This window comes from Pelodiscus sinensis, chromosome 11 (assembly GCF_049634645.1).
Source record: "Pelodiscus sinensis isolate JC-2024 chromosome 11, ASM4963464v1, whole genome shotgun sequence".
NCBI lineage: Eukaryota > Metazoa > Chordata > Testudines > Trionychidae > Pelodiscus > Pelodiscus sinensis.
Genome location: NC_134721.1, coordinates 45,418,960 through 46,349,531, shown reverse-complemented (window position 1 = coordinate 46,349,531; position 930,572 = coordinate 45,418,960). Strand labels below are relative to the sequence as shown.

General features: G+C 57.3%; 20 protein-coding genes and 2 long non-coding RNA genes across 59 annotated transcripts; 10 read left to right on the top strand and 12 right to left on the bottom strand.

Moving 5' to 3' along the window:
• Positions 1–5,891: 5,891 nt before the first annotated feature.
• On the top strand, positions 5,892–11,826 carry INKA1 (inka box actin regulator 1). 5 transcript variants are annotated; one of them, XM_075939609.1, is made up of 2 exons: positions 5,892–6,050; positions 10,549–11,821. In XM_075939609.1, the coding sequence occupies exons 1-2, from the start codon at positions 6,000–6,002 to the stop codon at positions 11,473–11,475; spliced, it is 978 nt and encodes a 325-aa protein (XP_075795724.1). In that variant the 5' UTR covers positions 5,892–5,999; the 3' UTR covers positions 11,476–11,821. The 5 variants fall into 5 exon arrangements, with proteins under 5 accessions (XP_075795724.1, XP_075795725.1, XP_075795721.1 ...); XM_075939610.1 differs by having other exon boundaries at positions 5,913–6,047; positions 10,549–11,824; XM_075939606.1 differs by lacking the exon at positions 5,892–6,050 and adding an exon at positions 6,164–8,907 and having other exon boundaries at positions 10,549–11,826.
• Positions 11,827–12,312: 486 nt separating this feature from the next.
• On the bottom strand, positions 12,313–32,810 carry UBA7 (ubiquitin like modifier activating enzyme 7). Of its 3 annotated transcripts, none has more exons than XM_075939585.1 (25): positions 32,792–32,810; positions 31,316–31,378; positions 30,993–31,161; positions 29,968–30,102; positions 29,302–29,408; positions 29,070–29,160; positions 28,228–28,366; positions 27,720–27,817; positions 26,860–26,994; positions 26,542–26,700; positions 25,165–25,272; positions 24,640–24,720; positions 24,412–24,567; positions 23,750–23,915; positions 22,639–22,835; positions 22,146–22,210; positions 21,198–21,372; positions 20,812–20,886; positions 19,296–19,485; positions 18,579–18,688; positions 18,134–18,226; positions 15,690–15,884; positions 13,573–13,674; positions 13,155–13,255; positions 12,313–12,603 (listed from the first exon to the last, which is right to left on the bottom strand). In XM_075939585.1, the coding sequence occupies exons 2-25, from the start codon at positions 31,369–31,371 to the stop codon at positions 12,450–12,452; spliced, it is 3,057 nt and encodes a 1,018-aa protein (XP_075795700.1). In that variant the 5' UTR covers positions 31,372–31,378; positions 32,792–32,810; the 3' UTR covers positions 12,313–12,449. The 3 variants fall into 3 exon arrangements, with proteins under 3 accessions (XP_075795700.1, XP_075795698.1, XP_075795699.1); XM_075939583.1 differs by lacking the exon at positions 32,792–32,810 and adding an exon at positions 32,407–32,539; XM_075939584.1 differs by lacking the exon at positions 32,792–32,810 and adding an exon at positions 32,407–32,538 and having other exon boundaries at positions 31,316–31,447.
• Positions 32,811–32,933: 123 nt separating this feature from the next.
• TCTA (T cell leukemia translocation altered) lies at positions 32,934–35,427 on the top strand. The gene is made up of 3 exons (XM_075939612.1): positions 32,934–33,209; positions 34,177–34,231; positions 34,514–35,427. The coding sequence occupies exons 1-3, from the start codon at positions 32,996–32,998 to the stop codon at positions 34,554–34,556; spliced, it is 312 nt and encodes a 103-aa protein (XP_075795727.1). The 5' UTR covers positions 32,934–32,995; the 3' UTR covers positions 34,557–35,427.
• Positions 35,428–35,884: 457 nt separating this feature from the next.
• Positions 35,885–42,377, bottom strand: AMT (aminomethyltransferase). Its single transcript, XM_075939600.1, has 9 exons — positions 42,220–42,377; positions 39,512–39,679; positions 38,977–39,057; positions 37,903–38,034; positions 37,630–37,708; positions 37,132–37,277; positions 36,877–37,057; positions 36,575–36,730; positions 35,885–36,411 (listed from the first exon to the last, which is right to left on the bottom strand). Exons 1-9 carry the CDS (start codon positions 42,310–42,312, stop codon positions 36,233–36,235), a joined length of 1,215 nt encoding a protein of 404 aa, XP_075795715.1. The 5' UTR covers positions 42,313–42,377; the 3' UTR covers positions 35,885–36,232.
• Positions 42,378–45,607: 3,230 nt separating this feature from the next.
• Positions 45,608–52,799, bottom strand: NICN1 (nicolin 1, tubulin polyglutamylase complex subunit). 3 transcript variants are annotated; one of them, XM_075939601.1, is made up of 7 exons: positions 52,645–52,799; positions 52,279–52,411; positions 50,963–51,151; positions 49,667–49,780; positions 49,001–49,072; positions 47,624–47,728; positions 45,608–47,037 (listed from the first exon to the last, which is right to left on the bottom strand). In XM_075939601.1, exons 1-7 carry the CDS (start codon positions 52,734–52,736, stop codon positions 46,597–46,599), a joined length of 1,146 nt encoding a protein of 381 aa, XP_075795716.1. In that variant the 5' UTR covers positions 52,737–52,799; the 3' UTR covers positions 45,608–46,596. The 3 variants fall into 3 exon arrangements, with proteins under 3 accessions (XP_075795716.1, XP_075795717.1, XP_075795718.1); XM_075939602.1 differs by having other exon boundaries at positions 52,607–52,704; XM_075939603.1 differs by having other exon boundaries at positions 46,856–47,041; positions 52,645–52,798.
• Positions 52,800–57,783: 4,984 nt separating this feature from the next.
• On the bottom strand, positions 57,784–141,501 carry DAG1 (dystroglycan 1). 4 transcript variants are annotated; one of them, XM_075939587.1, is made up of 3 exons: positions 141,343–141,501; positions 84,088–84,467; positions 57,784–62,463 (listed from the first exon to the last, which is right to left on the bottom strand). In XM_075939587.1, the coding sequence occupies exons 2-3, from the start codon at positions 84,367–84,369 to the stop codon at positions 60,055–60,057; spliced, it is 2,691 nt and encodes an 896-aa protein (XP_075795702.1). In that variant the 5' UTR covers positions 84,370–84,467; positions 141,343–141,501; the 3' UTR covers positions 57,784–60,054. The 4 variants fall into 4 exon arrangements, with proteins under 4 accessions (XP_075795702.1, XP_075795701.1, XP_006120789.2 ...); XM_075939586.1 differs by having other exon boundaries at positions 141,217–141,345; XM_006120727.4 differs by lacking the exon at positions 141,343–141,501 and adding an exon at positions 140,254–140,506.
• A 2,954-nt stretch (positions 141,502–144,455) lies between these two features.
• On the top strand, positions 144,456–196,655 carry MST1 (macrophage stimulating 1). Of its 4 annotated transcripts, XM_075939591.1 has the most exons (19): positions 144,456–144,771; positions 171,139–171,230; positions 173,417–173,564; positions 175,586–175,698; positions 176,092–176,206; positions 181,087–181,223; positions 181,824–181,944; positions 184,102–184,220; positions 184,588–184,753; positions 186,150–186,292; positions 186,978–187,080; positions 189,606–189,742; positions 190,299–190,334; positions 190,496–190,607; positions 191,160–191,237; positions 192,123–192,269; positions 194,168–194,274; positions 194,558–194,697; positions 196,306–196,655. In XM_075939591.1, exons 2-19 carry the CDS (start codon positions 171,179–171,181, stop codon positions 196,465–196,467), a joined length of 2,136 nt encoding a protein of 711 aa, XP_075795706.1. In that variant the 5' UTR covers positions 144,456–144,771; positions 171,139–171,178; the 3' UTR covers positions 196,468–196,655. The 4 variants fall into 4 exon arrangements, with proteins under 4 accessions (XP_075795706.1, XP_075795709.1, XP_075795707.1 ...); XM_075939594.1 differs by lacking the exon at positions 144,456–144,771 and having other exon boundaries at positions 171,052–171,230; positions 194,168–194,218; positions 196,306–196,445; XM_075939592.1 differs by lacking the exon at positions 144,456–144,771 and having other exon boundaries at positions 171,062–171,230; positions 184,591–184,753.
• Positions 196,656–199,796: 3,141 nt separating this feature from the next.
• Positions 199,797–213,190, bottom strand: APEH (acylaminoacyl-peptide hydrolase). Of its 2 annotated transcripts, XM_075939589.1 has the most exons (22): positions 213,034–213,190; positions 212,753–212,882; positions 212,416–212,542; positions 210,058–210,148; positions 209,294–209,369; positions 208,978–209,132; positions 208,611–208,748; positions 208,271–208,362; positions 207,913–207,953; positions 207,473–207,594; positions 206,948–207,008; positions 206,582–206,679; positions 206,388–206,439; positions 206,186–206,274; positions 205,536–205,674; positions 205,376–205,459; positions 204,683–204,763; positions 204,130–204,218; positions 203,685–203,875; positions 203,510–203,612; positions 200,368–200,474; positions 199,797–199,968 (listed from the first exon to the last, which is right to left on the bottom strand). In XM_075939589.1, exons 1-22 carry the CDS (start codon positions 213,043–213,045, stop codon positions 199,863–199,865), a joined length of 2,184 nt encoding a protein of 727 aa, XP_075795704.1. In that variant the 5' UTR covers positions 213,046–213,190; the 3' UTR covers positions 199,797–199,862. The 2 variants fall into 2 exon arrangements, with proteins under 2 accessions (XP_075795704.1, XP_075795705.1); XM_075939590.1 differs by lacking the exons at positions 212,416–212,542; positions 212,753–212,882; positions 213,034–213,190 and having other exon boundaries at positions 208,978–209,127.
• A 7,447-nt stretch (positions 213,191–220,637) lies between these two features.
• On the top strand, positions 220,638–395,656 carry BSN (bassoon presynaptic cytomatrix protein). Of its 3 annotated transcripts, XR_012906554.1 has the most exons (12): positions 220,640–221,294; positions 243,107–243,506; positions 262,730–263,569; positions 348,250–348,690; positions 354,521–361,315; positions 365,946–368,091; positions 368,416–369,221; positions 371,029–371,128; positions 371,649–371,771; positions 389,097–389,151; positions 389,412–389,488; positions 391,664–395,656. XR_012906554.1 is itself a non-coding variant. In XM_075939578.1 (11 exons), exons 1-10 carry the CDS (start codon positions 221,146–221,148, stop codon positions 389,135–389,137), a joined length of 11,841 nt encoding a protein of 3,946 aa, XP_075795693.1. In that variant the 5' UTR covers positions 220,638–221,145; the 3' UTR covers positions 389,138–389,151; positions 391,664–395,656. The 3 variants fall into 3 exon arrangements, 1 of the variants encoding a protein (XP_075795693.1); XM_075939578.1 differs by lacking the exon at positions 389,412–389,488 and having other exon boundaries at positions 220,638–221,294; XR_012906555.1 differs by lacking the exons at positions 220,640–221,294; positions 243,107–243,506; positions 262,730–263,569 and adding an exon at positions 315,467–315,740.
• LOC142830979 (uncharacterized) lies at positions 267,981–274,134 on the bottom strand. 3 transcript variants are annotated; one of them, XR_012906557.1, is made up of 3 exons: positions 273,615–274,134; positions 272,929–272,977; positions 267,981–268,216 (listed from the first exon to the last, which is right to left on the bottom strand). It is a non-coding gene; the product is annotated as an uncharacterized LOC142830979 (long non-coding RNA). The 3 variants fall into 3 exon arrangements; XR_012906556.1 differs by lacking the exon at positions 273,615–274,134 and adding an exon at positions 273,465–273,601; XR_012906558.1 differs by lacking the exon at positions 273,615–274,134 and adding an exon at positions 273,465–273,601 and having other exon boundaries at positions 267,981–268,213.
• A 6,585-nt stretch (positions 395,657–402,241) lies between the features above and the next one.
• On the top strand, positions 402,242–497,838 carry FANCD2 (FA complementation group D2). 6 transcript variants are annotated; one of them, XM_075939568.1, is made up of 46 exons: positions 402,242–402,567; positions 417,075–417,211; positions 419,661–419,757; positions 428,684–428,771; positions 431,069–431,206; positions 432,471–432,538; positions 434,234–434,337; positions 437,014–437,077; positions 438,266–438,318; positions 439,731–439,809; positions 440,642–440,766; positions 441,530–441,617; positions 443,120–443,224; positions 448,082–448,182; positions 448,636–448,744; positions 449,954–449,989; positions 452,079–452,222; positions 453,099–453,233; positions 454,735–454,866; positions 458,006–458,113; positions 460,941–461,050; positions 461,699–461,759; positions 462,225–462,350; positions 464,660–464,733; positions 464,837–464,983; positions 466,041–466,141; positions 466,434–466,549; positions 467,930–468,038; positions 468,683–468,784; positions 471,356–471,468; positions 472,509–472,655; positions 474,515–474,631; positions 477,360–477,488; positions 477,629–477,747; positions 478,931–479,044; positions 480,867–480,994; positions 482,774–482,873; positions 483,864–483,986; positions 484,923–485,016; positions 486,904–486,975; positions 489,661–489,699; positions 490,273–490,347; positions 490,943–491,017; positions 493,629–493,775; positions 494,576–494,659; positions 497,285–497,838. In XM_075939568.1, exons 4-46 carry the CDS (start codon positions 428,705–428,707, stop codon positions 497,354–497,356), a joined length of 4,350 nt encoding a protein of 1,449 aa, XP_075795683.1. In that variant the 5' UTR covers positions 402,242–402,567; positions 417,075–417,211; positions 419,661–419,757; positions 428,684–428,704; the 3' UTR covers positions 497,357–497,838. The 6 variants fall into 6 exon arrangements, with proteins under 6 accessions (XP_075795683.1, XP_075795685.1, XP_075795681.1 ...); XM_075939566.1 differs by lacking the exon at positions 402,242–402,567 and having other exon boundaries at positions 416,934–417,211; XM_075939570.1 differs by lacking the exons at positions 417,075–417,211; positions 419,661–419,757.
• On the bottom strand, positions 406,050–426,550 carry EMC3 (ER membrane protein complex subunit 3). 2 transcript variants are annotated; one of them, XM_075939575.1, is made up of 9 exons: positions 426,412–426,550; positions 424,194–424,362; positions 421,640–421,697; positions 416,844–416,937; positions 414,516–414,620; positions 412,884–412,965; positions 412,629–412,708; positions 409,625–409,707; positions 406,050–406,303 (listed from the first exon to the last, which is right to left on the bottom strand). In XM_075939575.1, the coding sequence occupies exons 2-9, from the start codon at positions 424,346–424,348 to the stop codon at positions 406,175–406,177; spliced, it is 786 nt and encodes a 261-aa protein (XP_075795690.1). In that variant the 5' UTR covers positions 424,349–424,362; positions 426,412–426,550; the 3' UTR covers positions 406,050–406,174. The 2 variants fall into 2 exon arrangements, with proteins under 2 accessions (XP_075795690.1, XP_075795689.1); XM_075939574.1 differs by lacking the exon at positions 406,050–406,303 and adding an exon at positions 407,091–407,412.
• Positions 497,839–505,993: 8,155 nt separating the features above from the next.
• LOC142830975 (putative protein BRICK1) lies at positions 505,994–507,442 on the top strand. Of its 2 annotated transcripts, XM_075939577.1 has the most exons (3): positions 506,004–506,173; positions 506,573–506,655; positions 506,773–507,442. In XM_075939577.1, exons 1-3 carry the CDS (start codon positions 506,056–506,058, stop codon positions 506,797–506,799), a joined length of 228 nt encoding a protein of 75 aa, XP_075795692.1. In that variant the 5' UTR covers positions 506,004–506,055; the 3' UTR covers positions 506,800–507,442. The 2 variants fall into 2 exon arrangements, with proteins under 2 accessions (XP_075795691.1, XP_075795692.1); XM_075939576.1 differs by lacking the exon at positions 506,573–506,655 and having other exon boundaries at positions 505,994–506,173.
• A 2,523-nt stretch (positions 507,443–509,965) lies between these two features.
• On the bottom strand, positions 509,966–536,330 carry TRAIP (TRAF interacting protein). 2 transcript variants are annotated; one of them, XM_075939572.1, is made up of 16 exons: positions 536,222–536,330; positions 535,132–535,266; positions 532,790–532,847; positions 531,428–531,511; positions 525,476–525,515; positions 522,714–522,841; positions 520,959–521,053; positions 520,281–520,394; positions 519,033–519,120; positions 517,720–517,809; positions 517,430–517,518; positions 513,448–513,603; positions 513,204–513,252; positions 512,596–512,721; positions 511,701–511,751; positions 509,966–511,189 (listed from the first exon to the last, which is right to left on the bottom strand). In XM_075939572.1, the coding sequence occupies exons 2-16, from the start codon at positions 535,227–535,229 to the stop codon at positions 511,058–511,060; spliced, it is 1,398 nt and encodes a 465-aa protein (XP_075795687.1). In that variant the 5' UTR covers positions 535,230–535,266; positions 536,222–536,330; the 3' UTR covers positions 509,966–511,057. The 2 variants fall into 2 exon arrangements, with proteins under 2 accessions (XP_075795687.1, XP_075795688.1); XM_075939573.1 differs by having other exon boundaries at positions 535,132–535,230; positions 536,222–536,263.
• Positions 536,331–538,967: 2,637 nt separating this feature from the next.
• CAMKV (CaM kinase like vesicle associated) lies at positions 538,968–565,747 on the bottom strand. Of its 2 annotated transcripts, none has more exons than XM_075939564.1 (11): positions 565,517–565,747; positions 554,998–555,106; positions 548,830–548,961; positions 547,296–547,370; positions 546,367–546,505; positions 545,740–545,860; positions 544,221–544,296; positions 543,330–543,466; positions 542,755–542,833; positions 542,465–542,552; positions 538,968–541,457 (listed from the first exon to the last, which is right to left on the bottom strand). In XM_075939564.1, exons 2-11 carry the CDS (start codon positions 555,090–555,092, stop codon positions 541,203–541,205), a joined length of 1,197 nt encoding a protein of 398 aa, XP_075795679.1. In that variant the 5' UTR covers positions 555,093–555,106; positions 565,517–565,747; the 3' UTR covers positions 538,968–541,202. The 2 variants fall into 2 exon arrangements, with proteins under 2 accessions (XP_075795679.1, XP_075795678.1); XM_075939563.1 differs by lacking the exon at positions 565,517–565,747 and adding an exon at positions 556,122–556,308.
• An 11,168-nt stretch (positions 565,748–576,915) lies between these two features.
• On the bottom strand, positions 576,916–578,267 carry LOC106732781 (actin, cytoplasmic-like). The gene has a single exon (XM_075939562.1). It carries the CDS (start codon positions 578,157–578,159, stop codon positions 576,981–576,983), a length of 1,179 nt encoding a protein of 392 aa, XP_075795677.1. The 5' UTR covers positions 578,160–578,267; the 3' UTR covers positions 576,916–576,980.
• Positions 578,268–607,101: 28,834 nt separating this feature from the next.
• On the bottom strand, positions 607,102–644,229 carry MST1R (macrophage stimulating 1 receptor). The gene is given in 22 exon segments (XM_075939561.1): positions 607,102–607,480; positions 608,190–608,326; positions 609,003–609,168; positions 610,051–610,160; positions 610,829–611,010; positions 611,956–612,036; positions 613,324–613,527; positions 616,208–616,300; positions 616,469–616,622; positions 616,926–617,072; positions 618,052–618,129; positions 618,131–618,274; positions 619,717–619,810; positions 620,593–620,763; positions 621,266–621,411; positions 622,114–622,291; positions 624,631–624,803; positions 625,122–625,292; positions 625,520–625,642; positions 626,411–626,599; positions 640,156–641,481; positions 644,143–644,229. Coding segments are annotated over 21 exon segments (4,173 nt in total). The 5' UTR covers positions 641,377–641,481; positions 644,143–644,229; the 3' UTR covers positions 607,102–607,269.
• Positions 644,230–648,847: 4,618 nt separating this feature from the next.
• MON1A (MON1 vesicular trafficking associated A) lies at positions 648,848–666,975 on the bottom strand. Of its 3 annotated transcripts, none has more exons than XM_075939558.1 (7): positions 666,839–666,975; positions 663,988–664,125; positions 661,757–662,221; positions 657,718–658,480; positions 652,546–652,693; positions 651,907–652,114; positions 648,848–649,763 (listed from the first exon to the last, which is right to left on the bottom strand). In XM_075939558.1, exons 2-6 carry the CDS (start codon positions 664,103–664,105, stop codon positions 651,974–651,976), a joined length of 1,635 nt encoding a protein of 544 aa, XP_075795673.1. In that variant the 5' UTR covers positions 664,106–664,125; positions 666,839–666,975; the 3' UTR covers positions 648,848–649,763; positions 651,907–651,973. The 3 variants fall into 3 exon arrangements, with proteins under 3 accessions (XP_075795673.1, XP_075795675.1, XP_075795674.1); XM_075939560.1 differs by lacking the exon at positions 666,839–666,975 and adding an exon at positions 666,682–666,812; XM_075939559.1 differs by lacking the exon at positions 666,839–666,975 and having other exon boundaries at positions 663,988–664,845.
• A 2,193-nt stretch (positions 666,976–669,168) lies between these two features.
• Positions 669,169–745,041, top strand: RBM6 (RNA binding motif protein 6). 3 transcript variants are annotated; one of them, XM_075939552.1, is made up of 22 exons: positions 669,169–669,320; positions 682,410–682,521; positions 684,174–685,470; positions 686,108–686,197; positions 687,228–687,297; positions 705,855–705,928; positions 730,517–730,591; positions 732,480–732,540; positions 733,839–733,907; positions 734,466–734,696; positions 735,333–735,493; positions 736,491–736,588; positions 737,207–737,249; positions 738,037–738,097; positions 738,648–738,739; positions 739,035–739,178; positions 739,721–739,810; positions 740,379–740,639; positions 741,486–741,560; positions 741,991–742,088; positions 742,844–742,970; positions 744,788–745,041. In XM_075939552.1, the coding sequence occupies exons 2-22, from the start codon at positions 682,478–682,480 to the stop codon at positions 744,911–744,913; spliced, it is 3,387 nt and encodes a 1,128-aa protein (XP_075795667.1). In that variant the 5' UTR covers positions 669,169–669,320; positions 682,410–682,477; the 3' UTR covers positions 744,914–745,041. The 3 variants fall into 3 exon arrangements, with proteins under 3 accessions (XP_075795667.1, XP_075795669.1, XP_075795668.1); XM_075939553.1 differs by lacking the exon at positions 669,169–669,320 and adding an exon at positions 670,092–673,153; XM_075939554.1 differs by lacking the exon at positions 742,844–742,970.
• A 1,166-nt stretch (positions 745,042–746,207) lies between these two features.
• Positions 746,208–764,784, top strand: RBM5 (RNA binding motif protein 5). 2 transcript variants are annotated; one of them, XM_075939556.1, is made up of 25 exons: positions 746,208–746,321; positions 746,659–746,717; positions 746,918–747,269; positions 747,982–748,149; positions 750,088–750,157; positions 750,640–750,713; positions 753,065–753,148; positions 755,111–755,171; positions 755,345–755,410; positions 755,848–756,008; positions 756,678–756,775; positions 757,540–757,627; positions 757,868–757,945; positions 758,037–758,109; positions 758,736–758,821; positions 759,170–759,248; positions 759,477–759,568; positions 760,084–760,245; positions 760,510–760,656; positions 760,740–760,811; positions 761,341–761,520; positions 761,670–761,744; positions 762,906–763,003; positions 763,083–763,212; positions 764,221–764,784. In XM_075939556.1, exons 2-25 carry the CDS (start codon positions 746,701–746,703, stop codon positions 764,344–764,346), a joined length of 2,637 nt encoding a protein of 878 aa, XP_075795671.1. In that variant the 5' UTR covers positions 746,208–746,321; positions 746,659–746,700; the 3' UTR covers positions 764,347–764,784. The 2 variants fall into 2 exon arrangements, with proteins under 2 accessions (XP_075795671.1, XP_075795672.1); XM_075939557.1 differs by having other exon boundaries at positions 746,209–746,321; positions 746,957–747,269.
• Positions 764,785–849,502: 84,718 nt separating this feature from the next.
• On the top strand, positions 849,503–856,432 carry LOC102458805 (uncharacterized). Of its 4 annotated transcripts, none has more exons than XR_012906552.1 (4): positions 849,503–849,759; positions 852,660–852,917; positions 854,305–854,372; positions 854,800–856,430. It is a non-coding gene; the product is annotated as an uncharacterized LOC102458805 (long non-coding RNA). The 4 variants fall into 4 exon arrangements; XR_012906550.1 differs by having other exon boundaries at positions 849,503–849,872; XR_012906553.1 differs by having other exon boundaries at positions 849,508–849,872; positions 852,845–852,917; positions 854,800–856,432.
• Positions 856,433–862,377: 5,945 nt separating this feature from the next.
• Positions 862,378–920,515, top strand: SEMA3F (semaphorin 3F). 2 transcript variants are annotated; one of them, XM_075939550.1, is made up of 19 exons: positions 862,378–862,657; positions 867,715–867,861; positions 892,593–892,753; positions 893,692–893,754; positions 895,258–895,377; positions 897,920–898,009; positions 902,978–903,071; positions 905,742–905,861; positions 907,865–908,004; positions 908,742–908,856; positions 909,603–909,672; positions 910,454–910,598; positions 911,127–911,349; positions 914,059–914,147; positions 914,492–914,533; positions 914,823–914,980; positions 915,931–915,998; positions 917,700–917,833; positions 917,993–920,515. In XM_075939550.1, the coding sequence occupies exons 2-19, from the start codon at positions 867,750–867,752 to the stop codon at positions 918,455–918,457; spliced, it is 2,409 nt and encodes an 802-aa protein (XP_075795665.1). In that variant the 5' UTR covers positions 862,378–862,657; positions 867,715–867,749; the 3' UTR covers positions 918,458–920,515. The 2 variants fall into 2 exon arrangements, with proteins under 2 accessions (XP_075795665.1, XP_075795666.1); XM_075939551.1 differs by lacking the exon at positions 897,920–898,009.
• Positions 920,516–930,572: the final 10,057 nt, after the last annotated feature.

The following is a 930,572-nucleotide window of genomic DNA, read 5'->3' as shown; positions in this document are numbered from 1 at the left end:
AGGGACTCTTCCCCTGGCCACAGGCTGAGCCCTTGGGTGGGGGTCCCTTTCCTCCTGCCCTCCCGGTTCCCGGGCCCACCCAGTCCCTGCAGAGCTGCTGGGCATCAGGCTGAGGCCCTAGGAGTGCTCGGTTCCCTCCCAGAAAGCAGCCCCGGCGGAACGGGAGCCGGCTGGGAGCCGGGCGGCTGGCAGGCCACAAGGGGGCATGAGCTGACTGTGAAAAGCAGCAGAGAAGGTGAAGTGGGGAGAGCGGAGCAACCAGTGGCAGGGAAAGTGAGGTTGGGGCCCGCCCAGTGCAGGGGCAAGACGTGGGGCTGGGGCCCAGTGCAGGGGCAAGACGTGGGGCTGGGGCCCAGGGCAGGGGCGATATGTGGGGTTGGGGCCCGCCCATGAAGGGGCGAGACGTGGGGCTGCAGCTGGCCCAGTGCAGGGGCGAGACGTGGGGCTGGGGCCCAGGGCAGGGGCGATATGTGGGGTTGGGGCCCGCCCATGAAGGGGCGAGACGTGGGGCTGGGGCCCAGTGCAGGGGCAAGACGTGGGGCTGGGGCCCAGGCCAGGGGCGATATGTGGGGCTGGGGCCCGCCCATGAAGGGGCGAGATGTGGGGCTGCAGCTGGCCCAGTGCAGGGGCGAGACGTGGGGCTGGGGCCAGGCTCTGGGCTGCTCACAGGGGTGCTGAGACCTGGGTCTGGAGAGGAAGCGGGCCAGGCTCCTGACAAGCAGGCCTAGGGGCTAGAGCTGCAGGCCCTGGCAGGGGCAGACCCCAGAGCAGCGTGCGGGCTGCTCAGAACAGCACCACAGAGGTGGGAGGTGGGGCAGGGCTGGGGGGTGCCGGGGAGGCCGCAGGAGGCCTCTGGCCAGCCGGGCGCTGACCTGCAGTTCCAGCAGGACTGGGGAACCTCCCAGCTCTGCTCGGGGCTGGCCGCCCAGGCCTGGCACGGAGTCCCAGCTGGTGCCCACATGTCCCGGGGGAAGGGGAGCTGTGCGCAGCCCTGCCTGGGACCTGACCCCCCGCGCTGGGGAGGGCCCAGAGAACTGCCCGGGCTCTGCAGGCCTTTCGGGCACGGCAGCAGCTGCCACAGGGCTGGAGCAGCCAGGCAGGCCAGGCGCCCGGTGGGGACGCAGTGGGCAGCGGGAGGGAACGGGGCCCGGGGGTGCGCTGGGGCAGAGAAGAAGCTGGAGGGAGGACGCGGGAGCCACGAACGGAGCCGTCCAAGGGGATGCGGGAGGCAGGCGGCAGGAGGAAGCCGGCCCGGCCGGCAGCAGGAAGGGAGCTGTCATGAATCGCCAGGCAGCAGCTGGTTCCGCTCCACAAGGTGAAGTGACAAGAACAGAGCCAAGGGCCCGGCAGCCGGAAGGAGCCAGGGAGGGGCCAACAGGCAGCAGCAAGAAGGGACCAGAGATCACACTGAGCTCGACACAGCCCCGGGCTCAGTGCTCCTCCGGCGCAGGCAGCAGCTGCTCGCTGGGAACCCAGGGGTCCGGCCGCAGGCCCAGGGAGCTGTCTGAACGGGGCTCCACTCTGGACTGCAGGGCTTGTGCTTCCTGCTCCTGTCACCCCAGCATCCAACTCCTGAGATCCTGCCCCGGCCGACTCCTGACTCCAGTACAGTCCCCGCCCGGACCAGCCACAGAACTCAGGCTCGCAGAGGCTGGGAAGGGGGCTGCCGCCAGGCCGAGGGGCTGGGTTCTTGGGCCTTGTATTTCTAGTTCCAAAGTCTGAGCTTTCAGAACAGTCGACTGTTACTCCTGCACCCCCGCCCGGTCGGTCAGCGCTAAGCCCGATTTCCTTGTGATTCCTCCGCACGTCTCAGGGCTGCTTGGCTTTGCCCCGACTGATGAGAGAAGCCAGGGCCGCCCTCAGCCCTTTGTGCCTTTCTCTGATTCGGCTGCTGGGCGCTCGGGTCTCTCAAAGTGGGAACAATAGCTCTGGGCTGGCCAGCAGCCAGGCCAGTTATCAGCGCCCATCTGGAGCGCCAAGGAGCAAGGAATGGGTCTTCCTGCTGCAGGATTTTCTTGGCTGCTGGGCCAGTTTCCTGCGGGTAACAGGCCTGCTGGGAATGCAGCCGAAGCTCTGCGTCATTGTCCAGCCCAGGCAGGGGACCCAGCGTGGCCAAGCTGTGCTGAGCGAGGCGGGGCAGAGGCCTTACCAAAGACCGGCTCAGTCAGAGCACAGTGGGAGCATGGCCGGGCTGTGCGGCTGGGGCCAGGCACATGGAGCAGAGTCTCTGCAGTAGGCTGGGTCGCTGGGAGAAGAATCCACATTGCCCGGCTTGGCTGGAAGCCCGGCTCAGCACTCGACGGCAGCCACTGGTTTGCTGGGCTTCACAGAGCCACTCTTCCCTTGCACGAGTGCCTTCACAAGCCATTTTCACCAGGGCTTCCTCGTGCATCAGGCTTCCTCCCAGGGGCCTGTCACTTGCTCTGGGCTGTTTCCCCTTCATGCAGCTTTGGCATCAGGGCCTGTTCCCCTGCCATGGCCCTTGGCCCTGGCTCTCTCGTCCCTTCTCTGTGCTGGTTAGGCCTCAGCTGGAGGACTGGCTCCAGTTCTGGGCACCAAATTTCAGGGAAGATGTGGAGACATTGGAGACGATCCAGGGCAGCTCATCCACTCTCTTTGGTCTGCTTCATCCATCTGTCTGCCTGGGCACGGCTGTCTGTCCGTCTGTGTCTGCCTGGGCGTGGCTGTCTGTCTGTCTGTGTCTGCCTGGGCGTGGCTGTCCGTCCGTCTGTGTCTGCCTGGGCGTGGCTGTCTGTCCGTCTGTGTCTGCCTGGGCGTGGCTGTCCGTCCGGCTGTGTCTGCCTGGGCGTGGCTGTCTGTCCGTCTGTGTCTGCCTGGGCGTGGCTGTCCGTCTGGCTGGGCGTGGCTGTCCGTCCGGCTGTGTCTGTCTGGGTGTGGCTGTCTGTCCGTCTGGCCATGGCTGTCCGTCCATCTGTGTCTGGCTGGGCGTGGCTGTCCATCCGTCTGTGTCTGGCTGGGTGTGGCTATGTGTCCATCAGCCCTTCCCTCACGTGACCCCCACACTTAGGCTCATTGTCTGCACTGTCTGTGCCCAGGGCACCCCCAGAGCACATCCCGCTCTGCCAAAGCCAGGACTGAAAGCAGATGCCCTGCTGCCCAGCAGTGGGTACAGCGCTAGGGCAGCAGGGGGCTGTAGGCTGGGAGTGGGGGGGTCGAGTGGCCAGGGGGCAGTGTTCCCTCTAACCTGTGCAGCAGCCCAGCTTCCCAGGTGATTCATCGCCCCCCACCCCCGCCCCACGGGGAGCCCTGAGCCTCTGTCTGGGCGGGGCCGATGAAGCACTTGTCATGCTGGGCTGCAGTGGCTGGGGGTTGCAATGGCGGGGGCACGGGGACTGGAGGCGGGTGGGAGCCAGGGCTCTGGGCTGGGAGGTTTGTGGGCTGGGGGCTAAGCTGACCCCCAAGGGGGGAGCTGGCGAGGGCACAAGGCAGCTGGCACGTGGGGCGCAGGAAGCAGCCCTGCTCTCAGCCGAGGCCCCGGCTTCTGCTCCAGCCCCAAGCATGGCCCGGCTCGCAGCGAGCGCAGCCGTTCCATTGCAGTGACCGGGGCACCGCTGCTTTCCAGTTGCCCTGTGCACTTCTGTCCAGTGGAGGCTCCAGGGGCCTGGCCCAGGGCTGGGGAAGGGGCAGCCAATGTCAGCCCTAACCCCTCCGTGCCAGGGCACAGGCATGGGGTGGGGCAGCACAGTCCAACGTGAGCCTGCGACTGGCCCTCCAGGGCAGGGGCAGCCCCACAGCTCTGCCCACGGCCTCGCCGCCATGCAGAAAGACTGGACGACACGGCCTGAACCACTGCTCTATTCCAAGGTCCCTCCTGCCTGCCCGGAGCCAGGCTGGAACCCAGGAGTCCTGGCTCCGGGTGCGGGCCAGGCTGTGCGCGCTCTCTCCAGGGAGCTCCAGGCTGTGGCTGTGGAGGGCCCAGCAGCCGCCCCAGCTCGGGAGCCGGCTGGCGGGAGGGGCAAGCACCCGCAGACGCCTTTTGCCGGAACCAAAGTGGCAGATTTTAAATGGTGTTTAGGGTTATATACAAATATGCAAATTATTTGCTAAAATGCAAACTGGTTCGCGGAGTGATTTGCATGTAGTGCCAAGGGGGCAGTCGGCTCCTTTGCCATCTCAGCACATGGGCCTGCCCAAGAGCCCAGCCGGGCTCTGCTGGGCAATGGGGCAGCCTAGGAGGCCCCACGCCAGCCAGAGCAGGAGTGGGCATGTGGGGGACCAGGGCACATAATGAGTGCAGGGGGCTTTCCCCAAGCAGGACTGGGGCAAGGGGCCCAGCTCTGGGGCAAGTCCCAGAAGGAGACATCAGCTTGGCTGTGGAGAGCCACAGCAGCCTGTCAGCCCCTGGTCTGGGCGGCCCACATGGCAGCAGAGCTGAGGGGGCGCAGCGACCCTGGTCCAGAGGGTGCCTGCAGCGCTCTCCCCCTTGGCGTCCAGTTCCCAAGGACTCGGGGAGAAGTGTGTGTGGGGGGGGCTGCTGCAGAGATCACTAGCATTAGGGCAAACCACAGTCCACAGGTCATGGCCACGAACCCAAGGGTCTGCATGGAGAGCTGGGCCAGGCCAGGAACGTGCATGTGCATACACACGTGCAGACACGAACACGTGCACCGATAGGTGTGCAAACACACACGTGCACCTAGACATGCCTGCAAAGCCCCACACAAATGTGTATATGATCATGCCCGCACACAGACACAAGCACAGAGCACAGCTGTGCACTAGATGCGCACGCACGTACACTAGATGCGCACGCACGTACACTAGATGCACACGCACGTACACTAGATGCACACGCACGTACACTAGATGCACACGCACGTACACTAGATGCACACGCACGTACACTAGATGCGCACGCATGTACACTAGATGCACACGCACGTACACTAGATGCGCACGCACGTACACTAGATGCGCACGCACGTACACTAGATGCACACGCACGTACACTAGATGCGCACGCATGTACACTAGATGCACACGCACGTACACTAGATGCGCACGCACGTACACTAGATGCACACGCACATACACTAGATGCACACGCACGTACACTAGATGCACACGCACGTACACTAGATGCGCACGCACGTACACTCAAGAGAGGATTTCTCACCTGGTGCCTAATGCCCAAAGGAGCTCACCTGGCATGAGGCCCCCGCCGCCTTTACCAAACCAGCAGCCTCCGGCCGGTGCAACCTGAGCCATGTCCCCTTGGGACACTGGGGGCTTGGACCAGGATCCTGGGTTTAAAGTGCAAGAGAACTCCCCCCCGCCCCATGCGACCCCACCCCCTGCAGGTGTATGGCCTGGGCTGCAGGAGGAGGTGGGAATGGTGGGGCTGGGGTGCTGCTCTGGGGCGACTCTAGACTTGGCCACCTGAAACGCAGGAGGTACTGGGCCCCAAAGGGCATAGTGCTGGGGCCAGTAGGGGCCCAGGGCTGGGGGGCCGATAGGGGCATCTGGTGCCCGGGGCTGGGGGGCCGGTTGGGGCGGCTGGTGCCCGGGCTGGGGGGGGGCCGTTTGGGGCGGCTGGTGCCCGGGCTGGGGGGGGGGGGCCGGTTGGGGCGGCTGGTGCCCGGGGCTGGGGGGCCGGTAGGGGCGGCTGGTGCCCAGGCTGGAGGGGGGGGGCCGGTAGGGGCGGCTGGTGCCCAGGCTGGAGGGGGGGGGCCGGTAGGGGCGGCTGGTGCCCGGGGCTGGGGGGCCGGTAGGGGCGGCTGGTGCCCGGGGCTGGCGGCTCGGCCGGGGCCCCTCGCGCCGTCGGGCCCCGGGATGCCCGCATCGGGCTCCAGCCCCCGCCGCCCCGGGAGTCACGTTACTGCGGCCGCCCATTGGCCCGGCGCGGCCCGGGAAGGGGAGGATCGGGGCTCATTGGCTGCTCCGGGCGGGGGCCGGGCCTGGGACGGCGAGCGCCGGGACCAGCTCGCGGCTCCGGGCCAGCGCCGGGCGCCCTGGGCTCCAGCCCGCCGAGCCCCGACATGCGCCGCGCCCGGCTGGACGCCTCCCTCGGCCGCCTGCGCGCAGAGGTGGTGAGTGGCCGGCGGGGCAGGGCGCGGGGGACCCTGGCAGAGGCCAGGGGCGCGGGCCGGGGCGTCTGGGGCGCGCCTGGCACCGCGGGGCGGGTGGCCCCTGCCCGGCTCCGGGACTCCCCGCGGGCAGACCTGCCCTCTCTGCGCGCTGGGCTGCCCGGCTGGGGGTTCCCGCGGAGCGGGGCGCTGTCTGGCCACGAGTTCCAGACGTGAGCAGGGACTCGCGAAAAGCCAGAGGAGCCTGCGCCCCCCCCCAGCCGGGCCTATGGTCCCGGCGCCCCGCGTGACCCGGGCACTGCCCCCTTGTTGTCCCCCCATGGCCCTGGGCATGTCTGAAAATCTGGCTCCTTGCCAGGGTCCCGGTTCCCGTGTGGGGCAGCAGGCGGGAGCGCTCAGCGTGGGGGTTGCGCTGTCTCTGTGGGCGGGGGGGGGTTCCCCTCGCTTTAGGCTGCTGATACAAAGCGGCATTTTTGTTGTTTTCCAGCTGATGTCAACAGTGTGCCTAAGAGCTGGTTGGGGTGACAGGACAGTGCCATCAGAGATGGGGGGCAATCAGCCACCAGGCACAGTGACATCATAGCGGGGAGAGCCAATCAGCCACCAGGCACAGTGACATCAGAGATGGGGGGACCAATCAGCCACTAGGGACAGTGACATCAGAGCGGGGAGAGCCAATCAGCCACCAGGCACAGTGACATCAGAGATGGGGGGACCAATCAGCCACCAGGCACAGTGACATCAGAGATGGGGGGGGACCAATCAGCCACCAGGCACAGTGACATCAGAGATGGGGGGACCAATCAGCCACCAGGGACAGTGACATCAGAGCGGGGAGAGCCAATCAGCCACCAGGGACAGTGACATCAGAGATGGGGGGGACCAATCAGCCACCAGGGACAGTGACATCAGAATGGGGAGAGCAATCAGCCACCAGGGACAGTGACATCAGAACGGGGAGAGCCAATCAGCCACCAGGGACAGTGACATCAGAGATGGGGGTGAGCTAATCAGCCACCAGGGACAGTGACATCAGAATGGGGAGAGCAATCAGCCACCAGGGACAGTGACATCAGAATGGGGAGAGCCAATCAGCCACCAGGGACAGTGACATCAGAGCTAGGGAAGCCAATCCAACCCCCTAGGTATAGTGACATCAGAGCTGTGGGAGCCAATCAACCACCAAGGATAGTGATGTCAGACCTTGAGGAACCAATCAGCTACCGGGGGTGGTGATGTCAGAGCTGGGTGCACCAATCCCCACACACTGGCTCAGGCTTTGGGCTTGACAAGTGATAGTAGCTGCTGTTGAGCCCTTGGGGGTCTGCCCTGGGGCTGAACAGGGAGGTTGTGTAGCTGTCCCAGAGCCCTGGGCATGACCTCTCTGCCTGCCGGGGGCCTGGCCCTGGCCATCGGGCCTGCCTGCTGGCCGGGTATTTTCCTGAGCAGCAGCTCAGGGCGAGTCTGGCCCAGTTCAGGCTGGAGCTTCGGCGGAGCCAAGCGGGTGCCAGTTTCTGTGGCATTGGAGGCCAGGCTGCCAGGCCCAGCTGCTCCAAGCCACCCCCTGCAGGACTATGCTCAGGCAGCTGGCTTGGCCCAGAACAGCCTGGGAGCAAACCCAGAGCTGGACACCCCCTGGGTCCCTTGGCCCCCGAGACTATGTGCCCCATGCTCTGCGGTGCAATTAGGAGCTGGCACTGACACATCTCTGGGACAAAGCCTGTGGAGTGAGCCTGCCCTTGGTGCCATCGCCACTGGCAGGGCCACAAGGGTGGCGATGGGTCGGTGGTTGTTCCCCTTGTGGCACGGGAGCGGCCTGGGCTCGGGCCCCGTGTCTCGGCTGTGGCAGTTAGAGGGGCCGGGCTGCAATTGCCAAGGTTTCCTTCTGGGAAGTGCAGCCGCGCCCTAAGCAGCGTGCTGAGCGGGAGCCGAGGCGGTTAGTGGGCGTGGTGGGACGTGGGGGTGGTAGGAAGCACGAAGAGCCCCACCCCAAAGCATGGAGCTGGCAGCACCAGGGAGTGTCTCAGGCCGGGCTCGCCTTGCTCAGGCCCTAAACCCGTCTGCTCCACGGCCTGGCGGCGCCTGCCCTCGCTCCCCTCCAGCCACGCACACCCCTGCTGGCCCCTACGCATACAGCACCCAGGGCTTCCCTGCTGTCGGCAAGAGTGGGGGCTAGTGGTTAGAGCAAGGCCAGGGCATGGGACAGCTCCGGGGGTGGCACTGAAAAGGGATCTGAGCAGGTCCTGCTGGGGGTGCCCTGCATGGGCCTGGCCCTGCTGCATAGTTCAGCTCTCTCCTGCCTGGGCCCAAGGCCTGCGCCGGCTGCGTGGGGAAGCGCCCCTGCCCCGTGGTCTATTCCCAGGCTTCTGCCCTGCACTGCAGGGTTTGGTGGGACCCAGGGTCCCCCCACGTGGCTCTGCCCCCCAGTGCCGAGCTCTCCCTGCCCCTGCGTCTCTAGCCAGGCTTGGCTTGCACAACTCCAGCTGCTGCTTGCTTGTCACGTCCCGGGCTGTGGCTGCAGCTGCCGGCAGGGCGGGGCGGCTGCTTGCTCACCCCGACATGCTGCAGCACGCGGCGGGGATGGGCCGCTGAGTGCAGGAGCAGCCGGAAAGTGGTGCCCTGGGGCTGGGTGCGCGTCCAGGCAGTGGGGCCTTGCGTGTGCGGCTCCCCTCACAGCTCCATGCCCAGCCCAGGCAGACGCTGCTGCAGCTGCAGAGACCACTGCCCGGGCCCAGCCTGGTGCCCTCAGCACCGCAGGACGGGCTGTGGCCGCCGGAGAGGAGACAGGGACTCAGCCCCCAGCTGGCCTCACTGCCTGGGAGCCCAGAGCCTAGTGAGTCATCTGGGAGCTGCCCTGGGGGTGAGCAAGGTGGAGACTGCAGGGAGGCAGCCGCTACCTGGTGGCCATGAGGACGCTGCATGTGGGGGGAGGGTGGGGGTGGGACAGGATGTGCATGGGGGAGGGTGTTGTGTGGGGGGGGTTATGGAAGTGGGGGGAGCAGGAATGTATGGAGGGAGCTGTGGGGACAGGGCAGAGGATGCATGGGGTGGTGGTAGGGCATGGGAGGCCATGATGTGTATGGGACATTTGGGGGCAGGGCGGGGCAGGGCATGGATGGGAGAGGTCATGAGACAAAGTGTATACAAGGGCGTGGGTGCTTAATGGGAAGTGTGGGGCCAGGGCAAGGCTTATGTGGGGTGGCAGATGGTATATGGGCATGGCGGGGTCTGGGCATGGTGGGGCACCATAGCACGTCACTGTGGCTGGGTCCCATCCTGTGCCTTGCAGATGATCCCTGTGTGTACAACCCATCCTGGCTCCTCAGCGGCATGAGATTGGTGCTGGGAGAGCGTTGGAAGAGACTGGGGCTGTCGCGGCGTGACTGGTCTTGGGCTGGAGGAACTGGGCTGTTGGGAGGGGTGATGAGGAACAGGACTGTTGGAGGTATTGGGAGGGGTGACGGGGCTGTTGGGACAGTGATGGTGTTGCTGGAGGTGTTGGGAGGGGTGACAGGATTGTTAGGATGGGACTGTTGTAGATCAGGAGGAGTGATGGGGCCATTGGGGTGGTGACAGGGTTGTTGGAGGTGTTGGGAGGGGTGACGGGGATGTTGGGACAATGACGGGGTTGTTGGAGGTGTTAGGAGGGGTGACGGGGATGTTGGGACAATGACAGGGTTGTTGGAGGTGTTGGGAGGGGTGACGGGGATGTTGGGACAATGACGGGGTTGTTGGAGGTGTTAGGAGGGGTGACGGGGATGTTGGCACAATGATGGGATTGTTGGAGGTGTTGGGACAATGATGGAGTTGATGGGGATGTTGGCACAATGACGGGGTTGTTGGAGGTGTTAGGAGGGGTGACGGATGTTAAGACAATGACAGGGTTGTTGGAGGTGTTAGGAGGGGTGACGGGGATGCTGGGACAATGACGGGGTTGTTGGAGGTGTTGGGAGGGGTGATGGGGATGTTGGGACAATGACAGGGTTGTTGGAGGTGTTGGGAGGGGTGATGGGGATGTTGGGACAATGACGGGGTTGTTGGAGGTGTTGGGACAATGATGGGGTTGACGGGGATGTTGGCACAATGACGGGGTTGTTGGAGGTGTTAGGAGGGGTGACTGGGATGTTGGGACAATGATGGGGTTGTTGGAGGTGTTGGGACAATGATGGGGTTGATGGGGTTGTTGGAGGTGTTGGGACAATGATGGGGTTGACAGGGATGTTGGCACAATGACGGGGTTGTTGGCGGTGTTAGGAGGGGTGACGGGGATGTTGGGATAATGACGGGGTTGTTGGCATGGGTGTCAGGGCTGCTGGGACGGGGCTGTTAGGACAATGATGGAGGTGTTGGGACGACAGGGTTTTTGGGAGGGGTGACGGGGCTGCTGGGAAGGGGCTGCTGCCAGAAGGGGTGACAGGACGGCTGGGGGCACAGGCCAGCTGTGTTGCAGGGTGACCAGTTGGGCAGGGCCGAGAACCTCACCACGTTCCTCTCCCCACAGCTGTGCTTGCGGGAGGCAGGGGACACGCTGCGGGACCAGATGCAGTGCATGATGCGGACTCTCCATGAGATGAAGCGGACTCCAGGCTCAGCCCCACACCTGGGCCCCCCTGAGGTGGCACCAACGCCCCTGGGGCCCTGCTGGCAGCAGCCTGTGGAGAACCGGGCATCTGCGGTCTCGGAGGCCGACTCGGCCTGCTGCCTCGAGCTGCCGGAGGAGGAGGAGCGCGCGCCACCAGCCAGCGAGAGGAGCCTGGAGTTCGACTCCGGCTACTCGGAGGCCTCGGGGGGCACGTGGCAGGAGGAGGAGAGGCCGGTGCTGCGCAGGCACCCCCTGCCCCCCTGCCAGCGGGCACACAGGCTCTCCACGGGGGCTTTTCTCCGCAGCAGCCCCAGTCAGGGCCCTGGCCGGCAGGTCCGGCCCAAATCCGCCTCGGACGCCTGCCTGGAGCAGTGGCGGGTGCTGGAGCCGGCCGATGCGCAGGACTGGACTGTGGCGCTGCTCTCGCAGAGCCGCAACCGCCAGCCGCTCGTGCTGGGCGACAACAGCTTCGCCGACCTGGTGGAGAACTGGATGGACCTGCCCGAGGAGGGGCCCTCACCTCCCTGGCCCCCCCCGGAGCTGCCGCGCCGGCTGGCCAAGCCCCACGGCTTCCTGCTCAGCCTCTCCGGCAACGTGCGGCGCAAGCTGGCCAGCCTGGCGCGCCCCAAGGGGGCCCCTGCCCCACGGCCCGCTGGGCGCGAGTTCCTCAGCAGCCAGCGCCTCTCCGGCCCCGGGGCCCCCACGGGGCCAGCCCAGGGGCCCCTCTTCCACCAGTCGCACAGCGACGTGCCCCATCTCCGCACGGACTGCGCCCACATTGCCGCCCTCTTGAACAGTCGCAGCCGCCAGCCAATCATCTGCAACGACACCATTGGCTACATCTAGCCCCGCCCCCAGCGCTTCTGCCCCGGCTCCACGTTTGTACTTGGCTCTGTAAATAAACCAACAGCTTTTGTACGGAAAGCGCAGCCAGAGCCTGCCTATGGGGCAGGGGAGGCACTGGGGAGGGTGGGCCCGGCCTGAACCCTGGCCCAGTGTGCTCCTGGCTGCAGCGCGCACCAAGGGAAGGTGAGGGAGGCTGGCTTACTCAGCTGGTGCATACGCACACACTGTACATGCCCACACATGCATCCACTGCATGCAGTGCGCATACCGGCACACACACAGTGCGCACGCAGACTGCACGCACACCCCTGCAGTGTGTGCTGCAGAACCATGCAGCATGCACAGGGCACACTCACACTGCACACAATGCACACACCACCCCTGCAGTGTGTGCTGCAGAACCATGCACAGGGCGCACACACACTGCACACTCACACCCCCCTGCAGTGTGTGCTGCAGAACCATGCACAGGGCACACTCACACTGCACACTCACACACCCCTGCAGTGTGTGCTGTGGAACCATGCACAGGGCACACTCACACTGCACACTCACACACCCCTGCAGTGTGTGCTGCAGAACTATGCAGCATGCACGGGGCACACTCACCCATTTCCCCTTTGCCAGCTGCCAGGGACGTGCCTGTGGGGGTGCCAGGCTGATGCAGCACAGGAATGGGCCCAAATGCATGGTGCAGCTGGGGTGAGGCTGGCCTGGGACTAGGGATCCTCAGGCCCCCCCTTGAACCTGTTATGCCCCCGTCCCAGTTGCAGCAAGAGACGGTGCGCAGGCACGTTAACGAGGGGGTGCTGCCCTGCAGTGAGCAGCCCGACTCGCTGGCGGGGGCAGAGTGTTTATTAGCTGTGGGGCTGGGAGCAGGCCCCATGTGCCTGGCTACATCCCATGCTCGCTGCCCGCCGCCGTGCTGGTGAGAGGGGCCAGCGTCCTGTGGAGCCTCTCCAGGCCTGGAGTGCTCAGGCTGGGCCCGCCTGCTCAGCGCAGGGCAGCCAGACGTGCACAGGGGGCAAGACGTCGTCGTCCTGCTCGTTCTCGCCGATCAGCTCCAGCACCAGAATGCGGGGGGGCTGCCCAGCTGCTCCGGGGGCACTGCCTGCCAGCTGCGTCAGCCTAGGGAAGGGGAAGGGTGATTGGGCCAGCTGAGGCTGGGGAGGGGGGCTGGGGCCAAGGGGTCTAGCTGGCCCCTGCTCTAAGGCTGCCCAGGCCAGCCCTGTCCTCAGCCAGGCTGCTCCAGGCCCCCTGTGCTGGCCCCAGCCCCGCCTGCTCCTCGTGCCCGGGGGCGCTGGCAAGGCGCGCCAGCTGGAGGAACGGCCGGGGCTATGCTTGAGGGCCATGCCACCTGGCCCCTGGGGCCTCCCAGGCAAGCGCAGCCAGCCAGGGGCCGGGCGGGGGTCCCGGCACAGGAAACAGGATGTTTACCCGGCCCGCCAGACCGGCTGGGAAATCAGCCACGCAGCTGTCTGGGAGCCAGGCAGCTGGAGCCGCTCAGCTGCCGGCCTTTGGGGGGAATGAGGAGCACCCTGAGAGCAGGAGGGGTGGAGCACTGGTAACCAGCAGGGAGAGGCCCCAAGGCCCACACCGGCAGGGGCTCGTGGGGTGGGCCCGGACCCGGGCCCAGAGAGGAGTCGGCTGCCAGCCCAGCGGGCCGGGAGGGCACCTACCTGCGGGCGAGCTGTGCCTGGCGTTTCTGCTCGGCCCAGGCGCTGGCGTAGAGGGTGGCTGCTCCACACAGCACCCTGCGCACAGGCAGGCCGTGTGGCCCCTGTAAGGCAGGAGAGGGGTGGGCAGCGCCCAGAGGCCAGCCGGCCCGGTGCCCACCCAGCCCTGAGGCTCGCCGCCTATGGGCTCCGGTGCACTAGGAACGCCCCTGGGGCCCGGCCAGGCCCAGTGTGGTGTTGCCCAGCCGGCGGGCAGCACCAGGGCTGGGCATGGCTTCTGGGGCAGGCATTGCCCGGACCAGGGGGCTGCCTGGAGAAACCAGGGCCAGGGCCGCCCAAGTGCCATGTCTGGGGCTGGGCCTCCAGGGAGGGGCAGTGAGCTGGGGGGGGGAGGCTGTCTGCCCACGGCAGGGGGCGTCACCTGCAGCTGGTCCAAGAGCGCCTGCAGGCTCAGCTCCTCCCCATCGGCACCGACGCCTGGCACCTCGACCCGATGCCAGCAGCTCCATGTCTCCTGGCCGTACTGCGGGGGACAAGGGCAGGCTGGCAAGCATCCGGGCCAGTCCTCTTCCTCCCACAGCACAGCACCAGCTGCGGGCATGGCCACGGATGCTAATGAGGGCCACGGGCAGGGCTGGGCAGAGCCTGGGGCCAGGTTGGCAGGGGCTTCGGGGGGGGGGTGAGGGGGCTGTGGGGAGCCCGGGGCTAGGCTGGAGGGGGCTGCAGGAAGACTGGGGGGGGAGGAGCAAGGGAGCTGCGGGGAGTCCGGGGCTAGGCTGTGGGGGGGAGCGAGGGGGCTGCGGGGGGGGAGCGAGGGAGCTGCGGGGGGGGGAGCGAGGGGCACCAGAAGAGCTGGCCAGTCCCTTTTCATAATAAGCAGCGTGCCCCCCACACTGAGTTAGATGCCCCAGCAGGCGGCTGGGCCGGGGACAATCCCCCAGGCTCCAGCTCCCCTGTGCCCACGGCTTGGCCCTGCCCTCCTGCGCCGGGAGGTCTGGGCCACAGAGAGGCAGGAGAGGCCGGGCTGGGCCGCCCTGCACAAAGGCCCATTGAGGCAGGGCCCCCTCCCCCACCACACAATCAGCCCCTTCTTCTGCAGGGCCCGGCCCGGGGCCCAGCCAGCCCGACTGCCCGCCAGGCCGCTCTGGGCAGCCCAGCTGTGGGGAGAGGCCTGGGGGCACAAGGCTGCCGAAGGGGGCATGGGGGGGGGGCCGTAGGGCACAGCCTGGCTCTTCCCCTCCCCCCACCCCGGGCCCCAGGGAAACGCAGGCTGGGCCGTGCGGGGAGGAGCACAGCCCAGCCCAGCCCAGCCTTTTGCTCCTGCCCAGTGCTGGGGGGCTGCACCCCCTTCCCGGGTGGGACACCCCTGTGCCGGGCCGGCTGGAGTCCTGGCTGGGGCGGTCCCGCTGGGTGACCGGATGCAGCCCAGCCTCGCCGGGGGCCGCTTCCCGCCCGCCAGGCCCACAGGCCCCCGCTCCACCCCCGCCAGGCCAGCGGGGGCCTGCCCTCCTGCAGCCCCTAGTGCTGGAGCCAGGGCCCCACGAGGGGCTCCAGGGACCCCCCGGGGCTGCAGCAGGGAGGCAGGGCAGCCTGTGGCCCCAGGGGTGTCGCTCACTTTCCCCACACTGAGCCCAGCCCTCAATCCCACTGCACCCCAGTGCTGGGAACTGGGCCAGGCTGGGGAGAACGGGGGGGCGCTGCTTGGACTGGCTGGGCTCGTGCACATGCACTGAGACCCCCATGCCTGGTGCCTTCTCTTGCCCCCCCCAGCCAGCCTGCCCCCCCCCCCCCGCTGCCCCACCCCCACAGCCAGCCTGGCTCCCGGCAGCACTTCCTGTGCAGTAGGAAACTTGCCTCCTCCCCCCACAGATGGTCCCAATTTAGGGCCCTGCCCCCATATACTGCCAAAGCCCCATCGCAGGCCTTTTAGAGGGAAATAGAGTGGGGGAGGAGTGCTCGTCCCAGGCTGAGGGGGGCAGGAGGGGGGCTGCCTGTCCCAGGCTGAGGGGGGGCGGGGGAGGAGTGCTCGTCCCAGGCTGAGGGGGGCCGGGAGGGGTGGGGCAGCTAGCGGCAGCGGGGGAAGGGCGGCTCAGGGTGCTACGCGTGGGGGACTGCACCAAGGGCAGGCCCTGGGCTCTGGCAGAGGCAGCAGGGAGGCTGAGGAGAGGAGACGGGCAGGGGCCAGCTGTGGGCACGGCTCAGCCACACCCAGCTGAGCGGGGCCAGGCTGGGGCCCCCTGCCCAGAGCTGTGCTCCCCTCCCCACCTTGGAGATGCAGCCTATGCTGGGGAGGAACATGCGCAGCCAGGCAGCTGCCCCAGAGCCCAGAGGGGACGGGAGTGTCGCAGTGAGCCAGGATGCTGGGCTAAAGGCTGAGACTGCCCCACACCGCCGGGGCCAGGTCTGGCAGGGGAATGCCACCCTTGCCCTACAGCACAGCGCCCCTAGGGCACCCCCGGTAGCGCTGACTCAGCAGCACGCAGCCCCAGCCGGTCGCGGAGCAGCGCAGGGCATGACCCCAGGCTGCCCGGCTCTCACCTTGTAGCTGGCGGGGGGCGGCAGGGGCGGGAAGCGGGCGAGCAGCGGCTCCGCCAGCTGCAGGAAGCTGTTGCGGTAGGAGTGGAGGTGCCGGTGCCCCCACACCAGCTTGTAGAGCTCCAGGCAGGCCAGGCCGGCCACTGCTGCCGTGGTGGTGGCAATGGCAGGCACGATCCTGCCAGCCACCCGCTTGCTCTGCGGGCAATGGAACCGCGTCCTCAGCACCGGGCACCGGCCAGCACCTCCTGCCCGCCCTGGCTGCCCCAGGGGGCTGGTGCCTGGGGCCCCGCCCTGGGTCTGTCTGGGGGTGGGGGGATGCATGGGCCCACCCTGTGTCTGCCCCCAAGGAGATCCATAGCCCCGCCCTGGGTCTGTCTGGGGGGGGGATCCATGGGCCCACCCTGTGTCTGCCCCCAAGGAGGTCCATAGCCCCGCCCTGGGTCTGTCTGGGGGGGATCCATGGGCCCACCCTCTGCCCCCAAGGAGATCCATAGCCCCGCCCTGGGTCTGTCTGGGGGGGATCCATGGGCCCACCCTCTGTCTGCCCCCAAGGAGATCCATAGCCCCGCCCTGGGTCTGTCTGGGGGGGGGATCCATGGGCCCACCCTGTGTCTGCCCCCAAGGAGGTCCATAGCCCCGCCCTGGGTCTGTCTCGGGGGGATCCATGGGCCCACCCTCTGTCTGCCCCCAAGGAGATCCATAGCCCCGCCCTGGGTCTGTCTGGGGGGGATCCATGGGCCCACCCTCTGTCTGCCCCCAAGGAGATCCATAGCCCCGCCCTGGGTCTGTCTGGGGGGGGGATCCATGGGCCCACCCTGTGTCTGCCCCCAAGGAGGTCCATAGCCCCGCCCTGGGTCTGTCTGGGGGGGGATCCATGGGCCCACCCTGTGTCTGCCCCCAAGGAGGTCCATAGCCCCGCCCTGGGTCTGTCTCAGGGGGGAAATCCATGGGCCCACCCTCTGTCTGCCCCCAAGGAGGTCCATAGCCCCGCCCTGGGTCTGTCTGGGGGGGGATCCATGGGCCCACCCTCTGTCTGCCCCCAAGGAGATCCATAGCCCCGCCCTGGGTCTGTCTGGGGGGGATCCATGGGCCCACCCTCTGTCTGCCCCCAAGGAGATCCATAGCCCCGCCCTGGGTCTGTCTGGGGGGGGGGATCCATGGGCCCACCCTGTGTCTGCCCCCAAGGAGGTCCATAGCCCCGCCCTGGGTCTGTCTGGGGGGGGATCCATGGGCCCACCCTGTGTCTGCCCCCAAGGAGGTCCATAGCCCCGCCCTGGGTCTGTCTCAGGGGGGAAATCCATGGGCCCACCCTCTGTCTGCCCCCAAGGAGGTCCATAGCCCCGCCCTGGGTCTGTCTGGGGGGGGATCCATGGGCCCACCCTCTGTCTGCCCCCAAGGAGATCCATAGCCCCGCCCTGGGTCTGTCTGGGGGGGATCCATGGGCCCACCCTCTGTCTGCCCCCAAGGAGATCCATAGCCCCGCCCTGGGTCTGTCTGGGGGGGGATCCATGGGCCCACCCTGTGTCTGCCCCCAAGGAGGTCCATAGCCCCGCCCTGGGTCTGTCTGGGGGGGGGGGGATCCATGGGCCCACCCTGTGTCTGCCCCCAAGGAGATCCATAGCCCCGCCCTGGGTCTGTCGGGGGGGGGGATCCATGGGCCCACCCTGTGTCTGCCCCCAAGGAGATCCATAGCCCCGCCCTGGGTCTGTCTGGGGGGGGGATCCATGGGCCCACCCTGTGTCTGCCCCCAAGGAGGTCCATAGCCCCGCCCTGGGTCTGTCTGGGGGGGGGATCCATGGGCCCACCCTGTGTCTGCCCCCAAGGAGATCCATAGCCCCGCCCTGGGTCTGTTTGGGGGGGGATCCATGGGCCCACCCTGTGTCTGCCCCCAAGGAGATCCATAGCCCCGCCCTGGGTCTGTCTGGGGGGGGGATCCATGGGCCCACCCTGTGTCTGCCCCCAAGGAGATCCATAGCCCCGCCCTGGGTCTGTCTGGGGGGGGATCCATGGGCCCACCCTGTGTCTGCCCCCAAGGAGATCCATAGCCCCACCCTGGGTCTGTCTGGGGGGGGATCCATGGGCTCACCCTGTGTCTGCCCCCAAGGAGATCCATAGCCCCGTCCTGGGTCTGTCTGGGGGGGGATCCATGGGCCCACCCTGTGTCTGCCCCCAAAGAGGTCCATAGCCCCGCCCTGGGTCTGTCTGGGGGGGGGATCCATGGGCCCACCCTGTGTCTGCCCCCAAGGAGGTCCATAGCCCCGTCCTGGGTCTGTCTGGGGGGGGGAATCCATGGGTCCACCCTGTGTCTGCCCCCAAGGAGGTCCATAGCCCCGCCCTGTCCGTCTCGGGGAAGGTGAGGGGTCCATAGCTCCACCCCGCCCTTTCCCCAGTGTTTGTCCCAGGGGGGCAGAGCCTCATCCCGGCCCCGTGTCTGTCCCCCTCACCTTGTGCCAGTCGGCAGGGGCGATGCCGTAGTTCTCTGCCCGCAGGTTGGACGCAGCCATGATGAAGTCCACGTGGCCGTTGCTTTCATCGTCCTGCAGAGCCGGCACAGGAAGAGCATGAGGAGCATGGGGGCGGGCGCGCAGCCCGGCTGCCTGCTGGGGACCCTGCAGCCACTACCAGTGAGCAGGGGCCTGCTTTGGGGAGGGGCAGCCCAGGGCACAGGGTGGTGCCAGCCTAGCGAGGGGGGCAGCACCCCAGCACATCTGACGTAAGCCACACGGGCACAGGGTCCCAGGCTGGCCCTGCCAGTCCCTGCCCAGGGCAGAGCCAGCCCACTGGTGGGGACAGGTGCCCCGGGCACATCTCCGGAGCCCCAGCCCTGATGATGCCAGCCAGGACTCCGAGCACCTGGGCAGAGACCCGGCCTGCACACGCCCCTGCTACCTTCTCAAAGTGGATGGGCTCCATGAGGCAGGGGCCGCTCCCCCTGCCCTCCAGCAGCTCCTGCCTCAGCGCCGCCAGCTCCTGCCTCAGCGCCGCCAGCTGCTCCTCGTCTGCGGGGCAGAGGTGGGACTCAGCCGAGGCACTGGGGTCGCCCAGGCCCGCGGGGGGGAGGGGCACCCGTAGGGAGCCCGGGCTGAGCAGTCGGTGGGGGGGATGCTGGCACAGCAGTGGCCCAGCAGGCTCTGCCCTGGGCTGTTCTGGGTGGTGCCAGGAGCCAAGCCCGACTGGCAGAGCAGCCACGTGCCCACTGGGAGGTGGGGCCAGGACACGCCCCCGGATGGGCATGGGGGCAGCGTGGGACCCGCCAGCGAGCTGGGCTCAGGCTGACTGTGAAAGGGTCCCTCTGAGCCCCACAGGGCCCGCTGTCGGAGCCAGGGCCCCGGCCCCAGGGCAAGGCAGGGGCAGGAGTCCCCTGGGCCAGGCAGGGCAGTCCAGGCCAACTCCAAGGGGGCTGAGCCAGCCCGTGGGGGATGGGCTGCTCCGCACTGGCCCCCCACAGGAGAGAGCAGAGCAGCCCCGAGCCTCCCCTCGTCCCGAGCTGGCGCCTGCTGACAGCTCACGGCTCATCAGCCCTGCTGGGCAGAGCACGGGCGGGCCAGGTCTGTGCCAGCAGCGCGGGGATCTGGAGCCTGCCCCTTCGCCCGGGCTGGTCCTTACCGCCCCCGGCGGGCGCCTGCGCCAGCTCCTCCTCCGTGACAGGGATCCGCACCCCCTCCTTCGGCCGGAAGGGCGGCACGGCCATGGCTTGCAGTGTCTCCCTGGCCACCACCCGGTCCCGGGGCACCTGGAGTCGGTGCATCTGGGCAAAGAGGCTGGCAGCGGCCATGATGTACCCCATGTGGGTGCTCTGCAAAGAGCCCGGCTCAGCAAGGGCAGCCCGTCCCTTCCCCTCCTCCCAGACACCCCCAGCCCACCTGGGAGCCCTCCTGGCAGGAAGAGCAGAGGGACCCTTGGGAGCTGGCTGGCTCTGCAAGTGCCCCTCGCTCGCAACGACCCCCCACTGGCCTATGCTCCCCCCCACATCCATCACCCCAGCCCCTGTGGTCTCCTGCGCATCACGGCCTAGATCTGCGCTGGCGCCATCCCAGCCTGGCACTGTTCCTCCCCATGCCCGCCTGTACCCTGCACCATCACCCACGCCCACCTGCCCGCACCGTCGCCCACACCTGGCCCACCATCTACCCGCCCGCTTGTACCCTGCACCGTCACCCATGCCCACCCACCCACCTGAACCCTGCACCATCGCCCAACCCGGCCCCACCATCCCTGCACTGTTGCTCACGCCAAGCAGGAGTCCCTACAATACCAACTCTTACACAGGCACCATCCCCACACAAGCCAGCTCTCATCTGCTGGCCTCAGCAGTAGGCCCCCTCCCAGCATAGATCCCAGCTCTGCCACTGGCCCCGCCCCCCACATCCAGGTAGGGAGGTGACCGACTAGTCGACTATCCAGTAAGCAAATGCTTGTCGAATAGCCCACACAGCAGTCGTGCTCCCCCCGCTACCTTTCAGAAAGAGGCAGCGGAGGGGGGGGGGGTGCTTCAAAGTGGTAGCACCGAATGGAGCCTGGGGCCAGACCCCGGGCTCCATGCAGCGCTGCCACTTTGAAATGCCGCATGCAGCCTGAGGTCCCCAGCTGACCCCAGGCTCCATACGGCACTGCCGCTTTGAAACGCCGCAGGGAGCACGGGGCTAATTGAGCCCCCGCTGGCCCTGTGCTCCCCGCAGCGCTTTCACCTGTGAAGTAAAGGTGTTAAGTAGTGTGTAATTGACTAGTCGATGTATTTTTGCACTGACTATTCGATTAGTTGATGGGTGGCGCTGCCTCTTTGAAATGCCACAGCGGTGTTTCAGAGGGGGCAGCTCTGCCCGGAGTCCCTAGCTGACCCCAGACTCTGTGCAGCGCTGCCCTTTAGAGGCTGCAAAGAGGGTACATCAATCTGATAGAGGCGGGGGGGGGGGCACAACTAGTCGGCTATCCTGTCGACTATCCGATAAGCATTTGCGTTTCAACTAGTCCTTCCCAGCCCTGCTCTGAAGTGCCCAGGGCTGCTGCTGCACTTCGAAGGTGGAGGTGCCCTTATCAACTAGTCGATTGCTTCAAGGGTTCCATTAGCCAATTCGTCTCAATTTAACATCCCTGCTCCAGGGCCCCACTGCCCTCCACTCACATTGTCGTAGTCAAACTCCAGGGGCTGGGGGCATCTCTTGGGCGGCACCCAGAAGGGGATCCCAGGGCTGATCTCCTGGGACAGAGGAAGCCACGGTTCAGGCCCGAGCCAGGGAGGGTCCCAGCCAAGCCAGGCTCCCTCCCAGTGCGCCGCTCTGGGGCAGGGCCCAGAGACCTGCTGGGGGCGGAGGTTGCATGTGGGAGTAGCAGCAGGGCTGTGGGGGCCTGCAGAAGGTTGGGCTGGGGGTAGGCAGAGGCGGGGTGATGAGGCTCCGTGCAGGGGCTGGGAGCGGCAGGTGGGAGCGTAGGGGCAGAGCCGTGGTACCACGTCGGAGGGTGCTGGAGCGGGCGGGGGGAGGGGGAGTTCGGAGCCCAGGGGCTGCTCACGTGGCCAGGCGGGAAAGCATGTAGCAGCTGCAGGACCGCTTGGTGATAGAGGCTCTCCCAGCGCCACCGGGCCCAGCGCACACAGTCCTGCCAGCTGCGCGGCGTCTCCTGCAGGCTGCTGCGCACGCCCTCCAGGACCTCCATCACCTGCTGGCCCTCCAGGAAGGCCGGGTCCCTGTGGGTACAGGGCACTGTCAGGCTGAGCCCTTCCCGCCCGCTTGGGCGGCACTGCCAGGGCCTGGGGCAGGCTCCTCCAGCCACAGGGACCCCAGGCGGCCTGGGCCCCAGCACATGTGAGCCATTGGGCCTGGAGACCACGGGCAGGCCCCAAAGTCAGAGCCCCAGCCGGGCAGCTCAGCCCAGAACACGGCCCCCTGAAGCTCCCCGTCCCAGCTCTGCCAGCCGCCCGCTCTCGCCCCCACACCCTCCTCCGCCCCCCACAGCTCCCACCCCTCCAACCCTCACCCCAAACCCTCCTCCGCCCCCCCACCCCTCCGACCCTCACCCCAAACCCTCCTCCACCCCCCGCAGCTCCCACCCCTCCAACCCTCACCCCAAACCCTCCTCCGCCCCCCCACCTTCACCCCAAACCCTCCTCTGCCCCCCCACCACCACCCCTCCAACCCTCACCCCAAACCCTCCTCTGCCCCCGCCACCCCCACCCCAAACCCTCCTCCGCCCCCCGCAGCTCCCACCCCTCCGACCCTCACCCCAAACCCTCCTCTGCCCCCCGCAGCTCCCACCCCTCCAACCCTCACCCCAAACCCTCCTCTGCCCCCCCCACCCCCACCCCTCCTCCGCCCCCGCAACTCCCACCCCTCCGACCCTCACCCCAAACCCTCCTCCGCCCTCCCCACCCCCAGCCCTCCAACTCACCCCAAACCCTCGTCCACCCCCCGCAGCCCCCCCACCCCAAACCCTCCTCCGCCCCCACAGCCCCACACTTACTCCAGGTATTTGTTGATATTCTCTGCAGGCACCTTGAAGAGCCCGTCAAACTCATCCCGGGCCCACTGTGGGGGAGGGGCAGTTATACACAGGCTGGAGGGGGGGGCACCAATCCTACCACGGTGGGGGGAGGACCCACATTCTGAGGGCCAGATGCTCGGTGCCAGCCAGGTTGAGCGGGGGAAGGGGGGGGGCCACAACAGCCCCAACAGCCCCCCCAGTCTAGTAGCAGACCTGGGAGGGGGAGACAGGCAGGGCCTGGGCCGTGCACACGGTCTGCGCAGAGCATGGGGGCAGCACGTGGGGTCCAGCCAGGGCCCATGCCCTGCTGACAGCCCCTTGCACCGTCCAACAAGCAGGCGAGAGTCCAGGGGCCCACTGAAGAGCCGGGCGTGGCGGTGCCCAGAGAGTTGGCCACAGCCCCACTCCTGCCTCTGCACAGGGACCTCGCTGTGGGGCGGGGAGGGGCCGGGCAGGGCGGGGAGGGGCCCACCTGCAGGGTGTGCTCGATGGTGCTGGGGAAGTGGCGCAGGGTGCACAGGGGCACAGCTGTCTCGGCAGAGTCCAGGGGGCTCCCAAAGGGCTGGGTCAGGTGGGGCACAACGACCTGAACGTGGCCCTTGGTGCCCTCAGTGCCCGAGTCCAGCAGGGGCTTGAGGTAGCGGATGCAGCGACCGTCCACATAGGCCCCTGTGGGGACCAAGGGGACAGGTCAAGGGAACGCCCCACTTCTGCCCCTCCCCGGGGGTTGGCCAGTGCTCTCCCAGGCAGCCTGGGGGGCTGCGAGGCTGGCAAGCAGGTGAGACCGGAGGAAGCTCTGCCCCCAGAGACGCTCAGGAGCGCCCAGCAGAGCAGAGGCCAGGGAAGGAGCGGCCCCCCCGTGCCCCTGGCGTTACCAGGTGGCTTCAAAAAATACCAGACACACTTGAACTCAGAGTGGGGGGGACTGGCCGGGAGGGGAGCAGGGCTGGCCGGGGGGGGGGGGGGGAAGGGGGAAACCAGCCTGCGGGAAGCAGGGCTGGCCGGGGGAGGGGGGGGGAGGCAGACTGGCTGGCAGGAAGCAGGGCTGGCCGGGAGGGGGTTGGGGACAGTGGGGCTGGCCAGGGGAGATCAGGAGGAGGAGCAGGGGAGAACCGGCTGGCGGGAAGAAGGGCTGGCCGGGGGGGGGGGGGGGGGAAGGCATGTTGGGGACAGTGGGGTTGGCTGGGGGAGATTGGGGAGGGGGGACTGGCCGGCAGGAAGCCCTGGGGATTCCCTCCCACCCCAGCACGGCCCCACCCCCCTCACGTGGCTGCGAACTGCCTGGCTGGTCGACACGCGGACGCAGCGGGAGCACGTCTGCCAGCCAGGCAGCGGGCACTAGGGACTGACCCTCCTGATGATAAAACCGACCTCGTTACCTGACAGTTTCTAGGTCCGGTATCTTCTCAGGTGGTTTCCCGGACAGAACCCTCAAATACCGGACACCTGGCAACCTGACTTGCCAGGCAGAGGGCCCTGTGGGGCTGCGCAGAGACCAGGGCGGGAGTGGCCCCCTCCCAGCCAGAGGGCCCAGGGGGGCTGTGGGCAGTGGCTGGGCACTGGCGGCTGCCCTGGGCACTCACGGGCCTGCATGCTGTCCAGGGCGTTGGCCACGCCATCCAGGGCTGGGAAGAAGTGGTCCCCGTAGAGCGCCTCCGTGTCGGGCCCCACGTGCTGCGCCTGGGCCAGCACCCTGATCGCGGGGTTCATGCGCCGCACGGCCGCCGCCGCCGTCTCTGACTTCAGCTTCTGCAAGCCCCGAGGGAGTGAGTGGGGGAGCCAGGGCCCCCAGTCCAGGCGCTGGGTCAGTAGCAGGGAGGGTAGCGAGTGGGAGCAAAGGCCAAGAGAGCAAGCGAGGCACTGCTGCCCTCTGCCCTCTGCCCCTCCCCCATGCAGAACTGCCCAGGCCTGGGATACCAAGGGCCATGGATGAGGCCAAGGCTGGGGGAGCTAGGACTGGGGGGTGGGAGTGAGGGGCACCGGCAGGGCTGGGTGATGGGGGCATCCAGGGCTGGGGGGAGGGAGTGAGGGGCACCGGCAGGACTTGGGGAAGCCCAGGGGTGGGGATGGGAGTGAGGGGCACCGGCAGGACTTGGGGGCATCGGCAGGGCTGGGTGATGGGGACATCCAGGGCTGGGGGGAGGGAGTGAGGGGCACCAGCAGGACTTGGGGGCCCCCAGGGCTGGCAGGGCTGGGGGTCAGGAGTGACGGGCATCAGGGCCTTGCCCAGCCCCACCACACTCACCCCCACATCCTGTGGGCGGAACAGCAGCTGCCGGCTGAGGTTGGAGCGCTCGATGGTGTCCATGTCCGTCACGGTGATGCTCCCACCCTCGCCAGCCGCCAGCCCAATCATTGCAAAGGTCTTCAGCAGCTCGCAGCCAATGGCGCCTGCTCCCACCTGGCGATTGCAGGTGGGGTGAGCACGGCTCTGTCCGGCCCCACCTGACCCCACCTGCTACGGCCAACTCACCACAAAGTATTTCTGCCGGCCCAGCCTCTCTTGGAAGTCAGCCCCGAACACGGCAACCTGCCCATCGTAGCGGCTGCCTCGCTGGGGGGCAGAGGACAGAGTCATCAGCGCCCTGGGCATCGCCCCCCAGCCAGCTCCCCACATGGTGCAGAAAGTCCAGCCTCCTAACTCCGCCCCTTCTGGGAGGCCTCGCCCCCTCGCTCACTGCGGAGGGGGTGGGACCAGGGATGAGGGTTCGGGCTCCGGGCGAGGGGTTTGGATAGGGGAGGGAACTCGGGGCTCCGGTTGGCACTGCTCTCGGGCTGCTCCCGAAGGGTGATGGGACTTGGGGTGGGGGCAGCGCGCAGAGCCCCACAACTAGGAGCCAGAGGGACAGGCCACCTCTGGGGGCTGTGCAGAGCCGGCTTCGCTCCGGCAGCCCCACCCAACGGGACTTTACTGCTAGGGTCCTCTTTCGACCAGGCGTCCCACTGACAGCCCACTGGCCCACGCAGGGTCTCCCAAGCCGCATCCCTCAGCACTCACCGGGGCACAGGTCTTCTCGGTCAGCAGCGCGGTGCCCGGCTCGGGCAGGCAGTCCAGCGCATCCACGTACAGCCACTGCGCCAGCGGCAGGAACTTCCCCGAGGCTGCCTGGCACAGCCAGACCAGAGCGTCAGCTCGGCGGGGCCCACCTGGCAGCACCGGGCCCCGGCTCACAGGAGTACCCAGCGCACGGTGCCAGGTCCAGCGGTGGCTCCGGGTGCCAGCAGAGCACAGCTGGCTGGCTGGGAACAGGCCCTGCAGCCAGGAGTAGCCTGGCCACCCCCAGCCCCACCCTGCTGCATGGTGCCGGACAGGCAGCGCCCCCTACTGCCCAACTGGAACTCAGACAAGCAGTCAGGGCTGCATCCCAGCCCAGTGCCATGCCGAGGGGGCGGGGCCCCGCCTAGCTCCAGCCAAGCGCACCTGCCAGCTGTGCAGCTCGGCGCCCTGCTCCCAGTAACCTGCCAAGTCAAGGGCAGATGAGGAATCAAGGCCCTGTGACTGACCGTCCCCAGGCCCAATGGGGAGAGGCCAGTGCTCCAAATCAGCATGATTAACAGGGCAGGCAGCCAATGAGGAATGCTGGGAGCAGGCCAGTAGGGGAGCAACCCAGGGAGCTGTGCTGGGGGCAGAGCAGCGTAGGCACCTGTCCCTTCGCTCAGCCCCACTCCAGCGAGGGGGGGAGGGCACAGCGAGGGGAACCTTGCAGGCCACCCTGGGCGGGGGACTGTGACCCTGCTGGAGGCTGGGCAGGAAAGAAGGGCCCTAGCACCCAGGGCTGGGCGGGACGTGCCCCGGAGCAGGCGACAGGTCCCCTCCACCTTTCCGGGGCGTCCTTCGGTTTTCCATTGGTTGCTGCTTAATACATGCTGTTTGCCAGGCCTGCAGGCAGCGGGCCAGGGACGCACCCAGTGGAGCCCCCGGGGCGGGACGCCGCAGCCCCTGGCCAAAGGACCCCCAGCAAGGCGGGGCTGAGGGGCTGGGAGAAGGCAGGGAGCGGGGCGCAGCGAGCAGCCGGGAGAGTCCACTCAAGCCATTCCCTGCTTACCCGGGGCTGGGATGGCAGGGGCTGTCAGGGTGCCAGCTCCCCCCAGATATGAGTCCAGGCTTATCCCAGCCTCCCCTGTCCCTGCTGCACCCCCTCTGGGGTGCCCCCTGAATTCAACCCAAATGGAGAGTCTGGCTTGGATGGGGCGCCACCTGGTGGCTGTGTCAGGAACTCAAGGATCTGGTCGGGGCTGGCATGTGAAAGCACCCAGGGTGGTGTGAATGGCTGGAACCGGCTCCAGGCCCCTGCTGTGACCCTGCCCCTCCCCAGCCGGCAGCCAGGCCTCATGCTGGCCCTGTCCCCCTCCTGCCTTCAACCTAGCCACGCACCTTCAGGACCTCCTGGGAAGCCAGGCCCCCAAGGAGGGTGGCCATGGGGCTCAGCTCCCCTGCGCTCACGTGGGCAAACGACCGCACCAGCCCCTCGTCCAGCAGCTCCTGCTGCACGGCCAGGCCTCGCGCCAGCTCCAGCAGCCTCTCGGCATCCGCCTGCAGGGACGGGCACAGGTCAGGCAGGGCCATGGGGGGCAGGGGGAGGTTGGGCACCAGCAAGGATGGGGTGCAGGTGGGGGCATGTCAGGTGAGGTCTCCTCCAAGCCTCTGACGGTTTGGCCGTGTGGCCAGGACAGCCGCAGGCAGGGCCCTCACCTGGGCTCTGGGCCGGGGCAGGCGTCCTGTCTCCGCGGCAAAGGCGTGCAGTGCCTGGAAGGCCAGGTGCAAGCTGCGCCCTCGGTCGTCCATGCCCTTGAGCTTCGGCTCCACCAGGGCTGCTCTCAGGGGCTCCTGTGGGCAGAGCACAGTCGGGGGTGGCACTGCTGAGCGCAGTCAGGGAGAGGCTAGCTTGCCACATGACACCTCCATGCCCGCTGCCCCCGCTGCTGCACTACCTCCACCGTGCCCGCGCCACCTGCTGCCAACCCTGCGCCCGCTGCCAACCCTGCGCCCGCTGCCGCACTACCTCCACCGCGCCCGCTGCCAACCCTGTGCCCGCTGCTGCACTACCTCCGCCGCGCCCGCGCCACCTGCTGCCAACCCTGCGCCCGCTGCCAACCCTGCGCCCGCTGCCGCACTACCTCCACCGCGCCCGCTGCCAACCCTGCGCCCGCTGCCGCACTACCTCCACCGCGCCCGCTGCCAACCCTGCGCCCGCTGCCGCACTACCTCCGCCGCGCCCGCTGCCAACCCTGCGCCCGCTGCTGCACTACCTCCACCGCCCCTCTCATCCCTGTCTCCAGCTGTCTGCCTCTCCTGTGCAGTGAGCACCTGCCTCCCCCCCCCCCATTGGCCCCTCGGCCCAGGGAGCAGGAGACCCCTCAGAAGACAGCACAAGGCCAGCAGCTCCAGCAAACATACTGAGCACCCACGAGGCTAGGTCCCCAGAAGCAGAGCCGCAGACGCAGCCTAGCAGGTGGGCCGGCCCCGGGCCCGGGGGGGGGGGAGGGGGTCAGCCGGCTAGCCTCCACGGGCCCGAGGGGGGTGGGCTGGCCAGCCGCCGGGGGAGTACTCACGTAGGAGTGCTTCTGGGGCACAGTCACCTGGGTGAGGACTCCACCGCGCTGGTACGGGGCAAAGGAACTCGTGTCCCCGATCTCCAGTGTGAACTCCCCTGCAGGAGGCAATGCCAGGGTGGGGGGGGGCCCTTTTCCCCACAGTCTGTGGCAGGAAGGCACGGACTGTGGGGAAGTATCTCAGCCACTCGGCCTGTCTCAGACCTGTCCGGTACCCTGGCCATAGCCCAACCCAGAGCCGGGAGCCCATATGAGCATCAGGTGCTCAGGGCCAGGGGCTCATATGGGCCCAGGCAAGGACATGTGGCCCAGCAGCCACCAGTGCCTAGGTGGGGCTGAAAGCAGGGAGCCAGAGGGAAAGGCCCCATCCCCTTCCATCCTCTGGAGGTGGGGCTCAGTGACTTTCACTGAAAAACGACCCCAGGTTCCATTGCAGCAGCCTTCCCACAGCAGGGTGCCCCCCCCCCCCCCCGCCCTCCTGCCCGGCCAGCAGTCAGCATGGGCTCACCCAGCACACGGACGGCACGGGGCTCGCACCCATTCAGCTGGCTCATGCCCTCCACGCCTGAGAAAGTCACAAAGTCGCCATCTGCAAAGCCATGGCCATGGCCCTGCCCGTCCCCACAGGTCACCACCCCAGGCCTGCCCTGGGGAAAGAGAAGCCGTCAGCAACCAGACAGCTGAGCTGGCCACGTGGGCCACATGGCAAAGAGATTATGGGGGAAGGGTGACCCTGGAGCATCCTCCAGGGGACAGGGCCATGGGGACAGATAGGGTGGCAAGGTAATTTCTGTAATACTTTTATGATGCCTATGTGTGCCTCAGTTTCCCCATACATTGCATTGTTCCTCAGGGTGGAAAATGCCTGTGTGCTCTCAGGAGCAGGGAGCACAGGCACGTGGACGTCGCCGGGGGAGCCACGCAGGCGGGCGGATGTCGCCAGGGGAGCCACGCAGGCGGGCGGACGTCGCCGGGGGAGCCACGCAGGCGGGCGCTGCCCAGTTGTTTGAGCTGGGTGGGTCCCAGCAGAGGCTGAGTAGTAGGATGGAGATGTCCAGGAGACAGAGGCAGATCCAGATGTCCCGATGGGGACCTGGCACCCCCGGCTCAGCAGGGACACTGGCCACAGACCCCACCCGAGAACAGAGGCCTGGGGGCCCTCGCCTGGGAGCGGCCGAGCAGGAAGGAGAGAGGGGGAGCTGGGGTCTGGTACAGCCTGGCTGGCCCCCCACGGGCAAGGGATGAACTAACAGCCTGCTGCCAGGTGCAGCTCCTGGCTGGGTGCCCAGGCCCTGGCGGGGACCTCAGCCCGTCCCACAGCGGAGGCCCCGGTGCACGGCCCGGCCATACCTGGGAGATGTGCTGGACGTAGGCGCAGACGGGCTCAGCCTCCGAGGGCTCGTTCACTACAAAGTCCTCCCCGAAGTCACAGAACAGCTGCCTAGAGCCGGGAGCAGGGGCCGGGTCAGCACCCGGGCAGCACGCCCCCTGCTGGGAGAGGCTGAGGCTGGCACAGCCAGGAGCCCCCCTCCTGCCCTGCCTCCTCCCAGCACCCCCGGGGCAGGGAGCCTCTTGCGCTTACCCGGCCAGCCCCTTGGTGTCAGCCAGGACGAAGCGGATGTTGTGAGCATGGCAGATGTCGCTGACGCGCAGCTGCTCCTCCAGGGGCGAGTTGGTCAGAACCACCACCTGAGCCAGGAGCCAGAGTAGCGAGAGCAGGGACTGGCTGTGCCCCGGCAGCCCAGGATGAGCCCCCAAGCCCAGGGCGTGCCCCCAGGCTGCCTTTGGCATTAGCCAGCAGGGCACTTTGCTCCCTGGCACAGCACAGCTCCCCACACAGCTACACCCTCCCCCACCGGACTCAGGGGACCAACCCCCGCCCCTTCTCCCCCACCAGGACTCCCCACATTCTCCCCCTTCCAGAGGCTCAGCTGGGACCCCCCCTCGCTCTTCCTCCCCTGAGCTCAGCTGAACCCCCCGGCTCAAAGGGGACCCTCTCCACACTCATCCTCCTGCCTGGCGCGGTGGGGGCCATGCCCTGGCTCCCTGGCCTCCCTCCCCACCAGGCTCAGCTGGGAGACCCCCACACTCTCTATGCCTCCAGGAATTGGGCCGGGCCGAGCCATCAGTCTTGGGAGACAGAGCGACACCTGCCAGCCCTCAGCTCCCAGCTGCCCCATGCCCACGGCCTGGGCCCAGCCAGCTCATGCCTGCGTCAGCCTCTGCCCCCCAGGCACGGGTGCCTTACCTGGAAGGCTGCCAGGAAGCTCTCGGCCAGCTCCCCGGTGGCAGTGGTCACAGGCACGTAGCTGTTGAGCTCAGCCAGGTGCCGCTGGGAGGCCAGGGCCCGGTTCCGGCCTATGTCGCTCTCGGAGAGGAAGAACTGCCAGACAGCCCTGCGTCAGGGGGGCTGCTCTGCGGCCACGGGAGGAGCTCTGCCCGCGTGGCACACGGCCTTTGTGTCTCCCGCAGCGCTCACCGGGTACTGCCGGGGTTCCTGCCCATCGCTCCGGGGCCTCAGGGCTCCCCACGCACTCGGGACAGGGCGACACAGGGAGCAAGCTCCCCACAGACACGGGCCCCCTTGCACAGCACCGGCCCGCCACAGCCCAGGCTGCAGGAGAGGCCTGGGAGACGCCAGGCAGTAACCGGCCCTGAGCGGGGACTGAAGGGAACCCTGAGCCTGGCAGAGGCGGGGAGCCCAAAAGCAAGCACTTGAACCTGGAGGTTAAATTACCCCAGGCTGGGGCTGAGCGGGCCCGTTCAGGGCTCCCGCACTCCAAACCCCTCCTTCAGGCCTGCCCCCATCAAAGCAGGCTGGCCGCAGGGGCCAGGAGGGGTGGGGCCCAAACTGCAGCCCTGCACTTGGGCAGGGTTGGAGCTTCCCAGAGCTGCACTGCATCTGGGAGAGCCGGGCACTGGACTGCGGGAAGCGCTCGGCCGTGATTCGGCGTCTGCGAGGTTTGGGGGGCCAGCTGCAGACGAGGCTGCCGCCCGGTGCTCCAGATCACTGCGGGCCCTGCAGGGGTGGGGCAGGGCACCTTGGCTAGCTGTGCTGCAATTCTGCATGGGTGCCGAGTCCTCCTCAGACCCTTGCTCCTGCTGGCGCCATTCCTGAGGCAGCTGCTGCAGACAGCGGGCACCATGCAAAGAGCCGGGCGGGCGCCATGTGGGCGTTTGCAGGCCAGTGCAGGCTGGGAGCTCTGTGCCCCAGGAGGAAGGGCTAGTGAGGAGGAAGCCCAAGTCCCGAGCGCCCGAACCCGCGCTGGGTACCTGCGAGGAGAGGTCGCTCCACTGGGCCTTGCCCGGGTCATGCACGGTGACGGATTTCACCCCGGCCAGGATGATGTTCTTGGCAATCTCCACACCCAGCCCCTTCATCCCCGACACCAGCACCGTGGTGTCTGCCAGCCGCCGCATGGCCGCCGGGCCCAGCACGTAGCTACGGGGCAAGCACAGCGGGCACATGGGGGAGAACAAAACGTGCAGCTGGCACAGCCCCTGCTCAGCCACGGCCCATCCCCCTAGAATCCCTGCCCCGCCCCACTGACCCAGCCCGTGCTGACCAATCCCGCCCCCCCCGGCCCAGCACTCACAGCTGCCGGGAGTAGAGGCCCTCGTCGATCTCGCCCAGGCTCCCGGAGCGTCTCATCCTGCTCCTGCGCAGCGTGGACACGGGCGAGGCAGGTGAGGCTGGTGCAGCCAGGGAGGAGGAGCTCTGCCCAGCCCTGCCTTGGAAAAGTACCAGGCTGGGGCTAGTGGCCCTACGCCAGCTCCGAGCCCGGCTGCCATGGGCAATGGGACCTTCCACACAGCCCTCAGCTCCTGTCGGGCCCCGCATGGGTGCAGAGCTGGCAGCGAGCCCAGGGCTGTGGGCAGAACAGCCTGGCCAGTGATTGGCAGGGACCAGCATCCAGGCAGAGCTAGAGCCATGGTGCAGAGCACCCAGGGACATCCCCGGCATCCCCTGGGGCTGCAACTGGGGGGGGGGGGGCAGCCCCGGGGGCAGCCCCATCTCCAGCCTCTCTGTGTAGGGAGGGGGCTGGCTCCACAGGGCTTGGTAATGAGATGGCAGACAGCTCTGTCCTGCCAGCCCCACCCCCACAGCCCCAGCCCCATGACTGGCAGGAAAGTGAAAGTGAAAGTGAAAGGCTGAGACGGGGAGGGGAGCTGCTGCCAGGGCTGGAAAGGGGCTGCCTTCCCCTGGCTCCTCCACCGCAGGGCCGCAGCCTGACCCAGCAGCACTGGGCAAGACCCTGAGCCACACAGGCCAACCCCCACCTGGCCCCCCAGGCAGGCTTGGCAGCACCCTCCTCCCAGCACCTCTCCTGATGGAACTGTGGGGCTGAGAGGGACCAACCTGCCCCTGCCCCCAAAGCTGGGCACAGGGCTGGTGGGCCCCATGAAGCAGGAAGAGAGCTCCCCTGGACACCCGCTCAGCCACACTCCCCCCGGGCACCAAGCTGGCCAGAGCAGAGCAGGGGCCCTGCAGAGCGAGGAGGACGAGGGAGCAGATGCCACAAGCTCACAGAGCAAAGCAGAAACAGGCCAGTGACCAGTCCCCACGCAGCGCCTGCCGGGGCTCGCTGCCACAGGCATGCCCGGGGGCACCATGCCCAGCCCTGGGGAGCTGCTAGGGGTCAGGCCCCGCGGGACGGCTACCGGCCCTGCCTCGCCCAGCACTCACCCAGCCAGGCCCGCAGCACAAGGGGAGCGGGGAGCGCCGAGGCCAGAAACAGCAGCCTCCCGGCTCGGCTCTGAAAGGCGCAGACGCGTCGCCGGTGCCACGGGCAGGGAGGAGCCAGAGCTCTGCCGCGGGCAGGGAGGACACTGGGGCTCTGCCAGGGCGCAGGGCGCTGTGTACAGGTGCGGGGAGTCTGGGTCCCGGGCCGCCCGGCATCATGCAGCCCCGGTCCCGCCTCACCCTGATGTCGGGGGGGGGGGGGCTGCGGCGGCTCGGGGCACCCGCTGCTGTCAGTCCCTGTGCAGCCCCCCAGCAGCTCTCCCGTCTGCAGCCTGTGCAGCCCTGCCGGCCAGTGCCCCCCGCCTGCACCGCGCCGGCCCCAGGGTACCCGCTGTGGGAGGCTCCTGCAGACACGGGGCGGGGGGAGCGTCGGGCGCCACCAGCTGCCCCCTGCAAGTGCCCGGAGCCCCGAGCCCTTCTCGTGGCTCTGCAGGACCCGGGGGGGAGGGAAGGCAGGAGGGGCGGGGCCTGGCGGTGGGGGCGGGGCCAGTGTGGGGAGGGGCGGGGCGAGCTGTAGCGCGTGCGCAGAGCGATGGCGGAGCCGTGGCCGGGCTGGGAGGCGCCGGGCCGGGCGCTGCGGGGTCTGGCCTGGCTGGGGCAGGAGTTCGCGGCCGACTGGGCGGCCCAGGACCTGCGGGCCGCGCTCTTCCAGCTGCTGCTGCTCTGGCTGGGCCTCAGCCTGCTGGGCATCCACCTGGCCTGGCGCTGGCACGGGGCCCGCGTCAGCCGCCTCTGCTGCCGCCCAGGTACCGCCCCCCCGGCCCGGACCCCCCATCCCCGGCCCGGACCCCCCATCCCCGGCCCGGACCCCCCCATCCCCGGCCAGGACCCCCCGGACCCCCCCATCCCCGGCCCGGACCCCCCCGCCCCGCCCCCCCGGCCCGGACCCCCCCATCCCCGGCCCGGACCCCCCATCCCCGGCCCGGACCCCCCGGACCCCCCGGCACGGGGCCCGCGTCAGCCGCCTCTGCTGCCGCCCAGGTACCGCCCGGACCCCACCCGCCCCGACCCCCCCCCCCCCCCTTCCCCGGCACGGGGCCCGCGTCAGCCGCCTCTGCTGCCTCCCGGCCCCCCTGCCTCTCCCCGGCTGCACCGGACCCGCCGCCTCCACTCCCCCCCCCCCACCAAACCCCCGACAGCCTGTAGCCAGGACGGCGAGCAGCCGCTCTCTCCTGTGCTTGGCTGGGCAGCTCCCCCGGGACCTCCGGCCTGGCTCATCCTGGGGCCCCCTGGGGGCATCGGGCCGGAGGCGGGGTTGGGCCTTGTGGCCGGGGACTCTGCACCCAGCACTGAGCGGCCCTGGGGAGGGGTGGGGGGTCCGGGCCGGCCGGGGGGGGGTCTGGGCCGGCCGGGGGAGAGGTGGCGGGGGGTCCGGGCCGGCCGGGGGGGTGGCAGGGGGTCTGGGCCGGCCGGGGGGGTGGCAGGGGGTCTGGGCCGGCCGGGGGGGAGGTGGCGGGGGGTCCGGGCCGGCCGGGGGGGTGGCAGGGGGTCTGGGCCGGCCGGGGGGGGGCGGGGGGTCCGGGCCGGCCGGGGGGGGTGGCGGGGGTGCTCTCGTTCACACCTCTCAGCCACACGCTGGCAGGGGCAGCAAGACTAGGGCAGGCCCGTTGCCCAAGCAGGAGTCCTTCGGGGCTGGCTCGTGCCCAGCAGGCCCCGGTATCCAGCGCTGAGCCGGGCTGAGCCCCTCTGAGTGCTCCTTGGTCTTGTTTCCAGGCACAGGCGGCCAGAACGGAGGAACCCCTGATGGCTCTTCGCATTTCTCCACCTGGTGAGTGCTGTGCTGCCTGCTGCCATGCCCGGAGGGGCTGGTCCTGCCCCCCCCCAAGGACAGCCACAGGCCTCAGCACCAGTTGGTCCTAGCTGGACCCGCCAGCAGGGAGCGCTCTACCACACCTGCTCCGGGGGCACCCCAGTGGTGGCTCCTGTGCCCAGACACTGGCAGCTGCCCGAGGACCCGAGCCGTCCTGTCCCACTGCCCGCCAGGCCTCAGGCCTCTCCCACGCGCCATGCAGCCCTGGCTACGCGCCTGCTCTCTTCTTGCCTCCTGCAGGGACAGCTCCAGCGACGAGGCTGCGAAGACGCACAGGGAGTGAGGCTGGACAGACGTGGACGTGCAGTGGGCAGCAGACCTGGGACAGCTCCAGCTGGGGGAACGTTGCTGGGCTGGGAGCCTGCAGCCCTGTCACCCAGGAGCAGGGAGGTGTCCAGCCAGGTGGCGTGTGCCTGTCCCAGCTGGACTCTGCATGGCCTCAGGCAGGGCAAGCTGCCCCTTTGGTCACTTCTGGGGCATCGGTGCTGCCCTCCCCCCGCCTGTCCCAGATCCAGCAGCGCCCATAGGCCTGTGACTAATGTACGTGGGGGGCACTGAATGGTCTGTGCTTAGCTGCCTGCCCAGCGTAAATTCTCCCTGGCACGTGCCCTCAAGCCCTGTTCTGAGCCTTCCCCCCCAACTCTGGTGGAGGATACAGTGGACACGGCTGACCCGAAAAGCTTCCCTACCCCCACCACGGGAGCAGAGCCCCCTGCTTCCCAATCTCTTCCTCCCCCAGTGCTCCTCGGGGCAGGGTTCCACCTAGCATGGGAGCTGCCATCCCATTGTTACATGAGGCGGGAGCAGAGCTGAGCTGCCCCCCTGCCTGGGATGTGGGAGGCCTGGGGCAACGGCAGGGCTGCCAGCTCCCACACTGCTCCCACACAGCTCCCCTGCCAAGGTGCCGGCTGTGGGGAGCAGCATGTTCGTGGGCAGGGGCCCTCTGGCACTCTGGCCAGCACTGGAGGGGCTCTCTGCACCTGGGGAGCAGTAATGCTAGTGGTCTGGCAGGGGGTGGCGCTGCTGGGTGTGGAGCCTGGCACCTTTAGGACAGGACAGGCCTTTGCCACAGCACCACCTCCTACTGCACCTGGCCCCAGCCCTGGCCTTGCTGTACCTGCTGGCTGGATTAAACTCCTGCTGAGTGCGCTGCCCTTCCGTTGCTGGGGTCATGGGCTGCGTCTCCCCTGCTCACCCTGGCCCCGGTCCTCGGGAAAGGGCCCTAGCTGGCAGATGGCAGCCACCTCGAACCTCTTGTCTTCCTCCTTGGGTGGGATGGGGTTGCCCGGCCTCGCCCCGGCTGGAGCCAGGGCAGGGATGAAGCAGATGCCTCCTGGGTCAGGGTGGAAGGCCCCCTGCGGACCCATCCTGGCAGGGGCAGAGGGGCGCAGCCCCCCCAGCTCCTTTCCAATGGGCCTGCTGGCACAGTGCCCGCTCTCCCCTGTGCTTGTGGGGTCAGGTGTGCTGGTCTCTGCTGGGCTGCCCTGGCCCAGCCTCTGCCCCACTGGGGATTCTGGGCTCCATGCCGGGGGGCAGGATCCAGGCATGAGTGGTGGTGGGCACCTCCTGTCTCGCGCCTAGTCCAGGGAGAGATGAGCGGCCAGGCAGGACTGGAGTCAGGGTCTTTAATGGACAATCACAGCCCAGGTATGGCTATGGGGTGTGCCCAGCTGGTTCTCACCTTGCCAGCCTGCCTGACAGCACGGGGAATGGCTGGCTGCATTGGGCATCTGCAGCAGGCCACACCGTGCCTGAAAATGGGGCCCAGCTGCTCACTCCCCACAGCGACCCACAGACTGGCCTGGCTCAGCTGGGTCTCAGAGGGGGCTGGAAGGTGCCTGGATATTGGGCGGCCCAGCCCTACCAGAATGGGAGGTGCTATGGGGCCAGGCTGCCCTGTGGGAAGTTCTGAGGGGGACCTGGCCCCGTGGTGGTGGATGTGGGGCTGGGAGCGAGGCTTCATTTGAGGGTGTGGTAGCGGGTGGGCACAAAGGGCATCTTGGTGACCAGGGCAGGGCAGCTCTTCTTCCGCACCTCCACCATCAGCGCCGTGCCCACCCGGCTGTGCTCGCCTGCCACGTAGCCCATGGCCACGTTCTTCTTCAGGCAGGGGGAGGGGCAGCCGCTGGTCACTTCACCTGGCACAGCAAGTAGAAGGGCCAGTTAGGGGGTGCACTGCTGGGCAGGTGCCCACATGCGCCATGCAGCGTGGGACCCAGCCTGGGCCACGGGAGGGCGGCTGCCCTGGGCTGTGGTGCAGGGAAGGAAGGGAGACCTGTGCCTGCCCTGCGGCTCACCTACCGATGGGTCTGCCCTCCGGGCTCAGGATGGGCGTGTGTGGCCGGATGGGGGGCCCCGTGGAGGTCAGCCCCACGCGCTTCCGCGTCACGTTCCCGTGGATCTGGGACACGATGACAGCGGCCCCCGGGAAGTCCATGGCTGCACGGCGCCGCTTTCCTGCGAGGGCAAGACACGGCATTGGGGGGGACCCCACTGGGGCTTCAGCACCTCCCCAGTCACAAGGGCACACATCTCCAAGGCAGCTGGGCCCCTGTGCCAGGCTCACCCCCCCCCCCCCCAGCCCGACTCGCTGCCCCTCTTACCCAAGGTCCACACCAAAGCTGCCTCCACGGGGGTGGTTGTCTCGTCAATGTCGCTGCCATAGAGACAGAGCCCGGCCTCCAGGCGCAGGCTGTCCCTGGCTGCCAGCCCCGCCAGCTGCACTTCGGGGTCCTTGAGCAGCAGCTCCGCCAGCTCCACGGCGTGCCCCGTGGGCACGGAGATCTAAGCCAAGCAATGGCAGGCGTGGTCAGTGCCAGCGCTCCCCTCCCGCGCCCCCCAGGCTGGCAGCACGGTACCTCTACGCCATCCTCTCCGGTGTAGCCGCAGCGCGTCACCCTGCAGCCGGGCACCCCGAACACGCCCATCACGGCGCTGCTCATGAAGGGCAGCTTGCTCAGGTCGTCCGACACGCCCGCCTGCAGCACCCGCGCCGCCGAGGGACCTGGCGAAACAGCAGGGTGAGCAGGGGCTGGGGCGAGCGCCCGCCCTGACAGCTGGGTGGTGTCGGGGGTGGGCACAGGAGACGTTTCTGAGGCAGCACAAATGGAGTCAAGTCATGGCCAGAGCCAGGCCTGGGCTTTGCTGCCAGCAACGCCGCCCCTGCCGCTCTGCCTGGGCCCTGCCAGCTCCCCCTGCCCGGGGCACAGCAGGGCAGGGGGCTGTGCCAGAGCACCCATGCCCGTTGGGAGTGCCCCCAGCCAAGTCCCATTGAGTCCCACCTGCTCCGCCAGCGTGTGAGCTCGGTGACCCCCTGGCGTGGGGATGTTTGCAGCGGGGGAGGGAGGTGCGGTTACCTTGTACAGCCAGCAGCGCGTTCTCCGAGATCTCCAGGTGCACGTCTGCACCCGCGGCCTGCAGCTCCTGTGCTCGGCCCTGGGACGGAGACAAGTGCAGTGGGAACGGCCAGCAGAGCCCAGCTCCCACTGGAGGCCAGGCCGGGCCCACGTGGCAACGCAGCCTCAGACCTGCCTCCGGCCCCGGAGAGGCCCAGCGGATCCATTCCTGGACCCCCAGGGAGGGCACCAGCCAACGCTCCCCGCCAGTGTCGGGATCCGGCGCACACATACCCGCATGAGAGCCCAGTCCTTGGCCCTGCAGCCGGCGTTGGACACCACGTAGAGGTGCTGCTCCGAGGTGCTGGTCACAATCAGGTCGTCAAGGATGCCTCCCTCCTCACTGGTGAAGAGAGAGAGAGTGCCCTGCGAGCAGAGCCACGCTCAGCCCGGCGCCTCCCGGCACAGGCAGCGGTCACCAGCACGCCGTGCCGCGTCTCCCGATGGCCCTTTGGCGAGAGACCCCTTCCGGCCTGGCCCCGCCCCTCACTCCCCACCTGCGGCCCCTGCCGGCCTGGCCCCGCCCCTCACTCCCCACCCGCGGCCCCTGCCGGCCTGGCCCTGCCCTGCCCCTCACTCTAGTGGCCCTGCGCCCAGTGTGGCTTGACATTCGCTGGTTGCTGTGCACCCCCTACTGGCCGGTGTCTGTAGCACTGCCCAGCGGGGGGCACCCTGAGCACCGGTGGTAGACCATGTCCAGCCAAGGGTTCTCCCCTGGCCAGGGAAGGGGTCTGAACAAAGGAAGGGGGTGACCGGTGGTGTGAAGGGGCAGTCTTGGCTTGGAAAACATGAAGAGGACAGACTGAGCCGAGTGCCGGGGGTTCAGGGGCCTGTGGACCCCACCCTGAGGGTCGGAGGCTGCCTGCCCCTCACTCTGCTGCCCACATCAAGCCCAGGCTGGGCAATAAACCCCCCTGTTCCACCGGCGGGCGGAGCCCCATCTTGCTGCAGATGGGGGGGGGGCAGAGTCGGGGGTCCCCGGGGTGGCGATGCCTCCTGCGATGGCTGGGGCAATGCTCTGTGCCCATTGTGAACCGTCTGGCTCAGAAGCGACCCACACGGCATCGCTGCCTCGGGGGGAGAGTGATTTGCTTGGGAGGTGCTGGAGCCACACAGCAGATCCCCTGGCTCTCACCCGCAGGAGCCAGGCTGCTGTGCCCAAGCAGCAAGGGCACAGGGGGTCTAGGGCCTGGGCCCCCTTAGTGGTGACTCTGCACGTGCCTAGACCCTGCCGCCGGTGTCTCCAGAGGGCCATCGTGACTGTCAGTCTGTCCACGCCAAGCAGAGGGCGTTTTGCACCCACCGTACCTGGTCCGGTTTCAGCTCCGCGATGTCCCCAACCACCAGGCTTTCCATGAACTTCACCCGGTCCCGGCCAAACACCTTGGTCTGGGGAAGAGAGGTGGCTGAGGCCTGGCCATGGGCTGCAGGGCTATTTCTTCGCTGCGTAGACGTCAGGGCTCCTTGCTGGGTCCCACCGATGCCTGGATGTCTGCACAGCAGTGCAGCAGCCCCACAGCCTGAGCGGGCTGGCCAGGGACAGCGTGAGCCCAGCCGCCCTGGCAGAGCGCGCCCCAGGCTGGCCCTGCCCCTGCTGGCACAGGTGGGCACTTGGGCATTACCATATTTGTCAGGTGCGGGGGAGCGTGAGCGAGCCAGGACTCCTGGGTTCCATTCTCTGCTCTGCCTGGACTTGCTGAGTCCCTGCCACTGTTTCAGAGAGCCTCAGCTCCAGTCCCTCTGGCCAGTGCTGGCTGGCCCTGCCTGGGCCTCAGTTTCCCCATCTGGGAGGGACAGCTGCTCTCAGGTGAGCTGGGAGCCCACGCCGGGGGAGCGACAGTACCTGCAGCATGTGGGAGACGTCGAAGAGTGAGCAGTGCCGGCGCGTGTGCAGGTGAGACTCCAGGTGGCCTGGCCCGTACTGCAGGGGCATGCTCCAGCCAGCAAAGTTCACCATCCTGCCTCCCTGCTGCTGGTGGAAGGCGTGGAGGGGTGTCTGCTTCAGGCCATCCTGTGGGGTGAGAGGGCTGGATTGGGCAGCCGGCACTAACCCCCCGCCATGGGAGATGGGCCTGCAGGCACCGCTCGGGGGCAGACTGCCAGCCGCCAAGGGGCACAGCTCACAGGCCCCTCTCCCCCGGCAGGAGGCTGGCACAGACGCTCAGCCCATCTCTGGCCAGGGCTAGGAGCGCGCCCAGGACTGCAGCTGCCCAGCGCTCGCCTCTCTCCGGGGGGCTGTGCTGCAGCAGGGCCCTGGCACCCTGCCCCAGAGTAAGTCAGTGCCAGGCACGGCTCAGGCCCAGGGCTGCAGGCTCCTGGGGGACCCCAGGCCCCCTTAGGCTCTGAGGGCTGGAGCCCCTGTGGGCTGGGCAGTGCAAGCTGGGACGGTCTGGGGGCACTTCCCCCTACTCTGGGCTCCCATTCCAGATCAGCCAAAGAGCCTGGCTCAGAGCCAAGCCACAGGCCTACACTTGCGCGGCTAATCCAAAAATCCTGAGCCGAGTCACATGCCCCAGAGCCCCTGCCCAGCCGCTCGAGTCACCAGGCTGTTCAGCCACCAGGTTTCTGGCTCCCCCGGAACTGCCCCTACTGGGGGGGGTCCAGGACCCCTGGGCTGGGGGCTGTTCCCAGGCTGGCCCACAACAGGCAGCAGGGGCACATCTCCCCCCACCCCCGTCTCTGTGGCCATCCCCAGCGCCAAGACACCAGGCACGGAGCAGCATCCCCAACCCTGGCCAAGAGCCAGCATGTGGCCCCAGGGCGAGACAGGCCCAGCCCCCCACCCTGCTGAGACGGAGCGAGAGCCCCAGGCTGGCATCGGCCTGCCCGCTGGATGGGGGAGGGTTGTGTTTACTGACGGGGGAGCACTGGGCGCCGCGTGCACGGATCCAGGGAGCTCCCGCCCTTTGCCCAGCACGTGCTCTTCGTTATTGGTAACAGGCATGTCTAAGGTCACTGCGGGGAAGGCAGCCTGCTGTCCCTGCCGCTTGCTTTGCTCCCCCTCCCCTCCCCGCCTAGATCAGCAGAGAGAATCCACCGTGATCATTAGGGTTCAGAGTCGGGCCAGGCTGCAGGCTCGCCGCGCTCTCAGGCAGCCCCACCATGCAGGGAGGGGGGCCGGGACAGCTGGGGGGCAAAGGGAGAGATGATGGCAGTGTACAGAGGGGAGGGGCCGGGGGGCAGCAGTCAAAGGGGCTGGGGTTACAAAGTAGATCCCTGCAGATCTGTGATATCTGCTCTTGAGCTGCGCGCAGCCACAGGGGACGTAGACGCTTCTGCGGCACAGGCAGGAGACACCGGCAGGAGGGAGATGGACACGGGGCACAGTCATGAAGACTAGTTGGGGGCAGTCGAGGTTGCAGGGAGGGGCAGTTGGAGATGGTTTGTGGGGCAGGGAGAAGTAATTGGGGCAATGTACGGGGCTGCAGAGAGGGGCAGTTGGGAGAAAAGGGGGCGTCAGGAGGCAGTTGGGACTCAGAGGGGAGTTGGGGTCCTGCGGGGCAGTGGGGGGGCTCAGAGGGGAGTTGGGATCCCGTGGGACAGTGGGGGGCCTGAGGGGGTTGTGGTCCCGTGGGGCAGTGGGGGGGGGGGCTCAGAGAGGGTTAGGGTCCCCCGGGGCAGTGGGGGGGCCTGAGGGGGTTGGGGTCCTGCAGGGCAGTGGGGGGGATTGGGGTCCCGCGGGGCAGTGGGGGGGCTGAGGGATTTGGGGTCCCCTGGGGCAGTGGGGGGGGCCTGAGGGGGTTGGGGTCCATTGGGGCAGTGGGGGGGCTCAGAGGGGAGTTGGGATCCCGTGGGACAGTGGGGGGCCTGAGGGGGTTGGGGTCCCGTGGGGCAGTGGGGGAGGCTCAGAGAGGGTTAGGGTCCCCCGGGGCAGTGGGGGGGCCTGAGGGGGTTGGGGTCCCGCAGGGCAGTGGGGGGGGCTCAGAGGGGATTGGGGTCCCGCGGGGCAGTGGGGGGGCTCAGAGGGATTCGGGGTCCCCTGGGGCAGTGGGGGGGCTCAGAGGGATTTGGGGTCCCCTGGGGCAGTGGGGGGGGCTGAGGGGTTTGGGGTCCCCTGGGGCAGTGGGAGGGGGGCCTGAGGGGGTTGGGGTCCACTGGGGCAGTGGGGGGGCTCAGAGGGGAGTTGGGATCCCGTGGGAGAGTGGGGGGCCTGAGGGGGTTGGGGTCCCGTGGGGCAGTGGGGGGGCTCAGAGTGGGTTAGGGTCCCCCGGGGCAGTGGGGGGGCCTGAGGGGGTTGGGGTCCCGCGGGGAAGGGGGGGGCTCAGAGGGATTTGGGGCCCCCTGGGACAGTGGGGGGGCTCAGAGGGGTTTGGGGCCCCCTGGGGCAGTGGGGGGGCCTGAGGGGGTTGGGGTCCCGCGGGGCAGGGGGGGGCTCAGAGGGATTTGGGGCCCCCTGGGGCAGTGGGGGGGCTCAGAGGGGGTTGGGGTCCCGCGGGGCAGTGGGGGGGCTCAGAGGGATTTGGGGCCCCCTGGGGCAGTGGGGGGGCTCAGAGGGATTTGGGGCCCCCTGGGACAGTGGGGGGGCTCAGAGGGGTTTGGGGTCCCGCTCACCGGCCCGGAACTGCAGCGTCGCGGCCCGCCCGCCCCGGGCTCCCAGCCCCGGAGCCCGACCCGCAGCGCAGCCCGGCCGCCCGCCCGCAGCATCCCGCAGCCTGTGAGCCCGGCCCGGGCCCGCCCCCGGCATGGCAGGCTGGGAACGCGGCGGGGGGATGGACAGCCGAGGGGGAGGGACTTAACGTAGGGATGCACCCGCGGGCTTAGCTGGCGGGGGGGGGGGGGGGGATCAGCCTGGGGGCGGGGTTTAGTGCGGGGCGGGGAGCGACCGGCGGGGGGGTGGCCCCCCAGCTGTGCTCCAGGTATTCTCCCTCCAGTGCCCGCAGAGGGGGAGTCTGGCTTGCACGGGACAAGGGGGGTTGGGGTCCAGGGACCTGGGCCCACCTCCCCATTATACCCCTGACCCCCATCAGACTTAGCCGCTGCTGGCTCCCGCCGGCCCCCTGCTCCCAGCTGGCCGATCAGAGGCAGAGCCCTGCAATCTCAGGTGTGTGCCCACGCTCGGGCCTGTGTGCTAGCTGGCAGTGCAGGAACGGGCCTGAGACCAGACAGGTGGGTGGCTCTCCAGGGCTTGAGGCTGTAACCCACAATGCCAGATGCGGGTGCTCTGGGCCTGGAGCTCCCATCCCTGGGCTCATGCACACTCATCTTGGAGGGGTCAGCATGTGGCTTCCTTCATGGAGCCCCACTGCGCCCCATCCCCTGGAGAGTCCCCTCCCTGTGCGGAGCCCAGGACAGGCTTTATCCAGTGACTCTGCCCAGTGAGCCCCTCTTGGGCTGAAGGAATATGGGGAGCACACTGCACTAGTGTTGATACTGACAGTGTTACAAAAATCTGACCAGATATGGATGTAAGGAACCTATAGCTATGTTGGTTGCCAGATATGATCTTGTTTCTAGCTTCATTTTTATATTGTGAAAAGTCTCAGATGCATCTAGACTGGCAAGATTTTATGCAGAAGTGGTTGCTTTTGCACAAAAACTTGCCAGCTGTCTACACTGGCTGCTTGAATTTGCACAAGAGCACTGACTTTGTAATGTACAAAATCAGTGCTTCTTGCACAAATACTTTAACACTCCTGCTCGGGAAAAAGCTCTCTTGCACAAGTGGGCCAGTATAGACAGGGAAGAACATAAAAAAGCTGTTTTGCGTAAAAAAGCCCCAATGGCTAAAATGGCGATCAGGGCTTTCTTGCACAAAATCGCGTCTAGACTGGCCACAGATGCTTTTGCACAAAAGCATCCATGCCAATCTAGACGCGCTTTTGCAGAAATACTTTTAACAGAAACACTTTTCTGTTAAAAGTATTTCTGCAAAATCATGCCAGTCTAGACACAGCCTCAGAGGGGGGAGCTGTGTTAGTCTGTATCTGCAAAAACAAGGAGTCCTGTGGTACCTCAAAGACTAACAGATTTATGGTACAATTTCCTGAAACTAACATATATAGAAATGTAGCTGTGTTAGTCTGGTGTAGCTGAAACAAAAACAGGACTATGTAGCACTTTACAGACTAACAAGATGGTTTATTAAGTGATGAGCTTTCGTGGGCCAGACCCACTTCCTCAGATCAAATAGTGGAAGAAAATTGTCACAACCATATATACCAAAGGATACAATTAAAAAAATGAACACATATGAAAATGAAATGTGATTTGTCCTTTTCACGTGTGCATTTTTTTTTATTGCATCCTTTGGTATATATGGTTGTGACAATTTTCTTCCACTATTTGATCTGAGGAAGTGGGTCTGGCCCACGAAAGCTCATCACTTAATAAACCATCTTGTTAGCCTGTAAAGTGCTACATCGTCCTGTTTTATGTTTCTGAAATGAACACATTTTGAACATAACTATATTTCCTATCTTGTGTTGTTTCTGGGTAACATCCCCCAGACTAGCAGTGCCTAGTTTGATGACGCACCAAGGGTCAGCAGCTATATAATGAACCCTTTGAAAAGCCAGGGGCTGCGCCTTGAGTTAGCAAACCTCCGGCCAGAACTCTTGGGCTTTTTGAGGCCATGTGCTGCAAAGCTTGTGTTTGGGACACAGGAAGTTCATCCATATGGGAAACAGATAAAAGCCAGAACCAGCATTTCCACCCTTTTTTTGTCTACAACCCTGCTTCTTATCTCTGGTGTAACAAGCTGAAGCTCTGTATAAAAACCAATCCGAGCTGCAGATGTATTTCAGAGGCACTTTCAAGCCAGCAAACTCACCAATACCGCCCCATTATAGACTTTGAAGTCTAACAACTCTTTTCGCCCTTTTGTGGCCTTTAGTTTGAGAGACTCAAGGGCTGTGTCTAGATTGGCAAGTTTTTCCACAAAATCATCTGCTTTTGCGGAAAAACTTGCCAGCTGTCTACACCGGCCGCTTGAATTTCCGGAAAAGCACTGACGATCTCATGTAAGATCGTCAGTGCTTTTCTGGAAATACTATGCTGCTTCCGTTCGGGCAAAAGTCTTTTTCCGAAAGACTTTTGTGCAAGAGGGCCAGTGTAAACAGCACAGTACTGTTTTCCGCAAAAAAGCCCCGATTGCGAATATGGTGATTGGGGCTTTTTTGCGGAAAACCGCGTCTAGATTGGCCACGGACGCTTTTCCACAAAAAGTGCTTTTGCGGAAAAGCATCCTGCCACTCTAGACGTGCTTTTCCGAAAATGCTTTTAACGGAAAACTTTTCCGTTAAAAGCATTTTCGGAAAATCATGCCAGTGTAGACGCAGCCAAGGACTGTCTGCCAGCTTGGTATTTTGGGTAAGAGCCAAACCAGTATTGAGCTGGTAATGTGGCTGGCCCTGCGGGGACAGGACATTTGATCGGAGCAGAGTTTTCAAATAGCTTCTCGCTGTACTGGACCAAGGTGCTGACTTGGATCCAGAGACCCAGACTGCAAGAGGGCTGCACAATTGCTTTTTTCACTAGCCAGTGGAGGGGTCACAAGCAGAGTTTGAGATTGGTTGGGGAGTTTAACATCGGTGGTGACCACCAGTTATGGGGGTGCGTGCTCTCTTGCAGCCTGTCCTGACCTCGGTGCATTCGGCGAGGACTGCCTGGATCATGCTAAGTCACATGTGCAAAGCGCCTTACGCCCAAGGGCAAGGGACCTAAACTGAGCACTGTGTCCTCAGGAGGGCAGAGGTGGAATGCCCTCTCCTGGGGCAACACTGCCTTTCCTCACTCACCCCCACACGCCTAGAGCTGAATGAGCCCCTGCGCTGTACCGCCCCCTCCCCCCCCGAGAGCCCAGGGAGGGCTGGGCTAGGCACAGGCCTGGGAGCAGCCCCAGGAACCACCAAGCTGGGCCCCAGGGAGGTGATGATGCCCAGGCCTGCCTGCAGGGATGGTATTTGCCAGTTGCTGTGCTCCAAGAAACCACTAGCACTGCTCAGCTTCGGGGTTGTTTATTACAGCAGCCAGGTGCACGATGCTTCCCACTGTGGGCCCAGGCAGACCAGGGGTGAGCCCTGGGGGCAGTGGCTAGTGGTGGGAACAGCATGGCGTGGTGCAGCCCAAGACCCACTCCTAACTTGGCCAGGCCAGGCCAGGCCCTGCTGCAGCTGGGAGAAAGGCCCAAGCAGGGGCAGGAGTAGGAGAACAGGGCTCACACCACGGCTCTGCTCCATGCTGCTGTACCTCGGGCAAATCTCTCTAGGGCTCAGTTGCCAGTGGTTAGGGCCAGCCCCTCCCAGGCGGCAAAGGCTGCTCCCGCCCTGGAGAGGCCAGTCTGTTCACCTGCTGCCACTGCCCAGGCCTAGCTCACGGGCAAGGGAGATAGGCCCTGCCCTTAATCCCAGGGACAGAGCCAGTCCCACCAGTACCCAAACTGCCCAAGACACCTCCCAGCAGTTCATGGCACAAAGCCAGGCTTGGCGGCTGTAGGGGGCCCAGACACACCCCATCACCTGCTTTTCTGCAGAGGGGGCAGGGTCCCAGAGCAGCATTACCCCGGGAGTAGGGAGCAGGCCTGGGCAAAACCCCCCAGCAGCTGAGGAACGGGGCTCCAGGACAGCAAGAGTTTGAATCTCTTCCATGCACCTGAGCTAGGCAGCCTGGGGCCAGAGAGGGGTTGGGGCCCAAGTCACCATCTTCAGAGGTGGTTGAGTTAGGTCAGCGGGGGCTGGGAGATGCCTGGGGACCCTTGTGGGGAGCAATGGGGTGGCTGAACTGACTACGAGGGTAGCATCCTCAATTGCTATTGGGGCTGAGCCCCCCAGGTGCCAAGCCTTGCAGCCTCATCACAGCCCCCAGCCAGGAAGGCTCCACCCAAGTCCTTCCTCCCCCCTCCCCCTGCTGCCCCTCTCCCAGGGAGGGAAGGCGGCAAGGCCCCTGCCCTGTATCCCAGAACAGGGAGAACAAGCACTGCCACAGCAGCTCCTACTGCACAGCCACAGGGGTGGTACTTGTGACCAGGGAACGTCTGCACTGGGCAAGCTCAGGTCCAGAGGGGCATGGCCGCAGGGCAGTAACTGCGTTCCCTGAGCCCGGCACATCACTTGGCTTTGCACACCCCAGGTCCCACCGGCAGCAGGATTCATCGGTTCTTCCCGGCAGGGGCCTGCGCCGAACAGCCGGCCACAGAGCGCAGGCATCAGAAGGCGGAGACACAGCCGCTGGCTCAGAACAGGGCACCTGTGCAGTGCCGGGAGAGGAGAACGCTGCAGGGAGAAGCAGGCTGGCAAACAGCAGGGTGTGCAGAAGCCTGGGAGATGCCGTGGAGGAGGCTGAGGGAGCGCAGACGCCTTTGTCTGGGCAGGGAGGCGGCCAGTGCGAGCTGCGCTCAGGTGTAGGAGAGCAGATTGATGTCGTAGCAGCCATCTACCTGGAAGAGAGAGCAGTGTCACTGCTGGCAGGACAGCCCACTGCCTCCCGCTGGGTTGCAGAGGCCGAGAGCCCCAACATGGCCCCCACTCCTCCCAGGGACAGCTGCTGGGATTGCAGGGACTGAGCACCCCCAGGAACCACTGCAGGCGCCCCAGCCCCTAGGAACAGCTGCTGGGATTGCAGGGACTGAGCACCCCCAGGAACCACTGCAGGCGCCCCAGCCCCTAGGAACAGCTGCTGGGATTGCAGGAACTGAGCACCCCCAGGAACCACTGCAGGCGCCCCCAGCCCCTAGGAACAGCTGCTGGGACTGCAGGAGCTGCGAGCCCGCATCCAGCATACCTCTTCCTTGCAGTGGCAGGGGAGCTAGCACGTTCAAGAGGCTGAGACGGGGGAGTGTATCCCTGCTGGTGAAGCTGCCCCTGGACCCAGCAGCCCACCAGCCCTCCATACATGCAGCCCACAGGGAGCAGCTCAGGTGACTGCCAGTACCCAAGGTACAACCGCCCTAGGCCATGCAGCAAGCCCGGAGCTGGGGCCAGCCCCCATGGGCAATGAACAGGGCTAACTGGGAACTGACGTCAAAGCGCCCAATCCGGGCTGCTGTCTGGTTGGCGCGGATCATCTCCGTCAGTACCCACAGGCGCTGGACTTCTGTAGACACCTTCTCTGGGTCGGGGACACCCTGCAGACAGACAGCGGTTACTGAAACAGGTGTTCCTGAAAGCGGCACCACAGGCCAGAGCGATGCTACTCCACCAACCCCTCGCTGCCAAGGGACAGTGCTCTCTGGCCTGGCCAGCAGCTCGTGGGCACTGCTCCTGGCTGCGGTCACCCTGCTCTCTCCGACCCCACACAGCTTTCCGGATGGTGAGCCTTTGGGGCACAATGGGGCCTCCAGGTCCAGCTGCAGCATAGAGAGGGATCCGAGCAAGTGCGCGAGGCGCTGTAGCGCACGACGCCTCTGACTGCTCCAGCCAGTGCGGCACCTCACTGCCAGGCCTCTGTCCCGGCTGTGCGAGCTCCCTCCTCACCCCCTGGTTCCCCACTCAGCCACCCAACCCTGGTCACCCCCTGGTTCTCGCCATCTGACCCTGGGTGCCCATACAGTTGAGCCTCAGGGCAGAGCCCCCAGGGTGCTCGCAGCCCAGCCCCCAGCTGATCTCTGAACAAGGCCCAGAGGTTCTCTGGCTTTCCGCTTGCAGCCCCAGGGAGGCTGAGTGCCAGCAACATGGCCAGTCCACAGATGGGGGCAATGCCCGGCGAGCTGTACTAAGGAAGGCCCAGCTCCCAGCTGGCCCCCAAGGGCTGGGGCAAGCCCTCCTCCTGCTGTTTGCAAACTGCCCAAGCAGTGAAGAAGCACCCATGCTCCAAGGAGTTTAGCAAGCGGCTTGCAAACAGTCCCTCTGTGCCCGGACCGGGAAAGGCTTGTGTGGAACAGCCAGCAGTGGCTGGTCTTGGCAGCGTACATTCACATGGGCAGGTGCAATTCGCCCACCACGCTCGCCGAGGCGCACGTGTACGTATTTGCACCACAACCCGTGTGCAAGAGGGACGCAAATGGGCCACGTGCTCCCAGTGGGCAGGGTACCTGGCCTTGCTACGTCCCACTTCCCAGGCACGCAGCTCTCAACTACAACCCACTTGACCGGCTCCTTCCTGACACGCTGCCCTCATTCCCAGCGTCCAGGAGCCTCTGCGGCCCCTCAGTGCATGCAGATCCCTAGCCTCATGGCCCCCCAGCCCAGCTCCCCCATAGCAGTCTGCAGCAAGGCACCCACCCCACTGCTGCCACAGTGCCCACTGCTGCCACAGTGCCCACTGCCCTCCCCAGAATACCCCACCCTGGCCAGGTCTCTACCCTCCCTCCCCCCACAGAACTCCCCACCCCCGGCCAGGAACCATTCATGGCCTCTCCCCACAGGACATGCCCACTGCTCCTGAGGAGCCTGCTTACCCTGTGTAGGTTTGCTGGCTGCTGCTGGGGGGCCAGGTGGGACAGCCAGGAGGGGAAGTCTGTCTGCAGGCTCTGAAAGGAGTCAAAGGGGCAGGTAAGCAGAGCAAAGTCCCCCTGCACCTATGGAGGCACACCAGGCTCCTCAGAGCCCACAAGGACTGGCTGCCTGCAGTCCAGGGAGCGCAGGTCTGGCCGGACCACGCGGCTGTCCCTGCTCACGTCCCCGGCTGGCGCAGACAGCAAGTCCCAGCACAGAGCCGGCAAGCCAATGAGAGGGGGCACTGCAGGAAACACTCCCTGGGTTGCAGAGACAGAGGCCCCCATGGCCAGGAGCCTGGGGCCACAGCCCAGCTTACAAACTCCTCTCCACTGAGCCATGGGGCTCTGGAGGGAGTCTCAAGCCTGGAACAGGTGGGATTCTGCTGGGCAAGTGAAGGAGACAGGGTGCCCCAGGATAGGGGCCATACAGCTGCTTCCCAACCTCAGTGGATCCTTGGAAGGAGCCCGAGGCAGGATGACTGGCAGGGTCCCCAATGAGCCCTGCAGGGCTGGCAGGACCGGGCCAATTCCATCCTCCCCAAGCACAGGCAGCTCTGTGCAGTGCTTCGCGCCTGGGGGAAGGGCAGACCGACACCACCCTGGCCAGCAGCCTCCACACGCACTCACCTGCTGAACCCGGGGGTAGAGCTGCAGCTCCTCCAGGGTGAAGTGCAGCCAAACGGGTGAGGGCTGGCGAAGGATCAGACGCACAGCGGTCACCTGATCCACGTCACACAGCATCTGCCAGAGACAACAAGGCAGCAAGCACGGTCCTGCAGTGAGGGGCTGGCTGCTAGTTGCCAGGAGCGTGGACGGAGCAGAGCACAATGCTGGACAGGAGTTACAGATGGGTGCCAAAAATCGCACACCAGGTCCTTGCCAGCAGGCAGGAGGAGAAGGGCCAGCAGCTGAGGCCGTACCCCAGCACTGTGGTGCTCACGAGGACTGGACACTGCACCGTGACACTACTGTGAAACAACCGTGGCATAATTGTGATGCACTTTCTGCAAGATGGGTCTTGTGTGGTGTCACTGGAAAAGTTACGATGTAGATGATCCTAACTGCACGCAAGTGTCATTTTCCTGTCTGAAGTTATAAGCACTGACCATGGACCTGCATTTCACATGGGGAACATCTGCCAGCCAGGGTGCTATCAGTCTAGACAGCCGGCTGGGACAGGCCTATTCCTGGTGATGGGCCATTAGGCAAAGCAGACCTCCAGAGATGCTTATCCCCAGCTGGGGAGCTCTCCTGAGGACACTGCAGACAGCCTGTGAGCGAAGGCTGCCGTGGCTCTACAAGGACATGGGCTGAAACCACCATCTCGGGACGTCGGTATTTTTCCACTAACTTGCGTGGGGACTGAGCTTTGGAAAAAAGGGCTCCCTCTGGACGCAGGGCAAGGGCTGCTGCATCCAGTCTCGTTCGGGCTGGCTGGGCGCAGCCCTAAGCACACTCTGAGTCCCACCAGACGTGAGAGCTCTGTAAAGGTGGGGAGCGCCATCGTCCGAGGTTCACTCCTCACGCAAGAGGAACAAAGACTGAACTGGGAGAAGTGCTGAGTCCAGGCTCAAGGGAATGGAACCCTGGGGACTCGGAGCTGAAAGCAAGTGCAGCTTGCCCCTTAAGAATGGGAGGCCTGCGTGTACCCTCGCTTAGCGTGAGGCTCTGCCAATTCGTGTTCCATCCGCTGAGCACATGAAGGCTCGTTTGTGGGTTTTGTTTGCTGGGTAAATAGCTTTGATCTGTCCTTACAGTCACTTCAAATCTATCTCCTGTGGTTAATAAACTCACGGGCCCAGGGCCGCTGCGTATTCATCTCCACACTGAGGGAGGGGCTCATTTTCTGAGCACTCCCGGTGCATAGAGTTGTGGGTTCCCACTCCAGAGGGGGGCGTGCCCGTGGAGCTGGGCGCTCCCTACCTGATGCCTGGAGAGAGAGAAGTAATCCTGGGAGCCAGCCTCTGTGTGCGGGCTGGGCATCAGGCAGTGATTTCTCAAGCAGGTGACCCACTTCCTGGCACCCTCACGTCCCCCATCAGAGACGTGGCACCGCAGCACCCGCACGGTCAGGAAAGCCGTGTAGAAGTTCTTAAAGACGATCTCCTGCAACTGAGACAGCCCAGCAGCGGGTCATGAGCTGCCTTCGGGGGACGGGCCCTGGGAGATGTCCGTATCTTGTCCCACCTGCCTCTGGCCACTGCTCTGAAATCCAGTCCCTTTGCTACACTCCAGAGGCTGGAGAACTGAGGCCACCAGGGCGCACTCCAGCTTCTGAGTCATTGCCACGGCTTCGGGACAGGCTGGGCCCAAAACTGCCTGGGAAAGGCCACGTATGGAGAGACTCCTGCAAGCGCTGGGCCAGGTGCCCCAAGCGCCCAGCCATTTCCCTTTGTGGGAACACCTACCTTCAGTCCTCCCACAGCTACGCCCGGCGGGGGGCAGGAGCTTCTTCCCCACCAGAGCCCATGGGAAGGTCCTGGAGCCCCACATGTATCAACCCTTGTCATTCGCCTGCCTTGGCAGGGGCCAGGGTGCCCAGGTGGCTCTGTTAGTACCTTCACGACAGTACCCCTCCTGGCACGGCGCCCAGCTGCGGGGCATGGCAGGAGCTGCTCACGCACACATGGCTCCTGGGTGCCACCTCTCAGATGCCCACCCGGAGTCTATCTGTCCCGAGACCCCTACGCACCCCGGTGTCCAAATGAATGTGCTAAGCCGGCCGGGGCGCTGACCTTAACTCTGCCACATCAGGGCACCTACCAGCGCCAGGCAACCAGCCTCTCTCCAGAGCGACCTGATTCCAGCCCAGGCAGGCAGCGGGGAGCCAGGGGTCTCCACGGACACTCTGCTCCATAGGGATTGCAGCACACTCCCCACCTGGCCCCCCCCTTTCCTCCCTGACCCTGCAGGCCCCCCGACCCTGCAGCCCCCCGAGGGCCCCCCTTCCCTCCCCGACCCTGCAGCCCCCCGAGGGCCCCCCTTCCCTCCCCGACCCTGCAGCCCCCCGAGGGCCCCCCTTCCCTCCCCGACCCTGCAGCCCCCCGAGGGCCCCCCTTCCCTCCCCGACCCTGCAGCCCCCCGAGGGCCCCCCTTCCCTCCCTGACCCTGCAGGCCCCCCGACCCTGCAGCCCCCCGAGGGCCCCCCCTTCCCTCCCTGACCCTGCAGCCCCCCGAGGGCCCCCCTTCCCTCCCCGACCCTGCAGCGCCCCGAGGGCCCCCCCTTCCCCCGCACCTACATCCAGCGGCCGGGCGGGCGGCGGGAGCAGGTCGATGACGAAGACGCCGGGCCGGGCCAGCTCCGTCCTCGCGTCCCCCACCTGCAGCGCCACCGGGCTGCGCGCGGCCGCCGGGGCCGGGCCGGGCCGCGGGCTGCGGGAAAGGCACCGTCAGCGGGGGGGGGGGGGGGGCGGGGCGCTCACCTCGCTCCGGGTTCCGGGGGGGGGGGGCTCTCACCTCGCTCCGGGTCCCGGGGGGTGGGGGGGCGGTGCGCTCGCTCCGGGTCCCGGGGGGGGGGCGGGGTGGGGGGGGGCTCGCTCCGGGTCCCGGGGGGCGGGGCGCTCTCACCTCGCTCCGGGTCCCGGGGGGCGGGGGGGGGCTCTCACCTCGCTCCGGGTCCCGGGCTCGGCGCCGGCGGCTCCATCCAACATGGCTCCGGGGCGGAGCTAGCGGGTATTCCCCGCCCCCCGGTTTCCATGGAAATGGATCGCTGCGAACTGCGCGTGCGCGGGGCGGATATTTGGGGCACCCTGGGGTCCGGCTCTGACGCAACAAGGGCCTCGCCCCGCTGCCCACGCGCAGGCGCAGGCGCTCGGGCTCCCCCTGGGCGCTGCAGAGGGGCGGGGCGGGGCGTCGGCCGGGACGGTCCCGATCCCCCTGCCGCGAGCCGGCTCCCAGGGCGGCCCGGGCTGCTGCCCTACGCGCCATCGCCAGCGGGTGTCACCCCTGCCCCGGGGCGCTGGCTGGCGGGGCCAGAGCGGGGCCTGGGGGTCCAGGCTGGGGCAGGGAGTGCGGTGCCTGTGCTCCCCCACCCCGGCTTTTGAGGGCCAGTTCTGGGCTCAGCCAGGCCAGGCTCCCCAGCCCTTGCCAGAGACACCCCCTCCAGCTGCTTGGGGGCAGATGCATAGAGCTAGGACACTCCTCTCATTCCTGGTCTGAAAAGGGCCTGGGGTTACAGTGGGTGTGAAACTGGAGATGAGTCAATAATGTGCCCTTGTCGCCAAGAAGGCTAACAGCACAATGGGCTGCATTAGGAGCATTGCCGGCAGATCTAGAGAAATGATAATTCCCCTTTATTTGGCACTGGTGAGGCCCCATCTGGAGTGTTGCATACAAGTCAGGGACCCCATTTCAGAAAGGATGTGGACGCATTGGAGAGGGTCCAGCGGAGGGCAACTAAAATGATTAGGGGGCTGGAGCACATGACCTATGAGGAGAGGCGGAGGGATTGGGGCTTGTTTAGTCTGCAGAAGGGAAGAGTGAGGGGGGATTTGATAGCAGCCTTCAACTTCCTGAGGTGGGGTCCCAAAGAGGCTGTTCTCAGTGGGGGCAGGCAGCCGAACAAGGAGCAATGGGCTCAAGTTGCAGTGGGGGAGGGCTAGGTTGGATATTAGGGAAACCTATTTCCCGAGGTGGGTGGGGAAGCGCTGGGATGGGTTCCCTAGGGAGGGGGTGGAATCTCCATCCCTAGAGGTTTTTAAGTCCCAGCTTGACAAAGCCCTGGCTGGGATGGTTTAGTTGGATTGGTCCTGCTTTGGGCAGGGGGTTGGATTCAATGGTTTCCTGGGGTCTCTCCCAACCCTGTGCTTCTATGAATCTATGATATGCTAGTAAATTTAAAGTGCAGCTGGGTGGGGTATAATAGGCCAAGGAAGCAATGGTGCTGCTGCCAACCCGCTGCTGGATAATCTGATGCCCCCCTTTCACAAGACTCTTCCACCCCCAAAGGTCCTTGCTGCTCACCTTGCCCCACCTCGGGATCAGGGAGTGAGGAATAATGTGGAGAACCAGGAATGGCTGCTGGGGCTCAGTGGGGGGTGAGACCAAGGAGCTGGGGCACTGGGACTGGCTTGGTGCTCAGGAGCCAAGAGAGCAGGTCAGTCTGATGTTGGGGGGATTGTGGGGGAGGGGAGCAGCAGCTCCCCCGGCAAGGGGGACCTCTCAGGGCTTTTCCTTTTTTGGGGGCCATTTGGGGCTCTGGCATGGAGGTGGGGCCTTGGGTGGAAGGGGCAGGGCAGCCTGACTTGCCTCTCCAAAGCAGGAGTTCATTTGCCACCCCATGGCAGCTGTGACCAGGAGTGAGAGGCACCAGCAGGGCTGGGTTGGCTAGGGCTGTGATTTGGAGTGAAGCCTGGGCAGGGTTGGCCTTGCAGGGAGTTGGGGGGTGGGTTTGGAGGGTATGGGCTGGGCTGGGCTAGCAGGGAGCTGGGGAGTAGGTTTGGGGGCCATGGGCTGGGTTGGCAGGGGCTGCAGGCTGGATTGAAGGGCACCAGCAGAACAGTTGGGATTGGGTACAACTGGCACATGTCTGTCCAGCTGCAGTTCTGAGCTCTTGCCAAACACGCCCTGGGAACATTCCCGGACACCCCCCAGCTGCCGTGTTCCTTGGAGCCACATGAGCTCCAGCCTCGCACCTGTCAGGCCCTTGGTGCCAAGCCCCACTCCTTTCCCAGGCCAGGGCAGCTGCTGCCGGTGCCAGACACTCCCTAGGGGCTGGAGCCAAACAGAGCCCCAGTATGCTGCCCCAGCTGCCCAGTGAGGCTGAGAGCAAGCCAGGGCCCTGGGCCCACAGGATGAGCCAGGAGCTCTGACCCCCCGGCAAAGTCCAGAGGCTGCAGCTCTCCAGATCCACCTCCCCCAGCAGCCTGAGCCCCCTCTGCACAGCTGGATGCTCCCCCAGTCTCAGTGGGCCGTGCTGCTGGCATACCTGACACCCACCTGCCCAGTGCAGCGGCCCTGCCAAGTCCTGAAGAACCTCACTGCTGCCTTTGGAGATGCCTGCCTGAGCTTGTCCCACCAGGGCTGCAACTTGACTGGCAGCGGAGTAAGGGCATATGCCCGGCAGGGGCAACTCTCACACAGGGCAGCATAGTCCTGCTCAGGGACACTGCTCAAGCAGGCACCGACGGGGCCCCATTCCCATGGCGCCCGCTCTGCCGGGACCCCGTTCCCTTTCTCCCTGCTCTGCCAGGGCCCCATTCCCATGGCGCCTGCTCTGCTGGGACCCCGTTCCCTTTCTCCCTGCTCTGCCAGGGCCCCGTTCCCGTGGCGCCCGCTCTGCTGTGCCCCGTTCCCTTTCTCCCTGCTCTGCCGGGGCCCCGTTCCCATGGCGCCCGCTCTGCCGGGGCCCCGTTCCCTTTCTCCCTGCTCTGCCGGGGCCCCGTTCCCATGGCACCCGCTCTGCCGGGGCCCCGTTCCCATGGCACCCGCTCTGCCGGGGCCCCGTTCCCATGGTGCCCGCTCTGCCGGGGCCCCGTTCCCATGGCGCCCGCTCTGCCCTTTTGTGGGAAGCAGACGCTATCTGCAGTCAGAGGGGGCACCCAGGCACTGTGCCTAGACCCCTTGCTGGGGAAGGGCTCAGCTCTGGGCTGGGAGAGCTGCCCGGGCTGGGGCAACAGTGTAGTGAAAACACAGCTCCTACTGCAAGGCAGAGGCAGTGCTGCCGTGGGAGGCAGCTGGCAGCACTAAGCACCTGAAAGTACAAAATTAACTCCCCACCCACAGGGTCTAAAAATGGCCTTTATTCCTGCCTCTTAGCACGCCGCTCCCGCCTGCAACTGGAGCAGGGCTGGGCCTGGATCTCCCCTACTGGTTCCTGGGAAGGCCCCTCCCAAGGCCTGGGGTGAGGAGTGACAACCAATGTAAAGAGGAGCGTGGGGACCACACTAAGGGATCCAGAGGGGCGCAGAGCAGACTGTATAGGGCGGCAGGGGACATAGCCCAGTGGACACGGGACTTTAGGGAGGGACAAAACCAGGCATGGGCACAGAGCACCTCCCCATTCAGCACCCTCCTCCTGGTTTTAGATCTGCCACTGAAGAGCCGTGTGTGCAAGCCCCAGGCAGTGCAGAGAAGGGTTTGGAGCAGCAGGGAAAGGGCTGCTAGGGAACAGCCAGGAAAGCTTGGCAGCAAGTCGTGCTTGGCATGCAACTGGTGCTGGAGAGGGAAGTACCTGGCCCTGGCAAAGGAGCCAAATGAGGGGAGCATTATGTGCTTCCCTGCTCTTGCTGAGTGTGGGTGTGGGGGGGAGCGGAAGAAGGGGAGGGGGCTGGGCCCACTGAGTAGTTTGCCCTTTAGTCTGCCCCCTCCTTTGCCTGTTGTGTGGGGACAGTGCGGGTAGTGGGGTGGCGACTCAGCAGCAGTGCTGCCAGCGCCCAGAGAAAGCGGGGCAGAGAGTTGGTTCAGCACAGCAGGTTGCAGGGCATGGGGGGTGCCCCACTCAAGCCTTTAACAAACGATGCTAAAAAGCTATTTTTAAAGCTTCTCTTTTCTCTGCCCTTTCTCTGGCTGCTGCATGATTAACAGCCCCAGCCAGTGCCTGGACGCGCAGGCCCCAGGACCAGTGGCTGTGGCTCAGTGCCATGGGCACAACTACCCACCTTTCCACAGTCCATCAAACCCACCGGCCAAAGGCTGCCCAGCAGCCAGAGAACCCGCCACGCAGGGTCCTTCCTACGCTGGAGAGCTAGGCCCTGCCAGTCACTCCAGCTTTGGTTTGGTGCAGCCTGGGCGGGGTGGTTCTCGCGGCTGGCTGCAATGACAGCGGCTCCCCTTGCTGTGCAGCCAGGAGCCAGCCTGCTTCTGCCTCTCCCTGAACTGGCCTGTCACTAGTGCTGTTTGCCAGGCTCGAGCGCACAGACTGGTGGAGCAAAGGAATGGGATATGTGCAGCCTTCCCCGCTCACCAGGGCACAGTCCAGCTGCTCTTAGGAGCTGTGGGCCAGGCCTGGACTCTCCACCAATGTGGCCCTGAGTCGCTTCTGGCTGAGCAGTCTGAATTAGGGCTGAGTGGGTCTCTGCAAATAGGCACTTGATGCAAATAGGCTGTGTCTACATTGTGCTGGCCCCATGGCCCAGCAGCTTTGCTGATGGGCACAGGACTCACAAAGCGTGTGCTATGAGCATTCAAGAAAAGCAAATGTGCAATTCCTTTGGAGAGCAAACCCCCAGCTGTCTGTGAACTGCTGGCCAGTGGTCCCTGGAAGCTGGGCACTTGGGCCGCTGCTCAGCTGATTAGCAGAGCTGGCAGCAGATGTTTCTACTGGGGTGCACGTTGCACATGCCTCAGTGCGTACAACAAAACTTATTCTGCTCATGGAGAGGGAACAGTGCTGGTGGCTAGTGACAGCAGCTCAAGAGAAAGCCCATGAGCAGAGCCCAGCTGAGCTGTGCTCAACAGGAACGGTTTAAAATCTGTCAAAGCCTGGCTGAGACTCCGGCCTCCCCTAGTGGGCCCTTTAGGCCACCACCAAGGCCCATGCTGGGAGGCCCCAGGGTCCATGGAGCTGCACAGCGTGTGTACTCACAACCTCTGGCGGCACCCTACAGGACACTGGAGAGACTCATCTTAGCAGTTACCCCACCTTGCAGAGCCCAGCACAACTGAGGGCAACCAGCAGTTCCTCATGAAAGCCCCCCTGGCCAGAGCTAGCAGCAGAATTCCCACCACGCTCCCCCTCGGCAGGCTGGCTGCGGGATGCCACACGGCTGCGGCCAGCAGCAGAGACGAGGGTGAGAGCCCACGGCTGTGTAGTAAAGTACACGGGTTTATTTAGTTGATAGGGTTCTTTACAGAATGCAGAAAACAGCTTTAAAATAATCATACAAGGAATAAACACACAGCAGTGGTTGGTGAACACTTTAATACACGAGTCTCTCGCACCAGGACAGTGACTAGTGCCAGAAACAAACAGCACAGGTGCGAAGGGGAAGGCGGCCGCCGAGAATGCCGTTATTGTTATTCTGTTCACTGCCCCTTCGCCACCAGTTTCTATGGTGACGGGCAGGCCCAGGCGTGACACGTGCACGCCTGCGCAGGGCCAGGATGGAGTGGCTGCTGTTGCTAGGGCCAACGGCGTGCTTTGGGAGGCCGTTCCAACTTGCGTATGAGGGGAGAATTTCAGGGCTGCTGAAGAGGCAGCCAAATGCACCCCTGCCAGCTCTGCGGCCCGCTCCCAGCCAGGACGCGTTGGCCAGTGCCTCTCCCAGGCCTGCTCTCCTGCAGGGACTGGGGGGAGGAGTCCTGGTTGGTGTGTGGGGTAAAGCTAGCACCCGTATAACCCGCCCAAGGTGCCCTCCCCTCCTGCAGACTGCCAGGCTACGGCCCTCACCAGAGCAGATGCAGCATTTGCTTTGGACAGGCAAACTCCTCTGAAGTTGTGAACAGGGGATGGGAAATGCCACCCTAGCAATTAAGTTATTTTCTCCAGTCACCCACTGGTGTATAACTGGGCCTGTCAGCCCACAAACATACTTTGCAAAACAGTCAATATGGCTTAAAGTGTCTGCTTGGTGTGCAAAGTCAGCCAGAACCTGCCGAGCCAGCCCCGGCCAGGGCAGGGCCACATTATTGCAAAGGGTTTTTCCTCCCTCTAAATGTACCAAAAGTAGTTCTCAAACGGTCAAGAAAAATCCATGCTTCCAATGATTTAGTCCAAAGGAAAAAAAGCACAGGAGCAGCCGACAGGGCAGCCCCAACCTCACAGGAGAAATGATGGAAGTTCGTTTTAAAAAGGCAAGAAACCTAGACATGGCTCTACTATTTAACAATGATTAAGAAACAAAACTCAAAGTGAGCAAAGCAATCAGTCCCATGGAACTGACCCCAAGAAGCTAAGCTCGTACAAACTGCTGTCAGCGTTACCATTTTTCATTATTTTTTAATAAAACAATTTGAGGCTGTATCAAAAATTTAGTATAAAATTAGATTTGAGTTTTACTCTGAGCCATTTCTGGTGCTTTGGCTGTCCCAGCACCAGCCAGCTCCGCCAGTGCCTGTGCACACGAGCGTGAGGGGCACAGCACAGGCGGGTTGGACAGCAAGGGGGATGGAGGAGGAGCTGTACCAATACTATGCTCAGGGGCAGAGAGGAGATAGCATCACATTCCATACAAATATTGCATCTTCATCAAAACCCCTCCATGTGTGCCAAACCCCAGCCCTCAACCCTTCCCTCGAGCAGCGGTGCAGTATAAAATCTTCTCCCATTCCTGGCAGTGCCCCCCACGGGGGAAATGCTGCCCTTCTGAGCCCCACTCTGTCACCCCGTGGCTGTCTTCCAGGCTGCTCGGAGGCACCTCCGCATTCTCTTCTCCATGGGCAGGGTGCTCTCAGCAGGCCAGAATTGGGCCTTGCAGCGGCAAAGGCCACCCACACCCAGGCTGACTAAGCTGATGACTATTTTACAATATGTGAAAAAATAGGATTCCTCTGATAAAAACGCTGGCTAGGTCCATCCTCTGACTGGGTTTGAAACACCTCTGGAGCTGATTTTGAGCACAGGACTCCCCTCCCCGTCCCATAAACTACACAGACAACTGTAGGTAAACAGCAGGTTAAATGTGAAAACTCAGGCTTGACTTCAGCCAGCCCCTGACTGTCATTCGCTGGAGGCCACCTTTCATGTTACATCCTGTTGCTAGACACACGTGAATAGAAAAACAGTACAGTTAGTGTTAAAGGCAAACAGCAGAGCCAGTGCCACCCCCAGCGCCACTGCACGGCCAGCCTCCCGCCTTTGCTCCGGGGCGCGGATGCGTCGAGAAGCTGCCGTCAGATACTTTTGAGCCAAGAAGAACTTTCTATGAATAAAATAAAAGCTGTTAGGCAAAAATAAAATCAGTGTCCCACAGTCTCCCCAGCACTCTGGCGAGCGAACGTTTCCGGAGAGGGCCTGGCTGCGGTTGGGATTCTGAGTGGTGGTTTCTGGTTGGCAATGGATTTGCAGGCCATCAGTCCCTACAGACAACCTTGGCACGGGACTAGAGGCCCCTCCTCCGCACAGACTCTTCTGTTCGTTAAGGGGGGACGTATGGCGGTGGAGACCGGTAAGGGGTCATGTTCTTCGGGCGGGAGCCTTTACCCTCCATGGGAGCGGTGAAAGGCGGGGGCGGCTGGTACGGAGGCGCATTGGGGTCTTCATCCCGCAATGGAGTGTATTCCCCGATGGTGTCCTGGTTCAAGGGGGTGGTCTCAGGCATGTTCTGGTTTGGATATTCTGGAGGGGGGAGAGGGGCTTTCTCCTCCTGAAGGATGAGGGGCATGCTGGAGGAAGGGGGAGGCTTGGAGTCATCCAGCTCATCGGCGAAGATGATCGGCACCCCCTTCTTGATGAAGGTGGCCTGATCTTCAATGGTGAGTTTGCCTTTTCTCTTTTTGCGATAGCAGATCATGGCAATGATGCCAGCGATCAGCAGGATAGCGGCCACCACCACAGCAGGGATTACAGTGTGTAGGTACACATCATCCTCGCTGCTCTTCTCAGGGTCTTTCCCAGCCAGCAGCGTTGGGGTGGCTTCAGAGAGAATCCTACCGTCTTTAGGCACTGGAATAAAGTGGATGTGCCTGCAGCTGCCGGAGCCAACTACGGAGATGTTCATGGGCTTGAACTCCGGCTCCAAGGCTTTGGAGAAGGCTGGGGTAGGAATGCCGGAGTCATTGGCGATTCTTTTGCTCAAGGCTCTTATCTGTTCTTTGGGGCACGGGTCCAGAGGCAGCGTGTTGTTTGTCCACTCCACTACAATGGAGCCCTTGGTGATGTTTTGTAAGGTAATGGTGCTGCTGTTCCGGTCACCAAATGCAAAAGCCAGCTTCTTTACCAACTGAATCTTTTTATTGATGTCACTGGCTACGGCATTGTGGTCTCCATGGAATCTGGCTTTGAACGTAACTGGTGACTTGTCCCCATGTGGCCGTTTGTGAACATGTATTTCAAAAGCATCCACTGCAGAGAGGCCACCTTTGTCTGTGGCGTACATGAAATACTCATGCTTTCCTAGATGGCTGTGATCGGGCATTCCAAACATTAACTGACTAGTGCTATTGAATTGGACCCAGGAGTTTTCTTCCACTGGTTTCTGCTCTTTCAGCTTTAGAGTCAGCTGTAGTTTATCTGTGGTGGTGTCTTCTTTGTCATAGAATGTATCCGAGGGTATTTTAACCTCAAAGTAAGTGCCTTCCCATGCATCCACTCTGTCAATGTGGTTGGTCAGCCGTGGTGGCTCATTTGGCTCCCAGCCATGGGAAGGTCCGCTAGCAGTAGTGCGTGTGCGGGATGGTGGAGAGGAAGTTTCTAACTTAGTGATGGGTGATCTGGTTGTGCCAGGGGGCTTGGTTGGGCGAGGAGTTTTGGGTCTTCTTGTAGGCCTTCGAGTGGTAGCTGTAGAGGAATCTGTTGTTGATGGTGTGGCTGGTTTCAGCGTGGTGACTCTTGGTTTCTTAGTAGTGGTTGTGGGTGGAGTAACCACAGCAGTAGGCTCCAAATATCCGGTCATGGTTGGGCGAATCTGTCCAGGGAGAATACTAGTGGCTTCTACTACTCTGGTTGGCTGAATTGGTCCTAGAGTTGGTGTCTGGACAATGGCTCCTCTTGTTCTAATGGTAACTGTAGGTTTCCTAGGCAATGGTATAGGCTCTCTTACTGGAGGAGCTGTTGTTTCCGTGGGTGGTGCAATGGCTGGGGACGTGGGAGTGGGAACAATTCTGGTTGGTGGTTCCTGGATAGCAGTTGTAGGTGGCCCAATGGCAGTGACAGGTGTAGGAGTGGCATTGATCTGCCGCCTTATCCTCTTCGGAAGATGAGGTTTTTTGTTAGCAATGTGCCAGCCAACAACAGGGTAGCCAAGGTGGGCAGACATGGTACCTTCCTTAGCAGGAGCTTCAACATTGCTGATGTTGGGAACACTATTTTGGCTCAAAGAACATCCCAATTTCCATGAGAGTAAGGCCCCATTTTCAACCACCTTTTTTGCATTTCCTGGCCCAGCCATGAAGGCTGACATGTCAAAAAGTCTATTATTCACAACAGGAACCAACTTCATGCTATGAAGTTCAACCTCTGAAAAGCGTCTCATTCGCGTTACAAGTTCAACTCTCTGCTTTGGTGTCATTTTTGTTAAGTCAGCATCCAAAATGACCGTCAGGATTGTGACGGGCTCTTCTGTGCCACACAGAAACGGTGCTGCCTCACTTGGGTCCTGGGAAGCCACTCGTACTGACTGAGGCTCATTGTGATCTTCAGGGTGAACCTCAATGGAAAAGACATTGGTAGTTTGGGGCACATAACTGCCATTGGGCTCCAGCTGCCCTGCCTGTACGGAGATGTAATGCACCCCCTTGTCAGTATCCAGGGGCAGGCCTTCCAAAGTGCTACTCTTGGGCTCCCAATGCAGCCACGAAGGCAAGGAGTCTTTACCCACCTCCGATATCTGCGGGAGAGAGGGAGAGGCATGGTGAGACACTGCTGCCTTTTAGAAATTAGTAGAGACCAGTTTGATCACAATTAATGTTCATGTTACAGGCTTTCAACAACTGACTTGCAAGCACAACAGGTGGAGAAGGTAAATTCTAACTGGAATATAGCAGACTTTCCTTGGTAGAGCATCATACGACTGATTTGTATTCCCTGCATCTGCCCCCAAACACTGTAGTGGCCTGAAGAGAAGAGCAAGCCAAGGGGGTATTTACAAAGACTTCTTCAAAGGGCTCGTCCACATGATGGAAGCTCCCACGCACAAGGAGGCCTCCCTCCAGTGGGAGAAGTACATTGGGCACTGCCAAGGCATGAATGCAATTTCAGGGTGTGGCTACACAGCAACACAATTCCTACAACTGGCAGGTGCCAGTCAACTCAGGCTCCAGGGGCTTGGGCTGTTCCACTGCCGGGTGGACTTATGGGCTCGGGCAGGAGCCTGATCTCTGGGACCCTTCCATCTTGCAGAGCCCCAGAGCCTAAAAGCCTGCCCAGCAATGACACACCCTACAGGTGTCAGCATTCCCTAAGTCACAGGAACGACCCCAGCACTACTGGAGCTGCAGATACCTTAGAGCCACGAATTAGTCACCAGAGTCTAAGGCTGTGTCTACTCGGCAAAGCTTTTAGTGCAGGGGTGAGGAACCTTCTTTGGCTTGGGGGCCGCTGACCCATAGAAAAATCAATCACACAAGTAAGAAGCGGCCAAAAAGCCCACCCCTCACTGAGGTGGCTCCCGACTGAGAAGGAGAAAGGTGGTGAAAGATATTCCCTACATTCTCTTTGCACACCAGAACCTTGGGGGGGAGAGGGGAACTCCTGTCTAGGGATGTTAAATTTCAATCAATCATTCAGCTAATCAAGTAGTTGATGGAATTTCTACTGACTACTCAATCATGCCGTTGCACCTCTCCCTTTGACATGTACTGATGCTGCCCGTGGCTCTTGTGTATTTCAAAGGGAGAGGCAGCAGGAACATGTGCCAGCGGGGAGCAATCAGTCCCTGCTGCAAGGGTTCCGCAGGTGGCTCTTGTACATTTCAGAGAGAGGAGCAGCAGTCCAACCCACATGAGCGGGACTGTTTCAATCCCTGCTCGCACTGTTTCTCCACTGCCCCCTGCCTCCCCTGCGGAGACCGTGCTGGGTGGAAACAGTTTTTAAACTGGCTCCCCCCAGCACTGGCTTGTGCTCTCCACACCCTGGATGCCTCTGATAAAGGCAGCAAGTGGGGCAGGAGGGAAGCAACTAGTCAAGTTCCTACTTGACTATCCAATAAGCATTTGCTTATTGGGTAGTCGATTAATTGCATATGTGAGCTGAGAGGGAGTTCTCCAGGTAAAAGAGGAGTAAATATGGGACCCTTGTGGTAAGTGGCTGTCTGGAGTGTGTGTTTGTGTGTGGGGCGGCGTTATTTGCTGTGTGCTGAGCTTGTGTTTGGTTGGTTTGTTTGTTTGAAGGAGCTTCTAAAAGGTTTGAAATCTAGAAGCCTCTGTTAATTGGCTGAGCCTGTCAGGGGGAGGGGCTACCAGGGCTTTATAAGCCTGTGAGTCAGCAACCAGGAGCAGCTAACAGGGAGTTTGCAGAGGGAGTTTAGAGCGGGAGGTTAGAGGGCGCTAGTGACTTCTGATCTTCTTTAAACATAACTCTTATAATAATCTATATTCCAGAGATTTCATAAGAAGCCCAGTTTATACTTAAACTTATTCATAAGAAAAATGGAGACAGAATCTCTGCAGCAGAGTGGGGGCTATCCTGTTTATTGTGTTGAGTGTAACATGTATGATTACCTGCCCTGTGGGCAGGTGGCGTATGTGTGCACCCTTTGCAAGGAGCTCCTGGCCCTCAGAGACCGAGTTCGGGCTTTGGAGGCTAGGGTGGCTGAACTGGAGGAGCTAAGGGAGGTAGAGAGCTATGTTGATGAGACTTTCCAGGACACTATAGTACTGTCCCACCTCCAGTCTGAGAGCCCCAGTGCTCTTAAAGAGGATGAAAGTCTCAAGGGAACAGAGCATTCAATGGGAGCAGAGGGAAACCATCCCGTAGTTGGGACCCTCCTTCCCAAGGATGTTGCGGTATCCTCTCGCACTGAAGATACATCTGAGGAGGAAGGAATGCCAGTTGTTAGGAAGAGGCAGGTGTTAGTAGTGGGTGATTCGATCGTTAGAAACATAGATAGTTGGGTTTGTGATGACCGGAAGGACCGTGTGGGTCACTTGCCTGCCTGGTGCGAAGGTTGCAGATCTCTCAAGGCATCTATATTGACCTATGTGTGGTGCTGGGGAGGAGCCGGTGGTTGTGGTACATGTAGGTACCAATGACGTAGGGAAAGGTAGGAGAGATGTCCTGGAGGCCAAATTTAGGTTGCGAGGAAAGAGACTGAAATCCAGGACTTCTATGGTGGCATTCTTGGAAATGCTTCCAGTTCCACGCGCAGGGCCAGGTAGGCAGGCGGAGCTTCAGAGTCTCAATGCGTGGATGAGACGATGGTGTAGGGAAGAGGGGTTTGGATTTATTAGGAACTAGGGACACTTTTGGGAGGGGGGGAGCCTATACAGGAAGGATGGGCTCTGGAACCAGACTGCTGGCACTAAACATTAAAAAGGCCTGTAGAGCAGTTTTTAAACTAAGAGATGGGGGAAAGCCGATTGGTGCGGAGATGCACATAAATCGGAGAGAGACTTCTCTTAGAGGAGAATCCATTGATAGAGATTCTCTAAGCTGTAGTCAGAAAGAGAGGAGGAGAGAGGACAAACCATGGGCCAGAGCAGACAAACAACTGCATATAAAGGAATCCAATGCATCAGGGAAGGGCAGACAAATTAGCAGTGGCAAATTTTTAAAGTGCTTCTACACAAATGCTAGGAGTCTGACTATAAGATGGGTGAACTAGAGTACCTCGTATTAAAGGAGGAGATTGACATAATAGGCATCACTGAAACCTGGTGGAATGAGGAAAATCTGTGGGACACAATCATACCGGGATATAAAATATATCGGAAGGATAGAGCAGGCCGGGTGGGTGGCGGAGTGGCACTGTATGTGAAAGAGAATGTAGAATCAAATGAAATAAAAATATTAAATGAGTCAACATGTTCAACAGAATCGCTATGGATGGTAATTCCATGCTCCAATAATAAGAAATTAGCAGTAGGGATATATTACCGATCACCTGACCAGGACAGCAGTACTGACATTGAAATGCTGAGAGATATTAGAGAGGCTACCAAAATAAAGAACTCTATAATAATGGGAGATTTTAATTACCCCCATATTGACTGGATACATGTCACCTCAGGAAGAGAAGCAGAGATAAAATTTCTCAATAGCTTAAATGACTGCTTCTTGGAGCAGCTGGTACAGGAACCCACAAGGGGAGAGGCAATTCTCGATTTAGTCCTGAGTGGAGTGCAGGATCAGGTCCAGGAGATAAGCGTTACAGGACTGCTTGGGAATAGTGACCATAATATAGTAACATTTAACATTCCTGTGGTGGGAAGAACACCTCAGCAGTCCAGCACCCTGGCATTTAATTTCAATAAGGGGAATTACACAAAAATAAGGAGGTTAGTTAAACAGAAATTAAAAGGCATAATGACTAGAGCCAAATCCCTGCAAGCTGCATGGAAACTTTTTAAAGACACCGTAATAGAGGCCCAACTTAAATGTATACCCAAAATTAAAAAACATAGCAAGAGACCTAAAAAAGAGTCACCGTGGCTTAACCACCATGTAAAAGAAGCAGTGAGGGACAAAAATGCATCTTTCAAGAAGTGGAAGTCCAATCCCAGTGAGATAAATAGAAAGGAACATAAACACTGTCAAATCAAGTGTAAAAATGTAATAAGAAAATAAAAAAAAATAAAAAAAAAAGATTTTGAGGAACAGCTAGCCAAAAACTCAAAGAAATAACAAAATGTTTCTTAAGTACACTAGAAGCAGGAAGCCTGCTAAAAAGCCTGTGGGTCCCCTAGGCAATCGAGATATAAAAGGAGCAATCAAGGATGATAAAGCCATTGCGGAGAAACTAAATGATTTCTTTGCTTCAGTCTTCACGGCTGAGGACATTGGGGAGATTCCCAAACCTGCACCATCCTTTGTGGGTGATGAATCTGAGGAACTGTCCCGGATTGAAGTGTCATTAGAGGGGTTTTGGAACAAATAGAAAAGCTTAATGTTAACAAATCTCTGGGACCGGATGGCATTCATCCAAGGGTTCTAAAAGAACTCAAACGGGAAATTGCTGAACTATTATTTGTGGTTTGTAACCTATCCTTTAATTCGGCTTCCAAACCTAATGACTGGAAGGTAGCCAACGTGACACCAATATTTAAAAAGGGCTCTTGAGGCGATCCTGGCAATTACAACCGGTAAGTCTAACTTCAGTACCAGGCAAAATAGTTGAAACGATAGTAAAGAATAAAATTGTGAGGCACGTAGAAGAACATAATTTGTTGGACAAAAGTCAACATGGTTTCTGTAACGGGAAATATAGTCTTACTAATATAATAGAGTTCTTTGAAGGGGTTAAACATGCAGACAAGGGGGATCCAGTAGATATAGTATACTTAGATTTTCAGAAAGCCTTTGACAAGGTTCCTAACCTAAGGCTCTTGTGTAAATTACATGGCCATGGGATAAGAGGGAAGGTCCTTTCTTGGATTGAGAACTGGTTAAAAGACAGGAAACAAAGGGTAGGAATAAATGGTAAATTTTCAGAATGGAGAGGGGTAACTAGTGGTGTCCCCCAAGGGTCAGTCCTGGGACCAATCCTTTTCAACTTATTCATAAATGATCTGGAGAAAGGGGTCAGCAGTGAGGCGGTAAAGTTTGCGGATGATACCAAACTGTTTAGGATAGTCAAGACAGAAGCAGACTGTAAGAGACTCCAAAAAGATCTCACCAAACTGAGTGACTGGGCAACAAAATGGCAAATGAAATTTAATGTGGATAAGTGTAAAGTAATGCACATCGGGGAAAAATAACCCCAACTATAAGTACAGTATGATGGGGGCTAATTTGGCTATGACAAATCAGGAAAGAGATCTTGGAGTTATTGTGGACAGTTCTCTGAAAACTTCCCCACAGTGTGCAGCAGCGGTCAAAAAGGCAAATAGGATGCTAGGAATTATTAAGAAAGGGATAGAAAATAAGACACAGAATATCTTACTGGCCCTGTATAAAACTATGGTACGCCCACATCTTGAATACTGTGTACTGATGTGGTCTCCTCTCCTCAAAAAAAGATATTTTGGCCTTGGAAAGGGTTCAGAAAAAGGCAACTAAAATGATTAGGGGTTTGGAACGGGTCCCATATGAGGAGAGGTTAAAACGACTGGGACTTTTCAGTTTAGAAAAGAGGAGACTGAGGGGGGGGATGTGATAGAGGTCTATAAAATCATGAGTGGTGTGGAGAGGGCCGATAAAGAAAAGTTATTTATTGGTTCCCATAATAGAAGAACTAGAGGACACCAAATGAAATTAATGGGTAACAGGTTTAAAACTAATAAAAGGAAGTTCTTCTTCACACAGCATGTAGTCAACCTGTGGAACTCCTTGCCAGAGGAGGCTGTGAAGGCTGGGACTATAACAGAGTTTAAAGAGAAGCTAGATAATTACATGGAGGTTAGGTCCATAAAAGGCTATTAGCCAGGGGATAGAAGTGGTGTCTCTGGCCTCTGTTTGTCAGAGGCTGGAGAGGGATGGCAGCAGACAAATCTCTTGATCATTGTCTTCGTTCCCCCCCCGTGGGGCACTTGGTGCTGGCCACTGTCGGCAGACAGGCTACTGAGCTAGATGGACCTTTGGTCTGACCCAGTGCGGCCGTTCTTATGTTCCACTCCAGCCCCATGGGGAATAGCAGGGGGAGGGAGGGCCTGGAGCACCAGCACAGGCTCTGCAATGTTGGAGGGGAGCCCCGAGCCTTGGGGCAGGTAGGGGGTGGATCCAGACAAGCCAGTGGGGCCACATCAGTCCCCCTTCAGTCCCCCCAGGACTTAGGTTAGGTGCCACAGGACTCCCTGTTTTCCTCACAATTGTTCTGATTAAACCATTACGGTTTCTGGTTTTGCCACAATTCATTTCTTTCTGGAGAAAATTACAGATCCATTTAGCTCAGGCCCTCCTTTGAGGCTCACCTGGATCTCCCCCCTTCCTTCTGTCACCCCAGTGACAAACTTGCAAGCTGCCCCTTTGAGTGCAGCTCTCCATGCACTGTTAAAGACACGCTGCCCTTGCCAATGAAACAGGGATGGTAAATATTGATTAATTAATCCAATAGTTGATAGGCTTTCCATTGACTGTTCGATTGGTTAATAAGGACTAGCGTGCACTCCTCCTTTCCTGTGCATTTCAAAGACCGAAACGCCGTGTGGAGCCTGGGGCCAGCGGGGGACCCACTGACCCCAGGCTTCACTCAGTGTTTCACTCTTTGAAATGTACAAAAGTCTCCGCTGGGGCTCTTGCACATTTCAAGGAGGAAGTGCTGCCGCTGAGCCCATCCCCTCCCACGGAGCTGGAGCTGGGGGAAACTGGCTTTTAAGCCAGCTTCCCCCAGCACTCCTCCTCTTCCCCCACCTTGCTGCCTCTGTGATAGTCGCTTACATCCATACAATGAAAACGTTGTTTCCTTGGCTTTCCATTCTGAGGGGCTCGGGACTCAGCTCTCCACTGCCCCCTCACGCTCCTTGTATGGCCATTGCACAGGGACAAAGGGAAGGCCGTCATGATGTAAGCTCCCCCATCCCGGGTGTAGAGGCAGAATGGAAACGCTAGGCACACAGCAGCGGGGTGCTGACGGTGGCATGACTGATCGCCGTTATTCTGTACTTGACCATCTCTCGTTTGTACAAAAGGTTCAAGCCATTTGGAAGAGCCCAAGTCAGTTCCATCCAAAACAAGCCTACAACTGAGGGGTCTGACTTTCCTAGAACACACACAGAGGTGTTCTTTGGCCTGGCCCCCGCACCCAACTGGGAACATTTTGTCTGCCTTTTTCCTGGCAGTGAATATTGGGCATTATTCCGTTGTATGACTGACTCGGGACCATAGTCAGTGGAACGTTAAAGCCAGTCTTCCTTGAAATCTGGTGGTCTAATTTAGGAGTGGAAAGTAAATGTCAGTGAAGTTGGAACTGCCCCATGCTGAGAAGGAAGATCAAGTTACAGGTAAGTGTAGCTAATCCCTCCAGCTCTTTCTTTGTACCAATCTTCCACCCCTACCTTCCTAGCACACACTGGCCCTGCAGCTCTCCCAGAACCCTGATCTCACACACACTTCCCCACAAATAAAGCTCTTTCCCCAAGCTCTCCTAGCCAGTTTGTTCACTGAGTGAGAAGGCTGGAGTTTGGTCTGAAATGTCAGCCAGCAGGTCTCCCTCTGCCAATCATTCTGTGCTGCAGGGACTTCGCTTTCATTGCAAGCGGTCTGTCAATAGCACAGCTGAGTCTGGACAGACGCCACAGGCCTGCCTGCTCCCCCACATGTGCAAAGCCACAGTATCAACTTCTGCGCCTATTCTTGCAGCTCTGAACAGTCTTGCTCCTGCTCATGGGGCACCAACTGCCCTGACAGCAACCGTGCTTCCAAGGCCCACTTGCTGTGGTAGCTCATGTTGTCTGTGTTATGGCCACTTACCTTAGCACAGCTACAGGTTTGCTGGTGCAGGCTTTCAACAGGAGCTCCCACTGCTCCAGCCTGTAACCCTGCACTGCAAGATGTCCCCATGCAGAGACACCCTGGTTCCCTCGAGCTTGCTGGGTCTGTGCAGCCTAATGCAGAGCTCCAAGAAAGCTATTTTCACCTGTGCAATGCTGTGCAGCTCACCATTCAAACGCGGCAGAACCCACCGCTGCCAAGGCAGCCTTGCCGTGCACAGGAGGGCTGGAATGCTCAGACCTGGGAGCAGTGAGAAGCACTGAGATCAGTCATCTCTCATTGCCTGTACAGGCAGTCCCTGGGTTACGTGGATCCGACTTATGTCGGATCCCTACTTAAGAACGGGGTGACGGAACCCCGAACTAGCTGCGCCCCCCCCCAGCAGACCGCCGAGACACGACGCGGCGGTCCTGCCGTCCGCGTCCTCCGCGGCGAGAAAAGCCGCTCCGCATCTCCCTGGTCTGCTGGGGGGGGGGGGGAAGGAGAGGGCTTTTCTCGCCGCGGAGGACACGGGTGGCGGGACCGCCGAGACACGCCGTGGTCCTGCCGCCCCTGTCCTCCGCAGCGAGAAAAGCCTGGTCTGCTGGGGGGGGGGAGGGGACACAGCTAGTGCGCGGCTGAATCGGGGACACCTGGGATACAATATGTACCAGTTCTGACTTACATACAAATTCAACTTAAGAACAAACCTACAGTCCCTATGTTGTACGTAACCCGGGGACTGCCTGTATTGGATTCTGCAAGCCAAGCAGCTACTTCCTTCAGTCTTCTCAGCCTCTCTCCCATCTGCAGGTCAGACATGGGCTCAGGGCAGATAGGGACGGCACAGACCCCAGGCCAGAAGGCTTTTGGCTAATGCACTGCTCTGGGCCCCAGGAGCTGTGTGCTTTTCAGTGCCTGACAGGCTTGCTGTGACCTCTGAACTCACTGGGCCTCAGCCACAAGCTGAGTAGCAAGTAGATCACCAGGCCGGTAGGGGACAAAGTGCAATGCCCCAGTGGGAGTGCTGGGCCTGCACTAACGGGCCCTGCCTCCTGCTGACCGTGGCTTTCTGCCTAGCTCTGGAGCAGGGGTCTCCAACCTTTTTACACCCAAGGTCACTTTTCAAATGTCAGGACAAGCCAAGATCTGCCCCATCCCTTTCCCTAGACCCCACACCTTCCTTGAGGCCCCGCCCTCTCTGCCCCCCTCCATCACTTGCTATCCCGGGCCCTTATATACTCAGGGTACAGCTATACTGCTGCTTGTTTTCAATCCTTCTGTGGGAAGAGGTTCTTCTGATATTTGGGCCGTCTAGACTGGGCCAAACGTTGGAAAACCCCCTTCTTTCACAAGCCCCCTTATTCCGCATGGAACGAGGAATACAGAGGCTTCTGAAAGAGCGTGTTTGCCAGAAAAACTCCCCTACCCTCACTGGGTTGAGACAGGAGCTGCGGGTGGGAATGAGGGATTTGGGTGTGGGAAGGGGTGAGAGGTGCGAGCTCCGGAGGGAATTTGGATGCAGGAGGATGTGGAGAAGGGGACTCTGGCTCAGGGAGGGGGTTCCAGGCTGGGGAGTGTTGGGATCAGGTGGAGGCTTGTGGATGTGGGGGTTTAGGTGCATGGGGGGTACAGGGCAGAGAGGTTGGGAGTATGATGGGCTCAAGATACAGATTTGCAGTGTGTGGATGGTGCAAGTGTGTTCTGGCAGAAGACTGAGGATGGGGGGTTGCAGGAGTTTGGGGATGTGAAAGGCTCAGGACAGGGGGCTCCAGTGTATGATAGGCTCAGCTTTGGGGCTGGGGGTGGTGGTGCAGGAGTGTTATGAATCTGTGGCCAGATGGGGGCTTGGCCCCAATTGGGGGCTTGTTGGCCAGGCTTCATTTTTAAATAAAATATGTCAAACACAAAGTTTCAGCATTGTCTTTATTTCTGAGAGGAACGGGGAACCTGTTCTGAGTCAGGGGTCACTGACCCACAGAAAAATCAGTCGGGGGCACACAAGTGAGATGCATAAAAACAACCCCTCCAAAACTCCCTAAGCCTGACTAATGTGGCCCCAACTGTGCTGGTGGGTACTGGGACAGGCGCTGGGGTAGGGGACAGGGTGCTGGCAGCAGGGTACTGGTGACAGGGTATCAGTGGATGCTGGGGTACGGGACAGGGTACTGGGAGCAGGGTGCCAGTGGGGGCAGGTGGCAGGGTGCTGGAACACAGGACAGGGTGCTAGTGGGTGCTGGGTCAGGGTGTCGGTGGGGGCAGGTGGCAGGGTGCTGGAGCAGGGGACAGAGTGCTAGTGGGTGCTGGGAGCAGGGTGGTGGGGGCGGGGACTGGGACAAGGTACTCGTGCGTGGGGAGATCTAGCCAGGAGGGGAGGACAGGGTCAACTCGGGCCAGTACCTGGGGATCCTACAGCCGGTCTCAGGTAGCATGTGAGCTGCTCCCCCTCCCCCCCACAGGAAGGCAACAGGAGAAGGGAGTGCTTGGCTCATGCTTCCTCCCAGGACTCCTCGCCCCCCCCCCCCCCCCCCCCCCATGTACAGGTAGGCATCAGGGGAAGGAGGAAGTCACCAGCACGCCACAGACCTGGCCTCAGGAAACATGACCACTGTTTGGGGGAGGGGAGAGCATCCGGTACACTTCCTGAAAGCCCCGAAGTGGCGTGCAGCCGCGGGACTTGCCTCCACCCTGCAGGAAGCCAGCGGTACCTCCATTGTTGCTAGAGGTCGTGTCAGTGGGGGTGAGCATAGATAGTGCTCAGAGAATGAGTCAGCTGCTTCATATTTCATCTTATCCTCATTGTATGGTCTAGTATCTTATTTACAGCACCACATCCAACGCCTGCACCGAATGGAAAAACTGATTTCTCTAGGACACATCACTCTGGTAAAAATGCCTCAAACAATTAATCTGTTGTCACAATTCCCCATTGTACAGAGAAATTCAGGTCAAAATTCGCAGAAATATTTGAGTGTGTAACATGAGACCCTCCAGGTCCTGATTCTTCTACGAGGCTGAGCACCTATCCTTTATAGTGGCTGCCTGAGTCACTACCCAGCGCTCCGCCTTGTCCACCATGAATGCTGTGAAACAAATGTGGAAAAAACAGGATGTAATCTGATAATTAAAGACTGGTGGTCCAGCACACTGTGGTTCGGCATGATTTTAGTTAGCTGGATGTTCACTTATGGGTGTGACAATTTCCCACAGTCCCATAAAGTTTGTTTACAGCTACCAGTTCTGGGTCTCAGGGTTCTGTGTTTTTGAGCTCTAATTTACCCCTAACTGTCTTCTAAGAGCCCAGTAAGTAGTGGAAGTGTTGATAATGCTGCTAGACAACATTTACAACCTGTGGTTCCGCAAATTCTCTGGTTTGGCACCCGTCAGGTCCTGAGGGTGCTGGACTAGAGAGGTTCAACCTGTATTTGAGAGACAGGATGGTGGGAATAATGTCCCTTTCCTCTCTTTGTCAGAGTCTGGAAATGGGTGATGGGGACAGATCACTTGATTCCCTGTTCTGTTCACTCCCCCTGGGGCATCTGGCATTGACCACTGTTGGAAGACAGGATCCTGGGCTAGACAGACCATTGGCAGAGAATTCCTGTCTTGAGTCCCGAGACATTTAGAGGAGTCCCCCCACAAATTGTAATTCTGCATCTCCCCAGCAGGGCTTACTGGTTCAATACATGCAGTTGTAGCCCACCACTGAATACATATTCTCCCTAAACAGATAGGTTTGTTTCAGTCCTTCTACTTGGGGGTAAGGTAGCACTTGCTTGGCCTCATCTATCCCTCTCATTGCCTGTGCATACTAGGGACCCAGGAGAAGGGCGAGTAGAGGTCCTTGCACTCTTTGGCTAGCATGCTGTATTTCTTCTCTGCTCTCTTCCAAGCGGGAGGGAGAGAAGACAGGGTTTGCCACAGGGCTCTGACCATACCCAGATAGGCCTCCCAGAGGGCAGACAAGTTAGCCTGTATCTGCAAAAACAAGGAGTCTTGAAGCATCTTAGAGACCAACAGATTTATTAGGGCCTGAACTTTCATGGGTAAAACCACAAGAATCCTCAGAGTGCTGCTGCAACAGCATGTCAATATAGCCAAGGGACAATTCTTCGCTCTCCCACCCCAGGGTAGTGGCTATCCTGTTTTGATACTCCTGATGGGCTGGAAAGTCATCTTGTGGCAGTCAGCCACTTGGTCCCAAGACAATCTTGGCTGGGGAGGAGGACGAGGCCTGTACCAGAGATAGGGTGTTCTGCTTTTTCAGCCTCAATTACTTCCATGGGGCCCATGTCTTGTGTACTGGTACCAGATCTGGTACTTTAGCCAGGGGCCAGAGCCAAGCAGAGCAGAGGCCTTCCTTTTGGAAGCAATCAATGACCGGTAAAACTATGGACACCTGGTACCAGAGGAAACCCCCATGGGTTCCAGAATGGCCATTACAAAGGCCATTGTCCACCTGGCCCAGGGTGGGAGGAGGTTGTGGGACCAGCATCAGGATCCAGTGGGATGTGGGACCAGTGGCAGCTTTCTATGTAAGCAAAAGCTGGTTGCTGTGGAAGTAACTTGCCACCATGCATGCAGCACTCAGGAGAACAGCTTTCGGCCACAAGTGCAGGAAGTTGCTGAGCTAGCTGCATCGGCAGGAAGCAGTGCGTGGTGGGAAAGCCACTTGAGTTGTTGCTGCTATTTTTGCACCCAGCTGGCACTACAGTGACTAGGAGGGATGCTGAAACACACAGTTCAGTTATTGGATACTCTGCAGGTCAGTGTGGGTTAGATTAGGGTTAGTTTCTGCTGTTTATTAAAATGCCAACCCTCCCCAAGACAAAGGCTATGACCACTCTCTAGAAATTTACCACAGACCCAAAGCCAGATGAAGCTGCAGCACAGAACTGAGTCCAGCAACTGGAAGTGATCTTATGACCACTATAGTTAGCCATCTTCAAAGCCTTATCAGAACCTCATCTGCAGTTTGCAACAGAACTAGTTTTCCAACTGACCTGAATTTAAGCCAAAGCAGTTAAGCATTTTTAGTCGATTTGATTACTGAGAGACTCAAACAGGTAAGGGCAGCAAAGAGGCAAAGCCATTTGTGCAGAGCCACAAATTCATCACTATGATTATGGGTCACTACACATAACCTCTGCCAGACAGGCACACAGCTTGGGTCTGAACTCTTCACAAGATTCAGTTTTTCCAGAGGATCTAATTGCTGTATTAGCCCTTTTGGGCACAGTACTGTACAGGGGAAGGATGTTAACTAACGAGTAATTTACTAGTCAAGTAGTCGATGGAATTTCTACTGACTGTGCGACAGGCACTTCCGCAGCCCACTGCGGGGGCTCTTGTACATTTCAAAGGAGGAATGCGAACTCTATCTGCACACTGGGGCAAGCAGAAGTCCCACTGACTCCGGGCTCCATGAAGGCGCTTGCCCTTTAAAATGCACAAGAGCCCCCAGACTTCCCACTGGCCCTGGGCTGCACGCGGGTGCCAGCTCTGAAATGTACAAGAGTCCCCCACTGACCCCGGACTCCATGCGGCATTTCTGCAGAACCCGGGAAGCCCCCAGCTGACCCTGGGCTCCACGTAGCGCTGCCACTTTAAAACGCTGTGGCAGTGTTTCAAAGGGGGCGATGCCACATAGCGCCCGGGTACAGGCTCTGTGTGGCACTGCTGCTTTGAAGTACGCGCTCTTCTCCCCCCCCAGCCTTTGCTACCCCTATCAGAGGCAGCAAGGGGGGAGAGGTTGACTAGTCCTTAACATCCTTAGTACAGAGAACTCCTCTTCAGAGGATTATCATAGAAGGTTAAAATTAGATTAGGGTAGGAAGGGACCCCAGGAGGTCATCAAGTCCAACCCCCTGTGCAAAGCAGGACCAACCCCAACTAAATCCTTCCAGCCAGGGCTGTGTCACACTAGGCCTTAAAAGCCTCGAGGGATGGTGTCAAGGCTGCTTCCCCACTCTGGCATGATGAATGCAGAAGTGGGGGCCCACAAAAGTACCCTAAAACATAACCTTTCCAGGCTTTGGTATAAAACTTCCCCCCAAAACCTTAAAACACCTAGATTTTGGGGATAAAAAAATCCGCTGCCACCGTCAAGTGCTTTTGAACCCACAAACAGGGGTGGACACTTCAAACCAACCCCAAAGGCACCCTTTGAAAAAGAAAAGAGAAAATACAAACTGCAGTCTGTGGCTGCTGTCCCAGAGTCAGAGGCATGCAGATCTCACAGATAGATTGTCCAGGAGACAAAACTGAACCAATACCAGGTTAATAAAGAAAGAACACAATAATATTATTTTTATTATCACAACAATAGTCCTGTTACAAGCATAGTTGGATTGGCTAGATGGTAAGAGCCACCAATTAATAAACTCATGGGGAATTTTCCCATGGGAACAAAACAGTTACAAAAAAGAGGAAACCCCATTTCTAAATGCACAGACATCAGATTCCCATTCCCAAACCATAAAACAATAAAACCTAGTGGATTTATCTAGACTTTGCCCTACTTATAGATGGTGAAGAGTCTTTTCTTGGAGGGGGACACGTTGTCTGTCCCCCTCAGTATCTGGAAAGACAACTGCCTAGAGACAAAGGAGGGAAAAACCAGAAATTCCTTTGTCCCAGTTTGAAATCCCTATCTGCATTTCTATTGGCTGACTGCTACCTGGCTAGGTACAGTTAATCCCTTAGTCCCCAGGCTGCTGGCTAACCCTCATGGTTATGACAGATGGAGATTCCACCACCTCCCTAGGGAACCCATTCCAGTGCTTCACCGGCCTCCTAGGAAAATAGCTTTTCCTACCATCAACTTAGAGCTCCCCACTGCAACTTGAGCCCATTGCTCCTTGTTCCTCATGGCAAGAAGAAATAGCAGCAAGTGTTTGCTATTTGGGAGCATAAGAAAACGTCACCACCCATTTCCAGATGCCAGAGTGAGACTTCGTGGTGTCAATGCTCCTCTTTGGTGCCTTATGATTTTTTTTTTTTTAAAACACCAGCGTCCCACCAGACAGCTCTGCTTCACCACTGAGTGGGCAAAGTTCTGGACTTGATGAGCCTCAGAGAATGCCATTCTCTTCCTAGGACACCTTTACTTGCCAGGTGTGCTCATGTTTCCTATAAGGGAACTACTCAGAGTACAAAGATTCCTTCCACCAGGATGGGAGGACAGGGAGGTCATTACAAAACAGTGGAGTTCCCAGAAAGGCTGCTTGCCAACTTGAAAAGGGTTTCTTCAGTCGCATTGTTCTAACTGGAAAAGACAGTCTGCTGTTTGTGTAACTGGTATTCCTCGGGGTGTATTGCGCATGCCCATTCAACAGAGGTGTGTGCACTCGCCACGTGCACTGGGGCAGTGCCTATAGGAGCCTGGGTCTCGGCGTCCCCTGGAGCAGAGCACATGCTGTGCTACATAGGGCACTCCCAGCAACAGGAACTGAGAAGGGAGGGGCCCGGGAGACTCCAGAAGAGAAGGAGGGTGGGAGGCTGAATGGACATGAGCAGAACACCTCGTCTTTTCTTCGAGTGCGTGCTCACGTCCATTCAACATTGGTGACTGCACACAGTATGTGTGGAGGCAGGTAGGAGACCCAAGAACATGCAGACTGCAGCGCAGCTCTGCCCAACGCTGGGTGGCTCCTAGCATGATGTGTGATCGCATAGTGGGCTGCGAAGGTGCACGCTGATGACCATGCTGCTGCCCGACAGATACCCTGGATTGGGACATTTGGCAGATGAAGCATGGGCCTTAGGTGAACGAGCTTTGCCCTGGTCAGGGGCCAGAATGCCCACTAGGCCATAGCACGTGCGCATGCAGGAGGGGATCCATAGGGATACCCTCTGGGATGATACTGGATGGCCTTTCATCCTATCCATGGAGGGCAGGGTCTTCACCTTTTTAAGCACAAGATCCCTAAGTGAAGTGCAATGTAAGATCTCCCTCAAACCCAAAAACCTGCCCCTTCGAGGCCCCACCCCTTCTGCAAGGACTCACCCTGCTCGCTCCATCCCCTTCTTCCCCCAACCTCACGCATACCAAGTGAGGTGCAGGCTCTTGTCTTGGGCCCAGGGGTTCGGCCTGTGGGAGGAGCTCCAGGCTTAGCCCAAAGTGGGGGACTGGGGTCCAGGAGGGGTTTCAGGGTGCAAGCTCTGGGAAGAAGTTTGGGTGCAGGGGGTCTCACGTCTGGGGCAGGAGATGGTTCAGGGCTGGGACAGGCTCAGGAAGCAGGCTCTGGCTGGGCACCATTTAACTGAGACTGCTTCTAGGTGGTGGAGCAGTGGGGTTAAGGCAGCTTACTCCTGCCCTGGCCCTGCACCACTCCTGAAAGCAGCTGGCACGTTCAGCAGTGGTGCCATGTGCTGCCCCTCACCTACAGGCCCTGAGCCCACAGCTTCTACTGGCCACAGTTCCCCACTACTGATCAATGGGAGCTGCAGGAGTGGGGTCTGCAGGCAAGGACAGCGTGTGGAGACCCCCTGCTCTGCCGTTCTCAAGGGCTGCAGAGACATGCCAGCCACTTCCATGACAAGCAATCACCACAGGGATAATTACTCCAGCCACGCCAGGCTAGGGTTAGACTCAGACTCAGACTCAATTAAATATAAGTGCAAGAGAAATGAAAATGCTGAAATGCAGACACCAGTCAAATCCGCAAAGTAACACACTTTGCAAGCAATAAACGGGGCAACAACCACCCACGTATGAGCTGGGTCAGGAGAGCAGAGGAAAGGCCAGTGTGTGTTTGTGGGAATGACAGACACACAGAGTGAGAGAGAGCTACAGAGATCTGCATTGCCAAGTTCCCTCCTTCCCCTTCTCTCTGTGTGGAGCTAGGGTACAGGAATGTGGGGAGGAGGGACACCCTGACATCAGCACCCCCCTTCTCCCTCCTATATCCTGCACAGTAGGCAGGAGGCTCCCAGGCAAAGGGCAGGAGATGAGCAGCAGTAGGGGAGGGGCAGCTGAAATGCTGGCACTGGATAGCCTCTTCGCCAAACCAGCCAGGATCACCTGTCAGGACCCAAGATCTACCAGTAGATCCCGATCCACTGCTTGGTGTAGGCCATGGACAGCTGTGTGGACTTACTGAAGGGCTTTGTTCTTTCCAGGTACAATGTTAGGGCCCTCCTGACAGCCACGCTGGTGTGATCTGCAGAATCCTGTCTGATCTTCAGGAGGACCTTGCTGATCAATGAGAAAGGGGGAAGTGTAGAGGAGACTGCCTGCACAGGGGAGAAGGCAGGCACTCCAGACCCATCCTTGAACAGAAGGTGGAGCACTTTGTGTTGCGTTGTGTTGTGGGGAGAGCCCTAGTCCTGGAAGAGCACGAGGGAGATCTCCAGATGGAGACACCACTCCTGGTGAGATGCGAGTTCTGCTCGGTCTGTAATTACGTTGCACTCCCAGGAGGTGGCATGCCTCCAGTGAGATATGGAGGAGGAGACAAATCACAGTCTGGTTGCTTCCTTGCAGGGACACAGCGTGGGCCCTGCCCTGCCTGTTGATGTAGAACGTGGATGCCACGTTGTCTGAGAGAACACAGACCACTCTGCCCTGCAGGTGAGGCAAGAACACTGCACACATCTGACTGCCTTGAGCTCTCTGACGTTTATGGGAAGGGCTGGCTCGTTCTGGGACCACTGGCCCCGAGTTTGGAGCGCTCCAAGGTAAGCTCCTGACTCCCGGTCCAAGTTCCACCGAGTGCTGGGGCTGCCTGAACAGACACCGGCAAGGAGACTGCAGGAAGTGGAGGATGTGTGTCAGCACTGTGGCTATCCTTTGAGGGGGTACCACCCTGAGGAGTACACTGATGTCAGCCAAAGCTGGAGAGGGTACATCTTGAGTTTGGCAGAAGGCATCAAGTAAGTGCAAGCTGCTATATGGCCGAGGATGCGGAGACATGCCCTTACCATCATCAGAGGGGCAAAGAACAGCAGGCAAGCAAGGTCCCACAGCACATGGAACCAGTCTTGAGGGAGGGATGCCATGGCTGCAGTAGAATCGAGCACCACGCCAATAAACTCAGTTCTCTGTACTGGAACTAACGATATTTTGTAGTTTACCAGGAGACCGGGATGATGACGTGGAGAGAAGGAGATAGATATCTTGCTGGACCTTACACTGTGAACAGCCCTTGACCAGCTAGTCATCCAGATAGGGATATACCTGGACCCCTAGATGATGCAGGTAAGCTGCCATCGCTCACATGCACTTTGTGATTACTCTGGGTGCCATAGCTAGGCTAAGAGAGAGGACTGCAAACAGAGTGGTTGTGTCCTACCTCAAACCATCTGTATCCCTCGAGGATCATGATGAGACAAACCCATCTCCCAGATCCAGCTCAGGAATAATTGATGCCAGGGTGACCATGCAAAACCTGAAGTGGACCAGATACTGATTCAAATTTCACAGCTCCAGAATAGGCCTGATGCTCCCCTTGGCATTGGGGATTAAAAAAATATCAGGAGTAGAAACCTGGCTGTGGAACTGGGCAGGCATCTTCTCAATTCCAGGTGCAGCAGTTCCACCACCTCTTGTTCGAGAAGCTGCCCATGAGAAGGATCGCTGAAGGGGGACAGGGAGGGAGGGTGGAAGGGAAAGAGGGGGGGGTGTAAGAAGCCATCGGGAGTGCACAGCCATCCTGCACCATGGCCAGCATCCAATGGTCTGATGTAATCTATGCCCAGGCTGAGAGGAAGGGGCGGCGATGGGAAGCAAAGGGACAGGGAAGAGCCAGCATGTCTGCTGTGTCATCCTCGGGCGCATCCTCAAAAGGCGCCCTTGCCAGAGAGCTTGGGCTGGCTCAACGACGGACGTGAGCCTGCCGGGGGCTGCCCGCCCTAACTTTGCAGAAAGGTTTCCTGAGCCCTTGCAGCGAGTCGCACTTTGGGTTGAGCGGGTTGAGGCTTAAACTATTTATGCTCCGGCCCTAGCACGTGGAGTTGTAAAGTCTTTAGGGTTGTGCAAAAGTCCTTGAACCCATGCAACCTGGTATCTGTCTGTTCCACAAACAGGGCCATGCAATCGAAGGGGAGTTCCTGGATCGCATTCTGGGCTTCTGGTGACAGACGCAATAGAAGTAGCCACACAGCCCTCCTTATGGAAATTGCGGACACCAAGGCGCATGGTTCAAGTAGCATGGTCCATGAACTCTCCTTTGGACACTTCAGGGAGCAACACCTTGCACTTGACCAGGGATTGCTAGGAGCTGAGGTTATATCAGGCGAATAGGGCCTGATGGTTTGCCACCTGTCCCCAGGCTAAGTCTCAACAAGGGACTAGCTAACTGTTGTCTACTATTGCTGAAGGAAAACTCTGCTCATCTCAGGAAGTAGGCTGTGCCCACGAAAATTCATGATTTTTTTTATATGTGAGTATTTATTAGGCTCTAAGGCGCCACTCATTTTTAAAGGACAACTATTTACAGTTGAATAGAGGGAATGACTAATGCTACAGCTAAGGCTGGAGTGGAGTGTTCCAAGCACCTTCACAGGCAGCAAAAAGGAACGGGGGGGGGGGGGGGGGGAGCGTGGCATGTGCACACCACTCCAGGGGGCACGGAGATCCAGGCCCCTACAGGTGCTGCTGAAGGAAAACCTTCTGGCACTGGTGCATGTGGCGAGCGCTCACAACTACGCTGAATGGACATGAGCAAGCAGTGAAGAAGAGCTGCATGCCTGTGTGGAGCTCAAATCCCGATTCGTCTCACTGACAGTAACAGTGCAGAAAAAGCTCTGGCCAGCTTTCCGAAAGGCAACCAGTCTCTTTTCTAGTCATGGCCTTTTAATGAGCCCAAGGCCAGAGGTGAGAAGAACTACCCACAAGTGCTATGATCTCACAGCTAAACCCCACGCCCCCCCCCAGCTCAGCAGGTATCCAGCAGGCTGATGTGTAGGCTGGCATAGGGTTAACTAAGACTAAGCCAGTGACCTTCAGCCAGCCTGCCTACTAGGCCAGCCTATTGCTTAGTAGCTACCCTCTCCTCTTTCCAAGAGCTGCAGGAAGCAACCCATAACAGCAGTGCTGTGCTGAGACCAAACAAGGAACTTGCAGGCCTGCCCGGAGCTGGTTATAATTAGACTGACTCATACTTCCCAGCCCTCCAGATCAGAGCTGATTACTGAGAGTTCACCGAAAGTGCCCAATTCCCTCACCCTGGCTCACTACAGAAACAGACAGACAATGACCCACTACCAAGAAACCTTATCCCAGGGACTGCAGCACTAGGGCTAGGCAGAGCCCTACCCCTCTCTTCTCCAAGCTCTCCTATGACCTCTCCCAACCAGGGACGGCTCTTCAGCCCAAGGTAGACCAGAGAGAACAGCCAGAGGTGCTCTTGAAGCTACTACTGCACTGCTCGGGGTGAATGATTCCCCTGGCCCCAGGTATGCCTAACACCAAAGCCTAGACCACCACCTGCCCACTGCTCCACCTGGCTGTTTATTCTGCACCAAACCTCTCCAAAATGCTGGCTGGGGATTCACACTCACTTTGCAACCCCTGTAGTCAGTGCCTTAGGGGGAGAACAGAATGATCTCGGCGGAGCAGAACTCACAATGGTGGGGAAATGGGGGTGCTACTCAATTCCTCTGCTCAAAACTTCAAAGCTGAATGGTGGCCTGCTCCGGCACTCCAGCTCCCTGGACTTCCCCTGGAGCTTGGGAACTAAGTGGCTGAGAACCAGGCTTTCACATGGCAGTGGTCAAGAAGAGAGCAAGCAGCATGACTCAGGCCACCAGTGCATGTCCTAGCTTCCATCTGGGCAAGTCTCATCAGCCCCACAGTGCTGCAGCCTTTAGTCACATTTCTCAAGCCCCTAAACACAGGACTCGCCCAGCACCTGACTGAGAATCCAGGTGTTCCAGGCCTGCTGGTCTGCAGCTTATCACAGCCACTCCTCAGCACCAGAACTCTTAGTGCCCATGGGACCTCCCCAGACCTCACTGCTCTGATTCAGGTTCCTTAGCACTGTGATCTGTCCCTCTGCCTCATGAGCAAACCTGCCTACAAGGAAAAGTTGGCAAGTCTAAGGTTGTGCTGCCCCCTCGCCCTCAGCTCTCTTTCGACCACTTGAATAATGGCAAACATTAATCTCTCCGGTTTCGACTAGGAAGTGGTCCAGTCCAAGCTGCCAGTGAACCTAGAAAAGCATGGGGGGCAGGGGCAGTCTTCCTTGAACCTTGCCTGGGCAGGACTCCTTTTGCCAGTAGTCGATAGCGACATCCTGATAGTCTCTCACTACCCTTCCTTAGCCTGTTCAGGTCACTTTCATGACTCCATCTCTTGCAGCTACAGCACCTGCAAGTCCTGAAGACAACAAAATCACAGCCCAAGGACAGGCAGATGTGGCTCTCTTGGGAGCCACAAGTTTGGTCATAGCTCCTCTCAGACAAGAAGAAATATCCCCAACTTTCCCCACGGGACACAGGCTAAGGAGAAGCACACACCGTGTCAAATGGGCTCAAGCACCATAGCTACAGAACAGATTCTGCACTCTCGCACCATACCAGTGGCACAATATTTTGTCCCCATGGTGTCAGAGCAGTAGGTCCAGGATTTTGGCTCTGGGAAGCTGAGGGTCACTGTCTTTCAACGATTCGTATACCCTTTGCCCTAGCATCTGGTTGCGTTACAGGTTTAATGCAGCCAAACACTGAACCAGACCAGGTCCTACAGAGGAGACCAAACTGCCCCTACTCTTCACTCTGGGATGAAGGTGCTCAAACCAGGAGAAATCAACCAAGGACTTTCCAGAAGAGGGAAATGGAAGTTTCCCCTGATCCCAACAGCCTCTCTTTCCCACGCATTGGAATCATGGCACCGCCTGTGACCCATGCATCCAACCCCACATCACAATAAGGCAGAGGCAGGCCCCGAGGGCATGGCTGCAAGGACGGGGTGGTGAGATGGGATGCAGGCTAATGCATTTCTTACCTGCACCATTTCTCCACTGGAAGCAATTACATCTGCGGGGATAAGGACTCGGAAGGAACGGCCCACCACCGCAGAGCTGTCTGGAATCCCCAGCACTGCTGGAACTGTGTCATGGAGATCTGATAGCACCGAATGCATGGAGGCCTCTAGCTGGTTTTCCCAGTCCTGTGCAACTCTGGAAGGTTCACTGGGCCAATAGCACTGAATGAAAGCCGCCTCCAGCAACAGCAGCAGCCAAGTCCTCCCCAGCACAGGGGGAACCAGTACAAATCCCACAGTCATGTTTCCTGCAGGCTCCGACACTACACCACTTGGGAAGGGAGCCCTGACAGCCTGTGTGCTGGGCCTCAGAGCAGCAACATCCTGGGAGTCTCCTGAACCTGCGGGAGAAAGAAGAGGCCATGTCAGTACTAGCTCCGCCTGTCTCAGAACACTGGACAGCAGGCGAGAAACCCACCTGCCTAATTCCTCTGCCCTCCCTCCCTCTCAGGCCTACTGTACAAATGCAAGAGGCTCATTCCCAGTGGAGAGCAAACAGCTTCAGCAGCCCCTGCTCACACTAGAGTACAGCCTCTCCACAGAAACAAGGGCCCTTCTGCCGACGGCTAGGAACACCCTGGGGTAGCAGGGGGGACTGCTGCGGAGACAGGAGCGACAATGGAACGCGGCAGTCAAACTAGCACGTGGATGAACTGGAATGCTAATATCACAGAGCATTTCCCTGAAGAACTGCACTCCAGTGTGAGCAGCCTGGGGCAGGACAACTGCTTCTGATCCCAAGGCCCGTGAGCCCCCCAAAACAACTCTCCCCAACTCTAGCTTTCAGCATTAGCAATGCATAGCCAAATTGGAAGTGGGACAACAAGCACGCACTGGACCCCTCAGCCCGCTGCCCTCCCTCTCCTGTCTGTACAGCCTCTTGCCTGCGTCAGGTGCTGTTCCCTCCTTGTTCACACAGATCTGTCTTCAGCATTTCTTATTTGGCTGCTTCTCCGGCCACTTTTGTGGTCCCTTCTCTCCCCTTTGGTGCCCCACCTCCCACGCTTACACTCCTCTTCCTTCTGAGTGCATTCCTGCTCCCGTTCCCCCCCGCAGTGCTCACAGCTCATGTCGGCCCAGAGCGATAACCACATCTCCAAGCAGCTCCCCAACCCAGGGCACTGGAGAAACTTACTGCTTTCTGCCAATAAGTTTCTCCACTGCATTTGTGTCGTGCTGCAGCTTCTGTCCTTGGGAAGCTCTAGGGAGCCTTTTCCACATAGGGGCACAAGAAAATGCAGGCCCCTCCATCTCCTGATACCAGACTGAGCAGTGCTCTATGCTGGGCCGGGGGGAGACTGCTATGGGGTAAGATTCCTTCAGGGCTCAGCAGCCGACGGGGGCTCCAGCATCTCTTTCCAAAGAAACAAGTCCAGCCACCTGCTAGCCACTCCGAGTCAAGCTGCAGGTCTCTGGCTACCAGGTCTGAGCACAGCCTGTAAGTTATGAATGAATCCACTCCAGCTGTGCCAGCCGACCTGTCAGTTCTCCTGACAGACCTGGCAAGAGGCAGTTATTACTGTAACTAGTTGAGGGGTAGCTGTGTTAGTCTGTAGCTGCAAAAACGAGGAGTCCTGTGGAACCTTAAAGATGAGGGATGTTCAAAACCATGCAGTGGGGTAACCCTGTAATCGCAGGAGACACTCTTCCATCTTACCTGGAGCCATGGATAGGGATCAATGCTGGCTCACATACTGCGCTGGCGGGACACAGCGCTAGGAGCGGAGTCAGACCCCAGCTGCAGTGACAGGGTTAGTGCCAATCCCAACAGAAGTGACTTACGTTGAACACCAGGCTCCTTTTCGGTCCTGGCCTTGAAGGACTTGCAGACACAACACTTGCTGCAGAGTGACTTAGACAAATTGGAGGATTGGGCCACAAGAACTCTGAGGAGGTTCAACAAGGACAAGTGCAGAGTCCTGCACTTGGGACGGAAGAACCCTAAGCATAGTTACAAGCTGGGGACCAACCAGTTAAGTAGCAGTTCTGCAGAAAAGGACCTGGGGGTTACAGTGGATGAGAAGCTGGATGAGTCAACAGTGTGCCCTTGTAGCCAAGAAGGATAATGGCATATTAGGTTGCATTAAGAGGATCATTGCCAGCAGATCCAGAGATGTCATTATCACCCTTTATTCGGCTCTGGTGAGGCCACATCTGGAGTATTGTGTCCAGTTCTGGGGCCCCCACTACAAAAAGGATGTGGACGCATTGGAGAGGGTCCAGCGGAGGGCAACCAAAATGATTAGGGGACTGGAGCATATGACTTATGAGGAGAGGCTGAGGGACTTGGGTCTGTTTAGTCTGCAGAAGCGAAGAGTGAGGGGGCATTTGATAGCAGCCTTCATCTTCCTGAAGGGAGGTTCCAAAGAGGATGGGGAAAGACTGTTCTCAGTAGTGACAGATGGCAGAACAAGGAGCAATGGGCTCAAGTTACAGTGTGAGAGGTCTAGGTTGGATATTAGGAAAAACTATTTCACTAGGAGGGTGGTGAAGCACTGAAATGGGTTACCTAGGGAGGTAGTGGAGTCTCCATCCCTAGAGGTGTTTAAGTCTCGGCTTGACAAAGCCCTGGCCGGGTTGATTTAGTTGGGATTGGTCCTGCCTAGAGCAGGGGGCTGGACTTGATGACCTTCTGAGGTCTTTTCCAGCTCTGTGGTTCTATGTGCCCCTGACCAAGCACCTAAGACAGCTATTATGTGGATTGCTGATGGGCACAGGCCATTTGCAGCGATGGCTGGGCTTAAAGCCTGGGGACTGGGTCACGCGCAGTCCCCTGGCTGAGACTAACGAAGCCTCGTCACTACTGCCAAGGGTAACTAGTTCAATTAGTAAATTACAGGTTCTAGAAGTTGCAGGAATGGAGCTCAAACCATGCAAGCCAAATTACTTCTGCTGCACCCCGTGGGCACCAGAGCCAATCCCCTACAGACACTACTGAGGGAAAAACTTCTGGCATCAGTGCACAGGGTGAGCACACCCCCTAATACGGCATGGCCATGAGCAAGCACTCAAACTGCAACCTCAGGGTACAGTGAAATATCCCCGTAGAGTTACTCAGGTATCACCAGAGCCCCTCTGGACCTCCTTCAGGAGCCAGGCAGTTACCCCTACCTCCCCCTCTTTCCTTTCCAGGAACAGAGCCACACACACCTGGGAGCCAGGCAGCTGCACACAGCTGAGAAATTCAACCCTTGGCTAAGAGGAGACAGCTCGAGTGAAACAAGTTGTTCAACCCCAAGAACAGGTCCAAGGAGAGGACTCATGAGCATGCTGGAGAGGGCAGAAACCTCATCCCACAAAGCCACAGCAAGAGGCATCAGTAACTGATGGGCTGGGCGGTGGGTGCACTGGCCCTTGCGCCTCTACCTGCTCCTTGTGTGGCAGGGAGACCTTGCGGGTGACTGAGCCAAAGGAGTGCTCACACATCTGTTAACCACCCTCCTGAGAGCATTCTGAAGCCCAGCCACTTCCATTAGGCACTTAACCTAGAAGGTGAATGGCTGCGGCAGGAGACTGAGCCTAGGTCTGGTAATCTGCTTACTCCACTACCTCAGCTCAGCTGGACAACGCCCACACGACCCTGAAGGCAGAAGGCGAGAGCCACTTGCAGGGCAAAAGAAAAGTGTGTGAAGCTCCTTCAGGATGCTCCCTCTCACCTAACCTCTAGTGGTTGGGTGAAGAGGGGTTAGGACAATGTCCACAGAAAGCAGCTCTGACCAGAAAGATTTCCAGCAGGAGACAAGGAGGCTGACTAGTCAGAAGACCAAGTGTTGCAACAGTCTCACTGCAAACCAGTATAGACTGGTGCTGGAGGTTTTAACCCAGGCTGAGTGCACAACAAGGTGCCTCTGCACCTTGATACCAATTTCCTAGAGAACCTGGGAGGAGAGTCAGTATTTCATGAAAGAAAATCAATAATTTACTTCCTCCAATCCACACGAGCTACTATCCTGTTCGTTCCTCCTCCTCAGGGGCCCCGAAGCAGACCACTGGGACAAGACAGGACTCAGATCTTCCCATGGCCTGCTGGACAGGAGCAGCTGCGTCTTCTCCCTGAGCGAAGAATCTGCTCCAACTCAAACTGGCTCTCTGACTAAAGCACAGGCTTCTCGGAGGGGTGGGAAGGAGGGGAATGGGCAGAGGCGTGAACATACTAATTTCTCCCCCAACTCTGAGACAAATGAAATTAAGCCTGTGATAATCCTCCTCTGTGTATAACTAAACAGATGTCCATGGTGAGGACTTACGGAAAGTCACAGGACAGTTCCCCACTATTCAATATTAAGGAGGGGGTGACAATTTCCAAGCTACACTGTAAGGAAGTTTCTTCTGCCAGGCAACCTACATTCTTCTCTATGTAATTTCATCCTGTCACTCCCAACCAGACCATGCCCACGCCCTCTCCCTGCTCACTACTGACATATTTCAAATACTTATAGGCTCGTGTCCATCCATTCCCCCCAACACACACCCCACATCTAATGTCTTAGCCAAGTTCCACATATTTAGGTCTTTAAACCTCGCCTCTTAAGTTACTCCTCTCCGCACAACACCCTTCTTTAAATTCTTTTAATCTCATTGCCATCTTTCTGGTACCAAGGCAGCCAGAACAAAACACAGCAATCCAAATTATCCTGGGCACCCATACTCCAACACACAGTGCAGAGCTATGTCCACAAACACTCCAGGTTTCTCTCAGCACTGCTTCTCTTCAGTTTTTCCTTTTACTGACTGTTTATTGCCTCTCAAATGTATTAGCTCCCCCTCCACGCCAATCCCAAAATTAATCTTACTTTGTATCCTGCCTGCATTTCCAAACTACCCTGCACTGTTCTGCCCTTACAGGTAACAAGGAATCCTTTAGACCCATGGTGTTGCTTCTCCCCCTCCATTCACTTAAAGGAAACCTATTTTACCAGCACCTGTTAGTCATTTCCCTGCTGCTCGTCATTCTGGGTTTATATTCCTACCACTACGTTTTGGCCCATTTCACAGTGTTCACAGATAAGTCAATCTGAATGAGTCTCAAGCACTTCAGTCTACTGTTATTTTAAATGGTGCAGCGTGGTGGTAGAAGCAAACCAGACATTCAAAGAGTATGCAGGCCTGGCTGGAGATGTGCTCAGGAAAACTCTCAGGCAGCATAAAGCTATAGACAGCAGACCAATCACCGCTGAAGGCCCATTTAGTTTGCTTTCCTTTTACGATTCAAACCACGGGAACCCGCTTACCGCACTCGGATCCATTCTGGTTTCACAGGCTGGAATGGGATTCCAATCCCCAGGGGGGAGCAGCAAGAATTAGATACGCATTAAGCGCACTGAGATTTGCAAGTTATTCTTTTACCCCTATGGTTGTGCATTGTTTCCCCAACATAGTGTCATTACAAGATTTGCAGGTACAGGCAAGAGCTACAGTATTTCCAGCTAGACCGCTCCTGTGCTGGTGGGCAGGTTTGACTTTGGTGCTGCTGGCATATCCAGCCATGAACAGAGAATTACATCATGGAGAAGTATGCTGTATAACTAGTTTAGCTGACTACAAACTTGGTCTCTAGGGAGAACCTCTTTCCCAGCAAAATCCTGGGATGCTGCTTTAACTTTTCTGTTTTGGTTTAACTGGTTTCATTAAGGAAGAGTGAATTGTGCACATCAGGAAATTCTCCTCCCTCCACATCCCCTAACATGAGAGATTACACCAAAAATAATTGCTGCTTTACAGGCTGCTGAGACTCCCTGAACAGTCAGTATGTACCCCCCTTGCTGATCAGACAATGCTGGTTTATGCTAGTGCTTCACCACTGATCCTGCTGAACTGACAGCTAGACCACCGCTGAGAAGGTGCTGGCCAGGCTGACCTGTGTAGCCCCCATTCTAGGTCAGAACACATTCCATCAACTAGTCAGTGAGGGGTGGAACTGCAGAATGGAAATGCCACCAGGATCTTAAAACATTGAAAAGGCAGAGCCGCAAATCAGCTGTCCTGGCTCGCACCTGGTCCCTACTCCTGTGCTTATGCTTTTTAAACTTATTAAGAGCCGCTAGGCTCGCTGATCCCTGGCTCACTCCCAGTCTCCTGCTACACCTCTGCCTCCCCTACCCCACCACACTAGCTTTTAAGCCGGCTACCGGCTCCTGCTCAGCCCCTTGCTGCCTCTCTGATAGAGGCAGAGGAACAGCGATTAGTCAAGTCACTAGTCAACTATCCAATAAGCATTTGCTCATTGGCTAGTCGACTAGTTGTTACATCCCTAGTACCTGGTCCTGCCACGAGTGTAGGGGACTGGACTAGATGACCCCTCATGGTTCCTACCAGTTCCGCCATTTAATGATGTTGCACTTTTGGGACTTCCCACATCTAATCACAGGTTAGAGCGAGCAAAGCTTGGCCCTCAAAGGAAAAGACAGAGTAGCAGTGTCAAATCTATCGCAACCGCAGCCAGGACATATCCACACACCTTCCCCAAACAGAGTAGAAAGTGCATCCAAAAGTAACGACAGCGCCAATTATCCAAGGATGAGAGACTGGAGCTCATTTCCTCAGAGCCTTTAGTGAAGGTCTCAAGCAACTCATTCTCCAACCCCCCCTCGCTTGTCACCCTGCAGCAGCCTCTAAAACACTCACAAGGACATCAGAGATTTAAAAACGGACATTAAGGTTGCAAAATGAAGCAAAGTTCAGAAATGCCAGAATTAAGGTTGACAATGCAACCTGCCACCTGCTTTCAGCAGTCTCCCCCCCCCCACCCCCGTCACAATTCACTCCCCTTCATCACCATACATCTGGCTACCCTCCTCTGCATTCAAATCAGGCTGGTTCCTTCCCCATGCTACTTGGATACCAGGTTCCAGGAACTCAGAGAGCACAAAAGATGCTCCCTGTTCTCAGCTGAGTGCCTGGTGCCAAAACAGCCCTCAGTTGCCATGAGCAGCAGCTGTGGAGAAAGTCCTGCTTAGCTCCTGTGCTCCCAGGCTGGAGAATGCCCGGTGCAGATGGAATCACTGGAGAATTTAGCTCACTTGCCACAAATCTATGAAGAACATGTGCAAACTCAGATTTTCAAATGCTTGTAACTTTGCCAAATTTGGGTGCGTTCTCACGGCGCTGGCAAAAAGCACATGCCTAACACCAGGGCAATCCAACTGCCAAATTTCAAACATGGAGGTGCTACAGCAGGGGTGGGGAACCTAAGGCCTGGGGGCCAGATGCAGACCCCCCCCCCAGCATTAGGGAGCCCACACTGGAACTCCAGCCCCCCTGCTACCCTCTATGGGGCTGGAACACACACAAAAGATCTATTAGCCTAGGCACCCTAGCCTTTGGTGTGCAAGGTGAATGTCTTTCTCCCTCTCAGTCAGGGACCACATCAGAGGTTTTGGGTTTTTTTGGTGCTTCTCACTTGTGTAAGCTCCCCCCAACTGATTTTTCTGTACGTCAGCAGCCCCGACCCTAAACAAAATTCCCCATCTTTGTGCTACAGCTTCTCCACAAAACTACTGTGTGTGTGTGTGTGTGTGTTTGTTTTTTTTTTTTAAAGCCTGGGCAAAATAAAGTACTTTCCCCCTAATTATTGGAAATGTACAAATAGTATTTGCTGAAACTTAAATGGAGCCAGTGAAAGACACCCCAAAAAAATTCCAGACCCAACAGTTAAAATTAAGTCAAGTTGGAAGCAAATGAAAGCAACAAGGTCTTAAGTAAGAAGTGCTAGACAAACTTAACCGCAAGCAGTGCTTCCCAGGTCTGCCGCTAATGCAAACTGCCATCCCAAGATAGAACATCGGTATCTGTTTCAGTAACTGAGCCAGGAGACCCACTAATAGTCAGACCAGCGTCTAATTTTGGACTCTCCAGGATTTAACCCCATGGTCACCAACCGGTCGATTGGGATGGCTTGACCAGTCAATTGGGAGACGTTGGGCCCCCCCCTCCCCCCCAAGAAACCCCACTGATGCTACCTCCAGCAACAATGGAGGTAGCGCCAGCTTCCTGCGGGCTGGGAGTGGGGCAGTTCCGCAGCTGCGCGCCACTTCCAGGGTTTTAGGAAGTGCGCAGGCTGCTCCCCCCTCCCCAAACACCCAGCGCGGTACCTGAAAGGCCAGGTCTGCGGCACACTGGGGACCTCCTTCTGCCTGATACCTTCCTGTGGGTGGAGAGGAGGGCGGGAGGAAGCGTGCGCTGGAGCCTTCCTTCCCCCTGCTGCCTTCCTGAGGGGCGCGGGGTAGGTGTCCCCCGACTGATTTTTCTGTGGGTCAGTGACCCCTGACTCAGAACAGGTTCCCCGCCCCTCTCAGAAATAAAGACAATAAAGAAACTTTGTGTTTGACATATTTTATTTAAAAATGAAGCCTGGCCAACAAGCCCCCATCTGGCCACAGCATCATAACACTCCTGCACCACCACCCCCAAAGCTGAGCCTATCATACACTGGAACCCCCTGTCCTGAGCCTTCCATCCCCAAACTCCTGCATCCCCACATCCTCAATCTTCTGCCACAACACTCTTGCAGTGTGTGTATGGTGCAGATCTGTATCTTGAGCCCATCATACTCCCAACCTCCCTGCCCTGAACTCCTCATGCACCTAAACCCAAACTCCTGCACCCCCACATCCACAAGCCTGTGGCTTGCTCAGCTCCCAAACCCTCCACCTGACCCCAACACTCCCCAGCCTGGAACCCCCTCCCCAAGCCAGCATCCCCTTCTCCACATCCTCCTGCATCCAAATTCCCTCCAGAGCTTGCACCTCTCACCCCTTCCCACACCCAAATCCCTCATTCCCACCCCAGAGCCTGCACATCCTGTCTCAACCCAGTGTTAGACTGCAGGAGTGTTGCGGTTCCCCCGACACTGCACCCCCGTAGCAGCAAGAACAGGTTCCGCCAGCAGTAGAATAGGGAGGGTTTATTGCTTCTCCAAGATACAGCACAGCATAGACGTGGTGTGATTACAGGATTCGGGGCCAGGATGTTTCAGACCCCTTGGGTTAGGGCCCATCACCCCTAACCCTTAGCCCTAGCAACCTCAGTCTGTCTCCCTCATGGTTCCAGCCCCAGACTGACCCTTCCTGTGAACAGTCACTTCCCTAGTTCTCTTGCTTTGTCTAAGTGACCTAGGCAGCCCCCCGCTGGGCAGTACTCACAGGCAGAGGCCAGTCTGGGTCATTCACAGCCCAAGCACAGCAACCAGCCATGTACTGACACTGCATCACAACATGTGAGTGAGTCAGTGGGAATCACATCCCTGCGCAGGGGGACACAGCACCCCCACTAGGCCACATCTGGAAAAACGTTTCCGCTTTTTTTAGCAGACGAGCAAACATGGAATAAGGGGGCTTGTGAAAGAAGGGGGTTTTCTGACACTTGGCCCAGTCTAGACGGCCAAATGTTGGAAGAACCTCTTCCGACAGAAGGATCGGAAAAACCGGCAGCATAGCCGTGCCTGAGAGCGTGCAAGGCAGGGTCTGTAACCTTTTGAAGTACACAATCACTTCCTGAATGTAAATGCAATCCAAGATCTCCCTCAAACCCAAATACTCGGGCCCCGCCTCCTCGTGCCCCTTCTCCGAGGCCCCGCCCTGGCTTACTCCACCCTCCTTCCCTCACTTTCACCAGGCAGGGCCAGCGGGCTGGGGGGCGGGCTCTGGCCTTGGATTAAGGGGCTCTGAGCTGAGCTTGGGAGGCAGCAGAGGTGCCGGCAGGGGTTCTACGTACAGGCTCTGTGAGGGCATTTGGATGTCAAGGTGCTTGAGGCTAGGGCAGGGACTTGGAGGGGGTTCATGACTGGGGCAGGGGTTCAGGGTCCGGGCACTGCTGACCTCAGGTGGCTCCTGGGGGGGGGGGTGCAGTGGGGCTAAGATAAGCTCACCCCTGCCCTGGCCCTGCACCACTCTCAAAAGCAGCCAGCAACCTCCATCCCAAGTCCTGCTGTGCCCCATCTCTGCTCTGTGGAGACAGGTTAGAGGATGTGAGAGGGGGCACCTTGACATCAGCACCCCTTCCTCCTCCTCCCCTGCCCTGCACAGAAAGCTGAGGCTCCTGAGGGGATAGCTCCAAGGCAAAGGGCAGGAGATGCGCAACAGTCGGGGGGAGTGGGGGGGGGGGGCGGGTGAGGCAGCTGAAGTGCTAGGCTTGACAACGTCTTGGCCAAACCCGTCAGGATCACCTGTCAGAGGCTCCAAGATCTACCAGCAGATCCAGATCTACTGGTTGGTGACCACTGGTAAAGGGCTGGGAATAGCAAGTGATGGAGGGGATCAGAGAGGGCGGGGCCTCAAGGAAGGGGTGAGGTCTTGGGGAAGGGATGGGGTAGATCTTGGCTTGTCCTGACATTTAAAAAGTGATCTTGGGTATAAAACGGTTGGAGACCACTGGTTTAACCCATTAGACAGCATGGTCTAGTTCCATCCACATTAACGTAACTAGGCCTCCTGACCACAGTGGGGCCTTAGAGGGAGCACAAAGTGGTTAAGAATAGGATTGAAAAGTTTACCAATTCCAATTATTTCCTTACCATTGCAGGAGCCTTGGACACTGGTGTACTCTGAGCCTTCCTGCCCCCTGCTCCTGTGGTCCGTAACACTATGGGCTCAGCTCAGTCGTTGGGTGTAGCATGCAAGATCTGGGTACAGTATTGGTGGCATGCGATGTTGAGGTCACACTAGGAGACCTGGTGGTCCCTTCTGGTTTTCAACTCTAACTTACTAGCAGAGCCATCCCATCCATAGAATGGCTCAGGACGACTGCCCAAGACTATGGACAGGCTTGGTGGGGTGGAAGCAGGGGTCACCCCACACCCCTTCACCGCAGCAACGGAAGCCAGAATCATTGGCAATCTGCTCCCCACCCCATCCGCTCTCAGCCTGCTGCGTGCAGCTTATCCATGGCAGCAGGAATTAGAACCCCCTGGTCCCTGGGCGTTCCGCTTTCTGCCATCACGGAGAAGAGAGGCCCAGTGGGACGGGAGGACAGCATGGCAGAGTCCAGCAGACTGCTCTGGTTCCCGCCACCATGGCAAGTGCAGGTGGGCGGGGGGACAATCCCTGCCGCTGCTTGGCAAATACCCCTCCCCCCACTTTATGTCACATGGCGGAGAGAGCAAGGGGGCAGAACGGGCAGAAAGGGACACAGTTGGGGTGGAACAAAGGCAGAGCTTGGGAGAAGGGATGGCGCGGGGGGGCCTGCAGTGAGTGCTGGCCCTGAACCTGCGCCCCCCAAAGGATGGCCCTGCTTACTAGTCAGAAGAGCTAAAATATAACTCCAATTTGTAAACTCTAGGGAGCAATCAGCACCCTGGGGAGAGGTCTAGATTCCAACCCATGCTCGCTTGGCAGCTCTAGCTCAAGCTAGTCCACTTCCCAGCACCCATTTGGCCACCTGCCCCAGCAGCAGTACAGTGAACCTGATGATTGCGCAGTGACCACAGCAGGTGTGAAACTGAGCAGGTTTGTCAATTTCCTTCTGCTGCTGATTAACAACTCTGAGCAAAGTCAGGAACTGAATGAATAGGGGGGTACCAGGGCAATGGACGGTAAGAGTGTCTTTACTTTTAAAACTGCAGCCCAACTGTGCTCCATAGACACTCGGCAGCGGCTCTGAACAGAGATCCGAGAGCAGACTCAAGGACAGTGATGCATAAGTGATGCAAAACTTGAAAAGCTCTTGGCAACCTTAAGGGCTATAAACTCTCTTAATTTTTGTAGGGTCATCATCTCAAATCAGGGCCCTGAAAATGTTTTTGATCTGCTGCTGTGGTTAGTTATACTTGCCATCTTTTGTCATATTAGGGATGCGAACGGATAGCCAGCCAAGTGTAAGCATCACCCAGAAGCAGCCTGCCATGGATGGAGGGCTACTCCAGCCGGGAGCGGGAGCAGGGGGATGGGAGGGAGCCAGCAGCCAGGATGGAGCAGCCCCCACCTGCGGTCACTCCAACCTTGCTATGGTTAGCAGGAGGCCACTTCCACCCAGTGAGCTAGAATGACCCCACCTCTGCCTGCCCCCATTCCATCAATTAACCTTAACCGGTTAACTGAGTAACCTAGTTTATGTGCTGCACTTGACAGCACTGTGCTTATTTAGGTTTAATTGCTTCCCTGGTGCATGGGAAAGTCAGTCTCCTCTGTTTGAGGGGGTCTTCCACACAGCAACAAATGAGGGAGCTTGGGTTTGATTTTTAAGAAAAATATGTTTGCAGAACCACAAAAATTGGTAGAGGTGTAGTGACCAAAACAACCTTGAACTGTTTTTTAAAAGCTGACTAAATTCCAAGTTGGTCAGTTCTACAGACATCGATGGCTTTCAAAAGACAAGTATCAGAGGGGTAGTAGCCGTGTTAGTCTGAATCTGCAAGAATTCTACTGGAATTTCCACTACATGCATCTGACAAAGTGCCCACGAAAGCTTATGCTCCAACACATCTGGTAGTCTATAAGGTGCCACAAGACTTCTCGTTGTTCTTTCAGAAGACAGCCAAGTTTTCCTTCCAATACTGTTGGCAGAACTCAGAAGGGACTGAGGATGTTAAAAATCATGTCGTGCAGTTACATGTGTTGTGGACTCTGCAATATAAAGCTTAGCTTCATTCTGCAGAGCCCGCAATGAAGCTGCCCTGGGAGAAGGGCTGCTAGCCCCTGCCGGCTCAGCTCTCTGGGAATGGAGCTAGCAGCTCTTGCTCACTGGGCTCTCCGGGAGGAGGCTTTGCTGCCCTGCTGCAGTGAAGCAACCTCCCTGGGAGCCAATTGAGTTTAACCAATAGCATTAACTGATCATAAGCATCAGCTTATCAATTAATCGATTAAATGCTAGCATACCTAGAAGGGACTTGCTCTATTACAGTGTCCAGTGAGGCCGAAGTGGCCTCTCCATGCTCCCAGAAACTCATCTAAAGAAGGGTTCTTCTAATCACAACTGCAAGTCTGTGACTCAATTGGGCTTGTCCTAGAAGTTCAATTTTACAGGGTTTCTTTTATTTAGGTCTAGTACCAGCAAGTAAGTCAGAGCGGACACACAGGGCTGCAATAAAGTTTCCAATGTCACTTGTCCTTTAGTTTTCTTCCACTTCTAAGAGGGCCCCAAACCCAGTGAAGAATGTTTTGGGGGTTTCTACAACAGATGAAGGCAAAATGGACAGGACAGGCTGGGTCTCAAGCCCCCAAAGAACTTGTGCCAAAACAGGGGGACTTGAGTCTAGCTCAGAAGATTTTGAGCCATCTGCTCATGGCCACTTCCTGTTTATATAAGAATGGACATTCTAGGTTAGACCAAAGGTCCATCTAGCCTAGTATCCTGTCATCTGGCCCCAGAAGGAATCAACAGAACAGGGAATCAAGTGATCCATCCCTTGTCATCCATTTCAGGGCTCTGACAAGCAGCGATTATGGACACCATCCTTGCCCACCCTAGTTAACAGCCATTGATGGACCTATCATCCATACATTTATCTTTTTTGAACCCGGTTCTAGTCTTGGCCTTCACAACATCTTCTGGCGAGGAGTTCCACAGACTGACTGACTGTTGTGTGAATAACTTCATTTTGTTTTCAATCTCCCTAGCAATTGCATTTGTTCAGTTCTTGTGTTAGGAGAAGGAGCAAACAACTCTTAATTCACTTTTTCCATACCCATCATGATTTTGTAGCCCTCTATCATATCCCCCCTTAAGTCATCTCTTTTCTAAGTTGAAACATCCTGTTTCCATAGGATTAAATTAATGTCTCATACAGAAGCAGTGCCACACTCCTAAACTTTTTTTTTTTTTTTTTTTGCTCTTTTCTGAACTTTTCCCAACAAGGTATCTTTGAGATAAGGGGATCACATCCGCACACAATATTCAAAATGTTGGCATACCATGGATTCATAGAAAGGCAATAATATCTTATTATCGATTCCATTCTTAATGATTCCCAACATTGTTTGCTTTTTTAACTGCTGCTGCACACAAGGTGGAAGTTTTCAAAGAACAATCCACAGTAACTCTGAGATCTCTCACTTGAGTGGTAACAGCTACGTTAGTCCCCATCAATGTACGTGAATAGCTGGGGTGTTTTCCACTATGCATTATTAGTAGATTTACCCAGTGTTGCTCTGGTGTGTACCTCAAGAAATGGTTGGTTGGAAACTAAGGAGGAGCAGCATTGGGGGGGGGGGCATGAAGGAGGGCACACCCTGGTCCCATGAGGAGCCACGTGGAGATAGGGAACCCCAGGCCTCAAGAGGAGCTGCAGGTGGGGGGCATCCCTAGGCCCTTGTGAGGAGTTGTGCTGGGGTCAGATCCCAAAGCCTGGGTGAATCGGCCTAGGAGGGAAGGGAAACCCCAGGCCCCATGAACAAGTGGGGGGGGGTGGAGGGAAGGAAGAAGGGGATGAAGGGACTTCCCTATGCTCTGGGTGAAGTGGTGAGAGGGGTGGAATCACTAGAGCCTGTAGGAGCCGCACAGCAAGGGGAGGAGAGGGTTGTGCCCTCCACATGGCTATGTGGAGATGGGGAGGAAGGGAGAATTCCTTACCCACAGAAGGTGGCCAGGGCTGGCAACATGCAGAGCTCATCCCCAGCTGGTCAGTCTCGTGCTGGTGCAGCTGCCCCCAGTGCCCACTGTGCAGTATCCTATCTTCACTCACTGCCCACAGTGGTGAGTATGAAGATCACACCCTCCCTTTCCATGTTGGGGGGAAAAGCCCCATTCCTGCCACTTCCCTTCTTCCTGGCACAACCAAATCCTGACCTTGCTTTAAATCAGTGTAAGAGGAAGCTGTCTACCAAAATTGGTGGCCCTAGCTTGTTACTGCTTAGGAGGCGTTCCTGCAGTCAGACATTCTAAATACACACGTGTGTGTGTGTGTGCACGCACATGGGCACACATACATATCCCTTTCTCCAGATAATTTATAAATGTTGAATAGGTTTACTCCCAATACAAATTCCTGGGGGACACCATCTCCAGTCTAAAAACTGACCACTTATTCCTACCCTTTGTTTCCTGTTTCTTAATCAGTTATCAATCCATGAAAGGACCTTCCCTCTTATCCCATGAGAATTTACTTTGCTTAAGAGCCTTTGGTGAGGGACCTTGTCAAAGGCTTTCTGGAAATTTAAGTACACTACATCCACTGGATCCCCCTTGTCCACATGCTTGTTGAGTGCTTCAAAGAAGTCTAGCAGATTGCGGAGACAGATTTTCCTTTACAAAAAGGATGTTGTTGACTCTTCTCCAACAAATTACATTTATCTTTGTGTCTGACAATTTTGTTCCTGGGTTTGCCCGGTATTGAAGTTAGAGTTACCAGTCTGTAATTGCCAGGACCACCTTGAGAGCCCTTTTTGAAAACTGATGTCACATTCGCTATCTCCCAATCATTTGATACAGAAGCTGATTTAAAGGATAGGTTACAAACCACACGTAGTAGTTCACATTTAAGTTTTCAGAACTTTTAGGTGAATGCCATCAGGTCCTGGTGACTTATTACCGTTTATGAATTTGTTCCAAAAAGACCACTAGTAATATTTCAATCTGGGACAATTCCTCAGATTTGTCACCTAAAAAGAATGACTTGGGTTTGGGAATATCCCTCGCATCCTCAACTGTGAAGACCAATGCTCAGAGTTAATTTAGTTTCTCTGCAATGGCTTTATAAACCCACTCTCTGCTCTTAAGTAAGTTGCTGCAAGCTATGATCACTCTTGAGGCTGGAAAGGATTTTCTCCATACCAGCAGACAAGTTAAAGCTGGCTGATTCTTTTTACCTTCTATGCAGTGAAACCTGGGGATTGAGTTTTGGGCAACTGGGAGGCTGGAATTCCCCCCCCCCCCCCCCCAAGAGATTACAGCTTGGATCTGTGTGAGGTGTTTATTTGTCATACGTCTGACGGTGCCCAGAGTAGGAGCTGGCTGATTTAGACTCCAGATCCTGAAGATAACCGGTAAGGGCATCTCCCCACAAGACAGTGCCCTGTGGGGGTGAGATCTCCCTCTCACCTCCTCAGCCCAGAAAGAGGAAGGATGGACCCAGAGACCCTCCTCATATAATGACTGGCTCCCCCTGTGTCGGAAGCCCCCAAAACTGGCAAAGAATCAATGCAGTGCAAGTGACTCTGCTGGCTAGCCCCACGCACGGAAACTTTTAATGTAACTTGACTAATAAAAAAAGCTTCAGAGGGGTAGCCAAGTTAGGCTGTAACTGGAAAAAAACTTAAACGAAGAGTCTTGCAGCATCTTAAAGACTAACAAAACATGTAGATAGATTCATGAGCTTTCTTGGGCACAGCCCACTTGTGCCCATGAAAACACGATACCATCTACATATTTGTTAGTCTTTAAGGTGATGCTAAACTATTTGTTGTTTTTTAAGTTTGACTAATAAAGTTGGTTAAAACACAAACCATGTGTCTTTGCCACCTTCCAAGGGATAAGCACACCAATGTGAATTGCTACCACAAAAAAGCTGCTCACAGATCAGCAAACACCGGCTTTCCCTAGTTCAGCCAGTGCTTGCATTTCATTAAATCTTCCCCGCCTTCCTGTGCCAAGCTCAAGGTGCTTAGAAATCAGGAGTGGCAGCACCCAGAGCATGAATTAACCAAGAAGTTGTTCTACTGTCATCTACCTTCCAACTGCACTGGTGAAACAGCTCTTCATCCTACTGCAGATTGAAGCTTTGCAGTTTGCCAGTTAAGATGCTCTAACAATGCAAGATGTTTCAACAAAGTATCTTGTCACTGAAAACCAGGGAACCTTGTAGAAAAAATGTATTTGGAATTGGTAACTGCCGTGAAACTGTTTACACGGACAAGCCCAGTCCAGTAAGCTTAGTTCATTGCACTGGAATTTGCTTCAGAGCAGAATTTCTTGCCTCCTACATTGCTGCTCTGGAAGGCGAGATTTTCCCATAACCTGCTTCCAACATCTACCACATTATTTGCTTTCAAGTTAACGTGCTATTAAGATGTGCCAGATGTGATGAGAGGGGTCTGCTGGACACAGGCTGAGCCAAGGCTCCCCAAATCTTCCCAGAGCACTACACCGCCTTTCACTAGAGTCCCAGTATATGCTAAAAGTGGATTGAGAGGCCCTGTATAAACTATGCCAGAGGCAAACAGTAGCTGTTTAAATAAATAAGCCACTCTGTAACCAAGTCTGTCCTGATTGATAAGCACATCTGTCAGTCCCCACCTGCTGTCTGCATTCCTGGCATTTTTCTCTGGCATTTTCCCTGATAGAAGAGAAACTGCTTATCAACTGCTGCAGAAGAGATTTAAGGGGCAAGAGCAGGCCCAGCTTTCAAAAAATTAAGCAATTCCAGGTCACAAATGTGCCAAACAAAGTTCCTTTCCAGCAGGCTGTAAGAGCTGCTGAAGTGGATTTATTCCAGGGGGCCTGTAAGCTCTTGAACAGCTGCTCATGTCCCTGCCAAGAAGTTACAATGAGAGTTTAAATGTAGCCCTCCCCCATTATTCTTTTCCCTGCTTACCTATTTAAAAATCCCTGCAGACAGGGCAGGGTGCTGTCTGGCCACTATCCAACTGCTGAGTCTGAACTCCATTTCTGCACTGTTTAACCACACCCTTGAGCAAAAGGGGCTAACTTGCCTCCTATGGAGGGTGTGAAGCAGGAAGGGGTTCAATGTGCCCAATTGCTGGGAGAGCAGGAGGGACAGCTGCACAGCAGACCAGCTCAACCAGTCAGCAGACACATTCTCTCCTCATCCCTCCTTCCAAAGACAGGCTAGTGTCTAGATGAAGCTGAGGCTTTGTCTACCCTTCTAAGATTAAAGCACAGGCGTGGCAGTGTGATCATGGTAGCAGTGCTGGGAGAGCAATACGATAGGCAGACCGCCTTCATGAGTGGAGTAGCTAACAGCACTGGGCCCTGTTTACACTGACACCTTCCAGCGCTGTCACTTGCTGCTCTCGGGAGGGGATGTTGTTCACACCCTGGGCTAGAATGTTACAGTGCAGCACCCTGCAGAGTAGACAAACTGAGTTTGGAGTTGCAGTTTAGATTCTTGACAAGAGGAGTCAGAAATTCATAGCATCTCAGCATTTGCATAGCTCCAGGCAGCTTGCTCTGAAGGGTGGAGGCCTTGAATAGCATACTCCCACCTACAGTACTGTAGCAAACAGCACCCAAGATTCCTGTGACAGAGCAGAGAAACAGCTCTTTTTTTCAGTTGGTTAACTGGGGATAATCTGTGGTCCTTTGCCCTTTGCTGCTCTGTGAAAGACCCACACAAAGACAAGGAAAACTAACAGACTGGGATTGAGTGTTTAGGAACAGGGACACAGAGGAAATTTAACTATTGACTCTAAAAAAAAAAATATACTGACTAGCTTTCAAATTGATGCCTTTAAAGATAATTGCTTGCTTAGACCAGATACTTTTTATACTTGCTTTCCTGTAAGGTGACATTAAGGCCTTGGCTACATTAGTCAACCCTAAGTTGACTCCAGCTACACTTAGGTGGATTTACTGCACTGTCTACACCGGCCTGCATCAACAGGAGATGCTCTCCCATCTACTTACCTTACTCCTCTTGTTCTGGAGGCATACTGGAGTCAACTGGCGAGGGCTCTGATGTCAATTTAATGGGTCTTCACTAGAGCTACTAAATCAACCTTCCCCTGCCTCCCCCCACACCACTGATCCCTAAGCTTAGACATGGCCTAACAAAGGCATCCGCTGAAGTGGGCTGGCAGTTGTGTTTTGGCCATGCAGATGCATGTTTCTCTTACTTGGAAGATGAGGAAACGGCAGCGCAAGGGAAGACGGTGCCTGCCAATCTTGCACCCTTGCCCAGAGGAACTCAGACCAGCAGCAGCTATACTAACTGCAGAAGCCAGATACAAAGGGCACACAGCCCATCTCATTAATTCCCAGCCTTGGATTCATTCTTGAGTCTGGAAAAAGCAGCTCAGGTCACAGCAGCTGGCTAACAAGCAGGCTTCCCCTACCTGCAGGGAACTGGTTCATTCACATCAAACCCGAGTCAGACCGAGTCTCAATACTACACACAAAACTTGTTCACAGAACAGCTTCCCCAGTCAGCCCTCAACCACACTTCCCCTGCGCACCCCATATGTTCCTTAGGGAGATGAAGTTACCTTGGAGAAGGGGGAGGCGGAAAGAACTCAGTCAGTTAGCAGAATCTGATTAGCTGGCTGATGTGAGACTGTTTGGTTTTATGGCTACTGGAGGAAATTTAATTAGGAACTTTCTATAAATTAACTATGCATAAAATGAGTGTGCTGTCTCAGTGGTCTGGCAGGTCAGGATGATGAGGCTGGGAATTGCCGGGAGAGCTCTCAGCAATTGCATTTAGGGAGCTAAGCTGATGAAAGAAAAGGGTAGGCCCTTTAGGACCAAATCTTTGGCAAGACAGAGGTCGGTGCTACCAGCCTCACCATGCAGCCTACGTTGGTCGCAGTCCATAGCAAACCAGCTGCCAGTTTGCACCTGAATAGCCCCAATATAGTCTAGATGTCTAAACAGTCACTATCACAAACACAACATCCAATGGCTTGAGGGGAGCCACAGACCTACTCATTGAGACCCCTGGAAGCGTTTATTCTGCCATGGCGGCAGAGGCATTAATTCCAGCTGTTCCAAACCACCATGAACTGGCTTTTTGCCTCAGGTTCTGGAGCCCCTACAGCAGGCCATGCTGTCCCCACTTGTTACTGGGTCTTGGCTCTTCAGAACAGGCATTTGGGACTCAGAGCTGTGGGAGGCCAATCGTGCATGGTGGGGAAGCAAGCAGTACTTCTGTTGTGCAGGATGAGTGCCTGCTGGCCCATGGGGGGAGGGAGAGAGGGGGCACACCTATGCCCAAGAAACAAACAGAAGTAGCAGCTCTGAGGGAGAAGCTGGCAGACATCTGAGGCGCAAGTGGCTGCCTACTTCCCTAGTCAGGCCTTTGGGCTGGGGGCTGTAGTAGAAGAAGGGCATGGCCTCTCCCACAGGAGCTGTGTTTACTTTACACCATAAGAGGTGAACTCCTCCAGCATCATCTCAGATGGTGAGGAGCTGGGGAAAGGACCCTTGGATCATTTGCTTCTGAGAGGGAGGACTTTGAACAGAGGCTTATATTACTCTACAGCAGAGGGAGACTGAGGAAGCAACTACACCTGACACCGGAAGGGGTCTTTCAGCATCTTCAGCCTGGAGCCCACCGGGAGATGCGTTAGTCAGCAGGACACCCTGCCCCTATCCCCTCAGGATCCACCACCGCAGGTCTGCAATTGGGTACTGGACTGGAGAAGGTGTTGCCCTACTGCAGCACTGTGGGTGGGCAAGAATAAAATGTGAGGCCTCAGTTTCTCTCCATTCAGGCCACAGTTTCTCTTTAGCAGCAGCGGTGCATTGGGCATATCATCACCCACACCAGCACAGGGCACCACTCTATTGGGGCACAGGAGGTTGGCTGTAGGGATGTGAGAGAGGAAGCTGACACTTCATAAATCCTGGCCTGAACTTCTATCTGCCTGAAGACAGGATGCTGTGGACGGGGGAGAGGAAGCCCTTAGCTTGCCTTCTTCCCATCAGAAGTTTGGGCTGGTGGCCCTGACTACTACTGCCCTAAAGAGTGACTGGCAGAGCTCAAAGCGACATGAGAACAGGAGTAACACTGCCGATTATCCTAACCCAGTCCATCTCCCACTGTTCCATTGTGACTCACCTGCCCACAAGAAACACCACATGCCTCATAGGCTGAGTAAGGAAAGACTTCAAAGAATCCCTGGACATAGATAGTAGCCAGGCTCAGATGCCTTGTGCACTAGTCGAGAATGCAAAGCTACAAACAGGGCTACATTTGTGAGCCAAGTACCTAAACTGGTGGACAGTTTCTCCTGCTGGCCATTGCAGCACACTGGGAATGCAGTGCTTGGAGTAAGTTCTGCTCTTTACTACAGGCATGCTACTATGTTCTTGCAACTGAATGCAGCTTAGCCTTAGGAATGTGGCTTCCCATAAGCACTTCATGCTACTTAAAAGTGAGGCTACTCACTTTGTGCAGTAACTGTTGTTCTTTGAGATGGGTGTCCCTGCGGGTGCACCACTCCAGGTATTTCGGCTCTTCTGTGCTTCTAATCAAAACTTTTTGGTAGCAGTATTCCCTGGGTGCCACCGTGCGCAGCCAACACTGCTCACGCCACAGCGAGCACGCCAATGCATGTGTGGCATCAATTATTGCCTCAGTTCCTTCTCTACTGCGGAAGACGTTACATCTTCGAAGCAGAGAGGAGGAGGGCAGGTAGTGGCGTGCCCACAGGGACACCCATCATGAAGAACAGTTACTACACAAGGTGAGTAACCTCACTTTTCTTCGAGTGTCATTCCTGCAGGCGTTCCACTCCAGGTGACTGCAGAGCAGTACCCATAGGTTCTAGGAAGGAGGGGCTTTGGGCCTTATCAGGAGTCCGCCAAGAAGACTGCCTTTCCAAATGAGATACCAGTCCCAGTGTCAGTCTCTGATGCATAATGTTTTGTGAAAGTATGCGTGGAAGCCCAAGCTGCTGCCCTACATATGTTTGCGACAGGTATATTATGTAGGAAGGCCATTGATGTGGCCGTTGCTCTTGCGGAGTGCACCCGAATGGGTATAGGTAATGCAACTCTACTGATTCTATAGCACTCACAAATACAATTCACAATCCATTTGGAGATTGTTTGCTTAGAAATGGCTTGTCCCTTAGATCGATCTGTTGATAGATACAAAGAGTCTATGTGATTGCCTAAAATGTCTTGTCCTGTCTAGGTAAAAGGCAATGGCTCATCTGATGTCCAATGAATGGAGCCTTGCCGAGCTGACATCCACATGCAGTTTCTGATAGAAGACTGGTAAGTATATAGGTTCACTGAGATGAAACCGTGAAACTATCTTTGGAAGAAACTTCGGATGTGTTCTTAGAATGACCTTGTCCTTGTAGAATGTCAAACAGTGGGCCGGCCAGGAAGGCGGCTAGCTTGCTGACCCTCCTGGTTGTCATAATCACTATCAGAAATGCCACTTTCATGGAAAGATGGGCTACAGAACAAGTTGCCATGGATTCAAATGGCAGGTGAATTAATGCATTCAGGACTAGGTTGAGGTCCCAGGGTAGGACTATTGCATTTATTGGTGTTAAGGCCTTTTGTGAATGTTTTGATGGTTGGATGAGAGAACAGAGTTTAACCATCTACGGGGTCATACTTGCTAGAGACAGCCACGAGGTGTACCCTGATCGAGGCGTTGGACAAGTTTTGGGCTTGTAGCAAGAGCAAGTATTCGAGGACTGTTTTGAGCGGTGTCGCGTGTGGCTGTAGTGCTCTATGGATTGCCCATCTGAAGAAACGCCGCCACTTGTGCAGTGCTTTGCTTATGACCATTAAGAATGATGGTTTTTACTTCTTTCGAGCAGGTAAATGACTATCCTGTTAACCCTGAAGAAGCCATGCAGCGAGATGTAGCTAGTGAGCCTTGGGATGCAGGACTTGGCCCTGGTCCTGGTCCACTATGTCTGAGTGTGGAGGAAGAGGAATTGGAAGAGCAACTGACATCTGAGACAGGTAAGGATACCGTGGCTGTCTGGGCCATGCAGGTTCTATCATGATCACCCTTGCACATTCTTACCTTATCTTATTGATAACCCTCCCTATGAGCGGGAGAGGTGGAAAGGTATACAATAGGCCCGTGGTCACCAACAGGTTGATCGCGAGACCTCGACCAGTTGATCGCGAGGCCTCCTGTCTGCCCCGCCCCTATTTCCCTCCCACCCCCGAGAAGCCCCACTACCTACCTCAAGTGAAAATGGAGGTAGTGTCGGCTTCCCGGGGACGGACAGAAGTCCTGAAGCTTAGCGCCACTTCCAGCGATTCCGGAAGTGCGCTAGCTGCTCTGCCGGGTGTACTGCGGGAGGGAGCATCGGCTCCCTTCACTGCACAGGAGGGGTGAGTCAGCCACGGGGGAAGTACGCATGTGGTCGGCCCCGGGGCAGGTGCGCACAGGGCTTCTCTGTGCCGGGGGGGAGTCAGCCCCAGGGCAGACACATGCTGGTTTCCCTCGGGGGAGGGGGGGAAGAATCCTGGGAGGAGACAGATGCAGGGGACTCTCTGCCTCCACTGGCACCCCACTCCCTGCTCCCCAGACCCCACTCTCCAGCCACAGAACTCTGTCCCCACTCTCCTGTCCTCAGCTACAGAATTCTGTCCCTATTCCCGAACTCTGTCCCCACTGGCACCCTGTCCCCAGCTGCAGAAACCTGTCCTCTGCCCTCCCAGCACCCTGTTCCCTCACCCCTTCCCCCAGCCACAGAACTCTGTCCCCACAAAATGTATAATTATAAGTGTTTCATTTTAGATTTAAATATCACGAATAAAAAACAGACCATTTATTTCATAACTATAAACACGTGATTTTAATTTTATATATCGCATAATTTAAAATAAACTGTTTATCAGAGTGTGTAAGTAAGAGCTGGGGATAGCAAGTGACAGACAGGAGGAGAATAGAGAGGGTGGGGCTTCAAGGAAGGGGCGGGGTGGTAGATCTTCACCTGTTCTGAGATTTAAAAAGTGATCTTGGGTGTAAAAAGGTTGGAGACCACTGCAATAGGCTGTGACGCCAGATGTTGATCATGGCATCGCCCATAGATTTGTCGCCCTGACTGGCTCTGGAATAGTACTTCGGGCATTTGGAGTTGAGCGATGTTGCGAATAAGTCTATTCTTTGCTATTAAGATATCCTCTTCAATGTTCACTCTGTAGGTTGCTTTGTCTTCATCTTGTAATTTATCAATAAAATATTTCATTTTTCAAAATGGTTGTAGGTATATTTTGCAAGGAGCACAGTGTAATTCACAATTCTCCTGAGAAGGGATGCAGGCAAATATGACTTACTACTGAGGAGGTCCAATCTCTTCCAATTTTTGTCATTGGGGGTTAAACTGAATGTTGATGGTTTCCTCATTATTTGCAGCATCAACTACTAAGGAATTTGGGGCAGGGTGTGAAAAAAGGAACTCAGCCTCTTTTGCAGGTACATAATATTTTCTATCCACCACCTTGGATGTGGGATAGAAGCTGGAGTTTGCTACAGGATCGTAGCAGGGTCAAGGATAGCTTCATTAAATGGCAGAGCTATCTTGCCTGAAGGGAAGGACTGAAGAATATCAATTTATGCGGTACCTCTGGGACCTCAGCCAGAGAGATGTCCAGTGATTCTGAAACTCTCTTATATAGCTTGTGAAATGATCTAAAGCAGGAGTACTCAACATGCGGCCCGTGGCCCATTTGTTTGTGTCCCGTGGTGTACTTTGGGTTTACACGGCGCTCAACATGTGCTCCAGGGGAGGGATCTTTTGAAAATGGCCTCCACTGAGAACATGCTCCACAACGGCAAGGCATCTCCCAGGCGGGGTGAGCACTGAAAGACGCAAGAGGACAGGCTGGCTAGAAGAGATGGGTACAGGGTGTCAGGGAGCCCCGAGGCATTGTGGGAAGTGCTGGCTGCTTAGCCTTGTGGTCAGAGCCTGAGAGGTGCAGACTGGCTCACACAGGCAACGTTTGAGTCTGGCGCCACAGCTTAAGGCTTAATCTTTGTATTTATGCCCCTCAGTGTGAAAGAAGCTGTTTGCATATACATGCAACCACACTTAAGCTGTAGCCCTTGGCATGTACGGAGAGTATCACTGTGGCCCCCAGAGCTTCCAAAATTGAGTAGCCCTGATCTAAAGTCATCACCCATAGTAGGTGGGGGCATCATAATGGACTCGTCAAGGGAGGATGATGAAATGTGAGATGGGGACATCGTCTCATCATGTTGGGTCTCGTCCATGTCCTCCTGTGTCATCTCAGATGCAAGTAGTGGAGGGATCTGAGGAGCCACTTGATGTGATTGTGGTTTCAGCATTGCAGGGGGTGGTATTTGAGTGCCGACTGTGGCCCACAGGTCCCATCCCTGCCATGGCTGTGGAAGTGGAATAGGAGGAAGCCAAGGAAAGGGTTTTCACACTTGTGTTTGGGCAACCTGCTGTTGTACCTGTACCATTGGTTTAGGAGAGGAGTGGTGTGAAGAAAATGGTATCTCTTGCTCATCCTCACTGTCATTGGAAAAACGCAGTACCGGGCTTGAAGGAGTAGCTAACCTACTGGGTCCCTATGATAATGCTGTTGCATCGGTTCCAAACAGCAGTATGCCTGGTACCAAGGTTACCGCTAGGTCCCGCTGCGTTGTGAACGATTTTGGCAGTAAGAATTCTGGTACCGATAATGCAGAAAGCTGGATGCACTGTGGTACCTATCAGGCCCCCGTGTACCTTAGATGTCGACTGTACCGGGGACTCTCGGTATGGAGAGTCGGTACCGAATGGTGGAAGTGGCCACAGTTGGACCAGGTCACCCTTTTGCCATAAGCTAGGATGGCGTCATGGGTGCCGTTTTCATTGTTACCAATGCCTAGCCTAGGGCTGTCAAGTGATAAAATTAATTGCAATTAATACATTTAATCACAATTAATCGGGTGCACTGCCTCTTTGAAATGCTGCGGCAGCGTTTCAAAGGGGCAGCACTGCAGAAGTCCCTGGATCAGCTGGAGTCCTCAGCTGACCACAGGCTCAGTGCAGCTGCTCCTTGGAAACGGACAGCATCAAGGGAACCTGGGGTCAACTGGAGTCCCCAGCTAACCCCAGGGCTCTTTGCAGCACTGCCCCTTTGAGGCACATTAGGAGCTGAGGATAGCTGGAGTTCCCAGCTGATCCCTGGCTCTGCATGCACTGCCCCTTTGAAGTGCAGGAGCGGCACTTCAAAGGCACAGCACTGCAAGGAGCCCAGGGTCAGCTGGGGACTCCAGCTGATCCCAGGCTCCTAATGCGCTGCCCCTTTGAAGTGCCGCTCCCGCACTTCAAAAAGGCAGCACAACATTACCGCCTGCAATTAACGGGTTAAAAAGTTAACCCGTTAATACTTCCCTGCATTAATCGCAGGCATTAACGCACATCAATTGACAGCCCTATTTTAACTACTTAACACTAAAGTAATAGCTAACAATTAACTATATCTATGAACTGCCTAAGCTATCATGGATCGCTGCTCTGTTCTGACTGAACCAGGAGTGAGAGAGAGAAATGAGGTGACAGTTGACGCCACGCATGCATTGGCACGCTCGCTGCAGCGCGAACAGTGCCACATGTGCGTGTCGGCACCTGGGGAGTACTGCTGCCAACAAGTTCAGATTAGAGGCACAGGAGTGCTGAAACACCTGTAGGGGAGCGCCTACAGCGACACTCCTCGAAATAGTAGTAGTAATATTTACAATTGAAGCTAAACTTCCTTCATCCAAAACAGCAGGTTTATTTGGAGCCCACCATCCATTAACAGATTAAAATGTAACAAACACTTGGAGCCTGGTAGCCTTACTCATTTCTGAAGACAAGACTCCTGAATAAACTGCACATAGAATTAACCAAGCTGAAACACTTCCACTCCTGCAGTGGTCTCCAGCAAGTCTAAATGGTACACGAATCAAAGTTTAGATTCTCTCTAGATGTAGAGCGCTGCAGCAGTAGAGCTGTGCCCATGCCACTGCAGAGCATCTGCTGAAGCCAAGAGCTGTCCCACCAGCCTAAAAACTCACTTCAAGATGTGGCAGAGGCTATGTCAGCAGGAGACTAGTGGCACTGCCAAGGGCTGCTAACATAGGCTGCAGGGTGGAGACAGCTTTAGTCTGCTCACATCTCATTCCTTCCACGAAGAAGTGTTCTGCACAGCCCTAATGCAAGATGAGCCATCAACCCCAACTAACCACCATGCAATTTAAACTAAGCTCCATGGGACAGGCACCATCAGGACTCTATATTTGTCAAGTGCCTAGGTACAGTGACCTCCTTACCCTATCAGTCCCCTAGCACTACTGCAATACAAACAGCAGATCTAGAGTTGTCAGGATCAGAGTGTTCAAAGGGAATTTGAAGAGCATGCGACAGAGGAAGTCTAAACCTTCCATTTGCAAGACACCAATTGTCAGGCCAACACACAAGGAAAACCCCAACCAGTGATGTCCAAAAGCAATACCCAGGAGATCTGCTTCCAAGTCCTCTCAACTTAGCCAAGCAGCAGGGTGAAATTGACCTGATAATTTCAAGCAGCCTACAGGGTTCTCAATAGCAGCCGTTAAATGGATTAACTCTGTTATGCCCTCGCCTGCTGTTTGGCAAAGCTCTGAGCTGCAGCAGAGACACTAAAATGCACAGAGACTCAGAGACAGCACTACGTCGTGGGTATACACTTGGACATGTTTCTTTGCAACTACAACTGGGAGCTAGAAAAGCAAAATGTAGCCAACCTCCCCCGCCTTCCCTATGCACTAAGAAAGGGTCTTACCTGCCACTGGCAAGTGGATTTCAAGTAGGGATGTCAGCGTGTACACGATTCACCAATAAGCCTGCACTTATCGGTTAATCCTATCAACTACATGCAACCCCACTATGCAGCAAGGGTGGGATTGGGGGCAGGAGCCAACTCCCCATGACCATTGATCCCTCCGATAGAAGCAACAGCATGGAGGGCGAGAGGGGCAGGCGGGAGCCGGTACACGCGGGAAGCTGGCTTTCAAGATGGATGCCCGCACATATTAGCTCCAGCCGAGCCGCTTGCCCCCTCTTCCCAATGCGGGGTGGGGGGAGCAGACAGAAGCTGCTCCGAAGAATACCAGTGCAGCCGCTGCCTGCAAGGAGCTTAGCTCTCCCCCGCCGACAGAGGCAACAGTGTGGACTGGCAGAGGGATCTCTGGGAGTGGGGCTGGAAGCACACTGGCTGCCAGCCCTGCCCCTGGGGACTATTAAGAGTTGATGCGATTACACAATTATTAAATTAATCAATATCTAACTGTAGTTTTAAGTCCTGTTGCAGTCCCTTCTCCACAAGGAGGAAGAGGTCATGTAAGTGCATATACACAGAACATAACTGACATCAAGACCAGCTGCCTGGTAGAGGGGCCCTTACGAGCCATGAACATGAGAATGCTACACAACACAGAAGAATGCAAAGGGTCACTTAACTACTGATCCCTCCAGCAAGGAGACTCTGCTACAGCAGAACAACACAGTACCTCAGCTTCCATGAGTGACAAACCATTTCCTTCTGATTCCCAGTGGTTTTAGAAATATATTTAGCATTCTGTTGGAACAGTAGCAGGAGAATATAAAAACCTCACACTGGCCTGAGTGACTCCAGAGGCTAAAATAAACATACCAAGCCATATTTGTGATAACGTAAAAATAGTTTGGTTTTCCTCACTTCCCAGGGCCTCTGCTTTGCAGACAAAAGCTTCATAAGATAGCTATAAAAATACAGGCAGTCCCCGGGTTACATGGATCCGACTTACAAACGGGGTGAGGCAACCCCGCACTAGCTGCTTCCCCCCAGCAGACCAGGGAGACGGAAGCTAGCGCCCCCCCAGCAGACCAGGGAGACGCGGAGTGGCTTTTCTCAGCAGAGACCTCAGCTTGAGAATAAAGGACTGAGGGAAGTGAGATGTGGGAGAATAAAACTGAGCTCTGGAGAAATGTTTGGCTAGAGTTTCCCCTACAATATGTACCAGTTCTGACTTACATACAAATTCAACTTAACAACAAACCTACAGTCCCTATCTTGTACGTAACCCGGGGACTGCCTGTACCTAAACCACAACAGAAACCGGGGGAGAGTTTTGGTTGGAGAACTGCTAGTTTTTCTAGGAACTGCCAAGCCCACCTAAGGGTATGTCTACACAGCTCACAGAAGGGAGCCTCCCAGTCTGGGTTGGTCACTTTAGCTAGCATGCCCACACACTTGCTCTAACAATAGCTGTGCAGACAGCTCTTTAAAGTTGCAGGTGGGGCTGGAGCTTGGACGCTGAAGACCACTACATGCAATGGCTTTAGAGCCAGTCTGTTGACCCAGGCCAGGAAGCTTGCTTCTATGAGCTTTAGAGACCTAAACCAAGTCCGGACGCTGGAGTTTTCACCGCCATATCCCCCCTCTGAGCAAAGGGCCAGGCACTGTCACACTCCTTAAACCAGGGTGGTTTTATTTAAATCATAGCAATTCAGATGTATTTTAATCATGACTTAAATAAGCAAGCAGGAAACCTTGATTTAAAATCACTGATATTAATCATGTTTTGCATTTGTACTTTAGTTATTTTCTTAAAGAAAGGCTGATTCTCTTTGGTTGATAATCATTAAGATGTTGATTTGCCACTAAATATAGCTTTTGCACTAATTTCAGTGCTTCTTTTTGCTAACCAGGAAAATACAACTATGCACACATCTCCCAATTTACATTACAGCAGATTCTTGGTTTTTTACATTTCGTATTATGTTAAAAATGGTGAATGATGCATTTATTTTCTGAGATTCATTTACTTGTGATTTGTATCAACTATTTGGATGGAAATTCAAATTCAATTATAAATGCACAAACCAGCTTTTGTTTTATAAATTAAAACTACCTTACATGGATTGGATACTTAAAAAACCCTCTCAAAATATGTTTTGCATTTAAAAACTAGGGATGTGAACAACTAGTCGATCAGTCACTTCCCCCCCTGGCTGCCTCTATTAGAAAGAGGCAACGGGGGGCGGGGGAGAGAGGGTGCCTCAAAGTGACAGCGTCATGTGGAGCCCAGGGTTATTGGGTGACTCTGACTGACCCTGGGCTCCATGAGGTGCTGCTGCTTTGAAATGCTGTGGGGAGCACGGACCCGGCAAGGGACTGCTTGAGTCCCCCCACTGGCCACGTGCTCCCCACAGCGCTTTTGCCTTTGAAGTGTAGCCCCAGGGCTGTTGCTACACTTCAAAGGCAGCAGCGCCCTCACTGACTAATCGAATAGTTAGTGCAAATTGCATTGACTATTCGATTAAAGAAATAATCAAAATGTTTCATCCCTATTTGAAACTGCCTGATTTATTAAACAGAGTAAGCATTATTGTATTTAATAACTGAATTGATTATTTCTGGTCACCATGTCTACCCTTCAATATTTTAGATGAGATCTCATCCTCTCAAATCAAGTTTTAAGCATGGCTTGAAAGAGGAAAGCATGCACTCTTGCTTTTTCAACCTTCAATTGCTTTTTCTTGGATACACTGAAATGAAGAAAATATTTTCTTTGCATTTGCAAGGAGTGCTGTCAAAAGTTGGTTTAGCACTGTCAGTGCAAAAGGTGGGAGCCCACAAATACCTTAAATATACCTTGCCAGTACAGGCAATGGTTACAAAAACTTCCCCCAGAATCACAAATGCACAGACTTGCGGGATGGGGTCGTTGCCACCATCAGGTGATTTTTATCCCTAAAACCGGGGGCAAGCACTTGAATTCTCCCACAGTGGTACCCCAAGCTCTTCTGCCACAAGAGAGCTTGAAAAAAGACAAAAAAGCTGAAGTCTCTGGTAGCTGACCTCTCAATCGGAGGCATGCAGACACACACACACAGACCTTCTGTACCTTCCAAAACTCAAGAATCAAATCATCACCTTAAAGTGATTTTTATTACACAACAAAAGATATACTTGATAAAGCATACTTGGTTGCTAGATGTGACAGAGCAACTAAGGAAAAATTAAAACAGAGAAAATCTCTGGGAACAATGCTTAGATGGGAAATGGGGAGGAAAGGCATAGATCACACAGAGCAGTTCAAAACAAACCACAAAATAAAGAAAATACCCAGATCGTTTTCCCTTTACTTACTTCCAATCTTTTCTTGGTTCAGTCCACTTCCACGCCCCAAGTTCCTTGGAGGCCTGGTAGTCCTGCCTAGGTTTAAATTAGGGATGTTAAATTTTGATTAATCAAATAGTTGATGGAATTTCCATTGACTATTCGATTAGTCGATAAGAACTTCCGCATTCCGCCTCTGAAATGTACAAGAGCCCAAGCGGGGGCTCTTGTGCATTTCAAAGTCGAAACGCAACGTGGAGCCCAGGGCCAGCGGGGAGTCCCGCTGACCCTGGGCTCCCTGCTGCACTTTTTTAAATGCACAAGAGCTTCAGCTGGGGACTCTTGTACATTTCAAAGTTTGGCTGCTGCTGTGCCCCTCCCATGAAGCTGGAGGGAACCCGCTCCCTCCAGCACCCTTCTGCCTGCTGCCTCTGTGATAGAGGCTGCAAGGGAGGGAAACGACTAGTCAACTAGTGTGTTGACTATCCGATAGGATTTTGCTTACCCGATAGTTGACTAGTCAATTAGTTGCTTACATCACTAGTTTAAATCAGTCTGTGTCTCAACTCCTGGTTTAACTCTCCCACACAAAGAAAGCAGCCAAGGTGTGTGTGTGTGTGTGTGTGTGTGTGTGTGTGTGTGTGTGTGTGTGTGTGTGTGTGTGTGTGTGTGTGTGTGTGTGTGTGTGTGTGTGTGTGTGTGTGTGTGTGTGTGTGTGTGTGTGTGTGTGTGTGTGTGTGTATCTATCCCCCCCCCCCAGCCAACTCCCTTGCTAGCTACCCGAGTTTAACCCCTTAGTCACTGAGTGCTGGTCAGCATTCCTCCTATCCATTACAAGCATTTAAACTCCAATTCCAAGGTTAGCTAAAACAGTGTTTCTCAACCTTTTTATATAAAGTACCCCCAGTACCTACAGTTTTCAGACACACAAAATTTTTTCTACCATTGCAATACATTTGTTTAAACAACTTAATCGTAGCCAGGTGGGCGATGAAATTTTTGGGTGTAAACAGTACAAAAATAATAAAGTGCTGTAAAACTTAAAACAAATTCAGTTTTCCCCAAATTCAGTTGTGTTGAGGTACCCCCCCGACTTCTCTCGAGAACCCCTAAGGGTACTCGTTCCACTGGTTGAGAAACACTAAGCTAGAAGACTTCCACCAGGTCAGGGGTTTGACTCTTTTAAACTTGGTTAGCAAAGAAGTTATTTTTAAATTAATTTAAATGTACGATTATACTAAGTTTAGGCTTTCCCACAGGCTGCTCAATTTCAAATTTAATTTTAAGTTTATTTTTAAAATACTTGTATTTATTTTAAATAAAAAATAATTTAATCGCTACCCACCCTGCCATATATTAGAAGCAATGCAGTTTCTGTTTACGTCAAGTTAGAAGTAAGTTTGAAATTCTTATATATCTGGATAGTTTTCAGAACTAACACACTCACCCCAAAACGTATGTAATGATACTAGGAGGCTGTGCCCCTTGCTTGTTGTGCTCGCCAACCCCCGTTTCATCAGGGGTAGGCAACCCTGGCTCTCCCACCTGGTAACCAGGGAGGGTCCCTTCTTCCTCCCCCACCATAAGCCAGGCCCCCTTCTCCCTTCCCCCTTGCCATCCCAGGCCCTCTCTCTCCCTGCCAACCCTAACTCCCCCTCATCACCGACCGCAGCATGCACCAGGCCCAGCTCTAACCCCCAGCGGCTGGGGAGTGCAGGGGTGCCTGCCCATGCTACGTGAGGCACAGGTAGTGCGGTGTACATGTGCCGCTCCAGGGCACTGCAGCCTGCTGATGTGGGAAAAGCAGCAGCACAGAGGGCCGCTGTTCTGACCTCTCTCCCGTGCGGTCCCACCTGTGCTGCTCACTGACCCATCCCTACCCCCAGAGCCCAAGGCCACCCATTCGCCCACCGGGAGCGGAAGGGGAGGAACAGAAAGGTCGATATGACAACTCCCCCAGGCAGCTCAATCCATGCCTTTTACCGGGACAAAATATTTTCTATCCGCACTACGTTTGGTTGGGGGGGGATAGATGCTGGAGTTTGCCAAAGCATATCCAATGGTTCCAAGATAGCTTCACTGATTGGTAACGCTCTTTGAGGATGCCGTCGGTTGCAGTATACTGAGTTATTTTCAGGGCTTGACAAACTGCAGTGAGAGCTACTCACCAGCCCCGCACAGCGCATGCAGCAGACTGGCACTGCGCATGCGCGCAGAGCTGGTGAATGAGGCGCACAGAGCGACCGGCTGAAATCTACTTGCCACGGGCGAGTAGAAACAGCGGTTTGTCGAGCCCTGGTCATTTGTATTGTTTGTCCTGAACCTCTTGGAGTGTAATGTCCTGCGATTGAGCCACTTGTTTAAATAGTTCTTAGAATTTTTTTAGGTCATCTGCTGGAGGAGAGGGTGATACCTGGAAAACTGCCTCATCTAATTTAGTTGATCCACGAGCGTGAGAAGAGCTTTCAGAGTCAGAGCGATGCAAGTTGTTATTGTCATTTACTGAATCAGCTTGTGTTACTCCTGAGGGCGGGTGAGATGGTGAAGAATGCATCGATGTAGCCGGGGAGCGTGTAGGTGTGTTGTGGCATAGCAGGTGGTGTGTCTCTTGAGTGGTAGATATGGCAGAAGTGCGGTTGATACCCATGGCATGGCTCCCAAGGAGGCCACTGAGGCTGAAAGTGTTATGGAGGACACAGCCACGGCTGGTTAAGCCAGGGAGTTGTGGTGGCTGTTGAAGAGAATGATCTCGAAATGAACGCCAGGAAGCCATTGATCCCAATGGGGATGAATGGAAAGATGAGAATCTACTCCACTGCCCACTACCTAGGTTAGGTCGTGGTGACAGCAGTATAGGAGAGTGGGGAGCCCTTTCTGCCATTTGCCAGTAGAGGCTAGCATAAGGTGAAACTGGGGAGCATGGTAAACAGGTTCCTCGTATCAACAATGTACCCAGCAGAGGGGATTTTTGGAAATGGCACAGCTTTGACGCTTTCTTGTGCTCTAGCGCCAGGGCGCGTTTGGGTTCTGACAGCCTAGGGGTGGCTTGTTCAGGCAGTGCTGAGGCACCTGTGGGAGCCGGAAGTGGCAAGCAAGGCTTTGTCAGCACCACTGAATTAGTGGCACCAGTAGGTACCGAGCACTTAGGCTCTGACTCAGCCGTCCTGGCTGATGTAGCCATGCGTTTCTCCGCAGTGCTGGAGACTAACAGCACTGGGGAATGGAACGCTTGGGGCAGCACAGGCAGCGATCGTGCCGGGGAAGCCCACAACACTTGTGAGCCAGCCCTGTCTTTGGGCTTCTGTTGCCCCCATGTCGTCTGGGACTTATCCCCCGATGGCTGGAGGGATTTCTCCCAAAGGAGGTTTTTGAGCCACATTTCACAGTATTTTCTGGCTCTCACTGACAAATTTGGACAACGCAGACACTCGTGTGCTCATGAGTTTCTCCCAGACATTTCATGCACGATGCATGTCCATCTAAAACTGGCACTGAATCCCAGCAAAAGTCACATTTCACATGATGAGAAAAGGAAAAAGCCACGGCAGCATTTTTTTTCCCTTTTAAACTGAAGGAATCATTGAAAACTGTTATGAACTGACTAAACTTATGAACTATTTCTAAACTAACTATACTTTTTGTTTGTTTCCTGTCAGAAAAGGAGAGCACTGCTATGACTCCATCTTCAGCGAAGGACGGTAGAAAAGGAACTCAGAGCGTGCAGCTATGGTGCAAGGGGCACTGCTAGGCAAAAATTTCCAATCAGCGGCATGAGGACGCACCAAGACCTGAGTGGAGCACCCACAAAGACACCATTCAAGAGAGAAAATCTGTACCCTCTTCTCACAACTTGCTTCCCTTCCATGGAGATAGCCTAGAACAGTGGTCTCCAACCTTTTTAAGCACAAGATCACTTTTTGAATTTAAATGCAATCCAAGATCTACCTCAAATATAAATACCCTTGCCCCACCTCCTTCCCGCCCCTTCTCCAAGGCCCCTGCTCACGCCATCCTCACTCACTTTCATCAGGCTGGGGCAGAGGGTTGGGGTGCAGGCTCAGTTTCTTGGATTAAGGGAATTGGAATATGAGAGGGGTTGAGCTGCTCTTGGGGCAGACAGTTGGACGTAGGAGGGGGTTCTAGGTGCAGGCTCTGGGAAGGTGTTTGGATGCAGGAGTGCTTGGGGCTACAGCAGGGGGTTCATGACTGGGGTAGGAGTTTGGGATGCGGGATCCATTTGGGCACTGCTGGTGGCTCCTGAGTGGTGGTGCAGTGGGGCTAAGGCAGGCTCACCCCTGCCCTGGCCTTGGACCACTCCCTAAAGCAGCCAGTGAATTCTATCCTAAGTCCTGTTGTGCACCCTCTCTGCTCTGTGGAGAGAGGATACAGAGTGGGAGGGGACCCTCCTCCCCCTCCCCTGCCCTGCAGCTCCAAGGCAAAGGGCAGGAGATGAGCAGCAATGGGGAGGAAGGGCCAGTATTTGACAGCCTCTTGGCCAAACCAGTCAGGATCACCTGTCAGAGGCTCCAAGATCTACAAGTAGATCCCGATCCACTGGTTGGTGACCCCTGTCCTAGAACACTCTGCCTAGCAGCAAGTATTAGACCTGCGACTGCCATCAGCACAAGCCCTACAGTACTCAACATTTGGGCCTTCCTAGAAGCTCCATAGAGGAGGGGTTGCAGGAAGGATGTTCCACCCAGCTAGGGAAGCCCTGCAGCAACATGCCGAGAATGTACTCCCAAAGGGGGAAGGAAATTAACCCAACAGTTCCCAAGACTCAAAGGTGTTGGTTCAGCTTTCATTGCCACACCGTCTGGAAAAGGAAGAGTTAAAGCACTGCCCTCGTTTCTATCAGCAAAATCGGAACAGACACGGGATGCAGACACAAAATGGACAGTAAAAAAAAAAAAGAGCCATTCCCAATTCCAGAAGGCTAGACACAGACATCCAAACACTCTTGCCACTTATCCACATAGGCAACTGCTGTTGGGCCACAGGGACATTATATAGCAGGGACCGAGGGGCCAGAGGGCACGTTTGAAACACTGTCAAAGCTATTCCAGAGTCAGCCCAGCAACTCATGGTGAAAGACAAAGGAAGGGCATATGAAAGGAGTCTGAGGGGCAGCCATGTTAGTCTGACTCCAAAAATGAGTAACCCTGTGGTATGACCTTAGAGACTAACCAAAATATATAGACTCATGAGCTTTCCTGGGTAAAACCCACTTCACCAGGGTTACCCACAAAAGCGAATGATTCTATATACTTTGGTTAGTCTCTAAGGTGCCCATGACTGCTCATTTTTGAAGGGTGTGTGGTTAGCGACATACCTAAACCAGTCCACAAAGCACCTCACAAAGCCCTTTTAAATGTCAGCTGCCTGCTTTCCAGTGTCCCTGCTGTGTCCACCTGACAACTGCCTCTGGAGTTCTAACTGGCTCACTCGCTTAAAACAAACAGCAGTCAGACTGGCAATGCCATGATCTAAATGCGCCCACTGGGAGAGGTTATTAGTAAAAAGTGACATGGTTCCATTCATCTATTATACTGATACAACTAACTTGCCAGAGCCATGCTGGCTTATGTGGCACCATAAACTCCTTCCACAAAGCATCCATCAAGCACTCCCCCCCCAGGAGCAGAAATGAATGCGAACACCTGACCAATCACTGAACTTTAAAGCCCCCCCCCACACACACACACCAGAAAACCCACTCAAGAAGGCACTCATACTGGCCCAGAGCATGTCTCTCAGTAAGGTCTAAGTAACTCAGAAGGTCAGGCAACTTAACTAGAGCACGCACTGTAGAACTACTATGACAAACTATGCAGCAGAGAGCAAGCCCACTTAAGAACAGATTAGGACAAACATCAGGGATAACCTAGATGGTGCTTGGTCCTGCCGTGAAGACCGGCAACTGGACTTGACCTCTCGAGGTCCCTTCCAATTCTAGTGTTCTAGGATTCTATGCTGGGAAACACTAGCTAACCACTGGGTATGCCACCATTCAGCCTAGCAAGCCCAACTGTACAGCTACCTGCCACATGGAGAATTTACTTTGTCAGCTGCCACCACCGTAGCAGACAGCACCATCACAGCAAGAGCTGCTCTGGCTCTGACAAAGCTTCTGGCAGCTCAAAATAGTTCAAAAAGCAGACTGTCACCACCGGAATGACAAGTTGCCAAATCAAGAACAGTAAAAAAGGGTTTGATACACAAATCAATGTGTCAAAAAGCTCACATCAGCACAAAAGCAAGCAACTGTATAGCACCTCAGGGATGGTGATCTGCTTTCATCTAGACCATAGTTGGATGTGAATCAACCAACACCAAGGCATTCCAAACAAGCAATAATTGTGACAAAGGGCATGCTTTGATCCTATCTCAGCCTGCAGGAGTTAAGGATGTAACCGAGTAGACTACCCACCCAATAAGCCTAATTGGGTAGTTGAGTACTCTACTCACTTTTTCCTCCCCTTGCTGTCTGTATGAGAGCAAAGGGGGAGCAGGGGGACAGGAGCGGGTGCTGAGGGGAGCCGGCTTAAAAGCCAGCTCCTCCCAGCATCATCTCCCCGGTGCCACCTCTCCCCCCGCTAGTTCTATCAGAGGCAGCAATAGGGGAGGGGTAGGGTAGGCTGCCCGCAAAGCAACCCCTGTCCATGGGGGGGTCCCAACAGGGAGCTGCGATCCTTTGTGGACTAGGGCTACTGCCACAAGGCAGCCTTTGTCCACAATGGCCCAGGCTGGCCGCAGGCAGAGGCTGCCAGAGTGTCCTCTGCATGCAGCCAGGCCGAGACACTGCAAACAAGGGCTGCTAGACCCACCCAAGCAGTCCTGGCTCACACAGGTCCAGGATCTACCCCCCCCCCCTCCACCGCTGCAGCTCTGCAATTTCGATGTAGTAGGAGCTGCGCTGCCTAAACACCTGGCTCCTACTAAATTGAAACTGCAGAGCTGCAGCGGTGATAGCTCTTGGACTGGCGCAAGCCAGGACGAGCACCTTCCCTTATGGACTAATCATGTAGTTGATACAAATTTTATGGACTACACGATTAGTCAGTTGCCTGCCTCTTAGCATCCCTAGTAAGAGTCACTTAAGTACCACTGCTACAGACATTTGAGCCAGCAGGAGTGTCATCTTTCCCACAAAGTGGCAAGCCAAGTCTCTCAAAACTTGATCATTGAATGTCATGAGGTTCTGAATAGGAGGTGTGACATTCCAGTGACTAGGCTAAATTCTGGCTTGAGTAATGATAGTACACATTGCACACAAAGAGCACTTGCCGTTTCAGTGGAGTGTAATACTCATCTTCCATTCCTATCTGAAGCCAGCATCTAAGTCAGGAGTGAAGAACCGTTTTTGGACCGGGGGCCACTAACCCACAGAAAAATCAGTTGGGGATTGCACACAAGTGAGAAGCAGAAAAGAGCCCACTCCCCACTGAGGAGAAAGACACTCCCCACATTCCCCTCCTACACCAAAGTCTAGGGGAGCCCAGCCTAGTAGATTTGGGGGGGGAGCACCAGTGCAGGCTCCCTAGTGCTGGGGGGGCCCTGAGCCTCAGGGACTGGATTCATCCCTGATGTAAGTGTTATGCTTTGGTAATGCGCTCGCCTCCCAGAAACGGCTGCATTTTGGCATTATGTGAAGTGATTCTTTTACAGCAAAAGTTCAGACTGGTCTGCTGACCACTGGAAGACTGCTAACAAGATGTGGGCTACATGATGGAATTAAATCCCGGCTGTATAGTACAGCCATATGGGATGAAATGATCAGAGGACTACATGCTAAACACTGATTGCTCAGCAAACACCAGGCTGTCCAAAGAGCACACTGTAGCAAAAACCTTACAGAATATAGGTGGCAGATAGCACCAACAAGCTGTCCTGGAAGTATGTTTTGCTCCTGTTAGGTTTCTGCTCTAACAAAACAGTAACTGTAGGAACTTCAGCTAGCCAATCCCAAATAATTCAAGTGTGAGAGTTCATGGCAGGCTCTCCGGAAAGCTTCAGGCTACCAAAGAGAATAAGGTTCCTATCCACAGGAACAAGCAAATTCCTTTCCAGTAAGGCTGTGGGACAGGGGATTACTGTAAATGGGTCAATTGTTCGCCTTTGAACGTTTTTGCAAACCAGCTCAGTTTGCATGTTGCTTCAAAGCCAAACCAGCAAGACATTAGCCTGGGTGTAAATACTTTGATCTGACCCTGAACCTCTCCCCCTTCCTTTTTAAAAAGTAAATTTCCTTCACCTCTGTCTAGCAATGGTTCCTCAGAGCAATGCTTTTGTAGTAGGATCTGGACCCCTTCTCTCACTCCCCACGTGAGAGTTAGATACCGTTTGTGTCCATTTTCCATTACATTTCAAAATTACTAACAAAGTGCTCATAAACCACATAGAGTGCTTGTAGTCAGCTCAGAAACAGAAAGAAGGCACCTGCTGATGGCCAGCAAACAAGTGTGTTTGCATCAAATCCAAATGTTCAAAGACACGGTGGATGAAACCTTTGCAGCCACTTTCTCAAGCTGGGACTGACTTGCCTGGAGATTGAGAACACATCAGCCCTTTCCTTCTAGGTTGCAGTCCTAAGTGATGCTGAGCACAGCCATCTTTTTAGTTTGAAAAAGAGAATTCCTTTTCTTCAATATGAATCAGGCAACCCAGTTACTCTGTCCATAAATTCATTGTTCTTGAAACCATTACACTTGGCCACTGCCTTGAAGAGGATGTGTGGAAATGGCTTAAGTGATTTAGTAACTCCAAACCCACAGACCTGAATGAGAATTGTGATCCTAACTTAACCACTGCCGAAAATCCCATGGTTATACACCTGCATTTGGTCTTACAAGCCCACTTTTTTTGGTTGTTTTTGAAAATTTTTGCCAATTCTGCTGTAAACTGAAAAGCCATCTTAGGTTCCAGTGCAACCTTCCTTTGAAGTTCTACTGTTGGATCACACTCAGTATGGAGGAGCTCTTTGTAATGGAGAACCTAGGTCGTTCTTTTATCAAACCCTCCCAAATGCTCAATTAACCAACAAAACCCCAGGAAGCTCGCATCTTACATACTAAGTCAGGAGTTCTCAAACTTCATTGCACCATGATCTCCCTTCTGACAACAAAAATTACTACATCTCCCAGAGGGGGGACTGAAGCTTGAGCCCTAACAAGCCCAGCTGCCCTGGATGGGGGGGTGGAGGTGGGGCATACAAAGCTCTAGCCCCACTACCTCAGATCCCATATACAGGGTCTTCAGTCCCATGCAGAGGGCCTATAACCTGAGTCTCCCCCCGTCCCCTCCCCCCCCCAGGCAGTAATCCTTAGGCTTTGGCTCCAAAAGATGGTTACAGTTTTGGCTTCAGCCCTGGCAAATCTAAGCTAGACTTCCCAACCCCATTGCAGTGGGGTCCTGGATCACAGTTTGAGAACTGCTGTATTAAGTAAACAGTCATACCAGCCCAGTCTACTATTGTAATACACATCTTGGACCCGCAACTAAACACGTAGATTCCTTCCCACATCCAATGGGCATAAGGGATTTTTTTTTCCTGTACAAGAAAGCACAATTTCATACGTGTGCTATTTAAGGCTTAAGAGCATAATTGCCATACTTGACCCAGACCAATGGCCCACCTAGCCCAGTATCTTGCATTCTGATGGAGGCCAGTACCAGGACAATTAGTGAGTGATCCATCCTTTGTTGTCCAGTCCTAACTTCTGACAGTCATAGGTTTAAGAACACCCACAGCATGGGGTTGCATCCACACACAGCATGCACTTCTGGTTCACATTTATTCCTAGTAGCCACTATTTCTTTGGCAAGACTATTTGTAAAGTCAAGACCAGGAGTAATCAGTGGGTGAACCAGGGCCAAATCTAGACCACCACACACTTTAGAATGGACAGCAAAATATTTTTATTTATTGTCATTTTGCATGCTATAATGTTTCTTTGGAATCTGGACCTTAACTATATCTTGACTAAGAAATTTGGACCCTAATAAAAAAACCGACTACCCCAATCTAGATCCTGGTATTCAAGTCATATTCTATCCGGTGATGCACAAACTTTCCAAAAAGGTCAGTGACAACAGCAAGGTTTATATGTCTGGAGCCCCAACACAAAACACATGAGGCTGCATAAAAACTACATTAAGAGACAGCTAAAGGTATACATTCAGCACCCAAGAAGTAGGAAATTACCAATTATGTCACATGTGCAACTTTAATTCTGCCCCTATGTGTTGTGACAATCCATACTGACCACAGCATATACAAACCACAATACATTTCTCCCTGATACCTTGTGTACTGCTCTGTTTGCCAGACCATGTCTTTTAGAGAGCAAGAGAAAAAAAAGTTTTTCCACCCTCTTTTCACCCAAATCACTTTTAAAATCTAACTTCTACAACACCACCCACAAGAAATTACTGTGCATGCTGACAAAACCCTTAGACAAACTGGAATTATATTTGCCTAAAAGAAGTAAACCCTCATATTACTACAGCCTAGGATCTGCACCCAAACCCCCTCCCTCTCCCCCTTGCCCCCCGCAATTCCCATTCCTAGTGTTATTTCTCACCTGTCAAAGCCATCATTCCCGAGAGAGCTCCTGACAGGGAAGGCAAGGGCAGACATGTATGTGCACAGTATTTAGTACTCATCCAAGCATCACAAAATAATCCACTAGGTATCACCCTACAGATTAAAGTTAAGCAAACAACTGTGCAAACTTGCTGACATATAAAGCTAAAGATGTAGGTAGCCTAGATTAGTTTTGCAGTGCACAGACTCTCCCCTGAACTGCTCCTAACTACAGTAGGAGTCCTAACTTGCTGGCTGTAAAGAAACTGCACCATGTAGTGTATCCTGTGGCAAGGTACATAGGTTCTGCAAACTGATGAGGAACCCTGGAAATTCTGATTCTCTCATGCACTAAGGTCACATCCACTTACAATGGGATTTTCAGAGCAGTATGTTTTAAAGAAGTTCTTCATAGACCAGAAGGAAGCCTTGTGGATCATCTAATCCAGTGTTTCTCAAATGCAGCAACTAGCAGGTTTTTTGAGGACACAACACCCTCTTAGACGGGGTGAGGGCAAAGTAATTGCCCCTTTCAGTAGTGCCCAGGTGCTCTGCAAGAGGGCTTCAGCCTTTCCCCCAGCTTCAACTCCGGGCATCATTTCCCCCCCCAATCACCCACATCTGGTTCCAGCCATGGAGTTCTGGTTCCGGGCTTCATCAGCATCATTAACTGGCTCTGTGGTCAAGAGGCAAGGTGCTGGGAGAACTTGGGGTGTGGGGTCACAGAAGGGACTTCAGGACAATGGGGGAAGCAGAATGCTGTGCATGACCATCAAGAACTCAGGAGGGCAAGAGGGGACAGTGGGGGCCCAAATGCAATGGATGATGGGCAAGGGGAGCTAACGGGGCCAGGACACCAAAATACAACTGTACATTTTTATTACTGTGTCAAAAAACCCTACATAAATAGATTATGATTTGCACACGTATGTGCATACAGGTTGAACCTCCCTGGTCTGGCACCCTCAGGCCCAAACCAGGGAATGTGTCAGATTAGGAGAGGCTCAACTCTTCACTGCTCAGGCAACATTCCTAGCCCCAGCCCATCTGTTTTTCACTATGAACATTCCAGCCCTTGAGCACCAACAGGGTCACTGACGAAGCCAGACGAAGGATGTTGCCAGGCAGGGAAGTCCAGACTACAGAGGTTCAATCTATATTTTTCCAACATTGAATTAAATACTTCAGCAAGATTTGTCAGAGCAGCCACCAGCTGGAGCCACTGAAAGTTTGTTTCAATAGTTCAATACTCTCACTAATATTTACACCTTATCCCATCCCCTTTTCTATACCTGTGATAAAAAGTGGGAATTCTCCAATATTTGTATGAATTCTAGGAATCTCAAATTTCCCTCTGTACCAAGCCTGGGAAAAACAGAGCTGACAGGCCAGATACAGCCCACCAGCTGCTAGATCCAGCAGGGAGCCTCAGGCAGACGCCCTGCTTGCACTGCCCCCTCCTGCATGCCGTTTAAAAAAAGCAGCTGCCACGCTGTTTGTGTTTCACAGCTGAAGTGGGGCGAAGAAGCTTCATGCATTGTCCCGCCGCTAGCACAATCCCATTGGCTGTTTTTTGGCAAATGGGAGCTGCATGTTTGAAGAATGGTCACCACACAAAGCACCACTCCTCCCTCTGGCTCTTATTCAGACGCACATAGAATCATAGAATACTAGAAATGAAAGGGACCTCAAGAGATCATCAAGTCTAGTTCCCTTCCTTCACAGCAGAACCTCGCACCTTCTAGATCATCCTTGACAGCTGGTTGTCTAACCTGTTCTTAAATATCTTCAGTGATGGAGATTCCACAACCTCCGTAGGCAATTTATTCCAGGGTTTAACCACCCTGACAGAGAAGAAATTTTTCCTAATACCCAACCTAAACCTCCCCTGCTGCATTTTAAGCCCATCGCTCCTTATCCTATCCTCAGAGGCCAAGAGCAACAATTTTTCTCCCTCCTCCTTACGACACCCTTTTAGATACCTGAAAACCGCTATTATGTCCCCTCTTAGTCTTCTCCTTTCCAAACTAAACAAGCCCAATTCTTCAGTCTTCCCTCATAGCTCATGTTCTCTAGACCTTTCATCATTCTTGTTGCTCTTCTCTGGACCCTTTCCAGTTTCTCCACATCTTTCTTGAAATGTGGCGCCCAGAACTGGACACAATACTCCAATTGAGGCCTAATCAGCGCAGGGTAGAGCGGAAGAATGACTTTTCATGTCTTGCTCTCAACGCTTCTGTTAATGCCTCCCAGAATCATGTTTGCTTTTTTTTGTAACAGTGTCACATTGTTGACTTATATTTAGCATGTGGTCCACTATGACCCCTAGATCCCTTTTTGCAGTTCTCCTTCCTAGACAATCACTTCCCATACTGTATGAGTGAAACAGATTGTTCCTTCCTAAGTGGAGTACTTTGCATTTGTCCTTATTAAGCTTCATCCTCTTCACCTCAGACCATTTCTCCAGTTTGTCCAGGTCATTTTGAATTTTGACCCTATCCTCCAAAGCAGTTGCAACTCCTCCCAGCTTGGCATCATCTGCAAACTTAATAAATGTACTTCCTATGCCAATATCTAAATCATTGAAGATGATGTTGAAGAGAACCGGTCACCAAACAGACCCCTGCAGAACAGCGCTTGTTATACCTTTCCAGCATGATTGTGAACCATTAATAACTACTCTCTGAGAACGATTATCCAGACAGATATGCACCCACCTTAGAGTAGCCTCATCTAAGTTGTATTTGCCTAGTAGTTTATTGATAAGATCACGTGAGATGGTATCAAATGCCTTACTAAAGTCTAGGTGTACCACATGCACCACTTCTCCCTTATCCACAAGACTTGTTATCCTATCAAAGATTGGTCTGACATGATTTGTTCTTTACAAATCCATGCTGGCCCCTGCAGCCTTTGTGGGGGTACGGCAGGCAGGGAGCTTGCCTGAGAAAGGTGCTAGGCTGCTGGCCGAGAGTCACCTAGGTAAGTCTCACGGAGAGAGCCTGCCTCTGGCACCCCAGCCCCTACCTCCCCACAACCCTCTGTATCCCTACTCCACATAGCCCGAATCCTTCTGCACCCATATCCCCTCCCAGATCCTACAGCCCAAATCCCTTCCCTTAGGTCACAGCCCAAACCTCTGCACCCCAATCCCTTGCCCTAGGTGGACTGGGGAAGAAAATGTCAGAGCTGGGAGACAAAGAGGGATGGAGGAAAGAACAAAAGATGGAGTCCAGTACAGCTTGGATGGCTCCCCTCCCGCTGTGGCACTCAGTTGAGTGCTGCGCCCCTCAGCCGGGTCGCCGGGGGAGACAGCAGCGCAAGGGGCTGTTTGGGCTCCCCCAGGGTGGGAGGGGAAAGGAGGGCGGTGATGTACACGGCCCTGGCCCCAGCCGTGTACGTCACAGCCCCGCCCCCCTCCCTCGTGGCAGCCCGGCTGAGCAGGCAGCACTCAGCCAAGCACCACGGCGGGGGGGAGGGAGAGACGGAAGGGAGAGAGAGAGGCAGGAGAAGGAGGAAAAGAGAAAGGGAGAGTGAGAGGCAGAAGAGGCAGAGGAGAGAGATGGAGAGAGAGGCAGGAGGCGGAGGTGAGCTGGGCGGGGGAGGCAGTAGGGAGAGAGAGAGAGAGAGAGAGAGAGAGAGAGAGAGAGAGAGAGAGAGAGAGAGATGGAGCAAGAGCGCTCAGGAGAGAAGATCTGAAAATCCCGTCTTATGATGGGCTAATTGGCTAGTTATTAAATACTTGTTCACCACGTGTAGACTGTAACCAACTCCCCCTTAACTTTCCCTTTATTACCATACACAGGTTGAGCTCCTTAACACTAGCATTATAGGCAGGTTTTCTAACTCTATTCATGCTTTCAATTTATCAACATCTTAAATTCTGGACACATTATTCCAGCAGTAGTCACACCAGAGGTAAAATAACTTCTCTACTCAACTGTTTTTGCATGTCAGGATCACATTAGGTCTTTTGGCTGTCTGCAGGAGTCAGCAAACAGCACTGTATCAATCATGTTTAGTGTGTATTGAAGGCTTTATTCATAACCACAGAAACTGTACAAAATTATGTATTTGTTTTTCAAGATATACCTTCAGGAGCACAATTCTGTAGCAAGGGGTTGATTACATAACCATTGAATACACAAAGCCTTAGTATGTGGCACTGGCTAACTGAGAATGCCTCACAGGAAAGAGCTCTCCTTAAGACCCACTTGCATTATAATACAAAGTAGCCTCTTCCCAGACTACCAGGTCTATAGTAGAGAATTCTAATCATTTCCACCAGCTCTACCAGCAGCTCAGCTGCACCATTGTTACCTATCACAGCAAAGTTTCTAATATCTTCTGGTATTTTTAACGAATGATATGTTAGACCTACTCTTCCAGATGCTATTATGACATGGTGGTAAGAACATCTCCAACTGCAGGAAACTTGTGTACAATGCATCTCCTAGTGCTACAGCAGCTGAACTGGTGTTAACATCACTTGGAATTTCTCTAAACAAGGACTGGGGGACCTTTTTTGGGTCGGGGCTGCTGACCCACAGAAAAATCAGTCAGGGGCCAGGGACTGTGGGGAGGCAGTGGGGAGGGAAGACTGGAGTGCCGGCACCAGCTCCCCAGTGCCTGGGGAAGCCCCAAGCCAGATCCAGGCAAACCAGGAGCTGCATCCAGCCCCCAGGCTCCCCACCCCTACTCTAAACTGTCCTACTGTGCACAAGGTATTAAGCCTGGATTCTCGACTCTGCCACGGATTGACTGAAGTGACCATGAGTAAGACACTTAGAAGAAACAGCCTGAGTCTCCAAATTCCTTGAGAAAGGAAAAGTATTTATACTACTTACATGCTAGCAATTCAGCAATCAGTTATGATTATGCAAGAAACCCAAAGGTTTAACTACAGAGAAAAACATTAGCTACATGAGACATACCCACAAAGAAAGCTTTTTCTCCTATCACTAATTTAAATTAGAGGTCAAAATTCAAGTTTTATTCTGTGATTCTTTATATTCAAAGTCAATATTACCAAATTTTCTATCAGCAATTTAGAATTTTGTCCAGAAAAGCAGGCCTAGAGTTCCTCTGAGCCAAAGCACAAACCCGCAAGGAAAAAATTGACAGCTATGGAATAGCATTAGGATAGCATTACTATCAGAAGACTATTTTCCCCCACTCTAAGGGATTGTGATCAAATGTATTAATCAGGTGTAAGACACAAGGCTCTCCACACTGAGCAAACAGAGTAAGTAGATCTTACATTCTCAGCATCCGAAGGCCATGGACACGTTACGTCCATCTATTTGTGTTCTTCCACACTGTCATTAGGAGTTTGCAGAACTCATTACTATTTGGGGATCAGAGAATAAGGGATTACTACTTGGCATCAGAGAATAAGACCAAAGCAGCCTGCATAGCACAAACCAGCGGAAAGCTTTGGGAACTAGAAGCAGAAGCTTAATGCTCTGGGATCAGAACATATTCCACAGCATACTCTGAAATTTCAGATTCTCCACCTGTCTACAACACAAGTTGTAGTACAGACCAGAGATTTATCTTACAACTTAACTGGCAACATAGTCCTAGATAAATCTCATCACTGGAATATTGGCATAGAGAGGGGTAACCTGTTCATGAAGGACAGGTAGGGTAAAAAGGGAGGATGTATTACACTTTATCTTAAACACACACACTTACTTGTTCTGAGATCCAAAAGGAAATGAAAGGCAGACATTTAACAGTCCCTGGGTAAAGATATGGGGAAAAAATAGGGATGGTGTCATTTGGTCATCTATAGTAGACCTACAATCAGGAAGAGGAGGTGGATGAGGCATTTCCAAAACAGAAAACAACAAAGATCTGGAAGTAACGGGGTCTCACTAACCAGCCACCTCATCAAAAAGTAATATGGCAAAACAGTTTCCAATAACTTCTCATGTACCAGGAACAATTTTTGTATCTAAGTGGGGAAAATAAACAGAGGCACTACCATTTTAGATGTGATTTTTGGAGGAATCTGTTGCAACTGTGAAGGTGTTAGACAATTTGGATGAAGTAATTATGAATTACAGTATTGTGATTCTAAAGGCGTAAGGACGAACTTAAAAAAGCAGAATTACAAATCCATAGAATTTATAGGTAAAGTCCCATGAGAAGAAAATCCAAAGGATAAAGTTGTTCAGCAGAGTGGCAGTTTCTCAAAGAGACACCGTTAGAGGCACAACATCAAACCACAATAACTCTTCACTTAAAAGTCTACCTGACCTAAAGAACATGCTGGTTTAAAGTTGTGTAATGGTCTGGTGCACTCCCCCACTGCCTCCCACCACATGAGCAGTACCTGTCGATCACCGCCTTCCCCCTCCACTCCACAATCAGCTGTTTTACAGATAGGCCCAACAAAGAAAACAACTGAACACCACTGGTCATCGCTTACAGCTCCCAACTTAAACATCAGTGCATTAACAACAAAATCTATAACCTAATCTGGAAAATGACACCCCCCCCCCCTTACAGGCTTTGAGGACGGGCCAATATTCACCAAGGCTATGTCTACATTGGCCCCTTTTCCGGAAGGGGCATGGTAATTTTTGAAATCGCAATAGGGAAATGCGCGGGGGATTTAAATATCCCCCGCGGCATTTAAATAAAAATGTCCGCCGCTTTTTTCCGGCTTTTAGAAAAGCCGGAAAAGAGCGTCTACACTGGCCCCGATCCTCCGGGGAAAAAGCCCTTTTCCGGAGGATCTTATTCCTACTTCAAAGGCTTCATTTTTAAATAAAAGATTATGTCCAACACAAAACATTTCAGCATCGTCTTTATTTATGGGAAAGATAGGAAACCTATTTTGGGTCGGGGCCACTGACTCTTAGAAATGGGGCCTCAGGCCACATTAATTCTTCTAGGATTCCAGGGTTAGTGGATTTTGTGGGCTCCTCTACATTCTGAAGTGTAGAGGACAGGGTCAAAATTCAAAATGATCTGGACAAACTGGAGAAATGGTCTGAGGTACAGAGGATGAAGTTTAATAAGGACAAATGCAAAGTGCTCCACTTAGGAAGGAACAATCAGTCTCACACATACAGAATGGGAAGCGATGGTCCAGGGGGGAGGCCTACAGAAAGGGATCTAGGAGCCCTAGTGGACCACAGGCTAAATATGAATCAACAGTGTGATTTTTTGCAAAAAAAGTGAACATGATTCTGGGAGGCATTAATAGGAGTGTTGAGAGCAAGATACGAAAAGTCATTCTTCCGCTCTACCCTGCGCTGATTAGGCCTCAGTTGGAGGATTGTGTCCAGTTCTGGGCACCGCATTTCAATAAAGATGTGGAGAAATTGGAAAAGGTCCAGAGAAGAGCAATAAGAATGATGAAAGGTCCAGAGAACATGACCTATGAGGGAAGACTGAAGAATTGGACTTGTTTAGTTTGGAAAGGAGAAGACAGATGGGACATGAGAGCAGTTTTCAGGTATCTAAAAGGGTGTCACAAGGAGGGAGAAAAATTATTCTTCTTGGCCTCTGAAGGGAGCTTTCAGTTGGACATTAGGAAAAACTTCCTATCTGCCAGGGTGATTAAAAACTGGAATAAGTTGCCTGGGGAGGTTGTGGAATCTCCATCTCTGGAGATATTTAAGAGCAGGTTAGACAGACATCTATCAGGGATAGTCTAGATAGTACTGGGTCCTGCTGTGAGTACACGGCACTGCACTTAATGACCTCTCAAGATCCCTCCCAGTTCTAGTGTTCTATGAAGTTGGGCCAAAAATGAGGGATCCAGCGTGCAGGACAAGGGTGCCAGTGAGTGGGAAAGGGATGGGGGTGCAGAATCTGGGTGGAAAGTAGAGTACAGGAGCAAGCTGGGGGTAGGTGTCTGGCCAGGAGGCAGGGGGCAGGAACAGGATGTTGGTGGGGGTCTGGCCAGGGGGGAGGGGGCAGGAGCAGCTCAGCCTGTACCTGGGGGTCTCCAAGGATGAGGGTCTCTGGGGCAGGATCTGTGGGTAGCGCTGGATGAAGCACACATGCAGCTCCTTTAAAAAAAAAAAATCCAGCTGCTCCAGCTGTACAGCCATCTAACCTCCCTCCCCCCCCAACTTCCCAGAGCATGGGGAAGGAAGGGAAGGCAAGGCAAGGAAGCATGCGTTCTGTTGTGGGCAGGGGAGGAGCACGCACTTTGTCTTTCCTTCCTTCCCCATGCTGCCTTCCTTCCTGCTGTATGCAGTAGAGGTGGGGAGGAGTCCTGAGGGCCAGGGCGTGCTTCCTGAAAAGTCGGATCGGACGTGGAGCCACAGTACTTCCTGCCTGCCCCCCCACAAAGCCGCAGGAAGTCGGAGCTAGGAGGCTGTAGTGCCAGCACAGACTCCTCGTTAGAGGTGGTGGGGAGGGGGGGAGGAGAAATCAATGGGCGAGCTAGGAACAGCTCCTTGTAATTGACTGGCTGTGTCTCTGATCGACCAGTCCATTATGATCTACTGGCTGGTGACCACAGATCTAGACAGTGTTTGGTCCTGCCATGAGGGCAGGGGACTGGACTCAATGACCTCTGAGGCGTCTTCCTGTTCTTGTGTTCTATGATCAGAGGCTCATAACTGCACATCCACCAATATGATCTAAGACATCGAGTGCCAGCAATGCCCCTCTGCCATGTATATTGGCCAAACTGGACAGTCTCTATGAAAAGGATTAATGGACACAAATCAGATACTCAAAATGGTAACACACAGAAACCTATTGGAGAACATTTCAAGTTGCCTAGGCACTCACTACTGAATCTAAAAGCGCCTATATTACTACAGGGCAATTTCAAAAACCAACTTGAAGCTGCAGAACTTGGTTTCATTCACAAGTCTGACACCTGGAATCAGAGGTCTGAACAAAGACCTGAACTGGATAGGCTGTGACATTCCACACCCTAATAACATAAAAAAACTAAGCGCCAAGTACTTAGAGCCTACTTTATTACCCTCACTTAGCATGGACACTAATTGACTTTTTCCCCCTATATCTTTCCTTCCCCATCCGCGCTCTCTTTGCTTTTTAGTTGTACCCTGGGCCCCGTAACTCCATTCATCTGAAGTGGGTTGTGCCCACAGAAGTTCATACCACCATCTATATTTTTTGTTGGTCTCTAAGGTGCTGGAGGACTATTCACTTTTTTTTATTTTTTAGGTAACAGGCTACTGCGTCTACCCCTCCGAAACTGTTTCACAGTGTGCAGGGAGGGGAAGAGCTAGGGCATGGCATGCTCAAGGGAGTACATGACTCTGAGGACTGGAGAAGGGCATACATAGTGCAGGTTGAACCTCTCTAGTCCAGCATGATTTTACTTAGCTGGATGCCCACTCTATCATGAGTGCAGACAAGTTTCCCATGGTTCCATAAAGCTTGTTTACAGTCACCAGTCCTGGCTCTCAGTGTATTCCTAAATGCCTTCTAAGCGCCTAGTAGCAGTGAAAATGTTGGCAATGCTGCTAGACAATATTGACCTCTCACGGTTCGTCAAAGTCTCTGGTTCAGCACCAGTCTGGTCCCAAGGGTGCAAGATTAGAGAGGTTCAACCTGTACCTGTCATCAAGAAGGGGAACAAAGACAACCTGGGGAATTATAAACTAGCTAGCTTAATTTCAATATTTGGAAAGATACTGGAACAGAGGATAACGAGGTTATAAGGAATAGCCAGCATGGATTTATAAACAAATACCAAATCAACCTAATTTCCTTCTTTTAAAGGTTTCTGGCCTACCAGACAGGAGAGGAAGTAGGAGAGATGATGCATCTTGATTTTATTACAGCTTTATATAAGCAAACTAGGGAAATGTGCTCTAGATGAACTTACTACAATGTGGGCACATGATAACGTTCAATAAGGACCAGTGCAAATTTCTACACATAGGAAGGAAAATAAAATTCTCAACTGCAAAATGGCGAATAACTGGCTAGGTGGCAGTACTGCTGGATCTGGCGGCTGGGGGGAGTGTCACAAAATCAATGAGTCAACAGTGTGAACAAAAAGCTGGTTATTTTTGGGTGTATTAACAGCAGTACTGTACAAGAGGTAACTATCCCACTCTACTTGGTGGAGGTGAAGCCTCAGCTGAAGGACTGTGTCCAATTTCAGTAGCCATAGTTTAGGAAGATGGGAAGAAAAAATGATAAGCCTGACCTATGAGAAGAGTTTTAAAAAAACTACATATTTAGTCTTAAAGGGTGACAAAGGGGGCCTCATAAATCTTCAAATATATTATGGGCTGTTATGAAAAGAACAAGGACCCCACTGAAGGTAGGACAAGAAGCAGTGTTCTTAATCTGCAATGAAAACAGGCCATTTCTTGGGCCAATTAATGCTAACATTTCAAAAATCCCATATAAAATCTATACCACAAAATGTTGAGCAGAAATGCTGATGTATCAGCCCACAGGCACTTGTTTTTCCAGCCCAACAGTGACTCCAGAGCTGTTACCAAGAATTTATTACAAACATTTATATACTGATTATCAGTGTTATGTGCATTTTTCAAAATGATAAGCTCCCCACACAAAGTCTTCCTCTAATGCAAGAGTATTTCAGACACCCACAGGAATCCAAGGGCAAATTCCTGCACCAAGGAGAAAGTAAGAGCCAAACCCCAATAAGCTAGGCTTTGCTGATCATTTCCAAACACTTCCTCTTACTGTCAGATTTTTTTTTACTGTCACGCTACCATACATTTAGAATACAAGAGAGCAACAATAATAACAGGAAGAACAAATAAGTGACTAGGGTGCTTGGAGTAGAAGGAGCAGAAGACACTTTGCAAAGAAACCTAGGACGAATTGAAGACTATTAAACTGAGGACCTTGGAGGTGGAAGGAACACAACAAACAAACTTTTTTAAAATAGCATAATAGAGAGAGAGAGAAAAACTAAAAATATGCACAAGAGCAGCAGTATGCCTGAGGCAACAGGCCATATTACACAGGGGGCACCTGAGATGAAGCAGGGCCTTCTTCAAGGAAGGGCTGAGGTGAACTAGATAAGTGCTTGGTATTTACCACAGAAAAGAGGGCTGTGTCATGCTTTAAAGAGAGAAAATGTCAGTCAACACCAGCTCTCACCCCTTGGACTGTTCAGTCAGCATCCAGGGAGCACACAACAGTCCAGAGGTCACACACTTCCCAGTAGCAACACTGGGTTCCTCTGCAACCTTCCTCCCTGGACCACCACCAAGAAGCCACTGGCAAGCAATACTCAGGGTAAACACTAACCAGGCACACACAATTCTGCTGTATGCCTTAGGACAATTCCTGAAGAGCAGTGCTATTCTGAAAAGAAACTGCACAGAAATAGCTCCTTCCTACTGATTTGAAGGGACTAGAGATTAGCTTTAGGTTAGGGGCCATAGATTTAGACTGCTGACTAAGGATTAATTTTATTGCTTTTTACTCCTGATAAACCAGCATACCTAAGATGAAATAGATTCCAGTTTGTTCTCCTTGTGTAACAGAATTGTTTACGAAGATCCCGTCAGTTACATAGGTGCCAACCCAATAAAGACAAAGGGTCTATTATAGTCTACAGAACCTGGATTAGTGGCCATGCACAACATGGAAAGAACCTGACTTGATTCTCAGAGCCTGGGAAGAGTTTGCAGGGTTGGCAGTCAAGAAAGCTATTCTTCTTGTCCATGAACACTTTTGATCTCAAAGCTAGAACAATGACTTCTGTCCAGGCAATTTTCAGAGTGGAAATGCATTTTAAAGTTTGAGGCAAAGATTCTAGAAGCAAATACAGTCCACAGGTAGGACCAGGTAGGACCAGGATATCTGGACCTTGCCCAGAGGGTGCTAAGCACTAGGGATGTAAAATTTCAATTAATTGGCTAATTGAATAGTCGATGCAATTTCCATCAACTATTTGATTAGTCGATAAGGGCACCCCAGGGTTGTTGCTACACTTCAAAGGTGAAAGCGCTGCAGGGAGCACCGGGCCAGTGGGGAAGTCCCCAGCTGACCCCTGGCTCCATGCAGCACTGCTGCTTTGAAGAACCCTCTTCTCTACCCTCCTTGCTGCCTCTTTCTGACTGGGGGGAAGCAACTAGTCAACTAGCGTGTTGACTATCCAGTAAACATTTGCTTATCGGACAGTCAACTAGTTGTTCAAATCCCTCCTAAGCACCAGTAGACGGTGCTAGACTAATAAAGCTGGCCTGGCTATTCAGTATCAAGCTCACCACAGGGCGACAAATGTATCTCTGGACTGATCTACCAGGCCACCCCTGTGGAGTGCTATGAATTGGTGATGCCATGACCTGTACTTAACATGCCAGCTGGAACTCTCTACAGAGTCAGTGGCTAAACGCTCACCCTTACTTCAGCCTATTTCCCCACTTAAGAACAAAACATCATGAAATTGCACTTAGCTTTCAAAAAAATCACTGGTATTAAGTTTCATCCCAAAATGATCCAGATCATATTCTTTCTTGGAGTAGCTTTGCAGTAGCTCAGGGGAGGACAGAGAACAGCAGGCAAGCTGAGGCATTGGGGAGGGGATGGAGCAGGAGCAGGAACAGGAAGAGACAGATCAAGGGCAGGACCTTGGGCAATGGAGCAGAGCGAGGGCAGATCCTCAATTGAGGGCAGAGTGGAGATGGAAGGAAAACTAAGGCCCGGGCAACGGATATAAGTTACACAATTTCACCTATTTAAATAACGCCGCTGAGGTCGATGCATTAGGTCTACTTACTGCAGTGCCTTCACTGCAGTGAATTGATGGCAGATAGCCTCCCTTCAACTCCTCCTATGCTTTTCATTCCAGTGGAGTACAGAAATCGATGGGAGAGCACTATAGGTGATAAATCGACCCCCACTAGATTCATCGATCCGGCAGGGAGCGTAGATGTGCCCTAAAAGTCGGTGCTTACGACTCCAAGAATCTGAACAGGAGATACTGTCTGAAAAAGATAGATATGCATTGCCACCATATAGCTTGGAAAATCTGCCTGTGTGATAAAGAAGCATAGAGACACTACCAATTACCTCCTATATTAAGGGTAGGATCAAGGCTTGAGGTCAATATGCTCTTCAGAGAAGAGAGAGAGTGCAAGATCCAAGTAACTAAGAATAAGAAACCACCTACTGAGTGATACACTCAATATATTCCGTAGTTATAATGGAAGTTTGTACAAGGCCAGCAAGTATTTCCAAACTAGGACTCCACTAGATCAACTTGGACAGTGCACGTGAGAAAACCAAGACAGCCAGAGTTCACCTCCAGTGATATTTTTAAGTCAATGAACCCTAGAAGTTTGTCAGAAGGGAACATTCACATGTGCTATAGCACTATTCAGTGCAAAGAGTCCACTCCCACACAAAGTCCATATTGCACCAAACTCAAGAGATGAGGGTCAAGAAGGCAGCCTCAATTCTCCCAAATGACTCCCAGGGACACAACTACTAGGCAGAGAAGTCAAAGAAAAGCTGCAAAGTTGGGCACAAGAGGTGAAATGGAAGGTCCAGCTGTAGGAGTGTAAATTAGGCCTTTATTAAGATTAGGGAATCTGTGTCCAATTATATCAAAGGACAAAATTCTGCCATTACCAAACCCTAAATTCAAAAGGAACATATGCTTTAGCACCTTCCTCTGTACACCTCCTCAGTGAGAGGTGCCATATACCAGAACTGCTAGAACAGCAACAAGCCATGAAAGGCTGTGTGTTAGTTATACTGTATGAAAGCCAACTGTCACCTCACACACAACTGACAAGTAAAAAAACTGATTGCAACCCAATTTTCATCTGAAAAAGTGGGTTGGACCCACGAGAGCTCATGATGCCATCTACATGTTTTGTTAGTCTTTAAGGTGCTGCAAGATTATTCACTGTTTTTTAAGTTTATCCAGTTACAGACTAACTCGGCTACCTCTCTGAAACAATTTTGGGCAGGTTCTTGCAACAAAATCTTCCATGAAGAATAACCTGAAAAAGGTTAGAAAAACTTTAGGGAGAGTTTTAAACATCAAAGAGAAACCTTGTAAACTGGGGTAGAACAGGCTGGGCAGATTCTCCTCAGCTGCAATTCCCAGTTAGGCACCAAATGGTGCAAATACACAAGTGTAACACCACTAAACAGACTATGGCATTGGACAATTTGCCCCCCACCCCCACCCCAAATGAAGATGACAACCCTTGAGAAGACTGCTAGGTCAGGACCCAACCACCTTAGCTGCACTAGTACAGGAGCACACAGATTCTAACTGCATGTTACTATATACAGGACAACATGATTTTAACAACTGTGATAAGAAGGATTATAGCGATTGTCCTTATAGAAACACCTTGCCAGTCATAATCAAGCCAGAGAACACTATACGACAGCCTGCATGGCCTCGCCACGCTATGAGGAGACTTGGAAGAATTCTATTTTAATTTTGTGTAATTTTGATAGTTACTAAGTTTATTGTAAATATTTTTCTTCCATTTTTATTGATTTAAAACTTACCAGTTTCAGGAAATTATGGAGGATTAGACAATTATTTAATGATAGATGTTGAGATTTAAAAAGTTTAAAAATGTAGAACAATTAAAACAAACTGTTAGCATTACATCAAAAGATATCAAGGAAATATCCATAAATCAAACTTCAATAACTTCTCAAGCAGCATTTTTCTTACTTTGCTCCTCTGTAAATTTCAACCAGTACTGACAGAAATGTTTTGGTAAGCATAGTGAACTCTGTGTTTGCTGACCATTACCAATAAATATCTAATAAATATCCAACTCGAACTCTAACACACAACTGGAAGGGTAAGGAGGTAATTCGTGCACACAAGAGCATGCTAACTTTTGTCACAAGAACTGGAAGATGGAATTTCCAGTTCAATACCAAATAAGACCACCAACCTCTGAGACTCTGTCTATCACGCCCATCTCCTGGGTATCCAAATGCAGAGGTGACCTCAGAGGCCAGTCCCGCAAGTCAAACGTGACCCTACACACCCAACCAACTAACGGGGGTGCAGCTTCTGCCTGGGGTGCAGAGTAGGGAGAAAGGGACTGACTGGAGGAGACCAGCGGCCCCAGACCACCAGACAGGACTGGAGATCCAAAGCCATGCCCCGGGACAGGGACTGGACCTGTTACTCACGAAAGCAGAGCCCAATGCCTCCCTCCCGGGACCCGCCCGCCCCAGAACACAATCCCAGCCCCTCCCCGAAGGGCCACCGCCCCCCCCCAGCACAGTCCCAGCCCCCCCCAGGGCCCCGCCGTGCCCCCACACACGAAACAGTGTCCCATCCCCTCCCCCGGGCCCCGCCTCCAGCACAGTCCCAGCCCTCCAGCACAGTCCCAGCCCCACCCCGGGCCCCGCCGTGCCCCCCCCAGCACAGTCCCAGCCCCCCCCGGGCCCCGCCGTGCCCCCCCCAGCACAGTCCCAGCCCCCCCCGGGCCCCGCCGGGCCCCCCCAGCACAGTCCCAGCCCCCCCCGGGCCCCGCCGTGCCCCCCCAGCACAGTCCCAGCCCCCCCCGGGCCCCGCCTCCAGCACAGTCCCAGCCCCTCCCCCAGGGCCCCGCCGTGCCCCCCCCAGCACAGTCCCAGCCCCTCCCCCAGGGCCCCGCCGTGCCCCCCCAGCACAGTCCCAGCCCCCCCCGGGCCCCGCCGGGCCCCCCCAGCACAGTCCCAGCCCCCCCCGGGCCCCGCCGGGCCCCCCCAGCACAGTCCCAGCCCCCCCCGGGCCCCGCCTCCAGCACAGTCCCAGCCCCCCCCAGGGCCCCGCCGTGCCCCCCCCAGCACAGTCCCCCCCCCCGGGCCCCGCCGCCCCACCACAAGGCCCGATCCGCCTCCCCGCCCAGGCCCGGAGCCCTCACCGGCGCGCAGCGCGCAGACAGTCCCGGGGCGGCCGCGGACAAGGCCGCTCCCCGCCGGGCACCGGCCGCCTCCGGCACCGAGCAAGCGGGGACCCCGAGCGAGCGCGACCCCGCGCGGGCACGTACCTGGGGGAGGGGCGGCGCACGGAACCTAGCAACCGGCGGCACGAGCCCGCCACAGCCAATCACAGCGCGCGCCGCCGCTCCGGCCGCTCCGCAGCGCAGCGCAGCGCAGCAGCGTCTGGTCGTCTGGCGCCCGACGCCCAGCCCGACCGCCGAGGCCCCCGGCCCCCGGCCCCACCCCGCCTAGCGCCAGGCCCCGCCCCCAGCAACGGCCCCACCTCCCACCGTCCAGAGCGCAACGCCCCCTCCCCCCTCGACGTGTGGGGGGAGGGGGTCAGTGTAGGGCGGGGCCAGGCACCACCCTGCGATATGTGGGGTGAGGGGGTCAGTGCGGGGCGGGGCCAGGCACCACCCTGCGATATGTGGGGTGAGGGGGTCAGTGCGGGGCGGGGCCAGGCACCACCCTGCGATATGTGGGGTGAGGGGGTCAGTGCGGGGCGGGGCCAAGGACCACCGTGCCATGTGTGGGGTGAGGGGGTCAGTGCGGGGCGGGGCCAGGCACCACCCTGCGATATGTGGGGTGAGGGGGTCAGTGCGGGGCAGGGCCAGGCACCACCCTGCGATATGTGGGGTGAGGGGGTCAGTGCGGGGCGGGGCCAAGGACCACCGTGCCATGTGTGGGGTGAGGGGGTCAGTGCGGGGCGGGGCCAGGCACCACCCTGCGATATGTGGGGTGAGGGGGTCAGTGCGGGGCGGGGCCAGGCACCACCCTGCGATATGTGGGGTGAGGGGGTCAGTGCGGGGCGGGGCCAAGGACCACCGTGCCATGTGTGGGGTGAGGGGGTCAGTGCAGGGCGGGGCCAAGGACCACCCTGCCATGTGTGGGGTGAGGGGGTCAGTGCGGGGCGGGGCCAGGCACCACCGTGCCATGTGTGGGGTGAGGGGGTCAGTGCGGGGCGGGGCCAAGGACCACCGTGCCATGTGTGGGGTGAGGGGGTCAGTGCAGGGCGGGGCCAAGGACCACCCTGCCATGTGTGGGGTGAGGGGGTCAGTGCAGGGCGGGGCCAAGGACCACCCTGCCATGTGTGGGGTGAGGGGGTCAGTGCAGGGCGGGGCCAAGGACCACCCTGCCATGTGTGGGGTGAGGGGGTCAGTGCGGGGCGGGGCCAAGGACCACCCTGCCATGTGTGGGGTGAGGGGGTCAGTGCAGGGCGGGGCCAAGGACCACCCTGCCATGTGTGGGGTGAGGGGGTCAGTGCAGGGCGGGGCCAAGGACCACCCTGCCATGTGTGGGGTGAGGGGGTCAGTGCAGGGCGGGGCCAAGGACCACCCTGCCATGTGTGGGGTGAGGGGGTCAGTGCGGGGCGGGGCCAAGGACCACCCTGCCATGTGTGGGGTGAGGGGGTCAGTGCAGGGCGGGGCCAAGGACCACCCTGCCATGTGTGGGGTGAGGGGGTCAGTGCAGGGCGGGGCCAAGGACCACCCTGCCATGTGTGGGGTGAGGGGGTCAGTGCGGGGCGGGGCCAAGGACCACCGTGCCATGTGTGGGGTGAGGGGGTCAGTGCAGGGCGGGGCCAAGGACCACCCTGCCATGTGTGGGGTGAGGGGGTCAGTGCGGGGCGGGGCCAAGGACCACCCTGCCATGTGTGGGGTGAGGGGGTCAGTGCGGGGCGGGGCCAAGGACCACCCTGCCATGTGTGGGGTGAGGGGGTCAGTGCAGGGCGGGGCCAAGGACCACCCTGCCATGTGTGGGGTGAGGGGGTCAGTGCGGGGCAGGGCCAAGGACCACCCTGCCATGTGTGGGGTGAGGGGGTCAGTGTAGGGCGGGGCCAAGGACCACCCTGCCATGTGTGGGGTGAGGGAGTCAGTGTAGGGCGGGGCCAAGGACCACCCTGCCATGTGTGGGGTGAGGGTGTCAGTGCGGGGCGGGGCCAAGGACCACCCTGCCATGTGTGGGGTGAGGGGGTCAGTGCAGGGCGGGGCCAAGGACCACCCTGCCATTTGTGGGGTGAGGGGGGGTCAGTGCAGGGCGGGGCCGAGGACCACCGTGCCATGTGTGGGGTGAGGGGGTCAGTGCGGGGCGGGGCCAAGGACCACCCTGCCATGTGTGGGGTGAGGGGGTCAGTGCGGGGCGGGGCCAAGGACCACCCTGCCATGTGTGGGGTGAGGGGGGTCAGTGCAGGGCGGGGCCAAGGACCACCGTGCCATGTGTGGGGTGAGGGGGTCAGTGCAGGGCGGGGCCAAGGACCACCCTGCCATGTGTGGGGTGAGGGGGTCAGTGCAGGGCGGGGCCAAGGACCACCGTGCCATGTGTGGGGTGAGGGGGTCAGTGCAGGGCGGGGCCAAGGACCACCGTGCCATGTGTGGGGTGAGGGGGGTCACCTAACCCTAACCCCACCTACTGGCACCTACAGCCCCAATGTCTCAGCAACCTGCCATGTGTGGGGTGATGGGATCAGTGCAGGGCAGGGTGGTTCTCAGCCAGCCTCTTCACACTGTGTAGGAGTAGTGGGGAGAGCAGATGGGGCAGGACATCCCCAGGCTAGGTGTGGGGTCTTCTGAGCTTTTTGCACCATCCCAGCTTAGTGGCCAGCCCTGAGGCAGGTTCCAGCCATTCCTGTGCAACTGGGACATGGGCTAACATGGCTCTGAATCTCCTGTGGAGCCAGACATGCTGAGACCCCTGTGCAGTGCCCTGCGGCCACACAACTGTTCGACAATTGGAGCAGGAATTCCTAGCTTCCCCAGCTGGGAAGAGCCTTCCTGTTTCTCCCTATGTCTGGCTGGCCTGAGCAGGGCTGTCTGTCCATCTGCAGAGGTGGCTGAAAGGGAAGACCTCCAGGCAAATGAGAACAGGTTACAGCATCACTGGTTACCTGCTGGGTTGTTCTAGCTGAGACTGTGTCCCTATGGCCTGCAAGTGCCCTTGGAGAAGTCTGTGAATCAGACTGGGTTGGATAGTGTCAGCTGGGAGAATCAGAGTTAAGGCTAGCAGATCGGGTTGCCAGGTGTCCGGTTTTCAACAGGACTGTCCGGTTTTTGGGCCCTCTGTCCGGTAAAAAATTCAGAAAATACTGGACGTGTGCAATGTCCGGTATTTCCTGGCAGGGGCAGATGACGATTTTGCGGGGCCCAGGGCAGCACAATTTCTCAGGGGCCCCCTTTGACACGGCGCATGCGCGGGGCTTCTTGAAGCGCGGGGCTCTGGGCGGCCGCCCCACTCACCCTGCCCTATATCCGCCCGTTTCCTGGTTTTCCGGCGGGGCGCCTGACGGAAGCCTGGCACGGGCGGGGGAGTGGCTGGGAAGGGGCGTGTCGGCGCTGGGAGCCTCTGGTTGCATCTGACGTAGGAGTGACGCCTTGGGGAGGAGAAGCCCTGTCTGTGCTCCTGAGCGCTGGGCAAGCGCGTTGTGGAGCCAGAGCCGGACTCGCTCGTGCTTCACCGGGACCGTGCGCAGGACGGGCAGCGCCCTGGGATCTGCATGTACCCAGGTCAGTCCCACTCCCCACCGGCCGATTCTTTCCCCACCCCGCTCTCCCTCCGGCCAGCCTCGCTCCCCCCGACCCCATCCCGGCCAGCCCCGCTCCCCCCTGGCTAGCCCCTCACCAGCCCTGCCCCCCCATCTCCCCCGGCCAGCTTTGCTGCCCCCCGACCTCCTCCAACCAGCCCTGCTTCCTGCCAGACACCCCCCCCCCGCCCCGATCTCCCCTGGCCAGCCCCTGTTGCCTCGGACCAGCCCTGCTTCCTGCCTGCCGCCCCTCCCCCAATCTCCCCCCCCCCCCACCAGCCAGCCCTGCTTCCACCACCCCCCTCCATCAAGTGTGTCTGGTATTTTTTCTGAAGCTACCTGATAACCCTACTAGCAGATCCTGAAGCCTGCTCCCTCCCCCACAGCTAGCACAGGCTACCAGCCCTCAGAGCTCCCACACTAAACCCAGCAACAACCAAACTGAGACCAAGCTCGGTCTAGTCCCTGTGGTGACTTTCCAGCCATGCTGTAAAAGTCCTAAGTAATAGGCCCGGCTCAGGGCACCCCCTGCACCCCATTGCCAGATATCCTCAGTCAGCCATCGTCCCTTTACATTCATTCCCTTACTTCTCCCTTGGGCTGTGGTAGCTCAGCCCCCACCCGCCTTTCACATTCCTAGGAGATCTGCTCTCTTCCCATGCCTCTGGCCATGCATGAGCTCAGCTCTTATCTCCCAGCCCAATCCCACATGCTCCCCTTGATGCCCCACCTGGAACAGGAGGTGGATTTCAGGGGCATTTGCCCTGGGGCTATGAAGAGACTCTTGCCTCTCTGCTCTGTGGCAGGAGGCCAATGCACCTAGTGCTCTGGACTGCCTGAGCCCCGACCATGCAATCCTGCATTACCTTCACTCTGCCTTCCTTAACTTGCCAACTCCATGGGACAGGGCCTGTCTCCTGTGTGGGCCACGCCCAGCACAATGGGTGCTCCCTGCTTCCTGGCCCTGGCAGCCACGATCCTGCCACTCTGTCTCCCCACTCCAGCACCCCAATCCCCTGACCTCCTGCACAGGGTTGCCAGATGGTTTCAACAAAAATACCGGACACGCTTGACATTACATCACAATCTACATTCCATCTTATTTAGAAAATACCAGCCATTGATATTGTCTCATTTACATTTTCTCAGTTTGTTTCCTGAACAGAAAGCTCAAATACTGGACTGTCCAGTTCAAAACCAGAAACCTGGCAACCCTACTTCTGCCCCCCCATTCTGCATCCCAGCCCTGGCAGCCCCAGTCCCTTGGCCCTCCTTCTGGCCCCCAGCCCTCCTTCTAGCCCCAGTGGCCCCAGTCTCCCAGCTTCCTGCCCCACCTACTGGCACCTACAGCCCCAATGTCTCAGCAACCTGCCCCCACTCTGCCTCCTGGCCCCAGTAACCCCAATCCAGTCCCAATTGCCCTGCCCCCTGCTCTACCTCTCAGGCTCAGCAGCCCCAATCTGGCCTCAGTCCCCTAAACCGTGCTCTGCCTCTGTGCCCCAGCAGTCCCAATCCCCTGGCACCATCCCCTGCTCTGTCTCCCGGCCTGCATGTCTGGCTGACTGCACCACTCCCCCTTCTGCCTACTCCCCTGCCAGCCTCCCTGCCTTGTGTCTGTCCTCCAGAGCTCCTGCAGCCCTGAGCACAGCCTCCCACTCCAGCAGGGGAAGGAGTGCGGGTGCTTGGGCTGCACAGGGCACCAGAATTAATCAGGACAGCCCTGCTGGTGAGGCTGGGTCCCCAGGCGTGGGGGTTTAGACCTGGTGCCTGGTAGGGCTGGGTCTCCGTGGGCTGGGGGGCTTTGCATGCTCTGTTCTTCACTGCAGAGCTGTCTTTTGGGAGGGCCGTGGAGCTCCAGCACATTCCTGAAGTGTCTGCTATCAATGCTGCATTTGTGCCCGGCCCAGCGGGCGCAGCTGCCTCCTGCCCACGGCCCCAGGAATGCTGTGTGCTTCGCTGTGCCAGCGCTGACACTGAGATTCCCCAAGCCTCTGCCAAGCTGCCCTTTGCCAGGTTCACTCCCGTGATCTCTGGGGCCCTGGCTGTGGGAGAGACCGAACAAGGAGGAAGGACAGCTGCCCCAGAGTGGGCAGGGTCTGTCAGGCACTGACCAGCTGGGAAGCTGCGCTTGGCAGGAAAAATCCCCTGGAGCTGAGGAGGCTGTCTGGGCAAAGAGGGCCTGGTCACTTGCCTGTACCCAGCCTTTGAGCTGGGGCTGATGGGGAAAGGTTGCAGGGGCTAATGGGAGAGAGTCAGATGAATGAGTTCAGAATGGCAAAATGGACCCTTCACTCCTCTAGTGTGACCCCAATGGCACAGGCCTTCACATCTCCCCCAGTCCGCACCGAGGGCCGCCTGTTTGCCAAAACGCCATCCAGACAGGCCTGGTCCACACTAAACATTTGGTTGACCAGACACCTCATGGATGAGGTTCATTTGGGGTGGCTTTGTGGTACAATGGGTCAGCTGGCTGCTACATTCTGCTATGCCCGCCCCTCATTTACTGCCTCAGAAACACCGTGAAGCTGAGCATGCCAGGAGCACAGAATCTCTCTCACTCTCTGTCTCACATGCATGACTGCCCAGCCCTTTCCCCTGCCCCAAGCCAGGAGGGACTTTCCATTCCTACCGGCTGCTCTGGGTGCCCACACCAACCTGCCTGCACTGCTGGAGAGGGACTCAGAAGGCACAAGAGCAGCCACTTTTACTTCCCCATCAGAAATCATTTTCTTCAGGGAAGCAAAGAAATCTGCACAAGCCACGAATTCTGCACATGGGGGAATTCTGCAGCACTGCCCAGGAGTATTGTTTCTAACTGGAATTTGTCCTGCTCCAGCTTCCAGCCAGTCTTCCAGTCTTTGCCTTCTTCTGCTGGGCTGAAGAGCCTGCCAGCTGCTCACCTCACGCAATGTGAAAGTGTCACCTCTCAGCATGCTCTCGGACTCACTGAACAGACCCCATTGTCAGTGCCACCCTCCAACCCGGGAACCATTTCTGTGACTCTCCTCTGCACACTCCAAATTCTCCACATCCTTTTCAAAGAGACCCGGAGGCAGCACCTGCTCACTATTGGTCCCCGCAAGCCATTCTCCAGGCTCCCTGTCCCACTCTCTCCTCCCCGTCTCGTGCCAAACCATGGCCCTAGGAGCTCATCTTCCTTGGCACTTGGCTGTACTGATGCACCTCTCTTTGATGGGACCAGCTTACCAAGCGATCCAAAGGAGCCAGGGGAGCCAACAGACTTGCCAGGACTCTGGGCAAGGTGAGGGGGTGGCTCTGTGCTCCTGGAAGGGGCAAGGCCTCAGGTGGAAAAGGTGGTGCTGGGAGCAATCAGCCTTCAGAGCCAACTGGATCACATCATGCTGGGCCCTCCAGCTCCCAGACAGCCCTCAGCACCTCCTGGATCATGCCAGGCCACGCCCTCTGGCTCCCCACCAGCCCTCAGCTCCTCCTGGATCATGCCAGGCCACGCCCTCTGGCTCCCCACCAGCCCTCAGCTCCTCCTGGATCGTGCCAGGCCACGGCCTCTGGCTCCCCATCAGCCCTCAGCACCTCCTGGATCGTGCCATGCCACGCCCTCTGGCTCCCCGACAGCCTTCAGCTCCTCTTGGATCGTGCCATGCCACGTCCTCCAACTCCCCATCAGCCCATAGCTCCTCCTGGATTGTGCCATGCCACCTCCTCCAGCTCTCCACCAGCCCTCAGCTGCTCCTGGATCGTGCCACGCCACGGCCTCTGGCTCCCCTCCAGCCCATAGCACCTCCTGGATCGTGCTATGCCACGCCCTCCAGTTCCCCACCAGCCCTCAGCTCCTGGATCGTGCCACGCCACGCCCTCCAACTCCCCGACAGCCTTCAGCACCACCTGGATAGTGCCATGCCACACCCTCCAGCTTCCCAACAGCCTTCAGCACCTCCTGCATCGTGCCACGCCACGCCCTCCAGCTCCCCGACAGCCCTCAGCACCTCCTGGATCGTGCCATGCCACGCCTTCCAGCTCCCTGACAGCCCTCAGCTCCTCCTGGATCGTGCTATGCCACGCCCTCCAGTTCCCCACCAGCCCTCAGCTCTTGGATAGTGCCATGCCACGCCCTCCAGCTCCCCGACAGCCTTCAGCACCTCCTGGATCATGCCATGCCATGTCCTTCAGCTCCCCGACAGCCTTCAGTTCCTCCTGGATTGTTCCATGCCACACCCTTCAGCTCCTCCTGGATCGTGCCATGCCACGCTCTCCAACTCCCGGACAGCCTTCAGCTCCTCCTGGATTGTGCCATGCCACACCCTCCAGCTCCCCGACAGCCTTCAGCACCTCCTGGATTACCCCACACCACACCCTCCAGCTCCCCACCAGCCCTCAGCTCTTCCTGGATTATGCCACCCCACAGCCTCCAGCTCCCTGACAGCCCTCAGTGCCACCAGGATTGCACCACAGTGGTGCTCCAACAGTGATGTAAGGGGCCTGGAGCTCTGGCCACTGCCACTGTTGCTGTAGTAGTGACGATTGGAGCCCTGGACTTTTTTGAATTGTTGGTCCTCAAGGCATCTGTCCCCTTTGCCCTCCCCCGCCATCAGTAGACCTGAAAGGGGCAGTACAGCTGCCCAGTCCTCAGCAGCATGCATCATCCGCATGAGCTGCCTTCTCATACAAAACCAAACACCCTTGCCCCATCTCATCTGAGGCCCTGCCCATGGCCCGCCCCGTCTCTGAAGCCCTGTCCCTACTCACTCCATTCCCCCCCTGTCAGCCGACGGTCAGGGCAGTGAGTCCCTTATGACCGGCTGAAGTTCTTTTAAATTGTGCTTGATTCTGTTACAGCAACTGAAGGAGTCAGGTTAAAGCTTAAACAGTTACTATTTTATTGTTACAGGGTAAACTTAGTTGTTAAATGCTACTGCTGTGTTACAGATAACACAGCCACTACAAAGGACAGGACAGAAATTACACTAAGAAGTCACTTACAGGTATCATGAAACCCTTTTGGTTCTCTGAGCTCTTATTAAATGCATGCAAAAATAGACACATAGCAGGTATATATTCTCACCCCTGCGTTCCAGACTTGGCGTGGCCAGCGTCTTTCTCTCAATCCCTTGGGAAGAAGTAGGGCGAGGTTGGGCGTCCCACAGACCTCGGGAGACAATACCTGCCAGCAGGTATAGATGATTGGAGCTCAAATGGGGTGGGCTGCTGAACCTCTTTTATACCCCTTGGGTCATGTAGGCTTCTTCCTGGTTTCAAGTGGCCAATTAGGAAAAATGGCTTTGAACACCAAGTTTCCCACGAAGGGTGCAAAGCATAATTTACACCTGGGAAAATGCAGACAATGGGCACCTCTGGTATGTGATGGGCGAAGATTCCTCTCTGGGACAGTGCAGGCGTGTCAATTACTGGTACTAGCCATCAGGGCGACGGGAGGCCCCGGGTCATCAGCTAGCCCATTTACTGTCTGGTTTCTGTTTATGGTAGAGTCAGGGACAGGCAGCACACCTGCGTTCCCAGGGCATCAAAGGCTGACTGCCTTTCTCTTGCTCTCTGGGGGGGGGGGGGGGAACAAGATGGGATTTGTGGAAAAACAAGATGGGGTTTGTATCTGGCTACACCCCCCTTACTCGCCCCACCTTCACTCACTCCTTTCCACCCAGGCTGGCTCAGGGAACTGAGATGCAAGAAGAGTACAGGCTCTGGCTGGGGGGAGGGACGAGGGATTTGAGTGGGTAGGAGGGGGCTTCGGGCTGGAGGGTGGAGCTGAGGGGCTCGGTATGTGGGAGGGGGCTGTAGCCTGGGGACGAAGGATTTGGAGTGTGGGAGGGCTCTGGGCTGGGACCCATGCATTTGGAGGCCAGGGTGGGGAGCAGGGCTGGAGCAAGGGATGGGGGTGCAGGCTCTGGGAAGTGCTTACTGCAAGCAGCTCCTGGAAGCAGCGTCACATCCCCCCTCCAACTCTTATTTCACGGTGCAGCCAGGCGTCTCTGTGATGTGCTCTGTCCTGTCTGCAGGTGGTGCCCCCGCTGCTCCCATTGGCCGCAGTTCTTGGCCAATGGGTGTGGGGGGGCGGTGCTTGTGATGGGAGCAGCACGCAGAGCCCCAGAAGCCAGAGGAGGACATGCCACTGCTTCCAGGAGCAGGTCAGCAAACAGTCCTACAGAGAGCCTGCCAGTCCCGCTGGGCGGTGCCATCAACCAGCCACTCAGTGCCTGGGTCCTTTTCAGCAGGGTGTTTGGTGCTAACCGGGGCCCCTTACAGTCACCCATCTCCCAGCCTGTGGCGAGGCTAGTGTCTAGAGTGGGGCCAGGACTGAGCCCTGGGAGCCCCATTTGCTGGTGTCTCCTGGAAAGGGGGCAGTTCTTTGGCTCTCTCTCTTTGCCATATTGTACGGTGCCACGTTGGGACCACGTCCTGGTGCCTTGCACGCTCTGCCCGTTGTCAGTCCAACCCCTCATCTCACCCCAGCGTGGCCTCCACTTCGCTGAACATGGCTGTTTGCCTGTAACTACCCCTTGGGGTGGGGAGAAAGCCTTCCAGGGACGGCACCAGGGGCTAGCAGGAGAGGAGGATGCAGGGGAATGCACAGGGCATGCCTAGCCCAGATCTCTCTGGGCATAGCTGTGTGCTATGGGGCAGAGGCCCCGTCCTTGGCCCGCTTCACTCAGTGTCCCAGTGGCTTGGGGGTATTTTTAGCTGTGCTCTGAGCTGCCACATGCCTCTGGGGTGAGTCAGTGGAACCACGCCAGGAATGGGGCTCCTCTTACAGGCCAGCTCCTCCTGTGGGACGTGCTTTGCCATAGGCAGCCTGTGTGCCCACAGACAGTGGGGGGGTGAGAAGCGGCAAGCTGGGGGCACCCTTAGTTTGCAGCCAATGGGGGAAGCAGTCCTGCTGGGGCAGGATGGGGGCCCTGAAGCAAGAGCCTTTGGCTGCAGGGACTTCTGCTTGGAGCCCATGTAGAGGGGCCTGCATTAGCCCCCCTTTGCCCTGGCTCTGGCTCCACCCCAGGCTCTGTCCTGTGCCTGCTCTGGGTTCCTGTCCCTGCTGCCAGGCTCATGACCCCAGCACAGCGCCTTGCTCCTGCCGCTCACAGGCAAGCAAGAGACATGGGCAGGACAAAGGAGGATTGGTTGGCGGCTCCAGGGGAGCACCCCTTGTTCCCTGGCCTTCCCAGGGCTGCTGCATGGCTGCAGCAGGGTGAGCCCAGACTGGGGAGTCCATGGGGTGGCAGGCAGGCACCTTGTCCACAGCAGGACAGAGCAATCCATGGTGCGAAGCCAGGTCAGCCTGGCAGGCCGTGGATGGACACATCCTGCTTCTTTCCCAGAGCATCAGCTACCCACGTCTGGTGCAGCCCAGGGCTGGCTCCTCAAGTGAGTCTGTTTGGCTTTTCCAAACCCCTCGCTTGCCTGCTCTCCTTGACCATGGGCTCCGGCAGGATTCGCCTGCTTGCTGCTGGCCGGCCAGACTGAGCGCTTGGATCTGGTGGGGGATTTCACTGATGGCCAAAAGAACCAAAGGCATGAAGGAGAGACCAGGGCTGTCTGAGAAATCATGGGGCTGGCACTGCCCCCTACGGTGGCTGCTCCACAAGGGGGCTGTGCCCGGGGACAGGAGCTGTGTGGGCGAGCCCAGGGCTGTGGGGCAGCAGGGATCGGCTCCACGGCCCCACTCACTAACAGCGAGGGGAAGAGGAACAACCTGGCCCCCTGCTGCATGGCTCAGAGCAGGAGCTTGTGGGAAGAGGTGGAAGCGCTCCACGCTGGCCGGCGGGCGCTGGCAGAGCAGGCTGGGCCCAGGTCTCTCTGCTGCCTGCTGTTGCCACTGAGTGGGAGCGGGCCTGACCCCACATGCCGTCAGGGGCAGGGCTGGGGAAGGGGGGGAACAGCAGTGGGAAGACGCAGGACGGGGTCAGAGCAGAGCATTTCCAGCCCCACCCCAGAGCCCCCACTCTCAGTCGGAGCCATCACCCCCGAACCCCAACCCTCTGCCTGAGGGTTTCCAGCCCCACCCTGAGCCCCCTCCCTGGCCCCACACCCAAGCCTGCATCCCCAGCCGGAGCCCTCACCCCAACGCTCTGCCCCAGGGTTGAGCCCCCTCCCACATTCCAAACCCCTCAGCCCCTCCCCTACCACATGCATATAGTTATGTGTCACATCACTCCAGATTGGTGCCCATAACAAAATTCATTCCCCACATGGCAGGAACGAGGGTTGGGACTGAGCCCTGGTGTGAAGCTGGGGGTGGCTGGGCCGAGGCACTCCCGGAGAGCACAGGGATGCAGGCAGTTGGGCAGGCCTGGACCCTGGTGCCTGGTTCCCACCTCGTGCTGGTTCCCCTGGGTAATGCAGCTGCTCTCAGGGCACGTTTTGGGGCCTGCCATTAGCCGGTAGAGAGAGGTAGGAATGGCTAGAGACACTGTGTGTGTGTGTGTGTGTGTGTGTGTGTGTGTGCGCGCGCGCGTGTGTGTGTGCGCGCGCGTCGCGCGCCAGCAATGAGCACCCCTCCCCTAGTTGCAGGGGAGCAGCCCCTGGGCTCAACCAGAGTTGGCTTCTCTGGGCAGGGCTTGGTTGGGGGAGAGGAATGTGCCTGGTGATGGGAGATAAGAACTTAATTCCTCAGCCCTGCCGGGACCTGCCCCTCCAATCTGACCTGTCCCCTGGAGCAGCCCAGGACTCTGCACCTGGGGCCTCCTCACCTCAACAGGGCTCCGCAGAGTGAGGGGCCGGAGCAGGGAACTGGGAAGGGGCCTGGCCTGACCTGGCCTGCCTGGGCAGCTGGGTAGCATGTGCGCCTGTGAAGACTGGGGGCGAGGCGGGGTGGAAGCAGGCAGGGAGCTGGGGGCAGGAGGGGGTGGAAGCAGGCTGGGAGCTGGGGGCGAGGCGGGGTGGAAGCAGGCTGGGAGCTGGAGGGCGAGGCGGGGTGGAAGCAGGCTGGGAGCTGGGGGGCGAGGCGGGGTGGAAGCAGGCTGGGAGCTGGGGGGCGAGGCGGGGTGGAAGCAGGCTGGGAGCTCGGGGGCGAGGCGGGGTGGAAGCAGGCTGGGAGCTGGGGGGCGAGGCGGGGTGGAAGCAGGCTGGGAGCTGGGGGCGAGGCGGGGTGGAAGCAGGCTGGGAGCTGGGGGCGAGGCGGGGTGGAAGCAGGCTGGGAGCTGGGGGGCGAGGCGGGGTGGAAGCAGGCTGGGAGCTGGGGGAGAGGCGGGGTGGAAGCAGGCTGGGAGCTGGGGGAGAGGCGGGGTGGAAGCAGGCTGGGAGCTGGGGGAGAGGCGGGGTGGAAGCAGGCTGGGAGCTGGGGGCGAGGCGGGGTGGAAGCAGGCTGGGAGCTGGGGGCGAGGCGGGGTGGAAGCAGGCTGGGAGCTGGGGGCGAGGCGGGGTGGAAGCAGGCTGGGAGCTGGGGGCGAGGCGGGGTGGAAGCAGGCTGGGAGCTGGGGGGCGAGGCGGGGTGGAAGCAGGCTGGGAGCTGGGGGGCGAGGCGGGGTGGAAGCAGGCTGGGAGCTGGGGGGCGAGGCGGGGTGGAAGCAGGCTGGGAGCTGGGGGGCGAGGCGGGGTGGAAGCAGGCTGGGAGCTGGGGGGCGAGGCGGGGTGGAAGCAGGCTGGGAGCTGGGGGGCGAGGCGGGGTGGAAGCAGGCTGGGAGCTGGGGGGCGAGGCGGGGTGGAAGCAGGCTGGGAGCTGGGGGCGAGGCGGGGTGGAAGCAGGCTGGGAGCTGGGGGGCGAGGCGGGGTGGAAGCAGGCTGGGAGCTGGGGGGCGAGGCGGGGTGGAAGCAGGCTGGGAGCTGGGGGGCGAGGCGGGGTGGAAGCAGGCTGGGAGCTGGGGGGCGAGGCGGGGTGGAAGCAGGCTGGGAGCTGGGGGGCGAGGCGGGGTGGAAGCAGGCTGGGAGCTGGGGGGCGAGGCGGGATGGAAGCAGGCTGGGAGCTGGGGGGCGAGGCGGGGTGGAAGCAGGCTGGGAGCTGGGGGGCGAGGCGGGGTGGAAGCAGGCTGGGAGCTGGGGGGCGAGGCGGGGTGGAAGCAGGCTGGGAGCTGGGGGGCGAGGCGGGGTGGAAGCAGGCTGGGAGCTGGGGAGCGAGGCGGGGTGGAAGCAGGCTGGGAGCTGGGGGGCGAGGCAGGGTGGAAGCAGGCTGGGAGCTGGGGGGCGAGGTGGAAGCAGGCTGGGCGCTGGGGGGCGAGGCGGGGTGGAAGCAGGCTGGGCGCTGGGGGCGAGGCGGGGTGGAAGCAGGCTGGGAGCTGGGGGGCGAGGCGGGGTGGAAGCAGGCTGGGAGCTGGGGGGCGAGGCGGGGTGGAAGCAGGCTGGGAGCTGGGGGGCGAGGCGGGGTGGAAGCAGGCTGGGAGCTGGGGGGCGAGGCGGGGTGGAAGCAGGCTGGGAGCTGGGGGGCGAGGCGGGGTGGAAGCAGGCTGGGAGCTGGGGGGCGAGGCGGGGTGGAAGCAGGCTGGGAGCGGGGGGCGAGGCGGGGTGGAAGCAGGCTGGGAGCTGGGGGCGAGGCGGGGTGGAAGCAGGCTGGGAGCTGGGGGGCGAGGCGGGGTGGAAGCAGGCTGGGAGTGGGGGGCGAGGCGGGGTGGAAGCAGGCTGGGAGCTGGGGGGCGAGGCGGGGTGGAAGCAGGCTGGGAGTGGGGGGCGAGGCGGGGTGGAAGCAGGCTGGGAGCTGGGGGGCGAGGCGGGGTGGAAGCAGGCTGGGAGTGGGGGGCGAGGCGGGGTGGAAGCAGGCTGGGAGCTGGGGGGCGAGGCGGGGTGGAAGCAGGCTGGGAGCTGGGGGCAAGGCGGGGTGGAAGCAGGCTGGGAGCTGGGGGGCAAGGCGGGGTGGAAGCAGGCTGGGAGCTGGGGGGCAAGGCGGGGTGGAAGCAGGCTGGGAGCTGGGGGAGAGGCGGGGTGGAAGCAGGCTGGGAGCTGGGGGCGAGGCGGGGTGGAAGCAGGCTGGGAGCTGGGGGGCGAGGCGGGGTGGAAGCAGGCTGGGAGCTGGGGGCAAGGCGGGGTGGAAGCAGGCTGGGAGCTGGGGGGCAAGGCGGGGTGGAAGCAGGCTGGGAGCTGGGGGGCAAGGCGGGGTGGAAGCAGGCTGGGAGCTGGGGGAGAGGCGGGGTGGAAGCAGGCTGGGAGCTGGGGGCGAGGCGGGGTGGAAGCAGGCTGGGAGCTGGGGGAGAGGCGGGGTGGAAGCAGGCTGGGAGCTGGGGGCGAGGCGGGGTGGAAGCAGGCTGGGAGCTGGGGGGCGAGGCGGGGTGGAAGCAGGCTGGGAGCTGGGGGGCGAGGCGGGGTGGAAGCAGGCTGGGAGCTGGGGGGCAAGGCGGGGTGGAAGCAGGCTGGGAGCTGGGGGGCGAGGCGGGGTGGAAGCAGGCTGGGAGCTGGGGGAGAGGCGGGGTGGAAGCAGGCTGGGAGCTGGGGGAGAGGCGGGGTGGAAGCAGGCTGGGAGCTGGGGGGCGAGGCGGGGTGGAAGCAGGCTGGGAGCTGGGGGAGAGGCGGGGTGGAAGCAGTCTGAGAGCTGGGGGCGAGGTGGGGTGGAAGCAGGCTGGGAGCTGGGGGGCGAGGCGGGGTGGAAGCAGGCTGGGAGCTGGGGGGCGAGGCGGGGTGGAAGCAGGCTGGGAGCTGGGGGGCGAGGCGGGGTGGAAGCAGGCTGGGAGCTGGGGGGCGAGGCGGGGTGGAAGCAGGCTGGGAGCTGGGGGGCGAGGCGGGGTGGAAGCAGGCTGGGAGCTGGGGGAGAGGCGGGGTGGAAGCAGGCTGGGAGCTGGGGGGCGAGGCGGGGTGGAAGCAGGCTGGGAGCTGGGGGAGAGGCGGGGTGGAAGCAGGCTGGGAGCTGGGGGAGAGGCGGGGTGGAAGCAGGCTGGGAGCTGGGGGGCGAGGCGGGGTGGAAGCAGGCTGGGAGCTGGGGGGCGAGGCGGGGTGGAAGCAGGCTGGGAGCTGGGGGAGAGGCGGGGTGGAAGCAGGCTGGGAGCTGGGGGGCGAGGCGGGGTGGGGTTGCCAGGTGTCCGGTTTTGAACAGTATTTGAGCTTTCTGTTTGGGAAACAAATGGAGAAAGTATCAGTGTCTGGTATGTTCTAAATAAGGCGTGATGTAGACAGAGCCGGCCCAAGCTACGGGCTGGGGGCAAGTGCCCGGGACGCCCCATTGTAGGGGGCGCCGCACGGTGCTGCTGGACCAGGTGGGGGTGGGGCCGCACATGCATCCCACTCCCGGGACTGGGGAGGGGGCCTCAGGGCTTTGCTTTCCTCAGTGTACGTAGCCCTGGCCAGCCTCCTGCATCCCAGTGCCCCAGCAATGCCTGTCATTCACAGAACGAGTGAAATATGCCACGCCCTCACTGCTCAGACCCCTCCCACAGATCCAGTCACACCCCCTACCACTCAGCATGGCCCTGGGCAGCAGGCAGAGCACTGGGGGCCATTGCACAGGTAGGAGAATTCCCACCGGTAGCTGGTTGATGCTTGTGTTCCAAGCCAGGCGGTCAGTGCCCTGAGCCCGCTGATTGAAATGTAGCAGCAACCTGGGGAGGCTGCAGGGTTAGGAGCCTGTTGACTCGCAGATGATGCTAGAGCTGGTGCCACTTGTCCTCACAGCTGCTGCTCATTCCTGGGCCTGCCTGGCCCTCTGGAAGCTCACCCCCCAGGGTCTGCACCAAATCTACAAGAGAGCAGCGGGATTTGAGCCAGGGGCCAGCCCCCAGCAGTTTGCTGCCGTGGGAGGCAGGGCTGAATGCTGGGCTCTGCTCTGCTGCGTCCCTATTGCCTTTCTAGACAGGACGGAGGACCCACCTCTGCCTTTCCGTCCTGAGACGGGGGGGGGGTAGTGGGATGGCAGGGTGCACCCCATCACAGGGGTGCACCCCATGTTATTGACTTGCCCTGGACCTGCTCACCTCAGCCTCACTCAACCCCAGCCCCTTCTCCCTTAGCTGTTCCCCTTCCAGCCATGCCAAGGGACCAGCTGAGGTTTGCGGCTGTTGCATTGGTCACACTGCTGGTGCGTGCCACTCCTTACTGCCGGGTGAGCGCCTGGCCTGGCCACAGAATACTGACTCAGGGCCTTGCACAGCTCCACCTGCCTGTCCCCACTGGTATGCCAGCTCTCAGCAGCAGGGACAGCAGCCTTTCTGCCCTGTCTATGCAGCGCTGGTCACAGTGGGGTGCTGGGCGCTGGCCAGGCTTGGGTGGGGCTATCGCCAAGCTCCTTAATCACAAATGGACACTTGGCAAATGGAAAGGGCAGAGAATGGGCAGTACCATGAGCTCAGCTGGGCCTTGACCCTCCAGTGACTCGCACAAAGGGCCTTTTGAGTGGTCACCCTGCAACCGCGCTGCCTCCAAGCAGTGGCTCTCCGACCGGGCTATACATACTCCTGGGGCACAGCAGCTCCTCCAGATTTGTGCCTTGTTTTACAGCAGGCTACAGAAAGAGCCTCAGCAAAGTCACCTGCTGAAGTTCCATGCAGATGGTAGATGTATGCTAGTGGATTATTTCATAGCTGTAGGTGAAAATGAGGAGGCCAGCCAGTTGCCAGGAATTGCGCTGTGTCTACACTGCAAGGGTTTTGCACAAAAACCCGTGGAGCATCCACACCTCAAATGCACTTTTGCACAAGGAAATCAAGAGTAAAACAGCAGAACAGAGGGCTTTTTCCGCCATAGGTAAACCTCCGTAGGTAAACCTCCTTTTACGAGGCATAACTCCCTTTTGTGCAAGAGTGCTTGCACAAAAAAGCAAATGTGGATGTTCCAGAGGGGTTTCTTGCGCAAGAAATCCCTGTGGGAAAAAGCACGGGTGCTCTGATGGCCATTCTGTGAATGGCCATCAGCTTTCTTGCGCAAGAGCGTCCATGCGGTGTGGATACTGTCTTGCCTCAAGGCATATGTACTTTTGTGAGGTATATAAAATCATGAGTGGTGTGGAGAGGGCCGATAAAGAAAAGTTATTTATTAGTTCCCTAAATAGAAGAACTAGAGGACATCAAATGAAATTAATGGGTAGCAGGTTTAAAACTAATAAAAGAAAGTTCTTCTTCACACAGCGTGTAGTCAACCTGTGGAACTCCTTGCCAGAGGAGGCTGTGAAGGCTAGGACTATAATAGAGTTTAAAGAGAAGCTAGATAATTTCATGGAGGTTAGGTCCATAAAAGGCTATTAGCCAGGGGATAAAATGGTGTCCCTGGCCTCTGTTTGTCAGAGGCTGGAGAGAGATGGCAGGAGACAAATCGCTTGATCACTGTCTTCGGTCCACCCCCTCTGGGGCACCTGGTGCTGGCCACTGTCGGCAGACAGGATACTGGGCTAGAAGGACCTTTGGTCTGACCCAGTCCGGCCGTTCTTATGTTATGTGCTTTGCGGTGTGGATGTGCTCTTGCACATGAAGCATGTAGTGTAGACGTAGCCATGTTGTTTCTATGGCTGATTTTGTGAGCGAGTTTTTAAGTGAGGTGAAACCTGAGGGCCACAGACAAAGCAGCTTCCGAGAGGTGACCACTGATATTGAACATGGGGAGGGGGCACCAGGCATGTGGATCCCCCATAATTCCTCCCTACCCCTAGCCCAGGAAAGGACTGGGACAACCCCCCTCTGCCCAAGGCCATGCCTGCCCTGCCTCTTTCTACCCTACTCTGCCCCTGCTCCACCCCTCCCTGACTTGCCCCTGCCCCTCCCTGCCCCATGTTTTCTCCTGGGGGGTGGGTGATGCTGGGGGCCGGGTGCTAGCAGGAGGGGTTGGGTCCCTCATTCACCAGCAGTGCTAGGGAGGGTTGCTGTAACTCACTCTGCTTCCCTGGCTCCCAGCCATGTTACTCCACTTCCCGCCAGTGAGTGTGTGGGGTCTCAGCCCTGTTTGGCCTGGGGATGGGGGAGCACCCAAAGCCTCCTCCTGCCCTACTCCCACACTGCGAGGAGCACATGGCAGAGCACAGCACAAGTGGCATGAGTGCCTAGTGGGGAGGCAAAGGGGCTCCCACACCCCCAGACCAAAGGGGGCAAAGGGGCTTCCCCACCCCCAGTCTCTAGGTAGGTAGCCCAGAAGCATCCTGCCCCTGCCCCTTCCAGGTGGCTCAGGGCACTTAAAAACTTTTTGAAGTGGCTCCTGGCCAAAAATTATTGCCCATCCCTGCTCTAGGGTGTCCAAGGTACCAGGAGTCCAGCTTGTACTGTTCTGTACATTACACTGGGGTCTCCAGGCCCCACTGATAAACTCCTCCCCCTCCTTCCCAGTGCTTCCTGACCCTGCCCCCCCAGCCCCTCCTGCATCCCCTGCCCCAGCCCCACTCCAGAGCCCGTATCCCCGGGTGAAGCCCTCACACCCCTTCTGCACCCCACCCTCTGCCCCAGCCTGTTGAGTGAGTGAGGGTGCGGGAGAGCAAACGAGAAAGGGAGGGGTGGCCCGGGGGAAGAGGAGGGCGCTGGGCCAGGATTTCAATGACTCAGGGCTCTAGGTGCTGCTACTGCAGTAGCAGTGGTTGCCCCCTTTGCCCTCCCCCGCCAGCGGGCCTGGAGTAGGGGCTTGACAAGAGCTGAGTAATTGGAGATGAGGTCAAGCTACTGAGGCCCTGCAGGAACCTAGGTCTTTATCACCCTCTCAGGTGAGCCCCGAAGGAGCTAACAGGAACGGGTCCAGACACTGCCAGGGTGAGCGCGTGGCAGGGGTGAATACCCGGTGGGCTTGCAAGGATGCTTCTGAGATCGGATGGTGAAGAAGGTTAACCCTGTGGATGCCAAGTTGGCCCCTGTCTGCAGGGTTCCAGCCGGAGAGGGTCCTTTTTAGATTTGGATAAAGCGCCGCCGTGGGAACCAGGGTATGCCGAGGAAGTGGCAAAGTGCAGGCACCTGTCGGCAGCACGGCAGGGGCTGGTGCGCGCTTTGTTAAGGGAGTAGGTGGCCGGCTGCAGGCGGGACTGAGCGTTTCTCAGTGAGAGCCGGCTCTGAACCAGCCCTCCCGTGACACCTAGTGGTGAGCTCGAGGAAAGGACTTCTTTGTTTGCATAGACACGCCCACTCTGCCTAGGCGCTTAGGATGATGGGATGGCTTTGCCTAATGACCTCTTCTGCTCTTTCTGAATCACAAGTCATTTTGTTATTGTGGACGGGGTGATAAAGGGTCTTATCTTTGTTGTGAGAATCAAGGGCAGCTTAACATGCCCTGCTTGAGAGATTCACTCTCAGCAGTGAGCCAATGACTGAGGGAGGCCCAGCTGGGGGCGCAGCTGATAGGTGTGTGGTTGCATGTATATGGAGTGTCTGAGAAAGTGCTAGTTATCTCTGGAGCGTGGTAGCAACGAGTTGGATCCTGAGGTGCTTTTTGTTGTAGGCTGTTGGATATGAAATGGCTGTTTCTGTGCAAAAACCTGCGGAGAGTCCACACTTCAAATGCACTTTTGCACAAGTAAATGAGCAGTAAAACTGCAGAACAGAGGGTTTTTTCTAGCGTAGGTAAACCTCCTTTTATGAGGCAAGAGTTCTTGTGCAAAAAGGCAAATGTGGATGCTCCGCAGGGGTTTCTTGCCCACGAAACCCCTATGGGAAAAAGCACAGGTGTTCTGATGGCCGTTCTGTGAATGACCATCAGAGCTTTGTTGCACAATGTAGATGCTCTCTTGCACAAAAGCACATGGCTTTTGCAATGGCTTTGAAGTGTGGACGTGCTCTTGCACAAGAAGTTTTTTGCATAAAATACTCCTGCGCAAAAGGCTTCTTGCGCAAGAAGCCTACAGAGTAGATGAAGCCTAGAACTGGAAGGGACCTGGAGAGGTCATTTAGTCCAATCTCCTGCCCTCATGGCAGGACTAAGCACTGTCTAACCCAGTGTTTCTCAACCAGTGGTACCAGTACCCTCAGGAATACTTGAGAGAAGTCCGGGAGGTACCTCAACACAACTGATATTTGGAGAAAACTGAATTTTTGTGTTAAGTTTTACAGTGCTTTATTATTTTTTCACTCTTTACACCCAAAAATGTCATCACTTGCCCAGCTATGATTAAGTTGTTTAAACAAATGTGTTGCAATGGAAGAAAAAAACGTTGTGTCTGAAAACTGTAGGTACTGGGGGTACTTATAATTATTTTTGAAAAAGGGGTACTTTATAAAAAAAGGTTGAGAAACACTGGTCTAGACCATCACCATCCCTGATAGGTGTCTATCTAACCTGCTCTTAAATATCTCCAGAGATGGAGATTCCATAATCTCCCTATGCCATTTATTCCAGTGTTTAACTACCCTGACAGTTAGGAAGTTTTTACAAATGTCCAACCTAAACCTCCCTTGCTGCAGTTTAAGCCCATTGCGTCTTGTCCTGTTGTCAGAGGCCAAGGAGAACAATGTTTCTCCCTCCTCCTTGTTAGTTACTTGAAAACTGTTATGTCCCCTCTCAGTCTTCTCTTTACTAAAATAAACAAGCCCAGTTCTTTCAGTTTTCTCTCATAGCTAATGTTCTCCAGACGTTTAATAATTCTTGTTGCTTTTCTCTGGACATTCTCCAATTTCTCCACATCTTTCTTGAAATGCTGTGCCCAGAAATGGACACAAGACTCCAATTGAGGCCTAATTAGCACAGAGTAGAGAGGAAGAATGACTTCTCTTGTCTTGCTCACAACACTCCTGTTAATCCATCCCAGAACCACTTTTTGCTTTTTTTGCAACAGCGTCACACTGTTGATTCATATTTATCTTGTGGTCCGATATGACCACTAGGTCCCTTTCAGCCGTACTCCTTCCTAGACCTGTTGCTTCCCATTCTGTATGTTTGAAACTGATAAGATCATGTGAGACTGTATCAAACACCTTACTAAAGTCTAGGAATACCATGTCCACCACTTCTTCCTTATCCACAAGACTTGTTATCCTATCAAAGAAAGCTATCAGATTGGTTTGACATGATTTATTCTTTACAAATCCATGCTGGCTGTTACGTATCACCTTGTTATCTTCCAGGTGTTTGCAGATGAATTTCTTAATTACTTGCTCCATTATCATTCCTGGCACAAAAGTTAAACTGACTAGTCTGTAGTTTTCTGAGTTGTTCTTATTTCTCTTTTACTAGATTGGACACTCAATTTGCCCTTTTCCAGTCTTTTGGAATCTCTCCTGTATTCCATGATTTTTCAAAGATGATGCTAAAGGCTCAGATACCTCCTCTATCAGTTCCTTGAGTATTCTTAGATGCATTTCATCAGGACCTGGTGACTTGAAGACATCTAACTTTTCTAAGTAATTTTTAACTTGTTCTTTTTTATTTTATCTTCTAAACCTACTCTATTCCCACTAGCATTCACTGTGTTAGGCATGCCTTCATCATCAGATTTCTTGGTGAAGACCAAACCAAAGAAGTCATTAAGCATCTCTGCCATTTCCAAGTTTCCTGTTACTGTTTCTCCCTCCTCAGTGACCAGTGGGCCTATCCTGGCCGTGGTCTTCCTCCTGATTTTAATATATTTATAGAACATCTTCTTGTTGCCCTTTATGTCTGTAGCTAATTGGTGCTTGTTTTGTGCCTTTGCCTTTGTAATCTTGCCCCTGCATACTTGTATTTTTTGCTTATATTCAGCCTTTGTATTTTGTCCTAGTTTCCACTTTTTATATGACAACTCCTTTGATTTTTAGATCATGCAAGATCTCCTGGTTAAGCCAAGGCGATCTTCTGCCATACTTTCTATCTTTCCTACGCCACGGAATAGCTTGCTTTTGGGCCCTTAATAATGTCACTCTGAAAAACTGCCAACTCTCTTCAGTTGTTTTTCCCCTCAGTCTTGCTTTCCATGGGACCTTACCTACCAGCTCTCTGAGCTTACCAAAATCTGCCTTTCTGAAATCCATTGTTTCTACTTCGCTGTTCTCCTTTCCACCATTCCTTAGAATAAATGAATCATAGAGTTCATGATTTGTTTATTTATTTAAAATATTTTTACCCTGCCTCTCTGTTTAAAATATTTGAGGCAGGTAATGACATTTTTGAAACACAATTGAATATCCCAAGGAAGAGAATTCCACAGCCTGGGAGCAAAAGCTGAGAAGGCCCTGTTCATGATCACTTTCACCCAAGCTGCTTTCCACTTTCAAATTCTCAACCAGTTCCTCCCTATTTGTTAAGATCAAATCCAGAACAGCTACCCCCCTAGTAGCTTTTTCAACCTTCTGAAATAAAAAGTTGTCTTCAAAGAACTTATTGGATAGTCTGTGTCCCATTGTGTTAGTTTCCCAACATATGTCTAGATAGTTGAAATCCTCTGTCACCACCAAATCCTGCGCTTTGGATGATTTTGTGAGTTGTTTAAAAAAAGCCTCATCCACCTCTTCTGCCTGGGTAGGTGGCCTGTAGTAGACTCCTAGCATGACATCACTCTTGTTTTTTACCCTTTTTAACCTAACCCATAGACTCTCAACACATCTGTCTCCTACGTCCATCTCCGCCTCAGTCCAAGGGTGTACATTTTTAATATCTAAGGCAACATCTGCTCCCTTTTTCCACCGCCTGTCCTTCCTGAGTACCTTTGCAGTGCCCTTCTATACCAATATTCCAATCATGTGTATTATCCCACCAAGCTTCTGTGACACCATAGTTGTGTTTGTTTATTAGCACTTCAAGTTCTTCCTGCTTATTCCCCGTACTTCTTGTATTTGTATATAAGCATCTAAGATACTGATTCGATCTTGCCTCCCAGTTCTGCCTAGTCCCGCCTTTATCTCTGCTATTATAGCCCATGCTCCCTCCCATTTCCAGCCCAACTCCCAGGGGTTATGGGTTAATGTATTTGGTGAATGTGTCCCAACCAGGTGTATGAAAGAGATCTTGGAGTCATTGTGGATCGTTCTCTGAAAACATCCACTCAATGGGCATCAGCAGTCGAAAAAGCAAACAGAATGTTGGGGATAATTTGAAAAGGGACACCAAGTAAGACTGAGAATATCTTATTGCTGCTCTATAAATCCATCTTGAATACTATGTTCAGTTGTGGTTACCTCAACTCAAAAAAGATATATTGGATTTGGAAAAGCTTCAGAGAAGGGCAACAAAAATGATTAGGGGGCTTCTGTCTGAGTAAAGTTTAATATGATATGATAAGGTCTACACCATTTTGACTGGTATGGAGAAAGTAAGGAAGAGTTGTGAACAGGAGTGGCTAACAGGGAGTTTGGAGAGGGAGTTCTCCAGGTAAAAGAGGAGTAAATACGGGACCCTTGTGGTAAGTGGCTGTCTGGAGTGTGTGTTTGTGTGTGGGGGTTATTTGCTGTGTGCTGAGCTTGTGCTTGTCGGTTTGGTTTTGTTTGTTTTGTTTGAAGGAGCTTCTAAAAGGTTTGAAATCTAGAAGCCTCTGTTAATTGGCTGAGCCTCAGTCAGGGGGAGGGGCTAGCAGAGCTATATAAGCCTGTGAATCAGCGACCAGGGAGCTTGTGAACAGGAGTGGCTAACAGGGAGTTTGGAGAGGGAGTTTAGAGGGGGAGGTTAGAGGGTGCTAGTGACTCCTGTCCTTCTTTAAACCTAACTTTTATAATAATCTATATTCCAGAGATTTAATAAGCCCAGTTTATACTTAAATTTTATTCATTAAAAAAATGGAGACAGAAGCCCAGCAGCAGAGTGGGGGCTATCCTGTTTATTGTGTTGAGTGTAACATGTATGATTACCTGCCCTGTGGGCGGGTGGCGTATGTGTGCACCCTTTGCAAGGAGCTCCTGGCCCTCAGAGACCGAGTTCAGGCTTTGGAGGCCAGGGTGGCTGAACTGGAGAAGCTAAGGGAGGTAGAGAGCTATGTTGATGAGACTTTCCGGGACACTGTAGTACTGTCCCACCTCCAGTCTGAGAGCCCCAGTGCTCTTAAAGAGGATGAAATCTCAAGGGAACAGAGCATTCAATGGGAGCAGAGGCAAACCATCCTGTAGTTGGGACCCTCCTTCCCGAGGATGTTGCGGTATCCTCTCGCACTGAGGATACCTCTGAGGAGGAGGGAATGCCAGTTGTTAGGAAGAGGCAGGTGTTAGTAGTGGGTGATTCGATCGTTAGAAACATAGATAGTTGGGTTTGTGATGACCGGGAGAACCGTGTGGTCACTTGCCTGCCTGGTGCGAAGGTTGCAGATCTCTCAAGGCATCTAGATCGACTTATGTGTGGTGCTGGGGAGGAGCCGGTGGTTGTGGTACATGTAGGTACCAATGACATAGGGAAGGGTAGGAGAGATGTCCTGGAGGCCAAATTTAGGTTGCGAGGAAAGAGACTGAAATCCAGGACTTCTATGGTGGCATTCTCGGAAATGCTTCCAGTTCCACGCGCAGGGCCAGGTAGGCAGGCGGAGCTTCAGAGTCTCAATGCGTGGATGAGATGATGGTGTAGGGAAGAGGGGTTTGGATTTATTAGGAACTGGGGACACTTTTGGGATAGGGGGAGCCTATGCAGGAAGGATGGGCTCCACCTAAACCAGGGTGGAACCAGACTGCTGGCACTAAACATTAAAAAGGCCCATAGAGCAGTAAGGCCCATAACTAAGAGATGGAGGAAAGCCGATTGGTGCAGAAATGCACGTAAATCGAAGGGAGACTTCTCTTAGAGGAGAGTCCATTGATAGAGATTCTCTAAGCTGTAGTCAGAAAGAGAGGACAAACCATGGGCCAGATCAGACAAACAACTGCATATAAAGGAATCCAATACATCAGGGAAGGGCAGACAAATAAGCAGTGGCAAATTTTTAAAGTGCTTCTACACAAATGCTAGGAGTTCGACTATAAGATGGGTGAACTAGAGTACTGTGTATTAAAGGAGGAGATTGACATAATAGGCATCACTGAAACCTGGTGGAATGAGGAAAATCTGTGGGACACAATCATACCGGGATATAAAATATATCGGAAGGATAGAGCAGGCCGTGTGGGTGGCAGAGTGGCACTGTATGTGAAAGATAATGTAGAATCAAATGAAATAAAAATATTAAACAAATTAACATGTTCAATAGAATCACTATGGATAGTAATTATATGCTCCAATAATAAGAAATTAGCAGTAGGGATATATTACCGACCACCTGACCAGGACAGCGATACTGACATTGAAATGCTGAGGGAGATTAGAGAGGCTACCAAAATAAAGAACTCTATAATAATGGGAGATTTTAATTATCCTCATATTGACTGGATACATGTAATCTCAGAAAGAGAAGCAGAGAGAAAATTTCTCAATGGCTTAAATGACTGCTTCTTGGAGCAGCTAGTACAGGAACCCACAAGGAGAGAGGCAATTCTCGATTTAGTCCTGAGTGGAGTGCAGGATCAGGTCCAGGAAATAACCGTTACAGGACCGCTTGGGAATAGTGACCATAATATAATAACATTTAACATTCCTGTGGTGGGAAGAACACCTCAGCAGTCCAGCACCCTGGCATTTAATTTCAAAAAGGATTACACAAATATGAGGAGGTTAGTTAAACAGAAATTAAAAGGCACAATGACTAGAGCCAAATCCCTGCAAGCTGCATGGAAACTTTTTAAAGACCCCATAATAGAGGCCCAACTTAAATGTATACCCAAAATTAAAAACATAGCAAGAGACCTAAAAAAGAGTCACCGTGGCTTAACCACCATGTAAAAGAAGCAGTGAGGGATAAAAAGGCATCTTTTAAGAAGTGGAAGTCCAATCCTAGTGAGATAAATAGAAAGGAACATAAACACTGTCAAATCAAGTGTAAAAATGTAATAAGAAAAGCAAAAAAAAGATTTTGAGGAACAACTAGCCAAAAACTCTCAAAAAAAATAACAATGTTTTTTAAGTACATTAGAAGCAGGAAGCCCTGCTAAAAAACCTGTGGGTCCCCTAGACGACCAAGATATAAAAGGAGCAATCAAGGACGATAAAGCCATTGCAGAGAAACTAAATGATTTCTTTGCTTCAGTCTTCACTGCTGAGGATGCTAGGGAGATTGCCCAATCTGCACGGTCCTTTGTGGGTGATGAATCTGAGGAACTGTCCTGGATTGAAGTGTCATTAAAGGAGGTTTTGGAACTAATAGAAAAACTTAATGTTAACAAATCTCCGGGACCGGATGGCATTCATCCAAGGGTTCTAAAAGAACTCAAATGGGAAATTGCTAAGCTATTATCTGTGATTTGTAACCTATCCTTTATAGCGGTTTCTGTACCTAATGACTGGAAGGTAGCCAACGTGACACCAATATTTAAAAAGGGCTCTTGAGGCGATCCTGGCAATTACAACCGGTAAGTCTAACTTCAGTACCGGGCAAATTAGTTGAAACGATAGTAAAGAATAAAATTGTGAGGCACGTAGAAGAACATAATTTATTGGACAAAAGTCAACATGGTTTCTGTAAAGGGAAATCATGTCTTACTAATTGATTATAGAGTTCTTTGAAGGGGTTAACAAACATGCAGACAAGGGGGATCCAGTAGATATAGTATACTTGGATTTTCAGAAAACCTTTGACAAGGTTCCTCACCAAAGGCTCTTGTGTAAATTACATGGCCCTGGGATAAGAGGGAAGGTCCTTTCTTGGATTGAGAACTGGTTAAAAGACAGGAAACAAAGGGTAGGTATAAATGGTAAATTTTCAGAATGGGGAGGGGTACCTAGTGGTGTCCCCCAAGGGTCAGTCCTGGGACCAATCCTTTTCAACTTATTCATAAATGATCTGGAGAAAGGGGTAAGCAGTGAGGTGGTAAAGTTTGCGGATGATACCAAACTGTTTAGGATAGTCAAGACAGAAGGAGACTGTGAGGGACTCCAAAAAGATCTCACCAAACTGAGTGATTGGGCAACAAAATGGCAAATGAAATTTAATGTGGATATGTGTAAAGTAATGCATATCGGGGAAAAATAACCCCAACTATACGTACAGTATGATGGGGGCTAATCTGGCTATGACAAATCGGGAAAGAGATCTTGGAGTTATCATGGATAGTTCTCTGAAAACTTCCACACAGTGTGCAGCAGCGGTCAAAAAGGCAAATAGGATGCTAGGAATTATTAAGAAAGGGATAGAAAATAAGACACAGAATATCTTACTGGCCCTGTATAAAACTATGGTACGCCCACATCTTGAATACTGTGTACAGATGTGGTCTCCTCACCTCAAAAAAGATATTTTGGCCTTGGAAAGGGTTCAGAAAAAGGCAACTAAAATGATTAGGGGTTTGGAATGGGTCCCATATGAGGAGAGGTTAAAGCGACTGGGACTCTTCAGTTTAGAAAAGAGGAGACTGAGGGGGGATATGATAGAGGTATATAAAATCATGAGTGGTGTGGAGAGGGTCGATAAAGAAAAGTTATTTATTAGTTCCTATAATAGAAGAACTAGAGGACACCAAATGAAATTAATGGGTAGCAGGTTTAAAACTAATAAAAGAAAGTTCTTCACACAGCGCACAGTCAACCTGTGGAACTCCTTGCCAGAGGAGGCTGTGAAGGCTAGAACTATAACAGAGTTTAAAGAGAAGCTAGATAATTTCCTGGAGGCTAGGTCCATAAAAGGCTATTAGCCAGAGGATAGAATTGGTGTCCCTGGCCTCTGTTTGTCAGAGGCTGGAGAGGGATGGCAGGAGACAAATCGCTTGATCATTGTCTTCGGTCCACCCTCTCTGGGGCACCTGGTGCTGGCCACTGTCGGCAGATGGACCTTTGGTCTGACCCAGTACGGCCGTTCTTATGTTATTTAAGTGGTCCAGCTCATTAAGAGTTTTTATACCAACTTCACATGTAGCATGGGATACTGTGATCAGTCTTTCGAAGTCAAGATGGGGGTCAGACAGGGATGCATCATGTCTGCACTGCTTTTCCTCATGGTGATTGACTGGGTGATGTGGAGAACAACAGCAGATACATCAAGGGATATCAGATGGACACCTTTTTCCACATTGGAAGATCTTGACTTTGCGGACGACCTTGCGTTGCTTTCCCATGCCCATCAACACATGCAGGAAAAGACACAACGCCTATGCACTTTTGGACGCCAGGTTGGACTAAGAGTTAGCCAGAAGAAAACAGAGATTATGATTCTCAATATAGATTCATCGGCACCAATCAAGATAGATGATGCAGACTTACTCAGCACAGACAACTTTACGTACTTAGGCAGCATCATCCGCCATGATGGAGGCACCAAGAACAACATCCAGAGCAGACTAAGCAAGGCCAGACGTCCTCAGGAGTATGAAGATCTACACAGTACAGGCTCCACATCAAGCTTAAACTGTACCAGAGCTGTGTCAGATCAACACTACAGCTCAGAGTGTGAACCGTGCCAACCTCTCTTCCTTTCACACCACCAGCCTTTGTAAGATACTTCACATCTTTTGGCCGAAAACAATCTCCAACCACAACCTGCTCCTGCGATGCCACCAGAAGGACATGACCACTATCATGAGGAGAAGACGCTGGAGATGGATAGGGCACGTGATGAGAAGGGAGGCAGACGCCATTGTAAAGATAACACTTCACTGGACGCCTGAAGGACGACGGAAATGTGGGAGACTCAAGACAACAGGGCGGCGTACTATTGAGGCAGACATGAAGAGAATGAACTACAACTGGGACACGCTGGAGAAAATGGCCAAAGACAGACAAAAATGGAGAACCTTCGTTGCTGCCCTACACGCCAGTGGGCGTAATAGGCGTTAACTGAACTTAACGCAGGAACGAGGGGTCACCCAATGAAATGAATAGGCAGCAGGTTTAAACAAACAAAAGGCAGTATTTCTTCACACAATACAGCTGTCCTGTGGAACTCCTTGCCAGAGGCTGTTGTGAAGGCCAAGTCTTCAACAGGGTTCCAAACAGAGCTAGGCTGCGCTGGTGCAGTCTGGCTGCCCACCTGGCCTGGTGCTCTCTCTCGTGTGCACAAAGCTCTGCTCATGTCCACTCCGTGGGGCAGTGTGCATCTCTTCCTCCTGGGCTCTTCTATCCCTGCCTGCTGCCCATCCCATTGCACCAAGGCCGTGTGTGCCACGTGCTGGCCCAGCTGTCTCCAGAGCCCCTCAGCCCCCACCCACTGTGCCTGCTTCCTGGAGCTGTGAGAAGGCCCCGGGTCAGCTGCAAGGGGCACGGCTCTGCCCTGGCAGGGCATCACGTCAGTCACTGCAAAGGAAGAAGGGGATGCGGCCTGAGTCTTGCTGGAGCTGAGCAGGAGGTGGTTTCATAGCCTGCCCCCTCTGGGTCGATAAGGCCACACAGGGGTTGGTTGTTTGCTGAAGTCTGGGAGATTGGGGGGGGGAGGTGACGGGGAGCTGAATCCCTCATGAGGCGGGTGTGTGGATGTGGGTGAGGGCTGCTCCCTGTGCCCTGAGCTGGTCCCTTTAACGGTGTCCCTCCCCGCTACTCCAGAGCTGCACTATTGGCCTGTGGCCAGAGGCAAATATTTGCTAGTGGGGGTGCTCGGGGCACAGCCTGCTGGGACAGTCCAAGCTGGCCCATGCGTTTCCGCACACAGGCTCCACGCCAGTCCCTGAGGCCGACGGCGCAGCAGGACGATGCAGGCCGGAGCAGTGCTGCTGCTGGTCCTGGCTGGTGCCCTCAGCACAGGTAGGAAAGCCGCCTGGGGCACCAGGCCCAGCTGAGTGCTTGCCCTCCCGGTGGGGCAAGAACAGGGCAGAGGGGCTCAGCACTCGCCTCCCCCTCCTGCAGGGGTGTTCGGGGAGGCGTCTGAGCGGAGCGGGGTCCAGAAGACCCTAGGAAAACCTCCCTCAGGTGGGGCAGGAGCCTAAAGCTCCAGCCACACAGAGCTAAGGCCTCTGAGCAGCACAGCTGGGTCGCGGCCCCACGCCGGGGAGAGGGACGTGGACAGCAATGAACAGTGGTGCCCCCAGCTGGGGCAGACTAGGGGCTCTGTGAGTGTGGCGAGGGGCGGGCTGGCAGAGCCAGTAGGGCAGTGTCCCAGCCCCTGGCTAAATGCTCAGACGTGCTGTCCTGGCTGGGGCCCCACCCTGTTCCCTGCCCCTTGGCAAAGCCGGGAGCTAGGAGGTCAGACGGCTCTTGAGGCAGGGCAGGAGTGCGGTGGAGGGGTCTGGAATCGGCCATGGACACTCAGCGTGGGCCGGCCTGGCCCTGCGCAGGCTGCTCAGCTGATGGCTGGGAATTTTAGTAAATGCAAAACATGATGTGAAACAGATACCTTCCTGCAGCTATGGCAGTGCCCTGCCACCCCGTCCCGGGTCACAACCCACCGGCCCCCCTGCCAGCCCTGCTACCAGCCCACCGGCCCCCCTGCCAGCCCTGCTACCTGCCCACCGGCCCCCCTGCCAGCCCTGCTACCAGCCCACCGGCCCCCCTGCCAGCCCTGCTACCTGCCCACCGGCCCCCCTGCCAGCCCTGCTACCAGCCCACCGGCCCCCCTGCCAGCCCTGCTACCAGCCCACCGGCCCCCCTGCCAGTCCTGCTACCTGCCCACCGGCCCCCCTGCCAGCCCTGCTACCTGCCCCGCTGCCAGCCCACCGGCCCCCCTGCCAGCCCTGCTACCTGCCCACCGGCCCCCCTGCCAGCCCTGCTACCAGCCCACCGGCCCCCCTGCCAGCCCTGCTACCTGCCCACCGGCCCCCCTGCCAGCCCTGCTACCAGCCCACCGGCCCCCCTGCCAGCCCTGCTACCTGCCCACCGGCCCCCCTGCCAGCCCTGCTACCTGCCCACCGGCCCCCCTGCCAGCCCTGCTACCAGCCCACCGGCCCCCCTGCCAGCCCTGCTACCTGCCCACCGGCCCCCCTGCCAGCCCTGCTACCTGCCCACCGGCCCCCCTGCCAGCCCTGCTACCTGCCCACCGGCCCCCCTGCCAGCCCTGCTACCAGCCCACCGGCCCCCCTGCCAGCCCTGCTACCTGCCCACCGGCCCCCCTGCCAGCCCTGCTACCAGCCCACCGGCCCCCCTGCCAGCCCTGCTACCTGCCCACCGGCCCCCCTGCCAGCCCTGCTACCAGCCCACCGGCCCCCCTGCCAGCCCTGCTACCTGCCCACCGGCCCCCCTGCCAGCCCTGCTACCTGCCCACCGGCCCCCCTGCCAGCCCTGCTACCAGCCCACCGGCCCCCCTGCCAGCCCTGCTACCAGCCCACCGGCCCCCCTGCCAGCCCTGCTACCTGCCCACCGGCCCCCCTGCCAGCCCTGCTACCTGCCCACCGGCCCCCCTGCCAGCCCTGCTACCAGCCCACCGGCCCCCCTGCCAGCCCTGCTACCAGCCCACCGGCCCCCCTGCCAGCCCTGCTACCTGCCCCGCTGCCAGCCCACCGGCCCCCCTGCCAGTCCTGCTACCTGCCCACCGGCCCCCCTGCCAGCCCTGCTACCTGCCCCACAGCCAACTCACTGGCCCCACTGCCGGTACCATTGCCAGCCCCCCTGCCAGCCCTGCTCCCTGCCCACCGGCCCCACTGCCAGCCCTGCTAGCAGCCCCACTGCTGGTACCATTACCAGCCCCACTGCCAGCTCACTGATCCCCCCTGCCAGCCCTGCTAGCAGCCCCACTGCTGGTACCATTACCAGCCCCACTGCCAGCCCACTGATCCCCACTGCCAGCCCTGCTGCCAGCTCTGCCACCAGCCTCTCTAGGCCCTGCTGCCAGCCCATGGGCCCACTGCCTGTCCTGGCGCCTCTGGTTCCTGACCCTATTGCTTCACACGATTCCTCTTGGTTCCCTGTGCAGGGTGGGGAGTGAGGCAAAGGCCCAGTACTCCCCCCCCCCCCCACTGCATGGTTGTCAAGGGGAGTGTCTCTGGCTGTGTCCCCAGGGCCAGGGCGTTCCCCTCTCAATGACTTCCAGAGGCTCAAAGCCACCCAGCTGCTCTCCCTGAGCCAGCCCAGCCCCAGCACCGAGCAGGAGGAGCCGGCAGATGCCGAGGAGTGTGCCCGGCGCTGCACGGCGCTACTGGACTGCAGGTGAGCCATGGCCTGGGGAGCACACAGGGCAGAGGGGGTTTGGGGGGTGCCAGGTGCTGCACAGTCCACTCCATGCCGGCCCTGTTTGCTTCTCTCTGCCCACCCCCCTGCAGCCCAAGCCCAGAGAAGCTCTGCTGTCCCCCTCATGATCCCAGCAGGGAGTGAGGCCATGGCAGGGAGCCACAGCTGCTTCTGCCCCAGGAGCACAGCCAGTGCCCAGCACTGGGGCTTCCGCTGGGCAGCAGGGCAGGGTATGGAGTCTCCCCTCATGCACCCGATGCACCAGCCAAGGAGCCCTGCCTGGGCGCCTGGGGTCCACCTTGGCCTAGACTCCTGGACACAGATGCCATCACCCATTGGCCACTCTGGCACTGGGGCCTTTGCGTCGTAATCTGCTGGGTTATACAGTACCCAGGCAGCTGGCTGGGATCCTGGATGCTAGGCGAGGTCGCCCCTGCCTACTCGCCCGTCCCCTCCTGCTGCCCCTCCTCCCGCCATCCCCACCCGCCCGCCCCCTCCTGCTGCCCCTCCTCCCGCCATCCCCACCCGCCCGTCCGCCCCCTCCTGCTGCCCCTGCTTCCGCCACCCTCACCCGCCCGTCCGCCCCCTCCTGCTGCCCCTCCTCCCGCCATCCCCACCCGCCCGTCTGCCCCCTCCTGCTGCCCCTGCTTCCGCCACCCTCACCCACCCGTCCCTCCATCCCCTCCTGCTGCCGCTGTTCACTGCTCCCGCCACCCTCACCCACCCGTCCCTCCATCCCCTCCTGCTGCCGCTGTTCACTGCTCCCGCCGCCGTCACCTGCCCGTCCCTCCATCCCCTCCTGCTGCCGCTGTTCACTGCTCCCGCCACCCTCACCCACCCGTCCCTCCATCCCCTCCTGCTGCCACTGTTCACTGCTCCCGCCACCCTCACCCGCCCGTCCCTCCATCCCCTCCTGCTGCCACTGTTCACTGCTCCCGCCACCCTCACCCGCCCGTCCCTCCATCCCCTCCTGCTGCCACTGTTCACTGCTCCCGCCACCCTCACCCGCCCGTCCCTCCATCCCCTCCTGCTGCCACTGTTCACTGCTCCCGCCGCCGTCACCCACCCGTCCCTCCATCCCCTCCTGCTGCCACTGTTCACTGCTCCCGCCGCCCTCACCCGCCCGTCCCTCCATCCCCTCCTGCTGCCACTGTTCACTGCTCCCGCCACCCTCACCCGCCCGTCCCTCCATCCCCTCCTGCTGCCACTGTTCACTGCTCCCGCCGCCCTCACCTGCCCGTCCCTCCATCCCCTCCTGCTGCCACTGTTCACTGCTCCCGCCACCCTCACCCGCCCGTCCCTCCATCCCCTCCTGCTGCCACTGTTCACTGCTCCCGCCACCCTCACCCGCCCGTCCCTCCATCCCCTCCTGCTGCCGCTGTTCACTGCTCCCGCCGCCCTCACCCGCCCGTCCCTCCATCCCCTCCTGCTGCCACTGTTCACTGCTCCTACCACCCTCACGTCCCTCCATCCCCTCCTGCTGCCACTGTTCGCTGCTCCTACCACCCTCACGTCCCTCCATCCCCTCCTGCTGCCACTGTTCACTGCTCCCGCCACCCTCACCCGCCCGTCCCTCCATCCCCTCCTGCTGCCACTGTTCACTGCTCCCGCCGCCCTCACCCGCCCGTCCCTCCATACCCTCCTCCTGCCACTGTTCACTGCTCCCGCCGCCCTCACCCGCCCGTCCCTCCATCCCCTCCTGCTGCCACTGTTCACTGCTCCCGCCACCCTCACCCGCCCGTCCCTCCATCCCCTCCTGCTGCCACTGCTCCTGCCGGCCTCACCCACTGGCCTCACCATCCCTCCTGTCCATCTCCTCCAGTCCCTGCTGCTCACTGCTCCCGCTGGGTGGTGGCGCGCTTTGAAGAGCATTTTGAGCTGCATCACTGGCTCTGCAGAACTGGCTCCAGCCCAGCCCTTGAGGAGAAATTGGGTTCTTCTGGGGGGTGGGAATGTGTGGTCCAGTTTGAGCCAAAGGAGACTCTTGGTTTGATCTTCAGGGCCTTTCACTATAACCATCAGCGCCACGGCTGCCAGCTGCTGCCATGGACCCAGCACTCGGTGCACACCCACATGCAGAGGAACGTCCACTATGACCTCTACCAGAAGAAAGGCAGGCGGGGAAGGGATGTGGGACGAATTTGGGGTGGCTGGGTGCTGGGTGCTGAAGGGTGCCACAGTCATGTCCATCTGCTGTCCGGGGGGGGGTGGGCACTATGTGTCTGGCTGCAGAGCAGTCCAGCCAATGGCCGTGGGATACTGGAGGTATTGCCAGACTGGGCACTTGGCAGCGTGCTGCATGCCAAGATGCCCAGCACTGCCTGGCTTCTAGACTCCAACCTTACAGCCAGCCTCTCCTCTGGCAGTGACCCCACCCCCAAGTGGCCAGCTCTGTGCTCCGCTTGCCCTCAAGCCACCAGCTCCTGGCAGGCTGCCTTAGCTCTCTGGTTCTCCAGCCCACTCACTGTGGGGCTGGCTGCTCATGGCACACCCTTCTTGCCCACAGATTACCTGAGGAATTGCATCATGGGAGATGGGAGGAACTACCGAGGCCTGCAGGCTGTGACAGAGAAGGGGAAGAAATGCCAACAGTGGAAGCTGAAGTTACCCCATGATCACAGGTGCAATGAGGGTGGTGCACAGGGCTCTCCTATGGTATGCACTTATCCACAGGAGGCCACGACTTGCCTCACCCACACTGCCCCTTCTCCCCCCAAGTTAGAAGGGGGAGTCAGCACCAGCCAGCCAGAGCTTAGGTCAGTGGCCCAGGGCCTAAACTCCAGAAGGGAGGGGGCTCACCCACAACTCATGCAGAGAGAGAGAAGATTTTTCTGGACCAGCCCTGAGGGGTGGGGGGAGGTGGAGAAACTGCAGAGGGGAGCACAAGGCCCCTTCACCTGACTAGGGACTTGAACCCTGGGCCCTCAGGTTAAGAGTCTGATGCTCTACTGACAGAGCTAGCCAGGCTCACAGCCCTGCCCACAGCATGTTCTGCCTCTCATTGGGCTAGTGCTGCAGGCACTGTGCTTCAGTGAGTGACAACTGAGGATGCCAAATTCAGGACAGGCTGGAGAAATAGGGCTTGTTTTCCCACAGATAGACCGAGCCAGGAACCAAAGTGACCTCTGGCTCACCACATTGGTGAGCAGGAAGTGAAAGATGCAGCCTCCTTGGCATCCCAGCCCTTGTCTCACTACCCAGACACTGGACTCCAGAAGGAGTGGTTACTGCGAACCAGCTTCATCTAACAAAGGATCCTTCTAATCCCAAGAGATCAGCCACAGAGCCAGGGCAACATATAACCTTGATTTTAGCCAGTAATCTTGGTGGTGCTGATCCTGCAGTAACTAAAATCTAAAGGGTCAAGAATAAATGAAGAGAATGAACAATGGTTAAGGAATCGTATACCTGTAAGTGATTGCAAAGTGCCTGTGGCTAGTTTGTAGCAGTGAAGGAACAGGTTTGTAGTGTCTCTTTGGGAAGGACCTCAATTCGAATATTAAAATGATCCTTTTGATAGTGAATCCACAGTCCAGAGAACTAGAACTGGAAATGGAGAGATCTCTCTCAGGGGGTTAATATCCTCTGCCATGTGCCTGGAAATCTACTGTCTCCAACAAAGCTCACAGGTATGTGGAAAGTTACTGGCCCAAAATGAAGTCCAGCACAAAATTGTGAATGCCCAGCCATGGTATTACCCACACAAATTTCTCTGTCCCTTCCACACTGTAGGGACACACATCTTTACCCAGTTTCTAGGGCTCAAGGTGCAACCCTGTGAATTTACACACCCACCCTCACCCAATTCCTAGGGCTCAGGATGTAACAACCCGTGGGTTGCCGGGATCTTTAGCCATTTGAAAGAGCCTCACACAGTAATGTCCTTATCCTCTATTGATTGACAATTCCCAAACAAGCAGAATGCACATGCTAAGCACACAGGGTCATGCTCACCAATCCTGATAAAGGCAGACAGACTTCCCCTGTTGGCCAGGCAATATCAGCCTCTCTGATCTTAGGCTGTGTCTCAGAGGTGAGTTCTTCTTTCCAGGTCTTCCCCCTCCTCCTGGTCCTCTTCTAGCCTTTTCTTCCTTCTATTACTCCTGATGATCTTCTTCTTCTCCTTCTTGAACCCCAGTTTATATAATGAAACCTGAGTCTTGCTTAGCTAGACTGTAACCAATTATTTTAGTATATTTTTACTAACCAATCATAACAAAATGACCTAACCAATCATACCCTGCCACCTTAATTGATTTACACCTAGCCAAATTAATTATCCAGCAGACAGAAACAGTTACCAACCAGACAGAGATCACAGTCAAACAATAGGAAAGTGTAGTGACAGTGCTCATAGGACGAGGATTCCACAACATCCTCTATGGATAAGCAGCTTCTTGCCAGACAGAACGGTGCTACGCACACATTTCTTTACCCATCTTGAGATCTGTTTCTTTATCTGGTGACAGTGGGGGGCTATCCGGGCAACGTCCCTCCTCACAGCCTGGGGGTGACACTTCGTAATACAATTTAGATGGAACTGTGAGTCTGTGACTCCAGGCCTTACAGTACTGGCTGCTGCTCTTCAGTCTGGCTACAGAAGGCGGCTTTGGTTCATGCCTAGCACAGGCCTTCCAGCATGGCTGCAGAAAAGCCATATTGGTACAATGGTAAGCAGGGAAATCAGCCCCAGTCTTCTTCTGGCTGATCAGAGCATCGGGGAGGGCGGCTTGGGCTGTGTGCTGTTCCTGCCTTCCCCTGGCCAGCTGGAGCATGCTCACTTGGGGGGCCATTGTGGAGGCCTTCACACACCCCACGGACAGCCCCGGAATGGGTTTTCAGGCGTGGATTCCTTATGTGCATGGAGCAAGAGAAAGGGCCACTTTCCTATGGTTACGTGCATGCTGTGACTCACCAGTGACACCTAACTGATGTCTGTGGGTGGGCGAGGAAGGTGCCTGTCACTTACATCTCTAATAACATAGGCCAGAGGGTGATCAGAGGGGGGGTGGGGCTCTTACTGGATGAGGGAGGTAACCCAGTGATAGATGATGTGGGAAAAGCTGAAGTACTCGATGCTTTCTTTGTGCCTGTCTTCACAAAATAGGTCAGCTTCCAGACTACTGCACTAGGCAACGCAGTATGGGAAGGAGGTGGGCAGCCCTCAGTGGAGAAAGAACAGGTTAAGAACTGTTTAGAAAAGCTAGAGATACATAAATCAATGGGTCCGGATTTAATGCATCCGAGGGTACTGAGGGAGTTGGCAAATGTCATTGCGGAGCCTTTGGCCATTATCTTTGAAAACTCCTGGAGATCGGGAGAGGTCCCGGATGACTGGAAAAAGGCAAATGTAGTGCCCATCTCTAAAAAGGGAAGAAGGACAATCCAGGGAACTACAGACCAGTCAGCCGTACCTCAGTCCCTGAATCTATGAGGACTGTTCTGAAAGCTGCAAGCAGGGACATTGTGTCCTGACTGGGATATTCCCATTGTTGTCACTATTGAAAGTCCAACAGGGATTCTGGGGCACCCAACCTGGCTCATGATGCCTTACACCAGGCACCTCAATGGCCCCAAGGGAAGACTGAACCGCCAGCTGCACAGGTACAGAACAGCAGCTGCATGGGCTCTTGCTAGACTAGGCCTGTGGGATGGATCCAGCCCATTGCTTAATTGAATCCAAGCTACTGCATCCCCCATGGGCCTGGAGCTGTGATTGCTGGCTCACTGCTCTGGAGGGAGAAGCCCTGAATGTCAGCACCCTCCTGCAGGGCAGGAGCTGAGAGCGCTGGCACGCCCCACTGCAGGCAGAAGCCCTGAGCCTCCATGCGTGCCCAAACGAGTGAGCATCCTGCGATCAATTTTTAATGAGGGCCAATGGCCCATGACAGAACATGGTTCCCCCACCTCTGCAGTAGACTATAGAGTCGCTGGTGATGTTTGCTCACTGGCCTGGATCTCAGTGAGAAAACTGTCCTCGTGGTTCTCATGGCAGAGGCTCTGTGAAGTGATGAGAGGGAAGCTGCTGCCTAGGAGTTGGGCAGTGATGGAGTGGCTCTCTGCTGACTTTGAGCAGCCCTGGAACCATGCACTTGACTTCTCTGGGCCTTGTGCTGCTGAGACTATAGATCTGGGTGTTTTCTTAGTGAGAAGAATTCAGTGGTGCTTGATGTACATTTACAAGAACCATGTGCTTTGAATGCTGCTCTGCTTCTGCACTATGTGCTGTGTTAGCTAGGCCAATGCAGTGGTGGGGGGGGATGTGGTTCACTCCCAGCAGCTGAAGGGGAGGTGTGGATCTCAAGAGGGAAAATGGCCTTGGTCATGAGAGAACCATTCTCAGTCCTTATTCAGCCCTAATTTGATCATGTTCAATTTGCAAATGAATTGCAGCTCTTCTGTTGTGACATTTTTTTGTAAAAAGGTGACTGCTTTTAAATCCATTACTGAGTGTCCAGGGAGGTTTAAACATTCTCCTACATACAGCTTTATGTTTGTTACCTTTCTCAATGTCTGATTTGTGTCTATTTATCCTTTGGTTCAGGGACTGTCCGCTTTGGCCAATAGACATGGCAGAGGGGCATTGCTGGTACTTGATGGCATGTATCAATTAGATGTGCAGTTGTATGCGCCTCTGATGTTGTGGCTTACGTGGTGCGGTCCTGTGATGGTGCCATTGGTATAGATGTGTGGATAGCATTGGCAGTTGATTTTATTGTAGGAGTCGGTTCCTGGGTGAATGGATCTGAGGTGTGATATGTGGCTGCTTGTGAGGATTTGCTTCAGGTTAGGAGGCTGTCTGTAGGTGAGGACTGGCCTGTCTCCCAAGGCCTGTGAGAGAGAGGGATTATTTTCCAGGATAGTTGTAGATTGTCAGTGATACACTGGAGGGGTTTGAGCTGGGGACTGTCGGTGATGACTGGTGGTGTTCTGTAATTTACCTTGTTGGGCCCGTCCTGTAGTAGGTGACTGAATTGGCCTTGTTAACACTGGTTCTACACTTGATAGGTAACTCCCTTCTGCTAGCCTAGTACAGTACTTCTCAACCAGTGGTACGAGTACCCTCAGGGGTACTTGAGAGAAGTCTGGGGGGTACCTCAACACAACTGAAATTTGTCGAAAACTGAATTTTTGTTTTAAGTCTTACAGGGTTTTAATTATTTTTGTACTTTTCACACCCAAAAATGTCATCACCCACCCGGCTATGATTAAGTTGGTTAGACAAATACGTTGCAATGGTAGAAAAAAATGTTGTGTGTCTGAAAACTGTAGGTACTGGTGGGTACTTATAATTTTTTTAAAGGGTTTGAGAAACACTGACCTAGTACATATATCCCAGCCTCTGTGACTTCCTCTCCATGCCTCTGGTGAAGCTTATACCCAGATCAATCTGTTATTCTCTGTGGTGAGACAGGACTCCTCGTTGTGTTTGTTGTGTAGCCTGACCTGGGACCCAGTCACTGAAACCAGCCCGGCCCCTGCTCTCTCCATGTACCACTAGGTTTTTTCCCTCTCTGCGGAATGGCCTGGAGGAAAATTACTGCCGGAACCCGGACAAAGATGAGCAGGGGCCCTGGTGCTACACCACAGACCCGGCCATCCGGCATCAGAGTTGCGGCATCAAGAAATGTGAAGATGGTGAGTAACCCCCCTCCATAAGCACAAGGGCTGACTTTTCCTTTTCCCTGGGCCTGTTGTCCCTTCTCTACCCTGCCCCCCAAGACCCTGTCTTTGCTCTACCTCTTCCTATCCCTACAAGATCTCCTCACACCTGCTGCTCCCCACTGCCCCCCCCCCAGCTGCCCTCTATCAGCCCTTTGCTGGTGTTGGGAAGTAGTGCCCCCCATCAGCTGATGAGTGGGGGTGGGGAACAGCTGTGGTCAGTGGGGGCTGAGCACCTACTATATTTTGCCCCCCATGCATGGAGTAGTCACCTCCCATGTACAATTGCTGGACACCTCACACCCTTCAGGTGATGGCCAGATGCTCCCTCCCTCCCCAGGCAACAGCTGGTGCCTGTGAGACAGCACCCAGACAAACCCACTGTGCCCCAGCCCACAGGTGCCATGGCCATGCCTTGCATGGCAGGGGCCTGCTGGATCTGTGATGTGAGCGGCTCTCCGGGGCCAGAGCTGGAGGCACTATGGATTCGCTGGGTTCAGTGCCAGTGACGCCCTCGTGCACAGCCTGCTTGTGCCCTGCCTGGCTCCATGCCCGACACATGACTCTCTCTTGCAGCCGTGTGCGTGTCCTGTAATGGGGAAGATTACCGGGGCCTAGTGGACCAGACGGAGTCCGGGCGGGAGTGCCAGCGCTGGGACCTGCAACACCCCCATAAGCACCCATACCATCCTCACAAGTACCAGCATTGCTCGTCCCCGCAGCAGGGCGTAGCTACTGGTGGGCCTGAGTGGGCCATGGCCCAGCCACTGAACATCCAGGCCCACCCAAATCGGGGCACAGCCTGGGACTCCTGACCCTGGCTGAGTGTCCATCAGCCTGGCCGTATGGCTCTCCTGCCAGTACGGTGTGCTCCTGGCCCGCTCTCTGGCTCAGCACTAGCCCCACAAGGGGTGCCTCATGGGGCCAGGCTGGGCAGGGCTAGTGCTGGGGTTGGGCACTGGTGTAGCACCAGCAGGAGAGCCATGCGGCAGGGCTGGCAGACACCCTGCTGGGGCGGGGTGGGGAGGGGAGGGTGGAGCTCAAACCTTGGTGGGGCCCTGCTCTGCCGCACAGGTACAGCCCTCAGCCTGTGTGCCCTGGGTGCCTGCTGGGGAGTGAGAGGAGGCAGCCCCCCCCATCTTGCCAGGTCCTAGATCCCTCCAGGGCCCCTTCTATTCAAATTGGTCAGACCTCAGTTGGATTATTGTGTCCAGTTCTGGGCACCACATTTCAAGAAGGATGTGGAGAAATGGGAGAGGGTCCAGAGAAGAGCAACAAGAATGATGAAAGGTCTAGAGAACATGACCTATGAGGGAGGCTGAAAGAATTGGGTTTGTTTAGTTTAGAAAAGAGAAGACTAAGGGGGGACATGATAGCGGTTTTCAGGTATCTAAAAGGGTGTCATGAGGAGGAGGGAGAAAACTTGTTCATCTTGGCCCCTGAGGATAGAACAAGAAGCAAGGGGCTTAAACTGCAGCAGGGGAGGTTTAGGTTGGACATTAGGAAAAAGTTCCTAACTGTCAGGGTGGTTAAACACTGGAATAAATTGCCCAGGGAGGTTGTCGAGTCCTCATCTCTGGAGATATTTAAGAGTAGGTTAGATAAATGTCTATCAGGGATGGTCTAGACAGTATTTGGTCCTGCTGTGAGGGCAGGGGACTGGACTCAATGACCTCTCAAGGTCCCTTCCAGTCCTAGTATTCTAGGATTCTATGATTCTATTCCTGCCCCCTCCCAAGGGCACTGGATACCTCCTGACTCCTCCCACATCCCTAGGGCACCAGATTCCTCATCCTTCCTGCTCTGAATTGTTCCTGCTCCTCCTGGGCCCTCCATCCCTGCCCCTCACCCCCATCATTGCCCACCCACCCACTTTTCCTGTCCTAGCTACATCCCTGCCCCATCGGATGAGAACATCTTGGCCTTTGTGGGACTCAGGAGGGAGCAGAGCTGGGGGTGGGGTAGCTCAGTTCTATGGATCCCTAAGGGCTGGGGAGCATGAGCCTTTGGGGCCTGGCACTCTGGCACAGGATGGGTTCAAGCTATCAGAGCTGGGTCCCCAGGCTGGCAGCGTTGCCTGCAGAGGGGCGCTTTTGGCACTGCGCACCTCCCCATTCTTCAGGCAGGGCCCAGCTCTGAGTCCGTGGGCAGCGTGGCTCCTGGCCACGTCCCGCCAGGGCCGGTCACTGCCAGGCTCAGGCAGGGCCCAGCTCTGAGTCCGTGGGCAGCATGGCTCCTGGCCACGTCCCGTCAGGGCCGGTCACTGCCAGGCTCAGGCAGGGCCCAGCTCTGAGTCCGTGGGCAGCGTGGCTCCTGGCCACGTCCCACCAGGGCCGGTCACTGCCAGGCTCAGGCAGGGCCCATCTCTGAGTCCGTGGGCAGCATGGCAGGGCCCAGCTCTGAGTCCGTGGGCAGCGTAGCTCCTGGCCACGTCCCGCCAGGGCCGGTCACTGCCAGGCTCAGGCAGGGCCCATCTCTGAGTCCGTGGGCAGCATGGCAGGGCCCAGCTCTGAGTCCGTGGGCAGCGTGGCTCCTGGCCATGTCCCGCCAGGGCCAGTCACTGCCAGGCTCAGGCAGGGCCCAGCTCTGAGTCCATGGGCAGCGTGGCAGAGCCCAGCTCTGAGTCCGTGGGCAGCATAGCTCCTGGCCACGTCCCGCCAGTGCCAGTCACTGCCAGGCTCAGGCAGGGCCCATCTCTGAGTCCGTGGGCAGCATGGCTCCTGGCCACGTCCCACCAGGGTCGGTTGCTGCCAGGCTGAGGCGGGGGCTGTGCTGCAACCCTCCTTTGTGGGGTCCGTGCAGGGGAGCGCACGCATGGCTTTGTGCATCTTATGGCTTCCCCCACCCTGCCCAGATATCCCGAGAAGGACCTGGATGACAATTACTGCCGCAATCCTGACAGCTCTGTGCGCCCCTGGTGCTACACCACGGACCCTGCCCGGGAACGGGAGTTCTGCTCCATCCGCAAGTGCAGTAAGTGCTGGGCCGGGTGCCAGCGGCAGAGGCTGGGATGTACTGTCTCTGCTGCCATGTGCCTGTCGAGAGCCACTCCCGCCTGCCTTGCCTGGCTGGGGCTCCTGAGGGCGTTAGGTGCTGCTGGCCAGGCTCCCTGGAGTGCCCCCTCCATGCTTCAGCAGCATTGAGTCCTGGAGCCAGGACAGACCTTCCCCTGCCAACTCTCCCGCCTGGCTCTCTGTGCGTTGCTCCAGCCCTCAGCCAGCCCTGGTCACATGCCACCCGCCCTGAGCGTATGGCCGGCCCAGTCCCCAGCGTACCCCCTGCTCCCGCTCACTGGTGTCCCCGAGTGACACTGGCCTCTCCTGCTGTCCATCCACGGAAGCAGAGAAACGCCCGCACCTCACGGACCCCACCACCAGTTGCTTCAGGCAGAAGGGTGAAGGCTACCGGGGCAAGGTGAATGTCACCACATCGGGGATCCCCTGCCAGCGCTGGGACGCCCAGACTCCCCACCGGCACCACTTCCGGCCCGAGACATATGAGTGCAAGTAGGCAATTGGGCTCTTGGGGGGCAAGGGAGAGCTCCTTGGGGGTTGTGGGGTATCTTTGTGCACAGGGGAAGAGTTCACTGCACGTATGTACGGACATTGCTGGATGGTCCAAGGGCAGCTAAGGGGAGACGGGTCGCAGGGGTCCCTGAGTAGCCCTTGTTGGGGGAGGGGATTGCAATGGTCCTGGATGGGCTGGGGGGGATGAGTCACTGGGATCTCTGGAGGGTTAGTTGGGGGAAGGGTCAATGGGGAAGGGGATCACTGGGGGGCTCTATGGAGGGTTAGCTGGGGGAGGGGGTCCCTGGGGGTCCCTGTGGGGGGTTAGCCAGGGAATGGATCACTGGGGGTCCCTGTGGGGGGTTAGCCAGGGAATGGATCACTGGGGGGCTCTATGGAGGGTTAGCTGGGGGAGGGGATTGCTGGGGGTCCCTGTGTGGGGTTAGCCAGGGAATGGATCACTGGGGGGCTCTATGGAGGGTTAGCTGGGGGAGGGGATCGCTGGGGGTCCCTGTGGGGGGTTAGCCAGGGAATGGATCGCTGGGGAGGCTCTCGGGGGCAAGTTGGGGGAGGGATTGATAGGGTCCCTGTGGGGGGTTAGCCAGGGAATGGATCACTGGGGGGCTCTATGGAGGGTTAGCTGGGGGAGGGGATCGCTGGGGGTCCCTGTGGGGGGTTAGCCAGGGAATGGATCGCTGGGGAGGCTCTCGGGGGCAAGTTGGGGGAGGGATTGATAGGGTCCCTGTGGGGGGTTAGCCAGGGAATGGATCGCTGGGGGGGCTCTGCAGGGGGTTAGCTGGGGGAGGGGATCGCTGGGGGTCCCTGTGGGGGGTTAGCCAGGGAATGGATCGCTGGGGAGGCTCTCGGGGGCAAGTTGGGGGAGGGATTGATAGGGTCCCTGTGGGGGGTTAGCTGAGTGAGGGTCCTGGAGGGGTAGCTGGGGAGGGGTCACCTGTCCCCCAGAGGAGGCGCACGCTGGGTTGGTTGTGCCAGGTTCTCGATGGGGTACACAGCTGTGCTGCGCCCAGCCCCAGACTCCCTGGCTCACGCTGTGGGTTCCCTTGTGGCTGTGCAGGAGTCCTCCGGCAGCTGCAGCCTGGCCCTGCACAGGGCCAAGGGAGCCAGCCAGGGCTGCCGGTGCAGTGTAAGGCCAGGCAGGGCTCACTGGTCCTGTGGCTGCGGGTCCCGAGCCTTCAGCACAGGCATGGATCTGGCTCAGCTGGACTAGAGCCCACACTGCAGGGGGCAGTTCAGAGGGAGCTGCTTCTGACACGTCTGTGGGGGCCAACTGGGCTCTGGAGCCTTGGAAGTCCTGGCCCGCTCCACCAGGCAGGCTGCATGCCGGGGCTGGCAGCCGCTGGATGCTGAGCCCTTGGTTGAGCTGCATGTTTTCCAGGGACCTGCGGGAGAATTACTGCCGGAACCCAGATGGCTCCGAGGCACCATGGTGCTTCACCAGTCTGCCCAGCATGCGCGTCGCCTTCTGCTTCCAGATCAAACGCTGCACCGACGAGGTGGAGGTGGAGGTGGAGGTGGAGGGTGAGGACGGTTGACATGGGGAGGAGACACTGGGCTGCCCTGCGAGCTACAGTTACAGCCCAGTGCCCTGGGGTGACCCTACGATAACAACCCAGTGCCTGGGGTGACCCTATAATAACAACCCAGTGCCTAGTGTCCTGGGGTGACCCTACGATAACAACCCAGTGCCCAGGGGTGACCCTACGGTAACAACCCAGTGCCTAGTGTCCTGGGGTGACCCTACGATAACAACCCAGTGCCTAGTGTCCTGGGGTGACCCTACGATAACAACCCAGTGCCCTGGGGTGACCCTACGATAACAACCCAGTGCCTAGTTTCCTGGGGTGACCCTACAATAACAACTCAGTGCCCAGGGGTGACCCTACAATAACGACCCAGTGCCTAGTTTCCTGGGGTGACCCTACAATAACAACCCAGTGCCCAGGGGTGACCCTACAATAACGACCCAGTGCCCAGGGGTGACCCTACAATAATGATCCAATGCCCACACCCCAGTGCCCAGCGGTGACCCTGCACTAACTGAACACAGTGTGCATTACTTCCGGGGTGGGGGTGGGAGCAGGGCAGGTGGGGAGCACTGAGCCAGGGTGGTGCCTGAGGGGTGTCGTGGTGGGGAGGGAGGGCAGGGATCTGGGGTGGGCACGCACCCCCAGTAACAACTGTCTTTTCCCTTTCCTCCCCCCAGACTGTTACCATAGAAATGGCGAGTTGTATAGGGGCAAGGTCAGCAAGACCCGGAAGGGTGTCACCTGCCAGAAGTGGTCAGCAGGGTCCCCCCACACTCCCCAGTAAGTGTAAGGTGTCGTCTTCTCCTCCTACTGAGAGTGTCCTCTTCTGGCCCACTGAGAGAGGCCCAGGGACACTGGGTCCAGGCCCTTTGCCCTGATCAGGGCGAGCAGTGGGGCTGGGGGCAGGAGAGCTGTGGGGTGGGGACTGAGAGTCAGTGGCCATAGAGTGGTTGTGGAGCAGGGGGGCGAGAGGCAGGGGGCATGCGCACATAAAAATGGCCAGACTGGGTCACACCAAAGGTCCATCTAGCCAGATATCCTGTCTTCCGACAGTGGCCAAGGCCAGATGCCCCGGAGGGAATGAGCAGAACAGGGAATCAAGTGATCCCTCCCCTGCCACCCATTCCCAGCCTTTGACAAACAGAGGCCAGGGACACCCATTGATGGACCAACCTCCATGGATTTTTCTAGCTCTTTTTGCACCGTTATAATCTTGGCCTTCACAACACCCTCTGACGAGGAGTTTCACAGACTGACTGTGTTGTGTGACGAAATCCTGCCTTTGGTTCAGTCTCTATCTGCTACCTAGTCATTTTGTTTGGTGACTCCTTAGTCTTGTGTTATGAGAAGGAGTAAATAACTCTTTGCTCATGTTTTTCCACACCAGCCATGATGTTCTAGACCTCTGTCATATCCCCACATAGTCGTCTCTTTTCCAAGGTGAAAGGTCCCAGTCTTCTTAATTTCTCCACATACGGCAGCCATTCCAAACCCCTGATTATTGTTGTTGCTCTTTTCTGAATCTTTTCCAAGGCCAATACCTCTTTTTTGAGATGAGGTGACCACATCTGTGCGCAGGATTCAAGATGTGGGCGTCCCATAGATTTATACAGAGGCAATAAGATATTCTGTCTTATTCTCTATCCCTTTTTTAATAATTCCTAACATTCTGGCTGCTTTTTTGCCTGCCGCTGCTCACTGAATGGATGTTTTCAGAGAACTATCCATGATGACTCCAAGATCTCACTCTTGAGTGGTAACAGATAATTTAGACCCCATCATTTTATACGCCTAGTTGGGATTATGTTTTCTAATGTGCACTACTTTGCATTTATCAACAATGAATTTCATCTGCCATTTTGTTGTCCAGTCACCTAGTTTTGTGAGATCCTTTTGAAGCTCCTCAAGTTCTGCTTTGTACTTAACTATCTTGAACAATTTTGTATCATTTGCAATTTTTGCCATCTTCCTGTTTACCTCTTTCTCCAGATCATTTATGAATATGTTGAATAGGACTGGGCCCAGTACATACCCCTGTGGGACACCACTAGTTACCTCTCTCCAGTCTGAAAGCTGACCTTTTATTCATTCTTACCCTTTTTTCCTTTTTTTCATAGACTCATAGAACACTAGAACTGGAAAGGACCTTGAGAGATCATCAAGTCCAGTCCCCTGCCCTCACGGCAGGGCCAAGCACCATCTAGATTATCCTTGATAGATGTTTATCTAATCTGCTCTTAAATATCTCCAGAGATGGAGATTCCACAACCTCCCTGGGCAATTTATTCCAGTGTTTAACCACCCTGACAATTAGGAAGTTTTTCCTAATGTCCAACCTAAACCTCCCTTGCTTCAGTTTACGCCCATTGCTTCTTGTCCTATCACCAGAAACCAAGGAGAACAATTTTTCTCCCTCCTCCTTGCAACATCCTTTTAGATTCCTGAAAACCACTAGCATGTCCCCTCTCAGTCTCCTCTTTTCTAAACTAAACAAACCTAGTTCCTTCAGGTTTTTCTCATAGCTCATGTTTTCTAGACCTTTAATCCTTTTTTTTGCTCTTTGCTGGACCTTCTTCACATCTTTCCTAAAATGTGGCACCCAGAACTGGACACGGTACTCCAACCAAGGCCTAGCCATGCGAGGACTTTCCATCTTAGCTCATGAGCATTTAGTTAGTTAGAAGCCTTTGGTGAGGGACCTTGTCAAAGACTTTCTGGAAATTTAGTTTCTCTGCAATGGCCTTAGCATCCTTGAGTGTTCCTTTAGCATCTCAATCATCAGGTGTCCAACTGGTTTAGCTGCTTCCTGCTTCTGATGTGCTTACAGAATTTTGCTATTACTTTTTTGAAGCCTTGGCTAGCCGTTCTTTTAAATTCTTTTTTGTGGTTTGGCCTTGCTAATGGTATTTTCACACTTCATTTGCCAGCGTTGATGCTCCTTTCTATTTTCCTCACTAGGCTTTAACTTCCACTTTTTGCCACTCACTGCTTCTTTTACTTGGTTGTTAAACTATGGTGGCACTTAGTGGTTATGGGGCAGAGGACTGAGGGGTGGGGGGTAGGGGACTGAGGAGTAGGGAGCAGGGGATTAAAAGGCAGGGGCAGAAGAGTGGCCGTGGGACAGGGGACTGAGGGACAGGGAGCATAGGATCGAATGGCTATGAAGTGGCAGGTGGGTGACGAGGGGCAGGAGCGTTGCTATGCTGGGGGCTGGGAGGCAGCAGGAGGGCAGGGCCTGAGGAGCTGTGGGGAGGGGTGCGAAGGAGGCTGAGGGACGTGGGGCTGATTTTCCTGTCTCCATCCAGGATCTCTCCCGCCATGTTCCCCGCCATGCACCTGGAGGAGAATTATTGCCGCAACCCTGACAACGACAGCCACGGGCCCTGGTGCTACACCATGGACCCCAGCACCCAGTTCGATTACTGTGCCATCAAGCCGTGCGGTGAGGGCCTGGCACGCAGTGGGGATAGCTCAGCCCAGGGCTCTCCGGGGACTGGAGTCATGATGCGGGCTGAGAAAACCCACTGTGAGGGGCAGGGTTACTCTCTAAGCCCACAGGCCAGGCTGCTCCCATCAGGGCCCTTCTCCACAGCAGAGCCCACCCCAGCCTCCCGGTGCTCTGGGCCCATGCTGGGTAGCCCTGGGCACTGGCCTGGCAGAGGGATGCATGGATTAGTGGCCCGCCGGGTTCTACCTCCCCCTCTGTGCTGGTTCCAGGCAGCTGGGCTCACGGATAGGCCCGGCGAGGAGGGGCTTGGGTGGGGGCGAAGGGGCACAGTTAAGGGCTGCAGCGAGGCTCGGGCTCAGTGCCAGGGCGGTGCTGCTGGAACGTCCAAAGGGGCCTGGCAAGGTTAGAAGCAGCAGTGAGAGGCGCTAGGTCTCTGCCAGGCGGGGTGGCCCCTCAGGGAATGAAGCCCCAGGGTCCCCAGGCTATGCTCTGGCCATTCCCTGCCTGGCACCATCATGCTTGACCTTCCACCCCTGCTTTGTTCCCCCAGCTGGTGACAAGACACCTTCTATCCTGGAGGCTGCAGGTAAAGTGCTGGGGCCAGAGTCTGGGGTGGGCCAAGTGGGGTGTGTGTGCTCAGGAACAGAGGCTGCAGAGCCCTAAGTGGCCCCATGCCCTCGCTGGTCTGGGGTGCGAGCTGTCTGCACACTAGGCAGCCGGCACGGCCTGACTCCCCTGTGCCTGCAGACCAGGTGGTCTTCGACCAGTGCGGCAAGAGAGACGAGCGCCTGCAGCTGAAGGGCCGTATCGTGGGAGGGCTCCCTGGGAACTCACCCTGGACTGTCAGCATCCGCAACCGGTGAGCAGCGCCCTGGGGCTGGGGCAGGGCAGCGACCACAGTGCCTGGGCCCTGTCCTGCTCTGACCTAGAGCGGAGGCTCTGACCCGCAATAGGCACATCTCTCTGGGGTCACAGTGCACTGCCTCTAATAGCCCCAGGCCGTGGCGAGCAGCCCCTACACGCTTGCCAGGCCCAGGCTAGGGTCAGCAAGCCACCGGCGTTGGCACCTGCCCCCGACCTCACAGTGCCAGCACTGCAGCTCCTCGGCATGCAGACCCCCAGGAACTTGGCACTTGGAGACCAGCCTGTGGCAGGCAGACAAGGGAGAGAGCCCAGTGGGCCAGTCCCCAGTGCCAGTTTAAGCCTGACTTGCCAGCTGCAGCGTGGATGGGGGTAGCCCTTCCTCTGCCAGCCTGGAGCCCCGATTTTGTCCCGGTGCCGATATTCTGCACACAGATGGAGTCTCCCTTTCCCCTCCCCTTTGTTCCTGCTGACAGCTCGCCCAGGCCTGTGGGGCAGCAGGGCAGCCCCTGGCTCGGGATCTCCGACACGTGTGCTTTCTGCCCGGCAGGGAAGGCGTGCATTTCTGCGGGGGATCCCTGGTGAAGGAGCAATGGGTCGTCAGCACACGCCAGTGCTTCTCGTCCTGGTGAGGAGTCTGCTGGAAGGCAGGGCAGCGGCTGAGCACATGGCATGCAAGGGGGCCAGATTCTGGGGACCGTTCTGGACCCGCTGAACCCCTTTCAGGCCCTCGGTGCCAGCTTCATGTGCCACAGGGCTGGGCTCAGAGATGGGCCAGGAAGCGGCACAGAGAGGGCAGATGGGCCCCGCTGCCGCACTGCAGGCAGCGTCTGGCGGGGGCTGTGGAGCCCAGGTGGGCTGAGACAAGAAGAGCCTGTTGTTCGCCCCCCCCCACCTGCAGGCTGCATAGGCGCTGAACAGCACGTAGCTAGGTCACTATAGGCCTGGCTTCCCTAGTGCCACAGGGGTGTAGCAGCCCTGGAACACGCCCTTCGAATGGGGCTGCCCCGGCCATGGCCCCGTCAGGCATGGGCTGTCTGGGAGCTCCTTCCTGGACTGGGCAGCCCCAGGCATAAAAGCAAGGGTCAGCCCTTCTCCTCCACTCCAGGTGGCACCATGGAAAGGTGAGGCTGTGAGCGAGGCCCTGCCCAGCCAGCGCCCCCTGCCCATCCTAGGCTGGGGCTGCCCTGAGGTGCCCATTCGTTTCTCTGCCTGCCGCTGTGCCAGCCAGCACACTGCCCAGGGCATGAGGCCTTGGGAGGCCTGTGTGGGGCTGCTTATGGGGCTGACCCCCAGCCCTGCTGAACAGGGGGTGCTGGGTGGAGGCTGCAAACCGGAGGGCAGGGTTGGGGTGTGGTGCTGCCATTCACCAAGCAGCAGTGTGGAGCAGGGCTGGGAAGCTGAGGCCAGACCTGTAGCCCTGGGAGCTGGATGGAGGTTGGGGGGCAGGGTGGGAGCTGGGGCACTGGGCTGGAGTGACGTGCTGCAGCTTGGCTTGTGCCTCCTTTGGCAGCGATGCTGACCTGTCTGGCTACCAGGTCCAACTCGGGACCCTCTTCAAGGATCCCAGCCCCAGCGACCCTGACAGACAGGCCCTCCCCATCCTGAGACTTGTCTGCGGGCCGTCCGCGTCCGACCTGGTCCTGCTGAAACTGGCTAGGTGAGTGGCCTGAGGCGCTGGCTCAGCAGGGCTGGGAACTGGGGCCAAGGCGGACACTGGACCCCACCCTGCTATTCAGCTCTTGCTGGGACAGCCCCTCCCTCCAGCCCCCGCTGCCACCTTTCCTAATAAGGGTGTAAGGGCCAGAGCTTTGCCTGGGCTCTCCTGGAGAGGCCTCTGAAGTCAGCCAGAGTGCTCAGTATGTGGCTTGCCCCGAGGTCTGGGTGCCATGGGGGGGCAGGAGTGCCTGGGCGGCCGTGTGGCAGGGAGGCAAATGGGTAGTTCATGGCCTTAGGGCAAGGGGAGACAGCGGGCCCAGGCACGCCACAGTGCAAAGCTTTGCAGTGCTGCTTATCTCATGCCAGCCCCTCCGGCTTGCAGCCAGCCTGGCTCAGCACCACTTCCTCTAGCTGCTGAGTGCCCTGGGGAGGGGCCAGTCTTGGGCTGTGCTTCTTGTCCCTGGCTCCCACTCTGCCTTGCTGACCCCCGTGGCCTGTGCCACGGCTTTGTGCAGGGGGCATGCACTGGAATCCAGCTGGCACCCCCAGGGGAGCACGAGGCAGGGGGGCAGCACAGGAGGAATCTGCCAGCTAACGCCGAATGCTGGGGCCAAGGACTCTGTCTCCTGAGGCTCCACGGTGCTGAATGGGGCAGTTCGCATCTCTGCAGGCCATCGGCCCAGGCTCCCTGCAGCCGTCCGGTTGTGCTCAGGTCACATCTGGAAGCTGCTTCCCATCCATGTGTGCTGAAGGGTAGGACTTGGGGGTTACAGTGGCCGAGAAGCTGGCCATGTAGCCATGCTGCATCTTGTAGCCCTTGTAGCCATGGTGGCTAAGTGCATATCGAGCTGCATTCATAGGAGCATTGCCAGCAGATCGAGAGAAGTGATTATTCCCCTCTGGTCATCACTGGGGAGGCCACATGTGGCGTATTCTGTCCAATTCTGGGCCCCCCTTTACAGAAAGGATGTGGATGCATTGGAGGGATTCCAGCAGAGGGCAGTTAAAATGATGAGGGGGCTGGAGCACATGGCCTACTAGGAGAGGCTTTGGGATTTGGAACATAAGAACATAAGACTGGCCATGCTAGGTCAGCCCAAAGGTCCATCTAGCCCAGTGTCCTGTCTGCCGACAGCGGCCAGCGCCAGGTGCCCCAGAGGGGGTGGACCGAAGACAACGATCAAGCGATTTGTCTCCCGCCGTCCTTCTTCAGCCTTCGACAAACAGAGGCCAGGAGCACCATTCCTACCCCCTGGCTAATAGCCTTTTATGCACCTAACCTCCATGAATTTATCTAGCTCTTTTTAAAACTCTGTTCTAGTCCCAGCCTTCACAGCCTCCTCTGGCAAGGAGTTCCACAGGTTGACTGTGCGCTGGGCGAAGAAGAACTTTCTCTTATTAGTTTTAAACCTGTTACCCTTTGGGCTCCTTTAGCAGAAGCAGAGAAGAGTGAGGGGGGATTTGAGAGCAGCCTTCAACTATCTGAAGGGGCAGGGCTCCAAAGAGGCTGGAGAGAGGCTGTTCTCAGTGGCAGGTGGCAGAACGAGGAGCAATGGTCTCAAATTACAGTGGGGGAGGTCTAGGTTGGACATTAGGAAAAATGATTTCCCTAGGAGGGGGGAAGCGCTGGGATGGGTTCGCTAGGGAGGGGGTAGAATCTCCATCCCTCAAGGTTTTTAAGGCTGGGCCTGACACAGCCCTGGCTGGGATTGGGCCTGCTTTGGGCAGAGGGGCTGGACTTGATGACCTCTTGGGGGTCTCTCCCACCCCAATGTCTCTGATTCTCTGCAGGCCTGTTCCTGCAGTGGCCATGGCCAGGGCAGAGCCCTGTTGTGCCATCCCTGGCCCGGGATGCTCTGGCTTGGTGTGCAGCTGCATGTCACTGTTGTCTCTTGGCAGGCCAGCGACGCTGAACAAGCGGGTGGCTCTGATCTGCCTCCCCCCTGAGCGGTACGTTGTGCCTGAGAACACCGAGTGTGAGATCGCCGGATGGGGTGAAACCGGAGGTACTGACCCAGGCCAGGCAGTGAGGAGTGGCGAGCGCCATGGGGCACAGACATCCCCACCGCTGTCCAGGCTGGGGCTATCTGCAGAAACACCCCACCTGCCCTCCCTCCACGCTGCAGCTGCCCAGCTGGCTTCCTGCCCCCTCCCCTCCATCACGGCCATGTCCAGTCCCAATCAGGGGAGCCCCTAGAGCACAGCCAACATCCCCTGGCTTGTCCAGGCTGGGGGAATCAAGATGGGGGCCCCCTGCCTCTGGGTTCTAGCCACAGGTCCCTCCTCCAGGTACCAGCAACAAAACTCTGCTCAATGTGGCCAGACTTCCCGTGATGAGCAGCAGGGAGTGCAGTGCGCTGCTCCGGGGCCGGCTGAAGGAGAGTGAGCTGTGCACCAAGCCCCTGCGCACCAGGGTGGGGGCCTGTGAGGTGAGCTGGGGGCAGGCTGGGAAGAGGAGTGCCGTGGAGAAAGGGAGGGGGAAGAGTGCCATGGGAGAAGGAAGTGCCACAGGGGAGGGGAGGGAGGAGAGAACCGAGGGGGAGTACTATAGGGGAGGAGAGGGGCGTGCCATGGGTGAGGGGAGCACCATAAGGGAGTGGGGAGGAGAGTGCTGTGGGGGAGGGCAGAGGGGGAGTGCCATGGAGGATAGGAGAGAGGGGAGTGCCGTGGGGGAGGGGAGGAATGGGAGTGCCGTGGCGGAGGGGTGGGAGGGGAGATCAATAGGGGATGGGGAGAAGAGGGAGGGGAGTGCTGTGGGGGAGGGGAGGGAGGCGAGTGCCATAGGGGAAGGGAGTGCCTTGGGGGAGGGGAGGGTGGGGAGTGCCATGGAGGTGGGGCGGGAGGAGAGTGCCCTGGGGGAGGGGAGCGTGGGGAGTGCCCTGGGGGAGGGGAGCGTGGGGCATGCCCTGGGGGAGGGGAGTGGTACTAGGGTGGGCGGGTGGCTGGTTTTGGACCGAACACCTGGTCAAAAAGGGCCCCTGGCAGCTCCGCTCAGCCCAGCCACGGGGCCGGTAGAAGCTGGCTCCCCTCCAGCTGCCAGGGGGCTCCCCTGTTGCCCCCGCCCCTGAGACCTGTGGCCAATGGGCACAGTGGCCTCGGCGCCTGTGGGCAGGGCGCACACGGAGCTCCAGCCACACTGTGAACCTCTCCTCCCTGGTGCCACCCTAGAGCCTGCACCCCCGCCCCATAGCCCCCAGCCCAGCCCAGGGATAGTGAGCCAGCGGGGGATGGCGTGCATGTGGGCGGGGCCTTGGAGAAGGGGTGGGGCAAGAGGCGGGGCAAGGGTGTTCAGTGTTGTGAGCGGAGAAGGTGACCAGTTCTCAGTGGATCATGGGGGCGAACCAGGGGTTAACGTAACTTGCATTGCTTAAGACTCAGGGCAATGGGTTGGGGGGGGGGGGTGAGTGTGGCTCAGAGCAGAGGGTATGTGGGGCCTCAGGACAGGGGGTTAGGGTGTGGGGAGGCTCGGGGGGGGCAGGGAGTTGGGATGTGTGTGTGGGGGGGCGGTTCAGGGCAGGGGGTTGAGGTGTGTGTGGATGTGGGGGGGCTCAGGCAGAGGGTTGGCATTTTTGTGGAGGGTGCAGGAGACAGGGCGGGGGGGCTGTGTGTGAGAGAGAGAGAGAGAGGGGGCCAGGAGGTTGAAGTGGGGGGGGCTCAGGGCAGGGGGTTGGGATGTGTATGTGTGTCAGGGCACGGGGTGGGGGAGCAGGGCTCAGGCAGAGTTGGTGTTTTTGTGGAGGGTGCAGGAGTCGTGGCAGGGGGCTGGGATATGGGGGTGGGGTGCAGGGCTGGCTGCTGCCAGTGCCAGCCTGCTGGAAAGCCAAGCTGCAAGTGCTGCTCTGTCTCTTGCCCACTCTTTGCCAGCAGGGCGCCCTGGGCGCACGGCCGCTCATCCCCTGAGCAGAGGTGGCCATGCAAAGCGAGCTCAGTGTGAGGCAGCAGGGCAGGATGCAGACACAGGCATGGGGTCAGGGGACCCTGGCACTCCTAGTCCCTGCCCATGCTGTGGAGTCAGCTTGTTCTTTTGGCCCCTGCAGGGTGACTATGGGGGGCCACTGGCTTGCCTGACCCACGACTGCTGGGTGCTGGAGGGCATCATCACCCCCTCACGCGTGTGCGCCCGCCCAGCCCAGCCCAGCGTCTTCACCCGCGTCTCGCTCTATGTCGACTGGATCCACAAAGTGATGCGGATGCTCTGAGCCAAGGGGCTGGCCTGGGGACAGCCCCCAGCACTGCCACCCTTTGCCCAGCTGTGTCATGCTGCGGCAGCGCCTCCAGGCCTGTCTGTGCTGAGACTGAGGCTATGCCCAGCTGTGCTGTGCTGGGCCTGGCCCTGGGCTGTTGGTGCATTGGCTGATTGCAATAAAACATGGGCAAGGTGGGACAATGGCTGCCTCTGTCATGTGGGCCAGTGGGTGCCCCAAGACGAGACGAGCCCTGAGAACTGGGGGGGGGGGTCTGGCAGGCACTGCGTTTGCCTGGGGGAGATGGTGGCAGTGTCGGCAGCAGGGGGCCCTGACCACCCCATGGAGCCTCTGCCCTGGGCTTGGGCTGACTCTGGAGTCCACTGTGACCCATGGAAGCCCAGCGCCTGGGCATCTTGCTGCATGGGCAGGTTTTGCAGAGAGCCCCTTGTATGCTGCAGCCATATGGGGGAGGGGGAGAGGAGGAAGGGCCTTGAGTGCTTGGGGGGTGGGGTAGGAGGCAGGCCCATGGGGGAGGCAGGCTCTGGCAGGGACAGGGCAGCACATGTCTAGGTTTGCCAGTATAACAGGAGCTGAGACCTGTGCCCAGGAGCAGGGCAGCAGGCTCTGGGCTGGGTGCAGCTGCAGGGAGAACTGGGTCAGGGCATGCATCTAGGAGGCGGGCTGGGGCTGTGACTGCGTCACCGTGGGCACAGCCCTGGCCTGGCTGGCCAAGCTGCAGTGGACACAGTAAGATGGGTGAGGTGGGCAGTAGGGGAGCCGGGTGCCAGCTATTACTGAGATGTCAGTGCCCGTTCCTTCCACGTGCCCAGCCACCTTTTGCTCAGGCCTCCTGCTCACTCCACCCAGCATGCTGGGGGCTGCAGGCTGGGGCACTTTTCCAGGTACCCAAGGTGTCCCACAGCAGGGGGGAGTGGGTCTGGGTTTCCTCGCTTGGACAGCCAAGGGCAGATTAATGTGCCCCCCCCCCGAACTGCAAAAGCCCTGCTCTTTCATCAGGCAGCCCGATGATGTACAGTTCCCCCCCTGCCTGCACCCGAGTCATGGCCTGCAGGAAGCCGGGTCTCCCCTCATTCCAACCTCTCAGATGCAGGAAGCACCTGCACCCCAACCCAGAGCCCCTTTCCACACCTCCTGAGGGTGCCGACACTGCCCCTATAGTGGTGGGTGCAGCTGGCCCAGGGGCACCCTGAGCTACTCCCAGAAAATCACAGAACCACAGAGCTGGAAGAGACCTCAGAAGGTCATCAAGTCCAGCCCCCTGCCCTAGGCAGAACCAATCCCAACCAAATCAACCCGGCCAGGACTTTGTCAAGCCAAGACTTAAACACCTCTAGGGATGGAGACTCCACTAGAGAACCCATCCCAGTGCTTCACCACTCTCCTAGTGAAATCGTTTTTCCTAATATCCAACCTAGACCCTGCCCTCACGATAACTTGAGCCCATTGCTCCTTGTTCTGCCATCTGTCACTACTGAGAACAGCCTCTCTCCAGCCTCTTTGGAACCCCCCTTCAGCCCGAAGGGAGTAGGCTAGGGGCAGCCTGAAGGGAGTAGGCTAGGGACAGCCCGAAGGGAGTAGGCTAGGGACAGCCTGAAGGGAGTAGGCTAGGGGCAGCCCGAAGGGAGTAGGCTAGGGGCAGCCCGAAGGGAGTAGGCTAGGGGCAGCCCGAAGGCTGCTCTCAAATCCCCCCCTCTCTTCCCTTCTGCAGACTAAACAGACCCAAATCCCTCAGCCTCTCCGCGTAGGTCATTGTGTGTCAGTCAGTCTGTGGCTTCCCTGACTGTGCACTTGTATCTTGGAGCCATGCTGGGCCCACAGCCCCTCACAGACAGGGCCTGAGGACAGGAGCCAGGCAGTGAGCAGGCAGCCCCAGGCCCAGCTGGAGCTGTTTCGCTGCAGGAAAGGCCCATTGCAGCCAGTGGCTAATGCTGCTCAGGGTCAGTTACACGTGGTCTGTCTGATTCAGAGTCCAGCCCTCAGCTTGTGCCAGACTCTCCTGCGAGAAGGTCCCAGCAGACTGGGAACCCTGGTTTCTGTTTCCTGCCCATGGCCCAGCCCATTGGCTCCACCCCAGACCCTAGTCTGGGCTCCATCTGCTCCTGGTTTTCCATCTCCCACGACTCACCCTGTGGGGGGGCCCCCTGCCTTTGGCCTTGTTTCATCTGCCCACCCTGCTGCCTGGTCCTAGCATTGCCCCTCTGCTAAGCCAACCCTGCCTAGACCTGCTGCTCAGTAGGCTAGGGGCAGCCCTTTCCCCACAGACCCTGATACACCAAATCGCCGCTCTCTCTTCTCCCATAGGAGCGCACACTTGCAGCAGCTCCAGCTGTCGAGGTCCTGGGGCATCAGCACAGCCAAGGTACCAAGATACCTTGCTGGCACCAAGACTCTTCCCTCAACACTGGTGCGGCCTGGCCCCTGGCCTCTGTGCAGTGCCAGACAGACGCATAGCACAGAGCCATGGTCTATATACCTAATGTCCCGGGGTAGGGGCAGCTGCTGGCAGCAGGAGTGGGGAAATCCTGCTGCCTACTGACAGTGGACATTTTCTGCCATGTTTTCAGGATGACACTGTGTGTGTGTGAGTTCCCCTCTGCACTTCTCATTGTTGGCCTGCAGGTGTGAAGGGGGTAGAATGCTGCTCTTGGGGCAGAGCACGAGCTGCTTGGAGAACCTGCAGATAATGGGCCCCCCAAGGATGGCACAATTAATGCCCAGCTTTGGCAGGCCAGTAAGTGGGTCGGCTAAAGTCAGCCTGGCTCTGGGCTGCTGGCTCAGGCCATTGGGTGAGAGTTGATTCCACAGCACTCACCTGGAGCAGAGCCAGAACCTGCCTGCATAGAGCTGGCTTAACTTTGCCTTTTCCTGGATGAGGCTGCTGGATATCCCTGCCAGTATTGGCTGGGGATTGTCTGCTGGGTGGCTGGCTCAGCTCCAGCTGAGTGCTGTGGAGTCTCAGCTGGAATGGGTGGGCAGGGAGGCTGGGGACAATGTAAATGTATGGCCAGTCCTGGCAGAAAGCAGCCCTTGGGGCCTGCTCCTGGCAGGCTGTGGGGTACCACGGGGTGGAGACTGGAAGGATGGGCTGTTTTCTGGGTGCAGGTGTAGCAAGTCTAAAGCCAAGTGGCGCCAGCCAGCTGGCAGCCTGGAGAGCCAGCATTGAACTTGGGCCATCCCCACCGCTGCAAGGAGGGATTCTAGGGCTCTTCCTCTCCCTCTCGCAACCCCCAAGCTGCTGGCAAAGGGGGTCCCCATTGCAGAGGAGACTTCACCCCCCCTGCCCGGGGCAGGCTGCCACGTGAGGATGAGGAGACATGACACAAGCTGAGCTAAGGGTTTAATGGAGGCGCGCCACAGGACACAGGTGCAGACAGCGCACAGCCCCGTCAGCACTGCAGATGCTGGAGCAGCCACAGCGCCATGTTCATGAAGCCATCAGCCTCAGCCTCCACGCTGGAGAGTGCGTGGTTGTTCCCAGGGTATAGAAGCAGCCTGCAGAGGAGAAGAGGGCTTGGCAAGGTAGGCTGGAACCAGCTCCCCAGGAGCCTCCACCCAGGATACTCAGGGAGCCCCTGCCCACCTGTATATGCACCAGGACCCCTGTGCCCAGGCACCAACCAGGACCTCCCACCCCACCACCTACTGAAGGAGCTCAGCATGCCTGGATATGCACCAGTGCCCCCACATATGGGACGTACCAGCTCCTCACAGTGCTCTGAGGCTCCAGCCAGCTTTCCCCACACAAACACAGCTGGTCCATTGGTGAGCCCAGGCCTACTGGATTGCGCCTGAACACCCAGCTTGTCTGCCCTAGGCCCCAGCCATAGCCCCTGCACTAGTCAGTTCTCTTCCCAACACCTGTTCCCTATATCCCACGCCAGATGGGCTCACCGGACAGGGATGCCCCTGGCCTTGAGAGCTCGGTAGTACTCCAGCCCTTGGTTTGGGGGGACGCGTCTGTCCTCTTCTCCCAGCATCAGGAGCACGGGTGCCTGGACCTGGGGGGAAAGCAGGGCAGAGCTCTGGGTCCCACAGCCAGCACTGGGGGGGCCTGCACCACGACGTGGAGTGTGTGTCTGTCTGACTTGGGAGAGAGGGGCAGGGGCTTTGAGTGGAGCCATGGGACAGGGTAGCAGGGTTTCTGAGCAGGGGTTGGGACAGGTTCCTTGGGTGCAATCTGGAACTGAGCCCTCTGTCTCACCAATCAGGGCTCCCCCAGTGCAGACCTCTCTCACAGTCAGGGGTACAACCAGTTGCCTTTGCCAACCACTCATGAACTAACACTAGACTCCAGCCAGGCCCCCACAGCCCTTCCACTTAAGACCCCAGTGCTGTGCCTCTTGCATTGGAGCCTGGGCAGTGTAAATGTATTACCCAAGCTGGCACTCCTGCCAAGGAAAGCAGATCTGCCGTAGCCCTTGTGACCTGAGCAGCTTTTCCAAGTACTGCAACCACAACACAGTGTTTTAGGTAAAAGAGCGTTTCTTAGATAATCAACTTTCGCCTGGACAGTTACTCTTTGTAATCTTGTCAAGACACCTTGCTGCAGTTAAGTAAGTAAAAATCTCAATATGAGTTCTGCAAACTCACTAGGGTTTGAATCAAGAAGTATCTTACTCTAGGTTACAGATTTCTCACAGAGACTGGAACTTTCCTTTAGCCTGCGACCACATCTTCAGTTCAGCTTTTCCCCCCAGCTGTGTTGAGTTGTGGGGGGGCAGCGAGGCGAGTTTGGTAAGCCAGAGGCTCAGCACTACCCCAGTCCCAGGCTGCCACCCAGCAAAGCAGTCAGAGGGGCACAGCGAGCAGGATGACACGTACAGCTTGTTGTTCGGAGTGAGATTTGCAGTTCATACAGATCACAAGTGAGATTTAAGTATGGTGGCTAAGAACAGTCTAAGAGAAGGTTACTGGTTTGCAATTTTTGTTTGCTTACTTCAGGAAGAGAATGAAGCAGTTGTGAAACTGGTTTGTTTTAAACTGGTTACCTATTAATTTCATTGTGTAACGCCTAGATCTGGTGCAAGGAAAACGAGTAAATAGCACTTCCTGGTCTACTTTCTCCTCACCTGTCATAGGCCCCCTGTCGTCTCTTTTCCACACTGAAAAGTTCCAGTCTTACTAGTCTCTCCTCATATGGCAGCCATTCCATATTCCTAATACTTTTTGTTGCCATTTTCTGAATTGTTTCCAATGCCAAGGTATCATTTATGAGATGAGGCGACCACATCCGCATGCAGTATTCAAGATGTGGACGTACCATGGATTTAGAGAGGCTATAAGATATTCTCGGTCTTATTCTTTATCCTTTTCTTAATGATTGCTAACATTCTGTTTGTTTTGATTGCTGCTGCACGCTGAGTGGATGTTTTCAGAGAGCTATCCACAATGATTTCAAGAGCTCTCTCTCAAGTAGTTACATCTACTTTAGACCCTCATCACTTTGTAGGTTCTATTGTGATGATACTTTCCAATGTGCATTACTTTGCATTTATTAACATTGAATTTCATCTGCTGGGACTTAACGATCTTGAGCAGTTTTGCCACCTCACTGTTTATCCCTCTCTCCAGATCATTTATAAATAGGTTGAATAGGATCAGTCCCAGCACAGACCCTTGGGAGACACCACTAGTTACGTTTCTCCACTCTGAAAACTGACCCTTTACACTCAACCAGTGTTTCCTTTTTTTCTTCTTTTTTTTTTTAAGGAAGTTGTCAGTCCATGAGAGCACCTTTCCTCTTAACCCATGACAACTTACTTTGCTTAAGAGCTTTTGGTGCAGGACCTTGTCAGAAGTTTTTTGGAAATTTAAATACGTTACATCCACTGGATTCCCCTTATCCACGTGCTTGTTGAGCACCTCAGAGAATTCTAGGAAACTGGTGGGGCATGATTTCCGCTTACAGAAACCATGTTGACTCTTTCCCAACAAATTCTGTCTGACAGTTTTGTTCTTTACTATATTTTTGACAGGTACTGAAGTTTGAGTTATTGGCCTGTAATTGCCAGGATCACCTTAGAACCCTTTTAAAAAACTGGTGTCACATTAGCTATCTTCCAGTCACCCGGCACAAAGCGGATTTACAAGATAGTTTACAAACCACAGGTAGTAGTTCTGTAGTTTCACACTTGTGTTTCTTCAGAGCTCTTGGGGGAATGTTATCTGGTCCTGGTGTTCACCGAGTTCTGAACAAACACAGATGTGAAACTGCAGAACTACCACAGACAGTGGAGACGTCTCAGAGGGAGCATGTACGCAATGGAGGCTGCTTGAGCCAGGTTACAGCAAAGGATCTTTCCAGCAAGCTGGAAGAAGCTGTAAAAAGGGGGAAGTGACATCACTTGGCCAATCTCCCTGACAACTCTACCCTGGAACTATGTCTGCAGAACAAAGGCTGAATGGAGGAGGTTCCAGGCCAAAGGAGAGTCCCAGCCTGTGCTGCCTGCTTGTATTGTCTATCAGTGCAGGATGTGGCTTGATTCAAATCTTGCTTAGTGCACAGAGCTCAGTTTGCGATTCTACTTTGATTTCCTAGGTAACCCACTTTGATCTGTGCACTTCTTACTTACGATCCACCTGTCTGCAGTTCCCACTCCTGTTTAGATTTCAGCTAGAACCGTGGGCTTGGTTGAGGCGCGATGGGAAATCTGCTCCACTTTATAGGCTGATACACGTCCACTTTCCTTGCAGGAGCGCAACACTGGGTAATAAATGTGCACTAGTCCAGTGCAGGATCGTGCGGTTCTGGGCTCGTAGGCTAGGGAGCTGGGGGAACTGGCTAGAATCTTGTTGTTCATGAGTGGCTGGGAAAAGCATTGACGCCATGCGGCTGGGTGTGTCCCTGCCTTTGTGAGCGCAGGGCCTGGAGAGGTCTGCAACTTGTCACAGGTGCAGTGCGAGAGACCCTAGGCTGGTGCGACAGAGGGCTCAGCAGTACCTCGTTACAGGCGGCACCCCAGGGGTACCCGTCACAGGGATGCAGAGTCTCTCAATGGGCAAGGTGTCTGAGCAAGGAGGCAGGGCCGCATACCTGGGTAACGTACTGCATGGGTGACTTGTGGAGCATCTCTGCCCAGCGGGCAGGGTCCGGGAGGGTGTTGGGTGCATAGGGGAAGCCCGCTTCAGTCAGACACCTGCAGAGAAGACAGAGTCCAGCTCAGGATGGGGCCCAGGAAGCGTGGAAGGTCTCAGCCCCAGGCACTCACCAGTCTGGGATGTCGGTGCTGCTGATCATGGAGGCTATGTTGATAACTGGGTTCCTCACCACACAAGCCCGGTAGGTGTCTGGGTACTGGCCGATGAGGTGGCAAGCGAGGAAGCCCCCGTGAGAGCCACCCACCAGCGCTACCCGCGTTGAGTCCAGGGGCTCTTCCTGCAGGACCCGCTCCACGCAGTACTGCAATGGGAGACAAGGGGTAGCGCCGTGGGGCACTCAGAATGCCAGGGCCCAGGAGGAGGCAGCCAGGTTGGTCTCAGGGAGGGGGCATGAGGACAGTGCTGTGATGGGGCTGGGACCTAACAGGCTGGCTGTGCCCATTTGCCCTCCCAAGTTCCTGGGCAGGAGGTGCCTGGAGGGAGCAGACTGCTCTGCTGGCTGTGGGTCACATGCTCTCCCAGATCCCGTGAGGCCTGGGGGGAAGCAGCCGATACCTGTACATCTCTGACATCCTGGTAGCCCACATGCCCCGGAAGGGAGGTGATGCTGTCCTGTCCGAAGCCCAGCGAGCCACGGTAATTCACTGCAAAGGAGCTCAGCGTGATGAGAGGGCCCGTGCCAGCCTCCTGGCAACAGGGGCTCACAAGAGCACATGGCTGGCCTGCCACAGCCAGCCGTCAGCTGGGCACTGGCAGGAGACCCCAGCTCTTGCCAGCGGGCACCCAGCTGTACGCTGCGACCCAAGGCGAGCGGGAGCAGCTGAGTATTATGGGGCTGGGCAGACCTGGGCTCTGCACGCTCCCACTGGCTGCCCCAGGATGCTGATGATGGCTGCCCCAAATGGCCGTCCCCACGATGGTACTTTCTGGGAGTTCTCTGTGCCACGACCCAGCTGTGCCCTCACTCAGCAGCTCCTCCTCATGGTGCCGTGCCAGTGCTCTGGTACGGGTGAGCGTGGCCAGGTCTAGGGAGCCCACAGCCACAAGGTCACCATGCCGTGGCCACAGCACGTCTGCAGCATCACCCCTCTCCCCTGGCAGGACTCACCCAGGAGCACAGCAAAGCCCATCCTGCAGAGCACCGCGGGGTAAAGCATCCAGCTGGCTGTGTAGACAGAATGTGGGCCCCCTGCAAGGCGAGGCAGAGCACTGAGGGGCTGGTGCATGAGGCAGAGCCCAGAGGGGAGGGGCTCATACGAGCTGTAGGGATGTTTGTTTGGCAGGGAGGGGGAAGAGCTGGCTGAGCAAAGCCACCAAAGTGCCAGGCTCCCCCAACACAGGACTGTCTCGAATGGAGGCTTCAGGGGAGCATCCGCTGGCCCTGCTCACCCCCCACCTAGCGAGCTCCCACCACCCTTGGAGCGAGAGGCTAGTTCAGAACTGGGCACAAGGCAACAGAACTCTGGGGCCAGGGCTAAACCAAAACCGGAGGCCACCAACCCTCCAAATCAGCTACCACAGACAGAACTGAAGGGGGAGGGGAAAGGCTGCGGGGTTGGAGAGGGCCTGACCCATGGGGTGGCTGCGCGCCTCTGTGGGGCTGAGAACTGTGCTCCCCAGGGGCTCAGTGGGCTGTGTCCTGCAGGCAGCTGGGGGGCAGTTTTCAGTCCCTCCTCTCCCTGAGCTTTGTCCCTGCCATGTGGGGAGCCAGGTCTAACAGGACAACACTTGGCACTAGCTTCAAAACTAGGCCCAATCAGACCTATGCAGTGAGGCTGGGGGTCCCTGCATGTGGGCTCACCATGGGGCATGACCACCAGGGGCAGCTTCCTCGGCCCCACCCCATTGCTGGGCTGCAGCAGGATGGCTTCAAAATCAATTCCCTCTGCAAAGGAAGAGCGGGAGGTCAGCACTGGAGCCAGCCCCCAGGGCCCAGCCCCCCTGCCGCTGACAACACTCACTGTACTGCGGGTTCTCTTGCTCCAGGGGAGGCTGCAGGGGCCGGATAGCCCAGCTGATCTCCGGTATTGGGGCAGCGGCCTCCAGACATACCCAGCACACCTGGGTCTCCCGCCCAGCCCCAGGAAGGAAGGCCACCTTCTGCCAGGGGAGAGAGCCTGTCACTGCAAGAGGGCACAGCACGCTCAAGGGGGTGGGGAGAAGGGGTGCTGCAGACATTCTCTAGCAGCACTTGGGGAGGAAATGGCTGAGGTCGGCATGGGGGGGCCAGAAGGAGAGATTGACAGACTGTGCAATGCCCATGCCTGCAGCCTTCTGCTCACTTGGCCCTGGGCTCTCCTCCCTCCCAGGCTCTGACTTCACCCATAGCCCCCCGACACCACAACCCTGGGATCCCCCCAGATTTACCGCTACTCCATACTCCCAACCCACAGCTCCTTGCTAGCCCAGCCCTGGATCCCCCCGCACGTTCTGCCAGGGCCACCACTCCTGAGCTGTAGTCCCGGCTAGCCCAGTGCCAGGCTGACGTGAGTAGAATGGCACGTTGGGGCGCTGGCAGGGATGTGGTGTGGATGCAACCAGTAAGTTTTTATTCCTGAGCCTGTGTGTGGGGTGAAAGGTCGTGGCTCGGCCTCCCACCCCACCCCCTTACCAGCGTGGGGGGACAGCTGGGGGTCGAGAACTTGGCCACCAGGAGATCCCGCTCAATGGTGAGGGCAGACCAGCTGCCCAGGGGGGCTCCTGCAGAGGGACATACGCCTGGGTCATGGGACATGCCTCAGGAGGGGACTGGGGGCAGCATGGCCTCCAGCCCCTTCCACTCAGTGTCCAGGGGCAGGCTGGAGGGTGCTTACCTGAAGTCAGGGAAGTCACGCTGCCGCTCTGTGTCTCTACCACAAGCAGCTCCTAGGGAGACATCATGAGCTTCATCAGAGCGGAGGCTGATCCAGAGCAGGCAGAGCCCAACGTCCCCTCCCCCAGCTCAGGGCTGGTCTGGGCCCAGGCTCCGCATGTGTCCGCAGACAGTCCCCCCCCCACTTCTGAGTACCTGACGGCTGCGCTGAGCGGTGTCTAGCACGACCCTCTGGCTGTCGGCTGCCCAGCACAAGGCTGGCAGTGCCGAGCAGTAGATCCCTGTGAACGGTCCTGCAAGGAGAGAGCCCGGCTCATCACACTGCCTCTGCACACCTATGGCCAGCCACAGGGACCCCAGCTTCCCATGCACCCACAGCTCTGCCAATGCCGTACAGTCTCCACCCGCAGCCCCTGCGTTCCCCCTCACTCCTGACCCGCAGCCCCTGGTGCCAGGAACCCTGGCCCATCCTGAGCAGAGCTTTCATACAAGGAGAGCACCCTGCCGTATCCAGCTGCCCAGCCCCTCCCTCGCTTCCACAGAACCCGGCAAACGACTCACTCTGGCTCTGTCGGGGCACAACGTCCAGCACGGTGGAGGTGACCTTTGTGTACCAGTCATACTGCAAGAAATGGACACCTGGCCTGATGCTCTCGATAGCCACTTGCCACCCTCCTTCCAGGCCATCTGCGGCAAGGCTGGAGGCTGAGTGTGCCAGGCAGTCTGCCCTGGATTAGGTAGGCCCCAGCGGGCCAGCCCCAGCTCCCAGCAGGTACCTGGGAGGGCAGCCGTGTTGTGCCAAGGATACCACCTGGGCAGAGGGAGAGGGTGCAGTGTAGGCCATGGAACAGGGCTGCTGTGGGCACTGCCCCTTGGCTATGGCAGTGCAGGCTGCTAACCCAGCAGCAAGACAGACAGACAGCTCCCGGCAGATATCCTGCACAGGGGCTGGCTTTGCCACCAGCTCAGGGCCTGGGCTGGGCTCCGGAGAGCCTGACAAAAGCACTATAGGGGACACGGTGAGAGGTGGTGCCTTCAGGGCAGTGACCCCTGGCACTGGCGCCCAGCCTGGCAGGACTCACTCACCACACAGAGGCGGCTGCACTGCTGGTGGGGACCAAGGGCGCCGTTCTCAAGGTACACGATGCGGCACTGGTCCGGGCTCAGGCGAGGGGACCACACAGCTTTGGTGTCATCTGACAGCAGCTCTGCAGCAGGACAGGAGGCTGTTAGGTGAGAATGGGCAGGTGCAAACAGGATTGCAGGGGTGGGGCCTAGGCAAGGAGGGGATATGTGGGCAAGGCACAGGCAGGAGCATGCAGGCAGGGCTGGCTGGGGGGGAGGGGGCTGCAGGCAGGGCTAGCAAGGGGGGAGGGGGCTGCAGGCAGGGCTGGCTGGGGGGGGAGGGGGCTGCAGGCAGGGCTGGCTGGGGGGGGTTGCAGGCAGGGCTAGCGGGGGAAGTGGGGGGGCATGCAAGGGGGGGTGAACAGGCAGAGCACTGGCTCAAAACAGCAGCAGTGACTCACCACACCTGGCTCCTGTCAGGTCTATGTAGAACAGGGCTGACCTGGGAATAGGAGCAGGGCAGCTCTCACTGCACAGACCCCACAGCTTCCCCCTCCACCCTGCCAAGCGGTCAGTCCAGCTCCCACTGCTGTCCCTGCATGGGCCCTGCTCCCAGCTGGCAGATAGGAGCTGCAGTTCCCCAGCTGCAGCCAGCAGCCCCTCCCATTGCAGCAACCCCTTTCGGAGGAGACTGTAGCAGGTGCCCGCAGACTGGGGCCAGCCCTTGGAGCAAGGTGGAGCAGCCCCAGTGCCCCACAGGACATGTCTCCAAGGGGTCCCCTGGCCTAGGCTCTGTGGACAGCAGCACGGGGCACTCACCTGCGGTTGGTGCAGTGCCGCAGGCCCAGGCGGAAGGGTTCATGCCACCAGCCTATGAAAACCACCCCTGTGTCACCAGGGGACCAGAAGGCCTGTAGGCAAAGTGGGAGAGCACCAGTGGGCAAGGGGCAGGTGCAAGAGCAGCTAGAAGTCCACTCCAGTTCAAGGGAACGGAGCTGCAAGCAGCACTCTCTGAGCAGCTAGAGCAGGTGCCATGGGGCACAGGTGGGTGACCAGTGGGGGCAGCTGACATCAGAGAGAATAGGCAGAGCTGCGTGGGGGGCTCCTTCGGGGTGCCAGTCGGGCACTACCAGCACCTTGCTCCTCCACCTGCACTGACCTGCCCAGGGGAAACATGCTCCGGGACGCCTTCCAGCACCGAGACGTTGCCACTCTCCACGTCCAGGACGCACAGGGCTGGAACACTTTTGCCCACCAGCGTCTCGCCCCAGTCCTCATGGTACACAAACTGCTCCCCCTGGAACACAGAGCCATGAATGTCCCTCCCTTGGGGTGCCCCGACCCCCGGCCTTCCTGCTGCCTGGCACAGGCTGCCAAGCTCTGACCCGGACCAGCTGGCTCTATTTGCACTGCCAGAGCCCACAGGGAGGCAGGGCACAGGACTCAGCCACAGAGCCAGGAACTGCTCTGGAGTTCCTCTTTAGGGTCTGGCTCTCTGGCCAGTCTGGGGGCTGCGCTCCACACACCTTGACAGCTTTGCTGCGTCTCTCCTCTTCTGCACAGTCGCTGCTCAGCTCCAGGGTTTTGCTCTGGAAGAAGGACTCGGCCTTGGGCCGTTTCCTCTCAGCCACGTAGAGCAGGTGGGTCTCCGAATGCGACCAGGACAGGCAGCCAAACTGATCTGGGGAAGTGCTGGTCAGACCCTCTGGAGCGGCATGGCCCAGCTCCCCCACCATGGACCCTGGGGACCCATCTTCTGCCCTCACCCATCCTGCCCCATCCTCTCCAATTCCCTGCCAGCCAATGCAGGCAGAAGGGGGTTTCGTGGCAACCTGGACTCACCGTCCTCATAGACGTTGCCATGCTTCTCCAGCACTGTCAGGTTGATGCTCTTCACCTTGCGATTCTGACTCCAGACCTGGGGGAACAAAGACAGCAGGGGCCAGGACTCAGGACTCCAGAGCCTGGTCCAGAATCACTGGCTCCCCAAGGAGCAGCTCCCTCCACAGGACAGGTGCCTTCTGGGCAGAGCTGCTGGTGCTGTGCTGGGTATCCCAAGAAGCCCTGCAGCACTCAAACACCAGCAGAGCTGTGGAGTCACAGGGCAGGTGGCAGGGGAATGGCAGCACAGGATGGCAGGTGGAACAGGCAGCTGTGCTGGAGAAAGGCTGCCAACAGCTACCAGTTGGGGAGGCAGTTTGCCTGGCTGCAGAGTTTGCACTGGCCCTGGAGGACCTGCTCTATCCACAAGGGAAGGAGCAGGCTGGCCACACCTGAGTCCATCCTGCCCCACTTTAGCCTGGGGTTCCAGGAGGGTAAGGCCCACTGGCTGGGCCCCAGTGTGTCAAGAGCAGTGCCTGGTGAATGCTGACAGGAGAGCCACAGGGATTCCCATCTCAGTGGACGGGTGATGCTATGGAGAATGGATCCCTCTTCCCCAAAGATAGGCTTGAGGGGGGACATCAGCAGCTGGGGCTGGCCCTGGCCTTTCCTCAAATCCTGAGCACAGGCAGGCCAGGAAGATGCCTTGGGCCAGACTACACAACAGGATCCCACCTTGGCCTGAGCTGGATGCTGAGGGCTGCCCCATCAACACACTGACTCACCTCAAGGAACTGCTTCTCCTCGCCTTTGCCAGGGCTGGCTTTCCGCAGGACAGCCTTCAGCGTCCCGCTGGGAGACTCCCTGCTCAGCAGCCTGCAGGGGGGAACAGGCTGGTGTGGGCTAGGGGGTGGGAGAGGTATGCCCAGGGCAGAGGGAGTCCATAGGACTGTGGACCCACAGATGGGAGGGGTGGAGCTGTGGCCTGTTGTGACTGTGAGCTCACTCAGGCAGTAGAGTGACCATTCCCACCTTGTCAGTGACCAGTTATCCAAAATGGTGCAAAAAAACCTGTGTGAAGGTCCCCAAGGACTGACTGTTCCAGTCCTGTTGGCAACTAAGAGGAAGAGGGAACTGGAAATCAGTGGGGTTGGAAATTCAGCCCGATTGGTGGCCAATGAGCTATTCACCCTTTGACAGCCTTCGGGGGCTGGAAACCAAACAGACTTTGGGGGAAAATTAGCCAGAGCCACAGCTGTCTGGCAACAACCATGGCAGCAGGCTTCACTGTCATTGGGGGAGGGGGGGGCTCCTGGGAACCAGGCCTTCCTCTTCCTGCACCTCTGAACTTTCTGACAGACCTGGCCAGAGAGAGGGATCCAGAGGCCAGCACCACCTCTACTGGCTCTGGCTGAATCACAACCCACCACTGGAACACTAGACTTTGTCCCCCTCATTCCCCCCCGTGACTGTTGCCCTCCCCACCTTTCCGCTTTCCTGACCTCTGTCTGGTAACGGCATGGCTGAACCGGCCACACCTGCATACGGTGCAACACCAATATAAGCCTGTGACCTAGCAGCACCGAACAGTACTACGCCAAGCCGCCCCCAACCAGGGTGAGTTTGCCAGCTCTCAGCATGGCTGGTCAGAGCACGGGCTATGACTGGGTTTCTCCAGCAGCGAGACAGTCCCAGAGACAGATGCTGCATCTCTCTCTTCGCTGGTCTTTTCTGTCCCATCTAGGGTGCCCTAGGCTTGTTTAGTCTTCTTGGTCAACCAGATCAGACTTTAGCAGCATTCCACCCCATCCCCCTCAACTCACTGCTTCTTTTCCCCCCAAATGCCGTCATTTGCCAGCCATAACCTTGTCTTGTCTATGAAACTGTCCGGCCTCTCATCTGCCAAAGGGAAAATGAGTGTGGTTTCAATGAAAGCCTGACTTAGTCCTTTCCATTCCAACAGCTGCAGTTGGGTTCCCATCCTTTCTGGATGTTCACAACAGGCTAGCAGAGTGTTTGCTAGGCTATTTGCCCTGGGCTACACAAGCTGAGGACTCAGACCCCAAAGCCTGGGCAGTGGTTAACCCAGGTTACTGCTGGGCAGGGCCAGGGTCACGTAGCCCTTTGGCTCCCGTATCCCTTCTAAAGGCACATCAAGATACAAGGCGATGGAGGGGGTGCTCCCACCAGGTGCAGCAATGGCAGGGCCAGTGGGGCTGCCCATGGCAAAGCTGGAGACACGGCCGTCCATGGGGGGCACAGGACCTGGGGCCACACCTTCCCCAAGGTCCACCTCTGCTCCGGAGCAGGGGTGCAATCGGAGCGAAGCCCTCTCCTCTGAGCAATGTGAACCAACGGACTACTGGGGGGTTTGGCAGGGGGCAGCAGCAGGGGTTGATCCCCCCCGCACTTACCACAGCAGTGGGAGCCAGAGTGACCCGGCAGCCTGCTCTGTTCCACCCTGTCTCATCTCCCAGCCACTGCATTCTACTTCACTGTGGCAGTGGGAAGAGGAGCACCCTGGGGCAGGGGCGCTCCAGTTCCTGCTGCCGTGGTGAGTGCCGAGGGGCCCAATCCTTGCTACCACCCTGTGCCAGGCCCCTGGCTGCCTTGAGCCCCATCCATAGGATGGTTGAGGCAGCTGCTGCAGGGCACGGGGCAACCACCTCAAACCATCCTATGGTCAGGATCGCTTTGGCTGGGTAGCAATGGCCAGAGCTGGCCCAAATGCCTCCTCCAATGTGCAGAAGCACAGCAAAGGGCCCTGCCCTCCGCTAACAACCTTTGGCCAGCAACAGGGGCTGAAGCCTCCCCAAGGACATGGGAGCAGGAAGGGGCCAGCTGCAGGGAAGGGGCAAGCGTAATGGGAGACTGTGCCTCCCACACCAGCAATCCAAGGGGCAGGGGCAATTCAGGGCCGTCAGGAAGGTATGTCCGATGGCTCCCAGGATATGCCCCTCCCTCAGACTCTGAGCAGGGAGCCTCTGCTGGGTGCTGAGTCACACTCTGCCTCTATCCCTCCTTCTGGAGCCCCCAGCATGTGTGCAGGAGGCAACACAGCCCGAGCTCTTCCCCAGCTTCTTACAGCTCAGGCCAGGCTTCAGCAGAGCTGTGGGGGTGGCAGTGGGCGCAGACACACTTACTCTCCCTTGATCTCACTGCAGGTGCCAGCGGGGCCCGAGTACACAATGGCCTGGCTGTCGTGGAAGACGAGGTACTGGCGGCAGAACTTCAGGCTCTCGGCTCTCTCCAGGTCTTGCTGAGACCACTCTGCAAGGAGAAGGCAGTCAGCCCAGCCCTGGCTGCAGAGACCGCCTGCCCCCGGGCAGCAGCCCAGCACCCGGGAGACCTGCTGGCCCTGGCTCTGTGTGTTCGGCCTCGCAGCTGCTGTGGGGGCGGGGCCAGCCCGAGACACGCCCCCTGCCTCTCCAGCTGGAGCAGCCTCCCGGCATGCACCGCTCTCGGCCCCGCGCGCGGTACCTGTGTAGACGGTGCAGTGCCGGCCCCCGTACTGCGAGGTGACCTCGGGCCCGACGCGGGCGCTGCACAGCGCGGGGCACTGGCTGAGCTCGCGGTACAGCGCGGCCACGTGCTCGGGGCGCCTCAGCACCTGCGCGGGAAGGAGCCATCAGCGCGGGCGGGGAGGGCGGGGCCCGGTGGGGGGCGGGGCTCTTGCCCCGGTGTCTCCGTCCCCTTCGGCCCGGCCTGGTGGGCCCCTCCCGCGGGGCACTGTGGGAACGCGGCGGACCCAGCCCCCTCACCCGCGATTCCATGCCGCTGACGCTACTCCAGCCGCGAGGGTCGCGCGCGACACTTCCGGCCCGCGGCGGGCGGAGCTTCCACTGGGCGGGGCCCGGCGCAGGCAGGGGAGGGGCGTGTCCCTCTGCGGCCGCCGTCCAGCGCTACCCCGTTACCCGGCAACCACGAGATCCCGCTCTTGCCGTGAGGCGCATCGGGACCTGGAGCTACGGCTCCCAGGCGGGGCGGGGCGCCGGGTGGTGCCGGGGGGGGGGGGAGAGTTGGGGGCGGGGCGCTGGGTGGTGCCGGGGGGGGGGGGAGAGTTGGGGGCGGGGCGCTGGGTGGTGCCGGGGGGGGGGAGAGTTGGGGGCGGGGCGCTGGGTGGTGCCGGGGGGGGGGGGGGAGAGTTGGGGGCGGGGCGCTGGGTGGTGCCGGGGGGGGGGAGAGTTGGGGGCGGGGCGCTGGGTGGTGCCGGGGGGGGGGGGAGAGTTGGGGGCGGGGCGCTGGGTGGTGCCGGGGGGGGGAGAGTTGGGGGCGGGGCGCTGGGTGATGCTGGGGAGGAACTGAGGGGGTGGGGCTCTGGAGGGAATTGGAGCATCTGGGGGGTGGGGGCAGGAGAAGCTGCCTGCGCTGCCAGGGTCCCGCTGGGGTCTCTTGACTTTCTCCCTGTCCCCTCCCCTGGGGATGGGGCTGTGGCCCCCTCCCACCTGCAACGTGAGCTGCACTTTGGCTTCCTGGCCTTCACAATGGAACATGTCCCCTGTGAGCCCTAGGCCAGGTTCAGGACAGGGCCTTGTGGGAGTGTCTCTGTGCTTTGTCTTCCCTGCCCTGGCTGGGTCCTGGCTCGCTTCAAGTAGGTCCCATGTCACCAGCAGCTTGTTGGGAGGCCTGAGAGCCCGGTCTGGGTTTGTGCTGCAGGCATGTGTAGGTCGGTTGCCAGGTGTGATGTGGGCAGCCCATCAGACATACCTTCCACACGCTGTCAGCCCCAGCCAGGATGGGGCTACCCAGCTGTTCTGGTGGAGAGAGGCTGAGCAGCAGGCCTTGGTGTGCTAGTTAGAGTGGGTCTGGCCCTCTTGTTTGCCATCGTCAGGATCTGGTTCCTGATACAGAACTGCCCCTGAGGGGGCCCAGGCCCCTGCACTGTGGACATCTCATGTGGTGTTGAGTGCTATGCGTGGGCCTGGCTCGCCACGTGCCAGTCCTGAGCTGGGAATAGCACAAGCAGCACCACTCCCACAGGAAAGCTGTGCAGCCTCGTGGGCTTCCTGTGAATTCGAATGAATTGGCCAGTAGCAAGGATTGGCTTCAGTCAGTCTTTTTGTCCCCAGTTTGCGGGTGACAAGGCTGTCCGGGGTCTGTGAGCACTGATCTGGGATCTCTATTACTGCTCCAGCCAGAAGCATTGCAGTCAGGCTGAGGCCTGGGAAGCTGCCATGGGCACCTGGAAAGCCGTGAACTGCAGAGTTACACATTAATTTGGTATTTCCTCAGCAGCCTGGATATCTCTAGAGCTGAGCATCTAACCAGATGGCTGTGCAGGCGCTGAGTGGGAGCAGCATCCGTGTGGGGTGGGCAGAAAGAGTGCAGGCCAGAGATGGTGATAAATCATGAGTGTTGGAGTGGGAGAGGGGGAGGGAGGCAGGAGTGGAGCTTGCGCCAAGCGGCAGGAAGCTACAGGCTGAGGAATATGAGTGCAGGTGGGGAGAACTAGTGCCTGTCCCTCTAAGGAAAGCATACATCACCTCACCCCATGCATGGCAAGCAATCGCCAGCTTGGAGCATAGGACAGACCTGTGGCATAGCTCTGAGGACAGCCCAGTGGTCTCTAGCAATCACACACATCTCCAAGGGATGGAGCAGTACTTTTCATCCTCTGGCCTTTACCATGAATTGTCTCGTTCCCACTTCTGTCTGCACTGTGTGCTTCCATGAAATAGCGCCATAACATCATTATGCAAATGAAGCGCAGGATATTTAAATCCCGCTTCATTTGCGATTTTGAATGTCTTCATTTGCATGCCTCTCTTGAAAAAGGGTGCAAGTGTAGACATACCCGTAGTCTCCTTTTTTCTAAGCTGAAAAGCCCAAGTCTTTTTAATCTTTCTTCATATGGGCACCATTCCAAACCCCTAATCATTTTTGTTGCCCTTTTCTAAATCTTTTCCAAAGCCAATATATCTTTTTTTTTTAGATGAGGTGACCACATCGGTATGCCGTATTCAATATATGGGCATACCATGCTTTCATACTAAGGCAATAAGATATTTTCTGTCTTATTCTCTATCCCTTTTTAATAACTCCTAATATTCTATTTGATTTTTTTGACTGCTGCTGCACACTGAGTGGATGTTTTCAGAGGACTATCCACAATGACTCCCAAGAGCTCTCTCTTGAGCAGCTGTGGCCAAATTAGTTCCCATCATATTGTATATAGAGTTGGGATTATGTTTTCCAATGTGCATTATTTTACATTTATCAACATTCAATTTTATTTGACATTTTGTTGCCCAATCGCATAGTTTGGTGAGATCTTTCTGAAGTTCTTCACAGTCTGCTTTGGTCTGAACTATCTGCAAATTTTGCCTCCTCAGGCTACGTCTAGACTGGCATGATTTTCCGCAAATGTTTTTAAACGGAAAAGTTTTTCAGTTAAAAGCATTTGTGGGAAAGAGTGTCTAGATTGGCATGGACACTTTTGCACAAAAGCACTTTTTGCGAAAAAGCGTCCGTGCCAATCTAGACGTGGTTTTGCGCAAGAAAGCCCCAATTGCCATTTTCACCATCAGGGCTTTTTTGCGCAAAATGGTTCTCAGCTGTCTACACTGGCCCTCTTGCGCAAATGCTTTTCCCCCCTGAATGGGAGAGTCATTGTATTTGTGGAAGAACACTAACAATCTTACATTAGTTCGTCAGTGTTCTTGCGCAAATTCAAAGCGGCCATTGTAGACATCTGGCAATTTTTTGCTTTTGCGGAAAAACTTGCCGGTCAAGACGCAGCCTCACTGTTTACCACTTTCTCTAGTCTAGATCATTTATAAATAAGTTCAATAGGATGGGTCCCAGGACAGACCCTTGGGGGACCCCACTAGTTACATCTCTACACTCAGAAAACTGACCATTTATTCCTACCCTTTATTTCCTGTCTTTTAACCAGTTACCAATCCACAAAGGACCTTCCCTCTTATCACATGACAACTTACTTTACTTAAGAGCCTTTCTTTGGTGAGGGACCTTGTCAAAGGCTTTCTGGAAATCTAAGTATACTACTTCCATTGGACCCCCTCAAAGAACTCTAGCAGGTTAGGAAGACGTGATTTCCCTTTACAGAAACCATGTTGACTTTCCCACAACAAATTATATTCATCCATGTGTCTGACAATTTTATTCTTTACTATAGTTTCAACTAATTTGTCCAGTACTGATGTTAGACTTACTGGTCTGTAATTGCCAGGATCACCTCTAGAGCCCTTTTAAAATATTGGTATCACGTTAGTTATCTTCCAATCATTAGGTACAGAAGCGGATTTAAAGGATAGGTTACAAGCCACAGTTAATAGTTCTGCAATTTCTTTCAGAACTCTCGGGTGAATGCCATCCAGTCCCAGTGACTTGTTACTGTTAAGTTTATCAATTTGTTCCCAAACCTCTTCTAATTACACCTCAGTCTGGGACAATTCCTCAGTTTTGTCACCTAAAAAGAATGGCTCAGGTTTGGGAATCTCCCCTGTATCCTCAGCCGTGAAGACTGAAGGAAAGAATTAAATTTACTTGGAGAGAAGCTAAATTACAGTATAGCGTCGGAAAACAGGGCTTCTTTTGGAAGAGTTATTCCTCTCCTCACAAGGAATAAGCCCTCTTGCGCAAGAGCTCTTCTAGAAGCGGGCAGTGTAGAGAGTGCAGGGGGCTGGAGTGCTAGTGGAGGGAGATCTCTCAATTGGGGCCCGTAATGGAGTCTACCCACTTGTGAGTGGCCAGTCTTTGGCCACCAGACACGGGCCTTGCCCTGGTCTAGGTTCAGCTCACACTGGGAGCTGGCCATAGTGCTAGTCTCCCAGTCAGGATATAGACCTGGCTGGGTGGAGCTCCTGAAGGAAACTGCCAGGCCCTAGCCCTGTAGCTTCATTTATACCCATCTGCTGAGTCCTGATAGGCTGACAGAGAAACAGCCACTCTATCCTGCCTAGAGGACCTATTCTCTGCCTCTCTTGCTGGGATGGGGAGCGGCAAGGCTACCGGCCTCGTAGGGGGCATCGGGGCCTAGTCCAGCCCATCACAGAGCCACATCAGTGAGGCTTGGGGGGCTTTGGAGGGTTTTTTTTTACATCTCACTTGTGTGGCCCCCGACTGATTTTTATGTGGGTCAGTGGCCCCTGCCCCAAACAACATTCCCTGCCCCTCCTATAAATAAAGACAATGCTGAAACATTTTGTGTTGGACATAATCTTTTATTTAAAAGCCCCCTATTGGGGCCAAGCCCCCATCTGGCCGCAGCATCATAACACTCCTGTACCCCCCCACAGACCAACTCTGAGCGCATCATACACCTGAACCCCCTGCCCTGAGCTCATCACATCCTCAAACTCCTGCACCCCCACATCCTCAGTCTTCTGTCACAACACTCCTGCCCCATCCACACACTGCAAATCTGTGTCCTGAGCCCATCATACTCCCAACCCAAACTCCTGCATCCCCACACCCTCCACCTGATTCTAACACTCTGCAGCCTGGAGCTACCATCCCCTTCTCCACATCCTCCTGCACCCAAATTCCCTCCCAGAGCTTGCACCTCACCCTTTCCCACACCCAAACCCTTCATTCCCACCCCAGGGCCCCCACCTCCTGTCTCAACCCAGTGAGAGTGAGTAAGGGCTGGGGACAGCAAGTGATGGAGAGGAGGAGAATGGAGAGGGTGGGGCCTCAAGGAAGGGATGGAGTCTTGGGGAAGGGATGGTGTAGATCTTGGCTTGCCTTGACATTTAAAAAGTGATCTTGGGTGAAAAAAGGTTGGATACCACTGGCCTAGGCTTATCAGTCAATCCTATCGACTATATGCATGCTCCCCTTGCTGCTGCTGATACAGAGGCAGTAAGGGGCAGGGAGGTGGGAGCTGGCTCCACATTAGCACCAGATCCTGCAGAGCCACCTGCCCCACCCCTACACTGCTGCCTCTCATAGAGAGGCAGCCGCCCGTATGCATGGGGAGCTGGTTTTTAAGCTAGTTCTCCATGCATGCCGGCTGCACAGAGCCCCCTGCTCCCCCTTGCTGCCTTCCACAGCAGTGGGGGCCAGGCAAGATACAGTACTCAAGAGAAGTGGGCTATTCCCTGCCCCTCCATACTGGCAGAAGCAGCAGTGCGGGGGAGGGGAGGCTACTGCAGAACAGAACAGGGGGCTCAGGCTTGCTGCAGACAGAGGCTGCTCTGTGGGATGCTGGCGCAGCCTTTGTCCATGGTGAACTCGGACTCCCCACAGAGAGAGGCTGCTGCCATTTGGAGCTGCTGCCTCTGTATCAGAGTCAGCAGCACAGAGTGGCCAGGTGAGAGCCGGTCTGCACGGGGAGCCAGTGTTTAAACCAGCTCCCCTCACAGACTGGATCCTGCTTGCCACCCCATGCTGCTGCCTCTGATAGAGAGTCAGCAGTACAAGGTGACAGAGGGCTCCCTGGGAGTGGGGCAAGGAATGCACTGGCTACTGGCCCTGCCCCAGGGACTATCGAATAATCATGTATCCACTAAAATTTGATGTGGTTACACAATTATCCACTTACTCAATATCTTACATCCTAGTTTGAGTACTGAATCATTAAGTACTGGAATATCAGTAATAGTCCTCTGTGACAACTCGGACACCGCCCTGCGGCGTACCCCCCCCCCAAGTGTCTCACTGCTATGTCCCCACCAGCGTGCACAATCTCTCTTTTAGACACCTCTGTCTTCGGTTTCCCTCTCCCAGGCAAGACGGGAGGGGAAGGGGGGCCCGGGCCCACCCACTCTCATGGGCCCCAGCCCAGGGCCCTAAGGGTACGGGATCAGCTCGACCCGACCCGGCTGACGGGGTGTGCACCCGTAACTCGTCAGCCCACCATTCGTTCCTGACTCTGCCCTGGGCTGCTTCCTTCCCTTCCCGTAACCTTGATGCCGGGTTCAGGGCTCCCCGTCGGGTTACTCACTGTTCCAGGTCTGGGGTCTGCACGGGGGAACCGCTGGGGATGAGTCTGCCGGCTGCTCTTCTGGCCGCTTGCCTCCGTTCCCGAGGCGTTCCCCCTCTGTCCTTCTCTCGGCGCCGGCCGTTTGAGTCTGGCGCCGGAGCCATGGCATCAGCGCGTCTTGGCGTCCCCGCCCCTGCGTCTGAGCGCCGGCCCGTTGCCACGGCAACGTGGCTGGCGGCGTGGCGTACTCCGGCTGACGTCGCTCGCCGCGCTGGAGCTGTGGGCGGCTTGCGCAGCTGCCGAGCAACCGGGACAACGCCGGTGGTTGCCTAGCCTCCCGACCCACAATGCCTCCCGGGGGGGGCGTCCCCGGGTGGTGCGGGCTTGCCCCGTCACACCCTCATTAGCACATTTAGAAATATAAACAGATTCACACTTCATATTTCTAACTTCACATAGAATGATACATGCACAAAAATAGGCTCTACAAATTCAACAGTCATATGGAGGGCGGCTGCTCCATTGGCTGGGGCCAGCACTGCATGGAGGACGGACAGGGCCAGCACCACGTGAAGGGTGGCTGCTCTGGAGGCTGGGGTCAGCGCTGCATAGAGGGCAGCTGCTCCGGTGGCTGGGGCTGACGCTGCATGGAGGCACTACTTGCATATAGCCAGGGGAGGTACAACAAACAAAAGGCATGAGTGCCACCCCTCTAAGAACTGCAAGGCAAAAGGCGTAATGCAGACATGTATTTTAAACAACCACAGTTACAGTAAGTAGCCTTTTCTTTTAATTTGTGCCAAAGACAAATACTCTATTCCTGCCTGCTTTATCTTGCACAAAGACAGACTTAGGAGACTAGTGATAGAAATGTAGCCGTGTTAGTCTGGTGTAGCTGAAACAAAAAACAGGACTATGTAGCACTTTAAAGACTAACAAGATGGTTTATTAGATGATGAGCTTTCGTGGGCCAGACCCACTTCCCAGATCAAATAGTGGAAGAAAGTAGTCATATGTGTTCATTTTTTTAAAATTTTATCCTTTGGTATATATGGATGTGACAATTTTCTTCCACTACTTGATCTGAGGAAGTGGGTCTGGCCCACAAAAGCTCATCACCTAATAAACCATCTTGTTAGTCTTTAAAGTGCTACATCGTCCTGTTTTTTGTTTCAGACTTGGGAGAGTTTGTTTATAGTGTGACCACGATACACTGAATTGCTGTTAAACATTTGGCTAAACAGAATTAATTTATGCCCCTGAAGATTGTGTTTTGCTCCCTTATGTTTCAAAACTGCCATCTGGGAAAAGACATGAACCCAAAAGTGGCTATCACCACATCCTCCTGTTTTGGGTTGGATTTAAAGAGCTCTGGCAGAATTCTCACTTTCGCTGGCTGAGCCTCTCCACAAAACTGCCTTTGGCAAGGGGATTGGCTTGGGGCGGGGCAGGCGCAGCAAGGCTCCCATGGGCCAAGAAGCTGCGCCTACTCCAGCGGCTGGACTCTCAGGATCCAAGCACAGGCAGCTGCTATTGGAGGAGCGCTAGGTGACGTTAGAGATGGGCCGAACTTCTATGGAGGAACATGCGCACGCTCTGCGATGGGCGGGCCCGACTGGCTCCCATTGGCCAGTCCGTGCGCATGCCGCAAGGAACTTAGGCAAGAGGGTCCGGGGCAGGCCAGAGGCGAACTTCAGGGTGGAGTTGATTGGTGCGCCTGTCCCAGTGCTGGAGCTGTGATTGGCTAGTCAGTGCACGTGCCCAAGATGGGCGGATCAGAACCTAGGGCTTGCTGCCATTGGCTCGGCCGTGCGCGTCTCCGAGGCGCGGCTTGTGACGGCGGGAGAGGGGGCACGCGCACGGCTGGCGCAGGCGCAGTGATTGGGCAGCGGCGATGGAGGCGCTGGGCTGATGGCGGGGCAGGCGGCGCTGCGCTGAGGGAGCCTGGCTAGTCCCGCCGGCCCGAGCGCCGCGCCCCGCCGCCATGGGGAACGAGGCCAGCCTGGAGGGCGGCGCAGCCGGGGGAGGGGCGCCGGGGCAGCCGTCGCCGCTCGGGGCCGCCAAGCCGCCGTCAGCACCAGGCGCCGGCGGACAGCTCCCGGGGAGGGCAGCGGCCCCCGCCCCCGCCGACAGGTGAGCGCGGCCCGGCAGCCGGGGCGGGGGGAGCGGGGATGTGGGGCGGCCGGGGGGGGGATGTGGGGCAGAGGTGGGAGGGGGGAATGTGGGGCAGCCGGGGGGGAGGTGGGAGGGGGGAATGTGGGGCAGCCGGAGGGGAGGTGGGGCGGAGGTGGGAGGGGGGAATGTGGGGCAGCCGGAGGGGAGGTGGGGCAGAGGTGGGAGGGGGCAGCCGGAGGGGAGGTGGCAGAGGTGGGAGGGGGGAATGTGGGGCAGCCGGGGGGGGGATGTGGGGCGGCCGGGGGGGAGGTGGGGCAGAGGGGGGAGGGGGCAGCCGGAGGGGAGGTGGGGCGATGTGGGAGGGGGGGAACCAGAGGGGAGAAGGGGGGATGTAAGGTGGAGGAGGGAGAGGGGGCAGCTGGTGGGGGGAGAGCAATGTAGGGCGGCTGTAGGAGGGGGGATGAGCTGGCGGGGAGAGGAGGAGAGAGGGGAATGGAGGGCGGAGGTGGGAGTGGGGGAGCCGGGGAGAGGAGAAGGGGGGATGGAGGTGGGAGGGGAGAAGGGGGGGAGTTGGTGGGAGGGGGGGAGCCTGTGGGGAAAGAGCGATGTAGGGTGGGAGTAGGAGGGGGATGAGCAGGTGGGGAGAGGAAGATAGAGGGGAATAGAGGGTGGACGTGGGTGGTGGGGAGCTAGTTGGGAGAGTGGCATTTTGGATGGAATTGGAGAGCTGCCTGTGTGGAGGGAGTCTAGGGCAGAAGTGGATGCAGTCTGTTTGCAAAAGGGCTTCTAATAGAAAGGATAGGGGAAAGTCCGCAAGAAAAAAAGTGGGCATCTGAAAGGAGTGGCACTCTAGAAGAGAGGATGGGAGTAATGTTGGAGGAGAATGGAAGGGTGTAGAGGTGTTCAGAGGCAGTCTGAGGAGAGAAGCATCTAAGCGGGAGGGGATTGCAGCCTACAGGGAGGACAGGGAGTCAAAGGGGAAAATGTGCAAGAAAATGGGCTAGGTCGGAGGATAGGGGCAACTTGTGGGAAGGAGGTGGCCATCTGGGACAGAGGCTGTGGGAGTGTATGGGGAGGAGAAAGGTCTAAGGGAGAGAAATGTTTAGAAATGTGTGGGGGGGTGGCCTCAGTGCGGGACCGAGCTATACTTGTGCCCCGGGCAGCAGGCACGCAGCACATGCGCAGCCCTGCCCCTGGGCATGTGGCGCCTGATTGACATGGTAAGGGGCACCATGCCCCCAGGTGAATGGCACATGCATGGCTGCACACCCGGGCACACGGCGCCCCTTACCACTTCAATCAGGTGCCCCCCATAGGTTGGCATCCTGGGCAGCTGCCCAGCTCGCCCACACCTTAATCTGGCCCTGTGTGGCCTAGAAAGGAAAATGGGGAGAAGGGGAAATGTGGTCTTTCTAATGTGTTGGGGGTACACCCTATATATAGAGTGTGGGAGTGCATGTGGAACAGTTCATGGGGAAGGGAGACGTGGTGTGCACATCTGATCACCCAGGTTTTGCCTTGTAGGCTTCAGAGAGGGTGACATGAGGGTAGGGAGGGGGATGATGGGAGGTTAGGAAAGGATGGTTACATTCTGTGTGTCATTGGGAGAAACACCCTCACCCTTAGTCTAACTGATATGTGCAGTGAGAACTAGGGGAGAGGATGTGGGGTGCAGCTTATGGGGCAAGTGGGAAAAAAAATGATGCCACAACCTGCAGTGGAGAGGGTGAATCAGATGGGGCAGCCTGTCTGTGGTGAAGGGTGGACCTAGAAAATGAGGGGCAAGTAATGCTTTATGTTCAGTGTGCTAGGGTGGAGGGTAAGTCACAGGCTATGGGAAAAGCTAGGAGAGAGGGTGGAGGAGGAACTAAGTGTAGTTGGAGAGCTAGAAGATAGGACAAACCTACCTTCTGTGGAGGACTAGGGAAGAGTACCAGGGTATAGCCTGCTGTCAGGGAAAGAGGATGGGGGTGCAACTGATAAAAGGGGTTAGCCAAAAAGAAAATCTCCATTTGCTTCCTGCGTACTTGTGCCTGGGTTTCCAGCCTCTTGTTATTCAATTTTTGGTAATGCCACTTTGTAGAATACCAGTGACAGTGATTATATCATATATGTACATGTATGCCAAATATTGCTCCCTAACTGTATCGTATTTGTGATATAAAACAGAAAAATGGTTATGTAACCTAAGTAAAGTATATGTATGTAAAGAAATAATTGATGTAAAAGCTTACTGTGATGTATATAATATCATGGTTTCTATTAAAAATCACAAAGTAGGACTGAAATATTCTTGAGTACATTTTGGGGAAGGGAAGAGTATTGAATGTATTCCTTTAAAAACCTAGAAGATAATTGGATTTAATATGTGGGAAAAATATGTATGAGAAACAAAGTTAATTAGGGAAAATGCAATTGACTCAGTTTGGTTGTGCAATTTGCCTACAATATGTGGCAATGTAATAATAAATATATCGGGGATGATTTAAAGTGCCTTGTCCTCATCTGTGAATATAAAATGATTTGTAATCTGGAAAATTTAAAAGGATATTCTGGTTAGAAATTCAGATAGGAAGCTGTTCAAAGTTAAGCTTGTACTGAAATTTGTACTTAAAATAGGACTAAAATCACTGTGTTTCAAACTTTAATAGGACTTTAACAGGGTTCAAAAAAGAGCTAGATACCCATTGATGGAATTAATCTCCATGAATCTATTAGCCAGGATGGGTAGGAATGGTGTCCCTAGTTTCTGTTTCTCTGGAGGTGGGTGACAGGCGAGGAATCATATGAGGATTACTTGTTGTGTTCCCTCCCTCTGGGGCATCTGGCACTGGTCACTGTCGGCAGACAGTATACTGGGCTGGATGGACCGTTGGTCTGATCCAGTATGGCTGTTCTTATGTTCTTAATAATTGAATTCAGTCTCCAAATTTGGCTCAATAACTCTTTGGATGACAGTTTAATTTTCTCTGTAAAATCTTTACTAATTGTTGAAGAGCAAACCTTTTTTTAAATGCTCCTTTTGAAATTTTGCCCTGTTTTCTTTGTGTCTCTTGAATTCCTATAGCTAACCACTGTGGACCCCTCTATACTTATGACTTTTCACCATGCTATTCTTTCTTTCTGTTATATTATTGAGTATAATGCAATCTATTTTTGAAATTTTAAAATTAAACATACATGCAGCTATTATCCTCATTCAGTACACGCTTGTAGATTTGCACTGGGATGAGCCAATGGAACTGCTTGGGTCTGCCAGCTATTTCCATTCTCTGATGCTGTGGGTGTTGGGCTGCTCCAGCTCACAGGGGTTGGGAGTTGACAGTCCCTGCAGGGCCGGAAGCACCTGGGCTGGAGCAGCCCCTGCACTACGGGCAGGGGCTGCTCAAGCCTGCCCATCCTTGATTAATCAGTTAATTGGTTAAACTTAATGTTTAACTGGTTAACTAATTAAACGGGATTTTACATCCCTATGCCCCACAAGACATGATTAAAAAAAACATACTTTCCATCCTGTTGGAAATCCCAATATTTTGGTTTCCTCCGGAATTTGAATGAAGAGGCAAAATAACAAAACTTTTTCTGAACGATGCCCCTTGCCGCCTCCTGCATCCCTCCCAGAGCCTGCACTTCCCTCACCCTCTCCCACTCCAACTCCCTTCCACACCCTATGCTACCCCTCTCCAGCTCCCAGACTCCCACCCAGAGCCTGCAAAACCCTGTACTTCACCATGCCTCCTACTAGGGTTGCCAAATGGTTTCAACAAAAATACGGGATGCACGTGACATTTCATCACAATCTACATTACATCTTATTTAGAAAATACCAGACATTCATATTTTCTCAATTTGTTTCCCAAACAGAAAGCTCAAATACTGGATTGTCCGGTTCAAAACTGGACACTTGGTAACCCTATACCCTACATGTTCAAATATTAATTGTTCATATGTATGGGTGTTTTAAAACTGAATGTGTTAGGAAAATAAGGGACATGAAATGGAGTAGGGATAATGTTGAGGTTTCTTAACTCAAAGCTAACAAAGCTTTTAGAGGGGGAATTTGAAAAGGAAAAGCCTTGACAGAAAGTACAGCCGTACACATGGAAAATATATATTTGTTTCCCTAGATCTATGTAGTGCTGGTAAGTTCATTGTACAATAGAACATCAGAGTTACAAACTGATCAGATAATCGTACACCTCATTTAGAACTGGAATTACATAATCATGCAGCAGCAGAGGCCCTTCCATGCTCCAAAGAAATATAGTACAGCATTATGTTAAATGTAAACTACTAAAAAAGAAGGGAAAGCAGCATTTTTATTTTGCACAGAAAAGTTGAAAAGCTGTATTAAGTCAGAGTTCAGTTATGAACTTTGGAAAGAGCAATCATAACATTTTGTTTAGAGTTTTGTACATTTTAGAGTTATGAATAATCTCCATTCCCAAACAAAATACAGGACTATGTAGCACTTTACAGACTAACAAGATGGTTTATTAGATGATGAGCTTTCGTGGGCCAGACCCACTTCCTCAGATCAAATAGTGGAAGAAAATTGGCAGTGGAAGTGGGTCTGGCCCACAAAAGCTCATCATCTAATAAACCATCTTGTTAGTCTTCAAAGTGCTACATAGTCCTGTATTTTGTTTCAGCTACATCAAACTAACACGGCTACATTTCTATCTCCATTCCCAAGATATTCATAACTCTGCAGTTCTACTGTATTTATATTGATTCCATGTCTGGTATGGACCATTGTGATCCTCTAGTCTAACTTCCTGGATAGCGCAGGTCATACAGCAGGGCTACTCAACACATGGCCTGTGGGTTGCATGCAGCCTGTGGCCCGTTTGTTTGCGGTCCATGGTGTGGTTTGGGTTTATGAGGGGCTCAACACACGGCCCACAGGTGGGATACTTTGAACAAGGCCTCCACTGGGAATACGCTCCACAATGGAGAGGCAAGGGGACAGACTGGGTGGAACAGATGGGTACAGAGTGTCGGCATTTCTAGTCCCCAGGGAGGAAGTGCTGGGAACACTGGGGCATTGTGTGAAAGAAGCTGTATGCATATATTTGCATGTATATTTGCATGTATATGCAACCACACTTAAGTTGCTGCCCTCGGCATGTGCTGTGAGTATCATTGTGGCTCCCGGGGCTTCCAAAGTTGAGTAGACATGCCATACAGCTTCCTCAAAATATGATTTCAAATATCAGTGGTGGAGAATCCACCATCATCCTAAGTATATTGTTTTTAAAGATTACTCTTACTCCATCAGAAGCAACAAATATTTAAAAATCTGGTGAAAGGGGAATTTGAGAAATCGAAAAAGAGAAGGCAAGCAAAATGGAATGTGCAATCTCTAAACATTTTCTCTAAATCAGCTGAAGCCATAGATGAGTCAGTTGAAACAGTAGGATGCACTATTCTGAAGTGTAATTTCTGTTACTTGCTTTATAGTATATAAGCTACTAGTTTGGATTGTGATACTAAGTTTGATATTTAGATTATTAGAAATTATGCGTTGTGTTGTGTCTCCTCAATTTGTGCTAGACTTCAGAAGGTAGCAAGAGAGTGCTAAGAATAATAGTATTCTAAAAGTAATATCCGAACATGTGACAATGTTTTGTAACAATACTAAAAATAATGTTTTTAGGCTTTTTGGTGGTGTTGAGTTATATTACAGGTTACATTAGACCCAGGCTGTCAAATGTTTAACCGCTATGTAATCATAAGGAGCCTCTTGCACATTCAAGTTGTCTGAGTAGTTCAGTGAGACTGAGGACTACTTAAGGGAATAAAGATTTAAAGGATTGAACTGTAATTTACATGAGTTACCTTCCATGATTTTTCCAGGAACCAAGAGGAAAGTGATTAGGAATAGTCAGCATGGATTCACAAAGGGCAAGTCGTGCCTGACCAATCTGATTAGCTTCTATGATGAGGTAACTGACTCTGTGGACATGGGAAAGTCAGTGGATGTGATATACCTTGACTTTAGCAGGGCTTTTGATACGGTCACCCACAATATTCTTGCCAGCAAGTTAAGGGAATGTGAATTGGGTAAATGAATGGTAAGATGGATAGAAAACTGGCTAGAAGGCCGGGCCCAACGGGTAGTGATCAACGGCTCGATGTCAGGATGGCAGTTGGTTTCTAGAGGAGTGCCCCAAGGTTCGGTTCTAGGACCAGTTTTGTTTAATATCTTTATTAATGACCTGGATGAGGGGATGGATTGCACCCTCGGCAAGTTTGCAGATAGACACTGAGCTAGGGGGAGAGGTAGATACGCTGGAGGGCAGGGATAGAGTCCAGAGTGACTTAGACAAATTGGAGGATTGGGCTACAAGAAATCTGATGAGGTTCAACAAGGATAAGTGCAAAGTCCTGCACTTGGGACGGAAGAATCCCAAGCATTGTTATAGGCTGGGGACCAACCAGCTAAGTACTGTAGCAGTTCTGCAGAAAAGGACCTGGGGATTCCAGTGGATGAGAAGCTGGATATGAGTCAACAGTGTGCCCTTGTAGCCAAGAAGGCTAATGGCATATTAGGTTGCATTAAGAGGAGCATTGCTAGCAGATCCAGAGATGTCATTAATCCCCTTTATTCGGCTCTGGTGGGGCCACATCTGGAGTATTGCGTCCAATTCTGGGCCCACCCACTACAAAAAGGATGTGGACGCATTGAAGAGGGTCCAGCGGAGGGCAACCAAAATGATTAGGGGGCTGGAGCATATGACCTATGAGGAGAGGCTGAGGGATTTGGGTCTGATTAGTCTGCAGAAGTGAAGAGTGTGGGGGGATTTGATAGCAACCTTCAACTTCCTGAAGGGAGGTTCCAAAGAGGATGAAGAAAAGCTGTTCTCAGTAGTGACGGATGGCAGAACAAGGAGCAATGGTCTCAACTTGTGGTGGGAGAGGTCCAGGTTGGATATTAGGAAAAACTATTTCACTAGGAGAGTGGTGAAACACTGGAATGGGTTACCTAGGGAAGTAGTGGAGTCTCCATCCCTAAAGGTGTTTAAGTCTCGGCTTGACAAAACCCTGGCTGGGTTGATCTAATTGGAATTGGTCCTGCCTAGAGCAGGAGGCTGGACTTGATGACCTCCAGAGATCTCTTTCAGCTCTATGATTCTAGTAGACTTTGATTAATTCCTTTAAATTCAATAAGAATAGCATAAGACAATGATGGTTTGTTGGTATCATGTAACTTGCTTTAAAAATGAAGGTTTTGTTCTCTTAAAACTGGGAAGAAAGTAATAAAGTTATAAATGTTTGAGAAACAAAAGCATAATAGTGCAGTGTAAAGATTGGAGCCCAATGTAATCTGAAAAATGCAGGTGTATTATACTTGGGGCTAAATTCAGATTAGGGCTCTCCATTAATCACATTTAACTCATGTGATTAACTAAAAAATTAATTGTGATTAAAATTAATCACAATCAGAGTTTTATCCACACTGTTAAATAGAATATCAGTTGAAATTTATTAAAAATGTATGGATGCTTTTTTACATTTTCACGTATATTGATTTCAATTATAACACAGAATATATGTGTTCAGTGCTCAATTTATATTTTTTTACAAATATTTGCACTGTATAAATGTTAAACAAAATAAATATTTTTCTGTTCACTTTATAGAATCATAGAATGCTAGATCTGGAAGGGACCTTGAGAGATCATGAAGTCCAGTACCCTACCCTCATAGCGGGACCAAGCTCCATTTAGATCATCCCTGATAGCTGTCTGTCTAACCTGCTCTTAATTATCTCCAGTGATGGAGATTTCACAACCTCCCTAGGCAATTTATTCCGGTATTTAATCACCCTGACAGAAAGTTTTTCCTAATGTCCAACCTAAACCTCCCTTGCTGCAGTTTAAGCCCATTGCTTCTTGTCTTATCAGAGATCAAGGAGAACAATTTTCCTCCTCCTCCCTGTGGTACCCTTTTAGATACCTGAAAATTGCTATTATGTCCCCTCTTAGTCTTTTCTTTTCCAAACTAAACAAGCCCAATTCCTTCAGCCTTCCCTCATAGCTCATGTTTTCTAAACCTTTAATCATTTTTGTTGTTCTTCTCTGGACTTTTTCCAACTTCTCCACATTTTTTTTGAAATATGGTGCCCCGAACTGGACACAATACTCCAATTGAGGCCTTATACAAATACTGTAGTGCAGTTTCTTGCCATGGTGGATTTGTTTTACATAATTAGACTCAAAATCAAAACAATATAAAATCATAGAGCTTACAAGTCATTCAGTCCTACTTTTGGTTCAGACAGTCACTTAGGCTATGTCAGTGGTCCCCAACCTTTAGAGGCTCCCGGGCGCCCGGGGGCGGGGCCACTCACGCGCCAGGCGCCCGGGGGGTGGGGCCGTGCATCCTGGGGCACGTCAGGGGCGGGGATGCCCTTTCCCCCTGCGCCGGCATGTACATGGGCTGCCCGAGCCGTGTGCCTGGGGCCGGCACCAGTGCCACGCGCCCGCATGTGCCCCGGGGCTGGGGCTGCCCGAGCACCGCGCACCAGGCACCAGTGCGTGTCGCGTGCCTGGGGCCGGCGCCTCCAGTGTGCCGCGTGCCGAGGGCGGGGCCGGCCCAGGTTGTTGGCGGGCACACACAAATGCCCCGGCGGGCGCCATGGCGCCCGCGGACACCGCGTTGGGGACCACTGGGCTATGTCTACACTGCTGGCTTTGCCAGCAGTGCCTCTGCAAATGAAGCGCAGATTAGCATAAGGAGAGGCATAAAGATCTTGTGCAAAATGGGATTGTTGGGCAAAAAAACCCTGTCCACACACTGCTTGTTATTGCGCAAAAACGGCTTGAATAAATTATGCAAATGAAGCATAGCAAAATGCTAATCCACGTTTCATTTGCATTGGTATAGACTTAGCTACATCAGTCGTTATGCGCAGGGTGTCCTGGCTGCAGCAGTCGTCTGCCCCTAAAGATCTTTTGTCGAAAGTCGAAGACCTTCCCTTCAAGAGGCAGAACCTGTTTTCAAATAAGACAGACCAATTGCACCACTTGGGGAAGGACTCTAGGATTACCCTCAAGTACGCGCCACCGTACTTCTGGAAAAGGTATACTCCCTACCAGAAACAAAGACCTTTTCCCCATCATCCTCCACCCCACAAACCCCATGAACAACAGAGCCAGACAACGGCAACAACGGAGACGACCTTCTCCGAAGGTGGCTACCCAGCAGGGTAACCATCAACTGCCTGGGTGCTACAAATACGGTCTTCCATCACCGTCTAAGACCCTACCTTCAATGCTGGACCCACATTACTAATGACAAATGGGTCCTTCAAACCATTCCGCTGGGTTATACCATTCCATTCACGTCGCTACCTCACCTCTTTCCCCTGCCCTTTCCTTTTTCAGGGACCCATCTCACAAGTCCCTGCTCAGGCAGGAGGCCATTCGTCTACTCACTATCGATGCAATACAGTCCGTTCCGGACGAATTCAAGGGCAGAGGGTTCTACTCCCGATACTTTATCACAGAAAAGAAATTGGGGGGGATAGAGGCCAATATTGGATCTTTGTGGCCTGAACCGTTATCTATGAAAACAACAATTTCGAATGGTCATCCTACCCACAATCATCCCAGCAGTTCAAGGTGGGGACTGGTTCACATCCCTCGATCTCCAGGACACACATTTCCATGTCGCTGTTCATCCGGCCCACAGGAGATTTTTACGTTTTCAAATCGGTACAGACCATTTCCAGTACAAGGTCCTGATGTTCAGTCCCTCGTTGGCTCCAAGGGATTTCTCCAAGACCCTTGCTGTAGTGACCGCGTATCTTCATCATCTAGGCGTGTTGATTTTTTCCATACCTTGACGACTGCTTAATCGGAGCTCAGTCATCAATGGAAGCACATCATGCCACAAACACCACGTGCATAGTCTTCAAAGTGCTGGGTCTCATTCTCAATATCCCAAAGTCATCTTTGGAACCGCAACAATCAATACAATTTATCGGTGCTCGTCTCTACTCCATTCTTGAACAAGGTTTCTTGCCAATAACCAGATTACAGACAATTCAGGATCTGCTCCAGGTTTTGTTGAGCATTCAAGGGTCTCCATACTACAGTGCCTACAACTCATGGGACACATGGTGTCCATGACGTATGTCATCAAACACGCAAGGTTACATTTTTGTTGCTTTCAGCACTGGATGGCGAAGATATGCCCTCCAAATGCCCGCGACATCCACAGGACAATAGCAATTCCCACTCGTGTCAGAGCGTCACTGGCTTGGTGGACCGTTCCAGATAATCTCATGTCGGGCGTACCCTTCCATCACTCTCAGCCAACAGTACGGATTACGACTGATGCGTCACTCATCAGATGGGATGCCCACCTCAGGCACGAGCAGGTACAGGGCTTGTGGGTTCCCTACGAATCGCTGCTGCACATCAACTTTCTAAAACTTAGCAGTGTACAACACCTGCCAACATTTCCTTCCAATTATTCGAGGACAAGTCACGCGAATCCTCACTGACAATATGACGACCGTTTATTACATAAACAAACAAGGGGGAGCTAGATCCCACTCACTATGTGTAGAAGCGATATGTTTATGGAATCTCTGCAACCATCACAGTATCTTTCTAATTGTGGAGTACCTCCCCAGTCAGCACAACTGCACAGCGGACGCCCTGAGCAGTCACTTCTCACTCAACCACGAATGGGAACTGCATCCCAAGGTACTTTCTACGATATTCCAATGTTGGGGGTTTCCGACAGTAGACCTATTTACTACTCACCTCAACGCGAAATGTCCTCAATACTGCTTGAGAGCGGGAATTGGATGAAATTTGAAAGGTGACGCTTTTCTCTACAATTGAGGTCATCATCTATCATATGCATTCCCCCTCCCCCATGCTTCTAATACCCAGGGTTGCGGAGAAAATCATTCGGGATGAGGCCACGGTGATCCTAATAGCCCCCTCTTGGCCACGGCAGATATGGTTCCCTTACCTCCATTGTATGTCGACATGTCCTCCGTGTACTGAGACGACACGATCTGCTTATGCAGAGTCGACACTCCCTGCTCTATCCATAGATCGATCATCTCACACTGATGGCATGGTACCTAATTGGTTCCAACAGGCAGAAATAACATGCTCACAATCTGTCAAACACATATTGCTACACAGTAGAAAATCATCCATTGCAACTACTTACCTCTCCAAATGATCTTGCTTCTCATCCTGCTGTTCCCAAATGGGTCTATATCTGACTTCTGCTTCTATTCAACTACTTGGTGCATCTCAAAAACTCTGGCCTTACCTGCTCTTCCATTAAAGTACCCTGTAGAGGGATAGTCAGTATTCTCCCATCTGATAATGAGAAGATTCCTGAAGGGAATGACCAACTTATATCCACATCATGCGCAACCCGCAGATCCTTGGGATCTTGAAATGGTCTTGAATGTATTGATAGGTAAACCCTTGATGGGTTGCCTTTAGCAACGTGCGACCTTCACACCCTTTCCACGAAAGTCATTTTCTTGCTGGCAATAACTTCAGCAAGGAGAGTTGGCGAATTAGCTGCTTTATCAGCTTCAATCCCTTACACGGTATTCATCCACCAAGGGGTTATATTACAGCCACAACCGCATTTCCTCCCCAAAGTGAACTCACAGTTTCATATTAATGAGCGTATAGTTTTGGCCATCTTCTACTCCAAACCACACCCTTCGCCCAAGCATGCATGTCTACACACCTTGGACGTGAGATGAGCACTGGCCTTCTGTACTGAAAGAACTAGATCTTTCCAGATATCGGACACACTTCTAGTATCAATAGTGGAACGTTCTATGGGCTGCCCACTATCTCCACAGCACCTCTCCTCCATTATTGTGGAATGTATAAGAAGATGCTATACCCTATGAAATAGGCTGCTACTGTCGACAATGAGAGCCCACTCTACTCGAGCTGTTGCAGCAGCCACTGCTTTCTTCAAGGAAGCGTTGCTGAAAGATATTTGTAGGGCAGCTACATGGTCATTGAATTTAACCTTTGGGAATGGCATAATGTCTAGCAATCTCCTCATACCATATTCGGTGGTGGCGTCAGCAGTACTATCCACAGTTACGGCATGTTTGCTCCAAATCCTCCTCCTTCATGAGCTATTGCTGTACATTCACCTACAGTGGAGCACCCACGGGACACTGCTCGAAGAAGAGGAGGAAGTTACTCACCCTGTGCAGTAACAATGGTTCTTTGAGATGCGTGTCCCGTGGGTGCTCCACGACCCGCCCTCCTCCCCTCTTCGGAGTATTTCTTTTTTTATGTCTTTCAGACCAAGAGGTAGGAGGAACTGGCGGGAGCCGGACCGCGCACACTCAAATGGCACAAAAAGCCATGAGCTGCACTTCGCGCATGCATGGTCTGGCAGACTACGGCTGGAAAAGATCTCCGATCTGCAGCACCGGGACAAGCCCGACATCTACAGTGGAGCACCTACTGGATATGCATCTCGAAGAACCATTGTTACTGCACAGGATGAGTAACTTCTTCTTCTTGCAGTCCTGGATGACAACACAGCACGTGTTCATTTTAAGAACATTTTCACTGCAGAATTGACATAGCACAAATAAAGTACTTATGCAACATTTCTAAAGATAGCTACAACACTCAACCCAAGGTTTAAGAATCTGATATCTTGGATGAAGTTGGAGAGCATTCTTGTAGAAGTCTTAAATGAGCAGCACTTCGATGATGCGAAAGCTGCAGAACCCAAACCACCAGAAAAGATTATCACCTTTCTTCTGGTAGCATGTGACTCAGATAATGAAAATGAACATGTATTGGTCCGCGCTGCTTTGGACCATTATTGAGCAGAATCCATTATCAGCATGGATGTTTGTTCTTTGCAATGATGGTTGAAGCATGACAGGACATATGAATCCTTAGCACAGCTAGCATGTAAATGTCTTGCAACACCAGCTACAACAGTGCCATGTGAATGCCTGTTTTTACTTACAGGTGACATTGTAAACAAGAAGTGGGCAGCATCATCTTCTGCAAATGTAAACTATCTTTTTATCCAAGCAGTTGTCTGAACAAGAAGTAGAACTGAGTAGACTTGAAGGCTCTAGTCTCAAGTTTTACATTGTTTTTTATTTTTGAATGCAGTTTTTTGAATGCAGTTTTTTTTTTACATAATAGTACATTTGCAAGTTCAGCTTTCATGATAAAGAGATTGCACTGCAATACTTGTAATGGGGGAATTGGAAAAATACAATTGCTTTTATTTATACAGTGTCAGTTTTTTAAATAAAAATAAATATAAAGTGAGCAATGTGCACTTTGCGTTCTTAGTTGTAATTCTAATCAATATATTTGAAAATATAGAAAAGATCCAAAATATTTAAATCATTTGTATTCCATTATGTAATCATGCATGGTTAATTTTTTAAATTGTCTGACAACCTTCATTCTGATTTTATTTACACTGATGTAAATCTGGACTAAATCCATTTAACTTAGTTACAGTGCTGTAAGTTAGTTGAGCTCAATATTAAGTGCACATTATAAGACCGAGAGTACAGTACAAGTGAGACAACCAGATGTCTAGTTCATTGTCTTCTAGGTTCTCCATGGGTGTGGGACAAGGGAGGCAAAAGGGGGCAGTTGCCCTGGGGCCCAGCAATTCAAAAGGAGCCACAGGCCCTGTAAATTGCCATCTGAGTGAGGTGGCATGCGCTCAGCGCAGCTCTGAGGGCAGGGGTAAGGGCCCAGCACCACGCTCCCGGTGCCACTGAGGGCTGGCTGCCCCTGGCCCCACTCCTTCTGAGGCACAGTCAGCCCTTCTCCCCCCTCCCCCCTTCCTTGCCCAGGGGCCCATGATGGCTGTGGGCCCTGCTGTATGGAGCCCAGGCAGCTAGGCAACAGTCACACCTGGATTGCTGTCTCTCTGCAAAGAGTAAAACACCCTATTCCCACCACCTGGTTAAACATGCGCACATAAGGGATACTAAGAGAAATTTCCGCTGTGTCACAAGTTTCAGTCCCATAAAGTGCCTGAATCATGTAAAATGTGCAGAAGAAAGGAATGTGAATTTAGGAATAACCAGACTGGATCAGATCTGCGGATTATTCAATCCAGTATCTTGTCTCCAACAGTAGCTAATTTCAGAGGAAGGTGGAAATACACTATAATAGGCAAACGTGAGATAAAATGTCTCCATGATGGTCTCATCTTAATCACTGCTTGTGAGAGATTGCTTAAAATCTGAAATGAAGTATTGTATTCTTCAGAAGCTCATCTCCTTTTGCGATAACAATTTGATATTCTTGTTATCCATCTAACTCAATTTCTCTTTGAATTTTATGAAGTTCTTGGCCTCAATGACATCCTGTGATAAAGATTTCCATAGTTTAATTACATTATTTGAAAATGTATTTCTTTTTCTCAGTTTTGAATTACTCATCTTTTAATGTCATTCAGTTATGAGACCAGGCTAACAGACACTCTTTATCCCAAGTTTATTTTATAGATTATTATCAAGCCTTCTCTTATTTATTTCTCTCTAAGGTAATAGTCCCAAACCCCTTCTCTTTTCATCAGAGAGTTTTCTAGGCCCTGTATTATTCCTGTTTCCTTTTTCTGATTCACCTGTAATTCAGAAATATCTGGTTTGATGTGCAGTGCCCAGTACTGCATAAAAAATACAGTGCACCTTTGATATATACAAAATAGGGATGTTAAAATGTGTGTCTTTTTGTAAATGTGAAAATTTCAATGGTTACGTGTGGGGTGGGAGCTTTTAAGTGTACTAATTCCTGCCTTTCTCCCTCCACCCCCCCCCCCCCAGTGCTGCTACCTTTGATACAGAGGCAGCAGCACAGGAGGTGGGAAAGGGGGGCTGTGCATAATCATGAGGGTTAGCCTGAGCTAATCGGTTAACCATGCACATGAGTACGTGTTCACATTCCTAATAAAAAGTCAGTAGAATATTTTTGTGTATTAATCATCATCCCATTCTGTGTTCTTGCATTTTGTTTGCTCTTTTTACTGCAGTTGCATCTGAAAGAGGTTTTCCTTGAATGATCAACAGTTGTGGGGGACTTTCCATTCCTCTAGTATTTCAGGAGGCTGATAAAAGAGCAGCAACAAAAGTCAGACGTATATAAATGAGTAGGTCTGGATAACTTGCACCCAGTTTTTTTGAAGGGCGGGCTGTGGAGCTCTCTGGAGCATTAATGTTGATTTTCTTTATATCTCGAGATATCTGGGAAGTTCCAAGAGATTGGAAGTAAACTATTGTACCAATATTTTAAAAGGGTGAACAAGATTACTCAGGTAATCATAGGCCTGTGAATCTGACTCAGTCCAGGGCAAGATAATGGAGTGACTGATACAGGACTCAACAAATAAAGAATTAAAAGAGGGGGATAAAATTAATGACAATCAACATAGATTAATGGAAAATAGCTCTTTTGTAAAATTTATAAGATATATTTAAATATAATTACAAGTTTGGTTAATAAAGGTAATAGTATTTATGTAGCATACTGTTGACTTAGTGCCACATGAAATTTTGATTAAAACATTAAAAGATTTAAAATATTAAATGGATTAAAAGCTGACTAATTGACAGGTCTCAAAATTTCACCGGGTAGCTGTGTTAGTCTTTATCTGTAAAAACAATGGGGAGTCCTGTGATGCTTTAGAGACTAACAGATTTATTAGGGCATAAGTTTTCGTGGGTAAAACCCACATTTCAAAATGTTATTGTAAACAGAGAATGATAACTGTATATGTGTGTTTCTAATAGGGTCTCGGGGATTGGTTCCTATCCTTACCTTGTTTAAAATTTTTGTGTCCTGGAAGAAAACATAAAATTGTCACTGATAAAGTTTGCAAATGACACAAAATTAGGCAAGTGGTCAATAAGAAAGAAGACAGGTATGATCTAGATTTTTTTGGTAAACTGGGTGCAGGTAAGCAATATGTGTATTAATAGACTTACACCTCTGTACTCTAGGGGTGTGTCTACACTGTGCTGTAGGGCAAAATAAGATACACAATTTGAGCTACGCAAATTGCGTCTCTTATTTTGAAATAGCTTATTTTGTAATTTTTAAATAGTCCACTATTCCATAACTTCCCTTACTCCTCATGGATTGAGGTTTACAGGAATGTCAGAATAGCAAGTCCAAAATAACGGGCTTACTGTTAGATGTGGGATAGCTATTGTATCCCGAAATAGAGTTGCAGTGAAGACATAACATAGCCTGTGTGTCTCTAATCTGGGAACAGCTGTGGTATGGAGAAGGAAGCAGCTCTGTACTCTGCCACTCAGCTGTGGCAATAGCAGCACATAGAGCCACTTCCCTGAGGCTTTTCCCCACTGTTTCCATAGAGGTAGGGATTGTGATCCGGGAGTGGTGGGGAAGTGTGGAGCCATGTGTGCCTTTGGAAGCGAGGCAGCGGGCAAATAACCCAACTCCACCCCCTTACGCCCAAGAGCCCATGGCACCTTCCTTGGCCCAGAAAAATATTTAATCCCACATACCCTGTTTCCCAGGATTGCTGGATTAAAGAGGTTCGAGTGTACTTCTAAATGTACATGTATACTTCTAGGAATGAAGACTTAAAGGATGGGGGGACTCTATTCTGAAAAACAAGGTTTTCTGAAAAAAGTTTTGGGATAGTGACAGATAATCAATTGAGTGAGCTCCCAGTTCAGCATGGAGGCCAAAAGGGCTAAATGCAAACCTTTGATGCATAAACGGGAATTTCATGTAGGAATAGAGAGATTATTTTACCTTTTGATTGGCACTGGTGCAACTGCTGTTGAAATACTTGTGTCCAGTTCAAGAAAAATTTTGATAAATGTAAGAGTTCAGAGAAGAGCCACAAGTCTGACCAAAAGATTAGAAAACATGACTTAAAATGATAGATGCAAGCTGATCACTCTCCTTAGCTTAACAATGAGAAGGTTTAGGGGTGATTTGTTCACATTCTAAAGTACCTAGATGAGGAACAAAATTTTCATAATGGGCTTTTCAGTCTAGCATACAGAGATATAAAATAATCCAGTGTCTGCAAGTTGAAGTTGTTCAAATTCAAACTTAAATTCAATCGTACAATGTTGCCTGCCATTTCAGCCAGACTGATCATTCACTTAATGACCTTAAAACATGCATATTGCTTCAAAGAGACTTTAACTCCAGACTTCAACGAGAAGCTGCAGAATTGTCATTCATGCTTAAATTTGACACTTTATCTATGGGTTCAAACAAAGACTCTAATTATCTCACCCATTACAAAGATAGCTTCCCCAATTATCACCCCTAATGTCATTACCTCACAGAAACTTCCCCTATTATCACCCCATGTCACTACCTCACAAAAACATACCTTCCCCCCCACCCACACTCTGTTCTAAAATTTGATTTGTCAATTTCACATGCGTTCACTTTTTTTTGATTGTATCACTTTGGTATATGTGGTTGTGCTGATTTTCTTCCACATATTGATTTGAGGAAGTGGGTCTGTCCCACGAAAGCTCATCACCTAATAAACCATCTTGTTAGTCTTTAAAGTGCTACATAGTTCTGTCTTTTGTTTCAGCTACAATGTTTACTAGTGATGGTAAGTAACCACTGGAACAATTTTGGGGACGGGTACATGAATTTTTCATTACTGGGAATTTTTATAACAAGATAAGATCTAGTTAAAAAAGATCAGATTAGGGACACACAGGGGGAAGTTCTATGGTCTCTGTTGTGCAGTCAGATTTGATATCACATTGGTGCTTTCTGGCCTTGGGATTTGTGAGAGTCTGCCTTTTTGCCATCAAAAAATGCTTTTATTTGAATTGGATTTCACAGCCAGATCCTCTGCTCCTGTCCCCGGCTACTTTGCAGCACTCAGGTGATACAAAGCGGCTAGAAGCTAGACCAACAGAGAATTTTTCTAGTCTAAGGGGACACTCGGATGAAGCCCGGCCAGCTGCTATGCCAACTGCTTTTCGCTCACCATAGATGAAGTGTCTAGGATAGGATGGCACATGCTTGCACTCTGTTGTTTTCCACTGGCATATGGTCTGTTTAGAAACATGGCCAGATTGGTGTCAAGTTAGTTGGCCTTTGGCTGCTATAATGTATAAATTGTATAAGGGTGGCTTGAGAATCAATAAGCCATAACCAGCTCCTTGACTGCCTTCACACTCTTCTTTGTCAAATAGATCTAGCACGATAGACAGGGCCATTATTATTACATTATCCGCATGTGGCTTATTTATAGATTTCTGGTTTATATTTTCTTTTAGTACAAGGCTTTGCAAAAGTCAGATGTGAGGTGATTATCAGCTAGCAGGAATGGCCAGGCAACCAATGTTCTTGGAAAATGGAGCAAGCGCTATATTGTGTATCTATGAACTGATGATGGAAGAATGCTAAAGTGAAGCCCTTTTTTGTCAGTCTGCTGTGTACTTTTGATGAAACATCTTTTCCATAAAACAGTGTGGAGACACCCCTAGGATTCCTCTTAGAACACACCAAGTAACCCAGTTATTTACATGTAGTCAGATTAGGGATGTAAAGGAGTAGGTGACTAGTCGATAAGCAAATGCTTATCAGATAGTCAACAGGATAGTCGACTAGTTGCTCCCCCTCTCCACTTGCTGCCTCTATTAGATAGAGACAGCAAGGTGGGGTGGACACGAGGGTGCTTAAAAGTGGCAGCGCTGCACAGAGCCTGGCGTTAGCTGTTCCATGCGACACTGCTGCTTTGAATGCCAGGGGAGCCCGGCATCAGGCTCCTTGTGGCATTACCAAGCAGCATTGCTGCGTGGAGCCTGGGATCAGCTGGGGACTCCCCAGCTGACCCGGGCTCAGTGTGGCATTGCTGCTTTGAAATGCTGGGTGGAGCCCAGGATCAGCTGACCACAGGCTTTGTGTGGCATTTCAAAGTGGCGGCACCGTGTAGAGCCTGGGATCAGCTGAGGACTCCCCAGCTGACTCCATGAGGCATGCCAGCTTTGAAATGTACAAAAGTCCCAAGTGGGGGCTCTTGTGCATTTCAAAGTGGAAACTCCTGCGTGGAGCCCAGAGTCGTCAGGACTTCCTGCTGGCCCTGGGCTCCACGCGGCATTCAAACTTTGAAATACACAAGAGCACCCACTGGGGCTCTTGTCCATTTCAAAAGTGGAATGCAGAAGTGCTTATCGACTAGTTGAGTAGTCGATGGAAATTTCATTGACTACTCAACTATTAAATTAATTGCTACTTAACATCCCTAATCCAAATAAACAGAAGTTTAAAGTATGTGAAATTTACTTTAATCACTTCCCTGCTAAGCATCCTAAATTGCCACTGAATTGAAAGATTTCAGCACCCTGAAGATTGCACTCTGTACAGCTTGCGCAGGAAGGATAGGCAGGGAAAAAAGGGAGAAGGTGTTGGCTTGTATGTTAAAACTGTAAACACTTGGACTGTGGTGGAGATGGACGTAGGAGACAGACTTGTTGAGAGTCTCTGAGTTAAGTTAAAAGTGGTAGAAAACAAAGGTGATGTTATACTAGGGGTCTACTACAGACCACCAACCCAGGCAGAAGAGGTGGATGAGGCCTTTTTTAAGACTAAGAGGAAACACAACTGAAAAGAGTTGACAGTTCTTTAAAGGGACATTATTAAGGGCCCAAAAGCAAACTATTCCACTGAATAGGAAAGATAGAAAGTATGGCAGGAGACCAGCTTAGATCAACCAGGAGATCTTGTATGATCCAAAAATCAAAAAGGACTCCTGTACAAAGTGGAAACTTTTTCAAATTACAAAGGATGAATATAAGCAAACAACACAGGTATGCAGGGGCAAGGTTAGAAGGGCAAAGGTACAAAATGAGCTAAATCTAGCTAGAGACATAAAGTGTAACAAGATATTCTACAAGTATATTAGAAGCAAGAGGAAGACCAAGAACAGGGTAGGTAGGCCCATTGCTCAGTGAAGAGGGAGAAACAATAACAGGAAACTTGGAAAAGACAGAGGTGCTTAATGACTTCTTTTTTTTTGGTTTTTGTCAAGGGAACAGATGGTGACAGGATGCCTAGCATAGTGAATGCTAGTGGAAATGGGGGAAGGTCAGATGTTAAAATGAAAAAAGAACAAGTTAAAAATTACTTAGAAAAGTTAGATGTCGGCAAGTCACAAGGGCTCAATGAAATGCATCCTAGAATACTCAAGGAGCTGCTAGAGGAGGTATCTGAGCCTTTAACTATCATCTGTGAAAAATCATGGAAGTCAGGAGAAATTCCAGGAGACTGGAAACAGGCAAATATTGTGCCCATCTATAAAAAGGGAAATAAGAACAACCCAGGAAACTACAGAACAGTCAGTTTAACTTCTGTGCCAGGAAAGATAATGGAGCAAGTAATTAAGGAATCCATTTGGAAGATAATAAGGTAATGGGTAAAGAACAAATAATATCAAACCAATCTGATAGCTTTCTTTGATGGGATAATGGGTTTGTGGATAAGGGAAAAGCGGTAGACATGGTATACCTAGACTTTAGTAAGGCATTTGATACAGTCTTGCATGATCATCTTATTAATAAATAGTTTAGATGGGGCTATTATAAGGTGGGTGCATAATTGGCTGGATAACCATTCTCAGAGAGTAGTTATTAAAGGTTCAGAATCGTGCTGGAAGGGCATGACAAGTGAAGTCATGCAGGGATCTGTTTTGGGACCGCTTCTGTTCAATATCTTCATCAGTGATTTGGATGACAGCATAGAGAGTACAATTTGTAAGTTTGCAGCTGATACCAAGCTGGGAGGGATAGTAAGTGTTTTGGAGGGCAGAGTCAACATTCAAAATGACCTGGACAAACTAGAGAAATGGGCTGAGGTAAACAGGATTATGTTTAATATGGACAAATGCAAAGTGTTCCACTTATGAAAGAACAATCAGTTTTACATATACAGAATGGTAAGTGATTGTCTAGGAAGGAGTACTGCTAAATGGGATGTAGGGCTGGGGTCATAGTGGACCACAAGTTAAACATGAGTCAACAGTGTGTGTGATAATGTTGCCAAAAAAAAAAAAGCAAACATGGTTCTGGGATGTATTAACAAGAGTGTTGTTAACAAGACACCAGAAGTCATTCTTCCTCTACTCTGCACTGATTAGGCCCCAATTGGAGTATTGTAGCCAGTTCTGGGCACCACATTTCAAGAAAGATGAGAAATTGGAGAAAGTCCAGAGAAGAGCAACACAAATGATTAAAGGTCTAGAGAACATGACCTATGAAGGAAGACTGAAAGAACTGGGCTTGTGTAGTTTAGCAAAGAGAAGGCTGAGGGGGACATCATAGCAATTTTCAAGTATCTAAAAGGGTGTCATAAGGAAGGTGTCATAAGGAAAAGGGAGAAAAATTGTTCTCCTTGGCCTGTGATGATAAGATGAGAAGCAATGGGTTTAAAACTGCAGCAAGGGAGAGTTAGGTTGGACATTAGGAAAAGTTTCCTAACTGTCAGAGTGATTAAACACTGGAATAAACTGCCTAGGGAGGTTGTCGAGTCCTTATCACTGGAGATATATAAGACTCTCTAGATACGTAGACATCTATCAGGGATGATCTAGTTTGTGCTTGGTCCAGCCATGAGGGCAAGGGACTAGACTCAATGACCTCTTGAGGTCCCTTCCAGTTCTAGGATTCTATGATTGCTTCAGTGTGTTTCCAGTACTCTTGGTATATGAAAGTTTGCCATTTTTGTTATGTATTGCGTTTTCAAAAATGGTTGTAATAATTGGAATTCTCTAAAACTTGGTTTACATGTTGCTTTTTAATATTGCAGCACACCAAGAAGACTGGATCAATCGGATTTCCCAGTTGAAGAGCGATCAGCTTCCCCATCCCTTAAACAGTCCACCCAAACCCATGAAAGCACAGAAGAGATACTGAGCCATGGTCAGGCCAGCCAACAAGCAGATGGACCTAGGAGGACACTACAGGTGGATACCAGAATTCAGAAACCAGGACGATCTCCCTCTGTATCACCAGATCGAAGCAGCACTCCTACCTCCCCTTATTCTGTCCCACAAATTGCACCCCTTCCAAGCAGCACTCTCTGCCCTATATGCAAGACAACAGAACTCACCTCCTCTCCTAATCAGCCAAACTTCAACACTTGTACACAGTGTCACAGCAAGGTCTGCAACCAGTGTGGATTCAACCCCAACCCCCATCTCACTGAGGTAATTGCTTCTTTTATTTCTCAGATTTTCAGCCTGAAATTTTAAACTCAGGAGGTATTTAGTATGATAGCTATATCCCCAGAACACCTATGGTGTTTTCAGCACTCATGGGAAACAGTCAGGTTGGTATTCTGAGGTAGCATTCCCTGAGCCTTGAGGTTGTATCCTCCTCTTCCAGGTCCATGACAGATTAGCATCCTTATCCTTTAACACTGAGGCTGCTGGCTAATCAGTGGACAGTTGCAGTGATATGAGGACTGTAGAGAGGAATGGGAAGGTATATAAGGGGAAAACTTAGAGCTTCATTGAGGTACAGTTTCCATCTAGATTCCCCTCCCCCATGATTTATACCATGGATTTCCTGACCCTGGTTAATTCCACTCACATAGGAATGTCATATGTGTGAAGGACTGTGCCACGTGACATCTGTGGGGTGGTGACATATGACACAACAGGTATTGGAATGTTGAATAGCTCAGATTCTGAGTGGTGAGGTGATAGCTTTTGGCTGTGAATGTCAGATTGAATTGGATGCAGATATTGTATTCTGACATGGTGGGAGTTAAGTGAGAATAATCATTTATAAGTTCATGTTTACTTGTAAAGTATTTCACCCAAGATGTCTGATGTGCACTTATAAAATAGTAAGCATGAGATTCCTGGGGGGCAGTTTTGACAATGTGTGAGAAATAGTTGAGGACATGCTGGTATGTGGGACTCCTTGAAACATTTGGTAAGTGTTATTTACATCAGTGACTTTAATTATGGGTACATGTACGTTCCCAGCTGAAATAACAAGGTACACTAGATCAGTTTTTTAGCTATTAAGGAGATATATAATAGAGAATATTAGTATCCGAACAACTTTCCCAAGTAGTAATAATAATAATTAAAAAAAAAAGATTTAGGGTAAAATGCTCAAAAGTGCTTATGTGAGTTAGGAACTCATCCCTTTGAAAGCCATTGAAAATTTTACTCATAATTTCAGTGATCAACCAGTGACTCCTGTGGATTCCCACTTCACAAACAGAAATTCAGTTTCTAAATGTTGTTTGCGTCATTATAAAGCCTCATTCCTTTTCCGGGACAGGAATACTGAAAGCAAAGTTTTTAGGACGACTACTATCCCATAGGGCTCAGGGAGGGGCCCCTCCCCCTCGGGGGTCAGTGAGTGGCCACTCCACCCCACTACCCCCTGCTTAGTCTTTTGCGGAATTAATGGTGGCTTTCAGCTCTTCAGGACTGGCGGCAGGCCAATAAATGGTCCAGAGTCTAGACCCTTTCTCAGGGCGGGAAGGCAAAAAAATAGTTTGGTGCCCAGGCCCTCGGTTCAGGGCTGGGTGGCAAGCAAACAGTAAAACAGTCTTAATATGAGTGCTCAGTAACAGCCATGGGGGGAGGCTGCCACCCTAGAGTGGGGTGGCAGGGGGGATGCAGGTCTACCCATTCCACTGTGTCCCAGCCCAGGGCCCTAGTAGCAGCAGAGAAGTCTGCTGCTGGCTCAGTAGGGATCTGTCCCACAACACACTGACCTGGTTCTGTCTCAGCCCAATAGTAGTTGGTTACTCCTGGGCTTTTTCCATTCTTCCCCTCTGGTGGTTCCTGTGTCCTGTGCAGGTCCATGGGCTTCATTGCTCTGGAACTTCTGGACTGGTAAGCAGTCCTTCCAGGCTTTCATCCAGGAAGTAGGGTTGCCAGGTGTCCGGTATCAGCGCGCTCTGTCCGGTTAAAAAAAAAAAAATCAGAAAATACCAGCCATGTGCAATGTCCGGTATTTTCTGATTTTTCTGGCTACGCACGGACGGAAACCTGGCGTGGGCGGGGGAGTGGCTGGGAGTCCCAGCTGTGAGGCGGGGCCACAATTGCAGTTGTTTCCTGCCTCCCCTTACTCCCGTCCAGCCCTGCCCCCTCCGGGCTGGTCCCCCCTTCCCTGATATCCTGCGGGCAGCCCCGTTCTGCCCGACTCCTCCCCCCCTGACCAGCCATGCTTTACATTGCCCCCCCCCATCTCCCCGGCCAGCCTTGTTGTCGTCCCCCCCCCCCCCCCCCCGCTCCTTAGCTGTTTCCAAGCCACCCTGTTCCCGGCCAACATCTGGCTGGTGTCGTCTCCTCCTCTCCCCCCTCATGAAAAGTAAGAGTGAGTGTGTGTGTGTGTGTGTGTGTGTGTGTGTTTTTGTTTTTTGTGTTTTGTGTTTTTTTGTTTTTAAAATGACTACCTGGTTACCCCTAGGTCCTTGGAGTGCTTTTTTTTTTGCTCAATAACTTTGGTGTCCCCCCCTTTTTTTTCCTTCAACAACATTTTTCCTGGTGGGTTTCTTTATTTGGGGGAGGGGGGAAGGAGGAGGGATGTTCAGTATTTTTGTTACAGCCATCTGGCAACCCTAAGTAATAGGCTCGGTGGTCAAGTCCATCCCTCTTCCCAAGGCAGGACCAATCCCAACTAAATCAACCCAGCCAGGGCTTTGTCAAGCTGAGACTTAAAAACCTCGAGGGATGGAGATTCCACCCCCTCCCTAGGGAACCCATTCCAGTGCTTCACCATCTCCTAGTGAAATAGTTTTTCCTAATCTCCAGCCTAGACCTCCCACACTGTAACTTGAGCCCATTGCTCCTTGTTCTGCCATCGTCACTACTGTGAACAGCCTCTCTCCATCCTCTTTGGAACCTCCCTTCAGGAAGTTGAAGGCTGCTATCAAATCCCCCCTCACTCTTCTCTACTGCAGACTAAACAGACCCAAGTCCCTCAGCCTTTCCTCATAGGTCATGTGCTCCAGCCCCCTAATCATTTTGATTGTCCTCTGCTAGACCCTCTCCAATGTGTCCACATCCTTTCTATAGTCAGGGGTCCAGACCTGGACACACTACTCCAGATGTGACCTCACCAGAGCCGAATAAAGGGGAATAATCACTACTCTAGACCTGCGGGCAATGCTCCTCCTAATGCCCCCTAATATGCCATTCGCCTTCTTGGCTACAAGGGCACCCTGTTGACTCATATCCAGCTTCTCATCCACTGTAATCCCCAGGTCCTTTTCTGCAGAACTGCTACTTAGCCATTCGGTCCCCAGCCTATAACAATGCCTGAGATTCTTCCGTCCCAAGTGCAGGTCTCTACACTTGTCCTTGTTCAACCTCATCAGATTTCTTTTGGCCCAATCCTCTGATCTGTCTAGGTCACTCTGGACCCTTATTATTGCCATTCTTTATACATTTCCATATCCAGTGTCTCTTCTGAGACGTGTTATTCCAACTGGATGCAGTATTCAAAATGGTAGTATAACCAGGCTTTATATAGCAGCATATTACTTGACCTGTCTTATTACCTTTTCTAATGGTTCCTAACATTTTAGCCTTGTTTTGTATGTATAACTGGAATTATGTTTTCCAATATGCATTATATTTCACTCCCCATCATCATCATATTTCATCTTCCATTTTCTTGCCTAGTCATCCATTTTGTGTTTTATTGCTAATGCTGTTGAAATTTGGAAGGAACTGAGTGAGATCTTAAAAAGAGAAATATGCAATGACAGAGGTAAATTACACTAATTAAAAAAATGAATGGAGCAAGCATTGACTCCAGGTAATTTGCTTGCAGATATTCTCAATACTCGGTACCAGGGTCAAACCTTTAAGTGCTGAAAAAGAGGAGTTGGCTATGACATGGGCATCTAGCAATCATCCCTTCATAATGCCAACTATAAGAAACTTCAGAGTTTGCTCCTGATGTTTTAAAGCAAGTCTCTCTAGTGAACTGGTGAAAGTCACTTAAGCACTTGAATTCAGAGATAGTTGAAGTGATAATCTCACTTTTAAGAGCAGTAGAAAGAATATTTTCTTCCTTTGGATTAATTCATTCCTTCTTCCTTTGGATTAATTCATTCCAAACTGAGAGAAAAGCAGGAAATTTTGTTTTTCTTTTCCAGATTAATTATGAACAAACAGGAAAATAAAGGTGAAGACAACTGAGTTAGCTGCAAAAGCCAGTATTTTAAGTTTCTCATGTTGACCTGATTGACATAGTGAATTTAATTTTTGCTTTTTAAAAATATTTAATTTAACTATTTTAGTTAAAAACAATTTTAACAAAAACAAACCTGATTTTAAAAAACTTCAATGTTTAACTAAATTCAAAAATTCATTTGCTTGTTTTGTTAAAATAGTATGTTTGCTATTGAAGAAAAAAATCCAGAATATATAACATTGTTGTTTTAGTTAAATAAAACAATTTAAGTGTCTGCCTGGTGATGATCTCCAAATACAACATGGCAAGAAAATCCTCCAAATATTAATGATTAACCTGTTGAACTGGAACTAGTTCACCTCCCAATAACTTTAGGAATATCTGGTTCAATTACGTTTGGTAAATGAAATAACTAAACAATCTGAAATTAAAAAAATAAACCACTGTTTAAAAATGTACAGGCAGTCCCCGGGTTACATACAAGATAGGGACTGTAGGTTTGTTCTTAAGTTGAATCTGTATGTAAGTCGGAACTGGCGTCAGCCGCTGCTGAAACTAATCAGTTTCAACCACGGCTGAATCTGGACGCCAGTTCTGACTTGCATACAGATTCAACTTAAGAAACCCAGGCGTCCCCAAGTCAGCTGCTGCTGAAACTGATCAGCAGCTGATTTCAGGAAGCCTGGGGCAGAGCAACTCTGCCTCGGGCTTCCTGTAGTCAGCCGCTGGTCAGTTTCAGCAGCGGCTGACTTGGGGACGCCTGGGGCAGAGCAGCTGGGGTGCTTCTGGGTTGCTCCAGTAGCGTGGCTCCTCGGTGCTACTGGAGCAACCCAGCAGCACCTCAGCTGCTCTGCCCCTGGCGTCCTGATTCAGCCGCGGCTGAAACTGACCAGCAGCGGCTGAATCAGGACGCCTGGGGCAGAGCAGCTGGGGTGCTGCCGGGTTGGTCCGGAGCGGCGCTGCGGGACCAACCCGGCAGCCCCCAGCTGCTCTACCCCAGGGGTAGGCAAGAAAAGCCTGGTCTGCGGGGGGGGGGGGGGGGGCACTAGCTGCACCCCCCCACCCCCCAGCAGACCGGGGTGGCGGGACCACCCAAGTCCTCCACGGCTTTGCTCCATCTCTCTGGTCTGCTGACCTGGGAGACGCGGAGCAAAGCCGCAGAGCACGCGGGCAGCGGGACAGTCCAGGCGCGCCGCGGCTGTCCCACTGCTGGCGTGCTCCGAGGCTTTGCTCCCCATCTCCCTGGTCTTCTGGTCAGACCAGGGAGACAGGGAGCAAAGCCTTGGAGCACGCCCGCAGTGGGACAGCCCGGGCGCACTTGAGCTGTCCCCCTGCGGGCGTGCTCCGCGGCTTGTGCAAGAAGTTTTTGCAGAAGATCTCTTCCAATAAAAGCTTCTTGTGCAAGAAGCCTGAAGTCTAGACGTAACCTGTGCCTTGGGTCACACAGTTCCCACTGTGTAGTGCTATCTCTGAGAAGTTTCTATTCCACACAGTTTGTGGGGTGATCGTGGTGCTTATGAGCATTTCCTCAATAAGCCAGTAGGATTGTTTGGCCTTTTACAGTCATACTTGAAAGGCTGGTTGTGGGTGTTTTGAACCTCACAACATGTTTCAGTAACACATACATAGTCAAACTTCATAAGTTCACATACAGTACAATGATATATTAATATTTAGCAGATCAAGCCTTTTAGAATCTCTCACAAGACATATTTTGTTCAAACATCTCTTAATTACTTGACAGTGATAAATATTGGAGTGTCATGGTGTCACAACCTGATCTACCCAGATCTGAACTGGTTAAACTGCTCATCCAGGGCAGCCTGGATAAATAATCAGCATGTGTCATTATTGGAGAAGACTTGAGGCTGCTGTTAATTTACGCCTAAGTGAAATACTCAAGAATTAACTTTGTGAATATAGTAACTCAATATCCATAAGGAAGGCACTGGACCAAAACTAAGCACAATGACCTGAAGATAGTTGTGCTTAGTCTATCTTGTAGCCCTCCTAGTCCTATGATAAGGTGTGGGTGGGGAGCAGCAGGTATGGCTTGTTCATTGTCATGATCTTTGGATCCCTGTCTGTGGAATGTCCCTAGGGAACTTGCACAACCATACTATATAATTTAGAGCATACCTAAGGCAGACAGGCTAGTCCTCAGCTAATTCCAGAATCAGGGAAGAGCAAAACAAAATTGAGCTCCACTTTTGTTCCATCTCTTTCTCAGCTCTTCTGGTTTTCAGTGTGAAAAGAAGTTAATAAAATAGTGGAACTGGGGTTATTTAATATCTGTATTTATGATGTGCAAAGGTGGTAGAAGAGTGAAATTCTAACTTTGTGAGTTGTGCAAAATCACTTAGGCTATGTCTACACTGTCCTCATTTTGCGCCAAAAATATGCAAATGAGGTGAAGTGTGGAATATCGCAGTGCCTCATTTGCATAATTAATGAGGCTTTTGCGCAAGAGCCATTCTTCCTGGAAAAAAATGCGAAAGAATGGGTATTGCGCAAGACGGGGTTTTTGCGCAAAAAGGAGCCGTGTAGACAGCTTCTCTTTGTGCAAAAGCCTCTTGTGCAAAAACGGAGCCTCATTAATTATGCAAGAGAGATGCAGTGATATTCCATGTTTTGCCTCATTTGCATATGTTTTTGTGCAAGAGGCTATAGTGTAGACATAGCTTTAGTTTAGGTAAGTTTAGAGGGGATTGTGTGGAAAAAAGAAGGTTCTTATGATGAAGTGGAGAAACTGCTTGCTAGGGGTTAGGGATGTTACGGACAAGTTATGGACCAAGACTTGGTCCGTAACTCGAAGTGTTCGTAACTTGGATGCTTTAGAGTTACATAGTGACTACGTTGTTTGTAAAGGCGGATCGCCGTTCGTAACTCGGATCTGCATTTACGACCACTTTGGTCGTAAGTGCGGATGGTCATAAGTGGAGGTGGTCATAACTCGGGTAGCGGCTGTAGTTGATTAACCTCATGAATTCTTATCAGTTACTCAACTATTTTATAATCCCTGGAGGTGGGGCCGGCAGCCAGTGTGCTCCGGCCCCTCTCCTGAGGAGCCCTCTGCCACTCTGCACTGCTGCCTCTGTGCCAAGTGGGAGCTGGTCCATGAGGGGAGCCAGTTTAAAAACCAGCTCCCCTCTCAGACTGACTGTCTGCTGCCCCATGCTGCTGCCTCTGATACAGATGCAGTAGCGCAGAGAAACAGCAACCCCTGGGGGAGGGGGGGGCGGCGGTGTGAGCTCCCAGACTCAGCATGAGACAGAACTGAGCCAGGCTGCCTGCCCACTTGGCTCCTAATCAGGGCTGGACTAAGGGGTGGGCTAACTGGGCAGCTGCCCAGGGTGCCAACCTACTGTGTTAACCCCCACAGCACCCACCAGCAGCGCCCTTCCACCGCAGCCACAGGTCCCTGCATGGCCATGCGCAGCCCACCCTGGGCTGTGCACCATCAGCGGTGGCTGGGCCGACTGGGCAGTGCATCCGCCATGAATTCTTATTCTGGGCCTTGCGCCCCAGGGGCGACGCCGTGTGCCTGGGGCCCGGGGCCCAGGGCGCCAAAATGGCTCGGGCCGGCCCTGCTCCTAATACACTTTCAATGCAGAGCCTCAGCAGGGATGGGTCCTGGACCCAGCACGAGCCAGGACTGAGCTGGGCTGCTGGCTAAAAAATTTACTGGGGTGTGTGTGTAGGGGAATGCATGTAGTCTATTACGTCAGCCGATAAGCTTTTGCTAATCGGTTAATTGACTATACTATTACGTCTCTCCTTGGAGTGAAAGAGAGCCTTGGGGCCCAACTAGCCTGGCAGCCCATGTCAGACCTGAAGGGGAGAGGGCAGAAGAGGACCTGGCTTTCTTGGGAGCTGACTGTGAAGGAGGTAGGAGTTAGTTGACTCCCTACCAGGGAGGAAAGATCACTAGCCTGCCATCAGAGTCAGCCACTAGGGAGTAAGAATCATTTCCCTGGCCAATGGAGAGGGGAGGAGCACTGGCCACCAGCATCAGTGGAAGTAACCAGGTGACTGAAGCACAGGGATTCTGGGGTTAAGCCTGATCAGCTTATGGTTGTCCTGCCCGAAGTAGCCTGGTACCATAACAGATCCATGTGGGAGTGCTACTGGAGGCAAGCCATCCCAGCCAATTTGCCTAGAGATTCATGCCCCAAAGTGAAGGGATGGTGGTAGGAAGTAGCCCAGGGCAGAGGATTTAGAATCCCTCCTAGGGGTCCCCCTGGTCAGGGGTTGACCCATAGAGCACTGGGCTCACACTCAATGGAGAGGGATGGTCCAGGTCCGTCTACTCCGCTCCCTAAAAAACCGAGGCACCTTGACTAGGAAAGCGAGGGGGCAGAGGTCAGATGTGCCAATGCTGCCTGGCCCCCCAGGCACAGCTGCCATTAGGGGGAGGCAAGGAAGCCAATTGCCGTGGCCCCTACACCACAGGCTCTGTGAATCTACATTACATGCCTCAGCCCTGAGCAGTAGGAGTTATGGGGGAGTGCCACCTCCACCCCCTGACTCCCCATAGTGGGACAGCCTGTGGGTCCATGCCAAAGCCTCTGTACCTAGTGCTGGCTCCACCCCCACAGACTGTCACACCTGACTTCCAGGGGCAGGGGAGCACTCCTCATTTTCTGCCCTGGACCCCAGCGAGTCTTAACGCTAGCCCTGCTAACAGGCTTAAACAACCTAGGGCTTAAGCAGTTGAAAAGACATGTATGTACCTACAAGCAAAATCGGAGTTCCCCATACATATTGAGGGGCACTAACTGAAAATAGATCTTTTCATCTCTACAGACAGCTCATAAATACCTCTGCTCAATGTGCATCAGGGGCTTAGAAAACTCCATAATGTTAGTCTGTATTAGACAGGCAATGGAAAACACAAGTAAAATACTAGAATATAGTTCTGCAAATCAGTTGTACGCTCTCACAAGGTTCAGACTTGGGATACTGATTTAAAAAGTAGATAATGTGGAAAAGATCCAGAGAAAAGCAACTAAAATGCTAGGTGGCATGGATTAATGGTTATAAGAGGCAGTGGTTTGAGACAGTCCAGTTTACTGTCTGCTAATAAGATAACAATAGGACACCCATGAAATGAGAAGGCAACAAATTTAACATGGTTCCAAGGGAAGTACACACCACATCATTAACCTGTGATTCTTATTACTAAGGCTGAGAGCAGAATTTTCATAAGTCTTGTCATTAATAGGAATATTTGGACCTAGTAATAACTTTGTTCTGAGCATTTTAGGGTGAAGAAGAATACAGTTATACTGGGAATATAGTTATACCCTTTACTATGCTGTGGGTATTGCCTTGCCATTTTTAGCCCTGCTACTTCCTGCTAGTGTCTGTCCCTCATGGCTATGCGTATGGCTTACCCATGTAGAAGCTGAAGTAATGTGAGGTGATACTGTGTACATGGCATCTTGAATACTGTGTACTGATGTGGTCTCTTCACCTCAGAAAAGATATATTGGCATAGAAAAGGTTCAGAAAAGGGCAACTAAAATGATTAGGGGTTTGGAATGGGTCCCATATGAAGAGAGGTTAAAATGACTGGGACTTTTCAGTGTAGAAAAGAGGAGACTGAGGGGGATATGATAGAGGTCTATAAAATCATGAGTGGTGTGGAGAGGGCGAATAAAGAAAAGTTATTTATTAGTTCCCATAATGGAAGAACTAGAGGACACCAAATGAAGTTAATGGGTAGCAGGTTTAAAAATAATACAAGAAAGTTCTTCTTCACACAGCGTGTAGTCAACCTGTGGAACTCCTTGCCAGAGGAGGCTGTGAAGGCTAGGACTATAATAGAGTTTAAAGAGAAGCTAGATAATTTCATGGAGGTTAGGTCCATGAAAGGCTATTAGCCAGGGGATAGAAATGGTGTCCTTGGCCTCTGTTTGTCAGAGGCTGGGGAGGGATGACAGGAGACAAATTGCTTGATCATTATCTTTGGTCCACCCTCTCTGGGGCACCTGGTGCTGGCCACTGTTGGCAGATTGGCTACTGGGCTAGATGGACCTTTGGTCTGACCCAGTACGGCTGCTCTTATGTTCTTATGATACTGCTTTGTACCTTAATTCTGAATCACTTGTCTGTTCCTCCTCTTGGTAGGCCAAGCAAGCACTATGTGCCCTCTGTATGAGCAAAGCCACAGTGTGCCCCCTCCTGGTTCATGGGGAGAAGTGCTGCATCCTGTTTCCTCATGGTCAGGTTCTCGTTCAGGTTCTTGTTCCAGTCCAGGACTGTTATGGCTTAGGCAGATCTCATTTTCGAATGGCGTTTTCCTTTTTAGGGCCCTAATTGCTTGTCTCAGAGAAATGCTAGCTATGCAGAGCTGATTATCCTGGAAACAGTGTTGTATATTAATATTTGTACAGCTGCATGGGCATCCTGGAGATTCTTAGAAACAAAAGACTCAGTGCTCCTAGATAGCTTTTTTTAATGAACTTAATGCAGATGTTAGTGTGACACAGGAATGTCTCTCAAGGAGGGAGGTTTTCATTTGTTGTCACTTAGCCAAAGCATTTTATACTTCTCATTACCACCTAGAAAATCCATGATGTTTGGAGTGAAAACCAATCTTTTGCTTTCATGGTCAACAGTTTGCCTGCCCAGGAGATGACACGCCCCAGACAGAGTAGTTGGCACATCTCTCACCTGCCTCCCTGACGCACTCTTACCTCTGCCCTAAAAGTGCTTATTTGGTGCCACCCCCTAAATCAGGGGTGGGGAATCTTAGGCCCAGGGGCTGGATGTGGCCCCCAGCTTGCCTGGTTCCAGCCTCTAAGGCTCAGGGCCCACTCCAGCATTGGGGAACCCACACTGATGCTCCAGCCCCCCGCTGCTCCACAGCTGGACCACACAAAATCTATTAGCTTGGGCCCTCTAGGCTCTGGTGTGCAAGGAGAATGTGGGGATTGTTTTTGTTCTTCTCAGTTGGAAGCCATGTCAGCGAGGTGGTTTTTTTTTTTTTTTTTTTTTTTTTACTTGTGTGCAGCCCCTGACTGATTTTTCTGTGGGTCAGAGCCCTCCAACCCAAGAAAGGTTCCCCATCCCTGCTCTAAAGCCAGCCTTTGCCCACAGAGCCTTCCCAAAGCACTTGCTTACTGCTACCTGGGTAGGGCTTGGCGATGGAGAGGTGGCCTAACTTGCAGAGCAGGGCAGGGAGGGCTGCTGAGCAGAGAGCTATCGGCCTGAGCAAGCCAAGCAGCTCCAATCACCTTCCAATCAGCCCACTGCAGGCTGGAGGCAATGTTTTTCAAACTGTGGGATGTTCTTCACCCCATCCCCCGTGGTTTGGAAACCTCTGCATTAAATTAAAGGCAGAACTTTGGGGAGACATGTCACCCCATATGCCCTCCCTCCGTTTTTCCATCCCTGCAGTTTTGCATCTTAGGCAGCTGCTCTGCTTGCCCCACTCTGGTTATATCTCTCGGTATGGCAGCCCCAGAAGTTACAATGCCCAAAGTGGAGAGCTGCTTTCCACCAGCCCCACAGCACAAGAGCTGTAGGAACTGATGCTGTGAAGTGAGTGCCAGGGAGGATCCAACCTCTCTATGAGGCAGCAGCTAACCAAACCACCTCAGGATATCCACACCAGAATTATTTACCTCAGTGTTGGATGCCATAACCTTTATAAATGGATCCCAAGCCCAGAAACCTTGTTTGGGGTTTGTTTTTGCCGTGGGGGGTGTTTTGGTTTGTTTTTTGTGTTTGCCGGACTAACAGGATTTAAGTGAGAGAGCTGATAAATACAGAGGCAGCAGTGGCCATGGCCCAAGTAGCAGAGGACACAAGGAGGATGAGTGGATGTGGTAACTGTGGTATTGTCAGCCGACGGTCAGGGCAGTGTGTGCGTGTGTGTTACACCCAAGTCTTCAACTGCTGAGACACAAAGTCTCGTTGCAGCGGGCAGCCTAGGAGGCTGGAGGGCACCCTGAAAAGTAGTTTAACGTCCGTGACTTTACTGCTAGGACCAAGGTCCCGTCGCAGAGGGTAGCCAAACAGGCTAACAGATGCCCCAGTGTGTACAGGAAGAGCTTATTACGCTTCAGATTTTAGCTGCTAGAATTTCATAATTCCTTCGCAGCGGGCAGCCTCGGGGAGACTGAGAAGCGCCCCAACTGAATTTTTGCCACCTGGGTGTGACACAAATTCAAACGCCCAAGCTCTTCCTATACTATGTGTGTACTATACGCCTAAGACTTTAACTGCTGAGACCGGGGTCCCTTGCAGTGGGCAACCTGGAAGAGGTTGAAAGGCGCCCCAATAAGTGTACAGGGAGAGCTTATTACGCTTCAGATTTCAGCTGCTAGAATTTCATAATTCCTTCGCAGCGGGCAGCCTCGGGGAGACTGAGAAGCGCCCCAACTGAATTTTGCCACCTGGGTGTGACACAAATCCAAACGCCCAAGCTCTCCCTATATCTGTCCCTTTATGACCGGCTGAAGTTCTTTTGTTTGTGTTCGGTTCGGGTACAGCAGCACGGGTTCAAGTCAGAAGCTTGACACGCACTGGCTTATTCATAGGAGAAAGAAAGAGAAAAGAAATAAAGAAACTTGGTTCAGTGTATATAGATATATATATTTTATAAGTGAATGAGGGCACCCCACTTGTTCCCAAAGTTTATAGCTAAATCACCTTACCAAAGGTGATTTACAATAGAAATGAAGCAGTTTGACTTTAAGAAAACTATAATAAAGTAACTAACTTACAACAGAGAGACAATTAGAGTGTACACATAAAGAAAACACATTGCAGGTACAATTCTCACCCCTGCGTTCCAGACTTGGCGTGGCCAGCGTCTTTCTCTCAATCCCTCGGGAAGAAGTAGGGCGAGGTTGGGCGTCCCACGGACCTCGGGAGACAATCAATACCTGCCAGCAGGTGTAGGTGATTGGAGCTCAAATTGGGTGGGCAACTCAACCCTTTTTATACCCCTTGGGTCACATGGGCTTCTTCCTGGTCTCAAGTGGCCAATCAGGAAAAATGGCTTTGAATGCCAAGTTTCCCACGAAGGGTGCAAAGCATAATTCACACCTGGGAAGATGCAGACAGTGGGCACCTCTGGTATGTGATGGGCGAAGATTCCTCTCCCGAGACAGTGCAGGCGTGTCAATTACTGATACTAGCCATCACGGCGACAGGAGGCCTCCCAGTTGTCAGCTAGCCCATTTACTGTCTGGTTTCTGTTTATGGTAGAGTCAGGGACAGGCACCACACCTGCGTTCCCAGGGCATCAAAGGCTGACTGCCTTTCTCTTGCTCTCTGGGGGGGGGAAAAAACAAGATGGGGCTCGTGGAAAAACAAGATGGGGTTTTTGTGTCTGGCTACAGGTATGTACATGATCCTGGAGGGGGTACCCGAAAGGAGTTTTGTTTGCATGAAGTGCCGCCTGATAGAGCTGATGTAAGAAAAGATCCGAGGATTGGGGATGCAGGTGGAAACTTTGGTTGAGTCTAGAAGGGGGTTCAAGCAGATGATGGAGCAAAGGCATGACGTGGTTGAAGGGGAAAGCTTAGACATGCAGATGGAAGCAGGATCAAAGGCCTCTGAGCGGGGACTGCTGGGCGAAGAAAATGGACAGTAGAAGCATATGACTGAGAACCAGGCAGAGGAAAAGATGGGCCAGTGAAGGAGAACTAGAACTCAAGAACAGATATGTGGAGTTGGAGAATGAAGAAGGGGTACAACAGGTGGCCATTGAAGGTGGAAGGGCAAGGAAGAAGAGAAGAGTGGTTAGTCCCATAGATAAAGGGGAAGAGTCGATGGAGACAACACCAATAATGAGCACCAGGAGGATACAGGATGGGTTAAAGAGGATTACAAGGGAAAATAGGAATGGAAAGGACTTGCAGCCAGAAGAAACAAGAGATAGACTAGAGAATTGCATTGTCACCAGGAAAAGGCAGGTCTACGTGATTGGGGACTCCTTATTGAGAAGAATAGACAGGACTGTAACCAGAACTGATCCAGAGAACAGAAGGGTGTGCTGTCTGCCAGGTGCTAAGATACGGGATGTAGAACTGAGGTTGAAGAGGATCCTAACGGGAGCGGGAAAGAATCCATCGATCGTCCTTCATGTAGGAACAAATGATACGGCTAGATTCTCGCTGGAACAAATCAAGGGAGACTATGCCAGGCTGGGGAAGACGCTTAAGGAAATCGAGGCTCAGGTGATCTTCAGTGGGATTCTGCCTGTTCTAGAGAAGGGCAACTTAAGGCGTGATAGGATTATGATGCTCAATAGATGGCTCAGGCAGTGGTGCTATAAGGAGGGCTTTAGGATGTATGGCCTCTGGGAGGCATTCATGGACAGAGGACTGTTCTCTCGGATGGACTTCATTTAAGTAGGGAGGGAAATAGACTTCTAGGATGGAGGCTGGAAAAACTGATTAAGACAGCTTTAAACTAAGAATTTGGGGGAGACGGTTGGGAGATGTCCAGGTAATCTCTATGCCAGATTTTAGCATCGAGAGGGAGGAAAACGAAGTAAGAAAGGATATAGCTGGAGGTAGGAGAATGGACATAAGGAGGAAGGGTAGAATGGATACTAGTCTAATAGGTCATATTGGAGGTACAATGTCCAGGCCAAATTGGGTTAAGAATGTGAGTGAGGCCAAACAGCAAAAATTATGATGTGTATACACCAATGCGAGGAGCCTAGGTAACAAAATGGAGGAACTAGAGCTATTGGTCCAGGAAATGATACCAGATATTATAGGAATAACAGAAACATGGTGGAATACTAGGCACGACTGGAGTACAGGTATTGAAGGGTATGTGCTGTTTAGGAAAGACAGAAATAAGGGTAAAGGTGGTGGAGTTGCATTGTATATCAATGATGAGGTAGATTGTAAAGGAATAAAAAGTGATGGAATGGAGAAGACAGAGTCTGTCTGGGCAAAAATCACGTTGGGGAAGAAAACTATTAGATCCTCCCCTGAGATAGTGCTTGGGGTGTGATATAGACCACCAAGACCTAATTTGGATATAGAGACCTCTTTAATGTTTTTAATGAAGTAAATACTAATGGAAACTGCGTAATCATGGGAGACTTCAACTTTCCAGATATAGACTGGAGAACAAGTGCTAGTAATAATAATAGGACTCAGATTTTCCTAGATGCAATAGCTGATGAATTCCTTCATCAAGTAGTTGCTGAACCAACAAGGGGGAATGCCATTTTAGATTTGGTTTTGGTGAGTAGTGAGGACCTCATAGAAGAAATGGTTGTAGGGGACAACCTTGACTCAAGCAATCATGAGCTAATTTAGTTCAAACTAAATGGAAGGATAAACAAAAATAAATCTGAGACTAGGGTTTTTTATTTCAAAAGGGCTAACTTTAATAAATTAAGGAAATTAGTTAGGGAAGTGGATTGGACTAAAGAATTTATGGATCTAAAGGTGGAGGAGGCCTGGGATTATTTTAAGTTAAAGTTGCAGAAGCTATTAGAAGCCTGTATCCCAAGAAAGGGGAAAAAAATTACAGGCAGGTGTTTTAGATCAAGCTGGATGAGCAAGCATCTCAGAGTGGTGATTAAGAAAAAGCAGAAAGCATATAAGGAGTGGAAGATGGGAGGGACCAGCAAAGAAAGCTACCTTATTGAGGTTAGAGCATGTAGGGACAAAGTGAGAAAGGCTAAAAGTCATGTAGAGTTGGACCTTGCAAAGGGAATTAAAACCAATAGTAAAAGGTTTTATAGCCATATAAATGGGAAAAAAACAAAACATGAAGAAGTGAGACCGCTAATCACTGAGGATAGAGTAGTGGTTAAGGATAATCTAGGCATGGCCTGATATTTAAACAGATACTTTGCTTCAGTCTTCAATGAGGCTAATGAGGAGCTTAGGGATTATGGCAACATAACAAATGGGAATAAGGATATGGAGGTAGATATTATCATGTCCGAGATAAAAGCCAAACTTGAACAGCTTAATGGGAGTAAATCAGGGGGCCCAGATAATCTTCATCCAAGAATATTGAACTGGCACATGAAATTGCAAGTCCATTAGCAAAAATTTTTAATTATCTTCTAAACCTACCCCCATCCCACTAGCATTCACTATGTTAGGCATTCCTTCAGACTTCTCGGTGAAGACCGAAACAAAGAAGTCATTAAGCATCTCTGCCATTTCCAAGTTTCCTGTTACTGTTTCTCCCTCCTCACTGACCAGTGGGCCTACCCTGTCCTTGGTCTTCCTCTTGCTTCTAATGTATTTGTAAAAAGTCATCTTGTTTCCCTTTATTCCTGTAGCTAGTTTGAGCTCATTTTGTGCCTTTGCCTTTCTAATCTTGCCTCGGCATTCCTGTGCTGTTTGCCTATATTCATACTTTGTAATTTGTCCTACTTTCCATTTTTTATATGACTCCTCTTTTATTTTTAGATCATGCAAGATCTCGTGGTTCAGCCAAGGCGGTCTTTTGCCATATTTTCTATCTTTCCGACACAGAGGACTAGCTTGCTTTTGGGCCCTTAATAACATCCCTTTGAAAAGCTGCCAACTCTCCTCAGCTGTTTTTCCCCTCAGTCTTGATTCCCATGGGAACTTACCTATCAGCTCTCTGAGCTTACCAGAATCCGCCTTCCTGAAATCCATTGTCTCTGTTTTGCTGTTCTCCCTTCTACCCTTCCTTAGGATTGTGAACTCTATGATTTCATGATCACTTTCACCCAAGCTGCCTTCCACTTTCAAATTTTCAACCAGTTCCTCCCTGTTTGTTAGGATCAAATCTAGAACAGCTTCCCCCCGGTAGCTTTTTCTACCTTCTGAAATAAAAAGTTGTCTCCAATGCAGTCCAAGAACTTATTGGATAGCCTGTGCCCCGCTGTGTTATTTTCCCAACATATATCTGGATAGTTGAAGTTCCCCATCACCACCGAATCTTGGGCTTCGGATGATTTTTGTTAGTTGTTTTAAAAAAAGCCTCATCTACTTCTTCCACCTGGGTAGGTGGCCTGTGGTAGACTTCTAGCATGACATCACCCTTGTTTTTAATCCCTTTTAGCCTAACGCAGAGACTCTCAACACTTCCGTCTCCTATATCCATGTCCACCTCACTCCTTTTTAATATATAAGGCAACACCACCTCCTTTTTTTCCCTGTCGAACCTTCCTGAGCAAGCTGTACCCTTCTATACAAACATTCCAATCGTGTATTATCCCACCAGGTCTCTGTGATGCTAACAATGTCATAATTGTACTTATTTATTAGCACTTCCAGTTCTTTCAGCTTATTACCCATACTTCTCGCGTTTGTATATAGGTATCTAAGATACTGATTTGACCTTGCCTCCTAGTTTTGCCCTGATCCTCCTTTCTCTCTGCCATTATAGCCCACGCTCCCTCCCATTTCTGACCCATCTCCCAGGTCTCCACGTTCTCCACTTACCTGTGGGCTTTGCTCTCCTGTCCCCGTCGAACCTAGTTTAAAGCCCTCCTCACTAGTTTAATCAGTCTGTGTCCAAATAGGGTCTTCCCCCTCCTCGAAAGGTGAACGCCATCTCTGCCTAGCAGTCCTTCCTGGCATAGCATCACGTGGTCGAGGAAGCCAAAGCCCTCCTGGCGACACCATCTTCGCAGCCAGGCATTCACGTCTAGGATGCACCTGTCTCTGCCTGGGCCCCTACCTTCTTCAGGAAGGATCGAAGAGAATACCACCTGCGCTCCAAACTCCTTCACCCCTACTCCCAGAGCCCTGTAATCACTCTTGATCCACTCAGTGTCACACCTCGCAGTATCATTTGTGCCCACATGGATGTGTAGCATGGGGTAGTAGTCAGAGGGCCGGATAATCCTTGACAGTGCCTCCGTAACATCTCAGATATGGGCCCCTGGCATAGGATGAAATTTAATAGTGAGAAGTGTAAGGTTATGCACTTAGAGATTAATAACAAGAATTTTATTTATAAGCTGGGGACACATCAGTTAGAAGTGACTTAAGAGGAGAAGGACCTCGGAGTCCTGGTTGATCACAGGATGACTATGAGCTGCCAATGTGACATGGCCATGAAAAAGGCTAATACGGTCTTGGGATGCATTAGGCGAGGTATTTCCAGTAGAGATAAGGAGGTGTTAGTGCCGTTATACAAGGCATTGGTGAGACCTCATTTGGAATACTGTGTGCAGTTCTGGTCTCCCACGTTTAAGAAGGATGAATTCAGACTGGAACAGGTACAAAGGATGATCTGAGGAATGGAAAACCTGTCTTATGAAAGGAGACTCAAGGAGGTTGGCTTGTTTACCTTAACCAAAAGAAGGCTGAGGGGAGACTTGATTGCTCTCTTTAAATATATTAGAGGGATAAATACCAGGGAGGGAGAGGAATTATTTAAGCTCAATATCAGTGTGGACACAAAAACAAATGGATATGAACTGGCTATCAGGAAGTTTAGACTCGAAATTAGACGAACGTTTCTAACCATTAGAGGAGTGAAATTCTGGAACAGCCTTCCAAGGGAAGTAGTGGAGCCAAAAGACCTATCTGGCTTCAAAATTAAGCTAGATGGGTTTATGAAGGGGATGGTTTGATGGAATAACATGATCTTGGCAACTAATTGACCTTTCACTATCAGTGGTAAATAGGCCAATGGTGGGAAGATAGGAGTTACTATAGAGAACTTTTTGGTGGGTGTCTGGCTGGTGAGTCTTGCCCACATGCTCAGGGTTCAGCTGATCGCCATATTTGGGGTCAGGAAGGAATTTTTCTCCAGGGAAGATTGGTTGAGGCCCTGGAGGTTTTTCGCCTTCCTCTGTAGCATGGGACACAGATCACTTGCTGGAAGATTCTCTGCATCTTGGGGTCTTCAAACCATCATTTGAGGACTTCAATATCTGAGATATAGGTGAGAGGATTATTCCAGGAGTGTGTGGGTGAGATTCTGTGGCCTGCATTGTGCAGGGGGTCAGACTAGATGATCATAATGGTCCCTTCTGACCTTAAAGTCTATGAGAGAGGTTAAGAACCACTGTCGCAAGGTATTGGCCATACTAAGACAGTGCACTTTTCTGCACACGTTGATACAGTAGCACTGCACCTAGAAGAGCCCTCTGTTCCTACCTATCTAACAGCAATATGTTTCTCTTCATAAAGAAGCCCTGATCATGTTCCTAGAGTCAGCAGAGCCTGGGCAGACAGGTACAGAAAACAGCTTATGTTGCTATTGGCTGTGCTGATCTTGTCCTTGATCATGGTCAGTAGCCATCACTCACTGCATTATCCTCTTTGTTTTGTAGGTGAAAGAATGGTTGTGTTTGAATTGCCAGATGCAGAGAGCTTTGGGAATGGACATGACCACAGCACCTCGCTCCAAAAGCCAGCAGCAACTACATTCCCCTTCACTTTCTCCATCCCATTCCCCAGCCAAACATCCCCAGCCTCAACTCCTGGGAATGACAGGACAGGAGAAGCTCCCAGGAAATGTGCAGCTGGGCATTGGACAGGGTGCTGGTGTTCTGCAATCCGAGTCAGCCAAACCGTCCCCAGCTGCAGCACAGAAGGAACCACGCAGCCAAGGCCAGCCAAACCATGCTGCTCCTCAGGAAGTGGTGAGGTCTTCCCCACAGCATCAAGCAAAGCTTCCCTCCTATGACCAGAGACAGACCTTGGGAGACTCCCCAGCAAAGACTTCAGCACTGTCCCCCAGCGCTGCAGCACAAGAGCAGTCCCAAGAGGGCCTCACAGGAAAGCTCTTTGGGTTTGGGGCTTCTCTCTTGACCCAGGCAAGCACACTCATGTCTGTCCAGCCAGAGGCCACACCGCAAAGTCAGCAGTCCTCTGGCAAAGTGCCTCCAAAAATTGTCTTCAGTGATGCCAGCAAAGAAGCTGGACTCAGATCCTCAAGTGCTGCATCAGGAGCACAGGGTAGGGCTGGGTCCGCCCCAGCTACAAAGCAAAGCAAAGCAGAACAAGACTTCAAGCCAAAGGAAGTGCCGAAAGAAAGGGTCATGTGCCCCCTCTGCAAATCAGAGATCAATGTGGGCTCCGGGGAACCTTCCAACTATAATAGCTGCACGACTTGTAAACAGCAGGTGTGCAACATGTGTGGATTCAATCCAACGCCTCATCTCACGGAGGTAAGGGGGCTGCACACTGGACTTGGCCATTTTCAGTTTATTGGGAACCCTGATTTTGTTCTGAGATTCTGATATTAATAACATGGCAAAAGCCAGTGCGTTTTCCTTCCAGGTTTCAATAGACTTCTGAAAAAGCTTTCACAAAGTCCCTCTCAAAGGCCAGTTAATGTGCAACATGTTACTGTGCATACAAAATAAATCACACTCCTGTGTTATTGCCCCATTGTGCAGACAAACCCTAAATGTGTGCTTGTTGTTTCCTAACTGTTGGTATTGAGATTTTATCATATTTGTTCAGTGTGGCAGGGTAGGGTTGCTGAAGGCATCCTTGCAGTTTGTTTGGCATGTTTTTATTTGGCCAAGACCATAGTACATGGCTGCTGCCTGCTGAGGGCTTGGAATTCTTAGGCCCTAGAGTTATGGGCAGGAGGAGGCAAGGTGAATCATAAAATCATGGAACACTAGAACTGGAAGGGACCTCGAGAGGTCATCAAGTCCAGTCCCCTGCTCTCACGGCAGGACCAAGGACCACATCTAGACCATCCCTGATAGATGTTTGTCTAACCTGCTCTTAAATATCTCCAGAGATGGAGAGTCCACAATCTCCCTAGGCAACTTATTCCCGTGTTTAACCACCCTGACAGATAGGAAGTTTTTCCTAATGTCCAACCTAAACCTCCCTTGCTGCAGTTTAAGCCCATTGCTTCTTGTCCTATCCTCTGAGGCCAAGGAGAACAATTTTTCTCCCTCCTCCTTGTGACATCCTTTTAGATACCTGAAAACTGCTATCCCTCTCAGTCTTCTCTTTTCCAAACTAAACAAGTCCATTTCTTTCAGTCTTCTCTCATAGCTCATGTTTTCTAGATTTTTAATGATTTGTGTTGCTCGTCTCTGGATCTTCTCCAATTTCTCCACATCTTTTTTGAAATGTGGAGCCCAGAACTGGACACAATATTTCAATTGAGGCCTAATCAGTGCAGAGTAGAGTGGAAGAATGACTTCTGGTGTCTTGCTCACAACACTCCTGTTAATGCATCCCAGAATCATGTTTGCTTTTCTTGCAACAGCGTCACACTGTTGACTCATATTTAGCTTGTGGTCCAATATGACCCCTAGATCCCTTTCTACAGTACTCCTTCTTAGACAGTCACTTCCCATTCTGTATGTGTGAAACTGATTGTTCCTTCCTAAGTGGAGTACTTTGCATTTCTCCTTATTAAACTTCATCCTCTTTATTTCTCCAGTTTGTCCAGATCATTAGGAATTTTGACCCTATCCTCCAAAGCACTTCCAATCCCTCCTAGCTTGGTATCATCTGCAGACTTAATAAGTGTACGCTCTATGCCAATATCTAAATCGTTGATGAAGATGTTGAAGAAAACTGGTCCCAAAACAGACCCCTGCGGAACCCCACTTATGCCCTTCCATCCAGATTGTGAACCTTTAATAACTACTCTCCGAGAACGGTTATCCAGCCAGTTATGCACCCACCTTATAATAGCCCCAACTAAGTTGTATTTGCCTAGTTTATTGATAAGAATATCATGCAAGACTGTCTCAAATGCCTTATTAAAGTTTAGGCATAGCATGGCCACCACTTCTTCCTTATCCACAAGACTCATTATCCTATCAAAGAAAGCTACTAGATTTGTTTGACATGATTTGTTCTTTACAAATCCATGCTGGCTGTTCCCTATCACCTTGTCACCTTCCAAGTGTTTACTTAATTTCCTTAATTTTCCTGGCAAAAAAGTTAAACTGACTGGTCTGTAGTTTCCTGGGTTGTTCTTATTTCCCTTTTTATAAATGGACACTATATTTGCCCTTTTCCAGTCTTCTGGAATCTCTCCTGTCTTCCATAATTTTTCAAAGATGATCACTAAAGGCTCAGATACCTCCTCTATCAGCTCCTTGAGTATTCTAAGATGCATTTCATCAGGCCCTGGTGACTTGCAGGCATCTAACTTTTCTAAGTGATTTTTAACTTCTTTTTTTTTAATCTTATAAACCTACCCCCATCCCACTAGCATTCACTATGTTAGGGTATGTCTACACTACCCTGCTAGTTTGAACTAGCGGGGTAATGTAGGCATACCGCACTTGCAAATGAAGCCTGGGATTTGAATTTCCCGGGCTTCATTTGCATAAGCCGGGCGCCGCCATTTTTAAAACCCCGCTGGTTCGAACCCCGTGCAGCGCGGCTACACGGGGCACGAACTAGGTAGTTCGAACTAGGCTTCCTAGTTCGAACTACCGTTACTCCTCGTGGATTGAGGAGTACAGCTAGTTCGGATTAGGAAGCCTAATCCGAACTAGCTACTCCTTGCTGCGTGTAGCCGCGCGGCACGGGGTTCGAACTAGCCGGGATTTAAAAATGGCGGCGCCCGGCTTATGCAAATGAAGCCCGGGAAATTCAAATCCCGGGCTTCATTTGCAAGTGCGGTATGCCTACATTACCCCGCTAGTTCGAACTAGCGGGGTAGTGTAGACATACCCTGGGATACCAACAATGTCATAGTTGTGTTTATTTATTAGCACTTCAAGTTCTTCCTTCTTATTCCCCGTACTTCTTGCATTTGTATTACAGGCATGTAAGATACTGATGTGATTTTGCCCCCCAGTTCTGCCTTATCCCTCCTTTATCTCTGCTATTATGGCCCATGCTCCCTCCCATGTCTGAGCCATCTGTCAGGTCTCCATGTTTTTCACTTTTCTGTGGGCTTTGGTCACCTGCTCTCGTCGAATCTAGTTTAAAGCCCTCCTCACTAGGTTAGCCAGTCTGCATTCAAATATGGTCTTCCCCTTTCTCAAAAGGTGAACCCCATCCTTGCTTAGCATCCTGTGGTCGAGGAAGCCAAATCCCTCATAAAAGGAAGATTTATGTTAGACAGGGCCTTTAGCAAAACAGTGGTACTGCCTGTTGTTTCTCAGGACAGTAGGATACTAGAAGTTAATCCTGGGGTCATGTTGTTCAATGGAAAGCTCATGAATAAGTCAGTAATCATCCATGGCTTGACAAGGAATGAAGCTCCTTACTTTGCTTGCATAATGCTTCCGAACTGGTTTTGATGTAGTTGGCTCCATTTGGGAAGTAGGTATGATTTAAAGAGTGATTGTTGTGGAAACGATATGGTGGTGCTGTTCATGTCCAATATAAAATGTAACAGACATCTTGCTCCTAGACTAGCTCTGATAGGGTGCATCCATTGTGTGTGCAGGATAAAGGTTGGATGGAGTGCTGGTGTGTGGTTCACCATAATGCACTTCACTATTCCCGAGACAATAGTGCTTAGTGACTTTAACTTCCACATGGACGTCAAATTTGCTGAACCTGCTCAGGCTTTTCTGATTAAGAAGACCAGCGTGACTATTCAAGTTCAGTGAAAGCTTTGGCTGTGGTTTTGCTCTGGTGTTGGGGTTAGAGATAAATCTGGGGATTGACCCTTTTCTGTTGCCTTGTTTTTTAGGATTTTAAAGACATTGAATGAGAACACACTGAAAAACATATGAATTGTAACCAGGTCTGCTTAAGTACAATGTATAATGTGAGATGTATTTTTTAAATTAAGAATACTGGCCTAAAACTGACAAAAGTTCCAAGATCACCATTAGTATGAAGCAGTGCTACCCCATTAACTCTGATGAAATTGCTCCTGCTTATGCCTGTATTGAATCTGGGTTCTCATTATCAGTGCTATCCCTAGTGCGAGGGACAGGACAGTCCCCCTCCAACCCTTCCCCCAAGTCCCACCCCTCCTCTGCCCTCTTCCTGCTCCGCCCTGTCCCCAAGAAATGCCAAGATGCAAGGGATTACTGAGGGAGGGCTGGGGCTGGCAGCAGGAGGTGGGTCCTCTGGCCGTCACGGTGGTGGCAGGAAGTGGAGCGACCTGCCCCCAGCTTGCTGTGCTCCCCTGAACCTAGCTACTAGCTGTGTCGCTCAAGGGAGTGGAGCTGGCTGGGACCAGATTGCTCTGCTTCCTGTCACTGTGGTGAAGCAGCACAGCCTGGTTGGGAGATGACAGGGTGGTGCAGGCTGCTGGGGCACTCTGCTTCCTACAGCTCCCACTGCTGCTGCTGAGTGCAGGGATGGGTCCAAGCCCCATGACCAGTCTCCTGGAAATCCCTTATGCCACCGCCCGGGGTTCCCCAAAGAGCAAGGCCCAAACTGTTGTATGGATGAGACAACTTTGCTTATTATTCAAGTCCCGGGTTTTCCTATTGCTAGTGCCACAGGAAGTGGTTCTGCTGATTCAGTAGGTGATACGCTTCTCTCTGAGTTAGTAGGAGAGTAATGCTCTGACTCGGTGCTGTGCTGCTGCTGTGTCTGTCATTTTGATGGTAAATGAAACCAACTTGTTATTTAACATTCACATAGACTTTGCCCAAAAAGTATTGATGGTAACCCTGCTCTCCTGGTTCAATGCCATTGTGGGTAAGGCTACAAATTTGTCATGGAAGTCATGGCATCCGTGTCTTCCAGAGACTTTGTGACTTCATCCTGCAGTAGGGTGGGACTTGAGGGAGATTGTCCCATCCTTTCCATGATGGATGGGAGCAGCAGAGTACCTCTGCCTCCTCCAGCTGCAATGGTCCCTGGAGCTCCAAGCTGCCATGAGCAGCTGAGGATACCAAATGTATGACAAGCTGCTGAGAAATAGGGCAGAGAAATGAGGAGTGGTTATTTAAAACTAGTTTCATAAACCAGAGCCTACTTCTGATCCCAAAGGACCATTATCAGGTCAACAGATTAAAAATTTGATAAAAGCCAATGTTAAAAATTACATAAAACCCAGGTTAAGAAAAGAGTGTCTGTACATCTGGGTATAGTGCTTACATTATCCACACAAACTTTGTTTTAAAAGTCAAAGATACATATCGTACATAATGAGCAATAACTCAGATTTAGTAGGATAAATTTAACATAACAGTTCACATATTGGCATCTGATCACTTGAGCATATTACCCTTGAAAAGTTGTATAGAGAGTTGATTGCAGAAAGCAGAGATATCACTGACTGAAGACTGACTTTCAGTCAGTAAGAATTTAGGGCAATCTAACTCAGGGTATGTCTACACTACCACCCTAGTTCGAACTAGGATGGTTAATGTAGGCAATCGAAGTTGCAAATGAAGCCCCGGATTTAAATATCCCGGGCTTCATTTGCATCTTGCCGGGCGCCGCCATTTTTAAAGCCCCGGTAGTTCGGACTCCGTGCCCGCGGCTACACGCGGCATGGAGTAGGTAGTTTGAATTAGAAAGCCTAATTCAATGTTAGGCTAAATTCATCCTTGATGCAATCCCACTGGAAACAATAGTATTACACCAGGATTGACTTTGGCCAATGGGTTCTAAATATTCCTATTGCCACCTACAGCTCCCATCGTCTTCAGAAGAGAGGAGAGAGTCCCTCTGTCTGGTCCTGAGGAAATGTAGAGAGCCTCAAATGTCAAGGAGGGAGAGGGGATTTTTCTGAGGGTGCTCTAAACTAGGAGAAACTGGATGGGAGTGAGCAAACACAAGAACCACCTTCCCTGATGCTGAAGTCTATTATGTCTGCCAAAGGAAGTAGCAGGAGTCCCGTTACTTGGATCAAAGCACTGGAGTTTACAGGGTGGGGGGTGAACAATCCTGTACTGGATTGGAAAATACCGGTTAGGTGGCCTGCCCAGAGTCATGTAGGACATTTGCAGTAAAAGTAGGAACACAATGCTCCCAATTTTCTGATTTGCTAAAGCTGTGTTTTCTCCACTAGACTTCTAAATCCTCAGGCGAATTTCTTCAGCTATGCTGTCAGAAAAAGGAACTACTCATGCATCTCTGGTTTTGCAGAGCCCTTTGTGCTGATCTGTAGTGCAGTGTAAGCACCAAGCATTATTTTTAATCCCATGTTACAGAGCTCTGTTAAGTGAGGTCTGTCTGTGAGCCAGGTTGGCTCTGCAAGGAGCGCAGAAATAGGCTCCTGCTCCTTTTTCCCAAGCTGACTCTTCTGGAGGTTTGGGACTAGGTTGTATCTCCCTCTCCCAGAGCTGCTCTGGGTTTGCCAGGGAGCTCAGTATTGAACAGTAGCTTTCTCTTTTTGAGCTGAGCTGGCTCTGCAGTGTTAACAGGAGTGAAGACTTATTTTAGACACTGGTATAAGCAGATGGAACTTAGAATATACCAGGGAGTTGGTTTGTGAAGGAAGATGAGGCCATTTCAGACTGTTTTAAAGGATAATAAATACAGAGCTCCTAATGGATGTTATATTTGTGCATTCTGGTTTAAGCGTACATGACAGATTTTCAACAATTTCGACATAAGATCAAAATCATGAAAGTTGATTGGTCAATATGACATGGAACTTTGTGAAGCAGAAGATTCCAGGAGGCATTCTCCTCCCCCCCACGAAAATACAAGCTGAAATTAAGGGAATGTTCTACATTCTCAAAGGTACCCAAGGAAGGGAAATGAATGTGACAAATAGGGTCCTATCCAGAGGCAGTGCCGCAGTCCATCTTCAAGAGGTTCTGAACTTCAGCGTACAATTTACCTGCTGCTGTCACTGATGTAAAGCAAAGTAATAGCTGCACTGGGAGGTGGAGAGTCTTGATCAGATGATGACGTAGTTGGACTCCTTAATGCTGTTCACTGCTGACAGTCCTGTGTAGATTTCACATAGCAGGGCTCTTTCCCCACCCTTCTCAATGTCCCTGACGTAGTACAACATTTGCTCTGAGTCCCCACCCCCTCTAAAAAAAGACCTATGGGCCCTAGCAACACAGTGTATATGCTAGTACCTAAAAACAAAAAAATAGCTTAAAACCCATAATTCTGAGCAACTGTGAAAATTTCAATTAAGTAAACATTGAAAAAAATACACTTAGAATAAACACTGATGTTATCTGTCAAAATCCTAAATATTCAGAACTCTGCCAGGCCCAAGGAGCTGCGAAGGGCCAGAATTAGGGCAAACCATGCCTCTCTCAGCTTCCTTACGAGGAGTGGCTAAACGTGCACCATGGCATTTGACGGAGAATTTAATCCGAGGGTTTGGATGGGGGCCCAAAACCCCTACCAAATCAATTCCAGACACCTTTCTTAAGCAACCAGCTTTATTCAGGAATGCATTCCAGGGCAAAAGTCTCCAGGATACTCAGGAAAAAGTTTCTGCAACTGCCCAAACAAAAGGCAAGGTCTTTTGTACTACCTTACATGGTAATTACCCCTTTTCCACTGACCACTTACAATTGCATGCATATACAGGTCATGCCCCTTTGCACCAAATTCCCTCCAATCATTATTTGTCCCCTCACAGTCCCTTTGCAGGCCTTACAACAGGTTCAGACCAGTTTCACCTGTCCCCTCCTTTTGTATACCTGTGTTCAAGCACGTACCTCTTTACAAAGACCAGACTTAACATCCAGGTCACACACAGGTCATACTGACAACAAAATAAATTTTTTCCTTCACATTAGTGTTCACATTAGTGGAGTAAGAGGCCTACGTGGCCCTTGGTTGGGTCAGGATTTGGCTCATTCAGGCTGAATTAGTTTGTTTGGTCTGGCTGCTGGAGACTCTTTGGCTATGTCTACACTGGCGGGTTCTTACTCAGGAACGGCGGTTCTTGCGCAAGAACACGCAGAGTGTCCACACGGCCTGCCCGCGCTTGTGCAAAGAGATTTACAGTAAAGCATGGGAAGAGATGGTTTCTTGCACAAGAGCTATGCTCTTTTCTAATAAGTGTAAGCCCTCTTGTGCAAGAGGGCAGTGTGGATGCGTGGCAGAGGTTTCTTGCGCAAAAAAGCCATATGGCTAAAATGGCCATCAGAGCTTTCTTGTGCAAGAGAGCATCCACACTGCCATGGATGCTCTTGCGCAAAAGCACATGGCAGTTTGGATGTGTTCTTGTGCAAGAGATTTTGCGCAGGATCTCTTGTGCAAGATGTTCTTGAGCAAGAACCTGCCAATGTAGACGTAGCCTTTGTTTATTGGAATCAATGGGATGAGAACAAAAATGTTTCAATTTTGTGGGGATTGGTGATCATATGGGCCATTTTCTGTTGTCTGTCCATTCCCAGGATGGGAGGGGGATTCTTAGCCATGGGAGATGAGCACTTTGTGCAAGGATAGAGTTTGGGTGGCTTTTAAATGAGATGGCAATCAGGTAACGCTGGCCAGAAGGGGTTAAAGTAGGCAGGAGGGAGCCTGTGCACAGCCCTGTCCAACTAGGGAGAGGCTTTTTAGTAACCAATCAGGGTGTGGTTTGCTGGAGCAGTCCTGTTTATAAGGAGCTGCCCCGCAGAGGTGGTTAGTTGGGCCCTCACCAGGGAAGGTGCAGAGCTTGAGCAGCACCTTTGAGAGAGCAGTGTTGGGCATGTTCAGGGTGGGGCTAGAAAGAAGGCTCCAGCATGATACCTGACAGGCTGCTGGCCTTGCTACAAGGAACAGGAGGCTGCAAAGGGTCACAGAGGAAGTGTCCCAGGGAACTAAAGGCAAGTAGAGGGGGGCAGGACAAGGCTGCTGCCAGAGGGTCCTGGGTTGGGACCTAACCTCCATGAAAGGCTATTAGCCAAGGGATAGAAATGGTGTCCTTGGCCTCTGTTTGTCACAGGCTGGAGAGGGATGGCAGCAGACAAATTTTTTTACCATTATCTTTGGTCCACCTTCTCTGGGGCACCTGGTGCTGGCCACTGTTGGCAGATTGGCTACTGGGCTAGATGGACCTTTGGTCTGACCCAGTACGGCTGCTCTTATGAACTTATGTTCAATGAGGTTTAACAGGTAGTTCGAACTAGAGCTTTATTTCAAATGCCCATTTCACTGCTGCTTGTAGACGTGGGCAGTTACTTCAGACTTGTAAATTTCAAAAAATGGCGCCCAGCTGGGAAGATGCAAATCAAGCACGGGATATTTAAATCCCGGGATTGATTTGCAATTCTGAATGCCTACATTTGCAGCCCTAGCTCAAATTAGGGTGCAAGTGTAGACATACCCACAGAGCGCAGCAGTGAAAATGCTGTTGGGTGTCCACACTGTCAACTGCCAGTACAATAGTGTGACCACACTTGTGGCACTTTCAGCATCTTTGGGAGCAGTGCATTCTGGGCAGCTATCCCACAGAGCACCTCTTCCTATCCTGCCGCTGAGGTTTGTGGGAAAGTGGAGGAGTGGCATGGGGCACGCTGGGTCCTGTCCCAATAACATGTGGTGCAGGCAGCACCTGCACTATGTCCACTTGTTGCTCAGTAATGTTTAGGAGCTGCTCGGTGCTCTCCATCTACTCCGTCCTCTCACTGTCCCTCCACTCCTTTCTGTTCAGCAGCAAGGACACTCAGGCCGCCAAGCAAAAACTCATGAGTCCTTTAGGACATTTTCTTACCTTTCGGAGACTCTCCATTGGCAATATCACTGGTATGCCAAGGTCAGCTCTGTCAAAACAAATGCAACATGTTATGGAGGCTCAAATACTAGACACAACACTGTCCCAACCCCTTGTAAGCCCAAGCACTGTTCACATACCGAGCACTGACTGAATGTCTTGGAGTGAGTGCACATAAGATACAGGAACCCCACAATGGTGAGCTCACCAGTGGGGCAGGGAAATTCCTTGGTGTAGGAGGCAAGGCGTTTCATTCGTTCAGGGCCGTACTGTACTCTAGGGAGAGCACTTCAGGGAGGTGGATGATTGTTAGTAATGCCCACTCAGTTTCCACTTGCCAGGTACATCCTCGACTGGTTTGCCTCATTCTGGGTACAAAACAGCTCCTAACTGCAAGCACCTGTGGATGCTGTCTCATCCTCTGAGTCTGGGTCCACCTCCTCCTCAGCATACTTGTAACAGGTTCCGCCCTTGGTGTGAGCACCCCTTTGTGGCTGGGATGGGGGTGGTCTCTCAGTCTGTCTGTCTTAACTCACCTGTCTGCGGGTGAGGCAATGTCCACTCAGTGGCCGGAGATCAGGCCTCTTCTTTTACCCTCTGGGTGTGGTTTGCAGGAGAGTTAGGGGGGACACAGGCCCACCCACTCCTCTGGGTCCTGGTTCAGGGACCCTGTAAGTAGCAGTTACCTGCTGAGTTTCAATGTACTTAAGTGCTGTCACGTCCCTGGGCCACTTCCGCAGGATGCTGTTCCATCAGCCCTTCTCTAGGGCCTAGTGGCTGAGTTCCTCTTGTCTGGGTTCTACAGGGTTGTCTTTGGCTAGCCTTTAGCCACAGGATCTGTCTCCGATCAGGTATGATACCCAATTCCCAGTCAGATCTGTGCTGGTGTTCCCCAGTCACCCCTGAGGTCTGCCTAGGTCAAGCTCCAGGAAGGAACTGACAGGTCTTACCTAGAAACTCTTTTTATAGCAGCCTGCTGCACCCTGATTGGCTGCAGCAAAGGCTGCCACTCTACTCTGCCTGGAGGACCTCTCTACTGCTCCTGTTGCTGGCCAGGGTGCTGAAAGGCCTCCAGCGGAGATATCGGGCTTTGTCCACCCCATCACAATACTTATTCATGATTTCTTCTTCCTGGCTTGGTCCCTGAGGCCCAGAAGTACCCATGCGGATCTTTGGAGCAGTAGTGGGGTCTCCCCCAAGTATGTCATGTAGATCTTTGTAGAATTGGCATGTTGTGGGCACAGCACAAGTTTTGCTTCCCACGCCTTGGGGTAGGCATTTCTCAATTCGTTCATTTTGACCCTGCACTGCAGTGCATCCTGGTCATGGCCCTTTTCACTAATGCAGCTAGAAATCTGCCCATAGGTATCATAATTCCTACAGCTGGAGCATAGCTCGAACTGAACAACTCCTCTCTCCAAATGTAGATGAGGTACAGTACCTCAGCATGGTTCCAAGCAGGTGGTCTCCTGGTGCATGGTGCAGGCACGGGCAGCTGGAGGGATGCACTGAGAATATGCCATGTGTCAACAAGCAAACAGAAAGGGGACTGTCAAATTTCCAAAGGAATGCAAGCATGGGTGTGACAGGGTGGACCAGGTCCCGAAGCCCTTCTGGTAGCTTGTGGCCTTACCATAGCCCGTCCCAGAAAATCACAGAGAAGTCCTCCAAGGAGGCTAGAGTGTCTGCAGGAGGAAGTGACCAGTCAGGGGCCAGAAAGGCCCTAAATGAGCTACAGGCCCAGAGTCAGCTCATTGCCAGTGGCGATCTCAAGGAGAGAAGATTACGGCTGACTGGCTGGCTGAGGGACCAGCAGCTCCACAGAGAGCTCTTTGTGGGGCGCTATTGTGGACTATATGGCTGTGGTAGAGCCTGAGGTGAGGGCGAGGACACTGTCTCCAGCAGAAGCAGCCCTGGAGACACCAATCTCCATCCAAGTGGGAAATAGACTGAGAGGCTATACAGAGGGTACCGAGATGGGCCCTGGTAAATGTGTACCCTGGAAGGGGTTTTGAGTGGCTCACACCAGGCTGTGTGACTTGGCCAGAGGGCTGAGTAGCTGAAAAGGCTGAAGAACAGAGTGAGGGCAGGCAAATGCACTCGGCCAGATGAGGGTGCTCACGAAAGGTGAGTGCCACCACATTACAGTGGGTCTGAGGGTTGGTCACCTGAAAGCAGGGCAGTAGAGTTAAAACAGATAACCAGAGAGGCAAGAACAGGCATTGTGGGATGGGTGCCAGAGGCCAGTCACGTTGCGTTACAACCGCCTGCCCAGTGTGACTTATTTTGTCCACACTGGCACTCCAGCACTGTATCCAGAGCACAGCAAGGTCTGCACTTCTAGTCAAGATGGTTTATTTAGAGTGCAGCAACTGCTGAGCTAGTGCACCATGCCAGCGTGGACACCTCGGCTGTGTCCAGACTCCATGCCTCCGTCGACGGAGGCATGTAGATTAGCCAGCTCGGAAGAGGGAAATGAAGCCGCGATTAAAATAATCGCGGCTTCATTTAAATTTAAATGGCTGCCCCGATCTGCCGATCAGCTGTTTGTCGGCAGATCGGGAGAGTCTGGACGCGATGCCCCGACAAAGAAGCCTTTCTTCATCGACACAGGTAAACCTGGTTTCACGAGGCTTACCTGTGTCGATGAAGAAAGGCTTCTTTGTCGGGGCATCGCGTCCAGACTCTCCCGATCTGCCGACAAACAGCTGATCGGCAGATCGGGGCAGCCATTTAAATTTAAATGAAGCCGCGATTATTTTAATCGCGGCTTCATTTCCCTCTTCCGAGCTGGCTAATCTACATGCCTCCGTCGACGGAGGCATGGAGTCTGGACACAGCCCTCCAGAGTTACAGTGCTGGGAGCTGATTTACTGCCCAGTAATTTGCCAGTGTAGACTTGACCTGGGTTCTTAATCCTGTGTGGTTCTGAGAAGTAACACATCTTGCTTCAGTTTTGATTGAGAGCTGAGCCTATGCAGAATTGTCAATATAGTGAAGGAAATTATTGTAAAGTTTTTGAATTTAGTGCAATTACAATAGTTACTGCACGGTTGGATACCTAGCTACAACTTTGAAAGCAACTCTTACACTATCACCAGGTGAAGGGCCAGGTGTAATATTCAGAGCAACCGTATAAAACTAAATCAAAACCATACAGTTGCATGTGACTGGCTTTGTTTGTATGATCCTCTAGAACCCCTTACTCAGGAGATTTTTTCTGCTGCTTAATCTGCTGTACTTAACCGTTCTGGCTGCTTTATACTATGTCCAAGCATCAGGAGCCAGGCACATAATTAGACGTGAGGAAATGTTGAGACATACTCACCAAAGGACTGGGGAAACCAGTTAGGAGCCTTTTTAAAGAATGCTTGCTTTTAAGGCAGATTCACTTGCAATACTCCCGAATTTGCTTTTTCTAATTAAACATGGCAAGAAGAGAATGACTGAGATGCAGAAAAATGGCTAATGTACAGCCCGTCCCCCCATGTTGTCCCATGGTAGAGAATCCCCTGGTGATACACTTGGCCCTTTTGTCGTGTTTCCATCATTCTGTGTCTGCTTCTAGGACCTGTATCACTGTCTCTCTCCTATTCCTCTTTCTCCATCATTTCCTGGGTTCCTTCCTGCACCCACCCTAAATCAATCTTAGTTTCAGATTATTTTTCAGCATTAGCTCACCCCTCTGCCCAGCATCCTTGTTTTATCCAAGCACTGAGCTATTCCTGGGTGCACCTGCTGTCCTGCTTGCTAACTGCACTAGTAACAATACAGTTGTTGCCTCCTAGTAACCAGTTAACAGGGGTCCCAACTTCCTTCCCTTCTTAGTCAGGATTCAGAAGGGCCCCTACAGAAAATGGAAAGATGTCAACTTTATATGCACTGTTCTGATAAACAGCTTGAGTTAGTCACTGCTGCCCACACATACGTACTTAGTTGAGCATGGCTAACTGTAAAGCAACACTTTTCAATCACAAAGCTGATGGTGTCTGAACTAGATCAACACCTTCTATTTTCCTTGTTTCTGAATGAAATTACATTAGCAGTGAATGATCCCTGCATGGTGATTGTTTGATTTCTTTGTGATAAGTTGTCACCATAGATTGTAAGGCCAGAAGAAACCATGTGATCTTATACCTGGTTCACATGAACCAGTCTTATTCTAAGGTTGCCCTTGGATGGTGTGGAGCAGCCTATAACAGCACATTTCCCTCTCTACATGGGCCAGCATTGCACAGAAAATGGTATTTGGATTTTGGAGTTTTTGTGCTGTTGCGGTATAGCTCATGCTGCTGAGGTAGTGAATACTTGGGAGAGTGGATTATTATGCAGAGTTCTGAGTCTAGCTTTCACATGTTCTTCAGTGGAACAGTTCAGATGTGTTGGGAGCTGTCTCTCAAAGGCTGAATGTATTACAAAACTCTGCCACCAACGGAGACATGAGAACTATAATGCACCAGTTCTTAGAGGCTCCAGTCCAGATACCTACTGTACAGATATCTAGTGAAAGACAGACTCTGCCCCACGGGCTTGTGAGTGGGTCCTTAAAAACTAACAGTTTTATTTGGAAATAAGCTTTCATGGGCTGGAATCCACTTTGCCAGATGCTTCAATTACATTTTCAATACAATTCGTAATCATCACAGATTATTCTCTTTGCTGGAACACCCTCTTCTCTGGCCCCCTCCACTTCAATTTTAATTCTTTCCTCGATTGATCCAGAGGAGAGAGGATTTTCTGTATATTTGACAAAGGAAATTTGTAATTTTATGTATGACTAGGAGGCTGTGCCCCCTGCTTGCTACACTCGCCACTCCCCCTCTCATGGAGCGTAGGTAACTTCAGCTCTTCCCCCAGGCACCGGAGAGGGTCAAGCTGTGCTTGCACCACCCTGAGCACCTTCTCCTTCCCCCAGCCATGCCAGCCCAGGCCTGATCTCCCCCCACTTCCTCCAGTTGTGCCAGCCCAGGCCCCTTCTCCCACTCCCCGCCCCAAGCCACACCACTCCGGGCCCTCCCCCCTGCCGGCCATGCCAGCCCAGGCTCCTCCTCTTCCCCTCTCCCCACTGTGCCAGAATGGGCCCTTTCACTCTCCCTGCCCACACCAGCCCAGGTTCCTTTGCCCTCCCCCCCGCCTCTGCCAGCCTGGACCCCCTTCTCTTTCTCCCGCCACACCAGACCAGGCCCTTTCTCCTCCCCTCTGCTCCCACCAGCCCGGGCCTTTTTCCCCTCCCTACCCCTTGCCTTCCCTGGCTGCAATCTAACCCTAACATCCCCTCTTTGAGCTGTGGCGTGCCAGGCCTGGCTCTGTCCCTGGTTATCACAGAGGGAGGGGGTCACTCCGAGGCCTCACAGTCCCCGTGCTCTCCCCCTGGCCACTGGGGATGCACTTTGAGGCCTCGCAGGCCCTATGTGGTAGCTGAGCACAAGGGAAAGGAAAAGGGGGAGGGAGGGAGGAGGCAGGCGGGATGCAGAGTGACGTGATAATGTCACTGTCATCCCACTGGAAAAGGTTTTTTATATATAGATAGATTTCTATACTGGAATTACAGAAAGCTCTACCCCTAGTCTGAGTGCCTGCATAACTCAAGACAGTAAATGTAAGTGATTTATAGTCAGTATTCATTACATATATTTGATTGGCTTTGTAAATAGCTTGTGTGGGTAAAAGGGGATGAGTAATACATAGATCTTGTCGCCCTCCAATATCTGAGCCTTTTATCAGTGTTCTGTTAGACAGAATACAAACACTGGAGAAATAGCATCATCTATGTACAGTTCAAAAACTGGTCACATCCCTGCTCTTTGTAATGTTACTCATTACTTTGTAATGCTGCTTGGTTAGGTTTTTTTTTAAGTCTGTTAATTTTATCTGGTTACTCTCATTCCTCTCCATTCTTACAGTTCAGTCTGGGAGTAACTTATTAGACTTCAAAGATTCTAAGGCCAGAAAGGACCATTGTCATGATGAAGCCTGACCTTCTGTAGGATGCTGGCTGGAGAACTAGTCCAAAATAATTGCTAACCCATACCAGCAGTGTAGGGCAACTTACACTATATCCCACTGGCACCGGGCCATCTTTGTATTTGTTCTTTGGTCGGCCTTTCAGGATAGCTCACGGGCTCTGTCCACATGAGACATGGCTGTGCCCACGAAAGCTCATGATACCATCTACATGTTTTGTTAGTCTATAAAGCACTACCAGACCATTTGTTGGTTTTTTTCTGTAACTAATTTGGCTACCCCTTGAAGCTCGATAAAGATGTGTGTTCTTCTGGCTGCTTCAGCTTTGCTCTCAGATGAATGCCTCAGCTTTCCAGGTGTTCCTCCTGCTTTGTTGACTCCCGAGTTCCTGGACTCGAGGCTACCTCGAGGTTCCTTATTGTAACTGCCATGGAACACCCTGATCTGTTGAGGAAAGACTGATTGCCCTACAGAAACACCCTGAAAGCCATCACTAAGAAAATTGCAGTTCTTTCCAAGCTGTGGGTGAGGGAGGATCAGTGTAAGCATAGAAATCAGCTCTAAAAGAAACTGATGGGAAATTAGCACTTTCAGGTTAGACCTGACTGTATGAAAGGGAGGCATGGAATCCTTTACCTGTCTTCTCAAAAATAAATGGAATTAACAAGGAATTGCTATATACAGTAATTCTTCACTTAACATGTGCCTGCTTAACACGTTTTCACAATAGCACGATTTTTTTTTTAGGGAACATTTTTCGAACAACACGACCCGTCCCCACAATAACACGATTTCCCCTATTGGCCAGACGGTCACCGGCAGCTGCGCGTGGCTTCTCCTGCCTCCCTGCAAAACGGCAGAGGTTTGCCGCTCGCCGCGCCGTTCCCCGGAAACCCCCTCTGGGGATGCTTGGCTCCCTCTCCTCCGCCCCCCTCTTGCAGCTGGCAGCTGGATTTCCCCAGCTGGCTGGTCGCAGGCAGCTGTGCAGGGCTTCCCTCTGCCTCTGGAGGTTCGCGGCTCGCCACGCCATTCCCCGGCGACCCCCTCTGGGGATGCTTCGCTCCCTCTCCTCCGCCCCCCGCTTGCAGCCAGCAGCCGGGTTTCCCCAGCTGGCCGATCGCTGGCAGCTGCTCGGGGCTTCCCCTGCCTCCCTGCAAAGCTGCAGAGGTTCACCACTCGCTGCTCGCCGCGCCGTTCCCCTGTGACCCCCTCTGGCCAGATGCCTCGCGTCCACCGCTTTGCAAGAAGGCAGGGGAAGTCCTGCGCAGCTGCCAGCAACTGGCCAGCTGGGAAAACCCAGCCGCCGTCTGCAAGCCCCCTCCCCTGTCCTTCCCTTCCCTTCCCTTCCTTTCCCTTCTCCAAAGCCAAACACCTCCCCTCCCTGCTATAACCCAGTCCCCTTTCTCCCCCAACCTTATGTCCTGGTCCCAGCTGCTAACAAGTGCAGGCTGGAGCTGCGAGCGCACGTGGGCTTGAAACGCAACCCCCACCTTTTCTATTATTTTCAATGGGAAAATTGACCCCCGCATAACACGTTTTCACTTAGCACAATCATTTTCTGAAATGTATCTACCGTGTTTAATGAGGAATTACTGTAACCACATCACATGCTGAGTTTGTCTGAACAGTGAAATGAATTAAGTCTATTTCAAAGTCTGTAAAGTTCCTGTGCAGTGAAATGTGCTTAAGCAAATACTGGTCAAAAGAAGAAATGCCAGAAATACACATCAGGACACATGAAGTTGATCAAACCAAAATATGTGTATCAATAGGCTGCCTGCATTTTATAATATACTTTTAAGAAACCATTGGTTGGTAGTCTTGTGGTAGGCCTATCAGAATGCAATGGTCCAATGAGCAGCTATCAGGCCATCTGACAAGCAAGTGTGTCCTTAGTAATTTTGTGCAACAGAAGAAGACTCAAGTATAGACTTTTGACACAGGGCAAATGTTTCTTCCTGTGGAAATGAGCCTCACTGCCCCTTGGATCAAGGTACATCAGTTTCTTGCCAGTTTTGTGCTGCCTTCAGAGCTACATGCAGGGTGGACAAGCTCTTTGCTGCAGTCTTAAAAGCGTTGGGTGATATATACAAAGGTATTGTGCTAGAGAGATGCAGACGAGTGGCGAACAGACCTTACAAAAGCACCTAAACCCCTTGCGCAAAAAGAAATGACAGAAAATATGCTAATGAGATCGTGACTTATGCTAATGAGCAGGGCTTGACAAATAATACAATCTACTCGCCCGTGGCAAGTAGATTGCAACCCAGAAGAGCCGGGTTCGGGCGATCTACGCATGTACAGAACGATCTGCGCATGTGCAGATTGCCGGACAGCGTGGCTGGCGAGCGGGGCTCGCCGCAGTTCGGCGAACCCTGCTAATGAGTCCCTCATTAGCATATTTTCTGCTGGAAGAACTCGCAGTGAAGATGTAGCCATACTGTAGTGCCTCAGTCAGTCAGCAAACAGTGCCCATAACTGATAAAATCCTATTATAGCAGGGGTGGGCAATAATTTTGGGCCGGGGGTGAACCACCCGGAAGGGGTGGGGCCTAAACCAGAAGGGGGTGGGGCCAGGATGCTTCTGGGCTACCCCACTCCAGACCATGATAGGTCTGGGGGTAGGAGAGCCCCTTTGCCCCCCCTTCCCACTAGGCACCCATGCCCCTGGCAGGGCAGGAAGAGGCTTTCCATGCTCCCCCATCCCCAGGCCAATCAGGATCTGAGGGCGGGGCAGCATGGGAAGCCTCTTTCCGCCCTGCGAGGAGCATGTGGCACTTTGAATTGCCGTGTGCTCCTTGCAGGGCCAGGGCAGGGCAAAGGAAGCTTTGCGCAGCTCCCCCAGGCTCTGATTGGCTGGGTGGTGGGGAGAGCGCGAAGCCTTCTCCCGCCCCACCCCAGCCCTGCGAGGAGGGCAGAGGAAACTTCACGCAGCTCCCCTGCTCTCAGGCTAGCACATAGCACTTTGAAGTACCGCGTGCTCCTTGCAGGGGGGAGGAAGTTTTGTGTGCTCCCCTGCCCCCAGGCCTTAATTGTCTTAATTGGCAGGGCCTCTGTGGGCTGGATCAACCCGCTTGGTGAATCTGGCCCACGGAGGCCCTTTTGCCCGCCCCTGTGTTATAGGATCACACTTCCTTGTACAGGATAATTTCTTAGGTGAGATATACGCAGATGAACCCAGCAGAAGATGACGCCCCATGTTACAGATTATGGTGAAAAACGCCAAGGTCCCAGCCAAACTGACCTGGGGTAAAAGTTCTTACTGACCCCAAATCTGGCAACAAGTTAGACACTGAGCATGTGAGTAAGATCCACACTGGAACATTTGAGAGTGGGTTCTCAGTATCACCTCAGAGCATTAGACTACCCTGTCAAATGTTTCATCTCCAGCTGTGGCATTCACCGATGCACCCCCCCCCCCCCCCCAAAACGTAACAACACACACATAGCTACCAGAATTCATCAAGGAAACAGTTTCCCTTCCGGACTCCTATTCAGAGTGTGAGTTTTCAAATAAGGTTCCCTTTCAGATTTCAAAAATGCTCCCCACACCTTTACATAGGCTCCCCCCCACACACACTTCCACCACCACCTTCTCCTGTTCCACTGCTCCTTTCCCTGTATTAACCAGATAGGAATGTTTCAAACAATAACCGAAACTCAAAACTTTTCAACTCCATCCCAGCAAGATCAGAGTCAGAAGGAACTTATTGGGAGATGAACAATAGAGCCAAGCACAGGGAGGGTGACTCAGGCAAATTTACTTTGTGAACCAGGGTGCCTGAAATAGTTGACAGGACCTGGAGTTAATTTGGGTACTTGCAATATTACAGCAAGAATACTGTTAAGGGTTTCTAAATTCATCTCTTTGAAATGACACCTTAAAGGAGTGAAATCTGCTGGGAAATGTGCACATTTAACAGTTATAAAAAAGTAGCTTATTAAAGGAAACACCATTCACTTCTGCATGTTGCAAATGTGTCCTCCATAAACAGTTCTGCTATGCAGGTGTGGAGTGTTTTCTGGAACCCAAGTATTTTCTATCCCTGATCTGGCCAGAAATTGTTTCCTCATCTTCATACCAATATACTCAGAGTGCTCTGCCTGCATGAATTCCTTGTGCTGCTTGAGAGCAACAATTAACTCATGAGCATTTGTGATGAATAGAGATGTTAGATATTGTGTAATTGAACAGTCGAGTAACTTCATGAATTCTTAGCGGTTACACAACTATTCAGTAGTCCCTGGGGGGGGGCAGCAACCAGTGCACTCCCTGCCCCACTCCTGGGGAGCCCGTCCACCCCACGCTGCTTCCTCTGTATTAGAGGCAGCAGTGCGGGGTGGTAGCCAGAGCCAGACCATGAGGGAAGCCAGTTTAAAAACCAGCTCCCCATACAGATCTGCTGCCTGCCTCCCTGCGCTGCTGCCTCTGATACAGAGGAAGCAGTGTGGGGTGGCACCAGCCTCTGTCCATGGGGAGTCTGAGCTCCCCATGTACAGGGGCTGCTACGGCGGAGATGTGGAGCAACCTCTGTCCACAGGGAACTCGGGCCCACTGTGGATAGAGGCTGCTTTGTGGCAGCCTCCCCTGCCCACCCCCCTGTCCCCGTGGAGGCAGCAGTGCAGGGCAGGCAGCACGAAGAACTGGTGCTGGGGCAAACTGCCTTTTAAGCCAGCTTCTGCCCTGCCCCCCCCCCACCCCCGGCACCGGCTCTTCCCTGCTCCCCTGCCCTGTTGCCTCTCTAGCGCAGGAGCTGACGTGTATGGGGAGCAGTCTTGAAAGCCAGTTCCCTGCGTGGGAATGGGTCCAGCCTGTCCCCCCTTACCCTCCATGCTGCTGCCTCTCTATTAGGACAGCAGCAAGGAGGGGTGTGAGTGTGTGTGAGAGAGAGAGAGAGAGAGAGCGCGCACGCGCACCGGCTTCTGCTCCCCTCCTTGCTGTCTCTGATACAGAGGCAGCGGGGGGGCAGGTATGCTGTCGTTGAAAAGATGAATTGATAAGCCCAGGCTTATCAGTTAATCATATAGTCTTCTACACCGTGACATCCCTAGTGATGAAATTTGCCTCTTTCACCTCTAGCTCTGACCTCTTCCCTTGCATGGAATCTGCGAGCTACTCTACAACTCTGAGAACATAAATTAATATTTGGACTTTACAAAAGAGGCAGAGAGCAACTGAATCAGCAGAATGCCTTCCTGATGCTGGGCAATGGGATCTCAGAGGAACTGCTGAAGCACCTGCATATCCCATGCTAACATGCCCTAGAGGAGGCAGTGCAGCAGTCTCCCTAGAAACAGACCTGCCTCCTTATGGCTGCTACCATAGAAGTGAGCTCTGCATAGAGAGAACCACAAGACGTTCCAGGCTGCTGTAGCAGAGATCTGAGCAAACAAAATCTCTCAATGTTTTTAGGGAGCCTCCTGAACTAGGGATGTAATAGTTTAGTCAATTAACCGATTAACTAATAAGCAAAGGCTTATAGGTTAATGCTATAGACTACATGCATTTTCCCTCCCTCCCCCCCCAGTACATTTTTTAGTAGGCAAGCCAGCAGCCCGGCTCAGTCCTCGTTTGTGCCGGGTCCGAGACCTACCCCCGCTGAGGCTTTGTATTTAAAGTGTATTAGGAGCCAGTCAGGCTGGCAGACTGGCTCAGTTCTTGCCCATGCTGAGTCCAGGAGCTCAGCCCTCCCCATGGGCAGCAGTGCGGGGCGACAGGCAGCTGGTCCACAAGTGGAGCTGTTTTTTAAACTGGATCCCCTCACGGACCAGCTTCCACCTGGCACCCCGCGCTGCTGCCTCTGATACAGCAGAGTCCTATGGAATTGATGAGTAACGGATAAGAATTTGTGAAGTTAATCAACTATTCAATTAGCTGATATTTAACATCCCTATGCTGGAAAAGTGTGGAGGGAAAGCTGCCCAGCTTCCTTCTGCACTGAGTAAATCCCTTTACGCCAGTGGTGGCTCACGGCACCCTTTTAATGGGGTCACCAGGGCCAACTTGACACTTGCTGAGGCTTGGGGCTGAAGTTGAAGACCAAGGACTTCAGCTTTGGGCAGCAGAGCTTGGTCTTTGACAGCAGCATTGGGCTGTGGCCTCAGCCTGAGGCAAGAGGGCTTAGCTTCAGCCTCACTCCAGCCGGTATAAGCACAGCTGGGTTCAGGCTGCAGCTTGCCCCCACACCTGGGACAGCAGAGCTTGGGCTGTAGCTTCAGTCCTCCTGCCCCCTACCCATGCATGGGGGCTCAGGCTGCAGCTTCAGTCACCTCACCCACTGTAGGGAGGCTTGTGCTGCAGCTTCAGTCTGAGATGGTGGGGCTCGAACTTCAGATTGAGCCCCCCGTCTCCGTTCCCTCTAATGTTTTCTATCCACATGCAGAATGAATGTTGTTATTTGCACTGAGGCATGTGCGGATGTGCACCACCAGGAGAAACGCGAACCTTGCTGTGGGCACTCTGCTAAGCAGCTGGGCGGCATTTCAGTTTCTCCTGCACAAGCGGATAGCATACAGGGAACACCGCTCTCTACCTGTACAGGTGGGCTCAGGTTGCAGCATCGGGCCCCAGCCAGGGCAAGGAGGCTTGGGCAGTAGTTTCAGTCCCATGCATTGGGCAGGGGAGTCATGTAATAATTTTTGTTGTCTGAAAGAGGTCTTGCTGCAGTGAAGTTTGAGAACCACTGCTTCAAACTGATTATTGCTGGAGCCTTCCTGAAGTGATAGTGGCTTCCCACTTGTTCCAGTGACTTCCCCTTGCACTGGCCCAGCCCTCCTCTGCCCTGGAGAAGCAGGGCTGTCACCAGTCTCTCTGGTGCCTCACTGTGATGACAGTTGGGGCCTTAGCTCTAAAGCAGTGGTCACCCACCTGTTGATCACTGCGGGCAGCTAGCCAGGTGGATGCCCCTATTTGTTAACTTGCTGGCTGGTGTGTGTGCGGGGGAGAGGAGCGTGTGCATGTGTCCCCAGTTCTTGCCTGCTGCTCTGGGAGGGGGTGGAGCTGGGCCTGCTCTGCACATGTGGTGCGCCAGGGCCTGGGCTATGCCTTACTGTTCCCTGCAGGCTGTGTATGGGGTGGGGGAGCCCCTTCCCCAGTGCCCTACTGCATCTGGCTGGACTGTGTGTGGGTTTGGGGAGCCCCTTCCCCAGCACCCCACTGTACTCGGCCAGGCTGTGTGTGGGATCTGTAAGCCCCTTCCCCAGTGCTCTGCTGCGCTCTGCTAGGCTGGAGGCAGCCCTGGGCAGCCCCAGGCTCTGACTGCCCCAGCCCTGCCCTGGAGCCTCTGCCTGCAGGCAAAGGACTGAGCTGGGAAGGGAAGAGACTCTCCTCTCCCCGCCTCTCCTTGCCCAGCGCTGCTCCCAGGAGTCTGAGTCTCAGCATTGCTGTCCTGCTGATGAGTGCTCTTGGGGCACAGGGATGTGGAAGCAGGAGGGGGGTGAAGGAGGAAGCGGGGCAGGATGGGAGGGGACAGGGGTTGCATTGAGGGGCAGGGGGCGATATAGGGCATCAGGCTGCAGGGGCGGGATGGGAGGGACAGGGGTTGCACTCAGGGGCATAGGGTAATGCAGGGGATTAGGCTGGAGGGGGGTCATGGGGCTTAGGGGAGCGAGGCTGGAGCAGAGGGAAGATGTGAGGGGGGGATGTAATTTTACTTTGCAGAAGCTGCACTTTCCTTTACTTCCCGCTTCTTTGTCTTCCTCCCCAACTAGCTATTTGGCTGCATTCTCACCCTTTCTGCGTTACTCTCCCAGACTCCCTCTCGTACCCTCACCCCACACTCTCTTCCAGGCCCTGCCCTCCTCACCCCACCTCCCACCCAGATCCTGTATCCCTATCCCACTCTCTGGCAGTCCTGTCCCCACATTGAGCCCCTCATTTTTGTTCCCACCTTAGAGCCTAAGGGAGTCCATAAAATCAATTAACTTTGGAACCCCAGAGAAGTAAATCTGGCCTATGGGTAGCCCTGAACCTCAGTCCTCTCTGTCCCTTCCCCTCACCCCGTGGGGGCTGGAATGCCAGAAGAGTGAGGTGTCTCAGTTGAGGGCCAGATCAGTGAGGGTTGGGGGTTTTGGGAGGAGTTATTTTGCTTCTCACTTGTGTGGTCTCCTGCTGATTTTTTGGTGTCAGAGAAGGACTGGGGTAAATCCTGTCTTGTCCTGACATTTAAAAAGTGATCTTGGGTGTAAAAAGGTTGGAGCCCACTGGTCTAAAGCCATATGGATCAGGTAAATCAAGCCCTTTAGTACATACTACTACTACTAAACTCTTGTACTTCAAGTGGAGCATAGGTCATCTGCAAGTCTCCTCCACTTCACTGTGTCTCAAGACAAAACTTCTAGCTGACTCCAGAAGTACCCCAGTTGTCGTCCTTCAATCTCAGTAGATCTTCTCCACATTGTCCAAGGTCTTCCTCTTTTGCTTTTTCCTTGTGGGTTCCATGTGAGAACTTGATGGACTATATTGGAAGATGGTTTTCTGAGAATGTGGCCTAGCTATCCTTACTTTCTTCTCTTGATTTGAATGTCAAGTGGTTTTTGTTCTTCTCTGTTCCAAAGTTCCTTATTTGTGACAAAGTCTTGCCATTCGATGTGAATAACGTACCTCAGGCATCTGTTTATGAATGTCTGTTGCTTGTGATTTAAAGACTTTTTAGTACACCAGGTCTCACATCCATACAAGAATACACTCTTCACATTTGTGTTGAAAATCTACAGTTTCGTCTTTGCAGATATTATTTGTGAGGTCCATATGGATGAAGAGTCTTGAATGTAGTTGTTGCTTTCCCTATTCTAGCATTAATACCCTTGTCTTTCTTCCATGTCTGCCCATAATACTCTGCAAGTAGGTGAACTGCTCCACATCTTCCAGATCATCCCTGCTCAGTGTGATGGTGTTATTGTTGGACTGGTTCATCCTTATTGTCTTGGACTTCCCTTGTCACTGAAACAGTTTTGTCTAGTGTTGTGACCTTTTCTTTCGTGCTTTCATGTTGGTGTGAAATGAGGACGACATTGTCAGCAAACTCAATGTCCACTAGTTGTTTGAAAGGTGTCCACTGAATGCCCCATTGCTGGCCACCTGTTGTCCTGCTCATAATCCAGTCCATTGTGATCAAGAACAGGAAAAGTGACAATAGGCACCCTTGTCACACTCCTGAGAGTATTCTGAAGGATTCTGTCAAGACACCATTGTGAACAACTTGGCATGTCGAGGGTTCATACGTTGAATGAATCAGGTTAATAATTTTAAATGGAATGCCACGATGTTGTAGCAGTTTCTGCAAGGTGTCTTTATCAACACTTTCAAAGGCTTTTTTGAAGTCTATGAATATTACGTATGAGGGGAGTTCCACTCAAGTGACTGTTCTATGATCACTCTGAGAGTTTCTATTTGGTCAGTACAAGATCTCTTACTTCGGAAGCCGGCCTGTTGTTCCCTGAGCTGTCTATCAATTTCTGTCTTCATTCTCTCTAAGAGAATTCTATTGAACACTTTTCCTGGACTAGACAGTAACGTGCAGGGGCGGATGAGAGTTTTGCGGGGCCCAGGGCAGCACAATTTCGCGGGGCCCCCCTTTGAAGAAAAATTGAAAAAAGGCATTAAATGCACAAATTGAAGGCTATTTTCATATTAAATGTGAATTGGGTACATTTGATAGAAACTTAATTTAGTTGGATAATTTTAATTTTAATTATATTGTAAGTAATTCTTAAAATTCTGCATTAATAATTAAAAATTTTCACTTGTATTTAAGTCTCCTCCCCCTTCTGCCTCACTCTCTCTTTCTATTCCTCTCCCCCTCCTGCCACTCACTGTCTCTTTCTCTTCTCCTCTCTTCTTCTCCTCCTCCTGCCTCACTCTCTCTTTCTCTTCTCCTCCCCCTCCTGCCTCTCATGCTCTCTTTCTCTTCTCCTTAGTCCTGCCCCTCCTGCCTCTCACTCGCGGAGCCCAAATGGCCTTTTGTGCCGCTTGTTCCCGTGCGGCAGCCCGGACAAGTGGCACAGAACTCAGCTGAGCGCCACAGCGGGAGGCGAAGGGGGGCGGGGTGGTGACGTACACGGCCGGGGGCGGGACTTGGAACCTCTGTCATGGCCTTCGCCTACCGCTGTGGCGCTCTGCTGACTTCTGTGCCACTCAGCTGGGCCGCTGCACGGGCACAAGCAGCGCAAGTGGCCATTTGGGCCCTGCGTGGCGGCTCGGCGCGGAGCCTATTTCAGCACGGGGCCCGGGGCAGCTGCCCTGCTTGCCCTGCCCTATATCTGCTGCTGGTAACGTGATGCCACTCCAGTTCTTGCATTCCTTCAGGTTGCCTTTCTTTGGAAGCTTGATAAGGTCGCCATGTTTCCAATCTTGTGGGATCTCCTCAGTGTCCCAAATTTTCTCAAATAGATTGTACACCATATTGACTGATGTCTCACTGCCTTGATTGCTTCTGTGGGGATGTTATCTGGACCAGGTGCTTTTCTGCTTTTCAGCTGGGCAGTGGCTTTTCTGATTTCTTCCTTTGTAGGTCTGCTGCTGTTAGTTTGCAGAGGTATATTTGCAGGTGGTAACTCCGAAGTTTCCATGTAGGCAGGGCAGTTCAGTAGCTCTTCAAAATCTTCCTTCCATCTACTGAGCTGCTTATTTGGGTTCATTAGTACATGCCCCTCCTTATCCTGTAATGGGTGATCCACTGTACGCCGTGAACCAGCTAGCTTCCATGTGATGGTACATCGCACTGCAGAATTTAGTCATTTTCCTTTAGCAAGGGAAGTGAACATGAGCATGTAGGTTGGTGCAAAAAAAAACCACCCCACACACAAACCCACAGCTTTGAAGAAAAGCTGCCAGAATTGCTATTAAAAGCTCTTCAGGTGCTTCTGGAAATGATTTGCCAACAAAGCAAATAGTTTCAACTAATTAAGAACCTGTTTCCAAGCACAGGATAATACTTTGCAACTTAAACAATTTCCCAGTGTTTGGGAACAGAACCTGTGTAAAGGTGCAGCTGCGGTTTACCCATCGGAGATGTATCGCTAGAATGATGACTGTATTTTCTTTTTATGTACTTGATTATGTGGCTTGAGAAAACAAAAGGGGCTCTCTGGGCCTGCTGTCAGTAGACAGGCACAGTGTAAGGCTCTAAATGCTAAGTGGGTGTTCTGCCCTCATCCGTCAGAGGGTCTGTGTCAAGCTGTCCTGCTGGGGTTCCAGAAGGTTAGTCCCAACCTCAGGGCAGACTGTTAAAACCAGGGCACAAAGCCCACCTCCTGAACCAGTGCAAAACGTAAACTCCTCAGGCAAGCCACCACTCTTTCCCAGGTGGTGCTCAACTTCCTTGCTCCATCCTAAGCCTCAACTCTACTCCACCCTTCTCCCAGTGCCCCACCCCATCTCTTCCTACCCTTGCTCTGCCCTCTTCTCCAAGGGTGCCCCATATTCAACTGGTGCCTCCAAATAGTGGGGGGCATAATCTAAAGACACATGCATGCACCCAGCTCCAGGGCCACCATACTCTGCCTGCCCCATAGTACCTGATCCCACCCCTTCCACTCCCAGCCCATGGACCATGTGTTGCCCAGGCCAACCCTGCTTCTCCCTTTTCCCCTATTTCATCAGAAGTAGACAAAGAAGTGGATGAGACACAACCTTCTGACTCTAAGGAATGGGAAGCAGAAACACATCTCCTCCCCATGCTGCCGTAGTGCTTCCTTGCAAATAAAATTTGTGAAGCCCCATGTGTGATGTTTGAGAGAGAGGCCCCAGCCAGGGCCAGTGTTCACTATGGCTCCTTGGCATTCCTGCAGGACTGTTACTGAACAATGTGCAGAACTCTTTTATTATTGGTAACATTGGCTAAGAAATACGTCCTGATGGGGTAGACCAGTGGTCTCCAACCTTTTTACACCCAAGATCACTTTAAATGTCAGGGCAAGCCAGGCTCTACCCCATCCCTTCTCTGAGACCCTATTCCTTCCTTGAGGTTCCGCCCTTTCCAAACCCTTCTGCAAACTACCCGTTGCTAATGGAAACTCACCGTTAATTGCATAATTACACCTGACCCATTTTGCTAGTGCTGCGGCTAGGGAGAATGGTTTAATTTAAATTATTAAACAGATTAAAAGCATTTTTTGGGTTGGGGGTCATTGACCCACAGAAAAATCAGTTGGGGACCATTTCCGCTAGTAACTATTTCACTGTCTTTAGGTCTCTTCCTCCAACCCAGCATGTCCCTCTTCACTCCTACAGAGTCAGGCCAATATCAGAACGCCCCTTTCAGAGTATTTCATGGTCATTTCTTTCTGGGATTTGCAGTTCCAGAGCAGCACTCTTCAAGATAGGACACCCCAGAAGAGCTGTACAGCACCCTGAGACCTCCTAAGATCTCCTTCTTCCCAGCAGGTTCTTTATCTGTAGTCTATAAACAATCTCAGCTGCTTGCAAACATAGCACTGTAGACATAAGGAAACATATCAATTTACCTCTGTTCTTAGGGCAACCATTGTTATTCTTTGCAAAACAAAAGTTTCTTACAAGTGGCTGTATTTTACCATCCCTGTGACCAGTAAATCTTCTTAATTCTTTATCTGTTTGTGTTCAGTCCCCAGGGCCAGAGTCAGTTCTTGAGGATAAAAAGAAGAAGAAAAAAGACAAGACAGTAAAACTTAGCAAAGAGAAAAAAGCATTTTCAGGATCAGAGCCTTCCTGTCCCTTCTTGTCTTCTCAGTCCTCACTGGAACCTTCTTTTTCCCACTCCCTCCCCACTGACTTTGAACAGTCACCAAAGGCAAATGGTGTATCTTCTGCCTCCGTGTGATCTTTTTCAGCCCATTCTAAAGCCTTTGTATTATCATCCCAAATCCCAGGGAACAGAAGATTCAATTGTCCCCATTGGTAGTCCTGAAATTGTACGTTGTTCTTGTCCTATTTCTCTCTTTCTTTTCAAAACTGCTATAATTTCTCCCACTTTTCTTCCTAAAAATAGCCCAATCTATTTAGTTCATCCAAATGGAGGGTGTTTTATCAGTCTGTAGGTACCTACGGGGTGTGGGGGAGGAGTGGAGATTTCTGATAGCTGAAAGGTCTGTAGCAGAAAAATGCATAATGGGAGCCAATGGTTGGACATTCAAAGTAGGTAGTGCCACCACTCTTACAGGTGTTTACTGCATGGTTCCTGGAGAGGCTAATGCATGATGGAGGGAGGAGACAAGGCCTTGTCTGCGGTGTGGCATTTCTTCACGTATGTCCCCTGATTCCTCAGAGCCCACAGAGAATGGGAACCCCACTCTTCCCCTTCAAATGTCTCAGATTGGGGCTATGTGGAATCAGGCTACACAGCCCCACACCTTAGCCATGCATCATGCAGCCATGGAGCTGTCTCCAGCTCTCCCCGAGTGCTAATGGGCTTAGCTGTCAGACATGCGTGTGTGGAGCCTGCAAGACTGCTCAGCCTTCACAGAAACCCTGTGCATAGCTTCAGCATCAGCTTCTGGCCATGACCAGTCCCTATCACATTCCCAGCTCAAGGGCTCCTGTGCCCTTCTAAGTGACCCTCCTTGTCCTCTGCACATGTGACAAGACTCAGAGGATTCAACAAAAATCCATGTCCCCTCCCCCTTCTTCTTTCCCCTCTTCAGGGGCAACTAATCTCAAATGCTGCAGCATAAGCATGTGGGTTACCAGTAGGGATGTAATAGTATAGTCAATTAACCGATTAACCAATAAGCTAAAGCTTAACAGTTAATACTATAGATGACACTTATTTCCGCCCCCCTATCAGTAAATTTTTTAGAAGGCTGGCCAGCAGCCTGGCTTAGTCCTGGATTGTGCTGGGTACGGGAACTACTCCTACTGTGGCTTTGCACTTAAAGTGTATTAGCAGGCAGTCCGGCTCAGTTCTGGCTTATGCTGGGTACAGGAGCTTCACCCTAGGAGACCCCCAAAGGGTTTGGTGCTCTTTTCCTTATACAAAAAAATTTTTTTTTCTCTCTCCTGCCCTTCAAGGAGGCATTTAATAACATCTGAGGAATCTCTCAGAAGGGAGGCGGGTATGTATAGTGATAGGTCTGCTGCTGTTAGCTGCACAGCATGTGCCATGTTTGTCTTCCTCCTGGAAGATAGAAGGGATTTCATCTGCACTAAGTGCAAGCTAGTCGCCATTTTAGAAGAAAAAATTAGAGAACTTGAGGCCCAAGTATCAACCCTATGTTCCATCAGTGAGGATGAAGACTTCCTCGATAGAAGACAGCATCTAATCCTTCAGGCACAGCAGGTGGAAGAGCCAGTGAGGGCAGTATAGGACAAGGAAGAGAACTGGCAGCATGTAACCTCTAGAAGAAGACCAACTCAAGTATCTCCTATTCCTGTAGAGGTAAGTAACTGCTTTCAGGCTCTCTCCACAGGAACTGCAGTGGAGAATGCTTTGGCAGGGACCTTTCAGGGAACAAATCAGAAGGGAACACCATCTACCGGAAGCCATGGGATGCGTAGTCCTAGGGATGGGGGTTCCATGACCACCATTCTCAAAAGAAGAAGACGAGTGGTGGTGGTCGGGGACTCCCTCCTAAGAGGGACTGAGTCATCCATCTGGCATCCAGACCTGGAATCTTGAGAGGTGTGCCACTTACCAGGAGCTCACATTCAGAATGTGACTGAGAGTCTTCCAAAAATGACCAAACTTTCGGATCCCTACCCCTTCCTGCTTCTCCATGTGGGAACTAACAATATGACCAAGAATGACCTTGAGCGGGTCACAGTAGATTATGTAGCTCTGGGAAGAAGGATCAAGGAATTTGAAGTGCAAGTGGTGTTCTCGTCCATCCTCCCTGTTGAAGGAAAAGATCCAAATAGGATTCGTCGAATTGAGGAAGTAAGTGTGTGGTTGTGCAGGTGGTGTCAGAGAGAGGGCTTTGGTTTCTTTGACCATGGGACTCTGTTCCGGGCACAAGGATTGTTAGGAAGAGATAGGGTCCACCTAACCAAGAGTGGAAAGAGCATCTTTGCGGTCAGGCTTGCAAACGTAGTGAGGAGGGCTTTAAACTAGGTTCATTGGGGGACAGTGACCAAAGCCCTGAGGTAAGTGGGGAAGTCGGATACTGGGAAGAATCACAAGGAGAACGAGCAACAAAGGAGGACCCCTGATTCAAATGGAGAGGGTAGGGCGAACAACTGGTTATCTAAGGTGTTTGTACATGAATGCAAGAAGCCTGGGAAACAAACAGGAAGAATTAGAAGCCCTGGCCCAGTCAAAGAACTCTGATTTGACTGGAATAACGGCGACTTGGTGGCATGACTCGCATTACTGGAGCACTGTCATGGAAAGGTATAAACTGTTCAGGAAGAACAGGAGGGGGAGAAGAGGAGGAGGAGTTACACTGTGGCTGTGTCTACACTGGGCCACTTATTCCGGAAAATCAGCCGCTTTTCCGGAATAAGCTGCGAGCTGTCTACACTGGCCCTTGAATTTCCGGAAAAGCAACGATGCTCTACTGTACAAAATCAGCCGCTATTCCAGAAAAACTATTCTGCTCCCGCTCGGGCATCAGTCCTTATTCCGGAACACTGTTCTGGAAAAGGGCCAGTGTAGACAGCCCAGTAGTCTTTTCCGGAAAAAAGCCCCGATCACAAAAATGACGCTCGGGGCTCTTTTCCGGAAAAGCGCGTCTACATTGGCCACTGACGCTTTTCCGGAAAAGGGCTTTTCCAGAAAATCAGCCTGCCAATGTAGATGCTCCTTTTCCGGAAAAACTTAAAACGGAATACTATTCCATTTTAAGCAGTTCTGGAAATTCATGCCAGTGTAGACGTAGCCTGTATGTAAGAGAGTAGTATGAATGCGCAGAGCTCCAGTAGATAGAGGGAGAAAAGCCTGTACAGAGTCTATGGCTTAAGTTTAGAGGTGGAAGCAACAGAGGTGATGTTGTGGTAGGTGTCTGCTATAGACCACCAGATCAGGTGGATGAGATAGATGAGGCTTTCTTCAGACAACTGAGAGAAGCTTCGAGATCACAGGCCCTGGTTCTCTTGGGGGACTTTAATCACCCTGACATCCGTTGGGAGACCAATACAGCAGGACACAGATAATCCAGGAAGTTTTTGGAGAATGTTGGGGAGAACTTCTTGGTACAAGTGCTGAAGGAACTAACCAAGGGCCATGTGCAGCTTGACCTGCTGCTCACAAACAGGGAGGAACTAGTAGGGGAAGTAGAGGTGGGTGATAAGTGATCATGAGATGGTAGATTTCAGGATCCTGACCAAAGGAATAAAGGTGAGCAGCAAAAAAAACACCCTGGACTTCAGAAAAGCAGACATTGACTCCCTCAGAGAACTGATGGGCAGGATTCCCTGGGATTCTTACATGAAGGGAAAAGGAATCCAGGAGAGCTGGCAGTATTTTAAATAAGCCTTATTGAAGGCACAGGAAGAAACCATCCCGATGCGCAGCAGGAGAAACAAATATGGTAGGCAACCAGATTGGCTTACCAGGGAAATCCTTGGTGAGCTTAAACACAATAAGGAAGCTTACAAGAAGTGGAAACTTAGACAGATGACCAGGGAGGAGTATAAATACATTGCTTGAGAATGCAGGGGAGTTATCAGGAAGGCAAAAGTGCAGTTGGAATTGCAGCTAGTAAGAGATGTGAAGGGTAACAAGAAAGGTTTCTACAGGCATGTTAGCAATAAGAGAGTGATCAAATAGGGGATGGGACCCTTACTGGATGAGGGAGGTAACCCAGTGACAGATGATGTGGGAAAAGCTAAAGTACTCAATGCTTTTTTCCTCTATCTTCACAGACAAGGTCAGCTCCCAGACAAATGCACTAGGCAACACAGTATGGGAAGGAAGGTGGACAGCCCTTAGGAACTATTTAGAAAAGCTAAACATTCACAGATCCATGGGTCCAGATTTAATGCATCTGAGGGTACTGAGGGAGTTGGCAAATGTCATTGCGGAGCCTTTGGCCATTATCTTTGAAAACATGTGGAGATCGGGAGAGATCCCGGATGATTGCAAAAAGGCAAATGTAGTGCCCATCTTTAAAAAAGGGAAGAAGGACAATCCAGGGAACTACAAACCAGTCAGCCTTACCTCAGTCCCTGGAAAAATCATGGAGGGGATCCTCAAAGGAATCCATTTTGAAGCACTTGTAAGAGAGGAAAGTGATTAGGAATAGTCAGCATGGATTCACAAAGAGCAAGTCGTGCCTGACCAATCTGATGAGTTTCTATGAGGAGGTAACTGGCTCTGTGGACGTGGGAAAGTCAGTGGATGTGATATACCTTGACTTTAGCAAAGCTTTTGATATGGTCTCCCACAATATTCTTGCCAGCAACTTAAGGGAGTATGGATTGGATAAATGGATTGTAAGATGGTGTGATGGACGTCTGGGCACCAACTACCACTTTCTGCCGGAAGGTGGTGTTCAGCGGGCCCTCTGACTGTGAGTCCCACCGCGGGCGAGTTAGGGCGCGAGCTCTCCGCCACCGAGGCCTCTTTCCAAGTGTCATGGGGACTTCCCCCAGGGTTCTCTATCTCCCTAGTTCGTGGCCCTCCAGGGTCCACGTAAGTTCAATGCCTGGTCAGTTGGACCTTAGGGCCACCGTAATGCGTAGTCTATGGGGATGGGGCGGATGCAAAGGCGGAGGGGAAATAGGGGGACTCGGGCCCGCCCTCTCCACCGTGTCCCAGCCCGGGGCCCTAAAGGTGCAGGGTGTCTCACTCCTACCCAGCTGATGGGGATCCACCCCGTAGCTTGTCAGCCCACAGGTGCCAAAAACACTCTGCCCCAGGCTGCTTCCTATTCCCTTCCAGTGTGGCATTTCCCCCGAGTGAACACGAGGGGCTTACCGCTCCAGCGTCTTCACTGGCTTCTGCTGCCTTGCTCCATCCTCCGTGGAATTGCGGGCTGACCCCCCCACCGGGGCGCAGCTCGGTTCACCCGGTGTGTCTCTCGGCGGCTCCTGCTCTGCGAGCCGTCCCGCTGTCTTCTCCCCCAGGCCTTTTCAAATGGCCCGCTAATGGCCTCAGGGTTGTGTGGCTCCTCCCCCTGGGCATCCTGCTGGGGCGTCGTGTGCCAGGATTGGGCTCCGTCCCTGCACGCTGCGAGTCCCCACCGGTCTGGTGGTTGCTGGTGGACACTCTCCAGCATCCGCCCCTCCCCGCTTCCCAGCTGACCGGCTGGCGTCCCGCTGGAGTCAGCGCGCACCCCAGAGGGTTTGCCGAGCTGCGGCTATGTCAGCTGACTGGCCAGCATCCCGCCGGTGTCAGTGCACGCCCCAGTGGACCTGCCGAACTGACCTTGTCCCAGCCGCTCGGCCAAATTCCCACTGGCTTCAATGTGGGCCCTGGCAGGGCATCACAGATGGATAGAAAGCTGGCTAGACTGTCGGGCCCAACGGGTAGTGATCAATGTCAGGTTGGCAGTCGGTTTCTAATGGAGTGCCCCAGGGATCTGTTCTAGAACTGGTTTTGTTCAACATCTTTATTAATGACCTGGATGAGAGGATGGATTGCACCCTCAGCAAGTTTGCGGATGACACTAAGCTAGGGGGAGAGGTTGAGAGCTGGAGAGCAGGTCTAGGGCCCAGAGTGACCTAGACAGATTAGAGTATTGGGCCAAAAGAAATCTGGTGAGGTTCAAGGACGACAAGTGTAGAGTCCTGCACTCGGGACGGAAGAATCCCAAGCATTGTTACAGGCTGTGGACCAAATGGCTAAGTAGCAGTTCTGCAGAAAAGGACCGGGGGATTACAGTGGGTGAGAAGCTGGATATGAGTCAACAGTGTGCCCTTGTAGCCAAGAAGGCTAATGGCATATTAGGTTGCATTAGGAGGAGCATTGCCAACAGATCTAGAGAAGTGATTATTCCCCTTTATTCGGCTCTAGGGAGGCCACATCTGGAGTATTGTGTCCAGTTCTGGGCCCCCCACTATAGAAAGGATGTGGATGCATTGAAGAGGGTCCAGTGGAGGGCGACCAGAATGATTAGGAGGCTGGAGCGCATGACCTATGAGGAGAGACTGAGGGATTTGGGTTTGTTTAGTCTGCAGAAGAGAAGAGTGAGGGGGGATTTGAGAGCAGCCTTCAGCTTCCTGAAGGGAGTTCCAAAAAGGATAGAGAAAGGCTGTTCTCAGTAGTGACAGATGGCAGACCAAGGAGCAATGGGCTCAAGTTGTGGTGGGAGAGGTCTAGGTTGGATATTAGGAAAAACTATTTCACTAGGAGGGTGGTGAAGCACTGGGATGGGTTACCTAGGGTAGCAGTGGAATCTCCATCCCTAGAGGTGTTTAAGTATCAGCTTAACAAAGCCCTGGCTGAATTGATTTAGTTGGGATTGGTCCTCCCTTGGGCAAGGGGCTTGACTTGATGACCTCCTCTATGATGATCTCCTCTATCTTCCAGCTCTATGATTCTATGAGCCACCACCAGACAGGGGCTGCTGCCTCTCTATCAGAGGCAACAGTGTGGGGCAACAGGGAGCCAGTCCGCAAGGGGAGCTCTTGCCTGGCATTCCATGCTGCTGCCTCTGATAGAGACGCAGCCGTGCGGAGTGGCAGGGGGCTCCATGGGAGTGGGGCCAGAGTTCACTGGCTGCTGTCCCACCCCAAGGACTATGAAATAGTTGAGTAACTAATAAGAATTCATGAGGTTCATCGGCCAATCAGTTAACTGATATAGGGACTACAAAATAGTCGAGTAACTGACAAGAAATCATGAGGCTAACTGGCCAGTCAATTAACTGATATTAGGACCACAGAATAGTCGAGTAACCGATAAGGATTCATGAGGTTAATTGGCTGTTCAATTAACAAATATTTAACATCCCTAGTTACCTGAGGACAGCTACTTTATTCCTCAGCTTGCAAAGGACTGGTACAGATGCAGCCCTCAAGCTTAGGCAGGACAAAGATTGATGAGTGTAGTGTGCACTACAGCAACCTAGACCAACACAGCCTGCAGCAGGGTCCTCTTTTCTGCACAGTGCATGTGATGGGGTGCGGTCACAGAAGAACCCTTAAGGGTACTTCCTGGAGTGCTGACAATGCCACTTCGTGCTCTCTGGGGCTTCTCTGCTTGGTCCTGCTGGGCCAGCTCCCTGGTCTCCCCCTGCCAAAGCAGTTTTCCCTCCCCCCTCTCTCCCGAGAAGCAGTTCAGACAACAAACCTTTTCAAGTCAAAGGAAACTGCAGTTTTGTGCCCAACATCTTGGGATACCATTTCCCAAATGGGATCAGAACCCCAAATGAATTATTTAGGTAAGCCCCCTTTAACAATGAAAAGGGGAATGTACACACTGATTGCTCCCCTAGGTAATAATTATTTATACTGGGCTTGATAGTTAGTAAAAGTGATGTTATTAAGTACAAGCGGTAGGATTGAAGCTGTTATAAGTAAGAACAGGCAGAGCAAAGTAGATTACAAATGAAAAATAACAGAAATGCTATTCTAACACTGAGATCAGTACAAACTCACCCTAAAACTGTTTCTTTTCCAGCTAAGCCTTCCAAACCAGGGAAGTCTCCTTTTCCCTGGGGTTTTTGGTTCATTCCTCTGGGTATTTCACACAGCCAGCCTAAAGACAAAAACCTGCTAATTTCCTATTTTTTTTGAAGATTCTCACTTTTGCCTGGTAAGTTCCCTGGCCAGTCACTAGCAGTTAGGGAGGTCATGTGACTTCCTAAGACCAACCACTGCTAAGACTTAAGGAGAAAAGGCTATCTGCATATGATGCGCCCAGACATTGAGGTGTCCCAGCATTTCCTTTGCACATTTAAAACCCTCAAGCAGTCCATACTCCTTAAGTCTAAGTTCACACACAAAGATGATACATACACCAAAATAAGATAAACAGATCCAGCAGATTATGACATGAAGATTGATAGGTTACATGAAGCAATTTGTCTGAAGCACCTTTGAGTCATTTATATTTGTGTCCATAAGCCCATTTCATAAAGCATGGGGTGGTCCCGTCACAGTGCACACCAGCATTTGGAAGAGGGGAGTAATCTCCAAATGGTTAGCAGAATACAGGCAGTCCCCGGGTTACATGGATCCGACTTACATCGGATCCCTACTTACAAACGAGGTGAGGCAACCCCGCACTAGCTGCTTCCCCCCAGCAGACCAGGGAGACATGAAGCTAGCACCCCCCCCAGCAGACCAGGGAGACGCGGAGCGGCTTTTCTCAGCAGACACCTCAGCTTGAGAATAAAGGACTGAGGGAAGTGAGGTGTGGGAGAATAAAGCTGAGCTCTGGAGAAATGTTTGGCTAGAGTTTCCCCTACAATATGTACCATTTCCGACTTACATACAAATTCAACTTAAGAACAAACCTACAGTCCCTATCTTGTACGTAACCCGGGGACTGACTGTATAGCAGATTGGCTGGTGCTTTGCTGAGATGTTCCCTCTAGCCTATTTAGAAATGCACTGACTGCCCAAAAGATTGATGTGCAAGTTGTTCAGGAAACATATTCACTCCTGAAGCAATGATACCCATGTGCTGTCCAGGATGGGTCACCTTCTTTCCATGGGCATGGCTCTTCTATCCCACTCTCCATCTCTTGATAGTTTTATCAGCACTCTGCAGTATTAATCAAAACCTTTTTTCCTTACAGTGTAGGAATTGGTTTCTAGGCAAAGCCAGGGAGAGAGAGGTTCGTTCATCCTATTCATTTGTGTCTGAAATGGATTGGCCTGTTTGTGCAGTTTAATGTGACTCACAGCTGAAGGCAACTGATAACAGAATCATAGGGAGGAAACATTAAGATCTCTCCAGATTTCTATCTGAGTTTCGGGGATCTAAATCGCCTCATTGAAACTTTCAAATTTTCTCAGCTTTTGGCTCCTTTGACATCAGTGCCTGTGGACATGTCAAAAGCCCCATAGTTTTACAGCTGTTCCTGGCACTTTCCATTGCCCCATAAATGGCAATTCTGTGAAAGGAATCTACAGGTATGTTGCTTTCTCAACCCCATATTATGGCAAGGAAGAGGGATTTACACAAAGGATCTATGGAGACTCACTAGAGAGGAGATAATTCATCTCAGTCTTAGTTTTGTGGGTTGGTGCACTCCTGGCCACTGAGTAGCAGCTGATGAGCCCTGAACACCCCACATGTGGGTTAATATAGTGACAGAGACACTGGATCCTTCCCCATCTCACCTTCCCCCTGTGGCCAGAGAAAGACACCCCATCGGCTGGCTCCTCTGCAAGAAAATTCCAGCAGCTCCTCTGGTGTTAGGGCATTTCATGCCTGTGGGCATAGGAACATCATGTATTCCTTTGTAGACAAGCAACTGTTCCCAGCCTATTCAGAAATTCACAGTGGCACAGGGTTAGGTCTACCTTTCCAAAAAACTCCTACTGGTTTCCCTTCCTGCTGGGATTTGCCCAAATTCTTTGGAAAGGGAAGATCTAGATAAAAGATATTCCATAGCTGAAAACAAGATATATGGACTAGGGGTCACCAAATGAAATTAATAGGCATCAGGTTTAAAATAAACAAAAAGAAGTTTTTCTTCATTCAGCGCACAGTCAGCCTGTGGAACACCTTGCCAGAGGATGTGGTGAAGACTAGGATTTTAACAGGCTTCAACAAAGAGCTAGATAGATTCATGGAGGTTAGGTCCATCAATGGCTATTAGCCAGGATGTAGGAATGGTGTCCCTGGCCTCTGTTTATCAGAAGCTGGGAATGACAGGAGAGGAATCGTGTGAGGATTTCCTGTTCGCTCAGGGAAGGAGAACAGTCTACTGGAGGAGAGGGAAATGATCCCATAGTTGGGGCCGTCCTTCCAGAGGATGTTTTGGTATCCTCTTGCACTGAGGGATGGTCTAGAGCAGTGGTCTCCAACCTTTTTACACCTAAGATCACTTTTTAAATCTCAGAACAAGCGAAGATCTACTGCCCCACCCTTTCCCCAAGACCCCCACCCTTTCCTTGAAGCCCCGCCCTCTCTATTCTCCTCCTCTCCATCACTTGCTATCCCCAGCCCTTATACACTCTACACTGCCACTTTTTTCCCCAATTCTTATGTAGAAAGAGGTTTTTCCAACATTTGGCCTGTCTAGACTGGACCAAATGTTAGAAAAAATCCTTCTTTTGGAATCCCCCTTATTCCTCGTGGAACGAGGAATATAGGGGTTACCGAAAGAGCATGTTTGCTCTTCCACTAAAAAAAGCAGAAGAACAAATGGATCCCTGGATGCGGAAGAGTTTTTCCAGGGTATCTTTGGAATCCTGGAAAAAACTCCTGCAGTCTAGCCTTACCCTCGCTGTGTTGAGATAGGATGTGGGAGCTCTGGGGTGGAAATGAGGGATTTGGGTGTGGGAAGGGGTGAGAGGTGCAAGCTCTGGGAGGAAATCTGGATGCAGGAGGATGTGGAGAACGGGATGCTGGCTCGGGGAGGGGGCTCCAGACTGGGGAGTGTTGGGGTCAGATGGAGGGTTGTGGTACTAAGCAAGCCACAGGCTTGTGGCTGTGAGGATGCAGGAATTTGGGTTGGAGTATGTGAGGGGCTCAGGGCAGGGGATTTCAGTGTATGATAGGCTCAGATCTAGAGTCTGGGGGTGCAGGAGTGTTATGATGCTGCGGCCAGATGGGGGCTGGGCCCCAACTGGGGTTTTTTTGGCCAGGCTTCATTTTTAAATAAAATACTATGTCAAACACAAAAAATTTCTGCATTGTCTTTATTTATGAGAAGGGCAGGGAACCTGTTTTGAGACAGTGGGTCAATAACCCACAGAAAAGTCAGTTGGAGCCACACAAGGGAGATGCAAAAAAAAACCAAACCCTCCTCCCAAAAAAACTCCAAGCCTCTAATGTGGCCCCAACTGTGCTGGTGGGAGCAGGGGACATGGTACTGGGGAAGGGTGCTAGTGGGTGCTGGGGCAGGGGACAGAGTGCTGCGGTGGGGGCAAGGTTATGCAGCAGGGTAGAGGGTGCTGGGGGGAGGGGACAGGGTTCTGCAGCAGGGGACAGGGTGCCAGTGGGGAACAGGAGAGAGAGGACAAGGTGCCAGGGGGAGGGGATAGGGTTCTGCAGCAGGGGACAGGGTGCCAGTGGGGACAGGGAGTCCCCTCCCTCAGCCTCCTCCTCCCCCCCACCTCACCCCACAGAGGAGGGAAGCCCCTGCACGTGCCTCCTCCGAGGCCAACTCCCCCTCCCACGGCGCAGGGAAGTCCCCACACGTGCCTCCTCCGGGGCCGACACACCTCTTCCGCAGTGCAGGGAAGCCTTCGCGCGCGCCTCCTCCAGGGCTAACTTCCCCCTACCGCAGCGCAGGGAAACCCCCATGCGCATCTCCTCTGGGGCCAACTCACCCCTCCTGTGGCACAGGGAAGCCCCCGCGCGCCTCCTCTGGGGACTCCCCCCAGGCAAGTTCCCGTCATGCCAAAGAACTGAGGGAGGGGAGCAGCCAACGCACTTCTGGAACACCTGGAAGTGGCGTGAAGCTGCAGGACTTCCGTCCACCCTGTGGGAAGCCGGCACTACCTCCATTTTCAGTGGAGGTAGGTAGTGGTGCTTCTCGGGGGTGGGGTGGGGGAAATAGGGGACTCGAATGCCTCGCGATTGACTGGTCGAGGCCTCGCGATCGACCGGTTGGTGACCACGGGTCTAGAGAGTACTAGGTCCTGCCATGAGAGCAGGCAATTGGACTTGATGACCTCTCAAGGTCCCTTCCAGTTCTAATGTTTTATGATTCTGTGATCTCCAGGGAAGGGAACTCCAGTCATTAGGAAAAGGCAGGTGTTAGTAGTGGGAGATTCAACCGTTATAAACATAGCTGGGTTTGTGATGACCAGGAGAACCGTATGGTGACTTGCCTGCCAGGTGCGAAGGTTGTGGATCTCTCGAGACATCTAGATAGACTTTTGTGTAGTGCTGGGGAGGAGCTGGTGGCTGTGGCACATGGAGGTACCAATGACATAGGGAAGGGTAGGAGAGAGGTTATGGAGGCCAAATTTAGGCTGCTAGGAAAGAGATTGAAATCCAGAACCTCTATGGTAGCGTTCTTTGAAATGCTTTCAGTTCCACATGCAGGGCCAGGTAGGTAGGCAGAGTTTCAGAGTCTCAATGTGTGGATGAAATGATAGTGTAGAGAGGAGGGGTTTATATTTATTAGGATCTTGGGAAATGTTTTGGATAGGGGGAGCCTATACAAGAAGAATGGGCTCCACCTAAATCAAAATGGAACCAGACTGCTGACACTTAACACTAAAAAGGTTGTACAGCAGTTTTTAAACTAAGGACTGGGGGGAAAGATGATGAGTGCGGAGGAGCACATGGATCAGACAGAGACATCTTTTAGAGGAGGGTCTATTAATAGAGATGCTCTGTGTTCTAGTCAGGAATAAGGATTTTAAAGACTAATTGACTAGTCGACTATCTGATAAGCATTTCCCCAGAACCCAGGATCAGCTGGAGAGTCCCCAGCTGATCCTGAGTCCTGGAGAAATGTTGCGGGGAGACCAGGGTTAGCTGGGGATGCTCCAGCTGACTCCTGGCTTCCCTGACACCTCTTTGAATTGTGTGGAGGTGGCAGTTTCAAAGGGGCAGCTGCTGCACAGCTGACCTGGCAGGATTCAGAGTGGCCTTGGTCTGTCTTCAGGGTCGGGCAGTGGTCCCAGGGGCCCTATCCAGGATTGTGGCTCTCGGGCCTCCCTCCCAGGGAGGCCAAGGAGAGCGTCTGGCCTGCTTGCCCTCTGGGCTTCTACTGAGCTCTCAAGGCCTGTTCTTATAGTTCCAACCCCCGCCCTTCCACTTCCTGTGGAACTCCTTGCCTGAGGAGGTTGTGAAGGCTAGGACTATAACAGGGTTTAAAAGAGAACTAGATAAATTCATGGAGGTTAAGTCCATCAATGGCTATTAGCCAGTATGGGTAAGGAATGGTGTCCCCAGACTCTGTTTGTCAGAGGGTGGGGATGGATGGCAGGAGAGAGATCGCTTGATCATTACCTGTTCAATTCACTCCCTCTGGGGCACCTGGCATTGGCCACTGTTGGCAGACAGGATACTGGGCTGGATGGAAATTTGATCTGACCAAGTATGGCTATTCTCATGTTCTTATGTGGGAGGAGCTGGGTGGCTCTGGCCCCGCCCACTAAGGGGTCTTATGGAGTCCTTTGCCTGCCATGTCAGCAGATGGCCATACATAGTCCTGTTTTTTGTTACAGGGAGCAATGCTGTCACTAGCTATGCAAAAGAAGATGCTGTCTGCCAGGTGCTGAGGTTTGAAGAATCAATGGTACCTCATGCAGTGAGCATTGCAAAGCATCATTCCCCAGAGAAATGAGCACAGAGAGCAGACCTGAGTCTGCCTATTCCTGCTCTAAAGGATTAATAGAGACCTAGGGAAGTTGCACAAAAGGCAGCAAATCACAGAAGGTCTTATAGGGCAGCTGCTGGGCAGAGCAGAGGTCAGTAGCTGCCTGGAGTTTGAGGAGGGAAGACCAGGCTCCTAGGAGGAGAAAAGAGCATCAGTCCCCTGGACAGAACAATGCCGCCAGCAGTGCTCAAGAGGACCTAAAGATGGCTGTGAGTTCCCTGAGGCTGAGGACCTGAGGCAAGAGTGAAGAAGGTGCTGTGGCCTATAGGGAAGTGGCTCAGGGAAAGATACTGAAAGATGGAGAAGACGTAGCACATAGTTGCCATCTACAAGGTGCCTGGGCTGGGACACTGAGTAGTGGGTTTGTCAGTAGGCTGCAATCGATACTGAGGGCAGTGGCTGGACAGCAATACTGTCCCCCGGAAGGGGGGACACGGAGAGTGGCACAGCCGGAAGGCTGTGTTGTGAAGAGATTGCTGCAGTCCTTAGAGTGACAAGGGTCCTTGGAGCAGAAGTGACAGCAGCAAGATCTCACCAGAAGAGGGCGCACTGGCAAACACAGCTAATGCCGGTGACAGCCAGCAGGGGGACTGCAGTAGTGAGTGAACTCTGTCACACAGGGCATAACTCCATTGCAGTTCAGCTCTTCACCTTAGTCATGTCTTTCCCTTGGCTGGTGACTTACCTAGGCTCGGTCTAGAGCGCCAATGTAAGCGGGCATAACGGCATCAGCCAGTGGTGTGGAAAGGCCACTACCCTGAGTGCCCTAACCCCTAGCCTAGACATTGCCATGGCAACAGGAAGGTCTCTCCTGTGGAGTTAGAGAGGTGGAGTACCTATGCCAGTGGCAGAAGCTCTCCTGTCCACATAGCAGCATTTTCACTAGAGTGCTACGGTGATGCAGCTGTACCAATGCAGCCTGGTAAGTGTGGACAGACTCTTACAGAGGGTTACAGTGCAAATACTCAGATATTGCCAGATGTTATAAGCGAGAGCGTTGCCAGCAGCAATGCCCACGTCCTCCATCCAGTCTAAACACATTCCTCTGTCCATTGTACCAGTACTATCATCCTGGGGACCAGCCTGATTCCAGTGACATGTTTGTCAAGGGTTCCCTGAAGGCAGGGGGTTTTAGGATGAGCTGGCATATAATTGGAAGCGCCACAGGACAAGAGCAGAATTGTGGGGGGAACCCAGGGCTGGGATAGTGGGCGAGGACTTCGGGGCGGACCAAAGAGCATCAGAAGAGGTGTCTCGTGACGTTGTTTAGCTCCCCTACTGCTGACTCCAGCCAGTGCTGTCCAGCTCTTGCTTCAATGAACATTGGAGTCAGGCACAACTTTTAACAAAAAGCTCCCAGGATTCTTGCTTAATCAATAACAGAACTGGTGGGTTCAGCATTTAATTAACTCACCAAGTGACAGTGTCAACCAAAATTGTACAAGAGGATTTCTGTCGTAATTAATTACTGTTTTATGTGTTACCCATTAATAAATTAAGACAATTGCTGGGTAGAAACACTTTGTTGTTGGCTAGCACTGAACTGGCCACATGACAGTTAATGTAGCACAATTAAAAAAGAAGTCAGTTGTGTGCACACACAAGTATATTGTCCCTGTGCAGAGGCCAGTTCAGTGGGAGAGCACATGCCTACATCCTGCTGGGAAATTGCAAGCTGCCAGGCTATAAATCACAAACATTGCTATTGCAGTTAAAAATTAATTTTCTTTCTGTTTTAAATTAATTCCCTATGCTGTTACCAGATGAATTCATTTTGGCACAGACAGACAGCAGCTGACTCAGGTTCATTGCAGAGTTGATAGGCTTTGATTTTCTGCTTGAGATGAGATTAACTCGTCCCTCAGTGTGTCTTTCTCTTGGTCTGGTATATTCTGTGCAATAGCTTCATTTTGCAATGCTCAGCCACAGAGCCTGGAGCATGCTGCTGTTGGTGGTGCTGACTGAAAACGCAGCCTACCGTAAAGAGACATTTCACTGCACCTTTGTGTAGAGTGATGGACAAACAGGCTGCAGGACCTATTGAGGGGCTATTTGTTATTTGGAGGTTGTAATATTCCAGTAATATCTGAACCCCCACCCATCGACCCCCCCCCAACTTGGCTAGGTCTACATTACAGTCCTTTGTCGGAAAAAGCTACGCACTCGGAAAAATTGCACTCTGCAGTTTGCGTAGCTTTTTCCAATTGCTTTTCCAGAAGAGGCTTTTCTGCCATTTGGCCCAGTCTAGATGGGGCCAAATGGCAGAAAAGCCTCCTCTTTCAGAGGAGCCCTTATCCCTCATAGAATGAGGGCTACAGGGCTCCCCGAAAGAGCGTGTTTGCTCTTTCCCAAAAAAAAGCATGGGCACAGCATAGACGTACCCTTAGGGACTGTGGCCTTCTCTCAACCCACGCTTCCCCATTGCTGGTCATCTGTCTTCAGTGGGATGTGGTAAAGTAGCCTTCCAGCTCTGATGAGCTCTTAAATATTTGGGGTTAGGTTGGGTGGCTAGTGACTTGCTCACCAGCAAATACAGGAATGAGCTTTCACAGGGCTGGTCAGTCAGTCCACTCCACTATTTTAATGCAGAGAGCTCTGGAGGCATTGTTCCTAACCCTGCTGCTGCTGGGCCAGGGCTGGAAAATGGTTGGAAGAGGCACGGGGTAAGCAATACAGACAGCTTGAGCATTTGTTTTGCGAGCCAGTTGAGAAACATTAACTATGGTGAAGCACTGATCTCCCAACAGAAAAGTGTCCTACCCAACAGGAATATGCCTTCATCACCAGATGGACTATTTACATAAGAACATAAGAACGGCCGTACTGGGTCAGACCAAAGGTCCATCTAGCCCAGTATCCTGTCTGCTGACAGTGGCCAGCACCAGGTGCCCCAGAGAGGATGGACCGAAGACAATGATCAAGCAATTTGTCTCCTGCCATCTCTCTCTAGCCTCTGACAAACACGGACACCATTTTATCCCCTGGCTAATAGCCTTTTATGGACGTAACCTCCATGAAAATATCTAGCTTCTCTTTAAACTCTATTATAGTCCTAGCCTTCACAGCCTCCTCTGGCAAGGAGTTCCACAGGTTGACTACGCGCTATGTGAAGAAGAACTTTCTTTTATTAGTTTTAAACCTGCTACCCATTAATTTCATTTGGTGTCCTCTAGTTCTTCTATTTAGGGAACTAATAAATAACTTTTCTTTATCGGCCCTCTCCACACCACTCATGATTTTATATACCTCTGTCATAACCCTCCTCAGTCTCCTCTTTTCTAAACTGAAAAGTCCCAGTCGCTTTAACCTCTCCTCATATGCGACCTGTTCCAAACCCCTAATCATTTTAGTTGCCCTTTTCTGAACCCTTTCCAAGGCCAAAATATCTTTTTTGAGGTGAGGAGACCACATCTGTACACAGTATTCAAGATGTGGGCGTACCATAGTTTTATACAGGGGCAGTAAGATATTCTGGGTCTTATTTTCTATCCCTTTCTTAATAATTCCAGCATCCTATCTGCCTTTTTGACCACCGCTGCACACTGTGTGGAAGTTTTCAGAGAAATGTCCACGATAACTCCAAGATCTCTTTCCTGATTTGTCGTAGCCAAATTAGCCCCCAACATACTGCATGTATAGTTGGGGTTATTTTTCCCGATGTGCATTACTTTACACTTATCCATATTAAATTTCATTTGCCATTTTGTTGCCCAATCACTCAGTTTGGTGAGATCTTCTTGGAGTCCCTTATAGGACACTGACAGTATTAGCATTCCCTAAGTGAAGGTGTGACCCAAGGGCACAGGTGGTAGACGACATGGGGCCTCTTGGGGTGTTATAGGGATGCCTCGGGTTGGATATCTGTATAACAGTTCATTGAAGGGGACCATGTGAGGTTTCTCTTGAGAGCCAGAAGCCCATTGGATATTACGTACAGATAAGATTTAAAGGGTTTTGAAGCTATCCTGAAAACAGGACTTAAGACAGCTCTCCAGGAGGTGACTGACCTCAGAAATGTTCGCCTTCACCACTAACCCCCGCCCCCAGTTTCCATCACTTGTGTATTGTGTGTTTTATACTGTAGACCTATTTGCATACTGAGCCAGATGTGAATTAAGAGATTGCAAAATCTGCAAGAGAGGCAATGTACAGTAGAAAGAGAGAGCAGGGAAAGTCCTGTTTGTGAGTAGGACAAAGGACTACTCTGGTATTTTTTGGAGTGAAAAGAGGCACACTGAATTCTTCTTCAAAAAGGTGGGCACCTGTCTTGTGACAGGACGGTGCCAGCCCACCTGGCTGTAAAGTCCTGCAATGATTTGGGGAGAGTAATACTCGACTAGGTCTGAGATTATTGTGTTAAGATTAGGTTCTAAGAAGCATGTTATGATTTTAGTTGATGTGTAACCTTTTATTTCATATCAAATTAAATCCTAACATAGAATGATTGAAGATGAGGGTTGGAAGAGACCTCAGAAGGCAAACTAATTCAACCAACCTCCAGCCCCCTGCTTGAAGCAGGACCAACCCCAACTAAACCATTCCAGCTTCCTAGAGCCCAGATGGCTTTCTGAAAAGAACTTGCCTATGCTTTTGCTGAGTGCTGTGAGTAAAGCAAAGTGGTATCTGAGGTTGGGTTGGTAAGCAGAGTTCTATGGCTGCTTTGGAAGCAGAGCATCTGTGAATCCTGCGTGTTCAGGGCAAGGTGCTGGGAACTACAGGCAGGCATGCGAGGCTTGAGGGTATAGACGGACCGTGTAGGTCTGTAAAGGATCATTGGCCTGCAAGACTGGTGGAGGGTGTACCCGTGGCAGGCACTGGCAGGACTCCTCCACGTACCCCCAGGAAGCATCAAAAGTAGCCTTGGCCTCAGACTCCACAAACCCCAATACTCATCATACTACACTGCAAAATCACCAGCCAGGGTAATGAGACAAAAGCTGGTGGTGTATCTGTGGCTCCTAGCCCCTTGTCAGCATCTGTCCGCACACAATACACTAGGGATCAACCTGCCATTGGGATCCATAACGCTTCAAGAAGGTTAACCACTGTGCCCTCCTTCACCACTGTGGTGACTATTCCCATGTGATCTCCGGTTTAATGGCCCATAGTACCACCACCAACCCACAGTGCACAGCTCAGGAGGCTTGCTTGGGTTTAGACTGCACCCCCACAGCACAGGGGTAAGTGTACAGGAAATACTTAAATGCAGAGATGAAAGTAAGCAGCTGCACCCTGATGCGTAGCTCCAGCAAGAGCTGGCTGAGCTGCAGCAAAAGGCAGTAGGGAGCTATTTAAAGAGCTGTCTGGGACCTGGGTTGTAAGAAATTTTAAGTTACTTTCACCACTGCTTAGCTGTATAAATAGCACTGCTGGTTTCCCAGGGAGTAGCCTCAGTAACTGGCACTTCTCAGCAGACCTTCCAGTCAGCCAGCTGCATTGGCCCCAGAGGAATTCTGCTTGACCCTATCACAGGTGCTTTACACTTCTGAACATCCAGCAAAGAGACAGTAATAGGCCGTGCAGCAATTCTGTCCTGCATGTCTCAGGCCCCAGGACCTGCTTGCAAACTTCACCTGGGGGCCTCATTTTCCCTTTGGAGTCTGTGTATAACAAACCTCCTCCTAGAAACTTCTACCCTTTTGTTCCGTAGCTGGGGAGTTGTTTTGATCAGCAGTCCTCTTCTTGTTCAGGGAAAGATCAGCCTACTGTGCCTTTGGAGTTTCACTCAAGAGAAGATTCGGACAAAGCAGTGGAATCTCGTCCCTTGCCCCCGCACTCCACCCTGCTTTCCATAGACAAGCCAGGCAGGATAGAGCCATATGCTTCTGGCTGTGAGTTATGATATTAAGCTGCTGCGACATGGCTAAAATATTGTAACCAATTCAAACATCTGTGGGAAACAGATTCCTAATGCCTGCAACGTCTCCTTTAAATTCCTTGAGCTAGAGGTAGACCTTAGCCCAGGGCTACTTTTTGTAGCCCGCAGTGTGGTTTGGGTTTATGCGGGGCTCAAAATGCAACCCGAAGGTGGGATCCTTTTTGACTATGGCCTCCACTGGGAACATGCTCCACAATGGTGAGGCATCTTAAAGGTGAGGTGAGCACTGCAAGATGCAAGCAGATGGACTGGCTCGAACAGATGAGTACAGGGTGTCGGCGTTTCTAGCTCCCAGGGAGGAGGTACCAGGAGTGCTGGGGCATTGTGGGAAGTGCTTAGCCATGTCGGCAGAGCCTGAGAGGTGCTGACTGGCTCACACTGGCGATGTTTGGATCTGGTGCTGCGGTGAGGAAGTCCTGTCTCCGTCCCATACGGAGTGACGGACCCTGAGTGGGAATGTCAGCCTTTCTGGGAATCCAGGATGGGACTCTTGGGCACCTGTCCCTTTTTGCCTCTTGTGTCCGGCCTGACTCATCCAGCTCCCTGCCTGCTGCAGGTTGGAGCACTCTGGTTTGGAAACTTTTCTTTTTACAGTAAAATCACTCCAAGAAATGCACAACTTGAAGCATCATGCTAAACACCCAAAACAATGGTATACAATTTTCTTTTTAATAAGAAGCATTAAAAATGGCAATAAAGAAGAGATGCTTGTTGGATGAATGCAAGGTTTTCAACCCTGTTTGGGAGATGGAATTAGCTTTTGCAGAGATAAATGGAAAACCAATGTGTCTTCTTTGTCAAAAAACTATCGCTGTGTTAAAGAAAACAAACCTGCAAGGGCACCATGAATCTTGTCACCCCTAGTTCAAAGACTTATATCTACCTGACAGCAATTTAAGAAAAACTAAGATATGTTCCTTACTGAATGGTTTCCGTACTCAACAAGATATGTTCTGTTCGCAAGTTAAAGACAGCAATGCGGTTGCAGAAGCCTCCTTCAAAATGGCTTGGCACATAGCTAAATCAAAAAGACCTCTTACCGAAGGTGAATTGATGAAGCAGTGCTTCTTGGACAGCAGTGAATCACTTTTTTCAGAATTTAAAATCAAAGAGGATATAGTTAAACAAATATCAAAACTGCAAGTGTCTGATTCAACTGTAGTAAGACGAAAGCATTTCAGGTGATCTGTTTTCTAAATTGCTAAAAGACATTGAAAGCACTGAGTATTTCAGTCTAGCAATGGATGAATCTACTGATTGTTCAGACATATCTCAGCTCATAATCTGGATGCATTTTTCAATGGCAAAAAGTAGGTAGAAGAAACGCTTACTCTGCTTCATTTGATGGGTCAAACTAGGAGAGAGGACATTTATTCTGTGCTGATGGCATGTTTTGAATGACCAGGAAAATGCATTGATTTGAAGAAGCTTACTTTGGTAACAACTGATGGTGCACCCTCCATGGTTGGAAAAGAGAAGGGGCTAATTTATTTGCTGGAAAAAATCCACAGTTTCCAGATTTCTTTTCATATCATTGCACTCTGCACCAAGAACAGTTATGCAGCAAACTGAAGGGAGGATTTCTCAAGAGCACAGTGGATAGTGTTGCAAAAATCATCAACTTCATTGTTGCAAATGCCTTGAAACATAGACACCCAAAGATATGGCACCCAAAGATATGGGGGGTGCGCCTAAAGGTAATACATTTAAACTCTTACCAGGCAGGCTGTCTTCCTCCCCTACCAGACTGTCTTTGACCAGTGATAGAAATGTAGCCGTGTTAGTTTGGTGCAGCTGAAACAAAAAACAGGACTGTGTAACACTTAACCCATCTTGTTAGTCTTTAAATAGGTGATGAGCTTTCGTGGGCCAGACCCACTTCCTCAGATCAATCCACTATTTGATCTGAGGAAGTGGGTCTGGCCCACGAAAGCTCATCACCTATTAAACCATCTTGTTAGTCTTTTAAGTGCTACACAATCCTGTTTTTTGTCTTTGGCCAGAATGACTTGGGACACAGTGTTTCCCCAGCCTGTGCAATCTGTGCCATGTACCCACCCTTGCAAGATTCAGTACTGGTAGAGTTCACTAGGACCTCCTCCTGCTTTGTTGCTGCTTTGGGAGTGGCACTCACTGTGGCAAGTGGTGAAGTGGGTCACGGGGTTACCTTAAGTTTTGGGCAGTTTGGATTTAGATGGCTGGGAGCCCTACAGTGATGGCAGATTGCCTGCCTTCCCTTTTGGTAGAGGGCTTTAAAACCTGGACTCCCTGGTGTTGAGGTGTTGAGTTGAGGTGAGGTTTATTTCCAATCCCTGCTTCTCTCTTAACCTAGATCACATGGGGACTTCCCTTCCCCTGGAATTTGCACCCCGTCCATGTGCCCTGGATTCAACATTTTTATCAGCAGTTTCTGCAGCCTCTAAAACTGCTGCTTTTTGGGGGGTCACAGATGACTGCCTTTATCTCATGTGTACCTACCCATAATAATTGCTCCTGGGCCATCTGACCAAACAGGTTTCCATCACCAGCTTCAGTCTCCTCTCCCATTGTCTATTTTCTCATAAAATTACACGTTTAATGCACATATTTAATATGAGTGGTTTCTGTATGTCAGTTGATAGCTCAGGGTTATCATAAATCTTTTCAAAGCATTTTCTTTAAATGTCTGTGCACGATAGCACTGCCCACCTCCGTGTCATTACAAACTTATCTGGCTTTCCTAATTAATCTGGTTAACAGGACAGGCATCTGCTTATCTGCTAGAATGTTGTGCAGCCTGCAGAGACTCTTTAAAGTGACAGGAATTCTTCCATACAGTTTCTTTATAATCGGAGCAGGCTCTCTCCCACTCCCAGGCAAAAGTGTCGTGGGGGTGCTCAGTGGATGGCAACACTCCTTTTGCTGCTCCTATTCTTTGATCTGCATTGTTTGAGAGGCCAAGAGCCTCCCGTGGGCCTGCTCCTCAGCTCTGCTTTGGCTTTGGCCACTGCTATTTGTCCCACGTGCCTTTGCTGGACTTTCTCCTCATTTGTCTCAGCTGCTTTTGTCTCCCTGAGTCATGCTGTGCCTCAGGCCCTGGTGTTTGGATTCCTCCTGGGCTCGTGGGTGCTGCAATCGGACTAGGTTCCCTGCAGTGGGCTCCTGTGTAGCAAGTGAGCAGAAGGGTCCTTGGACACCAGGATTATTAACTGCTGTTTCCTGTTTTTCTTTTAAATGCACACTACAGCATGCTTTGGTTTACAGGACACAAAGTTGGGGCCACTCTTCCAAGACACAACAGGTTCAGGCAAGCAGCAGGCCAGGGAGCACATGAACTGTTCTTGGATGGAGAAGAGAATGAGAGTTCAGAACAGACACTTTCAATAGTCAAGGCTCTGAGAAGATCAGCACAGCTAGCCTAGCTCTCTGCCCTACATCTGTGGCTGCCTCACCTGCAGTTCCTTATTGCTGTCACAGCTGGCAGTGCCTATCCCTTGCTCCTGAACCTTGGCAGTGATCTTGGATATATGGCTACAGCCCTTTGGAGCCTGGTGGGGTATCCTGCTAGAGTTAGGGCTTCCCTTTGCATTTCACCAGCATATTAGCTGACTCCTTTTCCAACAGGAGCTGCTGTGGGTATCGGCGCTGCTAGGAACGAGCTAAACATAACTTTCTGCTGGAATATCAGAGCTTCTAGATGCTGCTATGAGATATGGGGTTGCAAAGGCTTCAAGTCACCAATATGCTCATGAGGGCAGTGTTTTGAATTCATAGTGGGTGCCTTTCTACATTGGTACCATTGCTGGTCTAACCCTGAGCTTCTGGTCACTTACTTCCCAAGGTACTGAGAAGACAGTTAGGCTGTGTCTAGACTGGCCAGTTTTTCCAGAAAATCAGCAGCTTTTCCGGAAAAACTTGCCAGCTGTCTACACTGGCCGCTTGAATTTCCATAAAAGCACTGACTTCCTACTGTAAGAAATCAGTGCTTTTTGTGGAAATACTATGCTGCTCCCATTCGGGCAAAAGTCTTTTTCCGGAAGACTTTTGCGCTAAAGGGCCAGTGTAGACAGCAGAGATTTCTTTTCCACAAAAAAGCCCCGATTGCGAAAATGGCGATCGGGGCTTTTTTGCGGAAAAGTGCGTCTAGATTGGCCACGGACGCTTTTCCGCAAAAAGTGCTTTTGCGGAAAAGCGTCCTGCCAATCTAGAAGCTCTTTTCCGAAAATGCTTTTAACAGAAAACTTTTCCGTTAAAAGCATTTCCGGAAAATCATGCCAGTGTAGACTTAGCCTTAATGTATAGTCTGCTGGCTGAAAATATTAAGCACTAAAGGCCTATTATCATCATCATCAGATTTTGTTAATCTTCAAGTGGATTTCAAAGCTATTAGCAAATGTGCTGGCCACTTATATGTTACTATTTGCCCTTTTGCCAGGAGCAGCTTAATCTGGTTCGCTGACACATTCATTGATCAGATCTCCAGGTTAGATAAGCTCCTTGTTTGGAGAGGGCCTCCAGGATTCTTCCCTGCTGGAACTGCATCACAGTCCCTCTGGGGAGTGAGTTGTGGCCCCCTCTGCCAGGTGTAGTGGACTGCTATGCCCGTCTTTCTCTGCCCAGCAGGCTGGCTGCCCAAAAGAAGCTTTCCATTGCGGCACTGCCAGATGGCTGGTTTAAGGTATGTTTATTATTAGAATTCACATTTCTGAGCCTAACTTTGGAAGCAGCCATTTAACTGAACAGTGATGTCATTATATCCTGAATGTGGGAGACTGGAAGTCACTTAGCAGCCCACTTTGACACTCAGAAGCAAGATACTTAGATTTAATAGTTGGATACGAAACTTACCGGTCTGACAGCAAAATCCATCTGTGCGATTGCTCAGTGATTATAAGATTTTTATCACAGTTATTTTTAGTAACATGTACAGACAGGTTATGGGCAATAAACAAAAATTCCCCGAGCCCATGACCTGTTTGTGACTTGACTAAAAATAACTGGGGAAGGGAGGAGGAATGGAGTCCCATGATGAGGGTGACTGACGGGCTATGCCCCCCCATCATGGCAAGGGGCAGAGACCCCAGATACAGCAGCCCTAGTAGGGGGCACAGCCAGGGGGCACACAGCCCCTGCTCCAGAGCTGATCACAGCTGCAAGACAGCAGTGTCCAGCCCCTGCCAAGCCCTGACAGCAGCTGGAGCGGGGGTGGGGGGTATGGCACTGGGAAACCATGAGGGGGGCGCATGGTCTCTAGTGTAGCTACTGGGCATGGACATGCGGCCCCATCTTCAGTCCCTCAGCAAAAGCCACAAAGCTAGGATGTAGGACCCTTGTGCAGCCCCCACCAAGCTTGGAAATACATGGGGCTGGAGTGCAGCACCTGGCTGCAGCTCCTCATAAAAGCTGCTCAGGAGAGATTCAGATTCGACCAGCTAATTAGCAGGGTGCCCATAGCTAGGTTTGTGTTTCTCCTGGTGGTGCATATTCACACATGCTTTGGTGCACATATAAATTATTCAGCACATGGATAGAAAAAATCCACAGCTAGATGGAAAAGATTAGTAGGAATATTGCACACTGTCCTGGCTGCAGCCCCTTCTAAGTAATATGGAATCTAAATTGTACAGGTTAAATCTCCTAGGTCCGGGACTCTGGCCTGGCAATGACCATGGTCCTTCTGGACTACAGAAGGACTATGGATGTTGCTGGACCAGAGAGCCCCGGTGTTGGGAGCTGTGCACTGGCTGGGAGTCCAGCAACAGGGAGCCCCACCAGCAAGGCCAGTGGCAGCCCCATTCTCTGGAGCCCTAGCCGAGCAGGGCAGCAGGGAGACCAACAATCTTCAGCCCTGGGGCACCCTGGCTGGAAAGGGCAGCAGGGGTAACCAGCAAGCCCCATCCCCGGGGAACCACGGTGAAGTGCAGCAGCAGCGGGACTGCTGGCAGCTGGCGAGCCCTGCCCCTGGGAAGCCCTGGCTGGCTGGGGCAGAAGTGGGGCCATGGTGGCTGGGAAACTCCATCTCCAGGTAGCCCCAGCCAGTCTGCTGTGCCCAAGCCCGGCAGCAGCAGGGCTGCAGCCCAGTGGCATTGGGGCTGGAGCGGAGCCAGAGCCTGGGAGGGGCAGTGGGCTGGGAGGCAGGTGGCAGGGGACCTCCCCTGATCTAGCAAATTCCCTCATTCGGGAATAGTCAGGTTCTGGATCAGGGAGGTCCAGCCTGTAGTCTTAATCGTTAGCCCAAAGAGTTTGAAGCTACCATTCTCCTGCAGTGGCTGAAAAGTCCCAAACCAGAATACACCATTAGAAAAGTGTGCAGGCCAAACAGAATCTACACAGGGACTGCTGCAAAAATCAGTTCTCATTTCCTCGTGGTTTTTAAAAACATGTTTTCCTGATCTTTTGAAGCGTGTTGTCGTTAGCACCAGTTTTCTATCCAGAGTGTTTCTGCAACTGCATAAACTTGTTAGTATTTTCAGTTTTGTACCTAGTTTTCAAGGTATGTGCTGTTATTTTGCATACTTTGCAATGTCTTCTTATATTGGTCACGATAGCTGTGTTCTACCAAAGGGAGACTATTTGGGACAATGGACTAACATTTCACCTCTAGAGATCGAGGTGAAACCTGTTTTGTAAAATGTAAGTTTGCTGGTCTTGTCATAAAAGTAGCACACCAAGCACTGCAGCTTGTAATCACTATTGGAGAGAGGCCTGGAAGAGGAAATGCTGGGGCAGAGCTTGTGCTGCTAGCCAGGAAAGAGCTGTGGTAGCCTTGGAATTGAGCTGTATTATCCCGAGGGTCCCAGAACTGGAAGAGTAGAGACTATTATGATCAGATTTTAAAAGTAGGGATTTGCACACAGTGCAGGTGTAGCGTGCATGCATCACTGCAGCCCAGCTCAACATGCCATAGACCTAAATTCTAGTTTAATAACTTTGAACTAACTAAGCTGTTGAACTTGCTCCCAGTCCCAGACACTAGGTCTTCCCAGATGCACCCCATGTCTAGGGTTGCCAGATGGCTTAACAAAAAATACCGAACACTCTCACCCCCTCCCTCCCAAAAAAACTGGGAAAAAATTCTGTTGAGAGGGAAAAAAACGGGGAGACCAAAGTTGTTGAGCAAAAACAAACAAATGAAAAAAAGGCACTGCACCTTTAAATGGCCTTGCGCTCCTCACTTCCCCACCCCTGCCAGATGCAGCAAGGGAAAATTGTCCTCGCCAGGCTTCCATCCGAGAGAAACAGGAAATACTGGACATTTCACATGTCCGGTATTTCCTGGTTTTTTTTTACCGGACGGGGCCCCAAATAATGAACAGTCTGGGTGAAAACCAGACACCTGGCAACCCTACCAGTGTCATATGAACCCTTCCCTATGTTCAAGATGCAAAATTCAACTTTAAGCAGGTTGCAATTTTATGATACAGGTATCCCTGCTTTACAGTCCTGTAATTGAAGTAACCACAGTTAGCCCCTGGACACTGCATCTAGACACTGCATCAATTCAGATACACTTATGTTAGAATCATAGAATCCTAGGGTAGGAAGCGATCCCATGAGATCATCAAGTCCAACCCCCTGCGCAAAGCAGAACCAATCCCACCTAAATCATCCCAGCCAGGGCTTTGTCAAGCCGGGACTTAAAAACCTATAAGGATGGAGATTCCACCCCCTCCCTAGGGAACCCATTTTAGTGCTTCACCACCCTCAGAGGGAAATAGTTTTTCTTAATATCCAGTGTAGGCCTCCCCCACTGCAACTTGAGACCTTTGCTCCTTGTTCTGCCATCCGTCACCACTGAGAACAGCCTCTCTCCATCCTCTTTGGTACCTCCCTTCAGGTTGTTGAAAGCGTCACTCTTCAATTTTTGTTGCCCTCCACTGGACTTTCTTCAATGCATCCAAATCCTTTCTGTAATGGGGACCAAAAATTGTATGTAACCCTCCAAATGAAGCCTTGCCAGTGCCGAAAAAAGGGGAATTATCGCTTCTCTAGATCTGCTGACAGTGCTACTCCTAATTCAGCCCAATATGCTATTAGCCTTCTTGGCTACAAGGGCACATTAATGACTCATCTCCAGTTTCTCATCCACTGTAACCCCAGGCCCTTTTCTATAGAACTGCTGCTTAGCCAGTCAGTCCCCAGCCTGTAGCAATGTTTGGGATTTTTCTGTCCCAAGTTAGGACTCTGCACTTGTCCTTGTTGAACCTCATCAGAGATTTTTTGGCCCAATCCTCCAGTTTGTCTAGGACATGCTGGACCCTATCCCTACTCTCCAGTATATCTACCTCTCCTCCAAGCTTGGTGTCTTCTGCAAACTTGCTGAGGGTGCAATCCATCCCCTCATCCAGGTCATTAATAAAGATGTTGAAGAAAACCGTTGTATAAAATACCCTGTATGACCAAGTGAATTCCATGGGCTGCAGGGATGGAAATCAGAAATAAGAAATGGAGAACATTGGCCCCCTCTTTAATTCCATGTGGGTGTGCCCCATACCCACAGCTTTACAGAAGGGCCTTGCCCCTCTGTATGTCAACTATTTCATTGCCATTTCCTGGCCACGCAGGGTTTGCTGCTGGTGAAATAAGTAGAGGTAGGATCCTTATCCATGGCACTGTGCACAGCTATGCAAGGCCACAAAGACCTTCCCATTCCACTGAGCAAGTGCTGGTAACAATTGTGGCACCTGTTTGTGCTCATACAGGGAGGATAGCCTGTGGCCAGGCACTGGGGGGACTAAGCTGACCTGGGAGCTCTGAGAGTGATTGCACTTGGTGGATGAAGCATTACCAAGGCATTGTCTAGGATCCATGCTACTCGTCCATGTGGGCACAAAAGATACTGCAAGGTATGACACTGAGCAGATCGAGTGACTACAAGGTTCTGGAAATATGGGTGAAGGAATTTGGAGCGCAGGTGATATTCTCTTCAGTCCTTCCTGTCAAAAGTTGGTGCCCAAGCGGAGACTGGTGCATCCTGGAGGTGAATGCATAGCTGCGAAGATGACGTCTCCAGGAGGGCTTTGGTTTCCTTGACCATGGAACGCTGTTCCAAGAAGAAGGACTGCTTAGCAGGGATAGAGTTCACCTTTCAAGGAAGGGAAAGAGAGTATTTGGACACAGACGGGCTAACCTAGTGAAAAAGGCTTTAAACTAGATTTGACAGGAGCAGGTAACCAAAGCCCAAAGGAAAGTGAAAAACATGGAGACCTGGGAAGATGGCTCAGACATGGGAGGGAGCATGGGCCATAATAGCAGAGATAAAGGAGGGATAAGGCAGAACTGGGGGGCAAAATCAAATCAGGATCTTACATGCCTGTATACAAATGCAAGAAGTACGGGGAGTAAGCAGAAAGAACTTGAAGTGCTAATAAACAAACACAACTATGACACAGTTGGTATCATAGAGATATGGTGGGATAATACACATAATTGGAATATTGGTATTAAAGGGTACGGATTGCTCAGGAAGTATAGGCAGGTAAAAAAGGGAAGAGGTGTTGCCTTATATATTAAAAACGTATACACTTGGACAGATGTGGAGATGGACGTAGGAGACAGACTTGTTGACAGCCTTTGGGTTAGGTTAAAAGGGAAAAAAAACAAGTGATGTCATGCTACGGGTCTATTACAGACCACCTATGCAGGCAAAAGAGGTGGATGAGGCTTTTTCTGAACAGCTAAAAAAATCATCCAAAGCGCAGGATTTCGTGGTGATGGGGAACTTCAACTATCCAGACATATATTGGGAAACTAACATAGCAGGGCACAGAATATCCAGCAAGTTCTTGGACTGCATTGGAGACAATTTTTTTTATTTCAGAAGATTGAGAAAGCTACTAGGAGGGAAGCTATTCTAGATTTGATTTTAACAAATAGGGAGGAACTGTTTGAACATTTGAAAGTGGAAAGCAGCTTAGGTGAAAGTGACCACGAAATCATAGCGTTCATGATTCTAAGGAATGGTAGAAGGGAGAACAGCAAAATAGAGACAATGGATTTTGGGAAAGCAGATTTTAGTAAACTCAGAGGGCTGGTAGGTAAGTTCCCATGGGAAGCAAGACTAAGGGGAAAAACAACTGAATAGGGTTGGCAGTTTTTTAAAGGGATATTATTAAGGGCCCAAAAGAAAGCTATTCTGCTGCGCAGGAAACATAGAAAGTATGGCAGGAGACCACTTTAGATCAACCAGGAAATCTTATATGAAATAAAAAATAAAAAAGGAGTTGTATAAAAAGTGGAAACTAGATCAAATTACAAAGGATGAATGTAAGCAAACAACACAGGTATGCAGGGGCAAGATTAGAAAGGCAAAGCCACAAAACAAGTTAAATCTAGCTAGAAACATAAATGGTAACAAGAAGACGTTCTACATGTATACTAGAAGCAAGAGGAAGACCAAGGACAGGGTAGGCCCATTGCTTAGGGTACGTCTAGACTGCAAGCTTCTTTCGAAAGAGAGCATCCACACCTCAAAACCGGATTGAAAAAGCGATCTGCTTTTTCGAAAGAGAGCGTCAAGACTGCATGGACATTCTCTGGAAAGAAAGCCCTGATTGCTATTCACAGAATGGCCACCAGGGCACGTGTGCTTTTTTCGATGGCCTCTTCTTTCGAAAAATGTCCCTGTTCTGCGTCCACACACGCCTTTATTCAAAAGAGCTCTTTCGAAAAAGGCATTCTTCCTCGTAATTTGAGGTTTACCAATGTTGAAAACTCCCCTGTGTTCTTTCAATTTAATTTCAAAAGAACGCCATTGCAGTATGGATGCAGGTGAAGTTTTTTAGAAAAAAGGGCAGTTGAGACATACCCTCAGTAAAGAGGGAGAAACAATAACAGGAAACTTGGAAAATGACTTATTTGTTCTGGTTTTCACCAAGCAGTTTGATGGTGACAGGATGCCTAACATAGTGAATGCTAGTGGAAATGGTGTAGGTTTATAAGTTAAAATTAAAAGAGTTAAAAATCACTTAGAAAAGATAGATGTCTGCAAGTCACCAGGGCCTGATGAAATGCATCTTGGAATACTCAAGGAGCTGATAGAGAAGGTATCTGAGGCTTTAGCTATCATTTTTGAAAACTCATGGAAGTCGGGAGAGATCCCAGAAGACTGGAAAAGGGCAAATATTGTGCCCATCTGTAAAAAGGGAAATAAGAACAACCCAGGAAACTACAGACCAGTCAATTTAACTTCTGTGCCAGGAAAGATAATGGAGCAAGTAGTTAAGGAATTTACTCACAAGGTGATAGGTAACAGCCAGCATGGATGTGTAAAGAATAAATAATGTCAAACCAATCTAATAGATTTCTTTGATAGGATATCAAACCTTCTGGATAAGGGAGAAGTGGTGGATGTGGTATACCTAGACTTTAGTAAGGCATTTGACATGGTCTCTCATGACATTCTTATCAGTAAACTAGGGAACTACAACCTAGATGGTGCTACTACAAGGTGGGTGCATAACTGGCTGGATAACCATTCTCGGAGTAGTTATTAAAGGTTCACAATCATGCTGGAAGGGCATAACAAATGGGGATCTGCAGGGGACTGTTTTGTGACTGGTTCTCTTCAATATCTTCAATGATTTAGATGATGACTTAGGGTATGTCTACACTACCCTCCTAGTTCGAACTAGGAGGGTAATGTAGGCATACCGCACTTGCAAATGAAGCCCGGGATTTGAATTTCCCGGGCTTCATTTGCATAAGCGGGGAGCCGCCATTTTTAAAACCCCGCTGGTTCGAACCCCGTGCAGCGCGGCTACACGGGGCACGAACTAGGTAGTTCGAACTAGGCTTCCTACTTCCACAAAAACGCCTTTGTCAAAAGCACGTCCACACCTCAGAAAGCCTAATCCGAACTAGCTACTCCGTGCTGCGTGTAGCCGCGTGGCATAGGGTTCGAACTAGCCAGGATTTAAAAATGGCGGCTCCCGTCTTATGCAAATGAAGCCCGGGAAATTCAAATTCCGGGCTTCATTTGCAAGTGCGGTATGCCTACATTACCCTCCTAGTTCGAATTAGGAGGGTAGTGTAGACATACCCTAACTGGTTGGCCATCCCTGATCTAGACAGTGCTTGGTCCTGCCATGAGGGCAGGGGACTGGACTCAATGACCTCTCAAGGTCTCTTTCAGCTCTAGTATTCTATGATTCTATGAAAACTGGAACTTTTCAGCTTAGAAAAGAGAAGACTAAGGGGAGATATGAGAGAGTTCTATGAGATAAGGACCAGTTTGGAGAAGGTAGATAAGGAAAAGTTATTTACTTGTTCCCATAACACAGGAATTAGGGGGGGGTCACCAAATGAAATTAATAGGTAGCAGGTTTAAAACAAACAAAATGAAGTTTTTCTTCACACAGCACTGGGTACATCTAGACTACAGAGCTTTTCCAAGATACCAGAGATATCCCGGAAAAGCTCTGCTGCATCCAAGGAATGCATCTTCTTTTCTGAAAAATTTCAGAAAAGCAGATGTGGTTTTTGGGCATCCCTGTAAACCTCATTTTACGAGGAAGAAGCTTTTTTTCCAACAATTGGCCCCGTGTAGATGGGCCAAATGTCAGAAATGCCTCTTTCGGAAGAAAAGTGGAAAAAGATATGCAAATTGTGGTTTGCAATTTGTATATATTTTTCTGACTTTTCATTGTAGGGTAGACACAGCCACAGTCTACCTGTGGAACTCCTTTCCAGAGGACATTATGAAGACAAGAACTTTAACATGGTTAAAAAAAGAGATAAATTCATGAAGGATAGGTCCATCTACCAGGATAGGTAGAAATGGTGCCTCTAGCCTCTGTATGTCAGAAGCTGGGAATGGGCGATGGGAGGGATCACTTGATATCTCCCTGTTGTTTTCATTCCCTCTGGGACACCTGTCACTGGCTACCATCAGAAGACAGGATATTGGATTAGATGGACCTTTAGTCTGACCCAGTGTGGCCATTCTTAGGTACATTTCGGATTCCATTGTGGATTTTGGTGACTGATTCTTTGCAATGGATCTAGAAATTGTCTGTGTTAAAGTCCACAGCCTTTCAGTTTCAGTTACAAATAAATAATAGCATTGCCCGTGGTGGGCAAGAACAGTTAATGACAAGGTTGCTGTCACATTTTAATTGTATCCTTCTCTCTGGAGATAGGCTTTACCTCCTCTGGGAGATAAGTGTTCAGATCCATACCCGTTTTTGGGACCTGTCCTAAATGTGCTCCCTCCTGGCTTGTGCTACTGGGACCTCTCTACTGACCACTATCCAATTATGTTAATTAACTTATGTTAATAGTCCTTCAGTATTAATTTAGGAAGAAGGCCCCTCCCCACTCTCCTAGCACCTCCCCAACATAGCAGAAATAGTAAGGGGGAATGATGCAACCCCCATGCAGGGTTCCACAAGTCCCTCCTCCCTCTGCTTGTAGAGGTACACAGAGAGACTTTTTCTCCCCTGCTTATTATCTGGATTTCCTGCCTGAGCTTCCTCTGAGGAGATTGTCTGACTGGCTCCTGGGGAGTTTCCTAAAACCTTCCTTACCCCCAGCTCTGAGTTGTACATAGTAACTCATCTGTATATTTGAAGGCCAGACGGAACCATTGTAATTAACTAGTGTGACCTGAACATCACAGGCCAGAACTAGAAACGGGGGCTAAGAGAGATGAAGTGACTTGCCCAGTGGCACAGGACAGCCAGAAAAGCGTCCAGGTCTTCCAAGTCTCTACCTGGACCTTTAGCCAGGAGACAAGCCTGTAAATTCCAGATGGGGAATGCTGGCAAAGAAAGGCTTGGCCGGGCCACTCCTGAACACAGCTGAAATGTTACACATTTCCATCTGAGCTGGACTCAATTTATGACAAGCAATTAGTTTTGTTTCCACTCTGAAATAATTACATAGCAGTCTGTGGAGAGGGAGAAATCAGATTCAGAAGCAAACCAGTGAAGGTGATGTCTAAAATAAGAGACAAATGCAGTCATTATGAGACAAAGGGCTGCACTTGCCTTTTCATTAGACTTTCCTTTTGATTAAGCATTACTTAAATATTGCTGTACTGAAATGGCTTTTTATGGCCAGCCAAATCTGCATCATATTCTTAAGATATTTACGTGACAAGCAAGTTATGTCAACTCAGTCTTACAGCATGTTTCATAAGGAACTGCTTATAGTCCATAGCACTCACTGTCCTTGAAGATCTGACATCATGTGATCCCTGTATCCATAGCAGGACTAGAAGTTGCCTATTTTTCATCTTGGTGCCCTCTCTTGGGCTGTTTCCTTCCTCCTTATGATTCTGTGGGGTGTAGGGCCAGGCATGATGTTCTACTTACTTACTTCCTCCCTGAATATGGCCTACATCTGGAGGATGTTTTCCAGATTGGGAATATCCCTCCCCTCAACATGAGTGCTTTGGAAACATTCTCCTTTGAAAGCCGTTGTCAGTCCTGCTCCTGCATTTGTTTGTTCTGTGCACGTGAAGCAGTGATGTTCTCTCACAGGTGTTTTTAGAGGCTAATTCCCTTCTTGACTGCAAGGATGTGAGGAAATATTCCTTTGTTGGTTGAGAGCTGTCTCATTTCACCATTTCCCCTAAAACAGAATTCACTAGATCTTGTAGCCTGACGTCTGCAAATTCTGAGCTGCCAATGACTTGAATCAGCACCTTGGACAGCAGTCTCCTTACAGCAGCTTGGCCTTGCCTTGCAGCTGTGGGTAGTCACTGGGATAAAAGACATGTAGCATTGCTGCATCTGGTCCTGGTCAGTTGACCCAGGCTCACAGGGCTAAAAATGGCTGTGTAGACTTTTGGGCTCAGAGTGGAACCCAAGCTCAGGGAGTCAGGGACAATGGAGGCATCAGTTAGAGCCTAAACATCTACACCCCATTTTTTTTCATCTATGGTGCCTGAGCCCCATGACTCGGGCCAGCTGCAGGGCTTTTATCCCTGTGTAGGCATAACCTGAGTCTGGAATGGACAGGGCTCATGAGATCTCTAGTGGCCCTCCACACAGTTCAACATGGGGAGAAAAGCCATGGTAACAGCCATTTTTTCTCTGATGTTTCTGCCCCTCTAGGATAGCAACACTTTCCCTTTTCAGATTGGAACTTTTGTGAAAATGGGATAAGCTCTGATTGCTACTCTAGTCCCGTTCTCATGCCAGCAGCAGTGGGGCATGGACAGATAGCATCCCCACTACACCTGGTCCTGGTTCTGACGGGTGAAAGTTGCAGAGTAACTCCTGCTGGGGTATAAAGAGGAAAGTGCTCCTGTGACTGCTGGCTTCAGAAACTAGCAAACATCCCAATTTCAGGACTGGTCAAACTGAAAAATGCCTTTCCAATGGGTAAAAGCAGCAACAGATTTACAAAAGAGGAATGCCAGGAAAATAGCTTTTCACTACTCTTCTGTTAGCAGAACAGGGAAAAGATTTTAAATGACCAGCCATCAAACAGGAAGAAAATGCCAAGCCCTCTTTTCCTGGACACAGCTATGGCAGTAAAAATAGCCCTTTCATGACTCAAAGGGTGCAAATGCTTTTGATCTATTAATGCAGAGCTCCTGCCTTATCACTGCAGGCTTTCTGCTACTCCCTCCCCAGCTGCAAGCTGCTCTTTTCTAGTACACCAAGCTAGAAATGACAACTCCTGCTATGGGTTTTACAAATCAAGATGTCTTGTTCATTTTATCTGTGTGCTCTTTCGGGAATGTCTTTGGTGGGGGTGAGTTCTTTCTTTTTGATAACCCAGAGAAAAATCCTGACGTGCTGTGGCTGGGTTTGTGACCAAACATTCATTATACCCAGGAAAGCAAGCCGGAATAAAGACAAGGCCAAAAAAGGGCTGAACTATGTTAATAATCTGCATTTACTAGTGAGACAAACAGTACTAGAAGTGGGATAAATCTGGATATGTTGAGGTGTTGTGGGATGAACTTAACAATAAATATTCTAACCACAGTCCTTTTATCAACAAAGTAATTTCACTTTGAAGAGCTGAATTGCAGTATTGTACTGGTGTGATGGAGTGGATGAGGCCTCAAAGCCCCCTGCTGGAAGCTTGTGGCCTTGCCATACCCTGCCCCAGAGAAGTCCTCCAGGTGGGCCATTTTTAAATCCCTCTTAGTTCGAACAAACTGCCCGCAGCTACGTGCAGCAGTTTAAAGTTAATCCGAACTAAGTCCTTAGTTCGGATTAACAGTTACTCCTTGTGGAATGAGGTGTAACAGTTAATCCGAACTAAGGATTTAGTTCAGATTAATTTTAAACTACCGCGTGTAGCCGCAGGCAGTTTGTTCGAACTACTTACTGCCCGTTACGCCAATGGCACATAGGGCAGCAACAAAGTCCTTCCACTTCTGTCGGTCGCAGGCCAAAGCGCCTATTGTTCCCCAAGTGTGATGATGGTCTTTTAATTCTTGTTCTACCATTCGGCGCCAGGTTGTTTTTGGTCTTCCTCTCTTTCTCTTCCCATCTGGTTTCCAGTGGAGTGCAATTTTCGTAATAGATCTGTCTTCTCTTCGTAACACATGACCTATCCATCGCCAGCGTCTTTTCATAATTATAGTGGCCATATACTGGAGTGTTCGAACTAAGAGGGATTTAAAAATGGCGGCCGAACACAAACATGCAAATAAAGCCTGGGATATTTAAATCCCGGGCTTCATTTGCAACTCCGGTTGCCTGATTTGCCTACCTAGCTCGAATTAACGAGCTAGTGTAGACATATCCTAATAGATTAGAAAGACATGATTTCCCTTTACAGAAACCATGTTGACTTTCCCTCAACAGATTATGTTCATCTATGTCTGACAATTTTATTCTTTACTATTGTTTCAACTAATTTGCCTGGTACTGACATTAGACTTACAAGTCTGTAATTGCCGGGATCGCCTCTAGAGCCCTTTTTAAATATTGGTGTTAAATTAGCTATCTTCCAGTCATTGGGTACAGAAGCTGATTTAAAGGATAGGTTACAAACTATAGTTAATAGTTCCGCAATTTCCCTTTTGAGTTCTTTCAGAACTCTTGGGTGAATGCCATCTGGTCCCAGTGACTTGTTACTGTTAAGTTTATCAATTTGTTCCGAAACCTCCTCTAATGACACTTCAATCTGTGACAATTCCTCAGATTTGTCACTTACAAAGGATGGCTCAGCCTTGGGAATCTCCCTAACATCCTCAGCCGTGAAGGCTGAAGCAAAGAATTAATTTAGTTTCTCCACAATGACTTTATTGTCTTTAAGTGCTCCTTTTGTATCTCGATCGTCTGGGGCCCCACTGGTTGTTTAGCAGGCTTCCTGCTTCTGATGTACTTAAAAAACATTTTGTCATTACTTTTTAAGTTTTTGGCTAGCTGCTCTTCAAACTCCTTTTTGGCTTTTCCTTTTGTTTGTTTTAAACCTGCTGCCTATTCATTACATTTGGTGACCTCTAGTTCTTATATTGTGGGAATAAATAAATAACTTTTCCTTATTCACTTTTTCCATACCAGTCATGATTTTATCAAACTCTCTCATATCCCCAATATATCTTTTTTGAGAAGAGGAGACCACATCTGTACGCAGTATTCAAGATGTGGGCGTCCCAAGGTTTTCTGTAGAGGCATTAAGATATTCTCTGTCCTTTTCTCTATCCCTTTTATAATGATTCCTAACATTCTATTTGCTTTTTTGACTGCTGCTGCACACTGAGTGGATGTTTTCAGAGAACTCGCAACAATGACTCCAAGATCTCTCTCTTGAGTAGTTGTATTTAAATTAGTCTCCATTATATTGTACGTATAGTTGGTATTATTTTTTCTAATTACTTTACATTTATGAACATTAAATTTCATTTGACATTTTGTTGCCCAGTCACTTAGTTTGGTGAGATCTTTTTGAAGCTCTTCACAATTTGCTTTGGTCTTAACTATCTTGAGCAGTTTGGTATCATCTGCAAATTTTGCTACTTCACTGTTTACCCCTTTCTCTAGATCATTTATAAATAAGTTGAATAGGATGGGTCCCAGGACAGGCCCTTGGGGGACCCCACTAGTTACCTCTTTCTACTTTGAAAACTTACCATTTATTCCTACGCTTTGTTTTTTGTCTTAACTAGTTATCAATCTATGAAAAGACCTTCACTCTTATCCCATGACAACTCACTTTACTTAAGAGCCTTTGGTGTGGGACCTTGTCAAAATTTGTCTGGAAATTTAAGTACACTACATCCACTGGATCCCCCTTGTCCACATGTTTGTTGACAACTGGGATACCCTTCACTCCCAGAGCCAGGATAAGGCGTAGGAGCTTGTGGACACATGCCTTTGGCCAGAGGGGGTGCTTGAGAGAGGACGAGCCCTTTACAAGTGCATTGCAGAGTTTTTAGGAGCATACCGAGAGCTGTTTTAAAATACTATTAACAATGGGAAACATTAACCTTTTGGATTACAATGGTCCATGTCTCCCCACAGTTGCTACTGTTTTGCTCCATTGGATGGGACCATCTATTCTGGTTTTTCTTTTAACACTTCTGAATTTTAAATCCTCTAGTGAGAGTTTTACCCTCTTTTCAGTGGTCACAGGAGAAGGCCTTAGGTGTCCCTCAAGCTTCAGCTGGAGTTGGTGGTGCTCAGATCCCAGGTGTCTCTGTTTGTCTTTTAACAAACAGAGCTACCCCAATTCAGTGGGTAGTTTTCAACATTTCAATCTAGGTATCGTATGCTCCCAGTGTGAGGTATCTGAGAGATACCTGCCCCTCCAGTCCTCTCTGGTGGTATTTGTTGCTCTTATCATTGAAGTAGAAGCTCAGGGTTCCTGTCATGGACCAAATCTCCATTGTGCCAGATGTTTTTATAAACACAGGCCACAGCATTGGTTATTACAAGGGTAGCTTTCTGAGTGTACCCTCTTTTCTGATGACTCTTGTATAGTTATTGTGATGGGTTCTCCCCCAGGTCCACCTGGAACTAGGCACCACTGAGCTCTCAGCCTGGGCTCCCTCTCACACTGTGCTGCTGGGACAAGCTGTAGACCTGCTCACAGTTCTACACTTCCACCAGCATTCACACATGTAGTGCACATGCAGTTGAGTTACATGCTGGTTCCCTGACTAGCCTCTGAGGCTACGTTTAGACTGCAAGCCTCTTTCAAAAGAGGCTTTTTCAAAAGATACTTTGGAAAAAGCCTCTTTCGAAAAAGATCGTCTAGACTACAACCAAGCCACTTTTTCGAAAGAGAGCACCCAGGCAGTCTGGATGCTCTCTTTCGAAAAAGCACAGTTTGCATTACATAGCGCCTTTTTTCGAAAGAGCACTTTTGAAAAAAGGCATTCTTCCTCATTAAACGAGATTTTCCACGGTCGAAAAAACTGCCACGTTCTTTCGATTTACTTTTGAAAGAATGTGGCAGCAGTCTAGACACAGGGGAAGTTTTTTTTTTAAAAAATGCCACTTTTTTTTCGAAAAAACCCTGTAGTCTAGACACACCCCAAATGAACCAACAATACAAGGGCTAAAGCCAATGTAATTCTCAGATCCCTAGATCTGGAGCATAAACCCAAAATGATACCATCTTGTACTGCACAGGGAACTTACAGTGTAAGCCTTTGAGTTTGCCTCTCCCGCAGCATGGAGAGGAATATGCAACAACTTTTGCCTCTTGAGCTGCAGTTTCCTACATACTTCACTCCAACTCACTGGCTTAGATAAATCAAAATAAGGTATTAACTACAAAGGATATATTTTCAATTATTAAAAGTAATAGCAAACAGATCAAAGTAGATTACCAAGTAAATAAACAAAAACCTAAATTCAGTCTAAGATACTAGGTACACTGGGTTCGAATTGGCAGATTCTCACTTTAAAAGATTCTGGAAGCAAGCTGCAGATTCTTAAGGGTCAAACAGCACTTGCTTTGGTGCTTAGAATCCCCATGTCTTTCATACACTGGCTAACAATCCCTTTAGTCTGGGTCCAGCATTACCCCCAATTCATTCTTTGTTCCTTGCGTGTTTCAAAGAGTCTTTGTGTATAGGGAATGAAGAACAACTATTGATGTCACTCCCTGCTTTACGTAGCTTTAGGAAATAGGGGGAAACTGTCTCAAACTCATTTTGTTGAAAAACAGTGACAATCCAAGATGGAGTCCAGAATCATGTGACCTAGTGGCAGGCCCTTGCATACCTTGTTGAACCATCGCAGCCATTATTTATAGGCTGTCTACAGTATTCTCAAGAAGGCTCACCGGGTGGGAGATAAGCTTTTCGTAAGGCCTGTTTGCCCTATTGGCTCATTGCCCTGAAGAGGTCCTTCATGGCCTGTTGTTTAGTCTGACAGCATCTAGACAGAAACATCAACTCCAAGTGTAACTGAATATGAAATACAGATACCTAGTCTTCATAACTTCTGATACCAAATATCTGCACATGAATAGGAAAATCATTTTCAGTGAATCATAACTTTTCCAGTGATGCCTCATATGACCTATCTTGTACAAAATGTATCAGAATTATGCCAGAGTCATAAGACTTGTGTGTTGTGTGGGCTGATTTTTTTTTTGGCTGTAGTGTGTAAGAGATTTCACAGGGCTATGTACAATAAAAATTAGTCACGAGCCAGACACATCCAGGCTCCCCATGGCACCTGGAAAACATGGTTGCTGGAGAAGGCTGCTTCCTGGGACTCCCTCAAAAGCTATTTCCCCCAGGAGTTTCCCATGTGGGGGGAGCCAGCCTTTCAGCCATGTGTCTTGATGTGTCTTCTGAGTTTTCAGGGGGGCAGAGTGACATAATGGGATGTGGGGTTCTGACCATGCTATTCAATCTTCAGTGAGCAATGCAGATAGGAAAGGCCCTGCAGCTTAGTGAACTCTGCTTTGACAAGAAGAGCAATACTGTTTGGAGAAGCAACCTGATAATGGCTAGGAGTTGTGTTGTGGAGGTCTGTGGTGATGGCCTTGAGAGAAGAGGGGAAAGGGAATGGGGTTCTCTGCCATGGACAAGGAGGGATGAGGGTCTTCACTGTGTTGACCTCAAGTAGGGGTTGGAATTTGGCCCCATAACAATAGCATCCAAGAGATTTTCTAGATAGTATCCTGCTTACCATTGGCTGCTGTGACCACAATGATTAGTGGTGTTCTAACAGGTCTTTCACATGTAAGTCACAGATTGAAGGCTCTCTGCCATGGAAGCAGAGGGGGCCTCAGTGCCAGGGTTCAGGCAGTCTTTGCCAGCAGTAGGCTGGGTTTGGTTTTCATCTTTTCCCCCGATCTAATTTACCTTATCTGCTCCTGATTTTTCTAATCCCCACTGCAATCTAAAGTTATTAGCAAGCAGAACTCAGTATGGTCTCTGTGTCAGAGGCTCACAAGGTGGGTGGCGCTTCTCCAAAGCCAATAGGTTTCAGGCTTTAAACAAGACAGTAACATTGCAGAAGAGATTCTCAGAGTCTCAAACTGGGAGTGTGCCCAGCTGAGGGGATGCAGAGTGTGCTTACTGGGATGTGAATGACTAGTCGACTATCCAATAAGCAAATGCTTATCGGATAGTCGACACGCTAGTTGACTAGTCGCTTCCCTCCTCCCCCCCTCCCCCCGTTGCTGCCTCTATCAGAAAGAGGCAGCAAGGGAGGGGAGGAGAGGAGTGGAGTCTGGGATCTGCTGCTTTGAAATGCTGCGTGCAGCCCAGGGCCAGCTGGGAGTCCCCCGCTGACCTGGGGCTACACACGGTGTTTCAAAGTGGCAGTGCTGCGTGGAGCCCAGGGTCACCAGGCTCCGTGCGGCGCTGCTGCTTTGAAATGCCACAGGGAGCACAGGGCCAGCGGGGGACTGCTTGAATCCCCTAAGGGCCCCATGCTCCCCGCAGCACTTTTGCCTTTGAAGTGTAGCAACAGCCCTGGGGCGGTTGCTACGCTTCAGAGGTAGAGGCGCCCTTATCGACTAATTGAATAGTTGATGCAAATTGCATCAACTATTTGATTAGCCCAGTATTTCCTAGTTTTGCGGAACCCTTAATAAGTTGTTTTGCTACAAGTCCAGGTTTTTGGAACGTATCTTGGACTTATAGTGAGGACGGCCTGTACTTAAATGGCTCTTTTTGCATCAGTGCCTTACTGTTTTTAATACTGAGTGTTAAATATTTTTTCCCCATTGATGTGTGTAATTGTGTGGTGGGCTGGGGCATAAACATCTACAGATGCACAGAAGGGGTGCAATCAAATACGTTTTAGAACCACTGATCTGCAGCATTTCTTTTTCCTGGAGGGCTTGCTTGCTAGTGTTCATTCAGGTCAGTACCAGCACACAAAGCAACATGGCTGAGAAATGCCAAGGCCAGATAGCCCTATGTGGAGGCAGTGTTTTCTACTTCTCCCCAAAGCACTAAAATATACCTGATTCAGAACAGAAAGCCATCAGTTGTGCTTATTAGGGTACTTAGAGCATCAGACTTCACAGTAATGAAATCATTATTGCTTTTCTGCAACAGACCATTAAGCAGTTCTGGGTGTGATGTCCCAGATACTAGTGTTGTAGCCACATTGGTCCCAGGATATTAGAGAGAGAAGGTGGGTGTGGTAGTATCTTGTATTGAACTAAATCTTTTATTGTAGCTCCCTCTTATCAGTAGGAGTTGGTCCAATAAAAGATATGGCCTCACCCCTCTCATCTCTTTAATACTTGGGTACTGATATTCTATTTATGTATTGCCACAGCTGTGCATGGGGTTTTCAGGTGAAGAAAAAAACAGCTACCTCAACCAGTTCCTGGAAGAAGTAAGTTTTAAGAGACTTGAGGAGGAGATGGTGGAGGCCTATCTGACTGGTCTGGAAAATTGCCTAGAAATGAGGGCTGGAGACAGGGAGAGGGAAGTCAGTGGTTTCACTGAGCTGAGCAAAGTGGATGTTGTGGGGTGTAAAAGCTAGTTTCTCATATGTTGGACAGCTACAGATGGGGTATTTAGTCCAGCTGGGAGGCGAGCCAGTTGAGGTGCGGCTGCAGCCAGTATAAGTGAAATCAGATCCTTTGACACAACAAAGAAACAAGAGGTCATTCAAGTAAATCAATGCCTGGTCAATTTAGAACAAATGCCTCTTCCCCCAGCTGGCAGGCAGCCTTGTGGAATCTACTGCAGTAGGAGGTCACGGAGTTAAATACTCAGTCTGAGTAATGACACTGTATAGCCACACATGCTAGAGAAGGCTAATCCACTCATGATTCAGCACCCCTCACGATTTTCAGGAGGAATTCCCCACCTAGGCACTGAACAGCAGAGTTGGGTTATTCATTACAAGCATCAGATAGGGCCGGCCCACAACATTTTGGCACCTGAGGCGGGGAGCTCAAATGACGTCCCCATGCCCCCTTTTCTCCTGCCTGCCCGTTCTGTCTCTTGTGCCCTCCTTCCTCCAGCACATCACCCAACCATCTCTGTGCATCTAGAGCAGAGAGATACATCTGTACCAGCAGCAGACACAATTTTCTACACTCTGGGTCCTAGGGGCGCCCCCCCACAGTCTGGCACCTGAGGCAGCCACCTCAGTTCACTTCATGGTAAGGCCAGCCCTGGCATCAGAGCAGCCAAAGAGAGCTCACAGGAGGTCCTGATTGTGCAGAGGAAATAGACCCTGTCTGTAGCTCTAGGCATATTTTACAGGGGAGTTGATTAGCTAAAATTACCCCATTCAGACACATTTCCCTCATGTGACTTAAATCCTTACATTGCAAAACAACAGACACGGCTGGTTCTTCTGTTTTGAGTGCAACCAGGCCCAGGTGCATCGCACAGTCTGACACAGCCTCTTCTAGCAGCACTAGTGATGCAGACAGCTTGTGGCTGCAGGGCTGTCTCTAGAAGACACTGAAAAAGCCCTGTGCAGCATGTCCTGGCTGCTGCTGGGGATGGGAGTATACTGCTCTCATTCAGCAAGCACTACTGCAATGAACGTCCTGGGGTTTATGAGGGGCACAGGGCTGACCCAAGACCCCATCCCCACCTGGATATGCAGAGATGTCCTTCTCACGTTGGTAGTGTCTTCTGGGCCTAGCTGCACTTGGAAGATTGGACAGTAGTGACTTGGGGGGTAGGAGGTTCTGTATACAGCAAGGAAGTGATAGGAATGACTAGTCCTTGGATATGGAGCGGTAAGGAAACTATGCTCAAAGGGGTCTTAATTCTACAGTCCCCCGCAGTGCATAATGTGGAGGCTGAGGGATGGCTGCCCTTCATCAGCACTCTGGGACTCCAGGTGTTCCCACCCACAAGCTAAAGCTAGTGCATCACAAATTATCAAAGCAACTCTCTGTTCTGCTGTTCCTTAGTGGGTCTGAGATATACCTGAGGGCTGTGTCTAGACTGGCAAGTTTTTCCGGAAAATCAGCAGCTTTTCCGGAAAAACTTGCCAGCAGTCTACACTGGCCACTTGAATTTCCGGAAAAGCACTGACGATCTCATGTAAAATCATCAGTGCTTTTCTGGAAATACTGTGCTGCTCCCGTTCGGGCAAAAGTCTTTTTCCGAAAGACTTTTGCGCAAAAGGGCCAGTGTAGGCAGCACAGTGCTGTTTTCCGCAAAAAAGCCCCGATCGCAAAAATGGCGATCGGGGCTTTTTTGCGGAAAAGTGCGTCTAGATTGGCTATGGATGCTTTTCCGCAAAAAATGCTTTTGCGGAAAAGCATCCTGCCAATCTAGACGCGCTTTTCCGAAAATGATTTTAATGGAAAAGTTTTCCGTTAAAAGCATTTTCGGAAAATCATGCCAGTGTAGACGTAGCCAATGTGTTCCTACCACCACTATTGCTTGGGAACAGCGCAGGAACCTTGACTGGGAGGGTCCCTATGCTCTGCAACAAGATTTCTTCACACTACCCTGGAGCTATCTGGACCCTACAGTTAATGTCTTATATCTGGGGTCTTGCCATGGCAGGGAGTGCTACTGCCCTGCAACAGGCCCCCCCATAATCCCTGAGGGTCAGTCCCTCAGGGGACAGAGAGCCATGGGAGCATGGGGCAGTGGTGGGAAGGGGCAGAGCTTGGGGCATGGTTTTGAACACACACACATGGGCCGCCGGGTCTCCCTGGCTGGATTGCAAATATGCTGCATCCCAGCGGTGCACAACCCAAGGGGGTTGCAGCTGTCTTTGGGGGGGGGAGGGTCTCAGCATTGTGATCTGTCCAACCAGTATTTTCTGCCTTTCCTGGCTCAGCGCATGACAGACATGCCATGGGGGTGGGGGAGAGTGGCAGCGGAGCAGCCTGGCAATTGAAAAAAAAATTTTCTCAACAAAATGTTCCCAGCGCTTAATTTTTTTATTTTTGTTTGCTCAACAACTTTGGGTCTGGTATTTTTGGTGACACCATCTGGCAAATGGGGGGTCGCTAATGAAAAAAGGTTGCGCACCAGTGCTGCATCCCATAGATGACCTGTGGACTGGAAGTTTGAGTCTTTCTGTGGCTGCTTTAGTGCCCTGCTTGCAGCTGCAGATAAGACCGTGGGCATCCTTCTTTCTGAGCAAATGGGCCTGTTGCTCCTGGAGAGAACAAGTGCAGGCTCTTGCAGCCATAGCTGGGGTTCTGGGTTCCCTGCAGTGGGGCTCCAGGGATAAGTCTACACTGCAACAGTACTGTGGGATACCAGAGTATCCTGAAATAGCTACCCTGCATCTTCACAGCAAGCCCATTATTTCAGGCTTGCTATTCCAACGTCCCTGTAAACCTCATTCCACAAGGAGTAAGGGACGTTTTGGAACAGAACTTTATTTTGAAATTTGACACTGTGTAGACAGCACCAAATGACAAAATAAGGTAGCTCAAATTACATATCTGAGTTATGGTGCAGTGTAGACACACCTCAGGAGGCCATTTCTAGCAAGATCATTCAGGTGTCATGGTCCCCAGTGGAGTGTCTTTGCAACGTTAGCCACTTGGAGCTGCATCCTGACTCAGATTGGGAGTCCTCCTTGTCCAGCCCTCACATCCTAACCCACTCCAAACCAGCATGTGGGTGCAAGTGGCTTCAGGCCCCCCTGGTTACCCTCAAAAGCCATGAGTTTTGTTCCCTGGGCATAAACCCAGCTACAACCTTTCCCATGGTCGGGAGTGGGGAGAAGAACATCCAGGACAATCGGGGATTGGTTCCTGAGACCAGAGATTGGGCAGTCCATTTGTCCGTTTGTCCAGCTGCCTGCAGGGGTTCAAGAGCATGAGTCAAAACTCAGGGTAGAGTTGTCAGGAAGCAGGGAACCAACCCCACACTGGCTAAGAACTAATTTTATGCTAAGATTTCAGCCAGTTACCAAGAATGAGTTCCTTAGGGACTGTAGCAGCCTTACCATGGAGTCTCAGACAGTCCCTTCAAGTACTTCAATCTCACCACCCATCTGCCTGTGTGACAGATGATCCTTTACATCAAGAACCACAGCAGTATTCAGCTACTCCCCATCTCAAAGCACTAATCGCTTATCGCAGGCCAGTTGCAACTTGAATCTCACCCTTAAGACAATGCTTGTTGCCAACCCTATAATAAACTCTATACAGATTTATTCACAAGAAAAGGAAACGAGGACTATTTATAAGGTGAAAGCAGGTAAACATGTATACACAAATGAGTTCCAATCTTACATTTACAAAGGTAATAGAGGCTTTTATCATAGAATCATAGAATACTAGGACTGGAAGGGACCTCGAGAGGTCATTGAGTCCAGCCCCCTGCCCCTATGGCAGGACCAAATACTGTCTAGACCATCCCTGATAGACATTTATCTAACCTTCTCTTAACTATCTCCACAGATGGGGAAGCTCTATTTGTTCTTTAGGGCTAACTATGACTAAACAGCTGGGGATCCCTTGCTTATGCCTGGAAACCAAGTCCCCAGAGTCCAAGCAGCAGAGAGGTATTCAGTTCCTTCTGTTTGGGGTTTTTAGTCCACTCCTTCCATGTGCTCTAAGCTGCAAATTCAGCTCTCCTACAAGGAATCCACTTACATGATTCATTTTCTTGGGGGGGAAGAGCAGAGCAAAAACCATCTTTTGTCCTCTAATGTTCCACAGTAGACTCTGGGGTTGATGGACTTTTCCTGTTGGGGAGGACAAGTACTTAAATATTTTCTTACACTGTGGCAGGGATGGGAATCTAGCTCCGGGGCCGAATCCAGTCTGCAGCTTGTCTTGATCCAGCCCAGGAGCACTGAGCCACCAGTCCCCCCTCCCCTAGGAGCTGTACTAGGTAGGCACCCCAAACCCCTACCCTCTCCTGCACCCACTCTGCCACCCAGACCATGCACCCCCAGCCTGCTCCTGCACCCTACCTCCTACCCAGATCCCCCACTCCCACCTATTCCTGCATCTACCTCTTGCCCAGAACCCACATCCACATCCCACTCCTGCACCCTACCTCCCACCCAGATCTCCAATCCCAGCCCATTCTTGCACTCTTACCTCCGGCTCAGATCCTATACCCCACAGGTGAAGCCTGAGTTTCCATTGTGGACTCTCAGGTGCAGGCTTGGATACACAAGTCCCACAGAGCTGTGTAGACATGCCCTTCCCCTCTCTCACAGGGAATCTCCAAAACCCTGTCCAAAGTCATGAGAAGTGATGTGCTTGTTTCCAGGACAGCATTGCACTGGCAGTTGGAGAACTGCCTGGGAAGGGCAAGAGGGTGGACCAGGTAGTCACGCTGTCCAGCTGCAGAACAAATGCAGATGCAACCCTGGCAGGACCATCACAATGGTCTGTATGACTCCGCATTTGCTATAGGAGGTAAAGGCACTCACCTGGTGCGGTTCTTAGTGCAGTGGTTTGGTTCAAACCACTCTGCTGCTCAGGTTTGCACTGCATTAATGTAGAAGAAAAACCCTTGGAAAAGGTGCCCGTTAGCCAGGTGATTGATTGGTTTAGCAATCAGTTGATTTCTATATGTAGCCCATGCAAATTCTTGCTGGATGTGTGCGCCTAGCTACTCATGCACATGCGGGGTTGGTGTGCAGGCCAGATGATCCAAAAGACAGTATTTTATGCAGCTGCTTGTCCATTTCTGTCACTCACATCACCATGGTAACCTTTTCCATTTCGGTGAGTTATTTTTAATCCCAATTCTTGCTGCACCATCAGTCTCCTGGGGGCACAGCTTACTCCTTCTCAGCAGGAGCAGGTTATAATCATGCGAACAAACTTCACCGCACGGCAGGAACAAATGGAGCTTCTTGAAAATCCAAACCCTCAGCAGCACTAATTGCCCCATTATCTGATCCTAGCCCAGATCAACAGCAGCTGGGAGGCCCTTGGAAATCCAAAGGAGCACTATGGTGCCTTCCTCAGAGGTTACCATGCAGAGAGGGATTTCATCATGCTGCCCACTGTCTCCTGCAGCAAGCAAGTGGTGCTGCTGACTGGACTCCATTTGGAGCGTGTCTCTTATTTCAAAGGACATGATGATGACATAATGCTAGGGATGGAGGTCTCGTGGTTCCTACAGGTCCTGTAGGCAGAGTACCCACACCCAGGCTACGTCTACACTACAAGGTTTTTGTGCAAAAAAAAAAAGAAAATTAAAAAGTACAACTCTTCATACAACATGATGGGATCTAAATTAGCTGTTCCCACTCAAGAAAGAGATCTGAGTGTCACTGAGGATAGTTCTCTGAAAATATCCACTCACTGTCCAACAGCAGTCAAAAGACGTGAACAAAATGTTGGGAACTAGTAGGGGGCATTGAGGGGAGTAAACATTTTAGCCAAGTGTTGTTTAAATGCATGTTAACCCTCTGAATTGAGCATAGGGTAACAGGAAGGTAATCAATGGAATTCGCTGCACAGGCACCGTGTCTCTGTCTTAAGTAGGGTTGAAAAATGTGTTAGGAAGCTGCCATTTTCTAATGAACATACTCTAAGTCTAGTGTAAAGAAGCAGGGTTGGGGTTAAAGTCTAGAAGAAAATATAAAATATTGCCGAAAAGGGTTGTGGACAACCCAAAGATTGGTGAGGGGTTGTAAGTAAGGATGGTAGTCACTGATACAGAATAATAGGGATGGATTACCTGGTAAGATGCATGCCCTCATGCTTGCAGATTAATACAAGTCAAAACAAAGTCATGCATTTAGGAGCAAAGAATGTAGACCATACTTACATAGGATGGGGGCTACTTCCTGGAAAGCAGTGACGGAAAAGGACAGAGAGGTTGTCAAGATAAGCTCCCAGCACAATGCTGTGGCTAAGAGAGCTAACATGACTGTGGATGTATAAATAATATTTCCTCTGCACCCAGCACTAGTGAGTCCATTCCTGGTCCAGCTCTAGTAGCCACACATTGAAAAAGCTATTATAGAATTGGAGAGGGTCCAGAGGAATAGCACAACTATTTATAGAGGGCTTGAAAATATACCTTCCTATGAGAGCTCCGTCCCGTCAAAGAGAGGCGTAAGAGACGACTTGGTTATGGATAGGTTGCCGTAGCAGCTGGGCATGTAATTTTTAGCTCGTGCAGATGAACCTGTGCTAGCTGTTCTCTAGCTAGTTGTGAGGAGGATGCAGTGATATGACTTTAGCATTGGCTGCACAAGCACGTACCACAGGAGTCAGGTAGCCTTGTGCAGTCTCTGCTAAAGCTTGTGTCTCTTATGACATCTTCACTGCTACTGTTAGCCAGCTACAGTACAGCTAGCTCGGGTCCATCTCCGTGTGCTGCCATTTGCATCCCAGCTGCAGTGTAGACACACCTGTGAATGGTAGATAGCTGCACAGGAGTCATTAATCTAAGAGGCAAGTAGGAACAACAAGAAATTGTGGATGTTGAAGATGAAAAAATTCAGATTGTAAATAAGAAACAGGTTTTTAGGAGTGAGGATAGCTGACCAGGAGAAGCTCCCTCTGGAATGATTTAGAAACTCAAAGCTATGGAGAACCTGAGTTGGGATTGAGTGTCTTCCTAAGAGTTCAACCGCAGGTTGGCAGGTGGGTTGTGGGAATCACAAGGGGAAATGTATGATCTATGTGATGCAGGAGGTTAGACTCGATGAGCAGCTTCTCTCTTAAAAGCTCTGGGTCTCTAAGCCCTGGGAAGGGAAGGAGATTTTCCCTTGACCTAATGATTGTAGGATTCTGCCTTTTAGGTACTTCCCCTAAACCAGATATGGCTTCATTTTGAAATAGCAAGTGTGAAAAATTGGGGTGTGACAGGGTGTGGTCACAGACAACCCCTCGGGGGGCCTCCCGGGGTGCTGACTCGGCCAATGCCACTCGCCTTCCCGCTCTCTGGGGCTCCTCACCGCCTGGTCCTGCTGGGCCAGCTCTCTGGTCTCCCCCAGCCAAGGCCCCGAGCTGAGGTCCCTGCCCCCACTGAGAAGCAGTACAGACACTGAACCTCTTCCGGCCCGAGGAGAGGGCAGTTTAGGGCCCAGCTTCCTGGGATATCACTCCCCAGACGGGATCAAACCCGAAAGAATCAGGTAAGCCACCTTTAACAGTGAAAAGGGGAATATGCACACTGGCTTCCCCCCCTCCCCTCCCCGTAACAATCGCTTACAGTGGGTTTGATAGAAAATAAAAATGTTTTTATTAAGTTGAAGCAGTAGGATTTAATAAGTAGTAATAAGTGAAAACAGATAGAGCAAAGTAGGTTACAAATCAAAAGAAACAAAACGACTTGACTAATTCTCCACTGAAACCTCAGTGCAAACTTAAACTCACCCTAAAACCTCTTTTCCAGCTGCCAGTCTAAACCAGGGCTCTCTCCCCCACCCTTGGGTCTCAGGCTCCTTCCTTCAGGTGCAGCCCAGCCAAAAGACCTAGGCGTCTCCTTTCCTATTCCTTTTGTTAAGGAGATGAGGCCACTCCCTGCCAACCACTGCTCAGACTTAAACAAAAGATTGTTTAACAATAGCTCATCTAGAAGTTGCAGGTAACATCCTCCATGTCTCCCATTCACACGTTTGAAACTCACAAAGTATTCCCCACTCCATGTGTCTAATTTTACACACACAAATGGTACATACAACAGAGTAAGATAAACAGAACCAGCAGACCATGACATGAAGATTGATGGGTTACATGAAATAATTCGCTCAAACCACCTTTGAGTTATGTATATTCATGTCCAGGAGTCCATTTCATAAAGCATTGGGGGGAAGGGGCTCCGTCACATGGGGAAGGGGAGGAAAGGGTAATAGACAAAGCCCCTCTACTATTGGGATGTCTGGTCAACCTAGTTTGAAGCATGGGCATTTCCAGATCTGTCTCAGGAATAGGTCCCAGTTAGTTGCTCCTCCCCCATTTCCAATGGGTGAATAATAGCAGATTGGTTGTGCAGCTTTAGTGGGTAACCTGATATGAGCTCCTAGAAAGAGAAATGCCTGGCCTCCTGGCTGTTATTAAGAGCTAGCTCTCTGGGGTCTGTTTGCAAAGAAGTTGTTGTAGGAATCTTGGCACCCATACAGATCAGAAGAGATAAGAACATTTCAAAGGATTGCAAGGCGGCAGACTTTAGCCATTTCAGGGAGTTGGTACATAAGATCCCATAAGAAGCAAGTCTAAGAGGAAAAACAATTAAAGACAGTTGGCAGTTTTCAATGAGATATTATTAAGGGCACAAAACTAAACTATTCCACTGTGTAGGAAAGAGAGGAAGCATGATAAGAGACCATCCTGGCATAATGAGGAGATCTTGAATGATCTAAAAAATCAGAAAGGAGTCCTACAAAAAGCGGAAACTTGGTCAAATTACAAAGCATTTCAAAGATTGAAACGCAGCGTGGAGCCCTGAGTCCCGCTGACCCCGGGCTCCATGTGGGCGCATCTACCTTTGAAATGTACAAGAGCCCCAGCAGGGGCTTCCATCGATTATTCAATTAGTCAATAAGGACTAGAGTGGTGTTCCACCTTCGAAATGCATAAGTGCCCCTTCAAAGAGGATTAGTCACTTAGGCAATCGAAGTTGCAAATGAAGCCCGGGATTTAAATATCCCGGGCTTCATTTGCATCTTGCCGGGCGCCGCCATTTTTAAATCCCCATTAGTGCGGACTCCATGCCCGCGGCTACACGCGACACGGAATAGGTAGTTCAAATTAGGCTTTCTAATTCGAACTACTGTTACTAATTCGAACTACCTACTCCGTGCTGCGTGTAGCCGCGGGCACGGAGTCCACACTAACGGGGATTTAAAAATGGCGGCGCCAGGCAAGATGCAAATGAAGCCCAGGATATTTAAATCCCGGGCTTCATTTGCAACTTTGATTGCCTACATTAACCACCATAGTTCGAACTAGGGTGGTAGTGTAGACATACCCTAGTCTACTCTGTGCTGATTAGGCCTCAACTGGAGTACTTTCCAGTTCTGGGCACCACATTTCAGGAAAGATGTGGATAAATTGGAGAAGGTCCAGAGAAGAGCATCAAAAATTATTAAAAGTCTAGAAAAGATGAGCTATGAGGGAAGGCTGAAAGAATTGGAGTTGTTTACTCTGGAGACGAGAAGACAGAGGGGACATGATAGCAGTTTTCAAGTATCTAAGGTTATTACAATGAGAGTGAGAAAAAAATATTCTCTAACCTGTGAGGATAGGAAAAGAAACAATGAGTTAAGGAAGGAAGGTTTGCCTAATGCCCAACTGTCAGACTGGTTAAGCACTGGCATAAATTGCCTAGGGAGGTTGTGGAATCTTCATCACTGGAGATTTGTAAGAGCAAGTTAGACAAATACCTGTCGGGGATGATTTAGATCAGGGCCCTCAAACTCAAGGTCTGCTGACCATTTACAGGCTGAAGCATATTCACAGTCTGGCCCAGGAGACCTGGGGGATACAGGCCATGCCTGTATCCATCCTTTAAGCCCCACCACTGCCCCATCCTCTCCCCCCATTTGCACCCTAGCCTCAGGAGTTTCCAGGGGGGCCTAGCATAGAGCAGCAGCATTGGTCAAGCCCCCCGTACTCCCCATGGTGGTGGAAGCTATGGGGAAGTGGCGCACACACAGCACATGAACTTGCTCTGCTTTGAGGTGCAAGGAAAGGGAGAGGTTTACAGGATCTGTCGAAAAAGGGGTCCAGACTGCCATTTTGTTTTAAAAGAACTCCATTTTGAAAAAAAGCAGTGGCCATTTTTATGCTAATGAGGCACAGAATATTTAAATCCCAGCTTCATTAGCAATTTTGATGTGCCTAATGTACTGTCGACAGAGAGGTGTAGTCTAGACACACCCTAAATGTTAACTTGAAAGTAAATTGTGCCCTGTACACACTCCCACTGCCTGGTTTTGAGCATGCTGTACATTTAATGCAACAAGAAATGTCGTCTGTATGCCTCAGCATTTCTGCAGCATATCACAAACCCTAATCCTCACAGCTACTATTGTGAGGCAGGTGCCCCCCAACCTCCATAAAGATACCTCTTTATCCATCTTCAACCCTCCCCCCCACCCATACCGTCCTTTGCAGTGAGGCCTACAAAACACATGACAATGGTTAGGTCCCTTGATGCACTGAGACAGCACTCTCTCCATCTCTCTCTTTCTCTTCTCCCCCTCCTGCCTCTCACTCTCTCTCCGCTCTCCTCTTTCTCCATCGGTGATGCATGCTCATCCAGGCCCCGCCCCCTGGGTATGTACATCACTGCCCCACCCCCCCTTATTTTCCGCAAGATCCCGTCTAGACTGGCACTTTTCTCTGGCAAAACCCCGAGCCGGAAAAAAGCGGCAGCCATGTTCATGCAAATGCCGCGGGGGATATTTAAATCCCCCGCGGCATTTGCAATTCCGAAGTGTCTCATTAGCATCCCTTTTCCGGAAAGGGATGCCAATGTAGACACAGCCACCCTCTTTCTCTTCTCCCCCTCCCACCTCTCACTCTGTCTACATCTACACTGGCAGCTTCTTGCGCAAGAACTCTTTTTCGGAAGAGTTCTTGTGCAAAAACTCTTCCACAAGAGAGCGTCTACACTGCCATGTGCTTTTGTGGAAGAGCATCCGTGGCAGTGTAGACATTACTTGCACAAGAAATTCATGTTGCCTGTCTACACTGACCTCTTCTGGAAGAATTCTTGCACAAGAAGGCTTATTCTAAATTAAATTATTGGAGATTGCTTATCTCCTAGAACTGGAAGGGACCTTGAAAGGTCATTGAGTCCAATCCCCTGCTTTCACAGCAGGACTAAGTACCCATCCTGACAAATTTTTGCCCCAAATGGCCTCTGCAAGGAGTGAACTCATAACCCTGGGTTTAGCAGGCCAATGCTCAAACCACTGAGCTATCCCCCCCCCCCTTGTGAGGAGAGGAATAACTCTTCCAGAAGAAGCCCTGTTTTACAACTCTATACTGTAAATTTACTTCTGGAAGAACACTTGTGCAGTGTAGACAGTCAGCGTAGACGTAGCCTCGCTGTCCTCCGCCTCCTCTGTCATCCTCTCTGTCTCCTCCGCATCCTCTGTGTCTGCTCCGCTTTCCTCCTTTCTAATCCGGCACCCTTTCCTGACGTCAGATATGCATGCTCGTCCAGGCCCCGCCCCCTGGCTGTTCCCTATGGGCATCACTGTTGCCTCCCGCCGTGGCACTTGGCTGACTTCTGCTCCACTTAGTCAGGCCACTGCGCGGGAGCAAGCAGCACAAGCGACCATTTGGGGTCCGTGCTCCCCATGCAGCATGGGGGTGCTGCAAGAGGAGTGCGGGGCCCAAACGGCCATTTGTGCCGCTTGCTCCCGTGTGGCGGCCCGGCTGAGCGACGCAGAAGTCAGCTGAGCACCACGGCGGGAGGCAACAGCGCCGCCCAGAGGGAACAGCCAGCGTTTCAGCGTTACAGTCATAGATGTTGGGCTACTATATGTATGATACCTGGCTACATGCACAGGGAGTTTGGAGGCACCACCTGGCAGTTCTGATGGCAGCTCTTCTTTTCCCCAGAGGTCCGAGGGACTGTTGGCACATCACTATGTATAAGCCTCACAGCCCTCAAATGTGTCTCCACAGCTAGCTCATAGGGATGTTAAATATCATGACGTCTTATTGGTTAGTCGGTTAGTCAACTATTCTGTAGGCCCGCAGCCAGTGTGCCTTACTCCCAAGGAGCCCCCTGCAACTCCGTACTGCTGCCTCTGTATCAGGAGATGGTCTGTGAGGAGAGGCAGTTTAAAAACCAGTTCCCCTCATGGACCGACTGCCTGTCACCCTGTGCTGTTGCCTCTGATAAAAAGGTAGCAGCGCGGGGTGGCAGCAGCCCTTATGTAGGGTGGGTCTGAGTTCCTGGACCTGGCGCAAGCCAGAACTGACCTGGGCTGTCTGCCCGCCCAACTCCTAATACACTTTAAATGCAGAGCCAAAGCAGGGGTAGGTCCTGGACCTGTCATGAGCCAGGACTGAGCTGAGTTGCTGGCCAGCCTGCTAAAAAATGTACTGGGAGCGGGAGTGGGGAAGAGGTGCGTGTAGTCTATAGCGTTAACCTATACGCTTTTGCTTATCAGTTAATAAACTACTACACTATTAGGGTATGTCTACACTACACTACAGCAGTTATTTCAAATTAACTTTAATAGCATCTACACAGGCAAACTGCTATTTCGAAATAAATTCGAAATAGTGAAGCCCTTATTTCAAATTTGGTAAACCTCATTCTACGAGGAGTAACGCCAAATTCGAAATAGCTATTTGAATTAAGTTCTGTGTAGACACTTAATTCGAAATAAGGGGCCTCCAGCCCTTCCCAGGGAGCCCTTGTGGGCACAACCAGGAAAACTTACTCTCCTCTCCCCCAGCCCCGGAGCCATTAAAGGGGTAGACCCTGGCCACAGTGCCTGCGCCAGCTCCAAGCCTGTCAGCCCAGAGCCAGCAGTGGCCACCAGGGCCCCTGATCCAGTGGCCCCAAAACACGAGCCAGCAAGCCACTGGCAGCCAGCCCTACACCGCTCCCCAGGAGCAGTCTGCCAGCTCCCAGGAGCCTGCCAGGGGCTGGAGAAGGCGGGCACCTTCCTGGTCCAGGGTGGAGATCATGGACCTTATTCAGGTTTGGGGGGGATGCCCCCAACGTCCATGATCTCCGCACTAGACGGAGGAACACGGCCGTCTATGGCAGGATAGCTGCCAGCCTGGCCACCAAAGGCCACATGCGAACCCAGGAGCAGGTTTGCTTGAAAGTCAGGTTGGTCTGGTGAGACCCCCAACCCTGAGCCCTGAGCTTCCCCTCTCCCTTGCTTCCCCCTTCCAGCTCCCTCCTCCCAGGTTTCCCCCTCCCCTCTTCCACCCTGTCTCTTCCCCTCTCCCACCTCCTTTTTCCAGTCTCCCCAGAGGTCCATCCCCCCCCAGTTTTGTTCAATAAACCCAGTTTCTATTTTTGAACACACGTGTCTTTTATTTGACATCAGGAAGGGGGGGCTAGGGAGGGGTAAGTGGAAGGATGTGAGGGAGGAATGGGGCACGAGCCCCCGGTGGGGAGGACCGGGGAGGTTTTGAGGGCTCCTCAGGGTGGACGCTCTCCCTCAGGGTCTCCTGGATCCTGACAGCCCCCCAATGGACCCCCGGATGGCAGCCTGCAGCAAGTGCAGCCGGTCTGATGGCAATGACCCCACAAGACGCACCGGTGTGCCCAGGGGCAGCTGTGGCTCCATGTGGCCAAGTGCTGTGGTGTCCCGAGTGTGGACACCCAGGGCACTCCAAGACAGGACTGCTCTGCTGTCCCTCATCGAGGTAGACAAGCAAGCGGGGAACCCTGAGAACTGTCTGTCCAGGGTGGGGGTAGGGTCCCTTAAGCACGGAGCTCAGTTAGCCTCAGGCAGCAGCCCCACACACTAAGTCCTAACCTGATGCCCTGCCTGCACTGGTTCCGGCCAGCCTTAATTTTGGTTCAGAGTCCACTCAGTGTGGACGAGCTATTTCGAAATAGTTTTTGTGTATAGATGCGTTATTTCGAATTAGCTTATTTCAAATTAACTATTTCGAATTAAGTTAATTCGAAACAGTGCTGTAGTGTAGACATACCCTCACATCCCTACTAGGATGCATCTTGGACTAGTTGCTCCTTCTTGGAAGTCAAGCCTGAGAGCAGCACAGATGAATTGTCACAAACTCTTGGTCAGGGAGTTAATCTGAGCAATCGTACTAGCAGGGACATTGGTGTAGCCAAGGGGCAGGGAGTGTCCCTGACAGCCAGTGGGAATTCTGTGTCCCTCAGAATCCTGGCAGAATGAGCCGCTCCATGGAGACCAGCAGCGCCAAAACTCACTAACTTAGAGGTGTGATTTTCTTTCACTGTTTTGCAGAAAAATGAATGGCTGTGTTTGAACTGCCAAACTCAGAGACTGCTAGAAGGAAGCCTAGGAGACCCTTCTCCGATGCCACTACCTGCTTCGAAGCCGCAGCCAACAGGATCCCCCCGACATCAAGCAGAGAGAGCTGGTCAGCAAAGAGGTGTCCTTCAGCCTATAACAGTTCATAAGTCAGAAACCTCTGCTCCCCAGGACAGGTACTTCGTCCAAGCAAAGCATCTCAGGACTTCAGAGCCGAGTAAGTTACAGGACGTGGTGCAAGAGAGCAAGCCTCCTGGTCCCTCAGAAGAAAAGCCACTGCCGAAACTTTCTGCTGAGGCTCCAAAAGTTCCTGAAAGTGCATCGCCAAAGGGCAAAAGCATGGCTGGGAAGCCAGAAGCAGAGAGCAAACCAAGCAAAGCAGTCATTGAGGCTCAACAAGTGAGAGAGCAGGAGGTAAGCAGCCCTTCCTCCTCACACCAGACTCCTACCTCCCACAGGGCTGGCCTATTCCTGCCAGGGTAGAACATTACCTCGTGCTTGGAGCAGGCAGAGCCGCCCTCTTACCTAGGGGAGTGGCCTGGGATGGCAGCTGTAGCGAACAGTTGGAGCAGCAGGGCGGGGAGGAAAGCACGCTGGGGAACAGAAAGAACATGGTAGCCTCAGAAAAACGGGGTTGGTCTTCAGTTCTGAGCTAGTAGAGAGCTGGAGAAAGCATGTATCAATGACTGCACTGGGGAAGTGATGTCCCACAGCCTGTCAGAAACCTGTCAGATACAATTCTGTCTAATGCTTTGATTCCAGTCCCAATTTCTCTGTCTGCCCTTTAGGAATCACTGCACAATCCATTCTAGTAGGCAGCATGCTCCTAACAGAGGGCCCAAACTCCAGGCAAGTCTGCAGCAGGCTGCAGAGAGAGGGAATGTCTCAGGGAAACATTGCAAGTTCTTTCCCCCTCACTCAGAGCGTTTCCTCAGTATAACCCACTGTACGTAGCTGGGCCTCTCTTGCTTTGCGCAGGTGCTGAGTTGTGGGGCCCAAGTTCTACAAATTAAAGTGTCTCTAGCAGCTGCAGCGTGGGGAGCTGAGTGATGGGCCAGAGTCAAGTCAGTACTGCACCAGGAGGGTACTATGGAGCATGTGGGGGAGTAAGTCCCTAGGAGCATTACACCCCCCAAGAGCCACGTGGAATTGGCTGCAGAGCTGTCTGGGTAGGACAACAGGTCTGTGTGGTCCTGAATGGGCTAAGGGGCGAGGCTCTCATTTCAGAGAGCAGAAGACTAGTCTGGCCACAGCCACCTCCTGGAGCAGGGACTTGGAAGAGCAGAGTCATGGAGGTGGGAAATGAGGACAGAGTGGAGTAACTAAGGATTTTTGAGCCTGCTTGGAGTGGGGAGACGGGTGGTGTAACAGGTTCCACCCTTCATGCTAGCGCCCCTTCTTGACTGAGGGGCGGTCTCAGTATTTACTCACCTGTCCGTGGGTGAGGCAATATGCAGTCAGTGGCTGGAGATCAGGCCTCTTCTTTTCCCTCCCGGGTGTAGTTTGCACGGGGATTGGAGGGGACCAATGAAACTGCCCTCTCAAAGAGCTCCTTGCACAGCTGGTTCTTGAGGAATCTCTAGTTGAATAACTTCTGCCTGCAAACAAATCGGGGTCCTTCTGACTCCTGTTTTCACAAGTGACAGGTTGGCTACCAGGTGGTCCATGTTCCATGCCTCTTTGGCATCCCAGCTCCAGACTCCTTCTGTGTCCTTGCAGAGGCCTTCCCTCATGCCAGGTGTGGTGGCAATGCAACTGGGTTTCTTCCTGTCCATCGCTGATGAGGATGCATTGCTTTCTTGGGATCATCTTCATTTTTCAGGGAATCAGTCAAGGGAACTGAAGTAACAGGCATTCAATGGACTCTGTTTCAGAGGATGCTGCTAGTGAACCCTCTGACCTTGTGCTTTTTTGTCCTCACTGCTTTTTTGTCCAGCAGTGCAAGCCCCCTAGGCACAAGAACAGATCTTCAGCTCCCATTTTGCAGGGCAGCAGGAGTAGTCCCTCCTGAACTCAGATCTAAGAATAGGGTCCTCAGAGTCTATTTGAAGATCCGAAAGTTCAGCACTGAGGCTGGCCTTGCAGCTACTGCAGACTTCACTGGCAAACACAGTGCTCAGCTGAGCAGCTGTCAAATTTCTCAAACAACCCTTTGGAACGTTTGCAGCTTAAGGGAGTTTGGAGTGAAGAAGTGAGGCAAGGTTTGTATTATAGGCAAAATACGATCTTTGCCAGACAAAGAAAATGGCCATCATCAGGCACTGGCAGAGGTGGAGAGCAAATGGGACTGTGCCAGACACAGTGGCTGTGTCTACATTGGCATCCTTTTCCGGAAAAGGGATGCTAATGAGACAAGTCGGAATTGCAAATGCCGCGGGGGATTTAAATATCCCCCGCGGCATTTGCATGAACATGGCTGCCGCTTTTTTCCGGCTCGGGGCTTTGCCGGAGAAATAAAGCCTTTTCCGGAAGATCCCTTATTCCTGATTTTAAGAGGAATAAGGGATCTTCCGGAAAAGGCTTTATTTTCCGAAAGATCCCGTCTAGACTGGTGCTTTTCTCCGGCAAAGCCCCGAGCCAGAAAAAAGCAGCAGCCATGTTCATGCAAATGCCGCGGGGGATATTTAAATCCCCCGCGGCATTTGCAATTCCGACTTGTCTCATTAGCATCCCTTTTCCGGAAAAGGGTGCCAATGTAGACACAGCCTGTAAGTAATGACACAGCTGGTCCACGGATCAGGACAGTCCTGCTCCTGTAGACTAAAGGGAGCAGCTGTGTAATCCCCAGGGCAGGAGAGGCCCTAGCACCACCTTGAGCGTAAGCGGTCTTCTAAAGAGAGAGTAGACATGTTCTGGGGGAGCCACAACCTCCCCTGGGAAGAAGGAGACTCAAGGATGATGGAAGGGGTCCTTTCAGAGTGTATCATTTGTGTGGGATCCAAAATCAGGGTTACAGCAGCTGCTCCCAAAGAACTCCTGGAGCATTAGAAATAATTGGAACTAAAGATGTGATTTATTTCAAATGGAAGAAAATGGTTCCAGCTTTGAGTGGCTCTGATTTAATGCTCATAATACTAATAGAACTTGGTCTGTAGCCAGGCCAGATATGAGCAGATCAGGGCACGCTTTCTGAAGATCAGGTGCCCCATCTTGCTGGCCTGCTGCCTCCCTCTCCCTGTATTCCCAGTTCTGACACACTGTGTTCCTTCAGCTAGAGGATGTTAGTCCCCATACTTGTGACCTGAAACAGGATTTGTATCCAGTTTTCTGTCTGGAGAATGCTAACACATTAACCCAGCAAGCTCCCTCTCCCCTCAAATTGGAATTGTTTGCAATGTTAGAGCATCTGGAGACTGGGTGTCAGACAGTTAAGCTGGATCTTCTCAGAACTAATGGCTAGGCCCAGTCAACAGGTGTATAAATATCCTGAAATTTACAGTGTGGTCTCAGATTTGACCCTTAGCCTTGACATCAAGTATGATGTATCCAAACTGTCTTTATTATATGCATTCTGTCTCAGAAAAATCCTCTGCATCTTTCGCACTGGTGAGGCCACGTCTGGAGTGTTGTGTCCAGTTCTGGGCTCCCCACTATAGAAAGGATGTGGATGCATTGAAGAAAGTCCAGAAGAGGGCAACCAAAATTGATTAAGGGGCTGGAGCACATGACTTATGAGGAGAGGCTGAGGGATTTGGGCTTATTTAGTCTGCAGAAGATAAGAGTGAGGGGGGATTTGATAGCTGCCTTCAACTTTGCAAAGGGAGATTCCAAAGAGGATGGAGAGAGGCTGTTCTCAGTAGTGACAGATGGCAGAACAAGGAGCAATGGGCTCAAATTACAGTGGGGGAGGTCTAGGTTGGACGTTAGGAAAATCTATTTCCCTCAGAGGGTGGTGAAGTACTGGAATGGGTTCCCTAGGGAGGGGGTGGAATCGCCATCCCTAGAGGTTTTTAAGTCCCGGCTTGACAACGCCCTGGCTGTGATGATTTAGTTGGGGTTGGTCCTGTTTTGGGCATGGAGCTGGACTTGATGACCTCCTGAGGTCTCTTCCAGCCCTAGGATTCAATGATTCTAATCTTAAACCAAGCTCTATTGACAAAGTGCAGATAAGAGACTATAAGTACCATTATTACCAGGAGGCAGTGGAGATGGATTGGCCACGTACTTTGGATGGAAACTGGAATCATCACCAGAACAGCAATAATATGGACACATGAAGGCAAGTGAAAACAAGGCCACCTGAAAACATGGTGAAAAGCTGTGGAAACTGAACGGGAAAACCTGGGGCAAACTGGGGAACCATTGAAAGATTTGCCAGAAACACTCACGCAAGCACATCTCGTGTCTTAGGACAAGTGCATGCATGAATGCATACTGTTATCTTCACAAGCTGTACCTTCCTTAGGACTGGCTAAGTGTTGGTAAGTTAACATAAGAGAGTATTTTCAATCTGTTTCCTAGACCTTTAATAATTCTTATTGCTCTTTTCTGGACTTTCTCCAATTTATCCACATCTTTCTGAGAAATGTGGTGCCCAGAACTGGACACAGTACTCCAGTTAGGCTAACAGAGAGGGGTGAAAGTGTTCTTCTCATGTCTTGCTTAGTACACTCCTACTAATACCTCCCAGAATGAGGTGCATTTTTTTGCAAGTGTCACATTGTTGAGTCATATTTACTGATTGTTCTGTCCCAGGCAAAGTACTTTGCATTTGTGTTCATTGAATTTCATACTATTTACCTTAGACCATTTCTCCAGTTTGTCCAGATCATTTTGAATTGTAATCCTGTCCTCCAAACCACTTGCAACTCCTCCCAGACTGGTATCATGCTGACTGTTACTTACCATCTTATTATCTTCTAGATGTTTGCAAGTTGATTGCTTAATTATTTACTCCATTATCTTTCTGGATAGTGAAGTTAAGATGACTGCTCTGTAACTCCCAGGATTGTTCTTATTTCCCCTTTTTTCTAGATTGGCACTAGAAAGGAGCCACAATTCAATGAGTCACCTGGCAGGAGGCCCCACTAAAGGGAATTGTTCAGCCTTGCCTGGGGACTCAGCAGTGCCCCCAGACATGTCTGGACTTGTGTTCTGCAAGCACATGGGACTGAGGGTGTAAACCCAAACATGGCAGGCCCTACACTTGGTCTTTCTCTTGTCCCCCTCATTTGCTGCAAGCAACAAGGACCTGAGGAGAAGACTGAAGACTACAACAGAAGGGGGCTGGCCCAGGCTTCAAGGGTGAAATCTTTATACTATGAACTGCAGTATGTAGTGGGGTGAAAAAAACAGCTGATCTAGTTGTTCCCCAGGCTAAGAGGGTTGAAAGTTTGGACTGCATGTTTATATTCTTTTTTCTTTTGATAACTAGCTCTGGTTTGTCACCTATCACTTTTAGTCACTTGAAATCTATCGTTTACAGTGAGTAAATGTGTTTAACTGGTTATCATTACTGAAGTGTCTGATAATTTACCTGAATTTCAGTTTACCTGAAGTGTCTGATAATTTTCTCAGGGTTTACAAGGCCAGTGTATGTCCACTTACCATTGATGAAGTGGTAAATAAACGTGCACTGCTCACACTGAGCAGTGCAAGGTGGTGTATTCCTGAGATACAAGGTTGGGAGCTGGGGGATTTGGCTGGTGAGTGGCTGTGGGAGCATTCGTGCAATCTAGCTAGGTGTGGGATTCCACTTGCAATGGTGTTGAGTGATCACAGCACCTGGAGGGGTTTGCTGCTTGTCACTAAACAAGTATTGTGAGAAATTGTTTAGGCTAAAGAGTTCAGGGGGCACAGTGGTCCCACAGTCCCAGGCTGCACCCTGGGGGTCCCACCATACACATCATTATGATGAATATGGGGTGCAGTATCACAAGGTACATAACCCATGCTGGGTCCATAAGTGAGAGGACTGGCTTGCATTTATTTCTGAATGTCTTGAAGTCTGGCACCTGTGAGGAGTCCATTGTCTTGCTCAATTCATCTGAAGGGGCTCTGCCTACACTCAGGAGCCTCGTCTTATATGAGGAGAGAAGGACTAAAACTCAGGAGCTCCCTGCATCCTGCCATGGAGGTTTTGAGGGCATTGCCAACTGCTCCAGGGGCTGTTTCCAGCTTCCCTATGGTGAATTCTCACACAAGCATGACTTCCTTTCCGTTTCACTACCAGGGCACCAGGAAATGACATCATGCCCTCCTTGAGTCCATGGTCTAATGTATATCTCTCTTTTCATCCTTGCAGGAGACAAGCAAGCCTTATCCCCATGACTTATCCCGCAGCCCCCAAAGCCTGAGTGACACTGGCTACTCATCAGATGGCATCTCCAGCTCCCAGAGTGAGATCACTGGCCTGGTGCAGCAGGAAGAGGAGCTGCTGAATGGCACTGGCCTGGAAGACCAGAGCCCTGCCAGTCCTTCTGAACTTACCAAACTGGAGAGCAGTGTACGCCCCTTGCTGGAGTCAAAGGGCATTTCCCAAGAGCACAGCGACAGAGGGAAAATGTTTCATGAGTTACGGGAAGAACAGAGACATAGGCAGAGGCCTCGGTCCCTTTCTATCACGCCTGAAGCCTTTGATTCTGATGAAGAACTGGAAGACATCATGGAAGAAGATGAAGACTCTCTGGAATGGGAGAACCAGAGGGATCAAAGAGAGAGCATGGATTCATCTGATGACTTTGGGAGCAAGCTGCGCCATGACTACGTGGAGGACAGCAGCGAAGGAGGGATCTCCCCACTGCCCAGCAGGCCGAAAGGCAGGGAGACAGAGATGACTGATGAGGAGTTCATGAGAAGGCAGATCCTGGAGATGAGTGCGGAAGAGGACAACCTGGAGGAGGAGGAGGAGGAGGAGGAGGAAGACTACGACCATGTGAAATACAGTGTAGCAAAACGCGGGCACAAGCCTGACACGGAAAAAAGCAAAGAGCCAACCTCGTCCAAGAGGCGCCTGCCTCACATCTCTAGCAGCATGTATGAGGAGGAGAAGAAGGAGATGGAAGCTGTCGAGGGGGAGGATGTGACCACATCCCAGGGGGGACTGCGGCGTTTCAAGACCATTGAATTAAATAGCACAAGCAGCTACAGCAGGGACATGGAGCTTAGCCAGGATGCAGATATTAGCCTGGACAGGGAGCCAGAGCTGGAGATGGAGAGTCTGACTGGCTCCCCAGATGAACGGTCAAGAGGGGAATATTCCTCCACTTTGCCAGCAACTACACCCAGCTACACATCAGGCACCTCCCCTACATCCCTCTCTTCTCTGGAGGAGGACAGTGACAGCAGCCCTAGCCGGCGGCAGCGGCTTGAAGAGGTGAAGCAGCAACGCAAAGCTCGCCATCGCTGCCATGGTCCTTTGCTGCCAACCATAGAGGACTCCTCAGAGGAAGACGAACTGCGTGAGGAAGAGGAGCTCTTGCGGGAGCAGGAGAAGATGCGGGAGGTGGAGCAGCAGCGCATCCGAAGCACCGCACGCAAAACTAAACGGGACAAAGAAGAGCTGCGGGCACAGAGGAGAAGAGAGAGATCCAAAACACCCCCCAGTAATCTGTCTCCCATTGAAGACGCTTCGCCCACGGAGGAGCTGCGTCAGGCAGCAGAGATGGAGGAGCTGCACAGATCCTCCTGCTCGGAATACTCGCCCTCCATTGATTCAGAGGCAGAGGGTTTTGATGGCATAGCCTCCAAGCTGTACAAATCTGGCAGTGAGTACAACCTGCCAACATTCATGTCCCTTTACTCCCCAACAGAAAAAACAGGCAGCAGCTCCCGTAAGCCCTTGAAAAGTGCAGAAGAAGCCTATGAAGAGATGATGAGGAAGGCTGAACTGTTCCAAAAGCAGCAAGTCCAACAGTCCCAGCAAAGTGCCCACAGCAGCACCTATCAACAGGTAGGGTACCACAGTGCAGAAGGCCAGAGCAGTTTTGAATACCAATACATAGATGAGTATAGCTATGATAATGGGCATACAGACTCCTCTCCATCTGACTATCAGCACGAACTTTCAGAGCCGGGAGCAGTGTATGAGGAAATCCTGCAGACATCACAGAGCATTTCTAGGATGCACCAGTCCTCCTCATTTGACTTGGCCCTAGAAGAGGAAGAAAAGAGGAAAGAGAGAGAAGAAACATATCAGGAAAAGCAGTTTCTAAATGCTGAAAGTGCGTATGCTGATCTGATGAAACAAAACAGCGGCCCACTCACCCCAGGAACAAGCCCCACCCAGTTATTGGCTCCTGTCTCATTTTCATCCTCTGAAGGAAGCACAGGCAGGCTAATTCCTGATGTCCGTGTCACTCAGCATTTTGCAAAAGAAGGGCATGACCACCCAATGCTTCACAGCTCACCAGCAGCAGCCAGGACTATGGCAGCTCCCTGTACTTACAGCCGAGGTTCCAGTACCATCACAACTGTTGTTTCCAGCCTAGCAAGCGCTCCACGAATCTACAGTTCTTCTCTGAGCGGCTCGGATGGAACACCTTTATCTTCCCCTAGCAGAAGCTACAGTCAGATGAAAGGCACTGCAAATCACAGCTCTCAGACAGAGGACAGCTCTGAGAGCCAGCGGGTTGCTGAGCTCAGTGGAGCATCAGCAAGAGAGAAGCTCCAAAGTAAGAGCGAGAGCAAGATCAATGTCTCTGTATCATCTAAAATGTATTCCTATGCCCGAAGCACCAGCCCCCCACTGCCCCCAATGTCTCCTATTCAAATCCCTGCTCATTCAGCTCCAAGAGCAGGGCAGCTAGCCAGTAGAACAATGACAGAGTTTTCCACTCAAACACAAAGCACCGTTTTCTCTTACGATTGTCCCACTACCACTGGTATATCAACATCCTCTCCGATGATAGCTCAAGGGACCCAGACAACCCACCGTACAAGTTCTCCTCGCCTTGCTAGGCAGCAGTCATCCCAGGAAGCTCCATTTATGGTCATCACATTAGCATCAGATGCATCAAGTCAAACCAAGCCAACTTGTGTATACTCCTCCACTTCCCCAGCCTCCTCTCCCACCCAACTGAGCCTGCACCAGGCAATGCATAGCTACAGTCAGACAGCAGTCAGCTCAGCACCGCTGCAGTGGGAGCAGCTGCAGTCTCCTTATGCCAAGACACAGACAGTGATAGAAAGAGCCTCTGCTGCCAGGGCCATGCTTCAGAAAGGGCATGTCATTTCTGCTGCTGAGAGCACTGCTGGGGTCTATAGCTGGGGCCCCTTGCCTGCAGAAAACATCTCCTTATGTAAAATATCCTCAGTCCCTGGCACAGCCAGGGTAGAACCTGGACCCAAGCCACCCACCTCTAATGCTGTGGACTTACGGACTGCTATAAAGGCAGCCCCAATCATCATAACAGACCAAGGCATGGATCTTACTTCTCTAGCTACGGAGAGCAGAAAATACTGCCTCACTCGGGAACAGACCCCAAGTAGGCAATCCACAACTGTCCAACCCTTAATAATTAACCTCAATGCTCAAGAACAACCCCATGCTATTATAGGCACGGCCTCTACGGTCAGCATGACCGTTGCTTCTTCCATGTTTGTCGCACAACCCAAGCAGCCTGTGCTCTATGGAGATCCTTTCCAGGACAGGATGGACTTTGGGGCAGGGACAGGAAGTCCAGTCTGTTTGACGCATGTTAAGCAGGTAGAGCAAGCAGTTCAGACTGGCACCTTCCGAGGGACCATGAGCAGCATTGGAATTTCTGCCCCTAGCACAAAGCCAGAAGCCACCAGTCCTCAGCCAACCAAATTTGCAAGATATAATTTGCCTAACCAGATGATGCCGTTGGTGAAGAAAGATGTGACTAGCAGTGACTTGAGCGCTGTTAGTATCAGCACTGGTCCGAGGCAAATTCCTCAGAACCAAAGCACAGACCTATGTAGAGGGATGCCAGTGGAACTCAAAACCCAGAGTCCTCCAGTCAACCTGGGAGGCAAAAAATCTCAAGCCATGGTGGTGCAGATGAATGAGATAGCAGCAGGCCCAGTAACAAAGCTGTTCAAAGAAGAACCACCAGCCAGTGCATTGGATCTCACTGGAATAAAGTCTGAAAGCAAGGTGGCATGCTGCGATGTAGTGTACAAATTCCCCTTTGGCAGCACCTGCACAGGTACCTTCAACCCTTCGCCCAAGATCCCAGGGAAAAATGTTGGGGACGTTGCTCCAACTGGCAAACCAAGCATCCAGTACTATGGAAACAGAGAGCCTGATCTGCCAGAGACCTATCCCTACAGAGAGCAAATGGGCCCGGCTCCCAGCCTGTATGAGGAGCATCGTTTCTACCCACAAGGCCTGTCTGGAAGGCTGTATTCATCCATGTCAGATACAAATCTGTCGGAAATTGGTCTGAACTATTACCCCCCTGCAGGAGACTCCGCTGTGGATTTGACCACAATGAAACATTCCTACAGCATCAGCTTCACCGAAGGGGGCTACCTGCGTCAGGGAATGCAGTATGGCTCATTCTCGGACCTCCGGCAGCCCACAGATTTGTTAAGCCATCCGCTCCCAATGAGACGATACAGCTCAGCCTCCAATATCTACTCCGATTACAGGTACCCTCCCAGAGGAGACCTGGCAAATTTCCAGGAATCCAGTCTGGCACAGTACAGTGCCACCACAGCTCGGGAAATCAGCCGTATGTGCGCAGCACTCAACTCCATGGACCAGTATGGAGCTAGGCACTCAAACAGCCCTGACCTCCTGCAGTATGGGCCAGCAGGGGGCAGTAGTGTTTCAGCTCCACAGGGCATTTCTGCCATCAAACCAAATATGATGTATAACCCCAACTTCCCAGAGACACGCCAGGCCTTTGGGAACCTTGCACAGTACAGTCTCTCCGGTGCCCGGCTGGGAGCAGTCAGGCAGATCTTCCCTTCCACAGCCACAGTACGGGCAGCCGATGGCATGATTTATTCCACAATAAATACTCCCATAGCATCCACCCTTCCCATCACCACCCAGCCAGCTTCCGTGCTGCGGCCCATGATCCGAGGCTTATATCGCCCCTATACCCCAGGCAGCATCACAGCTGTCCCTCTGGCCAACCTGACCAGAGTGCCTCTAGTTACTCCCAGGGTCCCCCTTGCTGCCCCAGGTCTGTATCGTTATTCAGCTCCCAGCAGGTTTCCATCTGTTTCTACAACATCGACGATGGAAACGCCCATGTACTTGGGGAAGCCTGTTAGCACCAGTGCAGCCAGCACTGCCGCAAGCAATGTTAGCCCAGGGCCTGCTGCCAAAGTGTTGGCTCCTGCTTCTGTGAACCTGCAACGACCTGAGCAGATGGGGGCTGATGGTCGAGAGGAGGGCCTCACAGCAGCTGCTAGTTTGCAGAGTGCCTCAAAAGACAGTCAGCATCAGCAGCCAGCACCCCCTGTCCATACCCAGCAGGCTGAGGTAGCCCAGGCCAGTGGTCCCAGCAAAGGCAACATAGAGCGAGAGGAGAAAGAGAAGGAAGAAGAGCGCCAGAGAAAGCAGCAGGAGCACATCCTCCAGCTTGAGAGGGAGAGAGTGGAGCTGGAGAAACTGAGACAGCTGAGGCTGCATGAAGAGCTGGAGAGGGAGCGAGTGGAGCTGCAGCGGCACAGGGAGAAGGAGCAGATGCTAGTGCACAGGGAGATCCAGGAGCTGCAGTCCATAAAGCACCAGGTTCTGCAGCAGCAGCAAGAAGAGCGCCAGGCTCAGTTTGCACTGCAGAGGGAGCAGCTAGCCCAGCAGCGCCTGCAGCTGGAGCAGATTCAGCAGCTGCAGCAACAGCTGCAACAGCAGTTAGAGGAGCAGAAGCGGCAGAAAAGCACCTTCCCCCCCGTGTGTGATCCCACAGGAAGAGTCCCTCCCCAGGCCATGTCTGAGAGAGCCTTGGAAATGCAAAGGACTCTGGCCCAAAATGGACAGTACTGGCCCCCCCTGAACCAGGCTTTCATGGCTCCTGCAGCTCCAGGGCAGGAAGGGCCTGTGCCATCCCGCTACCCTGGGCTGCAGCGCCCACTCACCAACTCTGCCTCAGAAATGTCTCTGCAGCCCGAGGAGCAGTGGGAAGCCAGCCGGGGGATAAAGAAGAGGAATTCCATGCCACGCTTGCGGGATGCCTATGACAAAGAGGCCCTGCATGAGCCCTACATGGTGAAGAAGATCACAGACAGCAGTGTGCAGACAGATGAGGAGGATGGCGAGGAGCGCTACTTCCTGTCCCGGCGCCGACGCACCCGGCGCAGCACCGACTGCAGTGTGCAGACTGATGAGGAGGACAATGCCGAGTGGGAGCAGCCAGTGCGCCGCCGACGATCCCGTTTCTCCCGGCACTCGGATTCCAGTGCTGAGAGCAAGCAGGACTCCTCCAAAGGCATGGCCAGCATAGGCATCCAGACTAGCAGTGACTGCTCTGTGCAGACCGAGCCTGACCAGCTTCCCCGCGTGTCACCCTCCATCCACATTACTACCCCTGACCCAAAGGTAGAGATTGTGAAGTATATCTCTGCACCAGAGAAGACCCAGCGAGGGGAGAGCCTGGCCTGCCAGACTGAGCTGGAATCACAGTTGCAGCCTGGTGTGGTGGTCCCCCAGCTCACTGTGCCTACAACCATAACGCCGTACTCTGCCAATATCCAGCTGGTGAGCACAAGCCCCCTGGACGCCCGGGTCATCCGGCACCAGGCCCTTGGCAAGTTTGAGAAGAAGAAGCCTGATCCTCTGGAAATTGGGTACCAGTCCCACTTGCCTGCAGAGTCCCTTTCTCAGCTAGTGGCTTGCCAGCCCCCCAAATCCCCTCAGGTACTCTACTCCCCTGTCTCTCCCCTTTCCCCCCATCGGCTGCTGGAGTCCTCCTTTACTACCAGTGAAAGACTTAACAAGGCCCATGTAACACCACAGAAGCACTTCACAGCTGATTCTACCCAGCGCCAGCAAACCCTGCCTCGCCCCATCAAAACCATGCAGAGATCTTTCTCTGATCCCAAGCCCACGAGCCCAACATCAGAGGAGTCTGGGAGGGACAGGTTCTCCGTATACCAGCACCCTTTCCTCCAAGGCAGCCAGGTAAGAGAGATGTTGAGTGACACATGAGCTACTGCAGTATCAGTGTGCTGGGGAGCGGCACAGGCAGGGAGAGCGGCCTGAGAGCAGGCTGCCTTCCTCCACTCAGATGAGTCATGAGTCAGACTGACTGTAATCTCGCAGGCTTTGGGGTCTGGCCCCACTAGCAGGTATGGAGTGTTAGAAAGAGGCAGCGTTCCTCCCAGGGTTAGCCTTGGGGCAGTTGTATCCAGCAGAGGGGCCCAGCTCCTTGGTGCTGACACCATGGCCTCCCTTCAGCATGTATGCCTACATTGGTTTGTAGTTCTCTGTCCAGGAATTGTCTGAGAGCTTGGGTGAGTTTCTGCTGGGCCTTCACACCAGCCCCGGGGAACATTATTATGCCTTTCTGAAGCAGGGAACAGGTATCTCAACAGCAGTTACCTTTGCAGCTGCTGACCCCGGGTGCTTCCCCATGCAGCCATCTCCTGCAAATACGTGGAGGCAGTTGGCTTCTTTCTGTGGGGTCTGCACAAGACAGGGAGTTGTGGCAGGGCAGGAGCCAGGACACCAGGTGGCCTCCAGTCCTACCCTCACTGCCCCATAGAGAGGGCTTGGAGGCAGTGGGGAGGCTCCATTGTCTAGGGCAACTAGTAGGAGGAAGCAGTGTCCCTGGCCCTGGAATTTCACCTAGGGTGTGTCTAGACTACATGCCTCCTTCGACGGAGGCATGTAGATTAGCGAGATCGGAAGAGGGAAATGAAGCCGCGATTAAAATAATCGCGGCTTCATTTAAATTTAAATGGCTGCCCCGATCTGCCGATCAGCTGTTTGTCGGCAGATCGGGGGAGTCTGGACGCGATGCCCCGACAAAGAAGCCTTTCTTCATCGACACAGGTAAACCTGGTTTCACGAGGCTTACCTGTGTCGATGAAGAAAGGCTTCTTTGTCGGGGCATCGCGTCCAGACTCCCCCGATCTGCCGACAAACAGCTGATCGGCAGATCGGGGCAGCCATTTAAATTTAAATGAAGCCGCGATTATTTTAATCGCGCTTCATTTCCCTCTTCCGATCTCGCTAATCTACTTGCCTCCGTCGAAGGAGGCATGTAGTCTAGACACACCCCTAGAGTGAGCCAGCAGGACCCAGTGCAGTGGGGGCTGTCCAGTGAAGCTGTCCCCAGTGCAGCGGCAGAAAAAACAGCTGAAAAAGCTTGTTAACTGAGCTGCTGGTAGTTAGAGCCAGAAAGGCCTGGCACACCTAGTGCCTCAGCTTCCTGGGGGCTCGAAAGCCAGTTACTGTGCCTGCAGGAGAGGGGATGCACAGGATGGCCCATAAGCCAAGAGACCCCCCACAGCACACTAAAGTGAGCCCCTAAGAACTGCTGCTCAGAGATGCAGCTGCTCCCTCATGCTGCCAGGACCACTGCATGGGGGTGTTTCCTGCCCTCCGTGCCCGGCTCGGCACTCCTGAAGAAGAGCCCGGCACAAGACTTGTTCTTATTTTCCCTGTTGGGCTGAGATTCTCTCCCTGGCCATCTCTCTAATGCCCGCTGGTGCCCCTGAGCCCTGCATAGTCATTCTTTGGGAAGCCAGGAGCACAGGCATAAGCCATGTCCTGCCATCTATTGCTCATATTGAGATGATCAACTGGCAGAGCTAGGTATATGCTAACTGTCCAGAAAGCACCTAGATAGCCTGGCAGAGGGCACGGAGAAGCCAGATCTCCAAGCTAGCACCACCTTGCAGAGTTCTTCCCCCCGTCTCCCGGTAGGTCGTGCATGGTGTAGCCCACCTCTGCCAAGGAGCATCTTCACCCACCTGCAGCAGGGCTGACAGCCACTGCGGACCCCAGGGCAAGGTGTAGGGGTCCTGGCTCTACACTCTCAGAAGGGGTGGAGAAGAGGCAGGGCTGAGGGCAGTCAGCCTTAGCACTACCCTGACTGGCACGTTCCTCCGCCCCAGCCCTCTGAGCTGTGCAGAGCAGCACTCTGGTGGCAATTCAAAGGGTCCTGGGGTGCCTTTTGCTGTGCAGCTTTAGTGTAGACTCCTGAAACCAGTAACCTTCCCATCCTCACTGGCTCCCACCAACCTAGTTACTTCTCCCCATGAGCCCCCCCATCCCAAGTCTCCCCAGCTGTGTTCTTCCCAAGTTCCTAGCTCTCAGACACACTGTTGAAGCCACAATCCTAGCCCGAACCCCCAGTTTTGCTTTGGTGTGTATACTCCATACAGTTTGCACACCAGAGACCTGCACGGGGAAAAGATAAACAGGAAGTTTATATAATGGAAAAATCACAGTTCAAGGCTGAAATGCCGAGGGAAGCACCAGCGATAAATCACACAGAAAATAAAAAGAATGGCACAACCTCAGGCTTTACCCTGCCAAATTTAACCAAACCCTTTTCTACTACGCGTTTCCCAGCGCCTGTGAACAGGCTCCCAGCATGCCCCCAGGCCTAGAGAGACCCAGCATTTCATGCATAGCTGATACATAGATGCTGGCCCTCAGGTTCTGAATAGATTGCACTTCAACCCCTTCCTTTTTAAATGGAATTGCCAAGTGTTTTTCTTTCTCTCAGATTATGATGACTCATGATTATTCAGAGCACAGGGAAATTCCCTCTTGAGGTGCCTCAGGCTGTGTCTACACTACATGCCTCTGTCGGCAGAGGCATGTAGATTAGGGTTGTAGGCAAAGGTAAATGAAGCCGCGATTTAAATGATCGCGGCTTCATTTACATTTACATGGCTGCCGCGCTGATCTGACAAACAGCTGATCAGCTGTTTGTCGGCTCGCCGCTAGTCTGGACGTTCCACAAGGAGTAACGGTAGTTACTGAAATGTTTCACGAGGAGTAACGGTAGTTCGGAATAGGAAGCCTAGTCCGAACTACCTAGTCCGTGCCGCGTGTAGCCGCGCGTCACGGAGTCCGCACTAGCGGACATTTAAAAATGGCGGCGCCCGGCAATATGCAAATGAAGCCCGGGAAATTCAAATCCCGGGCTTCATTTGCAACTCCGGTTGCCTACATTACCCTACTTCGAACTAGGGTGGTAGTGTAGACATACCCTCAGAGGCTGGAAATGGGCAAAGGAGAGGGTTCACTTGATGATTCCCTATTCTGTTCACTCCCTCTGGGGCATCTGGCATTGGCCACTATCGGCAGACAGGACACTGAGCTAGATCAACCTTTGGTCTGATCCAGTCTGGCCATTCTTATGTTCCAAGCAGAGAGCTTCTGGCCATGGTGCTCGGCTTTTGTTACTTCACGTTTCAGTGAACATGGCACTCCTTCCACATCTGTTTAATCTCTCTTACGATCACAGATAAGTCTGCACAGTGCCATACCTGTCTCCTTGGGCCCAAGCCCCTTCCTCCTCCCTTTTTTCCTTCTGTGTGCCATGCTAGACTGGGGACAGGTCCTGCTTCCCCTGAGCCACGTGCTCCCACTCTCCCAGATCCTCTTCTGCCTTCCTGTGCAGTGCCAGAACCTCCCCATCTACAGCATTCCATGCCTGTGTGCTGGCTGAGCGCCCATGAGATGGCAGTCTCCTCAGGGCAGGGTCCTTGGTTGCCAATGTGTGTTGTAATGTGCCTATTGCTGCTGTGGAGATCATAATATTTAGTTGGCACATTGAACATCCCATTTTCTTTTGTCCTCAGAGGAATCCCAAGTGAGGGAGGAGGAAGCTTCCTCACTCATATTCAGTTAGAGCCCTGACACTGATGGCAGTGTCTGCCCTTCTGCTCTCCGTCCCCCACCCCATTAAAACTATTGGCTGGACTATTGGAATTCATTTGTTGGTTGGGCGTGTAAATGCTGGCACCCCACCAGCTCCCCCCAAGGCCTGTGGGCATCTGTATCGCAGAGCTATGCTAGCCCCACAGGAAAGGATGTTTCTCTTGCTTCCCGTAAACTACATATTATGAGGCACTTTTGATTTAATTCCTTGAAAATCCAGAACCAGTTTGGATTGGTTCTGTTCTGGGTCAGTTAAGGAGAAAAGTGGCTCATATGTTTCTCATTGCTGGTGTGCTTATTTCCATGTGCACAGTGCTAGTACGGCAGATGCACACTCTGCCGCACAGCCAACCTACATGCTAATCAAAAGGCACTGTGACCAACACCAGCGTTCCCCCAAGCCAGTCGCTCTGCAAGCTCCCCTGGGTAAGATGCCACTTTCACAGTTAATGGTGTGCAAGTCACTGGTGTGGCCAGTGTCACATCTGATCACCTCTGACTACTGCTGGGTGACTTAGATGTGACATTTCGGTGTGTGCTCAAGTGAGACTCCACCCACCTCACCTTCAGGATTGTCGTTGAGTGCCTTACCCACTGCTACACAGCCATGAGCACTGCACACCTGTTCACGTCCCACCACAGGAAACTGGATGAGGAGTCAGGCCTCTAGGAGGCTGTTTCTAGCACTCTGTGATATTGGGCAAGTCATAGCTTGTCCCCGTACCTCAGTTTCCTCATTTCTCCACTGACTGCAGTGATCACAGGGGGATATGCAAAGGCTTCAAAAATGAATGTTTAAGCACTTTGATAAGCTCTGCTGGCAGTGGGGCTGAGTTCTGACCACACCATGTCCCTGGGGTCACAGCACTCCCTGTGTCTAGGATTAATGCCTGTTTCAATTGTTTTTTAGATCTCTGCTTTGCAGTCAAACACTCTGATGCGGAAGGTGAAGCGGACCTTACCCAGTCCCCCCCCAGAGGAAGCTCACCTGCCTCTGGCCAGCCAAGCCCACTCCCAGCTGTACTTGCCCAGCTTCCTGCCAAAGGGGGTAGGAGGGCAGGCTGCTCCAGTAACCAAAGCCAGCCTTCTCCGAGACATTGACCGGGACCTGAAGCTGGTGGAGCATGAGTCCACGAAGCTGCGGAAGAAGCAAGCAGAGCTGGATGAAGAAGAGAAGGAGATTGATGCTAAGCTGAAGTACTTGGAGCTGGGCATTACTCAGAGGAAGGAGTCTCTGCTGAAGGAGAGGGGTGGACGGGATTACCCCTACCCAAGGTGCCTGGGAGAGAACCGGGACTACATGTCTGACAGCGAGCTGAACAATTTACGCCTCTCTAGCTACGAGGGCAGCAGTCTGCTCAGCAGGCCCAGCACTGCTCCCACTAACCACTATGTTGACTTCTCCAGCACGCAGTACACATCAGCCCCCTCTTATGCCCCCTACCCATACCCAGCAGCCCCTCCGGGCCCTGATGCCTTCCAGCAGCCAAGGCTCCAGCCCCCCCATTACCCCATGGTCAGCAGTGGCACATCTCAGAATGGCTTCCAAGCTGGCCAGCTCCCCACCTTGCCTGCCCAAGGTGTCTATCAGAACCAGAGCTTCCCTTCCAGCACCAGTTACCAGAGCCAGCAAGGCTTCCGGCCACCTCATCATTATCAAGCTCAGGCCATATATCCCAGCCAGCCACCCTTGCAACCGGCACAGAGCACCAGTTTCCAAACACAGGCAGATGTGCATGCCATGCACCAGAAGCCACGGCAGACATCACTAGCCGACTTAGAGCAGAAGATCCCCACCAATTACGAAGTGATTGGCAATGCCTCGGCAGCCCCAGAAGCAACACACAGCCCTACGCCAGTAACCAGCAGCTATGCCCAGCACAAGGCCCCAGAGCCCCGGCCAGCTGACCAGAGCAATGCTGCACAAAGCCCCTCAGCCAGTTACTCCTCAGAGGCTTTGTATACAAATCTGGAGCAGAACATTCCCCGTAACTATGTGATGATTGATGACATAAGTGAGCTGACTAAAGAGACCCCTGCGGCAGACAGCCACAAGGGAGAGACAGTGGTACAGGGCAGCAACGGCCGCCAAGCCAAAGAGAAGAGTGAGGTGGTGGAGCCAGAAGGCTCCAGCAGAACTAGCTGCTACTCCAAAGCAGAGGAGGAGTCAGAGGAGGATATGTATGATCAGCATGGTGCTGACCATCGGGGGAAGAACAGCTACCACAGGGGCATGGAGAGCAATGGGAGGATGTCGGGCAGCTCCAGTAGCCCCTGCTCCTATTATGGGGATGATTATCGGCACTCTGCGCGCCCAGACAAGCATGGCTCTGGCCTGGGGATGCAGAAGCATTCCTCCAAAAACCTGGCTCCAGCTGTCATCTCATCCAAGCGCAGTAAACACAGGAAACAAGGCATGGAGCAAAAGATCTCCAAATTCTCCCCCATAGAAGAAGCCAAAGATGTGGAGTCAGACCTGGCCTCCTATACAGTGACTACATCTGTCAGCAGCAGCAATGTGGTATCCCGGGCCAAGAAGCTACAGGATGAGATCACCTACGGCCTCAAGAAGAATGTGTATGAGCAGCAGAAATACTATGGCGTGTCCAGCAGGGATATGATGGAAGAGGATGATCGCGCCTACAGCACTGGGAGCAGATCTAGATCATCTGCTTATGGGACGGAGAAATCGTTAAGCCGTGATACCAGCAGCAGAAGCAAGTCCTATGAGAGAGAGAGCATGGAGAAGCCACAGAAAGGAAGCTCCAAACCATCTTCCCTTAGTATGGGTCAGAGTCGTGGACGGCCTCCGATTCGTGCACAGACCTCTGAAGAGGAAAGTCCCATTAGCCCTTTAGGAAAGTCTGTGGGCATGTCCCGCTCCTCGGGTGGACCTCTCCCTCAGTCCTCGGGGGACAGCTGTTCCCAGTTCTGTTCCAGCCACTCGTTGCCTGATGTGCAAGAACATACGAAAGATGTGCCAAGGAACCACTCTTATAAGCACGAAGAAAGTTATATCCTGGATGATTCACACTGTGTTGTTTCAGACAGTGAAGGTAACAGTTACCTGTGGTGACACACCCCAGAGCATGCTCCCATGGGTAATTTGCAAAGACAGTCTCACAACCTGCATTTGCATACCATGTGCCTTTCTCCCTTGTTCCACTGCATGTTCCAAGTGTCTGGTGGTAGCATGTCGGTGTTCAGTGCCTGCTGCATGAAACAATGCTTTGTATTTATTGGGGAGGGGTTTATGACATGTCCCAGATGCATGTGATAAGCTGCTTGCACTTGTTTATATCATTGCATGGCTTCAGTGGGGGGGACATTCTTGCCTCAGGACCCAGAGACTCACTGTGCTCTGTGTTTGATTTCTGAAGCCTATCATTTGGGTCAGGAGGAGACAGACTGGTTTGATAAGCCCAGGGAAGCTCGCTCAGAGCGGGTAAGGCCCTACACTGGCCACTCCTCCCAGAAGAGACCGCCTGTCAAACACACCTTTCATGATTATGATGAGCCTCCTGACGAGGGCCTCTGGCAGCACGATGACTATTCTCAGGCACGTCACTCTTCTTCCAAAGACCATCGGCACCATGGCGAGTCCGGAAGGCACTCAGCCTCTTCCCGCCACCCAAGTGAGGATCAGCCCAGACGGACATCCAAGCAGCACACCCGAGAGCAGGGCCGCCATGAAGCCCGCACACACATGCAGCCATCTGCCCAGAAGAAGACCCAGCAGTCAGACACAAGAATCCAGCCAGCTTTCCCCTCCAGCTCAGCAGAGCACTCGCAGCAGTCCCGGCAACCGGCCAGCTACCACCACTCCTCAGAGTCCTTGAAATCCCAACGGCAAGTGCCACATGGGCCATCGCCCCAACAAGTGAAAGCAGAGCCCCTGACGCACCACCCACAGCAGCAGCTTCCAACAAAGCAGCAGCAGCCGCTGCCATCCAGGCAGCAGCAGCCATCAGCCAAGCAGCCTCCACAACCGCAAGCAGGCCCTTCACAGCAACTGCCTCAGCCTCAGAAGGAGCCGCAGCAGCAGCAAGCCAGGATGCAGCAGCAGCCAGGGGCTCAAGGACCACCCTCTTCTCGGCCACCGCAACAACAGCCCAACCTGTCCCAGCAAGTCGGGAAGCCCCAGTCATCCCTCCCGGCACAGCCAGGCAGTCACCAAGCAGGGCCAGTAAGTGAACTGGCTTTTTGGTCGTGGGTTCCTCACTTACATAGGAGGCGCCTGGCAGATGACTTGTCTTCCAGCACTGGGGAGGCACCTGGGAGGCTCTTGTGGCACAGGAAGGAGGAAGGGGCTGGGAATCCTGCTGCATCCCCAGGCACAGGCCATGCACTGGCACAAGCTCCCTCAGTTCATGCCAGCACAACAGAGGGTGTTGTGCAGTGAGAAGGGGCCACATGCTAGGTATGTGCTGCGAGGTAGCTGATATGTTCTGCAGCAAAGGAACCCTAGAACCATAGGGTTGGAAGAGACCTCAGGAGGCCATCCAATCCAACTGCCTGCTCAAAGCAGGACCAATCCCAACCAAATCATCCCAGCCAGGGCTTTGTCAAGCCATGCCTTAAAAATTTCTAGGGATGGTGATTCCACCCCTCCCTAGGGAACCCATTCCAGTGCTTCACCACCCTCCAAGGGAAATCATTTTTCCTAATATCCAACCTAGACCTCCCTCACTGCAACTTGAGCCCATTGCTCTTTGTTCTGCCACCTGTCACCACTGGGAACAGCCTCTCTCCATTCTCTTGCAAACCGCCCTTCAGGAAGTTGAAGGCTGCTCTCAAATCCCTCTTCGTTCTTCTCTTCTGCAGACTAAATAAGCCCAGATCGCTCAGCCTCTCCTTGTAGGTCATGTGCTCCAGCCCCCTAATCATTTTCATTGCCCTCCACTGGACCCTCTCCAGTGTGTCCACATGCTTTCTGCAGTGGGTGTCCCAAAGCAGAACACAGTACTTCAGGTATGGCCTCACCACTACTGAATATATGAGAACAGTCACTTCCCTTGATCTGCTAGCAGTGCTCCTATTAATGCATCCCAATATGCAGTTAGCCTTCTTAGCTACAAGGGCACACTGTTGACTCAGTTCCAGTTTCTCATCCACTGTCATCCCTGGATCCTTTTCTGCAGAACTGCTGCTTAGACAGTCGATTCACAGCCTGTAACAATACTTGGGATCCTTCTGTCCCAACAAGCTCTTGTTGAGACCTGCCTAGAATGTGCTGCAGCAGGAAAGGGGTTAAATGATGGAGCTCTCAGAGAAGTGCCAGAGCTGAGGCTGTGCTGAGATCAGCACTAAGTGTGGGGTGAAATTCCTCCCATTCACGCTTTATTTCCTGATGTCAGGCTCCAGTTGTCCAGGCAAAGACACCCACGGTTCCCCACTTGGCAAGGACATGCTCTGTTGGCTATTTTCATTCTCCAGTGCAGCCAAAGAGGCTGAACAGGCAGGCAGAGGAGAGAGATGAGGCTGGGAAAGCCAGGAAGCGGGGAGTGGGAGACCAGAGAGGGAAGGGCCATGGAAAGGAGACAGGGAGAGCAGGGGACGGGATTCAGGAGTTCCGTGCCCCCAGACTGGTGCAAAGTTCTTGCCCCTACCCAGCTGCCTCCTGAGACAGGCCTAGCATTTACCTCTGGAGGAAATGCAGCAGAGGGAGCAGCTGCCTGGGTGGACTTGGGTGTGGATTGCTAGGGGTGGCAGATGCTGGGGCATTTCCGTGGGGAGTCAGTCTGGCTTGCAAGGCAGGGCTTTGTGTGGGGAGATGTGTGGCTGGGAGTGGATGGTTTCAGGTAGGGTTTCCCAGGAGGTGACCTGCATATCCCTGAGTTGATACAGTCTTAGGGCTGAATTTTCTGCTGGAGCTTACTGCCATGCCCCTGTTCCTCTGGAACTGCTATTCTGCTGTCCCCACGCCATGCCCACCTGCTTGCCCAGGGACAGTGAGGCCAGGGGTATTCTGAAATACGCATTTCATGTTACAGCCCAAAGCAGATCAGGTGGATATGCCCAAACCCACCACAAAAGTGCCACTGCTGCATGGGAGAGCACCACAAGGACAACCACTGGGAACAGCTGCAGCAGGTCAGTGAGACAGACGGACATGTTGGACTCTGCCAGGCCACCTGCACCCATGCTAGCTGGCAGTGCCTGTGGCACAGAAGGAGCAGCCAGGCACCGACTGTGTTCTCTAGGGCTATGGCTGCCTGATCTCTCCAAAGAGACGATCCCTTTTTATCCCTCCCTAGTGCATCACAGCATTAGATCAGTAGGGGCTGGAAACAAGTGTGTCCTTCTCTTGTCAGGCTATGGAATGGAGCCAGATCCCCAGCCTAGCACTGGAGCGGGGGGGACCTGGTCCCTTGGGGCAGGAGAGCAGTCAGCAGTGACCCAGGGTGGGTTGGCAACCCCTACTCAGGGAAGCAGAGTGCCCTAAAGCAGCCTGCCCTAATCTGTGCCAGTCACGCCACAGACTCCTGGCATCTGAAAGCACCTGGGTGGGCTCTGGCCCCAGCTCTAGTCAATTACATAGGCACTGCCCATGCTGGGGAGGGGCTATGGCTGGATTCTCCTCCTCACTTTGGCTCCATATACTCCCTGGCAGGTATTAAAGTGAGTCAGAAGCCAACAGGCACGGCAGCTGGACAGCCCGGGGTGGATGGAGAGAGCGTGTTCTCCAAAATCCTGCAAGGAGGGGCCGCAGAACAAGCTGGCAAACTGACAGAAGGTAAGAGTGCCAGCCCCTGGCTGGGCATTTGTCTAGAGAGGGCCACACAGCCTGTGGGACCTGGCGCCATGGAGAAGTGCTGGCACAGGGTCTCTGCTTTGCAGCTCAGCAGAAGGGACTCACTGAAGACTGCAGGGTCTAGCACAGGCCAGAGGTGACCCAAGGTTCTGCAGGGCCCGATTGGCTGCTCGCTAAGCACTGAGCCAGGACCAACCACTGCAGGTGGCCAAGAGAAACACTTTGTGCTTCATGGGGAAGAGCTGCTGTTTTTGGAATGGAGGGCCTTCCTGAAGCACGGGCTGTGGTGAGGTGTCTGGACACAGAGCAGGCCGGGCCCTCCTCGAGGAGAATGGCCTGGGAGCAAAGGGTGAGCAGAAGAAATTGTACAAATTGTGTGAGGGCAACATGAGAGAGGCAGGTCAAGGCTACAGCTGTGAGGTCAAAACAGGCAGGGAACAGTTTGCCTGAGGCTGCCCTTCTTTCTGGGGAGAGACTGAGCAAGGGCAGGGCCTCGGGGGGAACTGCCCAAGTTTGCCCCTCTTGGGTCAGGCCAGTTTCCTCCCCCTTGTCCATTATTCCGTCCTTAGAGTGTCTTTTGCCTTATTTAATAGAGCTGGATGAGGTCCAAGCATTATTGAGATGATGAGTCTTTCAGGAGAGCAAAGTCACTCAGCCGATGTCTGCAATCCCTTGCCCGCTGGATCTCTGAATGAGACTGGCAGATGGCCCCTCTCTGCTGGTGGAGAGAGGCCTCTGACCAAAATCAACAGAGATGTGGCATCAGCAGGCTACATGTGGACTGTTGAACAGCTGTGTCCCCTCGGTTCTCCAAGCTGGGGTGTCATTTACATTGCTTTGCTGTGAGAGCCATCACTCCTAGTCTGCCCACACAGCCTCCAGCAACTCAGTTCCTCCCAATTACACTGCAGAGCAACATCGGCAAACTCCTAGTCACAGACTTCCCCCAGAAATGTGCATCTTGGATTGCCCAGCACCCTTCTAGACAGTACAGGCTCATATAAAGTCCATCATTTTAGTAACAGAAAATATCTAACGTCAGTACCGGGCAAATTAGTTGAAACTATAGTAAAGAATAAAATTGTCAGACACATAGATGAACATAATTTGCTGAGGGAAAGTCAACATGGCTTCTGTAAAGGGAAATCCTGCCTTACTAATCCGCTAGAGTTCTTTGAGGGGGTCAGCAAACATGTGGGATCCAGTGGCTATAGTTTACCTAGATTTCCAGAAAGCCTTTGACAAGGCCCCTCACCAAAGGTTCTTAAATAAAGTTAGTTGTCATGGGATAAGAGGGAAGGTCCTTTCATGGATTGATAACTGGTTAAAAGACAGGAAACAAAGAGTAGAAATAAATGGTCAGGTTGCAGAGTGGAGGGAGGTATCTAGTGGTGTCCCCCAAGGGTCTGTCCTGGGACCAAGTCCTATTCAACTTATTTATAAACGATCTAGAGAAAAGGGTATACAGTGAGGTGGCAAAATTTGCAGATGATACCAAACTGCTCAAGATAGTTAAGACCAAAGCAGACTGTGAAGAGCTTCAAAAGATCTCACCAAATGAAGTGACTGGGCAACAAAATGGCAAATTAAATGTAATGTAGATAAATGTAAAGTATCAAGAAAGGGAACTTAGGGTTTATTCTGGACAGTTCTCTGAAAACATCCACTCAGTGTGCAGCGGCAGTCAAAACAGCAAACAGAATGTTAAGAAAACATTCCCATTAAAAAGGGATAGGGAATAAGACAGAGAATATTTTATTGCCTCTGTATAAAACCATAGTTTTCCCACATCTTGAATACTGCGTACAGATGTGGTCACCTCATCTCAAAAAAGATATTGTTGGAAACCAAAAATGGAGACACCGTGTAGATTCAAGCAGGAGGGTTTATTACACACAGCGCTGGCTGAGTGTCACCTTGCCACTTGGACTCAGTGAGCACTGCTAAGCACTTGATTACAATAGATTATATAGGGAGCCAATGGGCGGAGAGAAGCGATGGGGTGAGAGTTCCCGAGCCCCTGGATAGGTTCTGGCAGCAAGACATATGAGCATGGTAAGCCAATAGTCTAAAAGATTACGTAGTAGCTCCGCACCTAGCTCAGGTTAACATATTTGCTAAAACACAAGTATTACTCGCCTCCCCCAAGAATTGCCTATAATGCATAAGCTACATTCCAGTTGGAATCCATAGGAGTGGTGATGATACTTTCCCAACAGGTGTGGGTGCGGTTCATAGGTACTTGTCTAGGGGTATAAAGCAAAAAGACAATATCAGGTATACAGCAAAGCAATTGTTATAACATCATTCCGATGTATCTGCAAGCTTGAATTGTTAGGGAAGGAGGGTGTCATCTCAAAGTGACATGTTAAGCCTTTCCCTGAATCTGTGGTTGGCCTTGGGAAGGCAAATGTTGTTTCTGTCCCATGCCGGATGGCAGACTATAAGGGCCTTGGCCTTGTTTGTGTGTGTGAAACTTATGATTAGGGTGTTCAGTTATGGCTGCCCACCTAATGTTATGCTACTTCGGCTACTTCCATTTGTGATACACCAGCGAGGCTGTTTTTCTGTATTTTTCCTAGGGCCTGTTGCCTAGGCCTTATGCCTCTGCCTCAGCTAAGCCGGAGACTGTGGTTCAAAAGTCTTACATATATATCAATGGGCTATTTGCTATTCTATCCCTACAATATGTGGGCATTGGAAAAAGTTCAGAAAAGGACAACAAAAATGATGAGGGGTTTGGAATGGGTCCCATACGGAGAGAGATTAAAAAGACTTGGACTTTTCAGCTTAGAAAAGAGGAGACTAAGGGGGGATATGATAGAGGTGTATAAAATCATGACTGATGAGGAAAAAGTGAATAAGAAAAAGTTATTTACATACTCCCACAATATATGAACTAGGGGTCACCAAATGAGATTACTAGGCAGCAAGTTTAAAACAAACAAAAAGAAGTGTTTCTTCACTCCGCACACAGTCAGCCTGTGGAACTCCTTGCCTGAGGATGTTGTGAAGACTAGGACTTTAACAGGGTTCAAAAAAGAGCTAGATAGATTCATAGGGTATGTCTAGACTACATGCCTCTGCCGACAGAGCCATGTAAAATAGGCTACCCGACATAGTCAATGAAGCGGGTATTTAAATATCGCCGGCTTCATTAAAATAAAAATGGCCACCACGCTGTGCCGGCTCAGCTGATCGTCGGCACAGCGTGTGAGTCATGACACAGATCGGTCGACAAGGGAAGCCTTTGTCGACCGCTCCTGTAAACCTTGTTTCACGAGGCATAAGGGAGCGATCGACAAAGGCTTCCCTTGTCGACCGAGCTGCGTCTTGACTCGTGCGCTATGCCGACGATCAGCTGAGCCGGCACAGCACGGTGGCCATTTTTATTTTAATGGAGCCAGGGATATTTACTGACTATGTCGGGTAGCCTATTTTACATGTCTCTATCGGCAGAGGCATGTAGTCTAGATGTACCCATAGAGGTTAGGCCCATCAATGGCTATTAGCCAGGATGGATAGGAATGATGTCCCTAGCCTCTGTTTATCTGGAAATAGGTGATAGGAGAGGGATCCCATGAGGCTAGATGGACTTTTGGTCTGACCCAGTATGGCTATTCTTATGTTCTTATGATCTGTACAAACCCTATTCTCCCACATAGGATTTCCCAAACACTTCAGATATGCTGGTTTAGCTAAAATAATACATCTGTATTAACTAAAGAAAGATTGCAAGTGATTATAATAATGAGGCATAAAAGTAAGAATTTGTTACAAAGAAATAAAAGGTAAAATGCAACTAACACCTAACTTAACAAGCTAAATAAATTGAAAGAAAGACAGTCTCTCATCACATGTTTTAGCAGTGTTCCAGGCAGGACTTAAAATCATAGAATCATGGAATCATAGGGCTGGAAGAGACCTCAGGAGGTTGTCAAGTCCAGCCCCCTGCCCAAAGAAGGACCAATCCCAACTAAATCAACCCAGTCAGGCCTCTGTGAAACCAAGACTTAAAAATCTTGAGGGATGGAGATTCCACCACTTCCCTAGGCAACCCATCCCAGTGCTTCACCACCCTCCTAGTGAAATAGTTTTTCCTAATCTCCAACCTAGACCTCCCGCACTGTAACTTGAGACCATTGCTCCTTGTTCTGCCATCGTCACTACCATGAACAGCCTTTCTCTGTCCTCTTTGGAACCTCCCTTCAGGAAGTTGAAAGCTGCTCTCAAATCCCCCCTCACTCTTCTCTACTGCAGACTAAACAGACCCAAATCCCTCAGCCTCTCTTCATAGGTCGTGTGCTGCAGCCCCCTAATCATATTGGTTGCCCTCTGCTGGACCCCTCCAATACGTCCACCTCCTTTCTATAGTGGGGGGCCCAGATCTGGACACAGTACTCCAGATGTGGCCTCACCAAAGCCGAATAAAGGGGAATAATCACATCTCTAGATCTGCTGGCAATGCTCCTCCTAATGCAACCTAATATTCTATTATCCTTCTTGGCTACAAGCGCACACTGTTGACTCATATCCAGCTTCTCATCCACTGTAATCCCCTGATCCTTTTCTGCAGAACTGCTACTTAGCCAGTCGGTCCCCAGCCTGTTTGGGGGTTCTTCCATCCCAAGTTAGGACTCTACATTTGTCCTTGTTGAATCTCATCAGATTTCTTTTGGCCCAATCCTCTAATCTGTCTAGGTCACTCTGGACCCTATCCCTGCCCTCCAGCGTATCTACCTCTCCCCCTAGCTTAGTGTCATCCGCAAACTTGCTGAGGGTGCAATCCATCCTCTCATCCAGGTCATTAATAAAGATGTTGAACAAAACCTGCCCTAGAACCGATCCTTGGGACACTCCCCTAGAAGCCAACCGCCAACCTGACATCGAGCCGTTAATCATTACCCGTTAGGCCCGACAGTTTAGCCAGCTTTCTATTCATCTTACAGTCCATGTATCCAATTCATACTTCTTTATCTTGCTTCCAAGAATATTGTAGGATACCTTATCAAAAGCTTTGCTAAAGTCAAGGTATATCATATCCACCTACTTTCCCATATCCACAGAGCCAGTTACCTCATCATAGAAGCTAATCAGATTGGTCAGCCATGGCTTGCCCTTGGTGAATCCATGTTGAGTATTCCTAATCACTTTCCCCTCTTTCAAGTACTTCAAAATAGATTCCTTGAGGATCCCCTCCTTGATTTTTCCAGGAACTAAGGTAAGGCTGACTGGTCTGTAGTTCCTTGAATTGTCCTTCTTCCCCTTTTTAAGGATGGGCACTACATTTGCCTTTTTCCAATCATCCGGGACCTCTCCCGATCTCCACGAGTTTTCAAAGATAATGGCCAAAGGCTCCGCAATGACATTTGCCAACTCCCTCAGTACCCTCGGATGCATTAAATCTGGACCCATGGATTTGTGTATGTTTAGCTTTTCTAAATAGTTCTTAACTTGTTCTTTCTCCACCAAGGGCTGCCCACCTCCTTCCCATACTGCATTGCCTAGTACAGTAGTCTGGGAGCTGACCTCGTCTTTGAAGACAGACACAAAGAAAGCATCGAGCACTTCAGCTTTCCCCACGTCATCTGTCTTTGGGTTACTTCCCTCATTCAGTAAGGGCCCCACATCCTCTCTGATCACCCTCTTATTACTAATATGCTGTGATGTGGTGTCAGTACCTTGCTGGTTGCTGTGCTTGGGCTGTGGGCTGTGGGCTGTGGATGACCCCGACTGGCCTCTGTCTGTGAGCACTGCCCAGCGGGAGCATCTTGAGAGCCTCCATGACAGTGACCAAACCGGTTCTACCGGTTAAGGGAAAGGATGGAACAAAAGAAGTGAGTGTTGGGGAAAGGGTCAGTTGCTGGTGGGGAACCATGAAGGGAACAGCCTTAGCTGAGGCCTGAGGATCTAGGGGTGACAATGGACCCCCTAATCCAAGGGGTCTGAGGCACCCTGGCCTTAACTCCTGAAACTATATCACGTCTATGCTGTGCTGTATCCCGGAGCAGCAATAAACCCCCTCTATTCTACTGGCTGGTGGAGTCTATTCTTGCTGCTATGGGGGTGCAGGATCGAGGGAACCCCGATGCGTCGTCACACATGCCTATAGAAACCTTTCTTGTTACCCTTCGCATCTCTTGCTAGCTGCAATTCCAATTGCGCTTTCGCCTTCCTGATAACTCCCCTGCATTCTCGAGCAATATGTTTGTATTCCTCCCTAGTTGTCTGTTGAAGTTTCCGCTTCTTGTAAGCTTCCCTTTTGTGTTTAAGCTCACCAAGGATTTCCCTGGTAAGCCAATCTGGTTGCCTACCATATTTCCTTTTCTTTCTGTGCATTGGGATGGTTTATTCCTGTGCCTTTAATAACGCTTCTTTAAAATACTGCCAGTTCTCCTGGACTCCTTTCCCCTTCATGTAAGCATCCCAGGGAATCCTGCCCATTAGTTCTCTGAGGGAGTCAAAGTCTGCTTTCTGAAGTCCAGGGTGTGTATTTTGCTGCTCACTTTTATTCCTTTGGTTAGGATCCTGAAATCTACCATCTCATGATCACTGCTGCTCAGGTTGTCGCCCGCCTTTACTTCCCCTACTAGTCCCTCCCTGTTTGTGAGCAGCAGGTCAAGCTGCTCATGACCCCTGGTTGGTTCCTTCAGCACTTGTACCAGGAAGATAACCCCAACATTCTCCAAAAACTTCCTGGAAGCTTCTCTCAGTTGTCTGAAGAAAGTCCCATCTACCTCATCCACCGGATCTGGTGGTCTATAGCACACACCAACTACAACATCATCCCTGTTGCTTCCACTTCTAAACTTAACCCATAGACTCTCAACAGGCTTTTCTCCCTCTATCTACTGGAGCTCTGAGCAATCATACTGCTCTCTTACATACAATGCAACTCCTCCTCCTTTTCTCCTCTGCCTGTTCTTCCTGAACAGTTTATACCCTTCCATGACAGTGCTCCAGTCATGCGAGTCATCCCACCAAGTCTCCATTATTCCAGTCAAATCATAGTTCTTTGACTGGGCCAGGGCTTCTAATTCTTCCTGTTTGTTTTCCAGGGTATGTCTACACTACCCTCCTAATTCGAAATAGGAGGTTAATGTAGGCATACTGCAATTGCAAATGAAGCCTGGGATTTGAATTTCCCGGGCTTCATTTGCATAAGCGGGGCTCCACCATTTTTAAATCCCCTCTCTCCGACACCACCTGCACAAGCATGCATTTACTTCCTCGATTTGACGATCCCTACCTGGACCTTTTCCTTCAACAGGGAGGATGGACCAGAACACCACTTTCACTTCAAAGTCCTTGATCCTTCTTCCCAGTGCTACATAATCTGTAGTGACCCTCTCAAGGTAATTTGTAGTTCCCACGTGGAGAAGCAGGAAGGGGTAGCGATCTGAAGGTCTGAACAGTTTTGGAAGAGTCTTGGTCACATCCTGAATTCGAGCACACTTCTCAAGATTGCAGGTCTGGACAGCAGGTGGATGACTCAGTCCCTCTAAGGAGGGAGTCCCTGACCACCACCGTCCGTCTTCTTCTTTTGGGACTTCTTTCAGTTGGAACTGCTCCCCTAGTTCAGTGTTACTTTCCTTGTCTTTCAGGGGTTGTTGCTGCCATGAGAAAAGAGGGGACAGTATTTCCGGGTATGTCTACACTACAACGTTAATTCGAACTAACTTAGTTCGAATTAGTTAATTCGAACTAAGCTAATTCGAACTAATGGATCCAGACTAAAAAACTAGTTCGAATTAGCGTTTTGCTAATTCGAACTAGCATGTCCACATTAAGTGGACCCCGGACAGACAGTTCTCAGGGGTGCCCCGCTTGCAAAGCAGTCCTGGCTTGGAGTGCCCGGACTACCCACACTGGGCACATCACACCACTCGGCCATCAGCCCGGCTGCACTTGCCGCAGGCTGCCATCTGGGGAGAGGGGGCAATTGGGGGGCTGCAGGAGAGCTTCCACCCCCAGAAGCCCGCAGAGCCAGCCCAGTCCTCCCCATCGGGGGCTCGTACCCCATTCCTCCCTCACCTCCTTCCACTTACCCTTCCCTAGCCCCCCTTCCTGATGTACAAAATAAAGATAACGTGTCTTCCAAAATGGTGGTAGAGATGTAGCCGTGTTAGTCTTGGGTAGCTGAAGCAAAATGCAGGACAATGTAGCACTTTAAAGACTAACAAAATGGAATCTGTCTTTATTGAACAAAACTGGGGGAGACTGGGAAAAGGAGGTGGGAGAGGGGAAGAGAGAGGCTGGGAGAGGGGAGGGCAACTAAAATGATCAGGGGTTTGGAACAGGTCCCATATGAAGAGAGGCTAAAGAGACTGGGACCTTTCAGCTTAGAAAAGAGGAGATGGAGGGGGGACAGGATAGAGGTCTCTAAAAGCATGAGTGGGGTGGAGAGGATGCATACAGAAAAGTTCTTCATTAGTTACCAAAGGAAAGGAATGGGTAGCGGGCTTCAAACTAGTAACAGAAAGTTGTTCTTCACAAAGCAAAGAGTCAACCTGTGGAACTCCTTGCTGCAGGAGGCTGTGAAGGCTAGAACTAGAACAGAGTTTAAAGGGAAGTGAGATCAAGTCATGGAGGCTGGGTCCATGGAGTGGTATTAGCCAGGGGGTAGGAGTGGTGTCCCTGCCCAAAGTTTGTGGAAGGCTGGAGAGGGATGGCACGAGACAAATGGCTTGGTCACTGTCTTCGGTCCATCCCCTCCAGGGTCCCTAGGGTTGGCCGCTGTCGGCAGACAGGCTACTGGGCTAGATGGACCTTTGGTCTGACCCAGGACGGCCATTGTAAGTTCAGGGCTCAGGGTCGGGGGTCTCAGTGGACCCCCTTGATTTTCATGCACACCTGCTCCTGGGTGGCCAGGCTGGCAGCTCTCCTACCCTAGACGGCCACTTTCCTGTGCCTAGTGCGGAGGTTGTGGACGAGGTCCACGACGTCTGCACTAGACCAGGCGGGTGCCCGCCTCTTGTGGTCCTGGGCAAGCTCCCGGGAGCCGCCAGCCTGGTCCCGGGAAGAGGGGGAGGGCTGGGGGGCATCGGGTGGGTAGCTCGATCCGTGCCAGGTGCAGGGTCTGCTGGCTGGGTGCTGGCAGGCTTGCACCTGGCGCGGGCACCATAGCCAGCCCGTGCCCCTTTAAGAGGTCCGGGGCAGAAGAGTTTCCCTGGTGTTGGCCAGAGTGGCCACCAGGGAAACCTGGGGAGGGCTAGCCTCCCACTAGTTCGAATTAAGGGGCTACACACCCCTTAATTCGAACTAGCTAGTTCGAACTAGGCTTAATCCTCGTAAAATGAGGATTACCTAGTTCGAACTAAGCGCTCTGTTAGTTCGAATTAAATTCGAACTAACGGAGCGTTAGTGTAGCGCCTATGAAAGTTAGTTCGAACTAACGTCCATTAGTTCGAATTAACCTTGTAGTGTAGACATACCCTCAGGGAGTCTGTTCTCCTTTCTTATAGTTTTCTCGCTTTGCTTTTAAAATCACCTCCAGCTGAGCTCCAGGTGACAGAAAACCTGTTTGGATGGGAACCTCAAGCTGGTCCTTTGTCAAAATGTAATTTTCATGTAAATCCTCTTTCCTGCCACTTAGCCAGGTGATGGTCCATTTGTTTGTGTTGACATCTAGCTGTGGCATCGGTTTCTCTTTTGCCTCTGAGGAAGTAGGTTGTGATTTTTTATCCAAATTTGGAACATGTCTCAAAAACATCATATAGTAGAATCTCATGACATACATACAGTGTTGTTGCATGCACTTGAATAGGACAATCAGCAAATTGTGCATTTTAAAAGGACACCTCCCAAGGTAAACCTTTTACAGCAATATCATAGTATTTGCAAAGGGTGAATGTGGGAGGACAAACTGCAACTCAAGTCACTACTGGCTGTTACTGAGTGGCTGGCAGCTGGGAGCTAGAGTGGTCGGACCAGATCAGGAAGGTGGGGCAGAGTAAACCTCAGTCTAGACTCAGGAAGGGGTGGTGGAGACCAGAGCCACAGGGAGGCTAGTTAATGACAATCTGATTGAAGCGCCTGCCCGGGGTTGTAATGAAGTACCTGCGTATGCAAAGAACTAGTGGGTGGGACTTTGGGGACCTGTGCCCAGTTGGATGGCATTCGTCCTGCAGAGCCTCTGCTAGGCAGTGGGACAGTAGCTCTGCTCTGCCAGACAAACCAGGCTGGAACTCAGCACTCAGCAATGCAGACCCACCTCCTCCTGCTCTGTTTGTGCCAGCACAGTCTGTGCTGCCCCCAAGGCCTGCATGTAGCTGGGACTGTGCCTCCCTAAATACCTGTAGAGAGGGACCTTGGGTCACACCCTTCCCCTGGACACTTCCTGTTGGCTAGCTGAGACAGCTCCTCACATCTGTGGCTCCCATTTTCAGGACCTAACTCTCCCTAGGGAGCATTTGAAGTGCCTGAACCAAATGGGGCTGTGAGCTATACAAAGACAGCATGCCTAAATGCTTGATATGGCACCAATGAGCACAGGTGCTGGCTTCCTCCAGGCCCTGGAGGTGCTCAAAGCCCCACTCCTCCCCTAGATGAAAGCCCCTGCATTGGGCTGCATTAAGGCGTGTTGAGATAAACTCAGCCTGCAGAAAGGCATTTGACTCAGTCCCACACAACAGCCCTGTGGAGGCATTGCAGCACGCACAAGGTTAACAGGTCCCAGCTGGTCCTGGAGCTGCTTGGGGGCAGAGTATACAAGGAAGAGGAAGGACAAGATCCCTCCTCCTCACAGGGCTGGTTGAAGCCTCTGCATGTTGGCCCCAGGCTTTTCAGTTGATTTACTTTGTAGGAGTTGGGTTAAAAAGAAAGTCTTGGCCAAGGCTTTATAAGCATGGAGGGCAGGTTCCACTGGGGCTTCTTGAACTACTTCCATTGCCTGCTGGGAGAACCCAGCTTGGTAGCTTGAGAGCTTTTCCAGGAAATCTTATTGTGGCTGCTAACGCTGAGTGCTGACGTGAGCACTGAGCCAGCGGCCAGGCCCTTGACTTGTGGCCGTGCCACATGTGGATTAACAAGGTAGAATGATATCAAATTAACATGGCCCGTGACAAGGGGATTAAATGCCAGCTGGCAGGTAGGGCTCCAAATGGAACTGTGACCAGGGTCCCATCATCGAGTGGGTGCATTTCCAGGGGTCCCACAGGGCTCAGGTCTTGCCCTGTGCTACTTAACATGTGAACATACAGTCATCACTGCTAACATTTGCAAATGATCCAAAAGCGGAGGAGGTGATAAATAATGAAGGGACCAGATCACTGATCAAATGCTCTGAGTCACTTGGTAAATGGGGGATAAGGAAACAATGTGCATTTTACTAGAGCTAGGAACACAGACAGCAGGCTCCATCTTGGGAAGCAGCAATTCTGAAAAAGACTCAGGGTGATGGTGGGTACCGAGCTGAATACGAGCTGCCTGGGTGACACCATGACCAAAAGCGCTCTTGTGATCCTGGGATGTATAGGCACCATATTCCACTGTAATCATCCCACCTGACGCCACCCCTTCCATCAAACACCTGCTCCTACCCTGCCTCTTGATGCCCTTGTCCCACCTCCACTCCTCCCTGCCTCTTCCTGGCCCTCTACCACCCCACTCTGCCCCTTGATCCAAACACACACCCTCATCCCACCTCTTCCTGCCTCTCTCCCACTTCCGTTCCATCCCTTCTGTGGACGAGAGGTGGGGTGCGATCACCCCCTACCGGGTGGGCTGGGGGACTCAGCAAACTCCTTCATCCTCTAACTGGGCCCCCGGCCGGGATTCCCGGTCATGTGTCCCGTAAGGTGGGTGCGATCACCCCCTCCCTGCAGGGCAGGAGAGGGGGGTTCAGCAGACCCCGTGTCTATACCCCGCCTTAGCGGGGGGGGCTTGCGCCTCGAGTCTGGCCCCTCAGAGGGGTGATACCCTGGCCGGCCCTGCCGGCCGCCACAGTTCGCACGTTTGTGTGTGTTCCGGTTCTGAAAGGAGTTAGGTGCTCAAGGGGGATTGGGAGGGGGACTCGGGCCCACCCTCTCTCCGGGTCCCAGCCCAGGGCCCTAAGTGCAGGGGCTCGCTGTCTCCCCGGCACGGCAGACGGGGGGTGTTTCCTCCCATAACACGTCTGCCCACGGTCGCCAGAAGGCCCCCGCCCCGGGCTGTTTCCTCCCTTCCCCCGGCCCCCAGAGCACCCCTGCTGTTCCCCAATGCCTACCAGGATTCTGTGGTCCGGGTCCGGGGTTGCTCCGCAGGAGTCCCGTCGGTCCTTCTGTTTCCGCAGATCTTGTCCCGTCCGAGTCGCTCTCTCCGCGGGCGGCGGGGTTTGTCCTGGTCGTCCTCTGACCCGGGACTGGCTGACCGCCGGCCACAGGGGCCGTCCCGGGAGCCCCTGGGACTGGGACAGGCCGCCTGCTGGTCTCGGGCACGCACCCGGTCCGTCCTGGGCCCTGGTCCGTTTCTACCTCCCTGGAAGGAGGCTGCCCTCTCCCTCTCTGCTGGCGGGCCTTTTTGAAATGGCCCAGCCACGTCCCAGCTGTCACTCCCCGCAACGGCCCCTCCCGGAGCCCTCCCGTGGGAGGGGCCGGCGGCCTCCCGCTGGCGCAGGTGCAGCAGCAGGTTCCAGCTCCACCACCATTCTCTGGTGGCCCCGTGGCCTGGGGGGGTTCTGCCCGTGGCCCCGCTCGACTCCCGGTGGCTCTGGCCGTCCGGCATGCGGGCTGTTGGTGGCCCGTCACACCTTCCTTCAAACACCCGAATGCACCCTGCCTCTTCCTGTCCCTCTTCCTGTTATACTTATATGAAGCACACAGAATTGTATAGGGGAAAAGGCAATATGCCAGTTAGCATATGCTTCCATAGACAGACAAACATACACACACACACTCTTGCTGCTGATGGTACAGTTACCAGTCTGTTGCTTACATTAGCCTGGTGGCCAGGTAAGCTAAGTGTGAGGGAGGAAACAGGTTCGCTTCCGCCCGGACTGAAGTTCCAGTCTGATCATGGCAGGACGAACCCAGCTCTTATGGGAAAGCAGCCCTTTTATAATGGTCCTTTTTATTGGAATTCATGTGTTTTACATTGTTGTGCTGTGAGAACATAAGAACGGCCAGACTGGGTCAGATCAAAGGTCCATCAAGCCCAGTATCCTGTCTTCCAACAGTAGCCAATACCAGAGAGAGTGAACAGGAACAGGTAACCATCAAGTGAGCCCTCTCCTGTCATCTGTTTCCAGCCCCTGACAAAAAGAGGCTAGAAACACCTTTCCTATTCATTTTGGCTAATAAGTATTGATGGAACTAACCTTCATGAATGTATCTAGTTCTTTCTTGAACCCGGTTAGTCTATGTCTGCACAGCAGTGTTATTTCGGAATAACTAATGCTATTCATCTACACTACAAGCAGTTATTGCAACATAATGTCAAAATAATGTTGAGCTGGAGGACTGCTCACTCCGACTCCTGTAACCCTTATTTTATGAGGAGTGAGGGAAGTCGAAAGACGAGTACTCTTCCTCGGACTTCCTGCTGTGTAGACAGTGCCGAAAGTCGAAATAAGCTATTTTGACGTATGCTATGCAATTGATGTAGCTCAAGTTGTGTAGCTTATTTTGGCTTTAGCCCTACAGTGTAGACCTGCCCAAAAGGCAGATCTTCGAATACAAGCAATTATGAAGCAGTTTCTATACTGTCCATTAGATATAACAACAATAACAATTAGTCTCCTTCCCATTACAAACACCCATGGCTAACAGTTATTTTAATTCCACCCAGATGCTCCTTATCCAGAGTCAGCATTCTATCCAGCCACCTTTGTCCCACCCCCACTCCACCCCTTCCTCCAAACACCCACCCTACTTTTTCATTCCCCTTTCCCACCCCCACTCCACCCCTCCCCCAAGCCTTTCCTCCCACCCTGCCTCTTTCCCACCCCCTCCCCTTAGTACTCTGCACCCTCACTCTTTCCCCTCTCTCCCAGAGCCACAAAACAGCTGTTTCTGACCTTCAGAGCAGGCCTCTCTATATAACTAATATGCAGAACAGTCACTATAAATGAAGCTGTAGGGCAGCTTTTCTTGTGGCCACAGCCAACCTTGCAGTTGTTATACAGTGTGGGGCAGAGCAGTGTGAGGGCCCCTTCCCCTCCCAGCATGCTCTCTAATGTTTCCAATGTATGTGTGGTGCTCCAATATGGAGGGGATATGTGACATCTCACCTCTATATCAGTGTACATAACAAAATTCATGTGGCCGGGGTGGGGCCAAAGGGCTTGGAGTGTGTGTGTGGGGGGGGGGGGGTGAGTGCTGAGGAAGAGGAATGAGAGGGGATGCAGGCTGCAGCTGGGAGTGTGGGCTCTGTGGTGGGGACGGGGAAGAGGGCTCAGGGCTGGGGCAGAGGATTGAGGTGAGGGGTGTACAGTGTCAGAGATGAGGGGTTTGGGATGCAGGCTGCCCAGGGGCTATCGCAAGGAGAGAGGACTCCCCCCCTAGCTCCTGGGCTTTGGGGGAGAGATGCCTCTCCCCACTGCAACAGCTCGGGGGCTGGGTTGGAGCCAGGGGAAGGGCACCTTTCCCCTGGTCATGGCAGGGCTGGACCAGGACTTTAAGGGGAGGGGTGCCTGTCCCCTGGTTGCAGTAAGGCTGGATTCGGGCCAGGGGAGGGGTGCCTGTCCCCTGGTCGCAGCAAGGGTGGGTTTGGGCCAGGGGAGGGGTGCCTGTCCCCTGGTCACAGCAAGGGTGGGTTTGGGCCAGGGGAGGGGTGCCTGTACCCTGGTCGCAGCAAGGGTGGGTTTGGGCCAGGGGAGGGGTGCCTGTACCCTGGTCACAGCAAGGGTGGGTTTGGGCCAGGGGAGGGGTGCCTGTCCCCTGGTTGCAGTAAGGCTGGATTCGGGCCAGGGGAGGGGTGCCTGTACCCTGGTCGCAGCAAGGGTGGGTTTGGGCCAGGGGAGGGGTGCCTGTACCCTGGTCGCAGCAAGGGTGGGTTCGGGCCAGGGGAGGGGTGCCTGTCCCCTGGTTGCAGTAAGGCTGGGTTCGGGCCAGGGGAGGGGTGCCTGTCCCCTGGTCGCAGCAAGGGTGGGTTTGGGCCAGGGGAGGGGTGCCTGTCCCCTGGTTGCAGTAAGGCTGGGTTCGGGCCAGGGGAGGGGTGCCTGTCCCCTGGTCGCAGCAAGGGTGGGTTTGGGCCAGGGGAGGGGTGCCTGTACCCTGGTCGCAGCAAGGGTGGGTTTGGGCCAGGGGAGGGGTGCCTGTCCCCTGGTTGCAGCAAGGGTGGGTTTGGGCCAGGGGAGGGGTGCCTGTACCCTGGTCGCAGCAAGGGTGGGTTCGGGCCAGGGGAGGGGTGCCTGTCCCCTGGTTGCAGTAAGGCTGGGTTCGGGCCAGGGGAGGGGTGCCTGTCCCCTGGTCGCAGCAAGGGTGGGTTTGGGCCAGGGGAGGGGTGCCTGTACCCTGGTCGCAGCAAGGGTGGGTTCGGGCCAGGGGAGGGGTGCCTGTCCCCTGGTTGCAGTAAGGCTGGGTTCGGGCCAGGGGAGGGGTGCCTGTCCCCTGGTCGCAGCAAGGGTGGGTTTGGGCCAGGGGAGGGGTGCCTGTCCCCTGGTCACAGCAAGGGTGGGTTTGGGCCAGGGGAGGGGTGCCTGTACCCTGGTTGCAGTAAGGCTGGGTTCGGGCCAGGGGAGGGGTGCCTGTCCCCTGGTCGCAGCAAGGGTGGGTTTGGGCCAGGGGAGGGGTGCCTGTCCCCTGGTCACAGCAAGGGTGGGTTTGGGCCAGGGGAGGGGTGCCTGTCCCCTGGTCGCAGCAAGGGTGGGTTTGGGCCAGGGGAGGGGTGCCTGTCCCCTGGTCACAGCAAGGGTGGGTTTGGGCCAGGGGAGGGGTGCCTGTCCCCTGGTCGCAGCAAGGGTGGGTTTGGGCCAGGGGAGGGGTGCCTGTACCCTGGTCACAGCAAGGGTGGGTTCAGGCCAGGGGAGGGGTGCCTGTACCCTGGTCACAGCAAGGGTGGGTTTGGGCCAGGGGAGGGGTGCCTGTACCCTGGTCACAGCAAGGGTGGGTTCAGGCCAGGGGAGGGGTGCCTGTCCCCAGTGATGGCAAGGCTGGGTTCGGCAGGTTCCCTGGGTGCTTGCGTGGCACTTAATAGGTTGCAGTCATGCAGCTTACCGGGAACTTGGTTCCCTGGTGCTCCTGAATGCACCATCTGGGTGTTGGTTGCTGGAGCTGCCAGCAGGGGGTGGCCCCTTGTCGCCTTTTGCCTGCCAGACACAGCTGGAGCACAACGCTGACTAAAGCGACAGCTGGTGAGTGGGGCTCAGGCTTTGGGCTTCAGCCCTGAATTGGCAGGGCAGCAAGCTCTGGCTGTGCAGCAAAGGGCCCCAGACATCAGCCATGTGGTTTCAGCCTGCTGCCTCCCTTTAAACCCCATCCAGGGTTTAATCTGCCCTCAAGCTTGTAGGGGCTGAGTGAGGCTGCTGTGTGGTTGTCACTAGCACTTCTCACTGCCGGGCTGTTAGCCACACATACATTGCAAGACTTGGACATGTGCGTGTACATATTTAATGGTTTTCAAAAGCTAATTAAGTATTTTATGGGAAAGTGTGAAAGCAGCTTCCAGCCAGAGCTGCTGCTGAGGTCACCAAATCAGGGGGCTGGACTTGATGACCTTCTGAGGTCTCTTCCAGTTCTAGGATTCTATGATTTGTCCTAAGAACCCTGCTCTAGGGAGAAGCTGGATTGTGGGCTGTGGCTATAATGCAAGGAGCCCTGTGGCCGACCAATGTGAGGTGAGGTAGGCTCATGGGACTTAGACTATGAGGCTCGGGGGTGGCCAAAATAGTGGTGGATACAGCACAAAGAGCTCAGGGAAAGAAGTTGTTGAGAAAAACAAACAAACATGCTGCCCCTTTAACAGCTGTGTGTGGCCCAAGCAGGCTTCCATAGGCCGCAGCATCAGATCTCGCTGCCCCAAGCGGCGCCCTGAACAGACAAGGAAAAAAGATCAGAGCGGGGGAATGCAGAACAGCCGCAGGTGCGGAAGTCAAGCCGCAGGTGCGAGAACCGCAATTTTTCCTTTGAAGAGCCGCATGCAGCTCACGAGCCACGGGTTGGCCACCCCTGGTGTAGCTGTTGCTATTTTAGGAACAATCAGGTGATTGAGGAGCCAGCCTGGCTGCCCCCATAGAACCACCGTTATGGCATGCTTAGAGCTAGTGCCAGCACAGGCAGGATGCAGCAGGCCCAGAGCTGCAGCAGGGTTACCAGGAGCTGGCCCCAGACAGTGCTGACACCACACACCTGATGCACCAGTCTCATCCCCCTCTTTTCTTTGCCATCACAGCGGTGTCGGCATTTGGCAAGAAATTCACATCGTTCTGGTGAGCAACAGCCACAAGGTGAGTTACACTCAGCTGCCTCTACTCTCTGCCCCATGGCCATGTTGACATGCCATCCCCTCGCCACCCCATGGCTGCCCTGCCATGCCATCCCTTGCCACTCCCCACCTTTCTCCTGCCCAGTAATTCAGCTGCTATATGCTGACTGCACCTCCCAGCTTATGCAGCCATCGCTGTGCCAGCCAGAGCCTCTTCTATTCCTGTGGCACCACCTGGAGGTGCCTGTCATTAGCTGCCCTAACCCCCCTCATCCCCAACAGGAGGCTGGGAAAGCAGGGGAAAAACCTATGAAGAAACCAGTGAATTCAGCAGGCAGCGTTGGACTCTGGGTATAACAGTGAGTGTCACTGGGGACATGGCTGCGAGTGGGCCTGTGGGGGGTCCAACCATAAGGGGATCTCCTGGGGACAAGGCCACAAACAGGTCTGTTGGGGGTATAGAGATATGAGGGGCTGTGTTGGGGGGTAGGGATATGAGGGAGTCTGCTGGGAGTCTAGAACCAAGGGGTTTAGTGGGGGCACAGCCAAGAAGAGGTCTGCTAGGGGTATAGACATGAGGGTGTCAGTACAGACACAAGGAGAACTACAGCCACTACTAGGGATACAGACATGAGGGAGTCTAGGGGTACAGCCACAAGGCGAACTGCTGCTTTTGGCTATTTGCAGATTGGATTATGTGGAAATGTAGTGTTCCTGAAATAAATGCCTATGGGCAGGGTCAGGTAGACAGTAAACTTGGTCCCCCAGCTCTGCCAGTGCCCCTCAAACACTCACCCTGCAGCCCCCTGCTAGCTGAGCCCTGGGCTCCCTGCTCCCTTAGCACTGCCAGTGCCCGTCAGTCTCTACCCGCTGTCCCTGCACAGTGTGTGCCCTTGTTAAAGCTGCGTGCAGGTTGGTGCTGGTACCAGAGCCACATGTCAACCGCCTCAGGGAGTTGGAGAGCAAAATGACTGAGCGGTGAGAAGGCACAGGCCGTGGTGAGACCTGTGTGCGGGGTTATGCAGCAGCAAAGGTGCCTGGTACAGGACAGTACCCCATGGCTGGGAGTGGACGAGCCATTTGAGAAGTCCCTGTCACAATGAGAAAAACAAAATGAGGGAGGGGCTGGGCCTCACTTCCTTCCCTAGGAATCGCACCCTGCCCCGGCCCATCTGCTGGGCATGGCAGCCTGGTAGCCTCTGCCAGGATAGCAGGGGAGCCAGAGCTGTGCTGCTTCTGCCAGACTGGCTCCCCTCACAAGCAGTGACCCCGCACAGGGGCTGGCAGGGCAGGCTGGGATGCACGGACCCTAAGACATAGGAATGAGAGACAGGATTGCCCGGGGCACATGACCAGCAAGCCACTGGGCTACAGAGCCCCAGCAGTGTGTGGCCCTACTGGAAAGGCTGTCTTGCTGGCCGGCCATCTTCCCCCACAGAGTTGAGCCACCACAGTTCAGCACCCATCTGCCAGCCCTTTATCAAGGAGGACGGGACTGACGGATGTTGTGGCTGGCCAATCACAATGCACCGAGGCAACATCTCCTGCTGGAAGCATCACTTGCAGCTTGAATGTCGCTAGGCTTCTGAGCACCTGCCTGGCAATGGCACCCGAGTGCAAGTGCTGTGGCAGGAAAGCTGCAGGGGCCGGGCCTGGCCTGGCTGCAGTGCTCATTTGCAGAGAGGGAAATGCACAGCTCGGTGCCCAGATTTAATATCAGGGCATGTGGTGCCAGGGCACACCTAGCCCCATGGCTGTGATCAGTGCGGGTCAAGGGGGCATCGATTGCTCATCTTCATCTGCAAAGCAGCCCTATCAGCTGGCCTGATGCAGCATAGTTCATAGCTGCTCCCCGCAGGTCAAATGAATGCTGCTGACCCCATCATGCTGCCCCTCATGGTGCTAGTGCAGCTCTGTGTTTGCATGGCTGGGCCCCTCTCGCATAGGGAGGACCAATGGTCCGTCCACAGCAGATGCCCAGCCCAAAGCCCCTTTCCTGTTCTCTCCTATTTCCTTGTTGTCGAGAGGTCACAGCAGGGCCTGCATGCTTTTTGGTTTGGGGGAAAGACCATTGAACATGGCTAAGCTCAAGAAAGCGGGTAGCTTCTCAGCCCTGCTTTGCCAGCATGAGCCAGTGCTGCATGGGCATTGGTATGGGCACCCCAGGCCAAGGGGAGTGTGCTGGGAAAGGCCAGCTGCTCTGAGATGCCTCTCTCAAGCCTCGTCGTGACTCCGCCATTGCTTAAGAGTCAGCTGCCAGTCCCATTTCTCTCCTGCTGTTTTCATGCTGCTTCTGTTTTCAGTGTGAAAACAGGGATGCAGCCTCCACATGCCCCAAAGCAGCAGGACATTTCCAGGGGAGCTCTTCCGGCTCTGGAGATGGTAGAAATCAAAGGGCAGAAGTTCCTGCCAACATTGCTTTTTATGTGCATTGCGGGAACCCTTGGAGCTCAGTCATGGACCAGGGCCCATTGCGCCAGGGCCGCACATATCATTGCCAATGATCTTTCTCTCTCTTTCTGTCTCTCATTAAGCTTTTGAAACCAGGTAAACCACTAGGCTGCTTCATCGATTGTAAGGCCTGAAGGGCCCAGCATGACCTGCAAGGCCGAAGACAGGATGTTGGGTCTCACTGGGCTGACCTGGCCTTTACCCATAGCACGCTCCTTCAGAGCCTTGGAAGCAGCACTGCATGCGGGCGTGGGGAGCGACCTCTTCTCAGCTCTGGGCCCCATCTGGAGCAAGCCACAGGAAGACACACCTAGTGCTCAGGCATTGTGTCCATTGGAACATGGACACAACACAGGCCTCGTGGAGGTGGGCTTTGCCCTGCTCTCAGAGGATGCTTCTGAGCTGTCCCAGGACTGCTTCCTTCTGTGGTCTCCTTGCGCTTGGGGCCTGAGTGGGGAACCCCTGGCCCTTTCTTGAGATTATACACAGAGTTGAATCTCACCGAATCATTCCTCTAGTGTCTTCATAGGTTTTTCCCTCTCTGAGACATGTACTTGTCGAAGGCTGGCAACTGAAGGCTCCAGTCTCCTTCACATTCCAGTTTCCCCATTGGCCCTTCTGCATGTACAGTGTCCCTGTACTCTTACCACCTTTGCGACGGAAAAGGTTCCACACCCCTTTCTGGGGGACTGGGAGAACTTCAATTAGGACCTAACACTGTTTCCTTACTGAGATACGAGGCCATAGGAATCTGAAAGGCAGTGCATAAACTGGCTGACTTTTCCTGAAGTGCATACCGGCCAGGCATGTCTCTCAGCCACCCCAAAGCCATCCTGAAGCCATGCTAAAGCATTCAAATGGCAGTGGTAACGACGCATGTTGTTTTACGGAGGCCTGGGTATTATTTTTATTTCCAGAACAGCCTTAATCATTCCATTTTGATTTACGTCTATACCTCATCAACTCCTGGGGGTCAGTGGGGGGTCTTATTTCTTTTGGATTTACTTTACTTTGTGCTGGATTTTCTTTTCTTTCTGCTTTGTGCTGAGTTAGCACCCAGGCTGCTGTCTGTAGAAGCAATAGAGTCCAGAAGGCTATAAAGAGCACAAGGTCAGGAGAGCACTGCCTCTGCCATTCTCCTTCTTATTACTGTGCAATTCAAGTCCTTAAGCCATTGCCGGTGGGCATGTTCAGAAGGCTGGAGGAGCCACTCACAGCAAAACGTTTAACCTGCCAGAATGAAGCTCCTCAGTCTGTAACCGGAGAGAGCAGAAGAAAACCAAATGGAAAGCTTGGTTCACTGCAGTGAGATCAGCAAGTGTACAAATGCTCTGGTTTTCATTTGTTTGTGTTGTCAGGTTCCTGCCAGTCTCTCGTTCATGCTGAGCATGCTCCAAACAACAGTTCATTGGTGTGATCCATAGGAGCTTCCATCCATCTTGGGTAACCACGAGCGAGTCTATTGTCTAATGTTCTATGCAATGAAATACAAAGTTGAACAAATCCTGTGAATATTTAATAAGTTCAATGCTCTGTATAAGGATTTAATTGCAACTGTGCTATTGACACTGGCTAGAGCTCTGTATAGGAAACACCCATGTGTGTGACATTTCAGTAAGTGGCATGTTTGACCCCTTGAGGGACACTTTGCCAAAGGGGAGCCATGTGGCCTGTGACTGTCCTGTAGTGGAGCATGGCTTGCTACTTTACTGCACGCTTTCATCTACGTTTAACGCTTGCGATTCTTTGCCTGGAGGATTTTTTTCTCACTGGTTCATCTTTGATGTTGAATGCTAGTTGCAGATTTGTGCACTTGTTATTGATGGCACAGCCCCAATGTGAAGCAGAACGTTGTGCAATTGATGTGTCCGAGCCCTCTGCCTCTCCCATGCAGTGACTACCCATGTCCAATACACAGCATCACCGGGGTCCCTGAGGTAGCCCTTTGGTCAGCCCTGACCCATCCCAGAATAGATAAGGGGTAGGGAGGTGAGGCCACTAGTCAGCTGGGCAGGGCAGCTGGAACAGTTCTGGAAGCTGGTTTTAGAATTTCTGCACAGAACCCCTCCGATTTCTCCTGCTTTGTGCAGCTGAGAGGTCTTTTGGTGTCAGCTCATAGTGGTGCCCTTCCAGTGCAGTACTACCAGAGACTGAAGAGCCTGGAACAATGGGCCCAGGAATCCCTGGGGAGGGAACTGAGCGTGGCCCAATGCTAGCCCTCTGTTCACACAAGCTTAGATGAAGCTTGAAAAGCCATTTCAGGCGAGAGGACATTGCAGTGAGATAGGGCCAGACCCCCTGGGCAGTGGGAGCCTGTGGGGATTGAGCAAGACGTGGAGGTTGCCACCACAACACTCACTTTGCAGGGTGCAGCAAGTGGGCTGTGGCAGGGTGGTGAGTGATCAGGCCAGCCGACACCCTGCTGCCTCTGCTCAAGGAGCTTGCGCTCCATAGTGTTTGGGGCTCCCATTCTCTCAGCCGGGGCACTCAAACCCACCCAATCTAGGTGCATGGCAGCAGCCTGCCCAGAGGCCAGCATTCTCTGTGGCAGAATAAAGCCACCATCCCCATAGTAGAGGTGCCACTGACAGAAACAACAGGGCCCAGCATGTACTGCTCTGCCTTGGCGCTAGAAATGTTGTGTCCATGGGCCATGTGGCCCGGAAGGAGGCAGTTCATAGAGGGGAGCACCACATGGTGGTCCAGGCCTGGGAGACGTGTGTAGCAGCTGGGAGAAACCCCAGCCTTGGCAGGCAGCTTCTGAGATCCCAGTCATGAGATCCTTATTCAGTAGAGGCCATGGTAGGAAGGGGGATCCCCCTTACTGATCTCCCTGGGACCTGGGGGTGTAGCTGATACCTTTGTCTGAGGTTGAGAACGTGGAAGGGCGTTGCAGGAGCTGGATGCATGTTGAAGGAGCAGGAGCCCAGCACAGGGCTGGGGGAGCTATAGCTGTGGCTCCGTGCAGGTCACTGTGGCCTTGTCCCCAGGTCACTGTGGCAGGTTGCTGTGGATCTGCGTAGGGCTCCCCACCTGAAGCTCCGGCATGTGGCAGAAGCACTGGGTGGGAAGGTTTGCACCACCTGAGCTCCCAGCATAGAGGGCATTCACTCTAGATCTCCCCATAGCACAGCAAGCCAAGGCCGACCTAGTGTCTTGAGCATCAGTGGCCAGAGGATGAGTCAGTCCCTCTCCAGCTGCACCAGGAGCATGTCCTCTCCCACCTCCTGGGTAGGTACTGCAGCTTAGATGGGAGGCAAACCCAAGGCCCTGACCCGGGCCTGACCCCTTGAGTCTACCAAAGTGAGGGGACCTAGAGCCCTTGGCTGGGCTGCAGAGTGCAGGGCAGCAGCCCCAGGGCAATGTGGCACTGCCCACAACTGGGCGGTGGCCTACCAAAGGGGATGCAGATCAGAGACACCTGCCTCCCTTAACATCCCGCCCAACTGTAACATTGCCTGGCCCCTTGGCTGCCAGGCCCTTGCTCGCATACTGGTTTGGGGAGAAGAGTGAGCTAGCCCTGGCCACAAGAGCTTTGCTCCTGGGCTCCTAGGCCTTGGTGCCTTCAAAGGGAGCTGTTGTGGCTGCCTTTGTGCCAGGCATCAGGACGTTCCAGCAGCAGTGCTCCAGGGCCAGCCAGGGTGTGTCCCCAATGACAAGTGCATAGTCTGCAGACACCTGCCCTCTGCAGGTTTGCTCAGCTCCCATCATTCCTGGCATGTAAATAGTTGTAAGTGCGGTACTGAGAACAAATGCCAGTGAGGCCATGGAGCGCCGCTCCCCGCCCAGCACATTGGCCACTCACTGTGGTGGGCTTGCTGGGCCGGCCCCTCCCCACACTCGTCCTCGGAGGCTTTCTTGTGCATTGGTTTGTGGAGGGGGAGGGGCACTGCAGAAAGCTCAAACAAAGCCCAAATTGCCAGTTGTCAGTGCAATGACCTTGTGAATGGTGTGTAGTCCTGCTGTGCTCTGTGAGACCGTGTGTTCCCCTGTGCCGCCTCCGTGTTGTGACTCCCTCCCAGACCTTGCCCTCTAAGGCATTTCTGTGGGAACAGAATAAAAGGACTTGATAGAAATGGGTGCCATGACTGGATCTGTACCGAGCAAGACTGCACAGTGAAGCCGTGCTGAGGAGAGCCGGGCAACCCAGCAGGTGACAGGCCCTAGCAATTAGCAGCTGAATTGAGCCGAAAGGGCATGGCCAGCAGCACTGAGTCCCCAGAGAGCAAGTCTGGGTTCAGCTGATTTGGGAGGGGGGGACAGTGGCTTTGCCTCCTAGCACAACTGTGCTCACTGTGGGCAGATGGGGAGCAAAGGTGCCTGTAGCCCTGCACTGCTGAAGCCAAGCTGCAGTCAGAGGCACAGGGACTTCTCAGCTAAGGGGCTGGCTGCCTGGCAGGAGGAGCTGGCTGCCAGAGGTCCCAGGTTTTGGAACTGCTCTGCATGAAGGCAGGCAGGACTCTAGTGCAGTATCTCCCCTCAGCCACTTTCACCATGGCAAAAAGCCTCTGGGGTCTGATCTTGGAATGTTCAACCATTCAGTGAGTCCCCTTGGTAGGCTACCTGGAGAAGACACACACGGCCCCAGGGGCCCTTTACTCCAATCCCCAATCAGGCATGACACTCCGTGAAATAAAGAGCTACGTCTACACTGGCAGCTTCTTGTGAAAGAACTATTTTGCGGAAGAGTTCTTGTGCAAAACGTCTTCCACAAGAGCACGTCTACACTGGCATGTGCTTTTGTGCAAGAGCATCCATGGCAGTGTAGACACTCTTGCGCAAGAAAGCTCTGATGGCCATTTTAACCATAGGAGCTTCTTGCACAAGAAATTCATGTTGCCTGTCTACACTGCCCTCTTCTGGAAGAGCTCTTGCACAAGAGGGCTTATTCCCCATCGGGAGAGGAATAACTCTTCTGGAAGAAGCCCTGCTTTACAACTCTATATTGTAAATTCACTTGCGCAAAAACACGTGTGCAGTGTAGATAGCAGGCAAGTTTTTGCGCAAGAATGGCTGTTCTTGCGCAAGAAGCTGCCAGTGTAGACATAGCCAAGGTGTTTATTGTTCAAGGAAAACAGCTGAGAGCAGATCTTGTTAGCACACAAAGAAAGAAGTTGCAGCAAAATCTAGCTTGAGGAATCCAAAGCCCTGGGGTCGTCCACTGATTCCCAAACCGGGAAACTGACTAACCTCTCACAATCCAGCTTTAGACTCACCCATTGCCCTTTAAATGCCCTTTGTCTCTTTTCCCAGGCAAAAAGGTCAGTTGGTCTCTACCTCACTCCTGGTTCCAGTTGTCTCAGCCAGTGGCTCCTGCCATCAGTTGCCAGGTTACAAAGTGTTTAGCCACTATCTGTCTGCTGGCAACTAATGGCAACCAGTCTCACCTTCCCACTAGGCTCAGCAAAAAATCACACCCCTTGTCCTGCCACCTAGGTATTTGTGTAAAACAGAGGAAACTGAGGCACACACACTATTCATGCAAAACATTAAGAAACAACCCTCCCACTTCGTCACATCTTCCTCCCTTTTGAGACTGAACTGAGAAGGGTACCTGGTCTGTGACCTGGTGAAGTTCAGGCTTCTCTCTGCAATAAAGCATCAGCTAGAACAGGGCTACTGAACTTTGGAAGCTCCGGGGGCCACAATGATACTCACAGCACATGCTGAGGGCTGCAACTTAAGTGTGGTTGCATAGACATGCAAATATATATGCAAATAGCTCCTTTCACACTGACGGGCATGAATACAAAGGCAAGACTACACAACACACAGGCCCCATTTAAGTCAGTTCTGCTGATATTAATAAAATGCAATATTTACCCAATTTCCACCCATGTGACAGCACTTTTAATGAGCAATGACAGTCCAGGAATTTAACTACTAAAACACATAGGAGCAGAAGGCCATTTTATTGATTACTTTTTTGTTTTGGCTTCACAACAGTCCAGGAATTTAATTACTAAAACACGTCAACCCAAACTGCACCGTGGGCTGCAAACAAATGGGCCATGGGCTGCATGCGGCCTGCGTGTTGAGTAGCCCTGAGCTAGAACACTGCACTGCTGTACACATAGATCAGCTCCATGTTGTAATCCTGCAGGACAATACTCCAGCTCAGCAGCTTGACATTGGCTCCTTTCCTCTGCTGTAGCCATGGGTAAGTGGTAAACATGTAGACCTGGGAGATGGGTCAGAAATAGGAGGAAGCATAGGCTATAATAGCAAGAAAAAGGAGGGACAAGGCAGAACTGGGAGACAAAATCAAATCAGTATCTTACATGCCTGTATACAAATGCAAGAAGTACGGGGAATAAGCAGGAAGAACTTGAAGTGCTAATAAATGAACACAACTATGACATGGTATCACAGAGCCCTGGTGGGATAATACACACAATTGGAATATTGGTATAGAAGGGTCAGCTTAGGAAGGAAGGAGGGGGGAAGGGAGGAGGTGTTGCCTTATATATTAAAAACTAGCTGGAGTCACCTGGCATTGCTTAGAACATAAGGGGAAAGGGAGCCGCATGCCTGCCGCTGGTGCCCAAGCCTGCCCTCCGCTTCCTTGTCCCTCCGCCAGCCTTAGTGACTGTCCCCGCCACTTCCCCCAGGAAGCCGCTTCTCCCCGCACTGCCAAGCTCCGTGCAGCCCTAGGTAGAGGCATCGGTCTCTCATCTTTTCCCTCCCACAGGACCTTAAAACCTTCTCCTGGATGAGAGGTTATCCCTCCGCTGGCCTTAGTGAGCGAGTCCCCACTGCTTCCCCAGGGAAGCCGCTTCTCCCTGCACTGCCAAGCTCCGTGCAGCCCCAGGTAGAGACGTTGGTCTCTCATCTCTTCCCTCCCACAGAACCTTAAAACCATCTGGAGGAAAGGTTATCCCATGCGAAGTTTGGTTGCGGTAGCTCTTACAGTGTCAAAGTTATTAGCACACAAACATACAAACATTCTCCTTTATATATTATAGATGTATACACTTGGACTGAGGTGGAGATGGACTTAGGGGACAGACATGTTGAGAGTCTCTGGGTTAGGTTAAAAGTGGTTAAAAAAAGGGTGATGTCACACTAGGGGTCTACTACAAACCACATACCCAGGGAGAAGAGGTGGATGAGACTTTTTTTAAACTCACAAAATCATCCAAAGCGCAGGATTTGGTGGTGATGAGGGACTTCAACTATCCAGACATATGTTGGGAAACTAACCCAGTAGGGCACAGACTATTCAATAAGTTCTTGGACTGCATTGGAGACAATTTTTTATTTCAGAAGGCTGAGAAAGCTACTAGGGGGAGGCTATTCTAGATTTGATTTTAATAGGGAGAAACTAGTTGAGAATTTGAAAGTGGAAGGCAACTTGAGTGAAAGTACAGGCAGTCCCTGGGTTACGTACAAGATAGGGACCGTAGGTTTGTTCTTAAGTTGAATTTGTATGTAAGTTGGAACTGGCATCCAGATTCAGCTGCTGTTGAAACTGACCAGCAGCGGCTGAATCGGACACGCCTGGGGCAGAGCAGCTGGAGTGCTGCTGGGTTGGTCTGGTAGTGCCGACCCTTGGCGCGGCAGGACCAACGCAGCAGCCCCCCAACTGCTTTTGGGGACGCCTGGGGCAGAGCAGCTGGGGTGCTGCTGGGTTGATCCCGCAGCGCCGCTCCTCGGCGCTACTGGACCAACCCGGCAGCACCCCAGCTGCTCTGCCCCAGGCGTCCCCAAGTCAGCCGCTGCTGAAACTAACCAGCGGCTGACTACAGGAAACCCAAGGCAGAGCTGCTCTGCCCCGAGCTTCCTGGAATGAGCTGCTGATCAGTTTCAACAGCGGCTGAATCTGGACGTCTGGGACAGAGCAGCTGCGGCGCTGCCGGGTAGGTCCCCGCAGCGCCGCACCTCGGCGCTGCAGGGACCAACCCGGCAGCACCCCACCTGCTCTACCTCAGGCGTCCCCAAGTCAGCCGCTGCTGAAACCGATCAGCGGCTGATTCCAGGAAACCCAGGACAGAGCAGCTCTGCCTTGGGCTTCCTGTAGTCAGCCGCTGGTCACTTTCAGCAGCGGCTGACTTGGGGATGCCTGGGGCAGAGCAGCTGGGGTGCTGCTGGGTTGGTCCAGTAGTGCTGCACCTCGGCGCTGGGGGACCAACTCAGCAGCCCCCCCAGCTGCTCTACCCCAGGCGTCGGTGAGAAAAGCCTGGTCTGCTGGGGGGGGGGGGGCGCACTAGCTGCGCCCCCCCCCCAGCAGACCAGGGAGACATGGAGCGGCTTTTTTCGCCGCGGAGGACGAAGGCGGCGGGACTGTGGTGCGTCTCGGTGGTCCCGCCGCCCGCGTCCTCTGCGGCGAGAAAAGCTGCTCCGCGTCTCCCTGGTCTGCTGGGGGGAAGCGGCCCCCGTGCCGCCAGAGGCGGCGACAGTGGGGGAGGCACCCCGCACTAGCTGCGCCCCTCCCCCGTTCGTAATTAGGGGTCCGACTTAAGTCGGACTGACATAACCCGGGGACTGCCTGTAATCATGAAATCATAGGCTATGTCTACACTGGCATGATTTTCCGCAAATGCTTTTAACGGAAAAGTTTTCCGTTAAAAGCATTTGCGGAAAAGAGCGTCTAGATTGGCATGGACGCTCTTCCACAAAAAGTGCTTTTGCGGAAAAGCGTCCGTGCCAATCTAGACGCACTTTTCCGCAAAAAAACCCCGATCGCCATTTTCGCGATTGGGGCTTTTTTGCGCAAAACAAATCTGAGCTGTCTACACTGGCCCTTTTGCGCAAAACTTTTGCGCAAAAGGGACTTTTGCCCGAACGGGAGCAGCATAGTATTTCCGCAAGAAGCACTGATTTCAGACAGTAGGAAGTCAGTGTGCTTGCAGAAATTCAAGCAGCCACTGTAGACAGCTGGCAAGTTTTTCCGCAAAAGCAATTGCTTTTGCGGAAAAACTTGCCAGTCTAGACACAACCATATAGAGTTCATGATTCTATGGAATGGTAGAAGGGAGAACAGCAAAATAGAGACAATGGATTTCAGGAAGGCAAATTTGAGTAAACTCAAAGAACTGGTAGGTAAGGTCCCATGGGAAACAAGACTAAGAGGAAAAACAACTGAAGAGAGTTAGCAGTCTTTCAAAGGGACATTATTAAGGGCCCAAAAGTAAACTATTCCATTGCATAGGAAAGATAGAAAGTATGGCAAAGACCGCCTTGGCTTAACCAGGAAATCTTGCATGATCTACAAACCAAAAAGGAGTCATATGAAAAGTGAAAACTAGGTCAAATGACAAAAGGATGAATACAAGCAAACAAGATATGTATGTAGGATAGAGTCATAATTCAAAATAATCTGGACAAACTGGAGAAATGGCCTGAGGTAAATATGAAAAAGTTTAATACGGACAAATGCAAAGTACTCCACTTAAGGAGGAACAATCCATTAAACGTACAGGCTGCGTCTACACTGGCATGATTTCGCGCAAATACTTTTAACTGAAAAGTTTTTCCGTTAAAAGTATTTGTGCAAGAGAGCATCTATATTGGCAAGTGCCTTTACACAAAAGATTTGCTTTTGCACAAAAGCATCCGTGCCCAGTATAGACGCGCTTTTGCGCAAGATAGCGCCGATGGCCATTTTAGCCATCGGGCTTTCTTGCGCAAGAAATTAAGGTGCCTGTCTACACTGGCCCTCTTGCGCAAGTATTCATGCGCAAGGGGGCTTATCCGTGAGCGGGAGCGTCAAATTATTTGCCCAAGAAGCACTGATTTCTTACATTAGAACGTCAGTGATCTTGCGCAAATTCTCATGACCAGTGTAGACGGGCAGCAAGTTTTTGCGCAAAATCTTGCCAGTCTGGATGCACCCATACAAAACAGGAAGTGACTGCCTAGGAAGGCTTGTTTAGTTTGGAAAAAAAAAGACTGAGAGGGGATAGCAGTTTTCAGGTAGCTAAAAGGGTGTTACAAGGCGGGAGAAAAAATGTTCTTGGCCTCTGAGGATAGGGCAAGAAGCAATGGACTTAAACTGCAGCAAGGGAGGTTTAGGCTGGACATTAGGAAAAACTTGCTGTCGGGGGGGGGGGGGGGGGGGTTAAACATTGGAATACATTGCCTAGGGAGGTTGTGAAATCTCCATCACTGGAGATATTTAAGAGCAGGTTAGCTAGACATCAGGGATGATACAGACCACGCTCACGCCTGGCTGAGGAGTGTGGGGCTTCAGGCAGCACGTTGAGCTGCATGGGCATGAGGCTCCCAGCTGGGTTGGCGGGGCAATAAGCTGGGTAGCACAGGGCCCAAGGCAACCTCCTTGCTCACCTTGCCCAAGGGCTGGGCCTGAAGGTCCAGACCCATCCCAGTACTGGGGACGGTAGGTTAGAGTGGGGCATCTTAACTGCCTCCTCACTTCACCCATTTTGCTTTCCATAGCTCGCATCTGTGCCTCAGTTTCCTCCTGTGAAACCACTTCCAGCCCTGCTCCCTCCATGCCAGGCGCCCACACCCTCCCCTGTCACCTAGATCCAGCCCCCTAACTCCTCATCCCACCCCCGGAAAACCACAGCTCAGGCCTCAGTGACACCCCCCCCCCAAATATCCTGCCCATGGTTCAACACAGATGGGTCGGCCGGAACCCCACCCCCAAGCTGCCGGGAGCCCTTCTCTCCCCCACGACACCCGGCTCTCGGCAGAGCGGCGGGAACGAGCCGCTGTGACTTGTGGGAGATGTAGTGTGCACGGGCAGCCTCCCCCACCAGCGCGTGCAGAGCCAGCGGCACGTGGAAGGGCAGTTTCCGGTGCCTGCTCTCCCAGCAGCCAACGCGTGGCCGGCGTGTCCTGATTTGGCGCGGAAGGCTTTGGCCAAAGCTTCCGTTCGTAGCGCCAGCAGAGCGGAGAAAACGGAAGTAGCTGAAAGAGGAAGTGACATCACTGACGGGACGCCCACCTGGCTCGCCAGGGGAGTGTTCTGGTTCCGCGATGTATCCTGGGAGTTGTAGTTTCCAAGGTGCTACCTGCTCCGGTAAGTTTGTCACCGGCACGACCCACCTCGGCCCCGCGGAGGGAGCACCCAGAGCCAGCCCCTCCCCTCGCACCGACCTCCCCCCAGCCTTGGGGACCCCCAGCCCCCTCCCTGCCTGAGGGCCTCAGCCCAACCTGCACTCCTGTTCCCCCCAGTCCGTTCCACCCCCGCACCCCCCCCGACCCCCCCAGTCCGCTCCAACCCCTCCCCCGCCCACCCTGCAACCCCCGACCCCCCCAGTCCGTTCCAACCCCTCCCCCGCCCACCCTGCAACCCCCGACCCCCCCAGTCCGTTCCAACCCCTCCCCCGCCCACCCTGCAACCCCCGACCCCCCCAGTCCGTTCCACCCCCTTCCCCACCCACCCTGCAACCCCCGACCCCCCCCCAGTCCGTTCCAACCCCTCCCCCGCCCGCCCTGCAACCCCCGACCCCCCCCAGTCCGTTCCAACCCCTCCCCCGCCCACCCTGCAACCCCCGACCCCCCCCCAGTCCGTTCCACCCCCTCCCCCGCCCACCCTGCAACCCCCGACCCCCCCCCCGTCCGTTCTCACCCCGCCCCCCCTGCACTCCCCTTTCCCTCCACCCCCTCAGGCTTCATTTACAATTTCAATGCCTACATTAGCCTCCCTATTCCGAAATAGGGGCTAGTGTAGACATACCCAGAGAGTCTCTCCCATGTAGAGACGCCAGAGTGGTTCCCACCAACCTTGCTAGGACTCAGAGCCTTGTCCCAGACAGCGCCCCACCGTCTTGTGAGTAGAAGGTGAGACTTGGCCCCCCCCCCCCCCCCCCAGGGAGTGCTACTCCTGGGGCAGGCTGTGTGCAGGGCAAGGTCTGTCCCAGGTTTCTCCCCCCAGGCCTTTGGCAGAGGGGAGCTACTGTCAGCCCCCAGCATTTGCAGGGAGTGGGAGCCCAGGGGTGGAACAGCAACATGTGGGGGAGCTGGCAGGGGGCTCAGAGGGCAGTGAGGGAGGAAGAGCAAAGGGGGAGGGGGGAACAGGGTTGCAGGGGGCCCCGGCCCAGGAGCAGCTGTACCGCGTCTCCGGCTCCTGCAGCTGCCCACCAAGCAGCCCGCCCTGGGAACAGCGGGGCAGCCGCCACATGGGTCTGGCTGCAGCTCCAGCCCTGGGGCAGAAGTCCTGGCCCACTCCACTTCTGGATGGAAAGTCTTAGAGGAAACCCTGCCCTGGACCTGGAGTTGAGGGTGGGTATGGGGGCCAGGATGAAACCCTCTGATCCAGAGATAGGGTGGTCCAGCCAGCCAAATGTAAGGTGGAGAACATCCAGCTATCAGAATCGGCTTCCCCTCCGAGCTTGCAGAACTGCGCAGCTAAAACTGTTAGAAGCCAAATCTGACTGGCAAGCTTGTGTGTCAGAAACTGCTATGGGGAGCCAATTGTGACAGCAGCTGTTTGTGATGTCACACCGGTCCCACCCCGGGACTGTGGAATCGTTGAATAGCCGGTGAGAATTCACGAGTCCATCAACTGCTCCATGAACCGACATTGAACATCCCTGCCTCAGCACCGCCCCAAGCACTCGCCCCTCCCTTTCCGGGATCTGGCACCTGCCCCCACCCCCTCCTGGTCCCGAGTGGGACCCAGGCTGCGCTTCAGCCCCGCGGGCAACACCCGCTCCCCCAGGCCGCCCCTGCCCAGCCACGGCTGCACCCCCAGAGGTGTGCCGTGGCCGAGCACTCCTGCCGGGCTCCAGCCAAGCAGGCATTGGGGTGGGAGGGAGGACCGAGTGAGACGCAGTGGCCTGTGGGAGATGGAGGCCGGGGCAACTACATCTCCAGCAGCCACGGTGGGGTCAGCATCACGTGAGAGGGACACGGCGACCAGTGCGGGGTGCAGTGCTTCCTGATTGGGTGTGGGAGGCTTTGGGTAAAGTGCCATTTGGTAAGCAAGGTGGAAATGGAAGTGGGTGCAAGAGGAAGTGGCGGTGCTGCGCCGGATGCTTCCTGGGAGTTGTAGTTTCCTAGGAACGTGCTACCTTCGCCAGTGAGTTTCTCCCTGGCAAGTCCTGGACAGAGCCCACCTTGTGGCATCCTGGGCCCCTCAGTGCCCCTTTCCCCCGTCTGCCACTGCCCCAGAGGCAGCACGCAGGGTGGGGGCACACAGTGATGCAGGAACTGACAGCCAGGTTTGTCCATGAGTCGTGTCATCGGTTCCTCCCCCCACCGCCTCCTTAGCCGGGGGCTGCTGGGACGTAACTGGTGCACGTGGCGCCCTTGTGCCCCGTGACCAAGGAGCCACTGTCTCTTTCCTCCCCCCGAGCATCTCCCCATTTCCTGGCTGAAGAATTCAGTAGAACAAGAGGGTGGAGATGGTCCACTCCTGGCCATGTGTAGTGGCCACAATACAATGTGGGAATGAAGTCAGATCCCAAGGTCCTTGCTCAAGACAAGGATCCATTTACCTACGGAGTGAAAATCCTGCAAGGGCCTCGTGGTTTCACCCACAGTCTTTTAGGAGAGAGCTGGAGAGGATTTAACTTGCTGCCACTGCAGTGCAACAGTGTGGGTTTGCTTTCCTAAGCATTTGACTAATGAGAATAGGAAACACATGCCCAGTGCCGAACATAGTGACTGTACAGTGATTACTAATTTAGTTTCCTTACTTAGCACTGAAATTGGATAGATTCTTGTACCACCATCAGGTGAAGTATGAGAACTGTCTAGTTCCGGCTCTGCCGACAGCGGGGAGCTACAGGATCTGCCGAAAAAGCTCCCCGCTGTTGGCAGAGCCGCGGCTAGACTTTACTTTCACTTTCGAAAGGGCACGTGATTGGCACAGCGCCCGAACGTGAGCATGCAAATGAAGCCTGGGATATTTAAATCCCGGACTCATTGGCACTTTCGACGTGTCTAATCTACATCCCTCTGTCGGCAGAGCAGTGTAGTTAGACACACTGTCATAGTGGTGTCCCATGAAGTCTACACAAACAGCTATGTGTGAGAACAGCACCAATGACCATAACCCAATAGTGATGCTCCCAAAGGCAGTGTGAATTTGGAGAGTATGCGCTGTACTCCTTGTGTGCTGTGCTACACCTCAGAATGTCTATTACAAAGCAAGTCAGGCTTGTACACGTTCAAACTGCACTATACACACCTTGGTTTTTCGGAGGAAAAATAATTCTAACAGTAGTGGCTTGTGAGGTTTTTTTAGTGTTAAAACACTGTTTTTTATTTTGTACAGTTTTCTCAGAGGAAAACAATAATTGATAAAACAGGAAAAAGATTATAAAGATGAGACTGAAACTGAACCCTGAGGCTGATTCTGAAAGATGAGTGATATTTTTGTTTTGGTACTTCAGTTCTGCATTTCTTATTCTGACATGGTTATATTTTCTACTTTAAGACTGCTTTACTAGTGTACAGTATTACTTGATCTGGAAACCTATACTGATCCCCTTGGGAGCAAATCTAGCCCAAAGACAGATGGGAACAATAACGCTTGAGCGGAAGCTAGATAAATGCAGTTCTCAACATGGTCTCTTTTATTCTGAGCACCAAAAAGTAATAGTATATTTTAGTAAGTAACATTTTTAAACACCTTTTGCAGGAAAATGCAAAGCATATGTTCAAACTCAGCTTTATTTTCAGAAAATAGAGGTCTGTAACTCTTCCTTAAACATGCCTTCAAAGTGGAGATCTTTGGCCATGAGCTCTTCTTCCACATCCTCTAATGCCCACTGATGATCAGTCAATTCTAACGCTTCCCATTCCGTCTACAAGGAGGATAAATAGAAAGGGGGAAGAAAGAGCAGCCTGAGAATTAAAACAGTTCTCGTCACTTCTTGTGCATATTCTCTTGAAGGATGGTGCAATGCTCGTTTATTTGAACAGGGATCCTTCCTGTCAATTGCCTCAAAACAAATACATTCTGTTTAAATGACGCTCGTGGAGTCTGCTCTTCCAGACGAGCATGTCTGAAAGTTGGTTAATGAACACATTTTAGAGCTGTAAGGCTTTTTCACGCTTACAAAGAATCTGAAAAATGAGTAAAAGCCTCCACCTTTTGGAGGGGTATTCTCCCTCTGAAATCTGTGACTACAAATGCCACATTCACTGGATTTGTTTGTCCCCAGAGGGAGTAGTGATTCTTAGCAACTGGATAACTTACTGTGGAGACGTGATTATCTGTACTGCCAAGAATTCTGCAGGCCTCATGGCAGCATTGATCACGCCCCCAGGGATTGGGGCTTATCACCTCCGCATGTGCCAAGAGGCTATGGGGCTTACACATTCTGTGGGACTGGAGTAGGCTGCCACGCCTGAGCCCCTTGCAGCACTCCCCGGTCAGCAATTCCAGGGCTGCAGATGGCCCTTGCGGAATTTCTGCATAGCCTTCCGTGCAGCCCATTTCCCCTCACAAGCTGAGGCAGAAGTCGCTGAGTCCTGCGCCATGAGCAGCATCAGCACACATGAGAACACCGGAGAGGCTTGCCACTGAGCTGGGCTGGAGGGTAATGACATTTCTCTTTTCTGGGAACACATAAAATATCACCGGGAACAAACATACATGCCAGAAGGCTTATCTGCCCTTTACAGGAAGGTATGTTCTAGGGGCTAGACTATCACCCCTGTGCATACAGTAGTGCCCAGCACTTTTGTAAGGAGCAGCTAGCATCCAGCCTGCCTCCGGGCGAGGGTGGTTTGCCTTCTCCAAAGGAGGCAGTGTTGCTCACTGAGCAGTGCTCCGGCCTTCGCCGCCTGAAGAGGAAGGGTCTCTGCTGCACGAGAACGTGCTGCTGATGAACGGCCACAATTCTGATTGGGAGGACAGCGTCACGGTTTCATTCTGCATCTCTCGAAGCAATGGGGCCACTGAGTTTTCCTGCTGAATTAAAGTGAGTTCTTAGCAGCAAGAGGCACCTGGCCTGAGATTGGGCAAACAATGTAGTGTGAGAGCACCAGGCAGGATGAGGTGGCTGCTATCCAAGCTGAGTGTGTCTCATTTTTTATAATGGAGATTGCCTATCTCCTAGAACTGGAAGGGACCTTGAAAGGTCATCAAGTCCAGTCCCCTGCCTTCACAGCAGGACCAAGCACCATCCCTGATGAATTTTTGCCCCAAATCCCTAAATGGCCTCTGCAAGGATTGAACCACAACCCTGGGTTTAGCAGGCCAATGCTCAAACCACTGAGCTATCCCTCCCCCCCAATTCCCTTCCTGACGGCAGTATAGCTTCTCAAGGAGTGTGACAAGGGGAATTAAACTGACTTCCCCTCTTCCCTTTAACAGGTGCTGAGGGACTAAAACAGGGTTTTCCAGGGTCAGGGGAATCCGAGAACCCACGGCTAGGGAATGTTACGTTTGCTTTGCTAGCGCTAACGTGCCTTGATTTGTACAGGAAAAGATTTTCTTCAGCTGAGAAAAATCCTTGCAGATGAATATTGTCCTTTTTCTGCTGAGTCACTTTCCCAGTTACAAATACCGTATGTCACCCATAGCTGGCCTGGGAATATGCCCTGAATCTATTGTTCTGACTCCTGCTATTATGCTCAATTTGAAACAGGCTGTCTGGGAGATTAACAGGCACTGCAAAGGAGAGGTGTTCTGGGGATCACCCATCAATAACCATTAACCAGAAGGGGAAGTCCCAGTGTGAGAGCGGGTACGGAGGCTGCTTGATTCCATCAGATTACCTTCTGTAATCAAGCAGGCAGAGGTCGGGCAGCACTTCCAAGCACCCTAGGCTCAGGCTTCCAGTACTTATGCTTTCCTCCTCTCCCTCAGTCCTTCATGCAGCAAGATGAAGCACAAATATTTCACTGAGGCTCAAACTCTATTAATCTAATGCTCAGGCGTGAGACTGTTCTGTTCCTGTCCGTCATGCCCAATCTTTCATCTTGCAGTGACATAAGCCTCACGGCGAACAGCACTTCCCTACTTTCAACAACTGGCATTACGGGAATCCCAACTCTCTGGGTTTTCCAGATGACATGTCAGGCACTGATGAAATCCTACAAGACATTTACGGCAAGCTCTTGGAATGATCCATTCAGGAGTCCAGCTAACCCTGATCTTCCTTACAAGTTCACCTAGCTGTTGTTTCTGCTTGTTAATTTTGCTCATCAGCAATTAAGCTTTTCAATTTGGGAGGACACTCCTGCCCACTTTAACCCTCCAGCATGGGCTTCACTAGCTTTGTTGGACTGATATTGGAGCCTCACTAAACTCACAACTTCTGTCTGAGGGTTCTTTATGCTTTCTGTCCTGCCGATACCTTCCTGATTGTGCTCTCCTCTGCCAGGCAGGTGAGGATTCTCCAACCTTTTGTATCGACTTTCTCTGACCACTTTGGTGGCTTTCATAAGGATGAAGTCAAGCTTTCATCTCATCCCCAAAATTGCCAAAAGGTGGGCAAACTTTCCTCTGAGATGGTCCCCTCTGCTGATTTCTTTCCCAAGGTCCCTCACAGACCTGCTCCATGAGCTGGGCTTGTGTTCAGTTTCACCGTTATCTGGACCCAGCCACCTCTTTTGTGAAGTCATTTGGGTTATTTGCTGCCCTTGGAGGAAGATCCAAAGAGGAAAATAAATGAAGAGTTTGTCCAAATGGATCTTTTCTTGTATTCAGACATGCCTGAGAATAACTAGGCTTACTTCAGATGGCCAGAAAGCTCATTCCTCCGCACGAAGGAAGCTTCTACTTTCTGTGTTAGTCATCTGCTAGCTCAGATCTGTGGAACAAGTGCTTGGATCTCATCATGCAGAACTACTCTCTCAAGGCTAGTCAGATACCCGCTTTTGAAAAGTACTGTTCAGTAGCTCTTCTTCATTAGCACTCCCAGCATTTCCTCCTCAGGTGGATTCTTTTGTGCTTTTAATCCACAAACAGGAAAAATATGGAGGCTATTTCATGAGAGAGATATCTCGGCTACTTATCAGAATTCTACCTTCCCAGATTCCCTCGTTGCCCCTCTTTCCTCACTCATTCAGAGGACCTTTGTTCTCCAGGCAGTGAGTAAGGGAAGGGGGCCGTAGGCACGGCACAAGCTTGTAGGAGCACAAAGGTGAAGCTGGGAATGTAAGCAATACTGTACCTTAAAGGCTTTGTTCGTATCTGCAGGCATGGCCATTGCTGCACCTGTCATCTGTTCCTGCATCACCCTAGATTGGTCTGCAGCTGCAAGAGAGAAACAAGGGGGGGCATTTACTTACACTACAGGGAGAGAGAGCTCATGAAAGCACCGTACCACCAGAGGAGTCCTGGATCTTAACTATAGACTAGAGCTGCAGGCACCCACCCACCATGATCATGCTATGCTGACCCTGCAGGACAACAGTAGCAGCTCAGAAGGCAAAGTGGAAAGGAACATTTCTCATCTGCTAATTACTTCCTCAGCCATGCTCCCCACCAGTGCAGACGTGGGAGTAACTGTACTCCATGTGCACGTTAACATTGTGTGTCTGCTGACACACTGTGCCATCCCCAACTGAAGGGCTTCACAGATAGACAGCCTCTACCAGTGCAGGATCTGGTTAGCATTCCCACTGACCATATGACTAGGCAAAACAAACTGGCAAAGCTACACAGATCTCCAACCCGAAACATTCCATGGCAACGAAAGCTAAAATGGCTAATGACCAGAATCCATGAAGGAAAATCAAAATTCAGCTTGGACAGATGAACTGCCAGTAGCAAAAGGCTTCAGTAACCCACCTGCCCCATGGTGGTGGTTCTGCCCTGTTTTCCCACCAAACATTTACTTTCCTGGCTGTAAAAACCTGGCACGACTTAAGTGGAGGGAACCTTGCTAATGCAAGGGAGGGAGTCTCTGCGAGTCTGCTCTTGCAGAAGTTTATAAACCAGAAGCAGCAGCATAGTGACAAAGGAGCTGTCTGAGCGTGACCCAGTGGAGCAGTAGTCATTTTGCTTTGGAAGAACTCTGCTCTTACAGCCTCTTGGAAAGTGATGTGGGTTACCAGCTGTGGTTTGGGGGGGGCTGGGTGACCACTGGACAGCAGCTGAAAGCCATTTTAATGTCAAGAGGCTGTTATCAAGCTGCCTTTAGATGCTTAATAGCATACATGGGCACTTTTCCTAGACAATATGATGCCTGTCTGCTGGGCTGGGGAATCTGGCATTTCACGCCTACCTGGAACACCATTCCTTTGAGCACTGTGCCCAGGATGCCAGCTGTACTGTTTACACCAGTGGAAAAACTAGTGTCTAGCTCAGAGAAATGAATTTCTGACTCGGGCACAAAGGTAAAGGATTCAATGTGCAGTTGCACCTTGAAGCACCAGAGCTGGCAGATGCCTCAGCCACTCACCCAGATAGGGCAGCCACTGCTAGCTTGTCTCCCTGAGAGCGGCAGCATTCACGTCCTCCTTGTGAAGAGCTCGAGGGCAGTTACCAGCCAGAATGGCAGGGAGCAGTTCCGGAAGAACAGCCCTCCAGTGATCTTGAGGCCTGCTGCCAACAGCTCAGGGGAACTCCAGGACTGAATGGGATGACTGGAAAGGCAGTTTTGCTCTGTTTCTTTGAACGGGATTTTCAGAGAGTTGTGTGGCGGCCCCTCTCTAGCTCTCAAATACAATCTCTCCTAGGGATGTAACTTCACATGCAACCGAGAAAACTGTCAACAGCAACCAAATGAGCTTCCTGTGGCCACTAAGCCACGTTCCCCGAGTCAGCTCGTAATGCTTCTTCATCATCCTGCTAGGGATTTCATAGCAGGGCTTCCCAACACGAGTTAATGATTTTTACACAGGAAACTGGGAGATTTTCTCTCAGCATCATCCTAAACGTGGACGCGACAATCCCTGAAAGTGAAGAGCCATGGAGACTGATATCTACAGAAGGCCAGATTGGGCCAACTTACTCCCCAGTGTCCCAGTCCAAGGCCTGAAACAATGCTTTCTTAGGACGCTGGTTGCATATTCCACTTTAGAAGCACCGACCAGCCTGCCATTAGCAGCCACCGCTGCAGCCAGTACCGCAGCCTTACTGCTTTGATGTAAACTTCAGTTTTGCTGCTGTCCCCACACTTGCAGTGGAGCAGAGATTCTGATTTGAAGGCACAGGAGGGAGGGAGCCTCCAAGAGTTCTGGAGTTATTGCTAGGTGGTTTGGAATATGGAGCCCAAACCCAACACCTGCTTCCCACCCTTTCTCTGAGGTGGCTGAGAGCTACTGGCGTGGGCAGCAGTGGCAGAATCCGTTGTTCTCTCCCCTCTGAGGGGGGGCAGATGGACTTTTAAAGAGGAGCAGTGCAGGGAGATGTGAACCCCTAGTCCCCCAGCTGTCCCATTGCCCCACACCTCGCAGCAGAGAGTAGTTAAGTCTTCACGCTTTTCTTTCACGCTAAGACTCCAAGCAGGATGGCTATGTCTAGACCGGCATGATTGTCCAGAAATGCTTTTAACGGAAAAGTTTTCCGTTAAAAGCATTTTCGGAAAAGAGCGTCTAGATTGGCAGGGACGCTTTTCCACAAAAGCACTTTTTGCGGAAAAGCGTCCGTGCCAATCTAGACGCGCTTTTGCGCAAAAAAGCCCCGATCACCATTTTCGCGATCGGAGCTTTTTTGCGGAAAACAAAGCTGAGCTGTCTACACTGGCCCTTTTGCGCAAAAGGACTTTTGCCTGAATGGGAGCAGCACAGTATTTCCGCAAGAACACTGACAATCTTACATGAGATCGTCAGTGCTTTTGTGGAAATTCAAGCGGCCAGTGTAGACAGCTGGCAAGTTTTTCCGGAAAAGCGGCTGATTTTCCGGAAAAATTAGCCAGTCTAGAGAGAGCCATTTAGAGAGAGTGCTCTCCACCTGCCTGAGGCGAAAGAAGGAAAAGTCGAAGCTGTGAACTGTGGAAGGTTATTAACAGTCACTGAATGGGCAATAGAACAGATTTCCAAAGCCAGTCCTAGCATCATCCACACAGAGAGCACATTGGTAGGACTGAATAACCTTACATAATGCCAAAGGGTCTGGTTCAACAACCCATAGCTTTCCAGCCCTGCTGGGAGCCTCGTTAGTATTTGCTCAGATGAACTCTCCAACACAAGCAGACTCCAATTAAATTAACAGAAACAACAGGGTCTTACCATTATCTTGACCCAGGATGAGTGTGTAAATGCTTCTCAGACCAAACACATTCAGGAAGTACCATGAAGCAGAACTCACCCTGCCAAAGTATAACAAAAGGGTTAGATTTCCGCTCAGCGAGGGACTGATTTCTGACCTCACTTGAGCTGTGCTTGCAGGGCCAGTCTGGGGGCTCTCTTTCAGTCTAAGCTTTTCCTAGCAAAAGCCCCTTGCCCCCAGCCCAGGATACACTGGTTCCAAAACAAAGCTCTTACCAGGATGCATCCAAAGTGAGCAGCTCAATTCCCTGCTGCAGCATTGGTTTAAAGCGCAGCGTCAGAGGAAACGGCACTTTTGCTGCAAGGAAGACAAACAAGATTCTCTCACAAACAATGGTAAGCAACCACAGAGCCAGTCATTTTTCAGCTGCACAGCTGGGCATGGTTAGTACATACCAAGGAGAGGTACACAAGGCTCACTTGTTTAACTCCCAATAAAGGTCAAATGTTAAAGGGTTTTTGAAAAGAGATCAAATCATCACTATTCACTCCGCCATGGTGGATGGGAACCATACGTAATGAGCCATCTCTCAGACAGCGGGAGTAAACCCAATGCCACACTGAAGGACAACGTATACATTTAGACCCCAGCATCAGTTACTTAATGTGATCTGACTCCTGTTCACATGTGGAAGAAACCTACCCCACCAACTTCAAATCTAGGGAATAAAAAAGTTCCAAGCAGTTTCTGGTGCCACACCTATTTCCAAGCGCACCTACCAGTGTCTGTTTCATGGTCACACTTCGCTGGTTTTAAAACGTGTTTCTCACTCCACTGTCACTGAGCAAAGGAGCCTTTGCATCAAACGGAGAGCACCTCTGCCAGAAATACTCAGCAACTCCAGATCCCTGCTAGATGCATCCTTAATCACAACAGTGCCAACGTTGCTCTTTTTTGAACCCCGCTATAATCTTGGCCCTGCCAACATCTTCTGGCAAAGTGTTCTACAGGTTGACTGCACTGTGTGAAGAAATACTACCTTTGTTTATTTTAAACCTGCTGTTAGTTTTATTTGGTGACCCCTAGTTCTTAACATTATCAGAGTAAATAACTCTTTCTTCGTTACTTTTGTAACACCAGAGAGATTATCATATTCTCCCGAGTCACCTCTTTTCCAAGATGAAAACTTATTGCAAAAGGAGTAACAGTAGTTCAAATTAGGAGCCAAGTCCGTGCCGTATGTAGCCACGGGAAAGTAGTTCGAACTACAGGGCATTTAAAAATGGTGGCACCCGGGAACATGCAAATAAAGCCCAGGATACTAAATTCATTTGCAAGTTCGAATGACTACATTAGCCACCCTAGTTCGAACGAGGGTGGCAGTGTAGACATACCCCCAGTCTTTTTAATCTCTCCTCATATGGAAGCTGTTCCAAACCCTCATCATTTCTGTTGCCCTTTTCTGTACCTTTTCTCTTTCCAATCGATCTTTTCTGAGATGGGGCAACCACATCTGCATTGAAGGATTCAAGGTGTGGGCGCGCCATGGATTTATGTAGACAATATTTTCTCTCATTATCTGTTACTTTCTTAATTCCTAACATTTGCTTTAATTTTCTGATTGCCATTTCCAGAGAACTAGCCATAGATCACCGATATCTTTTTCTTGAGTGATAACAGCTAAGTTAGATCCCATTGTTTTGTGTGTAGTTGTGATTAATGGTAGATGTGGAGATTCTGCATTCCCTTATTTGATTTGCTGTGCCTCTTCAAACCCAGGATTACACTCACTTCATCCCACTCACTCAGTCCATGTGTAGGTGGAGGTAGCAAGGCTTGGAGGGTCCTACTGCCTGCAGCCAATCATTGCACATTGCTCTGTGCACGCTCTCATTTCGGACACTTACTTGTTACAAATCCCGAGAAGGTCATGTTGATCCAACCGCCGATGAGGATCATGGGTAGAACATTAGTTACATTCCCTTTCATCATATCTGTCAGCATAGTAGGATCTACCAAGTACAGGTTAAAGCACATTAAGCATTGACTCCACTCTGCCTTCCCATGTTTCATCACATCCTGCTTTTCTGACAGTAGTTACAAGAAATGTAAGAGGTCCAGTAACTTGACTGAAAAAGGGGCTGTATCAATAAGGAGTGAAGGAGAGGTTAATCGTGACCATGCCCCCATCTATGTCTTATAGCACTTTTCACTGTCAGTCTCCAAGTGTTTTACAAAGGAGGTGAACAGCACACATGGTTAATGAAGTGGTGTCACTTCAACTATGCAATCCCTTACACAGACCTGAAGTGGGAGCATCCAGCAAAAAGCCCAGGTTCTGAATTCACAGAACTGACGAGAAGTTTGTGTCCTATGAGTTTCTTAGGCCAGAACTTTACCTACACCTCTATGATGTTTCCCCTGAAAAATGTCAGGTTGGCTAAGAAGTCAGAAAAGCATTTTTCCGCTGCTGGATGCTGGAGTTAGCTCCTTGTTGCACCCTAACCCTGAAGGGCTACTCGAGTGACCAAACTGAAATTAGCGTTTCCTTTCTCTTGCACCCCACCTCCCCAAGCCTTGTGGAAGCTGGTGCTGAATGCTAGCCTGGGCTGACATCACAAGCTATCCCAAAAGGGGAAGGGTGGCAAAAGTGTACAACCTATAAGCATGCTATACACAATTATTGTGCAAAGAAAGCAGAGGACAGAGGCAAAGAAATGGTGAGAGCTGGGTTTGTAAGGCTACAACCTTGTCTATACATGGAGTTCAAAAGTGTTAATTTTAAGCCAGATGCGTTTAACTGGTGCAAACATGTAGGCGGACAGGGATTTAAATGTATCTTAAGTCAATGAGGAACAGGTTTATGCTATGCTGAAATAAGAGTGGCCATACAGGAATGCAAATGAAGCAAATTTGTGTGTAGACAAGGCCTCAAAGGACCGGTGAGTAAGGACTGCAGGGGTTCTGCTGAGGGTGCAAAAGGGTTCTGTTAAGAGACCACACCCCTTTTAAGATAACAGAGCTGACAATACATAGATCTGAAAGCTTGTTTTTACTGGCCATTCGATGGGACAAGATTACCTTCCCTTTGGGCCACTTTTTTTGAGGGGCATTTGACAATACAGTCTGAGTGTAGGGTAGCAGGAAGCATATAAAAGCTGTCCCCACTAAATATGGGGTTCCAGAGATTTGTCATCCCATAGCTGGGCCTTTTTCTAACCCTGCAAGATGCTCTGAATGTAGTAGATGAGGAAAGGATAGCAGATAGTCATTTCCACATCTGTGTCTTGAGTGGGGGACATATGCCTCCTGCTCTCTCTCACACCCCCATTCCTCCCACCTGTCTCTTTTCCTATTAGAAATTGGACTTCAGTTTGGTTTTCACTTAGAAGTTATGTCAGCATATCACAATCACCGAGGGGTGGAAATCCAGCCCTCCCTTCAAACTAACGTAGGTATGCTGCCAAAACCTTCAGCTGTCGACGTAGCGATCGCTGTTTGGGGATGTGCTCTTGCTGGTGTAGGTTGTCTCTACGTTATAGCAGTTTTAGAGTAGGCCTTATTGAAAAGGTTTTGTAGTGCAGACGTACCCTCAGCCTGGTAGGATAGTTTTAATCTTGAAACACTTTGCTGTGACCTACTTAATAAGCCAATAATGATTACCAAGTGTCAGAGCACCGTTTAGCCAGAAAGATTTTTCTCTCACTAGCAAAAGTGGGTCCAATAAAAACTATGACCTCACCCACCATCTGTCTCTATTTTTGTAGGCCCAACATGTTGGCAACAGCACATGTTTCCAGAGACATTCAGCAGGTTTGTCAGGGCAGATTAGACGTGATTATTCTAAGGTTAAAAATACACAGGGGGCAAACCCCCAAATACATATCCCTTATTCATTTTAAGCAACAAAGAGCAGGCGGCCAGGTTTTTTTTAAAAATGTTGCAGTTCCCCATTAAAAATGGTAACACTAAAGAGTCTACTGATCTTCATGGCTTCACTTCAGCAAGGAAGACATAAGTGAGGGGAACAGAGGTCAGCAAGAGACAAGGCACATCAAATACCAGCACTTATGAGCCCACAGAACCTAGCCAAATGATCACTTGATTATTATTCTGATTATTTTATTCTTCCCCTTAAAATACAAAAAGCACAGTGCGTTACAAGAGAGCTAGAACCTTGTCAGGAAAGCCACCTGCTCTCCTAGCATGCTTTTTGCAATGATCTCTACACATACCTGTCATTGGAGAAGGGGGCACTACCTTCCTTTTTGTTTTTTTAAAAAATCCATCCTCTGGGTTATTGAAGAAATACTTCCGTGTCAGGAAAGACTGAAAACAAAAGGAACAGCAAATTCTAACTGGGCTGGGAATCAGACTGGTGGAACTGAACACACAAACAACAGACTTCCTTTCCAGTGTTCAGGATGCATGCCTTTTACATGTCTCCTCCTTTCTCTCCTGCACAGATATCCACTAACATCACTTGGAGTCTTGCTCTGCCTTCCAGGTCTCATGGACATTAAGGCTGGAAAGGGCCATTCTGATCATCTAGTATGACTTTCTACACACTGCAGACCTCAGAACCTTGTCCCCCTATCCTCTGGTGAGCTAATGAAGCCTCCAAATCATGATTTAGAGATTTCAAGTTATAGAGAATCCACCACTTACATTATTTTAAACCTGCAAGTGATCTGTGGGCTGTGCTGCAGAGGAAAGCGAAAATCACAGTGATCCTTGCCAGTGCTTCTCAACCACAGATATAGTGATCAACTGGGTCATGAGCATTTCAGCAAGACCCACTGGGCAGACACCTAGGCAAGAATCCTCTACAGTAACTCAGAGGCCTCCCCATCTAGTATCCCATTGCTGGCCAGTGGGAATATTTGCTACTAGCAGTCGCAGATTGGCTGTGTGTCATTGCAGGCAGTTTCATCAGACCATCCCCTCTGTAAGCTTATCAAGCTCAGCCTTGCAGTCAGTTAGGGGTTTGCTCTGGATCCTGGCCATTTCAATAACTGACTTATTTGGCCTTAGCTTCTGACTTCAGTGTCCCCCAGTTTAGTGTCTATCTCTGAAATTCTCTCATCTCAAACATAATTAACTATTTCATGCACAGAAGTCATTTGCTCCCAAGGAGATTACACCTTTCTGCTTGTCTTTTTTTCTTCAAGATGGCTTCCCGACATTCTTGGAAGCCGAGAACAAAATATTTATATTTTGAAAGCAATTAAATCAATGCAGATGGTAGATATTTCTTTCCAATTGGTAGAGCTATCACCCCATGTTCTGTGACCTGCTACAGTATTGCACATTCTTGCTTTAAATGTGTCATAAGAACATAAGAATGACCATATTGGGTCAGGCCAAAGGTCCATCTAGCCAAATACAGGCAGTCCCCGAGTTACACGGATCCGACATACGTCAGATCTGCAGTTACGAACGGGGATTTTCTCGCCCCGGACGACGGGAGCGGTGGGACGCCCGGTCCTGCCGCCCGTGTCCTCCGGGGCGAGAAAAGCTGCTCTGCGTCTCCCTGGTCTGCTGGGGGAGGGGAGAAGAGCCAGCAGACCAGGGAGACGCAGAGCAAAGCGGCGGAGGACCCGGGCGGGACCGCAGCGCTTCCAGATCAGTGCCGCGGTCCCGCCCGGGTCCTCTGCCGCTTTGCTCTGCGTCTCCCTGGTCTGCTGGGGGGGGACGCAGCTAGTGCGCCCCCCCCAGCAGACCACGGAGACATGGAGCAAAGCCCCGGGCCTGTGTTAGAGCAGGTGGGGTGCTGCCGGTTGGTCCCACAGCACCGCTCCTTGGTGCTACTGGACCAATCTGGCAGCACCCCAGCTGCTCTGCCCCAGGAGTCCTGATTCAGCCGCTGCTGATCAGTTTCAGCAGCGGCTGAATCAGGACACCTGGGGCAGAGCAGCTGGGGTGCTGCTGGGTTGGTCCAGTAGCGCCGAGGAGCGGCGGCGCTACTGGACCAACCCAGCAGCACCCCAGCTGCTCTGCGCCAGGCGTCCCAAAGTCAGCCGCTGCTGAAACTGACCAGCGGCTGACTACAGGAAGCCCCTGCCCCGGGCTTCCTGGAATCAGCCGCTGATCAGTTTCAGCAGCAGCTGACTTGGGGATGCCTGGGGTTCTTAAGTTGAATCTGTATGTAAGTCGGAACTGGCGTCCAGATTCAGCCGCTGTTGAAACTGATCAGTTTCAGCCGCGGCTGAATCTGGACGCCAGTTCCGACTTACATACAGATTCAACTTAAGAACAAACCTACAGTCCCTATCTTGTACGTAACCCGGGGACTGCCTGTATCCTGTCTTCTGACAGTGGCCAATGGCAGGTACCCCAGAGAGAATGAACAGAACAGGGAATCACTCAATGATCCATTCTTTGTCATTCATTCCCAGCTTCTGGCAATCAGAGACTAGGGTCCCCCTCCCATGTCTATCCTGGCTTATAGTTATTGATGGACCTAACCTCCATGAATTTATCTAGTTCTTTTTTTAATCCCATTGTAGTCTTGCCCTTCACAATATCCTCTGGCAAAGAGTTCCACAGGGTGCCTGTGCATTGGATAAAGAAACACTTCCTTTTGTTTGCTTTAAACTGGCTATTTATTAAGTTTATTTGGTGATTTTAGTGTTAGGAGAACAAGTAAACAGCAATTCCTTATCTAGTTTCTCCATGCTAGTCATTTTACAGATCACAACCATAGCTCCCAAGCTGAAACATCCTTGTTTTATTAATCTTCTCTCATACAGGAGCTATTCCATAACCCTAATCATTTTTGTTGTCCATTTCTGAACCTTTTCCAATGCCAAGATCTCTTTTTTGAGATGGGGAGAGCACATATGCACCCAGTATTTAAGATGTGGGCATACTGTGGATTTATATAGAGCCATGGTGTCCAACCCATTAGCCACTAACTACATGTAGCTATTTGGCCGGTTGAGTGTAGGTAGTTCACTATAGCAGTAGCCACTATAGTGGCCACTGCTTCAGATCTGGTTAGGCACCATGGATATAGAGGCAATACATTCTCTGTCTTATCTCTTTCTTAGGAATTCCCAACATTCCGTTCACTTTTGACTGCCACTGCACATTGAATGGATGTTTTCAAAGAACTATCCACCATGACTCCAACATCTCTCTCGAGTGGTAACAGCTAATTTAGACATTTTATATGTATAGTTTGGATTATGTTTTCCAACGTGCATTACTTTACATTTATCAACATTAAATTTAATCTGCCAATTTGTTGCCCAGTCACCCAGTTTTGAAAGACTTTTTTGCAGCTCTTTGCAGTTTGAGACTTAACTATCTTGAGTAGTTTTCTATCATCTGCAAATTTTGCTTTCTGTTTACCCCTTTCCCCAGATCATTTATGAATATGTTGAATAGGACTGGTTCTAGAACAGACCCCTGGGGAATATCACTATTTAGCTCTCTCCAGTGTGAACACTGATCATTTATATCTACCCTTTGTTTCCCAGCTTTTAATCAGTTATCAGTCCATGACAGGACCTTCCTCCTTATCCTATGGCAGCTTGCTTTGCTTACAAGCCTTGCCAAAGGCTTTCTGAAAAATCTAACAATATCCAACTGATCCTCCTTGTCCATATGTTTATTCACCCTCTCCAAGAATTCTTATAGACTGGTGAGGCAGGATTTCCCTTTACAAAAACAATGTTGACTCTTCCACAATAAATTTTGTTCCTCTATGTGTCTGACAATATTCAGATTCAGAAACTGTTCGTTTCTATAGTTTCAACCAGTTTGCTTGGTACTGAAGTCAGGGTTACTGGCCTGACTTCAGAGCAGTAACTGGGGGTATCACCTTTGGAGTCCTTTTTAAAAAGTAGTGTCACCTTAGCTATCTTCCAGTCATTTGGTACAGTTTATTTAAATGGTAGGTTACAGACCACAGTTAGTAGTTCTGCAATTTCACATCTGAGTTCCTTCAGAATTTGTGGGTGAATTGCAGCTGGTAGTGATGATTTATTACTGTTTCTCAATTTGTTCCAAACATCCTCTGACACCTCAATCTGGGACAGTTCCTCAGATCTGTCATCTAAAAAGAATGGTTCAGGTTTAGGAATCCCGCTCATACCCTCTGCCATGGAAACTGATACAAATAATTCATGTAGTTTCTCTACAACCATCTTACTGTCCTTGAATGCCCCTTTAGCCTCTCGATCGTCCAATAGCCCCGCTGGCTGTTTAGCAGGCTTCCTGCTTCTGACATTTGAGTGCCAGTCTCAATTTTAGCAATGAAATCCTACTTCTTTCTGGGCTTAATATTTGAAAAAGATTTGGGGTTTATAGTGGATATCAGCTGTACATAAGCTCCCACTCCAACACTGAGATGAAAAGGGCCAATGCAAACCTTGCATAAAGCAACAGCAGACTCCTGAGTAGGAGCCAAGAGATTATTTTCCTTCTGTGTTTGGCAGTGACAGGACGGCAGCTGGAACCCTGTGTTGCCCCCATTCCAAGAAGAATGTTGATAAATTGGAGAGGATTCAGAAAAGATCCATGAAAATGATTAAAGGATTAGAATAAAGTGGTAGACTCAAGAAGATCAATATATTTACCCAAGATTAAGGAGTGACTTGATTACAGTCTATTAGTACCTACATAGGAAACAAATATTTGGTAATGTGCTCTTCAACATAGGCGAGAAAAGGCCAACAGTGCCCAGTGGCTGCAAGCTGAAGCAAGACAAATTAATGCTGGCAATAAGGTGTAAACGTTTAGCAATGGGAGTAATTAATCACTGGAACAACTTACCAATGTCATGGAGGATTCTCCACCCGTGATAACTTTTAAATTATGATTGGATGTTTTTCTAGAGGTGCTCTAGGAAATATTTTCAGAGGGTTCTTTGGCTTCTGTTACAAAGTCAGACTACATGACTGCATTGTTCCCTTCTGGCTTTCAAATTTAAACATTTATTTGAATTTACGTCATCATTTTCTCTATACAGCCTCCAGACAAATATTAAAGCAATTCAAATAAGCAGCTTCACACGTGCACATACCTGTTTTGGAATGTATTTTCCATTTTCTCTGAGGACTCTGCTTCGAATTAGGACTTGGCTAAAAAAAGAAATCCATTATTGCAGAACTGTCAAAGATTAACATTAGAAAATAGTAGAAATTAGGGATGCAAGTGAGCTATGGGTAACCAACAAGCTGCACAGTAAACGAACTGAGAGAGACTGACTTAGGGACATCTACCACACAAACATAATGACACCTTCCTATTAATGGAAACTAATTTCCAGAGCAATATTTTTCATAATTTGGAGGTTCTCATAAATCAGCAGGGGAGAAGATAAAAAGGTCACCTCTTCCTTCTCTTGCCTGACTGGGAAAATGGAAGATTTCCTCAGAGGTGGACAATTTAAATTGCATCAGATGTTGTCTACATAACCTACATTTCATTTCAAAGAGTATGTTTACACAATTTTTATTTTGGGAGAAGGATGCAAATAGTGCTGCGCATTTGCATACTTCCTCTGTGGTTTTTTTTTGTTTGTTTTTTTGAAAACGCTCTTCCGGTATTTACCTGTGTCTACACGCGGCCTAAACTTGAAATAAACCCCTATTTTGAAAGACCCTTTATTTCTCCTACAATGAGGTTTACAAAGGTCTTTCGAAATAGGGGTTTATTTTAAAATTCGGCCACACGTAGACACAGGTAAATACCGGAAAAGCGTCTCTTCCCCCTGCCTCCCCTCCCAAAAAGGAGGAAGTATGCAAATGTGCAGCGCTATTTGCATCCTTTTCCCAAAATAAAAAGTGTGTGTAGACATATCCTTAGATTCCATGAAATAATGAATTTTTGGGCCTTCTTTGAGCAGAAATATCTGACAGAATAGCAGATGTTTCTAGGCTTAAAGACAATTTTTATATAAGAAAACCAAAAATATGTCTAGTATTAAATAGACCTGATTCACCAAAATCTTTGTTGTCCAAACTGAAATGAGATGCAATAAGGAATACATTTTGCAAAGCTACAGGAGAATCAATGTACTTTTGATACATAATAATAGATTCCTCAGTTAGCTGCAGTTTAATTAAAAGGAAGTAGTGATACTGTGCATAAATCAACTGTAAAGATAGAGCTCAACAAAAAAGTAGTTGCAGCTCAAAATAAGATCCAAACAAGACAAAAATCTATGCTATATTTGAGTTTGTCTGTCTGTTCAAGAACTCCTCCTAAACAGTAAGAGCTAGGCTCACCAAATTTGGCATCCAGCTTTGTCTTATCATAACTTAAAAGTGAGGTCAGGATTTGGTTTTGACAGGAAAATGGGATGTGCCTGGAATGGGATTGCTTCTCAGAAAGCCATCTGAAGAGGAGACAGAATCACCAGGCAGGTAAAAGGGGCTAGCTTAGGGCGCACCCTCCCTGTCCAGGACTCCCTGAGCCTTCCACTCCCCGGATGCCCTTCAGGAAGGAAGGGGGGTGGCCCATTGCTGGTTCCCCTTTGTCAGAGAGCGAAGGGAAAGTGCCCAGTTTGCTGCATCCTCACTCTGGCGGGGGAGCGCGCAGGGGGCAGACGAACCTGGACCTGCTCCAGCCATGTGACATACACGGGAGCTGCAGCAGCCGTGGAGAGGTGCTTCTCACATGGCCCCAAGCTGCTGTGGAGCGAGAGAATGGGGTCTGTCCTCTCTCCCCAGAGCATCTTGCTTACTGAACCCCTCATTCCCAGTTCCACCCCAGAGCAATGATTTCAATGAAGCAAATACACTTTCATTTTATTTTCCAAAAAACCCTGAAATTAATTAAGGACCTGAGTAACACTGGGTCAATCTTCCAGTAAATAAACAAAGGACATAACGAATGTATTCTCTTTACACGCATAAAGGAGAGTTCTCCAGCCTGTTTAAAGAACTCTTTCCAACAAAAGCATCTTTCTACCCTTTTACAACAGGATAACTGAGCTTACATAAAAGTCTTTAGCATTTTAAAGACTAACAAGATGGTTAAATAGGTTTTGTGGGCCAGACCCACTTCCTCAGATCATATTCTGGAAGAGAATTGGCATGACCATATATACCAAAGGAATACAATGAAAAAAGATATCTGCACAGCTCAGGTCTTTGGTCCATCAAATTTAATACCCTGTTTCCAGAGATGCCAGTAGAAGAAACTTGGGAAAACAATGAATTTTTTCCAGAATGTTCATGAAATGCTTAGATGCTATATGATACACCACAAAAAAAAAAATCCATGAGGAAATTAATACTTCTGTATTCCTAGTAGGATTTGAATAGTGCAGTAAATATGACCCGGGGCTACAGAGTGAATAAAGAAAAGAAATACTGAATAGCTGCTCATTCAGTAACCTCCATCCATCATGATCACAGAATGAGATAGCGGTCCAGTTGAAAAATGTGATCATGTAATTAGAAACTGTATCATATTGCATATACACAGCGAGTCCAAATTAAGCTTGCATAAGCAACTTTAATTCTGGTATTTCATTATTTTTGATTGCTTGACTTCGCAAATATAATGTTCTTTTATCCTAGCTTTATTAGAAAGACCACAGGAAATCTTCAGCACACTTGGTAACTTACCTGTCAGACACTTGCTCTCTAGTAAGCTTTTTGTCACTTTGGAGCAAGATGGACACATAGTGACGAATCATCCCAACAAAGAATGTTATGAAAACAATTGGAAGGACCACCCATAACCGGATATTGGAGTCCAGCAGCAGCTCTGGTTCACTCATCTTTACTGTAGATTCTGGTAAACAAAATGGGTCTGATTATGTGTTATACTCAGATTCCACTTAGCACTTTCGACTCAGAAAGGATAGAGCTTCACTCAGAAAAAATGATGCTTTCTGAACCTCTTCCTGATAGGGTGTGGTGACTAACAGCAGGCACCTCACGATTTTTACAATGTTGTGTATATTTTGCTAGTCCTGACTTAATTCTGTTTGCACATAATAAATGTGACCAAGACGTGATCACTTGCATATAAGTGAGGGACATTAAGAGTGTAACTGACCAACTGCTTAACTGATACGCCGATGCTTATTGATTAACGGTGTTGGTTGTGCATAGCCAGCACTTGGGGAGGCTTTGCTGCAGCAGGGAAGCCACCTCTCCAGGTGCGAGTCTGGTGGCCCCGCTCCTGGGGAGGTTTTGCTGCAAGCTCTGCAGTATACAGCTTATGTAAGCTTCATACTGTAGTGTGCAGAGTGTAATAAGTAAGGTTTTCAGCAGTTACACATTCCTATTTAACCAACTTTTAACTAGTCTAAGGTATCATTAATTTTTAGTTCTGTGATCCATTCCCTCTTCATCTGTTGGGACAAGGTCTAATAAAGAATTTCCTTGGGTTAGCTACAACACTTTTGAGTTAGGAAATTGCTGTGTATAGTGTTGAGGTAATTCCAGTGATGGTTTAGCATTGGCAGCATAAGACCTCCAGCATATGCTACTCAAACTGAAGCCCCCCATGATCACAGCTCCCCCTCCCATACATTATAGCAATTCCAATTCCTCTTGTTATCCAGGGTTTTTAACACCAGTGTCCAGGCAATTCAGTAATTTCTTCTCTTCAGATACTTTGGCTCCTTGATTCATTTTGCTTCCCCATCTCAAGTTGGTGCTGAGTGCGTGTCTTCCCTAGTTTTACCTTCTCCCGCCTGCGGTATGTAAGTAGCTGCTACCTTGTACTAATGTGCTACCAGTAGCACTTTCATTTGTACGATCTTAAGGAAATGGTCCTGTGATAAACTGCTATCAGCAGTAGTACAATCCCACAAGGAAGCAGTTCCACATAGTTCTGTGTATAGAACTGCTTCCTGTAAGATGTGCTACGAGTGGTAGTTTCTGATTTGCAGAACCTGCTACTGGAAGTAGCACAGTAAACATAAAGGCTACGTCTAGACTGGCATGATTTTCCGCAAATGCTTTTAATGGAAAAGTTTTTCCATTAAAAGCATTTGTGGAAAAGAGCATCTAGCTTGGCAGGGACACTTTTCCGCAAAAGCACTTTTTGCGGAAAAGTATCCGTGGCCAATCTAGATGCGCTTTTGCGCAAGAAACCCCAATCGCCATTTTTGCCATTGGGGCTTTTTTGCGCAAAAGTTTTCAGCTGTCTACACCGGCCCTCTTGCGCAAAAGCATTTCCGGACAAGGGCTTTTGCCCGAACGGGAACGTCAAAGCATTTGCGCAAGAAGCACTGATTTCGGTCAGTAGCGCGTCAGCGCTTTTGCGCAAAATCAAGCGGCCGGTGTAGACAGCTGGCAAGTTTCCCCCGGCGCTCTGAGTCCGGAGGCCAGGGCTGCCCAGGTGCAGCTGACCGACAGGCCGATGCTACAGCCCAGCGAGTCGGAGAAGCGCTGCTGCAGACTACGCGCCCCCCCCCCCCCCCCCGCGCCTAGGCGGGGCGGGTCCTCGAGCCGTTAACCGACATTTCACCCTCCCCCTCCGTAGGACGAGAGGCGGGCCCCGCCCCCACGACCTGCCAGTCGCACTAACAGGCCGCCCCTCACGCGTGGCAGGTGTCCGAGGGGCTCTGGGCGGGGCCAGCAGCAGCCCCGCCCACCGCCCCTCGCGGCACAAGCTCGCAGGCTGTGGGAGGGGCCAAGGGCCGTGCTTCGCCGGGCTGCTGAGCATGCGCGGTGCCCCCCCCCCCCGCAGTCTTGTAGGCAGCAGCCTTCGTGCCGCCGGCCTGCCCCGAAACGACGGGCCCCGCCCAGCCAAGCCCCTCGGCCGCGCCTCGGCGTGCGGGAATTCAGGCCTCGCCAGGCCCCGAGCGCCCCCGGCCCCGCGCCTCACCCTTCGCCGCGCTCCGCTTCCGGGACCGACCCCTCACAGAAGGGCCAGGAAGTACGTCACCGTGAGGTCATCACGGCGCGACCTGCGTCACTGGCTGGCGGGAAACTTAAGACTAGGCGCTCGTTGTTGGCGCCGCCGGGAACTGGCCGTGAGGCTGCTGCTCCCCGTCCCGGGTCCGTGGCAACGGGGCGTGTGGCGGTGGTGTCCCTCGTCTCCATGGCAACAGGGTCGAGAGTGGTTCTCCTTCTCCCTGTCTCCATGGCAACGGGGTGTGCCTGGTGGGGTGGTGTCCCCATGTCTCCGTGGTAATGGGGTGTGCCTGGTGGGGTGGTGTCCCCATGTCTCTGTGGCAACGGGGTGTGCCTGGTGGGGTGGTGTCCCCATGTCTCCATGGCAACGGGGTGTGCCTGGTGGGGTGGTGTCCCCATGTCTCCATGGCAACGGGGTGTGCCTGGTGGGGTGGTGTCCCCATGTCTCCATGGCAACGGGGTGTGCCTGGTGGGGTGGTGTCCCCATGTCTCTGTGGCAACGGGGTGTGCCTGGTGGGGTGGTGTCCCCATGTCTCTGTGGTAACGGGGTGTGCCTGGCGGGGCGGTGTCCCCATGTCTCCGTGGCAACGGGGTGTGCCTGGCGGGGCGGTGTCCCCATGTCTCCGTGGCAACGGGGTGTGCCTGGCGGGGCGGTGTCCCCATGTCTCCGTGGCAACGGGGTGTGCCTGGTGGGGTGGTGTCCCCATGTCTTCGTGGTAATGGGTGGTGTCCCCATGTCTCTGCGGTAATAGGGTTTGTCAGGTGGGGTGGTGTCCCCATGTCTCCGTGGTAACGGGGTGTGTCTGATGGGGTGGTGTCCCCATGTCTTCGTGGTAATGGGGTGTGTCTGATGGGGTGGTGTCCCCATGTCTTCGTGGTAATGGGTGGTGTCCCCATGTCTCCGTGATAATGGGGTGTCCCCGGTGGAGTGGTGTCTGCGATAACGGGGTGTGTCTGACAGGGTGGTGTCCCCATGTTTCCTTTGTAATGGGGTGTGTCTGGCGGGATGCCCCTCCCTTGGACTCAGAGCTGTGGAGGGTCAGGACTGCTTACCGGGTGCCGGGCTGTGTGCAGCTGTTTTGGGGGACATGATGGGTGGGACATGCTCCGGGCCTGCTGATGCCACTGTGCGCGCTATCTGTCATGGTTATGAAACCATCGGTCACCCCGGCAGCTTTTGTACCGCGCTCTCTGCAAGCAGTGCCTAAGCTTGGTTCCCAGGCCTCATCTCTGACTCAGGAAGACCTTTTGGGGCAAGTCTGAGCTAAATTAGCTCTGGATTTGGAGAACAAAGAAAGTTGTAAAACCAACGATAGACCTCAAAATGTGTTTTTGATCCCCCCCAGACCTTGCAGCAGGTCAGTTCCTGTTGGAAAAACTGATGTCACAGAGTCAGCAGTGATGTAACTTGTATATTCACTGCCTATGTCAGTCCTGTAGAGCTTAAACCAAAATAGACTCAACTGCACATTCTGATAGCTACATTAGTACCTACAATAGGGCTGTGTCTAAACTGGCATGAATTTCCGGAAATGCTTAAAACGGAATACTATTCCGTTTTCAGTTTTTCCGGAAAAGGAGTGTCTACATTGTCAGGCTGCTTTTATGGAAAAGCCCTTTTTCCGGAAAAGCATCTGTGGCCAATGTAGACGCGCTTTTTCGGAAAAGACTACTGGGCTGTCTACACTGGCCCTTTTCCGGAACAGTGTTCTGGAATAGGACTTATGCCCGAGCGGGAGCAGAATAGTTTTTCCGGAATAGCGGCTGATTTTGTACAGTAGAGCATCGTTGCTTTTCCGGAAATTCAAGGGCCAGTGTAGACAGCTCGCAGCTTATTCCGGAAAAGCGGCTGATTTTTCCGGAATAAGTGGCCCAGTGTAGACGCAGCCTAAGTGTATTTGTGGCACCGATAGGTCAAATACATTCAAAAATGTTTCTTGGCTTGGTTGCTTTTTTATATACTTCCCTTTACACAAAATAAACTGCATTTTAGAAAAAGTAACATGCCATGGATTTATTGGCATGCCCTAACCTCAGTCTGTAGTGAAGAGGTGTTTGTGCAAAGAATAATGATGGTTAATCAGACCTCTCGTTTCCTTTGAATGGGCAGTCTGCATTCCTGGAGCACTTTCCTTCAGTATAGCCTCTTCTCTATTCACTTTACATTTGTTTACAAATGCTAAAGTAAAAATGGATCTCCTTTGCCTAGTTGCTAATTGTTGTTTTTTTTAATATTACTGTAGGATACAACAAAGATTGTTGCCATGGTTTCAAAACGAAAATTGTCGAAATCTGATGCTCATGTGGACAGTGTGATTGCAGAGTTACCACGTACGTAGCAAGTGCTTTTCTACTGGAAGTGAAATTCCTTTGGTAGATGGCAACAGCTCACAGGCATTATGTTTACTCGGTTAAACTATCAAATGGGATTTTACATCCCTACTCCCCATTCCTGGGTCCTCTATTTTTCCCTTCATGGCAGGGGTGCTGTGTGTACCTTTAGTTCTCCTTCCGCCATACAAGGATCCACCAATCTCTCCCCACCAGGAATTCTGTGTGCCCCATTCTCCCTCCTCCTGTTTCCACTTTCCCCCTCATCCCAAGGGCTTTGTGCGGCCCCTGTTTCTCCATTCAAGAGTCTCATGTTCTCCCCCCTCATGCTAGTCTCTGTGTACACTCCTTTTCCCCCATGTCCCCCAGTTTGTCTTTCCCACCATACCAGGATCTCCCATTCTCCCTCACAGCAGGAGTTCTGTATTCTCCATGTCCCCTCATTCCAGGGTCATTCATGTCTCTTCTCTGTGGCAGGAGTTCTGTGCTCCCCTTTTCTCCTTCCCCTCATGTCACAACCTTGGTGTGAGCCCTTTTTACTCTCTTTTGCCATGTTCCTCTTACCCAAAGCCACTAGCATGGGGGGAATCCCCCTCTCTCTTCCAGCATCCCTCATTCTCCTCCCCAATGCCAGGGGATGTGTTCATGTCCCTCTTCATTCCCCCTTCCCCAACTACTCTTCTTTCTCTCTGGGAGTCAAGGTAGATGAGGTAATGCTTTCTATTGGACCAATTTCTGTAGGTGAGAGAGACGAGCTTTCCAGCTTACACAAGTCCTGCAGGGTGCCACTGTTATTTTCTGTTGGGAGGACAGGCAGAACTGAGAGAGGGTATTGTTTTGCTGACAGGACAATTGCAGAGGTGCTAAAGAATCAACAAGTGTTTCACATGTCCCCCATTCTGCCTCTCTTGATTCTCCCCCAAATTAATAAGCACTGATGAGTTGGAATTGTTTGGATGTATGGTCAAAAGTGATTGCATCACAGACAGACATGCAGAGAAACCTTCAGCCAATCATTTGTTAATGGTGATAGTGGCTTTAAAGAAAATGTTGGTGTTAAACCAGATGCTTTAGCGCATGAACAGCTCAACAGCTGGGGCCAGTAAGAAATCTAACTCTGCTGCTACTGTTAGGGCCCCATCAAATTCATGGTCCATTTTGGTCAATTTCATGGTCATAGGGTTTTTTAAATGGTACATTTCATTATTTCATATATTTAAATTTCACATTTCATGTTTTTGTAATTTTAGGGGTCCTGACCCGAAAAGGAGCTGTGTGAGGGTTGCAAAGGTATTGTAGGGGGATATTGGCACTGCCGCCTTTCTGCGCGGCTATTGCCAGAGGCTCTGCCTTCAAAACTGGTGACTCAGGGTATGTCTACATTACATTCCTCTTTCGAAAGATCCCAACAGCCTGCCATTTTCGAAATAATCGCATCTAGACCGTGGTTTCACTTTCGAAATAGGGCTTTTTTGAAAGAGCGCCATAACGTGATTATGCAAATGAAGCTCAGGAAATTCAAATCTGCGCTTCATTTGCAATTTCGTTTGTCTGTATTTGCATTCCTCTCTTGAAGGAGCAATGCAATATAGACATACCCTCAGAGCGGTGACTGCTGGCTGGGAGGACAGCGCTACTGCCAGCAGCAGCATAGAAGTAAGGATGGCGTGGTATGGACACCTTTATTTCTGCACTGCTGCTGGCAGAGCAGGCACCTTAGCAGCTGCCACTCTCTGGGTGCCCAGCGCTGAAAGCAGCAGCACAGAAGTAAGGGTGACATGGGTATGGCATTGCCACTATTACTTCTGCTGCTGGCGGGGTGCTGCCTTCAGAGCCAACTACCTGGCCAGCATTGCAACCACCGCTTTTCAGTCGCTCAGCTCCGAAGGCAGTGCAGAAGTAAGGGGTGGCAATACGGTGACACCCCTAAAATAACCATGTGTTCCCCCGCGACTCCCTTTTGGGTCAGGACCCCCAATTTGAGAAACACTGGTCTTTCCCCATGAAATCTGTGTATAGCAAAGGGTAGAAGCACCCAAAAGGCCAGATTTCATGGTCTGTGATGCATTTTGCATGGCTGTGAAGTAAGTAGGGCCCTCACCATGGTAATGCACACCTAGGTGCTTTATAACTTTTTCCTAAGTGTTTGCTATTGACCACTGTCAGAGGCAGCAGCAGAGTGCCTAGAGCATTCATCTGACCCTCAAAGGCAATGCTTCTCTTCATAGAGTATCTTGAGGTATGGCCTCTCATTACTGTAACTGTTAATCCTACAATAACAAGCCTTGCTTTCTCAGAAACAAAGAAGTCTCGAACCTCTTGCCACGAAAAGACCTCTGCCCAAGATGGAGCAGTGGTGAATGATAGTGTCTTTGTACAGCTCCTCAGAACAGCAGGAATTACTCTGAATGCTGGGGAGAGACAGAATGACATAGGTATGGATTTAGCATTTACTGTGTGCTCTGTGTGTGGATGTATATAGCTATCCAGAAAGCAACATTAAAAGTTTAGGGTGGCAGAATAAAGCATTCAACTTAGGAAGTGCCAAAGTTAAAGTCAACCCTAACTCTGTCCTCGTGTGTACTGTTGTATTACATAGTTTCTGTCTTACGCGGTATGCAAGCTGAAGAATGCACAGTGAATTAGGCAGCTGTTCGATCTTTATTTTTATCTCCATTGCTCAGTGAGTAAACCCTTGCTTGCCTGATTTGCTGCACACTGATCAATGCATTACACACAGGCTTCCACTCCGATATACTTGCATGTGCCATGCTGGGAGAATGCTGGAAGATTATATGGGTATGGATACGGATGTGGATGGAATGAGATAAGGCTCTGGAAGTTTGCCCTGACCTTTTCTTTGATTTCCTTATTAACCCAGTACAGAAGTAGGTGAAGTAGGGCTTTTACTTGTAAATGTTACAGGGTTTAGCTGCAAAGGCAGGAGCACTGAAGTAAGAGAGCTTTAGATGGAAATCCTCCCGCTCATGCATAGCTGCCAGCAGTTCCGGGGAAGTGGCTGGATTATTTTCAATCAGCCACTTTGCTGCTGTTCTGGACCAAGCTTTATGGCCACGTGGGGATCCCAATTCACATTTCTCATTCAGCACTGCGTGTCTGGAGCTCTGCAGGCTGCATGTCTACTGGCCAAACACAAGTGAGGTTCTGGGAGAGAGATGCTGCTTCTCCTTAGAGTGTCTGAAACCCTAGAAACGCAGGGTGTGCTTTTGGGGACAAAGCAGTGGGAGATCGCTGGAGGACTGCTGTCGCATCTTTTGGGCTAAGTGGTCTGTTTCAGTAGTATAGGCGCTAGGGGTTTGAGCTGGAGGGGAAGGTGATTAATCATGCTATTCATAAGGACACAAGGAAAACTCTGCTGCTTAGTTTCCCGGTTTGTGTTCTTGAATGGCCTGGCAGACTTGAATGTGTTCTCTGTGCTGACTGCAGAGTTGGGGAGGTTGCACTTTGGTTATTCTCTACATTTAACCAGATCCACTTCGGTTTTGCCATGATGGAGGGAATGTGAGTGTTGGTATCTCTCCGGCTTTACCTGGGCACTCTAGATGAAGTGAACTTGTAAACGCCAGTGGATAGCTGCTTGTAATTTGCACAGCAATGTGTATTTGTTGCTGAAATACTGTGACGTTTGGCTGACTAAAATGTATGCCCCGATCGATTTACTCCTGACTTTCTCCTTAGCTGTGGATCAAGCAACCTTCCGGAAGAGGCTCTGCCAGATCCTGAGGAAGCACCCTTTCTACCCGCATGTACGTAGCAGACACCGCATATTTCAGGAGAAGCCAGTGTTTAAAACCTGTGCACTACCTGGCTGAGTGGCCACTCCCTGTGCTAACAGGATGTTAACATGGGCTAATTGCTGCTGCAAAATGGCAGTGCAGTGTGTGTCAGGAAAAAGAGGCATGCAAATGTAGTCAATTCCAGTAGTGTCCCAAATGGCTCCACCCTCTTCTGCCAACTTCCTGAGAACCACAGGGGACTGCCTTCTCACGCCACCTCTAGCCTAGGAGAGGGCCTTCTCTAGGAGGTGTAAGGCCTGGCACAACCCCCCTCCATCCCGGGTCTCCTCTTTCACACACCGCCCCCCGGCTTTGCACCATCTGCTGGCCCCTTGTGTCTCCCTTCTTCTCACAAGGGGGGGGGCATGTGACCTTTTGCTTGCCCCCGCCCCCGAGGGCCCCACTGAGAACAAATAGTTATAATACTGCTGCTTGTTCTTGGGCCTGCTCTTCTCCGATGCCTTTCCGTCCCCTCTCACTACTCCCCCAAACCGTGCTCCTCTTTTTCCCTTCTCTTCTTGGCTCCCATCACCCCTCGTGGCCTGGCGCTGCATTTTATTGAACTCTCATGTTTGACTCACCAGCCACTAACCGGCCGATTGGAGGCAGTCTGCCCTTGCATCTGTCAAACCTCGCCCAGCTTACATGCTGCCAAAGCGGCCTTCCGCAATTCCGGGAGAAAACACTGCCCGTTTGTCTCTGTTCGTGACCACTGCTCTGCCCTGCTCGGCACCCTCTTCGGGCATGCACTGGTGGGTGGAGAGAACCGAAATCCAAAGGGGGCAAGAGACAAAGGCACATGGCGGGGGAGCAGGGCAGGCTTCACTTTTGAATGGGAAATTGTCAGTTTGCTGTTGTGTAAGTAATTGACCTGGGCGCTGCCAGCAACGGAGTGGCCCCCTTGTGTGAATATGTTCCTATTGCCAGCCTTCTCCCTCCCCCTCCTCTCTTCCCATGTCCACACCCCTGACAGCAAGGCCAGATGTGAAACTCCTGCGCCCGCTTGGTTCCACGTTGCAACTGGTTTTAGACGTGTTGTTTGCTGCACTGGGCACTTGCTCCCAGCTGGGATGCAGCCCTTGGAGTCACAAGCACGTGAGGGGAGTTCGAAGCTGTCACCCTAGAGTGCTTTTGTAGAGGATCTAGCATCTCATTAGCAGGCTGTTTCGATTAGAGTAGGGCAGAACCTTGAATTTACGAACACCGGTCTCACAAACGACCAGTTCTATGAGCCGTCTTTCCAGATAAGGTCACTTTCATTATGCTTTTTTTCCTGAGGAAGGACAAGGCAACATCTCTTCACATTCTGAGGCCTTCATCGCTTTGTAAATAAGCTTTAAGCTTTTCGGTGGCTTAAAGGCCAAGCAGAAAGTGATGCGGTACACCACACTGTGCCAGACATGCAGCAATTTTGAGGTGTTGGGTTTTAACCGCTTTCTTGATTTCATGAACTCCTTAGTCCCCGATTAGTCTGTCAAATTGGGTTTATGCTGTATCACTAAGATGCCCATAGTGTGCTTCCTCTCCAGTTTATCTCTGCCTGTAGCCTGCTGCCCAGCTAGGTGCCCCTTGGCTACCTTAGCACTGAGGTCCCCTTACCCTTCATCCCAGGTGATCAGGGTTCCTACTCGGTCAATGGCTGACTTCTCTTTTTTCCCCCTGCAGGTTGTACAGGAGTTTGTCAGTGGTTTGGAGTCTCACATTAAGGACAGAGACCAGTTCAGGAACTGCCTTCTACCTTGTGCTCCAGTGCGAGGCGAGGGTACAAGGTCAGAGAAAAGGCATTTCTTTCTCCTCACCCCCCAGGAGCTAGTCCATGCTTGAATAATGCAGAATTGGTTGTGGGGAGAAGGATTTATTCTGTTAAGTCTGCAGCCATAGGTATTGTCATAGATTTTTAAAAGCTCTGTCTTCACTATAAGATAGGAGTTTGGGCCCCCTCTCGTGAATGCAGACTTGCGCTAGCTCTCACTGAGCTAGTGTCAGCATAAATAGCAAGGGTAGTGGGAGTAGAGGTACAGGATAGCCAAGTATGTACCCACCAGTTCCAGGCAGAGTTGTACTCGGCATGGCTAAGCCAGGCCCCTGCTGCCCTTCCACTACTGCTATTTGTACTTCCACTAGCTGAATGAGCGTTAGCACAAGTAGGTGTGCACATGCAGGGAATCACATCCATAGTGCCTAATCTGGACAGCCAGGGATTCCAAGTCCTCATTCCTCTGTAACCCAGGCCAGGACCTGCCCACAACAGCTCCTTGCGTAGGTATTTTAGAAGAGCATCCAGCCTTGATTGAAAAATTGCCGGTGATGGAGAATTCACCACGACCCTTGGTAATTGGCTCCAATGGATAATGATTAGCATGGGTAGTATTCTCCAGTTTGAAAATGTCTAGTTTAACTTCCAGCCACTGGATTGCATTGTACTTTGCTAGACTGAGAATATTTGCTCTCCAATATTTGTAAGCCATGCTGGTACTTACAGAATGAGATCAAGTCACCCGTGTTCCCGCTACGGTGTGTGCCTTCGTGGCCACACAGCAGCCCATCAGGCTGCACACTGATGAGCAGAGCCATACAGGCACATAGCCACAGAGGCCAAGAGGGGAGTATGGGGAGGTGGAGAATGGGGGTGGCTGAGGCGCTTGGGGTGTGCAGGACTGTGGCAGGGAGAGCTGCCTTTCCCCTTGTCTTGGCTGGGGTTGCTGCAGCCGGGGAAGAGACGCCCTCGCCTGGCTCCGTGGCTGCAGCACGGAGAGAAGGCTGGGGGAAGTCCTCTCTCCCTGTGTCAGTCCCTGGGCAGTCTGCACCCCAAATCCCACTTCCTCAGCCAGATCCTTGTGCCCTGCAGCCCAGCTCTATGCCCCAGTGCTGAGTGCTCTCCCGTACTCTGAACCTCGCATCCTTGGCCCTAACCCTGGCCCCACACTGCAACCCTCTTCCCCAGCTGTGGGCCCCTCTCAATCCCTTGCCCTCCCCACCACACAAGCACCTCATTCTGCACATGCATGTAAAAAATGAGGAACATTGATCCCTTAACTTTCTCTTTGTTAAGCCCAATAGGCTGAGCTCCTGGAGTTTACCATTGTAAGGTGTCGTTTCTAGCCCTTTCTTCGTTCTTGTGGGTTTTCCTGAATTTATGCTCAATGCCAGGACCCATCCCTCATGCAAAGGAAGAGCTAGACAGAGGCAGATGCTTACATAACTGTATGTGAAAGGTGCAGCATCATCGGGTGTGCTAGCTGTCTAGCTGGCGACTTGGGCCACAAGCAATGACTTCTGGAGGTAGTACAGCACCTCTCCTTGGCCCTCCCTTATACTCCAGGCACCGTGGTCAGAGCAGACTGGGGAGTTAGCCGCTGGGGTAACACAGAGGACAGCAAGCTTCAGAGTCTGACAGAAATCCACAGGACTGGCAGAGATCATCTGCTTAAATAGTGTCTGCAGAAGTGTTTGCTTTGCTTTGGGTTGGAGAAGGGCATGAGGGGTCTGGCTGGGGGTGCAGGCTCTAGGGTGGAGACAGAAATGAGGAGTTTAGGGTGCAAGAGGGTGCTTCGGGCTGAGATCAAGGGATTTGGAGGGCTCTCAGCTAGGATAGGCGATTGGGGCGCAAGGGGGCAAATGCTCTGCCTGGGTTTGGGCTAGCGATGAGGGGTTTGGGGTACAGGAGAGTGCTCTGGGCTGATGTGGAGCTGACGGGGGATCAGGGCTCAATCTGGGGTGCAAAGGGGGGGCAGACTCTGGAGTGGGGATGAGGAGTTTGGGGTGCAGGAGCGTGTGCTGGACTGGGATTGAAGGGTTTGGAGGGTGATCAGGGCGGAAGAAGGAGGTGACATGGGAAAGGCGGGGGTTGGGCACAGGATATTAGGTGGTGCTTATCTGAAACATCCGAAGCTCTGTGTGTTTCCCCGTCCGCAGGTGCTGCTCCTGCAGCTGACACTAGCCGCCATTCCCAGCCAGTGGGAGCTGCAGCGCTGGTGCTTGGTGTGGTGGGCAGCGTGTGGAGCCTTGCCTGGGCAAGGCAAACCCTCAACCCCCCCGCCCTTGCTGGAGCACTGGAGCAGGGCAAGCTCCCAGCCTTGCTCCCTGGCGGGTGCTTGAGGATAGATTTAAAGGGCCTGCAGGCCTGCTCCAGTCTAGTGCCTACCCACACTTTGAAAAGGACTCTGCTGTAGAAGGCCTGGAAATGCAGAGTTCTATTTGCTGTGCAGCTAGTGCCCCATGGCCACGCACAGCACAGTCCAGAGTCCGACAGTGTCCACACACACCACCGGCACCCTGACCAGCTCCCCTCTTGGCCTGAGGGGTCCTTTGGAGGGAACGGACAGCGCTTTCGCTGCAGATGTCCTTTTTCATCTCTGCTGGACGAAAGCAGCATGCTCGCATCACGCGGGTCCTTAACAAGAACAATCAGGGTGATCCTTTTCTTTTCTTTTTTTACTTGGCAGAAATTTGGTTCATTCGTACAGTGAAAGCCTTATTAAACTACTTCTTGGAATTGATACCTTACAGGTAAGCACACTGACGTTCTTCTGTCCAGTTGTGTCTGTTCTGGGAACATTTAATGCTTATGAAAGTAGGGAAGGGTGGAGCTGGTCACCCAGCAGATAAGTACCATGCACAGATCTGCTGATGCTCCTCCGTCCAGACGAGCTCCCCTGCTGTTCCAGGCCAGAGCTTTAGAACACAGCTCTACTGGTTTAAAGAGGAAGGTCAGAGGAGTGAAGGGTGAGGATAGGGAAAAGAATTGGTGGAGAAAGGCAAGGGAAGAGAATTGATAAGGACATACAGGACTGTCCCAACCTGCATGTTCCAGGCTTCAGCCTTCGCTTTCCAATCTGGGGACCTGCTGAACAATTGTTGTTTCTGTCTTGGGCCCTGTCACTCCAGGCTGGGGAATTGGGGCTGGGCCTGGTGAGAATCCATCTGTGCAGCTGCGTGGGAGGAATTTATGGTGTTTTATAGGGATGTGTGTCTGTCCCACTGGAGAAGCAGGGAAGGTTTCTGTGTTTAAAAAAAAAAAAAAAAAAAAAAGTCTCCTCTCAAGGTATTTCGATGGCTCCCATTGTCACGGGTTTGAAAGTCTCACAGACCTTCAAGGGATTATCTTTGTGAGAGCTGTAAACAAGCTGCGCCTGACAGACACTTCTGGAAGGAACCCTTGGGAATATTATCTGTCCAATGCCCCAGACCTAGCCAGGTGCTTGCAGGTGCACCCCTCAGTCTTTATTTAGTACTAACGTGTACAGTAACCCATGCCCATGTAATAGTTGTTAAATCCCTTAACTACGTGTTCTAGCAAAATGTGTCTCCAAGAATAGATCAATCGTGTCATCAAGTAACAGCCTTGAGTAAGGACTTTGTGGAGCCAGACCACCCAAGGCGATAAAATCCCTCTGGCGCTTCCTAGACTTCAGGAGGGTGCTCATGCTGTACCATCCGTGGTACAATTTTGTAAGTGGGGCAGGCTCCCTCTGTGGTAGCCAGTTCCCTTGCAGCGCGAGGAGGAAGCAGTGTGTTCTGTCTGGGCTCTTAAGAGAATTCCAATGAGCAAACTTTCTTACCTGCGCTTTTGGGTCCCAAAGACTCTGTGTGCATGTAGTGCCTAGGGCAGTGGGCCCAGGGCGGAATGGGGTCTCTGAGCACTAGCACGGTCTAAAAAAGAAAAAGCATCAGCATAATACTTCTTTTCTGTTGTAGCCTGCTGTTATAACACTCTTACTGGAGAAGCTCCCTGAGTTCTTTTTTGACACGTGAGTGCCCTGATACCTTCTGTCTGACCCCAACTGAAACCTTGTCAAGAAAGATGTGGAGAAATTGGAAAGGGTACAGAGAAGAGCGACAAGAATGATTAAAGGTTTAGAGAACATGACCTATGAAGCCAGGCTTCATGAACTGGGCTTGTTTAGTTTGGAAAAAAGAAGATTAAGGGGGGACATGATAGTGGTTTTCAAATATCTAAAAGGGTGTCACAAGGAGGAAGGCGAAAATTTGTTCCTCTTGGTTTCTGAGGACAGGACAAGGAGTAATGGGCTTAAAGTGAAGCAGGGGAGGTTTAGATTGGACATTAGGAAAAAATTCCTAACTGTCAGGGTGGTCAAATATTGGAATAAATTGCCAAGGGAGGTGGTGGAATCTCCCTCTCTGGAGATATTTAAGAACAGGTTAGATAGACATCTGTCAGGGATGGTGTAGACGGAGCTTGGTCCTGCCTTGAGGGCGGGGGGCTGGACTCGATGACCTCTCGAGGTCCCTTCCAGTCCTATTATTCTATGATTCTATGAGTGTGATCCCAGGTGTTTGGTTTTAAGCAATGACTACAGTTTAACCCATATGGCCCTATTTACATATCTGGGAAAACACTGTATCTGAAGGAGAGAGAGTACAATGTACTACACAGTGTTCATAGCTCAAGATAATTGGATAGCACATAGTAGAGGACAAGCCTGAAGACTGGGAATGCCCCCGATGGGGTGTATGAAGTGAGGTCCCTGCCTTGTACTGAAATCTGGAGTGGTTGTAAATGAAACCATGGGGTCCTGCTAATCTGCATTGTCTTGACAAATATTCAGAAGGAAATGCCTTAACTGAGAGGTAGCAGGGAGAGGCCCTGCTGCAGTGAGAACTGGTCCAAAACCTCACCTTTTGCATTTTGCACAGTTGCACTTTTTTCTTCCGTTGCCCTTTATTTTGGCCCATACATGATAGTTCTCTGTCTAGCTGAATTTGCCTTGCATGCTTGCGTTCAGTCCATGGTCACCACCACAGCATTGCTAGTATTCCTCTCTGCCCCTCTTTCCTCTGCTGAATGCTGCTATTTCAAAGTCTAGCACAGTGTTTCTTAAACTTTTTGAGACCATGGAACACCAAACAATAATTTTTTATGCGGAACACCTATGAAAATTTTCTTCAAAAATAAATTGTTGTCAGACAAAAAAAAAAAAAAGACAAAAACAAAGACGAGGTGGCGGCACACCTGCGAGTATTCACAGACCACCAGTGTTCCGCGGAACATAGTTTAAGAAATACTGGTCTAGCACAATGGTGGGGTACCATGTATCACGGCAGTGATGAAGCTGGATTAAAATGGACAGCTGTTCTGCCTTGTGTCAGCGTTGGCTTTTCTAACCATCTGATCTGTACTCTTCTTGTGCTGATGTTTCAGGGTGGGCACCTTTGGGACCAATTTCCCCCGGCTTATTGTCAATCAGTTTAAATGGCTTGACAGAATACTTGACAGCAAGGTAAGTACCAATGGTGCACTCAGCAACGTGTTTTCTCCATTCAGGTCTTTGAAAGTCCTCCGAGGGGATGGGATGACCATTTTGCTTCTAGGGGACAGCAAGCGCATACATTACTCACGGGCACTGGAGGGTCAAGCAACCAAAGCTTTGTGAAGACCTACGGAAACATACAGTCCTTTTAAAATACTGTAGTCAGCCCATTTATGACAATGACTATTATGAACCTTAGGGCTTAATATGTGGGCTGACAGGAATGTTGAAAACAACAAGTAGAAATGTTCATGTTCATGTTGAAGTGGAAGAGCAAGTGTGCCTACAACAGCAAAGGCCCATAGGAGGAGCTAGGGTAGGGATGGACAAACTTTTTGGCCTGCGGGTCACATCTCAAGTTGGAAATCGTATGACAGGCTCTGAATGCTCGCAAAATTGGAGGGGGGGTGAGCTCCCAGAAGCAGTGGCATCCCCCCTTCCAGTTCTGGCTCCTACATAGAGGCCTGGAGAGGCAGCTCGGTGTGCTGCCCTGTCTGTGCAGGTGCAGCCCTCAGCTCCTGCGGTTCTGGGAGCTGCTTGAGGTAAGCACCTCTGGCTGCTTCAACGAGTAGGAGCTGGAGGAAGGACATCCTGCTGTACACACTGAGCCAGGCCACCCGACCCCACTCCTGGCAGGAGCTTAATGGCTGAATTAAAAGGTCTGTGGCCCAAAGGCTGTATTTTGCCCACCCCAATCTAGGGACTAAAGGGACTAGACATTGTCATCATTGCTGTGAAAATGTGCTGGGCTTTTGGTGGTGGTGATGCCATTGTCATATCCCAACTGTTTCCTCGCCTGCAGGATCTTGTCATGAAATTAATGCAGATGGTTAGCATTTCTCCGGCACCAATCCAGCATGATATTATCACCAGCTTGCCCGAGATCCTGGAGGATTCCCAGCAAAGTGAAGTGGCCAGAGAGGTTAGGTAAGGCTGACACTCCTGCTGTCTCTTGACCCTGTCTGCACATGTGTGCTTTGCTCCCAGCCGCACAGTGCTCCGGAAGTGAGAGAGATCTTGATCCACGTGTGAACTGCTCTTTGTTTTGCACTTTCCATTTTGGTATAGGACATCCATTTTGTTGTAGGGCCTGAGTATATGTCTAACCTTGTCAGCATTGGGGAAGGGTTTCCAGGGCTCAGACACACATCTCTGTTCTCCCTTCTGTGGGGTCAGAGTTAGCCCCCTAGATCGAGCACCGTGGTTAACAATGGAGCAGCATTTATTCTGTCTGAGGAAAGCCAGGACTAGACCCAGGTTAGGCTCTCTGGCAGGAGTTACACGACTCCCTTGCCCCGATAGAGCACCCCCAGGCCTGGCTAGACACATGCCCAGACTCCCTGTGCCCATGAATGCAAACCCCACTTGGGTCAGTCCTACCTGTCCATGTGCTTTGATGCTGGGGGTGCTGTGAGCTCAAACTGGGTCTGGTCATGTGTTCTCAGCAGACCTGTTGTCTCCAGCCTGTGTGTCTATGAGCGTCCCCATTTTGCAATCACCTGTGCAGTAGCAGGCTCTCCTCCAAGCAGCTCCAAGTCCGTATTCTGAACCGCTGGCGTCTGGTGTCTATTTGTCCCTGTTGCAGAGATTCTGGCATGCGTGGAGAAACTGCTGATGTTTTCGAATTGCATAATTCTGCTAAATAAAAACTCATTATTTATTTGTCTGCATTCTTTTTCTTGCGTCTCAGCCAGCTGTTAAAACGGGACCCTCGCCTAACTGTTCCGATCCTGGATGCCCTCTCCAGTTTGGAGCTTGATGCAGGACTTTTGGCTGAGGTAAGAGATTCTCTCCGAAACAGAAGCCTAAATATTAGAGCTGCTTTGACCATTTCAACCGGCTCCTTTGAGATTGTAAAGTCATTCTGTGCCAGCCAGAGTGGGAAAGGTGGCAGAAATGCCATGCGACTCTGTAAGCCTCTTATGTAAAATTGTTCTTGAGAGAAAGCAGTGTGCTGAGTCAACGGAGAGACAACTTGAGAGCAAGTCAGTGACCTGAGGGTGACTTGTATGAAGTTTCTATGGCTGGAATGAAATGATGTGTTCACAGAGAATGCGCCACGCTAACCCTCTGCTAGCTACTGTTTATGTCCCAAAACATACGGGCGCATTCCCCTTCTTGTTTTAACCTGTCTGCTGTAAATAGATGTTCTCATTATGCATGTAAATTTCTAACTCTTGGATGATTATTAAACTTTTGCCTTAGTGATGATATTGTGACACTGAGTTCCACAGATAGATTAGAAAAAGTCCATCTTAAATTTGTTGCCCTGCAATCTCATTGACTGCCCCCTTGATCTTGTATTATGTGAAATGGTAAATAGGAGCACTCAACTTACCATCTTCAGACCCATTTGTTATTTTGTATCGCTCCCCCATGTCTCCTCTGAACTAAGCACTCCCAGCCTTTTCCAGCTGTTGGGCTGGGGCTGTCCTGAGGCATGTCCCTGCGGCCCCTAGGTGGAGGGGCAATCAGGGAAGCTCCACATGCTGCCCCTGCACCTAGTGCTGTCTCTGCAGCTCCCATTGGCTGGGTTCTGTGACCAATGGGAGCTGTGGAGGTGCTGCCTGCAGGGCTGCTTCAGGAACAGCCTAGAGCAAAGACAGGCAGGCAAGGAGCCTGTCTTAGCTCTGCAGCACTGCTGACCGGGAGCTGCCTGAAGTAAACGCTGCCCAGCCGGAGCCCTCACGCCAAACCCTCTCCAAATGCCAACCTTTTGTCCCTAGTACAACGCTATCCCACACCCTAACTCCCTGCCAGATTCCGCACTCCCACCCTGCTCCAAAACACCCTCCCAGAGCCTCTCGTACCATCCCAAGCCGCCTCCCGGACCCCAGCTCCTTGTCCCATCCCAGTCTGCATGCCCAACTAGAGCTGGCATCCCCTCAACCCCACCCCAGTCCTGAGCCCCCCTTGCACTCCAAACCCCTTGGCTCCAGCCAGGAGCTGCCTCCTGCCCTCAAACCCCTTGTCCAAAGCCTCACCTCAGAGCCCGTACCCCCAGTCGGTGCTTGCGCCTCAGCCCTCTACCCCAGCCTGGAACTCCACCCCACACTCCTCATTTCTGGCCCCAGCCCAAGCCTCCATCCCTCATCCCTGCCCATGGGGCTGTGTGGGGACCCTGACTAATTTTTTTGGGGAGGTCAGTGTCCCCTGGTAGAAAAACGGTTCCCCATTCCTGATTGCATGGTCCCAAAGGGTGGCTAGTGTTCTGTCATAAACCCTATGCCTCCCTGGCCCTCCAGTCGTACAGATGTCGCAATATCGCTCTTCCCTTTAGGTGCGACAGTCGGCTATGAGCATCGTGCCTGCTGTAAAACTGGAAGATTTGCCTGTAGTAATCAAGTTCATTCTCCATGACATCGAAGCCGTGGCGGCAGTGGAGGTACAGTACTTACTCTGTCTCCGAGAGGAGAGGCACAAATGATCATTCTTGGGAGCACCATGCTGGTGTAACCGTCTGGGCAATGTCGTGCAGGGCTAGCTGGGCAGAGGCCAATGCCTGATTCTTCAGGAGAAGGTGAAAATACTCGAGTGACACGGTACATGGCTAGGTACTATCCCTCACGAGCGGGGCTCGACAAATAATTCAATCTACTCACCCATGGCAAGTAGGTTACAACCCGGAAGAGCCGGGTTCGGGCGATCTGCGTGCGCAGAGCCGGACAGCGCGGCTGGTGAGCGGGGCTCACTGCAGTTTGACAAGCCCTGCTCACGAGGAATTGATTTCTGACCCCCAGGTCTGATTCACTTTTGCCTCATGCATGAGGGCTGGGAGCCCATCCTATTGCTCAAGCCCCTTTCTTGTTACGATTTTTACATTCTGCAGAAAGTGATGAGTTTGTGACATTCCAGTGTGGTGGACTTACTGCCCTGCATTCCCTGGTCCAGCTCCAGCTCAGCTGGCTGCAAAAGTCTTTCACAAGAAAATTACCTGAGGCAAAACCTTGACAGCAAAAATCTTTCCCTCCAGAGCTGCTCAGGAGAGTTGTTTCCCATCCCTCTTCTACAGCCAGGGAAGGGAAAGTGACTACGGCTCACCCCTTTCCCTCCCATGGCTGATGGCCCCGTCAAATAGTCCCTCTCTATTTCCCCCCTTTGTGGTGAGAACGGGACATTTTTGAGCAGTTCCACCATGGTTTTGTCTTGATTGGTTGGGTAACTGATTGAGAGGAAAGTCTTGCTCCACCCTACACTGCAAGTCTCTTAGCTCTGGACTCTGAAAGAAACAGTCCCTGGCTGAGGCCATTTCCCCCATGTCTGCCCCTGCTATCACCCAGATCATCATTTGGTTTAGATGGTTTGAAACAGGGCAACCGGAACTCTGTTCCCTCTCAGTCCCCCAGTTCCCCTTTTCAAAGGACCATTCTGATGGGCTGTTGTCCCTGGGATGTAATCTGGGCGCCATTGGAACCATCGTACCCCCTAACAGTTCAGCTAGCATGACTTCTCTCACACTGCTCTCCTGGCCCTGTCATCACCCAACACAACTGCAGGTGGTGCCACACACCCAGCTGAGTTACCTGAGTGTTTTACCCAAGCCACTCAAATGGGCAATGTCCAACTTCCCAGTTTTATACTCCTGCTGGAGTGTAAACCCAGAATTATATGGCCTTGCACTTCCCAGGGATCTGTATGATGCAAGATCACTAATTCCCTTCCCCCACCAATGTGGGGAAGATGTGCAGTAGTTTTTGTTCACCATGCGGAGATTTTCCCGTACATTTCACTCAATGCATGGTTAAGATACAACATAAAACAAGTTTATTTACCACAGAAAGATAGATTGTAAGTAATTATAAGTGATAGCAAACAGATCAAAGCAGACTGCCTAGCAAATAAACAAAAACACAAGTTAAGCCTGTTAGAGAAGAAACAGGCGACCCAGGAGTGGAGGGGTTAATGAACTGCTTTATTGCCCATGCACGTTTACCTTGGACCCCCAACACATCGTTCTGAGTGGCAACAATTTGGCACGGTTACACCCTTTTATCCATTTTAGTATGTTAATTCACACGTCTTTCGCTACTTTCCTTCAAACCTTAGGGTATGTCTACACTACAGCACTAATTCGAACTAACTTAATTCGAATTAGTTAATTCGAACTAAGTTATTCGAACTAGTGCATCTAGACCTAAAAACTAGTTCGAATTAGCATTTTGCTAATTCGAACTGGCATGTCCACATTGAGTGGACCCTGAACTGAGGTTAAGGATGGCCGGAAGCAGTGCCTGCAGGGCATCAGATTAGGACTTAGAGCGTGGAGCTGCTGTCTCAGACTAGCCAAGGGCTGTGCTTAAAAGGACCCGACCCCCATCCCGGACAGACAGTTCTCGGGTTCCCCGCTCGCTTGTCTAACTCGATGAGGGACAGCAAAGCAGTCCTGGCTTGGAGTGCCCTGAATGCCCACACTCGGCACATCACAGCACTCGGCCATCAGCCCAGCTGCACTTGCTGCAGGCTGCTATCCCGGGGGGGGGTGTCAATCGGGGGGCTGCAGGAGAGCTTCCACCCCAAGGAGCCCGCAGAGCCACCCCAGTCCTCCCCATCGGGGGCTCGTACCCCATTCCTCCCTCACCTCCTTCCACTTACCCCTCCCTAGCCCCCCTTCCTGATGTACAAAATAAAGGACACGTGTGTTCAAAAATAGAAACTCTCTTTATTCAACAAAACTCGGGGAGACTGGGAAAAGGAGGTGGGAGAGGGGAAGAGTGAGGTTGGGAGAGGGGAGGGCAACTAAAATGATCAGGGGTTTGGAACAGGTCCCATATGAAGAGAGGCTAAAGAGACTGGGACTTCTCAGCTTAGAAAAGAGGAGACTGAGGGGGGATATGATAGAGGTCTATAAAAGCACGAGTGATGTGGAGAGGGTGCATAAAGAAAAGTTCTTCATTAGTGCCCATAATAGAAGGACTAGAGGACACCAAATTAAATTAATGGGTAGCAGGTTTAAAACTAATAAGCGAAAGTTCTTCTTCACACAGCGCACAGTCAACTGTGGAACTCCTTGCCAAAGGAGGCTGTGAAGGCTAGAACTATAACAGAGTTTAAAGAGAAGTTAGATAAAGTCATGGAGGTTGGGTCCATGGAGTGCTATTAGCCAGGGTGTAGAAATGGTGTCCCTGGCCTCTGTTTGTGGAAGGCTGGAGATGGATGGCACGAGACAAATGGCTTAGTCATTGTCTTCGGTCCATCCCCTTCAGGTTACCTAGTGTTGGCCGCTGTCGGCAGACATGCTACTGGGCTAGATGGACCTTTGGTCTGACCCAGTACGGTCGTTCTTATGTTTTTATGTTCTAAGCTCAGGGCTCAGGGTCAGGGGTCTCACTGGACAACCTTGATTTTCATGCAAACCTGCTCCTGGGTGGCCAGGCTGGCAGCTATCCTGCCCTAGACGGCCACTTTCCTGTGCCTAGTGCGGCGGACGTGGATGAGGTCCACGATGTCTGCACTAGACCAGGGGGGCGCCCGCCTCTTGCGACCCCGGGCAGGCTCCTGGTAGCCGCCAGCCTGGTCCCGGGAAGAGGCGGGTGGCTGGGTGGCAGCGAGTGGCTGGTTCGTGCCTTGCAGGGTCTGCTAGCTGGGTGCTGGCAGGCTTGCACCTGGCATGGGCACCATAGCCAGACCGTGCCTCTTTAAGTGTTCCGGGGCCGGGAGGGGGGCAGACAAGTCTCCCTGGTGGTGCCCAGAGTGGCCACCAGGGCAAGCTGGGGAGGGCTAGCCTCCTACTAGTTTGAATTAAGTGGCTACACAGCCCTTAATTCGAACTACTTAATTCGAACTAGGCGTTAGTCCTCGTGCAATGAGGTTTACCTAGTTCGAATTAAGCGCTCCGCTAGTTCGAATTAAGTTCCAACTAGTGGTTTGTATGTGTAGCGCCTATTAAAGTTAATTCGAACTAACGTCTGTTAGTTCGAATTAACTTTGTAGTGTAGACATACCCTCATTTAGTAATGTTAACTCCCATACAATGAATATTAATGAGCAGGTGATACCCATCCCTGTTTGTTGTTTACTGGTTTTTAGTTGAATCAGCATTACACACTGTCTTGATCAGCAGCTCGCAGGGAGGGGGAAAGAGCTCTGTCCCTGAAAATATTTTTACAGAGCAAGTGAGAAGTCAAAACAAGACACTGTTCAGTCTAACGATCTTTCTAGATGGCAAGGACAAAGGGGCAAAATCTGCTAAAAGGGCAATGCTTGTTGTGGCTGGACCCCTCACCACTATCCCAGACCCGTTAATTGTTACCTATCCCAACAGAGCCTAATATGCTAAACAGAGGGGGTTTGAATGAGCAATCTCTCACTCTGATTGAGGATACAAGCAAGCTGCATCTGCCTTGGGGCTTGGCTTCTTGTTCCCTGTTCCAAGTCCTTTGTCTTCCCGAATTTCTTTCAGGGTGTGAGTTGTGGTGGAGTGACGAAAAATCGTGATGTCACGCCCACCTTAGACAGTGTCCCCATACAGCGGGAACCCTTTGTTTCAAGCTAAATTCCCAGCCCAGTTTGTGGAAAGTGGCATCAAAGTGGAGTTTAGTGCTGTAGTCTGGTCACAGGCCCTTGCATGCCTGGCTGAGCCATAGCAGCCATTCCCAGGAAGGCTTACTTGGTGCGGGATAAGCTCCTAAGGCCTACTGTTTGCCCTAAGGGCCCCTTCCCTCAAATAGGCCCTTTACAATCAGCTGTCTAGGCTGGAAGCATCTTGCCTAGAGGGTGTCACCCGGGTGCAGCCACATTTGAAATACAGATACACCATCAATATTCATGACTCCAGACATAAAAATGCTACTTGCACAAAAATAGGATAATCGTATTCAGCAAATTATAACTTTTCCAACAACCCCTGACATGCCACACCTTGTACACAAGCCATTGTAAGTATGTCACCAGGGCTCGAAAAATAGTGTAATCTACTCGCCCGTGGCGAGTAGATTACACCCTGGAAGAGCCGGCGCGGAGCGACCTGCACATGTGCAGAACCATGCGGCAGGCGAGCTGGGCTCGCCCCTGCTCGACGACTCCTGGTTGTAACCATGTCACAATCATACTACTATGATGAATGGGGGGTGCAGCGTCACAGCCCATATACCTTGTTACATGCTGTAATATTATCAGTGGGGATCCTACAGAATTTTGTCTGTATTGTTCCTCCACCTTTCTCCTCTGTCCCTCAGATGTGACCTTGACTTGTACAAGTGCTCTAGCAATGTCCCTGTCTGTTATAAATGAATGTGCTCTGCAGGTGATTTCTACCCTTCGTGAGAACTTGGATCTGTCGTCATGTGTGTTACCTCCTCAGACACTGTCTTCCCAGAACAAACTCAAAAGCCAGCCACAAACAAGGTATTTGCATTGCATCTGCACAAGCATCGTTTTCCCAGGGTGCTATCTCCTCTGGCATGATCGGTGCTTCGGCCTGTGTCCCTTCCAGCCAGCATCACTGCAACCCCGGGTCTGCTGCCATATCTTGTCTGGATGGCACTCTCCACGGTCCGTCGCACAGCAGGATCTCTTCCAGCCATGCCACCCTGTAGCAGCTGTGCTGGCACACCCATTCCGGCTTGTGCCGCCGCGATTTCATCCTTCACCCCCCAGGCTGGCATTTGCACCACTGTCCCCATTCTCCTGTCACCGCACGATCCCAGGCTGGCACTGTCCTGCCAGCATCCTGGCTATCGCTTGCCTTCCAGTGGGTGGTGCTGCAGCTGCTCCTTGGAGTGCTGAGGTGGCCGTTACTTCTCACAACAAGACCCAGGTAACAGCAGAGCAATTCTGTCCCTCTCTGGTTGTTTGCAGTTCCTCCACCAGCCAAGTGAGCAGTAGCCAGAACTGTGTCAAGCTCCTTTTTGATGTGGTCAAGTTGGCGGTGCGATTTCAGAAAGGCATTTCTGAAGCGTGGATTAAGGTCAGACTGTGCTTTCCAGAGTGTCTGCGGTTTTTAATGTAATTAGAACATTAACTGCAAATTTAGTCACTTGCAAATGCTGTTCTCAGAACTACCGAGTGTTGCGCTTTGATCCGTGCAGGCAGTGGAACGAACTGTTTTCAGTGCTATCCATGCTTTGCACTGTGCAGCTACAGATCGCACGGTGCTCTCAGGCCTGAGTTAGCCGCACAGAGCGAGGACCCCCGGCACGGGGGAAGCCCAACGCTGTGTGTTCACACGAGCACTATTTTGTAAATTTGAGCTTTAGCCATTCTGGGCCTCAGTCTCCTCGTCTGTGAAGTGTGGGAAATGCTTTTGCTGTTAGCTCAGTAACTCTGAGGCTTGCTATTGCTGTTGACTTGCCCAGCAGTGACTGATCCTGCCCGGGGGGCCGAGTTCCATTTGGAATGACAGGCAGGGGCTGGACTTGCTTTCTTCCTCCCAGTTCTTTGTCTATTACTCAGGATCCCCGCTGCTTTCTCAAAGGCAGAAGTTGCTGGAGTGTCCTCAGGCAAGCTGCAACTTTGCACATTATTCAGGTGGGAGGATGTAGGAGTAGAGGGAAAGAGCTGTGACATGAGGTGTTCAGATGCAGGCAGAGATGTTATTCCAGGTCTGTGCAGGAATGAGGGAAACCGAGAAGTCACAGAAGTCTGAGGAAAATATACTGTGCTGCCAGCTCAGGTGCCTTTCCCGTCCCTGCCTGCTGCACCCAGCCATACCAGAGCGTTAGGCGCTCTTTGAGACAGCGAGGAGCATTCGGCTTAACTGGCAGTTTGAATGTTCTGTTTCTCTAGCAGTCTTTTTCCCTCAATAGTGTAGCCACCCATCTGACACCTCCCTCCCCCCACTGGATCACAGTGTCCATGGAGTGGTGGCTAGAAGTTGAGTCTATTTAAGGGACTTGTTCTGTTCCTCAATAAAAACATGATTCTTGCTCTGGAAAAATGTACGAGGGAGGTGAGGGGAGTAGCTTTTATTGAGAGCTCTAGGAGCGGCCTCCAGAGTCTATGGTATTGAATGCAGTCCGCTGCCCAGGATCGGTGGGCGTGCAGGGAAGAGAAATGGACAGATGCACTGTTCCTTTTGGTAGCTGGCTGGCCAGTCTGGTCCTTTCCGTGGTGCAGGATGTGTGGGTGTGCGTTAGTATCTCACACTCTTGTAACTGTCCCTTTCTTTCCTCCCCAGGCTATTGAGAACGCTGGCTCTGCGTCTGACCACAAGGTAACGCTGCTCTTGACTTTCTGCTGTGGCTGCTCTGTGTTATGACTTCTCTCATGGACACACTGGCAAGGGCACTTCCTTCCTCCACAGCAGCAGGACCAGAGGCTTTGCAATGGAGATCAGGAGAGATCTTGTGGGTCTCCAGGCATTTGTTCTCTCCAGGGTTTTAACCAGGGTTGCTCTGAATTATACAGTTGGCCCTCCCTAGTCCAGCACCCTGGGGACCTGACTGGTCCCAAACAAGGAAGTTTTCTGGACCAAGGGAAAACCAGAGGGACCTCAGCACCCCTATCATCCACTTTCTGACACAGATCACCCAGGCATTCTCCTGGGAGTGAAGCAGGGAGCAGAGTTTCCCATTTCCTAGAGGAATGGTTCTCTTCAACCACAGACAGGTTAATCAGCACAATAGCAAGCCAGCGACAGTCCTTTGGGAATCGTGCAGTGGTGCCTCTAAGGAGACACACAGATGCTGGGAGCATGCCTCAGTCCCTGGCCTTCTGTGGGCTGGGGGCAGCTCTTTGGTGAGGTGAAGTCAGTGGGAAACCACTCCCCTACGTTCAGCCCTCTCTGGACCTTTGCTCTGGCTCTTTGGCTTGAAGCCTGCAGGCTTCTGCCCTCTGGTTCTCTCTTTGGCTTGGGGGCACCAACTAGCAAACCTCTCTTGCTGCTCACCTGCTTTCAGCCCTCCACCAAAAAGCACCTTCCCTCTCTGGCAGCTGTCACCTTCTGCTCCGCCTGGCTTCCCCAGCTCTCTTTCTAGCGAGGTCTCTTAACTGGCCCACTGGGACTCCTGGACTGGAAAGGAGTTCGGAGTTTGGTTTCATTTAATGGGCCAGCCACTCTGTTATAATCCAATTGAGAAGACAAGGCAGCCTTAGGTGTCGGCAGAGCATTGACAATATCTCTTTCAAACACGCAGGCCCTCTGAATCCTTTCACCCAAAATGCCAGGGACTCAGAGCTTCCAGTTCCGCCATCGGTAGGTAGATTAGATCAGTGTTCCTCAACCTTTTTTTATAAAGTACTCCTTTAAAAAAAAACAAAAAAAAGTACCCCCAGTACCTACAGTTTTCAGACACGCACAATTGTTTTCTACCATTGCAGCACAATTGTTTTCTACCATTACAACACATTTGTTTAAACAACTTAATCGTAGCTGGGCAGGCAATGAAATTTTTGGGTGTAAAAAGTTCAAAAATAATAAAGCGCTGTAAAACTTAACACAAAAATTCAGTTTTCTCTAAATTTCAGTTGCTGACGTACTCCCAGACTTCTTTCGAATACCTCTGAGGGTACTAGTACCACTGGTTGAGAAACACTGGGTTAGACGATGTTTAGTGGAAGCCTACAAATCATCCATGGTTATTGTCCCTGAAAGGATTAAGATGTACTCCACGAGATCCTTATCAGCCCCGTGAGTGGAATGAGCAAGTGGATTCAGTTTGGCAATTTGCTCAGTTTGGCCACTTGGTCTCGCTCCTTCACTAAGTAGTACAGGGTGGATCTTCTGGCTTCAGCACCAGCCTCTTTTGGCAGGATGGAGCTGCAGGATTTGTAATGAGCTCACAAAAAGGCAGGTATTTCATTCCTGCTGAACTTTTGTTTCGTAACCCTTCCTGAATCTGTTCGCTGCTTCTTACTTCCCGGACTCATGGGAGACGCCAGGCTGCAGAACGGAAGATTTCTTAATGCTAGTAGGGTTTACAACAATTCTACCAACCCGGAATGGCTCATGAGTCACAGGTTGGGTGTTAAGTAGGATTGTTACCTTAGGACAGTGCCTGTCTAAGATTTAAAGCTTTCCTTGGTCCAGTGTATGTCGTTATTTCATTGTGTCTGGACGATTGTTAGCAATACTATACAACTGCTAGAGCTCAGGATGAGTGCGTTGGACAGCAAGTCGGAGCAGAGAGGGCATGGCCGCATTATGTGATGCCAAAATGCATATCTGCCTCCGTGAGCTGCAGAGAGAGCAGGGCGGCCCAGAATTGAGGAAGACACTGCTCGCAGACAGGAAACAGACATAAGACATTTTCTGTTCCACTGCATCATGGTTTTCTGATTAGTGATTATTTCCTCTGTGAAAGGTTCTGGACCTGATAGTTCTGCTGCTAATCCACACTACGCACCCCAAGAGTAGGAAGCAAATTGAGAGAGTGCTGAGAAACAAGATTCCCCTGGGTTGTGTGCCGGAGCAGCTGGTACAGAGTGCCTTCCGAAATCACTCGCTGGTGAGTGCTGGTGAGAATGCATGCTGGGGCATTCCCCTTTCCCCTCCACCTCCTGGGATTGTCACGTTGCGAGTCAGCTCTATGCTCGGTTAGCTACTTCCAGGCTTGTTTCATGGAGCTCCTCAACCTTCTGGTGGACTTCCCAAGATTGGCTGGAGCATGGGACAGGCTTCTGGTCCTTCTGTAGATCTTAGTGAGCCTTTTTACCTGTCTCCCACCCAGGTGACCCCTGAGGCCTGGTGTGCTGCTGTGCCTCACGTTTTCTCTTAGACCCAATGTTTTTAAACACATCCCTTCTTGCAAGCAGAAAATAGTCTGCGTTTGGACAGGTAGCTGTGTCTGACTAGAGTGCCTCTATCTACGGTTACAAGGAGAAGGGCCCATGTGTGGGGACAGACTGTGCCTGCCCACAAAGTAAAGCAGGGACTGGCAAATGAGCATTTACTGCAGTGGGGGGCTGTAGTTATTGGTCGCCTGCCCCAGCATAAGCCTGAGTGTAGACTGTTCTAAACTGACTTGCCGGAGTCACCCCTTCAAGCTCTTTTTACACCAGGGCGGCATGTCTGTGTGAGGAGCTTGCACCAGTGCAGCTGTACTCTGTTGTGCAAAAAGCTCTTGTGCAGACAACTTCCTCGTTGTTTTGCAAGTGAAGCAGGCTTAGGGAGAGCACAAATGTAAGTGAGAGTCTGCTGTGGTGTCAGCCTCTACCTAATGAGGCAGGAGAGTCAGGAGCTGAGAATCACCTATTAAACGAACTGAGGATCTTGAGAATAAAGAGCAGTGCTCCTCTCGTTGGAACTTGTGAAGGGAGGGATGGGAGCTTTGAAAGCCAGTAGTAACGATGCTCAGGTCTCTCTCACGATGTCTGTATTGCAGGTTATCAAGGACTTCTTCCTGTCAATTCTGTCGCTGGCTCAGACATTTCTGCACTCTGTGGATCCATGTGTTGTCTCCTTTGGCAGCTGCATGTACAAACAGGCATTTGCAGCCTTTGACTCCTACTGCCAGCAGGTATACTTGGAAATCTAGAAGAGCGTATATTTGTACTTGGTTAAACATTGGCTCTGACAGCTGCAGATCGAAGTAGGGACATCAAAAAGCCCTGGAGATCAATGGATCCTCTACATGGGAGTTAGTGTATTCTACCTAGTCTTGTGCAATGTGTCTTTCACTCACACTGCTCTGGAGACTTAGCAGTGCAGGTAGAAAGTTGAAAGAAGTTGACGTGTTTGTGGGGGTGAACTTAGGCAAGTCAGAGACCTGTTCCAGATGGCAGAAGCTGCAAAGAGAAACATCCAGCAGTGCTAGATTGGTATATATGGTTGTGACTACTTTCTTCCACTATTTGATCTGAGGAAGTGGGTCTGGCCCACGAAAGCTCATCATCTAATAAACCATCTTGTTAGTCTTTAAAGTGCTACATTGTCCTGCATTTTGCTTCAACTACCCCAGACTAACACGGCTACATTTCTATCACTATTCTAGAGGAGACAAGCGCTAAATTAAGTGGTGTGAGCAGACAGAAATGCTAACACAGAGAAGGCTCAGGAAAGCAACTGCCGTCAGTCCCTGGCGTCTGTGAATGGAGACAGTCCATGTTGAGCTGTATCTGGTGGTGGTCAGTGCTGAAGGCTGGAATGTCATTGCTCCAGTAACACTGTTCATGCTTCCCAGTGTTTCTGTCCCTGGAGCGCCAATATGATCCATGCTAAGAGCAGAGAAGGCAGCCTGCTAATCCAGCCGACCTTTGCTCAGGAACAGTTTGGTGACAAAGACCTGTGGCAAAGGTTATTGCTCTCAAGGGACAGTCTTGGTGCCCTTGCTCTGTGGTTACGAGTACAGTAACACAGGAGTGCCCAGAGCAAGGAGTCAGCAGCAGGAAACTCTGCTGTTCCCTAAGCCACACACAGGGTAAAGGCGAGGCAAGCAACATCTATAGATTGAGACAAGCAATTGGGATGAACAACTTGCACACCGCCTTCTCGTGCTTCATGATGTCTGTTTATTACCCCCTTGTTCCTGATGTGTAGGACAAAGCATCCCTGTTCGTTATTTTGTCAAGCCATCTTATCTCGTACTAGATAGGGCTGTCTCTGCAGTCTGTTTGTGTAAATATCTAGTGCCTAGTGCACTAGCAACAACTTTGCCAAGTTCACGTGCTGGACAGTGAACCTGTAACCATCGGCTTTAATATGTGGCCAGGCTCTGGTTCACAGCCTCTGGCCAGGCCTCAGGGCTTGCACCAGGCCCGGTGCTCCAGCTGCTTGCTCGCTCTGCTACTGCTGGAAGTGACAGAAGTCAGTGAAGCTGTGCTAAGCCACAGGCAAAAGAGGTGAATTCTCACCCACGCGCATGCATACCTAGCCCTTTGCTTTAGCTTCGGGTGGCCTTGTTATTTGGCTGTCATCCTGCCTGATGCAGCAGATGCTTTGTTGTTATCCCAAGGGTCTTCTGGCACAGAACAGATTTTCTGTTTGCGTTTCACTCTTGGTTGCTTGTGGGTTTTCCTCAGGAGGTTGTGAGTGCTTTGGTGACCCACGTTTGCGGAGGAAGTGAGGCAGAAGTGGACATTTCTCTGGATGTGCTCATGGACCTAGTGAGTCTGCATACCTGCCCACTGAGGCGCTACACCACCTTCCTGAAGGTAGTGTATCTGTTTGTGAATGGTCCACCTTTGGGGCTCGTCTAGAGGGTGAGTTAGTGTGTTGGAACAGGGTACATTGCCTCCTGGACACACCATCGGGGCCAGCAGTCGCTATGCAGCACCCTTTCTTTATTTCCTCTTTTGCAGACTGCTCAGGAATGCCACACGGCTGTTCTTGCTCCAAACAGCCCTTCCTGGGCTCTGTCTTTATTCACACAGAGTGCTGAAAACAAGACAACACCGCCCCTCCCTCCTCAAGTCCTGCCCCTTGCTGGAGAGAATGCGAGGCCTGACATGCCGCCTTTGCCTTCTCCCAAGGAAAGTCGGAACTTCACCTTGCTCTTGCCACCTGTCCCCAGTGTCTGTCCTCAGTGTCTGCACCAGTCTCTCTGCGATCAGTCTGCAGCACTTGGTGTGCCGTGCACTCACTGTGTGCGCTTTGCTGCACACTCACAGCTCTCCTGGGCGAGCTGACCTACTGCTGTTCCATGTGGGGATAAGAGGGAGGGTGTGTAGGGAAGGGGGAGAGGTAGGAGCCTGGGAGGCAAGATGGAAGGGATGCAGGAAATGGCAGTAGGAGGGGGAGAGAAAGGTGTGGGGAGAGCAGGGGCAGAAAGGGCCAGAGCACGTTCCCATCTAGAACCTGGAAGTGAACCCAAGAGACCCGAGTCTCTAGATTGCTTAAATCTAGGAGGAGAAGCTAAAGCGACTGGGACTTCTCAGTATGGAAAAGAGGAGACTGAGGGGGGATATGATAGAGGTCTATAAAATCATGAGTGGTGTGGAGAGGGCGAATAAAGAAAAGCTATTCATTAGTTCCCATAATATAAGAACTAGAGGACACCAAATGAAATTAATGGGGAGCAGGTTTAAAACTAATAAGCGAAAGTTCTTCTTCACACAGCGCATAGTCAACTGTGGAACTCCTTGCCAGAGGAGGCTGTGAAGGCTAGGACTATAACAGTTTAAAGAGAAGCTAGATAAATTCATGGAGGTTAGGTCCATAAAAGGCTATTAGCCAGGGGGTAGGAATGGTGTCCCTGGAGATGGATGGCACGAAACAAATCGCTTGATCATTGTCTTCGGTCCACCCCCTCCGGGGCATCTGGCGCTGACCACTGTCGGCAGACAGGCTACTGGGCTAGATGGACCTTTGTTCTGACCCAGTACGGCCATTCTTATGTTCTTATTGCTCTGCCGAAAGTAGAGCAATCTGAAACTCAACTGGTAAAGTGTGTGTCTCACCTCCCTCTTGTGATAGAAATGTAGCCGTGTTAGTCTGGGGTAGTTGAAGCAAAATGCAGGACAATATAGCACTTTAAAGACTAACAAGATGGTTTATTAGATGATGAGCTTTCGTGGGCCAGACCCACTTCCTCAGATCAAATAGTGGAAGAAAGTAGTCACAACCATATATACCAAAGGATAGAATTTAAAAAAATGAACAAATATGAAAAGGACAAATCACATTGCAGAACAGAAGGGGGATGCGGGGGGGTGGGAAGGGGGAGGAAGGAAGGTAAGTGTCTGTGAATTGCTGATATTAAAGGTAGGGAGAGTGGGATGTTTGTGAGTTAATGGTATTACAGGTGATAATTGGGGAAACTGTCTTGGTAATGGGTGAGAAAGTTCAAAGACTTGTTAAGTCCCTGTTGGTAAGTGTCGAATTTTAACATGAATGACAGTTCAGAGGACTCCCTCTTGTGCCGCACCCGCACTGAAGGGAACAGCCTGCTGCTACCAGTTACTTTGTTACTGCAAGTGACAGTGGCTGGTGCTGTGGCGGGATAATATGATTGCTTGCAATGGAATTTCTGGGGGTTTTAAGTTTGTTTTAAAAAACCCAAAGAATATGCATTAGAAAAAAAAAACCTGGTAAAAGAACATTAGGTTATAAAGTTCAGTTCTCAATAGTTAGAAAGTGTCAGAAAAAATGTTCCCCATACAACTTTAGTGTGGTTTCTTGGTGCAAATTCCAAGATCCTGCTCCAAATCATGGGTTTGCTAGTGCTTTTCAGAGAAATAGCTGGATACAAATATTAACACAAGCAAAATTATCAAGTAGTGGAAAAACAGGCCTTGTTCTGGGAAACAGCATCCTTCATAAAGGAAAAGAAGTTGCCCGAGGCAGAGATCGGAGGTGGAAGATTCCAATCTAAATGGTTACAATTTGGCAAAGTTATGGGAAACTGACAACAGAGGCTTGGAATGGAAAGCAATAGGCTACCGTAGCTGTAGGCATTAAGATCCAGTGGTTGAGTCTCCTTTTATCAATTTTGAATCTGGCATCTTTTCAAGGTCATTTAACCCCCCATCCTCACAAGAACAAGGAGCAAACAGATCTCCTGATCTTCCTTCTCTAGACCACTCACTGCTGAATAGGCTTGTCTGTCCCCTCTGTAGGGTAACCACTAGGGATGTAAAATCCCATTTAATTGGGAAAGCGGTTAAACGTGATGTTTAACCTGTTAGAGTTAGAGAGCTGGGCGGGAGGGGCGGGGCACAGATAGTTGGAGCAGCCTTGCCTGTGATGAGCCCAGGCCCACCACAGGAAGGGGCTGTTCCAGGCAGCGAGCCCCACAGGGCTGAGCCCCCTGCACACGGCAGGCAGGGAGCTGCTCCAGACCCCATCGGTTAACCTTTCACATCCCTGGTACCTACCCCGTCTTCACAATTTCTCTTCCTAGGAGAATGTCTCCAGGCGCTCACCTACTCTGAATCCCTGTTAGTTGTGCAATATCTGTTCAGGGACAGGTGTCCAGTGCTGTGCACAGCATTCAGATGAAGCCACACCGTAGCATTGCAGAATGGCATTATAGCATTCTCTAGATTAGTCTTCTCCCCATCACGATTATTAATGCACTTGGAACCAGCTCTGAACTCTAGGAACAAAGCCTTCAAGTGGCAATGGATGCATACTGGGTGTCAGATTTCATGTGCTCCTGGGGTACATGAGGTGGGCTGCTACCTTTTGCACGTCAGTCCTGGGGAACTGCAGACTGGCCCAGAGGTGGCAGCTTCCCCCTGAGTATGTGCACAAGAGAAAAGTGCACTCCTGTTACTAGCAAACGGGGGTGCTGCTTGCAGTCTGTGGCGGGACTGCCAGGCACTGTGCTACTTTGACCTGTCTCTGTTACAGAACATTTTAGACTATACGGAGAAACTGAGTCCACAGCAAATCCGGAAGCTCTTCTACATTCTGGGCGAGCTGGCCTTCAGCCAGAGGCAGGAAGACAGCTATCTGCAGGTGAGTGGCGGGCGAGGAAGGAAGCAAGTCTCTGGCCTCTCCCCTTGCTGTGCTGGTTTGTACTGCTTGCGTGGTGCGGAGACAGCAGCAGCAGGCCCAGGATGGTGCAGCATGCGCAGTCCTTGGGCGTCTTGGGATTTCTGGTGCACAGTATCTTTTAAATTCCTTCCCCTCACCCTGCCTTTACTCAGCCAACGTGATAGCGGTGAGACACTTCTCCTGTGGACTCGTTCCTCTTCCAAACAGGAGGCACTTCCTGCTGCTGCCGCACATCCAATAGCTCCACTCCACACGCTGGGGGGCACAGCAGTAGAACTTGGTCCCTGCAGCCCTAGGAACCTCTCGGGAAGAATAGCTCAGCTACTGCACCCCCAGTAGGCCTGCCGCAGGAGAGCTTCTCTCCAATAGGCAACTTACGGCTGGCAAAATAGACACGAAGCAGCTCTGCCCCTGAAGTTGCCCCTCAGAAGAGCATTTTCTCTCTTGCATCGCTGCACTGAAAAGTTAGACTTCAGAGCTTGGCTCTCAAACTCCAGAGCAGTGGTGGGGCAGCCCATGCGGCCCACTGGGGCTCTGAGTGTGGCTCCCGCGCAGGGTTGCCAGATGGCTGGTTTTCGCCTGCACAGGGTTTTTCCCACCAGCATTACTAATGGGACGACCACGTAAAGCAAGGGCATGTCAAGTGAGGTACGTGCTGGCTGCACACAACATTGAGAGCTGTGTGCTCCCTCTGCATCTACTCAACAAGCTGCTGTGCGTCAGTCGGCGCCCCCCCCCCCATGCTAGCCACGCAAGTGCAGTGAGTAAAACTCCCCTCTACCCACATGTGTGTTAGCTACAACAGTCATGCGGCCCTCGTGCCTCCCACTCACCAGCCTAGGTTGCCCCCCGCGCTCTAGAGAATGCGTGTGTGTCATCTGAACTGACTTCTGGCGCGTTATACAGCACCCCAGGGAGCAAGTCAATTGCCCAAGTGACAACAGCATGGTCTGAATTTCATACCCGTCCACAAGGCTTTGGTCAGGGAACACTAGGAGGTGAGACCTGGCCTTAGAAACAGTATAATCCTGCAGATAAAAATACCCTTCCATACACTTTTAATAACCCCGGAAACAATCTGGACTATAGTTCCGTCAACTGAATAATTAAAGCAAAGGTCAAAACAAGCCTAATTTTGGAGCCTGGGTTGCAGCTCTACTGTGATTGTGTGGCCAGTGTCTCCACAGTAGAGGAAGTTACTCTCAGGCTCCAGAGTGCAACCCAAACCAGTGAGGCGCTGTATCACTGCCCCCTTCCCCACAGTTCTCCGAGTGCTTTGAATATTCTGCTGCTTGGACTCCCCGCCAGAGCACTGAGAGCCTGCAGACGAGTGCACACTGAGCATCGGAGTGGTGAGCACGTCTGACTCCCGGAGCCTGTCTGCAGCACAACAGCACTCTCTGCCTTCTGTCACCCACTTACCTTATGGAGGGGTGAACCCAGCATACTCCCTGGCCCAAAGTTCCTCCAAGTCATCTGCCCTGAAATATCCCGTCCCCTCCAAGAAAGCTCAGAGAAATAATGTTTGTTTGCTCCTCCAAAGCGACAAAATGTGCTGAGCTGATCACTGTGACTGGCATAAACTATTGCTTCAGTTCAGACACAGCACTGGCTCAGTTCAGATTAAAAGTAAAACAAGTTTATTAATAAGAGGAGGCTAGATTTGTAGTGAGTTCTTGAATCCAGGATAGCATTAGAACTGGTCACAAGCAAATAAAAGTGGAAAATACTGTCTGGTGGCTAAGCCTTAACTCCACAAGCTGCAGCCTTTGTTCAAGATAATCTGCTTGTCAGTCTACCACCCAGCAAGGTGGCTGAATGCCTGTTTGATCAGGAACTCTCACGGGGTCCAAGGTGCTCGGTTATGTTGTCATCTTGAGTGAGAAATTAGTTGGGGTTCTTTCCCCCTTCCTGGATAGCTCATTTTACGAGGCATAAGGGATCTGTCGCCAAAGGCTTTAGTGAGCGATATAACCGTGGCTAGACTGCCGCTTTTCGTCGCCAAAGTTCCGTGGCGACAAAAAGCGGTGGCCATTTTTATGCTAATGAAGTGTGGGAGATTTAAATCGCCGCTTCATTAGCAATTTCGGTATGTCTAATTTACATCCCTCTGGCGACAGAGTGATGTAATCTAGACGTACCCATGGTGAAGGATGCTGGCTCCCTTCTACACTGGATTTGGATTTGCTAAAATCCAGAGTGATCTGTTCCTACACTCCCTTCTCCCTGCCACCATGCTGAGTGGTTCTCTCCTCCTCTCAATGTAACAAGGAAAGAACTTCAAGGGGGCGGAACCACGTTCCTTTGTCTAGTGTGGGGTAACTTCAGCCCTGCCTGGCAGGCGCGCTTTGACAACATCATTCCTAATGTGTTTATAAAGCTGAATCTGTCCTCTCCTCATAAGCCCCCCAAGGATACTGATGATCAGTAGGAAGTTAGATTTTATTGATGTCTTAGATGCCATCTTTTATATGCCATTTATGACATTAAGAATTTGGGGTACACTCAACTGGGCAGCCCAGCTGAAACTCAGTGCCAGATACCCGTGAGCCCCTTGCTTTCGGCACAGGGTTTCTGTTCGAGTCCATCACATGGCTTCCCTTACAAGGATGTGCTTCCCACAGGCTGGCTCCCCAGCTGTGGGAGGACGTGCGCAGGGAGGTAGTGAGCTTTGTGATCTCTGGCGGGCTCTGAGGCAGATTGTTGGAAAGTGAGATGGTCACAGCCGTCCCGTTCACGCACACAAATGCCCACGTGGTGATGCTGCATTCTCGGTCTCTCTCTGCAGGATGACATGCACATGGTGATCAGGAAGTGGCTGTCCAGCACTGTTCCTAAGTACAAGCAAATGGGGATTATTGGTGCTATTACCATGGCAGGCAGCATGGCAGCAAAGAGGTGAGTGAGAAGTAGAACCCATCAGCAGTCCTGAGCCAGTGTGACACAACCAGAGCTGGCAAGAGGGGAAGGAGAAAGGGGACAGGCCTGTGATGGACACACTAAGGTCTCACTGGAGGAAAACCGCTCACAAAAATTCTTTGCACACTCCTGTGCCATGTATCCACATGTCCTGCTGCTGGTCTTGCCACTGATAATGCTGATCCTGAGGTGCCTTGACTAGCATCCGCTGGAGCTGTGACTGGAAAGGATTTGGGGTCAAATCGGTGGAACGTGCGCCCCTGTGGCGAATGCAAATCTTCGCTGTAAAACCAGTTGATTCCCGAGTTCTTCCCCTGTGAAGTACGGCATTGTGTGCACCCCCAAGCTGCTCTAGAACCTTCCCTGGCAGACTGCCCAAGCCATGCTTAGGTTAATCACAGCCTTAGGCCTGCCATCCCAACAGTGGAAACGAGCACTTTGCAGTGCTGCTCCCAGGATCTCCCTCTTGCTTTCTGCCATTTCCTGTCTGTGCTGACACCTGGAGCACTGGGGCCGAGGCATGGCAGCGAGGTGTGTGTCCATGTGGTAGCCCCATCTTCCTCCAGGGCACAGAGCCCGGCCTTTTAATGCTCACAGGTCTGAAACCAGTTTGTCCATTGATTTCAGAAGTAAAGACGATGGGCGTTTGCTGGAGAGAACGCCACAGAATGAAGAGCATGGCAGACAGGTGAAGAGCACAGAGTGTATGTCAAAGGGAGACTGGAGTCCATGCAGCTGCCAGGGGATTGTGCCTCTCTGGGGAGGTCAGGGTCCCATGGGGCAAATGGGATGTTTGTGTCAGTGTAGGGCCTGGGAATAGGGGGAGACAGGTTTGTGGGTCTGCAAAGAGGATCCTGAGAAATGCTTTGGGGGAAGAGAAGGTCTGTGATTGGTCTGTAACTGCTTTGCTCCAAGGAGTCCAACAGTGTCTCACAGAATGGGGTCCTGCTAGTCACTGCTGCAACGCAAATCCATCCTGTGAGGGGGCAGGTGGGTGGAGAAAGGCAGGGGCTTATGGGCTTCGTGTGCCAGTGAGAGGGGCTGGGCCAGGCAGGAGTTTGTGGGCGAGTTTGGGAGCTGTGGATCCGCCTGTGTCTATCTGAGTGGGGGGTAAGGTACATATTACTCCCCTGTTGTTGGTCCTTCTTTGCAGCTCTCCGTCTTGCTCGATCTGGTGAGCTACTGTTGCGAGCAAAGTTCCGAGGCCTTGGCTCTGTATTACGATGAACTTGCCAACTTGATTGAGAAACAGAAAGGGAATTTGGATTTGCAAATCCTGGTATGTTACAGAGCGGTTTGTGTGCAGTGCCTTTCAGTGGCATGCAGCATGCCCAGGCATTATGGGGCAGCATCCGTGTAAGACTCACACGGTTGTTCTAGTGTCGCCTGCAGCAATAGCAGGGGTTCCTGTAACCCACTAAGAATAGAGAGGAAAATCTTTTCTTTCCACGTGTTTAATTTTTGGTTTGCATACCTGGAGCGATCTGTTGTGTTTGTGTGCCTTTTGCACAGCCCACTCAGAGAGAGAAGCTTTTTAAAAAATAGCAAATGTGGTGGTAAATGTTCCAGACATAGCGCATGGGGAGTGGGGGGGGCAAGATGGGTTGCAACTCAAACTACTTCAAACTTTTGTTTTGTACTTGGCATCCCTTTAAACATACAAGGCTCTGTATTGTCCAGGGGTTTGGAGGAGCCACCATAGGCTGCTTGGGGTGGGAGCAGAGTCTTGACTGGTAGGAGCCCTTCCAAATCCTGCATGCCCTTTTGCTGTGCCCCCGGGGGAAGGTAGCAAGCATACTAGGGGCTGGGAGGGATATGAGCAGGTGGGGCTGTTGTGGGGGTGGTCTCGTGTATTGGGGGCACAGGAGAGAGGGCTGGTCTTGGGAGGAGGGTGGAAGTGTCGCTATGGGCCCATCCAAGATTCATACCTAAAGTGTTCTCAGAATGGCACATTAATCTAATCAAATCATACTGCCCTGGATACTCAGTTCCAAGACGCATCAGATCAGTCAAGAAGTCATATTCTGTACTCTAGATGCAGGAGGGCATTAGTCTGTTACCTAGACGGGTCTAAACCATTCAGAAATCCTCCTGGGCTACTTTGTATCCATTGCAGAAACAAAGTTTGAAACAGAGGTTATCGAAGTAGGTCTCTGGTTATACTGAGATTGACTGTGACAGCCCCTTCAAGAGCGATAGCACATTCTAGATCTATAGCCTTACTAAGGGATGTATCAGGTGCAGACACCTGTAGAATGGCACTTTGATCTTGTCTTCGTGTCTTCTAATCATTATGCCCTGATGCAAAATCACATGTTGCTGAAGGCAAATTCACACCATTCACCATGCAAAATGTGTTACAGGCTGTGAAATCTGGTCTCCCTCTGTGAAATCTGGTCTTTTGTGTGCTCTTACCCTCTACTATACAGTTTCATGGGGGAAGCTAGTATTTCTCAAGTGGGGGATCCTGCCCGAAAGGGAGTTGTGGGGCTCACAGAGTTATTAAAGGCGGATTGCAGTATTGCTCACTTTTATGCAGCCTTCAGAGAGTGGCAGGGGCTGACTGAGGGCCCAGCTCTGCAGGCAGCAGTGCCGAAGGGAGGGTGGCAATACCATACTGTGCCGTGCCATCCTTACTTCTGTGTTGCCGCAGGCTCTGTCTTCAGCGCTGGTCTCCTGGCCAGCAGCTGCTGCTTTCCAGCAGCAGCACAGAAGTACGTGTAGTAGTACTGCAAACCCCTACCCTGTGACTCGCCCAAAGCTCCTTTTTGGGTCAGGACCCCTACAATTACAATATAGTGAAATTTCACTGTTAGAATAGCTTTGAAATCAAGATATTTATGATGTTGTAAATCCTCTGGTGTGAAATTGCCACTTTCTTTTGTGTGGGACTCTGTTCCTGCCTGCTTAGGGAAGTGCTGGTTAGAAGTTACCTGAAGTGACAGGAACCTCAATCCCCTTTAAGCTGCGTGGCCGTGCTGTTTCCTATTAAGCCCTGCGCACTACCCATTAAGCCTGGAATGGGCTCCCAGCTGCAGTGGGGAAAGTCCTCTCTCCCCCAGGCAGCCTGCACCCCATTCCACAGACCACACCCCCAGCCCTCACCCTCTGCCCCCCCCCCCGGAGCCCACTCCCACCGCACGCCATCCATGTGGGGAACGGCTTTGTTCTGTGATACAGCACCCCCATGTAGGTGCACTTACGGGACGTCAGTTAGAGGGAGCATTGGCAAACACGCTGCTCAGAGGGGGAGGAGAGTGACTCCCCTTCTGTGCTAACCAGAGCTTCTGGAGATGCTGTCCTTGTAAGTGCTCCGCTAGCCGTCGTCCTTACTCACTGCTTAGGAGACTTGCGGGTGGAGAAGGAACTGAGGGCAGTTTGCCCAAACAGCCCCACGGAGCCTGGCTGTGAAGCATGAGGACGTGTGGGGCGCATACATGGGCACTGTTCCCAAAAGGCAGGTGCAGCAGAGACGCAAGCCTCCGAGAGCTCCAGTTACCGCTCAAGGCGGTGACTGCTCCTTCCTGCACTCCCGGAGCACCTCCTTTCACTAGCCCTTGTGCTAAGCTCTGCTTCTCCTTCTTCCAGGACCGCCTTGGCAGCAGTGTCCTTGAGGACTTTTCCAATGACTTTGTGGTGGATCTCACGCCTGCAGTGGATGGGTATGCTAGAGAGCTGCTACGTGTTAACACGAACAGCACTGACTGTCACTAGCTGAGTTTGCTAATGGGATGTTGACTGTCTCTGACAACGGTCTCTCTGCAGCGTTCACCTGTTCCCAGTAAAGTCCTTGTATAACCTGGATGAAGATGAGAGTCAGGGAGCAATTGTTATCAACCTGTTGCCACTGCTGTCACAGAAGTGGGTTGGCAAGAGTGTTGATGAAATGGCACCTGGGAACCAGGGTAAGAAGTAAGTGATGCCTCCCTTTTAAATCATTTCACTGTCCAGTGAGTTGTGGCAACGTTCCTCTTAGCACAAGGTACCAGAAGTTCTGGCTACAGTTCTGCTTCCGAAACGCATAATGAAAACTAGACAGAAGAGTTAGGCAGGAGCCTGTATTCTTGTCCATGTTGTGCACTTGCAGATGTCGGGGGCTGTTTGGTGTGGGAGAGGCAGGATGATGCAGTGGTTTGCATGCTAGCCTGGGACTCGGGAGTCCTGCAGCCTGTTCCCTGCTCTGCCGCAGGCTGCCTTTGAGAAATTGCGTCAGTTCCCCATTTGCAGAGTGGGGAAAACAGCCCTGCCCTGCCTCCTGGGGCTGTAACAATAGCTGGATGAAACTCATACTGTCGGAATGGGATCCATGATAAGCACCAGAGATGGATTTAGTTTAGAGAGAGGCGTGAGAGGCATATAACCCAGCGTCCCGTTTTATTTGTTCTTTTCACACAAGAACAAGACATTCACTGAATCGGCAACATTCAAACTGGCAAACAGAATTACTTTTTACTACCCTGTATTCAGCATGGGAACGTATTGCCCCCAAAGCTCCCTGAGGCCAAGAAATATTTTGGATTCATTTTGATATGAGTGGCGAGAAAATCCAGAGCTCAGTTCATGTGAAATACACTTTGAGAACCCTCCTCCCCCAGGTCAAAAGCAACCAGCAACTGAGGGAGTTGGAAGGAAACCTCTCTGCCGCAGTCACTCACTTCATAGCTTCTCACTCCTTCCTCTGACTCGTTGGAGATGGAAGGGACCCTGGCCTGAGCTGATCTGTTCAAGTGCAGCCTCTTTTCTACCTGTGGTTCTCTGCCTGAAACATTTGAGATCAAGGACTTGATTCTTCGGGAGTGACGCCGAGGGAGGAGCGTTAGTTACCAATGGTGCTTTTCTGCCCTGCAAACTGGCAGGGGCAGATGATTACAGATGGGCAAAGTGGCTTCAGGAGGACAGGAAATGTTTCTTTCTTGAGGTTCTGCTGGTGGGGAGCAGAATGCAGAGCCAGCCTCTCTTCTTTTCCCAGGGTAGCGTCTCCAGAGTGTCTGTCGCCCTCTTTCCGACTGCTGAGGCTGTACACGGCGGAGCAGCACAATGGGAGCATGGAGGAGATCGATGCCTTGCTGGGTATGGGAAATAGCCATTAAGCCCTACCTGCCTGAGCCAGTCTCCCTGCCTTACCTCTCCGCAGTCAGTGCAGGAGAGGTGGGGATGCTGTGGTCAACCCCTGGGCTTGTGGGCTCCTCTCTGACCCTGACCTAAGGGGGCTCGGTTTCCTCTGGTGGGAGGCTGAGTTCGGTGCTCCGTGTGGTGCTTGGTACAGAGCATGCCTGGGGGATAAAGCGTTCCTCACCCAGGGCAGCCAGAGCTGAGTGTCATGCTACTGAGTTTAGGCAGCCCTGTCCCTGCTCTGTTCCAGGCTGTCCCCTGCACCTGACTGAGCTGGAGGTCGGAGGGAAGCTGGACTCCCTAGCCAAGCAGGAAAGGGAGTTCCTGTGCTCACTGCTGTTTCATGCACTCAATTGGTTCCGGGAGGTGAGTGGCTTGGGCTAAAAGGCCTGGCAAGGCTGCAGTCAGGAGCGCTTAGCTGTGGGTGATAGGGAGCTCCAGCCAGGGGATTGTTCCCTGAGGCCATCCTTGGCTGGGGACCTCCCCCAGGGCCCTCTCCACATCTGGCGTGGGCAGCCAGCGATGCCGTCTGTTACAAGAAACAGCTGTGAGAGCAGTCTGGCCTCTGGCATGTCCTGTCTAACGATTTCAAACCCTGGGCTTGGCATCTGCTTCCCATCGTGCTGCCGAGGTCAGAGAGCCTGAGGCCCGGCCCAGTGACACCCTGTGAGTCCCTGGCTTTGCCTGCACCACTCTGGAAGGTGGTGTTTCCCGCCGTAGCTCTCACAGAGCAGGGGAAGTTTGATTCCATCCCAGTCGTTAGCTGCGTATGGGAGGGGGTAGCCCCTCCCTGGTCCTGTTTCTGCAGCTCCGCTTCTGTTTGTAGCACGGTAGCTGGAGGAGAGCTAGCACAGGCTGGAAATTACCCAGTGACAGTCCACGCGCCAGAGCACCATGGCGCTTTCATAGGGACCGTGCTAGAAGTGCAAAGTGCGTGGATAGGTGACAAGAAAACCAAGGGGCCTCTGCCTAAGACAGGGAGTGGAGCTGCAGAAAGAGACTAGGCTTTCCACTCCCTGTGATTGTACTGTAATCCCCTCCTACCAGGCTTGTAACATGCCACCTGCACAGCAGGCCCAACCCCCATGGACCTGGCCTGCCCCTGCAATGCAGGGAGGCTGAGCGAATTGGGTCTGTTTAGTCTGCAGCAGTGAAGAGTGAGGGGGGCTTTGATAGCAGCCGTCAGCTTCCTGAAGGGAGGTTCCAAAGAGGCTGGAGAGAGGCTGTTCTCAGTAGTGACAGATGGCAGAACAAGGAGCAATGGTCTCAAGTTGTGGTGGGAGAGGTCCAGGTTGGATATTAGGAAAAACTATTTCACTAGGAGGGTGGTGAAGCACTGGAATGGGTTACCTAGGGAGGTGGTGGAATCTCCATCCCTAGAGGTGTTTAAGTCTCGGCTTGACAAAGCCCTGGCTGGGTTGATTTAGTTGGGATTGGCCCTGCCTTGGGCAGGGGGCTGGACTTGATGACCTTCCAAGGTCTCTTCCAGCTCTATGGTTCTATGATTCTAAATCCCTGCATCTCCTCCCTGCTCCCCCAGTGCAGACGGCAGTTGTGGGTGCAGACCCCCAAGTCTCTTGTTGCTCTCTTTCAGATTTCAGGGGTTCCATAGTGAAGACCAGCCGTGCATGGCTTCACAGGGTATGCTGTTTACAGTTCATGTCCCTTGCTGGTTGTCACTTCTCCCAGGCCTCCAACACCGAATAGCGCCCCTTTGCTGCCACTGAGTGTGATTTGTGTCTGCAGGTGGTGAACGCCTTCTGTCAGCAACAGGACCTTGAGATGAAAGGGAAAGTTTTGGCGCGATTACAAAATATTACGGAGCTACAGAAGGTGCTTGGAAGGTGCTTGGCAGGTGAGCTGTGCAGAATACAGGCTCCCACGTCCGAGTGAGAATTCGCTCTCGGGAGGGGACCTCTCTACTTATCAAGTGCTTTGTAGAGCTAGTCTCTGAATTATGTCTCCTATGAACTTCTGCCCTGTTCCCAGCAGCCTTCAGGAAGTGTTGGCACCAGTGGAGGGTGATAGATACTCCAGTGGGCCAGTTCATAGCCCTGCCAAGAAGTAATAGCATCTCACCGCTGCATTATAAGCTCTATTTGTAACTCTCTGGACAAAGTGCTCTTGGTGGAGTATGCAAACCCGAGCCCTTCTGAGCTACTTCAGCAACACAGAGAGGTAGTCATGGCCCCAGGGGCATATCCCGAAGCAAGAGTGTTCTCTTTGGTGGCCTTCCTACCAGCCCCCACCGTAAGGGGCATGCGGGAAGTTGTCCTGGTCAGTCTTGTTTGGCACTTGGCAGAAAGAGAGCCCTTTTGGCCAGGCCATGAGTTAGAGCAGCCCTGATGGTGCTTACCTTCCAGAAAACCTGAAACTATGGGGCTCAAAGATAAGGCACTGAGCATAGGAGCAGGGGCGTCTCCCATGGAAATCTAGCTGGCTCGTATTGTTCGTGTGAAGAACTGAATTCGCTGACTTGCTGCCCTCTGGCTCTTTCAGCAAGCCCTGGCTATGTACCTCCCCCTGCTATCTTTGACTGTGAAGCTCTGGAAGCAGCAGCATCCATCAGTGCTGTTGGGCCAGCTAAAAAGAAGAAAACAGGTAGAGGACATTTTTTCCAAAATACTGGTACAGTTTTCAGGCAGATTCAGCAGAATTGCAACCCTAGGAGCAGGGAATGGTCAGGCTGGGTCTGTGCAGCCAGTGTCTGGTCTCTAACAGTGGCCAGCACCAGATGCTCGAGAGGAGGGTGCAGGAAACCTTGCAATAGGTGGTTATGGGATAACCTGCCTTTAGCAGAAGCTTCCCAGTAGTTGGAGGTCTGCTTCAGCCTGGGGTTTGTGTCTTTCCAACCCTTACGGTATAGTATTTCCTGGAGTGCTTCTGAGCATTCCCACTGGTGTGATGTGGCGCTCCTAACACTGTTGTGCAGATCTGTCTTGGAGAGCTGTGTCTGGGGGGGAGAGATCTCACAAGGGTGACCTCAGTGCCCTATTCTGTGTGTGGGAGGGCATCCTGACCTCCTCAGCCCCTCTGCCACCATCACCGAGTACTACTGGATCATGCCTCTCAGTCCTCAGGCTAATTCTTGGCAGGTCTAGTTCTTTCTTTCTCGGGTCATTGCTAGAGTTTCTGTTTGTTCCATGGAGTGTAGATTAGCATAGTCTGGGGCACATTCCTGCATCCATGAGCCCTGAGGCCATGCTGGGCCCTGAGCCCTGCAGGAGCTTCAAACGTGTCTGGCTCTGGGATAACACCTGATGGATGCCCGCGTCAGGTGACCCGTGCCTGGGAGAGACTCTCTAGCACAATTTGCTGCCCTTGCAGTCCCCACATGAGAAGGGACTGTGGTCCCTCGGGGTCGAACACTCGCACAATGCTCTTGGAGAGCTGATTATTGTGCCTCAGGTGTTGGTGCAAGAGCTGTCACCACAGGGAAAGCCTTGGAAAGCTTCCCCCAGCAAATGCCATCAGGCCTTGCTGGCTCATGTCGAGTTACAAAGGAGCACTAGCAACCTGCCTTTCAAGGCCACTGCCCAGCCCTTACTGCCATCCACTCCTTAGCCTGTGACAGGAGGGCCCGTCCCTATCTGAGACTCTGCAGGCAAAATCCCACCCTGGAATAAAAAGTGAATCAGTGCTGGCCTTCTTCCTTGTCTGTGTCTGCTCCCATGCCGAGATGACAGCAGTATTGGAGCCGGATTCCTTGCTGCTCCTCAGCTCAGCCTGCAGCATTGGCTTCCAGAGAGCAGTTTGACACCCTACCAAATTCCACCATGACTTCAAGCCTCCCTCCCCCACCTCCACCCGGCAGCCCTCATCTCCCCCTTTTACAGCCACTGGCTCACTGTTTCCTGCTCCTCAAGAAGATTCTATTGCTGGCAAGTGGGGAGGCAGGAAATGTTTGGGCACCACTGGTCTAAGTCTGCATGGATCACAGATTGGGAAACACTGGTCTAGCCAATCCCCAGAGGGTTGATCCAGCCTGCCTTTAAAAACCTCCAATGGTGGAGACTCCACAACCTCCCTAGGCAATTTATTCCAGTGCTTAACCACCCTGACAGGAAGCTTTTCCCAACGTCCAACCTAACCTTCCTTTGCTACAATTTAAGCCCATTGTTCCTTGTCTTATCCTCGTAACAACCTTTTATGTACTTGAAGACTGTTCTTGTGCCCCTCCCAGTCTCCAGATTAAACAAACCCGTTTTTTCCGTTTTTCTTCACACGCCCTATTTTCTAGACCTCTTCTCTGCACTTTCTCCAATTTGACCTGATCTTTCCTAAAACATGATACCCAGAACTGGACACAATACTCCAACTGAGGCCTGGTCAGCGCAGAGCAGAGCAGAAGAATGGCTTCTCGTGTCTTGTTCACAGAGGGATGCAGTCTAGACATGCCCCCTGTGTCCTTGCAACAGGGGCACACTCTTGACTTGAATTTAGCTTGACTAGTGTGGTCCACGTCTGCTCGGGGAAGTTACAAGCTGTTACTTTGCAGCCTAGAAATGGAGGTGATTCTCTGTTTGAGCCAACAGTAACAGACTCTCTCAGTCGTGCGTTTTTGCAGTCTGGAAAACCTTTTACGTGTAACCTCTCGGGATCAACCTTGGCCAGTAGGGATGTTTGGCAGCTGCATCGGCTCACATGAAGGGTAAACCTCTTTCCTCAGCTCACAGATTCCAGGCTCAATGCCCTCCTCGTTGTTAGAGAGCACCTAGCCTCTTGGGACTGAAATCCTATGAAAGTTCATGGCTTCACCTTATGAGCCTCTCTCTCCGCTCTTCTAGAGCATCACCCTTCCCTGACCCTTTCCTCCTTCGGCATGGTGATTTCTGAGATGGGGTGACTAGTCTGGAACCCGTAACTCCAGGGGAGGCATTGCTACTGATTTATAGAATTGTACCGCAGAATGGTTCATTGTGGATAATACAAACATGGGGCTCAATTAAACAAAGAAGTTTAAGGGGGAAAGTTGGTTGGAGGAGTGCCTCTGATGTCCTGGGCACTGCAGTTTCAAGCTGTGACCATGGCTATGTCCAATATAGCCTTTGGGTAGTGCTTTGTCGGCTGCTTTCCTGAGTCTGCCTTCCTGCCCCCGTCAGTGGCCTGGCTGAGCCTCGCAGAGCTCAGGGCTGGGCCTGGCCTATGGTTGTAAAACCGTTTCTCTTCCAGGAGGAAAAACCCCAAAATCTGAAGAGAGCAAAGACTCCTCTGCAGACCACTCCCAAGGCGAGGAGAACCCTGAGGGAAATCAGCCCGGAGCTGAGCCCACCCAGCTGGAGAAGGTAGCATTGGTTGGGAGAGGAACAGAAAGCCGGGAGTGGGCCTCTTCCTAGGGACAGAAATCTCCGCGCTGCTTTCTGACGTGCTCCGCCCATCTGAGCGTGGAAAGTTGGTGGCGCTTCGAGTGCCCGCTGCACATTTCTGCTCTTGTGCTGCCCTGACCAGCGAGCTGAGACCGCGGAGCCTTCCGGTAGCACTTGAGCAGATTCTAAAGATGTGGCAATAGAAGGGTGCAGGGCTGTTGCCACCTCAGTTCCTTTCAGCCCCCACAGCAAAAGAATGTGAACTCTCCGAGCCATACCTAGAGCAGGGCCTTTTGGCCTTTGACACTAGCGTGGCTGCCACCAGATCTGTTGACCAGTTGGAGAGTGTCTTGCCTCAGATCCCTGGGTTCCGGTGGGAGACATTCCAGCACTGGAGAGTAACATGTGCTTGTTTGATACGTAGGATGCCCAGCACTGTCTGTTTAGAGGCAGACCTGACACTTGTACCCGAGACCTAATCGTTTCCTAAACAGTCGCCTTCCTCTTCCACACCACTTGTCGCTCGTTGTCGTCGGGCAGCGAGTCCACTGAGCGTTTTTCTCTGGCCAAAGAGCCATAGAAGCTGGAGGTGTCAGAGCTCTTTTGGATGATCTTGTCAGTCTTCCTGGGGTGAAGGGAGGCACAGTCTCTCCAGCACACTGTGCAGTGCTTTATTCAGTTCAGAGTGGTGGTGTTTCCCCCACTTCCGCCAGAGACAATTCCTCGCCTTCTCTGCCAAGACTAGCCTGCTGCTCCACATGGGCACCGACGTGGAGACAGAATATGGGAGAAGCGTCCTAGTGAGCTGGGATCATTTAGGGGAAGTGGAGGGGAGCTGACGTGTGCTGGAGCAAATCTTGCACTCGAGGGAGGGGTGCCTCTGGCTGTTGTCACGCTGCACCCAGCAATGCAGGGGCCTGTGTTGTAGGACCAGTGTCATTACATGTAGGGTTCTTCACCAAAGCACACGTGTAGGCTTTGGTTTTATTCTGCTGCTCACAGCGCCACTCTCATTTCAGGACCCTGCTGAAAAAAAGTCAGGGATACCATCCGTGCCACTGCAGAGTTACCGTGCATTCTTCCGAGAACTAGACCTCGAGGTGTTCAACATCTTGCACTGCGGACTGCTGACCAAATCTATTTTGGACTCCGAGATGCACACGGAGGTAAGTGTGACAGAGTAAACTTGTGCCAAGGGGGGCCAGAAGGCTGTTGCAGAGCTGTAACAGGTTCATTCTCACCACGGGCGTGGGAGACTGCCCCTCCTCTGCTTAACTACACGGGTTGAGCACCATCATGGCCTATGCCCAACTGCAGAAAGTCATTGTGCTGCGTCAAGGGAAGGTGTTTGTGTCCCCACAGGAGAAGACAGGCACCTTAGAAGGTTGTAGGACAGATAGTAACACACTAAGGGTATGTCTACACTACCCCGCTAGTTCGAACTAGGAGGGTAACGTAGGCATACCGCACTTGCAAATGAAGCCTGGGATTTGAATTTCCCGGGCTTCATTTGCATAAGCGGGGAGCCGCCATTTTTAAAACCCCGCTGGTTCGAACCCCGTGCCGCGCGGCTACACGGGGCTCGAACTAGGTAGTTCGAACTAGGCTTCCTAGTTCGAACTAGGAAGCCTAGTTCGAACTACCTAGTTCGTGCCCCGTGTAGCCGCGCGGCACGGGGTTCGAACCAGCGGGGTTTTAAAAATGGCGGCTCCCTGCTTATGCAAATGAAGCCCGGGAAATTCAAATCCCGGGCTTCATTTGCAAGTGCGATATGCCTACATTACCCCGCTAGTTCGAACTAGCGGGGTAGTGTAGACATACCCTAACTGTGTGGCAAATAAATATTATTTGCGTGCCTCCAATTGGTGCGCTCTCTTGGGTCTCTTTTGGCTGTGATCTATCCTACTACCCACATGCAACATACTATCCCCTTTGGCACTACTGGGGATTGCAAGTCATAAACCAGATATGCTTTAGTGATGGCACATTACTGATGTCACAACCAAACCATTCTCAGCTCCTGTCAGAACATTGTGTCCACTCAGGTCAGTTTCCCCGATCAGCCATGCAGGGCATATGAGAGGAAAGGGAGAGAAGGCTTTTTCCTAGGGCAGGCATAGTCCATGTCCATGAGGCAGCAGAGGGAATAACTGGATTGGAGGTGCATTCCCACTGCTGGATGGTGGTTTGCTCCTCACCCCCAGTGCAGTAATGTCAGATGAGTAGACAGAATCAAGTCCAGGACCATTTAGGGAATGAGGTAATACCTGGGAAATCATGATCTTGACATTTGATAGGCCCAACACCCATATCTTGGATTGAAAAACACAAGGCAGAGAAAAGGCCGCACACAAAACTGACCAGCACAAAGACAGACAGAGTTGACGATGGGTCATTGGGATTTATATTTCTCAGTCCATGGAAAAGTCTGAGATAGGGATGTTAAACAATTAACGGGTAAGCATGAGGCTACCTGTCTGCTAACTGCTTAACTGGCCCATTCTAGTTGCATCTGCTAACAGCCAGCTGCACCAGGCCAGAGCAACCCCAGTTGCAGGGGGGGCCAGCGGGCTGGGTGGCGGGATCCTGGCCACGGCGGGATCCCCCGGCCGTGGTGGGGTCTGCGGCAAGATCCCACAGCTATAGAGGGGCCAGGCAGCAGGACCTCCGTTAAAACGGTTAACCAATGAAGTGCTAGTCTTTAACCAGTTAACTGTTTTAACATCCCTAGTCTGAGGCTGTTGGCTGCCATGTCCTGAGTGGCCTGTAGCATGACTGGTTAAATTACTTTCAAGTCTTTCCATAAAGATTCAGGGTAAAAATTCATAGTCCTTGAACATGTTAGACTGTCTCTTGGTGGTAAAGCTGCCCAGTGTTTAATGGGTGCTCAGAGGTATCAGCGTTACCCTACATCACCATGTTTAGGTAACCCATCCCATGTACAGCCCAAGACCCTGTGTACCTACATTGGAGGCTGGCTAATGGAGAAGGACATACCGAATTATTTTCTTCCTTGACCTTGTAGGCCAGAGAAATTGTACAGTTAGGGCCAGCAGAGCTTGCGTTCCTCCTGGATGATCTTTGCCAAAAGCTGGAGCACATGCTGACACCAGCCGCTGCCAAAAGAGCCCCTTTCTTAAAGGTACGTACCACAGGCAGAGGTGGGGCCAGGTGCTGACTAGCCAGAGGGCTGGAGACTGAAATTCGCCCTCAGGACCAGGGGTCTGCGCTAGGCTTCAGGCCGAGGACACAAGGGTTGGACCGGGCTTGTGCCCGCTTTCCAGACAGGGCTGATTTGGAAAGATGCAGATTTGCAGGGCCCGATCCATCAGCCCCCAAAGGGCAAACTTCTTCTGTTCGCTCAGTCCTACTGGGCACGCGTTTCGGTTTCTGAACCCAGCCACAGAGTCTTCACTGATGTCCTGGCACTGCTGTTGCCAGGCTTCCTTGGACGTATCTGCCCTTTCCTGTGAGGCCCCCGACTGGCCAGATCTGCCCAGGGCTCCTCTGCGCTTGAACAAGCCCTGGAGGCAGTCTTCTCAAGCTGCTGCCCTTTTATTCCCTCTTAACTGCTCTGGGGTCTCACCTTGGTTCTCTCCCATTGAGTGGGTCCCATCGCAGCTGCTGGCACAATGCCCCAGTTTCATGCCTGGTGGTGTCACAGTTACCAGATGGACTGTGCCCCCGAGCCTGCTTGGTCTGTCCTAGTGCACCCCTCTTGGTTACACCTCCTCTCAGCTGGGGAGTGGCCGATGAGGCAGGTAGCCCCTCGCTGGTGTGGCAGTGTCTCTCAGAAGCTACATCTACACTGGCATGATTTTCCGGAAAAATTTAAGTTTTCCGTTAAAAGCATTTTTGGAAAATCGCGTCTAGATTGGCAGGACGCTTTTCCCCGTGGCCAATCTAGACGCTCTTTTCCGCAAAAAAGCCCCGATCGCCCGAACAGGAGCAGCATAGTATTTCCGCAAAAGCGCTGACAATCTTACATGAGATCGTCAGTGCTTTTGCAGAAATTCAAGAGGCCAGTGTAGACAGCTGGCAAGTTTTTCCGCAAAAGCAGATGATTTTGCAGAAAAACTTGCCAGTCTAGATACAGCCAGAGAGTGGTTGCAGTGTTTCAGTCGAGCGGTGTAACTTTACGCACCGTGCTGCTATGCACATTTCCACAAGATAATGATGATCAGCAGATTGAGCTTTCCACTGGTACCTCACAAGGCATGCTATGTACAGACTGTATCGTACCCGTGGGGCACAGGGTGTCGCCATGGAATCACTCGACAGTGATCCCCTCTGCCAGTCTGCTCAGACTCCGAGCTTACAGTTCTCCAGGGCACCCCTGCTGCCGGCAGGGACTGGGAGCGGCTGGGCCCCCTTGCCTGCAGTGGCTCTCCGCTCCCAAGGACCCTGCAGCTCCTGGCGGAAGGGAGGTGGGAGGACTAAGGTCCACAGAGCCATTCCCTCCTGGAAACACACGGCTCGCCCAGAATAGAGATGGACATTGGCATTCCCGGGTGTGGATTTGTTGTTGGTAGGTGGGGGAGGAGACATTGTGGTGATCTCTTCTCACAGTGCATAGAACACAATCCATAATTCGGGGGGAGAGACTGTAATTGCCCTGACTGGAAGTCCTCTCAGCCGAGGGAATGGGGGACTACCCTGCATTCAGGACCTGACCATTCTAAATCTGCTGCCAAGCTGCAAGCAGGCCAAAGTGCCATTGTCAGGGCTCAACAAATAATGTAATGTACTCGCCTGTGGCGAGCAGATTACAACCCGGAAGAGCCAGCGCAGAGCGCAGAACCGCATGGCTGGCGGGCCCTGACCAATGTACTAGCTCTCTGGGCCCTAGTACATCATAAGAACAGCCAGGCTGGGTCAGACCAACGGTCTGTCTAGCCCAGTGTCTGTCTGCCCACAGTGGCCAATGCCAGGTGCCCCAGAGGGAGGGAACACAAGGAATCCTCACGTGATCCCTCCCCGGTCACTCATTTCCAGACAAACAGAGGCTAGGGAGAACCATTCCTACCCATCCTGGCTAATAGCCATTGATGGACCAACCTCCATGAATCTATCTAGCTCTTTTTTGAACCCTGTTAAAGTCCTAGCCTTCACCACATCCTCTGGCAAGGAGGTCCACAGGTTAACACTGCGCTGAGCAAAGAAAAATTTCCTTTTGTTTGTTTTAAACCTGCTACCTATTAATTTCACTTGGTGACCCCCTAGTTCTTATATTGCGGGAATAAGTAAATAACTTTTCCATATTCACTTTTTCCATGCCAGTCGTGATTTTATAGACCTCTATCCTATCCCCCCTTAGTCTCCTCTTTTCTAAACTAAACGGTCCAAATCTTTTTAATCTCTCTTCATATGGGACCTGTTCCAAACCCCTCATTATATTTGTTGCCCTTCTCTGAGCCATTGGGAGAGGAAATGTTCTTGTAAGAATGACAAGTTTTCCTTATACAGACCAGAGAATGTCATGCTACCATAGTTAATATAACTGATGTTTGCATTCTGTCCTCCTTCAGACTGCATCTCACTGTTCCTTCACATGTTTGGCATAGTCTCTCACCTCTTACAGGTTGTGCATTCACAAAAGACGCCATCTCTTCCCCCTCTCACTTGCCCAATAGAATTCAATATTAGAAATGGTACAGTCATTTGGTCTCCTACTTGGTGCTCTCAGTCCCTGTGGCTGAGACTGTCTTGCACCTTGTGAACTGCACCATTGTGTCCTTAGTACTTGCGGAGTGAAACTGCACAATCCCCGTTAGTTGTGTTCTCTCGGTCAGGTGGTGCACTTGTGGCTTACTTTGAGCTCCTTATGTTAAGACTGAGCAAGTCACTTTAAATATTGGGATTTGCTGCAGGGGAAAGGCGGTAGAAACATTGGATTCTCTCATCTGGGTCGGAGGTCGTCTCAAGAAGTTGCCCAGTGTGCAGTGGAGCTGCTGAAACCGCTGTGTGATCATATGGAGAACATGCACAATTACTTCCAGGTCAGAAGGCAGCAAACTTGGTGCTTCACAATTGCCAAGGGTTTCTGATCGGATCTCGTTTAGTTTATGGAAATAGAGGGGCACTGCTGTACCGTACGTCTTGAAATAACATTTCATTAGCAGTTTGTTCTGTGTTCAAGGCACTAGCTACAGAAAACCATGGGGTGGTGGATGGACCACGAGTGAACATTCAGGAGCACCAGCTTATGTCTGCCTGTTACCAACAGCTGCTGCAGGCCTTTCACCTGCTGTTTGCTTGGTGAGTGTAAGGAGTGGTGTCTACAGAGGTGTATGTTTAAAAAAGCCCATTGATTGCTGTCTGTGTGTGTTCCCTCTTCATTGGCGGGCTCCTGTGGCAAACCGCATGTGCAGAACATCTACACATGTTCTATTACAACTGCTGTGCATTCGCTCAAGCTGTGTCTAATTCAAACTACAGAAGGGGTGACCCACCTGAGCCTGGAAAGGAGCCAGAAGTTACCAATGAACATTGCCAGAGCCACAGTAATATATCCGCAGCCCCCCTCAGCTCCTACCTTTGCCACCCCCGGCACCTGCCTCCTGTCGGCAGCCCCATGATCAACGCTTCCCCTTCTCCTCAGCTTCCACCCTGCTGCAATCAGCTGTTTGGAGGGAGGGGAGAAGGAAGGGCGCGGGCAGGCACATTGGGAAAGGGGCGGTGTGGGGGCAGGGCCTGGGGCAGAGCAGTGAGCACATCCTGGTGCAGTGCAAAGTTGGTGTCTGTCGCTCCAGTCCCAGAGTCGGCCCCAATGCAAACAGCCACATACTGACTTCTTCAGAAGTCCCACTGGTTGGCCACACTGCTACAGAGTTACCTGTAAGGTCTTGGATTGGAGCCAGAAGAGGTAGGACAGCTGTATGCTTTCCAATCTGCTTAGACATCTGAGAGTAGCTGAGACAGTCAGTTTGGCATGCACTAAAATATAAGTGATTAATGACAAACTTGAATAGTCCCCTAAAATATTTGAATGGGATTTCCAAGAGGGGGTGGGGGTGTGGGGGGGGTGTTGTTTTTCAATAAATCCCATCTTCTGAAGCTCTTAGTTTAGGTTATGAAGGAATGCCCTTTCTCATGCCAGGGGTACGCTCTGTGAGGCAGTGCCCACTGGACACCACCACGCTCATTGAGGCAAGGGTGTGAACTTTCACTGACCAGTTTTGTGTGTGTGTAAGTGTAATGCTTTTTGTGGCCTAAAAAGGCTAAAGCAATTTCATGTGACCCAAGTTCTTGTTTTTTTCAAGGATTCTCTCTTCTCTTCTGTTCCCATCGCTAGGACAGAGTTGCACACTTTTAATTTTCTTCTTGAAAATGGATTTCAAAGAGCTCCGTATCTTAGCCGCTGTGTCACTGACATTCATTTCTTCCCCTCTTCCAGTTTGTCATATTGATGACGTTCTGGGGCTCTTCTCTTTTTCCTCAGGAGTGGATTTTCTCAACGTGAAAATAGTGACTTGCTGAGGTCAGCCCTCAAGATTCTTGCAGACAGACTAAAGCCTGGAGAGACAGAATTTCTTCTTCTTGAGGATCTAATCAGGTAGGGTCAATGAAGGCAACAGTGCTGCAGCTTCAGAACTGTCACAGGAATAACATTCAAATGTTTCCTACATTTCCTGTAGGCGTTCCGCACAAGTGTGTGACAGACGAAACCAAGTCAGGGTCCCTGAGATTTTTAGGAAACGGGGCTTGATGCTCAGGGACAGCATAAATACACACACAGGTCTTGAAAGGGGAGGCACCTGAGCTCTATGAAATACTTGGAAACAGAGCCGAGAGCACCAGTCTGAGATGTTCTGAGAAGGCAGCGAAGGGTGCCTTGGTTAGAGGAGGGGCTTGAGAGCGTGTGTGTGAATCTCTTCTGGGTGCACACTCTTGGTCAAAAAGCAAACCGGGGGGGGGGGGGGGTACAGGACTAGGGAGGTGGCAAAATAATGCTGCAAATTATTATAATTCTGCAGACCAGGGTCTCTGGGCTGCTCTTCTCTCTAGTGTCGCAGAGACAGGTCGGTGCCACATGCTCTGGCCACTCCACACCTGCTGTTACTTGCTGCCAGAGTCTGCCTGGGCAGCAGCAGGCAGAAGTCAGTCCTACTGCATGCTCCCTACGCTTTTCTGCTTTAGCTTTTTCTGCCCAGTTTTTGGGCAGTGGGTTCAACTATCTTGATGTGCCTCCTCCTACTGGGGTGATTAAACCTTCAGAGTTTTAACCCTCCCTGAGCCTCCTCTGCCCCTTACAGGCATGGCCACGCAGCCAGGAGAGCACTGCATCAAACTTGTGCTCCACTTGTCAGGCAGCTTTCCCAGGCTTGGCAGACATTGTGTCCAGCCCGCACCCAGCCTTCCGTCCCTGATACAGTTAGGTCCTGGGGCTACGAGTCGGGCTGACAAGCGGAGTCCTTACCCACTAAGGCAGCAATGACTCCAACTGGGCAAAACAGACCAGGAACCCCAGTGCAGAAAAGGGAGCAGCTCCATGGTGTGTCAGAGCTCTACCATCCCTTCTCTGCCCCCCTTGCATGCCCCTGACTCTGAGACAGGCCAGCAAGTTGGGAATGGTCCTTCCTTGGGCAGGGGGCTGGACATGATGACCTTCTGAGGTCTCTTCCAGCTCTAGGATTCTAAGAAGCCTCATTCCACCAGGGAATTCTCTGCTGAGTTCTGTCTGAAAATCTTCCCCCGTTGTGTCACAGTGTTGGAGAATCTGGCCCTACAAATCAAAAGGATGCCCTCATTTGAAAATGCCGTATTCAATTCTAGTCACTCCACCTCAAAAGGACGTAGCAGATCTAGAAGGAGTCCAGAGGCAAGCCATGAGAATGATTAGGAGCTAGTGATATTGAGAAGGCTTGTTCTGTTTTGACAAAGGAGAGAGAAGATGATCCAGGTACAGGACAGAGACGGGAAGGCAGATCAGCTGGTACTACCTCCTAGTTCTTATGATACAAGAACAAGGGGGAGAGTTAATTAATTTAAAAGTCAACACATTTGAAACTGATAAAAAGCCAATGTGGTTTATGCTGCTTGTGGAACTCCTTGCCACTGGCTAACAGGGAGACCTGGAGTGCGGTAGGGTTCAGCAGAAGGAATAAAAATTCATGTGGGAGAACAGCCCCAGTAACTTAAGATAAAGTGAGTTTTAATCCCCGTGCCTGACGCAGCCTCAGACTGGCTGAGACTACACAGACCCTTCCTTTGTGGGCCAGGTTTTCCAGTATTGAAGCTTCCAGTGCTGATCATCATTGGAGAGAGGATGCCAGGCTAGCAGGGTTTCTGGGCTGGCACGGCCTCTCTCTCTCTGTGCATGTACATGATAATGCCTTATCTACAGTGTCTTCCTCCTTTCCTTCCCTGTCCTGCAGCGAGAGTTTTCACTACCTGCTGAATTTCCAGCACAGTGTCCCCAGTTTCCAAGGGGCACTCACCCTCACCCAGCTCCTGATGGTCATTGCTGAAAAACCTGTGGCCAGCTGGAAAAAAGAGAAAATAGGTAACGTGTGCAGAACTGCTGTTCCTGGACAGGGTCTCATGCCATCCTTTATCTGTAAGACTTCAGCTCTGCATGTAGAACTTGCCGTAGGGACGAAGTCTCAGCAGGCTGTCTAGAAAACTCACTCACGTGAGTAACGCTAAATGTGTGGCAAGCTCTTTCCCATCTGCTTTGTTATACGTCAGTCACACAACACAACGGACAGCTCCAGTAGGAGTTGGGTCAGGAGCAATGAAGGCTCAAATGCCAGATGGCTGAGGCGCAGCATCTAACATGATTAACTCAGGCCTGTTCTACACACAGAGTTAATTCTGAACTCCTTTGGTTAAGGGGGTAATTGATACAACCACTGGTGTCAGCCATTATAAAGGTGTTGTAACTACAGCCTTTTTACATAAATGAATGAGGCTAAGCCAGAAAGGTATAACTGCATCCCAGTGGGGGGCTGTTCCACTTTGACCCTTTTGGTTTCTGGCACCACACAGCACAGTGATAGAAAAGCGCTAGACAAGCCTTACTAGAGCAAGAGAAGCCGCTCTTGCCAGCTGATTAGCGTTCCCTTGCTAAGGGGGCAGCAGCCATGCGGGCTGAAAGATCTTTTTACAAGGAAGCTTGCTGGCCTGCATTTCCCAGACTCTGCTGAAACTGAGAGTTCTCTCAGCAGGCCCCAGCTCTAAAGTCTTGCATGCTAATGGTGTCTGTCTGGGATCCCCGAAACTGTCCAGAACTGTGCAGTCACATGTGCTCTGCCATGGAGAGTGTTCCCAACGGCCCTTCCCCCAGAACAGCTCAGTCACATTTGAGGGGAGGGTGGGGGGACTGACTCTGTGATTCGAAGCTACAATTACAGCAAATCAGTCGAATCTCCCTCCCTGCCGGGCGGTTGGGCAAGGTGTGCCAGCCGCAGTCAGATGCATCTGTCTGTCTAGAGCAGGAGCGGGGAGCCGCTTCTAGGCCAGGGGCCACTGACCCACAGGAAAAACAGCCGGGGCCACACACAAGTGAGAAGCACTAAATAAAGCCCCTCGCTGACCAGGCAACCAAGCGAGGAGAAGAAAACCGCACAAATGTGGCTCACAAGTGAGAAGCTGGAAAAAAGACTCACCCCGGTCCCTCAAGCTCCAGCCCCACGGGGTGACAATGGAGGGGAGGCACCGAGGCTCAGGACTTGCCACAGGGTCGGGATTAACTTTGGGGGGGGGGCCTGAGGCAATGGGAGTGGCAGGAAGGGTGGTGCCTGCAAGAAGCACCTCCCTGCAGTGCCAGGGCCACGTCCTCCCCCTGCCAAGCAAAGCCTGGATCTGGCTGCAGCTTGCCTTGATCAAACCCTCAAGGCTTAGGGCTTCCCCCTCCCCTCGTATGCTGGAGCACCAGTGCCAGCTTGAGACACCGGGAACGTTCGCCTGTCATTGGCACGTCGCTTTGAGTGCATACTCGTGTCAGCACTGGAGAACCTCCCTTGGGGGGTGACACTTAGCCCCAGCAGCGGGAAAAACTGGTTCCTGGCTCCACAAGCCGGAGGGAGGAAAGGAACCCTGCGGGAGCATTCTCAGATGGGACTGGCCAAAGCGAGGTGACTGATGAGCAGCACTGTGCCTGGCCAGGAACTCACGAGGCTCGTATGTCAGTCTCGTTAGTGTGGCGAGTAATGATCTCTAAGGAGTCTTTGGCAGGTGCCCAGCAGAGAAGTGGAATCGCGCCACAATTAGACGCGTTCAAGAGCTTTGTCTTGTGCGCGACGGCCAGGACTGTGCTCACCCGACTGCTTATCTTCCCCAGCTTCCCTTGCCAAACGGTTCCTCTGCCAGTCGTGGGTGCAGCCTGGTGGCATGCGAGAGAAGGGGAGTCAGTTCGGGGATGCACTGCATGCTCTGCTCTGGTAAGCGCTTGCTGCTCTGCAGCGACTTGGCTGCTGAGAGCAAAACTGACGTCTTTCGTATTGTAGTGAGCAGGGGATAAAAATCAGCCTTATGTGGGTACTGCTATTGCAAGCTTCACTCTGAAGAGGCATCCATCTGCATAAACCATGCAGCTGCAGCGCCAGGCCTAGAACTCTGTACTTACGCCTCCAGAAACACTTGAGTTAAAGGAAGAACTTTGTTAGACCTCAGCTATAGAAAGACCCCCCAAAGCCGTATGCTTTTTCTACACTGACTTGTCAGTACAGTCCTGTGTGTGTGTGTGTGTGTGTGTGTGTGTGTGTGTGTGTGTACACTGACTTGTCAGTACAGTCCTGTGTGTGTGTGTGTGTGTGTGTGTGTGTGTGTGTGTGTGTACACTGACTTGTCAGTACAGTCGTGTGTGTGTGTGTGTGTGTGTGTGGGAGGGGGAGGGGGAGGGGGAGAGAAAGTGTGTGTGTGTGTGTGTGTGTGTGTGTGTGTGTGTGTGTGTGTGTGTGTGTGTGCGCGCGCGCGCGCATCTTGGCAGTAGTGTAGTATGATCCTGCCTCTGTTAAGGACAGTGGTAAAAAACTTAACTGAGACCAGTGGGAGCGGGACAAACCACAACAAATAACTTGATATTTTTGCTTAATCCCAACCTATTTCTTCAGGTGTAGCTGCCATGTCAGTTTAAGGAGTTCTGACTCTGGAAGGCTGTAACCAGATTCTGATGAGCTAGCAACAAAAGAAAGGCAGGCAGGCAGGCACAGGTTCACGTCAGTGATTTTCAGTGACATGTAGCTCAGGGACAGTTTGATGAATTTCCCTCAGACTTTACAGGATTGTTCTCCTCTGCAATCAGAATAGCTCCTGCAGTCTCCAGGCCCAACCGGTTTTCCAAGCCAAGGGCACAGGGTAGAGGGAGGTCTGGAATGGGTTTTGTAATGGAAGCGACTGGGCTGACTTACTGTCCTGACGTTCGGTCTCAGTGTATACATGGAGCACACAGACAACATCTTGAAAGCTGTGGAAGAGATCTCCAGTGTCGGAGTCCCAGAGCTGATGAATTCTGCTAAGGATGGATATTCTGCTACCTACCCCACGCTGACCAGGTAATAACATCCACAGAGACCTGCACAATAGCACTTGCTGCCGTTGGACGGCCAGCTCGCTTATTGGCTGCTCTCTCTTGTCTGATGTTAAGGGTTCAGGCTAGTAATGTTGACACATGGGGGAACTGCTGGGCACTTTCTTAGCAGTGCATGTTACAGCTGCCCCGGGTCCGCTAGAGCAGTGACACAGTTCCACAAAGAATCAGGAGTTGGATCTCTGCTGCCGCTGTCACCATAGCTGGACAGCCTTTCATCCCACCACTCGCTCAGCGGCATGCGGGCTGAATGTTGTCTATGCACAAGGGCAGTCCTCCCTGTGTCTCCAATGGAGGGGGAGTCCCACATTCTCCAGCACATGTAAGGCGGGCACAGTGCTCTCCCCATATCTCAAGGAGAGAGGCCACAGCTGGCCCCTTGCTACAGGCACCCCCATTAAGTGTAGTCAGAGCCTGGAGTTCTTAGCCCTGAAAGAACCGCTCTTCAAAAAGTTCCTCCTTGGCTTTGCCCCCAGAGTTAGAGATGGAGCTTTCGCTTTGATGTGAGCCAGAAGGGTCTCGGGCAGTCAGGGTTTGCCCAGGGCCGTGCATGGTGCGCGCTGAGTCTTTGCGGTCCGAATCGTGAATGGCATTTGGGCACGGGCACGTCTTCCGTTGCCTACATGTGCAGTCCGGAAGGTTACAGTGTACTTGTGCCAATCTGGAAAGCCCTTGCCGTGGTTCCTCTCCTGCCACTCTGTTGCCTGTACCCAGCACTCAGCCCTGCTCTGGATGAGTTGCAGTGCTTCGGTGCACCTACATGACTACTCCACTGCTGTTGCCTGACAAATGGTTTGTCCAGCCCAGCTGCCCTCTGGAGTTTTCAGCCTGCTCAGGGAGTAAGCGCTCCCTGCAGATGCACAAACAGTCTTTAATCGGCTCTTGGCTTTTTCCTCTCCAGGCAGACATTTCCAGTTTTCTTCCAAGTGATGATGGCTCAACTGGAGAATTCAGTGAGAAGCATTCCTGCTGGGACGCCATCAGACTCGAGGGAGGTAGGCCAGCAAATGCAGCTGAGATCTCCAGGAGGGATTTACACAGCCCAAGCCAGGAAATTGCAGGAAGGCGCTACAATAATAGTGGCTCAGTACGTTGACCTGGCAGGCAGCCAGAACACTGACACCCAAAATGACCTTTTGAGTATGGTAGTCTGCCAAAACGCCTGCTAGCTAGCCAGCACCCTGGCCAAACTCCGTCTTAATCCAGCAACAAAGCTCATAGGCCATTCTTACAGGACAGGGGCTGCGTACCAGGAAGTCTGTTGAACGTGAGATCCTCCATGTGCTAATTTGATCCTGGGATGCAGAAATAGGGGGAATCTTGAGTAGGAGTGGAGAAGTTAAAGTACCATTCCTGCTGGTATTGGTGCAACCCCTGATGGAAAAACGTGTCTGGCTCTGGTGCCCACAGTTCAATAATGCTGATGAATTAGGGTTCAGAGGAGGCCACAATAATGGGTAAAGAATTAGGAAACCGGCCTTACAGTGATAGACTTGAGGAGCTTGATATATTTAGCATAAGAGAGAATGCTGAAGGGTGACTGATTCCAATCCATAAATGCATACACAGGGAACAAATATTTAATAAAGGATAGGGCTGTCAAGCGATTAAAAAGTGTAATTGCGTGCGCCTCCTCTTTGAAACGCCATGGTGGCGTTTCAATGGGGCAGCGCTGCATGGACCCCGGGGATCAGCTGGAGTCCCCACTGACCCCAGGCTCCTTGCAGCGCTGCCCCTTTGAAACACCACGGCGACGTTTCCAAAGGACAGCGCATTAGGAGCCTGGGATCAGCTGGGGATTCCAGCTGATCCCCAGCTCTGCTTGCGCTGCCCCTTTGAAGCGCAGAAGCAGCACTTCAAAGGGGTAGCGCAGCATTAACGCCTGCGATTAATGCGTTAAAAAAAGAACGCGTTAATCCTGTCCTGTGTTGATTGCAGGCGTTCACGCTGGTCAATTGACAGCCCTAATAAAGGGCTCTTCAGTCAGGTGGAAAGAGGCAGAATACACTCCAGAGGCTGGAAGTTGAAACTAGACAAGTTCAGGCTCGAAATGAGGCATACGTTGTCAGGAATGAGAGTGAGTAACCACAGAACCTAGATGATGATTATTTTAAAATCTAGATGGGGCTGTTTTTCAGAAAGCTCTGCTCTAGGAATATTGTGGGGCAGTTCTCTGATCTGTGTAATACAGGAAGTTTGACGGGATAATCCCAGTGTCCGTTCTGGCCTTTGAAAAATCTCTGAAAAGCTGAGTGTCCAGGAAACGGGACAAAACTTAGTAAAACGAAGTGGACTAGCTAGGCCCTGCACTGTCCAGGAGTAAGAAGGAATTAGGGAACAGAGAGTATCTGTTAGGGTCCCGTAGGTGGTTACATGATTAATTCCCAGTGATACTCTGGGCCTGGTAGAGGAGCTTGATTCTTTCCAGATATTGTCTTCTGTGTTTCCATGGGCCACAAGCTTCTCTCGCAGTTCTAGCAAGTGGGGTGAAGGAGGTGGAGGGCGCGAGTCTCAATGGCATGCGGCTGATTGTGTGACTGGGCTCTGCTTGTGAGTGGGAAAAGTACTTTCTCCCCGGCTGTGTCCAGCGCGAGTGGAAAGCACATGTATCTGGTGGTGAGAGTACACGCTGGCAGGTGAGGAGCTAGGATTGCTACGGAGGGTTTTGACTTTCCCAGGTAAATGCTGGTGAAGTCTTTCAAGAGGTAGGATCTCAAGCAGTGCGTCTGGTAAGAACATGCCTGTTCTCCTTGGAACAGCTGTGACGTCCTGGGCTCCTGGCCGCTGTCTGCAGGCACACTGGGCACTCCAGTAGCATGCAGCAATATGAGGGGAACTAGAAAGGCTCTTTAAGGCTGGAATTCTGTGTTGTTACTCCCCAGGTACAGCTAGAGAAGCTGCTGCACTGGAACATGGCCGTGCGGGATTTCCATATCCTTGTTAACTTGGTCAAGGTGAGCACGTGCATCTGTCCTTCCTTGCGCATTCCCAGCAGAGTCCACCCACCCAAGTCCTCTGCATAATTCATGCGCCTGCTCTGAACGCTCCTTTGGCACCTCAGTCTTCCAGGGCCCGAATGCTGGTTGGCAGGCGTCCTGCTTCTGCTACACTCAGCAGATCTGTCACTCACCACATCTAGAGGCCAGGTCGCCTCAGAACAGCGCTCAGCCAATATACCCTGTCAGTGTCTCTGACTCTGCCAATGCTCTCCAGACCTCCAACCGTTCTCTTGCCCGTCAGCCCCTTCGCCCATCTGTGTTCTGAGAGGTGACCACAAGGAGGTGAGGAGCCTAGAGGACAACGTGCACAGAAGTGTGGCTGAGTGTTTATGCGCTTAGTAGCTTGTGCCAAAAGAATCATGTCAAATGAATCTAATAGCTTTCTTTGATAGGATAAGGGAGAAGCGGTGGACGTGGTATACCTAGACTTTAGTAAGGCGTTTGATATGGTCTCGCATGATATTCTTATCAATAAACTAGGCAAATACAACTTAGATGGGGCTACTATAAGGTGGGCGCATAACTGGCTGGATAACCGTACTTAGAGAGTAGTTATTAATGATTCACAATCCTGCTGGAAAGGTATAACAAGTGGGGTTCTGCAGGGGTCTGTTTTGGGACCGGTTCTGTTCAATATCTTCATCAACGATTTAGATATTGGCATAGAAAGTACGCTTATTAAGTTTGCAGATGATACCAAGCTGGGAGGGGTTGCGACTGCTCTGGAGGACAGGGTCATAATTCAAAATTACTTGGACAAATTGGAGAAATGGTCTGAGGTAAACAGGATGAAGTTTAATAAAGAAAAATGCAAAGTGCTCCACTTAGGAAGGAACAATCAGTTTCACACATACACAATGGGAAGTGACTGTCTAGGAAGGAGTACGGCAGAAAGGGATCGAGGGGTTATAGTGGACCACAAGCTGAATATGAGTCAGCAGTGTGATGCTGTTGCAAAAAAAGCAAACATGATTCTGGGCTGCATTAATAGGTGTGTTGTGAGCAAGACATGAGAAGTCATTCTTCCGCTCTACTCTATGATGGTTAGGCCTCAGTTGGATTATTGTGTCCAGTTCTGGGCACCGCATTTCAAGAAAGATGTGGAGAAATTGGAGAGGGTCCAGAGAAGAGCAACAAGAATGATGAAAGGTCCAGAGAACATGACCTATGAAGGAAGGCTGAAAGAATTGGGTTTGTTTAGTTTAGAAAAGAGAAGATGGAGGGGGGACATGAGAGCAGTTTTCAGGTATCTAAAGGGGTGTCATGAGGAGGAGGGAGAAAACTTGTTCATCTTGGCCTCTGAGGATAGAACAAGAAGCAATGGGCTTAAACTGCAGCAAGGGAGGTTTAGGTTGGACATTAGGAAAAAGTTCCTGACTGTCAGGGTGGTCAAACACTGGAATGAATTGCCTAGGGAGGTTGTGCAATCCCCATCTCTGGAGATATTTAAGAGTAGGTTAGATAAATGTCTATCAGGGATGGTCTAGACGGTATTTGGTCCTGCCATGGGGGCAGGGGACTGGACTCAATGACCTCTCAAGGTCCCTTCCAGTCCTACTATTCGAGGATTTGTGTGGAGATAAATTGTCAGGGTACCAACGTGCTGAACTGTGTAGGGCTGCTGAACGGGGCTGTGGATGTTAATAGGCGCCATCGGGTCATTGTTTGCTTGACAATTGCAGGTGTTTGGAGCTATTGTGTTACAGACGGGCACATCAGTGTACAGCCTTGCCGGGTCTCAGGACAACCCTCACGCTGCCCCTCTGCACTTTTAAACTTGTGACAGCCCCGCCCCACGCGGCCACTCTGCATTTTTAAAGGGACACAGCAGTGGCAGCCCGGTTGTGCTGAGACAGACACGCGGACGGGCTGCCGCTGCTGTGTCCCTTTAAAAATGCAGAGGGGCAGTGTGAGGGTGGTCCTGAGACCTGGCAGGGACCATTGAATGAGCAGGGTCTTTGCACACCGGCTCCTCTCTGTCCCTTTAAGTGTGCAGGTGGGGGAGTAGTCGATAGTGCAACCAGTAAGTTTGTAGTCGACTACTCAACTACTCCTACACCTCCCTGAGCTGCATTGAGCAGAGTGGATGCAGTTAGTTTAGAACCCTGAGCAATTTAAAGTATCCGTTCCAAAGTGCGTTTCTGGCACGTGCCAGCACTGGATTCGTATGTTGTTCTGTTGCCTAGGCCCCTAGCTGGGTTGGGTCTGGTGAAAACTGAGGAACTGCAGATTTGCATCGGCTGCCAGCGTCACCACTTCCCTGCTCCCCTCCCTTGTCCCTCTTAGCTCCTTGCCTTAGTGTTCCTGCTGGTAGCCTAGCCGGTTCCGGACCCGAGGAGAGCGCTTCTCATCCTTAGGCTTGGTTACAGTGTCACTCTCTCTTCCTCTTCTCTGCCATGCCAATGTACCCCCTGCACACCCCACTCTTTCCTAGCCAATGCACAGGCATCCAGCTCCCCTCAGTTCACACGAGACTCCCCTCTTCGATCTGGAGGCAGGTTCCAGCTGAGCCTGGCTTCACACTGCTGCCCCAAATGCTGGGGACACCATCCGTTCAGTGCTAGTTTTTACCTGCTTGCTCTCGCTGTTCCTTCCCTGTCCCAGTGGGGCTGACCTGTCTCTCTCCTTCTCTCCGAGCAGGTGTTTGACAGCAGGCCTGTGCTCAGCGTCTGCCTGAAGGTGAGTGAGAACTCAGGCTGTGCGAATGGCAGCCTGGCTGCTGGGTCAGGTGGGTGGGCGCAGTGAGAGAATCCCCCTGCTGTGCTAGGCCAGGCAGCAGGCCTGCCTCTAGCTGATGCTCTAGGGCTCCCTGCCCTCCTTCATGCCCAGAAGTCCGTTGGAAGTCTGCTTACCCAGCCTCTGCTGCCTGTGGCATCCCACCCGCCGAACAAGTACAGAGCGGCCCAGCCAAGGGAGCAGCGTGTGGCCCTCCGTGGCCTTCTCTCCAGCTGGGGCCTCACCGACTGGCTGTGTCATTGCCGCGTACTTCTTATTGGCTTCCTAGCCCCTCTGCATGCCTCCAAAGCGCCTAGTCTTGTGTGCAGTTGGTTTTCAGTGGGGCACCCCAGGAAAGAGAGATCCAAACTGGCCCGTAAGCAGGAGAGGTCTGTGATGGCCTTTGCCCTAAGAGAGGGAACCTTTCCCTGCTTCCCTGAACTCCCTGCTAGTATGGAATTGCCCTGGGCTCATCCAAAGAGGAGCTGTACGTTTGCTTGGTGCACAGTGTATTGCATGGTCTTTCTGCACTCACAGCATGGCCGCCTCTTTGTGGAAGCCTTCCTGAAGCTCGCCATGCCTCTCTTGGACCACAGCTTTAAGCAGCACAGGGTAAGACTTACAGAGCGCAGAGCCTGCCTGAAATCCACCTGGAAGTTGTAGTAAGAGCGAAGTGCCCAGCATGTCAGTCGAGCCGTCTCCAGAGGGCAGGAGCATGGATCCTAGTTAGAATGGCTGCAGCCTCCTGGCCCAGTGCAGACGTGGGACAAGCCCTCTCTTCACTTCACTGTGAGCAGGCTCAGAGCACGGGGCGTTACAGACCACCCGGGCTGCTCTGGGCCTGCTGTGGCCTTTCAGCCAGTGACTGCAGCTGCACGTGGAAAGCCGATTGTCTCCAGGCAACGGGGCCCTATAGGGGCAGGGATGTGCACGAGAACAGTTAGCTCACGGTGTCGGGCTGGCCTCGGCTGCCGTGCTGGGCTTTGTGTGGAGTGATGTCGCTGAGGTGCACCTGGTGAGCAGGCGCTCATTGGCTCTGCACAGAGTCGAGCTGCCTTCGGGCTGCCGTGTCTAGCGTGGAGTGGGGAGAGTGCAGCGCTGGGAGGGATGATTGGACAGCCCTTGTTCTTGCTCCTTTCTGAGGGGAGCAAATTCTTACGGGTTTGAAAATGCAGCTCCAGTGACTCTTGGGTCCTTTTCATCACAGGAAGATGTGCAGAGTTTGCTGAAAACTCTGCAGCTGAGCACCAGACAACTTCATCACATGTGTGGCCATTCAAAGGTAAGGGAACCTCTAGCGTGCACTAGCTTTTGTGTTTGCAAGGCCTTCGCTAGTCAGTGCTGATTTCTCTGTCTCTGGGGTCCCACACAAGACCCCTCACAGGAACGTGCCCAGGATAAAGCCCCTGTCATAGTCTGTGGCTTCTGGATGGTTGACGATTCCCAAGAGCAAAGCTGCTCTGGGTGCAGTAAGCACAGGCACCTGCCTGCAGACTGTTCTGCATTCCCTTGCCACAGTCTCAGGGGCTACGCTTACTCATCACCAGCCTCCTCTGCTGCCCAGGCCCAGGTGTCTGGGAGAGAGTAATTCCATGGGCAAGTTAGCAATGGAAAGGGGAAAGGGGATTTTCAACATTTCAACTCCACTGTTGATCAGCTGTGCACCTGCAGCACAAGAGACCCCAGGCTGGGGCCTTCCCCCTCAGGCTTTGTCACCAGTGAAAAGCCGCATGCCGGCACGTCGCAGTAACTGGCTGTGGCATAGTGCGGGGGCCTTGCTGGTGGCTGGGCTTGGGCAGTGGGCGGTGGGTGACCTCCACTGGCGGCTGTTTGTAGCACAGCCCAGCAGGACAGCGGATGAGTCACTAGGCAAGGGTCTCCCAACCTGTCCGACAGGTTGCCTCCCAGGGAGAGAGAGAAAGGGAAGAAGGCAGGGTCCAACCCGGGAAGGGGGGGGCAGGGCTGGAAGAGTCAGTTTCTGTCTGGGAAGCAGGGGAGAAGGAGCTAGGGAGGGGGCTGGGATTGTAGGGCCCAGCCACCCCCCATCTCAAGGGGGGGCCTGAGGCCTCCTAGCCCCAGTTCCTGTAACCAGATTGCATCCGTGCTGTGCTGTATCCTGGAGAAGCAATAAACTCCCTCAACCCTACTTGCTGGCGGAGTCTGTTCGTGTCACTACGGGGGTGCAGGAGAGGGGAACCCCAACACGCTGGCACACCTGGGGCTTCCTTCAGTGGGAGGAGGCGAGTGTGCGCCTCCCGAAGGCTAAAGAGGGGAGGAGGTCTAAACTCAAAGGTCCTGCAGCCACTGGGAACGAACGCTTGCCCTGTAGGACTCTGGACGTGCTTGGCCTCCCTGCTGCTGGCTGTAGCCTGCGTTAACAAGCAGATTCTTTGTCCCCTGGGCAGGATCTCGCCTGCTTGCGGCTTGGCATCTTGCTCAGCCAGCAGGCTCTCCTGTCGGAAACGCGCCCGCTTCAGGCCAGTACTTGCCTGATGCGCTCAGCATGGACGTCCCAGCCCCTGCTCACTGCAGAGCATGGCTCTGACGTAAATCAGTTCTGCAGCTGTCCCCAGAGGGCAAGGTGGGACAGAGACCGTGTAATGGGCCCTGGCTCCCCAGTGGGGCGGGAGGTCACTCCACGTCACCTAGACCAAGCCATGCTGCCAGGAGGTGCTCTGCCTGTCCTGTTTCCCTGAGATGGTGGAACTGCCCCTCACTCTCCCCCCTGCGGAGAGAAGTTCCTGGCACTTGGTGAACTCCACAGATACTAGTGGAAAGGAGGAGCACGGCGGGTTCCGCTGCCTCGGATTGATGCCCGGGATCTGGTCCCGGGGAGATCCCATTACCCATCCCTGGGGCTGTCCCAGGGCCTCTGTCAGGTTCTGCTCGGTGCTCGGAAGGTCCATATAGCTGAGGAAGGAGCAGACGCAGAGTGGTTGGCCCTGTCTGTGCCTTTCAAGAGAAGGTTTGCGTCTCTTTGGAGGAAACCAGTAGCCGCAGCAGCACCTCTTCAGTTTTCCCTTCGGTGCCTGACAGCTCCAGCCTGGCAGTGGCATCTCCTTAGGCCTGTCACCTGGGTGAGTGTGCTTGGAGCCAGGACTCCCAGGCGCGCCTGTGTGCAGCGAGGGCTCTTCAGGACACTGGCAGGACCGGCCGTTGAGGCAGGAAGGAAGGGCACTGCCAAGGGAGAGGGACTTGGAGGGTGGGGGCAGCTAGCCAGCCAGGGAGCAGGGTCCCAGGATCCCGTGCACCTCCTCCTGCAGCACTGGGTGCAGTCTGCAGCTTCCCGCGCCCTGCCTGACAGGAGTGTGTGATCTCGCCAGAAGAGTTCTCTGTCACTGCTGTGCAGTGCTGAACCATGGGGACAGGCCCCCCGGCTGAGGGGTTGCACCAGAAACTGGGCTCTCCACAGGCCTGACCAGATAAAGGGACAATGAACTGGATTTGTGTGCGAGTGTTACCAGCTGCCCTGCTGGGATTGGACAGGGATGTTTGGGCTCAATGGGCCTTTCTCCAAAGTGGAGGGGGATTTGGGGTTTGCTCAGGGCTGTGATTTTTTTTGTCTCCCTTGTGTGCAAAAGGCTAACAAACTGTTTGCAAAGGCTGTTAATCTTTGTTGTATTCATCAGGCTTAAGAGTGCATGGGGCGTTCTCCTTGGACTGTTCCAGCCACATACTCCCTGGTTGCTTTCACTCCTGCTCATCTGTGTAAGAGGGAGAGGTGTCACCTTGCTGACAGACTAATACAATATCTGACGCATCTTTAGAGTTGTTGGAGAATTTCTCCAGCCGCTGCTTCTGCCTCTCTGAAGATGCCCTACTGCAGAGATTTTAAATAGCAAGGGAAGCCAAGAATTAGGTGTCATTTCTTTGTGTTTGTGTCTCCTATTTAGATTCGCCAAGACCTAGGACTGACCAATCACGTGCCTTTATTGAAAAAGTCGCTGGAGCAATTTGTATATCGAGTCAAAGCCATGTTAGCCTTCAACCACTGCCATGAAGCGTTCTGGGTGGGCATCCTCAAAAACAGGGACCTGCAGGTAAGGATGGCAACGCCGCCAATCCCGTGTAAGAGGGCCCCTCCGCCCCCGCCCCCCAGATACTGTCACAGATCCGGGACATTGCTCCTTTCTTCCCTCTCCATGGCACAGCATGGGCACCCACTCCCCAGCCATCGCCTCTCTTGGCTGAAGGCCCACATATCTTTTCTGCCTGACGGGATTTCCGGGCCGCCCAGCCTGTGCCTGCACGACACACTGGCCCCACATGCCTGCATTGCCTTCTCAGGGCAGGAGAGCGAGGTCACCACACACACTCCCAAGCAAGCCCGGTGGCTCCGAAGGAGAATGTTACAGAGCAAACGATAAAAGAACCTACGCACGGCGCATGAGCTCACCAGGGACCCCCCAGCTCAGCAGATAGAGCGGAGCCATTCGGATCCCACCCATGGCTTTCTGCAGTCACAGGCTAGCTCAGAACAAGCACCCTCACGAGACGTGTAACCCTCCCTTCTAGAACCCAGGGCTCTCCTCTGGAAAGGAGCCAGGCACAGACAATGGGTCTCTCCGCAGGGCGCTGACTACCCCTCCTTTCCCATGGCTGCCTGGCGCTTCCACTTGCAGAAAGGGCAAGGGCCACTTGGGGGCCCCAAACCTCATTTCATCATTTTTAAAACTGCAGAGGCCAAGCCTGGCCCTTTTCTGCCCCCAGCCCCACTGCAGGGAATCGGGACATGAGGGGGCAGCTCGTCTCTGCCAGGAAATCTCCTTTTGCCTTGTGTTCCAGCAGGGTCGCTATTGCTGCTTTGTGCCTGAGTCTGTATTTACCCCGGTCACTGTAGGGAGAAGAGATCCTGTCTCAGGAGTCTGAAGAGAATGACCCAGGGCAGGAAGTTTCCCAGCTCCCCAGCGAAGATCCTGCTGAGGTATTTCTGTACACGGCAGCAGGGTCGGTCTCTCCCTTGCTCAAGTAGGGCCGTGTGTACTCCGGGGCAGCGCTTTCTCACCATATTAATCCTGCTGCTTGCCGAGAAACGCCTCTTAGGAAAAGCGACAGCAAAGCCCTTGGGTTTTGTTGGCTGAGTTGACACGCTGGGCGCAGCAGAATCCCTCTTGCTGCTGTTCTCACCAAATGCAAGTTGCTCTCAAATGTTTGCTCTGCATTTTGAGTTCAGCCTCCTGGCTGGGCGAGGAGGCCCGAGGCCATGGTAAGTGCATCAATAGGGAATGCTCGGCTTTGCTCCAGATCAGCTGGGCAGAACGGGGTGGCACGTCCGGGCCTGAAGTGAAACTAAAGAATGTGGAGATGAACCACAACTGGGACCCCCCAATCAGCCGTTTCCCTTTCTGGCTTCCGGAAGCCAAAGACGCTCCAGTCCCTTGTGTGCCTGCTGGGCAGGAAGAAGACGGGTCCCTGGGGACTCGCCGAAGTGAGAGCTGGAAATGCCATGTTAGGCCACGTTCTGCTCCTCTTCCTGCTGCATACGCCCAGCCGCAGATGTTGGCTACCTCCTTCCCCCCCCCCCCCCCCCCCCGCCCGCTTCTGCAGGCAGGAGCTCCAACCAGCCCCAGCCCTTTCCCAGGCACCAGCCTCTAGAAGCTTGTGGTGGTGTTTGCACACACACACATACTCACTCTCTCACACACACATGCACATACACACACACTTGCTCTGTCACACACGGACATGCACACACTTGCTCTCACGCACAGGCTCGCTGTCACACACAAGCACATGCACGGTCTGTCTGTCATGCACACGTGCGCACGCTCCGTCTCGCGCACACTCACGTGCACACGCTCGCTGTGTGTCACACACAGATGGGTTTCTCTGCCTATTCCCCACCTCTGGCCTGAGTGCCCCTGTTGATTAGGACAGTGATTTCTCTGTCTCCCCTCTCTCCCCTTCCCCGGAGGGCAGGCCTTTGTTGGCGTCCAGCTATAGTGGCTCTTCCCAGCAGCGCCTTCTAGCAGTAATCTCAAGTGGCAGGGAATGAGCTCCAGCCAAACCGTGTTTACAGAACAGATTCATGGACTGCATGGCCGCTGTGACCCTCTCCTCTGACTTGGAGCGTGCAGGCCACAGAACTGCCCCGCAATAATTCCGAGCAGAGCTGTTAGAAAAGCAGCCGGTCCTGGGTTAAACATTGTCGCTGAGAAGAATGGCTCCAGTTACAATCAATTGCTCTCCCCTTATTTCCAGTCTGAATGTGTCTGCCTCAGCTCCCGCCCAGCGGAGTATGGAATACGTCTCTCCCCTCGGCCTAAGAGCCCGATGAAGTGTTTGTTCCCCGTTAAGTAGTAATGGGTTGTAATCAAGTCAGCCCTTACCCTTCTCTTCATCAAGCTAACTCAGATGAGTTCCCTGAGACATGTCTCCTAATCTTTTCATCATTCCTGTTGCCACCCAGCCCCTCTTCCTGCCGGTCAGGGGGGCAGTGCCGCGTCCTGCAGGGGCAGAGCGCCACGCTGGCCAGGTTTGGAGCTCAGGCAGGAGACTCTGCTCTTTCCCTTGGGATCCCTGGCGCGCTCCTTTGCACATCCTGTTTCCCCTTCTTCGCTCAGCACTGCCGCCCACTCGCACGCCTGTGGGCCGTGCCACCGCATTGCCAGATCAGCTCGGAAATGTTTGTGAGCTGCTGAGTTATGGGTTACCTACAAGGAATCATGGCGTTTGACCTCTACTCCCACAATTCTCCAGAGCCAGAGTAGAGGTGTTAAGTATCGGTTAACTGAACCGTCGTTCAGTCAACTATGCTACTATCCCCGGGGGCGGGGCCAGCAGCCAGTGCTCTCCGGCCCCCCTCTGGAGGAGAGGCAGCAGCGCAGGGTGCCGGGCGGGAGCTGGTCCGAGAGAGAAGCCAGTTTAAAAACCAGCTCTCCTCATGGGACCAGCATGCGCTGGAAGTGAGCCGGGCTCCCTGCCTGGCTGGCTCCCAATACACTTTAAAGGCAGAGCCTCAGCAGGGGTAGGTCCCGGACTCGTCACAAGCCAGGACTCAGCCAGGCTGCTAGCCAGCCTGTTAAAAAATGTACTGGCAAGGGGGGAGGGAGGTGCATGTAGTCAAGAACATTAACCTATACGCTTTTGCTTAAAATCTTATCAGCTTAAAATCAATTAACCTCTTGCTTTTGCTTATCGGTTCATTGATTACATTGTTCCATCCCTAGGCCAGAGCATCCTGCAGTGCCCAGAAAACCCGTCACTGAGTGGACTGAGGGGTGCAGTCAACAGAGATACAGTGCCAGAAGCCTTGTGGCTCAGATCGGTGCTAGCAGAGTGGGTGGGGGTGACATTTCCTGGAGCTATGCAGCACGGATGCCCTGCATGGTTTGTGGAATTTATGCCCAAAGTGACTGACGAGTACCACCACTCGGTTCTAGTACAGACAAAGCCCATACCAGAGAAGAATTGGCCCTGTTTTATGTGGCAGACCACCCTGAATCGCCAGTATTCAGCGTACTCTTAGGAGGGCTGGGTCAGTCTGTGTCTGCAGACTCGTGCGTTGCACCCAGTCCTTGGTTCTGGATGTCTGTCTTCTCTTTTCCAGGAGGAAGGGGACGCTTCAGGGAGCGAGGGTGGATCTGACACCAAAGATGATGATGAAGAGAGCTCCGAATAGACTTTGCAGCCTCCCAGCATGCTGTTAGCTCACCATGGCACAGCTGCTTGTATTGGCCAAAGCAAGCCATGCCTGGCACAGCTGAACAGACTTTGCACCCAGCCACATTGAAAGTCAGACCTAGAAGCGTTTTATTTGTCCTTGCCTCCAGCCCCTCCCTAACACCCTTTTCCAGTGGAATGCCTTCTCTGCTCTGCCACTGCAGGCATGGCCACTCTGGCTTTCTGTCTCGTGTGTTAGTTGCCAGGGTAAGAAGTGATATTTATGGAAAGGGCCTGCCCCCTTGTACAGTATGGACGAACCTCCCTCCCCTCAGCAGTCCAGTAGGGGCCTGGATGCGCATGCCCTTCTTGCCTTCACCCTTTCCTGGAAGGGAAGAAGCTTGTGGGGGTGGTTGGGATGCAGGGAGGCTTCTCACCCTTGTAACTTACACACAGCTGCCTGTCTACTAAGGCACTGAATAAACTGAAACCCCTGCCCTGGATAGTGGAACCAGTGACTGCAGTGTAGGGGTGCACCATAGAGCTCTGCGGGGACCAACAGCTCCCACCTCACTGCCTTTCCCAGGGCTGTGCCTGGAGGGGTGAGGGGCAGCCTGGGCTGTGCTGCACGGAGGTGTGAGGAGTGGGTTAGCACTAGCTGGGGGGGGGCACGGGGCTGTAGCAGGTGTGGGTGGGCTATAAGTGAGGGGGCTGTACCATGGGAAGGGAGCTGCAGCAGGTGTGGGGGGGGCTGGGGCAGTATTATTGGCCAAGGGATGCTGGGGGGGGGCGGAGCTGCCACTGGCCCCGCTCCTCCTGTGCTCTCAGTACAGGCTGGAGACAGGTCCAGACACTCTGCCCGGGCTGTGGGCGGGGCTGTCCTCCTGCACAGGCACAGTGCCACGATCCACCAGGACTGGGCCAACCGCGAGTACATCAAGGTGATCACCAGCTCCATCAGGAAGATCGCGGACTTCCTCAACTCCTTCGGTGCGTGCGCGGCCCCGCCCCCGGCCCACCCCACAGCACGGATATCCAAGGGAGGGGGGCTCCATGCAGGCAGATGAGTGCACGAGCTTACCTATTTGTTACCATTTTAGTCCTGTCACTATATTCCTGCTCTCATTACCACAGGGCAGCAAGAAAAAAAAAAGGATATTGTGTTGAGCATATATGTCTCTTCTCTCTTGTAGGGCAGCGTTTCCCAAACTATGGGCCGTGGCGTGCTACCAGGCCCTGGGAAAAAAATACCAGGCCTCAGCATGGCTGCCAGGAGGGGAGCAGGGTGGGCTGAGAGGAGGTGTGTATGTGTGTGGGGTGGGGGAACCGGCTGCCAGGAAGCAGGGTTGGAGGCAGCAGGGCTGTCCGGCGGAGATCAGAGGGTGGGCAGACAGCCAGCGGAAGCAGGGCTGGACGGGGGAAAGCGGGAGGAGGAGGACGGGAGAACCAGCTGCTGGAAGCAGGGCTGGATGGGGGCAGCGGGGCTGGTCAGGGGAGATCGGGAGGAGAAGGGGGGGGGGGGGGGAATTGGTCAGCAGGAAATGGGACTGACCCGGGCACATGCTGCAGACCCGGGCACGCGAGTGATTCCAGCCCCAGGGATTCCATTTTGCCCCCCCCCCCCCATACTCTCCCTTAAGCAGTTGCAAACTGCCTGGCTGTTAGACACTCATGCCACGTGAGCGCAGCTCACAGCTACGGACTGATACACCTAATAATAATGAAACTGACCTAATTAGAAAATACCAGACTGTCCGGTACAAAACCGGACACCTGGCACGCCTACCCCTCCTTGCACCCTCCCTCCTAGCCAGATACCCTACCCCCAATCTGCTCCTGCTCCCACCTCCTGGACTGCCCATGTGGCGCCAGGTCCCCCAAGCCCTGCCCCAGGCTGGGCGGAGGACGCAGTCGGGTGAAACACTGAAAATTTATTCATTTTTAATTCTTTTTTATATGCGTTTATATTTTGGGGCTACAAAAAAACAGCACTGAAAAAAACCGGGTTCCAACTAAAGTAAAAAGTTTGGGAAACCCTGGTCTAGCCACTTTCTATCCGTGTTACCATCCAATTATCCAATCCACATTCCCTTAACTTGCTGGCAAGAATATTGTGGGAGACCGTATCTCAAGCTTTGCTAACGCTGGCTTTGGAAGGACCAGAAACAACTTATCTGAATATTCATCATTTGCTTAATGAATATGCAAATGAATGTTACCAGTCCTCCAAAAGCTCGTGAATGGATTTACTGGTCCCTGTGCCAAAAAGTTTGGGAACCCCTGGTCTAGTTTATTTATCAGATCGTGCAAAACCGTATCAAATGCCTTACCAAAGTCTAGGTATACCATATCTACTGCTTCTCCCTTAGCCGCAAGACTCGTTATCCTATCAAAGAAAGCCGCAAGACTCGTTATCCTATCAAAGAAAGGTATCAGATTGGTTTGACATGATTTGTTCTTTATAAATCTATGCTGGCTGGCACTAGATTTGCCCTTTTCCAGAGTGCTGCTGCTGTTTAGTTTTGAGGTTTGTCAGGGCACCTATCACAGCAGTTAATTAAATGCTCAAGTGTATGCAATAAGGATGTTAAGACGCCAGTAAGTGACTAATCATTTGTGTATTGATTGAGTCCATGATTAGTCGATAAGGGGCTGCTGCAGCTCTGCAGTTTAAATGTAGTAGAAGCTGGGTGTACAGGCAGCCCAGCTCTTACTACATTTAAACTGCAGAGCCGCAGTGGGGGTAGGTCCTGGACCGCTCACGCTGGGTCCGGACCACTGCAGCTCTGCCTTTTAAATGTAAAAGGAGCCAAGTGCTCTTACTATATTTAAAAGGCACAGCCACAGCGCTGCTGTGCCTCTGCTCCCGTCCCCCATTCCACACCACAGAGACAAAAGCCGGTTCCCCCCAGCACTGGCCCTTGCTTCCCCGCCTTGCTGGCTCTGATAGAGGCAGCAAGTGGAGAGGGGAAATGGGAGTAGTCAACTCGACTACTCTTTTACCTCCCTACTATGCAACAGCTGCCTGTTCATTTCCAGATTCTATCAAAACTGCTGGCAATGATGTTGGTTAGTTTTGGTACTACACCAGCAGTGTGGCTGGAGCATAGAGAGAGGCATGAAAGCAAGAGCTCTCAATCTTGCACTATTGTCTATATTAGTATATAGTTAAAGCTGTGCGAGCCATTCCATGCCCCACACCACCAAAAGTGGATACAGTACATCATTTAAGTACAGGCACTAGCTGCGCGCCCCCCTCCCTCCCCCCCCAGCAGACCAGGGAGACGCGGAGCGGCTTTTCTCGCCCCGGAGGATGCGGGACCACGGTGCGTCTCGGCGGTCCCGCCGCCCGCGTCCTCCGCGGCAAGAAAAGCCACTCCGCGTCTCCCTGGTCTGCTGGGGGGAAGTGCCCCCCGCGCCGCCGGAGGCAGCGACAGTGGGGGAGGCACCCCGCACTTGCTGCGCCCCCCTCCCCGTTCGTAACTAGGGGTCCGACTTAAGTCAGATTGACGTAACCCGGGGTCTGCCTGTAGTGTTTTATACTGACAGTTATTTCCACATGGAAAGGATAATACCCTGTACTGGTACTGGATACCTTTATATTAATACAACTGCACCCACTCTAGCATTACCACCAGTATAACTTAACACCCCCTACTTGAAATAATTATATGGTTACAAAAATTGTGTGTAATCTAAGCCCTACATTTAAAAACTGTACAAATTCAAAAAGGGGGTTTGGAAACAGCGCAATGGCATGGAAATGTGAATGGAAAACAGAGTGACTAGGAAGAGAACTTCCAATTGGTTCTGAGATTTTTTTTCCCACCCTTTTGGTAAAGATTTTCAGACTTCTACTCTATTAATACTAATGTAAATGAGTTGAAGATTAAAAAAAACTTTTGCAAAAGTGTATGGTAATGAGGAACTTGGAAGAGGAGAGAGAAGGTATGGCAGGCTGACATAAGGGCAGGTCGATTTAAGCCACGTTAGTGGCGTAACTCAAATCATTGTAACTTAGATCGACTTACTGCAGGGTCTCAACCATGCAGAATCAACAGAAGAAGCCATTGACTCGTCTTATTCATCTCATTCTGGTGCAGAAGCCTCAACAGAAGAGTGAAGAGTCTTCACTCGACCACTAAATCAACATCTAGTGGAACAATTGCTGTGGCCAAGTCGAGACAAATTATTCCTAAACACCTCCCCTTTCTTATAAGGGGCTGCAGACAAATTGGCTTCACCTGGCATGAGGGGACTTGAAAGGCTTCTCTTAGGAAAGAAAGTGGCAATGGACTTTTATTTTAGTATAATTTTACCTAAAGTGTGTGTTGGGAGAGAGAAACATTCTTAAAAGCTTGTGCCTTCGCAGCTATTTTCAGAAAGCTGGCTGGTTTGGAAAGGCATGTATGTGTTGCAAGCGTACACTGTGATCACAGTGTAGACACACTGCACTGGAGCTAACTACAGATGTCTGAAGCATCTGTAAAATTTTAAAAGTGACCCAGGCTAATCTGTACAAATATGATAATGAGGTTTCATGGGTACAACCCCCTTCATCTGAAGAAGTGGGTTGTACCTACGAAAGCTCATAATATCTTCATTTTTATAGTCTCTAAGGTGCTGCAGGACTATTCATTGTTTTTAAGGTATTTTTAGTTACAGACTAACATGCTACCCATCTGAAACTTTACAAATATATTAGCAACCTCAAATAATCTGATAATTAACTAGAGGTAAAGAAAAAACAAAACAAAACTTCGGACAAGCCCCAAAGTAACAGAAAATCATGTTTCAGGCCAAGTGGATAGGGAAATACAGGAGCATCCAGGCTGTTTTGAAGCTTTCCAGAGAACAAAATGCTTAAGTTTACCATAGAAAGTAAAGGAAAGCTTCAAAGATTTCAAGAGGGACTTACTGTGGTCAGCGCAGTAGGCAAAGTCAATGGAGAATTTGAGAGCACAGCGTGCAAAGGTATTTTTGTCCCTTCCGGCAAGAAAGCCAAAAAGCATGCAATGTCACTTTTGAACACGAGTGACTGAAGGAAGGCCAAGATTATGACATTTTGAGACAATCAAACCACTTTTCATACAAAGTGCTGCTGTAGCTGTGCTGGTCCCAGGATATTCGAGAGACATGTGGGTGAGGTAATATCTTTTATGGGGCTAATTTCCATTGGTGACTCGGTCCCATCAAAGATATTACTGCACCCCCTTGTCTCTCTCAAGCCACTCTATACTCAGGATTTGGCACTGATAGCGTGTAAGGAATGTCTCTAGCTGCTTTAAGTCTGCCTGTCAGAGGGTGCAGACTTCTAGCTTCTGCAGTGATTAAGACAGTGCACAGGTTTGATAGATGCTGAACTTTGACTCCTCACAAAGATGCTTTTGCATCCATAGAAGTGAGACATGGACTTCATGCAGAAGGCAGCTATTTCAAGGAATGTCTGGCTTGCTACAATTGGTTTAGCTCTTGTTGCAGCCTCCATAGAGAGGAAGGCACAGCCCACTTCTTCAAGCTCATGATACCATCTACATGTTTTGTTAGTCTATACAACAGTGGTCTCTAACCTTTTTACACCCAAGATCACTTTTTAAATGACAGAACAAGCCAAGATCTACTGCCCCACCCCTTCCTTTAAGCCCCGCCCTCTGTTCTCCTCCTCTCCATCACTGGCTATCCCCAACCCTTATACTGCTGCTTTTATTTTTTTTTCAATTATTCTGTATGAAGAGATTTTTCCAACATTTGGCCTGTCTAGACTGGACCAAATGTCAGAAAAAACCCTTCTTTTGGAAGTCCCCTTATTCCTCGTGGAAAGAGGAATATAGGGGTTACCGAAAGAGCATGTTTGCTCTTCCACTAAAAAAAAGAGGAAGAACAAACGCATCCCTGGATGCAAAAGAGTTTTTCTGGGATATCTCCGGAATCCTGAAAAACTCCTGGGCTACGTCTACACTGACATGATCTTGCGCGAGAACTCTTTTGCGGAAGAATTCTTGTGCAAAAACTCTTCCAGAAGAGAGCGTCTACACTGGCATGTGCGTTTGCGCAAGAGATGTGCTTTTGCGCAAGAGCATCCATGCCAGTGTAGACGCTCTCTTGCGCAAGAAAGCTCCGATGGCCATTTTAACCATAGAGCTTTCTTGCGCAAGAAATTCATGTTGCCTGTCTGCACTGGCCTCTTGCGCAAGAACAGTTGCACAAGAGGGCTTATTCCTGAGCGGGAGCATCAGCGTTCTTGCGCAAGAAGCCCTGATTTCATACATTAGAACATCAGTGTACTTGCGCAAGAACTCGCGGCCAGTGTAGACAGGCAGCAAGTTTTTGCGCAAAAGCAGCTGCTTTTGCGCAGGATCGCACCAATGTAGACATAGCCCTGCAATCTAGCCTTACCCTCGCTGGGCTGAGACAGGATGTGTGGGCTCTAGGGTGGGACTAAGGGATTTGGGTGTGGGAAGGGTGAGAGGTGCAAGCTCTGGGAGGAAATCTGGATGCAGGAGGAGGTGGAGAAGGGGATGCTGGCTCGAGGAGGGGGCTCTAGGCCGGGCAGTGTTGGGGTCAGATGGAGGGTTGGGGTACTAAGCAAGCCACAGGCTTGTGGATGTGAGGATGCAGGAATTTGGGTTGGGGTATGTGAGGGGCTCAAAGCAGGGGGGTCCAGTGTATGATCGGCTCAGCTTTGGTGACTGGAGGGAGGGTGCAGGAGTGTTATTATGCTGCAGCCAGATGGTGGTTTGGCCCCAATTGGCGGTTTGTTGGCCAGGCTTCATTTTTAAATAAAATGTCAAACAAAGAGTTTCTGCATTGTCTTTATTTCTGAGAGGGGCAGGGAACCTGTTCTGAGTCAGGGGTCACCGACCCACAGAAAAGGCAGTTGGGGCCACACAAGTGAGATGCACAAAAAAAACCTCCAACCCCCCCCCCCCCCTCCAGCCTCACTAATGTGGCCCCAACTGTGCTGGTGGGAGCAGGGAACATGGTACTGGGGCGGGGTGCTGGGGCAGGGGACAGGGTGCCAGTGGGGGCAGGGTTCTGTGGCTGGGGGCAGGGGAGAGGGAATAGGAGGCCAGGGGACAGGTTTCTGCAGCAGGTGGCAGTGGGGGCAGGGGAGCGAACAGATGCCAGGAGGGCAGGGGAGAGAGAACAGGGGGCCGGGAGGGCAGGGTTCTGTGGCAGGGGGTCAGTGGGGGCAGAGAGTCCCCTGCACCAGCCTCCTCCCAGGATTTCCCCCCTGGAGGAGGGAAGCCCTGTTGCAGGCTCCCTCCAGGCCTGACTCCTCCTCCCCCCTCCCTCCCCCGCGGAGCAGGGAAGCCCGCGCACAGGCTGTGTTGCACACCTCCCCCCGGGACTCCTCCCACATCTCCCACAGAGGAGGGAAACTCTGGCACACACCTCCTCTGGGGTCTCCTAACCGCTTCCCCTCCCCTCTCCCCAGGAGGGAAGCCCCAGCGTGTGCCTCCCCCTGGGACTCCTCCCCCATCCCCCGCACAGGAGGGAAGCTCTGGTGCATGCCTCCTCTGGGGACTCCTAACTCCTCTCCCCCACCCAGAGGAAGGAAGCCCCAGCATGTGTCTTCCCCCATGCCTCCTATCTCCCCCCCCCCCCCCCCCCCGTGCAGCAAGTCCTTGGCGCGCCACAGACCTGGAGGATGGGAGCAGCCAGTGCACTTCCGAAAACCCCAGAAGTGGCGTTCAGCTGCCGGACTTCCATCCATCCTGCGGGAAGCCAGCACTGCCTCCATTGTCGCTGGAGGTAGGTAGTGGGGCTTCTTGGGGGTGGGAGGAATGGGGGGGGCCAAACACCTCGCAGTTGACTGGCTGAGCCCTCCCGATCGACCGGTGGATCGCGATCGCCGGGTTGGTGACCACAGCTGTACAGGAGAAACTTTAAAAACAACAAAGGGTCTGGCAGCGCTTTATAGACTCACTCGGCTACCCCCGGCAGCTCCTGAACATTATAGCTCGGAAAACTGGTAGGACTGGGAGGCGCATAACTGTGTTAAGAAAACAAACAGGAGAGGGGCACTGACGATACAAAGGCTGAGAGAGAGACAGGGGCAGCCAGAGCAGCTGAGGAGGGGAAAGATTTTTGTCAGTCTTGGCTGTTAAAAAACCTAAACGCGAGATGTTTTCCCTGCTCTGTGGTATCCGAGAGCCATAGGCCTTTCCTCCCACAGCTAGATCGCTGGGACCAGTTCCCTAGGCGGGGGGGCAGCGCCGGGCTGGGCTCCCGGGGCGGGGGGAGTCCCGCTGGACAGGCCCTGGCCGGGCTGAGCTATGGGGTTGGGCCCGCCTGGGGCAGGGGGCTGGACTCGCTCCTGGGGCTCTCCCCGCTGTGCGCCCCCCCCTCGGCGCACTCACAGCGCAGCAGGAGCCGCCCTCAGCGTCGCTCCCCTCAGTCTTCCCTTTCGTGCGAGAGGGAGTGCGCGCGTGGCCGCCAACGGAGCCAATCATCGCCGTTGACGCAAAGGCTGCTGGGAAACAGAGCTATAAAAGCCCGGGAGCTATTTACGTTTTATGTCTCCTGAGTTTGCTGGAGTTCTTGCGCCTGCGCACTTGGGGCGAGGCGGGACAGGACTCAGTACTGGGCGGGGGGGTGTCTCATAGCAACGGGAGAGCGGGGGCGCTGCGCGCGCGCGTTGCTGTTGCCTTGTGCTTCGGGTCGGCGGGGGGGCGGGGCCGTTCTCCCGCGCAGGCGCAGTGCGGGGCGGCCGCCATGTCGCTGCAGGAGGACCCGGTGCAGCGCGAGATCCACCAGGACTGGGCCAACCGCGAGTACATCGAGGTGATCACCAGCTCCATCAAGAAGATCGCGGACTTCCTCAACTCCTTCGGTGCGTGCCCCGCCCCGCCCCTCCGCCTGCTCCGGCCCCGCCCCCGCGCCCTCCCCGGCCCTCCTGGCCCCGCCCCCGCGGCCCAGCCCCTCCGGCCGCGCCCCCCGCGGCCCCTCCTGGCCCCGCCCCCGCGGCCCAGCCTCCCCGGCCCCGCCCCCGCGCCCTCCCCGGCCCGGCCCCTCCCGCGGCCCTTCCGGCCCCGCCCCCACGGCCCCGGCCCTCCCACACCGGCCCTCCTCGCGGCCCTGCCCCGCCCCCAGCACTTCTGGCCCTGCCCCCACGGCCCCGCCCCTCCTCCCCCGGCCCTCCTAGCCCGGCCCCTCCCACCCCGGCCCTCCTCGCGGCCCTGCCCCGCCCCCCTTGGCCCCGCCCCCGCTCTAACGGCCCCTTCTCCCGCAGACATGTCCTGCCGCTCCCGCCTCGCCACCCTCAACGAGAAGCTGACGGCGCTGGAGCGACGCATCGAGTACATCGAGGCCCGGGTGAGGGCGGGGCCGGGAGCCCGGGAAGGGGGACGCCGGCCCGGGAGGAGCCTGGCCTGCGGGCTCCTCGTTCCCTTCCCCGGCCCCTCGCTGAGCAGGCTGTGCTCTCCTTTGCAGGTGACGAAGGGCGAAACGCTGACCTAGCTGCAGACGCCGGTGGGGAGCCGACCCGGAGAAGACCGGGCTGCTGCGCCGCAGCCGACTGCCGGGATCTGATTTCTTACTTTCTGCCATTGGCGGGACTTTGGCTTGTTTCTGCCCCGGTAGCCCTGCCTTGGGCGCGTGGCTCCAGGGCGACTCCAGAGAGAGTTGATAACATGCCAACGAGCACGTTGAATGCAGTAATTTTAGCCAGAGTCGTGCACCAGTTAACTCCTCAGCCCCTTAACCTCTCTCTCATTCCCCGCTATGCATGTAGAACTCCTCCTGCACTTTGTAACTGCAGCGTCTCGCTGGCCACAGGTCTCTTTCCGGGAAGAAAACCTCTCTTGGAGCTGACCGGCTGAAGGCCTGATGTTTGGGAGCCACCCCGCCGATGGTTTCGGTTCCTTTAGCAAGCGCTGCAACTTGTGTCTCTTAAGCAAAAACATCAAGTGTCTCCCTCCTTCCAGCCCGGAAGCAGAGCAGTAGATGTGCAGTGTCTGGATGGGGCAGGGAGATAGGTAATGTGCCAAGATCAGCTCTCTGGGCAGGGTGGGTTTCAGAGTTTTCTATGTCTTTTGTATTGTGTAGTGTCACATGGGGGGTGTCTCCCGGTTGTGTTACCACAATAAACTGTCTCTGCTGAGGGGGTCTGGGCTGATCTCTAGCTGGAGTGCACATCTGGATTGCCAGGGGCGGGGGCAGGAGCGTGGCCATGGAGGGCAGATGGGCTAGGGGAATCACAATGTTACTGTAACAGGCACAGTTGCCTCTGTTCTCCTCTTCCCACCCCCGTGGGCTTTGCTCCTACCACCATTACCCCCCAAAAGGATTGACTGGTGCTGCTGTGCTGCACATGGGTGTGTTCTCACCCCGCTGAGTTGCTGTCTGGCTCTCTGCAGCCAGCGCTGCCATGGGTCTGTGGATCCCATCTGAAAGGCATGAGCATGTCATGGCCACTGGTTTCTGACCCTTGGGGGCTGACTGGTCACGTCAACAAGTGGGGCTAGAAAGCGATGGATTTTAAAGAAAACTGAATTCCAAAACTAGGAACATGACCACTCCAGGGGGATGGTTTCTCTCACTGTGCGTCTAAGCCGGGCCTGGGCAAAATATGGCCTGTGGGCCGGACCCGGTCTACCCAGCCACTAAAGCTGGCCTGCAGCTAGACGCTGATCTTGCGGAAAATAAAGCCTTTTCTGAAAGATCCCTTATCCCTCTATGAAATAAGGGATCTTTCGGAAAAGGCTTTATTTTCTGCAAGATCAGTGTCTAGACTGGTGCTTTTCTCCGGCAAAGCTCCGTGTTGAAAAAAAGCAGCAGCCATTTTTATGCTAATGAAGTGGGGGAGATTTAAATCCCCTCTTCATTAGCAATTGCAATACAAAAAGGGATGTAGTTGAGAGTAGCCCAACTGTCTCCTGGCCCTGTTCCCCTTGGGACGCGCTGGGATGATGCTCTGTGCAGTTCCACAAGCTTAACATCCGCTGGCTAAGGGGTCTGCTCCTGAGTCTCACGCCCCAGCCTGTCACCTGCTGTGAGGCACAGGGGTGGAAAAAGGGACAGGAAATCCAAATAAGTGCAGTAAAGACAGACAATTGGAAACTGAATTCCCTTAAGAGGAGACAGGCAGGTGTCTGATCTGCCATCCACAGGCTCGGGAGGAAGCCAGGCTGAGAGCGCGCTGCCCTGGGGTCAGAGAGCTCCCGCAGTCCCTGTAGGGAAACCCAACTGCTCCCATCAGACGGGGGCAGATTTTGAGTTGCTTATCTAACCGCTTAAAATGGCCGATCTCCGGTGCTCCAAGGGGAGCTGCTGACCAGTGCACTAAAGCGTCCGGGAGGGATGACTTGGGTCCTGCCATGAGGGCAGGGACTGGAGGCCCTGGCCAGTTCTAGCGCACGGTGATTCTCTGCTCTTCCCTTCATTGCCACGGGGAACCCCGACCCGGTTTGGAGCTGGAGGACAGATGCCCTGGGGGCTGGGAGTGGGGGTGCTGGTGGGGCTGGGCTGGCAGGTGAGTAATTGACGTTTCTTGCAGGTGCTGCCGTTGTTCTGAACTCACAGTGGCTGCGGCTGCATGCCCAGCAGGCTGGCGCCCACTCCTGGAGCCCTCTAGGGAGGTGGCGCCAGGGATGCCAACAGCCCAGTTCCACTAGTGCCACTTGCTGCCCAACCCCCACGGCGCAAGTTGTGTCACTTCTGCCCTGGCCAGCTCCCCTGGCATCCCTGGGCAAGGGGCTTTGGCCATGTGTTCCTAGGAGCTGTGGTGGTTCACAGCCATGCTGAGCAGTGCCACAGCCCCAGAGGCACCTGGAGTCCCCCGTCCCCCCCAGCTGTCCCCACCCTGGGCCCCACATTTACCTGCTGCTCTCCCTCCCAGCCCTTTTGGGTGACTGGCAGGCAACTGTGCTGGGGGGGGGGGGAAGCCAGAGGCAGGGAGGGAACAGCCAGGGGCTACCCCCAGAAGAGCAAGAAGGGCTCAGTTCTGCCTCTACCGCGCAGCCAAACGCTCCCCGGGCAGGGTGGGGAGGGAGGCAGCTGCTGCTGAGTGCAGGCGGCGGGGAGGGGACACGCTGGCTGAGTGGCTTGCTTTCCCAGCACGGGGCCAACCTAATCCAGCCCCATCCAGCTCAAAACGTGGGGCCGAGTCCGTCCCGCCTCCTCCAAGGCTGGGGGCTGCCTGTGAGCTGGGCCCCCTGATTCCTGGCCAGCAGAGGCCATTTCAATTCCTGCAAGGGCCAGGGCCTGGTCCTGGGGGGCAAGCTAGCAAGCTGCAGCATCAGGCCTGCTGCCCCTCTGCCAGACCCACTCCAGTAACCTAGCACCTGCCCCCTCAGCATTTCACCTCCATGTCCCCCCAGCCTGCTCCCTGGCCGGACTGTCTTACATCCCTGGCCTTCCCTCTGGCCAGCACCCGGGCACTGCCCAGCTGGCCCCCGGGAAGTGGGGAAATGTGGGAGTGCCCCTGCCATAGCTTCTCCACTCCTCCCCCCCTCCCCGTTCTGCTTCTGCTGCGAGTGGAGCCATGCCCCATAGCGCTCTCTGCCCCTGCAGCCCAGCCCAGGCCCTGCCAGCCAGCTTCAAGCAGAGGCCCCAAGGGGTTTTGGGGGGGGGGGGGGGAAGGAAGCCGGCAGCTGCCATGGTGGAACACACGTCAGTGGCTCAGTGTCATACAGCACGTTTATTTGAGAAAGGTTGGCACCCGGCCACGGAGAGGGGTAGCGTGCTGGCGCCAGAGGCCACGGGAGCTGCTACTGCTGTGGGCGACACTCAGCCAGCGCGGAGGCAGGCTGGCCCCTCCCTCGGGTGGGGGCAGCCCTGGACCAGACCCCCAGGAAAGCCTGAGGGAGCAGCGGCCAGCTCCCAGGATCATTAAAAACAAGTGTAAGCACCAAACCAGAGGCTGCTGGGGCCCCAGGCTCACTTGGCACCTGCCCCTTTAAGAGCTGGTGAGACCCCAGCGTCCCACCCTTCAGACCCAGCGAGCTGAGGGCTCCGGTGCTGCCATCACCGACCTAGAGCTGCCATGCTCACCCTCAGCCTCAGCCCACGCTGCCTCGCTCAGACCGGCCCTGCAGCTGCCAGGCCCAGCGCTGCCCCTCCGAAGGGGAGCTGCCATAGATTCAGCCTCGCCTCTCCACAGCAGAGCCTCCTGCCTAGCCAAGGCCCCAGCTGCCTTGCCTGGGGTGAGGGGAAGTGCTGGCCCTGCTCCGCAGATGCCCAGGCCAACCCCCCCCCCCTCCCAAGCAGGGGCTTGAAGGCCTGCTCCCACCCAGACTCTGCCAGGGAGGGTGGTGGTTGACCAGCGCTGCCAGGGCCTGGTCCTACAGTCCAGTGGAGCCTTCCTTCCACTTCAGCTCCCACTGCTCCTGCAGCCCAGCTGGAGTCTTGGAGGTCCAGGGGCCACCCCCAGCAGCACCAAAGCCTGAGGCAAGGAAACAGTTTAATCTGGGCCAAGAAAGGCTCTGGGGGGCCCGCAGCCTCCTAAGGCCAGGCCCAAAGCAACCAGCACTCAGGTGCCTCCTCCATCTGCTTGGCCCCCGCTGTCCTGCACGGCCCGGGCCTGTTGTCAAACCAGGTAGAGCTCGGGCAGCAGCTCAGATGGGCAGCTGGGGGGCACCTGCCTCGCCAGGCTCACAGGGCAGAGGGGCAGCCGCACCCCATGGGTGAGACCGAACAGCTGGCTGTGCAGAGCTGCAGAAAAGGCCCAGGCCGAGGCTTCTGCCCACCATGCCCCCAGGCTAGGCAGGCCTGCGGGTTACTGGAGGAAGCTGTCCAATTTCGCCTGGCCGCTGCCCGAGGAGGCAGCTGCTGCAGTTCCGGACACGGGCCGGGAGACATTCCTCTTCCTGCTCTTTGCAGCCAGGGGCCGCAGCTCCAGGAGCCTTGTCTGACGGGAGCTGTCAGGGAAACCAGACAAACTGGGGAGAAGCAGGGACCTGGCACCAGCTCGGGGCTAGGCTCACTTTCAGGCCGGGGCCAGCCGGACGTGCCTCAGAGCCAGCCAGGACCTGGCCACACAGGTGACAGACAGCGCCCAAGCTGCCAGGCAGGGTGACTCGGGCCCCCTTCCGCGTGATGGGGCCAACACAGCCCCGGCCCTGCTCCAAGCCCCTACCGAGGCCCAGATTGCTCAGAAGCTCGTTTGTCTCCCTGGCAGCTCCCAGCAGCTGGCCTGGCCTCTCTCCCACCTGCCCCAGGGCCTAGAGGGCAGAGCTGTGCCCATGCCAGACAGGTCTCTGCTCCCTGCCTGGCCAGGCTCGGGGCACAGGAAACAGACTTGGTACGACCGGCTCTCTCGGGGGCGGTGCGCTCACTGTGCCGCCGGGCCCAGGCACCGCCCGTGCGGCTCCCGCCGCACTCGCCTCCACCGCCCGCCACGCAGGCGCAGGCAAGGATACAGGCTGAATGAACTTCGTCCTGCCCCCCAAGCCATCATAGCCTACTCGCACCTGAAGGGTAGAGAGGAGATAGAACAGCGAGATAGCCCACCTCTCCCGCCCGCCCGTCCAGCCTCTGGGGCACTCCTGCCCCTGCACACTGGGAGGGAGGGGCAGCTCCAGGCCCTGACGTGGAGAACGCTGCAGCCAAAGCCGACCAGCAACTAAGAGGCCCGACCTGACAAAGCAGCCGAGTTCCAGGAAATGCCGAGCAATGAACCGAGACAGGGACGTCCTTAGGGTTTTTGGTACCCTGCTCAGCCCAAGCTCCTGCATCCTCTATCCCGCTTGGGGTGGAGCCACTCCATGGGGCGGGGCTGTGCTTGGGGCTATGGGGGCAGGGAGGTTGGTGGGGGGAGCCAGCTGGAGCTGCATGAGGCGGCGGAGCAGGGGGACTTGGTGGCCCTAGGTACACGCAGCATGGGGCACTGTATCTGGGGCACCACAGTGTGTGCCTGAGGACAGCCCTGCCTCACACTCAGGACCCTCTGAGTCTCCCAGTTGGCCCCAAAGTCACTTTTGAAGCACTTGGGCACAGTCTGGTGGAAGCTGCTAAAACGGACAGCCCCTCCCTTATGCAAACAGGGCCAAGACCTGCACCCGCTCCCTGGGGAAGGGGAGATGCACGAAGCTCCGAGAGCTACAGCAGTGGGGTGCACAGGGCCGCAGCGGAGGGCTATGGCACGTGGCTGGGGGGACCACGGGGAGACGGAGGCCCTAAAGGGAGGTCTCTACAGGAAAGCAAGTCGTTCTCATTCACTCCCACCTGGAGTGTGCCGCGGGCCACAGGGCCTATGGCGACCCGAGAAGCGCCCACCTTTGGAGGGCAGGGAGCTGGTGCTGGGCTCATACTCACGGTTCCCGTGTTCGTACGTGGCCCCATCAGGCTGCCCATGGGCAGCTTCCTGGAAAGAACCGAGTTCCTGATGAAGGCAGGGAAGAGCTCTTCTCGTGGGTCGTCCTCCGGCTCGCTGGCCCAGTTCTGGCCCAGGAGAGAGCGAGCAAAGGCAGCCTGAGTGGCTTTGCTCCCTGGATCTCAGCCACAGGAACAGGGAGCCCTGAATCCCCTCTGGGACCACCGCTCCCGCACCCCCCAATTTACCCTCCTAAGGAGGCCCTGGGTCTGCGCTTTTCACTCCCCAAGAAGCCACGTGCGCTGCTGCTGCTGCTAAGAGGTGTGTGCGCTTCCTGTCACCAGGACGACCCGCTCTCCAAAGCATTGGCCCCCAGAGCCCAGAGGGGTTCATGCCAGCGGCTGCTCTGAAGCTTAGCAAGAGCCCTGCAGAAATGCCTGGGAGCAGCCAGCCTGCAAGCCCAGCAGTCCTGAGCCCCAGGCAGCTGTGCCTAGGCCTTCGGTCTGATGCCGCCTCAGCGACACCCCCACCTTGGAGCGTGAACTGCACCAGAGCAGAGCGGGGCAGCCCCGCTGGAGGGACATTCCGGGCCCAGCAACGGCTGCTTTACCTCCACGCTTTCCTTCAGAACGCTCTGGGCGAGGCTCGGCGCGGGAGGCCTGTGGAAATCAGACCAGCGAGTCAGACGCCCGTCGGCTGTGGGTTCGCTGCGGCCCGGGGCACCTCTAGTTGGAAGGCCACAGATTAATGGCCTCGGGGACAACGAATCCAACAGGAAGAGGCCCCGAGGCTCAGCAGCAGCACGGGCATGGGGCTGTGGGCATGGACCCACGGGGGCAGAAGGGAGAACTCACAGCTTTCTATCCAGCTTGGGTCTTTTCGCAGGGGCTAGGACTGGCTTGCGAGGCGGGTGCTCAGGGGTCTCTACGTCAAAGGTGGCGTCCAAGTCGATCTTGTCGCTGTGGGCCGGGCGGTGGAGCTTTGGGCTCAGCAGCTCCATGGGAGCAGGGCTGCAAGACCATGTCAGCCACGTCAGCCACGGCCATCAAGTTACACACTGGCCCCCGAAAGGTACGAGAGCAGGGTGCTCCAAGCCACGCGGCCTGGCAGGAATGGGGCTGCAAATAGACATCTCTCTGGTGCTGACGCCCAGCTCAGGCTGGGGATCCGCTGCACCACAGAACAGCATACGCACCAGTATCCCTCCTCCCTTCAACTGCAGCAGGGCGGGCAGCAGGCCCCATCTCAGATTCACCCTTTTATCCATTTCAATTCCCACAACCTCAGGAAGTTCCTGGGGGCGTCCGAGTTTAATGGCAAGGGATGCGGAGACTCACAGGCCAAGATTTGTACCACAAAACGGAACGGCCCAGCAAATGCCACAAAGTAACAGCCAGGCAGCAAAGGCATCTGTGCTCAGCAAGCTCTCTGCCTGGCTGTAAGTTCCCCTCAAGGGGGACATGCTGGCGTGTGTAGCGACAGGGATGTGGCTGGGAAAAACCAAACCCTCCCAGAGCCTGAACCGAAGGCACTTGGGTCAAAACTATTATTGACTCGCCAGGCTCCTTCCAGCCAGAAGGCCGGAGTCCTGTCTGAGGAACCTTTACCCCTGCTCCTCAGTAGGGTGTTCAATATCGGTTAACCAAAGTCGATTAACCTTGTGAATTCTTATTGGTTACTTGACTATTCTATAGTCCCCGGGCAGCCCATCTGAGGGGAGGGGTCTGAGCTGCCTGCCTGCCTGGCTCCTAACACACTTTAAACGCAGAGCCGCAGCGGGAGTAGGTGCAGGACCGAGCCGGGCTCAGTCCCGGCTTGCGCTGGGTCCTGGACGGAGCCCTGCTGAGGCTCTGCATTTCAAGTGTGTGCTGCTCACTCCAGACCCGGGGGAGAGTGGCACCGTGCAGCGCATCGAGCCCGAGTACGGCACAGGTGGCCAGACGATTTAAGAGCGTGTGCAGTTCCAGCAGGCGAGAGCCCGTCAGGCGCGCAGTGTGGGGGGGAGGGCACGTTCTCCGTCTGCCGGGGGTCATATCTTCCCGTGGACTAACGGCTGTTGGCAAGAGACAGGCTCCCGCAGACTCACCTGACCTGAAGGAGAGTGCTGGTCTCTCCCACCCGCACCGCCGGCCTCCACCCAGTCTGGTACCCTACCCCCACGCCCAGCACACCACTGCCTGTGAAACCTGACACCAGCTGGGTGAGAACCTGGGAGCAGGGCAGACCTGCCGTGTCCTGGGGGACAGCCACAAGGGACTTGAGTTGCTCGAGAGGTGGGTGTTAGAAAGAGCCTTCTGCCCACATACCCCTCACGAGGGACCAGCTCAGTCAGCAGCAGAACTCTTTGCTGCCCCCAGGTGAGACAACAGAGAAATGATGCCCCCCCGCCCCTCCCCTGGGTCAGGACATCTGTGTGTTCTCTCCCCGGGCTCCCGCTATTTCGGGCCAAACATCCCTATTCATTCACTTCTCAGACCAGTATCTGGACTAGCTGGGATAGTTACCCAGATATCTGGTGCCCAGCACACTAGCAACACCTGCGCCAAGTGCTGGACAAGGAACATATGCCCTTCGGCTTTGGCACACGGCCTCTGCCTCAGGCCCTGCACCCAGGCCCAGCCTCTTGGAAGCCTCCAGACGCTGGGAGGATGAGACGTCAGAGGCACCAAACCGGATCTGAGGAGGGCTGGGTTCCAGAGGGTCTCGCTTCAAGAGCCACCTTGACAAGGCGGCTACATACAAGTCTCCCTGTCCTTGCAGGCTCGGGGAGTGATGGTCGCAAGTCAAGCACCCGTCTCCCAGGCACCGTGCGTGGTTGCCAGATGCCCGGAAGCCACCTGGCCAGGAATTGCACCTCCTAAATCCCTGCCGCCTCTGCTGCTTTGACCCCACCTGACCCGTGAAACACACGGACTGCAGTACAACTCGACACTCGCTCCCCAAATGGCTCCAAGGAGCCCAGCCAGGCTCAGCCGTCCAGGCCTGGAGCTGGCAGGAAGCAAGGTGACCAGAGCACCCCAGAGAGTCTCGCAGTCGGGTGTGAGGGACACCGAGGGGAAGGGGGTGCAGGAGAGCTCTAGATGACCCTGCTAGAAGGGCCCAACCAGTACAGTACCTGTAAGTGTGAATGTGCAGAGCCTCCCGAAGGGAGCAGAGTGAATTACTGCAATGCAATGCCTGCCCACTGCTGCATCCCACACTCCCGCTCTCTGGAGCCAAGCTCTCTTCTCCATCCTTGGCTGCAGAGCACCGAGCAGGCCTCTACACACACCACAGCGAGTCCAAGGACGCGTTCCTCTAACACACCCAGCTAGCTGTTAGCTCACAAGATTATTTACGGTGTCAGAATAACGGGGCTAGTTTGTTACCGTAGTAGCTACGATAGTGATTCCTGGATCAGTGGAAAAAGGCAAATGTAGTGCCCATATTTAAAAAAGGGAAGGACGACGAGCCAGGGAACTACAGACCAGTCGGCCTCACCTCAGACCCTGGAAAAATCATGGCGGGGAAAAGAAATCCATTTGGAAGCACTTGGAAGAGGGGAAGTGATCAGGAATAGTCAGCATGGATTTACAAAGGGCAAGTCGTGCCTGACCAATCTGATGAGTTTCTATGAGGAGGTAACTGGCTCTGTGGACGTGGGGAAGGCAGTGGATGTGATATACCTTGACTTTAGCAAGGCTTTTGATACGGGTCTCCCACAATATTCTTGCCAGCAAGTTAAGGAAGCATGGATTGGATAAATGGACGGTAAGGTAGATAGAAAGCTGGCTAGACTGTCGGGCCCAACGGGTAGTAATTAACGGCTCGATGTCAGGATGGTGGTCAGTTTCCACTGGAGTGCCCCAACGGTCGGTTCTAGGACTGGTTTTGTTCAATATCTTTATTAATGACCTGGATGAGGGGATGGATTGCACCCTCAGCAAGTTTGCGGGTGACACTAAGCTAGGGGGTAAGAGATAGGCTGGAGGGCAGGGATAGGATCCAGAGTGATTTAGACAGATTGGGCCAAAAGAAATCTGGGGAGGTTCAAGAAGGACAAGTGTAGAGTCCTGCACTTTGGACAGAAGAATCCCAAGCATTGTTACAGGCTGGGGACCAACCAGCTAAGTAGCAGTTCTGCAGAAAAGGACCTGGGGGTTACAGTGGATGAGAAGCTGGATATGAGTCAACAGTGTGCCCTTGTAGCCAAGAAGGCTAATGGCATATTAGGCTGCATTAGGAGGAGCATTGCCAGCAGATCTAGGCGAGTCATTATTCCCCTTTATTCAGCACTGGGGAGGCCATATCTGGAGTGTTGTGTCCAGTTCTGGGCCCCCCACTACAGACAGGATGTGGACGCATTGGAGAGGGTCCAGCAGAGGGCGACCAAAATGATTCGGGGGGCTGGAGCACATGACCCAAGAGGAGAGGCTGAGGGACTTGGGTCTGTATAGTCCTCAGAGAGTGAGGGGGGATTTGATAGCAACCTTCAACTTCCTGAAGGGGGGTTCTAAAGAGGCTGGAGAGAGGCTGTTCTCAGTGGTGACAGACGGCAGAACAAGGAGCAATGGGCTCAAGTTGCAGTGCGGGAGGTCTAGGTTGGATATTAGGAAAAGCGATTTCCCTGGGCGGGTGGGGAAGCACTGGGCTGGGTTCCCTAGGGAGGGGGTGGAATCTCCATCCCTAGAGGTTTTCAAGTCCCGGCTGGACAAAGCCCTGGCTGAGATGATTGAGTTGGGGCTGGTCCTGCGTTGGGCAGGGGGCTGGACTCGATGCCTCCCGAGGTCTCTGCCCGCCCTGGGATTCTAGGACAGTGGCTACTGCTTCAGAAGGGGTTGGACGCCCGGGTCTAACCTTTCGAAGACCAGCCGGCTGAGGGTCTCGCTGGTTGCAGACGGCACCTTCAGGGTTTCCTGCAAGATTCCAATCTTCTTCTTCAGACTCTGAAAACATAGAGCAGTGAGGAAACGGGAGGCTCCGCCAGAGAGCTTGCCTTCTCCCGCCCAGAATACTCAGAACAGATGTGCTGCAAACGGGAGAGACGAGTCTCCTGAGGCGCCAGAACAGGGCTGGAGAGCGAGCTCAGGGCCTAGCTAGAGCTGGCAGGAGTCCTGGCTTGGCAGCTGCAGAACAGAGGCTCTCACCAGGATCTCCTTGTCTGCAGTGCTCAGATCCTTCTGGGTGCTTTTTAGCTCCTCCTTCATCTTCTCCAGCTCCAAGAGCGTTTTCTGCAGCTGCAGAGTAAGAACAGTTGAGCTGTGCAGTGCTGTCTCCCCAGCAGCGATCCCAACTGCCCATCAGGCATACAGCCACCCCAAGCCACCTTCCCCGGGCAGCTTTCTGGCCCTACTGCATGAGAGCTGAACCCCCTGTAGGGGAGACAGGTGATCGCTGCCAAGTGCCTGGGGAGCAAGTCATCCCTCCAGCCGCCTGCAGAGGGAGCCCCGGGGGCTTTGCTCACACCTGGCCCCCAGCAGAGAAGTGGGCGCCGCCCACAAAAGCTTATGATGCTGCTGGTGCCCCAGGAGTGAGGGGTTCAGCCTGGGAGGGGGCTGCCGGTGGGGCACAGGTGGCTCTGTGCCGCCTACACTTGCAGGTACACTCCTGGCCAACAGGAGTGCTGGGGATGGAGCCTGCAAGCACATGCAGGGACAGGGCTTTCCTGTGTCCAGCTATCTCCTCCCCTGCCAGGCAGAGCCCACGGGTTGGAGGCAACCCCTGGCACTTGGTGGGGAGCCAGCCTCGCGGAAGGCACTGAAGCTCGTACACTCGCCACGTGGCTGGGGGGAGCCCTGAGCCTCACCCACATGTTCCCCATCCCTGTTCTTCAGGATTGAGACCATCAGCTGAGAGGGAATCCGACGGGTGATGGGTTTCACCGCGCCCACAGGGACGCCAGGCAGCGTGGCTGTACCGATTCCACCAGCGCCAGGGCTAGCTCAGCGCACCCGCCCCCAGTTTAGGAGAGCAGCTGCGCGTCAGGGCCCTGCATGAGGGCAGACGGCGACTACCCAGCCTCAAAATCCCAGCACCCCTGCCACGTGACACTGGAAGGACACGGGCTTCCCGCTGGCATCCCGCCTCTTCATCAGCCCGTCACCACCCAGCCCCGTGTCCAGTCTGCTCAGCGGCCACCCCCCAAGCCGCCAAAGGGTGCCAGTGCCAGATCACCAGCAACAGCCCGTTTGGGACCGCGAGCTCTCTGGGGCGGGGACGGCACAGCTCCACCGGCGTTAGGCGCAACACACGCTGCACGTGGAAAGGAGACGGACTTGGCGCGCCAACAGCCAAGCATAACAGACTGATCCCTCTGTGGGGCTCTTCCAACACGTGCACCAAGCACAAGGATGCAGCGCACCAAGCCGCGGCGAGGATCACTAGGGCCGGCGGGGCAGGAGCAGCGTTCCTGTGAGCACAGGGCAGTGGCTATGGTTGGACACCGAGGCACTCTCCTTACCGTATGATTGGCAGAGAACAGCTCCTTTTTCAGCTTCTCAGTCACCTCACTAGACGCCTTCCGAGCCTCTTTCAGATTTTCATATTCCCTGGAAAGAGCCCAAACTACAGTCCCTCCAGCTCGAGACAGACAACTCTGAGTCAGCGATCACACGCTGCCTGCAGAGACCGATCCCCAGCTCCATGGCTGCAGACCTTCGGTGCAAGGGGAGAAGCCAATGCTGGAAGGAGATAGGAGGGGCCACATTTTGGTGACCCAGGGACTGTGCAGGCTCTGCTCTGGGGGTGCACACAGCACTGGTTAAGGAGTTCAGAGGCACCGTGGGGTCTCTGCCACACAAGCTCAGGACCGACTACGGCGTAGGTGCAGTCACTGTGCCTGGCAGCGCAGAGAACACTGCGATCCCCAAGCTGCTGTGACTGGACCCAGCCAGCATGGGGTTCAACGCAGCACGAGCAGAAGGGTCTGGTAGAGCCAAGGCAGGGCAGAGAAGCTTGGCTGAGTGCACCACCCCCACAGGAGCGCTCAATGGTTTTCTTGGAACCACACTGTGCAGCCTACGGCCCTTGACTGCAGCCATATTAGGAGAGCAGCAGCCACGAGCGAAGCAGCAGAAAGTCACAGCCTCACAGTCCACCTAAGCCCATGTAAAACCAAGCTGCTAAGAAGGGGATCCTGTCCTAGCAGCACCCAGCATCAGAGAAAGCAGCAGACCGTACAGTTTAACAGCATTGTGTCTGGCAAGGAACCACTTATCAATAGCAGGTTGTGAAATCCTCATCTCAATTTGCGTGTCTTTATAGTCCCACCTCTCGTGTAGACGTATGGTCTCTGTCTGGTTCCTTTTGTGGCTGTTACATACTTTGCTAGGTGTAAATTAAGATGGTGGGTAGGACTGGTTAGAGAATCGTGTTGTGTTAGGGTTGATTGTGCAAGGGGTGTAAGGGTTCACCTGAGCCCTAGTGCCGGGGTAAGGGGGAGTGCCCCCAGAGTGCGAGAGAGAAGTTCTTGTTCCCTCAATTGCTCTCCAATAACCGTCCTGGTGCCGCAACACAGCTTGGAGGCTGGCTCCATGGGAGCACACGCCCACAGCAGCTGGGGCAGAATTTGGGAGTCGCCTGGAGTCTGTCAGTCAAAGCCCAGTGCAGTGAGAAGCAGGCCGTCCTGGCCTTTTCCCCAGTTCCCTGCAGGGGGAGCTCGACACATACAGATCCCAGAGCTGGAACAGACCCGCCTGCCGGCACCCACCTTTTCAGCGAAACACAGTAGACTGCAAGCTGGTCCACGGCTGCCGGCCCCGTTCCCATGTCCCGGATCATCTCCTCCACCTCCGGGCGCTGGCTCTGCAGGAGCAGCTCAACCCTGCAACAGTCACATCCGGTCACGCTCCCACGCAGCCGAGGAAAGCAGCGGGAGTGCGGGGCTGTTCTCTGCGGCAGTGACACACTGGGGTGGAAGCTAGCGAGCTGGGCTGTTCACGAGGAGGAGTGGGGCAGCAGTGCCTAGTGGGAGGGGTGGGGACGGCAGTGCTGCAGTGGACCGAGCAATGGGCTGGGAGTTAGGGTCCCTGTACTCTGTTCCTTGCCATGGTCCTGGGCACGTCACAGTAACATCTCTGGGCCTCAGCTACCCCATCGGTAGAAGGGCGCAGGCTCAGCCACACTCCCAGTGCCGGGGCGATGTGCGCTAGCTGCCTGCCAAACGCTCCTGGCTAGGAGCCCCCTGGAGCTGCGGGGGAGAGACGCGAAGAGGTGGTGATGCATTTGGACAGGTCAGATCCAAGGACGCAAACCTCAGCTCAGTGGCACCAGGGAGTGGAGCTGAACCCATGCCACTCTGCGTTTGGAGCACCGTGAGCAGGGCTCGGAGACAGGGAGTGAGCGCCCCCAGCCTCACAGACGTGCACAGCACAGGCCCCGATCTCACCTCTCCATGGTTTTCAGTTTGTTTCGGAGCCTTCGGGCCTCCTCTTTTGCACCTTTGGCATCTTCCTGCTGCTGCTCCAGGTACTTCATTTGTTTCTGAAAGCGACAGCACGTACACAGTTAGCGCAGCGCAGGCACTCCACGGAACCGGAGCCAGCAGGCCACCCTGAAATACCTGCCCTCCCTGCTCAGCGGTCCGGCGCCCCAAAGCTCGCAACAGCCCGGGAGCAGGCTGCCCCATGGCTCCCCTCCTGTGGCATCGCAGGATCCCCGAACCGGAAGGGTCATCGAGTCCCGTGCCCAGCCTTGCGGCAGGGCGCTCCCCCTGGCTCCCCGTTACTAGCTACAACAGGCGGCCTGAGACGATGTCGTCAGTCTCCCGGTGCCTGGCTAGAATGGCGACCTCTCACACCAATGCCACCTGCTCCCTCCCAGTGCTGCTGCGAGACTGCTCCGATGCCGCAGCCACGGCAGCCAGCCTGCCCACCCCCGCCCCCTGGTGCCCAGCGTGCTCATCAGGAACAGGCGTGGCACCCAGCTGGGAATCAGCCTCTGCCCTGGCTAGAATGGGCTGCTCCAGCATGGCAGAGACTCCAGGCCTCACGCAGGCAGGGGAGAAGCAGGGCAGACTCCGCTGGAGATCCCACACCTCCAGGAGACGATGCATCCAGATCTCCTGAGGTTCCCAGATCACGCTGGCTGGGCGTTCCCAGGGTCACAGGAAGCCTAGCAGCAAGCCCCACCCCCAGAGCAGTGCTCACACTGTGGGTCAGGAACCCAAAGTGGGTCGCGACCCTGTTTCAATGGGGCTGCCAGAGCCCAGGGCCAGATCCAGAAGCCTACCGCACGGGGCTGAAGCCAAACCCTGGGCAGTCGGGCTCAGGTTACAGGCAGAGCTGGGATGGGCTCAGGCTCCAGTCCCCCTCCGGGGGTCACGCAGGGATAAGAGGGTCGCGGTACAATGAGGTTCGAGACCCCCGATCTAGAGCAAAATCCTCTTGTGCCAATCAGCGTCAGAGGGACTGTCTGTCGGGACACCCCAGTGACCTACACAGCCATGGACGGACAGACAGGGCTGAAGTTCTCTGGGGGGTGGGCTGGGGGGACGCTTGCCCTCTGAACTTCAATTAACTCTGTGGGAGGAGCGGGAGGAGCCTGAGTAACAACAGCCAAGTCCCACCGACCCCCACCAGGCCTCTGGGAACAGACTGAACACAGGGCCCTGGCCTCAGGCCCCGCTCGCTGCAGGCTGAGCACCTCAGCGTGCCCCCAGAGGGCCGGTTCTACAGCAGGAGTCTAGCTCGCCAGCCCTGCCACAAGTCCCTCAGGCTAAGCACAGGGAAGAGCCAACGGCTTAACAAGCCCAATACCCCAACTAACTGTGGCTCAGCCAGTAAGTGTCTTGCCCTCCCACCCCCCAAGGGGGGCACTGCAGATTGCTATCCCGGCACCGGGGGTGTCCCTGGGAATAGCACTGCTGCCCTGGAGACCCTTAACCCTTTGTCCCCTTGGCTCTTCTGTAGCCCACCTCCTCCAGGAGCTGGGCCACGGTGAAAGCAGCACCCTCCCCGGGAACAGAGCCCCACTGCACTCCTGCCACTGCCCATCTGGAGAGCGCCCATGCACCTCATCCAGCCATGGGCAGTACAGAGCCACCGGCCCCCTCCGACAGGCCTGAGGCCAGCGGGAGCCGGAGCGACTGGCCCCCCAGCCCTATGGGGCAGGCCTGCGGCATGCTGCCCAGGGAGGAAGGTACCTTGAGAGTGGAACACAGCATCTCCGTCTCCCCAAGGGCTTTCTGCAGCGACTCGACGGTGGCATTGCGAAGATCCACCGTCTCCCTCAGCGCGTCTATGATCGACTGGCAGTCTCGCTTCTCCTTGTCTGAAAGGAAACCCACAGCACTTGCAACGCCTGGTCCCAGGCTCCGAGGGCACATGGGCAGCCAGAGGGACAGGCAGGACTTTGAGAAACTCTCAGAGGCGCAGTTATTCCCCACGCCTCGAAGGCAAGGAGTCAAGCATGGCCTGTGCTGGGCAGTCCCTGCAAACATTTCTCCTCCAGTCGGACAAGTTCCCCTGAACGGCCTTTCAGCCCTGTCTAGCTTGGGCCGAGTTAATTATCAGGTGCGCTACCACAGCTGCTCTCGAGCTAGCTTGGGCCAGGGAGCCAGCGTCCGTACAGCCTGACCCACACCGCGCTGGTGAGCTGCCAGGATGCTGCTCTCCCAGCGACAGGCCGTGTGCACGGGGTACATGCTTCGACTGGCTTGACAGCCGCTGCTGTGCACAGGAACACAGTGCCTACGTGCAGAGCAATTACACTGCTGTGCAGTTGTGCTGCTGTCACTCACCCTTGCCACAGAGTGCGAGATCACACACACACACACACACACACAAAGCAGCACTACAGCCCAGTGCTACACAATGCTCCCAGGCTCTGAACGGACCTGTGATGGAGGCAGATTTATCAACATGGAGCGTTGCCAGTCCGTGCATGTCACAAGGCCTTCAGATCCCGCTGTTCGGATTACCCTGCCGCCAGACCTACAGCCCCAGGCCCAACGCTCGGCTGCCGGCAAGGAAGCCTTCTGGCTGGAAGCTGTGCATGTGCTTGAATCCGGCGAGAGAGCCAGCGGCGCACAGATCCTGCGCGTTCCCGAGGTGCAGGAAAGCCAGACTGACCAGTACCAGGCGCTGAGGGAGGCAGCAGCACAAGGCAGTGACCCCCCTCCGCAGGACAACACAGGTTCTGAGTGGCAGAGCAGCGCTCTTTGGAGCCAAACAGCGCCCTGCTGTCCTTCGGCTCTCTGGTAAGAGCTGAGCGTTACTGGAGAGGGGTTCTCACCTGCCCAGCCCTGCAGCTTCAGTTCCCGCCGCAGCCTGAGGCTCCTGCTCCCCAAGTACCCAGAGAGTTGGCCCACACAGGGTTGGGGAACGGCAGCTGAAACTGCCCAGTGGGGGCCAGGCAAAGGGAGGAAGAAACTGGAGGCCCCTCATTCAAACAAATCAGGGGCAGCCAGGGGATGCCGCTGGGCAAGTAGGGAAAGCGTTTTCCACACTGGTTCGAGTGGGCGCTTCTCTCCAGGACCAGCATGCCCGTCCCACTGCACACGGTCGTAGGCAGGACCTCCCCTGGCTCGCAGGGCCCGGAGGCTAGCTCTGCAAGACTAACTCGCAGGGATCGGTGCCTGGAGAAAACCGGCCCATGTGCCCAGAGCACTGTGCTGCCCCCGGGGTTTGCCGACAACTCCAGCACCTCTGCTGCTGGTTGCAGGCCTGCACCAGTCACACAGCCGCTCAGCAGACCCCCGGGTGGGAGCTGTGAAACTGACAAGGCTACTTGCATTCTGCTGCTGGGGAAAGCTGCAAGCAGAGGCAGATCCTTGAAAGCTGGAGGCAGTGAGGGCAGTTCCTGAGGCTACAGAGCAGGTGTAAGAGACGCAGTCAGGGCAGAGAACAGCAGCAGCAGGGAGAGTGACTGCACTTCGCTGGCCCAAGGAGTGCAAACCCACAAAGCCATCCCTTTGAAGGGCGTCGGATAGGAGTCCCAGCACCCTTCCCCAAAAGGTGAGGCTCAGCTACTCATCAGGACACTGCCTTGGACTGCTTGCAAGGAGGAGCCTCAGTACAGGCACCCGATAGTCTCTCTCATCAGGCCAAGAAGCAGATGTAGCCAGCTGGGTGTGTCGGGCTGGCACATGTGAGAGGGCAGAAGACCCAATGGGAGAGCTGGCTCTTTGGAAATGGCTGGAACCCGCCCTGTTCCAAGCTCTCTTTAAAGGTGTTTTTGCTTCCTGCAAACTCCTGTCTCAGGATTCCTGCCACTCAGCCTGACTGACATTTTCCTTGGGTGGCTCATGACTCATGTTCCAATGACAGGCTGCCTACATTCAATGCTTAAAACCCATCAACAACATCCCTAGGGGATTCGCTTTCCTGCCTCCAGGAATCGCTCTCAAACAAGAGCCCGCGCTCCATGCAGAAATGGGAGCGCACACCCCAAAACGTGCCTGCTCTTTTGGGGATGCAGCAGCTCAGCGATTCCCACAGTTCTCCTGTCTCGGTTTGGGCCCCAATTATAGACCTTCCGCTGCTGTTTTACACTTGAAGAAACAAGGCCTTGATGGCTGGCGGCTGCAGGCCTGCTGCTAACAGGCTTAACTCAATGAAACGCCTTCTGCGTGCTGCTGGTCCCATCTGGAGTAAGGGCAACACTGGGCAGCCGAGGGTGAGTCAGTGAGGACAGCTGGGTCACACAGGAGCCCTAGCATTGAACCAATCTACAGGCCCCTCCCCTGCTTTCCGTCCTGGCCCAATAAGCTAGAGAGACTCGTGATCCCACCCGTTCCACAGAAGTGGAGCCCACTTGTACCACAGCCTGATAGCAGTTTAGTGTCCAAATGCTGCGACGCTTCCGCCCAGACGGCCCTGAAAGCCTCAGCACAAACTCCACAGAGCCTGCCATGCTCACATCCCTTCTCTGCACGCCCCTGCTGGGAAAAGGGGCTGAACTCACCTTTGGCCGAGAGCTGCGCTTTCACCCTGTCCAGTTCATTCTGAAACGCAACACAAAGAACCACATGAGGAGCAGCCCTGCCGCATAAGCATCATCTGATCTCTGAGGGGAGTCTCGGGCACGGGGGTGTTCTGCGATTCCTAGAGGCTCTCCCCCAACGACTTACATGCCCAGGTGCAGAGAGCAGAACAGAATAGCAAGGAAGGCCCTTGTTTACTGCAACATGCCCAGGTGCTACTGCAGGACCGGGGGGAGCACTGCAGACTGGCAGTGCTTCTGGGGAGGAGCAAGGCTGCCATGGAGAACATCTCAGGCTTGTCTTGTCACTCTCTCGTTTCTCACAGTGTCAGTCATTGTGACTGAGTTGAACAACTCTGGAAGGCTCGCGGGGAAAACACTAAGTCAGAGGAAGAATGTTCATAGTATCTTAACTAAACAAGGCAAGAAGGCAAAGCAGATTGCTGATTATTTTTAACTAGAATTAGTGCTGTGGTCGAAGGGAATGCAAGAAATGTAACTATTGGGCTGCAGATACAGAACAATGGGTGGATCTGAAAACACCCAGCTGGAGAGACAATGAAGTGGGTGAGCAAGTGTCTAACAAAACCACATTCAGTGTTCAGTCAGATCATCTTGGATACGGATGCTTATGTGAGCAGACAGCGGGAACCATAAACCTATCCGTATTGAGTCAGGGGAGAGGGTTTGTGGCAAGAACCATGGGGATCTAGGGAAGCTCACCTCTTATTAAAGATCTTCATTAGCAATCCGGAAAAGGCAGAAAATAGCCTGTCAATTTAATGTACAGATACTGAACTGGTAGATGTGATAAACCCAGTGAGAATAAGAATGGGACCTACAAGGGGTTAGAAGGTGAGCAGAAAATAATGAAGCGAAGCCAATACATCCAATGGGAGAGAAAAGCCTAAAAAGCAGTAATCTTGAGACCTCTGCCAGGGACAGGGGACAGCAAGCTGGACAGGAGTTGCAATATAACTAGACAGCAAGAAATGCCAACACAACGCAGAAGCTGCATACGCAGAGGCAGCCTGTCAGAGGTAATAGCATTTCTCTCTACATGGAACCGTGAATATTGTGTTCAATTCTGGCACCTCAGCACCAGAAAGAAATTGACAAACAGAGGAATTCAGAGAACAGCAACAAAAATGATCAGGGAACTGGAGGAACGAGAATGACAGTAGGGTGACAACTAAGGGATGGGGGAGCAGAAGTCATAGGATTTACAGTGTGTACGGATTTGAAAGGTGTAAACATCCTGGATGGAAAGAGGTTAGCTACTGTGAGGCACATGGGTATAATTAAGGGCTTGTTTGCACAGGGAAATTGACCAGAATTAACCACTGCAGAAAAGCTCCCCATGTGGACTCTATTTTAGAATAATTAATGTGCTTATATAGCACACCAAGTATTCTGGAATCAAGTGACTTATTGGAAGCCAGAATGCCCACAGGAGAGCTGTTCTGGTCAATTTCCCCGTGCAAATTGACCAGACTTAAGAACAATGGGATGAACCTAGGAAAATGCAGGCTAAACAACAGGATACGTGAGCTACACTGGGCTCCAAAGGGGAGAGGAAACCCTGCCATCTTGGCTACTCCTGTTGTTGACCTGCATGACCAAGGTGGCTTGTCCATCACCCAACACTGACTGCTTACAAGTTTGCACATGAACCACTCAACCAGCACTGCACACTGACCTTCCTCCAGAAGATCAAGGCTACACATTTAAGTATTTGTGAAAATATTGCAGGGCAATTGGAAGCATGCAATGTGATGGGACTGGTCAGCTTGCCTGGACCCCGTTAATATAAACGGCAAGCGGAGTTTTAAGCACTACGTGACACTAACTATTTGCATACAAAGACCTGCGGTTCTCTCCTGCTACTAAGGGGCTCTGCTTCCTGCTAACTAGCAAAGATGCATGCTGGGAAGCCAACAACTTGCTCCTGCGGTTGCAAAATTCATTCTATAAATGACTAGGGCCCTGCCAAATTCACGATCCATTACAGTCAATTTCATGGTCATAGTATTTAAAAAGCCATAGATGTCATTATTTCACTTATTTCAATCTAAAATTCCATGGAGCTGCAGCTGTAGAGGGACTGACCCAAAAAGCAGGGCTGCAAAAAGTGTTTTGTATTGTAGGCCACAGCTACTCTTACCTCTATGCTGCTGCTGGTGGTGATGCTGCCTTCAGAGCTTGGCAGCTGCAGAGCCGCGGCTGCTGGCTGGGATCCGAGCTCTAAAGGGAGAGCCAGCAGCAGCACAGAAGTAAAGGGAGCAAGGCAGAGTATTGCCACCCTTACTTCTGCACTGCTGCTGGCAGGACACTGCCTTCAGAGCTGGGCACCCAGGCAATAGCTGCTCCTCCCCACCTCTAAAATAATTTCCCAACCCCCTTGCGATTCCCTTTTGGATCAGAACTCCCAGTTTTAGAAACACTGGTCTCCTTGAAACCTGCATAATACAGAATAAAAGCATGTAAGAGACCAGATTTCATGGGAGGAGACCAGATTTCATTATCCGTGATGCATCTTTCATGGCTGTGAATTTGGTAAGGCCCAAGGCATGGCACATTACTCTTGAGTATCAGTTTCTAGGCCAGAGAGAGTGCTTAGGAGGAAGACTTCACTGTAAGAACCAGGCAGGAAGAAGCAGCTAGGTGGAAAGAGAATTAGATGCCAAAAAGAGCTGCAAAAGTGTTAAAGAAACATGAAGAGGAAAATCTGTGGCAAGAAAAATTGCTTTTCTAGAGGGATCTTTTTTCCAGCCAGCCCACAGTGAGCACGCCACCCCTCTATTTAGCATGCATTAAAACCAGTATTTGCAAGCGCAGAAGCAGCATTTATCTGCTCCAAGTCATAGTTCTAGGTATTGGGCATACATGTTTTACAGGATGACTTCATCTCTTCTGTACATGCACAAGTCCCCCAGCTTCTGTGAGCTGTATCTGAAGACCCTATGTCAGAGAGCCTTGCAGTTTTCCCCACATACCTACACATGTGAAACACACAGCAGTTGCCATGACAATACTAATTATGGTAATTGCTGCACATGCTGATTTTAAACACAAGAGGGTATAGGAATCCCATTATACCAAGGTCAAGGCGATTTTCTTCTTTTTAAACAGTTGACTCAGACATGCAGAAGCAGGACTCTGTCAATGCCAAACGACTGAATACTGAGCACTATAATATTCTGCTTTAACTCTTTGTGTTCAGAGTTTGCCAAAGATAAACACCATCCCATTCCTATCATCAAGAGAGTCACTCAAGTACAGCCCTAATCAAAGCAGGGTTCCTGCAGCGGCCAGCATATCAGCTCAACTCTGATGCTTGTTTGAAGGGAAAAGCACAAAGGTACAATTTCCCCGTGCTGCTTTGGTCAAAGGGATTTTTGGTCAATTCAACCAGTTAAAAGTTGGTTGAGGTAGGAAAGAAAAAAGTAGGTCGGGAGGAAAATAAATGAGGTGAGGTAGATAATTCTCTGTCCGTGCTACTAGAACAGAAAGGGGCAAACGACAGGCCATAGGCCACATCTGGGCCGTAGGACCCTTCAGTCCAGCCTGAGCTCCTTCAAGGGAGTGAGGTTGGGACAGCCATGTTGGGAGGAGCCAACCCAACTCCCAGGTAGCATGACGAGACAGGACAGCTAGCTCCCAGCCCTCAGGACCACATTGTCACTGTGCTGAGGTGCTCTGGACAGAGTGGGGAGCAGAGGGGGTTGGATGGGGAGGAGGATCCTAGAGGGTAGTCAAGGGGCAGGGGGGATTGGATAGAGAGCCAGGCCACACTTTGCTGGAACAGCCTACCCCAGCCTTCCCTACTCAGCCCTTCAGACAATTTCTGTACCTGATGTGGCTCTCAGACCAAATGCTTCCCCCCATCCCTGTTCTAGACATTTTCAAATCAGCAGGCCCAAACACCTAGCATCCAAGAGTTCTGAAAGAGCTGGCTGAGTCGCTCACTGAACTGGTGATGCTGCTTTTCAATAAGTCTTGAAACTGGGGAAGTTCCAGAAGAAAGTGAAAGTTGTGCAATTTCTTTAAAAGGGTCAATGGGACGGCCCTGGTAATTACAAGCCTGTCAGTCTGACATTATTCCCAGGCAACATAATGGAGCAGCTCTTAATGGGATGAGATTTATAAAGAATTAAAGGCGGGTAATACAATGAAATGCCAATCAACCTTGCTTTATGGAGACCAGATCCTGTCAAACAAACTTGATTTTTTTTTACGGTTGATAGAGGTGACAGTGTTAATGGAACAGACTTTTGGAAGGCGTTTGACTTCACATTGCATGACATTTTGATACACCAGAATGTAAAGGTAACTTGGTACACATTAAATGGATTCAAAACTGGTTAACTGATAGGTCTCAACATGTCACTAAACAGGGAATCAGGATGTAACCAGGGTTTCCAGTATAGCCCTGCAGGGCTAGACCTTGACCATGTGACATTTTTATCAATGACCTAGAAGGACATGTAGAATAGTCACTGAAAAGGTTTGCAGATATCACAACAATTCGGGGAGTGGTAAACAGTGAAGAGGACAGGGCACTGAGTGCGCGATCGGGCTGCTCATTGTAATACGGGTTAAATGTAAATGTATACCTCTAGGAACACAGACTGCAGACACGCTTACAGGGTGGGGGACTCTACCCTGGGAAGCAGAAACTCAGAGATCTGGAGAAGGAGGGTTGTGGGGATAGTCGGCTGAGCACAAGTTCCCAGTGTGATGTGATGGCCAAAAGGGCTCGTGCTTCTTGGATGCATAAAACAGAGGAATCTCAAGTAGGAGCTGCGAGGTTATTTCACCTCTGTATTTGGCTCTGGTGCAATTGCTGCTACAACATGTCTTGTGGGCACCAGAACTGGACAAGAAGAATGTTGATAACTTGCAGAGGGGTCATAGATGGGACGTGGAAATGATTAAAGGTAAAACCAGACCACAGCCAGGAGATCGTTCTACGGAGCTTGCTAGAGGGACGGCTGAGGCATCATGCGTTCGGTCTGTCAGTACACACATTTAATAATGGGCTTTTCAATCAAGCAGAGAAAGGTCTAACCCAACCCAATGGCTGGAAGCTGAAGCGAGACAGATTCTGACTGGAAACGAGGGGTCAGCTTTTAGGGTGAAAATAATTAACCACTTCAAGAATTTACCCAGGGCTTCAGTGACAAATTTCAAATCAAGATTGGATGTTTTCCTCAAAGAGCCGCTCGAGGAATTATTCTGGGAAGTTCTCTGGTCTCTGTGGCAGAGAAGGGAAGACCAGATGCGCACAATGGTCCCTTCTGACCTTGGACTCTGTGAATCATTGTCTTTGTTTCTTTGAACATCTCTCTCCACCCTCGCTGCAGTGTGCAAGACCCAGAAACGGGGAAAACTGCCTGGGTATACATGGAAACAGTGACTCACCTAAACACAGAGGGCTGTCAAATGCACACAATGAACAAAGAGGCCCTTCCCCAAGAGAGCTAGAGGCCCACCCTCCTATGCCTAGGCTCGCTCTAGGGTTTGCTGAGTGGCTCAGTAGAACCTGGGCCTCCCTCCACCTTAAGCTGCAGCAGAACTTTGGCTCCCAGCCCCCCACAACACTCAAGGAACCTCAAGAACAAAGGGAGGTTGAACAGTCAGAACATCGGGGAAGGGCTTCAGGGAAGATGACGAGTGAAGGGGAAGGGCTGCAGATGGCTTCCTGGTTTGGGAGAAGAGCAGGGACCATTGTGAAGCACCACATGAAGGTGTCCCGCAGGAAGAGCTGAGCGCAGTGTGAGGATAGGGACCAGCAGAGAGGCAAGCAGGAGAAAGAACAGCAAGACCCAGCTTTGGAGCCCAGGACTGCTTGGAGACCCCCACCAGTGACTGAACAAGGCTGTTGGGACAGATTGGCTGCAGGTGGCTGTGAAGAGAACTCAGTCAGGATACCTGTAGGCTTTCTGCATCCACTGACGTCTGCTCCTCCAGGGCTACGTCAAAGAACAGCCTATTGATGATGTGTCTTTTGCTGACCTAGATGAGATATATGAGAGAATCAAGTCACAGGTGTGGCAGTGCAGGGAGAGCCACAAGGGGAGACGGTTCCCATCCCATCACAAGATGCGGCATGGCTGGCAGGAGTCAGTTCACACGGCTGGCATCTCGATGGCAGGATCCTGCTTTGGATCTGTCACCCAAGCAACAGGCTTGAGATTTACAGTTATCACTCCAGGCAAGATCCTGGAACTCTGACAGAAAGATGCAGGCATCTGAGTCAAGAGCAGCTTGTTCTCTGCAGCTCGGGCCCAGGAGCTGACGCTGAGCTCACTCGGTGCCAAATCCAAAGGCAGAAGTCTGTGCTGCTCTCTGTATGCAGGGGGACTGTCACTGAGTGCGACAGCTCTCCCCACCTCCCCCATGCCGTTACAGCTTTGTGTTTTAAGTATTATATGCAGTCATGACACCAGCTAATTGCATAGTTACTGCTCCATAAGATGTTATTTCGCAAGAACTCCATGGTAACCCAGAGATGTAAGAGGCGGTGAAGAATACAGGGAATCAACAAGTCAGGGAAGAAACAAGGGCTAAGACCTTGAAAGGAAAGAAAGAGACAGCAGCACACCTATACAATTAACATGCTGGCTGCCTCTGTCACTCAGCACCGAGAGTGGCCAACACAGCCTCCCCCCAGCTCAACAATTCCTGTAATGTGAGGTATAGGAACCAGCTTAGCTTCAGAAATGTGGCCTTGGGGCTCAGGCGCTGGCCCGGGACACAGGAGATCTGGGATCAGTTCCTAACTCCTCCCAGGCACCCTGGGGGAGTCCCTGCATCTCTGTGTCTTGGTGCCTACCCTGGAGAAGGGAGAGAACCCTTCCCCTCTCCCACTCTGTCTCTCTCGCTGTTCAGGCTGAGCAGGGACCGTCTCTCACGACGTGTACGTGCAGGGTCTTGATCTCAGCTGGAGAGCACTCAGGCTAGACCCCTTCCTAGCTCCCCCCACTCCTTTTCTCTTTCAAGGGGACACTTCAATGCTAGTGAAGTTTTGCCAAGTAAAAGCCCTGAGGCCAGGCAGTAGCAAAACATGCTTCCTACTGTGCCCCAGAAAGGCGAGGAGGGAGGATTTCAGTCTCCATGGCCCACTGACTCCTTAGCCTCTTTGCTAGCACCCAGCACAGCGTGAGGGTGATGGAGGACACAGCCAATCTCTGTATGACATCAGTGCCTCTCTGGACCACCCCTGTGGCCTCAAGCCTGAGATCAGACAGTGCTGGTAAGACAGCACTGAGGAGTAGAAACGCAACAATTTACCTGGATTCTGCATTGTGGACAAGTCCGACTCGGTGCAGTGTCAAACCACTGGATGAGACTGAGGGAGAGAGAGAAAAAATATACAACGAATTATTATAACGTAAGATCATCTATTCTAAAGGCTGCCAACCAAGGGCTCCATTGATAACCTAGGAGTAAACTGAATCGGTATCAAATGGAGGATATCTGGGACATACTTTAAGCTCTGCAAGATTGCTGCATGTGGAGTAGGGATATGAACAGGTAACCAGTTACCTGGTAAGCATGACTGTTAACCAATGATGCTTACCAGGTAACTTAACCATTAACTAGGAGCAGCCCGCTGTCTGCAGCCCACTGTAGGCAGAGGGCTGCTGGGAGTCAGCAGTCTCGCACATGCGGCAGAGAAGGGGGGCGGATTCTGGCTCCTAGCTCAAGTCGGTAGGCTCACAGAGGGCGGGGGCGGAAGCAGCAGTGGCGGGGGGGGGGCTGCCAACTCCCCACCCTTGAGCCTGCAGCCCTCTCTCCTTGCTGCTGCTTACCCCCCATTTAATCAGTTAATGTTTAACTGGTTAAACAAATGGAATTTTACATCCCTAATGTGGAGAAGAACATCCAGTCTCACACTAGCAATTGGAGCTTCAGAGCCCCTTAAGAACGGTGTGTTTATTGCAGCACAATGATTAGCTTAGCCAGCCAAATCCAAAGGGCACTGTTCCCCTTCCTCTAAAAACATTACTGAGCAAAGCAAGCTCCAGATGTTCATGAGTCAGTGACCTTCCCAGGATGCTCATTTTTGTGTAGAGGAGTGAACCCTAGTACACATGCATCCCCTGACGCTACCACACATTCAGCTGATCCCACAGGAAGAGAACATGTCGCCAGCCCAAATACACAGGAACTCAGCAAAAGCCTGGAATTGGTTGGGATTGTTTTATCGTTAGCTTGTTGCTGCTCTCGCTAGAGCACATGGACAAGCAGTTGGTGGAGGAGCAACACATCTCTGATGGAGAGGACAAGGAAACCAAGACCACAGATGGGAAAGGGACAAGCATGAAAGGATAGGGCCCAGCACCACACCTGAGTTCAAGAGCATTGCAAGTTGCAGCCCCATTTCACTCTAGCACATTCCCCCAACAGAGGGGAAAAAATCAACATGCATGGCCTCAGAGGAAGCCAAAGCACCACGCCCTTAGCCAGAAGGAAGGTCACTGTGACAAGCAGGTTTAGGGCAGAGGGAAAATTGTGGAAGACAACAGGAACAAGGTTGAAGGAAGAAGTGAGACTTGAACAGTAGAGGTGTTGCTAGGAAAGGAAAGAAGCCTCTTTCCTTTTAGCAACTATTCAGTTACCAGAGTTGCGTGTCCAGCCATCAAAAGAAATTCAGAAGCAAAACTTCCAAAGGGGAACCATAGTGGCCAACAAGCTACACTAGGCTTTGGTACAGACTCTTCTGTGACTAGTTCTTCAGCACTAAAACAGAGAGATGAGATATCTCCTCACCTCATGGTGGTATTGTGGCGGGGACTTTAATATTCAAAAAGCACTTGAGGAGCCTTCAAAGATACCATGTTGCAAAACGGACAAATTTATTTAGTGAACGTTCGCAAACAAGTATCAAGCACAAGTTTAACAACAGTGGAATGGATAGGGAATCTGGAGACAGATCTTACTACAACATGCCTAGCTCCAATCAGCACTAGCCAGTCAAGAACTGTGCAGGGTTTCCCACATGGCTCAGTTTTGGGCTGGTTGAGTAGAACTGCACCTCCATTCCCTACTGCAGTCCTCAGCTCCATTCCAGCTCTACCAAGGCACTGTAACGTGACCTACAATTCCAGTGCTGACAATGAAGCACAAGGCCAACCAACACAACCTCCTGTTATGTTAGTCCTGCATCTCTCCAGAACTGGAGGAGCCCAACTTTCAGAACCGTAAACTATAACAACGGCAAATACACAGTGCAGGTTTTAAACGTCTGTTTGCATCCCTACCCATCTCAACTATGACATTTGCAAAGAGTGGGCCTGGAGAAGAGGAGGCTGAAGAGTTCAGAGAAGGACATGCAAGATGAGAAGAGACGGTGCCCCAGTAAGCGCTGAACCCATCACAGAACATGAGCCCAGGGATGCCCATGCGGAGCCGGCCTGACGCCCCTGTGGGACACAGGGGCTCAGGGCTACTCATCGCTGCCGGGGGAAGGTGTGCCCGCGGGGGACGGGGATACTCACCACTGCTGGGGGAAGGTGTGCCCACGGGGGACGGGGATACTCACCACTGCTGGGGGAAGGTGTGCCCACGGGGGACGGGGATACTCACCACTGCTGGGGGAAGGTGTGCCCGCGGGGGACGGGGATACTCACCACTGCTGGTGGAAGGTGTGCCCGCAGTGGATGGCGGCAACGTCCCGCTGGTTGTCGAAAAAGTCAGAGCAGATGGTGCAGTGGGCGCGGATGGGCATCCTAGGCAATGAGCCCGCAGGGAGCACCCACTTCAGCCTGGGCAGATGGACACGCCCGTCTCAGCAGCGCCCCTGCGGGCATTTCAACCAGCCCAGTCCGAGTCCCCCCCAAGTCCCCACGGCTGGGCCAAGCACCTCCCCATGTCCGAGCCCCCCCCCCGCGGCCAAGCGCCTCCCCATGTCCGAGCCCCCCCCCGCGGCCAAGCGCCTCCCCAGGTCCGAACCCCCCCCCCCCCGCAGCCAAGCACCTCCCCAGGTCCGCGCCCCCCCCCCCGCAGCCAAGCACCTCCCCAGGTCCGAACCCCCCCCCCCCGCAGCCAAGCACCTCCCCAGGTCCGAGCCCCCCCCAGTCCGAGCCCTCTCCCCCCCCACGGCCAAGCGCCTCCCCAGGTCTGAGCCCCCCCCAGTCCGAGCCCCCTCCCCCCCCACGGCCAAGCGCCTCCCCAGGTCCGAGCCCCCCCCCGTGGCCAAGCGCCCTAACTGGGCCGAGCCCCCCCACTGCCAGGCCAAGCGCCGCCCCGGGTCTGAGGCCCCCCCCATGGCTGGACCAAGCACTCCCCCCAGGTCCGAGCCCCCCCCCCCACGGCCAAGCGCCTCCCCAGGTCCGAACCCCCCCCCCCCCCGCAGCCAAGCACCTCCCCAGGTCCGAACCCCCCCCCCGCGGCCAAGCGCCTCCCCAGGTCCGAGCCCCCCCCCGCGGCCAAGCGCTGCTCCGGGTCCGAGCCCCCCCCCCCCGCAGCCAAGCGCCTCCCCAGGTCCGAGCCCCCCCCTCGCGGCCAAGCGCCCTAACTGGGCAGAGCCCCCCCACTGCCAGGCCAAGCGCCCCCCCCCGGGCCGAACCCCCCCAGGTCCGAGCCCCCTCGCTGCCGGGCCAAGCGCCCCCCCCAGGTCCGAGCCCCCCCGCTGCCGGGCCCCCTTGGTCCGAGCCTCCCACGACCCCCCTCAGCTCCCGGTCCAGGGGAGGGGGTTGGGCGCGGCTCGCCTCGCGTTACCTTTTCAAATTTGGTTCCTTCCGAGGCCACTTCCGGCATGGACCGGAAATGACGCAGCAGAGACAGGCGCGGGATTCGAGCCTGCCCGCTACTCGGCCGAAGGGGGCGGGGCCGGTCCCCGCGTTCCTCCCCTGGCCTCGCCGGGGCCCTAGCGCCGACCGAGCACCCGTGGGCTCAAGGGGCGGGGCCTGCGGACCTAAGGGGCGGGGTTTGTGTGATGAAGCCTGGCTTGTCCCAGAGTCTCACCTTCCAGTAAACGGGTGTCCAGCCCAACAGCTGGTGGGGAACCTGGCAAACGCCCTGCGCCCAGGAGGTGCAGGCCGCTCCAGCCTTGTGGGAGTGTTAACTCTGAAACTGAATGATGGTGATTTGATTATCAACTCCAGCTGTCCCCCTGCCAGTTGTTACAGCAGGAACAGCGAATCGTGCTCATGACTCCCCTGACTTTGTGGGCTTCTGAAGTCCCAGCTGACCCTTACTCCCCCTCCAAAATCTCCTGCTTCCAACACACTGCCCAGCTCTCTTCCATGTGCGTGACATCCCTGTAAGTGCGCAGGCCCTGACTTGTAGCCTAATAGATAATGCACCAGTCCTGCAGTAGGATATGCTAGCATAGAATCCTAGAATACTAGGACTGGAAGGGACCTCGAGAAGTCATCGAGTCCAGTCCCCTGCCCTCACGGCAGGACCAAATACTGTCTAGACCATCCCTGATAGACATTTATCTAAGCTACTCTTAAACATCTCCAAAGATGGAGATTCCACAACCTCCCTGGGCAATAGGCACATGGGGCTGCAGGAGTGGAGCTTACTTCAGGATAGGGGGCTAACTAGAGGCCTCAATACATCAGGTGCGGCACGTGACCCTAAGCAGACTAGGTGGTCGCCTAGGGCACCACCAGCCCGGGGCACCCCGTGATTACGTCACGACCACTGACAGCCTGCTACAGCCGGCCTCAAACCGCTCCTGCAATACAGTGACATAAGACGACTTGTATGAAGAGAACAAAGCAGAGAGAACAGAAAGTGCAGCACCAAGGAGGCGGAGGCTGCTCATCCAGGCCCAGCAGAGCAGCAAGCAGAGCCAGACTGTCTCCAGTGCAACGCAGAGCATGTTAGCAAACCGGGCTGGGGCAAAGAGCTCTGGGGGGAGAGGAGAGAAGGCGCTTGCAGGACTGGGTGCATTGGTAGGGGGAGCAGTCAGAACTGCATGCTAAATGCCACGTATCCTATGCGGATGGAGCCCGCTAAGGAGGTGTCTGGCCCTGGTTAGCCTCAGGAGCTGAACTGAACCAATATGGGCTGCTGCACATTCCTGCCACTTCTCTGGCATCCCCAGCAGTTGCTGGGCATTTTCATCTCAGTTCATCAGGTTTATAGCATCTCATTTGGGAAGAAAAGCTCCTAATGGTGCAGAGCTGGCTGCCTGGGTCAGTTCTAGAGGCTCTTACATCACTGTCATCAGTGGTGTCATCGTTAAGCTTCAGCGTTAACAGTTTAATTATTTAACAGTTTAGCAAGAACAGCCAGCTACTCCTGGGCCAGCTAGCTCACGGAACTTGAGCATGGCACATGCATATGCAGGAATCACTTCTGCTAATATGGGAATGCGGCCACCTCTGGGGTGGGACACAGCTGTTGCTGAACAGCACACAGCAAATCTATAAAGCCTTGGGACAGGCAGAAGGGAATACCATGTCCCATTGAACATCAGGGGTGGGGGGGGCAGTTGGGGAAGTAGAATGCAGCTCCCTAATTGGAGGTTGGCTGGCACAGCCCCATTTATACCTGTCCTCCTGTGAACAGCCCTGTGGGTCTCTAGCGAGCCCCGACGTTTCTAACAGAGGTCACTTCAATATCTAAGAGCACCACAGTCGGCCTTGGGAGGGACGCCGTGGCAAGCGCCTGCCCTGTGCAGTCAGGGTGACGTGCCATACCAGTGTGCTCCCAAAGACAGAGCCTGGCAGGGTCGCTCGCTCTGCCTATGGGACTCACCTGTCCAACGGTGGGATCGCGAGTCTTCCAACCCCCTCCAAGCGCCTCCCCGCAGGCAGCTCCTGGTGCAGCAGCGCTCTCAGTCCTCGGCCATCGTCTCCTCGAGCGTCAGAGACCCGGCAAACTGCCCTGCTGCCCACAGACCTTCCGACCAAGCAGTGGGTCCAGTGCAAAGGACTCTGGGAAACACCTGAAGAGGGGACGCTTGGGAGCGGCTGCTCATTGGCTCTCACTGATCTGCCGGTTTGATCCCATTTCCTTGGCCATCACAAAGGCTGGGGGCCCCATTGCACGAGACCAGTGACAGCCCGGAGCTGCCCCTGGGCATGCCGGATTGTTAGCGGGGTCCCCTCTCCAGGGCCACATCCTGCTCCAGGGCGGAGGGACGAGTGGCTGGGGAGTCACTCCCATGCCAGAGAGGCTCCAGCTGACTGCCAGCTGTTTCCCAGCTGCTTGGGGAGCAGAGCGTGCTGCTGCCATACAAGTTTAGGGCCGTGGCGAGAGGACAGCAGAGAACAGCTGGGCTGGACTGGGGGAGGAGGGTCTCCGAGACTCAGCGATTAACCTCCTCTTAGCTCCCCACCTCTGCCTACCCCCCTTCCCTCCAGCCCCCGAGTGTCGGCGTCCCACCCCGTCCCAGCCGGGAGGCACAGTGCAGCGGAGTTGCTCCTGGCACCAGCCAGGTGGGCGAAGTGGCCCCCGGACGGTCGGCGCTCGGCCGCACGGCAGAAAGAGACAGAGCAGGCGTGGCTGGTGCTCTCAGTTTGTCCTCAGAAGGTCTTTATTTGCCAGTGGTACAGTGCAGCGATCACACAGCAGCTTCTGGGCGGTCGTGGTGGAAAGAAACGTTTGAGACAGGACCCAACCCTACAGACATGCAGCTGCGAGTCAAGGAGAGGGGGCAGGAAAGCCGGAGTGGTGGGCCCACAGCCCGGAGAGCCACAGGCTGGGAGAGCCCGGGGGAGCCCCATTGGTGGCAGGTCAACCCCACAGGCCCTTCGCAGTGGGACTTGGGTTTCCTTCCTGTTTAGTTTGGGGCCAGGGGAAGAGGGCGCAGGGAGCTGATGGGCCAGGCCTGTCACTGGGGGGAGTGGAGAGGCCCAGCTCTGGTCAAGGGCTCTCGTCTGGACTCATCTCCCCTCCCCTCAGAACCAACAGCCACAAGCACCTTGCACCCAGGACCAGGCAGGCCTGCCTACATCTAGGCCCAGGGAGGGTTGGAGGGGCACCCGGGGAGGCAGTGGGGCCCAAGGAGGATGGTTGGGCGGCAGGGAGGATGGTTGGGGGGCCCAGGGAGGATGGTTGGGGGGCCCAGGCTGCTAAAATACAAGCTGGCCAAGGCGCTATTTTCCCTCAGACCTGCCCTGGGTCTGCCAAGCATCAGCACGGCGGGGAGGGGGAACCCGGCAGGCAGCTGCCTCCATAGCCAGCTGCAGCCAGAAAAGCCCCTCGCCTGGGCCGGCCAAGGTGCAGAGCCTCTGTGCCCGGGCGGGGCCGCAGGACACGGGGTGCTGTGACCCCGCACACACAGCAAGCGCTTACACGGACACCCCCCCACGCCAAGGCCCGGCCCCGAGCTGTGCTGGGCACGGCCCACAGGTGCCCTGCTGCTCCCGCCGACAGGCCGGGTGCCGCCACAGGCGGGCTGCACACCCCACACTGGGCCCAGGAGGAGAGGCCTAGAACAGTGCTTTGGCCGTGAGCCCCCCGCCCTGCTCCGATAGCCCGAGCCAGGGGCCCACGTGCCTGCAGGTCGGCGCACCCAACTCCCTGGCCACATGGGGCTGGTGCAGCCATGGGACAGCTGGAGCCACCCTTCCCGAGGGGGCTGCCGGCCCTGGGATGTTCCCAGCAGCCTGTGTTCCTACCCGGGCGGCTCCAGCAGGGCCGTGACGCTCCCCCTACATGAGCCACCAGGCTGGGCCGCAGGGAGCCTAGGAGGGTGCTGCCGTGCGCCAGCGGGGTCTGGCCCTGCCCTCAGGCCCTCAAGCAGCAGAGCAGCGCATGGACCCCCCTGCACGTGGACCCTCCCGCACGTGGACCCTGCTCGGACAAGCCTGCCCCCCAGCACGGACTGGGGCCTACGGGGTAGGGCGAGGCTGCGCTGCCTACTCTATGGGTGCCCAGGCAGGTCTGCAGCCTCCAGGGCCAGGCGCCACCGGCACCACGGAGAGGAGACACACCCAGGCCCCTCGCTCCGCAGCAGCCCCAGCTCCAAGCAAGCTCAACGGGCACCTGTGGGTGCGGCCACGTGGGCAGTTGGATCTGGGATTGACGGCAGCCTAGGCCTTGTGACCCACGAGCCGCCCCGCCTGCCGGTCAGCACAGCCCTGCAGCAGGCTCGGCTCAGCTGCTACTCTGCGACTGGCGCTCAGGCCCTTCCCAGGGGGCTCGGGGCCGCCCCACTGCCCCTCCCAGCAGACTACGCCCAGTGCACGCACACGTGTCCACCCGGGGAGGGGGCACCCGCATGGCCACGCACACCCCACAATGACCACGCAGCACACACGCAGCTGTATGTAGACACGCGCACGCACACAAGCGCTGGCTACGGCCACACAACCGGACCTGTGCCCAGGCTCCCTGCACTGGGAACTCGGAAGGGCGGTTGTGTCCCCTTCCCCGGCCCAGGCCAGCCCGGCGGTGCCACGCAGGTGGGGGAGTGAGGGAGAGACAGAGAGAGCAGCCTCCAGGGAGGGGAGGGACCCAACAAAGCCACCAGCGGAGAGGGAGAAAAGAAAAGCAACGGGGCAGAGAGAAACCTCCATGCAAGGGGCTCTGCTTTGGCATCTGTCTGTCCGCCTGGGCCCAGCGGAACGCTCCAGGCTCAGGAACGTGGACAAGAGCGGCTCGCGGCGGCAGCCCAGCCGGGCCAGACAGAGCCAGGCAGGCAGGCGCACAGCGGGGACAGACGGGAGCCGGGGATACCATGCCAGTGACTATGTACAGCGAGAGACCCAGCGCTGCCCCACCCCGGCCCTCCTGCTCAGCCGCTCTCCTCGGTCCTGGCCTCGGGGCTGGCGCTGGGGGCCGTGGCTTCTTCTCCGTTGCAGGTGGGCGGGGCGCCCTGCGTCGTGGCCGTGCTGTCGGGCGTGGCGGCGGCCGTGGGCTGCGGGGCGGCAGCGGGGGCCGGCGAGGCGGCACTGTCCGACGTGGCGGCAGCAGGCGGGGGCGGCCGGGCCGGCTCTGCCTGCTCGGGCGCCCGGAGCCGCTTCATGAGCGTGGTGACTCGCACGGCTTTCTGTGGGGAGGGGAGGAACCCGTCGGTCACAGGGCACCGCACTGCAGCACCAGGCCTTTGCCTGAGCTGAGCTCCCGCCTCCCCCCTGCCCCTCTCCCCAGCAGGTGCTGCAGGCGGGGCAAGGGCCGGGCTGTGGGGTGCTGGCCGGCCAGAGCACAGACGTTCTGTTCCCCCATTGCTGGGGGCCCCCCCGCCGCAGGGACTCTGCGCCCAGGCAGCAGAGGCACAGCAGGCCTGGGCTGAGCTGGCCCTTGAAGGAGGCTGGACTGAGCTGAGCCACGCCCAGCTCACCTGCCCAGGTGGAGGAGAGGACCCCAGGCAGGCCTGAGGGCGCGCACATAAGGAATAGCTCTGAGATGGACCCCGGGTAGCTCTAAGGGACTGACAGCCCAGTTGCTGGGGCTCTGGATACCTGCAGCGGGGGTGCGCAGACTCTCCCCAGGCTGTGGGGTGAAGGGTGCAGTGACCCCTGCTGTTAAGGGGATACAGGACAGACCATGCACCCGGTTACCAGACTTCTCCAGGGGGCCCAGTCACCACAGTGATGGGCCAGTGCTGGAAGTCAGTGTCTGACAAACTCTGGGGAAATTGAGGCAGGGCCTTGCTTTCAGAGGGTCTGTGAGACCCAAGCATCAGAGAGCCAGGAAATAGAGTGAAGGGTCTGGATAGGCCTGGTTTCAGCCCCCCCCCCCCCCCCCCATCTTTCCTGGCAGCTCCCTGGACAGCCATAGGGCTGTGGGCCGCAGCGGGAGCAGTCCTGCCGGTGAGCGGGACCCCAGAGACCTCTTGGTCTTGGTGTCCCCCTGGCCCTCCTGTCTTCCCTGCACCCGTCACTGCGAGGCCTCTCCCCACCCCACGCTGCCTGGCCCAGAGAGGACCTGGACCCTGGGGAGGTTCGGCGCCTGGCCCGGGGTCTGTGGCGCAGCTGGGAACTGACCGCTGACCTGTGCGCTCCCAGACCGGCCCCCTCCCCCCGATGGGCACGGCACAGGGTGCGGGCCACGTACCTTCCACTTGGCCCTGGCAAAGTTCTTCTCGATCTGAGCACACACGCCCTCCTTGATGTTCTTATCTGAGGCGGCGTTGCCAGAAATCCTGCAGGCGGGAACACGAGCTAACAACTGGCGCCCACCTCCCTCCCGGCCCCTCGCCCGCACTCTGCTTGCCCCACCCCGAGCCCTGCCACCTCCAGCCTGCACCCAGCCCTTCCCCTGGCCCCGGCAGGTGGCGCTGGGCTCCCTCATGGCCCATGTCCCCTCCATCCCTGCCAGAAGGCCCCTCGCCCACATGGCCGTACCACTCGTGGGAGATGGCTTCTTCGGCTGTGATCCTCTGGTCCTGGTCCACCTCCATCAGGCGGGTCACCAGCTCCTTGGCTGCGGGACAGCAAGCGGGAGGAAGGTGCTGAGGTCGGGCCGGCCACGTGGCCTGAGAGGGGTGGGGGTGGCTGGCACACTCGGGCTCTGGCTCTCAGCCAGAGGGGCCGGGCCGGGCTTGGCGAGGCATGGAGGAGAGCGAAGGAGCCCAAAGCCCCACAGCTGGCTGCTCTGTCAACCCCTCAGTGGGAAGGTCAGTGCAGGACTGGTCACTGCTCCCCCCGGGGCTGCTCCGGACTCCTCGCCCTCCCAGGGCAGCTAGGGATGGGGGCTGGGCCTTCACTCCTGGAACAGCCACTCTCCGGACACCCACCGGCCCCGCGGCGCTGGCTGGCGAGAGGGAAGGGATGGCGCCCCAGCGAACAGGACCGGGGGGCAGGGCTGGTGGAGGAGGGGATGGGGGTGGAGTCACCGTCCAACGGGAGAGGACTGGCCCCGTGGAGCCGGCGTTCGCGGCTCTCCCGCAGGACAGCGTCTCTAGGGCGAGGGGCCTCACCCGCCTGCGAGATGTCATCCCAGTAGGGGGGGTCGAATTCGTAGTCGCCGGCCAGGATCTTGCGGAACAGGTTCTTGTCGTGGTTCTCGTAGTCGTCCTCCTCCACCTCCTCGTAAAAGGGCGGGTTCCCTGACAGCCTGCGTGGGCAAGAGCGGTGAGCACAGCCAGCCAGGCCCAGCGCTGACCAGCCCCGTCGCCCCGTGGGCAAGCTGAGATGCTGCCCAAGGGACACAGGGCCCCTCGGTCTCAGGCCCCCTTCCCCGAGGGCCCCCAGTCCCCTTCCCTGGGGCCCCTCAGTCTCAGGCCCCCTTCCCCGATGGCCCCCAGTCACCTTCCCCAGGGCCCCTCAGGCCCCCTTCCCCGAGGGCCCCCAGTCCCCTTCCCCGAGGGCCCCTCAGTCTCAGGCCCCCTTCCCCGGGGCCCCCAGCCCCCTTCCCCAGGGCCCCTCAGTCTCAGGCCCCCTTCCCCGAGGGCCCCCAGTCCCCATCCCCAGAGCCCCTCGGTCTCAGGCCCCCTTCCCCAGGGCCCCCTAGCCCCCTTCCCCGGGGCCCACCAGTCTCGGGCCCCCTTCCCCGAGGCCCATCTGTCTGTTGCCCCCTTCTCTGGAGCCCCCAAGCTCCTTTCCCTGGGGCCCCTTGGTCTCTGGCCCCCTTCCCCAAGGCCCCCCAGTTCCCTTCCCAGGGTCCAGGCCTAGGCCCTGTTTGCTGGCTCATCTCACTCACTCTCAGCTAGTTTCCTGGATGTGGCTTCTGGCTGCCACCCCACCCCACCCCGTCAGCCTCATCTGTGGCCATTGCCCCTGTCCCCCCACCATCAGCCTCCTGGCCCAGCCCCTGGTCCCACCCCAGCCCTCTCGGCCCCCCGGCCCCGGCTGCACCCCTGCGTACGTACAGGATGTACATGATGACACCGATCGCCCAGCAGTCCACAGGCCGGCCGTACCGCTGGCGCCCCACCACCTCCGGAGCTGCAACAGCCCCACAGCGAGTGAGCCCCATGCCCAGGCAGCCACAGCTCTGGGGTGCCCAGCCCAATTGCACTGCACCCTCAGCTTGGACGTCCCCACGTCAGCAGCGGGGCAGGGCAGGCGGGACCTAGCTAGCTGGGGCTGCGTCTCACCTGCCCCTGCCCCTTGGGCCCCCCTGCCCTGCAGCTGGCAGAGTGTGCCTGGCCTGGGCTCTCTGGCCGTGGCACTGTGTCCGGTTCCCCCGCTGTGGGCTAGCATGGGCAGCCAGCCTCAGTTCCCAGCTCCTCGGCAGACCCAGCTGCACCCTTCTCTCCAGCGCACATACAGGCTGGACAGCTCCGGCTGGACAGCGACCTCCCCAGCCAGAGACCGGCCGCCCCCTCTCCCGAGCCGGCACCCAGCGTGACCGCCTGAGCGGGGCGCTCGGATCTCGGCAGGGAGAAGCGGCCGCAACGCCAGGCCCAGGAGGGCCACCTGCGCCCAGAGCAACTGCGGAGATCTTGGGAACGGCCAATGCTGGCGAGCCTGGATCCCATTTGTCCACCATTCCCAGGAGAACAGGCTAGATGGGCCCTCAGCCCTCTGGGTACAAGCCAGCCTCTGACCACGGAACGGGCTCGGGGGCAGCCCCGGTGGGAGGGAAGAACCGGACCGGGGTTGCTGTGCCCCTGGAACGGGCTCGGGGGCAGCCCCGGTGGGAGGGAAGAACCGGACCGGGGTTGCAGCGCCCCTGGAACGGGCTCGGGGGCAGCCCCGGTGGGAGGGAAGAACCGGACCGGGGTTGCTGCGCCCCTGGAACGGGCTCGGGGGCAGCCCCGGTGGGAGGGAAGAACCGGACCGGGGTTGCAGCGCCCCTGGAACGGGCTCGGGGGCAGCCCCGGTGGGAGGGAAGAACCGGACCGGGGTTGCTGCGCCCTGGAACGGGCTCGGGGGCAGCCCCGGTGGGAGGGAAGAACCGGACCGGGGTTGCTGCGCCCTGGAACGGGCTCGGGGGCAGCCCCGGTGGGAGGGAAGAACCGGACCGGGGTTGCTACGCCCCTGGAACGGGCTCTGGGGCAGCCCCGGTGGGAGGGAAGAACCGGACCGGGGTTGCTACGCCCCTGGAACGGGCTCTGGGGCAGCCCCGGTGGGAGGGAAGAACCGGACCGGGGTTGCTGCGCCCTGGAACGGGCTCTGGGGCAGCCCCGGTGGGAGGGAAGAACCGGACCGGGGTTGCTGCGCCCTGGAACGGGCTCTGGGGCAGCCCCGGTGGGAGGGAAGAACCGGACCGGGGTTGCTGCACCCCTGGAACGGGCTCGGGGGCAGCCCCAGTGGGAGGGAAGAACCGGACCGGGGTTGCTGCGCCCCTGGAACAGGCTCTGGGGGCAGATCCTCCCGCTGCGGCTCACTGGGGGTCCCGAGCGGGGGATGTCGTGCCCTGCCCGCCCAGCGGGGGCTGCTTACCGAGATACTCTGGGGTGCCGCAGGGCTCCTTGATGAGGCCGTTCTCTAGCTTGGCCAGGTGGAAGTCGCTGATCACTATCTTGGAGTTCTTCAGGCGGTTGTAATACACCAGGTTCTCCAGCTGCAGCCCGGCCAAGAGCAGGGCAGGGGTGAGGAGAGGAGAGGAGAGGAGAGCCCAGCCCAGGGTGGGCGCCCGCAAGGGGGAGGCCCGTGCCCCACGCCCGCCAGGGCAAGTGCATCTCACAGGGCGCTGGGGTCAGCCCCGCCCACCCATGCCGGGGGGAAGGGCTCAAAGAAGAGGCCATTTGCCAAGCAGAAATGCTACACTGGACACGCCAAGCCGGGGAGCCACCAGCCCCCACAGCGAGCCGGCCAGGCCGGGGAGCCACCAGCCCCCACAGCGAGCCGGCCAGGCTGGGGAGCCACCAGCCCCCCCGCAGGGAGCCGGCCAAGCAGGGAGCCGCCAGCCCCCACAGGGAGCCAGCCAAGCAGGGAGCCAGCCAGGTGCCCCCTGCAGAGCAGTGCGAGCAAGGCCCTGCTGGACTGGCCGGTTCCTAGCGGTGGTGGCCGCGAGGCAGACCGGCCCCAGGGCACAGATCAGACCAGGGCATGCGCCCGCTGACTCACCTTGAGGTTCCTGTGCACAATCTTGAGCGAATGCAGGTAAGCGACGGCCTCCAGCACCTGGCGGATGACATTGCTGGTGTCCCGCTCCGAGTAATAACCCTGGTCCAGGATCCAGTCGAACACCTCCCGGCCTGTGGCCCTGCATGGGGACAAGGCCCGTGCCTGAGAGCAGCAGGATCCGGCCTCGTACCAGCACCCCAGCTATGACGGGGCACCCCGAGGCCCAGCCGCTGCAGGGGCTCAGGACCCTCCCCATCCATCAGGACAGCAGCCTGGGCTGCCACTCAAGGCAGGAGCTGTGCAGGGGCCCGGCCCCACCCGAGGCAGGACGTGGAGCGCGTCTCATGAGCGCAGGTAACCTATGGGGAGCCCCTGCCTTTCTGGGTGCCTGGCGGAACCCAGGCTCCTGTGTCGAGACTTGCAGCAGATTTGGCTGAGCCGCTCCCATGCCAGAGGCAGGCTCACAGCGTGGCCCTGAGCACTCCTGATGCTTCCCACAGCAGGCTGCAGCTGAATCTGGGGAGGAGCAGGAATCAGAACCTTGCTGGCATGTCAGGGCATTGGTGGTGACCTGCTCTGGAGGCTCCCCTGTGTCGCTCATGGGCTAATGAAGGGTCCCAGGGCCCCAGCCCTTAGAACACAGATCAGCAAGCCCTGTGCTGCAGCCCATAAGCCCCCTGGCAGTGGTGTGGGCCAGCCGGCTCGGAGTTGCCTCTAGACTATGCCCCGACTGGCCTCTAGTGAGCAAGCATCTGACCGGGGGCAAGAGGGGAGACAGACCCTCCCTGCAGGACAAAGGGGCTGCTGGGAATGAGCCAGCGGGCGTCTGGCATGGCTGCCCCAGAGGGGCCCCGGAGCCGCAGGGCGGGGGCTGCAGGCAAAGGAAGGTCCCTGGGGCACAGGGCCCTGGCAGGGCCGAGCTCACGTACAGCTCTAGGAAGATGAAGTACTCCTTGCGGGTGACGTACACATCCACCAGCTGCAGGATGTTGGGGTGCTTCACCCTGGGAGAGCGAGAAGAAGGTCAGGGGCTCTGCCCAGTCGGGGCCACGTCCCTGCCTCGTCAGGCACAGACCCTGCCCAGCTCCGCTCCCGCTGGCTCTCTGGGGAGCCCTGCAGGCCACGGGAAGGGGAGGCTGAGCCGGGGCAGAGCTGGGCACAGCATGGGGGCAGGGCCAGGAGGGCACCTCGCATGGGCCCCACCCCGCCCCACTGCTCCCCACTTGCTCAGGCCTTCCCAGTGGAGGAGGGAGAGGAGCTGGGGGCACAGGGGACCAACAGCGGGCTGTGCTCCCCCAGCAGCAGGGCAGAGCGGGCGGAGGGAGACCCAGAGCTCTGCCAGGGACCCAGGTGACCTGCCTCTGACCGGCACCAGCTGGGCTCTGCCTTGGACAGATGAGGGACCTGGGCCAGCCCCAGCTCTCTGTGCCCATCTCAGCCCCGAGCCAGGGCCTGCAGGGAGCTGGGTTGCGCTACACGTCCAGCAGAAGGGGGCACGGGGAGGATGCTGGCTGCTGGTATCCAAGGGACATGCCCGGCCACTTGGGCAGAGGCGGCTCAGGCTCCCCTCTGGCCCGTGGGTGCCCGCCGACTGGCAAAGGGGCCAGGGGCATGGGGCAGTGGGAGTATGATGCAGCGTGGGCTAGCCTGGCCCAAGGGAGCAAGCAAGGGGTGCTGTGGGGCTGTCCCACCCCGCCATCCCGGCACCAGAGCAGGGGTTGCTGGGCCCACGTGCAGCCAAGCACCGCTACGGGCAGCAGGGGGCGGGGCTAGAGCCTGGCCAGATCACGCCCGGCTTCAGCAGCCATGGCTCCCTCTGGCCGCTGGACCCCGGGAAAGGGTAACGGCCTACTACCGCCGCTAGCAAGGAGCGTTCCATCGGCAGCACAAGAGGGGACTGGAGCTGCTCGTGCTGAGCACTTCGGGCGCAGGCTGGGGGAACCGCGGGGGCCGGGGCCCCTGGTGCTGGGCTCAGGCGGGGCAGGGGGCCGCAGGAACCGGAGCCACCGGGGCTGGGCGCAGGCGGGGCAGGGGGCCGCAGGGACCGGAGCCACAGGTGCCGGGTGCAGGCGGGGCAGGGGGCCGTGGGGACCGGAGCCGGGCGCAGGCGGGGTAGGGGGCCACGGGAACCGGAGCCGCTGGTGCCGGGCGCAGGCGGGGCAGGGGGCCGTGGGGACCGGAGCCACTGGTGCCGGGCGCAGGCGGGGCAGGGGGCCGTGGGGACCGGAGCCGCTGGTGCCGGGCGCAGGCGGGGCAGGGGGCCGTGGGGACCGGAGCCGCTGGTGCCGGGCGCAGGCGGGGCAGGGGGCCGTGGGGACCGGAGCCGCTGGTGCCGGGCGCAGGCGGGGCAGGGGGCCGTGGGGACCGGAGCCGCTGGTGCCGGGCGCAGGCGGGGCAGGGGGCCGTGGGGACCGGAGCCGCTGGTGCCGGGCGCAGGCGGGGCAGGGGGCCGTGGGGACTCACATTTTCAGGATGATGATCTCATTCTTGGCCGCCTTCCGCACCTTCCGCCCGTCTCTCTTCAGGAACTTCTTGCATGTATAGAGCTTTCCCGTCGCCTTCTCTTTGGCCCGGAATATTTCGCAGAATTCCTCCCTGGGGGCAGAGCAGCAGGGCCCCATTAGGACTTCCCCCCACTGCCCTGGGGGTTACCTTTTGGGGGTGGGGCCAGGCTCTCCTCCTGCGGTGCCCAGACCCTGCTGTAAGCGCACGGGTGTGGTGTACTGCTACCACACTGCCCTAGCGTCGGAGCTCTGCACGTGCGCCAGCAGCTACCACCCCATGGCCACGAGGGGCCGATCTGTGGGGCGGGCGGGAGGCAGAGCTCTGCAGGGGAAGAGCTAAGGCCACGAGGGGCCGATCTGTGGGGCGGGCGGGAGGCAGAGCTCTGCAGGGGAAGAGCTAAGGCCACGAGGGGCCGATCCGTGGGGCGGGCGGGAGGCAGAGCTCTGCAGGGGAAGAGCTAAGGCCACGAGGGGCCGATCCGTGGGGCGGGCGGGAGGCAGAGCTCTGCAGGGGAAGAGCTAAGGCCACGAGGGGCCGATCCGTGGGGCGGGCGGGAGGCAGAGCTCTGCAGGGGAAGAGCTAAGGGTGCTCTGGAACAATAGCCCTTTATAGGCCAAGGACACACCTCAAGAGGGGTGACTCATCCCTAGGGGCTACCAGCAGGGAACACAGGGATAGGCCGTGGGCCAGGGGACCTGCTGTAGCCAAGAAGAGACCAGGAAGGAGGGATAAATAGGCCATGTGGCCGACTCCATCTTGGTTCTCAGCTCAGCACTTCATCCCAGAAGCAGCATTGCAGGGATCGAAGGGCCGGAAAGAACTGTGGACCCATCCTGATCCTAGGATGCGCAACAAGGACTTTTAAGCCAGCAGCTGTAACATCTCTGCTAGAGCCTGTATCGAGGACTGGGAGATTCGATGCATGTAATGTACAATACTTTAACAACCTCACTCTCAGGCTTTACTTTCACGTAGTAATAAACCTTTAGATGGTAGATTCTACAGGATTGGCTCAGCGTGATTTGTGGGTAAGGTCCAAAGGGTAAATTGACCAGGGGTCTGTGGCTGGTTTCTTGGGACCGGACAGAACTCGTTCGGGGGAGGTGGGATTGGGTGCTAGGACCCCCCCACCTGTGTATGAGGCCTGGGGCCATCTGGGGCATAGATATTGCTGGGGTGCCGGAGGGGTTTTGCTCGTGAGGCTTCAGGCAGGCTGCTGAGCGCTCGGTGGGACTGGTTTGTGGCCTGTTTGGAGAGGTCACCAGTCTGGGGGCTGTAAGGAGCCCCTAGTTTGAGCAATTCGCCCTGAGCGGACGCCCTCAGCTGTGCCCAGACCGGCTGCTGGGTGCGGAGCCCTCCTAGTGCGCGCTGGGCCAGCGTTCACATCGCTCTGCTGGGGCTGTTAGCCCAGCTCTGGGCCTCGGGCGGGGTGCTCCTGGACAGCAGGGCAGGGGGGTGGTATGAGCAGCACACCGGCTCCCTGCCTCTGACCCCCCTCAGCAGCATTGGGGAGGAGAGAGAGGGGCCAACTGCAGCCCCGGGGAAGGGAAGTGCAGCTCCTGGGCCAGTGCTTCTCAGCCTTTTTTTTTTTTTTATAAAGTACCCTTAAAAAAAAAAAAAAAAAAAAAGGACGCCCGGTACCTACAGGTTTCAGATTTTTTTTCTACCATTGCAACACGTTTAAACAACTTAATTGGAGCCGGGCAGGCACTGACATTTTTGGGTGTAAAGTACAAAAATAATAAAGCGCTGCAAAACCTAACCCAGACCTTCAGTTCTCCGCATCGCCGTTGGGTTGACGTGCCCCCCAGACTGCCGGCCCTCGGCTGCCCCCCCTCCCCATCCTCCTCCTGCCCCAGCAGGCCCTCTGCCGGCCCTCGGCTGCCCCGCTGCCACCCCGCCCCATCCTCCTTCTGCCCCAGCAGGCAGCAGGCCCTCTGCCGGCCCTCGGCTGTGCGAGTACGTGTCCCCGCTGCCGCCCTGCCCCATCCTCCTCCTGCCCCAGCAGGCAGCAGGCCCTCTGCCGGCCCTCGGCTGCCCCGCTGCCACCCCGCCCCATCCTCCTTCTGCCCCAGCAGGCAGCAGGCCCTCTGCCGGCCCTCGGCTGCCCCGCTGCCACCCCGCCCCATCCTCCTTCTGCCCCAGCAGGCAGCAGGCCCTCTGCCCCAGCAGGCAGCAGGCCCTCTGCCGGCCCTCGGCTGTGCGAGTACGTGTCCCCGCTGCCGCCCTGCCCCATCCTCCTCCTGCCCCAGCAGGCAGCAGGCTCTCTGCCGGCCCTCGGCTGTGCCATTACGGGTCCCTGCTCCGACCCTGGCCAGGAGGCTGTGACTGACGGGCAGGGCTCAGAGGCGACTGTGGGGTCTCCACCCGTCACGTGCCAGAACCCCGCCCAATAGCCACGGTTCCTAGCCACACGCGCTATGCAGCCCTGGCAGGGCCGGGCTCTGCCCACAGAGCAGCCAGGCCGCAGCAGGGCTGGGCAGCCATTCCAAGAGGGCCGCTCGAGCGCGGGCTTGGTTGTGTCACTTGGTGCTGGAGCTAGATCGGCTCCTGACTGTGGGCCAGGCTGGGCAGGGATGGGGCCCTAGCCGTGTGTCTGCAGGTGGGTGACCAGGGAGGGGTCCCGGGAGGATTCCCTGTTGCATCCCCTCCCTCTGGGGCACCTGGCACTGAGGGCAGACAGGACACTGGGATGGACAAACGTTGGTGTGGCCCAGCCTGGCCGCTCTGATGTTCTCTCTGTGCCCCTCCCAGGTGAGAGGTGGGCGTGGCCTCAGGGGAAGAGCCTGAGTGGGGGCGGGGCCTGGGCAGAGCATAGGTAGGGCTGAGCAGCAGGTGGGGCCACGGTCCCAGCCCTGCAGGGCCTGAGCCCCTTGTGGGGGGCGTGGGAGCCCTGGAAGCCCATGGGGTCAGTGCTTTGACACCAGGGTATTGTGTATTTGAGAGAGTCCGTCTGACAGACCCCACCCCCACGCGCGACAAGTAAGGGGCAGCCCCTGGGGGAGGCAGCTTCCTCAGATCCCAACTTCGAGCAAGGCCGGGTTTGGCCAAGCCGGGACAGTGGGATGTGCTCTCAAAGCCACGGAGACAGACTCACAAGGCACGTGAGTCAGGGACGGCTCCAGCCCCAAGCCCCCACCCCCTGGGGGGGGGAACCACAGCTCTCCCCTAATTCATATGGGGAGAATTATTGTTGCCCTTTGCCAGGGAGCTCGGGGAAGTGCCCAGTTTGCTGCATCATTCCTCTGGCTGGGGGGAGCAGGGGGCAGATGAACCTGGCCCTGACCCAGCTGGGGGCATGCCCCCTTCCCTGGCTGTGCCCGCTGGAGCTGCAGTGGCCTTGGAGAGGCACTGCCGGGGCAGCTTGCACTGAGCCCGTCAGTCCCCGTCCACCCTGGGACTGGGCAGAGCAAACTTAAGTGAGTTAGGGACCTGAGCAAGTCTACTTCCCTGGCTACCTCCCGCCCCCAGCCCGAGAAGGGAGGCAGGGTCCCACGGTGCACGACTCTCAATGCTGCGCTCCTGGCTGCACGCACACCCAAGCGCAGGAGAACTTCTCTCCGGCACAGCAGGATCTGGGGCAGCAGCTGTGTCAGCAACATAGCCCTGCAGGGTAGAGCCAGGGTTGCCTGCAGGCCTGCTGGCACCGGCAGTCACCGTGGGTGGGTCTGTTGTTGGCTTGGGATTTTCAACAGGCAGCATGCTGTGAGCCATGCTGCTGGACCCGTGCTCAGAAGCTAGTTTCTGTCTCTTCTTCAGAACTGTTCAGTGCCGTATGCGGTGCCACAATCACCTGCAAACACTTGGAAGGTGGCAAGTGATAGGGAACAGCCAGCATGGATTTGTAAAGAACAAATCATGGCCAACCCATCGGATAGCTTTCTTTGATAGGATAAAGAGTCTTGTGGATAAGGGAGAAGCGGTGGATGTGGAGTACCTAGACTTTAGTAAAAACAAAATACAGGACTGTGTAGCACTTTAAAGACTAATAAGATGGTTTAATAGGTGATGAGCTTTCGTGGGCCAGACCCACTTCCTCAGATCACATAGCGGAATAAAATTGTCAGCCATTATATACCAAAGGATACAATTAAAAAAAAAAAAAAAAGGAACATATATGTTGTGACAATTTTCTTCCGCTATTTGATCTGAGGAAGTGGGTCTGGCCCACGAAAGCTCATCATCTAATAAACCATCTTGTTAGTCTTTAAAGTGCTACATCGTCCTGTATTTTGTTTCAGCTGCACCAGACTAACACGGCTACATTTCTATCACTAGACTTTAGTAAGGCATTTGATACGGTCTCACATGATATTCTTATCAATAAACTAGGCAAATACAACTTAGATGGGGCTACTATAAGGTGGGCGCATAACTGCTGGATAACCGTACTCAGAGAGTAGTTATTAATGATTCACAATCCTGCTGGAAAGGTATAACAAGTGGGGTTCCACAGGGGTCTGTTTTGGGACCGGCTCTGTTCAATATTTTCATCAACAATTTAGATATTGGCATATAAAGTACGCTTATTAAGTTTGCAGATGATACAAAGCTGGGAGGGGTTGCGACTGATCTGGAGGATAGGTCTGAGGTAAACAGGATGAAGTTTAATAAAGACAAATGCAAAGTGCTCCACTTAGGAAGGAACAATCAGTCTCACACATACACAATGGGAAGTGACTGTCTAGGAAGGAGTCCGGCAGAAAGGGATCTAGGGGTTATAGTGGACCACAAGCTGAATATGAGTCAGCAGTATGATGCTGTTGCAAAAAAAGCAAACATGACTCTGGGATGCATTAACAGGTGCGTTGTGAGCAAGACACGAGGAGTCATTCTTCCACTCTACTCTGCACTGATTAGGCCTCAGTTGGAGAATTGTGTCCAGTTCTGGGCACCACATTTCAAGAAGGATGTGGAGAAATTGGAGAGGGTCCAGAGAAGAGCAACAAGAATGATGAAAGGTCCAGAGAACATGAGCTATGAAGGAGGCTGAAAGAATTGGGTTTGTTTAGTTTGGAAAAGAGAAGATCGAGGGGGGACATGATAGCAGTTTTCAGGTATCTAAAAGGGCGTCATAAGGAGAGAAAACTTGTTCATCTTGGCCTCTGGGGATAGAAGAAGCAATTGGCTTAAACTGAAACTGCAGCAAGGGAGGTTTAGGTTGGACATTAGGAAAAAGTTCCTAACTGTCAGGGTGGTCAAACACTGGAATAAATTGCCCAGGGAGGTTGTGGAATCCCCATCTGTGGAGATATTTAAGAGTAGGTTAGATAAATGTCTATCAGGGATGGTCTAGACAGTATTTGGTCCTGCCATGAGGGCAGGGGATTGGACTCAATGACCTCTCGAAGTCCCTTCCGGTCCTAGTATTCTAGGATTCTATGACTTCTTCCCAGCCAGGCAGGGGACTGGTCTGTGAATCACTCCAGGCTTCCACGTAGTCTGTGCGCTCGGGTGTGACTGTCGTCCTTTCACCGCAGTGTGTTGGGAACTCCCTCTGCAGTTTAAAAGTCCAGGTGCTCTTCAATTCTGGCCCCAAAGCATCTTCGCAGGGGTCTGCTTTACAGTAGAATGGGCACGATCCTGTCCGCAAATGGAAGCCTTGCTGTCTCGGGTGGGACTGGAGACACGCCGTGCAGCTGCGGGGCCGCGACAGGAAGGAGCAGATACGGCACGTTTGACACCACTTCCACAAACTCTTTGGATGCGAGTGGAGCCCCGCTGCCACGCGCCGGCTCCCAGCCTTGAGAACCAGAGGCTGCCGCTTTTCCTGTGACGCTGAGCTGTCGGAACTCACGCCCGGGTACGTGGACGGCTCGCACGGTGCCGTGCGCTCCCTGGGCCCTGCAGTCGCCACCCGCCGCAGCCACAGAAACTCCTGGGTTCAGCCCGCCAGGCTCACCGGCCCCTCACGCAGCACTTCTCTGCAGCCAGCCCCTTGCACGCCTTCCGCAGAAGCGGCAGCACTCGGTGCTGGGGGCAGAATCGTCCCAATCTCACGATCAGGGGAAAAGCTACAGCAGGGTCCGCCTGTGAACGGCCCCCCCCCCCCCCATCTTCTCAGAGGACCCCCCCACACACACAGGGCCGGGCAAGCTCAGCCGGAGGCGTCCGGGCCAGACTCACGTTTTGATGACCTGTCCCAGGTCATATCTGTCCGTCACCTCGGATGGCTGGTTGTAATCCTTCTTGTCTCCCAGGGTGACGCAGCCAAACGGCATCGCCGGGGCCGGTGCTGGAAGGCAGAGAAGCAGCGAGTGAGGAGGGCGTTTGCATGACCCTGCCACTGGGCCACACTGCTTCCTCCGGGCCTTGCTGGTCAGGCCCCCCCGGCTGCCAGTGGCCTTTCTGGCACTTCCTGCCCCGCTAAGGCAGGGCTCCTTCGCAGTCCCCTCCCCCCAGCACGGCCATTTCCCATTCCAAAGCAGAGTGCCAGCTCCCTGCTGGGGTCTTCCTGCCCCGCAGGGGGTCAAACCTCACTCCGTGCAGTCCCACCACTTCGCGGCTTCTCCCCAGGAGAGAGTCCAGCGCGGCTCAGCTGATTGGCAGAGCGCTGGTGGTGCACATCCGCACAAGCCTTGGTGCGCAAAACAAATTTATTCCACACGGGTGGAAACGATCATTGGGAGCTTTGCCGTGGAGTGGGGCTGACTGAGGCCAGGTCTGTGCCCTGTCACCTGCGCTCACCAGCCTGGTGGCCCAGCTGCCAGGAGGAAACTGCTCCCCCTCGTGCTGACACTGAGCAGGGGGCTGCCAGTCTGCTCACCAGCCCAACACCCAGTGAGGGCCGCCAGCCACACCCGCCCGCAGAGCCACTGCAACGGCCCGGAGCACGGCAGGTTCCTCTGCCCAGGGTAGGCAGGCGCTGGGTGCCCGATCCCAGCCCTGCCCAGGCAGACCCAGCGTGCCCAAGCCTGCCCCGGTGGAGCGGTCTCTGTGGGCCCCATGGCCGCACCGCGTGGGACCCGGACGCACGGCCCAGCAGGCAGCCGGCCGGGCCCTTGGCTCTGTCCCCCCCCCCCCCCTTCCCCCGGCCATTCCCTGCGGAGCCCGGCTCTGGCTAGAGGAAGCTGGTGGGAAACCCTCTGGCAGTGCCCTTTGGTTCCCACGTCTCCCCCCCCCCCTCCGCTGCTGTGTCTGGGCCCATGGGCTCCCAGCGCTCTGCCGGGCAGCGGGATGCCAGCCTGGGCACGTGGTGACCAGGGCGCTCTGCCGCGCGGCCCAGCCTGCTGCAGGCCCCGTGTGGGCACCTCTCCGCCCGGCCTGCTCCATGCCCTGGCACTGGGCCTGCTGCAGCACGGGGCAGCCGCTAGCCGGGCCACGAGGGGCTGGGCTGGGCGACTCCCGCAGCAGCGCCCAGGGCCATGCCCTGCCCGCACAGCCCAGCTGCAGGGCCACGGGGCAGCTCAGGCCGGGAACCAGAGCCCCGACCCCCTTGCTCCCTCAGCCGGCCCCACCCCCTCCTCACAGACTTGCCTTTATCCTTCTGTACAACTCCCATTGCCATAGCAACAGGCTCAGCGCCTGTACCCAGAGCAGCACGCACTGTGCCTCCCCCCGCCTCCAGCAAACAGGTGCTGAGACCCTGGCCCAGACCCTCCCCTCCCCTCCTGCTGTGGGCTAGGGAGGAGCAAAGAGGGGGCCCCCTCCCCAATGCCTCCAGCTGGCCCCGGGGCCCCACTGAACAGCTGACTGGGGCCAGTCCGGCTGGAATCACTCGACTGATGGGCCCCGTTTTATTTCCAGCTGCTCCGGGCTCAAGCAGCCCTGGAGCCAGCCCCTTGGCTGGCTCTGCAGCGGGACGCTCCCTCCCTGGCCTGCCGCGAGCCAGGCACGGCCCCCCCCCCCACATCCGCACAAGCCTGACGCTGGGGGTGCTGGGCCAGGGCTGCCAGCCGGCTGATGGCCAGGGCCCTACCAAACCCACAGCGCTTCCAGCCTGTAGCATGCAGATTTCCCGGGGCCCCCAGCCTCTCTCAAACTGGGCTCTTGACCCCAAGAGGGAGCGGCCGGGGGTTACCAGGTTGTTTTGGGGGAGGGGGAGTCACAGCATTGCCACCCTTACATCTGCACTGGCTTCACAGCTGGGCAGCCGAGCGTGGTGGTGGTGGGCCTGGCCCCCAGCCCCGAGGGCAGCACCCCACCCGTGGCAGGGCAGACGGCTAGCAGTACTGCACCCCCACACACAACTCCTTCTGGTCAGGGCCCCTACAATTACAACACCCTGAGATTTCAGATGGGAACAGCTGAAACAATGAAACCGACTGTTTAAAACCCTGTGATGTGAAATTGACCAAAAAGGACCATGAATTTGGTGGGTTCCTACTTGTTGTGCAAACCCACAGACCCTTGCCCCCACCCCTTCCCCGAGGCAACACCCTTCGTCCACCCCTCCAAGGCCCCTCCCTGTCACTCCACCCCCGCCCCTCACTCACTCACTTCCAGGCTGGGGCGGGAGATTAGGAGCTTGGGGGGGAGGCAGAGGATCAGCACTTACCTTAGGCTGGCACTTCTGGGAGCCACCCAAGTGTCTCCTAGATGGCTGGGGGTGGGGGGAGTCTCCATGCCCACAGCTCCCATTGGCTGGAGACTGCAGCCAATAGGAGCTGCAGAGTCAGAGCTCATGGTGAGGGCAGCAGAGATGGGCTGGCTACTTCCGGGAGCAGCGTGTAGCAAGGGAAGCAGGAGGCTGCCTTCGGGAGCGGCCTGAGGCCGGCTGCAGCAGCTGATGCCCCAGGTGGAAGGCGCGATCGGCACCCCCGCTGTACGGCTGCCAATGGCCGTGACGTACCCATCGGGCACCCGGTGACGTCATCATTGGGTGCCCCAGGCCAGTGGCGCCCTAGGTGACCGCCTAGTCTGCCTAAGCTCACGGGCCGCCCCTGCCTGCCTTGGCCCTGCTGTGCTGCCGGCAACAGCGGCTCCCAGGCCCTTCATCACCCTGGCTCCTGGAGAATTGCCCCTTGCCCTCCCCCATCCAGCGACCTGCGCTCCCACTTGGACAGCTGTTCGGCACCAATGACCTTGCCCTGGCTCATTCCCGCTCACCCTACCCCAGGCCGACGTGCTTCCTGGGCAGCGGCCGGCTCCATCCCAGCACCCACGCCCGAGCAAGTCAGTGGCCTGCCATTGGCACCTGGCACTGCACGGGCCCGTGCGGTGGGTGAACCCCTGCCCCATCCAGATGGCAGCTGACCGCTCCCGCAGAGAGCCGAGCTCAAAGGTACCCGTCATCCCCCGCTGGCCCATGAGCTCTGGGGTCTCAGCCTGGACGGCAGCCCCCGTGCTGCTAGCGAGAGCAGGTTCTTGCTGGGGAAGGATCCAGGGCCACTGCACAAGGGGATAACAATCTACTACTGCTGCAGACTAATGGAGCCACATGGGGGGATGGCCTGTACCTCAAGCTCCTGGGAGCAACGCCTGCGGATAAGTCATGAACACTGTGGGAGGAGCCCCCCATCTTCCTCTGAGATTAGCTGCTGTTTGTGCAGGAAATGCCATAGCAAGCAACCTGTCCCCGGCCCTCACCATGCTGCGTCAGGAGGAGCTGCAGACCGAGGGAGCCAGGGATCAAATCACTGGCAGGAGGCAGTACACGGGTTCAGCTGGCAGCAAGGGGTCCGGGGAGAGGAGAGGGTGTGGGGCCGGCCACCACGAGTGAGGGATTCGCCAGGCCCAGGGACCAGGCTGGGGGGGCGGTCCTGGGGGTCTGGCCTGGCGTGGCTGGAGCTCTGACTCTGCCGGGCAGCAGTCACTGGAACCACGCAGCGATGCCCTGTGGGGCTGGGCGCACGGGGCAGCAAAGGGGGCCAGGGAGCTCTCCTGGCTGCGTGGGAAGGACAGCCCCGGCAGGCGGCGAGTGGGACGTGAGGGAACAGCAAAGCGGGGCCGAAGGGGGCAGAGGAGGGGGGGCAGAGCGGAGCCAAGGGCGGGGCAGGGGCTTCCCTTTTCCTTCGCTCTAGTGACTAATGTACCAGCCTGGCCCACTAAGAGTCAGGTGCCCGGTTCTTGGGGGAGGGGGAGCGGGGGAGGGGGGCCCATGGGCAGGAGGGGAGAGGACACGTGGGGCCAGATGCGCCCCATAGACAAGGTCAGAAGGGGCCCGGTGCCACTGCAAGGTCTGGGACTCACGTGCAGCATGCCGTGCCCGGGGGCAGGCTGTGCCCAGCTCTGGGGGGAGGCGGTGGTATCCAGGGCCCTGTCCCACGCCAGGCAGCAGGGGCACTCGCCCTGGGCCCTGCCACAGGGGGTTGGGCCCCCGGCAGCCTGCGGGCCTGGCCCAGCGGGAGCTGCCCCCAATGGCCCAGCCCTCTCCATGCCCTCAGCCGCCTGCCCGGAAGGGGCAGCGGGTTCCCCGGCCCACGAGCAGGGAAAGGAGGTTACACGTCACCCCAGCACTGGGGCTGGTACCACGTCTGACCAGTTCATTCCCTGGCGGGGCTGTGCTGGCAGCCAACACACCCGCAAAGCAGGGCCTGGGCCAGCTGCTTCTCTGCCCCCATCGCCCTCTTCTCGGCCGGCCCAGCCCGGGCTCCCCTGCTTGCTGCCGTCAGTGCCTCGGGGCCCTCCGGGGCCTCCGCTGCAGGCTCCTGGCCAGCCTCCACCCCAGGAGGAGAGCGCAGAGCCCGGAGGAGCCGGCGGCACAGGGCAGGCGGGTGAGCTACAGCACGTGGGAGCGGCCCCAGAGGGAGCAGGCAGGGCAGCGGGAGAGACGCAGCCTGGCGCCACGTACAGGGCAGAGTTAGCAGCTGCCTCGCGCCCACCTGCTGCCCAGGCAGGCTGAGCTGGCACAAGGCGCCTGCCTCTCAGGCAGATCATGGGGCAGCGTGAGCAACGGCCCCAATTCAGCGCCGTGGGGCCCATCTGCAGGAGCCAGGCAGCCAGGCCTGGGCAGCCCAGGGAGAGCCAGCCCCACCCCGGAGAGTGCTGGGCAGGAGCCAGAGAAGCGGGGCTCCGCTCCCGGTTGCCAGGAAAGCCCCATCCGGCCAGTGCGGAGCTGGGCCGAGGGGTCGGGGGGTCAGGACCAGTAAGAGGGGGCAGGATAGCTCTGCTGGCTAAAGCTCAGTCACTAGCAGGCAGGCACCCCACTGCCCGTCACAGCCCCGGGTGGCGCTCAGGGGACCGCAGGACACGCACCCACTAGAGCTGGCGAGGGGGACACGGCCTGCCAGCCTGGATCTCGTTTGCAGAGCCCAGCGCTTGCTCCAGAACCTGCCCTGCACAGCTGACTCAGCCGCCACAAAGAGCGCCCCAAGGGCCGATCGCAGCTCCCCGAGCAGTAGCCGGGCACACCCGCCCCCTTGGCTGCCGGGCGTTAACCCTGGAACAGAACGACGCACACAGACATCGCCCACTCACTGTGCACGTGCGCAGCGGAAACAGCCGCCAGTCCCCCTCCCCCGCTCTTCCCGCCCACACCCCTCGCAGGGCTGTCACACCGCCTGCACCGCACGAGACAGCGGGGCCGGATGACATCCAGGCTGGCGAGAGCCCCTGGCTCCCTCCTGGCTGAGTCTGCCGCCGACTGTGCCCCCCGAGTCAGGCGCCAGCGCGGGAACCTCCTCCAGGCCTTCGAGTTGCCAGAGGGGATGTTGCATTGCCAGGCTGCCCCACTAGGGGGAGCATCATGCCCCTTGGGGCGGCCTTGCACAGCCAGGCTAGGGGGCATTGCCATGCACTTGGCATGGACGAGCTGCCCAGCCCAGGGCCCCCTTTAGGGACTGGGGGGGCAAAGCGAGCACGGAATCTGGTCCTCAGCCAGCAAAGGGGAGCGCTGCCCGCTAGGGCTGACTGTTCCCGCCAGGAAAGCGGCTGGCAGCCACGCCAGGAGAACGGGACCAGGGACAAGAGGGGGCACAGGACGTTCTAAGGGAAGAGACCGCCTCGGGGAAACAGGACAGCTCTCGGGCTGTAATTACAGACCCAGCAGCTCAGCGCCGGTCCCAGGCCGGGGGCTCTGGGGAGCCGGGGGCGGGGCCGGTCCCAGGCCGGGGGCTCTGGGGAGCCGGGGGCGGGGCCGGTCCCAGGCCGGGGGCTCTGGGGAGCCGGGGGCGGGGTGACTGGGGTTTTATTGCTCAATCTGAGAGTATCCAGTAAGGTGGCACATGAGTATCCTGCACGCCCCACCAGGGGCCACGTGCCCCCCACTGAGTAGCGAGTGTGATCGGGCCCTATGGATGGCCTAGGGCAACGACCCCATACCCCTAGGCTGGGCGGGAACGTAACTCTGCCATGGGCGCGTGGTGGCGGAGAGCAGGAAGGGCCAAGTGAGTCGGTCCATGTTCCTGGTACGCTAGAGACCCCAAGCAGACTGGGGAAGGGCCGCCGTGCATGCACACGCACACGCACGCGCACCCGCGCAGCCCCTGCCCCCAGCGCCGAGCAGCTATTTAAGGCACGCCGCCGCAGCGCAAGACACAATAGCTGGGGAGTGGGAGGCAGGCGCGATGGCATGAGGAGATGACGCAGCTTTCACAAGCCAGGATCCGGATTCAATGTAAACATCCCTGCTGCTGTATCGTGGCTGGACATTCGCTTCCCACCCCGACATGTCCTCAGCCCCAGCTCCCAGCGCCACCCTGGCAAGCGCCGCCGGAGCGAGTGCGCAGCAGAGCTGGGAGGCAGCAGCCCCCTCTGGGCACCTCTCCAGAAATAGCTGCTTCACCTCCGGCACCGCCCGACTCGTGGGACTGAACCCCGGGGAACGGGCAGCTGCTGAGAGGGGCCCCGAGATGGCCCTAAATACTGGGGCTGTGTGGTCAGCCGGCAAGGGATCATTCCTGGGGGTGCAAGGAGTGACAGCCATCTGGGAGGAGAAGCCCGGGGATGGGCTGACAGGGGCTGCAGGTGGGGAGGGAGGGGCTCTGGCAGGGCTGGGGGTGGGGTCAGGGGCTGGGCTGGCAGGGGCTGTGGGGTGAGAGCAAGGGGCAGCGGCAGGGGCTGGGGAGCGGGAGTGAGGGACAGGGGCTGGGGGACACGAGCGAGGGGCTGAGAGTGAGGGGCAGGGGCTGGGGGTGTGAATGAGGGGCAGGGGCAGGGGTTGGGGGGAGGGAGGGGCAGCGGGACGTGAGCGAAGGGCAGCAGCTGGGGCGGGGGGCACGAGTGAGGAGCAGGGCTGGGGGGCAGGAGGGAGGGGCACCAGCAGGGGCTGGGGAAGCAGGGGCTGGGGGGCACGAGTGAGGGGCAGGGGCTGGGGGAGGCGGGGGGCACAAGTGGGGGGCAGGGGCTGGGGGGGCGGGGGGGCACAAGTGGGGGGCAGGGGCGGGGGGGCGCGAGCGAAGAGCAGCAGCTGGGGCTGGGGGGGTCTGCAGGGAGCGAGTCAGAACTCTCCCTCCCAGGTCTCAAGCAGGGCCCAGCCCGACTTAGCTCGGAGATCTGAGGAGAGCGGAGCCCAGGCAGGCGGCTGCAGATCACAAGGAAGCCCCAGGAAAGCGCCTGTGTGGACTCTAATAGCCGCCACATCAATGGCGGCAGCAGAAGAAAGGGAAGCCGACTGCTGGGCCGTGGGGGGGGCTGCCCTATAAACCAGCGGCTCGCTCGCACTTCAAACCCTGCGCTCGCCTCCTGTCCTCGTAGGAGGAACGTTGGGCCGGATCAGGAAGAGGCAGAGGGGGGGCCATGGGATCGGGTCGGGATCCCGAGCCATCGAGTGGAAACACAAAGTCCCTCCCTAGCCCATAACAGGAACCCAGCAGGGAGTCTTGGCTGACAGCAGCCTGGGGAACTCACTGCCCCATGAGTCGCGTGCTGCAGCGGGATTTAAAGGACAGGCAACGGGGGGCTGCGTAATGTTGCAGAGTCTCCGCGGCCCAGGGGTGACTGAGGGCTACTGTGCTGCCTTCAAGCCCCAGGGGTCTGCGGCCAGATCCCCTTGGTAACACCGCTGCTCCCCAGCCGCCTCCTGTGCACGCGGAACCCAGCCGCCTTTGGCGTGGCCCGTAGAGCCCCCCACAGCCCGGAAAGGCTGCCCCAAGCCTGGGCAAGGCCTGTGCTGAGCAGCACCCTGCCCTGGCCCCGAAGAGACAATCTCTCCTTTGGGGAGCCCTGCAGCCTGGCACGGAGGGCCCCAAACACAGATGGTACTGGGCTCCGGGGAGGGAATCCCCCACGAACAGGACACCCAAGCCACGGCGGCTCCGCCAACACCCACTCACAAGGCTGCACCCGCCCGATCCACCCGCTCCTCCCCCGAGACACCAGGACGTGGCACCCTGGGAAGGGGGAGTCCACCCCTGGGGCCCTGCCCCGTCACTGCCCTCCCCTGCCTGTGCCCTTTTCAGGCAGAGACGCGGGGGCCAAACCAGCCCAGACACTCCAGATTGGGACTCAGGGAGGCAACGTCAGACCCCTCTGTGCACACTAGGCTGGGGGGGGGAACCGGGAACTGCTAGAGACCTGTCCCCTGTGCCCCGGGGTACCGGGTACCGACCCAGGGGGACCAGGAACTGCTAGAGACCTGCCCCCTGTGCCCCGGGGTACCGCCCCAGGGGGACCAGGAACTGCTAGAGACCTGCCCCCTGCGCCATGTGCCCCAGGGGGACTGGGAACTGCTAGAGACCTGCCCCTGCACCATGTGCCCCAGGGGGACCGGGAACTGCTAGAGACCTGCCCCCTGCGCCATGTGCCCCAGGGGGACTGGGAACTGCTAGACACCTGCCCCTGCGCCATGTGCCCCAGGGGGACTGGGAACTGCTAGACACCTGCCCCCTGTGCCATGTGCCATGTGCCCCAGGGGGACTGGGAACTGCTAGACACCTGCCCCCTGCACCATGTGCCCCAGGGGGACCAGGAACTGCTAGACACCTGCCCCCTGCGCCATGTGCCCCACACCCCAGGCCGCAGTGGTTTCTGTGACCCCCCCCAGCCAACCGAGGGGCCATGCCCAGCCTGCCAGCTGAAGGAGGGACAAGATGCGAGCCGAGCTCAGGGCCCGAGTTCTCCTCCGCGCCCCCGAGTGCGACGTGCAGGCACTGGGAGCCAACAGGAGCGTCTCTGGCTCCGGCACCACAGAGCAGGGCTGAGACAGACGTGCCTGCCCCCCAGGGTGCACGGAGGCTGAGGTGCTTCGTTTGGCGGGCAGGCCCTGCCTCGCAGCCCTTCCCAGCCGCCTCCAGGAGCCACAGCAGGGAGCTGGGGCTGCGGGAAGGTGGCAGGAGGGATCTGAGGCAGTGGAACCAGGCGGCAGGGCAGGGAAGAGAGGCCAGAGAGGCTGGGGGGGGGGGGGCTGCCCCGCTCCACCCTTTCCCAGGTGATCCTGCAGAAGGGGGGATGGGCCCATCCCACTCCAGCCCCACTGAGGGTCTGGGGCAGGAGCCAGGCCTGACACCCCCCTCCCAGGGCTAGGAAGGGGAAGGAACATCTGGCTTTGCAAGAGAGATCCAGCTGGGGGAGACAGACAGCAGAACACCCGCCCCTCCCCCTTCTGACATACCCGGCATCGCATGCACCCCCCAGCCGAACCCAGCACACGTGGCCTGGCTGGCAGCCTCCGAGCCCCGGGCACGAGGGAAATGCCAGGGCACCCCCCCTTGCTCCAACCCCCCCAGCTGCCCCACCTGCCCGCTCTGCACAGAGCCCCCTGCGGGTATGGCAGCCCCCCACCCCACGCCTGCACGGTGGCCACCCCAGTGCCCGTCCCTCCCCCCACCCCACCCCGGCCCGGCACGGTGGCCACCCGAGCTGCCTGGCACAAAACTTGGGCACTGCTGGAGCCCGGCCCCCAGCCCAGCCCCCCGAAATTGTGACATTAGCGGTTGTCATGGAAATTAGCGCCAGTCTCGCGCAAGAGTGGGGGGGGGGGGGGACCGGGGGAAGGGCTGGCAGGCGAACCAGCCCGCAGCGCCCGGATCCCGGCCAGGGCAGAGGGGAGTGGGGGGGGGGGGACGCCGCCTGCAGCTCGGGGCGCTGGCCCGTGGGGCCGTTCCCCGATGGCCCGGGCCGGAGCAGCCCCCTCCCCCCACATGCTGCACCGGGCGCCTGCAGCGGGCTGCAGACCGGAGCCGCTAGCGCGGGAGGGGAGGGGGGGGGGCTCTGCCGCAGGCTCCTACCCCGGGCAACTTTCTCCGAGACCTGTCCGAATGCCCCCGGCTCCGCACCGCTCACTGGGGGGGCGGGGCACAGCGAGCCCCTTCTGCAGGTTCCCTGCGGCGGGCGCTGCTCTCGCCATGCCTGGGGCAGTCACGCCGGAGTCACGCCGGAGTCACACCGCAGTCTCCCCCCCCCCCCGGCCGAGACCTGTCCGAATGCCCCCACCGGCTCCGCACCGCTCATTAGGGGGGGACGCGGACACAGCGAGCCCCTTTTGCAGGTTCCCTGCGGCGGGCGCTGCTCTCGCCATGCCTGGGGCAGTCACGCCGGAGTCACACCGCAGTCTCCCCCCCCCCCAGCCGAGACCTGTCCGAATGCCCCCCGGCTCCGCACAGCTCACTGGGGGCGGGGCACAGCGAGCCCCTTGCAGACTCCCTGCGGCGGGCGCTGCTCCCGCCATGCCTGGGGCAGTCACGCTGGAGTCACACCGGAGTCACACCGCAATCCCCCCTCCCAGCCGAGACCTGTCCGAATGCCCCCGGCTCCGCAGCGCCCACTGCGCGGGGCAGGCTCCAGGCCGGGCACGCAGCGCGCCCGGCGCCCCGTCCACCCGGCTCACCTGCAAGCCTGCTCCAGCCGCGGGAAGGTGCCGGGTCCCTCCGCCCTGCCCCGGGCGCTCGGGCTCCTGGGCCGCCCGCCCCGGCCTGGGCTGGGCTGGGGAGCGGGGCGCCGGGCCGGGCCTCACGGGGCAGTGGGCTCCGGGGCTGGCCGGGCGGGGCTCACGGGGCTGAGCGCGCTCCCGGCTCCGGGCACCTGGAGCATCTCCCCGGAGTTCGGCGTGGGAAAGTTACAGGGACTGGACTAACAGGGGCCCGCCCCGGGGCGGGGCCAGGCCCTCTGACGTCACTGACAAACTTTAGGCTCCTCCCCCTGCTTGGGGACCCGGGGAGGGGGCCCCTTCAGGTCCCTCTGGACTGCCCCAGGCGGGTGAGGCGGGGGTGTCACCTCGGACCCTGCTCGGTCGCAGGGCTGGGGCCCCCCACAGCCATGCTCACAGAAGTGGGGCGGCCTGCAATGGGGAGGGAGATGGGGCCCAGAGGGTGCTCCTCGGAGCTGGGCAGCAGGTGGGCTTGGGGCCCGCATGTGCTGCCCCAGCCTGACTTCAGTGTCAGTAGGATGCTCGACATGCCCCAGGCCTGCGCAGCAGCAAAGTGCCTTACAAGCTGGGATTGGACTCGGGGAGCTGTCCCTGGTGTCCGGCCACTCGTTTGCGCTGGGCGGCCCCCTCTTGTGCAGTCCTGAGGCCTCGTTTTATTTCTGTCGGCGGAGTCCAGGGGGCGGACTGGGCTGCAGCCCCATTGCGTGCGTGATGCAGAGAGAGGCGGGTGCCTGCGGCTGACTGAAAGCCACCCCGTGGACCAGCACGCTCTGTGGGGAGGGGCATGGGCTCTGTGCTGCATTCCCTGGGCAGCCAACCTGCTGCCGTGTGCACTGCGAGAACCGAAGGCCGTGTTACCTGCCAGCCCCCGGACGTGCTACCCCTCTGGTCGCCTCTCCCAGCCCCCAGGCACCACTCTGCTCTCAGCCAGCTCTGCCCTGCGCCCTCCTCTGCTGCTCCCCCAGGTCTAGCTCCCCTCCAGCCCCACGGCAGCCCCAGGCCAGCAGGCTGAGCAGGAAGGACCCCGTGTGGGAGAGGGGAGAGACTCCCGCCAGAGAACAGAGCTTCCCCAGACTTCGCCTGGGGGGCTGTGCTAGGCGCCTGGCCCTGGTGCTCCACAGAGGGGCGTTGCCTGGGGACGGAGTGCAGGCTCAGCAGGATGCAGAGAGGTGTGCAGGGCGGAGGGGAATGCCTCTGTCGGTGTCTCGGGGTGAATGCATTGTAGTGACTGGGTGCCCTGCCACGCCACCGCGGGGCTGGACAGGCCGAGATGTGGGGCTCTGCAGGCCTCCCTGGACAGTCTGCACCCCACGTGTTCCTGGCTCCTGGGCAGCTGTACTGGGCCATGCGTCCTCTCGCCCAGCAAACCCTTCCAAGAGGGAGAGAAGGCCCATTTGGCCCCGGTCACGTCCCGCTAACTTTCCCTGTGCACCCAGAGGCACTGAGCCCTCCGACCAGGGAGAGCCACGTCGGCTCTAAGGGCCAGGGGGCTTTGCGCTCCTCCAGTAGGTCGCGGGGTCACTCTCCCCTGCCGGCACCAGGCTCCGGCGGCTTGGCGCAGACTGCCCTGCTGCGCCTGGCTCCTTGTGCCTTGCCCGCCGAGGGGCTCGGGGTGGGCGGGAAGCCATGCCGTGTGGAGGCAAAGAGCCGGGGTAGGGCCTGAGGCTGGGATCAGGCAAGCAGCCTCTGTTCTTGGCTCTGACCTCCTCTTGCAATCAGGCCTTGCCCAGGCCGCGCCCCCAGCAGTGCTACTCCGCGAGCAGCGCGCGATTAGTGAGACTCTCTGGCGATAGTCGCCCCCCCGCCTTCCCAGCAGCTCGCTGGGCTTTGCGCCGCCCAGGGATGGGGGGCACTTTACTCCATGAGTGGCAGCACGAGATACAGGGGAACGAAATGCTCTGGGCTCCTAGGCCAGGGCAGCACCAGCTATTCCTCAGATAGCGGAGGAGCCTGCGTGTTCTTCTATAGCCTGTTCCTGCGAGACCCAGGCCTGGGTTCTCCTCTTGCTTCAGCCAGGAGCAAATCCTGTAAAGTCAGCCCAGAGACATTGGTGTGAAACTGCAGAGAGAAAACATCAGGGCCAGCAGAGTGAGTGTGTTTGTGTGTGTCAGCGTGTGCGCGCGTTGTGTGCTGTGAATTTAAACATCCAGTTTTGATAGCTAGCTCTGAAAATCTCTTTGAAAATCTCCAACCCAGGGTTTCTCTCTCTCTCTCTCTCTCTCTCTCTCTCTCTCACACACACACAGCAAATTCGCCAGATAATATCAGTTTCTTTTTAAGCTTTTTAAGGTTTGTATCGATTTTCGTTTTCCCGGCTGTGCACAGTTGTGGGTTTTAAGCATTGTTACGATGTGGCGGGGATCAGACAGCGATGGGGGCAGACAATCATGGTTTAATGACAGCAGACATTAAGATCCAAAAAGTTCAAGCTTTTACAATCCAGGAAACACAAACCGGTGACATCACAAAACAAATGGCCACGAGTTCGGAGGCGGCCTGTTTCTCACTTGGCCTATCTGCTCATGTCAGTTCTCAGAGCTGGAGACGTGTTCCCATTGGCTTGTGAGTGCAGCGTGAAATCGACCTTTGCCGATAAAGCTCTTGCCCTTCCGAGCCTGGAGGAAGCGTTTGTGACATAGTGGGGGTACCTTGCTGGTCGCTGTCACAGCGCTCTGTACCTGTGATGCGGGGAGACGCGGGGGCCCGTTACCCAGACACGGCGCTCGGCAGAGTTGTCCTTCCCAGTGGAACGCCGGCGTTCAAAGAACGAGAACACGGTACAACGAATGGCGTAGGACCCAGTGCCCAGGTTCCATCAGTGCACTGCAGCACGGCTGGGTTCCTGTGCAAAGGGAAAGTTTTCTAGACATCAGGTTCCCTTCTGACCCCACACACCGCGCTGGGCAGGGCACAGGGCATGGACAGGTCACTACAACACTGAACGCTCACACTGGGCTGTTCCTTCTTCCATGATTCAGAAGGCAGCGGGGGGTCTGGCGGTGCCCCAGGACCGACACTACCCACCCCAATGGTCAGTGTCTGTGTCGGAGGTGTAAGAGATGGGGCGGAATCTGCAGTGGCCCTGGGATGCACCCTGGAAGCTGCTGTTTTGACACATCCCTGGGCTCCGGGTACTTCTGTCTGTGGCATACAGCAGGGTGCCGGGTGTGCCAGGGCAGAGCCGCTGGGCAGTGCCCGCTCACTGGGTCGAAGGTTTGCACTGGGAGAGACCAGAAATGCTGGTTACCCGAGCTTCCTGTTGGTGCAGTGCAGGGTAATGGGCGCCCCCCGACATGCCACGGTGAAACGTGCAATCCCCGTTGTATCCCCGCAATGCTCCATAAGGAGGGGAGCCTCGGGGTCACGGGAATACAGGGGTGAGCCCTGAAAGTGCTCGGGGCTGGACGGCTCCGGGGGGATCTGGCCAGAGGGGCGGGGTAAGCGCAGCCCTAACATGGAGCTGACAGCTGGCGCGGAACAGGCGCGTCTCTGCCGCCCTCCTACGTGAACGCCGGGGCGCCCCAGGCAGGCAGCCCACATAGAAAGGGGAGGGCCCACAGGACCCAGGGAGCCTGTGCAACTCGCTGCTACCAGGAGTCTCGGGGCCAGGAGTTTCGCAGGCTGCTTCTGAGAACACCCAGGCTATGTCTCCACTGGAACGATCTGGCACCAGAAGCATGCAAATGAGGCTAAGCATGGACTATCGCAGAGCCTCATTTGCATATCTGATGAGCCGCCATTTTTGCAGAAGAGGCTCTGGCACCAAAAGGCGCTGTCTACGCTGCCCCTTCTTGCGCAAGGAAACCCCTCTTGTGCAATGTCGCTACGCTGATTATTTTCTTAGTCCTTGTGGAAGGAGGAACACAGGGGTGACCAAAAGAGCCTGTTTGCTCTTCCACTAAAAAAAGCAGAAGAACAAACGCATCCCTGGATGCAGAAGAGCTTTCCCAGGATATCTCCGGAATCCTGAAAAACTCCGGCAGTCTAGCCGGACCCTCGCTGGGCTGAGACAGGATGTGTGGGCTGTGGGGTGGGAATGAGGGATTTGGGTGTGGGAAGGGTGAGAGGTGCAAGCTCTGGGAGGAAATCTGGATGCAGGAGGTGGAGAAGGGGACGCTGGCTCGGGGAGGGGGCTCCAGGCCGGGCAGTGTTGGGGTCAGATGTAGAGTTGGGGTACTAAGCAAGCCACAGTCTTGTGGATGTGAGGGTGCAGGAATTTGGGTTGGGGTATGTGAGGGGCTCAGGGCAGGGAGGTCCAATGTATGATCGGCTCAGATCTAGGGCCTGGGGGGAGGGTGCAGGAGTGTTATGATGCTGCAGCCAGATGGGGGCTTGGCCCCAATTGGGGGTTTGTTGGCCAGGCTTCATTTTTAAATAAAATACTATGTCAAACACAAAGAGTTTCTGCATTGTCTTTATTTCTGAGAGGGGCAGGGAACCTGTTTTGAGGCAGGTGTCACTGACCCACAGAAAAGTCATTTGGGGCCACACAAGTGAGATGCAAAAAAATAACTCCTCCAAAAACACCCACAAGCCTCTCTAATGTGGCCCCAACTGTGCTGGTGGGAGCAGGGGACATGGTACTGGGGAAGGGTGCTAGTGGGTGCTGGGGCAGGGGACAGGGTGCCAGTGGGGGCAGGGTTCTGCGGCTGGGGGCAGGAGAGAGGGGACAGGGTGCCAGGAGGGCAGGGGACAGGATGCCAGTGGGGGCAGGGTTCTGCGGCTGGGGGCAGGAGAGAGGGGACAGGGTGCCAGGAGGGCAGGGGACAGGGTGCCAGTGGGGGCAGGGTTCTGCAGCTGGGGGCAGGAGAGAGGGGACAGGGTGCCAGGAGGGCAGGGGACAGGTTTCTGCAGCAGGGGACAGGGTGCCAGTGAGGACAGAGTCCCCTGCACCCGCCTCCTCCTAGGACTCCCCCACTCCCACGGAGGAAGGAAGCCCCATTGCGCACCTCCTCCAGGGCCGGTGTGAGCCTCCCACGGAGCAGGGAAGCGTCCGGGCACACCCCCTCCAGGGTTGACCCCCCCCCCCCCGCACAGAAGGGAAGTCCCAGCGCGCCTCTGGGGACTCCCCCTGGAATCTCCCGGCACGCCACAGACCTGGGGCAAGGAAGCAGCCAGCGCATTTCGGGAGCCCCCGCAAGTGATGCGCAGCTCAGGACTTCCAGCCACCCCGCGGGAAGGCACCACGGCCTCCATTGTCGCAGGAGGTAGACAGTGGGGCTTCTTGGGGGTGGGCGGAAAGGGGGGTCCGGAACGCCTTGCGATCGCCGGGTCGGTGACCACGCTAGGGCCCTTGCGGAGGAACCGCGAAGAGACGCACGGCAGCCAGTGACTCGGGGACAGAACGCACAGCCCACGGCCCAGCCACGTTTCCGTGGGGACATGACAGGTAGGGCTCTCACTGGCCATTTTTGGCGTGACCTAGCTGGTTTTCCACTCTCCTGCTGCTTGTCAGCAAGAGCTGCAACGTGGGAGCTTTCCGGCCACATGCCAGTGGTAATTCGTGGCCTGGCTGGCAGTGGGCTGTGGCCGCCCCTGTCTCTGTGTGTGCAAGACGCTGCCTGCCCAAGTGGCAGCAGGTCCTCTGTGCGGTGCAGGCGCTGGTGGACGGGGCAGCCTGTCAGCGCAGGCGGGGCCTAGGGCTCCCTTAAGGACTGCGTGTGCTGGGGGGTGCAAGCTGGGTCTCACGGGCTGTGGAGCTCGGGGCTGCAGGGGCACCTGGGGCTGGTCGGGGAAAGGAGCAGCTATCTTTCCCTCCCCTCCACGTGCACTGTCCGTGTGTGACGGCGCGTTGGGGGTTCCCCGTCTCCTACACCCCGAAACGGCACAAACAGACTGCACCAGCCAGTGGAATTGAGGGTGGTTTATTGCTCCTCCAGCACAGCGCAGCACAGATGTAATCTGGTTACAGGAACTGGGGCTAAGAGGCCTCAGTGCCCCCCCTTGAGAGGCCTCAGTGCCCCCCCTTGAGTCCCAGCCCCCTCCCCAGCTCCTTATTCCCTGCCTTCCAGATAGGAACTAACTAACCCTCTCCAAGCCCTGCCCCCCAGCCAGGCAGCATCCACCTTCCTTTGTTCCTCTCCATGGGGGGTGTCTGGCCACTGGTTCAACAAGTTTGGCATTACCTTGGCCTAGTGAGGCTTTCCCTGCTGGGTCTTGCTCCAGACAGCAGGGGTCACCACATCCCAGCAAGTACCCCCACTACGTCACACCGTGGTGCACCCCGCCAGGAGCCGGCCTGCTAAGAAAACGCTCGCAGCCCAAATTTGTCGCAGCACTATTCGTGGTTTGGAAGATTTTCTGCCCCGTGTAACCTTGCGCCAGTCAGTGCGGCTGGTCGGCAAAGCCTGCGAAATCAGTCATCGCTGGCGCGGCTTGGTACTTCCCTCTCATTCTGCTCCTCTCTGGCTCTCATCAGCTCTCAGCATTGAGAAGACCAAAGGCAGCTGCCCTGGCAGGACCCAGTGAATTGTCCCAGGTGAGAAGCGTCGCCAGCCAATGGGCTGTCTGCTCTCGGGTCCATGCGAGAGCCATGGAGCTGCGGAAATACGGGAGGGACCCTTGCATGCACATGGGTGGCGCTGTGTTCACAGCCCCGTGCGCAGCCCTGTTGGCTCAGCACCAGCACAGGGCTCTTAGTAGTGAACACACTTGTGACAAGTGCAGTGTGAGCTTGTGCTCCAGCAGGCCTGGCTGCGGTGAAGACGTCGCTTTCTGTCCCGCGAGCAGCGGTAAGCACGTGCCTAAAGCTTTGCGGCCGGCCAGCCAGCCCCACCCCGGCCCACTTCAGCTTCCCCCGGGGGCTGGTCCCATTGCGGCCACAGATTGTCCAGTCAGGGAATGAGAACCACATCACATGGCCGAGCAGCCTGCGCCCAGCAAGCATGTGACACGCCAAACAGTTCATTGGCCGTGCTAGTGCACCCGACTCTAGACGGAGCCGGGAGCAGGGGCAGTGAATGCAGCCTGGAGACAGGCACCTGCTGAACAAGCCCTGGCCCCGGTCTTCCCAGGCCAGGGCAGTTCCCAGCCTGCTGTGGGGCCCTCTGTGGAGAAAGCAGGGTGAGGACCACCTGGAAAAGCTGGATGTGCTCAGGTCCTTGGGGCTGGATCCAGTGACCCAAGGGTGCTGGGAGACTTGGCTGATGGGACAGCAGAGCCATTGGCCGTTGTTTCTGAAAGAGCCCGGCCCAAGGGGGGGGGGCCCGGGCGAGTGGCGGGAGCCAGACCGAGAGCAAGGTCCTGGGGGGGGTCCCGGGCGAGTGGCGGGAGCCAGACAGAGCACAGGGCCCGGGAGGGGGGGGGTCCCGGGCGAGTGGTGGGAGCCAGACCGAGCACAGGGCCCGGGAGGGGGGGGGGGTCCCGGGCGAGTGGTGGGAGCCAGACAGAGCACAGGGCCCGGGAGGGGGGGGGTCCCGGGCGAGTGGTGGGAGCCAGACAGAGCACAGGGCCCTGGGGGGGGGGTCCTGGGCAAGTGGTGGGAGCCAGACAGAGCGCAGGGCCCGGGAGGGGGGGGTCCCGGGCGAGTGGTGGGAGCCAGACAGAGCACAGGGCCCGGGAGGGGGGGGGGGTCCCGGGCGAGTGGTGGGAGCCAGACCGAGTGCCCATCTTGAACAAAGGGAAGAAGGAGAATCCAAGGAGCTCCAGACCCGCCAGGTCTGCTCCGTCCCTGGGAAAGCCCTGGCTCGGCCCGCAGGGAATCCATCGGCCCCCTCGGGGGGAGGAAGGGGATCGGGAACGGTCAGCGCAGGTTCGCCGCGGGCCCCGCCAGAAGCAGCACGTGGAAGCCGGGTGTCGGCCCTCGGAGGTTTTTGCGTCAAGGCCCAGGCTGAGGAGTCCTCGTGGTTCTGCAACCAAGGATGCTCTTCCCTGCTGTTTGGTTCCTGCTGCATCCAGAGACATGGGACTTTGCACATGGCTGGTGAGCCAACAGGCCTGCAGCCAAGAAACCCGCAGCCGCCAGGTCCCACTCCCGACCGGAACAGCCACAGGGCCACCTGGAACGCTCTGGGGGGAAGGTTCAGCGGGGCAGCAGGCGGGAACTGAGCCGCGCACTGGGGCTCTGTCTACACTGGGCCACTTATTCCGGAAAATCAGCCGCTTTTCCGGAATAAGCTGCGAGCTGTCTACACTGGCCCTTGAATTTCCGGAAAAGCAACGATGCTCTACTGTACAAAATCAGCCGCTATTCCGGAAAAACTATTCTGCTCCCGCTCAGGCATAAGTCCTTATTCCGGAACACGGTTCAGGAAAAGGGCCAGTGTAGACAGCCCAGTAGTCTTTTCCGGAAAAGCGCATCTACATTGGCCACAGACGCTTTTCCGGAAAAAGGGCTTTTCCGGAAAAGCAGCCTGCCAATGTAGACGCTCCTTTTCCGGAAAAACTGAAAACGGAATAGTATTCCGTTTTAAGCATTTCTGGAAATTCATGCCAGTGTAGATACAGCCAGATTGTTTACTTCAGGCCTGAGGCCACGCAGGGAGACAAAGGCTGAGCCAGGAGGTGAATTCACCCCTCAGTAAGGGATTTGCTTTTTCCACACAATGTGCTGTTAATCCCTGGAACTCACTGCCACAGGACAGAACCGAGGCCAGATGAGATTCAAAGCGGAACTGGGCATTGATGTGAATAACAAGAAAATCCAAAGTTAGAATCCTGGAGCTGAGCAACTGGAAAACCCCGTCCCAACCGTGCATACAAAGTGAGGGGTCTAAAGCAGAAGTTCCCACTCGCCAGAGAGCTTGGCGTCACCGTGGAGAGTTCTCTGAGACATCCACTCATGGTGCAGGGGCAGGCAAAAAGCAAACTGGCTGCGGGGACTCGTTAGGAAAGGGATAGCTAAGAAGACAGTAAATGCCTAAACCCGCCCACACCTGCAGCTCTGGGTGCCGCTGCGGGCTCCAGGAAGCTCTAAGAACGGACAGGAGAACAGAAAAAGTAGCGCCAGGGAGCAGGGGTCTGGAGCAGCTTCCGGACGAGCAGAGACTGGAACGTCTGGGCCGGGCCGCTTGGAGGGGCGTCGCAGGGGGATGTGCGAGAGGGCTGTACAATCGTGCCCGGGGCAGAGAAAGTGACGAGGGAAGGGTTGTTTCCCCCTCCACACCTGAGAACTAGGGGCCACCCGATGGGATGGACGGAGGCAGGTTTAAGGACGTGCTTCTCCGCACAAACCCCAGGCCGCCTGTGGCACTACTGGCCTGGGGACCTTCCGAAGGCCAGAAGTATCACAGGACACGACAAAGAGCGAGCTGAGTTCATGGGGGGCTCTGAGCCATGGTGCTGGGACAGGCAACGCCCCATCCTGCCTCTCCCTGCACCTCTGACAGCCGGGGCGGGGGTGTGCACTGGAAGGGCCTGTCCTATCCAGCCTGCCGGAACAGCTGTACCATACCAAGTGCAGGGGTAGGCACCAGGCCAGGGTGACGGTGCGGGGGAGCTGGGGAGGACCAGCGAGGCCACAGCACCAGGGGCTCTTTGGGCTCCGCCACTGGCTCCAGGCAGGAAGGCTCCTGCAACCCGGCACGGCCCCTCTGAGCACTTCCCCAAGGAGGAGCGAAGGAGGCCGCAGGGCCGGGGCCCAGAGAGATACTGGCCCTAGCCAGCCCAGTCTTCCCACCAAGCCGCGCTCGCCGCCTCGGTGACTTTGGTCCCGCTCCGACGGGCCAGCTGCAGCTAAGCCCAGGCGCACAGCCGGCCATGCCTGGCTCAGCGGGGCCCTGGGCTGCTTCTCCCCCATGCACAGCGGCTGGAGCGGGAGGCGGGGCTGCCGGCAGGCGCATGCAGAAGGCAGGGGCGCAGGTTCTGGCGGGTCCTGAGAGGAGCCCTCCTGTGATCACCGCGCGCAGAGCGCCTGGGCGTGCAGTTAGCGGCTGGGGGGCGGGGGAATTAGCAGCAGGTTGGCGCTGGCGCTTCTCATTGAGGATTTCCTCAGCCCACCGGGCACGCAAGCGTTCCCCTCTGCCCCGCGAGCCGGACTGGCAAGGAGCCAGCGGGTGCCGGACACCTCCCCGTGGCCGTGTTGTGGGGCAGGCACGAGGGGGCAGGGGCACGGGGCGCACGGCCCGGATCCGCTGCCCTCAGCCTGGGACCAGCCCTGGCTGCCCACGCCGGTCTCCACACCCCCATGTGTGTGCCGCGGCCTGCCCAGCTCCCCGCCATGCCCGGGCGGCTGCCTCTCCGGTAGAAGGTGCCACGTGGGCGTGAGCAGGAGCCGCATGTCCCCAGCTCTTCCCTTGGCCCTGGATCTCCTCCCTCCGGTGCGAGGCGGCAGCTGTGTAGCGTTGCGCCCTGGCACTGCCCCAGCGCGGGGGCTCATGGAACCGGGAAGGGGGTGCCATGGGGCTGCACTGGAGACAGTGCCAGGCTGCACCAGTGAGAGCTGGCCGGGAGCAGGGAGATGGTGGGGTAGCCCCGAGGCCCTGGGCCGCCCGCCCCTGTGCGCTCGGAGCTGTGCAGACACCTAGCGCTCGGGGGAATAGGCCCCAATGAGGCGAACTGTGGGGTGTGTCCTGCCCTCCTCGACTCTGAGCTCCTAGGGCCCCTCTCCCACGTGGGCCCTAGGTTGACACCCGAGACCCCCGCTCCCTGGGGGGGCCCGCTGCCCCCTCTCACGGGGTAGCCCATCCCCCTTCCAGCAGCCAGCAGGCGCTGCCCAGAGTCTGGGCGAGTGCTGACCCATGGTGGGGCTGCCCCCCGCACCAGCCCGCTTGGCCATTGAGCATGGCGCTGCCGGCCGGGGCTGGGAGGGCATGGTGCCCCGTGTGCCCCACAGGCAGGGCCAGGCCCGGTGGCGCCAACATCTGCCAGGCAGGACGGGGTCTTCTCCCCGGCTCGGGCCAGCAGCCCCCTTGGCAGCTGAGGCAGGGCACCAGGCGTGACTCACCACCGGGCATGTGGGCATCGCTGGGTGTTCCGAATCGCCATGGCAACCACCAGGCAATCAGCGGTAATTGCAGCAGGGATCGTCATGGCAACTGGGCAAAACAAACCGAATTAGCTCTCGTTTGTAGGTACTGGAATTGGCCCTCGCAGCCCTGGCCCAGCCTGCTGGAGGGGAGGGGCGGCGGGTACCCCACCCCCTGAACCCCAGTGGCGCTGTGTGCAGAGGGCGAGACTCGGCTGGGGCCCCATGCTCAGCCAGAAAGCCAGTCGGGTGGGAGACGGGGGCTGGCTGAGCAGGGACTCTAGGGCACGCCGGGCCGTGGGTGGCGGGGGGTCACTGGGAACTTCCCCACCCATGGGGCACAGATCTGGTCTCCGTGCCCCAGCCCGTCTCTCCGGGAGCAGCGTGGTTCGACGTGAGCGGCCCCAGCAGGGTCCCCCCGGCGAGGCTGGCAGGCATGTGTCACGATGAGGCCAGCTCCATGCCTGTGGTCCCGTAGCGGGTTTATAGAGCCCTCTCCCATCCCGCCCGGCCCCCGCCCTCTCAGAAGCAGTGCCGGTGCACCACGAAGGGCCCTTTCTCCCGGTAGGCCTGCCGGCTGATCCAGACATTCTGGAAGGCATTGAGCGAGGCCACGATGGAGCCGCCCAGCCAGGCTGAGTAGCTGCGGTGGGGAGAAGCCAGGACGCTCACGCGCCCGTCGGCCTCCGTCTCCATCGGGAGCAGCTCCCTCTTGATCCTCTCGGAGAAACCCCGCAGCATGGTGGTGCCGCCAGCCAGCAGCACGTTGGCCAGCAGCTCTGCCTGGTGCGCCGGCTTGCACTTGCGGACGCTGTTCATGGCGTGGACGTGGAGGCCCACCTCCGGGAGGCCCAGCACGGAGGGGCTGAAGAGCGCCTCGGGGCAGCGGAAGCGCTCGCTGCCGATGGAGATGACCTGCCCGTCGGGGAGGGGGACGTCCAGGAGGTATTTCTTCTCGGCCCCGCTCAGCTCGGCCTGGAAGTCCTCGGGGACATAGCAGCACTGCTCCTTGATCCTGCACACCAGCGGCAGCTCCTCTTCCCGGAAGGGGCTCCCGCACTCCCCCATCAGCTTGGCCAGGTGCCGCGTCAGCGCGTTGCCGGCCACGTCCAGCCGGTAGGTGGCGTGGGGCAGGATGTAGCCGTCATGCACGGGGGCGGTGTACGAGGTCCCGTAGCCGGAGCCGATCACCAACCCGCTGGTGCGCCCGTAGGAGTACGCCGAGAGCAGGGGCTGGTGGGCCACCAGCATGGCGGGCACCTCAAAGCTCTCGAACAGCAGCTCGGCCATCTTCTCCCGGTTGGTGGTGGGGGAGAGCGGGGCATCCGTGACCAGCACGGCCAGCTCCTCGGGGCACACGCTCAGCTCGCCATAGAAGATGTGGTGCCAGAGCATCTCCAGGGCGTCCCAGTCGGTCACCACGCCGTGGGTCAGCACCGCGCTGGTGCTCACCTCCCAGCTCTGGCGGGGGATGCTTTCCCCCACGTAGTACAGGGGGCTGTCTCTGCCCCTGACCTTGGGGACCCCGACGCGGCTGGGCAGGACGGAGCGCGGCCTCTCGTCCCCGGCCAGCCCGCTCTTGGTGTAGCCGGTGCCCGTGTCGATGACCACGGCACAGTAGTCCTTGTACCTCTCTGCTTCGTCCGAGGCCAGGACCCTGGGGCTGGGCCCGTGGCCCGCAGGACCGTGACTGTGGCTCATTTCCGGGCTCCACACGCACTTCCTCTGAGCCCCGCCTGCAGCCAAGCGCCGCCCCAGCACAGAGCCCCAGGCCCGGCTCCGAGAACCCGGGAAAAGCTGGGGAGGGCTGGCGCCGTGGAAACACCCTACATCATGGGGGAGAGCAGTGATGTCATAGTGCCGGGGAGTTGAGGTGGGGCCTGGGGGAGGAGCAGGGTAGGGGATGGGGTGGAATGGGAATGGAATCTGGGGGTGGAGTTGGGGCGGAGCCTGGGGTGGGGGATGGGAGAAGAGGTGGGGCTGGGGCGGGGCCTGAGGTGAGGGATGGGAGAAGAGGTGGGGCTAGGGCGGGGCCTGGGGTGGGGGATGGGAGAAGAGGTGGGGCTAGGGCGGGGCCTGGAGTGGGGGATGGGAGAAGAGGTGGGGCTGGGGCGGGGCCTGAGGTGGGGGATGGGAGAAGAGGTGGGGCTGGGGTGGGGCAGGGTTCTGCACCTACGGGCTGAGGGGCAAGACCGGCACCCGTGTCCCAGAGCCGTGGCGGTGGGTCTCCAGCAGCCACGGCAGGGCCCAGCTGGAGTCGGTTACATTTTTTGGGAGATGCCCCCGAGAGCGGAAGCGCCGTTTGTTTCTGCTGCCAGCGACATCGGCCAGGTCCCCGCCCCGCACCTCTCCAGTAACTGGGGCTCATTCGTCTACCAAGCAGCCTGGCTTCCCTCCTCCCCAGGCTCGGGCTGCTCCCAGGAAGTCGGCGGTGCGGCCTGGGGCCTGGGACTCAAGTGCTCTTGGGCTGGGCCGGGGAAGTGGCTGAGACGAAGTGAACTAGGGAGCAGATGGCGCATTCCCAGGAGATCTGTCCATCAGGCAGCCACCGTGCCTAAAGCAAGCAAAGAAAGATGCGTCCTGAGCCATAAAATCGTATGGATCAGCACCAGCGGCTGGCCTGGCTGCCGGACACGGCTTCAGAGCATCACTTGGTACGGAGCGGGCTGCGCGAGCATTAGTTCTTGTGATCCTTGCCGGGTGGAGAGTGTCCCGGGGGGGTCACCGGGCCCTGCTGCACCCCGCTACAGGAGAACAGAAGGGCTACAGGCCGAACCTCTAAAACCCAGGACTCTGGCCCGGCAACTTCTGTGTCCCAGCAGGACATCCACGGGTATTGCCGGACCAGAGAGCCACGGCTGGCCAGGTTCAGAAACTCAGCCCAGGCCAGGCTGGCGGTGGGGAGCGCTGGAGGCAGGGAGCAGCTGGGGGCTGGAGGCAGCGGGGCCAGCAGCGAGGAGTGCAGCCGTGGCTGGGCCGTGACCTCCCCTGCTTGGGAGGTCCCGCCTGTATCAGTCGACAGGGACCCAGCATAGAGCAGACTGGTCAGCACAGGACCCAGAAGCAGCCAGTACAGCCCAGCCTGGGGAGGAGGCCCAGGCCCTGACCCCCTCTCTGCTCTCTTGCCTCGCAGCCTGGGCCACGCCCCTCAGCCCTACCCCTGCTTCTTTGGCAAAAGGCATCACCTGGTGCTGCCCTCCTGGGCTCAGGTTCTGGAACGCACCAGCCCTTGTGTCCCTGGGGGCGGCTGTCACACCAAACTTCCCATCCCCTCCGAGGTACTGGTGCCGTGCCCAGGGAAACTGAGGCACACACATGGGGTTACTATAGGGCAGCAGAAATCACATGGACATCGCAGGGGGACTGAAATCCCCACCCCCACTCCCCCTGGTAGGGCCTTAGGGGCCGCTTGGAAGCACACTGCAGATGCGCGGCTGAATGCAGGCACTGGCAGGCCTTGGCCGCCTCCCTGGACACACGTGGCAGACATTGGCTCCCTCTGCTCTCCGGAGAGACCTGGCTGCGGGGAATGTGGGACGCTCTCCTGCCCCAGCGGCTGCTGTGACGTAGTGTGGGTACCTTGCTGGTTGCTATGCTGGGGCTGTGGGTGACCCCCACCGGCTGCTGTCTGTAGCATGGCCCAGCAGGGCAGGGGAGGAATCATTATGCAAAAAGGAGTCTCAACCTGTCTGACCAGCTACCCCCCATGGAGAGGAACAAAGGAAGGGGGAATGTTGCCCTGGCTGGGGGGCAGAGCTGGAAGAGAGTGAGTTAGTTTCTGTCGGGGGATCATGGAGGAAGCAGCCTAAGCAAGGGGCTGGAATTTAGGGGCCCAGACTCACCCATCTCAAGGGGGGCTGAGGCATTCTAGGCCTGGCCATGTAACCGGATGACATCTGTGCTGTGCTGTATCCTGGAGAAGCAATAAACTCCCTCTATTCTACTGGCTGGTGGAGTCTGTTCATGTCATTACGAGGGTGCAGGAGATGGGAAAACCCCAACGCGCTGTCACACTGGTGGCAGCGGTGGGATGCACTGCACCCCATGGATGGAGCTTCCAGCAGCGAGAGACAAGGCGCAGTAGAAGCAAGAGCCCTGGAGCCAGGCGTGCTGGAGACAGAGAGAAGCGGTTCCTGGGAATCGGGGGGCGCTGCAGCACTAGACCGGTGAGTCTGCACCGAGGGGACCAGCGGGGAGATGGCCTACGCCCGACTCTTGAAGGCAGAGCTGGGGAAGCTGTGCAAAGAGAGGGGCTTGCCTGTGCGGAAAGCAACCAAGGCCCAGCTGATTGCCAGCTGGAGGAGAATGACCACTCATGGGGTTAGGATCTTGTCCCCATGGGAAGCAGCCAGACCCCACCTGGGAGCATCTCAGGCTCAAAGAGGGGGCAGGGCACTGGAGCCCGCCGGAGAGATGGGACAGCTTCCCCCGGGAGGCCTACAAGCCATAGCCCATCTAGGGCAGGGGCCAGCCCAGCGGAGCTGCGGTGGCTGGAGATCCAGCTGTGGATCAAGGAATTGGAAGTAGAGGATCGAGAGAGGGACCGCCAGGACCGAGAGAGGCAGCGACAGCATGAGTTGGCCATGGCAGAGTGGAGAAAGGGGGGGCCCTGGCTGTGCCGAGTGCGGATAGGCCCCAATGTCCCAGGGCTGCCAGACACTTGGAGAGGCTCGTGGTGGCCCAATTGAAGGACATGGGCAACATAGACGGGTTCCTCAGCTCCTTTGAGAGGGCCTGTGGACTGCAACGGGTCCCCCCAGCTGACTGGCTGCAGGAGCTCATCCCCGCACTGAACCAGGAGGCGGCTGGAGTGCTCAGTCAGCTGGAGGACCTACAGCCAGGGGATTACAACCGAGTCAAGGAGGCCCTGCTGCACAAGTTCGGGCTGACCCCCGAGAGGTACAGGAAGAAGTTCCGGGGGGTACAAAAAGGGCCACGGGAGACCTATGTGGACCTGGCCTCCCGCCTGGCACAATACTGCCGCAAGTGGGTGTCTGGAGTTGGAGCCCAGACCTCAGAGGAGCTGCTCAAGCTGGTCATGATGGAGCAGTTCTAATGAAGCATGCACACCCAGACTGAGGCTGTGTCTCAAGGACCGAAGACCAGAGAACCCCCAGGAGGCCGGGAGGCTGGCGGATGAGTTCATGGAGAGCCGGTCTGGGTGTGAATGGGAGTCCCGGAGAGAAAGGGAATTGCGCAGAGACCGGATCTCGGCTGAGCGACGGAGAGAGTCAACTATGAGGCGAGCCCAAGAGACGAGTTGTCTGCGTCCCAGAGAACCAGCCAGGGCCTGGACAGAGACAGCCCAAAGGGGTCCGCGGGGCCTAACTTGCCATCGCTGTGGGCAAAAAGGCCACAAGAGGGCTCAGTGCACCAGGTCCCAAGACCTGGGACTTTCCAGGGTTAACTGGCTGGGGCGGGAGGAAGGGCAGGCTGCCCCAGAGGCAGGGGCTGGCAGGCAAACCTCAGCTCAGAGAGAGGGGAAGGATGCTCAGTGCATCTTCCCTGGGAGGTCTGACCCTCGGGATGCGGATTTCTCCATGTACCGGGTGGGGGCAGGACGGCCCCTGCGGAGCAACTGCCTCATACCCCTGGAGGTGGATGGTAGGAAGGTGACTGGTTTCTGGGACACGGGGGCGGAGGTGACGCTGGCCCGATCCGATATAGTGGCCCCAGAGCGGATACTACCCCACGCGCAGCTGACCCTGAAGGGCATAGACAGAACCCCATTTAAGGTGCCTGTAGCCAGGGTGCATCTGAAATGGGGGGCCAAGGAAGGTCTCAAGGAAGTGGGGGTGCACCCGCACTTGCCCACCGAGGTGCTGATGGGGAATGACCTAGAGGAGTGGCCCCATGAATCCCAGCGGGCTCTAGTCACCACCCGGAGCCAGAGCCAGAGAGGGGCTGGCAACCTGGATCGAGGGAAGGACTCCCGGCAGGGTCCTCAGGGTCCCATCCCAGTGGACACGGGGTCCAGCCAAGCGGGGACTCCGGACCTAGGCAAAGGTGGGGAACAGGTCCCGATCTCTGCCCCAGCGGCTGAATTCCAGGCTGAGGTGCAGGCAGACCCCTCCTTGCAGAGGCTAAGGGACCAGGCTGGCCTCCATGCAGCTCAGCCCCTGGGGGGAGGTGGCCAGGAGAGATTCCTGTGGGAGCGGGGATTCCTGTTCCGGGAATGGCTCCCCCCCAGGAAGGTGAGGGCATGGGGGGTCCAGCGGCAGCTGGTCGTCCCCCAAAGGTATCGCTGCAAGCTGCTGTATTTGGCCCACGACGTCCCCGTTGCGGGCCCCCGGGGGATCCGGAGCACCCGGCTGAGGCTGCTCCATCACTTCTATTGGCCGGGAATCTTTACAGCCGTGCGGCGGTACTGCCGGTCCTGCAACTCCTGCCAGAGGGGCGGGAAGGCCCAAGACAGGAGGAAAGCAGCTTGGGGGCCCCTACCCCATATAGAAGACCCCCTGGGCTTACTGAGAGAGTTATGGGAGGGGAAAACCCCCCTGGATGGAGTGTGGGGGTGGAAGCCGCCCTGGCTGTCCAGAGAAGGCTCGCTGGGCTCATGGCCCCGGCCCGAGAGACCCTGGCCAGAGATCAAGGCCAGTGCAAGGGTGGGTGCGACCACAGAGGACAGGCCTGTTCCAGTCCCCCCGGAGCGGTGCAGCGAGTGGACAGAGGGAAGCCAATTCATGTGGGGCCTCGCCGTGGCTGGCCCAAGTCAAGGGGAGCACCCATGTCCCCAGGGCAGGTTCCCACGCAGAGGACCCGAACTTCCCTAGGTCACGAGCGGCGTGACCCTGCTCAGTTCGCTCTCTGGGTATGTCTACACTACCCCGCTAGTTCGAACTAGCGGGGTAATGTAGGCATACCGCACTTGCAAATGAAGCCCCGGGATGGCTGGGGGGCAGGGCTGGAAGAGAGTGAGTTAGTTTCTGTCGGGGGGATCATGGAGGAAGCAGCCTAGGCAACAGGCTGGAATTTAGGGGCCCAGTCTCACCCATCTCAAGGGGGGCTGAGGCATCCTAGGCCTGCCCTGTAACCAGATGACATCTGTGCTGTATCCTGGCGAAGCAATAAACCACCTCTATTCTACTGGCTGGTGGAGTCTGTCCGTGCCACTACGGGGGTGCAGGAGACGGGAAAACCCCAACGCGCCGTCACAGCTGCCATCAGATCCCACCCGGAATCCCCTTTGCCCGGAGAACGCTGGGGAGTGAAATGCACCCAAAGGACCTCGACACCCATTTCTTCTAACACCCACCAGCATCCTCGCCGTGCTCACAGGAGGGGCACGGAAATACTGCACGAGGCCCCCGACCCCTCCCGGCCAAACTCCGTGGGGTGCTGCCAGCTCCTTCACTGGGCCGGGCGCCTCTGGAGGCGTTTGATGACCGGATGCTGCCCTGTCCCGCACCAGCTCTCGGACGCTGGCGGGACAATAGAGCGAGGCCGCGGCGGTTACCGATTACCAAGCCAGGAGGCACTGAAGTTTCCAAATATTTATATTCCTTGCCCCGCCCTGCCCATCTTGCGCCACCTGGAGACACAAACCTCTCCCCGGCGCAGGCAGCACGGACAGCGCCTCCCGACTCGCGGGTGTTTCAGACGGCTCCGGCGCAGAGAAGGGGAGGGGCCAGACCCCGACTGGGATTTGAACGTCCAACTCCGCCCAGAAAGTGACCTGAACGCAAGGAGGAGTTTGGCATCTCTCCGGAACTTCCCGCCAGCAAGCCCAAGCAATCTGGCCACGTGGCCACAGAATTGCAGCCACGCGTGGACCAGTGGTCCCCAAACCTTTCAACCCCCCGCTCATGTCCACGCTGCACCCGCAGCTGGAACCACGACCCTGGGCCAGGGAGCGGGAGGGGGGATGTGTATGGGTAAGGGGGCTGCAGATGGGGGTGGGGCCGGGGCCACAGCTGGAGCAGAGGGGGGTGGGGCTGGATGGCACAGGCCTGGGCCTGCCGCACCCCCAGCATTCCTCTGCACCCCAAAGGAAGCGCTCCCCACCTTTGGGGCTCCTCTGCATCAGCGGGTCCCCCTGCAGCACCTTGCGAAGGCGCGAGCCAATGGAAAGCACCCCCGGGTGCTCACCGCCCAGCCCCCGAAGGTGGAGCTGAGCCTGTCACCCTCTGCCAGGCTTTGGGAAGAGCCGAGAATAAATCCTGGGAACGGAAACGCTTCCCTCCCACACGCGCACACTCCGCCTGCCCTTCTGCTGGCCTTCTTCCGCTCAGCGCGCCTGGCGCTCTGCCGGCGTGGCTCAGGGCCATCGCGCCCACCCAGCAGGCTGCTGCTGTCACACCCAGGGCAGGTGTCACACCCGGGGCAGGCTGGCGCTGTCACACCCAGGGCAGGCTGTCACACCCCCAGGACAGACTGTCACTGTCACACCCAGGGCAGGTGTCACACCCCCAGGACAGGCTGTCACACACACGGGGCAGGCTGTCACTGTCACACCCGAGGCAGGTGTCACACACGGGGCAGGCTGTCACTGTCACACCCAGGCCATGTGTCACACCCAGGCCATGTGTCACACCCGGGGCAGGTGTCACACCCGGGGCAGGTGTCACACCCCCAGGACAGGCTGTCACTGTCACACCCAGAGCAGGTGTCACACCCACGGGGCAGGTTGTCACTGTCACACCCAGGGCAGGTGTCACACCCACAGGAGAGGCTGTCACTGTTACACCCAGAGCAGGTGTCACACCCACGGGGCAGGTTGTCACTGTCACACCCAGGGCAGCTGTCACACACACGGGGCAGGCTGTCACTGTCACACCCAGGGCAGGTGTCTGTGACTGCGTGTCGGGGGTCCCCGACCCTGCACCCCCATCCGCAGCCAGATGTGACTCATCTGGCCAGTCGATAGAAGGTTTTATTGGCTCTCAGGGACACAGCCCAGCGTAGGAGCGACGTTGGCACAGGCACCGAGAACAGACGCCTTATTCCTCTCACGGGCCCTGAACCCCCCTTTCCTGCTCCCAGTCTCCTCTCATCTTCCCCCGGCTGAGACTGACCCAACTGCTAGGCCCTCCCCCCAGCCTGGTCACACCTATATCCCTTTGTATGTTCAGGAGCTTCGGGGGTAGCCCAGTTAGTCTGTCAGGGTCTGTCTACACTAGCCCCCTAGTTCGAACTAGGGAGGCTAATGGAGGCATTTGAAGTTGCAAATCAAGCCTGGGATTTAAATATCCCGGCCTTTATTTGCATCTTTCCGTCCGGGCGCCATTTTTAAATCCCCCTCGTCCGAACTAACTGCCCGCAGCTACACGCAGCTGTCAAATGTTAACTTGAACTAAGTCCTTACACCTCATTCCACCCACGGTCCAAGCCCAGCGAGTGGACAGTCCCCCCCACTACCTCACAGACGGCTTTGAGGGGCCAGCGCGGGCCCACTCGCTGCGTCGGACCAGCCCCTCCACTTCCCTTGGGCTCTGCCCAGGGTCTCTCTGGCCGAGCCCATGAGCCCAGCGAGCCGTTCCCAGAAAATCAGGACGTCCCCCTCCCCCGACGCTCCATCTAGGGAAGCCTCCCCCTCCCATAACTCCCTCAGCAAGCCCGGGGGCCCCTCCCCCTTCTGCACCATGGCTCAGTCGGGGAGAACCTGGCAGACCCTCAAGGCACCTCCCTGTGTGCAGGCAGCAGGGGGGCAGGTACTCGCCCCAGTCCTGCGGGTGCTGGTGCATGAAGGCCTCCAGCATCTGCTTCAGGGTCCCCTGGAACCTGCTCACCAGCCTGCTGGGCCGGGAGCCGTACGCTGGGGCCCAGGAGACCTGGATTCCATGCTTCTCCCACAAGCACTGGAGCGGGGCTGATGTGAAGTGGGATCCCTGGTCCGTGAGGACCTCCAGGGGGAAACCCACCCTGCCGAAAATGGCCAGCAGCACATCTGCCCCCGTGTCTGCTCGACAGAGGGCAGAACCACGGCCTCGGGGAAGTTGGTAGCCAAATCCACTGCTACCAGGATGTATTTTTTCCCTGTCCAGGTCGCCTAGCCAACAGGCCCCACTATATCTAGTGCTGCCTTCTGGAATGGCTCCTCTATGATAGGCCAGCCCCTCAAGGCAGCTTCCCCCCGTCTTGGGTTTTCTCCACCCTCTGGCAGGAGTTGCAGGCCTGGCAATACCCCTGCACAGCCGCAAATATCCCGGGCCAGTCGAAGTCCTGAAGCAGCCTCAGCCGGGTGCACTGGATCCCCTGGTGCCCCGCAAATGGGACGTCATGGCCCAGGTGCAGCAGCTTGGGGCGATATTTTTGGGGAACCACCGGCTGCTGCTGGACCCTCCACTAAGGTTGCCAGGTGCCCAGTGTTCACCCGGACAGTGTGGTATTTTTGGCTCCTGTCCGGTAAAAAAAAAATTCAGAGAATACCGGACACCTGAGATGTCTGGTATTTTCTGAATTTTTCCCCGGCCAGGAGGTGAAAATATCAGGCACCTGGCAACCCCACAAACACTCAGCACCTGACCTCCCTCTCCCACGAGTCCCAACACCCCCAGGCCCCCTGCTTACCTGGTTCTGCAAGGCTGCTGGCACAAAATGGCTGCCAGCAAAAAGACCAAGGGGAAGCAATGATTCCCCTGGGTCTTAGTGCTCAACTCCTCCCGTTCCCTGCATTCACTCTTAAAGAGGACATGCTGTTTTAATGCTGTTTTATTTTAAATTTTTTGGCTTAATAAGTCCTTTCTTTTTTTGCTCAACAACTTTGGTCTTCCCCCCTTTTTTTCCCCTCCAACAGAATTTTTTCCTGGTGGTTTTTTTTTTTTGGTAGGGGGTGGGGGAGGGGTTCAGTATTTTTGTTTCAACCATCTGGCAACCCTACTCTCCACATCCCCACCTTCCCTCGGGAGAGCCATTCCCAGTACAGGAATCTCCTCTCCCACAGAAACCTCTCCTGGCCGCCTCCCCCAGGGCATGGGTGGGCAAAAACCTCTCAGCGGGCCAGATCGGGCCTGTCTTGGGCTTTGATCCGGCCCGCAAGGCAATGATAGGCCCCGCCCCCTCATTACAGGGAGCTCAGCCACTCCACGCCCCACGCTGCCACTGGGGAAGAGGCAGCTCTGAGGCTCAGGCTCCTCAACACAGCCCCCCCATTCCGGAGGTGCCACGGCCACAGTGCTTCCCCGTGCCCCGTGGCCTCTGGAGTGGCCCTCCCTTGTTCTTGTACCCTCTCTCCTGCCCACACACTGCACCCGCCCTTCCGCCTGGCCAGACACCCTACTCCCAGCCTGCTTCTGCACCCCAGCTCCCTCCCAGATCCTGCACCCCATCCCTATCCTCCTTGCTGGCAGCCCTGCCTCACGCACTGTCCCCCTCACTTTTGTCCCTATCCCAGCGCCTAAGGAGGTCTGTAAAATCCACTAACTCCAGAACCCCAGAAAAGTCAATCTGGTCTATGGGAAGCCCTGAACCTCAGTTTCCCCCTTCCCTCCCCTCCCCTCCCCTTGCCCCAGGAGGCTGGGGCACCAGAGGAGTGAGGTGTCTCAGTTGGGGCCACATCAGTAAGCGCTGGGGGGTTTGGGAGTTTTTTTGCTTCTCACTTGTGTGGTCCCCAACTGATTCTTTGTGGGTCAGTGACCCCCCCGGCCCAAACAGGGTTCCCCCCCCATCAATAAAGAAAACATTGAAACCTTGGAGTGGGACAGAATATTTTACTTTATTTAAAATGAAGTTTGATGAACTAACAGGAGACAGTTAAAACGCTTGATCTGTTTCATAATTCAGATTCAACTGATCTTATTAGCTGCAGCTGGTTCCGAAAATAAGGTCGCGGTACCCAGCAGGGCAGTTCTCCACCCCGCCCCTCCCGAGGCCTTGCCCCTTCCGGGTCGGCCCGTGGCCACTTCTGAAATTTGTGAAGTGCCCCCGTCCAAAGTTACTGCCCCCCCCCCCCCCGCCCCAAGGGCTGAGCCGCGCGGAGGCCAGCCCGGTCCCTCAGCATCTGTGAGGAGGGATCTGCCTGCACCTCTGCCTGGAATTCAGCAGCTGGGGAAGGGACAGGAACCATCCCCGCCCCCTGCCTGGGTCTGGAGGCCCAGCCCTGCCGAGCCCGGCTCCCTGGGGTCTCTTGTCTGCTGCAGGCCCCTCGCCGGCTTTGGCTATGGGTAGCGACCAGAGCACGGTGGGGTCCTTCCGGCCAATCCTCTAGGTCACCCCCCATCAACACCCCAGCGGGCAGGTGCCGGTGCACCCCCACTTCCTTGGGGCCCTCCTTAGCTCCCCACTTCAGATGCACCCGGGCTACGGGCACCTTGAACGGGGTCCCGTCTATGCCCCTCAGGGTCAGCTGAGTGTTGGGCACCATACGGTCTGGGGCCATGACCTTGGGCCGGGCCAGCGTCACTTCCGCCCCCGTGGTCCCAGAAACCCGTTACCGTCCTGCCATCCACCTGCAGAGGCACGAGGCTCTCGCTCCACAGGGGCTGCCCTGCCCCCACCCGGTACACGGAGAGACCTGCCTCCGGAGCGTCAGGTCTCCGGGAATGGTCACTCTCTTCCAGCCGGGCAATCAGCTGGGGCTTGGTTGCTTTCCCCACAGGCAGGCCCCTCTCTCTGCACAGCCCCACAAGGGCTGCCTTCAGGGGTGGGGCGTGGGCCATCGCCCCGCCGGTCCCCGGGGCAGACTCACCGGCCGATGCTGCAGCGCCCACGACTCCCAGGGAGATCCCCTCAGTGTGCTAGGCTCCTCGAGCGCCACTCCCCGTCCTCTCCACGGCTACAGGTGGGTTAAGCCGCCTGGCCCTCCGCTCCCTGGAACCGCCTCTCTGCCTCCAGCGCCTGGCTCGCGCAAGCCCCCTTCCTTCTACTGTGCCCAGTCACTTACTGCCAGATGCTCCATCCACGGGGTGCAGCCCATCCCACCGCTGCCACCACTGTCACGGCAGGTCGGGGAGCTCCCGACCCTGCACCCCCAGCTGCAGCCAGATGTGACTCTCCACCAGCCAGTCGATAGATTTTATTGGTTCTCAGGGACACAGCCCAGCGTCGGAGCGACGTTGGCCAGGCACCGAGAGCAGACGCCTTATTCCTCTTGAACCCCCCTTTCCTGCTCCCAGTCTCCTCTCATCTGAGACTGACCCAACTGCTGGGCCCTCCCCCCAGCCTGGTCACAGTCCCCACCTCTAGCCCTTTGTCTCTCTCTCTCTGCTCAGCCTGGCCCTTAGGTGTCTATGGCCAATACACAGGAGGCGTGAGTCATTGGGAATCACACATCACACAATACAGACAGGCAGAAACACAAGGTTACAAAGTAGACAGCACCCCCACTATGCCACATTGTCACACTCAGGACAAGCTGTCACTGTCACCCCCCCCCAGGGCAGGCGGTCACACCCAGGGCAGGCGGTCACACCCAGAGCAGGCTGTCACACCCGGGACAGGCGGTCACACTCAGGACAGTCTGTCACTGATACACACGTGTCAGGCTGTCACACCCCCAGGACAGGCTGTCTCATGTGGGACAGACTGTCGCTGTCACACCCGGGGCAAGTGTCACACCCCAGGGCAGACACCCCACACAGCGGGGCTTCTATAGTCATATTTAACCAGGCCAGTGGCAAATGTGAGCTCCTGGATCACGGTCCCAGCCTCGCGGTGGAGTCCTGGACAGTGCCTGTTGCTGCCCAGACTGGGCGGAGTGATAAACGCTCACACCCCAACCCCCCCAGGTGCAGGACGCCCCCAGGCCCAAGAGACCAGTCCCCCCCAGCTCAATCGGCCCCGGGTCTCCCCCGCGCCGGCCTGTGAGCCGTCTGAAGGTGAGTACCTGGGAGAAGGGAATCCGAGCGCACTCACAGGGCCCGGCAAGTGACTGAGTTACTGCTGAATCCCCAGTGCGACAGAGCTGGCCAGATGGCCAGTCGCAGCATCTCTCCGGGCGGCCCCAGGGCTCTCTGGCTTCGCGTCCCTGGCCCTGCCAAGGTCAGACCATCAACACAAAGCAGCGTTTCCCTCCGGCTTTGGCTTCCTTCCTGCATCCAGCGGCCCAGCCCGCAGGCTGAGCTTCCTTGCAGGTGGCATTTCCCAAGCGCCAATGGGGCCTTGCACTGGGACGTTCCCTGCGGCCGTCTGCTCTGGACAGTCCCTGGGATGGGCGGCGATTCCCAGGCCCGGCTTCCCAAGTGCGGAGCAAACGCTTTCAAAGTTCTCAAGTCCCTGTGTGGCCCGGGACAGGTCCCTTAGCCTCTGGGCCTCCGCTTCCCACCTGTCCAACGGGTCTTGCTCGGTTTCCTGGCAGGCTCGGAGCAGCTGTGTCCTAGACAGGAGCCCGAGCCAGCGGGCCCTCGACTTCTGATTGAATTTGATTATGGGCACCACCATGGAGCCTGTGGCTGGGGGTGCAGGCTCTGGGGTGGCCGGGATGAGTGGAGTAGGGCTGGGTTGGGGTGTAAGGGCTCCGGTTGGGGGTGGGCCTGGGTTCAGGAGGGGATTGGGGAGGAGGAGGGTGCACTGGGACAACTGCAGGGAGAGGGGACTCCCCCAACTCTCACTCCTGGCAGCAGCAGCTGGCAGGGGAGGGGGATGGACAGACAGCTTGTCTCCTCCCATGACGGCTCTGGGCCCCAGCCCCCCGGGCTGTGGCAGGCTCAGGGCCAGGCGGCCCTAGCTGCAGCAAGTTGGAGAGCTGGCCAGGAGGTGGGTCGGCCCTCTCCGCTCCCCCTCCCTGGCTGCCACAGGTTCCCGCCCCAGGCAGGGTAAATAGGCAGCTGTGCAGGCACGCTGCTCACCAGAAGCGTAGGCCTCCAGGGGCAGAGCGAGGACACATGAGGCGAGGGCTGCGAGGAGCCTGGCACTGCATTCTCAGCTCTGCCCGTCCCGCCAGGGGGCCGCGGCGCTGCACGAGGCAGTGTGCAAGCCAGCCTCCCCTTCCCGAACGTGATTCACCAGGAGCATCAGCCGTGCTTGTGAATTTCTAAAAATGTCACGTCTCCGCCGGGCCTGCCTGCGCTCCCAGCTGGGTGGCCTCTGCTAGCACTTGTTCTCGAACAGTGGAACGAGGCTAAAAACGGCTCCTCTCTGCCTGCTTTCCCGGCCCTGTGTTTCGGAAGTGTTTGACACCGGGGCGCCGCAGCTCGCACGCCGAAGTGGCACCTTTTAATGGGAACACTTTCACACAAATCCAGTGCAGCTTTTCTCTCACTCTCGGGGGGGGGGGGGGGGGGGGGAGACTTGGCTGGAGGTAAAACTGGGGCAGTTTGAGTACCCAAGTTACACTCGTATTTCATGTGCCAGCCTCTGCCAAGCTCCAGCCCCAGGACGTGTTAGAGTCACTCCCCAGCAGCTGCCGTTCCGATACGAAAGGAAAACATGGCTGGATCTTTCCCGTGGCGTTCTGAGAGCGCGGGAGCCAGACTCACTGAGAATGGCTGAGGCGGGGGGACGGATCTTCGAAATAGCAACCAAACATCACGGCTGGTCAGCGTCTCTCCTCACAGCAAAATCACCAGTCAGCAGAGGTGGGGGGGTCTCTGCTCGTGAGCCCCCCTGGGCTGCTGTCGCCAGAGGGCCAGGAGTTCCGGGGGCACCATGCAAGCCCTTTGTGGCCTGTGATTGGTCACCAGGGTTGCCTTGTGTGACGTAGTGGGGGTACTTGCTGGGCTGTGGTGACCTTTGCTGTCTGGAGCAAGACCCATCAGGGAAAACCTTATTATGCAAAGGTACCATACCGGTTGAACCAGCCTACCCCCCATGGGGAGAAACAAAGGGAGGTGGAATGCTGTCCTGGCTGGGGGCAGGGCTGGGAGAGGTAGAGTTAGTTCCTGTCTGGAAAGCAGGGGAGAAGGAGCTGGGGAGGGGGGGCTGGGAACCCCCCATCTCAAGGGGAGCACTGAGGCCTCTTAGCCCCAGTTCCTGTAACCAGATTACATCTGTGCTATGCTGTATCCTGGAGGAGCAATAAACCATCCTCAATTCCACTGGCTGGTGGAGTCTGTTTGTGCCATTTCGGGGTGCAGGAGATGGGGGACCCCCAACACGCCATCACACCTTGTGTGGCATGACTGGAGGTACCTAATTGGATGACAGAGTCTTTTTTAAAGTCTCCTTAGGGGCCCTGTGGCAGGGAGGGCTAGGCCCTAAGTCCTCCTGCTGGAGGCCTTATGGCCCTGCCACACCCTGCCCCAGAAAAGAGCAGTAGAGAGGTTCTCCAAGCTTCCTAGAGTGGTTGTGCAGGATGCAGCCAATCAGGCCCCAGCAGACTAGTATAAGAAGAGCTGAAGGCGGGGGAAATGCAGTTCCTTGCTGGAGCGGGTGCGGGCGCAGGCGCAAGAGCGGACCCAGGCCCGGGCCCAGGCCAAATGCTGTGCTGGAGCCATGGGAAAGTGGCCTGGGGATTCCCATGGGAAAGGGCTGCTGCTGGAGCTGGTGGCAGGCTGGTCTGGGTGACTAGCAACCGTCCATCCAAAGTGGGTTCTGGTGGATGCATGAGAAGTGGGTTTGTGCCAGTAGCCCCGTGCCATGCAGGCTGCTTGAACCTGCGGTGTATCTAGGGTACCGCTACGCTGCACCCGAGGGGAGCTGGGCTCGGGGGAAGTCCTGCCAGCTGAGGCTGGGGAGGGCGGGCAGTGGGCGTGTTGCTCTGGGTTCTAGCTGGCCTGTGACTTTAAATCTAGAGCGTTTGCGTCCTGTCTTTGGCAGTGTAATTAGGGCAGGATAAATGCGAATTAGCATGAAATCTGTCATCTTTGCAAGCCAATTTACAGGGGGAAAGCAGGCGAAGCAGAGGAGCCGATAATACACTTCATGGTAATTGCTCAAGCTATCTTGAACTAATTAGGAACTCGGCTGCTTCCGACCTGGCAGCGAACGCTCCAAGCCAGGGCAGCCCCAGCCTCAGCTCTCGGGCAGAGGGGAGCCCCACGCACACAGCCCCCGGGGGTGCTCTCTATGCCCTGGCATGGCCACGCAGAGCAGGACTGGGCAGTTGGCAGGTCACAGTGCCACAGGGCCCGGATTTGCCTGTTCAGCATGGAGGAGCCGACCTCGTGTTTCTGAAGGGGGCAGCTCCCTGGTGCCCGCTCGTGTCCATGCCATGGAGGCTGCTGAGCCCATTCGGTGTGGCCACACTGAGCACAGAGAGGCCAAAAGCCTGACGCCCACAGGTGCCAGCGCCTACGCTAGCGCTCCAGGCACTGGGCAAGCTGCCCTCTCCCCGGGGGGGGCGACCCGGGAGTGGGGCAGTGGCCCAGGGCCATGCCAGGGGAAGTGGCAGGAAGTGGGGCAGCCTACCCCTCAGCTACCTGTGCTGGGTGGGGCCCCCATGAACGCTGGGCTGGGGGTGGGGCTGAGAACCTGTGGGCCTGGCCAGCGGCACGTCCTGCTGGAGGAGCAGGCGGGGGGTGGGAGAGACAAGGCAGAACGGAACCGCGCCGCCGGCGGGTGCCATCAGGGCAGCGTTAATCTTTGATTTGCTGCAGCTGCTAATTGGGGCAGTCCCCGAGCAGGGCCTGGCGTGGCTGGGAGGGCGGACGGTTCAGTGCAGCGGAAACGCTTGCGTGAGGGCAGACCTGGACCCTGGCTTTCAAAGGAGGGGCAGAGGCTGTTGCCTGGGGAAGGTCAAATCTTCCACTCCACCCCTCTTCTGGAGCTGAAATTGCTCCCTCTTCGACCCCCTGTGACCCAGAGCCTGATCCCCCCCCCGTGTCCCAGAGCCTGATCCCCCCCATGTCCCTCACCCCCGTGTCCCAGAGCCTGATTCCCCCCCGTGTCCCTCACCCCCGTGTCCCAGAGCCTGATTCCCCCCCGTGTCCCTCACCCCCGTGACCCAGAGCCTGATCCCCCCCGTGTCCCTCACCCCCATGTCCCAGAGCCTGATCGCCCCCGTGTCCCTCACCCCCATGTCCCAGAGCCTGATTCCCCCCCGTGTCCCTCACCCCCGTGTCCCAGAGCCTGATTCCCCCCCGTGTCCCTCACCCCCGTGTCCCAGAGCCTGATTCCCCCCCGTGTCCCTCACCCCCGTGTCCCAGAGCCTGATCCCCCCCGTGTCCCTCACCCCTGTGTCCCAGAGCCTGATCCCCCCCGTGTCCCTCACCCCTGTGTCCCAGAGCCTGATCCCCCCCCCCCCCCGTGTCTCACAGCCACATTCCCCTGTGTCCCTTGCCCCCGTGGCTCAGAGCCTGATTCCCCTGTATCCCTCGACCCCATGTCCTAGAGCCCAATACCCCGTGTCCCTCGCCTCCGTGTCCCAGATCCTGATCCCCCCCGTGTCCCTCACCCCCGTGTCTCACAGCCTGATCCCCCCCGTGTCCCTCCCCCCCGTGTCTCACAGCCATATTCCCCCGTGTCCCTCGACCCCATGTCCTAGAGCCCAATACCCCGTGTCCCTCGCCTCCGTGTCCCAGAGCCCAATTCCCCCTGTGTCCCTCACCTCCATGTCCCAGAGCCCGATTCCCCCCATCCCTCGCCTCCGTGTCCCAGAGCCTGATTCCCCCCCGTGTCCCTCACCCCCATGTTCCAGAGCCACTTTCCCCCATGTCCCTTGCCCCCGTCTCCTAGAGCCTGATTCCCCTGTGTCCCTCGCCCGTGTCCCAGAGTCTGATTCCACCCGTTTACCTCACCCCCATGTCTCAGTCACCTTCCCCTCATGTTCCTCCCCCGTGTCCCAGAGCCCAATACCCCACTGTCTCTCGCCCCTGTGTCCCAGAGCCTGATTCCGCCGTGTCCCTCGCCCCGTGTCCCAGAGCCCAATATCCCTGTGTCCCTCACCCCTGTGTCCCTCGCCCCAGTGTCCCAGAGCCCAATCCCCCTCATGTCTGTCACCCCGTGTCCCAGAGACCGATTCCCCCCGTGTCCCTCACCTCCGTGTCCCAGAGCCTGATTCCCCCCGTGTCCCTCGCCCCCGTATCCCATAACCCAATTCCCCTCATGTCCCTGACCCCCGTGTCCCAAAGCCCGATTCCCCCCGTGTCCCTCGCCCCAGTGTCCCAGAGCCCGATTCCCCCCCGCGTCCCTCGCCCCCGTGTCTCAGAGCCCGATTCCCCCCCGTGTCCCTCGCCCCCGTGTCTCAGAGCCCGATTCCCCCCCGTGTCCCTCGCCCCCGTGTCCCAGACCCCAATTCACTGCTCTGCCACACTGCAGTAGGTTCAGTTTGGGTTAAGAGTTGAGACAAGGCAGTTTCTTGCCTACAAGCGCGTGGTCCCTTCCTGCAGGGGTGGGCTGGGTACACCGGTTCGGGAGGCCGAAGGTCTGGGCTTATATTAAAGCCTGTCACCACCCAAGCATCCCCTGGGTTTGTGCCTCCCCTAGGCAGAGATTCCCACTGGGGCTGGCTTCCGCAGCCTGGTCTGTGGCCTGGCACGCCCAGGCTCCATGGCACAGGTCAGGCCACGGCTCCAGGCGTGTTTCTGTGGCTGCTTGGGATGGCGAGTGCCCCAGCAGGAAACCCGGCCAGAGGCGTCGAATGCTTCCAAACCTCGATTCCCGCCAGCGAGACGGATCATGCACTCACCCAATCGGGGAGCAGCAACTGCAGCATGTGACTTTCCTGCCCAATCACAACTCACTAAGGGTATGTCTACACTACCCCCCTAGTTCGAACTGGGGGGGGTAATGTAGTCATACGGAGTTGCAAATGAAGCCCGGGATTTGAATTTCCCGGGCTTCATTTGCATGAAGGCGTACAGCCTAATCCGAACTAGCTAGTCCGTGCTGTGTGTAGCCGCGCGGCACGAAGTCCGAACTAGCCAGCATTTAAAAATGGTGCCGGCCGGGCTTCATTTGCAACTCCGTATGACTACATTACCCCCCCAGTTCGAACTAGGGGGTAGTGTAGACATACCCTAGCACAGTTCCTGGCCCTAGTGGTCAGCTACGGAGTAACCTGCTGAACCCCCCATGGCCACTCCCTGCGCTGGCCCTGTCGCCTGCAGGTGCAGGGACCCAGCCTGCCCCCACCCGGGAAAGGGCAAAGACCAGACCACTAGGCCCTTCTGCAGGGCTGCTTTGCTTCTGCCTTGCCCTTAGGCCTCGGCTCGCGCCCCGCTCAGCGGCCAGCTGGCCCAGGTGGTGGTATGCATGAGCCGTGTCCTGTGCCAGTGTATCCACAGCTCTCTCTCCATCTGCCCCAGCAGCCATCCACCCAGCCACCTGTGTATCCCTCCCTCCCTCCTTCCATCCACCCATCCACGTATCCTCCCCACCCAGCCATCCACTCACCTGTGTATCCCTCCCTCCCCACCCACCCACCCACGTATCCTCCCCACCCAGCCACTCATCTGTGTATCCCTCCCTCCTTCCATTCACCCACCCACCTGTGTATCCCTCCCTCCTCATCCACCCACCCACGTATCCCCCCACCCAGCCACCTGTGTGTCCCTCCCTCCTTCCATCCATCCACCTGTGTATCCCTCCCTCCCCATCCACCCACCCACGTATCCTCCCCACCCAGCCACTCATCTGTGTATCCCTCCCTCCTTCCATCCATCCATCCACCCACATATCCCTCCCCACCCATCCATTCACCAACCTGTGTATCCTTCCCTCCTTCCCTCTCTCCCCATCTATCTGTCCACCCACCAATCTGTGTATCCTTCCCCCTGTCCATCCATCCATCCACCCACCCACGTATCCCTGCCCCCCATCCATCCATTTATTGATCCACTCACCCACTCACCCACTTGCGTATCCCTCCCTATCCACCTATCCACTCGCCTGTGTATCCCTCCCTCCCCATCCACCCCCCACTTACCCACCAGTGTGTCCCCCACCCCCGCCACCTATCGGTCCATCCGTCCACCCACCCACCCTCCCACCCACCCACCTATGGATCCCTCCCTCCCTCCCCATCCATCCATCCATCCATCCATCCATCCATCCATCAATCCACCTGTGGCGCCTTCCCTCCCTTTCCATCCACCCCCCATGTACCTACCATAGAATGCTAGAACTGGAAGAGACCTCAGAGGTCATCAAGTCCAGCCCCCTGCCCAAGGCAGGACCAATCCCAACTAAATCATCCCAGCCAGGGCTTTGTCAAGCTGAGACTTAAACACCTCTAGGGATGGAGATTCCAGCCCCTCCCTAGGGAACCCATCCCAGTGCTTCACCACCCTCCTAGGGAAATAGTTTTTCCTAATATCCAACCTAGACCTCCCCCACTGCAACTTGAGACCATTGCTCCTTGGTCTGCCATCTGCCACTGAGAACAGCCTCTCTCCAGCCTCTTTGGAACCTCCCTTCAGGAAGTTGAAGGCTGCTCTCAAATCCCCCCTCACTCTTCGCTTCTGCAGACTAAACAGACCCAACTCCCTCAGCCTCTCCTTGTAGGTCATGTGCTCCAGCCCCCTAATCATTTTGGTCGCCCCCCACTGGATCCTCTCCAATGCGTCCGCATCCTTTGTGTAGTGGGGGGCCCAGAACTGGACGCAGTACTCCAGCTGTGGCCTCCCCAGGGCTGAATAAAGGGGAATAATCACTTCACACATACCAGTGTGTCCCTCCCTCCCTCCCTTCCTTCCCCCATCCATCCACCCACCTACCCAGCCAGCCATGTATGTTTCCATCCTGTCCATCCATCTCACCCAGTGTTCCTGTTCCAGTTTGCTCTGGGACAGACAGGGCGGGGGTAGACAGGCACTGCCTGGTGACATGCTTAGCCCCTCTGTGCTATAAGTAAACACGTCTAATGAGTCTGGCTTCCCGTCTCTGACATGCCCAGGCTGCATCCTACCATTCTAGCCCAACTAGCACCCAGTGCCCTTAATTACCACTCAGCAACTGAGGGGCAGTCTCGTGGCACCTCAGGCTATGTCTACACTACAGGGCTGTGTCTAGACTGGCGAGTTTTTCCGCAAAAGCAGCTGCTTTTGCGGAAAAACTTGCCAGCTGTCTACACTGGCCGCTTGAATTTCCGCGAGAACACTGACGATCTCATGCAAGAAATCAGTGCTTCTTGCAGAAATACTATGCTGCTCCCGTTCGGGCAAAAGGGCCAGTGTAGACAGCTCAGATTTGTTTTGCGCAAAAAAGCCCCGATGGCGAAAATGGCGATCGGGGCTTTTTTGCGCAAAAGCGCATCTAGATTGGCACGGACGCTTTTCCGCAAAAAAGTGCTTTTGTGGAAAAGCATCCCGCAAATGCTTTTAACGGAAAACTTTTCTGTTAAAAGCATTTGTTGAAAGAAAATCGACAGAACAAAGGGGTTTTTCCGACGTTGGTAGTCCTCTTTCTGCCAGGAAGAAGCCTTGTGCGAAGGAGCTCTTTTGGAAAAGGCGTGTGTGGACGGGGAAGAGGAGTTCTTTCGGCCGAAGAGGAAAAAGCACAGGTGCTGTGGTGCCAATCTGTCCACAGGCGTCACAACTGAAATGCGAGAGCGTCCAATGAATGTGGACACTATCTGTCGAAAAAGCACATCGCCTTTGGGCTGCGCTTTTGCTGTGTAGACGCTCTCTTTTGGGAGAAGTTTTTCCGGACAATCTCTTCTGGAAAAGCTTCTTCCGCAAGCAGCCTGCAATCTAGACGGAGCCCCGGGGACTAACCAGCCTATCTAGATAGTCTCGTGGGCACTGCCCACTTCCTCAGCTGTGCCGAGCGGAGAAGAAAGGGGGGAATTCCCAGCACAGAACAGCGAACAAAGGGGGGGGAGCCCCTGTCAACTGACGCGCTTTTCTCACGGGCCTCTGCAGGGTGACATGGGGCACTTGGCCGGGGTGTTTGACCCTTTCCGGCCACGTCTCCGCCGTGGCACGAGGGTTGTTTGCACAGATCGGTAGGGCCTCGTGTTAATCAGTAATGTCTCCACACCCATCCGGGGGTCCATCCCTCCACCGCCTCCCTCCTCTGTCTGCTCCAGGGGCCCTGTGCACACTGCGGTGGCTTTGCTGTCCCACGCCCGGAGGATGCTGCGTGTCCTCTGGCTCCGTGGCTGGGCCCCGGGCTCCTCTCCCCGACGCGAAGCCCTCGCCTCCGAGTCCTGATGCAGAACTTCCTGAACGTGCGCTGCGAGGGCCGGGGACAGGTTGCCACGGCAACCCTAATAGGCCTTGACAGCGTAACCCACTCGGCAGTGGCATTGTTCCGCGCCACGGTGGCGAAGGACGGCCGTGCTCGCGCGCCACGAGCAGCGCTGCCTGGCCGCTCAGCCCTCGCCGGCTCTGTGGCCGGGGCCCTTGGGGCTGCGCTCTCAGGGCTGACGGGGGGGAGCCGGTTCGCAGCCCTGGCCTCCGGGCTCGGTGCGCTGGCCGGCAGGAGAGAGGAAACCACGAGTGAGGCCACCAACCCCCCCCACTAGCCTGACCTGCCCCGCCCAGGCGCCCCTACATCCCCCAGGATCACTGCCAGCGCCTTGCTCCCAGCCTGCCCGCCGGAGCGGCAGAGTGGGCCCCGGGCCCCGCCAGCGCCAGGCCAAATGCCAGGGCTGCCCCAGGGAGAGCTCTGGGGGCCCAGCAGCGCCTGGCCGGTGGCCGGTTCGACCCCGTCCCCCTCTCACGGAACGAACCAGCTGCTGACGGGTCACGCCCCCCCGATTCCCCATCGCCTCCCCAGGCCTGGCAGACAATACACTGACCTCCCTGGCATAGCACTGGGGACCCGGGGCTGGACTCCGGGAACGGGGCTCTGGCAGGAGATCCAGCCCAATAAGGACACAAGCCCCCACCCGCCCCCGCTCCCAGACAGTGCAGCCGTGTCGCCAGCTCTCGGGAGCCGACTGCGAGTCCTGCTAGATCACGGGGGGAGCCCCAGGTGCCGGAGCCAGGGGAGAGCCGGAAAGCCTCGGCTTTGAGTTTTAAACCAGCGCCCAGCTAGTCCTCCCGTGGGAAAGAGCCTGAACGCACAAGCCCTGGCAGCTCCCCCGCACCAGGCCAAGGAACCGGCCTGCCCCGCAGCGGAGAAGCCCAGGTCTTTAATGCCAGGCTCAGCCTTTGGGGCTGGTCCCGTGACCTGGGGGCTGCGGAGCCGAGTTCTTCAGCGCACTGGCCGGACCGGGTCCGGGGGGCGCGGCCCCACCTGAAGGGGCATCGTTCTCCGGCGCTTCCGCCAGGCAGCAGAGGGAGGCTGCAACCGTCGCACGGACCCGCGGGGACCTCCCCGGCGACCAGGAGCTTCAAGCTCTCAAGGCTTTTGTCTCCCTCCTCGGTAAAAATAGCCCCGCGCTCTGTGCTAGTTCTCACTGGCAGCTGGTGACTAAAGCGAGTGACGCTCGCGGGCAGGCGGCTGCTGCAGAGAACAGGCAGACGGAGAGAAGGGCAACGTTCCCAAGCGCCACATTGCCACGGCTCCGATCTGCCGAGCGGCTCGCTTGGGCCAAGGCAGCCTCCTCGGGGCAGGGTCCGTGATGGAGCCAGCTGGGCACAAGGGGCCCATGGAAGGGCTGCATTGTGACAAGGTCCCTTTCCCAGGGATCTCGGCCCCAGGCGGCTGCTCAGTGCTCGTGGATCGACTCTGCCTCAGGACGCAACTGAGCAGAGTCCAGGGCACAAGGCCCTTTGCTGCCCCCGCCCCCCACGGCTTTGGAGAGCGGCGGACAGCAGAGGTTCTGCCCGAGCCTGAACACTTGCTCGCACACTGAAAAGAAAAAGTGCGCTGGACTCTGCAGAGCGCCCTCTGGTGAGCCTGCCACGGCGCTGCTGGGCTGGCAGAGACGGGAAGAAACGCAGCAGCGGGTTTCCGTCCCAGACCAGCGCTGCTTCACCTTCTCAAGGGCCAGCCAGCGACTCCAGAGCTGGGCTTAAAGCAGGAGTAAAATCCCCCCAATTCACCCTTTAGCTCATGACTTTTGCTTCCAAATGTGGCTGATGAATTGCATTCCGTAGGGTGCCTACCGGGTGAAACATCTCACGGTACCAGAACAACACTGCAAAGCGGCGTTCGGCGGAGCTGCGACACTTACTGCCTGACTTCTTTTTTGGTCCTGCATGAGCTTAACAACAGAGCGTGGCAGCCGCCGGCGCCCCGGAGAGCACCGCTCGGAGCAGGAACGCACGGCGGCTGCATTCGGCGCAAGGAACTTGTAATTAAGCGCCGCTATTAACGACTCCGGAGCTGGCCCGCAGGAGCTCTGGGCCCCTCGTGAAGTCGGCGGCGCTCTGGTGGGCGAGGCGGCGGGGTCGGGCCGAGCCAGGGGAGCAGAGTAAGCCGTTGGGAAAGTTGGGGTTCACCCAGCCAGTGGGAGGTGGGTCCCCATGTGCAGCTTTGGGCCAGGATCTTCCCTCCTCCCAACCCAGTTTCCTCCGGCCCATGGCAGAGCGCCAGGCACTTGGTTTCTGGCTCCTGCTGCCCACGGGGATGCCCTGGGCTCCCCACCGCTGGCAGCGTGACATCCCTCAGCCATCCCTCAGCCAGCTTGTTGCCCTTGGGCGCATTGGAAAACCAGAGTGGGGCGCTCCCATTGGCCCTGGGCCCTGCTAGGCCCTTGCTGTGAGGCTCGCCCCTCTGCCCAGCTCCTTTCCCGCCAGCTTCTGCCAGCGCCTGGCCCCTCTCACCAGGCCAAACAGGCTGGCGGCTGGGCCTCCTGGGGGGCTCTGCCCCCAAATGCACCAGACCAGACTGGACCTTCCCCCGCCTGCAGCAGCTCCCCCCCCGCCCCGCCCTGTGCCGCTCCACCGGGCTCGGGCCTTTCCATCGCGCTGTGCCCCCCACTGCTCTCCCCCCTGCCCGGCCTGTGCCCCCCACGGCTCTCCCCCCTGCCCGGCCTGTGCCCCCCACTGCTCTCCCCCTGCCCGGCCTGTGCCCCCCACGGCTCGGCCTGTGCCCCCCACGGCTCTCCCCCCTGCCCGGCCTGTGCCCCCCACGGCTCTCCCCCTGCCCGGCCTGTGCCCCCCACGGCTCGGCCTGTGCCCCCCACTGCTCTCCCCCTGCCCGGCCTGTGCCCCCCACTGCTCTCCCCCCTGCCCGGCCTGTGCCCCCCACTGCTCTCCCCCCTGCCCGGCCTGTGCCCCCCACGGCTCTCCCCCCTGCCCGGCCTGTGCCCTCCACTGCTCTCCCCCTGCCCGGCCTGTGCCCTCCACTGCTCTCCCCCCTGCCCGGCCTGTGCCCCCCACTGCTCTCCCCCCTGCCCGGCCTGTGCCCCACACTGCTCTCCCCCCTGCCCGGCCTGTGCCCTCCACTTCTCTCCCCCCTGCCCGGCCTGTTCCCCCCACTGCTCTCCCCCCTGCCCGGCCTGTGCCCCACACTGCTCTCCCCCTGCCCCCTGCCCTGTGTGCTGCCTGCTCCCTTCCTCTGGCAAAGAACAGAATCCCTGGTGTGCAGAGCAGGTGTCTGGCCCCTGCACCTTTCTGCGACCGAGGGGGGCGCACAGGCCAGCCCCACTTATCTTGCAGCCTCCATGCTCCACGGTGCCCCTTCCTGGCAGCCCCCTGCCTGGCACACCACAGGCCTGGCTGTCTCTGCTCCACCCCCTGCCCCGAGGCACTGGGGCCAATTAACCAGCAGGGCTGGTGCACGGGGCCGTGAGTCAGGCCTCGCTGCCGGCATGTATAATACATGGCGCCTGTCAGAGCCTAGCTCCGGCCTCAATAATTGATGTGCTGCAGCTCCGACCTTCAGCAGGCGCCTGGAGCACCCCAGCCCCGGCTGCCCTGCATGCGCCAGCTCAGAGCACTGGCTTGGCGGAGCGGGGCTGGGAGGGAAACAGGCCGGGAACCCGCCCGGCGCGCCGGAGAGAGCCCCGAGCGACCTGGCCGGGAACCCGCCCGGCGCGCCGGAGAGAGCCCCGAGCGACCTGGCCGGGAACCCACCCGGCGCGCCGGAGAGAGCCCCGAGCGACCCGGCCGGGAACCCGCCCGGCGCGCCGGAGACAGCCCCGAGCGACCCGGCTGGAAACCCGCCCGGCGCGCCGGAGAGAGCCCCGAGCGACCTGGCCGGGAACCCACCCGGCGCGCCGGAGAGAGCCCCGAGCGACCCGGCCGGGAACCCGCCCGGCGCGCCGGAGAGAGCCCCGAGCGACCCGGCCGGAAACCCGCCCGGCGCGCCGGAGAGAGCCCCGAGCGACCCGGCCGGAAACCCGCCCGGCGCACCGGAGAGAGCCCCGAGCGACCTGGCCGGGAACCTCCCCGGTGCACTGGGGAAGGGGCTAGACCCCAACACTCTGCAGCCTCCCTCGTGTGGTTTGGAGCAGCTGCTCGCTGGCCGGCCCGTATGGTGTGAGGGACACGACTTGGGGACCAGCGGCTCCTTGTCGGAACGGGGTGATGCTCAGGGAGGGCCTGTACCTTGAAGAGCCAGGGCCTGCACTGAATAAGGAGGCCAGGCCAGGCCGGGGAGCAGGGTTCCCTGGAAGCAGGGTGCCCACAGCTGGGTGCGTGTCCCCTGGTGCTACACGTCCGCCCAGGCCTCAGTGCACAGAACCTGTATCCCGCACATGGATGGAAAACACCGATCCCCCCACTCAAACAGCCCTTGGAAAGTCCCATAGGCTGTGTCCACCCTAGTGAACTGGCCCCTTCTCCAGCACTGGCGCCCAAGTGGCATCTCCAGTGCCTGCCGGCACGTGTGTAACAGGACGGGCACATGCAACGGGCCCCCAAGAGCAGAGCTCCAGAAACCTGAGGCAGCCCCGTTCCTATGTCTCTGCTGCCTCCTCTGCAGAGCCCAGCCATGGGAACAACCAACCTCCCGCCCAGAGACCTGCATCCTGTGCCCCTCCGGATCCAGCTCTAGGGTCCCCCAGGCCAGACACCGCCCCTTGCCCGAGCGAGACGGCCTGATGCCGGATCCTTGGCTTGCACGGATCCCTGGGCGCCACCTGCTTCCTTCAGGGCGAGCTGGGAGGGGAACTGGAATGGCAGCTGCCAGGAACTTGTCCTGCCCCAACAGCGCCAGCAGGGCGCTGCCAGGCCAGCAGCCCTAGTGGTGGCCAGCAGCGCTGCAGCCTGTTTCTGTCAGGGGAGGGGAAGGAAATTCTGCATGTGCCACCCGAATTTCTGCAAATGCTGCATTGCGCAGTGGTGCAGGGTCCCCGGAGTAAGCAGCCGACGGGCAGGGCCGATATGGGGGGAGAACAATCGGAGTGGGGCCCCAAACATCTGTAATTGGGGTTAAATGGGGAGGGTGAGGCTAAGAGAACATGACGCCGTGGCCCCAGGGGCTGGTGGGGAGCAGGTGCCGGTGCATGGCTACCAGTCCCAGCCCCTCCGAAAGGCCCTCCGCTCCCACGGGCTTTGGATCGGGCCCCGCCTGAGCTGCCAGACTCTTCCCCCTCAGGGAGCCACTCCTGGGCGCTGGAGGCTGTGGGAGCGAGCTGCGGCTCAGCCCCGGCAAGGCTCACACGCGGTAAGGGTGCCTTGAGCTGGCGGGACTCCGCTAGGGCACAGCTCGGTCTCACTGGTCCCCGCCGCGCCCCACCCAACTGCAGGTCCAGCCCCGCCTGGCCTCTCCGTGCCGGTGAGTGGGGCGGGAGGCTGGCGTGCCCCGCTGCCAGGGCAGTGGCTGACACACCGAGACCCCAGAGGAGCAGGGAGCAGTGAAGGAGGCAGGCGAGGAACGGCTGCTCTGTGCCCGTGCCGGCCGCCATGCGGCCCAACAGGCCCAGGGAGCGCGAGCCAGGCCGGGGGCACCAACAGCTCTGCTCTTGCACCGTGCTGACCCTGACAGCGGGGACGTGGCTGGCGCTGGGGAGCTCTCTCCTCCAGGGGCCTGTCTGCGCCCTCCCGCTGCCTGCTGCAGCCGTGCCAGGGAATCAGGGCCCCGGGCACACGTGTCAGCCTCCCCCGCGCAGCCTGTCGCAGGGCATCAGCCTCTGCCAACCCGCCGGCTCTGCTCGGGCAGACAGCTGCCGGGAGGGCGCTCGAGCCTGGGCGGGGGTGCGTGGCACGGCACATCTAGCCCAGGGGCTTTGATCAGATGTGGCTGCCTGGGTTCTGCTTGCTCAGAGCCCTCGGCAGCCTGCTGGCACCCGCAGCCCTGCTAGACAGCAGGCTGGGACACGCAAGCACCACCCGGCACAGTGGGGAAACTGAGGCCGGGAGCGGCCAGTGACCTGCCCTGGGAGGGAGTCAGGGGCAGATCTGGAATGGCACCCTCAGCCCGGCAAGGCCCCCCTCCAGGTTCGCAATGGCCCGTGCCAGCTGCTCCGAAACGGGGACCCTCTCTCTGCCTGCCTGTGCTCTGAGCGCTGGGGAGCTGCCATGGGCCTGCGCCCGCTGGCACGTACTCGCTCAGCCCATCTGAGACAGAGGCAGGGGCCCGTCGTGGGGAAGAGCTGCAGCCAAGGTGCCCCGCCGGGCACAGAGCTGACTGGCCATGGCCCTGCACCACCCCTGCCCCATTGCGGCCTTGGGGCATTTTCTGCCCGCTCTGAGCCCCCCGGGAGGCCTTTCAGATCAGTGGTTTCCGTGGCACCTGGGGCTCCTCCAAGGAAGAGAGGTTGAAGCCTGTTAGCTCCGCCCATGGCCACGGAGCTGCACAGAGACCACGGCCATCGGCCGGGCCAGAGCGCCACGCTACGAGCACCCGTGGCAAGAGGCGCTCCAAGAGCCATGCGGCTGTTTGGGACGCTCAGAGCGGAGGACTCGGGCGGCTTGGGCCTCAGACTGGAAGCGCCGTGGGGCAGAGACCCCGTCTGGTTGTGTTTGAGGGCGCCAGGCACAAGGGGGTCTGGGGCTCTGCCGGGCCAGGACGCTCATAACAGCCAAAGGAAGGAAGAGCGAGGCAGCGGCAAGGACCCTTCCTCGGCGCCCCTCCCGCGTGGACATGGCCATGTGGGCCAATGCCTTCCGGGCTGGAGCGGCCCAGGGGCATCGCCGCCCAAACGCTCTCGCCGGCGCCTTTTCCTTCGCCTGCTCGGCTCCCCGCGGACTCGTGGGCTGTGCTGGCACCTAGTGGCCCTCAGGCACATGACAGGCCACCAGCCCCTGCCCCGGCGTCGGCTTTGCCCGTAGCGTCTCCAAGCAGAGCCACCGGGCGAAGGGGGGGCTGCCCCAGGCCCTGTGAGAAGCGGGGCGGGAGGGGGCAGCGGGGCGCAGCAGGGGGGGCTAGGCGAGGGGCGTGACATGGGGGGGTATCTGCTCTGTGACCCGGTGTCCCCACCTGGCTGCGCTGGGCTGTGATTCCCACACGTGTATGGCCCAGACAGCTCGGCCCAGCCTGGGCAGGTAACAAGGCTCTTCCCAGGGGGAGACACGGGGGGGGGGGGGATGGCCCCTGGCTGGGGGCAGGGCTGGGAGCTGGGCAGTGGCAGTGTGGGGGAGCATGGAGGACCAGACTAAAACCAGTGTAGGGGGTTCAGGGGCCTGGGACCCCTCCCCCCAGGGCACAGGGCTGTCGGCCCACCCTCCTGTGCCTGCATCGGTGCTACGCTGGGGTGCCCCTCGGAGCAGCACTAACCCCCCCTGTTCTACTGGCTGGCGGAGCCACATCTTGCTGCAGATGGGGGTGAAGGGTCGGGGGGTACCCGAGATCGGGGCAGGGCAGGGGGCGGGGCAGGGCAGGGCAGGCAGGGTAGGAGACGGGGGTGGGGCAGGAGACAGGGGCAGGCAGATCCAACAATTCCCATGTCCCCACACTCGGCCAAGGGATACTCCGAGGCCCTGGCTCTGGGTGGCCTGCCTGCGGGTGGCCCGCACCCCGGGACCCTGCTGAGGACGAGGCGTGAGAGCCAGGCCCCTGCGCCGGGGGGGAGCCGAATCTCCTTCCGCCCCCAGAACAAGCCCAGCTGAACCCAGCCAAGACGCGGCTGTTCCAGCCTCCCCCAGTGTGAGGCCGGAGGCCAGGCTGGTGGCTCTGAACGTCCCCTTTGTATTCAGATAGTCTCCGCGTCTCTTGGCTACACCAAATAAATAGAAAGATCTGTGGGCGGCCGCCCTGCCCCAGGCCAGCCGGGCAGCACCGGCCCGGCTCCGTCACCACAGTCCCGAGAAGCTGCCCGCCCCGGCTCCCGGCCGGCTCAGCATGCGGCGGCCACGTCCCCCTCGTCCTCCGAGTTGGGCGCCGGGGGGCTGGCCGGGCCGGGCCCCATGTTCACGTAGGTGAGGCTCAGGTTGATGTAGTGCTCGCCTTTCAGGGAAGCCAGGATGCCCTCCAGCTCCCTGGTCAGGGCGGAGAAGGGGGGGCGCTCCTCGGGGCTCGGCGCCCAGCAGCTCAGCATCACCGCGTACCTGCCCGAGAGAGCCCCTCAGCACCGGCCCAGCGAAGCCCAAGGCCCCTACCTCCCTCAGGCCAGCAGAGCCAAAGGGGCGTCCCGCGGGGCACCGGCCGGGCGTGGCTCCCGGGGGGCCGGCAGGGAGTGGGGAGACGTGGGCAGGGCCGGATTAATGCAGGGGCTTTAGGAGCTGCAGCCAGGCCCTGGGCTTGGGGGCCACCAAATCCCTATCTGGACTCCCAAAAGTCCAGACCTTTTTGCAGCGTCCCCGGGCTGCCGCCACTACAGCCCCTACCCCAGTGGGTTACTCAGGCCTGCCGGGGGGGACTCCACGTGCTGCCAACCCAGCAGTGGAGGGGGAAGCTCTGTCCCGCGCCCCCCTCAACTGCAGCTCCCATTGGTCAGGAATGGCAGCCAAGGGGAGCTGCGGGGGCGGAGCCTGCAAGGGGCTGCCCAAGGAAGTGCCCTGCACCCCAACCCTCTTCCACGGCCCAGCCCCCTCCTGCACCCTACGTCCCCCAGCCCCTCCCACACTTCAAACCCCTTCGCCCCAGCCTGGAGCCCCTCCAGCACCCTGAATTCCCCTAGGCAGAGCCCTCAGCACACCCAGCCTCCTCTTCGAGCCGCAGCCCCTCCTGCACTCTGAACCCGGAGCCCCGAGGTCGTTCGGCCCTGGGCCTGGGAGGAAGGCTGCCGAGGGGCGCCGTGGGGAGGGGGGCACTCACAGCGTGTCCGGGCAGTACTCGGGCTGCGGCAGCCGCCGGCCGCTCAGCAGGAACTGCGCTATGTCGTAGGGATCCACCTCGGGGTACGGCCGGGCCCCGCGTGTCAGCAGCTCCCACAGCAGGACCCCGAAAGACCACTGTGCGGAGAGAAGGGGGCACGCCAGCCCTGAGCCCCACGGCACCACGCGGGAAGGGGCGGGATGCGCCCCCTCCTGCGGGGATCGGCCCCCGGTCTGCCCTGCGCGGGGGCCCCCCCTGAGGGAATCGGCCCCCTCCGGTCTGCCCTGCGCAAGGGCCCCCCCAAAGGAATCACCCCCCCCGGGTCTGCCCTACGCATCGGCCTCCCCCCCGGTCTGCCCTGCGCGAGGGCCCCCCCCAAAGGAATCACCCCCCCGGGTCTGCCCTGCGCATCGGCCCCCACTGAGGGAATGCCCCCCCCGGGCCTGGGCAGTGTCCACGAGGCCCCTTGGCTCCACAGTGAGGGAGGAATGGCCCGCTCCATCCCCTGCCCGGCCCTGCCAGGAGCCACGGGCGTGGGCCAGCTCCATCGGGTGCTGTCTGCAGGCGCCAGGCTCTGCCCCTCCGCACAGCCCTGGCAGCCAAGGGGGGGAGACGCTGGCCCCCCGTGCAGCCTCAGAGGCGAGGGCCGGGCGAGCGTGCCCTGTGCCAGCCATGCCTGCCAGGCGAGGTGCAGGCTGCCGGGGGGAGCCCTCGTGCCCAGTAGCACCCTGGGCGGGCTGCCCGCTAGCCCTGGCGGAGCTGGCACGAGAGCCCCCCTTGGGCGCAGGGGGAGCCCGAGCCCCCCGCCCTCACCACGTCCGACTTGGTGGTGAATTTCTGGATCTGCAGGCTCTCCAGCGCCATCCACTTGACGGGTAGCTTGGCCTGGCGGTGCTGCAGGAGGCTGTAATACTCCTTGTCGAAGACGGCCCGGGCCAGGCCGAAATCCGCCACCTTCACCGAGAACCTCTCGTCCAGCCTGCAAGGCATGGAGGGGGTGGGGCGAGGGCTGGGGGCAGGACCAGCCTCCTCCCCCCGCCCCCGAGAGGCCAGCTCGGCCAGGGGCACCGCTCGGGACACCTGGCTTCTCTCCAGCTGGGCCCAAAGCCGGGGCTGGCACTCGGGGGTCACTGGCACCCGGCCCGGCAAGGCTCAGCGAGGGGCGAGACAGTGTGAACGGTCCATGGATGCGCCTGGCCCCTGGGTTAACCCCCACAGCTACAGAGTCCCTCCCACTGCCCCAGCACAGAGGGGCAGCGCCAGGCCCCGCCCCCACCGCCCCCCAGCACAGAGGGGCAGCGCCAGGCCCCGCCCCCACCGCCCCCCAGCACAAAGGGGCAGTGCCAGGCCCCGCCCCCACTGCCCCAGCACAGAGGGGCAGCGCCAGGCCCCACCCCCACCGCCCCCAGCACAGAGGGGCAGCGCCAGGCCCCGCCCCCACCGCCCCCCAGCACAAAGGGGCAGTGCCAGGCCCCGCCCCCACCGCCCCCAGCACAGAGGGGCAGCGCCAGGCCCCGCCCCCACCGCCCCCCAGCTTGGCTGGCACAGAGGGGCAGCGCCAGGCCCCACCCCCACCGCCCCCAGCACAGAGGGGCAGCGCCAGGCCCCGCCACCCTCCCCGCCCCCCGGCTCGGCCGGCCCAGAGCCCTGAGGCCGGCTCGCTGGCAGGGCGCCGTGGAAGGGGTGCCACGGCTGAGCTCCTGAGGCCAGTGTGCTGGGCACAGCGCCCGCTAGAAAGCATCTTGCTGCCGGAGGCTGCTGAGGAGTGCCGGCGTGCCCCAGGCCAGCCAGGCAGCCCCTGTCCCCCCACCGCACCCGGGCACGCGGCCCCCGGCCTGCCCCTGCCCACCAGCCCGCTCACATGCAGTTCCTGGCTGCCAGGTCCCTGTGCACAAACTTCCTGTGGGCCAGATAGTCCATGCCCTGTGCCACCTGCAGCCCGAAGCCAATCAGGTCCTTCACCGTGGGGTTCTGGGGAGACAGGGGCAGGGAGACGGGCAGCCCAGGGCAGAGCGCCCGGCAGGCAGTGCCCATGTCTGCCCGCCTGGAGACCTGCCTACGTCGCTGAGGGAGGCTCTCGTGCAGCCCCTGTGGGGCACAGATGTGGGGCCCAGCCAGCAGCTCGGGCAGGGATGAGCAGGGAGCCCAGGAACGGGACTGCTGGGGGACTGGAGGGTGGCATGGAGGGGCAGTGGCCATGCTGGGGTGGGGCTCGGAGGAGCAGCAGCCGCTCTGGGGAGGCCTGGGGGGCTGGGAGGGGCAGGGATCAGCCGGGTGCTGTGCAGAGCAGCCGTGACCCCGTGGGGCCGGGCTCCCCCTGCCAGCCAGGTGAGCTCTCGTCCTCCCAGCCCAAACAGGCCAGCTGGCACGGGCAGACCAGCCTGGGCGCTGGGGGGCTCGGCCGGGGCCCTGGGACCCACGGCCCCGGCTCCTGGCCTCCTCGGGGCGGGGGACTTGGTGGCTGGCTGGGGGCCGTCCGTCAGCCCCCCATTCCCCTTCCTGCCCACCCAGCACAACTGCCCCCCAAGCTCTGCCCCCCGGGGGCCCAGCCCAGGGCAGAGAGCAGGGGCCTGGCTCTGGGCCTGGGGTTCCCCCTTCTGCCCAAGGCTGCCGGCCCGGCTGAGTCCGCCCGGGCTTACCCGTTCCTGGGAGCGGATGAAGTGGCGCAGGTCCCCGTGCGTCATGTAGGGCAGCACGACCAGGGGCAGCCCCTGACGTGGCAGGCAGATGCCCACCAGCGACAGGACGTGCGGGTGATGGAAACTCTTCATGAGAATCCCTTCCTTCAGGAACTCTTCCACCTCCTCCACGTCCGTGATCCCTGGGAGAGGCGCAGCCGTGGGGCGGGGCACAGACAAGGGACAGCCGTGGGGCAGGGCACAGCTGTGGGGTGGGGCACAGACAAGGGACAGCCATGGGGCGGGGCACAGCTGTGGGGCAGGGCGCAGACAAGGGATGGCCGTGGGGTGGGGCACAGACAAGGGACAGCCGTGGGGCGGGGCGTAGACAAGGGACAGCCATGGGGCGGGGCACAGCTGTGGGGCAGGGCGCAGACAAGGGATGGCCGTGGGGTGGGGCACAGACAAGGGACAGCCGTGGGGCAGGGCACAGCTGTGGGGTGGGGCACAGACAAGGGACAGCCGTGGGGCGGGGCGTAGACAAGGGACAGCCATGGGGCGGGGCACAGCTGTAGGGCAGGGCGCAGACAAGGGATGGCCGTGGGGTGGGGCACAGACAAGGGACAGCCGTGGGGCAGGGCACAGCTGTGGGGTGGGGCACAGACAAGGGACAGCCGTGGGGCGGGGCGTAGACAAGGGACAGCCATTGGGCCGGGCACAGCTGTGGGGCAGGGCGCAGACAAGGGATGGCCGTGGGGTGGGGTGCAGCCTAGGGACGGCCATGGGGCAGGGTGCAGGCGTGGGGCGGGGCGCAGACGCTGGGCACTGAGAGCTGCGCAGGGCGGGGATGGGGCGACCCGGGGGCAGCAGAGGGCGTGGGGGGCAGTGGCTGTATCACAGGGTTACGCCGGGCACTGAGAGCTGCGCAGGGCGGGGATGGGGCGACCCGGGGGCAGCAGAGGGCGTGGGGGGCAGTGGCTGTATCACAGGGTTACGCCGGGCACTGAGAGCTGCGCAGGGCGGGGATGGGGCGACCCGGGGGCAGCAGAGGGCGTGGGGGGCAGTGGCTGTATCACAGGGTTACGCCGGGCACTGAGAGCTGCGCAGGGCGGGGGCCGGGCAGGAGGCTGACGGGGGTGGGCACTCACGGTTCAGGGACTTGACAGCGCAGTGGACGTCCCTCTCGGACGGGTCTCGGTACGTGCCGTGGTACACGCTCCCGAAGTGCCCTGGCCAGGAAAACAATCACCGTGGGCAGAGCCCCGTGCAGCCGGCCCCGGGCAGGCACGCGCCCGGAGGCCATGGTGACGGGCTGGGAGATGCCGAGGCCAGGGGAGGGTCAATGCTGCAGGGTCCGGATGGGCACCAGACACAGCAGGGGGCTGGGACCGCCCCAGACACTGGGTCCGGCCCACAGTGTGGGAGCAGGTGGGCACTGCAGGCAGGCACCGCAGGAGGCTGGTCATGGCTCCGCCTGGCACCACGGGCTGCAGCGCTACTGGCGCCAGACCAGGGCCCGGCCCTGCCATGGTGTCACCAGCCTGGGCCCATGGGCTCACCCAGGGGATGGTCAGCGCTGGCCCAGGGATAGCCCCTTGGCCTGGTACGAGTCTGCGGGTGCCTCACGGGCCCTGCCCAGCGCTCCCTGCGCCCGTCTGCGGGTGCCCCGCGGGCCCTGCCCAGCGCTCCCTGCGCCCGTCTGCGGGTGCCCCGCGGGCCCTGCCCAGCGCTCCCTGCGCCCGTCTGCGGGTGCCCCGCGGGCCCTGCCCAGCGCTCCCTGCGCCCGTCTGCGGGTGCCCCGCGGGCCCTGCCCAGCGCTCCCTGCGCCCGTCTGCGGGTGCCCCGCGGGCCCTGCCCAGCGCTCCCTGCGCCCGTCTGCGGGTGCCCCGCGGGCCCTGCCCAGCGCTCCCTGCGCCCGTCTGCGGGTGCCCCGCGGGCCCTGCCCAGCGCTCCCTGCGCCCGTCTGCGGGTGCCCCGCGGGCCCTGCCCAGCGCTCCCTGCGCCCGTCTGCGGGTGCCCCGCGGGCCCTGCCCAGCGCTCCCTGCGCCCGTCTGCGGGTGCCCCGCGGGCCCTGCCCAGCGCTCCCTGCGCCCGTCTGCGGGTGCCCCGCGGGCCCTGCCCAGCGCTCCCTGCGCCCGTCTGCGGGTGCCACGCGGGCCCTGCCCAGCGCTCCCTGCGCCCGTCTATGGGTGCCACGCGGGCCCTGCCCAGCGCTCCCTGCGCCCGTCTGCGGGTGCCCTGCGGGCCCTGCCCAGCGCTCCCTGCGCCCGTCTGCGGGTGCCCCGCGGGCCCTGCCCAGCACTCCCTGCGCCCGTCTGCGGGTGCCACGCGGGCCCTGCCCAGCGCTCCCTGCGCCCGTCTATGGGTGCCACGCGGGGCCCTGCCCAGCGCTCCCTGTGCCCGTCTGCGGGTGCCACGCGGGCCCTGCCCAGCGCTCCCTGCGCCCGTCTATAGGTGCCACGCGGGCCCAGCGCTCCCTGTGCCCGTCTGCAGGTGCCACGCGGGCCAGCACTCACCTTGGCCGATGATCTGGTCGCGGTGCGTTGTCAGCCTGTCCTCGGGGATCAGAACGTCCCGCACCTCCTGCAGCAGCTCCGGGCGGAGGCTGTCCACGCAGCAGGACGGCACCCTCAGGAGCGGCGTGGCCGAGCCCTCGCTGCTGCCCGTGCGGGCGGCGTCCCGGAAGCGCCTGCTGGCAAAGCTGCTGCCGCTGTGCATGGCTGCAGGGGACAGCGGTGCCAGGGCCGGGCAGAGCCAAGTCACAGCCGGCCTCTCGCAGACCCGCCTGCCTGCCCCCCGGATGCGGACTGTCCCCTGCACCCCCCAGGGCTCCCCACAGAGCCCACCAGCCCCAGAAGGGCCTCAGGCACAGCAGTGCTGGGGGTCCCACGGCCAGCGGGGGCGGGGGCAGTGGCAGCTCCGGGGGGGTCCCATGGCCAGCGGGGGCCGGCGGGGGGGGGGGCAGTGGCAGCTCCGGGGGGTCCCATGGCCAGCGGGGGCCGGCGGGGGGGCCGTGGCAGCACTGGGGGGTCCCACGGCCAGCGGGGGCCGGCGGGGGGGGGCAGTGGCAGCTCCGGGGGGTCCCATGGCCAGCGGGGGCCGGCGGGGGGGGGCAGTGGCAGCGCTGGGGGGGTCCCATGGCCAGCGGGGCGGCGGGGGGGGGGGGGCCGTGGCAGCGCTGGGGGGTCCCATGGCCAGCGGGGGCCGGCGGGGGGGGGGGCAGTGGCAGCGCTGGGGGGGGTCCCATGGCCAGCGGGGGCCGGCGGGGGGGGCAGTGGCAGCGCTGGGGGGGTCCCATGGCCAACGGGGGCCGGCGGGGGGGGGGCAGTGGCAGCGCTGGGGGGGTCCCATGGCCAGCGGGGGCCGGCGGGGGGGGGGCAGTGGCAGCGCTGGGGGGGTCCCATGGCCAGCGGGGGCCGGCGGGGGGGGCAGTGGCAGCGCTGGGGGGGTCCCATGGCCAGCGGGGGCCGGCGGGGGGGCCGTGGCAGCGCTGGGGGGTCCCATGGCCAGCGGGGGCCAGCGGGGGGGCCGTGGCAGCGCTGGGGGGTCCCATGGCCAGCGGGGGCCGGCGGGGGGGGGCAGTGGCAGCGCTGGGGGGGGTCCCATGGCCAGCGGGGGCCGGCGGGGGGGGGCAGTGGCAGCGCTGGGGGGGTCCCATGGCCAGCGGGGGCCGGCGGGGGGGGCCGTGGCAGCGCTGGGGGGGTCCCATGGCCAGCGGGGGCCGGCGGGGGGGGGCAGTGGCAGCGCTGGGGGGGTCCCATGGCCAGCGGGGGCCGGCGGGGGGGGGGCAGTGGCAGCGCTGGGGGGTCCCATGGCCAGCGGGGGCCGGCGGGGGGGGGCAGTGGTAGCGCTGGGGGGGTCCCATGGCCAGCGGGGGCCGGCGGGGGGGGCAGTGGCAGCGCTGGGGGGGGTCCCATGGCCAGCGGGGGCCGGCGGGGGGGGGGCCGTGGCAGCGCTGGGGGGGTCCCATGGCCAGCGGGGGCCGGCGGGGGGGGCCGTGGCAGCGCTGGGGGGGTCCCATGGCCAGCAGAGGCCGGCGGGGGGGCCGTGGCAGCGCTGGGGGGGTCCCATGGCCAGCGGGGGCCGGCGGGGGGGGCCGTGGCAGCGCTGGGGGGGTCCCATGGCCAGCGGGGGCCGGCGGGGGGGGCCGTGGCAGCGCTGGGGGGGGTCCCATGGCCAGCGGGGGCCGGTGGGGGGGGCAGTGGCAGCGCTGGGGGGGTCCCATGGCCAGCGGGGGCCGGTGGGGGGGGCAGTGGCAGCGCTGGGGGGGGTCCCATGGCCGGCGGGGGCCGGTGGGGGGGGCAGTGGCAGCGCTGGGGGGGTCCCATGGCCAGCGGGGGCCGGCGGGGGGGGGTAGTGGCAGCTCCGGGGGGGGGTCCCACGGCCAGCGGGGGCCGGCAGGCGGGGGGCAGTGGCAGCTCTGGGGGGGTCCCATGGCCAGCGGGGGCCGGCGGGGGGGGGCAGTGGCAGCGCTGGGGGGGTCCCATGGCCAGCGGGGGCCGGTGGGGGGGGCAGTGGCAGCGCTGGGGGGGTCCCATGGCCAGCGGGGGCCGGTGGGGGGGGCAGTGGCAGCGCTGGGGGGGTCCCATGGCCGGCGGGGGCCGGTGGGGGGGGGCAGTGGCAGCGCTGGGGGGGTCCCATGGCCAGCGGGGGCCGGCGGGGGGGGCAGTGGCAGCTCCGGGGGGGGGTCCCATGGCCAGCGGGGGCCGGCGGGGGGGGCAGTGGCAGCGCTGGGGGGGGTCCCATGGCCAGCGGGGGCCGGCGGGGGGGGGGCAGTGGCAGCGCTGGGGGGGTCCCATGGCCAGCGGGGGCCGGCGGGGGGGGCAGTGGTAGCGCTGGGGGGGTCCCATGGCCAGCGGGGGCCGGCGGGGGGGGCCGTGGCAGCTCCGGGGGGGGTCCCATGGCCAGCGGGGGCCGGCGGGGGGGGAAGTGGCAGCGCTGGGGGGGTCCCACGGCCAGCGGGGGCCGGCGGGGGGGGCAGTGGCAGCGCTGGGGGGGTCCCATGGCCAGCGGGGGCCGGCGGGGGGGGCAGTGGCAGCGCTGGGGGGGTCCCATGGCCAGCGGGGGCCGGCGGGGGGGGCCGTGGCAGCGCTGGGGGGGTCCCATGGCCAGCGGGGGCCGGCGGGGGGTCCCATGGCCAGCGGGGGCCGGCGGGGGGGGCCGTGGCAGCGCTGGGGGGGTCCCATGGCCAGCGGGAGCCGGCGGGGGGGGCCGTGGCAGCGCTGGGGGGGTCCCATGGCCAGCGGGGGCTGGCGGGGGGGGCAGTGGCAGCGCTGGAGGTGGGAGCAGCCCACGGCCACGCCCGAGACGGCCTGAGAGCGGCAGGGACCCGGCAGGCCGGGCGGCTCTAAGGCGGGCCAGACGCTGGCCCAGCAGCAGTGCCCCCGGGCCCGCCCTTACCCTGCGCGTCCCGGTAGTCCAGGGACAGGGGCAGCCGGGCAAAGCTGGGGGCATCCCCGTTGGGATTCACCAGCATCTCCAAGTTCTCGGTGCCTGTGGACACGGAAGCAGAGCCCTTCAGAGCCGCGCCAGGCACCAGCCCCCCCGCCACGGCCACGCTGGGGGCGCCGGCCACGTCGGTAGCGGGGGGGGGGGGGCGAGGGGCACCGGCTCCCCATGGCCGGGAGGTCCAGCCCCATTCGCCCACCGGAGGGGGGTTACCTTTCCTCTTGCGCTTGCACTTCAGCGCCAGGAAGGCCAGCAGGCCGCCCAGCAGCAGGGCGGCGAGGGTGCCCAGGAGGATGCCCATCAGCGGGTCCCGCGAGACGCTGGCCAGGACCCTGCCCAGGTCCTGACAGGCGCCGTTCACACAGATCTGGGGACGGGCAGGGCAGGCAGGCAGTCAGTGTCGGGCAGAGCCGCCTGCAGGTTGGGGGGACCTGCCCGCAAAACACCCCCAGCCCTGCTCCGCGCACACGGCTCGGGGCCTGGCACAGGTGGCACCTGCAGGTGAGCATCCTGGCGGGGCCAGCAGCAGCCTCTGGGCGGGGCCGGTCCCGCTGCTTGGCCCGGCGAGGGACTGACGGACAGTGGAGCACGGGAGCACCACGTGCACCGGCAGCCCTGCCCCGCGGGCCCTGGCGCCCGCCTGCGAGGGGCCCCCCATCTCCAACTCTACCTGCACAGGGGCTCCGTCCGCGGGCAGGCTCAGGCCCCTGGGGACCTGGCAGGTCACCTCGTTCTTCAGCACGCTGGGCAGGCAGTCCCGGCCCCCCACCAGCAGGCTGATGTTCATGCAGTCAGCCAGCAGGTCCAGCCCGACGTGCTGCACGTAGAGCCACCGTCACGGGGGTCCCCCAACGCCCGCCAGAGACCCTCTGCCTGTCCCAGGATCCCCCCGCCCACGCCCCCCCCTCTTCTCCGGGAACCCCCTGCCTGCCCCGGGATCCCCCCCGCCCACACCCCCCCCTCTTCTCCGGGAACCCCCTGCCTGCCCCGGGTTCCCCCCCGCCCACACCCCCCCCTCTTCTCCGGGAACCCCCTGCCTGTCCCGGGATCCCCCCGCCCACGCCCCCCCCCTTCTCCGGGAACCCCCTGCCTGTCCCGGGATCCCCCCGCCCACACCCCCCCTTCTCCGGGAACCCCCTGCCTGCCCCGGGATCCCCCCGCCCACGCCCCCCCCTTCTCCAGGAACCCCCTGCCTGTCCCGGGATCCCCCGCCTACGCCCCCCCCTTCTCCGGGAACCCCCTGCCTGCCCCGGGATCCCCCCGCCTACGCCCCCCCCTTTTCTCCGGGAACCCCCTGCCTGTCCCGGGATCCCCCCGCCTACGCCCCCCCCTCTTCTCCGGGAACCCCCTGCCTGCCCCGGGATCCCCCCCGCCCATGCCCCCCCCCTCTTCTCTGGGAACCCCCTGCCTGCCCTGGGATGCCCCGCCCGCGCCCCCCCCTTCTCTGGGAACCCCCTGCCTGCCCCAGGATACCCCAGCCCACGCCCCCCCTTCTCTGGGAACCCCCTGCCTGCCCCGGGATCCCCCGCCCGCGCCCCCCCCTTCTCCGGGAACCCCCTGCCTGCCCCAGGATCCCCCCGCCTACTCCGGGAAACCCTCCCGCAGCCCCTCCCTACCTTCTCTGGGAACCCCTCACCTAAGCCCCCCACCTTCCCCACGAACCGCCCCCACCTTCTCTTGGAAACCCCCATCCAAGCCCCCCCTTCCCTGGGAACCCCCCGGCCTTCCCCGGGAACCTCGCTGTCTCCCCTGGGAAACCCCTGCCCAAGCGCCCCCCCGGGAACCCCGCCACGTACGTGGATCTCGAGCTCGTGGCTGCCGGTCGGCAGGGTGTAGGTGCCGTCGGGCTGGAAGGGCTGGACCCAGGGTGGGGGGGTAGTAGCGCAGGCGGAAGGCCCTGCTCCCAGGGGAGCCATCCAGCAGCACGGTCAGGTTGCCCTGGGCGCTCTCGCTGCGGCTGAGGGAGTAGGCCGGGCTCGGGCACACCAGCCGCTCGGGGGAGCGCGGCCCCTGGCACTCCTGTGGGGGCAGGGCATGGTGAAAGCCGCGTGCCCGGCGCTCCCTGGACTTGCTGCAGGCCCATGCCCGCGCTGCCCTTGGCTCTGCCTGGCCCAGCCCCTTGGCATCACCCCGCGCCACGGCCCCAGGAGCCAGGCTGCCACACTGAGATAACACGCCCGCCGTGGACACGAGCCACCCGTGACACAAGCGTGTGAGCTCTCAGCCACCTGGGCCCGACGCCCCCGGACAGCAGGGCCCGCGGGCAGCACCGAGAGAGCCCAGGCCTGGGCTGGCAGGGCAGTGGGTCGGGAGTGAGGGTGTGACGTGGGGGTGGTGTTACATTCATTCTTTGCTGTATTGTGCTGTGTGCCTCAGTTTCCCCCCAGCACTCTGCATGAGGGGAGAGGCTGGGCAGGACTCACCCCAGACACCTGGGGCCAGGCACAGGAGAGAACTCCTGGCTGGGAAGGGAGGCTAAGGGGAGGGGACTGAGTGCAGGCTGGGGGGAGGGCCTAGGGGATGGGTCAGTCCCGGCTGGGCTGCGATGAGAGATGAGGCTGGGAGCAGGAAAGGGGGTTCAGGGCTCGGGACCCCTCCCCCCAGGGGAGCAAGGTCTCCTGCCCTAGGCTCCTGTGCTCACACGGACCCCGCGCTGCGCCCCGACCTTCTCTCCTGCCTGCCCCCAGAGCCCCGATCCCACGCTGCACCGTGACACGGCATGGGCGGGGCCAGGCTGGCAGGGCTGTGGGAGGGAGCAAGGGGGCCGGCAGGGCTGGGGGGCCAGGGCCGGGCTGCGGGAGGGAGCGAGGGGGCCGGCAGGCTGGGGGGCCGGGGCCGGGCTGCGGGAGGGAGCGAGGGGGCTGACAGGGCTGGGGGGCCAGGGCCGGGCTGCGGGAGGGAGCGAGGGGGCCGACAGGGCTGGGGGGCGGGGCCGGGCTGCGGGAGGGAGCGAGGGGGCCGACAGGGCTGGGGGGCCAGGGCCGGGCTGCGGGAGGGAGCGAGGGGGCCGACAGGGCTGCGGGAGGGAGCGAGGGGGCCGGCAGGGCTGGGGGGCCGGGGCCGGGCTGCGGGAGGGAGCGAGGGGGCTGACAGGGCTGGGGGGCCAGGGCCGGGCTGCGGGAGGGAGCGAGGGGGCCGACAGGGCTGGGGGGCCAGGGCCGGGCTGCGGGAGGGAGCGAGGGGGCCGACAGGGCTGCGGGAGGGAGCGAGGGGGCCGGCAGGGCTGGGGGGCCGGGGCCGGGCTGCGGGAGGGAGCGAGGGGGCCGACAGGGCTGCGGGAGGGAGCGAGGGGGCCGGCAGGGCTGGGGGGCCGGGGCCGGGCTGCGGGAGGGAGCGAGGGGGCTGACAGGGCTGGGGGGCCAGGGCCGGGCTGCGGGAGGGAGCGAGGGGGCCGGCAGGCTGGGGGGCCGGGGCCGGGCTCGGAGGGGACAGCTGGGCTCTCCCCCGGCTCTGGCACTCACCGTGGCGCCGATGGACACGCCGGCCACCTCAAACTGGATCCTGGGCTGGTAGACGGAGTCCAGGCTGGCCCCGTGGATGGTGAGCGCCGAGCCCCTGCGGAAGGTCACAGGCGGCTGCCAGACCAGCCCAGAGCCCAGCCAGGGCCAGCTGGGAACTCGGGGCTGGCAGAGCCCTGGATGGGATGCCCTGGAGATCTGAGGGACCTGGTCCCCAGTCAGGATGTGCAGGGGATCGAGGGCAGCCTCCAATGCGGTGGTAGGGGGCAGAGGGGCGGTCGCGGAGGGTGGCCCTGGGGGCGGGAGGGGCGGTCGCGGAGGGTGGCTGCGGGGGGCTGGTGGGACGGTAGGGCGTGGGGGCGGAGGGGGGGTCGCGGAGGGGGGCCGTGGGGGCGGAGGGGGGGTCGCGGAGGGTGGCCGCGGGGGGCTGGTGGGACGGTAGGGCGTGGGGGCGGAGGGGGGGTCGCGGAGGGGGGCCGTGGGGGCGGAGGGGGGGTCGCGGAGGGTGGCCGTGGGGGCCGAGGGGGGGTCGCGGAGGGTGGCCGTGGGGGCCGAGGGGCGGTCGCGGAGGGTGGCCGTGGGGGCCGAGGGGCGGTCGCGGAGGGTGGCCGCGGGGGGCTGGTGGGACGGTAGGGCGTGGGGGCGGAGGGGGGGTCGCGGAGGGGGGCCGTGGGGGCGGAGGGGGGGTCGCGGAGGGTGGCCGCGGGGGGCTGGTGGGACGGTAGGGCGTGGGGGCGGAGGGGGGGTCGCGGAGGGGGGCCGTGGGGGCGGAGGGGGGGTCGCGGAGGGTGGCCGTGGGGGCCGAGGGGCGGTCGCGGAGGGTGGCCGCGGGGGCGGAGGGGCAGGGGCCCTGGCCAGGCCTTGGCACCGGGCACTCACTCGTAGGTGCAGTTGGGGGAGATGCGGCGCACGACGGGGTCCGGGAGGTACAGGAAAGGCTCCGGGGCTGGGAACTGCTCCCCGTCGATCCACAGGGCCACGGGCACCGCGCTCAGGTTGTGGGCGGCAGGGCTGCTGCAGTGGATCCGCCCATCGCTGGAGCTGGGGACACTGGAGAAAACCCGCCGGGCTCAGAGTGGGCAGAGCCCCCCCCCCACAGCACCCGCCGGGCTCAGAGCGGGCACAGAGCCCCCCCCACAGCACCCGCCGGGCTCAGAGCGGGCACAGAGCCCCCCCCACAGCACCCGCCGGGCTCACAGCGGGCAGAGCCCCCCCCCTCAGCACCCGCCGGGCTCAGAGTGGGCAGAGCCCCCCCCCACAGCACCCACCGGGCTCACAGCGGGCAGAGCCCCCCCCCACCCTCACTGAGCTCAGAGCAGGCACAGAGGCCCCCACCCCCAGGGCTCAGAGCAGGCACGGTGCCCCCCAGGATCCCTCACCCAGACTCACGGCAGGATAAGGGCCAAGGGGGCCTGCGTGGAACCATGACCAGAGCCCTTCATGCTCAGGAGAGACCTCCCCCGCCCCGCTGGGCCCCTCCAGGCGCCCCAGACAAAGGCTGTGCCGGCTGCCCCCCGGAGCTAGAGCCGCCGCAGGCGTGTGCCTGCCGTACCTTGGCTGCCCTGCCTCAGAGCACCGCGCCCCTCCGAGCATCACCGTCCGGTTGCTGCCCACAGCCAGGTCCCGGCCGCAGAGGGTGAGCCGGGTGCCGCCGGCCAGCGGGCCGTACGCGGGGCTGATGGCGGTGACGTTGGGCACCTGCGGAGCCGCACGGGACACAGGCTGTGAGCACGGAGCTGGGCCCCAGGAGGGACCCGTTCCAGCACGCGCCCCAGGGCGGCACAGAGCCCCCTCAGGAACAGGCAGGGCTGCCCCACGGCCTCCGCAGCGCGGCTGCCCCACCTCCCCGGGCCAGGGCTGCCCCACGGCCTCCGCAGCGCGGCTGCCCCACCTCCCCGGGCCAGGGCTGCCCCATGGCCTCCGCAGCGCGGCTGCCCCACCTCCCCGGGCCAGGGCTGCCCCACGGCCTCCGCAGCGCGGCTGCCCCACCTCCCCGGGCCAGGGCTGCCCCACGGCCTCCGCAGCGCGGCTACCCCACCCTCCGGCCAGGGCTGCCCCACGGCCTCCGCAGCGCGGCTACCCCACCCTCCGGCCAGGGCTGCCCCACTCCCCGGGCCAGGGCTGCCCTCCGACAGGGTGGGATCTGGCCGCACGCTCAGCCCAGGGCTGGGGGTGCAGCGTGGCCGGGGGTCCCAGCAGGGCACCAGGCCCTGCTAGTCCTGCTCCGAGGGCTCTGGGCCCGGGTCCCCGGCAGGCCTGGGGCGAGCCATGCTCTGGCCGCAGGGGGCGGCTCTCCTGGGCCCGGGTCCCCGGCAGGCCTAGGCGAGCCATGCTCTGGCTGCAGGGGGCGGCTCTCCTGGGCCCGGCCCCGCAGCAGGAGGCAGCTTGGGGAGGACGCACCACAAAGACGAAGCCAGCGAGGGCCGCGGAGCCATTGACGTAGAAGGGCGGGTCCCTCGCCTGCTCCCCAACGCTGAGCCGGACGGCGACGGGCACCGCCACCGCCTGGGCGCCGCGGGGCTCCAGCTCGCACACCAGCACGTCCGCCGCGGCCCTGGGGCGGGCCTGCACGGGGGGCCTGCGGGAACAGCGGGCAGCGAGGAAACACGGGGGCTCCGGGAGCAGCTCCAGCCCCCAGCCCATCCGGGGCGACCGATGGCCGGGGCCAGGTGCTGCCGCGTCTCCTCAGCACCGTCCCGCTCCCTGCCGGCCCTGGCCCCACACGGCTCCCGGAAGCAGCTGGCCCTGGGGGGAGGGGCTCTCCATGCACTGCCCTGGCCCCACAGCCCCACTGACTGGGAGTCACAGGGTGGGGCCAGCAGGCATGCACAGCGCCTCCGTGGCCCCCCAGGGACATGCCAGCTGCTTCTAAGAGAGAACATCAGAACGGCCAGGCTGGGTCAGACCAAAGGCCCATCAGCCCAGTGTCCAGTCTGCCCGCAGCGGCCAGTGCCGGGTGCCCCAGAGGGAGTGAACAGAGCAGGGAATCCTCACGTGATCTGCCCTGCTCACTCATTCCCAGCCCCTGACACACAGAGGCCAGGGACACCCTCCCTACCTATCCTGGCCTATCCTGGATCACGCCTCCATGCATTTATCTGGCTCTTTGTTAAACCCTGTGAAAGTCTTGTCCTTCACCGCATCCTCCGGCAAGGAGTTCCACAGGTTGACTGCGCTGTGTGAAGAAAAACTCCCTTTTGTTTGTTTTAACTCAGCCACTCATCAATTTCATGTCGTGACCCCTAGTGTTTGTGTTATGCGAAGGAGTAAATAACTCGACTCGCTTTCTCCACACCAGTCAGGATTTTACAGACCTCAGTCGTGTCCCCTTTAGCCTCCTCTTTTCCAAGCTACAAAATCCCAGGCTCGCAGGGCAGCCATTCCACACCCTAATCATTTGAGTTGCCCTTTTCGGAACCCTTGCCAATGCCAATAGATCTTTCTGGAGATGAGACAACGACATCTGTACGTGGGATTCAAGATGTGGGCGTCCCATGGTCTTATAGCGAGGCAATACATATTTTCTATCTTATTCTCGATCCCTTTTCAATGACTCCTAACATTCGGTTTGCTGTTTTGCCTGCCGCTGCCGGAGTGGGTGTTCTCAGAGAACTCTCCACGCTGACTCCAAGATCTCTCTCGAGTAGTTGTAGCGAGTCCCCGTCATATTGTACGTCTCGTTGGGACGCTGTTTCCCGATGTGCATTTCCTTACATTTATCAGCATTAAATTTCATTTGCTGTTTTGTTGCCCAATCGCTTAGTTTGGGGAGACCCAGTCTGCTTTGGTCTGAACTATCTTGAGCCGTTTGGGATCATCTGCACATTTGGCCACCTCCTTGTCTCCCCCTTTCTCTAGATCGTTTATAAATACGCTGAATAGGATGGTGTGATGTAGTGTTGGTACCTTGCTGGTGGCTATGCTGGGCGGTGGGCTGTGGGTGACCCCCACTGGCGGCTGTCTGTAGCACAGCCCAGCAGGGCAGGGGGTGAGTCATTATGCAAGGGGCTCCCAACCTGTCCGACCAGTTGCCTTCCAGGGAGAGAAACAAAGGAAGGAGGGGAGGCCAGCCCCCAGCTGGGGGGCAGGGCTGGAGGGGACTTTTTAGTTCCTGTCTGGAATCATGGAGGAAGCAGCTTAAACAACGGGCTGGGATTTAGGGGCCCCGTCTCCCCCATCTCAAGGGGGGCTGAGGCATCCTAGGCCTGCCCTGTAACCGGATTGCATCTGTGCTGTATCCTGGCGAAGCAATAAACCACCTCTATTCTACTGGCCGGTGGAGTCTGTCCGTGCCATTACGGGGGTGCAGGAGTCGGGGGAACCCCAACGCGCCGCCACAGATGGGCCCAGGACGGACCCTTGGGGGACCTCACTAGTTACCTCTCTCCACTCGGGAAACTTCCCATTCAGTCCTACCCTTTACCACCTGTCTTTTAACCAGTTACCAATCCACGCAAGGCCCTTCCCTCTCCTCCCATGACTGTTTACTTAAGAGTCTTCGGGGAGGGACCTTGCCAAAGGCTTTCTGGGGATCTAAGCCCACTGGATCCCCCTTGTGCACGTTTGCTGACCCCCTCCCAGCACTCTCGGGGGTCGGCGAGGCAGGAGTTCCCTTCCCAGAAGCCGGGCCGACTCTCCCCCAACAAATTCTGCCCATCTCTGGCTCTGGCAATTCTGTTCTTTCCTAGCGTTTCGACCAATGTGCCCGGGACCGACATGAGACTTCCTGGGCCGACTTTGCCAGGATCACGGCTGGAGCCTGCCTTAGCCCTGCTGGGCCACCAACGAGGGCTGCCACAGAGCCAAAGCCCACCCCCAACTCCCTCCTATCCCCCCACCCCCTGCCCCAGCCATGAGCCCCCTCCTGGAGCCAGCACCCTCAGCCCGTCCTGCACCCCAACCCCGCCCCGCCCCTACCTCCTGTCCAGGCTCTCGGCCAGCACGGAGCACTCCCTCTGCCCCACTGTCACCCGGTAGGTGGCGCCGGCCTCGGGGGGGCCCATGGCGGCGGAGTGCGGGCGCGACCGGAAGCCCCTCCCGCAGAGCGTCACCCGGGTGCGGCCATGCAAGGGGGCGCTGCGGGGGTGGAACTGAGGGGAGACAAGGTGGCGTCACATCCCCGGCCCTGCCCCCCGCCCTCCCGCTCGCCTCCCCTGGGCTGGCCCGGGCCTCAGGCTGGAGCCGTGGCTGGCGGAGCTCTGAGCCCGGGGCGTGATGGCAGCAGGTGGTGCCCTGCCCGCCCCCCTCCCGTCCCTGCGCCCTCTGCAGCCAGCACAGCCCACGCGGGACCCAACCAGGAGCCTCCGGAGCCCAGGGTAAGCGCGGCTACAGCAGCAGGGGCACCAGGCCAGCCGGCAGCGGGCCCCGGGGAGGGAGAGGCAGGGGAGCCGAGGCCGCGCAGGGCTTACGTCAGTGAGGACGGGGGGGCAGCTCTCCTGGGTCCAGGCCAGCTCACACTCCTCCTGCCGAGCGCACCTGTCCTGGCACCAGCCGCAGCCCATGAGGCGCTCCGCTCGCAGGCACTGCTGGCACGTCACGAAGTGGCGGCAGCCCGGACCGGTGACGGGCACTCGGGACACCTTCGGGGGAAGGGAACGTCAGGGCGTGGCCGAGGCAGCCCCCGCGGAACGGGGAGGCCACGCGCCCCGAGGGCCAGGGCCAGGAGGTGGCTTCCCGAACAGCACCGCCCCAGAGACCCGCCTGCGAGGAAACCAACGAGCAGCCCCCTGCCCGCGCCCCACGGCTCCGCTGCCATGTGGGGCCGGGGCAAGCTGGGCAAAGGGGAAGCCCCAGTCCCCCATCTCACCTTGTTGCCCGTGGCGAAGAGCAGCGAGTCCCCCAGCCGGCCGACCTCCTGCCGCACCGGGGCTGTGCCCAGCGAGAAGTTGGCCAAGGTGACGGTGCAGGAGCTAGAGCGCTGGAGCACCACCTGCGGGCAGCGGCCATGGTCAGCGAGCCGGCCACAGGACAGCACCTTGCACTGGGCGGGTCAGGGCGTGGGCCGTGCCAGGGAAGGGGGCTCCGCGGTGCCGGCAGGGCCCCAGGGCAGGGCAGGGCGTGGGCCGTGCCAGAGAAGGGGGCTCCGCGGTGCCGGCAGGGCCCCAGGGCAGGGCAGGGTGTGGGCCGTGCCAGGGAAGGGGGCTCCGCGGTGCCGGCAGGGCCCCAGGGCAGGGCAGGGTGTGGCCCGTGCCAGGGAAGGGGGCTCCGTGGTGCCGGCAGAGTCCCAGGGCAGGGCAGGGTGTGGGCCGTGCCAGAGAAGGGGGCTCCGCGGTGCCGGCAGGACCCCAGGGCAGGGCAGGGTGTGGGCCGTGCCAGGGAAGGGGGCTCCGCGGTGCCGGCAGGATCCCAGGGCAGGGCATGGGCCGTGCCAGGGAAGGGGGCTCCGCGGTGCCGGCAGAGTCCCAGGGCTGCCCAGGCCCAGCCAGCACAAACCCCGGAGGGACGTCCCCCGTGGGACTGGAGCAGGGCCGGGCGAAGTGCCCAGGGTCTGAGGCTCTGCTGGCTGCCCCGACGCCTGGCCAGACTGTGCCCAGTTCAAAGCAGGGAGCCCCGGCACTGGGCGAATGGCTCCCCTTCCAGCGGCCCCCCCCCCCCCCCCCCCGGCTGTTCACTGGGCCTGGAGGCCTAAGTTGCATTCTGGCCACGTGGGCCCCGGGCCCCCTGCCCTGGGACTGGGGATGGGCACAGCCGCGCCTACCTGCATGATGCGCCCCTCCGCCGTGCCCAGGTGAGCCACCGCCACCTCGCCCAGGGCCGTCACGTGGATGGAGGTGAGCAGGACGCCGGCCAGGCGCCCATTGAACATGTCCACCTTGTAGGGCGCCGGGGGGACCAGCGTGGGCGTGTTCCAGCAGCCGGTGTTCGTCACCGGAGACGAGAGATTCACCTGGGGCAGCGCAATGCGTCAGCTCCTCTGCCCCCCGCGCAAAGCGTCAGCTCCCCGGCCCCTGCCCCAAGGCAGCACACAGCATCCGCCCCCTGCGCCAGACAAGACCCTGCCCTGGAGGAGGGTGGGTCCGTCCCTCCTGTCCCATCCACCCAAACTACACTTGGCCCTGCAGAGCCACATGTCCGTGCCCCTGTGCGGAGTCACCTCCAACCCAACCAAAGGACCCGCCGTGGGGAGGTCTTCATCAGCAATGGGAAGCCAGGGCCGTGGGGCTCTGGCCCACCCGAAGGGGATCCGAAGCACTTGGGAGCCGCTGCAGACCCAAGACAGCGCAAAGCAACTCAGAGTGAAAGTGACTGAGGCCGGCACGGCTGCTGAAGGTCGGGATTTGCATGAGATTTGCACGAGATTTGTACGGGATTTGCATGAGATTTGCACGAGATTTGTACGGGATTTGCATGAGATTTGCACGAGATTTGTACGGGATTTGCACGAGATTTGCACGAGATTTGCACGGGATTTGTACGGGATTTGTACGAGATTTGCACGGGATTTGTACGGGATTTGCACGGGATTTGTACGGGATTGTAGCAACATGGGCTGGAACTAGCCAAGTGCGGGGCTCATCGCTTTGCTCCGCCTGTCCTCGCCTGCAGCCACATCATCCTACTGTCTGTACTTCATACACACAGCGCCCAGCGGAGCTAACCGGGCCTTCAGCGGGGAACACCCACTGCGCATCTCTCTCCCCCACAGACAGCGGGGGCAGAACGGGCCTTAGGAGCTGTCACGGTGTAACACTTGGATGTGGGGAAAGAGGGATTGTTTGGGGTTTGGTCCCTTTTGGGGCTTGGCTTCCTGCGTTCTGAGCCCCTAGAGCCGGGTCCTCCCGCAGCTGAGCTGTTATCAGTGTCTGTGTCACTCTGCTGGGGGTCTGGGACCCCGTCTCTGGGCAGTGGCTGGGGGAGGCCAGAGCTCCTGGCCCAGCAGGAGAGGGTGGTGGGGAGCCCCACAGGGCAGGAAGGCAGCCGCAGTGGCACGATGAGCACCCGGGGACAACCCAAGGGGGAGTCTGTGATCCAACCCATCCGTCAGCCCCCGTGGGCAGCCAAACAGCCCCGAGCTGCAGCCCAGGCCCCTGAAGGACGCGGACGATCAGGGCACCGGCCAAATCCCACAGCAGCACCCTCGGAAACCCGTCTCCATCCGGCCCCACAGGCAGGCCCATGGGACCCGGCACAGCCTTCCCTCCAGGCCCCCGGCCAGCGTGCTCAGCGGCGGCCGGAAGAGCCCTGGGCAACTGCACCTGGGCGCCCGGGGGCAGGTCCCAGGAAGCAAAGCCCCCTCCGGCCTGCAGCCAGCGGCCCCGGAGACAAGGACACAGCTGCTGTCCCACCTGGGGAGCTGCCTCCCTGTGCACCAGCCCCAGCCCCGATTTCCCTGCCTGCCATGGCCCGGCTCCCCGGGGGGCTCCAGGCAAGGGGGGCGAGGGAGCCGGCCGAGACCAGGGCCGAGCTACACATCGGAGTCTGGCCCAGCCCTGTCACTTGGCTGGCAGCCCGGGGCTTGAGCCAGGGCGACCCAAGAATTCCCCCCTTGGCCTGGCCCCCCCACAGCCAGACGGACGCCCTCCGGCCCATGCCGGCTCCCCTCAAGCATGGCCCCCGCAGGGCAAAGGGCGGTGCCTCCTGAGCCCTGCCCCACAGCCTGCAGGGCAGAGGTCACACCTCTCTCCTCCCGCCCGGACAGGGCGCTCCCCCGCACATCTGCATCTGCACAGCGCCCAGCTGCTGCCCGGAGCCTGGGGAAGGATGCTCCGGGGAGGGAGGGGGCCGTCACCAGCACGCCCATCGTCGGAGCACGGCGCCCAGAGAACCCGGGGTGGGAGGTTCCGCAGCGCTGGGCCGTGAGGGGCGGGCGTTCACTGCAGGACCAGCGTCCGGCTTCCCGCACAAGGGGCCAGCGCGTCTCGCGGCATCGGCCTGAGCCCGCAGGGGAGACGCGCCGCACAGACCCTGCCCCGCAGCACTAGTAGGCTGGCACCCTCCCCGGCAGGGGGCGCGGCACGCTCTGCTCGGCGCTGGCGGCGGGGAGACGCTTCCGATCCCGGGGCTGGCAAGGAGCCAGACTCTTCTGCTGCTTCCCCCAGGCCGCCCTGTCCCCAGCCCAGCCCTCTCCACCCCTCAGGCGCCTCTCCCCATGGCCCCACCCCCTCCAGCCCCAGCCTCCCCCAACCCCGCAGCTCCAGCCTGGCCCCCCCCCACGCTCCCACTCAGCTCCCTGCCTCTCCCAAGGGCCCCGCCTGGCTCCTGCCCTCTGCACTCAGCCCAGAGCCCTGGACCCCAGCGCCTGGCTGCCAGCAAGGGGGGAGCTTTGTGAGGGGGGGAAGAGCCTCCAGCCTGCTCCCCCCCCCAGGCCTGAGGCTCCAGCTGCTGGGTGCTTGGGGCTGTGCCAAGCAGGCCCCCGACTGGCCTGTCTCCCTTCCCGCCCTTGCCTGGGGGGCAGGGCGGGGGCCAGTGAACCCTTCCCCCCAGAGAACTAAGGCTCGGCCCCAGCACCTGGGGCAACGTCGAGGCCGCGCTGCACTGGGTCTCGGAGAACTGATAACCCTCCTACCCCACGTCTGGCTGTGGACTGGGGGCGGGGGTGGGGCCTCCCACACTGGCCCCTCTGCCCCATGCCGTCCTCCCTCCCTCCACACCCACACTGCCCCTCACTGGCCCCTCTGCCCCACGCCGGCCTCCCTCCCTCCCTCCCTCCACACCCACACTGCCCCTCACTGGCCCCTCTGCCCCGCGCCGGCCTCCCTCCCTCCCTCCCTCCCTCCACACCCACACTGCCCCTCACTGGCCCCTCTGCCCCGCGCCGACCTCCCTCCCTCCCTCCACACCCACACTGCCCCTCACTGGCCCCTCTGCCCCACGCCGGCCTCCCTCCCTCCACACCCACACTGCCCCTCACTGGCCCCTCTGCCCCACGCCGGCCTCCCTCCCTCCCTCCACACCCACACTGCCCCTCACTGGCCCCTCTGCCCCGCGCCGGCCTCCCTCCCTCCCTCCACACCCACACTGCCCCTCACTGGCCCCTCTGCCCCGCGCCGGCCTCCCTCCCTCCCTCCACACCCACACTGCCCCTCACTGGCCCCTCTGCCCCGCGCCGGCCTCCCTCCCTCCCTCCCTCCACACCCACACTGCCCCTCACTGGCCCCTCTGCCCCGCGCCGGCCTCCCTCCCTCCACACCCACACTGCCCCTCACTGGCCTCTCTGCCCCACGCCGGCCTCCCTCCCTCCACACCCACACTGCCTCTCACTGGCCCCTCTGCCCCACGCCGGCCTCCCTCCCTCCCTCCACACCCACACTGCCCCTCACTGGCCCCTCTGCCCCATGCCGGCCTCCCTCCCTCCCTCCACACCCACACTGCCCCTCACTGGCCCCTCTGCCCCGCGCCGGCCTCCCTCCCTCCCCCCTGTGCCCCTTCTGCCCTGCACCAGGAGCGTGGCCCTGCTCCCCCAGTTTTGCCAGGCCATGGTTCCTGGCTCACTGCCTGAGCACCACCCATGGGCCACGAGGGCGCTCAGAGAGTGTGGCGAGGCCAGGGGTACTGAGGCAGCCAGGCCAGAGAGGGACTGCATGGGGGGGAGCTGCCTGAGGCTGCTCCTGTCCTATCCAGTGGGGCATGCCAGGCCCCTGGCCACATGCCAGCCTTTGTGCACTGCGCCGTGGCCAGGGGGCGGGACGGGACCAGGACCAAGCTGGTCCCAAGGCCCCTCCCTTACTCTGCCCAACGGCCAGGCAGGCTCGGCTTCCTGTGCGGAGGGAGCGGGGCTTTCCTAGGCCACCCGCCCTGCAGCTGCCGGACCCGCCTGTAGCAAGGGGAATGACTCACGGGTGTTGCCCAACCCCCGGCAGCCACCACATTCCAGAGGCAGCACCCAGCAGCCAGCACTGTTTGTTTTCCTTGTGCAAACAGGCGGCCAGCACAGTCTGTGCTCCCTGCTCCCTCCAGCCAGGGGCTCCTGCACGCCAGAACCCCCCAGCCGCAGCACTGCACGGCCCAGTATCACACTGCACACCAGAACCCCCCAACTGTAGCACTGCATGGCCCAATGTCACACTGCACGCCAGAACCCCCCAACTGCAGCACTGCACGGCCCAGTGTCACACTGCACGCCAGAACCCCCCAACTGCAGCACTGCATGGCCCAATGTCACACTGCACGCCAGAACCCCCCCAGCCGCAGCACTGCACGGCCCAGTGTCACACTGCACGCCAGAACCCCCCAACTGCAGCACTGCATGGCCCAATGTCACACTGCACGCCAGAACCCCCCCAGCTGCAGCACTGCATGGCCCAATGTCACACTGCACGCCAGAACCCCCCCAGCCGCAGCACTGCACAGCCCAGTGACACACTGAACGCCAGAACGCCCCCAGCTGCAGCACTGCACGGCCCAGTGTCACACTGCACACCAGAACCCCCCCAGCCGCAGCACTGCACGGCCCAGTGTCACACTGAATGCCAGAACCCCCCAGCTGCAGCACTGCACTGACCAGTGTCACATTGCATGCCAGAACCCCCCAACCGCAACACTGCACGGCCCAATGTCACACTGCACGTCAGCACCCCCCAGCCGCAGCACTGCACGGCCCAGTGTCACACTGCACGCCAGAACCCCCCAGCCGCAGCACTGCACGGCCCAGTATCACACTGCACACCAGAACCCCCCAACTGCAGCACTGCATGGCCCAGTGTCACACTGCACGCCAGAACCCCCCAACTGCAGCACTGCATGGCCCAATGTCACACTGCACGCCAGAACGCCCCCAGCTGCAGCACTGCACGGCCCAGTGTCACACTGCACACCAGAACCCCCCCAGCCGCAGCACTGCACAGCCCAGTGTCACACTGCACGCCAGAACCCCCCAGCCGCAGCACTGCACGGCCCAGTGTTACACTGCACGTCAGCACCCCCCCCAGCCGCAGCACTGCACGGCCCAGTGTCACACTGCACGTCAGCACCCCCCAGCCGCAGCACTGCACATCAGCACCCCCCAGCCGCAGCACTGCATGGCCCAGTGTCACACTGCACGCCAGAACCCCCCAACCGAAGCACTGCACGGCCTAGTGTCACACTGCACGTCAGCACCCCCCAGCCGCAGCACTGCACGGCCCAGTGTCACACTGCACATCAGCACCCCCCAGCCGCAGCACTGCACGGCCCAGTGTCACACTGCACACCAGAACCCCCCAGCTGCAGCACTGCACGGCCCAATGTCACACTGCACACTAGAACCCCCCCAGCCACAGCACTGCACGGCCCAGTGTCACATTGCATGCCAGAACCCCCCAGCCGCAGCACTGCACGGCCCAATGTCACGCTGCACGCCAGAACCCCTCGCCCGCAGCACTGCACGGCCCAGTGTCACACTGCACGCCAGAACCCTCCAGCTGCAGCACAGCCCAGTGTCACACTGCAAGCCAGAACCCCCCACCTGCAGCACTGCACGGCCCAGTGTCACACTGCACACCAGAACCCCCTGTGACGTAGTGGGGGGTAACCTGCTAACTCTCTGGCTGCTGTCCGTAGCACCACCCAGCAGACAAGCGATGAGTCACTATGCAAAGAGGGTATCCCAACTGGTTTGGCCAGCTGACCCCCATGGAGAGGAACAAAGGAAGGTGGAATGCTGCCCTGGCTGGGGGGCAGGGCTGGAGGAGAGTGGGTTAGTTCCTGGCTGGAAAGCAGGGAAGAAGGAACTGGGGAGGGGGCTCGGATCCCCCCATCTCAAGGGGGCACTGAGGCCTCTTAGCCCCAGTTCCTGTAACCAGATTACATCTGTGCTATGCTGTATCCTGGAGGAGCAATAAACCACCCTCAAGTCTACTGGCTGGTGGAGTCTGATTGTGCAATTTCGGGGTGCAGGAGACGGGGGACCCCAACGCGCCATCACACCCCTCAACCGCAGCACTGCACGGCCCAGTGTCACACTGCACACCAGAACCCCCCACCTGCAGCACTGCACAGCCCAGTGTCACACTGCACACCAGAACCCCCCACCTGCAGCACTGCACTGCCCAGTGTCACACTGCACACCAGAACCCCCCACCTGCAGCACTGCACGGCCCAGTGTCACACTGCACACCAGAACCCCCCACCTGCAGCACTGCACAGCCCAGTGTCACACTGCACACCAGAACCCCCCACCTGCAGCACTGCACTGCCCAGTGTCACACTGCACGCCAGAACCCCCCACCTGCAGCACTGCACGGCCCAGTGTCACACTGCACACCAGAACCCCCCACCTGCAGCACTGCACTGCCCAGTGTCACACTGCACGCCAGAACCCCCCACCTGCAGCAGAGCACGGCAAATGGGTGCTGATTATTGAGAATGGGAAGAGGCGGATCAGCCCGGCTCACAGCTCATGCACAGCTTGCTGGCCACATGGCAGCACTGGGGGAGTCATGCGTCCCGTGGCAGGGCCAACGGTGCCCAGCACCATAAGGCAGCCCATAGCTCCAGCAGGCGGGCTCCAGTTCTCCTGCTGGGTCTGATGCGGCATTTCCACCCCCGCCCGCCCAAGCAGCGAGTGGCCTGCCCTATGCGGGGGACGCGTTGTCCACCTCACCTGCACATCACGGGGCAAAGCAACGGAACCAAACTGGGCTGGTGGGGGCGGGGCAGCGGGAGGAAAGGCTTTCGGGCTGGGGGACAGAAAGCAAGGCAGCTGCCCTGCGGGGAGCCCCCAGTGCTAACCACGCCGACCCGCCGCGCCCTGCAGGGAGCCCCCGGCGCTAACCACGCCGACCCGCCGCGCCCTGCGGGGAGCCCCCGGCGCTAACCACGCCGACCCGCCGTGCCCTGCGGGGAGCCCCCAGCCCTAACCACGCCGACACGCCGCGCCCGGCGGGGAGCCCCCGGCCCTAACCACGCTGACCTGCCGCGCCCTGAGGGGAGCCCCCGGCTCTAACCACGCCGACATGCTGCGCCCGGCGGGGAGCCCCCGGCTCTAACCACGCCGACACGCCGCGCCCGGCGGGGAGCCCCCGGCCCTAACCACGCCTACCCGCCGTGCCCTGCGGGGAGCCCCCAGCCCTAACCACACCGACACGCTGCACCCGGTGGGGAGCCCCCGGCTCTAACCACGCCGACACGCCGCGCCCGGCGGGGAGCCCCCGGCCCTAACCACGCCTACCCGCCGTGCCCTGCGGGGAGCCCCCAGCCCTAACCACGCCGACACGCCGCGCCCGGCGGGGAGCCCCCGGCCCTAACCACGCCGACCTGCCGCGCCCTGAGGGGAGCCCCCGGCTCTAACCACGCCGACATGCTGTGCCCGGCGGGGAAACCCCGGTGCTAACCACGCCGACATGCTGCGCCCGGCGGGGAGCCCCCGGCTCTAACCATGCCGACACGCTGCGCCCGGCGGGGAGCCCCCGGCCCTAACCACGCCGACACGCTGTGCCCGGCGGGGAGCCCCCGGCTCTAACCACACCGACACGCTGTGCCCGGCGGGGAGCCCCCGGCGCTAACTACACCGACACGCCGCCCTTCGCCCACCTTGTTACCTGCCCATGCTGGGACTGGGTGTCTGGGCCAATCCACACGTGGGGGAGTCAGTGGCAAACACACAGCCCAGTGCAGGGGGATCCCGGATCACAGAGCAGAGAGCCCCCCCCGCGTCACGTCTCTCCCCCCTCCAAGAGCGAACTGAGCAGGGTCACTGTGCTTGTGACCTGGGGAAGGTCGGGCCCCTGCCCGAGAAAGCCTCAGCGGTGACATTGTTGCTCCCTTTGGCTTGGGCCGGGCCCGGCGATGCCCTGCAGGACCCGGTGTGACGTAGTGGGGGCTAACTTGCTAACTCACTGGCCACTGTCCTGCCCCCTCCCGCACTCCGGCTCGGTCTGGGAGAGCCTGGCAGGCCCTCGGGGCTCCTCCCCCTGTGCAGACAGCAGGGGGGCAGGTACTCGCCCCAGTCCTGCGGGTGCTGGTGCATAAAGGCCTCCAGCATCTGCATTAGGGTCCCCTGGAACCTGCTGACCAGCCCGCTTTGACGGGCGCCAAACGCTGGGGCCCCGAGCTTCTCCCACAAGCTCCGGAGTGGGGCCGACATGAAGTGGGATCCCTGGTCCGTGAGGACTCCTGGGGGAACCCCACCCTGCTGAAAAGGGCCAGCAGCGCGTCTGCCACCGTGTCTGCCTCACTAGAGGGCAGAGCCATGGCCCCGGGGCAGTGGGGAGCCGTATCCACGGCTACCAGGATGTATTTGTTGCCCATTGGGTCACCTGGCCGACAGGCCCCACTATCTCTAACGCTGCCTTGCAGAACCGCTCCTCTGTGTGGGGTAGGGGCCCCCAAGCCGCTTTCCTCCCATCTTGGGCCTTCCCGCCCCTCTGGCAGGAGTTGCAGGACCGGCAGTACCGCTGCACGGCCGCAAATATCCCCGGCCAGTAGAAGTGTAGGAGCAGCCTCAGCCGGGTGCTCCGGATCCCCCGGCGGCCCGCAAAGGGGACGTCGTGGGCCAAATACAGCAGCTTGCGGCGATACCTTTGGGGGACGACCAGCTGCCGCTGGACCCCCCCCTGCCCTCACCTTCCTGGGGGGGAGCCATTCCCGGAACAGGAATCCCCGCTCCCACAGGAATCTCTCCTGGCCACCTCCCCCCAGGGCTGAGCTGCACAGAGGCCAGCCTGGTCCCTTAGCCTCTGCAAGGAGGGGTCTGCCTGCACCTCCGCCTGGAATTCAGCCGCTGGGGCAGGGATCGGGACCTGTTCCCCACCTTTGCCTAGGTCTGGGGTCCCAGCCTGGCTGGACCCCGTGTCCCCTGGGATGGGGCCCTGAGCCCCCTGCAGGGAGCCCTCCCCTGGGTCAGGGTCGCCAGCCCCTCGCTGGCTCTGGCTACGGGTGGTGACCAGGGTCCTGTGGGGTCCATCTGGCCACTCTTCTAGGTCACCCCCCATCAGCACCTCCATGGGCAAGTGTGCATGGACCCCCACTTCCTTGGGGCCCTCGGCCCCCCATTTCAGATGCACCCTGGATACAGGCACCTTGAATGGGGTCCCATCTATGCCTCTCAGGGTCAGCTGAGTGTTAGGTACCATGTGGTCTGGGGCTACGACCTTGGGCTGGGCCAGCGTCACCTCCGCCCCCGTGTCCCAGTAGCCCGTCACCGTCCTGTCATCCACCTGCAGGGGCACGAGGCACTCGCTCTGCAGGGGCCGCCCTGCCCCCACCCGGTACATGGAGAAATCCGCCTCCCGAGGGTCAGATCTCCCGGGGAGGGGCACTGAGCATCCTTCCCCCTGCTCTGACCTGAGGTTTGCCTGCCAGCCCCTGCCTCTGGGGCAGCCTGCCCTTCCTCCAGCCCCAGCCAGCTAACCCTGGGAAATCCCAGGTCTCGGTGCCTGGTGCACTGAGCCCTCTTGTGGCCTTTTTGCCCACAGCGATGGCAAGTTAGGTCCTGCGGCCCCTTGGGCTGGCTCTGTCCAGGCCCTGGCTGGTTCTCTGGGGCACAGACGACTGGTCCTTGTCTCTTGGGCTCACCTCGTAGGTGACTCTCTCCGTCGCTCAGCCGAGATCCGGTCTCTGCGCGATTCCCTCTCTCTCCGGGACTCCCGTTCACACCCGGACCGGCTCTCCGTGAACTCGTCCACCAGTCTCCCAGCTTCCTGGGGTTCTCCGGACTTCGGTCCTTGAGCCACAGCCTCAGTTTGGGTGGGCACGCTTCATAGAACTGCTCCATCATGACCAGCTTGAGCAGCTCCTCTGCGGTCTGGGCTCCGACTCCAGACACCCACTTGCGGCCGTATTGCGACAAGCGGGAGGCCAGATCCACATAGGTCTCCATCTCCCTGCTGGTCCCCTCGGTGCAGACTCACCGGTCTAGTGCTGCAGCGCCCACAATTCCCAGGAACCGCTTCACTCTGTCTCCAGCACGCCTGGCTTCACGGCTCTTGCTTCTACTGTACCTTGTCACTCGCTTCTGGGAGCTCCATCCACGGGGTGCAGGGTATCCCACTCCTGACACCAGTGTGACGGCGCGTTGGGCTTTCCCGTCTCCTGCACCCCCGTAGTGGCATGGACAGACTCCACCAGCCAGTAGAACAGAAGGAGTTTATTGCTTCTCCAGGATACAGCACAGATGTAATCCGGTTACAGGGCCAGGCCTGAGATGCCTCAGCCCCCCTTGAGATGGGTGAGACTGGGCCCCTAAATCCCAGCCCCTTGCTTAGGCTGCTTCCTCCATGATACCAGATAGAAACTAAAACTCTGTCCCAGCCCTGCCCCCCAGCCAGGTGCTGGTCTCCGCCCCCCTCCCTTTGTCTCTCCCTGGGAGGCTGAGGCTGGGTGTCTGGGTTAATCCACATGTGGGAGAGTCGGTGAGAATCTCCCATCGCAGCGCAGGGGGACCCGGGTCACAGAGCAGACAGCCCCCCCCCCCCCCCCGCTGCGCCACACCCGCCTACCACACTCATGTTGTATGGACAGAGCTCGACTTTACCCCACCCAGCCCATCATGCCCCGGCCGCCGCACTCACATTGTGTGGGCAGAACTCGACTTTCCCCCGCCCGCCCGGCCCGTCATGCCCTGGCCACCGCACTCACATTGTGTGGGCAGAACTCGACTTTCCCCCGCCCGCCTGGCCCGTCATGCCCCGGCCGCCGCACTCACATTGTGTGGGCAGAACTCGACTTTCCCCCGCCCGCCCGGCCCGTCATGCCCTGGCCACCGCACTCACATTGTGTGGGCAGAACTCGACTTTCCCCCGCCCGCCTGGCCCGTCATGCCCCGGCCGCCGCACTCACATTGTGTGGGCAGAACTCGACTTTCCCCCGCCCGCCTGGCCCGTCATGCCCCGGCCGCCGCACTCACATTGTGTGGGCAGAACTCGACTTTCCCCCGCCCGCCCGGCCCGTCATGCCCTGGCCACCGCACTCACATTGTGTGGGCAGAACTCGACTTTCCCCCGCCCGCCTGGCCCGTCATGCCCCGGCCGCCGCACTCACATTGTGTGGGCAGAACTTGACTTTCCCCCGCCCGCCTGGCCCGTCATGCCCCGGCCGCCGCACTCACATTGTGTGGGCAGAACTCGACTTTCCCCCGCCCGCCCCGGCCCATCATGCCCCGGCCGCCGAACTCACATTGTGTGGGCAGAACTCGACTTTCCCCCGCCCGCCTGGCCCGTCATGCCCCGGCCGCCGCACTCACATTGTGTGGGCAGAACTCGACTTTCCCCTGCCCGCCTGGCCCGTCATGCCCCGGCCGCTGCACTCATGTTGTGTGGGCAGAACTTGACTTTCCGCCGCCCATCCAGCCCGTCATGCCCCGGCCGCCGCACTCACATTGTGTGGGCAGAACTCGACTTTCCCCCGCCCGCCTGGCCCGTCATGCCCCGGCCGCCGCACTCACATTGTGTGGGCAGAACTCGACTTTCCCCCGCCCGCCCGGCCCGTCATGCCCTGGCCACCGCACTCACATTGTGTGGGCAGAACTCGACTTTCCCCCGCCCGCCTGGCCCGTCATGCCCCGGCCGCCGCACTCACGTTGTGTGGGCAGAACTCGACTTTCCCCCGCCCGCCTGGCCCGTCATGCCCCGGCCGCCGCACTCACGTTGTGTGGGCAGAACTCGACTTTCCCCCGCCCGCCTGGCCCGTCATGCCCCGGCCGCCGCACTCACATTGTGTGGGCAGAACTCGACTTTCCCCCGCCCGCCTGGCCCGTCATGCCCCGGCCGCCGCACTCACATTGTGTGGGCAGAACTCGACTTTCCCCCGCCCGCCCGGCCCGTCATGCCCTGGCCGCCGCACTCACATTGTGTGGGCAGAACTCGACTTTCCCCCGCCCGCCTGGCCCGTCATGCCCCGGCCGCCGCACTCACATTGTGTGGGCAGAACTTGACTTTCCCCCGCCCGCCTGGCCCGTCATGCCCGGCCGCCGCACTCACATTGTGTGGGCAGAACTCGACTTTCCCCCGCCCGCCTGGCCCGTCATGCCCCGGCCGCCGCACTCACATTGTGTGGGCAGAACTTGACTTTCCCCCGCCCGCCTGGCCCGTCATGCCCCGGCCGCCGCACTCACATTGTGTGGGCAGAACTCGACTTTCCCCCGCCCGCCCGGCCCGTCATGCCCCGGCCGCCGCACTCACATTGTGTGGGCAGAACTCGACTTTCCCCCGCCCGCCCGGCCCCGTCATGCCCCGGCCGCCGCACTCACATTGTGTGGGCAGAACTCGACTTTCCCCCGCCCGCCTGGCCCGTCATGCCCCGGCCGCCGCACTCACGTTGTGTGAGCAGAACTCGACTTTCCCCTGCCCGCCTGGCCCGTCATGCCCCGGCCGCTGCACTCATGTTGTGTGGGCAGAACTTGACTTTCCGCCGCCCATCCAGCCCGTCATGCCCCGGCCGCCGCACTCACATTGTGTGGGCAGAACTCGACTTTCCCCCGCCCGCCTGGCCCGTCATGCCCCGGCCGCCGCACTCACATTGTGTGGGCAGAACTCGACTTTCCCCCGCCCGCCCGGCCCGTCATGCCCTGGCCACCGCACTCACATTGTGTGGGCAGAACTCGACTTTCCCCCGCCCGCCTGGCCCGTCATGCCCCGGCCGCCGCACTCACGTTGTGTGGGCAGAACTCGACTTTCCCCCGCCCGCCTGGCCCGTCATGCCCCGGCCGCCGCACTCACGTTGTGTGGGCAGAACTCGACTTTCCCCCGCCCGCCTGGCCCGTCATGCCCCGGCCGCCGCACTCACATTGTGTGGGCAGAACTCGACTTTCCCCCGCCCGCCTGGCCCGTCATGCCCCGGCCGCCGCACTCACATTGTGTGGGCAGAACTCGACTTTCCCCCGCCCGCCCGGCCCGTCATGCCCTGGCCGCCGCACTCACATTGTGTGGGCAGAACTCGACTTTCCCCCGCCCGCCTGGCCCGTCATGCCCCGGCCGCCGCACTCACATTGTGTGGGCAGAACTTGACTTTCCCCCGCCCGCCTGGCCCGTCATGCCCCGGCCGCCGCACTCACATTGTGTGGGCAGAACTCGACTTTCCCCCGCCCGCCTGGCCCGTCATGCCCCGGCCGCCGCACTCACATTGTGTGGGCAGAACTTGACTTTCCCCCGCCCGCCTGGCCCGTCATGCCCCGGCCGCCGCACTCACATTGTGTGGGCAGAACTCGACTTTCCCCCGCCCGCCCGGCCCGTCATGCCCCGGCCGCCGCACTCACATTGTGTGGGCAGAACTCGACTTTCCCCCGCCCGCCCGGCCCGTCATGCCCCGGCCGCCGCACTCACATTGTGTGGGCAGAACTCGACTTTCCCCCGCCCGCCTGGCCCGTCATGCCCCGGCCGCCGCACTCACGTTGTGTGAGCAGAACTCGACTTTCCCCTGCCCGCCTGGCCCGTCATGCCCCGGCCGCTGCACTCATGTTGTGTGAGCAGAACTTGACTTTCCGCCGCCCATCCAGCCCGTCATGCCCCGGCCGCCGCACTCACATTGTGTGAGCAGAACTCGACTTTCCCCCGCCCGCCTGGCCCGTCATGCCCCGGCCGCCGCACTCACGTTGTGTGGGCAGAACTCGGCAGCCTGGAAGAAGCTGAGTCCCCGCAGCAGCTTGCGCTCGGCGAGGCCGCAGCACTTGTCCATGCCATTGGCGATGGCCTGGTTGAGGAGGCGCACGGGAAAGGCGCACACCGCCGAGTACTGGCGCGGCACGGCACTCCCCGGCTCGCTCTCCGCGAAGGCGCCGAACAGGACCAGGTCCGTGGCATTGACGCTGATTTCCTGGGCCAGCCTCAGGCCCGGCTGGGCCACGTGGGCCGCCTGCAGCACGTTGAAAATCACGTCGTGCCGGTGCTCCCTGTGCGAGCTCTGCCGCCGCCTGCGCTTGGACTCGAAGCGGCAGTCCAGGACCAGCTCCCGGTACCGGCGCACGTCGTGCTCCGTGCTGCTCAGGCGCACCAGCCGCGTGTGGTACGAGGCAGCCCCGGGACTCTCCTTCTGGACGGTCAGGAAGTACACAAAGTCCTGGTCGCTGAAGGAGTACACGTAGGCAATGGGGTAGGAGTCCTGGAACTCCGGCAGCACGGTGAGGGAATGGAAATGAGGGAAGAACCCATCCAACGTGGCCTTTGGTCTCCGGATAGACACTGACGTGGGGCTGTACTGTGTGGCGATGCTGCTATTGAGGGTAGAGGCGATGTAGAAGTAAGAGACCCGGCTGCTTTCGGTCACCAGGACCCTTGTCCCCAGGGAGCTGGCCACGCAGTCAGGGCACTGGGCAGCACTGTTCTCCTCGGCATACAAACAGTACGTGGCACTGACCACAACCAGGCCGTCTTGGACCTGCAAGTCGTGCTGGAAACACCGGCCATGCTGGGAAGTGCCACAGCTGTACAGCCACGGTTCCGATGGGTCCTGCACCAGAACCACGTTGTCCGTGTCTTCAGGCTTCAGGTCACCTTCTGGCTCCTGGCACTGGGCACAGATCTGGCACTGGGCACTGCCCACGGGGCCAGTGACGATGACCGAAAGGATGGCCAGCGTGGGGCTCACCACGTAGATCTTGTTCCGCACGGCCACAAAGAGGGCGGCTGCTCCACTGGGGTCCTCATAGACGAGGAGGTTCTGGATGGGGCCATCCACGGCGAAGCTGGGCAGCTCGTACCGGACAGTGAAGTTTGGGGTAGCGCTATGGGGAACCGGTGGGCACTGCCAAGTGCTGACAGACACTCCAGCGAGCATGGATGCCAGGGAGAGGCAAGCCAGGAAGGAAAGCCCCATGCTAGGGGAGGAAATGCTGCTCCGGGATCCTGGTGCCAAAGTCACCCGAACTCTTCAGCCCTCAGCAGCTCCAGCACCCCTGGAGCGGGGGCGACCATTCTGCGGCTGAAATGCAGCGGGAGACCACGTTGGTCCAGCAGGGACAAGGCGAGCACCCGCCGGGAGCACAACGGCCCCCCTGTCTCCAAGCAGGCCGCTCCTCTCCCCCAACCGGGATCAGCCTCCCGTGCTGGCTGGATCTCTCCAGCATGGCCACAGTGTGTCCTGCCCTGCCCCACCCCGCCCTGCATGCCATGCCACGCCTTGTGTACCCTGTCCCTCCCTGCCCCACTCCGCCCTGCGTATCCTGCCCCTCCCCGCCCTGCATGCCACATCCCGCCCTGCATATCCTGCCCCATGCTGGCCCACCCCGCCCTGCGTATCCTGCCCCTCCCCGCCCCACCCCGCCCTGTGTATCTTGCCTCTCCCTGCCCCACCCCGCCCTGCATGCCACGCCCCACGTATCCTGCCCCTCCCCGCCCCACCCCGCCTTGTGTGCCCCGCCCCACGTATCCTGCCCCTCCCCGCCCCACCCCACCCTGTGTGCCCTGCCCCGCCCTGCCCTGCCCCTCCCCGCCCCACCCTGCCCTGTGTGCTCTGCCCCGCCCCCCCTGTGTATCCTGCCCCGCCCCATCCTGTGTGCCCCTCCCCGCCCTGTGTATCCTGCCCCACCCCGCCCCACCCTGTGTGCCCCTCCCCGCCCTGTGTATCCTGCCCCGCCCCGCCCCACCCTGTGTGCCCCACTCCGCCCTTGGTTTTAACAAGCTGCCACCTTTGGCTCCCTGAACCATGGAAGCTGCTCCAGCGGGGAGTTGACCTTGGAGCATGGCTTGTTCTGCCCCCAGGGCCTCCCTCCCAACCCAGCTCCAACCCCATTTGGAAGGGAGGCACCGGGCAGCCCCTCCGCCATCCGTCACCAGCTGGAGCCAGGACGGGTGGGTTCCTCTGCCTGGCTCAGGCCCCTGCTGTGGAGCCAGGGATGGAGGCTCCAGGGGGTCCCTGCATCTAGTTGGGGTGGGGAAGGTGGCTGTGAGGCTGCCCCAGAGCCTCTGTCGGGAAGGACTGAGGAGCGGCAGGCCTCTGGCCATGCACAGAGCAAACACTGCAGCCGAGCAAGAGGCAAAACTCCCAGCCCCCGGCCCTACCCAAGCACCTTGAGCCCGGCTGCTCCAGCTTCCCGCCTCTGGGGGCGGGCGCCGGGCCCCGGGGCAGGGTGTGGGCAGGTTGGGCGTATCCTTATGCAGGCTGCAGCCTCAGGTCCCATCTGCCAAGGCGCCGGAAGTGCCCTGGCCGTGCCCGCGGGGTAGGCACGGGGCTGTGTCCGCACAGGGAAGCGGTGCCGCTCCGGTTCCCCCCGGGCGACCCCCCGACGCTCTGCGGGACCTGAGGCTGGGCTAAGTTAAGCCCCTCGCCCCGAGAGGCCGCCCTGCCCGCCGAGCGCCCCGTGGGCGGGCAGCACTGCCAGGGCCCGTTGCCAACATGCCTCAGCGTGCCGAGAGGCCCGGGGAACCTGCCTTTCAAACAGCGCGGCCTGGGAGCGGGACCTCGCTTCCTGTGGGTGGGGCTGGGTGGGGCTGCCAGCTGCACCCACGGCCTGATCCCGGAAACTCCCCCCTCCCCCCACAGGGCAGGAGCCAGCCCGGGCAGTGGGGAGAGAGACGGAGAAGCCAGAACGTGGGTTTTCCACGCGTGGTGGGTGGAAGGGCCGCAAAAGCCACAGGGCAGGGCAGGGCCGGTTCTGTCTGACCCCCGTGCCCCTCTGCCCGTCCCCCCACCGCTCCATCCTGAGCACCCCAGCTTAGGACGCGCCCTGGAGACTGTGCCGGGAACAGGGAACAGGGGATCCTTGCACAGTGGCCATAAAACCAGTTTTCACATGCTGACACCCCCAAACCCAGAGACACCCCCTGCCTGCCACCCCCCACCAACACCCCCAAACCCAGAGACACCCCCTGCCTGCCGCCCCCGCCAACACCCCCCAAACCCAGAGACACCCCCTGCCTGCCACCCTCGCCAACACCCCCCAAACCCAGAGACACCCCTTGCCTGCCACCCCCCCGCCAACTCCCCCGAACCCAGAGACACCCCCTGCCTGCCACCCCCCCGCCAACCCCCCCGAACCCAGAGACACCCCCTGCCTGCCGCCCCCGCCAACACCCCCGAACCCAGAGACACCCCCTGCCTGCCGCCCTCGCCAACACCCCCCAAACCCAGAGACACCCCCTGCCTGCCACCCCCCCCGCCAACCCCCCCGAACCCAGAGACACCCCCTGCCTGCCACCCTCCCCCGCCAACCCCCCCGAACCCAGAGACACCCCCTGCCTGCCACCCCCCAACCCAGAGACACCCCCTGCCTGCCACCCCCCCCCCGCCAACCCCCCCGAACCCAGAGACACCCCCTGCCTGCCGCCCCCCCGCCAACACCCCCCAAACCCAGAGACACCCCCTGCCTGCCACCCCCCAAACCCAGAGACACCCCCTGCCTGCCACCCCCCAACCCAGAGACACCCCCTGCCTGCCACCCCCCGAACCCAGAGACACCCCCTGCCTGCCACCCCCCAACCCAGAGACACCCCCTGCCTGCCACCCCCCAACCCAGAGACACCCCCTGCCGGCCGCCCCACGTCCGAGACACACTCCCTGGCCGACCCTAGAAACACCCCTCCAACCATCACCGCCCCCCGCGGGCCGAACCCCCCCCGCTCGGCCCCACACGCCGGGACCCACCGCAGCCGCCAGGCCGGGTGCTCCGCTCACCTGCCCAGGCACCACGGGCCGGGACGCGGTGGGCTGAGCCGGGGGAGGGATCCGGCAGCTCCCGCCCCGGGGCCGTGCTATGGGCGGGCTCCTGCCAGCGGGTCCGCCCCCGGGCCAGCCGGAGCGCGCGCACACACACACACACACACACACACTGCCTGCATATTTACACACTCATACACTGACACACAGCCTGCACAGGTACACACACTCACACACACACACACTGCCCACACACAGCCTGCATATTTACACACATACACTGACACACAGCCTGCACAGGTACACACACACACACACACTGTCCACACTGCCTGCATATTTACACACTCATACACTGACACACAGCCTGAACAGGTACACACACACACACAGCTTGCACAGGTACACACACACACACACACACTGCCCACACACAGCCTGCATATTTACACACATACACTGACACACAGCCTGCACAGGTACACACACACACACACACACTGTCCACACTGCCTGCATATTTACACACTCATACACTGACACACAGCCTGAACAGGTACACACACACACACAGCTTGCACAGGTACACACACACACACACACACACACTGCCCACACACAGCCTGCATATTTACACACATACACTGACACACAGCCTGCACAGGTACACACACACACACACACACACACTGTCCACACTGCCTGCATATTTACACACTCATACACTGACACACAGCCTGCACAGGTACACACACACACACACACACAGCTTGCACAGGTACACACACACACACACACACTGCCCACACTGCTTGCATATTTACACACTCATACACTGACACACAGCCTGCACAGGTACACACACACACACACACAGCTTGCACAGGTACACACACACACACAGCTTGCACAGGTACACACACACACACACACACTGTCCACACTGCCTGCATATTTACACACTCATACACTGACACACAGCCTGCACAGGTACACACACACACACACACACACTGCCCACACTGCTTGCATATTTACACACTCATACACTGACACACAGCTTGCACAGGTACACACACACACAGCTTGCACAGGTACACACACACACACACACACTGCCCACACTGCCTGCATATTTACACACTCATACACTGACACACAGCCTGCACAGGTGTACACACACACACACTGCCCACACTGCTTGCATATTTACACACTCATACACTGACACAGCCTGCACAGGTACACACACACACACACACAGCTTGCACAGGTACGTACACACACACACACACTGCCCACACTGCCTGCATATTTACACACTCATACACTGACACACAGCCTGCACAGGTACACACACACACACACACACACCCTGTATAGGTACACACACACACACACACACACTGCCCACACAGCCTGCATAGGTACACACTCATACACTGACACACAGAGCCTGCATAGGTACACACACAGAGCCTGTATAGGTACACACACACACACACACACACACACACACACACACACACAGCCTGTATAGGTACGTACACACACACACACACACAGCCTGCATAGGTACACACTCAAACACACTGCGCACACACAGCCTGCTTAGGTACAAACTCACACATACACAAACACACACACAGACTGCATAGGTACACACACGCACGCATGCACACACAGCCTGCATAGGTATACACACACACACACACAGCCTTCATAGGTACACAAACACACATCCTGCACATACACAGCCAGCATAGGTTCACACACACCCTGCACACACACCCTGCACACACACAGCCTGCATAGGTATGCAAACACACACACTGTGAACACACCCACACACAGCCTGTATAGGTACACACACATACAAACACACACACCCTGCATAGGTATACACTTGCACACACATTGCATACACACACCTCCTGCGTAGGTACACAATCACACACACTGCACACACAGCCTGAATAGGTAAACAATCACACACACTGCACACACACAGACAGCCTGCACAGGTACACAATCACACACCCTGCACTCACACAGCCTGCATAGGTACACAATCACACACACAGCTTGCATAGGTACAGTCACACATCCTGCACACACACCCTGCATAGATACACAATCACACACACACACCCTGCATAGGTACACAATCACACACACCGCACACATACAACCTGCAGAGGTATACAGTCACACACATACCCTGCATAGGTATACAATCACACACACTTCACACACACACACCCTGCATAGATACACAGACACTGCACACAAACCTTGCATAGGTACACAGTTTCACATACGCTGCACACACACACACACACACACACACACCCTTGCATAGGTACACAATCCCACACACTGCCACTCGCAACTTTGCCCTCCCAGCCCATACAACACACATTCCTGGACTCACACTCACAGTACACACACACTCCATACAGACGCTGATGCACACACAGAGCTACACACGCTCGGAAGACTCATGCGGATACACTCGGCTGTGTATGCACACACACACCCACTCGCGAGTACCTGTGTGCACACTGAGCTGTGCAGGGAAACACACCCATGTTTGCACACAGCTGCCTGCAGCCAACATGCAGATGGTACAGGTAGGCTGTGGCAGCAGGGGAGGCCTGGGGGACCTATTCTCACTGTGTGCTGGGGGGAGGGGCTCCCCCAGCAGGTGACCCCTGGCCTGGGGCGTGGCTGGGAGACAGCGAGTGACACCAGCCTGCCTGCCACTGTCCCGTCTCCCCGGAGCCCAGTCAGTCCAGCAGCCTGAGAAATGTGCCAAGGGGCCCCCCAGCCCTGGCTGAACCCCAAACAGCCCCCTTACGTCTTCCTGCCCGGGAGCTCCCTTTCCTGTCCGCAAGGCCCGGCGGGACTGGCCAGGCTGCACCCCGAAGGGTGCTGTGAGCAAGGAGGCAGCTCAGAGACGTGCACGACCCGCCCAGCACAGCACAGGCCTGCCGTGGCTGCTGGGAGCGCAGGCCCGGGAGGCTGCCTTCCCTTTTCCCACGGCAAGCCCGTGCTGTGCTGGGCGGGTCGTGCACGTCTCTGAGCTGCCTCCTTGCTCACAGCACCCTTGGAGTCCACCCCCATGGAAACACCATTTGTGCCCCCTGCAGCTACTGGATCAGGCTCTCTGCAGACTCTGGCACAGCTCCACTTGCTCCAGGCTTGGCACGGAGCTCTGACGCCAGCCCCCAAGCGTGGTACCGAAACCAGGGAGAATCTGAAACCAGAGGAATGGCGACATCTGTCTGTGCCCCCATTAGTCTGTGGGGTGAAAGCCGCACCAGGATCCTCAGTGACCCCAGCACCCCACCTGCTCTCCCAGTGCTGGGGGAGGGGGTGTTGTAAAACAGGTTGCTATTTAGGGAGGCAGCATTGCCTAGTGGTTAGAACCCAGAACTGGGACTCGGACCAGGCTGAGCGTGTCTAACTCCAGCCCAGCCACACCATGGTATTTCGGCTCTGTCCCCTCCACCCAGTCCTGCCTGTCCACATCTCTCCCATGGTCCGAGGTGGGGAGCAGTGGTTAGAACCTATTTCTCCTCCATCCTTGGCCCTGCTCCGCCGCGCCCTTCCGCATGCCGGCCGGGCAGTCGGAGCAGGCTGGGGCTGTGCTTGGCGGTGCCCGTGCAGGCTGCTCCGGAGCTTATACCTGGGACTTTCCACCCCGGGTGCCCCAAGGAAGCCATTCCAAGGAGCACCCCCGCGCCTGTTTGTACCAGGCCCCGCTCAGAAGTGGGGTTCTGTTGTTCTAGGCCAGGCACTAGCCCAGCAAACGGGGAGACCCCTCATGCTCCTAAGCAGCCCCTCTCCCCCCATGTGCTGTGCAGCAAGGGAGCAGGGGGTAACTTGCCCAAACATTGCGGAGGGGCCAGGAAAGGCCAAGAGAACAGCCACGCCTGTCAGCCCCTGCTGGGCACAGTGCCCGCTCTGCACGGCCCAGGCCCCCACAATCATCGGTCGGGGTGAAAAGCCGAGAGGGTCTGAGTCAGCACTGGACCCTTCCCTGGCTGCCCAGCTTTGCTGTGCCCTCGCAACGGCTCGAAACACGTTTGCGCGGGCGATAACACGAGTCCCGTTGTCCAGAAACCAACTCGATGTGCAAGAGCCGTAAGAATCTCGGGGGCTGGCAGCATTCGGTGGCTTGGCTTCGCCACCCGGCCGCAGATGCAGCAATCCGCCTGGCGTACGGGGTTCCTTTTCAAAAGGGACGAGCCCCACAAGGTGCCGAGGTGCCGTAAACACCTGATGCTGTGTTGGAGCTTGGCCACGTGTGGGTACGCTGGGCCGGGGGGGGGGGTGCGGGGACTGGCCAGTAACTGGCAGCTGTAACCGTTTGGCGTTAAGCACAGCGATTTAAAGGAGCTCTGCCTTTGAAACTGCATTTCCAGCTGAACACGCTAACTCTAACCCATACGCCCTGGGACGCAAGGGGAGGGGCAGAGGCTTTGCGTTGTGCACGTGCGGGTGCTCGGTCAGCCACGAGGAAGGAAGGCTGGGACATGCAAGCCGAGGCTCAAACGCAGCAGGCAAACAGAGCCCCAGGGTACCGCTGGGTCTTAAAATCTCACCATTTCTGAGTCTGCTCGGGCCTGGCCCCCGCGGGCGGCCTGCTCCGTGCGCACTCAGGGTTCCCAGGCCATCACAAGGACGCTGCCAGCTTGATTGTGTTTATTTCTGGTAAACAGGCAAATGTTTTACAATTCAGCATCTTCTAGCCCATTCCCAGAGGAGCCGGCTGCCTTGGCCCAGTCTGGCAGCGCTGCTACAGCCCTGGTCCTCAGTCCCTGGGCAGCTCTGACAGGTGACACCCTGTGGCTGGGCCAAAGTTCACACCCACAAGGGCCGAGTGTGACAAACAGGCGCTGGGCTGCAGCGGCTGTGGGGAACACCAGCTGTCCCGGGCCTTGGGATGAATTGCAAGTGTGGGCGCCGCAGCTCTGCCTAGAAGGCAGACAGGCGGGTGACACTGCGCCCACGGCTCTCATGCAGCAGGGTCAGCCTGGGGGCACCCCGAGATTGCCTCCTGCAGCTGTCCCAGCTGGGGGGGTTCCTCTGCACTGTGCGGGATGCTGCCCACGCTGTGTGGGAACACCAGGCCAGCAGCCCCAGCTCTGCCCTCTGGGAGACACTCCTCCTAGTGACCCCTCTACCCTGCGCCCTGCCCTCTAGGGACAGCTGATCCCACCCAGTCCACACCCTGCTCCTGGCGCCAGGCCAGTTCCCACTGTGAGCTCTGCTACGTGCAGACTGGGGAGAATCCAAGGTCCCACCCGGAGCCCCAGTTCCTCCAGCGCCAGGCGGGGAGGGGCATCCTTCCAGCGCAGTCTGCTCTTTCGCCGGAACCGGAGTCAGTCCTTCGTCCATTTCGTGCCAGTAGAAACAGGTTCAGGTTCCTCCCCGGTGCCCGGTTCTTGGCCCCGCCAGGTAGAAGTGGGCCCGCTCTGTCCTCTTGGGAGAGCAGGGAGCCTCCCAGACCTCTTTAAAGCCCGGAGTTGTGCCTCTTCCGTCCCAAGCCCTCGGGCGCTGCGGGCGCTGGAGAGTCTCCGGCCAGGCAGGGCCGAGACGTCCTGGGCAGCCAAGACAACAGAGCATGAGGCCGGAGGCCAGCCAACCTCACCTGGCGCCAGCTCACTTGTGCTGGGCTCCTGTCTCCCCGCAAGGCAGCTGGACTGGGCCTGCCACCCCCACGGTGGCCCATGTCCCTCCCGCCCCACGGCCCTGCCTCGCCCAGGAGTTCAAAGCCTTCTCCAGCCTTTGCGTCCCTGTGGCGGCTCCTTTGCCAGCGCCCACGTCCGAGCGAGGCCCCGGCGCCTGCGGGCTGCGGTGCACCGGGCCGTCTGAACGCGGTGGGTGGGGCAGGCCGAGGATCTTGGCCCTGCTCCCGGCCACGTGTGGGGCGGGCTGGGGGAGGGCGGCGAGCCCTGCGCTTAGGACAGGAAATCCCTGGCACTGCTCCGGGCTGGGACCCGCCGGCTAAGCAGCCGTTCCGCAGACGGCCTGGGGATGACAGGCCCCAGGAGGAGGGAGGGGCTGACAGGCAGGGCAGCTGTGGCTGTGCGGTTCCCACAGGGCTGCCGGGCTTCTGGGGCAATATTCCCACGCCAGGCCTGGGATGTACCGGCCGGTTAACGTCCCCGCGCCGGCAAACCCAGCACCCGCCCTCAGGCGGGGGCTAACGGCACCACGGGGCTCCCGCTGCTTTCGCCGCTCCTGTCCCTCGGCCCCGGCCTCCCCGGTTCTGGGCCCAGCAGCCCCGGGCCCGGCAAGGAACCCAGGCCCCGTGGGCCCCATGCGGGTCGGGGCTGAGGCGGCGTCTGCAGGGAGTGGGGCAGGGCTGAGTGCTGCAGGCCAGGCCGCAGGGCGGGTGAGGCAAGGGCTGGCCGGGTTGTGAAACGTGCCAGGAAGGACGCGGTTGGAGCCTGCCGGGGTTCTGGGACTGGAGAGCCGGGCGCCCGGTCTGGCCCGCGAGGGAAGGAAAGAGCAGCCAAGCCCCAGACGAGCCCTTCTCCACACGCCCAGCTGGGGCCCGATTTCCCCCGCCCTGGGGGCCTCCCGGGACGCTGGGAGCAGGCGGGGGGGGCTACCCCCCGGGGCAGGAGCAAGCCCAGCCTGGCACTGGCTCGGCCCCCGCCCCCCAGAACCAGGTGAAATTCCAGAGTCCACCTGGGCGGGCGGCGCCCTGCCGGGCCAGGCCCTTGGGACGCTCGCTGCAAACTCCTAGAACAGAAACAGCTGAGACGCCTTGCACAGTGCTTGGGGGGGGGGGGGGGGGGGAACGCTGTAAGGCTGGGCTGAGGCCGTGCCAGAGACGGGGAGGAAGGGGGGGCTGTAAGGCCGGGCTGAGGCCGTGCCAGAGGCGGGGAGGAAGGGGGGGCTGTAAGGCCGGGCTGAGGCCGTGCCAGAGGCGGGGAGGAAGGGGGGGCTGTAAGGCCGGGCTGAGGCCGTGCCAGAGGCGGGGAGGAAGGGGGGGCTGTAAGGCCGGGCTGAGGCCGTGCCAGAGGCGGGGAGGAAGGGGGGGCTGTAAGGTTGGGCAGAGGCCGTGCCAGAGGCAGGGAGGAAGGGGGGGCTGTAAGGCCGGGCTGAGGCCGTGCCAGAGGCGGGGAGGAAGGGGGGGCTGTAAGGCCGGGCTGAGGCCGTGCCAGAGGCGGGGAGGAAGGGGGGGCTGTAAGGCCGGGCTGAGGCCGGGCCAGAGGCGGGGAGGAAGGGGGGGCTGTAAGGCCGGGCTGAGGCCGTGCCAGAGACGGGGAGGAAGGGGGGGGCTGTAAGGCCGGGCCGAGGCCGCGCCAGAGGCGGGGAGGAAGGGGGGGGCTGTAAGGCCGGGCCGAGGCCGGGCCAGAGGCGGGGAGGAAGGGGGGGGCTGTAAGGCCGGGCCGAGGCCGGGCCAGAGGCGGGGAGGAAGGGGGGGGCTGTAAGGCCGGGCCGAGGCCGCGCCAGAGGCGGGGAGGAAGGGGGGGCACACAGGCAATGGCCCTGCCCGGGGAGGTGCCACCCCAAGACTCAGGAAGAGCCCAGCGACGGGGGGAGGTGCAGGAGTCCTGGGAGGCCAGTGCCGGCCGAGTGCCCGCCGTGGAGGTGGCTAGCAAGGAGAGCCCCAGCTGGGCAGGGGGAGCGGGGAGCACGTGCCCGCTCACAGCGCCAGGCGACTCGGGAAGCTCCCGTCTCTCAGAGCCCACACTCCGGAGGGGGGGCCGTCTCCCCAGGGCCCCTCACCGCGCACAGCAGGGCGGGGCCTGCCCGAGGGCTCTGGGTGTGGCGGGCGCGCCCCAGGCCAGTCCCCTCAGTAGGTCTGCGGCGTCAGGATGAAGAGTCGCTCCTCCTCCCTGCGGATCCACTTCATGAGCTTGCTGACAGCGCTGAGCACGGCCGCCTTGGTCCCCAGCGGGCTGTAGCACACGTACAGCTCGAAGGCGCCGGTCACCTGGGGGGAGGGCAGCAGACCCATCAGAGCCTGGGCATGCGCCCGCTTCCAGATACCACGAGGGCTTCTGCAGGAGGCCCAGTGGTGACAGCACTAACCTAAGAGAGGACGCAGGACCCGAAGGAGATTCCCCTGACCAGCAAACAGTATAGGGCTTATGACACACACTAAGCCGTTCTTATTTCCCAGGCCCCCTCCTGACAGCGGGTTGGTATCCACGTTCCACATGCAGAGGAATGTACCCGCCAGCCTGACCATAGTGGGGCCTTCAGCTGCTCTCTCAGCTCGGTACCCCCCCAAGGCGGGTGGCTCTTTGCCCCCCTACTGGCCGGTCCCGGTCAGAGGAGAAAAGCCTGCTACTGCGGCCAGCACCGGACCCTTGACTCCAGAGCTGTGGCCGCGGCCGCTCTCCTGGGCTGAGTGGCTCTTACCCAGGCCAGGAGGTTCTCGCTGGGGCCTGTGACGTAGATGTTCTTCAGGGGGCGGGAGGAGTTGTGGGCCCGGCTGTGCAGGTACCGGTAGAGCTCCAGGAGCCTTTGCTTCTCCTCCTCGCTGACATACGGAGCCTCGACCTCCGGGCTGGAAAAACAACCCAGATCCTTACCCTGGCCCCGCGCACCAGAGCAAGGCCTCCGCGTCCCAGGGGGCCGCCCGCCCGGCACCCAGACAATGCGCTCCCGAGCCCCGCGGGCAGCCCGCCCGGCACCCAGACAGCGCGCTCCCGAGCCCCGCGGGCAGCCCGCCCGGCAGCCAGACAGCGCGCTCCCGAGCCCTGCGGGCAGCCCGCCCGGCACCCAGACAATGCGCTCCCGAGCCCCGCGGGCAGCCCGCCCGGCAGCCAGACAGCGCGCTCCCGAGCCCCGCGGGCAGCCCGCCCGGCAGCCAGACAATGCGCTCCCGAGCCCCGCGGGCAGCCCGCCCGGCAGCCAGACAATGCGCTCCCGAGCCCCGCGGGCAGCCCGCCCGGCAGCCAGACAGCGCGCTCCCGAGCCCCGCGGGCAGCCCGCCCGGCACCCAGACAATGCGCTCCCGAGCCCCGCGGGCAGCCCGCCCGGCAGCCAGACAATGCGCTCCCGAGCCCCGCGGGCAGCCCGCCCGGCAGCCAGACAATGCGCTCCCGAGCCCCGCGGGCAGCCCGCCCGGCAGCCAGACAATGCGCTCCCGAGCCCCGCGGGCAGCCCGCCCGGCAGCCAGACAGCGCGCTCCCGAGCCCCGCGGGCAGCCCGCCCGGCACCCAGACAATGCGCTCCCGAGCCCCGCGGGCAGCCCGCCCGGCAGCCAGACAATGCGCTCCCGAGCCCCGCGGGCAGCCCGCCCGGCAGCCAGACAGCGCGCTCCCGAGCCCCGCGGGCAGCCCGCCCGGCAGCCAGACAATGCGCTCCCGAGCCCCGCGGGCAGCCCGCCCGGCAGCCAGACAATGCGCTCCTGAGCCCTGCGGGCAGCCCACGGCGCCTGGGATCCGTAGGAACGGGCTGTCGGCGAGTGCGTTTCATCGAGCGCTGCTCCGAAACGGGAAGAGCGAGGCCACCAGACCGGGCAGGCAGCGCCCTCACCCTCGCGGCAAGCAAGGCCAGGGTGCGGCTGGGCCAGGCACACGGGAAGTGCCAGGAATGGGACTGCTTCTGAGATGAGAGTGGCCCCGGGGGGCAGGGAGCCAGCCTGCAGAGAGGCCTGGGGGGCAGGGAGTGCGGGGGGAGCCAGCCTGCAGGGAGGCCGCTGGGGGAAGCCGCACCGTCAAGGGGGTGGCAGTGGGTCTGGGATCCCACCATCTTGCCCTCCAGCAGACTGGCTAAGTACCCCCTTCCACCAACCCTTTCCCTCCCTCCTGGCGCTTGGCTGCAGCACCAGGGTGGGATGGGGGGGTGGGGGGCCATGCCCTGAGACCCTCCTTAGCTCCCACCCCTCGCTCTCGCCCCCACCTCCTGCACTGCTCCCCCAGACCCTCAAGGCCCTGCTCTGACTCCTGCGCTGAAGGAGCCAGGCGACGCCGGCTGTCTTCTATGGGAGCATCCGAGCGGCCAGGCGGGGCCAGCCCCAGGCCCGTCAGCCCACAGACGCTAGTGCCAGATGCCCCAGAGGGAGGGGCAGAACAGGGACCCCTCCTTGGTCGCCCAGCCCCAACCTCTGGCACACGGAAGCTAGGGGCACCCTCCCCGCCCAGCCCCAGCCTGGCTAATGGCCACCGACAGGCCCAACTCCAGGAATCTCGCGCTCCCTTTTGAGCCCTGGAATCATACAAGGCCAGGGCGGGCAGAGCCCTCAGGAGCCACCGAGTCCAGCCCCCACCCCCGACCCGACTTAACCAGCCCGGACGGGCTCCGTCCAGGCGGGACTTGAAAACCTCCAGGGGTGGAGATGCCCCCTCCCCAGGGAACCCAGCCCAGCGCTTCCCCCTCCTAGGGCACGTCCGCCCTGCAACACTATCCCAAAGAACTTCGGCTGCGTTTGCACTGGAGACAGTTCTTTCGAAATGGTGGCAAAATACCGTCACGCTGGAGGACTTCGTACTCTGGCTCCTGGACCAGAGCACGAGGAGGAAGGGAAGTCGGAGGAAGAGCGCTCCATTTCCAAACAGTGCTGTGCAGACGCTCCCTCTTTCAAACCAGGTTTTCAAAATAAGATACGCCACTGACCTAGCTCAATTCGTGCAGCTCATTTCGAGTTAAGCCCTGCAGTGTAAACACACCCCCAGTGAAATAGTTTTTCCTAATATCCAACCTAGACCTCCCCCTGTTGTGGTTCTGGCCTTCACCACATCCTCTGGCAAGGAGTTCCACAGGTTGGCTGTGCACAGCATGAAGACAAACTTCCCTTTGTTTGTTTTAAACCTGCTGCCTATTAATTTCATTGGGTGACCCCTAGTTCTGTGTGATGGGAAAGAGTCACACACCAGTCACGATTGTATAGATCTCTGTCAGACCCTGACAAGTCCCAGTCTTATTGATCTCTCCTCTTGGTGCGGCGTTCCAAACCCTCATAGTTTTCGCTGCCTTTTCCGAACCTTTTCCAACTCTAACATAACTTTTGTGGGACCGAGAGTACATGCCAGCCAGCCCCACAACCGCATGCCAGCCAGCCCCACAGCCGCACGCCAGCCAGCCCCACACACCCGCACGCCAGCCAGCCCCATACCTGGATGTCAGCCAGCCCCACAGTTGCACGCCAGCCAGCTCCACAGCTGCACGCCAGCCAGCCTGACAGCCGCACGCCGACCAGCGCCCCCCGGGGACCGACACAGCCGCACGCCGGCCAGCGCCCCCCGGGGACCGACACAGCCGCACGCCGACCAGCGCCCCCGGGGACCGACACAGCCGCACGCCGACCAGCGCCCCCCGGGGACCGACACAGCCGCACGCCAGCCAGCGCCCCCAGGGACCGACACAGCCGCACGCCGGCCAGCGCCCCCCGGGGACCGACACAGCCGCACGCCGGCCAGCGCCCCCCGGGGACCGACACAGCCGCACGCCGGCCAGCGCCCCCCGGGGACCGACACAGCCGCACGCCGGCCAGCGCCCCCCGGGGACCGACACAGCCGCACGCCGGCCAGCGCCCCCCGGGGACCGACACAGCCGCACGCCGGCCAGCGCTCCCCGGGGACCGACACAGCCGCACGCCGGCCAGCGCCCCCGGGGACCGACACAGCCGCACGCCGGCCAGCGCCCCCGGGGACCGACACAGCCGCACGCCGGCCAGCGCCCCCCGGGGACCGACACAGCCGCACGCCGGCCAGCGCCCCCCGGGGACCGACACAGCCGCAGGCCGGCCAGCGCCCCCCGGGGACCGACACAGCCGCACGCCGGCCAGCGCTCCCCGGGGACCGACACAGCCGCAGGCCGGCCAGCGCCCCCGGGGACCGACACAGCCGCAGGCCGGCCAGCGCCCCCGGGGACCGACACAGCCGCACGCCGGCCAGCGCCCCCGGGGACCGACACAGCCGCAGGCCGGCCAGCGCCCCCGGGGACCGACACAGCCGCACGCCGGCCAGCGCCCCCCGGGGACCGACACAGCCGCACGCCGGCCAGCGCCCCCCGGGGACCGACACAGCCGCAGGCCGGCCAGCGCCCCCCGGGGACCGACACAGCCGCACGCCGGCCAGCGCTCCCTGGGGACCGACACAGCCGCACGCCGGCCAGCGCCCCCGGGGACCGACACAGCCGCAGGCCGGCCAGCGCCCCCGGGGACCGACACAGCCGCACGCCGGCCAGCGCCCCCGGGGACCGACACAGCCGCAGGCCGGCCAGCGCCCCCGGGGACCGACACAGCCGCAGGCCGGCCAGCGCCCCCGGGGACCGACACAGCCGCAGGCCGGCCAGCGCCCCCGGGGACCGACACAGCCGCAGGCCGGCCAGCGCCCCCCGGGGACCGACACAGCCGCAGGCCGGCCAGCGCCCCCCGGGGACCGACACAGCCGCACGCCGGCCAGCGCCCCCCGGGGACCGACACAGCCGCACGCCGGCCAGCGCCCCCCGGGGACCGACACAGCCGCACGCCGGCCAGCGCCCCCGGGGACCGACACAGCCGCACGCCGGCCAGCGCCCCCGGGGACCGACACAGCCGCAGGCCGGCCAGCGCCCCCGGGGACCGACACAGCCGCAGGCCGGCCAGCGCCCCCGGGGACCGACACAGCCGCAGGCCGGCCAGCGCCCCCGGGGACCGACACAGCCGCAGGCCGGCCAGCGCCCCCGGGGACCGACACAGCCGCAGGCCGGCCAGCGCCCCCCGGGGACCGACACAGCCGCACGCCGGCCAGCGCCCCCCGGGGACCGACACAGCCGCACGCCGGCCAGCGCCCCCGGGGACCGACACAGCCGCACGCGGGCCAGCGCCCCCGGGGACTGACACAGCCGCACGCCGGCCAGCGCCCCCGGGGACTGACACAGCCGCACGCCGACACAGCCGCACGCCGACCAGCGCCCCCCAGGGACCGACACAGCCGCACGCCGACCAGCGCCCCCCAGGGACCGACACAGCCGCACGCCGGCCAGCGCCCCCCAGGGACCGACACAGCCGCACGCCGGCCAGCGCCCCCCAGGGACCGACACAGCCGCACGCCGGCCAGCGCCCCCCAGGGACCGACACAGCCGCACGCCGGCCAGCGCCCCCCAGGGACCGACACAGCCGCACGCCGGCCAGCGCCCCCCGGGGACCGACACAGCCGCACGCCGGCCAGCGCCCCCGGGGACTGACGCAGCCGCACGCCGGCCAGCGCCCCCGGGGACTGACACAGCCGCACGCCGGCCAGCGCCCCCGGGGACTGACACAGCCGCACGCCGGCCAGTGCCCCCGGGGACTGACACAGCCGCACGCCGGCCAGCGCCCCCTGGGGACTGACACAGCCGCACGCCGGCCAGCGCCCCCGGGGACTGACACAGCCGCACGCCGGCCAGCGCCCCCGGGCTGCCGTAGCGTGTGGGAGTCCCTCCTGTGGCTCGGGGGGGACTATGAGACTCGCAGGCTGGCCCAGGCAGCTGCTCACGGTTCAGTGCCTGCTCCCAGCCCCGTGCCAGCGCAGGCCCGTCGGGGGGAGCAGCCCCGGCTCTGAGCGGCACGGCCACAGGAGCGCCCCTCCACGGAGGCCAGGCCCGCCCCGCCCCGCCTCTCACCTGGTGAAGAGCCCCGAGCTCTTGGACTTGTAGAGGAAGTGGCGGAGGTCCGGGATGCCCACCTGGGCGACGCTGTAGAAGGGGGTGCGCAGCGCCTCCTGCAGGGCCGAGGCCACGCCGCGCTTGCGCAGGCGCTCCTGGAACCGGCGCTTGCAGTCGGAGACGCTGAAGAAGTCCTCGCGGTCGGCGGAGACCAGCAGCAGGCACAGGTCCGGGGCCTGCTCCAGGTAGGAGATGTGGGCGTGGAAGAAGCTGCTGGCGTTGAACTTGGGCAGGCAGATGGGAGTCCAGGCCTCGCCCTCCCGGAAGGAGGAGGAGCTGATGAGGTTGAAGAGTAAATGCAGGTCAATGGGGTGTAGGACCTGGTCCTTCCTGCGCACCAGGGACACCAGCTGGTTCCTGCAGAGCAGGATGGAGAAGACCAGGCTCCCGGCCCGGGCCTGCTGCAGGCAGGCGCCCACGGTGTCCCGCAGCCCCGGCGGCATGGGCAGGCAGCGCGCCGCGCCCATCAGGACGCTGGGGTCCCGCGCCATCAGGTCCAGCAGGCTGTCGGTGATGCGCTCGGAGCCGGCCAGCAGCCTGCGCAGGTCGTAGTTCTGCTTCTGCTGGAAGATGTGGTGGAGCTGGGGCCCGGTGAGCAGGCTCAGGATCTGGTAGTAGATGTACAGCAGCTCGTGGGCGACCTCCTGCTCCGACTGCCGCGTCCGGGCCACGGCCACCAGCACCAGCGGGCTCCGGCGCACAAAGACCACCTTGTAGCCATCTGCCCCGCGCGCGAGGAGAGGGAGGCCAGGTCAGCCCAGAGGGAACCGCGGCGGCACAGCTCCGTCGCCGTAGCTACAGCCCACACCCGGAGACGGGTGTAGGAGGACCACCTCCCTGAGCGGCGGTAGCCGGCTCTGCCACGGGGGTTGGGACGTCACAGCTGTGGCGCTCGGGGGTGGATTGCCCCCCCCCCCAACCTGAGGCGGGGCCCCTGGCCCACAGGAAAATCAATCAGGGCCACATGCAAGGGGAAGCAAAGTAATTCAAAAAACCCACAAACCCGCCCTGGCCTGGCCCCCAGATGAGAAGAGGGAAGATATCCTCCCTCCCCTCCCCTCCCCTCCCCTCCCCTCCAGCCCCTCGGGGGTCCCGGGGGAGGCGCCAGGGCTCTGGATGTGCAGGGCTGGGTTCATTTTTCTGAGGGCCCCTAGGCTCTGGGGTGGGGCCACAAAGGAGGGGCTCAGGCAGTGTGCAGGAGGGGGGCTGCCAGGGAGCAGCTTGAGGGTGGGGGTCTGGGTGGGAGGTAGATGCAGGAGTGGGCTAGAGCTACAGGCGCAGGAGCTGGAAGGGTGCAGGAGTAGGCTGGGGTGGGGGGTGTAGGCAGCAGGTGGGGTACAAGCGGTGAAGGCAAAGGGTCTGGGCAGGAGGGGGTGCAGGGTCTGGGTGGAAGGGAGGGGGCTGGGGCAGGGTGGGGGTGCGGGGTCTGGGCAGGAGGGGGTGCAGGAGCAGGGTGAGAGGCAGGGTCTGGGTGGGGGGACGGGGTGGGGGTGGGAGTGTGGGGTTTGTCAGGACAGGGACAGGGAATGGGGGGGCTACCTAACGTAGCTCCGGGGGACACAGGTGGCTGTGTGCAGCTCTGCGCGCCGCGGGGAAGCGCCCCCTGGAGGCCCCGCCCTGCTCCTGCAGTCTGGGACTCCTGGCCAAGGGGAGCGCGGGGGCAGGACCTGCAGGGAGGGGTTCTCCGCTTCCTCCCCGCCAGCATCTGCCCTGCTGGCTGCAGGTTCCTCCGTGCAAGGGGCCCCCCCTGCAGCCCACGCCTGGCCCAGCCGAGGAAGGAAGCGCAGCCCCCCCGCACAGGAGCCGTGTGACGGGCCAGAGCCACGGGCTTGCCACCCTCCACAGGCCCAGGCCACCTCTGCCTGCCCTGGAACCACCTCCCAGCGGCCCCTTTCACGCGCACACTCAGCACTCCCGGGTGCCGGACTCACACACGCCCTTGTGGCAGCCGCGTGTGCACGTCAGGCAATGGTGTGCGCCGGTGCAGGGCCAGCTACAGCCATGTGTGCACGTCAGGCAATGGTGTGCGCCGGTGCGGGGCCAGCTACAGCCATGTGTGCACGTCAGGCAATGGTTTACGCTGGTGCAGGGCCAGCTACAGCCATGTGTGCACGTCAGGCAATGGTGTGCGCTGGTGCAGGGCCAGCTACAGCCATGTGTGCACGTCAGGCAATGGTGTGCGCCGGTGCAGGGCCAGCTACAGCCATGTGTGCACGTCAGGCAATGGTTTACGCTGGTGCGGGGCCAGCTACAGCCATGTGTGCACGTCAGGCAATGGTGTGCGCTGGTGCAGGGCCAGCTACAGCCATGTGTGCACGTCAGGCAATGGTGTGCGCCGGTGCAGGGCCAGCTACAGCCATGTGTGCACGTCAGGCAATGGTGTGCGCCGGTGCGGGGCCAGCTACAGCCATGTGTGCACGTCAGGCAATGGTGTGCGCTGGTGCAGGGCCAGCTACAGCCATGTGTGCACGTCAGGCAATGGTGTGCGCCGGTGCGGGGCCAGCTACAGCCATGTGTGCATGTCAGGCAATGGTGTGCGCCGGTGCAGGGCCAGCTACAGCCATGTGTGCACGTCAGGCAATGGTGTGCGCCGGTGCGGGGCCAGCTACAGCCATGTGTGCATGTCAGGCAATAGTGTACACTGGTGCGGGGCCAGCTACAGCCGTGTGTGCATGTCAGGCAATGGTGTACGCTGGTGCGGGGCCAGCTACAGCCATGTGTGCACGTCAGGCAATGGTGTGCGCCGGTGCGGGGCCAGCTACAGCCGCGTGTGCACGTCAGGCAATGGTGTGCGCCGGTGCAGGGCCAGCTACAGCCATGTATGCACGTCAGGCAATGGTGTGCGCCGGTGCAGGGCCAGCTACAGCCGTGTGTGCACGTCAGGCAATGGTGTGCGCCGGTGCAGGGCCAGCTACAGCCGCGTGTGCACGTCAGGCAATGGTGTGCGCCGGTGCGGGGCCAGCTACAGCCATGTGTGCATGTCAGGCAATGGTGTGCGCCGGTGCAGGGCCAGCTACAGCCATGTGTGCACGTCAGGCAATGGTGTGCGCCGGTGCGGGGCCAGCTACAGCCATGTGTGCATGTCAGGCAATGGTGTACGCTGGTGCGGGGCCAGCTACAGCCGTGTGTGCATGTCAGGCAATGGTGTACGCTGGTGCGGGGCCAGCTACAGCCATGTGTGCACGTCAGGCAATGGTGTGCGCCGGTGCGGGGCCAGCTACAGCCGCGTGTGCACGTCAGGCAATGGTGTGCGCCGGTGCAGGGCCAGCTACAGCCGTGTGTGCACGTCAGGCAATGGTGTGCGCCGGTGCAGGGCCAGCTACAGCCGTGTGTGCACGTCAGGCAATGGTGTGCGCCGGTGCGGGGCCAGCTACAGCCGCGTGTGCATGTCAGGCAATGGTTTACGCTGGTGCGGGGCCAGCTACAGCCATGTGTGCACGTCAGGCAATGGTGTGCGCCGGTGCGGGGCCAGCTACAGCCGCGTGTGCACGTCAGGCAATGGTGTGCGCCGGTGCGGGACCAGCTACAGCCATGTATGCACGTCAGGCAATGGTGTGCGCCGGTGCAGGGCCAGCTACAGCCGCGTGTGCACGTCAGGCAATGGTGTGCGCCGGTGCAGGGCCAGCTACAGCCGCGTGTGCACGTCAGGCAATGGTGTGCGCCGGTGCGGGTCCAGCTACAGCCGCGTGTGCACGTCAGGCAATGGTGTGCGCCGGTGCAGGGCCAGCTACAGCCGCGTATGCACGTCAGGCAATGGTGTGCGCCGGTGCAGGGCCAGCTACATCCGCGTATGCACGTCAGGCAATGGTGCGTGCAGGTGTGGGGCCAGCTACAGCTGCGTGCGCCGGTGCGGGGCCAGCTACAGCTGAGACGGGCCCAGGCCTGCCCTGCGCTCATCCACGCCGGTGCCCCAGCTGCTCTGCACAGCGGTCGCCAGAGCGTCACGTCTAAGCCCAGCCAACGCCCCCAGGGAGCGCGTGCCCCTGCCACCAGGTACCTGCATGGATAGACCGGATGGCATTCTTCTCCGCCTCCAGGAAGGACACCAGGGCCATCATCACCCCGGTGGTGCTGGAGAGCGCCTCCTCGGAGCCGTAGCGGGAATACACCGGCTTGCCTGCCTCGCTCAGCACGAACACGTGCTTCTGGTGCATGCGCCAGGCCTCCATGGTCACGTCCTCGTCCTCTCCCGAGCGCTCGGAGTCCCGCCGGGCCGCCTGCGGAGACACGGCCTCCTTGTCCTCCCGGCTCAGCCTCATCTCCTCCTCCAGGTCCAAGGCCACGCCCGTCAGCTGCGTGCTGAGTTCGCTGAAGTCCTTGCTAATCTGCTCCATGCTGGTCTGGTCTGCTCGGTCCCCTGGCCCCTCCTCGGGGCTCCTGGACGCCACCTCTCCGTCCTCAGGGCTCGTCAGGTCCTCGTAGGACTGGGTGTGTGCAAACATGGCCCCCTCCTGGCCTGCCCCTGGGAACCAACACAGAGCTTTGACCTCTGCTCCCCTAACCAGAGCGAGCGCCGGGGGTCTGTCCAGGTGCCAGCCAACAGGAGCCGCTCAGACGGCTGTCGCAGGCCGGCTCAGGGGACACCCGGGGGCTGACTGGCCTCTTGGGACGTGGGGGGGTTGGGGTGTGAGCGGTCTGGGCGGCTGGATGCGCCGGGGACTGGCCGGGACTCCACGGTGAGGCTGGGACCGTGGCCCAGGCGCTCGCGTGTCCCTGGCCTGGTGTCCCCCCACGTGGTGTGTGACAGCCTGGCCGGGGGTTGGCACGACGGTCCTGCGCCTCTCCGACAGCGCGACACCCCCTCCCAAGGCTGGCGCCTGGTTTTATGGCCCCGCTATCTCTGCTTGGAGCTGGGGGACTTTACCCCGGCCCGGGGAGGCTGGCACCCTGCCAAGGCCATGCGGCGCCGAGGCTGAGATGCTGCCAAGGCCTCTCGGCAGGGAAGGGCAGGGCAGGGCAGGGCAGCCCCCGGGCTCCGTGCCCGCAGCCTTCACCAGCTCAGCCAATGCCCGCGTGGGGGGCGGAGCACAGCAGCCGCCAAGGGCCCAGCCCAGCGGGGAGGGGCGTGCGTGACAGCCCTCGTGTCGGGGGCAGGGCGACGGGGGGAGGGGTTCCCATCTCTGGCTAAGGTCGGACCCTGGCTGGTCTCTCCAGGCGGTTAACCCCGAGGCCTCGCTCCTCGCCCCCGCCGGCACGTTACTCTGGGGGGGGGAGGGAGGCATCCCAGCAAGCTGCCCTCTGGCTCCGCCCCGCTCTACCCATGGGGTTAGACATCACCCCAGAACCCTGGGCCCTTCACAGGCCTGTTAGCACCACGGGCCCAGCCACGCTCCCACCACCCAACGCTCACAGGCCTGTTACCGCCACGGGCCCGGCCACGCTCCCACCACCCAACGCTCACAGGCCTGTTACCGCCACGGGCCCGGCCACGCTCCCACCGCCATGGGCCCGGCCACGCTCCCACCGCCCCACGCTCACAGGCCTGTTACCGCCACGGGCCCGGCCACGCTCCCACCGCCACGGGCCCGGCCACGCTCCCACCGCCCCACGCTCACAGGCCTGTTACCACCACGGGCCCGGCCACGCTCCCACCGCCCCACGCTCACAGGCCTGTTACCGCCACGGGCCCGGCCACGCTCCCACCGCCCCACGCTCACAGGCCTGTTACCGCCACGGGCCCGGCCACGCTCCCACCGCCCCACGCTCACAGGCCTGTTACCGCCACGGGCCCGGCCACGCTCCCACCGCCCCACGCTCACAGGCCTGTTACCGCCACGGGCCCGGCCACGCTCCCACCGCCCCACGCTCACAGGCCTGTTACCGCCACGGGCCCGGCCACGCTTCTAGGAATTCGCTAGGGGGGACCCGAAGGTGGGGCAGCATGTTTGTGGGGGGGCAGTGCCAGGTGGAGGGAGAGCTCTATGGAGCCAGGCCCCCTCTCCTGAGTGGCTCCCCGGTGGAGGGAGCAGGCCGGCGAGGACACGTCGTATGACTCCAGGGTCACTCCCAGTGCTGACTGCTGCCAAGGGACAGCCTAAGCCGTGGGGCGGGCCTTCGTTGCCGTTCTCCCTGCTGGTTGGCCTGCGTGCCTGTCCATCGACCCAGCCACTGCTCGGTACCCCGGCCAGGGCCCGAGTCCTCCCAGGCTAGCCCGGGAAGGGGGGCTCTAGGCCTCCCCCAGGGCCAATCTGCCGCGGGGGCGACCGGGGATCCTGGAAATGCCCCTACCTGGTTCCGTGCCCTGGACCAGCCCTGGCATGGGGCTCTCCGACCGCTCCGGGTGCTGCCCGTCTGCTGGCCCCAGGGATCCGGGTGCTGGCCCTTGCTTGTGCACGTCTGCAGCCATGGCTCCGGGCAGGCAGGGACCTGCAGGCAAAGGAGACCGTCAGCTGCTCTCGCGTTGGCCTGGCTGCTCCCAGCAGGCGGGGGGAGGAGGGGGGGGCAGGGCGGGGCGCCACTCCGGAGACGTCTGGGGGACGGCAGCAGCAAAGGCCGGGCAAGCGATCCACTCCTCTCCCGAGCCTAGTGCCAGCCTATAGCCATACGGAAAGACACCGCTACGCCCCCAGCCCTCCACTGAGCCGTCTCCCCGCTGGCCCCCTTTGCCCAGCAGCACAAGGCTGCGGGGAGCCGGAGCTTTGCTCTTCCCCTGTGCACTGCTGCCCGCAGCCACGGTGCTCTCCTCCAGCAGGGCTGCGGCTGTATGGAGTCGGAGCCAGAGCCGGAGCCGAGGCAGCTCTGGGGAGGGGCAGGGCGAGGGGCTTCTGCTCCTTCCTCCACTGGCAGGGCAGAGTGGGGAAAGCAGCACAGTTACCAACAGCTCCTCCATCTACTGTCCCACCTTCAGCCCCCCGCCTCCAGCCAATGCTCCCTCTAAACTTTTCTACCCATGTGTGGAATAATTGTTGTTCTGTGCACCTAGGTGCGGATGTGCACCACCAGGAGAAACACCTGCTGCTGGCTGGGAGCAGGCTGCTAATCAGCTGGGCAGCCTTGGAAACTCTCCTGCAGCTGCCCTGTGAGGAAGGGGGTAGTTCTGCGGGGTCGGGGGGCTGCATGCAGAGGGGCGCTCAGTGCCCGGATGTTACTGGTTAATGTGACAAAGGGGGGGGGGGGGAGTTTGTTGTTTCAGCCCAGAACTGGAGCCGCAGCGTCTGGTGCCCTGTGACCCCGGCTCTGCTCAGAGGACACGGCTGGGTCCGGCCAGACACCAGACAAGGGGCTGCAGAGGGGAGACCCCACGACCGGCCCAGCTGACCCCAGCGAGGGGAGAACATTGGAGGGGGAGGGGAGGGGAGAAGAGGGGCCCAGGCTGGGGTATTGGGGGCTCTGCTGGGAGACGGGGGCTGTTTCTGGGGGATAGGGCAGGGCAGGCAGGACTCAGCCGGCTGCAGGGAGACTGACATGGGGGCGGGGGACCCAGGTCCACTGGAGTGGACTCCCCGAGAAGGGGCTGTCTCCCTGCCGCTGGAGAGAAGGTGCCGTCGCACTGGAGGGGGGGGTCCTGCTGGGGACCGAGTGTGGGCACGCCCTGAGAGCCAGGACTCAGCGCCTGGCCCCCAGGGGACACTGGGAAGGTGGGGAGGGGAGAGGAGGGGAAGAGCGTGGGGTCCTGGACTGGGAGTGGGGCAGAATCGGGGGAACTCCTGTGAGGCCACGTGCCCCCCCAGCACCGGGAAGAAAAGACTGGGACTTGCCCCCCGCTCTGGGCCTGGCGCATCTCTGGCCACGTCTCTGCCTCCCAGGCCGGCGCTCGGCCACGTCCAGGCTGAGCTCCTGTTGGCACTGCCCCGGTGGGGGCCGGCGGGTCCGGGGAGGGCCCTGCCCAGGGGACCTGTGGACAGAGCCCTCGGGGGGCTCCGTGGAGCGCCCTGGCGTGGGGCCACGAGGAGCAGAGTGGGGGCGTGCGGCCATAGGGAGCCAGGCTGGGAGTGTGCAGGGGGGCGGCCAAGCGCGGCTCATTCGGTCACTGCCGCAGGGCTGCCCCCCCCAGGCTCCGAGCCCCCTGGGGGCCAGCAGATGAGCGGCGGCGGAATCGGGGCGGATCCTGGAGCCCCCCCATGCTTGGCTCTCACCACAAGGACCCTGCACTCTCCGGGTGAGGAGCGATGGGGGCACCCAGAGGGGCCACAGAGATGGGCGTCTCGTCCGTGCCCCCCCCCTCCTTCGGCCCCTCCCACCACTGCTACCGACTGGTCTCTTGCTTTCAATCAGAGACGCCCCAAATGGCTTTCGAAGTGGCTCAGGCTCTACTAGAAGCAGCCCCCCACCCACGAAGGGATGAGTGCACTACAGCCCTTGACTTCCACCTGCACGGGGTCCCTGCCCCACCAGCCTGCCCCGTGCACGGGGACCCTGCCCCACCGGCCTGCCCCGGGCACGGGGACCCCGCCCCACCGGCCTGCCCCGGGCACGGGGACCCCGCCCCACCGGCCTGCCCCGGGCACGGGGACCCCGCCCCACCGGCCTGCCCCGGGCACGGGGACCCCGCCCCACCGGCCTGCCCCGGGCACGGGGACCCTGCCCCACCGGCCTGCCCCGGGCACGGGGACCCTGCCCCACCGGCCTGCCCCGTGCACGGGGACCCTGCCCCACCGACCTGCCCGTGCACGGGGACCCTGCCCCACCGGCCTGCCCCGTGCACGGGGACCCTGCCCCACCGGCCTGCCCGTGCACGGGGACCCTGCCCCACCGGCCTGCCCCGTGCACGGGGACCCTGCCCCACCGGCCTGCCCGTGCACGGGGACCCTGCCCCACCGGCCTGCCCCGTGCACGGGGACCCTGCCCCACCGGCCTGCCCGTGCACGGGGACCCTGCCCCACCGGCCTGCCCGTGCACGGGGACCCTGCCCCACCGGCCTGCCCGTGCACGGGGACCCTGCCCCACCGGCCTGCCCGTGCACGGGGACCCCGCCCCACCAACCTGCCCCGTGCACGGGGACCCTGCCCCACCGGCCTGCCCCTGCACAGGGAGGCCGGAGCAGGCGCCTCTCTCGCTCGGGCCCCTCGCACACTCCGCGCTGTGCCCAGGCTCCCCGGGGCTCGGAGAGCAGCGGCCGGGCCCGCGCGCTCAGACCCACCTGGCTCCCGCAGCGCTCGGGGCCCCGCCTAGCGGCTGCCCCCCCGGCCATCCCGGCCCTGCCCCTGCCCCTGCCCCCGCAGCGCACGCCCGGTGCAGCCTGGGGACTGTAGTCGGCCCGGCCCGCCTGCCCCTCGGCCCGGCCGCTCCCTCCGTCCCCGGCCGGCCCGGCTCTGCGCCCCGGTAGGAGCCCGGGGGCTGCGGCTAACTCAGAGCCCCTCGTTCCGGGCCCGCCGCTAACGGGGGCGTCCTGCTGCCGGGGGGCAGCCCAGGGCTTAGTCCCCATAGAGCGCCCCCCGCGCAGGGAGCAGCCTGCACCAGTCACCGCCTGCGCTGCTCCCTGCTTGGTCCCTTGGTCCCCGGCTGGCTCCTGCCCCCCAGCTGGTCCCTGGCTGGCCTCTGCCCCCCAGCTGGTCCCTGGCTGGTGCCCTGGTCCCCGGCTGGTGCCCTGCACCGTGCCGGGCTGGCTCCTGCCCCCCAGCTGGCCCCTGGCTGGTCCCCTAGTCCCTGGCTGGTCTTCTGAGCCCCAGCTGGTACCCGCACCCTATCTGGAATCCTGGGCCCCTGTGCTGTGCTTGGCTGGTCCCCTGCCCCCCAGCTGGCTCCCGGCTGGTACCCTGCGCCCTGGCTGGTACCCTGCACTCCAACTGGTCCTCGTGCCTGGCTGGTCCCCTGGTCCCTGGAGGGTCCCCTGGGTCCCAGCTGGTACCCTGCGCCTGGCTGGTACCCTGGCCTTGCCATCGCTGAGCTGCTTCCCGAGTGTTTGCTTGTGTAACTCTGCCCCTTCGTGCTCAGGCCTCTCTGGAGACAGCGGAGGGGTGGGTGACCAGCAAGGTAGCCGGGTTTGCTGAGGGCTCCCTTATTTCAGGTAAGACCAGGGGACTGTGCAGAAGATCAGGGAAATGGAGCCAGGCGAAGGGGCTGGGTGAGGGGGCGGCGCATGTCACTCATCGCTGGCAAACGCAAAGTTCTGCACTTTGCAGTAAGTTCAAGAACTTGTCATCTCGTCCTCGCGCGTCTTTCCATGTCCCCACAGCCGCTTCCCTGTGCTGTGCACGAGCCCAGGAAAATTAGATTGAAATAACATTGGGGCTGCCCACCAAAGCACTCGGAAGCCAGGAAACGGTGACATTCATGTGTCCCTCGGCCCAGCCAGTCCCTCTCTCCCTGCCCTGGTGCCTGTTTCAGGGCATTGGCACAAGCTGTTTTCCCGCTGACTACTTGCACAGGAGGGACGGCGCTCAGCAGAGGAGCCCACAGGCCAGTATTCATTGTTATTCTAATCTTTTCGCGTGGCTCTGCATGCCCCCCCATCCCAGCACTAGTCAAGGGGAGATGAGATGGGCCAGGCCCAGCGCCAGGAAGACCCATTTCTTCCAGAGGGTCCAAATGTAGGGGTGATAGTGGAACCATTGTGTCTAGGTACAGACTAGAGGCCTTTGCTTTGTGATATCAGAATAATTATGTCGCGGTGCTCTGGGCAGGCCACTCCGCTGGCTGAGTTACCAGTGATTTCACAACCACCAGGGGTAGGCAGTGATGTATATTGCGGACACACAAGGCGAGTGCCTAGGGCAGGGATGGGCAAATACTGGCTTGCAGGCCAGATCTGCTCCACTAGGATTAGCCCCGGCGGGCCTCCACTGCTATATTTACTGGAATGTCTGCACGTACTGGCGATCGCAGCTCCCGTTGGCCACACATTGTCGATTGCAGCCAACGGGAGCTGCGGGAAGCAGCGTTCCAGGCTGCACCTCTTCCCGCTGCTCCCATTGGCTGCAAACGACAATCTGCGGCCAATGGGAGCTGCGCTCACCAGTCCCTGTGGCCTGCAGCAGGGCTAACCCTGGCAGACCGCCGCCATGTTATGGCCCAGCCACTGCAAACGAGTCTGATGCAGCACCCAGATGTTATGTTAGCTCCATCAGTGCCCAGATGTGCAGGGTTCCTCGGAGATGGGTGCCTCTGGCTCTCAGCTCGGGCTTGCTTCCCCCGAGCCCGGATTTCTGTGGCCGTGTCATTAGGGCGAGGGCCTTGCCTGCGTGTGGCCCCCCCACGGAGATTGGCTTGGAACCCTCATTCTGGCTCTTTGTTTGCCGCTAGAAGCTCCCCGGGCCCCTCCCGGAGCTGGGGCTCCGGGCCAGGGCGCAGCGGGCGCCGGGTGCCCAAGGGAAGCGCTGGCGAGCTCGGCCCGCCAGACCCTACGCCGCAGCACTACATCCCCCAGGATGCCTCCGCGCCCGCGGCGGCGAAGCGTCCGGCCCACGTGCCCTGCAAAGCACCTTGGGAAGCGTAGTCTGCAACACGCGCCTCGCGCGCCGCAGCCGCGGCGGGCGGCTGCGCAGTGCATGCCGGGAGCGGTCGTGCAGCGGCGCGCCCGGACTCTATGTCCCATGGTGCAGCGCGGCGGCGCCGCCCAGGAAGTTCCGGTTTCCTCTCGGCGCTGCAGCGGGCCTGGGGCGGCGGTTCCGTCGGCGACTGAGGTGAGGGGGGGGCCCGTCCGGGCGGGGGGCGGGAGCCGAGAGCCGAGAGATTCCCCCCCCCGCGCGACCCCCGCTCTCGGGATGGGGGCGGCGCCGCTCCGGCCGGCTCCCCGCGCGCCTCGGCCCAGCCCGCGCTCGCCTGGTGGCGGGACACGCGGGGCGGGGGCGGGCCGGGCTCGGGGCGGGGGGGTCGCCCATGCCGGGTCCGGGTGGGGGTGGGGCGCTGGGGGGGGTCGCACATGCGGGGTCCGGGTGGGGGTGGGGCGCTGGGGGGGGGTCGCACATGCGGGGTCCGGGTGGGGGTGGGGCGCTGGGGGGGGTCGCACATACCGGGTCCGGGTGGGGGTGGGGCGCTGGGGGGGGTCGCACATGCCGGGTCCGGGTGGGGGTGGGGCGCTGGGGGGGGTCGCACATGCCGGGTCCGGGGGGACGGTGTCAGCTGTGTGGGTTCTCAGCTGGGGGTATGCGTGGGGTGTGTGAGCTCTCAGCTGGGACTTCTCGGGCTCTGAGGTCTGGAGAGGCTCATACGGGGCAGAGGGAGGTTCATCACCGTGGGCCGGAGGAGGATTCCCGTGTGGGGCCTTGCTGCAGGATTGACCATGGCGAGGTTTGAGGAAACCTTGTGCCAGACCTTCTCACGCTGTCAGTTTGTTCGCAGGAGTTTCCTGTCTCTGACACTTTGCTGGGGAGACATTGGTTGTGGGGGTGTTAAGAGAGCCTGCAGGATCCTGGGCTGGGGGGACAGGGTGGGAATTGGGGGTTTGCCAATGGGATGCCTAGTTTCTGGGAATTTTGTAAGGCAAAATCCTGGCTAGGAAAGTGTCCGTTTTGGGCAGGCAGCTGTCCATGGAGGATCCTGGCTGCTTTTGTTGGAGATGGAATGATTACAGGGGTTGCAGCTTCTGAAGGGGGTTCCCCTTAGCCAGGGTGCTGCCTGGTAAATTGCTGTGGAGCTGTAGTGTTTCAGTTCTAGGGAGTTGTAGTCCTGGAGGTGTTGGACCTGGAACAGCACAGATAAGTTTTAACGCTCCTTAAGTGACTGTCTGGGTTGAGTGAAGAAAACATGAAGGTGTTTTTGTGGGGATGAGGGCTTGCAGTGTGGCAGGATTGTGGCCCAGATGGCTCTTAGTGTCTGTTGCCAGGCCTGTTGGAATGTGCTTCTTGTTGCGCATATAATATGGTTAAGATTTATCACCTGTCATATGATACCATGTAACATGAGTGTTTCTGCAGTTTGACTTACGTATTTGTTAATGCACATGTAAAGCTTGTATCTTAAGTTATATGGAAATGTGTGTATTGTTTTTGAAATGACATGCAACAATAATCCAGGGGTGTCAGACTTCCAGTCTGCCAAGTGAGCTTCTGAAATAGATTAATGCGGCAGAAGCAAAATTTAATTCTGGTTTTTATATGTGAAAATAAGTTTTTGAATGCAACACAAGTTCCAGATTAACACAGCATTATAATGGTCTGTAGATTCACTGAGCTGCCTCGTCTACTTTCGGTATCTATGAGTTCAAATTATTGAGATGCGTAATTGCTTTAATAACACATGTACAGTACAGTTTTGTACACAAGGTAATAGCACTCTCCCCTGGATCTTTGTACCAACTTGTCAATAGTGGCTTGCCCTCCATGAATATGGGGAAGAATGTGAGTCTTAATTCTGTAGCCCCAGCATCTAGGAATAAACTGTAATGCATGTGCAGTAGGGGGCAGAGTTAAACTTGTATGTTCACCAAAAATTCTGTATTTTTTGGCTCTTGAGAAACTAACTCCAACTGTAATTTTCTCTAATTTTTTCATATAATTGTATTTAGGGTCTTAGATAAGTGGTATAAGACATTTAAAAATGAGGAAACTAAGTTTTAGTTTGAAGAACCTCATTGTGAAACATCTCTCAGGGGATCTCTGTCCAGTCTTGCGAGTTAGTACTGGGATCTGAGCTTGTACAGTCAAGTCAGAGTCTTTATGGTGGAGCAGAAGTGATGTCTGTAGTTAAGGGTTTTCTCTTTGTTATGGTACTACTCTAAGGCCCTGATCAAGATCAGGCTCCATTTTGCCAGGTCCCGTAAAGACACCTATGAAGAGACCGCCTCTACCTTTGTGGCATCCAACCAGCTCTGAAGCAGTAGCCACTCTCAATAGCGAACTAGCCACACTCTAGTGGCTAGTGTGTTGGATACCACGGCTCTACCACCAAAGAGCTTGCCATCTTTAAAAGAAAATTGGACAAAGAATCAGTGTGGACATCATTTGGGCTGTGGAAAAAATGATTTGGTCCAAGGAGAGCATCATCTGTGAGCATTATTAGGACAGTGGATGGGATAGAGTGGGATATTCCACTCAAAGTAATTGTTTAAATGGGGGACCATAAATGGAGGGTAATATGTGGATGGCATGATTTCTGCCCCATGCTGGAGGATGGCAAAGTTGGATTTCTACCTTTTGGTCAGTGAATCTTATCAGCAACATTGGGAGCCCTTAGATGGCTCTTTTTATCCTTCCAAAACAGAGGTTACAATACTGATAGCATGGCACTGGGGGAGCTCTAAAATTCCCTAGTTGAAGCCATGGGAATACAGTCTGCCACAAAATCTGAAAAACAAGCAGGTAAAACCCTCATCAATCCTTCCCAAATGTTCCGATTTGTTTAAAATACAGGTTGAATCTCTGGTCCGGCAACATTTGTGGTCTGCCATGATGTGAGTTAGGCTGATGGCCACTTATCATGAGTGTGACCAAATTTCCCACAGTCTCATAAGTTTGTTTACAGCCACCAGGCGTGGTGCTTGGTGTTTTGTGCTGTGATTTAGCCCTAATATACCCCTAAATGTCTTCTAAGAGCAGTGAAAGTGTTGGTAATGCTGCTAAACAGTGTAGATCAGTGCTTCTCAACCAGTGGTACAAATACCCTTAGGTGTGCTTGAAAGACGTCTGGGAGGAGGGGGTGTACATCAACACAACTGAAATTTGGAGAAAACTGAATTTTTAAGTTTTACAGTGTTTTATTATTTTTGTACTTTTTACACCCCAAAATTTCATCGCCCGCCCAGCTATGATTAAGTTGTTTAAAACAAATGTGTTGAAATGGTAGAAAAAAATTGATGTGTCTGAAAACTATAGGTAGTGGGGGTACTTTATAATTGTTTTTTAAAAAGGGGGTACTTTGTTTAAAAAAAAAAAAAAGGTTGAGAAACACTGGTATAGATTTCCCATGGCTCGGCAAACTCTCTGGTTTGGCACTGGTCAGGTTCTGAGGTGCCAGACTAGAGGGGTTCAACCTGTACATCATATAGGTAGAAAGCAGGGAGATGCAAGGAATCTGGAGCAGTTTAACTTTCAATCAATCTGTGAGCATCATAGGCTAATAGGATGATAAGTAATAGCCAGCATGGAGTTGTCGAACAGGCTGGTTGAACATGATTTAACTTCCTTCTTTGACAGGATAATTGGCCTAGTGCAGTGGTCACCAACCAGTAGATCGGGATCTACTGGTAGATCTTGGAGCCTCTGACAGGTGATTTTGACAGGTTTGGCCAAGAAGTTATCAATCCCAGCACTTCAGCTGCCATTCCCCTCCCCCAATTGTTGCACATCTCCTGCCCTTTGCCTTGGAGCTGTCTCCTCTGGAGACTCTGCTTTCTGAGCAGGGCAGGGGAGGGAGAAGAGGGGCACTGATGTCAAGGTGCCCCCTCCCACCCTGTATCCTATCTCCACAGAGCAGAGAGGGGGCACAACAGGACTTGGGATGGAGTTTGCTGTCTGCTTTTGGGAGTAGTGCAGGGCCAGGACAGGGGTAAGCCCGCCCCACCCAAGAGCCACCTGAGGTAAGCAGTGCCCAGCTGGTGCCCACCTCCCAAAACCCTACTCCAGTCATGAACTCCATCCTGCACCCCAAGTCCCTGCCCAGCTCCGAGCACCCCTGCATCCAAACACCCTCCCACAGCCTGCACCTAGAACCCCCTCGGAAACTCCAACTGCCTGCCCCAGGCTCAGCGCAGAGCCCCTCATGCTCCATATTCCTTAATCCAAGACCAGAGCCTGCACCCCAACCCTGTGCCCCAGACTGGTGAACGGGAGGAAGGGTGAGGGAGGGAGGGAGGATGGAATGAGCAGGAGAGGGGGCCTCGCAGGAGCACAAAGGAGGCGGGGCAAGGGTATTTGGGTTTGAGGTAGATCTTGGATTGCATTTAAACTCAAAAAGTGATCTCGTGCTTAGAAAGGTTGGAGACCCCTGGCCTAGTGGATGTGAGTAAGGGGAAGGCTATAGTTTTGGTATATATCTTGATTTCTTGATGGCTTATTACAATGAGTCTCATGATATTTTCATAATGAAACTAGGATGTTGTGGTCTAGATGAAGTTGTTATAAGGTGGGTACACAACCAGTTGGAAGACTGTACTGAAAGGACACTTATCAATGGTTCGCTGTCAGACTGGGAGGCTGTATCGATTGGAGGCTTGCAGGCATGTGTTCTGGGTTTGCTACTGTACAGTATTTTCATGAATGATTCGGACAGTAGAGTGGAGAGTAGGCTTATACGATTTGCAGACGATACCAAGGCAGTCGAGGTTCCAAGTACTTTGGAAGACATTCAAATGGATCCTGACAAACTGGAGAATTAATCTAAAATAAACAAGATGACATTCAGTAAACACAAGTATAGAATAGTACACTTAGGCAATGTTTATGCTGCAAACCTTACAGCGGCACTCCTGCAACACTGTAAGGTCTCCTGTGTAGCTGCTCTATGCTTGTGGGAGAGTATTCTGTTGACCTAGCATTGTCTACACCAATGCTAATGTTGGTGAAACTTTTATGTTGGTCAGGAGTGTGGGTTTTTCACACCCTTGACTGGCAAAAGTGCCATTGTAGACAAAGCATTAGGAAGAAAATCTCAAATGCACAACTACAAACTGGGTAATAACTGGGTAGGCAGTACTACTTCAGACAAGGGTCAGGTAGTTATAGTGCCCTGCCAGCTCTGGCTACATTTCAAAGGTGGACGCGCCGCGGAGAGTATGAGGCCAGCGGGGGACTCCAGCATTCCCCTGCTGGCCTGCTCCCTGCGGCGCTTCTGCTTTTGAAATGTTGCAGGTTCCCCGCTGTGCCCCTGTCCCCTCCCTGTGAAGACGGTCCTGGAGGAAACCTGCTTTTAAACTGGCTCCCCCCAGCGCTGGCTCCTGCTCCCACCCCCTCCTCCCCGCTGCCTCTTTCTGATAGAGGCAGCAAGTGGGGGGGAGCAACTAGTCGAGTCACTAGTCGACTATCTGATAAGCTTATGCTTACCAGATAGTCGACTAGGCGCTTAAATCCCTATTGCACACCAAGTTATGCCAGACCAAGCCTTTGTCTTGATTCAGAAACAGTACACCCGCTGCTGTTTTTCTTCTTGTAAATTTCCATATAGAGTTTGCAGTCTTTGCCCTGGCTCTCTCACACATAGCCCTAGGATACACAAATAGCCGTGTTCCTTACTTCTGCCTGAAACAAACATTTTTGCAGTATGTCACCACCTCCTGGTGATCTGCCTTCACTGCAGGATGCTAAGAACATAATGAATGTAGATGGGCCTTCCCTGTTAGCCACACGTATGCACTGCAAGGGTTAAGGTGCTCTTGGTGGAGAGCTCACATGCTGCTTTGGTGAAGTAGTGGGCAGATAGCCGACCAAACGATCCCTGTAAAACCCTGTGTGCCCCTTATGCCTTCTGCCAGTTGGGACCAAGGGGCCCCGCGGTCACAAGCATGTTGAGAAGTGTCAAGGTATTTTTTTCTTTTCTGGTCAGGCCTCTGTTGGAGTTTTACGTCCAGTTTTGGTTTCCACACTTTAGGAAAGATGTGGACAAACTGGAGAGAGTCCAGAAGAGCAACAAGAAAGATAAAAAATTAGAATATCCAGTCTTAGGAACACTTTCGAGAAGCGGCAAGGAGTCCTGTGGCACCTTATAGACTAACCAAAGTGTTGGAGCATAAGCTTTCGTGGGCAGATACATCTGATGAAGTGGGTCTGCCCACGAAAGCTCATGCTCCAACACTTTGGTTAGTCTATAAGGTGCCACAGGACTCCTCGCCGCTTTTGCAGATTCGACTAACACGGCTACCTCTCTGATACTCGACTTTCAAGAAGAGTATACTTAGTCTTGAGAGAGTAGGCTAAATGGGGGGACTTGAAAACATGCTTTGCGCATGAGAGATACTATGAAGAAAGTAGTCTTCTGAAAGAGAAATATAGTAAAACTCCAGTTGGTCGGCATCCAGTGGTCCGGCATTCCCGATAGTCCGGCACCAACTGGAACCCGGAAGTGCTCTGGTTAGCTGGACAATCAGAGCTGCTCTGCCCCCAGCTTCCCCAAGTCCACTGCTGGTCAGTTTCAGTAGCGGTGGACTTGGGGAAGCCCGGGGCGGAGCAGCTGGGGTGCTGCTGGGTTGGTCCCGCAGCGCCGCCTCTCACATGAACCCTGTGCAGGATGGCCAGCTTTTGCCCTCAGCTGCTCCCAGGTCCTGGTTAATCTGTACCTGGCAAGCATCGCCCGGTAAGGGTAATGCTTAGTGGGTAACCTAGTCTACAGTTGTGCAGTTCAAGTCTCTACTGGTGTCTGGAGTAAACTGGTATATGGGAAGCAGGAGCCTGAGATCTTTTTGGCTAGGAGAAGGGGAAGGAAGCTGGTGATAGTCTCCAGCCTTCTTCTGTGATGTATTGTGAGTTGGGGGAGTGGTGCCTAGACTGGTCGTAAGGGGGCTGACACAAGGGGATTCTGGAGAGGCAAGATAGGGGAGATGGTATAGAGTGAGGGGGACTTGAAGGACACGGACCTTGCATGTGGCAAAGGGAACATGTGGGAGGCATAACAAGCCCCTGCCCCAGTGGAGGTGGAAGACGAGGGGTACCCAGGTCCTGGGTGGGGGGAGAATAGGGGATCCTGGTATGATCTAAACAAGCAGCATGCAGTGTAACCCTCTAGTTTCCCTTGAGTCGACTTTCCCAGGTTAAAGCGGAGGTTCTGGCGCTTAGTTCTACAGCGGCAGGCGAATTACGTCCTTGTGGAATAAGTGGGATTCTGTTCATAAATCCTCTCAGAAGAGGATGGATTGGTGGGGCTTGGTTCTGCCAGTGAAACTTGTAAAACCAGAGACTTTTTGAAAAGTGCCTGTTCGCCACTTGCATGTCAGCTGGACTCCAACCCTGCCACAGCCATGCAAAATCTACTGCTGGGGAGGAGCAGTTTAATCATCAGGCGTAGGGCTTTGGTGGGCATGAGTACAGGGAAGTAATGTCACCATTCCCTGCTGGTATCGCAGTGTTTGCAAACAAAGTTTCTAAGTAGGAGACTAGATTTTGATTGGACATATTCACATCAGTCTTCTTGTTGACACAAAGCAGTTATCAGTGAAAGCGCTTGGAGATTATGGAGGAGAATGAAGAGGGAGAAGGGGGAGAAGAGAACAAAAATGGGGAGGTTCAAATTACATCAGGAGTTACAGGAGGGGGTAGAAGTAGGGCAAAAAGACATGGGCCCCCAGGGTAGAATCACTACAGTTCCTGGTGATGAGACGGTTCTTGTCAGCGCCTTTTGAGTGCGTGGAAGATGAGCCAGGCACCTGAAAGAATGATGGTACCCTTCAGTGTAGTGCATAATGCAGGGCAAGGAGGAGTGCAGCACGCAGGGCCGTAAATTCAGGATCCTTTTAATACTGGCAGGCACCAGTAAATAGATCCTCTTCTGCCTGCCCCTGCTTGGGGAGTCTTGCCCACGTGTTCAGGATTCAGCTGATCTTCATATTTGGGGTTGGGAAGGAATTTTCCTCCAGGGTAGATTGGCAGAAACCCTGGAGGTTTTTCGCCTTCCTCTGTAGCATGGGGCACAGATCACTTGCTGGAGGATTCGCTGCATCTTGGGGTTTTCACACCATCATTTGAGGATTTCAGTATCTGAGATATAGGTGAGAGGATTATTCCAGGAGTGGGTGGGTGAGATTCTGTGGCCTGCGTTGTGCAGGGGGTCAGACTACATGATCATAATGGTCCCTTCTGACCTTAGAGTCTATGAGATCCTCAGGACTGCTCTTTGCCCACAGCTCTGCAGAGCTTTGCAGAGCTTGTGTGCAAAAAGTAGATTCGCCGTTGCATTTGTAAATCCGGTGCAGCCAACATTAGAGAGAAAATTGACGGTCACAAGTTGTATAGTTTTACTTTGCTGTTTGCCTCTGCCTGGCTAGGTGACTTGAGAGGAGAAGCAGAGGCAGACCAAGACAGAAGGGATCAGTTTAAACATATAGAACTTTATAAGGGAAAATGGAAAGGTTGCTCCAGGAGGACAGTATAGAACACTGCCAAATACTTACTGTTTAGAATAATAAAATATCGGTTACCAGTATGTTAACCTTTGTGAGCCCATGCATGCTACTCGTCCTGACTTTGTGCAGTTTATACCAAACGCTCTGTTGTTAACCAGAGCAAAAGCAACGACACAGAATATTGTTGAGTAACATTAGAGAATAATTAATTTTCCTTTCTTCCTGTAAGTCCAGCTTCTCTCTTACATGGCTTTTTTGATCATTTCCTTTTCGTTTCCTCCCATGTGTCTAGATTTTATTTTCCTCCATTGCCCTTCTGGAACAGTTTTTGCTCCCATGCCCAGGTCTATTTTTTTTGCCGCTTCTCCTTATTTTCCTTTTTGCATCTCAGCCGCTACTCTTATCCTCCTGTTCCTTTTATTTTATCACCTCACCTATGACCCCAGCTGCAGTTCATCCGCTAGCCTAGCATGTGTGTTCTTGTGTCTCAGCTTTCTTCCGGTTCTGAGCTCGTTCGCTGAAATGCTCTTTTGTTGGCTCTCTGCCCCCATCAGCATTCTGTGCCACTGCATCATAGTTTTAGTGGGTGCTAGTGCCAGTGTCAGGGTTACTACACCAGCGGCAACTCTCTCAAGCACTGAGGGAGTTTCATAGGGCTTTCCCCAGGGATTAGAATTAGGCGGGGGGGTATTTGAATTTACGCCTCTTGCCCCAAGCCTCCTCCCCAAGTCATGTGGCCCAGGGGACTAGAGGGGGTCTGGCCCTGGCAGCACAGGTTGCTCCCCTGTATTCACCAGCACTGGCGGGATGGTAGCGGAGCAACATCACTCCACTTCCTGTTGGTGGGTCCAAGGGGCGGTCCCACCCCCTCCCTTAATTGATGAAGCTGGGGGAGCAGAGCCATGTTGCTCCACTTCCCCCTGTGTCCACTGGTGAGTGCGGGATGGTCCTGACCCTTCTAGATCCCGGGCTAAGTAGAGCCTCTGGTCTCATGCCCTTCCCACTCTCAGCTTGGGAGGAGGGTGTCACGTGCCTCCTTGGCCCACCCTCTCATGTCGCCCCTGCTGCTGCAGGTGTATTTTTGGCCTTTCTCCCACTTCGGTGAGTGTGTGCTGTTCCACCCTAGGTGGCTGTCATTGGCTTGCTTTGCCTCGACGCCCTTGTGCAGTGCTGACGAGCAATTCAGCTCTCTCAGGCTGTTGAGACTGCTCGCCAGGTGTGTCCGTGTCACTCCCACCTCGTGTGTCCTTGAAGTGAGGTTTCAGACATGTGATAATTAACAGCTTTAGGTCAGATCCACAGCTAGCCATCCGCTGGATAATGGACAACTCCTCCATGTCCTTCAGGCTGGAAATGATCCCATGCCCAGTATCAGCTTTGTTCCTCTCCTGCTGCTGTGGTCTGCTCCTCTAGTTGTCTCTCTAGTGCTGGAATCCCGTGGGAATAAGCAGTTCCTCTCCTGTTCTCCTTTGGGAGTGCCTTCTTCTGCCCCTGCTGGGTATGCAGCACTGGAAGTACGTCAGCCAGGAGATTGCACCTGCTCTCTGCCCTTAGTACCACCGTCTGTGATGACTCCTCCCAATGACCCTCTGACTTTTCTCTCTTTGGGGAGTGATTGTCATTCGCGCTGTTTCCATTAACACTGATCTCCTCTGGTCTTTCCCATTTTGAAACCAGGACTTGATGGCTCATCCAAAGCGGAACCCTCTTCATTTACGCTGGAGGGTTGGTTCCACGTTCTCCTCCTGTGGTTGATCAGGAGCTTGCGATACATCCTCTGTAGTCACGTGTCCCTTTTTCCAATCTTTGGCTTCCTGCTTTCGCCAGTCCGTCTGTCCAGAAAAAGACTGCTGTGCGTTCACAGACCAGGCTTGTGATCAGGGTGAGGAAGATGCTGGTGGTACTTATGTCAGGACTTCATAGAATACTGGGACTGGAAGGGACCTCGAGAGGTCATCGAATCGAGTCCAGTCCCCTGCCCTCATGGCAGGACCAAATACTGTCTAGTCCATCCCTGATAGACATTTATCTAACCTACTCTGAAATATCTCCAGAGACGGGGATTCCACAACCTCCCTGGGCAATGTATTCCAGTGCTTGACCACTCTGACAGTTAGGAACTTTTTCCTAATGTCCAACCTAAACCTCCCTTGCTGCAGTTTAAGCCCATTGCTTCTTGTTCTATCCTTAGAGGCCAAGATGAACAAGCTTTCTCCCTCCTCCTCATGACACCCCTTTAGATACCTGAAAACTGCTATCATGTCCCCTCTCAATCTTCTCTTTTCTAAACTAAACAAACCCAATTCTTTCAGCCTTCCTTCATAGGTCATGTTCTCTGGACCTTTCATCATTCTTGTTGCTCTTCTCTGGACCCTCTCCAATTTCTCCACATCTTTCTTGAAACGTGGTGCCCAGAACTCGACACAATTCTCCAACTGAGGCCTAACCATAGAGTAGAGCGGAAGCGGAAGAATGACTTCTCATGTCTTGCTCACAACACACCTGTTAATGCATCCCAGAATCATGTTTGCTTTTTTTGCAACAGCATCATACTGTTGTCTCATATGTAGTTTGTGGTCCACTATAACCCCTAGATCCCTTTCTGCCGTACTCCTTCCCAGACAGTCACTTCCCATTGTGTATGTGTGAAACTGATTGTTCCTTCCTAAGTGGAGCACTTTGCATTTGTCCTTATTAAACTTCATCCTGTTTACCTCAGACCATTTCTCCAATTTGTCCAGATCATTTTGAATTATAACCCTGTCCTCCAGAGCAGTCGCAACCCCTCCCCGCTTGGTGGTATCTGCAAACTTAATAAGCGTACTTTCTATGCCAATATCTAAATCGTTGATGAAAATATTGAACAGAACCGGTCCCAAAACAGACCCCTGCGGAACCCCACTTGTTATACCTTTCCAGCAGGATTGTGAATCATTAATAACTACTCTCTAAGTATGGTTATCCAGCCAGTTATGCACCCACCTTATAGTAGCCCCATCTAAATTGTATTTGCCTAGTTTATTGATAAGGATATCATGCGAGACCATATCAAACGCCTTACTAAAGACTAGGTATACCACATCCACCGCTTCTCCTTTATCCTATCAAAGAAAGCTATTAGATTCGTTTGACATGATTTGTTCTTTACAAATCCATGCTGGCTGTTCCCTATCACCTTTCCACCTTCCAATTGTTTACAGATGATTTCCTTAATTACTTGCTCCATTATCTTCCCTGGCACAGAAGTTAAACTAACTGGTCTGTAGTTTCCTGGGTTGTTCTTATTTCCCTTTTTATAAATGGGCACTATATTTGCCCATTTCCAGTCTTCTGGAATCTCTCCTGTCTCCCATGATTTTCCAAAGATGATAGCTAGAGGCTCAGATACCTCCTCTATCAGCTCCTTGAGTATTCTAGGATGCATTTCATCAGGCTCTGCATTTCACCAGACTTCTCCTGGTCTTCTCCACAAGTCCTATGAGGGTTTCTTTGGCAGACACCTTTCTTCTTCCACTATCAATGTTTCCCAAGGTGATGCTGGCAATCAGACCAAAAAAGGAATTTTACAAGTGAGCATAAAATTGGGCGGGACGGACGGGACGGACACGAAGCTGCTGTGGATGATGTTCTTGTAGCTTCTGGAAAAAAGGTTCCGAGCAAATTGTTCCTGTGATCAGTTATATCCTTCCTGATTAGAACCGCTCACAAGTGTGGTGCCTATGTAACCAGTGTTTGTGTCTAATCCAAGCGCCTTTCGGAGGCACAGTAAACATGATAGGCTAGGAGTTATCAACCCATTGCAGGCAAAGAGCCAAAATATTTGTGCATATAGTGCAAAGAGCTGAGGGGGGGAAGTTAAGGCTTTCCCCCCCCCCCAAAAAAAAGCCCCCAGCCACGTTTGGTTGAAAAGAAAGAAGAAAAAAAAGGACTGCCTCTTTAAGAAATGCGATTACAGACTTTTTGACCACATAAGGCACCTCCTAGCCGCCGCCATCTTGAAAACGTCGGGCAGCTCCCCTGCCCCAGTGAGCACAGGGAGGCGGGGGCTGTTTTCAGGGGCGCAGGGGTTCTTCACGGGCTGTGCTTTGGGGGGAGGGAGAGAGCCACATGTGGCTCACGAGCCGTGGTTTGGCCATGGCTGTGATAGACCATTTGAATGGAAGTGTTTCCGTACATAGTTAGCCAAGAGATTCTTCCAGAAATTGTGTCTCTGTTAAACATTGATCTTTCTCTCACAATTCTGTTGATTTGTAGATCTTGAGTGTTTTCTCCTTTCTAAGTGGAATGTGACTGGTACATCAGACAACACAGTAGGTGGGAAGTGTGGTGTTAGCAACAAAAGCTTAAATGACTATCCCAGGCCCTTCTGACAGTCTGATTTAAAACATGTTAAATCATTTGGGACCTATACATTTAGGTTGCATTTCTGTGTATTTGCACTGAACATATTGCCTATAGCCACATGTGCCTGTTTGGCCGGATGAGTGTGACTAGTTCAGAACTGGTTGGACACTATGGGCGTAGAGATATTCCAAGTTTGTTTAAACTGTGGTTAGGTGATATTTTTCTTAGATGCCTAGGCAGGTTGTGGAATCTCCATCACTGGAGATGTTTAAGAGCAGGTTAGACAGACACCTGTCAGGGATGTTCTAGACGGTGTTTGGCCTTCCTGGGAAGCCAGGGAATTGGACGTGATGACCTCTTGAGGTCCCTTCCAGTTATGGTGTTCTTGATTCTATGATTTGTCTGTGTCTACTGTCTTATTGTCATGCTATTTCCACCGTAGGTTCTGCTGCCTGTCATTGTTTGTGGAAGGAATTTATCCATCTTTGGAAGCCCAACAGACAGGGAAAGATGTGGGGAGACCCCCGGCCGGCCAACAGAATGGGCCCTTTTCGGTAAGGATTTGGAGTTTGTACTTTAAGGTTGTTCTTACATGAAATGTTCATAGCAGTAGGGGTTATATAGGGTTCCCTTCTCTTTGCTGTTTGCCATTACTTACTGCACATCTTGCTATTGTGAAACTATATTTTTGTGTGAGCTGTATGACCACTGTAGAGCTACTCTCAGTGACTCTCACCGCCCGTTTTCTAGCCACTCATAACAGGAGCCCTGCAAACCCATGGCTGTCTGCCTTGTATCTAAGAGTATCTGCATCCACGGATGAGAATGCCGATATCCGCAGTGGCTCGCTGTGGGCAGGTGGCAGCTCCAGTCCCATAGGACGTGCCACGGACGGGTGTGCTTCAACCCGCCTTCCTCTTCCCCCCGTTTAATCAGTTAACTGCTTAAACTTAACCTTTATCTGGTTAACCAATGAAACGGGATTTTACAGGACCATTTACCTTGTCCTTGTTAACTTGCTTCCTGGTGTCCCTCTGCCTGAATCTGCGGAATGTACTTCCTCACAAGAGAAATGTATCCCACAGGCTGCTGAGGTAATGGGGATATTTCTGCTGTTTGAGTCAGTTACAGGTAGATCACCAAGAAATCATTTCTACCCTTATATGCTTTTATATACGAATAACTGCCTGGTTTTATTTTACCCCCAAACAAGTACTGTTCAGGCTAGTTCTGGATGAGTGTGCTTTACAGGTGGTTTTTTTCCAGTTAAAAATTAACCAAGATCACTCTTTCATAAGTTGGGGGAATTTTTTCCCCCTTGGCTCAAGTTACAATCATTGTTGTGTATGATTGCTTTCATAGGCGACTTGAGTAAATTCAGATGTCCTCTCTCAGGTCCGTGGGGGAGGTTCTGTCACTGTGAACTGTAAGGTGAACTCCATTTGCTAGGGTTGCCAAAGAGGAGATGTCTGCTGCTTTATTAGGGCTTGGGAATGTTCTTTAAAGAGTCTTGCTCTTTCTGCTCCCCCCCCCCCCCCCCAGTTTCTTAAAAATGTAGGTTAGTCAGACTTGGCTAAAATGAGGCCGATTGCTCTATCCCCATGAAGCCTGTTGGTTGTGAAGCTATGGCTTGGCTTTAGCACCATAAATTAGGCACCATTGCTGGGAAACGCGTTTGATGCCACCAGCAAGTGCCATAGTTTTGAACACTTGACCTGCTCCTAGGAACCTCTGAGCTCTCCCAAACTTTCACTGACCTGAGTGTGACTGAGGGGTGCTCAGCATCATGCAGTGTCATCTCTGCTGCTGCATAGCATACTGATGGAGAGGGCTAGGGAACCTCCATCTCCGACAATTTAGTCAGTTAGCCACTCGTAACAGTGCTAAGGGAACCAAAGCAAAACCGGATCCCTGTAGCTTGGGGCTAGTGATGCTTAGCCTCACCCGAGCTCTCCAGCTGTGTCATGCAGGGCCATGTGGATTGCTACCATCATTAACCCATTGATATTGCAGGTTTTCCTTGGTGAGTGCTTCTGGGAATTGTGGTGGAATGGGAGCACGCACGTTTGCTTTTTCACACCTGTCGTATGCTGCCTCAGCTCACTACCAAACACCAGTGCCTTCTGTGGCTCTTAGAGAAGAGTGTGCTTCTGTGTAGACTGCAGACTCTAAGCACTTATGAATAACACTGTCTTTATTTCTACAGTGGGAGCCAAGAAGAAAGGTTTGCTCCTGGGTGGAACAGGGAATACCCTCCTTCCCTTGATAATCTTGCTCAAGAAAGACACTCTGGCAACTTCTCTGGCAGAGAATCGCTTCCTTTTGATATCTCAGGCCTCCTCAACCCTCAGTTTGCCAACAGAGAGGAAGCGTCTTTCACCTATGGAGCTAGAGACGGACCACGGAGTGATTTCAGAGGTGGGGAGGGTCATCATGATTTCAGGGGCAGAGACTTCCCGCCTTCTGACTTTCAGAACAGAGATGATTCACAGTTGGACTTCAGGGGCCGGGAACCCCCCTCCTCAGAGTTTAGGGGCCGGGAGATGTACTCTGGAGATTTCCAAGATCGGGAGGGACCGTCTATGGACTTCCGGGGTGGGGATGCTCCTTCGATGGATTATAGAAATAGGGAGGCAAATCGTATCGGCTACCGGGACAGGGAAGCGCATACCATGGATTATAGAGGCAGAGAGGACCCCCCACCAGATTTCAGGAGTAGGGGCTCATTTGATCTAGACTTTAGAGGCAGAGAGGGAGCCCATTCAGACTTCAGGCCGAGGGACATGCCCGAGTCACACTATAGGGGCAGGGAGCATTCCTATTCGGATTTTAGAAACAGGGATGTACCTGATTTGGACTTCAGGGGCATGAATACCTCTGATCTGGACTTTAGGAACAGGCAAACTCCACCTTCCGATTTCAGAAATCGACACAAGCCTCGCTCCGATCAGGATTTTAGGGGCAGAGACATGGCTGCTTCTGTGGACTTCACAGACAGGGAGATGCCCCCTGTGGATCAGAATCTTGTAGATTTCAGGCGCACTCAGTCTACTGCTCCTTCAGCAGACAGCGAGCGACCTGCCTTAAGCACCACGAGAGAAGAGTCTGCACTAGACAGATCTCCCTTTGGCGTCCAGAAAGGAGAGTTTCAGCATTCAGAGCCGAGAGCCAGAGAAGGAGAGTCCCTTGGAGTGGGTCTTGAAATGAAGTCTTCGCTAGATTTCCAGAATAGCCGTGGGCCTCTTCAAGACCGAGATGAGCCGCCGCAGAGCTTTGCAAACCAGCAGCAGCTTTCTGGCACTGAACATCAAAGATCAGATCCTAGTCTTATGTTAAAGGGGGAAGGTGGCCTGGATTTCCTCGGCAGACAAGATACTGATTACAGAAGCATTGAGTACAGAGATGTAGATCACCGGCTACCGGGCGGTCGGCTGTTTGATTATGAGCATGGCAAATCCTTCACAGAAGGAAAACCCAGCAGAGAACCTAGGCAGGATCTTCAGGTATGTGGTTTTGTAAAAACTTGGAGTGAGCCAAAGTGTGAGGGAAAAAGGGGGACAGGGCAGTGAAGGATATTTCCATCCATATCCTAGGGGAAGCACTCCTAGCCCGATGTACCTACCTTCCCCAAATGCCTCCTCCTCTAATTTTTTACCTTGCTCATTCCCTCTCCACCACCTGTGTAACTTAAGTCCAAGTTAACACAGAAATAAGTAATTCCAGCTACTTTTTAAACATTCCAAATCTCTCCTGCTTTTGGGAACATAACAAAACTGTATGTGAGTTTGTTTCACTTTTCTTTAAAATATTTTGGAGCTCATGATTTTTCCAGGACTTGGGTCTCCTCTTAGCAGTGACCGAGAGCTGCTCTGAATAATGCAGCAAGTAGGCAAGTGCTTACTGGGAGTAGACTGAAATGACTAAATTTGTTTATGGAATCCAAGTGCATTTGAAACAGCTCCAAGCTTGAACGGTCACAACCAGCTAACCCAGCTGCCCATCCCTAAAACATTCTGTGGCTGGGAACGGTTGCTGGAGCCATGCTGTTTATGAATTGTGCCCTGATTTATTTTGTTACTGTTTTGTGTCTTGTGGACGAGTGTGTCTCCATTGTAAAATAATCTTGATTCTGAACTCAAGGACCAAGATTACAGGACCTGCCCCAAAGATGTGAAACCCAGCAAGCTCATTCGGCTAGGAGGAGTGCCGGAAACTGCCACAAAAGATGATGTAAGTGTGCGTGTGGGGGTGGGTGGTTGTGTGTTTGACCTCACCAAAGTTTATCAACATTTATAGCAAAAGAATGTAACATCCCAAATGTCCTGAGCAGGTCCCAGTGTGGTCTGAAGAACTAGCGAGATTTGTAATCAGGGAAGAAGAGCAAGATTTCTTTTTTAAACAAAAAATATAAGTAATTGCCCATTGAAAATGCATTTCAGGCCTTCTGTGTGCAAGAGATGGGCAGGGTGCTGTGACACCAGCTCGTGATTTTTTTTCCACATGGAAATCCAAGGTGATCAGTGTTACGTTTGACTGGGGTGGAGACTTCTGCTGCAAGTGATGTAGAAGTGATGTTCTTGTGCTCTCATTGGTGGGGGAATGAAGCTCGTGTCACCTTAGCCTGGCTGGTGGGACTGAGCCTTTTCACTTGCTTTATATTCCTATATTACCTCCTCTGCATCTATCGGGGAGGCACAGAAACAGTGTCTTACGGAGACCAGAAAGACTTCTCCTGCTCCACTACAGAAAGCCCACACTGATTGCTAGCCGTTCTTGGGGGGGGGGGGGGGGGTAGGAGTTATTTCCCCAGAGCTGCAGTAGGCAGCCCCAGGGCTTATCCCCTGACAGTTCCAGACAGTGGCTTGTCGCAGTGTTGCGCTCCTAGGTAGAGCGGTAGTTCAGCAGTGATCAGACTTCTTGGGAATTGTGCCTGAGAACTCACGTAAGGAACTCGCTGCTGTGAGATAGCGGGGCGTTCGAGGAAGTAAAGGCTTGACCAACCTCAAAGGTGACTAGCAGCCATTGGTTGTAGTGGTAATTAATGTCCAGAGAAAAGACACGACTCAGTAAGAAGCAAAGCTTGTGACTGGAGAGGTGGTGAGAAGACTATGGGAGAATGTGCCACTTCATAATGGAGTTGGGAATCCAAAAGCAACAGAAGTCTTCGGAGCATGTTGGGGAGGAAGTGGGGTAGAGGAAAAGCAGCGTTGGTCCGCTGTGGGCTTTGGAACTGATGTGGACTCTCGGCTTGCCTCTCCAGATTCTCAACGCTTTCCGAGGGCCCGACGGGACACCTGTGAAAGACTTGCGCCTAAAAGATTATAGCTCAGGTGAGAACTTTTTTCAGTGCTTCTGGTCTCTGGGGTGGGGCTATCAAAGGGCTTTTCTCAGGCTGGTGCTGTACTCATGGGTAGTATGGACTGAAAATGCCTATTGAGTCATCTAGTTCAGAGGCGCTCAAACATCATTGCACTGCGATCCCTGTCTGACAACAGCCCTAGAGGGGGACCAGAACTGGAGCCCACCTGAGCCCTGCCACCGCAGGTGGGGAGAGAGGGGGGCAGCGGCAGCGCTGAAGCTTGAGCTCTGCCACCCCAGGAAAGGGCGGGGGGGACCAAGACCAAAATCCAAGGGCTTCAACCCCAGATGAGGGGCCTGTGCCATGAGCCCTGCTGCCCAAGCCTAATACCCTTGGGCTTCAGCCCTGGGCATTAGCAAGCTTAATTCCAGCCCTGGCAACCCCACTAAAATGGTCACAATCTACTTTGGGGTCCGGCCCCACAATTTGAGAACTGCTGATCTAGTCTCTTGCTGCCTTCAAGACTGCTAAATAATTCAAGCTATAATTTACTATGGCAGAGGTTAAGCACCTGGATTACCTCTGCTCCAGCCACGAGCTGGTTGTGTGAATGACAGAAAGCAGCTAAACTGTCCGAACTCCTCAGGAACAAAACCTGTATGCACAGCAGGTAATGTTTCTTCCCAAGAGAGGTTACCTATTACGGCCTTTTCGTAGGCATTGGTCTTAGCCATGCAGTGACCGTCCTCTGGAACAACTTTGGTTTTCACTTAAATTTCACGAGGCCTTCCAACACTGACAAATGTTGCTGTTTTTGTAATCACAAACTACTGAAGTTCATCCTACCTGTGAAATATGGGTCAAAATGTATCTCCTTTTGTGTACATCCGCAAGCACCAGATTCTGGATTAGCAAGGCTGTGCTCCTATCAAAGGATGACTCACTTCATCTTTCTGGTCCCCTTTTTTATGCTTCTGATTTGTATTCACAAGACTTTGTGTTAGGCTGTCTCTTGGGAGGTGGGAAAAAGGGGCTGAAACAAGGAAGTTCAGTGGTAGGGAACGAGGGATGATTCTTGGGGATGTGGTTAGAATTACAATAGAAGGGAAAGACTGGCTACAGTGGGGAACCATCTGAAAGCACCTCTCCCTGCTCTGATGATACTGAACGGCTTCTGCTCCAAAGGGAATTTTTCATTTTACAGACCCTGAAAATGAGACTCTTGTGTTCCAGCAGGTGCTCCGGGCTACCTGCTAGGTGGTGGTAATTCCTGGGGTCAGTGCAAAAGGCATATCTTGTAAAGTGCAAGCTTTGCCCCTGGACAGCTGTCAAAGGAGTGCTCGCGCATTCCCGTGGTCCTGTGGCCCGTAGTGATGCCACCTTCTTTTGCCTCACAAGCAGAATTCACAGGGGGTCTGGGGAGTGCTTCTGCTCCCTCCCATCCTTCTCGAGTCTAATGCAGCGTTGCTGCCATCAAGCTTAGGAGAGGAATGCAGCGAAAGAACAAGTTTGGAGCATTCTGTTTGACACAGCTGGGCGAGGTAAAATCTTTTTTACCCCACCCACTTTGTGTCTTTGGTGTCCTAGGACCAACACAGCTACAGCATTGCATGGTTGTACAGACATGGCTCTGTCCAATACGCTTTCCCAGGAGCATGTTGGTGGTTCTCAGTCAAAGGTAAACTCCATTTTAGGCTTTTCTTCACAAGTCTTGCAACTCCATTCAGTTGGGATGTATAGCTAGGCTTCAGCACAGAGCTGCTCCACAGCTTCCAGGGGGCACTAGGTGTGGGATGCCCACTCCTGGTTATTCTTTGCCACCTCCACGTTTCCCCCGTCCACTGGAAATGGAATGTTCTCCTCAGTTCTCATTTCCGCATTTCTCAGGAACCGGATTTCTCTTATTGTAAAGTAGTGGCAATACTTCTGGGGGAGGGAAAGGATTGGCATCTTAAAAAGTAGCTTATGTTCTGTGGACAACTGAAAACTGTTGCTTGTCCCTGTGTCAGCTAATTTGATTGCTCAGTAACCTTACTTCTTGTTGACCTGTCTGCTGCAGTGCAGAACCGTGCATTGTCCACACAGCCATGCCTTAGACATATGCGTTGTTTTGGGATGAAAGATTTGAAAGGAAATGCAAAACAAAATCTGTTACTGCAAGTCAGGGATCTTGAAAGTTTTGTAGCTTATCGCAGCAGTAACTTTGCTTTATGTACATCTGTGACAACCGAATAACTTTGTAAAAATGTGAAAAACCTCTTTTCATGGTCAGGCCCCTAAAAAGGTGAAAGCTTCTGTAAACCCAGCTTTAAAAAACTGAGCAGAGAAAACAATGACATTTGAGCTCAACGTTCAGTTTTTCTGAAAAGTTGTCTGGATGTAGGGGCCCAGTCACAGCTGGGACTCTATTAGTGCAGGCTGTGTGTGTGCTTACATAAGCATCAAATAAAGGCAAATCATGTTGCAAATTGAATTATGGAATTAATTGCAACTCCAATCAGTTGGGCTGCATAGTTAGGGTTCAGTGGAAAGCTCTTGCCTGTCGGCTTCCAGAGGGTGGTAGGTGTGGGATGCAATGTCTGAAGCTGAATGCTGAGGCCTTAATGCCCACTCCTAGTTATTCCTGGCCCCTGGGGTGCACGTTTCCTCTGTCCACCGCAAATGGAATGTGCCCGGGCACTTTTGTGGATGCGGATACCAATTGTGTATCGGTGCAGGGCCATATCTATGAGCAGGGCTCGACAAACCGCGGCGAAATCCACTAGCCAGCTGCGCACACGTCAGACCGCACTGTGCATGCGCGCACCGCCGGTGAATGGGGCGAGTGGCTGAAATCTACTCCCCCCGGGCGAGTATATAAACCGATTTGTCGAGCCCTGTCTATGAGTACAACTTCTGTTTCAACACGTTAAGAATTATACAATATGTTGACATTACTCGTGTGTCTAATTGTATACTTCCTATTGGCAATGGAGCATGAAGAAAAGGATGGCAGCAGATATTGGGGAAGAGAAGTGGCCAATAGCTAATAACACTCAGAGTGAAATAAATGCCCCATAAATAGTGTTCAGAGTGTTTTCACAGTGAGCTTTGCTAGCTGACTTTTTTCAAGACTAGTTTAGCAAAATGTGTGTGTAGTGGTTAGTCTCTCTGAGATTAATAGCTTGGTTAATTTGTATATTTTTATAAAGATACATTTTAAAAAATGGTGTATATACATTAAGGGAGATGATTTTAATCTCTGGACTTGCTGAGCATAGAACACTGTTTCAGGCACAATGGTGCAGAATTTTGTTTATCTGTCTGTGCTTCAGGGGTATACAAACAGTAAAATAATTTTCTGCATTTACAAAAGTGGAGAAACAAGTCAAGAGAACTGGCTTAAATACTATACTGTCAGTTCACCTGACTTTAACCCCAAACCAGGGGCACTGACAGATGTGTGTTGGACACTTAGTCACAGCAGATGTGTCAGAACGTGCATGTTTGTGGTTTAAGTTGGGCAAATGTGCATGCGTACATGTTCGAGGTACCGAGAACATGTGGCCAATAGGTTTTTGTTTCACCCCCATTGTACGGTGTCTGAAGTGTTATCGGAAAGAGCACTGATTGTTGGCTTTTCCTTGGGCCGTACCTTTCTGGAGTATCAGTCTTTGCCAGCTCAATTCATGTCTTGAGAATGACTTCTGTAGTGTCTCCTCAAGAGTTACAGCCCAGTCTGCTCTGTAGTCCCTCGTTCTGGTTAGGGATATTAAATATCGGTTAACTGAATGGTCGATTAACCTCGTGAATTCTTATCGATTACTTGACTACTCTATAGTCCCCGGGCAGCCCCTGTCTGGGGGGGGAGGGGTCTGAGCTCATGGACCCGCATGAGCTGGAACTGAGCCGGGCTGTCTGCCTGCCTGGCTCCTAACACACTTTAAATACAAAGCCACAGCAGGGGTAGGTCCAGGACCCAGTGCAAGCTGGGACTGAGCTGGGCTGCTGGCCAGCCTGCTAAAAAGTGTCCTGGGGGTAGGGGGCAGGATGAGGTGGAAATGCGTGTAGTCTGTAGCATTAACCTATAAGCTTTTGCTTATCGGTGAATCAACTACACTGTTGCATCCCTAGTTTTGGTGGGACCTCTGCGCCCCGTCTGAGTGGAAGCTGAACTAAGTTGTGGGTAGGTGCTAGTGATGTGCTAATGAACAGCCTTGTGAGAAGCGGTTCTGTCATTAACTAATAGCTCCCTTTTCTCCATTCAGAATACCTTGATTCCAGTAGCCCAGCAGGGGCCAAGGTTTTCAAGGACACTTAACCTTGCGTGTTGTGTGCGGTGGAGCTTGTAATCGTGTGTGAAATGTTCCTGGACCAGTTCTGTCATGTGCTTCGCTTCTTCCATGTTACTTGCTAGAAATCTGACATGGTGCTGCCGCTGCCAGAAAAGTTTGAAACTCTTCAAGGGATGTCACAGGACCACAGCTCTCCTGCTGGTGCTTTAAAACCCAGACACAGCTCCTGCCAACCTTTTCCTTCAGTCTCTTTCTGCTTTTCTAGGTAGAATGGAACCTTAAAACGAAAAGGCTGAGAGATGCTCTTGTGTGCCCAGGACATAAAGGGTCCCTGCACGTCTGCCCTGCCCACCTTTCTTTTAGAGGGCCTTTGGCTGCCTGTTATGAATCCCGTTCCGTTTAGAAACACTGCCAAATACAAACCCATCCCACAGTTACGCATCAGAGCATGGGCTGGGCTATACACCCCCCTCAGTCTTCTGGTCAAGTGAATGGTTCCCCTGGAAGCTCCCTGCAGTGAAGAGCGTGGAGGGGTCTATCTCTCCAGCCGAGGTGCGCGTTAGGGGTGGTACCGACGGTTGGGGAAGCTGTCTAGGGGAGATGAGCCCCCAGGAGAGTTGCTGGTAGACCTGTGAGGATGTGCCAGCTCACTCGGCGAGTGCACCTGGGCAGTCAAGAGGAGTTCTTCCCAGGCTGGGAGACCCTTGCGGAGGATGGACCCAGTGGCCGAGGTGGAGAATGGAGCGCCCAGAGAGGAGTCCTGAGAAGAGGAGCTGGAGGGATCAGGTGAGCGAGGGTGGAGGCAGTGTTGCTGGAGGGAGAGGTGAGGCTGACAGCGGAATTGAAGTGATTTCTGCATAGAAGCAGGGAGACGTTGGGTGTTCAGTGAATCCCTTTTTATCCAGGAGATCCTTGCGAGCCTGTGTCAGGGTGAGGGGCAGGGCCTTTCCTGAGGGCGCTGTGGGAGCTGAGAATAGCTCTGTAATTCGGTGGTAGTGCGGGAGGGCGCTGACTAGATTTGGGTTAGAGCCCAGCGGCCTCCCAGAGAAGGATCTGAAGGCAGGCACTGCTGTGACAGACCAGTGCTGCTCCAGGCCCCTGTGTATTTGGGCTGCAAGAACTGGACAAGAAGTCATGGAAGAAGCTGGCAGGGCAGAGGGGGCACGATCTTAATCTTCAGAGTGGAGGGGGGGACGGGGACTAGAGAGGTGCCCTGCTGCCAGGAGGAGGGCCCAGCCGAGCAGCGGGCAGGACACGGAGTGCTGTGTAGGGAGCGAATGGTGTTACCAGATAATGCGCATTGTTGAAGCGTCTCTTTCCTCTCTGACAAGCGCCGTGGCGCCAGCGACCATTTCCCCTTGCTTCTTCATGGGTGCTGAACCCTTTCCCTCGGCGAGCCCTCGTAGTGACCATGGCCACGCTTTCCCACGCTGGCTCCCAGAGCTCCGCTCTGTGGGCCCGTCAGCGGGGAGTGATGCTCAGCTAGCCACTGCCCCCTGAACCGAGCCCTTGCCGGTTTGCTCTCCACAGCCCTGCCGTGGGCCCTGGGCTCCACTCCCTCCGAGCTGTACAACTTCCTTCTTCCCGGTACTTGGCCAGGGAGTTTGACTGTGCATTCGTCCCGGCGAAGCGCTGCCCCGCTGGCACCCCTGTGCTGCGTGCATTGGCTCCGGAGACAAACGGAAGGGGCTTGGCGCTCCCGGTGCAGTCTGTCCGGTATATCAGAGCAGTGGATGGGTTAGCAGCAGGAGGGGTCTGTTACGGTTTGCTGTCGGATTCTCTCCCTCGAGCCTGCTCCCCTGGGGAGATCTCATGGCTCAGGATCTAGTGGTTAATGCCTTGTCGGGGGATTTTCTGTTTCTCTCGGGCTGAGCGTCCCTGTGTCGGGGTGCAGGCCCTCCCTTTTCCTGGTCCAGGGCGCATGCCACAGGAGAGTGGCCCCGTCTAACCTGAGCCCTTAGACTGCCGCCCGTTAGATGAGCTTTCTACTGCTGCACCTCTCCCCTCCCCCTCCGACAGCTGCACGTGGCACGGCTAGCCCCCACTACCCACGTCTGCAAGCTCAGGTGTCCACGTAGTGTGGCGAGTGACGCTGACGGGCTGGGCAGTGGGGCTTGTTTGGCGGGCAGTGGAGGGCAGGATCGTATTAAACTGAAGCCTTTTGTTTCTTTTCAGGAGTGGCTCAGCGCCCGCAAGCTAACCCCCTTGAAGTGTGGATTTGTGGCCACACGGTGGTGACCTCACCCTGGAGGAGGGGTTGGTGCCAACCATACGGAGCTCGATTAGGGATAGACCCCATCAGGGCTCGTGTCTCATGGCTGGGTACGAAGGACATGCTGTGGGATGAGTTGCTGGGTCTCATCCGGTCTGTTGTGCAGAGGGGCATTTTGCCTGACGTGATCATTATACACTTAGGAGAAAAGGACGTGGCGCAGCAAGCAAGGCCGGGATTAATCAAGAGCATGAAAACGGACCTTACCACGCTGTGCTCCATGCTTCCCAAGACCAGGATTGTGTGGTCCGCTCTGCTGCCTAGGACGTGGCTGATGTCGGCTAAGCCCCCAGGAGTCGTGGAGAAGTCCAGGAAGATGATTGTTAAGGAGCTCTCCATGTTTTGCAGCATGCTTGGCATCCCTGTGTTAAGGCATGACCAGATCACGTGTTCTTCCCCAGAGCTGTTCAGCCCAGATGGTGCCCACCTGTCCGAGATTGGGGAAGGTATTTTCAACGCCAGCCTGCGAGAAGCAATTGAATCCTGTTTGTAGCCAGCTACCGTGGCCTGGAAGCATGGGTCCTTGCTGGTCAGCGGCACTGGCTCTGCTCAGGCCTTCCAGCTGGCTAGACCCTTGGCTCTTGACAAGACTTCTGCAGCAGCCTGCCTCTTGCCAGTAGGAACACATTGCCTGGCTTCTTGCCCTCCCCCTGGGAAGTAGGCAGTGGATGTTTGATTGGCTGTCCGCAGAGGCGCTTGACTGATGAGCTGCACTGTAGAGAGCGGTTCCTATAGCAGCCCTGAGATGCAGCAGCAGCCACGGCTGTCCATAGGCCTCTGTCCCAGCTTTTGGGGATACAGCTGTGCTCAGCTGACTTCTCACCTCCCCAGCACAAACTCTGGAGCTTCCTAGTCCCTCCATGAATCAGCACTCTGCCTGCACTGGCCTTGCGGACTGCCTGAGTCGCTTTCCTTCCTGGGCTAGTGCCGATCCCCCGTCCAGACGGTTTGATACGTATGAGATGATAGAGTTCAGTAGCATTTTAAATCGGGGCTCCTCTTCTGCCCCCACTTGGCCTCAGGAGCAGCTTCCAACCCTCCGATGGAGTTTTTTATTGCTAGTCCCTGCTCTTGGGTAGACTCTGGGATACTGTGTAGATACTGCTGTAATATTTTGTCCTCAATAAAGCCGCAGCGTGCAGCTTTTCAATATTGTCTCCCCCCCACCGTGTGACCCTTCCCAGCCAGGAGACGTGTTGTCCCCTTCCAAGGTCCTTGCCGCTCCAGTGGTTTTAGCTCCTCTCGGCTGAGGGGTGAAGGACGGAGGTGGGGCTGCTCAGTGCCTCCTGGGAGTGGGCCAATGCCACACGCTGTCTCCACGGGCCGGCTGGCCGCAGCCGAGGAGTAAAGGGGTTCTCATCTGTATGCTAGGGTGTCGGCCTTCACGCTTCTCCAAGTTCTTGGTGTCTCTTCTGGCATCAGTGCCTTGCTGGTGGTGCAACATTGTTGTGGTGTATTTGGAGTGTGTATGGTGCTACCCTTTCCGTACAGAGGGGGCAGTAACTTATTTTATCATTAATAAAGTAGATTTTTACCTTGCCAAGAGTTTGTGGTTTTGTATTCCCCATCTGCAGTGGTGGGCGATAGGACCGGGTTTATGTACTGCTTGATACATTGTTAACCTTCCTTTCCTCCAAAATAAGGGGAGAGCAGAACAGAAGGCAAAGGCCCAGAAAGGTAAAGGAATGGGAGGGAAGTAAAAGGGGTGCATGGAAGAAACTGGGAAGCAAGCTCTCCGGTTTTGAGGTTTGGACAAGGATTCTGTTATAACCTGTGCCATCCAGTACAAGGAAACAGTCTCTTCCGCCCCCTGTCCTTCCATCTGACTCTTCTTGGCTTTCCAGATGTCTGACTGAGTGTAGCACATCCAGTGCTAAGAGAACTCTTCCCTGCATGCTCTGAGTGCCAGTCGCACCATGGATCCTCAGCTGCTGGCATTCAGCTTGCGCTCTGCAGCTAAGATTTCCTGTTAGGGCCTGGCATGGCTGGGTAAAGACGGCTTGGTGGCTTTCCCTAACCCGTTTATTTTACGATGTAACGGTGCAGTGTGTAAGCTTTGCGGGATTGTGCTTGTAAAAGGGTGACACCTGAGCTGGCCAGAGGGGTTAGTGTGGCTTGCCATGCTGTAAATGTAAGGTCTGTGTGAGGAGCTGATAACCGCAGCGGGCTAGTACATGCCAAGGCCAGGGGCCAGGCGGGTCTTAAATTCTGAGCTGTGCCCTGCCAGTTAGCAATGTTCCCTCTTCTCTTTTCCATCCATGTGCAGAATAATTTTGTATGTGATCCAAGGCTTGTGCCAGTGTGCACCGCCATAGACACCGACAGCCTCGCCATGGGTACTCCGCTAATCGGCTGGCGGCGTTTGGCTCTCGGCCCAGTGGCTGCACCAGCACCCAGCCGAGGGGAATACCGGTGTCAGCACTGTGCGCCAAGTGTTTGGGTTTAGCTTCTCGAGTCCCTGGGATGTATCATCACCTTGCCCGAGCCCGCTGCGGGAGGGAAACTTGGCCGTAGGAGGTGGGGGAGACTTTGGGCACACTGTTCTTTACAGAGCTCGTCTCCTAGGTCTTGGTCTAGATCAGCAGCACAGAATTTGTTTCCTCACTTGTATGGTCAGAGAGCTTAGTGGCTCTGGCAACGCTGCCGTTTACAGAGTCTTAAATGCATGCTCCTGTGGCTGCTTCCAGTGACATGGGTGTTCTGAACTCCTGCTCACAAGTGGATCCTGTGTCAGCTTCTGTTCGTGAAGACTAATGTAACCATACTTCCCGGTACAGTGCGCGCCTGTGTGGCCATGCACAAAATATTCTTCCCCCGCCCATCTCCTCTGGAGAGCTGTGCGTCAGGCGGCTGCTCCGGTGGGCGGGGCTGGCTGAGACAGCATGGTGAGGGTCTGCTGTGGCACCCGGGAATGGGACATGCTGCGTGGCCAGGGTGTGTGTGTCTGTTCCGGCGCCCGGGAACGTGTGCGTTTTAATAAATTGGGTGCCATGGTGGCGCACGTCCAAACCAGCGCACGTGACCTCAATATTTGTGCACAAACCAAAACTCTCTCCGCTTCTGGTTGGACAATCTTAGTGGGAACACTGAGTGCAATGCTGAAAAAGTTGGGTGTTTTTGAGGGGGGGATGGGTAGGGAGAAGGTAACAGACTAAAATAGCTTATGGTGGCTCATTGGTCTGGGAGTTCAGCAGCAGCAAGATCTCCCTGAAGTGCTGCTCTGTCAAAGGGGGGTATAAAACGAGAGCTTTCCGAAGGCTTATTCTAAAACCTCCGTTTTTTTCTCGCAGGTACCGTCAGTGTGTGTTGTGCTGATCTTATTCAAGTTTGTCCATTGCAAAGTATTTCAAAGCACTGTCTGTTTGCCCAGGTGATGCTAATGTGACGTGGAAATACTGGTGTGGCATTGTTAAATGTATAGCCTGCTTCAATATTCTTGTCCTAGCATCTAGACACAAAATAAGAGGAAGTTTTTCATAAGGACTTTTTTTTAATAAGTTCAGTGTGTTGCAGAAGGTTTTTTTAACCGCAAAGTTTTCTATTAGGATACAGTTGCAGTTAAATGTGTCTAACTTGTGCCTAAATCTACATTTTAACCCCCTAGCTGTTAGCAGAATAGATCCTTTACAAAAACACTTTGAAACCCAAAGGCTGAATGTTACAATTTCTGCTGTACTGTGCGGGAAGGCGCAAACTCAGGGTTCTCTGTTTCCCCAGAATAGTTGACATTGCTAACATCTATAGCAGGGCAAGGTGGTATGTGTCCGGTTAGGGGGAGAAACAAGGCAGCGTTTGTCTGCACACAGCTCTCACTGATTTAAGCTGAAGGTGGGCTGTAGCTGGAGTTCATCACCCTTTCCCCCTCCATCTAGAGGACAAGAGCAGCAGGTGGTCTCCAACCCGTGTGTGGCGGGCATCCGCGTGGATTTTGTGATGTCGTGCCTGTGGCAGCGGAGGCCTGGGCCGTGGATCACAGTCCTAGTGTAATCTTGGCTCCACGCTGCTCCTGGGTTGGCAGAAAAATCTGTCGCTCCAAAGAGCTGCAGACGTGGGAGTGTTGGGAGTTGCCCTGGTCTGAGCCATGCCAGAGCTTCAGCTAGTAAGTGTCACAGACGTGCTGGCCCATGACAGGCTTGCCTGGCCCACGAGTGAGGGTGAGGGAGAGTGGCCCTCCAGTCATGTCCCAGCTGGTGGGCAGATGGCGGTCGGGCTGAGCTGGAGCAGCGAGGGTACAATTCAAGGGGCAGAAGCCTGGTCAGGGCTGGGGGTGGAAGCATATGTTTTCTGCAGGATAGTTCTGTAGTAGGGGCCGATTTGTGGATCCCGCAGCTGGGTACAGGGCAGGGGTGCTGGTTGCCGTGTTGTGTGCATGTGGATGTACCCCTCAGCTGCCCCCTGGAGCCTTTCCCAGTGGGCACATCTAATGCATCCGATGACGTGGGTCTGCCCACGAAAGCTTCTGCTCCAATACGCCTGTTAGTCTATAAGGTGCCACAGGACTCCTCGTTCTTGCAGATCCAGACTAACACGGCTGCCCCTTTTCACAGTGGGTGGTGACCTTGATAACAGGGCTGAATCCCTCGCCTCCCCTTCCGTGCTGGGTGCTTGGATGATCAGCATTTGAGAGCCAGGCTGGGTGATTAGCTTCCCCTGATGGGCAGGGCGCAGTTTCTCACCACCTCTGTGTTGCTGTTTCTTAGTTAATAAAGTTGTGACCTAAAGTTTAACCACCCGGCTGTGTGCTGCCTTCTGTTCCACCTCTGCAGAAGGTGGCTAAAACCGCCTGGCCGAGAAGCGGCTGGCTTAGGCTGGCGCCCGCCTGTGTTACAGATCCAGGTGTCTGGAGCGGGGCGAGTTTGGTTTTGGGATTGCCAAACGGCGTTTGGGAGGAGCTGAGGCTGTTCCAACAGGCTGTGTTAAGAGGTGGGGGGTGACATTTTTAAAAGCTCCTTGGTGTCCAAGCTGCTTTTGAAACTAAAGCTCAAGTCCCATAGACAGTCAGTGGGGCATTGGTTTGCAAGCGCCTGCGTTAGCGTGGAAAGTGCACTCACTGCAGATGAAGCCGGGGCCGTTGGCTGGCCTGTTGGAAAAGGTGTGTGCCCGTCTAGGGGCTAGAGGGAGTATCTGCTGCGTCTGCAGGCCAGGTCGTCATGGGGAAGGCCCAGGACTGGGAGAGGGGGCAGTCCCAAAGCCCTTTTCTACCTGGACCGTGCGGGCTTGGGGCTCCCAGCCCGTAACTTTGGTCCCTGCTCGTTCAGGGTTGGAGCAGCGTCAGCAGTGGCCCCGCTGGGTCTGGCGGCGAAGCAAGCCAGGTCGTTGGGCGCTGGCCTTCGGAAGCAGATAGGCTGTGCGGGAGATCCTGTGTGGAATCAGTGTTGATTTTGCGTTGTGTTTTCGTTCCAGATGCTGGCAGACGGGCCAGGCGGCCAGTGGTGTGGATCTGCGGGCACAGTATTGTTGACTGGGCACATCGGCGGGCTTCCAGTTTGTCTGGAGGTCCGCAGCTGGGCCTCAGTGCTGAAGCAGTCCTGAGCTGGCATGGAAGGAGGGGCATGTTATGGGACCAGCTGATACCCCTTCTGCACGCTTTAGGGGCACATGGGCAGGCTCCAGATATAATTGTGGTTCACCTTGGGGAGAATGACTTGGGAATGTGTAAAGGGGTAGACCTAATGATCAGAGCGAAGAGGGACTTGGGGCAGATCCTGGAACTGTTCCCCGGAGTGCAAATTGTGTGGTCAGACATGCTGCAGCGCAGGGTGTGGGACGGAGCTTTGAAGCCCCCCCGAGTCGACAAGGCTAGGAGGTATGTGAACAGGGAGGTGGCCAAGTTCCTGGCTGCCCTAGGAGGGTCGGTAATTTCGCACCCGGCCATAGCATACGGGGCGCCAGAGTTGTTCAGTGAGGATGGGGTCCACCTGTCCGATTTGGGAGCGGACGTATTTCTGGCTGATATTCGAGAGGGCATTAGGAGATGCCTAGGACCCCAGCTAGCCGTTGGGGGAAGGCAGGCGCGCTAGTTGCTTGGCGCCCGGTGCAGGTTCTCCGTGGGGAAGGGGTACAGCTTGGTAAAGTATGGCCAGGCACGGAAACGGGAAGGTGGGGCTCCTATGGCTGGTACGGCAGGGAGCCAACCCCCTCCCTCTGTGCTCCCCCTACCCTTCATTCGAGGGGGGGGATGGGAGGTCCCGGGGCTGGGGAGGAGAGGGGAGCCCCTCGCTATGTACTGAAATGCTGGTGGAATTTCCTGCGCTGTACACTCATTCCTGCCAGCTGCTCCCAGCTGTTTCTGAATAAAATTGTGGCCTAATGAAACCACATCCTGTGTCTCCTGTCCTCCTTCTGCCATGGCAGGGCAATGGGCTTGCCAGGGCCTGGCTTCTGGGGAAAGGGTGCCCCGCCACAGGGACTGACTTTCTGCTGCAGCTGCAGGCCAGGGTGGCGTGGGACTGCCCTGTTCCCCTCGTGCCTGGGGCCCGGCAGCAGGAGGATGACCTAGGTCCAGGCCAGTGCTGGCAAAGGCCTCTCTTACCTGGACCAAGCAGAGCCGCACCCCTTCCGCCTGAGCCTGTGCTGAAATACTGGGCACGTCGCCTCTGCTGTGCCCACTGCCCAGTTGCGCCTTCCTTGGGCAGCTGGGAAGGAATTTCTCCCCAGTTGGCCGAGGCCGAGTGGGGGTTTTGCCCTCCCTGCAGCGGGTGGGGGCTACGATGCTGCAGTTCCCTGCTGAAATACGAGGAGGCTGCCACACACAGGTTCTCCATGGGGAAGGTCACAGTGGTCAGAGCAATGGACTGGTAAAGCATCTCAGATGGGCAGGACCGGGTGTGGGGCTCCTATGACGGGTACTCCTGCTCCTTTAGCCCCCCTTAACCCTCATTTGAGGGGGATGGGGAGGTCCCAGCAGCGGGTTGGCTGGGGAGGGGGGGAGGACCAGCGGCGGCCGCCTTGCTATGTATTGGACTAATGGGTGCACAGCACAGAGCACTGCCTGTTACTCCCCGACCTGCGGCCGTACTAAGCCACGTCCAGTCTCCTGTCCTCTCCGGGCATAGCTGGGTACTGGGATATTGAAAATCGTACTCAGCCTTAAATATGATGTGGCCACTGGAGCTGATAGCGTTGTGGTCAGTGTTAGCCCATTTCAAACCACTGTTTTCCTCCGCTACGCTCGGTGTGGAGGGTTTCATTTGTTAGATCGAATGTGGCTGCTTCTGCTCTGGACAATGCCCCTGGCTATTGGATTTCTCATTTTCCTGGGTCCCTGGCCACGTGTCTTTTTGTAATAAAGCCGATTTTGGTAAAATTCATCAAAACTCTGAGGCCATCATAAATGCCACTTGTTCCTTTTCAGGTTAGAAGCCACAACTAAGTGACACGTTTCACGTCTTTCTGCCGATGTTAACGGGCAGTCTTCTAATCGTTGAAATGAACAGGGTTTATTCTAAAAAATTCAAACAAAACAATTCTCTCTCCCCCTTGCTACAACTCCCTTTATAGTGGATTTGAAGTTCAAAGTAGCATGAGTTTCCCTTGGCAAATGTCATCAATCTCATGTCACAGCATCATGGACTCTCAGATCACTAGTACTGGCAGGGGCCCCGAGAGGGCACCACGTCCAGTCTCCTGCCCACCCCCTGGAAGCACCGAGCACCATCGGAGATGGTCAAAGGGGAGACTCGGTTTAAGATCTACTTGGGAGAAGTTTCTTTGCCTACGTTACAGATAACATCTTGGGTTATCAAAGCCGCAAACCTTTTACAATTCCCGTTTACTCTTTACTATGCACCTTGGCTGGCTTTGTCTATTTTAGTTTTGACATTGAACAGCAGCAAATTCAGTTTCACTGTCTGTTTCACTTTCAAGGTCCCCAAATATGAGAGTTTCGAAGCCATTTGGGTGGTTGACATTAAAACCCCTGGATCTTAAATGTATTAACCTGTTCTAAAACCTACCTGTTGACCAAATTCCCGGGTTGTGTTTTTAGCACTGTAAGTAGTTGTTTCCCAGGTAGGCACTGGGAGTGTTCATGTGTCACTCTTGGGCAGACGTGACTTGAAGAAATCTTGGGTTAGAAAGTTGTACTGGATTCTGGATCCAAATGAGCGTACGGAGAGAGTTGTCAAAATACCGCTGCCCCGAGCACTCGTCCGCGTGTCCAGGAAGCCAGTGGAATTCTCCGGGGTAGCGCACAGCCCTGTTGGCTGCGTTCGAGTCCTTGCTAGCATTTCATGTTTGCGAGCAGAGCGTCTCGGTCTGAGCCTAGAGGGGGGCTGGGTTCCGTGCTCCGGCCGAGGGCTGAGCAGTGCTGTCCAGTGCTAACGAGCGCATCCAGCAGCCAAGGCAATGGCACTACCTGGCCTAGAGCTGCGCACTTCGTGGAATTGGCAGACTGAGAGGTGGTGGCATGTGCCAGTGCCTGGGCGAGCAGTTCTCTCGCCAGATGGCCATTACCCTTCAGCAGAAGCCTCTGTCACCTGGAAATCGGTGTCAGGCCGCCCTGGCCCCTTGCCCAGCCTGCAGTGGGTGTGGTTCTCTGAAGGGAATGGAATTGAGATTTGTAGGGGGCTGAGTAGCCTGAGCCCCTGTCATGGCTCCCTTCACTGCTCCCACCCCCCCGTGGGACTCCGAGTCCATAGGGTTCTGTGTTGGTGGCAGGGGCAGTGCCGGGCAGCTCCATGCATTTCGTTCCTACTCAGGGTCGGCCTGCCCGGCCCTAATGCTCCCCTGGGAGAGGGGTAGGGGATAGGGGGTTGGCTCCCGTGCCTCCCAGGCACCGATTTTGTGAGTTCCTACCCCAGCCCTGCCCCTTCTCCCGAGCTCCTACCCAGCCTGTTCCGCTCCCTCTTCCTGCCTGCCCTGGAGTAGCACCTAGGCTTGTCCCCCGTATGGATGTGCTGAGGGCTCTGCAGGCCAGGACCATCCCATGTCCTGTGCTGGGAAGCCAGGCGTTCCAAACCCCGCTGCTTGTTCAATGCATGGCCAGGGCTGCTGTGCCCGCAGCTGGAGCTGCCCTCTTCCCTTCGGCCTGGACCCAGGGCCCTTCGGTGCCATGCTGCCGCCACCTCGGCCATGGGTGACAGATCAAGCCAAGGCGCCTTTGGATTTTGCCCTGTGCTCTCCACAAGCCGTTTCCTCACCTTCAGACAGACCGGGGCCTGCTGGCCCTGGGCCCAGCTCCGCTTTTAGCACTCCAACAAACGTCTCCCCTGTAGGGACGTCACAGTGCAGCCGAGAAGCCAAAGCTTACGGGTGAGTGCCATGGACTACACGCACCCCCTCTCCTAGCCAAAAAAGGTTTTTGGGAGGCTGGCCAGCAGCCTGGCTCACGCCAGCTCCGGGACCCACCCCCGCTGCGGCTCTGCATTTCAAGTGTATTAGGAGCCAGGTGGGCAGGCAGCCCGGCTCAGTTCCGGTTCATGTCAGGTCTGGGCACAGACCTTCCCCCCGTATCAGAGGCAGCAGCACAGGCAGGCGATAGGCAGCCGGTCTGCAAGAGGAGCTGGTTTTTAAACTGGCTCCCCTCGCGGACCAGCTCCCACCTGGCACCCCGCGGTGCAGCCGGCCCCGCCCCCGGGGACTCCAGAATAATCAACTAGGCAATGAACTGATATTTAACACCCCTGCTGCACTGCCCGAGCCCTGGGTCTGCAATGTGAGTCTGGCACGGGGTCAGCCAGCGTTCCTAGCGTAGAGCCGTGTATGCAGCTTGACCGGAACCCGCTGCTCCCCCTCGCTGGCCTAGTGGGAAGGGTGCCCCGCGTTGGCTTGAGTTAGTGCTAATGCTGCTCTGCACCATTTGTAACTCGGGCCAGGCAGGAGCCAGACCTCTCGGGCACAGCCCTTTGCCCGCTGATCCTTGTGAGCCCCTGCAAGGGGGCACGGCAGCCTCGGCTTGCTCCTACACTGGGGTGTCTGGCAGAGGCGTGTGACTCCAGGCCTCGGGGACTGTTCTCTGGGCCTCCCCGGGCTGCACCCCACTGGGTTCAGTTCCCTGCTGTTGTATGGCAAGGATGCAGGAGGGAGGGAGGGGGGGAGAACCACTGGCCAGATTTCCCCTCCCTTGGGTCCCGCTTCGCTGCGTGCTTCCCTCTTTCCTTCTGCCACTTAGAATGCGGGGCCGGCTTGCGTGTCTGGGGTGGGTGCGTGCCACCCTTCCCCTGCCCATTGGCGTGTGGGGGGGGCCCAGCTGGAGAGGCGCTGAGGGCATTCATGGAGCGTAGGGGGACTACTGCCTGTGGCCACCCCCTCCTGTGCGTCCGTGGGCACGTCGGACCCCAGCGCCCAAGCAACACGCGGAGATGCTCTCCGGCGGGCTGGGCTAAGGGCTTGCCCGCTCTCGAGAGGCCTGTGTGGCGGTGCTGTGAATGCCGAGAGCGCCCCATGCGAGCCGCAGTGCTAGGCAGTGAGCAGTGAAAGCAGGGTGCCAAGCGGTGTCCCAGTGGGGGGCAGCCAAGGGCCTCTTTGCCAATGCGCCTGGAGCACTGCAGAACAGGCTTGCTGCTCCGGGACCATCTGGCCTCAACGTTTCTCCTCCTCTGCCCGTGGGTGTCTCGTCTAGTGCCTGCCGTGCCAGGGCTTGCTGTGTATCCCATGGCGCAGCGGCGCTGGGCTCGCTGGGACTTGCTCGCCGAGTGACCCCAGGCGCACATGGAAGGGGGGCTGTAACCCTGGGGAACAGTGGTCCCGTGCTGGGCGAAGGAAGCGAGGGGTGCTTGAGGCCCAGGCAGGCAGGGCGCTCCGTGGGGCGATGGACGTAGCCGGGCTAGAGCCCGGCGCGGAGAGGGCAAGCGACACTTGGGGAGTAAGAGGCCAAGTTGGGGCCGGAGAGGACTCTGCCTCTGCTGCTCGGGAATTCTTACCGTGTCCTACAGGTAACACGGGAGCCAACCAGGCCAGTGCAGCAAACCTGGCTCTGCGGCCAGCGAGCGCCTCCGCCTGTTCCTTGGGGGGTGGGCTCTCCTGCCAGCAGAGACCTGTGTAGGGCCAGCTGAAAGGGGTCCCCGAGGAGCTGAGGATGGCCTGAGAGCCTTCGTGTCCGGCGCTGGTCTCTGCTGCTGTGCCCTGCTGCAGGCCAGGGGCTAAGCACTGGGGCAGAGGCGGGGGCTAAGGCCTGCCCTGAGACCTATGGGGCGGCTGTGCATTGGCTTACGTGGCGTGCGGCTCGTTCCTTGGTTCCAGTCCAGCCTGTTCTCCCCTGAGCCCAGGAGAATCCTCGCAGGGTGGCAGGAATGTCGCTGCAGGAGCCCTTGGGAGGGTGGGAGCTGGGGAGGGGCTTTCTCCACACACCACCTGCCGCTCCCCCCCAGAGGTGGCAGGAAGAGGGGTTACGCACCTCCTTCAGGTGGGAGGTGTCCATCACACAGAGCTGCGGGGGATAGAAATCGCCAGTGGCGCTAACCCTGCCCTGAGGAGACCCCTCATTTCTGCACGAAATCCCGTGCGCCTGAGCAGACAGAGGCGGCGCCATGGTGCTGTGTATGGCCTGTGCGCGTCTGCTTTGCATCCCGCCCCCAAAATGCTAGCCTAGGGCCGGCCCTGGCCCTGCTGGGGGAAGGTTGGGCTTCCAGCCCGCCCCTGTGCCTTTGCCCCCCACGGGGCGTTACAGGGCATGGGGTCACGCAGGCCAAGAGCTCCCTTGTGCTCTCCTGAGCGCCCCCAGGGCTAGGCAGGAATCGGGGTGCCTCCGGGCCAGGCTACTGTGTAGGAACCGAGGGTTGTTTCCGGGCAGCCGGCCTCTCCTAGCTACTGTGGCCCTGGCCCTGCTCTGCTCATTGTCTCTCTTTAAACACGCCCCTTCGCTTGTCACGTTTCACGAGGGGAAGTGGGAGTTGTAGAGCGTCTGACGGAAACTGAGCTCAGTGCCACAGCGCGACCCGGCCTCCGCGCGCCAGCCCGAGTCCCTGGGGGTGTTTTGCGGAGCCGCCGGGGTGCGGGGAGGGGCTGTGACCGAGGGAAGGGGAAATGGGGAATTGCTCTGTGGCTCGTCTGTATTCCAAGGCACTAACACGACTCCCGTCTGTATTTAAATGCTGTCCCCAGGTTACGACTATGGCTATGTCTGCGTGGAGTTTGCACTCTTGGAAGAGGCCATCGGATGCATGGAAGCCAACCAGGTTGCTTTACACTTCGGTCGAATGCTGCTAGAAGAATGTTGTTTTGCTGGGGGGTGGAGTCAGTGATTCTTGGAGTGGTTCAGCGGAAGAGCCGCTCGTGTTTATACACAACGCTGCCGCCCGATTGCTGGTGTTCCCAGAAGCTCCCCAAAGGCTTTGCGGAGCCAAGAGGCTCCGAACGTTCAGCCCTGGCAGCGCGAACACCCCGGCAGGCTGGCTAGATGTGAGGGCTGGGAGCTGACGAAGATTCTCAGGTCAGGTTGTTGCTTTGGGGGTTGTACGCAGTTGGAAAGGGCTCTGCTCGTGGGGAACCCCTCTGGCCCGGGCCCCGTACGCAAGCAGGCGTCACTCCGCTCGGATCAGGTCGAAGGCTGCTGGCCCGCTCCCTTTCCGTGAGGCAGGGTCCTCATGGGTCTCCTCTGTAGCCACGTTGTCCTTTGGCAAGTTGGAGTTGCAGACAAAGGGCTCTACCTGGTAAATCGGACTGGTTCTGGGTGAGCGGTTAGCAAGTGTGACAAATCGGGCATTGTTTGGAGATGGAAGGCTGGGGCATAGTTGCCTGGATAAGACAGAGCCCCTAAGATTTGGACGGTCTCGAGAACAGCGGGACCTGTGCTCACCCGAGATGTGTCTGAACTTCACTGAAATTCCCAGCCCCTGGCACACAGAGGAAGCCCCCAGCAGCAGAGAGAGGACTGAGTGAACTCCATGGCGCTGGGTGCCCCTGACTCGCAAATGCTGAAACCTCCCGCCTGCCGCCCCTTCCCTGGGAATGGCAGGGGAGACAGCCACCGGAGCGCAGCTCAGCGCTGCCGAGGGACGCTCTCTGGCCAGCTCCCTCGCACTCCTAGCCCGGGAGAAGGGCTTTCCACCCCCTTCCCAGGTTAGCCTGCGAGCCAGAGTCTGCCCGTTGGTACTGGGAGTGCCCTCGGCCCAGCCGGCGGGGAGCCAGGCAGCGCCCGTGGATGTGCTAGAGGGGCCTGCAGCGAGAGTTACGATAGGGCCGAGCCCGAGCTAGTTCCTGCACTGAGTGCGGCCCCCTTCCCTGCTGCCACTCGCGCTTCCTCTGCCCCCCACGGGGACGGGGAAGCCTGACCATCCCTCACTGCATGCACCAGCTCTCCACCGCTCTGCTTGCAGGCCATGGGGCAGCTGTGCGCCCTGAGGAAGGGCCCCCCGTCCCGGCAGGATGCTCTTCCAGCTCTCCTGTGGGGCCAGCTGCAGCAGTGGAGCAGGCGTGTGTTTGTCTGAATAGCAGCAGTGAGGCCAGGCCAGGTTCTGTACCCTCGCTATGCAGTGGGGCAACTGTAGGGACCCAGGAAGTGTTCTACCCCACACAGAGCGCCTGTAGGGACCCAGAAGTGTTCTACCCCACGCAGAGCGCCTGTAGGGACCCAGAAGTGTTCTACCCCACGCAGAGCGCCTGTAGGGACCCAGAAGTGTTCTACCCCACGCAGAGCGCCTGTAGGGACCCAGAAGTGTTCTACCCCACACAGAGCGCCTGTAGGGACCCAGGAAGTGTTCTACCCCACGCAGAGCGCCTGTAGGGACCCAGGAAGTGTTCCACCCCACGCAGAGTGCCTGTAGGGACCCAGGAAGTGTTCCACCCCACGCAGAGTGCCTGTAGGGACCCAGGAAGTGTTCCACCCCATGTAGGGCACCTGTAGGGACCCAGGAAGTGTTCTACCCCACACAGAGTGCCTGTAAGTGACCCAGGAAGTGTTCTACCTCACGCAGAGTGCCTGTAGGGACCCAGGAAGTGTTCTACCCCACACAGAGCGCCTGTAGGGACCCAGGAAGTGTTCTACCCCACACAGAGTGCCTGTAGGGACCCAGGAAGTGTTCTACCCCACACAGAGTGCCTGTAGGGACCCAGGAAGTGTTCTACCCCACACAGAGTGCCTGTAGGGACCCAGGAAGTGTTCTACCCCACACAGAGCGCCTGTAGGGACCCAGAAGTGTTCTACCCCACGCAGAGTACCTGTAGGGACCCAGGAAGTGTTCCACCCCATGTAGGGCACCTGTAGGGACCCAGGAAGTGTTCTACCCCACACAGAGTGCCTGTAGGGACCTAGGAAGTGTTCCACCCCATGTAGGGCGCCTGTAGGGACCCAGAAGTGTTCCACCCCACGTAGGGCGCCTGTAGGGACCCAGGAAGTGTTCCACCCCATGTAGGGCGCCTGTAGGGACCCAGGAAGTGTTCTACCCCACACAGAGTGCCTGTAGGGACCTAGGAAGTGTTCCACCCCATGTAGGGCGCCTGTAGGGACCTAGGAAGTGTTCCACCCCATGTAGGGCGCCTGTAGGGACCCAGAAGTGTTCCACCCCACGTAGGGCGCCTGTAGGGACCCAGGAAGTGTTCCACCCCACGCAGAGTGCCTGTAGGGACCCAGGAAGTGTTCTACCCCACGCAGAGTGCCTGTAGGGACCCAGAAGTGTTCTACGCCACGCAGAGTGCCTGTAGAGACCCAGGAAGTGTTCCACCCCATGAAGGGCGCCTGTAGGGGCTCAGGGAGTGTTCCACCCCACGTAGGGCACCTGTAGGGGCCCAGGAAGTGTTCTACCCCATGTAGGGCACCTGTAGGGGCTCAGGGAGTGTTCCACCCCACGTAGGGCACCTGTAGGGGCCCAGGAAGTGTTCCACCCCACACAGGGCGCCTGTAGGCACTATGGATGTTAAGGACTAGTTGATTATCCGATAAGCAAATGCTTATTGGATAGATGAGTTGACTAGTTGATTGCCCCCCTTTCTGCCTCTGTCAGAGGAAGCAAAGTGGGGGGACAAAGGGGGTACTTGAAAGCGGAAATGCTGCACAGAGCCCGGGATCAGCTGTGCGGTGCTGCCTCTTTGAAATGCTGCTGCAGCATTTCAAAGGGGCAGCGCCACATGGAGTCCGGGGTCAGCTCTGTGTGGCGCTGCCACTTTGAAATGTTGAGCGGAGCCCGGGATCAGCTGGGGAGGCCCCAGTTAGTTTTGGGGCATGCCGGGGAATGTCTGACCCTGGGCTCCGTGTGGCATTTCAAATTGTCAGCGCAGTATGGAGCCCAGGAGTGGCAGGGGACTCTGAGTCCCCCGCTGATCCCAGGCTCCATGCCGTGCTTCCTCTTTGAAATGCACAAGAGCCCCCACTGGGGACTCCTGTACATTTCAAAGCTGGCACCCGCGTGCAACCCGGAGTCAGGGGGGCTTCCCGCCATCCCCAGGCTGCACGCAGAGTTGCGCATTCCTCCTTTGAGAGGTACAAGAGCCCCCACTGAGGAATGTGGAAGTGCCTGTCGAGTAGTGGATGGAAATTCCATCGACTACATGACAAGTAAATCGCTCGTTAGTTAACATCCTTAGTAGGTGCCCAGGAAGTGTTCCACCCCACGTAGGGCACTTGTGGGCCCAGGAAGTGCTCCACCCCACGTAGGGCGCCTGTAGGGGCCCAGGAAGTGTTCCACCCCACGTAGGGTGCCTGTGGGGGCCCAGGAAGTGTTCCACCCCACGTAGGGTGCCTGTGGGGGCCCAGGAAGTGTTCCACCCCACGTAGGGCGCCTGTGGGGGCCCAGGAAGTGTTCCACCCCACGTAGGGCGCCTGTGGGGGCCCAGGAAGTGTTCCACCCCACGTAGGGCGCCTGTGGGGACCCAGGAAGTGTTCCACCCCACGTAGGGCGCCTGTGGGGACCCAGGAAGTGTTCCACCCCACGTAGGGTGCCTGTAGGAGCCCAGGAAGTGTTCCACCCCACGTAGGGTGCCTGTAGTGGGCCCAGGAAGCGTTTCACCCCACGTAGGGCGCCTGTGGGGGCCCAGGAAGCGTTTCACCCCACGTAGGGCGCCTGTGGGGACCCAGGAAGCGTTCCACCCCACGTAGGGCGCCTATAGGGGCCTAGGAAGTGTTCCACCCCATGTAGGGTGCCTGTGGGGGCCCAGGAAGTGTTCCACCCCACGGAGGGCGCCTGTGGGGGCCCAGGAAGTGTTCCACCCCATGGAGGGCACCTGTGGGGACCTAGGGAAGTTCCAGACGCACGCCTGAGGAGGTCCCGGGGGTAGATGCACAGGCTGCCCCTTGGCATGGCACATGCATCCTTCCCTTCCCTCCCCATAACACTTACACGCTCTCTGCTGTTTGGACAGCACAAAGGAAGTTCCTGTGCCCTGGACACACACTGCAGCTCGTATCCAGCACTCCTGTAGGTAGCCAGTTCCACCTGTCAGATGCATCATGGGGGCACCTCTGGGCCCCTATGTAAGGCTGTCTCCTGGCTGCCTGCTGTCAGTGTGGGACTGGCCTGTGCTCCCCGTGTGGAGAATTTCTGGCAAGTGTGACCATTTCCATGGGCATGCTGCAAGGGCTGTTCTTAGGCCTGTTCTGTCAGTGCCTACCCTGCGACGAGGGGTGTAAGATGCGAGTGTATCAGTCTTAGGCCTGTTCTGTCAGTGCCTACCCTGCGACGAGGGGTGTAAGATGCTAGTGAATCAGTCTTAGGCCAGTTCTGTCAGTGCCTACCCTGCGACGAGGGGTGAAGATCCGAGTGAATCAGTCTTAGGCCTGTTTTGTCAGTACCTACCCTGTGACCAGGGGTGTAAGATCCGAGTGAATCAGCCTTAGGCCTGTTCTGTCAGTGCCTACCCTGCGACGAGGGGTGAAGATCCGAGTGAATCAGTCTTAGGCCTGTTTTGTCAGTACCTACCCTGTGACCAGGGGTGTAAGATCCGAGTGAATCAGTCTTAGGCCTGTTCTGTCAGTGCCTACCCTGCGACGAGGGGTGTAAGATGCGAGTGTATCAGTCTTAGGCCTGTTCTGTCAGTGCCTACCCTGCGACGAGGGGTGTAAGATGCGAGTGAATCAGTCTTAGGCCTGTTCTGTCAGTGCCTACCCTGCGACGAGGGGTGTAAGATGCGAGTGTATCAGTCTTAGGCCTGTTCTGTCAGTGCCTACCCTGCGACGAGGGGTTTAAGATGCGAGTGAATCAGTCTTAGGCCTGTTCTGTCAGTGCCTACCCTGCGACGAGGGGTGTAAGATGCGAGTGTATCAGTCTTAGGCCTGTTCTGTCAGTGCCTACCCTGCGACGAGGGGTTTAAGATGCGAGTGAATCAGTCTTAGGCCTGTTCTGTCAGTGCCTACCCTGCGACGAGGGGTTTAAGATGCGAGTGAATCAGTCTTAGGCCTGTTCTGTCAGTGCCTACCCTGCGACCAGGGGTGTAAGAGCCCAGTGAATCGGTGAGCTGGTTAAACGCTAGGTTAGCCCAACATTTAGCCAGTTAATGGACTAACCGGGCTCCCCGGCCCTGGGGTGGTCTTAGCAGCAGGAGGCTCCGGCCGCCTGGGAAAGCCTTGCGCCTGCAGCAGGCCCGGGCCTCAGTCGACGGGTCCCTGGTAAACATCTCCTGGTTGGTCAGGAGGTGCTTCCCCAGTCACGCCCCTGATTGTGACGGTATCTTGCTCTCCGAGACAGTCGTCTGTGGCTAGTCTGTACCGAGTTGTGCTCCTCAGCATGATCCTGGTCCGATCCCACTGCTGCCCGCCTTCCACCCCTCTGGGCCCAGGGCGCGGCTCTTGTCGGCTAGAGAAAGTGGCCTCTAATGTCCAAGGCTTGGGCCGTTGGTGTAGTCCGTGAGGCCTGGTGGCAGGCTAGCCTTTTGGCTCTCAGCTGGATCCAGGCTGAGTGCATCTGTAAGATTGGGGGGGGGGTCAGTCCCCGGAAGAGCAGGCTTCCGTCGGGGAGAAAGAGCTGCGCCGCCTGGCTGGGAATTGATTTTCTTTGAATCCCGCCATGGCCTGGGTGCCCTGACGGCCTGCCAGCAACACACTGAGCCTGTGGGTTACCCCAGCCAAATCAATCCTAGCACTAGGAGAGAAGGCAGCCCCCCCAGAGCCCTGCCTCATGGCCCAGTGGCCATCTCCCCGGACTGGGAGGGTGGCCTTAGGCTGACCCTGGCTGGATAAAGTTGGGCAGCTCTCTTCCTTATTCCCTGCACCTACAATCCAGCATTTGGTTAATTTCCATGCCCCCCAGCGTTACCAGGTCCAGCTCTGTGCACTCGGAAACGTGGCACCTGCATGTGCGTTCTCGGAGGAAGGCGCCGAGATGCAGAAGCGTCCGTGGTCTCCTGGCTGTGCTGCCGGTGGGGGGGAGGGATGCGCCTTTGGTACCCGTGACGCCCGTCCGCCTTCCCGGCAGGGTTCAAGCCCCAGGCCAGTTTGCGCAGGGGCGTGGCTGCGCTCTGCTCGCTTTGTGGCGACGTTGGCAACTTGCATGGATTGGGATCTCCTGTCGGCTTGCTGAGTTCAGGCCGGAGACGTGGTGGCTGCACACTGGAGTCTGTGGGGGAGGAGGGTGGCTGCAGGCTTCTGGGCCACAGTTGGTGGCCTCTGTGTCGGCGCCGTCGGGAACGGGTGCTCATGGCTTTGGCATGGGCTGTCTGCGTCGTCGGATTTGGCGGGTGGAGACGTCCCCATTCTCACGGCAATCTTGGCCTTCTGTGGTGAGACGAGGGAGTATACAGAAGGACTCGGCGATCTGTATTGGGCTCTTCCAAAGACCCTTCCATCTTCTCCCATCCCCTGCCATGGCTGGCTCCATCCTGCCACCAGTCCCGGGCCGATTACTGGGCTGGCTTCTGGAGAAGCAGCCTCGTGCAGGGAGTCATTCCTGAGCCACTACTGCTTGACTGGAAGTTGGGGGGAGGGGCCTGGATGCCACGGCAGGGCTCTCGTCCGGCGCCACGCTGGCTCCGCTCCAAGCTCTCCACACTTGTTCTTGGGCCATTTTCCCTGGGGGGCATGAGGCAGGGATTGGATTGTTCAGTGACCCGTGAAATCCAGCCTCCCAGTGCGTCGGGTCCGTGCGCTTCGGCCCCATGCGCTCCCAAGCGGAGAGGCCGCTGTCCCGACCTCTGACGGGGGTGGGCGTTCTGGGCAATACCAGCTCATGGCTCTCCACCCCAGGGTGCTGAGTTTGGAAATTAGTTGATGCTTAAATTGGCCTGTAAACATCTGCACCGCTTGTGCGGGAGCCTTGGGGGCACGTTGCAGACCATGTGGCGCTTTCCCCTGGACCTGCTCAGCAAAGGACGCGCTTCCCAGGTTACTCTGTAGCCCGCAGGGACGTCTGTGCACGTGCCAGGTGCCGGCTCCTGAGTGCAGTGTGAGCGCCAGTTCGCCTGCAGGCCGGGGAGTGCCCTGCCAGGTCACGCGCCTCCTGGCACCGGCAGCCCGAGAAGAACCCGGAAGCACGTTACTTCCTGCTTTGCATCCAACACACCCGGCTTTTCCTGTGGGTTGTGTCAAGTGTGGGGCGTGTTGTGGCCTTGAGTAGTGCAAGGGAGACTCCCTGTGTCGTGTTGTGCATTCACAATGCCCGCAGTTGAACCGTGCCACGTCTGGCAGTGCGCCGCACATTCAGCTGGCACTGCTTGTTCTCATGCGGGGCCTGGGAGGGAGGCGTCTCATCCTGGTAACGTGATTCCGCCCATAAACCTTGGTGCCAAGTTGCGGAGCCGTATTACCGGTGAGCTACTCGGTGGTGTAGCCCAGTGGGCTGTTGAAAGGTGCCCGTGGTATGTTGATCAGACGGAGGCTGTTCAGATGAAAGAGCAACACCGTTTCTTTCGTTGTGTGCGATTCCCAGATGCGTAGCTGCAGTTGGCATAAGGTGACTCTCTCCTGCAGTGGGCCTGGTTCTGTTGGGTCCCCCATGTATTCACCCTGCTCGTTTGGCAGTGATCCCCGGGCCAGGAAGTGCGACTCGCGTGCCACAGGGAAGCGGTTAATTCAGCGGCGTTACGGAGCTGCCTGGCCCAGCGGCCGAGCTGTGCCTCGGTTCCCTGTCGCTGCACGCGTACACACCAGCACTTGCATGCTGCCATGACTGTGTGCTCCTCTGGGTGCCGGAGGGGGCTGGTTTCCTGTTTGAGCGCCACAAGGACCCCCCTGATGCTGGGGGGAAGGGGAAGGAGTCATTACACCGCTGTCGGCCTAGTACGCAGCCTTTCTCTGGGCCGCTTCCTTCTACCACCTCCCCCGCTCTCAGCCTTTCTGGCTCTTCCCCGCTTTCAGAGGTTTCAGGTCTTCCCTTAGTGGCTGGGAGGGCCCTGGATCTCTCTCCTCCAAGGGCCATCCAGGGCATTGACCCTTCCTCTGGCTCGGCACCAGAGCCCGTCAGTGTTGCTGCTCCGCCAGCCAGCCAGGTGAGCTGTACCCCTCCGGCTAAGGAGCCGCGTGTCCTGCCCTGCTAGGTGAGGGAGCAAAGGAGCCAGCTTGGTTCCCACGTCGGCTGTGCAGCGCCGTGCTCTGCTCCGTCTCCCCCTCGGTTGTGTTGAGGGCCGTTTCTCTCTGTCTTCTGTCAAATGGGATGGAGTGTGCCGGGAGCTCAGTCACACGCTGCCGGCCGGGGCCGGGGCGCGGATAGCAGCGAGATGTCCCACTGCTGCTCACAGCATTGCCAGCCCTGTTGCATAGCCGTGCTCTGGTCTCCCCACCGGCGTTTCCAGTCCTAGCCGGGAGAGGCTTCGAGTCCAGGCCCTCCCTCACGGCGGGGCCACGCACCGGGAAATGCTTTGCCAGGGTGGCGTGTGCAGTGCCGACTGCCGGTGAGTCTGCTGCAGGCGTTTTGCATCGGTCTGAAAGCATCGCGGGGATGTGATTTCCTGCCGAGGCCGAGCCCCAAGGCGAGGAGCCCTGTTCCAGCCATGGCTGTGATGCCAGGCCCCTGCCTAAGCGACATGGCTTTTGAGCCCTTGTTCCTTCAGGCCAGTTGGTAGCTAAGATGATTTGTCTTAGTCGCTGAAGGATGCGCCATTAGAGGCATAAACAGTGCCCTTGCTCCTGCAGGCCTCAGCAGGCGCTTCCTCGCGGGAGGCATTGTTAGCACAGCAGGCTGTAAGGGGCGGTTTCTCAGTTGTGGGGGTCTGTATGGACTCTGAGGAGCCGTGGGAATGGGGAACTAGGGGCATGCCTTCAGCGCCTTCAAAATGCTGATCTCGCTGGCCCCGTGGTGCTCTCGAAGGCGCTAGCATGGCAGGTTGTGCAGCAGGTTTCGGAGCGAAGTCGATTCCATGTGCGTGTACAGTAGTTAAAGGGAGATTTGAGAAAAGCTCCTAAACCCACGTGGCAAAGTCCTGCTGAAAGGCCATGGAACCCAGGACCCAGCGGTCTTGGGCGCTTCTGAAATCCACCCCCCAGCGGCAAGGGAGCACCAGGAGCCCTGACAAGCAGGGGGACAATGGCGCTGTGCGAGGCGCTGCAGGAAACGTCAGGGCCATGGCGAAAATTCCCGCCAGAGGTCTTAGGTTGGACCCTGTTCCTCCTGTTCCGGCAGCTCCCCCCTCCCAGCCCCGAGTCTGCCTTCCCTCCGCAGTTCTCAGTGTGCTGGGGCAGGCTGCGTTCGCTGTCCACCCCGGCGCCCCATCAGGCCCGATACCAAGAGCGTTGTCTTTCCAGGCGGTTCTAGAGCCGTCTGGATTCTCTCTCCAAGGATCTGCCAGTAGACCAGGCTGAGCAGAGCGTTCCGCGATGGAGAGCACTTTCCCAGAGGGTTGTTTGGTTTTATGCCTCCTTGGTGTTAATGTTTTCGCTCCTCGACAGCCTGGACTGTTGCCCTTGGGTTGTGTGGAACAGTAAGATGAGGCTGGTGAATCTGACTGAAGAAACTCCGCCCAGTACAAAGTGATTGGGATGTGAGAGCGCAAGATGGTTTTCTCTGCCCCCCGTTGGTATCTCTGTTGTGTGATCTTGTGGCTGGAGCTAGCTCCTTTCCAAAGAGACGCAGGGACGCTAAAATGTGTGAATTCTGGTTTGTCTCGATGTATTGTTTCCTGTCGGTTTTGGTTTCCAGGTGTCGATCAAGTTTGGGTCTACCTAGTTCAGGTTCCGCGACAGAAGGTGGAAAGAGAAGGTACTGCGACCTTAATTGGGATCACGAATTGCGCGAGCGCTTGCCCCTAGAATTGTGCTGTGTTCGCGTGGTTTTTGGTTCAGATCTCTCCTGTCTCAGACGCTTTGGACCAAAGCTGAGAACCTTTGACAATGAAATGGCAGGCAAAATGTAGCACATGGGTTTGAGTGCGTCAGTGCTCGGTGTTTGCATGCAGTGGGCAGATTCCATGGCCAAGTCTGATTGCGGGCGAATGAATTGGATAAATGCACTCAGCCCCTCCTAGAAGATGAGCAGGCCACTCCCAGAAGCAGAATCTCCCAGGTAGACAGCCGTCAAGCGGGGCATCGGATGAATTCTACTTGGGATGAAGGGCAGGGCTCTAGACACGTCATGCGTGGAATCTGGTCTCTGGAAAGGGTATTGTCTGCAGGATGCCCTTGTATACAAAAGGGGGGATTCTATCTCCTTGTCAGAGAAAGGAGTGAGTGGGGAGACCCTCACTTCTGAGACACTCCTGGCACCTTGGAGTTTGGGGTGGAGGGTCATTCTGAGGGCCTTCATCTGCCTGGTCTGCGGGAGGGGATGGTAGAAATCTGGAGCACATCGATATTGCTTTTCACCCAAGGCTCTTGAAGCACTTTACAATGGATAAGCACCATTAGAATGAGACATAAGATGTTTGCCCTCTTTCTCAGTGAGAGATGCACATCTGTTGTCCACCCCAGAACAATTATTTACACCGTGTTTGATAGAATCATAGAATAATAGGACTGGAAGGGACCTCAAGAGGTCATCGAGTCCAGCCCCCCGCCCTCAAGGCAGGACCAAGCTCCGTCTACACCATCCCTGACAGATGTCTATCTAACTTGTTCTTAAATATCTCCAGAGAGGGAGATTCCACCACCTCCCTTGGCAATTTATTCCAATATTTGACCACCCTGACAGTTAGGAACTTTTTCCTAATGTCCAATCTAAACCTCCCCTGCAGCACTTTAAGCCCATTACTCCTTGTCCTGTCCTCAGAAACCAAGAGGAACAAATTTTCTCCTTCCTTCTTGTGACACCCTTTTAGATATTTGAAAACCGCTATCATGTCCCCCCTTAATCTTCTTTTTTCCAAACTAAACAAGCCCAGTTCATGAAGCCTGGCTTCATAGGTCATGTTCTCTAAACCTTTAATCATTCTTGTCGCTCTTCTCTGTACCCTTTCCAATTTCTCCACATCTTTCTTGAAATGTGGCGCCCAGAACTGGACACAGTACTCCAGCTGAGGCCTAACTAGTGCAGAGTAGAGCGGCAGAATGACTTCACGAGTTTTGCTTACAACACACCTGTTGATAATGAACAAGAGTGACTTTATTAAGTATAAAAAGTAGGATTTAAGTGGTTGTAAGTGATAACAGATAGATCAAAGTAAGTTACTAAACTAAAACAAAACAAAACACTCCAGGTAACCCTAATACACTAAGAGAAGTTGTTACAAATCCTAATTTCTCATCCTAGTTCTTATTTTAGGTAAAGTCTGTCTCAGGTCAGAGCTGATCTATCTTCTGACCTGGGTCTAGCAGCTTCTCTCCGACCCTGTCCGTAGAGGGTTTTTTTTGTTTTGTTTGTTTGTTTCCAGGTCTTTTCATGTATCCTTTTGGAGTGGGAACAATTTCCCCGGGGCGGGAAGTCTTTGTTTAGTTCTCCCCAATTCCTGTGGAAAAGTACAACATTGAATTCCAGCACCAGGTGGCGTGTTCACATGTCTTTGTAGGACCAATCACAATCCAGACTACAGGAAAAATAAGACTATTCACAGATCGTTGCTTTGAGCACTGGACCATTAAGTTCCTTGAGTACTGCTACTGGTCTTCATTACCCTATCTAGCAATGTAGGAGGGGCTTGTCATCATTCTAAGTTCATAATACAAGAGTGATACGTGCACGCCAATAGAATAGACACCACCAGGGGGCTCTCCAAGGATAGCTTACCTGCCCCAATATGCATTCAGCATCTATGAGTGATGCATATTCACATTCAAAACCACATTTCCATCCAAGTATGGGGAAGCAGCATCACAATAGTGACCCTCATCAACCCATTTTAAACTTACCCCGAAGCGTCAGCAAGAGCCTGCCTGGGGCTCCTGGGACCCCTGCGTGATGCAGTGGCCCAACTGCCTCGGCTTCATGCGAGTCAGTGTCTCTGCCGTCAGGCACCAGGTGGGGGTGGTGTCAGCGCCGCAGGGAGCTGGTAAAAGACCCTCTTCGGGTGTGCAAGAAAAGTACCTTCTCTCTGCCTCTGGCTCCCAATGCTGTGGGACAGCGCCGAGACCCCTTGTCTGACAGCTGGTCAGCTCGGAGCTCATGTCCCTTCGGGAAGGCAGGCCCCTTGCGCACAGCACAGAGCTCCGGGCCACCTGCTTGTCCTACGAGGCGTTCCTAGTGCTGCTCAGGGCCCCGCCCCCACCAACGCCAGCACTGTGGGATTGTCATGCTGTGTCCGGGGCCAATCAGCATCCAGCAGCTTGGCAGGGCCATTCACTACGAGGGGTCTGCGCAGAACATCTTTTGTGAGTGGGGACTCCCAGAACGAGGCCCCTGGGGAGAGACTGCCGCCTTTCTCACCTCCTGGGCCCTGGGGAGAGACTGCCGCCTTTCTCACCTCCTGGGCCCTGGGGAGAGACTGCCGCCTTTCTCACCTCCTGGGCCCTGGGGAGAGACTGCCGCCTTTCTCACCTCCTGGGCCCTGGGGAGAGACTGCTGCCTTTCTCACCTCCTGGGCCCTGGGGAGAGACTGCCGCCTTTCTCACCTCCTGGGCCCTGGGGAGAGACTGCTGCCTTTTGCACCTCCTGAGCCCTGGGGAGAGACTGCCGCCTTTCTCACCTCCTGGGCCCTGGGGAGAGACTGCTGCCTTTCTCACCTCCTGGGTCCTGGGGAGAGACTGCCGCCTTTCCCACCCCCTGGGCCCTGGGGAGAGACTGCTGCCTTTCTCACCTCCTGGGCCCTGGAGAGAGACTGCTGCCTTTCTCACCTCCTGGGCCCTGGGGAGAGACTGCTGCCTTTCTCACCTCCTGGGCCCTGGGGAGAGACTGCCGCCTTTCTCACCTCCTGGGCCCTGGGGAGAGACTGCTGCCTTTCTCACCTCCTGGGCCCTGGGGAGAGACTGCTGCCTTTCTCACCCCTGGGCCCTGGGGAGAGACTGCCGCCTTTCTCACCTCCTGGGCCCTGGGGAGAGACTGCCGCCTTTCTCACCTCCTGGGCCCTGGGGAGAGACTGCCGCCTTTCTCACCTCCTGGGCCCTGGGGAGAGACTGCTGCCTTTCTCACCTCCTGGGCCCTGGGGAGAGACTGCTGCCTTTCTCACCTCCTGGGCCCTGGGGAGAGACTGCTGCCTTTTTCACCCCTGGGCCCTGGGGAGAGACTGCTGCCTTTCTCACCTCCTGGGCCCTGGGGAGAGACTGCCGCCTTTCTCACCTCCTGGGCCCTGGGGAGAGACTGCTGCCTTTCTCACCTCCTGGGCCCTGGGGAGAGACTGCTGCCTTTCTCACCTCCTGGGCCCTGGGGAGAGACTGCCGCCTTTCTCACCTCCTGGGCCCTGGGGAGAGACTGCCGCCTTTCTCACCTCCTGGGCCCTGGGGAGAGACTGCCGCCTTTCTCACCCCCGGGCCTGCATTTTTGCGGATGCCTGGAGGTGCCGGAACTGCGGGTGGGGAGGGGGCAGCAGCAACCCCAGACTTGTAGACAAGGTTTACACTGGGGCAGGCAATCATTTTTAATGGGGGGCACTCCAAGATTGCGGTAAGTGTTCAACAGCCCCACTTTTCTATGGAGGGGGAGCAGGGTCTGGGATGGAGGTTGGGTGCAGAAGGAGCTTGGGGTAAGGGGCTGGGGTTCAGGAGAGACTGTGGGGTCTGAGGGAGTTTGGGTTGAAAGAGGGAGTTGTGACCTGGAGCAGAGGCCTGGCGTGCAGGGCCTGGGAGGGGGTTGTGACTTGGGGCGGGAGGAGGAGGGGGCAGCGTTGTGACTTGGGGCAGGGGCTTGGGGCGCAGGGTCTGGAGGGGGTTTGACCCGGGGCGGGGGGGAGGGGGCAGCGTTGTGACTTGGGGCAGGGGCGCAGGGTCCGGAGGGGGTTTGACCTGGGGCGGGGGGGGAGGGGGCAGCGTTGTGACTTGGGGCAGGGGCTTGGGGCGCAGGGTCCGGAGGGGGTTTGACCTGGGGCGGGGGGGAGGGGGCAGCGTTGTGACTTGGGGCAGGGGCTTGGGGCGCAGGGTCCGGAGGGGGTTTGACCTGGGGCGGGGGGGAGGGGGCAGCGTTGTGACTTGGGGCAGGGGCTTGGGGCGCAGGGTCCGGAGGGGGTTTGACCCGGGGCGGGGGGGAGGGGGCAGCGTTGTGACTTGGGGCAGGAGCTTGGGGCGCAGGGTCCGGAGGGGGTTTGACCCGGGGCGGGGGGGGAGGGGGCAGCATTGTGACTTGGGGCAGGGGCTTGGGGCGCAGGGTCCGGAGGGGGTTTGACCCGGGGCAGGGGGGAGGGGGCAGCGTTGTGACTTGGGGCAGGGGCTTGGGGCGCAGGGTCCGGAGGGGGTTTGACCTGGGGCGGGGGGGGAGGGGGCAGCGGAGTGATTTTGGTGGGGGGGCAGCGCCTGAAGCCCCCCGCAGAGCGGCACAGGGAGCAGCCGGCGCTGCGGGCGGGTCCTGCCTCTGCCCTGAGGTCGGTGCGGCTATGTCCTGGGCTCTGAGGCGAGCGGGGGAAGACGCAGGGCTGGTGACTTGGGGGCGCGGTGCTCGCAGGGGACAGAGCAGCCTCCTGGGTCAGCCTGGGAGTTTGTTCAGGGACCCGGGCAGCCTTCCCACTTGTTAGTCGTCCCCTCTCCCCCACCTTGAGGCGGCAGAGACACCCGAGCGAACTCCCCGGCCCTGCTGGCCAGGCCGTGAGGGCCTCCGTCTCTGGCACCTTTCTCCTCTTCTCTGGGCTGGGCTCCTGCCTCCCTTCCAGTCACCTGCCTCTCGCTCCCGTTGCCCTGCCCGAGTCCCTCCTGCTGGGCCGGGCTGCTGACAGCCGGAGCTGGCTCTGTGTGCGCATTTGCCTTGTGCACCCTCCCGGAGCAGCGCCTGTCGGCACGGCCACTGCGGCAAGCCTCCGATGGCTCCAGAGCGCCCCCGCCCCCCGCAGTCGCAGAGAGGCCCAGACGCTCGTGGCAAGGGACGCTCGCCCACGCGCTGCGGGGGGCAAAACGCCTCAAGGTCGCTGCTCACTCTGGCCAGGTGAAGGTTCGTTCTGAGCTCATGCGTGGCGCTGAGTCAGACCCTGCACGTGTGAACAAGAGCCGAACCGCCGCCTCCCAGCCTCGGCCGCCCGCCCCGGACGCTTCGCAGCAGGAGATGGCCGTCGGAATAGGGGTGGGGAATCCCCCGGCCCTGCAGGTGGCCGGCTGAAGCCCTGAGGCCTGGGCGCTTGGAACGGTCGTTGTCTTCCATCCGTTTGTGGAAGTGGGAGCTCGACCCGCTCGGCGCAGGAAGAGGTGCGCTGCGGTCGTTTCCGGAAGGCCCGCCTGGGTGCTCTGCGGGCTGCGCTGTGCAGGAGATCCCCTCTGTCCTCCCGGCCTCCGCTTCAGCAGAGAGCTCGCAGCAGCACCTGCCCATCAGCCTCCTGCGCAGGGCCATGCTGTAAGTCCCCCGCCCGAGCAGGCTCCCTATTGGTGTCCCCACTGCCCCAGTTCAGGAGACGCCCCCTCCTGAGCCCACCACTTAATGCTGGCGAAGCCAATGCGACCTGATCCTGGAGCTCTGGCAGCCTGCTCATTACTGGTCTCTGTAGCCATCATTCCGTGGCAGCTCAGAGGGCAGAGGAGAGACAGGCCCCTGCGGTGGGTCCCCTGAGTACAGCGTGGCCGTAGGACAGCGTCGCTCATGGGCCACCTTCCTTTTCGCCGCTGTTTCAGAATTCCATGGGAGCGAGTTTGCGCCTCATCCCCAAGGACGGTGAGAAGGGCTGTCGTCTTACGCTGACAGGGCCAGACCTTGCAGGGGCCCCCGTGACTCTTGCAGCCGCGGTCGAAAGGGCGAATGGTCGGGGCTGGCTGACACCGGCCGGCACACAGGTAATGCCCTCCATGGAGGAGTGGCGCGCTCAGGGTACGTGGACGGTACAGGTTCGCCATGTGAGAGCTCGTTCCACTAGTGCTCAGGCAGTTCAGCCGGCGCTGGGCCCACCTTTACCAGACCCATAGACACGTCCCGATTCAGTGCCCACGCTGGCTCCTGCCCGCTTCCAAGCACTTGTCAGTCCCCAGGAGTGGGACCCGCGTGGACAGTCTGAGAGCTCTTCCCTACGGTGACTGGCGCTTTGGGGTGTGGTTGGCGTGGGTGCCACGGCCTGGCCCCCTTCCCTGCTGGGGCTCTGGACTGCAAAGTGAAGGAGTGAAGGACGGTTGGGTCTGCTCTGCCCTTGGTGGCCTCATGCGAAAGGGGCATGGACCTCTGGAGCACGGGCACAGCCCAGTGCCTTGCTGGCCAAACGCTCCCTACGGCGCCAGCGTGGGGTGTCTGTGCACCGGAGATGGAACCGGAGCGGGCAGCCCCACGGCCTGCCTTTCTGCAAGGTAGGTTACGCTCCTTCCCGCCGCGGTAGCGCTCTGGCCTCTGGGTTTGGCTGCGCTGGGTCTGGGATAACTAGCACATCCCGGGCGCGTGCTGTGCGCTACCTCTCCGAGCTGGGCTCTGCAGCGCCTTGGGCGCCTCGCCAACCCGGGTCGGACGTGGGCAGTGAACACGTTCGAGACGCTCTTGCCGTGTGCGATGAGGGCTCGTCTCGCCTGCCCACCCACCTGAAACCTCCCGGGGCTCTGCTGTCCCGATGGCCACCGGCGCGCACGCTGCGCTTTGGGAGTGGGCAGCGCACTGCGGCTGCCTTGTGAAGTGTGGCCGGTGGCCCCCGCTGGGGGCAGGTCTCCAGGGCCTTGGCTGAACTAGAGCAGGAGCGTTCGGCCCCCGACGGCGGGCTCCCTTCTGGGAAGCAATGGCTGACATGCCTGTGGTAGCGCGTCGGGGTCCCCCCGCCTCCTGCACCCCCGTAGTGGCACGGACAGACTCCGCCAGCCAGTAGAATAGAGGGAGTTTACAGGGCAGGCCTGGGATGCCTCAGCCCCCCTTGAGATGGGAGAGCCTGGGCCCCTAAATCCCAGCCCCCTTGCTTAGGCTGCTTCCTCCATGATACCAGACAGAAACTAAAACTCTCTTCTAGCTCTGCCCCCCAGGCAGGTGCTGGTCTCCGCCCCCCTCCCTTTGTCTCTCCCTGGGAGGCTGAGCCTGGGTGTCTGGGTTAATCCACATGTGGGAGAGTCGGTGAGAATCTCCCATCGCAGCGCAGGGGGACCCGGGTCACAGAGCAGGCAGCCCCCCACTGCGCCACAGCACCGGGTAAGCCCAAAGCCAGTGATGGACAGGGCCCGCACGGGGCTTCAGGGCCTCGGAACTCCTTGGCCGTTGGCTGCGCCTGACACTGGTGAGGGGCGGGAGGAAAAGGCCCGGCCCAGTACTCGGTTGTGTTGCTGGAAGCTGCCCAGCCATGGCTGCGGGAAGCCGCTCTGTGACTGTCCCAGCCAGGCTGGCATGGGCGTTGGATGCCCGCTGGGCGGGGCCCCGTGTGCTCGGTGCTGCACCCGGGCGCGCCCCCTCCCATAGCTGGCTGAGGCGAGAGGCGCTTGTGGGCAGAGGCGGCGGGACGGGCCGGTTCTTAGCCAGCCAGGAGCAGGGATCTCGGCCGCCCTCCAGGGCTCCCTTTGCGCCGCGTAGCTGCCTAGTAAGCCCCAGCAGGCAGCTGCCACGGCTTGGGAGAGCCAGGCTCCCTGGGCCCCAGCAGGCAGGGCTGGATGAAGAACGGGGCTTTGGGGGCTGCAGGAGGGGAGCACACTGCCCTCCCCCCAGAGCTGTGTCCCTGCGCGCTTTGGGAAGGCCTGTTCCCCTGGCTCCCACTGGCTGGGAATCGCAGCCAATGGGTGCTGTGGGGGGCGGTGCCTGCAGGTGAGTGCGAGGCACATGGAGCCTCTACATCAAACAGGAGCTGTCCCAGGTAAGCACCTTGCACCCCAGTCTCCTGCTTCAGCCCCGAGCGCCCTCCACTACCCTAGCTCCCTCTAGAGCTCACACCCCAACCCAGAGCTCCCTCCTGCACCCTCCCCCCAACATTCTGCCTGGAGCCCCCTGGTGTACCCCAAACCCCTCATCCCTGAACCCCCCACTGCACACCCCTTGGCCCCACCCTCTCCGCGACAGCCCCAGGATCCAGCAGCATCCTGTCCCTGTGGCTTGCGGGTTGCAGCACCACCGTCTCTCCGTGGCTTGCCCTGGATTGCCCATCAGGGCAGGCTCGTGGCTTTGGCCAGTGTGGGACCAGTTAATGCCACGGTTCTGTGATCTGAAACACCAGAATCTTCCCCTTCCCACACTGACGACCTAAGAACATCAGAGCGGCCAGGCTGGGTGAGACCAAAGGTCCCTCCAGCCCAGTGTCCAGTCTGCCCACAGTGGCCAGCGCCAAGTGCCCCAGAGGGAGTGAACAGAGCAGGGAATCCTCACGTGATCCCTCCCATCACCCCTTCCCAGCTTCGGGAGAACAGAGGCCAGGGACACCGTCCCTACCCATCCTGGCTAACAGCCATTGATGGACCTAACTGCCATGAATCTAGCTAGCTCTTTTTGGAGCCCTGTTAAAGTCCTGGCTTTCACCACATCCTCTGGCAAGGAGTTCCACAGGTTGACTGTGTGCTGCGTGAAGAAAAACTTCCTTTGGTTTGTTTGAAACCTGCTGCCCATTCATGTCATGGGGTGACCCCTGGTTCTTGTGTTACGGGAACAAGTCGATAACTTTTCCTTACTCACTTTCTCCACCCCAGCCATGATTGCATAGACCTCGATCATAGCCTGGAGGCGGCTCTTTTCTAAGCTGAAAAGCCGTCATCTGATGAGTCTGCCCTCGTATGGCAGCTGTTCCAAACCACTCACCTGTGCACTGACAGGGCCGTCAGGAAGCTGTGTACCCCAGCACCCCTGTGCCACTGCCACATCCATGCTGGCCCCCAGCCCTGGGACCCCTCCGTGCCAGGCCCGAAGGCAGCGCCTGTGCGCCCGTCCGCCCTGCCTTCAGACCCCGCTCCCCACATTTACTTAAGGCCTCAGGTGCCTGCTGCCGCTTGTGCCCCGAAGAGGCTCTCAGTGCGGGGTGCCCAAGCCAGGTGTGAGTGAGAGCGCCCCATCTTGGCCTGGCTCCGAAAGACGGGCCACGTGCCCCTGGTCTGCGTGGGGCAATGGGGCCGGGCCAGGGGGGGACAGCCACTGCACAGGGACACTCCCATTTCTGCTTATTCAGCTCCCCCCAGTGCCTCTCTGCCAGTGGCCGCCCCATACACCCATGTGGCTGCCCCAGTCTCAGCCCGCAGACCTGCGCAGTCTGAGCCTTAACCTCAGAAGAACTCCAGGATGGTGCGTGGTGGCGCTCGGGCCAGAGGGCCCCTCCGAACCTGGGTCAGGTGGCCTGGAGAGGCAGCTGGCTCACTAAGGGCTCCCCAGTTCACCTGGACCTGTTCCCAGTTCCCCTGCCCTGCCTGCACCCACGGGAGGGTGGCTCGACGCTTTGGGTGCTGGTGTGGAACTGGAGAGAGCTGGGTTCAATTCCTGCTTTGCCACACCCTCCCGTGGCCAAAGCCCTCGGGCCGCATTTACATGGCACGTCTGTCAGCCGCGCTTCGGAGGAAACCCGCCCCCGACTGGCACAAGCGCCACCCGCTGAAGCACCGTGCTGGGCTGTGGGGGAGCGCAGCTGCAAGAGCCGTCCTGCTGTGCCTTTGGGCAGCCTGGCGGGTAGACTTGGCCTGAGCCTCTGAACCTCCACTCCTGCCTGCCACGGGACGGCCCTGCCTCGCAGGCGTGAGGGCAGATCTGTGGCACAAGGTGGGGGCGGAGGTATTACGGGAAGGGAGCCCGGCTCGTGTGCTGGGTCCAGAGGACGTGGGGCGCCATGAAGCCCTCTTTCGAAAGTGACCACTGACCTTTGACCTCGGACAGCTGTGGAACTTCACCGTGCAGAGGAAAAATGCCCAGCTGCCATTTCCCCCTTGCCAGACCCCTCTTGTCCTGCGCTGGGTTTGCTCCTCCCTCTGCGGCTGCCTGACGGCGACCCTCGGGCCCCACGCACTGGGCAGCTCCTAGCTCTGGTGCTGGGAACGCCGGGGCTCAGCCGCCATAGGGAATAACAATCATTGACCCGGCCTTGCTCGGGGCTGGGGTGCAGGGCTCAGTCTGCAGGCTGCCCCTGGGAGAGGACGCCCCCAGCCCCCTCTTGCCGCAGCGGCTTGCTCGGGGCTGGGGTGCAAGGCTCAGTCTGCAGGCTGCCCCTGGGAGAGGACGCCCCCAGCCCCCTCTCGCCGCAGCGGCTTGGGCCCAGGGGAGCAGCGCCTCCCCATGGCCGCTGCAGCTCCAGCGGGCACAGCCGGGGGAGGGGGGCAAGTCCCCGACTGGGGCAGGTCCAGATCCACCTGCACCCTCCAGCCAAAGCGAGGAATAGAGCAAAGTGCACTTTCTCCTCACTCCCTGGCAAAGGGCCAACAATGTTCCTGTAGGAATGGGGGAGGGACTGCAGCCCCTCTGCCCTCCTTAAAGGGGTAGTCCTGGGTGGGGGGGATGGCCCCAGCCAGCCAGCCTCCTCCGCCTGCCTGGTAATTCTGTCTCTCTTCTGCATGGTTCGGTGGGTCCCCATACAAATCAGAGGGAAGGGGGAACTTCAGACCCTCCCCCCCCGAACAACACAACCAAGCCCTGGTCTTGCTTTGGAGAAGAGGAAGCTGCCTGCCAAATACGATGGTCCTAGAGCTTACCATTTAGGAGCAGTTCTTGGACGGATGGATGGACTGACTTGATCACACTCGCGGACAGACGGACGGACAGGTTTGCTCTCGCGGACAGGTGGATGCACAGACAGGTTCACGCTCACAGACAGGCGGACAAACAGGCTCGCTCTCACAGACGGGAACAGACAGGCTTGTGCTTACGGACAGGCGGATGGACAGGCAGACAAGACAGGCGTGCGCGTGCTGATGTGCAGGTGGACAAACAGTCTTGCTCGCGCTCACAGATGTTCTCGAATACACAGCCGATTACTGTGTGCACAGGAGTTCCAGTCATGGCCAAAGACCCTATTGTGACAGGTTCTGTAAAAATACAGAGCAGACCAACCAGTGCTGAGTGGTGCACATCCCAGGAGCCGCACTTCAGCAGCAATTACTCACCCTGGGCCTGTTTGTGCCCGAGCCGCTGTTAGCACTGGTGGGTTGAACCTCCCTGCAGATGCAGGCCGAATGTGCATCGGCTGGGGCTGGAGCAAACGCCCCAGAGTCGGCCTGTAGTGGGGGGAGATGCTGCAGTAGCGAGGGGCTGCCAGAGACCAGGCTCTCCTGTCTTGAGTGGGGAAGTGAAAGAGAAGCCAGGGCGGCTAATTAAGTTCTGTAGCCAGAGCAACAGGCCCTTGTGTGTTGTGTGTGCCGGGAGAGCGTCACCAAGTGCTGGAGAGTGACAGTCCTTCAGGGGTGCGTGTGATGGGAGAGCGACAATCCCTCTGGGGGTGCATGTGCCGGGAGAGCGTCGCAGGGTGCCGGAGAGTGACAGTCCTTCAGGGGTGCGTGTGCTGGGGGAGCGACAATCCCTCTGGGGGTGCGTGTGCTGGGAGAGTGTCACCGGGCGCTGGAGAGCGACAATCCCTCAGGGGGTGCGTGTGCTGGGAGAGCATTGCAGGGCGCCGGAGAGCGACAGTCCCTCAGGGGGTGCGTGTGCCGGGAGAGTGTCACCGGGCGCCGGAGAGCGACAATCCCTCGGGGCGGTGCGTATGCTGGGAGAGCATTGCAGGGCGCCGGAGAGCGACAGTCCCTCAGGGGGTGCGTGTGCTGGGAGAGCGGTGCCGGGTGCCGGAGAGCAACAGGCCCTTGGGTGCTGTGTGTGCCGGGAGAGCGTTGCCAGGTGCCGGAGAGTGACAGTCCTTAAGGGGTGCGTGTGCTGGGGGAGCAACAATCCCTCTGGGGGTGTGTGTGCCAGGAGAGCGTCGCCGGGTGCCGGAGAGTGACAGTCCTTCAGGGGTGCGTGTGCTGGAGGAGCGACAATCCCTCTGGGGGTGCGTGTGCTGGGAGAGTGTCACCAGGCGCCGGAGAGCAACAATCCCTCGGGGGGGTGCGTATGCTGGGAGAGCATTGCAGGGCGCCAGAGAGCGACAGTCCCTCGGGGGGGGTGCGTGTGCCGGGAGAGCGTCGCCGGATGCCAGAGAGCGACAATCCCTCTGGGGGGGTGTGTGCCGGGAGAGCGGCGCCGGAGAGTGACAGTCCCTCAGGGGGTGCGTGTGCCGGGAGAGCGGTGCTGGGTGCCGAAGAGCAACAGGCCCTTGGGTGCTGTGTGTGCCGGGAGAGCGGCACCGGAGAGTGACAGTCCTTCAGGGGTGCATGTGCTGGGGGAGCGACAATCCCTCAGGGGGGTGCGTATGCTGGGAGAGTGTCACCGGGCACCAGAAAGCGACAATCCCTCGGGGGGGTGCGTATGCTGGGAGAGTGTCACCGGGCACCAGAGAGCGACAATCCCTCGGGGGGGTGCGTATGCTGGGAGAGCGTCGCAGGGCGCCGGAGAGCGACAGTCCCTCGGGGTGCATGTGCCAGGAGAGCGTCGCTGGATGCCGGAGAGTGACAATCCCTCTGGGGGGGTGTGTGCCAGGAGAGCGACGCCGGAGAGTGACAGTCTCTCAGGGGGTGCATGTGCCGGGAGAGCGTCGCTGGGTGCCGGAGAGCGACAGTCCCTCGGGGGGTGCGTGTGCTGGGAGAGCGTTGCCGGGTGCTGGAGAGTGACAGTCCTTCAGGGGTGCGTGTGCTGGGGGAGCGACAATCCCTCTGGGGGTGCGTGTGCCGGGAGAGCGTCGCCGGATGCTGGAGAGCGACAGTCCCTCGGGGTGCGTGTGCCGGGAGAGCGTCGCCGGATGCTGGAGAGCGACAGTCCCTCGGGGTGCGTGTGCCGGGAGAGCGTCGCCGGATGCTGGAGAGCGACAGTCCCTCGGGGTGCATGTGCTGGGAGAGCGTTGCCGGAGAGCGACAGTCCCTCGGGGTGCGTGTGCCGGGAGAGCGTCGCTGGATGCTGGAGAGTGACAGTCCCTCAGGGGGTGCATGTGCTGGGAGAGCGTTGCCGGATGCCGGAGAGCGACAGTCCCTCGGGGGGTGCGTGTGCAAGAGAGCAGCACCGGAGGCCAGAGGGGACGCCCCCTGCGCGTGTGCTGTGTCTGACCCCACAGTGGCTCTTGCAGCGCGGGTGCAGACTGGAGCAGTGGGCGAGCCCTGGAGCAGGAGGCTTTTCCAGCCCTGAGCCGGTGCCCAGGTTCCAGAGGGCGGCCCCCAAGGGGCGGTGGGCGAAGGTCTGGGGCCAGGCCCTTGAGCATGCAAATGAAGCTGGTTCCTGTGGGATGTAGACTCTGGGATAATCTTTCGGGCCACAGCCCTTTTGCCTGGTCAGCAGGGTGTTGGGGGCTGTTTCGCTGCTCTCTGCTGGTCGGACTGGGAAGGGCCCCAATCCCCGGGGAAGCCGTTTTGACGGTGACGCCTGGAAGGTGCTAAGTGTCTTGAAGACGCTGCCGGGCGCGTGCCGCTGCTGGGGGCGTGCGGAGAGCACGGTTTGTTTCCCAGCGGCTGGCCGGAGGAGGATTGGACGCACTGCCGTGTCTCCGGTTCTCTGGGGCTAGCGCACGGGCTGCGATCAGAAGCACGTTCCCAGGACGAAGCTTTTCAGGTCCGGAGCCAGAGTAGGAAGCGAGGCGAGAGGCCGAGGGGCTCTCTGGGCGCAGGCTGCCTGGCTCTGTCAGCGCCGAAGGAGACAGGGATCTTTCCCCCAGCCGTTCTAGGGCCGCACGGTGCCAGGCTGACCTCTGGGCTCCTGAGCACGGACCCTCGGCACGTGCATGGGCCCTGCCTGAGTGACGAGCACCACTGGGCATCCTCAGTGCTCACTGCATGAGGCTGGGCCAAGTGCAGTCTGAGGCTTTCGCCTTCCGCTTCGTTGTGCCTTACGTCTGTGCCCAGTGGCTCCTGCCCCTGCCCAGGTGCTGTCTTCTCCCAGTGGGAAGCTCAGGGAATACCCCAAGCGTGGCCTGGGGGCTTGCGAGTCCCCCATGTCTTCAGCTCTTGGCTGCCCACTGCCTGAGCACCCAGCCCAAACCCTTCCGCCCACGGCAGCGTGCCAGCCCTCTCCCAGGCCAGCAGTCTGCCCCCGCCCACCGTGGCATGGAGGCGAGCCGGGTTCCAAGCAGGGACCAAGAGGTCAACCCAGGTGCCGGGTTCCTCTCGCCCTGGTTTATGGTGTTCCCCCCTCGTGCCCTCCAGTGCGCTCCCGAGGCCCATCCGCAGACACGATGTTCCGGGGCGAGTGGCCCCCGTCTCCACCAGTCGCAGCCGCTCCCCGGCGGTTTATCCTGCGACCCCTGTGTCCTGTCCTCCCCTCTGAGGAGTGGGGCGAGCTGTGCCAGGCTGGCTGCCCTGGCACTAACCATGCCAGCCGTGCCGTGGCAGAGCCTGTGGCCAGCTCCTCAGCAGACCCCAGCTCTGCAGCAGAGCTGGCCGTTTGGGGGCTGCCGGCCACTGCTTACGAACGGCTTGGCTCGGAATCACGGGGCTTTCCTGGCCCGTCCCTGCGTGTTTGGCGTGGCCGTCACCGCCTCCCTTGTCTCCGCAGGGAACCCTTGTGATTGGTGGCAAAGACGTGACCCTTGAGTACACGCCGTGCCCGGAGTTCTGGCGCTGCAAGCGGGTAAGTGCCGGCAGCGGGCGAGGGTTCCCGATGGGGGGCCTGCCTTTCCCCCTCTTCTCCTGCCGAGTGGCGCTCGTGCCGGGAAACGCTGATGCTCCAGCGTACGCCCACGTTCCCGGGCGCCTGCTCTGAATAGCGCGGGGCTGCCCCGGCCCCTGCTCCTCTCCAGCTTTCGCTGCCAGGCTCCGCACTCGGTGTGTCGTGGGGCAAATGGCACCGTCCCCCTCCGTGGCCGAAAGCAGCTGTTGCTTTCTGAGGCGGGCAGGGCCAGCCCGCTCCGTGCACGCCTTCTCCCCAAGCGCCCGTGCCGAGGGGTATCTGGCCCTTGCTGGTGTTTGCGTTGCGCCCCTAGTGTGGGGGGCAGGTGTCCGAGGTAGAGGACTCCCCAGGCACCATTTCCGGGCTGTGCCCACGCAGCCACGTGCTGGGCGCTCTGCAGGGCTGCAAGGAAGGGCGGGGAAATGGAGCTGGAACGCGGGAACCCGTCAGAGGGGACGCTGCCAGCGCCAGGCTCGGAGATTTAGTGCAGAAACTGGTTCCAGGAGCTTGCCCCCCCCAGTGCCCTGGGACCCCTCCCATGGGCCAGTGGGGGCAGGGCAGATGCCTGTTCACCCCCCTCCCCAGCTCAGGCTTGGCGCGGCCGGCAGAGGCGGACCCCCCCAGAGACACGGCGCTGACGGTGCTCCTGCTGAGTGTTCCTACGCCGGGGGCGGTCACCCGCCCGCTGGGGCTGGACCGGCACCAGGGGTCACTTCCCAGCTGCCTGCGCTTTGCCGTGGGGTCCACTTCCCTGCCTCAGCAGGCAGTTGAGGGGAAACGAGCCGCCCCCTGGGCTCGTGACAAGTGCAGGGGCTGGCCAGGGCAGGCCTGTGCGGGCGACTTGGTCCCTGCCTCACAGGGCTGTGAGGAGGGGGCCTGAGCTTAGACACGCCACGGGGCCCACATGCGGCTGGGACGACCAGGGCACAAGCTGATACAAACAGGACGTGTGCTCCTGGTCACTGGAAGATCTCCTCGTGGTCCCTGGGGGAGTCCTGTGGGACGGACTGCAGGCCTTTGCGGCTCCCGGCCCTGAGTCCCGGCGCTCGGCCGGCTAGCGGCTCCCGGCCCTGGGTCCCGGCGCTCGGCCGGCTAGCGGCTCCCGGCCCTGGGTAGCGGCTCCCGGCCCTGGGTCCCGGCGCTCGGCCGGCTAGCGGCTCCCGGCCCTGGGTCCCGGCGCTCGGCCGGCTAGCGGCTCCCGGCCCTGGGTCCCGGCGCTCGGCCGGCTAGCGGCTCCCGGCCCTGGGTCCCGGCGCTCGGCCGGCTAGCGGCTCCCGGCCCTGGGTCCCGGCGCTCGGCCGGCTAGCGGCTCCCGGCCCTGGGTCCCGGCGCTCGGCCGGCTAGCGGCTCCCGGCCCTGGGTCCCGGCGCTCGGCCGGCTAGCGGCTCCCGGCCCTGGGTCCCGGCGCTCGGCCGGCTAGCGGCTCCCGGCCCTGGGTCCCGGCGCTCGGCCGGCTAGCGGCTCCCGGCCCTGGGTAGCGGCTCCCGGCCCTGGGTCCCGGCGCTCGGCTGGCTAGCGGCTCCCGGCCCTGGGTCCCGGCACTCGGCCGGCTAGCGGCTCCCACCTCACCCCTTCAGACTCCTGTCTGCGCACACAGTGCTGCAGCAGCCTGGGGACGCTGTGTGCTGCAGGGCAGAGCTTTCCCGTGGGCCCGAGAAGCCCTCCAGCTGCCCTCATGCACGGGTCGGGGGTACGTGCGGCACCCAGGGTGCAGAGGTCTGGCCCGTAGTCAAGGTCTTTGGCACCAGCCTGGCTCCATCTCCAAGTGCAGCCAGGCCGGAGACCTCCTGGAACATGCTGCCAGCCCTACCAGCAGCCTTTGAAATGTCTGCCTCCTCTCTCCCTGCAGTGTAAAGTGTGCACGGTGGGGTACAGATCCTCCTGCTCCTACTGCAAGCTCCCGAGAGACGGTGAGTCTGGGTCGTCACTGGGCCGAGCTGCCTAAAAGGTGGCCTGGGGAGGGAGTGTCCCCGTGGAGCTGCCTGGGGGCTGTCTGGGTACTGTAGGTTGGAGCCAGCCGCCTTCCTGGCACACACCGTTTGCCCGGCCCGGCCCTGCCCTCCTAACCAGCCGCCTTCGGGGTGGGGGTGCTGCCAGGCTGGTGGCTCTGCAGGGGGCCGGGAAGGGTGCCCGGCACAGCGACCGACATCTGGAGCAGCCTGCTGCCCTGTTTCTTCAGTGCCACTGGCCCCCGTCCTTCCGAACACCAGGGGCTGGCGGGGAGCTGGGCCGGGCCCTGCAGACACAGAACTAGGTGGCGTAGCTGGAGCCCGGGGCTGGGCAGGATGCGGCCCGGGACGGCGCCTGGCCACTTCCTGTGTGCATCCTGCTGCCAGTGCCACTGAATTTCCAGGCGGTGGCTCAGGCAGCAGGGTCCTACTTAAACGGCTCCCAGCGCCCGTCGTGGCGCTACCCCGGCAGGGCCCACAGCCACGAGCCCTTCCAGAGCTGCGGTGGCTCCAGGCGGCGCGGTAGCGACGGGGCCGGGAGCCGCGAGCCCTTTGCTGTGCTTCTGATTCAAAGCCTGGCCCCAGACAACCCCGGGGGAGGCTAGTCCCCAGCCCCGCCCCTTTCGAGAGGTGGAGCCGGCCCCCCGCCACAGAGCGCGGGGTAACGCGTTCCTGTCTAGCCGCCCGCCGCCCTGCAGCTTTTGCCCTCCCCGCGGCACTAGCCAGCCCAAGAAGGGGCTCGCAGGGCTGGCTGCCGTTGCTGGGGAGTCTGGGACTAGCACGACTCAGGCCCCAGGACTCGTGGCTGCGTCACTCTGACTTGCCGGACAGCCAGGCCTTCCCAGGACAGGGTCTGCGCTGCCCTTTGTGCCGGGCTGTCCCGCCTGCAGAGCCCCCTAGGCAGCGCCAGTCGCGGGTGTGCGGGCCCTGCTCGGAGCTCTGTGGTCAGCAGACCCTGCCGTGGCTGCCATTGCGGTGCCGGGGCGCCTGCAGGCACACTGGCCTTTGCATCCCTGCCTCCTCGGCAAGCTTGGTCGAGCGTCACAGCAGCCGGCTGCATGGCGAGCCAAGGGGCAGTGTCCCAGGGCCACGAGCCTCCTGTTGCTGGCCCTGGGGTGCAGGTGTTCGGAGGGGGAGCCTTGCACGACTGGCCTGTGAGCAGTGCAGCGGCACAAGGAAGACCCGTTCTCTGGGGGGTGGGCCCCCACGCTGGCTGCGTCGGCCTGTTCTTACACTTGTCTTGTGCCCCTTTCTCGCAGGGAGCAGGCCAGGGGCCGAGCCCAAGGGGGGCGCGGAGGAAGAAGAGGCCCACGCCGAGCAGGAATGCAGTAAGAGACTCCTCGCTCTCAGGCCGGGCTTGGGGGGATGTTCATTCTGGGGAGGCGAGGTGTCCCTGGGCCCCGTCACTAGACATGCCAGGGGGGACACTGGTGCATCGTTCACAGGCGCAGTTGCTACAGTCGGAACTGTAATGCCTGTGGAAATCACGCGCCAAGCCTTGGCGTGGGGGGTGAAGGACTGTTCTCTTGCTGTGCTGGGCGCTGGCGTCGGAGAGCGGGACTAGCTAGCTGCGGGCACTTGGGCCGCGTCTTGGAGTGGTGTCCCCGGGGGCTGGCAGCAGGGCAGCTCCCTCGCCGGATGGTCCCCAGGTTGCCCAGCTGTGGGAGTGTTCTGGGGTACAGTGCCCTGGGACCACGCAAGGCACAGCCCCATCTTTGCCTGTCCAGGGCCCTTCCCTCTGGCGTTGCTGCGGGGTGCTGGGACGCAGCGCTCGTGGAAGGGCCCCGAGACTGTGACCAGGCGCTACTGGCGCCGGGAGGAAAGAGGAGGGCGGTCGCTGCTCCGGAGAGCGCTGGATGCCAGTCAGCTCCGTTCCTTTTCTCTAGTAACAGAAGCCAAGCTTGAAACGCCCGAGCCCGAGTTACCGGGACACCCGAAGCCGCAGAAACAGCCTCCCCAGCCGGTGGCAGCCCCGCAGCAGAGCCAGGCTCCGGAGCCCGAGCCTCGGAAGAGAGAGGAGGGCCGGGAGCGATGGCCGTCGCAGGAGCGGCGCTACCCCGCCTGGAAGGAGAGCCAGGAGCCTGCTGCCAGCGCCCCCCAGGAGGGCGAGAGCAGAAGTGAGTGGAGCCTCGGGTGGGCTGGGCCCTCGCTGTCGCCTCCCGTGGAGTGGCGGAGGAGGGGGCCTGGCTTGCTCTGGTACTGGTGGATTTGGGAAGGGGGTACCCCAGCCAAGGATTTGGGGGGAGAGTGGTCCCTCCCCCAGCCCTGCCTCTGCTGCGCTCCAGGCCCTGGTGCCGGGGCGGGAGGCCTGTGCAGAGCCAGCAGCTCGGGGTCTGCTCTGTCCTGCTGTCCCCCTCCGCACCCACCCTGCCCGCTCTGGGCCTTGGTGGGCAGAGGGGCCCCCAGCTGGTGGAGGAGGGTCTCTCCCGGGGACGGGCACGCGGCCATGGCAGCGCAGCGGCTCTCACCATGAGGTGCTCCAGCCGCAGTCTTCACAAAGCATCTTCTGCCCTGGCGGCAGGTGCGCTGGCTAGTCACAGCCTGGTTCCCCCGGGACCCCTGCCCAGGAGCTCGCGGCAGGGGCCACAAGGCTCCCACACCAGAAAGGGGCAGCGCCTTTGGAGGTAGCAGGGCTGGGACAGCGGGAGATCGCTCCTCACCCGTGGGATGGGGTGGGGCAGGGCAGAGCTGCCTGGCTGTGTCCTTCCTGTCCCCGCCCCCGCCCGGCTCTCAGTGCTCTCTGTCTGCTGCAGCCATCATGCTGAAGCGCATCCCTCGCTTCACCCCGCCGGAGGCGATCGTGGGGCTGCTGGCGCCCTTCGTGCGCCTCTCCACCTCCAGCGTCAGCATCATCAAGAAACGGGCGAGCCAGCGGAGCGACAACTACGGCTTCGTGGAGCTGGGCTCGCACGCGGTAAGGGGCTCCCAGGCCTGGTGGCACGACGGTCCCGGCTCTGCCATTCGCTGGGCGCAGCGGTAGCGCTAACGGATGCTACCTACGCTCCCTGCCGCTTTGCTGGGGCAGAACGTCGCCAGCGCCCCCCGTTCCCCGCAGGCGGCCGGACGGGCAGGGAGGCTGAAACTCGGGCCGCTTGGAACGTCCAGTATCCCTGGGGGCACCCCAGTCAGCTGCTGGCTACACGGCTCCAACCATCCCTCGCGGGTGGGCCCAGGCCAGGCCCTGGCAGCTCGGAGCCCGGGGGGATTTACCGACCGCAGTGACCAGACTGCAAGACCTGGAGCATAGTCCCCTCTGCAGCCCGTCCAGGGCCTGTTCTCACCGGGGGTCCCCTTGCAGATCCCCGCCCCCGCAGCCCATCCTAGGGTGTGGGGCGGGGCCTGTTCTCACCGGGGGTCCCCTGGCAGATCCCCCCCCCCCCCCGCAGCCCGTCCCAGGGTGTGAGGTGCAGCCTGTTCTCACCGGGGGTCCCCTGGCAGATCCCCCCCCCCCGCAGCCCGTCCCAGGGTGTGAGGTGCAGCCTGTTCTCACCGGGGGTCCCCTGGCAGACACCCTCCCCCCCGCAGCCCGTCCCAGGGTGTGAGGTGCAGCCTGTTCTCACCGGGGGTCCCCTGGCAGATCCCCCCCCCCCCGCAGCCCGTCCCAGGGTGTAAGGTGCAGCCTGTTCTCACCGGGGGTCCCCTGGCAGATTTCCCCCTCCCCCCCGCAGCCCGTCCCAGGGTGTGAGGTGCAGCCTGTTCTCACCGGGGGTCCCCTGGCAGACACCCTCCCCCCCGCAGCCCATCCCAGGGTGTGAGGTGCAGCCTGTTCTCACCGGGGGTCCCCTGGCAGACACCCTCCCCCCCGCAGCCTGTTCTCACGGGGGGTTGCCACGCAGCCCACCCCCCAGTCGGCGGGGTGGGGCGGGGCGGCTGTGTCTGTCTGAGGAATGCGAGCTTGTCCCCGCCCCCAGGAAGCAGTGCAGCTGGTGAAGGTTCTGCAGAACCTGGACCCCCCGATCTGCATCGACGGGCACACTGTGCTTGTGAACCTCGCCACGGGAAGGAGAAGGTGAGTGGCCGAGAGGCAGCGCTATCCTGGGGCTGTGACTCTTTAGGGCCTCGGCAGTGTACCTGGATCCGAAAGAGAAGCCTCCAGGGCAGGTGCGGGCCAGGTCGTTGGGTACCTGCCTCCGGCTCAGAGGCTGACGTGAGGAGCCCGAGGCTGACAGGCTGCCTGAGGCGTCGGAACGCAAGTGACCAGAGGGTTTGGCCTGTGAGCGTAACCTCCTCGGCCAGTGGCCTTTATGGTAGGAGTCCACCCACCGGCCCATTCCGGAGGAGCCAGCAGCTCCCCTGGGCAGTGCGCACACCTGCCCCCATCCGGCAGGGGAGCAGCCGGGTCAGAGGGCTTCCCTCGCCGTTGTGGCCTGGTCCAGAAGCAAGGGGCTTCAGCTGCAGCAGGAAGGCTGAGGTTGGACACGATACCTGTTGGGGGCTGACACACTGAATACGTTGCCTGGGGGCTGTGGAATCTCCCTCCCTGGGGCTATTGAAGAGCAGGTGGGACAGACGCCTGCCAGGGCTGGGCTAGACGGTGCTGGGCCCTGCCAGTTCTAGGCTTCTGTGCTTGAAGATGCTGCGGTCAGACTGAAACTCACCTGGCTTTAACCTGTTTCTCTCCCACTAGAAACGACTACGGGGAGCAGGGCGCCAAACCCTACTACAGCCCGGTAGGTCTGCGCCAGCGCTGCCTCTTGGAGAGGCCCGCTACGGGGGCTCTCGTGGGGGGAGGTTGGGCTGTGGGGCCTAGCCCTGGAGTGGCGCCCGCGCGGCAGGCAGAGCGTCCGGCTCGGATGTGTCGCTCTGCTCCGAAGCCCCGGGCAGCAGCGCCGAAGCAGCCAGGTTCGGGCGGAGATTGGAGGGGACGGAAGAGTCTGGCTCGGCTTCGCAGTGCACACACGTTCAGTCCGGCCTTGCCCCGGGTCTGTCCGCTGGGTTCGCTCTTCTCAGGGGACTTGTCCCGCCGAGCCCCTGTGGAGCCAAGTGCCATGGGCAGAGAGAACCCGGCAGGCCGTGGCAAAGGGCGCCGGCGAGACAGGCACGGCGCAGGCGGGGGCGTCTCGGGCCGTCGGGGGGCCGCACGCGGCAGCGCCTTGTGCGTGCTCTGCGAGACGGAAGGGCTGCAATCCTGCGAGCGCTTGCCTTCCTGGAGAGGCCCTGCTGTGACCAGCTAGTCAGGTTACTGCACCGGCCTGCAGCTCACCCCAAGCCCGTCGCTCTGGCCGGTCAGGAATTGGCGCAGGCGGCCGAACTGCTCTTGCCTGGGCTCCCCGAGCTCGCGGGCTCCCCCGTCTCATTGCCCCGCTGCAGGCAATCCCGGGGCAGGAAGGGGGTGTCCTCGGCCCTGCGCAGAGAGGCCAGCGCCTGCGGAAGTCAATGGGCCTGGCTGGGGAGAGCGAAGCCGGCGCTGCCCGGGCGGTTCCTGTGACCTGTGTCTAAACGGCTCTCTCGTTGCAGGGCAAAAGGGGTGCGCGGGACAGGAGGGGCGCCGACTCCCAGAGGCACAGCCGAGCGCAGTGTAAGGCTAAGCTCCCCCTTGCTTCTCCGTGCACCTTCCTTGTGCTGCCAGCTCGAAACGTGTCCCGCACGGGGGACCTGAGAGGAGGCGCTGGCCCCTCCTCGCCCTTGGGCCCCTGCCTGTTTCGTTGGGGTGGCAGCCGTGGGACAGGTTTTCTCCCCGCAGTGCTGGGGCTGAGGCCCGCGAGGGAGACCGGGAGTGGGCCGCCCCGTGGCTTGGCTGCCCTCACGAGGAACAGCTCAGCTCGCTGCTGCTGCTGGTGACCCGGGAGGAAAGGGTTTGTCCTGTTCGCTGGCGGACCTGGGACGGCCCAGTATGTGGAGCCCCTAGGGCCAGCCGACTTCCCTGCCTCTTGGAGCAGCTTTTGGGCCACAGGAGACACTCGGAGCCCAGGTCCGGGCCGGGTCCCAAACCCTTGGCAATGGACCAGATCCCGGGGTGGTCCCAGCCTGGCCCCTCCAAAGCCAGGGCCGGGTGGGGCCCAGCACGGCACACGCCTGCTTTGGGTAAACGCTCTCCCGGGCCAATCTGCTGCTGCTCTCCCCTCCAGCTCCGTCGGACGTGTCCACGTTCATCTACGACCCCGACACCGGGAACTACTACGACCCCATCGCCGGCTTGTACTACGACCCCAGGACGCAGGTGAGAGGCGGGGCGGGGAGCGCCGAGGGGCTGGCTGCGGGCGGTGCCCCAATAGCCAAGCTCTGCCTTCCTGGCACAGTCGGAACCAGACTGGCAGGGGGAGGGGCTTGGAGCTGGCTCAGTGACCTTGCTGCAGTGTGCGTCACGCCCTCGGCCAGCAGCTGTTCCCGGGCAGAGGGCCCCATGGGTCTGGGGTGGAAAGCGTCCCCAGCGGCCGCACTCCCTGCCCAGCTGCAGCCCGGCACGCCCCCCGGCCACTTGCTCTGGCTAAGCCTCTCGTACCCGTGCTCTGCAGAAGGAAGTCCCCGCGGGCCGAGAGGCAGCGTCGTCCCCGACCAACGGCCGGGGAAGGCGGCACGGGAGCCAGGAGAGGACGAGCGAGAGGAAGGAGCCGTCCAGCAGGGACAGGAAGGAGAGAGGCAGGAGCACTGCAGCGAAGGTGAGCGGCGCCGTGGCCAGAAGGGGCCCGAGGGTCTGGCCCGGAGGCTGCGCAGGGCGGGGAGAGGCACTGGGCCCTGGGGGGCTCCCTGGGACTCCGCACTGGATGTGTCTCTAGTCAGGCTGCTCCAGCAACAACCCTGGGCCCTCTGGCCGGTGAGGCAGGGTGAGCCCCAGGCCCCTGCAGGCCTTGGTGTCTAGGGCCGCTATGCCAAAGACACCTGGGCACTGCCAGCTCCCGCCAAACTCCGCGGTGTGCCAACGTGCCAGCGCCACAGCCCACCCCCCGCCACGCACAGGAGAGCCGGCCAGGGCCGAGGCTTCGGCTGGTGCGGGCAGAGCCTCCAGCGTGGCTTTTCTAGCGGGTCTGGACAGCGCCCAGCACAGCGGCCCCCAGCGCTATTGCAATAGGATCAGCTGAGAATCTGTGCCCGGAGCGGAGCTGTGGCATGGGACTAGCAGCCTGCCGCCGGCCCCCCAGGGCGAGCGACTGTTTGGGGCCTGACTTGGCTCTGTGGGTTTAACTCGCTCTGGCTGTTTCAGACTGAATTTGTAGAGGAGAAGCCGCCGGCGGAAGACGTCTTCAAGAAGCCCTTGCCTCCCATGGTGAAGAAGGAGGAGAGCTCGGCCCCGGTAAGGCGCCCAGTAGCACGGCCTGGGCTGGCTCGCTGAGCGAGCCACAGCCAGGGCCTGGTGCGAGCCCCTCGCTGCCGCGGGGAGGGGTGCAGGCGCCCCCAGAGCCAGGCAGTTGGTTTAGGCTGTTGCAGACATCTGCTGTGTGGGGCGGAGGCTGCCATGTCTGCACTGGCGTCTCCGTCGCTCGGCCTCCGTTCATGCTGGCCGTGGGGGCGGCCCCTGCTCGTCAGCCAGAGGAGGCCGGTTCAGAGGGGTGGGCCTCCCCCTGCCTGTTTCGCACAAGACTCCTGGAAGGCGAGGTCTGTGGCCGGCCTCCCCCCGCAGGGCTCGGGAACCTGCCCGTTGCTCCAGGGAGGGAGATGCTGCGAGTGGCGTCCAGGAAAGCCAGCGCGCTGTACAGGGTGGCTGCCGGCCTGGCGCTACGGGGGCCGTGGGCTACTCGCCCCCTTCCCTCGGGTGGCCGCCTTGCGCGGGCAGACTGGGGGATGGGCCTGAGGCAGCAGGCCTGGCGGGTGGAGCGGGCACGGGCTGCACAGTGACGGGAGCCTCTGCTCTCGGCCTGCAGCCCAAGGTGGTGAACCCGCTGATCGGGCTGCTGGGCGAGTACGGGGGAGACAGCGACAATGAGGAGGAGGAGGAGGAGGAGGAGGCCGTGGCGGTGCCACCCCACCGCCCGCCGGCGCCACGGGAGGAGCAGCCCCGCAGGGCGGCCAGCGAGCAGGACAAGCTGACGGACTGGACCAAGCTGGCCTGTTTACTCTGCAGGAGGCAGTTCCCCAACAAGGAAGTGTTGCTCAAGCACCAGCAACTCTCCAACCTGCACAAGGTAGCGGGGGCTGCGGTCGCTTTGCCCGGGTCTCCGAGGGAAGGGAGGGAGCTGGCCAGAGCCCTGCGTGTGTGGCTAGGCCCGGGGTGCGAAACCGCCCGCCAGGCGTGTGCTGGGGGAGGAGTGTTCGGTCTCTGGGCACGCCGGCGCGCTTACACCTGGAGCCCGTGTGGAGACAAGCCTCGGACGAGGCGTGGGAGGGATCAGAGCGAGCCACGTTGCTCGCGCCTGTCCTGGTGTGTGCGCCCAGCCGGCCGGCTGAGGGGAGGGGCAGTGGATTCCCAGCTGGGCGCTCCTGAGAGCGCTGCCCACCTGAATCCTCAGCAGCAGTGACTGAGCGCAGCCTGGCCGCAAGGGGGCTGCCGGCAGAGTTGCACAGACAGAAGCGTGGCCAGTAGCTGCCTGTGTTCTGCACCGCTCACTCCGTACTAAATTCACCGCAAGCTAGAGTCCGAAAGGCTGAGTAGCACTGATGGGGAGTCTGTGCCCTACCGCTTGGCTGGGAAGAAAAAGGACCAACATTCCCTCTAGTTTTTTCCATCCAAGTGTGGAATTAATTTTTCTGCATGCACCACAGCATGCCCAAACGTGCACCACCAGCAGAAACACGCTGCCAGCTGCTGGCCCTGCGGGTGCTCTGCTAATCAGCTGGGCAGCATTGGACTCTCTCTGGCGGCCGCCCAAGCGCCCAGCTTAGAGAGAAACGCTGGAAAGGACTGTCCACAGGCAGTGTGATGGGCGCTGTTTGGCTCAGGCAGCACCTGCAAGATCAGCTCATCTAGACTCAGGGTGGCTCCGGCTCCAGGCTTTTTGCACTGACGGTGCCTTTTGCTTTCCTCCTTCCAGCAAAACCTGGAGATCCACAGGAAGATCAAACGCTCGGAGCAGGAGCTGGCCTATCTGGAGAAGAGAGAGCGAGAGGTGGGGGAAGGGCTAGCGTGGTGCCGCGGGCTTGGTCTCTGCTCACTGAGCAGTGGGGCCCAGAGGCCAGGCCTGCCTGGTGGCTGATAGGGCCACGTGAAGCGTGCCAGGGCCTCCCTCGGGCCTGCTCCCAAGTCCAGCTCCTCCCTGGCATCGGGCCCCACCCCTGGGAGCCTTTCTCCCTCCCACCAAATGCAGGAAAGCCCGTTTCCCCGGGGCGGGAGCAGCCAGTGGCCCTGGGGCCGGGCGCCCTCCCGGAGAGCAGCTGCTTTCTGCTGTCTCCCTGCGGGCTGCTGGCCAGGCGGGTGGAGGAGGGGACTCTGCGTGGAGCTCGTCCCTTCCCTGGGCCCTGCTCCCCCGCGAGCTCTGTGTGGGGCAGCAGCTCGGTCCTGGCGCCTGCACTGACGCCAGCTCTCTCCTGCATGGCCAGGGGAAGGGTCAGGAGAAGGGGAATGGCCGGAGAGAGAGATTCCAGCGCTTGGACTCACCGGAGAGAAAGCGCCCCAAGGAGGCCTGGGACTCGGAGAGGTAACTGCTTGTCTGCCTCATTCAGGGCACCGGGGCTGCTCCGGGCTGCTAGTGCTGTGGGGAGGTGGAGATGAGGCTGGCTGCGTGCTCTGGGGAAAGCAGCGTGGCGTCCAGCCTTTCCTTCATGCTCTGAGCTTTCAGAGGCCTCCAAGCCAAATGTGCAGGGCCCTTTGAAATGCGCAGCCCTGCTGGGGTGGGAGGATGTACAGCGGGGCCAGACCCTTGCTGGAGAAGGCAGGAGCCTGGGCCTTGGGGGTGGCTGAGTGGCCCAGCCCCGGCTCCTCGGGGGGCGTTCCCTCTGCCACCCTGGCTGGTTCTCCTGCGTGCCGCGTCGGGCTGGAGAAAGCCGTTTGGCTTTGCGACTCGTCAGTGAGAACTGTCCTTATTGGAGACCGTCCCCCTCCGGCTCCTGCCTGCCAGTGCGATCCCGGCTCCGCGCTCAAGGGAGGGGCCAGTCTCCCCATCCCTGGGTGGCCAGACTCTCAGGCCTGTGCCTGCGCTGCTTTTCAGGCCGCCTGGGGGTCCCGTAAAAGCCTCTTTCTAAGGACACGCCCTTGCCCCTTCTGCTGGCCACCTGGCAGCTGGCCTGTGCCTGACTCATGCAGCCTAGCGCACCCGCCGCCAGCCTCCATCGGCACGTTCCCTGCAGGCTGCATAGGGCGTCTTTGCCCCAAGCCCTCAGGCCATCGTCAGGGCCGTTGGAGCTGGCACGGGGCGTCTGGCTGCTTACAGCTGCTGTTGTCTTCGTCCTGCAGTGACCAGAGCCCTGCGGGCAAAGCGCGAATTGAGAGCAACAAGGGAAGCCGCACGTTGCAGGCTGTGGGCTGGAAGGAAGGCTCAGGCCTGGGACGCCAGCAGCAGGGCATGACGTCGCCAGTAGAGGTGAATCGGCTTCCTTTCCCATCAGCCTGCCATGACCCTATGCAGGCAGCTTCTGGAAGAGGGACACAGTCCCATTCCCAGAGTCACGGCCTGACCTCCTTGTAGCGCAGATCCGGAACGGTTCCGTGAGCCCCCTGCCCATGCTGCGGGGCAAGCAGAGCGGAGGGAATACCGTAGGCATGGCACGGTACCCCTCGCGCTCCAAGCGCATCTCTTGCTGGAAATAATGCGGGGAGTAGCCGGCTGCTGCAGGCGAGATGTGCGCAGTGGTGGCTGTCCCGGAGCAGAGGAGGCACTGAACTCCCCAGGACAGTGCGCGTGGAATCATTCCGGTGCACGGCTCAAAGCAGATCAGCCGAGGCTCGGAGCGGAGTGTGCGCGCTGCTTCTCCCAGGCAGTGGATGCACCTTCCTTCTCCGTGCAGCCCTGGTCAGATGGCCCGTGCTCACTGCACCCTGGCCAGGAGACCTTGCAGCTGGTCACAGGGCCTGTAGAAAAGCCAGATGAGCCCAGGGAGGCTGACCTGCGCCTCGTGGCAACCCTGTGCTGTGTCCTGTGCTGGGCTCCATGTGTCAAGGGAGAGATGGAGACATTGGAGAGGGGCCAGAGAAGAGCAACAAGAATGAATCAAGGCCTAGAGAACGTGACCTGTGAGGGCAGGCTGAAGGAATTGGGCTTGTTTAGTTTGGAAAGGAGACAACTGAGAGGGGACATGAGAGCGGATTTCAGGTGTCTAAAAGGGTGTCACAAGGAAGAGGGAGAAAAATTGTCCTCAGAGGCCAAGGAGAACAGGATGAGCAGCAATGGGCTTCAACTGCAGCCAGGGAGATTAAGGTTGGACATTAGGAAAAACGTCCTGCCTGCCAGGGTGGTGAAACACGGGAATAAACTGCCCAGGGGGTTGTGGAGATATTTATCTAACCTGCTATCAGGGCTGGTCTAGACCAGTGTTTCCCAATTGGTGCTCCTGGGGATCCTTGAAGCGAAAGCAAGGGTTCCGCGAAGAGCCGGCACTCCCCGGCCCCCTGTTAGAGACAGAGCCAAGGGCTTTTTTTTTCTCAACAAAAACGCAGCAGGGGCCTTTTTTTTTAAGGCAACTCTAGGGGTTCCGTGGCCAAATCAAATTGGGAAACACTGGTCTAGACAGTGCAGTGAGGGCAGGGGACTGGACCCAAGAACCGCTCGAGGTCCCTGCCAGTTCCAGTGTTCTAGGATTCTATGACCCATCACCCTGCCGTCCCGTCAAGGCCTCAGGGTAAAGCCACAACAGGGCAGAATCCTCCTCTCCCATTTCACATTCACACAGAGCCTTGGGGACCAAACCCTCGGCATCAGCATGGAAAACTAGCCCCAACTCCCCGGGTGTGCACTCGGCCCGCACTGGTGCCGGGGCACTGATTGGTAGGGTCAGAATTCCGAGCAAGCCAGAACGGCTGCGAGTTGTGGGAGGCAGACAGGTTAATGGAGAAGCTGCTCACTGTGAGATCTGAGATTCAGCCTCTTTTCCTTTGCGCGGTGTCCTCAGATCACATCACCTGTATTACACCTGCCCGCTCCCAGCATCCCTGCTTCCCAGAGTGTTCCCTCCCCCACTTCCTGTCCATGCTGTGGTGTCTGGTTTCCTAGACTGTTCGCCGTCTGGCTTTCTTGCGCAGGGCAGCATCAGCAACTCCTCCCAGTTCTGTCTCCTCTGGGCATGTTAGCGCACCACGTAACCTGTGTGCCAGGCCCTAGCGGAGCTCAGACAAAGCCAGCGCCAGCCTGTGTAGATGAGACCGTGCGGAATTGCTAAAACGAGCTGTCTGTGTTGTTTGCAGGCAGAAGGTCAGAAGAAGGGGGCTGGCTTGGGCAATCAAGGGAAGCCCAGCAAAAGGCAGTCCAATGAAACGTACCGGGACGCTGTCAGGAGAGTCATGTTTGCCCGCTATAAGGAACTCGAGTGAATGACGAAGCAGAATCCCACAAACCCAGCTGTCTGTCTGTCTGTCTCATTCTGTCACAGTCTCTCTTCGTTTTCAAATTGTTACTGGTTTTGCTGCTAGATTCTTTTTTAAATAAAATGGAAAATTTGTCAGGGCTGTTTCCTTACCTCCTCCCCCAAAGCCTCTGCTTAAAAACGAGCCTCACTTTGGGACCTGGCCAAGGTTTCTCCAGCGGATGGCTCTTCCTTTCTCCTGACATCCTCTGGGCGGGACTAGAAAGGCAGAGATGGGCTTCCTTGTGCTTCGGGAATGTTGCACGCACAATGTCAGCAGCTCTGCGTCCTGAGAAACACTGGGATGGCTGATGTGCTGAGCACCCACTGAGCCAGCTTCCTCTGCAGCCTGGCTGGCTGAGCCCGGCTCTCCAGCAGGCTTCTACCAGACATGGGCCTGCACCTGCAAGGCTGCAGATACACTGCACAGCTCTCTGCAGTGAGACGCATATAGCCAGGGTTCTGCTCCCAGGGGGCTGTGTACACGAGGGCTGGGAGATGGTCTTAGACTGAAAGCTGTGCAGTGTAAGTCCATGAAACGCACACTCCATGCGCTGCAATGTTCTGCCTCGGAGGTGTGGCCCCCAAACGTGGCAAAGCACCAGTGTCAATGGCTCCCAGCACTGGTAGCTCCCCCCCCCGTGGAGGTGGGTTACACAGGCTCCTGCCTCGGCCCTGCTTTCCCTTTTGAACGCTGCCGGGCTGTGCTTTCACTTGCCAAGCGTAGAGGCGTCGTTTCCAGCAGCCCCCGTGCGTGGGGTGGCCGGGGAGAACGGACGACCTGGGTGAGCTCACTGCCCACTCTTCATTAGGGGCTGCCTAAGGCGGGAGTCCTTCACGCCCTTCCTTCCGCACGTCGCATGGACAGTGACAGAACCCAGCCCGGCGGGTGCCCGCGTCACGTCTCAGGAGCCAGCCTGCATGGGCTGAGCCCCACCGTGCTGTGTCTGGCTGACGGGTTTCTGACTTGTGGCCTTTCCCACTGAGGGACCTTAGTGCGAGGAGTGGGTACTGCCCACGCAGCAAGTAAAAACCCGGCCCCCAGGCCAAGATTCCTGCCTTGGCTGTCCCCCCTCCAGCCCCGCCCGCGCACTACGGCCCCCAGCATGCCCTGCGGCGGGGCTGCCCCGCGCACTACGGCCCCCAGCATGCCCTGCGGCGGGGCTCCCCTACGCACTACGGCCCCCAGCATGCCCTGCGGCGGGGCTCCCCTGCGCACTACGGCCCCCAGCATGCCCTGCGGCGAGGGAGTTGCGCAGGCGCCACTGCTAGAAACTTCCAGGCGGCCGGCGCGGTGCATTGTGGGGAGGAGACGCCGAGTTGCCTGGGCGCCATTTTACAGAGCAGCAGAGACGCGTCGGCGGAGCCTGGGCTCGGTGAGTGCGGGTGGCCCGGCCCTGCCCCGCCCCCGCCCCGCCGGTTCTCCCGCCGCCGCCGTGCCTGCCCGAGCCCCTCCCCCCTCTGGTCCTCCCGCCGCCGCGCCTGCCCGAGCCCCTCCCGCCGCCGCGCGCCCCCGAGCCCCGCCCCCCGTCGGTTCTCCCGCCGCCGCGCGCCCACGGGCTTCCCCCCCCCCCCCGCCGATTCCCTCGCGCGCCCCCGGGCTCCTCCCCCCCCCCCCCCGCCGATTCCCTCGCGAGCCCCCGAGCTCCTCCCCCCGCCGCGCGGCCCCGAGCCCCTCCCCCCGCCGGTTCTCACGCCGCCCTTTGTCCCCAGGAGCTGACCGCGCTGCGGGCCGGAGCCGAGCGGCCGCGGACCATGGGCTCCGACAAGCGGTAGGTCGCGCGGGGAGCCGCCAAGGGGCGCGCGGGTCTGTGGGGCTGGCGCCTGGCCCCGCCCCGGGGCTGTGTGGCGGGAGATCCCCGCCGGGTGCGGGCAGTCTGAGCCCCGCGAGCGCCCTGTCCCAGCCGGGTGCCAGCCTGCAGAACCCAGGGGATCTGGCATCAGTGTATTGAACCATGGCATCTCCTTCCAGAGAGAACATTCCTAAACTGAGCAACCCTCCATTTTACAGTGTGAGTAGGACGGAGCGCAGTGGAAGGTATGGCTCTATCATAGACAGAGACGATCGGGATGATCGGGACTCGAGAAGCAGGCGAAGGGATTCTGATTACAAGAGATCCAGCGAAGAGCGCAGGAGCGAGAGATATGACGACTTCAGGGACTACGACAGCCGGGACTACGACAGTCGGGACTATGACAGCCGGGACTACGACTACGACAGTCGGGACTATGACAGCCGGGACTACGACTATGACAGCCGGGACTATGACAGCCGGGACTATGATAGCCGGGATTATGACAGCCGAGACTATGACAGCCCTGAGGTAAGTGAAAAATGTTTGCATTCACTCAGGCTTTGAGTGAATTTTGGTGTAGCATTCTGCTACCATGATCAATGTAGCATAGATTTTACCTGTTGTCTGTGGTAATCAATGAAGTGTGTTACTATTGCAGTTACTAACCAAATATGCAGTGAACTTAAGTGTCTGTCTTGGATATTTTGTTTGGCTAAGAATTCAAAATAACTGACAGCAGAAAATATAACACAATTCTGTACCCATGTAAATAATCAAAAAATGAAGCTCATTTAGTATTGCATCTAACAAACTATTAGTGATGAAATGTACTGGTCTGGAAAGTTAGTGTTGACCATCTAGTTTGACAGGAGAGTTTCTGGGGAGACATCCCAGAAAATCAAAGCAAGGTATGTCACCTTCATCTTCACAGTTCACTCAACTACTGCTACGTGATCTTGAATTGATTCTCTGCCCATATATACCTGGCCTAAGATTTCCAGTACAGTTCCTATTAGTCGTGTAAGATCCATTCTCCTTAGGAATGGAAATTCCAGTGGTTGCTTGAGATGCATCTCTTATTATTTCTTTGGCATGACTGCGTGATTGAACATTAAAGCCCCAGATCTGCTGGAGCTTATTCCAGATTTGTTGGGATTTTTTTCCATATTGGGTGAAAAATTCTCAAGTGGCTCGCAATTAGCCGTGTGCATGTTTATTAATCTGGGTATTCACTCACCAGAGGGACAGAGAGAGAGAGCGTGAGAGACGGAGTAGTGATAAATCGGAAGATGGGTACCATTCTGATGGTGACTATGGAGAGCACGACTACAGGAATGACATTAATGATGAGAAAGAAAGTAAGACCATCATGTTGCGGGGCCTCCCTATCACTGTTACAGAAAACGATGTAAGTATCCAAAGAACATGGCTTTGCTTGCATAGGCTGCCAAGAGTTCCAAATTGGTTTTGTTTACTTATGCCATATAAAAAATACATCTTATTGTTGCTTATTCCCTGCAAGTTGCAGAGAGAGCAATCCTATATTTAAGGGCTGGTTGATATTTACATTAGTAATCTTGGATTTTGAAGAGGTTTTAACTGTAGCCGTTTTATATTGAGTAAGTGGAAAGGTCAATTCCAACCATACATGCCTCTAAAATAGAACAATCTAAAAAAATCCTTTTTCCCATTTGGTTAGTGGCCATCCCTGGGTATGTCATGAAAAAGAACCTATTAAGTAACTACATACAGTGCTAATTTTTATTTTTATTGATTTTCCTGAAAATGGAAGAAAGATAGTAACTCGTGTTTTTCCAAGGACAGATATGGATTTATTTTCCTGTATTGGTGGAGGCTGAAGTTGATGCGGTTCGCTGTCTTACACCAATTGACTTAGATTCTCAGCCTGTTAAGACATCTCTGCACTTGCATAATCTGTCAACACAACTGTTGGGAGTGGTAAAATGGCTGCCCTAGTGCTGGTAGAGAAGATACAAGTGAGCTCGGTAGCTAGATTTCTTGATATGCCCTGAGCTTCTGCAGTGCTAATGCAAATTCCAGTAGTCTTTGGAAGTGAAACAGTTTTCTGTTTCTGCCAGATCGGCTGGATAACCAAAATAATACCAAATGCACAAAAAGAGCTGTTCGGATTTGATTTTTAACCAGACTACAGTGTCTGTTCTAGGCATGTCTCCCTGGATTACTAAAACTACGAATTTTTTTAAAATCTTTTACAGTTTACATTTTTGAATTTTATTTAGCTAGAAAGTAATGACTGTTGGTGCGGATACTGATACAAATGTTGTATCTAGAAGTCTGCAAATTAGCAGATACCCGGTTTATATCTGCATCCATCAATGTTAGTGTGGATATCCGCAGCTCATTTTTGCAGCTGTGAGTACAAATTTTGTATCCGCACAGGGCTCTACTGATGTTTCCCCTTTTTCATCTTTCTCTCCGTCGGGTACCTCTGGAGCTTTAAGCAGGTTCAATGCAGTTGAGGAACCAGTGCCTTATTAAGCTGTTAGCCTTGTTCTTTGAAGTTAGTATTCTGCACAGGCCCCTTTCCTTGAGAGAATGTGGTGAGAGTAGTTCAAAAACAAGATGGCTGTAAGCCCAGATCAATATTTATAAGTATCCTTCAGTTTTCTGGATTTGAGAAGGGTCTGGTGTTTTTGCTGACAAGGCTATCATGGGTTACATCTTGAAAGCAAACTCCTGGGGGCAGAGTCTCATCTTGTTCATACAGCGCCAGGCACTGAGAGTCCTGATCCGTGACTGGAGTGTATAGGCAGTACTTAAAAACAAATAAGGGAGAGAACTGGCTGGGTATAGGACAGACCTGGGCAAGTACGGCCCGCCAAGCCACCAGATACAGCCCGCAGAGGGGAGCCCCAGGCAGGCTCCCCAGCTTGACCCGCAGCCCCATGCGCTGGACAGAAACGTGGCTGCAGCCTAGTTTGACAGCTGGCAAGTAAGTCTCTTGGCCACAGCTGTCTTCTGGCACCCCAGCCTCCATTCCAGACCCCGCATCTCCATTAATGTCATGGAAGAGTGCGGTCCTCGACCACTTTCCAAAATCTTGGCGTGGCCCCTCATCAAAAATGATTGCCCACCCCGGTATGTAAGTATTACTGTTCTTAAGTTAGTTCCTGCTCAGTGGGTCATACTTTTCTCTCAATTCAGTGTGAAGTAAATTCACCACCTTTGTGATTTTGCATATTGATTCTCATTTGGAGTAAATAGTTGGGGGTGGAAGGCTGCCTTTCAGTTCACAGCGAGAAAAAGGATGACATTTGTTAAGATTTGAATCTTTAACTCTCTGATATAACTAAACTCCATACAGATTCGAGAGCTTATTGAGTCCTTCGAAGGTCCTCAGCCTGCAGACGTGAGGCTGATGAAGAGAAAGACAGGTGAGTGCTCTAATCTGACTGTTGGTCTCATTTTTCTCTACCCCTCACCCCCAGGCACAAAAGAGCATCCAGAATTATCACAAATCTGCAAGCACACACAATCAGAATAAAAGGTTTGCCATGGCTAAGGAATGTGGCCTTTTGATAGGTTTTAGATAGCTGAAGAACACTGTAAAAGAAGTCTGTCTTCAGGGATTTTTGTTAAAAGGTATCGGTAAGTAACACTAGTGTAAACCCATTTCACAGTTATGTAGTCTGTTGCATGGTTACCTTTAAACGTGGATTCAAATCAAGAAAAATGTAGCCAATTAAGGCAGCTTGGTTCCTTGCCATGGCAAAATAACAAGCAGATCCCAGCAGTTGACGTCGCATTTGTAAAGCTGCTTTATCGTGACGTAATGAAGCAGTTGGAGAGAGATTCACCTGTTTTAAAGGAACTGACTAACACAAGTATCCCGTCTATATCTGAATGCTGTCTCTAGGTGTAAGCCGTGGTTTCGCCTTCGTGGAGTTTTATCACTTTCAAGATGCTACCAGCTGGATGGAAGCCAATCAGGTTGCTTCACTCACCAAGTCTAGATATTCCTGAAAATGGAACAAGTCTGTACAGTTTAAAAAAAAAAAGGGAATAAACAAAAGGTGGAAGGAGTGGTTGGTTCCAAAACAGCGACTTAAAAGAATAAAGGCTTTGTATATATTAAAATTTGTAACAGTGGAACAAGGGTAGTATTAGGAGAGAAACAATTAGCTAATCTGAACCATATCCTGCTAAACAAATAGGTATAAATCACTAATTGTGTGCTGGGGTGCTAATTCTATAGTATGGACTAATCCACTCTTACCCAGACCAGTCCTCTGAAGCATCCTTCTTTATTTTCACCTGACATTTACCTCATCACTGTTGCCGTACAAAGTACCAGACCTTTCAGAAGGAGTGCAGTGGTAACGTTGAATATCCGCATCACTGGTACTGGCCATGAAGGCATTGACATTTGATTGTAAATTTGGCAGACCCTAGCTCCGTCCCTGTAGTAAGAGAAACTCTTATTGGAGTCCATTCAAATCATGGGTCCTCCTAAAGACCTCTAGAAGCTTGAATATTTCTGATTAATGGCTGAAAACCTGAACGGATCCTCTGTTAAAAGTTGATTCCATTTTACAATGAGGTTTTCTTGTTACATGAATGGGAATATTTAGTTCTGCTGCATTTTGGTATTGGGTGTTGGTTATCACAGCAGAATTCATTAAATTGCTCCCCTCACATAGAGGCAATATGAGAGCTCTGGTTAGAAAAGCACTGCAGTTAAAAAGGAGGCATGCTTAATGTTATAATCCTTTTATTTTTTTTAAACACTTAAATTAATACTGGATTTTGAGACCTCTTGTGTCAGTAATTATAAATCGCACCGTGCAGCCTCCTGGAGTATAGCATCATACATTTCATACCATGGCCCCCTTCCTCAGCAACAAAGCGTTAATATTTTCCTGGCATAATGTCCATTGCTTGCAGCATATGCACCAGAACTGCTGGTGGCAGAAAATGAACATTAGCAAATCTATTTTTAAATAAACCTAGTTTTAATGTATACAAAGCTGTATTAATATATAATTCATTGAGACGGATACTATCCAAATTCACTCCGAAAAAACCAGAGCCACCCTAGGTGTAGGAAAAAAATAGTTCAGGCTCCCTAGTAGTCCTGCTGCTGACTGTCAGATGAAGAGATGGTGTATTGTAAAAAAAATGCCAGCATCTTTGTTCATGCGTGTGCATGTTCAGGGAGTGCTGGGCCCTCCGGCCCTCCCTTCTGCCCATAGGGCACAGTTAGTTTTCTCCTCTCTGAGAACCCTGTTCATGTGCAACACCTTACAGCTGCCAGCCCCTGCTATCAAAAAGACTGGTTTTAACATTTCTTCAGTGTCTATAGTAAAACTTTTTATTTTTTTTTATAAAGATCTTTGGTTAAATAAAATGATTGGGATTTGTCCCATCCTACCTCACCACATGTCCCCCAAGCACACTTAGAGGCAGCTGAATGAACTTTTACACTGTCAGCCTGTAAATGGCCATACTTTGAACTCTGTGTACATAGGGTTCAGAAATGATTGAGGCTCCGAACCTTGGCTGCTGAGAGATTAGAACTCCCAGTCACACTTGACTGAGAGGACTCTGGTGAAACCAGTAGGAGCTCTTCTTAGCCCTTCGAGAAGCTTTATTTGCAGTCTAGTTACTCGTTTTGAAGAGAGTTCATGGCTGTATGAAGAACACAAACCTCTTACACGAGCTTTCACGTGAACTGGTGCATTAGTCAAAGGCATCCATTTTGAACTATGTTTCAGTTGATGACGTTTATAATCCAACTTCTGAGAAGTCTAAGCAGGGTCCCTTTGGGAGAAATTACTGTATTTTCAAAGGGACACATCCTGAAGAAAGCAGTCAAGGGGGAAAATGTCAAAGGCTATCATTTAAAGCTGTAGGTGTTTAGCGTAGGGGTAAGAAGTGAAGCAGTAAGGACATGGTCAAAAAGCTGCTCGGGGTATACCAGAAATAGAAATACATGGGTGCAAGAAACTCCTAAAATCTGGCGATACTGAATGCAGCAGGCTTAGGACTCTGTCTCCTTAGACACACTTCTTGTTCCATGGCACTGTTTAGTATTTGGCAGCTTGGTCAACATTCCCTTATCCGTTTACCTTTATTCCACATCCCATTCTCTTACTGCCCGCGTCCTCCTCTCTGCAGGATTGGATGGGCAGAGCGTAGGTGGCGGTGGTTGGTCCTCCACATCCTCCCCATATGTTGTCCATTTAATTCAGGAGCACTGATTCCTCCGAAGTGTGCTCTGCCACGGGAAAATGGACACGTGTGACTCGATACAGGAATGACACAACCTGCTTTTCTTGCAGAAAAAGTTGGTGATTCAAGGGAAGCAGATTGCAATGCACTACAGCAACCCCAGGCCTAAATTTGAAGACTGGCTTTGTAGCAAGGTAAGATGCATGGTTTCTGCACAAAGATCTAAATCCGTGTTGAGGTCCTGTCCTATTTACCACCGTTAATGATCCAGGAAAGGAGGTTAAACCTGCAGATGTTGCCAACTCCCATGAGATCAAATGATAGTAAGGAACAAAATAAAATTAAAATGAGTGTCATGTACCTCAGACCAAATAAAACAAACCATCCAATGAAAGGGAGATGTTTAGTCAGACACCTGGCATGCAAGTCATAGATTATAGTCAGACGGGGCTACTATAAAGTGATCTCCCCAACCACCCAGGGCATGGAATTTCACCCAGCAGTTCTTGCATTGGGCCAGATGGGCTCCAGGTCAGCCTCAGACTGTCTCTTAGAAAGGCTTCTGATCTTGATTAGGGGTTTTTGGTTTATGATCTTGGCATGGGATTAAGGAGATAAGTTAATGGGACTCTTATATCAGATTTAAGAATTCATCTGAATTCCTTATTCCTCTAGTAGATGTTCAGTGCTAATGTAGGATATAACAGCCATAACCGAGTTTTAAATTACTATTCAGTAGTAAAAATTTAAAAACCAACAAATGGTCTGGTAGCACTTTATCGACTAACAAAACGTGTAGAGGGTACTATGAGCTTTCAGCCACAAAAGCTCATAGTACCCTCTACATGTTTTGTTAGTCTGTAAAGTGCTACCTGACCACTTGTTGGTTTTTAAGTTTTTCCTGTGCAGACTAACTCGGCTACCCCCTGAAGATTCCATAGTAAATACTCTCATGTTCTTTGCTCAGCCCAAAGTGGAAATGATTCAGCAAGAACAAAAATAGACTGTTCTGTCCACAGTGTTTGTTATCCTCATTTTAATAAAACACTATTTAAAGCAGCTGGAGCATGACTAGATCTTTGGGCCCCAGGTAGTATGCTGTGACTGTTTGAGCGAGCTTCCAGTGTCTCTCTCATTTGGCACCATGGCATCTCACGGCACTAAAAGCTTCTGTCCATATTTGTTGCATCCAAGTTACATGGCAAATAGCGTGCAATTTAAATAGTCTATTTAAGACATTGGCACTAAAGTAAATCCAGTGTGCTGGTGGTGATAGCTGATCTTTCTCAGCCACAGTTATAGTGAATCTGTTTCCATTCTCTCTTTAATGCTGATGTAACTTCCTGTGGTGCTTGTGTAAATGACAGTCTTGAGATGGGCATCTTCAGGCCAGACTTCATTCACCCTACCAAGTGGAAGCTACTCTGCTCCTTTGCAGCAAGATGCCTGCCTTCAGCAAGCCAGGCTAAGCTAAGATTCCAGGATCTAATGGAGAAACTTGACTTTCAGCCCTTTCAGTTGCAATGTGATTGTGCCCTGAAGAACCATTTGGATCACTCCTAGAGCTCAGGGGAACAGTCTTTGAACCTCAGAACGCTTTGTCTGTTGACCCACAGCAGTGCTGAGAGAATTTGATTCCGGACAAGTTTTACATCGTGCTGTAACTTTTCTCACCTCTTACAGAACACTTGTTCTCTGCTCTCTCTGGCAGTCATCCTAGTTAACTACTTGGAGGTCTGGGTTGCTTTCTGCCCTATACATCATGTAATCTGTAGTGGAGACTGCTGCCAAAACCCCATGGCAAATTACACCATGTCGAGTTAATCAGGAAGTAAGCACATTGTGGCTTGCCAGAGAGAGATGTCTTCGAGTGTCAGTCATGAGCCTTTAGTAATACATATATTTTTTACAGTGGCTGGGATCATAGGCCAGAAAATACCAAATACCAGAGTAATTTAATTTTAAGGCAGAATCGCTAACTGCCTTTGTTTTAATACTTTGTGACATAGCAGCTGTGATGCATCTTTAATCTGGCGTGTTTAGTCTCTCTGACTACAGCATCATGTGAAGATGTACAGTGCATCATGTGGACATCTCAGTATGGCAGTTAGGGCATGAACCCTGTAAAATCTCAGTACGATTGTTTTATCCCCTAGTGCCTCCTATACAACTTCAGGAGAAGGTTAAAATGCTTCCGCTGTGGAGCAGATAAATTTGGTAAGTCACTTTCAGCTTTTTTTAGCACGTTTCGTTACGTGGAATATTTCCTGTGGCAGTTGGAAACTAAATGGGATTGCAGGTCCTCAGCTGGCTCGCTAAGAGTCTGTTTTAATTTTGAGTGAGAGAGCCGTGCTGTATGATTAACAGCAGATCTTCTCTTTCCCGTGAAGATTCAGAACAGGAGGTACCTCCAGGATCAGCAGAGGCTGTTCAGTCTGTGGATTACTACTGTGATAGTAAGTTAGTCTCTCTGCTTTCTTTTTGTTCTCTTTGACTTCATGTGTTAGCCAGAGTGATTTAGCAGGAGATACATACATAACCACTACAGAGGATTTTCAGTACTGATGTATTTGGGACCTGCTTTCTATTTCCTTTTTAATGCAGGCTGTTCAGCATAGAGAACTCCATGACACGTTCGTAAGGCATGACTTACAGGAGCAATTCAGCGTGTGTAGGCAGGTTTTAATCTGCACATAGCATAAAGCTTTGGGGGAAAATTAACCCCTTTCTCTTCTCAGATGAGAGTGATGTTTCTTACATTTTGTTTAAAAATAGTCATTTCTCTTTGCTACGTAAGGTCTAATGCAAAGACTCGCTGGCTTTAGAACTAAGAGTGCTGTGAGGAGGCTTGACGAATAGAGCTAGTGTAACCCTTTCCCTCTTTCTTCCCCAGCCATCATTCTGCGAAACATAGCTCCTCACACTGTAGTGGACTCCATCATGACCGCGCTGTCTCCATATGCTTCACTGGCAGTCAACAACATTCGCCTGATCAAGGACAAGCAGACCCAGCAGAATAGGGGCTTTGCATTTGTGCAGCTGTCTTCTGCAATGGTGAGGGTTTAATAATGCACTTGGATTTTTAAAAACATGAAAAGCCTTGTGGGCAGTGCATTGTCACTGGTCTGTTGGCTGGAGCAAGGAATTAGGACCTTAGCTGCTATTTTCTGGTCTCCTGGTTCAGTGTACGCGTGAGTGCATCACTTTACCATGAGGAAAATAAGGAAGTGGGCGAGTGGTTGTGACACAGCAGCTAGAAACCTTTACATGAAAGGGGAAAAGAAAAGGATTAGGTGGTAGGGTCCAGGCTTTAGTTTTGGTAGACTGTTTGATTCCTGTGCATGGCTTCTGAAAACAGGTAGTTTAGCCTCAGATACGGTCCCCATAGGCCTCGATTCACAGACCATTTTGGCCAATTGTGAACTGAAAAGCCAGGGGTTTTATAGATCAGGAGGAAGATGCATTGACAAAGCTGCATCTGGGAGTCTTTCAGAGCATGTTCACAGACCGTGGCTTTGAGTGCTGTCATCTCTCGAGCACTAAATCCACCCTTTTCGTTTGAAAGGAGTGGGGAAATGTTTGTATGCTTAACCATTGAGAATACTGGTATCATTTTCCTTAGAGAGGGGCACTTTTGATGCTTAATTGGGATGAACACATTTCAGCATTCCCTTGTTTTCAGTTGTTAGTGTGTGCGTACTGACCAGTGTGTTCTCTTTTTAGGATGCATCTCAACTGTTGCAGATTTTACAAAGTCTTCAGCCACCGTTGAAAATTGATGGCAAAACAATTGGTGTTGATTTTGCAAAGAGTGCTAGAAAGTGAGTTGACAAGCACTTGACTATCCCTGCCTCTATTAAGCCTTGCAGGTGTTGTCATGACCTCTGCTGAGAGTAGCATGTTCTGTTTGGGAGAATGGCTGTTAGTCTAAGTCATGGGTTCCCAAACTGGGGGGCGTGCCCACCTGGGGGAGACACAAAGAAATTACGAGGGGGGGGGGTGCGAGGCAATTCAGCCCCCACCCCCACCCCCCAAGTTTTGCTGCTATTTTTGTTTTTCAGCCCCGGTCAGTTCTCTCTCTCTCTCTTTCTCTTTTTTTTTTTTTCTCAACAAGTTTTGCTGCTATTGGGGTGTGTGTGAGGGTTTCTTAAAAGCCAGCAAGGGGGGCGTGATGCTGAAAAGTTTGGGAACCACTGGTCTAAGTGACGTCTGCCCTTACGTGTCCTCCATCATCATCTCACAGGAGGGGAAAATAGCGTTCTCCACTTTGGCTGTTGATGCCTCAGCTGTATTTCCAAGCCCCTCTCCTTGATACTACTACTGGTTTGGACACAAAATTATTTCCTCAAAATAGCTTCTCGTAGGTGGTTTTGGATTGCACAGTGGCAAGCCTCAAAGTAACTGTCCGGTTCCCCAAAACTTACCAACCTGCACTTGAACTGGCTGGTTAGTAGGCATCTGGAGACCACGTGTAGGGTGGTCAGTGAACCCCCTTGCAGCGAGGGAATACAGGGAGATTTCTTGCATGGAGGCTGCCTGAGAATCTCACTTGCTCATTCATGTCATTTAATCTTCCTCCTTTCAGAGACTTGCTTCTCCCAGATGGTAACCGGATCAGCGCCTTCTCTGTGGCAAGCACAGCCATTGCTGCTGCTCAGTGGTCATCTACCCAGGTAGGGTTTGGAGGAGAGGCTTCCATACACTGACATATTACTTTTGCTAACATGAAACCAGAGAGTGCTTAGTCCCTCTGGAGAGAACTCATCTTTCCTGACTTGGCCAATTGGAGATCCAGAGCAGAGTGCTAGGGAAGAGAAGGGTTTCTTTTGGTTCCAGTATTAGCACATTTTAGAAACAGTCAAATACAGGAACTGACTTGTCTCTGATTAAAAAGTCTTTGCTGAAATTTGCAGCCTCAGAGCGGAGAAGGAGGCACTATTGACTACAGCTATCTCCAGCCAGGGCAAGAAGGCTACAGCCAGTATGCGCAGGTGGGTAAGGCTAGTCTTAGCTGTGTTGTATACTCATTGAGTAAAAAGCCTGTTCAGGTAGGTGCTAACTCTGGTTTGCTTTCTTTCCCAGTACTCGCAGGACTATCAGCAGTACTACCAGAGTCAGGCTGGAGCCTTGGACACAGAAGCAGCTACTATATCCGGTAAGGTTGTCTTTGTTTCCGGGTCATGGTTGTGTGGGATGTGAGGAGTGTAATACTGCTGCCCCACAGAATCCAGTGGATTCCATTTAGCATCAGGAGTTCTGGCTGACGCTGCCATTTGGAAAAAGGAGTCTTTCATCTCCAGCAAACCAGGAAGGCCAAGCTCTCCACAAGCTGGAGGACATAGGGACCTCTGGTTGCAAGTTACTTAAAATGAAGGGCAGCTGTGGACTCCTGTAGAACTCCCATTCCACCTCTCTCTGAAAGCCACACCTGAGCTGCCCCAGCATAATCTCTGGTGCTGGCAGCTTGTTGGTACCAGGACTTACTGTTGGGTATAGGCAAGGTGGGTGCCTTCTGGCACAGTAAATGTTTGCCATGCCAAATGTTGCCCAAGCTGTAGTAACTGTCCATTCCTAGGGAGTCTGTTCATGTCTCTTGTAAAGGAAGTGTGGCTCGAACGATACGCCCCGTTAGCTGTGCCAGTTCTCGGAATGCACTTGTTCAGGGGGCTATTGGAGGAGCGGATGCACACTTCAGGAAGTGGAATTTCTCTAGCTCTAGGGGAGGTGCTGTCAGAGTTCCAGGAAATAAGTTCACTGATCCATTGACAACTACATTGACAGGTGCTCCAGTTACCACCACTACAGCAGCTGTCGTATCCCAGAGTCCTCAGCTGTATAATCAGCAGCCCAACTCGCCAGACTCTCCGGTAAACAGAACTTTTTAGTGCTCTTGAAACTGATTTTCTCTGCAGGCAGGGTTGGAATCAGTCACTGGGCTTTGCAACTGCGTATGTAACAAAATCGGGGAGTTGTGCCTTACTAAACTTGAATCTCTCTGCAGACTAAAGTTAGTCCATCAGGCAACTTTTAGTGACAGCTTTTAGTGCTATTTGCCATTCTTTCTCCACTGGCTTTGATTCCTCCTTTTGAAGAAAAGGAACAGAGCACGTGGGTCAAGTACAGCTGGTATGCATGTTGCTGGTGGCTGGGATTGCTGGCCTTGGTTTCCATGGACCCTGCAATGACCTTCTTAACAAGATTTCAATTCTTTGTAGACTCAACCAGCACAGCCTAGCACCAGCACTCAGGTGCAGTCAACCGCCCCAGTGGGTGTGGTCCCCGGCACCAAATATGGTAAGCAACACAGAGTCATTCTTGTTGGGAGAGGCATGTCTGTGGTTGGGTGCAGTAGCTGTTGGTTTAGCTGTTACCAGTGCAGACCTTGCTGAGGGGACATAGTGCGTGTGGATGAGATGGCAGTGTCTGTAGCCTTTTCTATTATCAAAGTTGTCTTAACCAAAACCTGAAGTGCCTGTTTCAGTTCAGCTGGAATGATCATGTCCCACATCTTGTTTTTTACAGCTGTCCCTGACACCTCTACATACCAGTATGATGAGTCTTCAGGATATTATTATGACCCCATAACAGGGCTCTACTATGATCCTAACTCCCAGGTAAACACAAGTTCTCCCATCATAATTGTTGAGGTTGCTTAGTTTCATACCTCTTCAGCTGTGATTAAAACTGACATTCCTGGTAGGGGGGTAAAATAGCGAATGAAGCACACCTCCCAGTAGTGGTTCAGGGCTGCTGTGCTCCCTATGGTGCAGCAGCTGTTCACATTGCTTTTTCCCCTGAACAACCCATATGAGCACAAGCCTTTAACCCATGGTTCCTATTGACGTGACTTCTGGCTCTGTAGAATCTGTTTAAACTTGTTTAGCTCGGGGCTTTAGTGAGGTATTCCAAAGGAAATTGTGTAGTAGAGTAGCGGGTACTTCCTATAACGCTACCCGGTTAGAATGTATGTGCTTACAAGGAGTGAATTTAACAGGCTGACACCTGGTTGACCTATTTGTGGAGATTTGGGGTACTGTAGAAACATTCCTCTCATTTGGGGAGTAGTAGTTCTCCCTTGTACTCTTCATTCATCTCCGATGGCTTAATTGTCTGATTTTTCACTTCTCAGTATTATTACAATGCCCTGACCCAGCAGTATCTTTACTGGGATGGCGAGAAAGAGACCTACATGCCTGCTGCAGAGGGTATATCATACCAGCAAACTAGTGTATCTTCCGGCAAAGAAGGGAAGGAGAAGAAAGAGAAACCCAAGAGTAAAACAGCTCAGCAGGTGAGGAGATAAAATCAGATCACAGCTGTGATGGGATTATCCCTCCCTCGGCCTGTCTGGAACTGGATGGTCACATGTAACCTTTTAAATTCTGGCTTCTTTGGGAAGCAGGGGACATCTGGGTTGAGCACTTTTAAAAGGGGTCAAGGTTTGTGTCTCACCTTGCTACAGGGAGTAGAGGAGTTGGAATAATTAGGTCCAAAGTCCCAGGAGTTGTTGGCAAAATGAATTGTCTGATCCAGTCCCTGATGTTTGTGGTTTCAGATAGCTAAAGATATGGAGCGCTGGGCAAAAAGTTTGAACAAACAGAAAGAGAACTTTAAGAATAGCTTCCAGCCACTCTGCTCCAGGGAAGAAGAGAGGAGGGAGTCGGCTGCAGCAGATGCTGGCTTTGCCCTTTTTGAGAAAAAGGTAAAGTCACGTGGAGGAGGAGGGTGGCTGCAGAGCAGAGCGGGCTGAGCAGAGGCCGGAGCTCATGTCTCTCCTCTTCCTAGGGCACGTTGTCTGAGAGGCAGCAGGTCATGCCGGAGGTGGTAAAGAATGGAGAAGAGGAGAATCCGCTCAAAGTAAGTGCACACATTCAGCTCACTATCATGCTGCTGCTGGAGCACGCCAGCCAGCTTAGATGTGAGTGGCTTGGAGCAGCGATAAGTCCTGGGGTCTCTTCTGCACCGGGATCTGGTTGTAATCCAAGCCCAGGTTTCCCCTCAATGGGATGTGGTGAGAGGGTCTCAGGCTCGCCCCTCCTGCAAGAGACACTAATGGCTCAGGTGATGGTCCTGGCCCTGCAGACCTTCTGGAGCAGGACAGTGCTGGAGGGGATAACTAGCCTTTCCAGCACTACTGCATTCCCAGTTGTGGGTATGCGTGGAGCCCTGTGTGGATACAAAACTTGTATCCACATCCGATCTGCAAACACGTTCCACAGATGTCCACATGTGCGGATATCAAATGGATATCTGGTTTTGCGGGGCTCTAGATAGTGCCCTGATGTAGGGTTGTGGGCAGTCTATAAACTGAGGATCCTGTCACCTGTTGCAGTTGCCTTCCTGTACAATGTGCCCTTCGCTAATGTTGGCCCTGCTTGTCTTCCAGCGTGGCTTAGTGGCTGCCTATAGTGGAGATAGTGACAATGAGGAAGACCTGCTGGAAAGAATCGAAAATGAGGAGGAGAAGCTGACCGACTGGAAGAAGCTGGCCTGCCTGCTATGTAGGAGGCAGTTTCCAAACAAAGATGCACTGGTCCGACATCAGCAGCTCTCGGACCTGCACAAGGTAACAGCATTTGCATGGTTGCAGCGTTTGGCAGTACAGGTCAGGCTATCAGAAAGCGCCGACTTGTGTTTGTCAGATAGAGCACCACGGTGCTACTTGAGCATTCTCCAAACGTGATCTGCTTACTGTGAAACCTTCCTTTGGCACAGCAAAACATGGATATCTACAGGAGATCTAGGCTGTCGGAGCAAGAACTTGAAGCCTTGGAGCTGCGTGAGAGAGAGGTCAGTGGTCTTGTGGCAAGACTGGGGATCCAGAGATGAGCCATGCACAGGAGATGGATGGGGTGTTTCTTTCCAGGGTCCCGTCACCAGCTGGAAATAACCAGGCACTAGCTTAGCCTACATATCTGCCTTGTGGCAAGCTTGGGGGCTTTCCCAGGGAATAAAACCTGAATATCAGGTCCTGTTTATTATAGAAGGGAGGGTGGCTTTTTCACTCCTTGCTGTACAGCAGCATTGTTCTGTGTGGGCTCCCACACTGGCAGTGAGACCCTAGGGTGGGCTGGGAAGTGTGGGTGGGGGATATTAGCAACTGCTGTGCTCTGGCTTCGGGAGAAGTAGTTGTGCGCTCACTGCCCTACTAATTCCACCCTAGTGTCATTACTCCCGATGCCTCCTCATGTTCTGATCCAGGGATGCATAGCTAAGCTGTGAAGCTTGATCCCGCGTGTCCTGTTCCTCACCGTGATTGTGTCGTGTTCAGGTTGTCCTGTCCCCACTAGGGAGCAGAGGGAAGGAACTCTTTGAGCAAACTAACCCTCCGTTTTATCGGAGTGACGACACGCGCTTCGGTCATGATGCAAAATGACAGCTTGTTTGGGTGTCGCCGGCGGAGTATCTGAGAGATCCTCTATGCTAAATGCAACCACAGACACATGGCTCCTATTTGCTGTTCGAGCTTTTCCAAACGATAGATTCCCATTTGAGTCCAGAATCAGTAATGTGGGGCTCTGGATCTCCCCAGCTGCTGACTTTCTATTGTCAGAACTGTCCAGTTGAGTAGAGGGGGTATTTATGGAAAATCACAGAACATTAGAACTGGAAGGGATCATGAGAGGGCATTGGGTCCAGTCCCCTGCCCTCACGGCAGCACCGAGCACCACGTACAGAGAAAGTGTTTCCCATTAATGGTCAGCATGCGCCAAAAGCAGCATCTCTAATGCTTGGTATTGTACATTGTGAAAGGTGAGGGTGCTTACACAGTTCGCTCAGAACTGGGTGGATCCAGACTGTGCAAAGCACCAGTGACTTGTAGTTGTTCTGAGTGCCTGGCTCTTGCTGTCTCAAAGTGCCCAGAGAGAATTCTTGGTTTTCAGTCGGGCCGTGTTGGCATCTCACTCACGCTCCATTGGGCTGAGTGCAAATGGCTGAATCTTCTTGCAGATGAAATACAGAGACAGAGCAGCTGAACGGCGGGAGAAGTACGGCATCCCAGAACCCCCTGAGCCGAAGCGCAAGAAGGTGTTTGATGCTGGCACAGTGTATGTATTTGCCGGGCACTGTGGCGGCCTTCAGCGAGTGTAACATTTTCCTAATCTAACAGTTTGCTCTCTTGCGCAGGAATTACGAGCAGCCTACTAAAGATGGCATTGACCATAGTAATATTGGCAACAAAATGCTCCAGGCCATGGGCTGGAGAGAAGGTTCAGGTCTGGGAAGGAAATGCCAGGGTATCACTGCTCCCATTGAGGTAAGCATGGGGCGGGAGGAGAGGCGCCACTGGCTGGATGAATTGGCTCTGTTGGCTTGGCTCATGGTGGAGGCTGTCTCCAGCGTTTAGAGGCCCTGAAGAAGTACTTTCCTGACTGTCGCAGCACAATGTGGTGCAGCTAAGTCTGAGCTGGCAGGAACCACTGCTGAGGACCCCCGTCTCCTCGCGTCACCAAGTGTCTGCACCGCTATGGAAGTAGGGCTCTGTCCCCCAGCTGTGCGCAGGGTTGACCAGCACTTGTGCACTTGTGCAGTACAGTGTGAGCTAAGGCAGGGGTGGGCTGGACACATTCTTCTGGGCAAGCCCCTGGCAGACAGACAGCGCTTTATTTACCTGCACATCCCCAGGAGCTTCAGGGGTAGCCCAGGTAGCCTGTTCCAGACCATTGGTTGTTTTTCTGTTAGCACTTTATAGACTAACAAAACATGTAGATCCACAGGTATGGCGGCTTGCAGCTCCTATTCGCTGTGGATCGCCAGTGCCAGCCAATGGGAGCTGCAGGAGATGGTGTCGCAGGCTGCACCACTTCTTTCAGCTCCCATTGGCTGGGAGTGGTGATCCTGGGCCAGTGGGAGCCGCAAGCGCCCATACCTGCAGGTAAATAAAGTGCCACGGGCTAACCCCGGACAACCGCCTCTGGCTTATTGCTCACCCCGGGCTAAGGGCTAGAACAGGCTGCATGTCACCAGCTTTACATCCATTCTGGCTGTTAGCTGGGCTGGGTCTGTCACCACAAAGTCAGCACTAGGCGTGTAGCCTTGGCTTCGTTGGGGGCCCTTCCCCGAGACCGGCCTCCTAATAGATTTACTGAAGGAACTTAAATAGCTGTGACAGGCGCTCTCCTCTCTTGCACGTCTGCTAGGTGCCCATTGACCTTAGGCGCGTTGTGCTTTCTGCCCATGGTAGCAGGCGCCCCCCAGCAGCCAGCGTGGCGATTTCGGGAGTGGGTGCAGCGTGCTGGGTACTCAAGTGCCTGTTCTTTTCCAGGCTCAAGTGCGGATGCGAGGAGCAGGCTTGGGAGCCAAAGGGAGTTCTTACGGCGTCTCCACAGCCGACTCGTACAAGGACGCAGTGCGGAAAGCCATGTTTGCTCGCTTCACTGAGATGGAATGAGCCCTGCCCCTCAGCGCTTGCAAGCGGCAAAGCACTTGACTTGCCGTTACCCAGAATGACTGTTAAAGCCTGAGACCTGCGGGGCCCTGCCGGATTCTGAGTAGGGGTTAGGGTTACCCATTTCATTCCCTTGGCCTGTCTTCCCCGCCAGCGTGCAACTTCCACGCTGGATTGTCTGGATTGCCATGCCTTTGTGCTGGAGAGCTCGTGGCCAGGCCAAGGGGATGCTGCATCTTTATACGTGTACATAGTGTACCATACTGTATTTTGTGGTCCGAGTGTGTAGTGCCACTCTGGGCCTCAAGCGGGTGAGGGTGTGTAGCTGTGGTTTGACACGGTCTCTGCTCTTTTTTTGTTGTATTGTCTCTTGGTTTTTGGCACAACTTACCTGTACATTTTGTATGATACACCTTTGTATAGACTTTTTGAAGATTTTGATTCTTGTTGGTTTTGTCTCCTTTCCAGAAGAAATACACTCAAAACTGACCTTGTCATTGGATCTCAGTGGGCTGGGTGAGGAATATCCAAATTCCCTGGCCATAGCAATTTCTCTGTCTTCCAGAATTTCTTCCCGTGTCTCGGTCTTTTGTTGTAATGGGAGTTGTCCTCTGAAGCAGCGTCTTTACTCTCTCAGCTCCTGGGCTCTTGCCTGATTCGGAAGTTTCCAGCTGTCGGGCAGTACAGCTAATGGTCTGAATTTACTTTAAGTGATCAGTGCTGGAGCTGTTGTATTGGCTCTGCTCTGACCAGTGGCGTTGTAAACCCATCTGGGCCTTGCTTTCCCTCCCGGTGCATCCTAAGTATCAATGTGTCTGCCCTGAACTCCAGAACGTGATGGTGTAGTGGGGGCAGACTGACTCTAGGCCATGTCTATGCTCCAGAGGGAGCTGTAACTTCCACGGTGGGTAGTCTTGCAGCATCTGCTAGTTTTGCTCAAGCTGCCATGCTAAAACTAGCAGCGTTAACAGCTCGAGACTATTGCCCGAGAGCCCTGGGTACAGACTGGCATGGGCAGCCCTCCAGCGCTGTTGCTGTGCTAGTTTGCCCCAGTTACAATCTAGCTCCTTTCTTAAGGGTGACTTGTACAGTTTGCACGGTTCCCCACCCACCAGCCCAGGCCTTTGCTGGAAAGTTGCTCTGCCCAGGGAGTTGCTTGCTGTCCGAGTCAGATCGCAGGTGCTATCCCAGACTTTCGCCTGTGGTAAACCAAGCAGCAGTCGGTGCCTCCGAAGCGGAGTGCTTCGGCTGACGCGGTAGCGCGCTGTCGCTTGATGTCGTTTAGGCGTGTTACCTAGGGCACAGCCATAGGCCTCCCCATCGGTTTCTAGTAGGCAGGACCTGTTTCACACACTCACAAGGCTAGCCAGGTTGTTGCCTCTGTCCAAAGCAGCCTAATGTGCTTTTGTGCTGCCACCTTGCTGTTCAAAATGGTGCCCAGGAGCAATGTGCAGTCCCCTTCCTCCTCAGGCACAGCTTTAGGTTACGCTTATGATGGATAATGCTACAGCTGGGTACCAACCCTGGCCCTGACTGTGCATTTCCCCCCCCCAAAACACCTCTGTAGCTGTGTTCCCCAAACCTTCCCCTGGTGTAATCAATGGGGTCAGGGCCGTGGTCTTGCAGTGTAAGCTGCGTCTGCGGTTAGAAGCTTGGACCCTTCCTGGCCCCCTGCTAAACATAACAGGTAACAGTAGCCCTACCACCCTGATCTTTGGCCCTTTGAGCTACTTCCTAGGGAGGCGGCTTGGCTCAGAGAACACCGGCAGCTTGATACCTGGGATAGCAAGAAGGAGCGATGACACATGTCTGGCCTGCGCCTTCGCCCTTGGCACGCCCTGGGCCTGCCGTTCTAGCTCTGTGGCCTGGTCTCCAGGGCTGGCCAGCACAGGCTCTGGGCCAGAGGAATGAGGTGGGGAACAAGCTGCCTTACCTCGGCTCTGAACTTGATGGGCAGGCCTGACTCCTCAAAAGCCAAAAAGGAGGCCAGTCAGCCTGGTAGATTGGCCCCAGCCCCTGCTACTGCTTTGTCCACCTCCCTCGAGAGAGCCCCGAGCAGCAGTGCAGAATCTCAGCAGCAGGGGCACTGCTCTTCAAGGCACCCCATGCAGCCCTGCTCCAGGCTCGCCAGCCAGCAGCGGAGCCTGCTGCAGTGACCCTCTGGCATGCTGCTCTCTGCCTTTCTGGGCGAACTAACACACACTTGGCCAGACTCCTTCCTTGCCTCCAGGAATCCCTGGTTTCAGGGAGCTCCAGTGACAGCTGAAGAGGAAACGTGCTCTCCTTGGGGTTTCCGTTTCCTTGTCCTTGCCCTGCCCCATCACAGCGCTCTCCATAAGCCAGTGTTCCGGCTCTCCTATATGTGCCAGGGCCCTGCGCATAGGGTAACTACAGCAGCGTGGGCAGTGCTGTCTCTGGTGGTGAACAAAAACTAACAGCAACAGCTGTGCGTGGCGGCAGGTAGCCTGGAATGAGCTCTGAGCTGTTGGCTCTGAAACCTGCTGCTGCCAGTGTCAGTTAGCTCACTGCTTGGTGTGTTCTGAAGTCACAATCTACTGTAAGTGGAATTACCTTCCGACGTGGCTAGGTGGAGCTTAAAGCGTGCTCTGTTCCCACACCTGTGTGCTCGAAGCCGACAAGCGCGTCTGTCCCTTGCGTACGGCCTCCCTGCGTTCAAATCTAGCGGGCAGCTGCTGAGGTATTTGTAGGAGATGGGGCGAGTGGAGATGCTGCCACCCTTGGAGTGGCGCAAGGCTGTTATTTTGGTACTGAAGTAGGGGCTGTGTTTTCCGGTTTGACCCTTTCCCTGGCCCCTGCCAGCCCTCCTAGGACCTTGCCTAGCCCCGAGTGCTGGAAAACTCCCGGCTTTCAAGTCTGACCGGGGGGGGGGGTGCACCTACCTGTGCCTCTGTCTCTGGCAGAGCTGGGATGGGACCTTAGCCCCCAGAGCTCCCCCTTCCTTGCGGGCACCCACCGGGGCTGCTGCTGTGGACTGAATGCTCAGATTCTGCAGGGCCAAGCTGAGACCTGCTCCTCTCCTGAGGCCTGGCCTCCATGGCGGTTGGTAGTATCCCCCCACCTTATACTGGTAAAGCAACACAAGCCCCAGTGTGACGGCAGCTACGGCAGGCGCAGGAGCTTTCTGCCCGGTAAGGATGGCATTGAGCACAGTGAGCCTGGCAACAACGCGCCCCAGGCCCTGGGCGAGGAGCTGGACTGGCAAGGCAAGCCCGGGGTCTCCCAGCTGTGCAGGTGAACACGGGGCTTCCCCCAGGGTGAGTCGGCCCAGTTCTCAGCATCTTCTACCCGCCTGCCTGCACCAAGACAGCTGATCCGCAGCGAGCTTTCTCCTTGCAGAAACACAGCCCCCTTGCCCCGCCCTCCCTTCCTCTCCCCCACCTTCGCTAACTCGCCTGCATTTCCACAGGCAGGGGAGAGCTTCCGGTCGGGTTGGGCTTGGCTGAAGGAGGGGTCTGGGGCCAGTCTGAGAGAGCAGGGCAGGGTGTGCAGGAATCCAGGTGGGGTGTGCAGTGCAAGATGGAGTGTGTAGGACAAGGACTGCAGCGCAGGACAGGGCGCAAGATGGAGTGGGCGGGACAAGGTATGAAGTGTGGACAGTGCGGGGCGGGGTGTGCAGTGTGGACAGTGCGGGGCGGGGTCTGCAGTGTGGACAGTGCGGGATGGGGTCTGCAGTGCAGGACGGGGTGTGCAGTGTGGACAGTGCGGGACGGTGTGTGCAGTGCAGGACGGGGTGTACAGTGTGGACAGTGCGGGACGGGGTGTGCAGTGCAGGACGGGGTGTGCGGTGCAGGACAGTGCAGTGCAGGACAGGGTGTGCAGTACGGTACAGTGGGACGGGGGTGCAGTGCAGGATGGTGTCTGCAGTAAGGACAGTGTGCGGGACAGGGTGTGCAGTACAGGATGGTGCAGTGCGGGACGGTGCAGTGTGGGACGGGTGCAGTGCGGGATGGTGTCTGCAGTAAGGACAGTGTGTGGGATGGGGTGTGCAGTACAGGATGGTGCAGTGCGGGACGGTACAGTGTGGGACGGGGGGTGCAGTGCGGGACGGTACAGTGTGGGACGGGGGGTGCAGTGCGGGACGGGGGGTGCAGTGCGGGGCGGTGCAGTGTGGGACGGGGGTGCAGTGCGGGACGGTGCAGTGTGGGACGGGGGGGTGCAGTGCGGGACAGTACAGTGTGGGACGGGGGTGCAGTGCAAGCTCTGGGAGGCTGGGAGGGAACGCGGGGCCAGGGGGTGGGCTCCAGGAAGGCGTTGGGGTTTGGGAGGGGGTCCCAGGCGGGCTCCAGCTCCACTTACCTGAGGTGGTGCCCAGAAGTAACATGCTCTGGCCCCACGTGCAGGGGCAGTGGTGCTGACGGGCGCCGCTGGGGCCGTGCCAGCTGCTCTTGCTCCATCAGCTGGCGGCCAGCGCCCTTCCGTCCGCCTGGGCCTGCCTCAGCACAGGGCCTGCAGCGTCGAGGGGAAGAGGCGATGGAGCACGGCCGGGTGGGTGCGCCGGGGCCGGGCTGTGCTAGCAGGGCTGCGTGCCTGAGGGGCAGACGGGAACGGCAAGCCCAGCGCGGGGCTCCGGGCCTGGGCTGGGCTCGCAGTCCCGGGGGCTCAGACAGAGCAGCCCCCGTGCCCCATGAAAGGATGGAAAAGCCGCCGCAGGGCTCCGCGGGCGCCTGTCGGCAGCTGGGCCGCAGGCTCGGGGCTCCGCCCACCTGGGCGCTCCAGCCCTGCCCCGTGCAACGTCGGAGACCCCGCGCCGGCTTCCCCCGGTTCGCTGCTGCTCTCCCTCCGCCGGCTGGGGGACCGGCAGCGCAGGGAGCGGCCCACCCACAGGCGTGTGGCTGGGGGCCGTGCCGTCCCGCAGAGCGGCGGGTGCCTACGCTTGTCGCCAGGCTGCAGTTACCCACCGGGGCCATTGAGCAAAGGCGGGGGGGGGGGGAGCTCTCCTTCGCAGCCAACTTTGAACTCCCAATAGGCTGCTCCAAGCGCGTTAGCCGGGCAGCCCAGCTCAGTGGCCCTGCTGCCCTTGGGGGGTGAATGTGCCCGGGGCTGGCGCTGATTCCCGTAGCCAGGTGGCTCGTGCAGGCAGCCCCTGCAGCCGTGAGCCCCAGGCTGTCCCTGCGGGTCCCCGGCCGCGCGGGGAGCCAGGGACAGAGGTGTGGCCCCTCCCGGACGCCCTGGGGTGCGGCTGCGGTGAGTACCCTCTGCGAGGCTGCGATGGCAGAATCCGGGAAGCAGGGGGAGGTGCCCCAGCCGGGCTGCAGCTGCGTGGCCCTGCACGCCCCGTCTGCCGGCTGCAGCCCGTGCCCAGGGACCACTAGATGGCAGCTGCTCGCCAGCAATGCCTGCCCCCCGTCCCAGGGCTGCGATCCCGGCCGCAATGTGCGGGGTCTTGGTGAGGCTGCTGCCCTGCCGCACTGCACCGCCAAGGGGGCTGGGCCGAGCCTGGGGCGACCCCCCAGTGCCCAGGCTGGAGCAGACTGCTGGGCTGCTCTGGCTCCTGCTGCCAGCCTGGTGGGTGTGCGGGTGACCCCAGCTGTTGCCCCTGCCAGGCCCCCATAATTCCATAGGACAGTTGGGGTAGCCACTGTGGGGCCCCAAAAGTGCAGGGTGTGGGGAGCCCCCTGACGCGCCCGGTAGCCAGGGCTTGGCTGGGTGAGCAGCTATGGGAGGGAGTGGAAGCCGGATGCCTGTGTTGTCTGTGTCTCCCTTTGTGGGTGCCAGTCCGTGCCTCAGTTTCCCTCACTCTTGGGGGATGGAGCCCTGCAAGGCTGGGGGCTCATTGGCAGAGGGACTGCTAGGCGCTGGAACTAAGGGTGTGTATGGGGGAGGGGCTGCACCCCTGGCTTGGGTGGCTCCCATTGTACCGGATTTGCAGCTGGATCCCAGCACCCCCGCTACAGGAATTGTCCTGGTGCCTTGGCAGGGGATGGAGGAGGGGCAGCTGCACCCCGCTCCTCGCCTGGGCCGACCAGGGCTGCAGCAGCCTGTGGCTTGTCCCTTGAGCTAGGGCCTGGCCTGGGGGCTGGGAGCCCTGCCCGGAGGACAATCCCTGCATATGCGTGTGACTCCCAGCAGCCCTGGGCTCCTCCGGGCCATGTCAGCCCAGTGCCACCCTGGCCCACAGGCAGCCAGTGCCAGGGATGGGCCAGGCTCTCCCTCAACCGCTAGTGTGGGCTCCCCCGCTGCCCTGGGAGGGGCTGGCCCTCGCCTGCGAGAGAGCAGGTCTGGGCCACCGCGGGACCCTGGGGGGCCCTGGCCACGGCTGCTGCACCCTTGGCCAGTGCCGGACGGAGCGGGCTGGCCACGGGCCACGGCTCCACTGCTCAGTCGTGCCTCCTTGGGCCAGGGATGACCAGTGCCCTGCTGCCATGCCAGCTCCTTGTCCCCCTCCCCCCGCTGGGAGAGGGGGTTGGCCTGCGCCCCCCCCCGGGCCTCCCTATTCCGTCAGGGGGGGCAGAGTCTGACTCATCCTTTGCCAGCAGCTATTTCTGAGCGGGATCGATCGGTCCGCAGGCGGGGGGACGAGGAAATGCATTTTATCGACCCGCTGCATCTCCGTGCTGGGAAATCGTTTCCCCTCCCGTTAGAAACCATCACCCAGAGGATCAAAGCACTTTGGTGGGTTGCTGGCCCGTTGCCAGCCAGGCCTCGCATAGGTGGGGGTGGGGCACGAGCCAGGAGGTTCCCTGTGGGGCGCCGTCGGGACAGGAGCTCTGGCAGAATTCTCGTAGCCACAGCCTCTCTGGGCTCCGCTGCCCGCGGTGCAATGGGGGCAGGTCCCCTCTTTCCCTTCTCCGCTGAGAGCCTCCCCCTAGAACAGATGGGGAAACCGAGGCACGGTGCCATGAGGTGACTTGCTGTGGCGCAGTGGGGGGCTGTCTGCTCTGTAACCCGGGGTTCCCACTGACTCACCACAGGCGGATTGGCCCAGACACCTCGGCCCAGCCTGAGCAGATGATAAGGCTCTTCCCAGGCGGGAGACGAAGGAAGGGAGGTGGAGACGGCACCTGGCTGGGGGCAGGGCTGGGAGCTGGGCCATTTTTGGCTGGAAAACCATGAAGAGAAGAGAGTGAGCCGAGTGCTGGGAGTGGGGGGGGGGCTATACACTCCTGCCCCAAGGGTCTAGGGCGGCCAGCCCCTGACTCCTTCTGCCCACACCCCGTCTGCGCTGCGCGGTGTCCTGGAGCAGCACTAACCCCTCTGTTCCCCGGGCTGGCGGAGTCTCGTCTTGCTGCTCTGGGGTGCCGGGTCGGGGGGTCCCCGATGCCCCACCACACGGGGCATGTGTGGCAGAGCCAGGACGGCAGTGCATGTGGAAGGGGCGGTGCTGGCTGGCTGGCATGGGATGTAAAACATGCACATGGCTGAAAACGTCCCCTGGCCAAGGACCGTGGTTCCAGCATCACCCAGAGCCCCAGGCCCCGCTCTCCCAGGGAGGAACGGCCTGTCGCCGACAGCGGGAGCATGGCCTCGGGCCTGGGGGCTGCCTTGTGCGTATTTGGCTTGTTTTCATACCCGCCCTGGGGAACCCCCAGAAAAGCCCCCGTGCGGCTCACATCCCGGCTGCGGCCCCCTCGCGCCGGCTCTGTGGCCGGCCAGTGGAGACACAGGCCAACTCCCCTCGTGCAGCGGCTGGGACGCAGCGTCCTCCCGCCGGCCTCGTAAGCCAGGGCCGGGCCTGGAGCGCGCGCCACAGAGACTGCCCGGGGGCCGCGCTCCTGACGCCAGGTCCCTGCGCTGGCTGTGCTCTAGCCTGGCCTCCCCCTTCCGCTGGAGCCTCCCGCCCTGGAGCTGCCGGGGTGCTGCGGAGCGCAGGTGTGTGGCCCGGGGGCGCGGGGCAGCCTGCAAAGACCTTTCCCTGCAGAAAGGAGCTTCCTTCGCACCGGGAGAGCGAAATCTAGGCCAGCCGCAGTCGCTCGGGTTCTGCGGAGTCCTTGGCTCTTTGGCATCCTGCCCTTCCCGGCCCTGCCCCGGCCCTGCCCCGGCCCTCTGCGCCCGCAAGAGGAGGCTGCTGGAAGATGCTGCCGCACCCTGAGCCCTGCACCCCGGCCCCACCCCAGAGCCCCCTCTTGCACCCTGAGCCCCGCACCCACCTCGCTCGGCCACAGGGCATCGACGCCGCCGACTCCCTGCCCCCTGCGAGCCAAACCCAAGGGGGGCTGAAGGCAGTAGACCAGAGCTGACTTGCACGCGAGGGATATTTACAACCCGCGTCAGGACCCCCTGGGCCCGATCCGTGGCCTTGTTCTTCGGCGCGGCCACAGGGAGTCACTGAGTATCGCTGGGCGATTACAGCGAGAATGAAGCACGTTGGTCGGCGGTGCCCGAGGGCCACGAGGAGGGATTGTTGTGGCCTTTATTCCCTTCCGGGCGGCAGAACAGATCCCAAATCCGCCGCATGGTGCCTTGTCCCTGGGGAAAGGAGAGCGCGTTCCTGGGGGGTTCCCCGGAGCTGTGAGCGGAGCTTCCCTCCCTGCCCCCCATAGCGGGGCAGGTTCGCAAGGACAAACCCTCACGCTGTTCTCAGGCTGGACACGCCAACCTGCGAGCGCGTGTGGAGCCGAGCCCCCGGCCCTGGGGGAGAGGAGGCTGGGCCGTGCGACGCAGGAGTGGGGAGGCTGCTGGTGTCACCCGGCAGCGCTGGGGGTGACTTCTGGCCCGGAGCACCCTGCTGGGGGCCCTGAGGCTGGCTGCTGGCCCTGCAGACGTCCCAGCTCTACCCCCAGGCCCGGAGGTGCAGCTGAGCACCAGGGCCAACCGGAGCGGGAGAGCCCCAGAACTGGCAGGGACCTCGAGGGGTTGTCAAGCCCAGTCCCAGCCCAGCAGCTACATCGGCCCTGACAGGTGCTTGTCAAAACTGCCTGTAACGATTTCCAGCGATTGTGACGCCCCCGGGCAACGTCTCCCCGTGCGTCACCCTCTGCCAGGCAGGAAGATTTTCCTACCGTCCAACCCAAACCTCCCTGCTGCAGTGCAAGCTGCTTGCGGCTTGTTCTGTCCCCAGGGGCAAGGAGAACAATCCCCCCCCCCCGTGACACCCTTTAGGTACTTGCAGACAGCCCCTCGGCCTGCTCCTTTCCGCACTAAACAAGCCCAGTTCTACCAGCCTGGCCTCCTAGCGCCTGTTCTCTAGGCCAGTGGTCCCCAACCTTTCGGGTCTGCTGGGCGCCCGGGGTGGGGGCCGCACATGCCCCACATGTCCGGGGCGGGGGCCACGCATGCCCCACATGTCCGGGGCGGGGGCCACGCATGCCCCCACGTGTCCGGGGCGGGGGCCGCGCATGCCCCACGTATCCGGGGGGGGGCTGCACATGCGCCAGGCGCCCAGGGCCTGAGGCACAAGAACGGATCGGTCCAGCCCTGGTCACTAGGCGGGAGCCATGGCCCCCGCGGGCACCACTGCTCTAGGCCCTTCCTCGTTGTTGCTCTTCTCTGGACCCTCTCCCATTTCTCCACCTCGCTCCTGTCACGGGGAGCCCGGCACTGGACACGAGCCGCCACCTGCGAGGCACAAGAGCTGCGTGTGGTGGGCCGGGCCGGGTCCGGGCATCGCTCAGGGCGAATTGCTCAGCTCCGGGGCTCCTTACAGCCCCAGACCGGAGACCTCTCCACACAGGCCACACACCCGTCCCACCGAGCGCTTCAGCTGCCCTCCTGTGCGGGCGCAGGCCTCTGTCTCACTGCCTGTTCATGCAGCTCCTGGCTGGCAGGCGCCCCGGCCCCGCGGGGCTGCTGGGCTGGAGGGAGCGCTGCTCCCGGTGGGCCCCAGCGCCCTGCTGCTGGCCCTTGGAGCGCGTTCGGGCGGACTCAGGCCATTTCTGGCTGCCTGGGGGCGCAGCTGCGCCCTGGACTCCCAGCTCTGGGGGGGCCAGGGCGCTTGTCGCGGGCCCCACGCAGTGCGGCTGCTTCTGGGGGGGCACTGACGCTGCTTGGGCCTGCTGTGTCCCTCGCCGTGTCCCGGCCCCCGGAGCGTCGCATGCAGCCCCCGGGCGAGCTCAGCCGTCCTGCCCCTCTCCCCACCTAGAGTGGAGCCCGGTTCCCGCACTCGGCCCCCCATGTGGGGGAGGGGCTCTGTGAAACCCTCCCCCCCTTCAGCTGGCACGCGGAGCCCCAGAAGGCCTGGTTGCCAAGGTTACCCACCTGTGCGGGCCTGGGGGCGCAGGCGCGCACGCTCGCTGGCCAGCGCAATTAGCCAGGTGGATGTTTCGGGGGGAACTTTATTGCCCGGGGGCGACGGCCGTTCCCTCGGCCCGTCCTCCCCCGCCTGCCACTCACGGCGCTGTGCCCCCCCCCGCCCTCCGGTGCCCCTCAGCCCGTCCCGGGAGCCCTGCGGTCCTGCCCCTCTGGCCCGGAAACCTCCCTGCAGAATTGAGGGTGCTCGGGGGGACCCCCCGTCCCTCAGGCCTGAGCAGTTTCAGTGAGAAAGGCTCAGACCCAGAGCCTGGTGTCAGTCTCGGGGGCCTCGGGGACAGGCCGGCACCCGACTCCCACGGGCTCAGGGGCACAGGGCACCTAACTGAGGAACTGGGCTTCCGCCTCCATTGAAAACCTCAGCCCTGCCCCCAGTGCCTGGCCCCTGCCCCCCGGCGAACGGCTGGGTACGCGCCCCGCTGTGTCCAAGCACAGCACCCCAGGTTCTCGGGCGGGGACAGCTCCCCTCCCTGCCTTGCAAGGCAGCAGGTGGCCAGCAGGGGCGCTGTGGTGCAGGGAAGGTGCAGCTGCCGGCCAACACGCTCCTGGGTCATGTCCACGTGGTGTGGGTGGCTGTACGTGGGCGCCGCGTGCCGGGAGCATGTGGGGCGAGTCCATGTGGTGTGGGTGGCTGTACATGGGAATCGTGTGCCGTGGGCATGTGTGGGGCGTGTCCATGCGGTGTGGGTGGCTGTACGTGGGCGCCACGTGCCGGGGGCATGTGGGGCGAGTCCATGTGGTGTGGGTGGCTGTACATGGGAATCGTGTAATCGTGTGCCGTGGGCATGTGTGGGGCATGTCCATGCGGTGTGGGTGGCTGTACATGGGGGCCGCGTGCCATGGGCATGTGTGGGGTGAGTCCATGCGGTGTGGGTGGCTGTACATGGGAATCGTGTGCCGTGGGCATGTGTGGGGCATGTCCTTGAGGTGTGGGTGGCTGTACATGGGAGCCACATGCCGTGGACATGTGTGGGGGATGTCCATGTTGTGTGGGTGGATGTATGTGGGAACTGTGTGCCGTGGGCATGTGTGCGGTGTGTCCATGTGGTGTGGGTGGCTATACGTGGGCGCCGCGTGCCGTGGGCATGTGTGGGGCGTATCCTTGTGGTGTGGGTGGCTGTACGTGGGCGCCGCATGCCGTGGGCATGTGTGGGGCGTATCCTTGTGGTGTGGGTGGCTGTACGTGGGAGCCACATGCCGTGGGCATGTGTGGGGCGTATCCTTGTGGTGTGAGTGGCTGTACGTGGGAGCCACATGCCGTGGGCATGTGTGCGGTGTGTCCATGTAGTGTGGGTGGCTGTACGTGGGCGCCGCGTGCCGTGGCCTTTGCTCCAAGGTATGGGCAAAGTGCCATGTCACCTGGGTGCGCACAGGTGTCTGCGTGCAGTCGGCGTTGTGGGCATGTGTGTGTGTGTGTGTAGCACGGGCTGGCGTGTGCTCTGTCCCCGGCCGCGGCAGGCGCAGCTGTGACCTATTTCTTGCTGCATTGTTCTGCGTTTCCCTGCTGCAGCCTCATCCACTCGCGTCTTTCTTAACCCCTCGGTGGGGCGGAACCGCGCCGCTTCCCGGCCAGCGTGCTGCTCCCGCACTCCCGAGCAGCAGGGCCCAGTCCCCCACGTGCTCCGGCGCGGCCCCCGCCTTGGCTGGAGACCCAGCAGGTGTTTCCGGTCGCAGCTTCCCCACGCGGCTTTCCTCTGGGTGCCTTTCCTGGGGGAGAAGGGTTATTAAACAGGGGGGCACAAGACTTCCTCCAGCTGCTGCTCCTGATTGGCTGGCTGCTGCAGAGCATTGTGGGAGATGAGCCTGCAATTCACCATCCTTATGGGACAGCCTCTCTCCCGCCTCGCCTGCCCCCAGCCTGGGATCCTGAGGATGCAGCAGATCATGTGGCTGCTGGTCCCCCTTCCTCAAGGGCGCTTGCCTAGGCAGCACCATGTCGCACAGCTGCCCTCTGCTGGATGGAATCGGAACTGGGCAGATGTGTGTCATTGCCCCTCTACAGCACAAGAGCTGGCGTGGCAAGAATTGGGGCCAGCAGGCCTGGCCGCCCAGGAACAGTGCTTGCCGTTGCTGGGGATTTCCACGTGGCTGGGGAGGGCAGCAGGGTGACCTGCCTTGGTGCCTGCAGGCTTGTACCAGGACCAGGCTGGGCTCACGGGCGGTGCCACGCCCAGGCCACGACTCAATAGCCCTAAGGAAGCGGGGGAGCAGTGCTCCCTAGACACTGGTGCTGCCTGCTCTCCCGCGTCCCATGGGCCCATCTCCCAGGGCTGCCCCCGTCCCTTGTGCAGGGCTGCAGCTCCCCGTGGAGCAGAGGGGTCCGCCACCAGCCCCCCCAGCCGGGGCGAAGCAGAGGCCCCTGCAAACACCACGGGTTGCCCACGGGGGGGCTCCCACTGCATTGACATTGGGCCCCAGTGAAACCAGGCCTAGCTGGGCGCCACTTCCCCGCTGTGCTATTGGCCCGCCTCTCTCTCGCTCTCACCCCCTGTGCCTGTCGCTGCGTCCGCTGCCGCCTGTGCCAGCGAGGCTCTGCCTTCTCCCAGGCCACGGGCGCAAATGGGACGTCTCCAGCGAACCCGCCCCAGGCCACGCGGAAAACCCCCTCCAGGCCATGCGGCGAACCTGCCCCAGGCCACGTGGCGAGCCCGCTCCAGGCCATGCGGTGAACCCCCTCCAGGCCACGTGGCGAACCTCCTCTAGACCACACAGCAAACCCGCCCCAGATCACAGGGCAAACCCGCCAGAGGCCACACGGCGAACCCACCCCAGGCCACGTGGCGAACCCGCCCCAGGCCACGCAGTGAACCTGCCCCAGGTCACACGGCAAACCCATCCCAGGCCACACGGTGAACCTGCCCCAGATCACAGGGCGAACCCGCCCCAGATCACAGGGCGAACCCGCCAGAGGCCACATGGCGAACCCGCCCCAGGCCACGTGGCGAACCCGCCCCAGGCCACGCAGTGAACCTGCTCCAGGTCACACGGCGAACCCACCCCAAGTCACATGGCGAACCCACCCCAGGCCACGCGGTGAACCTGCCCCAGATCACAGGGCGAACCCGCCAGAGGCCACACGGCGAACCCACCCCAGGTCACACGGCGAACCCACCCCAGGCCACGCGGTGAACCTGCCCCAGATCACAGGGCGAACCCGCCCCAGGTCACAGGGCGAATCCGCCCCAGGCCACACGGCGAACCCGCCCCAGGATGCTCTGGGGCCTCTCGGTTCCCTGGACTCTCCTCCATTTACTGTGGGCCGGGGGATGTTGGGGATCAGTCTCCTTTCCAGCCCATTGGTCTGTCACTCCCAGGGCCGAACTGAGGCAGCCGCCTCAGGTGCCAGGCTGGAGGGGGGGGGCACCACTAGGCCCCAGAGTGTAGAACATTGTGTCTGCTGCTGGTGCAGATGTGCACATGCGGGCGCCATTTGAGCTCCCCGCCACAGGTGCCAAAATGCCGTGGGCTGGCCCTGCGTCCACCGGCCACTTTCCTCCTCGTGCCCAGCGTGCGCGTCCGACGGGCAGCCTAGAACTAGGCGAGTGCCCCGTTCCCCTTGTTCGCACACACACGGGGACTTTCAGTCCGTCTCTGGAGCGTGCCCGGTGTCCAAGATGTCCTGGAAACCCACAGGAATGGCCCAGCACGCTCCTCGGGCAGCTCTCCTCGCACTCCTGCAGACAGGCGCTCTGGGCTGGCCGGCTGATTGAAACATACTGCGTCTGGCCAGCCCTCCGCTCAGTGCCCGGGGCTCAGCCCCCGCACCGGCGAGCGCCCGCATCCAGCACGCCTCTGCGCCAGCCCCTCCGGTCGGCTTTGGTGTCTCCATGATGTAAAGTCTGCAGTTTGGAAGGGGAGGCTGTGCTCAGAGAGGAGCCATTGATGGACCAACCTCCATGAATCTATCTAGCTCTTTGTTGAACCCTGTTCAAGTCCTGGTCTTCACAACCTCCTCTGGCAAGGAGTTCCACAGGTTGTCTGTGCGCTGCATGAAGAAAAACTTCCGTTTGTTTGTTTAAAACCTGCTGCCTATTCATGTCATTCGGTGACCCCTAGTTCTTACGTTATGGGAACAAGTGGGACCTGTTCCAAACCCGTAAGCACTTCTGTTGCCTTTTTCTGAACCTTTTCCAATGCCAATATATAATTTTTGAGATGAGGCCACCACTTCTGCACGCAGTATTCCAGATGGGGGCGTCCCATGGTTTGATACAGAGGCAATAAGAGATTTCCTGTCTTACTCTCCAACTCTCCAGCCCTTTTTTAATGACTCCTAACATTCTGTTTGCTTTTTTGACAGCCGCTGCCCACGGAGGCTATGTCTACATACAGAGTTTTCTGCAAAAACTCGCGGAGCATCCACACCTCAAGTGCATTTTTGCACAAGAGAATCGAAAGCACAGAGGGGTTTTAGCTCAATTGGTTTTCCTCTTTCTACGAGGAAGCACACCTTTTTGCACAAGAGCTCTTTTGGAAAAAGGTGTGTGTGGATGGGGAAGAACTGTGTTGTAGTGGGGGGTACCTTGCTGGTTGCTATGCTGGGGCTGTGGGTGATCCCCACTGGCTGCTGTCTATAGCACGGCCCAGCAGGACAGGGGATGAGTCACTAGGCAAGGGTCTTTCAATCTGTCCGACCAGCTACCCCCCAGGGAGAGAAACAAAGAAAGGTGGGATGCCGCCCTGGCTGGGGGGCAGGGCTGGAAGAGAGTTTTAGTTTCAGTCTGGGATGCAAGGGAGAAGGAGCTAGGGAGGAGGCTGGGATTGCAGGGCCCAGCCACCCCCCATTTCAAGGGGGGGCCCTGAGGCCTCCTAGCCCCACTTCCTGTAACCAGATTACATCTGAGTTGTGCTGTATCCTGGAGAAGCAATAAACTCCCTCTATTCTACTGGCTGGTGGAGTCAAGTCCGTGCTACTACGGGGGTGCAGGAGACGGGAAAAACCCAACGCGCCGTCACAGGGGCTTTTGTGCAAAAAGAGGAAACAGCACAGGTGCCCCAGTGGCCATTCTGTGCATAGCAATCAGCTTACTTTCCAGAAAGCGCCCGTGCAGTCTGGATGCTCTCTTTCACAAAAGTGCATCACTTTTTCAATGTGCTTTTGCAGTGTGGACGTGCTCTTGCGCAAGAAGTTTTTGTGGACGATCGCTTCCAAGAAAAGCTTCTTGTGCACGAAGCCTGCAGTCTAGACGTAGCCTGAGTGGATGTTTTCAGAGAACTATCCACAGGGACTCCAAGATCTCTCTCAAGTGGTTAGAGCTAAATTAGTCCCCATCATGTTGTACGTATAGTTGAGATTATTTGTTCCAATGTGCATTACTTTACATTTATCAGCATTAAATTTCATTTGCCATTTTGTTGCCCAATGCTTTAGTTAAGACCAAAGCAAACAGTGAAGAGCTGTAAAAAGATCTCACCAAACTATCTTGAGCACTTTGGTATCATCAGGTTAGAATCATTGTTAGAGTATACTTGGAAAATTCCATTTTATCTTCACTTCTGCTGATCATAGATGTCTCTTTGTGTCCTTCTGATTCCCTTATCAATTTTCTACAATTCCTAGCTTTCAATTTATAGTAATTACTGTCAATGTCCTGTCTTTCCTTTGTTTTATGTATGAGTGTGTCTAAACTACATGCCTCCTTCGACGGAGGCATGTAGATTAGCCAGATCGGCAGAGGGAAATGAAGCCGCGATTAAAATAATCGCGGCTTCATTTAAATTTAAATGGCTGCCCCGCTCTGCCGATCAGCTGTTTGTCGGCAGATCGGGGCAGTCTGGACGCGATGCGCCGACAAAGAAGCCTTTCTTGATCGACACAGGTATGCCTCGTGAAACCAGGTTTACCTGTGTCGATCAAGAAAGGCTTCTTTGTCGGCGCATCGCGTCCAGACTGCCCCGATCTGCCGACAAACAGCTGATCGGCAGATCGGGGCAGCCATTTAAATTTAAATGAAGCCGCGATTATTTTAATCGCGGCTTCATTTCCCTCTTCCGATCTGGCTAATCTACATGCCTCCGTCGACGGAGGCATGTAGTCTAGACACACCCTTGGTGTCTGAGATGGGTAGGTGGGTATGCCTGGCTCTAGGTGGAGGACTGGCTCTGTAGATAGATTACAACAGCACCAGCTCTTCTAAGTCCTCTACAGCTAGTTTGCTGGCTGCATTTGTCCTGCAGTTTGCAGGGCTCGGGACTAGAGCTCCAAGGTGGGGTTATTTGGTAAGGGATTCCTGAGAGACATACCCACTAAAAGCTGCATTTTAGAAAACCAAAACACAGCACTTCTGCTGGGCCACTCTGTGAGGCCACTGCCTCCGTTTCCCTGTTGCCTGTGAGGCTGCAGGAGCCCTGGACAGGGGGCTGTCACATTACTGGATTTTGAGGGGAGCAGCCAGATCACTGCTGTGCCCATGGGGGGGGGATGTTTGCCCCAAAAGTGGGTACAAAGGGGGGCATGTGAGGTATCAAACAAAAGCCCACTGTCTACTGATTCTGTATGTGCTCTCCGTATACCTGTATAATGTCTGTGTGTGGAGTTAGGAATATGGACTCTGTGTGGAGACTGGAAGTTTCTCTATATGTGGTTGAGCAATGGGCGAGAAAAGCTCACCTATGGCCATGCTAATTAGCAAGGCTCCAGGGACAATAGGTCTCTTAAGTAACAGAGACCCACCTGGGAAGGGATCCAGGTGCCTGGCCACTGACCATGTGACAGTCTCCAGCTTGGAAGAGAGCAGGAAGGGAGAAAAATAGGCCATGTGGCCGACTCCAGCTGGGTGCTCAGCTCAGCTCTTCATCCCAGAGGCAGCTGTGCAGGGATTGAGGAGCCGGGAAGAACTGTGGACCCATCCTGACATAGGGTGCGCACCAAGGACTTTTAAGCCAGCAGCTGTAACATCTCTGCTAGAGCCTGCATCGAGGACTGGGAGATTCGATGCATGTAATGTAGGATACTTTAACAACCTCACTCTCAGGCTTTACTTTCTTTTAGTAATAAACCTTTAGTTGTTAGATGCTAAAGGATTGGCCCAGCGTGATTTGTGGGTAAGATCTGGAGGGTAAATTGACCAGGGATCTGTGGCTGGTTTCTTGGGACCGGACAGAACTTGTTCGGGGTAGGTGGGATTGGGTGCTAAGACCCCCCCACCGGTGTATGAGGCCCGGGGCCATCTGGGGCACGGATATTGCTGAGGTGTCGGAGGGGTTTTGCTCGTGAGGCTTCAGGCAGGCAGCTGGAGCGCTCTGGGACGGGTGTGTGGCCTGTTTGGAGAGGTCACCAGTCTGGGCTGTAAGGAGCCCCGAGTTTGAGCAATTCGCCCTGAGCGGACGCCCTCGGTGGTGCCCAGACCCGGCCCAGGCCATCACAGGGGCGGCCAAACCCTGGGTTCCCTGTGGCTCTGGCTGTGTGTGGCCGTGCTAGGCCTGTGTCTGCGGTGGGTTGGATCCCACTCGCAGCAAGGTCCTGGCCAGCACATCTGCCCTGGGGGACGTGGTGGCCCCTGCCTTTGTCCCATGGCCCTGCGGGCAGCACTGAGCCCTGCCCAGGGCCTGGCAGCCCCGGCTCCTGCCTGCTGCCAGGCGCCATCGGGGCGCAGCTCTGCCCAGCGGGCGCCAGCTGCTGCGGAGTCTTTGCCGGGAAGTACAGCACAGCTGTGCAGGGAAGGGCCTTTGGGGGCGGGTCTGGATGCTGACAGCCTCCACCTGTGAAATCGGGCAGCCGAGTCGTTCCAGTGCAATTGCAGCTGTCACTGCACCACGCAGCCGCCTGCTGCTCGCGTGGGTCTCACACCAGGGCAGAGACCAGCAGCTCCCGGGGGGCATCCGTGGGCAGCACGTGGAAGCTGGGCCGATGGATTCCGGGTGGCACACCCCCCGACCCTGCACCCCGTCTCCAGCAAGACGAGACTCCGCCAGCCCGGGGAACAGAGGGGTTAGTGCTGCTCCAGGACACCGCGCAGCGCAGACGGGGTGTGGACAGAAGGAGTCAGGGGCTGGCCGCCCTAGACCCTTGGGGCAGGAGTGTATAGCCCCCCCCCCACTCCCAGCACTCGGCTCACTCTCTTCTCTTCATGGTTTCCCAGCCAAAAACTGCCCAGCTCCCAGCCCTGCCCCCAGCCAGGTGTCCGTCTCCGCCTCCCTCCCTTTGTCTCCCCCCTGGGAAGAGCCTCGTTACCTGCCCAGGCTGGGCCTGGGTGTCTGGGCCAATCCCCACGTGGGTGAGTCAGTGGGAATCGCACAGCGCAGGGGCCCCGGGCACAGAGCAGACCCCCCCCCCCCCGCGTCACAAGGGCAGCTCCAGCGCTCTGGGGAAGTCCCAGGAGGGGCGGTGGGTTTCCTGGCCGGGTTTGGCGGGCGGCGTGCCGAGGCAGCCAGGCTGGGTGCATTCGCCGTACTCGCGAGCTCCCCGACCCGACCCTGGGACTCCCCTGCCAGCCCAGCAGCTGATTCAAACAGATGAGCCTCCTGCTGGGGGCACAGGCAGCCTGGGCACCTCGGAGGGCGGCCGGCGCCAGGGGCAGTGCTTCCCAGGGCCGTCGGGGACTGGCGCCCGGCCGTTGGCCTGCAGGGCGGCGGGAGGGCTGGCCGTGCCCAGGCGCCAGAGCGTGGGGGGTGGCAGGCAGGCGGGGTCAGGAGCAGCCCCCATGGACACAAGCAGACGGGGGTGTAACAGGGCAGCTGCCCTGTACTGGCCCCTTAAGAGCCAAACCCCAGCCAGGAGCAGGCCCGGGGAGTTCAGCCCAGCTGGGTAGCGTTGGCCAATTAAGGCCCAGCTGGGGGCTATAAAAGGGAAGGGCTGCTTCAGCCAAGGCAGAGTGAGCCTGGCTGCTGAGGGAGCAGGATGCTCTCTGGGGCTAGGGCAGGGCTAGAGAGTCAGGCTGGGCCAGGACGCTTGAACAGCCAACCGGCCAGCCTGCTAGGCCTGCGAACAGGCCTGCTGGAGAGACACCAAACCCCCGGAAAGGGGGCTCAGAGCGAGTGACTTGGGCACTGCCGGAGGGCAGTGTGGCGAAGAGAGCAACGCGACCAGAAGACCCCAGAGGGGAAACGCCACGTGAGCGGAGGCCTGTGCGGGCGGAATGGACTGATTCCGGGGACAGACGACGGACCCCCGCTACGGTGGTGAGTGACCCCCTCACAGGGGGTGACAAGGTGAGTTAGGCACCTGTGACTGCACCCCAGGCCCTTTGGCTGTGCGATGGCGTGGGTTGGAGCCGACCCTTCTGCACAGCCCAGCGCCTTCCCCCAAGCGTTCACACTGCCCCCCGCTGCCTAGAACACCTGTCGCGCCAGTGTCCAGCCCCCTGCGCCCACTGCGGGGCGGCCACGCGGCCCTAAGCGCCAGTAAGATCGCGCTTACGTCGCCTGGACTTCCAAATCGCGCATTTGGGGCGTCTGCAGGCGCCAGGGCGCCACGTCCCTTACCCCGCGGGGCGCCAGGGACGTCCACACCGGCCTCGAGATAGCGGGCACGTTCGAAAGATGCCGGGCAGCTATTTCAGGATACGTCCGGTACCCTGGAGTAACCCTGCCCATTCGGAGGGGCCCGGGCTCTCACCTGGACTCAAACGACCCCCAGGCCTTCCTGCACCCTCACCTGGGCCGTGCGCTTACACAGCCTGGACCAGGGCCAGGCCAGGCCTCCCCCCCGGTGACACCAGTGTCTCCAAGCCTGTTTCCCTGAGTAACGTGCAGACTCCTGGGTCTCTGTCGCTGACCTCTTCCCCCACAGCTAGCTGGCTCCTTCCCCCTCCCTCCCTGCCCCCTTTCTGTCTTTCTTTCTTTCTTCCCCTTCCTCCGTCTCTCCGCCCCCACGTGCCGGAGACTCACCTGCCCAGCCGCAGGCTGCACTCCAAGCTGAGAGGGAACAATGGCACTTTGTGAAGGTAAATTTATTCCAAAGCCGGAAGAAAATCACGTGGGCAAACGGGGCTCCCCTTTATTCCCCGAACCGTGCTCCTTACGGAGGCGCTTGTCCTGTGGTCAATGAGCAAGCCCGGAGGCTGGAGAAACCCTTCGTCCCTCAGCCTGTCTCCGCAGCCAGGAGCACGCGGGGGAACTGGGCGCAGGTTCTCCGGGAAACGGAAATGCTGTTAAACAAAGGACTTTTCTTCTCTCATGAGGCTCTGCCAGTGTCTCTGGATCCCAGCGTGCAGCCCTGGCTAGTCCACTGTCAGCGCAGCAGCTTCTGCTTGATCCCAACCCTCGGCCCATCCTGCCTCCAGCCCAGCCTGCAGCCAATGGGCCCTGTGGTCCTTCCATCCATGTGTGGAATAAGTTTGTTATGCGCACCAAGGCATGTGTGGATGTGCACCACCAGTAGACACATAGGCTATCAGCTGGGCAGCCTTTGACTCTCTGGGACGGCTGCCCAGGCGCCCGGCTTACAGGGAACCCTGCCTGCTCCCCCTGCTAGTCAGCCCTGGTGTTCCACTAGTGCGCCCCCCCCCAATGAGCCACAAGGGGGCTGGGGACCAGCACGGAGGGGCCTTGGCAGAGCAGAGTGGGCACCCTGGGCTGCCGAGCCGCACGGGCTGAAATGTGGACGTTAGGGCTGGGAGAAGAGGCTTGATGGTTCTTGGCTGGGGTTTTCCAGGCGCAGCTCGGAGGAAGCTCATGGCCTGGCAGGCCTGTTGGCAGGGCACCGCTGCAAGGAAGCTCACAGCACTGCAGGCCTGGCAGCCGCTGGACGGGCACCTCTGCAAGGAAGCTCACAGCACTGGAGGCCTGGCAGCCGCTGGCAGGGCATCTTGGCGAAGAAGCTCACTGCACTGCAGGCCTGGCAGCCGCTGGCAGGGCACCTTTGTGAGGAAGCTCACAGCACTGGAGGCCTGGCAGCCACTGGTAGGGCACCGCTGCGAGGAAGCTCACAGCACTGCAGGCCTGGCAGCCACTGGTAGGGCACCGCTGCGAGGAAGCTCACAGCACTGCAGCCTGGCAGCTGCTGGCAGGGCACCACTGCAAGGAAGCTCACAGCACTGGAGGCCTGGCAGCCGCTGGCAGGGCACCTCTGCGAGGAAGCTCACAGCACGGCAGGCATGGCAGCTGCTGGCAGGGCACCACTGCAAGGAAGCTCACTGCACTGGAGGCCTGGCAGCCGCTGGAAGGGCACCTCTGCGAGGAAGCTCACAGCACTGCAGGCCTGGCAGCCGCTGGCAGGGCACCGCTGCAAGGAAGCTCACAGCACTGGAGGCCTGGCAGCCGCTGGCAGGGCACCGCTGCGAGGAAGCAGGTTTGATTTGGCGCCTGGGAAAGGCTGCCGGAGTGGCGGGCGATTTCAGGAAGCCGGAGTGCCCTGGGGGATTTGTCCTGCCGGCGGGGGTGCAGGATTTCACAAGAATGGCCCAGCTGTGGGGATCTCCCTCCGGCTCTGCGGTGACGGTACAAAGGAATCGTGTCGCTTTTCTGCCCGGCTCGTGCAAGCGCTCCGCTAGCCCCGCGGCCCCGACGCCAGTTTGGCGGGCTCCCTGCGTCTGATGCACTTTCCAGAGGTCGCTGTTAGTTTTCGAGTCCTTAGCTAGCTCTTCAGATTCTTTCCTGGCCTCGCTTATCGCCCGTTCAGATGGCCCGACGGTCCGGGTGCCTTTCTGGTTTCCGCAGCGGGCTGTGCCTTCCCGTTCGTCCGGGATGCCGTGACCCACCTCTCCAAAGCTGCTGCTGAGTCGTGCATGTGCCGGCCTTGTCTGGGCCTGTTCCTGGTTTCGGTTTGGATTTGGGGTTTCCATTTAGTCTGAGCCTCTGGTATGTGTCCTGCTCGCTGTGCAGTTTGCAGGCGTTTCCCCTCTGTGATGGGGAGTGCTCAGCATTCACTATTACACGCCTCTCCCACCCTCCATCCGGTCCTCTCACCTGCTGGTGCCCCCCCCCCATCAGCTCCTCCTGGTGGAGGAGGGGGAATCAGCTGTGGATGAGGGGAAGAGCGAGGGTTGAGCCCACTCAGGGCGGGAAGAGGTGCAGTGTGGGAGGGCCCTTGGCGGAAGGAGAGGAGGGGGAGCCGGGGAGTTCATAACGGCGCCAGCTCGCAGCTCAGCAGGAGCGCAAGGCGGCAGGAGGTGCTGTTAGTGGGCTGAAAGGACGCTGGGGCTGCTCACGCCCAGGGCTGGCTAACGTCCCGCAGGAGATCTGTGGTGCCAACGGGCGCCGTTGCAAGGCGGAGAGCAGAGGTGGCTGCTGAGTGCGCCCAGCCGGACGCGGGGCTCTCGGAAGCAAAGCCGCGGGGCGAGGCGTGTGCTCCTGCTGCTCGCGGGGCCTGTTCCGAGCTGCGGGGGGGTTGGTGCCGTCCATGCACCTGAGAATTGTGTGCCGCTTGCTGCGTGTGCTCACTGCCGCGCGTGTGGCCGTCCTACAAGGCACCGCGTGTGGTTCCAGGTGTGCGGCAGCGTATGGAGGGGATGGCTTATTTTCCCAACAGCAGCTCCATGCAGCAACCAAAACAGGTCTCTGCACGCGAAGAGCAAACACGCCACGCCCGGCCCCAGCGGCGGGTGCACTTAGACGAGGGGAAGGAACAGTCACGGCGACTGTAGCCACACGCCTCCGCCAGGCTGCCGCAGGCCACGGGCCGTGTCAGTCGGGGCCGCTCCGCCTGTCCCCGGGTGGGGATGGGGCCGCTGCCGCCGCGGGGGGTGCTGCAAGGGGGCTCCCCATGCTCTGCCAAGGTTGGGCTCCCCGGCAGACCTGGCCCGGGGTCCAAGCAGGGGTCTCAGCGGCCCCACCGGCTGCACGGCGCCGCCTCGCTTTGGGCCGCTCCTGTCGGGAAACTCCCAGAAGCGAACGTGGCAGGGAAAAGCCCCAAAAGAGCTGGTGGGTTTGGGGTTGACACGGTGGGGGGAGGGGTTCCTTTACCTTTTATTTTCCAACTGCACATGAAGAGTAGGGCCGGGTCAGAAAGCGGGGTGGGGGCGGGGCTGGGGAACCTCGCTTCACGCAGTTTTAATTGTTCCCCAGAGCTGCCTGCCTGGAAAACTGCACAGGGGCGATTGCGTGTGGCTCTGGTGGCCTGGTTTTCTGGCTGGCTGCCCTTGGCAGCGTCAGCACAGCTGCGTAGGCCTCCCCAGCATGCACGGACTGAGCAGCTCCGTCAGCAGTAGTAGGCTGTCATCTTCCAGTGGCCCAGCCACTAGAGAACGGTGCCAAGCACCACACCTCACCAGTGTGCTACCAGATCACACACCTGGGGGGCAGATGCTGGGCCAGTTCTCAGTCTCCATGGAAGAGCTGGCACCCCCATGTCTACCAGCAGGGGGTGATCTCTACCAGAAACCGAACCTACCCATCCCCTGTCCCACGCAGGCCGGCTGCTGCTGGTCCCATGCACCAGCACGGGTGGGAGCTCACAGTGCTCTGGCCACTGAGGGCGCCTCCGTGTCATCTTCTGGTGTCTGCAGGCAGCCAGCTCTGGGGGCCTCTACGGCTGCCCAGCCCTTTCCCAGCTACGGGCGTGTGGCGCTGGCAAGCGTGGCGGAGGTGCCTGGCTGCTCGTCATGCCCCTGGGAGAGCTCAGGGAAGGATCAGAAAGGCGCCCGCTGGGCCACGGGCGTGTGCGTCAGGCCCTCTCCAGCATTGCTTGCCCTGAACGCCGGCTGGGCGGGGACGGACACGTGGGACGGCAATGGGGAAGCGAGGCTGAGACGCCAGCCCCAGGTCGGCGGTGCCCGAGGAAGAGCCCTGGGCGGGTATGGAACTGGCAGGGCAGTCCGGGGCGCGTTCCCCTCCCTGCCCGCGGCTGCAGATCCCTACGGGCGTACAGAGGGTGTCTGCGGCTTTACAGGAGCCCAGACGGAGGCTCCTCAGAGGTGGGGAAAGCCCCGAGGGGAACCGGCCACCCCACTAGCAGGGGCTCCCCCCCCCCCCCGCCAGGTGAGCGGCACCCCCCCGGCACGAGGGAAGCCGCTGTCAGAGCAGAGCCGGTCGGTGTGTGGCTGGGGCTTCCCTCGCGGGCGGCTCTCCCCAGCGCTGGCCCACTGCCCGAGCCTGCCTGGCTGGGGTCAGACAAACACACACTCGGCCCGTGTTTCCTCAGGTGCCGTAGGAACCCCGCTGCCAAAATTCCTGCTGGGTTTCAGAGCGTGGGAAGGAGTGTGAGCTGCCTCCAGCTAGGCGAGGTGGGGTCTTGAGAGTCCGCTGGTACGTCCCAATGGGCTACCTACTCTCCTTGAGCGCCCCCTGCTGGGTGGAACTGGGATGCCCTGGCTGTGTCTCCTTGGCCCTGTACTGCTCCCAGCCGATGGGGATTCTCCCATGGCTCTGCAGGAGGAGTCCTTTTCAGGCAGCCAGTTGGGGGGAAGGAATCGGTGTCAACAACACTCCCCGGTGGACAGCTGTAGAAGCTGCCTGACTAGCTCGGTTCACACAGGGGACGCGCCGGTCTCCCGGTCAGTCACCAAGGCTACTCGGCACGCGTGCAAGGGGCCCCTAGGGCCAAGGCCAGAGCCAAACCCAGAGGTGCCCGCGGCGGCTGTCTGGACAGCCCCCCGCACCAGAAGTAAGCCTGGTTCGAGGTGCTGGGTTTGTATGGAGAAGCCTGTCCCCAGGCCAGGGTCTGTCCCGGTCCCTGCCTTGTGCTCAGGGTGACGTCTCAGGAAGCGACCGGCAGCAGCCGCGTGAGACAAAGGCCGTGTATCGGCTGTGAACAGCTCCTCCGGGCCCTGTCGGCACACGCCCCACGAGCCGAGCGCCAGAGTCTGTAGCAAGGAGCTGGAAGAAATTCTCCCTCAATCACACGCCTTCGGGAGAGTCGGATTTGCCCCGGGATCGAGCCAGGACCAGACTCCGTCAAAAATCTTGTAAATGGTCCCGACCCCGTGCTCCCCCTCCTTTTTCCTTTTCCTTTTGGATCAGCTGAGCCTCTGGCGCCAGGCCAGCTCGTTCATTTCAGGGCAGCCCTTCCCTGCCGCCCGGCTGCCCACATCATCCGCGTCAGCTGCCAAAGCAAACCTTGCTGCGACCCCGGAAGAAAGGCGCTTTTCATTTGCAAACCGCCGCGCTGCAGCGCTTCCGCCGTTCCGCTTTGTTCTGGGCTTGCGGCGAGGCGGGAGAGCCCCCAGCCTGCTGCTGCAAAGTTCAAGTCCTGCCTTTTCCCTGACAGGAACGATTTGGCGAAAAGGCCCCACCCAGGCCTACGTGCCCCGTGCGTGGGGGGTGGGAGGCGCGGCAGGGCAGACTGGGGCATGCTGGGCAAAAAGTCCCTAAAAGTGGGGGACCCAAAACCATGGACCCACTGGCATGGCCCCTCTCCGCAGCAGCACCCCTTCCCCAAGCTGCCCTGTCTCCCCAAGCCCCCGCCCCCCTCTCTCTCCATCCCCTGCCCTCCTATTGCTCGTCCATGGCTGCCAGGCCCCGGGTGCCGAGCTCCTCCCTGCTCTTACGCCACTGGCACATCTGTCAGGGATGGTGTAGGTGGAGCTTGGTCCTGCCTTGAGGGCGGGGGGCTGGACTCGATGACCTCTCGAGGTCCATTCCAGTCCTATGATTCTATGAATGCAGGGCCCTGCCCGGGGTGGGGAGCCCCTGACTTCGCCCCTGCTGAGCAGCTGGCCTGGGGAACGGACCAGCTTCTCTTGCATGGTCAGGGCTGGCACAGCGCCCCCGAGGAAGGGAAATCTGGGCTTGAACGGAATTGCCGTGAAAACCAACCTGGCTTTAATTTGGGGGATGGGGGACAGGATTCGGAAACCCAAACCAGCTGGGGGTGAAGTCGGCAAAGGCTGAGAGCCCTGGGAGGTGCTAATGCATTCCCGCCCTTGCACGCCCCTTGGAATGCCATGCCACGTGCGTGCACATTGTCTCTGGCAGGCGCACGGACGTGCAAGGAGCACACGTGGCGTTGGGTGGTTCAGGAGGACCAGAGGGGCACAAGAGATCCTGGGTGTCTGGCTTCCCCTGTGGCCCAGTGCCCTGCTCGGGGGGGTGTTGGCAGAGTTAGCGAGTGGTGGGACATGGGGCCGGCTGTGCCCAGCAGCTCTGCAAGGTGGTGCTGGATGGGCAGTGAGTGCCAGGCAATGCGCCATCCGGGTCACACTGGTCTGGCGTTTAGACTCCGATCCTGTTTCTGCTCCATTTCACCCCAGCATGCTGCTCTGCCCTGCTCCCCCTGCGCTGCGCCCCACACTGGAGCGGTAACGCCTCCGGCCCTAGGACTCCGCCCACCCACAGTGTTTGAACTGTGTCCCAAATGACAGGCAAGGGGTGTGACGTAGTGGGGGGGCCTTGCTAGGGCTGTGGCGACCTCTGCTGTCTGGTCATTATGCAAAGGGGGCTCCAAACCTGTCTGACCAGCTACCCCCCATGGGGAGGAACAAAGGAAGGTGGATGCTGCCCCTGGCTGGGGGGCAGGGCTGGAGGAGAGTTAGTTTAGTTTCCGTCTGGGAGCATGGAGGAAGCAGCCTCAGCAACAGGCTGGGGGCTTTAGAAGCCGAGACCCCCTTCCCCATCTCAAGGGGGGCTGAGGCATCCTAGGCCTGCCCTGTAACCTGATGACATCTGTCCTGTGCTGTATCCTGGAGGAGCAATAAACCACCTCTATTCTACTGGCTGGTGGAGTCTGTTCGTGCCATTTCGGGGATGCAGGAGGCAGGGGACCCCCAACGCGCCGTCACAAGGGGTTAATCTGCTTGTGGCCCCAGGCAAAATCCGGTCACTTTCATGGAGGCTAGACTATATAACAAGCAGTTTGTGTGCCACCGAGCAGAGCTTCCGGCTTTGGCTCCATGTGCACAGGGAACTGGGCCAGGGGCTTGGGATGAACCTGGCTATGAGGACAGAGCATTGCAAACCTTTTCAAATGGCAGTGGAAGGAGGAAACTGAGGTACCAGATTTGTATTGGTACACACACAGACAGAGAAATGTCCATAGCTGAGAACTGAAATATCCAGCTAAGCAAAGTATGAAAAATGCAGCTTGAGAATCTACTAGGGTTTGACTTCAGAACATTTATATGGTGACGTGTGATGTTGACAATTTCTGTAGCAATAAAGTAAAACTGTATAACATTATATCTCAGTGTCGCCTGTCCATAAACAGCTGTCTGACCCCCTCCAGAACTGTCTGCAATTGTGAGCATTGAAATAGATTTTAAACAGTTTAAACCCCCTACATGGTTCTAAATCCTGCTGGAAAGGGATAACAAGTGGAGTTCCTCAAGGGTCTGTTTTGGGACCCGTACTGTTCAATATCTTCAATGATGTAGATATTGGGATAGAGAGTACGCTTATTAAGTTTGCAGATGATACCAAACTGGGTGGGGTTGCGACTTCTTTGGAGGATAGGGACATAATTCAAAATGACCTTAGCAAGTTAGAGAAATGGTCAGAGGTAAACAGGATGAGGTTTAATAAAGAGAAATGCAAAGTGCTCCACTTAGGAAGGAACAATCAGTTCCATACATACAGAATGGGAAGCGACTGTCTAGGAAGGAGCATGGCGGAAAGGGATCTAGGGGTCATAGTGGACCACAAGTTGAATATGAGTCAACAGTGTGATGCTGTTGCAAAAAAAGCAAATATGATTCTAGGTTGTATCAACAGGTGTGTTGTAAGCAAAACTCGTGAAGTCATTCTGCCGCTCTACTCTGCACTAGTTAGGCCTCAGCTGGAGTACTGTGTCCAGTTCTGGGCGCCACATTTCAAGAAAGATGTGGAGAAATTGGAAAGGGTACAGAGAAGAGCGACAAGAATGATTAAAGGTCTAGAGAACATGAGCTATGAAGCCAGGCTTCATGAACTGGGCTTGTTTAGTTTGGAAAAAAGAAGATTAAGGGGGGACATGATAGCGGTTTTCAAATATCTAAAAGGGTGTCACAAGGAGGAAGGAGAAAATTTGTTCCTCTTGGTTTCTGAGGACAGGACAAGGAGTAATGGGCTTAAAGTGCAGCAGGGGAGGTTTAGATTGGACATTAGGAAAAAATTCCTAACTTTCAGGGTGGTCAAATATTGGAATAAATTGCCAAGGGAGGTGGTGGAATCTCCCTCTCTGGAGATATTTAAGAACAGGTTAGATAGACATCTGTCAGGGATGGTGTAGACGGAGCTTGGTCCTGCCTTGAGGGCGGGGGGCTGGACTCGATGACCTCTCGAGGTCCCTTCCAGTCCTATTATTCTATTCTATTCTATTCATGATTTTGCACAACTGTGAACGTTTAGATAGATGAAACTTGAAGAAAAAAGCTTAAAAATGAACATGTCCACTATCCATCCAAATTATCACCACGCAATGGAATTCTGCCAAGGCCAGGTACATCCAGCACCCTACCCAGATCACCAACCTGCACAGGCCACTCAACCCAGTCAATGGCTTTTCCTGCACTAATGAGACAGCTCTGCCATATGGCTCCACGCCACTTAGGGGCTGACCTTGCAAAGGTGCTTTATGCATTCAGCTGTTTGAGTGTGCGCTGCTGTGATGGGCTGGACCGCCCCTTTAGGTGCTACCAGATGTGCCAGGGTTCAACAGAGCCCACCCGTCACACCAGTCTGGGTTTCCCTTGCTCTGTGCTGCAGAGGCAGGCTCTCAAGCCCCTTCCCAGCACACACGCAAGAAGGGACACACCCAGCTGTAGAATCACGCAGTCTGCGAGAGATCTCAGCTAGGGGATTGCCCCCAAATTGTATTGTTTTGTGCTATATAGAGGTCTATAACATTGCCCCTCCCCCCCCAATGTGGCGGAAGATATGCACAGCTCCTTGCCCCTCCCCCAAGTACAAATTGCACAAACTGGGTTTTGGAATAAGCAAAAAATAGGTTCAACAACTACAAAAGGTGGATTTCAAGTGATTATTAGGGTAGCAAACAGAACAAAGCTGATTGCTGAGCAAATAAAGCAAAACACACAAGCTAAGCTTAATACAGTAAAGAAATGGGTTATAAATAGAAATGTCTCACCCGAAATGTTGTTTTAGGCAGGTTGCAGAATTTCTGAGGCTCAGAGTTCCAATTATTTCTCTTGACTCCTGTCTTTGCCTGGACTTGGCCTTCGCCTTCCCCTTGCTTCCTCTCTTTGTTTCTTCAGGTGTTTTCAGCAGTTGTCCTTCTTGGGTGGAGAGGCAATTGAGAAAAGCCTTGAATGACTCACTTCTCAGCCTTACTTTGTTTCCAGTGCGGCAGCAGTGGGCTAGAGGGTGCTCTGTAGCAAGTGACTTTATCACATGACCTTGCACTGCTAAACCAGCCACGAGGCAACGTTTATCTGCAAGGTTCAAGGAAGGAACTCCAGGAAAGATGGCAAAGCCGGGGCTGGGGTAATTTAGCTGGGGCTGGCCCTGCTTCGAGCAGGGGGTTGGACCAGATGGTCTCCTGAGGTCTCTTCCGGCCCTAGCCTTCTATGAGTCGAGGATCAGTGTACCGTCGTCTTTCCTAGTGGCCCATCCAAGCTGCTTGCACACTGTCTGGTGGGTGTTTTCCAGGTGTAACCGCAAAGCCAATATTCCTAACTTCAGCTGCAGCAATGAGACATGCATGCCAACAGGATGATGGCATTTAGTAAACCAATACCCTTTCCAATGGCAGCATCTGGCATAAAATGTGCCTTAGTTCTGCCTGTTCGAATCACAACCCTATTTCTATGGCGCCTCTGGGACGTAGCCTCGCCGCAGCGTCTGACGATTGGCAGAGGAGAAGGCACGTGCCTGACGAGTGGCCTCATGCTGTCACGGAGGCGGGGTCCGGGCAGGGCGAGGCTGGCCGTCTGGCCGACAAGGCCTGGTCTAGGAGTGGCCGGGTGCACCAGACAGGCACGGACCCATGGAATCGAGCTCAAAGCTCACGAGCCCAGGAGCACTGGGGAGCTCTGTTTAGTGAAGAATATTACAGCTCCCCAGCCAGGCCTTGGCACCGCCCCACAGGCCGGTCTTGCTTGCTGCTTTCCCCTTCTGAGCCAGGTCCCTGTGTGCTGCCTGCGTCCTCGGGAAGGTGATTGGTATCCGCACGCTGCTGAACTCCCCGGGGCCTGGCGAAGTCTCTGGGAGCAGCAATGGGTGCCCCATGCTCCCTGGGTCCTGGCTTCACATACGATACCCTGGTGCCCCGGGAAGCTGGTTCGGGACCCCAGCGATGTCCCGGGTTTTCGTTGCACCAGCTGTTCAGTGGCCTGCAAGGTGGCTCTTTCCTTCCCTCCCCTCTGCTCTCCAGACAGGAGCCGTTCTCGCTGCTCGGCTGACCTCAACCGGCTGCCGCCTGGGTCTCTCCCGAGCCTCGCCTGGGAGCTGCGTGGCAGCAAGGCGGACAGGACGGCTCCCGTTGGAAGCTGTGCATTAGGGAGAGAGGTAGGTGACGGTGCCCATAAAGCCGCAGTATATGCGGCCTGTGCCCAGACCTGGGGGTTTGGCTGTGCCCGCGGCTGCAGTTCCTAAATGGGCAGACAGCCGCTCCTCGGCACCACCCGCTGGGCAGGGAGCCGCCTGCTGGCTTTTGTGCCCCCGCCCGTTCCAAGAGCCCAGCGCAGGCTTGCAGAGCCGAGTGCTGCAATGCTCCATGTCCCAACGCCCAAGGCCCTTTGTCACTCTGCCCAGATACCCCCTCCCAACCGGCCGGTGGGCGGGACAGAGCCTCCGAGGGTCACTGCTCCCTCCTCCGCTCCGCGGCCCCAGCGACCCCCGGCGAGCTCTGCTGAGGCACAGACACGCCTGCGGCCCCTCCCAGCCCTTTTATTTCAAGGAAACGTGTCCTGGCAGCTCCCCGCCCCCTCGCCGCCAGGGGGCTGCCCGTCAGCTGTCAGGGCGAGCAGATTTCTGGGGAATCGCTGCGCGCCGCTTCCCGGGCAAGGAATGTTGATCCAGCTGGCCCCAGGGCACAGGCGTGTGTGCAGCGAGCCCTGGCCTGCCTAGGCAGAGCCAGCACCCTCATGGCAGCTAGCCGGGCTCCCGGGGCCTGACTTGGGAGGGAACAGCTGTTCAATTAAAGGCCCCCCCCCACATCTGCATCTATCTGACTGACTTCTGAGGGAATTTAAGAAAATAGAAGGAAATGCCCCTGATTGGCTTGAGGCCAGATGTGAGTGTGCAGCTTTGGATCGCTCCCTGTCCCCTGCCTCAGTTTCTCCATCTGTCAAATGGATCTAATGCATGCCATTGCTTCTGTTCGAACGCTCCCCACCCCACTGCAGTGTGCATAAAGAGTGGGACCTTCAGAGTTCTTTAGGCACCTGTGAAATCAACAAGAGTTAGGCCCCAAAAAACCTTGGACCATCGGGGGCTGAGCCCCCTCTTTTGGCACGAAAACTCATGCTGAACCTGCTGCTGATGGAAGGTCAGGCCAGGGCCCAGCAAGAAACCTGGCTCCTCCAGCTCGAATGGCGGGTTCTGCTCCTCATGGGCTGCTCAGAGGCGTGTGGCACTATGGGGTTAATGTAACACACCACATCAGCCAGGCGTTGCTCTGTCGCCTTCTAGTGGTAGCTGGGCCACAGACAGGCTGGGGAGCCTGGGAAGTCACAGCTGGCACAGCCAGGTCCCAGGTTCAAGCCCCTGACACCCCCCCCTCCACAATTACCTGCAAGCAGCTGTTTGCGTTAAAGGCCTGTTTCAAAGGGGTAACTAGTGGTGTTCCCCAAGGGTCAGTCCTAGGACCAATCATATTCATAAATGATCTGGAGAAAGGGGTAAACAGGGAGGGGTTTGGAACGGGTCCCATCTGAGGAGAGATTAAAGAGACGGGGACTTTTCAGCTGGAAAAAGAGGAGACTGAGGGGGGATAGGATAGAGGTCTATACAATCATGAGTGGTGTGCAGAAAGTGAATAAGGAAAAGTTATTTACTTGTTCCCATAATGTAAGAACTAGGGGCCACTAAATGAAACTAACGGGCAGCAGGTTTAAAACAAAAAAAAAGGAAGTTCTTCACACAGCGCACAGTCAACCTGTGGAACTCCTTGCCTGAGGAGGCTGTGAAGACTAGGACTATAACAGGGTTTAAAACTCGATACATTCATGGAGGTTAAGTCCATTAAGGGCTATTAGCCAGGACGGGTAAGGAATGGTGTCCCCAGACTCTGTTTGTCAGAGGGTGGAGATGGTTGGCAGGAGAGAGATCGCTTGATCATTACCTGTTCAATTCAATCCCTCTGGGGCACCTGGTGTTGGCCACTGTGGGCAGACAGGACGCTGGGCTGGAGGGATCTTTGGTCTGACCCAGTACGACCGTTCTTATGTTCGTGTGTTCATGGTCAGCCCTGGGCTGCTCAGTACGGCGCACCCTTCCACAGTCTCTCCTTCAGGGCACTTTGCACCGTGCCCAAAGTTGCAGCCGGAAAGCGGGAACCCAGCGGGTCCGGCTTTAACCAAAGGCCAAGAGGGGGCAAGTCGCTTGCCACGTGGGTGGAGGCAGACAGGCCGGAGGAGCCGTGGCAGCACCACACACGTGAAAACACACTGGTGGGGAAACGTTGTTTCCGGGCCGTGGTTTCTGTCTAACTTTCGACAACAGCTGAACTCTGCCCGGATTGGGTGGGGCATCGCGGGCATCCTCCGAGCTCGGAGGAGGGGGGGCAGATCCTTCTTGTCCCCTGCCGGGCTCTGGGGCAGGGCAGGAGAGTGCTGGGGGGCAGAGGACGTAGAGGGAACGTGAGCCAGACTTGGAGGGGGAGGGAATCGTGGCAGCTCCAGCTGTATGCACACAACAGCCTCCGTTCGGTGCGCCCGCTCCCCGCTGGCCCTCGCACGGCCCCCACGGGCTTGTGTGCTCCGTGCAGCGCTCAGAAATGCCGGTTTACTAGGGGAGCGGCGCCGGTCCCCCCCATTGCTCGGCTGCCCTGATTCCTGGGCTTTCTATCCAGTGTGTGGGCGGGGGGTCCATGACCATCACAAAGGCTCCGCCCCCGGTCAGCTGGGACGGGGCATCCCCCGCCAAGTCGATTCTTCTCCTCCCATGGAAACGATCTCTGAGCCGCCAGGTGCCGCGGCCGGGGAGGGAGGCCGGGACAAAGGAGGCGGCATCCGCAGCGTGGGACCATCAATCAAAGCCCCGGCCTCGGTGGGCTGGTGTCAGACAGTCGCGCGTCCGGAGGGGCGGTGGGCGGCAGACGAGCCGTGGAGACACGCTGGCGGGCGGCGGGGGGCTGGCACCAGCTTGCCCTGCCCCCGCCGCGCCGGAGCCTGGCCCGTGGGCTGCGCGCCGCCACGAGTTCGCTAGCCCCCTCAGGCAGCTGGATTCAGCGGGATCCTTACGCGCCGGAGCAGCTCGCCTCCCGCCCTGCTGTGGGCCCAAGCCCAGCGCGGCACGGGGGGCGCTCGCCCAGCACCCTGCCATGAGACTAGGCTGCTTCTGGCAGACTCCCACAGCAGGGCTCCACAGGGCTGCGTCCATGCTGCAGAGCAACGGCCTTGCACCCGAGCCTGGTGTGACGCGCAGCCTGTGCTCAGGGGAGCAGGGCGGGTCCTCTCTTAGCTCTCCCCTTGGCCCACAGAGGGGTGACGGGCCCCCAGGAATCCCCCTGCCCAAGAGCCTGGGGGGCCTGGCGCCCCGGCTCTGAGCTGCGGGTTCTCAGCAGAACATCCTCTGCCCCCAGGCGTGTCCCTCGGTGGAGCTGGGCTGGGGCCCTCGGGCTCCTAGGGACTGGGGTCGTCTCTTCCTGTACTGAGAGTCCCTGGCACTGGTCAGGGGGTGAGGGAGGGATCAGAGAGCCCCTGGGCCTGGCTGGGAGTGAGGGGGTCTGAGAGCTCTGGGCCTGGAAGAGGGGTCTGTGACCCACTGGGTGGGCCTGGGGAGGGCGCCTGGGTGTCGATGGCCTGGCGGCCAGTGGCAGTCGGTTCCGTGGCGGGCACACACGGGCCTACAGGAAGCAGCCAGAGCAGGGGCTGAGGGGTTTCTCCCGTGGGGCTGCAACCCCCTTGCCCAGCCTGCAGCCCTCCTTGCTTGCGGCTGCAGCGCTGCACTGCGGTCGGAGCCGCGCTGCCTGAGGTCCCACCTCGCCGTTAAGCGCGGCCACAGGGCTCCGACCACGGACCTCTGGAGAGAGCCTCCCCGGCCGGGGGGCACCCAGAGCATGGGGCTGTGAATCTGGCCCGCTTGGCCGTCGATGGACCTGCCCTGGGGGTCCCCACACCCTCTGGGAGCAGCAGCTCTGCACCTGGTGCCACCGGGGCCTGTAGGCCTTGGGCGGGCAAAGTCTGGCCTGGCGCTGCCCTGGAGGGTCAGCATGGGCCAAAGGGCGTCGGGGTAGGACAGCGTGAGGCAAGCCGGGCCCTCCATCCAAGGGGGACGGTATTGAGGGACAGGCAGGGACCCTCCAGCGTCCCGGCCCCACACCCAGACACGCCGCAGCAACCTGTCCCCTGCCAGATACAACCTGACAGAAACACCAGACGTCCCAAGCTGCCCGTGCTGGTCAGCCCGACACACATCTGGCCTTCACAGCTGGGTCACGTGGCATCCAGGCAAAGCACCGTGGCCAGCTGGTCGCTCTGGGCCGCTCCAAACTCTTTACCAAAGGTTGCGCCCATGAACCCCAGTGCTGCCTCCTTCCCCTACTCCACCGGCCATCTGGGGGCTTTTGAAAAGAACAAATGAAACCCAACAACAGCCGACTCCTTTTTAGTTTAAAAGTTTTCAATTTTCCCTCCAAAAGTTTGGTTTTTCCAACAAGATTTTGTTTGAAACCGAAAACAGTTTTCAAAACCTGACCGATTTGGGGGATTCTGAACCATTTGGGGGATTCTACTTTTGTAACAAAAAAGAAAACGTCAACAAAAGGGGGAAAAGTTAATACATAAAGCCCAGAAAGATAGCGGGTGTTTGGCCCCCGGCCTGGCACGCCTGCCGCACAGAACAGGTGGAAGGACAGACCCAGCACTTGGCTGGAGGGTCTGGCTCTGAAGAGGCTGGAGCCCAAAAACTTGAACTCGGAGCCCAGCCCTGCCCCAGCCTTCCTGTGGGGCTTGGGCAGTCACCTAGCCCAGACCCGGCTGCTGACTCTGCGTGCCTTGTGAAATCAGGCACCCCAAATCAGAGGCTGTGATTGGCACAGAGGGGTGTGGCTGCTTTGTACCTCAGTTTCCCTCTCTAAACCAGAGCTAATGATGCTCCCCCCTGCGAGAGGGATGGAATAAAAGCCTGGTGCATGTGTGTCATTTTTCTACTCAGGATCCTGATTTTGAACTGCCTTGAAATGCACTTGAAAGAAGAGGGTTTGACGGGCTGAGCGGGAAGACGTTTGTTCTCTTCCCTGCCTCCACATCCCCCCGGCTGAATAATGCCGATAATGAAGTGCTGCTACTTTTACTTTCGTTTATTTTGGGATGGACTACTTTTTTCCCCGAGCCGGTGGAAGAACATCAAAGCGGCACTTTGAAAAATGTCCCGATGTATAAATAACTCGGCTGCAAGCTCCTAGCATCGGCTCCGCTGCACTCCTGGCTCGGAAGAGCCAGCCCGGCTCCGCGGCAGAGGACTGCCTTATGAAAAAGAATTATTCATCACCTCCCCTCATTAACGGGGAGCTGTCGAACAGCCTGGGAGCACCGGGCTGCCCGCCGTACCGCGCTCTGCCCTGCCCCGGGTTGGGAGCCTTCGGAATCGTGACTTGGCCAAGTGCCCCCCCCACTTTTGGAGAATAAAGAATGTGAGATATTTCGGTCCCAAGCAGCCCCTGCCAGCGGCTGATGGAAGCCACATGGAATGCACCGAACGCTTCCCCACCGCGGCGGTGTGGGGGGGGGAACGCGCAGGCTTAGCTGGGAGGCGCTATCGGGGAGCCTGCTATCTCTGGAAAACACCTGATCTCACGGCGGGTTGGAAGGGGGGAGACCTGCCCCCTCTGCTGTTGGAAGGGGGGAGACCTGCCCCCTCTGCTGTTGGAAGGGGGGAGACCTGCCCCCTCTGCTGTTGGAAGGGGGAGACCTGCCCCCTCTGCTGCTCACTGGGTGATACCAATACCGCTAACGGCGCCTGCCAGCCCCGAGAAGCTGGCTCAGCACAGCCTTGAAAGGAGGCTGTTTTGGTCCGGTGGCGATGTGCTTGAATAATTTACCTGCGGGCATGGGCCTGTCCCGGCTGCCGAGCGAGGGGAATTATCGGGCCCGAGGAGGCTGCAAGGGAGGGGGTCGGGGTTAACTCAATGGGGTTCGAGCAGCTCAGACACTCCTGGCTTGCCAGCCCCAGAGAGGGCCGCCCCGGAGCCGGAGCAGCGCAACAGCTTCCCTTGCCAAGCTCCATCCCCGGGTTTCGACCTTGACCCACACGTCCCACCCGTGGGGCCCCGAGGGGGGCTGTCTCCAGGCACCGCTCTTTCCACGGAGCCTGGCAGCGTGGAAGCCTGTCTGCGAAGACTGTGACCAGCGGGCGTGTCACGTGGGCCATGGCACGGGCAGGAGCTGGGTAACTAATACATGCAGCCTGGCCCCGTGGCCCCTCCAGCCTGGCGGGCAGCAGGAAGCGCTGGCTGTCTCCAGTGCCCACGGAGTTTGTCCAACCCACTCACGGACCCCCCTTCGCACCCCTCACTCCCCCACGGGGCCCAGCCAAGGCCACGGAGGCAGAGCCCCTGGGCCAGGAGAAATCGCGCCCGGCAGAAGGAGGCAGCGGACTGAGTGCAGGCAGCAGGCCCCAGGCCCACGGGAGCGGCTGGGTGGTGGTCGGGTTTAGTGACAGTGGCTTGGTGAACTGGTTGCTAAACCCAAGTCTGGGATAGCTGGGGTCGAGGTGGCGGGAAGGGGATGGTGGCGTGGCTCCAAGGGCCCGCTCGTCTCCCTCTGATGAGCTCTTTCCTCCTCGGGGACCAGGCCCCTCGTCAGTGGCGCTCTCGGTGGGACGTGACTTGCGGGCACCAGACGGGACGGCAGCTGCCGAGGGAATTATTCCGTGGGCTCCTCTGGCCTGCGTGTGGCGCACGGTGCGGGGCGGGGAGCCCGGCCCTCCGATGCTGCCGCTTGCCGCGTGGCTCTGCTCCGGCCGTCCCCCTGCCTGCTCCCCGGGGGCCGTGACAGCGTCCTGTGGGCAGGGGCCAGTGATGCCGGCTTGCCAGCCCCGCGGCGAGGCAGGGCCTTTGCAATGCGCCTGGGCAAGGTAATATTCTCCTGCAGCCAAATCTAGCTGAGGGGCCTCGGACGGGACGGGCCCCCAGAGCCAGTGGCCCCCGCTGAACACATCAGCCCGAGAACTGCCCCCCTCCTGCCCTGAGCCCCGGCTACGCACTGGGGGACGGTGGCCGTTAGGCCTGGCTGAACGCGCTGCACATCTGGCAGCCAGGCGACCCGCCCCACGCCTGCCTGTGCCCCTCTTGGGGAGAGATGCCCTTCCACCGGAGCGCTGGAGCAGTTGGACGGGCGGAGCCGGAGCTCTGGGGCTGAGTCCACCCTGCGAGCAGCCGAGAGGAGGCCCGGGGAGCCCAGCTTCTCCCCCGCTATCCCAGCCTGATCAGCCAGGGCCCACCAGGCACACCTGGATGCTGCCTCGTTGCCGTAGCAACGCGATGCACCTTGCCGTTACCCTGGCAACCGGTGGTCGTTTTTGAAATTCAGGAAAGGTAATTTTTCCTCTCTTCACTTGGATTTAGCAGGCGCTGGGCTTGCTGCTCCCAAGGGACGCGCGCCCTCCCGGCTGCCTGCGGCAAGGTGGGCTCCGAGATAACGAGGCAGCGCGGGAGCGGAGCCGGCGCAGGCAGCGAGAAACCGGTGTGAAGGACACCCTGTCCGTGGAGAGGGACCATGCAGGGCCCTACTGACGGGGCAACAGGGGAGGAATACCTGTGAAGCACAATTACCCCCTGCACGCACACACAGTCACACAGGTACACACACAGACACACAGGTACACACACACACACAGACACACAGGTACACAGACACACAGGAACACACACACACAGCCATGCACCCACACAGACACACACAGACACATATGCACACAGACACACAGGTACAGACACAGACACACAGACACAGACAGAGAGAGACAGGTACACACACATACAGACACACATGCGCACAGGTACACACACACACAGGGACATAGACACAAGGTACACACACCCGGACAGACACACACACACACAGACATGGACACACAGGTACACACAGACACAGACACACAGACACACACACACACACACACACACACAGACATAGACACACAGGTACACACACACACACACACACACACACACACGCACACACTCTCCATCCATCACCCAGGCAGCAGGGAAAGGTCCTGTGAAAGCGACAGAGCTCATGAGGCTGCGTTTCATAGTAAAGGGCATTTCCTAACCCGCGGCTTGGCCGGGCGTATGTGCTCAGAGCTCGTTTTGGGCCAGTGCTCAGACACCCGGGTGATGGGCACTGCCTAGCTAGATAGTTCCCCTGGTACAACCCAGTTTCCTTCAGTGGGAAGGCCTGGTACTGAGTGCCGTAGATGCTGAGGTGCGACTTACAGAGCGGGTGTATACGGGGGGAAACAGACAGCTGTGGGGTGGGTGTAGGTGGGGGGACAGACGGCTGTGGGACTAGGTGTAGGCGGGGGGACAGAAGGCTGTGGGAGCAGGTGTAGGTGGGGGGACAGACGGCTGTGGGAGTGGGTGTAGGCGGGGGCACAGATGGCTGTGGGAGCGGGTGTAGGCGGGGGGACAGACGGCTGTGGGAGTGGGTGTAGGCGGGGGCACAGACAGCTGTGGGAGCGGGTGTAGGCGGGGGGACAGACGGCTGTGGGGCGGGTGTAGGTGGGGGGACAGACGGCTGTGGGGCGGGTGTAGGCGGGGGGACAGACGGCTGTGGGAGCGGATGTAGGCGGGGGGACAGACGGCTGTGGGGCGGGTGTAGGCGGGGCGACAGATGGCTGTGGGGCGGATGTAGGCGGGGGGACAGACGACTGTGGGGCGGGTGTAGGCGGGGGGACAGATGGCTGTGGGGCGGGTGTAGGCGGGGGGACAGACGGCTGTGGGGCGGGTGTAGGCGGGGGGACAGACGGCTGTGGGGCGGGTGTAGGCGGGGGGACAGACGGCTGTGGGGCGGGTGTAGGCAGGGGGGACAGACGGCTGTGGGGCGGGTGTAGGCGGGGGGACAGATGGCTGTGGGGCGGGTGTAGGCGGGGGGACAGACGGCTGTGGGGCGGGTGTAGGCGGGGACACAAGGAGGTGAGGTGGAAGGGGGTGGAGCGGTAGTGGACCACTCCCGGCGTGACCCTACCGCAGTCACCGAGTGAGGCGGGTGGGGGGTGGACAGATCAGAGGGAGGCGAGGGCAGCGTGAGGCTGGAGGCGCAGGGGAGCGATTCGGCGGCAGGGGTCGGTAGCTGGGGAAGTTCGCGCTCGGCCCAGCGGGGCTAACCACGGCCCGACCGTCCGAGCCTGGCTCCAGGCGTGACACCACGGCCCTGGCCCACCGCTTCCCCACGCAGCCCAGTGCTCCCAGGGCTGGGCCCGGCTGCGGTTCGCCAGCCGGCAGGGGGCTCAGAGCGCTGACAGCCACAGTCCATCCGCCGGAGCAGCACAAGGGAGGGGGGCTCCGGGCCCCCTTGGTGCCGGCTCTTGGGGACAGTCTGGGCGTGGACCAGCAGCTCCCGTGCCAGCGGGCCAGCTCCCCCTGCCGGGCCAAGAAGACCTTAGACAGCAAGGCGGGGCTGCCCCCCAGCTCCACACGGCCCGGCCCGCAATCCAGGGGCGGCAGGGACCAAAAAGCCCTGTGTGGTCGGGCCCAGCTTCTCGGCAGACACCACATTCCAGTGGGTCCCTCAGAGTAAAAGTCATTCAGATATCAGTGTGAGTGTGTGTGTGATCCCAGATATCAGTGTGAGTGTGTGTGTGTGTGATCCCAGATATCTGTGTGAGTGTGTATTCCCAGATATCAGTGTGTGTGTGCATTCCCAGATATCAGTGTGTGTGTGTGTGTGTGTGTGTTCCCAGATATCAGTGTGAGTGTGTGTGTGTGTTCCCAGATATCTGTGTGAGTGTGTGTGATCCCAGATATCTGTGTGTGTGTGTGAGTGTGTGATCCCAGATATCAGTGTGAGTGTGTGTGTGTGCGTGTGATCCCAGATATCAGTGTGAGTGTGTGTGCGTGCGTGTATTCCCAGATATCAGTGTGTGTGTGCATTCCCAGATATCAGTGTGAGTGTGTGTGTGTTCCCAGATATCAGTGTGAGTGTGTGTGATCCCAGATATCTGTGAGTGTGTGTGTGTGAGTGTGTGTTCCCAGATATCAGTGTGAGTGTGTGTGTGTGTTCCCAGATATCAGTGTGTGTGTGCGTTCCCAGATATCAGTGTGAGTGTGTGTGAGCCCAGATATCTGTGTGAGTGTATGTGCGTGTATGTTCCCAGATATCTGTGTGAGTGTGCGTTCCCAGGTATCAGTGTGAGTGTGTGTGATCCCAGATATCTGTGTGAGTGTGTGTGCGTGCGTGCGATCCCAGATATCAGTGTGTGTGTGCGTTCCCAGATATCAGTGTGTGTGTGATCCCATATATCTGTGTGTGTGTGTGTATGCGCACGCTCCGAAGTATCTCTGTGTGTGTATGTTTCCAGATATCTGTATTTGCATGTGTGCACATGTGTGTTCTCAGATATCTGTGTGTGTGTGTTTCCAGATATCTGTGTGTTTGTGTGTGCGTGTGTGTGCTCCCAAAGATCTCTCTGTGTGTCTGTGTGTGTTCCGAGATATCTGTGTGTGTGTGTGCTCCCAGATGTGTGAGTGTGAAAGTGTGTGTGTGCGCCCAGATATCCGTGTGTACGTGCATGTGTGTGTTCCCAGATATCTGTGTGTGTGTGTGTGTGTGTTCCCAGATATCTGTGTCTGTCGTCCCAGATATCTGTGTAAGTGTGTGTTCCAAGACATCTATGTGTGTGTATGTGTGTGTGTTCCCTGATATCTGTGAGTGTCCTCCCAGATATCTGTGTGTACGTACGTGTGTGTGTGTTCCCAGATATCCGTGTGTGTCGTCCCAGGTATGTGTGTGTATGTGTTTGTGTTCCAAATATCCGTGTGTATGTGTGTGTATTCCCAGATATCTGTGTGTGTGTGATCTTCTCTATTTGAAGATGAGTTGTATGTTCTGCTTAGAACAGGGATTCCTCCTTTCTAGTTGGCGGGAAGAATACAGTGACCCCCACCCCCGGCTGTGCAGCACTTATTCTTTGGGCAAGGAGTGACTTTTCGGGGACTGCGCCCGTCAGTCCCTGCCGCACGGTCTGGCGTCCAACAAGCGACAGCGCGAGAGAACGGCAGCCCCTGCCTCCGGCGTCTCCTTGCCCCGATGAGCCGACTGACGGACGAGCACAGGCGCTGCAAACGTGCCGCCCGGTTGAGGTTAATTGAAACCTTGCGTGCAGGCTCCCTGGGAAGCAATTAGATAAGTCATTAACGATTGTTGTGTCTAATTGCTGTGGCCGACCGCTCCAGGATCTCCATTGTGACAGACGAGGTGCTCAGCCAGTCACCGCTCTGCCTGTGCCTTGAATTTGCATGCAGCCGTTCTATTGGTTGGAGGAACTCGGCGGGCGCGGGCCGGGGTCCCCACTGGCAGATGGCGTGGCCCACCTCTCCTGGCTCCTCCGTCCGGTGGGCATCGGCGTGCGGATGGCTCCCCACGCCCCGCTGCCTCAGGCCCCAACGCCGGCGTGCCACGGGGGCTGGCAGCGCCAGGACTCCTCCAGCGGAGCAGGGCTCACTAGCACAGCCCTCTGCGCCACGTGCCAGGGCCCGGCTGCCTGGCCACGGCCTGGCCTGATGGATTGCCGGGCCACCTGTTGACACAGGACACCTGAAGCGCCTGGGCCCAGCGGGAGGCCAGGCCCCGCGGCCGTGTGCTGAGCAGCACAAGGGGCTGTCTGTGTGACCGGGGATCGAGTGACCCGGGGCCGCCCGTCTTGGCCGCGAAGGGGCGGGTGATGACAGCGTTATCGAGCCCCTGGGGTCAGAGGAGAAACCACAAGACTAATGTTAGGGTTTGGGGTCAGGAAAACAGGCCAGGCTGCAGGGTCGAGTCCAGGGCTCTCTCCAAGCGGGAGGACAGGCCGCCTTGGCAGCACAAAGCTTCCTGCTCTGCCAGCGGGGCCCAGGCATCTGCGCCAGGCCACGGGGCCGGGATCGCGGCGGGCAGGTCGCTGGGCTGGCGGGCGGGCGGTGCAGCCAGCAGAGCGGCGTCCCGGGGGGGAGAGCAACGGATCTGCTCGTCCCAACCGGCCGAGTGAGGGGGCCTCAGCACAAGTGAGGGGTGCAGGGCTGTTACCCCAAGATCCCGCTTGCTAGTGGAGCGGCTCAGTCCTGCTGCCTTGGCCCATTTCCTGCTTTTCTCTCTTCCTTCCTCCAGCAGTTTCAACGGGGCGCAGACTTGCACTTCACTTCCTGTCCCAAACTGCAGAGCCTGGCCTTCACCCCCAGCCCCCCCTCCCTGGCATGGGGAGTCAGGCGGTGGGCACAGGCCCGGCCGCAGCCCCACCGGGTCCCAGAGGGGCGTGGGGCGCGCGACAGACGTCCTGGGCGTGCAGCCTGCTCCCAGGACATCTGTTGTTTGTCGCAGGGCACTAATGAGCTTAATGCTGGAGCGAGAAGGCGAGCGGCTCGGCGGCCGGCGATTGCCAGCGCGAGCCCCCCGAAAGGCCTGCCGTCTCGCGGGCTGGTGAACCAGCCTCCTCCCGCCACAGCCCGGGTCCAGAGGAAGTGCCTGGACCGGAACCCCGGAGAGCCGCCCCACGGCTGGGAGCAGTGCACCGCCAGCCCCGGCCCTGCCGCACGCTCATCGCTTGTGGGTCGCTGGGTGCCCCTTGGCTAAGAGCCATTGATGGGCCGACCTCCGGGGACTTCCCCAGCCCTTGTGTGATCCCAGTGACGCGTCTGGCTTCACACAGGCCCGCCAATGGGGCGGGGGGCAGTTGTCCTGGGGCCCAAAGATTCCAAAGGGCCAGAGGTCCGGGCCCCTTAGAACTGCTGCCAGAGCGCCGCTCCGTGTGGCTCGCAGTGCTGGGGGCTGGCACACCTCTGAGCCAGGGCCCCCCACGTCGCGCCTCTGGGCCCATGGTGGCTGTCGGCCCTGCTGCTTTCAAACCGTCCCACGAGTAGCTGAGGCCACATCCCTCGACGGCCGCTTGCTGGGGCAGCATCCGTGGAAAACCCGGAAGAGCCAGCGATGCACCGGGCTGTCGGAGCAGGCCAGGGACGAGGGCACCAAGGGCTCGTGGTTATGAGCACCACATTAGCCGGCAAATTAGGCGACGCTCAAGGCCCGCCCCCCCGGCCCCCGGCGAGACAAGCCGGGCGGTCACACCGGCCACAGCCACGGCTCGGGCCCCCTGCAAGTTAGGCTCAGGCGCTGGCAGGGGGCGGGGGGTGGCTGGCATCAGGCAGGCTGGGGGCGGAGAGGCTGTGGCGCTGGAGCGGGCGAGTGGAACCGCCACCTGTGAAGCTGGCTCTTCCAGGGCTCCTTGGGCCAATGTCCCGCCGGACTGACCGGCGCCATACCAGCCATACCTGGCAGCACCAAGTCCCAGAGCAGAGCAGGAGGGGCCCTAAAGGAGCATCTGCCCCATGGCTGGGACTGACGGCACTCGCCTCTCATGGGCTGTTCCCTCCCCGGGCCGAGAGCTGCCGGGGCCTGGGGTTCCACGTCCCCGGGCTGATGGGTGGGCGCCTGGGGGGCCCACGCGTGCCCGAAAAGCAGCTGTGGGCAGGAGGCCCGGGGGTCAGCTGGAGCCGGCTTTTTCCGTTGGCAGCAAGAGGCTCCCCTGGAAAAGCGCCCACGGACGGGCGGCCTTGCCTTCCTCTGACCCCGGCCCCCCCGCGGCCCGGGCAGCCTGGGACTTGTTAGGGAAGAATGTGTGTGACATCACAGCCCGCGGGACGGGGGAGGGCTTCAATCACTTTTAATTACGTCCCGTCGGAGCCGTGCTGCGTTCCTGGGCCTCCGCCGCCCGGCCTGTCACTCACCCGGCGCGGGCCTGACATGCGATCGCGCCTGCACAGCAATTCCGCGCGACCGCCTCCGCGGAGCGGCGCGGGCCCGGCCCTGCACCAGGACAGCACCTGGGAGCAGCCCCAGGCTTGTGCTTTCTGGGCCGGAGGAGCAGAGCGTGTAAAACTCCCCACCCCCTGCCTGCGGGGGGCGGGGATCCGGCTCGGCAGCTCTGATTTTCTCATCTGACACGTTCTGCTCCTTGCCAGTTTCTTTGTGCTGCAAGCTGGGAGCTAGTCAATGTTTCCATGATCTGCAATCGGCTGGCTTCCCCCCGGGGCTGTGCTGCTGGGGGGCTGCACATTGCAACAGTGACTGGCAGGAAGAAACTCCTTGGGAAGAGCTATGTGGGAAGTGGTGTAAGGGGGGGTTCCCAGGGGAAATTACAACGGAAAAGGACAATCGTTTTCACTGATGTTTCCTGCAGAAAATGCCGACTTTTCCTCGAGAAACTGAAAAGCCAGAATCTTGAAACGCTGGGCTGAAATCTCCCCCACTGTGAAAATGCTTGCACCGCGCTCCCCCCGAGCTGCGGAAAGCAGTAGATTTCTGCCAGCCCGCTCTCCCCTGCCCCTGTGTGCAGACTTTGGCTTTTTCAATGAAAAATCAAAACTTTTTGAGAAAAGCAAAAACTTCCTACAAAAACTTTTATTTATTAAACACCAACAATTCTCTGCCAGAGAAAAGGTTCAACAGTAAATTTCCAGCCAGTCCTATAAGTAGGGCCCTGCACAAATACAACATTTTGTATCTACATCCATAGCGGCAATAATGAGCCACGGATAACCACATCTGCGGATGCGGATACCTGCAGATATAACGCAGATCTCCATGGATTTGCAGGGCTCTCTCACAGGGCCTGGCTCTGTTCTCATGTGCCGGGTGGAAGCCAATCCTTCTCCTTTGAATTTTGCTGGTTGTGACAGGGCGCTCGCCCTGCACTGGCCCTTTAAGGGCAGACCCCGGCCTGAACCAGGGCCGGGGAGTTTAGCCCAGCTGAGGCTGTACTAGCCCATTAGGGCCCAGCTGGGCGCTATAATAGAGGACGGGCTGCTGCTGTGAGAGGGGAAGCAGTGAGAACCTGGCTGCTGAGGGAGGAGGAGGCTTCCTGGAGCTAGGGCAGGGCTGGGGGAGGCCAGGCAGGGCTAGGGGAGCTCTGGCCAGCAAATCCTCAGACTGCAGGGCTTGAAAGAAGGCCCGACGAAGGAACATCAACCCCGGAAGGGGGGCTCAGAGACAGACTTGGGCACTGCCGGAGGGCAGTGTGGCGAAGAGGACGCCGCAGCCGGGAGTAACGAGGGGAGACACCACCCCAGAGAAGGCACCCTACCTGCCGAGGGAGCCAATTCCTGAGGACAGACGGCAGGGGGGTTACGGTGGTGAGTGCACCCCCTCACACTGGTGTAACACCGAGTTACCAGCTCTTCAGCTACCCTGCGAGTCTCTTTTGCTAAGCCAGTGCATTGTGCAAAGCAGCAATTACTGAGAGCTGCATCATGCAATAGTAAGACCTGGCACCACTCTGGAAACATTCGGGAAAGGGCTGTCAGCATGTGACGGGGGCAAAGATTCATTATTTGTCAGTCTTCTCTAAATGTTTTCATCCTCCAAGCAGGAAGCAGAAACAGCCTGCCCCCTCTCCCATGACTCAGCTGACCAAACACCACAGAGAACAGATCCCTGGACACATGCGGCAGAAGCAAACTGCTCTGTAGAATCCTAGCGAGATCTTCAAGTCCAGGCCTCTGTCCTCACGGGAGGACCATACACTGCCCATTTCAGCCAGACTGACCATTCCCTCAATGACCTTAAAACAGTGGTCCCCAACCTTTAGAGGCTCCCGGGTGCCTGGGGGCGGGGCCACTCACGCGCCGGGCGTCCGGGGGGGTGGGGCCGCACGTCCTGGGACACGGCAAGGGCAGGGATGCCCTTGCGCCCAGTGCCGGCATGTGCCCCAGGGCTGGGGCCGGAGCCACCCGGGGCCGCCGCCGCCGCCCGAGCCGCACGCCTGGGGCCGGTGCGTGTCGCGCGCCTGGGGCCGGTGCCTACAGTGCTCCGCGCGCCGGGGGCGGGGCTGGCCCAGGTTGTCGGCGGGCGCGCACAAATGCCCCGGCGGGCGCCATGGCGCCCACGGGCACCGCGTTGGGGATCACTGCCTTAAAACATGCATATTGCTTCAAAGAGACTTTAACTCCAGACTTCTACGAGAAGCTTCAGACTTGTCATTCACGCTTAAATTTGACACTTTATGTATGGGTCTTAACAAAGACTCTAATTATCTCACCCATTACAAAGATAGCTTCCCCAGTTATCACACCCCATGTCACTACCTCACAGAAACGTACCTTCCCCCTCACCCCCACTCTGTTCTAAAATGTGATTTGTCAATTTCACATGCGTTCACTTTTTTTTGATTGTATCACTTTGGTATCTATGGTTGCGCCGATTTTCTTCCACATATTGATCTGAGGAAGTGGGTCTGGCCCACGAAAGCTCATCACCTAATAACCCATCTTGTTAGTCTTTAAAGTGCTACATAGTCCAGTCTTTTGTTTCAGCTAGATCAGGGCTCGGCAGCCTTTTCAAACCAAAGAGCCAAACTCCATCAAAATTCAGACCAAGTGATCAACAAAGAGCCGTATCAGCATGCCCACTTGCATGACTGAAATGACACAACGTAATGTTATTGATAATGGACGTGATGATTAATACTAGCATAAAGGAAACATTGTACTCACAGACTGTATTCAATGGGGCTTCTGCATCTTTTCGCACTGTTCTTTGAAGTTTGCATCCCAACTGGTGAAATCCAGCGTCGTGCTCGCATTCAGATCATCTTCTGTCAGTCTTATGGTGGGGGGCTGGGGATGTGGGGAGTGCAGGAGTCTGGGTTGGGTTGTATAAGGGGCTCAGGGCACAAGGTTGGGTGTGTGGGGGTGTAGAAGTATTATGGCAGGGGGCTGGGGATGTGGGGGGGTGAGGAGCTCAGAGGCAGGGGGTTCAGGTGTATGGTGGATTCAGGGTTGGGGTGTGGGGGGTGCAGGAGGGTTATGATGCTGCAGTCAGACAGGGCAGGGCTCCAACTGGGGGCTTGTTGGCCACGCTTCGTTTTTAAATCAAGTAACCCGCGATGTCCAACACAAAAGGTTTCAACATTGTCTTTATTTATGGCAGGGCGGGAAACTTTGTTGGGCTGGGGGCCACTGACCCACAGGAAAGTCAGCCTGGGGCTACACAAGTGGGAAGCACAAATAAACCCTCCAACCCCCCCCCCAACCCTCACTGATGTGACCCCCACCCGACACACCTCACTCCCCTGGTGCTCCAGCTATGGGGGGAGGGGAGGTAGGACTGAGGTTCAAGGCCTCAGGCCAGATTAACTCTTCTGGGGTTCCAGGGTGAGTGGATTTTGTGCCCCCCCCAGATTCTAGGGTGGAGCCAAAAATGAGGGGTTAAGTGTAGGGGACAGGGCTGCCAGTGAACGGAATAGGGATGGGAGTGCAGGATCTGGGTAGGAGGCGAGGTATAGGAGGGGGTGAGGTCTGGGCAGGGAGTTGGGGTGTTTGGGCAAGGGGGTTTCTGGCCAGGGAGCTGGGGGTGTCTGGCTGGGGGGCAGAGGGCTGGGGGTGTCTGGCCAGGGAGCTGGGGGTGTCTGGCCAGGGGCCAGAGGGCTGGGGGTGTCCGTCCAGGGGGCAGAGCCCTGGGGATGTCTGGCCGGGAGGGCGAGTGAGGGGGTGGGGGGCACTTACTTGGTTTCACGCCACGTGGCAGGCAACGTGCAACTTGCCTCCTGCTGCTCTGGTTTCCCAGAAGGAAGCCTCCGGGACGTGTTTCCTGGGGGAGGAAAATGGGCAACTCATGGGAGCCGTCTTGGCTGCCTGTTTCCCTTGGGGGTAGGGGGGGAACGCTGTTGCGCCGAGCCCCGTTTCGCTCCGCTTGTTCCCCGCACGCCGGATCCGGCGCAGAGCCTCGGGGCTTTCTCCCCCCACCCTGCCGGAAGCCGGCGCTGGCCTTCGAACTTCTAATGTTGCGGGGCCATAAGGCTGCAGCGCCAGCTCCCTGCTGGGGGAAATGGGGGGGCTGAGCTGGGGCTCCAGAAGAGCCATATCTGGCTCCCTAGAGAGCCATAGGTTGCCAGCCCCTGGTCTAGCCCCTCCCCGACAGGCGTCTGTCCAGCCTGCCCTTCAGTGTCTCCAGGGAGGGAGATTCCACAACCGCCCTCGGCAACTTATTCCAGTGTGTCACCACCCGGCCAGGAAGTTTTTCCTAATGTCCAACCTAAACCTCCCTTGCTGCAGAGGCCAAGATGAGCAAGTTTTCTCCCTCCTCCTTGTGACACCCTTTTAGGTACTTGAAAACCGCTCTCATGTCCCCCCTCAGTCTTCTCCTTTCCAAACCAAACAAGCCCAATTCCTTCAGCCTGACCTCACAGGTCACGTTTTCTAGGCCTTGATTCATTCTTGTTGCTCTTCTCTGGACCTTCTCCAAATCTTACTTGAAACGCGGTGCCTAGAACTGGACACAATACTCCAGCTGAGGCCTAACCAGCGCAGAGTAGAGCGGAAGAATGACTCCTCCTGTCTTGCTCACAGCATACACCTCTAGTTTGTGGGTGGGGAACGGCATAGAACGATTAAGTGAGTTGGTCAAAGTCACTCTCCCGGACCTGGACTAGAACTCACAACTCTTGTGTGGTAGGCCCATGCGTCAGTCGTAAGTCTGCCTTGTAGTGGGAAGGGCTTGAATCCCTACCGAGTGTAAAAACGGGCTCATTCGGAGCTTCCCCTCAACAAACGGCAGCTTTGGTTTTCTTCTTAATTCCAGTTTTTTTTAAAAAAGGAAACAGCCATAAATTCTTTCATAGACTATTGAATCATCTCTTTTAAAATAACGACAACAATACGATTCTCATTCACTTACCGCAAATGATTTAAAGTGCATTCGTTTCAGTTTTCCCCATAAAAGCCTCATAAAATCATTCATTGAGAAAAAGCTTTTCATTTGGCCATAAGCGGGAGGGTTTTATTTTCTAGCCGTAGAGAACGCCTAGGATCCCCTCCGAGATCTCTGGGCCGTGAGAAAAGCCCCTCTCGTCCACGGATCCATCGGGAGCCAAACGCAGGGACACGAATCCCGATTTTAGCTGCGGCTCCGGTGATTTCCACCACTCCTGGAAGCTGCAGCCTACAGAAATGGCATTCGCGAACCCCCCGCCGTTTGTGACTGCTTCACGACCCAGCACCGCCACACCCGGCCTGGATCAGGTCCGCGTGCAAGGCTGTGACTGTGAGTAAGGGCTTGGAAACCCTTTTCTCTGCCATAACTGTGACGTAGTGGGGGGGAACTTGCTAACTCACTGGCTACTGTCTGTAGCACCACCGAGCAAGACAGGCGATGAGTCATTATGCAAAGAGGGTCTCTCAACCTGTGTGACCAGCTACCCCCAGGGAGAGAAACAAAGGAAGGTGGATGCTGCCCCTGGCTGGGGGGCAGGGCTGGAAGAGAGTTAGTTAGTTTCGGTCTGGGAGCATGGAGGAAGCAGCCTCAGCAACAGGCTGGGGGGAATAGAAGCTGAGACCCCCCTCCCCATATCAAGGGGGGCTGAGGCATCCTAGGCCTGCCCTGTAACCTGATGACATCTGTGCTGTGCTGTATGCTGGAGAAGCAATAAACCACCTCTATTCTACTGGCTGGCGGAGTCTGTTCGTGCCATTTCGGGGGTGCAGGAGACGGGGGACCCCCAACGCGTTGTCACAATAACCCATGTGCCCGTCCAGCGAGGCCCAGCCTGCACTACCAACGCTACCATGGTTTTGTGAACACACTCATCGGAGCCGGCTGCAAGCACTGCTGAGTTGTGTCTACGCAACAGCTCTCTTCACAACAGAATTGTGCGTCACCTGCCTCTGCCTGGCTATGCTCGCCTCGTCCTGCACGGCGTCTGTCTGGTGCATGCTGGGAGACTTGGAGCGGCTCTCCCAGCATGCCTCAGGAGGCATGAGAAACCCACATGCCTATGCTGCAGGGCGGGAGAGAAGCAATGGGGAGGACGCAGGATGCTCTGTTTCCTGACAGGGCCCCGTTAGCCGGACAGGCCCCCAGAGAGGGGTGTGGGAGTCACCTGGCATGCTCAGCAGCTGGTCAGGTGCTCGGTTTTTACCTCAGCTGCACACTGTTATCCCCTGCAGGGCTGCCCCACACGGGCCGGGCCCTGGGCCCAGCCATGGCTCAGAGGGGAGAGTGCCCCTCCCAGCTCATCCACGCTGCTTCCTGCAGCCCAGCCTCAATGGGGCACCGGCACCCATGCTGGCTCAGAGAGGAGAGCGCCCCCTACCGAGTCACCTGCTGCCTGCAGCACGGCGCCCCCTAGTGCCACTCTGGGGCACGGCCCTCAGTACGGCCTGGGGGAGGAGAGCGCCCCCTACTGACTCACCTGCTGCCTACAGCACAGCGCCCCCTAGTGCCACTCTGGGGCACGGCCCTCAGTACAGCCTGGGGGAGGAGAGCGCCCCCTACCGAGTCACCTGCTGCCTGCAGCACAGCGCCCCCTAGTGCCACTGTGGGGCACAGCCCTCAGTACGGCCTGGGGGAGGATAGCGCCCCCTACTGAATCACCTGCTGCCTGCAGCACGGCGCCCCCTAGTGCCACTCTGCGGCACGGCCCAGGGAACACGAGCAGCAGGCCGGGGGTGCTGGGCCCCTGCTCTGCCAGGAGCGATGCCCCAGTCGGTAGCAGCAGCCGGGCCGGCGACTGGGGCCTGCGTTCCCCATGCGGACGAGCGGATCTGGCCCTGCCTGGGATGGCTTGGCCAGCCAGGACCCCGTCACCTGCAGCGGGGAAGGGCTGGGCAAGGCAGACCTCGCTTTGTGTCGCCATCTGCCCTGGGGCTTGCCATGCTGGCTGTGACCCCCGGCTCAGAGCCGTAGGCTCAGGCGTGCGGCCCTGGCTTGGGGAAATCCCAGCACAGGCACCACCGCCTCCTGGAGAGCAGCAGAGCGGATGGACTCCACCCTCCCGGTCCGTGCTCAACTCAGCTCCACCGACGGCCTCGCGCTCCTGACCGGGCCGTGACTCCCCACAGGCGGCGTGGGGGGACTGTCCAATCTCACGCGGGCCAATTCCGAAATTTTGTCCAGCCAGCCACGGCATCCGCTCCAGAAAGGGGCCGTGTCCTCCAGCCAACGGGCGCTCACAGGTGCCAGGGTGACACAGCTCAGACGAGGTGACCACTGCCCAGGGTTGCCACATTCGCACCACGGGAGCCCGGTGCGCCGCTGCTCCGACAGCCCAGCCCTTCGTAACGCCGAGGGAAGGATCTTCCGACGCGGGTTTGTAACCAGCAGCGGTCACCTGACTCCGCTGGCGTGCTGGGGGCCTCCGGGGAGCCAGCCATCGGCACCACTGAGGGGGGCAGCGCTGAGCACATGGCAGCTGAATGCCCCTCTTGTGCCTAGGCAGCTCCCAGACTGCAGGGGGTGGGGCAGCTAGCCCCGCACTGTCGTCTCCTCGCACGAGTGAACACGAGTACTCAGGGAGAATGGCCTGCTGAAACGCCGCTCGCTCTGTTCCACACCCACTCTGCACAAACCCGCTGCTAGGCACCCCCTGGGGGCAGCCGCCACCGCAGCGCTGGGGTGAACCCAGGCCCGGCAGCCCCAGAGCCCGGCTCGGTGGGGGCCACATCCAGCCGTGACAGGAGCTGGTCAGGAAAGGGGCGTAAGCGGCCCCAGCAAGACTGGGTCGTAGCAGGGTGGGCAGAGCGCGTGGAGCTGCCGTGGCCAAGCGGGGAGGGAGCTGACGGCCGCTGGCACGCGAGGCCTGGGGTAGAGGCCTGTCTCTGCACTGGACCTGAGGCAAGTTACCGCCCAGGCCGCAGAGTTCCCGTCTGTGAAATGGGGACAAGGATGGGAGGGGCTCTGAGAGCCACCGGAGGGAAGCAGTGAGTCAGAGCTACGGATGTCAAGTAGCAGGAGGGGGTAGGACAAAGCTCCCCCCTTCATTTCCATCAGCACCATCCCCGCCCCTTTGGGGGCAAATCTTTGGGTGGCGTAAGCGGATGTGTCTCCATCTCACCCAGCCAGGGGCAGTGCTACACACGCACAGCTGTACCATCACACCCCAGCAGGGGGCAGTGCGACACACACACACATACACACACAGCTGAACCATCACACCCTGCAGGGGGCAGTGCTACACACACATGGCTGTACCATAACACCCCAGCAGGGGGCAATGCCCCCCCCACACACACCTGGACCCTTCAGGGAGCAGTGCTACGCGCGCACACACACACACACACGCGCACACACACACACACGGCTGTACCCTTACACCCCACAGAGGCAAGTGCTACACACACACACAGCTGTACCATCACACCCCATCAGAGGCAGTGCAACACACACACGACTGTAGCATCACACCCCGCAGGGGGCAGTGCTACCCACGCACACTCTGCAGCACAGCACAAGCAGTAGGACGGCTGAACAGGTGATGCCATTTGTCAGGCGGCGGCTGGCAGGTGCTGGCTACACTGGCGGATGTGCTGGCTGCTTCCCTCAGGTCCCCAGCGCTGGGCCAAAGCCCCCTCCAGCTCCCTTCTTTGGATCCAGCTCATGTTGCAGCAAACAGGCAGCCACATGTGAATAAACAAAGCGCCTGGGAGCGGGGCTCCCGCCTGCCCGGCCCGCCTGGGAACAAGGGCCCTTTGCTCCTCCAGCCTCTTCCGGGGGGGCTTCCGCCCCTCAGCCCTGGGCAATGCCCCCGGCTACCCGGCCCAGGCGCGCTGGGCTCCTGGGCACGTTTCCTGCCCCTCGCTCTAGAGCCGGGAGAGCAGCCCGCTGGGCGGTGGAGCACCCAGACATCCCAGCCCAGCTGGAGCCGCCGGGGGCCCGTCCCCGTCCCCGCCCTGTGGCCAGCTCTCACCCTGGTGTCAGCAGCACAAGAGGCGGCTGTGGCGGAGTGGGGGTGACGGCCGTGTCCAGCAATCAGGGTGGTGTTGAGACCTCGAGCGGGCAGCTGCTGAGCCAGGCGGCAGGCAGGAAATAGGGGTTTCTGGAGGAGAGATGATGGGGGATGATGGATGATGGGAATTTTATCAGCGGGGCACTGCAGGGAAACAGCCCGCCCCAACAGCACAGTCCTGCTCCGCTCAGCGTGCCCGGGCCGATCTACCCCTCGGCCCTGCAGCAGCCGGGTCAGCACCGCTGGCTGCGAGCAGCCCACAGGACGGGCAGGGCGCCCCACGCCGACCAACCCCGGGCGCTGCCTCGCTGCCTGTCCCCATCGCGGGGTCCCAGGGCGGAGAGAGATGCTGAGCTAGCGGAGCAGGCGAGGACACAGGAGTCAGACACACAGCCGGGAGGAGCCAGACCAGAGCGGCTGCAGGCTGGGAGCGTCTCCAGGTCCCCCCAAAGAAACTGTCATGCACGTGCAGGGAGCAAAGGCCACCCCAGGCCACGGGCCTCCAGCGCTGTGGGACCCTGTCACTGGAGGGCTCTAAGCACACACCTGGCTCAGTGCAGGATCTGGACTAGACCCTTTGGGTCCCTCCCAGCCCCACAAGTCTCCTATGTGCCCCTCAGCCTGGCTGCCCCACATCTGGGAGATCCCTCGCTAGAGCCACAGCTGCAGCCCAGCCCTCCTGCGGCATCCCACAAGTGCTCCGACGTCCTGCCCCCTGACTCGGGGCCCCGCTGGGAGACGCTGCTGGTGGGTCTGCGAGGAAGGGTGGGTGGATTTCAGCTCTCTGTGCAGAACACGGCCCAGCCCCCCAGCGCACGCGGTGCTGGCTGGTCGGGCTCAGGGAACTGTCTGAGTGTTTGCCAGGGAATCTGTTCCCGAGGCTGAGTTCAAATGCATCAGGCAGTGGGTCTTAGGGGATGTGGCTGCTTTCCCTGTGCTCTTTACATGGAGGGCTGCTGGGTGCTGCCGGCAGTGGCCCGTGGAGAGTCCGGTGCGGAGACAGCAGCCCGGGCTGGTCGAGCCTCCCAGGATGCCGGGCCCAGCTCTGTTGGGGCGAGGAGGGTTCTGCCACACAGGTGGGAGGGAAGGAGCAGCCGGGGTGTCACGTTACTGAATTTGAGGGAAGCAGCCAGATCATTGCTGCACCCATAGGTGGGGGTGCTGGCCCCAAAAATGGTATAAAAGGGGGCCATGTGGGGTGTTGAATAGAAGCTCACTGCCTGCTAATCCTATGTACGCTGGTCATGTGATTGTATGTCTGTGTGTGGAGTTAGGAATCTGTAATCTGTGTGGATACTGAATATTTCTCTGCATGTGGTTGAGCATTGGGCAGAGCCCGGCCTATGGACATGCTAATTAGCGAGGCCCCATGGGACAATAGCTCTCAATGGGCCAAGGACACACCTCGGGAATGGTGACCCACACCTACGGGCTACCAGCAGGGAACACCGGGACAGGCCATGGGCCAGGTGACCTGCTGCAGCCAAGAAGAGACCAGGAAGGATGTAGAAAGAGGCCATGTGGTGGACTCCATCTTTTGTTCTCAGCTCAGCACTTCATCCCAGAGGCAGCAGTGCAGGGAATCACGAGCCGGGAAGAACTGTGGACTCATCCTGATCCTAGGATGCGCAACAAGGACTGTTAAGCCAGCAGCTGTAACATCTCGGCTAGAGCCTGTATCGAGGACTGGGAGATTCGGTGCATGTAATGTACTATCCCTTAACAACCGTACTCTCCTGCTGTTCTTTCATGTGGTAATAAACCTTTAGTTGTTCGATGCTAAAGGATTGGCCCAGCGTGATTTGTGGGTAAGGTCCAGAGGGTAAATTGACCAGGGATCTGTGGCTGGTTTCTTGGGACCGGACAGAACTCGTTCGGGGTAGGTGGGATTGGGTGCTAGGACCCCCCCACCTGTGTATGAGGCTCGGGGCCATCTGGGGCACGGATATTGCTGGGGTGTCGGAGGGGTTTTGCTCATGAGGCTTCAGGCAGGCAGCTGAGTGCTCGGTGGGACTGGTTTGTGGCGTGTTTGGAGAGGTCTCCAGTCTGGGGACTGTAAGGAGCCCCGAAGTTGAGCAATTCGCCCTAAGCGGATGCCTTCAGCTGTGCCCAGACACGGCCTGGTCCGGCACACAGGGACTCAGAGCCTTTTGTGGACCATGGCACTGGGTCATGTGGGAGCCGGGAGAGCCCCCCACGATAGCAGGACCATCCCCCGCTGACATGAACAGGCCCGTTTGGTCCTGGACTCGCCCACCAGGCCCTGCGCTGTTTGGGCCATTCCGCCTGGGGGGTATCTCCGCCCCCTGCCCTGTGCCCCTCTTGGCCTGCACAGTGAGAGCGGTTCAGGGCAGGGGCCCAGCCAGGGCCTGTGGGGCCCAGCCCCAGGGCTACTCCCAGCCAGCGTCTGTCCCGCGCAGTCGGGGTTCCCCTGGGGCTGGTGCTGCACTGAGTGTTGGGGGGGGCAAAGACGGCAGGAGATGAAGGGAAGGTGGGTGGATCTTAGAGCAACTCACTCCAAGTCAAACAGGGTGTCAGCCCCAGCCTTTGCTTTGCCACAGCTCCCCTCCGCCATGTGTTGCATCCCCAGCAGAGCAGTGCGCAGTGCGCAATGTGCAATGCAGTGCCAGTACTTCCTGGGAGCGTGCGGCTGGGTCAGATGCAGCCAGGCTCTTACCAGTTTGTCAGGGAGGACAGGGAAAGCGAAGTTTCCCGCGGAGCCTATCTCCAACATGGCCGGTTTTCAGAGAACGGCTCCGGTGGCATTCCGAGCACAGGAGACCGATGAGTCAGAACCGACATCTCTCCCCTCTCTGGGGCGAAGCACAGCTTGGGGGGAGATGAATTCTTAAGGCCAGGCAGTCGGACTTGGGGGTCGCTGCGTGGGTTAATGAGCGCGGGGTGCAGCATGTGTCCGAGGGCACCGTGTGGGGTGAGCAGCTTGCTCAGGTGATTTCTCAGGGGAAATGTTGTTAATTGCTTTGCCCTGAACTGATTCAAACTGCCCCAGCTCTCTGATGGGGCATGAGCGTCAGTCTCCGCTAGGAACAGATGGAACAAGCAGCTCTAAACGGATCTTGCTTTGATGGCAGAAGTTTGCTTGTCTCAATTAACCTTTTGCTTGTCTCAATTAACTGTAGTGTGTGTGTGTGTGTGTGCGTGCGAGCACGCGCGCGTGTGTGTGTGTACTCCTATACATTTACCTTCCCTATTAATACACACATGCACACATTTCAGATTGGACCAGTTTATGGCATTACGGCAAGCTGGCATTTTTCCCTGCTAGCTTCCGTCTTGTGACACATAACCTAAACATTCATCGAAAACAGTAAAGAAGAAACTTTACAGTTCATTAAAGAACTATTGTCCAATATGCCTCCTCTCACATATCTACAAGCTGTTCACCACAATCATAATAAACTGACTCTCACAAGTCTGGAGGAGCAGCAGCTGAGAGAGCAGGCAGGTTTTTGAAGGAATTTCAACACGAGCCATATTTTCACTCTAAACCAGCAATTGGAATGCTCCAGGGAACACCAATTCCCTTTATGCATTGCCTTTGTCAACTTGAAAAAGCGTTCGACAGGGTAGAGATCAATGTAGGGTTGAAAGTTCTTGCAATGCATTGACACAAACTATATCAAATTACTGAAGGAAGCAAATTCTGATTGCCCTACAAATATAGCTTTGTTTGATACCCCTTTCACACGCCAGGTAAGATACAGTTTCACCAACACTCTTCCCAGCCTGCCTCAAAACGGCAATGCGATGGATGAATTAGAAGGGTGGAATCGGCATCAATAGAGATCAGTGGATACTGTGTTGATCACAGACAATGATCAAACTCTAGAAAATGCCGTGAGAACTCACACAAAAGCCAGCCAAGTCAAACTGAAAATTAGCCACTCCCAAATAAAATGTATGTGGGCTGATCCCTTGCCAAAAGCCCAAATAACAATCAAGGGAGAACAAGCAGAAGTTGAGCAATAGGTTTATTTGGGCCAAGAAATTAACACGTGCCACGATCAGGAAGGAGAACTCCTGCGAAGAAAGAACGCAGGTTGGTGCACATTCCACTCCCTCAAGTGAGTCCTCCAAGGGAAAATCAACAAGGCAACATGCACCGACTTCTTCAACTCAACCGCACTGCCAGCCGTGTCACACGGCTGCGAGACCCGGGTGCTGACGAAGACAGAGCAGCAGCAACTGTCTGTCCTGGAGAGGTCAGTGGGAAGAAGAATTCGGGGAATCTCAATCCACGACCCAGCCCCGTGAGGTGATCAGCTGGTAGAGTGGAGGGCGGGACGTTGTGGTTGAGAGCAGGTACCGAGACATGCGATGGGCCGCACGTGTAGCGCGGCTCACTGACAATTGATGGGCCGCAGCTGTCGCCGAGTGGTACCGGCAGGAATTGAAACGAGCACTCGGCCGACCCCCAAGAGCTGGGAAGATGCATCCAGGTGGTCGAGTGACCTGGGGACAGCTGCCTGGAACGCCAGCCCCGCGAGTGGTGACCCATTGGCTCAAACTTAACACAGGGATTCCAGTGTCACCACGGGCCCGTGTCCCTGCCGACCAAGGCATGTCAGAAAGGGGCGGGGCGAGTGTACCGTGAAGGGAGGGGCATTTTGGAATCTCGTTTGTTGCATAAGTGAGCGGAGCAAGTCATCCTGGGTCTTGGGCAGCTCTTGATCCTGCCTGGATTGGTAGAGTAGGGCCGCCTTCCCCGGCTGACCTCTGCTCCCAGTCCCACCCTACAGGCGCATGCTGGGTCCCACCCTTATGCCTGTGTTGCCTCTGCAATCCCCCACTCGGGCTAGGACGGGCAGCACCCAACTACCGGTGGGTCTGGCCCCACTAAATCCACCAGAGACACCGCTAGAGCATCACCCGAGTCCCAGGCTGGGATCTGGCCCTGGTTACGTCTCTGCCTAGGGATTCTCCGGGCCTTGGAGTCTCCCTGCCACGGCTCTGAAATGAAGCCGGGAGGGCAGCCAAGTCCTCCGCGGCTCTCAGGCCCTGCTTTGATGCAGGGTGCCAGGAGCGTGAGACGCAGGCTGGCCGAAGATGAAAGGACACGCCAACCTCCCCCACCTGCTCTGTGCTGTCAGCTGGAGTGGCAGCCACACACCCAGGGGGTGCCAGCAGTAGGGAATCCCGGCAGCCCGCTCAAGGATCGGCTGGCAGGACGGGTGCCCCTTCCCCTGGCAGAGCTGGCCCGGCTGATCATGCCAGGGACGGGCAGCTGATGGCAGCTCTAGCCGTGGCTCTGATGGTCGTAGTCCATCCAGCCTCCGCAGCGGGCGTGACCACAGCATGCCCACGGGACACGGGCGTGGCAGTGGTCACTATAGAGTTAATGGCACCAGCCAGGGCCCTTAGAGACCAGCTAGAGCAGTGGGCACCGAGAGCTCGGGACCAAGCAGCCCCGAGGTTGCATCCAACGGGACGGGGTTGGACTGTCCCCTGCGGACGCCCGTACGGGGCCGGGAGAGAGGATAGCAGCGCTGCTACGGCCGCCGGCGGAGCTCTGCCGGAGCCACAGAGGAGCAGGGCTCTGGCCTGCAGCATGCGGGGCAAGTGGGCTGCAGGGGAGCGATCGGATGCCGCCCGGCATGGCCGCGTTGCACAGCCAGAGCTGGGAACGCTTGCCGGGAGCACACTGCAGCCAACAACACCGCCGGCCACCGCTCCACCCGGCTCCGCTGCCCCTCCTCCCCCCGGCTCCGAACAGCTGACGGGGCTTGGCAGTGGTCAGGAATTCCTCTGTGGCTGCTCAGGGATTAGCCCAGTGAAAGGAGCTGTCCTGCAAAGCCGTCCCGGGGAAGGGTCCTGTTGATTCAGGTTTGAACCCTTGCCCTTGGCTAAGTCCATCCATAACAGCTTGAGAGCAGCCTCTCGCTGGGCCGGGGCAGCCGTGTGCCCAACGTGCATGCGCAGGGGAGCAGGGCTGAGTGCTGGCTCCACTCCTCCTGGGGTGAGTGGGGAACGGCACCCCTGCCTCAGTTTCCCTTGCCTATAAAGCGGCTCTGGAGATGCCACCTTCCGGGACTCGGTGCTTGGGCTCCCGAGAGGGAAGCGGCTGGGTGGGGTTAAGGGACTCTCTCTTCGGGGCCACCCTGGTGGGCTGTGGCATCCAGATAGCTCAGCCACTGCAGCGTCCAGGATGCAGGGAGGAGAGTCCTGCCCCCAGGACGCCCCCAAACAGCTGCTTTCCAGGGGCACGGGGGTGCTGGCTCCCGGTGCAGGCTGGAAGGGGGATCTGGAGCCAGGCCCAGTTCTCTCCTGGCCCGGGGAGCGCTGGAGGGAAAAGTCTCAAGAGCAAGTGGGACCCCGAGGCCAGCTCTTCATGCACTCGCAGGCCCGACTCAGCCCTGGGTGCCGTGCTGGGTCCCTGGCGCCGCGTAACCCATCACTGCACAGCACAGGGTCCTGCACTGGCCCCTTCCCCACTGCAGCCTTGGGCGGGCCCAGCTCCCTTCTGCCTGGATCCCAGCAGGGCTGCTCTGAGCACCTTGTCTGACCCCCACCCGGCACAGCCCAGCCCCTCGCCGGCCCAGCAGCCTGCGGCTCAGCTCAGGGGTGTCAGGCTGCTCCTGTTCCCTTCCACCTGCGGCCCCGGCTCCCAGTACCTCAGCCGGCTGCGCGGTTCAATCCACGCGCTGGAGCCAGGAGAGTCGCCTGAAGGGACGGGGAGAATTGGCACCCTCAGGCCCTCCCCGGCTACTTGCCCCCGTGGCAGGACGTCTCTCGCCCGTGGCCAGTTACAGGGCCCTGCGCTGCCCAGCAGGACGGGCCTGGTGTCCCCCAAGACAACGGCAAGTCCTCAGCAAACACTGCCATTCCCGCGCCGCCCAGGCATTCCTCACAGACCTCGCCGGGAGCCCTGGGCTGGAAACGCGTCCCTACGCTCCGCTTCCTGCCCCGGGCATGGCAGGCGCTGGCCACTGGGCATCCTGAGCAGCCTCTTGGGAGAGCCCTGGGCAAGTCCAATCCGTGCAGCCGCCCGTGGCATCGGCAGCATCACGCCGTCCGCCTGGCGCGTCCCGGAGTCACGCCGACGCCAGCGGGCTCGTCCCGCAGCCCAGGCATCCGCAGGAGTTCGGCTCCTAATCGCCTCCCAGGAGCTGGGACCGCAGCTCTCTGCTTCGCTAGGGGCCTAAATCCCTTTAACGCTCCAGCTGGAGGTCCGGCCACTTGCGCCGGCGAGCCATGGGATTTGTGCGCCAGAGAGCCCAGATTCAGCGCCCACGGCTGACCCTGCAGTGCCGCCTCCTCCCCCCACTCTTCAACTCCTGAGGCCGGCCTCGAAAGCCCGCGACTCTTCTTCCTGCTCTCCGCCACGCGCCTTCTGCCCTGTGGGTTCCCCGGCCTGCACCGAGTGCCGGCACGGCCCAGGCCAGGCGATTTCATCCCGGCTCCTGCCCCCCAGCCAGCGTGTGGTGGGTGAGCGAGCGCAGACCCCTCCCTCTAGCTGAGCCAGTCTCGCGTCAGTTTCCAGCCAGCAGATCTTGTGATGCGTCCTCGGCTTGTCTATGTCAATTGTAAATGCCTGCGGTGTGCTGTGCAGCGCCTGACACAATGCGACTGTATCTCGGCTGGGGCTAAGGACTACACCGTCGCACAGGACAGTGACCATCTTTCACACCCATGCTCCCGGGAATCCTGCTCTTTTCTCCTCCTCCTGCTCTCAAGAATGTGTTTCTAGGGCACAGACCACACCTCCGTGGGTGTTCGACACCTGTCCCCGTTCCCAGAGTGCTCCCGCTCGGCTCCTGCAGCTGGGCTGGCGAATTCTCTCCGTGGGACCGTGGTGGCTCTGGCTACCCGTGAAGGCTGATGGGGCCACGGTCTCCCTGCTCGGCAATTGTGGGGGTTCCCTGGGGTGGGCAGGCCTTGCTGCGGCTCCCTCCAGCAGCATCTCTTGCTGGATTGCTGGTATTTGCCGCCCCTCCCTCGCGCCTGCCCCGCTCCCAGCGCTGGCCGGTCCAGGGGGTTCAGGGCACTGGCTAGGGTCTGCAGCTTCCCGCCAACGTCTCTGGCCCAGGGCTTCAGCCAGCTGGAAACTGCTGCAGGGCTCCGCTGCCCGTATGCCCAGGCCGGCTGGATTCCCTCCCACGGCCTGGCTACCTTCGGCAGGGAGCTCTGAGCCCCCCATGCCACCCGCTGCCCTAGGTGGTTCCACAGCCTCACGTGCCTTGCTGGGCCAGCTGGAAGAGGAACTGTTGGGCATGCACCTTGGCCCGTCGGCCCACCTGCAGCCCAGCCCCCGCCTGGGTATTAACGCCCGGGGGTCAAAGGCCCCGTTCAGAAGGGGGGAACTCCGGGGGGGGGGGGCTAGTCTTTGTCCTGGCAGCATGGGGCTGGTCATTTCTGGGCTCTCCGTGAGGCCTGCAACCTGCTTCCAGCCCCAGGCTCTTGGGGCCTCGCGCTGGGGCAGCCCGGGGAGCGTCCTGCCTGGGGTTCCTGGGTCTCCCAGTGGGGGACAAGCTAGCCCCCCTCTCTAGCTGCAGAGCCACTGCTGCCCCGGGTCACCTCATCGACCTTCAGCGCGGCGGCGTCTCCCTGAGCGGCCCCCGCCCCGCCCGGCTGATCAGAGCCTTTTAGCGAGCGCGGGCGGGGGAAGAAAGCGCAAATCCTGCCTTTGGTGTGTTTTGGAGGCGGCAATCCCCAGCGGAGGAGGGGGATTGGCGGGGGGGGGGTTCAAAGCGGCGTCTCGGCCCGGGAAGCCGCTCAGAGAACAGACGCGGCAGGTTGGGCGCCCGGCGTGGGGCTTTGAAGCTTCGCCGCGCTTGTGTGAAGGGCAAAGGGAGGGGAGGTGTGTTTAGAGATGGGGGGGTGCTGCTAAGGACGCTGAAGGACACGCTGCTCCGGCGCGGAGGCACCCTGGGATAAACCCCGGCTCTGGGCAGAAACGCCACCCAGGGCCTGCACGCGGAACCCTCGCGGCCTCCATTTCCGCAGGCTGCCGCGGCCTCGGCCCCTTCTCGCCCACTGACTCCAGCCTCGCTCTGCGGGCCGTGCTGGCCCTGCCGGCACCCTGGCGAACACCGGAGCTGTGGGGGACACGGGAGGCCTCAGACTTGCAGGCTGGGGCGCCGGGGGCTATTCCAGGGGGCACGCGGCACCGCGCTGGGCTGGCGTCCCTGCCCACGCCTGGCTGGGGCAGCAGAACCGAAAGCCCCGCGGGGAGGCGTGCTGGGGAGCTGTTCTACGTCTGCGACAGGGGCCGAGGCTCCGCTCTGAACCCGGCTGGAGCCGTCAGGCGCCCTGACTGCGCTAGCGTCAGAGCACCAGGGAACTGTCTGACGGCCCGTGGCACAGTCACCTGAAAGCTGCTCTCGATTTCCCTCTGCCTACGGGCCACGTGCCAGGGAGGAATAATGGGGGCGGGGTAGCAGGGTGCCCACGTCTCCGCTCGCCCAGCCTGGCCGCAGCCCCTGCGCCGGAGCACGGTAGGAGACAGCTGTGCCGGGACCCTCCACGCCAGAGGTCACACCCCAGCTCCAAGGTGCTGCGGGGGCGGAGGACGGGGAGCGCGGGAGCAGCTCCCTAGGAAAAAGGTGACTTTGCGAAAGCCGCCTGGACTAGAGGGCTGTAAAATGACAGCCAAGCAGCCAGGGCCGAGACGGCGGCTCTGCCCCAGCCCTGGCGAGGCCTCCCCACAGGTGTGACGCCGCGGCAGGGAGACGCGGTGTCTGCTCCCGCCCGCCCCTAATGGATGGGCTGAGGGGAGACGAGGGCGATGAGTGAGCGGCTCCGAGGCGCTCTGCAATAACTTGGCTCAGGACGCGGGGACCCCAGCCGGTCCACGGGAGCCCCGGCAGGAAACGCTGCTCAAAGGAGGAGAAAAAAGTAAATCAGCTCGTCGGCTCAAACCCGTTTAATGAGCCGCTCTGGGAGGGGACCCCTCAGGCAGGCCGGGAGGGAGGGGACCCGTGGGGCAGCCCACAGGGCAGGCAGTGACAGCCAGGGATGAAATATGGCCCCAGCCGGAGCGGCCTGGGGATGGGACGAAATCCCATCTCCTGGCCGCTTTCCCTCCCTGGCTCCTGTTTCCCGGGATCCCCAGCCCGCCAGAAAGCCCCCGTTGGGCCGCGGTGACAGATACTCCAAGGAGAGTGTGGCACTTGGTCTGGCTCCTCGCCTTCCCGCCCGGCCCCGGCCCACCCACACGGCGACCCGGTCTAGGATTACCTGGGGCGGCCGGCCTAAAGTTACTCTAATGGATGTGAATTCGGTGACACTTGTCCCTTTGCCGGGAGCTGCCTCCTCTCGTTACCGCTGGCGCTGGCCACGGTTGCCACGGCGACCCGCCTCCGTTGGGAGCGGGAGTGTAATTGAGGCAGATTTTTGTAGTTTAAGCAGGAAACGCGGAGACGCAGCCGGCGGGGACCTGTGCAGCGGGGGGGGGGGGGGGGGGCTGCAGGGGAGAGCCCCCCGCCGTAAATCAGGAGCGAGCAAGGGAGTTTCGCTGACAGAATCGAGCCCAGGAAGTTGAAACTCGCCGTCCTGCAGCGGTTTGAGGCAGAACCGCACTGGCTGGGGTTCCTCGGGCCCCCCGAGCGCGGAGCAGCCCAGTCCCCGCAGAAGTGGCTGAAACCTCTCCGACAAGCCAGGCCTGCCTGGGCTCGTCTCCAAGCGCCGCGCACCTGACCGCCTCTGGCCCCGCTGTGCGTCCCGGCCCACCAGCGCCTCGCCGGCCCCCGGCTTATTAACGACCTGTTTCCAGGCCCGAGACGCTTTCTGACAGGCGGCCAAGAGCCCGATCAGCTCCCGGGGCCGCCGCGCAGCTTGCGGCTGGTTCATGAGTGTTCGCTAACAAATGCAAGAGCCCCCTGTCCGGGGAGCGCGGCTGAGAGCGCATTCCAGTGCTTGCCCATTGCCACGGGGCAGCCCTGCTCTCCACTCCTCCAGCGCCAGGCCGCCCACACCGCCACCGGCCCGGGTGGGGAGCAGAGCAGCAGCGGGACCGTGTGCACCACCCCAGCTACGGCCAGGTAGCGCAGAGGGCGCAAGCCTCACAAATGAGAGCGACGCCTCCCACGACTGGCTCGGCCCCTCCTCCTTGCAGCCCGCCCCTGGGGCCCTTTCCCGAAATCAGCCCAGGTGCATGAGGAACAACGCAGAGGCAGCCAGAACGGCGTCCTTGCGCCGAAACTCTCGGAGACACCACTCCAGGCCTTGCCTGGGGCTCTGGGAAGGAAGCTCTCTACAGAGCCGGCCTTGCTTGCTGATGGGACTATAGTGCCGAGCCTGCCTGGCTCGGGAGGAAGACCAAGCCAGTCACTGCGGCATGGTGCCCTTGGGACTCTACAAGGGGACCTTTACCTGTCCCCGTCCTGGCTGTCCCGTAGCGACTGTCCCTGGTGGGGGTATTTCCCCCGTGGCAAGCCCCGATGGCATGCTGCTGCAGCGTGGTAGGACTCCGCAGTGGGAGGACTGTGTGTTGCCTCTCTTGGGGCAGGCAGGGCGCAAGGCCTGGCGGGGCACAGGGCACTACGGGGCAATGGTCCCGCCAAGAACGGACTCGAGAGCACCGGTGGGAGTGGATTGCCCGGGGAGGTGAATGGAAACCCCCAGGGCCAGGTCTGTGCGGCACCTGCCTGGGGAAGCCAGCCCGGCCCTGCGACGAGGGAGCGGATTACCCAGTCCAGGAGCTGCCCAGCCCCATCTGGCCGGGGGACGGATGCCGGGGGGGGACGCCCCGCTGTGGGTTGTGAAGGACCGATGCCATCCAGAGGCCAGGGCTGCCGTAGAGGTGACATCTGGCGAGCCTGTTGGCCAGGCCTGGCGGTTCTTTACTTTTTGGCCTGTTTTCTCTGCAGTGCTGTCGCCGTCCAAACAAAGGGGCTTGCTTACACGGAGCCACGTGGCACCAGCGGGAAGTTACAGCCGTCCCCAGCCCTCGCTGCGCACAGGCGCAGGCCTGGCAACGCAGCCTGGCTTGCTGGGGGTACCATGAGGGAGCAGGGCAGCCCAGACAAGCCCTGGTCATGAGGGAGGTAGATATAGGCCTCTGCCCAGGAGGGGCAAATGCTGAGGAGCTTTAGTGGGCCACAAGGGGGAAACCTAGGTGCATTTGCCCTCCACTGTGGCACGTCCCATTGCAGGTGAAGAAAGCCCAGGAAGCCCATGTGGTAGAAGCATTAGGAGACACCCGCTCCTCCTGGCCTGAGTGTCCAGGAGCTACCACCCCGCAAAGACAGTCTCCAGCGCCGGCTGATCGCTTTTATTCCAGAGCAAGTCTAGGGGGGCTGTCAATGGAGCCAGTCCTTATTCAGCCCCGTGTGAATGAGAGCAGATTGAGGGGCCAGGCCCTCTCCGCCTACCCCCGCTGAACTCCTGGCTTCTCAGCTTTCTCCAAAGGTCTGTACACCAGCTGATGTCCCTCATGCAGCAGGGCCTGGAGCCCCCGGTGCGGTGCTGGAATGCTATAAAGAAAGCCACCAGCGTTGCATATTCATCCGTAGAGCACCCAGGTCATCCCTTGTGGGCAAGCAGCGAGGGGTCGGGCTAGGCTGACGTGAGGGGAATGCAACGGTGCTGAGGAGTTACTTAGGTATGTATGAGCATTGCTCTGCGCCAGCTCCTTCGGGGGTACAGACGCTGCCGCGTTCTTCCTGCTGCGGGAACCAACGCTGCTGAACGCCAAGCTGGAAGGGGCTGAGATAATGCAGTGACTCATGAGGTGAAACAACCTGGAGCGAACGGAATTAAATAGAAAATACAAGAAGCTAAATGAGGTCCATCTAATTAGCTTATCAAAAAGGAAGTTAAGAAGCGACTCTATCAAGCTCGATAATTACCTACGCAGCCAGTAAATAGCTGATAGGAGAGGCCTCCTTAATTGAGCTGACAAAGGCATAACGAACTGCAGTGGCTAGGAATTGAGATGAGACAGGTTCAAACTGGAAAGAGGCGGCATGTTTCGCACACTGGTGGCGATGAGCACGTTTCCGAGGGCTGCGCCGGCGCCTCTGTCGCTCGAGAGTCGTTCCATGGAGAGGCGCAAGCTTTCTAAACGAGATGTGCTAGCGCCGCTGCAGGAGGCTGGGCTGGATGCAGGAGCCAGGGAGGTGGTCCGGCTAGATATTGTAATGGGGCTTCAGAATCCAACCTCTACCCTGAAACCTCCTCCTGCCCCTGCACCGGTGAGTCTTAGTGCCCAGACCCACTGGCGCCTAATCAGGGGGCCCACTCCATGGGGCTGGACTGGACAGTGCAACCAGGCGGCTGGACTCAGACTTGTGGCCACGAGGGTTTTTTGCAGTGTGGATGTCCACGAGGGCTCTGTAATGGGGGGGAGGTTTGAGATGACCAAAGCAATGTCCCTGGAAAGGAGGTAGGTCGTTGATCTGACCCATGGAGCGAGACGGAGCACTTCTTTCAGGTCCCAGAACGCCTTGTGAATAGCATCAACAAGTCAGTGATGGGAAAGCATCTTGAAATGAAGTCCTGGCATTTCCAGCTGCAGGGAACAACTTGGCCAAAGGAGGGATTGCTTCCCTGCAGTCTGGCATCCGTTCTGTGGCATCGGTGGAGCTTCTGAAACATGAGTTTCCCACGGGACCAAAGCCTAAACCTTCAGAATGAGTTGGAGACAGACTTGGGTCAAAATGCCCAAAGTCAGGCCAGTTTGGAGGAGGTCGGCGGACGGGCGGGACATAGGATACAGGTTCACGTCCATGGGGTGTGTTCACCCCTCACTACCCTGGAAGGCATTCCTGAGGTGGGGATGGAGCCAGTTCACCTAACTCCTCTCAGCGGGTCTAGGTGGTTGCTTAAGTAATCACCTAGCTAAGGAGGAACAGGCAGGGCTTGGATGAAGCCAGGAAGCTGGCAAGAGAAAGGGGCCGCAGGGAAGGAGGCTGTAGTCACTGCCGGCGGCGGGGGGAGTTTGACCTGGTACGGCAGAGGGGGAGCCAAACCGTGCGGGAAGGAGAGAGGGTTCTGAGCGAGAGCAGTTACCCGATGTAGGACCCCAGAGCACTGGATAGGCCCAGATTCCCCTCCTAGCCCCTGCAGAAGTGGCACCACGAGGGCAGTGACTTCCTGAGACCACTGGTGTGGACAAAGTCGGATACCCGAGGGCCGTGCTTCTCCCAGGTGACCCGTTTCACACAGCAGGCCTCTGAAGTACAACCCTGCTTATACATTAAAAAAACCCAAAGACATTCGTTAAATATACAAACACTCTTATAGATGCTGGAGGCAAAGCAGGACTTGGGGTGGAAATTGACAGTTCGTGATCCCTGTATCATCACCTCACAAGCCCCTCGGGGTCCTGGCCCTTCCTTTGAGAGCCCCTGACTTAGTGACCTGGTCATGGAGAGGGAGCTGGAGCAAGAGGGAGAGATACGGTGTGCTAGGGCTGTGGGCCTGGCTGAGGTGCTGCCAGGTGGGAAGGAAGACTTGTGACAATTGGTGGAGAACGTGGGCACTCAGCTGGCCCTGACAAGGGGACGCGGGGAGGCTAGAGATAACGGTTACTCCAACACAAGGGGGCATGAAGGGATTAAAGTGGTGAACAAGGCAAGGGACAACGGAGCCACTGCACATGGCGAAGGCAAGCGTGCTTTCCCAAGATGGATCCCAGAGCTGCTGCACCCATGGCAGGGGGCTGAGAAACAACGAGCGGGGGTCAAGGCCCGGGTTATACAGGTTTTAGAGCCCCACCAGAGATGGTGGGAAATGCAGCCATACCTGCAGAGTGACTGAGCCAAAAGTGCCTGAGCCAGCACTCTGGTCACTGCAGCTCCAATTAATTACTGCAGAGCAGACCTCATTAAGAAGAGCTGTGCCTAATTGATGGGCTGAGGAGACCTCAGAGGCTAATTAGGCCAGTAGGCAGATGATACAAAAGGCACAGGAAGGAAGGAAGGAGGCAGCTAGAGCGAGACATTGCTGTTCTCTGTTTGCCTCAGGCTCCCCACGACTGCTAGGGCACGGCTAGCTAGGGCATATGGGTGGTGGGAACTAACACCATGAGAAACACACTGCACTGGCTGTTGTACCATCAACATGGCCTGGGTGCGTCCACACTGCACCCGTAGCTCGAAAGAAGCTAGGCAATTTGAGCTACATAAATTGCGCAGCTTATTTGGAGTCGATAGCTTATTTCAAAGTCTGGCACGGTCTACACAGCACTTATTTTGAAATAAATCGCTATTCCAAAACGTCCCTTACTCCTCGGGGAATGAAGTTTACAGGGACATCAGAATAGTGAGCCTGTGGTATTTTGAAATTATGGGGGCGTGCGCACACACACACACGGGTTCCAGCCAATGACCTGTCCACCACGCCATTGATTTCAATGGGACGCGCCCTGCACGCACACAGCTGGATGATCCCAGCTCCTGGGGCCTGTTGTGTGGCTCGGGTTGGGGTTTTAATCAAGGACATGTTGTGAAGAGACCAACAGTTCAGAAGTGCTCAGCGGTGTGACCTGCATTTGTACGCCTTGTGCAGCGCTAGCCTGTTGTGACGGAGCTGGGAGGCAGCGGCGGATTCAGCACCCGGCCCACGCAAGGCTGATGAGCAGCCCTGGAGCCGACCTGGTTAAGCAGAACTGGGCCTCAGTGATGCAGCGAGTTGGGCTGCAGAGCACTAACAGGCGAACCAGCCCGTAAGGCAGCGGTGGAGAAAGCAGGAGAGGGCTGGGTCGCAGGGGGAAGCTTTCGGAGTTACAGCCCAGAGGCAGCTCCCAGGAAGAAGAGCCTGTCTGTCTAACTCCACTCTGCGAAGGGAGGGAAGGACTGTATGAAACAGCAAACAGGGGGCCGCACCACGGTGTAAAACAGGCGTGTGGGGAGCAAGACACGAGGAGTCGTTCTTCCGCTCTGCTCTGCACTAGTTACGCCTCAGCTGGAGAATTGTGTCCAGTGCTGGGCACCACATTTCAAGAAAGATGTGGAGAAATTGGAGAGGGTCCAGAGAAGAGCAGCAAGAAGGATGAAAGGGCTGGAGAATGTGAGCTAGGAGGGAAGACTGAAGGAATTGGGCTTGTTGAGGGTGGAAAGGAGAAGACTGAGACGGGACAGGATAGCAGTTTTCAGGTATCTAAGAGCGTTATAAGGAGGAGGGAGAAAAATTGCTTGTTCTGTCCTCAGAAGCCAAGAGGAACAGCAATTGGCTTAAACTGCAGCAAGGGGAGGTTGAGGTTGGACATTAGGAAAAACTTCCTACCTGTCAGGGTAATCAAACACGGGAATAAATTGCCCAGGGGGGTTGTGGAATCTCCATCCCTGGAGAGATTTCAGAGCAGGTTGGACAGACACCGGTCAGGAATGGTCTAGACGGTGCTTGGCCCTGCCGTGGGGGCAGGAGACGACTCGATGCCTCGCGAGGTCCCTGCCCATGCTAGGACGCTATGGTTCTATGAAAACCAGACAGATGCTGGGAAGTCTGGAGAGGGGAAAGGACGCTGAGCACAGTGGGGCGAATTGGCTTTTAGTTCCCTTTCCCCCGTCGTGTCCGAGCCTGATGTCGTAAGGCCAATGCCAAGCATCCAAAAATCACAAGCACGGCCCCGGAAAATCGTGGCCTTGGCTTAGTCATCGTTATATAACGCTGAGTCATCACTCGACATTTTCACGCTTCCCTCGGCAGCCACGAGGACCAGACACTTATTTCCAAAGAAAAATGTAAAACTCCGAGTCTCACATGGGCACGCTGGCCCGGAAGCTGGGGCTGCACCAGCGAGAGCCGAGGATTGCCCCCAAACCTGCAAGTCAGCCCCGCTTTGAGGAGGTTTCTTAACGCCAACGTGTGCGAACACGGAAAGCGCTGCCCGGAGGAGTTCAGAGCCGCATCTGCACGTGGCGAAGTGAGAGAAGGAACCTTCGTATCCCAACAAGCAGCCCGTGACCCTCGCTAACGGACAAGCGCATTCCTGGAGCCCCGGGGCACTGGTTTCTAAACGGACACACCCCTTAGTTCAGCAGCAGCAGGGGACCAGAGCCCTCAGCATCGAAGCCCAGCCAGCCAGGAATAGCTGCTGCTCCAAATGCGGAGGAGAGAATTCTTGCTGCCCACAGGGAATTGACCGGCTCGTCTAAGTCGATCCGGCGGCGCTTCGCTGTCAGCCCCTTGGAGGACCCGAGAGCAAGCTGGTGAGGCAAGAACACCCATGCTGGCCGGGGGGCCGCTCCTGCCAGCCAGCTCCTCTGCCAGCCCCCTCTCCACGAGGGGCAGCCCCCGGCACTTAAAATGGTTTGGCTGTCTTGAGAAGAGGAGCCAGAAGCAGCCGTTTGGAGCTCTGGGGGGGACAGGGGGAGATTTCTGTAAGGCTCCCTGCTGCCACCGTCCCTCCACTCAGTGGCACAAGGTTTGGGAAGCCTCTGACGTGCTGCCGCCAGGCCAGCAGCAGGGGCGTGAGACCCATCTGGAGGAAGGGAGTGAGCCAGGCACAAGTGCCACCAGCAGGCAGGATATGGGGGGGTGGGGCAGTGGAGAAGGGGCCCAATTGCTCCATCTTTGGGGCCCAGCAACAGAGTGGACGGGAGACAGGCCGGCTGAGGATGCCCAGGAACGCTGGGTCAGAGCTAAGACTGGCCCAGTTTCTCTCTTCTGCATGGGGACCGATGCGGCTGCTGCACCGCCCAGTGGGACAGCCGCCGTGGGGCCGGGGCGGGTGAGCGTGGCACGCGAGGGAAAGCTGAAGTAGGAAGTGCAGCTGGAGGTGCTGAGCAGCGTAAGAAACAGGAGAGAGGCCTTGTCAGAGCCACGGCACCACACAAGGAAGGAAGCTGGAACGGAGGAAGAGGCTTGTGAAAGGAGAACGGGAGCTGAAGGAAGGAAACGGAAGCCGGGAACGCAGGACGAGCCCACGGTCAGCAAGGTGAGGGGACGGGCCCAGACGAACGAGCACAGGGACCGAGCGCCAGCCAGGCGGCGAGCCGGGACCATTCAGTCAAGGAGCCAGCCCAGCTGCCGTGTCTTGCTCTTTGGAGCTCCGACCGAAGGCAGAGCCAGAGACAGGCTGCACAGGGCCTGGCCCGGGCGCTTACTAACCACCCGGCACGCTCCCCGCTTCCCCCAGCTGGGGCCGGCGTGCAAGTGGTGGGGCTGGCGGGCTAGGCTCTGGCGCGCTGGGTTTCTAATTCCAAATGCCTCGCACGGGGGGTTAGAGAACGGGAGCGAAGGCAGCGTGGAGAGACCAGGCGCTTGTTCCTGGTAGAACAGCGAACTCCGCCAGCCTTGCGCCTGTTCCCCCTCGCCGAGCTCCCCTTTGCCTCGGGCGCTGGAGATAAACCGCCCCCTGCCTGTGGTGCAGGCAGCCCGCAGGCCTCTGCCAAGCCTGGGAAGTCAGACCGCGCCCGGGAGAGCCTCTCCGCCAACCAAGGTGGGTTTATTGAACAAAGGACGGCGGGAGAGCGGCAGAGCCAGGCGCTTACCCCACCAAGCAAGCTCCTAGCCCAGGCCGGGCTCGCGCTCCCAACAATTCCCTTTCCTCGCCCAGAGAGGAGGGGCTCCCTTGTCTCTTGCTGAGCAAACGGGACAACATCACGGGGAGGGAACCGGCAGCGAGAGGACTCCACGTGTCTTACAGGCGCCGGCCTGCTGCAACCCAGGGCCCTGCCGGCTCTTTCCATCGCTCCCGGCTGGCACCTGCCACGGCCCAGCCAGCGCTTGCCGGAGCTGCGTGCCAGGTGCGCCCCTGGACTGGCCGCTGCTTCGCACGTCTCCTCCGTGAGAGGGGCAGAGGCTGTCCCGGCTCCGGGCAAGACGGGGAAAGGCTTTTGTCTTTATTCAGGGCAGAGCGAGTCTGTGCCTGGTGCCGCTTGTAATGGCCCTTTTCTACTTCCCTTGCTTCTGACTGCTCAGAGCCAGGGAGGTTTTCACTGGAAAACCATCAGACAAAGCCACACAATGCACCTGGCAGGGCACGGAGGCCTAAACATGGCGGGGTAACAGCTCCTGCCTGCCCCAGCGGCCCCCCAGCCAGACACAACCCCCTGCTGACTGACGTTTCCTTCAGCACCCCGGCGGTAGAGACTATTACCCTTAAGTCGGACACCGCAAGCTGCGAGTGTCCTTGCTCCTCAGCGCGGCTCAACATCCTGCCAGGCGGGAGCTTGGGGCAGCGGGCTGGGCCGGTTTGAGGGGAGAGCTGTTTGCAGACAGGCCCCCCCTTGCCCAAGAGCACTTCCTTCTCGCCGCCTCAGTGCGCAAGGCACAGCAGCTGAGCCTCAGGCCCCCTTCCACATGGAGGGCCAGATGCAGGGCTCCCTGGCTAGTCCCAGCTTCCGACAGCCCCCCCGGGTGTTACCTTGGGGCTGCTCGTAAAGGAGAGCTGCTCCAGGGCTGCTGCGATTCCCGGGGGCGGGAGGCCAGGACCCCGCCAGGCTCAGACAGGGGAGGAGAGAAGGTGGGTTGAAACCTCCTTTGTCCCACCCTCAGCTCATGCGTCAAGCGTAGGCAACAGCGCTATAGAGTCAGGCCATGGACGCCTGAATCCCACAGCCTGAGCTGACCTGTGCTGCAGGGCCCCTCAGTGCCCGATGCCCATTGGCCAGCAGACTGTTCGTGCTACAGCCGGAGAGCTCTAGCAACAGCTGCACCAGCTTGCGGGTTTTGGCTCTGGAGGCCCCTGGTCCAAGGCCCGGGGTGCCCACGAACAGGGCAACCACCACCCTTGCACTCCGGCGTAGTGCTGTTTGCACAGTGCTGCCAGAGGTGAATTTACCCTACGTTCACTTACCCACCAGTTTTCACCATGGACAGTGGCAAATAGCGGGACCCCTGAGGGGTCTGCCCTGGGCCCGGAGCCGGACAAGAGAGTCCCCAGGGCTCTGGCAATAGGGCATGCAGGGGAGGCTGAACTGCTCAGGCTGGCCAGTCCAAAGCCGCCTGCAGAGCCTCAAGGGCTCTCCCACAGGTGGGCGGCAGTGCCGGGGGACGAGTGTCACTGTTGCCCAGCAATGTGACCTGGAAGACGTTAGCCGGCCGCCCACAGAGCACAGAGGCTGCTCCCACTCCAGAGCGCGGGCATGGCGTCGCATCCTCTGAGAGCATCCGTGTACCAGCCCTCCCGCCGACTGGTGGGCAGCATGAGCCCGGGACAGTCAATAAGGCACCGAGTGCCCGAACGCCTGTTGCAATCTGCGAACCGCCCCCGCTGGGAACGCCCCGTGTGGCTGCGGCTTCCCCATCCCAGAGAGACACGTTCGAATGGGGGGGGGGAGGACACCTTAGACCGCCCGCGGCTGCTCGACAGGGACGACTGGGGAGGGGGCTGCCCGCAAGCCGGTGGGGAGAACGCACAGGAAGAAGGGGTGTCTCCCACTTCACATTCGGCACAGGAGCTGGGGTCCCCCCAGGACGCCATTTGGCAGCTGGCGTACAAACGCTGGGGAGGCTTCGGGCGCCGCCGCCAGCCCTGCAACGCGTGAAGGCCAGAACCACGACAGGGGTCAGACACACTCCTGGAGGGGAGGTGCATCGATGGCCATTGGACACCAGGGGCAGAGGCCCCCACTCTCGGGGAGCCCCTAACCCTCAGACCGCCAGGGCCTGGTGCCAGAGGCCAGAGGGTGGACTGGGCAGAAATGGCCCAGCTCCGTTCATTCCCTCCAAAGCCCCTGGCACCGGCCATGGCTGGGAGGAGGCTGGGTTAGCTGGACCGTTGGTCTGACCCAGCGTGGCTGTTCCTCCCTTCTAGGAGCCTGGCCCCTTGCCCAGGGTCACAGCCCACTCAGCACCCCCAGGGAGGCGCTGCCTGGGGCATCCCACTGAGGGGCCTTTCCCTGGCTCCTGTCAAGGCCCCCGGGGCTGCAGTGTCTGTCTGCCTTCAGAGTGCCTGGGCGGGCGGGGCTAGCAGTGGGAACAAGCCGGCAAGACCAGCCGCTCCCAGGTCCAGGCCCCCCGGCGTGGGGGGTGATGTCAGGCCTCAGCCAGTGGGGGGTGAAAGAGGCAGGCCTTGGGAGCCACGCGGGACTGTGTGGGGAGCCAGTGGTTGATCCCAATGGCAAGGCGTTTCAGAGACACTGGAGGTTTCCCTCCATGCCAGGCTGAGCTTGATGCACATGGGTAGGGTTGCCAGATGGTTGAAACAAAAATACCAAACCCCCGCCTCCGCTCCCTGCCAAAAAAAAAAAAAAAAAAAAAAAAAAAAAAAAACCACACACACACACACACACACACACACACACACCAGGAAAAAATTCTGTTGAATAAAGGGGGGGGGGACCCCAAAGTTACTGGGGTGGGGAAAGACTCCAAGACTTAAGCAAAAAAAAGAAAAAAAAATTAAAATAAGACAGCATGTCCCCTTTAAGAGTGAGTGCAGGGATAGGAACAGGGGAGTGGTTGAGCACTAAGACCCAGGGGAGTCATTGCTTCCCCTTGGTCTTTTTGCCAGCAGCCATTTTGTGCTGGCAGCCTTGTGGAACCAGGTAAACATGGGGTCTGGGGTTGGGGGGCTGCAGGGGTTGGGGGCCAGGGAAGGTTGGGTGCTGAGTGTTTGTAGGGTTGCTAGGTGCCTGGCATTTTTGCCTCCTGGCCGGGAGGGGAGGGGGGAGGAAGAGGGAGAAAAAAAGATCAGAATACACTGGACATCTTAGGTGTCCGGTATTTTCTGAAATTTTTTTTACTGGACAGGAGGTGAAAATACCAGACTGTCTGGGTGAACACTGGACACCTGGCAACCCTACACATGGGAGGGCTCTACTGTCGGCAGGTGGAAAGGCCTGGCTCAGCCTGTGTCCACCGGGACGCACCGAGGGCCAGGCCTGGCCAGGGGAAGCTCAGAGTCCTAGGCCGGGCAGGGCCCCCCAGGGGTCTCCCAGGCCAGGCCTGGCTGCACTGCGGAGGGGCAGACCATCGCGGGCAGGTGCAGATTCTAACCCTGCCAAGCGGCCAGGCCCGGCTTCCTCGCTCCTCTGCGTGCGCGTTGGCGGGGGAGCACTCCAGCCAGTCTGTCAAGTTGCCTGTGGCGGGACGGAGAGCGGGGGCCCGTAATCCCAGATCTGGTTTTCATTATCACCACTACTGCACGGTTGCCATGGCGATGCGCGAGGCCGTTATCTTTCATTACCGTGCAGTGCGTCTCTGCGCGTGTGTCCAGGGAGCAGGGGGCCAGAGGCGCTTGGAGATACGAGTCCAAATTCCAGGTGGGCCGCCCCCCCCCCCCCCCCGCCGCTCCGTTCAGTTCGGGTTAGCTTCCAGCTTGATGGGAAATGCAGATTTGCAGCCAGTCAGTTTAGCTGGGGAGAGATTGTATTTTTATCCCTTGAAAAGCAAACCTAATTCCAAGTTGACAGGCATGTGATCACAGGCCAGGAACCAGAGTGGGATGCTGGAAGAGCAAAGCTGCGGGGGGTGTGGGGCTGAGACCCCCCCCCTTCATTGCGGCTACACACCTCCGAAATCACAAGTGCTCTGCAGCGGATCCCCGCCAGCCCCAGCAGCCAAATTAGGCAGGGGGGAGCGAGTGGGCCTCGGCGGAGGAGAAAGCACGCTAGCTAGCAGAGCTGAGGACGTCCATGGGGCTCAAAAATAGAGAAGGCGTTCGCTCGGCACAAGGGCCTTCTTCTGAGTCGTGCTTGTCTAGTGGGGGCCGTGATGGCCTGTAGGAGCTAGCACTAAGAGTCGGTATCCCGTAGGGAGAAAAGGTATCCGAGTGGGTCAGTAAGGCCTGTCTCATGGACTGGCTTGGGAGAGTTGAACTGTTATCGGCAAATGTTGCTCCCCCCCCGACCTGCACAAACAACGTAGAAAGAGGCAGGTAGGCAGAACGCGCCTAGAGAAATGAGGCGCGTTTGCTCTGCAGAGCGCTACCGGGTAGACGTGGATACGTGACAACGAACCCCCCTGCAATCATTTGGCACGACTGCGAATATGCTCTGGGGAGTTGTTGCAAGATTAGGAAGCCAACCCCAAGTGTTCAGAAATCCCGAGTCGGACCACCCCCAACCGTGGCCTTGTAAAGACACTAACCGTGGCCTCTCAATCGTGGGTCAGAAGGGGCATCTAGGCGTCTTTGGATTTCTGTTCTGGTTCCAGAGACACGAGGGACATGCCTTCCAGCTCTTCTCTGCAGCTCAGAGCCAGAAAGTTATGTAAAAAACCCAAAGCCAACGTTTCCAGCAATAACATGATCCAAAAGGTGGAGGCTTTCGCTAGCCCCCCGAAGCGGAGACGCACGAGAGAGCTTGCTCCATAGCACTGGATCCCCATCCACAGCTAGGGGAGAAGACACAGCCAGAAACCCTGCCCTCGAGGGCCCAGGCCTAGTAATACGCACAGCGCTGGACTGGGAGTAACTGCAGAACAAGTGCAGCCACTGGTCAGCGTGAGACGGGAACTCTCGGTGCCAGGTTCACAGAGGACGGGTGTCTATTACAGCCTTGCTCACCTGGGCTCCCTTCTGCACCGTGAATCACTGTTTGCCTGCACGAGTTCAAACCCAGAGGGCTGGTTAACTCCTGTCTCATGCTCAGAAACCCCCCCAGAGCATGTCTTCCAACGGTGGCAGCTGCCTGAGGCAGTGACCTTGCGGGGGGGGGGTGTCTGTCCTCTCCCCATCTAGCGCAGGTACATGGGGACAGCCGGCGCAATGGAACGGTGAGAATTTACCGTATCACACCGTGCAATAGGACTGCGGAACTCACTGCCACAGGAAGACCTGGAGGCGAAGAACGTAGCAATGTGGAAGGGAGGAGTCGGGCATGTCCAGGGCTCCCAAGCACATCCAGAGTTAGAATGGCCAGTGCTGTGTCAAAGGGAGGGCAAACCTCCTGCATCGGGGCTTGAACCAATCGCTCACCTGATGGAAAATTACCCACCTCTAGGTACTGTGCTCTGAAGTACCGGGCACCGAGCACCGTCCGAGCAGGCTACGGGCTGGGGCTTAGCCAGCCTGGCCAGCCCTACGCCTCCCCGCTGCACATGGGGCATGGGAGGGCGGCCACGTGGCTGTGCCTGTCCGTCAGAAGTGTCTGAGCAGCGCCTAGCATGGGGGCGGGTTCGTGAGCGGGGCACTGAGGCAAGACAACGCAGACAGTAACACCCTCCTGCGGCACAGCCCTGCTCCCACACTCAGCGCCTGGCGCCTCACCCAGCAAGCTCGGAGACGGACAGGACGGACCGGGGGCCGGCGAACGGAGACCCAGCAAGCTCGGAGACGGACAGGACGGACCGGGGGCCGGCGAACGGAGACTCTGCCTCAAACCAGCCGTCGTGTTCGGCTCGGAGAGGAACGCGAGGCCGGTTCCCGAGGGGTCAGCGAACCCTGGAAACACAGGGCGGGGGGCCTCGGGAGGTCCGTCCAGCCGCCGCACGGAGCCGGAGCCAGCTCAGCCACCCCGAGAGCTACGTCCGACCTGCTCCGAAGCCTTCCCGCCACGGGCGTGCCACCCTCCCCAGGACGCCAGCCCGAGGGGCCACCCCGCGAGTTGCAAGTGTTTCCTGCAGCTCAGTCTCAGCCCGCGGGGGTCACAGTCGGCCAGCGCTGGCTCAGGGAGAGAAGGGCACGGAGCTCGTTAACCGGGCATGTTACCAATTAACCCTCTAATCAGCAGCAGGCCCTTCTGCTCTGGCCTGGACCCACCCTCTCTGCTCCTTGCCTGTGGTGGGGTCGTGGGGCCTCCAGTAGGGGGCCACAAAGGGCCCGGTGCCAGTCAGCAACATCGCCCCTGCCCGGGGGCCACGCCGGGGCCCACGCCCAGGCCACCTGGGCAGAGCCACGATCCCAAGAGGGCCGATGCTGGTGTGTGGAGCTCAGGACACGCCCGGCTCTCGCGCAGGCCAGCGGGGCTCTCCCGTGGCAGCCCCTCGGCAGTAGCTGCAGCCTCCAGCCACGCTTCACGCCACGTCTGTGACCACACGCCTGCCACGTGGCACGTTCTCGCACCTTCTTCCCAGAGCAGGGGAGGGGCAGGACCGGCTGCCCAAGCCCGCCTGGCCGTGCCGACCCCCCCCAGGCCAGAGCGCCCCCTCCCTGGGCACTGCTGCACAGCACAGAGAACCAGGCTCCCTGCCCCCCGCTGCCAAACGGGCTGGGCCAGAGGCACCGGGGCAAACAGAGCCAGCCCCTCCCCCACAGAGAATGTGGGGCAGGAGAGTCCAGCGGCCTGCGGCTGGGTGCAGGCGGGAGGGGGGGGCGGTCACCGGGCAGGCAGCCCATGGGGCAGACCCCCTCCTCCCCTTTAGATTGTGCCCCCAGCAGGGGGCGGCAGGTGCCGTGTGTGCCCGGGCGGGGAGGTGTGGCACCGGGCGGGAGTCCAAGGAGCCAGGAGACGCCAGCCGCAGGACGGAGGGATGGGGACCGGACGCCGACCCCTCCTCCTGGACTGAGGGGCAGCTGCCCAGTGGGGTGGCTGGAACGTCACACGGGTGACGCCTTCTCTTTGCCAGAGCCGTTCCTGCGCCCTCTGTAGCGCCAGTGAGAGCAGGACCTTGGGGTCGGCCATCAGGGCTCCGGGGGTCACAGGTTTTCCCGACTCCCTCCGTTCCCTGCCAGTTTTACTCCCTGGACAGGGAGCCCGTGGCCTCCGGGGCGGTGCCGTACCCCGCAGCGGCGAGCCCGTCCTGCCTCCATGGCTGCTCTGGCCCCGCTTGGCAGCTTTAACTGACTGCTCGTGGGGCGTCTGGATTCCCGCTCCCGCCACGGCCTACCCCCGCTCTCCGCCCAGCGCCGGAGCCCTTTAAACGCTTCCCCGGCTCTTCATGCCAGAGCCAGCTGCCGGGCTAGCAGGGCACCGCTGCCAAGGCACACAGAGCAGCCGCCAAAGCAGCAAGAGCCGGCAAGCCCCGCGCCTCCCATGCATCCGCAGAACAGGTTCCTTTGTGGGATATGGGGAGGGGGGTGGCCCAAGCCAGTAACCACGCCCTGGGAGCATCTCGGCCGGGCCCAGGGCTGGCGTCTCTCCCGGGCAAGCCGCTCCCTCTCGCTCGCTGGTTCCAGCGCCACTGGAGCAGAGGTTGCCGCGCAGAACAGCCGCCTGCTCTCACGCAGGGCCGAGCGCGGCCGTGCCCTGGAGCGCCGCAAGGACAAGGGGATCAGCCGCAGGATCCCAGACAGGCCAAGACTGCCAGAGCAGCCCAGCCAGCACCCCAGGATTGCCACGGTTCCTGCTTCCCAAGCAGGGGGCTGGATCGAGGGGGAGGGGTGCAGCTGCTCCCCCTGGCTAGAAGCGGTTTCCTTCCATATGGGGCGGGCAGGCTGCTGCAGTGGCTCACTCCCCATCCCTGAGCAGTTGTGGGGTGGGGGTGCTCATGCCCTTTGGCATTCCCCAGAGGGCACCATGGGGCCAGCGCTGTGAGGTGTTAGTTAAAGATGCTGGACAGTATCCGGCTCCCTGCTCCACCCACCACCTGCGCCCCCTCCCCTGCCGCAGCCCCTGCCCCCGAGGGGCTCAGGTGGGAGCTGACCAGCTGGCAGGGATGCAGACCTGGCGCTGTGGGGAACGGAGGAGGAGCCGGGCAGGGATGGGCCGGGTGACAGCCGGGAGGGGGAGGGCAGCAGGAAGTGGTAGCGGGGGGGTGGCTGGAGTCAGACGATCTTGGGACAAGCAGGGTAGAAAGAGGCAGCCGGGTAAGGACCATGGGGCAGGGACATGGGCTTGGCCGAGACACGCGGCCCCTCTCCAGGGGGAGGAAGCTGCCCGGTGGGCCTGGCTGTCTAGCCCAGGTTTTATCCTTTGCTCTGAGCCATGGCTGGGTTGAGACTTGTTCTTGGATTAAACATTAAACTGATAAGAGTCGCGTGTTCTCCAAGCCCCAGGGGCCTTTTGGCCCCGAGCCCGCTGCAGCCAGGCCCGGAGCCCGCACCCTGCTCGAGCCAGGCCCCCTCCCACTGAGCACTGACAGCACCCGCCGTGGGGTCTTCACAGCCAGCCTGGGGGAGAGGAGCCCCAGTCCTCGGGCTCTGGCGGATCCCCATGCCCCGGCCACTCGCCTGTGACGGGGCCGGGAAGCCCATGAGAGAGGCGTTTCCTTAGGGGCTTTTGCTTCTGTCCCTTCGGGGCGGTGGCAGGAAAGTTCAGCCATTGGCTGGGCGAGGGCTGACGGCGTTTTCCTGCCCCGCAGGCCCTGGGCGGGAGCACTGCCCGCTGCTAGGCTGATTTCCAAGGCCAGCACGTGCCGGATGCCGAGGGGCGGCGTCCCGCCTCAGGGCGTGGGGCAGCGCGGCCATCACCCCATAGAAGAAGGCGGCTGGTGTTCGCGGTGGCACCGCTCCGCACTGGGCAGTAGGAACCTCCACCTTCAGCCAGCTGCCTCCAGGAGAACTGCCACAGCAACCGTATCCCACCGAGTGGTGTGTCATGGGCCCCGCACTGCTCCCAGGAGTCTCCTACAGCCCCACTTCAGGAGCTTGTCTCTAGGCGTAGGTTGGGCAGTCTCCAGTCTGGTCTGGAGCCCAGATACAGCCACCCCAGAGTTCCCTCAGAGGGAAAGCTCCCCCACCCCCATACACAAGCAGGAGGAACCAAAGAGAACACGGAGGCTCGGAGCTGGTGGCCTCAAGCCACTTGCCCGGAGCCCCAGGGGCTGGCCGAGCCAGCCTGGGGTAATGAAGGGACCTTGGGCCAAGGAGGAGGGGCTAGAAGGGACGGAGGCCCAGGGGAGCGCTTGCCCCCACCCCGAGTTGGGACGGGAACAGGGGCTGGCCGGCCCCACATCCTGGCCTGTAGATGGAGGCAGGGAAGGGGGTTCACCCTGTGCCAGAGGGAGGCTGCTCCGTGGGGCTGCTGGATCCGGTGCCCTGGGGGTGGCGGAGTGAGGGAGGGGCACATGGGGTCTCTGGCCCAGGGGAGCTGCCCACTGGTACCCTAGGGACCAACTGGAGGCAGCTCGTTACAGGGGCTGGATCCTGCTCTCTTAAAGGGCCAGCATGAAGGAGCAGGGCTGGGCAAAAGCTGGTGCCGGACAGAGACTGGGCTGGAATGGGAGGGGGGGTCACAGCAGGTGAGGGGGCAGAGCTGCAGGGCAGGGGAGGGAGCAGCAGACACTGGGGGGGAGGGGGAGAGACACAGACGGGTCTGTGACCACTAGGACACACTCCCCTCCAGAGCCCACCTCTGCTCTGCCCTGAATAAATGACCAGCAGCCCATGCCTGCGCCCCCTTGCAGGGCCAGGACAGACAGGCCCTTGGGGCCAGGACAGCACTGGGTGGGCAGGCGGAGTGTGGCAAGCCCTGCCCTACCCCTCTCCTTGGCAGGTGTGCCAGGCAGGTGGAGTCCCTGGCTTCCTGCAGGAGCACCATGGGGGGGCGGGGCACGGCAGGCAGAAGGGTTGGGGGGCCCCCATTGGCTCTGGCCAGAGCCCCACAAAAGCACAGCCTGCCTCTGCTGGGGTGCAGCACGTCTCCCCTGCGTTTGAGTCTCGTTCCCTGTCCGTCGGGGTCAGTCCTCACCGGGGCCCCTGCCAGCGTGCGCGCCACCAGACAGCCGGCAGGGCCGGGACCCAGCGGGGTTAACGCAGACTAGCTCTGCTGGCGGCTGCAGCCCTGCGAACGCCCCCTCGCTGCCCTGCTGGTGCCACCCTCCCGCTGCCCCACCCCGAGGGGCTCAAGGCCCAGTCACACGCCGGCATCGTGCCGGGGAAATACAGCCAGGGCGGGCCGGCAGGAGAGGCAGCCGGGGACAGAGCCTTCCCCGCCCAGCAGGACACTGAAGGAAATTCCTGCAAGCCACGGGGAGCCCAGATCCTCTTAGGCTGCTTGCAGGAGGCCTTAGGACCACTCCTGGGGCTGGCGCATGCCCTCGTCTGGCGCGGAGTCAGCACCCCCAGGAGCAGGGCAGGGGCGGGGCTGTCTGCCACCATGCCGGGGGAGGGGCAGGTGTGCCCACCCCTGGACTGCTCCCACGGTGGAAGTGGGGCAAACCCCGTGCAAAGGACCCGAGGAGAACGCTCTACAGGGTGTGGCCACTAGAGGGGCACAGAGAAGATCAGTTCCCTGCCTCTCCGTGGCATCCCTCCCCTCCAGCCTGAATTGCCTCAGTTTCTCCCTCCGCTGGCAAAACAGAACAGCCAGGCCTCTGGTACTGTGCCCCAGAGCTGCCCTGGCGGGTCACCTTGGGTGGAATGCAGCCGGGCGGGCTAAGCCCATTAGCGGGAGGCTTCTGTGATGAGCAGCGGCAGCGAGATAATTAACACTCAGCGAATATTGAAATAGCACATTAACTTCGGCTCCTGCATTAGCCCCCTGCAGGGATGAAGGGGGTGGGGGAATTTCACAGGCTTCGCGCTGCTGGCTCAGCAGCCCCACACAGTGCGGGGGGGGGGGCGCCAGAGCCCATGTTTACCCCTGAGCGCGGGCAGTGGAGCAGCGCCGGCGGGGGGGGGGGGGTAATGCACAGGGCGAGCTTGCTACCCACCTAGCAGGAGGGGCAGAGCACGGCCCCCAACCCACCCCATTCTCCCCACTGGCACCTGCCCAAAGCCAGTGGGGGGAGCTCTGTGAGCGGGGGATGGAGACCAGGCCCCGCCTGCGATGGGCGCCGCTGTCCCATGGCAGGGCAGGAGGCCTCCCACCGGCATTGAGCGCCAGAGCGCGAGCCTGGCTGAGCCTGCGCCTATCTGCCAGGTGGGTCCCACGCCAAGGGTCTGGCAGCAGGGGGAACGTTCCCAGCTCAGGGCAGAGCCAGGCTGATGCTGCAGCGGGGGAGAAGCATTCACCTCCTGCCCCTTACTACCCCCCGAACCCCCGCCCAGCCGGAAGGAGGCTGGGGCTGACACGGGGGGGTCCAGATACTCAAGTCCTCCCGCAGCACAGAGCTGCCAGGCCCCCAGCCTTTTGCTTGGAGCAGGAGCCAGAAGCAGCCTCGTGGGAAGGTGCGAGCTGGGGCCAGGCTCACGAGCAGGGACACCAGCAGCCGGCCCAGCCCCCCAGCAACACAGACATTCCCCGGTGCCCTTTGGGCGCACCAGCTTGGGGGGGGCAGGGAACAGTTCTTTGGAAGGCCCCTCCAGGAGCAGCTGGACACTGGCCTGGCGACAGGTGGCCACGCCCCAGCCCCATCTCCCAGCCTCATTCCCCAGGGCACCTCAGACCTCAATTCCCAATGGGACTGTGGCAGCTTGACCCGCTGACTCCAGGGGCACCCAAGGGCCAACTCCCCAGGCCCGGCGCACACGCACCTCAGCCTGCAGTGGCCGACACCTCCTGCGCAGCTACCAGGCCATCACCCTGAGGCAGCACAGCCTAATGGCCAGAGCTGGGCCCTGCCACAGCTCCCTGCCTGCCCCAGTGAACCAGGCTCTGCCCCCGCCCCGCCCACCCCCACCAGTCCACGGACAGGTGCCCCCCCAGCCGTGCTCCTAACCGGCCGCTCTCAGTGTGTGGGGCAGGGAGCCTGGAGAGTTAGTTCTGCCCCAGGGCCCTGCAGCCGCCCTGGCAGGGAAGGGGGCTGTTCTCCGGGGATGCCCAGGAGCAGGGAGACCTTCAGTTGGCCTCTGACTCCCACCTGCCCTGGCTGAGGGTGCAGCCAGCCCGGAGCCCGCGTCTGCTCTTGGCTCTGAAATCCCAGGGGTGCGAGTGCAGAGGGAGGGGGGTTAGCAGCGGTCGCCTCCTCGCACTAGGAGCTGCACAGACACAGCCTCTGCCCCGATGAGACAGGAGACAACCAGGGGCCCCAGCAAAGAGAGGGGGCGCCCCACGCAGCCAGGGCATGCTGTGTGCCACGGACCCCCGCTGCCCCCCAGATGGGCAGCCCTCGCGGCAGAGGGGAGTTGCCTAGAGCGGGGGTGGGAACAGGCCAGTGAGCAGCATGGGGGGTGTTTGCTCCGTGCACGAGGCCAGGCTGGAAGAACTGGAGGGGCTGCTGGGGATGGAAGAGGGGGATGCCAGCAGAGCGGAGCTGCCATTCGGTCCCTAGAGGTGGTCGCATCTGGCTTGGGGCCTAGGGACTGCAACAGCATGGCCCCCATCCACAAACAGCCTCCGCCCCCTCCCCTCCCCCCCGCCCGGGGGAGGAGAGGGAGAGAGCAGACAGGAGAGGAAGCATAGCCTTATGGTTACAGCGCTAGGCCAGTGTGACGTAGTGGGGGTACCTGGCTGGTTTCTATGCTGCTGGCTCTGGGGGAACCCCCACTGGCTGCCGTGGGTACCACGACCCAGCAAAACAGGATGAGTCACTATGCAAACCAGTGGCCAGACACCCCCCATAGAGAGGAACAAAGGAAGGTGGATGCTGCCTTGGCTGGGGGGCAGGGCTGGAAGTGAGTTAGTTGGTTGGTGGCTGTCTGGGAGGATGGATGAGACAGCCTAGGGAGAGGAGCTGGAGTTTTAGGGGCCCAGTCTCCCCCATCTCAAGGGGGCCTGAGGCATCCTAGCCCAGTTCCTGTAACCAGATTACATCTGTGCTGCGCTGGGCTGGAGGAGCAATAAACCACCCTCAATTCCACTGGCTGGTACAGTCTGTTTGTGCCATTTCGGGGTGCAGGAGACGGGGAACCCCCAACGCGCCGTCACAGCCAGGGCTCAGCAACTCCAACTTCAAGGTCCAGGCTCTGCAACAGCCAGTGTGAGTGGGCTTGGTCATGACGGGGAGATTGAGTCTTCCTGTCTCCCGCTCTCTGGCTCTGAAAGGGGCTGCTCTAGCCCACCCTGCCCTCCTCTGTGCACAGAGACTCGTCTGCCATGTCTAGCCCCACGGCCTCTGGGCACCCAGGGAAAAGAGGGAGAGTTGGGGGGGTGAGGATAGATAGATAGATAGATAGATAGATAGATAGATAGATAGATAGAGGGGGTGTGTGAGGATAGATAGATAGATAGATAGATAGATAGATAGATAGATAGATAGATAGAGGGGGTGTGTGAGGATGGATAGATAGATAGATAGATAGATAGATAGATAGATAGATGGGGTGTGTGAGGATAGATAGATAGATAGATAGATAGATAGATAGATAGATGGGGTGTGTGAGGATAGATAGATAGATAGATAGATAGATAGATAGATAGATAGATAGATAGATAGATAGATGGGGTGTGTGAGGATAGATAGATAGATAGATAGATAGATAGAGGGGGTGTGTGAGGATGGATAGATAGATAGATAGATAGATGGGGTGTGTGAGGATAGATAGATAGATAGATAGATAGATAGAGGGGGGGTGAGGATAGATAGATGGATAGAGGGGGTGGGGATAGATAGATGGATAGATAGATGGGAGTGGGGATGGATCGATATTACGGTGGTAAGTTGAGGCTGCAGCCAACGTTAGCCGAGGGCGAGTCACCCGGCCGCCCGGCCCCTTCCACGCCGGCTCTCGCGAAGCCTCGTGCGCCATAAGCCAGGCGGTTGGCGCGTACGTTTTGCAAGTTGACACACTCTGCAGCCACCTCGGGAGCCAGCGAGGCGTCGTCACTTCCTCTGCAGCTGTAATAACACCCAGCGGAAGGCCGGGCGGGGGAGCATGGCCCGGAGCCTGCAAAGGTATTTTCTGTGCAAAGCGTTTGACTGGCAGGGAGGCTGAGCGCAGGAGTGGAGCCGGTTAATGATTTTTGGCTTGGCGGGCAGGAGTTCACTTGAGCCTCGACTAGCAGCAGGTAACTGATCCCGCACCCTGAGTGAGGCCGGGCAGAGACGTCCCACCTGGCTCCCCCATGCGATTCGCAAGCTCCCGCCTCTCCCTGGCCCCCCAGGCTGGGAGACGCGCTCAGGCAGATGCAGCTGCACTTCCAGAGGCAGGTCCGATGCGAGACGCCCGGCCAGTGCAGGGCTTGGTGTCAAGCTGGATCTGTCCCAGCGCTGGCTGCCCCGGCCAATGCCCCCTCTGGCCCTCACGCTTCCCCTAGCCCGGGCGGGGCAGACCCCAGTTCCCGGGGCAGACCCCAGTTCCCAGGCCAGACCTGCCCGGGGGATGGCAGGCTCCTGCCAGGACGCATGGGCATGTCAGAGCTCTGGCACGAGGCCAGCGGGGCCACAGGCGTGTGCGGTCGGCCCGGGAGCCTGGGGCAGGGCGAGGGGCAGCGAGTGAGCCAGGCCCTAGACTCACTACCACGGCGAGGAGGGAGGGGGCAGATCTGTGCCCAGCAGCTCCCACATGTGCAGTGTGAGGCCCTGGTCTGCACCCCCCTTCCCCGGCCCTCTGAGGGGCAGAGAGCCCCACGGCCTCTGCCGGCCACAGCCTGGGGAACCCGCCCCCGGGGCAGGCCCGGAGCCAGAGTCCAGCTGCTCAGACCCTCTGCCCAGGGCTGCGCTATCTCCTGCCTGGCTCCCGGCCCTGCCCTCGCCTCGCAGCACGAGGTAACCCTGCTCCGGCTCCCGACCTCAGCCCCACGCTCCTCCGGCCCCACACTCCGCTCCAGCCCCACGCTCCTCCAGCCCCACGCTCCTCTGGCCCCACGCTCCTCCAGCCCCACACTCCGCTCCAGCCCCACCCTCCGCTCCAGCCCCACGCTCCTCTGGCCCCACGCTCCTCCAGCCCCCACGCTCCTCCAGCCCCACACTCCGCTCCAGCCCCACGCTCCTCCAGCCCCACCCTCCGCTCCAGCCCCCACGCTCCTCCAGCCCCACCCTCCGCTCCAGCCCCCACGCTCCTCCAGCCCCACGCCCCTCCAGCCCCACCCTCCGCTCCAGCCCCCATGCTCCTCCAGCCCCACGCTCCTCCAGCCCCCACGCTCCTCCGGCCCCACGCTCCCCTCCAGCCCCCACGCTCCGCTCCAGCCCCCACGCTCCGCTCCAGCCTCGCTATCTGTCACGGCTCACAGGTCGTGCCCACGTTTGGCCCAGGGAAGGACCCCTCTCCAGTGCGACGGCCCCTTCTCGGGGATCCCCCTCCTCTCCAGCAGCAGGGAGACAGCCCTTCCTCAGGGACCCCCCTCTCCAGTGCGGCGACCCTCTCCTGGGGGCCCACTCTCCCCTGGGGGGTCCGCCCCTCTGCTTCCGGGACGGTGCCTCTCAGGGCCTCCAGCAGCCTGCCCTTGCTGTGAGCCCCTCGGGGTCCCCTCCCTCTGGACCCCGGGACCTCCCCTCCCAGAGGGGATAGCGCCCCCTGTTCCCCAGCCCAGAGCTACTCAGCCAGCGCCCAGCAGACGGGTCTATTGAGCTTTGAACAGCCAAGGATCCCTCAGGCCAGTCGGCTGGGCCCCCGGCCCCACGTCAGTCTCCCCGCAGCCGGCTGAGTCCTGCCTGCCCTGCCCTGTCCCCCCAGAAACAGCCCCCGTCTCCCAACAGAGCCTCCAATACCCCCAGCCACAGCCCCTCCCCTGTCCATTGTCTCTCCCCAGGTAAGAGGGTCACCTGGGCCCCTCTTCTCCGCCCCCCTCTCCGTCCAATTCTCCCCTGGCTGGGACCCGCTGGGCCGGTCGTGGGGTCTCCCCTCTGCAGCCCCTTGTGAGCAGGGCCGGGGTGACCAGGGAACCATACAGAACAACAAACTCCCCACCACTGTCACATTTCACCAGTAACATCTGGGCACCGAGCGCCCCCCTCTTTGAGCCCCCAGGACTCCCCACTTCCTCACACTACCACGCCTGCTCTAACCACTAGGCTTGGCCCCCCCCAGGCCTGTGAGCATGTGGCCAGCGTGACGGCTGGATAGCAGCGCCTCGCAGCACTTCATGGTGCGGGCTGGGGCCTGCGGCAGGAAGGCTGGTGAGAGCTGCTGTCCCCTGGCCATTCCTGGCTAGTGCAGCGACAGCAGCCCGTGCGGATTAGAGCCACCCCGAGGCTGCTGTAGCCTGCGCTGGGCCGCAGAGTCAGGGCAGGTGGAGCGCAGTCCTGCCCCTTTCTGCCCTTCCGGGGGGCTCGGCTCACCCCCGAACTGATCCCCGGGGCCTGAGCACCATGGCTCTGCACACACCGAGGGCCGGGGCTGAGGAGCCAAACGTGGGGAAAACAAGGCCTGCGGAGCCATCGGCCGAGGAGGGAGACACGGGAACGTCCCCCCCAAGTCCTTGGTAAAGAGGCCAGGGACCCGTAATCTCCCGTGAGAATGGGGCCAGGAGGCAGTGGCTGTGAACCACGGCGGGGGGAGGGAGGGGGACGATTTGCAGCAAGCCCCACCGGAGACAAACCATGCGGGTCAGACACCACCCCCCGGGTTCAGAATGCAAAGCGCCAACCCTCTCGCGCTCACGAGCCAGCCGCCTGAAAGAGCCAGAGCCCGTGTGCTGAGCGCACGGGAATAACGCAGCGCTGGGAATTCCACGCCAAGCGTGCGTGCGTGTGGCGGGGGCAGGGCGGGGATTCCTCTAAGGTATGAAGGCTTTCAGGGGCTGTTGAGCATCTCTCTGTCCAGCCGCGTCTCTCCGGAAGCCCCTTTGTGTCACACACTTTATTTGCACTCACCTTATTGGGGGGTTGAGTGACACAAATTGGCCCCCAATCAGAGGCCTGGGAGGCGCGGCAGTAAGGAGACGTGCAGAACAACGGCCAGCCCAGTGACGGTGGGTCCGGACCAGCTCTCCGGCCTGCCTCCTAACGCAAGAACAAATGTGCCAATGAAATGTCATCTGACCACTGCAAAGGGCTTTCCCATGTGACCCGGTTAACCTGTGGGACTTCCTGCTGCAAGGTGTCCTGGAGGTCCAGAGCTGAGCAGCACCCAGAAGAGGCCTGGGAAAACAAACGCTTCCCACGTCACAATGGTAAGGATTTAACACAAAACAAACCGGGACTTTTGCGGGGGCTCCCGTGCATCAGGGCCTAAGCCACGGACGAGGGACGAGCCCCTCGGGAAAACAGCCGTGGGACAGGAAAGCCGGTCTGAGACTCAGGGCATGAGTGTTCCAGTCCCTGCCACAGGCTTCCTTGTCAGTCACTCTGTGCCTCGGTTTCCCCATCTGTACAACTGCCCTACCTTCTGGAGGTGTGAGGAGAGCTGCAGTGACCACGCCCAGCGGCTCAGCCCCAGTCCTGGGCGCCGCGTAAGGCCCACACGGAGACGCGGGGGTAGTTCCCGGGGCTCGGGTTACTCCGTGGCTGTCCCCGGCAGACTCGTGGGCTGGCGCTGCTCAGAGCACCCCCGTTGGCATGGGGCCACGCTAGCACGTCCTGCGGTCTCGCGAACGGAGCTGCAGCCAGCCCGGGCAGTGTCTCGCCCAGCGCCCGGAGCCCGCAGGCTCAGGACCGGCCTGGGAAGGCCCCTGGCCCCCGGAACCCAGGCCAGTGACGGGCTCAGGGCGACTCGCCAGAAAGTCCGGTCAAGGGGGGCCTGATCTGACTGCACCCCCAGAGCCGTTACTGCAGGGGCAGGGGAGGTGCCTGCCAGGGGCAGGGGAGCTGCCCCCACCTGGGCTGGGCCACTACAGCTCCCAGCCCGGGCTCCCCAGGTGATTCCCTCCCGGCCCAGGTGTGTGTGGGGGGGGCAGCGAGGCAGGGCTTGGGAGCGCGGTGGGGCAGGGATGGGGCCTCAGCGGGAAGAGGCGGGCGGGGGCAGTTTCACTCCTGCTCAGTGTGCAGTTTTAAATATGACCATGTTGGCTCCCTGCTGGGGGCTGAGATGCTGCAGGCCCAGCCTAAGCAGTCTGGCCTAGTGGTGTGGGCAGTGCGCAGGGCTTGGGGTCACTGCTGGAGCTGGGCCGACGGGGGGGCGATCAGAAGCCCAGTTCACCGCTGGCCGGGACAGCTGCCTGGGGCCACACAGTGAGTAGGGCCAGCCGAGGGCAGCTCCCTGGGGGCAGTTCTCCGCAGGGCTCTGGGGTGGCGGCTCTGCTGGGCGCTGCAGGCCCACGGCTCTCCCGGCAGAGCCACTGCAGCACAGCTGGCGAGCTGGGCCCCGAGCCCCAGGACAGCAATGCCAGGCCACGCCCGTCCTCCCCGCATCCCAGCCGCAGCCGTGCCAGGGGAAGGCCAGTGGGGGAAAAGGCGGCATTTTACGGCTGGCAAGATCCGTCGTCTTCCTCCGTCGCCGCCTCGGGCGCCACGCCCCTGTGGGTGGCTCCAGTTCCTCAGCCAGGCCCCCGAGCCCTGGGCCACGCTGCTCGTGAAACGTGGCCCGCGCTTGATGCGAGCTCTCATTGGTATTCTCTGCAGCACGTCCCTCTCCTTCGGAAAGGCACAAACGGCCGCCTGCTGGGGACGTCCTGATGTGCCGGGGAAAGGTAAACAGGAGCGACGCGGCCTGTCCTTAGCTCCTTGATCATTTCATATTCCTCTCTCATCTCTCCTCCCAGCCTGGGCTCTTTAATCTCTCCCTCTGCCGGGCCTTTCATGTCCCCAGCCTCGCTCCAGCCCCACTGCCTCTTTCTGCAGTAGCTGAACATGCTAGCGCAGGGGGAGCAGCCGGGCGAGTTCCTGCGTCGGGTCGGAGTGTTTTCCAGGTTGTCCTCCCTGCGCAGCTCGGTCGTATCTGGCCTTGCCTCAAGGGGCCACTCCATGGGAAAGCCAGCTGGGGGAGGCGCAATTGGCGATTCAGTAGGGGGCGCTCTTCTCTGTGGAGAAATGGCCCCGCCCAACGCTCCGCCCCCTCACGGTCAGTAAAAGACTCAGAGGCAACCTCACTAGCTCGGTGTCCTGCTCCGATTGCAGCACAGATCGTCTCGGTCCGCTGCGGCCCTGCCGGAGCGTCAGCTGCCGATGCAGTTCTTCGCTGAATGCCACAGTGAGGGGCAGAGCGCTGGGACGTGCCACCCCAGAGGTGGCTGCACCCTGGCCGGCAGATAGCGTGGGTGTCTACTACTCCGAGACCCACCAGGATGAAGGCTTCTGTCTTGCGGAGATGGCTGGACATTGGGAAGCATTTGCGGGGGAAAATTCCAAAGAAGTGAATAAAGTGTCGCGTTTCCACTGTCTTTCGTAGAGACTTTCCAGGTGACAAGAAAGTCAGATCCAGGAAAGAAATTGGTTGAAAAGAACCTGGAAGATTTTTTTAAAAGTCCATAAAACCTCCCCAGTGTGGCAAAAGCGGCTCCTTTCTCGCGGAGAGCCGGTCAGCCCCCGTAGTACAGCCGCCCTGAGAGCGCCGTGGCGGCCAGCCACTGGCCGCACACACCATGCGCTCTGCAGTTCATTGGCCTCGCCTCACTCCACTGACCCGGGCCACTGCCACGCCCGGCATCTGAACCACTGAGTCACACGGCGGAGCCCGGCCCCGCCAGGACGCATAGTGCCCGGGGCCGGGCACAGAACTGGCAGGCCGGCCCGCCTCCACTGGCATTGCCTGGTGCTTTGGCTGCTGTCACGGGGTGTGCGGGAGTCCCCGGGTCCTGTACCCCACCGCTGCCAGGCGGGACTCTCAGGCGGTAGGTAGAGCAGAAGGGTTATTGGGTCACAGGGACACGGCGCAGCGCAGACTTTTTGTCACTGGAACCAGGAGCAGTCAGCCTAGCTTGGGAAGGGGGGGCAGAACCAGGGCTCTGGGCCCCTGCCTGCCCCCCCCCCCACCAGCTGGACTCCCCCCTTCCTAAAGCAACCGAAAACTAACTCACCCCCCCAGCAACTGGTTCCAGCCTTCTAGGCAGCCCCTCCCCCGCTTTGTTCAGATTCCTAGGCCCAAGGTGTTATCTGCTGTCACCTGGTCCTGGGGCCTGAGAGACTGAACATACTTCCCCAGTGAGTCACACCCAGCCTCCCCCTCCTCATGCAGACAGAGCTGCAGGGCCCGGGGAAACTGAGGCACGCACACACAATCACTGCAGAACCGCACAGGACACTAGAATCACACACACCACAAAGCAAACCGGGAACACAAACCAGAGTGAACAGTCCCCAGTGCGTCACCCTGCAGATCTACTCACCCCCGTGTCCCACGCCTCCTGCAGCCTGGCTCTCCTGGCCCAGGGACTGTGGCTGAGGATGGTGTGTAGCCCGAGACGCTCTGTTGGGTGCTCATTTGCAATAGCCCCCTCTGGCACACAGAGGCCAGCTCTGGCCTGCTGAGCCCCGGCGCCCCAGAGCAGAGCAGTGCTGCCCAGGAGCCGTGGCGCGAGCATCCTTCCCTCTCGTTTCCTTTCCCTTTGGGCTGGAGCCGAGCCGTCTGCCCATTGCCTGGCTGCTGCTCATGGGCGTCCAGGGAGCAGCTGTCTGATCTGCTTGTGACACAGTGGGGGGCTGTCTGCTCTGTACCCCGGGGTCCCCACCTGGCTGGGCTGCGATTCCCACTGACTCACCCACGTGTGGATTGGCCCAGACGCCCAATCCCAGCCTGGGCAAGTAACAAGGCTCTTCCAGGGGGAGACAAAGGGAGGGAGGGGGGACGGCCCCTGGCTGGGGGCAGGGCTGGGAGCTGGGCAGTGGCAGTGTGGGGAAGCATGGAGGAAGGAGACAAAAAACCAGTATGGGGGTTCAGGGGCCTGGGAACCCCCCCCCCAAAGGGAACTAGGGCTGTCGGCCCATCCGATGCCTCCATCAAACCTCCACTGGGCTGTATCCTGGAGAAGCAAGAAACCCACGGTCACTCTGCTGGCTGGTGGAGTCACATCTGGCTGTGGACGGGACGCAGGGTCGGGGGGCTCCCGTGGCACCCAGGCAGTGGTGACAAGGCTGGCCCACACCCTGCCCCCGGCTGGTGCGCCCCTCCCCCGGCAAGCCCAGCCCTGGGGGGCCGGAGGTGCCGTGCCTAGGGGGAGCCAGGGATGAGGTAAGTCTGGGAAAGGGGCGAGGCCCCGGGCAGATCGCAGCTGCCCTCTTGCTGCCAAGGCTTACGCCTGCGAGGACCACGGAGGACACTGTGATCGGGAAAGGCCCGCGGCTGCGCCGGAGCAGCGCGTCCTGCCGGCCCAGGCTCTGCCGTGCAATAGGCTGCGAGAGGCGGGCAGGACGCTTCCCGTGTGGCGGGCTGGTGAGGGCGAGTGGCTTTGCCCTGCTCACTAACACTGATATGTTGAAACTCAACCACGCGTGTTCGCCCCTTGTCACATGCTTCCTTCTGCCCTGACGGGTACCGAGGGGAGGCAGGCCTTGCCTTGCGTGGATGTGGAGGAGCCAGCCAGACCCGTCCGCTCCCTAGCTGGCCGCACCGTTTTTCTGCAATGTTATTTAGTTGGTTTCATAACCAACCCCAGTTTTTATAGGAGTTCCCCATTCATTTACTTGCCAGTACAGGCTCTGACTACCCCAAACAGACGGAGCATCCCCCGCCCCGGCCCTCCTGGGCAGCAGAACGGCTCCACAGAACGGCTCCTCCAAGGAAGAGGACTTCTTTGCTTCACTGTGTTCCTCGTGCACAAGTGAAACTGCCAGGCCGCTCCACGGGTGCTTAGCCTGCTGGCCAGACACCGGGGATGTCTGCGTCCTTTCCTGCAGTCAGGGAGAGGGCCATCGGGGCCAGGCCACCTCTGCCTGGCTCTCCCGTCTCGCGGGGCTCACGTTTTGCCCGAAGAGAGCCAGGCTGGACTCAGCTCATTTTGAAAATCAGCTGCTTGGGAGGCTGAACAAAGGCTTTTGTACTGAATCATCCCGGTGCTGAAATGCTACAGATGCATGCTGGTGAGTGTGGGCAAATACATGCAGCTCTGTAATGCGACTTCTGCGCTGAATTTGGTCACTCGTCAGGGCTAGCAGCGAAGGCTGCGACATTTGAAATATACACGTAGAGTACACGTGTGTACACAGTATAGAATACACACACACATGTGTACATAGTATAGAATACACACACACACACAGAGAGGAGTATATACTTGCACATTATATACTATATATATCGGGTACGTCTACACTAGCTTGGTAGGTGGAGCTAGGTAGGGTAATGAGGGCAAGCAGAGTTGTAAATGAAGCCCAGGATTTAAATATTTAAATATACATTTAAATATCCCAGGCTTCATTTGCAATTCCACTTGCCCTCATTACCCTACCTAGCTCGAACTGCCGAGCTAGTGTAGACGTACCCTATGGCTGTGACTACATTAGCACCGTTTTCCGGAAAAGAGATGCTAATGAGACACTTGGGAATTGCAAATGTAGGAATAAGGGACCCTACATCCTTGAAAGTAGGAATAAGGGATCTTCCGGAAAAGGCTTTTTTTCCCGCAAGATCCCGTCTAGACTGGCGCTTTTCTCTGGCAAAACCCCGAGCCGGAAAAAAGTGGCATCCATGTAAATGCAAATGCCGTGGGGGATATTTAAATCCCCCGCGGTATTTGCAATTCCGACTGGTCTCATTAGCATCCCTTTTCCGGAAAAGGGTGCCAATGCAGACACAGCCTATGTGTGTGAAAAACAACCGTGCCCTAGGATAACTCGGGGGTTAGCTGTGGATTTCCAAGGAGGGCGACTTTTTACTTCTGGAAACTAGATACAGTTAGGATGCGACACTCCTGTACTTTTACTCGACTCGTTTTCCAGGGTACTTTGACTTTTACTTCCACTTTTGTCAAAGTAGCAGGACTTCCACTGGGGTAACTGTTGTGGGTCCGTTTCCCACCGCTGGTCTGGGTGAGCTTAACCCAGGCTAACCAGGCCCCCCATCCTGCCCCGCAGAGTCCTTCACTGAGCCTCACACCCGCTTCCCAGCCTCCACCCCGTGCGGGCGGAGGCGTGAGCACGGGGCACCAGGGCCGCTCACTTCCGTGGCTCCCGCCAGAGAGGAACGTCGCACATCTGCGCCCTTGGGAGACGTCTGGCATGGCCACGGGAGGCGTAGGAAACCCACCCAGAGCCCCGGTTTCAGACAGCGGCCCCGTGGGCACAGCACACTCTGTGCTGGAGCGGGGCAGAGTCCCCCGGGCGCGTGGTAACTCACAGCTCCAGCTCCCTTTGCCATGCGGGTGCCTAGCAGCCGTGTGGGTTGCCTCTGGGGACTGGCTGCGGCTTCATGTTCTTCCTCCACATGCAGGCAGGTGCCGGGTGGGAAATGCCCCCCCCCCCCCGTTCATTTTCATGTCTTTGCTATTTCTCCCTCCCCTTTGCTTGTGCTTTCTCCATACCGCGGGGGCACCCGGTGGGGGGGTCACATGCTCCCCTAGAGTCCTCATTCGGCCTCTGCTCTCCCACGGGTGCCGGTGGCCTTTGCGTCACGGGATAGGTTGGAATAGGGGCTCCGGGTGACATTTTCCCTCGGCAGCCTGCCCCCCAGCTCTGTTGGGACATCCCCTGTCCGCACAGCACGGAGCAGGGAGGCTGGGCCCCGCTAAATCTGGTGCAGGCTGGAGGGCTTGTTAAACGAAAACGTTGACGGGGCCGTCAGTCCATGGGCTAACTGCAAGGCCGCGTTCTGTGCGCCCGGCCCCGAAAATTCTTCTCTGTGAGGAGAGACAAGCGCTGGGCAGGTTTCCTCAGACAACATCCAATGGGTCACGTGCAGCTGCCGGCGCCCAGGGCCGCGTGCGAGGCTGCTGAAGAGCGCTCCCTTCCAGCTGCTGCATGCTTAGCCCCACAAGTCTGCCCCCAGGAGAAGTGCAAAAAAGCCCGTAGAATCAATCAAGAAGTAGTTCAGATTAACACATGCATGCACGTACACCGCACAGCCCCACAGAGCGAGGCAATGAACAGTGAGCCCACGTCCACCCGCAAACTCACATTACCACAGCTATTGGCCACACCACTCATCACACCCTTAACTCTGCCCTGCCTCGTCACGACCTTAACTCTGCCCTGGCTTGTCATGACCTTAACTCTGCTCTGCCTCATCACGACCTTAACTCTGCCCTGGCTTGTCATGACCTTAACTCTGCCCTGCCTCGTCACGACCTTAACTCTGCCCTGCCTCGTCACGACCTTAACTCTGCCCTGGCTTGTCATGACCTTAACTCTGCTCTGCCTCATCACGACCTTAACTCTGCCCTGCCTCGTCATGACCTTAACTCTGCTCTGCCTCATCACGACCTTAACTCTGCCCTGCCTCGTCACGACCTTAACTCTGCTCTGCCTCATCACGACCTTAACTCTGCCCTGCCTCGTCACAACCTTAACTCTGCTCTGCCTCATCACGACCTTAACTCTGCCCTGGCTTGTCATGACCTTAACTCTGCCCTGCCTCGTCACGACCTTAACTCTGCCCTGCCTCGTCACGACCTTAACTCTGCTCTGCCTCATCACGACCTTAACTCTGCTCTGGCTTGTCATGACCTTAACTCTGCTCTGCCTCATCATGACCTTAACTCTGCCCTGCCTCGTCATGACCTTAACTCTGCCCTGCCTCGCCATGACCTTAACTCTGCCCTGCTAAACACCAGCCTTTCATTGCTTCCTTGACTAGCCTTCTGCACCCACCCTTGTGCTAAGCCCTCTCCCACTACAATGGCAAGCCAAGGGGTTGTTTCGCCCACTCGGGAAGGGTCAATTTGTCCCCAGAGTCCGTCAGGCCCATGCCTCAGAGTACAATTTACGGGTTAAACCAAATGCTTAGGCAAGCTACCAAACTAAAGAAGTTCTTCTGCCCTACCTGGCTACGATTCTTGGTGGCTTTTCTCCCCCTCTCGGCCCCTTGTCCTGCCCCTGCAGGGAGGCTTACCGGAACTTTCTACCCCTCGCACTGCCCACCTCCCCAGGCCACATGTGGCTACGAACTGGATCCTTTCCCCCGTGACGGGACCCTGCCTGCTCTCCACAGACCACGTGAGGAGCTGGCATGCGAACTGGGCTCTTCCCCTTCTTCAGGCTCTCCCTGCCGCTCTCCAGCTCAGCTGGCTCTTCTAAGGGCCTGAGGAAACACCCGGCTCCCACCTGCTCCCAGGCCTCACCTTGGAGCCAGCCTGCTGGTCACAGGCGGGGGCAGGGCCGGACTCCCTGACAGACTAGCCCAGTCTGTGACCACGGAACACCAACCACGGCTAGCAAACCTGGGCCAGGCCGCGTGCTCAGCGTGGAGGGAAGCGGACGTACAGTGTGGCCAGCCCCATTCGTCGTGGGTTATGGATTCCCGAGGCCAGGCAGGCTTGGCTGGGCTGGTGAGTGGCACCGCCCCGGGAACCCCAAACTGCCCAGTGCCGAGCCCAGGGACTTGCAGAAAGGCAGCCGCTCTGGTGTGTGTCCCGTGGGGGGGAACTGAGGGCCCAGGTGCTGCCCTGCCCCCCGCCCCAGACAGCTCCTCGGACACGCCCTTCACCCCAGTGGTACCTCGGGCCCCGTCTGAACGAGCCACGTGCCAGCGCAGCTGCTGGCACCCAAAGCCAGGCCGGGGCGGGGAGAGGGGCCCTTCTTGCACAGCCCCTGGGCGCTCCTGGCTTGGGCTCCGAGGGACACATCTGTGAAACTGGCCCTGGCTCTCTGGGCTCCGCACAGGAATCCCCCCCCCCCCCGGACGACGGGGTGCTCAGGCTTTGTGCACAGAGGCTAGCTCTGGACACGTGCAGGGTGCCCGATGTCGCCCAATGCTTGGGTGGCCCCCCCGCCCCCCCGTCCTGCAGCCACCTCTCCGGAGAAGCAGCAGCCGCTGGTCACTCCCAGGCGCAGCTCTGCCGGGGAAGGTGGCTCAGCGGAAAGAGCAGAGCACCACCTGCTGAATCCTGAGCCGGCCGGGCCCTGGCAATTCCCTGCCCAGCCCCACTTCCACCCCTGCCTGGCAGCCCCGGTCAGCTTCGCCAGCCCCGCAGCGGGCACCCCGCCACACCCAGCCGGAGCTGGGGGGCTGATGTGCCGGGGCGAGGGGGGGGGCTGCTCCCTGGGGCTGTCAGTTGTGCCTGAGTTTCTTTGTTGTAGGGTATTTGGCTGGCTGGGTTCTGCCCTAACACAAAGGCCCCTTCCTCCCTCCCTGCCTCCCCGTCACTCACCCTCCTCCTCTCTCCCCACCCACCCCAGGGAGCCGGGAGGCTGCTCCGTGCCAGAGGCTGCGGAGCCAGACAAAGGACCGGCTGGTGTATTTGTTTAGATTTCTAGGTGACATCGCCCCCCAGCACGCAGCCCCCAAAGAGCCGGCGGGAGCGGGCCGCAGGTTCGGAAGGGCCGCTCTGGGCTCCGGGCCCTGAGGCTGGGGGGGGCATGTAAACTGATCGGGGGGAGGAGACCCCCCCCCGCACATTCCTCTGCAGCGCTGCCTCTGCCAAGCCCTCCTGGGGCTTTGGCACCCGCGGCTCCGGCGGGGAGGGGCGGTACAGGTGGAAAGGGGTGTGGGGGGGAGGGAAGCCAATCAACCCAGCGCCCCCCCCCCGGGCGGGGGAGGGCGGGGCTATGCAAATGACAGGCAGCAGAAGCCAATGGGCTGCGGCGCGGCCCCGGGCTCAGTGCGAGTTGTGGCGCCGGGCGGGCCGGGGAGCGCACGGGGCCGGAGCAGCGCGCAGCTCTCGCCTCGCCCGCAGCCTGCGCGCCGCGCACCGAGCGAGCCGCCGCGGGAAGGTAGCGCCACGCAAGGCGAGCCCATGGCCCGCGGGGCAGAGCCGCCTCGCCCCTGATCGCCCGCACCCCGCAGCGGGGCTGGACCGCCGGGCGCCCTGCTGAGATGAGCCCCGGCTGGCGCTAGGCTCCGTCCCGCTCCCCTGCGGGCTGGGCTGCCCCTGGAGCGGCCGGAGAGGTACGTGTCCGGCGCGGCGCGGCGCGGGGACCCGGCTCCTCCAAAGCGCTGGCGCCGCGGGCGGAGATCGCGGCGGGGGCCGGCCGGGCAGCGAGCGCGGCTCCCGCAAACTTTGGGCTGGCGGAGCCCGCGGGAGCGTCCCTGAGCCCGGCCCGGCCCCGGGGCTGGGGGCGGGCGCTGCCCTTGGCCGGGCCGGCAGGTCCGCGTGGGAAAGGGGCGGGCACCGGAGGGCTGGCTGCGCTCCCGCCGCCGGGCAGGGCTCCGGGCAGCCCCCCGCCGCGCAGGAAGTCCTGGCTCGCGTTCCCCAGCTGGTGCCAGGCAGGGGCCGCCTCCCTCCACCCCAGTCCGGCTCGTGCCTCGGGGGCTGTGCCCGGCCGAGTTGCCCGCCCAGCCACCGGGCGCTGCCCCGGGGGCCCTGCCAGGGCCTGGCCCGGGCGCCCCAGCGCAGGGGTGCGCACCAGCCCGGGGCCGGGCGATCTCTCGCCTCTTTCCGCAGTTTGCCCGGCTCCCTGCTAGCCCGTCTCGCCTCGCCCCGGCATCGAGCCGGCCTGGGGGGCGCGTGTGGCCCCGGCTCTGCCCTGGGAGCTCAGCGCCCCACTTCGTCCCCTGCCTCCAGCCTGCCGGTTGGGGGGAGGAGAAGGGGCCTGGAAAGAAATCCTCATTGTGCCAGTTTGTTAGAGGACCAGCTCCCCGACCCCTTCGTCTGCTCTCCGGGCGCAGGGCTCAGAGCTGGGGCAGGCGACGGCCTGGCCTGGCCGCCAGGTGGCCCAGGTGGGCCGGGCCTGGGCCGTGGGGCGCCAGGTGGAGCCAGGCCCGGGACGGGTGCGCTGCTTGGTTGGGCTAGTACTGGCCGATCCCCGCGCCCCGATTCCTGCCTCTTCCTTCCTTTGTGCAGCTGCCTCTGTGGAAACCTGCCTGCCCTCGCCCTGGCCTTGGGTGGCCCCTGCGTGTGGGGCTGGCGGGGGGAGGGCATGGGGCAGGAGGGCCACAGAGGGGGCCAGGCATGCTAGGCCCTTGGGGGGCCCAGAGGCAGCGCTGCCAATGAGCTGCCAGGCTGGAGGGATTGGCTTGGGGTGATGGCCACGGCCGGGGGGGCAGGGGATGGTGCGTGGGGGTCTGCTGGGTGCCCAGGAGGCGGAGTCGGGCAGCGCCCCTGGGTGCAGGCTCGGGGACCTGCCTGGCTCCCTGCCGGGTCTGCGCCAGGTTGGGCCCGTGCTGTTCCTGGCAGGTTTTTAACACCCCCCTCCCACCACCACAAGGCCGGGAGGCTCAGCCCCTCCCCCCAGGGGGGAGAGTCGGGTCCCATGACGTGCTGGCTCCTGCCACCCGCTGGCCCTCGCCCTCTGGCTCTGGGCGCTCCCTCGTGGGCATGCCACCCCTGGGGCCAGCCTGTGCTGCCGGATGCTGGTGGCAGCAGTAGCACCAGGAGCAAAAGGTCCCGGGACAGCTGATCTCTGGAGTGTGAGGGCCCAGCATCGAACGCGCCCTGCCCAGAGGCTGCCCCGGTGCCCCCCGGTGCTCTGCGTGCCCCTGGCAGGCTGCCAGCACTTGGAAATGACGCGGTGGCGGCAGCCCTTTTACTTGCCTGGTCCGAGTGCCGGGCTCTTGGGGCTAGGCTGGCGATGCTCGCGGGGGGGGGGGGGTTCCTGTCCCCCTCAACCTGCTGCCCAGATGCTGTGCGCCCCCCTCCCGCCACGGGCCGGGCGGCTGAGAGCAGACTCTCCCAAAGGCGCAGAGCGACAGGGAGCGGGCACAGTGTGGGGAGGGCAGTGGAGGGTTAAAAGTGGCTGCAGCGGAGTTGGGGGGGGGATCCGTCCCTGGGGGGGCTGCTGCCATTTGGCTGGTGTCACCGTGTCCGTGTGTTAGTCACGGAGTTCTTCAGAAGTCCCTTTTGAGTCAGGAGCCTGCGGCTTTCCTCTTCGCCCTGAACGCTTCCTGCTGCCCTCGCCCCTTTCTGGGACCGGCTCCTGCCGTGAGCCAGGAACTGCGCAGGCTGCCCGCTTCCACCCCCCCCTCGGCCGGGCCTCGCAGCCGCACGCCCGAGAGGCCGTCCCCTGGCTGCCAAATGTGTGGGCCAAGCCGCCTCCTTCAGGGCAATGGTCGTGCTGGGTAGAAGCAAGCGACCCTCGCGTGGCCGGGGTGGGCGTTCGGGCTCGCCCGCCCCGCCGGGAAGGAGGTGCCTGGCTATCATTGGGGAACAAGTCTGCCCAGCGCCGCTGAGTTTGCACGTCTGTGTGCGAGCGACGCCGGAGGGAGGAATCGCAGCCCGAAGATGCACTAGGAGAACGGACCGGCTCCCTGCTCTTGCTGCATCTGGCTTCCTCCCAGCATTCGACCCTGGCTTCCGATTCCCTCCTCCTCCCGCCGGCTTTCCATTCCCGTCTTCCTCCTCCTTTTCGCCTCTTCCCCCTTTCCTTTGTTTGCCATCTCGCTCCCCTCTGCCGCACACACAGCTCCATCCAAACGCGCGAGCAGGCTGTGCCAGAACTAGTTCCCAGGGCCGGCAGGGGGGTGGATGTAGCTGGCTGATGGCTGGCTAATTGGGGCTGGAGACGTCCCGGCTCCGGAACACATGGCGCCGTGCTCCGGGCAGGAGCAAGAGTTCGATGGGCTCCAGCAGGGAGTGCCGGCCGGAGAGGGGACTCCTGCTCCCATGGCAGCAGCAAGGCCATGCTGATGGGGACGCTGCCGTTCCTGCCTGGCGGGGCACTGGCCACCGCTGGAACCGGCTGTGTTCCCGGTGGCCTGGCCCTGCCTCTGACTAAGCCGGGAAGTCTCTCCCGTCTCCTCTGTCCGCTCCCTGCAGTGTGTGCCGGGGAGGCGGGGGCAGCGCCAAAGACCCCTCTGGCCTCCTGCTGCCCCCAGGGCGTGATCTGCCTCCCACAGCCAGCTCGCCCCCTGCCGCCCCCAGTGTCTGTCAACCAGGAGATAACATGGGCCCGGGAAGGGCTCCCCCTTCTGAGGCCTGGCAGAGAGGGGCCCAGCCCATGTAACCCCTGGGCGAGGAGGGTTAGGGCAGGCTCGCACTGCTGTGGTTTTGCACGTGGGATGGAAGTGGATCCAGACGGGTTATTGTTGAGTCACCGAAACGTGGCGAGCTCTGTACAGGGCAGATGGCTCCTGCTCTGGCCCCCGGACTCCCTCCCTGCCTGTCGGGCGCTCGGGTCCGTGTGCTGGAGCCCAGGAGCGGGGAACGTGTGCTCCCGCCGATGGGGATGCCAGGCACCGAGCGCTGAGACTGGTGTGGCCACGCTGTAGGGCCTGCTGGGTTTCCTGCCCCGTGGCCGAGAACTGAGCACGTGGGACGTGGCGCTGTCCCCCTGTGCGGGCGCGTGTTAGCCACAAGGGGCTGCTCTGGAGGCAGCGACCCTCTTTGAGAGCCCTTCCCACCTCCTTCCAGCTGCTCACCTAGGCAGGGAGGCCTAGTGGGTAGGGCAATAGCATAGAGCAGGGGTCCAATCCCTGCACTGCCACAGATTCTGTGTGTGACCTTGGGTGAATCACCTGATCGCTCAGCTCATTGGTTCCCCCCTGCCCAATGGGGGGGGGGGCAGAGGGCAGGTAGTCACTGTGGTGAAGGGGTTTCCGATGCCTGGGGACATGCATCCAACATGCCAGGAAGCCAGACTGTGCTGGCTAGAGGCTGCCTGAGGCCTGCACCCTGCCCTCCTCCAGAGGCCTCCAAGCACCTGGCAAAGTGCTGCGCAGAAGGGGAAACTGAGGCAGCGCACGAGTCAGCCAGTAGGCCTGTGGCGGAGCCGGGGCTAGAGCTCCGATTCCCCAGCCTGTGTCCCGTTCGCAGACCGGGTTCCGAGGGCTGGCTAGCGCCGTGTTCGCAGGGTGCCAGGGCGGGCGCGGGCTGGGGGCCCGGTGCCGAGGAAGATCTGGGCAGCAGGGGCTCTCCTGGAGCAGAGGTCAAAGGGTCTGGTGCTGGCAGGTGGCGCTAGCCTGCTCCAGCTGGTGGTGAGGGGGGCTTTTCTGCCAGGCAGGGGGATTAGCCAGGGCAAGGACTGACGAGCTCTCCGTCACCTGGACTCCAGACGGGCATCTTGCTGGCGCAGCGCAGGGCGACGGGACGGGACACCTGGCCCACGGACCCGGCCAGATGGCCCTAAGAGCCCTGTCTGGATTTCAGAGCCTGTCTCTGCCGCATTAAGGTGGCTCAGCCTCTGTCCCCTGGGAGCCGTGGCCCGTGGGAGCCGAGCGGCTCATGCGTGGCCCCGGCGCTCTGCTGCATGGTGTAGCCGGGATCCCTGTGGCGCCCAGCCAACCTGGCACACGCAGCCCTTTTCTTCCCCCTCCAAAGCCTTTTGTCTCTCTTCTGTTCTGTCAATAATCAAGTCCAGATTTCCCCCCCTCCAGTTCCCGCGTTTCTCTGCTCGGCGGGGGCGCGAAGGGGAGGGACCGCTCGCAGGCTGGGCCTGCTGAGGGGCTGGTCGGATCCTTCCCTCGATTGGGCCAGGAGGGGCCTGTCCGGTCCTGAGCCAGCGCTCGATCGCTGCCCCTCTGCAAGCCCCCTGGCTTTGCCAGAGGAGGCCGGCCTGTGGGCTGGCGCCGGGGCCCGCTGGCCCACCTGAGGGAGGCCGATGCTCTGGGAGACCCGGGGGGCCCTTCCTGGTGCTTGGTCCCTCCCCATCGCCTGCTCTCCCTCCGGTGCAGACGGGGGCGGGTGGCAAAGTGCCGGGGACTGGTGCAAAGGAGCCGGCTCGCCGGGCAGTGCCCGGGGTGGAAGGGAACGGCTGCAATCCAGAAAGCACCCCAGAAAGCGTCTCCCTGCCGGGTAGCGGTTCCTTCCTGTGGGCGCTGCAGGGGCAAAGGCTCAGCCCCGGGCAGGGGAATTACTGCAGCGGCGGCTCCAGGGCCTGTCTCCTCGCCCCAGGGTGAGGGCGATGGTTGGACCCCTCAGGCTCATGGGGGCTCCCAACCCACCTTCGGATGGGAGAGCCATGCGGGGAGGGGCCCGGGAGTGGGAGGAGCTGGGCGGGGGCGTGTCTGTGGGCGGGGCGAGGGCTCGGTTCCCCGCCCCCCGGGTAACGCCCCGTTCTCCCTCCCGCTAGGCTTCCCAAGGACTGCGCCTGGACGCCGCCCCGCCATGCCCCTCCTTGGCGTGGTGCTCGGGGTCGCCCTGCTGACGCTGGGCTGGCGGGCGGCCCACCCCAAGGACTACGTCTCTGCCACGCCGCGGGTGCAGCTCTCCTTCAAAGGTAAGAGGCAGAGCCAGGGGCACGTCTCGCTGCCGCCAGAGTCCGGTCCAGGGGCTCTGGAATCCAGGTCCGGTTCTTCCCCTCCCGGGGCTGCTCCAGAGTCCGGTCCAGGTCCAATTCTTCCTCCTCCTTAGCCTTAGGCCTATGAGAGCATCATCCCGCTGTGCCCCCCCACCTTCCACAGCCGACCCTGCCCTTGGGGCACCGGGAGAACCTGGCCAGGATCATGGTACCTCACTGGAATGGATTCTGGCCTCTGGTGCCAGTGATATCTGCTTGGAGCTATGGGTGGTGGCACACGGCGTCCCCGGGGTGGGGGCTGCATCGCAGCGTGAGCTTTCCTGCTGCTCCTCAACTCGGGTGCTGTGGCAATACCTCTCCCACAAGCTGGTCCTGGAACCTAGGGGCAGCCCTGTCGGGATGGACCGGCCCGACGCGCTTGCCTGGGACCCGCCGGCCGGGGGGTTGAGCTGGGGAGGGGGAAGGGGCGTGAGGGTGCCTGGGGAGCTGTGGCAGGGCCGGGGTTTGCGTGCGCAGGTGGTGGGCGCCTCCGGCCAGCCGCCAGCGAACGGTGCGTGTGCGTCTGTGTCCTGGGTGTCTTTGCTGCTTCCCCACTGGGGAGAATCTGCAAGTGGCAGCATGGCCTAGTGGGCAGAGCACCCCACTGGGCTCAGAGACCTGGCTTCTCTTCCCACCTCTGCAACCTTTGCTGAGTCGCTACCCACTCTGTGCCTCGGTTTCCCTGGTTAGGCCGTGAGCTCTCTGGGGCAGTGCATCTCGCGCTGTGTTGGGGAGTGCCTGGCCCAGTGGGCCCTGGTGTGGGGCGGTGCTGCGGGCGCCACCATAGACAATAGCACGCAGCCCGGGGAGAGCGTTCTGTGTGAATTCGGAGCCTGTCGCTCCCCTGCCCCGGTGGGAGGTGCCTCTGGCCCTCGCCCGCTGCCGCTGGAGGCCCTGTGAGGCTCGGCGGGTCGGTGCTGTGTGGCCAAGGAGCAGGCTGATGGCTGGAGCGAGAGGCTTAGAGGGTTGGCAGCCCTTGGCCATTGCACCGTGGCGCTGGCCTGTGGCTGTACCAGCCTTGCCAGCGGGGGCCTGGCACTGCCGCCTCCAGCACGTGCCGGGTGTGTGTGGGGCCAGGGGCAGCTTGTCTGGGCGGTGGGGAGCTCTGAGGCAGCACGGTCTGTCTCGGCACGTCACCAGGTCCGCGGGGGGAAACTGAGGCATCGCGACGCCGGGTTCCCGGTGGTTCTGGGGGCCAGGACGGAGCCAAATTCAGGCTTTTGTCCTCCCGCTCGCTTGCCCCACAGCGCCCCCTGCTGGGAGCGTGCGGCCACGGTGTGGAGGAGGAGCGGAAATGCAGCCGCCTGTTTGGAGCCGAGATGGCGTGGTCGTTGCAGGGGGCTGCCCGGATGCGCCCGCACGCCCGTTTCCTGCCGCCTGGCCAGTAGCGCAGTGGCCAGGTGGGGGCGGGGGCGTGCCCAGCGCGGGGGCTCGAACCCGGCACGGCTAAGCACGGCGTGCGAGGATTGTCCACGCTTTGCCGTCCCCGTGAGCTGGGCGTGGCTCGTCCTTGGTGCCCTGGGAGCTGGGCTGGCAGGAGCAACACCCGGATCAAGCAGCTGTCAGGCGGGGTTCCAAGAGCCTATGTGACTTAGGAGCCCAAATCCTGCCTCCGGGGGGCTTTAGGAGCCTGGGCCCTATTGCCTGGGATCAACCCCACCCCGCCCCTTCCTGCCCCTGCTGCCTCCGCCCCTTTTCCCAAGCCCCTCCCTCGAGTGTGGCGACCCTGGGGGGTTGCTGGGAGCCTGGCATGGGGTGGCACCCCCCCCCCCCAGAAGTGCAGCGACCTGGTCCCAGCCTGCTGACCCCACTCCCCTGAGCGACACGGGCGGGCTGAGGCCAGGTCGTTCCACGTCCTGCTGCCGTGGGGAGGCCTGGCCCCAGGGCCTCGTAGGGCACCTCAGTGCGGGGGTGGCCGCCAGCAGCCCCCCGAAGCACGAGGCCCAGGGGCCGCCCTGGGCCGGTTCTGCCCAGCCGGGCTGCCTGTGCTGCGGGGAGGGGGCCGGCGAGGGCCAAGGGGCGCAGCGCCCTGAGCGGTGTAACTCCTGGCGCCACCGGCCACGCTCCAAGGGAGCAGCCCCCCCCCCCTCCGGCCGGGGTCCCGGCCCTGCCACTCCAGCCGCCGCGCATTAACCTCCCGGCTCCCTTAGCAGCCTGCTGGGACGCGGGCGCCAGAGCTGAGCCGCGTTAATCGGCTTTTCCGAGTCGCTACCTTCCCTGTGTGAGTGCGGGGGCGGGAGGCTGTGGGCCAGGCCGGGGCTGGGGGAGGGGAGGGCTTCGCTGGGCCGGCTCGCCCCTCCCCTTGGCCCAAATCTCCCCGCGGCTCCAGCGGCAGGAGTGGGCCGGCGGCCGCAGGCGGCGCGGGAAGGGCGGGAGCGGAGAGGAGCCCTGGCGGGGCCCAGCAGGCGCTGAAATGGGAGCCAGGGAAGAGCCTCCCCCGAGCTGTCAGGGCTGCAGGGGCCGAGCCCAGCCTGTCCCCCCCCCCCCAGCGAGATGCCCGTTGGCGGGGCTGGGTCGTGCCACCAAAACTGCCCTCCAGTGTGGCACGAGCCGGGGCTTTGTCGAGCCGCAGTCCTGCGGGGCGGGAGTGGGGGGAAGCACAGGGCTGGGGTAGTGGGTGTTGGGGGGGGGGGCATATCAGGTTCAGGAAGTTGGGGGGCTCAGGTCAAGAATATGGGGGTGCTGTAGGTGGGGACTGAAGGGTGCCGGGGCATGTAGCCTGGGTGCAGGTGCCCGGAACACCGGTGGGGCTGGCGAAGCCCCGCAGGGGTCCGGACTCTGGCCCCTGACTCTGCCTGGCCAGTGTGCTGGGCAGAGCCACGGGCTCCAGAGCCGGAGAGGCGTGGGGGGATCGGTGGCTCCGCGGGTGGAGAGGGGCCCTCTGGCCGGTGCCTGGCCCCAGGCAGGTCCTGAGAGCTGGGATCTAGCCTCCCTCCAAGGCGGGTTTTGCACCCTCGGCCTCCTCGAGGCTGGACCCCTCCCAACGGAGCGCTGTCCCCTGGAACCGGGGCCCAGCAGTGGGCCTGGTAGAGGCAAATCAGAGAGCCCGTTTGCACGTCCCAGAGCCGCCTTGGCTCTTTGGGCCACACGGGCTGCTCCTGTTCCGCTGGCTATTAGCCCCCCGATCGCTGTGAGCGGCTGTCTGTCTCTGTCCCCCCGGCATGCCCCCGATCGCTGTGAGCGGCTGTCTGTCTCTGTCCCCCCGGCAACCCCCCGATCGCTGTGAGCGGCTCTCACCCTTCTGGGCAGCCCCCCCAATTGCTGTGAGCCTCCCCCCCAGCAGTCTCCCCCCAACTGCTGTGAGCAGCTGTTCTCCCCCCATTGCTGTGAGTGTCTGTCGTCCCCCCCGCGCAGTCCCCCCCCATTGCTGTGAGTGTCTGTCGTCCCCCCCCGCGCAGTCCCCCCCAATTGCTGTGAGTGTCTGTCGTCCCCCCCGCGCAGTCCCCCCCCAATTGCTGTGAGTCTGTCGTCCCCCCCGCGCAGTCCCCCCCCATTGCTGTGAGTGTCTGTCGTCCCCCCCCGCGCAGTCCCCCCCCAATTGCTGTGAGTGTCTGTCGTCCCCCCCCGCGCAGTCCCCCCCCAATTGCTGTGAGTCTGTCGTCCCCCCCGCGCAGTCCCCCCCCAATTGCTGTGAGTGTCTGTCGTCCCCCCCGCGCAGTCCCCCCCAATTGCTGTGAGTGTCTGTCGTCCCCCCCGCGCAGTCCCCCCCCAATTGCTGTGAGTGTCTGTCGTCCCCCCCGCGCAGTCCCCCCCCAATTGCTGTGAGTGTCTGTCGTCCCCCCCGCGCAGTCCCCCCCCATTGCTGTGAGTGTCTGTCGTCCCCCCCGCGCAGTCCCCCCCATTGCTGTGAGTGTCTGTCGTCCCCCCCCGCGCAGTCCCCCCCATTGCTGTGAGTGTCTGTCGTCCCCCCCCATTGCTGTGAGTGTCTGTCGTCCCCCCCGCGCAGTCCCCCCCATTGCTGTGAGTGTCTGTCGTCCCCCCCGCGCACCCCCCCCAATTGCTGTGAGTGTCTGTCATCCCCCCCGCGCAGTCCCCCCCCAATTGCTGTGAGTGTTTGTCGTCCCCCCCGCGCAGTCCCCCCCAATTGCTGTGAGTGTCTGTCGTCCCCCCGCGCAGTCCCCCCCAATTGCTGTGAGTGTCTGTCGTCCCCCCCGTGCAGTCCCCCCCCATTGCTGTGAGTGTCTGTCGTCCCCCCCGCGCAGTCCCCCCAATTGCTGTGAGTGTCTGTCGTCCCCCCCGCGCAGTCCCCCCCAATTGCTGTGAGTGTCTGTCGTCCCCCCCGCGCAGTCCCCCCCATTGCTGTGAGTGTCTGTCGTCCCCCCCCGCACAGTCCCCCCCATTGCTGTGAGTGTCTGTCGTCCCCCCCGTGCAGTCCCCCCCAATTGCTGTGAGTGTCTGTCGTCCCCCCCGTGCAGTCCCCCCCATTGCTGTGAGTGTCTGTCGTCCCCCCCGCGCAGTCCCCCCAATTGCTGTGAGTGTCTGTCGTCCCCCCCGCGCAGTCCCCCCCAATTGCTGTGAGTGTCTGTCCCCCCCCGCGCAGTCCCCCCCAATTGCTGTGAGTGTCTGTCGTCCCCCCCGCGCAGTCCCCCCCCATTGCTGTGAGTGTCTGTCGTCCCCCCCGCGCAGTCCCCCCCCATTGCTGTGAGTGTCTGTCGTCCCCCCCGCGCAGTCCCCCCCAATTGCTGTGAGTGTCTGTCGTCCCCCCCGCGCAGTCCCCCCCAATTGCTGTGAGTGTCTGTCGTCCCCCCCGCGCAGTCCCCCCCAATTGCTGTGAGTGTCTGTCGTCCCCCCCGCGCAGTCCCCCCCCATTGCTGTGAGTGTCTGTCGTCCCCCCCCCCCCACGCAGTCCCTCCCCAATTGCTGTGAGCTGCTGCCCCCCGCCAGGCAGGGGGCCGGGTTCTTTGTTCCTGGCTGTTTGCGTTTCGGTTGAGCTTGTTTGGCGACTCGGGTGACCGGGTGGTGACACCTCGTCCCCTTTCCCAGCCTGTTAATCTGCACCGGCCTCGCGGCTCAGGTGGCATTACAGGGTCGTGATCCGGGCTCAGGTCGGAGAACCAGGCCCCGAGGGCGGAATCTGGCCCTTTACCCGCGTCGATCCACAGCGGCTCCGGCGTGGCCGCCGCAGTGTGGACGGGGCCGCTCCCGCTGGGGACCATGGGATCGAAGCCGGCCCCGGCGGGTGGGGACTGACAGGAGAGATTCCCACGGCGGGGGCGGGACCCCATGGCCCCGGAGCCTGGGACGTGCACAAGGGGACCGGTGAGGTCCCGCCGCAGAGCTGGGCAGCCGGGCGCGGAGGGAGACGCCGGCCCTGCCGAGCCCAGCAGGGGGTCAAGGCGAGGGGCTGGCTGAGACGCTGAGGGTGGGAGCAGGGCTCCGGCCGGCACGTGTCCCGAGCGCTCTGCCTGAGCGGGGGGAGTCTGGGGCGGCCCGGCCGGAGCTCTCCTCTCGCATAGGAGGGCGGCAGCCAGGCCCGTGCTGAGCCGCCCCGCGCCGGAGTCCAGGGGAGCTTTGCTTTGCACCACGGCTCCGTTTTGCCCCGAAATTTCCCAAGGCAACTCTGAGCCGGGCAGGACTGGCTCGAGGCCAGGGAGCGTCCTTGGCAGCAGGCTGGGGGCGATCGTGCGAGCCCCTCTAGAGCTGCGGGCCGTCGGGAAACGTGACCTGGCCTGCATGGCGCGGGACTGGGAGCTGCCTGGCTCGGCACTGCTGGGCGCTGTCCAGTCGCCAGCGCCGGGTGGGAAGCGTCAGGCGTCTGCCGCGGCGCGAGAGACCCTGCGAGGCGCAGTCGCAGGACGCAGCCGGCTTGGGGGGCTGGTGCGATGAGGCACAGAGCCCGCGGCCCCACGGAGGTGGGCTCTGTGCTGCAGAGCGGTGGTGACCCCTCCCGGCGGCGCAGCTGCAGCGTTCCACGTGTGGACGAGCCCGGAGCCCTGTGGCCCGCCGAGGCGGGTGGGGGAGCGAGGGGCTGGGCCGGGTTCCCTAAAGGAAGGAGCGTCCCCCGGGAATTCCAGGGCGGTTTTGTGTCTGTGCCGCTGCTCTTGGCTAAGCTGGAGACTTGGGGCCCCAGGCCTGCGAGTGGCACCAGGAGCCGCGGGTACGAAGGCGGCGCCGCACCGCTCCAGGGAGCCCAAGGCCACAGTGACTCTCTGGGGGGCCGTGGGGCAGGGCGGGGGGCGGAGGCTGCGCGAGTAGCCGTGGGGCGTTGGGGGGGCCGTGCCGAGGGACAGAGGCCGTGGGCGTGGCTGGGAGCTTATGATGGTGCACCCTGGTGCTGGCTGCCCAGATGCTTCCCGTTTCAGTCTGGCGCTCGGCGCACCGCGGGGTCCCTGGCGGGCGTCTCCTCCCGCACACTGCTGAGGCTGGCGGGCACAGGGAGCCGGCCTCAGTCCCGTGGCCTGTCTGGAGCAGAGCCCCGAGCTCCCAGAACACCCCCCCCCCCCCCCCCGAGCGTGCTGGGCCGGTGTCCGTCTCCTCCGCTCCTGCCGCAGCGCCAGCTCAGCCAGCGGCCGCCTGCTCGCCCCAGCCCCTCGCTCCCGGCCCCTCTGGGTTCTGCAGACTCGTCCCGGCCTTCTAGCCTGGAGCAGGGCCCTTGGGTCTCGCCCCGGGGTTTCCACGGGGGGCGTCCCGTCAGCTCCCCGGCCTGCGCCCGCCCGGCTGCCCATTGCAAAGGATTCGTGGGACGGGGTTCGGGGGCAAAGCGCTTGGGTCCAGCAGACTCAAGCCAGGGCCGGAGCTGCTGCAGCTGGACTGGACGGTGCACGCGGATAAACCCAGCCCGGCCGGGGAGGGACCACCTGCCAAGGGCTGCCGAGCGACGGGCGCGTCCAGGCCTGCCGGCTTTCGGTGTCCGGACCCCCGGGAGCAGCGTGGGGAAGGGCAGCCCGCACGCCGAGTACAGAGCCGAGGCTGCTCTTAGCCACAGCCGGGGCCCTCCCGCGAGCCTGGCCAGCCTGTGCCTGTTCCCCGGGGGCGGAATCCAGGAGCGGCTCTTTGTAAGTGTCCGTGTGCGCAGAAATGCAGCAGTCGAATGGCCGGCCACCGGGCTGCACCCGGGCCTGGGCTCCCCCCGCTCCAGAGGGATTTCCCGGGGCCGCGTCACCTGCGGGCTGGGACAGAGCCGGCCGCCCCAAGCCGTGCGCTCTGGAAGCGACAGCGACGGGTGCTGTGGAAAAGCCCCAGGGCTCCCGCCTGTCGGCTGCTGTGCAGTCCCTTCCAGCACGGCGGGCGGGGATGGGAGCGCTGGAGAAAGGGCCCAGGCCGTGGCAGCCAGCGCCCCTAACGAGAGCGCCCCGCTAGGTTCAGGGCTCCCTCCAGGAGGCTGTCCTGCTGCGACTGACGTGGGCGAGCCAGCGTGGACTCTAACCCTGTGCCCAGTCTGCGAAATGCCGGAGGCGAGAGCAGAGCCAGCGAGCCCCCCTCTGCCCCGGAGCCTGCTCTCCTAGCTAGGAAATGCAGCTTAGGAGAGCCGGGAGGGACTCGGAAACAACCCAACGGATGTGGGTGGCCACTGCCTCTCAGCTTCTGGGGGCTCTTGAGTCTCCCCCCTGCCTGCCCCCCGCTCTCTGTAACCCTTTCCTTTCCCCGTGGCAGCCTCCGCAATAGCTGACCGCCCTAGGCTGGTAGAGCTGGGTTAGCTCTGCATGGGGCGTATCTGTAGCTGGGCCAGCCCCTGGAGATTAGAGGCAGGGTACTCGAATACCAAGGGCCAGCAGAACTCTGCCACTGGAAGGGTCCCTTGTGAATAGCCCCAGCCTGTAGCCCCTTTGCAAGGCTGGCTGCCTGGCCCAGCAGAGGCCGGAGCGGTAGTGGAGAGGCGAGTCTGGCGTGCCCTGTCGGCTGTGCTTCCGCGTGGAACTCGCTGTCGCTCAGCGCACAAGCGCCGCACGGCAATCCTCGTGCGGCTCTGCTCACGCGCTCGCGGGCCCGGCTTGTTTGGATAAGGCGTGTTCGACACTCTGCAATTATGTACTTGCAAAACCAAAGGGTGTCTTCCAAACCCACCAGCTTGGCCGTGCGCGGAGCCAGCTGTGGAGCGCTGGGCGGCCGCACGCTGGCAGGGAAAAGAGCGGCTCTTGCCCTGGAGTTCTCTGGACAAACGGGTTTGTTTGGAACTTCCCGGCGGCCTGAGCCCCTTTCTCCAGGGACCCTGCCCTCAAGCCGACGTCTCCCCGGCTGAGGCACTACCCAGTGTGTGGGAACGTCCCGGGTCTGGTTCCAAGATCTGGGGCTAAGGCAGTGGGTTGCTTGCTTGTCCTGTGCCCCCTGGCTGGGCAGCTGGGTTCCCGGGAAGCGCTGTGCGTGGACGGCCATTCGCGACAGATTCCCGTGCCGCCCGGAGGATTAGCAGAGCGCCCCCGGCTACCTTGGAGTTTCTCCTGGTGGTTCACTTGGCAGGAGCCTCGGTGCCTAGAAAAATATTCCGCACGTGGTTGGAAAAAGATGAGGGGACATTGCTGGTCGGGTAGCACGTGGGGGCCCGTTTCTGCCCCCTCGCTGGGCACAGACCAGTTTAAAGGGAGGGGCCGGGCCCTGGTGGGCGGGTGGGCAATGCGTCCTCTCCAGCCCGCCCAAGGGTACACGCCAAATCCGCTCGCCCACGAGGATGAAACGGTGGCGTCTCTGCGCGGCTTGTTTCTCCGTCGGCTGCAGTCGTTAAATCGGGCGTGGACGTCCCTCCCGCTGCTCCAGGCCGGTGGGGCCCTCGGTGCAGGGCGTGCTAGGGGCCGGTGCAGGGCGTGCTAGGGGCTGGTGCAGGGCATGGGTTATGCTTGAGGTCAGACTCAGCGACCCCCGAATGCGCCCCTCTGGGCAGGAGCCCAGCCCCGCGAAGGCGAGGGGCTTTGGCCGCCGAGGCCCGTGGCCGGGGAGCTGTGAGAAATGCACATTCCTGCAGCCGTGAGCAGTTCAGCGCCTTGTGAGTGTTTACGCAGAGACAGTCTCTTCAAATAAGTAAATGTAAGGGCAGCCTGCGCCCAAGTGAGTTAGTGTGGCCTCGGAAACGCTGCATGTGGCTCGGGCTGCTGGCTCCCAGCCAGTCTGGCTCAGCCCCTGTTGGCTGTGTGTGCCTAGGGGCTGCTGACACAGGTGCTGGGGCTGTTAACCTGAGGAACGCCCTGCTGCAGGGGAGCGGGGGAGGGTCTGAGGTTTAGGCACATGCCGCTGCGGCTCCGGGCGCTGTCGAGAGTGGGATGGTGGGGCTGTGCCCAGCCTGCAGGTTCAGGGTCCTGGACGGAGCTGTGCCCTCGCCTGGCTCTGTAGAGGGAAAGCCAGGCTGTCCTGCCGCCCTGGGAAAGGCCCTCGAAGTCACACCCTCATCGCAAAGGGCTGCCCCCTCCCTTCCATTGCCCCTTGCCCCCCAGGCTGCTCTGCCCCATGGCAGGAGGGGTCGGCCATGAGAGGCTCCTGCCAGCCCCACCGGTGGGCCACACTGTGTCCGTGGGGGAGACGCCCCCTGGGCCGTGCCCTTTGCTCCACGTTTCACATGGGGGCGGGGGGAGGGGGGGGACAGAAGTTGGCCCTCGAGTGGCGGCAGTGCCCGGCCCCCTGGTGGCCCAGAGGTGTCAGCACAAGGTTGGTTACGGAGCAGCCTGGCCCCCTCGCAGGGCAGACCCAGCTTTCTCCTGCCCAGGCTGCGAGAATGCAGCAGGCCCCTTCCCTGGGTGTGGGAAATCTGGGGAGGGCGGGAACGTTGCCTGGGCCGCAGGGATTTCCTGAGCTCCGTGACCCGGCCGAGCTGCAGGGGTCTGGCCGGGGGCCTCCCCTCGCCAGGCTGGGTTTGGGCGAATTAGCGTTTTCCTGGCTGGCCCGGCTCTCAGCAGGGCCCCGATCCAAACCGCCGCTCCCAGCTGTTCCGCAGGGCCGGGCGTGCGCTGGGGGGGGGGGGGGCAGCTTGCGCCTGGCAGCTCCGTGCGCCCCAGGGTGACTGCGGGTCCCTCTCGGCCTCCGTGCGTGGCCCCGGGATGTCCCTGCCCAGGACCGGGGGGCGGGGCGCCTGGCAGGGGGAGCGCCGCGGGGCCCTGCGCTCCCGTTCCTGGTGGCCGAGGCAGGTCCAGCCGGCGGGAGCGACTCGCGCTCAAAGCAAACGGCCGCCCGTGCGTTTCATCTCCCCAGCCCTCGGCTCCCTCCCACCTGGGAACCGGGGAAATAGGAAAAACGGTTGGCTCAGGGCCACGGAGCCGCGCGCCTTCCATGTAATTAGCTTAATTGCATCATAAATAACCCATCAAGGGGGAGCGACGCTCAGGCACGTCAGCCGGGCGGCGGGTAGCGTGCAGCCGCCGCCAGCAAACCAGTGTGGCGCGCAGGGGGCAGCCCCACGGCAGCGCCTCTGCCTCTCCAGCGCCCTGGCAGCGGGCAGCCCAAGGGATTTAGGTGCCCAACGTGAGCGGTGCCCAAAACTTTCCAAAGGGCCGAGAGTGCCTAACTCCTCGTGGAGCTCCAAAACTTTCCAAAGGGCCGAGAGTGCCTAACTCCTCGTGGAGCTGGGGAGAGTTAGGCACTTCCTGGAAATCCTCCAGGCTGCGTATCTGGGACGTTAGGCCCCCAGCTACCCTCGTCAGTCTGGCCCTTGGCCTTCATGGGGGTGGGAGGCTGGGCTTCTGCTCCTGAGCTGCTGGGCATGGTGCCTCAGTTTCCCCAGACATACAGTCGAGAAATCTCATCGCCCTCTTGTAAAGTTGTGTGTGCCTGGAGGGGCAGCTCTTCACAAGGCCCAGCCCCACAAGGCTGCTTAGCTCCTGCCGTCCAGCGGGTCGAGTTAACTTGCCCACGCCCCAGGGCCCGGAGGGTGTCCCTGCTCAGGGCAGCCCCTTTTCTGCACTGTGCCCGCAGGCGTGGCTGGACAGCCGGGCTCCCGGCTCAGTGCTCGGGGTGACGGGGAGCTTGCCAGGGCCCCTGCCCCCCCCGGGACTTAGGGTGCTCACACCCCTTGCCCAGACAGGCTGCTGCTGCAGGAGGCGGCGGGTGGGAGCAGGGGGATCCCGGCTCCATCATTCCAGGCGGCTGCTGGCCGGGCCAGAGGGGGCCATGTGGGGCAGGCTGGCTCTGAGCTCCCCAGAGACCCCCTACCCTGAGCACAGCAGGGAGCGCAGCCATCCCGCGCGGGTTCCCTGCCTTTGTGCCCCTGGGAGGTCAGGCCAGGCTCTGCCTCCCCGCTCTCGGGACTCCCTGCAGGGCCTTGCCCCCCCCCACAAAGGGGCAGTCGGGGGGGGTCTGCACCCCCAGCACCCACCGCCTCCCCACTGCACCCAGGTCCTGTGTGCTGGCTCAGCCTTGGCCTCCCGCCTCGCCCCTCAGCATCCTGGGGCTGGCCACGGCTGGCCCCATTCAGGGCCCTCCCTGGGGCTGCGGGTTCAAGTCCCAGCCAGGGTGCTGAGAGGCTGGGGCCACGTTCCTGGGGGTGGGGGCAATGGAGGTGGCCTGGGCTGACGCTTTGGGGAATCGAACCAGGGACTGCAGGGCTGAGAGTCTGAGCTGCGCCTGTCTGAGCTCCAGAGCCAAGGCCTGGCCGGGCCCAGGCCTGGGACACTCCTGGCCCCCGTGGCTCCTGGCCAATGGGGCGCACACGCTGCACCCTCGCCTGGCTCTGCGCCCTGCCCTCGCCCGGCTAGGTCTGGCACACGGCTCTGCACCCTGCCCTCGCACGGCTGGGTCTGGCGCGCGGCTCTGCGCCCTGCCCTCACCCGGCTAGGTCTGGCACACGGCTCTGCACCCTGCCCTCGCACGGCTGGGTCTGGTGCACGGCTCGGCGCCCTGCCCTCGCCCAGCTCTGCGCCCTGCCCTCGCCCGGCTGGGTCTGGCACGCGGCTCTGCGCCCTGCCCTCACCCGGCTAGGTCTGGCACACGGCTCTGCACCCTGCCCTCGCCCGGCTGGGTCTGGTGCACGGCTCGGCGCCCTGCCCTCGCCCAGCTCTGCGCCCTGCCCTCGCCCGGCTAGGTCTGGCACGCGGCTCTGCGCCCTGCCCTCGCCCGGCTGGGTCTGGCACGCGGCTCTGCGCCCTGCCCTCGCCCGGCTGGGTCTGGCGTGCGGCACCCTGCCCTTGCCTGGCTCTGCGCCCTGCCCTCGCCCGGCTGGGTCTGGCGCACAGCACCCACCCCGTGGGGCGCCGCAAGCTCTTCTGAGAAGCTGGGCCGGGCGGGGGTGTGGCCGGCTGCCTAGGACAAGGGTGCAAACGCAGGCAGTGGGGACTGGGCTCTGCAGCTGTCCCGGTCCTGCTTCCCGACCCGCCCTCCTCCCGCCGGGCTCATTAGCAAGCGCCCGCTCAGCTGAGCTCCCGGCTGGTGTGCAGCAGCGTGTGGGAGCGCAGACCGGGAGGGGCTTTCACCCCCCCCCCCCCGTTGGGGCTCTGAGTGCTGGGTGTCCCTGCTGGTGCCTCCCCAGGGCAGCTGGCTCCCCCCGAGCCCTCCTTGCTCCTGGGGCCTTTGGGCCGGGCTCTCCAGGGCCCCGCAGGAAATCGCAGGGCACGTGTGTCCCGCTCCCCTCGGGAGCCCGGAGCAGGGCTGGGTCCAAGTGGCGCTGCAGGAACCGGGCCGTGTGATCCCCGGGCAGGTGCCGCCCAGCGGGCCAGCCTGAGGGTGCTTGTGCCAAGGATGGGGGCAGGCCCCAGCCTCAATCGCCCGGCCACGGGCCCCTGTCCGGGCTCCTGAGCCCCTACCCCGCACGCAGCCCCCAGACCCGAGTCTGTCACCTCAGGGCCCCACTCTGGGTGAGTGATGCTGGCTGAGCGTGTCCCACCCTGCGCCCCCGGCTCAGGCCCTGTGCGCCCCCTCCCCCCCCCCCCCCCCGATCGGCCCTTTCCCAGTCTGTCTGCGCAGGCCTCTGCCTTCCTGCTTCTCCTCCTCCCTGTCTGGCTCCCTTCCCACCCTCGCGCCGCTCTGCTCTCGTCTGCCGCCTCCCTCCTTTCTTCCTTCCTTTGTCTCTCCCCACCCGTCTCCTCGCACCTCCACGCATGGCTCTGCCCCCCCCCCCCCGCTTCCTCTGCTTTTGGGGGCTGAGCCTGCACCTCGCTCGCTCGGCGTGTGTGCGCACGTGTGTGTGCGTGCACGAGGGCGGGCGTGACCGTCCCACCGGGACACGCCTGCAGGGCATGAATGAGCCGCGCATCCGAGCCGCCGGCAGGGGCCGCGCCTGCTCGCTGGCGCAATACGGTCCCAGCCACTCTGTTGGCATTTCAGTTCCGAAAGAAGGCGAAGCCCCCTCCTGCCAGGCAGCGCCAGCCGTGCCGCCGGGCACACTGGGAAGCGGTTATTGAATATAAACACGCCGTGTCATTTACATGTTAATTACGTCGCATGCACTACAAGGCTGTAATTAGAAACTAATTGGGTGAGAGCGCATGGAATTGGTTTTGCTGGCGCCGCGGATGGGTTAACGGCGCACCTGGGGACGCGGCGCCCCCCCGGCGGATTTAACCCTTGGTGCCCACTCCCTGCAGGGGAAGAGGCTCTTGGAGGAGGAGGAACCGGTAGAGCTGCCCGCCTGCTTGCTGCTCGCCCGCCAGGGATTAGGCCAGTCCTGGCTGGCGGGGCAACGACTAGCCAGCAGCGCCTGCCGGGGTGACGTTCCAATCCCAGGTGTTCCTGGGCAGGTCGGCTGGGGACCAGCTCGGCGCTGGGATGTGCCGCCCCCGTGACCCCTGGCTCCCGGTGCAGCCAAGTCGCCGGAGCCGCCCCAGGCCGCGTGCCGATGGCTTTCCTGCGCGGCTGGCCCCTCCCTCCGCCTCCCCGGGGCCCTGGCGTGGAGTGACACCCAGACCCTCTGCTGACGGCAGCCAGGGCGAGTCGCTGTGGGCAGAGGCCTTGGAGGTATGGAGAAGGGGGGCTGCTAGTGTAGACGGAGCTTGATCCTGCCTTGAGGGCGGGGGGCTGGACTCGATGGTGTAGACGGAGCTTGATCCTGCCTTGAGGGCGGGGGGCTGGACTCGATGACCTCTTGAGGTCCCTTCCAGTCCTATTATTCTATGATTCTATGATTCTAGTGCGAGTGGGGCGCGAGGACTCGGAGCGGGGGGGGGGGCTGCGTCAGTGGCTGCCCAGCATTTCCTGGGTCTCGGTGGTAACTGACCAGCCGCCCCGGCACCCTCCCCAGCGCGCTCCCCAGCGGCCAGGGTCCCGCTGCCCCAGCAAGGAGCCAGCTGAGCATGGGGAGGGGCGCGCGGGCCGGAGCTCGGGGCCTTTGCCCGGCCAGGGGACACGGGCTGCGCTGAGGAGAGCTGCCTGGCAGGCTCTGGGCTGTCTGCGGCCGGAGGCAGAGCGCGGGCTGGAAGTGCAGCTCTGCCGGCAGCTGCTGCTTGGAGGAGCGGAGGGAGAGCGAGGCAGGTCCTGGGGAGAAGGGCAGAGGCGGGGGGGGGGGCTGGCGGCAGCATGAAGGGGAGCTGGGCCGGTGGCTGATGCCCTCAGGGGCAGGTGGGTGCGGGGCAGAGGAAGGTGGTGCTGGTGCTGGTGCCCGGAGCTCTAGGGCTGCAGGGCAGCTGGGCTGAAACGCCCTTCCCAGCGCAGCCGCGAGTTCAAGCCCCGACGTTTGAACCCCTCCAGCAACGCTGGGCTCTGGGTCGTGCTGGGTCCAGAGAACTTGGGGCTCCGGTTTCCGTGCTGCAGCATAAGGGCTAGAACCCCCTTGAGCTCCCCCCCTCTCCCCCGTGTGAGCACCCCCCACCCCAGCCGCTGCGGGAGGGGCTCTAACGTTAGGCCCAACCCCGAGAGGCCCCTCGAGTTCTGGCCAAGACCTGGGGGCTGGAGGGCGCAGGGTCTGCCCAGCGAGTGGCCTGGCCCCGGCTCCGGGCCGCTGGCTAATCGGCCGGGCCGGCCAGAGGGCTTTGGGGAGCGCCGGGATTTCCCTGGGGGGCAGCCAATTAAAAGGGGATTAGGCTGCAGGCCAACCCGGGACTGGGTCCCCCTGGGCGCTGGGCCGGGGGAGGGGAGGGGAGACGCTTTGTCAGGAAAGCTCCTCGCTAATTAGCTGGTGTCTCTGGCCCCTCCCCCGGGTCTCATTTGGCCGCCTGGGTGCTGGGAGACCCCGGGGCGCCTGCTTCCCCAGGCTGGGGAAATGCCGCTCAGCTCGGGAGCGTGGCGGCCGGGGGTGCAGCAGCCCGCGCCCCGTCCTGTCCCCTGTGTCCCCCCGTCCTGTCCCCTGTGTCCCCCTGCCCTGCTCCCCCACCCTGCTCCCCGTCCTGTCCCCTGTGTCCCCCTGCCCTGCTCCCCTGCCCCTGCCCCTGCCCTGCTCCCCTGCCCCTGCCCTGCTCCCCCACCCTGCTCCCCGTCCTGTTCCGTGTCCCCCTGCCCCGCCCCCCGTCCTGTCCCCTGCCCCGCCCCCCGTCCTGTCCCCTGTGTCCCCCTGCCCTGCTCCCCTGCCCCTGCCCTGCTCCCCCACCCTGCCCCCTACCTTGCTCCCCGTCCTGTCCCCTGCCCCGCCCCCCGTCCTGTCCCCTGTGTCCCCCTGCCCTGCTCCCCTGCCCCTGCCCTGCTCCCCCACCCTGCCCCCTACCTTGCTCCCCGTCCTGTCCCCTGCCCCGCCCCCCGTCCTGTCCCCTGTGTCCCCCTGCCCTGCTCCCCTGCCCTGCTCCCCCACCCTGCCCCCTACCTTGCTCCCCGTCCTGTCCCGTGTCCCCCTGCCCCGCCCCCCGTCCTGTCCCCTGCCCCGCCCCCGTCCTGTCCCCTGTGTCCCCCTGCCCTGCTCCCCTGCCCCTGCCCTGCTCCCCCGTCCTGCCCCCTGTGTCCCCCTGCCCTGCTCCCCTGCCCCTGCCCTGCTCCCCCGTCCTGCCCCCTGTGTCCCCCTGCCCTGCTCCCCCACCCTGCCCCCTACCCTGCTCCCCGTCCTGTTCTGTGTCCCCCTGCCCCGCCCCCGTCCTGTCCCCTGCCCTGCTCCCCGTCCTGTCCCGTGTCCCCCTGCCCCGCCCCCCGTCCTGTCCCGTGTCCCCCTGCCCTGCTCCCCCACCCTGCCCCCTGCTCTGCTCCCTGTCCTGTCCCGTGTCCCCCTGCCCCGCCCCCATCCTGCTCCCTGTGTCCCCCTGCCCTGCTTCCCCCGTCCTGCCCCCTGCCCTGCCCCCCATCCTGCTCCCTGTGTCCCCCTGCCCTGCCCCCCTGCCCTGCTCCCCCGTCCTGCCCCGTCTCCCTATGCCCCGCCCCCCATCCTGCCCGGCCCCCGGCGGGTGGAACGGACAGGGCTGCAATGATGCCGTTTAACCCGCGGGCCCTGCCCCCCGACATGCCCCTTCCCCCCGCGGGGCTTCCCCCCCTTGGCTTCCGCCTGGCGTGTCTCTGCCGCTGCCCCGCGCGTTCGCCTCCCTCGCGACGTGGGTGACTCGGCCGCTGCAGGTAGAACGGCCTGGCGCCGAACGCAGAGCCCCCTGTGCAGCATTGGCCCAGCCTGGCGCCGGGTTAGCCCCCCCACCCCCACCCCACGCTGGCCCCAGGGTCGTGGCCCGGCTCCGGGTTAGCCCCTTCCTGCTTTTCAGACTCCCCACGGCCAGGGTCTGCTCTGCACTCTGGTAGCAGTCAGCCGGACGGGGGGGGGGGGGGGTTAAAATCTGCAAGGGGGGGTGCAAGCCCCTCCCTGCGGGCCGAGCCGCCAGGCGGGATGGGCGCAGCCGGGGCCCTGCCGCTGTGGTTCCGCTTGTCAGCGGGGCCGGAGATTGGGGGGTCAGAGGTCAGGGCGGGGGTGCAGCTGCCTGTCCATCACCTTTACAGAGCTCAGGGTGGAGCTGTCAGGGGGCGGCAGGCGGGGGAGTGACAAGTGTCCGTCAGGGCCACGGCCCCTTTGTGGGCGCCTTAACTGAGGGGCGTGTCCGGCCCCGGGAGCGCTGAGCCGTGGCGCCGGGCGGGGCTGCTTTGTCTGGGCGCCGGCATTCGACCGGGGCGGGGGGAACGGGCCCCGCGAGCCCTTTGTGCCCAGCCGTCCCATCCCGTTGGGCCCTGAGAGGCAGCCCTCGCGCCCCCCACCCCCTGGCCGGGACCTCCCCCGGCGCAGGCCCCCCAGGGCCCTGGCTGCACTGGAGAGCCGAGAGCTGGGGCAGCAATGTTGGCCGGTCTGTTCCCTGCTCCCCGCCAGCCCCCTCAGCCCCTCTGCAGTCCAGCAGGGGCAGGGGGCACAGGGCAGGCGGTGAGGTGGCCTGCTGGCACCCCTGCTTCCCACGTGAACCCCAAGGTGCGAGCCCCTCCTGGGCCAGGCCTGCCTTAGGGCGAAGGAGAGTCCCAGCCCCCCAGGGGGACGTGCAGGGGGCTGCGTGTGATGGAGGCCTCAGTCCCAGGTCCCGGTCCCGGTCCCCTGGCCTGGCTCCGGCCTGAGCGGGGCCCCTGCCCTGCCTGCACCCCGGCGCTGGGCCACGCAGGCCGGCTGCTCGGGGCTCATGCTGAGCGGCTGCCGACTGGCCCGGGAGCACGGGCGGCGGCTGTCTGGCACCATTGCCCGGCGGGCGCCAGGTCGCGCTCCTCGCATGCGAGCAAGCCGTGAGGCGCGGGGAGACATTCCGCCACGCGGGGCGCTTGGGGCCAGGCTGCAGGGGCCGGTAGGGCAGCGGATTGGGCGATTCGTGGGGCTGAGCACTTCGCCAGCCTGTCCTGGCTGCTTCTCCGCAGCTCGTGGGTCTGTGTCCATCCGGCCTCTAGCCTTGCGCACTCCCCCGGCGGCTCGTTAGCGTCTCCCCCGCGAGCCGCCCCCGCCCGGTCTCCGGCATGCAGCACGCCTGCTCCCTGAGCTGTGGGGACCGGCTGCGTGGACCATGTGCCCCTGCCTTGCTCCCCGAGGGCATGGCGGGGGCTGCGTGGCCCAGGGCTTGGCACGGCTTCCCACGATGCCACGGCGGGCGTGGCCAGGTCCGTGGCCCCTGCCCGTTGGTGGAGTTCCATTGCAGACTCCCCGGATGCCGTCTGGCTGGGCAGCGCCCGGCACGGGCAGTGTGAGCTGGCCCTGGTGCCAGTGCAGGTGCCCAGCCACTGGCCTGTGCGGACTCGTGTTCACCGCAGGCTGGGGCTGGTCGCTGGGGCCTGGGCGTGTTCCAGACCCAGGCTGGCTGGGCCAGCTCCCCCCCCCCCTCGGATTGCTCTCACTGTGTCCCCGCCGCCGTGCGGGGGGGCTGCTGGGAAGGCCAGCTTGCTGCTGGCTCCCTCGGAAGCACAGACTTGGCCCCCGCGCCTGGGCCCGGGGCGTCCCTCCCCTCCCCTCCCCGGCTCAGGCGGAGCAGTGCGGCAGGACCTGGCCCCCTCGGCTCACTCGCAGGCCTCAGTGGGGGGCGGGGATCTTCCATTAAAACCCACAAAGCGGAGCTCCCCGGAGCTGAAGGTGCCGCATGGTTGGGAAGGGACAGGGCCGGGCCGCAGGGTTTCTTTGTGCGGCTGTAGGACACACACAGCTCCCAGGGACGGTTCCGGGCTCCCCTGGCCCTGCCTGCGGTTGGCCTGCTGGGGGGGGCACTGCCCGAGGGCAGGCAGAGGGCGCAGGCTCCGGGACCATGTGGCTGCCTGATCCCTCCTTGCCTGTCAGTGGGGAGCACTGGTGCTTTGCTGCCCTTCCCGTGGCTGGGCGTGAGCCAGAGATCCCTCCCCACCCGTGCAACTGCCCACCTGCGCCTGGGTCTGATTGTGCATGGGCGTGCACGCACCCCTAGCTGGGCACCACACACCGGCTACCGCGCACTGTCCTTGTGCGCACAGGCTGGGAACGTGCACACTCGCACACACAAAGGCTGGGGCCATGCACACTCGTGCGCACAGGCTGGGGACACACATGCCTGGGCGTGTTGGACCATCCCGGGGTCCCGGCTCAGGCCTCTGCTCCGCCCTGCTGCCCTAACTCACCAGTCCCCATGTCCCCCTTGCAGGTCTGCTCCATGCCCCTTACCTGCTCTGAGTGGCCGGGGGGCTGGGCACCATGTGGAGACTGGCAGTGCGCCCCGTGCTGGTGCCGTGCCAGGGCTGGCGTCACAGGTGCCGTGGGGCTGGGCATAGGGTGCTGGCAGGACCAGGGCAGGCCTTGGGATTAGCCGTGCGGGGGGCAGCCGGGCCCCCATTCGCCTGGGGGGCAGCGGCTGCTGGGGAGGATGTTCGAGCAGCAAGCGCCATGCAACATAAACAGAGCTGGCCAGGCCCGTCAGCCCCCTCCCTGTGTCTCCGACTTGGGCGATCGCTCGGCCCAGCTGGGGACCAGATGTGGGAGCCACCCGCCAGATGTTTATTTGTGCAGCGCCAGGGCAAAGGCATCTGCTCCCTGCAGGGAAAGGCTGAGGCTGTTGCAGCAGGCAGCCCCCTCCCTCTGCCATGGCATCCCACCCCCAGCATCTGCCCCTCGGCCACGGCCTGCCAGCCCCCTGTCCTGCATACCCCAGACATGGCCCGCCAGCCCCACCATGGCCCCCCGCATTCCCCCAGACATGGCCCGCCAGCCCCGCCACGGCCCCCCGCATCCCCCCAGACATGGCCCGCCAGCCCCACCACGGCCCCCCGCATCTCCCCAGACATGGCCCGCCAGCCCTGCCATGGCCCCCTGCATCCCACCAGCCCCGCCACGGCCCCCCACATCTCCCCAAACATGGCCCACCAGCCCTGCCACGGCCCCCCGCATCCCGCCAGCCCCACCACAGCCCCCCCGCATCTCCCCAGACATGGCCCGCCAGCCCCGCCACGCCCCCCCGCATCCCGCCAGCCCCACCACGGCCCCCCCGCATCTCCCCAGACATGGCCCGCCAGCCCCGTCACGCCCCCCCGCATCCCGCCAGCCCCACCACGGCCCCTCCGCATCTCCCCAGACATGGCCCGGCAGCCCCGCCACGGCCCCCCCGCATCCCCTCAGACATGGCCTGCCAGCCCCGCCATGGCCCCCCATATCCACCCAGACATGGCCTGCCAGCCCCTGCCATACCCCTCCCCTCCCCCCCGTATTCTTGCCCTGGGCCTGTCCTCTCCATGGCAGCTGAGCAGGCATCTACCTGCAGCCACCAGAGAGCACCTGAGGGTGCTGGGGGGAGCGCATAGGGGGCCCTTCAGGGAGCTGGTGTGATGCGGGGGGGGGGGGGGGCTGTCTGCTCTGTACCCCGGTGTCCCCACCTGGCTGCGCTGTGATTCCCCCTGACTCACCCATGTGGATTGGCCCAGACACCCCGTCCCAGCCTGGGCAGGCAACAAGGCTCTTCCCAGGGGGAGACACGGGGGAGGGGGGGGGGGATGGCCCCTGGCTGGGGGCAGGGCTGGGAGCTGGGCAGTGGCAGTGTGGGGGAGCATGGAGGACCAGACTAAAACCAGTGTAGGGGGTTCAGGGGCCTGGGACCCCTCCCCCCAGGGCACAGGGCTGTCGGCCCACCCTCCTGTGCCTGCATCGGTGCTACGCTGGGCTGTGTCCTGGAGACGCAATAAACCCATGTTTATGCTACTGGCCGGCGGAGAGTCACATCCGGCTGCGGACGGGGGTGCAGGGTGGGGGGCTCCCTGACGCGCCGGCACAGCTGGGTCAGAGCACGGGGACCCCAAAGCAGCAGCTGGATCTGGACGCTTGAGCAGGACTGGGAGGGAGCCTGGCGTGGCGAGGCCCCCCTCATGCAGGCGTGTCACTCTCCTTGGGTCCTGCCTTCATCTCTCCCCTGCCCCTCCCCCCAAATCCCCCACCCTTCCCAACTCCTCCTGTCCCCGTCCCCCAGCTCTTCCCTGCTGGGGCAGGGGGCTAGTCCCCTCCCCCATAGGCCTGCTATTCCCTGGGGTCCTTGCTCACTGACTGGCCCCCAACCCAACCCCCACAACCTCGTCTGTCCCCCTCCCATCTGTGTCTAACATCCATGGCTCTGGCCCGGCCTGGGCTGAATGGCCCCAGGACTGGCCCGGGGCCCGTTGCCCTCTGTGGAACAGCGCCAGTGGACTGTGGGTCCAGCTTGGGGGCAGCCCCCAGGAGACTGAAGGGGGCAAAGTGGGGTGCCAGGAAAGGTGAGGGCTGGGGGGGGGGTGTAGCCGCACTGTCCTTCAGGTGTGCGCCGCAGGGCCTCTAATGCTCCCCCTGCCCCGCGGAGGGTAGCTGAGAGACCCAGGAATGCCCTGCCGTCTGGGACAGGCTGGGGCTGGTGTAGCCGGTAGCCTCCCCCTCCCCCCGCTGGCCGAGGCTGGAGTAGGCAGGAGCCCCCCCAGCCAGCGCCCTGCTCCTCCCCACAGCGCCCCCTGCTGGGTGAGGCTGGGGCTGGAATAGGCAGGAGCCCCCCCAGCCAGCGCCCTTTGCTCCTCCCCACAGTGCCCCCTGCTGGGCGAGGCTGGGGCTGGAATAGGCAGGAGCCCCCCCCACAGCAAGTTCCCTGCCTGTCCCCACAGCGCCCCCTGCTGAGCGAGGCTGGGGCTGGAGTAGGCAGGAGCCCCCCCAGCCAGCGCCCTGCCTGTCCCCACAGCGCCCCCTGCTGGGCGAGGCTGGGGCTGGAGTAGGCAGGAGCCCCCCCATCTAGCACCCTGCCTGTCCCCACAGCGCCCCCTGCTGGGCGAGGCTGGGGCTGGAATAGGCAGGAGCCCCCCCCATCCAGCACCCTGCCTGTCCCCACAGCGCCCCCTGCTGGGCGAGGCTGGGGCTGGAGTAGGCAGGAGCCCCCCCAGCCAGCACCCTGCCTGTCCCCACAGCGCCCCCTGCTGGGCGAGGCTGGGGCTGGAATAGGCAGGAGCCCCCCCCATCCAGCACCCTGCCTGTCCCCACAGCGCCCCCTGCTGGGCGAGGCTGGGGCTGGAGTAGGCAGGAGCCCCCCCATCCAGCACCCTGCCTGTCCCCACAGCGCCCCCTGCTGGGCGAGGCTGGGGCTGGAATAGGCAGGAGCCCTCCCAGCCAGTGCCCTGCCTGTCCCCACAGCGCCCCCTGCTGGGCGAGGCGGGGACTGGGGAGAGGGAGCTCACCCCTCTGGTGCCCTCCTGAATGCTGTGGAGTACGGGGTGTGCTTGTGCCTGGTGAGTGGAAGTCTACGCCTTGGACAGGTGAGCCAGTGCAGGCTCCCCGCGCTGCCCAGTGCCCCATGGGCATCCTGGGACATGCCCTGGCGAGGGGACTCCCCACCCAAGGCCAACCACAGGTGGTGTCTTCTCAGCACCCCCCTACGTGCACCCCGCACATGGTGACCTTGCTTTGGGGCCATGGATGTAATCTGGCCTGGGACTGCTGTTCCCAGCTGCTCCCTCCTGTGTGTGCCCTGACCCGGGCGGCGAGGGGACAGGCTGGAACGGAGAGAAGATAGGGAACCCTGAATGATGGATGGGAGGATGAATGGTCCTGTGGACAGATGGATGGGTGGACGGCAGAGTGGAGGGATGAGTGAAAGAAGATAGGGCGGTCTGAGGGATGGATGGGAAGATGAATGGACCTGTGGACGAGTGGCTGGACGGACAGACGGGTGGATGGATGGATGGGTGCATGGACGAGTGGGTGGATGGACGGACGGATGGATGAGTGGTCGGATGGATGGATGGACGGACGGATGGATGAGTGATGGATGGATGGATGGATGGATGGATGGGTGAAAGAGGATAGGGCAGTCTGAGGGAGAGATGGGAAGATGAATGGACCTGTGGACAGATGGCTAGGTGGGTGGATAGACGGGTGGGTGGACGGACGGACGAACTGTGGATAGACGGGCGGATGGGTGAAAGAGGATAGGGCCGTCTGAGGGACAGATGGGAAGACGAATGGACCTGTGGCCAGATGGACAGACGGACGGATAACGTAGCCAGACTGTAGTACCGATGACACTGTGCTTACAAAAACCTGGCTCTTGCCCAAAGCATCTGTAGCACTCCTGACTTCCATCTGTCTGCTTCATTTAGCACGTGAATATTCATGACCCTCATTATACTCCTCAGTCATTTCTCCCACTCTCGGGCTAAAAATAGCTTCTGCAGGGGGAGAATTTCCTCCCTGGAGCGTACGGCGCCCGCGGCTCCCCCAGCGCGAGCCGGGCCTTGCGAGCCCAGAGACCCTCCTGCCACGGCGTCAGCGCTGCCCCCCATGCCCAGGCTGGCTCCTTGGCTGTGCAGCCGCTTGCATGCAGCTCGTCCTTCGGGCTTCCCTGACACGCCCCTTCCTCAGTCCCTACAGCCCGTGCTTCCAGGGCAGCCAGGGCCGGGTCCCTGGGGCTGTCTGCGGAGGTGGGGGAGAGACCGTGGCTGACTGGTGAGCTGCAGACACCCCTGAGGAAGGGCAGATCCCTTGCCCCGCCCCCGCAGCTCCTGCCAGGGCTCCTGGATTGGCTCTCAGTGTGGCCGAGTGCTCACATCTGATCCCCCGGGGCAGTCTGGACCTCCCCACCGGGCCACCGAGTTCCTGGCGCTAGTCCCCACAGCGGGAGCTGCAGCTCCTGAGGATGGCAGGATGGATGGGTGGGATGGACGGAGGGATGGCAGAAGGACAGAGGAATGGACAGATGGGTGGAGGAATGGACGGAGAGATGGATGGAGGGATGGCAGAGGACGGAGGGATGGACGAAGAGATGCACAGAAGGATGGAAGTATGGGCAGACGGATGGAGGGATGGACAGTCGGATAGAGAGACGGATGGAGGGATGGACAGATGGGTGGAGGGATGGCGGAGGGATGGACGGACAGACTGACGGGATGGCAGAGGGACGGACAGACCGACGGAGGCACGGCAGAGGCATGGACGGACAGACTGACGGGATGGCAGAGGGACGGACAGACCGACGGAGGCACGGCAGAGGCATGGACGGACAGACTGACGGGATGGCAGAGGGACGGACAGACCGACGGAGGCACGGCAGAGGCATGGACGGACAGACTGACGGGATGGCAGAGGGACGGACAGACCGACGGAGGCACGGCAGAGGCATGGACGGACAGACTGACGGGATGGCAGAGGGACGGACAGACCGACGGAGGCACGGCAGAGGCATGGACGGAGAGATGGATGGACGGACGGCAGAGGGCGGGGCGTGGCCAGCTCGGGCCTTGGAGCAGTTCATGCCGCATAGCCTGTGGGGTGCCCCCCGCCAGACAAGGCTGCTCCAAGCCCACCCGGCCGCGGGTCAGGGCTCTTTCCAGGAACCCCGTCCCAGCCAGTGCCAGCTTGGGCGGCCCCCGGGCGCCACTGGGGCAGTGGCACGGCTAGATCTGCCCTCTGCAATCCGGGGCCAGGAGCTGGCTGACCTGGCGCTCAGCGAGGCAGAGGGTGGGCAAGCCCCTCCCCCCAGCACGAGCAGCTGGGCTCCTGGCGTGGCAAAAATAGCTGTGTCCTTGGCAGCGCTGCACAATGGGCGGGGAGGGGAGGTGCTCAGGGGCAAACCAAGGACACCAGCACCCCCTCCACCCCACCCCGGCTTCCCCTCGGGGCACCACCTGCAGGCCTTGTCTTGAGCTAGGCTTCTTCAATGAGCTCTCGCTATACCGCCCTCTCCTGTGCCACCCGGCCCTGCCCCACTGTGCCGCCCTTCTATGCCCCTCAGCCCTGCCCCGCTGTGCCCCTCAGCCCTGCCCCACTGTGCCCCTCAGCCCTGCCCCACTGTGCCACCTGGCCCTGCCCACTTTGCGGGTCGCGTGCTCAGAGCCTGGCACATACGCGCCCAGCGGTGTGGGGTGCTGAGCGGTGGGCTGCTAAGGCTGTGGGGTGCACCGTGGCCTATCTGGGGTGACGATTGCAGGCGTGGGGCGTGGGGCAGTGCTCGGCGGGCCCCACTGCGCCCGAGCCCGGCCGGGGAGCTGACCTCCGTCTCTGCCCACAGAGCTGAAGGCCACGGGCACCGCCCACTTCTTCAACTTCCTGCTGAACTCCACGGACTACCGCATCCTGCTGAAGGACGAGGACCACGACCGCATGTACGTGGGCAGCAAGGACTACGTCCTCTCGCTGGACCTGCACGACATCAACCGGGAGCCCCTCATCGTAAGAGCGCTGCCCCCGGGGGAGGGGGCTGGAGGACGAAGGCCGCCGATCGGGGAGCCCTTGCGGGGCAGCCCCAGCCCCGGACGTGAGCCCCTTGTGGGCAGCGCCCAGTCCAGGAGCCCAGCTTCCCCCTGGCCTGCGGGCTGGGACGCCGAGAGCCGGCCAGGGCCTGTGCTGATCCCGGAGGACTGGTCGCAGGAGCCGGGGGGGAGGATGAATCTGGAAGCGCAGGCGCTGGGGCCACGGCAGAGCCCAGCCGGTGGGGACCGTCCTGGCTCTGCGCCTTCATCCCCCCAAGTGCTGGCTCAGCTGAGAGGCGGAGGGGAATGGGCTGTGGACTCGCCCGAGGGCTGGCTGCAGGGAGCTCTCGGAGATCCCCATCGGTGCTGGCAGCCCGGCTCCAGCGCCTGGGCTGGCTAGTCCTGGGCCCCCCGGCCTGGGCTCATCCCGGCGCCGGCCTGTGGCTCCAGGGCCTGGCCAACAGGGAGCAGCCGCAGCACGGCTCCTGCCCTGCGCTGGAGCCGCTGTCTCCATGGGCCAGGAGCGGAGCCATCGGCCTCCCTGCCTGCCAGCCCAGGGCAGCCTCACCCAGCCCCCAGAGCTGCCTCCGTGCCCTCCTGCCCCACGCCCCTTTGCCGGCTGCCCTCCTGCTCCGCCCGGCTGCGGCAGCCCCAGCGCACCACGAACCACGGCCATGTTGTCCTCTGCCGTGTGCCAGCGGCGCTGCCGGGGTCCCGCCCAGTCGCACGGGCAGGTATCTGTCCCCCGCCTGGCAGGGAGCCCCGCGGGCGGTTCCGTGCCGGGGGTCGGCCGTCCTGCCTGGAGCCGGCGGCCGGGGGGCCGTGGCCTGGGCTGCCGTGGCCCGGTGCCATTCAGCCGGCTCTGAACGTAGCCCGGGGGAAAGCCCCGGCTGACCGGCGGCCTCTGTTGTTTGGCAGATTCACTGGCCGGCGTCCCAGCAGCGGATCGACGAGTGCGTCCTGTCGGGGAAGAACAACAACGTGAGTGGGGCTGGGGCCCGGGCCGGGGCTGCCACGGCGACGGGGACACGCCACCCGGGGGCCCGGTTCCCGCCTCGGGATACGGGCACACGGCTCCCCTGGGGCACGTCGCCACGGTAACCGACAGACCGTGGGGAGAGGACCCCCCTGCTGGGGGGAGGCCGGGTCGGGAGCCAGCCCCACGGCGGAGCCGCTGCCCGTGCAGGTGTGGGGCCAGGGGCTGGGCTGCGGCTACCAGCCGGGCTTCACCCAACCCGCTGACCCACGTGCCCCGGGGCCCCGTCCTGCCCCCGAGCGCGTGTGCAGGGCCCCTCGGCGGCGGGCCCTCGCGTGCCGGAGCCAGGCCCACACGCCGGGCAGGCGTCTGAGCCCCAGGCCTCCCCTGCGCCGGTCCCTGGGCTGCTGCTGCTCCTGCCGCAGGGCCTGCCCCCCCGCTGCACGCCAGCCGCCTCCCCCGCCCGGCGCCCGCGCAGAGGAAACGAGCTGAGAACAGGAAGCCTGGCCCGGACTCCAGGTCGTTAACGAACGAGCCGGGCCCGGCAGGACGCCCGGCAGTAACTGCTGTGCTGCTGCCTCTCGGGGCGGTAAGGCGCTGGGCCTGCCGAGGACAGACTGCACCCCCTGCCAGAGCGGGGAGAGGAGGGGTGCCTGCTGCCCTGCGCCCCATAGCAGAGAGGGGAGGGGTGCCCCCTAACCCTGCGCCCCATAGCAGAGAGGGGAGGGGTGCCTGCTGCCCTGTGCCCCATAGCAAAGAGGAGAGGAGTGCCCCCTGCCCTGCGCCCCATAGCAGAGAGGGGAGGGGTGCCCGCTGCCCTGCACCCCAAAGCAAAGAGGAGAGGGGTGCCCCCTGCCCTGCGCCCCATAGCAGAGAGGGGAGGGGTGCCCCTAACCCTGCGCCCCATAGCAGAGAGGGGAGGGGTGCCCGCTGCCCTGTGCCCCATAGCAAAGAGGAGAGGGGTGCCCCCTGCCCTGCGCCCCATAGCAGAGAGGGGAGGGGTGCCCGCTGCCCTGTGCCCCATAGCAAAGAGGAGAGGGGTGCCCCCTGCCCTGTGCCCCATAGCAGAGAGGGGAGGGGTGCCCGCTGCCCTGCGCCCCATAGCAGAGAGGGCACAGGCCTACGCCCAGAGCAGAGAAGGGTGCCAGTTCCCAGCAAGGGGTGCTGTGGGGGGCAAGAGCACTGACTGGGGGGGCTCCCAGCAGGGGGCGCTGTGGTGGGCAGGAGCACAGGCCCTGAGTGGAGCCCCCAGGTGCCCCTCTCCCAGCGGGGCCCCATTCAGGGCGGAGTGCTCGGGTGGATGAGCGCCAGGCCATGCACCGCCGCCCCCCTGATCCCACCATCCCTCGGCCCCGGGAATCCCCAACCTTGGTATGGGGCTGCACCAGCCCCCTGCGTCCCAGGCGCACGCGCCATGTGAGCCGGTCTAGGGCCGTGGGGGGCGCCGAGGGTCCTGCCCGTGCTGCCCCCGTGCCCCCCGTGACTCTGACTTGCCTCCTGCTTTGTAGGGTGAATGTGGCAACTTCATCCGCCTGATCCAGCCCTGGAATCGCACCCACCTGTACGTCTGCGGCACCGGCGCCTACAACCCTGTCTGCACCTTCGTCAACAGGGGGCGCAAAGCACAGGTGAGGCGCTGGGCGCTGCCCGGCCACGCGTGTCCAGCCGGAGACTGGCATCCCCGGGCCAGGGCGCTGCCCGGCCACGCGTGTCCAGCCGGAGACTGGCATCCCCGCTCCAGGGCGCTGCTCGGCCACGCGTGTCCAGCCGGAAACTGGCATCCCCGGGCCAGGGCGCTGCCCGGCCATGCGTGTCCAGCCGGAGACTGGCATCCCCGCGCCAGGGCGCTGCTCAGCCACGCGTGTCCAGCCGGAGACTGGCATCCCCGCACCAGGGCGCTGCTCAGCCACGCGTGTCCAGCTGGAAACTGGCATCCTCGCGCCAGGGCGCTGCTCAGTCACACGTGTCCAGCCGGAAACTGGCATCCCCGTGCCAGGTCGTTGCTCGGCCACACGTGTCCAGCCGGAGACTGGCATTCCTGCCCCAGGGCGCTGCCCGGCCATGTGTGTCCAGCCGGAGACTGGCATCCCCGCACCAGGGCGCTGCCCGGCCATGTGTGTCCAGCCGGAGACTGGCATCCCCGTGCCAGGGCGCTGCTCAGTCACACGTGTCCAGCTGGAAACTGGCATCCTCGCACCAGGGTGTTACTCGGCCACGCGTGTCCAGCCGGAAACTGGCATCCCCGTGCCAGGTCGCTGCTCGGCCACGCGTGTCCAGCCGGAGGCTGTCATCCTTGCGCCAGCGTGTTGCTTGGCCACGTGTGTCCAGCTGGAGACTGACATTCCCATGCCGGGGTGCTGCTCAGCCACACGTGGCCAGCCGGAGGGGTTGTCCTGAATACTAAATGAGGGGCCATGGCCCATCCAGGCCCACCGTGGGCAGAGGGAGGCTCCGTTTGGGAGTGGCTGCCCTCCCCACGCACGGGGGTTCACGAGCCACGCCAGGCCCGGCTCTCGCTGGAGATCTGCCTTTGAGGGAGAACCTCTGCACTGGGCTTGGCACGTTGGTGAGTGCCCGGGGGCTGCCGGGCTGAGGGGGCGCTCCATGGCTCCGCGCGACGGGAGACAGATGGGGCAGGCCCCAGTTTTGCGTGGAGCCGTGGGGCGGGAGGGATCCCACGGGCAGGCAGATGGCACTTCCCTGCGGAGTTCTGTGTCTGTCTGGCGGGCTCCTGGCACCGCCAAGGGGGCAGACAAGCGTGGCGAATGGCGTGGGCAGGGCATCCCGGGGTCTGTGCCGCAGCCGGCTGGGGGCTCCCGGGAGCTAGTCCCGAGCGTGCGTCTGCCCCGTAAGGAGCGCGCCCGAGTCTGCGAGGGTCTTTGTTAATATCGCACCCTGCCAAGCAGCGACGCGCGTGTGGGGAGATTCACGGGGCACCCCCTGGGCCGGGGACAGACGGGGCCCCACCGCCCTTCCTCCGGCAGGCAGCCCACACCCTGCCCGGCTCCGTGGCAGCAGCTCGCCTCCGCGCTCACCCCGAGCTAGAGAGCTTGGGGCAGCAGACAAGCTGCCCCCCAGAACCCGCATCACAGCCCCTGGCGCGTCTCCCGGCTGGCGAGGCTGGGGGGCAGTACTGCCCAGTGGTGCCCGCCGAGTCCTGGCTCCCCCTGCCTTGCTCTCCGGAGCGCCGGGTGCGTCGCTCACAGCCGCACGGGCAGGCGTCTTCGGGCCCTCGTGTAGAACGGGCCACACCCGTCTTGGCTTTCCAGGGGCTGCCCTCGAGGAGGGGCCTGGGCAGAGGGGCTCCCCACATCCGCAGCCCCCTCCAATCCAGCGGTGCTCCCTGGCTCGCATGGGCTGTGCCCGCCCCCCCTCAGGGGCTCGCGTCGGGGATCTGTGCACTTCCTCTGGGCTCACGTCCCTAATGTGGGAGCACCTGGGGCCCTGAGCGAGCCCGGCCCTTGCTATCTGTCGCCTCCCAGAGGCCCCCGCCCGGCAGAAGGAAGGGTCTACCCGCTCTTGTCCACGCCCCGTGTGCAAACCGCATCAGCCTGGGCTTTTCTGTCTGAGCCCCTCCAGCACCGCCCTGGATTCCTGGCCCGCCCTCTCCGGAGGGGCAGGGGCTCTTGCCGGCCCCAGGCCCAGGATCCAGGTGAGCTGGCCTCCGTCGGACTGGGGGTAGCATCACCCTCATGCTCCCGGCCCGAGCTGGGGTCAGGAAGGGATTTCCCAGCATGTGCAGAACTAGGGGCTCCGCCCTCTTCCCAGCGGAGGCGGGGCGCCCCCGAGCCAAGCATGCCGATGTGGTCACACGCAGCCCAGAGGGGCGTGGCCCTGCCCACTGTGCCGGGATCGCAGGGGAGGGCACGGCTCAGCCCTGCGCCGGCTGGCAGTGGCAGTACGGGGCAGGAGGAGCCCCGCCCGGTGAGTGCCACACACGTGGTGGGCGCAGTCTCTTGTGGCACACACAGGCGCCTGGCGTGCCCGGGGCCTGCCCGTGGGAGCGCTCTAGGGACTAGGGCAGGCAGGAGTTTCATGCCGTCCAAGTGGGCATCACCCCTCCCGCCTGCTGCAGCCCCAGGCGGCCCCTCTTAGTGCCCGGCCCCGTGCACCCCCCGGGGCGCCAGCGTCCCCATGGCTCTAACGCTCTGCACTGCTCCTTCTCCTCAGGCCTTTGCACTGAGCCAAAGCCTCCAGCCGGGAGGCCGGGGAAGCCGAGCCGCCGACACCTCCCACCGCCCGACACCAGCAGACCACAAGGTGGGACTCACACTCAGCCCCCAAGGGTGGGAGCCGGCCTCCCCCCACCCCCATGGCATGCAGCTAAGTGCTCACCCGCGGCTAGGCCGTGTCCTCGCGTCTCCTCCCCAGCTCGCGCCGCCGGGAGCGGGGCCACGGCCTCTGATTCCGGGTCTGGCCGGCGTTCGTTGAACGACCACCCAGCACGCGCGGGCGCTGCACGCTGGCTCCATCAGCCGACCCCAGTGCCGCGCCCGGGCGGGGGGCCGGGCAGGAGCCGGATTGCTGCCTGTAGCTGGGAGTGGGCCCGATCGGGCGTGCGGCTCCGTGCCCCTGCCCCGACCGTGTCTCTTGCATGAGATCGGCTTCCCGCTGGGTTAGCCGCTGGCCGGCTCGCAGCGTGGGGGCAGCGCGGGTTCCCAGTGCTGGCTCCATCAGCAGCTCGGGCGCCGGGAGGAATCAGGGGCAACGCTCCTCCTGTGCCGAGCGCCACCCTCCGCGCTCCCCTGCCAGGGCACCGCTCTGCCCCCCTGGCTCCAGCTACCCCCAGAGGAATCCAGGCCGGGCTTTGCTTCCCAAGGGGCAGCCAGCAGGGCACGTGCCCTGCCCCCACCTTCCCCCCAGGCTATTCGCGAGGGCTCCTCGCACACACGCTCCTCCCGGGCTCAGAGAGCCCCGCCTGCCCCCACCCCGCCGGGACCTGGCCCCAAGGGGTCAGACCGTCCGCCTCCCCCACCCCAGTGTGCCGGAGCATGGGGGGGCACAGCGTCTGCCCCCAGCGGGGGGCTGAGACCGTGTGTGACGGGCCAGGGCTGGGCACAGCTGAGGGCGTCCGCTCAGGGCGAATTGCTCAAATTCATGGCTCCTTACAGCCCCATACTGGAGACCTTCCCAAATAGGCCACAAACCAGTCTCAGAGCACTCCAGCTGCCAGCCTGGCCAGCCAGAAGCCCGAACCCAACCTCACCTTCCCCGAACGAGTTCTGTCCGGTCCCAAGAAACCAGCCACAGATCCCAGGTCAATTTATACTCTGGACCTTACCCACAAATCACGCTGGGCCAATCCTGTAGAATCTACCATCTAAAGGTTTATTACTAAAAGAAAGAAAAGCCTGAGAGTGAGGTTGCCAAACTATCCTACATTACATGCATCGAATCTCCCAGTTCTCAATGCAGGCTCTAGCAGAGATGTTACAGCTGCTGGCTTAAAAGTCTTTGGTGCACATCCTACGTCAGGATGGGTCCACAGTTCTTCCCGGCTCTTCGATCCCTGCATGGCTGCCTCTGGGATGAAGAGCTGAGCTGAGCACCCAGCTGGAGTCGGCCACATGGCCTATTTATCTCCCGTCCTGCTCTCTTCCAAGCCGGAGACTGTCACATGGTCAGTGGCCAGGCACCTGGATCCCTTCCCAGGTGGGTCTCTGGTACTTAAGAGACCTATTGTCCCTGGAGCCTTGCTATTTAGCCTGTCCATAGGTGAGCTTTTCTCACCCATTGCTCAACCACATATAGAGAAACTTCCAGTCTCCACACAGAGTCCATATTCCTAACTCCACACACAGACATTATACAGGTATACGGAGAGCACATACAGAATCAGTAGACAGTGGGCCTTTGGTTGATACCTCACATGGCCCCCTCTGTACCAACTTGGGGGGGCAACCCCCCCCCATGGGTGCAGCAGTGATCTGGCTGCTTCCCGTAACATCCGGTAACGTAACACCGTGACAGGAGGCCAGGCCCCTGAAGCAGCCATGAGGGTGGGAGTCACACAGCCCTGGGCACCCCCTCCCACAGATGCCTCCTGTGATGGAGCCCAGCACTGCCATCCTGGGACAGAATGTGGGGGGCTTATGTGAGCGCCTGCCCCGTGGGGTGCCCTTCCTCATGCCCTTCAGCACACGGCCTCCTGCTTAAAAGGTTTGCGCCATCCAATCAGGGAGCAGAAAGAACACCATGTGACTTAGGGCGCCAGCCGTGCCCTTGGGACCCATGGCAGGGCCCACACGACTGGTCTTGGGGTGCCTGCGCGAGGAGGTGTCACCCCACACACTCTGGGGGGCTGGCTGAATTACCCACAGTAAAGGCCTTGCCCGAGGCTGGGTTGCTTTCCAGGGCTCTCTAGTGCAGCTCGAGCGCACTAGTGCGAGGAGATGGCTCCGTTGTGCCACACGCGCAGCTGGGGAGTGGTGTGTGCGCGCAGTGCTGGTCGGGTGCTGGCTGCTGAGAGGGGATGGGCCGTTAAATGGCCAGGGCTCGCACGTCCCCAGTTCAACCTCAGTGGCACTGATGTATGTGCGCCCTGTGAAGCCGGTTGTGAGCGCTGCCTGTCCCCCGCCGAACGCTCTTTTCCAGCCCATCCATTCCTCCAGCCCTGGGGTCCCTGCGCAGCTCCGTGTCGCACCCGCGCCTGCCGCCCTGGCTCAGCCGCCCCGCCGAAAATCTGTCTGCTCCAGCCCATCCTTAGGAGCACTTCCACCCCGCCCCGCTCAGCAGAGCCCGCTGCGGGACGGGCTGAGCTCAGCGCTTAGCTATTGGCACCCTGCGTCTTTCCCAGCCGGCCGGCCAAATCCACCACTTCCAAGCCAGCTGCCACACTCGGAGCTCGTCCCGAGCCTGCTTCTCACCCCCGTGTCAGGCCAGGGGGCGCGGCGCATCCCGTCCGCTAGCCGCCATCCTGTCCCCGCCGTCAGAGGCAGCCGGACATCTGGGCGAGAGGCCGTGGAGACGTGCCAGCGGGTTTGCACCGAACAGGAGCGGTCTGTTTCCCACGCGTCGGGCAGTGACGGATTGCAGTGACCGTGGGGAGGGCGGTTTCGTTCTCGCAAGGAAAACAAAACGGGTCAGGTTCCCACCCAGGGCGGGCGCGTGGCTTTCGGACGGCGAAGGCGAAGACCCGTGTCAGGGCTTGGGGGTTTTCCTGCGATGCACACCCCCTGCTCATCGGCACGGGAGCCATACAAAAGCAGGTGGCATGGGGCCACTCTGGCTTTTCACTCACGGTGGTTTGTCTCCTGCGGCCTTACAGAACGTCACCGCCCGGGGCTGGGACACCTGGGGCTGCCCAGAGAGCCGGGACCGTGGGCACTGCCGGACCGGGTCAGTCCAGCTCCATCTGGGCCAGCGTCCCAGTTCTGACCGGGGCCAGCACCAGCTGCTGCAGGGCAGGGTGTTGGAGCCTGTGTGATGAGGAGCCAGAGACTGGCTCACGCCTCACGGCCAAAGGTTACCATGCACCCCGATGCCCAGGCCTGAGCCCCTCAAAAGCTGGAGCGCCTCTTGCATCCCAAACCCCTCATCCCCGGACCTACCCCAGAGCCCGCCCCCTCTTGCACCCCAAGCCCCTCCCCCCATATTTATAATCTCTCAGCTCCCCCCCAGGCGGAAGCCCCTTCCTGCACCCCAAATCCCCAGCCCCATGCCAGAGCCCTCACCCCCTCCCACGCCCCAACTACCTGCCCAGCCGGGAGTCCCCTCCTACACCCCAAATCCCGATTTAGAGCCCTCAGCCCAGCTCCAGTGAAAGTGAGGTTGGGGGGCAGCAAGCCACTGAGGGAGGGAAGCTGTAGTGTGGGGGGGGGCAGGGGCGGGGCGAGGGTTTTCGGCATTGCGCCAATGGAACGTTGGCACCCCTAGGGAGGAGACACCGGGGGAAACAACCGCACCAGTGTGCGCCAAGTCAGGTCCAAGTGAACTGCCACGTGCCTGGAATGCCACCCAGCTTCCTGTGTGGCAGCGTTGGAGGGCGGCACTTCCTGTGTGGTAGCGTTGGAGGGCGGCACTTCCTGTGTGGCAGCGTTGGAGGGCGGCACTTCCTGTGTGGCAGCGTTGGAGGGCGGTACTTAGGGTTGCCAGATAGTTTCACAAAAAATACCGAACATGGCAGGGAAAAAATTGGTTGGGCAAAAAAACCCCAAACGGGAGACCAAAGTTGTTGAGCAGCCGGTATTTTGGGGTTTTTTTTACCGGACAGAAGCCACAAGTACCGGACTGTCCAGGCCAATACCAGACACCTAGCAACCTTAGCGGTACTTCCTGTGTGGCAGCATTTGAGGGCGGTACAGCATTCGAGGGCGGTACTTCCTGTGTGGCAGCATTCGAGGGCGGTACTTCCTGTGTGGCAGCATTCAAGGGCGGTACTTCCTGGATTGTGCTCCTGGGCAGGGTGGAACTTCCTGGAATGAAACCTCCGGTATCGTGAGATGCCATAGGAGGTGTAGCCTGAGCTCACCGTTTGATCCTCCAGCCCCTTTGCCATGGAGACGCATGGAGCCCCCGCTCCGTGTGCATTGGCCGTGCACCTTGCCGCTGCGTGGATGTTGCGTAGGAGACACTTGTTGCATGCAAAGAATGAAGAGCCACAGCAGGATTAGACCTGTTGCTCTGGACGATCGTTTCCTCTCAGCCGCTTGGGCCCCGGGGTTTTCCTGCAAAGCAGCCCTGCCGGAGCCGTGATCCCCGCCGGGGTGCGGACAGTCTCTGCCTTCCGCGCTCAGCAGGGCCGGGCCTGGCTTTGCCCGTCAATGCGGCCGTGCCCCAGCCTACTGAGGTGCCGTGGCTCAGCAAGATGGGGGAGCCACGCTATGTGATAACCCTGCCCGCCCTGCGCCCAGCTGCGGTTTGGTGCCGGAGCTGTGAAGCGACACTAATCCCATGACCAAATATCCAGAGGAGACGTGTTAACCCCGTGTCCTGCTCACATTCCGCCTCGGCCACGGCGGATTCCCCTCTGCCTGCGCCGTGCCAAGGGCCGTCCCTCCACGACCCCCCGCATGCAGCGTGGAATGACCTGGCTGCCACACACACACACACACGCCCCTCATGGCCTCCGAGTGGAGCGTGGAACGACCCGGCTGCCATGCACCCCCGGCGCCTTGGTGCCCCGCTGGGCGAGGAGCAGTGTGCGATCTCTCGGCGTGACGACGGCGCTGTGGGGCCCTGTGCACACGGAGGGGTGGGTGTGACCTGCTGCCCCTCCCTCTCTCCCAGGATTACATCTTCTACCTGGAGCCGGAGAAGCTGGAGTCCGGGAAGGGGAAGTGCTCCTATGACCCCAAGGTGGACAGCGTCTCAGCCTTGATCAGTGAGTCTAAATTAAAAATTAAATTACTGGAGATTGCCTATCTCCTAGAATTGGAAAGGTCATTGAGTCCAGTCCCCTGCCTTCGCAGCAGGACCGAGTACCATCCCTGACAAATTTTTGCCCCAAATCCCTAAATGGCCTCCACAAGGATTGAACTCACAACCCTGGGTTTAGCAGGCCAATGCTCAAACCACTGAGCTATCCCTCCCACAAAAGTCTGCTTTTGTGCCCACAGGGTGAGGCCCTGCGGGGCTCTGAGGGAGGGCGCCAGGGGCAGGGGGCAGTCCAGTGCTGGGGACACGGGCTGGGCCTGGCGTGGTATCTGGGAGGGCTGGCCCGGCGGAGGGAAGGGGCCGTGCTGCCTGTGGCGGCTGCAGCTGGCCTGGCGCTGAGTGGCCTGGCACCGACTGGCGTGGGAGGAGGCCTCAGGACTTCTCGTCCCCGCCCCCTCCCCCGCATGAGTCAGCCCCAGCCCCACGGAGCTGGGTCCGTTCAGGGGCACCCCCCGAGGACAGGCCCCGGCCTCTCTCCGCCCGGCTGCGGGCTCTGTGTCCCCCCTGGCATGGAGCGGGGCCGCGCGCTGGGAGATACGGGCCGTGCGGGACCAGCGGGACCAGACGCTGCCTAGGGCGGCAGGGCCGGCAGCTGCTTGGGGGGGGAGACGGGAGCCGAGCGTCAGCAGGGATCCGAGTCCTGGGCCCGGTGCCCCAGCGGCTGTGGGGCCAGCAAACCCCGTCCTGGGCTGGGGGGGAAGGCAGCAGGGACACTAGGCTGGGAGGGCCGTGGCCAGAGGCGCCCAGATGCCCCGGTGATGGGCGTGGGAAGAGGGGAACGGGGAGGAGAGGCTCCACTGTCCCCCCCCCCCCCCGAGGGCCTCTCGTTGCTGGGCAAGGTCAGTTCCAGCCCCGGGCTGGGCCTGGCAACGGTGAGTCAGCCCAGTCCGCCGGGAGCGACCCCGCCCCGATTTCCTGTCCTATTTCTGTCCTGTCCTCCGGCGCGGGAACAGCCTGTGCGGCGGGGCCACCGCGAGGCACCTCACGCCGGGGGGGCTGCCTGCCCCCAGCGCCCCGTGTCCCAGCCCCTGTGCCTGGTGCCCCGCTCGCTGCCCTGCCCCGGCTCCTGCTCCCCCGCTGGCCACACGCAACGGGCCCTGCGGGCACCTCTCTCCGCAGCCGGAGCCGGGCAGGCCTGGGCCGGGCGACTGAGACGGGCTGCGCGGGGCAGGAGCCGTGAAATCGCGCAGGGTGGGAGCCGTGTCCTGTCCGGCAACAGCTGCGCCGCCTCCCCCCGTAGCCTTGGCCGCAGCTCGCTTGCTGCTAATCCCCTGGCCGGTGATCCTCGGCAGGCGCGGGTGTCGCCTTACACGCCAGCCCGGCTCGGCTGTGCGCTGGGGCCGTGGCGAGGCAGAGCGCTGGCAGCCGGGCCCGGGAGCGGCAGGGCCCAGGGGCACCGCCTGGGAGACCGACCCGGCTACCGGCTGGTGTGGGGCGGGGTCCCTTTCCCCGGACCAGAGGTGTCTGCACTCCGGGCAACCCCGGGACCCCCTGGGCTCCCCCCACACGTCTGGGCAGCCCTGGAACTCCCTGGGCTCTCCCCACATCTCCGAGCAACCCCGGGACCCCCTGGGCTCCCCCCACACATCCGGGAAACCCCGGGACCCCCTGGGCTCTCCCCACACATCCGGGCAACCCCGGGACCCCCTGGGCTCCCCCCACACGTCTGGGCAGCCCTGGAACTCCCTGGGCTCTCCCCACATGTCCAAGCAACCCCGGGACCCCCTGGGCTCCCCCCACACATCCGGGAAACCCCGGGACCCCCTGGGCTCTCCCCACATGTCCGAGCAACCCCGGGACCCCCTGGGCTCCCCCCACACATCCGGGAAACCACGGGACCCCCTGGGCTCTCCCCACACATCCGGGCAACCCCGGGACCCCCTGGGCTCTCCCCACACATCCGGGAAACCCCGGGACCCCCTGGGCTCTCCCCACATGTCCGAGCAACCCCGGGACCCCCTGGGCTCCCCCCACACATCCGGGAAACCACGGGACCCCCTGGGCTCTCCCCACACATCCGGGCAACCCCGGGACCCCCTGGGCTCTCCCCACACGTCCGGGCAGCCCCGGGACCCCCTGGGCTCCCCCCACACATCCGGGCAACCCCGGGACCCCCTGGGCTCCCCCCACACATCCGGGCAACCCCGGGACCCGCTGGGCTCTCCCCACACGTCCAGGCATCCCCGGGACCCCCTGGGCTCTCCCCACACATCCGGGCAACCCCGGGACCCCCTGGGCTCTCCCCACACGTCCAGGCATCCCCAGGACCCCCTGGGCTCTCCCCACACATCCGGGCAACCCCGGGACCCCCTGGGCTCTCCCCACACATCCGGGCAACCCCGGGACCCCCTGGGCTCTCCCCACACGCCCAGGCATCCCCGGGACCCCCTGGGCTCTCCCCACACATCCGGGCAACCCCGGGACCCCCTGGGCTCTCCCCACACGTCCAGGCAGCCCTGGGACTCCCCGCTGGGCTCTCCCCACACGTCCCTGCGTACAGCAGCCCCCCTTGGGCAGGGCCTGGGGGCAGGATCCGGGGCCTGCATGAGGCGGGGCTGCGGGGTCCCCAGGCCGGCTCCGGGAAGTCCCCCCTCACCTCTGCCCCCTCCCCCCGCAGACGAGGAGCTCTACGCCGGGGTCTACATCGACTTCATGGGCACAGACGCCGCCATCTTCCGCACCATGGGCAAGCAGACGGCCATGCGGACCGACCAGTACAACTCCCGCTGGCTGAACGGTGAGTCCAGCCGGGCCCCAGCCTGGCCCTGCCCATCTGGCTCCGGCGGGGCGCTGGCCGTGGGCCCCTGCCAGGGGCAGCCTGGGGCGCTCTTCCTTGCGCTGCGGCGCCCGGCCGGGGCTCAGCCCGGAGCCAGCCAGGCGCATTGTAACCAGGGTGGTGTGAACGGCGGATTTACCTCCGCTTCCCTCCTGGCCCCCGCTGCTTCTCCCCCCACCCGGCAGCTGTGTGCGCCTTTCCCTGCTGGCTGCGTCCTGGGCACCGGGCCTGCGCATCTGCCCCTCCTGGTTCCCACGGGCAGTTCTGCCTCCGCTCCGGGCTCCCGCATCCCTGCTCTGCCTGGCTTCCCAGCGCTGGGTCCGCTCCCCCTCCAGCGGGCACCTGGCCCCCCCGCAGGGACATGGACCTCGCCCTCCCGAGCGCCTCCCGCTCCCCGGCCTGCCGTGGCGTTGCTGGTGCCGGGGGAGCCCGGGCCCGGTTCTGCCGGGCGTGGAGGATGTGCTGCTGCTCCGTCGGCAGCAGGGAGAGGTTCCACCTGCCAGAGCCAGGCTCCGAGGCCTCGGCTGCCCTGCTCGGGAACCTCACGCGCCCAGGAAATAGCAGAGAAGCGAACGGGGCGCCTGCCGTCGGGCCAGGGTCCTGCAGAGCCCCTCCCCGCGCCGGGACCTGGAACGGGGAGCCCTGGCCCGGCGCAGGCCCGAGATCCTGGCAGGTGTGCGCCCAGACTCACTCGCCCGCCGGGCCTGGGAAGGGGAGGGCCTTCCACGGGCACCGACAGGAATTCCTGCCTGGCGCCTGAGCCGCAGTGCAAGGGGCTGGCCAGGCAGGGGGAGTCCCTTGACGTGCCGGTGCCAGCTCGCCTCACGGACTGCAGAGCCAAGGCCGCGGCATCGGAACAGCACAGGACAGAGAGCAAACCAGACAGACAGACAGACGGATCTGTCTGGTGGACACATGGGCTGTCGGGCACCTGGAAGGGTCGGGGTGGAGCGACGGATGGTTCTGCAGACAGACAGGCAGACGGATCTGTCTGGGGACGGACGGCCAGGCTGTCGGGTGCCTGGAAGGGTTGGAGTGGAGCGATCATGGCTCCGCGCGGAGACCTGCTGATGTGTGTGGCTGGGAACGGGCTGTCGATTCCCACCCGTCCCAGCCATCCCTCCGGCTCTGCCTGCCTTCCCCGCGGCAGCCGAGGGGGCCGGGGAGCTGTGCCCGCGGCGCGGCAGCGACAGCTGAGTAAACGGAAGCCGGGGTGCTCATGTTCCGCCTCGGCACAGTAGCTGCAATTCAGGGCGGAGCTGTCACCAGGCCCCTTGATGGATGATGGACAGCCACTGGAGCAGGGCACGCCCGGGGCGCCCTCCACCCGGCTGCCAGAAATTCGCGCCTCCTGCCTCCAGCTGCGTGGAAATCACCGAGGCTTGGGGGCCGACTGCCAGCCGGGTGGGGGCTCCTGCCTGCCACCGATTCCCGAAGTGGGAGCCGTTCTGGAGTCGCAGGGCTGGTTGCGGCAGTGGGGGTGGTGGCTAGGTCCGAGCTCCCCGGTTAGCCTAGTCTGGGTGGGAGCTCCCCACCGCCGTGTTCCTGTGTCTGCGCTCCCCCCAAGTACCAGGGCACAGCCCCCGACGCTGCTTTGTGCTGAGATGCTCTGGTCACTTGCAGGACCCTGGTCTGTCCTCTGGGGGGTCGTGGGAAGGCCCTGGGGGGGTCGTGCTGGGGGTGCATTCCCCACAAAGCAGGGACCTGCCTAGCTAGCCAGTTCCAGGTGACGGGCTCTCGCTCGCTCACGCCTAGGATAGAGCATGAAGAATTGTTATGAGGAAACGGCAGTTGCCCTGTCGAGCATTCCCAGGATAGACGATCCACGCACCACCTTAACTCTGCCCCACGTAGGGCTCTTGCCACGGTGCTGCCCCTCAGTAGGTTGCAGGGCAGGCTCCTGTCCCCTTGGCCTTGGGGCGCACATGCACATGGCCTCACAGCGCTGGCTTGTCTGGTTGCAGACCCAGCCTTCGTCCACGCCCAGCTCATCCCGGACAGCGCCGAGAGGAACGACAACAAGCTCTACTTCTTCTTCCGGGAGAAATCGGCCGATGCCCCGCAGAGCCCCGCCGTGTACTCCCGCATCGGGCGCATCTGCCTGGTACGCCGCCGGCTCCCCGGGCGCCCTGCCCATGTCCTGCAGGGCCCCCTGCTGGGACTGCCACAACCCAGGTGTCCCCTAGAGACAGAGCGCCTGCAGCGCCCCCTGCTGGGCGAGGCTGGGGCTGGCATAGCTGGGACACCCCTAGCCAGTGTCCTGCCCCTTCCCTCAGCACCCCCTGCTGGGACCCTGCCCCGGTCAGCGCCCCCTGCTGGGAGTCCCCTGCCCCGGGCAGCGCTACCACCTTCCCCACGGCGCCCCCTGCTGAGCGAGGCTGGGGCTGGGGTTGGGGCTGGCGTAGCTGGGACACCCCCCCAGCCAGTGTCCTGCCCCTTCCCACAGCGCCCCCTGCTGGGACCCTGCCCCGGTCAGCGCCCCCTGCTGGGAGTCCCCTGCCCCGGGCAGCGCTACCACCTTCCCCACGGCGCCCCCTGCTGGGCGAGGCTGGGGCTGGGGCTGGCATAGCTGGGACCCCCCCCAGCCAGTGTCCTGCCCCTTCCCACAGCGCCCCCTGCTGAGACCCTGCCTCGGTCAGCGCCCCCTGCTGGGAGTCCCCTGCCCCGGGCAGCGCTACCACCTTCCCCACGGCGCCCCCTGCTAGGCGAGGCTGGGGCTGGTGTAGCTGGGACCCTCCCAGGCAGCGCCTTGCCCCTCCCCACAGCGCCCCCTGCTGGGAAGCCCAAACTAGCAGGACAAGCACCGTCCAGATGCCTGAGGCTGGTTCCCCCCCGGTTTAGAACGACGACGGGGGCCACTGCTGCCTGGTCAATAAGTGGAGCACGTTCCTGAAAGCCCGGCTCCTCTGCTCCGTGCCAGGACCCGACGGGATCGACACGCACTTCGACGAGCTCCGTAAGCACCGCCCTGGCGCGGGCACGGGGGGGGGGGCGTGGCTATCGAGGGGGTGGCCATGGGGATAGGGAGGTGTCACTGGGGTGGGGGAGTCCCCGGCCCTGCCCCAGACCTGACTCCCAGCTGGCGGGTGGAGCAGCAGGGTTGTTGGTTTGCAGGGACACAGCCCAGCCTGGAAGCCAGGCGCAGTCTGGGACAGTCGGGCCCCCTGGGCCCCCCCTTCCTGCTCTGAGCCTCCTCTCCCCTCCCAACCCATCCCCAGGCCCTCGTCCCCGCCCCCCTCTGCTCCCTTTCCCCAGCCCGGGGTGTTACCTGCTGCACACTCCTCCCCGTGAGCCGGGCCCAGCCTGCCCCGCCTCCTCCAGGCAGTGTGCCGTGCCAGGGAAACTGAGGCACGCACCCACAGAGTCATTACAGAACAGTGCAGGGCAGTAGAATCACGCCCCCACAAGGCAAACAGAATTCATACCGTCCCCAATACGTCACATGGGACCCCCCAGCACTCTTGCCCCACCCCCCGCGTCCCCTGCTGGGACCTCCCCACATACAGCGCTCGTACCCCCCCCACTGCACTCCCTGCTGGGACCCCCCTCACAGCATTCCTCCCCCCCTCACTGCACCCCCTGCTGGGACCCCCACAGCTAATGCCCCACCCCCCTCTGCCCCACCCCCCGGCCTTCCTCTGTCTGCCCCGTGCCCCTGTTTGTGACGCCTCCCTGGCCGCTGACACTTGATTTTGCCCCCAGAGGACGTGTTCATCCAGCAGACACAGGACGTGAAGAACCCCATCATCTACGCCGTGTTCGCTGCCTCGGGGTGAGCCCGGAGGGCTCTGTGGGGCCCAGCCGTGCTGGGCCGTGGGGGGTCTGTCACAGGGCCTGGGGATGACATGCAGGGGTTGCTGGGGGCTAGAATGGGGGGCATCAAACTTGGGGTGCACAAGGCACTCTGGTCAGGCCCAGCCCAGTGCGAGCAGAGGGATGTGGGGCAGAGGGATCTGGTGCAGGCAGAGGGATGTGGGGCAGGCCCGGTGCGGGTAGACAGATGTGGGGCAGAGGGATCTGGTGCAGCCAGAGGGATGTGGGGCAGGCGCGGTGCAGGCAGAGAGATGTGGGGCAGAGGGATCTGGTGCAGGCAGAGGGATGTGGGGCAGGCCCGGTGCAGACAGAGGGATGTGGGGCAGAGGGATGTGGGGCAGGCCTGGTGCAGGCAGAGGGATGCGGGACAGGCCCGGTGTGGGCAGAGAGATGTGGGGCAGAGGGATGTGGGGCAGGCCTGGTGCAGGCAGAGGGATGCGGGACAGGCCCGGTGCGGGCAGAGAGATGTGGGGCAGAGGGATGTGGGGCAGGCCCGGTGCAGGCAGAGAGATGTGGGGCAGAGGGATGTGGGGCAGGCCTGGTGCAGGCAGAGAGATGTGGGGCAGGCAAGGCAGGAGAGACCAGGCCTAGAGCCTCCTGGCTCTGCCTCTGCAGGGAATCCAGGGTCCCGGGGAAGCCGCGGGGTGGAGCTGTTGCCCACATGGCAGTGCCAGAGCCTCTCCAGCCAAGGGCCCCAGGCTGGCAGCGGTGCCCTCCGGATAACGGGATTCCCTCCCCAGGTCGGTGTTCAGGGGCTCTGCCGTGTGCGTGTACTCCATGGCCGACATCCGCATGGTCTTCAACGGGCCCTTCGCCCACAAGGAGGGGCCCAACTACCAGTGGGTGCCGTACTCGGGCAAGATGCCCTACCCCCGCCCAGGCACGGTGAGTGTGCCAGGACCCCCGCCAGGCCGCCACGGGGCCCTCTGGGCAGGGACGCTGCCCCTACCCCCTAGAGCGACCCCCGGCCCTGGCCAGGCCTGAGACGGCTCCCAGGGAGCATCTGAGCAGAGAGGCACCTAGCCAGAGTTGGGGGGCTGGGCAGGGGGCTGAGGGAAGGGCAAACAGACCAGGGCCTCCGTGTGTGGGGCGCTCAGCCCAGGACCGGCCCCGCGCTGGCCTGGTGCCAGGGCTCTGCCAGTCCCTGCACCTCGGGCACCCAGCCACGGCTGCCAGGCGGCGGCTCCCCCAGATCCCCAGGGGCAGCGTGGTGGGGGTCAGGGCAGTCAGAGGCTCCCCCGAAGGGCCACATGTGAGGTGGCCACTGGGGGTCAGGATGCTGGGCGCAGGAGGGCTGTGCCGCTGTCCGTCAGGGAGAGGCGGGCACGTGGCTGGGCACCCTGTGGGTGGGGGCCTGCGTGGGGCATGTCGTTAGGTGGAGCCATCCCCTCACCGGCCCGCTCTGTACCTCAGTGCCCAGGTGGCACCTTCACCCCCTCCATGAAGTCGACCAAGGATTACCCGGACGAAGTGATCAACTTCATGCGCACGCACCCGCTGATGTACCACGCCGTGGCCCCCGTGCACCGCCAGCCGCTGGTGGTGCGCAGCAACGTGCACTACAAGTTCACCACCGTGGCCGTGGACCAGGTGGACGCAGCCGACGGGCGCTATGAGGTGCTTTTCCTGGGCACAGGTACCCGCAGACGTGCGCTGGAGACACTCAATGGCACCCACGGGCCGGGCGGGGGGGCACGCTGCCCGGCACTAGGCGTGGCAGGGAGCTGAGCCCTGCTTGGTGCCCGGCTGTGCGGCCACGCTCTGCCCGTCACACCTGCTGTCGTTTCCTCGCCGCCGTGGGGGAATCGGGCCAGGCTGACGCCCTGGGCAGACCCCCAGCCTGTGCAGGGCCAGCCCCCTCTGTGCTGGGGGCCTGGCGCATGGGGGGCAGGGCCTGGGCCAGGCCCCCGTGGAGCCAGCCTGGGGACAGAGGGGCTTGTGCATCTGGGGGCTCATGGGGCAGAGCTGCCAGCGCTGCCCTGGCCCCTTCGGGGAGCCGAGCCCCGGCTGCCAGCCGGCCCAGGGAACCCGGCCAGCAGGGCCCCCCGGGTGGCAGGGAATGCTAACGAGCCAGCAAGATCCCCTAGCTGATGAACCCGCTGCCTCCTGGCCAGCTGTTCGCTCCGAGGCCCCTGCCCACAGCAGCCCAGCCAACTCCTCCCCAGCTGGCCCCCCGCGGGGAATTTCCTGCCGGCCCCGCCATGGGTGTAACGAATTGCCAGGGCTCAGCTGTTGCCCGGCGTGTGGGGGGTCGCTGGCAGGGCTGCGGGAGGGGGGTCGGGCCAGTGCCCAGACGGAAACGAGCGCGCGGGTGGCACTTGGCGGTAGCTAGACACTCCCCCACCTGTGTCCCCGGGGGGAGGGGCAGGGCTTCCCCCTCGCCGCCTGGCTGCCAGCTCCCCCCGATCCCGGGGCCGGTGTCCCAGACCAGCCTCCCCCTGCACCGTGCGGCCGTGTTCTGCTCAGCTGCTCGGCAGGCCGGGGGCGGGAAGTTCTGGGCAGCCGCGGGCGGGGGCCAGCCAGTGCCCTGTACGCACGTTAGTGAGAGCGGCACCTGCTGCCGCGCCCCACGTGTGGGGCCCGTCTCTGGGGCTGGCACCCAAGCCAGAGCAGACGCTGGCAGCTTCGTGTGTTCCTGCGGGTGCTGCCTGTAGGGCCTCCCCCGACATCCCACACAGGCTCCACCCTGGAGATCCCCAGCCAGCCCCCCCGTCACCCGACACAGGCTCCGCCCCAGAGATCCCCAGCCAGCCCCCCCGTCACCCGACACAGGCTCCGCCCCAGAGATCCCCAGCCAGCCCCCCCGTCACCCGACACAGGCTCCGCCCCAGAGATCCCCAGCCAGCCCCCACGCGACACCCCACACAGGCTCTGCCCCGGAGATCCCCAGACAGCCCCCCCGCGACACCCCACACAGGCTCCACCCCAGAGATCCCCAGCCAGCCCCCCCCCGTCACCCGACACAGGCTCCGCCCCAGAGATCCCCAGCCAGCCCCCCCCCGTCACCCGACACAGGCTCCGCCCCAGAGATCCCCAGCCAGCCCCCACGCGACACCCGACACAGGCTCCGCCCCAGAGATCCCCAGCCAGCCCCCCCGCGACACCCCACACAGGCTCTGCCCTGGAGATCCCCAGCCAGCCCCCCCGTCACCCGACACAGGCTCTGCCCCAGAGATCCCCAGCCAGCCCCCCCCCCACGACTCCCCACACAGGCTCCGCCCCGGAGATCCCCAGCCAGCTCCCCCCCACGACTCTCCACACAGGCTCTGCCCCAGAGATCCCCAGCAAGCCCCCCCCGACACCCCACACAGGCTCCGCCCCGGAGTTCCCCAGCAAGCCCCCCCCCCGATACCCCGCACAGGCTCCGCCCTGGAGATCCCCAGCCAGCCCCCCCCCGTCACCCGACACAGGCTCCGCCCCAGAGATCCCCAGCCATCCCCCCCCCACGACTCCCCACACAGGCTCCACCCCAGAGATCCCCAGCCATCCCCCCCCCCAACGACTCCCCACACAGGCTCCGCCCCAGAGATCCCCAGCCAGCCCCCCCCCCAACGACTCCCCACACAGGCTCTGCCCCAGAGATCCCCAGCCAGCAGGCTGTGCAGTTCTGCCCGGGGCACTGAGGTGCTGCTCTGCCCGTTGGATGCCTCGGGGAAGGTGCTGCTGGGAGGTCCAGGGTTCGGGAGCCCTGTGTTGGCCAATAGCCTGGTCCTGACCCGGCCTGGGCGTGTTTATGAAGCCACCGTGGCAGGTTGGCCTCTCTCAGTGCCCGCCATGCCATGTACCCTGCCTGTGGGCCACCCCGCGTGGCACTGATCACCCGCCATGCCGTGTGCCCTGCCCGTGGGCCGCCCCACGTGGCACTGATCACCCGCCATGCCGTGTACCCTGCCCGTGAGCTGCCCCGCGTGGCACTGATCACCCGCCATGCCGTGTGCCCTGCCCGTGGGCCGCCCTGCGTGGCACTGATCACCCGCCATGCCCTGTACCCTGCCCGTGGGCCGCCCCGTGTGGCACTGATCACCCGCCATGCCGTGTACCCTGCCCATGAGCTGCCCCATGTGGCACTGATCACCTGCCATGCTGTGTACCCTGCCCATGAGCCGCCCCACGTGGCACTGATCACCCACCATGCCGTGTGCCCTGCCCGTGGGCCGCCCTGCATGGCACTGATCACCCGCCATGCCGTGTGCCCTGCCCGTGGGCCGCCCCGCGTGGCACTGATCACCCGCCATGCCGTGTGCCCTGCCCGTGGGCCGCCCTGCGTGGCACTGATCACCCGCCATGCCGTGTACCCTGCCCACGGCCCCCCCACGTGGCACTGAGCGCCGGCTGTGCCTTGCAGATCGCGGCACGGTGCAGAAGGTCATTGTCCTCCCCAAGGACGACCTGGAGACTGAGGAGCTGATGCTGGAGGAAGTGGAAGTGTTCAAGGTACGGCCCAGCCCTGCGCGTGCTCTGCCCCCCGTCCTGGGAACCTCCCTTCCACCCGCTGCCGCAGGGCAGGGCGCCACGGGCCACTCGGCTGGTTCGCAGCCTCTCCATGGGCACCGGGCGCTGACCCAGCCCTTGCGGGCGTCACAGGGCCGTGGCTGCACAGAAGGGGAAGAGCCCTGCTACTGCTGCGTGCGGAGGGAGCGCTCCTGTAGCTCTCGTGCCAGCAGCCCGTTCCTGGGCTCGGGGGCTCCCGGGGGAGGGGGCGGCTGCCCTGGGGGTTTGGTGCCGGTGGATTCGTGTCAGCCTGGTGCCAACCGCCGGGCTCCCCTCTCTCGTTCCAGGTGCCAGTGCCCGTCAAGACCATGACCATCTCCTCCAAGCGGGTGAGCCGGCTGCAGGGGTGGGGCAGGGCTCCTGGGGGCAGCTGCCAGCCCAGCTGCAGTGCTCAGAGGGAGGGAGAGCTCGTGTGGGTCGCGGTGTCCCCAGGGGCTCCTGTCTTCCCTCGCTCAGCGCGGCCCGGGAAGGGGCACCTGCAGGGAGGGGCAGTTTCAGGCCCTTCCCCTTCTTGTCGCAGGCCGGGGGCGGCTGGCGGCCCCGCCTCATTCCCAGCCCCTCCTGGGCCACGGCAGGGTCTGCCCGGGGGAGTCTCACCCTGTCTCTGCGCCCCCACAGCAACAGCTGTACGTGGCCTCGGCCGTGGGCGTGACCCAGCTGGCCCTGCACCGCTGCCACGTGTATGGGGAGGCCTGCGCCGACTGCTGCCTCGCCAGGGACCCCTACTGCGCCTGGGATGGCAAAGCCTGCTCCCGCTACTCCGCGTCCTCCAAGAGGTAGGCCGGGCGCCGGGGCGGTTACACCAGGCACTGCACAAGCCAGAGCCGGGCCAGTTACACCGGGCACTGCACAAGCCAGAGCCGGGCCGGTTACACCGGGCACAGGCTGGGCAGGCGCTGGGGCGGTTACACCAGGCACAGGCCGGGTCGGGCACCGTGGCGGTTACACCAGGCACAGGCCGGGTCGGGCACCGTGGCGGTTACACCAGGCACAGGCCGGGTCGGGCACCGTGGCGGTTACACCAGGAACAGGCCGGGTCGGGCACCGTGGCGGTTACACCAGGCACAGGCCGGGTCGGGCACCGTGGCGATTACACCAGGCACAGGCCGGGTCGGGCACCGTGGCGGTTACACCAGGCTCAGGCCGGGTCGGGCACCGTGGCGGTTACACCAGGAACAGGCCGGGTCGGGCACCGTGGCGGTTACACCAGGCACAGGCCGGGTCGGGCACCGTGGCGGTTACACCAGGCACAGGCCGGGTCGGGCACCGTGGCGGTTACACCAGGCACAGGCCGGGTCGGGCACCGTGGCGGTTACACCAGGAACAGGCCGGGTCGGGCACCGTGGCGGTTACACCGGGCACAGGCCGGGTCGGGCACCGTGGCGGTTACACCGGGCACAGGCCGGGTCGGGCACCGTGGCGGTTACACCGGGCACAGGCCGGGTCGGGCACCGTGGCGGTTACACCGGGCACAGGCCAGGCACCGGGGCTAGAGGGAAGGGCTCCAATAAGCGTCTCTCAGGACCTGTTCCCATACTCCCGCGGGCAGCCTGCGCAGGCGGGCAGGAGACCCAGGGCCTCTGATGAGCTGAGGCTCAGCTCTGCCACCGGTCCATCACAGGCACCCATGTGGGGATGACTCAGCTGCTCTTCCCCCATGGGACTGCCCCAGGGGCCCCCTGAGCCTGGGGGAAACTTTCCATCTGCGCCTTCTCCCTCCCCACAGACGGAGCAGGCGGCAGGACGTCCGGCATGGCAACCCCATCCGCCAGTGCCGGGGCTACAACTCCAACGGTGAGTGGGGCCACCCGGCCCCCTGCCCCCGCACACCCAGCACTCGGGAGAAAGTGGTGTGAGGAACAGCTAGGTTAGATCCCCAGGGCAATCCAGGAGCTGCAGAGTTGGATGCATGGGTGGATGGATCTGCAGGATGGATGGGTGGATTTGACAGGGGGGTGGGTGGATGGATTTGACGGGTGCATGGATGGATTTGATGGGTTGATGGATGGGTGGATGGATTGGGTGGGTGGGTGGATGGACGGACGGACAGATGGGTGGGTGGGTGGATGGATGGATGGATGGATTTGACGGTTGGATGGATGGATTTGATGCATGGATGGGTGGACGGACGGATGGATGGATGGATTTGATGGGTGGATAGATGAGTGGATGGATGGATGGATTTGACAGGTGGATGGATGGATGGGTGGGTGGGCGGATGGATGGATGGATGGATTTGACGGTTGGATGGGTGGACGGATGGATTTGATGGATGGATGGGTGGATGGATGGATGGATTTGACGGGTGGATAAATGAGTGGATGGATGGATTTGATGGGTGGATGGGTGGGTGGGTGGGTGGACGGACGGATGGATGGATGGATGGATGGATTTGACAGGTTGATGGATGGATGGATTTGCTGGGTAGATGGCTGGATGGATTTGCTGGGTGGATGGATGGACGGATGGATGGATGGATGGATTTGCCGGGTAGATGGATGGATGGATGGATGTGCTGGGTGGCTGGATGAGGCCAGATATGCTGGATGGAGGGATGGATTTGACAGGTTGATGGATGGATGGATTTGATGGGTGGACGGATGGATAGATTTGACAGGTGGATGGATGGATGGATGGCTGAATGGATGTTCTGGGTAGATGGATGGATGTGCTGGGTGGCTGGATGAGGCCGGATATGATGGATGGAGGGATGGATTTGACAGGTTGATGGATGGATGGATGGATTTGCTGGGTGGATGGATGGATGGATGGATTTGATGGGTGGACAGATGGATGGATTTGCCGGGTGGGTGGCTGGATGGATGTGCTGGGTGGATGGATGGGTGGGTGGGTGACTGGATGGATGTGCTGGGAGGCTGGGTGAGGCCGGAGATGCTGGATGGAGGGATGGATTTGATGGGTGGGTGGATGGATGGATTTGCTGGGTGGACAGATGGATGGATTTGCCGGGTGGATGGATGGATGGATGTGCTGGGTGGCTGGGTGAGGCCGGAGATGCTGGATGGAGGGATGGATTAGAGTGAAAGTGGAGAAACATGAGAACGGCCAGGTGGGGTCAGACCAAAGATCCGTCTCGCCCAGTGTCCTGTCGCCAAGGCCAATGCCCCAGAGGGAGGGGACAGAGCAGGGGATCCTCACATGGTCCCTCCCCTGTCGCCCAGTCCCAGCTGCTGACAGAGGCCAGGGACACCAGGAATGTATCCAACTCTCTTTTGAGACCTGTTAAAGTCTTGGTCTTCGCAGCATGAGAACATGGGTATACTGGGCGGGTGGCTGGCTGGCTCGGTGGCTGGCTGGGTAGCTGGCTGGCTGACCGGAATACAGGCAGGGCTGGGTGTAGATAGGGAGCAGAAGGCACTGAAGCCCCCTTAGCAAGGACAGGCTGCTGGAGTCGGAGGCTGGGTAGGGTGACACTGGATTTCCTGGGCTGGGTGCATTTTATCAGTCAACCCCCTGTCTCCTCTTCCCCTGCAGCCAACAGGAACGCGGTGGAGGCCGTGCAGTACGGGGTGGAGGGCAGCACGGCCTTCCTGGAGTGCCAGCCCCGCTCCCCGCAGGCCACCATCAAGTGGCTGCTCCAGAAGGACAGCAGTGACCGGCGGAAAGAGGTAGGCGGGTGTGGAGCTGCCGCCGCCGGGCGTAGAGGGAGGGGGCTGCAGGCTGTCACTGCGGTGGGGGCAGGCGTGCATGGGGCCGTCCCCTGGGGTCCCCTGCCGGGCCCAGCTGTGTCTGGCCCCTTCTAATGCGCTGGCCTCTCTCCCATCCAGCTGCGCACGGAGGGCCGGGTGCTGCGGACGGAGCAGGGGCTGCTCCTCCGCTCCCTGCAGCTCTCCGACGGCGGCCTCTACTCCTGCACCGCCACCGAGAACAACTTCAAGCACACGGTGGCCAAGGTGCAGCTGCACGTGCTGAGCAGCGAGACCGTGCGGAGCGTGCTCTTCCAGGCGGAGGCCCCCGCCCTGCGGGCCGACGGCGACGCCTCCACCTCGGCCTCGGCGCTGGGCCTGCGGGCCGGCCTCCCGGGCGCCCCCGGCCCCCACTACCCGGACCTGGTGCAGCTCCTCACCCAGCCCGAAATGGGACTCATCAACCAGTACTGCCAGGGCTACTGGCGGCACGCGGCCTCCAGCCACAAGGAGGCGCTGGCCAGCCTCAAAGCCAAGGAGCTGCAGGACCAGAAGAAGCCTCGAAACCGCCGGAATCACCAGCCAGACGTGGACCAGCTCACATGAAACCGCCGCCAGGGACTCTGTAATAACAGTGCTATATTTCCCCCCTTTTAATATTAAAATATCTATAAATATATATATAAATATATATATATATATATATATACACACACACCTCCCCCTCCCTTCAAGACCGTATTTATTTGTAGGTTGTACATAGTCCCTGGGAGACGCAGTCCCACCCCGTTGCCCCACGGCCCTCTGGGTAAGATAGCCAGCAGCCTGTCCGTCTCTCCTGCTAGCGGCTATGGCTCTGCCCCAGCAACGGCCGGTGTGGAGCACAAGGGTGGGGTAGGGGAGAACCTCTCTCCCGGGACTCGCCCGGCGCTGGCCCCTCTCGATGCCAAGGCAGGGCTGGCGCCTGTAGGGGGCGCTTCTGTCTCTAGCTGCTGGGAGAGGGCGTCTTAGCTGGGGTGCCCTATTCTTGCCCCCGGCGTGGGGCCAGCTGGACATGTGGGGCCAGGGGGAGCCTGCAGAGCCAGCACCCTTGGCATCGGGGTGTCCATGTTAGGGGTGCAGCTGCTTAGCCTGGTCCCTGAATACCCTTCCCCCGTTGGCGCTGGGTGGGTGAGAGGGGTCCGGCTCCGGAGCACCCCAGGGCAGGCAGGGCATCCCTAGGAGCCTGGCGCCCATCGGGGCCGGAGCATCTCTGGGCTAACTCACCTAGGGGCATGGGCGGGCAGAGGGCCACAGGCCTGGTTTGTCCCCCCAACCCCGGCAAGGGGGGGGGGGCGTCTGGGAGTGATGTCACAGGCTCCGCCTGAGCTGATTGGTGGAGGATGTGATGCCCTCCCTCAGAGGTATAGAAGGGGCAGCCTGGCTACAGCAGGGAGTCAGGAAGCCGGCAGAGTAGCCCCCTCTCCCTGCCTCAGTTTCCCCATCTGATCTCTGCTGGTTATTTAGACCAGCGGGTCGGCCATTGGCCTGCAGCTGCGGGGCCTGCGGCGCAGCCTCTCTGCTGTGCGGCTCTGGGCCCAGGCTGGGGCCGGCGGTTGGCACTGCCTTGTGATGCCCCAGGTAGTGGAGTCCTGGCTGCTGCGTGCGGTGACGGCCGGGGCGAGGCAGCGTCTGGGGAGGGCAGGAAGAGGGGTAAAGCAGGGCTCTGACTGGCTGCTGGCACCAGCTGAATTCAGTCCCACGGCCCAGGGTCACGTCTGCTGTCCCGGCACCCCCAGCGTGCTTTGAACCGGCCATCCGCTGCGGAAATGCGGCACCTCGGGGGGTTCCAGCACCCACTGCCTGCAGCTCAGGCAGCCCCGCACTCTGCCCGGGAGCTCAGGCAGTGGCTGCTGCAGCTGCCAGTGGGTGTAAGGCCTGTGCTCAGAACGCCTGCCCGCCGGGGCAGGATAGGGCCTGGGCTTTGCCCTGGCTCCCCTGCCCCGGTCTGTGCTGCCTGGGATAAAGAGGGGTGGCAGAGCCGTGGGCATGTTGCCCTTCCCCCTCCCCGCTAGCTCGGGCCGGGTCCCTGGGCGATGGGAAGCGGCACAGCTTCCCTGCCAGCCGTGGGAATTGGTGCCGCTTTGCCATGGTCCCAGCCCTCCAGCACCAGGTGCCCATCTCCCTGCGGGCGTGGCAAGCCCTGGGCACGCCCTGCTCACCGGCGGGCTCAAGCCACAGGGCCAAGCCCCAGGCAGGAGGGACAGTACCTGGAGCTGCACCTGGCTCCGGAGTCCGGGCCTGGCTGCCCAGGGGGTGATGGAGATGGCTGCCCCGCCCCAGAGAGGTTGTTGCCCAAAGCAGAAGTCAGGCCCTTTGCTCCGGGCTAGCCGGGGCGCAGTGGGGGTCGCCGTGGGGCAGAGCAACGGCTGGGGGGCAGGGCACTGGTTGGCCCCCAGGGCTGCTCGCCCGGCGTTAGCCCCGGCCTGTACCTGCATGGCATGTGGCTGCTGCCAGCTCCGCACCAAGGCCGTGCCCCTGCGCCGGGCCGGCTCCGCGCCCCCCTCTGGTGTGAGTACTTGTCAATGGAGCCCGGCGGCAGCGGCCGAGCCCGAGGCCCCGCGCCTGTAATGGGAGCGTCCCGTGGAGGGGGACGAGCTAATAAACACTGGCTTTGGTTCTGGAGACCCTGCCTCTTCCTTCGGCCGCCTCCGGCCCCTTCTGTCCAGCAGCCCCCTAGGTGTGCATGGGTAACGCCCGCTGCTGAGGCTGCGCCCACGAGGGGCAAGGGCCTACTACTGCTGCTGGGGGGAGGGAGTTTCTCCTTCAGCTCACAGCAGAACAATACAGTCTGGCAGTCCAGGGTTCAATGCCCAGCAATGATTCTTGGGGGGTGTCGACGCAGTCAGGGTTCCCCGTTCCTGCACCCCCGTAGCAGCACGAACAGACTCTGCCAGTCGTAGAACAGAGGGGGGTTTATTGTTCCTTCAGGATACAGCCCAGCACAGACAGGATGTGGCTACAGGGGCCGGGCCAGGATGCCTCAGACCCTAGGGTGGGGGCCCATCGCCCCTAGGCCCCAGTTTAGCCTCTTGGCTCCATGCTTCCCAGACAGCCACTGCCCCCCTCCCAGCCCTGCCCCCCAGCCAGGTGCTGGTCTCCGCCCCCCTCCCTTTCTCTCTCCCTGGGAGGCTGAGCCTGGGTGTCTGGGTTAATCCACATTTGGGAGAGTCGGTGAGAATCTCCCATCGCAGCGCAGGGGGACCCGGGTCACAGAGCAGACAGCCCCCCACTGCGCCATGGGGCAACCCCTGAGGCCCGTGCCATTCAGTAGAGGGCAGCTGTGGGCATCAGACGCCACAGCCCAGTTGTGCAGCTGGCCAGCATGTCTGTGGATGACCCTGGGGGGGGCACATGCTGGCGAGGGGCCGCCTCAGGCGGTGACACCCCAAGAGCGCAAGTGCCACCAGTCAGTAGTGGGGAGCCCCGGGGGGCTTGTAGCTCGGCCCTGCTCCCGAGGCGAAGGGCTGAGCCAGCCTCACGCAGGGGGGCTTTTCGCAGCCGAAGAGTCCCTGGGGGAAAACAGCTGCAAAAGAAGCTGGGGGGGGGGGAAGGGTAGCACTGACTGGAGGAGGTGAAACCAGCAGGGGGCGCTGTCTGTGGGGGTCTCAGCAGGGGCGCTGGGGGGAGGAACAGTAGCACTGACTGGGGGGGGGGGACTCCCAGCAGGAGGCTGTGGGGAAGGGCGGCAGCGTTGACGGGACGGGAACTCCCAGCAGGGGGCGCTGTGGGGCAGGGTGGTAGTGCTGATGGAGACTGAACTCCCAGCAGGGGGGAGAGGATGCGCTGTCTGGGGGGGGGTCTCAAGCGAGGAGGAACAGTAGCACTGAAGGAGGGGGGAACGCCCAGCAGGGGCACTGTGGGGAGGGGTGGTAGCGCTGACGGGGGGGGGGGGGGCGGGAATTACCAGCAGGGGGCGCTGAGGGTAGGGTGGTAGCGCTGACGGGGGGGGGGGGGAAGACTCCAGCAGGGGGCGCTGTGGGGAGGGGTGGTAGCGCTGACGGCGGGGATTCCCAACAGGGGGCGCTGCGGGTAGGGGTGGTAGCGCTGACGGGGGGGGGGGGGATTCCCAGCATGGGGCGCTATGGGGCTGGTTGGTAGTTCTGACGGTGAGGGGGGGCAGGGATTCCCAGCAGGGGGCGCTGTGGGGCTGGTTGATAATGCTGAAGGGGGGGGATTCCAGCATGGGGCGCTGTGGGGCTGGTTGGTAGTGCTGAAGGGGGGATTCCCAGCAGGGGGCGCTGCGGGTAGTGGTGGTAGCGCTGACGGGGGGGGGGGGGGACTCCAGCATGGGGCGCTGTGGGGGGCTGGTTGGTAGTGCTGACGGGGAGGGGGGGCAGGGATTCCCAGCAGGGGGCGCTGTGGGGCTGGTTGGTAGTGCTGACGGGGAGGGGGGGCAGGGATTCCCAGCAGGGGGCGCTGTGGGGCTGGTTGGTAGTGCTGACGGGGAGGGGGGGCGGGGATTCCCAGCAGGGGGCGCTGTGGGGCTGGTTATAGTGCTGAAGGGGGGGGACTCCCAGCAGGGGGCGCTGCGGGTAGTGGTGGTAGCGCTGACGGGGGGGGGGGGGACTCCCAGCAGGGGGCGCTGCGGGTAGTGGTGGTAGCGCTGACGGGGGGGGGGGGACTCCCAGCAGGGGGCGCTGCGGGTAGTGGTGGTAGCGCTGACGGGGGGGGGGGCTCCCAGCAGGGGGCGCTGCGGGTAGTGGTGGTAGCGCTGACGGGGGGGGGGGCGGGGGACTCCCAGCAGGGGGCGCTGCGGGTAGTGGTGGTAGCGCTGACGGGGGGGGGGGGGGGACTCCCAGCAGGGGGCGCTGCTGCGGGTAGTGGTGGTAGCGCTGACGGGGGGGGGGGGGGGGGGACTCCCAGCAGGGGGCGCTGCGGGTAGTGGTGGTAGCGCTGACGGGGGGGGGGGGGGGGGGGGACTCCCAGCAGGGGGCGCTGCGGGTAGTGGTGGTAGCGCTGACGGGGGGGGGGGGACTCCCAGCAGGGGGCGCTGCGGGTAGTGGTGGTAGCGCTGACGGCGGGGGGGGGGGGGACTCCCAGCAGGGGGCGCTGCGGGGTAGTGGTGGTAGCGCTGACGGGGGGGGGGGGCGGGGGACTCCCAGCAGGGGGCGCTACGGGGAGGGGCAGCAGCGCTGGCTGAAGGCGGGGGGGGGGGGGGGCACGCTGGGTTTCCCTGTAATTTAGTCGGTTCTCTCCGTGTTTCCCAGCCGAACCGACTGTTCCCCAAACCGCCCCCTTGTTCCAATTCCTTCCCTCTCCGGTGAGAACCCCTGGGCCGTGGGCTCCACGTCAGGGCGACCCCCACCCCGGGCAGGGTTCACAGACAGAGGCCACCCACAGCCCAAGCACAGCGCCCAGCGAGAGGACCGCCCCCCCCACTACATCACAGCGGGGTAGCGGGGGGGGTCATGGAGCCCCCACAGGGCCTGGCTGTGAATGGAGCCGCTGAGTGTGCTTGTTCCCTGGACGTGGAGATGGGGGTTGCCCAGCTTGATGGGGACAAGCCAGGACGGAGCCACAAAGGCTGGCAGGGATGCAGCGCCCTGCCCCCCCAGCCAGCGCCCTGCCCCCCACAGCGAGCACCCAGCCCCCCCAGCCAGCGCCCTGCCCCCCCAGCCAGCGCTCTGCCCCCCACAGCGAGCACCCAGCCCCCCCAGCCAGCGCCCTGCCCCCCAGCCAGCGCTCTGCCCCCCACAGCGAGCACCCAGCCCCCCAGCCAGCACCCTGCCCCCTCAGCCAGCACCCAGCCCCCCTCAGCCAGCGCCCTGCCCCCCCAGCCAGCACCCAACCTCCCCCAGCCAGCGCCCTGCCCCCCACAGCCAGCACCCAGCCCCCCCAGCCAGCGCCCTGCCCCCTCAGCCAGCACTCAGCCCCCTCAGCCAGCACCCAACCTCCCCCAGCCAGCGCCCTGCCCCTCCAGCCAGCACCCAACCTGTCCCAGCCAGCGCCCTGCCCCCTCAGCCAGCACCCAGCCCCCTCAGCCAGCACCCAACCTCCCCCAGCCAGCGCCCTGCCCCTCCAGCCAGCACCCAACCTGTCCCAGCCAGCGCCCTGCCCCCTCAGCCAGCACCCAGCCTCCCTCAGCCAGCGCCCTGCCCCCCCAGCCAGCACCCAACCTGTCCCAGCCAGCGCCCTGCCCCCTCAGCCAGCACCCAGCCTCCCTCAGCCAGCGCCCTGCCCCCTCAGCCAGCACTCAGCCCCCTCAGCCAGCACCCAACCTCCCCCAGCCAGCGCCCTGCCCCTCCAGCCAGCACCCAACCTGTCCCAGCCAGCGCCCTGCCCCCTCAGCCAGCACCCAGCCTCCCTCAGCCAGCGCCCTGCCCCCCCAGCCAGCACCCAACCTCCCCCAGCCAGCGCCCTGCCCCCCTCAGCCAGCGCCCTGCCCCCCAGCCAGCACCCAACCTCCCCCAGCCAGCGCCCTGCCCCCTCAGCCAGCCCCCAGCCCCCCATAGCAAGCGCCCTGCCCCCCCCAGCCAGCATCCAACCTCCCCCAGCCAGTGCCCTGTTCCCCCCCCCACCGCCAGTGCTCCTTCCCCTCCCCATAGTGCCCCCTGCTGGCAGAGGCTGGGGCTGGAGGAGCTAGGCACTCCCTCCTCCCACCAGTGCCCTACCCCCTCCGCACAGCACCCCCTGCTGGCAGAGGTTTCATTGCCTCTTGAGCAGTACCTGAGCGTGCCCACAGCGGCTGCTGGGGGAGGGGGGGCGCCAGGCAGGGCTGGCACCTGGATCCTGTGGCCCCTACATGAGGAGACTGAGCCAGGAGCCCAGCCCTGGCCTGGGGCTGGCATGGCTGGCTTGCGTCCGGCCTGCCTGTGCCTCACCCCGGTGACTCTGACCCCCCCCCCGGTTGCTCCTGCACTCCTGGGCGGCAGAGGTGGGTAACAGCCCTGGGGAGCAGCATGGGGTGGGCCCAACTGACTGGTTCCCCCGTGCTGGGCGGGGGGAGTCCTCGGGGCCAGGGAGCCCCAGGCATGTCACAGCAATGTCACTTCCCGCTCACCCTGAGACCAAGCCAGGGCTGCCCCCCCCCATATTCCAGCTCTGTGGGGTCCAGGGCAGCCCCACTTCTCCGCCCCGGGATCGGGGGGAGCTGGCAGCCAGGTAGCGAGGGGGAAGCCCTGCCCCTCCCCCCGGGAACACAGGTGGGGGAGTGTCTAGCTACCGCCAAGTGCCACCCGCGCGCTCGTTTCCATCTGGGCACTGGCCCGACCCCCCTCCCGCAGCCCTGCCAGCGACCCCCCACACGCCGGGCAACAGCTGAGCCCTGGCAATTCGTTACACCCATGGCGGGGCCGGCAGGAAATTCCCCGCCAGGGGCCAGCTGGGGAGGAGTTGGCTGGGCTGCTGTGGGCAGGGGCCTCGGAGCGAACAGCTGGCCAGGAGGCAGCGGGTTCGTCAGCTAGGGGATCTTGCTGGCTCATTAGCATTCCCTGCCACCCGGGGGGCCCTGCTGGCCGGGTTCCCTGGGCCGGCTGGCAGCCAGGGCTCGGCTCCCCGAAGGGGCCAGGGCAGCGCTGGCAGCTCTGCCCCATGAGCCCCCAGGTGCACAAGCCCCTCTGTCCCCAGGCTGGCTCCACGGGGGCCTGGCCCAGGCCCTGCCCCCCATGCGCCAGGCCCCCAGCACAGAGGGGGCTGGCCCTGCACAGGCTGGGGGTCTGCCCAGTCGTGAGAGCAGGGAACCAAAAGCCTGCGCAGCCCCCCCAGGCACAGCCCAGTTCTGCCTGGGCCTGGAGCTGGTGCACCCCTCACCAGGAGCCTGGGGGGGCCAGCCCTGGCGCCCGGGCAGAGCCCCCAGCTGCATCTTACCGGCCCTGGGGGTGGGCCTGGCCCAACGGGGGTTTGCCATGGCTTGGGGCTGCCCACGAGCCGGGCGAAGGAACGGCAGTGCCACACGGCGGCGATCCTGGCACGGGGGTGTATTACGCACCGCGCTGGCGGAGTGGCGCGTGGCCAGACAACGGACTACACTCGATTATAGCGGGTGCCAGTGGGCGGGAGCACCCAAGCAGCAAGACAAAATGAGCATAATACGCCAATCAGCTCAAAGGCTGCTTCACTGCTCCGCCCATAGGGCAGGTAACGTGGTTGCTGGTCCCCAGTGTTGCTCTGTGCGAGAGGAAGAGTTCGAGGGCTACGTTAGCGCCTGCCCAGCTGGGTTGTCTCACAGGCGCATCCCTAGAGGGTCTCGAAGCAGAGACCCGCAACCAGTACCCCGCAATGACAACTGGGGGTCGTTCCTCAGCGCGTCCCCTTGCGCTCGGGTGGCGTCTGTGCGGGACGGATGCCATAACTCAGGATTTTGGCCTTCCCCAGGCATGGCTGATGGCTGGAGGCCGTGGCAGGCAGGTGGCTGGAGGCCGTGGCCCATCGGAGCGCCAGGCCCATGGCTCTGGTTAGCCTGGCTCTGCCGCCATGGCCCGCTGGGTGCTGGCTGTGCCCGCCGAGGAATTTGTGGGGACTCTGCTCCCCCACGTGGCTGAACACGGCACTGCCCGGGGAGACCTGAGCACCTCACGGGGACACCTGCTGCCCCTGGGATGCCCCCGGCAAGGGGCAGGTGCAAAGCAAAGGGCTGGCTGGGCACTTCCCGCAGCTTTCTGGGGGTGGCGCGGTGCCACATGAGCCCCTGCGACAGGCCAGGGGCACCAGCCTTAGAGAGCCAGCGCCCTGGGCAGTAGCCCGGCCTGGCGGCAGGGAGTCCCTGGGCACCCACGCTGGTGTGGAACGCCCAGCCTCCCAGGGCCCTTGGCTGCCAGGGAGCTGCAGTCTCAGTCCCCGCCTGGCACCTGCTCTCAGCTGAGCCTGGCATGGGGAGCCCGAGCCATTACGCCAGCCTGGCCAGGCCCCAGCTGGAGCTGCAGCCAAACTCTCTCCCCCCACCCCCCAGGCAGCCCAGTGCTGCTGGGTCCCCGGGCCCTGCATTAACACGGGCAGGCTCCTGGAATCGTCCCATAGGAAGCCCCGTTCCTGGGGCCCCGGGAAACGGCAGTGGCCTGAGTTGGGCAGGTTATGGAGCCTCTCGACGCCCGTGAACAGGGACGCGCACCCTGGCTCGGGGTGGCCGCCCGTGCTGGAGATCTGCGCCCTACGGCGCGCTGGGATTGACATCCAGGTCCCCCTTCCCTGGCACCTCGGGCCGCAGCCTCATCCTCGCGCACGTCACGCAGCATGTCCCGTCCCCAGGGCCAGAGCAGGGACATCTCGCAGGCCTCAGCCACCGGCGCAGCCCCTCCTCCTCCGCCTGCCAGCTGGCCGGCCGCGCACTGCCGCACCCTGCCCTGAGCTCCCGCACGCCCACAGGGATTGCGGCAGCAGCTCAGCACGTCACCCAGTACTGGCTCTCCCGGCCAGGTGCCTGGCTCCCACCCCGGCCACCCCGGCTCAACCCAAGGGGTAGGGGCATCCGACAAACCTCCCTCCGCCCCCTGTGGTGGCTCATCGCTCTGGCTGCGTGCCAGGCAGGACCCGGCGCGGCGAGAGGAGCGCAGTGGGACTGGGGCGCTGGTCACGCGCAGTGCCCTGGGGCATGGCACCCTAGGGCGGGCTTGGCTGGGGGTTTTCCCGTTTCAGCTCAAACACTTAGCCCTCACCGTCCAGCCTGGGTGGCAGCCCTCGCCCCCGGGAGGTTCGTGAGACGGCACCCGACAAGCACCTCCGGCTGTCCAAGCGCTGGCCGCTCACCTAGCAGCACGGGACCCGCTCGGGGCAACCCCACCCGCCAGAATGGCCGCACGGGGTGTCAGGCACGGGGAAGGGCTGCCCGGCACCTGGTGACTAAGGGGTTAATCCAGGTATCTAGCGAAGGTGTTGGCCGGGGGGATAGAGGGTTGAAATGGGATGGGCTACAGGTCCCCTGCCTGCTTCCTTTGGGCGCCAGGCGCTGAGACAGCCTGGCAGGCAGGACACCTCTATTTTGTTTGAAAGGTTTGCTTTGAAAGGCTCTGTGTGACCCCCCCCTTTCCGGCTAAGCCTTGTGCCAGAGGGCTGCTCTGTGTGACCCCCCCCTTACCGGCTAAGCCTTGTGCCAGAGGGCTGCTCTGTGTGCCCCCCCCCCTTACCGGCTAAGCCTTGTGCCAGAGGGCTGCTCTGTGTGACCCCCCCCTTACCGGCTAAGCCTTGTGCCAGAGGGCTGCTGTGTGTGCCCCCCCCCCTTACCGGCTAAGCCTTGTGCCAGAGGGCTGCTCTGTGTGACCCCCCCTTACCGGCTAAGCCTTGTGCCAGAGGGCTGCTCTGTGTGACCCCCCCTTTCCGGCTAAGCCTTGTGCCAGAGGGCTGCTCTGTGTGACCCCCCCCTTACCGGCTAAACCTTGTGCCAGAGGGCTGCTCTGTGTGACCCCCCCTTTCCGGCTAAGCCTTGTGCCAGAGGGCTGCTCTGTGTGACCCCCCCTTACCGGCTAAGCCTTGTGCCAGAGGGCTGCTCTGTGTGACCCCCCCTTACCGGCTAAGCCTTGTGCCAGAGGGCTGCTCTGTGTGACCCCCCCTTACCGGCTAAGCCTTGTGCCAGAGGGCTGCTCTGTGTGACCCCCCCTTTCCGGCTAAGCCTTGTGCCAGAGGGCTGCTCTGTGTGACCCCCCCTTTCCGGCTAAGCCTTGTGCCAGAGGGCTGCTCTGTGTGACCCCCCCCCTTACCGGCTAAGCCTTGTGCCAGAGGGCTGCTGTGTGTGACCCCCCCCCTTCCCGGCTAAGCCTTGTGCCAGAGGGCTGCTCTGTGTGACCCCCCCTTACCGGCTAAGCCTTGTGCCAGAGGGCTGCTCTGTGTGACCCCCCCTTTCCGGCTAAGCCTTGTGCCAGAGGGCTGCTCTGTGTGACCCCCCCTTACCGGCTAAGCCTTGTGCCAGAGGGCTGCTCTGTGTGACCCCCCCTTTCCGGCTAAGCCTTGTGCCAGAGGGCTGCTCTGTGTGACCCCCCCTTCCCGGCTAAGCCTTGTGCCAGAGGGCTGCTCTGTGTGACCCCCCCCTTACCGGCTAAGCCTTGTGCCAGAGGGCTGCTCTGTGTGACCCCCCCTTCCCGGCTAAGCCTTGTGCCAGAGGGCTGCTCTGTGTGCCCCCCCCCCCTTACCGGCTAAGCCTTGTGCCAGAGGGCTGCTCTGTGTGACCCCCCCTTCCCGGCTAAGCCTTGTGCCAGAGGGCTGCTCTGTGTGACCCCCCCTTACCGGCTAAGCCTTGTGCCAGAGGGCTGCTCTGTGTGACCCCCCCTTTCCGGCTAAGCCTTGTGCCAGAGGGCTGCTCTGTGTGACCCCCCCCTTACCGGCTAAGCCTTGTGCCAGAGGGCTGCTCTGTGTGACCCCCCCTTTCCGGCTAAGCCTTGTGCCAGAGGGCTGCTCTGTGTGACCCCCCCTTTCCGGCTAAGCCTTGTGCCAGAGGGCTGCTCTGTGTGACCCCCCCTTCCCGGCTAAGCCTTGTGCCAGAGGGCTGCTCTGTGTGACCCCCCCTCACCGGCTAAGCTTTGTGCCAGAGGGCTGCTCTGTGTGACCCCCCCTTTCCGGCTAAGCCTTGTGCCAGAGGGCTGCTCTGTGTGACCCCCCCTTACCGGCTAAGCTTTGTGCCAGAGGGCTGCTCTGTGTGACCCCCCCCTTACCGGCTAAGCTTTGTGCCAGAGGGCTGCTCTGTGTGACCCCCCCTTACCGGCTAAGCTTTGTGCCAGAGGGCTGCTCTGTGTGACCCCCCCTTACCGGCTAAGCCTTGTGCCAGAGGGCTGCTCTGTGTGACCCCCCTTCCCGGCTAAGCCTTGTGCCAGAGGGCTGCTCTGTGTGACCCCCCCTTCCCGGCTAAGCCTTGTGCCAGAGGGCTGCTCTGTGTGACCCCCCCCTTCCCGGCTAAGCCTTGTGCCAGAGGGCTGCTCTGTGTGACCCCCCCTTACCGGCTAAACCTGGTGCCAGAGGGCTGCTCTGTGTGACCCCCCCTTACCGGCTAAACCTGGTGCCAGAGGGCTGCTCTGTGTGACCCCCCCTTTCCGGCTAAGCTTTGTGCCAGAGGGCTGCTCTGTGTGACCCCCCCTTACCGGCTAAGCCTTGTGCCAGAGGGCTGCTCTGTGTGACCCCCCCCTTACCGGCTAAGCCTTGTGCCAGAGGGCTGCTCTGTGTGACCCCCCCTTTCCGGCTAAGCCTTGTGCCAGAGGGCTGCTCTGTGTGACCCCCCCTTTCCGGCTAAGCCTTGTGCCAGAGGGCTGCTCTGTGTGACCCCCCCTTTCCGGCTAAGCCTTGTGCCAGAGGGCTGCTCTCTGTGACCCCCCCTTACCGGCTAAGCCTTGTGCCAGAGGGCTGCTCTGTGTGACCCCCCCCTTTCCGGCTAAGCCTTGTGCCAGAGGGCTGCTCTGTGTGACCCCCCCTTTCCGGCTAAGCCTTGTGCCAGAGGGCTGCTCTGTGTGACCCCCCCCTTACCGGCTAAGCCTTGTGCCAGAGGGCTGCTCTGTGTGACCCCCCCTTACCGGCTAAGCCTTGTGCCAGAGGGCTGCTCTGTGTGACCCCCCCCTTACCGGCTAAGCCTTGTGCCAGAGGGCTGCTCTGTGTGACCCCCCCTTTCCGGCTAAGCCTTGTGCCAGAGGGCTGCTCTGTGTGACCCCCCCTTACCGGCTAAGCCTTGTGCCAGAGGGCTGCTCTGTGTGCTCCCCCTTTCCGGCTAAGCCTTGTGCCAGAGGGCTGCTCTGTGTGACCCCCCCTTACCGGCTAAGCCTTGTGCCAG

Excerpts from the sequence above, each read along its gene's own strand:
- LOC142830975 (XM_075939576.1), top strand. The coding sequence starts at position 506,056 with ATGTCGCTGCAGGAGGACCCGGTGCAGCGCGAGATCCACCAGGACTGG. Across the intron at positions 506,174-506,772 it reads GGACTTCCTCAACTCCTTCG|GTGACGAAGGGCGAAACGCT; the intron begins GTGCGTGCCCCG and ends TCTCCTTTGCAG.
- LOC106732781 (XM_075939562.1), bottom strand. The coding sequence starts at position 578,159 with ATGAGCCACAGTCACGGTCCTGCGGGCCACGGGCCCAGCCCCAGGGTC.
- FANCD2 (XM_075939570.1), top strand. The coding sequence starts at position 428,705 with ATGGTTTCAAAACGAAAATTGTCGAAATCTGATGCTCATGTGGACAGT. Across the intron at positions 462,351-464,659 it reads ATTTGGATTTGCAAATCCTG|GACCGCCTTGGCAGCAGTGT; the intron begins GTATGTTACAGA and ends TCCTTCTTCCAG. Across the intron at positions 490,348-490,942 it reads ACAGCTTTAAGCAGCACAGG|GAAGATGTGCAGAGTTTGCT; the intron begins GTAAGACTTACA and ends TTTTCATCACAG.
- RBM6 (XM_075939552.1), top strand. The coding sequence starts at position 682,478 with ATGTGGGGAGACCCCCGGCCGGCCAACAGAATGGGCCCTTTTCG. Across the intron at positions 735,494-736,490 it reads TGGAGCTGGGCTCGCACGCG|GAAGCAGTGCAGCTGGTGAA; the intron begins GTAAGGGGCTCC and ends CCCCGCCCCCAG. Across the intron at positions 742,089-742,843 it reads GAGGCCTGGGACTCGGAGAG|TGACCAGAGCCCTGCGGGCA; the intron begins GTAACTGCTTGT and ends TTCGTCCTGCAG.
- TRAIP (XM_075939572.1), bottom strand. The coding sequence starts at position 535,229 with ATGCCCATCCGCGCCCACTGCACCATCTGCTCTGACTTTTTCGACAAC. Across the intron at positions 531,512-532,789 it reads GTCCACAATGCAGAATCCAG|GTCAGCAAAAGACACATCAT; the intron begins GTAAATTGTTGC and ends TATCTCATCTAG. Across the intron at positions 511,752-512,595 it reads CACGTACGAACACGGGAACC|GTGCGAGTAGGCTATGATGG; the intron begins GTGAGTATGAGC and ends TCTACCCTTCAG.
- UBA7 (XM_075939585.1), bottom strand. The coding sequence starts at position 31,371 with ATGAGACGCTCCGGGAGCCTGGGCGAGATCGACGAGGGCCTCTACTCC. Across the intron at positions 20,887-21,197 it reads ATGCTTTCCCGCCTGGCCAC|GAGATCAGCCCTGGGATCCC; the intron begins GTGAGCAGCCCC and ends CCTCTGTCCCAG. Across the intron at positions 13,675-15,689 it reads CGCCCCCCGCCAGCTACAAG|TACGGCCAGGAGACATGGAG; the intron begins GTGAGAGCCGGG and ends TGTCCCCCGCAG.
- EMC3 (XM_075939574.1), bottom strand. The coding sequence starts at position 424,348 with ATGAGTGAACCAGAGCTGCTGCTGGACTCCAATATCCGGTTATGGGTG. Across the intron at positions 421,698-424,193 it reads AGAGAGCAAGTGTCTGACAG|CCAAGTCCTAATTCGAAGCA; the intron begins GTAAGTTACCAA and ends TTCTTTTTTTAG. Across the intron at positions 414,621-416,843 it reads GCCCCCTTCTCCAATGACAG|ATCCTACTATGCTGACAGAT; the intron begins GTATGTGTAGAG and ends TGTACTTGGTAG.
- RBM5 (XM_075939556.1), top strand. Across the intron at positions 750,714-753,064 it reads GCTGGATGGAAGCCAATCAG|AAAAAGTTGGTGATTCAAGG; the intron begins GTTGCTTCACTC and ends CTTTTCTTGCAG. Across the intron at positions 763,004-763,082 it reads GTGTTTGATGCTGGCACAGT|GAATTACGAGCAGCCTACTA; the intron begins GTATGTATTTGC and ends TCTCTTGCGCAG.
- MST1 (XM_075939591.1), top strand. The coding sequence starts at position 171,179 with ATGCAGGCCGGAGCAGTGCTGCTGCTGGTCCTGGCTGGTGCCCTCAGC. Across the intron at positions 191,238-192,122 it reads CGCCAGTGCTTCTCGTCCTG|CGATGCTGACCTGTCTGGCT; the intron begins GTGAGGAGTCTG and ends CTCCTTTGGCAG. Across the intron at positions 192,270-194,167 it reads GTCCTGCTGAAACTGGCTAG|GCCAGCGACGCTGAACAAGC; the intron begins GTGAGTGGCCTG and ends GTCTCTTGGCAG.
- APEH (XM_075939589.1), bottom strand. Across the intron at positions 208,363-208,610 it reads AGCATGTTTCCCCTGGGCAG|GCCTTCTGGTCCCCTGGTGA; the intron begins GTCAGTGCAGGT and ends CTTTGCCTACAG. Across the intron at positions 203,876-204,129 it reads AGGATGTCAGAGATGTACAG|TACTGCGTGGAGCGGGTCCT; the intron begins GTATCGGCTGCT and ends CTCCCATTGCAG.
- NICN1 (XM_075939601.1), bottom strand. The coding sequence starts at position 52,736 with ATGGAAACCGGGGGGCGGGGAATACCCGCTAGCTCCGCCCCGGAGCCA. Across the intron at positions 52,412-52,644 it reads AGCCCGGGACCCGGAGCGAG|CCCGCGGCCCGGCCCGGCCC; the intron begins GTGAGAGCCCCC and ends CCTTTCCCGCAG. Across the intron at positions 49,073-49,666 it reads TCTACCCCCGGGTTCAGCAG|AGCCTGCAGACAGACTTCCC; the intron begins GTGAGTGCGTGT and ends GACTCCTTTCAG.
- BSN (XM_075939578.1), top strand. The coding sequence starts at position 221,146 with ATGGGGAACGAGGCCAGCCTGGAGGGCGGCGCAGCCGGGGGAGGGGCG. Across the intron at positions 263,570-348,249 it reads CAACGCCTCATCTCACGGAG|AAAAATGAATGGCTGTGTTT; the intron begins GTAAGGGGGCTG and ends ACTGTTTTGCAG. Across the intron at positions 371,772-389,096 it reads AGCTGGCAAACTGACAGAAG|CGGTGTCGGCATTTGGCAAG; the intron begins GTAAGAGTGCCA and ends TTGCCATCACAG.
- INKA1 (XM_075939606.1), top strand. The coding sequence starts at position 8,728 with ATGCCCAGCCCAGGCAGACGCTGCTGCAGCTGCAGAGACCACTGCCCG. Across the intron at positions 8,908-10,548 it reads ATCTGGGAGCTGCCCTGGGG|CTGTGCTTGCGGGAGGCAGG; the intron begins GTGAGCAAGGTG and ends CTCTCCCCACAG.
- SEMA3F (XM_075939550.1), top strand. The coding sequence starts at position 867,750 with ATGCCCCTCCTTGGCGTGGTGCTCGGGGTCGCCCTGCTGACGCTGGGC. Across the intron at positions 909,673-910,453 it reads GCCGTGTTCGCTGCCTCGGG|GTCGGTGTTCAGGGGCTCTG; the intron begins GTGAGCCCGGAG and ends TTCCCTCCCCAG. Across the intron at positions 910,599-911,126 it reads CCTACCCCCGCCCAGGCACG|TGCCCAGGTGGCACCTTCAC; the intron begins GTGAGTGTGCCA and ends TCTGTACCTCAG.
- TCTA (XM_075939612.1), top strand. The coding sequence starts at position 32,996 with ATGGCGGAGCCGTGGCCGGGCTGGGAGGCGCCGGGCCGGGCGCTGCGG. Across the intron at positions 33,210-34,176 it reads CCGCCTCTGCTGCCGCCCAG|GCACAGGCGGCCAGAACGGA; the intron begins GTACCGCCCCCC and ends TCTTGTTTCCAG. Across the intron at positions 34,232-34,513 it reads TCTTCGCATTTCTCCACCTG|GGACAGCTCCAGCGACGAGG; the intron begins GTGAGTGCTGTG and ends TGCCTCCTGCAG.
- MON1A (XM_075939558.1), bottom strand. The coding sequence starts at position 664,105 with ATGGCTGCAGACGTGCACAAGCAAGGGCCAGCACCCGGATCCCTGGGG. Across the intron at positions 652,694-657,717 it reads AGCTCGGGGCTCTTCACCAG|CCCGGAGGTCGAGGCTCCGT; the intron begins GTGAGAGGCGGG and ends TTGTTTTTCCAG. Across the intron at positions 652,115-652,545 it reads GCGAGAACCTCCTGGCCTGG|GTGACCGGCGCCTTCGAGCT; the intron begins GTAAGAGCCACT and ends CCCTCCCCCCAG.
- AMT (XM_075939600.1), bottom strand. The coding sequence starts at position 42,312 with ATGCTGCGGGCGGGCGGCCGGGCTGCGCTGCGGGTCGGGCTCCGGGGC. Across the intron at positions 39,058-39,511 it reads ACGTCTCCCACATGCTGCAG|ACCAAGGTGTTTGGCCGGGA; the intron begins GTACTGTCGCTC and ends TCTCTTCCCCAG. Across the intron at positions 36,731-36,876 it reads AGCTTTGGTGTGGACCTTGG|GAAAGCGGCGCCGTGCAGCC; the intron begins GTAAGAGGGGCA and ends TTGCCCTCGCAG.
- DAG1 (XM_075939587.1), bottom strand. The coding sequence starts at position 84,369 with ATGACTGTGGGATTTGTACTGGTTCCCCCTGTGCTGGGGAGGACTTGG. Across the intron at positions 62,464-84,087 it reads CCAGTGGAGAAATGGTGCAG|ATATCGGAGGTGGGTAAAGA; the intron begins GTAAGAAATGCA and ends TCTCTCCCGCAG.
- CAMKV (XM_075939563.1), bottom strand. The coding sequence starts at position 556,143 with ATGGAGCAGGCCGGGCGGAGAG. Across the intron at positions 545,861-546,366 it reads TTGTGCACAGGAACCTCAAG|CTGGAGAACCTGGTGTATTA; the intron begins GTGAGTCAGCGG and ends GCCGGGCTGCAG. Across the intron at positions 542,553-542,754 it reads GAAGCCATCTCCCACGAGTG|GATTTCTGGCAACGCCGCCT; the intron begins GTACGGCCATGT and ends TCCCGCCTGCAG.